The 1,153,433-nt window shown below is 41.0% G+C and overlaps 7 protein-coding genes and 3 long non-coding RNA genes across 23 annotated transcripts; 7 read left to right on the top strand and 3 right to left on the bottom strand.

Moving 5' to 3' along the window:
- The first annotated feature begins 2,547 nt into the window (after positions 1–2,547).
- Positions 2,548–30,043, top strand: LOC125643780 (threonine--tRNA ligase 1, cytoplasmic). 2 transcript variants are annotated; one of them, XM_048866935.2, is made up of 19 exons: positions 2,557–2,925; positions 4,892–4,984; positions 9,922–10,112; positions 10,750–10,873; positions 12,167–12,288; positions 13,739–13,856; positions 14,316–14,380; positions 16,422–16,500; positions 17,953–18,099; positions 19,890–19,988; positions 20,481–20,647; positions 21,294–21,456; positions 22,211–22,348; positions 23,656–23,733; positions 23,841–23,941; positions 25,229–25,333; positions 27,026–27,098; positions 27,627–27,741; positions 28,135–30,043. In XM_048866935.2, the coding sequence occupies exons 1-19, from the start codon at positions 2,671–2,673 to the stop codon at positions 28,281–28,283; spliced, it is 2,382 nt and encodes a 793-aa protein (XP_048722892.1). In that variant the 5' UTR covers positions 2,557–2,670; the 3' UTR covers positions 28,284–30,043. The 2 variants fall into 2 exon arrangements, with proteins under 2 accessions (XP_074989142.1, XP_048722892.1); XM_075133041.1 differs by lacking the exons at positions 25,229–25,333; positions 27,026–27,098; positions 27,627–27,741; positions 28,135–30,043 and adding an exon at positions 24,750–25,083 and having other exon boundaries at positions 2,548–2,925.
- Positions 28,133–35,372, bottom strand: LOC125643785 (uncharacterized). Of its 3 annotated transcripts, XR_007358822.2 has the most exons (3): positions 34,678–34,787; positions 32,088–32,999; positions 28,133–31,330 (listed from the first exon to the last, which is right to left on the bottom strand). It is a non-coding gene; the product is annotated as an uncharacterized LOC125643785 (long non-coding RNA). The 3 variants fall into 3 exon arrangements; XR_012670228.1 differs by lacking the exon at positions 34,678–34,787 and adding an exon at positions 35,175–35,372 and having other exon boundaries at positions 28,133–32,999; XR_007358821.2 differs by having other exon boundaries at positions 28,133–32,999.
- Positions 34,838–48,832, top strand: TM2D3 (TM2 domain containing 3). 2 transcript variants are annotated; one of them, XM_048866953.2, is made up of 6 exons: positions 34,838–34,965; positions 36,287–36,385; positions 44,520–44,677; positions 45,021–45,195; positions 45,856–45,931; positions 48,487–48,832. In XM_048866953.2, the coding sequence occupies exons 1-6, from the start codon at positions 34,872–34,874 to the stop codon at positions 48,650–48,652; spliced, it is 768 nt and encodes a 255-aa protein (XP_048722910.2). In that variant the 5' UTR covers positions 34,838–34,871; the 3' UTR covers positions 48,653–48,832. The 2 variants fall into 2 exon arrangements, with proteins under 2 accessions (XP_048722910.2, XP_048722911.2); XM_048866954.2 differs by having other exon boundaries at positions 34,853–34,965; positions 36,290–36,385.
- Positions 37,870–51,033, bottom strand: LOC125643786 (uncharacterized). 2 transcript variants are annotated; one of them, XR_007358823.2, is made up of 4 exons: positions 50,651–51,033; positions 42,156–42,226; positions 40,575–40,633; positions 37,870–39,679 (listed from the first exon to the last, which is right to left on the bottom strand). It is a non-coding gene; the product is annotated as an uncharacterized LOC125643786 (long non-coding RNA). The 2 variants fall into 2 exon arrangements; XR_007358824.2 differs by lacking the exon at positions 42,156–42,226 and having other exon boundaries at positions 50,651–51,028.
- A 23-nt stretch (positions 51,034–51,056) lies between these two features.
- MAPDA (N6-Methyl-AMP deaminase) lies at positions 51,057–69,027 on the top strand. Of its 2 annotated transcripts, none has more exons than XM_048866951.2 (10): positions 51,057–51,273; positions 55,540–55,670; positions 57,075–57,135; positions 57,971–58,058; positions 59,101–59,182; positions 62,218–62,344; positions 63,677–63,757; positions 65,168–65,303; positions 66,355–66,455; positions 67,857–69,027. In XM_048866951.2, the coding sequence occupies exons 1-10, from the start codon at positions 51,214–51,216 to the stop codon at positions 68,049–68,051; spliced, it is 1,062 nt and encodes a 353-aa protein (XP_048722908.1). In that variant the 5' UTR covers positions 51,057–51,213; the 3' UTR covers positions 68,052–69,027. The 2 variants fall into 2 exon arrangements, with proteins under 2 accessions (XP_048722908.1, XP_048722909.1); XM_048866952.2 differs by lacking the exon at positions 51,057–51,273 and adding an exon at positions 52,283–52,416.
- A 4,244-nt stretch (positions 69,028–73,271) lies between these two features.
- Positions 73,272–94,187, top strand: LOC142073382 (uncharacterized). The gene is made up of 2 exons (XR_012670229.1): positions 73,272–73,526; positions 73,618–94,187. It is a non-coding gene; the product is annotated as an uncharacterized LOC142073382 (long non-coding RNA).
- On the bottom strand, positions 86,118–98,431 carry LARP6 (La ribonucleoprotein 6, translational regulator). Its single transcript, XM_048866950.2, has 2 exons — positions 98,350–98,431; positions 86,118–87,721 (listed from the first exon to the last, which is right to left on the bottom strand). The coding sequence occupies exon 2, from the start codon at positions 87,578–87,580 to the stop codon at positions 86,651–86,653; it is 930 nt and encodes a 309-aa protein (XP_048722907.2). The 5' UTR covers positions 87,581–87,721; positions 98,350–98,431; the 3' UTR covers positions 86,118–86,650.
- Positions 98,392–230,954, top strand: LRRC49 (leucine rich repeat containing 49). Of its 7 annotated transcripts, none has more exons than XM_048866937.2 (18): positions 98,392–98,948; positions 99,834–99,890; positions 109,198–109,260; positions 110,407–110,450; positions 113,491–113,688; positions 116,066–116,168; positions 118,729–118,932; positions 129,399–129,465; positions 138,204–138,347; positions 147,699–147,760; positions 168,058–168,241; positions 182,120–182,203; positions 202,336–202,490; positions 216,610–216,847; positions 218,846–219,031; positions 223,822–223,931; positions 226,783–226,936; positions 230,119–230,954. In XM_048866937.2, the coding sequence occupies exons 1-18, from the start codon at positions 98,452–98,454 to the stop codon at positions 230,320–230,322; spliced, it is 2,754 nt and encodes a 917-aa protein (XP_048722894.2). In that variant the 5' UTR covers positions 98,392–98,451; the 3' UTR covers positions 230,323–230,954. The 7 variants fall into 7 exon arrangements, with proteins under 7 accessions (XP_048722894.2, XP_048722895.2, XP_048722899.2 ...); XM_048866938.2 differs by having other exon boundaries at positions 168,058–168,205; XM_048866942.2 differs by lacking the exon at positions 98,392–98,948 and adding an exon at positions 99,183–99,289.
- Positions 230,955–305,846: 74,892 nt separating this feature from the next.
- Positions 305,847–918,480, top strand: THSD4 (thrombospondin type 1 domain containing 4). 2 transcript variants are annotated; one of them, XM_048867069.2, is made up of 18 exons: positions 305,847–306,116; positions 341,603–341,689; positions 348,494–348,563; positions 372,306–372,736; positions 405,244–405,676; positions 430,659–430,761; positions 541,560–541,696; positions 787,081–787,285; positions 843,178–843,353; positions 847,426–847,522; positions 848,469–848,711; positions 858,932–859,061; positions 860,950–861,154; positions 863,387–863,560; positions 887,648–887,821; positions 900,632–900,811; positions 913,731–913,875; positions 916,569–918,480. In XM_048867069.2, the coding sequence occupies exons 2-18, from the start codon at positions 341,661–341,663 to the stop codon at positions 916,709–916,711; spliced, it is 3,075 nt and encodes a 1,024-aa protein (XP_048723026.2). In that variant the 5' UTR covers positions 305,847–306,116; positions 341,603–341,660; the 3' UTR covers positions 916,712–918,480. The 2 variants fall into 2 exon arrangements, with proteins under 2 accessions (XP_048723026.2, XP_048723027.1); XM_048867070.2 differs by lacking the exons at positions 305,847–306,116; positions 341,603–341,689; positions 348,494–348,563; ... (2 more) ...; positions 430,659–430,761; positions 541,560–541,696 and adding an exon at positions 681,459–681,685.
- On the top strand, positions 482,289–483,951 carry LOC125643851 (myb/SANT-like DNA-binding domain-containing protein 7). The gene is made up of 2 exons (XM_048867071.2): positions 482,289–482,854; positions 483,438–483,951. The coding sequence occupies exons 1-2, from the start codon at positions 482,306–482,308 to the stop codon at positions 483,453–483,455; spliced, it is 567 nt and encodes a 188-aa protein (XP_048723028.2). The 5' UTR covers positions 482,289–482,305; the 3' UTR covers positions 483,456–483,951.
- Positions 918,481–1,153,433: the final 234,953 nt, after the last annotated feature.

Raw genomic sequence — 1,153,433 nt, forward strand, 5'->3', positions numbered from 1 at the left:
CTGCAATTTTTAGCACTGCAGCCCAAGCCCCGCAAGCCCAAGTCAACTGAGACTAGGTGTGGTGGCCTTTTTATAAGAGTGTAGAGCTCGTCAGCTGACTCACCTTGGTGGCAGATTCTAAGACTCTACATAAAAATGCTATTTTGCTGAGTCTCATGGCAATTAATCAGGCAGGTTCCATTAGTGCCTTTGCAGGATACAAAATGGGTTTCAACCACTCTCAGAAAGAATGAGGGGTAAGGATATTGGCAAAGTAGCGATGTTGGTGTTGCACAGGAAACAGCCATTGAAACACCCACACTCAGGCAGAAAGTTTGTGTGTATATACTGTTATTTAACACAGGTGCCAAATAAGGATGCATTCTCTCACCTCTGTTTGGCATTGCCATTGACTTCACTGTCAGAAAAAGTGTAGATGGATACAACACAGACCTCACATGGCTCAACAATAGTACACTAGGAGATCTAGATTTTGCTGACAACATAGCTTGTCTAAGTGACATCTCAACCAACATGCAAGTAATGATTGAAAGACTATCCCAGCACCATAAAAAAGATGTGATCAATAATTAGTTATGAAAGACAAATCTGATGAGGACCCCTGCTAACTCCCAGCTCAAACGTTATTTTAGAGGGCACAAGCATACAAGAAGTGAGACAATTTAGGTACCCAGTAAATTGCAGTAATGTGCAAAGCAATGGGGATGTTCAGAAAGAAATAATGTCACAAACAGGCAAAGTGGCAATTGTATTTACCAGCTTAAACTAGATTTGGTCATCTACAATCAACAAACTATGAATCTTCTACTCAAATGTTGTTTCCATCTTGACACGTGGATGTGAAAGCTGGAAATCCTAAAGGCAGACTGATGCCTAAATGCCTTTGAAGGCAAATGACTTAAAATAGTAAGTGTTATATGGAATGAATTTGTAACTAATACTGAAGTTCATCAGAGAGTTCAACCACTCCTTATCTCTAAGGTTATCCAGAAAAGAAAATGGTAATATTACGGACATATGTTAAGAATGAAGCCAGAGCATCTACCATGGCAGATGCGCTCCTGGGCAGCTGGAGGAAAGCACAGAGGGGCTCATCAGAAGAATTCCTCCATCAACCACCACTTAGAGCGAGAAATCTTATGGGACTTCACAACATAGAGGCCATGTGAAGAGCAGCCCAGGACAGATGAATGATGGAGCCTTGTTTGTGCCCTAAGCGAGGTCTGATGTTGCAGGAAGAATTCAGATTGTTATTTAAGTTACCAGTAAAGGAAATCTCAAGAAAGGGGTTAGTTTGGATAATGTCCTTTGCCTTTTGCTTCCCTCCCCACAAACATAAACTACTCTTGTCAGTTAAGATCATGCCACTATACACAGTGACAGACTTATCATTTTGAGTCAGTGAGATGATTCTTTGGGGAACCTTTGCCCATAACTGAGTCATTTTATACAAAAGTGGGGCATGGGATCTTCATTCCATCACCAGTCCAGCCTCCCATGACAGCCGGGAAAAAGCTTTTCAAGGAACAATTTTCCAGATAAGCTGAAACATGTGGGATGCCAGTCCCTCAGCCACAAGAGTTGCTTGTGTGCATTCTGGCAATTTTAAATATTAGCTAATTAATAATTCCACCATACATTACGTAGGTATTACTGACAATTTTAGAGAGGGAGACCTTGAAGCACATAGGTAATATGTCAGTGATTACCTATGACACGTTTTAGGATAATTTATTCAAGTAACAATAAAAATAATTGGTAAAGTAAATCTAGTACAGATGCTACTGGAATGTAGCTTGGCTGTATTCTCTTTCTCAATCTCTGCAACTATGGTGTTTGTCTGTCACTGTGTATTAACAAGAAACGTGGCACTGCATAATGCCCTCCAGGTGGTATGACAATTTTCAACTTCCTACTGAAGCTTAACCCTTTCTAGCACAAAAAGGACATGGCAATTTGAGCCTCGTTTATGTCTGAATTTTTTACTTACCATTGTTAAAACTAACTCAACGTTCCTGTAACTGAATAATAATAATTTATTCTAATCGTTTGTTTACTTTACACATCTGACAAGAGTCTGTGGTGGCCTTGCTACCATCAGCAACAGCCTTGGTGACACCATCCCCACAGCCACATTTTGTGCTGGGTTCCCTTAACCCCCCAAATGAGTGACTGATGGCTATGATGCAGACTGTGTGGCCTTCAGGGAAAGCCACTCCATGCACTTGCAGGCCCAGTCTTTAGCACTTTCAAGGTTTTTTTCTGCAAGGAAAAGAAAGGGAATTCCCACCCTCCCCCCTCTTGAACTACAAGGGGCTGTCCCATAAAATACATAACACATTTTTTGGTGATTTTTAAGACCTACCCATCCCCTTGTAGCACTGAAACAAACATGCAAAATTAAGAAATTAAGCCCCCCTCTCGCTCTCAATGGTTAAATAATTTATGGTCGGCCCCAACCATGGAAAGCCCGAGACTCAGCCGAGGTCTCTAAAGGCAGGATTGTGCGGGGCACGGTTGCAGTGTTCTCCTGTGCACCTGGCAGAGACGAGCCCCAGGAGCTGCTGCAGACCCACCCCAGCAGGGCCCGGGGAGGAGGAGGGAGCTGATCTAAGGGAGGTCCCGAAGCTCCCAGCGCCGCAGCGCGGATCCGGGGCAGGCCGGGAGAAGATGGCAGCCGCCGCAGAAGCCATCGCCTTGCGCCTGGCTCGGCAGGAGGAGGAGATCCGCTGGTTAACAGCCGAGATCGGCCGCCTGAAGGAGCAGGAGCCGGGGCGCAGCCCAGCAAGCAGCAGCCCGGAGCTGCACTGGCTGAGGGCGGAGAATGAGAAGCTGCGCTACCGGCTCCTGCACCTTCGGCGCAGCCTGACAGCTGAGCTGGGCCGCGGGGAGCAGCGGGAGCCGGGCCCCGCAGGAGGCGGCAAGGTAGCGCGCGAGGAGGGAGAGGAAGACGCCGAGCCTGCCCTGGGTGCCGGGCAGGGGCCTGCCTGGCACGCGGAGCGTGGAACCGATGGGGCTGGGGGGCCGCGGCAGCCCGTGGGGCTGGGCTGGGCTGGCCTGGAGGCCGAGGGGCGGGGCATCCCGTGGGGCGGGCGGCCTTGCGGGCGGCCATCTGTACTGGGCGGCCTGTCAGCTGTGGGGGCTTAGTGACATGAACACCAGCAACTATCACTCAAGCTCCCAAGACGCTCTAAACTTTCTCTTGTTTTAATTTGGGTCACTTTAAGGTCCCCCCCAAGCGATCACCTTTTTCTTCTGACAAGTGCTGAAACGTTGGCGTGGCCATTATGTGGAGGTGGAGAGTAGCTCCCTGAGCCTGCATTGAACATGGGTTGGAGCCAGGAACTTATTCCTTTTTTTGTTTTTGTTTTGTTTTAAATGAACTAGTATTTGCTTAGTGTTTGTGGTTTGGTCTGTGCTTTGAAAACGTGAGGTGCTATACTGGTGCTAATTATTGTTCAGCAAACTAGTGTGGTGCCTTGCTGGATTAGGGCAAACTGTCTGCTAGTCGATCCAGGTAGAATTGGGGTTATTTGGTAGGTTAGAGGAACATACTAGAAGAAGTGGCAGGTGTTGATACAAGCTGTATCCATAAGGAGAGTTTACCTGCCTTTTGTTCAGGTTCACAACTTGTATGTCCTATTGGCTGTCCTACATGATTCTACATCCTCAGGTAGCAGTATTTGCCAATTATTGGTGATGCCGGAGTTAGTGACTCCTTTAGGATAAGAACCTTGCCATAGTGATTCACAATTCTGTGACCAAGTTATTGCAATATGTTCCTCATGCACTTATCCTTTACAATCACTCAAACTTCAGCAGGGACAGACTGTAGCAATCCTTTTGTGGTGTTGCAGAGAGCAGATTACACAGGAGCTCAAATAGCTGTACTAGCTCTCGATGAATTTCTAGATGGAATTGAAATATAGAGCCTTAAATAGGTTACAGCCTAGTTACCTCATTGATGTCCTTCTCTCTTTATGATTAAGTGATCAAATTCGGTGTCCAGAGGCCTCAGCTGACATCAGAACTTTGCTGGCCAAACATGTAGTAATAGACTATGCTCAGTCCCAAAAAATTTACAGGCTAAAAAGAAAAGGAGTACTTGTGGCACCTTAGAGACTAACAAATTTATTTGAGCATAAGCTTTTGCATCCAATGAAGTGAGCTGTAGCTCATGAAAGCTTATGCTCAAATAAATTTGTTAGTCTCTAAGGTGCCACAAGTACTCCTTTCCTTTTTGCAAATACAGACTAACACGGCTGCTACTCTGAAACCAGTCTAAAAAGAGTTTACAGTCTAAACTAGAGAGCGGGATGGAAAAATAGATGCAGGGAGGTGAAATGACTAGCTCAAGGTCACACAGCAAGTCAGTAGCAGAACTGGAAATAAAACCCTTGTCCTGAGTAAAAGTCCATTACCTTATATTCTGGACCACAGTACCTCTCTATAGTCAGTTTGTTTTCAGTGTGGTCTGAGTGTGAGACTGGTTTCTTTTGTTTTCTCACCAAAGCCTGATTTTGTTGCTCTTCAGGCTTTTTTATTTTCCAGTCTTTTTGCAGGGAGGATTTTGTTGATATGTTGTAGCAGTGAGAAAATTCCAGAGGATTTGGAAAGTTTCTATCTCTTGGACACTGGGCCAGTTATTTTCCTGGACCAGTGGACATGCACCCAGAACATTGTATAGATAGGCACTTTTTTAATTTATGTGTTACAAAATGTCTTTCAATTTCTTCTGATAGGATACACCCCATGACTTCTTTAGCCCATCATCAGACTATGTCCCATTTCTGAATATTCTTTCATTGCTGTATATCTATCTAAATTACGTGCCTGCTATGGAATGTCCCAGTAAACATAGTAGTATAACTTTTTTTTTTTTTTTTTAAAGAATACCTCCAATGCAGGCCTGACTGGTGCCCAAAATAAGAAGAAAAAGGAGAAGAAAAAAGAAAATGAAGTTGTGAATGGGCTTAGGAATGAGGTAAGCAGATATTTTATAGTGCACAAAAGAAGAGTCTTTGCTAGGTTCAGAGCTGGTCCTCCCCTTTGTCACACCTTCTGCCTCATAAGTAAGGCTGCGAGTCTGTCACGGATTCTGTGACCTACATGACTTCTGCAGCAGCTGAGCCAGGCAGCCCCTGGGCCAGCAGCAGTTTGAGTGTGTAGGAGGGGGCTCAGGGCTAGGGACAGTGGATTGAGGGGTTCAGGGGGTGCTTACCTCGGGGTGAGGGGCTCCCATCGGCATGGCCTTGCGGCTCCTAGGCGGAGGGTCCAGGGGACTCTGTGCGCCCATACTCTCAGGCCCTACCCCCGCAGCTCCCATTGGCTGCAGTTCCCAGGCAATGGGAGCTGAATAGCTGGCACTTGTGGCCGGAGCAGCGTGTAGAGCCTCCTGGCACCTTCGCAGCCTAGGAGCTGCAGGGACATGCGGAGCCAGGTAGGACGCCTGCCAACCCCACCAACCATCCCCCCCAGCATCAGTGGGGGTCCCGGACCACCTTCCCCAGCACCCGCAGTGCCCCTCGACCGCCCCCCCCCCCCCCCGAGTACCTGTGGTCCTTGCTCAAGTTTTAGTTAGGGGTATATAGTAAAAGTCATGGACAGGTCACGGGCCATGAATTTTTGTTTACTGCCCATGACCTATCCGTCCGCCTTTACTAAAAATACCTGTGACTAAAATGTAGCCTTACTCATAAGGTATTCAGGGTCTCTGACAGATTTTGCTAATTTGTGTAACATAATTAGGGGTGGGAGGGATGTTTATATTAAGGAGATGTGGGAAAATTCTAGCAACTGGCTAAGACTTGCACACATTCTTAATTTTACACACTCACCCTCCCCTGGACTAATGCAATAAGCGCTGAATTGCGTAGTATAGATGTTGTAACAATGTATAGAAAGCCCATATTCGCTTGCAGCATGCGTCCCCACTACTGTGGCACCGCATTATCATTGATCCTCCCCTCCCCCACCGACTACTATTCTAGAAAATTCTTTGACCTATATAAGCGGCTGCGTCAGGTGTGCCCAGCGCAGTGTCTACAGTGTTTGTAATCTTTGTTGTGTGTATTCTACTGAAATAGCATAACAAGCCCGTGGCTTTACGTTTGAATTCAATCTTATGATACCCCCTTTTAATTTTAAAATATGGATCGGTTCGTTATTAAGATAAGAAAAGGAGCAGACAAACTGAATTATAATGAATGTGCTGATAGTAGTGCAAATACCTCGGACTCCTCGGTTAAGAACTTACATGAAGATAATGCCACCACCAGTTCCAGTGCGTGCAATAAACTGAGTAATGACCAACAGAAACAGACTTTGTCTCTTAGTTCAGGTCACTGTAGTTCCTATTTAAAGCCATCAGACATTCCATCTGATGACCTGGTCTGTGATATTCCAAAAAATAGATTAGAACGCCGGTCTCGATTATCTAGAGGTCCTTATCAGCCTAGATTGAGCATGTTTCCTGTAAGTAAAATAGGGAATAAACAAAGAAGTTTTCAGTCCGATTGGTATGAAAAGTATAGGTGATTAAAATATAGCCCATCAAAGGACGCAGCATTTTGCTTTTACTGCCATTTCTTCTCCTCTAAAGATGCAGCAAACAAAGGTCACACTGATCCAGCATTTACTGATAAGGGATTCAGAAACTGGCATAGGGCTAATGAATATTTTTAAAACCACCAACTGTCAAAATCTCATGTGTTGAGCTGTTTTTCATGGTCCAGTTTTAATAAAGGGAAACCTATGGATGTATTGTTGGATGAGGGCAAGCAGGCTTATCTGTCTAAACAAGAAGAAGAACGGTGCCATAACCAAAGTGTAATGGAGCGACTGATTGACATTGTTCTGTGTTTGTTTGGCAAAAGGTAGGAGACCATTCAGGGGTCACAATGAAAAAGCTGACGGTTTTGAGAGAGGTTTATTTCTAAATCTTGTCAATATGTTCCAGAAATATGATCCCGTAATGGCAAAGCATGTGCAACAATCTCCTCGAAATGCTACCTATCTGAGTAATCACATCCAAAATGATTTAATTGTGGCCTTGCACAACGTTGTGCAACAAAAGTTTGTGTCTTCACTCAATGGAAAAATGGTCTCCATAATTGCCGACGACACTACTGACTGTGGACACCATGAACAGATGTCCATTGTGGTGCGGTATTTTGACAATGAAAAACATAGTCCAGTTGAACATTTTGTGTCTGTTCAGAGACTATTAACAGTTGATGCTCAGTTTATTTTTGACCAGTTAAATGACGTCCTTGGCATTCTTAAAATTGACTAGTCATCAGTGATGTCTGTCTGTTTTGATGGTGCATCTACTGTGTCTGGATGTACTGCGGGAGTTCAAATGGAATGTAAAGAAAGCAGTGTACATAGAGTATTTCACTGTTTCTATGTGCATTGTTTGAACCTCGTCCTAGTAGATGCATGCACTTCAAGTAAACAAAACAGAACTATCTTTGATTTTTTTGGTGTTATTCAGACTCTTTATGCCTTCATGGAGGGGAGTCCTGTGCAACATGCAGTAATGGTTTCACAAGAAGTAGGATCCCAGTTGAAGACTTTGAAGTCACTATCAAACACAAGATGAGCATGCAGAGCAGAAGCAGTGGCTGCTGTAAAACAAAACTACTCCATGATTTTACAAGCTTTACAAGAGATTATCGAAACAACTCGCCTTGCTGACTCTAAAATAAAAGCCAGGGGCCTTATCCATGAACTAAATTAATTAAAGTTCATCTTTTCCTCTTCTCATGATGCACCCTATTCTCTAGATGGTGGTAAAAGTGAGTAAGGCTCTTCAAGCTCCAGATCTCAACTTACTTACTGCAATGACAGGGGTGAAAAGCTTGTGTAACTCTTTGGCTGCAATGAGAAGTGGCCCAGAATATTTTCAATCTATTTTCAATGACAGTGTGAAAATGTGGGTAAAGAATGATATATTGATTCTTCTAGTTAAGAAGAGAAAAATGTGCATTCGTATTGATGACGCATTTGAGTCCCAGCATCACTTTGATACAAAAGAGGAGCAGGAGAGAATAACTTCATTTTACCCACTCCTAGACTCAATGATTACCGGCATTGACCAGCAATTTGAACAGGAGACTTGTAAAATTGTGGCTGCAATGGGAAAACTGCTGAGCTCAGACATTGGCAAGGACGATATGAAAATCACTGCCAACAAATTTAAAGTGTCCATGGATGAGTTGGAAGCTGAAGTCGGATTGCTTTAGGGTTGTGATGAATCTGTTCCTAAAGGTAGCACTACAAACACCACCAGAGAGTGGCTTGATTGGCTAAAGGAATTGGATCGGTCTTCCATGTTCCAGACCTTTTACAAATCTATTCAATGCTTTGCAGTCTTACCTGTTACAAGCTGTTCATATGAAAGAGCCTTTTAGAAACTAGCACGTGTAAAAAAACAAACTAAGAAGTACAATGTCCCGACAGCGCCTCAGCTCACTCATGATTTTGTACATTGAACAAGAATTGGCTTCGTCAGTTAATTACAATGATGTGATTGAGGAATTTAAGTCCATAACACCTGGTGAGCAATGTCTCATTCTCTAGGACAGGAAGATGAAGAAACCTTCATCTGGTTTGGTCAATTTCGGTTAGCTCATTATCTGGTTAAAGATAAAGATCATAAAAATTGACTGTATCTTTGTATGTATGCCTGGTTATCACTACAGCAAAAATTTGGTATTTTGTGTCTCATTTTTTAAGTTTGTATTTTTAAAGTAAAGTTTAGTTGTTAATTTAAAAAAAAAAAGGTTAGTTAAATTTTAGTTTCTTTAGTTTGTTTGATGAATAAAAATAATGTCCTTTATGATTGAGTATTCAATAAATGTTCACCTTTTAAAAAAAAAAAAAATCCCTGGGTGCACACCCTAATGAAATGTGCTGCGCACGCCTATGCTGGGAATGGGGAACTGCGGCCAGTGGGAGCTTCAGGGCTGGTACCCACAGGCAAGGGCCGCGCACGGTGGATCCACCTGCCCCACCCCACGCCCTGGAGCCACTGCCGGACATGCTGGTCATTTCCGGGAGAAGCGTGGGGCCAGGACAGGCAAGGAGCTTGCCTTAGCCCCTCTGCGTGCCACTGCCACCCCAGAGCCGCTCAAGGTAAGTGGCCCCGAACCCCTCCTGCACCCCACACCCACCAGCCCCCTGCCCTGAGCCTCCAACCCACTGCCCTAAGACCCCACTGCACCCCGTGCCCCTCCTGCACCCCAACCCCCTGCCCTGAGCCCCTTCCTGCACGCTGCACCCCCTCCCACACCCCATGCTCCCTCCCGCATCCAACCCCCTGCCCCGGCCCTGCATACAATTTCCCCACCTAGATGTGGCCCTTGGGCCAAAAAGTTTGCTCACTCCTGCACTAGTTCCGTTGAATTCAGTAGTACTGCTTACAGTGTATAAAGTTAACAATGTGCAAAGCTGTTATTTTCAAGATAAGGGTTGACATGCATATTCTTGTCAATATTGTCCAAGAGTCAGAAAGGTTTCATCAGCTAAAAATGTGACGAGGATTTCAGCAGCTATGAGTGATACCATGGGGGAGTGGTATATGGTAAGCAAGAATACAGGGAAATGCTTAGTGGGCACCTCCCACCCACCTCCACCGAGTAGCCCTGGTGAGGGTTGGATTTTAGAATATTGCAATATTAATCTTTGTAACAATCTTGAAAATGGCCATGATAGTAGTTATAACCTGACACGTTGGGGGCTGAAAGTGTTTATGAATGTACGTATGTATTTATTTATATTTCAGAAGCACCTGGAGACACTAACAGAGATCAGAGCCTTATTGTGCTAGATGTTGTATAAACACATAGTAAATTAACCTCCCCTGTTTGTGTTCTCTTTTAAAAATAGTTTTGTGACCGCTGTGTGTGATTCTTACAGCTGCAGTGTGAGCCAAGCTTCATAGAAGACAGGCTGAAGCTTTATGAAACACTGAAAAAAGAGCATGATGCCTTGCTTGCTTACAGAGCAGCCAACCAGAGCAAGCCTATCAAAGTGATTCTGACTGATGGTAAAGTAATTGAAGGGGAATCTTGGAAAATGACACCATATCAGTTGGCTGCAGGAATTAGGTAAACTGCAGGTGTAAACATGTTTTAATAGATTGTGGTTTTGTTTATTTTTTCCCTCCCCCCCCCGCCCCCCCCGGTTTGGAGCTAGTTGATGATATAGGGTCACTGAGTGGATGATTGACTTTTTTTTTTAAATATTTGCTTTGCCTTGCTTTCATTGTGGAAGCACTGATACAGGTCTTGGACTTAATGCAGAAATCACTCGGTGTGGTTCTTTGGCCTTTGTTATACAGGTTATTAGACAAGATGATCAAAATGGTTTCTATTTTAAAATCCAATGAAACTGTCAGCAATTAACTCTGATACTTGAAATTTAATCCTAAATAACGATAGAATATGGGATTATTATTCAGTAAGCAGAATTCCCATCCTCTCTTAACCTCCAAATCCTTCCTTCAGGAGAGAGTAAGTCATCACAGGGTTTACAGTCTGTAACTCAAAAGTGAACCGAGTTTGAAAATGTTTTAAAAGTCTGTGGAGGCCAAAGGACCAGATTTTGAAGGTTATTCAGGTGCCTAAAAATGCAGATAAGTGCCTAGTAGGATTTTCGGGAATGCCTGGGCACCTAAATCCTTTAAAAATCTGGCCATATACAATATGCCTTTGATACTCATGTTATATTACTTTTATTCATTAGTCGAGGACTAGCTGATAATGCAGTAATAGCCAAAGTGAATGGTGAATTGTGGGATCTGGATCGTCCATTGGAGGGAGATTGTTCACTGGAGCTGCTTACTTTTGATAACGAAGAAGCTCAGGCAGTAAGTAAACGGTCTCTTGATTTTACTTGATTAAAGAAACTAATATCTTGAAAAGAAATCTCCCTTTTATTATCTTGATTTTCTTTTGTAATAAAAATCCTGAACATCAGTAGTCCTCAGTATAGTTCAATATATTGTATACAACAAAATTATTGTTAAATGATTAGTCAAGTGACAAATAATTTTGACTTGACTAGGTATATTTGATGTATATTATATATCTGCAATTTCAAAAGGGAATTTATGGATAGACACACATTGTTTGGACTCCTTTCTTTCTCCCTCTTTTAGCTAATGTATAGAAGTTGACTGAAAACAAAACAAAAACTACCTAGATTTGTATGTTAAGTTAAAAGCAGTTTGGTGTTTTAAAAATGTCTCTAATATATGTTGTGGATGAAGCATCTAAGGGTTTTGACCCTGGGAAAACAGTGGTAGTTAAGGTTGCTCAACATCTCAAAAGATCAAGTCCTAAATGTGTTAACGTGTGGGGCATCTTAGACTTTATACAGAAATCTCATCCTGATGCAGAATTTGACCTATGAATAACATATGTCTGCCTGCGTCTGCAACACTTCAGTAACTTCAGGCATGTGTGTATCTCACTCAGTGGAACTATGCGTGTGCATAAAGTTATGTGCCTAAGTTACTGTGGGCTAGGGGCTAAATGCCCCAATTCTGCAAAGATTTAAGAATGTGCTTAACCTTATGCACTGTGAATAGTCTCCTTGATTACCATATGGGACTAATCACAGTGCATAAAGGTAAGTCTGTGAATAAGTCTTTGTAGGATTGAAGCCTAAATTCAGAGTAGTTCAAAAGCTAAAAAACTTGTCATTGTGTAAGTGTCTCGATCAAATGTCCTCAGATAATGTGCACAATGGCATTTATAATAGTCAGACTGCTGTGTATGTGATCATTATTTGGGTATAAATTAAAGTTTTAATCAGAAATCAGCCTATTTATAAATGAACAAAACACAAAAAGATAGTTGTGGCTGAATCACACCAGAGGTCTAATCACTAAGCAAACTAGAATAAAACAGGGCCACAATGATACAGCTACCATCACGTTGAACCAGCATTCATCAGATACAATTATTTGAATTTACATTAATCATCCCACACAGTAGAAATAAAGACAGAAACAGCATTTCCTGCTTACGATTTAAATATCGTGGCTTCATCTCTCCACTTCTCTTTGACAGAAATGCCTGGCTTTTTAAAAAATTATGTAACACCACGAAGTCATTGTCCTGTGACCTGCTTTTCTGACTTCATTATTCATTTATAGGTTTACTGGCATTCAAGTGCTCACATCCTTGGAGAGGCCATGGAAAGTTATTATGGAGGCTGTTTGTGCTATGGGCCACCTATTGAGAATGGATTTTATTATGATATGTACATAGAAGACAGGTAAAATGTCACAGATGTCTATAAACATTTTGCTTTTGACTTCAGTACTTAAGGCTTAGTTATACTGAATCAGGTTTTTACCTGCATATTAAAAAGAAAGTAAAGTGGATCAATTTTTTGATTTAAACCTGACAGGTTAGTCTTCTCTTCATGGCAATTTTTGGAAGAAATCATTATTCCTATCAGACTCCTCCTCAAGACTTACAGTTACTGAATGTTTTGTGAAGAAAGTAGAACTTTGGGATAAAACTTTCTAAGGTGTCTAAGTGACTTAGGAGCATAAGTACCATTTTCAGAAGTGATAGACACTTGAGAGCCTAAGTTTTCAATGACTTTCAATTAAACTTTGTCTCTTATGTCATTTTTGAAAATGGGACTTCTGATCCCAAGTTACTTAGGTGTTTACCCTTTGTGTAATCATGTTTACAGTTATATACTTCTGTCTGCTTTCTATCTCTCTGGTGTGTATATATAGCCAGGCAAAACCGAGAACCTGAAATTGCCTAAAAGGATGTCTTTTCAGCTGACTTGGGCCACATGTAGCTTTTCAGTGCTGGCCCATGTGTTGTTAAAAGTCAATAGTAAAGAAGAATTTTTTTTTGTTTTGCTTATGCCTTTTCTACTCCCTTAAATATAAAGTTGGCCTAAATGTTTTTTCTCCTTGTTTTGTTTAACCTTGGAAATGTCATGAATATCAAGTTGTCTTCCTTGTTTTTTCCTGAAGTGTCTCTAAAAGTTGGAAGAACTGAACTGTCTGTTTTCTCAGTCCTCATCTGAAGGGGGGATAGCATTGAATCTTTTGTACAGAAAACTCTTCTTCCATTTGACAGGAGTTTGAGTTGAGTGATTTTTTTTTTAAAGCCTGACTAAGCGTCAGGTGCTTAGGTCTCTTGGTGCTGAGAAATTGTAGTGTAGATATTTGGGCTCTGGGACCCTGTGAGGGGGGAGTTTGGGCTCCAGCTGAGCACGAACATCTACACAGCAATTTTTTGGCACTACAGCCTGAGCCAGCTGACCCACGCCAGCCATGGTGCTTTTTATTCCCATGTAGACATATCCTAATGCACTCAGGTGCTGTGGAGATGGGATCAGTAAAAAAAAGAAAAAGGACAATTATATAACGGTATATATTCTTTTGAGGCCCCAATCCTGCAAACACTTATGCATGTGTTTAACTACTGCAGCGAGTAGCCCCATTGATTTCAATGGGACGTCTAACAATAATAAAGTTTAAGCCTCTACCTAAGTGTTCGCAGGACTGCGGGCTGAATGCATAGTTGTATTAAACTAAAGGAACAGTTGTAGTGATTAAATCAAAGGAGTCCATTCTCCTTACAAAAAAATGAAGTAAATGAATATGGTTCCTTACGGCATTTGAGGGTAATAAATTGTCCTAGTAAACTTTTTTGTTATTAAAAGTATAGTAACTTTTCTCCAATTTTTTGTTTAGAGGTATATCTAGTACAGAATTCCCTACATTGGAGAACACTTGTAAAAATATCATAAAAGAGAAGCAGCCTTTTGAAAGACTAGAAGTCAGTAAGGAGATCCTACTAGATATGTTTAAGGTAATTCTTTGGAGCTACTATAAGACTTGGAGAAATGAGCATGTAAAAATGATTTTTAAAATAGAATTTTAATTCATTTGGACACTATTATGATTTACTACTTTATCCATCTGTACAATGGGTATTAATTACCAGTCTCTTGGTAGTATTATGTTTTTAATATTTTGTAAAAGCACTTTGAGGTACTTGATGGAAAGACGCTACACATAATCAGCATACATCCAGACAGATTAGCTATATCTGATTGTCCTGTCTTCCCTGTATGTTTTATAACACTGTGTTCTTCCAGAAGGAATGTCAGGCTTTCTCTGCTATGTGTGATTATGTCATTATGTCTTTAGTAGTTTTAGTGCCTTCTAATGACATAAATGAGTGCTACCATTATACCAGAATGTCATTGTAGTAGTTTGTTAATCAAATTCTAGTTCCAGATATGTTTTTTTTTTCTCCCCCATATAGTACAATAAGTTCAAATGTCGTATCCTGAATGAGAGAGTTAACACGCCGACTACCACAGTATACAGGTAAAAATATACAAGAATCATACATTATTTCATTGCTTAAATAACTATACACTGTACTTTTATAATTGGACAGCAGGAATTTGGGAAGACTCCATCTAAATTGAAGGAAGAAATTATTTCCCCTAAATGTATTAAACTAGCACCCCAGACTTCGTGAAGCTTCCCTTTTTTTAACTAGGGCTCTGATCCTACAGATACTTGTGCACATACTTAACTTTAAGCACATGAATAGTCCCACTGAAGTCAATGCTTAAAGTTAAGCACATCTGCAGGATTGAGGCCTAGATCTGCAATTTGTATTTGTGCATAATTGCATCTTGTCTTCAGGGGGATGACACATGTCTCAAAATTACCCCCTGTCTTCAATGGTAGACAAGGGGAGCAAATCCACTCTTGTAATAATTGCCTCCCATCTGAGGGAGAAGAATAAAAGAAATGGTCACAAGTGGAATTTGAACCCACTAGCAGTAATGTTAACTGCTAGCATGGTGTTGGATGTGAATCCTGTCTAGCTGGGGTTGTGGAAAGCAAAGCTGGCTGGAAAATGCAAAAACTTCTTTTGTCAATTTTGTTGAGATGAAAACTTCCTTACCTGCTTTGGTGGGAGAGTGTACAGGCCACAGGATGTCCTAGATCAGTGGCTCTCAACCAAGGGTGAAAGTAAGTCGACTGACCTACCGGTACGCTGGGGCCAGCTCTGGCCCCCGGAAGGGGCAGGGCCTAGGGCAGAAGGGGCGGGGTTGAGTGGGTCAGAGCCAGCCCCAGCCCATCCTGTAAGGTAAGTGCACCCCCCACCGGGGTAGCAGCAGCAGACCGGGGCTCCGGGGGCTATTTAAAGGACCCAGGGCTCCCCTCTTCTACCGCCCCGGCCCTTTAAATAGCCGCCGGAGCCCTTGGGAAGTGGCGGGGCTCCAGCGGCTATTTAAAGGACCGGGGCGGCAGAGGCAGCTGGAGCCCCGGCCCTTTAAATAGCCCCCAGAGCCCCCCCACGCTAGGGCTCTGGGAGCTGTTTAAAGGGCCTGGGGCTCCCCTGCTTCTATCGCCCCAGCCCTTTAAATAGCCCCTGGAGTAGCTGCGGCGGGGCTCTGGCAGCTATTTAAAGGGCTGAGGCGGTAGAAGTAGGGGAGCCCTGGGCCCTTTAAATAGCCGCCGGAGCCCTGCAGCCGCTACCCCGAGAGCTCCAGCAGCGGGGCTCTGAAGGCAATTTAAAGGGCCTGGGGCTCCAGCCACTGCTGGGAGCCCCAGGCCCTTTAAATTGCCCCCTGGGGAAGCCGGGCTGCCCCAGTACGGTGCACCTGCTCTTGTCGGTATGCCGTACCGGGGTGTACTGGCTTACTTTCACTTCTTCTCTCAACCTTTCCAGACTATTGTACCCCTTTCAGCAGTCTGATTGGTCTTGCATACCCCCAAGTTTCACCTCACTTAAAAACTACTTGCTTACAAAATCAGACATAAAAATACAAGTCTCACAGCACACTATTACTGAGAAATTGCTTACTTTCTCATTTTTACCATATAATTGTAAAAATATAAATATTATACTATACACTAAAATGTAAGTACATAGAGCAGTATAAACAAGTGATTGTACGAAATTTTAGTTTGTACTGACTTTGCTGGTGCTTTTTAGGTAGCCTGTTGTAAAACTAGGCAAATATCTAGATGAGTTGATGTACCCTCTGGAAGATCACTGCGTACCCCCAGGGGTACGTGTACCCCAGGTTTAAACCACTGTCTTAGATGGCATCATTAGGTAGTTGAGGGTAGGTGCTGAGTATTGCCCAAGAGTCAGCTTCCTATGACTCAAGCGGGAAGCACTTTGCAGTACTGGCTCCTAGTATATTTCTGACACTAGACCTCATGCTGCACAATTGCATGTAAAACACACCTCATAAATTTCTGACCATTTACGTATAATTATTGTATTAGTAGATGTGTGCTAGTCACCATACCTTTTCTTGTACATTATTACTGACTATATTTTAAAGTGTTGTAAAATTTTAGGAATAAAAAGGTTTGTGTCTGAATTATTTTGTTGTAGGTGTGGTCCATTGATTGATCTCTGCAGGGGCCCACATGTGAGACACACTGGAAAAATTAAAGCCTTAAAGATTTTTAAGGTAAAGAGTAGAAATTGATAAGCTTTCAAAGCTAACTAGAGCAGGGGCAAGATTGAATTATACTGATGTGTGTATTAGAGGGTTTTTGTTTTTGTTCCTCCCTCCTCCCCGAAATGCCATAGACTGGGGTCTATTGTCTTGATTGTCGCATCGTTGAAGCCATCCTTAACTTTTGTCCCTATGCGCACCCCAAATAAAATTGCTGATTACCATACTTCTGCCCCCCCAAAATTAACTGACTCTTGTCTATCCTGATTGCACTCAGCTCTGTAGTGATGTAAATGAACAGGATCAACTCATTTTTATAGATTATTAGTGTAGCCATTTGTTTGCAAAGTAAGGGAACATCCATGTTTATTGGCACAAAAAATAATGTTTTGCTGTTTTCTTTATTTTTAGATCCCATTAACTTGGCCAGCTGCTAACACATGTGCATCTCAAGACCACCTCTGGTCTGCTACCACATGTTGTTCCCACACCCTCTGTCAAGCCCCCAGTGGACACACTGAGATTGTCTCCCTTCTACACCAAAAGATCCCTGTAGAGTGGGTGACCACAAGACCTATAATTATATTTTTTCCAAACCTGGAATGCTTACCCTGGGTGGCTTGAAGGGGACTGTAAATCATGTGTAACCTGTAGGAAAAAATCAGTGACAAGCATCTGTTTATATCTTTTTATGTTTTCAAGGCTTTCTTTTCAAGGAAGCAGTCTAGAAACTTATTTTTGTAAATGAAAACTGAGAATCCTTCATTTTTTCCAGGCCCCTGAAAGTCTGGGGCTTACATGACTGCTAATGTTGTCTTAGTTTTCTGTACCTGAAAGTACTGCTTCTTTAAAGTGACATTCTGCACAAAAGAACCAGAATTAACTTGTGCAGATGCTTGTGGTAATAAGGTAATATAAATTACTGGCAACCATTAATTGGTTAATTTGGTTGGGCGGTCAGAGTCCTTGATCTCCTTTGAACATTCAGCATCCTTTTGTTCAGTTAACTTTGTGCTTGAGATCTGTGGTGCTGTTGTATTTAAATATTCAGATTAAGTGTTCAATCCTCAAAACAGTATCAGTATTTGAGTGTGAAAATGAGTTTTTACGTTTTCTCCTGTTTTCTACTGTCTTACTGCATCATGTTTTGAAGTTGCGGCATGTTGCTTTACATTCATTTGTAATGTAATGACATGATGCAAGTTAAAATAACATGGCCAAGTACAACAAATACATGATTAGAACAATTATTTATTTTTATGCATGCTGTGTTACTATCCCAACAAAAAAGCCGTTCATACATTTAACTGCAAGTATCTTTGTCTTTTAAACCAATATTGGATGACTTGACAATTCTTTTCCCAAGAAGCAGTCAGATAATCAGATTGCATTAGCATTTATTCTTCTCCTGCAGCTGTGTTTGTATAATACTGTTTTTAAAAAATGTTCGTTTTTTAACATCAGAATTCTTCTACATATTGGGAGGGAAAGGCTGACATGGAAACATTGCAGAGAATCTATGGAATATCCTTCCCTGATAACAAAATGATGAAGGAATGGGAAAAATTCCAAGAGGAAGCCAGAAATCGGGATCATAGGAAAATTGGAAAGGTAGGTACTGTTGATATGTTTATTACTCTTAAAGGATGTTGTTCTGGTGATGATCCAAAATATATTTTTTTCTCCCAAAAAGACCCTCTGAAAACTGAGTACTATTAGCCATCCCCAAATGACGGCTAGAAGTAGTTGGGTGACCCATTAACAAAACTAAGAGACTGACTTTGCCATTGCAGATATTATGCATGCTTCATTGTAAAAACGTAGGAATCAGAGATGACTACTAGTCAGGCCAGTTAGTCCATCCCTCTATTCCATATGGGTTGTCTAATGGTGATTTTCTTCCACTGCTTCCCTTATAACTATTCCATGGTCTAATGGGTCTTGTTGTTTTTTGTTTCCTGATATTCATCTTAAATCTTCCTTTGCTTAATTTAATCCTGTTACTCCTATTTATTCTCCCTTGGACCACCCTAAATAATTGTTCTTTCTCCTTGGTGTTCAAACCCTCCTCGGTCCCCTCCCCACATGCCCACCTATGGTTGCCTGCTAGGTAGGCTATACATACATAATTATTTTAATCTCCGAAATCATTCCTTCTCTTGCCATATCATCCCTCCAGTTTTCTGTTGCCTGCTTTCTTTCTGAATCAGCATGGGATTAAAACTGACAAGAGTCCTGTTCTCTGAATCTCCCAGATGACAGATTAATTTCCTTATATCTAAAATATAAATCAGAAAATAAAGTGTGAAGCAAGTATTTGATGACTTAGATGCACATATGTGCTACAAATAATTGAACTCATTAAGATATTAAACTGAAACTTGTTTACTGAGAAGTATACACGCACTGAGTCTCCATAAGTCCTATTTATGCCTATATATACCTTGTCCAAGCTGACTCTCTCCTCTCTTGTTTGTACTCTAATCTTGCCTAAATTCTAGCCTGTAAACTCAAGGCGCGGACCTGACTAGCTATGTGAGGAACCTACTACACTAGTCAGAATTGTACAGATAATAAATGTGATCTGTGTTTGATCACATTTCATATTAGGATTCCATTTATAAAGTTTTCAAGGGGTTAATAAAAGATCAGTAGATGTCATATATATGTTCCAGGCATGAGTCCTATGTATGTTACAGATGGTTATAAGCATATCAGTAGAAGTTGTTATAACTATATAAGCCACATATTGACTTGTTGGACTCTATAACAATAAAGTAACCATGCATTACAACATCTTGGCCTTTATAAACTGAACCTTAATATGAAGTATGATCTTTTGTTCAATATGTATTTACATTTGTTTCTTTCCCGGTTAAAAATGGATGAACTGGTGTAACATGATAAATAGGATATTAACAGAGGTTCTCTAAAGAAAAATGTACAGTACTAGATTCCCCACTCCTATGCCCAAATTCTTAGTACAGGATTTTGACAAAGTTTCTACTTGCCCAAAATCCTGAGCTATTAAACCATCTCACCTGTGAGTGTTGTGTGCCTGCCAAATGACTTCTTTCCTGCACTAGTGGGTAGGAGTGTTGTACCCACTGGTGAAACTGTTTTAAGGGCTGAGAATTTTGAGGAAATGTGAGATTAGTCAGTCACATGTTTGGAGATGGATCTCTAGTGTCACATGCCTTCTGAAAATCAGAATTACTGGTAAATTATTTTCTCAACATTTTTAGTCTTGTTCTTTTCTGTAGTTCTTATTGCTGCATTCTAAAAATGTCATTCACTGTCTCTAACAAGGAGTCTTAACACTCTCAATTTAAAAATAGTGATTGAACTGGAAAAACCATTCATACAAGTGGGCTTACTGAATTCTACATTTATTTGTACAGGAGCAAGAACTTTTCTTCTTCCATGATCTGAGTCCAGGAAGCTGTTTTTTCCTCCCCAAAGGTGCCTTTCTTTATAATACACTAATGGATTTCATACGAGTAAGTGGGCATGTCTTTAAAATTTGTAATCAACATAATTAAACATCTTTCCTTTCTCTTGAAGATGTTGCTTTTTTTCAGACTGGCCTTAGCTCAAATGACACATTTTTGAGGTCCCTTCCAGCCCTACATTTCTGTGATTCTTATTGATCCAACTATTGCATTAAGCCTCTCCCACACAAAAAAATGTGTGCCCTGTCTATATATTTGTGTACAGATATACGGAAACTTTAGTGAGGTTGTGTGGGGTAACTGCAGGAAGAATTTGAACTTAATTTTTTTTTCTAATTATTAAATCACAATACATTTATAACTTGATCTTAGTCATCTAATCCTTACACATGTGAGTGATCCCATTAACTTCAATAAAGATCTGTTGTAAGTAAGGCTTGCAGGATCAGGCCTTTACTGTATGTAAAACACACTCTCTGTAACTTTTTTTTTTTTTTTTTTTTTTTGGGCTGCATCACCTTTTTTGGATTTATTTTCTAGGAGGAATATCACAGGCGTAATTTTACTGAAGTAGTATCACCTAACATCTACAACACTAAACTGTGGGAAGCATCAGGTCACTTGCAGCACTACAGTGAAAACATGTTCTCATTTGATGTTGAGAAGGAAACATTTGCCCTTAAGCCCATGAACTGTCCAGGACATTGGTTTGTATTATCTTTCCTATTTTCCTACTTGTGAAGATAGTGTTTTGAGGCTCAGGGAAATTAATATAGTAATACACTGAAGTTAATATATAGTAAAACCTATACTGTAGACAACCCTTATAGGGCAATCAGCTGTCCTCAGTGCCTGTCCCAAGGTAACTTTAGAGAGCTTGCGTACAGTTCTGCTCCTGTTTATTAAATACATGTTTAGGGGAAGAAAAGATATAATTTGCATCTCTCTTTCGTTTTTTGCAGTTTGTTTAAAATTTACATTTGATAGGGATGGGATGATCTCATGGCTAGAAAGTAGGACAGGGTGCTGGAAACCACTGAGTTCTAACTTCAGCTCCAGCAGGGACTTGTTTCTGTGGTCTTTGTCAAGTTACATTTTGCTGTGGCTGATTTTCACCGTCTGTATAATGGTGGCTATACTTGCCTACCCTTCAGGGGTGTGGAGAGAATTAATTGGTGTATTCTTGCAAAGTGTTATGTAACTGATAACATATTTATCTTGTTTTTTCTTTGGGCTAAAATTATTTAGTTCAAAATATCTTGGGCCTTCTGGAAGAATATTAGCATGTTAAAAAAATCCAAAGAATGTTGGGTATAAGTTTTCCTGCCTAAATATACTTTATGTCTCTTCTAGCTTGATGTTCGCTCATCGCCCGCGCTCATGGAGGGAAATGCCTATTAGATTTGCAGACTTTGGGGTTCTTCATAGAAATGAACTCTCAGGGACTTTGAGTGGTTTGACTCGAGTCAGGCGTTTTCAACAGGATGATGCACACATCTTTTGCACAATGGAACAGGTGAAGAACTTTTTAGTCTTTATCTTCTCTTGGCATGTTATTGTGTAGCTTAAGTGCAACATTTGTTGCTTTTATTTCATCCCTATTGTTAGGTTGCTTCCTTCTAATTCACCTGGGATTCAGTATGTCTTAGTTTTCAAAATAATTGCTTAAGTCAGTACCCTATCATGCTTAGTGTCGACATCAGAAATTGCCAACAGCATAATGCCCTGATGTTTTATTAAGTTTTCCTTTTATGGCATAAATGTTGTTTATTTGCAAAGAAGAACAATAAGCATTTGAGATGTTACTGACTGTGGGTTGTTGAGTAGGCCTACCTGGAGCTGTATATCTACAGGAAAAAATCCTATACGGGATCTTACTTTTACATATCTTGACACAAGGATATTGAAGCAAGAATGACAGAGTCCCAAGAGATCAAATAACCAGGCAAAAAGTGATATATCTTGAAAAGTGGTATACCAATGAAAAAAGTGGTATATCATGGCGATGTTCTCCGCTTAACTATGTTGAGTAGTATCTTATTCCATGAGTGATCCCAAAGATTTCAATGGGGAGTAAATTAATACACTGTGTGAGAGAGAGTGGTAGAACCTGTCCTCAAAATCCCAGGCCTATGAAACATGCTTCTGATTCTGAAAAAATAAAGCAAGCCTAATTACAGTGATAAAACAATAGTAATGATCAACCAAGTTCTCCGTGGCAGCATTTTGATGTTCTGTTTGTCAGTTGCTTTGTGTTGCTTAAATTTCAGATTGAGGAAGAAATGAAAGGCTGTCTGAACTTTTTGAAGTCAGTTTACGCAGTGTTTGGTTTTACTTTGCAAATGCACCTTTCTACAAGACCTGAAAACTTCCTAGGAGAAGTAGAGATCTGGGACCATGCAGAAAAGGTAACGCAGGAAGGTACTTAATACTTCCATTCACATAAATTTAATGCATTTTAATAGGGTTAAATGTATCCATCTCAGAACAAAGAATGTAGGATAGGGGACTCTTTCCTGGGAAGCACTGACTCTGAAAAAGATTTGGAGGTCATGGTGAATAATCAGCTGAATATGAACTCCCAAAAGAGCTAATGTCATCGTGGGATGCATAAACAGAGGAATCTCAAGTAGGAGTAGAGAGGTTGTTTTGCCTCTATCTTTAGCACTGGTGTGACTAGTGCTGGGATACTGTGTCCAGTGTGGTTCCCACAATTCAAGAAAGATAATAGAAAAATTGGAGAGTGTTCAGAGAAGAGCCACAAGAACATTTAAAGGATTAGAAAACATGCTTTAGAGCAGTGGTGGGCCACCTGCAACCCGTGGGATCTCAAGAAGCTCAATCTGTTTAGTTTGAAGAGGAGGTTAAGGAGTGACTTGGTTACAGTCTTCAAGTATCTACATGGGGAAAACATTAAAGAACGTGTTCTTCAATCTAGCAGAGAAAGGTATAACATGATCCAATGGCTGAAAGTTGAAGCTAGATAAATTCAGGCTGGAAATAAGGCACAATATTTTTTAAAGTGAGTAATTAACCATTGGAAGAACTTATGAAGGGTCATAGTGGATTTTCCACTGCCAATTTTGAAATCAGGATTTGATGTTTTTCTAAAATATATGCTCTGAGAATTATTTTGGCGGAAGTTCTATGGCCTGTGTTATACAGGAGGTCAGACTAGATGATCACAATGGTCCTGTCTGGCCTTGGAATCTGTGACACATAAAACTGTCTAATGTCCAGTCTTGCAAACCTTCAGTCATGCTGAAGTCAGTGAGATTATTTACACGAATAGGAGGGGTTTTTTTAGGGCTGGGCTCTAAAATCTGTACTTGATAGATATGCTTGCTGAGACATGTGAAGCACTGACCAAACAAATCTCTTGATTCATATAGTTTCTTGTACATTCCCATAGCTTGAACTGACTTTCGACCAGAAATTTCTTTTTGTTGATCTCCACTTACTCTATAGCCACAAAAGCCAGGATTTAAAGTAATTATGTTTTTTTAAGCTGTATTAGTTCAAAACTCTTTATATTGCTAAGATATTTGAGTCAGTCCTACCCATTTTCTTACTTTGTGTGACTTAATCTTTGAAGTACAGTTCTTTCCCTCACCTTCCCCTTCGTGGGAGGCTTTGGCAGGACTGTGTTAAAAGAAATACAATTTTAAAAAAAACTGTAATGTTTAAACTTCATCTTTATGATTTTTATAATTAGCAATTACAAAACAGTTTGAATGACTTTGGAGAGCCATGGAAGTTGAATCCAGGAGATGGAGCGTTTTATGGTCCTAAGGTTAGTAAATCAGTGCAGTTCTGCAATGAAGCTCTAATGCACTTTGTGGGTGCATAATAGAGTAACCAAAAAAACAGCATATAGTAACTGTGGCATTTCCTTTGCAGATTGATATTAAAATCAAAGATGCTATTGGCAGGTACCATCAGTGTGCTACCATCCAACTTGACTTCCAGCTACCAATCAGATTTAACCTTACTTATGTGGGGTAAGTGCTTGAATTCTTAATTTGTCAACTACATGACAGATATTTTTAATGAGAGCTACAAACAGTGAAAGTAAAAAAACTGAGTTAAACAAAGGCAGTTTAATTATTTACTAGCCTCTGGACGAGCTGCTGACCTATCACTAAATGCCTAGGTGCACTAGCGGGGCAAGAGATCCCCAGCAGTGGAAATGAGTACTTGGACTGGGCCCTGAGCTGAGGATTTCCCCCTGATTTAGTAGTGTGTTCAACTGCTCAGTTTTATTGTAAATGTAAATGAGCAGAAAAAATTGATAACTTGTCTGTTTGGTCTGCTCTTCCTGAAGAGAACTGAGTGCATCTGACCTTAGGTAGCCTTTGAGGAAACTTATTTGGGACAGACACACTAATCAATCACTATGGTTTGATGCCTCCATGGAACACATTAAGTTTACACATTAAACTCTCAGCACCTTGCAGGATTGGGTTCTTGACACAGTCACAACTTTAAAGTAAAGATCAGATCAGCTGGGTTATCCTTGATGGAGGTGCATAAATCATACATGAACAATTCTTTTGGAAAAGGGAAATACCATTTTTGGTTTCCAACTTGAGAGAAGAACACTTTCTTGTAGAGTAAACAAATCTGTGACAGTCATGTTGTCCTTGGACAAGTACTTCCATTAGTTTTCTGTTGTGCCACATTTGATTGTGTGGTAATTTCTCTTCTCTGACTTTTTTTAATAAAAAAAAGTAGGATCTTTGTTTTGGATTTGATCTGCTCTTGCTGCTTATTTGTCATCTGAAGTCCCAATTTGTTTATTTTTTACAGCATGATAATCACCACAGAAACCAAAGGATTGAAGCTTCAGGTGGGAAATAAGCAGTAGGAACAGGGGAGATCCTAATGAAGATAATTTTTTAATGTAAATGTCAGTAAAAATGAGTGGAAAGAAGTATATCAGAGATGAAAATATATAGATGTGGACCTGAGTCATAGAGTTGGAATCTGAATCCAAGTTCACAGTGGTTTACAAAAACAGGGTTTTCCTTTGTGTCCATTTCTCATTATATGTAGGCAGGATTATTTCAAACTGCTTTGACCATCAATTATTTCATGAATGTCAGTATGTCACAGTAAATTTGGAGTGAAAGCAGTTGGATTTCATGCAGTTAATAACTTGCTAATATTTAATCTTATACTTATATAAAAATCAAAGTAGAAGATGGAAAAATTACAGTAAGCTTATATGTGTGCTGATTAAGATAAATGTCTTAATCTTCTTTCTGTCTGTCTTTCTTTCTTTGCAGTAAGGATAGTGATGATAAGAAAAGGCCAGTGATCATTCATAGAGCTGTTTTGGGTTCAGTGGAGAGAATGATAGCTATTCTAGCAGAAAATTATGGAGGAAAATGGTATGTGACACATGTACAGTACTAAGAAACAATTAGGAACATAGCTAGAAAATATAGAAACTTCCTAATAGCCAACACATCATAATGCAAAATATTTCACCAAGACTCTTAGCAAAGTAGTACAGGCAAAACAACCAAAAGGTGGAATGTCTCATTGAGGCCTGAGTGCCATAAAATCATTAATATAATGGTTCATATTTAAAATATTAAGACTACCGTATACAGTAGACACACTCAAACATGACATAATTGTAGACTAAGATAAAAGATCAGAAATTCAGTTTTACAAGATTATAATAAAACTAGTACAGTAAGACCATATTATAAATATGGCAGTTGAAACGTTCGCAGAATACATTTTATTCAGCCTTCATTATTTAGCTTGCAGATTCATTTTTTATACTTATGACTGTTGTACATATATAGATCCATAAATTAAAGAGTCTTAACATAGTAAAAGCTGCTCCCTTATTCATGATTAATATCTGAAAGATAATTTCTTCATTAATTAGTGATAAAGTACCACCACTGAATGGAGGGGGGCAGAAAGGGAACAGATCTCACTCACGAACACACAGTCCACCTATTATTTTAAAAGTCTAAAAGAAATGAAAATGGATCATGTGTGAAAAATTAAAATGCAGTCTAGTTATGAAACCAAACGTGTAACTTGGAAAGGAACAGGAGATCAAAGTTGTGCATATATCTTCATGCCCTGGGGGTTTGTATCCGGAGCTCATTCAAGGGATTCTAGACTTTTATCTAAGCTAGTTGGTACTGAAGTCACAAGCAGAAGTGCAAAATCCCAGGGTGGTGGTGTCACTAGAATATTTCCTTCAGAGAACAATACCTACAAGTGATTTCCCTTTACACCGTAATATGAACGGACTCCAAAGCCACCTGAAAATGTTGATTATTGTACGGTAATGTTTTCTCTCTTTTTAACAACATTAACACGAAAGTAAATTTAAACTTAAACTAGTAACCTCTTTCCTTATTTTTTTTTCCTATTGTTCTAAGGAACAGCCGTGCATATAATATTCTGTAGTGTCTAAAGATCAATTAGCTACAACAGAGGTGGATTGAATTCATGACATTATTTTAGTTTTAACAGTAAATTTCATGGCTTCTGTTTATTTAACATAGATCCAAAATTATTCATTAATATATTATGTTCTAGGTCAGGGTTCTCAACCTTTTTCTTTCTGAGGCCCTGCCAACATGCTATTAAAAACGCCATGGCCCAGTTGTGCCACAACAACTGTTTTTTTGCATATGTAAGCCAGGGCTGGCCTTACGGGATAGCAAGCAGGGCAATTGCTCAGGCTTCGGCTTCAACCCCGGGTAGTGGGGCTTGGAGCCCTGGGCTTCAGTCCCATGCAGTGGGGCTTTGGCTTTCTGCACTGGGTCCCGGCGAGTCTAACACCAGCCCTGCTTGCCAGACCCCCTGAAACCTTCTCACAGCCCCCCAGAGGCCTCAGAAACTGTTGTTCTAGGTGAATTGAGCAAGATAAAGATCATGCCTTAGCCTAGATGTCTAATTTTCAAAAATATTTAATTTTAAAATTTATTCAGCTACTCTTAGGGCATATAAACACTGGCATGAATGGAAGGTGTGTGTTTTGTGTATGTGTATATACAATATATATATTTTTTTATATATATAAATTTTATTTTTGTTACATTTGCCAGGCCTTTCTGGCTCTCTCCTCGCCAAGTCATGGTTGTCCCTGTGGGGCCTACTTGTGAAAAATATGCTCAGCAGGTAAGAGTAAACTTCCTTTAAAAAATAGAAATAAATTTTATCAGCTATTGGATAACCTATAATTCCATCCTAGAACAGAAACATGTGTAACTCTTAGGAAATATAGACATGCTTGGCAGAGATGAAAGCATTGTTGTTGTAGTCTTTATTACGTTCTAAAATGGTCATGAATCTAAGAGGGGGACATGTAATTCCTAACAAAAATAACATTATTTTGGTCTTTCTGTCTGCTTAGGCTTCAGTAATTCTCTAATTTAAGAAAAAATAATAGTCCTAGAGTAGCCATCTCGTATATTGTAATCAGTGTTTTATTATAAAGTTGTCTGTTAAGATAATAGAATAAATTTGCCCTAATCCTGCCAATACATAAGTTTGTGTAATTTTCTCAAGTGAATAGTCTCAATGCTTTCAATGGAACTCATTGCAAGAGCATATGTATGCATACTTAAATGCTTTGGAGGATCAGAGTCATGATCTCTGGTGAAGTATATATACTGTAATATTAATGAAACTTTAACTTTCTTTTAGGTTTGCCATGAATTTTTTGAAGCAGGATTTATGGCTGATGTTGATCTAGATCACAGCTGCACATTAAACAAGAAAATAAGAAATGCACAGCTTGCACAGTATAATTTTATTTTAGGTAATTGTGTATTTAGGTTTCTGATCATTTTAAATGTTTTCTTTGTTAAATTTTGGTTATAAACTTCAAATGCTAGTATGGAATTTGATTTTATTTTAAATTTCATAATGTAAACAGGAGATTAAGCAGACTTTAGCAAATTAGTTAAAGCAGGAGTTTCTTTTCACATATTTTTTAAAAAAAAAGATTAAAGGAAAAGGTGCAAGTGTAAAATAGTTTTATGTTTAAATGGTAGGGTATATCTTCTTTAATGTGTGAAAGGACTAAGATACGGGGCTGGAGTGGTGACCAGCATTGGTCCCAGTGAATTTTTCTCTAGTAGTTATTTACTCTTCAAAAGTTACAAGCTTGCTGCATATCCATTAATGTCTTTCTGCAATATTTCTCTTGCAGTGGTTGGAGAAAAGGAAAAAGTGAATAATGCTGTCAATGTGCGAACAAGAGACAATAAGGTTCATGGAGAGATTTTGGTAACGTCTGCCATTGAAAAACTAAAGAAACTGAAGAAATCACATGCTTTATCTGCAGAGGAAGAATTCTGAAATTGCTGCTAACTGGGAGCCATGTTAACCCTAAAGGAAGCCAATTATTTTTCCTCCTCTCTCGAATACTGTTGTGCTTATTTGCAAGGTCTTTGAATTGATGAACAAAAATGTAGCTGATGTGGGTACTTTTGGGATAGTGTGAAGGACAGATGCAAATCTTGGACTCCTCTAGCAATCACATGAATCCATAGCAACTGGAAAATTCCAATTAGGAAAAAACCCTACACCTGTGCTACAAAATGTATTGTTTCTGCTATATAAATAAAGCTGGGGCTCCATTACAGTGATCAAGAGAAAAAACACTGGAAAGTGTACTTGCTGCTACTGCTAAAAAACTTAATCAGTCAGAAGGTAGCTATGTAACTTACTTGTCTTGCATCAGAAACTTGGCAGCTTGTAGATGAAATTAAAATGCTCCTCATATATTTGTTTTGACCTCAGTTTTCTCAAATATTTTTGTTTGGGTCCTGCCTAGTTCCTACTGAACTAATGTCTACAGGCTACACACATGTTGGTAGTATTGTTGTAAGTCTCAGCAGCAAAGACAGGCACTGAATGGGCATTATGATTGAATAACCATTTATTTCAAAGGTGACCACCTAGAGAGAGGTTGAATTATACTGCCTAAGCAATGTAGGGAACATAGGTTGTTGGCTGTAGGGTTCTTGTTCTGTGAATACATGGAAAATCTCCATTTCCAGTGCTGTAAACTTGGCTCCTTTCACAAGTACTAAATTCACTTAGAAAAGACTTAAAAACAAAACAAAACCAAAAAAACCCCAAACCCATAGAATGCATTGTGGTGTTTTCTGCTTTGTTTGGGATATGGGCATTAGAAAAAAATGTTGAAAAATCTGTTTCATGTAAATTTCTTTAATTATTTTATCTTTACAACAGAGTTTATTGGAAACATCAGCCTAGTTGTATGTTGAATCTAAATTTGTACTTTTAATTGCTCCATTTTGTAATTAGATTAAAAAGTTTACTCTTCCTGGCAATTGAATAAATCTTCACTAGAACAATCTGTTTAGAGATGTTTATTCTCTGTACAAGTCTAATGCTCTAATTTCATGTTTTTTTGTACAGTTGTTTCAGTAATGTGGCTTGTCTAATTTTTGTACAACTTGATATTAAATAGCACTAAACCAATTGTCTGAAACAAACTAAATTAGGTACACTGACTTACATAATTAGTTTCCTGACATCTTAAAAAATAAAGCAAAAAGTAGGATTTAATGTATAAGTATTTTACTTAAACAGAAAATTCAAAGTTAATAACCTTCTGTGTGACATTTGTGCACCTTTGAGTCTACTCTTTGGGCCCAGTCCTGGGAGTCCCTGAACATGCAAAATTGCCTATACTAATCTGGCCCTTGAAGAGCAGGACATAATTTCATCTGTATAGAAAGAGTCAGTGTCTTAGAGTAGCACAGGTGTATGACAGTGGTGTTGTGCTACAACTGGAGAAGAAGCAGCCGTAATGGAGTACAATATCACAAAAATACGTAATTAATTTTATAGCATTCAAAAATCTTCTGTTACAGACAGGAAGACATGATTTCTGTCCTGAAAAGCTTACAATCTAATTTCAGTATGATGCAATAAATACTTTTTTTTTGTTAATTTAATCAAAGTATGTAATATTGACATTAGTCTAGCATGAAGCATAGTTTAAAACCTGTGGAATTTGCTGTGTTCAAATGGATGTTATAAAAATATTACTAAGCAAATATATAAAGTGGTATTTTGGAAATATTCATCTGTTACTAATGATGTCTACAGTAATGGTTTTCTTGCTGATCTGTGCAATGCCTTTATCTTCAGATCCTCTTTAAAGATGTATATTTTCTTCCTAATTTTTATTTCACTGCCTGTTCTATTAATGGAAGTTGAGGAGGAAATATTCTATAATCTTTTGCATACTTTGAAGTGACAGTATAATTTTTCTCCCCTTTTCTTACCTCATGGTCACTTTAAAAACTTTGGCAATGATTACCCTTACTCCCCCCCTGCCCCAAAGTTTTTGAGGGCTAACAGGGAAAAGAGCAAGTAAAAATAGCTTTTCTCCTCTACACAAAATGCCAAGGAAGAGGTGTGAAATATATGGCCTGGGGGCCGCATCTGGCCCATCTTATGTACCCTACATGACAAACTTAAGCTATGCAGAATTTAAGTTTTTATTTTGTTTTGTTTTTTTGAAGTGTAAATTTCTAGGACCCCTGACTGCAGATATAACCTTCCAAATGTGAACAGTTGTAAATCCGTTATACGTCCACTTGTGTTTGCAGACAGTCTGAAACAATGACTCCGATTGACAGGGAATAGGTAAATTTACCCATCTCAGTGTAGTGTCATCTCATAGCCCAGTAATGACACTGTAATATCAACATCCCTCTTAACAAATTGAAGGGGAAAAGGGATGGGAGTGAAGACTTGAAAGGGTGTGAACTGGAAGTTGTTGCAAGGAAGAAAATTCAGAGGGAACAGGCAAAGAGAAAATAGGGAAAAGGAGAAAAAGGGAAGTAGCAGCAGTTGTGTAAAGAAGAAGAACGTATGGTCTCAGTAACACTCAACATGGCAGTAAGATACTGTCAAGGTTCCTTCCCCACTCTGAACTCTAGGGTACAGATGTGGGGACCTGCAGGAAAACTCCCTAACCTTATTTTTTACCACCTTAGGTTAAAACTTCCCCAAGGTACAAACTATTTTACCTTTTGCCCTTGGACTTTATCGCTGCTACCACCAAGCGTCTAACAAATATATAACGGGGAAAGAGCCTGCTTGGAAATGTCTTTCCCCCCAAAATCCCAAACCCTACACCCCCTTTCCTGGGGACAGCTTGATAAAAATCCTCACCAATTTGCATAGGTGAACACAGACCCAAATCCTTAGATCTTAAGAACAATGAAAAAAGCAATCAGGTTCTTAAAAGAAGAATTTTAATTGAAGAAAAAAAGTAAAAGAACCACCTCTGTAAAATCAGGATGGTAAATACCTTATAGGGTAATCAGATTCAAAACATAGAGAATCCCTCTTGGCAAAACCTTAAACGACAAAAAGACACAAAAACAGGAATATACATTCCATTCAGCACAGCTTATTTTATCAGCCATTTAAACAAAACAGAATCTAACACATATCTAGCTAGATTACTTACTAAGTTCTAAGACTCCATTCCTTTTCCGTTCCCGGCAAAAGTATCACCCAGACAGAGAGACCCTTTGTTTCCCCCCCACCCCAGCTTTGAAAGTATCTTGTCTCCTCATTGGTCATTTTGGTCAGGTGCCAGAGAGGTTATCTTAGCTTCTTAACCCTTTACAGGTGAAAGGGTTTTTCCTCTGGCCAGGAGGGATTTTAAAGGTGTTTACCCTTCCCTTTATATTTATGACAGATACCAACTAAATTTTTATTTATTTGGTATTACATAATCTTTATGCAACTTATTGAAATCAGTGATAGATCCATAGCAGATTGAGTTATTTAAAAGAAATCCTGAATTTATAGTCATCTCCCTTTTCTATATATAGACATGAAAACACTCCTGCTTTAGTGATTTGCATCACTTGTGATCTTTGATTAGGCTGTCATGGACAGGTGCTTTGAGTCCCATATGACTTGTACTTGTGAATTTCATCTAAGAGTGTAGCATATAAATTAAGGCTCCTGTCATGTTATGGATACGTGGGCACATTGTAAGAGTAAGGGCTAAACGTCACAGAGCAGAGACCCAGGCCATGAACCATACATGTTACTGTATCAGTGGATTTCAGCATATGGCTAAGTATTTTTAAAAAAACCCACCTTATCTGATAATCTGAACATCAAAATACCAGCAGAAATGAAAAGATCAGGTGGTTGGCTGGTTATTTCATTTAGACTATGTTCTTCAGGCTCCAGCTTCAATCATGCAGAATTTGGTGGTTGTGTTCAAGTTCATTCACCATGACTATAAATGCTTGATTTGTTACACCCACACAGGAATATGGAAGAGTCTGTAGCTCATGAGGATGAAAAAGGCAGATGGACAGATTGATGCTTGTGTTACTTATGCATTACTGAAGCTGTACATAGATTACCGCCCAAGAGACATATTAATAATCAACATGCTACCACCACAGCTATCTTCTAAGTATTGGACCCAATTGATAAGCTGATGGTGATGTACCTGTATGGTAATGGCAGGCAAGAGTTGACATAAATTAGATGAGAGCACAGGGGTCACATTGGTGACTGACTGGGAAATCTTGTCATGTCTGGAGTTTGAGTTAGATTAAGATAGGGTGAGTCCACTCTTCTCCCCACACCACTTAAGGAGAGGTGCAGGAGGGAAGATCCCCCAAGCCCAGAGGATGAGGAGAAGCTCTGCTCCCCGTGCCATTCTTTACTTTAACCCCTGTGCCTTTTCTGTGCCTTGGTTTCCCAGGGGTGAAAGAGAAGCAGTCTGTTAGGGATGGGAGAGGCTCAGCTACTGCAGAAGGAGGAAGGGAGCAGGAGCCTGGTATACGTACCACTCCCTCAGTACTTGATGCAGGGAGACATGCTGCGCTGTTAGGGCATTGTAAAAGGGGGTTGAAGACTGCTTCATGGTGCTGGTCCCCGCATAGCACTGTCAGCTGGTGTAACGCTATCATTGCACTTCACAGAGGAGGTTGCAGGACTTTGTGTGAACACAGGGGTCAGCCTGGGAAGCTGTTGAATCAGGACCCTATAAAGCTAAATAAAGAAGGAAAAAAATTTAAAAGTTGTGTATGAACTTTTATCTGTCTCTGCATAGGGCCCCACCAAATTCATGGCCATGAAAAATGCAGCACGGACCGTGAAATCTGGTCTCCTGATGTGAAATCTGGTCTTTTATGTGCTTTTACCCGATACCATACAGATTTCATGGGAGAGACCAGCGTTTCTCAAATTGAGGATCCTCACCTAAAAGGGGGTTGCAGAGAGGAGTCATGGTATTGCCACCCATACTTCTGAGCAGCCTTCAGAGCTAGCTGGAGAACAGCGGCTGTTGTCCAGGTGCCCAACTCTGAAGGCAGCGCCCTGCCAGCAGGAGCGCAGAAGTAAGCGTGGCAATATCATACCATGCCACCCTTACATCTCTGTTACTGCCTTCAGAGCTGGGTGGCCAGAGAGTAGTGGCTGCTGTCTAAGGGGCCCAGCTCTGCCTGCAGCAGCACAGAAGTAAGCGTGGCAATACCATGCCACGCCATCCCTATTTCTCTGCTGCTGCTGGTGGCGGCTCTGCCTTCAGAGCTAGGCTCCTTACCAGCAGCTGCTGCTCTCCAATGGCCCAGCTCTGACGGCAGCACAGAAGTAAGCCAACCCCCGCTACAATAATCTTGCAACCCCCCCTACCTCCTGCAACTCCTTTTTGGGTCAGGAATCCTATAATTACAACACCCTGAAATTTCAGATTTAAATAGCTGAAATCATAAAATGTATGATTTTTAAAATCCTATGACCATGAAATTGACCAAAACGGACAGTGAATTTGGTAGGGCCCAAGCTATCTAGATATGCCAGGTGTCCAGTGTTTGACTGGAACACCTGGTCGAAATGGGACGCTGGCTGCTCCAGTTAGCACCACTAACTGTGCCATTAAAAATTCGGTCTGCGGTGCAGTAGGACTAAGGCAGGCTCCCTACCTGGCTCCCCAGAAGTGGCGACACGTTCCTTGGCTCCTAGGTGGAGGCACGGCCATGGGCACTCCGTGCACTGCTCCCACCCTGAGCTCAGGCTCTGCAGCTCCTATGAGCCGGGAAACACTGCAGGGGTGGTGCCAGCAGTTGGAGGCAGCTCCCAGAGCAGGATATGTTGCTGCTTCCGGGGAGCCGCCCGAGGTGAGCACCATCCAGAGCCCACGCCCCAAACCCCTGCCCAAGATGGGAATCCCCTCCCGCACTCCAAACCCCCCAGCCTAGAGCCCCCTCCTGCATCCCAGCACTCACCCACCCTCCAGTACCCCAACCGCCTACCCCAGTCCAGAGCCCCCTCCTGCATCCTGAACACCTCATTTCTGGCCCCACCCTGGAGCCCACACACTGAGCCAGTATCCCCTGCCACACCACAACCCCCTGCCCCACCTCCCTCATTTGTGGCTCTATCCAGGAGCCCCCGCCCCCCGCATCAGAGTCCCCTAACTCCCTTCCACACAACTGCCCCAACTCCCTGCAAATGAGCACGTGAGGGTGGCGGAGAGCGAGCAACAGAGCCATGGGGGATGGAAGGAGTGGGGGTATGGGGCCTTGGGGAAGAGGCGGGACAAGGGTAATTAGAAAGTTGCCAGCCCTATCGGAGAGGGGCGGGGTGGCATAGCCTATCAGACGGGGGCGCTGAGGGAAGGGCGGCTGATGGGTCATAGGAGGACGCGCTATTCCAGCTCGTGCCTCACCCCAGCCACAGGCCCTTCGTCTGGTTCCCGTGCCGTCTAGGCCAACCCCTCAGCCCGCCCCGCCGCAGGAGAGGGGCCGGCTTCGCCTGCGTTCTTGCGCCGTCCCCGCAGCTCCTGCCCCACCCGCGCGGGCCGTGTCTTCGCGCTCTGCGCCTGCCGGGAAGGGGATCGGCGAGGCCCCGGATGGAGCCAAGATGGTGGCGCTGGCGGTGCCTGGGCTGTCGGCTTTGAAGCGGCTTTGTAGCGTCGCGCTCTTCGTCTCGCAGCTCTACGTGTTCTCGGGCCGCGGTGAGTGCGGTCGGCACCCGTCCTCCTCGGGGCTCGTCTGCCACCCGCCGCCTAAGGGCGAGGGAGGGGCCGCGGCACTGCGCGGCCTGGGAAGGCGGCTCCCCGCTACCCTCTATGCAGACTCCCCCGAGCTTTGCCTTCCCCGGTTGTAGGCCGGTAGGAGAAGCCATGGCCTCCGAGCCGGCGTCCCGTGCCATCATCCCACTGACCTGCCGTCCTCATGTAGCCGTCCCTCCTGTCTGAGCTCGGGCTGATGGTGCCTATAGACTTAGCCCAGGGCCCTGCCTGCTCTGTGCCAGCATGACCCCGGTCTGCGTTTCTTTTTCTCCGTGCTGCTGCGCCGTGTGCTGGTGGTCTGGCTGCCTCTGTTGGGGAGGTGGCTGCTTTGTGGTGGTGTAGTTTAATTAGTTCCGTGAACAACAACTTGTCAAAGTGATATAAGGAAATAATTTTGTACAGGGTATAATTAATCTGTGGAACTCATTGCCACAGGAATCTTGGTGTGGCCAAGAGTTAAAGACTCAAGAAAGAATTAGGCTTTTATGGGACTAATGAGAATCTTCAACAAACGTTAGATAGATTAAAATGACTTTTAGATGGAATCTGTCTAAACAGGACTTTGTCTTGAAAAGTGTTATAGTCTAAAAAATGTTACCATGTTGTTTATAAGGTATTTTGGGTTTCTCAACCACATGTGGTTATATACATGTGGTAAACATGTTTATTTTCCCATCCTGGTGTGCACCACATACCCTGTGTGATGATGTATTATGGGTATAATTTGTGTTTTGTTTTGTTTATTAAATAGTTATGAAGGTGAGTAGTCCCACCAAGTCAATGGAACTACTTACATGAGCAGAGTTGAATATTACTAAGTGTTTGTACAATTGGGGCCATAGTCTCCAGCCAGTTCTGTGGTGCAGTTTTCTTACTAAAATGGCCAGTGAGTTACTTGATGTTTAATTATTTTTGTTCTGTAATAGACAGTATACTGTAACATTTGCATTCCAAACAGTGTAGCTTCCTACTAGGTCACAAAAACTTAAGAGTGAAACTGATGAGAAACAAATTAAAATTAATTTTTATTGTCTTACGTGGAGTAAAATGCAAAACCCTAATGAACAAAGTAGGGGAATCTGTGGAGCTTTTTAAATATTAATTTTATCCCAAAGATGACCCTTCTTAATGTCAAGAAGGCAGCTTGATGTTTTATGTTAGAGTGCTAGGATTAAACAGTGTTTGAAGACCAGTTACATTCTAGGATTATTATATCCTCTTAACAGTAACTGAAATGCATTGAATCTGTTAATTTTTCTTATAGCAGGATCCTTGATGACAACAGAGCACTCAAAACAACAGTTTGTGTCTACAAAAGGTGTAACATCTCCAAGTACAAGTACTCCATATACTAGAGCAACAGGTACAAAAGTTTGTTCTTCTATTATAGCTCCTAAGAAAACAATAGATTTATAGATTCCAAGGCCCGAAGGGACCCTTGTGATAATATAGTCTGACCTCCTGTATCACACAGACCATAGAATTTCCCAAAATAATGTATGCTGCACATCTTTTAGAAAAACATAGTCTTGAATTTTGATTCAAAATTGTTAGTGTTAGAGAATCCACCACAACCCTTAGTAAACTGTTCCAATGATATCCTTATAAGCTTTTTTCGTAATAGTCCTGAGTTTAAGAGTAAAATCGTTGAATGAGGTATTAGAAAACTAACTGCAATGTAGACATACCCACAGGGTGCAGTGTACCTCTTAATGATGAAACACTCTGTACAGTTAGATATCCACAGCTGGCCAGCACCAGCTGACTTGGGCTTGCGTGGCTCGGGTTAAGGGGCTGTTTAATTGTGGTGTAGAAGCTGGGGCTCAGGGTCCAGCCCAGACTCTGGGACCCTCCACCTCATGGGGTCCTAGAACCCTGAGCCCCGTGTCTACATCATAGTTAAACAGCCCCTTAGCCTGAGGCGCCCCCCCCCCCCCCCCCCCCCCCGAGCCTGAGTCAGGCAGCACAGGCCAGCCCTGGGTTTTTAATTGCAGTGTAGACATACCCTGAGGCACCATGAATTATTTTCCAAAAGACCATAACTACTAGTTAGGGTTGTGTAAATAAAGAACCCATCCATGCAAACCCCACATGATCATTTAAGGGGACCTACATTCACAGACTTGACACCTGCATGTCACATTAGCCCAGGGGTGGCCAATCTGAGCCAGAATTTACCAATGTACGTTGCCAAAGAGCCACAGTAATATGTCAAAAAGAAAAGGAGTACTTGTGGCACCTTAGAGACTAACCAATTTATTTGAGCATGAGCTCACATCTGATGAAGTGAGCTGTGGCTCACGAAAGCTCATGCTCAAATAAATTGGTTAGTCTCTAAGGTGCCACAAGTACTCCTTTTCTTTTTGCGAATACAGACTAACACGGCTGTTCCTCTGAAACCAGTAATATGTCAGAAGCTCCCCATCCGCTCCCAGCACCACCCGCCCACCGACAGCCCCACTGATCAGCGCCTCTCCCTCCCTCCCCACACCTCCTGATCAGCTGTTTCTTGGCATGCAAGAGGTGGGAGGGGAGGAACCAGGGCACAGCAGGCTCAGGGGAGGGGGTGGGAAGGGGTGGAGTGGGGGCAGGGTCTGTAGCAGAGCTAAGGGGTGAGCAGCGCTCTTCTTGCCCCCCCCCCCCCCCCGGGGGGCACACTGGAAAGTTGGCACCTGTAGCTCCAACCCTGGAGTCGGTGCCTATACAAGGAGCTGCATATTAACTTCTGAAGAGCTGCACATGGCTCCGGAGCCACAGATTAGCCACCCCGTGATAAACCATTCAGTGACACTCTATGCTTCCACACAGGTTGGATATAAAACAATGATTTTTTTTTTAAACCAAAAACCTAAAATGTTGCATTTTTATTTGACTCTGAGTTTTTGTTTACATTTTTTTCTTTTTTAAAAGTAAACCTATTTAAAATTACATTTCAAATTGTCAATCTACTGTAATCTATTAACTAGTTTAATTAACTAAAAGATTCAAGAAGAACATGTTTGCTGCTTAAGTTCTAAAGAAAAGTTGTAAAGTCCACTGGTCTGGTGGAAGTCACTTTTGAAGTGCTAAGCCAGATTTGACAGCAGTAGCCTCTTGTGCAGGCACAGAGAATATTTTCTTCATTTGAGTTCATACAACTAGTTCAGTTCAATGACTTGCTTATTCAAAGTTGAGAAACTGATTGGGAAATGAAAAAGCAGGAAATCTTGTTTTCCTTAGAAACTAGGAATAAAAGCAAGGTGTTAGAGGATGAGCTCTACTAGTTCTAAAATATTGATGGAAATGGTGACTAAGGACAATCAGTACAATTCACTATTTACAGATAATACTTCCTTCGTGTAATAAACCAGCTTTAAATGCAAAATATTTTTGATAAGTTTTTTCTTATATGTACAGCAAATTAAAAGTAGTCTTATTTAATAGAAAACAATTTTAAAATAATGCTTTTTGTGCATTTTTAATTTAATTCCAATTTCTATCCAAATGCAGATTGACACAAGGCATGAGTAAAAATTAATCTAGTAAATAAAAGATGTCATTCATAATGTTTACAAGTAAAAAAGTAAATTAAATAAATCTGAAAACATTAAGCTATATAATTTCTTAAATGTGTATTGACGTAGTGTATCCCCCTGGTTAGCAAAGAGAAGTTTGAAATATAGCGTAAAGGCTATATTAAGATGCAAATCAACATGTTTTAATGATTACCTACCAATGAGAATCAACCTTCATTTAGGAAAACAGTTAAAGGACACATGCAAAACAAGATTAACATTGATTTAAATCTTGATTAAAATCAGGTATTTTAATTGCTACACTGTGCTTCCATAAGAATCTGCTTCCACCTCACACCCTATTCAAATATAGGTAATTCATTGTTATGCAAAACTTCAACTCCAGTCTCCACAGTATTTACATACTTACTGTTCGCAAATGTGCACTGGGTAAGTGTGTGATAACTTAGGTGTTTTGTGGCGAAAGTATGAGGTTAGAGTTAAGTTTTCTGGATGTGAGTTGGAAATGGGTTCCTTGGGGATGGGCGGAATAGGTCAGTGAGTGGCTAATGTGATGTGTGGATTTTGGCATTTGTGAAATAAATAAATAAAAGATACATCACTCCTTGAATGCTACATACAGTTCTGGTTGCCCCATCTCAAAAAAGGTATTTTACAATTGGAAGAGGTGCAGAGAAGGGCAACAAAAATGATTAAGGGTATGGAACAGCTTCCGTATAAGAAAAGATTTTAAAAGACTGTGACTTCTGAGCTGAACAAAGAGATGACTGAGTGGGAGATGACAAAGGTCTATAAAATCACAAATGGTGTGGAAAAAGTGAATAGGGAAATAACACAAGAACCAGGGATCGCCCAATAAAATTAATAGGCAGCATGTTTAAAACAAATATAAGAAAGTATTTCACACAGTGTCCAGTCAACCTGTGGCATTCATTGCCATGGGATGTTGTGGAGGCCAAAAGTATAGCTGGATTCAAAAAACAATTAGATAAGTTCATGGAGGATAGGTCCATGAATGGCTGTTTCCCATGCTCTGTTTATCTAAACCTCTGACTGCCAGAACCTGGCCCTGGATGACAGGATGGATCATTGGATAATTGCCCTGTTCTGTTCATTCCCTCTGAAGCATTTGGCGCTGGCTGCTGTTGGAAGACAGGAAACTGGGTTAGATAGACCATTGGTCTGACTCAGGATGGCCATTCTTATATTTACACATTCTTAAGATCCCCTTAACACAAATAACTTTTGTTAGCAGCTAAAGACCCCAAATGAAATCAGCCCCATTGCACAAACTTAGTAAGAGAGTTCTGCCTCAGAAGGCTTACAAGAACAAGATAAAGGGTGGGACAAGAACAGATAAAGGATGGGAGACAAGACACATGCAGACATGGTTAGAGTGACTTGGCCAGGGTCACACAGCAGGTCCGTAACAGAGCCAGGTATAGAACCAAGGTCTCTAACGGATTATTTTTCTCCTTTTATGGGGTTGCATAGGTAGTGCCCTTGCGGAGGCTTGGATGAAGAATAAATTTGGTGGAGGGGAGAGCATAGTGGCAGGTCTCAGCCGGTGAACTATAAATTAAGTGTAAAATGTGCTACTGTTAATAACTGGCATTTGTGAGACTAGTATAAGAAGCAGAAGTTGTGCTAAGAAGTGATTTCATTGTGACACTTGTAGCTTGAGTGTTTATGGAAGAGAGTAAAAGTGTCCAATCTGACTAGTAATTTAACAGTAATAAAAACAGTTATTCAGAGTTCAGTTCCCATGATGTCAGATAACCAGGCTTAATTAGTTTATTAATCAAAGTTAGATAAGCACAATACAGAAAGTTTAAAACACTACCAATATTGGGGACAGTCTTGGTGTTTACATCTTTAGTCTGTTCCAGAATATTAGGTCAATTCTGCTTCTGTTTATATTCCTCCTGTTTACAACAGATCGAAGATTCCACAAATTCTAGTGTATTACCAAAGACCGTACACCCTTCCTCTATTTAGTACTGTATATATATTTTACAGAGGACAAAGACCACTTACCAACCATACCTAGCAGACTGTTCATATTTGGTGAGACTCAACAGAATATCCATCTTATTCTGACAGATGATACACATGCAAAGGAAAGAGAGGTTACAGCAGTTTAAGGCCAAGTACATTTCCACAAGAAATCTATTATCAATACAAAGCATTCTGAGAGTACATTTTATAATTATACAACTTAGCATGACTATAAAGTGTTCTGAAAATATGATATTGGCTAATAGAACTCTGTAAATATGTTTGAGATCTTATTAATGTTTAAACACTTTGAGGTCTTTGGTTAGATATATTGGTTTATGATTTTCATCATGGCAAAAAGTTAAGGTAACAGTACAGAACCTTGTGTCACTCCACTAAGGCTAGTGGTTGTTAATGTATTAATCTCAAAAGGGCAGAGATGTCAGAACTTTACAGACAGCACAAAATTATTTAGGTTAGTCAAGATCAGAGAAGACCATGAAGAATGTTAAATGAAGCTAAGTGAATGAAGAACACCTTGGATGATAAAATTGTTTTGTGAACACTGGAGGAAAAATTTTAAACTGCTCAGACGCCTTCTAGTTACTCGTTCTAAATTAACTCTGTCAACTGGAGATGTCATTTTTGGACAGCTCACTGCTCATCAGCAGTCATAAAAGCAAACAGTGTTAGAATGCCTAAGGAGCAGGGTGGGTGGTAATATGGAAAATACTATCCCATTATATAAATCAGTAACGTAACCTGTAATACTGTATTCTGTTCTGGTCACCCCATCTCAAAAAGGATAAGTAAAAACTACAGGGACATGTATTTTGTATTTCTCATGATATAAGCCCTTTGCTATTTAATATTTTTATTAATGTGAAATAAAACATAAAATCACTACTGATAAAGTTTTCAAATGACAGATTGGGTAAGTGGTAAATAATGAAGAGGACAGGTCACTGATATAGAACAATCTGGATCACTTGGTAAGCTGGGCGCAAGCAAACAATACATGTTTTAATATGGTCAAATGTAAAATTGTTCATCTAGGAACCAAGAATGTAGGCCATACTTCTGTGATGGAGGACTTTATCCTGGGAAGCCGTGACTCTGAAAAGGACTTTGGGGTCCTGGTGGATAATCACCTGAGCATAAGCTCCCAGGCCAATGCTGTGGCCAAAATTGTTTTTATGATTTTTGGATGCATAAACAGGAATCTCAAGTAGGAGTAGGGTTATTGCTATCTCTGTATTGAGATTAATATGACTGCTACTGGGAGAGGGTGTCCTGTTCTTTTGTCCACAATTCAAGAAGGTTGTTGATAAATTGGAGAGAATTCAGAGAAGAGCCACGAGAATGATTAAAAAAGTGGAAAACATGCCTTACAGCTCAAAGAGTTCAATCTATTTAGCTTAACAAAGAAGGTTAAGGGGTGACTTGATTACAGTCTGTAAGTACTTATGTGGGGGACAAATATTTGCTAATGGGCTCTTCAGTCTAGCAGGCAAAGGTATAACAAGATCTAATGGCTAGAAGTTGAAACTAGACATTCAGACTTTAAATAAGGTGTATATTTTTTAACAATGAGGGCAATTAATCATTGAAACAACTTACCAAGGGTTGTGGTGGCGTCTCTGTCACTGGCAATTTTTAAATCAAGATTGCATGTTTTTCTAAGAGAGATGCTGTAGTTGAAACAGGAATTAATTCAAGAACGTTCTATAGGCTATGTTATGCAAGATGTCAGACTAGAGCAGGGGTAGGCAAACCTTTTGGCCTGAGGGCCACATCAGGATTCCAAAACTGTGTGGAGGGCTGGGTAGGGAAGGCTGTGCCTCCCCAAATAGCCTGGCCCCCGCCCCATCACACTTCCTGCCCACTGACTGCCCCCCTCAGAATCCCTGACCCATCTGACCCGCCCCCACCCGCTGACAGGCCCCCCTGGACTCCCATGCCTGTCCAACCACCCCCTGCTCTGTGTCCCCTGACTGCCCCCTGGGACCTCCTGCCCCTTATCAAATCTCTCTGCCCCCTTACCATGCCACTCAGAGCACCAGGACTAACAGCCGTGCTGTCTGGCCAGAGCCAGCCGCCCTGAGCACTGGGGGCATGGCGAGCTGAGGCTGCGGGGGCGGAGGGACAGCATGGGAGGGGCCGGGGGGGCTAGCCTCCCTGACCGGGAGCTCAAGGGCTGGGCAGGACGGTCCCATGGGCTGTAGTTTGCCCATCTCTGGACTAGAGGATCACAGTGATCCCTTCTGGTCTTAGACACTATTCATCTAAAACAAAAGGACATTCAATTAAATTGAATGGTGGCAAATTCATAAGTTACAGAAAGTGGAATATTTTAATGTAGTGCATAATTAGACGGGATTTTATTGTACAAGATATTACCGAGGTTTAAAGCATAGCCTGATTTAAAAAAAAGAAAGTAAAGGATTCCATGTTTATATGGATAACAAGCATCCAAAGTTAGAACTGTAAAATATTTAAATGGCTTTGGAAAGAATATAAACCTTCAAGCTTCAGGTTATAAACTGACCTTTGATCTTAGTATCTTTGATAGGAAGAAATTTTCCCTGGGACAGATTATCCCATATTTTTTACTGGAGGGCAGGGGTCAGATTTGGCTCTGTGGTGTGAGCTGGGAGGTATGGGGAAGTAGAGTGTTAGGATGTATCAGTGCTTTGCCCAATGCTGAAAACACCCATCAATTAATTATGGTGCTCCCCACAAAACTGACCACTTCATTCTGCCCTTCCCCCACTTGATTTAGATTCTCATACTTCACACACAACTGATGCAGACCATGGGAGGGGAAAGACCGGCATCAGAATCTTGATCCATTTCCCAGGTTTGGAGGTGACAAACATGAGGGGGAGGGATCTTCACTCCCTGCAGGAGGTCACAGGAGCTGTTGCTCTCCAATCTGTGTTTGTGTGCTCCAGCCCTGTGCTTTCAGGAGGGAGTAGTGGCTGATTGATGGCATGGTGGGACAAGGTAGTAATGGACTCACAAATGCTGATATATGGTGTATGGCCAATGCTGGCTGCTGCTGAGCTCTGCTGTAGGGTTCTTCCTTTTGAAGCAGCTGATACTGGTTGCCGTTAGAGGTGGGATGCCTTAATACATGAGCTACTGGTTTATGTTAGCTGTAAGTGGAGAGTACAGTAACTCCCCACTTAATGTCCTCTCGCTTAATGTTGTTTTGATGTTGCGTCCCTGCTCCATTTCAGAACATGCTCATTTAATGTTGTGCAATGCTCTGCTATAACGTCGTTTGTCTGCCTACTTTGTCCATGGCTGGCAGGCCTCCATCAACTTCCCTACACCACTCCCACCCGCTGGCGGACCCCGCGGATCAGCGCCTTCCTCCTGCTCTTCCTGCCTGCGGCAATCAACTGTCTTGCAGCATTCAGGGGAGGAGTGAGGATGCAGTGCGCAGCCTTCCCCCTCCCTCCTCGTCTCCTGCCCGCGGCAATTAGCTGGTTTGTGGCATTCAGGAGGGAGGCTGTGTGCCGCATTGTCGCTCCTCTCCCAAGCCTTCTGAATGCCGCAAGACAGCTGATTGCCACGGGCAGGAAGCGGGGGAGCAGGGGGAAGGCGCTGATCCACAGGGTCTGCCTGCAGGCTGGGGGCGAAGGGGGTATAAGGGAGCTGATGGGGGGGCTGCCAGCCTGTTTAATACCTGTATTAAATTCCTTATTTAAAATGTATATAATGCCTTTTGTCTGGCAAAAATTTTTTCCCCAGGAACCTAACCCCACCTATTTACATTAATTCTTATGGGGAAATTGGATTCGTTTAACATCGTTTCGCTTAAAGTCGCATTTTTCAGGAACATAACTACAACGTTAAATGAGTTACTATACTTTATTATGAATTTATTTAAAGTAACATACAGTAAAAGTGTGTGCCTATACGGTAGTGTAGGTAATGCTAAACCTCTTATTCTTAACAAATCCTTTCACCCTTCAGAGACTACAGAGATTCCATCTTATGTGAGTAAGTGTCCCAGCAATGGGCTGTGCAGCAAATTGCCTCCAGACTGCATGACTTGTAAAACGAACTTCTCCTGTGTATATGGGAAGCCAGCCACTTTTGATTGCAAGATTAAGCCACAAATTCATTGTGTTGTAAGTAATTAACCAATTTCTTTGAATATGGAATTTGTCACTTGTTAAAGGTACTGTGTAGTGTAAATTATGTCCTAAAACTTATAAAGATGTTACAAAACAAATTTCTAGGCATAAATACTTACCTAGCAAGTATAATTATTTCTTTAACAGTTTTCTAGTATCCAGTACCCAACTATTGAAGTGCTGAATATAATATATAGGTAGCAAATAAAACAGCTTGTCCATCTTGTTCTGTCTTCTCACAGATTTCACTGCTGTGCAAAGTATTTTTTTATATCCTGTGAAACATTCTTGATATACTGTTTAAGATTATTTACATTGATAATACTGTCCTTTATAGGATCAGAGAAACAATGAAGTGGAGAATTTTACAATCAACATGACTTGCCAGTTTTGCTGGCAGCTTGAACCTGCTGATTATGTATGTACCAATTCTACAAGTTGCATGACAGTCTCTTGTCCGAGACAACGATATAACGCCACTTGTACAGTACATGATCATATTCATTGTCTAGGTAAGTTGGTCTACAAATGAATGGTTTAGAGGATTCTTTTGTGAAGAATTCTTGAACATACTTTTATTCAGTGTAGTGGATAAACGTGCATAAACTTATTTCAATGTCTAGTTTGTTTTTTGTTGAGATACTGTGCATTGTTTAGTTTCACTTTATAGTCTGACACTATCTTAAAATTATGATATGGTGCTTTAGAACCGTTGTCTCAACAGTAATCTTACATTAGGGTTATTGGAAGTGTTTTCTCTCCTGTGTTCACTTTCTTCAATGGAATTATTTGATGCAGCATCAACAGAACTTGCATTGAGGTGTGGTTTATCGCATAAATTAAAAACATCCTGTCAATTAACATTTGAAATCACAAGAAGTTTAATATAGGCTCTAAATCAAGAGACTTGGCTCTTGAGTTTCCTTAATTTGGTGGTGGTTTGGTGGAAACCCATCTAGAAAGTTTAGGGAATGGAGATAGTGTTCAGGCTTTCATATTGTTGGTCTCATCAGAAAAGACAGGTTGAGTTACTGATGCTATTTAAATGCAGAACAGACATTTGTTGTGAGGAGTAATTTGGCATATGTGCGCCTCAAATTTCAGTTCCTGAGTCAATCTTTAGCCTTTGTTCATGGCATCAGAATTTGAATGTATTTCATTTCTCTTCTCAGGTAACCGTGTCTTTCCTAAGATGCTTTACTGCAACTGGACTGGAGGCTATAAATGGTCTACAGCCTTGGCATTAAGGTAGACTGAAAGTATTGCAGAACTTCAAGTTCAAATTATATATGAATGCATTTCCTTAAATGGGTTTCTCTTTTCAATGGTGTATTTATATCCTAACCTTAAACTAAACTGAGTACAAAATATTTAATATTTTCTAAGACTTTTGACTAAAAGTATGCTTATGATTTAATATAAAATGGCCAGTGTTAACTGTTTTCCATACTACTGGGGTCAGATTTAGGTATGTGTGTATTGGGTGGAGGGAGGTGGTATTCTTCCAAGCTTTGGCCACAGAATAAGCTCCAATTAAGGGAATAACCAAAATGAGAGACTGTTTGTTTGTAATTTTGAACATCTGTACAATCTGTTGTGACTATGCATGTCATACTGAATTTGGCTATCTTTTTGGGGCTTGATACCCTGGCTAGACATTATTAGATTCCTTGACTGGAGGAAAGAAAACTGGTGGTGTTTCCCAAACAGCATCCACTCATGGTGCCAAAATGAACCCTTGCTCATTGTAGAGCAGGGGTAGTCAATAATTTTTAGTCAAGGCCCAAATTTCTTGGTCAAGCTATAGTCAAGAGACTGCAGAGAAACATTTTTCACGTCACAATAACAATAATAATGACAATAATAAGAAAGATTTTGCGGTCCATTCAAAAGCTTCTGGCGATCTGGATTTGGCCCATGGTTCACTTAGACTCTAAAAACAGGGGTAGCCAATATTTATGAATACCGCGCTTCCTTTTCTCACACACTTTAATGAGCAACAAAACAGCTGCTAATGTTGATGTAAATTATCATTGGGCAGCTGAGATGAATGGGGCAGTTCACTCTTTTAGAGTTGTTCCAGACTTGGGTAGATGTCATTATGCTGGTTATAGCTGGCTCATGATAGGTATCAGCTTTTAAAAAAAAAAAAAGAACTGAGATCTTGGAACACAAGATGACAGCTTGGGAGAGGTGCCAGTATTCTATACTGTTAAACCAGGCTGTAACTTTTGATTCTTCACACAATAAGCGCTAAAGCGTCATACTCACTGTGGTGGTTTGGATGTTGCCACAGGACCTCAATATGTTTGTACAACTTGACTATGAAACAAGAATTATCTCCTTTATTTTTTTTTTTAAATTCATTCAAAATTCCCTTAAAAGGTAAATTATATAAGGGCTGATATGAGAGCCTGTACTACCTAATTTATCATAAGTTATGTGAACAAAAATGGTAATAGACGTTTTGTTAGAAAGCTGGTCTGACATGCTCTCTTTTGGAGCTAGAACCGTTCCCTTCTCTGTCTGCAGCTGGAGAAACTAAGCTTTACCCAAACACCACAAGAGCAGTCTCCTCCCTCTAGCACCTTTCAGCCCCTGCCAGTTCAGGAAACTTGGAGCCCAAAGTCAGAGCAGCTCACTAGCCAACTTTCTTTTTATGGAGAGAAGCTTAAAATAACATAAATCATTTCATACACCTCTACCCTGATATAATGCGACCCGAGAAACGCGGGTTCGCATACAACGCAGTAAAACTCTGACACGCTCTGAGCAGCGTGTTAAGGGTGCCGGGCTGGGGCGGAGGGCTTGGATAAGGGACAGAGGGTCTCGGGGGCGGTCAGGGGCTCCCCGCCCAGGTCTGGGAGGCAGGAGCTCTGGGGGGGGGCACTTTTGGGGGCCCCACAGTCTCAGAGTGGGCTGGGGCAAGGGAAGCATGGGGTAGGGGGCTTCAGGGAAGGGATCCCCCCTGCACTCACTGGCAGTGGTGGAAGCGGAGCAACCCAGCCCCCGCCTGCTCCACTCCGCCGGCTCCCAGCCGCAGCGCTCCACTTCCCACTGCCGGTGAGAGCAGGACCTTTCCCCAACACCCCCCACCACCACCCCCCTGTGACACGGCTGGGGCCAGGGCAAGAAAGCAGAGCAGGCTGGGGCCGCGTCGCTGCCCTTCCCGCCGCCGGTGAGCGCAGAGGGCATCCTTTCCCCAACCTCCATGCACTCACCGGTGGCGAGAAGCGGAGCGACGCGGCTGGGAGCTGGCAGAGTGGAGCGGGCTGGGGCCACGTTGCTCCGCTTCCTGCCGCTGCCGGTGAGTGCCTGTCAGAGGGCGGGGTGCGTGGATAGGGACAGGGAGCAGGGGGGTTGGGTGGGGTCCTGGGGGTGATTAGGGACAGGGGTCTCTGGAGGGGGCAGTCAGGGAACAAGGAACAGGGGGGCCAAAGCAAGTTCAATATAACACGGTCTCACCTATAACGTGGTGAGTTTTTTTTTTTTTTTGTCTCCTGAGGACCGTGTTATATCGGGGTAGAGGTGTATCTTGTATCTACAGAGTTTCACAAAAGACTTGGAGAAATATTTTTAATTAAGAACTAGTGCTTTTTAATACATATTTCTATCAAAACATTTTTATCACTATTACTTTTAGAGTCCTCCAGCCACTTTGCATAAGATATTCATAGTTTTCTGAGCCTATATATGATATGATATAAAATTACTATCAGTGTGGTGTAAATATTTAAAGGTGAGTTGACATCCAAATTCGGGATTCTTCACAACTATGTTAATGAATTATGTTGTATTCCTAGCATCACCCTGGGTGGATTTGGAGCAGATCGTTTCTACTTGGGCCAGTGGAGGGAAGGTCTGGGCAAACTCTTCAGCTTTGGTGGACTGGGAATATGGACACTAATAGATGTGCTACTAATAGGAGTTGGATACGTGGGGCCTGCAGATGGATCTCTCTACATTTAAGTATACACAAAACATGATCCAGAGAAGGATCAAATTTGCGAAGGAGCCTAAAAAAAATATAGAAATTGGTCCTTAAAGGTAGAACTAGGAACACGTTCTCTGTGTGCACATATTTTAATGTACAGTATCTGTACTTAGCCTGCCTTGAACTAAGGTAAAATAAATGAGTGGATCACTAAACAGTGTTTATTTGTAATTAATTTCCTTTGGCTTGCAAGAACTGTATTTTTTTCTATGAAAAATGTTTAAGTTGCACAGCTAAACAAGTTGACTACTGTTCCTGAAGAAAATATAAACTAATTAAAATATTAAATTAAGAATTGCTTACCTCTTATTTGTATGTTGTCTGAATTTAGCTATCTAACAAGCTTCCCTAAATATGCTAGCAAGAGTTTTTTTCACGTTTATGGCAAGATAAAGTGCTTTTGTAAACCTAAACTACTTGGGCAATATGTAGATTGCCATCTATTGTAATCTTAATTACATGTAGTTTCTCTTCTGTTTTTCACTTTGGGATATCACAAACTTAATTTTTCTGCTGTAATTGTAAATTTGTGGCTTTTTAGAATTAGTATGAAATAACACTAAAAATGTAATATCTGAAATAACACTAAAAATGTAATATCTTAAATAACTTGAAAAGTACACTGCAGGACACTTTCCAGCGCACTGGTGTTTCTGCTTTGCCTTGACCTGAGAGAGAATTGTATATGGCATAATTTTTGTGCTCTCAAACTTACAGGGTGTTAATATAAATCTAAAAAGGAGATCTGGTAATTAACTTGTTTATCAGCTGAAGATTTGGTAACAAAGTATTTTTTTATTGAAAAGTTGTCTGATATTTACTTGTTTCCATAATGTCACTGAAGGTTAGTACATTCTAGAAGGCTGTAACATTTGTTTTCTGATTTTTTTTATTAGGCAATTCATATTTTCAACTTTTTTGGGTTTTTAAGTCCTACCTCTGACCTTCGTGTCCTCTTTCCAAGGTCCTCTATAGCAATCCAGTCTTAAATTGTGTGGCAGGACTCCTTGGCTTCTGCAGCACTAAACTGCACTACACTGAAAACTGTCAGTTGGATAAACTAAAATTGAATTAAATATGATGAAAATTAATGGAAGTAGTGTTGTGTTTTTATTTTCTATTCAGTTTTTTCTTGCTGCCACTCTTTCAATCTATACATGCATCTGGAAGGGGGAGAGGAGGAAAATAGTAATGCTCTTGGCAGCTCTGCCTGCAAAATAAACTTCAGCCATGTAAGCGGTTCTTTTACAGTTGATTGTGTAGATACTATGAGCTCCACTAAATTTAGCTTCCCCTTGCTAGGACTTGAATATGCTCCGAGGCTCCGTTGGGCTTCTTTGGCATGGTTTCTTTTAATTAAGGGGAAAGAAGTGGTGATATCTTTCAAATACCACCATTTTTTTTAGCACTGTGAGATGTGACTCACAGTAAACTGCAGATCTGTGTTCCTCTCGGTTCTTACAGGAGCAATGCAATTAGTTTAAATGGCAACTTTAACACAGTTAATATTTTCCTGGGGTGAATGGGCAGGTCACACCTGTCAGAGCCATTGTTCCAGAGTTTCTGTAGAGTTACTGATATTGCTGAGTTGGGTACATACAGTTTACATTTTTGAGGCTTTATGTGACTACACAGTCACTAACTTTTACAAAAAGAAAAGGAGTACTTGTGGCACCTTAGAGACAAACAAATTTATTTGAGCATAAGCTTTTGTGAGCTACAGCTCACTTCATCGGATGTATGTAGCTCATGAAAGCTTATGCTCAAATAAATCTGTTAGTCTCTAAGGTGCCACCAAGTACTCCTTTTCGCGAATACAGACTAACACGGCTGCTACTCTGAAAACTAACTTTTATGGAAGCTGAAATTGTGGTGAATAAGATACCACTTTCAAAGAAGTGCTGTTGTATCCTAATAGTCCAAACCAGCTGAAATGAAGCTAAGCCTCTAAGCAAAGCATTATGGAGCATTACCTGTTGGCTCAGTGCTTTAGTGTTGAGATCTTCTATCCTTACCCAGCTCTTCCCGTGGCTGGTGACTGGTTAAATGCAGCTGCTTTGTTTCATGTCCTGCTACTTGCCACGTTGTACCTTTCAAGCACCATCATATATTCTCAAGAAAATAACCCCAGAATGTATTTGCTTCTCCTTCTTATCCTGAGGTGCTAGCTCTAGGGTGTCTCCTAGTCCTCTTGGAGCAGAAGGGTGTGTTGTGGCACAGAGCTGTCAGGGATGTAAGCAGTCATGCCCACTAGCTGAGGGGAGGAGCTCAGTTCATTTCAGTGCCTGGTGTATTGGCTATAAAGCAAATCGACATCGTGGCAAAGGCCCTGTCAACCCCAGCATAGGTGCAGGAGCCTCGGGGAGAAGCCTGCTGCTGCCGCCCTCTGGGGGAGGAGGGGCCCGGACACGTGGAAAGCAGCTGGGTGCTGGGATGCGCGCGCTGCCCCAGGGGCCAGGTGCGCGAGGGAAGAGCGGCGGTGTCTGCAGCAGTGACGCAGCCGCGTGACGTCTCTTCCCGCCGCCGGGTAGGCACGATGGCGTCCGGCGCGGATGGCGAGCGGCAGCTGCGCTTTTACAGGGAGCTTCCTAAAGTGGTGAGAGCTGCGTCAGGCCCGCAGGGTCGGGCGTTCTTCCCGCGGGGGCCGGGCCACCTGCCCTTTCTCCACGTTCCCCGCGGCTGGGCTGGTTCTTCCCGTGCAGCTGCCGGAGTCACTCCAGCGCTGCCCACTCGCTGCCCTAGCTGGGGAATGCGCTGGGCCGGGTGCAGTGATGATAGACCAGCAGCCCACATTATGCATCCTTTATGTCCCTCCCCGCTTGCACGGCAGGGAATAGGGCAGTGGTTCTCAAACTTTTGTACTGGTGACCCCTTTCACACAGGAAGCCTCTGAGTGTGAGCGACCTCCCCCCCGCCCTTATAAAGTAAAACACTTTTTTATATTTAACACCATTATAAATGCTGGAGATGAAGCGGGGTTTGGGGTGGAGGCTGACAGCTTGTGAATTCCAACCCCCCCCCGGTAATAACCTGCTGACCCCCAGTTTGAGAACCCCTGGAATAGAGTTTGACAGCATTCAATGCTACGCTGGGCTGGGTCTGCAAGTCACCTTTCTTCTAACTGGGGTGGGTGAGCAGTGAGAGTTCATCCACAGAGTGGCTTGGGCAGTAGCCCTGCTCATGTAAAATCTCCTCATTTGTAAAGCACCTACGTTTGAGGAGAGGCAGGCACCCCAGAAAATCAGCCAGCACCTTTTGGTTCTTGTGCTGGGAGCTCTGTAGAGGGATTGCAATCGAGAAGACATACTGATTAAGGGCTGCAGCCTTTTTTGGTTTCCATAGTTGTTTTCCTGAACCCAGCCTGTCACATTGCACTGAACACTTTTCTTTAAAGATGCGATTAGTTGTACTGCCTTTAAGAAAAAAAAATGACTCACATTGACCATTTGATTCTTCCACAATGTGAGTGTTTTCCATCTTTATTTGGACTATATGTAGTCTGCTTCACTCTGGCAACTCTTGTGCCTGTAGGAGTAAATCTGCCCTCTTTGCCTTTGGTCGCTTGCAACAGAATTGGGGTGGGACAAGAGGAGCTCAGCCCCCTGCAATGGTGCTGTATCTTCGGTGCACCAGCATATAGATCCTTGGGGGTCTCTCTCGACCATGCTCACTTCGTGTTTTACACAAATGAACTATTGCAGCTCTGCTGTGGAGTCACTTCTCCTGCCACTTTTACAGGGTGAGCAGTTCCTGTCCTTCACCCTTTTCCCTGTAGGTGAAGTGGTTCGTTGGGGTATGCAGAGGTCTTCCAGGGGCTGGTACATTAAGTCATCTAGATATTTGCCTAGTTTTACAACAGCCTACCTAAAAAAGCACTAGTGAAGTCAGAAACTAAAATGTCAAACAGAAAATGGACCACAAGGTGGATAGAAAGCTGTTTAGATAGTCGGACTCAACGGGTAGTGATCAATGGCTCCATGTCTAGTTGGCAGCCAGTATCAAGTGGAGTGCCCCAAGGGTTGGTCCTGGGGCCGGTTTTGTTCAATATCTTCATTAATGATCTGGAGGATGGCGTGGATTGCACCCTCAGCAAGTTAGCAGATGACACTAAACTGGGAGGAGAGGTAGATACGCTGGAGGGTAGGGATGGGATACAGAGGGACCTAGACAAATTAGAGGATTGGGCAAAAAGAAATCTGATGAGGTTCAACAAGGACAAGTGCAGAGTCCTGCACTTAGGATGGAAGAATCCCATGCACCGCTACAGACTAGGGACCTATTGGCTAGGCGGCAGTTCTGCAGAAAAGGACCTGGGCGTTACACTGGACGAGAAGCTGGATATGAATCAACAGTGTGCCCTTGTTGTGAAGAAGGCCAATGGCATTTTGGGCTGTATAAGTAGGGGCATTACCAGCAGATCGAGGGACTTGATCAGTCCCCTCTATTCGACATTGGTGAGGCCTCATCTGGAGTACTGTGTCCAGTTTTGGGCCCCACGCTACAAGAAGGATGTGAAAAAATTGGAAAACGTCCAGCGGAGGGCAACAAAAATGATTAGGGGACTGGAACACATGAGTTATGAGGAAAGGCTGAGGGAGCTGGGATTGTGTCGTCTGCAGAAGAGAAGAATGACGGGGGATTTGATAGCTGCTTTCAAGTACCTGAAAGGGGGTTCCAAAGAGGATGCGTCTAGACTGTTCTCAGTGGTAGCAGATGACAGAACGAGGAGTAATGGTCTCTAGTTGCAGTGTGGGAGGTTTAGGTTGGATATTAGGAAAAACTTTTTCACTAGAAGGGTGGTGAAGCACTGGAATGGTTACCTAGGGAGGTGGTAGAATCTCCTTCCTTGGAAATTTTTAAGGTCAGGCTTGACAAAGCCCTGGCTGGGATGATTTAGTTGGGGATTGGTCCTGCTTTGAGCAGGGGGTTGGACTAGATGACCTCCTGAGGTCCCTTCCAACCCTCATATTCTATGATTCTATTAAATGACTTGTTTATATTGCTCTATATACTATGCACTGAAATGTAAGTACTATATTTATTTTCCAATTGATTTATAATTATATGATAAAATGAGAAAGTAAGCATTTTTAGTAATAGTGTGCTGTGACACTTTTTACAGCAACCACCTGTAAGAGCAGCCTACAGATCAAAAGCATTGTAGAGCTACTAAAAGCATAATTGCAAGTTGAGGATGAGGACAAAACTGATAAGCTGTAGGTCTTTATTGGCAGTGTATTTGAACAAAAGGAATTTCTGCCCATTTATCAAGGAAAAGTTTCAAGCAAACAGCTCTTGGGTTCCTAACAAGCTGTAATACAATCCATTTTGTCATGTTTATTTGTCCAAAAGTACTAATTGATTTCCACCACCGACAAAATTTTTAAAATTTTTGTATCGCCTGACTCCAGTCAATTATTTTTCAAGGACTGTTGCAAGCAAATCAACATATTTCCTTTTTTTTGCTTTTATTTTTTTCCCCTGAGGCCACCTCTGTAAGTCTGATTCTGATAACAGGTTTTGCTACGTTCTAAAGGGTGTGGTCTGGCACATTCCTGCTATCATAGCTACACGTTCCTGGAACTCTTATCTGCTCAACAATTCTGGAGTCATGTACAACAAATTTCACGTCTACTATTTGAGTGTTTATTCATTAAAATTGGCACAGGTGCATGATCCAAAACAGATATTGACACTTTCTCTACATTTTGATGCTTCCATTGAAAAAAGGTGTTTTGAAGGCATCCTTGCAAAGTGTCTTGTCTTTTTGTGGGTGGCAGATTCTCATAGTGAATTCTGCAAGGAGTTTAATTGGCATGGTATGTGGAACAGGCATGCCTTTTATTAGAATTAGAGTTTCTGGACTTGATTTCCAGAAGTGGTAAGTAACCAGAGCTCCCATGAATTGGACTTGTGGTTGCTCAGCACTTTTGACAGTCACCCCTTCTATGTTTTATTGTACATTTAGTATTATATTATTTTTAAGTATTTTACAGCGATAGTAAAAATTTCATCATATTTATCAGTCAAGCATTTTGTGAAAACATTTTGCCAATTTTTGCCCTAATAAAAACAGGTGCTAAAAGGGGAGGGGCAGGAGAGTGAAGATGTGTGGGACAAGCTAGGTATTTTGCAGACAAATTTTGAAGTAAGATGGAGCGACACAAGAAGACTATTCCAAATGATGGGCAGCAAGATTGTGAGAAGGGACAGAGAAGAGGGTGATGCTTAATGAAGTGTGGAGCTGAGTAAAGGATGATTGGGTTTGAGAGAGAGGCTGGAACAAGTCGTGAGTTCTAAATTCAAGGAGCGCAGTTCAATTGCTAATTCTGTTTTCTGTTTATAGAGGGAAGTGAGAGCTCACTATGCTTTCATGTGCTCTTAAGAGAAAAGGAAGAATATGCCTGGGTCGAATAAATGCTGCTTTTTTAGTCTAATTAAAAAGATGATGAACCAGTTTAGGCCCAGATTTGACCGATTATAGAATTGAGTAAGGAATAGTGCTCATGTTCTAAATTATTTTTAAAATCTTAAAAAGTAAGATCTGTTTTCCCTCCACCCCCCAAGGTGTACCACTACTGAGACTTTAACACTCTTCACAGTGGCACCTACATTCTTGCTGATATCACCGCTAATGCTCCCAATGAGAAGTAAATAAGACAATCTCATTTGGGGCACCGGCATATAGAAACACAAGTCAAAATAGTCATTATTTGCCAAATGCAGAGACAGGATTGGTTGGGAAATCTTTTATTTTCAACCTTCTAATAAAAAAGCAATACAACATAAAAGAAGAAAAAACCCTGAAATCTAATTGAAATTAAATATACCCTCCACTCCTCTTGATTTGTTTACAACATAGGAGCTCCATGCTCACTTGAATGGCTCCATCAGTTCTGTTACTATGAAGAAACTTGTGGACCAGAAACCATATCTTCAAATCCATAATGGAATGACAATGATTGACAAGGGGAAGAAAAGGACTTTGGAAGAGTGAGTATCTATTACAGGGGTGGGCAAACTTTTTGGGCTGAGGGCCACATCTGGGTGGGGAAATTGTATGCAGGGCCAGGGCAGAGGGTTGGGGTACGGGAGGGAGTGCGGGGTGTGGTAGGGGGTGCAGTGTGCAGGAACAGGCTCAGGGCAAGGGATTGGAGCAGAGGAGGGGTACGGGGTGTCTGGGGGGCTTAGGGCAGGGGTGCAGGAGGGGTGTGGACTGTTGGGAGGGAGCTCGGTACAGGGAGCTCAGGGTGCAGCAGGGGGCTCAGGGCAGGGAGTTGGGGTGCAGGAGGGGTGCGAGGTGCAGGCAGGGGGATTAGGGCAGGGAGTTGGAGGATGGGGTGCAGGAGGGGTTCAGGCTCCAGCCTGGTGGTGGCAGCTGTGTTCACCTGGGCCAGGGCAGGCTCCTTGCCTACTTGCCCTGGCCCCACGTGGCACCACTCCGGGAAGCGGCCGGCACCATGTCTCTGCGCAGCCCCTGGGGGACGGGGGGCACAAAGCTCCATGTGCTGCCTTTGCCACGCCTCCAGGTACCTCCCCTAAAGCTCCCATTGGCTGCGGTTCCCCATTCCCAGCCAATCGGAGCTGCGGGGGGCGGTGCCTGGAGGCAAGAGCAATGCATGGAGCCTGCAGCGCGGGGCCTGCGGCACCACGGGGAGCAGTCCTGCGGGCCGGATCCAAAGCCCTGAGGGGCCGGATATGGCCTGCAGGCCGTAGTTTGCCTACCCCGATCTATAAATTACAACGTTAATTCTCCCCCCTCCCCATTTCCCCCCCCACTCCCCCCCCGGTCCTTTATGAATACATTGAAACCAGTAGAATCTGTAAGCTTGCACTGTGTGGCTGTAGAAAACATAATTAAAATTGAAGGTTTTGGGGTTTGTTTTTGTAATTTGTAAATGTAATTTCATCATATTTTAACATCATTAAGAAAATTATTACTTTTTAAAAATATCCTTAGGAGAAGATAGTTTTTTCATTTCTTAAATCTGTGAAGTCACTTCTTTCTTGTGTGCAAACGGAACATGTATCCCTTGTAATCTTTCTTATTAATTTTGTTTTCCTTTTAATCAGATGATTGAAAATATTTACAGAGAGCCTGGGCTCTTTAGAGAAAATCCAATCAAGCAAGATTTCCTAGTTGGGCATGAATATAGCTAGTAACTTAACACATAGGCAAACAAAGATTCTTAGTAAATGCTTTACACTATACATGCACTACATTTAATCGCTACTGAATTAATAATTTTTAAGGCCAGAAAGGACAATTATGATGATTCAGTCTATGCCGCAACAAAGCCAGTGAATACATGTTATTCAGGTATGGGTTTGCAAGTGGGAATGCTCATCACACCAGCACACTTTTATATGCTTATCCTTTTAACTTTTTTGTTGTAGATGTTTTCAGATGTTTAATATCATTCATCAGATTACCAATAGGACTGAAGATATATTACTGGTAAGTTGTACAAGGCTTTGTTTTAAAAAATCAGAGCATTTCTCTTTCAAAAACAACTCCTTGCAAAGGTAGCAAGAAAAGTTATTGCACTTGTATCTGTGCCCAGTGTGTAAATGCCAAATGGAGCTGATTGTAAATTATTGAGCTCAGAGATTCAGTAATACATTAGTCAATGGCATGTAAAAAATATTTCTGTAAAAAGTGAGAATTTAGAAATGTCATATTCTACGTAACTGACATTTTCATTTTTTTTTCTTCAGAGCAGTGAGCTACCAATATTGGAAGTCAGTCTGTGCTCTCAGATGTGATATCCATTCATATTTACCTATGCTTTAATTTAGCAGAGTCTCCTAATACTTCTTTGTCTCAATGTATATGCAGAGTTCCTTACTAGAGCTGTACTATGTTCACTTCTGAGTCCAGCACAGAGAGGGAGATCTGCTGGTGGGAAAGCGTATCTCAGGGTGCAGAGTGGTGCAAAGTGTTGTGAACGTTTTCTCTCCAGAAGGGGTTTCAGGCGGCCAGTACAGCCCTCCAGGTGGTCAGGATTGCTAAGAAAGAGGTCATTGCCATTGGTAGGGCAGTGGAGGGAGGTACTGTGTCAGCACATTGCCACTGAAATCCCCATTGGCCAGAGCAGCTTTGATACCCTGATAAAACTGGACAGAAAGGTAAACACCATGGGATTTAAACAACAACTCCTATTAATATTATGTAACTATATTTCCATGTTTCACACTGAAAGCTTACATGCATGTCTTTATCTTTGAGTCATCCAGTGTAACAAATTATAAATCTTTAATTTCAAAATATTGTATATGCTGTTTTTAACCAGGTAACTAAAGATGTTATTAAAGAATTTGCTGCTGATGGGGTCAAGTATCTGGAGTTAAGGAGCACACCTAGAGAAGAAAATGGCACTGGTACAAAGTGTTCTGACTTTTAATTAGTATTCTAGATTATATTATAGAACCTCTCACATTATAAAGTTAATATTAACAATATGGTTTGGATAGTACCTAGTGAATTTTGACTGACATGTTAATAACTGCTGGAGTCACTTTTGAAATCCAGTTGTTTCAGTAAATGTGACACATTTAGAAACAAATCAGTGAATGTCCCACTGTCAAATCTTTCATATAGTGGCAAATTCCTCTTGTAATTTCATTGAAACCAGTGGAATTGCTCCATGGGTGATTTTTTTCCCAACCCATATATTTATATAAAAATATAAATAAAAAAATACATGCACATACGTATGTTCAGTGTTATAAATATAATTATTTGCAGTGAACTGAATAATGAAAATGATAATGTGGATAAAATTTTCCTTTTAGTAAGATTTTTTTGGGGGTGGGGTGTGGGAGGGAATTACATATTGAGCCAAAATCTTTCCTGTCATAGCTTCACTATCCAGTGCACACAAGTGCTTATGTCAGTATACTTACGTCACTTGGGGGGCTATTTTATTCGTACCCCGGAGTGACACAAATTATGGTGACATAGGCTGTAGTGGAGACATAGCCTTACTGTAGTTTTGTTTCTTGTAATAGCTGCTACATTTTCTTTCTTATTTCTCTTTATCTTTTTATTGTTTTTAAACAAATATTTCAGTGGTGCATCAGGAAACCCTATTGTTAGACTCTTCTGTAAAGTTATTTTTCTTTTCTCCACAAACTCAGAGCAAACAAAATCCAAAGGGAGGCCTCAAAGTAAAATTACATTTGTTGGTAAAACCAGCCCTATACAAAATGTAAAATCACAGAATAAAATCAAGATGGAGAATGAAACTACCATCCCAAAATGCAAATAAAATATAAGATCAAATGGTAAAATGGGGGGGAAGGTAAAATGAAAAATATTTTCATGGTCAGTCTAGGATTTTATCAAACGTAACTTTTTATAATCAGTTCGCTTATATCTACTCAGACCAGATGTGCTTATGCTTGTGTGTGTGTTTTATAGGCATGACCAAAAGGGCATACGTGGAAGCTGTACTTGAAGGAATAAAACAGTGTAAAGAGGAGGATTTGGATATAGATGTCAGGTAAAATAACGTGAAAATCTTCTGATCTGGGATTTTCTTATGAACCTAGTGCTTGGCCGAGGTTTACAGATCATGAATGCTGGGGAGGAATTTATATAGAAACTGGATGATTTTTGACGTTTTAAAGTTTTTTTAAAAATTAAATATTTTTTAAGGGGTGCATCTTAAATAAGAAAGCATCTTGTACACCAAAAAAAAGTATTTACTATTTTATCAGTGTCTCTAAAACATGAGTACTTTACCATTTTTAGCTTCATTTTAACCTTTTCTATAAGTAAAAAACTCCCATCTCCAAAATGTGTTCAAACTATTTAATAGTTAACAGTTCATATTACTTAACAATCTACGTATAACGTAGTTGGCTAAGTGACAAAGTGGCCCATGCTCCTATTTGCTAAAATACCAAAATCCTTTTTTACAACAATTTGTAAAGATGGGTAATTAAAAGCGTTTTCTGATATTTTATGTGAATTTTGCATTTTCCTAAGCATTACCCGTAGATCAAACGATTGATGTATGATGAAACCTAGCCCACATGGTTGCATTTAGTAGTGTTTAGTACCTTTGTTGTTAATACACTGTATCTTTTAAGTAAGCTTATAAAATAATTGTTGTAATTAAAAAAAGGAGATACAGTTTAGCCATTGTAGAACAGATTTATTTACTGCATACACCATGTTAGTTCTAACAAAAATGATTTTCTGACTATTAATAACGGAAATGCTCGAGGCCAAAGCAAGTTCGATATAACGCGGTTTCACCTATAACGCGGTAAGATTTTTTGGCTCCTGAGGACCACGTTGTATTGGGATAGAGGTGTACTACATGGCTATAGGGCACCATTTTACTTGCATAACTGTATCCAGATGAAGGGTTGTACTGGTTTAACTAGTTTGGTTAAAAAAATCAACCCACTACCAAATTAGTTATACTGGTACAATGACACTGTGTAGATCAGGCCTTAGAAAGACACTACAGTTTCTATTAGTAATTTAACAAATAATATAAACTTGAATTTTAAACCAGCTATCAAAAGTGAACCTAATAATCACCAATATAGGTGTAATATGTGTCTTCCCCTCTGTTATGGAATTCTAATGATTTTCTTTGAAATAATACAGTAATCACAGTGAGAGTTTCTGCAGCCATTGACTGTTTGTTTGGCTAATTGCTGAACATTGAACTGTTGTTTCACTAACATGCTTACTTTGATCCTCTGGGAAAGCTGCTTTTACTGTGAAATGGCCTGTCAGACTTTTATCATGTACAAACCTTCGGCAGTTTTGTTCCTCTTTAAAACAAACAAAAAACACCCACAAACAAAAAATCAACAAACAGAAAACTACCGACCATAAACAAATAAAAAGTACAAATATATTGGACAATTTTTAAAAAGTTTGAATTATTTTAAAATGACCAACCCACCCCAGTGAAGTTGATGTAGGAAAAAACACACACTGCGCAGACAGCACCTGTGTAGCTATATGCAGGAGCACTGGTTACCATGTACAATTTTCTTCTGAGTTTCACTTGTTTTTGAGAATTGAAAAATCTTAGAGAAACTCAAAAAACATGAACCAATAACAAAATGAGTTTATTAAAACCTTTCAGAATTGTTTATAAGTCAGAAACTTGATAACTAAATGGTGGGAAACCCGAAGAAGATAAACAGCCACTAGTTAGGGATCCAGCTTTCCTCTGTGGGAACTATAAAATTAATTTTTGCAAGAAACTAATAATACAGGTTAAAAATCTGCTCTGAAAAGTTGTCCTTAGTTCTTGACTTCTTTTGTGGGCCTTCTGTAAACTATCTAAGGTAAACTATCTACCTTCTCAAAGAGGGTTGCAGTGGTGCACCTGCAGAAATCCACATTGTGCAGGCTGAATGAGTAATTGCATCCCCCACAGGGTCACTTATGTGTGAACACAGTTAACTTTTTGCACTCCAAAATTTTTCTGTTTGCTACATATTGCCTTTGAAAATTTGGACCATAAAGTTTTTTTGGTTTTTCTGGCAAAATATATTGCGCCTCTTAATAGTAGAGGTGTAATAATAACAAACTAGATATAAATGTGAATTAAGATACATGTATCATTTGTATACAGTACATCATAACAATATAATACTATGTCACAGTTGTCAGCATTTGTACAGCCAGTTAGGAGGTTCCTTAGTATCTTATGGATTGGCCTTAATATCTTTTGCCTGTGCCTGAGATGTAGGGTGTTGCAGAGGTCAAATTCTAAGCTCTTTGTGGAAGGGAGGGGCTGAATTGTCTGAGCCGGCAGGTCTTGCTGGCTAATCCAGAAAACAGCATTGGTAGTAGCTTCAGAGAAAGAGTTGATATATAAAAGTTAGAACTTTGGTGTGCAGGCTAGTAGCCAGACTAGGACCTGATGCCAGTATAGGCAGTGGCTGGAAGGATGTTGCCTGTCCAGAGGACAGGAGAACTCTTTGCTGTGTCTTATGTGAGATGGTGTATGTTTTTTAAGAAGTATTTAGAGGTCCTTCTCTGGAGATGCAGCTTACCAGATCTTTCCTTTCCCAGGGCTTGGAAAAAGTTGTTTTGGTTTTATGAAAAAGGAAGAACCAAACCATGCCAATAAAATTATTGAAAGAAAATCAGTTTATCCCAAGTGAGGGTTCAGTTCTAGCTCCTTGTGTTCAGCTATATAAGCCCAATCTTTTGTTTCAGTGTTACATTTTTGCCTCTAGAGTGGAGCCAGTATGGCTGGAAGGGAGATGTCATGAATGTAATGCTGGAATTAGAGTGGGTATGCACATGGGCATTAGAGATGTGTCATTCAGCCACTGTGATAACAGCGTGGTGCACTGGTATTGTTGTGTGCTTCTCTGTACATGCATAATTACCCTGTTACTTGCCATCAGAGCTTTACAATAACAGTTGTGACAAAAGAAGCAATTTCTATTTAAGTTGAGTGTAGTGTTGCTTTTGCTGGTAGTAGATTGTTTCTTTGTCCTTCACCTGCTGTCACTGTTCATATTTAATGTAAGGTGTACATCTCTATTCTAGGTTTTTAATAGCAATAGATAGAAGAGGTGGACCTATCGTGGCCAAGCAAACTGTTAAACTTGCTGAAGAGTTCCTCCTTTCCACTGATGGGATTGTGGTAGGGCTTGACCTCAGTGGTGATCCCACCGTAAGTTATTTTCCTTGAAGATGGGTACTTTTATCATTGTAATGATTATAGTATCAAATTTTATTTTTACTCTTAGTGCTTTGGATAATTTTCCTTTGGGGGCATTAACTGTTCACAGCAAGGGTTAGGAACGATTATTTCCCCCCATCTAAAATATTGTATAAATGGGTATAGATGCATTTTGGAGTGCTTTGCCTTCATCTGAAGTACCAGTTATTGGCCAACACTGAAGGCAGAATGTTGTTGCTATATTATTATATAATTTCTTTTAAATAGTACCCACAATGTTGTGTAAGGTGTTTTTCAAACATAAAAGAAGGCACACAATCTAAAGACAGAAGAACAGGTAGTAGTAGTCACAGTAGTACTTGGAATTATGGTTCTTGCCTGGCAAATCCTATTTTTAGTCATTTTACTTGACTTTGGAATGTATGAAGGAGTTGAGGGGGTTGGACAGAAAGTTGTTTTGGTTCTTAACAGCTGCCCTTTATGTAAAGGACACCATCAACTAAAATAAACACACTGATGTGTTGTTACTAGTAACATTTGCTGAATTGAAAATGATTAGGGAAATACATTTCTCTTTATTGTCTCACTGTTTACTTGTACATTTAATAGCAATTTGTCTGTAGTCAGTTTCACTGTTTCCCCTATATAGTTAGTCAGTTTAAACTTGCTGGTTCTTGGTTAAATGTCTTGCTCATATTCATGGTGTGAAGATAATACCTGTCTGTCAAAAAATTGAAAATGTACAAAATGATACACAATTATCAAAAAAGGGAACTTAAAAGCAACTTCTGAGCCCAGGAAAGCATCTACTACCACATTGCTCTGATTGTATCAGATTGATTGGGGTGGAGGCATTTTGAGTAATACTGAGAATAGACACAAAATGAGAACTAAGGCTGGTTTACAAGGCCCCACAGTTTGGTCTGTGGGGGTGTGAATTGCAGTAGGTGTCTTTTAGTTTGCATCCTCAGCATTCACTTGGTGGGTTACAGTGCAACGTGCCAGTGTGCACTACAGTTCACATCCCATAGTCTGAACTGCAGGGTCATGTAGACAGACATAAAATGCAAGCACCTAATATGCTGTTGAAGAAAAGAAGAGAAGAAGAGAGGTTGAAGACTATAGTTCTCAAATTGAGGTGAAAAAAATTGATTCACTATATTTGATTATATGAGATAGCAAAAGAAAAATGATTAAAATTAACTGCTTTTGAATGGATTATATTAATAATATGAAACTTCATCATGATTGTATAATTGGAAAGGTTTCAATAAAAAATACCTCCTGATTAATCATGCATTTTTGTTTGGATTTTTCTTCAAGGCAGGACATGGCAAAGATTTTTTTGAACCCCTTTTCGAAGCAAAAAAGGCAGGACTGAAACTGGCATTGCATCTTTCAGAGGTAAATTCTTAATGTTTGCGCTAACTTTTTTCTGCAACCTCCTTTAAATAAAAACCTATTGTAACTAAAAGTAACGTCTGTGGATTTTCAGTTTTTCAGGCCGAAGTAATGCTAGTTTATGGCATTTTGAAGAGATGGGGTTAGGAAAGAGAAATTTAAAGTAAACACTCATATATTTATATGTATTTTGAAGGGAAAAACCCCCCAAAGAATCAACCCCCCAAAGAATCAAAACCCAACCACCTAACCAACTTAGTCAAGTAACCTTGACTAAATCTCTCCTACCTTTCTAGGGATGTTACAGACCACCAGAGAACCATGCAGGCTCCACTCCTGTGATTTATGATGTCACAAGAAATGTTTCAATGGTGCTATTGTCAGTTTTGAATTCTGTGTTAATTTTGGATAGATCAATCCAGTAAATGATATAATACAGTAAATGTTGAGAACCACAGAAGGAATGCCAGTAACATAACATACTCTGCCTTTAAACCTGCAAGGTCCTTACATGATTTATTAAATTATGGAAACAAATAGGACCTCAGTATCATAGGGAAAACCCTGATTCAAGAGCATGACTAAGCCTTGCTCATTAAGGATTATTGGAGGAACTATTGGCTGTAATTTATTGTATTTGAAATTTACACATATATTGACTGATCCATTGTCACCTACCTGAAGTATATCTGGAATATCATATAGTAGATCTTGTTATGCACCTGTTTTACTCACATGAGTAGTTCTGTTGACATTTTTAGCTGTTTGTGTATGTGAGACAAGGAGAATTTGGAGTATGATCTCTAACATTGAAGATCGACCTAGAGTTTGTTTTAGCAGGCCTGATGAATAATGAAAACCTTCTAATTTCTGAAAGAAGTAGTGCCTTTAGGAAATGAAGGCTGATATTATTAATGAGTTTTTTGCATCGAACTCTTGTGCAGTGCTCTGAAAATGTGCTTCCGAGTGCCTCACCTTCTTCTTTCTGTCTCTGTCTTATTGTGTAACTTCTCTGTTCTGCCATGAGTTTATCCATTTGTACATTGGAGATAACTGTAACCTTCCTTCACAAGGTAGTTGAGGCATATTTCATTAAGGTTTGTAAAGAAAATTGAGGTCCTCCAATCAAAAGTATTTCAGAAGTGCAAATAACTAATGTAATCTGTCCTTTTATCCGTTTTCCAATGAGTGCACTTCCATCTTCCAGTTCCTGCATCTCTTCCTTCTCCAAAGCATAATAACTAATACTAATTAACACACACACTTATTTCTCATTTTCTTTGTTGATAAAATGTACAAATACAAAAACCCAGAACCCAGATCTGATCTGGGGCTGATGTAGGACTTTGATTATTCAGCTACAGTATAGTGCCGTTACAGACTCTGTGCATGGTGGGGTGTATTCTGTTTTAGATCCCAAATAAAGAAGAGGAGACCAAAATTCTTCTTGGCTTGCCTCCAGACAGAATTGGACATGGTACATTTCTCAGCTCTACAACAAGTTCAGAGGACCTTGTGCAGCTTGTTAGACAGAATCACATACCTATAGGTAAGCAAGAAGATAAGAAAATTGCTTGGTAGCCCTCAAGCTTTGATACATTGTATCTTGCAAATGATTCAGTAAATCTCAGTAGATTTATATCTCCCAGAAATAAATATGGAAAGATATTTGTGATGTGGAAATATATGGATACGGTGAGAAAATAACTGATACAGATGGTGTTTTACTAACGCTTCTGCTTTTCATTTAAAATAACATTGGTCACAATATTTTTAAACATTTTTACTGAGTGCCATTAATTAAATGTCTAGGTATTTTATATGCATATATTTCAATATACACACACATTGTCATACACTATTCTCAATAGTGGTGCTTCTTAGCAGTTTAATGCCAGTCCCTGGTGTAGAATCAACAAATAGTGGGGAAAACGGCAACAGGAAACAGAGATCTGGAACATTAAAATAGTACAAAATTGCCATGTGTTTACATTTGTTGCCACATGGTTAATATCAATAAACTACACCTTAGTAATTTGTATAGTGAAATTTATTTTAAGGCGATGTAAAAGGATTTAGTGGCATCTGTGTAGACTGTTGAAAGTTTTATATCTGCGTCAAATACATAGGGACATAAGAATTGTGATACTGGAGCACTGATCTGTCCAGTCTGATATCATGCCGCTGGCAGTAGCCAATAATGGATGCCTCAGATGAAGGTAGAAAATCAAAACATAACCCCGTTGGGCAGTACATGTGGTGTCTGTGCTTGTGCACCAGTTCTTCAAACTGGGCGCACAACCAGTGAACTGTGCACCTAACCATCCATTTGACTGTGTAAATCCAGGTATTTTCATGTGTGCACACATGAACATTTTGGTCCCGTGTTTGAATATGTTTTTAGTTGGGATATACAATATATTGTAAATGTCATGAATCACCACACATTTAAAAAAAAACAAAATAAACCCCAGGTAACACTGAACCATTTAGCTATGGATTGAAATGTGTCCATTAGTCTACCCAAAGATCATATTTTTGGTTCTGTACATATCCTTGTTTTTTTCTTTTAATTCAGAGTTTTTCCTTTTATCACTTAGAACTTTGCATGACGTCAAACTTCAAAAGTCAGACTGTACCTTCCTGTGACAAACACCATTTTGGATACTGGTACAACATGGGCCACCCTACTGTACTTTGTGTAAGCCATTTTGATTGTACAGAATACATTTAGATGCTGACCACACAGAACATGGAAACTGAGTCACTGGAGCCAAGTTAGGGAAACATACCTGTTACTATCTATACAAGAGCCAACGGGACAAGGACTTTCTTTGACCTCACTTATAAGAAATTTGATACCCTGTTTAGGAAGAAATATATTGTAAAAATCTAGGAAAATTCAACTTCTAATTTTTATTGAAGAAGCAAATCCCAGTAGATTAAACGTCTGGTTTACATTAAATTTGGGGTCTATATAAGTTTTGGTATGAACCAGGGAACATTGCATTTGAACGTCTTAGCCCCTATATTTGTATTTTTAAATTGTGATTCCTTGTAATTATTATTTCCTTGTAATTTCAAATATGTGTCTGTTGCATTCAGAGGAAAATATGGGACTCCTCCTGTAGGTAATTAGTCCTGATCCCGTGAGATGCCAAGCACCTCAGCTCCCATTGTCAGCATCTATAAAAACATCCATGGTAGAAAACATCACATTGGCTAAGTTAAGTAAGGTAAATTTAGGGACCTCTCTTCCGCACGTAACCCACACGAGAGCCCTGGATTAGGGAGCCGGGACCAATTCAGTCCGTAAACGATCCTAACTTGAACATTTAACTGGCAACACTTATCTAATTGTTATTATTTATCGTTTGTATTATGGTAGCAGCCAAGGACCATAATCGAAGTCAGGGCCCCATTGTACTAGGTACTGTTGTACAGGATGACACAGACCCTATCCTGATGATAAATACTCTAATATAAGACAAGGTGCAGCTAGTAGGTGGAGGGTAGAGGGGTGGGGGCGGAACAGGGAAGGGGAAAGATTAACAGTTGTATGATCACACATTTACATAAGTTACACGTGTGAATAACTTGATGGTTCTGAATCATCAGAATTGTTTTGAAATATAAGTAAGTGCCAGCAATCCCCACAGACCTTCTGTCTAGCCATTATCACTTCTCTGTAGGCATCATGGTAGAAGTGGGTCTTGAGGAGGAGCGGTAGGAGCAGCTTTATGGATTAGTTTGGAAAGCATGCTCCATTTGTAGTAGGAGACATAGAATAAAGCACAAAGACTCTGGCTGTTTTTATAGACATCATATATTTTTAGAAATGAACTGTTCTTTCACTTAGCCTTCTTTGTTCAGCATATGGTATTTTTGGATGAGATATATTGATATTAATTTTCAAACAGTTTTACCCTACTGTATTTCACAGTTTACTGCAGCTAGTATTTATTCTATCTGTTAGTTCTTACTTAAAAGATAGAATAAGTACTAGCTGCAGTAAACTGTGAAACTGATCATAAATTAATTTCCTATTTTGCAAAGCTGGACATACTGAATGATTGTTTGTTTGTTTTTTACCTCCCTCCAGACTGACGATAAAGGTGTCTTTGCAACAGATCTGTCTCAGGAGTACCAGCTGGTTGCTAAAACATTTAATCTGACGCCATCACAGATATGGGACCTCTCCTATGAATCAATCAACTATATCTTTGCTTCAGACCATGTAAAATTGAAGCTAAGGGAACAGTGGCATAAACTGAAACCAAGTCTACTAAGTAATTGAACTAAAGTTATAAATAGATGAAAACTGAATATACTAGCTCCGTTAATAAGGATGATCTGCCTAAGAGATTCTGTCTTTGGCCTTTTTAATTTTTATACAACCATAGGGCCCAGTCCTGCAGCCTCTGCTTATATGAATTAAGGGCTACAGGAACAGACCGTTATTTAACCAGGATGAGAGAGAAGTTCCTTTCCACACTTTGTCTGGACAAAGTCTGTCAGTGAGTAAAATTCCAGATTTTTCACATACTAAATACCGTATTCACTGTAGAGAAACTAATTTTTTAATTACTTTTTCCTGAAATGTGTTAAAATATCACAAATATTGGAACAATCATAACAAAATAAAGTTGAGTAGGAAAAGAACATAATACACACATAACAACAATGTGCTAAGCAGTATGTATATGTTTTTCTATATCAATCTTAAGTAGGCTGATGGAGCAGAAAGATATGGACAATCTCAGGGAGAAAAAAATACTTGTCAATAAGATCTTCACACTCAGTTAAGAGACACATTAGAACTGTTTCTGCTGATATAGATGTCTGACCAAAGCTTTCTGTGGGTAGTTTAATGAATAGGCTGACACAATCAAACTGAACTACACTATCGACACACTCAGAATTAACAGTGTGTTACGGTGTCTCTGTATTACACTGGCAAGCAGAAAAAAATTCTAAAAACAAATTCAACCCATGTGACATGTTTATGGGGTTTTGTTTTTAAAATGCTTTATTATAATTTAAAGTTTATTTCTTTCCATTTGTTTTTTATTTTTTAAACAAAAAATAGCTTTTTTGATGCTGTGTGTTTCTAAAACCACTGCTTTTGTTTTTGCTCAGGGTTTGTAGATTGGAGGCATGTAAATTCTGCAGCAAATTATGTGAAGTTGTATCATTTATAAGGGATGCTTTCCTTATACTAAGTGATACCATGTCTGTTTTGACACCACAGGGAGCTCTTTAGTTTGGGAAATGAGATGTGGTTTTTGTCAGTGTTATTAATTTATGCATTGCTAGATCTGTCACTCTTCACAGAAGTATCACTGACAACACAATCTTGCCATATGTGGCCCCTATATCACTTAAGAGACTGTGTTTTGTGAGTATTTAAATAATTGTACTAGGAATTGGGATTTCACTTCATAGATTAGGAAAGAGATTCCGCCATGTAGAACTTTGGTCCTATTACTTCAGGCAATCCCTCTGCTGTCTGAGTTTCAGGAGACCAGACTATTAATGGCCTATGACAGACTGCATTTTTTGCAGTGCTAATGAAAGTAGACCATACTGAATGTTCTGAAGATGTAAAGGCAATCTGTTTGATGAGTCACTGGCTATGCTGTTTCAAGTTTTTGTTGGCTCATGAGAACTGTCATTGGTAATGATTTTTTTTTTTTATCTTGTAACAAGGCTACTAATATGGGTTATGTGTTGCCCCTGTCAACAGTCATTGTCACTTCTACTCTGCCTGATGCTGCCAGGTGCTCAGACGATTGGGCCCTTAAAAATCTTTTTAGGAGGGGGAGATCTTGCAACGGTCATGGGGATGGCTAATACTGTGCCTCCAAATATTTGTGATGTGCTCAGATTCCACAAGCCTAGTAATAGGGTCCCAGTCCTTGGTCTCTAGATGTCAGGGCAACTTGTTGTTGTGTCTGAGCCAATTGGAAAAAGGTAAAAACTGGAGATAGAGTTAGAATGCTTATGTGGCAGGATGAACTTTCTCAGCTATATCATTTAGAATGAAGCCTAATGAGTGACCCAGTAGAGGGATCGTTCTTTTCTGCTGAGAATACTTACCTCTCATGTGCTAAGAAATCAGTTCAGACAATGTTATGTGACCTCCTAGCAGCAGCTGGACATAGGAAACAAGCACAGCTTTGTGACGTCTGCTCTGTATAGAACGAGCTGTCCTGGCTGAGCTCTCCAGTTCTTTTCTGTGTCCCAGCAGGAGCAGATCACACTCTGACTTCTGAACTAGGGATTTAGTTGTTTATTGTGATCCACTTTCAGATAGCTGCTGTTATATGTATGTGGGGAAGATCAAGACCTATCTGCATTCTGCTCCCACATCCCCCAATCCTGAGGTCAAGGAAAGAACGCTCTATCTTATAGAACGCCGTGGTTCATGTGTTTTTAGTGAGTAGTCCCCTAGCACCCTATCAGCCATCCATGATTGTGATCAGTTGTGCCCCAGCCATAAAGTACAAGTAATCGGTGTAAATTGCTATGTGGGGGTTGTGTGCCCACTGGCAGGCCAGACAGCATATGACTTTAGAGTAGAACCTCAGAGTTCCGAACACCAGCGTTTCAAACAGACCAATCAGCCACACTCCTCATTTAGAACCAGAAGTACACAATCTGGCAGCAGCAGAGACAAACCACTCCCCACCCCCCCAAAAAAGCAAGTACAGTACTGTGTTAAATGTAAACTACTAAAAGAAAAAAAAGCGGCATTTTTCTTCTGCATAGTAAAGTTTCAAAGATGTATGAAGTAATGTTCAGTTGTAAACTTTTGAAAGAACACCCAGAATGTTTTGATCAGAGTTATGAACAACCTCCATTCCTGAGGTTTCATAACTCTGAGATTCTACTGTATATTAAAACTGCTGATCGGAGATGGGGTACTCTGGAGAATAGAGCAAGGGGTCACAAGCTGCGAAGTCCTGAGGGTAAATCTCATCTCTGCAGCTGATTGGCTGTATGGCCTTAGGCAAGTAACTTCACTTCGCTGCCCCAGCTTTCCAGGCTGTGAAATGGAGATAAATGCTATCTGTCTCATGGAGGTTGTTAGGGTCTGTTGTTTGTTTGTGCAGCATTCTGAACATGTAAAGTGGAATGTAAACGCTAAGTTTTGTGATGATCAGTGCACACTTATGTCCATGCAAAACGCAGTGAGGGTCAGAAGCTAGCCTTCCATTTTCTATGTAGCAAATTCTTTCCAACCCTTTAGAAGTGGGTAGGATTCCATGGGACTCCCCAAGCAGTATTCAATTTATTTTTCTTTCCACCTCCCATTCCTCTTTGTGGAGAGTCGCTTACCAGTCTGAGGCAAACTCTTTGTATAATCTCTCCTTTAGCTGGATCCCTCTAACTGGCTTTTAAAATACAAATTAGCTTTGTTTCCAAGTTAAAAAAAACCAACACCACAACCATTAGTCCAATTGTTTGTTTTGCTTTTTCCACTAAAAATAAATAAAATAGACTTGAATAAAAATCTATATGCCTTTTGTTTTAAAGCAAAGCCGAGGTAATCATGTATGAATTGTCATGTTGGTTTTAGTTAATGTTTAAGGCCCTGATCCTACAACTTGTTCTCCATGGGTTGATGCTTGCATCCCCGTGGATCTCCACTGAAGTCAATGGATCACCATGTAGATGCAAGGGTCTGACTGTGCAGAACAAGTTGCAGGATCAGGGCCTTAGTGTGTTACAGTTAAACACACACTCCCGTAATAATGAATAGTTCCTGCCATGAGGATGTGTGAATATTTGTGATTGTGTACCTCATCCATATCTAGGTCTAAACTATTTATACTACAGTTGGGAACGTGGGATCTACAAGTATGTGAAATTCATATCCAGTGTAGGTTGACATTAAATGCGGATGATGGACTTTCCGCATGCATCTGTTTTGTATTGGAAAAAACCCCACATCATTGAAGGAGATGGATTTCACTACAGTCTGACTGTGTCGATCTTTATTGCTGCTCATTTATGGCTCTGTCCTCTTCCCACTGAAGTCCGTAACAAAATTCTCATTGATTTTAATGGTGAAAAGCACTGTGGTGATATCTTGGGTCGCTGCATGCTCTGAGAGAATCTTCTTGGAAGCACATGCCTTGTTTTGAAAATGGGTTAATAAAATCTCCTTGCTTATCATTAATGCTACTGCAATATTGTGATCTTCTCTAAATGCACTCATTTTTCATACGCGAAATAGTTGAAGTGCATTTGGTTCTTTTTCAGGGAAAGCATCATATTTTTTGCCATATCATCCTCCATCCTCCCTTGTACTTGTCCATTTCCGGTATTACAGATAGTACTGGTATTCATTGTTGTTGTTTATACATAATAAATGTGCAACTTTTAAAATGTAAAAGATGTGCATATTCTTAGTGCTCTAAGGGTAGAGGCTGAATCCTGAGATCCTTGATTTCAACGGGAGTGTTGCTGGAGTGAGGACTGCAGTAAGGAGTATTGCTGGAGTGAGTACATTTTAAGCACGGACCTCAGTATTTGGTGCCCCAGTTTAGAAATACTCAGATTCCCTGGATCTACATTTAAAAAAAAATCCTTTTATCCTAGTCTCAACATACACACAAATCAATCTTTAAAAAAAGTTAAGGATTTAAGCTTGGGTCTAATAAAATTTGAACTCCCAGTTGCTGTATCACTATAACTGCTCTAGTATCTTGCGCCACTTGGCAGTATGGAAGTCTTGTTCCTCCACTAGATATTTATGTGGAATGACAGGAAGTTCCATGAATACATGTATAATGTAAGGAGAGGGCTTGAGCTTCTATACAGACTGTGATACTAGAAGCAGGGCTTTTTTTTATGACCATCCACTGCACATGCAAGATGCTGTGCTAACAGGAGATACAGCTTTTCACCCATTCTATCATGCATATGAACTGTCACGTCTTTAAGAGCATAATGGATAAATAGGTGCAGTTTGACTAGTATCCTGATTGTTCAGTCATCCAAACTGATTACATTGTAACAAGCAGCATTTGGACCTCAGTTTTGAATACAGCTAGGTGAATATAGCTAAGTTGAATAACACAAGGAATCCAGCTGGGCCAGTGAAGAACCCTTACATGGATATGCAGGATATGCAAGTAAGTGATATCATTAAAGTGGAGTATTCTGTATACTGTTTGGGCAGCACTTTAGGATGAAAGGTGCGGTATAAAATGTAAGATACTTTGGCTCACATTAAAAATTATAACAATTCCCCAACAGGCATGGAAGGGAGACTGCAGATGTAGGACAGTTGTGTCACACCAATCTAATTACTCTTTGCTGTATATCTTTCTATATTAAATATTCTTATGGTTAATTTTTAAAAGGTACTGTAAGAAGTAAAAATCAACACTCCTTCTCATTGACTGAATGTTTTTCATGGCAGATGAAGGAAAGAAGTTACAGTAGACAAAACCTAGCAAGGCACCCTGGATTTGTACTGGCAAGTGAGTGAAACAGGAAGGACACAGTAGCTGCGATTATCTGTTTGGGCTTCATTTTCTTCTGTCCTTTCTTCTAACTAGCCCAGAGACTGAATCGGTCGCACACTGCAAAAGACATAAAGCAGATACAGCTCATGTGAAGTAGGAAGATTGTGTCAACTCAGTTTTTACAAATTTACTCAATGGAAAATTTCCCCAAGAACTTAAGTTTAATCACCCTTTTCCAGTCCCCACTGTGATTGCCTATAGCAGTGTCAGTTCTGAGTGCTCACATAATACTGGTATGTTAACCAATGTGTTCTGGTAGTATTTGCTTTGAGTTACATTGGCCTTCTATTATGGCAATAATATTGGCAAACTCTTGAATGGCAGGAGAGGCCCCGGAAGACTGGAGAAGAGCTAATGTAATGTCCATTGTTAAAAAGGAGGAACTGGGAAACTGTAGCTCAGTCAGCCTGACCTGAATACCTGGGAAGCAACTGGAGCAATGTATAAAACATTCTATTTGTGAATACCTGGAGGATGAAGGAGTAATCACTAGCAGCCAGCATGGATTTACTAAGAACAAATTATACGAAACCAGCTTGATTTCCTTCTTCGACAAGGTAACTGGTTTGGTGGATAGGGAGAATGTGGTGGACATAATATACCTGGACTTTAGCAAGGCCCCACGTTACATTCTGATAAGTAAACTGAAGAAATTCAGGCTTGGCAGAACTATCATTAAGTGGATACATAATTAACGTCCACAAACAAAGATTATTAATGGAATAATGTCAGACTGGAAGGAGGTCTCAAATGGGATTCCACAGGGATCTGTTCTGTGTCTGCTGTTGTTTAACATCATTATTAATGACCTGGATGTAGGAATAGAGAGCATACTGATCAAATTTGCACATGAGACAAAGGCAGGGAGGGCGGCAAACACTTTGGAGGATAAAGCTAAAATTTAAAGGGATCTTGATAAATTGGAGAACTGGGCTATCAACAACAAAATGAAATTCAACAAAGACAAATGTAAGGTACTACACTTTGGGGGAAAAAAACAAATGCACTGATAGAAAATGGAGGATAACTGGCTTGGCAGCAGCACTGCTGAGAAGGATCTGGGAGTTGTGGTGGATCACAATCTCAACATGGGTCAACAATGCGATGCTATTGCAAAAAAACCAATTTTGGGTTGAATTATCAGAGGCATAGCATGCAAGTTACGGGAGGAGATAGTATTGCTTAACTTGGCACTGGTTAGGCCTCTGCTAGAGTACTGAATCCAATTTTGGTCACCAATATATAGAAAAGATGTAGAGAAACTAGAAAGGATCCAGCGGTGAGCTACAAAGATGATCAAAGGGATGGAATGCAAAGGCTGAAGGAACTGGGTATGTTTAAAGAAAAGGAGGACTTGTGGCACCTTAGAGACTAACAAATTTATTTGAGCATGAGCTTTTGTGAGCTACAGCTCACTTCATCGGATGCATGCAGTGGAAAATACAGTGGGGAGATTTTATATACACAGAGAACATGAAACAATGGGTGTTACCATACACACTGTAACGAGAGTGATCAGGTAAGGTGAGAGAGGGAGAGAAAAAACACCCCACCTTTTCTAGTGATAATCAAGGTGGGTCATTTCCAGCAGTTGACAAGAACATGTGAGGAACAGTAGGGGGAAAAAATAAACCTGGGGAAATAGTTTTACTTTGTGTAATGACCCATCCACTCCCAGTCTTTATTCAAGCCTATATGGTGTCCAGTTTGCAAATTAATTCCAATTCAGCAGTCTCTCGTTGGAGTCTGTTTTTGAAGTTTTTTTCTTGTAATATTGCCACTTTTAGGTCTGTAATCAAGTGACCAGAGAGATTGAAGTGTTCTCTGACTGGTTTTTGAATGTTATAATTCTTGATGTCTGATTTGTGTCCATTTATTCTTTTACGTAGAGACTGTCCAGTTTGGCCAATGTACATGGCAGAGGGGCATTGCTGGCACATGATGGCATATATCACACTGGTAGATGTGCAGGTGAACGAGTCTCTGATAGTGTGGCTGATGTGATTAGGCCCTATTATGGTGTCTCCTGAATAGATATGTGGACACAGTTGGCAATGGGCTTAGGATAGGTTCCTGGGTTAGTGTTTTTGTTGTGTGGTGTGTGGCTGCTGGTGAGTATTTGCATGTAAGCAAGGACTGGCCTGTCTCCCAAGATCTGTGAGAGTGATGGGTCGTCCTTCAGGATAGGTTGTAGATCCTTGATGATGCGCTGGAGAGGTTTTAGTTGGGGGCTGAAGGTGAACTATTCCTCACACGTTTCAGAGTAACAGCCGTGTTAGTCTGTATTCGCAAAAAGAAAAGGAGTACTTGTGGCACCTTAGAGACTAACCAATTTATTTGAGCATAAGCTTTCGTGAGCTACAGCTCACTTCATTCTTGTCAACTGCTGGAAATGGCCCACCTTGACTATCACTGCAAAAGGTTTTTTTGTTTTGTTTTTTTCTCTCTCTCCTCTGCTGGTAATAGCTCACCTTATCTGATCTCACTCGTTACAGTGTGTATGGTAACACCCATTGTTTCATGTTCTCTGTGTATATAAAATCTCCCCACTGTATTTTCCACTGCATGTATCCGATGAAGTGAGCTGTAGCTCGAGAAAGCTTATGCTCAGATAAATTTGTTAGTCTCTAAGGTGCCACAAGTACTCCTTTTCTTTTTGTGGATACAGACTAACACGGCTGCTACTTTGAAACCTGGGTATGTTTAGTTTGGAAAAAAGATTAAGAGGGGATATGATAGTGGGCTCCAAATACTTGAAAGGCTGCCATAAAAAAAGACAGAGAAAAGTTCCCTCTTGCCACAGAGGACAAGACAAGAGGCAGTGGTCTCAAACTACAGCATAGCAGATTTAGATTAAATCTCAGCAAAAACTTCCTAACTATAAGAACAGTAGGACAATGGAAAAAACTGTCTAGAGAATTCATGGAAGCTCTTTCAGTGGAGGTTTTCAAAAGGAGGCTGGATAGCCATCTGTCTTGGATGGTTTAGATACAACAAATCCTGCATCTTGGCCGGGGATTAGATTAGATGACCCTTGCAATCCCTCCTAACCCTATGGTTCTATGATTCTATGAGTCTTATATGTGCATTGTTTGTATGTAATAGCACCTGTCTTTGTTATTCATGTTACATACTTCACTTGCTACACAGTCCAGCCAATCCTGTACTTGAGTTGCAGAGGTTCTGCTTGTAGGCAGGCTGTTTCTATAACTCTGGAAGTTTGTTGGTTGAGTGAGCATTGACAGTAGGAGTAAGATGTCACGGACAAACTGAGTCCCTTCTTGCTAGCTGGGAGGGACAGCCCCACTGCACTACACACAGGGGTGATACAGGATACAGTGGTAAATACAAAGCCTGTAGTCTTTGTCTGACTGCTAATAGGACATTTCCTTGTTGGCAAACTGCATCAGATCTGGAACCTTGAATGCTAATCTCCACTGCTTCAGGATAACTTTGCACTATGCCACTGCTAACACCTGCTCTGAGCAAATCTAATTGACATGGTGTTAAAAATAGTGCTGGCCATGAGAACTTTGTCAACACTTGAGCCCCCACCATTACTAATATCAGTCTAATTGTTAGCAGTAACAGGAAAATTTCCGTAGTGTAAAGACCTGAGTTGGAGACTTATTCCAGTCCATTGAAAAGCAGAGGCAGATAAAGGAACTCGTAGTAAGGAAAAGCTATATTGAGGATATTTGCTGGCTTGAGTGCTAATGGAAGAATGTACGTGTTTGACATATCAAAATTACTCTGATTCTATAATAATCCGACTTGATTAACTTAATTAGATTTCTTGTACTTGGGTTAGAACACTTTTTTTTTTTTTTAAACTCCAGTCTTAAAAGGTTTGAGTCCCTTTGCCCTGGCCACCCAAGCTCTGTGTTTATATCCTGAGTAACCCCAAGAAGAATCTAAATTGTGTTTAAGTGTGGTTATTAAACTTATTTCTTATATTACCATAGATGGGCTATAGTTAGGGTTGGAAGGATTAGAGTTTTACTGGTAAATGTCAGTAAACATTGATTTTACCATACGCTCACAAACCAACGTAAAATACTTCCATCAATGATGATAAAAATTTAGATAGGCAAAGTAAGAAAAATGCTGCTTGAGAACTTATTAGTGTTTAATTTAAAGATATTTACTTTGTGTATACTTTTGTTTATAATATAAACAAACCCCAAGCTATTAGACAGCATGCTAAGGTTTTCTACATACAAATAAGCAAGCATGTTTATTGATTAATTAAAAGTAAAGTTCAGTAGAACCTCAGAATTATGAACATCAGAGTTACGAACTGATCAGTCAACCACACATCTCATTTGGAACTGGAGGTACACAATCAGGCAGCAGCTGAGACAACCCCGCAACCCCACCCCAAATACAGTATATTACTGTCTTAAACATAAACTACTAAAAAAAAAAAAAAAGGGGGGAAGCAGCATTTTTATTCTGCGTAGTAAAGTTTCAAAGCTATATTATGTCAATGATCATTTGTAAACTTTTGAAAGAACAACCATAACATTTTGTTCAGTTACGAACAACCTCCATTCCTGAGGTGTTCGTAACTCTGAGACTCTACTGTAAGAATTTACTGTTTGACTTTTCAACAAACCAGGCTAGAAGTAATATAAAAGAGGCATATTTTGTTTAAATTCATAGAGGAATGATTAAACAGTATGGATTAGTTTGCACATTTGTAAAATGACCATGTTTTTTGTCTATTTTAAATGATCATGTATTTAATTGGTTCTTAGTAATTATACTTAGACAAAAGTGTGTATGTACGTGCGTGTACCCACCCAAAGTATATATAAATACAATATACTATATATATTTATTTTACTCATACAGGTATTATCACTAAGAACTAATGAAACAGTAAGTTAAATGAGCTTGATGGAAGTAGAGATTTTTTTCAGAAAGTGACTTAAAATTTGTACTTTACTAGCTTACCTCTTTATTCAAAACTGACTTTAATACTAATACTATTATGTGACACATGGCTCATGCTAAAAGTTACTCTTGCTATCACGATATAAGCTTTTTTTCCTTTTCAATTTAAGTATTTTCAGAGCAGGGAGCTTGACTTTAATGTTTGTAAAGCACTGAGCACACTTTCAGTGAACTACAAATAAAATTAAATAGCTTGAAATAAATTAGAGTTGTTATCAACCAAGTTAACAAAACGATTAGTTAGGCACATGTTTTAAAAACTTATTTCCATCACAGTAACGTTCACCTTTCTCCATCTTTGCAGTAAAAGTATTTTTTTTCATAGCTTTAAAGATTCATTTGAAATTCATTTTCATGGTTGGAAAAATCAGACTTGTGACTTATCACTTTTGAAAATTCTACCCCATAGCCTCTTAGAACCATTTCCTGCTTGACTTACTAATACTAATGTCAATTGCAAGCAGGATTTGACCCATATCCGAAGACACAACAAAGCAAAATGTTCCTCACCAAAGGGCTTCCCAGCAGTCCTCCACGGTTTGATGGAATCTATGACTTTGATGTAGCTGAGTAGTTTTCTGTCCATTACAGGACCACAACCTGCAGAAGGGAAATACAATTTCTTAGCACATTTTTTTGTACTAACTACTAAGTACCCAGTCCTGCAAGCTTTACTCATGAGATTAGTACCATTACCAGCGGGACTCCTTCCAACTAAAGGTTGTAGAATTGGATCCAAATATTTTTTTTCCTACTCATTTTATAAAAATGTTGATGTAAGCAATGTGAAAGAGGAGAACGGATTTGTCTGCGCATTGTGTGTTGCAAATGAAGACGTACTCAGTGATGTCACCTCACGTTTGTTGAGATAATGGCAGAAAATGTTCCTACAGAGGGAAATGATGCAAATTGTCTTTCATTTGGCTGTCCAGTGTTGGAAAACAGATGAGATAGCATACATGGTATAATTTGATTTCATATAGAGTTATAGTGAAGCTGTTTGCAGCCAGTTTGTTCTTAGCATGGACATGTTTTAAGTAATTTGGTGATAGTGACATTACTTTCTTGAGTAACTGCAGATAATTTCGTAGGCATGGCAGGTCCAGAACTGAACGTTTCATTTCATCAGGGACCTCATTAGATGTATCTGTAATTCACGTGAGGGGACACTGTCTCATGAAAGTTGGCTCAATATTTGTTCATTATGGTTGTTTGAGTATTGTATTCTTTAACTGTATTCTTTAAAACAACCTTGTTTTGTTTTAAAGGTTTGGCCAGTTTATCGGATAAGATTAAATTTATTAAAGCAACGCAAACTTATTTTTAGTTTGTATTAGTACACTGCTCCTTTGATACAATGGCCTCATCTACACTGGGGAAATTTAATACACACACATCTTTTGGTTTAACTAAATTGGCTATAGGAATGGTGCCAGTTGAGGCTTCTCTACATTGCAGCTCTAACCAGTTTGAAAAATGGTTCAGTTTGAATTTTGAGGAAAATTTCTCTAGTGTAGTCAAAGCCAATTGAGCCTTGATACCCTATTGGTTCTCTTTCTGACAAAGTTTCTGCCACCTGCATACTCTAGCAATTGCTTTTTGTGTCTGTCCACGTGGCACATTTACTAGGGGAAGGCAGCAGAGCATCATCTGTGGAAAGCCCTCAATCTTGGACTTTGTTGCCTCTTGCTGTCTGCCAAAACTAGGGCTTAATAACTTTTAGCAAAATGCACAAATTAGATTTGTTGCTAGCAATTGGGGCTGGATAATGGTTGGTTTTGATTTTTGTATTTCTCTCCATTTGGACAATGGCATAGATGAGTCAGTTTCACTTTTCTCTACAGTGAGTTTTAAGTCAGTTCCCCTTTCAGGTTCTTATGCAGGAGGCCCATGTTGCAATTTCTGAGAGGTAAAGAATGCAAAGGAATTTAAAAAAGAAAAATTCCATTGGACTTTGAAGATGATTAATGAAAATATTTTACAGATTTTTATTGTTTTGTGAAAGTTTATTTTTGTAAAAAACGAAAGTTACCATGCATTAAACAAGGCCCATTTCTCTAACTGAAATAATTTCAGTAATTTAAAAACAAAATGCTCATTTGGTCTTCTGCTGAGATTTTGCACAGTAAGCCAGGGTTTAATCAAAAGTTGATTCATTTTTACCTGAAGTGGAAACGAGGTTAGCTTTCATGACTTGGGCTTGCATGTTCCTTGTATTTGTCACATTTTTGTACATCAGAAAGTTCCTCCTCCCCTAAAGCACACAAATAGTTAAAACCTCATTTTGGAGCCTGATTCAGTTCTAGTGACTACAACAGGATCAGGATTCAACCATGAGCCCCCAAGACAGTAAGAAATATTTGTGCTTTTAGGAGAAAAGCATACTTACTAGATCAGTAAGATCCACTTTTGATTTGTTGTCCATTTTATGGTCTGAAAAGACTGTTGGTGTAGAAATTAAAGATGGTCTCTGAAAGTAAGAAAAATAAAATAAATCAAATAATGATACAGGTTCAATTATTTTATGTAAAATAATTCACACACATGCTATTTCAAATATATTTTAATTTTTGTGCATAACAAAGTACTTATTTATATTCACAGATAAATATTTTAAAAGAACACACAGTATTTTATTTGAATACATAATGACTCTAATATAAATTTGAGTGTAAACCTATTTTATTATAAATTGTACCAAATTTCACCAAAAGAAACAAAGTTACTCACCTGGCACAGAAAGACATGATGTAATCAGTTTAGGTGTTGGCTTGAGACTGGATTTATCTTATTTCTGTACAACTAGTTTCAAGTAATGACTTCACAATGAGTTTAACATGGAGTCTGTGACCTTATGATGTGTGAAGCAGCTGTATCATCATTTGATACCTTAAACTGAGTTGCTGTATTGTGAGATTTATTACTGCTTAAAAGCTGTCTTAAAAAGTGGTTATTAGCACAGAAGTGCACCAATTAATTAAGTGGATCATTGATACAAAAGGGAGGAAGAGTTTAGATTTGAAAATGTGTTCTTATGAACGGGCACAAAAGGGACTACAGCGCTATGGCAAAAAGAGGAAGAATAGTTTTCCTCCTTAATCCAGGAAAACCCACTACACCAATTTATTGGGAAATACCACATGTGTGACTCTTCACTTTTTAAAAAAATCTGTAGTTTTGTGTCCTCAATTTCCTGCTGCCAGGGCCTATCACAAGTGAACATTCCAAATTATTTCAATCGGTCCATTGGATTCTCTCAGCTCCATGCTTACCTTGCATGTTCTACAACACTGGATGCTCAAAGCTTCAACACAGGATCATGTACTTTGATGCTGTTGACACCATCACACTATGTAGACAGTGTAAGAGTAGTTTTTTAAATGTTAAATAGTTCTTGGCAGAATATCATCAGTAAATTGTAACTTATTTGCAATACGCTATGTTAGTACTCAAGACCATACAAGGAAATTGATTTATAAGCAAAACATACTTTACCCTAATTTTGCTTAGCTAAAGTATGGAAACTATCGTGTAGTTAAAATATAAAATTTCAAATGGATCCTTTGAATCAAGGTAATATGTACTCAATGAACCTTCCAGCCATTCAGAAAGGACTAAAGTCTGGGGTTATTTATTGAATAGAACTCCCATTGAATTTACCAATCATTAGTTCTTAGCAATGTAAAAAACACATACTAACTAATCAGACTGATCACTACAGCCTGAGAGCTTTCTCCATAATAACCAAATGTAGAATGTGGTTGTAGATACAAAGAACCAAATGTTACCCTTAATTATACCTATGTTTTGACTCCCAGTGATGCATGATTGGACCTCATCTCTAAATATGATAACAAAACAGTTCATATGCCCATCATATTTAACGGCTGAAGTCAAAGTTATCCAGATGGAAAAAATTAAATAATTTTTAATTCCCATTCTTCAGCTGATATTAAACAAACGTACTTACAGGTTTTAGTTCCGAGGCCTATACATTATTTATTTGTAAGTTTATTGAGCATGTATAAAATATGAACATGGAATGTTGAGGTGTTCGGTGACTTTTGTTTTGGCCTTTTTTGGAACTGGGATGATCAGTAAAATAAGTACATTCACTAAAATAGCCACATTGTGGAATGGTCATGGGAGACTACAGTAATTAATTTTACACTGAAATAGCACTATGTGAATGCAATTATTACTCTTCAAAGGCAGCCATTGAATGGTGAGCAGACCATCTAGCAGGCCAGGGCATTGGCAAAGAGTGAGTCTACAGGGTGGCTTTGTAATCTGCATCATCAGAGTTTCCACAAAATATGTTTCTCAACCAAGAAGTATATGGTCATGGTGAAGTAAGGAAAATGACATGAAATCGGCCTGGATATCTTGTTACCTGGACTTGAAGTAAGTTTAGGACTTTGTTAGCAACCGTGAGACCAGATTCTGATATCTTCACTCACAAAGAATAGTATTTCAAACCATGAGTAGGCTCACTGAAATCTCTGGGACTACTTGTAGAGTGGGGCAATACTTAGTGAGAGTAAACAGCAGAATGTGGCTCTAGCTAATTATGAGACTATATTCCCCTTCTTTCAGTTCTGTAAGGAAAAGTGACTGAACTTCAACTCCCTGATGAAAAGTGGTTGCAGTCTGAGGATTTTATAGTTTAATCATGTTTTAGCATCTGGAATAAATAGGCTTCTAATCAATGGGATAGTATTCCCTGCTTAATTCAGTAGTGTTTTTCTAGGATACATTTTTCCAATGGGGTTGTCTGTGAAATAGTACTTTTTAATGTGTGAATTAAATAAAGGACCAAGTTACTGGCAGATATGTGTTGAGCAATGAGTGGGACACTTCTGATGCTAATTAGTTGTGGTGTTGCATCAAAGAGGTTCAAGCAAAATCAGCTGATTCTGTGTCCAGGAGCAGATTTCATATTCAAAGCATCAGTGATACACAGGAATACATTTTATTTTTGAGGCCTGCATATGGAGTGAAACAAAGGTACAGCTCTAGTAAGCTTTACCATTTTTGTTGTTTTCTCTATAAGCATATATTGCCTCCCCACTCTAATAAAGATGAACTTTTTTGCTAGATAAATATTTGAGAGGAAACTGACTTTTTTTTTAAAAGGTAAGGATACTGATACTTTAATATTAGTTGTGCTACACAAAATGAAGTGTAATTTGTTTTTGTTAGCTATAGATAACCACTTAAAAATGGACCCCAAGCCCAGGGACAGTGAATGCTCTATTTCCTTTCAGATTGTAATAAACACAGCAAGGTAACTGGATAAAAACATTATTTCACAGTACTGATGAAGGGGTTGCTTTTCAGCCTGGTTGAAAAGTGATCATACTGCTGTATTTGACAGAGGTTGGAGGTCACAATTGGAAACTTTAAATTATAGCCTATTGCTAGGCAAAACATTGGTCCATCTAGCCAAGTATCCTGTCTTCTGACAGCAGCCAGTGCTAGAGGCTTTGGAGGGAATAGACAAAACAGGGCAATTATCAAGTGATCCAACTCCTGTTGTCCAGCTGGAGGCTCTCCCAGCTGGAGGTTTAGGGATAGCTTGAGCATTGGCTCATTTCCCTGACCATCTTTGCTAATAGGGACTGAAGACTCTATCCTCCATGAATGTAATACTTTTTTTAAACTCAGTTTTGGCCTTCTCTCCATCCTATCGCAATGAGTTCCACAGGTTGACTGGGCTTTGTGTGAAGTACTTTGTCTTAAACCTGTTACCTATTAATTTCATTGGGTGACCCCTGGTGGTTATGTGAAGGGGTAAGTCACACTTTGCTATTCACTTTCTCACCCTCATTCATGATTTTATAGCTATTAATCATATGCCCCCTTGCTTATACCCCAAATGCTTATTCAAACTATGTGGCACCTCAGAAAAGCTGTGCTAGTCTCTATGATTTCCTACTGAAGAGAATATCAACTCAAATCCAGCCAACTGGGCTATAAGTAGTTTGACAAATTTAGGATTTTAAACAATTCTATCTTACAGGACACCTTCCCCAAGCTTCTCCCCCACCCCATTTCATGTATGAGGTATGTTCTTCTCAGCTATATGAATAATAGGCCTCTATGCTAGTGTATTAATTTATATAATTCTTGAAAAGGGACCAGCAAGACAACTTGTTTGTGTAGGTACAGCTAATTTACTCCCTTTTGTTAGAGATGAGGAGACTGTCTCTCTATGAAGCCATTGCCAATAGCCAACTTGTTTGCCTAATTTGATTACCTGTTCCTCAAACTTAGTTTCCATCCCAATTGCTCAGGTGTTCTTTAGCGAAGCCTGATTTTCTTCAGTTCCCTTTTCCACTGGGTTATCCAACAGTCCCAATTTTTTTAAATCAAGAAAGTAACAATACCTCCTGTCAGGGTTCCTTCCCCACTCTGAACTCTAGGGTACAGATGTGGGGACCTGCATGAAAGACCGCTTAAGCTTATTCTTACTAGCTTAGGTTAAAAACTTCCCCAAGGTACAAATTTTGCCTTGTCCTTGAACAGTATGCTGCCACCACCAAGCGTTTTAAACGAAGAACAGGGAAAGACCACTTGGAGACATCTTCCCTCCAAAATATCTCCCCAAGCCCTACACACCCCCTTTCCTGGGGAGGCTTGAGTGTAATATCCTAACCAATTAGTTACAAAATCATCAAAGATCCAAGATCCCGGGATCTTGGAACAGTGGAAAAATCAGTCAGGTTTTTAAAAGAAGGGTTTTATTTAAAAAAGGTAAAAATCATCTCTAACAGGGTATTCAGATTCAACACAGAGGATCCCCCTCTGGGCAAAACCTTAAAGTTACAGAAAACAGGAATAAACCTCTCTTAACACAGGGAAAATTCACACAAAACAAAAGATAAACTAATCCGCCTTGCCTGGCTTACCTATACTGTTTGCAATATTGGAGACTTGGATTAGGATGGGTTGGAGAAGATGGTTCTCTCTTGGGACAGAGGCCAGACAGAAATCCACCACGTAAAAAAGAGCACAAAACAAAAGCCTCTTAGAAATACATGCATGGCCACAGATGAAGTGATTCATCTAATCTGGACTTCTGCCAGCTGCAATGGCATTAAAAAAAAGTGAACACTCTGTGTGCCCATACCTGTGCAATCCTGAGGAGATATTCTAGGTATTGATATGTACTTAGGGAAAACAAAACATGCACACCACCTTTGTTCAAATATATTGAATGCTTATGGCTTTGCTGTCTGGACTCTTTTTGAAGATAAAAATTTCTGAGAGCCATGTTCTTAATGAGCTAAACTTAGGGCTTGTACACACCAGTGCTTACTTCAGTATAATGTAAGTCACTCCCAGGCATGGAAAAACAATGCAAGTTACACAGATCTAAGTGCTGGTGTGGACAATGTGGATGGCAGGAGACGCTGTCCCGCTGACATAGCTACTGCTGCTTGGGGAGGTGGAGTGATGCTGACAGGAGAGCTCTCTTCTGTCAGCATGGAATACAGTGGTACAACTACATCAGTACAGCTGCACCACTGTAGAGATTCTAGTGTAGACTAGCCCTTAGGTTGCCTATATTCAATATAAGGCCTAGCTTACACGCAGGATTCACTCTAAACTGCATTGGTCACTTGGCATATACACATGATGTCCTCGCACAGTAGGTAGAGCAAGTCCTGTGAAACTTGAGACCTAAACCTGGGCCAGACAGGGTTGAAAGATGTAGGTATTCCATATTCCAAAGAAAGCTGTTTAGCCTGCTTTATGGGAAACATGCGTTTAAACAATTTGGTTTAGACAGTCACAAACTTTAGAACCTTTAGTATTTATCTGATCATTTTGAACATTAGAATCTGATACCTAGAAAAGTCTTCATTACTCAGCATTTTTTTATTCACATCACAGAAAATACACACAGTTTGGTCCTATTATATAGGATTTTTGGAAGTTTAAGCAAACAAGTTTAGCGAAGTGTCTGACAGGACATTACAGCTTAGTGTTCCTTTCAACATACTAAAAATAGGAAGCCTTCAAACCTCTTAATAAACAGACTGGTGATGTATTGCTTTGAAATGCTGTGGTACAACAGCTAAATATTATCAAGTGTTTACACATTGCTGTTCAGAATCATAGCTTTGCACAAATATGCAGTTACATAAATTGTTTTAAATACCTGGCATAAAAAAAGTAACATTTCAATGTTCAGCTCTCAAACAAAAAAATATAAAAATAATGCAGATTAAGTGCAAATACAGATATACAAATGAGTCTCTACATGAATACAAAACCTTTAAAAATTAAATACTGGACTTCATTCAGTCACTTAAGTGCTAGTCTTTTTACCAGGCTTGAACAAAAATAAATTGATTTGTGAAACTTGTTTTAAAAGAAAAATACCGAAGATTTATTCATTGTTCATAAGTTTATTCCTTTCGCATCCATTATGGAATCCCTTAGTACCATCAGGACCTTTGGGTAACCGCAATACTCCTACAGGTAACCCATCTGCATTTTGTATTTTCCGGGCAAGCATTGGGCTACTTACTGGACTTTGTTCTTGGGTTACAGTTTGAGCTTGTCTTCTCCTCTGAACCCATGGGCTACTAGAAGGAGTAATACTGCTATCTGAAGAGTAATCTGCACATTTCCTTGAGATTTCAGGGCTAGTGCTAGGGTTAAGTTTGCCATCTTCAGCAAGCGGAGACTTTTTGGACACTTTGCGCAGAGAAGATGGGCTATTCCAGGGGCTTGACCTAGGTGAAACATTAGGGCTCAGGTGGTTGTTCTGATAGGTGGTAGGGCTCAACTTGCTGGAAGTATTAGTCTTGCGTCCAGATAGTGGAGATGTAGGATTACTCTCTGGATCAGAAGAGCTGTTTGCTGATGATTCATCCCCAACATACTGAAGTTCCTCAACTCTCTTATTCAGGGATTTAATTTTGTTGAGAGACTTGCTGGGATCTTCATCATGGTTCTTGTCTTTCACAACTTTTTTCTTTGGAGGCTTCATACCTATCAGGGTAACTTTCATGCCAATTTCATTATTCTTTTCAATACACATGATTTCATGAGCTTTAATTGCTGCATCTACTTCTTCAAACTCTATTATTGCACATTCCTTTGTTCCAACTTGGGTGTATCGATTACTGAATCTCTTGACATCAGGTGGAAGATCCTTACCAGGTTTGAGAATGCGAACGGATGAGATTACACCAAAAGTAACAAAGGTCTTGAAAAGATGCTCCATCGTCTTTTCTTGCATGCATCCATTTTCTTGATCCTGGCTCAGAACCTGTAGCTCAGAAATCAAGTGGATATCATACACAAGCAGCATCTTGCTAGGCAGGGTCTCACTAGCAAACACTGGAACTGGGGTATTCCTTCTAACTTTTCTGCTATCTTCATTCAGCTCAAGAATGTCTGAATACTTCAAAGCATAGGCTGTGATTCTCCAGTCTCTGGTAAGATGTTTTACCTTTAAGAAAAAGGGTTACACTTTAATGCAGCTCATTAAAGCCACCAGAACTATAGTTCTCTACCCCTATTGAAAACCTGAGACTGATATAGGGTTGGATTTCAAATGAAAGATCAGCCAAAGTCTTCTATAGTATCCCTCCTGAACAGAAAGTAGGTTTAAAAATGTTTCCCTACTGTCACTGTGATCATCAGTACGATGTTGTGAACTTCCTGTTCCTTTTACATGATTGGAGATCAAAGTCATCACCAACTGCAGACTTACCCAGACTAAACAAGTCATTATTTCTATGGCTATTCTATGCCTCTTCAAGAGTTCTTAGAATCTTTCTACTCCCATCTCATCACAGAGGCATGCTTATGCTGCATATTCAACAGTTGCTTTGCCTGCTGCATCAAATTCCAAACAGGTAGCCTCCCCCTGTGTCCCATTACCTTATTTTTGTGCTTAATTTTAGAAAACTATTAAACAGAGTCCCTACCCTTAATAGTTAAAAGGGGCACTTCCATAGTGCCTTTCAGAATATCAAAATATAAGGCCTAGGACCCACAAGTCCTGACTCTCAGGGCACTGTAGCTATTGGACCAAACTGTACAGCCAAGTTCTTAAGTCTGCAAAGGTCAAAAGACATTGATCTCTCATCAGGATGGTGCTGGCTCAAAAAAAAAAAATATCTACCATGTAATTTTAAAAGTCTCCCCCCTAAAGCTAGGAGTTTCTCAGGGGGAAAAAAAAGGTAGGTTAAGATCTTGCTTGGTAGGATCCAAGAAAGGGATGCTTTTTCTAAATTTCACTCTCCCTTAGGCTTGAGGGACTTACACAATTTCTTGGGCAAATCAAGAAGTTTTGTCTGATTATTTATGCAACATTTTAGAAGCAAAGAACAAATGTAACAGTAGGATGTTAACTGCATCAACCCTTCAGACTGGCCAAAACCAATGTGCCCTATCTGTTCAATAGCTCATTAAGTTGGATAGAGTAGATTTAAAAGCCCCTCAGAAATGAGCCTACCTTTTTGAAAGAAGTGAGTAGCTTAACACTGACATAGCCCATCTTATTTCTTCTCACATGCTTTAAGAGGAAGGCATCTTTCTCAAGGTTCTCATCTGAGAAATAATATTCAACCTGTGTTATAAGCTTCTGGATCAGCTCGTTATCTGGGGGTTTCCAGTCCTGGTCAAAGTCCTCACCATCATTCTCCCCGCCACTAGAACAAGACAATGAAGTCATTTTATAAACTGATCTTAGTCTGGTCATTGCAGTCTTGCTTTATACTGATAAAGCTAATGAAAAGCAAGTTGGCAAACTGCAGATACTTGTTTAGAGAATGCTGTGCTAGAAATATAATATATTTGATTCACTAAACTAAGCAGTATTAACCCACCTGTCTGCTCCAGCACTGAGCTTTGTTTGACAATGAATCTTAGCTGATTCCATCATCTCCACTGTACAAATGTAACATCAAACATGAATTTGAGGACAGGAATGGGGAGAACAGGCTGTTAAATGAGAAACTAAGAATACCGATTTGAAGCAGATGCAAGTTCCATCACAGTTTACTCCTCTGAACAGAAAACAACAACTGTGCCTATGGGGACAATCTAATTTTCACTTGTGACCCAAACAACTAAACCACCAACTCAGAGTGAAAGGCAACATGCATTAACTCACAGAACCATGTGGGCACCTGAGCAAAAGCAGACTCTTGTCAAATTATTTGATAAACAATGAGTAGGTTCAGTCAGTTCTCCCTGTGCAGCAGGATGCCTGTTCAGAGATGGAATCTTTCCAGTCAGCCTAAGGAGCCAAAGTCCTCAGCTCACTGCAAGAGCAGATTTCGCAGAACAATGAGTCATGTACTTCAGCAGTTCACAAACACTACACCACAAGTCCAAGTCTTCAGCCAGCTTCTAACAAAATAAGATGTAGGAGCACCAATGTTTGGTGTTATGCAAAGCTTATTTTATCTATCACTGCTTCCCTTTTCCATCTGAAGCTGCTAAAAAAAATTACTTTAGACTTTTTCTTGTGAGGACAGTTGTATAACAAGCAATGAGCCAGAAAACAGTGCCCTAATAACCTGCAGTGCAAAAATATAGTTGATGTTTTAAAGCTAGGATTCCAACAAGCATTTAAACATTGAAGAGGACTAAGACGATTATATTTTTTTACACATTTTAAATGTCATTTCCATACCAAATGAAGACTCATATGCTAACCATACAACAGAGATGGGCTAGAGATGACAGTTTCAGATCCATGGTTTTGAGTCCGGATCTATTCTTGTTCAGTGTCCATCTTATTAACTTTGGATGTGTACAGACAGATCTCTGGGAAATAATTTAAAGTGTCTTTTTTGTTCTTCCCTCAGGAGAGGCCTTCCAAAGAGAGGTTCCAAAGAGACCTCTCTTTGCCTAAAGTTCTCTAGTGAACAAGTCATCACCTCTGTTGGACATCTCATCCAAAACAGTAATTCTTAATCCAGCCACACACACTTCTCATGGACCTCTGTCCCTCTATCATTCCCAATGCTTGTAATTTGAAGTACAAATCTGGGCAAATTAAGTTACCACATGTCATTGGGGCAAACAGCTCAACCCAAGAGTACATTCTGGAAGTACTATCAAGGTTCACAGAAGTTTAATACATAATTATACATGGGCTATCCAGGTACAGGTATGTGTTTTATCTATTAAAAGCTTGATTTCCAGTGGGGCCTCATCCTGGAATTTACTTGAGTACACAGCTTGTTGGATACATCTTAGATTTAAATAAAAATGCCTACCCAAAAAGCTGTTGGTGTCATAAATCACAATGACCATAAAAATAAGTGTATTGATAAATTAACTCAGCTACCCAAGTAATTCAAATCAACAGAAAAGGCCCCTAAAACATCCCTTCTTCCTTCCCCCCAAATTTTATTTGGCTTTTGCAACAAGCTCCAAATATGATCATATTCATGCTATTGTGGAACAATGGAGGGAGCAAGTTCCAGAGCCCCAACAGGGGGGCACTTTGTTGGCTGCTCACTATTAGGGTAAGAGGGAACGCTGCTTGAGCACCTCTGCTCTGGCAGTTTGTCAAGCAGTGATAGTGCACTTGCCTGACTAAGGGCATGGCTACACTAGAAACTTCAAAGTGCTCCCGCAGAGGGGATTAGCTCAGACTCGGAGCCTGTCCACACTAGCGCTTTAAAGTGCTCAGATTTGCTGCGCCTCAGAAGGGTGATTTTTCACATCCCTGAGCCAGCAAGTGAGAGCGCTATAAAATGTAAGTGTAGACAAGCCCTGAGACAGCCTATCACTTGCAGATGCAATCCTGAGGCACCACCGTCTGTACCCACCAAGAGAGATTTAATCACATGAAGATGGCTGTTTTGTATACAAAAGTTCTACTTGGGTCAATGGATTTTGCACACAATACTTACTTATTGCTCACTCAGTTGTGGACACAAAGTCAGGTCCCTGGATAAATATACTGGAATATTTCTAAGAAAGGTCTCCATATTTTAAGACCCTTTTAGCAAGTGAGGTGATGTTGGAAGTACAATTGAAAAGGGCAAGGGGAAGAGAGAGAGCGAATTTTTGTTTGAAAGCTAGTAACTTGTAGTACAGTTACTTTTAGATAGGGGCATCAGAGGGGGATGGAAAGGAAGACTTATTAGCATCCTAGTCTAAATAATTGACTATTTCTCACTTTGCTATGTCACTAAAGAAAGAAAGTTATTTAATCTAATTAGAATATGGATTTTTAACTCTATCCATATCTTCACTTAGCTACCACTATGGAATTATTTTAACGGGAATTTAAGTACAAAACATACAGCCATCAAGGTTTTTTGAAGTGATTTTATTAGCATGGACATCTGCAACTACTGAGTTAAGATTAATGTGGGAAGAAAATCCAGGAAGAGCTTCATGCTTCAGAGAAAACCTTTTAATTTACAAAGGTCAGTACCACCCCCACAATATTAAAACACTGAATTCATCCTAGCTGGTCCTATTTTACTTTTTCCCCTCAAGTATTAGATATATGCCAGAAGCAGGATACCTCATCTCCTGATGCATTGGTCTGAGCTATACTGCATTGCTAGTTCTACCCACCTCAAACACCATTCACCTTTTCAATTCTGTTTGACAAGACTGTTTCACTTGGCACATTAAGTTTTTTAAAAAATTTTAGCTAAAATTTTCTATAAAATACTGAACATTGGCATTTCTATTTACAACCAGCTTTCTGCACTTGCTCTAGCTCTGGTGATCATAACCTGAAGAAATCACCATTTTCATAATACCATAAAAAAGAAATTAATATTAAAAGGTGTTCAGGAATCAATCTTAGAAGGACACGAGGATTTTTTGTGAGAAACAAGCGTCTTAATAGATGTATATTGTCTACAACTTGCATTAAGTGTTTCTCTTTCTTTGGATATCTTTTATAAAGGATTTGACTGTCAAAGCTGCTTGGGCAGACTGAAAAACAACTTATTTAGGTTGTGACTCATCTGGAGATTACTCATACAGGAAACCAAATTCATCTGTGCACTGTGGGCAGAATATGTCCTCTGGATATCAAAGCTGATAAGATTATCAATATATTAAGCTGTTTGGATACATTCTAACCTTTTGACAAACCTCAATGAAATCTCATTTGAAAGTGACTCTGCACTACAGTAATAAGCTTTGTATGATAAAAGCAAAATCAAAAGCACTGAACTGGGGTTCCACTGCCCTACTCACTGAAGACAACAGGAGTTTGGTATAAATTTAAATGGATTCAGGATTGGGCTCCAAGTAGTGGGAGCAGCACTAATTACCACCTCGCAAGTTGCAAAATTTCCTTTCTAAAGCACTATTTCAGACAGTCATATCATCACAAAACATTTCCAGTCTTAGTCTGTGCCCCAACATTTTTAAATTTGGCCAAAACCAAATAAAGCTGTTTTTGTGAAGGGGAGGGGAAACATCAGAAAAATGTGTAACTTTTTTAAACTACCCATAAGCCAAAATAGCTGAGGATTGAATACTGCAATTTGCCTGGAAATAGACTGCAATGAGGTGTTCGCTGCCTTGACCTAGAGGAAATTGGTTTTCAGCTGCTACATTACAGAGTCTCAAATTGCAAACTGAAAGTGTTGTAATGATTTGGAGAATTTGTCTATAGAATTTATGATTATTGTGAAGTTGTTCTTAGGAAAACTGCTATATCATGCAATGCTTCAGTCTATGGGTATGTCTATGCTACAGGACCTATACTGGCATAGCTACGTCCCTGTAGCAAAACTGGCATAACCTCATAGCATAGATGCAGCCTACACTGATGGAAGGGGTTTTTCTATCAGTGCAGGAACACAACTTTCTTGAACAATGGTAGCTACATCAACGGAAGCATGCTTCCATCAGCACAGCTGCAGCTACACCAGGGGCTAGGTTGGCATAAGTTTGTCAGTCAGGGTTTGGAGTTTTCACACCCTCTGACCAGCATAGCTATGTTAACCTAACTTAAGTGTAGAACAGGCTTAAGTGTATCCACCATAGGCCCACAAGGCTTGTTGCATGTCCCTCCCAAACAAGATACAATGGGGGTCATTAGAACTCAGTGGAAACACCTGAATGACAATGGGTTAGCTGAGGCTGGGAGAAACTATTTCTTCATACACATCTGCAGGGTGCTGGCACTTGGAGAGTGTAAAGTTCCCAAACAAGGCAAAAGCCCGCTCTACACTTAATTTAGATTGACATAGCTACATCACTCTGGGGCAATGAAAAATTCACCCTCCCATGTACTGTAGTTAAGCTGACCTAACCCCTGTGTAGATACAGCTAAGTCAATGGAAGAATTTGTCCATCAGCCCAGCTAGTGCAGCTCAGGGAGATGGATTACCTAGATCTACAGTGATAGAAACTCAACTTATGTCCATATAGGAAGCCTTTATGCCATGGTCCTACAGTGGGACCACTACAGTGCTGCAATTGTGCTGCTGTAGCATCCATGGCATAAACGTTTAAAAAGAACTCACAGGAACCTTTGGGAAGGAGAAGAGGAAATGGGCATATTTTCATGGGTGGCAGTGATTTAGTTGCAGGGCCAAGCTCAGAGAAAGCAAGCTGACCTAAGATTGCAGCAAAAGTCAAAGTAGAGGCTGCAGCAACAATGGGACACCAGCCCCAGGAAAGCTCCAGAATGGAGAGAAAACGGACACAGGGAAATTAATGTAGGGTTTCTAATTTTGTACAGATCTGTGCATTTCTTCTGTTGTTAAAGAGCAATTTTTTTTTGGAATCTTGTGCAATCTGTGTTGTTACGTCTATCATGTGCCCCCTTTGAAAAGGTAAACTGCAGACCCAGAACACTTACATGGTTGGAGTTCTCAGAGAGGGTGTACCTCTGTATTGTACTATAATTGAGAGTGTGATATTGCAATTAAAGACTATAGAAATCAGCACAAGGAATGGGCTCAGCCATAGCTTATGGATGTCCTGATTTTTGAGTGCTTAACTATACTGTCTTCAATTTCCTTTAGCATATTAGATGGAACTTCATGTCAAACAGCTTTTACACTTGAGTATTCCTTTGTATTTTAAAGGGGTCTTTCTATTCATCCTAGAAATAGAAATACAATATGAAGTTAAAGTCAACTTGAAAATAATTTTAACTTAAAAGTAACTAGATTTCAGGTACTAAACCTGTCTGTGGTCCTTGGCCAACTTTTGTTATTCTATTTTTTTTTTTAAGTGTTTCACACAAACAGTAAACTGACTTTCTAGTCTATCAAATGAACAAACTAAAAGATAGGGATTTAGAGCAGAGAGCAGTTGCCTTTCAGTTTATAGTAATTTTGGGTGTTGCCATTAACAAAAGTAGATAAAAAATTCAAAGAGAAATATTTTGGTTTGACTGTCTCTTTAAGCCATTCTGTCCCCCATAATCAATTATTAAATCGAAAATTAAATATGTATTTAATAACTATCAAGTTACCATAATTATAAAGCATTGAGGGGAACTAATGTCAATGTACATATTTAAAGTGGTTAATATTTTGCTGTCAGTTAAAAGTGGTCAGAAGCTTTCAACTGTATTACCAAAAAGCACACACAAAATTTTTGTGTGTTGATTGCTGAGTTATTAAATTAGTTCTATTTAAATTATGTTTTGTTTATGAGAGAGGTATCTTTCTCTACACAAGTTAAATAGCTAAGTGGTAATCCTAGATTATAGCATTTTAATGGGTAGAAGCAAATCTCTAACAAGATTTCAAACCAGTGCTCAGAAATAACTAACCAGTAATCTGATTACTGTGTTTCTACTTCTAAAGAAATATCAAGTCTTATAATTCAACATACCATTTCTGATTAGGCATCACTCCTAGTGCAAAAGTTATCCTTCATTCAAATCCAAAGCTTTCTGCTTTTTGCATCTTTCCTGGCATCAAACGAGCCTCAATTCCCCTTTTCACTCCATTCCTTTCTCTTTTGTCATTGCACAGCATACTTCATTGGGGGGGGTCAACAACAAAACAACTTTAACTATACTGGTATAGTTCAGCAGTAAAGTTGCACAATCCCTGAACTTGGATATGATTATACCAGTATAAATGCATTCACACTGAGGGGCTGTAGCAGTATAACTATATTGGTTATAATATCCCCCATTCCCTCCTTAACCAAAAGTTATACTGGTAAAAGAGTGGTTTAAACCAGGTCTTAGTCAGTTATGAATTTTAAGTTGTCAGAGCTCTTATGGTGTCCCTCTGGCCCACAGCATTTCCTTGCCTGTTTTTGGCACTGTATAGGCCTCCCTGTACACACCAACTTTTCACCACTGGCATCTCCCCACAGTGTATTTTTCTTTGGCTTTCCACTCACATAGACCCTAAGGTGAACTGAGCTAAGGACTAGTCTGGGTTTCATTGTAAAGCAGAGCCCAACAGTTCCATTAAGATTAAGAAGTCTCACAACTGAACCTGTAACAGGTGCAAATCATTTTAATACTGCTCACTCTATTTGTATATTTTTATTAAACAAGTCTATGTGTATTTACATCATTAACAGGTTGGCATTTTAGCTAAATAATTGATCCCATACTATATATTATTTTATGTGTGTGTGTGTGTGTGTATGACACACACACACACTATAACGACAAATACCAAACTGGAAATGGCAACCTACTAACTTGGAGTTATAGCTGCAACATGTAGTCATCTCTTACACATCAAGTGTAAGAGTGGTGACATGTAAGGGAATAATGACAACATATTTCTTCCACCCATGATTAATTGGATTAGCCTCTAACTCACACAGGCCTCATCTATACTAGGGGAAATGTTTTTACAATGTGGTAGCTAACACATTGTAAAACCCTAGTGCAGACAAGGCAAGTTTGTAGTCTTACAACCAGCTAAATCAAAGTAAACACTTTTTTTTAAACACACACACAGCATAAGATATACCCACAGACCTTGCCCACAACCACAATGGCATTGTCTATCCTGAAAAAATTAGTGTTATTGTCTACAAACAAAAGTTGTTTGTGTTTAACCAGACCAGCTCAGCCCCATTATGTGCACAGAGTTATACTGGTATGGCTTATTCCTGTAAGGGAACAATAAGCTACATTGGTATGAAGCAGTTTTATACTAGTATAACTGTTTCCACAGTTGGTGTACTAGTGGAACTATCAATAAAAAAACCTCACATCCTTAACGGAAACAGTTCTACTACTTAACCACCATTTAGTCCCAAGTCAGTCATGTTAACTGGTCACAGTTAACTCCATAGACCTCTCTACCATCTATAATAAAATCTGCACAGACGATACTTCCCAAAAGTAGTTTGATGGTCAGTATAGAAAAGTGCATCCTGCACTCTTTACATTATTCCATTCTTTTGAGCAATCCTCAAAAGATCATTATAGCCACAATACAGGAAGATTACTGTGCCTACAAGCAGTTCATCTACCTAAGTCTTCATGATTACAGAAGAAGATTTAATGTCAGGACAAGAAACGAGTAGCAGACAGAAGCCCTTCTAATTTCCAAAGGAGAGAGTTTTATTAAGTGCATCCGGTGCTCCACCTGGCAGCAATGCCCCATTTCATCTGAAGTAAAGCCATTGGACTGAGCTGTTTTGAGGCCTTTGATTCATTTATTTCTAGGGTAACTCCTTGTTGAGAGTGGCCACTGCATCACACTCCAGAAGGAGACTGACACAAACTAATTGTGCTAATGAACAATTCTGGAAATAGCTTCCAATCTCAGCACCACACCATGTAGCTCTAGTGTTTTGAGGCAACATTAAGGACTGGATTGGTTCTAATCCTCCTTTCTCCTCCAACCCTGGGTGAACTCTGCCATGTAAACATCACCCACCCAATCAGATTAACAAAGCCTCCAACTCAGAAGGAAATACCTAATCCATGATTTATATGAGAGGTTTGCTATGTGAGTACTGCAGAAGGGAGAGGATGGAGAGTCATGGCCAGGGGTATTTCACCCTTCTGGTGTCCAATAACCTCCCCAGCAAAGAAATGTATTTGCCCTCTCTATTAACACATTGCTATATATTAGCAAAGGATCATTTGGGTCCACAGTTTCCAAACTTGTGCATGATTTTCCCCCTCCCCCCATTCTTTAAGTCACTGAAGAGCCCCACAGCAGAGATTTTGCCAGCCAGCAGGAGGGCAGGCTGCATTTCTAGGATTCAATAAGGGCAGTTAAACTCCAATGAAAGTTGTGGAATCCCCATCACTAGAAGTTTTTACAACAGGTTGGACAAACACCTGTTAAAGATGGTCTGGGTTTACTAGGTCCTGCCTCTGCAGGAGGCTGGATTAACGGACCTCTCCAGGTCCCTCCCAGCCCTACATTGCTCTGATTGACCCAGAGAGCTGGGAAGTGCAATCTGGCCCCTGGCTGCTCCTTCAGAGACGTTTGGCTTTTCCATAGTGGTTTTGCATGGAAATCTCTCCCCCAGGGTTCAGACAAGGTCATCACAGTGGGAGTTAAAGAGCTGAAAGGAGACCCCAGCACCTCTGCGGGGGGACGGGGGAGGTCACCACCTCCTCCAGCCACTGCCCGCGGCTCCTCCCCTACCTCGGGTTTCCAGCGCTAGTAAACCCGACCCGCCAGTCCAGCCCCCTCCCCGTCGAAGTGCCAGATTAGCAGGGGATCCCTCCCTCGCCTCAGCCCCAAGGCAAGCCTCCCGCAGACGGCGCCCTGCCACACAAGTCTCCAGCAATGCGCGTGTCTCTCGGGGGGCGGGGGCAGCCGCTGCCTGATGCGACGTCCATCCCGAGTTACACCAAGTTCCCGATTGGACCAGCGGCTACTCCCGAGCCCTCATTGCATCAGACGCTGGCCGCCCCCTTGCAGCGCCCCGGCCCATCGCGGGGCGAACACCAGTCTCCTACGGCGCTCGACACCAGGCAACCCCCGCCCGCGTCTAACACCCCGCGGGGCGGGGCAGCTCCCCCAGCCGCAGGGCCCCGCGGGGCGCAGCGCGGCCGGCGGGAGGGAGGGGTCCCCCTAGGTAGGCACTAACTGCCCCCGCTTGTCCGGGGCTCCCCAGCACAGCAGCCGAGCCGGGGGCCGGGCCGGGCGCCGCTCACGTCCCGGGGCCGCGCTGTACCTAGATTTCCCATATCTGCCGGAGTCATCCTCGCTACAGCTGCCCCCGCCCAGCAGGCTCAGACCCGGGGCTCCGCCGTCCTCCTCCTCCTCCTCCGCCGGGATGGCCACTCGGATCCGCACTGGGCCGCTCCCCGGCTCCCCCGCGCCTGCCTCTCTGACCGGGCTCGGAGCGCCACCGGGCCCGTCCTCCAGCGGCTCCGCACTCCGGCTGGCGACCCCGGGCTGCTCCGGATCGGGGCCCTGGGGGCTCCCTGGCGGCAGCTCGGCCATGAGGCTCGGGTGTGAAGGGGGCGTCGGCGGCCGGTGCCAGGGCAGAGCCCGCCAGAGCCGGCGGAGTCTAGCGAGCAGCGATGCAGCTGGGCTGCCTGCAGCCGCCGCCGCCGCCTTCTCCTCCCGCCGCGCCTCTGAGCCAGGCAGCGCCGCGGCGGCGCCCCCAGCTCCAGACCCCTCCTGCTCTTGGGCGGCCGGCCCCCGCCTACCTTCGCGGGGAGCCAGGGGGCCGGGCCAGCGCTCCCCGTCCGCCGCCCTCCCGGGCAGCAGCACACAGAGGAGGCAGCGGAGCCAGGCGCTGAGCAGCGCGTACATGGCCGCCCCGGGGTAAGCCTAGCGCAGGGGAGGGGGCAGGCTGCGCGCCAGGGCTTTTATACCCAGGGGCCGGTCGGTGTGCCGGGCTGAGCCGCACGCCCTGGGCGAGGCAAAGGGGGCGGAGGGGCACAAACGCCCCATCCCGGGCAGCCGGGTGGGGGCGGGGATAGTTTGCGAGTGGGGCGAGGCCCCTCTCACCCCACCCAAGGAAGGGGCCGGGGGGTGGGGGTGTCTCTGGACGTGGGATCCGGGCAGCACCACCACCCTCGGGACAGAATCTCCCTCCTGTAGGCACCCTGTTTCAGGAAGGCGTGGAGTAGACCTCTCCCCATGTCGGCGAAGGACTCCGCTGGGTGAGTTTCCATGAGACAAGGGCTCACTCATTTGTGGGGGCAGGAAAGGGGTTATTGCACTCTTCTAAAGTAGAGTCACAGTTTGCCAGCCTTCTCCTAGTCACAACCTCTGTAATCCTCCTGTATATGCAGGAGGAGGCCTGGGAAAATCCCTTCATCCAAGCTAGTAGGGTGATTCAACCTCTGGATGTCATCAGGACCCTCCAGATACTAGGGGCTTTGTTTTATATACATAACTATAATCCCCTGTGCCCCCCCCCCAAAGTCCTGATTTTTCACATTTAGCTGGCCTGCCCTATAAGTTAGCAACATTCAGTGGCTTCCAGGCCTGGGAATATGTGATATCCCAAGGTCAGTTTGGGGCTGAGAAGGGTAGACAGAGGGATGGCAAGCTACTCAAACTCAGTCACTGGACGTTTCTGTCAAAATTACTATCCGCCAAATAGTTAATGTTATTTTATCTGTTGCCATTAGGTTTCAGAGTTAACAGTTCAATGCGCTGATTGGCATCAGTTCACACCTCTTTCCCCGGTGTTATTTTCAGCTATCTGAAGAAAGTGCTGCATCAGGTCAAAATAGATTATCTTGGCAACCATAAGAGGTAGGAATTAATTTTTTTAAATGTAATTAGAAAGTGATTGGGCCATCAGGGAAGTGCAGCTATAAGGGTTCACTATATTCCAGTTGGACTTCTGATTATCTTCTATCTATTCCTTGATTTGCATTCTTATGTGCTAAATATATTACAACATGCAGTTTATCTTAGTGAACAACTTTGAGACCTTAATGTGATTTTGCATCTAATGACTTCATAAAGAAATCACTGCATGCAATGCACAGCTTCCAAAGTATAATGTGACTGTCATACAAAGAAGTTTATGGTAACTATGAACAGCTTAAAGGAACTCAAGTAGCATTGTCTTTTCCTAGTATTTGAATATATTGAAAATGTCTGTTGTTTTAAATTGTTTACATTCCATCTTGAGTCTCATCTTCCGGAAAATTAAAATGGTTTATTCAATAGCTGCTGAGGTTGTAAATGTTTGAGAAATGGCCTGAAGATAACAAACATGAATAAACAGAAATGATTGCATACATTTTATTGTTTTATACTGTAAGATCATAGATGTGCCTGGTGCTTTACAGAGAGACTATAGACATGGTACCTGCTCTGACCAGCTTAACTTTAACATGGGAGTTGCTCCATTGACTGTGTCTTGCCCATCTGTAAAATGTATTTCCCTGGTGGTATGCGGGAAAATACACTAAAGAATGAGATGCACTCTAATACTGCAGTGATGCAGGGTCATACACATACCATAGATAACACAATGTTCCTGTGAGGCAAAGGGGTGGTATTCCCATTTTATATCACCTGAACTCTCATTTATCAAACCTTTAAAAACGATTATATTGATAATCCAATGTACTACACTCGAGGACTTCACTAAACTCACTCATATCAATGGCACTTTTTCATCATAACTATTTTACTTCAAAGGCAAAAATAACAATACCTCATAGCTTATGTTCAAATAAATCTGTTAGTCTCTAAAGTGCCACAAGTACTCCTTTTCTTCATACTTACATAGTATCTTTCATCCAGAGTGCTTCAGAAATACTAAGTCAGTGTATAGGAGCAATCACTTCCTGCCCACTGAAATACATGGTTATAATCGTGTACCAAATACAACAGCATTTAGGAGAGAAACAAAGTTACCAACATTTTGCCAGTTAGGTGATAGGTGCTTTAGAATTCTCTGAAAGATGGAATTTGAACAGTACAACATCAGTCCGAAGTCTGGCTGTCGGTCAGAAAGTAGGGGGAGAACAAAATGTCTATGATTTCCCCCTGAAACACTGTGTGGATTTTTTTAATTAAAACTTTTGCCATTGTATTTCCATGAATCAGGTGGCCAGCCTTCTCAGTCTAGGAGAAATTGGCTGGAGACTAGCATATGACCATTTTAGTAATCAGCCAGATAACTTCCAGATTTGGGTCTCTTTTATTGCTTTGCATTGTGGGATTAAGTGACTAGGCAAGAGTAAAATTAGGTTAGGTAGACAGTCTCAGAGGTTCTGGGTAGAGCTGAGCACTTTTCCATTTCTAATCCCTATGGCAGTGTTTCTCAACCTATGGCTCATGTGACATCCTCAGGGCCATACAGTATTCCTGAGGGAATTCTGCACCAAAAAAAAATTAAAAATTATGCGCACAATATTTTAAAATTCTGCAAATTGTATTTGTTAATAAATAAATGTGGTTCCAGCATGGCAGTGGGGAGCACAGGCCACTAGCTGCATTGAGGTGGGAGATCATCCTGAAGCCCCTACTTCCCCTAGTACAGGGACTCAGCAGTGAGGCTGCACCTCACCCTGACACAGTGCAAGGGCTGGGCCTGCCCCAGAAACACCCAGGGGCCCTACCCCTCTGTGGGTGGGCAGGCTCAGCCCAGCAGGAGCCAAGTGTGGAGGGGCTTAGTGTGTGGGGGGAGATCCAGGTGTGGGGTGAGAGGTTTCTGTGTGGGGCAATCTGAGTGTGGACGTCTCAGTGGGAGATCTGGATGTACAGGGGTTCATTGGGTGGTTCCAGGTACAGGGGCAATGGGACTCTGCAGGGGATCCAGGTGGGTGTAGAGGCTCAGCAGGGGGGGAGTCTGGGTGCTGGGGGAGTGGGGCTTGATGGGGAGGGGTCCAGGTGCAACTGGTTAGGGCTCAGTGGCATGGGGGTCTGGGTGTGGGAGCTCATCCAGGGGGGTCCAATTGTAAGGGGGTAGGGCTTGTCAGGGTAAGGGTTTGATGGTCCTGCTTAATGGGGGAGCGCAGCTGCTGCTGAGGGGACGCCACATGCCTGACTTCTGCTTCCCCCCGCGATTCCCCTTTTCTTCCCCATCTCATCCCCCTCTCCCACTGCCCCATCCCTCTCCCCTCCCTCCCACATTCCCCTCCCCCTGTCCTATTCCATCCCCTTCCTTCCCACTGCCTCTTCCCCTCACCCCCTAGCCCACTTCCCTCATTTCCCTGCTCTTCCTTATCCAGCCTCACCGTTGGCACTCACTGTCGCACAGAAAACAGGAAGGCTCCCAGCACATAGAAGGGGAGCATAACTGGCACTCGGACCAGGAGGCGGCATTCAGCTGCATAGTCCACACACAGTCTACTTCGGTGGGGCAGCTTTGCACTTGCAGAAATGAGAGGAAGAGGAGTGGTACATAACCCAGTGTGCCCCCCATGTCTCGCCTCTGTTTGCGGGGAGGAATCCTCCCCAAAAAACTGTGCCCGCCATCATGCCCCCCGCCCCCCAAGCCGTGTGGCTTCCCTTTGCTTCCCTGCTGTTTTCTGCAGGGAAGCACAGGATTTCAGGCCCGGGGGGAGGGAGGGGGTGTGGGTCCTGCGGGCATGCAGTCTTGCAGAATTCCCCCAGGAATAAGGTAGTACAGTGTACATATATTGTGTGGATGCGGGCCACATAACGCATAGACAGCTGCATATGCAGCCCACAAGGGTAAAGAGGTTGAGAACCACTGTCCTAGGGGTTCATGTTACCCTTTGAAAAATTCCTTCAATTTCAGATTCAAATGAACCCAGTATTTCCAAGTGAAACTCACTCTGTCTTTGCATCAGCTCATGCAGAAATAAAATTTCATATGGTTTTGCCACAAAAGCATCAGTTGACTCAGATTTTAAAAATATCCATACTTAGCTTTTTGCTGAGTCTCATCTGAGTTCATAATGTAACCCCCTAAAGCCCAGGTAAGTTTATCAGTGTTTCCTGCTTAGCTGCAAACACTTAACATTAGTTGTGAAGGCTGAACAAAAACTCTCTTGTAATTTCAAGAGTGGCTATAGAGTGAACGTGCAGGGTTTTAACTTTGACTATTTTAATCTTCAAGTGGACAACACCAGAAGTAATCTGTGAGTGGATGTTTGCCTTCGGCACAGTGTCCCTTAGCTGTAACAGAACAGATATAAGACATTCCTGATGTTCCTGGTATTAAGAATTGAGGGCTTAGTTCAGGGATGGGCAAACTTTTTGGCCCGAGGGCCACATTGGGGTTGCAAAACGGTATGGAGGGCCGGGTAGGGAAGGCTGTGCCTCTGCAAAAAGCCTGGCCCCCACCCCCATTCGCCCCCTCCCTCTTCCCTCCCCCTGACTGCCCCTTCAGAACTCCTGACTCTTCCAACCCCCCTGCTCCTTGTCCCCTGACCGCTCACTCCTGGGACCCCTACCCCTAACCGCCCCCCCAGGATCCCACCCCCTATCCAACCCCCCCTGTTCCCTGTCCCCTGACTGCCCTGACCCCTATCCACACCCCCACGCCCTGACAGGCTCCCCGGGACCTCCTACCCATCCAACCCCCCCACTCCTTATTCCCTGACCACCCCCTCCTGAGATCCCTGTCCCTAACTGCCCCCCCAGGACCCCACCTCCGTCCAACCCCCCATGTTTCCTGTCCCCACCATCCCAGGACCCCCCGCCAGGGACCCCACCCCCTATCCAACCCCCCCGCTCCCTGTCTCCTGACCACCCCTCCGAACCTCCGCTGCATCCAACCACCCCCTGACTGCCCCCCCGGGACCTCCTGCCCTTTGTCCAACCCTCCCGCCCCGTTACCATGCTGGCAGCAGGACAGGCTTATTGGAAAGCCTGGGAGGTGGGCAGGCACAAGCCGCACTGCTCGCTTGGCGACATGGCTGTTGGGGAAGGGCCGGGGACTAGGCTCCCTGGCCGGAAGCTCAGGGGCCAGGCAGGATGGTCCCGCGGGCCAGATGTGGCCCACGGGCTGTAGTTTGCCCACCTCTGGCTTAGTTGTTTGCACTTGATCTGTGAGCATCAGGGAACCTCAACACACTGTTGGGTCCTGCCCACATAGTAGGAAGATCAGCAGGCTCCAGGATTTGTCCATAGCAAGGGAGTGGGTTGGAATTATTTCCATCCTAACTGCAAACTGTCTGAAAAGATAATGTGGCCTCAGGCTGTTTTAGCTTTCCTATGAGCCTCTCTTTCCTATTGAATCCCTCCTGTAAGGGCAATTTCTAGTGGCAGCCTGAGGCCCTTAAGGGTCATACTGTAATAGGGTCATACTGCTAAAGAGCTGGGGAGAGCAGCAAGAAGCCCCAGAGTATAGAGAGGAACAGAGTCCTCCAGGTGGACAACTTTACTGCCTATACAGCACACTAACCCTCAAAGGAATGAGGTTATCACCTCTGAAATGATATCAGATCCTGCTGGCCTGAGAAACCAATGAAACTTGGGTGAATTAAGGTAGCACAGAAATAACATATTCGTGGAAACTTACATGGAAAGATTTTTACAGAACTTTAACTCTGTCGTCCTGTGGGTCTGATTTTAGTGGAATAATTTATGGTAAACACTGCAATCAAACATTACTATACATTCAGAATATGCCCTTCAAAAGGGTTTGGACTCTTCTAACCCTTCACTTAGATAATACAAAAACTATTTTTATGTTTTTATATAATACAATTTTATTTTCTAGGTTAAATCTTAGTTTGTTTCCTACTGAATTTCACCATCCTCAAAAACCATGAATTAGGAGAAATGTATGAGAACTCCACACATAATTTTGAAAGATGATTCATTTATAGTGGTGACTAATCTAGATAATCTGAATTTAGTGAGTAAAAGGATAATTCCATACAAGCTAAAAATATTAGTTTTGTTTAAGTGTTTAACAAAGTTGAAGTAAAAAGATAACAGGATTTTAGCATGTAATTGATTAAAACTAAACTATTGTACACTGACTACAGGCTTTTGTTACAGGCTAAAGTTTTCAAAAGTCTCTAAGTAACTTAAACACTAAGTCTCATTTTCAAAAGTGACTTAGCAGTTTGGATCCAACAAACAAACCCCTACCTCGACTAGACACTTCGCTACACATGCTTTTCCCCCAGAGAGTATGAGAGAACAACCACCACATGACATATGTTAGTCATGTTGCTTAATGTACTACTGGAAGATGCTCAGATACTAATATGTGCAGGTGGCATTAGAATCTATGTCCAACAGAGCTGAAATCAGTTTTGAAAGCTAGACAGGCATTTTAAAATATTTTAGCATCAGTCTAAAAGTCTGTGCAATAGTCCTTTAACTCCACTGAGACATGAAAAGCTCCAATCCTTATAGAAGTGATGACATTGGTCATGCATACCATTACTATGTGAACTTTTTTACTTTTGGGGAATAAGATGTAAGAAGTGGGGATTGGAGTAGAAATAGTTATTTCTAGCAATACATCTATTGGCTAAACTGTATGGAACCTGTGTCAGAGTAACAGCCATGTTAGTCTGTATTCACAAAAAGAAAAGGAGTACTTGTGGCACCTTAGAGACTAACCAATTCATTTGAGCATGAGCTTTCGTGAGCTACAGCTCACTTCATTTAACGGAAATCAAATTGAACAGTCCCTGCCTAAAGAAACAAAGCTCCTTAAGAAGCGAAGAGGGTGAGCGGCTCCTGGGTGTAGCTATTGGTACCATGAGTACATGCCTCCCCAGGCAGCCCAGGGCTATGGGACACCTTCACAGCCAGCCGTGCCGCTTCACTGGTTAAAAAACCCCGTTTCACAATATTGCTTGGCCCTGGCGGAGCAGCAAGGGCCAGGGGACGACGAATGAAAAGGAAGAGCCTGGGCGACGGAGGGGGCCGCTGAGAGTGACGCGAAATGAACAAGGCCTTGGCACCAGGGGAGGGCAGCACAGACAGCAGAGCCCGCAACTGGGCGCTCAGCACCGCGGCCAGCGCCCCCCTCCCCGCTGACCCTGCCCCTCCAGGGCCCGTTCGCTTCGCTCCGGCTGCGGCTGGGTATCCCCGGGCCGGCCCTGCCCTGGGGGCGCGGGGGTGGGGGGAAGCCAGAGCGCGAAAAAACTGGACCGGAAGTGGTGGTTGCTAAGGCAACTCGGGAGAGGTTTCCGCCGGCCAAAGCAAAAGGAGGCGGTGGCTGCGCGGCGTGGTAGCCGGGTGGCCGCGCGGGGAGACTCGTTTCCATGGTGCCCAGCAAGTTCCGGCCCGGCGGCGGCGGCAGGGCCGGGCCCAGCACTGTAGGTGCCGCGAGGGTGAGGGGAGAGGATTAGTAGCTGCAGCAGCGGCCGCCGCGGGAGGGGAGGGCGTGGGCCCCGCCAGTGGCAGGTGCGGGGCTTGTGAGCTGGATGCCTCGGATCTTGGCTGCCCCAGAGAGCTTTGTGCCCTTTCCGCGCCCGCCGGGCTCCCTGGTCCCCGCCCCACATATCCTGGCCGTCTGCCGCCCAGTGCACGGGCAGTGTCCCGGCATCCTGGGACTATCACCCCTCGTAGAGGCCATGGCTCCATCCCCCCTTCTCTCAGCCTGCGGGTGCGGTCCGCAGGATCCCCCCACCCGTGCCCTGGCTTGCTGCCCCTCCGAGGCCGTGCCCAGCCCCGCCCCACCTGCCAGGAGACGACGATTCTCCCCCGCCCCGTCTCACGCCGAGGCTGCTCTCCTCGCTCTGCTCCTGCACCCGTGGAAACGCAGGCTGGGCAAGCTGCTCCCTTTTGCTAAACGCGAGCCAAAAATTCATCTTTGTCAGGACTTCGAATGTGTAAATTACTGTGTTAATGCTCAGTGTTGTTGTCTGGATTATTTTTTCTTTTGCATCTCATACCCCTAGAGATGGGGAATTGCGCAGGTGGGCAGGTAGTCACAGCAGCTGTTTGGTTGCCCTTGGATGCTGCTTGCTTGTACCATCGTACATGTGTTTCAGGGAACACCTCAACACCATGCCAGCTTAAAATTTGCCAGGCTGTACAGTACACTAGCAGTGATTATGATCAGGAGGATAGAGTATATTTACATGTACACCTCTACCCCTATATAACGCAGTTCTCAGGTGCCAAAAATCTTACCGCATTATAGGTGAAACCGCGTTATATAGAACTTGCTTTGGCCGCGAGCATTTCCATTATTAATAGTCATTTCCTGCCCCCTGACTCACCCCTCAGAACCCCCGACCCATCCAACCCCCACCCCCTGCTCCCTGTCCCCTGACTGCCCTGACCCGTATCCACACCCCCGCCCTCTGACAGACCCCCTGGGACTCCCACGCCCTATGCAATGTCCCCATCCCCTGACCGCCGCCCCCAGAACCTCCGAACCATTCAAACCCCTCTGTCCCCTGACCGCCGCCCAAAATCTTCTGCCCTTTATCCAACCCCTCGGCCCCAACCCGGCAGCGTGTTGGAGCCAGACACGCTGGTCCGCTGGAGCAAGCAACCCCGCCCCCCAGAGCACTGCTTTACCACATTATACCCGAATTCGTATTATATCATGCCGTGTTATATCAGGGTAGAGATGTATGTATGTTTCATACTGTGCCCCCTAGGTGTGTGAACTGCTTTGTACATTTCTACTAAACAGTTGTGATTATTTATTTAGAAGTGTTTTGAAAGATTAGCTTTAAGCTTTGTAATGTAAATAATAAACATTTTAAAAACCTGATATTTGTCCCTTAAAAAAAGTCTAAGAGGGATATTTTTCCATTTAAAAATGTAACTACCTCTGAGGGGGAGAAAAAAAAGAGTGGTTATTTCAAGCTGGTTTTTGTATGTGTGCTTTAATGACTAAGACTATGTCTACATTACACACCACTTTCAGTGGGGTATAGGGTATGTGTAGCTATGTACCTCAGTGAAAAGCCAGCTGCATCCATACTGCAGGTGTATAGCTACATGTCTCAGTGTGAAAAGCTCTAACAGGTGAGTAAGAAGACCTCCCCCTGCCGGAGTCTTTCCCTGCTGTGCAGGGAGGTTCCAGCAGCTCTATTGTCGGAGTCTTTCCCTACACTAGGGAAATGCTCCAGCAGCTGGGAGGCGGGGGGACACTACATGACTAAAAATAGCATTCTAGATGGGAAGACACAGCTTGGGTGAGTAGAGAGCACTGTAGGGTATGTACTCATATACATAGTCACGCCCCTTCCATGTGTCTTTACTTCACTGTTTACACTGCTGTTTAAACTTCTGCTGGGGGGCTATTTGAGTATGTACTCTACATCAGGGATGGGCAAACTTTTTGGCCCGAGGGCCACATCTGTGTATGGAAATTGTATGGCGAGCCATGAATGTTCACGAAATTGGGGTTGGGTTGCGGGAGGGGATGGGGGTGTGGGTTCTGGGGTGGGGCTGGGATGAGGGGTTTGGGGTGCAGGAGAGTGCTCTGGGCTGGGATCGAGGGGTTTGGAGGGTGGGAGGTGGATCAGGGCAGGGGATTCGGGTGCAGGAGGAGGTCGGGGTGCAGTCTCCAGGCGGCGCTTACCTCAAGTAGCTCCCGGAAGCAGCAGCATGTCCCCCGTCCAGCTCCTACACGGAGATGTGGCCAGGTGGCTCTGCGCGAGCTGCCTCCCCCACAGCTCCCATTAGCCACGGTTCCCGGCCAATGGGAGCTGCAGGGGCAGCGCTTAGGGCGGGGAGAGCATGTGGATCCCCCTGGCTGTCCCTATACATAGGAGCCGGAGGGGGAACATGCCGCTGCTTCCAGGAACTGTGCGGAGTGGGGCAAGCCCCAGACCCCACTCCATGGCAGTAGCTCGAGGGCCGGGTTAAAACGTCTGATGGGCTGGACGCGGACTGTAGTTTGCCCACCCCTGCTCTACATACTACCAAAAGATGCATGCAGTGTAGACCAGAGTTCCAGAGGCTGCTTGAGTGTAAAATGGAAAGAAAGTATGATGGGGGTGATCAGTGAGTACAGATTACCATAAATGAATATACTTTTGTCCCTTCTGACGGTATTATCTAAGACAGCCTTCTTTATTGGATGAATTATTATATTTAGAGAATTTCCCTCATTAATAAGGTATATTTAGCCTTTTGTTTTAAGCAGTCAGTTTTTGCAAAATGCCATCTGTTTTTTGTTTTTTTTTTCAATTTACAGGTTAACAACTGTGGACTTCATCTGGTTCTTCAAACCTCTTCAGTGGCAGAGAGAAATAAGCCAGTAAGATCCAAATATGATTTTTTTTTAAATTACTGAAATGTAACTTAATTAGTTATTCCAACTGTATTAGTTAATACAGATGCAAAAATACTCTTGTACTTAGTATGTTGTTTTGTAAAGATTTATTTCCGCCATCGGGGACAGGTGCTATATAAAATAAAAGCACTGGGGTTAATCACTGCTTTGCTATGAACCCAGAATAAGTTTCAGCATCTTGTTGTGCCTCCTTTCTGTTTTTCCTACTGCTCTGGGTGGGGAGTCTATCTGGTGCAGTGCATGTTTTCCAGTTCAGCTGTGCTGGCCAGTGTATTGTGGGGAGTGCAGTCATGTCTCAATTCCCATCTTTTTCTTCTTGCCTATGTGCTTGAGAAAGTGGAAGAGTGGCCAAGTAGAGACTGCTCCCCCTCTAGTACCACTCTCCAGCATGTGTTTGACTCATTATTATTAAGAAAACAGATTTCTTGTTACTGTATTCATGCCTAGTACCCTGAAAATAATTGTATATTGCACGTGCAAGATTTGACATTGGAGGCAATCTTTTTTAATCTACTGAATTCTTGCATTTATATTCTAAAAATAAAGATCTTCAATAGAATTATTCTTTTAATGGATATCTATTTTATAAATAACACATTTTGGCTGAGATTTTCAAAGCCAGCAAAACAATGTAGACACCCAGTAGCTATTAATTTTAATGGGAAGTGGGTGTTCAAATTCTCTAGGCAACTTTGAAAACCTCAGCCTAACTGAAGTACTATTTGTACCTTCTGTCCATTTTCTTGTTGATAATGAAATATTTTAAATGAACATAATTTTATCTAATCTGTTTTAGATATTTATAATATGCCTGTTCAATAAACCTGTCATATGAAGTCTTTCTGGTACTTCACAGTGAAATCTGAATATTACTGCCTTATTGAAGTGAATAATACATTTTAACGTGGGATAAATCAGCTATTAATGATCATTCCCCAGAAAAGAAATATCTACCTTACATAAATTATAATAACCGTGTTCCAAATTCATACAGTTAACTGTAAAACAATATGTGTGTTTAAAAATCTTGTTTCACATATGTCATATTTTAAACATTGTGTTGCAGTTTGAATTCAGGGTAAATAAAGACCAGTCGTCTTTCCACAACAGGCTCTTGCAACATGATCTGGAAAAAAACTATTCAGGAAAACAAGGTAAAGTTTCCTTTTCTAAAAAAGAAAAGGAGTACTTGTGGCACCTTAGAGACTAACCAATTTATTTGAGCATGAGCTTTCGTGAGCTACAGCTCACTTCATCAGATGTATACCGTGGAAACTGCAGCAGACTTTATATACACACAGAGAATATGAAACAATACCTCCTCCCACCCCACTGTCCTGCTGGTAATAGCTTATCTAAAGTGATCAACAGGTGGGCCATTTCCAGCACAAATCCAGGTTTTCTCACCCTCCACCCCCCCACACAAATTCACTCTCCTGCTGGTGCTAGCCCATCCAAAGTGACAACTCTTTACATAATCAAGTCGGGCTATTTCCTGCATAGATCCAGGTTTTCTCACATCCCCCCCACCCCCATACACTTTACCACGTAATGCTATTTGCCAATTCATTATTTAGGTAATGTAGTTTTTCATATAATAATCATGTCTTGCTTTATAAAAATCATAGAAATTGTCCATCATTTCATGGAAACTTTGTAAACATGTAAACATTTGTAGGACAACACAGTGAGTTTTGCACTGAAATAGTCTGTGCTGTGTCAGCTTTGAATGATAGAATTTAAATGTTTACAAGGCTGTTAATCCAGCATCTTGGAAAAAGGTTATTTCTCAGTCTTCTGATGCTTTTTTGAAGTACTTTGAAATCAGGAATTTTGTCACTTGCACTACTGTCTAGTTACCAGAACAGAATATGTAGGGAGTTTCAGTGTAAACCTGGGTGTCTGACATATCACACACTGTTAATTTGCTGCTTAGCTGAGGAACTAGCTCTTTAACACAATTACAGACCTAGTTTTGGGGAACTAATAGTTTTCTTTTGAATAAGGTTGGGGAAATATGTTAAATATGGGGACCATCTACTATGATGATATCCCTTGATATCAAAAGTAAGAAAGTAACCAATATTCATTTTATGTGAATGTATTATGTTGAACTTGTGTGTGTGTGTGATTACTGTCTCCTATTCTATCAGTACCCATAGGCTCCATGAGCTCAAAAAATTCAGACTGTTTCTCCTAAATCTGTTGCTTCAATAATTGGGATAGTTGAATAGTTCTTTCTGGAGCACTTTGTAACTTTTAACTATCTGTGCCAGAAGAAGAATTTTTTGTTTGTTTGATTAAACTAGACAAGACAGTTTTTAGATCAAGGTCCTGTTTAAAGAGGAGAATGATTCCACTGGGAAGAAAATAGGGGTCATTTTCCTAGTGAATTTTTTTAAACAACAAAATATCTTAGCTATATGGCAATGAAAGCCATATAAGATTTCACTGCCAATTGTACTGTGGATGGAAGGAGCCATAAAATTCATCACGTTTTTTGCCATGTTGCTGGTGCCTGCATCCTACAGGAATTGTGATTGGAGTGAACATAAGATTGGTTTGATTACAGTGATATGGAAGTCTCCAAACACCAATCGGTTTTTTATGTATGTGTGACATACCATGGTACAATCCAGACTAATGAGCAACTGTGTCACCCCTGCCCTGCAACCTTGGGTGCCTTACAATGCCTTGCTGAAGTTGCTCTCACCTGGGCTGCTCACAAACAGCCTTCCAGCATAAGTTTCTGTTTATGGCTGCAGCCTGCCAGACACACTTGGGTTACACTCTAGCTCTCACTAGCCTTGGTTTTATTGCAGGATGACCCCAATAGACCCCCAGTCTTAGATTTCCCCTCAGAAATGTATGTCCTGTACTGCCTAGCCCTCTCTTGGACAGTACCAGTTATATTAAGTCCATTATTCCTTTAAGAGATATGCACACAACTTGTCACCCACAATGGAGTTACCCAGAAACTTCAATTTAAACACATTGGATTAGACAAAACAATAAAAAAAGTTTATTAACTACAAAGAGAGAGATTTTAAGTGAGTACAAGTAATAAGTTACAAAAGTCAGAAATGGTTACAAGAAAAATAATGTTTACTAATACCTAACTTAACAAACTATATCAGATTCAAGCAGAGTTTCTCAGGACATGCTTTCAGCAGTCTGACTGACCAAGCCCTATAGGTCAGGACCCCTCCCCCAGAATCTAACAGATGTTTCGTTTGCTGCTTCAAGTTCAGTGAATGCGATAGGCAGGGAGAGAGAAAGAGAAAGGGGAGCCTTGGGATGTTTGTCCCTCCTTTTTCTAGTTTCAGTCCCTCTCTTGAGAAACATTTCCAGCTGAGCACTAGGAGTCAAAGAATCTGTGTGGAAGGATGTTCCCTTCTGGGTTTTTTCACCTGTTAGACCTTTTTTTATTTCCCTTCATGCTTGATGACTCTGTGCTCTGTTTAATTTGCATTTAAGCAGTAAACACATTTCTTTGTTTAGGACAGACCTGTTTGCCAACTTCTGTTTTGGCAGGAGTCGGGGGTTTGGAACATATGTTAATAACATCATACAGGGAAATCTTATAACTTCACATATAATGTTGCCACACACATTTTATCAGGATGATACTGACCAACAAATTATCAGTTTTCAGATGATACCTTAAAGGGCATACTTGTACAAAGGTTATTACAATAGTGTGTAGGGTATGAATACAGGGGTGTATTCTGTCACAGCATGTCCAGTTCTTTTTAAAGAATACAAATAAACAAAATACTCTTTAACATAATGATTTTGTAGACAAATAAACGACTGATTTCTAGATAGCTTGTGTAGTTTATTTCATTGGCGCTGGAGCACCCACATGGAAAAAAGGTGGGTGCTGAGGAGCCCCTATCATCTCCCACCCCCCTGCCTGCCGGCGGGTCCCATGGATCAGCGCCTCCCACTTGCGGTGAACAGCTGTTTCGAAGTGCAGGAGGGTGGGGGGAGGAGTGAGGACATAGCGCGCTTAAGAGAGGGGGTGGAGCGGGGATGGGAAGGGGTGGGCCTTAGGAGAAGAATGGAGTAGGGATGGGGCCTGGGTGAGAGCCGGGGTCAAACACCCCTGGCTCTTCGGAAAGTCAGCTCCTGTGGTTTATTTTATTGTGCAATGAACTGCAGGTTTGTGGTAATTTATATTTTTTCCTCCAGGAGATGGAAGATTATTGACCCCTTTGGTGCGTAATAAGCAAGTGTATGTCCCAGTAGCAGCCAATTTGGCAGCACTTTCTGGTCTGGAATTGAAACAAGGTGCAGGCTGTCTATCAACATTTGGAGATTCTTCTATTCATACTCCTACAAAATCCAGAACCCGACAGGGCTGTCATAGCGCTGGTCCAAATATTTCAGGTAACTATGGAGACTAGTCTGTGTTGATAAGTAGTCCAATTTTTTTCTTTCTAATTATGTGTCTTATGGAAAAGTTATAGGTTACAACTCCTCATGCCTCTCCTTTTGCCAGGATGTGTGGCTAATCAGAAAGCACTGGCTGCTAATCCTTTATGTTTTTGTATTATGAGTATCAGAATGAGCCTTATCAATAAATTGTTAGTTATAGTTTTACATTAAAAGGACCTCTTTTCTTAAATATAGATTTCTTCTTCTTCTTCCCTAAGTTTTGTATTGTCTGTATGAACCATTGTCCAATATTATACCATACTCCACGCAGGCTTCCTGTTACGTTTCAGATTGTTTTTCAAGTCTTTGATCTTGCATGTATTGGTCCAAACAATTAAATTAAACTTATTTAATTTTCTCTTTGGTCCTATCTATTCATTATATCCCCCCCATGTCATTATTGCTTTTTTTGTGTGTGTGGGGGGGCGGAATTATCTTACTCTCCCTCTCTGCTCCCCACAAAAAAATAAAAACGAAGTTTGGGTTGCTCCAGGAATTTAGCATGAAAATTAGGGGAAAGTGCCGAAAGTGTTATGTTTTTAAACAAGAATCCTACCTAATCACAGTATTCATCAGTATGTCTGGTCCAGGGGCAGGCAAACTTTTTGACCTGAGGGCCACATCAGGTTTCCAAAATTTTATGGTGGGCCGGTTAGGGGAGGCTGTGCCTCCCCAAACAGCCAGGCGTGGCCTGGCCCCCGACCCCTATCTGACCAACCCTGCTTCTCGCCCCCCTAACGGCCCCCTCGGGGCTCCTGCCCCATCCACCACCCCCGTCCCCTGATGGCCCCCGCCCCGAAAGCCCCCCACCACCCCATCCAACCCTTCCTCTCCTTCTGACTGCCCTCCCGGGACCCCTGCCCCCATTCAACCCCCCTGTTTCCTGCCCTCTGACCGCCTCGACCCCTATCCACACCCCCAGCCCCGACCACCCCCTCGAACTCTCCTGTCATCCATCAACCCTCTCTGCCCCCTTACCTCGCTGCCTGGAGCGCTGGCGGTGCTACAGCCATGCTGCTGCACAGCACAGAGCACTGGGTCAGGCTGGGGCTCTGCAGCTGCACTGCCCCAGGAGCTCGCAGGCCCCCTCCCCCCCCCCTGCCCAGAGCATCGCGCCAGCAGCGCAGTGAGCTGAGGTTGCGCGTGGGGCGGGGGGCTAGCCTCCTGGGCCAGGAGCTGGGCTGGAGGGTCCCATGGGCCGTAGTTTGCCCACCTCTGGTCTAGTCTGACTTTAGGTTTAAAACAAAAAGGAATGAACTTTTTGATGTGTCAAAGAAACTATTCTTTGTTGCTTCTTTCAAACTTTCTTCCTCACCCTAACCCCAATTTAAACTTATTTTAATTATAAATTCGTGCAATCAGCTATAGGACTTGAGCCCCCATTCTTATGGGGGGGGGAGTATGGGCACAGTGAGCTATTTCAGAAGAATAGTTTTTTGGTGAATAGTTCTCCAAATAAGTCAGAGGTTTTCAGGCTGCTTTGGTTTTGTATGTGTTTTAATGAATTTTAAGCCCCTTCTCCTCCCCGCCAATTATTTAACTATTAAGTACAGTATAGACTCCAGAGTAGCCAATTAAATTATGTCATCAAAATAGCCCTTCCTTTCTTTCACCATAACAGAGGGAGACATAGGGCCCATTCCCATAAGGTGCTGTGAACTCCTGACCGTGTGAATAATTCCATTCAGCACTTACTTGACTGGACCTTATAATGTGAGGCTGCTTCATTTTATTGTATTTTTAAAATTAAAATATCATCATCCACACCCACATGGACATATTTCCCCCTTTAAAAATATGCCTAACTTCAGGCATAGCCAGTTATAGGCTTAGAATTGGGGTGAAGTAAAATAAAATTCTTCTAGTTCACCTCTGTTTCATTTGGAAGATGTCTTCCTCAGAGTTCAGATATTGCAGTTAAATCCATGAATGCAACCTGTAACCCGATGTCTGAATGATTCTGGAGCATTCTAATACAAATAAAGGTAACTTCAAGCAGGTTCCAAATTTACAATATACTATAAACAATCAGTTGGTATCAAGCTGTGTAAAATCAACCAAATGAATAGTTACGTTTCTAAAAGCATATGTATAGTATGGTTGTAGTAACTTATAAATAGCACAAGAGAAAACATGGGTAAATAGTCATTCTAATATAAACACTGGGTAGAGTCAATTAAGTACTATGATGGAGTCCTAACATACATGTGAACAATGCATATCTTTTAATTTTTGGCACATAGGAATATTCTACCTTTATTCTGCAGAATTAGTGAAGCAACTTTTAAAATTTCTAAGTCAAGTTATTTTTTGTACGATTTTCTAATAGATAACATAAATTTTGGGAGCAGTTCATCAATCACAGCATTTCCCATTCTGCATCGTGCTGCTGATGAAAAAATACTGAATTCTGATAGGCTGACCCTTGAAAGGTGAGGAATGTTCCAATAAGATATATTTTGAGAATGGTATGTTGTGTAGATGAGAAAAATGTGCACTGCACTGCACTTAACACTTCAATGTAATATGTCATATATTTGACAAATATTCCATTCGTGCCTGGTCTCAGTTTGAGAGCTAACTTTTTTTTTAGGGTTGACAGATATCTTTTTTGTTATATTTGAATGGGCAAACTTTTGCATTTTAACTCCTTGTAGTTTGGTCTATAATTTGAATTCTGACATGCCAGAATCTTTAAACTAAAGACGGTCTCTATTATTATTAATTAGTATTATTCAACTAATGCCCAGAGGCCCCAATTAAAATTTGGCCCCCATTTTGTTAGATGGTACAGAGATATGAAGACATGGTCCATGCTGGCCTCCATTGCTGTGGTGGCTGAGTACTACTAAAAATTTGTTCTCACAACACTCCTCTGAGGTAGAGAAGTATGGTTATCACCGTTTTAAAGATGAGGAACCGAGGCACTGAGAAGTTAAATGAGTTACAGCTGGTCACATAGGAATTCTGTAGCAAAGCCAAAAAATAAACCCTAATTTCCTGAGTCGTAGTCCAATGCATTGATCATAACATTCTTCCATATAGATAATTATTCCCTCTTGTTAAGATGCTCAAGAGATGTCCCAAAAGAAAAAGTATGCATAAAGATCATGATTAATTCGGAGTCAGGCAATGAAAGGAACGTGATCATGCATCCTGGACCTCATTCTGTCATAATAATCTGCTTTGGAGAAGCTGAACAGCCTTCCTTCCTTCCAAGATGTTCCCTTTCCCCCTTCTCCCAAATTTGGTGGTGACACATCAGAAATGTTCTGGCTTACATTAACACTAAAAATGATTCTGCTGTTTTCTGGCATCAGTAACAAGGAGCAGGCACTGATGCACCAAGGGGTCTGAATGCCAGAGAGATGTGAGGTGAGGACAGAACACCCAGCTTGGGCACCAGTGTACAGAGAAATATTTAGTAAAACACTTAGGAAGCTGCACAAAGAAAGCTGGTTCATGCATTGCTTATGGTTTTACAAGAAAAATACTGTGCTGAAACATGGAGGGCAGGTGCTGTGGAAGATAGTGAAACACTGGAGAGAAAGCATGTCACAGCGTGAGTGAACATGTCAAAATATGCACGGGCACTCCCCAGCTGGTGTCAAAACCCTAGGTAGGAGTGTCCTGTAACTATCTTTTGTCCAACAGTCTGGAAAAAATGGTGACAAGTCACAGCAGAACTTGTGAATTTTGCAAAATCTTAATTTTATATAAATTAGTTTAAAGGAGAATTTTTCTCTTCTCTAGTGCAAATTTGTTTTGATTCTTCCATCCCTAATAGATGCCTTATAAATGGGCATCCCATCTGAAAATTGTAAAAATACTATATTTTGCTCCTTTTCATGTAAATGGTGATAAAGTCCTGCATTAATGATGCATAATTCTTTTACGAGTCAAGTTCCTAACTAATGGTAAGATTAGAAAAATTATCTACACATTCAGGGTAAAACTCTGGCCCCATTGAGGTCAATGGGAGTTTTGTTATGGTTAGCAGGGCCAGGATTTCACCGTCACTTGTTAACTTGTCTGTCGGGTTTTATGAATTTCTGGGCTAACACATTGTGGCTATGAGGTCATTTCTGGCTACATAACTATAGTGGCATAACTTTTAGAATAATAATAAAAAAGCAAAGGTCTTAAAAATGAAATAGTAAAACAGGATAAATCCCTAGCCTGCAAAAGTTTATATCCCAGCATGTAGCTACTCCCACAAGGAGTCCCATGAGTTCAGTGGGATTCCTCCTAGAAGCCACTGTCAGAGGGGCTGTAACCCTTTGCAGCACCACACCCACAACTTGTTTTACTTTTGTGTATAGCCTAGATTGGTTTTGTTTTTACTTGTCATATTTAACGTGTATTGTTGCATTTATTAGTTTTATAAAGTAAAAGTTCAATAAACCAATGAATACCCCCCAAATATTAAAAGGATAGTTTTTGATTGGCATTAGTATAAATATGGACTGCTGATATGGTATCCAGGCTGCCACTGGCTGTTGGAAGATTAAAATGTTGACACAGAGGGGCTGATACTGAGATGATGACTCTGTAGCAACACTGCTGAGTAACAAGTAAATAAATGATGATTAAAAGAAAGGCTTTAGGAAACATTTTGAAGCCTCTGGCCATATTTATTAATACAATTTGGTGCAAAATTTATATATTGAGTTTAGTTAACATCACGTAGTTCTAACAGTTCTTAAAATAAATGAAGTTTAACAATATAGTGCAATGAAATGACTTTATTCTATGTGTTTTATTATCAGAGTAGTTCAGATTATTAAAAGAACACTAAATACAAAACAAAAATGGAATATTGAAATTTGTCATGATCTCTTCAGGATTCTTTGGTATAATTCACATTTGCACAATATTTTTACAAATATATTTAATTCCTACTAGGGAGAGTTTGTTTTATGACCTACTTTACATTTTTAAATTTTCTAATAATGGATTACAAAATTATTACTTATAATCTTTCTTTTTCAGGCAAAAACTGACAGTTTGTCCAGTTATCGATGGGGAAGAACATCTTCGCCTGTTGAACTTCCAGCATAACTTTATAACTCGGATCCAGAATATCTCTAATCTGCAGCATCTTGTTTTCTTAGATTTATATGATAATCAGATAGAGGAAATAAGTGGGCTTTCAACTTTGTGGTCTCTACGTGTCCTCCTGTTGGGGAAGAACAGGTAACAAAAGTTCTTTTGAATAGATCTGTATATTTTATTTATGGTGTAACACCTGTAGCCTGCATCATATCTGTTCTGTTTAAAGTTCCTGATTGTCAGATTAGTTATGAGAGCTGCAAACTGTTTCATTCGTCTCTGTTAGGACCAATGTGGAGCATGGTGCTGGGATTTTTCATTTTTCCAAAATGCCACAAAACTCAGAATTTTTGCTATGGAATTTGCCATTTTGTCTGCAGCCAGATGTTGAACAACTTTTATATCCCTATGTTGCCAGGAACTGCCTGCTGGTGACTCTTGCTCTCTAGTTTTCCCCACAAGAGGGCGTTAATTGAATTACAGTGCATAATCCCTGCACTGTTTGATGTATCCAGGTATCAGGGGGTTGGAGAACCAAGCGCTGGAGTTCAGCTTGCAGCTAGAGAGTGGAGGGAGTGAGAAGTTTGTAAGCCAAGTGGAGAATAGCACAGTAATGAAGTCCTAGGGAGTAGTGGAAAGGAGCTTCAGAAGTTGCCTACAGTCTCCCCTTTTCCTGTCATATATTGGAGGAAGGAGAGTGGAGGCTACAGGAATGGAGCTAAACGGCTCGGGCTCTATGCTCTATAGTTTTAAAAAATTGTCAAAATAATAATGACAAGTGGTAAATGAATAAGTATTTTTAACTGAGATGTGCATGGTTTTGTATGAGTAAGGGAGGATGCGAATGCAAGGTATTTCATGATGGTAGAATAAATGTTTCAGTGAAATTTAGGGTTTGCTGATGTGAAATCGGGTCCCATTGTGCCACTGTGTCTGGGGACTTGAATATAGCTTTCTGGTACAATGGAGTGGCTACACCACATTTAAATATGGAGGAGCAGACTAGTAAGTAGAGCTAAATAATATGGGATCTTGGGATTTTGAGTCTGATAGTGCTTCTAATTATACAGTTCTGTTGACAGGGTAACAAATAAGTTAAAAGTTGAAATATTAACAATTTATATTGTAATACAGGACAATGGATATTGCAAGGAGTGCACAAATTCAGATTACTATGCAAGAATTTTTAGCAATTTCTATTGACATCCTCACTTTCAGTAAAATGGTTATTTTTTTAAAAGTAAACTAGTTTATCTGCATGATTCTGAGAACAAAGGCTGGTTTAAGTTCACAGCTCCCGAAGTTATGTGGTTACATCAGAATCTCGGCTTTCATTTAAATGTAAAAATAATTTTCTAGCCCTCTGTTTTCTGGCACTCATGGTTGTAAAGAAAAACTTGAAAATGTGACCCAAATATAACTTGTGCAGTGACAGCTAGTTGATTTTGCAGTCAGCCTGAAACAAAAGCTTTGAGAGAGGTGAACTGTATCTCAGTAGGGTGTTAACTTCAGGACCCACTGTTCTGAGGTGAGGGGGAGCCTGAGGTGGGGGGAAAATGGGAGTCTTAAGCTGCTACCCTCCTTTCTGCCACAACCATTCCAAAAGGAAGTGGTGGCCATAGCATGGGAGCGGGAGCATGGGGACAGAACCATTGTGGGGTCTCTGTTGTACCTAAGGCATACATTGCTCCAGTACAGCCCTGCTGAAAAGCGCATCTTAAACCTGAAGAAATTAACTAACACAATAGGGCTTGGCATCTTTGATACACCCCTATACAACTCTGCTGATGCCTGATTGTTCCAAAGGGGGTGTGTGGTTGACTGGTCAGTTTATAACTCTGGTGTTCGTAACTCTGAGGTTCTACTGTAAATTGAATTGGTTTACATCAATGTAATTGATAACAGATTCTGGCCCATCAGCATAGGAATGAATCTGTTTCAAAACTAAACCTAGAATGTCAGTTAATTTAAAGTATGCAAATATACAAATATGAAGTTTTCAGTGGAGTAAATGCCTCCACGGTTTTAGGATTGTGAAGTTAAATTTCTTTCACTCTTAAACACTGTACACATGGCTGGATATCAGGTTTCAAGAAAAGATATAAGCTTGCGATCTTAACACTTTACTTTGCTTAGATGAGGCATGATATTTAGTAGGAATTCTCTGGATTAACTGGATTAACTTTGAATTCTCCTAGGTATCAATTTCTGTATGCTATTAGGTTCTCAATGTTAATGGCTTTTCTCTGTGGGAGATGCTAGAAGTCATCTACTTCAGATCAAGTTTTGTCTCAGATCTGGCGTTCAGGTCAGGTCTTTTTTTTATTTTGGTCAAACTTGTTCAGGGAATACTGGGTGTTAGTTTTAAAGAAATTAATCACTTAGGGACTTCTGCGCCAAAGAAGATTTATTAAGGAGTTTCCTCTCTGGTGCCTTGGACACTGAACTACCTTTCAATGAGATAAGGTGAGAGTTACCAGTCTTTCCCAGTAGTTGTTCACTTTCGCTAACTGCCCAGGTTTGCCAGTCTGCTGTTTCTGTTTGTCTCTTTATTAGATGGTACTATGTTGCGGGAATGCCTGGTTCTGATTGTTTTTTTCATCTCCTCTCTGAATCTTAAAGTTCTCTCTCCCCTTTGTCCCCTCAGCTCAAACCAAATCTCAGTTTCTCCTATGACATGGATACTTTTTCACTGTACTGATGAGGGTGGAATCTACATAAACATAAATCAGCTGAGTTTGAATGGAATGAAAATAGAGAAGGGCCTTGGGTTATAAGCCACCAGGCACCATTCCAGGAAGTTTCCATGGAAACACTCATTAAAACAGGTGTTTTATCTGTCTTACCCTCATCTTCCCTTAGTGGTTTAAAAAAATTCAGAAAGACACATAGGAGCAACAAATTTAACCCTTTTCTTTCTGGAACTGGAGTGGTTGTTTCTACAAACAGAAGGCCTTCATTCACGAGTACACCAGTTTAAAGGAGGTTTTTTATTTGTTGATACTTGGTTGAGCTATTTTATGTTTTATTTGTGAGATTATTAAATCTCACTAGGGTAAACTCATCTTTGATATAACTCAGCAATGATGATGGAGCTAGGCTGTAAACAATAAATCTGGCCTATCATGTTTAGGCATCATGTTTTATATTTTTTCTCAAAAACTTCTTTAACTTTGCAACAGTGGTAATAATACACACAATCAGGATATCAAATGTGATGGAAACAATCTGTCCAATGTACAGTGCTTTTCTAAGAATATTACATTAAAACAACAACAACATTTTATTGACATCCAGGGACACACAATACAAAACTAAAACTTAACCGAAACAAAAATTAGAACCCTGTCCCAAATGTTTTTAAATAACCAAAAATTGGGCAAGTTGTCTACAGATTAACTTTTATGTATTTTGGAGAAACATAGTAAGGCTTGTGTATTGGCTAAAAATAATAAGATTTTTGCCATTTTTATTAAAAATAATAGTTGTTTTTTTAAAAAAAGTCCAAAGATTTAGTCTTAGAGAGTGAGTCCTCCATTTGTTCACATTAATTCAAGAATGGGACCCATCTCTTTAATAATCATGTATTAATTGCATGTAATATCAGTTAATCTTTCCATAATAATTATATCCCACGCTTCAGTCACCCAAAATGAGGTTGAGAGCATTTTGTTTTTTTCCCAAAATAAGTCTGTCATGCCAAGGGGAGAGGTTGCCTTTCCTTTGCTGAAATATATTTTCTCACTAGAGTTTTCTCAACTGCAGGGTCCCAGGAAAACTCAACCTTTGTAATTTTTTTTCTTAAATGAGAGGATACTTCTCATCAGAAAGCTTGAGGAAACCATAACAGTCCCACTAAATACATAAGTGTTCCACTTTTCCCACATTTATACCAATGTTTATTAAAGACTGCTCTATTTATTCTTTTCTTTTAATGTTAAAATGGGCCAAAACCTGAACTATGTTTCTGTATCCTTCCTCAGCTAAAACTGGATCATAGCTGAACCATCCCGATATTCATTTCTTTTTGCAAAAGATATAACTGAAGAAGGTTCTGTAAAACCAAACCTATTCTATGTTTGTATAATGAACTTTCCATTCTTGCTGTCTTCTCCAGATGTCCACTCTTAACAGATGTTGAAAAGGAACTTGCAAAAAGCCAGTTTAGGCTCTAACATGCTCTGAGCATTGGCCATTTCCTTTCTAAATACCCATTGGGTGCACATTGCTCCATCAAGTTCTGTTCCATTTTTTCCAGCTGTTGGTGTTCTGAACCACTTTGCATTTGCTTTAGTAGTGTTCAATGTTTTCCTTTGTATTTAGCTTTTGTAGGAATAGTTTAGTCTTAATTTTGTTAGGTTTTTTATTTTAAAGAGTTAAAGGTGATCTTGCCAAAACCAGCGTCGTGCCAAAAACAGTATGTGATGTTGTCATAATAGATTTGTTACTAGCAAGCACACTACACTTTTTCAGTCCTTCCCTTCCACTCTTCCAGAAAAAAGGTCTCATTTGGACCTTTTGTTTCTGAGCCTGAATTCTTTAAACAGGTCAGTATTAATTTTTCACTCAGTGTATAGGCTGGAAGAAAGTTTTTCTCTAGTTATTGCCAGAAGCTAATCTACAGAACGGCTAACGTGTGCCTCAAACTTCACTGCAGCAAGGTGGTAGTCCCAAGTAAACTTAGCCACTTCTAATCTCAAACCATCTATCTCCAGTCATCAAACTTTCCTCTTTTTTTAACTGCATATCAGTTCACCATCTTGGAGTAGTAAATGTTGAAGACGTTACATAAGATATACATGCTCCAATTCTTACAATCATCTTTTCCTGCTGAACTTTTTTACATGAAACTTTTATCAATATTTCCACAAAAGTTTCCTACTTTTAATATACACATGAGCCCATGTAATCTTGTCATTGAAGATTGTCTCTAAAAGTAGTTTTAATATTTTGCACATTTCTCTGCTACGGATGAAGGCGTCTGTCTTTCTGCACACAAAGTAGGCTGTTAAATTGGTCCCTTCCAGCCAGTTTAAATATTTTCTACAAGTAGTTCATCTTTAGATGGGAAGACAGTACATAGACTGGATGGTGGATTTTCCCACTGGTTCATGGTTTCTGCTATGGTGGTAGGAAATACAACTAGCAAATAGCATAACTACAAAAATATAGGCCAAATCCTGAAACCTTTACTCATATGAGTACTCCTATCTAATCGATAGGCGTAGTTGTGTCACTAAGGGCTGTATGATGAGACTCTGTGTTTGTTCAAGTCATTCATATCGACCATCTCCAGCAAAAGGCTGTACTTTATCGCTTGAATTGGAAAAATCATTAAGCAAATTTTAGGTGGTTTATGCACCTGATTACCAAGGAAGTGTTTTCTAATGTTAAAAAAAAAAAATCCTATAAAGTTGTCAGAAAGTATTGTATTATTCCTATTTATTTGGGGGCCTTAGCTTTTTGCACTGCAGCATTAAATATTTTACTTATGACTTTTAAGCATATTGCCTAGTACTACATAAAACAATTATTATTTAAGAGTGCTATGAAAGGTCAAAGTTTCCAAATAGTAATAACATCAGAGTGCTGGTATAGTATGCTGTATATAAAAGTTGTGGTTTGGAAACAGCCACTGAAGAGTTGTATTTTGATAAATGGCTAGAAAGAACCCACCCTTTTTTTTACCTTGTTCTGGTTTTTCTAATTGGTTCTTGAAGAATAGAACATGGGATGTTTAATACAGTCTGCCAGTAGGTGATGCTGTTGTCTACATAATAATTTATGGTGACTTGAGGTTGGAATCTCAGCAAATGGAACAGAACAAAAAAAAAAAAAGCAGTAAAATAGTAGGACTCTTCAGGGCTCTGAGTTAGGCCTTGGTAAGGAGTGGAATGTGCTTGAGAAGAGATGTTGCCAGCCACAGAAATCTCAGCAGCTCTCCAACATCACTTTCTACAAGCTATTACTCTCTGATCGCACTGAGAGTTACCAAAAGAAACTACACCATCTGCTCAAGAAACTGCCTGTAAAAGCACAAGAACAAATCTGCACAGACACACCCCTAGAACCCAGACCAGGGGTATTCTGTCTGCTACCCAAGATCCATAAACCTGGAAATCCTGGACACCCCGTCATCTCAGGCATTGGCACCCTGACAGCAGGATTGTCTGGCTATGTAGACTCCCTCCTCAGGCCCTACGCTACCAGCACTCCCAGCTATCTTCGAGACACCACTGACTTCCTGAGGAAACTACAATCCATTGGTGATCTTCCTAAAAACACCATCCTGGCCACTATGGATATAGAAGCCCTCTACACCAACATTTCACACAAAGATGGACTACAAGCCGGCAGGAACAGTATCCCCGATAATGTCACGGCAAACCTGGTGGCTGAACTTTGTGACTTTGTCCTCACCCATAACTGTTTCACATCTGGGGACAATGTATACCTTCAAATCAGCGGCACTGCTATGGGTACCCGCATAGCCCCACAGTATGCCAACATTTTTATGTACCCGCATAGCCCCACAGTATGCCAACATTTTTATGGCTGACTTAGAACAACGCTTCCTCAGCTCTCGCCTCCTAATGCCCCTACTCTACTTGTGCTACATTGATGACATCTCCATCATCTGGACCCATGGAAAAGAAGCCCTTGAGGAATTCCACCATGATTTCAACAATTTCCATCCCACCATCAACCTCAGCCTGGACCAGTCCACACAAGAGATCCACTTCCTGGACACTACGGTGCTAATAAGGGATGGTCACATAAACACCACCCTATACCGGAAACCTACTGACCGCTATACTTAACCTACATGCCTCCAGCTTTCATCCAGACCACACCACACGATCCATTGTCTACAGCCAAGCTCTACGATACAACCGCATTTGCTCCAACCTCTCAGACATAGACAAACACCTATAAGATCTCTATCAAGCATTCTTACAACTACAGTACCCACCTGCTGAAGTGAAGAAACAGATTGACAGAGCCAGAAGAGTACCCAGAAGTCACCTACTACAGGATTGGCCCAACAAAGAAAATAACAGAATGCCGCTAGCCATCACCTTCAGCCCCCAACTAAAACCTCTCCAACGCATCATCAAGGATCTACAACCTATCCTAAAGGATGACCCATCGCTCTCACAGACCTTGGGAGACAGGCCAGTCCTTGCTTACGGACTGCCCCCCATCCTGAAGCAAATACTCACCAGCAACCACACAACAAAACCACTAATCCAGGAACCTATCCTTGCAACAAAGCCTGTTGCCAACTGTGTCCACATAGCTATTCAGGGGACACCATCATAGGGCCTAATCACATCACCCACACTATCAGAGGTTCATTCACCTGCACATCTACCAATGTGATAGATGCCATCATGTGCCAGCAATGCCCCTCTGCCATGTACATTGGCCAAACGGAACAGTCTCTACGTAAAAGAGTAAATCAGACGTCAGGACACAAATCAGACGTCAGGAATTATAACATTCAAAAACCAGTCGGAGAACACTTCAATCTCTTTGGTCACTCGATTACAGACCTAAAAGTGGCAATTCTTCAACAGAAAATCTTCAAAAACAGACTCCAACAAGAGACTGCTGAATTGGAATTAATTTGCAAACTGGATACAATTAACTTAGGCTTGAATAAAGACTGGGAGTGGATGAGTCATTACACAAAGTAAAACTATTTCCCCTTGTTTATTTCCCCTCCTACTGTTCTTGTCAACTGCTGGAAATGGCCCACCTTGATTATCACTACAAAAGGTTCCCCTCCCCACTCCTGCTGGTCATAGCTCACCTTTCCTGATCACTCTTGTTACAGTCTGTATGGTAACACCCATTGTTTCATGTTTTCTGTGTGTATAAAATCTCCCCACTATATTTTCCACTGTATGCATCCGATGAAGTAAGCTGTAGCTCAGAAAGCTTATGCTCAAATAAATTTTTTAGTCTCTAAGGTGCCACAAGTACTCCTTTTCTTTTTACAGATACAGACTAACACGGCTGCTACTCTGAAACCTGTCATCTCCCTTTTACTTTTCCTTTGACATCTTGTATTACTTACAAGAAGTCCAGTGATCTTCAGTTTAATATTCTTTGTGATTTTCTCACTAGAATCTCCCTTCCTACAAACTCCCAAAAGCCTTCATCACTAATGGTTCCTTTCTAGGTGAGAAGGGACGGGATCAGCTCTTTGCCAGTAGTGTTCTTCTTCAACCAGTGGGGTTTTCTATGGAGAAAGTATTTTGTTTCCAGGTCCCCCCCTCAGAGGCTGAGCACTCTGGATCTGTATTACTATTGACAGCCAGAAAGAGAGTCAAGAGCATAGGTACCTGACTTTTATCCCGTTTCCCCAGAGTGGCAGTGTGCTGCATTCAAGCTAGACCAACAGCCTAGCACTATTTACAGTTTAATAGTATATTTCATATTTTTTATACTGAAGACTATAGATATAATATGTCGTCTATATTTTCTTTTAATTAGCCTGAGCTGTAACATAGACTAAAACTGGTATAAATGCATCTTATATTTAAAATTGTTGTTCTAAAATTAAGGAGTCTGTCTCTGTTATGTGCTGTTTGCTAAAACTGCAGTTTCAGGCTGTTTCTGTAATACAGTAGTTAGTGCACTTATTTAGTATTTTAACACTGAATTAGGATGAGGATTTTGAACTGTTGCTTCAGATGTCATTACATCCTAGAGTAGACTAAGCAACAGGCTCCTTAGTGGCAAGTTCGGGGGTTGGTGAATTGAATATGTTTTTAAAGGTAAAGGAAAGAATATATTTGCTCAAAGCAGGCAAAATACCTGTCAGTTAATGTTTAGATTTTTTAAATAGTTTTGGCTTCGGGAGTAAAGTTCATCTGATGGCTGGAACTAGCATTTTCTATCAAGTACTGTATTGGTAATGGGTGAGTTGAAGCATGAGGATGGAGTTTGTAAGATAGCAGCTACATCAGAGGAGAAGGAAGCACTTAATCTTGCAGAACAAGAGACAATGGAAAATAAAGGGAGGGTGGATTAAAATAAAAACATCTAGTGTGACAGTAGAAGGAAGATGTAAAAATTAGGATGTGTAGATGGTAAACCAAGGGGAGAAAGGAAAAGTATGTAAGTCAGCAAGTTAACCTTTGTTCTTGTACCAGCCACAGTGAAATGGATATGGATGTAAGCTGTTCATTTTCAAAGTGGTGTAAAATAAACTGGATGATAATGTTTGGTGCACCGGATTCTTTTGATATACTGGTAAATGCAGACCTGCTATAATGATGGAAGATCCATTTCCTAGAGCCTTTAATGTATGTGCAAAGGCTATTTCACAACAAAGTGAGTGATTTGGGTAAACTTTCTTTGATGCAACAGATTCAGATATTATTTTAGAATTGAGGAATTAAGGGTAAATGTAACAATCTCACAGAATTTCAACAGATGTAATTGTTTTTTTAATTACTGTAAAAAGGTGTACTGGCCTTTAAGGTTTTATAGGTAGGCTAGCAATACTGTTCCAAGAACAGTACTTCTAGAATAGAGAAATAGTCATTGAAGAAAAGGCAGTGGCTTCGGGAAAGCAGTCTAGGGTTTGGGAGAAAGAACCCATACTCCGAAATGCTTTTAAATCCTCTTGATGTTCCTCATTCCAGTCTTAGACAGTTGGATACCACTCTGTATCACCTAAAGTGAAGGGTCTCTTGAGAGCTCAGAAACATTATAAATTGGTTAAAGGATTGACTAGTTTCATTCTAGGTGACATAAATTGTGATACATTTATTTAAAATTAAAACAAAAAAATAATTTTGTGGGAAAATGTAATTCTGCTTTGTGAGTAGAGCTTATCTATCTTTGTATTATCGCTTTAGGTGGGGTGTGTGTGTGTGTATTTATATAATATAGACACACACACACACTCTACTGAAGAGTCCTAAGTTAAACAAAATCCATTCTTTCAGTATTATTTTAGCTTGTTGGCAAGAAAGCATCCTGTTGAGTGAAAATCAGACCTGTACTGCATGTGTATTCCCATACTGAATGCTTGACAGACACCAAAAGGTTAATACATGATTACATTACAGGCCACACTTGGGGGAGAAAGTATATCAGAAAACTGTAATAGTGGCACTCCGTGACCCTCTTTTGTTATAATTATCTTGATTTACTAATTAAGTAGTATCTTCCAGAATAACTGTTAAATTCATTTTGTAATTCCTATGAAGTAAATTGGTTCTGGTGGTGACCTTTTGGCAGTTTCGTTTCTAACGTCCTAAAACAGTATTCCTCAATTAATCACAACAGACATTGGTACATTACATTTTATAGAGAAAGGTGCTATATTTTTCTCTTTCCCCAGTGGCAGTAGCACCTGGTATTATGACTTTAGCCTTTACTCAACACCTGTATCACTGGGTTCCTAAAGTGTCTTGAATGGGTATGGGCTATATACAGAAATTTACTCATTTCGGTTGGTTGACAGTTACCCTCTTATTTTCTTATACTTGGTACGAATAGATGATAAGCTAAATGTTTTTGTAGAAGAAATGTCAAAATACTTTAATCTGAAATGAAAAACAACTTTTGTCAACATTTAAATGTTTCAGAATAAAGAAAATCTCAAATCTGGAGAACTTAAAAAATCTTGATGTTTTGGATCTTCATGGAAATCAGGTACTGTACAGTAAGTACATCTGTTATTTTAAACCATTTGCAAATAACACTGATTTAGACATGTTGCATCTCCAGTGTGGTTTCCTGTAGTATTACTTTTATGAAGGAGGAGTTAATAGTTTTACAACCGCTTTTATTAGTGCGTTCACAGAGATTTATAAATTAATCAAAGGGAGCATGATGTTATTTTGGATTTTGGTTTCTAATTTCTTATATTTGCAGAAGTTTATGAAAAGTAAAACCATTAACTTACTAAATATTCATACAACTAAAAATAACAGGATCAGTTCACTTAGAGCTACAACACACTCATCTAACGCAAAATAGCTGTGATGTAGCTAAAATAATATGCAGTCATTTTTATGGTAGAAGAGTTAAAATGGTTACAGTAACCAGTGAAATATTGCATCTACAAATGACTCATTGCATAAAGTACAATAATTCAAAATCTGGACAGTGAATAATACAGGGAGGCAGTATTGTCTGTGATTAGTGCAGTGGCTTGAGCTTTGGGAAATCCAGGATATGGTCCTAGGTTTGCCAAGAATATCCAATCTGACATGGGTAGATCACTTAACCAGTGAAGAATGCATCAGTTTCCCTGCCTCTAAAATAGGGGTATGTAATCATCTTTGTATATTGCTTCTATTTTCTCTGATGAAGAGGTTATCAAAGTGAAAAGTGTTATTATAATAGATATGTTTGAGAGAGAGTAAGGGGATTGTAAGGTTCTCAGTACTTTTTCTGATCTATCCAGTGGAAAAGTGTGTAAGGATAAGTAAGTCAGGTACAGTATTCTTTTGGAAAATGTAAAATGTGTGATACAAAATGTTTAAATAGCTGAGCTGTTTAAAATAATTTGTGGTTATCCTGAATATGTAAAATCGATGTATGAATACTCTGGATTCTTGATCTGACAAGGCTCTGTCCTAATGTTGCTCCTTATTGTGTTACTGCTGCACTTTGTAGAGAGTGGGGAATGGAAATACCTACATAAAAGTTTTAATGAACAATTTACATAGGTGAAAACATAATTGTTTCTTTGGATTAGCTTTTTTATTGAACTTTTAGGAGTAGTAGTATGTGCTCAAATACATAGTGATAGGGCAATATAAAAACATAGTGTCTGCTTTTAGAGAGGGCCTAAATTTTTAGGGGATTGTGTGTTTGAGAACGACCATGTCAAGGTTCCTCCCCCACTCTGAACTCTAGGGTACAGATGTGGGGACCTGCATGAAAATCTCCTAAGCTTACTTTTACCAGCTTAGGTTAAAACTTCCCCAAGGTACAAATTAATTTTATCCTTTGTCCTTGGAATATCCACTGCCACCACCAAACTCTAACTGGGTTTACTGGGAAACGTAGTTTGGACACGTGTTTCCCCCCAAAATCCTCCCAACCCTTGCACCCCACTTCCTGGGAAAGGTTTGGTAAAAATCCTCACCAATTTGCATAGGTGACCACAGACCCAATCCCTTGGATCTGAGAACAATGAAAAAGCATTCAGTTTTCTTACAAGAAGACTTTTAATAGAAATAGAAGTAAATAGGAGTAAAGGAATCACCCCTGTAAAATCAGGATGGTACGTACCTTACAGGGTAATTAGATTCAAAACATAGAGAATCCCTCTAGGCAAAACCTTAAGTTACAAAAAAGACACACAGACAGAAATAGTCATTCTATTCAGCACAATTCTTTTCTCAGCCATTTAAAGAAATCATAATCTAACGCATACCTAGCTAGATTACTTACTAAAAGTTCTAAGACTCCATTCCTGTTCTATCCCCGGTAAAAGCAGCATACCAACAGACAGAGACCCTTTGTTTTTCTCCCTTCTCCCAGCTTTTGAAAGTATCTTGTCTCCTCATTGGTCATTTTGGTCAGGTGCCAGCGAGGTTACCTTTAGCTTCTTAACCCTTTACAGGTGAGAGGATTTTTCCTCTGGCCAGGAGGGATTTTAAAGGGGTTTACCCTTCCCTTTATATTTATGACAGACCAGTTATGCATCCATATCATTACTTGTATGTACTGTTATACACTTGCAGTAAATGCACATGCAAGTTAAATATGCAAATGCATGCGCTTTTTTGTGGCTGCAAATACATGTACATTTTCTTGAAACTTTTGGTCTAGATTTGTAACCTAAGCTTTGATACAAAGAATTGTGCAGGCACAGGTTACAATAAGCAAAAATGGAAATTAGGCTGGGGAAAATTATTAATGAAGTATATTTTTTTAAAAAATCAACAAATAATATACAACTCTTTTAAATGTTCATATAATCAGATTCTTTCCTCAGATATATTTGTGAAATTCCCTTTAACTTCACTGGGACTCCAGTAAGAGTTGTGCACATGGTGCCTGATCCAGCTGCTGGTACATGACACCTATGTAGCTGTGGGCAAATCTTACACCAGGAGTTGGAATACTTTTTATTGCTGGCAAAGTGATATATACTGGAGAAATCCAAACTGAAAAGGTTAATGAGTGTTACTTTTCTAGTTGAGAAGGACTAAGAATGTCAATATGGGGCATATACATGGTTGGGACCTTCAAATTTAGCTTGCTGCTGTTTTGCAAGGGCAGGATGTTTCTCACTGAATAGACAGTATGAAAAGGAGTACTTGTGGCACCTTAGAGACTAACAAATTTATTTGAGCATAAGCTTTCGTGAACTACAGCTCACTTCATCGAATGCGTTCAGTGGTACTGAACGCATCCGATGAAGTGAGCTCTAGCTCACGAAAGCTTATGCTCAAATAAATTTGTTAGTCTCTAAGGTGCCACAAGTACTCCTTTTCTTTTTGCGGATACAGACTAACATGGCTGCTCCTCTGAAACCTGTCAGTATGAAAAGTGTAAAACTATATTACATTAACGAATTACATCTCCCTGCCTACATCTCTTGGGGATAGGTAAGGTCTGATATTAAGTCACAGTAACTTTTGTAAATGCATTTGTCAATTTCACAAGGAAGCTATATGTTTAAAAATACTGTTATCCATATTTCTTTAATTTTGTATGAATGCAAAGAGGGAATTTTGTTTAAAGATCAATGGATACTTTTAAAACAAAAATATTTATGATTATATAAACCATTATCTAAGAAAATAGGCAGATCTGCTATAACATGAAAAAGTGTAATTTTTCTATTTCTTATTCTATTGCTCTCTTGTTCTTTGGAGTCTGTGTTTTTTTGTTTTGTTTTTATTAATGAAGGAAGACTATATTTTTTTGTTCCATCTTGAGATTCTTGGGATCTTTCCTTAAGGTAGCCTTTGATTTTTATATTAGTATTGAAAATGTACAATTTCCAAACCAAACATGCCATAATAATCCCCTTTCAACCACAGAATTAAATTTCATAACATTAAAAGAAAGTAATCCAGTACTGCAGAACATAGCAACTAAAATAACAAAACAGAAGGGTCCAAAGTCAAGTATTGATGTATGATCCAAAATTAAATTTGGGTTTTGAATATGTAATCTTTCCAGTAGGACTAAAAGAATAATTGTTTTTGCTGTATTGCAATGACTGATAACTTTGGCAAGTTGTCTCTTTAATGATGCAACATAGGTACAGAATTCCCTTTGTTGGCATAGCCTCTGTAACCACACGTTTAGCAAAGAGCCACTTTATCATTCAATGGAGCTATAGAGAACCCGAACAAATTGGACACATTAACAAGATAAAAACATTTATAGTATAATAACTAATATATTTGTCAAAACAGCTAAATGACTATTATGGTGCTGATCTTGCCACCCTTACTCATGTTGATTAGTACCTTCGTTTGGGAGTAGTCCCATTGATTTTAAGTCAGTGAGGATGGCAGAATTAGACCCTAGGTAAGCAATTTTAATTATAGTCCAATATTAATTCCTTTCTTAATATCATTAACCACAATTACCTTCTACTAGAGTGACTTTGTTGAAGTAAAGTTGGAACACAAAGCAGAACTTTTCACATTGTTGCCTATCTCTTTTTGTCTGTACATGTTTTAAATTGCCAGTAATTCCTGAGGCATATTCACCTCACCAGGACGTTGAGCAATGTACTGTTGTCAGGTGAAAACTTGTCTGGCAGATAAGCACACTGTATAAAAAGCTAGTTGTTGTTCCCTGTTTTCATTAATAAACAGAAACTTGCCAAGTTTGTAAGTGTTGAGGGAGGTTGAAGTCTCTCTAACGCTCACAAAAAAACTTTGATCAAGCCACAAATGGCCCCTTTAAAGATATCCTTCTTTCTCTCACTCCCAAGACTTGGCTCAGTATCCATAACAAAGAATCATGTTCACAGTGAGCCTGATTGCTGATCACTCTTGTCCCGAAAATATTATTTACTAGGAGCTTTTGGGAAGCTTGTTTACCAGAATTCTGCTAACAATAATAGAACTTACCACTTCAAGTTGACAAAAGAAAGTATTTGTATAGTGTAGCTTTCTAAAGATGGGAAACAGAGACAGGAGGAGATTAATGGCTTGATGTTCAGATGTGCTGAGCACCTACAACTTCATTTAAAGTCAGTGGGAGCTGTGGACACTCATCACTTCTGAAAATCAGAATCTTGAAAAGGATGTATATTATCTCCCTAACTGTCATATTTAAGTATTAAAAGCCAAGTAGTACAAGATGTTGATCACCCTCAACTCCCCTTGAATTCAAGGGAAGATGAGGGTATTTATTATCTATGGGGAAAGGGTTGTTAGTTCTCATCCCTTTGTAAATGTTGTAATGATCCAGAAGAAAGGCCAGTCCCATTCCTAGTGTCTGAATGAGAGAGACTGCTGCTGCTCTTCTTACAGAAGTTTCAGTAAAGTTGAGTGTCACACACAGCCCTGCTAGAGCTCCTCCAGCTGGACACTCATCAGTTTGCTGCATTTGGTTCCCAGCATATTAGACCCATGTGGTCTTAAGCATCACTTGGTCTGAATAGGCTCCAGCCGTACCTCTTTCCTTGGCCTCTCCGGTACACTTCCTGGGTACAGGTTCTTTGATACCTTTTCATGGAAATAGGACCATGCGGCCCAGCTTCCCTAGATGCCCAGGGCCAGTGCTGACTCCACCCATCAACTCCCCAGTAGCTTAAGCATACCCTTTGCCAGAGCTCCAACCTTGTGGGTGTTCTGGTTTTACAGTTCAGCTCTTCAGGGACATGTGACAGTGAAAGCTCTTGCTTAAGATCTCCTGCTGTTGCACTACCACTGAAGCAGCTTCATGGAGGATTGTGACATACCAGGGTACAATCCAGCCTAATGAGCAGTTATGTCACCCCAGCCTGCAATCTTGGGTGTCTTACAATGCCTTACTGAAATAGCTCCCACCTGGGCATCTCACAAACAGCCTTCTAGCTTGCAAGCCACACCCTGAGTGTCCGTGTGTAACTGCAGCCTGCCAGCCACATTTGGGTCGCACTCTGGCTCTGGCCAGCTTTGGTTATATTGCAGGGTGACCCCAGGCCCCGCCCCCCTGTCCCAGGAAATGTCCTGTACTGCTCAGCCTTCTCTTGTACAATGCAAAATATTTTAAGTCTGTTATTCCTTAAAGGGAACAATACGCCAGCATATTATCTCAAATAGTTCTTCTGACACTTCAATTTAAAATACACTGGTATAGGTCGAACAGTAAAACCAGTTTAACTACAGAGAGAGTTTTTACGTGAGTACCAGTAGTGAGGCATAAAAGTCAGAAATGATTACAAGAAAAAGATAAGACATCTACTAATGCCTGACTTAACAAACTATATCAGATTCAAGCAGAGTTTCTCACCAGGTGTTTTCAGCAGTCTTACTGACCAAACCCTATAGGTCAGGACCCCTCCCCAGAGTCCAACAAACGCTTTCTTTGTTGCCTCAGGTGCCATGAATGTGATAGGTAGGGAGAGAGAAAGGTGTGCTTTGGGATGTTAGTCCCATCTTTTTATAATTTCAGTCCCTTTCCTGAAAAAACATTTCCAGCTGGGCACTAGGAGACAGAGTCTGTGTGGAAGGATATTCCTTGTTGGCTTTTTTGTTGCCTGTTTGAGCTTTCTTTATTTCCCTTCCTGCTTGATGACTCTGTTTACTGCTTAAATGTGTGTCTCTGTTCATTACTCTGTTAGATACCAAAAATCAAGTATCTAGAACAGAGATACTGGATCTATGGCTTATTACAACAATCTGTAACCCACTAACCCCCTCTTTTTGTCTTATGACTGAAGAGGTTTTAACAGACCACTCTACCCTGAATGATCACCCCCTTACGATATGTGCTAACTACTTATGCTAAACAATCTGTTCCACATAGCATTTTGCTGTGATGCTGGGAGCACTTTTCCCAGACCTGAAGAAAAGCTCTGTGTAAGCTCGAAAGCTTCTCTCTCTCACCATCAGAAGTTGGTCCAATAAAAGATATTATCTAACCCACCTTGTCTCACTGATATCCTGGGACCAATGCGGCTACAACAACACTGCATTCAGGTCAACGTTTCATTTCTAAGCAATGTGCTTCCAAGCCTGAGCAGCCCTGTGAAGAGAGGGACTGAACTCTAGTTTTGATCCCTTATGTGGCAAAGCAACAGCCTTTTATTAAATTGATGGTATGCTCTTCGGTATTTCATTAAATCTCTCCAAAGGTATTTTAGCTATAGACATATTGGGCTAAATTCTTTCCTCCAGTTATACCCAGGCTGCCCCATCAAAATGAATGGAGTTGGCCCAAGTGTAACTAACAGGAAAATTTGGCCTATTGCATGTAGAATAGATTTTATGCCATATCATTTAATTTAAAAAAAATAAAATTATTGTTGGAATTGCTTTGTGTAGTCCTTTATCTAATTCTATGCCATGCTTTCCTAACTGAAAGCTCAACAACATAAATATAAGAAATATATGCAATATTATTTTTAAGCGGAGACCTCTTTTGAGTGTACACAAGAAAAATACGTCATAAACTGATGCCATCTTTTTGGTATTTCATTATTGATGAGATATGTGCTGCGTAAAAATCTTTTTTAAGGCATTTTTATATTGACTCTTTGAGCTTTTCAAATTTTCTCACTAGTCAAATATCCAATAATCCTCAGAAACAAACAACATGAAGATACTGGGTAGTATTGTTTTGTACATTTATTTAAAAGCAACATTTCCTATTCTTATTTAAAACCTAATGCAAAAAAGGAGCTTGAAAAACTGATTATCAATTACTTTTGTTTATGGTCAGTAGAAAATAGTCCACAGGAAGTTAGGTCTGTATTATTTATATCTGTTAAAGGGAATATCACTTGTAATGGCCTAGAATGAAAAGGCAATGACTTATTACCTAAAAATAAAATAATGGCTAAAAGCAGGTTTATCTTTATGTAAAAAAAAAAGTGTATTAGGAAGGAGGGAAGGAATTCCATTACTGTTGACAGAAGCTTATGACTCGGAAAAGTTATAAATAACTTCTCTATAAATTATTGATGAAACCCAGATTTCTGCAGTACCAGTAGAAGCTAGGACCATTTAGAACTTGTGCATTGCAGTTTGCTGTAGTTATAGCTAGACAGCCATTTGCAGAAAGCTGTGCACTTATGCTAACCATCTGCTGTTGGCTTCAGTTTCACAGATCTGTCTGTCTGAATACACAATTTTAAACAATAACCTTCACTGTGCATTTTGCTATTATTTTGGTGCCCCAGTGTATTAAGAGTTGATCTTTACTTGTGCTTCCAAAATATCTTTTTGTTTCTTTAGAGAAGACTAATATTAAACTATTATACATCACTGAGGAGAAGCCTGTTACTATTTTTCTCATGTTACTATAATCAAATTGGTTTAGGGAATGTTTCCTCTGATTAATGATATTTTGGTTCTTATTATCTATTGGCTTTGTATATATTTTCATCTGGAATTTTTTGGCATGAAATAAAACCTGAGACAATTGTTGGAATAGCTGACACACCAGTATTCTGAATTCAGACATATAACAGTAAACAATTTAACATTTAAAGAACCCTTAACTCTGCCTGGCGTAGTTAGTCTTTGGCTGCATTTGTTTGTTCCCGGTGTATGCTGTCCCAGCTCTGTGCAGATAGCTGACACAGCAGACCTCGATCGAACTGCCCAATAAGACCACAAGACTTGGTTTAGTAGCGAAGGTGCCCAGTCAGGTTTATTGTCAATGAAGCACAGTCCTAGCTGCCCAGATTAATGTCTACAGTTACACTAACATATGTATGCCTGGTACAATGTACTCAGCTCAGTGAATGGCGGGACTTTCCATTCTCCCCTCAGCTGGCCAGAGACATTCCCTCTGAGACCAACTGAGGCAGTCAATACAGCTCCCCAGTTAGGTCCAGTGATGTAATAGCGGCAGCTGCTCACTACCATTTTACTGCCTCTTTATATTCCGTTCACCTTTTTAAGGTTCTCTTCACAATCATAAGGGCTATAGACTTATTTTTTCAGTTAAAGCTTATGTTCTGCAGAAATTGATGGCCTGGGTCACACTAACTCAAGGAAGGTCCATGCTTGCCTCAGGCAAGTGAGTGAATTTGCAAGGCTGGCTTGAAGTAAGGCTCTCAGACAGAACATTTAAGAAGCAGCACATATTTGGCCCATATAGTAGAAATACACAGAATGTCAGACGATTAAATATTAAAAACTAAGGTAGAATTATATTAGTATGTATCTCCATTTCTTTAAAATGTATCTCTAACAGGTGTCTAAGCAAACTAGGCACAATATGCATGCTATTAATTATACTTCTCATTACAGATTGCTAAAATAGAAAATATCAATCATTTGGGTGAACTCAGAGTGTTAAACCTTGCCAGAAACCTTTTAAGCTATGTAGAAAACCTTAATGGACTGGATTCACTGACAGAACTTAACCTTCGTCATAATCAAATCACCTCCATGGTAAGTGATAAAGCTCAATTAATATTTGTTGTCCTTCCCCCACAAAAAAGTTAGCAAAATACAATAATATTATCATTTGATTTAAACCATGTTAGTGTTTCACAGTTCTAGAACTATATTGTTTTCATTTGTCCTATGATTTTGGTGCTCTTTTGGTTAGTTTTATGTGAAGTGGATGAAACCAAAAATAACACATGGATATTTTATCTAAATGATTGTTTATAGCTGTGAAGCTGTCTTTATACTAATTAAAGTGCCAAAAGTGAGGAAATCTTGAAGAAACTATACAATTCTGGTGCATAGATTGAGTAGGTATCTAAAAATATAGTAAAGAATATACTGACTATATCCTGAACTTAAAAATCATGGCTATTGATGGTATAAAGTGCTTTTTTTTCGTAGTAGCCTCTCTTTTTTTTTAATATGACAGTTAGAGAAAGTCAGTATGATCTTAAAAGAAAATTAAAAATACTGTTTTTAATTTTGCAGTTTCACTTAACATTAACCAATACTTTCAAAAAGAAAAGGCCATCAGTGTCCAATATTTTGTCAATGAGAAAGTACCTGAGCAATAATTTAAAGATCTGTTTCTGCAAAAGATATTGTTTCAGTTTCTTATTACAAAACCTTAATATAAAGCAGTTGTAGCAGACTCATAATACACTAACAAGAGCACATTGCATAAAAGAATGCTGTTTTGCTAAATACCTAGAACAGTGTATTCCCCCGCTCGGAAAGAAACAAATGGAACATGACAACAAAGGAGAGAGGTTAATATATGTAGAGAGTCTTGTTCCAATTTCTTCTTTATCAGAGCTCTTGCCTTGAGCTGTGTCTTAGATCATGTCAGCTAATCTGACCACTGGTATATGATTTTCTGACACAAGTGAACTGTCAGTTTTGCAGAATAGAAAATGGAGGCTTCAGCTCCTATTTCCAGTTTTGTTTACTTGGGGTTTTTTTGCTTTTCTTCATAATAATAGAAAAAGTCCTGTCTTAGTCTATGTGACTGAGCTGAGATTTGAGATGTGGCTGAGCTGAGCTGAGATTTGGCCCTTTTAAATTCAATCTCCTTTATAACATGTGTAGCCAGCAGAATTCTGTATCCATCTCTCTGGTAAGATATGATATGCAAATGGAACTTCCTCCTTGGGAGTGATGGAGCTTTCCTGTAGGAACGTTGACTGATTTTTTTCCAAGTTGATAGGATCATCTTACACAAGTAGATTGCAACTCTTAATGCACCTGGGGCTTTTTTTTTTTAAAGTAGGTCTGAGTTACCTCAGGTACTGCTGTGTATCTGGGAATTTAGTCATTGACTTCAGCAGTGCCAAGATTTTACTCAGCATTTTTTGTGAGTTTTTGATGATGTATTTGTTTTCCATCATTCAGTAAAGAATATTAAAAACAAACCAACCCCTAAATAAACAGTAACAAAAATGTTGATTGTGTAATCAAAATTTCCCATGTTATACTGCTGCTCAACTTCATGCTTAGTCCCTGCTCTCTTTCCCTCAGGAATATTTTCTTGAATCTCCTGGGTGTCTAACTGTTCATGTAGTATGCCAAATTATCCACAATTGTTCTTGTTCCTTGAAACAATGAGAACATGGAAATAATGATTGACTAGTGTATGGTAGATATTTTTGTTTCTTTAAATTATACCCAGACAGTTAATACTCTGGGTATAATAAATAAATAAATATAATTTAATTTTTAAGAATTAGCATGTTTGAGCTATAGTATCTGTGAAATCCATCTTGGTCTCAGTCTACTTTGGCTTGGTTAAAGAAAAATTATCCTCATGCTCAGTTCAGGCAAGTCTTGGATCATTTTAATTTTAGTAAACGTGCTTTCTCTTTGGCCTGTTTTAATTCAAAGGTATTTGAAATTGAGTTCTAGGCGGTGTTGACTATTTAATGAATGCAGTATATTATTTTTATTGTAACCTCCTGTCACAGGGTGACTGGCTCTTTTAATGGGAGATGGGGCTAGTTTACCTGTGCGATAACTAATTAGCTGCTTCCCAACCTGAGGGGATGAGATTATAGGGGTCAGATGATAGCTTAATGGACACCTGGGCCTCTGCAGGAATTTGGCCTACACTGGACCTGGGTGAACTGTGTTTTTCAAATTGAGTTTGAATGTTAGCATAAGTGATAGGCCTAAAAGCATGTGACCAAAAAAGAATGAGATCACGGGAAAGAAGAGCTTGTTTCTATTAAACTTCTTGTGACCCTTGAAATACCAGCATTATCTTATTTAACGTTTGGGATGAGGTAATAGAAATAAAGAAAACTTGCTTAATTGGGCCCCAGGTGCAGTAAATAATTGGTTATATATGGTTTGTTTAAAAAGAAATGCTTAGTTCAGTTATTGGGAAGAAATATGGTAAAATAAAATAAGAAGAAAATCTTGAGGAGCGGGCCCAGCCATTAGTCTTGTCTTGACTAAAACTCCTTCCTCTAGCTTTGGCTATGGTCTGATAACCAGCAGTGATATCACTTATTTATTATAGTGTATAAAAGATAAGGTTTTGGGGAGTTTCTTTGTCTCCCATCATGCTGTGACTCCAGAGGGGTATGTCCTGGGCCTGATCCTGTTGTAAGTATTTTGGCCAATACTTATAACTGGATTGATACTAGGACAGGGGTTCTCAAACTTCATTGCACCGTGGCCCCCTTCTGACAACAAAGTTACTACATGATCCCAGGGGGAGGGCTGGAGCCCAAGCCCTGCTGCCCTGGGTGGAGGGAGAGGGAGCCAGAGCCCAAGCCTTGCCACCTCAGATTGGAAGAGAAGGGGCTGCAGCCCAAGTCCCACTGCTCTGGGTGGGGTGGAGCTCAGGCTTCAGTTTCAACCCTGGGTTCCAGCAAATCTAATGCTGGCCCTGGCAATCCCATTAAAATGGGGTCCCAACCCACAGTTTGAGAACCACTGTACTAGGATGTTGCATATAAGTTTGTGTATGCGTATATTTGTATTTTGAGTGTAATCAACACCAAGTGGCCTTTGGTCTATTAAAGAAATGCTTTTGTGTAAACTGAGTTGTGGTAAACCTTAGTAAAGTATTAGGGGAATTATTTGCAATAGCCTCATAAGAGGGCTGGGAGATCTATTGGGGAGGTTAGATTGGATATTAGGAAAAACTTTTTCACTAAGAGGGTGGTGAAACACTGGAATGCGTTACCTAGGGAGGTGGTAGAATCTCCTTCCTCAGAGGTTTTTAAGGTCAGGCTTGACAAAGCCCTGGCTGGGATGATTTAACTGGGAATTGGTCCTGCTTCGAGCAGGGGGTTGGACTAGATGACCTTCTGGGGTCCCTTCCAACCCTTATATTCTATGATTCTATGATTCTATTTTGGTGTGGAACCACAGGGAGTGGGTATGTTCTTGTGGAAAGCCCTAAGCCAAGGTCTACAGGAAGTTGGCTATCCCAGGGGAACCAGCCTGAGGCCCAGTGTTCTATACTGGAGCGGGGAAGGATGGAAGGAATGGAGTCCAGCAAGAACTGAGAATGTACTCCAGGGGAACCAGCCTGGGGGTGGAGTGCTCTATCCCAGAGCCAAAAAGACTCTCAAAGGTAGCCCAATGAGGGGATGGGTACAGGACCCAGAGGGCTGGCTGAAGAGGAACCACTGAAGGACAGAACAACTTTTTTGTTTGTTGGGACTTGATTGATTGGAATTTCGCTACCCCAGAATGGGATAAGTTTGTTTATGACTTGGCTGGAGGGCTAACTGAACTGACTGCTTTGTATGTGGAGTTCTTGGGGACTCTGAGGGTATGTCTACACTGCAACATAAGCTCATGCCTGAGCCCAGGCTCATGCCTAACCCCCCTAGTGTCTACACTGCAATTGCACTAATCTAGGGCTTGGACCCAGAGTCCCAAGACCCTACAGGACTGAAAGGTCCAAGCTTGAGTTAAGCTGGGACCCAGGTTGTGAGCCCTATTGTTTTGCAATGTAGATGCAGCCCCTCTTGACTCGGGTCCCAGTAGTGAGCTGGAAGTATCCCACTATTCCATGTGACAGCTATCCCAACATCTGCAATCCACTCTATTATTTTGTGAAAGGAATATTTCTTAAATATTGTTAGTGAGTTCCTTTTGGATTTCTTGTGCAGCTTTATTTTTAAGGACAGTTTTGGATTTTCTTTACCAGTGATAGGACAGAATAATTCTTGTTTTTGTTCCTTGCTGTTGAATCATGATATAGGACTAAAATTGCAGAATTATCACAAAATTTTGGTACTAAAATGGATTAGATTTCTTGTGCATCGGTTGTATTTTGACAGTGCTATTGGTGGCAGTACCTAATATAACTTGACAGAGTAATTATGGAATAAAGATATATCATAACTTTGTTGTAACTTCAAACCTTAGATAACCTTAAACAGCAGCATTGCTAACCCCAAGATTTCAGAAATTGTGTCGGGCACCCAAACGCATGAGCTTGTCTTCAAATGTATTATTTTAAAAATATTATTTTAAAATTTCTTTTCTCTGCTATCTCATTTTTGAGCCTTTAGTGTTCTTCTTCTCAAGCTTTATCTCTGATGCCAGGAGGGCTCAGAAACGTACTGTTCTTGAAAGCTGAGGCCTGGTCTATGCTACGGGGTCAGGTTGAATTTAGCCGCATTAGGTCAATTTTAAAATGAATGCGTCCACACAAACAACCCCGTTCCGTCGACTTAAAGGGCTCTTAAAATTGACTTCTGTAATCCTCCCTGGCGAGGGGAGTAGCGCTAAAATCGACCTTGCTGGATCGAATTTGGGGTAGTGCAGACGCAAATCGACGGTATTTGCCTCCGGGAGCTATCCCACAGTGCTCCATTGTGACCACTCTGGACAGCACTTTGAACTCCGATGCACTAGTCAGGTACACAGGAAAAGCCCCGGGAAATTTTGAATTTCATTTCCTGTTTGGTCAGCATGGTGAACTCAGCAGCACAGGTGACCATACAGTCCCCCTAGAATTGCAAACGAGCTCCAGCATGGACCAAAAGGGATCTGCTTGCTGTATGGGGAGAAGCATCTGTGCAGGCAGAACTCCGATCAAAAAGAAGAAATGCAAATATATTTGCCAAAATCTCACAGGGCAGGTTGGAGAGAGGCTACAACAGGGGGACACAGCAGTGCCGCATGGAAGTTAAGGAGCTGGGGCAAGCCTACCAAAAGACAAAGGAGGCAAACGGTTGCTCTGGGTCAGAGCCCCATACATGCCACTTCTATGATCAGCTGCATGCCATTCTAGGAGGAGACCCTACCACTACCCCACCACTATCCGTGGACACGTGCAAGTGGGGAGTCTCACGCAACAGGGAGGAAGATTTTGTGGATGAGGAGGAGGAGAATGCGCAGCAGGCAAGCAGTGAATCCGTTCTCCCCAGCAGCCAGGACCTTTTCCTCACTGTGCATTCGAAGGCGGGATCCCCGACTCTGAAGCTGGAGAAGGCACCTCTGGTGAGTGCACATTTGTAACTACAGTGCAGGGTTTAAAAGCAATAGTGTTTCATGTTTGATTTGCCCTGAAGAATTGGGATGCATTTGCTGCCCGTACAGTAACTGGAAAAGTCTGTTAACGTGTCTGGGGATGGAGCGGGAGTCCTCCAGGGACATCTCCATGAAACTCTCCTGGAGGTACTCTGAAAGAATTCTGGAATCATTGCAGCACAAAGCATGGTAGCAGATGGTCCTGAGTTTTGGTCACATTCAAGCAACATTTGGTCTATATCTTTCTGTGTCAGCCTCAGGAGAGTAATATCATTCCTGGTCACCTGGTTGAAATAGGGGAATTTTTGTAAGGGAACAGTAAAAGGACCCCATTCATGCTGGGCTGTTTTCGCTTGGCTAAAGGGATCATCCCGGAGAATAGCCACGCGGTGGGGTGGTGGGAGGTATGTGCTGCACATCCACCCGAAAACCGCAGCCCCTCCTTTTAAATGTGAAACCCAATCCATTGCTTGCTATGGGAAAGGATGGCGCTGCAGTTTGAAACCATTCCCACATGTTTTGCATACAAAGCCAACCCCGTGTACCCTTTGCCTTACTATGGCTGCATGGAAACCGAATTCTGTTGCCCAGCCATGTGTGATGTGTCACCATACCGGCAGGCGCTCAATATAAAAGGCAAAATGCGACCTTGTACCTAAAGCACATGTGCTGTCTGCTGTGAATTGCTAGATTCACAACTGTGAAAGAGTCTCCGTTTTGTTCTCAGAAATGTATTATCATAAATTTTACTCTCCCTTTTTATCTCCCCCCAGGTGCAAATGTTTCTAGGCTCCGTTATCTCCGTCCCTGAGGTTATTGCAGATTAGAAGGCGGAAAAAATGCACTTGCAATTACATGTTTTCCGAGCTAATGCAGTGCTCCCGCACTGATAGGGCACAACTGAATGCATGGAGGCATTCAGTGGCAGAGGCCAGGAAAGCATTAAGTGAGCGCAAAGAGCAGAGGCAGGAGTGCGAAGAGCGGAGGCAGGAGGTGATGCTAAGGCTAATGGGGGACCAAATGGACATGATGAAGCGTCTGGTGCAGCTGCAGGAAAGCCAACAAGAGCACAAACACCCCACTGCATCCATTGTACAACCTCCTGACCTTCTCCCCAAGTTCCATATCCTCCTCACCCAGACGCCCAAGAATGCGGGTGTGAGGAGGCTCCGGGCACCCAGCCACTCCACTCCAGAGGATGGCCCAAGCAACAGAAGGCTGTCATTCAAACAGTTTGATTTGTAGTGTGGCTACAATAAGCAATGTGGGGTTGTATTTCTCTCCTCCCCCACTCCACCCTGGCTACCTTGTCAGTTATCTCCCTTTTTCTTTAATTAATAAAGAAAGAATGCATGGTTTCAAAACAATAGTTACTTTATTTTGAAGCCGGGAGGGTGGTTGGCTTACAGGGAATTAAAATCAGCAAAGAGGGTGGGTTTGCATCAAGGAGAAATACACACAACTGTCACACAGAAGGCTGGCCAGTCATGAAACTGGTTTTCAAAGCCTCTCTGATGAGCAGCGTGCCCTGCTGTGCTCTTCTAATCGCCCTGGTGTCTGGCTGCTCAAAATCGGACGCTAGGCGATTTGCCTCAACCTCCCACCCTGCCATAAATGTGTCCCCTTACTCTCACAGATACTATGGAGCACACAGCAAGCAGCAATAACAATGGGAATGTTGGTTGCGCTAAGGTCTGATCTAGTCAGCAAACAGCGTCAGCAAGCTTTTAAATATCCAAAGGCACATTCTACCACCATTCTGCACTTGCTCAGCCTATAGTTGAACTGCTCCTTAGTACTGTCCAGGCTGCCTGTGTATGGCTTCATGAGCCGTGGGAGCAAGGGGTAGGCTGGGTCCCCAAGGATAACTATTGGCATTTCAACATCCCCAATGGTTATTTTCTGGTCTGGAAAGTAAGTCCCTTGCTGCAGCTGTTCATACAGACCAGAGTTCCTGAAGATGCGAGTGTCATGTGCCTTTCCCGGCCATCCCATGTTGATGTTGGTGAAACGTCCCTTGTGATCCACCAGTGCTTGCAGCACCATTGAAAAGTACCCCTTGCTGTTTATATACTGGTTGGCAAGGTGGCCCGGTGCCAGGATAGGGATATGTGTTCCGTCTATTGCCCCACCACAGTTAGGGAACCCCATTGCAGCAAAGCCATCCACTATGACCTGCACATTTTCCAGAGTCACTACCCTTGATAACAGAATGTCAATAATTGCATTGGCTACTTGGATCACAGCAGCCCGCACAGTAGATTTGCCCACTCCAAATTGATTCCCGACTGACCGGTAGCAGTCAGGCATAGCAAGCTTCCACAGGGCTATCGCCACTCGCTTCTCAACTGTCAGGGCAGCTCTCATCTTGGTATTCCTGCGCTTCAGGGTGGGAGAAAGCAACTCACAGAGTTCCAGGAAAGTAGCCTTACGCATGCAAAAGTTTCGCAGCCGCTGTGAATCATCCCATACCCGCAACACTATGCGGTCCCACCAGTCTGTGCTTGTTTGCCGGGCCCAGAATCAGCGTTCCACTGTATCAGCCAGCTAAATTGATGGAAGCAGAACTTCAGTTACTCTGTGACTTCCTTACAGAACTTAGGGTAAACTTACACCCATGTTTGTGATGCTTGCAAGCTACCCCAAGGTAGGGTTGCCAGTTTTGGTTGGACATATTCCTGGAGGTTTCATCACATGACATAATCTTTAATTTCTGGATACTCCAGGACAGTCCTTGGCAACCCTACAGGGAAAAGCAAACAATTGTGGCTGTGGCAGACTGCTACCCAAGGAATATTCCTTCACATCCCACAGTATTGTGATCAGCTAGACACTGAGGATTTGAGGAAGAATCACAATTCACACAACCTCTTAATACCTAGCCTTTAGGTGTATTTCTGTCCTGCTCTTTCCCCATGTCAACTATAACCACAATTAGAAGTCATGGAGACTAAAGCTGATGGGGGGTGGGAATATGGGTCTAGCTACTGGAAAAATACAAGTGGCCTGCCCCTGCACCAGTCTCCAAGCACTTGGACTGGATGTGTTCATATCCGCAAGTTGGAGAATGGGTTTTTACAGGGTAGGGAGATGCACCTAATGGCATAAATGAATATGTGGATGGGTAACGACAAACCGCAATCCCTAGTCAATGTGGATTTGTATTTTGCGCATACAGCTTGCTCTTATTTGCTTTATTAACATGTTGAATTAGATACTATTTCAAGTATTCCAAAAGATGTATAGTAGCATTTAAAACCACCAATAACAATTTTGTACTGTTAAAATACATAGCTTTTGGAAGATTGGACTCCAGAGTCCATCTGTATGTTTTTTTTATTCATATGGTGTAGATTTTTATACAATTTAAAAGATAGTGAGTTGGTTGATAGGAGAGAATCCTTACTTAAGTCTCCCATTGACAGTACAGCCACTGCGATTTGGAAGGTAATTTATGAGTTTGCACTTTGAAGCTTTAGTGCAGAATGGTCACAACATCAAATTTATATTTATGCAGTTTGATTACAGCATGCTTGCCCTGAAGCTTAAACGCTGAGGCAAGCACCTTGGCTCCTTTCCTGAAAGGCTGTTAAAAATGGTTAACAGCAGTCTCATTCTCTTTGATGCTATTTACCTTGCAAGTGGTGCAGCTTGATCTGCAGAGTAGATATCTGCACTGAAGCACTCCCTTGGAGTCTGCACCAGAGAGGAATGGAGCTGCATGTTCAACAGAAATCAATGTTGCAGCAAGGTTACAGAAAATAGAAATGTGTATATTTCATCATCAGGCCAAGTAGAGAGGTTCAAAAGATGTTCTCTTTCAGCTGCTGAATTTATGCTTCTCTTTCTTTCTAGAAAGATGTGGATACTTTGCCCTGCCTCCAGCATCTGTTTCTCAGCTTTAACAATATATCTAGGTAAGGGGACTACCGGTTTGCTTCTTATCGGTAACTTAAGTATAATATTGCAGCTGTATTAAGTTAAAATTGGAATACTTTGCAGGTGGTTACAATTTTCTAATATGGCAGATTGAATAAGAAATATACAATGTCTGGATTATACAAAATGTGTGAAACTGAAGTTCTCTAAACCCTCATCCTTTAAATGTACATTCTATTTATGAAAATTCTACTATTCTGTTTAAAGATGACCATACAGTTTATAGTTATGAAAATAGAAAATAGTATTGTAAATACTGTATAATTTTAGTGTTAATTTAAGTATCTGTTTAACAGTATATAAGTTACATTTATGTTTACATTCATCACAACATAAAATATCGAATTAAAATCTGTTTAATTGATGTGACTAGATTATTCTTCATTTGTATTGCTTTCTGAACATCTTTTGTTACCTAAAGCTGCAATCTGTATTCATTATTGTGTCACTCTTTCAAACTGGGCCATCAGAACGTAGTAACTCAGCTTTCTCAGTAAGACTTCTGTTGTTTTAAGAACTGATGAGCATGTTTCATTATAAATGTATAGAAATGTTTGTCATCTACATCTGTCTTCTCATCGTATTTTCAAATTTTACTGGATTCTGTATTTATAGTCATCCCAAAATAAAAGAAAATGTTATTTTAAAAAGTACTGCATGCACGATTTTCCTTAGAGAGCAACTTATGGTTGCTCATATATCTTAATCATCATAAATATAGAACTAAGGAGAAATCTAACAGCATCAAATTATTTTATTAGAGACCTAGAAAAGGTACTGCATTCCTTTATTGCTGGAAAAATCATGATGTTTTTGCTGTACTTATTCTCTTTGTAGGGATGGAAAATAGGAATGATTTATGTTATAACTAACAGAAATTGTTATTATACTAGTAAGTTAGAGTATTTTATGCAGACCTGCATTTTATTCCTTGCAAAGACCTCCAGTTTACTTGTTTATGAGCCTTATGTTCTTAATGCAGTGATGCAGCATTTACCCTTAAAATTACTGGGTATTAAAAAAAGTTGAAAATCTAATACGAGCTTCTACTAAACTATAGATATTTCACATGAATTAATCTGCTAGTGCCTCTGCTTCATGTTTTAAATTTGGGTAGTAGCAGACATAGATTAGCATTTTATTTCTGTTGAATAATGGTTGGTTCCCAAATTTTAAACATACTTTTTGTTTCTGTTCTGCCAACAAATGTCCTAGCCTGGTTTTAGCAGTTGGAGGACTGCAGTGGCCAGTTCCCCTGTCACCAGAAAGTATTGCTGCAGTCAGTGGTAATTACTTTATGATTTTATGTAACTGACCTAGTAACTCATCCAGCTCTCAGCCTCCTCTCCCACAATGTTTTATACAAAATTATACTATTATTTTTTCAGTATACAAGGAGAGAAAAGGACCTAAAAAGAAGCTTGGCAAATCCAATTGGTTACATAATCTGTAGCTGATTTCAAACTAATATCTTGCTTGCTTTTATAGTTTATTCAGCGGGTTTGCAGGGAAGCTATATGTGCACAACTCAGTCTTAGAATTTGTCCCTACATGGGATGTACATACCTTAAACATTGTCTTGCAAGTATGTAATGTTTAGTTTTGGTTTTGGTTTAGAGTTGAAATCAGTTTAAAAAAAATCTGAAATCAGTTGAAAATCGCACTTTTCCACTGTATGAACCTTATGTTTGGACCAACCTAACACTTTACATGCCAGTCACCATTATAACATCTTGATGGTGGTGGCATTTGGCTTGTTGATGTTTTGAAATGTTGACATGCCATTGAACAACAGCATTTCACCAAGGAGGTGAAACAACACTGAATGTACATTTTGTGTTATATAACTGATGCGTGACATGTTTCGTATCAGGGAAATAATTTAAAAAATGTGTTTTTATAACCAATTATGTACTGATATTTTTCCTGGTGCAGTTTGACTTGACCAAGATGTTTAAACTGAAAATTGGCAAGTGTAATGGGAACTTGAGACACAATTTTAACATGGAGTATTGCTGTAGTAAGATCAAGAATGAATGTTCTCACTACCCTTTGTACGTATTCTCATGACTTTATTTATTTAGATTTACCATATGCCTTGTGGTAAACTTTGAAAATATATTTTCAAGAAACAATTCTACATGCATGTGTATGTAAAAAGACAAAAAAATATTTCAGACAAATGACAATACTTATGCAATGATCTAAAGCATTTACTCACAGGTACACAATGATAACTTGCTAGCAGCAGCAGCAAGATATGTTGCAAAAGTCTGGTTGTATTCACAGCTTGGTTTCCTTAGAGTCAGTTAATCAGATATTGATTTAAAAAATTACTTCATAAGATGTAATAATACGGCCTTTATGTTAAATCAGAATATCTCCAAAGGAGGTGTAGAACATTTTAAAAAGATTAATTTAGAATGAATTGTTTTGACATAGCAAAAGTTCACATTGGAGCATCAGTTTGGTGCTTGTCACATGGCAGCAAGAGTTGTTGCATCATGTATTGATAAACATTGACATGTATCAATTGGAATGTCTTTGTAATATGCCTCGTTACAGATGAGGACATTTCAAGCTGTTATGGTCTTAATATTAATGAGATATTCTCTCCTCTTCATTTTCAGAGGAACCCCAGAATGCTACTGTTCCTCTAAAGAAATCTTTTGTACACAAGTTCCCAAGTGTTCATGTTGTTAAGACCTCATAAGCTAAAACCAAACCAAGAATTGGTATGGGGACTGGAACAAAGAAATAATGTCTTATTTCCGTCCTCAGCTTGGACAGATTTAGTAGTCAGGCAAACTAATAGCATTCGCACCTGTTACATTAATTTAAATGGAATATATGGGCTTAAGGTGTTGACATAACCCCGTAACTGTCCAACATTAAACAGTGTTAAACAAGGTTTGGGCATGTGGTAACATGGCAAACACACCATTAAGAATCCTATTAACCTTTTATTAAAAACATAGAAAAGATGGAAAAACACTTAAAACATTTAAAATGTGAAGTATTTGTCAAATAAGGCTTTCACTTTAACAACATTCCTTGTTCCCCTTCCCTTTAGCTGGAGAGTTTTTAGAAGGAAATCCTCCACCTCCTTGTTTAACAGCCTCTTTATATCATATTAAAGAGGGTATTAACTGTACTTTTGGGGAAAAGAGAAGAAGTTAGTTGAGATGAGCTGGAGCAGTTGTTGCTGTTATTAAAGTACAATCCTGTTTCATCCCAGGTGGTGTTTGGGATTCAGATGGAGCCAAAAGAGGTGGCAATATCATCTGGGTCCCTCTCTCTGGCATGGTCTGGTCAGGACCAAACTCTCAGTATCAGGATGACAAAGGCCCTGGGTTCCAAGAGATGGTGGGGTTGGAAGCCATGGTGGTGAAGCTAACTCCATTAGACAATTTTTCTCCCAAAAGTCTCTCTCTTTAAGAATCCACCCAGGGAATGGTGGGTGAAATAGCCCATCCTCTCATTATTTTGTCCACCAATTAGACCAGTATACCCATTTTGGTTCACTAGTTTCTGGTTCCGCACTTTTCCAGTTTACTAAGCAGGATCTTGACAGGACTTGAGTTATATCACTAGGCCTTTTTGTTTGGACTAATTCCGTTATTTTCATACCATTTCCCATGAACACTTGCTATTAGAAGTTTTTGTGACACCTTACGAACTTTCATGCATTTTTTTACACCAGTTGAAGTTCCGGGGGCGGGCAAGAGCAAGCTTTTTACAGTTAAGTTCACAATTAGGGAAAATATTGTAGGCCCAATTATTGCAACACACCTTGATGGTTCCTTATAATCTATTATTATTTATTTGTATTATCGTAACACCTAGGAGCCCCAGTCAGGGACAAGGATCTCAGTGTGCTAGGTGCTGTACAAACACAGAATAAAAAATCATTTTTTGGACTCTTGCTGAATTATCCAGATTATTCTCATCTAGATTGTTATCCGGCAGAACTTTGAGATTTTTTTGCTTTTAGAACTATTTAACTTGCCCCACTAGAGCTCGGGGGGGGGGGCGGGGGGGTTGTTATTACTGGTATTTCTTAATATGAAAACCAAGAAGTCTATTTTTATTCCATGTCTTGGAGATGTAAATTAATTTGCCAATGATTGTAAACTTTACAAGGCCATGACTGTCTTTTATTCTGCATCTTGTAAATCATATTTATTTAGCAAAAATAGGTTGGGTACAGATATGACCCCTTCAGGTGTGGGTTTTGGAGAAGAGGAGCAATTTCCCCATCTGGTTACTTAGTGAAAGGAATGATTTGAACTATTGTAACACTCATCTATTACAGCTTTCTATTATGCAACTGCAAACAGGTTAGCAACACCTTTATGGTGGACAAAGAGATCAGAAGAGAGTATTGAAATATAGCCTGTATTGGTGTAACGGGTCATCTTTTATGGCTATCTCTGTGCTTTGCCACAGTCTGAATCCTGATTTGCAAATATTCAGGATGCTGGGAAATATCACATTAGAGCTTGTTTGTCACTACTTGCGCATAACTTGCTTTGGGCTTCTCTTCATTGCAGGGTTAGCTTGAGGTATAACTAGAGTGTTGCCTCTAACCCAACTCCGTCCTGTCCATGTACAAAAATCTAGCTCAAGTTAAGTGGTGCTTCCTACTTGAGCCAGCTGGTCTGTCGGGGGTTTGGACTAAAGCCTGAGTGCTCCCCATGCCTGAACTAGTGATGCCGTGGGGTTGCAGCTTCTCTCTGCTGCTAATCCAGTCACTCTGGGTTGCTCCAGTGTGGTTTTGCTATGAGACCACTCTCACTCAGGCTAGGCTAACTTAGGAGGAGTTAGCTCAAGTGTAGATAACTGAAGCTAATACTTCATTGAAGACAAGCCCTTAGAAATCGGTTGTTGGAGACAATGTGATAGTTAGAGAGGGCTTCTTCATTTAGCTTTGGCTTTTTGAGGATTTATTTGTGAATTTATTTTTTAAACAAAAAAATAATTAAAAGCACATTTTATTATAGCACGGAGTTATTTTTTTTTAGGGTTCATGCCCTTAAAAAAAAGGAAAAAGGAGGGACATCTGTTTCAGTTTCACTAATAATCTGAGGTATGTTGAAGTACTCAGAACTTCAAAGCACCACAGTACGCATTTATCATAAGGGGTTGAAAACCCAACCAACCTTTCTAAAAAGTTTTTTGTTGTTTCCTGAAGGAGATTGATTTGTTTTTTTAATTCTGCATGTAGCAGCAGAATTTCTAGAAGTATAAATACTGTACAGGCTAATTCTTGTAGAAGAAGGCTTTAGTGCAGGTATTGAATTCTGATGTATTTGAAACTAGTTTTGAAGGTCAGAAGTATTAGTTGATTTAGAATGAATATTGTCACACTAAAATCTAATCTAGCACAATAGAGGTTCACAAATAACATCACATTTAACTCTGCAGTCACAAAAGTTTCAGGCCAAAGTCTTCTGCAGAACTAAACTTTTAGCTTTACTAAATTTATTTGTGTGACATTTCAGTGGAATGATGGATTTTTTTGATCAGGTGATATTGTTAAATAGTAACTAATAAATCATCACAACATTCATAAGGTAGGTAGGTAATTATTGTCTATTTTACGGTGTGAAAATTAAGCCACAGAGCAATTGAGGCTAAAAATTTCAAACTTGGCTCCTAAATCTACGCACTAAAAAGGCCTAATTTTCAAAGGTGCAGAGCACATGGATTGACTTCAATATTAGCTGCCAGGTGCTCAGCACCTCTGAAAACCAGGCTACTATTTTAGGTCCCTTAATATGGATTTAGTAGCCTACCTTTATGACCCAAGGCCAACATTTTCAGACCTGGGTGCCAAGAGGCATTTAGATACTGTAACTAATTTTTCAGAGGTGCTGAACATCCCTCGCTTCTCTTGATGCCTATGGAATCGGAGGGTGCTCAGCACTTTTCAAAACGAGACCACCTATTTAAGTGTCTTATTTTGGCCAGCCACAATTGACACTTTTTGCCTAAGTGAACATATCCAAGGCCATGAGAACTGTCACCTACCACCTTTTCAGCTTTTTCCATCGGTAAAGGAAAAGGATACAGACTCTGCATCTTTAAATAAAGTTTTACATAGGTCAGTCATCTTTTAGTATAGCCTGATGGAGCATTGCTGCATGATGTCTGCCTCTTGGAACATGCTACTTGTCAGGGATGAAGTCTTTTGTTTTTGCCTAGGTGGAAAGCCCAGGTTTAGGTTAAAAAAATTAACCCTGTATTCCTTTCAATTGTCCCTTGATATCCATGGGATATGTTTCAGATCTCAGTAATCTGTATCCAATTTGAAAAAGAATTCCAATTCAGCAGTCTCCCGCTGTCTGTAATCGTGTGACCAGAGAGATTGAAGTGTTCTCCGATTGGTTTATGAATGATATAATTCTTGACATCTGATTTGTGTCCATTCTTTTACGTAGAGATTGTCCAGTTTGACCAATGTACATGGCAGAGGGGCATTGCTTGCACATGATGGCATATATCACATTTCATAAACCAGTTGGAGAACACTTCAATCTCTCTGGTCACGTGGTTACAGACATGAAAGTTGCGATATTACAACAGAAAAACTTCAAAACCAGACTCCAGCGAGAGACTGCTGATTTGGAATTCATTTGCAAATTGGATACAATTAACTTAGGCTTGAATAGAGACTGGGAGTGGCTAAGTCATTATGCAAGGTAACCTATTTCCCCTTGTTTTTTCCTAAACCCACCCCCCCACTGTTCCTCAGACGTTCTTGTTAAACCCTGGATTTGTGCTGGAAATGGCCCACCTTGATTATCATACGCATTGTAAGGAGAGTGGTCACTTTGGATGGGCTATTACCAGCAGGAGAGTGAGTTTGTGGGGGCGGAGGGTGAGAAAACCTGGATTTGTGCTGGAAATGGCCCAACTGGATGATCACTTTAGATAAGCTATTACCAGCAGGAGAGTGGGGTCGGGGGAGAGAAAACCTTTTGAAGTGATAAACACCCATTTTTCATGGTCTATGTGTATAAAACATCCTCACTGCATTTTTCACTTTATGCATCTGATGAAGTGAGCTGTAGCTCACGAAAGCTTATGCTCAAATAAATTGGTTAGTCTCTAAGGTGCCACAAGTACTCCTTTTCAGTTTGCAAATGATCTTTCTCAGCATGAAATCTTTTCCCAGCTCTAGCAGTGTAGAAGAAATTAGGCATAAAGATGATTTTTTTATATCACAGGACCCTTACATTGTTTGTAGCTTGGAGAAAGTTTGTCTTTAATGATCAGTTCATGTCCGTACTGATAGTTAAGTGCAAAGAATAACTTGGTAGGTTGTTCCCACAATAATGAAAACACTTCAGACTCCAAACAGAATACATATGTGACGGGTTGGATTGCAGAAACCCCTTTGGGACTGCTCCCTGATGTGCCTGGACTACCTCTGAGCCTGCTTTCCCTGCCAGCTTGGGACTTCAGAGCCCTTCCTGGTTGTGCCAGACACTCTAGCCTGCTACGAACACAGACCCAGGTCTGAACCATGTCCCCCAAAAGCTGCAGGCTTAACTGGAAAGAGTTTAAGAAGTGTTCCTGTCTCCAACACTGCGGTACCAAGCTCCCAAAGGGCTCCAAACCCCAAATAAATCTGTTTTACCCTGTATAAAGCTTATACAGGGTAAACTCATAAATTTTTCGCCCTCTGTAACACTGATAGAGAGAGATGCACAGCTGTTTGCCCCCCCTCCAGGCATTAATACGTACGCTGGGTTAATTAATAAGTAAAAAGTGATTTTATTAAATACAAAAAGTAGGATTTAAGTGGTTCCAAGTAATAACAGACAGAACAAAGTAAAATAAAATAAAGCACGCAAAATAAAATAAATTAAATTAAATAAAGCACGCAAGTCTAAGCCTAATGCAGTAAGAAGGTGATTACAGATGAAATCTCACCCTCAGAGATGTTTCAATAAGCTTATTTTACAGACTAGCCTTCTTCTAGTCTGGGTCCAGCAATCACTCCCACCCCGTAGTTACTGTCCTTTGTTCCAGTCTCTTTCAGGTATCTTTCAGGGGTGGAGAGGCTACCTCTTGAGCCAGCTGAAGACAAAATGGAGGAGTTTCCAGGGGCTTAAATAGACTTTCTCTTGTGGGTGGAAACCCCTTCTCCTCTCCTATGCAGAATCCAGCTGCAAGATGGAGTTTTGGAGTCACGTGGGCAAGTCACGTGTCCATGCATGACTCAGAACTTTACCTGCCGATGCCACATTCCCAGGAAAGCTCAGATGTGGATTGGCATCTCTCAGAGTTCATTGTTAGCTTAAGTGTTTCTTGATTGGGCACTTTCTGAGAATAATCTTTTCTCAAGAAGCTGACCAACTGCTTCACTGAGACTACTTAAAATCAAACAAGTACATAGCCAATATTTATAACTTGAATACAAAAATGATACATGCATGTAAATAGGATTAATATATTTAGTAGATTTTACCCTTTGCAGAGATATGTTACATGGCGTATCTAGCATAAAACATATTCCAGTCACGTCATATTTACAATCATAAGCATATTTCTATAAAGCATTATGGGGTGCTTCTCCCCTAAATATTCCAGCCAAGAGCCCCTGTCTTCAGAGCTTAGGACTTCCTCAAACTCCAGTCCTGAGGCCAGTAACTTATTTTTAAACATAATTTAGAGCTATTTTGTGCATTAGAAATAAAATCCCTTTCTCACTTTTTTTTTTAAATGGAGGAGCGGGCATCAGAATGAAGTTGTACATCTGTAGGACAGTTTAAAAACTGGTATCCTCCTGATAATTATCTTAGGGGTCTTTTTAGATTAATGTTTAACAGAATGATTAGAGCAGGATGCACTGATAGAACCTATGAAGTAATAATACAGAATACCCTGCACAACTAACTTATACTGTTTTAGGGGTGGGGGTAAAGTTAAGATTCCAGATCCGTAACAATATCTGAAACCTGTCCAAGAGATCACCCTTATTACATAACCTCCTGCCTTAAGAGACCTCCTAAAAGCATTAAGTACAGTTCTGTTCTATCTTTTATTAGAAGATCAACTGTTTACTGATCCCTTGAGTGATTGCTTAACTTAAAAATGGATAATACACTTTTAAATACAATATTTTAAAATCATATCAAACCACCAGCACATAAAGCAAGTATAGTTTTGCACTCTTCCTCGGTCTTAGTGGCCTAATTCTGCTCCCATTGAAATCAATAACAAAACTTTCATTGACTTGAATGGGGCAAGATTGATTCTTAGGTGGTTATGTTGTTAGCTGTTGCAGGAAATCACAGAATCAGATTTGTTCAGTAAGTGAAGGAGGAATTATTTTTATGCAGTTATAATTTTCAGTCCACAAATATGCATCTTTAGATTTTCATATTGTGTCTAGCACTATTTTGTCTGGTTTCAGAGTAACAGCCGTGTTAGTCTGTATTCGCAAAAAGAAAAGGAATACTTGTGGCACCTTAGAGACTAACCAACTTATTTGAGCATGAGCTTTCGTGAGCTACAGCTCACTTCATTGGATGCATACTGTGGAAACTGCAGAAGACATTATATATACACAGAGACCATGAAACAATACCTCCTTCCACCCCACTCTCCTGCTGGTAATAGCTTATCTAAAGTGATCATCAAGTTGGGCCATTTCCAGCACAAATCCAGGTTTTCTCACCCTCCGCCCCCCCCCTTCCCCCCCCCCCCACACAAACTCACTCTCCTGCTGGTAATAGCCCATCCAAAGTGACCACTCTCTTTAAAATGTGTATGATAATCAAGGTGGGCCATTTCCAGCACAAATCCAGGTTTTCTCACCCCCCCACCCCACACACACAAACTCACTCTCCTGCTGGCAATAGCTCATCCAAACTGACCACTCTCCTTACAATGTGCATGATAATCAAGGTGGGCCATTTCCAGCATAAATCCAAGTTTAACCAGAACGTGTGTGTGTGGGGGGGGGTGTTAGAAAAAAACAAGGGGAAATAGGCTACCTTGCATAATGACTTAGCCACTCCCAGTCTCTATTTAAGCCTAAATTAATAGTATCCAATTTGCAAATGAATTCCAATTCAGCAGTTTCTCGCTGGAGTCTGGATTTGAAGTTTTTTTGTTGTAAGATAGCGACCTTCATGTCTGTGATCAGTAATATCATTGATGTAAGATTGTGAACGGTTTTGTTCTATTTCCAGACATGCGTACTTAAACAAATTTTGTAATAAATAATAACTTTACTGAAAATACACTATTTACCTTTGGATTATGGAATTACCGGCAAGGTGGTCAGAATGTGTTGCAGACTATTGGCGTGATCATAAAGATGTTTTCATGCATGAATAATCTCACTGAAATTGTTGAGGCTGCTCAGATAAATAAAGTTACTCAGGAGGAAATGTTTATGGAGTTGAGCCCCATATTGCACTGTATTTTTTCCAATAGACTGATCAGCTTTAAAGGTCAATTGAGATGCTTTTTTATAATTATCAAAGTTCACTTTTGTTTCTCCTGTATCATTTGATAATATCAGAAACACCCAGCATAATGCTGGGATCTGCACTCTCTTAATTCCTTTTCCTGTTTTAGTTGGTTTTGATATGGCCAAGAGTAGTAGGGAAAGGCTACAGTTCCAAAATATAGTTTTAGCAGGTAACTAAATGAGTAAATACCCTTTAATTTTAAACTGTTTTTATATGTAATTTTATATCTTCATGTATATTCCCTGAGTTTTGAATCTTACAGTTTTTATTAACTTAAAAATAATATTAGTTCAATATTGTGTCCAGCAAAAATCTAAATTGAGCACTTTTAGAATTGCATAGTAGCACGTTTAAGCATTTCTTAGCATAATGAAGCATAACCAAGGTATTTTACCAGACCTTAATTTTAAACAAAATATTTGATGAGTAGTAAGAATAGAAATACATCATTTTTATTGTTATAAAATAAGCAATTTGATTATATAACTAAAATTTGATGCCATAGTTTGACTCATGTCTGTCTTGCTCATGCTCATTCTCACTTTGTAATTAAGTTGAGATGGTACCTTAGAATATCTTTTAAAGTCAGTAAAAGTGATTATGGTGGAATTCATTATGTGAATGAAACTGGCAGAAACATGTACAAAATATTTTTGAAGTCTATGGTAAACTTAAATAGATCTAAAATTGAGTTCTTAATTTAGTTTCAAGAAAATTGTACATTTATCTTCGTTTCCCACTGACACAATTTCAATAAACAAGAGGATGCATATTGATAATTAAGTCCAGTTATTGCCTGTATCTTCCTATGCTTCCCCCCCATAATCTTTTTTCTTCAGAAATAGATTTCCTCCAATTTCTTTTATAACTCTGCTGTGTGATAGCCTATCAAAGCATTTGTCATACTCTTAGCAATGTTATTGAACTAAGAACTGGGCTGAAGAGTCCTGTTCTTCTAAGGCTCTAGCTAAGTAGAGCTGGTCAGGAATTTTTCAATGAAACGTTTTTTGTCAGAAAATGCTGATTAGTTGAAACTGAAACTTTTTGAGGGAAAGAGGGTCTGTTTCACTGAAACTTTCATTAGGATGGTTTCTTAAGTCCAGGATGGAATTTCGTGGGGGGACACCCGCCCAAGAATAGTCAATAGCTTAGTGGTTAAGGCATACCCTGGGATGTGGGAGACTCGTATTCATGTTCCTGCTGTAAATCGGGCATATCTAGGATATGTTGGTTTTTCTGGGGTGTCTCTCTCTCTTCCCTCTCCCCCCATTCCACATAAAACTTTGAAAAGGTCTCAGTTTCATCCAAATATGGAGCAAAAACATTTTGGAGGTCTTGAAAATGTTCTTGAGACAGGAAAACAGTTTTCTGCCCAGCTCTATAGCTAAGTCATTAGAGGGAGAGAAAGGTCCCCTTCATGCTTTGCTATTATACGAAGGGAAATTGTCCCAATGTTTATGGTCCAATGCTCCTTACCATCTGTTGCCTCAAACAGGAAGTTGAGCCATCTTCTGGGAAGTAGGGCATTTTAAACTTACTGAAAAGTGGGTTTATTTTTCTTTAGGGAGAAGATTGTATATATTAGTGTTATTTAAAAAACCTTGTGTAGTTTGTAAAGTAGCGTATTTAAACAAATATTAAAAAATATTTAATGATTAGCCCAGAATTCTTGATACCTTTAAACACTGGACGTTGTCAATGTTATGAATTTAACAGGGAGAATATCAATCCTTCCTCTCATGTTTTTTGCAGGCTAATTAGGAAAACTATATTTCATTATATGTCAAGAATGGCTTAGTATTTATTATCAAAGAAAATCTTTAGTAGTAGTAATGTTGTTCTATCATTTGTAAATATTTTTGGAATATTATGTCACCGAAGTAATTTGGGGAGTTCGTAGCAGAATCTGTTGTTAGAGAAGTGATAACATCAAACATATCTTTTTTTTTTCTCAATAGGTCAGTTTAAACATGCATGTATAGGTCACAATCAAAACCAACAGCTAATTAGAGAACAGTGGTTACAGTACATTACTCAGTTGTGAGAAAGATTTTATTACTCATAGCCTGTATTGTTTGTGCATTTATATTACAGATGGATATTTATAGCTCTTTGTAGATCTCCAGAGTTTAGTTCATGATGACAGGCATAGCTAGGATATAGGCACATTTTTTCCTGCTCTAATCAGAGAAGAAAAAAAATTGAATAATTCATTAGATCCTTCAAGAACATGTTTAATTTGTATGTGATAGTCTGTGTGCTGTTTTTTCAGTAGAAGTCTGAACTGTAGTGCCCTCCTTTTTAGGGAAAAAAGCACACACTTCTTCGAGGAGTGTCCCTGTGGGTGCTCCACTTTAGGTGAATCTGCACCCTTGCTCTTGTAATTGGAGATTTTTAGTAGCAGTGCCTGGTTGGGTTGCACATACGTTGTCCCTGTCTCCCGCCATCTCAGCTGGTTACATAGTGCTGTCCGACCAAACCTCCCTCAGTTCCTTCTCTATGGCTCTTTGCTTGAGGCTGAGCAATTAGCAGAGCCTCTGAGCTTATCATAGTCTAGCTTTAACTTTAGAATACTGGTTAGTTAATCAATAGTTAGTTAATAGTCAATATTTTCCTTCCCTATCTACCATTCATTCTTTCTTAAAAAAAATTCTTATCTTTGGAGTTTAATTTTCAGTTATTAGGATACCCCTTAGTGTAGTATAGTTACCCTCCCTCTTGGGAGAAACCCTATTCTAAGGGGCATGCCCAGCTCCCTGGGTTTTAAACGTTGCCTCACTTACCAGTCCTCACAGTGTGTCTGCTGCCTTGGCTAGACACACATACCACAAAAGTGCTCACACTGCCACAATCTCAAGGCTCACTCTAGGAAGGCAAGGGACCTACACCTAAAACGTCTCATGATAGAGAAGTCTCTGCACCCAGCATCCGATTCGGGATCACAGACCCCTTCTGGGCACTGGTCTGCAACGGCGGCATCTGACAGAGGTTCCCCAACGCCCTCTCAGAGGAAGGAGCACTCTGCCAATAAGGCGACAAAGAAGCAGGTGCTGACCTCCCCTCCTCATGAATCTGCCAAAAAGAGATGTTCCCCAATCTGTCATACCCCACTGGTATCGAAAGCACTGAGACCCTCCGCTTTTGAGGTAGTGGGACCATCCAGTACCATGGGTATTGTGCGAGCTAAAGAGCCTAAGCGGGCTGGCTCGGAAAAAGGCACTAAAGGGAAACCTACCATCCTTGTCTTGGTACCACTGGAGACACTCAGACATGCGACACCAAGCGGCTTGGCAGCACTACAGTCTATGGCGCCGCCTTCTGCCTCCTCAGTGCATAGCACACGTCCCTTGGCACCGACAACTGTGGTAAGGACATCAATACCACCGACAACACCCTCCTTGGTCCTGATGCTCTCGGTACCACAGGAATTTCTCTGCCATAAAGATCTTCTGGTCTCTTTGGCACTGGAATCTCCACTCCTTGGTACTGACCTCACTCCAGAACACATGGTACTGTGCCAACTTACCACCCCATCCAGATCAGTTCCTCCTTTATCCAGTGACGAGGATGATGAAGATGAAGGAGAAATCTTTTCCTTCTATCACTCCTTGCCTATCCACACAGCCACCAGACCAGGTCTGCCAGAGCACATGAATACCAACCCAGACCTGAAACTCAAGGATGGTACAGACATCCATGGATGCTGCCACCTCTGGATTTCCACCACAGTGGCCTACTAGGACACATGGGCAGCATACCACCAACACTATCCTTAGCCTCCCAGTCCAGCCAAGAAGAGGTTGAGGCGTTCTCCATCATGTTCTGTACCTGGACCCTTTGAACCTCTGGAAGAGGCAGTAGAGGAATTGGAGGAGACTTTGGATCAGGAAGTCATGCAAGATGCCAATTTTTCATCCTCTTCTCTGGATGAAGCTATCATGCCCCCACCACCCACAGTGGGGGATGACTTTAAACAAGATTGCAGATTTCCTTGCTATACTTCTGGAAGAAGTGGTGGAGGCCCAACATAAGTTGCTGGACATTCTCCAGACTTCAGCCTCCTCCAAGATTGCTCTCCCAATAAATGAGGCTCTCATGCGTAAAATGACTAGACCATCAAGACCCAGTCAAGACCATCTGGCAGACCCCAGCAACAATTTCGCCCACCTGCAAAAGAGTGCAAAAAAATGCTGTGTCCTTTCCAAGGGGATGGAATTTCTATTTTCACACCCACACCAAACTCTTTGGTGGTAGAGACCATAAACGAGAAGGGCAGACAGTACCGTTCCAGATCTTCCCCATGTGACAGGGACTCTCTGGAAGCTACTGCCTCTTTTCCCTGATCCAGTTTTAGTCAATCTAATCACCACAAGTCAGCCCACGGACATTGGACATTGCCTCCAACTGTTAGGGCACATGTCAGCGATGACGTTTGTCATCAAATATGCCAGACTGCACATGTGATGCTTGCAAGGCTGGCTCAGGAAAGTATATATTCCACACAGACAGCATAAACAAGCATCTTATGATGCCAACCAAAGTAAAAAATTATCTACATTGATGGACTCAACCACACAATGTTTGCACAGGAGTTCCCTTGACACAGACCCTTCCATCAATGATACTCATAATAGACTAGGTTGGGGTGGGGGCACACCTGCACAACCACATGATCCAAGGCCACCTCTCCCCATCGGAATCAACACTACACATAAACCTGCTGGAGCTGTGGGCAGTCCATAATGGATGCTCACACTTTCTACCCATGATCAGGGAAAAGGCCATAAAGGTTCTGATAGACCACATCGCTTTTATGTTTTATATAAACTGATAAGTAGGGATGCTGCTTTTCCCCTTTGCCAAGTAACTCCTTTGTTTAGATCTTATAGTGCTCCATCACATGGGTTCATTACTTGTCGGTGCTATACCCATTAGTTTGTTGTTAAACAGACAGCGGTGTAACCTACTATCTACAAGATGCCAAAACACCACTACAGATGCACTGAGCAGAAAATTTTCCTCGGACCACAAGTGGGAAATGAACACCAGAGTACTACAGAACATTTTCATACACTGCGGATTCCCAACTATAGACCTCTGTGACAACCCAAAATGCCAAGTGCCCCACACTTTTGCTCAAGAGCAGGATTGAGACCCCATTCTCTAGGCAATGCTTTTCTTCTCAGATGGGATGCACCCCGATTGTACACCTTTTCTACCGACCCTTCTCCTAGTCCACGGTCTTATACAAGATCAGGACCGACAGCACCTGAGTCATTTTGATAACCCCTTACCCGCCGCCCCTCCCGTTTCCCAGACAAATGTGATTTCTTTACCTCGTGAAGATTGCTATTTGCCCACCGTGCACTCTTCCCCTTTACCACATCTCCTGGACATGGCCAGGTCTACCACCTGAACCAGGCAAAACTCCACCTGAAAGCATGACTACTCCATGGTTCCAAGACAGTGAAATGACGTGCTCAAAGGAGGTAAGGAACATTCTTTTAAACAGCAAAAGATCTACTACCTGACATACCTACCTGCACAATTGGAAGAGATTCCATACATGGTGCCACAATAGACAAATAATGGTGACTACCTCTCCTTTACCACTGGTACTGGACTACGTACTGGAATGTAAGAAATTGAGTCTCTCAATGAGCTCGATCAGAGTATACCTCACAGCAATCCTGGCGTTCCATCGCAAAGTGGATGAGTTCTCAGTCTTCGCCCACCTGACCACTAAATGCTTTCTCAAGGGTCTTTGTAACCTTTACCCCGAAATACGAGCCCCTACTCCATCATGGGACCTCAATCTGCTGTTGCGATGCCTTACTGGGCCCCCTTTGAACCACTAGCAACATGTTCACTTCTCCATCTCTTGATGAAGGCGGCCTTTCTCATTGATATCACATCCGTCCGATGAAAAACAGGGGGCCCTCATAGCACCCCCTCCCCATACACAATATTTTTCAAAAACAAAGTTACCCTAAGACCACAACCCAAATTCTTACATAAAGGAGTTTCCTCATTCCATTTGAATCAACCCATCCATCTCCCATCTTTCTTCCCAGAACCTCACGGGAATAAACAAGAAGCAATGCTTCACACTCTGGATGTCCAAAGGGTGCTAGCATTTTACATTGAGAGCACAAAAACTTTCAGAAAGCCACCATAGTTGTTTCTTTCCATCACGGAATGATCTAAGGGAGACACCATATCCAAACAGAGGCTGTCTATATGGATCTCTGGCTACATTGACCTTTGCTATTGCCGTCAACAGCTACAACCCCCACTGGGGACCTGCACACACTCCACCAGAGCACTCTCTGCCTCAGTAGCCTTCCTCAACAATGTGCCCATTATGGACATCTGTAAATCAGCAACCTGGGCATCAGCCCATACATTCACCCAGCATTATGTCATAGAGCAGCACTTGTCATCAGACACTTTCTCGGGACATACGGTTTTATCGTCCACCACCACTGCAACTCCAAAGCCCCTCCCTTCCACCAAGAGGCACTGCTCTACAGTCACCGAAAGTGGAGCACCCACAGGGACACTCGTCGAAGAGTGTGAAGATTAATCACCCTGTGCAGTAACTGAGGTTCTTGTCCCTGGGGATGCTCCACTACCCTCCCTCTACTTTGGATTTTTTTTCGCACCATGGACTCTGCAGTAGAGAAGGAACTGAGGGAAGGTTGGTCGCACAGTGCTGTGTAACTGCCTGAGACAGTGTGTGACCCAGTCAGGCACTGCTACTAAAAATCTCCAATTACAAGTGCAGGGGTGCAGATTCACCTAAAGTGGAACACCCGCAGAGACAACCGTCTTGATAACCTCGGTTACTGCACAGGGTGGGTAACCTTCTCTTTTTTTAAAAAAAAAGTATATGTATATTCAGAATCTATTGTCTAGTCATTTTATGCTATAGAATGCAATAATGAAGAATAAGGGTAAAATGCTGGCTCTGTTGAAGTCAGTGGCAAAACTTCCACTGATTTCAATAGGGCCAGGCTTTCACATTAGGTATTTAAAGCTTTTAGCTGATCAGTTTCCCTTCGTTAAAATATAGTTAGATGTGAAAGGATGCTGCTTTTTCCCTTTGCCAAGTAACTCCTTTGTTTAGATCTTATAGTGCTCCATCACATGGGTTCATTACTTGTCGGTGCTATACCCATTAGTTTGTTGTTACGCAGAAATGTGATAGAAAATGTATTAAGGCTTGGTGTCATTTATTTTGTAAAATTCTTTGAGGCCCTCAGAAGGAAGACATTATAGAAGTGCAAAATGTAATTATTAACAAATCCCAAGAGTCTTTTCTCCTCTGTTCTTCATTGCTTATATCATTTCTCAAATAATTTCACCAGCACAAGTTTCATTTTCCAGTTTTAGCACAGTGGGTATTACTAAAACTTTTTGCACATAGTGCCATTCATCCACTCCTTGAGTGCACCTTTTATGTAGCTCTGGGCTGGGATCGAGGGGTTTGAAGGGCAGGAGGGGGATCAGGGCTGGGACAGGGGGTTGGTGCGTGGGGAGAGGCTCAGGGGTGCAGGTTCTGGGCAGCACTTACCTCAAGCGGCTCCCGGAAGCAGCAGCATGTCCCTTCTCCAGCTCCTACACAGAGACGCGGCCAGGTGGCTCTGCATGCTGCCCTGTCTGCAGGCACTGCCCCTGCAGCTCCCATTGGAGTGCCAGAGGGGGCCATTGGAGCGCATAGGAACCGGAGTGGGACCATGTCACTGCTTCCAGGAGCCACATGGCGCAGCCCCTGACCCTGCTCCCCGGCCGGAGCAGGACAAGCCCCAGACTCTGCTCCCCAGTGGGAGCTTGAGGGCTAGCTTAAAATGACTGGCAGGCTGGATGCAGCCCACAGGCCACAGTTTGCCCACCTCTGGTTTAAATAGTTGGCTTTTAAAAAAGGGGATTTATCATTCACAGAAATTCTGTGAGGATTTCCTAATAGACATTCTCCTGCACTGTTCTGTAGAGCCCTGCAAATCTGTGGATATCCATGGACTATTTTTGTGGATTGTGGATCAAATGCAGATACAAATTTTGTATCTGCACAGAGGTCTACTGTTATGGGGTGGTAAGGCACCTAATTTGATGTCTCGCCCAGGATTTGCAGGAGGCTTGGCCATCTGCATGGAGGCCTTGTACCTCTCCTATGGCTCTGGTCTCCAGTGTCTGCAATGAAGCCATACTTGCAAGGTCCCCTTTTGGCTGCAGCTTCTATAGGGTGCACAGTATTTTTTGTTGCCCTCTAGGAGGATGAAGACACCAGAGCCATTTTTCTGCATGGAATGGTCTTCCACACACAGATCGAAGCGGCAGCATGATATTGTACCCTCATATAGAAATGTTTTTGCTGTTATTTACAATGTTTATCTTAGAACATTTGGATTTTTCCACTGTCTGCTTTTCCTTTTTTGAAGGATTAGAAAGGGTGTCTTGAATCTGTCTCTCCACTTCTCAGAGGAGTCTTCTTGTATTTTCATATAGTATTTGTCTTTTATCTAGACCAACACATAGCCATGTTTCAGTGAAATTTCGGCAGTCATAGTTTTACATAGAGGACTTACAATTGTGCTCAATAACCAGATTGCAAATGTCCTTCGGGTGCTGTCGAGCGTAGGCTCTTATCTAACTAATGGCATTTAAGAAAAATAGCCATCAACTTCTGATATACTCAGAAACATGGAATATGAGCAGAACTTCACTAAGCTGCACACTTTATAATACACACAAACATTAGTGGTCTTTGCTCTCTTCCCAGAAAATATATAAATAGATGAGCACTGTACTGAGGTCTCATTACTAAGAATTTATTTTTTACAAAATATTTGAGCAGCGCATGTTCTTGCACATTATTAAATATCAGAAAAAAAGATGTGTGTCAAAATAAAGGAACAATGTATATTTTATTATACAGGGATCCTGAATTAATTTCTTATTTTTCTTTCATTCACACAATTCAGCAGTTTGGAACAGATGCCCCTGTAATTAGGTAAAAAATTGCTGCCATATCTTATATTTTAAGATCTTGAAAAATTCCAAACTACTGTGCGAACTATGTAAAAAGGAATCCCTTCACCCACCAGCTTCCATTAAAGTGAATTATGGCAGATGTTTAGCAGTGCTGAGAAGCTCTATATAATATTTTTGGGACAGTAAAAAATGACATCTTTCTCCAATGCTGGTGGTGTGGAAATTTACTTAGGCAAAAGGAAGTATTCAAAGTGAAATTTAGCCAAGAAAATGACAATCATTCTTATTTTGGGGGTTATAATGCCTGCAACTGGTTATGAACTTCAGTTTTCTGGTTCTTCCAAGAGACAGTATCTTGTGAATACAGGGCTAACGTCATGCTACAAATAGTAAATGCATCTTGTAACTTCTTTTCTATTATCATTTTTATTATTTTAATTGGCATCAACCAATATATAAAGATATAAAATGAAGAGGAATAAAATGTTATCAAATCATGAAATGAATTGAGCAAGGATAGTTTTTATTGCAACTCCTTATTTATTTTTTAAATGTCTTGTTGAAATATTTGCTTGTCATGTTGAGAGAGCCTGTTTCAAAAAACTACCAGTTCCTAAAGAATTAGAGATAGAGAAGAGGGAAGCAAGAACAATTCATATTCATTTGTAACATGCTTCTGATGTAAGCATATTTAGCGTTTAGAGAATGCCTTCCTGTAGCTTGTATGTCTTTGTGAAGAAAATTGATTCTTCAGTTGCATTAAAAGCAATTCCCTTTTTTGTGTGCAGTTTTGACAACGTTCTGTGCCTTGCTGATTCCTCATCCCTATCTGATATCACCCTTGATGGCAATCCGATAGCTCAGGAGACATGGTACAAAAACACTATTCTCCATCATATGATGCAGCTCCGACAGTTAGATATGAAGAGAATCACGGTAAGGAATTTTCTGAAAAAGTATTCGTCAGATGCTGTAAGTATTAAATTGGTGAATAGGATTGCTGGGTTCTATGTATGGAAAAACTTTTACGTTGTATCTACCTCTGAATTCAGATGTAACTTGAACATTACAATATTGTAACTTGTTTTTGTACTGTGCTACACAAGTATGTATTTTTCTTGCTTAACTCTAACACATTTATTTTTATTAAACCATTTTAAAATATTTTTCTTCACCCACACTGTGACAACTGTCCCATGACAATTGTAAAGAATATCAGAGGTGTTTTCTTCTAAACATCGAACAAAGAATGTTATTACAATAAGGAAAATATATTATCACTAAAATTACTGACTCCTTATTTCAGTGTAGTGCTTCTGCCTAGAACCTTCCCCATCCCAGTTGTTCCTGGCTTCCTTCTGCAGATTTAAGTAACAGTACATGTCCTCACGACCACTATACAGGTGAATTATCACCTGTTAGAAGAACAAGCCCTCTGTTAATACCTTTAAGTAGGCCCACATCCTTGTTGAGTTCCTCAGCTCTGTGATGTCTGATCTCTGCCAGCTTTTTGTCCCATAGTTGTCTTAAAATCCACAGTATTGTTAAGTGCTCCAGTCTTCCCCCTCCCCAAAAAAAAAAAAAGAATTGTCCCCTCCAAAACCACAAGATTGGCTTAAAATCATGAGATTTATTTATATCATTCTTGTTATGTGCCTTCTGGTTTTTGAGCCTTAAGGTTTCACATTTTCAAGCTTTTTTCCCACAATAATGAGGACTAAACAATTCACTTTTTTTTTTTAAATGAAAGCTGAGTTTCTCACATATATGACTTCAGGAGCTAGTTCTGTAAGAAAAATACCAAATATCATAAAAAGAAAAGGAGTACTTGTGGCACCTTAGAGACTAACCAATTTATTTGAGCGTAAGCTTTCGTGAGCTACAGCTCACTTCATCGGATGCATACTGTGGAAAATACATAAGATGTTTTTATACACACAGACCATGAAAAATGGGTGTTTATCACTACAAAAGGTTTTCTCTCCCCCCACCCCACTCTCCTGCTGGCAATAGCTTATCTAAAGTGATCACTCTCCTTACAATGTGTATGATAATCAAGGTGGGCCATTTCCAGCACAAATCCAGGTTTTCTCCCCACCCCCCAAATCCACTCTCCTGTTGGTAGGTTTCAGAGTAACAGCCGTGTTAGTCTGTATTCGCAAAAAGAAAAGGAGTACTTGTGGCACCTTAGAGACTAACCAATTTATTTGAGCATGAGCTTTCGTGAGCTGTGAGCTGTAGCTCACGAAAGCACATGCTCAAATAAATTGGTTAGTCTCTAAGGTGCCACAAGTACTCCTTTTCTTCATTTGATGAATAGACCAAAACTCTACTTGGATTGTGATTTTTTTTCTCCTTTATTGTGGTCCACCTGAATATCCTGAATTCCCCAGTCTTGCTTTGCCTTGCAGACAACTAATAGGTAGACCTGGTAATTGCTCTTTTCTGGTTAGAAATTCCTTAATTTCTTCTGCAAGAGAATTGAAGAAGATGTTTGTCTGAAAATTATTTATAGTGGGTGCTATTACTGCTGTAGGGGCAAGGTTGCGGAAGATTGGCAAGGAGCTAAGTGGTGGACTGAGTATGTGACTGGATGTAAGCAGAAGATGCAGGCAGTTTCAATGAACTTTGTTGGACAGACCCTGCCAAAAGATATTGTAGCATAGCTCACCATATTTTTGCCTGTAAACAAGTCAGTTTATGTAATAAGCATAAATCGTACATATAAGAATGTAGCCAGCTGTTGACCCCATGTAACCCCGAAGTAATCGCGGAGAATATAGCGCCGCAGAGGACTCCCTCCCCCTGCAGAGTCCTGCCTGGTCAGCTGTCCCGAACGGCCAGAGTCCCCTGCCGCCCCTTCGCGCGTCCTAGGGGCTCCCTGCACAGTTTGGAGCGTAAGTTCTTCCTTCCTTCAATAAAGCATAGTTTACTATTCTTAGACCTGAGTGTCCTCCTTTCGCTGGTATCTTCCCCCCCGGATGTTGCGGGCACAACTGCATATTCCCCTTCATTTCTGTTTGGCATGTCATCTCCGCTGGCAAAGATTTTCATTGAAGTGAGAGCAGAGGCTAAGGGTAACATTTTTCAAAAGCACCTAAGTCCTCTTAACTTTCTATGAGACTTAGGCTCCCAAGTCATGTATGGATTGTGAAAATATTACCCTTGGGCTGCAAGTGTATATCTCTAGGAGACCAGTTCCAATTAAGAAAAACAAACCTATCCAATTGTTTAACCTAGCTAAATCCCATCCCAAGAGAAAGTCTTTAGCTCTTCCCCCCTCAAACTTCAATTGATAAAATAAACTGAACCTTTTTGGATGACACACTTCGTAAGGTGTTTTTTTTCCCCTCAAAGCAGGAAAATGGCCCTTCTTTGCCATCTACCATTGAGAAAAGTAAATCGAAGATAATCCTTTTTACAGCAGTTTGCAGATGTGTAGAAAACATGTCTAAATTTGAATTGAATACAATGCAGCTTTATAAGTAGGCTTCGCAGAATTCATTTTTTTGTAATTTCGATAATATTGATGTTTTGGTTTTAAGCATTTTTTTTGTTTTTTATCTATATACATTTTTACAGTTGCGGGAAATTATGGGGTTTGTGTGATGGGATATACAAACCTCGCACTGGGCCCGAAGGAGTTAAAGGGCAATACTGGGCCCAGGTAGTCCTGCCCCTCTAGGCCTACAAAGTATGCTCTGGCTGCAGGTACAGGTTAAAAAGAAACTCAGAAATCCAGGCAATGAGAGGGAGAGCAAACAGGTTGGGGGAAAGGCAGGCCCTTCTCCTGAAAGCCACACTGAAGGCTGAGCTTTAGATGGGACCATGGTGCTGGTGAGCCCCACAGGCGGTGCTTTCTCTAACCTACCTCTTGCTCACACCTGCTTTTTTTTTTTTTTTTTTTTTAGAACCAGTAGGTCCTGAGAGGCTCTGCTCATTTGAACTCTGTTAAACTTCAGATTATTTGAACTTTAGGGGACCATGCCCCAAGCTGAAGGAGCAGATAGAAAGGAAGTGGTCCAGGGTGGCAGACTTGGGTTCTCTGTGTGGAAGACTTGTCTGATGCTGTTTCCCACAGGGGCCTGGGCTGGGATCCCATGGAGAGGGTTGACCCTGGTTCCCCTACCACATCCTACTTGAGAACTAGGCCCATAGGTGGGCTGAGACCACAACACCTCTGGGGTAGGGACCAGGTATTTCTATCCTTCCCTCCCCCTCCCGTTTTTTCTGCAATGAGTGACTGGAAACCAGGTACGCTAAGTCCTTACCCACCAGGCCCCCTGAGTACCCTATTACCGGGTAGTCAGACAACAAGGGGGTTAGGCAGTAATTATTTAATGACAGTAGATAGTGAGATTCAAAAAGTTAAAGCTCTATAACTGTTAAAACACAAATTGTAAACATTGTGTCAAAATATAAAAAATAAATATCCTTAAATCAAACTCTAATAAATTCTCACAGCATTTTTCTTTCTTTGCCTGTAAGTAAATTTTGATTATTATCTATGAAAATATTTTTTGTTGATTTGTGTGTGTATGGTGAAATTGACGTTTACTGACACTTACTGAAAAAAATCTACTCCTTCTAAGCCTACTTACTGGGGAGGAGTTAACCAGAAAGAAATACATGGACTGTACACCATGTATGTAATTTGCCCTTCCAACAAAATCTGTGAAGTTAAATACATATATTTTAAAAAGCTTTGCCATGGTTCCCAGCTCCAAATGTAGACTTAACAGTTAAATATTTCCAGTAAAACTTCTTTGCCTCTCTTTATTGATATCCTAAAGACTTCTATGGCTTGAAATGAACACAGCTATTATTGCTTGAAAATTTTTCCAGAATAGGGAATTGGTTCTCCTATTTTATTCAGAATGGAATTCCCTCCTGGCGCTGTTACATTTTTGCATTGAGAGACCTTCCACCCCTGAAGTGTTCTAGCACTGGTAGGGCAATGCTATGGAAAGATCCAAACAAAATTTCCCTTGCAACTTTGAGAAAAACAGACTTCTCAGGAATTTCCTAATAAACTATTAGAAGAAATAATCCTGTCCCTTAATTCACAGACTTAGAAGCTAGTATCAAAAATAATGGGAGATGCACCTTTTTAATCAAATACCATTTTTACAAAGAACAGTTGTAGATCAGGATAACTTATAAAAAAGATTGGCTTCTCTATCTTCTGAGGAGGCATGTCTTTATTCATTCCTGTATTACATCAAATGAAAATGCTATAACTTCCATTAATGAACAGCATGTTATCTTCAAGATACAGATGATATGAACTTATTGGGTATTAGAAATGTACTGTTTTATATTTTATATGCATTCAATATCCCTATGAGTTTATAGTTTATATATATATCCCAGGCCATTCTTCAGATTTTTATGACTTAGGTAGTTGTATTTTATTTAGTTCTAATATATTAAAGTATTTTCTTGAACATAAATGCATATGTATATAAGATATTTGTCACAGATATTTAAACAGAACTCTCTGTTTAGAATATTTTTATATAAGACATGCTATGGAAATACGGGTGGACGGCTGTCCTTAACTAGCTAAGCTAGTTCACAGTCTTGGAGTTATAGTCGGTTTATCCTTGGCACTGGATATTCAGGTAGTGGCATTCACTAGTAGCACCTCCTTGAATAATAATAATAATAAACATACAACAAATAAAATAAAATAACCCTAAAGTGGGAACAGAATGTGCATCCCAGTATGCTCTATTTATCATCCTACTCAGAGCTCATTTGTAATGTTCTCTAGCATGCCCTACCGCATGGCAATGGGTTCAGCTGCAATTCGTATCTGGAGTGCTACTATCCATGTTATGCCATATTAGCATCAGGGGCAGCTGCTAGCATGGTAGAACTACAGATATAGTCACTTTCTTGTTTGCGTGCAACCTTTAATATAAAACATTGGGTGAATGTAACAAAAGCACACAGTAATAAAATGCAAAAATAAGAATCAACAAGGAAATACAAAGAAATCACCATGGCTGTTACAGAGTGAAAAGTACACTTACATCCTCAAGGGTGAGAGTGATTGTCTGGACCTGCAGGGAGGGAAAGGACTGTTGACCCTTTAAGGAAGGTTCCCCCTTCAGCTCTTTAGCCATTTGGGAGTGGGAGGGCAATAGCTCTGAGAAAGCCCAATGGTTCCTGCGCCACAGAAACACCAAAGGGGTCAGGACACCATTGCATGCTGGAAAAAGCAGCCCCCATCCTTCCTCCCCTGTGATTGGCATAGGACTGTTTTTTTGGGGTCTGCTGTGGGCATCGTGCTAGTCGTTTCTTTGCAACTGGAAGTGAATTTTTTCTTCACTGCCAGATTGGCCAAGAGGGATGTTTTTTTTTTATCTTCCCCACACCAACTGAGGGACCCAGTGGGAATGAAGGTAGGGTTCATATTGTCGCATCTTGGCAGATGTCCATTGCAGATACTTGTTCAATAGGGGTCCTGTTCCCTGATAAACTGGAATTGGAAGTGAACTCAGAGGAAGGCATCCCCTAAAGAAGTTGGGAAACACTGTTGGTGTTTCTAACGTCTGATACAAGAAAAAGACACCTCCTTTCTCCAGAGTCTTAGTACTCAGACAAGGAGAGGGTGGTGGGGTCCCACCAATATGCTGGCACGAACCTTGGAGTGGAGAAGGGCTGATGGCAGCTCTCTAACAAGGAGATATGAGCTACACTGTACAAAGCATTGCCAGATATTTCTCAGATGAATTATTAAAGGTGTAGCCTAGTTAAATCCCATCCCTCGAGTCTTCTCTTGTCTTCCTGCATGTTCAACCCAATGAAATATTGGACTATCAAGAAGAAAAGAGAGATCAAATCATTGAAAGAACATAGCAGTGAGAAGAATAAAAGAAAGGCAGTTTTAAGATAAGGAATAAAGTATTAGAAGAATAGAGAGACATCCAGGGAAGTAGGGCTAGAAGAAGAAAAGCAATCTTTAGGAACCACAGTAAAAGAATGGACAATGGCAAAATTATTAGTGGGTGTCACTTGCTAACTTTTTTTGTGGAAATAATTTAAAGTATATTGTACTCTATCTCATTTTCCACCGGATACTGTGGTAATGACTTAGTAGTAGTGAAGTTTTACAGGATAAGTGTGTCATAAAGTTCCTGTTTATTTCATCTGTCCAGTTGCTTTGCATGCTTTCACATTATTTAAAGCTTAAAATGAGTTATTGTATTCGTATAGTCATTTTAATATATCAAGATCTTTTTTTTTTAGACTGCCTATATTCTCTGTCAGTGTCTTAAATTTCTGAAAAATGAAAGTGAAAAGTTAAGTCTGTTATTTCTTACAGGAGCTTTCTATTTTAGAGGGGAACCCCCCTCCCCCCCAAAAAAACGTTTCTCTGACGGTTTTGGAAGATATTTTGATATAAACACTTCAGGGGGTTATGAAGTAAATAAAATTAAGTTGAAAAGTATACTTCTCAAATGTTTGTGTTGGAGAACCTCTTTGCTTTTCATTTCGTAGCTCACATTTCTTTATTACTTGGAAAATATGTGTTCTAAAAATACTGTCTATGAGAATATTTGGATTTCTGTAAACAAGGAACATTTAACCTAATATGGCTCTACTGCATTATTTAATTGTCCTGATGCGAGACTTAAACATTACCAAATGCCTGTATTTAGGGACAAATATGTAGTTTCTTGAGCATTAGTAAGTAGCAATGTTATATGAAAAATATAGTTAATATAAAGAACAAGAATACTTGTGGCACCTTAGAGACTAACAAATTTATTAGAGCACAAGCTTTCGTGGGCTACAGCCCAGTTCATCGGATGCATAGAATGGAACATATAGTAAGAAGATATTTATACATACAGAGAACATGAAAAGGTGGAAGTACCCATACCAACTGTAAGAGACTAATTAATTAAGAGGAGATATTATCAGCAGGGGGAAAAAAACTTGAAGTGATAAGATGGCCCATTTCGGACAGTTGTTCTCTGTATATATAAATATCTTCTTACTATATGTTCCATTCTATGCATCTGATGAAGTGGGCTGTAGCTCACGAAAGCTTATGCTCAAATAAATTTGTTAGTCTCTAAGGTGCCACATGTACTCCTGTTCTTTTTGCTGATACAGACTAACACGTCTGCTACTCTGAAACCTGTCATAGTTAATATAGTTTAGTCAATGGTCTACAGAAAAGACCCTTTGCTTTCTCTCTCTTTAATTCTCTTACTGAGTGAGGTAGTTAAATCAGTGGAACAATAGGGGGCAGGAACAGTTTAACTATTAAAATGAATCTTTTGGACTATGATTCAGAATTGAATATCACAGACTCATTTTATTTGTATTTTACTTACCAAAAAAAATTGTGTAAAATTAGTTGCCTACAAAAAATATTCTCAAATATTTCCAATTACAATGTTGGGATGTAATGAAATAGTATGTTATAAATGCCCTCTGAATAAGAAGAGTACTTAGCATATATACAGAACTTTACATTTTCCAAAGCACTGTACAAATGTTAATCTGTAGAAAACACCAAATTTGGTGCTTTATTATCTTCTATATTTTCATTATAGGAATGTGTACATTTCTGATAATTTTTCTTTTAACTACTAATTCTGTATAGTTTTTATTTTTGTTTTTGTGCTGTTAATAATAGAATACCATTTATTTAAATATTTTTGGATGATTTCTACATATTCAAATATAGTGATTTCAATTACAACACAGAATATGAAGTGGACAGTGCTTACTTTATATTTATTTTATTAGATATATTTGCACTGCAAAAAGCAAAAGAAATAGTTTTCAGTTCACTCAATACAAGTACTGTAGTGCACTCTCTTTATCATTAATGTTGAACTTACAAATGTAGAATTATGTACAAAAACCCCCTGCATTCAAAATAACAGTGTAAACTTTAGAGCCTACTAGTCCAATCAGTCCTACTTTTTGTTCAGCCAATCGCTCAGACAGACAAGTTTGTTTACATTTGAAGAAGATAATGCTGCCTGCTTCTTAATTACAATGTCACCTGAAAGTGAGAACAGGTGTTTGCATGGCATTGTTGTAGACAGTATCGCAAGATATTTACATTCCAGATGTGCTAAAGATTCATATGTCCCTTGATGCTTCAACTACTATTCCAGAGGACATGTGTCCATGCTGATGAATAGTTCTGCTCAATAACGATCCAAAGCAGTGCAGATGTTCATTTTCATCATCTGAGTCAGATGCCACCAGCAGAAGGTTGATTTTCTTTTTTAGTGGTTCGGGTTCTGTAGTTTCTGCATCGGAGTGTTGCTCTTTTAAGACTTCTGAAAGCAAGCTTCACACCTTGTCCCTGTCAGATTTTGGAAATCACTTCAGAGTCTTAAACCTTGGGTTAAGTGCTGTAGCTGTCTTTAGAAATTTCACATTGGTACCTTCTTTGCATTTTGTCAAATTTGCAATGAAAGTGTTCTTAAAACAAACAACGTGCTAGTTCATCATCTGAAGCTGCTATAACATGAAATTTATGGCAGGATGCAGGTAAAAAGAGCAGAAGACATACAATTCTCCCCCAAGGAGTTAAGTCTCAAATTTAATTAACGCGTTATTTTTTTTTAACGAGCATCATCAGTATGGAAGCATGTCCTCTGGAACAATGGCCGAAGCATGTAGAGGCGCATGAATCTTCATCGCATCTAGCATGTAAGTATCTTGCGATGCCAGCTACAACAGTGCCATAAGAACACCTGTTCTCACTTTCAAGTGATGTAATTAAGAAGTGGGTAGCATTATCTCCTCTAAATGCAAACTAACTTGTTTCTCTTAGTGATCGGCTGAACAAGAAGAACTGAGTGAACTTGTAGGCTCTAAAGTTTACATTGTTCTGTTTTTGAGTGTAATTATGTAACAAAAAAACCCTACATTTCTAGGTTCTTTTTCATGATAAAGAGATTGCACTACAGTACTTGCATGAGGTGAATTGAAAAATACCATTTCTTTTGTTTGTCATTTTTAATCAAAAATAATATGAGGTGAGCACTGTACACTTTGTATTTTGTGTTGTAACTGAAATTGATATATTTGAAAATGTAGAAAACATCCAAAAATATTTAATAAATTTCAATTGGTATTCTATTGTTTAACAGTGTGATTAATCGCAGTTAACTCATGCGATTAATCAACAGCCCTAAAAGAAAAAAATATATACAAACACAAATTAAAGCTATATTTTAAGATAATGTGTAAATTTAGAACAGAAAACCACATCTGAAAAGCAGAATTCTTTCAACCTCCAGCAGTGTGTGTGTACATGCAGGAATGTTTCAACTAAAGAACTGGCACCGTGAACTAATACATTTCCCACTGAAGTGAAGAGGAGGTAGATTATGGGTTTTGGAGGAACAGGTTGGGAGAAATCAGCAAAATGAACATGACTGGTCAAACTTCACATTTTAGATATGTGTATTCAGAGTTGCCAGATTTCTACTGCACTAATTGCCCAAAGACACTTAAAATCTAGCCCCATAGTAGCCCAATCTATTTATTGAAACAAAGTTGTTTTTATTAACATTGGTCTATACCTTTAAAAAGAATCACTATCTAGACTATAATTAAATGATGGATGTTAGCAGCGTGGATCTATAATGAACAAATTTTGGCAGCCAAATCTTGCAAATTGTTCAGATTGGCTTGGGTTTATGTGCACAGAAGGTTTTATACAAATAGTTATGATAAATACAAAGGATTAGATTGGAAGGCGGTTTCTAGTGTATGGCTGTAAGGATGGTGAGAGTAAATATCTCAGTGAAATTCACTGATGCTTCTCAAGTTTGTGAGATTGCTATATCGTTAGAAATGTTAAAGAGTAAGTACAACAGGAGATAAGAATACTTACCAGCTGGAACAGAAGGAGAGACAGCTGCAAAATGGTTATTTGAGGGAAGCAGTTGAGAGCCAGCAGCTCCTCAAAAGATATTCTGGGAAAAAGGTCCTAGAAAAGTGCAGCCCCACTCTGGTGAGATTTCATAAGAGCCAGGCATTCACAGAGGAATTGGTGTTTTTGTGTCACAGCCTGTGGACCTGACCCAAAGCCAATTGTAAGCAAAGGAAAGACTCTCTCAGACAAGTGGGACTAAATAGGAAAATGAATGGCCACACTGGGGTACTGCAATTTATTAAAAAATTAGAGAGTTGAAAAAAATGGGAACATTTTAAGTGTAATTTAAACAATATTTATGGTGGTTGTAGCTCATGCTTGCTTCTTCACAGCAGGACTGCTCTTACTGTCTGAAACTACCAAAGCTGGGCTGTCTGTGAGGATAATTATTTCCTGAATGTGCCTGGGGAAACAGCCCCCTCCCCCAGCTGAGCAGCTTTGTGTCTACTGGTGTCACAAGGGACTTGCTTCTGCCTTTTTAACAAGTTGACATTGTGATGGGCTCTCCTGAGGGGTGACACCTGGAACTGAGGTGCAGCTGAGCCCTCTGTCTCATTGGTCTGGGTTCCCTCTTGCACTGTGACGTTGTGACAAACTATGCAGCCCTCCAAGCTTGCACTCACACCAACGTCCACACGCAGGGACCACACCCAGCTGTGTTCATGAATGCTCTGGCCAGTCACTCATGAACCCACAATAGAGACACTACAGCCAAAATACTCCCAGCTCCCCAGCCTAAGACCCCAAAGCTGTACCATCCTGCCCTGGTCAAAACCTGACCAGTATGAATTTATTACCCAGTCCACCACTTCTACAAAGGAAAGTGGATGTGCATCAACTCTTGTTCATGAGCTGAAATTTATGCCCTTTGCACTTCAAACAACACACAGTGTTTTAGATAAAATATAAAATAGATTTATTAACTACAGAAAGATAGCTTTTAAGGGATTATAAGTGATAGCAAACAGATCACAGTAGAAAGAAAAGGAGTACTTGTGGCACCTTAGCGACTAACAAATTCATTTGAGCATAAGCTTTCGTGAGCTGTAGCCACAAGTACTCCTTTTCTTTTTGCGAATACAGACTAACACGGCTGCTACTCTGAAACAGATCACAGTAGTTTACTATAAGAAATTAAACAAAACCACAATCTAGGCCTAATGTACTGGTTAGTATTTGAATCAAGCAGTGTCTCACCTAGGTAGATAGTACAAGCAGGTTAGCTTTTGCATACACAGGCAGTCTTCCTTCTTTCCTGCCTGGGAACAGCACTTCTCTCCCCCACCCCTTCAGTCTTGTTCCTCTGGTACTTTCAGGTGTGGTGTTGTAGGGAGAGTGAGGTCAAGTCATGATGTCATTTCCCCCTTTTATATCTCCTTCCAACTTGCTGGAAAGCTCTTTTGCTGTGACCTGGGTCAAACAGTTCCCATTGTGTAGTGCTGTCTGAGAGGTTTCTATTGTACACAGTTCCTTGCGCTTGTGTGCACTTCCTCAATAAGCCATTAACATTGTTTGGCCTTTTTTTATTGTTGTACCTGAAAGGCTGCATGTGGGTGTCCTCAGTCTCACAACGTGTTTTAGTAGCACATACATAGCATAACTTCACATACAATGATAGCACATACAGTCCAACGAGATATTAATGTGTAGCAGATCAAGACTTTTAGAATGATATTTCACAAGGCATGCTTTGTTCAAAACATATCCTAATTATATGACAGTGATGAACATGGGGGTGCCAGGGTGTCACAGACATGTGAAGGTGAGGGGCAGATCATGACGAAATCTGTAGCAAGCATCTTCTGACCAAAGCACGGAGCTTGAGAGCTTCCTTCCCCTCACCACTCCTTCAGCATGTTTGTTTCAGGAGTGAAAAAGTGCTGCAGAAGCTCCCAGTCGAGCTATTGGCTCTGCCATATACACCACTACATTCTTTTTGCTGAGCAAATAATAGGCCAGTGAGGGGAGGGGGGAGAGGAGCGACTATTCCTGACTGGTGAGGGGAAGGGACAGTAGAGCGAGCAACGTCTCTCTCAGCTGGTGGTACAAAACTCGGGCGGGGGAGGGGGGCGGGCGCTGGAACCTCGCCCTGTCTAAATGGCGCCCCTGTTTGAGTAGCAATTTTTTAAGTATCTGAGTCTGTTAAATTGTCTCTTTTTTTTCTTGGCATTGGCTAATTGGCTCCCTGACCTGTTTTATTCTTACTCACATGTGTAGTACGGCACAGCCTGAAATACTTTGGATAAATTCCTACTTAACCTTGAGAAATTTTTTTTTTTATTTGGCCTGGGTGCCTGGGCAGAGGCCAGAGGAAAACTGGAGCCTTTCTAGATAAATCTTACTGTTTACTGTTACTGCATACATGATGAAGTGTTTATCACAGAAATGTGGTCTAGATTACAAGGATTGATTAACTATTTATTTTTTGTTTCATTTGTAAAATGTTAATAAATGTTCTAAACAATATTCAAATGTGTTATGACTATATAGACGGTTGTTCTGTATATATCAGGGTGATAGCATTAGAATTACTCAATGTGTGAAAATAGATAACCAAGAGGAAACTTGTTTAATAATAATTATATAAACACAAAAACCCTACTCTCTTTTTCCCTTCAGTTTGGCTTATTGTATCATAGTGATAGAAATCTAAGTCATTACTATAACAAGAATCAGCACTCAAAGAAACTTCACACAATTGCTGCAACTTGCTAAGATTAGAGGACGCTATATGTTGTTGAAAATAAATTGCTGGAAAGAACCAGGAAAGAAAATCAAAAGCCCAGAGTAATAAGTAATAAAAGTAGATCTTTCTTTTACTGTTATCATGCTTAAAGCCAAAAGACTTTAAAGATCTGGGCTTTTGCCTCTGTTTTGCTTCATTATGGTGTAGGGGAAAACCCCTGAAATGTTTTATAAAGGGTTTGGTTTATTTGTTGGCATTGTTTTTTGTTTTGTTCTGTTTGGTTGGTTTTTCCATTTATTTTTCAGCTTAGAAAAATCAGGAAGGTCAAGTCTAATCTTCCTTGGATTTTCTTGGGGAGCCACTGGGAGTTCTCACAACATGTTTTGTGAGCTGTAACACCTTAATTAAAGGTGTGGATGTGCTGAATCTTTTACAGAGGTTTGCTTTATTTAAAATGCAAGTCATTGAAATAAGTGTGTGCTAATCAAAATAATAAATAATATTTCAATATATGTAAAAATATTTTTAAACCTTAGTAAGAGAAATATTTGTGTTTCTAATAAAAACACAACAGAGTTTCAAACAGTCCAACTAAACTCTGCTGCTCCTCTCAATTATTTAGGTTCTTTAAGTAAATATAAGTTAACTACTGCTCCAATTTTCCATTATCTGAATTTTGCTTGTAAAAAACCAAGCAGAATTTAAAAAAAGAAAAAAAAAAGAAAAACAACCAATCAACAACAACAAAAATGTTCAGGCTGCCTTTATATATTCTAAAGCAAAAAAGGGAACATGTTCATTTTTTTCCTCCCTTTTCAGCTCACCTTTAAACTACAAAACTCCTATAAATTCTTGATAGAGCTTGGTATAAAAATTGATTGTGTAAACACTAAAAGTGTTGAAGGGAGTATATTTTACTTAGTTATTCAATAAAATGTTTTGATAACACTTTTTATTTAGAACACAGAAAGCTTTACATTTCTCTACCAAAAACATTACAGCACACAGCATTCAGGTTCACATCCTGAATAGAAGTGTTAACTTTGGAAATTGTCAGGTAAAGATAGAAATAGGAGTGTTACCAAGCCATATTTAGTCCTGCCTGCAAGTCACCCTTTGGTGAATAGACCACTGAAGATATATTTGCCTTTCAAACATCAAAATTTACAAGCTTGTCAATTACATTTTCCATAGGTTACTCCTGCTTTTCTAAAGTTGATTTTATTTCTTCATCTAGGAAGAAGAAAGGCGCATGGCATCTGTTGCAGCAAGAAAAGAGGAAGAGAAGAAGCGTGAAAGCCACAAACAGACCTTGTTAAAGGTATTTTCTATTCTTTCTAACGCTAATTGAGATTAGATAAAATGCCATACATTAGTTGTATTGACCATAATAAGGTATCAGAGTACAGCCGTGTTCGTCTGTATTCGCAAAAGAAAAGGAGTACTTGGGGCACCTGAGAGACTAACAAATTTATTTGAGCATAAGCTTTCGTGAGCTGTTTGTCTCTAAGGTGCCCCAGGTACTCCTTTTCTTTTGCATAATAAGGTAGGCTCTGATATCTTGGTGCTGTAGTTTAAAAGGACACTGTCTCCTTTAATTATACCTACTTTTATTTTTAACCTCAAGAAAAATGACACCTATGATAATAAGTCAAAACTGACATGATACCAGTTCTTCTTGGATGTGGAGCTTGCCAAAGCCAATTTGTGGCAGCCTCATGAGCAAAGTGCAGAGCCCTCAGACCACCATCAAATCTGGTCAGAAGGCAGTTGTCAATGATGTGTGATATTGTCTGTCTTTGGCCACAGCATCTCATTGGCCCCAGGTGTGAAGGCTGGCTCATGTTGACCTTGGCCTGTTTGATATCTGTTCAGAAGGGCCCATGAGCAGCATGGCAAATCAGAGCTGGATACATGCATGGTCAGCGTCAGTTATAAGAGACTGGTTTCTGATGTCACGTGTGGACCATTCTTCATGCCACAGTGATGTCACAGAGAAATCTGGGCAAGGCAAGAGGGCCCACAACAGGTGCCTTGATGAAAAGTGTGCTCTTGGGTGGTTGAACAGATCTGTGCATGGTGATAGGCTAAGTTTTGCCATGTTTTTCTCAACCATTCTAGCTGTAATATCCTCAAGACAGATTGTGGAGAAGTGATGTTGCTTAACATGGGGACCCACAGTACTGTGTGGGTCAAATTGTCCCAGTGATAATGCTTGTAGTTGAGTGTAGTTGTGTGTCAGCCAACTTGATATGAGACAAATGGAGCTTCACCAGAGCACAATATTCTGCTGCAGAGTAACAGAGGTCTAAGCTGGATGTTCACAGAGTTTGAGCACTAGCATCCTGTGAAGTGCCAGCCAGTTTGCTTAGAAGGTTGTTACTCGTCCTCAGTTCAGTCACAGTTTTCCTCAGGCGTTTAAGCTATGTGAGAGATCTATCTAGGGTGACTCCAAGGTAGAGTGGTTGGGATTTGTGTTTCAAGATATGTCCATTGAGAAGAATATTGAATTCTTGGTCCGCTCTGTCATTGTAAAAAAGGTTGGACATGCTTGGCTGTAAATGCTACCAACTGCAGTATTCAGCCATCTCAATCAAGTCAGCGTTTAGAGCATCTTCAAGTTCTGGAAATGACCGTGCTTAGCTGTCTAAGCAAATGTCATCTGTGTATGTGAACTTGCAGGACAGAGTGAACAGCATAAGTTTGTGTATAGGTTGAAAAGCATGGGTGCCAACACAGATACTTGGTTTGTCTTTTCTTCTTGCTAACTCTGTTCTATGTGCACTTGGAAACTTCTGTTGTGGAAGAGAATGTCAATGATGTTGACTACCCCTGCTGGGAGAACTTTCAGGGCTGTGAAGCAACTGGTACATAGATGGGACAGAGTCATAGCCTGACTTCCTCCATGCCTTCTTGATTTGTCTTGCACCCCAAGGAAGGCAAGTTAAGGGAATCAGTCTTTGTACTCAATTGAGCACAGAGACTACAGTTATACCTGGCTGTTACAAAGGATATAAGGCTTCTTATCCCCACCCATCCTGCACCCCTGGAGCATCCAGGCATAATCTGGCCCATAACTTGTATCTAGGGCCAAACTTTTGAAAGTAGATGCAGACTTCTGCACACACACAAGTTGGTGTTTCATGTGTATATTGGGCATTATGAGCTTTGGAAAAATTGAGCTTCTATTTTACCAACTCTTATAATCCACAAAGGTTCATCTGGTATACCTTAAATATAGTCAAATAATTCTCTATCTGAACACAACACATACAAAATTTGAAGTAGAAAACCATTTTCGATGGAGTTTAGACCATGGAGAAGCCAAAATATTAAAGATCCCATTAGTCATGTAAGAACTCCACCAACAAACTCTCTTCCAGTAATTACCAGTGGCAAAGTGATCACATCACCAGTAGGCCTCATAGACTAGAATCCTGCAATACTCCATAGATGAGTTCACAGGTCAAACAAGCATAGAAATTTGTACTGGTACTGGTGGTTACCCTTGAGATGATTACCAGCACCAGTGGAATAGTACACACTGCTTGCTCCATTCTGTAGGTACACATGTTGACATATGTTTGTCAGAGAAGAGCAGGTGAAAGAAATGCACCTTTGCAGTTAGAACGGAACGTGCTAAGGTTTGTGATAGTCTTAGTTTCTGTGGGAGTTCATTCCACATTCTTGGGCCAGCCCCCAGGAAATCGGTCTCCTGCACACAAAAGCTTTGCCCTTACTGGCTGTGCAAAGTGAAGTCTAACACTCAGCTCATTAAGATTTCTCTGTCTGTAACATGATGATAACTTCAGAACACCACATCTGATCAATTCTGAAATTTCAGCAGATGTTCTAAGCATCGATGGGCACAAGTCTGTTGATTTTTAGAGCAAATTGGACCAGTGGAAAAGCCTGATTCACAGACTGCCTGGTGCCCCAAACAGAGGAATCTCTCATCTGCTGCTGCTGACATATATCAGAGGCAGTAGCTTAACTCTCGGCACGGGGAGATTTGTCAGTATCTTGAACTCTAACATAAATCAGTTTTCATAGGGAGGGTTTGTAGGGGGAAGTGAGGATCTAGGGTCAGGGAAAGTGGAGTGATTTTGAGAAATGGGGACAGGAAGAAGAGGGGGCAACAGTGAGTGTGGAGAGAAAGCAGCAAGGACTGGAGGGATGAGGCAGGGAAAGCAGAGTCTCACAGGTCAGGGAGGTGGAGGGGAGGAAGCTGGGACTCAGAGAGGACTGTAATAGTGATAAAAGAAGCAGGGACATGGGGTTAGTGGGGGAAGGGGACTTGGTGATTGAATGGAGCAGAGAAGCTGGGACCCAGAGGGAGAGAAATGAGTGCCTGGGAGTGATAAAGCAATGACCCGCAAGGGGATGGGAAGGTTTGGCATAGTGATGATCATGATGATGGAATCAGGGACCCAGAGGGGAGAATTGGGTAGGTGGGTGAGGAAGCAGGGACCTAGGCTGAGGGGAGTGGAGGTGAGGAGGAGAAAGTGGAGCCCTTGGGGGTGGGGAATGAAGGTGGTGAGGGGAAAGCAGGGATTGAGGAAGAGAGGGATATGTGATCGGGGGAGGAATGGAATTGAGGAGGAAGAAACAAGGGTGCACACAGGGTATGTCTAAACAGCAAAGAAAAACCTGTGGCTGGCCCGTGCCAGCTGATGCTTGCAGGGCTTGAGCTAAGGGTCTGTTTCACTGCTGTGAAGATTTCTGGACTTGGGCTTTAGCCCAAGCCCTGGGACCCTGCCACCCTACGGGGTCTAGTCCTGAAGTCTACAAAGTAATGGAAAAGTCTTGCAGCCTGAGAACCTTGAGCCCAAGCCAGCTGGCATAGACCAGCTGCGGGCTTTTCTTTGCTGTGTAGACATAACCACAGAGGCCCTGCCCTGGGGGAGAAGGAGGGAATGGGAGGATGCACTAAGCCAGTGCCATGTTGGGGAGAATTGAGGAATATAAAGTGCCCCTGCTGGGTGCAATGTACTCAGCCTACAGAAGTGACAAAACATGCAACCCTGAGTTGTAGAAAGTTCCATTGCGCCAGTGGAGCAAAATTGTCAACCGTGAGCTTCACCCCAGAGCTTTAGTCAAACTTTTAGATACTCTAGAGCCAGGTCATTGAGTGCCTTGAAATAAGGACCGAGACCTTGAACTTGATTTGATAGTTTATGGGAAGGCATAGTAGGGAGCAGGGGACAGGTTTGATATGTTCACAATAGCCAGTGTGCTGAGGAGATGTACTCTAGTGTTCTATAGCAGCTGGACTTTTCTAAGTGCTACCAGATACATTACATTGCTGTAGTCCTGCTGAGAGTTAATGAGGGCATAAATACCTGAGGCTGGGTCATTGTTTGGATGGAGTCTCTTAGCCAACTGGAGACTGTAGAAAGCTCTGCTGAGTGAGAGCTCATTATCAGTGACGAATTCAGGAGCACTCCTAAATTACAGACTGAATTAACCAATTGTGGGGTGGGGTGTACCTTTAATCAGAGGAGACTCTTCCACCAATATCACCTCTGTCTCATTCAGCTTCAGCTTCAACCAGCTCTTCATCCATGAGCTGATCTCATCCAAGAACTGGCCACCTTCAGCTAGTGGTATAGTCATAAGTGGTGAATGATAGATGGAGCTATGTGTTATCTGCATATTGCTGATGCTTGAGTTCCTGTTGTCTGACCAGTTCATGTAGATGTTGGATAGGACTGGTAAGAGTATTGATCCCTGTGGGACTCTCCATGTGAGAGGTCTAGTTGTGGAAATGCAATTTCCTATTACAGCTTGTTGAGTGAGACTCCCCAGGAAAGACTGAAACCATTTTAGCACATTACCCTGGGCCCCATTACCTTTGTCAGGTGAGACAGCAGTATCTTATGGTTGGCCATGTTGAGAAGCTGGGATTGGGTGAGAGGGCATGGATCACTTGATGATAACCTCTCTGTTCATTCCCTTTGGGGCACCTGCCATTGGCCACTGTCAGAGGACAGGATACTGGGCTTGATGGACCTTTGGTCTGACCCAGTATGGCCATTCTTATGTTCTTGTGTACTGCAAAGATTCTACTGGAGTTTGAGTAGTATTGTCCTGAAGAATCTTGCGAAGGGGTGACTCGCCCATGACTTAGGCTACTGGCTAAGTAAGCTGTGGTTTGTCAAGGTAAGATTTCGTATCACGGGTTTGGAGGCTGTGGGTTCAATGTCCACCATTTAGGAGTTTAGAAGAAAAGGAGTAGTTGGAGGTCAGGGCTGGAGGGAGGGAGAAATATAGCGTGTGTGTAAAACTGGACCTTGTTCAAACCAAGGGGAAACATGCAGAATTTTAACAGTAGGTATTGTAAACTGGAAGCAATAGGTTAAAAAACAGGAAAAAGTAAATAGATAAAGAGGTGGGGTTAATTGTTATATGGTAATCCAACAGTGTGTCTAGTATACTTCTGTTTTTCTGTATCTTACCTATTAAAATAGATTTTTCTGAGTTTGGATTTGTTCAGTTTAAAAACAGGTTCCAGAAAATATTTCTTCCCCCTCATCATTTTAAAAATTAATACTTACATAGTTTATTTTATTTTTACTATAGATGACTGATATGTTTTAAATTTATTTGGTTTTGAAGTTTTGGTGTCCGTTCCTACTGGTATAGAGAAGGGAAGTACACACAGACACATACATCTGGTGGTTTGGTGATGTTAATGTGTTGGCCCACTTACTGAGCAACAGAAATTTTTGAAAGCGTGATTTATTTTTACTTCCATTTCTTAAGCTTTGAAGTATGTTTCCTTACAGTGGGAGATGCTGTTGTTTGTCTTGATGCCCTAGATCTCTCAAACCATTTTGCCAATGAAGATTCCCATTGGAGGAAAGGGGCATGTATTGTTAATGTGTAATTCCATACTCACTCAAGCTTGAACAGGAAATTGAAGTTTTCATTCTTTTTAGTGAAGGCTTCTTTCTTGTCTTCAAGGGGGTAAAGAAGCTTAACAGCCAACTGCTGTTCTCTTTTATTTGCTTCAAAAAGATGATTCTTATCTCTCTTCTGTGTACATTTCCATTCTATCCTTGTGTGTTTAAATTTTGTTTTCTCTGTTTCAGACTCTTGTTTTACTTGAATGGAACTTTCTTTCCCATAGATCTAACAGTGGGATTAAGTGGCTGTGAAATAATTTGCGAAGTCTAAAAATTCAGCCAATGAATGGAAATTTTGTGGAGTCATATTCAGCAATAAAATATATTTTCCTCCACAAGCTTTATTGAGAAAACCATAAAATTTTACCTTGCTTCCTTTTAAATGAAATGTCATGGCATACTGCCCATTTAATAAGGTAACTGTTGCTGTTTTACAAAAGTGTCTGCCATCAAAATTACCATGCTAATAACTGTTGTTGAATTTTCATAAACATTCCCATATTCATTTCAGAGGTTATAACTCACCTTTTTTTTTTCCTGTTCATGCCTGTCTGTCTGCACTGTGGGTTTTTCTTCTTCTCCACCACTTGAGTGTGGAATCTAGTGCTTTCTAGAAAAACCTGTCCCAGAATTCTCTGCCTCCAGAGGCTTGCACAGGGTAAGAGCTCCCGTTTGACAGGGTCTTATCTGAGTATTTTCTGGCATAAAAATGATCATTTGCCACCAAATCTTTTAATTTAATTGGTTTTCAAATGAATAAGCTGTTGGGTGGGATATTTTAGTTTAGATTCGCTGCAAGAGATCAGCAGCTGCACAGCTGAAGGCTCACAAGATGGCCAGCTAGCACAGAAGATGAAATAGAAGAGCAACAGGAACTCTCAAGTTGGAAAGGATTCCTCACTAGGTCTTCTTCTAATTCAGCACTCCTGAATGTTCTTCCCGATTCCAAAAATGCTGGAGCCACAGAAGGGTCACCCTTCACCCAGGCCTCCTTCCTTCCACGTTTCTGACCCATTTTACTCTGCTGACATGAAGTTCACCATGGAGTACTCCTCAACAGTACTGGAAGGGAGAAGTCACCCTTTCCTGCTTACTGTGGATCTCAAAGGGGAAAACTTCAGTGGGACACAGGTGGCAACAGGCCTGCAAGGGAGCAAGTGCCCTTAGCTTTTTTCTGTTTTCTATTTCTCCACAGCCTTTCCCAGTGTTCTTAAATGAGGGTTCCTCTTGTGCAAGCATGCATGTTTGGGTATGTGAAAGCAGCTGTCATCCTACTCACAGCTATGATTTATTTACAGATTTTTCCCTATGATCGGCCTAAATCAAGAGTTTTCAATGGGCATTTCCTTTCCTTCCTTACTCATATTCTCAGAGAAGCAATGGTCCAGAAACTACAACAGCCCCTCACCCTTAAAAAAAAAAACAAAAAAAAACAATACAGAGGCATCTTCAAAGGAGATTATATCATATTTGAAACCAAAACATATTTATATTGGATGTAAACATGACACTAAGAAAGTAGCATTTTGCAGCAGAGGCACCCCTTTGTCATAACCCAGTTAGAAAGATTACAGCAATTTTTTCTTTAAACAAAGGACAGAGTAAGGAAAAAAAACCTATAATAATAGTTCTTAATTTGTGAAGAAATAAGTTCCTGAGTGACATCGTATCTCCCTTTACAAATGTGTGTTGTTATTTTAAAAGACACAAGTCATAACTTTTGAAGTGCTTAATAGGCAAAGATAAAAATAAGGTCATGTCAATATGCAAAACACATTTACAATAAAAGTAAAATTTAAAAATAAAATTTATCCAGCTTGGCATTTTTAATTGATTAAAAAAACAAAGATAAAAATAAGGACTTAATATATTAAATGTTCATTTACAGAGCAGTTTTACAATAAAAATGAAAGTTTAAAAAAGAGAAGCTATTCAAAGATTGGCCCTTTTCACCTTTGTTATCTGAAGAAACATATCCTCTCCTTTTTTGCTAAAACTACTATTGTCATTGAAAGAATAATTTAAGACTTTCTAAATATTTAAAGCACAGAGGAAAATGTCACAATAGATAGCCCATATTTACATATGTGTTTTCCTAAGTGATCACTCTCATTACAGTGTGTATGGTAACACCCATTGTTTCATGTTCTCTATGTATATAAATCTCCCCACTGTATTTTCCACTGAATGCATCCGATGAAGTGAGCTGTAGCTCACAAAAGCTTATGCTCAAATAAATTGGTTAGTCTCTAAGGTGCCACAAGTACTCCTTTTCTTTTTGCGAATACAGACTAACACGGCTGCTACTCTGAAACTTGTCATGAAGGATTGAGTAACTGTGGTAAGGAGAGAGATGAACACGTGGCATATTTGAAGCAGCATGTTTCCTAATAGCCCGCCTGCTTTTTCTGAAAACTTAACTTTTGCAGAGAGAGAATTTTTAATCACAGGATTAAAATTTAAAAAGCCTTAAAACTTTTAAACTGGCTCTAAATGTGAAAATAAAACAACACACAAGCAGTCCTAATACACCCCATAGAAAAGAAAAGAAGGTGAATTCCAAATGTCTGCCTTGCCAAAAGTGTGCACATCTACAAATCAAACTAGAGGGCAGGACATAAATCAAGAAGAGGGTGTGGAAATCTGTCCATATATAGAATGAATAAAGGTATAGAGCCCATTACTACTTAATTTTCCAAAGAGAATAAAATATTGCCATATGCAATGCTGGTTGCCATCATAATTGCATTTGGTACTATCCTGATGCAATTATTTTTGTCAGTATTTATTATCCAGGCTTCCACTAGTGGTTGTATTGTTGTCTTTGGAGGACATTCTGGTACTTTGCATGAATAGTCATGCCACGTTGCGTTCTTGCATGTAATTTCCCTTTGACTCACTTTTTATTCTTTTTCTGTTTTCTATGTATGTTGTTATTGTATATACACATTTTATTTAAAATTGGATCTGATGAACTTGTATCTCTTTTTTTTATTTCCAATTTTAAATGAGAAATAAATTACATAGCCTCTTTGCGGCTTACTTCAATTGTGGTTTTTTGACTCCGTATTAGATAATAAATTGATTAATAACTCTCTTGGTAGATTAGAGTTCCAAGTTTCTTAGTTTAAAAACATTTTGTGAAAAATCGTAAACAAAGTAAACATTTTGGAAACCATGAGGGCTCTGAAAGAGTTTGGTGGAAATGTTCCAATACTTTTCTTGTCAGATAGTGTTATCAAGTATTATGTATGTTTCTTCACGAGGCCTTAGAGTTCCTTAAAAAGGGTCTCTACCAGATTCTGTATTTAACACGTGCTCCACAAGAAGCCTTCTAAATTAGTAAATATTATAATGGCAAAATTACTTCTCTTTGGACTAGTTATGGTAAGGAGATGGTGGAGGCAATTAAATAAAAATTGTCATTTTGAATGTTAGTGCTGGTTATGTACTTAAGTATAAATAACTAGGGAAAAGGAAAAGTACACTAATTCTTTACACACTACAGAGGAATTCTGATAAAGGCTCTTTATTTTCTATATGAATATATATTTTTCCAAATTATAGTAAGGATATTGGGCTAACATCACTAGATCCTGTTGCATGTAGGCATAAATTTCATTTTCCTGTATCAGTGATGCTCCTTAATTTAAAATGTCCAGGCTCTGATTGACATTTGTCAGAATATCAGTGTTATTTAAAGAAAATCTGTAGGGAACTACACAGAGCTCTTTTTAGGGTCTGGGAAAAGTACAGCAAAATGCAAGGTGGAACAGATTGTTTAGCATAAGTAGTTAGCACATATTGTAAGGAACAGATCAAGGTAGATTTCCTCAACTATGGTAAGATTCACGATGGCCCTAGTCAGGACCTTTCCACCAGTGGTCAAACAGGGAGACCTCAGTCTCATCCTGTCAACGCTCACCAGGCCACGTTGGCTACATGATCCATGTCCCACCTGTCCATGAAAGTTGCATTTCTAGTTGCTATCACTTTGGCCAGGAGGGTGAACGATTTGGGAGCACTCATGGCAGACCGTCCTTGTATCTCTTCACCTCCATCCTAAGTTCCTCCCTAAGGTTATTTCTGAATTCCATGACAGCCAAAGTATCCACTTTCCTGTTCTTTTTCTGAAACCCCATTCTTCTGTCGAAGTGAAAAGACTTCATTCTCTCAATGTCATATGTGACCTGACGTTCTACCTGTAGAGGACCAAACCTATTAGAATATCACAAAGACTTTTTCTCACCATACCAGAAAGATTGCAAGGTCAAACGATATTCTCTCAGAATCTATAAGTGGGTTTCTTGGTGCATAGAATCATAGAATATAAGGGTTGGAAGGGACCCCAGAAGGTCATCTAGTCCAACCCCCTGCTCGAAGCAGGACCAATTCCCAGTTAAATCATCCCAGCCAGGGCTTTGTCAAGCCTGACCTTAAAAACCTCTAAGGAAGGAGATTCTACCACCTCCCTAGGTAACGCATTCCAGTGTTTCACCACCCTCTTAGTGAAAAAGTTTTTCCTAATATCCAATCTAAACCTCCCCCACTGCAGCTTGAGACCATTACTCCTCGTTCTGTCATCTGATACCATTGAGAACAGTCTAGAGCCATCCTCTTTGGAACCCCCTTTCAGGTAGTTGAAAGCAGCTATCAAATCCCCCCTCATTCTTCTCTTCTGCAGGCTAAACAATCCCAGCTCCCTCAGCCTCATTCTTCTCTTCTGCAGGCTAAACAATCCCAGCTCCCTCAGCCTCTCCTCATAACTCATGTGTTCCAGACCCCTAATCATTTTTGTTGCCCTTCGCTGGACTCTCTCCAATTTATCCACATCCTTCTTGAAGTGTGGGGCCCAAAACTGGACACAGTACTCCAGATGAGGCCTCACCAATGTCGAATAGAGGGGAATGATCACGTCCCTCGATCTGCTCGCTATGCCCCTACTTATACATCCCAAAATGCCATTGGCCTTCTTGGCAACAAGGGCACACTGCTGACTCATATCCAGCTTCTCGTCCACTGTCACCCCTAGGTCCTTTTCCGCAGAACTGCTGCCTAGCCATTCGGTCCCTAGTCTGTAGCTGTGCATTGGGTTCTTCCGTCCTAAGTGCAGGACCCTGCACTTATCCTTATTGAACCTCATCAGATTTCTTTTGGCCCAATCCTCCAATTTGTCTAGGTCCTTCTGTATCCTATCCCTCCCCTCCAGCGTATCTACCACTCCTCCCAGTTTAGTATCATCTGCAAATTTGCTGAGAGTGAAATCCACACCATCCTCCAGATCATTTATGAAGATATTGAACAAAACCGGCCCCAGGACTGACCCTTGGGGCACTCCACTTGATACCGGCTGCCAACTAGACATAGAGCCATTGATCACTACCCGTTGAGCCCGACAATCTAGCCAGCTTTCTACCCACCTTGTAGTGCATTCATCCAGCCCATACTTCCTTAACTTGCTGACAAGAATACTGTGGGAGACCGTGTCAAAAGCTTTGCTAAAATCAAGAAACAATACATCCACTGCTTTCCCTTCATCTACAGAACCAGTAATCTCATCATAGAAGGCGATTAGATTAGTCAGGCATGACCTTCCCTTGGTGAATCCATGCTGGCTGTTCCTGATCACTTTCCTCTCATGCAAGTGCTTCAGGATTGATTCCTTGAGGACCTGCTCCATGATTTTTCCAGGGACTGAAGTGAGGCTGACTGGCCTGTAGTTCCCAGGATCCTCCTTCTTCCCTTTTTTAAAGATTGGCACTACATTAGCCTTTTTCCAGTCATCCGGGACTTCCCCGGTTCGCCACGAGTTTTCAAAGATAATGGCCAATGGCTCTGCAATCACAGCCGCCAGTTCCTTCAGCACTCTCGGATGCAACTCGTCCGGCCCCATGGACTTGTGCACGTCCAGCTTTTCTAAATAGTCCCTAACCACCTCTATCTCCACAGAGGGCTGTCCATCTCTTCCCCATTTTGTGATGCCCAGCGTAGCAGTCTGGGAGCTGACCTTGTTAGTGAAAACAGAGGCAAAAAAAGCATTGAGTACATTAGCTTTTTCCACATCCTCTGTCACTAGTTTGCCTCCCTCATTCAGTAAGGGGCCCACACATTCCTTGGCTTTCTTCTTGTTGCCAACATACCTGAAGAAACCCTTCTTGTTACTCTTGACATCTCTGGCTAGCTGCAGCTCCAGGTGCAATTTGGCCCTCCTGATAACATTCCTACATGCCCGAGCAATATTTTTATACTCTTCCCTGGTCATATGTCCAACCTTCCACTTCTTGTAAGCTTCTTTTTTATGTTTAAGATCCGCTAAGATTTCACCATTAAGCCAAGCTGGTCGCCTGCCATATTTACTATTCTTTCGACTCATCGGGATGGTTTGTCCCTGTAACCTCAACAGGGATTCCTTGAAATACAGCCAGCTCTCCTGGACTCCTTTCCCCTTCAAGTTAGTCCCCCAGGGGATCCTGGCCATCCGTTCCCTGAGGGAGTCGAAGTCTGCTTTCCTGAAGTCCAGGGTCCGTATCGTGCTGCTTACCTTTCTTCCCTGTGTCAGGATCCTGAACTCAACCAACTCATGGTCACTGCCTCCCAGATTCCCATCCACTTTTGCTTCCCCCACTAATTCTACCCGGTTTGTGAGCAGCAGGTCAAGAAAAGCGCCCCCCCTAGTTGGCTCCTCTAGCACTTGCGCCAGGAAATTGTCCCCTACGCTTTCCAAAAACTTCCTGGATTGTCTATGCACCGCTGTATTGCTCTCCCAGCAGATATCAGGAAAATTAAAGTCACCCATGAGAATCAGGGCATGCGATCCAGTAGCTTCCGTGAGCTGCCGGAAGAAAGCCTCATCTACCTCATCCCCCTGGTCCGGTGGTCTATAGCAGACTCCCACCACTACATCACTCTTGTTGCACACACTTCTAAACTTAATCCAGAGACACTCAGGTTTTTCTGCAGTTTCGTACCGGAGCTCTGAGCAGTCATACTGCTCCCTTACATACAGTGCTACTCCCCCACCTTTTCTGCCCTGCCTGTCCTTCCTGAACAGTTTATAACCATCCATGACAGTACTCCAGTCATGTGAGTTATCCCACCAAGTCTCTGTTATTCCGATCACGTCATAGTTCTTTGACATCACCAGGACCTCCAGTTCTCCCTGCTTGTTTCCAAGGCTTTGTGCATTTGTATATAAGCACTTGAGATAACCTGTTGATCGCCCCTCATTCCCAGTATGAGGCAGGAGCCCTCCCCTCACAGACATTCCTGCCTGTGCTTCCTCCCGGTATCCCGCTTTCCCACTTACCTCAGGGCTTTGGTCTCCTTCCCCCGGTGAACCTAGTTTAAAGCCCTCCTCACTAGGTTAGCCAGCCTGCTCGCGAAGATGCTCTTCCCTCTCTTCGTTAAGTGGAGCCCGTCTCTGCCTAGCACTCCTTCTTGGAACACCATCCCATGGTTGAAGAATCCAAAGCCTTCTCTCCGACACCACCTGCGTAGCCATTCGTTGACTTCCACGATACGACGCTCCCTACCTAGGCCTTTTCCTTCCACGGGGAGGATGGACGAGAACACCACTTGCGCCTCCAACTCCTTTATCCTTCTTCCTAGAGCCACATAGTCCGCAGTGATCCACTCAAGGTCATTCTTGGCAGTATCATTGGTGCCCACATGGAGAAGCAGGAAGGGGTAGCGATCCGAGGGCTTGATGAGTCTCAGCAGTCTCTCCGTCACATCGCGAATCTTAGCCTCATTGAGTGCTACAGGTTAGCTCACATACCTCCTCCTGATGGAGTTAGGGCACACTCCATGAGGGTGCAAACTGCCTCTATAGCATCCCTGCAGGATGTGCCAATATTAGACATATGCAGAGCAGCCAACTGGAGCTTCATCCGCATGTTCGCTAGATGATACATGCTAGTCCAGGCCTGTGCTGCTGTTGCAGCAGTGGGAACTGCAGTGTTGTGAGCATCTTTGCTGCCGGCTTCCTCACAACCTCTAGTCTGAGCGCTGCTTGTCAGTTACACACATCTGGAATACATGTAGGGACTAGTACTCAATGAAGAAATGGAGGTTACTTGCCTGTAACTGGGAGTTTTTTTAGAAGTGTGGTCCCTATCTGCATTCCACTACCTGCCCTCCATCCCCTCTGTCTCAGGTCCTGTTGGACTTATGGTAAGGAAAGGAACTTCAGAGGCATCAGTACACATTGCCTCTTATACTCTCGGTTGGGAGCATGAGGAGGTCTACTGTGCAGGTGTGGGCCAATGGATGCTGCTTGTTAGAATTTCTGGACTCAGACATATAGTGCATGCATACCACATGTGGAATATAGATAAGGGCCACAGGTCTCAAAAGAACTTCCAATTTCAGACAGGTAACCTCCATTTCCATGCCAGCTTCATCTTGCCTGCTTTTGAGTGGCATTGGCATTCAATGATTCCCCACTGTAATGGATGCTGAGGTGGTTTACACCTCTGTGACATTAACCCCTGATAGTCTTTCCACCACCAAGGACTTGTGTGGCAGAGTTTATGCTGGCAGAAACCCAAGGTGAATCTGGCCCAATGTCATTTTTGGTTAATTAAAACACATCTTATATAGTGTATTCTTATGTAGCTCCAGTCTTATGGATCAATATGCTGTATGATAATGTTCATGGTGTGGTTACAAAATAAAATATCTGTCATATTTCTCAATATTCCTTTCACTTTAATGGAAATCTTCAAGTGAAGCTCATTTGTTTCCTTTTCTGAATAGCAGTTATTCAGTTAACTCCTCGGCTTGTCTCTAAGTTTGCTATATAAAATGTTAGTGATTAGCTAAAGCACGGACAAAACAATTAGCCATAGAGAACAGCATTGGTTTCTTTTCACAAGTTGTAATATATACAGAAGGCTGTCAAAATAATGGTTGAGTCTGATGAGCTTGAACTAAATTAGATGTTCACACTGACTGATAAAGGCTTTGTCTCTCATCTGTAGTTCTGTTTTCCAGTAAACAAATAATTCCTACCTTTCAAATCTCTTTAATTTCCAAAGAGATGTAATTCTATTGGTTTTAATCTGAAACCCTTTGGAAGAGTAGTGTAAACCTTTCAATACCTTGCAATTTATATTTTACTGATATGATTTTATATTATTTCTTGGTCTCTCTGTCATATGTAGTGGTTGCATTAAAAAGTTTGTACTGGTTTCAGAGATCTTACTGGCTCAACTAGTGTTCCCCAGTGCATGTATAGTATATATGTCTCAAACTGGCAAAGACTTGAAAACCAGTAGAAACATTTTAAATTCAACCTCTCTGAATAATCTGCTGTAGTTCCCATAGACTTTAAATCTGATTGTGAAGACCTTTCCTGTTAGGCATCTTGAAACTCATATTCTCATAAGGCTTTAAAATGTAGTCGACTAACCCCTTCTTTAGAAAGGGGGAAAATGAACCTTAATGTTTCACAGTTGAGTACAGTAACTAGAGTATGAGGGTGGTGATGTGCTTTTCAAAGATTTGGTTTTTAATCCCTTTATTGTATAACAATGAATGGATAAATTTAAAGAGTTTTTTGTATGGAATTGTTTTTAAGAAAATGTTTAGACTACATAGATAAGCACCCAGGTCAGGAAATGCCAAGTATTGGGTTTTTTTATATACTGCTTTCTCTTTTCGAAGAACTGTACAGTCATTAAGTTCTGCTTCTCACATCTGTAGCTAAATTTGCATTACAGTCATGCCCACATATCTCCCCCTGGGTAGCCATTATGCAAACACATAGTGAGAGGCAGTCCTTGCCCCAAAGATTAATTTTCCAAATGGAAACAGAGCTTAAGGGACTTGGCCAGGGTCACACATCCGCAAGCATTGATACGAGGTCTTTTGGTATACAGGCTAAGGCTTAACCTAGTATTATACATATTGAATCTATTTCCCTAAATTAAGTATCCTCACACCTTCTTGTCAACTGTCTAAATGGGCCATCTTGATTATCACTACAAAAGTTTTTTTTCTCCTGCTGATAATAGCTCATCTTAACTAATTAGCCTCTCACAGTTTGTATGGCAACTTCCACCTTCTCTGTATGTATATATACATCTTCTTACTATATGGTCCATTCTATGCATCCGATGAAGTGGGCTGTAGCCCACGAAAGCTTATGCTCTAATAAATTTGTTAGTCTCTAAGGTGCCACAGGTACTCCTTTTCTTTTTGCGGATAGAGACTAACACGGCTGCTGCTACTCTGAAACCATTCAAACAGTGTCTCTGATTTTTCCTATTTGTAAAATGAGGATAATACTACTTTTCACTTCATACATAAGTGCTGGAACTAAGAGTGCAGGGGATGCTCCAACCCCCCCCCCCCCCGGCTTGAGGTAGTTTCCATTATATACAGGGTTTACAGTTTTTCGTTAATGGCTCTCAGCATCCCCACTGTAAAAATTGTTCCAGCACCAATGACTTCATAGGGCTTTTTCTTCTGTGGATGTCAAAGTGCTTGACATAGATGTCAAAACAATAATAGCTCCATTTTACAGAACAGTCACAGAATCCGTTCCATACCTCAAAGTGTAAGCTTTCGTTTAAAAAATAACTAAGCTTCTAACCTTTTTGGTTGTAAAGATAACTTTCCAAATGTAAATCAATATACTGTTGTTTTCTTGAGTCTGCAAACCAGTAGCCTAAAATATAGTTCTAGAAGAGCTGCAAACTGCTCCCTTTCGCCTAAATCTAAATGAGCTGTTAAATCTGAAGCCAAATGTTGCGAGGGTTAGGATTAAGCATTTATAGTAGAAACATAAAGCGAAAGTGATGGCTCGTGGGTGCTAGATGCACAGGAGGATATAACAGTGGGTAGGTTGTCAAGTGATTCTGTGGTGCAAAATCAGAAGTTCATGCAGGTGCCAGTGCATGATTTTGAGCACCATTATAATGTGGTGTTTGCATAAAGCAGTGACTAAAATGGGCAACCATTTACTACACCGACGTCCGAATCATTTCAAAGTGTAGCCCAACATAGAGCTAGTGAAAAATTTAACAATATTTCAAGATGAAGAATTTCATAAACAAGAGGTGAAAGCATGGAATAGTATATTGCAGTGTAGTAGACATTGAATACGAATAAAACGATGGCAACAGTGTTTTAGATAAATTATTAAACATTTAATGGCTTCATTGAACTCAGTCTTTTTATTGAGAGCTTTTCTTTGTTAGTCATGTTGACCAGCTGCTTTATTTTATAAGGAGAAGGGAGGTTAAAAACAACTCTCTGATTAGAAGAAACATTGTCACTTTTCAAAGTAACAGTCTGGAATTGAAAGACGTGTAAAGTTCAGCAGTTGAATAAAATGTGGACAAAGAATAGCTAGCCAACCATAAAAAAGTTGCAGAGGTGTTAGCAGGTCACTCTACCTTGAACGGTTCCTTACAATGTGTGCTAACTACTCACGCTAAACAATCTGTTCCACCTTGCATTTTGCTGTACTTTTCCCAGACCTTAAAAAGAGCTCTGTGTAGTTCCCTACAGATTTTCTTTAAATAACACTGATATTCTGACAAATACCAACCAGAGCCTGGAAATTTTAAATTAAAGGCTTCTCTACACTGCCCCGTAGCTCAGAATAGAGGGATGTAAATGCGCACCAAAGTGCTGCTTTGTAATTCCTCTGTATGGACACTGCTGGAATGACCTAATTTGCATTGACGTAATCCTTTTCAAACAGGATTACATTAAAACGGTGAACAGGAACCTTTTAATTTCTGACTGCAGCATCCACAGGGGAGTGTTACATTGCAGCACTTTGGTGTGCACTGCTGTTCAAACCTCTGTAGTCCAAACTGCAGGGCAAGAGTATACATGCCTTAGAACCTTTTCTATGCATTTAATTCAAAGGGTCCATTTCTATGGCATTGGGTTGCCGAGTCTCCCAGAATCAGACTCTATCTCCCAGAGGCTACCGAAGCCAAGCCAGGAGATTTTAGGTGCTAAAAGTCTGGCAGCACAGTGGGGCTAAGGCAGGCTCCATACCTGCCCTGGCCCCTCACTGCTCCTGGAAGCAGCGGGCACGTCCCTGTGGCCTCAGAGGGGGGAGCAACAGCTCTCTGCGTGCTGCCCCTGTCCTGAGTGCCGACTCTGCAGCTCCCATTGGCTGGGAACTCTGGCCAATGGGAGCTGGGGGTGGTGGTGCTTGCAGGCAGGGGCAACATGCAGAGACCCCCTGGCCCTCCCAGCCTAGGGAGCCACTGCCAGAGGGATGTGCCAGTCGCTTTCAGGAGCCGCCCAAGTTAAGTGCTGCCCGACCAGAGCCAGCACCCCTCACTCCCTCCCACACCTCAACCCCCGACCCCAGCTCAGAGCCCACATATGCACCCAAACTCCATCCCAGAGCCCACACCCCCTCCCGCACTGAAACTCCTTCCCAGAGCCCACACCCCTCACCTGTCCTACACCCCCAACCCCCTGCCTCAGCCAAGAGCCCGCACCCAAACTCCATCCCAGAGCCAGCACCTCCTCCCACACCCAAACTCTCTCCCAGAGCCCACCATACCCCCTCCTGCACCCCAATCCTTCGGGATTGGGGTGTCGGAGGAAGTGAGGGGTGCTGGCTCTGGGCGGACAGCACTTAACCATACCCCCTCCTGCACCCCAATCCTCTGCCCCAGCCTGGTGAAAGTGAGTGAGGGTTGGGGAGAGCGAGCGATGGAGGGAGGGAGGAGGGAGAGAGTGGGGGCAGGGACTCCAGGAAGGGGCAGGGTCTCAGGGAAGGGGCAGGGCAAGGGTGTTTGGGTTTCTGTGATTAGATAGTTGGCAACCCTACTATGGCAGCATGACTTAGATTGGAATAGTATCAACTAATGTTTGACATTCTTGACTTTTGTCAATGTGTCGTAACCTGGATGTTCTATAGAAAGAGATGGTGTTTTGTACTTTGTTCTTTGCAGTTTTTTCCTTTTATATAGCAGAGATTGATATCTATTCAAATTTCATTAAGAAGCACTGTAATAGTGGGATGGCTAAGCCATACCAGTTAGATCTGGTTCAGCAAAATCAACCGAACTGAAACAAGCAATTAATTTACCTTTTGAAAACATTTATATTGTTTAAAATTTTAATCTCAGAACAGTTCAGAAGCAGGTCCATGAGCTAGTAAAATCAACAGTCACCTTATACCAGGGGTGGGCAAACTTTTTGGCCTGAGGGCAACATCTTGGGGGGAAATTGTATGCAGGCCATGAATGTAGGGCTGGGGCAGGGCGTTGGGGTGCGGGAGGTAGTGCGGGGTGTGTTGGGGGATGCAGTGTGCAGGAGGGGGCTCAGGGTTGGGGTGTGGGGGGGGTGCAGAGTGCAGAAGGGGGCTCAGGGCAGGGGGTTGGGGTGCAGGAGGGGCTCAGGGCAAGGGGTTAGAGGGCTCAGGGCAGGGGGTTGGGGTGCAGGAAGGGTTCAGGGTGCGGGCTCCAGCCCGGCGCTGCTTACCTCGAATGGCTCTGGGGTGGCAGTGGCATGCAGTGGGGCTAAGGCAGGCTTCCTGCCTGCCCTGGACCTGCACTGCTTCCGGAAGTGGCCAGCATGTCTGGCAGTGGTTCCCGGGGGTGGGGTAGGGCAGGCAGCTATGCTGCGTGCTGCCCTCACCTGTAGGCACCACCCCCAAAGCTCCCACTGGCCATGGTTCCCCGTTCCCGGCCAATGGGAACTGCGGGAGGTGGTGCCCGCAGGCGAGAGCAGCGCACGGAGCCCTCTGCCCCCCCACCCTCCCGCCAGGGGCCACAGAGACATGGTGCCAGCGGCTTCTGGGAGTGGTGCAGGACCAGGGCAGGCAGGGAGCCTGCCTTAGCCCTGCTGCACCCCAGGGCTGGCAATCCCGTGGGCTGTATTGAAAACCATGACGGGCTGGATCCTGCCTGCGGACCATAGTTTGCCCTCCCCTGCCTTTCACTTAAATCTCACAGTGAATGAGTTCCACACAGAGCTGGGTGTATTAAAAGGCCGATACACAGACAATTGTCTTTAGTTGCATGAACATGCAACAACATAAAATGTTAAATATTAAGATATCATCTGGATTCTTTTATTGATTAATTGTCTGGAACTCTATGTCATTGAATGCTATTCTTGGTAATCCGTTGGTGACAAAAGAAAAAAAACAGGGACAGCTTTTCAACGTAATCCCTTGTCAAATTTTCTACATCTACAGGAAGAAGTCAATATGTAAATTGCTGTTGCCCATGAGTTAAAGGGAAGGGGGATCTTGCGGGAGACAGCTAACCCTTCTTTGCTCAAGCAGAGCAAGAGTTCTCCCCCCTCTCTCCAGTGTTTGAGGATTAGTTAGTTAGTGGTTGTGTTACTCTTTCAATGATGGGGCTTCAGTTTCTGGAAGGACAATTTTGGGCGAGATCATGGCCCATCCAGCATGCAAGTACCAAGAGTGGAAGAGGAGTAAGGCACCCCCTCCCATCTATCATTTAGTGTTTGGCTATGGAATGTATTCTTCTGGTGCAAACCAACATACTAACAATGCATTCAGATAATTTCATGTGGCTTTTATATCCTGTTTCAGGAAAAGAAACGATTGACAATTGGCAACATTGCTCGCCAATGGGAGATTCAGCAGAATCGAGTTGCCCTTGTGACTTCTTCAGATCAAGATAAAAAAGACAGTGACTCCTGTCAGATTAATGGCAGTGCCGCATATGTATTTCCTGAAGAAACCAGGTATACAAGTATTTTCTTGGAAGTATATTTCCTAGCTAATGTTTTTTATATAATAAAAATGGGAAACACTCATCCTTCCATTCATATAAGTAAGTGTGTGTATATACATATCTCTGTAAGTAGTGTATGTGTATAAAGATGTGTATTTATTTTTGGATTTCTAAAATGTGTCCATTTAGCACTCTACATAATTTAAAAAAACAATTTCAGGACTTACTGAACAATGTCTACCTCAGATGGACTTCACCCCCAGACTAACACATTCTCCCCATGGCTTGCTCAGGGCAGAGTCTGAAAAAAATAGAACAGATGTCAGGCCATGTGCCTTTACCTCCCCTGGGATAGAATTCCATTTTTCTCTAACCTGGCTCTGGGTTACAGAGTGCTGTCTTATCAGCTGTGCAGAATGGTATCTGCATTCATTCCTTTGGGAGTCTGTGACCAGTGGTTGTGTCTAGTGACCAGACAGCCTCCTGAATATCAAAGTATTGTTTATTTTAATGGTAGGAAGGAATAAAGCACAAGATAAAAAGGATTTTCAAACCATAAAGAGCCTTACCTATGTGTCTATCTTATTTGAGGGTCACAGTTGCCTGATGATAACCTAAGCAGGTCTAGCTTCTTCAAGCACTCAGTGAGTGTCTGTGTGTCAGTCCGGTTTCTCAGAACAGCCCCTGTACCCACCCTTCTGCTACCCTCCTAAAAACCAAAGAAACTATGTGCACGCTCTCTGTCTCTGTTTTTCTCTCAACTGCTATAGTCCTTTGATTTTTCTTGGGTTCCTGGGTCTTTTCCTGTCCAGCACTGTCTCTTAACAATCTGTAAGTGTTTACTGAGGGTAGTTCATATTGAGCCATTGTTTTCCTTCTTGCTTGTTTTTCTGGACAATACTCTTACTACGGAACCAACGTATTCATAGTATAAACATCCCCAATAACCCAATTAACATATAGTATTCATGAATTATTACAGAGCAGCTCCAAGTCTGTTATATAGGAAAACTTATGTAGGTAGTCAGGAATTTTTTGGTCAAAGGGAATACCTTGACATGTATCAAGAAGCCTAGGAAGACTTTAGAGAATGGGTGTAATGTGCTCTCTACATCTAGCACCATTGGGTTTAAGCAAGCAGCTGCATTCTCTACTAACGGTACCTTGCAAGTGATCTACAAGGGGAATTGTGGCTCCATAAAGAATATGTTAAAAACATGTACCTCACAGGTGCTTTCATAACAGTGGTTGGGTCCATATTTGAAAGAACTATTCACGAGAATGTAGTCAAATACAGACTGAAAAATATGCCTATGGCCACTGATGACACTTAGGACTGAAGAAGCAATTTGGGATCCAGAAGCAGGCAACCGAAGACTGTTGACTAGAACTATAATTTTCAACAGTGATTAAGAGACTTAGGAGCCTAGGTCCGATTTTCAAAAGTGCCAAAGGCAGATAGGAACCTAAGTTGCATTGATTTCAATGATACTTAGGTTCCTAAATGCCTAAGTCCCTTTGTACATGGGAGTTAGGCAACTAAGTCACTTAAGTGCTTTTGAAAATCTTCACTATTCAAACTTCACTTTTTTTCAAACACATAGGAAGACAATACTTATTTTCTTTATATATGCCTCTGTACCTTCATTCGGTATCACAGAAATTTTACACTAAATTGGAATTAAATACAAAAAACCTGTGTTAAAACAATGTAGATATTTTGAGACAATGAGTATGAAAAAGGAGAAAAGATCACAAACAAAACTGTACCTAATTCATGCCTGGGTTTTTTAACAAAGTCCTGGCCCCACTAAATTAAGTAGGAGTTTTGCTGCTGATTTCAGTGGATCCAGGATGTCATCTGTAGTACGTAATATTGCTCCCTGTTTTGAGGTCTGCAGGTGCTACAATACATGGTTTTCATTCAGGAGGGTCATAGTGTACAAGCCTCTCTCATACATGGCAGCTATGAAATCCACTTTCTTTCTCCCCCTTTCTCCTTCACACACACACCCTTCCCCTTCCCCTCCCCCCCCCCTCTCTCTCATATCTTGGCCCTAAACAGTGGAGATAGTTGTGTAGATATTATGGAGACACTGATAGTTATAGTACCATAGGTGGGATGGAGCCAGGGTTTTGCCATTTGACAAGACCTTAAAAACTTCTCTGGAGCTGCAACAGTAGCTTGCTTTAAACTAAAAATGGAAAGCACTCCTTAAGGGGGCGTCTGTGAATTTTTGTAAGGGTATTATGATCATTGATAAGTGATCCTGGAAAAAGAAATAAATGGTAGAATTCACTTTTCAGAAATTTTGCCTGGGATGTCTCAAAATTTGTACCCCTTTTGCACAAAAATCATAGCATTCAAAATTCACACAAATGTAGACATTCCATTCACTTCCCCCTTTTCAAAATCTTTTAGACCTTCTCTTCAAAAAAACTTCACAATTTCTACTTAACTGGAAAGAAAAATGCTGAACAAAGCTGCTGTTTTTTAGTGTGCATGAGAGAGTGCCCTTTCAAAAATACTTTTTAGCAAAGAAGAGAGTGCACTGTGCGAAGTCAAGGACACCATGAGTTCAGTTCTTGCCTCTTCTTCTGACTGTTTGGAATAACTCTGTGCACTTCACACCCTTACTGAGTAAAGCTTTAGGTATCCTCGCCATGTTTTACAGATGAAATAACTGAGCATCTATGAGGTTGGACAAGATAATTTCTGATAGAGTTGTAAAGAAAATCCATCTCCTCCATTTTGCCATACTGCCTCTCAAGATGATTAGGCCAAAGCTGTGTGTTAGGTTACGTTCTCTGTAAACGGAAGAGGGGTTTCAAGTATAACATTATGCATGATATACATGGCGAAAAGTTGTATATGTTGTTGTATGACTAGAGAAGTACCAATCTGGTTTTGTCCAGGACTTTTAAGTGCATTTCCTGCAAAACAAAAATGCATCATAAGCTTCTCCTGAGCTTAATTAGCAGACGGGATGCTTGAGTAGAACTTCAGAAAATCTTCCATTTTCCATCCTTTCAGCAACTTATGTCCTTACCCACCAGTCACCCAAAGTGTTTCCTCATTTGAGAGCCCATGTATGATTTCTGCTGAATATAGAGTCCTCATTAAATTGAGAGCTTACTTTAGGCTCTTTTTTCTTCTGCATTTTCACTTTGATGCATTCAGTAGCTACTATCAGTAAAAATTAGAGAACATGTTAAACTGAGTATTAGTGTTTTATCAAAATTTAAAAAGATCTGCGTGACTTTTTTGCTTCTGCATGTTATCTAGGTATGCATGAATATGTGCTTGAGTGTTAAATGCTATTCCTGATTGCTACTGATAAATTTATAATTAGGTATTTGTTCACTCTTTATTGTAAATAACTCTCACACTTTTACTTTTGCATCCAGCTCCTTCAATAAAAATCTCAAAAGGACAATTAAACATGTTTACTATTGTTAAATTAAAAACTCGGATCTTAAAAAGTAGTAGTGAGCTGTATTGTGTGCTCAAGCCTAAAGTTGAGCTGCTTTATATTGGTATCTGCATTATATCTTTTTAGTCAGAATATTTCCGAAGATAGTAGACTATTAAGGCAGAATTAGTGTAGTGATGTGTCTAACTCTGGTACTCCTACTATAAATTCTTCCTTTGTACAACAAAACATATATCAAACTGGCCTGATTCCACTGCTGTCATTAGTGTTCTGCCAGAGTGCCCTCTGTTACACCATCTGTTTGTTATATAGGCCTAAAAGTCAGCCTGGATACAAGATGTTTTAAAAGAAAAAAGTGTGAATTGATTGGGCAGCTGTAAATAGGTCAAACATATATATCCATCAGCAGTATTCGATATTAAATCTGTTCAAATGAAGGTACCAATATAATGTTCCAGGTATGCCTTGCAAAAATAGTTGATGTACATATTTTCAAATCATCCAAGTATGTTGTTTTCTACATAAACTTTCAGTTAGTTATGTAGCCATACAGCTACAAAATTACGTGCTTTTTAAATTATTCAAATTTAAAATTGCTTACTTGATTAAAAATTAAACTTTCCTCACAGTTTGCTACTGTGATCCTTCTGCCTTTTCATATTTTGAAAAATCAAAGAGACTTCGGCTGAAACTTAAAACAGTGTGCATGTGCAGATGTTGCATTTTCTAATATTATATATGTATTGGTTTACAGTGGTTCAAAGTCCGTTACAAATATAATATAAACTTAAAATGCAGTCCCTGTTAAAATATGTTGCTATGGAATATTATTGAGAAAACTCAAGTTGTGTTCCCATTTCAATATGATCTGATTCAGAATAACCATGGGACAGTGTTATACCTTATAATGAGATTATCAAGGGAGCCCATTACACTCCCTTTATGATGAGTGTTATGATGATGAAAAGATTTCAGTTCAAGTTGAACAGGCTTCTGTTACACTTTCAAAAATAAATGAAAAACAAAATAAAAGGCCACCAAGCCTCTCTGGGAATGTCTACACTGCAATAAAACACCCAAAGCTGGCCCCCAAGGAAGCAGGGTCCCAGAGCCCAGGCTCCAGCCTTAGCCCTAATGTCTACACTGCAATTTTATAGCCCTGCAAGCCCTGTGAGCCAAAATCAGCTGACAAGGGCCAGCCGTGGGTGTTCTACTCCAGTGTAGACATACCCCAGAATGTACAGAAAGCACAGCTTTGTTGCCATTCATTGGCTTCTCCTACTTTTACATTGGCTACTACTAGGTGTACATGAATAGTTTTAATTGAAGTGAGAGGAGAGGGACCTCAATTCCCAGTTGAGATCAGTTGATGGGTATAAAGGGGAACACAGGAAGCCTGCTTTCTAGATCAATAAGATATTGGGAAGTACTGAGATTGCTTAAAGTCTGGTGTGCCTTGAGGGAGAAAGGGCAGTTTATTATCTTTACAGCACTGATTTCTCTTCCACTGGAAAGCTGACCTGCAAATTCCCAGGTATTAGCTACCAGTAGGCATACTGGTTTCTGAGTATGCTGGAAAAAGGACTAAAGATCAAATTCTGTCTTGAGATTAGGGGTCCTAAAATAGCATTTGCTTTCACAAGAGAAGGTCTTTGGCCTATTCGGTCCCTCTTGTGATGTCTTAGATAGGGCTATTTGAAATTTGTCTATTTTTTTAATTGGAAAAAGGGGGGGAAAGTTTTGAAAATATTGTTCATAAAGGATCTATTCACAATCTCCATCTTTCCCATACTTGTTGAGGTGGGAACAGATTTCCAATAAATTAATGTTTATTTTCAAGTTTGCTTTGCCTTCAAGCCATTAAGCATTGGAACAAACTACTAAGGGAAGGGTAGATTCTCCATCTCTTGATATCTCCATATAAAGACTAAATGCTTTTTGGGAAGATTATGCTTTGGACAAACACAAGTTACTTGGTTCTGTACATAGGTATTTGGGTGGAATTCTATGACCTGTGTTATGCAGGCAGTTGGACTTGAGGATCTAATGGTCTCTTCTGGCCTTAAAAAATCAGAGTCTGTCTTTTCAAAAGGAGGTGCTGTAGTCATTATGAATAGGTCGGAATATGAACAAGAGGCTGCTAGACAACTCTCTGACACCACATTCTACAGGCCATTACCCTCTGAACCCACTGAGGATTACCAAAAGACAAACATGACTACCACTCTGAAACCTGTCTTTTCAAAAGATCATAAAAGGAAGGTGTGCTTTGCATTTGTAAAACCATAGAAATTTAGGGCTGCAAGGGACCTTCAGAGACCAAGTCCAGTCCCCTGCATTGAGGCAGGACCAAGTATACCTAAAGTAGATTTACTTACTGTCAGTATTCATGTGTAGAGATTGGGGAGTGGAGTCATGTCCCAGCCTGCAAATATCTTTTTGCCATCTAGTTTATTCTAATTGATACATGATACTTGTATTATTGGAAGTTATAAAAGTAACTGTGTAAGAAGGTAAAAGTGCATTGAAGAAAGAATATACGCCCCACAATGTTTGGTGCTTGTAAAAAGCAGGATCAGATTTTTAGCTTGTCTAAATTGACATAGCTCCACTGAAATCATTAAAAGACATGAAAGGATAATTACAGCCCATAGGTCTAGCCTTTAATGTCTATGCATCATCCCTGTATCAGCTATGAAAAGAGTCTTTGGGTTTTCACAAACCTTAGGAGGCCTCTAAAAATGGAGAGAATACGGTACTTTGACCATTTATAGCCTTGGCATTCACACAGTGTTGGAAAGGAAGTGAATGATCATAGGAAAAAGAGGGTAATACATTTAGAAAAATTTGAGAGAACAGTGCCATAGTGGGATCTTGTGTGATTTGGGGAGAAGGATATCGTAACAAATGATAAAGTATACTGGAAGGGAACAGAGAAGAGGCGGAAGAGAGGCAGATTCTGAAAAGCAAATAGAATCTTGAAGCAAGAGAAAAAGTTTAAAATGATGTTCTTAAATACTTAAATTTTAGAAAATACTGAATACAGAATTACTAGGTTAAGGGGGGCACATTAAAAGAAACTGAGGGGTAGCTATTTTGAGTGAGCAAAAGAAATAAGAACAAAGGAAGGGAAAAATTAGAAAGAAGGTAAACGTAAGCTCATCTTTTATGAAAGTTTGCTGCAAAAAGGATATATATTTATATACATAATAGTAGTTTATGCACATTTTATGTAGTATGGGTGGGGCTGGTAGCACTGCCTACTATTAAGGTTGCCCAAAACTTCTATATATAAGACCCCATTTTCAGTGACTTTTAACTTTTCGTAACTTCAATGATTTGGGCTGAAATTTTCCATGCCGTGTGTCTGCCTCAGGCTAAATATTTTGGCGAAAATTTCAGCCAGAACGGTTCATCTGTTTCCAAGAACAAGGCTTTCCCCCATGTCAAAAAATTCTTGGGACCTTTTGTTTGAAATGTTCAAGTACCCCATGCTTTGGACCAGGGACTTGAAATTTGGCAGGGGGATGATTTCAGGGATGTGCATTTTGCTGTCCCAGTGAAAATCTGCCCAAATTTGGCCACTGTTTAAGCCTCTGAAAAATAGCAGTTCACACATACTCAGTGGAGATATCTTCAATTTTAACAGCTAAAATCTCCAAAAACGCTGTCCTCACTAAGTATGCACGTTCCCCACAAAGAAATTGAACATGCTGCAGACCAGGGCTCATGGGAGTACTCAGAAAAACTTTCCCTGTGTAATAGCTGCTCCAGTCCAGGGTGGGGCGGGATTCTGGGATGAATCAGGGTAGTGTAGTAAAGGAGGCTATTGTCCATAGGACCCCTGCCTCATTTGTTGCAGAAGTTACAAAGCGTGTAGCGAATGAGATAAGGGATTGCAAGAAGAGAAAGGAGGACCTCATGGTTAAAGCAGTTGAGTACTGCTCTAGAAAATGGGAATCTATCTCCACAGAGGTCCTATGTGATACTAAACAAGTCATTTAAACCATACTTTTTAAACGCTATGACTCATCATGTGTTCCCTCATTTTCTGGGGGTCTAACTTCAGACCCTTGGGATCTCTTTGAAGAAGTGCTGAATGCTCCCAGCTAGAGCTGAACAATATGTTTCCAGCAAATAGCACTTTTTGGAGCACTGCAATGAATTTGGGTCAAATTCAGTTTATAGTTTTGCCTGGAATAAACTGTAGACACAAATTTTGAAAACATTGAAACATTACATTTTGAAAATGTCAAAACTGTTTCAGTGTTTCCATTCAATCCAAATGAAATTTTTCCAGTTATTTCATTGAGGAAAAACTGAAAAAATTCAGTTTCTGTTTGAAACCAACCAAATATTTTTCAGTTCGGCTAATGAACTGAAAAACCAATTATTAATATTAATGGCAATACCTGGCTGTATATAGCACTTTCATCAGAAGATTTCAAATTATTTATTTAGCTCTACTCTCAACTGCCACTGAAGTTAATGGATTCTATGTTTGAATATATAAAGTGCTATATAATGGTAAGTATTCTGAAAAATCAGGTCCTAGACATCTGAAATTGGGCACTCAAAATTAGTGGATGCTTTTGATATTAATCTTTGTATACCTTAGCTTCCCAACAGTAAAATTGGGATAATAGTACCACTCATTTCATGGAGTTTTCAAAGATAAGTTAATGTTTGTGAAGCACTCAGCTACTATAGTGGAAAAGCCCACGAGGAAATTAATAATTGTGTCTTCAGAGCAGGGTTTGAATAATGTGCAGTAAATAAGGCCTATGACCGTACATTGAATAATGAGGAAAAAACAACAGCTATTGAATAGCAGCTCATTAATTGATCACTGCCCATCTTTTGGACTGAATGAGGCAGGGGTCCTGTGTAAAAAGTTATATGATCATGTACATAAAGACTGTATCACAATTGACTGTATCACAATAATCACAGGATGGGCAAATTAATTTTACACAGGCAACTTTAATTCTGACATTTCCTAACTCATGAGTGCTAGACCTAGCAACTTGAATGTTCCTTTTAACATCTTTGTCATATTTTCATTCTAATATACAGTATCCGTTATATGTAACACCCATAGAAGCACTAGTCTGGCATTTTATGGGTTTTTTATATTGTATAACTACTTAGAAGAAAACAATTTATGTATAATATGCCTAGATCGATATTTAAACCATGATTTGTCAGAGAACAATGCTTCTGATAATGCCAGTAAAAAAAAAACAACAAACCTCTTGTAATCTCACATTCACATAAGTAGCAGACAAAGGCTCATATCCTGCATAAGGTGCACTGGTGTGGACCCCTGCTACTTATGTAAATTGATGATTGCATAATTATTTTAGTTTCATTAGTGGTGTCAGAGGTATTATTTCTACCTTGTTATAAAGGAATTGTTGCTACTAATTGAGTAAAACTGAGTGAGTTAAAGTATATCAAACTTCAAAGTTGTGATAAACTTTAAGACAAATTGGGAAGTTCGATCACTATTCTTCATTCATTTTAATCCCTTACCATCCCCTGTTGGCCCTATTGTCCTTTGTGACTATACACTTGCATCGTTAGTCTCCTCCCTTGTGAAATATACACTGCTTTTTTCCCATTAGAGAACAATGGTAAGATTTCAGAATTGAAGGGAGCACAAAGACATGTTAAAATTTTTGAAATAAATATTAAAAGTAAAAGAGGACTGAAATGAAACAACTCTTGCTGATTTCTATGAATCACATAAAATTGTTAAATTTAATTAAGTTGGGAAAAGGCTTCAACTGAATAAAACCCATGTCCAAATCAGGCTTTTAATTAAAAAGAAAAGGAGTACTTGTGGCACCTTAGAGACTAACCAATTTATTTGAGCATGAGCTTTCGTGAGCCACAGCTCACTTCATCAGCTGTGGCTCACGAAAGCTCATGCTCAAATAAATTGGTTAGTCTCTAAGGTGCCACAAGTACTCCTTTTCTTTTTGCGAATACAGACTAACACGGCTGTTCCTCTGAGGCTTTTAATTGTAATTCTTTGTTACTTATTTCCACAGAGAAGGTGATACCTGTAGTAATCCGAGAGGTATTAATGTCCTGCTGCAAAGGTAGATTGTTCAATGTACTTCAGAAAACTGTGCTTTCAAAATTAAACGAAAGAATGACATCATTCCAGCCCACCCTTCTTCCTTTATTCTGCTCTGTCATAGTAGTAATAGGTCAATTATTTCTAGTGCAACTTCTCACACATATAAGAATGCTCATAAGTGGTAGGAATTTGTGATAGACTAGAGGTGATCTATGTCAACCATACAAAGACAGGATTACACACTTCCTAGTAATACTTATGCCACAGTTAGACATTGATCATGCAAATAATGAACAATAGTTTTACACTCTGGATTTGCTGACGGTAACTTGTTATTTGCTATTTGCTAACTTGTTATAATACCACTGTTAGCATTAGAAACCTTGTTCAAATATTATTGTATTCTAATATAGATATTGCCATGTACAGCCAGGGTATTTAATACAGTAATTCCATCGTATATCCAACATAGCTTTAGAATATCCATATATCAGCTATTTTAGGATTAAAGCAGGGAGTGAGTAAAGTGGTGAATCAGCATGTTTAAGTATGTATTACCTCATAACCACGGGAGGTGCTGATTTATTGATCACCAGAAATTACTTTTACACAAATCAAGGACCTTCTCATTTTCAAATTCAGTGGGGAACAAGTTGCAATGAAATCCTCTATCCTAATTCTAAATCACTTGTGCAAATTATATCTTAATTAATACAAGATGCCAAATATTACAGCTGCAGCAGATTAACATTAATATGTTAATCGATTCACTGTTTGGACTGCTTGAGAAGACCCTTCTTTAATAGAACTTTAAAAAAAATTTCCATGCAGTTATAGGAAAGATCTTGGTGTAATATTTTCTTTACTACATTGGATACTGGTTGCGAAGTTGGTTTATTCTTGGTAATTTCTTGACTATGAATGTTGTGACTTTTTTTAGCCAAATCTACTATAACCAAATACAATGTGTAAAATAAACTTTCATGCTCTTTTGAAAGTTGTAATTTAAATTTGTAAAATCAGTCGTGTAGAAATCATACTGCTTATTTTTTAAAAAATAAAATAAAATTACAAAAAAGTCAGATTATAAAATACATTCAAACAAAGCAAACTTTTTCTGTACCTTTTAGAATGTCTTCATGCAATTCTGGGCATCTTAACTTTTTGTATTGGTGATCTAGGCACTAAAGACTGATCTCTCCCTCTGTATACTTAGAACCAGTTTAAGGGACTCCCACCTGAGTGAGTTTTAAGCTGTTCAGCCACCTTTTGCATTTTGAATTTGTTTTATTTCTATAAATCTTAATATTCTCTTTCCTCTACAAAACAAGAAAATTTATTTCTGCCCAATCAGTGAAGGAAACATTTTTATCCTTTATCTGGCCAGTAGGGAATTAAATAATGCAATGAGAGTGGAGATACTTCTGAATCCATGTCACTGTGATGAACTACAGCAGTTGGCTTTGGTGTGGAGGGTGATAGTGTGAGCTATAAACCCTCTTACCTGATCAAACCAGTCAGCTGTTCTGTTTCTCTAAAAGTTCTTTCTCTTATGCTCTTTGCTAAAATTGAATAGTCAGTTGGTCTAGCCAGAAAACAACAATTCTGTTTTGCAAAAAATTACAGTGTTTTGAAATTTGTTTTTGTTCCACGTTGGGATAAACAGGAAATCGTCTGAATTTTCTCTCTCTTTCTCACTCACACATACATCCTGGTGGTTATGGAAGTCACTTGGGAAGTGTGAGACAGAGGCCTATACCGTGCCCTAACAGTTCAGCTGTAGAGTCAGTCTGTCTGTGTTGTCTCTCCCACCCCCCTCCCGATCACCCCCAAAACACACACACACCTCCATTCTCAAAAAAAAATCCGTCTTGGTCCTGAGAAATGTTCCTGATTAAATTTTCAACAAAATGGAATTTTTCACCACAGAAATTCATCAAATTTTGTTGCTAATTTTAGTTACTTCTAATAGTCAAAGGGGAAAGATCACAGTTGCATATCTGGAGTCTGACTGCTGTAAAAGTGGAAGAAAGTCAAAAATGCTTTTGGAGATGGACAAAAAGCAATTGGCTCTACTCGTATAGGTGGATGTTAGAGTGAAAGATATGCTGTCATAAATATAAAGGGAAGGGTAAACCCCTTTAAAACCTCTCCTGGCCAGAGGAAAAATCCTCTCACCTGTAAAGGGTTAAGAAGCTAAAGGTAACCTCGCTGACACCTGACCAAAATGACCAATGAGGAGACAAGATACTTTCAAAAGCTGGGAGGAGGGAGAAAAACAAAGGGTCTGTGTGTCTGTTGGTATGCTACTTTTGCCAGGGATAGAACAGGAATGGAGTCTTAGAACTTTTAGTAAGTAATCTAGCTAGGTATGCGTTAGATTATGATTTCTTTAAATGGCTGAGAAAAGAATTGTGCTGAATAGAATGACTATTTCTGTCTGTGTGTCTTTTTTGTAACTTAAGGTTTTGCCTAGAGGGATTCTCTATGTTTTGAATCTAATTACCCTGTAAGGTATCTACCATCCTGATTTTACAAGGGTGATTCCTTTACTTCTATCTACTTCTATTTCTATTAAAAGTCTTCTTGTAAGAAAACTGAATGCTTTTTCATTGTTCTCAGATCCAAGGGTTTGGGTCTGTGGTCACCTATGCAAAGTGATGAGGATTTTTACCAAACCTTTCCCAGGAAGTGGGGTGCAAGGGTTGGGAGGATTTTGGGGGGAAAGACGTGGTCAAACTGCGTTTCCCAGTAAACCCAGTTAGAGTTTGGTGTTGGCAGTGGATATTCCAAGGACAAAGGATAAAATTAATTTGTACGTTGGGGAAGTTTTAACCTAAGCTGGTAAAAGTAAGCTCAGGAGGTTTTCATGCAGGTCCCCACATCTGTACCCTAGAGTTCAGAGTGGGGGAGGAACCTTGACATATGCCCACTTTAATTCTTCTTCTTTCTCAAGAATGATACACTGTCTCACAAGAGAAATGAAGATTTACAATAAATGAAGATATCTAGCAGAGAAAACGCACAGTTAGAATCTGGTATATTATCTTTAAAGACAATTCAACACAGCTGTACAAGACTTTTTTCTTTTTTTAAAGAATTATTAAGTAGTAGTGAGCCAACTTATAGTTTGTGAAAAATTGAGCCCTACCTCTCCAGAAGTTAGCACATTTGATGCTGATTAGTTGAAGGGAAAAAAGTGTTCGTCCAGATATGGGTCTGGGCTATAATTTATTTTAATACCATCAGGATTAGTCACTTTAAAGTGTTAGATTTCCTTCAGGCCAGAAGAAGCTGGGAATGTTGTGAGGCTATTAGACTTAAGTGTCTGGCTGATCTTCAAAAATTGAGTAGTGCTGGTCAATCAAAAGAGGTTTTGACAGGCTCTTTTTAAGGAGCAATAACCTGCCCTGTCAGGAAGTAGTTGAAATATGTGGCCTGTGTGTCTAGCGGACACAAATTGTCTTACTGCAGGGCTAAGAAAATACCCCGTTGGGTAAAAATGATTCTTGCTTGGCAGAAATAAATCAGGCCTAAGCGATGGTCCCTGAAAGTATCAGAGAAAAAACAATAACGCTATCTGAATCCTATAAATGGCTGTCCACAGCACCTTGACATATTGTTGCGTCAATATGACAGGATGGGTCAAGGGGAGAAAAAAAACAGAAACCAAGCCTAGAGCTGGGTGACCATCACTCTGAGGCCTATTCTAAAACCCAATTTAATGGAATATTTCCTACGATATCAATGGGCTTTGAATCAGGCCTCAAAAGAATAGTTGTGTGTGACATAAGATCGTAGATGACACAATAAGGTGTTCAGATAAAGTCATGGAATTGGATTCACTGTTTTTAATATTAAATTAATCTAGAGCCTTAGGCTGTTGAGAAGTCATCCTTGTCCCACAGGATTAAATCAGGTCAATAAGACCCAAGATGTGTAGGCAATGACTTAGTATTCTCATCTTTAAGTCAAGTAATGTCTTGGCCAGAAAACATGGCCTGGGGTTTTTAAGTGGTGAATGATGCAATTTATAGGAAAAAATGAAACTGCCTATTTATTCAACATTTATGGTTAATAGCATTATTATTCCTGTTCCTTTGGTTTTGTAGTCCTTGTGTTTGATCTTAAAACAGGGTTTGATCCTGCAAACAATTACCAATGTAGTGGGATTAGTTGCATGAGAAATTATGCATGTTGGGTAAATTTTTACAGGATCGAGTCCTTAGTTTTGTTCCCTGAATTTGAATGTAAAGTCATTTGAGCAAATGCACACGTTGAAGTTCTGTTTGTAGCAATCAACACCAGCACAAAATAATCAAACATTTGAGCCACAATTTTAAAATGATTGCTAATTTTGGGTGCCACAGAGTTGGGGTGCCCAGCTCCAATGACACTGTGCATCCACATTATTTGATGGCATTTATAGCATCTCCGAAAATCAAGATCTAGGTGTCCTGAAGTTGGAAACCCAAAATTAGTGGATATTTTTGAGAGGTTAGGCTTTGATAAAGTGTAGGACTTCTGGAATATTAATATTCACTTTAATCAAATGCCCCAAAAGATATCTTCTCTTTTATATTACATCTGTTTGTTTCCCCTCACAGGTCTCTTGACACAATACTGAGCAATGCTGTACAAGGCTTATCTGGCCTCGATTCTTACTTAGTCGAAGTGGAGGGAGATACTCTTTACTTGTATGGTTCTGGAGCTCTGGAATCCCTGGATCGAAATTGGAGCGTTCAGACAGCTGGAACCATCACCACAGTCTCCTTTATGTTCATAGAATTTGATGAAATTGTTCAAGTGTTACCAAAACTGAAGATCAGATTTCCTAATTCTGTGGTAAGACATTTCCTCTGAGACTTCAGAAGTCTGAATAGCTACAAGAATATTTGGATGATCTTTATTAACACCTTGTTTTGGTCAAGTAACCTTTACTTTTCAGCTTATTATCACTTATGTATATGAATTTGGGTTATTTGTATAACTCAGTTTTGTCTAAATTGTACTTTTGACTTGATAAGGCCTTCTTGATTGAGCAAGAGACTTCAGTCAGAATTCTCAAGGCAGATTGAGGGATTCCTCTTAGGTTGGAAATTTATTTCTGTCACAAACATTTCTTTTGGCCCTTCATAAAGTAGAAAAGGGTTTCTATATTTTGAGATGGAAATACAATACTTTTACATTTTTGATCCATTATTTCCATGTATCAAGAAGTATTTGTTTGTGTATCAAGGCCAGCATCTGAGCAGCTGGAGACAGAGAGGTCAGAGGTGGTGCTGGTTAAGCAAAGAACTATCTGGAGTTCTGTGGTTCTTGCTCAACCGAAAAAACATAAATGTGCAAAGTCTCTGGCCACATTCCCTCCAGGCAATATGGGTTGTAAAATCAAAGCAAATAACATAAAACTAACTAGAACAGTATAAACAGGTAGGCTCATATGCCTTCATAGCTCCCTGTCTGGGTTTTTGATCAACAGACCTCTGCCTCTCCTTCTCATAAAGATACCCCATGCTTTTTTTAGAAGTTTCTGAGCTTAATTGAGCCTACTTGCTTCAGCTCAGGCAGGTATTTCCAGGTATGACTTCAAAATCCCAGCAAAGGTTTTAACTCCTCAAAACCTCATTCTGCTATCTGGCTTATCGTGGCCTCCTTTTAGGGATGCTACTGAAGCAGTGTTGGAAGGAGCAGAAGAATTGACTGATTCCATGATCTGTACAGCTGGTACAACCAGGAAGCAGTCAGACTCTACGTGCTCAAAATATGTCTTGCTTATTACCTTGATTACAGTGTAGAACTATCCCACTCTTTTGTTTCTATACAAAGTTTAAACAAATCTTGTTGTTGCAACACTTCTACAAAGGGGCATGGGGTTTTGCCCCTCTTATTGCTAATGACCCAATTTAAACCCAAGGAATCACAATGATGGTATAATAAATATGTGTGATAAACCAGTCATCGAAAAAACTGGGGAATTGGGTCCTATACACCTGTAACTTAATCAAAACAGTTAAGGCAAAGTGTCTGTCTTAATGACAGGTTTCAGAGTAACAGCCGTGTTAGTCTGTATTCGCAAAAAGAAAAGGAGTACTTGTGGCACCTTAGAGACTAACCAATTTATTTGAGCATAAGCTTTCGTGAGCTACAGCTCACTTCATCGGATGCGTATCCGATGAAGTGAGCTGTAGCTCACAAAAGCTTATGCTCAAATAAATTGGTTAGTCTCTAAGGTGCCACAAGTACTCCTTTTCTTGTTGTGGATACAGACTAACATGGCTGTTACTCTGAAACATAGCATTATACATACTTTAAAAAGTTGTGGTCACACCTTTTTGAAAACTTACAAACCAATTAATGCCTATTGTATTTTTACATGCTTTAATACTCGATGACTTTTCATCATTTTTTTTTTCATAAAGAATACAGAATAGCTATGACTGTGCACTTACAATCTTCTTCACTTGAAAAAGTAAGTGCTAAGGTTTTCCCACTCGGAGGCCACCAGTGGTCTGTATCACTGAGATCTCTTATTTTATTTTCCAGTTTTTATTTTAATTTATTGGATACAAAAGGGAGAGGGCTTCTTTTTAAAGAGAGAATGCATCATGTGCCACATTGTTTTGAAGAGGTATTAAAAGCTCTACACATCAAGTGAGTCCAGTTGCTTAGATGGGCCCAAGAGCTGGTTAGTCATGTCTGAGGAGAATTGAAGTAGCATGGAATAGAGCTGATCTAACACTGAGCTTGTTGTCTGTAACACAGTTGTGTTGTCTTACTCTTATGTGTCCTCCACCATAAGTTTAACATACTTTTTTTGTCATGACTGTTTTTTTGTCACAGCACCTGAAGTTTAAGGAGACAAATATTGTCATGTTGCAGCAGTTTAATGCGTTAGCACAGGTGCGTCGCATGGAACAGTTGACGGTTGATCCTCAGGGAAATCCAGTTGTCAACTTTACTCTGTGGAAATACTATGTTCTGTTTAGACTGAACCATTTTAATCTGCAGAAGATAAATGGAACTGAGGTAAGAGGAAGTAATATTTTTTTAGGAATACAAAGAACGTATAACTTCCCTCTCAAAATTATTCCTATAAAATGAATGCTCATTAATTTAAAGAACAGATTCTTATTTCATAAATGTATATTGATTACATATTAATAAAATTAATAGAGCAACTCCATTCATTGTTATGCAAAAGTAAAAAAGATGTAAATATACTTCCTGACATAATTTACCCTGCTCTGCATTCGTCAAACGTAATCTGTGGTTTTTACTTATGTAGCCCCAAAAAATACCTATTGTTGCTATAGCTCTTGGTAATTGGAAAAGACAGTTCAACCCTGTTCCTGAGTACATATGATAAAGAAACACAAATCAATTTGTGTTTATTTGTGTTTTTTTTTTTAATTTTAAAGAATTCATACACTTCACCTCTTCAGTTTCTTGTAACAAGCTTTTCTCTGGTTTATTATAATATGTTTGAAAGGAATTTAAATATTGGCATTGGAGATATATATTTAATTAATTGCTTGACAGCCCTTACATATATAGATATAGCTATATATGTATAAGAGCTGTCAAGCGATTAAAAAAATTAACCATGCAATTAATCGCATTGTTAAACGATAATAGACTACCATTTATTTGAATATTTTTGGATGTTTTCTACATTTTCAAATATATTGATTTCAGTTACAAAACAGAATACAAAGTCTACAGTGCTCACTTTCTATTTATTATTTATTATAAGTATTTGTACTGTAAAAAAAAAAGCAGAAGGCATAGTATTTTTCATTTCACCTAATACAAGTACTGTAGTGCAATCTCTTTATCATGAATGTTGAACTTACAAATGTAGAATTATGTACAAAAAACAAACTGCATTCAAAAATAAAACCATGTAAAATTTTAGAGCCTGCAAATCCACCCAGTCCTGCTTCTTGTTCAGCCAATCGCTCAGACAAACAAGTTTGTTTACAGTTGCAGGAGATAATGCTGCCCACTTCTGGTTTAATGTCACCTGAAAGTGAGAACAGGCCTTCTCATGGTACTGTTGTAGCTGGCATCGCAAGATATTTACGTGTCAGATGCGCTAAAGATTTATATGTCCCTTCATGCTTCACCCATCATTCCAGGGGACATGTGTCCATGCCGATGATGGGTTCTGCTCGATAACAATCCAAAGCAGTGCAGACCAACACATATTCATTTTCATTATCTGATTCTCATGCCACCAGCAGAAGGTTGATTTTCTTTTTTGGCGATTCGGGTTCTGTAGTTTCCACATCGGAAAGTTGCTCTTTTAAGACTTCCAAAAGCATGCTTCACACCTCGTCCCATTCCGATTTTGGATACTGCCATAACATGAAATATATGGCAGAATGCAAGTGAAACAGAGCAGGGGACATACAATTCTCCCCCAAGGAGTTCAGTCACAAATTAATTAACGTATTATTTTTTTTTAACGAGTATTATCAGCATGGAAGCATGTCTTCTGGAGTGGTGGCCGGAGCATGAAGGGGCACATGAATGTTTAGCATATCTGGCACGTAAATACCTTGAAATGCTGGCTACAAAAGTGCCATGCAGATGCCTGTTCTCACTTTCTGGTGACATTGTAAATAAGAAGAGGGCAACATTATCTCCTGCAAATGTAAACAAATTTGTTTTTAGTGATTGGCTGAACAAGACGTAGGACTGAATGACTTGTAGGCTCTGAATTTTACATTGTTTTGTTTTTGAGTGCAGTTACGTAACAAAAAAAATCTACATTTGTAAGTTGCACTTTCATGACAAAGAGATTGCACTACAGTACTGGCAGGAGGTAAACTGAAAAATACTATTTCTTTTGTATCAATTTTACAGTGCAAATATTTGTAATAAAAATAATATACACTTTGATTTTAATTACAACACAGAATACAATATATATGAAAATGTAGAAAAATATTTAATACATTTCAATTGATATTCTATTGTTTAACAGTGCAATTAAAACTGCGATTAATCACAATTTTTAATTGCGATTAATATTTTCAAATTAATCACGTGAGTTAATTGCAATTAGTCAAGAGCCCTAATATATATATAAGCATACTTGACAGCTGGTTTTAGTACAAGACATTATTATTTATATAGTATTTTTTAACTCCAGGTACAGCATATACATAAGATCTCAAATATTTTCTTTATGTCACCACTCCATCAAATGGAAACCTTGATTTTTTACCTCTTACAAAATCCTTAATTGTTTAAAGTGAAAAGAAAGGGAGTACATTAATACAGGTATACATCTGCACTGTGTGTACCCATTTGCGCCAGTGCAAAGTGGGTGTAAAAGCTATCATCTGATCTGGATAAATTATACATCTGTCAGGCACCCAGGGCTCAAGTAAGCAAGGTGCTGAGCACTATAGCCCAGATACAACACTTAAATACATACTTCAGTTTAACCATGAGATTAGTTAGGTGCTTTACAGTTAAGTGTTTTGTGGGATCATGGCCAGGATGCTCAGCACCTTGCAGGACTGAAATCTCACTTTGCGTTTGTGTGAATGATTATACCAAGTTCAGGATTGCAGTGATTTGAGCTGTCTATATGGAGTGTAATTCCAAAAAGTTGTACCTATGGACGTGAATTTTTCAGCAACATCGTGGGCAAGATTAGCATTAAAGGTTGAGGAAGCTAAATTGCAGTAGTTACATTTGTTTTTCTGTAGTTCTCATTAACAAAATATCTACCAGAAACTTAAATAATTACACTGTAAAAATCGTATGAGAAATAGTAAATTAAATGTCTAGTATTTTTAATTGGCCATTATAGTTTGTTTTAATTTGTCTGTATCTGATAACTAATAAAGTATACAGAAATTTGAAGTCTATAATTCACCCTTTTTTTTAGCTGTATCCAGCACAAATTAATCACGCAACATAGGAAGAGAGGGTTAAAGAGCTAAACTGAACTAAAAGCTCCCACGGGGAGGAAAATAGAAAGCAAAAATGCCTCCCTTTAATTGTGCTATATCTTAAAAAGAAAACAAATCATTAAACTTCTAATACTATTTTTGTGTGGACTTTTTCTTAAACATAAATAATCCCAGGAAAACATTTTGAAATAACCTTATACTGTGCTACTTGTTTGTTTTTCTTTTCTTTAAATTTACTGATCACGAACTCCTGTAAAAGGTGCCTGTTAAAAAGTTGGGATTTGTAAGACTGAATATGGCTTTTAAAAGCTTGTTTTTCAATTTATACTATATATGTATTTAAAAGTTGTGTCTCCATGCAGCATTTACTGCACTATTTAAAATACAAACATGTTTTTAAAGAGTTCTTCAGCCTACAACAATAACAAAACAGAAAATAAATGCTCCCTGCTTATCCCACACCTCCTCCAAAAAAAAGTTTAAGTAATTAGGCCTTCCAGCATGCTTTGTCAATATACTCAGGTTTGAAAGAAAAGCCATGAAACTTGTTCACGAGCCAAACCCACACTTGAGAGAAGAGCTGTGTGCTAACCAGAGACAGCCCCCACAACAAAGGGTCTCTACTCCCAGGCCTCACCCTGCTATGTGGGCAGGCTGTGGCGTGCCCAACCCTCTTTTAATGTAGTTTCACAAGTGTAAATTTTCCTAATCTAGACAAACCCCTGGACTACATAACAAACCAGTTCACATTTAATTGTGGAACTTTACAAAATGTTTAGCAGCAAAGATGTACAGTTTGCAAATGACAGGGTAGATTCATTGAGTATTGTATGCATAGTTTCTTGACATACTATATACTATTAAGGAGCATTGATAATGCATCTGTACTTCCCTAAGTGCTGTTACCATTACATCCTGTGGTGGTGAATGGTACCAAGAACACACTAGAGGTTTCGCTAAAGATTAGCATTCTTATTTAATGTTTGCATATAGCACACAGTGACTGCCTTGGGGAATTTTACAGTAGCATAACACGATGCTGGGAAAGAAGACATCAGACAGGGGAATGTTTGTGGTGTTCATTTTTTATTTGAAATTTAATTTATTTGAGATTTTATTTAGATGTCGAGGGGGAGCATCAGTAGAGAGTTTGTAGGGGAAAAGAATTGGGCTTTGAACACAGATGTTTAAAGTACATGGTGTCATTTCTTCAACAGTTTGAAATTATTTTAAAGACATAGCTGTAATTTTATGCTGGAACAACAGTATAGTTCATGTTTAGGAAAGTAAAGTATTACGGGGAAGAATTAATTTACTGGACTGGGAAAGGCCAGCCACTTAACCCTGACAGAAAAAAATCATCTTTTTGTAAAGACTGCCCCGTTGTGCTGCCAAAGTCAGAGAGACCATGGCTTATCTTTCATCATTTAAGTGCTTAGAGACCTTTCACTTCTGCACCAGAGCTTGATCAGAAACGTTTCCAATATATCTCTGTAAATTTATGCAACATGGTAAAGAATTAATCTGTGTGGGCTGGAACACTCAGGGTGGAAGAACTGGTCATTTAATGAGAAGTATCTTGAAACATAGAATATCATATTGTATGCATCAAAGTTTCCAGAGTCGGTAGACAATAATAAGTAAAACAAGCAAAAGTAACTTGCGTGATTGCTCTTTGAATATATTGAAGATGCCAATAAAAGTAAATCTAAGTTTTGAAAAAGTCGTACAGATATATTGTTTCCTTTCTTTAAATATTCCTGGAGTATCTCTGGTATGCAGTTTTATATAGCACATATTTTAACTGATTTGATTTGTGCTGGTCATTTCTGAACATGATCAAGTTTTACGATTTGTGAAAGTTTTCCATTCCTCTTTTTTTCACAGGTTACTGAGAATGATACAGTAATGGCTGAAAGACTCTTTGGCATTCTTGCATATGTAGCATCTTCTGAATTGCCTCAGTATCGCCTACTTTCACTACTTGGAGAATCCAGGTAAAAGTTATTTTAAATGTTTAAGAAGGAAAGCTTTTATAGCCATAGAAATGATATTTTTACCGTAATTTTGTTTGTATAAGTGCGTTAAGAATTAAGTTAACAGTTAAATCAGTCCACCCTTGCTTTTGGTTAAGTTAGACCATTAGATTAATCAGTTTTTTTCAAAAAGAACTTGATTTTCTTTGCTTTTTTTTATAAAATAAAGTAGTTAATAGAGAAAACACACAAATAGCTCAATTACAAATTGATACGTGCAATGAACTTTTAGGATGATACAGAAAATAATCACAGAGGGAGATGCCAGTTTATAGTTCAGTGGCTCACAGTGTCAAAGGTCCTGGACTCTACGTGAGCACTAGAAATACTTACTGGCTCAACCTACGTTTATTCAGACCAACATTAATTCCTTACACATACAATTAGACTGTTTGGGGTATTATGTTAACATAATGAAGAAGAGCAAAAGTAAATTTCATATTGGCTTGTATAAGACCAAGTTTGATCTTATTTCCTGCATTTCACAGGTTATGAAAACTGTTGATAGTTCTTCATTGGGGACCACACAGGAGAGACTGCAAGTTTGGTTGGTTTAGGGCACTCAATGAGTGCTACTTAGCAGGTGTACCTGCAGAGCACCCACTGTGATCTAAACTCTCCTTGCTCAAGTCTCAGAACAGGGAGACTGGGATGAGCCCAGATTAGAATTAGTACTACATAGCCTTCCTGAAACCGGATACCTTCCCAAATTTTGTGGGGGAGGGTGCAGACCAGGTCTGGGGGGAGAATGAGATTCCCTGCCCGCTTTGCTCTTGTTCCACAAAAGCCAATGCTTTTATTTTCTTAACTCTTATTCCCAACAGGCTAATGTGCTTTCTTCTTGTCCACTTTTATGGGATTTTTGTGTTTTTTTTAATGTTCAGAAATATAAACATTTAATTTTAAAATGCTCAAATTGCCTGGGGCAGAAAACTGACGGGGTGCATGGAATACAGACAGGGCATTGTGGAAAAGAGGAGAATGCAGGGGATGAGAATAGGAAGGCAACAGATGTGGGGGATCAGCAGAAGATGCTAGGAGAAGCAGTGTCTGAGTGGAATGGAGTTAGGGAATGCTAGAGGTGATGGCATTTAAAAGGTCCACAATGTAAGTGCCTGCTATGATCTGCCCTACTGAGCTCTTCTCTTGGAATCCATGGAAGTGCAGGGGTGTGAAGCCTGTTACTATTTGAACCTTAACAAGTCCACATCTTCTTAGGACACTTACACTGAAGATTTTCTAATATTTTCTCAGGGACAACCAGTCCAACTAGTTCCATTCCCCAGTGCTGCTGTCCTGCAACCCCCCTACATGTCTATAACATACCGGCACTTCCTGTGCTAAGGTCTCCCTAAATCTTGCTCTCCCATGCATTGCTTGTGCCCCGAAAAGTGCTCGCTCCATCCCTGTCCCCTACAACTTACCCACTACAACGTTCTACTGGGTGACCAGCTGAACTGTCCCTGTCTTGATGAGTGGGGCAACTGCTTCCCTGATGTTCCCAACCCTGCAGAGATTTTTTGGCTTATGTTACTACCAAATATATATTGCTTGCTTAAACTGTGAGAAATGTTTTGTTTTGGAAGAGAGATATTTTTACTTAAATTGTTTTGTTTTGTTCCACTTCTCCATAGCATTTCTGTCACAAGCAGAAATAGGTTTGCCTACATTTATTTTCTGAAGGTCTGTTCCATCATATATTGTTGTTTTCACATTTACAATATACAAATAATTCTTTACACTTTTACTGCTTCCTCCAAGGATCTCAAAGTACTTAGCAAACATTCATTAAGCCTCGCTAGAGAGCCATCAAGGTAATTAAAAGAGATAAGAAATTAAGAAATCTCAAATGTTATATAAAAATATGGATTTCTTCACTCACTGCTGAACTGCAGTCTCCTAAGCATCTATTTAACAATATACAGCAATACTGGTTAGCAGTTTTAGGACAGAAAGCAAAGACAGACATATCCAGTTGAAACTTCATGGGGGTTTTATGTAGGCAAAATATAATTAACTAAGAATTTGGCCAGAACACATAAATTAACATACTCTTATGAAAATCCCTTTATAAGTAAAATGACAAATATTACACAGATCCCACTGTTTAAAATTACTAAAAAAACCCATAAGTTTTTCTGTACATTGCAGAAATATTGATTCACAAATAGAATGTAGTCATACAAGTTGAACAAAGTCCTTGGGTATATAATGTACGATGTATATGCATTTCTGATAATAAGGAGCTGATATAGGACATAGTCAAAGATGTGCACACATATAAGTGTACTGTTTATCTGATTCCAGTGTCATGTGTTGGGCAGCACTTACTGAGTTACATACTAGAGACACGGAAGTAATTTTAATGGGTGTTTTATAGTTGAAATATATGACAATTAACAGTTTTGAGTTTTGACATTGTAGAATAAAAGGTGTTTAAACGTTTTTGGAAAAGAAGTTTCAATGGTATTGTTAGATTTCTGTGGATACTTTTACTTTAAGTACCTGTCTGAAGTTGTGTGATTATTTTCCATTTTGGAGCCCTGTTATGGTATGTGTCAAAACAAGCATTTGTCTTCATAGTTTGCGGTTGTTATGGAACAAAATAATGGATGGATATCTCTGGGACCTTCTGTATATATCAAGGCTGCAGGATGCAATAAACCCAAAACTCCTAAACTCAATGTTCAAAGCAACAACCAAAAAAAAAAAAGTGGGGGGGTGGCGCTACATAAAATCACTGAAAAGCATTGACACTTTAATAAAGTCTCAAATAATTAAATCTGTAAATCTTTTTACTGTCTTTCTACAGGAAGAAGCAATTCTGTTATATGCTAGAGGCAAAGGGGAAGAAATCTGGGATTGTCAGTGAAGAAAGTAATGACAGCAGAAGAGTTGGAGGAGAAAATGCAAGTCAAGCTATACTGAATTACACCACAAGGGAGTTTCATACAGAAAAGCTTGAGGTAAATGTGTTAGTTTGAGGATCCTGTGAAGATCATATACTCTGAAACATTCCAAATATAATTTTTTTTCTTTTGGGTGGCTTGTTTAATTTTTAATCAATTTTCATATATTTTATTTCCCTGAAATAACGTTATTCACTTTCACCGTCTGAAAGTTTACAGGGTACTTCCAGACTTCTCTGGGACACAGTGACTAAGATTCATATTATAGCAATGGTGCCATGAAAAATCTTTAAATTTTAATAATCTGACACAGTAAAATTTTTTAATAATCTGACACATTTAAAAATAAATAATGTTTTTATAAGATAAAGCACATAGACCAATTTGTGCTTTCAGATGTGCCGGCATGGCTCCCACTGACTTCAACCAAGGGCAATCTTTGTCATTCCTCCTGCACTCTAAAGCTCTCAGTCCAGTTCTGCTCTGCTTGTGAGCTCCCTCTCTGAGTTCTGGACTGTGCATTGCAGACTTAAGCATATTTTAAGAAATTGTCATCAGACAGTCCTTTTAACTTATTCTTCTATTAGCCCTGTGTACAAAGATCACCCAGGAAATTTTTTTATATGTCAATTTTACTGGGGGTCTTTAGAGTGTTAGTTTTTACATATCCCTGTTTATCATATTCATTTGTTTTTCAACCACATGATCAAACAATTCAGCTTACAATATAAAAATAGCAACTACATCAGACCACAAGGTGGTCAGCACTGTACCCCTTAAAAAGGGATGTTACCCATACTGTGAAACATGCATGGATCACACATTCAGGATGCAGGACTTGTACATGGAGTATGCAAGTGTAAACTTACTTGGATTTTCTCACCAATTTTTTGGTACCGTTCAAACTGGAATTTTAAACTACCTAGAATAATAGAATACGATAAGGATAAATAAGCACAGCTTTTATAAGGGTATAGTGATTTCTCTCATACGTTAGAATCCTTCAATTTAGACAGAGGTTTTTAATACAGTGCCTCCCAAGAGACTGCTAGAGACCTAGTTATCATGTGGAGAGATACATGTGGTGTGTTAAAACAAGACTGAAATAGAAAATACAGAGTAATAATAAATAATCATTTCTCAGCTTGGGAAAAGGTTAACAGTAGAGTGTCATATAGATCCAATACTGGGGTTAGTATTGTTCAATGTAGAATAGAGCCATGACAAAAATTGTTTAAATCTCGGTAGAGGAAATCTTAGTGCAGCCCAAATTTAAATAATAATAAAATGACAGACTGTCTTGTTTCAAACAAGCCCATCTTAGGTCAGCTTTTCTGGCTGCAAACCCCTTCCCTTAAGCAGGGGGAAAGAACATCTTTTCTCCTTTTTGAGGGGACAACCTTTAATAGCAGCTGTCTCCAGTCTCTACATTCTGGTACCCAGGTTTGTCCCTTGCTTACTCTTCAGGTTTATGGGGTGTATAAAATCCCATCACAATACTGGTAAGTAAATCAATAGTACATACTCAGCTTGATCATGGCATTGAGTTTTGGTCACCTCATCTCAAAAAGGACATAGCATGGAGGTGTAATGGGAGAGATTAAAAATACCAAAGCTGTTTAGTCTTGAAAGTGATGGCTGAATGGTAAAGGTCATTAAAGTAATTAATAGTGTAAGCAAGTGAGGCACTCCTGTTCACACTTTACCAGAATCAGAGGACAGTAATAAAATAATGCTGTGGTGTTCATGTGATTACATTAAAACTATACATGTGTTTTTGTTACCAGTGTAGTAATTCACACCTTATCCTTCATTATAGTATTCCATATGTGGCTGCCGATTTTACTGGTTGTCACAAGGGAAAAGCAAGATAGGCAAGAACTGCAAATTCCTGCTTCACATTAACAGTAAACTAACATACTAAATGTGATCAAGTCAGACCTAATTACTGAAGACAGTAGATTAGGTTTATTGATTATTAAGTTTTCAAACTAGGCAGCTGGAAAGCATTTACTCTCCTTTTTCTCCTGTAAAAAATGATCTGTGTTGTTTTCATGGGCCAAGGCATAACCTAATGTTTTTAACAATACTGTAAATCAGATAGATTAGGTATTTAGCACCAGTATAACTATTCACAGGACAACTTGTTATGACACTTTCTGGAAATCCTCCATAAAAAGAATTAGTATAATTGAAGAATGGCTAAAACGTAGTGCTAGTAGTTACTCAAAATGTATTTTTTTGTCATTAAGTTAGTTTCTAGAAGTTCAGATGACTTTTGTACAGTGCACACTATATGTTGTACGTAGGCTTGGCAGAATTCAATGTTTATTTTTTTTATAAATTTCAGTGGAAATATTGATGTTTATTTTAAGGATTTGTTTCAATTTTTTATTTACATTTTCACAGTTGAGTGAAATTATGGGTTGTGAGCATTTTTTTTATTTCTATTGATTTAAATTTTCACAGTTGTGGGAAATTACAGAGGGCCAGACTAATTATTTACTGACAGTAGATGTTGAGATTCAAAAAGTTAAAGCTTTATAACCATTAAAACATATTGTCAACATCACATTTCAAAATATACAAAGTAAATATCTTTAAATTAAACTATAATAGGTTCTCAAGCAGCATTTTTCTTATTTTGCCTATCTGTAAATTTCTGTTATGGTCAATAGAAAAGGTGAAATTGATGTTTACCGACATTTACTGATAAAAATGTACGATATGCATACATCAAAGAAAATATGGAAAGGTATATGTGTACCGGTTTATTTCTCCCTACTGTAGTTTACTTTGCTGCTGTTTAAAATTTTACATAGGTAAACTGATATTTTTCTATGTCAATACGCTTGCAGTGCCTAGATTTAAAAATAATCTAAAATGTAATAGTTTGCATAATATGCTATCACTCCTATCCCCCACAGCAACAAAAAAATCCAATTCCGTTCGAGAAAGTTAACATTGTTACTTCCAAATGGAATTTCAGAAAAAACAATTTGAGAGTGGTTAGCTAAATGGTTACAAAGCTTGGCTCTATGGCCCTATTCATTTAAAAAAACTGGCTGTACAATTTGCAGTTAAATTCATTTGTTAGAGAAAAGCATGGAGTGTTCTGCTTTTGTGAAGATCACTATTTTCTTTGCTTCATTAAAGTTCTTTTGGCCCTTTTTAATAAAACATTGTTATTTAGCCTTTTTTATCTGTCTTATGTAATCTATAATGGTTCTCCCATCCAGGAAATCAAGGAGAGAAAGCAATTTTGCCAGACATACATACAAGACTTAGTGAAAGAAGCTGCTGACATCAATATGAAAAACGAGTCTTTGCAGAAGCTGTGGCCTCAGATGTTCATTGAGCTTGTCAGGGATGCGGTGATAGAAATACGCAATAAAAATTCCTACATGAAACTCTGCCTACAGCGGATCACTGATCAAAAATAGCAAAGTTGATTCCTGCTGACTTACAATACTGACCAATAGCTTGCATGTTATGTTTCCCAAAGACATAAAACAAAAGAATATAAAATTACCATCACTGTAGGACACATTTTTTAAAGAATGCCTTTAAATTCAATGAGCTCTGTTTTTACAGCTAATGTTTCTCTCTCCAGTTTTCAAAACAAAAGTTTTCTTTTATACAAGTTTTCTTGTATAAAATTCTAACAGTGCATCCTTTGCTAAAGTGATGACATAGAAATAACTTGACAGCTGTGCCATGGTTTACTAAGTCTTTTGCTTTTTGTTGTTACTGATGCTACTGCTATAGTGCTAAAGCATTGGTTTAAAGGAAGAAGTTCACACACTGATGCTTGCCTTATGTTTTTTATTGAACACTTTTGATTTGTTTCCTTTTTGACTATTTGCTGCTGTGATTAAAAAATTCACAGTTCAGAATATTGTTTTTTATGAGCAGAAGCTAATAAATTATTATGTTTACACTCCTTGAGCCTAATCATTTAAGACTTCATATTATTTAATACAATGGATTGTAAAACTGCATGTTGCCAATTCAGTACTGTTATAAAAAGAGTACATTTTACCAAAATAAAACTAATTGAAGGTCCTCAACTAAACATAGTGTGATGTTAGTTTTAATTCCAGATATTTTTCATTATTTTGCTTTTATATGTTTATAAATGTATAGTATAATGTGTAAAATACCTAAGTAAAATAAGGGGGCTTTGATGAATTTTATCATTCTGTTAGAATACATACAAAATATTCATATAATTTATTCTGCCTTCCGGCTAGTAAATGATGAATTTCCAGCTCACCCAACATTCTTTGAAACACGAGACCTGGAACAATATATTAAATTCCATCTTGAAACAGGATGTTTCCTTTTAGGTGCTTAGGGCTGGATTTTTAAAGATATTTATATGCCTAAAGATGCAGATAGGCACTTAATGGGATTGTGCCTACGTGCTTAGTCACTTTTGAAAGCACATTGGGTGTCTATCTGCATCTTTAGGTACCTAAATGCCTTTGAAAATCTGGGCCTTAACAATGTACTGTAGATAGTTGTCATCTTCTCAGCAGATGTACAGTGTAGCACCTCATTTGCTTGTACTGTTTATACAGTACTGGCTCTGGATTTTGCGCACTTAAGAATGGCCAGACTCCTTGTGGGAGAGGAATGGGTAAACTGAGACTGAGGGATGTTCTTTTTTAGAGTTTTTTATTTGCAGTGGGACAAATCCTTTCTCCAGTGCCAAGCCCAGGTAGTTTATGATATGAGGGAAGAAAAGTCTCTGCTCCCCTGCCCCCAGTTCTACACTCCACAACTGAGTAGCCCCTCTGGTTTTACCCTGTTTGGGTGGGGGGGTGATTGTCTGGTGGTCACTGTCCTGGGAGTAGGAGATCCACCTATCCTCATTCCTCCAGGAATACAGAGAGAACCCCTAAGCAAGCTCCCAGCATCCTAGCCATACCCAGCCTCCACAGAGCAAAACTGCACTGCTTCCACTATGCCCAGGGCTCTCCATGGCTGCTGAGGAAGGCCTGTGGAAGTAAGGCTTTGCCCCTTTATACACACAAATCCTGTTACTACTAAGAACAAATAAGTTTTTTTTTAAATGGTTAAAAGCAGTAGAAAAGTTTATACACACACAGAAATGCAGCCTCGCTTTCACAGCTCCAGTAAATCAGACCGGTGTTTTAACCTGCAGCCAGCTACTAGTTTACAAGCAAAGCTGCAGCTTCTCTCTTGTCACTGCTTCAAACTGCTTAACCACTCCCTAAAGAGACAAAAAACGTTTGGTAAGGAAATGTGCCTGGCTGTCAACTAGAGTCACCATTGCCCGCCAACTGCGTTATTTATGTATTTTTCAATTGATTAAAAATACATCCTTCACTGCTTCTCAGGGCACAGAGACTTTAAAAAACATAGTTCACAGAAGAAAAGCCTAATGTCTTCCTCCCCCACCTCCCAAAAAATAAACCATCAGTCAAAAGCCTGCAGAGATGTGCGGTACATGCTGCCCTAGAAGTCAGCTGATGGGAGCTCTTATGGGAGACAAATTCCAGAGTACAGGGACATCCCCTGACAACATCCTGCCAGCTGCTTCCAGACATGTAAAGGTAGGGAATGTCAGTTCGAGTGCTCCAACTGACTTCAACCATTAGGGCTCATCTACATGAGAAAGTTGCACCAGTTGAGCCCAGGTGTAATTTAAAGTACAGTGTGATTAAGCCAATGTAAAAGCCTATATGGACACTCTTATTTTGATTAAACTGGGATTATTTCCTTTTTGTTTGTCTATTACAAATCTGCTAAATTGAGATAAAATATGCTTAAACCAAAATAAGAATGGCCACTTAAGGGTTTGCTAAATCAGCTTGTATTTTTCCCTTGTGTATAGATAAGGCCTCAGCTGTCAGAGCACCTGTAGAGACTCAAAATATAGGATCTTCAATCAATATCAATGCCTTGAAATGTAGCTGGAAGTGACTAGAGGGAGACAATGTAGTCAGTGCTGATGCTAGCCCATTGGGGGCCCTTTGCACAAATATTTTTGTCCCCCTTACAAGATATAATAAAAAGTGAATAGGGGTCCCCCTTGAGCTGCTCAGGGCCCTACGCAATTACTTAGTCTGCTTGTGCCTAGCACCGGCTCTGAATGTAGTCATGGGAGCATTGATGTAGTACACTCTCCTCACCAACCTGGCTTAGCAATTCAGGTGCCACATTCTGCATCAACTGCAGCCTCTGAGTGGTCTCAAATAGCCCCATGTTGAGAGCACATTACAGTAAGGCAATTTGAGGGTGACAAAGACCTGGGTGACTCTGAGCACTTCCTTATCCTGCCAGCATCATCGCTGACTTCCCTGCTTCAGAAAAGTTCTTCCTCTTTTATGTATGTTTTTCTGTTCTAATCCATGCTCTAGTTCACTGCTATTAAGTAAAAAGAAAAGGAGGACTTGTGGCACCTTAGAGACTAACAAATTTATTTGAGCATAAGCTTTCGTGAGCTACAGCTCACTTCATCAGATGCATACAGTGGAAAATACAATGGGGAGATTTTATATACACAGAGAACATGAAACAGTGGGTGTTACCATACACACTGTAACCAGAGTGATCAGGAAAGGTGAGCTATTACCAGCAGGAGAGCGGGGGAGGGGCGACCTTTTGTAGTGATAATCAAGGTGGGCCATTTCCAGCAGTTGACAAGAACAGTTGGGGGGGGGGGGGGGATAAACGAGGGGAAATAGTTTTACTTTGTGTAATGACACATCCACTCCCAGTCTTTATTCAAGCCTAAGTTAATTGTATCCAGTTTGCAAATTAATTCCAATGCAGCAGTCTCTCGTTGGAGTCTGTTTTTGAAGTTTTTTTGTTGAAGAATTGCCACTTTTAGGTCTGTAATCGAGTGACCTCTCCAAGGCATCATCAAGGATCTACAACCTATCCTGAAGGATGACCCATCACTCTCACAGATCTTGGGAGACAGGCCAGTCCTTGCTTACAGACAGCCCCCCAACCTGAAGCAAATACTCACCAGCAAGCACACACCATAAAACAGAACCACTAACCCAGGAATCTATCCTTGCAACAAAGCCTGTTGCCAACTGTGTCCACATATCTATTCAGGGGACACCATCATAAGGCCTAATCACATCAGCCACACTATCAGAGGCTCGTTCACCTGTGCATCTACAATGTGATATATGCCATCATGTGCCAGCAATGCCCCTCTGCCATGTACAGTGGCTAAACGGGACAGTCTCTACGTAAAAGAATAAATGGACACAAATCAGACGACAAGAATTATAACATTCAAAAACCAGTTAGAGAACACTTCAATCTCTTTGGTCACTCGATTACAGACCTAAAAGTGGCAATTCTTCACAAAAAAACTTCAAAAACAGACTAACAAGAGACTGCTGAATTGGAATTAATTTGCAAACCGGATACAATTAACTTAGGCTTGAATAAAGACTGGGAATGGATGGGTCATTACACAAAGTAAAACTATTTCCCCTTGTTTATTTCCCCCCCCCCCCCCCCCCGCTGCTCCTCACAAGTTCTTGTCAACTGCTGGAAATGGCCCACCTTGATTATCACTACAAAAGGTGTCCCGTTTCCCCGCTCTCCTGCTGGTAATAGCTCACCTTACCTGATCACTCTGGTTACAGTGTGTATGGTAACACCCATTGTTTCATGTTCTCTGTGTATATAAAATCTCCCCACTGTATTTTCCACTGAATGCATCCGATGAAGTGAGCTGTAGCTCACGAAAGCTTATGCTCAAATAAATTGGTTAGTCTCTAAGGTGCCACAAGTCCTCTTCTTTTTGCAGATACAGACTAACACAGCTGCCACTCTGAAACCTGCTATTAAGTATAATACCTTCATTCCTCAACTGGAAAACTATGATGCCTGGGAGCTTACCCTTTATATTAAATCCCCGCAGAATTTAATCGAGATTAAATCAGTTGGGTCCTATAGAAATTTTAAGAAGTCTATATAACCAACTCCGGTCAGTAGAATTTAATAGAGAATAATCTTCTTTCTGTGGGCTTTTTGAACCATCCAATTAAATTTATAGCAGGGATATTACATATGAAACCATTAGGATGATCCAAAAATCCCAATAGAAAAGTTATTTTCTATTAAATCCTGTAGTGCTTTTCCCTAAGGGACAAGTGTTTTCCCTACAAAATCATAAGAAAGGTGGAGTTCACACTGAAAAATGTGCATTTACAAAACTTTTTGGGTACATCAGTTCCTGTTGCAGCATATCCATACTGGGGGGGCCCTGTGCGGGAAAACGTCTCAAGCCTACTTCTGCATAGGGGACAGGAACGTCACCAGCTGTGTGGAGGTGCAGAGCTCTTCCCAGGGTGTAGCCAAAGGAGGTAGGTTCTGTTTGCTCCCATTCAGCAGCAATAAAAGGTTGAAACCTCTGTAGAAAAAAAAATATCTGTAGGTCTGGAAGGGGACACCCTGGAAATAGTTGGTTCCAGAGGGAGCCAGGGCTGTGATAATATTAAGCCCTTAAGAAGTATGGTCCTGCTTCAGGACTTCGTGGTTTGAGTTAAGGACCCTGATAAAGCTGAATGAAGTGACCCAGAAGATACAAGTGTGGGCTGCAGAACCACCTCTCTTGAGGGTGCTGTGTTCACTATGAGGTGTGAATGCTTGGGACCACATTGCCCAAATTCTCCTCTTCAATGACAGCTGTGTCATGGTCAGATTATTAGTTAGCTACATGATAGTAGCTGATCAGTTTATAATGAAAAACATTAAAATTGGAACAGTTGTATAACTGTCACGAATTTTTTTTTAGTAGGGCTAATATGTTGTCACCCCTCCCCACCCCTAAATTTCCACATGCTGTTTAGGAAATAACTGGGTTTTGGACATTAGTGTGGTTTTAAAAATAAGAGAGCTTATCATTTTAACAGCAATACAGTCTAAAGAAAATTTTGAATAGACTATATGGTGTTAATGTACATACTGAAATTACTTTAGTCCAGTCCGACAGAAACGTGTGATTGGTTACTGCAGCCACTGTGCCAATCACTAGAGGCCTGAGTTGCTGAGCACCCACAACTCCATTTGAAATTAGCATGAGCAGCAGGAGCTCAACGTTTGCGAAACTCGGGCCTCTGTTTTTTTAGCTCTTTCTAACATTCCATATGTAAACTCAAGTCCAGTTGGAGTAGCTAACTGCATATGCAACACTGAAGGCCATGTGCCACCTTGAGAAAATACATTGATTTTCACTTGAGGAAAAGCAGTTCTTTTTCAGCATGAAAAGTCTAATATATAATAGGCAAATATGAGCCTTGCTTTTTGGAATGATGCATACTTTCATCGATCTCCAGGCCAGAAGGGACCACATTGCATACCACAGGCCGTAGAATGTCAACCAATAATTCCTGCAATGGAAGGAAATTATTCTTCTCAAGTAAGTGAACGTTATTGAGCCTGATAACTAGTGGGTATAAGTTGGGAAAATCTCCCTGCTCAATGTAAAGACTCCAAGTGGTGATGAATCTACCACTTGATTATGTCCAAAGCTGTCTTGTTTGAGGATGGTTTAACTCAGACCTTTGAGTGCATGTTTCAACCACGTTTCTGTTGCCTATCTCAATCTGAAATACTCTTAAAGGTAGAAAGGGTACAGTATGATCTTGACCTCCAAACCTTCTGAAAACCCACTTTGTCTTGGGTTATTTATGAAGCTTTTGCTTTATATGGTTTCTGAGACAAGAGATTTCCTTTGAGGACAAGGACAGATATGGCTATTTCTTGCTTTCATTCCGTGTGTTAATTAGACCATTATCTGAAATCATTTCAAATACTTTATTTTTGCTGGACTGATTCATTGTTTGTTATGCATAGCTCTCCTTGCTGAGGATCAAAGTTTCAGCTGCAGAGCAATATTTCCTTCACTCCTTGTGATATGGGATGTTTAAAAAGAACAGAGCTGTGGATACATCCATATATCCAGTCTCTACAGAACGAAAGGAGTGGTGATTCATCTGATAAGAACCACAAGACAATCATGCCAGTTATGTGGAGAAAAGTACTGAAAAGAGGTTTTATTTATGTGCAGTAAAGTAAGTAAAGCTGCTTTGATTGCCAGGACAAAGGATTAGATTTGTATCTTGAAAAAGCTCAACTCTTTGTTCTCCATCCTCTGTTAGTCTCTGATATAATTCAGAAGTACCTTGGCTCACAGCTATAAGTGATTCCGTTTTCATTACATTAGTTATAACAAAAAGCCCTCAGGACCTTAAAACATTAGATTTGTATAGTAGGAGCTATACTGAAGCTGTTGTACAAAAAACATCCAGACATAAATATTAAATGCATTCTACAAGAGAATTAACTAAAAATTACTTTGATATTCATTGGTTTCAGAGTAGCAGCCGTGTTAGTCTGTATTCGCAAAAAGAAAAGGAGGACTTGTGGCGCCTTAGAGACTAACAAATTTATTGGAGCATAAGCTTTCGTGAGCTACAGCTCACTTCATCGGATGAAGTAAGCTGTAGCTCATGAAAGCTTATGCTCCAATAAATTTGTTAGTCTCTAAGGTGCCACAAGTACTCTTTTTTTTTTTATATTAATTGTTTTCATCAGTCAAACTGGTAGGTTACATTGCTTCTTTCTGCTTATGTGCTTGCATAGTTGAACTACCAGCTCTTAAAGAAAATAAAACTAATTATTTGCTATTTGAAATTGTTCACTAAACTGTTTGTGTGAAGAATTTGGTTTGTAGTTTGTTTGAGAGCAGCTCAGTGGGAGTATTCAACATTGAAGTGGTTGCAGTTAGTTTTGATTGACTGAGCCAGACTGTGTCTTGGAACCCAGTTTCCAGAGTAAATGTTTTCTCTCTAGGTGATATCTTTTGTCAAAAGCCATGTGTTTATCTATTTCTTCTCTTATTTTTTCTCTGAATTTAAATGATTATAGATTTAAAGAAAAATGTTTGCTATTTATATTTGTGTTTTTATAATACAATAACACAGTGGTTATGTCTGATTCAGTGATGTTAGTTCTTCCCCTTTTCTTCTTGGAGGTGTGTATGTTTTGGTGAGTTGTTATATACACAGAACAAGAGAGAATTGGAGGATGAGGGGAAAGAACACAATGGCTGTGACTGTTTACTGTGGTGCAATACAGTGATTTGAACTAAGAAGTGAGTCTAAGTTGGTTATTTTACATACTGAGGAGTGGGGAAGAAGGTATATGTTACAGCTTACTTCTGTGTAACTAGTACCCACTTGCACATCACCTCTGAGTTTGGCTTTCTGAGCACGAGTCTAAGGGAGTTGAAGTGATGTCTCGTCCTGTCCCTTCCCCCCGACCCCCATCATCAGGGAGATGTGTGGGGGTTTGTGTCAAAATGGAAGTATAGCAAAGAGCAGGTAACCAGTTGGTGAAAGAAGGTGCAGGTAAAGAAAACCCCACACAGCTCCTCTTCCAGTTGTCTGGCATGTAACTTACACCAGCTTCAACTTTCTTACTCTCACTTACCAATATGTAACTTATACCACCTCGTACATCACTTCTGTATTTGGCCCAGCATTGTAAATGTGCTACAGCAGCCATGAGAAAACATCAGAGTGTCATGTTTCAGAGTGGTAGCCATGTTAGTCAGTATCAGCAAAAAGAACAGGAGTACTTGTGGCACCTTAGAGACTAACAAATTTATTTGGGCCTAAGCTTCCACAAACGCTTAGGCCCAAATAAATTTATCAGAGCATTATGTTACCACTCATCTTCTGAGTTGCCATATCTGCTGTGTGTGTATAAAGAGAGAGGTGCATGGACACCACACCTGGGAAGTACTGGTTCAGAAAGCCCTAATAAAAAGAGTGAGAGGTTTAAAAGGGGAAGAAAGCATTTTTCTTCTCACCTGGTGGTAACAGATAGACATATTTCTTTGTCTCTTTGTCCGGCTTGTCCTTGTCCGTCCCTCCACGAATGCAAGTCGATGTCACACCGTTCCGTTTTGTTGTGAGCATGTTCTTTCCATTTCTGGCCAAAGAGTTTTGTCATGGGATCGGCCCAGTGCATTTTCGGTCTTCCCAGTGGTTGCTTGTGGTGTTTGGGGATCCAGTCACTGATGTTGGTTGTCCACCTATTGTCTTGTCTGCGGACTACATAACCCACCCATAGACATATTGCAAGCCGGAACATCTTCAGCTAGTGAAGATTCTCTCTCTGCAGAGATGCAGAAAACAGCTCAGGTTTTGGGATACCTTAGTCAACGGTTACATTGGAAGCAATGTACCCAAGCATTGCCATGATACAAGATAGCTCGACTTCTCCACCTATTGACTGCATTGACTCAAAGCCACCCAATGCACAAGTATGCTCTACAAATTGTTTGCAAAAATAAAATTGATGGCTTTGAGTGTGGTTTGGACATTGATTGGCTAAGGTACAGTACAAAAACAGAATATAATCAAGAGAGTGTAACCAAATGAATCTCTGGTGCAACTACATTTTGGTTAATAGAGTTGCACCAGAGCTTAATCCTGCCTAGTTTGCTTATCCTTTGGTTCATATTGACCTCCTTGGACTCCTCCTAATAATAGTGAGGAAAAAGTAGGGAACAAACATGTGACAGATGTTAGTCATGTTGCTTAATCAATTAATAGAAGATGCTCAGATACTACAGTGATGAGAAAGGTAGAAGAATCTATATAGAGTAGAATAGATCTTTACCCTGGTATATAGTGTATACTCAGTCTATCGATATGTAATTACAGGTACATTTTCCTGGAGCTTAGTAAATTGTCACATCTATAAATGTGAGAGCTTTTTAGTTTCAGACAAATTATTCCCTTCAGTTTAGCATCCTCAGTGTGAAATGCTGATACATTAGTCACACTTCATTTTACACCTCTCACATCTCACATTCATATGAACACTGAACAGATCATAAACAAACTCATTCTCTTTCTGGAATGCTAGATGTGGATAACATAAAGAGCACTAACCTTTTGTAAGCTGTGAGAACTATACCTTTACGAGGATCAGGATAACAAAACGCCCCTCTCTGTGTAATACTGTGCCTTTAACACTTAAGCACAAGGGAGGATAGCCCAGATTCACATATGGTTTCCATCTATTTATAATATACCATTAGACAAGTGATTGTAAAGTTAATTCAGAATACAGTGGTGAGGAAATTGTGCCTGTGAATGTCACGTTTGCGTTACTTATATACATTCACATAGTCTAGACTTCTTATTTGGGTATGCAAGTGACTTTACGGTATTAATATAATTTACACTCAGTGAAACAAACCATGGCAGCATATAGAGAAGCTCTGACTTGCCAATAATGAATCATTGTGCTTTGTTAGCTAGCTGCTATATCAAGTTAAAAGATTAAGAAGTGTACTCCATAGCTGTCATTCATGCTCTCCCTGCATTCATATAGCAGGCGTTGAAACCAGAGACAGAATCCGTCATTACTGATGTGGACATTTCTGTGTTTGTCTGTGCCAGTGGTACCTTTATATGTGAGTTGTTTAGATTTTAGCAGTGCAAATGCAGGCACTGCTGAGATCCACCAATTCAGTGTGGCCCTGACCTAGCAAAGCATTTAAGCACTTGCTTAACTTCTAGCACGATTGAGTATTCCTGTTGGCTCCAAATGCTTTCCTGGATTGGGACCTATTACAGTTACTGTATGTTCGCTTTGGGCCTTATCCAAAAGCCTGTAAGTCAATAGGAGTGTTTCCATTAACATTAGTGATCTTTGGATCAGGGCCTTTTTGATTTTAAAGCCTGTTTTATGGAGTTTTTAACCAGTATGAAATGCTGGCTAAGATGGAGCTTGGCAGAATCTCAGTTATATTTATTCAGAAATGGTTTACTTGCAGTGGACATTTATAGTTATCCAAAAAAGGTCTATTATTTATCGTTTATTAGTGTAAATTATGACAATCCCTGCCCTGAGAAACTTAGAGTCTATAAAAAGACTTTTCCCATGAAATGGTGCTATATCTTTGATTACAAAATGCAAAGTAGAGTGCTCTAGAAGGAAACAGTTTATCAAAGCAACAGCACATGTAAATATAACAGAGCACCCATGTAGTTCATCTGGGGAGCAAATTGCATCTTAACCTGCAAATATATGGAACATAAGGATTATTTACATTTCAAAATGAAATGGTAACAAGAAATATCAGTGGTAGCCGCTGAAAACTTCAATGTTGATTTTTATGATTGCAAAGTGAGTAGTATAACTATATCTTGATTCCATTCCATTCCACGTTGGGATGCCCTGAGTATTAAAGGTGCTATACTGTATGGTGTATAAACTCTGATTCTATTCTATTTGTTTGTAGACTGAAATTGTAGTAACTAGAGATTAGCTGAGTGGATGGCAGGTTTGAGCCACTAGCAAAAGTGGCCAAACTGAGGGCTGCTGTGAATCTCTGAGGTAAAACAATTATTGTAACCCAAAGGAAAACTTCCATAACTCAGCTGTTGAAATGGTTTGCTGCCATCTGTTTCATTTGTTAGGTTATTTTATGGTTGTCAATTGATTCTTATGCAAACATTCATAAGGTTTAAATGAAAGTTCACAGGCCGATAAAGATTTTAGAAAACAGTTTGTGTTGATTTGAATCCCTCACTGGGATGCAGCATCACACAGCAACCCCTAAAACAAACAAGACAGCTGCTATGGGGTGAAGTTGTGGTCCTTTTAAAGGCAATGGCAAATTTCCATTCACTTCAATAGAGTTAGAATTTCACCCATGAACTATAATGGATATGCAGTAGCTGTCTTCTGTCTCCTTCTTATGCAAGTCACTTCAGTTTCACCTTTTGTTCTAGTCAGTTCCAACACAGCTAGTCCGACTTAAATTTGAATTTGCGTAAAATTTTCAGAGGAGCCTAAGATTTGTAAGTCCTATTTTCAAACGTGACAGAGGCACTTAGGAGCCTAAATTTCACTGAAAGTCAGTGGGACTTTGGCTTCTAAGTGCCTCAGTTACTCTTGAAAATGGGACATAAGTACTTAGACAATTCTGTCCTTCCTCTCTCATTCCTGAATGTAAATGCTACTGCATGTAGTGAAGATGACATAAGAGAGGCAGTGTTTTGTAATGGTTAGAGTAGGATATGTGATGTTAGATAATTACTTAACCTTTCCTTGGCTCAGTTCACTCATCTGTGAAATGAGTATTGTGACAGGGTGGACTAAATACAGAGGCCCTGTGCTGGAGGCTTTGTGGCCCTGCTTCACTTGGCCCCAGAAAAGAACAGAGGATAAGTTCTCCAGACAGTCTGCCAGTCAGAGGGGCTGCTGGAGCAACCAATCAGGGGCCAAAAGGGCCATATAAAATGAAGCAGCAGAGGCAGAGCAATCAGTTGCTGCCTGGAGCTGAAAGAGGGAGAACCAGGTGGTTGGCTGGCTGGAAGAACAGCAGGACTGCAGACAGCTCACTGCAGGCAGGACTGAGCCCAGGGAAGACTGCCAAAGAACGAGTGCGGTCTGGAAGAACAGCAGGACCATGGACAGGTCAGTGAGCTGAGCCTAAGGGACTGAACCCAGAACCTAGCCAGACCAGCAAGGGTACTGTGATGGGCCCTGCTGTTCTGGCTGAAGACTGAACCCAGGCGATGGCTGCCAGAAGGACACCAACTGAGGGTACCAAGATGGGCCCCTGTTGGGCTGTTAAAGAAGGCAGTGCCTCTGAGGAAGAAGTCTTCATGCTACAGCCCCATATTAGGGCTGTGAGAAAGAACTAGAGATTGCATACCTCGGAATGGGGGACAGTGTGTGTGACTTGGCCGGAGGGCTGAGTTGCTGAAGACCCACCAAGACATCATCTTGGACAGGGGAGGGGCGCTTACGAGAGGTGGGTGCCACCCCATTGTAAGAACAAAGAAAGAAGCAGGCTCACACCTGGCAAGAAAGGGGGCACCCATCAGATGTGGGTGCCGCTCCATTAAAAACTGAGGGATTGCTGGCACGTATCAGTCAGAGAGGGGGCACTTGCGAGAGGCAGATGCCAATGCTGTTACAGGTATAATACATCTCTGATGTAGGCCTTATTGTCTCTTTTAATGAATGGTTGTAAAATGCATTGAAACATTAGAGTGAAATTATATAAATGCAAAGTATTATTGGTCGTATTATTACTATGGCATAAACTCCATCTCCAAAGACCCTCTCTCACTTCAAATAATACTGGTATCTTCTGAGTTGATAACAAGTTCTGCAAAGTGCCATATATGTTTACAGTACTCTCTATACCTCAAGACCTAAATTAAAAGGTCCCTGCCGCCCTCTCATGCACTCTTCTTAAAACCTGCATCCATGTTACTTTGGGCTCTGATCATAACTCATAAACCAAACAAGGCCAGGCCTTGTTCATATTTGGATGGGAGACCTCAAAGGAAATCCCAGATGTTGTAAGAGGTAGAATTGGTGATTCATTCTTCCCACTGAGTCAGCATTGAATCATTGACCCAACATAGTACTAGCAGACACTGTGCTGCCAGAGGCTTCATCTTCTGGATTAGTTGTATTACATGAGGCCCTGAGTAATTGGGGGTCATGGATGTAGAGGTGTTTGTCTCACTGCTCTGGGCAATTTCCAACAATAGTAATCACATTCTATCTTTTTAAAATGAGTCCTGTGGTTTCATTTGTCGAAAATATATTCTGTCGCTCCTAACCAAGAGAAACTGTGTTACAGTGTTGATAGGGAAGACAGGCTGCACATGGGGTCATTTACCCTATGTATTCTGCTTGTAAAGCACTTTTGGATCATCTAGGATGAAAAATGAATTAGAATCACTCTTCTAATACCTGTGTAAATGGCTTTGAGATCTACTGGTGCAAAGAGCTATATAAGAGGTAAGTAGTACTATTAATATTAGAAAAATATCTTTGAGGCAGAAGGAATTTAACAAAGCTCTCCATGCCCACACTACTAACTGATGTACATCTTATAGTCAAATGAAAGAGGAGACACTCTTACAGTATACGAAACTTGTCAGACTTTATCTAGAGCGCTGTTTGCAGTACTATCCACCATGACATAAGGCAGAGGGCATTGCCTAGGAGAGGATGACCCCTGAGGAGCCCTACATGTAATATCAGCAAAATCAAGTGGGCTTGCTTCGTCAAACCATACCATGTGTCAATATACCTGGTGACAAAGCTATTATAGCAGCCAGATTCTGTACATTCCATCCATGGTGTTCACAATATCTGGGAGCTATAGAGAATGTGTCAGCCGGGTGTATTTTTAGAAATGTGAGAATTGCTCAGCGGAACAAGGTCCTTCTGTCCTCCTCCTCCTTTACTCTTGCCTGGAGGTTCTTGCTATTAGCTTCCCACCATGCACTTCTAAGCTTCAATTTATTTATTTTATTTTAGAAAAGAAAACTTTATTGGCACTGCTTGCGGCCTCTGAGATTTGGCCATTGGTGACCACAGGCAAGCGTACTTTTCTTGCATTCCAATGATGCTATTGCTTTCCCTTAATTAGCATCTGTTACCATCATAAATATGGCTCAGCATAGCTGTTCTTTTCAGAGAGACCCAAGAGATTGAATACCAGAGAAGGGGAAGCTCTGTCAGTGTGGAATGAAATGGTTGTAGCAGATACAGTTTCAATAGGATTTTCCCTGGTGTTATCCTGTTGCAGAGGGAGGTGCACCCAGAGTTTCTTTTTTGGATTGCTCCTTATTTCAAGTGAATTAGCAGAAGAGGGAGTCTATTATTTGGCTGCCACTGACAGACTTCATTAACTAAGACTTTTAACTGTAACAGTCACAGATGAAGTTGAGCCTGGCTTTTTTGTGCTAATCTGAATTGGATTCTAGATAGGATTTGTGTTTCTGTCCTTTTATTATTCATCTGAATCTGGAGGGATGTGGGGAACTCCCAGTAAATCAAATGCAATGGAATAAGCCAATTTATTTTTGTGTGCTTTTGCTAGAATGTGCTAAGTACCTGACGTATTGAAACTCTTGTTGATTTAGAGTGGAAATCTCTCACTATCTCTTCTTACAAGTTTTCAGTTTTCTGATTCGGTACTTTTTTTCTTCCAAATATAATTAATCAGATGATCCTTATTCAGAAACATTTGGATACCTGAAATGGGGATGCCAAGTCCTGGTGTTTTAGTCTTATGGTATATTAATTTTATAGCAATTTATCATACTGCTAAAATCTTGTAAATCTTTAAGTAGGTTAGTGGAAAATTGAGTTCAGCAGTGCAATTAAAAATTATTTCAGCAGAACCCTGGTTAAATTTCTTTTCTTTTCTTTTCTTTTCTTTACCTATTTTTTTGGGCAAAGCTCTCGTACAAATTTGTTTCCATAATCTTTCATGGACAGTTCTGTGATATACTCAAGGCCAGGTCTTTCCTGTCATGTGTTTTTCTGAAGGGACTCTATGTAATTTAATCTTCTAGAAATTAACAGCACTGCCACCACCCACTAACCTTTAGTTTTCTTCCTAGGTTAAAGCTGCATAATATGTAAGACAGTATTTGGCTTTACTTCACTCTAGAATTGTTTGATAGTGTTAGTTTAAATCAGAAAAAGGTGGAGTTTGCAAAGTTGTAACATCTGTTTCATCCAACCAAAACAGCAGGTCGTCTGCCTGGCAGGCAATCACTGCACTGTAAACTATATTCATGATCTCAGCCAGGGCAAATGGATTTTGGGACAGGATGATCTTCCTTGGAAAAGAACAAATCCCCTATCATACGGTAACACTGTGATCCAATATCTTCCTTGTATTTAACCCAGTTACTTGGCGCCATGGAGGTCAACTTTTTCTTTCTTTTTTCTTGCTTTAAAGTTTGAACGAAGGAAGGAAGGAAGGAAGGAAGGAAGGAAGGAAGGAAGGAAGGAAGGAAGGAATCTGCCAATTGAAATAAGCTTCATAAAAGTTTAAGCTGTGAATTTTCAGGCAGAAGTTTCACAAGTATTTTTCTGGAAATTGAGAGCTGCCTTCTGGAAAGTTTTTAAGTCATTTCACTCAAGATTTGACAAGCTGTCTACTGGAAACTTTACTTCATCGCATCTAAAATTAGTAGGTCCCCCTCCCAGATTTGAGAAGTATAGAGACTCTTTAATTATGAAGTGGTTTGAAATCAAGAAATAGTGATAATATTTTTGGATCCTAATGTGAAATGTTCCACGGTGCGTTATAGTACAGAAGCTTTGAAAGGTCATGGATTTTGCATCTGAACCTTGAATAGTAATTTAGTTAAAAATACACCTGGATTGTACAAACAAATATTGGTTCGGTTTTCTCAGTGCCTCTCTGCCCCAGAGCTGGCTGGAGTGGAGATCTGAAGTAGACTGGCCCAAGTTGTATTTTTTTTCATTGAGAAATGTGTGGACAACCCCATAGCTCATAGCTTTCCCTAGCAGTCTTCTTTGACTGCACTCTCAACTCACGTTAAAAGAAAGCTCTGCAGACCATGGGTTTAAAACAGGATGCTTCTGCCATGTGTCAGGTTACTAAGTTAGCTCAGTGGTGGGTATTCCATGCTCCATTTACTGTAGAAAACCTTCATTGAGATAGTACAAACTCCCAATAACCAGTTTCTAAAACAGTTCACAATGGATCCCACAAACCAGATTAATAGCCCTTCTCATTCACAGAAAGCAACCCTAAACTCCCAAGCTACCAGAACTTTTAAGACCAGTATCAGTTATCTCCAGGTAATATATAGGCAACATTTCTGGTACCATTACTTCATACGAACACTAAAGTCATTGTGCAGAAACTGTGCGTTAGTGTGTGCCGCCACTTTACCTGCTTATCTCAGTGGAGACTGTTCTACCCTCGCTGAAATTCATGCATTTCAGCATTTGAAAAAATCTTCACAGCTCTATCTTCAGAAGCACCAATTAAATTTCCATATATTCTCTCTTATGTTGAACAACTTATATTTGGAGCAGTCCCATAGATTTCTGTGAGGCACTCACAGAATAAGTGAATATTCACTCATTGTAGATAAGGGTGGCAGAATCTGGGTCCTATAGTGTTTTCAGAGGGAGTTGCATTCATGTAACTGATGGCAGAACTGAGCCAATCATCTTTTAATGCTGTCCAGAAATGATCATCTTGCCAACAGACAACCTCTGGAGTAATATCTCCTCGTATGGGAGGCACTGGACTTCCTGACATCCATCATTCTCATGATGTTCTCAGAGATGACCATATTTCCTTCTAACTAAATAGGACAAGTCTACAGAATCTGCACAAGCCAAAGGCTAGAACCAGAGACAGAGTCCTATAGATTAGATGGGGAGACTTTTTGATTACTGAATTAGATTAGGTGCCGTGGAAAACCAGAAACTCGAACACCCAAAGAGCTTCCAAACTGATCCAAAATGTCTGTTAAATGGGACCATTTGTTTTACAAAATGTGGCACTGCTAATCCATTATCCCTCCCCAAGACCTTTTAAAAAATGTAAATGTATTTTCTCTGGCAGGACCTGAGCTTTAGGCTGTAGATCAAACAGGTTAAAACATTTTTCTGGACTTTTTAAACTTAGCCATTTATTTTGATTGGTTTTTTTTTATATTCCCATCAACAACTACTTATATTATATTTCAATGTGGTCTGGCCAAAAGTCTTGACATATAGTCAAAAGTCTTTAGTACGGGTTAAACAAAACAATAAGATGTATATTTTCATCCTGAAGCATGGGGTAGTCCTTGCAATGTGTTGTAGATATTTTCATTTTCACTCTTTTTTGGAAACTTCCAGTGCTAAATAAGCATTGAACTGGCAATCCATTGGCTTTAGGCTCAATTACCTTTTCCTCTGCTCTGGAATCACAACTTCTAAGTTGGTGTCCAAGTCCATCACCCTGCTCATCTAATGCATCAGTAGGGAGCAAGGAAGGGAAGGGAATGAGGAATGGTGATCACATCCATTTACCTAAAATGTGTTGCTGCTACCTCTAACAGTCTTTATCTATGTTGAGGATATAGCAAAAATTTCTCCCCATTGCTGTAGCCCTGGTCTGGCTCCTCTTGTGTTAGCATCGGCAGAGTGGCCGTGGCATCTTTCCAATGCACATGGTTAAACAACATAATGGTAGAAATGCAGCCAACACTAGTGCTCCCATCGTTACTGGCACTGGAAGTACTAGTGCAACACTGAAACATTTTCACTAGAAACTTGGTGTAGGGGCACTGCCACTGAGAACTCCTGTCCGCCTCTGCCAACAGTTTTCTTTGCTTTTCTTTCTTTTTCTCTCCCATCATCTAGGCTTAGAAAAAGCCAAAAGACTCCTATATAGGGAATCCTCTGAGACTTCTATCTTGTTCTTCAGAATCCCAGCTTTAGTTTTGTCTTGTAAAAAGTCTCTAGCTGTTATGGTGAGGAAGGAAAGTTCAAAAATGCAAAATGAATGTAACTGATACACAAATGGGTCTGCAGAGAGCCTGGAACCAGAGCTCTGAGAGGCATGGACTTCCCCATTCATCTCAATGAGGTGTTAGCTCAAGTATTCAGTGGTGATGATTTTAAAAGTCAGCGTTAAGTATTTCATCCCCCATGGAGGAAAGCAGAGGGAGGGTCACAGATCTGCAGTTGCTGGTGAGTGACATCTCATTTTGATGCCACAAGTCAGTGAGGTTTGGATACTACCTCCACTTATTTCCCCTCCCTGCTAATTAAACAGGAACCAGCAGAGCCCCATATTGTATTCAAGCCCCACAGAGGAGGAGCCAAGCTCAAGGAACGTAGTGGAACCAAGCAGCACCATGGTCAGACATTGAACATCTACACACTTTACTGCAAGTGGCATCTCCTTTTAGCAACTCACCTGGGTGGAGCTTACTCTGTATACCACTGCCAACTTTTTTTCTCCACCCCCCCACAGCGCATCAGACCATCACTTACTAGGGAAGTGCACAAGCAACATGTATTTATTCCAGTAGTATATTTAAGAATTAAATGAGTGACCCATGAAGCCAGATTATATTTCAGTCCCACTTCATCCAGAATATTTTGTGGCATTGTCATAAATATAAAGGGAAGGGTAAACACCTTTAAAATCCCTCCTAGCCAGAGGAAAAACCCTTTCACCTGTAAAGGATTAAGAAACTAGGATAACCTCGCTGGCACCTGACCAAAATGACCAATGAGGAGACAAGATACTTTCAAAGCTGGACGGGGGGAGAAACAAAGGCTCTCTCTGTCTGTGTGATGCTTTTGCCAAGAACAGAAAAGGAATGGAGTCTTAGAACTTAGTAAGTAATCTAGCTAGATATGCGTTAGAGTCTGTTTTGTTTAAATGGCTGGTAAAATAAGCTGTGCTGAATGGAATGTATATTCCTCTCTTTGTGTCTTTTTATAACTTAAGATTTTGCCTAGAGGGATTCTCTATGTTTTGAATCTGATTACCCTGTAAGGTATTTACCATCCTGATTTTACAGAGGTGATTCTTTTACACTTTTTCTTCCATTAAAATTCTTCTTTTAAGAACCTGATTGCTTTTTCATTGTTCTTAAGTTCCAAGGGTTTGGGTCTGTGTTCACTTATGCAAATTGGTGAGGATTTTTATCAAGCCTTCCCCAGGAAAGGGGGTGTAGGGTTTGGGGAGGATTTTGGGGGGAAAGACATTTCCAAGCGGGCTCTTTCCCTGTTATATATTTGTTAGACGCTTGGTGGTGGCAGCAATAAAGTCCAAGGGCAAAAGGTAAAATAGTTTGTACCTTGGGGAAGTTTTAACCTAAGCTGGTAAAAATAAGCTTAGGGGGTTTTCCTGCAGGTCCCCACATCTGTACCCTAGAGTTCAGAGTGGGGAAGGAACCTTGACAGGCACCGACAAAGCTTTTCTTTCCATATGCCTCTGTGTCCTCCCAGACCCCTCCCCCCAATCTCTTCCTGTTGTGAGCCTGAGTGCAGCTGATCACAGAGGTAAGACCTAGCTCCCAAAATGTCATAGCAAATCGAATTTCCCCTTTGATCTTCACCCCTCGCCATGCTGTGACACACAAGTTCTGCTTTCCTCTAGGTCACATTAAAAAAGGCAAAAATGCTTTTGTCTTTTCACAGAACCAAGCAGGGACTCTAATTAGCCCTTGCACTGAAATTTTTACAATCACTCATTCCCAGGCAACTGCTGGACACAAGCTCAGATTAATGCCAGGTTTCCAGGACAGAGACATCACTTCTCATTACTGCAGGAGAGCAACTTGACTAGAAAAGCCAGGAATCGCTGTATGCAAAGCTGGAATTAGAGAAAACAGAGTTGTTGTAACACACACTCTTGACTGTATGATATTAGCTGTGCTTTGGCTGTTTATTTTGTTCCTTTGGAAAATTCCAATGAAAACCTGTATTGATTTCTCCATCAGTGCTTAGCAAGTTATCAGTAAAAAGAATGCAAATCTCCTAGAATCTCCTTTAGTCTAGAACACTGGTTAATTGTGAGGCAAGGGGCTTTACCGGGTGTTCATCTCAGCATACTATTATGCTTTTGCTACCTGACATTTAGCATTGGGGGAATCACTCTAGTGTTTAGCTAGTGATTGACTTTGGATTGTAATGGACTACGAACTATAAGAAATGTATCAGGGATTGTAAAGACAGGAGCACCATCGGTGAGGGCTAGCAGTGTTTAGTAAAGACATGTCCAGGCAGTGGCCCTGTCTGTAGGTGGTCCAGAATTGAAGGTCAGATAAGGAGGTTAGAGAAAGGGTAAAGGCAGCATGTTTTCATCATGTGAAAGATGAAATCAGTGAGGGTGATGGACTGGGAGAAGGCAAACTCTTCAGAATTGGAGGAGACACTCAGGCCCCTCCCAACTGCCAGTTAGTGAAGGAAGAGAGGAAAGAGATGAGACCATGAGACTGGAGTAAGGGGAGATGGAAAGAAATCTTGCCATGCTTCCCTGTGTATTTGGTGAGGGGGGGAAGGTTGTAAATGATAACTCATCTCACAGTGAGGCACAGCATTCTGGAATGGGCACCTTTACTGAGGTGTTAATTCTCAGTTTAATGTATCTTGCATATTTTATTACCTATTCTCAGATTCGCTATAACAGTATGTTGCCCCTGAAAGCGCTTAACATTTCAGCAAAATTAACAAACAATGAAGCTTTCTTCCCTTCTGTTTTTTCAAATGTTGTTAATATTTATAGTTTAATTACCAGTTTTATGAGAAAATAGTTATTCTTAGATGTAAGGCCAGGAGGGGTCATCATAGTCTGCCAGCCTGACCTCTTGCACAACACAAACCATAGGATTTCACACACTGATTCCCAACTCTAGCACAGCATTTTATGATAGTGCTAGAGCATATCTTTTAGACAGACAGACATCCAATTGATTTAAAGATTCCAGCATATCACTTGGGCATATCTTTTAGTACTTTGTGTCATCTCCCTTCTTCAATTAAAAGAATATTAAATAAAAAAGGGAGTTAAAAAGCCTCTTAAGAGTGTACATTTCTTCTTGATCAGAGCTAAGCATTGTTTTAATGTCAACAATTTTCTCTGTAGTTAAAATATGTATTAGTGGTAGGTCAGTCAGCCTGAATGAATCTTTCTTGGGCAGTTGTTTTTTGGCTACAGTTGCTATGGGGACACCAGGAATGGAATAAATGTCTTGGGAGAACAAAATTTAATGATTCTAATCTCCTATCTTGTTTTGAAAAGGAAAATGTAATGTTTGTTTCTAGGATAGGAGTCAAGGCAGCTGGGAAGAACTTTTTTTTTAATCCCTCTAGGGAGCCATTTGTTTACATGGACACATCCTTCTTCATGCTTTAAATGTAACTCTCAAAATTGTAAAACATATTAATACATGTGTAATCACTTTGAATGATGAACATGGCTAGATTTTGAAGTGCCTAATTCTGCATTCCTTGTACACCCAGAACCATCAGTGGAAGTTTTGGGCAAACAAGGGAAGTGGTATCTAGCTCAAAATCTGCTGCCAGGTGTGAATGGATCTTACTTGATCAAGTTGAAGGCCTACATGATTCCAGTGTTTGGAATGATCAGCTCTCAAATGTTCTACAGACTGGGAAAACAGGTAAGCACATTGAATCAAACTTTAAACCCAACTCTGAAAGATCTGAAGAGAGAGCCAGTAATGTTGGCAGTAATGTCAGAATGGCAGAGGAGTCTCCCAGATTTGAATTCACATGTCACAGCCTGAACTAGATTTTTGCGCTCACAAGGGGTGGTTCCAAGTTACTCCTCCAGAAACAAAGGGAATGAGCGTGAGTTGGCCACAGAAGAATATGGGGCGAGATTTTTCAGCTTGTATAAATCAGTATAGCTCCATTGAAGTCAATGGACTTGCTCCCAATTTACACCGGCTGAGAATCTGGCCAATAATCTGTCTCAGTGACAACAAAATTGCGAAGAGAGATTTAAACCTCAACCTAGAAAGCCATCAAAATATCCATGAAATAGTATTTATTAAACCCTTTAAAGGGCACAAGACATGTCTTGAAGGCCAGCATTTTCAAAAGGGGCCTCTGGTTTTCGGTACCCAAGTTGAGATGTTTTGGGCACTAATTTTCAGACGTGCTGAATACAAGGAAGGATATAGCAGAGAATCTGCCCTTTAAGTCTATAGTCCTGGTTCCAATCACTCTTACACTGTTTATGTCAGTGGAACTACTGATTTACACCAGTGCAAATTACATCAGAATCTGACCCTGCCTGTGGACACTTAGAGGTATCCTGTTACCTGCAGGCACAAGCTACTTAGGTGCAGATTTGAGGCTTCATAGACTTTGCAAGCTACAGGGGTGATGCAAACCAGACCTGGTTCTTTTTTTCTTTTATCTTTTTTCTGTTCTTTTCCCAGCATAACTTATAACGGCACAAAAGTTCTTGAACAGAGGCTAGCCAACTACTCACAAACTTTCAATGCAATGTTAAGGATGAACACTTCAATGGAAAGAAAAATCAGGAAGTGCTAAAACTCAGAACTTCTGAAAATAAGTCCCCAGAATATCTCAATTTGGGCACCCACCAGGGATATCAACTCAAGTACATGTGCATATTCTATATTTTCTCAGATACACTTTATGACACAAACCGTAATATATGGAACTCTATGTTTAACAAGAAGAATAGAAAAGAGTACATATTCACAACTTGTCATGGCTGACATACTGCTGCTTAATTCAGGCATTTCTGGGCCTTCGCTGATTTTTAATTATGCATCCCTATTTGTATATTTAATTTACCAGCACTGTTTATATATATCTCATTATCGGTATAGCAACCAGAAGAAGGAAGAGTAGATTACAATGCAAAACAAGTTGTGCACACAGATATGCACTTCAATCTATTGTGCCAACAAAATTGATGCTGGTATCTGAGCATATGACGGTCTGTTCTCCGCTTGTGGGAAAGAGGGTTGGGGGAATGGGAAAAAAGGATCAACATTCAATAAACTAGTAGTGAGGTGAAGGATCTGAGTAACTTTGCCACACAAAAAAATAGAGAATACTTTCAATGAACTGGAGTCACAACATTATTTCTCCAGTAGAAAGTCCCTCTTATAGTTTTCCCACTAGTCCAATACAAGCTGGCCATATGAGAATATAACCCTTTTCCACTTATATCAAAATTGCTGAGGGTGTATACACACAGCTAGAAAAACATGGGCACTATACCATTAATATTTTCATGATTTTCTTGTTGTGTGTGTAAATCCCTGAGCATCTGAGGAATGTTAGTCAGGCTCAGTGTTCATGAGGTCTTCACCTTACAGAATCCCACTGATAGTTACACTAAGATGATGGACACCAGTATAAACGATAGATAGTCATCTATTTGGTTACACATGTTTGAGTAGTCTGCTAGCTGGTATGTCTCAGAAATTACATGTCATAAATTACTCTGAGTTGTACTGAGGAAAGAACAGAAACCAGTATCTTTTGCTCAGTGAATGTTTTCTTGATAGGGTTCACTTTTTTGCATATGTAATTAATGGAAGGGCTCAACTTGAGGCCCTGATCCTGTAAATGGATCCTAGTTGGCCAAAAAAACCCTGTGAAGGTGTGATTATACAAGCACTAATTCCATTGCAGAATTGGGCCTAAACGAGGAAATATATACAATTATTTTTCCTCTTGTTTCTACCATCAGTCTTTTTCTTCTCCTCTTGTAGTTTGCCTATTAGTTCTGTGTGTTGTCTTGATTCACCTTATTTTTGCCCATAATCCTACCACTCCTTGTGCTCTACTGTTTGCCATCAAAGCATCTATCTTAATTCATGAATATCATGTTCAGACTTTGACACTGATTTTAGGCTTAACTGAATGGAGAAGTCCTAGAGACTCCCAGATCCTGCCCACTGTGACTTATAAGAATTGCTCTGCTTTTATGGGTTTTTCAGAGTTTTTTGCACCCACATGAGCACTCTACTTTCCCCTTAGTTATTATTATTATTATTATTTACTTAAAATTTATGTTTAGGTAAATGATGGTGTCTTCTCCAAAGAGCTTACAATCTAAAACAGCACTTGCAGACAGGACCCACAGTTCAGGAAGGTACTTAATCATGTAGGGGAGGAGGGGGAGGTTACTCACATGCTTAGAGCCAGGCTTGTGCTCAAGTATCTTGCTGAATCAGGGCCTTAAAGAGCTGGTTTTTCAACAAACACAAAGGTATCCCTGTGTAATGAGCTTGCAAAGTAAAACAAAATCAAAACACTTATTTGGCAGTTATCCAAAAAGACAGCATTCTGTTAATGCTTGGAACTCTATATTCCTGAGAAGAGCCTGAGAAATTAAAATAGTTGAACATAATTTCAGGTTGCCTTAAAACAGCTTATCTTGCACTCCACCATGGATGCTGGATTTTGCATGACATTTTATTTTATTAATAAGGCTGACCTACTATAGCAACCCTGTCCGGCATGGAGTACACAGTATGGCACGTTTCCACTCAAATGCAGACTAGTTTTCTCCTAACGTTTGTAAGCTGAGACTTTGTCATGTTTTGTCTTTTTAGAAGCAAGTATGTTAAAGTGCACAAACCTATTTCTACAAATCTAATTCTCTGTTTTATTAAGTGTTTCATTTGCAGAAAGAAAATGTTTCCCTTAATTGTCTTTCTTTCTTCCAGTTGTAACATTTAACAGAAAGCCAACAATTTAGACAATGTGATAAAGAAATACGTACTCCTGCTTCCTGTGCTATAGCCCATGCCTCACTCTGGCCTTATAGGTAGGGAGGAAACATCTTTATAGCATGATGCAAAGCCCATTGAAGTCAATGCAAAGATTCCCATTGCCTCCAGTAAGCTTTGGCTCAGACCCTGCAGTACCATGTTCCAACTTTCTTTTGAGCAACAGTAAATTCTCTGTATGGAAAGCCTAAAACAATCTACATGCGAACAATGTTTGAAGAGAAATTAAAGGTCACATTTTTAAACGGTAGAAACTCAGGCTAAATGCAAAAAAATACAGTGCAAACCTGCATTCATGAACACAAGCAGGTATTTGTGCATTTGAGTGCATTTTCTTTTTGTTTGCACACCTCAGCCACTACCTTAAACTAATCTTTAAACTATAAAGATTTGGCAATAACCCAGAAATTCAGAAGGTGTTTAAAAGTCCATCCGTAACTCTTTCATATCAAACTTGTTTTGTGTGGGTGAAGCTAATAGAACAGAATTTGGGGGGGGTGTGTGTGTGTGTGGGGGGGGGGGGGTTATATACATACCTATATGCTTTTATACTGAATGTATTGCCAAAAACATTATCAAGTAATTATCAGCAAATGGAGCTGCAATTACTTGTTCCACAATGACACACAGTCTGGAGCAGTGGCATCTGTCTTAAGAAGAAATACAGGTCACAACACCGGGGAATTCCTTTACTTAACAAACCTCAGGACTAGACTGGTTTACAAACTCTTTGTGGGTCCTGGTTCCTGTTGGGTACAGGAAATCAGGGATGCCATATGTGCACACAGCAGGGAAGCAGGAAATGCCATAGGTCTGTGCTGAGGGACACTTGCACACCCTGTATCAGCTGCTGGAAATGCATGAGTGAACGCTGGCGTATACTTATATGGCTACATAGCTTTATGAGGGTTTTGTTCCACTGTGGGGTGGCTGAAGGTCATTAACCATTCTTTCCTGTGGCACTGCACACATTAAAGACAATTAACACAGTGGAGATGCCATGTTATATCATTATAGGGTTGGGTTTGTGCTGTGTGGGATGGCAGCCGAGTTGTAATGCAGAGATTGTGCAGTGTTTTTGCCTTCAGTATTCACACTTGCTTACAAACCTCTGTTATTGTGAGCACACAATCTCTCTTACCTGCCTTAGGAAGATTTTCTTGGGGGTAATATGCAGCTATTCTTTTTTTTTTTTAACTGTTCATTGTCACCGGAGCTAACTGCACTTTGTGATTGTTAACAGAACACTAATCTTTATAGGGTTGAAACTGGTTAAGGTTTCAGGGGCGCGGGAGGGGGGAGAAAGATGTTTATGCACAAGGTAGTGGCAGATGCTGTCATTGCCTGTATTATTACTAGAATTGTGTCTCAATTTTCTGCATATGAATTAAGGCACATAGACATTCATCTACCCCTTATCTGTGTTTTACACTTCTGCTGTGTTGAAAATGGGTAGTGCTTTCTATAAGCACGTAACACTAGCCGCAATTTCCCCATCCCTCCCGTGTATCCTTGGGACTTCAGGTAGTTCTGAACCGAGATGCAGGGTTGGGTGGGGAATAGACAAAAAAGTGTTTGCCGTATCATGGTACTAGATAGTTATACACCATGTACTTTCATGTGCTATGAATTGTGGGACCCAATCCCAAACCTGAAAACATCTTCAGTTCATCATACAGGGGCCATGCACAAGTCAAGGAGTCTATAACATTGAATAAAAGTAGTAGATGGAACATGTAATTGAAATGTTTTTAAAAAGAAAGGCCAACCATAAATCTTTTAAAAAATTAAGGGAATGCAACCGGGAACACTGGTCAGATGTTTTTGTCTGTGCATTGTCTTCTTGCCCTCCTCCTGCCATAAGGCAGGGGAGAGGGAGAAAAATGACTCATTGGGGGGTGTCTCGTGTGAGGAATCCGGGTGGTGGGGACTTGAGGTTCTGGGACACCTGCCAGCTCATCATTGCCCTCCTGCATGCTCAGGGGAGTCACCCTGCTTGGGGTTTTGGGTGGAGCGTGAGGTGATGGGAGTCCTGCAGGCTTCCTGTTCGCCTCCCAGTCACTTGGGGGAAGGGAGTCCTTGAAAAAAAGGATCCTCTGGTTCAGCAGCACTCTGGGTGGCACCTGGAGGAAGGGGAGGTGATGGTTCATGGACTGGTTCAGTGTCCTTGGTAGCAAGTGGACCCTGAACTCATTTGGCCACCAGCTCAATCAGCCTCTCCATTAAGGAACACTCCCATTCTCTGTGCTGTGCCTCCTGCTCCATGAACCTGTTCAGGGGCAGTGCCAGTCTCTTCCCAGTGGGGGGGGGGGGGCTGAGGTTCCTGTTCCTCAGGTAAGTGTCAGCCCCACCCCACCCCGTCTCCCAGGCCCCGCCTCCTGGCCAGGTTGGAGGCTGGGAGCTGGAGCCAGGCAGTGTGGGGCGGCTGCTGCGCTGGCTGGTGCCATGGTGTGGGTCGTGCTCCCCCTCCTCCTCCTGCACCTGCTGGCTCCCCCAGGGCCTCAGGTCTGTGGCTGCTCCTCAGCTCCACGCAGCCCTTTCACTGTTTGCAGCTGGTAACAGCCTCCCGGGCAGGGGGACCCGGCTCTGGGGTCAGCAGAGCCCTCGGGAATCAGCGACCTTGGGGCCCAGGAGCCTGGGATACAGCAGGTCAGTCTGGGCTGCTGTGGGAGCCCGAGACACAGGCCAGGGCTTCTCTCAGGCCCCCAGGCCCCCCCAGTTGGGCTTACTCCTGTCCTTCAGAGCTGGGCACGCAGCTAGCATCCGTTGCTGTCTCTGCTCTGCCTTCAGAGCTGGGAGGCTGGAGAATGGTGGCTGCTGTGTGTGTGTGTGTGTGTGTGTAGGTATGTGTGTGTAGCCGTGGCCTCCCTCTGAGACTGACCGCGAGGGAGGGCCAGATGCCCCCTGGTGGGCGGAGCCAGGAAGACCTAGGCTGCCATGCCAGAAGCAGAAGGGTGAGACAGGAACAGGAAGTATAAGAGGTGGGCCCTGCAGCTCAGTGGGGCAGGAGTCTCCGAGGGAGACGCACGTTTCCAGCCCACTGCTGGGGCCAGAACCTGCAGAAGACTTGTGCTGTCCTGAGAACACATCCCAGGTACCAGGACTGCCAGACACGGCCGACGCCGAGGAGCTGCTTGGATTGCCCCTGGCGGTGTACCTCAGGGAGACGGTGGGCAACCCTGGGGTTCAGGTACAGCCTGAGGGGAGGAGAGGAAGTGGCTCGGGGCAGCTGACTACTGTCTGACTATGTTGCTGGCTGACGCTAGGTAACGTGAACCTGTGTTTAGCAGTTGCATCTGGATCCCCGCTGTCCCAGTGGCAGTACCACTGTCAGGGCCCTGGGCTGGGACGCAGTGGAGTCAGGTGTTGTGCGTCCCCCCGTCACCTCGCTCCTGGGGTGGCAGGCTCCCCACCTTAGGCCAGGAGACCTGGCCGAGTGTACCATCTGATGAGCTAGGACCCGTTCTAGCTCTTTGTAGAAGGGGCATGGTACACTGAGCCCTCCCAGAGCAACTGCTGGAGTCTTTTGTCCTCCTGTACAGGAGCCTCAAGTGCTTGATGAGTTCCCGGCACTGAGCCGGAGTCCACTAAATGCCCACCTGCACCAGGCTCCGTGAAATTTCCCAGTACAGGTACAGGTGTATGTTTCTGCTGCTTTGGGTGAAGTAGTGGGGGATGGTGTACTCCGACCACACATTGATCAGGACCCAGGAGCGGTCAGCAGGCCAGGCGGCTGCTCTCGGAGCAGGATCCATTTTCATCTGTATTGAGCTGCAAAGAATGTAGCAGAAAGCTATTCTGATATAGTCAGCACAGCTCGTTATTACTGGTCAAAGCGTGGGGATGGGAGATAGGGACCTTTCTAGATTGGGTAATGGTCAGAAAGAAAAGGGTTCAGTGCATTGTGGGAATGGGGATGGAGGCCTATTGAAACCTGTGACCTGGCCCCTTTCCTCTGTCCATGCACACTGGCATGGGTACAGAGTTGTGCCACAGCCCGAGGTATGTACTTACACACACCCCTTAGGCGTATTAGCCCTCTCTTGCCTTCAGACACATGCTTCTGGGGTACAGATGTAGACAATAGGGTATGGCCCGGCCACGTGTACAGTCACTAGTAATTTAAGGGAGATTTAACGCTTTAGCCAGCAACAGAATAATCTCCATACTTAGAGAGAAAGAGAGAGAGAGATAGAGAATATTCATAAAAATTAACCCAGATAATTCCCACTTCTTCACAAGGACACAATCCATATTTGAACGAACTGGATAATTTTACCTTTGCAAGGACTGCAGGATTGAGTATTTGGGGAAAGTAGGAAAATTCACAGGTCTAAATTCTGACATCAGTTCCCTAGATATTAATACCATTGTGTTCAGTTGAGCTACTCTGGATTTACACCAGTGTAGATGAGATCAGAATCTGCTCCACTCTCATTACGTCCTCACACATGACCCAAAAATACAAACCCATTGTCGCTTTCCTACTTCATTCTTTTCACGAGCTGAGTTTCCTTTTTCTGCGTGCTGCTATGCAAGTTCCAGGTAATCCGTGCTGCATCTTTCCCCCTTGAAGGACATGAAATTCACTTCAGGATATATATTTACCAATCCAAATATTTCTCACCTGCTTCCTCTCACTTAGACTGAACAAAGACAAGTTCACTTCAATGAACAGATACATACCTTGAAGGGTTTGAAGAAAAAGTAAGTTTCATGTGCTTTCCTTGTGCCTTAGGGGACCTTGCTGTGGTGCTCTCTCTTTTTTATTAATTTGAAAAAAAGGAGGATGTTGGGGGTGGAGGGAAGGAAAGAAAAAGAAATGCGAATGGGGAAAGGGAGTCTGGTGTTCCTGGGAAATGTGATCTGATTTATTTTGAAAAATCAGAGGTATTTCTGTCTTAACTCTTAAAGTGCACTTACTTTTAGCTTGCCTCTTAAAAACCGCACACTCTGCAGTGTGTGTAATAGTAATGTCTTTTCCATGTCCTTCCGTAAGCTCGGCTATCTTATAAAATTTGAGATTTTTATTATGAAAAAAGGGAGTAAGAAACCAAGCAAAGAACATAAGGTTTTTAGCTTTGACCTTGTTGCTCAATGGCATGGGTGTCTGTGTGATTTCACTGAATGCCGCACAGGCAATGGCAGGTTCTCTGAAAGTGTTGATTAAATTCAGAAGGAAGCAATCCAAAGGTCCTCATGCTGGGAGTGGTGCTAAAGGCAGCATATAGTTCGTGAAGAAAACTATCAAGTCTTTTGGAACAATTCCTTGGAAGGGTTTACAGGCTCCAAGTGCTGGACCTTAGAAATAAATGCAGCTCCATGTTGCTGATTCTATTGATAGAGAAGAGAAATGGGAAGAAAATTAAGTGGGAGATGAATGTGTACATTTACAAGTTCAGTATTATCTATGTTTTTATTTTAATCAGCAGGAAGATTGCCCAGCTGTGGGCTGGATGGTTTAGGTGACTGGTAATGGGATATAAACCATTTCAGCTCTGGTCCAGGTTGGCAGCTATTACATCATTGATAATGTGTGGTATATTGTTCATCTCTGTTCACTTCTTATAGATAGGTGTCCAGAACATCAAAAATAGCGTCACTACTGCCCATCTTGTTGGCAAAGAGGACAAATGGGCATCAAGACAGAATGAGGTGGTAATAAAAGGCAAAGAGCAAAGGTGTTTGAATGCAGCCATTTAACACTGAAAATGATACAGTTAAAATGACCATGTGAAGAATTTGCTTGTGTGTGAAGTGCCTAATTGTTAGATTGAGAGACAATTGCTCCATCTTGACATTGGTGAAGATCCATTAAAACAGGAACCCAAGCATATAGGCTGGTGGTATTTGTATTGTCTATTTTAAATGTTTGTAAGGAAGACAACTAGTTTTAATAGATGTAGGCAAATTCACTGTAATGTGAACTTGTGTTTAGCAGTTTTGTGATTGAGAGATTAAAAAACCCAAAATCTGTTCTTCTTTCGATATATCTGAGTAACTCCCATGAACGCAAATGGCAAACAGCAGAGTATGCTCGTGGGGGTGTACCTGGCAGCTGGTGGGTCCATGTTGCTTAGCAGGCTGCAGGGGTATCCTGTAGAAGTTTTGTCATTGCAGAAGGGATTGGTGCATCTCTCACTGGAGGCGTACCAGAGAGGATTTGAGCAACTAGTGAGTGAGCAGTCAGCATGGAGTAGGTGTTCTTGTAGGGCTTGAGGGTCTCCAAGTTCATCTTTAGAGGTAAGTGGTGGTCATAGCAGGGAAGCAGATGGTGGTGCTTTGGGGGAGCCTTTGGTGCATGTTGTCAGGGAATGCAGTGGAAGATGTGCTCTCAAAAGAGCAGGACCCATACAGGTCAATGGAAAGAGATCAGGCTCTCAGCACATGTCTAAAGCCAACCCTGGACGTTATACACACAGGCATATCAATGGGGAACTGGACTCCATTGTCTCTGATTTGCACCAAAGAATGAGCCAGGAGCACCAGAACAACAATTTTTTTGTGTGTGTTTCCAGTTTTACAATAATTGTCATGTTTGTTCCTTCTGCTTTCAGTAGTAATAGTCAAAGTAACACACTGCACCTCTTTGCAACATTCCACTGAAGGATTTCAAAGCGGTTTAAAACTTCAAGACCTACATTTAAAAAAAAACAACCATCCAATGGTTTTTGGGTTCCTAACTTTCTTGAGTGCTCAGTATGAGATACCCAAGACCTGGCTTTTCAAAAGTGCTGAGAATCTGTAACTCCCATGGCCTTAATCCACAATTCAAATTGCACAGCACCTTTGAAAAATTAGGCCTTGCATAGCTCAGGTTGGACACTCAAACCCCAAATCTGGAGACACTTTTAAATATACCACAGAAATATCAAGCAGGTAGGAATCTCAGGAGGTTATCTAGACCAGCCCTCTGTGCTATGGCAGAACCAAGTATACCTAGACAATCCCTGGCAGGTGTTTGTGCAACCTGTTCTTAAAAACCTCCACTGATGGGGATTCCACAACCTCCCTTGGAAGCTTATTCCAGAGCTTTATTACCCTTATAGTTAGAAAATTTCCTGATACCTAATCTAAATCTCACCCATTGCAGATTAAACCAATTACTTCTTGCCCTATCTTCAGTGGACAAGAGCTGATTACCATCCTCTTTATAGCAGCCTTTAACGTATTTGAAGACAGTTATTAGGTCCCACTCCGTCTTTCTCAAGACTGAACATGCCCAGTTTTTTTAATCTTTCCTCATATATCACTGTCTTTAAACCTTTTATAATTTTTTTTCCTCTCCTGTGGACTTGCTCCAATTTTCCAATATCTTTCTTAAAGTTTGGCGCCCTGAATTGAGCTGAGGTCTCACCAGTGCCAAGTAGACTGGGGACAATTAACTCCTGTGTTTTACATATGACACTCCTTTTAATATATCCCTGAATGATATTAGCTTTTTTTGCAACTGTATCACATTGCTGACTCAAATTCAGTTTCTACAACTCCCGATCTGTTTCAGCAGTACTACCACCTAGCCAGTTATTCCCCATTTTGTATCTGTGCATTTGATTTTTCGCTCCTTAATGTAGTACTTTGCATTTGTCTTGAAGGAATTTCACCTTGTTCATTTCAGATAATTCTCCAATTTGTCAAGGTCATTTTAAATTCTAATCCTGTCCTCCATAGTGCTAGCAACCCTTCCCAGCTTGGTGTCATCCACAAATTTTATAAGCATACTCTCCACTCCATCATCCAAGTCATTAATGACAATATTGAATAGTACCAGACCCTCAGTGTCTTGTTCAAGAGCACATATGAAGTCAGTGGCCAAGATGAGAAGACACCCCAGGTCCCTTGACTGAGAGTCTTATATTTTAACCTCTATACCATGCTGTCATAAACATCCAGCCAAGGGTAGCATAAAATCCCTCCTTTACCTGTAAAGGGTTAAGAAGCTCAGATAACCTGGTTGGCACCTGACTAAAAGGACCAATAAGGGGAGAAGATATTTTCAAATCTGTGGGGGAAGGTTTTTGTTTTGTGCTTCTTTGTGTTCTCTTCAAGACAGCGAGGAACCAGGGCAGGGAAAATACATCTCCTAAAGCCATACCTGAACTAAGCATCTAAGATTACAAATTGTAAGTAAGAGGAAGGAAATGTGTTAGATTATCTTTTGTTTTAGCTTGTGAATTTTCCATAGGCTAAGAGGGAGGTTTTTTCCTGGGGTTTTTTTGTAACGTTAAGATTTTGCCTAGAGGGGAATCCTCTGTGTTTTGAATCTGATTACCCTGTAAAATTACCTTCCATCCTGATTTTACAGTGGTGCTTCTTTTACTTTTTCTTTATAATAAAGTTCTGCTTTTAAGAACCTGATTTTTTTTTAGTGTCCTAAAAACCCAAGGGGCTGGTCTGTGCTCACCTTGTTAACCTATTTGGTTGGTATGTTATTCTCAAGCCTCCCCAGGAAAGGGGGTGAAGGGGCTTGGGGGGATATTATGGGGAACAGGAACTCCAAGCGGTTCTTTTCCTTGAATCTTTGTCTAACTCACTTGGTGGTGGCAGCAATACCGTCCAAGGACAAGGAAGAATTTGTGCCTTGGGGAAGTTTTTAACCTAAACTGGGAGAAATAAGCTTAGGGAGTCTTTCATGCGGGTCCCCACATCTGTACCCTAGAGTTCAGAGTGGGGAGGGAACCTTGACACATGCTTTCTCCATATTAATGGGTAATTCTAATTATAATTACCAAAACCCTATATTTATCAAACCCAGTATTTCATCAGACAGAATTGGGATCTGATTGACATAGGTGGGGGGAAGTTTTTAGAAATACCAATATTTGGTAATTATTGCTACAATTCATTAGAATTTGAAAATAGTTAATGAAACAAATTGAAATTCATTTTTTTGTTAAAATATGAAAAAATATTTATTTTTCACTTTAATTTGGGCCACTTGATCAAGATCCTCATTATTCCATGGGAAAAGGTGATATTAAAACTAGAAAGAACTTATTTGAGTGAAGACTTACTGAACAGAATTTATTTGAATTGATGACCTTTCACGTGTAATTCCTAGATTCTCTTCTAGTGACTTCAGGAAGAGAAGGATTGGGCTCATTAATGTGCTTGTTCCGTTTGTATAGTTTCTCCCGTAAGTCTTTTTTAAATAGATGATTATTTATAAGGCTGAAAGTAAGGATAAAAAGGCAGTTAAGGAATTCTAACCTCTCTTATTACAAATGTTCTTTGTTTGTGTGCTTCTACCAGAAGAAGCATGGTGAAATGATTCTATGTTGTTAGTGATTTAGTAACTCGGCTTTGTAAACTACAGTGAGGTGTTTTTTGTTGCCACTCTATTTGAGAATAACCAAGCAGCTGTGAAGAATTTGGTTGAGACAGCTAACTTGGCAACCAGGCTTTCTCCAGGTGTGTTCTGACTTTAGTGTGTGCTGATTTTATTGCTGTCAGCGGAGGCTTGCTTCATGGAATGCTATGTGCTGAAGAGACAGAACTTCTATCTATCTATCTAAAGCACTTAATGGGACTTTTGGGCCATAGACATATTAAGCTCTTGTCTACCTAAGGGAATTTTCTAAAAATGTCCCTATTGCTAAAACTAGTGCAACTGCAATGTTGGGGAATGTAGATAAGGCATCCATGGTTGCTAGCAATTAAATTATCTCAGAAGCAGTCTGATCAAATGAGGAGCCCCAGCCCCTGCAGGAAGCTCAACTCTATTCCAGTGAGTTGACATGTGCCCAGCGGTTTCAACCACACCGCTGTGTCCCCCCCGACCTCCCGCGAGGGGTCTGCCCCACCTGCCTGGCTCCCAATTCCCCAACCTGTGCCCATGCTGGGCCTCCCTTGGAACCCAGACCCGACCCATCACTCCACAGATGTCTGAAGTTGTCACAGCAACTGCAGATTAGCTTGCAGCAGCTGCTCAACATCATTAGTGTCCCCAGCAAGGGTGCTCCCTCCAGATGGGTCTGATATGGATTCTGGGACTCCAATTCCTGGCCCTGGCCTATTTGTTACCCCGCAAGGCTCACTCCCGTCCCCGTCAGGTACACTCTGAGATGGACAATTTGAGTCCGGATGCTTCACATCCCTGAGACTCGTGCAACCACCACATTGTCATATTAAAGCAGGATATCATCTGTGCCACCTGTCCCCCCAATCTGTCTATTGCAAAACACACTCACCCCTGGAATCAGCCTCACCCCCATCTCCTGGGTTCAGTGTAGAAGAACGTTGTGGTTCTGGGCGGCCCAGTACACTTTGGAAGCCCTGCAGTGCTGTGGAAACAACCTCAGAAACAATCTCACTGACCACTTGCTGCAAATGGCTCTGCCAGAGCTTGCACCTTTAAAACCTTCTCCCCTTACATTCCAAGGGGGTGAGTCTGTGCTGCAAAGCTGACCAACATCACCTTTTTGCAGCAGTTTCTGACCTTGTTTCCCCTCTCCCCACCCCTGCCATAAAGCACTACTGCCTTCCTCCGGATAGCCTGGACAATGGCCCCCCCTGCTTACAGTGCAGGGTGGTCATTATCCACCACACCCGCCAAATCTTTTTCTGCGTCACCACTTCCCAGGATATATTCCCCCAATCTTTGTTTTGAGATGTATATATTTACATTTAGCCACGTTAAACTGTGTATTGGTTGCTTGTACGCCCAGTTTACCAGGTGACCAGGTTTCACTGTATCAGTGACCTGTCCTCTTCATTATTTACCACTCTCCCAATTTTGATGTCATCTGCAAATTTTATCTGTGAAGATTTTGTTTTCTTCCAGGTCATTGATAAAAATGTTAAATACTGTAGGGCCAAGAACTGACCCCCTGTAGAACTCCACTGGAAACACACCCATTTGATCATGATTCCCCATTTACAATTACACATTGAGACCTACCCTATAGCCAGTTTTTAATCCATTTCGTGTGTGCCACTTTAATTTTATATAGTAGTTTTTTAATCAAAATGCCATGCAGTATCAAGTCAAATGCCTTACAGAAGTCTAAGTTTATGAAGTCAAAAAGTATATTACATGCCTGAGCTGGCCATGCCCTACCCCCTCGTCCTCCAGCCAATGGCACACAGTTCTTGGGCTGTGCTGGCTCCACTCAGGATGTGTTAAGTGCACCTCTTTAGTCGACAGCACCAGAGTGAATCTCTGAGTGGGAGGATCGAGGCAGTGGCAGCACACAAGCTACAACATTACTTTTCTCTTTGCCAGCATGGATGGGTCTAGTCCTATATACTTAAAAATTCATGCCCTATGTTTCAAATAGCATCCTAGTTTAACTGAATACAATTATAAAGATCAAATTCAGTGTTTTATGTTGTTACAGCTTATCATTACTCTCAACTTGGGAAATGTAAACAGACTAGTTAGTTTCTAGTCCATTTCTCTTTCAGTTTCTCCTGAACTAGCTGTAGGAACCTGGATGGAACCTGGATGGGGAGTACAGGTTTCTAGAGGGAAGAGTTGGAGAAGGCTCGAGGAAGTCAGTCTGTGTGTCAATAGCTAGGAATGCTGAGCTGGTTTTGGAGCAGTACAATAAATAATTGCTTTAATAGATACAGTTTAGTATGACAAGAATAGTTGTCTCCAGTTATTACCTAGTGCACAGTACATAAAACACTAACTAAATGCAGCAGTGCTTGGGCAGCAAATGTTAACACTGATAATTAGGTTATATCATGGCTGGCCCAGCAGTGGGAAAGAAAAGGGTTCTGTGCATTGTAGGAATGGGGGAGGAGGACTATTGAAACTCGGGACCTGGTACACAGCCCTTTTCCCTGTCAACACTTCAGACTGGCATGGTAATAGAACCGTGCCATAACCCAAGCAGTGCTTAATTTTGCCAGGGTTTGCCAGGGCTGAGCCCGGGCGTCTCTCAGTTTGACAGTTCATAGCCCTGGCACCTCTGGGCTTAGCAGTTCGTAGCCCCAGTACATCTGGGCTTACCGCATCAGTTGTGCAAGTAAAAAAAATTGCTTGAGCTCCGGCACCTCTTTCATTACAAATTAAGCACAGAGCCCAAGGCACATACCTTCTCTCCTTACTTACATCCCAGCTCATGCCACATTCCAAGAGGCCACCCACACGTCCAGTCCTTGAGTTCCATACAGAAGTGTTCTGTCTGCATGTAAATAATTGGTTAATAGACAAAGCACTAAAGTACATGGAGCGGGGTTCCTGTTCATTACTTTTATGTGGAGTTTTTCAAACATTTCGCAGAGGGCTGGGGAGAAGATGGATGAGGACAGGGCTATGACCCAAGGCCAGTGTGAAGTGAGGGATCTGAACACTGCAACATTTTGGAAAATGCTGCGGCCCCTGTTCCAGGTAATGTGACTAAGTCAACCAGGATGCATCTAGGGTGCCTGCTGTTGTATCTCACTCACAATACAGCTCACTTCAGTGTGAGTGGTTTGCACTGGAATTTTAAAAAATGGAAAATTTTCTATTGTTTGGCTTGGAAAAGCTTTATAAGGATGGTTGTGTGGTTCCAGCACTGAACTGGGACTTGTGAGATCAAGATTAAATTCCTATGACCTTGGGCAAGTCACTTAATCTCTCTGTGCCTCAGTTCCACGCCTGTAAAATGGGGATAATAATACCTCTTTTTCTCCCACCTTTGGTCTGTTTGTCGATTTATACTGTAGGACCTCCAGGGCAGGCACTTAGCTGCTGCTTCTTTCCCTTATCCCATCATCTGGGGTTGGGTTGTCAGGTAAGCATCCTCATCTGTCTGAGATGGCACTAGATGCACCTATTTACCACCTTCTTTGATGCAATCAATCCATCACTTCATTTTACCTTGGTGTCTCTTTTCTACCCCCTTCTTCATTAGGGCTTCTTCTTTCATCTTCTGTATGTGTCTAAGCCAGCAAAGTTGAGCTTCCCAGTAATCATTGGCAAATGGTGTTACAATATCTTCCTCCTTCCCTGTGGGTCTCATTTTTGAAGTGCTATAGATCTCTTTGCCAGCCAGCTGTGAGTAGTTTACAAGCTTGGAGTTCAGGTCATATAGGACATTCTCTTTGGCCTTCTTCACTGCTGTGTGGCCGCTCGCTTTGCTTCTTTGTATGCGCTTTTATTTACACTCAGTGGGTTCATTTATTCTCCTTTACACACCAGTTTTTGTCCTGCTTGCACAAACTTCTCTGCTGCAATTGCCCATAACTTCCTGTACTTTAATCTTGTTTCTTTTGAGCTTAGTTCCCCCCTTGTCCAACTCTCTACTGCAATCTTTGCCACAAGAGGTTTGTGCTGCAGCACTACCATCTTGCTAAATATCACTTTGCAGTCCATAACTCAACTTCATTGAGATTTCCTCACCATCATCATATCAATCTAGCTTTTGTATCCACCACAGATGCATGTGGCCACATGACTCATCCTCTTTTTGAACCATGTGTTACCTATCATCCATGGATTAGCAATACATGTCTAGTAACACTTTCCCTTCCTTATTCATTGTGCCTAGGCACTTATCACTTAGGGTATGTCTACACTGTATAGTAAACATGGGTCTGTGGGACTTGTGCTTTAGCATTACACAGCATTATAAACCTGAATTTACAGTTGCTGGACCTGAGTCTCACAACCATGCTAACATGTCCATACTGCATTATGCAGTCCTTCTGACTCAGATCTGTGGCTTGAGATGCATCTACACTGCAAAATGATAGGGCTTAGACCTAAGTCACAGTGGGACTTGAACTTGGACCCAGGTGGGTCCAAGGACCTGAATCTGTATTGCTTGCAGACCCGAGTCAGAAAAAATTGTGTGTGAACAGCTGTGAAGATTGGGCTCAAATCTGGGTCTGATCCAGGGTGACAATGCAGTGTAGACATGCCCTAACTAGGAATTTGTACAGGGCCTACCACAATGGGGCCTCGATCTTTGCTGGGGACAACAGGAGTCACTGTAATACTAGTGCTATTCCTAATTTTTTTTAAAATGGCAAATCTATACTGTCTGAACCAATTGAGCTCCAAAAACTTAAAGTATTACAGAGAAGATGGCTGAGTAGGGTCTTTTTTTTCTTTCTTTTAATATCTGGCACAAGTCAGTAGTATCTGATGGCTTTGCAGCAGCCTGTGAAAATTGTTGGTAGTCAAAGTCCAGTTGCTAGTGAACAGCTGTTCAGCTCAGAAAAACTACAATTACAATTGCCATTAATGGACTCCCTTATTGGTAGTTTTATCACAAAGGCAAGGATTGAATGGACACAGATACTGAAATACCCCCATGCATACTTGAAGAACAATTGCATTTGACCTCTTGCTAACACACTGTTGTTATGGAAAGGCATTGAAACCAGTGTACATTCTAGAGATTAACACAACAGAGAGACCCCTTATTTTGAGGAATACAGTTGTGCATTCTAGCCATGTACTGCCAGAGGATCTTCATTTGCCATAAAATATTGTATGTCCTTGAACCAGCAGCTGACAGAAATTTTCTGCCTGGAACTAAAGCTGGCAAAAGGAAGGACTCTGGTATGAATCTGCAATTCTTCAGAACGATATATGAGAGCCTGAGGTTAGGAGTTTTTTTTAAACGATCCTGTAATACACTGTAACGTCTGGGAAATAAAAATATGAAAAGTTTCTTAATAGATAAATCTATAGAAATATTTGTTGTTGGTATGCTAAATTCTTTGGGTCAAATTCTGAAGAAGGTCTGAATTGGGACTGAGTAAAAACTCTGTAAGGCTTCAGAATTTGATCCTTTGTGTTTATCCCTGTTAGAATAATTGTCTCCATCTTCTGGGAATTAGATTTGTTCTTCAGATCAAGGATTATACATTTCATTCTGATACTCTTAGAGTGACCATCTCAGTTCCCTTTGGATTTAGGTGAAGCTGTATCAGGGGGTATTTGAGTGGAGTCTATTCCTTCTGTCTTTTTTTTCACCACCTCTTTTTTGGTGGTGGGAGGCTGAAGGGGAAACTCAGTCGCATACAGTCTTTTTTTTTTTAAATCCTTAACGCTTCTCCTGGGTGACTGACACAATCACACTGCACCCTAATACTCCATGTGGGAGGGGCCAAGACGTCAACCTGCCACGCTTGCCTCTTTTTTGTTGACGTTGCTTGATTAATATTTTGTGTATGTGTTGACTATCCAAACAACTTTAAACAAAGGCCAGTTCCTTCTTCCTAAACTGGAAACTGTGAGAGGACACTTCAGGGATTTCTCATACTTTTCGGCCCATATACTTCAACCTTGATCCTGTGGGGACCACCCAGGGTGGGGGAATCACTGAAAGTTGGGAATCTCTGATGCAACAGCAGCTGCTTATTCCAAAGTATATGGCTATTCTGTGACATGGGCTAATCTCTCTTGGGATGCTGGAGAGATTCTCCTAACATGGATCAGAGAAAAAAACAGTGAATTTTTCAGTTAGCCAGTCCTTATCCATTTATGTTGCCTTTGAAAGGCTGCAAAAGCCTTTGTTTGAAGCTCTCTATTCAAATCATACTTGCACCCAACTGAATGATAAAGGCAGATGGATTGCAAACTCATTCCCCATGTCAGGGGAAAGAGGGGCCTTTCCTGTCTGATGATTTGTGATCAACACAATGGAAAAAAACAACTCTGAATCAGTAAAGCATGCTAAGAATATTTAAGGAAATGTGTTGAGACTAGTGTTAAGATTTCAGATCATGGGAACTGGACAGATAAGTCTGAATGAGAATTGACATAAATAGCCTTAGAAATGTTTCTTCTTATCCCTTTTAAAGCTAAAAAATTCAGAACTCCTGCCATTCAAAACTAATTGCATTACAGAATGCTAATTCTACGGATCATCCCAGGCAGAGGGTGAAGAATTAGAGAGGACTTCCAAAGGTGAAACCTCACTTATTTTTTAACCTGGCACAAAACTTTGTACGAACGTAGGGTTGGTTTATCTGTTTGTTTATCTTTTAAACAAAGGCTTTGATTTTAATCTTACACCAGCATATGTGAAATCAGAATTAGGCCACAGGCTTCAGTTCGTTAAGTTAGCATCATCAGCAGTACAAATACCCCAATCTGTCTAAACACAGTGAACTCTGGGTAGTGGGCAGGAAAAGGATTCCCAGTCTACAATATTCTGGGAACGTCATCTATATGCTGATTGTTGGCTTAAAGGCTCATCTTTGAGATGTCAGCTAGCTCTTCCCCCTTACGCTGAGGTAGGACCAAGTATACTTAGACTATCCCTGACAGGTGTTTGTCTAACCTGTTCTTAAAAATCTCCAGTGACAGGGATTCCACAGCCTCCCTTAGTAACTTATTCCAGTACTGAACTATTCTTACAGTTAGACATTTTTTCCTAATTTCTAACTTAAGTCTCTTTGCAGCAGATTTATGCTGATTACTTCTTGTCCTACCTGCAGAGGACATGGAGAACATTTGATCACCATCCTCTTCATGACAGCCCTTAACATATTTGAAGACAGTTATCAGGTCCCCCCTTCAGTCTTGTCTCAAGACTAAATATGTCTAGTTTTGTAACCTTTTCTCATAGGTCAGGTTTTCTAAACCATTTATCATTCTGGTTGCTCTCCTCTGGACTCTTGCAAGTTTTTCCACATCTTCCTTAAAGTGTGGTGCTCCAAACTGGACATAATACTCAAGATGAGGCCTCACCAGTGCTGAGTGAAGTGGAACAATCACCTCCCACATCTTCTATGTGACACTCCTCTTAATACACCCCAGAATGACATTTTGCCTTTATTTTCTTTTTTCTTTTTTTATTTTTTTTGCAACTGCGTCATATTGTTGGCTCATATTCAATGTGTGATACCTAATCTATTATAACCCCTGATCTGTTTCAGCAGTACTGCTGCCTAGCCACTTATTCCTCATTTGTGTTTTGAGCATTTGATTTTTCCTTCCTAAGTGCAGTACTTTAAACTTGTCTTTATTGAGCTTCACCTTGTTGCATTCAGACCAATTCTCCGATTTGTCAAGGTCATTTGGAATTCTAATCCTGTCCTCCAAAGTCCTTCACATCAGAATGTGGAGTACAATTATTAAATGATCACTAAACACTTCTGTACCCTCTCCCAGCTGCTCTTCATGACGAAGGCTGTCTCTCACTTTGGACCCAAATGACTTCCTGTCCTACAATGACTCGCTCCTATCTTATTAAAATGATTGTCAATAATTCACACTGGGAAGGCAGAATTGTGAAACACAGGAGGTAAAAAATGTTGTTCATCAGAAAGAGATGAATACCAAATATATTTTAAGATTTCGCCACTCCTCCTCCTCCTCTCCCTGCATACACAAGTCCCATATTTGGGCCTTGCAGGCTAAGATGTACCAGGTGATATGTACCCTTTGCACAGTTCAGTATACCACAGAAAGACTGGTTTGCAAGTGATAAAGCGACTTAGAGCAGAGAAATGTCAGTGACTTCACTGTGAGCAGGCTCTTGTGTGAGAAATTATTTTTTAGCATGGAAGGTAGACTTACATGTGCATATGGCCTCTTGTGCAAATAATCCAAGATATTTTATGTTTTGCATTGCATGGTATGAATAAGATCATGTCAATTAAAAAAAACCTTAAGAAAAGACTATGGTCCAGACCCACAGATGGACTAGATCAGCATAGGTCCATGTGCATTCAACACAGGTGCACCTGTTTACACCAGCTGAGGATCTGGTCCTCTACTTCGTTGTCTCCCTTTCAAGGTCAATAACAACTAGATGCTTGGTGAACTCAAATGTTAATTAGTCACAGTGGTTTATGATCATATGATTCAAGCTGGTATTTATGAATGGTACGAAGCATAGTATCCAATAGACACAAACCTTGTCTACACTAGGAAAATTACCAATTGCTCACATTGAGTGTTGGCAGTATTGCATCTGCACTGGAGATGGATGAGATTTAGCTGCACACGTAGGCAAGGACAAACTGTGTTGAGCACCACTTCAGAAACTGTGATTAAAACCAGGGATGCTGAGCGTGTTTGTTCTGAGCTATCCTGGCAGTGTTCAGAACAGGTACAGTGGAGACAGGGATAAAGAGAATGATCTGGGAGCAGAGTGAGAAAGCAAATCTTCTGAATCAGAAGGGGTAAAGTGGTAAACTGCTGGTGCATTTGGAGAGCAATTTTATAGTCAATAAGCTAGCTAACAGGAAGCCAGTGAAGGGATTACAGAGTGGGAATGATTTGCTGAGATAGATTAGTGGGCGTAAGTACCCTAACAGCAGCTCTCTGAACCATCTGCAGATGCCATTACATCCTACAAAGAAGTTAAGTGAGCAATAGATTACTAATGTTAACATGCTGAAGTGTAAAAACAAAACAGTGAGTTGGGGCTTTGCTGAACTTTTGAAGTTGATGCCAGTATCCCAGGGATATTAATAGGTTGTGACAATTTAAACAAAAAAAACTAGCAGAACTATATTGTACACACACACATTTGTAATGTATCAGTAATTGTTACTAACTGATTCTCCATGTTCTAGCTATCAGTCTGTCTTAAATATCTTATCTAGCTACCTGTCTTTCTACACTGTGCTCCTCACCAGAGAGTCCATCACAGTAGAATCTGTCACTAATTGTGTCAGAACATCTTTAGCCCTAGTATAGTAGTAGAAAGAATGCAACTGCTTCTCAGAGTTAATTCCAATACTGCACCTTAACTTGTGACCTTTGTGCCTGTATCTGGCAGCCTCCAGGACACAGTGTGTACTATAATAACATCTACGGATATGTGATTTCAGAAACGCCTAAGCACTTGAAATGAGTTTATGAACATGTGTTGGCCTGATTGGATTTCTGTGTTTTAGTTTTTTCCCATACTAGCCTGCTGAATCTCAACTATGTCCTGGTGTTTGTCACAGGAGCAGAATTCCGAGTGAACCTATACCTGTTTTGTGAGCAGTAGCTGTTATTGCTAAGTGCCAGCAAAGTGCTCTAGTACTTGCTCTGAAGAGATGACAGCCTACAAGGCATGCACAGAAGTGCACTGGGAAAGCCAGAGGAGGGAGTAACTTGGCTGTTGTTGTTAATCAATACTTGTGGGCATTGTGAATAAATCTTTAGGAGGGACTTGAATGAGGAAAGAATTTGGCAAACTGGGTATGGGTAATTTTAAATTTGTATCTTTGCGAAAATATTTAGGATTGGCAACCCTAAAGAAGAGTGTAAAAATCTTTGGGGGAGGGGCAAGGGCCCATAACAGAGCCACATGATTGGGCAACATGATGATAGATCAGGGGTGGGCAAACTATGGCCCGGGGGCCACATCCGGTCCTCCAGATGTTTTAATTTGGCCCTCTAGCTCCTGCCGGGGAGTGGGGTCCGGGGCTTGCCCCGCTCCAGCTGAGAGTGGGGTTGGGGGCTTGCCCCGCTCCGCATGGCTCCCAGAAGCAGTGGCATGTCCTCCCTCTGGCTCCTATGCGTAGGGGCAGCCAAGGAGCTCTGCACACTGCCCCTGCAGCTCCCATTGGCTGGGAACTGTGGCCCCTGGGAGCTGCAGGGGTGGCACCTGCAGACAGGGCAGCGCACAGAGCCGCCTGGCCACGTCTTCGCGTAGAAGCTGGAAGGGGAACATGCCTCTGCTTCTGGGAACAGCTTGAGGTAAGCACCATCTGGAGCCTACACCCCTGACTCCCTCCTGCACCCCAACCTGCTGACTCAGCCCTGATCCCCCTCCCTCCCTCTGAACCCCTCGGTCCCAGTCCAGACCACCCTCCTGTACCCCAACCCCTCATCCCCAACCCCAGCCGGAGCCCTCACCCCCTCTCCCCCGCACCCCAACCCCTAATTTTGTGAGCATTCATGGCTTGCCATACAATTTCCATACCCAGATGTGACCCTCAGGTCAAAAAGTTTGCCCACCCCTGTGATAGATGAACTTCTGTGTTGAGAGATGCAGAGTAATATACATTGGACAAAATAATTTGAGCTAGTCATGTCCACTCCTGGGTTCTAAATTGACTGTAAGCTCTCAGGAGAAAGACCTAGGGTATGTCTACACAGCCTGCAGAAGCAAGCCTCCTAACCTGGATTGACAGGCTTGGGTTTGTGGGGCTTGTACTAGCACTGAGTAGACAGAGCTTTAAACTTGTCTCAGGCTGCAGCTCAGGCTCTGAAGCCTAGGCAAGGGGCTGTAACCTGAGTTGCAACTTCAAAACACTGTGTACACAGCTATTTTTGCAGTGCTAATGTGAGTCTGTTGACCCAGGTTGGGGGGCTTCTGCCACAGGCTGTGTAGATGTAGCCTTAGTGTCACTGTGAATAACTCCATGAAAGGCTCTGCTCAGCCCACAGTAGTGGTTAAAAAAGGCAAAGAAGCTGTTAGGATGTGTAAAGAATGGATAAAAAATAGTACTGAGAGTATTAGAATGCTGTTATCAACCTCCCCCCCCTTCCAACAAACAGAACAGAAATAGAAGGGGTTTAGAAATGGGCAACAAAAGTCCTTGGGAGACTTCCATATGAGGAGAGATTAGGACTGCTAAATTTAGGGAGGACACAAATAAGAAAAGATGTGCTATATATATATAATAATGAATGCTCTGAGAAAACCCATTTGCTTCTTAGCGACCTTTTTTCATAACACAAGAGCAGGGGACTGGATTAGATGACCTCTCGAGGTCCCTTCCAGTTCTATGAACTAAACTAGGCTAAACTAACAAGAGACCGTCTGATGAAACTGGAAGGCAATATATTATTATGACAAGAAAATACTTTTTTTGCACAACACATCATGACCCAGCGCAACCCATTGTCATACAGTGCCACTGAAGCCAAGAGCTAAGCAGCTTCCTCTGAAGCTAATTGTAGCAGAGAAGATACCAGCTTTGAATGAGCCATCAAACTGATCCAATGTGGCAAGTCCTATGTTCCTAATGCCACCAAAATCACTTGTGTGTACAAATGTCTCAAAATGGTAAACTGACGACTTCTTTGAGTGTATACTATAACACAATCAACCAGAATTCATCCCTATTGTCATGCTACTAGTTTCAGGGAGTTATAGGATGGCTGAATTTGGCTTCATGTGCATTTAAAAATGGATAAATATATATTCAGAGATATTTGATACCCTCATTACATTTTACCAACTCTTACTGAAAAAACTGTAAGGTTCTACCATTGAAGTATAATCAGGTTTTATAAAATTAATAATTAAGCATACCTCTGAAATGCATACCACAATATTCACTCAATTACTCTCGAGTTGTCAGGCCAGTTCATGTTCGACTAACTTTAAATAGACTTCCATAATACATCTGAGTGGGCAGCAAGCTACAATCCTACAGTTTCTAAAAGAATGTAAATATGGGTTGTGGGTTCTGCTATCTCTGATTGGTGACAGTCTCTGAGAGGGGGGTCCTGCTCATACTGAAGTCAGTGACAATATTCAGTATGAACTGAAATGGATTCATTATCATACGACTTGGTGATCTGAATGCAAATCAAGTTTACTCATATGGACCTTTTACTATAATTTTAGTGAGTGTGTATGTGTGTTTATTTTAAAGGAGTTATATGAGCACATTGATACATGCTCAGTCTTGCTGACGTGTAACAGAAGCCGAGTATCTGACTTGGGCATGTCTTAACAGTGGGAGGTGGCTGGACTGATTATATCAGTTACCTTTTTCATGCATGCCCGCTGCACTTGTATACAGGTACAACAAGACTTTAGCATTTTCAGAAAGCTGTCATATGATACATTGGATTACAGACAAACAAGATGAAATTTCTTTGCTATTTAGGAGCTTGAAGGGCTTGACTCCCACTTACATTCCTATTCTGTGCATTCCTAGTTCCCCGATAATCAAGATGAAAGAGAGGAATTAAAATAGAGACGTAAATTCTCCTTAATTTACAAAAATATATTCCTTTCAATCTGCAAACCCACACAGTAGTTATCCTCCTAGATTCTCCCCTACATTAAAGACGATTTGCACCATGCCACTGGAATAAAGTTGTCCTGAAGCCAGTGTAGCCAGGCATGGGAGGAATCACCCCAGCAACGGAGAATCCTCTAGTGGTTCAGAGTTCCCTGCCACCCCACCTGTGGCTAGCATATAAAGGAAAAGGAGGGACTAGCCAAGGGAAAGGGATCTCAGCTGGGGCATCTCTGTGCTTTGGTGATCTCCAGCCATCCCTTGGAGCTGTTGATAGCTGGTGTAACTTACTGCATTCTATAGACTATAGGCTACTCTAAATTATGCCAGAGGACCAACGCAGAGACAGCCTAGGATAGGAGATGCACAAAGCCCCTTGCTGTCACTCTGCACTCCTCAGGTGCAACCAAGAATCAGAGCCAATGAATCTGTTCTTAATTCTGTGACTTGCATTGAATCCTGGCACACAATAAAACAGAACAAGTCAAGTCAAGTCATGTCAGTTCTTTCCCCTCATCAATACCTACAGCAGATAGAGCTGTGTCCAAAATGTTAAGAGTGATAACAGTGTTTTTAGTCCCTAAATAGGTTTAATTCCATGGTGCCCATCTCTTGCTTAGAGGCACAGATACTTTCTGATGCACTTAAACTCCCTGGCTTGTTTGAAGAGAGAAAACACCTTTCTCTGAAGTCAAACATCTTTTGTGCAAAAGTGCTCTGTAACCTACTTAATGTTTGTCTCCTCCTCCTCAGAAACCCGAGACACAATTGGAGACTAAAAAAGGATTTCTCAAGTGTGTGTGTGATTTCTAAGATTAACACTAAGGCTGCCTATTAGCTCTGGTTGCATTTGGTGTGGATTCTGAGGTAACTGAGGGCGCTGGAGCTGCTTATTTCTGTGAGTGGGCAGGTAAGCACAATAAGATTAATGCCACATAGGATTAAAACCTTTGTAACTACTGCCTTACAGGAATGCCTTTGCCCACAAAGAGCAACAGTGTTCCTGGCAGACTTGTAGGTAGGCTGTGGTGCAGAAGGAACCCTCCAAAAACAGCATTAAAATTAGTTTATTTTCCCAATATCTATACAATGTGCCAATCACAATCTCTTCAGGCAAACTGACAAGAAAATTTAAACACCCAAAATAATATGCCCAATAATTACTCCCATTAAATGGGCGGTGTAGAGGCAGAAGCAAATATAGGTAATAAGGAGGAGCTTTACATTTTCATAACAAGATACATACATGGTCTCTTGTTTATAAACTTGCTTACACAGCCTGCATTTGAAATAGAATAATTGCATAATTGACTGTGTCTCCCATGTAATTTAAACAAACAAACAAAAAACGAATCCAACCCACCAGAATAACCAATAGCAACTAGGAGTAATGGGTTGATAAAGAGAAAGGGAAATTTTGATTAAATATCAGGAATAGATAGAGATGGTGCAAGGCTGGCAGACTGTCTGTGAGAATGTGGGCTTTTCTGTTGTTAGTCTGGATTCTGTTGCCAAAACCAGGCATAAAATTCAGGATAAATACTTCTTGCTGACAGTTGGATCCTATTATTATTATGTAACCAGGGTATAAAGCAGATGGGGGATATCATTTGAGCTAGTGGCACCTAGCCAAACACCAGGAGAGGGTTAGTTTGGACATGACAACTGCCTGGGGTGTGATCATCCCAATCTTCTCCCTTCTGTCTATGCTGGGTATGAGGTTTGCAAAGACCCTTACAGAAACAGAAGAGCAAGTGATGGGAGAGAGTGAGCTGGAGCTGGCACTCATCCTTGCTATGTGGGCCAGAGCCGGCCAATTGCCACAGTAGGTGAAACTATTGCAGTAATTTATCATGCACATGACAAAACAGATGAAATTTATTGCATTTCACAGCTCTAATCAACTTTTATGTAATTAATATTTTTTCAGAATTTTTTTTCCCAAAGCCAAAAGGCTGCAGCCCCAGCAGCATTAGGCACATATAGGTTTATCTGTGGAAATTCTTCAACCCACAAGAAATATTTTTTTGTTTTTTTTCCATTTCAAACTGGATCTTGTTGCTCAGGATGGGATGGCACAGATTGCTTAGCAGGATCATCAGTCCCTGGATGACAATCAGCCAGTGGAGGATGTGGTGGGGAAGGAGGCTGACAGGAGGCTGTCAGACAGTTTTTATTGACTCATTGTTTTTAATTTACACTTCAGCAGTGGAGGGTCTGAAGAACTTCTTGTCTATTTTTCAAGGTCTTGACTGCTCCGAAAGGAGTTTTTACAGGTTCTTGTCAAAAAGTGATATTTCTGGATTATGCCTCAGCTTGTTATACCATAGTGCTCCCCTTTCACATGGCTTAGTGCTTTATGGTATGAGCCATGGTGCATAGCTTGGACAGGTGAGTGTGTATGTAGTGGAGCAGATGTACTACACTTGTAGTCTTGCATGCTTATAAAGGAAATTCAAGAATCCCCCAGCCCCTACGATATGTCCTATGGACGCTTCCCCTCCTCACCTCAAACTCGGATACACCTCGTGCCACACCTAATCATTCATAGTCCTAGTACTTCCACTGTGAAGATGGGTCACAAGTGTGGGAGGGCTCTCTGGGACAGTGTGATGTGCACACCCTGCTGACTGACTACGAGGACTCATTAAGTCTTGCTTGTGCTCACAATTACTGACTCTATCATCGTGTCAAAGAGCGTAGGAGAACAGGATGTCTCAGCTAAACAATCTGCTTAGAGGTAGCAGCAGATCTCCTGGCTGCCTTTTAGGCAAGGGTACAATCTGAGAGGACTTTGTTGGTTGGAAAGACTCCTCTTCAGGAATGGCAGCTAGGAAAGATGAAACAGGAAAGGTATTCATACCAGGGAGGCTCTAGAACATTTTGGATCCTGAGGCTGTCATGTTATGAGAAGACATCACAGGGCAGTCAAGAGATTTTATCAATATGTGGTGTGCCTCTCTTCACTGTGGACATTTTGTGATGGTCCAATAGGTGAAATCTGATAGGAGGTTTGGAAGGGCACAGGTATGAAAGTGTGGAGGTGGTGTCTGCCTCTCCCGTTCCCCAGAACCATCATCAGGAAGTTGGCCTAAGTGAGATTTGGGTTCAAAGTAAGATAAGTCCTCCAAAACAGGCACTTCTTCCACCATGGCTAAAAGTCCCTTGATGTAGGCAGAGTTGATGGGAAGGACTGGAGAGGGGTATAGCACTAAGTTGGCTATAAAGAAATTCAGATGTTGGCACAAGATATCCTCTGCCTTTGTGTGACATCTTCTTAAAAGTGCAAGTGAATGTCTATGTGTAGAAAAGTAATGGGGCAATATTCTCGAAGTATGCATTGTTTTTACTTTGCAGGTTTGATTCTGCCATCAGTGCTCTTTTCACTAATTCTTTACCTCCAAAATTATTTCTAACTTGCCAAGTCTCTGAGCAGCTTCAGACAAGAATCGTTATTTTTGTAAAAAGAAACTGTCACAGAAATATTCCCTCCTTTCCATTTTAAAGGTGTATCCTCCTCAAATTAACAACATCCAAGGCTCAGGACTGATAAATAACAGACATGAGCCAGTGACAGGTTCAGGGTCTGAAATCTCATGAACCTGTCCAGGTTACAAACAGATGCTTTATGTTTCAATAGACTGAATTTCTCCATCTGCATCTAATCAGAAGGTTGCACCCTTTTTTCTTGGATGTGCACTTTGCTACGGTAATCCATGCCAATGTCACTCTATGCTGGACTGTGGCAAGGAGGGCTACCTCTTAAATTTATTCAGTAGCTACTGAGGAATGCACTGGACGGGTTGTAAGTGGAGTATCCTGTCATGAACATTACACCACTACTTTATGATCAGCCTCGGCAGTTGTCTTCCTTTTACATGGAATATAAACTATTAGTTTTGACATCTGAAGCCTTAAATGACTTGGGATCTGCTTTCCTGAGAAATGACCTTTCTTCCCCATCTAATACTGCCTCAGTTACAATCAGTGAGGTGCTTGAGCTGGTATATAAGGGAGCTGCTGGTAGAGGGTAGATCCCTCATTTTTAGCTTTAGTTCTCCTCCGTTGGTGTGAGATAACCCAATGCTGCAGGCTCTCAAGCCCATCTTTTTGGAAAGGCATTTGGGGATAGCGCAAGTGTGTGGGATTTTGGAGATGGGTTTTTTGAGACCTGAAGGATGGCCTCTTTGTTTTTTGTGAAAAGACTATGTGTTCTATAGTACCTGATATGGAATTCTCTAATGTGTATTTTAATGTCTGTCCTGGGTTGTATTTTATTGTTTTGCCTAAATACTGCTTATATCTTAAATAAAATATTAATTTGGGTTCATATGAATAACTCACACTGGGTCAAGCCATGAATGAGTTACTCAGGTCATCTACAACAAGTAATGATAAAACCTTTGTGGCGCATGATTATTTATGTACTCTCATCTCCTGCATAGAATATATACACACCATACCCAAGATAAATGTAACACTTTTGAAATGACCAGGATGTTCCCGGTAAGACAACCATTGCTAAGAGAGGGGATATGATTTAACTTGAACCTATTTTGCACAGTGCAAAGGGTAATTAATGTTAGAAATGTAGGAAAGTTGAGAGGCATTGGTAAGGAAGAGGGAGAGAGGGAGAGGAAATCTTTACTTGGGCAATGTAAACCACACTCGCAAGTAATTTCCTTGTTACCATGAGACTCCACTTACTCAGAAACAAAGCAGCTTGTGCAGACAGGTTCCAGCTTTATTAAAGAAGAACATTTTCATTGCATGCCTTACAGAGTACATGTAAAAAGCCCTCTTGCAACATGACACCATTTGTTGCCAAGATCTATCTAATTATAGCAATGTTCTGCCTTCTGATCCCTTTTGTAAGGTAAGGAAGAATGATTCTCCTAAGAAACCTTATTTGCTACCAGAGAAAAATGAGTTGGGTTTAACACATCAGGAAAATGCTTATATGCCCACCTATTGCCTAATCCTGCAAGGTACTGGATGTTTGCTGTGAGGTGCTGAACTCCCTCAGAAACTGAAGTGAGGGGTTAGCGGCAACGCTCAGCACCTTTCAGGATTGGGCTCCTGTGGAGTAATTGTGATGTTCTATGTACTTCCCACTCCACAAAAGAATATGTTAATCTGAATTTACTTAATAAAAAGAACTATAAAGCAATCTCCTCTGTATTCCTCTGCATCTGATTTCCCTTAGCTGCTCAGCTTCCGTCTCTTTTTCAATGTACAGTGGTGCCTGCCTGGTGTCTGAACTGTAGTTATTTTTCAGGTTCTCGTGAGGCAGACTGACTATAGTGTGTTACTTTCTCTGATGTGGGTGTTAAAGAGCAATTGATGTCTTCTGGAAAACTATTCTGCCCTGTCATGTGTTCTGGTGGTTTTTCCTGCTTCACATTTTACTGTTTGGGACACCAGCATGAAAAGCAGGATATTTTCTAGCCTAAGAAATCATGTGCTCTTGCTGTATATTCCTTTCTTGAAATCATAATCCTCTGTGACACTATAATCATTTCTGCAGCAATTAGTTGTGATTATATAAGCAAAATTGTTTCAAAATCAACTTTTTTCCAAAAAATTCCATCTGGTGTCAGCAGATCTTTAAAGGCCTCATTACTCTAAAGGTTATCAAAAGTTTTATGATTGCTCTTTCCCTCCTGCTGCTTAATAAGTGCTTTGGAGCTTGGCTTTACCTTGTACTGACAATAATCCTGGAATTCCAAATGCTGTAATTATTTGCATTTCACAACTTTCACTGATAATACTTTAAATTTAGAATCTTGATACTCTCCTGGGTTACTTCAGCCATAGGCATATTTTACAAATTAGAGGAAGGGAAGCTGGATATATTTTAATTACCACAAATTTATTTATGAAGAGACAGTGGCCTAGCACATTACTACAGATAGGGAGTCTGGTCCCACTATCCCTTGGAAAGATTTCCACAGATTGAAGATACTCAACAAAACTCACGGGCCAAATTCTGTACTCAGAATGTATGCGTTCTAGTATAAACCAGTAGTAACGTCTCTGAAATAGAAAAAATTGCACTGTAATGTGGATTTGACTAAATCATATATTTTTATCCACAGGGAAATTCCCCACTTTTATGTACTTTCCAACTGTTTTCCTATTTTTTCCTAGTGTGAGAAGTGGGCTCCCCCTACCTTTTTCAAAAGAGAAAATAGAGAGGAAAAGAATAGAAATGAGAGGGAAATCTTGAAGGCCAAAAATGAAACTTTTTAATTTCTAAATGTTTTATAAGTGAAAACTTAGTGTTATTTGGAAACTACATAAAATAAAAATTCTCATGGAAAACCCCAAATATTTTGGCTGAAAAGTTTCAAAAAAGGATTGTTTTTTCCTGTGGGAAATATGTTTGGGTTTTCAGACCACCTCTAGTCAGAGATTGTGATGGAGTGGGGTTTGCTTCCTTGCAGAATGGGCACAGGTCTTGACCCCCTCCACACATGACTGTCAGTGTCCCATAACATGTCAGGAAATTCCCTGGATCCCTGCCCCATGTGAACAGCTCCATATTCCTGCCTGCACAAACATGACACCTGCTCCCTGCCTCCGTCTGTGGGCTTGTGCAGGTGCAGATCAGACACCCACTGGAATTAACTGTCAGGAATCAGGGCCTGCAGTACAGCCAGTCTTTGGTGACCTAATGAGTACAGCTGGCCTGTAGTGGGCTGCCTAATTGCCTATGCTGCCTAATTAGTTGGCAGACTGGCTCTTAAGCCCAGCAGCTCCAGTTCACTGGCTGCTCAAAGCATTTTGCCCATGGCTGTGATAGTGTTTGCTTGTTCCTAACCTTGTTCCAAGTCCAGCCCTTGCCTTCCCTCCATGTAACCCAGTTCTTGTTCCAAGCCCTGCCCTTTGACTCTGGCTCTGGTATTGGGCCTCTGATTCCACCTCTGACCATGGGGTCTGGTTCCTGCCTGCTGACTCCTGTTCTAACCAACAGGCCTGACAGCTGTGCCAACCACTAGGTATGACCACCCACATCCTGGTCACCTGTCAGTAACTTTCAGAGTCAACATTAATTCCTCTGGGCATTTCGCTGTGGGTTTGACAGGGAATCATGCTGTGCAGAGCAATTGTTCTCTCTCTGTCCAAGTATACCCCTTGTGAAACCATGGAAGCCCAAATGCCTAGGACTTTCGGGCCACAGGGAGAAATGGATGGTGCCATTTAGCTTGAAGAACACTCGCTGCCTCTGACAGATTTTTGGCCATTCTAGTGGGTTTTCTATTCCTTTTATCCACTCCACGCCTCAAAGTGAAGGTTGTGGTTTGGGAATAGGTATTTGTGCTGATAAGCTGTACTTACATGTTACACAGGCAGTATATAGATTATACATAGAGATCTATTTTTCTCCATGGATTTCTCAAAGTGGAAATTGCATCCATAATTCATAAAGAAAACTCTAAACACCTATTTTGGGATCTTTATTAGGTTCTTGTTTTCAGTTGCCCTCTGTGGAAATGTGTAGATTTTTATAAATGAGCATTTGAGCTTTGGGAAAATGTTACATAAAAAGGGCAGGATCTACCCGTCTCAGTATTGCAGCATGCAAGTATGGGATTCATTCCAGCTGTGCTTTGTACCTTTGAACTTGGGCATGTTGCCGTGCGTGCAGTGAATGCATCTGCTACAGAAAGAGAGGCTGAAATGTACATGATAACATGCAAAGCAAAAGAGAATCACCTGTGGAACTTGTTTGTGTAGCAGCACTACTCCAAAATGTGTCTGTTTTGCTGCACAGCCCTGAACAGTTTTATAAATACCAAGAAATGGTGCATCTGGACAGGCAACTATACTGGTGAATACATACTCTAGTAACAACACAGTGCTACATGACCATCTACCAATAATGGATATATGGTATAACCATTTAGTTAGAGTGCCACTACTTTAAAAAAAAATACTAGACTCCTGACCCAATGGCTTGTGGGAATTGTAACATCCTATTGCAGAACAATTCCAAGATGTCAAAGTTAGCTTTTGCAGAAATCTTAACTTTTTTTAATTTAAAAATAAATAACAAGAGTTGTCTGTGTTGACACTGGGCGAAAGTATTTAAATCTATCTAAATAAAACTTTTGCTGCAAGGGGCTGCCCCTTTTTTGGCATCAAACTCTATTGTTCAGTCCCATGGCAGTGCCTTCTTTTTTAGTCTGATGGCACTGTCTGTGCCGTTGTTTTCAATGGAAATGATACGGTCTGCAATTACCACACAACACATCATTGCTCAGTGACTGCAGCTATAGTAACTCACTACTTGACACTAACCAAGTGTAACAGAGCAGAACTGAATAGAAATGGTTTGTATGAACGGTATCTTTTTTCATTCCTATGTTATTTCATCAAGATTTGTTTGTGTGTGTGTGTTGGGGGGAATGCGGGTCCTTCTTTTCCTTTTGAAGATTAAGGGGCAAATTCTCTGCTGGTGTGAATTTAGCCTAAAATGTTCCTTTCAGCTGCAGTTTATCGCATCTTTCCCCCACTTGCCAAGGCTCAGGGCAAAGCCACTTCTCTTCTGGCTGAAGAGGCACCACGTTTGCAGTCTATCAATGGCAGCAGTCTGTAATCTACTACAGCAAAGCATTGTTACTGAGCAATGCAAGATGTCCTCTTCCCCACAGAAGGACTAGCATTCAGGTACTGGAGTGAATGGCACCCTGGAAACACAAGACAGGGAGAACTTCTTCCTGGGCAGAGACCAGGGTTAGGAGTTAAACTTGCCTTTTCTGCAGAGCTATGAAGAGTATTAACTATTCGGCAGTCATGGCCCCTTTCCTCTGAATGAAATGATGATTCAGAAGTTAAATGTAAGCAACTTTTTGCTCACAGTCTAAGGGTCTGATCCACTGGGAGTCTTTCCATTGATTTCAATGGGCTTTGGATCAGGCCTGAGGTTAGAAGGGTCTAAACAAATGTAGGGAATAAATAATCTTTATTGTGGGTTGTTCTGAATTTACTGTAATTACTCACAAAATTGACACGGCCACATCTGAAATGCACAGCATCAAAAGCCAAACCTGTATGTGATGGGGTATACAAACCACACACTGGGCCCAGGCGGTCCTGCCCCACTGCACTTGCAAGCCTGCACTGGACTGAGGAGGAGCTTTAAAGAGGGAACAGAGCAGCTCAGTAGAGGTGAGCTGATTTACCTCTGAGCTCCTGAGGCCATCCCAGGAGCTCTCATTGCTCAAGGCCTAGCTACAGTGACCTGGCCAAGCCTATGATGAAGGGACCTATGACTCCCTAGAGGCTAGAGATTATATTCTATGATTTACTCTGTGGGAGGAGAGAGGACTGGTAGGAAATGATCTAGGGAAGCAGCTGCATAGCACCCCAGGGTGCAGGGTTTAAGCTGTCTACCATTAGGCCCTGGACAGGAGCCTGGTGGAGAGGGTGGGCCTAGGCTTCTCTATTAATCCCTAATGAGAGATGACTGCAGACTCCCCTGATATGGGGAACCAAGTTGTGGGGGAGAGACCCTGAAGATAAAAGGGTCTGGGTTATGTGATTGCAATCTAAGGGGGGAAACCTGAGGCCTCTTGCTTAATCCCAAAGGCTCTCCTATTGCTGGAATCTCTCTTCATAACCTAGACTTGAATATGTCACCTGGTCCCTGAATTGCTTGAGGACAGACCACTGCAGGGTGAGTGGTAGTGAAAAAGGGGAATGCCTGGGATGAAGACAGTCTGCCTCAGACCCCTGCCGGACCACTAGGTGGTGCTGGTGGTGAGCACCCCCCTTCACACTTTGTTAAAAAATTATCTGCCCAGGAGAGAGGAACGGAAGCTCTCTTAGACATGAGAGTGATGAAATATGGTGGTTTAGAGTAACCATCACTTTTTTTCTCTCATTTGCCATAAATAGGAATGATACAAAACCCCTTTTCCGCACAAAGAGCCAACTAGCATAGCTTGGATTTAATAAGTGATTGCTTTGGCTAAAGTGTCACCTATCCTAAGAGGTGTGTATGTGCATTCTTGGCAAGATTTGCACATGAGGTAAATGCTTTTGACATAAAATGGCATCTCCATACTCCCTTTATGCCTATATGATTTTGTAACTGGGTTGTAATTAACCATACAGACATGCTATGAGCTAAAGGAACTGGAAACCTGGATTCCAGGAACACTGCAGATTGATCTATTGCTGTGTAGCTCAAAAACTATGTTTTTCTTCTGGCTTGTCTTCAAATGTGTCTGATCAATGCCACTGGTCACTTTTTTTAGTGGCTGAACTGGCCCTTGAGAAAGTAGCTCCTCTTCTATGAAGAGTATAGGAATTAAATTTGATTTAAGTAATAGACTGACATCATCTACGAGTTTTCCACAGCTTTCATTCAGGAAGTTGAGCAATATTTCTCACAAATTTTACCTGGGACTCTGATGCAATTAGTACAATTTAATCCTCTGGAGACTGTGGGAGAGTATCTAATCTATGTGAGACTATGTATATGCTAACATATTCATCATTGCCCCTTGGACAAGCAGACAGAAGTCAGGGCCTTGCAGGTCAGCTTCCTGTTGGAGGAGAAATCAAGGACACAGCATTTGGGTATCTTCTCAGTGTGACTTTTTTATTTGCAAATATAGCCCAGTTCTGGAAAAGTGCTAGTCACAAACATCACACAGGGAAACCTCCCTCGTTCCTCTCAGGCATCTCAGCCCAAACACCAATGCACAGGCCCCAGGGAAAACTCTCACCTCAGGAATTGACCATAGTTTAGGGAGTTTAAGGCAGAGAGAAAAGTCTCTTGCTGCTAGCCATGGCTCCCCCAGAAAGACCTCATCAAAAAAACAACAATACAGCATATTTTCCAAGGCTTGCTTGCTTGATAAGGAAAAAGAACTGAGCACCACCTGCTGATCCCTGCTATAAGAATAGGGCCTTTTAAAAAATGACTCATGAATTTGGGTACCTCATCTTTTCACTGTCCAACTTGAGACACTTTAAGGGTGCTCAGTCTGCTGAACACCCACTCCTCTGATGGTCATCCTTCAGGCATTGCGAACTGGCCACCCAAAAATGGAGGCTCCCGAAATCAGTAGTTGCTTTTTAAATGTAGATGGGTATGTACATTATAGGCACACCCAGAAGATTCTCCCAGTTTGAAAGTTCTGCTGCCTCAAAACTTTGCTGCTTTGCCTCTCAAACAGGTGAAATCTTTAATCTGGGAGGAATGCTTTGTTTTCCTGCGGTATATCCCAAGAATGACTTTTGTGTGCGGTCTGGAAGAGGCCAGCACTCTCTGGGTTAAGTGCATGGCGTGTAATGAATAAGGGCTTTAAGAACGTAAATAGATTGAGGAGATCTGAAGGCTGTAACCACCTTATTCATCCAAGTGTACCTTGCACATGCCGAATTCCTGTGTGAAATGCATCTTGGGCATCTAATTAAAAGCAACTGAAATCTACTTACATATTTGTGCAAAGACCAAACACATCGTCTAGTTGTTTAAAAACAAGTTCTCTTCCTCCTATTACCATTCAAATGAAACAAATGCCTCTTCCTCCCTGCAGGGGATACAAGAGACTTTGTGGGGGTTCACAGAGGCTTAACTCTGCCCTTTAGAATAAAAAGCTTCCTTTAAGGGCCAAATCATGCCTTTACTTTGTGGGTGTGGCAAGCCCATTGGCAATGGAAGTGATGCTGTGCTGCTGCACAGGGCAGGATATGGGAGAACGTACTGTGCTCTGCAAGGGCTCTCTGCTTGGCAGGTTGGTGTGGGACCTGACTGGGCCAGGGAAGAGGTAAGGCCAGAAACAGGACTTCCCTTTTCTTTCACTAATGCTCATGTATGGTGGTACATAGAGTTCCATTGCACTTTCATTGTCTACTGTGCGAGATAGAAAGGATGACCCATGAGTGCTAACACCCACCATTAACAACAGTAAAAGATGATGCAGATCAGCTTATCAGTGCATGCTTGTGGGGGAGACGTGCACCAAAATGTTTTGGTTCATGCTAGTCCTCATGCAGTCAAAATATTTGGGGCCTAGATCAATGTTTTGATATTAGGCTTGCCTGCAGATCGGTATGCAGGTTGCTTATGCGCCAACTGTTTTCATGACTCATGCGTAAAACATCTAGGCATCTCCACCTCATGGGGAACCAGGCACATATTTTTTCAGTTACATCAAGCACAAGCTTCTTATTTATATTTTCATAAACAAGCTTCTTATGGTTCAGATTAATATCGTGATTGAATTGCTGGTACAAACATTTAGCAGTGAGTTGCCTGTGTACAGTATGAAATCACACGATGAGCAGAAGTACTGTCGCCAGCAGTTTGTAATCTGGTATCTGTTCAGAGCCATAGCTCAAAGATTAGAATTCTGCATTCTGTTCTCTAGGTAGTTCCCCAGAGTATTGCTCAGGAATAGAGCTGTTTCAGTTGCAGATCCTAAAACTTTTCGTCCTAGCTAAGGAACATGGTTTTAGCTGAGACTGTAGTTTCAGTTTACCCATGAGACCAGCGAGAGTCTCCCTACTGAACTTTATTTACATGTGCCCTTACATATAGATTGGAAGCAGTACATGCACAGACCTTCTGTCTCAAACTTGACTGATGAGTTCAGTTTTAGGGACTTGAGCCTGCATGGCCTGGGTTCAGAGTGTTGCACACATAGGTAAAAATATACTGAGCAGGGCAGGCAGGATTAAATAACCTAAGTTTGCATTTACAAGAGCTCTGCTGAAGGTTACCAAGCTACTCCTGCTCTTATAAAGAGGAGTATGTAGCTATGTGCCTCCTTTCTTGCAGTGAATCGTGCTTAATCTCATGTCTCCTCAACTGCAGCTTGTCTAATCACATCCTCTCCTTTTTAGACCTGTGTTTTTGAGAATAAGGGTATGTCTACAGTATGAAATTAGGTCGATCTTATAGAAGTCGATTTTTAGAAATTGATTTTATACAGTCGATTGCGTATGTCCACACTAAGCACATTAAGTCGGCGGAGTACATCCACAGTACCGTGGCTAGTGTCGACTTTTGGAGCGTTGCACTGTGGATAGCTATCCGACAACTCCCGCAGTCTCCACTGCCCATTGGAATTCTGGTTTGAGCTCCCAATGCCTGATGGGGCAAAAACATTGTCACAGGTGGTTTTGGGTACATGTCGTCAGTCGCCCCTCCCTCCGTGAAAGCAACGGCAGACAATCGTTTCGTGCCTTTTTTCCATGCAGACACCATACTGCTGTCAGCAGACGGTGCAGTAGGACTGCTAACCATTGTCATCATCCACCGCTTCCGCTGCAACTCTGCTCTGCTACTCTTGTCTCAATAGCGAATTTCTCCATGTTGTCTGTCATGTGCTCCCGGGTACTTGTGTTCTTCCTCGGGAAATGTGCGTGGTGCTAACTCTTGTCCTCCACTGCTTCCACCGCAACTCTGCTCTCCTGGTGCCATGAATCCACCTCACAGGTCCTCTCGTCGTTCTGTATAAATATCTATTCTAGTGGTATCCGTTGTCCTCCACCGCTTCTGCTGCAGCTCTGCTCTCCTGCAGACGCCATACCACGGCAAGCACGGAGCCTGCTCAGCTCACCACTGCTATTGTGAGCATTGCAAACACCTCACGCATTATCCTGCAGTATGTGCAGAACCTGCAAAAGCAGGAAAGAAGGCAACAACAGCGCGAACACAATAGTGATGAGGACATGCACACAGATTTCTCTCAAAGCATGGGCCCTGGCAATTTGGACATCATGGTGGTAATGGGACAGGTTCATGCCATGGAACACCGATTCTGGGCCCGGGAAACAAACACAGACTGGTGGGATCACATAGTGTTGCAGGTCTGGAATGATTCCCAGTGGCTGTGAAACTTTCGCATGTGTAAGGGCACTTTCATGGAACTTTGTGACTTGATTTCCCCTACCCTGAAGCACAAGAATACCAAGATGAGAGCAGCCCTCACAGTTCACAAGCAAGTGGCGATAGCCCTCTGGAAGCTTGCAACGCCAGACAGCTACCGGTCAGTCGGGAATCAATTTGGAGTGGGTAAATCTACTGTGGGGGCTGCTGTGATCCAAGTAGCCAACACAATCACTGAGCTGCTGCTATCAAGGGTAGTGACTCTGGGAAATGTGATGTCATAGTGGATGGCTTTGCTGCAGTGGGGTTCCCTAACTGTGGAGGGGCGATAGACGGAACGCATATCCCAGTCTTGGGACCGGACCACCTTGGCAGCCAGTACGTAAACCTCAAGGGGTACTTTTCAATGGTGCTGCAAGTACTGGTGGATCACAGTTTCACCAACATCAACGTGGGCTGGCCGGGAAAGGTGCATGATGCTCACATCTTCAGGAACTCTGGTCTGTTTGAACAGCTGCAGGAAGGAACTTACTTCCCAGACCAGAAAATTACCGTTAGGGATGTTGAAATGCCTATAGTTATCCTTGGGGACCCAGCCTACCCCTTAATGCCATGGCTCACGAAGCCATACACAGGCAGCCTGGACAGTAGTAAGGAGCAGTTCAACTATAGGCTGATCAAGTGCAGAATGGTGGTAGAACGTGCATTTGGAAGTTTAAAAGCTTGCTAGCGCAGTTTACTGACTAGGTTAGACCTCAGTGAAACCAATATTCCCATTGTTAATGCTGCTTGCTGTGTGCTTCACAATATCTGTGAGAGTAACTGGGAGACATTTATGGTGGGGTGGGAGGTTGAGGAAAATCGCCTGGCAGCCGATTTCACACAGCCAGATACCAGGGCAATTAGAAGAGCAAGGCTGGGTGCTCTGCGCATCAGAGAAGCTTTGAAAACCGGTTTCATAACTGGCCAGGCTACGGTATGACAGTTCTGTTTGTTCTGTTTGTTTCTCCTTGATGAAAACCCGCCCCCTTGGTTGACTCTACTTCCCTGTAAGCCAACCAACCTCCCCACTTCAATCACTGCTTTCAGGGGCAATAAAGTCATTATTGTTTCAAAATCATGCATTCTTTATTAATTCATCACACAAATAGGGGGAAAACTCGCAAGGTAGCCCAGGAAGGGTGGGTGAGGAGGGAAGCACCGGGTGGGGTGGTGGATGAGGGGAGGAGGGAAGGACAAGGCCACACTACAGTTCAAAACTTATTGAATGCCAGTCTTCTGTTGCTTGGGCAATCCTCTGGGGTGGAGTGGCTGGGTGCCCGTATCCTCCCGCCCCGCGTTCTTGGGCATCTGGGTAAGGAGAATATGGAACTTGGGGAGGAGGGCAGGTGGTTATACAGGGGCTGCAGCAGCGGTCTGTGTTCCTGCTGCCTTTCCTGCAGTTCCACCAGATGCCTGAGCATGTCAATTTGTTCCCCATTAGACTCAGCATTGCATCCTGCCTCCTCTCATCACGTTCCTCCCTCCTCTCATCGCGTTCATTTAACGCTTTCCTGGTCTCTGCCATTGTTTGCCTCCATGCATTCTGCTGAGCTCTTTCAGTACAGGAGGACTGCATGAGCTCTGAGAACATTTCATCGCGAGTGTGGGTTTTTTGCCTTCTAATCTGCGCTAGCCTCTGGGATGGAGATGATAAGAGGAGCTAGAAACATTTGCAGCTGCGGGAGGAAAAAAAGGGAGAGTAGTATTTAAAAAGATACATTTTAGAGAAAAAAGGGAAGACTATCTGACACTGAATCAAGTGATTCACATTACATAGCACATGTGCTTTTGGTACAAGGTCGCATTTTTCCTCTAATATTGAGTGCCTGCCGGTTTGGTCTGAGACATGACACACGCTTGGCTGGGCAACAGAATTTGGCTTGCATGCAGCCATGGTAAGGCAAAAGGTTTCGGCTTCTTCAACCTTTGTAACATGTGGGAATGGTTTCAAACAGCAGTGCCCTCCTTTCCCAGACCAAGCAAAGCCCGTTGGGTTGGCCATTTAAAAGGAGGGGCTGCAGTTTTAGGGTGAATGTGCAGCACAACCCAACCCCCCCCCCCCAATTCTCTGGGATGATCACTTCACCCCCTACCCCACAGCATGGCTAGTATCAGGGAAGATCCCTGTCAGCCAAATGCCAACAGCTCAGCATGAACGGGCCTCCCACCACTGCGTGGCTAACACCGGGGATGATTTCTTTTCAGCCAAAGGCAAACAGCCCAGCAGGAATGGGCACCTCTGACTGTCCCCTTAAACAAATTTCCCATATTTGAACCAGGTGACCATGAATGATATCACTCTCCTGAGGCTAACACAAAGAGATAAAGAATGGATGTTGCTTGAATGCCACCAAAGCCCGGGCCCATTCGCTGCAATGCTTTGTTCTGCAGTGATTCCAGACTACTTGCTACTGGCTTGGCGTGGTAAAAGTGTCCTACCATGGAGGACGGAATAAGGCTGACGTCCCCAGAAACCTTCTCCAAAGACTTTTAGAATACCTCCAGGAGAGCTTCATGGAGATGTCCCTGGAGGATTTCCACTCCATCTCCAGACACATTAACAGACTTTTCCAGTAGCTATACTAGCCGCAAATGCATCCCAAGTCTTCAAGGCAAATTAATCATTAAACACACTTTCTTTTAAATCCTGTATTATATTTACAAATTTACGCTCACCAGAGGTGCCTTCTCTGGCTTCATGGTCTGGGAGCCCGTCTTGGGAGGGTATTGGCTCCAGGGTAATGAACAGTTCCTGGCTGCCAGGGAGAAGGGATTCTCCGCTTGCCTGCTGCGCGCTACCCTCAACCTCCTCCTCCTCTTCATCCACAAAATCCTCATCCCTGTTGCGTGAGACTCCCCCCTTGCAGATGTCCACGGACAGTGGGGGGGTAGTGATAGGGGCGCTCCCTAGAATTGCATGAAGCTCATCATAGAAGCAGCATGTATGGGGCTGTGACCTGGAGCGACCGTTTGCATCCTTTGTTTTTGGTAGGCTTGCTCCTTAAGGAAAGCTCCTTAACTTTCACATGGCACTGGTGTGTGTCCCTGTTGTAGCCTCCGTCCATCATGCCCTTGGAGATTGGCATTTTGTCTTTTGGAACGGAGTTCTGCTTGCATGGATTCTTCTCCCCACACAGTGATCAGATCCAGTACCTCCCGTTCGGTCCATGCTGGAGCTCTTTTGCGATTCTGGGACTCCATGGTCACATGTGCTGATGAGCTCTGCATGATCACCTGTGCTGATCAGCTCGCCACGTTGGCCAAACAGGAAATGAAATTCAAAAGTTCCAGGGCCTTTTCCTGTCTACCTGGCCAGTGCATCTGAGTTGAGAGTGCGTCCAGAGCGGTCATAATGGAAGCACTCTGGGATAGCTCCCGGAGGCCAATACCATTGAATTGGGTCCACGCTACCCCAAATTCGACCCAGTGAGGTCGATTTTAGCGCTACTCCCCTGGCTGGGGAGGAGTACAGAAATCAATTTTAAGAGCCCTTTGAGTTGACAAAACAGGCTTGGTCGTGTGGACGGGTACAGGGTTAAATTGACCTAACGCTGCTAAATTTGACCTAAACTCGTAGTGTAGACCAGGGCTTAGGGACTGGAGATTTAGGACCAATTTAGCAAAGTACTTAAGTATGTGCATAACTTTAGCATGTGCTTAAGTCTATCCTTCTTCAGCCACTCACTTAAGCATATGCTTAAGGTTAAGCACATGGTTAAGTGCTTTCCTTAAATAGTCTTACTTCTGCTTAACTCTACCTCCACATGTAGCCTCCATTCACATGCACTGGATCAGAGCCACCTAGTGTTTTTTGCTGGTTACCGTGCTTGGACTGGGAGGCTCCAGGCCTGAGTGATTTTTGTTTTGTTTTTTAAAAGGGACACATGTACAATAAACAAGATTAAAAACAATCCATATTCCTGTATACATTGTGCCTCAGTCCATGTATTATAATGTGATTCATGCTAACACTAAGGTATATGTATAGATATGTTTATATTTTCAAAAGCTGTTGAACGAACAAAGCTTGTCCTGATAGTTTGCTTTTTAAAAGGGATGTGCAAATGTACAAAACTTTGATATACATTTGCTTTGTTTTCCCTCCACTAATGAAGCCTAGTGTACAGAAACAGAAATAAACCATCCTCTCATCTGTAAGATTTATCTGCAAATCTGAGTGTTTCCCTACAGAAGAAACTAAATGTGGATCACACTGCTCAGCCAACTGTGTGTCCGTTAATGGGCCAATGATTTGTCTCAGAAGTTGATGTTTGAACTGGATCTGACAAAGACTTCCTACTTGAGCCTGAAGTTGGCAAAAGGCATAGGAACACAGGGATTGCCATACTGGATCAGACTAGGGGGACAGCTAATCTACGACCCTACCTCCCACATTAGACAATACTTCCTCAGAGGAAACAGTAAGAAACCCTGCCATAGGCACTCCTGGTATAAGCTGCCTACAGGGAAATTTTTCTCCTAACCCCTTTCAATTAGAGGTCAGCTTCTGGTCTGAGGTATGGGAGTTCATATCCCTTCCCAAACTCTTATTTTTTGTTTTCCATCTTTGCTATCATAACTCTGGATATGGTTGTTATCTATATAAATGTCCAATCCTTTCTTGAAGCCTACCAAACACTTGAACTCAGTGATCTCTTGTGGCAATGAGTTTGTAACAGCGTGGCCTACCCCTATAAGAGCCAGAGAACCTTGGGCCAGCCTGTTCAATTAATCCCGCCTATGCTATAATTAACAGAAGGAGTGGGTGGGACTAACAGGGTCAGGTGTTACCATGACAAATATATAGGTCTTATAAAAAGAGCTGAGGGAAGTAAGGATCTCAATCAAAGGAAGGTACTTCAGGAAGTAAGGCAGATGTGTGAGGTAATGTCTACAGGAAGGTCCTTGGGAGTCCCTGGGGGAACTGCTAGGAAAAAGGGCTTCCAGGGAGAGAGAGAGAGAGAGAGAGAGAGAGAGAGAGAGATCAAGGAAGCTGTGCTCTTCTAAAAGAGCAAGGAAGTGCTCTGCAGGGCCTGGCTGTAGACTTAAAGAACAGGGAACTCCAATGCATGGAAGACTGTGAGGGGAGGGACTCCAGGGAAAGAGGCCTGGGAGTGGCTTTCTGAACAGAGCAGGAAAGCCCTGACAGCCTAGAAGGAGTGAGAGCTGAGTCTAGAAGATGGGCTGAAAAGTAGCACAAGAGGGTCAGGATATTTAGCTTTGTTTGTTTGTTTCGACTTTGTTACCCTAGAAGGGTTTAAAATTTGTCATATTAGCAACCTTGACCCAGGGCTGGCCGAGGGGACCCACCTCAAGGCAGGGAGTCCCTCCAGCACCACATTGGTTCAGAAGGGGGTGTGATTGGGGAGCCAGGCCCAGTGACAGTTCCACAAGCTAACCGCACACTGTGTGATACAGAATTTGTTTTGATCAGCCTAAAACTTGCTGCCTTTCAGTTTAATTGAACATTTCCTCCAGCCCATGGACAGCAGAGGCTTCCTGCCTAAAAGGCTGATATACAGTGTGTTTACACTAAGTTTCAGAGCTGTGAATAACAGTCAACTTTGTTTATGCGCTTGCTATCTTGTTCTCTTAGCTAGACAGCTTCGGGTGCTGAAATAAAAGTAGCATTCTGAAAAATGTCTTTAAGAAAAGTTATCTACCCTGGAACTCACATTTCAGAGACATAAATAGTCTCTCATAACTGTTAAGCCTTTGTGATTTCATCTGCAGCATGGAAACTAGCCCAGTGGAAAAATCCTAGGGTGGACTCCTGTTTTAAACATATAAAATAGCCTGTAAACTAAGAGGTCATTATGTGCCAACTGGGATGGAAGTTGTTGTAACTGGGAACTTACCCAGCAGAAATTGAAAAGAGACAACCAAACTCATTTAATGTAGACAGAAATAGTCCTTTTCCTAACCATAATGGCCTGACTTTCCTTATTTGCATAAGTATAAATTAGGAATAACTTTACTAAAGTAAATTAAGTTACTTTGACTTAGTGCAAGAGAGTGGAGAATCAGGCCTCCTAGCATATGAAGGGTTGTAACTTACAAAGTAACTGTAAGGCAAAGATTTATGGGTAAAAGTGCATGGCTTCCATGGAAAATAAGATAATTGATCAAGTGTAAAGTTCAGAAAGCTTTTTTTAAAACAGTATTTCAGCCCATAATCAATAGAACTCTGACATGCGTTGGCAAGAATAGCAATGGGCTGACAAAGAATCCGGAGTAAATCAAACAACATGATATCAGGCTATCCATCAAAACTCAGCCTTTTCGTTTCATGACTGAGCAATTGCATCACTATTCAAAGGGCTCATTCTTGTGTCATGTATGTTGCCTTAGGCAAATTAGCTCTGGCAATCCACTTAGAAGGGGGGGAAACAATCAGAATTTTGTCAAGATTTATCCAAAGTCAATATTTGTGAAGCCATAATGCCAAAGGAGGAGTCCTGGCTGTTTCAGGACCCTCGGCCTGTCACAAGATGTGAGGGGTGTTTTCACACCTTTCAACAGGCAAATGACTTACAAAGAGAGCTAATGTATGAACAGCTTTTCCTCTCAATGGCCCAGACCACATCGCTGCATATAGAAGGGTCTCACCCCTCCTGTGCTGAAAAGTGGTTCAGCCCCTTCTGTAGCAGCACCTTCCCCTTCCTTAGAGCACATTGAGGTCTCTCTCTGGGGCCCCACAGAGGGGGGAGCAGCAGTGGGCAAGCTTGGGTCAGGTGAAAGTGGGCTGAGGTGCTGAGCTGGGGGAATGTTTACATTCCCCTCGCATTATTCTCTGAAATTTTCTTGCAGAAAGCAATGCTCTATTTTCTGCAGAGTTCCTCCACAGTGGGGCAACCTCCCAATTAAGATGTTCCCAGCCAGCCTTTTCACAAGCTACGATACAATAATTTCAGGGTATAATGTTAGGGTTTTCTGGGAAGGGAAGCAAGAGGAGGCAACAGCATAGGAGGTGGTCACTGGTCTTTTTTTTTTTTTAAAGTTTCCTAGCTCTATATTGTAAGTGGCAATAACAAAAAACATCCATCTTCTCTTGATGTGCAACTGTAAAGTTCCTTAGTGCTTGTGGGAGCCCCACAGACAAATCAAGGACAGAGAGCGAGATCCCTAATGTGACTTCACAACAAAAACAATAAGAAAAGGAGTACTTGTGGCACCTTAGAGACTAACCAATTTATTTGAGCATAAGCTTTCGTGAGCTACAGCTCACTTCATCGGATGCATACTGTGGAAAGTGTAGAAGATCTTTTTATATACACACAAAGCATGAAACAATACCTCCTCCCACCCCACTCTCCTGCTGGTAATAGCTTATCTAAAGTGCCTAAAGTGCCTAAAACAAATCCAGGTTTTGTGCTGGAAATGGCCCAACTTGATTATCATACACATTATAAGGAGAGTGATCACTTTAGATAAGCTATTACCAGCAGGAGAGTGGGGTGGGAGAAGGTATTTTTTCATGCTTTGTGTGTATATAAAAAGATCTTCTACACTTTCCACTGCATGCATCCAATGAAGTGAGCTGTAGCTCACGAAAGCTTATGCGCTAATAAATTGGTTAGTCTCTAAGGTGCCACAAGTACTCCTTTTCTTTTTGCGAATACAGGCTAACATGGCTGTTACTCTGAAACAAAAACAATGCCACTCTGGAACTAATTAGTCCTCCTCCTTGCTCAGACCATGTAGGGCATGTGCAGTGTAATGTTTTCCTAATATACCCCACTAGCAGTTGGGTTTTCATTTTTCAGCCAGAACTTCATGTGCTCCAGGGAAGTGTGAAAGGGGGTCAACTTTTATGAATTTGTTGTCGCGCCAGTTAGATTTTAAAGCTGAAGTCTAGGGTTGCCAGATAGGTAAGTGTTAGCCAATATAGAATAGAATCAAAATCGGGGTTCTCACCCTTTTTCTTTCTGACCCTTCCCCCCACCAACATGTTATAAAAATTTCATGGCTCACCTGTGCCACAACAACTGTTTTTCTGCATATAAAAGCCATGGGCAGCGCTGGGTGTAGCAAGCAGCACAATTGCCTAGGTCCCATGCTGAAGGGGGCCCCTGTGAAGCTACATTGCTCAGGCTTCAGCTTCAGCTCTGGGTGGCAGAGCTTGGCGCACTGGGCTTCAGCTTTCTCCCTGGGCCCCAGCAAGTCTAATGCCGGCTCTGCGGGATGGCCCCCCTGAAAACTGCGTGTGGCCCCTCAGGGGGTCCTGGACCCCTAGTTGAGAACCACTAATCTAAAGGATAACGCCCCTGTATTGAGTTCATGGGGCATTAGCTGACTAACGTTGGGTTCTTTTCAGGTCAACTTTCAACTCAAACAGTATTTCTCAAATCAGGATTTGCTTATTTTTAACCAACCAACAATTTATTAATTCACCCAGAACCACATTAGTATACAATCAACAGTCTACAATCAAATGTAGACACAACCAATGTTCTAGGTGTGTACTACACCTGCAATAGCCTTGCAAGCAATTATCACAGACTAGAGTTGAGGCTCAGTGGTTATACCTCGGAACAATGCAAATTACCAATATAATTACATTAACTTATAAAAAGAAAAGGAGTACTTGTGGCACCTTAGAGACTAACCAATTTATTTTAACATAAGCGAATACAGACTAACACGGCTGTTACTCTGAAACCAACAAAAGAGAGGATTTTATTCAAGGAAAAAAGGAGCCAAATAAGCCAAATGAATTAAGCAGTTACTTACAAAGGCCTGAAATGAAATTTACATAAACTTTTTACTTGACACAAAAAATATCCTATTGGCTCTGAGAGAGGCCAAGTTCTCTCTCTTTAATCTGAGCTCAAAGTGTCAGGCAAAGGGATCTATAGAGTGAGCGTGATGCCATGCAGATACACATTTATAAGATCAGAGTCCGTAGATAGAATGACCTTATCTCTTGTTTTTACTTTCACTGTCTATAGCGAGACTCTTGACCTACAGCATGTACCAAGTCTGCTGTCTTATATTTGTGTTCCTCTTGTTTTTCTGTTGTATAATTTAAATGATGATTGTATTATAGCACACTCCAGCACATTATAATATTTATAAATGGAGAATGACTTGGCATAGTACGTAGTGCAGCCTATCTGCCATCAGAGAAGCATTCTTCAGATCCTCCTTGTCTCAAAAGCTGGGAAATCTGAGCTACAACTCCTTTGAAAAACGCTGGGCACTGCTTAGCACCAGAATTGCTGAGTGTCCAGGGAACTTCACCTGTTCTAAAGGGAATGAATGTGAATGCTGGTACAGCGAAGAGAGAAATGCATCTCTGCCTTGGTGTCAGTCGGTCTCCTTGATTGTAAACATCACGTGTTGTTGATATGCAAATACAGCAGCACCTTGACAGCCCTACTGCAGTACTGCTGATATAAAGGAATAGCTGTAGAGCTGTATATCACATTAGGGCCAGATTCACCCCTGGTGTAGTGCTATAGGCTTCTGTAGAGTTACATTAAGAATGAATTTAGCCTCTTGGACCAAGTCCTCCTTTGTAAACAGTCCCTTTAGGAACTAGCCTGAGTCCATCAATGCCTCAGCTCTTTTAAAACCTGATTGAAAGGGATTGTGTGACTGAGAGCCAGGTGATACCCAGGAAGGAACCTTGTATAGTGTTGGCAAGGAACTATCAGTGAGCCTTGTTCTAAGGAGTGAAGGGTTGTGTTTGAGATACTATTAAGGTCTAGGACAGGTGGAGTGATGTGAGTCTGGGACCAAGTCTCTGTAACTGCTCATCTTTTATGGGTCCCAGACAATCCAATACCCTACTGCAGTGGTTCCCAAACCAGGGAAAGCCCCTGGCGGGTAGCACCGCTTTGTTTACCTGCCGCGTCCGCAGGTTCGGCTGATTGTGGCTCACAGTGGCCGCTGTTCACTGCTCTAGGCCAATGGGAGCTGCTGGAAGCGGCAGCCAGTAGGTCCCTCGGCCCATGCTGCTTCCTGCAGCTCCCATTGGCCTGGAGCAGCGAACCGCGACCACTGGGAGTCGCGATCAGCCGAACCTGTGGATGCAGCAGGTAAACAAACCGGCACAGCCTGCCAGGGGCTTTCCCCGCACAAGCAGTGCAACAAGTTTAGGAACCACTGCCCTACTGGATCATCTATAGGTAACAGTCTGGTGCGTATACAGAAGGTGGGAAGGAAGTCCTTCACTGTTAGCCCAGGGGAAGGGCTTGACCTGGGAAGAGAGGCTGCTCTTTACTCTGGCAGGACATTCTTTTTGGTGCGGCTGGGTGGCTGCTGTGACACTGTAAATCTATCCTCATACACTTAATTTGTGGAGTTACTCTGGAATTTTCACAATCATAGCTGAGACCAGCATTTGGATTTCATTCCAATAGGACAACTTAAGTCTTGAGTAACTTTCCATCTATTTATCTCAGAAGCTCTTTCTCAAACATGAATATGGGGTGGGAGGATCAATTCCTTAAACTAGAAAAAACAAGAAGAGAATTTTACTCATGGGGGGTCCCCAACCTGATGCTATGCTGATGGTACATTAGTCCCATGGATCCCAGTGTGAGGCTTAATGCTTGATCACATGTCCTCCAACTTTAAGAACTGTGGGCCACCTCCCCAGCTGGTCTACATTTGTATTCCTTGATTGACTCAAAGGAGCTACAGTGACTTACACCTGAGGAAGATATGGTCCTTTGCTTTACACTGTGAGCCTCAGTATTGTAAGTCACAGAAAACATGGATTCTGTTTGAGTCTCTACATTCGGTTCTCACTGGATCTCTCTTGTCTTCTGGTTGTCTCATTCATACTGGTTTCCAGCCACTGATGAGAGGAAGTGCACACCCAGTAGAAATGGTTGTTTTTAGCCTCTTAAGTTCTCAGTTTCCAAATAATCGCCTATTATCTAAGAGGCAATGTGACATATGGTTTCTGGACTGGAAGTCCTGGAATCCACATCTCCTCCCAGTTCTGCCACTGGCTTACTTTGTGGGTTGGGCAAGTCCCTTATTCTGTCTGTACCTAAGTTTGCTCTTCTATAGAATGAGGGCAATGATACTTTTCCTTTGACATGAGCTTTGAGACCTCTGGATGTGAAGTGCTAAGTACTATTATTCAAGTTTTCAAAGCAGCAATTCCATTAAAACCTATGATTGTCAAGTATTAATACCCAGATGTGGACATGTGAATTTTTGCCACTGATAAAGTGATTGATTAGCATAGAGATGAAGAGGAAACCTGTAGAAACTGCATGCTCCATCCAAGCCTGATGGAAAGGCCATCTGAATGCTTCAGTGAATCCTATTTTCCTCCTAGCACCCATGCTCTGCTTTTGTCAAGAATGGTATCTGTTTCGCAGGGTCCTTAGTGTTGTCTATATTTTAGAAACACAAAACCACAATCAGAATGGACTTTTGCCTTTTTCTAAACTCAGTGTATGAGATTATGACATCTCTGATGAAAGCTTTAGGATTTTATTGGACCATGATGACAAAGTCACATATTTTGTAGAAAATAAATTCTGTGTGTCAGCTAATCTGAAGAACAGATACATAGCTATGGAAACATTATTCCTCTTCCATTCACCAGCTCAGCAACAAATTTCCTCTTTGGCTGATGAAAAAGTGATGGCAGCTTTACCTGCCAATACTTAATCAGGCAAATTAGGGGTTCTGTTCACCTCCAGGCTCCTGCTTTAGCACTGGGGGAAGAACTCTCTCTCAAAGGGGAAAGGGAGATGAATGGTGCAGAGGGAAAGATGAGTTGTGACCAGAAATGAGTGCAGAAGAAGGGAAGGGGAGGGAAAGAGATGAGAAGAAAAGTAAAATGGTGAGATGGGTGAATGCTCTGTCCTCTGCTCTTTCTGATATTCAGATAATCAATGTTATGAGTCTCAGTTATTTGTGACTGTAATTGTGAATGTTGGACTTCAAAACACTGAGCCTTCTTCTGAATGCTCTTAACATCTGTTTCAATAGGCATTTTGTTCATCCCACATGCCTCTCTGCATAGAAAGGCTTGTTGGTTGGACTTCTTTGTTTTGGGCAACTCAAGCAGTATTGTCCTTCAGCTTGAGTTTTGACAAGATTAGGTGGCCCAGCTTCACATCAGCATTCAATTATAGACTAAATCATTTGTTCTCAACCTCAGGTGTGAGAGACTGCTGCAATCAGACTGTGCCGGGATGGCAAATGCTCTGCAGTGAAGTACTCCACTCTTTAGGAAAACACTAACAATCCATCCTGACTGCATAAGGACCCAGGAAACAGTCATGGTTCTTGTCAAAGAGCAGAACTTGGGTGCTGAGAAGAGAACAGAGTTCACTGAAGCCCTTTGAATGGCATAAATGAGGTAATTGGCATTCTTTACCCAGGACAGAGCCACAGTGGATAAACTAGGGGTAATGCAGATCAGAAAAGAGGCTCCGTATATTGGCCTATCTATGTGGGGAGGCTTTGAGAATGTTTGCTCGCACTATACCTGGCTCAAGGTACTGTGTTTAGTCACTTGAATGCTGCTGTGGGTCGGGTCAAGAACAGAGCAAGCTAGCATTCTGCTAGGTATCTGGCACAGCTTTACCAATCTACTGTTGGGCTGGCTTCAATCTTCCTTTCTATTCCCCCCCCCCGCCCTTTCCCTGAGCTCACACTTCTAATCACCTTGAACTGTGTGCTGGCTTAGTAATGTGCATACCAAAAGTATTCACTCTAGATACCACCAACCATGCTTTATTTGTCACCTATGAAGATTCAAAGGTCTCCAGGAGGGAAAGGAAGCCATATGACTCCCCTGACTGTACAGCCTAGCTCTGTGCTTCTAAGCACTAAACATTGATCAGATTTCCCCCTAAAGTTGTCTATGGGAAGTAGGAAGCAATGGAACAGGGAGTAAAAAAAAAAACTTTAAAGTTTCTGCATTGTTCTTCAAATTTCTCCTTAAAACTCACCTCTCGCACCATGGTGCCAACAAAACACTCAAAAGTGCTTAGGTAGCCTGGACTGTGCTGTGATAGCTGCTTATTATCCCTATCATAAATCTCTCTCGTTACTTTTGCTCCTTCTCTTTGTATCTGCTTGTGTCATTTTTGCACTGCTTTTGGGGCTGGGACAGTCCTTTCTTCGTGTGGTGTGTGTGTTTACACAGCACAGTGGGCAACTTATCGGCCCTGTTGGGACAGTGCTACTATAATACAAATGCTACATCATCCACTCCAAAATTTTTGTAAAATTTTTGTTTTACTTTGGTCTAAGTGCAAGGAACAAAATGGATCCACCTAGCACCAGAATAATAGTGATTAACTTCCTATGTTGCAATGAGTCTTTCCCTGTGGATATCTTGTTATGAAACTGAGATCTCATTATGGGACATTTCATCATAAAGAAAGATTCTTCGTAGTAGTACCTGGAGGGACTGTAGCTAGATTATAATTTAGGTTCCAGTATATTTAATATGGTGTGGAGAGGCAGGCAAATACTTAAAATCCATTGTACGTGGACTTGAAGCTCTTCCTGCGTTTGTACTCATTTTGTGTTCCACTTTCCACAGACGTCAGAGCATCACACTTTTACTAGCATGAATGTTGACAGCATCAAATTTCAGAGTCCCCTGTGTAAATATTGGCAGAAATAAAAAGTTAACCTTTCTTCGGTGAGTATTCATGGTAGAAGTACTTCCACACTCATCCATCCAGGAAACAAACCATAGGCTGTGGTTTACCAGATCAATCCTAAAACCAGGTAACACAACTCTTATTATAAATATTTATTTGTGCAAACTTGCAGTGACATTTAATGACCAATCTATAAATCAAGAAAAACTTAAAAGGTTCTAATAATGAATAAATCAAAGAAATCTATGACTGTTTATGATCAGAAAAAGGGGCTAAAATAGTTGAATAAGTTATTTGTCGGAAATAATTCACTCAATTCTAATAGGAACTTTTTTCTCAAAGTGTCTCAGGACAGAAAATGGTCTGTAAATAAGATAGCCACACACAAAAAACCCTTTGGCACTTTGTAAGACTGTAGCAGGGAACATAATTGCCATTTATAAACTTAAATGATGACTATATTTCGAGGAGACAAGTATTCCAGCACTCCCTCCCGTGAAAGAGAGCTGCTGAGGGCATTACTGTCTTGGCACACAGCAACTATTCTCCTTGCAATAAATTAATTGTGTAAGAGCATACATGTGAGTTACTCTGCCTCCTCTAGCCTTTTGAAGTGCTAGAGGACTCTAGCCTGATCACTGTTCTCTGTAATCTCTCAGCGTTGGTTGGCAGGTGTTGGGTGTGGTGTTATCAATCCTTTTCACTTTAAAAGTAGGATTGGTGCTAGTTACCTGGGTGTGTCTACACAGTTGACATTAAAGTGCTGGGAGCCCAGCTACCAGAGCTGTAGTACTGTCTACACTGCCACTTTGCTGTGCTGAAACTTGCATTGCTCAGGGGGGTGAATAAAGAATTTTTAACTAGGCCTGTGTGTGTGAATGGAATCTTTTATTGTAATCCTGGCTGAGCATTCCCCTTGAACCAGAGGCTAAGCCAGGGGAGAACAGAGGAATTGCCATACAGGGTTAGATCTCTGGTCCATCTAGCCTAGTATTTCCTCTGTGAGGGGCTGGCCCAGGCATGCGGCTCTCAGGAGTCTCAGCAAGTCCCTTACTACTCAGACTATTGTCGTTTTCGCTCTTTGCTCCCACTTCTGTACATAGCAAAGCTACTAGGAGCCTGGGATTCACCCTTCCACGGCCCCTTGCTAGCAGAGCTAAAAACCTAGCAGTGTTTTAAATCACCCCGGCCCAGGAGGGTGGCACTACCCGTGCAAGGCGAGGGTCAGGTCCACTGCATCAACGCGTGGGGGGGGGGGGGGGGGGGGAGAAGAGGGAGATGACAACGAGGCGCGCCTGGCTCTGACTCGCAGTTTCTTAAATGTCCAGGGTTGTTAGCTAAGCAGTGTCGGCCTGTGTCGAGGTGCGGAGGGAACCGCTGTGAGCCGAGCGGGAGATGCGGTTCTGCAGCAGAGCCGCCAGGTGGCAGCAGGGACAGCAGCTCGTCCGCCGCTGCTGTTGACGGCGTGTTTCTCTGCCCGTTCAGGCAGGAGGGAAAAGGGAGCGCGGAGGGGCGCCCGCGAGTGGGGCGCTTTCCCCGCAGCCTGGGAGCCTGCCTCGGATCCCGCAGGGGTTTGCAGCAGCCGCTGCCGGGCTGTGCGCCGGGCATTCCTGCGGGGCTCCCCGCTGCTCTCCATGGGCTGAGGCTGCCTGGGCATCAGGCTCTGCATCAGCAGCACAGAGGGATCCTCACCGTGGGGGGACTGGACGTGAGCTGCCGCTGATACTGACAAGGTAAACGCTCCGCGTGCTCCAGCAGGTCTCCAGCCCTGCCCCGCTCCCCAGCCGGCCTGCAGGCATCCCCCTACTCCAGCGGGGGGATCGGGAAGGAGAGAGGCAGCTCACTTGGATCGGAGAGTGACCTGGTGCTTTTGGAGTGAGAGGGGCTTTAGCCGGTGCGTACGGGGTGTCATTTCCCTCTGGGGAACATGCGGAACGTGTCTCTCTGGTGGTGGTTTGAAGGGCTGCGGAGAGCCCCATGTGCTGAGGCTGGAGTTTGCCACGGTGGGACACGTTGTAGAGTCACAGTTCCGAGGGGGGATTGGCCAGTTGGGTCCCACAGGGCGTAAGTGACTATTCAGCACCCCTGTCATCCACCCTGCACCTGCACCTCAGGCCCCCTTGAGGCCCCCCCCGTGGATGGTACAGAGTCCTGGGCTGCTAATTGACAGGTTTCAGAGTAGCAGCCGGGTTAGTCTGTATCCGCAAAAAGAACGCGAGTACTTGTGGCACCTTAGAGACTAACCAATTTATTAGAGCATAATAAATGTATTTGCTTTAGTAAATTTGTTAGTCTCTAAGGTGCCACAAGTACTCCTGGGCTGCTAATGTGATCCTGTGCTATAAGTTAGTTAATCTCAGATCATGAGGACTGTAGCTTTGAAGGCATTCTCTCCTGGCACATTTCTGATCTCATCTGGGGGATTTCTAGCCCTTCTTTTATTGTTACTTGATTCTTTTCCCATAAGGAACCATTTCAGAGCTGCTTTTTCCTTCGCACTGACTAACAGGGGGTGGTTGTAATCATAGCGTATGTAAGGAAGAGGGAGCCTCTTCTTGTTTTGGAACTTGTCCCATCCAGATAACCCAAGAGCTCATTCCAGAGGGTTTGTACAAGAGCTTAAGGGAAAAAAGTTAGTTATTTTTATGGAGGATGAAGACCCTAATCTCTTCAGTTTGGTAATAGACATGTTGGGCCATATCCAGGGGTCCAGTTTGATGCAGTGTGCAAATTGGGAAGGGTGGGTGGGTGTCTTGCAGCTCCCTATTGCACTCCCCTGATGCTGCGCTGTGCCAGGCTGGTCCCTGGAAATTGTGCTAGAACACCCTATGGGTTGCTCCAATTTACATGGAGCTGTAGTGGCTCCTTGAGGCTGAAAATTCAGTGCAGGATTGGGGTAGTATAGAAACATCTCAAAATATCACTTTTCCTATAATTGACATGTATAAATTAAAATAATGAATATACTTGTGGGAGACAAGTATTTAGCAGGAAGGAGGAGAGGTGTAAGAGTCCATCTCTAAATCACCAGAGGAACCCCTTTACACTCCCTGGGTGATCTCCCCTAGGCTGGTAAACTCCCCTTAGGACCAGATTATGCCAGCAACATGGAGCAAACTGGCTGCATTGTAGAATCTGGCTCACTGTTACCACTGGGATTAGTGTTTCACAAATGGTATTGCCGTACTCCTTTTCTCCAGGACACTTTTTTTATAAAAAGCCCTTGAATAAATAAATGTCCTTTGCTAAAAATGTAAGTTTTTCCTTTACTCTAAAGAAATTTCAAGTCTGACATGGCAGAATTAAGTAGTCACTGTGGTGATATGAATTCCCAACAGCAATAGTAGAAATCATCATTGTTTTCTATGCATCCCTCTACTGATAAGACTTTGTTCTTTGGATTGAAGAATAGTATCACTAATTTTGCTAGTGTCTCAAGCATAGCACAATTACACAATTCTGTGGATGAGAGAAGCCAGTGCTTATTATCTTCTGACATCTCACCAGTCTTGTATGCACCCTGCTCTTGTCCCTGCCTTGTGTTCTGTGATAAGGGAATGCACTGGAAGAGACCAGTGCTTTGCCGAGTTTACTGCTGACCATGGTACCATCAGTGCACTGTGACTCACCTAACTGGTCCATCAGTCCTACGGTAAATGTTTCTGCCAACCTGGACTTCTCCCTGGCACAAGGTCTGGTGATGGATATGATTACAGGTCATTTAGACATCATCAAGGATTCAAAATTAAAGAAAATGGTGACATTCTCCAGACTTTTGTAATGCTCAACTCTTTTGGGGGGGAGGGGCTTGTGAAAATTTCAGAATATTCTGTTGTAACAATAGAGTTGATATCCTGATTCTCTAACTATGCTCTGAGAGTGAGTGTCTTCAGCGAAAAAACAGATATCCTTCAAATAACAAGTGTCCGAAGGCTAGAAAGACTAGACAAGCTGCTCTGGTTTTTGAGGTATCTTATAGGTGCCTTAAACATAAGTATGGTCAGAATACCCAGCACACTTACCTGAGAACCTAATGCCTTAATCTGGCCCCTGATTCTTGCTAGTTAGCTTTTAGGAATAGATCAAATCCTGCTCTTATTTACACTGACTTAAATCTGGAGTAGTTCCATTGGAATCAAAACGCTAAATAGTGTTTGCACTAGCTATGTATTATACAGTTTTTCTCTCTTTTCCTGCTTCATAAAACAGGTTTGCTCACAACAGTTGATTTAGTTGCAGAAAATTAATTAGGGTTACTGGTGTGCAGTGATGTGTTTTATGATGAGAGTATAAAACATTTGCTTTTGAGAACATGGATAACTGTCTTTTTTAAACCTTCCCTCAATTAAAACCAAAAGCTGCAATAAAAAAAGAGATTCGAACCCTTTGGAAGACTTGGCAGGGGCCCAAGAGAGTAACTCTGGAGATGTTGAAAATAACAGTTTATCTGCTGTCATCATTTTGGGCCCAATCCTCCACTTCTTTACACTGCTTTTTTGCTATTGTAGGCCCTTTGATCCCAGTGGAGCTGTGCGAGTATAAAACTGTGGCAATGGTGTTTGGGTTTAGGCTCTGCATTTAAATGAAAATTCCACCAAATGTCCCCTGCATTAAGGGCCTGATGCAAAGTCCACTGAACTCAAGACTCCCCAGGGTTTTGGATCAGGCCCTAAGAGAACATTAAGTTTGGGTAGGTAAGTGCTTAAAAGTCAAGTGTGCATGCACAACTTTAACAATGGCCTCTGCACTATCATCATAGGCTTTAATTACGTAAACCCATCAATTCTGGCAAATAGAGAAGATGCTGTTCTCACAGGAAGATAATTGCCATGTTGGCTGAGACCAGTGTTCCATCTAATCAGTATCTTGTCTCTGTCAGTATTTTTTCTGTCACATTAGGTGTATATGTAACATTTTGTAACTTTTCATTCTTTTATACTTCACTCCTGTAGTCCTCGTAAAGTTCCATTATATCTTAACAAGCTTGAGCACTTACCTGTGAGAGCGCAAGGCTTTTCATATGTTATGTGTCTGAACAATTTTCTTTTCAAATGGCAGCACAGCCTGCCATAAGTGCAAGTGAGTGGATGAGTCAGTTAACTATGAGGTTAATTTGGCTGTGAATTTAGTGGCCTATATATGCCAGCTGATTACTCTAGGCTATATAGTTAGCCTGTTGGATGTTGTGTACAAGTGGTTTATTGTGTACTTCTCATCTGAATGACTTCTCTGGACTGTTTCTCTGGCAGTCGGGATAGCACATGATGCTAGAAAATGACACTTGCTATCCTGTCACCCTAGTAAGTGTGTTGGGAAGGGGGAGCAGGATATAGATGGCTATATAAGATAAAGCCTCAAGTATCGGGACTCTCCCTATAAAATCAGGGCATCTGCTCATCCTGTATGTATCTGTCATGAGGTTGTAGAACAATTGTATGGTATTATGTTGAGAAATATTATGTAATTAAGGCCCATTGGCTATATCCTCAATTGGTGTAAATCTGGGTGGCTCAGTTTGCTCATTTACACCAATGTGTGGGTGGTGGTGTTTTTTAATACTGCTTAAGGCTCTGGCCCTGTATCCTACTGCATACTGCTTTGTGCAACCTTTGCTTTGGCATTTCCTGGGTTTTTTGTTTTTTTGTTTGCATCCTTACCCAAGTAATCTGATCATTCCCTTAACCTAGTTGTCTAATAGAACTTCCTAGGTTTGTTTTTTCTCAAAAAAGAGAGGAGATTAACACAAAGGTAAACAGGAACTTCAGTCTCTAGGACTCCAAAGCTCATCTGGCTTGCGATACCTGGCTATAGCAAGTATTAATTCCACAAGCTGGAAATACTTGCCTACACAGCACTGGAATAACCTGTCCCACCCTACATTCCAATCCAAGGCCCATTGAAGGGAATAGAAAGAACTACATTAATTTCAATAATCTTTGCACCAGGGCTGATCCTTACTGCAGGGCATGAGTTAGTCTCTTGCTTACCTTACAGTCACACAGCAGCCTTCTTAAACCCCTTCACACCTTGCAAGGGCCATAGAGATTGAGCCTCTAAGGCGGACAGCTTATAAAATGCACCTGCACTCCTATGGAGTCTTGCCTCAGCTTCTGCATGCTCTCACTATGCTCTTCACTGCACAGCTAAATCAGCCACAGGTGCATATGCATTGTAACCTTTCTGGAGCTCCTCGTGACAAGTATGATGTATGTGCACAGTGCGGTTTTGCTGATTCCTCCCTCTGTTCAATCTAAATCAGTTTCCTCTAACCCTAAAAAGTGTTTTTCATCAATAAAGGCTATTTCCATGGCAAAGGGCAACATTCAGGAGAGGAACCTTTAAATGGTGGATGGGGGAGTTTCAAGCACTTCTAAATGGGGAGAATGTACTTTTTCACACTCCTGAGGCTTCAGAGTGGCTGACCTGTTATCCCACTTTGCAAAGATCTTCATTTTGGAGGTGGGAAGGCAAAAGTTGCAGGAAGTTTTGAATCCCAGAGAAAGGGCTGGTCTTGGACTGTAAATGTTGCTGCAACCATAACCATAGCTGCTTGTACGTCTTATATTCAAGAATCTTCCTCTGTGAATTATGATTATTGCCTAAATGAAAGGTACTTGATAAATTTGATGTAACAGGATACAACCCTTACTACTATATTCTGATGTTAATTCACTTTTCCTTTACTGAGATAGTCTCTCTGTCCATGCTTTGGGTGTTTTAATGTTAGGGTTCCCACTTTTGGTGACTGTCAGGATCTTAATGCTGCTGCAAGCCCCTGATTACCCCCTATATTGCTGGGGCAAACTGCAGCCTCTGTGGCAGTGCAAAAGGGATTACTTTTGCATTAGATACGAACCTGCAGCTCTGAGAAAAGAGGTCATGGGAATATCTCTGCAGCTGCCCTAGAAATTGCAGTTTGGAGTAGAAGCAACCTGAGGCAATCTGTAGCACGCCGCACTTGCTTCTGCAAGTCCAGCATGCTTCTCCTGGAGGTAGCATCCGGGCTTTTGTCACTGAGGAGGGGTGTCTCATTAGGCCATGCAAGGAAAGGATTGGTAGGAGGGAATCTCTATCCTGATCTTCTTGCCCAAATTTCTCCTCTCCCCAAGCCAGAGTCCTGGTTCCTGGGAGGCCAGCCAGCTCTCTGACAGACTGAACTTTGGGGATGGAAGGGAAACCTACTTTCTTAGATAGGAAATAATTGTAGGCCCTAGTTTATGTTTTATGATTTTTGTTTTGTAGTGTAACCATCTGTTTCTATTAGTTGCTCTTGTTTCTAGTGGAACCTCTATTCTTAAATAAACTTTCTTATATTTTGTTATGAGTACGCGTTAAGTGCTGTGTGTTCTACAGGGGCACTGATTTAAGGTTAAACTGGAGTACATGTCTCCTTTGTGAGCAGAGGATCTGGGATTTCTGTGCTGAGCTGGAGATCACAGGGGATTGTTATGATTCAAGGGGATTGAGGTGCACCTCTTGTTAACCTGCAAGGCAAAGACAGGACTGGCATAGCCTGGATGACAGTGCTTGAGTAGCTGAAAGGCTGGCTGTGTTAGGGAGCTGACACCCAGCTATCAAAGGCAGTACTCCCTCTAGCTAGAGACAAAGGGCAACAAGGTAACGTGCAGTCCTGGGTCCCCTGAGAACCATCACAGTTCCTCTTCCAATTTTGAATGACATTGGCAATCCAGTGGTTTATGCACTTGCTGTTGCACTCCCTCTGCCCAGCATTGGGCTCCAAAGCTGTCAGGCAGAAAAATAAGAGGATTTTGCTTTGGGGCTGTCAAGGTTCCTCCCCCACTCTGAACTCTAGGGTACAGATGTGGGGACCTGCATGAAAACCTCCTAAGCTTATCTTTACCAGCTTAGGTCAAAACTTCCCCAAGGTACAAAATATTCCATCCGTTGTCCTTGGACTGGCCGCTACCACCACCAAACTAATACTGGTTACTGGGGAAGAGCTGTTTGGACGCGTCCTTCCCCCCAAAATACTTCCCAAAACCTTGCACCCCACTTCCTGGACAAGGTTTGGTAAAAGGCCTCACCAATTTGCCTAGGTGACTACAGACCCAGACCCTTGGATCTTAAGAACAATGAACAATCCTCCCAACACTTGCACCCCCCCTTTCCTGGGAAATGTTGGATAAAAAGCCTCACCAATTTGCATAGGTGACCACAGACCCAAACCCTTGGATCTGAGAACAATGAAAAAGCATTCAGTTTTTTACAAGAAGACTTTTAATAGAAAATAGAAGTAAATAGAAATAAAGAAATCCCCCCTGTAAAATCAGGATGGTAGATATCTTACAGGGTAATTAGATTCACAAACATAGAGAACCCCTCTAGGCAAAACCTTAAGTTACAAAAAAGATACACAGACAGAAATAGTTATTCTATTCAGCACAATTCTTTTCTCAGCCATTTAAAGAAATCATAATCTAACACATACCTAGCTAGATTACTTACTAAAAGTTCTAAGATTCCATTCCTGGTCTATCCCCGGCAAAGACACAGCATACAGACAGACACAGACCCTTTGTTTCTCTCCCTCCTCCCAGCTTTTGAAAGTATCTTGTCTCCTCATTGGTCATTTTGGTCAGGTGCCAGCGAGGTTACCGTTAGCTTCTTAACCCTTTACAGGTGAGAGGAGCTTTCCCCTGGCCAGGAGGGATTTCAAAGGGGTTTACCCTTCCCTTTATATTTATGACAGGGGCCCTGTGAATTTAGAGCTGGAAAGGCGCCCACTTCTACATTGGCTTCTACAGCTGCAGAATTGTGGCATTCTTGGAGCTTTGGTCAGTATTTATAATCTTGGCAGTGATTGCCATTAAACCATCAACACTTGCCAACCTCTACCACATAGTGGCAGCTGGAGATGCCAAGTAGTGGTAACTGCTGACACGTGTTTGACTTCTTAATGGCAAGCATTGTACTTGAAATGGTGCAGTGCAAACTGGGCGTAAATGATCATTGTAAATAAAAAGGCAATATTGGCTCGATGCTCAGATTGGCTGTCAGGAGCTGGGCTTCTACCTTTCAACACTGTCACTGATTTGCTCTGTGACCTTGATCAAGTCATCTAGCCTCTTTCTCTGTTCCCCTATATATATATATATATATATAGGATATTAATATTCCAAATATTCGCAAAAAGAAAAGGAGTACTTGTGGCACCTTAGAGACTAACCAATTTATTTGAGCATGAGCTTTCGTGAGCTACAGCAAGTGAGCTGTAGCTCACGAAAGCTCATGCTCAAATAAATTGGTTAGTCTCTAAGGTGCCACAAGTACTCCTTTTCTTTTTGCGAATACAGACTAACACGGCTGTTCCTCTGATTCCAAATATTAATATTCCAGAGGGATATTAATATTTACCGACTAGTGCTTTAATGTATTCACATGAGAAGTATATTAGGCATCAAAACTATAATACAAATTCTTTTAATGTATAAAGAAATCACGTGATACAGTGTGTGTCCTTTGGATTTATTAATGTCTTTTTTTAAAATTGCAGCTTTAGCACTTCCTTTTTGGCTATTTGACATGTTCCTGGCGGTTCTGTGTTGCTACCTTTTGGCATCCCATTCCCGTATTTATTTTGGATATTCTGTTAACAGGAAGATTCCATACTCATTATGTGGCAAGACAGGTTTAAAAAAATTACTTCTGTAAATTCTTAGTGGCTCCCACAGATACTGAGAAAACAATCTATTTTCTGTAAGGGCCTGATCCAAAGCCCATTGAAGTCAATGGAAAAGCTCCCATTGACTTGAATGGCTTTTGGATCAAGCCCTAAATGCATGATGTAGGAAAGGAAACAGGAACAGTGAAAAGGAACAGTACTTGGTTTGTGGCATTCATTTTTGTTTTTTACAGATTTGTTTTTAACTTAAAAATCCCCAGGTTTTACAAAAGTCATTGTTCGGTCTTTACCAATTTTCACGCAAATTTGAACCACTCATATATGAAAATATTGATTGTATTAAGAAAAGTCAGTACATTAGGTAGATGTATTTATGTTGTTAATAAATTAGTGTAAATATAAATGCAAGGCTGTCTGTTAAAGTAAGGCAACATAGTGGAAGATACACATGTGTGTGCATATGTGTACGTTCTGTTAATGTGCACTCCACAGCATTAAATTGCTTTTACTTTCAATACTTCTGCTTTTCTCTATTTGTTGCTTTTTTCTGTCTTCCTGTCCCCCAATATTAACCCCCTAAAACTGAAGTTATTTTTTTGCTGATTTTCTACATTTAAAAATTTTTTTTTTGTTATAAACACTTATAAATTCATGGGAAACTTCTTAAACAAAATAGAAACTGAAAATGAAGGGTTTTCTACATGGTGTATCAGACCTTCAAACACAGTCCTCTACAGATTGTTAACCTGTGGGAGTCCTTACCCAGGCATGAAAGGCAGTAATTACACTTGTGTCCTCTTTCTGCTAGTGCACGGGGCACTTCTGTTTTGCTGGAAAAGTAACTGTCCGAGCCAAATTAAAAGCACACTTTGTGATCGCATGATACAAACTGGTGGAATGATTTGATAGAACAAAGAGATGCATACAGAAGGTCATCTCCTCCTCCAGCATTAGGGCTGGATTCTCCAGTGGCATAAATCTCTGGAGCTCCCTCTAGTATTTACAACATGAAAACAATTAAAAAAAAAAGTTAATATGATCAGAAAGTAAATGGACAAACTCCCCACCTTGGAGATGAACCCTGTCTAAAGAGACTTGGGTTTGGAGTTTTCCTGACTCAAAGGTATTCAACCCTCTTGTTACCCCAGCACAAGGGACTATCTGTGCAATGGGAGAGGTGTTAATTCCTTGTTTGCCACAACTGTGTAATGCCCCTGCATCTTATGTGCTAGTCTTAAGGAGCAAACTAATGTTTGTTCTATTTACACTTATTTATAGAGAGAAATGTATGTGTGCTAGTGAGACAGAAAGCAAGTCTCTATGTGATTTGTTTGGAGAAACGGCCAAGTCTTAAACCTCTCGAAATAAAGGTTTCTAGTGAGATGACAGATGTCGCCATGTAGGCACTTCTGGGGCCCTGCTCTGCTATTCCGTCACTACCAATTTATTATTGTGCAGTACTGCCAACACGATGCATAAAAAGTCACGTTAGGCCCCTAAAATATTGAGATTGGCTTATAAATCATGAGATTTTAAACAATACATTTTGCTTTATAGTTTCTGTGAGCCCTTAGGGTTCTTGATGATCAAACTTTTCTCTGAAGCTAAGAGGATTAGAAACTTACTATTGTAATGAAAGCTGGGCTGGTCATGTCATGTCATCCAGGGCTCCAGGAGATGGCTCTTCCAGAAAATCTCTAAATATTGTGAGACTTGTGATAAACTCTCGAGAGTTGGCAATGCTGGGAGAAATTCATCCCTGTACAGAGAGCCAGCCCAAAGCTTATTACCATTTTATCCTTCATTTCATGTTCTGAAGGAATATAGCAGTGAGATGCCAGAGGCTTAACTGGGGAACAAGCTTTACGCTTGTCCTCCTCATAGAGGTGAATTTTGCCCTGCAATAAGAGTAGAAAGGAATTGCTGCCTTCTGAGATCCGCCTTCTCCCCCCACTCCCTTTTTAATAAAGATGTTAATCGTGTGTAACTCCATATAATCCATGGGTCTGTAACTGGACAGTATAATACTATTTTGTAAGGTGCTGGGTTTTCTACTGCCTCTTTGTTTAGTTCACTTTCTGATTTTGTTCAGTTCTTCACATGATTCCTGGACTTCTAAAAACACTGCTATTAATAAGACATGGCTGCTCTTAAATTTGATGGTACGTATAATACTGAATGATTAAACTTCTGTGCTTGCTGACCTCTCCCTTACTGGAACCCCCATTTGGGGATCACTTTAACAGCAGAGGACAAAGAACAAAGCTCAGCAGGGAAATCTGAGTGAATGGTACCTTGATGAAGAGAAAAGAGCTTTAGGGAGATACAAGTGGCATGGTAGCTCACTATCCTCCAGTGTGCCACTGACCTAGATGCATGTATTCCTGGCTCCCACTGCCAGAGGTTTGGGAAGTGAAGGGGTCAATGTAGTCATTTTAAAATGCTTTTCTTAGTGATGACTACTGGTTGATGAACACTCATGCACTCCCTTCAGCATGCCAGCTGACATCACCTCTCACTCTGCTGTATCCATTCAGATGCAGGGCTATGGTAGTGTTCTCTCTTACAGGAAAACTTCAGCTAGGTACCCTAATATCTTGGCACCGAATCCTACTATTCTTATTCAGGCAACACTCTCATTGACTGCATTTGGACTAGTGTGAGCTCCAGATCACTCACAAGCATAAGGATTTCAGGATTGGATCTACAATAGCTAAATAGTTAACTAAGACTCTATTAAAAATTTATAGCATAGTGTGAGGTCAGCAATTCTGTGGTGTCATTTAAAAAATTATCTTCTAAAATTGTCTTAAAAATCCTTTAAAATCCATATGAGCACCTGTTACAGTATCTCGCATAGTGACTGTTGTCTCTCCCATCAATGGCTGATGTTCAATTTATGCTAAATTATTACCTGAGCAGTCCCCTGGAGGTTGGATATTCACAGAGTAAGGTGCAATTTAGCATGAATAGGAGTATTGCAATCTAGCCCTTTGTGAATTGAAGCTTGCTAAGGACCAGATTTTACTTGTGCTGAGTAGTAGCTACCTTGTTGAGCAGTCCCATTAATTATCTTAGTGGCAGAATCTGGCTCTAAATATGTAATTAATTTTTTTTTACTAAAACCAGTGAGAATTTACTTGAAGATAACTCTGAAACTTTCTGATTTCCAGTTCTTTCTCATGGCAACGCCTATTGTGTTACTTCTATTTTTTTGAAGTTGCCAAGGTGGTGGTCATATACGTCATTTGTATTTTTATTTAGGCATTGTTTTGTCTATAAGATATACAGTTTGATTTTTTTTCTTAACATCTTTAATCTGCCTAAGAGAAACCAGGTGTCCAGTCCCACTCCAAGTAATTATAGTAAAATGACACTCCATAAGCTGCCCAAAAGTCAGGATATCCTAAGGATGGACTCCATTATTGAATCTGGCAGCAGTGAAAACTGTATCTAATACATCTCTAGTGCCATGGAATAATGCACTGGATAAATGAATGTGGAACAGTGGGTAAACCTGCTTGCTGTGACCCCATTGGGTCTGTACGTGGAATTTAAACATTCAACTAGAGCACTAAGGGGATTATGATTAAAAGAAAAAAGGAAATTAACTATTAACTCATAGGTCGCTAGTACTGTTCAGGTTTGGCAGCCAAAGAAATACTGTGCATTTTTTCTAGACCTGGTAGCTGGGGGCGTTCAGGATGAATGTCAGTATTGATCTTGTAGTGATACCTGACCATTAAAATGCAATTTCCTTTACTCCTTAACTTTACTGTTATTGCTTTTAACTGTTAATCCGTGTTATTCAGCAAAAGTTAGATTTTTATTATACTCTGCTAGCCTACAGGTTAGGGGTCCAATCCAGTGAGGTGCTGAGCACTCTCGTTGGGGTCAGGGGGTTGGGAGCACTCAGCACCATTCAGGGGAGGTTTAGAATGTTGCAGGCTCAGGCCTTGATTTATTACAGTAGTTCTGACAACGCTGCTCTAGCTAATTGTCTCTAACCATCATCATTACAGAGTTTATATGCTGTCTGCTCAGATCTGCTGTTGGCTGATGCTTAGCATAGCAGGCTCTGCATAGGAGCACAGTTTGAGTCTGTTTTTTTTTTAATATAATTTGAAAAAAATCCAGCTGGCAGTTTTGAATGATTGGGGTATGAAAAAATCTTAGAAAGTTGTATGATGCTACTTCTGCACTCAGGGTCTGAGATTGGTTCAACTTCTTTTGAACATTTACCTGTGACTAATAGTTTAAAACGAAAACTTGCTTTCAAAAGACTCTTCTCAGAAACCAGGATTTACAATAAATGTTCAGTAGCTTTTGTTTCTCCTAATGGAAATTTCACGAAGATGGTTTTAGTATGTAAGATTACTGTGCATGTGCAGCACCTGTATTGACGCAGTAGATCAAAGAGCCATTTTGGTTGAGAGGGTCGTTGATCCACAAACTAAGCTTCCTTAAGCACATAGGTTCTGCTGGTTCTGGTAGTGCTTCACATTTCTGCTTTCACATATCCCTTTCCCAAACTGCTCTTGCATGGGTTGAAATGGAAGCTCCTGTGTCACTGGTATTATGACCTGCTTTCCCCTAATTTTTCTTAAATGGATATGCACAGTTATCAACAAACTCTATAAATGAGCTTCAGTAAGTGAGGTGGCAGGAAAAGTACCTCCAAAATTTTCAACTTTGATACTGGGTGCCTCAACATGGTGGGTGTCCAAATTGAGACACCATAGGCCACTGAAAAGAAACAAATTGCGCTATATATATAATGTGTCTGCCATGGATGATAGGCTTTATCTCTCTTTTTTAAAAGAAAGGAGTGGCAAATTTCAGATCTTAAAAAAAAAAAACTTACACTCCTGCAAGTTTGGGTCAAACACAAAAATCAACTTGGACCCCTCACCTCTCCTTTTTAAGATACAATAAATCCTGAAAGTAAACCAACATTTCTAAATCATCCACAGTGCAGTAGCCTACACCGCTACTCATAATGTAGAGCCTTTTGTGTGTCTAAATCTTTCCCCAGACTTTAACAGGATAGCAATAAACAGTGTGAGCCTTCACATCTGATGAGATCACATCTTGGTTGTAAAGGTCAGAAGGCAGATATAAGCCAGGGATGAATGGTACCAGGAGCAGATCTTCTGTTTCAAGCCTGCACCAGAATGAGAACTATGCACTGAAAATGTCCACAGATATCACTCCAGGGTTATGTTGTTGTAACTGAGAACGCAATTTGGCCCTCTCTTTGCACATGTGCAAATTCTGTGCCTTAAATATATCCCAGGCTGCCTTAAATACCATACTATCTCTTCCTTTCTCTTTCTTAGCCAGTAATGAGCATGCTATCTTGTTCTGCCATCCTTGTTATTTAGTGCAGCCAGGGAATTTAACCTTTCTTTTCTCTTTCTGTTTCAACTTGCTCATTTTAACACTGAGGGGCAGAGGTGCAAATATAGGTTTCTTGAGGATTAAATAGCCCCTCTCTGTTTGAGCCCCTCTCTGGGTGATAGAGGGTCAGCAAAGTAGTTCTGACACATGCTGCTGCTATCTTGATTTCCTAAATATTTTCCTGTTGATTCAGAGGAGAAACATTTTTTGTAAGACTAGGTGAGGTCAGGCCTGCCGGACTTGGTATTTCCATGGATAAAGATATTCAGGGTCTACTTTGTCATGTTGGGAGTGTTTTCCTGAGGCTCGTTATGGGGCAGATGCTACCAAAGTAAATAAAACTCTATGGAGCAGTCTTCTAATAGGTATTCTTGATTGTACTCACATTATTTGTTGGCATGTAGTCAACCTGCAGATGTACATGCAATTTGGCATCATAAGCATTCAGTAGACTTTTTGTCACTCATGCAGGGTGGCTCTGAGATCCATTTAGCACTTCAAGTTGCTCTTCTGATACTTCTAACAATTTTGTAATAAACTATTTGGTTTCACAGTGCTCTTCAGCCCTCTAATTAGAGATCCATTATCATTATGTAGGAACATAAAAGAAAGTAATAAATCTTCAAAATGTTTTTGTTGTAATTTTGTTGCAGTATGCGGGGAGTCTGATCAGACAACTTTAAAGAGGAAGAAGTTGGAAACTCATCAAGCATAGTGACTTGTTGTTAAACTACTTCATTAACTAATTAACTTAAGCAATTTAACTAGTCTGTTTTAAAATGCCACTCCCAAGCTCTGAAATTTGCCAGGAAATGTGCATAAACTGCCACTGGCTGCTATGCTCTCCACAATCCAGAGTTTGTTCCTTATCTTTATACTGACTTTTTTTAAAATGAAAAGCAACACACATCACTCATTACTAGGCACAGTAATTTGAATTCCTTTAGGAGCAGACTTGCAGCTGCATTTCAATCAGAATTGACATACTTAAGATTTATCTGACTACCATAGTATTGCAGTATCAGGTTACCTGAAGTTAACATAGATTTCATGTGCTATTTATCATCTCTTTAGTGGTACCTAAAGTCTACCCCGGTTGGGTGCACAAGAAGCTTCTACTTTCACTCCTGCACAGAGGCTTTTTGCTATTCCAGGATGCTCTCTCATGCTGCTCTTCAAAGGGTGTAGCAGGATCTATTCTTGCTGAAGCACCCCTGCTTGTCTGATGGTGCTGTGCCTGCATTGGGCACAGTATCTGTGGGCACTCCTACTGAGGTAGTGGACCTCTGCTTGACCCCTCCCCCCATACAGAACTGTGCTTAAAGCCACAATTTGTCCTTTTAATGGCAGTTGAGTTACAACAGTGTCTGAGCAATGCTAGTTTGGTTTTAGATGGGATGGGTGTGGGGGGAAATTGGTTCTTGCTGCCAAAATAAAGCATTTGAGTTTCTTAACTTCAGGGAGAGGACTGAAGGGGAGATGAACTCCTTTTATTTAATATTTACCACTTGAACCCCGGTCACAGTTTCTGGACACTGATTAGTGCAAAATGTACATCAATAGGTATTAGCTGTTAATTCCACTCCTCCTCCCTTCACCACTTATGGCAGTACTGAAATGTGTGTTAAAACATTTGTCACTGAAAACTTGTGTTGAAAAGGATTTAATGAGTTATTTTGGGATATGTGCCCATATTAACTTCCATTAGAGAAAGTACAGGAAACCAGTGTTCTGTAATGCAGCACTCCATTGAGTCACAATGGGGCGCTCATTGTACTGTGCCGCAGACTACAGAACCTCTGTGCAATGCTCTGGCAATCTCAGCATATTGGAGCAAGATATTTATTTGGCCAGTGCTATCCATCTGTAAACATATTTTCTTTGTCTATACATAGATATGCAAATAATCCAATGCTGAATTGTCTTGATTGTAACTGTACTGAGGAGGAATTTTTATTTTCCTTGTTTAATAAATGACTCTTTTGTCTAAGCCTTAGTAAATTGTATAGGGAATGGCAACCTCTCTTTCAAATGTTAATCCAACTCACAGAATTTTGTAAGAGAATTTCACAAATAATTCTTTCTATAGGCCTGATTCTTATCTCATTTGCACCAGTGTAAACTGGAGAGAATTCTTCTGAAGCTTATGAAGTTCCAACAGTTTAAGTGACTTAGAATTGGGCCCTACAGGTTTTCATAGCAATTTCTATAGAACCCTATGTGATACCTAGAAATCTCTATTGGGTTAATTTCTGTTTAATTTTATAGGACTTTCCTGTAGAAAAGTGGGAATCTTTAGTTACTGTTTCATTGGCACCCCATGGAATTGAGCATCCAACTCCCATTTAATTTCTTCCTTTGAAAATCCCAGCTGAAAAAGGCAGGATTTTAACATCACTGGACATTCTTCTGTTTTTCCATAGAGCAGGAGTAGCTCCTTACACTGCCTTATCAGTTTGCACCAGCCCTGGTTTAGGGATGAGAGGGCTCCTCATTCTTCATGCCAGATTTCTCCTGGGTTTCTCTGAGACAGTCATCAGTGGGGGGCCAGTTTTAGTGGCTACATGACATGGACACCTACTAGGAACTAAAACACTTCACATAGGCCACCAGTCACCAAATAATAGCTAGCGGTCACCGCCAACCTGGCAGCATTCAAAAACTTAACCTACAGACACATGACTCCCTTCCCCAGTCCCCTGAACCTCCTTGGCTTCTGCTTACTACTACTGCTGCTGCCTTTCTCCCAGCATTGTGAGAACTGATGATTGGGCCCTTGGAAGTATAAGCAAGGCAGCTTGGGCAGTCTGAACTAGTACATACAGTTTGGTTAAAAAACAGCTTGCCTCCTGCCAGACAGAAGCCCTCATTAAGGAGGGGTGGCTGAAGAACTAAATCTCCTGATACATTTCCTCTGTAAAAAGAGAAAAAATGTCTATATCTTTTGACTGGCTATATCTGGTGTCGGTGCTCCTGAAAATTAGCTGACGGTAGTGCTGACATATGTTGTACTTGAATTTCCAGGCATACATGCCGCCAGTTAATTAGTTAGGTTTTTCTAATAAGATGGCTCAATTTTTAAGAGAGGCTGGTAGGACCTTGGTTCTCATCCCAAATACGCATTTGGTAGTTTAGCCTAGCTCCTCTGAGAACTAGCATCCACCTCATGAGAGGAACAGACACTATCAATTGTTGTTGGTAAACCCATATTCTAGGGGAGGCCCAGATTAAGCTAGTATGAAGGCTGGAAGATCTTTATAGTTCTAGGAGGCTGTATCTTGCTTTGTTTGCATCTCACAGCACCAAATGAGTGCAGGGAAAGGCATTGGTAAGCTTTAGAAACAGTTTGAAGCTGTGGTTGTAGAATTGCTCCAACTAGAACCAGCACAGCAAAGCAATGCTTTGTGTTAAGAACAGCAATGTTTCTGCCATTGGGATGCATAGGGACTTTCTCCACTTACAAAAATGAGGGAGAAATCAAAGTAAAATCCATCTGCCTTCATCCTAGTCTGTGTCATTCACCCCGATCACTCCACAGCCTGGTGTTTCCATCTTCTGGAGAAGGGGTATGTGTGACATTCCCCTGGTGTTATCTGGACCAGTGATCTACCAGGTCACTCCAATCCTCGACCCTAAGAGCCAGCCTTACCCTGCTCTGCTGTGAGAACCCCCACTCCCGGGTTGTTCCTGCATAGCCTCTAGCACGTAAGCTGCTCCTTGGATTGTGCAACCAGGGCCGGCTCCAGCTTTCCAAGCAGGTGCTTGGGGCAGCATTCAGAATGAGGCGGCTGTCCATGTCCCGTGGCGGCAATTTGGCGGCAGCTCCACCGCTGTTGGGGCAGCATCAATTCGGCGGCAACTATTTGGGTCTGCAAAATTGGTAGAGCTGCCCCTGTGTGCAACCTAATGACACTAGCCAATATCTCTGGTCCCATACACAACCCTTGGAACCTTCTGTCAAGGCTAATGCCTCATCTGGCACTTTGAGCGCAGAAGGTGGGGGCCCACCAGGATTCTAAAAATTAATACTGGCCACTCCAAGCTTGTATTAAACTCCCAAGGTTACAACTTCTCTCTGTCCTTGAATGGGTAGGTGCTGCCACCACCCAAATGCAAAAGCACTTGGACCCAGGAAGATGCACTTGGGAATTCCTTCCTGTGCAGTACCCTCCAGCCTTTTCACACCTTCTCCTCTGGGAAAGAGCTGAGAAAGAAAACAAAATAAATTAGCTGTTGCCTCCAGCTAATTAAACAACATATGGGTACACCTCTGAGAACTCCAAAAATCCAATCCTGTTCTTTAAAAAGGTAAATTTTATTAAAAACGAAAAGAAAGAAAATACATCTGGAACTTAGGCTTTTGCTAGATTTTAAAAATCCCACTTACAGCAATTAAACATCAAGAATAACCTTCTTGAGGTCCAGTCTAAAGGTTACAAGCAAAACAAAAAGCATTTGGGGTTAGCACAGAAGAGTCCACAAGCCAAAAAGAAATAAACAGAAATAAACCTAATCATTTCTTTCTAGACATTTTCTGATTTATGTGTAGGTTTTAGGTATTATTGGATGATTTCCATATGTGACAAAAAGCTTTTTACAGCATAGTCCCAGCCCTGTCTCTGCTCTGTCCGCTCTCTCCGCTCTGTCCCCTCTCTCTGGAGAACAACAACAGAACAGACAAAGGGAAGGTTTTCCCAATTTTAAAAAGTTCTAGCCTTCCCATTGGCTCTTTTGGTCAGGTGCCCACTCCTTTTCTTTTATTTGTGGACTTTTTAACCCTTTACAGGTAAAGCAAGTAGAGAACAGCTACTAAGAGGGATTTTATACCTAACTGGCTGGCTGGGTGTCCATAAAAGGGAGCTCCCCCCGCCCTTCATTTATCACACCTCCGTCTTGCAGTGTCCAGTTGGACACTACAAGCTTATATGAGTTTGTCAATTTTAGAAAGAAATTGATGTGTACCAGGCTTGCTATCCCAGGGGAGTCTCTGGCACACTTCAAAACAAATGTACTGCTTCTGGTAGAATAAACAAACACATTTATTAATGACAAAAGATAGATTTTAAGTGATTATAAGTTAAAGCATAACAAGTCAGATTTGGTCAAATGAAATAAAAGCAAAACGCATTCTAAGCTGATCTTAACACTTTCAGTGCCCTTACAAACTTAAATGCTTCTCACCACAGACAGGCTGGTTGACCTTCAGCCAGGCTCTCCCTTTTGATCAGCACTTCAGTCATGTGGTGGTGTCTGTAGATGTAGGTGGAAGAGAGTGGAAGGCCATGGCAAAAGTCTCTCCCTTTTATCATGTTCTTTCTTCCCTCTTGGCTTTGCCCCCCCCCTTCAGAGTCAGGTGAGCATTACCTCATCATAGTCCCTGACTGACAAAGGGAAGGGGGGGTGACTCACTGGAGAGTCCACCAGATCCTTTGTTGCTGCCTAGGCCAGTGTCCTTTGTTCCTGTGAGGCTGGGCTGGGTTTGTCCCATACCTGCCCTAATGAGGTGTGAACTGCCCCTCTGTTCCGGGAGAGTTTTGCCTGGGCTTGTTTTAAGCCATGAGGACACATTTTCAGCCTCATAACTATACACATGAAATTACAAACTATAACATTATTATAACAACAATGCTCAGTGCATCATGAACCTTCTGAAGACACCCGACATGACAAACTTTGCATTGGATACCACACAGGCATAGTATAAGGATGAACATGGGGGTGCAGGGTGTTTCCCCAAGATACAGAGTGTCACAGTATGTATTTGAGTGCTCCAGACCGTGAGTCTGCACTCCAGTGGGGTCTCCAAACTAGCGGCAGCAGGACTTCAGTGAGGGCATCTTCATTTTACAGCTTGCCAACTGATGCTTTAAATCTTAAAGTCTGCTGTCTTTAAATAATTATCTGACCCCCCCCCCCAATAATTTCCCACTACTCTGAACATTTAAAAAGATAATTTTAAGGATTCTTTTATTTTTAACATTGATATCTGATGAAATTATAAAAACATAAAAAATGAATTCAGCCAGGCCTAATTACACTAATCTGTGGGGTTGTGGAGGAAAGACCCTGGAATGAGAGACCTCTGTTGTAATAATAAAGCAGATCAGTAAGGGGTAAGTTCTGGTTAGGTGTAAGGGATAAGGCCCTCAGCAGGGTGTCAGGCTTAGGTGATCAGGAGTGAAGTTTCCTATGAAGGCCAATATAGGAATTAGAAACTTTCCTTATAATAAATTCTCTCTCAAAGACCACTTCTGGGGCCCAGTTCTACTACTGTGGGATATGGGTAATTCTCACTGAAATCATCCAGGGATGAGCAAATCAGCCCCCCCCGAACTACTGTAGTTGGAAGACAAAGTGGATTCTGGAAACTGGGGAGAAGGGGAGAGACAGAAGGAGGTTAGTAGGAAATATGATGGATAATAGAAACTGAGCAGGAATGGACTCCAACAATACTGTCAGAAATCTAGTTGAAAACTCCCTAGGCTTTGAGAGAGACCAAACTCTCAATTTTCAGTGATTAATTCCAGGTATCAATCAGTGCTTCATTTATGACTTCACCATGAGGAGGTTTTGATCCATGCCATGATTTGGTTGAGGATCAGTGTCTAGGTGGCCCCAAAGAATACTGCTGACAAATATAATGGTCAGATGTTCAGCCCTAGCCACTGACCTTGCACACTCAGTTTTGCATATGAAGTTGCCTATAGTCTCAGATGTGAATGTACACCCATTTTTAGTCCTACAAATAGCTATTGTGCGCACATGTTGGGATGCACTGCTACTCATGCTGTGTATGTGTACATCAGCTGCATGCACAAAAAGGGATTCCCTAAATCACAGGTTTCCTGAAAATCTGTCCCTAAATGTCTTGGGAACTTTTAATTTTGGAAGCATTGTGTGATTTAGATAATTTACATTTAAAAAAAAATTTGGTGGTTTGCAATATGCAGAGTAATGAGTATTCATTTGATTGGACCCAGGGTTCTGTTTTCAAAGGTGGGCACCTTTTTAGAATGGCCAGATTCTACAGTGGCTGATCTTAGGCGATAGGCAATAGAGAATGGATATTTACACCTTGATTAAAAACTTGTAACAAAGCTTGAAAAGGTTGTTTTGAGTAGTGACTGCATGATGGGACACCTAGATCAGTGGCTCCAAAATATATTTGGTTAGTGCCCCCATTTTGTGATGCATTGGTGCTTGGGGGAAGCTTACGCTCTGCTATAGTTGCTGGGTCTAACCGGTCTTTATCCATTCTCTCTCTCTCTCTCTCTGCCTTTGCCACCTGCTTTTCTTTCTTCTGTGCAAATTTTTGAAGCAGAGTTCAAATTTGTGCACCGTGAGGCAAATGCGCCCAAGCGAGTAAAATGCTTATACATTTAAAACGTTTTAATTTGCAATTTGTGATAATAGTTTTACACCATGTTGTTTTATAAATGTATTTTTAAATACTTTAGAAAAAGGAAATTTAACCATTCTTCATGAAGTAGAAGTTAGTTTTAAGCATTATGCTTTATGATCTTTTTATAGACAATCACGAGCATATATCAAGCACATATTAATCATGATCATTATTAATCCATAGGCTTCTGCCCGTTGGTGTCCACTTTCACCTTTCATTCTATACATGTCCGAAAAGATTTTGATAAACATATAATAAAGACAATTTAATAAGTATGATATTATGTCAATTTATATGGATTTTCAGATAGCGACATCATAAATTAAAAAAAAAAAGAAAAGAAAAACAAGAGTTTGTGTTTTAAATTTTAAAATTTTCCTAAAAAAAATGATAAATGATTATCAGCCAAGAATAAGATATGTAATTACAAATGCATTTTAATTTCCTTATTGGTCGAAATGTCAAAGACTGCTAAACTAACCTTACTGTTTTTCCCTGCGATCTTTTTCATTTGCCAGTTCAATATAAACTCTGTCCAGCTGGTAACTTTTAATACACATCAGCATGTCCAAATAATCTACTTGTAAACGATTCCGTAGTTTGTTTTTTAGAGTGTTCATTAAGCTAAAGCCACGCTCACAGTCTGCACTTGATGCTAGGAATGTTCCTCCAATATCCATCAACTTTGCAAGATCCTGAAACTGTTCATTCTGGTGAGCAAATGTCACCGTATCCGGGAAACTTAAAACCAGTTGGCTTTTGATTCTTTTGGCTACGGCAAACTTGCAAGTCATTGTACTGACTGACTATAACAATCTCTTTAGCAAGAAAGTCTTTGTATTTTGAACATAGGGATTTGACCTGATGAATTCCAAAATTGAAGTCACACTTAACTATTGCTGCACATTCAAAAATGGACCACTCCTGGACTTCATCCTCTGGAAACCTGTCTGCCAAATGTGCACACCAGATGTTTATGAGAGTTATTATGGAACTGGTATCAATTCATTATTTTCTTGAGAGCTCATATTTAAGAGAGCCGCCTCCTCCTCCTCTCTCTGCTCCTCGTGCCCCACCTTCTGCCATGCCCTATGAAGGTGCCCTGTAGGATCAGGACCTCTGCCTGCATGCATGCTCTCCCTAGCATTCTGTTCCTCCTTGCAAGGATCAAGGAGCATAAGATAATAGTGCTGATTGCCAAATTAAATTAGAATGAACAATGTGTACAATCTTGGTTAATAGAGTGCATCTGTTAGACTGTTTACTTTTTGTTAAATCTTTGGAGTGAAAACAATTTGACCATGTGTCCTTTAGTTCCCTTGCACCTGTGCAGTGAACGTATCCATGTTAGATGGCATTCAGTTCTGTTCATCCCTGGTCAAGAGAGAGCTGCTTGTACAGGAAATGTCACTCATGATGATGGTCAGAGCAAAACATAATGAGTTCTTGTTTAACTGATTTGGCTCCTTAACAGTGAACTCAATCAAAAATGACTTATGGCATTTTAAACTATATTAAGACTTGTCAAGTAATATCACTCATTTCTCAAGCTTTAGGTAACAGTTGCAAATTGACTGAGTAATTAAGCTCAAGTGGGCAGACTGGACAGCATCTTTCAGTATGCTCAAGCATCAGTAAAGTCACTGATGGTCTCTTCTCCCCTTCTCTCTACCCCCCTTCCCACACAAAACTACCAGATTTACATAAGATGTGGAGAAGGTGGAAAGATTTATGAACCGCAGCCATTCAGGAGTTGTCTGATATGCAGAGAGGGTGAAGTTGGTTGAAGTAGCAGAGAATTGGTCTATAGAGAGTTGTGGCTGCAATACAGGATGGGGAGCCAGAAACTCTTGAGTTCTAATCCCATTTCTGATAGTGACTCTGTCAAATGATACACGTGGATGAACTCTCTGCTTCAGTTTCCACTGCCCCTCCCCAAATATTAACCTACTGTATGGGGGTGGTTTGAGGATTAGTTAAGGAACTAGATTTTCCCTGACACTTCTGTAACCCCACTAAAATTAATAGAGTTGCACAGGTGAAACTGAAGAGGAGAGGGGCTAATATAAGAGTGGGTTAGAAGTTATAGTTTTTTATTGGTAAGCATGCGCAGACGTTGATTTCACCTTATGCACAAACCAATGAAAACATATTTCCATTAATAATCATGGAAATGTACAGATAGGCAAAGAAGAAAAATACTGCTTGAAAATTTTAGTTTGATTTAAGAATATTTACTTAGTATATTTTCACATTCGATGTTGACAATTTGTGTTTTAACAGTTATAAATCTTTAACTTTTTGAATCTCAACATCCACTGTCATTAAATAACTGTCCGAGTTCCCCTTAATTTCTTGCAACTCTGAACATTTAAATACTTAAAACTGAAAAAATGCTTAAACCCCATAATTTTACATAACTGGTAATTTTAAATTGATAAAAACAAAAAATCTTAAAAAATAAACATTGATATAACCAATTGAAATTATTAAAAAAATTGAATTCTGCCAAGCCTGCATAAGAGCTGTCATAGAAGTGAAGAGAAGCTGACTGTCCAGTAGAAAGATAGAAACCTAGGCACTTAAAACTTCTTCTTTTCTCTGAACGACATCTTTGAGGATAAAGCTGTAAGTACAAATTGCCTAGCATTGGAAATATCATCAAGTATTCCATCAGCAACTAAGACACGTATGGCCGAAAGAGTTCCTTGAGGTACATGCGTCATGTAGGCTACGGAGGATGTCAGGAAGTTTGTTTTTCCCTGAGAGGGAGAACAAAGGGGTCAGACTGATTGGTCCATCTAGCTCAGTATCCTGTCTTTCGACTGTGGCCAATGACAGGTGCCCCAGAGGGAATCAACAGAACAGATGATCATCAAGTGATCCATCCCCTGTTGTCCATTCCTAGCTTCTGGTAAACAGAGGCTAGGGACACTTCAGAGCATGGCTTTGCATCCCTTCCCATCCTGGCTAATAGCCACTGGTGGACCGACCCTCCATGAACTTACCCCGTTCTTTTTTTTAAACTCTGTTATAATCTTTGCCAGAGGATGTTGTGAAGGCTAAGAGTTCCACAGGTTGACTGTGCGTTGTGTGAAGAAATACTTCCTTTTGTTTGTTTTAAACCTGCTGCCTATTAACTTCATTGGTGACCCCTAGTTCTAGTGTTATGAGAAGGAGTAAATAACACTTGCTTATTTACTTTCACCACATCAGTCAGTCTGGGGACCAACTGGCTAAGCGGCAGTTCTGCAGAAAAGGACCTGGGGATTACAGTGAACAAGAAGCTGGATATGAGTCAACAGTGTGCCCTTGTTGCCAAGATGACTAACAGCATATTGTGCTGCTGCATTAGGAGCATTACCAGCAGATTGAGGGAAGTGATTTTTTCCCTCTATTCGGCACTGGTGAGGCCACATCTGGAGTATTGCATCCAGTTTTGGGCCCCCCACTACAGAAAGGATGCGGACAAATTGGAGAGCCCAACGGAGGGCAACGAAAATGATTAGGGGGCTGGGGCACATGGCTTATGAGGAGAGGCTGAGGGAACTGGGCTTATATAGTCTGCAGACGAGAAGAGTGAGGAGGGATTTGATAAAAGCCTTCAGCTACCTGAAAAGGAGTTACAAAGAGGATTGAGCTAAGCTGTTCTCAGTGGTGGCAGATGACAGAACAAGACACAGTGGTCTCAAGTTGCAGTGGGGGAAGTCTAGGTTGGATATTAGGAAAACTATTTCATTAGGAGGATGGTGAAGCACTGGAATGGGTTACCTAGGGAGGTGGTGGAATTTCCATCCTTTGAGGTTTTTAAGGACTGACTTGATAAAGCCCTAGCTGGGATGATTTATTTGGGGTTGAACATGGGGTTGGACATGGGGTTGGACTAGATGACCTCCTGAGGTCTCTTCCAACCCTAATTTTCTTCTATGATTTAATAGATCTGTATCATATCCTGGCAGAGATAACATTCTGTTTGTTGGCATGTAACATCATCTGGTAGCTTTCCAAGCTGAAAATAAACAAGAAAAGCCATCCATCAATTTCCATGAGCTACCTGTGGTCCACAGCTGAAAGGAGTGGGGTCAAGCCAGTGATCTTAGTTTCAGCTATAGCAATGGATCTGTATAACCTTGACAGTAATACAATTATAAGTTGGGAAACTCTTGCCAAGTGTCATAGGTTATAGCCATCCCCAAAGTGTTTCCTTTCTGAACATCCGCACTAGTGTGATCGCTTGTGTTAATGGTAGAGGCAAACTGCTGTATGTGGTGATAAACTTTGCAATTGTCTCTGACTTCAAAGAGAAATCTTATCTTGTGAAAACCTCTTCATCTAGCAAGTGGTGAAAGGAGAGAATAAGATAAAGACCATTTTCTGTCAGTTATGTATCTGTACTGAGCAGTAGATGAGATTAGTATGGATCAAAGAAGGTTAAGGGTGTGGGAAATTTCTAATGTAGCCACTCATTTTTTGTATATTATACTGGTTCTAGGACTACAATCAGACTGGTTGTGTCTTTGTCATCTCCTTGCAGTAACATCAGGGTTTATTTTATACAACACTGACTTTTCTTAAATGCTCTGAAATGCAGCCTCTCCTGAATTGTAAAGGGCATTTTTTATGATTTGATTTTCACCCAATAAATCTATTAGGAGATTGCAGGGAAAACACAACCTATTTTAATGCCTTTCCCACTGAGCAATGCACCGATTAGAAGAGACTGCCTTACCTCTATCCTGTCAGGAGCATTTGACATAGAACCTCCTCGTCATGAAGGATCTCAAAATGGTTTATAAACTGAAGACCAGAAACACCATTCACAAACCCCCGCAGGATTTCCCACTCTTTAATTGTTGTGAAATGTTCCACTGCAGCAAAAGAGGTTCCTCCCAAGTAAAACACAAATTAATCTTTTAATATATTCAAGTGTCTTGATTAGAAGAGAGACTGACACATAATGTGTTTACATAGCTGTAGTTGGTAGCCCCCCTCAAAGTCATAAGCAACCCCTCACCATGATGAAGCTGTCAGAATAATTCCCCTTTCCTCCTCAGCTCTCCCCACATCCAAGTGTATGCGAAGTGCCCTGCTCCTAAGTGCCCGAACAGCATAATATTTTCCTCATGCAGTTTGTTACTGAAAATTTAGAGGCCTTCAAGGGAAAGGAGTATGCAGCTTTCTCTACCTGACACTTCTAGAGTACATTATTTGTGGGTGGGGAGAATGCAGTATTCTTGCATGATTTCAGATGGCCATGTGGTCACCAAATTTCTTGGTCCAGATCCTGGTCTGTGCTAAAGCCACTTTGCAATGCTGATGCAAAGCAGCTCTGAAGCTGGTGTGGCTGACCATGAGAGGATCTTTGTAGTGTAGGGGCTGTTCCACTGGTGAAGAGCTAGTGTAATAACTCCTACACTGTCTCCCTTTCTGCAGCAATTGCAGGAGATATAGCTCAGATAAGAGGCATGGCAAAGGCAGGGCCGGCTCTACACTTTTTGCCGCCCCAAGCAGCATGCCGAATTGCCGCCTGAAGAAGAGGGCTGCCGCTAATTTGCTGCCACGGGACTGTGAAGATTCAAGCTGCCGCCGAATTGCTGCGGCGGCAAAAAAACCCATGCCGCCCTAACAACGCGCGGACTGCTGCCCCTTTAAGATTGCCGACCCAGGCACCTGCTTGGAACGCTGGTGCCTGGAGCCGGACCTGGGCAAGGGCATGTTTATACCCACTTGAACCCAGCTGCTGTATTAGCATCTCGGGGCCATTGGCTTATGCCGCGGGACCAGTCCAGTATGCTGCTGGGCCAGAATAGGGGGAGGACAAAGGTGGCTAAAAGCCACCTGTTCATTCTCCCTCCTGAGTTGTGTTGTGTGCTCACCTGCTGCAGATGGGGTATTATTTTTCACCCAGTTCAGATTATGAGCTGGAAAAGACTTTTTTCCTTCATCTCAGAAGGACAGGGGAGGATGGATTACTTCAGATAGATCACTCTATTTATAGGACTCTTCTCAAAAAACCATTGTTCGGATTCCATTGACGCACTTGTTGTTTGGGGACTCCAAAAGCTGTTAGAAAGGAGCAATGCTTGGAATTCGGTGGGCTTCCTTCCACAGATCTGTCTGCATGTTGAAGAGACTTTAATTTCAGACATTAAATTAAGATGATCTTTTTTGCTGCTTTATTTTCCAGAGTGCACTCTTATACCTCCAGACAAGTGCACTTTTCTATACAAAGGACTAGAATCAATAACCAGAAGAAGAAACTTGGGTGTTTTTTGTTTTTTGTTTTTTTTTTTTAAAAAGACTTCCTGAGGAAGCCTGCGTGTTGTGTCTACGTATCGGGAGCTCTCTATCTCTGTTCTATTTTACACTGGTATTAAGTGAACTGACTGCAGAGGAATTACTCTTGTTATACTCTGGGGTGAGGGAGAACTGGACTCCTAGTGTAACTCTTAGCTGCTTTCTTCACTGTAACCAGTTATCCATGGTATCTTCATAAATTGACTCTTGATACAGTTGGTACATTATATTAACTTCTCCTTTTATCTGGGATGCTTTTATTATGAAAAACTCTTGATCCTAAGCATTTCAGAGTGGAATACTTTGTAATGACATGTGCTCTCTTCCTTCGCAGACTATATGGCTATGCATTATCATAGTTCTATTGCTCAGTTTGGTAAAGCATGAGTCTTTCCAATAGCTTTTCATAATGGCTTTGGCTGGGATATTTTCATTATTAGAATCAAAGTTGTTGCTTATGGGTTGTCCCAGTGATGCTTTTGTGGCAAATGATTTCCCCACCTCTTTCATATCAGGAACATTTATACAATACAGTGCAACATTTCACAACAATACAAGTGTTTTAAATATAGGACACAGTCAGCTTGTCTATCCTTTCTTGATCTGGGGTATTATTATTTGTCTGGTTTTATTCTGTCTCCAAGGTCTTTTGAAGTATGAGGGCTGTTTTAATAGGACATAATACTCAGTTTACCTACTTCAGAGAAAATTGTGGAAAATGTTAAACTCTGACTATTGTTTCTTTATGAAAGGAGTACAGTAAAGCCAGGAAACGATCAGCCATGTGACAAAGGCATAGCCAAGCCCTAATTTTGACCTTTACATAAACTTTTTTAAGAAGGTTGCAGTGGAGGACAACACAGGCTGATTCAAACACCTATTAATATTAATCCGAGCTAAGACTGCTAGGCAAAAGTTGTTGAACTGGAGATGAGATTGTAAGTGCATATTAGCATTGTAAGAAAATAACCTTCTCAAGAATTTTAGCTACTAAAAACAAATGTTAGGATATTCTGATTTTCTAACTTTTTTTTTTTTTTTTTTTAAGATTATCAATCTTAAATCTAGTCAATTTCCCCTGCCATTTCTGGGGGCTTCATAGTTGCAATTCTGTGTGATTCATCTCAGACTTTGACAAAAAAATTCTCCTCTTGCTAAATAAGCCACACATGCAAAAATTGAACATGACAAATATACATGACCTAATAAAAGTCATTTAGAGAAGTGGAAGGGGGAGCAAACACAGGCTTAAAATGGAAAGCTTATTACACCTTGACCATGGAGAGAGATTCATTGTCCTGTTACAAGAAGATTCCGTTCACTTTAGTGTTTTCAAAGTAACCCTATTGTCATTTTGGGAAAGGGGTATCAACTTAACCTACCCTCCTCAGGACTTGTGGGTTTATAAATCTAAAACCTTCCTAATCAACTTGATACAGATATCATCCCTGTGGGTTTCGTCCTCACCTGACATCAATTAATTCAGTCTCTGCTCATGATTCATGTCAGAATAGTATATTTATCAACTAATCATCAACCGTATCATTACATCTACAAAATCCACATTTCAACAATTAGCATATTTATGGAGTTGAAAAGCTCTTCAATGGATTTTAGAGGCATATCATCATCTTCAAGTACAAATACATGTTCAGTATAACCTCTCCGATTCCCATAGTGATGACTCACAGGGTAGTATAAGTTTAAATGAAATGATGAATGAACCGAAAACAATTCATAAGAAAGCTGCATCAATACTAAGGGACTTGGTTATTCCCAGTACAGTGAGACTGCCTCCAGTACAAGCCTTGTTTTAAATGATCACTTTAAAATCTGTCTGGAGGTTCCAAAAGCATTTTGTTTGACCTCTGTTAGGCAGAAACCTGCTTTCTAACATGATTTTTATAAGGGAAGTTTTACTTTATAATATTTATTTATGCCAAACAGAATTTTGTCTCCCCCAAATGTGTTGGATGGGGCAACTGGTTTAATACAGATACCAGTAATATTTCTACTTCTCTTGTTCCAGGGCTTAATCCCTATCCTATAGGGATCGCCTACATCATGAAGAAGCCAAGGGAAACTGCCTCCCAACAAACAAGGCCTTTGTGTGCTCATGTGGCGCTGATTCCTCTGTCTTACAGCAAACCATTAGCTTAGGCTAGATCTGTTGAAAATTTTGACTGTAGTCATTCCTTTGCATTTTACTAGGTAAATACCTGAGCTCTGTTAATTTCTGCAGTAAAATGTGTATTTGCTCCACAAAGGCTAATGCAAGAAAATGCTTTAACAATGGCAATCTGCAGCACAACAAAACCTCATTTTCACATGACAGGGTTTATGAATTTTGTGGGAATTAGATCCCTGTCATCCAGATTTCAGAGATGAGTTTGGTTTTTGTAATTAATAAACAGTTTAAGAGTTACTGTATGATTCAAGCCCCCATGCCACCAACAGCAAAAATTCAGTGTCCCTCTGCACATACCGGATATGCAGGGTATATACAAGTTATGCAGCTTGATAAAGTTGCTGTAGTACACACTGCTTTTTGAAAGTGTTGTGAATGTAGTGCACTGGAGGTGATCCAAGGAACACATACTGCACATAGATTAATAGATAGGAGCAACAAATAGGTAGACCATACTTTACTGACATGTCTGTTATTTTATTCAGACTATCTATGCTTTAAGGGATATTTGTTTTTCTTTTTAAAAGACAAATCTTGCTAATGTTATTTGCTATTGAACTTTCCTTAAGTTAAAAAGAGAGATTATAAATCACTAGAAAATACTTTCAAAAAGCCACTCAAGTTTCATAGCTACTTCAAGTAGCCATTGTCAGTAGCTGGCAAGATACCTAATCCTACCAGAAAGATAAATATCAAGGGAAACGTAGCTCGGCTTGCCATATATTTAAGTCAACAAGACAAAATAGGTTACATGGCACATACCTATTCTGAGTTTATGTATAAATCTAGATGATGGAAGCTTCATGCTTCAGGTTAAAGTAGTTTTATGAGCTTTCTTATTGCACGTGTGTACACACCAAGATTAAAGAGGGAGGTTTCTGTGTTTATAGCTAATATACAAATAATGGCAAATGACAGGATGTAGAAAAATGTACAGGTTGAAAGAGTGACTAAGTCTGCATGGGAGTTCATGAAAGTGAAATGCCATCTATTCACAATAAACAAAAGGTGCAACTTGCAGAATTCCATGTGAGAGGTTCCATGAGATTTAAAAGGTTAAGATATCTTATAAATTAGCTTTCTGCATATTTTCAAACCTTCTCTTAGGAGGAACTTTTAAAAACGTTAATTATCCTTATGGCTATTGTGTTTTTTAACACGCTGTTGACTCCCCAGAATAGCTTCCTCTTTTCTTAACTTCCTGAGCCCCATCAGATCTCTCCAAGTGATTATGATGATTTAGTACTCTGGACTACAAGATACTGTATGTAACTTTGATATGTGGTGCCAGGGCTCTATAAGTTTCTGTGGAAAAGTATATTTTGTCCTGGATGGCTGCTGTTCTCAGTCCCTGCATTTTAGGGCAGTGGTTCTCAACCAGGGGTATACATACACCTGGGGGTACCCAGAGGTCTTTTAGGGGGTACATCAACTCATCTAGATATTTACCTAGTTTTACAACAGGCTACATAAAAACCACTAGCAATGTCAGGACAAACGAAAATTTCATACAGACTATGACTTGTTTATATTGCTCTATATACTGTACACTGAAAAGTACAATATTTCAATTGATTTATTGTATAATTATATAGTAAAAATCAGAAAGTAAGAAATTTTTCAGTAATAGTGTGCTGTGACTCTTTTTGTTTTAATGTCTGATTTTGTAAGCAAGTAGTTTTGTGAGGTGAAACTTGGGGTAGGCAAGACAAACTAGACTCCTGTAGTCTGGAGGTGCTTTCCCCACTGCAGTCTCTCAAGCACTTTCTAGAGGCTGAGGGAACTGGGATTATTTAGTCTGCAGAAGAGAAGAATGAGGGGGGATTTGATAGCTGCTTTCAACTACCTGAAAGGGGGTTCCAAAGAGGAAGGATCTAGACTGTTCTCAGTGGTAGCAGATGACAGAACAAGGAGTAATGGTCTCAAGTTGCAGTGTGGGAGGTTTACGCTGGATATTAGGAAAACTTTTTCACTAGGAGGGTGGTGAAGCACTGGAATGGATTACCTAGGGACGTGGTGGAATCTCCTTCCTTATAGATTTTTAAGGTCAGGCTTGACAAAGCCCTGGCTGGGATGATTTAGTTGGGGATTGGTCTTGCTTTGAGCAGGGGGTTGGACTAGATGACCTCCCGAGGTCCCTTCCAACCCTGATATTCGATGATTCTATGAAATTTTACTCAATATCCTATTGACATTATGTGAAGAAGGCACACATGGAAACTTAAGACAGTGAGAGCAGTTTTGAGAAAATCAATTATATAATGGTCAAAACTGGGCTTTTCGTAGAACTTCTCACTGCCTTGCCTATGGAGATATAGCTACATCAAAGGGGATTGTGAACTTGCAGACTTTAAAGGAATCCTTAGAACCCTTCTTAAGCAGAACCTCAAAAACACAGGTGTTTTTTCCAGCTTCTCAGGAACACCATCTCTACTAGAATGTCTTTCTGAAATTCAGAATGAGGTATAACTTGCAGTATACTAGGAAAAAGTAAAGGAGTGCTTGTGGCACCTTAAAGACTAACAAATTTATTTTGAGCATAAGCTTTCGTTCGCTTCAGCTCACTTAATCGGATGCATTCAGTGGAAAATACAGTGGGGAGATTTAGATCTAGATTTATATATAGATATAAATCTCCCCACTGTATTTTCCACTGAATGCATCCGATGAAGTGAGCTGTAGCTCACGAAAGCTTATGCTCAAATACATTTGTTAGTCTCTAAGGTGCCACAAGTCCTCCTTTTCTTTTTGCGAATACAGACTAACACGGCTGATACTCTGAAACCAGTATACTAGGAAGATACTCATTTCTTTTAATGTCTGGGTTTGTATCTCATTGCAATATTCTGTTGGGATCACATTCCCCAAGGAATATGTGGGATGAGACAATTATCCTGCAGCGAAACAGAGGAAGAGAGTACATCTGGAAAAAAACAAAACAAAACTGAGTGCTCTTTTTTGAAACCATGCTGGTCACAATCCATGTTACATACCTACCCTACCTTTTCTGTTAACATCAAGAATCTAAGACAGTTGGCTTCTGAATTTCTGATAGCTAAATACCAGATTGCAGGAAATGAGATATTTGTTTCCCTAACAGTTTTCAAAATTGTCTGTTAGTTTCCTAGGGCATCTGTCAAAATGGTCCGATATTGCCATGTGTGGGGTTGGCTAGACTTTAAATGAGAGCAGGGCTGTTGCAAACTATGTCCTAGATCCTCAGCTGGTGAAAATTCAGTATCCACTCTGACTTACTTCAGCTGAGAATCTTGCCCAAAATATTGCATATTTTCCCCAAAGAAATGTATGTACTTCTAAGCAGTTGAATTTGGGGAAGGGGCATATTTTGAAAAGGTCATTGGTCTCCCACTGGCAGTGGAATAGCTGGATGAAAAGATTGACTTTGCTGAACCAAAATGCTGTGTTGCTGGTGAGGAATTTGCACCTGTCATGCTCAGGTATGTTTGATGATCTGGCACGACAAATCTCCAGTCCATTGTGTTCCAGTTAAATTCGTTTTAACCTGGCCAACCCCTAAACACCTTTGATTAAGAAAAACCACAGAAAGGAGACTTTTTGGTGTACTTTAGATATATTGTGTGATTTTTTTCCTTAATACATGCAGATTTGTCTTTGGCAATCTCTTGGATTATATGGGATGTGCAGTTTGTCCCATTATCTATAAACAATCCATATTTCTGGCATAGGGCACTTAACTGTATCCATTTAAAGAAAGTTATCATAAGTCTTTCTCTAGCTGGCTTTTAATTGTCTAGCTGGTTGACAGAAGTTGCTAGCTCCTTATCTTTGAGCAGCAATGCTCTAATGTTTCTGTTCACCGCATTGCATTTCAACACATAACTACTTGTAAATGGCAAAACATAGGCAGGGCTTGATCCAGCTCTGAGATGCATAGATATAGGTTCATTCCTAACATGAAATTAAATTTAGGACTATACTTTGTTCCTCTGAAACAGATTTTCTAGATTCTCACCCAGGGGCAGCAGGTTTGTATAATTTTTGGTGGTGCCCAGAACGGGTCCAAGTCCTGCCTCCCCACACCTGCCTTGTAAGCCAATATGTATTTTTAAAAATAATATAAAAATGGACTGGAAACAGTAGGCTTTTAATAGGTTTCCCTATATTGCACAATGTGTGTGGGGGGGTGTGGGGGGGGATGAGGGCTCTGGCTTGGGGTGCAGGCTCTGGGGTGGGTCTGGAGATGAGGGGTTTGGGGTGTGGGAGAGGGCTTGGGTAGGGCAGAGTGTTGGGGTGTGGGGGATGAGGGCTCTGGCTGGGGATGAGGGGTTCGGGGTGTGGGCAGAGCTCAGAGCTAGGGCAGAGGGTTGAGGTGTGGGGGTGAGGGGTTCGGAGTGTGGGAGGGGGCTGAGGGTGGGGCAGAGGGTTGGAGTGCGAGTGGTGAGGGCTCTGGCTGGGGGTGCAGGTTCTGGAGGCGGGGGATGAGGATTTGGGGTGTGTGGGAGGGCTCAGGACTGGGGCAGAGGGTTGAGGTGTGGGCTCTGGGGTGGGGCTGGGGATGAGGCGTTTGGGGTGCAGGCAGGCTGCCCAAGGGCTGGGGCCAGAGAGGAGGACTCCACAGTCCCCACAGCCCTCTCCCTGAGGGGAGCTCCGAGGGAGGGGGCCCCTTCTTCCCCTGCCCCACCCCCGGCAGCACACTTACCTAGCACTGTCACTCCACGTACTCCTAGGGGCTGGGCCCCTGTCAGGTCCAGGAAGCCCCCTCACCTCCCCTGTGGTGGATGCCGGGGGGGAGAGGACTGCCATCACATGTGGCCTCCTCTCCCGCTGCAGCCTGCTGCCCATCACCATAGCCTCATGGGGGATGGGGCTGCCCCTTGCCCACTGTGGGGCAGGAGTGGTGGCTGCAGGCGAGGCCGGGGGAGGGGGGAATCACACTGTCGGACACTCACCCAAGCCCCAGCAGCTGCTCAGGTGAGGTCTAGACTCCGTCTCCCAGAAGTCCCTTGGCGTCACCTCCCGGTGGGTGCTGGGGGAGGGGAGGGCTGCCAATCATGTGTGCACCTTTTCCCCTCCTCAGGTGCAGCAGTCGCCTCAGCCTGCCTCCAGCGCTGCTCTTGTGTTGTAGGCAGGGACTCTCCGGGGCAAGGGGGTGGCAGGCGGGGGCTGGGGGCCGCTACAGGGGAGGGCTGGGTGAGAGACCTGGCTCCGAACATTGGTGGAGCTGGGCCCCCGGGCCTTGAATATTCCTGGAGCCTGAGCACCACGGGCCCATACAACTCGCCACCCCTGTCTCATTCATATTTCAAAATCCCACTGCTGCTATTGGACACCCAGTATGTTGACTGCAACTTTACCAGACAAAGAATCCCCAGTGCCCCAACACTTCAGAACTTATGCACATGATATAATGGGCTAACAGAACTCATGTATGTGTTTGCAAAACTAAGAGTCACAAATATAAAATGCTCTATAACTAGGAGAGGAAGGTCCAGTGGTTAAGGCATTGCCTAAGATCTGGGTGACCTGGACTCAATTCCCTGCTCTGCCACAGGTTTCTGGTGTGACTGTGGGCAAGTCACTAAGCCTTTCTGTGCCTTGATTTCCCCCATCTGTAATGTGAGGTTGATATCACTGCCCTACATCACAGGGGTGTTGTGAGGAAAGTACTTTAAAAATTGTGAGGCACTCCGATAACTCTGGTAATGGGGCCATAGAAATACCTAAGATAGCTAGACAGACTATGTGATGAATTCAGCGAGGATGTACTGGCTCTTGCATTTTGGCTGGACCACAAAGGAGTCTTATCTTCTCCAGTGGGCACTTGAATGCTTAGAAAGGGTATTGGTATTAACATTTGGAAACCCTTTTAAAAAAATCTTTGTCATATCCTAAAAAAATTAAACGACCTGAGCCCGTGTGAGGCAGTTGTGAAATAATGGCATGGCGCATGGTGGCGCACCAGAGGGGAACTGAAGCCACCAAAGTGCCGTAACAGAGGCATGAAATAAAAAGACAAGTACCGTTTTTAACATTGGCTCTTTATACTTTGTTATTCAGACCATGATTCGGCAGTCCATTCCTTAAGTCCCATTTACTTCAGCGGGACTTAAATATGTGCTTAAATTTAAGCATGTACTCAAGTGCTTTGCTAAATAGGGGTAGAACTTAAGTTCTGATCTGAATTGCTGTAAAGTCCAAAGGAGTTCAGCTACAGATGTTTGGTTGGGACCCATCTCTAATTTCATAGGCATCCTGGAAAGTATTGCATAAGTATTGACAAATATTTATTTTTTCTCTATTTCTGTAGGATTTGTGTGTAATCTGCATTACGTTCTAACACACTGAAGGCTTCATATTCAAGGATCATGGTAGACAGTTTAATCATATCTTTGAGGTAAGTTGTACAATAACATTATTTTTAATGATTTAATATACTCTTTCCAAAGGCAACAAGTATGGATTGACTGTGTATCTGTAGACTTTAAAAGCATGTGGTATTTTAACTATTTGGACCATTAGTAGCTTAATGCAAAATCCAGTCCAAATGATTGAATGGTTAAGTACATAGATCACTTAGAACGATCAGGCAAGGGCAATCTTTGAGGGGGGTAGGGGAGAATTGGAAAGTTCCCAGTGTCTTGTTCCTGTTCCTGTTCCAGGAGGGCTTCTTTTCACCTTGTGTCAGTGTCTTAGCAGGATTTCTTGTAATTTGCAGATCTTTTACCATTTTTGATGAGATCTAATGACTCCCATTTATAGTAAAGGCCTTTTAAATAATTTTTATTCTTAATGCATACATTGCAATTCAAAGTTGAAAGTGTATGTTCTTGGAATGATTCACTCACATATTCATGACAGCTAGGGCATTGCGTGTTTCCTTTCATTTGTGTGAAAATAGACTGGAAGTGACCCCTCAGGTCCAACCCTCTCTCTTCTGAATTTCAAATGCCAGACTTTGGACTCAAATCACCAGATCCAGACCTGCTTCTGTCTTGAGCTTTCAGCTTGAATTTCACACCCGAATGGATCTTCTCTATATTGCAGCCTATAACAGTACTATCTTTTCTGTGGAGACTTCTCCCAGCCTGCCACACAGACAGACGTAGAAGCCCCCATGCTCAGGGAAGTCACTCACCATGGCTACCAGAGGCAAAGGGTATGATACAAAGTGGCCCTACAGCTTATACCATGAGGAGATAACTGTCCCCCCATCATAATCAATAGTAGGGGAGAAACTCACTGAGGGATTCTTATGGGCATCTTTCTGACTGTTGGGTTTTCTGTGGGGGAGGAAGGCCTTTTGACATTTCTCCCCAGATAAGAGTATTAGTGTCTTCAACAGGAAATCTCTCCCTGGATGTTGATTTAAACAAAAGGTGGCATTGCCACTATGAGGGAGTATGACTGAATACTTTGCTGTGTTCTCCACTGGGTGTGAGATGGATGTTTTGGTTTGACAGTTTGATATATCCCTACATACTCCACTTTGAATGTTGTGCTTAATTTTGATGTGTGCTCGGTATTTTTTTGGCTTTCCCACGTATTTAGAATGTCTGTAACAAATCTTCAGAGCAGGATAAACCTAATTTTGTAGTTTAGAGAACTTAGCACTAGTCAAACATGATAAATAAAATTACCAACTCCAGAGAAGTGGCCAAAGTCAACTAAGTCAAAGTGAAATAACATGAAATTAAAAAAAAAAAAATCAAAACCCCTCAACCTAGAAGCTTTCCTTAGGAAGGCTTAAGTATTCCTGCCAGATTTCCTATGTGCGTGAAACAGTAGGTTAATAACAAATGTTTCTGGCAGACCCAAGCACATACACAGAGACAAACTATAAACTACCCTCATTGTCCCTGTGCATGTGTGCACACACATGCTGAATTGTAATCTCCCTTTTTAGAGACTGGTCAGGAAAAGCTTGGCAGAGAATAATCACACACATGCTAAGGAGTTTAGTTTTGAAGTGGGAACTTTTAATCTGGTAAGTAATTTGCTTTGAAGATTATAGAATTGCCACCGTCATGCAGGATTTTATTAAAATGTATTTATAGAAATGTGCTGCCCATCGACAGAGCCTGGCCTTTTGCTGTTCATGAAAGTTTGTTTCCCTATGCAAATGCTGAACTTCCTATTGCACCTTCTGAGGGCACAGGGAGAGTAGAAGCCAGACAGAGGGTGAAGACCTCTGAAAAAGTAAAGTGGGTATTCAGCTGGAGCAAATCAGATGTTCCAAAACTAGTATGGGGATCATAGAATGTGAGGCTGCCAGAGGGTGTCTGTGATTTGTGTTCTAGCTAGGAGTTTGTCATATTTCCATTAAAACTTCATTGAAATGGGGCACTATGAAGGAGATCACCTTCCCGTGGGGAAAAGCATATGTGGCTACTGGATTACAGGACACACTTGGGAAGGGAGTGTGTTCCGTGGTTAGGGGACTGGACTGGGAATAGGAAGATCTGAGTTCTATTTCCAGTTTTGCCTTTTATCTTCTTTATGACCTTGGGCAAATTACTTCCCCTCTTTATGCCTCTGTTTTCTCCCTCCCTTTGTCCTTGTGTGGAAGTGCCCCCTCTTCAGGATGGGGGCTGTCTCTTACTGTGTATGCAGAGGGTCTGACTTTGGGTAGCTGGAACTTCTGGGTGCTACTTTATAACAAATAACAATAAAAGTTGCAGCATGTTTTTAAAAAGGCTTTAAAATGTTCTGATTTAAAAACAAAGAAAAGAAAACAAGACTGGCACTGCCTAATAATTTAGCTTTAGTTTTTATCCTTTTAATGATTATTGCTTAGAGCAAGAGGACTAGAACATGATAATGAGGTGGTGATAGGCACTATATAATAGTTATTATCCAATGGCCAGTTCCCCCACCCACAGTATGTCAGTGAAGGCAAACGAATATCTTTCTAATGTATCAAACAGTTTTTCTTGAGTTTTCTATGTTTGTGGTAACAAAATGGCAAGTGTAAAAAAGTATCTCTGTTTATTAGGCCCCTGTGATAGTGTATATCAGGCCTCCTCTGCCCTTGATGGAGCCATTGCTGCCCTGATACACCTATTCGAAGGAGACGTATGACCTGGGAAAGAGGGATAGTGAGTATAGACCTCCAAACACTGCCTAGAGAAGCGACTCAAGCTTGGTACTGGGGGAACCAACAAGATTTGCCCCTCTGTGAGTTAGAAGAGCCAGGAGAAGGCAGTAGGCAATCACGATCCACCAGACAAGATAAAAAGGCTTGCCTGCTTCTCCTAAGGAGGAGTGCTGGTTAAGGTTACCACCTTTTGAAATGCAAAAAACCCAACATGCTCCTCACAAGGCAAGCCCACCACAACCACAACCCCAACCACAAGGTAACTCCACACACCCACATCAACAGCCACTTTTTATAATATCTAGAGAGATAAGAGCTATAGATAAGATTGATAACATCATTTTCCTACCTTAGTCGTGTTTCTCCAAGTTGCTTTGTTTGTTTCTGTCTTCACTGAGATCCTTCCCCCGTTCCCCCCAAACTGCCTTGATTCTATATTTTAACTGTGTACTTGAATGTGAATTTTCTGGAACTTTATACATAAAGAAAATCTATTTAGTCTATTTCTTGAATTTATATTTGCTGCTTGAATTTGCCATTTGCAGCAATTTCTTATTTTTAACAGCAACATAGTAGCATTGTTAGCTGGACACAAAAACTTTTAATACTAGATATCCCAGTGTATTGTGATAATAATTAAAATCTTTAGAGCCAGTTCAAAAAACTCTGGCAGATTAAATTCTGTTCCTGGCAATACCTAAAAACAAACAAACAAAAAAAGGCCAGGCTGGTCAAATACCGGTAACCCTAGTGCTGGGTGAAGATGGGTCAGGAGAAGATTTCCCGGGACCTAACCCAAAATACTCAGGCCTGGATCAGGACCTAACAACTCAATAGCACTTTGGTTTAAAGCTTGTGACATACTGTTCATTTTTTTGAAGTGGAGTTTAAATGCCTAGCTGTCATTTTTGAGTAGAATTTCAGTTAACTGTTTCAATGCTACCAAGGAGTCGCTGTACAAGACACCTTGCTCCTGATGAGTTTTGTCAGCCCCCCTCTGAAAGTATCTGAAACAATGTAAAAAGAAAAGGAGTACTTGTGGCACCTTAGAGACTAACCAATTTATTTGAGCAGTGAGCTGTAGCTCACGAAAGCTCATGCTCAAATAAATTGGTTAGTCTCTAAGGTGCCACAAGTACTCCTTTTCTTTTTGCGAATACAGACTAACACGGCTGTTCCTCTGAAACCTGAAACAATGTAGAATATTTAAACGGTTGTGGAGAAGGGAGCTGTGAGTGGGAAGTGCAGCTGGATTCTGTCTGGTCTGTTAGGGCTTGTCTTCATGGTGGGGTAATATGCCCTATCAGGTGACGATTTCTAAAGCGTACTAAGACGTTGCACATTAATTGATCTGTGTGTATCCTGCTGGTGTGCACTAAAGGTTACCTAGTGCATGGTGAGCTTTAGAAATATCACCTCCGTAAAGCACATTACCCAACCATGCATGGATTCACCAAGGCCAAGTCATGCCTGACTAATCTAATTGCCTTCTATGACAAGATAACTGGCTCTGTGGATGAGGGAAAAGCAGTGGACATGTTATTCCTTGACTTTAGCAAAGCTTTTGATATGGTCTCCCACAGTAATCTTGCCAGCAAGTTAAAGAAGTATGAGCTGGATGAATGGACTATAAGGTGGATAGAAAGCTGGCTAGATCATCGGGCTCAATGGGTAGTGATCAATGGCTCCATGTCTAGTTGGCAGCTGGTATCAAGCGGAGTACCCCAAGGGTCGGTTCTGGGGCCGGTTTTGTTCAATATCTTCATTAATGATCTGGAGGATGATGTGGATTGCACCCTCTGCAAGTTTGCAGATGACACTAAAGTGGCAGGAGAGGTAGTTACGCTGGAGGGTAGGGACAGGATACAGAGAGACCTAGACAAATTAAAGGATTGGGGCAAAAGAAATCTGATGAGGTTCAACAAGGACAAGTGCAGAGTCCTACACTTAGGATGGAAGAATCCCATGCACTGCTACAAATTAGGCACCGAGTGGCTAGGCAGCAGTTCTGCAGAAAAGGACCTAGGGGTTACAGTAGACGAGAAGCTGGACATGAGTCAACAGTGTGCCCTTGTTGCCAAGAAGGCTAACAGCATTTTGGGCTGTATAAGTAGGAGCATTGCCAGGAGATCAAGGAACGTGATCATTCCCCTCTATTCGGCATTGGTGAGGCCTCATCTGGAATACTGTGTCCAGTTTTGGGCCCCACACTAAAAGAAGGATGTGGAAAAATTGGAAAGAGTCCAGTGGAAGGCAACAAAAATGATTAGGGGGCTGGAGCACATGACTTACGAGGAGAGGCTGAGGGGACTGGGATTATTCAGTCTGCAGAAGAGAAGAATGAGGGGGGATTTGATAGCTGCTTTCCACTACCTGAAAGGGGGTTCCAAAGAGGAAGGATCTAGACTGTTCTCAGTGGTAGCAGATGACAGAACAAGGAGTAATGGTCTCAATATCCATCCTTTACCTTCCTTGTTGCAATTTAAGCCCCTTGCTTTTTGTCCTATCCTCAGAGGTTAACAAGAACAATTTTTCACCTTCCTCCTTTAGTACCTGAACTCCTTTAAAATCCGGTCATCTTTTGTTAATAAACTTTTTATCATTAATCTAAATTACCAGTGCTGTGTTTGAATTAAAGTGAATGTTAACTCCTGTTAATGTGGCAAGCTGGTAGGTTTTGTGTCTTTTGAGGCCTTATTATTTCTCTGAGCTGTCCAGGAGCGGGCCGGACATTACAGAGCATGCTGTTTTGGGAAAATTTGGGACTGGCAGTATGTTGGGGTCATCTTGCTGGCTGTAACTAAAACTGGTGGAAGCCAGCGTGTGACTGGTGTGTTAAAGAGTCTGCTAAACCAGGGCTACAGCTATACACAGACACTCAGGGTATGACCCTCCTGCTTGTAGGCTGGTTGTGAGTGGCCCAGGTTGAGAGCTACAGCAGCAAAGTATTGTGAGGCACCCAGGGTTACAGGGAAGGTAGTGACACAACCTCTCAGTGGTCTGGATTGCACCCCTGAACCGAAACACATCACAGAAAAGTATTAGGTGCAACTGGTGTGCCTCTGACCAGCAATCCCTTTAGTGCAGCCTTTTGAGCAGCACAAAATAGCTGGCAACAGGGCCAAGAATGAGGCCCTCACTGAGCTAAATTTGGACCCATATAGTTGTGACAAGGAAGCCCCTTATTGAGGGTGGATCCGCACCTGCCTGGTTGGTGGAAGAAGGGCCAGAGAGACTCAAAAGCAGCTTGGACTTTGGGGCCTATAGCTCCACTTGGAGTGGGGAGCAGAGGTTGCCCAGATGCTATCTGCAAATCTTGAGCACTCTTTCTTCTTGTTGACATGCCATGGATGGAGAGACGCAGGGGGACTGGGGCTCATAAACAAACATTGAACCATGTATTGGGCACCTGGGTGTGGTGAAAGTCTCTGGAGAAAGTGCTGGGTGAGTTGTCTTGCTGCCCCCTAGCTCTTGTGCTATAAAGTTTAGAAAGTTTCCACAGCTGACTGGAGAGGAACCTGTTCCCTTGCAGTCATGGAGGTTCTGTGCATGTTCAGTGCTTCCTCAATGCCATTTTACACAACTATACTAAGGAGGGAGGAGTCATGGCTCAGGAAGAAACTAAGAAGTGGGGTTTGGTTTTGTATGTTTATAGCCAAATTTTCCTTTCCACTTTCGAAAATCAGGGGAAATGTATTTGTTTGGGCACCCAAAAATGGAGGTGTACAAAATTAATGGAATGCTTCTGAAAATGTTAGCTTTCATCTTCATTCGAGCATAAAGTGGGATATGGTTTGTAGTAATAAATTGTGTGTGTGGCTTGCCCAGTACTACCCTCTTTATTACCATGCTGGTAAGTTGCTTGGTATATTTTGCCTTTACGAATGGCACATGCACACAAGCATGCTGCAGAAATACAACTTATATGGTCCAAGAAATGTTGTGTTATGTGGATGTTTCAAGGAAGACTACTCATGTCAGTAAATTTATTCGAGTGCCTAAGCTTTTGTAGGCTCAAGCTTTAAGACAGGTAGCTGGGGTATGTGGTGTGGTTCAGTGATTATCCTCAATACATACACGTTCAGTATTATTTATTTTTTGCAGACTTCTCGGCTTCATAGTGGTATTAGGATTTCAGCTGGTCATCCCACAGACGTCAGTTGAACACAGAAAGGTAAGCAACAGAAATTCAGGTTTTGTGTCATTAGAAGTAACACTGTGGTGTGTTAGTGTAAGAAACATAGAGTAACTTGGTGCAAATACCTCTGCTGTTAAGCATTATATGCAGGAATTTATTATTTAAAAAAGATGGGAGGCTGGCTGGCCCTGTGCCCTTGTGTTGGTTGGCACACTATTGCCCGATGCAGGTTGGATTCTCAGTCCCCTGCTGGGAGAGAGACTGACTAGTGCCTTCCATACTGGATGTTTGTGGACTGGTGTTGGATGGGCTCTGTCATTCATTCTCTGCAAACTCAAAGAAGTGGCCTCCAAGGCAGAATCTTAAAGGGTAGAGAGGAGGGGAATGTCACTGCTAAAATGACGTCATAAGGGAGGAAGGTTCCCCAACCAGCTAGCCTTCTTCCCTAGTGGCATTTTCTTCCTTGTGATGTCACTAAGGATAATAATTACTGAGCATTTCACCATTGGGAGCAATTTGTGGTGCGGTTTCTTGCCAGTTTTCTCGGATGCTGCTGGTTTTACATGTTGTCCCTTACATGCAACAGATAGTAGGGTTACCAACCTTCCAGATATAAACTAGAGTATATCGTGGATTATCTTTAACTTGAAGTCTTTAAATCATGATTTGAGGATTTCAGTACCTCAGCCAGAGGTTAGGGGTCAATTTCAGGAGTGGGTGGGTGGGGTTCTGTGGCTTGCAATGTGTGGGAGGTCAGACTAGATGATCATGATGATCCCTTCTGGCCTTAAAGTCTATGAGTTAAACTTCCCAAAACCCCTCTGACCCCACCTATCAACTGCCAGACAACAAGACAGCCTGAGCAGCTAACAGCAAAGAGAGAGATCTGTCTAATTAAGTGTCAACTCTCAGCTTTGTCACTGGAGGAGTTCTTCCCGCTTTTATGTTGAGATTCTGGTGTATGTTTGCTGAGGGAGTAACTTTGTCCCCTGTTAGCAGTTTCTATATGTATTTCCATGTGGAGCTCCTTTTGCTTCTGTGGACGGAAATTGCAGAACAGCAGACATGTTCAGGGAGAGGTTTTCCGCAGTGGAGCAGTAGTTCTTTCTAAAATTCTAGTGAACAATACAACTTAGCATTGTTTGGCATCTTTCTTATGTACTCTTACAAGGCTTTATGGAATTAAAAATTAAAGTACACATTAAATGGGCGGATCTGAGCCAGTATCCGGGATTAAAGAGACTGTTTAAACACTGGTCTTTATGCGTGTGCCTTGGGCATATTTGTAAGTCTTTGGTGCTTTAGTTTGTGGTGCTGGAAATAGTATGATTACCAGGGGTGGAAGTAACTTAAAAGTCTTACCGGTATGGGGGCCCAGCTCAGGGCCCTCGGAAGGGGTGGGGCCTAGGGTAGAAGGGATGGGGCTGGGGGTCAGCCTCCCCCAGCCAGCCCTTCCATGTTGCCAGGGCTCTGGTGGCAATTTAAAGGGCTGGGGCTCTGGCCACTGCTGCAGTAGCAGCGGCCAGGAGCCCTGGGCCCTTTTAAATCGCCAGGCCATGGGGCAGCTGCCCCTTTTGCCCCCACTCCACTCGGCGGCCCTGGGTGGGGCAAAAGGAGCAGTGATGTTAAATGTTTGATGCGTACAGGCCAAGCCGGCAGCCACTTCTTACTGGCACACTGTACCAGCCCACTTTCACCTCCGATGATTGCTCACTTTGCACCTTGCACAGCTGTTTTTGCTCTGAAAGATAAAGACAGGAAATATAATCCGAGTACTGGACTTGAATACTTGGGTGAATGTTCTCCTAAAATATTTGTAAATAGTCCAGTTATTTTCTTACTCTGAAGCTTTCTGGAAAATGAAGATAATCCCCAAAGCAGCTGATTGGAATCCAATTTAACTGCACCTCAGTGCAGTTAACTCACCTACAGTGCAGCTGGGACCTTGTATCTTATGACTTCATAGGCAGAGGCTTTGGGTGGTGGTTTTTCCTCTTTCTCTGTCATTATGGGGACGGTCTTACTAATTTATTTTATTCTTTATTTCTCTTCCTTAACACCCTTTCCCTCCACTCCTCCCCCAAAGATATCAGTGGTAGGAATGTTTTTTTCCTTCAAAGCAGCTTGGAGTAGTTCTCTGCTGGTTTGGAAACTTGTATCCTACTTCAGCTTGTTTGGAAGTCATATTGCTTTTGAACTAAAATTCACCTGTAGTTTTCTCATGTACACTAACATTTGTTTTCATTAACTCGTGTCACTGCTTTGGATATGCTTCTAATAGGATTTGGCTTATTGGCTGTGTTAATATTAGGGGAGAAATGAAAGTCTGGTCCTGCATGCCAACATATAGTAAGAAATATTTTAGAAGAGAAAAACTCTTCTTCAGCAAATCCTGCAGGAGCTGAGCTGAATAGGTTACTTGGCTCTGAAACACACAAAAATAATCCATTTTTGGCACACTAGCCTAAATTTAGCTAGAGAGGAAAATTAGCCAAATTACTTAAATAGTGCAGAAGTGCAAATGGAAACAGGCTGTCGGGACAACAGTACTAGTTGGGAGAGTTTTCTTTTTGTTTTCAGTTTCTTATTCTGAACTTCTGCTGCCTTCAAGAGCAAAACTTCAGTTTATCAAAAAACACATTAGTTGCAATTGAATTTCACTTAGAATTTTTGTGGTCACTAGAAACTGATGAGCATTGTTAAATTTATAGGGACCAGACCACGTGAACTAAAAATGAAGAATGGATTCATGTAACTTTAGGAACAAACATAGTAGAGCTATTTATACTGCTCTGCTATTAACTCTGAATCTGAAATTGAGATTCAAATAAAGGCTGGTTTGCAGCAGATGTTTAAAGTTACATCACTTCTGAGATGTGGATTATTGTGCTTATCAGCAACTTTTGAAAAACAGATTCTTCTGATAGCTTTTAGCCTGCTTTTTTTCCTTGTGTGTGTGCGCACATGTATACATAGACTGTACTTTATCATGAGGTTAGGCTACCCACTGATATTAGTAAACACAGATGAGTTGTAGTCTGGAAACAAAATATTTGAATCTTCGCTATATTTTACGCTTAATTTGTGTTCTCCTACCTGGACTTTAATGGATGGACTAGAAAGAGTTTGGATTTAAAGGAAGAATAAAGAGAACTGTGTCTGAGGCTTGGTCTATACATAGCAATACTGCCAAAATCTTTCGTCATGTTCTTTGAATATTATTTATTCAGGAATGATCCTGAATAAGTAATTTACAAAATAGTATGTTAACATTTTATTATAACTTTGGCTTAATAAAAAGTTAAAAACAGAACAAAATCTCAATATAGATGAATCTGTGTCAACAGAAGAGTGCTTCTGTCAATGTAGCAAGCACTGTTTGGGGGAGATAGTGTTCCTACACTGACAGAACTCCTTCTGTTGGTGTAGACTGCATCTACACTAGAGGGCTCTCTTGGTGTAGGCTGTGTCATGTAGACACACAGCTAGAAAAACAGTAAAAGAATATTAATGCTTCAAGTCAAATGCCATAAAAACAAAGAAGTTTAACAGTAAAAGATCAATCAAGCCCTCAGCATAGGCGCTGACTTCCCCTCTGCCCGGTGGGTGCTCGACTGCCCCCCACCCCTCTGCACTGCTGTCTCCCCACCTCCATTCCACCCCCTTTCCCCAAGTTCCCGCCGCTACCCTACCTCTTCTCCGCCTCCTCCCCCTAGTGCGCCGCATCCCCACTCCTCTCCCTCCCTCCCTCCCGGAAAGTCCTAAGTGCCACCAAACAGCTGTTAGGCGGCAAGGGGGTGGTAAGCACTGGGAGGAAGGGGGAGGAGCAGGGATGCGGCATGCTTGGGGAAGGGGGGAGAAGGAGGAGAGTGGAGCTTGGCTGCCGGTGGGTGCAAAGCACCTGCTAATTTTTCCCTGTGGGTGCTCCGGCCCCAGAGCATCCACGGAGTCGGCACCTGTGGCCCTCAGTATCTACTAAACTGAGATGCCATTCCTGTCTGGCCAACTACTTTCCATTGTCCTTCAATATGAGAGATTTGATTGACCCATTAGGCATGTTCTTGCTACTTGGCATTACTCTTTCCATTATTGGTCTCCCCACCTCCTGTGTAGTTTTGTTAAATAAATATTGTTTGGCCTTTTCTTGTAATGGTCATACTGTTATGAACAGAAGTGTAAAGGTTTGGTACTTTGCAGGATTTATAATTCTCTTCCCAAGCACTACCACCAAAGCACATATTCCTGGGTTTTTAAGAGATTTTTTGGTGGTGTGTTTAGCTATTTTATTGCTGTATGCGTTATGTGGCTATGATAAAAGAGAACTATGACAACAAAATTTGCTGTCTTGCTCCTTTTCAGAGTACCAGTAGCTATTTTTCATGTACTGTACAATTTTAGGGGTGAAACTTCTCTGGACATAAAGAGCCAAATTCTTATCCGTTACATTGGTGTAAATGTTAAATAATGCCACTGAAGTCAATGGAGTTGCTTTGTTTCCTGGCTGTTTTCCTATGTGTAACAAGTTCTGAACTCAAGCTGGAGTAATCCCAAGGATCAACTATTTCCTTCTCTTCTCCCTAAACTCTCCACACCATGGCAAGTTGCCACCAGCCCGAAAGGCATGTCCGACTGCTGTTGGGGGAACTCCCTGAGCAGCTCCTTAAATCTGATTGAAGCAATCACTGTAGATTGAATTTGTATGGAGCCACAATTTTAAAAGCGTGTCTAACCACCAGAGAGAGGTTGAAGGCATAGCCCACTTCTAAGTAAAATAAGGCTTCTATATTTTCTTTCCTATCATTGTTTACTGAATTATTTGCAAACCAAAGCTTTTGCCCTGATTATTATGCTCTTTCTCTCAACGGATTCCTTCAGTGATTCCACAATCCAGTGTTCATTACGGAGCCCTTTATTACAGAATGTTCTGATTCCCAGGAACAGTATATTTTTAATGTCACTGAATAGACTAGGGGGATTGTACAGTGAAAGTGAGAGCTTCTATTTACCCCAACTGTCTTTTAGCTTATTTGCATATTTGTTTATTTCCCTTCCTGTATAAAATGGTTGCATGGTAGTTAACTGTGTACTGTTAAGCAGTTGCCTAATTTCAGTGCACAAGTGATTACACGTCACTGGTGTCAAAGTGGGAAATTTTTATACATGTGTATATTATATGTATGGAATATATGAATATGCAGGAAATAATGTTGTTAACATATAAACTCTTTCAACATGAGTTTGCAAAAGCTTCATTATATTGTTAAGCAGTTCACCTTAAATGAGTACCAATAAAACATTTTATACCACATCTTGGTGTGATCTGTGTACACCATATACTTTACAAGAAATCTGTTTTAGATAATTAAAAAACCACTTTGGTACTATTCCTATCCTGATATCTGAAAAGCGAGCTACCAAGAGTTCAACTTCCCAGGTTTGAGAGAAAGTAAGAAACTAAAACTAGTAGAAAGCTAGTCAAAAGGCAAGCTGATTCAAAATTCTCAGGGATTTTGGATTATGCAACACTCTGCAAATTCTTCTTCAGATTCATCTGAATCAAAAACACAGAGGTAAATATGAAAAACCAAAGTACATATGAAAATAAAATTACAATCAGAACAGTAGCTCCTGTGATATTTTTATATTAAGATAAATTTATTTTACACTGTTCCCTCACTTCCAGAGCTGCAGAAGTTTTGTATTGTCCGATTTAGTTGCACACTATCAAGGTATTGGGATGTGGGGAAAGATGGAGACTTTGGCAGGAGTGTAGGGGACAGTTGTGGCTTTTGGCACTTGAGATGTGGAGAGACACAAAGGCCGCTTGTGATTATGAAATAAACGCATTACCTCAGTGTTTCTCCTCGGAATCATCAGGTGTGAAATGCTGTACAAACACAACTGTTATCTGCCTAGGACAATGAGGTCCTGATCTGTGACTCTTAGGCACTATGATCATATGACTAATAATAAAATATCAATAGCAGTTATTTTTCTTTAAAGTTTCAGAGTTGAGGATCCAAGGCCATTCACATCTCTTTGAGCTATTGTTCCAGGCTGTCTGTCGACTCAGGAGCAGTTTTTAAATTGGAAAATTTTCCTAAACCGAGAGACTTATCCCTTGGGTAAAGGACAAATGTTTGCATATTCATATATTCCATACATATAATATGCACATGTAGAAGAATTTACCACTGGAACAAACGTGAGAAGAATCCACACTAGCCTTTATGAACATAGTGAGTACCTCAAGTTAATTAACAAACTATTAGCTTGATGTTCAAAAGTCTAGTGAAGATGAGTTATGGAGAGTGAGAGAAGGTTTTTGTTTCTTTTTAAGTGAAAGCTTAGATTCTAGAGCATAGCTTGACAGCAAGAGGTAGATTTTTCAGCAAATTTCCCATCCTTTAAGTTGTGGGATAGAACTGATAGAAACAAGACACACTTCTTTTTCACATAATGTTTGTGAAGAATGTTATCCCTCATATATTCATCAACACTTGTGAAAATCAGGGATTATTGAACAGCTTTATTGTGGATCTCTGAAAATAGTTTTCATATACACAGAACTGTAACTACTTTAAGCCTGGCACCTTCCAGGGCCTACAGCAAGTGCTGTGCCTGGAAAGCTGGGAGATTCTCCGTTCCAATTGTATAAATCTCCCACTTCTAGGTGAATTGTGAGATATTAGACCTTGAAATCCCTCACAGGTACAGGTAGGGTTACCAGCCCTCCAGGATTGGCATGTGGTCTCCAGCAATTAAGGATTAATCTTTAATTAAAGATTGTCATGTGATGAAATCTCCAGGAGTACATCCAACCAAGATTGGCATCCCTAGGTATGGGACCTAACTTTGTCTGTCCTAGACTTGGGGCCCAGTGTAAATTTAAGGGAGGGAAGTTAATCAGACTGCCTACATTGGGGGAATCGCCAGTTGCCCCTTTAGGGCTGCTTTAAGTGCCCTTTTTTGCTGCTGGAGTGATGCAAAGGGGACTTAGCTTGAGCCAGGGATCTGGGCCAATGTGTTCATATAAATAAAATGTTTTGGGGGTCCATGTGAATAAACACTGTGCAGTGACAAGAGCATCATTTTGGCATAGCAGGATTGATCCTGCAAGGTACTGAGTTCCAACTCCTGGTGGGAGTTGAGTGCTGATGACTTCCGAGAAGGTGTTCAGCAGCCTAAAGTATTGGGAACATGTGATCATCAGTGAAGGAAAAGTTTAGTTTCGTTAAAATATTTTTGACTATTGGCCTGAATTTGGTAATGACTTAACCTGAAGAAGCCTCTCAGTTCTAGAATCTGAGAGCCTGATGCTGATCTCCTTTACCTCAGTGTAAATCAGGAGGAGTAACTCCACTGAGTCAGTCAAGTTGCATCAGTGTAAAATGACTGCAAGTGAGATAAAAATTGGGCTGAGAGTTTCTTTGTAAGTACATGATCTCAGCTGAATTCCCAGTGGACAACATTCTCTGTCTTGAACACTAAGCTCATAGCCAACAATGGATGTGCTCTTGGTGTGAAAGATTAGGCACAGTTAGAAGGAAGTCTCAAGCTCTAGTCACACAAAGACTGTGCTAAATTGATTCAGAGCAGCTTACTTTCACAAGTGTTTAGAAAATATTTAAGTCCCTTCAGATGTGGATGAAATCAGTTGGTGGGGCAGTTAAGCTTCTCAGGCTTTGTAGCTCTCTGCAGTGACTCATGGATACAAAAATCTTCTATTTCCAGAGTTTTTAGTCCTTTAATCTTCACAGGCACAGATGTTTAGGCTGGGATTTTTTATACAAAGAACGGAAACCCAAACCATTTAATCTGGTAGTATTTACACTTACCATGTACTGTAAAATTCAAACAGTTTACTGCATCTCTGATTAAAGGCTTCCAAAAATGCACGAAAGGATTAAAATAGCAGAGCTCACTAACCAGGCAGACATGTACACATTGTGTGGTGATGTTTTAGTTGGCCTGTGCGCCATTCTTCAGCCACTCTCCAGAGATTTGAGCAACTGCTATCTAGAAGTGCTTGGACTTGTTTGTCAGGCACTCATGAATAAGTCACAAATATTCAGTGTGTTTCTTGTAATTGTCATTAAATATTAATGTGCCTGTTCCAAATGAACTTATAAAATGTAGACTCTGCAGACTTAACTTAAATTGCTGGCTATAAATTATGTCCAATATACGCAATGGCCTGCATTACATGCAGCAGTGAATTTATTAGAAATCAGCTGGGCTAAAAGTGAGATCAGATCATTCCATGGAGAAGATTAGAATGAAGAGAGAAATATACTGTGGGACAACACTGACAGTGGTGAAAAGTGAAGTGAAAAAATCATCTCACTATTACCTTGTGTCTTCTGCTCCTTGTGTCCACCTTTTCTCTATCATTTTATACTTAGACTGTAAGCTCTTTGTGGCAAGTCTTTTTGTTATGCATTTGTACAAGGGCCTAGTGCAATGCGGCCCTGAACCCCAATTGGGTCCCCATTGTGCTACTACAATATAAATAATTGATTATTGCCACTTTATGACCCAAAATTATGTAGGTTATTCAAGGTTAGGTAGGATAGCGAGGCTCTCCAGAAGGACCTAAGAAAATTAGGATACTAGTATGGCAGATGAAGTTAAATGTAGGTAAATGCACGTTAATGCATGCATTAGAATCCACTTAAAGCACCCATACACGCAGATGGATTCTGCATTGGTTGTAAGCTCTTAAGGAGATGACATCGGGGTGCTTGAACAATTTTTATAGTGGGGTGCTAAGAGCCAATGAATCAAACTGTAAACCCTGTATATGATGGAAACCACTTCAAGCCCGGGGGGGCAGTGGCACCCCTAGTTCCGGCACCTATGGACGACATAGTTTTAAACAGTTGATATAATGATTTTTTAGTAAACCTGGAATCTTGCTGTAGAAAAGTATTACTTTGGGCAAACCACTTCATAAGATTTTAAAAATTATCTTTATTCAATTAAGCATAGCATTTGCAAATTTACAATTAGGGATTTGAAATTCCCTAAAATGTAGTTAGTTTGTATACAAATCCATTCAATTTCTAAATATTTGGCTTGATTTGATTCTTGACCTGACCGAGGAAAAATATGTTGACCTCTACTAGTCCTCTAACCACTACTATACTTCCTCTTTTTCCTCATAAACTTGAGATCCCAAAATTGTTTAACTCCCAGCTAGCTTAGAGGCTACTTCTTGTGTGGTACAAAGAAAGAAAATATCCAGTGAGGCTCTTGAGCCATCAGGATCTCAGTTTAGAGAGAAGGGAAATGGTGCAATGTGTTCTTAGTAAGAAGTCTTGTTTCTAAGAAGCCTTAGAAACTGCTACCCCCCCACCCCCGCCCCAGGTCTGACAGAGCTACCAGGTGCTAGACTGGGTTGCAAGAGTTACATGTTCTCCCAAGCTTTTGAGGAGGAGGGGAGAGTGGGTTGATTTGAGGGAAATAAAAGTTAGTCATCTTGGGCTAAATGGATAGTAAGGATGGCTCGGCTCACTGGCATGGGAAGCATGAAGGAGCCAGTTGTGGCTCTCTGAAGAGTTGAGGCCAGTGGGGTCATGCAGAAATCACAAAAGAGAAGAGGTCTCTGTCCTTGAGTGCAGGTGGTGAGAATTTACTAGATTACTATAAAGATAAAGCTAACATGTTCATTGCTCTTTGAGGTATATTTACCCAAGTGTTTATTCCCATACCCATCCAGTTTTAATATGACCAAATATTATAAAATATTAGGAAATTATAATTTATGAAACATTAGTACATCTTCAGTTTCATGCACAACCAGTTAGATGTGAAATATTTCTGGCTTAAAATACTAGTGTTATTTCCTCTTCTGGGACATTCTCACATAGTTTCAACAACTGCTGTCTAAATCCCGAGATGTGGATCTTGTTTCTTCCTTGTCTAATAGAGGCAATGTTAGAAATTGCACTGGATTTTTAATAGCTTATGGACTGGTGGTTGCAGTGAAATTTTTGATTTGGAGCCAAAGTGCTTATACATATTGGAAATATATGAAGGCATGAGAAACTGCTTTTCTGTTCTACAGGCAACCTGTGTCAACCTACCGAGGGCATATTTCATAAAATATAAACAAAGGTTAATTATAACATGGCATAAGGGGTGAAAGTCCTCTGAGAGCTCTGATAAAAATCTCTAAGTCTTATTAGTAAACAAAGTTTTCATAAGGAAATAGTTTTAGGTTGAAACAATGGAATCTGCCGTAAAAGCTAGAAAAGTATTCAAATTTCCATAGAATAACTTAAAATCCCCAAATCCTCAAAAGTCTGGAAATGAACAATGAAGGTATACAGCTGCCTAACTCAAGTCACATATTCTCCCCCTATTATTAACCCATGCAAGTTGTACCATTCCACTCAGTCTCAACTTTGCTCCCTTATAATTTACATAAATATATGTAAAGTTAGAAAGATGTGAGTAGGTATTGTAAAATCCGCTTTTCTTATCAAGAGGTCAATTTCCAATTTGCTACAATTCTAACTTGTAATAGTATTACTACTTTTTGGGAGGCAGGGGAGGAATACAAATATGAATTGATTATCTTAAGAATTAGAGCTAAATAAATAGTAGATTTAAGTATACTTAAATAAATCCCCATATACTCAACATATTTCATAGCTCCAAAGCTGACTGTTTTCACTTTTATTCATGTCCCCCTCCTGTGCCTCAGTTTCTCCATCTGTGAAATGGGGTGATCTTGACCTCCTTTATCAACCGATTTGAGATTTGCTGATAAGAGCTAGCTATTATTATTATTCATAAAAACCTCTTGCTACACAATTAAAATATATTAGTTCAAACCCTTACTCCCCTCATCCTCTAGAGTGCCACAGACATCTATTTTATATCTGAGTGGAGGAATCTGCACTAGTGAGTCAGCAAGACCCACTTGACATCCTCTAGCCACCTGCTGATAGAGTGGGTTTTCAGGAGAACACTGACAGACTTTTACACTAAGGTATCCGTCCAGTTCCCTGTTGTCGTATCATTCTTCATCACTCACTGTTCCCACCTCTGATTTACACCACCCACTTAAACTTAACATTGCATACCAAGAAAATTTTCAAAATATATGCAGTAGTAAATATAATAGATGGGTTTTTGATAATCTGCTACTTATTAGATAGTTTCACCTTTTTGCATTTTTTTACACATTTTCTTTGGGGCAATTTTGGGATTGCATGAGCATTATGTATATGTGTGCGGCGGCGATGGTGATGGATTATATGGCAGTGGAAACTGGCTGGATCCATAGCTGTTCATTTCCAGACTTTTTCTAAGCCTTTTGTAAAGGATTCCCCCCCGCCACCAAACAATGTATACTGTGTTTTAGGGACTGTTGTCTGGATTCTGTGGATATCCACTTTTAACCCTGTCTGTCTTTTTTTAAAAAGTTTGTTTACAAATCTTCCTTTTCTTTTTAAATGGAAAAGCCAAAAGTTTAAGTTGGGTTGGAGTTTAACAGGATGAGAGCCCTTCTTGACAGAGTTTGTGGCCCACCAAAGCGGAGTTCCCCTCCTCTGGCTGTAAGCATAAGAACCTCCATACTGGGTCAGACCAAAGGTCCATCTTCCGATAGTGGCTAATGCCAGGTGCCCTAGAGGGAATGAGCAGAACAGGTAATCATCAAGTGATCCATCCCCAATCACCCGTTCCCAGCTTCTGGCAAACAGAGGCTAGGGACACCATCCCTGTCCATCCTGGCTAATAGCCATTGTTAGACCTATTCTCCATGAACTTAACTAGTTCTTTTTTGAACCCTGCTATAGTCTTGGTCTTTACAAGATCGTCTGGCAAGGAGTTCTCCAGGTAGACTGAGAGTTGTGTGAAGCAAGTCTATAGGAGAGTGTCTATGGGGAATGATACATCCGTGAGATATAGCAGAGTGGATACTGGAAGAGAAGAGAGGGAGGCTTTTATCCACATGGAGAATGTTTAATCTCTTGCATTTCCGTATTCTCCTCTGTGTTCCCCCAGACCCCTTGCAACATGCATCCTATTTGCCTCCCCTGGTTAACCATTATGGTTAAGGAGGGTTTTATTAAAAAACAGATTGCCAAAATCTACCATCAGATACACTTGTACAACTCCTATTGACCTCAGCAGCAGTTGCATGTGCATGTGCAAGAACTCAGTAAATACGTAATTATCTTTCAGTGTACACCATGAATTACACAAGCTGTTCCATGTAGCCAGCCTAAGGTTGTGATAGAAATACTTTTTTTCTGATATTCCAGCATTTGATTTCTCAATATCAGTAATGCATTGCATCTAGATTTGTATTTAATAAATATACATATATTGCAATTGAGCAAATGTGTAAATTCTGGTAGCTGGATTCCAGCACAAAAAAAATACGCTATAGCTGTGGAAGTTAGTCAGACTGTACTTAACTGTATTATTAGCTAGTAAGCCAATACATCTAAATTATTTTGTTTTATATAAGGAGAAGGGACAAGGTCCTATTACCTTGTGCTAATTATTATTTTCTAAATTCTGCTACATAGGAAACTTTGGACTTCATTTCCTACAAAAGGATTTCTACCTATTTTTTAACTAAAGCCCCAATTTAGCACTGTACTTAAGTATGTGTTTCATTTTAATCATCTGAGTAGTCAATGAGATTTAAATGTAGGCATATGCTTACATATTTTGCTCAGTTAAAACCTAGAAGACTAATTATGTGAAATCACAGTACCTCTTATTATCTAATTTAACCACATCACAGTATTGTCAACACCAGGTATTCAGTAATTGTGAACCAGGCCACAAAAAATGATGAGATTGGCATTAAAGTAATGATTTCAAATAAATAAATTCTGGTATTTTTTTCTTTGCCTTCTGCTATTTAAGATTTCTACAAGGCCAATGTGCTAAGGGTTTTCTGTGCAACCATGAGGGCTAAAATGTTGCATTTAAAAAACAAAACAAAAAAACCCTGAGATTCTCATATAATCACATGACTCCAGAAGCTGAAGTTTTAAGAAAAAACGCAAATATCATGAGACTTGCAGTCAAATCATAAGAGTTGGCATCACTGACTACTCCTATTTGAATCCCTCCATAAGCTTCCCATTCACATTTGTAACCCTTCTGCCTGTCAGAGTTGGCAGCAACAAGGGCCGGGTTCAATATCTAGGGGATCCATTCCAATAACACAATGCAAACTGGCTCGAGCCCCCACCCAGTGACCTGGGACAAATATATACCACCCCCGCTGGGCGCCTCCAAGAGGTAATACCTCTCGCAAGCACGTAGCCTGAGTGTAGCAAAAGCCTTTTAATAACAGAGAGAAACAATGTGGCATTATGTTGGGGAAACACCACCAACAGGATTCATAACACAACCCATGAGCAAAAAAAACCCACCCCAAGCAAATTGGGGCATGCCCTTTTCCCTTTGGTTCTTGAGTCCAGCAACCCCAAATCACCCAAAGTCCCAAAAGTCCAATGCCCCAAAAGTCTCTGTCCCTGGTCAGGGCAGCCCCAGAGTTCGAAAGTTTATCTGCGGAGCTTTACCTCCCAACCTGGGTGGAAATGGGACGGGGGTAAGAGGCACCTTACATGATCTGAAGATGACCGCCCCATAGCTCCATAGCAGCGCTCCGCTCCGCCAGCCGCCCCACGAACTCCTTCGCTCAGCTGCGCTCCGCTCCGCCAGCCGCCCCACGAACTCCTTCGCTCAGCTGCGCTCCGCTCCGCCAGCCGCCCCACGAACTCCTTCGCTCAGCTGCGCTCCGCTCCGCCAGCCGCCCCACGAACTCCTTCGCTCAGCTCCACGGCCCACAAGCAGCTCCTGCCATCCACAAACTGCTCTGCGTCGAACTGCTTCACCAGGCGGTCCACAAGGCACTCCAGCCGTCCTGCAAACTGCTCCACAATTTATCTTCAGGCTCCCCCACTACTTAATACAACACTCAGTGATTTCAGCTCATAGTAGGGGAGCCCTAGTGCTGGTGCACTGTCAGCCCAAAATGAGCTCAGCAGCCTATAACTAGACTTCTAATGAAATCAATATTCCACAGTGGAGAGAGGAGGAAGTACAATTAGCATGTAAGGCCCTCACCAAGGGGGCCATGCCACCAAGTATTAATACTTGTCCCCAGCCTCTCTCCCTTCACACAGTTTTGGAACCCATGACCCTTGCCTAGCGAGTGCTACTTAGTTGATGGTGAATCCCTCCATAACAAAAGGCCACGTACAGTTCCAAGCACAGTTCCCATAATCAGGGTAATAACAATTTATTCTTCCTGCCCCAATAACAGAGACACTGAGGATCCCACAGCAGCCAAAGTGACCATTTGGGCAGCTATGGTCTCATTCTAGGCGTGGTGGGTGTGCCTATGCAAATGAGATTGGCCCCTGAAGTTCTTTTCCACAACTTGCCACACCTCACCACCAGATGTCAGGGTGGAGCTCATCCTGACACTGCTTACACATTCAAAACCTTATCCAACTCTGCTCCTCCCTGTTCATCCTCCTTTATTGCCCCCTGCTGCCTCCGCTCTGCCAGCATTCCTTCTCTTGTCCATTTGTATGTCAGTTTTTCCAGCAATAACTTTTGTTTCTTTTTTTCCTCAGAGTCAAGAGCTCCCTCACTTGGTTGGCCTGCTGGTCCCTATATTATTCAGATTTAAGTTCCTCTTAAAAACCTTCTTCTGCTGTGCTGTCTAAGGAGAATCTTATTGAGTTGTTTAAGAAAATAGGAATTTGGTCCCTGTTACAGGGTGAGTTGCCCCTTTAGGAGGGATCAGGCCCAGGGAATAGGACTAATTAGCTGCCTCGCAGTAGGGCCTGGTTGAATTCACATGGCTTCTCAAAAAAGCTGGGCAGTACGTAGGAAGAGGAGGAACAGGAAGTAGCAGGGCACTAGTAGAAGTTGCTTGGGGAGAGTTGCATGAGTCTGGACAGAGGGAAAAAACCATATTTGGGGTGAATGAGAGAGAACTGAGGAGTCAGTGGGACAGTACTGGCCAGAGCTAGGGAAACATGCCAGGTAGAAGGCTTGTGTGGAGATCCCTAGGTAAAAGGGAAGAACTGGCTCAGCCAAGGGCAGGCCAAACCAAAGAGCAAGAGGCTGATTTTGGAATTGTTCAGCAGGGTTAGGACTCTCATCGGAAGGGGTTTGAGGAGTGGAATGCTTCAGGAAGCCGTCTTGTAGAAGCCCTGAGGTGAGGGATGCGACAGAATGGTAATAAGTGTGAAGAATGTCTAGTGGTGTGGAAGCTCTGGAACAGAGGCACAGGAATTACAGAACTGGGTTTGTTCAATCCCAGGTAGATGGAAAATGGGCCCTGGAATAAGGGTAGAGTAAGTCAGAACAGGCTGGTTGTAGACTTTTGGGTGGGTGACCTGGAGATGGCATCCCTGGAGTAGGGATGGAAAACTACTGCCTTTGCATCTGTTGTACTTTGCAGGTTGGTGATTTAGAGGAATTGGAATTGTACTAAAAAATAACCCCCAGACTTAGGGCCTGAGTTGGACTTGAAGAAGAACATCATTCTTCTCTCATGTGTGGTAATTGACCATCTGTGTGATCTGTGGGAGAAAAGATGGGCAACTTGGTTGACCCCACGGACAGCAAGGAGGAAGCTGAAGCAGGATTCACCTGTATTGCCATGGTTGACTGCTCAAGGGTGCCCTGCTGGGAGCGAGCCGTGTGATATTCCTCAACTATTATATTGCCATGATTCCTTAAGGACATTTTTTACAGTAAAATTTAATCCTGGAATGACTGATTTTTGCACTTAGCACCTGACAGGAGGTGTTCGGCACATTGGAGGTTCAGGGGTTGAAATCCTGGCTCCAAAGGGAGTTTTGCCATTGATTTCATAGGGCCTAGGACAGAGATCTCAAACTCAAATCACCACGAGGGCCACATGAGGGCTAGTACATTGGCCCGAGGGCCGCAACACTGAAACCTTTTCATACAACGATACAAAAGCATAGTCAAAAATGAAAAAAATGAAGAGTAATATAGTATGCTATTAAAAGTCAGTGTATTAACTTTTTAAAAACTGTAATGCGAAGAAGAATTTTAATAAAATAGAAACACTTAGTAATGCAGCTCACTCAGACCACTAAACACGCATGTACTTTTAGAATTACTTTGGTTAAAGCCCCCTCCCTCTGCCCCCGGCCCCACCCCCAATCCACCCCTTCCATGAGGCCCCGCCCCTGCCCCACCTATTCCCACCCCTTACCTGTCCCCATTCCAACCCCTTCCCCAAATCCCTGCCCCAGCCCTGCCTCTTTTCCGCCTCCTCCCCTGAGCATGCCACATCCCTGCTCCTCCCCCCTCCCTCCTGGAAAGTCCTAAGTGCTGCCAAACAGTTGTTTGGCTGTAGGAAGCGCTGTGAGGCAGGTGGAGGAGCAGGGATGTGGTGTACTCGAAGGGGTAAGGGGAGCTTGGCTGCCGGTGGAGTCGGCGCCTGTGACGGACCACAGGAAATAAGAAATAACTCTGCAGGCCACGTATTTGAGACCCCTGGTTGAGGATTTCACTGAAGGACTCTTGTCCAGACTGTAAACTCTCTAGGGTGGTGGTTGTTTTTTTTTTTCCTTTTTGTTTTTTTCCCCCTTTTTCCTCCCACCCCCACCATTTGTATAGTGCCCAGCACAATGAGTCCGTGATCCCTTGTTGGGGATTTCAGGTACTATTGTAATGTCAATAATAGTTGCATGTGACCCATTTCTAGATGCTTTGGTTTCATAATGTTTTTGAGAATAATATATAAAGTAATAAAGCACACACAATCTATCATATTACATTTTCTTCCATAACATATGCTAAGATTGTACACATTAATAACAATGCTTTAAAGTTTACATTTTACTAGGAAAATAAGAGAACAAAATATTATATATGTGCAACTTTTGGGAGTTAAAATTATAAGAGAAACTAAATCTTGAACTCTCTTTATCTTTTTTGAGTGCTTTATTTCACATTTTTAACATACTATTAGGATGAGTATATGTTCTTTTCATTCCTCTGGTTTTCTCAAGAGAAAAATCTAGAGATGTGCAGCTTACAAGCTCTGTAGCCTTCATGAATGGAACTTGTCCATAGAGCTGGCCAAGAAACATTTTGCAAAATAATTCCAGGTTTTGAAATTGTTTAACATGAAACAAAAATGAGACCTTTAGAAAACTTGTGTTTTTTAAATACTGCCCCCTCCACCCAAATAGCCAGTAACCTTGTTGGGGTACTGGCTCCAAATTGGGCTGAGCAGGGAGTTGAACCTGGTTTTCCCACATCCCAGACAAGCACTGTAAACACTAGGTTATTGGCTATTCTGTCACTCTGTTTCCCTCCCTCCAGAAATTCAACCCTGGACCTGATGAAACTATTGTCCATAATATTTCTTTAAAAATTTTCTATCAGCTGTATGTGTCAATTCCTTACACTGCAGTTCTTTGGTTTATGTGCTCAGCATGCATTGTCAGAGGAGCTTGTAAACTTCTCTGAAGCTAATGAATTTATGGAGCTACTGTACAAAAGTGCTGTAAATTCCTGTGTCTGGAGCTAGGCAGCTGGCTGCACCTTTACAAGACCCAATACCCCTTGCTCTAAAGTGATTAATCCTCCTAATCTTACCCTCTCTTCCAGCTTCAACAGCTGAGCTTGTAAATTTCCCTAACATACAGGGTTAATTAACTGCCTGTATACTTCATCAGTCTTCATGTGCAGTTAAGAACTTGAATGTATTAAGGTCAAGAAAGTGTGTGTTGGGATTACTGACCCTTTAAGGGGAAATGGAGCTGGCCCCACATGTGACTAATTAGCTGCATCCCAGCTGAGGCTGTGGGGCTAAGGGTCAGCTGATAGCCTGAAGAGGACCTGGTTTTTATAAAAGCAAGAGCTCAGCTGGTCTAGAGAACTGTCAGAAGCCTTCTCCAATAGGGGGGAAAACCTAGCTATTAGGTGACTCCCAGGTAGAGGGCCTGGAACATAAGAATTGAAGGAGAAGATAGGTGCCTGCAGGAAGTTCCTGAGTCAGGGCAGAGATCTGGAGGGACTGAGACAGGGGAGGACCATATCTCTGAGCACTGTAGACAAGGTGGAGCAGAGGAACTACTTTAGCTAGATATGTTCTCCATGTATTTGGTTTAACCAATGAATTAAGGCAAGTGCCCGAAACAGACTTGGCTCTGGTGTTGGTTCTTTCCTTGACTGATAAAAGAGCCCACCAACCTACACAAAACCTCGTGTTAAGCTCTTAAATAAGTAACCTGATTCTTCTGAAGTGCTGAGCATCCAGCAGCTCCTATTTAAATCAACAGAGTTGCACCTGCTTAAGCTGGGATTGAGTTTGGTCCTGAGATCTAGTTCATGATTCTATTTCAACCAGGTTAGATTAATTTAATCTTTTGCTCTCCTAGATAGTTCCCTTCATCAATTTCAGCTTTTGTAGATATCTGCTGCTAGTTATACTTAAGATGAAGACTTCCCACAATATCAGTCCTGTATATTAACAGTTTGCCTGACTGCATATTTCATAATGTTGGGGTATGTTTGTGGCTTTTTTCTCTGTTGCTATAGAGAGAGACTTTCGTTTGTTAATCTTGGGCACATTTTTAGTCTTCTCTGGGGCACAGATCAAGTCTCATGATTATACTTGGGTGGGTTCAAATACAGCTGAAGGCTATATGGGATTTGTCCTCTAGCTTAAGAGCTGTCATACACACACACACACAGAGTTTCAATTAAGAGATACTGGTGACATGGTCCTAATGACTCCTGCCACAAAAAAATATAGCTTTCTACTACAGAGTAGAGGGTGGTGTGGAACAGTGTCAGTCTTACCGGAATGAGGTTGGGAGAGACGTGTGAATTACAAATAAGTAATGCAAATAACCCTAAATGAATGCTGATAAATCCTTTGCTATTCAGCTTCATTATGTATTCTGATTATGGCACATTTCAGAAAAACTGTTTTAGGAGTGGTCTCTAGCTCCAAATAAGGTAGTCATGCCTTTGTAATTAACTACAGTGACTTTTATTGGGTAAGACGAATACAAATGATTAAATAAAACACAAATGAGTTGAGTTAGTACAGTTCCTGTTTACAAACTGTAATCAGCACCTCTTTGTTGTTCAGTTTGGTATCCACCCCAGCTCCAGAGGCAGCTGATGTCCTTGAACTTTGCCATACGCTGTCACAGCTCTTGAAGGTCACAGCATCATTAACGTTCCAGACCCCACAACCATGTTTTATAAAATTTTAAAATATTTTATAGGGACTTTTTTTTATCTCCGAACCTATAAAATCAGGTGCCTTAGTTACCATGAGTCCCACTATACCAGGCATAGAGGGATTTATTAAATCCCTGTACACTTTAGGGATAGAAGACCCTTTTCAGATTATTTTAGAGGTGTTTACACCCACATATTTAAAGTCCAAAATCTGAGTCTTTCTGGGACCAGTGTGTGATGGGCTCTGTTGGGTGCCTGAGCATCTCCCCTTTTCTATGTTGCAAAACCCCTGTTTTACCTCTCACAAGGGCTACAAGAGACCAGACTTTAAACTTGTGAATTTTTAATATGTTGAATCGTTCCCTGATTGTGCACTTGTAATTTTTTTGAGTGGTTACATAAAACATCCGTTCTGTAACTCAGACTGACACCTGTAGTACCACATCCCTGAGCAATTCTCATCCAAGCTGTGGCTCAGATTTCCAAAAGAGTTTAAGGGTATTAATGGACAAATCCTATTAAACTGGGTGTCTAACTCTCAGGCTTTGAAAATCCTACCCTTATTATTATTTAGTAATAATAAACTGTGTTCAGTATGCACTTCCCCTGCACTCTGCCCACTGCTCCATCTTTGCTGAGGCTAATTTGAACAGTCTAAATCTTTGAGCAGCCACTTGCTTTCCCCCAAATATGGAATTGCCAACAACATTTCTCTAAGCTCGATGCCCGGGACAAACAATTGTCAGTTGTTGTTTGCTGTGACAGATCTAAGATCTAATATCTTACAACCCAGCAGTTAGAATTGGGAGACTTATACCACTGGAAGGCTAGATTTTCCTCTGTCTTTCCTTGAACTTGCTTCTGGCCCAGGAAATTCATGACATTTTGGAGTTTAAATTAGGGATATTTTTATATGTAGAAAAGTTATTTTACGAGGGTTGGGGGGGATTTTAGAAAATCTCTGACCTTTGGTTTTAAGAAGCTGCTGTTTGTCTGTATTGCAGCTTTTGTTTCAGAAGAATGATAGATTTTTTTCATGAGTAAAAGAAGAGGACAAGCTCTTTGGTGCATTTACAATTAGACTGGATAATACTAGTTAATATACAGTAGGAAGCAATCCTTCTCTGCAGGAAGATGGACTAAATGGCCTAATTGATGTCTTCCATTTGTCAAATCTGTAGACAGATTGATTTAGGTTAGTGGAAAAAGGTACTATGTTCTCCATGTGTTTCACATTCTCCCCGACACATATGCAGGGGAGGAAATAAATGTTATAAGAACTCTAGATAATTTTAACTGCAAACAAAAGGTCATAGTGATAAAGAAAAGGAGCGCTCCCACTATCTCTTGTCAGGTTCTTCCTTCAGGCAAATACATATTACACAAGGGACAACTGAAGTCTTGAAGGGAGAGTAACAGAGGCATGGTTAGAGCATAGGATTTGGAGCCAGGAACCTCTGATTACATAGGTCGTCTTAGGCTATGTCTACAAAGCCCTGCATTTAGAACTGGGGGCAGGTGTGGGGGGGTGAATACATGCTAGTGTGTTGTATTGTAAGTTCTCCGTGTGGATGCTGTGGGTGTGAACTAAAAGGTACATAGTTTGAATTAACGTAGTTCAGTTTAAAGAGGTTTATGTAGTCCAAACTGCAGTGGTATGTATATGAGCCCTCAGACTTCAACTCCTTTGCAGCCTTGGGCAAATCAAAATCTCTGTTTTCCCAGTCTGCAAACTGGGAATTATGCCCACTCAGTTACCTGATAGGACTGATTTGAGGATTTAGTTAATGTTTGTAAAGTGCTTTGAAGATGAAATGTGCTATGTAAATGCTGTCAGATCTGCTATCTAAACTTCCCCTTTTCCCAGAATTTCCCCAACCTGTGTGCATAAGTCATTAATGAATATACCAGAGTATAAGACATGCTAGACTTTTTTGTTTTATTACCTTCTGATTTAAATACCTAGATTAAAGCCAGCAGTGCTATCTCAGCAGTAAAACTAGACATTAAGATGGGTGAAACTACTTTTCCGCTGCCTTTAGTCAGTCAAAGTTTAATTTTATCTGAAACAATTCTTGCTATATTGAGGTCTGACAGACAGGAGGGTCTTTCTCTGGCAGGTCAACACTTGTCATGTTTATGTCTGTTTCTCTTTCTACGGAACAAAATGCTTCATTTTTAAGTGATTGTTTGAGCTTGTTTGCAAACCGATAGATACTAATCATTGCCTGGATGAATGCCTGTGGCTTTGCAAAAAGTTGCAGTGAATCACCATAAAAATGACAACTAAGCAATCAATTTGATTGCTGATCAATTTGATGTTTCTGGTGAGAATGAACGTTTACTTCCATGACAAGTAAATTTCACAGCAAACTAGGGCTGAGTGCAAGAAAGATGATGGATGATTATCTTAATCTAACATGGGGCAGTTTTATATTTACGATAGTGCTGTGTTAACCCAGTGTTCAAAAATAAATAGTGAGTATTCAGTGAAGAAACTGCAAATTGATGAATAACTCAGAAGTTTAGTCATATTATGAGCCAGTGCTCTTCTGTTATTGGAAATAGATGCAAATATAACTGCCAGAAACCAGTACCTTGTTGCATATTGTTCATAATTTTGACATTATGTAGTTATTCGGTTGTACAGGCAATTGGATTTAACAGACTGATGCCAAATGGGCTACCCATGGAAAAAGAAATATTAAATGGAGAGACATCTGCTCCTATTTTCTAAGTAACATTGCAGAAACTGAGAACACATCACATTAATACAGATGCTTTTTATTATTTGCTAGTTACAATTAAATGCAGGGTTGTTTTTTTTTAATGTGGTTGGTGATGAAAGAGTGAGAGGAACCTCGGAGGGGGGGAAATGTTTCAGATTATGTAGACCACAGCTGACAGTTACATAGTCCACCACAAACCCTGTTCTGGCTTGGGTTATTTTGTAATAGTGTATTCAAGCCATATTTGCAAACCACATTCCACTAAAGCCTTCCCATGTTTATAGCTAGTTGTTCAGTAATGTGCTCTGACTGGCTGAGAGGGTTTGCAGTTCAATCAGACTTTGACTGGAGGCAAATATTTAGTTGTTAATCTCTCCCCTACTACATAATGATGCATGGAACAAAACCATTAATGGCAGTTATGTTATTAAGAGGCCATCCTTTGAAAAGAAAATGTGACCTAGAGAGAGATCTGTGTGTCTATCTTTTAAAAGCTCATCCTTGAGATGGCTGCATATTTGTACATGAAGGAGTAACAAATTATTCACGACTATTCCATCTTTCACATTCCAAGTGAAATGTTCCTTGGAGTGTGTGGTTCTTGTATTCATGTTCAGTGGATAGACTAGTGAACAAATGTATTGACAGGAACATTACCTGAAACAGCAAGTTTCAGCAAACATTACAAGATATTTGTGTAAAAAAGACTTCTGAATATCCATAATCATGAGTATTTGCCTTGGAAACTTGATTAGAAGACCAAAGCCTCATTCATTAAGAGCAAATAAACTTGTCATGAACTATGTCTAATCAAAATGCCTTAACTCTTGAATTTCAAATATGAAATACTCAACCCAGTACTAAAAGGTCTCAGTTGTGACCCTGGGCCATACAGAGGAATTAGGAAACCCATTACTGCCCTGTGCAGGCTATCCTCCTTGCTAGACACTGCACATGAGGAAGAACAGGCATGGATTGGCTGCTGCTCCTCATGTCATGCAGGTGAGTGGGGAATAAGCTGTGCAGCTGAGGGAAGTAAGCTGCTCCTGTTAAAGCTGCATCATCTTATTTCTCTCTCTGAACAATGCGGAAGTAGATTAATAATCCAGTTCCTGACCTGCTTCTGAAGTTGTAAGGTTACAATCCAGCCCATAGCAGAGTGCATTAATAGAAAAAGAAGAGGATGCAGTGCACTTTTTCAATAATGCAGCTTTCTTGTCCTCTTTGGTTTTGCTGCTTCTGTAAAAAGTTCAGTCTGAAATGTCATGTAAAACTCAATCTACCACTTGCAATCACTATTGTTCAGTCACAAGCAGGGGAGAAACAAGCAGAGACATCTTAGTCTCTGTCACAGAGAACAAAAATGTAACTCTGATCTTGTATGTTGTCTTTCAGTCACTGTGTGGTAAGTGACTTGAGGTTTTTTATTTAACTAATTTCCCCTCCCATCTGACTTTGCTGTTGATGTGGAGGGAAAAAAATAGTTTTCCATCTACATGCTTCTGAACTTTGCACTGAGCAGCATTTTCCACCGTGGAGGCCAAAGGGAAATCCAGCCCTGTCCAGAAAGTCCAAAAACAACTTTTAGTCTGAAGGGTTGATGGTTCTAGGAGGGATGCTACCTCCTTTGCTAGCAGAGTGAAGCAAATGTCTGACATAGCGTCTGAATAAATACAAATTAATCAGCTCCCAGTCAGTTTGGTTTTAATTTCCATGAGGATGGAATTAATAGCTTTTAAAAGGAAAGTAGAGCTTTCCTTTATATTGCAGTGCAATTTCTAGTTACCCTAATTCTGTCCATCTGTGTCCTCAGGTTCCCCAGAGGATAGAAGAACAAAGTTCTGAAGACAGCAGTGCAGGAATCCCAGGCATATGGGGCAGTTGGGGCCCCTGGTCTGCTTGCTCTCGAAGTTGCAGTGGTGGGGTGATGGAGCAAACCCGGCCCTGCCTCCCAAGCTATTACCACGACAGGGGCTATTCTAGGCCAGGGCAACAGTACCCAGCCTTGGAAAGAACTCTCGCACCCCAGCATTCCCGCCGTCATGAAGATCCATTGACCCCTTATTCCGGCCATGTCATCTCTGCCATCCGTACGTCCGTGCCACTTCACAGAAACGAGGAGCAGCTTCAGAGCGGTCTTTGGGTTTCAGTTTCCTCTACGGGCCACAATGACAGCCATCTGAACAGAGGAACGTTGAGAGGCAGCCGGCATTCTCAAAGGCACAGAACCAAGCCAGAGAGGAGGTACTGTTCCTGCACGTGTAATTGAGTCCATAGTTTGGTGCAAATGGTGTGTTTGAAGAATGTCTCTTCATGCCAGATTTTAAATTAATTGATGGGAAAATCTCAGAATAGCATGGGTCTGTAATATCCACAATATAGTTTTGGAGGGCTGTCTCAAGAAATAGCTTGTGATACTCTGTGTATTATACTTCAATATCTGCTGTTTATGTTCTAAAACCAAAAATTAGTGTGATAATTTTGCCTACAGGCAAAATAAAACTGCAAGCTATTTTAATATCTCAGCTTAAAATATAATTTTGTGATGTAGTAATTTCTCCCCATGATCCATTACCCTTTGACAACCTCATAGTAAATTTAGTAAAGGATAACTGTGCCATGCCCCTCAGGTACCAATCTCATCAACCCATTCTAATTAGAACTGGTTTGAAATTTTTCTTCAAAACTACTTGTGATGAAAAATGGCTTTTTAACCAAATTTTGCGTTCTGATCAAAATTTCCTGTCTTTCAGTAAAAAAGGACTTTTCGGTTTTCTGGTTTGTTGTTTTTGTTTTGTCGTCCCTCCCCTTTTTCATATCCCTTTTGTTTTTTCTATAGGAAAAACAATTTTTTTTCCAAGTAAATGAAACCTTTAAAAAAAAAAAAAAAGGAAAATGCTTACCTTGACCAGCCCTGATTTTAATATCCACTGAAGTCAGTGTATATCATTTTAACGATTCAATCTCTAACAGCTCCACTCTTCTGATTTAATATTAACTCTATGTTCCTATCACTCCCCAAAGACCGAACTTCATTAGTTCATGCCAGAATCTCAAGGATTAAAATATAGTTGAGAATGCACTTACCATCAAGCAACCTGCGGCCATGCCCACCTTTGAGGCCTCATTTCTTGGGTAGTTCCTGTGACCCTGTGCTTCCTTGTCAAAGTTTATCTTTCTATGCTCTGTTTTTTGCTCCTTCAATTTCAATTGGCTGGCTGGTTGAGAACCCTTGCGCTTACTCTGAGATAATCCCAGCAATACACCCATGATTTTCCATTTCTGAGGAAAAGGGGCTGACTTGACAGCTTGCAGGAAACTCTCTGGTCAAACAGCAACAGCATCAAAGGTGGGAAATTACCTGTTCCCCTTCTGTTTGTCTCAGTGAGGTATGCACGCCAAAGCTTACTTGGAACCAGACTAGGTTCAGATTCTGACATTTTGGGCAATTTCACTTTATTCTTGTTTCTCCAAAAATACAGAAATAAAAGGCATAAAATATATGAATGTCCCTGAATCAGCAGTGCAAAGCCATTCTAAAGCTGTCAGTCTGATTCAGCTTGTGGGGGACCTTTCCTGTCTAGGTGGAATCCTCTGGTGAGCTCCAGATTCTGTAGCATTTCCGCTGTCAGGCTGCTGGCCTTGTCTTGTTTCTCTCCACTCTGGCTGTCCCTAGCTGTGATAGCAGTTCCTTGGGGCCATTGGTGGTTGGCGCAGCTTAGAGCAGCCTCTGCAGCTGGAAAAGGAGATGAACAGAACATTTAGGAGAGGAGAATGGGTAGAACTCAGTACTGAGCATTGTGCAGAAGTCAGGATACACTACAGCTGCCTCATAATATGGAACCTTAAAATGAGGATTTAGCCTAATTCAGCTTTGCTTTCCTGTATGATGGAAGTCCTGTTGGTTTATGTTGGGGATTTTTTTTTTACACTTCTCTAGGTATGTGCAAATCTGTGTACAGATGTATAGCAGTTTTTCCAAGGCTGAAGTCTTGAAAAGAGAGTGATTGATAGTGAGGTGTTATAAATCTTATTTATATAACAAATTATTTCCTCCTTGTGTAAAATGGTCACTTGTGGCTTTAGAGCCTATTATGTTGTGTAATTTTGAGATGTTTTGCTGGTGACTGTAAAGACACTCGGAAATTTTTTTTTAATTTAAAATGAAATAGATTAGTATGGCAGACCTAATATGTTTTCTTAATTTTGTAAAATCCAGAGGTCAAATGTTTGTTGTGAGGGAGGGTGCTGTATATCATGGGTAGCAAATTAATTCCAAATATTAATGAGCTGTTCATATGATTTATATACTGTAAAATGTGTTCTTCAATAGACCATAAAATGGGGAGGTATAAGGAACTGTCCCAAGTCATTCAAAAAAGTCTGTATTTTAATAATGTAGAGAATGAGTTCAAAGTTTTTGGAATATATACAATTACTGTTTTCAGATTTATATATGATCCATAATTTTAGTAGATTTCTTTAAAACAATAAAAATAGGGATTAAGATTTGTGACCAAGAGGAGCTAACATCTGAGAGCATAGTAAGATGAAATAGGACTGTTTCCAAGTCAAATATATTCCATGAGCAATGAGCGTTCTTCAAAGAAGCAAACTACATTTGTACCTTTTGGAAAGAAGTGGAAAAGTTCTCAGGCAGTTGACCAGGAAAGTAGAGGAATCAGCAAATGTGAATGGCATCTTAATGCAATTGAGAAAGTAGAAACACTGAACTGTAAATGGCAAAAATCAGCTAATCAGGTAGAGTTAGAAAATTTAAATGGCGGGGGCAAGGAAGTGGAGAGCTTAGCCCAAATTTTGACCTATTTTAAAATTTTTACTGGATTCCTTTTTGGAAGGGGAGAGTAAAGCAGCTTGGACCTTAGGGCTCTATTGTGGCTCTGTTCGTATTGTGTATATGTGGGGAGAGAAGTGTACTGCTCCAGCAGGAATACCTAGAGAAATTATGCAAGTGAAGACAAATGGCAAGCATAATGCCTATAGGAGGATGCGCAGCAGCAGTGACGACTGCATCTCTTCCACAGCTATAGATGGCTTGCCCCTCTCCGCATTTGTGTCCTGCAGATAACTGCTAGAAAGAGGGGCCAAAGTGAAGTCCTTTCCTCTTTCAAACAATCATTTTAGGGGTTTGCATCAGTGCCAGTAATTTTGGATGGCGCCTCTTCACATTATGGATGCCTTTTTTGTGGGTATGCTGGGGAAAAAGACCTCTGAAAACATCGTTTGTCCTCTCCTGATGATTTTGGGGCAGAAATTCTTATCTTGCTATACTGTTGTTTTAGTTGAGACAGAATTATGTGGCCCATCCCAATTAAGAGAAGAGGTAGTTTAAAAAAAAAAAGATACTTTCTTTAAGTAACATAGTGCATTGAATGAAAATGATATCCACAGCATTTGAACTTTCTTCTTAGGTGAAGTGCTACTTAATGATTTGGTGCTGGCAGAAGCTGTCCCCATTAAGCATAAATTGTTCTATTACTATCCTAATTAAGCAGTAGTCATTTAGGCCCTGATTCTCCTGTCCAGGAAAGCACTTAAGCTCATACTAAATACTTTTCTGAATTAGGATCTGTCCTGGGTTGTCTCCTGAGAGTACTTTCCAGCCTCAGTAACTGACCACAATCACTCCAGCTCTTCTTAAACACCACATATATATTATGCTTGGTTATATATTATGTTTACAATCCATAGCCAGCTTCCCCACTTGCTTCTGAGGTACCGTACAGTAATAGCAGCAACCAGTCCTGCCTACCTCTGCCTTCCTTAATCTCTCCATCTCCTTCCAGAACTTCCTGTTTGCTTATATAGTCCTAACTGCTGGGGAGTCTTCCATGCCGTTAGCCCCTCAGCAGGATCTCCACTCCATTAATTGGCCTCCTCTGCCAACTCCTTGTCTTTCAGTCGGAGCTCAATTAATGTAAACTGGTGGGGAACTGAGTGACAGGGTGCTACGTTAGTTCCTGAGTCAGCACATGCTGTTATAGGATCTCACTGCCATTTATTATTCTAATGTTAGCTCTGTTCCCTAGGAGAGCATAGAGGGGCTTTTCCAGTTAAGCACTGTTTCGATTAGAGCTAGTCAGCAAATGGAATTTCAAATTGGGATGAAAAGTCAAAATTTATTGTGGAATGAAGATTCCAAAAATATTTTCTTTTGGAAAAATTGCAGCAACCTTATCAAAACTTTTTGTTTTAATAATGTCTAAACATTATATAATATAAAATGTTATAATTATAATGCAACGTTAAAATTGATTAACACTGAAATTAAAATGACAAAAGACTAGACAAAACATGAAATGAAATGAGAAAGACTAGACAAAACATGCCAGTGTGAATTGTTTTGAAATTTTCCCATAGAAAATATCATCAAAATGACATGTTCCCTTTGGGTATTTTAATTTTAATTGAATGTCATTTGCAGATAGAAAACTGCTCCAATGAAAATTTGTCAACCAGCTCTAATCCTAATGAATAAGTCTTATTTTTTTATTAACTTTTAAAATTTGATAATTATTTTATTCTTCAGTGGGATCAAGATCTTTTAGAAAATGACAGCTCCATCGTGATGCTCTAAGAAAAGCTTACTAGCTTGTCTCCAGTTCCTCTATTTATCTACATGACCCTTTGCCACAATAAACATGGCTTTTGGAGCTCTGTGGACACTATTGATGGTGTCAGTGCAAAACTAAAGATGTTTTAGGAAAATACAGTGCTAGAAGATCCTAAATAAAAACAGTCATGATCGTTCCAACTCTATTTAGAACTGAGAGGTGAGGATGGAGGGGTATGGGAGACAATAATTTTGCCCAAGTTATAAATTACAACAAATAAAAACATTATATAGTTTGAATACATTGTAGAACGCAGTATTTTATTATCATGCATCAGGAAGGTAAAGGAGTCTTGCACCTTATTTGGATGAAATAACAGCAGTATCGGCCACAGTGTTCAGAACACTGGATGATCAAGAGCGTCTCTATTTGACCTTTTCCCTCCATCAAATATAAATATGGCTGAATTGGAAATAGGAAAGCCACCGTTAAAGATCTGAAGATCATAACACTGAGAGGATATAAACTGTTCATTTCCTTGAGCAAAATGCAGGACATACTTTTGCTATCTCTTTTAATATAAATGCCCCGATAGGCCCTTAAGGTTTTAGTAGTCATTAGCACTGTATTATGCCTGTGCAGACACGTTTCTATCTCTAGCTCTTATTTTATGTATAACCTGCATATGTGTGAGGAAATAAAATAGCTAGAGGCACAATTAGCATATACATATGCAGGTTTCAAGGGGTGCAAGTGGACACTTGCACAAATTTTGCACACCCACAAAGCCGTGGCTCACTGACAAAGTGGTCCTAAATCCCATATTATTTTTAAATGTTTATGAAAGGAGATTTTGACTAAACGTTAGTGGTTCTAATCCATTACTAAAGGGGATATAGAGTTGTAAGCAATCAGGATCACCTCATCCCTCCCTGCTATTCCAGGTGTATTGCGTAATTTTGTAAGTAGTGAAACTGAAGAGGGAATAGTACCATAATAGGTGCTATGTGTATAGTAGGTGCGTGCAGGATTAAACCTTCTGAGGTGGGGAGCAAGCAAATTGCCTAGCACAGACTTAAGTGCTATAAAAATAACAATTCTAGTGAGAGCTCATTGGAAAATAAGGTTTTCTTCCACGGAAAGATTGAACTTTTTGGTAAAAAATAGAAAACGGGAAAACTTTCAACTGACCACTGAACATTTTTATTTGGAAGTGCTGCTGTAGTGCCTCATATGAGTTGTGGTCTGGGGGAGATATGTCTCCACTCTTCGTTATAGGCCAGGCTGTCTGGCAGTAGAACATCTTCCATGATGCACTATGGTCTCCTCTCTTGACTATGGTCTCCTCTCTCTATGACTCCTCTGAGTCATAGGAGATGTGGTCTAGCTGGGTAGCCTGACCCATGGAAAAGGATGAAGGCATGAGGCATCCAGTATTCATCGCCATGGAAAGACAACTCTCAAGCGGAACCAGGGTGGCATTTCTGAATAATTTTTTTTTGTGTTAGGCTTTTTTGATGGAAAAGTGGACATTTTTCTGTGGAAAGCAGACTCCTTTCATGAAAAATTAGTGTTACTCGAAAACCTAATTTTTGACAGATATATTTTTTTTAACGGGCCCTAATAAAAACCTTGAGGCTGCAAATAAGGAGTTTTTAAAAAGCTACTTTTAGCTGATGGTCACAAAAAAGTAATCCTGTCTGAAATGGAAAGACGCAGATTCTCCTTCAGAAATGGCTTTGAAAAATATTGCATGTTTTGACTGTTGGGGAAGATGTTGACAGTAATAATAATAAACAAATTTTCTTTAAAATGTGGGGCAAAGCAGTTAAGCATCTCCAGAATACAGTCCTGCTGACTTGCTTTATCTTCCCAGGTCTTGTGGAGGGGATTTGATATGGGATTTTGTTCTTTTATTTCTTTTTTTCCCCTATCAATAATCCTTAAGGAGAATGCTTTTCTATTAGAGTTTACCACATGATCTTGAGGTCCTCTGGTTCCCCTAATGCGGATCCTATATGGATCTCATACGCATCAATGTATAGTATTGGTATGTTACTGGCATTCCTTGTCTTTTTCTTAATGCTGTTTTGCATACTGTGCATAATGCTGATTGCATACTGTGTAATCCTTACTCACACTGAGTAGTACATACTTTTTCAAGGAATCAGTAGGACTAATTGCATGATTCAGTGATATATCACAACCCCAATCCAGGAAAGGACTGAAAGTGCATAAGCGTTGGCCCTAAAAATAGAAGTTTTCTTGAATTGGGACCCATGTGAATAAGGGCTGCAGAACTGGGCCCTGTATCTTTTAAAAGGAATTATTGTACTGATTATCAGAAAATTGATAATAAAAATTAAATAACATACGTTTAAAAAAACAAACCAAAGTTGCTTACAATCTGTTCCCACTTGAATGCAATTACATTATTTGGCATGAAATAAAAATTCTTGTGAAACTGATTGGAAAAAAATACTTTTCATATGCAGTGGCCAATTTTTAAACCTCAGTCTTGGCCATTCTAATTTGTTTTAATTCCAAAGGGCTCAGATTTTATTGGTGATTAATGGGCAAGCCAAAGTCCATTTTAAAATCAAAGCTATCCCAAATCACCTCTGTTTGTCTTTTTTGCTCGTTTATAGTAATGTCTGAAAAAAAAATTTGGGCAGGGGGCTGCCCTTCTGGTATGTTGGACAGCGCCTACCACATTGTTAGTGTTAACATATTGCAAATAACACATATCATTAACAATTGATGCTCTCTGGGAGCACCGTAACTAGAATTTCTTCATAGTGCATGTATTTATCAGGAAGCCATGAATTCAGTAAGTTGAAAGTGGGAGTTAAAAATGCTGTAGATCCCTTGGTTGCTAACTGTAAAATGGGCAGCACACTCGCTTTGTCTGGAGAGCTAAGTGGCCATTACAATTGTTTAACTGTGTGATAATTTTATATAATGATTTTACTTCTTAAAGCATCATCTCTGCCAGCTGAGGTATTTGGAGCACTTCACAGTTAAGACAATAGGAACAGGAACAAACCAGGATAAAATCAGTAGTGTAAAAATCCAAGTACTAAAGCATCTAAAAAAGAAGCAGCCGCATTAAAAAGGGGGCTAGAATATGCAGAAAGGCAGAGTGTTCAAAACAGAAAACACCTCTACAACAGAAATAGCTTTCACAGACTAGTGTTTAAAGCTCCGAGAGCTCCACATTTCTCACCAGTGAAATTTCAGAAATGGAGAATTGAGGCCCCAGTCGTGCAATTGATAGCACATAGGTGGGCTTCTGTAACACCCCACTGGCTTCAGAGGGACTCAAGGTGCAGGGGCCGCTCACATGTTTTAAATTGGAGGATCGGAGCCTAAAAGAGCAATTCAGATCCTAGCAACTATAAAAGAGATAAACATTAAAGAACATGGGTAGTTCCGTTGATGTGGATAGTGGAAGGTGTCAATTATCTCTGGCACCAGAAAGGACGAGGGATTCATCTTGAGTGGAGAAGGTGGGGTTGACATTGCCTGCTCTCCCTTGGGGGAAATTTTCTGGGAAAGGGCAGTGTTAAACTGAGCCTGCTAAGAAACTGTGCTGAGTCAGCATATCCTTTAGTGGCGCCCACTCGTTGAGCTGCACTGGCTACCTACACACCCACATGTGGTGGAGGGACAATTGCAACTTCTTTCTGTCACTGCTACTTCATCTCCCTCTGCAAGTGGGATTTTTACCGTGGAGCCCTGTGGCTGCATCAACATTGGCAGAAGCTGATGTGGACTCTGGGCTGAACTAAGCATGTATGTGTATTTTTATTGAAAGAAGGAAAAATTGCAAACGTCAGTGAGATTTATGAGACATTAATGAGGTGGGTGGGTAACACAGACGTAGATAAACAGTGCAAGTTGAAAGTAATTACATCCCCCTGTCCCCACACAAATGAAAAATCAGTCTCACTATAGTTTTGGAAACATATTAACGGGGGAAGGGTTTCCTTAAGGCATTTTTGTATGTGGAAAGGGGGTGAGAGGGAGGATTTGTACTGAGGAAAGAATCCAAAAATTACCAACCTTTCACATTGCTACGGCTCCATTTCCTTTCTTCTGGTGCCAGCAGTTGAAGTGAAAGTCTGCTGTGCTTCTTTGTACCACGTAGGTTCTGCCTGGGACTTGCAAGAGGGGTTGGGCAATTCTAGCACTGTACATAAGGGAAGGGAAGAGAATATAGGTTATCAAAAGTGGCTTTGCCTTTCTGAAGCTACCTCTGTTGTTTCATCTGATGGCATATTTGGTGTGGGAAATGTACCTTGTTGAAACGTTTAAACTTAACTTCAATAGGGACAATACAGCTGTTATGCCCTTAACCAATTTACGCCTCACTAACTGTGTCTTTTGATGTGACTTATCTTGACCTACTCTTGTCAGTTCCAGTTTGTGGAAGTGAACACATATCTCGTTGCCTTGTTTGAAACAATCGAAACTACGTTCTCAAGTTGTTTAAATTTCTGGACTAGAAACACAGCTCAAATACTTCTCCAGGGGCTAGCATTATTGTTGTATTCTAACCAAATAAAAATTTGATGTATTGTAACCTACGAAGAGTGTTTGTATGTGAAAACGGAATTTAAAAAAAAAAAAAAGGATTTGCTGCTTTACTGGGTGTAAGTTCTTTAAAAGTATCCAGGTCAACAGCATCAGCATTATTCAAAGAAATCATTTCCACGACACTCAGGAGGCATGACAGCACCAGGGGGAAACGTTTATTTTCCTTCTGAAAAAAATTCTGAACAGGTTCTAATAGCAATAAAGACCTCAGTGCAAGGTATTTCCTGGGAAATTAATAGCTAACTGAGGTTATTTTGGCCTCAGCTTGACTTTGTGTTACCCCATCTCCCATCCGGCTATTAATTCAGGATGAACCCTGGATCTCAAAATTTTATTACGTTTATTACATTACTGTGAGCAGACTTTGTAAAGTGCTGTCAAAATTTTTTAAAAAACTAACATAGTTATAAAGCACCTTGGAATGCTTTTGGGGAAGGACTTATAGGCACCATTGATGGGGTGATATCAGGCAAACATGTCTCCCACTGTAACTGAATACCTTGTGGATGAACCCCATAACGCAGCTGGAGGCCATATGCATTTAAACTCCTGCTCTTGGTCCCTCTCCCCCACCCAACACTTTTTCTATTATGTGGCTGCAGCTTTGATATACACGTTAGACAAGAACCTGAGCTGCAAAATTTGGAGCCAAGATTTTGAAAACAGACTCTTAGGATGTTGGGATTTGGGGTTTTATTCAACCTGTTACAGAAATAGGGACCAGCTGTGAAAATTAGATCTGGATCTGGGTTCAAATTCTGATGCCTCGCCTACCCCTTGTAATCGGGGTTTTGGGTGAGCTCACCTTTACATGTAGTTATTGGAAAAGCAGAATAACTGTAGTGTAGTGCTTTACCTTAAGGTTCTTGATGGGAGGTTAACAAGGACGACAGAGTGTCTCTTAAATTGTATTAGTTTTTCATTTCCTCAGAGTATAGTAAAAAAAAAATGCAAAGGAGAACTCTGTATTAAATCTGAAGCTATCTTATATCTGTACCAATGCCTGCTGTTAATGCTTAGATCAATGGATGCTTATTCTGGGGAGCATGCTATATTTGAGCTATGCTATTCCCATATTAACCTATACTGTACTAATATATCTTGATGTGCTGGATATGCATGCTATAGCAACTCTTCCCAGTGCACTTTCAAAATATTGCAATTTTGTCTGGATTTAACCAGACCATAATATTGCAGAGTATCAATTACCTAATAAAATAATACGAAAGTGACCAAAAGGCTAATGTACTGCCAATCTTTAAAAAAGGGAAGAAGGAGGATCCTGGGAACTGCAGGCCAGTCAGCCTCACTTCAGTCCCCGGAAAAATCATGGAGCAGGTCCTCAAAGAATCAATCCTGAAGCACTTACATGAGAGGAAAGTGATCAGGAACAGTCAGCATGGATTCACCAAGGGAAGGTCATGCCTGACTAATCTAATCGCCTTCTATGATGAGATTACTGGTTCTGTGGATGAAGGGAAAGCAGTGGATGTATTGTATCTTGACTTTAGCAAAGCTTTTGACACGGTCTCCCACAGTATTCTTGTCAGCAAGTTAAAGAAGTATGGGCTGGATGAATGCACTATAAGGTGGGTAGAAAGTTGGCTAGATTGTCGGCTCAACGGGTAGTGATCAATGGCTCCATGTCTAGTTGGCAGCCGGTGTCAAGTGGAGTGCCCCAGGGGTCGGTCCTGGGGCTGGTTTTGTTCAATATCTTCATAAATGATCTGGAGGATGGTGTGGATTGCACTCTCAGCAAATTTGCGGATGATACTAAACTGGGAGGAGTGGTAGATACGCTGGAGGGCAGGGATAGGATACAGAGGGACCTAGACAAATTGGAGGATTGGGCCAAAAGAAATCTGATGAGGTTCAATAAGGATAAGTGCAGGGTCCTGCACTTAGGACGGAAGAACCCAATGCACAGCTACAGACTAGGGACCGAATGGCTAGGCAGCAGTTCTGCGGAAAAGGACCTAGGGGTGACAGTGGACGAGAAGCTGGATATGAGTCAGCAGTGTGCCCTTGTTGCCAAGAAGGCCAATGGCATTTTGGGATGTATAATAGGGGCATAGCGAGCAGATCGAGGGACGTGATTGTCCCCCTCTATTCGACATTGGTGAGGCCTCATCTGGAGTACTGTGTCCAGTTTTGGGCCCCACGCTACAAGAAGGATGTGGATAAATTGGAAAGAGTCCAGCGAAGGGCAACAAAAATGATTAGGGGTCTGGAACACATGACTTATGAGGAGAGGCTGAGGGAACTGGGATTGTTTAGTCTGCGGAAGAGAAGAATGAGGGGGGATTTGATAGCTGCTTTCAACTACCTGAGAGATGGTTCCAGAGAGGATGGTTCTAGACTATTCTCAGTGGTGGAAGAGGACAGGACAAGGAGTAATGGTCTCAAGTTGCAGTGGGGGAGGTTTAGGTTGGATATTAGGAAAAACTTTTTCACTAGGAGGGTGGTGAAACACTGGAATGCGTTGCCTAGGGAGGTGGTGGAATCTCCTTCCTTAGAAGTTTTTAAGGTCAGGCTTGACAAAGCCCTGGGTGGGATGATTTAATTGGGGATGGGTCCTGCTTTTGAGCAGGGGGTTGGACTAGATGACCTCCTGAGGTCCCTTCCAACCCTGATATTCTATGATTCTATGAAAAAATGAAACTTTATAGTACTTAGAGGTAAATTATATTTTGTTTACTTGCAAAATGCACATTACATTGGAAGGATAGTTTATTGCTCTGTGTATTCCAGAATTTGCAAATATTCAAATCAAGGTATACAGAATGTTTAAAGGCAACACTTTAAAACCAGGATGTTTAAAGTCAAGCTCCTAAATCCATTTTTAGGCACTTAAACCAAAGTGACCTGTGTTGTGTTTAAAAAACAAACAAACGTGCTTAACGCTGTAAACCATAACGAAGCCAATGAAAGTTGCCAATGCTCATTAGCTCTGAAAATCAGCCCATTTTTACACGGATTGAGGAGCTTGGCTTTAGGCACTCAAGTTTAAAATGATTAACTAACCTGTTTAGATAGTGGTATAACTTTAATTACATTTCAATAATTAATTATTCAAATGCCTGCATTGGGCTAATAGCAGTGAAATGTGATATCAAAGTGCAAACAATGTTATGGGTGGCCAGAAACGTGTGGTTACTCAGAGGAAGATGGACTAGTGTATTCCCAGGGGCTATAGATTAATGTGACCAAAGATTTGTCAAAGGTGGCTGTTCATCACTTTGAGCTATTGTCTAGGTTAATGTGCAGATCTGCACATATTTTTATAACACAAAACGGAGTCAAAGTTCTCCCCTCTTTCGTTCGTGTTTAAACTATTTCCTCCTGATTGATTTAAAGCTGGTGAAAGGCGAGTGTGTGGAATGCAAAGCTGTGCAGTGCTGTGGTATAGTACTGTGAGGTGATATATGGTGGTCTTTGCCTCAGAACAGTGGTGCAAATCCACCTGGCTCTTAAGAGCTCTCCCTTTCTAAGGGGAGTAAATGGCACTATACTCTCCAGGACTACTAAATCAGTCATTTTCAGTAAAAATATGCGGTGTGTGTCAGAATCTACAGAAATACTACAAAGTATAAGCTTGACAGAAGTAGATGGAGTTTATTTTGTGACTTAAGATTTTAAGAAAACAGGGCAAAAATTTGTGAGGTACAGTTTTTTCAGACTAAACTTTACTTTTTCAATCGTATGCTTTAAGACCTGTTTAGAACACACAACAATGCAGAAGTAGTAAGAGAACTGGAGAGTGTATATGAGTGGGACAATTTTAGAGCAGTTGTGGTTTTGAATCATGGAGTTAACAATGCCAAGAAATAGAGCCTGGTATCGCTCATGTAATGGTACTGGTTCAAGATGAACATTTTTTTATATATATATATATTTATATATAAATCTTATATTTACAGCAGCTTAAACATTTTTTTTAAAAAAGCCCTTCACTGTGTGTACTGCTTCCTGCTGCATCTTCCTTATTGAAAATAGGTATCCATCTTCCTATTTTTTTTAGATAATTGCACTTTAAATTTTCAAGGACTGGCAAAATGTTGCAATAGTTTCATTGCAAACACGGAAGGCTAATGCATGCTTTAGTAGTTTAAAAAGAAAATCATGGCAACCTATCTATAGCCTTATGTTTTTGTTCACAACATGATTTTTGAATCAAATATGAATGCTTTCAGTGTCTTAAGTTTAATTTTAAGCTTTTAAATGAATTTTCACTCTGACCTAATAGGTTAGAGTTGAAGTTAAATCCTGCTGTCTTTACAAAATTAGTCTTACTGAAATTAGAAATGTGCATAAGGGAGAGACAAGGGATAGACCAGACAGAACTGGGACGGGGAGGGGGGAATCAAATCAGTATCTTATATATCGGGGGGGAGGGATAGCTCAGTGGTTTGAGCATTGGCCTGCTAAACCCAGGGTTGTGAGTTCAATCCTTGAGGGGGCCATTTTGGGATCTGGGGCAAAAATTGGGGATTGGTCCTGCTTTGAGCAGGGGGTTGGACTAGATGACCTCCTGAGGTCCCTTCCAACCCTGATATTCTATGATTCTATGTCTGCATACTAATGCGAGAAGTATGGGGAATAAGCAGGAAGAACTTGAAATGCTAGTAAATAAACACAACTATGACATAGTTGGCATCACAGAGACCTGGTGAGATAATACACATGACTAGAATATTGGTATAGAAGGGTACAGCTTGCTCAGGTGGACTGGCAGGGAAAAAGGGAATGAGGTGTTGCCTTATATATTAAAAATGTATACACTTGGACTGAGGTTGAGATGGAAATAGGAGACAGACTTGTTGAAAGTCTCTGGGTAAGGATAAAAGGGGTAAAAATCAAGGGTGATGTCTCGGTAGAGGTCTACTACAGACCACCTAACCAGGAAGAAGAGGTGGATGAGGCTTAGTTGTTTTTTGTTTTGTTTTGTTTTTTTAAATAACCAATTTCAGAGTAACAGCCGTGTTAGTCTGTATTCGCAAAAAGAAAAGGAGGACTTGTGGCACCTTAGAGACTAACCAATTTATTTGAGCATAAGCTTTCGTGAGCTACAGCTCACTTCATCGGATGCATACACTGGAAACTACTGAAGACATTATATACACAGAGACCATGAAACAATACCTCCTCCCACCCCACTCTCCTGCTGGTAATAGCTTATCTAAAGTGATCACTCTCCTTACATTGTGTATGATAATCAAGTTGGGCCATTTCCAGCACAAATGGATCACTTTAGATAAGCTATTACCAGAATAGGATTATAATTCAAAATGATCTGGACAAACTGAAGAAATGGTCTGAAGTAAATAGGATGAAATTCAATAAGGACAAATGCAAAGCACTTGCACACATACAAAATGGGAAATGACTGCCTAGGAAGGAATACTGCAGAAAAGGATCTGGGGGTCATAGTGGACCACAAGCTAAATATAAGTCAACAGTGTAACACTGTTGCAAAAAAAAGCGAACATCATTCTGAGCTGTATTAGCAGGAGTGTTATAAGCAAGACATGAGAAATAATTCTTCCCCTCTACTCTGCGCTGATTAGGCCTCAACTGGTGTATTGTGTCCAGTTCTGGGTGCCACGTTTCAGGAAAGATGTGAACAAACTGGAGAGAGTCCAGAGAGAAGAGCAACAAAAATGATTAAAGGTCTAGAAAACATGACCTATGAGGGAAGATTGAAAAAATTGGGTTTGTTTTTTCTGGAAAAGAGAAGACTGAGAGGGAACATAAGTTTTCAAGTATGTGAAAGGTTGTTACAAGGAGGAGGGAGAAAATTTGTTCATAACCTCTGAGGATAGGACAAGAAGCAATGGGCTTAAATGCAGCAAGGGTGGTTTAGGTTGGACATTAGGAAAAACTTCCTAACTGTCAGGGTGGTTAAGCACTGGAATAAATTGCGTAGGGAGGTTGAGGAATCTCCATCCGTGACGGGTTGAGATCACAGAAACCCCCTTGGGGCTGCCAACTGATGTGCCAAGATTACTACTGCTTTCCCCAGCCAGCTTGGGACTTCAGTGCCCTGCTTGGTTTGAGCCAGACTTGCTAGCCTGCTGCAAACACAGACCCAGGTCTGAACTACGTCCCACAAACTGCAGGCTTAACTGAAAATAGCTTAAGAAGTACTCCTGTCTTCAGCAGTCAGATGCCCAGCTCCTAATGGGGTCCAAACCCCAAATAAATCCGTTTTACCCTGTATGAAACTTATACAGGATAAACTTATAAATTGTTTGCCCTCTACAACACTGATAGAGAGATATACACAGCTGTTTACCCCGCCAGGTATTAATACATACTCTGGGTTAATTAATAAGTAAAAAGTGATTTTATGAAATACAAAACATAGGATTTAAGTGGTTCCATGTAATAACAGACGGAACAAAGTGAATTACCAAGCAAAATAAAATAAAACATGCAAGTCTAAACTCAATACAGTATGAAGCTGAATACAGATAAAATCTCACCCTCAGAGATGTTCCAATAAGCCTCTTTTACAGACCAGCCTCCTTCTAGTCTGGGTCCAGCAATCACTCACACCCCAGTGGTTACTGTCCTTTGTTCCAGTTTCTTTTACGTATTCTTTGGGGGTGGAGAGGCTATCTCTTGAGCCAGCTGAAGACCAAATGAAGGGGTCTCCCAGGGATTTAAATAGACTTTCTCTTGTGGGTGGAAACCCCTCCCTCCACCTGTGTAGAATCCCAGCTATAAGATGGAGTTCTGGAGTCACATAGGCAAGTCACATGACCATACATGACTCAGAACTTACAGGTAGCAGCCATTGTTCACATGCTACCTTGAACGTCCTCAGGTAGACTTCTTATGTGGACTGGAGCCTTTCAAGATCCATTGTCCATTAAGTGTTTCTTGATTGGGGCACTTAACTTGCAAATTCCTTTCTAAAGTAGCTGCCCAAATGCCTTACTAAGGCTACTTAAAATCAAACAAGTACACAGCCAATATTCATAACTTCGAATAAAAAAATGATACATGCATACAAATAGGATGAATATATTCAGTAGATCATAACCTTTGCAGAGATTATGCTACATATGCCATGTAACATAAGCATGTTCTAGTTATGTTATATTTACATTCATCTGACCTTAAAGTCTATGATTCTATGATAAGCATATTTCCATAAAGCATTATGGGGTGCAATGTCACACCATCATTGGAGATTTTTAAAAGCAGGTTAGAAAACACCTGTCAGGGATGGTCTAGATATTACTTAGTCCTGCCGTGAGTGCAGGGGACTGGACTAGATGACTTCTCGAGGTCCCTTCCAGTCCTATGATTCTATGATTCTGTAAGGGAGTAAGGCAAGCAGGATTTGGCCCCCAACAAACTGACTGACTATGCCTCAATTCTATAAAACACTCCAAATTGCCTCTTGTTTTTAAAAATTAGATGTAACAAAGTATGACAATCTTAAATTGTTTTATAAACAACAACAAAAACCCTGTCAAGATATCCCCTGAATATTCCCAAGATATATTCATTTAAATCATAACAGGAAACTGCATTTCACTTTTCCATTTTTGCATGTGTTCTAGTTCATTCATTTTTTACCACGTTAACTCAAAAATATCATGTATATTAACTCAAAAGTATTGTGTATTAATAGCATAGAGTGGTGAAGGAAGTGGTTTTACTTGATTCATAGACCAGGGGGAAACAAAATGTAGCATTTGCAATCTAACTGGCTCAGTAAAGGCTAATCATGATGATCTTGCATTATGTCCCGTATGAGATACATCCTTAAGCATATGTCTGCATTGCATTAAAACACCCCCATCTGACCCGTGTCAGCTGACTTGGGCTTGAGAGGCTGGTACTGTAAGGCTATAAAATTGCAGTGTGGACTATGTGATAGCTATTAATTTTGGGGCACTGTTTAATGATGTACATTGGGAATACTGGAATCTTTTTTTAATTGGTCCTGGAAGATTTGTACAGGGTCTAATTCTGCAATTCTTGTACTCATAGTGACATCAGTGAAATTGCTGAGTCAGTCAATGTGGAGGGGGAAGCACTGAAGCATGTGCTCAGCTTTAAATATTCTGGTCAAGGGGATATAAGCATGTGCTTAAATTTAAACATCTACTTAAGTGCTTTGCTGAAGTGAACAACCACAAGATCAGGTCCGTGCTGTGGAACATTTTAAAAGGTGTTGAAATACACATCAAAGTTCCAAGGGACCAGAAACGGTGGGTACTTCAACATATCACTGAGATGTGTTTAATATTTGCTGCTGTCACATTAGAGCACAGAGTCCTTTTAGTAAGGAAATGTATCTGGTTGGTAGCAATTTTATGATTTCAAGAATAAATGTGTTTAAAAATAATACTCCCTCTTGTCCCCCACCAAAAAGCAACTGAAAACCATTTTTTATTAAATGTACACGTCAGATGGGATGTCTGTTAATAAGAGCGATAAATGTAGTGAATTTCTATTATGCTTTTTAGTTATCTACCCCTTTTCTCTTTCTATAACAGTTACTATTACATTACTGCCTTTTGCTGCAAGTAGGTAGCTGCAATATAATTTATGGGTCCGGGAGACTCCCAGAAGGTGTAGATAGTTAAGTTTCCAGGAAAACCTTTCAAATGAGGCGTCGCCTGCTTTTCTTTGTTCATTTACCTGCTTGCCACAGCACTGCCACTGACTACTTCAAAGACTCTTGCAACAATCAAAGACCCTGCAAGGTCTAAGTCACATGTTCCCCTTGCTCCCTCCTGCAGTATGTGTGCTGCAGTTTCAAATAAAATTGCTTTTATTGCCTGATCTTTGTCTCTTTCCTCTGCCAGCACATTTTCAAGCTTCTAATAATTTTTTTTATTGCTTATCGTACTATTTTATGACCTGTCAACTTCTGTAACTTCAGCTTTTTCTCCCTTAAAATAGTAATCAACATTTCAAATCTGTCTCTCAAACTGAATAAAACTGTACGGTATTACATCTTTCAAAGGACAGTAGGGCATGTTCATACCTGTTGTAACTCCATTGAATTAACACTGGAGATGAATTTGACCCACTTATTCCAAATGGCACTAGAAAAATAATCACTTCTAATTAGCAGGAAATTTGAGGCCCAATCCTGCAAAGCCCTGCATGTGTGTTGGAATAGTCACCTATTGTTTCTGAACCTGATTCTGCAACGGGATTTGTAGGTGCTTGGGCCTATATCCACAAAGGTACTTAGGTCCCTAGGTACCGGTTTTAGATGCTACTACAATCAACAAAACTCCTGCTCAGCTGCTGCTGTTTCCTAGGCATTTAAGTTCCTGCCTTCCAGGTGGGTGCCCTAACCACCTGGCTACATGGTCATTCTCACACACTCTCTGTCCCAATGATTCTTTAAATATATATCCCAAGTGGAACAGCTTCAATAGGACAGACTGACAAAGCCCCATTTCAGAATATCCTATAGCTCTGTGGTTAGAACACTTTCCAGAGAGGTGCGAGAGCCCTGTTCAAATTCTTTCTCCCCATCATTTGGAGTGGGGAACCAGACCTGAGTCTCCCACATCCTAGATGAGTATGCTAATCATTGGGCTGAAAGTTATCAGGTGGGCAGTGGCACCCTCCCTCCCACGACTCTCCACCCCCATTTCATGTAGAGTGAAGCCAGCATCTAACTCATACTCAAAAGAAATGACTTAGGCACCTAAGCCACCTGATTCCAAGACAGGATTTCCCAGTTGTCAGAGCTGGGTGCCTCCCTGCAGCCCACACTTGGGCACGTTGCTCCACTCAAGGGCACACCCCTCTTATCAGCATCTCCCATTGGCTAGCTGAGGTGGCTCCATGTCTAGTTGCTGGCTTTTGTGGATCACTGGCTTAGGCTTCTGTCTCTCCCTATAGCGCGTCCGACCAGAATGCCCAGTCGAATGGCAGCTTTGGTCTGGTTAAAAGTCTGGCTGGCGGTGCAATGGGGCTAAGGCAGGCTCCCTGCGTGCCGTAGCTCCATGTGGCTCCCAGAAGTGACTGCCAGGTCCGTGCAGATCCTAGGCACATGGGCGGCCAGGGAGACTCCATGCGCTGCCCTTGTCCCTGGTGCTGGCTCTGTAGCTATTGGCTGGGAACCGGGACCAATGGGAGCTGCAGTAAACACCACCGGGACCCCACACCCTGAGTCCCCTCCTGCACCTCTGCCCAGCCTGAAGTCCCCTCCTGCACACAAACTCTCTCCCTCTGTACCCACCCAGTACCCTGCCCTAGCCCTGAGGCGCCTCCTGCACCCCAACCCCCTGTCCCAGCCCAGAGCCCCCTCCTTCACCCCCAGCCCCACCCCAGAGCACACACCCCCTCCTACACTCCAAACCCCTTGGCCCCATCCTGGAGCCCCCTCCTGCACCCAAACTCCTTCCTGAAACCCACACCCCACACTTCCAACACTCTGCCCCAGCCCTGAGGCCCCTCCTGCACCCCAAAACCCTCATCCCTGCCCCCCCACACCAACACCCTGCCCCAGCCGGGAGCCCTTTCCTGCATCCTGAACCCCTCATTTCTGGTTCCACCCAGAGCCCACACCCCCAGACCTGAGCCCATACCCCTCCCCTTCACTCTAACTCCCTACCCCAGCCCGGAGCCCTCTCCTGCATCCCAAACCCATCATCCCTCAGCTGGAATCCTCAGCCCCCTCCCGCACCCGTACACCAGCCCAGTGAAAGTGAGTGAGAGTGGGGGAGAGTATGTGATGGGAGGGAGGGGGGATGGAGTGAGCAGAGGCAGGGCCTCAGAGAAGGGGCAGGGCAGTGGCAGAGGTGTTCGGTTTTGTGCGATTAGAAAGTTGGCAATTCTATGCCTCACTCAGGCTTTGTGGATCACAGTGATGTTCCTGTGATTTTCTGGGCACCTAACTTATAGGCATTATGCAGTGCTCATTGTCACAAGGCCAAGTCCCTTTGTCGATTCGGACCTGGGTGACTTGTACAATTGGGCCCTCTGTGATGAGGCTGCGGGTTTTTTTCCCTGTTTCAATAATACTTGGGGGCAAAGCTCTCTTTCTCACTGGCGACATTTCCATTCCACAAAAGCCAAAGCAGGGGACTATTCATGTAATCAGAAAACAGTCAAGGCATCTGTCCATTATAAACAAAATAAAACATTCTCTCTCTTTCTCACACACGTTTTTAAAACAAAAACTTCATTTTTTAAGTATAAGGAGTTACCTTAAGATAAAGAAAAGATAATAAACTTAAATGGAACAGTAATACAATTTTATTTAAAAGTAGGAAACCCTAGATTGCATTTTTCTAGCAAAAATATATTTTACAAGTTATCAGAGTCTAGTGGTGCATTAAAATATCCATGTATTACAGAAGGCTTAGAGATGGAATTACTCTGATATTAAAGAAGGCTCCTGGTGCTGTGTGTATATATTGCGTTATAAGTCCTTGCTGATCATTTTTATTGTCTTTTTATTAAGTAATATAGTACAAGAGTAGAGATTCGTTTACCCTAGTGGAAGTCGAACAACTCAGAATATTTTTTTCCTCAGTTTGTATCAAACACTTTTAATCAAACACTTTGTTTCCTCAGTTTGTATCAAACACTTTTAATGTTTTTCCTGAATTGTGTGTTACACTGTTATCAGATGGGGAAAAAAACATCTGATTTGGGGTTGGAGATTTAATTTCAATCTATGTCTGAATTCAAATACAAATGTTTCATTTAGCTCCTGGGTCTCATTTCCAAGATGTGATAAACTAAAACTAATTCCAGCTTTGGAATGTAATGCTGTTTATAATGTTCAACGAGACTCTAAAAGTATTTTTTTACTTGGACTTTGTGTTTGAACTGTATTTTAGACATAGTTCTGAAAACACGTGTCTTCCTGGGAAATGATTGTAAGTAGCACATCCTGGCTTTTCAGTTGCTGAAGATGTTGCACAATGTTGTCTTAAACTGTGGAAAGTGTCACTATTAATGTACTGAGTGGTCAGGAATACAGGCAGTCCTCGACTTTATGATGTTCGAATTATGACGAACGGCACTTATGCCGCTTCTACATTGACACCCTGATTCGACTTACAACTACAGGTTTCGAGTTTACGACGCTGTGTGCCGCAATGGAGTAGATTGCGGTTCTGAGTTACGACTTACGACGCAATTGTAAGGAACCAATTGTGTCGTAAGTCCGAGGACTGCCTGTACCCTGCATTGATGATGCCAATGGCTTATATGTGCCTCAGGTCAGTGTTTGATCAGATTTAGTATCTTAATGTTCATTTAAGTGTGAAGTTAGAAAACTGAAATAATAGCTTGATCCTGTAAGGTACTGAGCACTCTGGCCCCAATTCAGCAGAGGACTTAAGCATGTACTTAACTTTAAGCACCTTTAATAGTTCCACTGAACAGTCCTGTTGAAGTCAATAGCCAAGCAAGTGCCTAAGTGCTTTGCTGGATTGAGGCCCAAATACTCAGCAGCTTGTAGGATCAAGTTACCATATGGTTGGTGTGCACGTATTGTTCTGAACTGCACTGAAACGGCATGTCTGTGTGAATTAAAAGGCACGTCAGAGCAGCAGTTTGGAAACTTGGTAAATTCTAGGCTATGCACCTGCGCTATTCCAAATCTCTTTCCTACTCTCATTCCCCTTGAGCCTTGCCTACCCAAAGAAATGTAGCTGTTGCTGACAATAGGTGTCAGTAGCAGGCATGGGTAAAACAGGCACGGAAAATTAATTGCAAGTCTAGACAGGACTAAACCATGGACAGCATGTTTCAGGAACCACAGTTTCCTCATGTAGATAGGTCTGTACATACTCTCAGGTGAGGAACATAAACTGGTGGGGGATTGATATGGCTTTGTGGTGGGGAGACTGGGCCAGTCTCAGAAAGTTATTTGCTTTAGCTTCCATTTACGTTGTTCTTCTCTGGTCCCTTTCCATCTTCCCCACCCCACCCCCAACAAAGACAATTAATTTGATCATTAATTTAAATGTAATTACTTAAGACACTTCCTTTGTTCTATCAAACACAAGTCCTACATGTACCTGCCACAATCAGCAAGTTATTCTTGGCAGTGCTATTACTGAGGCTTTGCTGACACCACCCATGATTTATATGGTTGTATCATTATCACTGATTGGGAATCCAGCACAGCTCACCCCATACTCTTTCTCTCCACTCCCTCCCCCCCTGGGAACTTGTGAGTATATCAGAGATTTGTGGTCAGGGAGTCAGAGCTGAGCTCTGAAGAAGCCTGTAGTAAATAGGATGCTACCAACATTGTCAAGCTACAAATTCACTTAACTATCAATCACATCTCTTTGGTTTGGGGTCTCTTTGAATTCTCAGTGGGGCCTGTTCCAAAGGGTTGCCAATCTGAATTGAATTGCCCCATGGCTGTACTGCCAGGCAAGGGAAATGTCCATGGACAAGGAACATCAGCCTCCCCTCAGCTCATGGAATATTATTTTGTGAGTGGAAATGAGAAGATCCAGGAAAGACACTACTGTTTTTCCTCCTCCTTCATGACGGCTTAGCAACTCAGGGGTGTTACACTTATGGTAATGTTTCAGGAACAGAAGCCCCTGAAAAATAGGATGAAAGGTTATGAACTGAAAGTGGGGAAAATTGGAAGTTTCTGTGGAATCTTACCAAGAAAACATTTTGACTGTAGTACAATAAATCTGTCATTGTATCACTAATGGCTGTTTGCCACTGTCCAACTCCTATGTTTTATAATTTACTGTGATAGAAATGGTAACCAATGGAATAAATGGAATGGATGATGAATGGAATAAAAGGCTACAGTGTTAATGAAAAATATGTTCCCTAGCTCATGCATATGAGAGAGTGAGAAATCAGTACACTTCAGGTTTAAGCAAGCCAGGTAGGATATGTCCAGGGAACTGTAAGAGAAATGAAAGGAGAAAGTGAAGGGGCTGAGGAAAATGAAGACAGTACTGAGGTTTGGGGGAGTCTCTGGAGGGAGCAACCAAAGGAACAGATGGGGTGGGGAGGGGGAATCGTTACTGATGCATTTCATTTAAAGTTTTTTTCTGAATAAATGATTCAGTTCAAAGAATACTTGTTTTCAATGTAAACAACAATCCCTCAATTCAATACACAACTTCATTACTTAACAAAACTCAAGAACACTTGAGTTTGACAGCATTGTTCCCAACTTAGATCAAGCTCTGTGAGGAAAGGACCATGCATTTTTGTCTATAAATGGACATGCATGTCTATGGTTCTGGGTAAATAGCTAAAAACAAGGGGAGTTGCCTTGCTACAGCTATAGATCAGTTTAATCCTTTGGAATTTTACCTTTAGAGCCAAATACTTAGGATTGTGATTGTAGCGAGTCAATGGAGCTATCATGATTTACCCCAACATTGGAGGAAGAATGGTCCAGGATTCGGGGGCTATCCTGGGAGACTCTGCTCCATCATGGGCTTACTGTGTGACCATGGGCAAGTCATTTTGTCTTTATACGCCTTAGTTCCCCATCTGTAAAATGGGGATAATAGTCTTTCCCTACCTCACATAGGTGTTGCACATTAAAGATGGTGCGCTGCTCAGATACTACAGTAATGGTGAATCCATCAATCCATCGGTGATCTTCCTGATAACACCATCCTGGCCACTATGGATGTAGAAGCCCTCTACACCAACATTCCACACAAAGATGGACTACAAGCCGTCAAGAACACTATCCCCGATAATGTCACGGCTAACCTGGTGGCTGAACTTTGTGACTTTGTCCTTACCCATAACTATTTTACATATGGGGACAATGTATACCTTCAGATCAGCGGCACTGTTATGGGTACCCGCACGGCCCCACAGTATGCCAACATTTTTATGGCTGATTTAGAACAACGCTTCCTCAGCTCTCGTCCCCTAAAGCCCCTACTCTACTTGCGCTATATTGATGACAACTTCAACATCTGGACCCATGGAAAAGAAGCCCTTGAGGAATTCCACCATGATTTCAACAACTTCCATCCCACCATCAACCTCAGCCTGGTCCAGTCCACACAAGAGATCCACTTCCTGGACACTACAATGCTAATAAACAATGGTCACATAAACACCACCCTATACCGCAAACCTACTGACCGCTATTCCTACCTACATGCCTCCAGCTTTCACCCTGACCACACCACACGATCCATCGTCTACAGCCAAGCTCTGCGATACAACCGCATTTGCTCCAACCCCTCAGACAGAGACAAACACCTACAAGATCTCTGTCAAGCTTTCTTACAACTACAATACCCACCTGCGGAAGTGAAGAAACAGATTGATAGAGCCAGAAGAGTTCCCAGAAGTCACCTACTACAGGACAGGCCTAACAAAGAAAATAACAGAACGCCACTAGCCATCACCTTCAGCCCCCAACTAAAACCCCTCTAACGCATTATTAAGGATCTACAACCTATCCTAAAGGATGACCCAGCACTCTCACAAATCTTGGGAGACAGGCCAGTCCTTGCCTACAGACAGCCCCGCAACCTGAAGCAAATACTCACCAACAACCACATACCACACAACAGAACCACTAACCCAGGAACTTATCCTTGCAACAAAGCCCGTTGCCAACTGTGCCCACATATCTATTCAGGGGACACCATCACAGGGCCTAATAACATTAGCCACACTATCAGAGGCTCGTTCACCTGCACATCCACCAATGTGATATATGCCATCATGTGCCAGCAATGCCCCTCTGCCATTTACATTGGTCAAACTGGACAGTCTCTACGTAAAAGAATAAATGGACACAAATCAGATGTCAAGAATTATAACATTCATAAACCAGTCGGAGAACACTTCAATCTCTCTGGTCACGCAATCACAGACATGAAGGTCGCTATCTTAAAACAAAAAAACTTCAAAACCAGACTCCAGCGAGAAACTGCTGAATTGGAATTCATTTGCAAATTGGATACTATTAATTTAGGCTTAAATAGAGACTGGGAGTGGCTAAGGCATTATGCAAGGTAGCCTATTTCCCCTTGTTTTTTCCTACCTCCCCCGCCCCCAGACGTTCTGGTTAAACTTGGATTTAAACTTGGAGAGTGGTCAGTTTGGATGAGCTATTGCCAGCAGGAGAGTGAGTTTGTGTGTGTGTGTGTGTGTGTGTGTCCGGGAAAAAAGGGGGGGGGGTGAGAAAGCCTGGATTTGTGCTGGACATGGCCCACCTTGATTACCATGCACATTGTAGGGAGAGTGGTCACTTTGGATGAGCTATTACCAGCAGGAGAGTGAGTTTGTGTGTGTGGTTTTTGGAGGGGGGTGAGGGGGTGAGAGAACCTGGATTTGTGCAGGAAATGGCCCACCTTGATTATCATGCACATTGTGAAGAGAGTGGTCACTTTGGATGGGCTATTACCAGCAGGAGAGTGAGTTTGGAGGGGGGGGGGGGGCGGAGGGTGAGAAAACCTGGATTTGTGCTGGAAATGGCCCAACTTGATGATCACTTTAGATAAGCTATTACCAGCAGGACAGTGGGGTGGGAGGAGGTATTGTTTCATGATCTCTGTGTGTATATAATGTCTGCTGCAGTTTCCACGGTATGCATCCGATGAGGTGAGCTGTAGCTCACGAAAGCTCATGCTCAAATAAATTGGTTAGTCTCTAAGGTGCCACAAGTACTCCTTTTGGTTGTCATTCTTTTCTTTTTGCAAAGACAGACTAACACGGCTGTTACTGTGAAACCTATTTTTCTGGGGTTTGTTGTATGTTTCTGACTCTTAAACTGGTGTTTGGTGTCTGTGTCTATCCAAAACACTGCAGAAAATTGTTTAATTGAATAATATTAAGTGCTTATTAGAAACCGTTAAATAAGTGGGGCCTATTCTACACTAGAAAGTTTTACTGGCATAGTTATGTTAGCGAGGAGTGTTTAAAAAATAAAACAAAACCAAAAAAATCCTTCATAGCTATGCTAATAAAAGCCGTAGTGTAGATGCAGTTATATCAGCAAAAAAATCCTTTTGCTGGTGTAGTTTATTCTATTCAGGGATCTCTTTTGCTGCTATAATCTGCATCTCCACTAGTAGAGCTATACTGACACTCAATCTGAAAATTCTTTTAAGTATAGAAAAGGGATAACTTTCTCACTTGATAGCTTAGTGGCCTGGGATGAGACACCCCCAGGTTCAAAACCCTGCTTGCCTGAATGATGTGGGGTGAAAAATTCTGCTAAATCAAGTAGAGCAGGGACTTGAACCTGGGTTTCCTATATCCCTGGCTGCTGGCTTGACCATCAGACTAAAGAATATGAATGTCAGTCTTTCTTGCTCTTTCCTCCTTCCAACCAATGCCGAAGAAAAACAAATTCTGAAACCTCAAAATTTGCCCCCAAAAGGAAGGATCATCCTCTGGACAACTCTGACAGTTATTCGAGACCAGCACTGGACTGCACACTTTTACAATAAAAGATTGACAAAATTCACTTATGACTAGTACAATAAAATTGTAGCTGTTCTCCAAGTGTAAATCCACTTGGACCCAGATGAGGATGGGAGTGCCTTTGAGGAAATTCATGTAGGAGGTAAACTGATAACCAAGCGTGCTCTGAGATCCAAAAAAGTAAGTGCAAAAGAGCCCTGAATTTACACAACAGAGAAATACCATTGTAAGGAGGCTGTAATTGTAAGGGAAGGAGCTGGAATAAAATCAGAGGATGCTGAAGTGACCTTCCCATGCCTCTCTCCTTATTACCTAAGTTGTTTCACCTTTTCAAAAGCAGTTTGAGCTTTCAGATGCATGTTAAATGGGGTTTTCGCTCCTGTTGTATTTTAACTGTCTGTTATATAGTTAAGTTTCAGAGTAGCAGCTGTGTTGGTCTGTATTCGCAAAAAGAAAAGGAGTACTTGTGGCACCTTAGAGACTAACCAATTTATTTGAGCATAAGCTTTCGTGAGCTTAGCTGTAGCTCACGAAAGCTTATGCTCAAATAAATTGGTTAGTCTCTAAGGTGCCACAAGTACTCCTTTTCTTATATAGTTAAATTAGTTACAAGATTTTTTATTTTTTTTTTAAAACAAAGCAACCCTGATCATGGAAAAGATCATCCTTGACTTAATGCCAGTGGTACACTCCTCGAATCTACTGCAATCAATCTCATGCTTAACATTCCAGCTTTTAGTTTTAATACCTAAATGAATCCCCCTATACACAAAAGCTGTTCTGTACTGAATGTAGCAAGCCATTTTACCAGGAGAGGCTTACAATATGTACTTTAAAAGGTGTAAATATGACTGTGAATGCCTGTTTTAGTGGGAGTTATGAGGAATTTCTATAGAAACATTAATCCCTCTTTGATATGTGTCAGTACATTTAACACAACTGGGTTGCAAGCCTCTGAGATGGATAATTATCTTATGTCAGTACAGCTTGGCATGGTAAATTATTCTCACTTCAGAAATGCTGGGCCAAATCCTGCCCTCAGATATATGCAAACATCTCCCCACATCTGTCCAAGTGGCTGAAAGTTCAGTGGACCTGGGCTGGTGCACTTCACACAGCAATAACCGCTACTGCCAGTCATCTCCTCTTCCCAAGCTCCAAGGATCCCTCTTCTTACCATTTCTATCTTCAGAGGGAGTGGTGGTCTTTTATACATGTGCTGTTTCTGCAAGCTATTGCCTCCACCCTGGATTTTCTGCGTGTGCTGGGTGGCTATGCTCCCTGTGACAACTTGGGGAATATGTCTTCTGTATTTATGAATTCTAGTTCATGTTATGAAGAAATTATTGTACCAGGGAATGCCACTATATGGAAGTGGAATCTACCATTTGCTGACAAGGGACGTAGCACATCCCTACCCGACAGAGGTGACCATGTGACTCCCCTCCCCAGATTTCCGCAAGGGTTTATATGCCCTGCGCTGAACCCTGCTGCATACCACAGAATCTTTAAATTGTGCCCTCCCCGCACTATGAACCAATATCGTCATCTCTGCTAACAGAACAGGGACAATGGAGAATAGTTAACCTTAATGAACTATGCTCTAATTCAGTAGTTCTCAACCTGTTTATCATTGTGGGCCGCATCCAGTACTACTTGTATGGTCCTGAGGATGTCACATGGGCTGCAGCTGTGTGCTGATTGGGCTGCAGGTTGAGAACCACCACTCTGACTGAACGTGGGCATGCTAAGGAGGTTGGCTGAGTCTGGGAGAAGCTAGTTCCTCTAACTTGTCAATAGGAGCGAGAAGTGGAAAGTGGAAAATTCCCAGCAGCAAAACAAAGGAACCAGGTGGTGTTGATGGAACATATTCACTTGAGAGACTCACTAAGACAGGAACAGGAATCTGTGGGCAGGAGAGGTCCTGTTCAACTGCAGTTAGAGAAGGCTAAGTGAGCTCAAATGGCTTTATGATTCTGAAGGGAAACCAATGAGCTGCAGGGAAAGGAACCTGGAAACTCAGAGAGCTCTCTCTAAGCCCAAAGAACTTTCTAGAGTGGTGAGGAACTTGAGGCAGGGAAATGTATGTAGGTGTTTATAACTTTATATAGGTCTGTATATTTCTTATGCTTACTATGTGAAGAGGCGTGGTGTTTTAGAATCCTGTGTAAAGTCTGTGTGTGCTGGCTTTCAAACTATCTCATGCCCTTGTAGAGTTAAACTAGAAACCAGAAGGCTCACACATTTGGTAGCATTCTGGGGAATGTGCAAGAGCAGCAGGGGAGGCATGGGAAAAACAGTACTAGTTTCAAGGCCTGTGCAATTTGACCACAGAGTCTCCAGGGCAAAGAGGGGTATCATACATATGGTCTGCACCTGGAGTGTGTACCTACTGGCCCAAAGCGAGGGACAGTGCCAAAACAGTGCCCAGCCTCAGCAAGCTAAGGGCAGGTGGGATTCAGCATTTAGATCCCATCACAGCAGTCTGACGAGTATGCAGCTGTGGGAGCTTGACCAGATCTGACACACACCCATCTTCTTTGTTTGGGGAGATCTATTGGTAAGAGCCAGTGCTCTGGAATCTAACTCCCAGTGGTTCTCTGCTAACTGCACTGAGCCTTAGGCAGTGCCCCTCCCTGCTGAGTTGTTTTTTCTGTTGCTTGCTGCCTAGGGTGAGGGCATATCCTAACTCCCATCTTTGTCATGACGGAAGGGAGCGGCACCCTTAATTACAGGCTGCCCAATAAAGGATAATGGGGAAGTGGCCGTCTGGTTTCTTCAGAATAGCTGTGAAAGGAGAGCACTCAAAAGCAGGCTGTGGTGAGAAATAGAGGCATGCAGGTTATTGGGCCCTGAGAATTCGTGGGAAGGAGGGGTGTCCTCGGTGCTTGGGCCATCCCGTTGATGGGTCAAATCAAAAAGCAAGCCATCTAGGCTTACCCTACTTCCATCCCCTTCCAGCAGATACTTCGGGGTGGGGTCACAATGTACACAGCTCTTATCATTCGATAAGTCATGGTTTTTTTTTCATGGTTCTTGCATCTGCATGAATCCAGATATTATTCTCTCCCTCAGTCTTGCATGACTTCATAAATTATACCTGACACTCCCCAAGAAATGTAGAAGTTAATTGTGTCCAAGTTATTTTTTAGCTAGCGTCTTTATATTCTAGCATCTTAATTGCATCTCTTAATGCAACATGCATTCCTAACTTGTAAGGATGTTGCCAAGAGTGAATGAAAAATGCTTTAAGGCAAAACAAACAGTGCTGTGTGGTTTCATTCCAAACAGTATCAGTTAAAATGAGGGCATGAACACTAATAAAGATGTTAATCATTAGAAGTTGCATGTTAAACTTTGTATGGTGAAAGAAATGTGTTGTGTCCTGCCATAAGAGAGACACTGACTCTCGTATTAAGGGCAAAATAATCCACTGGTCTGATATTATGTGTAGAATGTCCAGCCCAAGACCTGGATCCTAACAACCTCGATTCAGACCTAGATCCAGCTCTAAACTGCTCAGGTCAGTCTCTGGAGTTACTAACACTTTGATTTTAATAACAAAGTCCACAGTTCAGTTCAAGGACATTCCTTTGTCTCCTCTTTTTCCTTTTAATACGCAAGAGTGGACTGTGTTTTGGTGGTATGGTGAGAACCAGTGGCTCTACCAGAGCATTAGAAAGCAAGCAATTCGCACTCTGATAAAGTTTTTTTTTTTTTGAGTGTAGGAGTAATGAGGAGAGCTGGTAGAAGCAGGCCCCTTTAGGAAGTGATGGACCTCTCTAAAAACTCTCCCCAGGTAGTTGGACATAGTGATGTTTTGGAAAAAGTATAGGGCCATGTAGGAAAGAAGACACTTATTTTTCATTAAAGTCCCTGGGATTTTTAGTTTAGTTTTGTTAAAGCTGGGTGAGACTTAAAATGAGAGAACGAAGACAACGAATTAGTTAAAATGGGTATGGTGTGGGAATAAGGGATTACCTTTTTAAAAATCAGTAGCTATGAGAAATAGAGATAAAATATGAAGTGTTTAAGGAGAAGCTGGATCAAAGCCTTGCACCTTCCTTGCAACTGAACATTGCTTTGGAGGAAAGCTGTCTTGGTAACCTACAGTTCTGTTATTGGGTTATGTAGGTAGGCTCTCCCAATTGACAGGACAGTTCTCACATGCTATATGCATAAAACTGATAGGGAAAAAGTTTTGGAGGTTCAGCTTGAATAAGATCCACAATTTCAGATGCTTTGACCACTAAAGTACCTGACTCTCTTCAGTCTGCAAAATATGTTTGGAAATATGTAACCACATTTCCTGGTTCTTCCTGTTTTTTGGTTTTGCTCAGAATTGGGAAGTGAGGAGGGGTGTGAAAATGAGATGTAAGGGGAAAAATCTGATGTAAACTTCTTTAATCATCAAAAAATAAGTTTTTTAGTTCAGTTCAATTCAAGTTCTGGATGAAGGTCTTCTTATACCTGGGCTTGCTTTATCTGAACTTCTGAATTGGTTTGTCCCTTTCTGATACACACTCCTGTGTCCCCCGATTTTCCATCTTAATAATTACCTTTCTTCCCCCCCCCATTAACTTTACAAACCCATTATATTTCAGTATGTTAAGGTAGAGAAAGAAACCTTGCCTCAATGACCACCAGTCTCAGAGAGCAGATTAACTCATATAAACAACTTGAGTGCTAGCCATTTATCTGGCTGGGTAAATCAACACTTTAGTTCACACATCCTTGAGGCATGAAGATTGATTGATTAAAACCCCACGAGGCCACTAAAGCTAAAATGTAAAGTAAATTACTTCCAAGGTTTTTATGTAATAAGAGTCTTAGGAGACAATAAAAAAGAGATAGGAAGAAATAAATACAAGGCAAAATGAATCCAGATAGAGTCTTTGATTTGGGGACTAATGCCTGACATCCGTAACTTCCAGTTTCCTAGAAAAAATATGTTAAAAATATAACCCCATTTTCATTGTAATCCAGATTTATATATAATAGGTAATAAAACAGGTGAATAAATTTTACAGACAGGAGAGACATTTCCTTCTTTGAAAAATGTATTCCTCACTGACCTGTGAAGAGACTGTTTGTGAACAACTGCATCAGGAGATAAACATTTGCTGCACAGTTAGAACAAAACTATTGTATCGGCTCTAGGTCTCCAGGACTGCAGCATTAAAAAAAACAAAACAAAAAAAAACAAATAAACCAGGCCTGAAGTGATTTTGAGTTACAGTGGGTGACAAGGAAAACAAACAAACAAAAATAGCTGCTGTCAACAGTGGTATACAATACTGGGATTAACATATATACTGCAGTAAAGTCATATAATGTGACATTATAAGCGTGGGGTGTGGGGGTGGATGATGTGACTTCTGCTTAACTTGTTGTTACATACTTAAAATATATGTTCAGTCCCAGTGGATCCTACAACACACCAAAGATGAAGATCAAGTTAGCCAGGAACTGGGCCATGTTAAAGGAGAAAGTTAGAGTCTACATAAACCTGTTAACCTCTGAGCCAGAGATTGCATGGGTTTGCAATGGTAAAATATAGTTAAAACTGAACTACACTGCAGCCAATCGGGACACTCAATTTAGGTGTGCAGTCTGATTGACTGACTCCAGATCTCAGTCTTCACCTCTGTTGGTATATACTCAGTGACTTACCACAAGACCACTTATAGCCAAAGAGGAAGCAGGAGTTGTTGCACTCTCTGAGGGTCTGTCTTCGCAACCTGCAGAAGTGTGCCTCCCAGCCCAGGTCAATAGACTCAGGCTAGCAGGGCTCACTCTGAAAATTGCTGTGTAGATAGTACTTTGAAGTTGAGGCTTGCATGGGAACTCAGGCTCTGAAGCCCAAACACCACCCTAGATTTCAGATCCTGAGATCCAGCCCAAGCCACAACTCCAAAGTGCTGTCTACACAGCAGTTTTTAACATGATCCCCGCTAGCACGAGTCAGTTGACCTAGGTTGGGAGGCTCACTTCTGCAGGCTGTGTAGATGCCCAATATACAGAATTAGACCAGCGCTTTGTACACATATTGTTAAAAATAAATGAAAGCTTTTGGTTCATTTGTTCTTGTCTAGTTTGTTGGCTGTAGATAAAGTTCATATGCGTATTTAAATGTTCATACATTTATCAGTTCAGTAACTGTTTTATTTTACCTTCCTTTAGAAACAGAAACCAAAGTCCCATAGGCCCAGGGAAATATGGATATGGAAAAGTACCATATATATTACCACTGCAAACTGACACTGGGCAACTGCCTCAAAAAACACGGAGGCAACGACAGTCAACAAGGAACCAAGCATATGAGCAGAATCAGGGACTTGGGAACACACCCAATCATCCACCTAACCCTTCAGTTCAACATGGGAATCTTTACCAAGAAGAACGTGGACCTCAGGTGTTGGGGCCCTCAATTTATCAGCAGGCTCCAACCCATTCACAGGCCTTTCCTGCATCTCAAAGTTTGTTTCATGGGACTGACTCAACCCACCATGGCTCTGCATCCCGCCAGCCCTTCCAAGGTCAACCTCACTCTCCAAGGGCTGGAACTATTGTGTGCATTGGAGCCTACAAGCAGTACAAACTCTGCAACACAAATGTAAGTCCATTCTTTTCTCTCTCAATTTTAAAGACAGCTCCCTTAGCATGCTGGATTTCTATTCTTCCTGTGGCTTAAAATCAAACGATATATATTGATCTTATTAACTATGGGGAAAAAATCCCTTCATTCTGTTAGTCATGGGATAAAAGAACCCACTGTATGTTGATTTAAAAGAAGAGTGGCTTGCGGGGATGTCCATAGTTGCTGTATAATATACTATTTGCCTAGCAGCATCCATCCCAGGGGGTCTCAAATGGTGGTTAAACCTCACACACCTGTGGAATATGTATGATTCCTGTTAGATAGATGGGGAAACTGAGGCACTGACTTTGCTTCACAGACAGTAGAAGGCAGAGCACAGGATGGGGATTGGTAGTCAGGTTTCCCAGCTCCCAGTCCCATGCTCTAATCACATGGCCTTTTTGTGACAGACCGACCTTTTTGCAACATTTTGGAATTCATATACCCCAAACTAAGGTTTCTGATTTTAGGTGCCTATTTTTAGGGTAAATTATGGCTTCTTTAGGAGTAAAAATCTATTGTATTAGAATTTTTTTTAAAAATAACATTTTTCTTAAAGCTGTTTTAAAATATTTGGCTTTGGTGCTACTCTGTGTTCTGGGATGACCTCCCCATGGGTTTTATGAGATCTTTCAGGGTCTGCTCTTCTACTCGACAAACAAATTTGTAAGAGCTGTAATTTTTGGCTGTTTTTCTTGAAAATTTCTTAAAACGTCTTTCACCAATGTTTGCCTTGGCTGGGTTTTATCAGTGTTTAACCAAAAACAAGAGGCCTTCTTCTTTCCAGTCTCTAGTGAATTAATATTGTTGAGTTCAAGAGCCATGCTATTTGGATATTAATAATTGTTTTTTTTCTAAAGTATTAGTGCAGTTGTACGTTGATGTAACAGAGAATTGGGCCTTAGGGTGCATGTGTGAGTCCTAATCTGCCTTTACAGCCTTTGGGCCTTTTAAAACTGGGAGATGTAATCATAGGGCACATGCCTGGGGACAAGCATGTGACCTTCAGGAAGCCAGATGGACACTTCCTGTCTCTTAGGTGGGGGTAGGGTGACCAGATAGCAAGTGTAAAAAATCTGGACAGGGAGTGGGGAGTAATAGGTGCCTATATAAGAAAAAGCCCCCAAAATCGGGGCTGTCCCTATAAAATTGGGACATCTGGTCACCCTAGGTGGGGGCAGCAGACAGGAGAGACCCAGTGCCAAGTTACCAGAGGAGAAACATGTGTTTCCCCCTTCCCAGTTGTGGCAGCCAGAGACAGCCGGAAGAGTCTCTGTTACCAACTGTGTTGTATTATTTTGAACGTTTTTTGAATTTTCTGTTAATTAATAAACTTGCATTGGGGAAAAGGGCGTGGAATGGAATTTGAGTATTTGGGCTTTCATTTGGACTGCCGTGGCAGGTGAATCTGCACACTGGTGCACGGGTAGGGTAGTAATACAGGAGCTTTTTCAAGAATGGTCTTTACAGACTTCTCTGTGGAAACTTCTGTTTAGTCACCACTATAACCAGCACCCTCCCAAGTCTGTTGCCAGTCTGTCCCTTGTGTAGGAAGTGTTATGCAGGATAGACGCACCATTGGTTTGTTGTTTATCAAGTTATTGGATAGTTAAGGATTATTCTGTATGTACACACTATTCTGTATGGACACACAAGACATGGTCCCAGCACAGAGGAGCTTAGAATCTAAACCAGGCTGACAAATGTGATACAGTGGATAACAGTTCAGACCTAAGAAGATGGGTTGATGATGGAGATCAGAATTGGAAGGTTCCATTAAAAAAGCAAGATGTAATGAGGGATCTGGAAGAGGAGTTTACAAGATGGATGTGAGACAGGCTATTCCAAATATGGAAGAAGGGCAAAGTTAGAAGAGAGGACTGTGAGGAGACTTCTATCCTTATTATTATTGGTAATGCCCACAATATGCAAGGTGCTTCCAAACTCAAAAGAAAAGCAGTTTTCTACTCAAAGGGGTTACTAGAGTAGCGGAGAGTAAGGGAATATCAGAGCAGAGGTTAGGTGGGGTGAAAATGTTTACAGTAAAGCTGTGAAAACAAGTGCAAAGATCTTGATTTTACTGTCTTGAATTATATTAAGATCATGACTCGAAGGAACAAGGTGGGTGATGTGGACTGAGTGGCACGAGGGGAAGATGGTTACAGCCGAAATATTTCAGATAGAGTTGCAGGTGAGTGGAGATGGAGTTAGAAAGGAGGAAGTGACAGTAGCTAAGAGGAGTGATCAAGGCATGGACCAAATGATCTAATAGTGGGGATGATGAAGAAAGGACATTGCAGAGGAAACTTGGCAGGAGGTGGCATCCAGAGAATGGGGTGAAGAGCAAGTTGTAAATGTGGGCTTGGGAGATGGGGAGGACAATGAAGATGTCAGCACTGATGGAGAAGGAGGGGAGAAGTTAGCTCCAGCGAAGTTTGGGATGGTGGCAGGACATACAGTTCACTGTAAGTTAAATATGTTTTAGTGTTCATGGGGAACTTGAGTGAAAATGCATTCACAGTAAATAACTGTAAATTTTTAAGCTACATTTAAGGGTAGGACATCAACAGAATACCAAAAAAAGGGTGAGCATATCCTCATCATTTCCCTGCACCTCTGAATGTAACCAGATTCTCAAGAAATGGGTGTGACTATTCAATGGTCTTTTTAAGAAGAGAGAAATTGCAGGTGATGCAGCTAGAATTTTAAATCCTCGCAGGCACATAGCGCTGGTATTCAGATGATGAAGTTCCCACGGACCAAGTGCAAGCTGTAATTGCCATCAGGGATCAGTTTCTCCCTAGGATGTGGTATTTAATAGTTATAAACAATAATTAAGTAGGAACAGTCAGAGGAGTCAAGGCCCAGGCCAGAGCAAAGCAAGGCTGATAGTGTTTGTCCTTATTTACTTTTTCTTCCTGTGTCTCCACTTTTATACATGGACTTTGATTTATCATCAGTGACGTGTTCCAGAGCTGCTGCTGGCATCTAGGGAACGCTAGCTTCTTTTTTCTTTTCTTTTCCTTTTTCCTTGTATGTTCCAAGAGGTAAATATAATTTATCAAGGGGGAAAGATTCTATTAACTGGTACCCCAGTGTTTGGTTTCTCCTAAGGGTAGTTAATTAATTACAAATTAACTCAGTCTGCCTTGGCCTGTTAGGTCATTTCCTCATCGTTGTGCATTTAATGTGCTCTCATTGATAGCTGAACTCATTCTGCATGACTGACAGCTTGGTTCATAAAAAGTTAAGCTTATAGATTTTGGTTAGTGAGAGGCTGGGAAGAGCTTTTATTTGTTCAAGTGTTTTTGCAGGTCACTAAACCCATTTTCTCATTGTACAAATGGCTTCATCTCTTCAGCACTTGCATGTGTGTTTCCTGCCAGTCAGCCAGCTGATGGCTGAGCAGTCTCCCTGATCTGCCTGCTGGGCTTCCAGACTTCCCATGTTGCCCACCTCCGTGGGACACTAGGCTGCCTCGCTCCCCAGATGGTTAGCCAGACTGAGAACTGGCTGGCTCCTTGCTCAGAATTTTTTGAAAAATTTTCCATTCTACAGAAATTTGCTTTTGTGTCTTTTTCTGATTCCGAAAAAACATTTTTTTGGAAATGTACAATTTTCCGTGGACAGGAAATTCTGTTTCCTGTATTGCTTTGTTCACTACCAACACAGGGGTGATGTGAGGAAGTATTCATTAATATTTCTGGGATACAAAAGTGAATGGGGAGGTATGGAATTTTATTCAGTGAGAACTTTATTATTAAAAACTCTTTTCGTTTGGGACATCTGGGTGCATTGTTTTTACTCATTTTGAGAATTGTGTGGCTATGTATTTGATATAATAGCAAAATGAGGTTAAGACGATGTTCCTTTTCCAAGGAATTTAGCTTTGACTCTAGTTTGGGAGTTTCCTTTTGAACAGTGTAGGATTGTATGTGCATTTAACAGTTTGACATTTCTAGGTGTATAGGAAAGTTTACTAAAAGCTTATATGAGTTTACATTACTTTAGGCTGTACTGTGGTTTCTTTGATTCTTTGAGGTTTGGGGTGGGATTTCTTAAAGTTTTAGCTCAAAGGCCATTAGTGCTAGTGGCAGAAGTAACATGCCAGCCATTGCTATGGGAATAACGGTTAAACGTTCTCCTGTTTGTCCATCAGTTGATCATTTGTCCCTTCCATTGAGATGTTACCCTAAAGAGTAACATATAGGGTATCTTCACTGAAGATACTGGGCCAGGATTAATTTCTGTTGTAACTCTATAGCTGTGGCTATAATGAGATTACTCCAGGGATAAACTGGGCCCACTGTTTTGAATCTCTTTACCATATTCTATAGAACACAATGTCTTATGCAGGTCTCATTAGAGTCTGACTAAATAACAGGGACTTGGCTGGCTTAAAACACTGGGGAAAATGTTTGCCGACTTGCAGTTCAGAAGCCTTCACTTTAATGTGTTTAGTCTAACCTAAACTTGTTTTATAGCAAGCAGTGATCTATCCTGTAAAACCAGTTCATTGTCAGTCAGTCATCACAATATATTGTAGCATCGAATGTAATTATAGATGAAGAAAGGCCCAAAACTGTGGATTAACAGAGGATCTAGTTAGCCGTTTGACAGTTTTGTGTTGACCTACCTCTCCACCCCGAATAGGGCCATAAACTCTAAATGTAGGCATGTCCATTACACACAAAAAAATCACTAACATAGGTAGAGGGATGGGGACTACCAGTGTGTTAAGAAAATAAATTAAAAATACTTCTCCACCAGGGAATGTACGTTATTTTATTTTTATTGCCATAGTGCCTAGAAGCTCCAGGCACTGTCTAGGATCCAATTGTGGTAGGTGCTGCACAAATAGAGGACAAAATAATGGCTCCAGTACCAAAGAACTTACAATCACATAGTGTATGCATGCCTATTACAATCCTCGGCAATTTACGTTCTCCAGGCCAGAGAAAAGTAATTAGTAGAGGAACCTCTAATGAGTTAGCCAGGGCTTTCTGCACCCCGCATGACAGGATTTCAGTCTTCTCCAAAGATATTTTAGGTATTGTGTAGTATATTTCAAGGTGTGTGCGTGCACGCAAAACCAAAAAACTATAGACCATCAACACCCTCTATTTTAATGTAAAGGTTCAGAGTTCATATCAATAACTGAAGGATACATAAAGATGTTATAGGTGTCCCAAAACCAGTATATGCATTTATATGCCCAGAAAATTCAGAGTTAAGATTACACTTAAATTTTACCTCTTTTGGTAAGAAATGACTAATTAAGAGAACCAAGCAACCTTAACTCAGTCCTGTAGTGATATTATGCAATAACACCACAATTATCATTAAGGCATTTTATGGCATGTTGTCCCAGCTTAGATTTACAGAGGGACATTTTTGATATTTTTCTCCTCAAGGTGTCCTGAGTGGGATGCATGCTCTACATTTTGTACTGATGTAGCAAGTGCCTCTGAGTGTGCTTACCACAAGTCCCCATGGGCTTTGTACCTTAGGTGGGCATTATTATTACTCCTCCTCTTACGTGCTGCAGCTGCTAAAATCAGGATCATGCTGTCAAACCTGCAAAATCGTCCAGTTTTCCACTTTAAATAGTTGTCATAGTCTCTTTTAATTTCAACATTATGTAGTTCAAACAAATCTGCCCTTTAAAACTCAGTAAAATGTAACAAGATCAGATTCCTTTTCTCCTGAAACCCCTCCTTCCTGTTACAAGTCCAGACATTCTTTTTGGTATTCACCCTAAATTTTCCTTTTTTCTCTTTCATCCTATTGCTCCTTGGTATAGCCTCCTTGAACCAGCCAAAGGTTCCCTTGTCTCTTCTTGGAGTTTATACCTGGTGGACAGTTACCATAGCCTCACATAAGATTGGCCAATTCACACAAATGTTTAGCTCCTTTAGTCTTTCCTCAAGTCACTCGATCCACACTCACCTTCTGTGAATTCTCTTTAAATTGTTTAAATCTTTCTGGGACTTGTTGTGAAAGTTAGACATTTGGTTCATATTCTATGTCTGAAAATATTTCATTGGCATCCACACAATATTGGAAGCAGTTTGAATTCAATGTACAGAATCCATTCTGTTTTTGATGGAAGGATTTCAGGTACTTCATCAAATTCACATATTGGCATTTCAGTCTTCCTGCTCTCCAGCCATTTTGTAAATCCAGGAGTTTTCAATTACAGATCACTGAACGTACATGGCTATAATCCACATTGCATTTATTCTGCTATATACACAATGTAATTGGGACCTTTAGAGAGTCATAGTCGTTATGATGCTGGAGAGTGCTGTGTGTGGCTGAGGAAGTGTTTTCATCCAGACCAATACAAGAAAAGCCAATTGCTTTCTTGTGAAGTGGTGAAAATTAACACTTTTTTTGGGGTTTCTGGTTACCTTGAGTTAGCATGTACATTCTCTTCCCTGCTGATTCAATACAATAAATGTACAACACTCCTGTACATCATCCATGCTTTGTCAAGATAAGTTTGTCCCAAGAATATATTTTGCACATAATACTCAGAATCTCCAAAATCCTAATGAGAGGATAGTTTATTATGCTAATATTCTGTAACTCTTTAGAAACTTTTTTTCTTCACTATGCAGTGCAAAGCCTGCATGCAGCTATGATTTCCTGGAGTAACATCTTGGGGCTTATCTACATTAGAGCATTTTGGTGTTGCAACACCTTTGCAGCACCTCAATGTGCCTGTAAAACACCCCATCTTCACTAAAAACTGCTTGCATTGGTGCACAGTTGTTCTTGCTACCATTGCAGTTGAAGTTGCTCTGAAAAAAATCTCCGCATTGCAATCTACCCAGGGTCAGTCACTCTGCTCTGTTGCAATGCCAGAGTGGACAGAAAGGGTTTATGTGCTCTGTGCTTAATTTTGTGCAACTGTTAAAATTTAAATGGATAAAAATTGAAGAAAATTCTTAAAAATAAACATTGATAATAGCTGTTGAAACTATTTTTTAAAAAATCGAATTCTTTCAAACCTACATATATCTCTTCATGAGGGTTCATTATGGTCTACGTTCTGTCACTGGATCTGTCTCTGTTAGTGTGTAGCCCTCTTCTGAAGTTTGAGGGATGTCAGTACACTGTTTGAGGTTGGATGGAGGCAGGGGATCTGTTTCTCTGAAGACTCAGACCCTGATTTGTGTCCAGAAATAGTGTGATAGATGAATGACTAACATTTTTATAACTGGCGCCAAATCCATATCAAATGGTTAAAGAGATTGTTTCCTGAGCTTTTGGCCAACTAAGTATAGTCGGTTTGATTTAGTAATTGGAAATGTCTGGGAAGTTACCTTAAAGTCAATGGAATTCATATGTCACATTAGAGGGAAGGGGAGGGGGAAAACGGCTTGCAACATCTGATCACCTCATCAGTTCCAAGTAACAGTTTTAGCACTAAAAATTGAATTGTGGTGGTGATTCAAAGGTCATCATTCTGCCGCTTGTCAAGTTGAATTGAATTTATTTTTTTCACAATAAAATGACTGAATGATTTAGATGCACAGCTTTGTTATTGTTTGAAAGTAACTGCTAGTACCATGTTTTAAAGATGAAAACTAAGCGATTAAAATAAAATTTCAAGTTCAAAACCTCAACTACCTAAAGTCAGGTTGTTACATTGACAAATATGTCAGGAATGCATGTTTAATATTAGTGTGTAAATTAGAATATCTGTCATTTATCTGCACACACAATGTCCTAGAACGTATTTTAATGCGTCTTAAATTCTCTTTTGTCTTTTCAGACAAGATGCTTTGTCTGAATTTTGCTGCCTTAATATTAAACACAGCCATAATTTGAACAAGAAATTCACTTTTTACTTATATGTTGGTTTAATTGCATCCAGGCTTTGGAAGCAGTGGAAGTCTCAGTCTTCTGGAAACCTCATTCAAGGGAGATCTTGTGAATTCATTTACAAATGCCATTAAAATTGTTTTCCAAAAAATGATGCTTTTTGAACATTTGGTAACTATTCATCGTCGCTCAAAAAGAATACAATAACATACACATTCTGTCATACAGCACCTTCTACTGGAATGTCTGTTTTGGGTGAGAGCTGACTATGGTATCAGCAAGTCTACTCAAAGGAAGAATCTATTTTTCTCTGACATTTTAAGACGGTTTGCCCAATACCACAAGCTTATGGTGATTTGCTTTTCTAAGGCCGTGTGGACAGGTTCAGAAGTAATTAGAACAGGGCTGATCCTATGTTTTGAAGGTACTTCACTGAAGTAAGGTATGCAGTGTGCCATCCAGCTTCCTCACTTGTGACTACATTCCTTCAACATGTGCATATTCGTTACCCACCCTCCACCCCTGCAGCCACTGACTGCCAAGCAAGCATTGGGTAGTGCATAAACCAGACAGCAGGCAAAGAGCACAAAAAGAGTGCAGATGAGATCTGGCAGGGAAAGAAAGCTGCCTTGCTACCCTGTTGTGCTGGGCCACAGATCAGTGGGGAAGGAACAGAAGCACTGAACCGGAGGGTGGGGTGAGAGAGAGTTTGGCTGGAGGGTGCTGAGAGGCCAGGCAGTATATGAAGTTGTCAGCTGTTTGTTAGCAAGGGGTCAGAGCAATGCAAATACTTAGGGAGCATGGACCTAAGGTCATAGCTAGGTATGGGTATTTCTCTGGGCATAGCTGAAGGATAATTTGGTTCAAGGGTGTCCTAGAAAGACTGGTCATTCAGAAGAGCTGAAAACTGAAGACTGGCCCTAGATGTACTGTGATGAGAAAAGCAGTTGAATAGGCCTTTTCTATGTGGAATATCAGGGCCAAGTTCATAGATAACACTGCAAAGGACAAATAATTAGCACACACTCTCAGTACCCGACAAAGCCGAGACAGAGCACTGCAGGTTTGCTCTATGTACTGATGCAGTAATAATGTCCAGGAGAGAAAGCCACACCGTATGTGTAGAGACACACTCATGTGTACTGAACTATCTTTTGAGCAACACGTACAGTAATGCTGTTATTCCATAAACATTTACCTTACAATTATGGAAAGCTAATGCCAAATTCCTTGTATTATTTAAGGCGAGGAAAGGAGCTGGGCACACTAGATGAACAGTAGTTCTGTCGTTACTATGCTTGCAGGGAAGTGATTGATTTGTAGGGAGAAGCAGCCAGGGAAATATCCCCAACTCTCTCCTGCCAACTGTCTGTGTCTCTGACTTTAAACTTGCAAAAACTTCCCAGCCAAGGAATGCATTTTTCTCCTCCTTTTATTTGTCTGTGGTTTGCATTATCATTTGCTGAAGATAGTAAAGCATGCTAATTACCTTGGACTGCAGCTGTGAGACCTATGCTTGGTGGCTTTCTGATGGCAACATTTTTGTGGTGTTGTATAAATTACACACACACATACATTAAAAGGATGTTATTAATCTTTAATTACATGATCACATACTACTCTTTTCTACAAGCCCACTGCCTATCTAGTGCATGGAATGGATGGTGCTCACTTAATGAACCGCTGTTCAATATTTTGTTTTCGCAGCATTATTCAATGTATAGCCCCATGCCTTATTTACCACACGCTGTTCAAACCCTGCTCTGAAAACAGAATTAACTTCCTCCTGGGCTTTTCTATAGTGCTCATCACTCTAACATTGGATGGAGTGCTTCCCAAACGTTAATTTATTTTCACAACCCCCCTTTGGAGATGAGGGATCGTTATTGTTATTTTATTATTATATTTTATTAATAAAAATAATAAGGCAAACTGAGGCAAAGATGGTAAGGTCAAAAGTATCCACTGATTTTGTGTGCCCAATATGGGACACCCAGGATATGATTTTTTCAGAGTGCTTAGCATTATATAGCTTCATTCAAAGCACAACTCCTATTGACTTTCTGTGGCAGAGACAGGGATAGAATCCAGTGTTCCAAGGCAGCATTCAGCTGCCTTACCCATGAGACTTTCTCTTCCTACAGTTCCCTGCCGCCTGCACGACACACCTTCCAAGCAGTACCCAGTGGCTCCTTAGACACCTTTGAGGTGTGGTGGGTGCCATCTGGGGTTCTCTGCTCAATGTCCCCATCTGGCACCCTGATTGTAAACATATGACCCTCACTTCCATTCCATTCCATTTGTTGTCCCCCAGAATTAGTTGATCCCTGATTCCCTGAGGTTATTTTCCCCCCTGGTATTTCCCCTCTGAACAAATAAGGCCTTTCTGGTTTACTAGCGGGATCTCTTTCGGGGATCCATCATGTACATGGGGACCAAATAGGCCTGTGCACTCAATAAGGCAAGAGCCCTGTGGAGGAAAAAATAGTATGTTTTCTAGAGCTGGTCAAATAACTGATTTTTTTCAGTTTGCTGGCAGAGGGAGGAGGGTTTAACCTGAACCAAAATTGCAAACAAAATTGACAAACCGAAAAAGCCTTACACATAGTCACCCCTTGCCAAATTTTGAGTCCCCACTCCAAAACCAGGTGCTTCAAGCTTCGCTAAGAATTTTTTTTTAACAATGACAAAAAACCCTTATTTTTTATCTGCCTCATTCCTGGAAATGGCGGAACCATTTAGGCTGAAATTTTCCAAAAAGTTTCAGCCTAAGGCAGACATTTGGCATGGAATATTTCAGCCTGACCAATGAATCTGGCAAGGTGACAAGCAACTAAAACAGGGTCTTATAATGGAAAGTGTTGGGTGACCATAAAAATAATAGGTCATGCTGCTGGTCCCGCCTATAATAATAACAAAGCACTTGTAACACAATGATGAACAGAAATAGTAGATTGGAACATCTTTTTATTTTTAAGTATGAAGCAGGGGGTGAATACAACATGTTGGAAAAGCAGTAATAGTAAGAGCTTATTGCATTAGCAGATATTCAGGGTCTTGACTTTTGATGAAAGCAAAAACCCCCAACATGAGAAATGGCATAGTATCCATAAAAGCAACTGAAAGGTGTGGCACAGGTAACTCTTTGACATGCTGATTGAGGAGCGTTGTGCTGAGCAGAAGCCTAGAGGAAGCTGCATTTACTGTGTATTACAATGTGTTCTAAAGAAAGTTGCTTTTTGTCTGGTTTTTGTATAGTTCCTTATTTGTATTAAGGAATAACGGGTTAGAACAAAGTTCATACTCAAAGCAGATTTGCACACAATGCCTACTAGAAATACTAAATTTCTGTTCATTCCTTGCAGAAAACTGTAAGCATTTTGCTTTGAAATGATTCTGCTGATATACCTGTGAATTTTTAGCTGGTGGTTTTCCTTTATTTGCATTGCTGGGGACTTGGAAATGGGATTGTTGTGGTTAGTTCATCTGCTGCTTGGTCCTCACTTGAAGTTGTGATCCTCCATTAGTATCCTCAGGACTGTTTGCTGTGATTAGGATTATTACTTCAAATGTGAAATAAGCAGCAGGAGTAAATGAGCAAACACAAAGCTCCTATCCTGCTATTGGATTTATGTAGACAGATTCCTGTGTCTGTGCAGAGCCCAATTGACTTAAGCAGAACTCCAGACACATAGATATATATTTAATCAATAGAACTCCACATAGGTGCACAGACCCAGTGATAGGATCATGGCCATAGGCTTTAGACTTATGCTAGTGCCCATAAATAGAAAATGAGAAAAGAAAGGCAGAACCAGAAAGTGAAAATGTACATCTAAACCTGCTTTTAGGTATCCCCTAATGACCCAGCAAAAATCAGTTGCCTTGTAGAGATGGTCTTTTAAAACCAAATCAAATATCACTGGCAGTCTTAGTACAGATTTAATTGTCAGCATAATTTTCTACAAACTGAATGTGCCAAACACATCATCTCTGCTTTAAGTTTATTGACTTCAGTGGAGTTTCACCAAGTATTAATTTGGCTTAGTGTCTTTCAAAATTGGCATAGATACCTTTTTAAAAACAATGCTGGAGTTGACAATACTTTTTCTTGTATAAAGAAAACACTTTTTAGTTTATAAAAACTCTGCTTGTGAAAGCATTTTGATTTGTTTCTATCTCTTGTATTAGGGCAAATATGCTGTGGCACATTTTTTGGTGGTGACTATAAATATATGCCATCATTTTTATTGTGTTTTTGAATAATAAAGCCAGATGAGACACTGAAGAACCAGCTAATCTGAAGGGTTTCATGTTTAGACATTCTTAAGACTTTTTGCCAGGTTTTCTCTAATAGAAATAATTTTCATTGGTTTCCCATTAAATGAGACAACAGTGGTGCTGTTTAAATGCCTCAAGCATGACACACGGTTTCTGTAAATGTGTTTTAGTGAAAGGATTTTTGAATTTGGATGGACTCCTGCAGCATATTTGAATGGGAGCAGCCAGGGTACAAAGGTAGCTAAGGATTTGCAGTAAATTGGCAAAGATCAGCCAGAGAAGATCCCTTTGGACAGCCCAATCTGAATGCTTAATGGCCTATCCATCGCACAGTGAAATGGGCACTGACAAAAACTTGAGAAAATAAAATTCGAAGACTTTTTTAAAAAAATTCATTTCTTCTGGAGTGAGGTGATAGACATCTGGCTGTCTGATGGATCAAGGGTCTGGAAAGACAATCAAAAGTGTAAATCAATGTAGTTCTGTATTCTGTGGAGCTATTCCTATTTACACCAACTGAGGAGATGTCTCCACATGTTTAGATTTTGTTTCCATTTTCTTATTGTTAAAAATAGGTAACGTAGAAGCTGTTTTTTTTCCAAGTGGTTTTTATTTTCCTGGAATAAATATCTGTGTCTGTGAAATTTTAGTAATAGACAGCGGTGGAAGCAGGAGTCCCCCTTAAAACTGTGGACTAGGTGCAGTGGAGGCAGTTGTATTGTTAGTTTTCCCACACCAGTTCTCTTGTGGACCTATTCAATATTGAAATGCCAAGTATGCTAAACCATATCACAGTGGAGTGATATGGTCTGTTTATCTGTGACTGAACGGAGTCACTAAATTTTATGTAAGACTTGAGACTGAACTTGAATCCTCCCACTGGCAGTGGAAAATGTGAGAAGAGATGTTTTCCCCCAATCATTTAAACAGCTCTCTGTGTAGCAGATTTGCACAGTCAGAATAAAATACAATAATGATTAAAGCTAGGCAAGAATTTTTCAGGTGCTTTGTTAACTGAGATTCCTTGACATTGGAAGGTCTGTGATTTAAGCTGGAAAGCGTTATTGTGGGAAAACAACTGGCTAGTTATTGGTTAGTCTCTAAGGTGCCACAAGTACTCCTTTTCTTTTTGCAAATACAGACTAACACGGCTGTTACTCTGAAACCTAGCTAGAGCAGTAACAGATATACTTGCTGCATTGTCCCTGTTTCTGTTGCATTGCAAAGCTAATAAAGATTAGGTTCAAATAACACTTCAGAGGCTTTGGAAGTGAATTCAGAGAACTCTTCAGTGCTGCAAAGCTGAAATCAATAGCGGAACAAAAGATTTAAGGTTCGAGCTGCACTCCTAAAAAGCTGGTGACAGGCGTTGCCTGTATTTTGTTCATACATCCAAAAGGCATGTTCTGTTAATTGTATTTTAGCTGCAAGGAATGCAGAAAACTTAATACAATTAACAGATGGAGAAAGGAAGAAAGGTTAACAATACAGGATTGGTGAAGGAGTTACCTGGTAAAACGGAACATATACAATCAGCAGGGCTAGATGAGATGCACACCAGGGTTTTAGATAGTCTCTGAGGTGCCACAAGTACTCCTTTTCTTTTTGTATTAGCAAAGGAAATTGCTGAACTTCTAGAAATATGTTTCAATAAAGTATAAGAATTTGGAGAGGTACCAGATGGCTTGAAAGGTAAAAGTTTTATGTACCAGTATCTTTAAAAAGGAAAGCCCAGGAAATTGCTGATCAATTAGTTTGACTTCCATACCAGATAAAATATTCCAACATAAATTAAGAGAGCAGAATTGTGAATACTTGGGAGCAGTGATGAGCTGCCAAAATCTTAACAACAGGTTCCCTCCTCACCCCACGAGGGGGTCGTTGTCCACCCCCGCCCCCCAGGACTCCTGCCCCATCCAACCCGCCCGCGTTCCTTGACACCCCCCCAAGACCCCTGCCCCATCCACCCCCCTCCCCTGTCCCCTGACTGCCCCCAGAACCGGGCAGGAGGGTCTTGTGGGCCACTGTAGTGGGTGCCCACCCCACTCCTAAGAGCCAGAGGCACAGTCCTGGAGGTGCTTACCTGGGGCAGCTCCCAGGAAGCATCCGGCAGGTCCCTCTGGCTCCTAGGTGTGGGGGAGCGTAGCTGGGGGAGGAGCAGGGGGAGCGGCCACTCCCCCACTGATCACATCAAAAGTGGCACCTTAGGCACCGACTCCCTGGGGAAAAAACCTCCCACAGGGAAAAAACCTCCTGGGCTGGAGCACCCGTGGCAACTCCCCACCCCGCGCCTGGCCCCAGATCACCTCACCTCCGCTCCGCCTCCTCCACTGAAGGTGCTGCCCAACTCTGCTTCTCCGCCCCACCCTGCTTCCCACAAATCAGCTGTTCGGCAGGAAGCCTAGGGGGGCCAAGAAGCAGGCTGTGGCTTCACACTCAGGCCGAGGGTGGCAGAGGTGAGCTGAGGGGGGGGCACGAGGAGGCGCGGGCGGCCCTCCTCACCCCCCAGCTCACCTCCGCCTCCCTGGGCCTGAGCGGGAAACCGCTGCCTGCTTCTCAGCCTGCCCCAGCTTCCCTCGAGAACAGCTGATTTGCAGGAAGCCTAGGGGGGCTGAGAAGCAGGCAGTGGCTTCACACTCAGGTGGAGGGTGGCGGAGGTGAGCTGGGGCAGGAAGTGGTTTCCCTGTGTGCCCCTCCGCTAGGGTTACCTGCTGCAGCGTGGGCAACCCTCCTCACGCCCTCCCGCCCCAGCTCACCTCCGCCTCCCTGGGCCTGAGCGAGAAGCCTCGGCCTGCTTCTCAGCCCGTCCCGGCTTCCCGCAAGAACAGCTGATTCGCGGGAAGCCTGGGGGGGAGGGGCGGGGAAGCAGAGCGGGGTGGCGCGTTCAGGGGAGGAGGCGGAACGGAGGTGAGCTGGGGCTGGGGGTGGGGCAGGGAGCTGCCGGTGGGTGCTCTGCACTCACCAAATTTTCCTCTTTGGTGCTCCAGGGCTGGAGCACCCATCGAGTCGGCACCTCACAACCAGTTCTAAAAGGGCTTCTAAATTTAACAACTGGTTCTATCAAACCAGTGCAAACCGGCTCCAGCTCACCACTGCTTGGGAGAAAAGACAAATAGCAGGGGGTTCATATAAATTAGTTGTGCCAGCCTCCAGGCAGACTGTTACAAACCAGGGCACAAGCCCCAACTGGTTGTGTGTTTTATACTTAGATTTCACCAACCAAGTATCAAGTGTGAACTCCTCAAGTATTATAACAGCCTTAACATGGAGTCACAGACAGTCCCCTTGGGTACTCTGGTCTGGCTTGCCACCCAGCAATCCTGTATTTGTGATTGATGATCCCTTACACCAAAAGTTACAACAATATTCAGTTTACTCCAAGTCCCAAAGGACCAGTCACTTACTCCAGGTCAATTGTACCTCAGATCTTCCATCAAAGATAACACTTGTAGTCAATCCTGTAATAAACTAAAGCTTTATTAACTAGGAAAAAGAAATGAGAGGTATTTACAAGGTTAAAGCAGGTAAACATACACTCACAAATGAATTTTATTCTTAAGTATCAAAAAGAAACAGAAGCTGCTGTAACATGCAAGCTCTGTATGTCTATAAGCTCAAATGTAGTTGCACACTCAGAAAATATGGCTCATGAGATATTGTATGTGAATCAGAGTCCTGGCATTATATAAGAGCAAAACTGAAAAACCACTACTGTTGAATACTTATGATTTACTGGGGTACTGCCTAGCAATTAAACCAGGCCAGTGCTTGATTGTGCTAGGCATTGCATAAATGTATAATGCATGGCAGTTTCTGTCCCAAAGAGCATAAACATTTGAAGAAATTCAAAGGACCTATCTCCAGAATGGTATAACTATTAGGAATTCAACATACAAAGACAGACTGAAGGAGTTTCATTTTTTTGCATTCTGGGAAAAATGGAGATTGAGAGCTATTACATTATACTGTACGAACCCCTTCAAAAAAACACTGTCGAGAAAAGATTATTCAAGTTATCTGAAAGTGGTTTAAAAAAGGGAGAAAAAATGGCCTACAGCTAAAATTGGAAAGAATTAGACTAGATAACTTGATAAGGTAACTCTTCTTTTCCATCTACCGTGAAGCTCAGATTGTACCTTAGGAAAATGGCTTGAACAGGGAGAGGTTGGGCACGGCAGTAGACTGCTGAAAGACATAGTGGAAACACTGTCAGTGGTGCTCAAATGGGAATTATATATGGAAATGCCTGTCATGATATTGAGTTGATTGAAGTGAAAGGTTCTAATTATTTATGTTTGCCCTATCAGTGACTTTGCTTTGCAGAAAGACAAGCCTGAATAAGAAAGAGGCTGATGATGTGTGAGCACGTTAAAAGTTTGATATGTATTTGGGAAGCATGCTAAGCATGCCAGAGTTTCAACCTGTGTAGAAGGCATGTAGGTAAAATGTTAATTCCTATCTTTCACTTTTCAATTATTTTCTTGGCTGTCAGTGACTAAAATGGAACTAGTAGATCATAAGTATTTTATGTATGGATAAAATGTGTTTAAATACATTAAATAAATTGAGTAGATTTTATTTGGAAATTGTTCTTTAAGTGAATAGAAAGGAAATTAAAAGCTTTCATGTGAAGTCAGGACCAGGTTGAGGAGTTTAGTGTATGAAATATACTTTTGAAAAGCAATAAATATACTATGAAAAGTATGTTCTCTATTTAAAAAAAAAAACATAAGGGCAAACATCTGCTTATTCAAGGACCCAGTTATTGTCATTTGTGTGATTTACTGGTGAAATATAGAAACCCTTTTTAAACTGTTAGGACATACCTAGTGAGTGTAAATTGTCAAAGCTCATCTTTTTAAATGTTTGTGGAAGAACGGAAGTATTCATGAAAGCGAAGAATGAATACAAGAATTTAGGCCCTCACGTAAAGCCTAATCCAAAGCCTATTGAGTTAAATGAAAAGACTCCCATGGGCTTTTATAAGACCCATAGTGAGGAGGGATTGTCCAATGGTTAGAGCACTCGTCTGTGAGACTGGGGTTCAAGCTTGCTGTCCTGCTGATAATAGCTCATCTTAATTAATTAGCCTCTTAAAGTTGGTCTGGCAACTTCCACCTTTTCATATTCTCTGTATGTATATATATCCTTTTACTATATGTTCCATTCTATGCATCTGATGAAGTGGGCTGTAGCCCACAAAAGCTTATGCTCAAATAAATTTGTTAGTCTCTAAGGTGCCACAAGTATTCCTGTGCTTTGTGCTCTATCACAAACATCCTGTGAGACCCTGAGCAAGTCACTTCGTCTCTCTGTACCTTAGTTCCCCATCTGTAAAAAGGGGATAATAGCACTTCCTTTCCTCACGGGGTGTTTTATCAGAGTGTGAGGTGCTCAGGTACTACAGTGATGATGTACATATAAGTATCTAAGATAGCTTATCAGTGCCTGCCTGCATGCACTATCCTCCCCTAGCTCTGCATCAGTGCAGCTCAGTATAGGTCTGAAGTATAACCTCTTAATGAACCTTCCCTGATTAGGTACTTCCAGATGTTCTGAATTTTGGCAGAAGTATGATGATTTTGTGATATGGACACAAGCCTATCCAGGAAACATGAATTAGACCACCAAGGTCACTTTCATCTGTGACACAGCGCAGGCTTGAAACCAGCTACTTATCTATCAAGAAGTGAGTCTCTTTGCATTATCTGCTGCCTCAAACTCTGCTCAAACTCTTGTTTCAAATAACATCATTCCTTAATTATTTTGTGTGGATAACCATAACCAGGCATAGAAACGTACTGCAGCAGACATGTAGATGCAACCTCAGTGCTTCAGGCAGGGCTGTGATTTAGTCAATTCAGGTGCTTATTCCTTCTAAACATGCCAAGATACAGCACTACCCACAGCTGGTAATTTTAACTTCTTGCCAACCCATATGTTCATGGTTTACTATCTATGGTCATGGTCTGTAACTAGAGTTGATCAAGAATTTTCAAAGTCTTTCCATTTATTAATGGCCCTTTTATAACTGTTTTTGCAAGAACTTGGAACATTGTTTTGCTTTACAATTGTTTTGCTTTACATTACATTTTTTAATCAAAATGTTTTCTGAAAATATAGAATAACATTTACAACAAAAATGTCAGTTACCGTAAACCTGTTTTTGTAAACAAAAAAAGAAAAATGTTTTAAATTTAAAAAAATAAATTATGCAAAATTAAAAAGGGTTTGTTTCAAACCTTCTAAACAAAAACAACTTAATGAAATGAGTTTATTTTTCAACCATCTGTCTCTATCACTGAATTCTGATGCATGCTAGGCAGCAGAAATGCTGTTACATAAAATTTACTTTATAGTATGTAATTACATTGCTGTGCATGTGCTTTGGACGTACAAGAAGAAAAAGCTTGTGGCCTCAAGAACTTACAAAGTAAGGGCCAAATTCTGCTCTCAGATACTGGGATGTGATTTCCATTGACTTCAGTGAGACTCATGCACATGCATTTTGGGGCAGAGTTTGGCTGCACATCCCACTGGATTACAATGGGTGATGATGTAAAGAGTTGGCGAATGACTCAGATAAACATAGGAAGGGAATTTTTCATTTGATAGCACATTGCCTTTTTTTTTAAAGAAAGAAGATGCTGAATCATTCTTTCAGAAATGTCTTGTTTCCTTTTGTTTTGGTGGTATGTTTCCTTTTAAGAATGGTCAAGTATCAGTAAAAATAGATAAGACTGTAGAAGAAATTAAATGGGCCATGAGACAAAGGAAGTCTAGACAGATGCCTGCATGATTTCACTTTATTATGACGCATTGACTTTCTGGAAATACATGGAAAGCTTTTTTGGCTATCAGTTTTAGAAAATCCCTTCTAAACAATTTTCATGAAAGGCTAGGTCGGAGCTCACTGTAACAAAGGTTGTGACCAAAACTGATGTGAATTTTTTCCCATTTATTTATTTATATACACTGAAAGTATTCATCAGTGAACCATACTCAAGTCTGGGAAATCCAGGAGGACTGTAAGGACTAGGAAAAAAGATTTTGCCAGCGACTATAGGTCAGACAAATGAAACAGTGCCAAAATCTTAGTCAATGGTTTAACTGCTCTTAGAAGTAGTTTCAGTATTAGAACAACCCATTTATGCATTTCCAAAAGTGAATTATCCTAGTGCCGCTTTGGAACAGTTTTGCTAATTGCAGGCATGTGTCCAGTTTGGGAAAGTGATAGTAATTTTCTAGTATTTAGCCAAAAGCTATTTAAACTGATTAAGATTTCAAGAAAAGTTTAAAAACCCCTCTGTTTCAAATATTTTTGAAGTTGAGGAATAAATAAGATTTAGTTTTTAAATGTTACCTGTGGTATTGTACCTGCTCCCCATTTAGGCTGATTTTGAGGCAACACTAACGATATGTGACATATATAATAAAGCGCTTCACAATCCTAGATCTCAAAGTGCTTTCCTGAACTAGGTAACCTTTAATATTCACATCGTGCAGATGAGGAAATTGAGGCAGAAATGGGGTAAAACATTCAGAAGTGTCTGTTGATTTTGGTTTCAGAGTGGTAGCCGTGTTAGTCTGTATCAGCAAAAACAACGAGGAGTTCTTGTGGCACCTTAGAGACTAACAAATGTATTTGGGCATTAGCTTTCGTGGGCTAAAACCCATTTCATCAGATGCATGGAGTGAAAAATACAGTAAGCAGTATAAATATTACAGCACATGAAAAGGTGGGAGTTGTCTTACCAAGAGGGGAGTGTGTGGCTGGGGTCAGTGCTAACCAAGCCAATTCAATTAAGGTGGAAGTGGCTTATTCTCAATTGTTGACAAGAAGGGGTGAATATAAAGAGAGGGAAAATTACTTTTGTAGTGCTAACGAGGCCAATGCAATCAAGGTAGATGTCGGCCATTTCCGAAAGTTGACAAGAAGGTGTGAGTATCAGCAGAGGGAAAATTACTTTTTGTAGTGACCCATCCACTCCCAGTCTTTATTCAGGCCTAATTTGATGGTGTCCAGTTTGCAAATTAATTCCAGTTCTGCAGTTTCTCGTTGAAGTCTGTTTTTGAAGTTTTTTTGTTGAAGAATTTGTTAGTCTCTAAGGTGCCACAAGGACTCCTTGTTGTTTTTGTTGATTTTGGTTGCTCTATTTGAGACAGCTGCAGGGGTTCCGTGCTTCTGGAAATCAGCCCTTAGTTACTCAAATTTGAGCAACAAAAATTGGTGACTTGTTTTGAAATTTTTGCCCTTACACTCTCTGGGCCTCAGTTTCTGTAGTGCTGCTGTCCTTTTCATCACTTGCTGGCTGGACAAAAATATTGAGGGTTATAGTGTCATGTTAATGGGGTTGGGGTTTTTAACTGGAGCTTAATGGAACTCTAGCTAAGTAGTTAAAATCCTGAATATTGAGTTGAAAATTTTACCATTGCTCTAAGATTCAGGACTAAAAATGGCAGGTTATCATCCTGTTTCCTCTCTGTTTCTCACTGATGGGCGAGCACTGTTTGCTGAGAAGGTATCTGTTACGAATCTATCAGGTTGAGGCAGTAAAATTTTTGAAAATCTACCTTTATTGAAAATTTTTAACACTTTAAGCTAGCTAGCCTAGTAGCTGAGTAAAATAATTTGTCATTAGATTGATGCTTTCTTTCTGTGCTAGTGTACTGTGAAAAGGAGGTGACGTAAAAAACTTACACAATTATGGGTTCTAGTTTTTGTTTTCCTTCAGCATATTAGAAAGTTAAACATTCTACCAATATGAGATTGATTTATCTAGTTCATTTCTATGGGCCCTATCACAGTTGAATCTGAAAGCTTAAATTAGTAGGTGTAAATAAGTATTGCTTCACCTGAGCTCTGGTCCTAAATGTTTGTCTTCACAATTGGAGCTGGTTAAGAGTGTGTGTGGGTTCCACAAAAACTTTTCAAAACTGTCACCCTATTTTTATACATATTTCTCACCAGCTCTGTTACTGACCAAAACACAAGATGTAAGTTTTGCAAAAAATGCTTGAAATTTTGGATCTGTTTTTTAAATCAAAAGTTGTGATTTTGATAAAAAATTGCATTTTGAAAATTGTCCCCAATCCCTACTCATAGCATCCCTATTTGGTAAGGAGCTACTATTATCCCAATAATAATGATAAATGGGGAACTTCAGTGCAAAGACACAAGGAGATGAAGTACCTTTCCCAAAGTCCCATGAGAAGTCTGTGGTAGAGGTGGGACATGAACCCAGGTCTCCTCAGTCTCACTCCAAGACCATCCTTCCTCCTTGAACATGCTTTTAAAATATATTCAAAGCAACAGATTTTCAATGAACCTATGTGTAGCATTATTGGAAGGATCAGCAAGCACAGGGCATCTATCATCAGCAGACACTCTGATATCATGGTGGGAAGTGTGATTAAAAACTACTAGATACATGAGAGTTGCTGGGGAATTTTGTAAGAAGCTAAAATCTGGGGCAATGGTGAATGTGACCTTTTTCCTGGAGTCTCTCCTTTTGAAACTCAGATGCTCATGCTGTTCTTAAAGCTTTTCTTGACCAGGCAATAATATGGGTGTGTGATAAATGGCAGTAGGGAATGGGAAACTTAAAAACTGATTGTAGCCTCTGATGAAAGAAAAGGAATAAACCCAAGGGAATGGATGGGTTTTGTGGCGCTTTCAAAGTCTCACACTTAGTTTTGTAGCATCATGATTAATTTTTGTGTTTGTGTATATTTTTTGTAGTGACACATTGTAGCATGCCGCAGAGGTTACAACTGGGCTTAAGAGGACACAGGGAGCCTACACAACTTTCAGTCCCCCCATCAGAGCACTCAAAATATCTGTTTTTCAGGCAGGCTGCACAAAAATATTGTCTGGGTCACGTTTTATATTATGTTTTTAATATATTCATATATAAATGGTTTATAAAGGTTAAATGTATCATAAGTGTTATCAGACTATTATAGACCTAAGCAGTATGTATTATAGATTATTATTAGCACATCAGCAGAATGTGTTGTAAATGCTTGTGACCTTAATCTATATAAAGAAATAAATCTTCAAAAAAAAGCAAAGAATCAGTGTTGACCTGTTGTCTCCTACCAACTCTTATGTACATATGATAGTTCCCAATGATTCAAAAGAGACAGACTAGCAAATGGGCTTTTTCCTTCCATCACACTGTAACTTTTAGAAGTAGCCAAGACCTCATTAAGGCAGTGCATTTCTCAGCTAGTGCAAGATTGTTTTGAATAGTGTATTTTCCTAGCTTTGTCCTGTCCAACTTTTAATAACTCAAGAGCTGAGGTTTTCACTGTTTCCTCCGGGTGACTCTTCCATAACTTTAAAGTAGAAAATACAGTGATATAAAAATAAGAAAAAAAAAGACTACTTTTTGGCAACCCATCAGTGAATATTTTGATCTTTTTACTCATGTATTGTCCGCAGTTAGTAGGGACAGGGTGTACAGGAAATGATTTATGTGCCAGAAATACAGATAGGCAAGAGCATGATCTCAAGACTGCACAAGGAAGAACAAGCAAGTACAAAACCTCAGACTGTCAGAAGACGTGTGCCAAAATAAAAATTAATTTAAAAAAATCAGTGACATTTAAAAAAAAAATCAAGTCAGAGTCTGAGCTGGTGTAAATTGATATTGCTCCTCTGACATTCAATGGAATGATGTTGATTTATGTCAGCTGAGGAGCTGCCCTTGTTATTTAGGAGGTATAGGTGATAGATTTAATTTTTAAAGTTGCAATCCCCTCGCCTTGATTGTTCTGACATTATTATGATGTAGTTAACTCTTGTTGCACTGAAGCCATTACTGAATTTTCAGAGCTAATGCGTTCTGTATTTCAAACCTAACATTATAACTTTGATTAGTGTTTGGCAATGGGGTAGCATTCTGTCCCGTCCTTACAATTATGTCTCAGTAACTCTCAGTGGTATTTCTAGGGTGCATAAGTGTGTGTGTGTCGTGTTTGTTTTAAAACAATATTTGAATTCCCTTGGAGATCTCAGGGGGGTGGGTGAACAAAAAAACAGATGGCTGTTTGGCTGGAAGCATTGTTTTAGCAAGCTCATTATAATGATTTAATAAAGATAAAGCAATTTGTGACACGTGGATGTGGCTTTGGCACAGTGGCCAACTGGGAGAGACTTAGGCTTCAATGCCTCCATCAGCCAAACAGATACATCTCTGTAGACAGAGGGTGGATAATGACCAGGCAGCTCCTATGTCTGACCTTTAGTACGCTGTCTTCTGTTATAAAGAAAACTGCTCCTTCACCTGACATAAATATATGAAAACCAACACACAATTTCAGCAATAGCTCTCTTTTCACTGCTTTTTTCCAAAATAAAGTAGATACAGATGAATTAGTTAATCAATGGTACTTGTTGCTTTTGTAGAATTCTGAGCCCATTCTTTGAAATCTATCGCTTCTCAGTAGAGAAACTTGATATGCTGGTCTAGTTCTTTGTGTGACATCCCATAGTCTTTCTAAGTACACACACATGCATTTTTGGTGTCTTGGACATTGTTGTTGTTAGTTTCAAGAACATTGCAGCTGGGACTAAGACACAAGTTAAAATACCCAGTAATGGAAATAATAGAATTGTATGTAGATAGGAAGAAAAAATAAACAAACCATAGATGGAATGAGTTTTAAATATAAGCTAAGAAATAACTGTGGCCAGCTTTTAACATTTCATGCAAGTGTTTGAGTTTCAACTGTGTTGAATCTGAGCCCAGTAAATAGAATAATACAAAGCTATTGTGAAAGGGAAATGACTAAATTTGGTTTATTGTATTTCTCTTGAAATATCATTTGACATTTGTTACACGACAGTTCAGTAACAAAGTTGCTTATTTTGGACAACTATTACCCCATTAACTTCACAAAGTTCATGAATGTATTCTTTCCTTGGATACTTCAGATTTTAATGTTGTTGTAAATAATAATTACAATTTTAGTTATGACCATGGCATAAATGTACTCATTTGTTTCTTGATCTTACATTTCTATGGTGCTCATCACTGTAATACCAACATTAGGGCCAGAGCTGGGTGAATTTTTTCTGACAAATAGGGTATTTGCCAAAAAATCCATTTTTTGGTCAACCCACAATTATTCACAGATTTGACATGAATTTGTGAAATAGTTTTGGCCCCAAATTTTTGGGGGACTTGGATTGTGTGTGGCGTACTAAACAGGGTGGTTGTTTTTTTATTTGATAATTTTGTTTTTCAATTTTTGGATTCAGTTGGACCTGACCTTTTTTTTAAAAAAAAAATTCAGAACAGCAAAGTAATCAAAAAGCCCCAGCAATATTCACTCAGCTCTACGTGGGACTTGATCCTACCAAGCCATTACTCATGATCCCCTGTAGCAGGATCCCTTGCATGACTTTTAGTGAGCAAGTAGATAAGTCACTGCAGTAGTGCTATTCCACATGCTGCACAAAGTAGCTGAGGCAATTGGCACGCTTAGCTCCAATTGTTCACTGTCTGCTTCTGTCTGTAATATAGGAAGGGCCAGGCAATCCACATGGTGATTGCTCAGAGGCATATTCCCTTGTGACTTTTGCTGGTGAGGTCCCTCTCATGGCAAGATTTCTTCTGAAGAACAGGTGTTTTGACTGCACAGGACAGCCACAATTCCTCTACTGTGCTTCTAATTCCTAACCTACGTAGCAGAAGAGATGCCTCCTGTAACATAGCTTTTTGGATCTGAGCGTGGGACATCTTTATTAGACTTGTAAAAGCAATTAATAAAGAAGAAAGTGATAATGATCTCGCTGGAAATCGTAATATAACACCCCTGTTCTTTATTGTAATAGATGTGTCCTGAAAGCAGCAGAAATATCAGAGAGGTACAGTGTGCATCATACAACAACAAACCATTTATGGGTCGATTTTATGAGTGGGAACCTTTTGCAGAAGGTAAGAAGTCAAATCCATTTTATGGTTATTACATGTAGTGCATTTTGGAAAGGGAAACATCTTTAACTCAGGAAATATCAACAGGCTTTAACTGTCCTTAAACCCTGTTGACCTTCCTCTCTTCATCCACTGTAGTATATGTGACTGATAAAAGCCTAACACCAATATTTCCTAGTTACCTCCTTAGTTAGTACAACCAGAGGTGACTGTTTTCAACTTCTGTATCTTCTCTTTTGCTTTCTTACATTTGGAGGCTATGTCCACAACTGGTGTAAACAGAGTGTCGCTCCATTTAAGTAAATGGAGCTAAACAATTTTACATCAGATTAGCATCTTGCCCATGGTTCTTACACATCCTACTCAAGATTCTCTGGATAATGCATTCGCTTTCTATGGACATCTTCAGCAGTTGGGGTAGGGAACAGCAGAGGATAAGAATTTGCTAGGAATTTGCCCAGCTGGGACTAGAACTGAACACCCTGGGATATAAAAGCAACAGCAGCTTACTAGTAGCTTGCCATCTCTAGTCGGAAGTTGGCCCGGAGGTGAGGGGGGTTAGAACCCCTCTCTTCTAGATACATATATTTTGAACTTTGAGGTTGCAATTATTTATTTATTCATCTTCGTGTAAGCAATGGTTGGGCCCCCCTCAGGCGAGATCTGTGATTATCACTGTATAAATATTTATGGTGTATATAGAAACGTATTCTTCAAATATTTCTTTGTGGCTGAGAGAAGGCTAGTTCATGTTATGCTTTATTAACTTTGTCAAGAAGACGGTGAAGACATCAGTGGAACAAAGAGAACTCAAGCACAGAGAAGTATGTGCACTATCAGGGCAAGATCCTCTCTGCTGACTGCTGGGTAAAAGGGCTGGAGATGCCTAAAAAGCCTTGTATCTGGCTGCAGGAGGATTTCTCAGGTTGCAGAGATTGTGGAAGACAACTGGTGGGCTGCTTCTGAGGTACTGCTCATACGGTCTGGTGTAGGTGGTGTCTCAGGGTTTGGACTGCATCACTATGGAGTTTCTAGACAGTGCTGTGGGCCTATTATGTTCTAGCTTCTGGAGCAGCTCCGGATTACAAGGGAGCAAAGGAGACTTAAAGTCATCACTGTCCCCCTTCCCACTGGGGTATGATTTCTGTGCTGCACCTCTGAGTGTAGCAGAGACTGTCACCCTGAAATTTGAAAGTGGAGCATGTTAAGAAGAGTTTTTTGATCCATCCATTTTCCTCTTTTAGTATTTATTTTAAATCTTTACCTCAGGCCACTCACTCTGGCTGTTCTCAGCTCTGGAGAGCCCCGTATTATTCCTGTCACTTGGATTGCGGTAGCACTGCAAAATATGCAGCAAAGAGATGGACCCTGCCCTGAGAAACTCACAATCTAGAGAAGAGAATGTATTTGGATGTTTTAATTAGATCTTTTTTCTTACTAGCTGTGCTCCCTGCTTCTTCAACTGCCCCTTCTTCAACATAATGCAACACTCAGTAGTTGAAGTAACACATTATGCCACAGCCAGATTAACTTGAATAGATGGCTTCTTAGTAGCTAAATCTACTTTACTGGATACTGTGACCCTCTCTTTTGGTTAATGTCTGTAGGTATTTCTCTCTCTGTATCAGGCTTTTCAGTCACATCGGCAGGTTCCAATGGAGCTATCCATAACAGTCATTAATTCAAAGAGGTATTTTTACTTTCACACTCTGCCCCTTTAAAATGTGAAGTCAGCGTAGACACAATGTTGCCTGTTGTGTGCATGTCTTCCATTTAGAGATCTTTTGTGCTCTCTAGTTAAATAGTCTAGACTGAACCTACTAATTAGCTACTTGGGTTTGTTTTACTTAATCCCAGGTTTAGCACTATGCTGTTGATGGAGTAGCATTGCTTTCCCTAATCCAAACAGGAAAAAGATTCCTAAGATTTTTCTTAGAATGTCATAAGGATTCTCTTTGCCACTTTGGGAGTCTAGTGTCTTCGAGCCAAAGATTTATTTAATTTTTTCTCCCTCCTCATCCAAAAATGTCTAGCAAATGGAGAGAGAGAAATTGTTTCATATTGATGTTTAATAATGTTTTAACTAATGATTTGTGTCTGTGTAGCACTGTAAATTGACACTCACAAACATTCCTTATTTAGTATAGGAACATTCGTCTACTAGGTAGCTACTAGATTGGATTATAAAAAAATTCTGAATAACAATAATAATTAATAAATAAAGTGATGCATTTTCAAATGCACCAATTTCTTCTTGGGTTGTGATTCTGCACCCCGCATGTTGAGTAGAACTTAGATACATGAGAAGACCTACTGAAATACTACATAGTCTGAATTGGAAGACTGGGGCCTTAATTTATAAAAGGCCTGCTTTTAAATGGAAGTGGAGTAGGACAGAATATGCTGAAATACACGTTCAGGGAATGGAATTCTTAAAGTGAGTGAAACACATTTGGAGTGCTAATTGTTTGTTTCTTTCCTCGTCCTTGAACTCAGTTATATTATTATTCCCCACTACAACCTGCATTTGAAAAAAATGATGGTGCTATTAGGGAATGAGTCTTTACAACTTCTTGGCTGACCATTCCTAAGAACAAGTATTTTTAAAGGATATGTTGTTGCTGCTGTTAGCTATGAAGAGGAGGTGGAATATTATTGATTTTTGTAAAAGCCCAGAGATGGTAAATTGTGACTCCTTTGAAGGTGAAGATGTGGGCCTGCTGACATGGAATACAAATCAACCTGCTGTATAGTGGAGGCAGGAAGTAAGATTTCATTTCAGTGAGGGAGGGTCCCATCAAGCTGGCTCAGTGCAGGGCTCCTCTATTTCTATACCACTTCTTGAAGGGCACAACCTGGAAGAGGTACTCATTGCTGGAAAAAATCTGTGGTTCACATATTTTTAATCACATTAGTCTTGCTTTTTATATATATATAAAATAAGGGAGCTGTCCTACTGCTAAAGGTTGCTTATCTACAATATCACCTGGTGAGATGGAAAAAGTAAGTTTCAGCAAAAATATGTATATCCGTGCAAGTCTCTTGTAATTAAAATCACACTTGTTTCAATCTCCTCCTTTTTATTTGCTGAGTGTGAAATTGTAATTTTGTTAGAAGTATTGCATAAAGTGATTTAGGAATCGAAGAATTTACAAGTATTGACAGGCTCTAGTTATTATTGGTACTTGAATATAAGAGGAACTGCCCTCATTTAGCTGAAGCTTAACTCACAATCTTTTCATTTCTAAACTTTCATGGCTTAGCCCTTTAAAATACTGTAAGGAATGATTGTTTGGTTATTTAAATAGGCGTGACATTTTCCCAAAGAACGTTCAGAGGTACTATGCGTCCAGAAAGAGAATGCAATATATCGGCTACAGATCAGTATACTATATTGGTCATAGATGCAGTATGCTGGCCATAGGATAGCGTGGCTTATTTTTCTTATCTATAACTTCTTGCTTGTTATCTGTTTGCCCAAGTAATGAATTACAAACACACTCACTACGTACATCACAGATAGTCACTCTCTACATCAAAACTGTTCTCCAGAACAGGGGAATCTGTCACAAGGACTGATTTGGGCAATTCCCCTCTCTCACATTTTAATTCTTTTATATGGATAATCACTACATGCAGAGCCATAAAACTCCTCCAGTTGAATTCACAGTGGCAAAACCTCCATCTTGAAAGAGCAAAAGATTGAATTCTTCAGTCCTTCCTTGACTTTTTCTTGGGGGAAACTCCCATTATGGTCCAGGAGTGTTGCAAGAGCGTGAGGGTTCCTTTTATAGACACATACCTCTTCATGCCTTCTCTGTGCTAGGAAATAGCATCATTTCATCAACTGCTTTAGCTGAAAAGGTGTAAGCAGAGGCATTGTTGACCTTGCCTACCTGTACGGCTAAACTTGGGTCAACACCAGATCAGCTAAACCAGTTGCTGACACCTGAGTGGTGAAATGGTGTTAACCATTGGATTAGCCAAGGCTTCAGTCCTGGCTTTAATTCCAGCGGCATGCTGCAATTAGTTTTACTTCTGTATTTAAAAGCATCAACAGGGAAGTTTCTACAGTCGATGTTGTGTTGTGTCTTAATTTAAATTTACCCTGTGGTATGTGGTGGCAGTGAGGGAAAGCCCAGAGAGCTGAACCCCTTTCACCCACCACATTGTGCAATCATGAAGAAGCAGGGCAAGGTACACTCCTAGCACATGAGTGCTAAGAAGGAGGCCTCTTGACACAAGATGGCCCCAAAGGATCATAATACATAGGGGTTGCCAGGTGTCTGGTTTTCAACCGGGACGCCCAGTTGAAAAGGAACCCTGGCAGCTCTGGTCAGCACAACTGACGAGGCCACTAAATGTCCAGTTGGCAGTGCAGTGGGGCTAAGGCAGGTTCCCTTCCTGCCCTGGCTCTGGCAGCTCCTCAAAGCAGCTGGCATATTCTGGCTCCTAGGCACAGGGGTGGCCACGGGGGCTCTGCACATTGCCCCTGACCCGAACAGTGGCTCCGCAGCTCCCATAGGCCAGGAACCGTGGCCAATGGGAGCTGCGGGGATGGTCCCTGCGGGCGTGGGCAGCAAGCAGAGACCCCTGGTCCCTCTGCCTAGGAGCCGGACATGCCAGCCACTTCTGGGAGCTGCTTGAGGTAAGTGCCACCCGGCTGGAGCCCAATCCCCACCTCCAATTCCCTGCCCCATCCCTGAGCCCCCTCCCGTACCCCAACCCCCTGCCTCAGGTCTGAGCCCCCTCTCGCACTCTGAACCCCTCAGCCCACCCCCCAGCCTGGAGCCCCCTACTGCACCCCAAACACCTCATCCCCAGCCCCACACCCCCAGCCACGCCCTGAGCCCCTTCCTGCACCCCGAACTCCTCATCCCTGGCCCCATCGTGGAGCCCTCACACACTTCTGCACCCAACCCCCCTGCCCCAGTCCAGAGCCCCCTCCTACACCTAGAACCCCTCATTTCTGTCTCCACCCTGGAGCCTGCACTCCCAGCTGGAGCCCTCACCCTGTCCTGGACCCCAACCCCCTGCCCCAGCCTGGTGAAAGTGAGTAAGGGTGGGGGAGAGTGAATGACAGAGGGAGGAGGGATGGAGTGAGTGGCCAGTGGGGCCTTGGGGAAGGGTTGGGGTAGGGGGTGGGGCAAGGGTGTTCGGTTTTGTGCAATTAGAAAGTTGGCAACCCTAATGATACACAAGCTTAGGGGTCTGGCCCCATCTCCTGGTATGCATGCTACAATTGACAGCATACAGTAGGCAGTGTGTGTGCTGCTGCTCTGAGGAGGTGATACTTAGACCACCTCCTCTGCACCCCCAGCCCCTTCCCCACAGCAGCCCTATCTCATTCTGCTCTGAGCTAGCAGAGACAACTCAAGGGACTTAACACACAACCACCACCATTTCTCTTTCCTTCCCCCACATTGCACAATCCCAGTGAAGAAGGATTTGGGGAGAGCTTTTTGCCCCTAATGTTTATGTTGGAGCAGTGAGAGCGCTTAAACCATGATTTTCAGCCCAGCCTTGATGGTGGAGTTATGTATAATTAGTATTATTTTTTTAAAAATTCATTTTTTTATTTCTCCCTTCTTTAGATTGGTACAGTTGCAGTTCTGAACTGTATTTTATATACTTCTGCTCCAACACAAACTTCTGTCTTTATTAAAAAAAAACATTAAAGGGACTATAAACCCTATCAATTTACACTCTCTAGTTGATGTTGGAGGAACAATGGCACAGGACAGGTTTTGGGAGAAAAGTCCTATTGTGAAAAGGAAAAGTCTGAATAAAAGGAGGAGTAGAATAAAAACAGCAAGCAATTTTAAAATTACCGTAACAACAAATTTTCTAATTATTTAAATCATATGTAATTGTAATCATGTTTGTTTTGGGTTAGGGGGAAAAGGTTCTTTAACCTATAAAGAACCCCTAATATATTTTGATGGCTTATGAACAGGTAACTGAAGGTTGAAGAAGAAGCAGAATTGCTAATTCCTTTAAAAATGTATGGGTTTATCTGACCACAATAGAGACTGTCAAGGCACTTGAGCTAATGCTATTTTTTGGTGGGGAAGAGGGGAGGAATAGTTGAAGATCCCAGTTCATTTCAGAAAAGCTGTGCAGGTTTAAAGGTGAAATGAAGTACTTTTTAAATCAAGCAAAATCCTACCTCTATAGCAGAACACGCAGGTAATCGCACATATTCCAAATACATGTTGAAACACAAAGTTTGAAAATCAGTTCTTCCCTGATACACCTGCCACCTATGGCCGTTGGTTCACTTTCAGTTCCATTTGCTAGTGATGTATTAGTTGGTAAACCCCTGATATAGCATTGCCAGCACTGGATTAGATGTGACTGATAATGCAGAGGAAACACAAAACCCTGAACTCAGGACTTGGCAGATAAGTAACGGGGGAAAGGACTTTCAACTAGTAGGCTTTTAAAGTACTATGTGTTTTGAATTTGAAAGGCTAAACATACAGGGCTTATTTATGGCTTGTAAGAGCGTCATCTGTGCTAGGGAGGGGAGGGATTGAATGCACGTGAGGGGACATGAGACGTGCCTTTGAAAGGGCAAAGGTGCTGTGGGTATTGTGTGGGTGGCATTACAATCTCTGCTAGTTCAAGAAGTGTAGCTGTGGTGGGAGTTATTCCAGCATTCTAATTAGGAGAGGTGGGAGAGATTGCTCTTGTGCCCCTCCTGCATTCCACCCTGGCCTTGCTAAACCAGCTTGGGGAGCCAGGGAAGAGCTTCCTCTCCCTTTGGTAGGGAACCTGCAAAGGGGGAGGCATAACTGAGCCCTTTCTGTGTTGAATGTGAAATCTTTAAGAATTTAGCTCTTTGTTTTTTTTATACAAGCGTTGCAGTTTACAGGCAGACTTCCTGAAGAGATCACACCTTACCAGCAAGACAGGTTGGGAACTTGTGAGATGTGATATTCCCGGCATGTTTGCTTCTGGTGGGTAGTTGTACTCAACCTACAGTGTCCCGATTTTTAAAATAAGTGTTTCCAATTTTGCAGACCAAGCTTCAAAACTGGGACATTGTAGGTTAAGGAGAACAGCCCACAAGGAAAAGCTTCAGAGGCCAGCTTTCAGCGAATTTTTTTTTTTTTGATAAAAACAGAGAATTTGCTTCTTTTTGAAATGTTTCTATTTTGGGGAGAAAAAAATCATAACCTGAAAAGGTTTCCTGATCCCTGGAGCACAGTTTCAGCATGGCTGGGAGCGAGCAACCTGAATGGAAGTTACTGCGACCTTGAAGCTGCAGTAGGGGCTATAGAGTCGTGCTGCTCCTGCTGCTTCCTGTTCTGTGGAATATTTCTTCTACCTTGCTTCCCTGGACATCTGTTGCCAAACCCAGCTACTCAAGGAAGGGGGGGATTTACCTCCTGTGCTTTTAAATGCATGAGCATGCAGGCTTCTCCCAGCTAACCATTTATGGGATCCTGTAATGATATTTAGGGTTTAACAGATTTTTCAGCATATTTGGACTTTGCTGTTTTTTGGACTGTTTCTTCTATCATCACTTCCACCTCTGCACTCCCTCCTGCAGCCGTTATGTGCATTGAACTCATGCTGGAGCTGGCCGAAGTTCTGTGAGTGCAGTGACATCCTTTTTTAACACTTCCTAGTACCTTAACTTCTAGTTGAAGACGTTCTCCTGCTGACGTTCTATAGCATATGGGCTCTAAACAAAATGAAATCTATTACTTGCTGAGGTGTGCAGCAGATACTGTACTTGGTGCAACTTCGGCATGTCGTAAATGCTTCTTATTCCTCACTATCCAGAGTGGTTTTAATAGCAAAAAATAGTCTTGGGATTTTATCATTCTGCTCTTCCAGACGGCTGCGTTTATTTATTCGTATTTATTTTGCTGGATTTCTAACAAGAAATTTCACTGTTTGTGATTCAACAAAGACAGCTTAGTATAGCCCGTCATAAAATTAGTAAGTAGCACTCTGTAATAATGGCCTAGTTGAGGTAATTAATGGTGAATTTTATGGAAATCCTGCAGTGCACAAGTAAAGGAGCTCATCTTGATAAATACAATTATGACAAATCTAAAAGGGAATTAAATTGATCTTTTAAAAGTCTCTTTATTGGTGAGTGAGAGGTGTAAATAACATAGCAACAAGGTTTATCAAATGATACTAGACAAAGTCGGTGGGAAATGGCAGGCTAAGAAACCATGCAGCAGGTTCATTGTGGAGGAAGTGTAGAGACAGGCCAAAGAAGCACTGGTGGCATTATCTGTGGATCCAAAATTAAATAGAACAAGGGAATGGAGGGTGTTTAGAGGCAATATTGCCAGTGGGCTGGAACTGCAGAGCCACTCTACTGGTGTTTTCTGACCTGTGGAGGATTCTGTCCCTGGACACTTGAGGAGTGTTCGTATGCAAGCTCATTTACTCAGATTTGTGCAGAGGAGAGGGTTTGGGCCTGAGAGGAAACCATGCGACCTCTACCACACTAAGGGATATAGCCCTTGGAGTCCCATTGAGTAGATTTTATGGAGTTTCCTTAGATCCAACCAATTAGCAAATTGAATCTGCCCAAGACTAGTGATCTCAGGACACTCCTTCCTGGAAATGCTGCAAGTTTGCTAAATTCTTTCTGTCTTGAACTCCAGTCAATCTGCACTCAAAAGCTTCGCTGCACAAGCCATTCTTAGCTGTATTAGCAACTCCAGCTCGTTAAATGACCAGCATCCCCAATCGTTGACACCTGCCTTGCTACCACTTTCTGTTACCACTTACCCTTCAGGATCACTGAGTCACTTGCTTGCACCTCTTTAATCAGGGAAGGGTCTGTGTAGTCATGCACAGGATGCTTGCCCTCATACTTAGGTGTTTTTGAAAATTTTACTTATGTACTATTTTCGAAAGTGCCATAGCCACTAAAGAACCTCTCCTTCAGAGCAATGGGGCTTCGGCTTTGAAGTGCCAAAGTCATTTTTGACAATTTGGACTGCATTTGGTGCCTGATTGAAAGCCCATTAAAATCAAAGGCAAAGCATCCATTGACTTCAGTGGTGAAGAATCAGGGCTTTACACTGTAGGCTTAGCCTTATTTAAAGTATATTATAGTATTATCTACTTTAAAGTAGTGGGAGCTCCCAGGATAATTTACACAAGTTTCCAAGTCCCATGAATTTTCTCACTGTAAGTGAAGTAGGGATATGTTGTATATTGCAAACTGGCTGCATTTCCCATAGCTCCCCCTGACTTTTTTAAAATCAGAGGGTCTAATGCTTCCTTTGGGTTGTCAAATGGCTGTATTGTCTATTGCATTTGCCGTGAAAATAATGCCTTTTAAAAATTTAAATATATATTTGCATGCTGAACACAGAACCTTTTATCCAAACCTCCCTGAAGTGTGGAGACTGAGATAAAATGGAATAAACTTCCCCTTGTTACAGAATGAAAACCTTCCATACGCAGTCCATCTGTACTATCAAGACTGAAAAATTGCCACTCTGATGTAAATGTACACGTTTTGTGCTACTTACAGAGTTCTGTAATAGATCAGTGCAGCCAGGTTACCATATAATTTCTGACAAGGTTTCATGGCAACTTTTGCATTGTCTTACTCCTGTCAAAACGAAACAAACAAAAAACCACCTCCGAATATAATTAACTTGCTTCCTAATTTATCAGGAATATGGAGTAAGCTATCCTAGTAGTGCTGCCCCAAGTACCTGGCCTGTCTCTGCAGTGCCAATATTCATTCAGGCACTTCAGAGAACATCATTGCAGACTTTTAGGCGACAGAAGCATCTGCACAGTGCAATGGCAAAATAAACCAAAATCAAACTCTGCATTCAAATAACATGAAGAGTGAATTAAAAAAGCAAAAGCGAAGATACACATTTAATGAAGAATATCAACTTTATCCTATTGTGTCATGATACCTTAGAGGTCCACTAAGAGTGGATGCTGAAGATCTATGCACCCAAAATATTGCAATATCAAAGACAACGATGGACGAGTATTATCAATTCAGATTCGATTTTACTTAGTAATTAAAGAGACCTCAGGTATCCAAGCTTGATTGGTATTTATTAATTAATAGTACGGCACATTATAGAAAGGCATATACATTATAAGTCTGGAAGTGAAGCTTGCAGCCAATGACAAATGACAGACTAATTACAGTGCTTTCTGATTGCCTGTTTACAGTTTTTGAGGATGTCTGCAATTTTGGTTCCTAGTAGTTCCCTTGCTCCGATTCAAATACTGTATATCTTGTTTTTCAGTACATTTCCAGACTTTGTATTTCATAAACTTCCTAACTGCATAGTTAACATCTGCTGCTTACTCATTATTTTGCTGCTGTTACATTATATTTATATATATTTCAATCTATTGACATTAAAACATTGCTTGCTCAGTTAAAAGTCACTGTATCTTTCTTCACAAGTTTAGCAAGCTTGTATTTTTCCCTTTTTAGCATCATCATAGAAGATTATTGGAGTCTGGTTCATGAGCAAGCTATAGACCTTGTATAAGTCTGGTTCATGAGCAAGCTATAGACCTTGTATAAGTCTGGTTCATAGGTCAACAGAAGGAGGACGTAGTTTTAGCTTGATCTTTGAATTCCCAAGGTTTTGTAGATGGGTTCATTGGTTTTTAAATATATGGGGCCAAGATCTTCAGCTGGTGTAAATCATTGCTCCAATTTCCACAAGTTGAGGATCTGGCCCTCTGTGCTTTTGATTTGATCTCTCTACAGAAGATTTCTCTCTGGGGATTTCCTTTAATTTTGTTTGTTTTCAGTTCACGTAGGTTTGCATGCATTGACCTTCACTTTGAATTTTATGTAAAATTGAACAAACTAACTCAAAATCTCAAAGTGAAATGCAGCTGGAATGGTTTAATTTTAACAAATCAGATGAAACAGCAAATTTTTTTTGATCTTGAGCAGATTAGTGAAGTCTGCTCAAAACTGGACCCTGTCTCAATTCAAAGCTTTGTGAATTTTAGTGAGCTTTTACATGCATCCATTTTCAGTTTTGATAAAAAACAACAAGGAGTGCTGTGGCACCTTAGAGACTAACAGATTTATTTGGGCATAAGCTTTCGTGAGTTTTTTACCCACAAAAGCTTATGCCCAAATAAATCTGTTAGTCTTTAAGGTGCCACCAGACTCTTTGTTGTTTTTGTGGGTACAGATTAACACGGCTACCCCTCTGATACTTAATATTGTCTCATTTTACTCCCCTGTCTGTCTGCATCCATCTATTGTTTCTTACCTTATATGTAGATTATAAGATCTTTAGGGCAAGGATTGTTTTTTGTTATTTTTGTTTTGTTCTGTGTTTGCACAGTGCCTGGCACAATGTGGGTCCTGGTCCATGTCTAGGGCTCCTAGTTGCTATGGTAATACAAATAATAAATAATTGGAAATGAGAGATTTGCACCCAGAAGAGGAGTAGTATATGATTCATATATCACTAAATATGTCTCTAGAGGGTAAGCTACAAATGTGGCTTCAGTTAGGTATGGGACAAGACTATCATAAGAAACATACAATCCTACCTCAGTGCATGAGGTGGAACTAGAAGACCTCTTGATGTCCCTTTCACCCCTACATTTCCTTGATTCTATGATATCTATGTCAAATTTTCAGCTGTGACTTCCCAGTTTTCCACTTACTCAAGTGTGTGGTCATCTGTTTTCCCTTCACAATCAGGTATTTGCATGTAGAGACCCAGCTACGCTCTTTGCATGAACAATTTTCCAGTACTTAACACTTGCTAGTGTATTTTTTGAACCTGGTTTAAAGCCAGCTAAATCTTTGGCCCACAGAATTCTGTGTGGAGTAGTAAATCAGTAAATGCTCTGTGCTAACCCTGAATATTTTATTACTTGTTTAAATCAGCTTAGCATGTTGATTTTTTTCTCATTGCATGTTTGAAGTGTGCATAAGTGATGTGATTGTATATATAATATACACTATATATATATATATATATACTCACACATTATTACAAGCATTCCTTTGGCACCCATTTTCACGTGTGTGGGGTATCTGTATATATAATATCTCCATAAATAAAATGATCTGTAGGATTTATCTTGAGTATTTGGAGATAAATGGTGTCAATTTTATCATCTTACATCTTTTGGATTGGAGAGTAGAACGTTAGCTTCTGATGGCTAAGAATTGGCTGTAGAGTATTTTCAAGTCCTCATTTTGTCCATGAGCAAAATACAGTAAAGTAGGCCATGATGATGTATGTTTCCTGCACACCTGTGATTTCTTGGCTGGGAGAGTGCAAGCCCTCTGAGGCAAAGGTAGTTTAGTCCTAGCTTACAAATTCTTGGCTTTTCCTGAACAGTGCCTGCCAGTTGTATTTGTGACTCAAGATTTGATATGTGAATTAGCATTCGCTTAGTTCTTGGTACAAAACTTTGACATTTTCATAGCAACTTTTTTCAAACAATAAAATAAGTCTTCCTCTCCATTTTCCTTAGCAAATTTGTTTTTAGTTAGTGGACATGCAGATGTTTTGAATATATACACAGTATCTCAAGACACAATCCAGCTGTGCTGCAATTCCTTCAGCTGTAAGGTATTATATCCAATGGGCCAGATGTTTTAAATCTCCATTTCTCAAGGCAACAGACCTTCTCCCTACCACACTCTTTATCTCCACCTGTTAGAAGGCTTTTTGATTGTTTTTTTTTTTCCATTTTTGGATTAGTTGTTGTTCTTAAAGCTTATGCTTTAATTGCATACACTATTTTAAAAGCCATTTTTTTTGTTATCCCACATTACAATGAACTACTGTAATCAGCCAGATTCATCAGAGATAACAAACAGAGAGGTTTGGGGAGATTGTAATGAACAGATGGTATTTCTATTAGTTAGTTACATGGTGGATACCACCCTTCTGCAGTTATACAAATGAGCACATAGGTGACAACACTATTTAAGATTTATGACATGTCCTCTTAAGAAAGCAAATGGATGATTTTTTACCCCAAATTTTTGTTGCATTTAGGGTCTGCGTAGAAAGCAGCGCTCTGGGTTCTCAGATCTCTTACTTTCTCCCCGAACTAGCTGACCACACAGAAGCATGCAAACCAAACATCAAAATCTGGCTATATATACATATACATAATTTTTTTTTAAAAACAATCTTCTAAACAACCATCCAGATGTCACTCCATTCACATCCTTTGTCATCACATCCTATACTGTTGCTACAGCTACAGACACACTTTTGGTAGGCATCATAGTATATTGTAATAACTTGAGACTTAGAAAATAGTCCAGTGTGTATGGAGAGAAAATGTTGCAAAAATATCATTCTTAATCTTTATTACGGAATCATACAGCTTCAGATCTTCAGTTATTGCTGAAGTTATATACTAACCATAATGGAATATTCTTTCATTTTCCTGTTGAACTAGGATATTTTAAAGTTTGGATGTTAACCCCAGGTAGTTCAATACCAAAGTAGCTCTAAAAACAAGTGCGGTTTAAACTGGTTGTAGTATATTAACAGAAAATTGAAAACGAGAAATGGTCTGTATCAAAAGATTTTCTAAAAGATATTCCTGAGTTTTTTAAAGGGGGCTGTGAATGGGTTTAGGTGCTCAAGACCCATTGAATTTCAATGGAATATTGGCTCCTAACTCCTTTGAAAATCCCAGTCTACTAGAAAACTAGGTAACTGAGGCAGTGAGATGTCAGTGGTTTTTAAACTGCTGTACATGTTTATCGTAGTTACATTTTTCAAATGGAACCTATTTTAAAACTGTTGAACTGTAAGAACAGAAACCATTTAAATACAAACACAAAGTATGCTTATTAGTATCATGCCTGTTCTTTTTGCTTCATGGAATCTTGATTTGTGAATGGAACAAAGAGAAAGCAGATGGGAGTTGGCAGTTTTAAAACTGTGGCTATGTTAAAATATCTGAGGAATTTCTCAAATTTGATCCTTAATCAATATTCCTGTTTCCTGGCCATCAGTTATGTGGAATTTAGACAGTTGCAAATATTCTGTGTACTACTGAAATATATAGTCCCTTCTGTAGGAGGCTTTAATAATAAATACGCATGGAGACTTATATACTTTGCAACTGATTGCTTCAACATGGCAGCTTATCTTTCATTGTATTTGTCAAGCTGTCTGGAGTGTCTCACGACTGTGAGTACCAACCTCAGGGCAGGCTGTCAAGAAACAGGGCATGAATCCCTGTTGTGTGCTCTGTAATTACATTTCTCCAACCAAGCATCAAGTGTGAACTCCTCAAGCACTGGAACAGCCTTAACATGGAGTCAGACAGTCCTCTTGGGCACTCCAGTCTATCTTGCCACCCAGGCAAGCCTGCCTTTGTGATAGTCCTTTCCACCAAAAATCAAAAAAATACTCAATATCCCAAAGGACCAGTCACTTTCCCCAGATCAATTGTACTTCAGGTTTCAAATCACAGATGCTTTAAGTTTGTAATAAACTAACTAAAGTTTTATTAATGATGAAAAGGAAATAAGAGTTATTTACAAGTTTAAAGCAGGTAAACATACACACACACACAGATGAGATACAGTCTTCGGTTCCAATAGATGATAGTAGCTGCTATAATATACGAACTTTATATGTCCTTTAGGGCTAACCCACACTAAACAGCTGGGGGCCCCTTGCTTATGCTTCGAAATCTTCACCTTTCAGAGTTCAAGCAGCACAGGGATAACAATCCCACATAAAAAGAGATTGTTATTCCCTTCCCCCAGCGTTCAAGTTGGGATGGGATGAGCACTTGTGCACGTACCCTCTTCAAGCATGTGGGGGAAGCAATCAACAAAGTCTTTTGTCCACTGATGTTTCACAATGACTTGTCGGTGTCTATTTTGTTGGGGAGGAGATAACACCTCTTGTGGTGAACTAGTATTTCACCCTGAGTAATGCTTCTCCCCTGACTGGAGTGGGGGGTTTATAGTGTTAGCAAACATTTTTATAGTTATGGAGAAAACACTTAAATAAATCTTATAACATGGGATACATATATTATAAGTAAGATTAATACATGAAGCATTCTACAAGCATTTGATAAAGTCTAAACCCTAAATGTTCTTATGACTCTAATTTATATTAACAATACTAATACACAGGCGAGCCAGACTGGTTTCCTGCTATCCATTTGTCAGTGTTCATTGGGGCCCAGGGGACTTGATACAAGCTAGCACCTGTTCTGCCAGCATCACAGTTTTCTTCCTTATTTTTTTTTTTGAAACAACACTTTTACATCCTTTTGTGTTGATATAGTGCCAGCATCTAGCACAATGGGGTCATGATCCATGATTGGGTCTCCTAGATTGCAATTCAAATAATGCATTCAGATTTATTCAATGTTGCCGATTCAAACAAGCCATAATCCACAGTATAAAATCATATCTCTTCCTACTGTAGCAGGTCACTTACAGAAGATAATCTAGAAAAATGAGCAGACAATGAGTTATAGTATGGAATGGAAAGTTTCTCCCCCCATCCACATAACTCATTGCACCTCCCTTACAGATGCTACAAACTGTAGCCAAATACTTTGTATGGTAATGAAAGTTATTAGAACAGAACAGAATGTGGATGAAGGGTGTGATTTTTTTCAAAAGTACCTAAGTGGGTTAGCAGCACAAATCCCAATAACTTTCACTTAAAGTCAAGATAGACTAAGGGAGTGTTAGAATAGGTCATTCCTACTAAAAGTGATATCCAGTGACAGAGTGTTAGAAACATTACCTGAAATGTAAAAACTATGGATTTGTTTTGAAATTGTATTATTTCCAGTGATTAGTTAATGGTTTATCTTCAGACTAGAGACATATGACTGCATCTCCGTGGAAGAGGAGGCTAGGACTGAACTGTATATGTGCTTGCAAGTCAGAGTTGAGATAAATTGCCAAACCTGTGCCCAGTGATCTACACCAGGTGATCTGTACCAGGCTTGATGCAGTACTTTTAATCTCAAACTTTCATGAGTACAGGAAGTAGAGCATAAGATTAATATTTAGTATCCAATTGTGGTATTCAGCACCCATTTGACAAGAATTTAGGACAATATAGAATTCTTTGCTAGGGCAAAATTATCCCTTTCATCTGTGGAACATTTACATATGTGAGGAGAGCCAAAACTGAAGACAAGTCCTGTGCAGATCTGAAAATGATCCCTTTATTCAGCAAAACCTGTCATTTTACCTTAAGGTAAAGATTTCAGATCTAGTCTCAGTATTTTTAAACATGAGGCTATGATGGATTGTTTACCCCGCACAGGTTGTGAAAGGGTTAATGTAACCAGACAATTAACCCGCCTGGGTACACCTGGAGGGTGGCCCATGGCTAATTAGAAATGAAGCCCAGCTGTGCAAGAGCAGGGTTTTGTCTCCATAAAGAAAAGGGAGAGCTTAGCTGTGGGGGAGGAGAACCCCGGGAGAGGAGGTGGGAAGTGCCTTGTCTCTGGAGAGCAGTCTGAAAAGAAGGTGGGGTGGGAAAAAGAGAAGAGTTGATAGGCTTCTCCAGGGACAAGCTGGAAGCCTGACTGAGACGGGCCCTGTGCTAGCCCTTGGATTGGGGGGATTGACAGAACTAGGGAGAAGGAGCAGCACCAGCAGAGGCATGTCTTCACCAAGGTGACTATCTGCTGAGCCCAGCCATGCTGAAAATTTATTTTGTCTCTGTATTTTTTCTTGTCCTTTGATAAAGGACTATGTGGCCTCAGAAGGGCTGGATTCTGTAAAGTGGTCTGGTCAGAGGGCCAGAACACTCCTATGGCCAGGGTAGTCCATAAGAAGGTGAGGGGAACTGAGGCAATGCTCCAGCCAGGAGGAGGCATGTTGGGGCAGCAATTTTGTCACAGAAGCAAAATCAGTTTGATATGGAATGTTTAGGGTCAAATCCTACATTAGTTTAAACAAATAATACAGTTGGGTCGAATTAGATATTCTGCAGATGTAACTTTCAGAGCTACATTTCGAGTTCTTCTGACTGACTGATATGGGAAATGTCTGTTTCTTCTTCTGCATGCAGAACTCCCACTGTCAATAAATGCACAATTTCCATGTAGTTAGGGACACCTTTATAAGAGCAGTGTCCTGTTTACTGTACTTTAAGTTTAGCAACTAAAGAAATTGTGAAATTGCAACTATTAATATGAATATTAAGTATATTTTTAAAAAGCCAATGTGTGTTTGACGTAGCACTGATTTAGCTTTGTTTCCATTTAGTCCATGAAGCTCCAATAGACCAAGTTCCAGGCAAAGTCAGATTATGTTTTATATTTCCTCCAGAAGAAGAAATTGCCTAATCAATCAATACCATGAAAGTGAAAATGCTGTTGAAAATCATTTAGGATTGTTTTATATGCCCTTTCTGAAGACCCCAAACCACTTCAAAGTCCATTCTAGTATTTCTGGCAAGTGCTATAGTTCTAGTGAACTCTACATATAGAATTTACAAGGGAAATAATAAAACAAATGGATTGCTCTGGCAAAAGAAAGAGAGAAGTTCTTATTGCAAATGGATTTAAATTCTCTGAAATATTAACGGGGCCTTTATTGTGGTTAGAGCGTAAAACTGTTTGTGGCTCATGGTTATTGTTTGTTTGTATTACAGTAGTGGTAGCAGGTCCACCACAGAGATCAGGACTCCACTGGGCTAGTTACTACAGATACAAATAATGAGACTGGTAAAACATTGTTGTTCCCATTTTACAGATATGGAACTGAGGCCAGAGATTAAGAACTTGACCCTGCATCCATTGAAGTCAGTAGCAAAACTCCCATTGATGTAGCAGTGGGTGAGGCCTTAAATGACTTGCCAAAGTCACTTGTTGAAGGAGCCTGTGGCAGAGTTGGGAACTGAACCCACATCTCCTGAGCTCCAGTTCAATACTGTCACCACGAGAGCACGTCTTTTCTTCTGCTCAGCTTCTAAACTATCCCCTGGTTATTTGTAATTGGAACAAGTCCTTATATATGTAGATAAAGCCAATCTGAAAGAAGAGAAGGCAGAAAAAAACCTGATCTTCAGCTACCCTAGTTCTACTGCTGGAGATGGTACTTCATAAATATAAAGGGAAGGGTAACCCTTTGATTATCATTAATCCCAAAGTGCTATAAAATCCCTCCTCGCCTGTTACCTGTAAAGGGTTAAGAAGCTCAGCTAACCTGGCTGGAACCTGACCCAAAGGACCAATAAGGGGACAAGATACTTTCAAATCTGGGTGGGGGTTGCGGGGAGGCTTTGGTTTTGTGCTCTTTGTTACATGGTGGTTCTCTCTTGGAACTGAGAGAGGCCAGACAGAAATCCATCTTCTCCAACCCATCCTAATCCAAGTCTCCACTATTGCAACCAGTAGAGGTAAGCCAGGCAAGGCGGATTAGTTTATCTTTTGTTTTATGTGAATTTTCCCTGTGTTAAGAGGGAGGTTTATTCCTGTTTTCTGTAACTTTAAGGTTTTGCCCAGAGGGGGATCCTCTCTGTTTTGAATCTGAATACCCTGTAAAGTATTTTCCATCCTGATTTTACACAGATGATTTTTACCTTTTCTTTTTTTAATAAAACCCTTCTTTTAAGAACCTGACTGACTTTCCCATTGTTCCCAGATCCAGGGGTTTGGGTCTTTGATGATTTTGTAACAAATTGGTTAGGATATTATTCTCAAGCCTCGCCAGGAAAGGGGATGTGTAGGGCTTGGGGGGATATTTTGGGGGAAGACATTTCCAAGTGGTCTCTTTCCCCTGTTCTTTGTTTAAAATGCTTGGTGGTGGCAGCATACTGTTCAAGGACAAAGCAAAGTTTGTACCTTGGGGAACTTTTTAACCTAAGCTGGTAAGAATAAACTTAGGGGGTCTTTCATGCGGGTCCCCACATCTGTACCCTAGAGTTCAGAGTGGGGAAGGAACCCTAACAGTTACATCTAATGGTCCTGATATCATTGCACTTGGTTTTTACTACAGAACTTTCACCATCACTCTTGGCTGCTGCTCAGTAAAGAGCAATGGCATATCATTTTGCAAGTGAAAAATTCTGTACCACTGAATTACCTAGCTAGAATGGGTCGGTGAGAAATCTGAAGGTGACGTTCTGGCCCCATTAAAGTCAATGGATAATGTTGCTACTGACTTCAGTGGGGCCAGGATTTCATCCTGAGGGTTTCTGCTGACATCAGTACACTTACTGGGTTTCAATCTGGCTCTTCTTTCTGTTAATTTTATATTTACCAGTGTTGTTTCTAAATGTACATTATGGGAAACATCATCTCTGTGGCCTGCTTTGATAATGTCTGTCTCTCTCTTCCTCTGTTCTTACCTACAGTGCCACTTTCATGCAGCATTCATGACTATTTCATGAACAAAAGTTCAGATGATGGTGGTCCTGAGAAACCTTATGGTCAAAAGGTTCAGTTGCACATCATCATAGTCTATGCTTTTTCCTATGAAATAGTCTCTGATTTCATTTAACCGTTTGAAAATATGCACCCATATAACTTCTACGAGTTCTGAGTGTCTACCTCGGCCATGGTGTAGCACTGCTATGATAGCTAATTATCATTAATCCTAAAGTGACTTGTAAACTTATGCAAGAGTGGAAAACATAAGGATTCCGTAATCGTGTGTGTTGCTGGTGGTGTGATCTCCTGTAATGAAATAAATAAATAAAGTGAATGAATCCAGATGCTACCAATTATATTTTATGTGTTGAGAATATTACTTGTTGAAACCCCCTGAAACAAACAAGTTATAGGCACCTAATTTTCAGAAGCCAGATATAATAAGGAAATTGTCAGGATAAAATAATATATATATTTAAAAGAGGTCTTTATGTGGCGAATAACACTAACGATTACTCAGACTTGGAAGTATTTTAAAAATCCAATCGATTTTTAATTATTCTGTGTGTTCAAGCTGAAAAGTCAGTCTCATTTTAGTTTAGAGTCCTTTATTAATGATTTTCACTTCCAGGTTCCCCAGCTCTAGCCTAGTGCTGCAAAGTTTAGAGTTCAAACACAGATGGGGAGACGATTCTTTGTGTGTGTGTCTGGGGGGAGGGGTGTTAAACTACTTCCACTGGAATTTTAAAAAAATTATTCAATATCGGTCTTACACTGTGTAAACATTTATTTTTACAAAACTTAAACTCTGCGGCAAATTCGACCTGATAGTGTTCCTCTAATAATGACAAATGGAAGTGCATGTTCAAATCCAGGCATAAAACAAGCCCTGCACAAAAACCTTTCTTGGCAGCCAAAGATACTGTCTGTCTTGCATAGTAAGGTAAAGTGGTGACAGGTTATGCACAGAACTACTGTGAAATATTGTGTGGTGTTTTGCTCTGGTTACATGCTGCATATATGTAATAATTTCATTGGATGTAGTGATAACTCACTGCAGTGTTAACACGTTACAACATAGTGGAGTAAATGATGTATGTTACCAATATAATAAAGGTAATGCCCTAGACGTGGATTGTTAATCTTGGGGAAAACTTCATAAGTAAAAATGTCCTTTTTGTAAGGGTTATTTATGCATGTGCTGTGTTTGTTTCACAATACGTTGCCAAATGGATGACTCTTCTACAGTTTTATAACTTCTGGAGAAGAATCTATTAGTAGTCAAATTAATATATATAATTTTTTTTAAGGGATGGAAGAGGAACCATGTCCTTTTAAAAAAAAATGGGTATGCAAAGTGCTTCCCATTGTGTCACGCTTGTGAAATATTCTGTGCTAATTTCATTGTGTAAGAGCTGTAAATGGTATCTACGACAACCTGATTTTTTGGGGGGAGAGAAGTAAACACTGGAATTAGCTGCTGACTAACACTGAATTATTGAAACCATACATGAAAGACATGTCTGGTTTCAATGATTGGATCAAGATAAAATTGAAAAACATAGTGTTCTTCTGAAACACATTAATGTTTGAGCAAAGATTATGTTTACAGGGTATTGTGAAGGGATGTGTCAGGACAGAGAGAAGTGAGGAAAGGAGACATACCATACCTGTTTCTCAGGGGTAATTTGATTCTCTTGCTCTAATCAGTTGCCACCATTTGCTAGAAAAATACTTTCTTACACTACTAAGCCAAAAATAGATTATTTGATCCTTAAAACCTTACGTCACTGAGTAAAACAGTGAACAGCTTTCTCAATGTCTGACTTCGTCATGAGGCAAAGCATTTGACAAGAAGTTCCACAGTATGTGACCCAACATGAGGTACAAAGGTTTATGGGCCAGATCTTATAGCCCTGAGGTAGCCTCATTGTGCCTTGTTGGTGGCGTCCTAAGAGTTGTCTTAACTGGGCAGCTGAGGATTCCCACATTGTGGGAAACTGCCCATGTGGCATAGAGGTTAGCATGGGAATGTGGCATAGGTGCAATTCCTTGCTGGTGCAATGGGTATGTTTATCGCTAGCCTCAAGCATCTCCAGAGGCTGGTCTACCTTTGCCATGCTCCTCTCTCTTGGGTCTTCTGCCAAGCAATTTTTCTAAAATGCTTTAGGCCCTTTGTGAAATTTTAAATTTAATAACCTTCCTCTCTCCCCCCCCCCCAAAAAAAAAACAACCAACAATCCTGGGACTGATTTCAATGAGAGTTGCATGGGTATGTATTCTAGAACAGATGACAGAAGTCTTCTCTCTATTTTGTAGTGTTAGATGCCTGTTGTATAATCTGTTTGTGGGACTGATAGCTTTGGGACTTGTCTACACAGCAAGTTAGTACGTGGCAAGCCAGTATTCGCTACTTGGTTTGCCGTGTATTAATTTGCTGTGTGAAAGGCTTCCAATATTTGGACTAGAACAACATGGTCAGAGCAGTCCCTCAACCCTCAGTGGTAAACAAAGCATAAACTGGGAGTACCATAAAGTGTACTCCTTTTTTTTTTTTTTAATGAGACCTTAAAAATTGTGCTCTTGTGCCCAGTATATAGATTTTGAGTACATTTTCAGAGGAGGAGAGATCTTGCCTCCTTTGGGTGTAAATTGAACCCTCCAAATTCCATACACTTTTTTTTTTTTTTTGCCTGCAGGTGAAAATCTGGCTATTTGTATTTGCTCCCACAATTCTATTGAAGGAAAAATGTTGTAGGCGCAAATTGTAACAGGAAAAGTGAGGCTGCCATTTTACAAAAATTGTCTCTCCAAATCCCATGGCACACAGTTTAGATTAGAGGTTTGTATCTGTGTATTTAGCTAAAAATGACATTCCCCACCCCCGCCCAGTGTTATGCAGTAACAGTATTCCCCGCCCCCGCCCAGTATGCAGTAACAGTAACCCCCGCCCAGTATTATGCAGTATTTCTTCCAGAAGGGTTTGCCTTTCATAGGTACGGTATGGATGGTGTATATGTATGAAGTGCTTTGGGATCCTTTGTGATTAAAGTCCTGTTTGAGATTATGTTGCTATGATTATTAACCTAACTTCAGTGGAGGGTCCCACATACAAAGAGAAAGCAAAATATTAGAGTCAGGATTCACAGTGTGGCTCCAAAAGACTTTTGCCTCCTACACCATGTACAATGTTTCAGGCCACTGGATCCACATAGTTCTAGCTTCTGTGGCTCCTCATCCATAGCTTGTAGGGAGTACTCTATCACCATGCATGGGCTTTTATTGGATATCCACCCAAGGAAGAATTTACCCTTATAGCTGTTCTTTTAATTAGAATTAGATCTATTTTTGAATTAGACCAAGATACTTTTAAAATAATTAATTTTAGAGGGTAACTTCATCCCCCATTGACTTCGGCTGGAGTTGTGGATGCTCAGCACTTCTGAAAATCAGGCCTTAATGTGATTAAAAATTAAAATAGTTATATGCTATATTTTCAAAGGGGTATAAATATGTACAATCATTTCTTGTGCTAAGGATCTCAATATTTTGCAGGTGTGTAGTTTTTGCACAAACCCTACTGATCCTGTCATGACTGCTAGCTCTATGAAAGAGTCTGGAGAATTAGAGAGCTGTAGTGTTGCAATACTGTAGTAATTTTAACGTGTGAAATGTTGACATTGGGGGAATATTGAATAAACAGTACAACAGTAAAGCAAAGAATCATCACCATGTGTTCTATCCTTGTTAAATTCATGGAATATTTTCTCAATAAATTTCTTGTCGTTTTCAATTTGTGGCAGTATATGTACTTGACGTCAAACATATACCTCTGTGATATGTGGGCTGGTCAACATATTAAGGATTCAAGACTGAAAAATGCATGGTAAATATCTCTCCATGTTTAAGCAGACACGAAAAAACTGAAAGGTAGGAAAAGCATAAAGTCAGTTCTATATTCAAGTAAAAGGGAAGATAGCCTTTGTATCTACAAAATCTATTAAGCAGTATTGTGTTTTTAATAGCTGTCTATCTCCATTTGTTATATTTTGAAGGAGTGTTAGTCTATTAACTGTTGCACAAATAACCTTGATATCACAAGATCAAGGATTTTTTGGTTCTAGTTTTAGTTTACAATTGTCTATTCCAGTCCACTCTGTTTGGCCTAATCTGGTGCTGTGTATATTCCAGGCTGTGGATCTCCAAGTCAGGTTTCTGCTGAAGTTAAAGGTGACATTAATTGTGCGAATGGAATAAAATATTTTCTGTTGTTGAGATGTGCACTGTAAACATGGTTTTATGGGGCCTGATGATCCAAAGCCTGTTGAAATTACTGGGAGCTTTTCCATTGACTTCAGCTTTGGACAAGGCCCATGATACAGAAGCATTTAAAAGAAATTGTGACCAAGTAACTGAAAAAGCAATGAACTTCAGTGGCACTACTCAGCTTCCATAAAGTTAAGCATAAAACCATATGTCTTTGCAGCACTGAGGCCTGATGGCCACCATGTGCCTTATATCTACGGCAATGCTGTCTGATATGCAGTGTCTGGGGATTTTGTGTGTTAGTTGAGAGCTCTAGTGTATGTGGTCCTGGGTAGGGACAGTTGTAGAAACTGAGATTTTAAAGTATTAACAATTCGCCTAAAATACCATAAAATTAGGAAATTTACTTTTGGTTTAAAAAAACAAACCCACCCAAACCACTAGTTTTTAGACAAACTACAGGTGATTGCCATTAAATAGAGACTATTTCCCATCTACTTGAGGGTGATTAGTTCTGAATATTTCCCATGATATTGAAAGAGTTACATATTACAATAGTTTTAATAAATGATTTGTTCACTTTGGGCCTGATCCAATATCCATTGATGTCAAAGGAAAGACTGCCACTGACTTCAGTGGGAGTTGGATCAGACCCTTAACATTTTTCAGTCCTTGGCTTCCGTTTGTGCACTCATTTTGTCCACTTGTGCACAATTTTACAGGTGTCCACACTCCTGAACCCTAACTTTTTCAGTATTAATGGTCACCGGCACATTCATGTACTAAACCTATTTATCCAAATACAATTTGTAGTTGCATAGCACAGATGTTGGAAACGGAAGAGCTGGAAAAAATGAACATACACAAGTGAAGGTTAGGTTCAGGCCATACTGAAAATCGGAGCTTTCATTTGATCAGTTTAAAGAAGTGGTATAGCTCTAGAGGGAGGTCTAGTCTAGTGGCTTGTGCTGGTCTGGGGGCCAGGAACTCCTGATTGATCCAGCTGTGACACTGACTCTGCATTTTACAGTAGCATCTTTGGATGGGTCATTGGCAGTGGTGACTGAACTTCAGACCTTTGGGTCTTAAAGCATGAACCTCTACTGCCTGAGTAGAAAGACCAAGCTCTACTAGGCAAGGCTGTAGCAGACTCATCAACCAGTGTGCCCCAGCCACCACTAGAGGGGGCAGAGCCCCACAAAGAGTGGGTGTGGGTTACAGTTGCACTGGGCAAGTCACTACATGGTCTTGTGGGGGAGGGGGTGATTTTAAAACCTCAAATATTTCAGAGGTTTTGTAGTGATTAAATTCTAACTTGTTTGGAAGATAGAAATCCCAAAAGAGTGCTCAGAACAACATTTTTCAAGTGAGAGTGCCTAATATTAGGCACTTAAATATTTGTCCTGATTTTCATATGTGTCAAGTACTGTCAGCTTCTATTTACTTCATTGGAAGTTAGCGATGGTGAACCCTTTGGAAAACCAAACTACTTATTTAGGTGCCCAAACAGGGATTTGGACAGCCGCGTTTGAGCATCAAGACTTAAATTGTGACTTAAGTATTTTGTGATTTTTTTAAAATTTTTTTTGGTACTGTTTAGGTAACTTTTGAATTCAGCTGTGCTGAGACTATTATAAACAGAGTAAGAAAGATTATGCCAACTTGACCAGCACATGTAGCTGGACTGGCATTTTATAAATGCTTGATATTGCCAGTGGCTTTGGTGAATTACTATTTCCAAGGAAAGGAAAATTTTACCCACTGTGAAAGAAAAGGTTATAATATGGTCAAATGTCAGAAGAAAGAGACTGCCAATGGTAATATATAATGAAAAGCAGAACCAAATTCTGTTGTGTACTCTTTCCATTAGACCTCTTGGAAATTTTCTAAGCAGTGGTACATAATAAATATCTAAGCCATAGTTGGAATCATTTAACAAATGATAGACAGCTCCCACTAACAGCTTTTTGGGGAGCAAACTGTACTTTTGTACCCAAATAGATACAAATCTATCAAGCATTTGCCCACAGGATCAATACATGAATCAAATTTGCTTTCCATATTGTTCTTAGTAACTGTAAATTTAAATCCAGACACCACTAGTTTAAATTAGGTTTGAAAGGTCCAGAGCAAGCAGTACATTAAACTTGTTAATACATCTAGACAGAGAGCAGATCTGTTTCTGAACAATTTTGGTCAAAGGGCTAGGTTGGACATTAGGAAAAACTTTCCTACTCTCAGGGTAATTAAGCACTGGACTAAATTGCCTAGGGAGGTTGTGGAATCTCCATCATTGGAGATTTTTAAGAGCAGATTAGACAAACACCTGTAAGAGAGAGTTTGGGATAGAGTGCAGGGGACTGGACCGGAAGATCTCTCAAGGTCCTTTCAAGTCCTTTGATTCTATGAAACGTCAGGGGCATCTCGCTGTATGATTAGTGCCAGTGAAATAATACTGTAACAGTGCTGGATGATAACAAGGAACTAACTACTTGGATACATTACGCCTCTGAGTTAGATATCAAGTATAAAAACAGACCTCAAAGAGTCAAGCCTGATTTCCCCTCCCTCCCCTTGCCCCAAAGAGAACAATACGAGTTTGACATCAATCTGTTGTCAAATTTATAGACTTATATGATTTTTTTCATTACCCCTGATATAAAGGTAACTCCATGTATGTAAAATGTAATACAGCAAATCCTTTACAAATTCCTTTCATTGTAACAAATATCTCATTACAGCAGAACAAGCCCCCAGTTATGTCACAGGACATCTGCTTAATAATTGCAAGTTCCTCCAACAATGCTGCCAAAACATCCTTCAACATCCAGCCCACCACTTTGATCAAATAAAGTAATAAAATTTTAGATAATGAGCCAAATTCAGATCTGGCAAAACTGGGAGTAGATCTATCAGTTTTTGAGATGAGTTGCAACTGCTTATTTATAGTTTTGTTGCTAAGGCACAGGGCTGGTGGTTTGGATTTCTTTTGTAAGCCAGGTTCCTGGCTCCAATAGACTTCCTGTGTGGCACTGGGGAAAATAATTTAATCTCTCTGTACCTCGGTTCCCCATCTGTAAAATATGGATAAAAATACTTTCTTTCCTCATTTGGGCTTTGTTATTCATTACTGTATATGAGGCTCTGAAATATTCTGGGTACCAGAGGAAAGCCTATAAACAAACAGCAAAGCAAACCTTAGGTGAAAATTTGGCACAAGATTTTTAATGGTAGTTATTAACTGATTATTTTGCAAGTAAGGTCAGCTTCAGTCAGGGGTGAAAGTGCGCCGGTAGGTCCCTGCCCCTTTTGCCTCCCCTGTTGGGGGAAGGGAGGGGGGCAAAGGGGCAGCTGCTCCGGGGCTGGTGATTTAAAATGGCCCGAAGCACCTGGCTGCCGCCGCTACCGCAGCAGTTTTAAATCGCCGCCGGAGCCCTGGGTGACGGGGCCAGGCAGGGCGGATGGGCTGGCTGGGTGAGGCTGACTCCCCAGACCCACATCTTCTGCCTGAAGCCCTGCCCCTTCTGGGGGACAGAGCCAGCCGCTGTACCGGTAAGAATTTATTACTACTTTCACCCCTGGCTTCAGTGAAGTGAGTGACCTATCTAAATGGTCACACCTGTAACTAGAGTTGGTTGGAAAATGGAATTTCTGACCCATGGGAAATTTCAGTGTTTTGAAATTTGTTTTTCTTCTGACTCAGAATGAACTATATCTAATCATCCTGAGTAGAAATTCAAAGAATATTTTGTTTGGCAGCATCAAATCATTTTGTTTCAATAATGTAAAACTTTATAATATAGAAAGTGTGTGTATGTATATATATTGTGTGTGTATTTTTATATATATATATATATATATATATATATATATATAAAAATAAAAGTTAGAATTAAATGAAATAAGAAAGTGGAAACAGGTCCTTTTAGCATATTTCCATAAAAGTTTTGTCAAGATTGACATATTCTTGGGAAACACCTTGATTTAGATGAAACTGCATTTCTGATGGTAAAGTGTTCCATTGTAATCATTGTTGGAAAGTGCCCTAAAAACATAATATATGGTGTATAAAATTAATCTGTGTGTAAGTATTGAAATGATTAGCAGTGTGTATAATTTCCAATCTCGTATGAAATTATCACAACTCAGTCAATAGACGTTATGGTGTAATAAATCCCACCTTTCATCTATTGTCTGTCAGTTAATGAAGATTAGAACAAATATGATCCAACGATGATGAATAAATGCAGTCTCTTCTATTTGTTTCACTTCATATTGCATTAAAACTGCCTGAATCCTGAATGTGCATATTATGTTAAGGAGATTAATCCCAGTTTGAGCTCAGACTCAAAACAAATCAAAACATTAAAAGCGAAGACAAATATTGAATATGTTCTCTCACTCATTCGAATGTCTTTTAAAAATAACTTTTAAATGAATACAATTCACCTATACAAGCAGTAGAGCTGGATTAATGTATATGGGAGAGACCAATTCACAGAACTGCATTCACAAAACCCCTCCAGCCAGGATACGAAGTTGCAAGCAGTATATCAAAGCCAACTTGCATTGATTGTTTATAGTTGCTGTCACTTACCTGGGTAACTCATCTTGTTATCACCTGCACCATATATGTGTGACATTGTAAAAGTTTTGTGTACATGATCTGTTGTCCTCTCATCTGTTGACTTTCTGCTAATGGGAATGATGCATGTGTACTGGGGGGAAAAAGATACAGAAATAATACGGTGTGGACTGTTTAAGCAGAATCCTTGAAGTAAGAGAAATTTACTGTTTTGATTACTAACCTTTCACTCTCACTTCAGAAATTAATGCTTTATTAATTCCTTTGAAACCCTCTATTAATTGCATTCAATCTGAGGTGCATTCGGTGCATTTTGACATTAGAGGCCTGAAGTTAAGTTTTAAACAGGCTGAGATACGTGCAACAGTAACATGCAAAAGCTTTTACTTCTGTAAAAGCCAGCCCAGAGCATTCTACATAGCTCATTAAGTGCAGGCTTTCCCTGAGGATCTGTATGGTGTAGTGCTGTGACATTAAAAAAACCTTTTTTTGGAATGCTGATTTTTTTATTATTATTTTAACTCTGTGCCAGAGAGTCTGAGAAATGTCAAGTGTTCATTTTGAAATGTTGTCATGGAAATATTGAACTGCCTCTGGGTGTGATTCTTTGGGTTAATATATAGATAAAGTTAAATTTAGATAAAAATTGGTGTGGAGCCAAACATATGCCAAATTTTCAAACATGTATGCATATTAATTGGAAAGAAATGGGTCACTAGCTACTTGAAAATCAAAACCCCCCACTTACTTCATTTTCATAGCAGATTATCTATCGCCAGGTGAAGCAATCTGACAGGATATTGGAATATTGCTCCTGGGAGGCCAGGCTGTATTAATAGAGGAGTTGTATGGTGCTTTGGTAAAAGTTGTTAAAAAGTGTGGAAGTTTTTAATGTCCTACAAGGGTGTCTAATTTTAGTCAGTCCACAAATAATATGGCTCTGTGTAAATCAGCCAGATTTGGAGAAAGACCCTTCTAAATTGGTCTTACTGGGTATGATTACCCAGCATTTCGGAGCAAACCTCCTACTCTGGGTCACAGACTTGGGCTAACAGGGCTCGTGCTAGCACTCTAAAAATAGCTCTGTAGCCTGTGCTTTGAACTTGTTGCCTGAGCTCCAGTCCAAGCGGCAACTTCAAAGCACTGTCTATCCAGCTCTGTTTAGAGCACAAGTCTCTTGACCTGGGAAGTACACTTCAAACTGCTGTGTAGACATACCCCACCCTGGTCCCTTTGAACTAGCTCTCATTTAGGCTTCTAACACTTCATGGCTCTCTGCACAGCAATAAAACTGTGTGAATGACTGATTTTTGTGGGGAGGAGGGCTTGCTGGCTGAACTGAAACTGTGGGGAAAAGTAGTTTTTGAGTCAACCCAAAACAAAAACTTTTTGACTTTTTTTGGAGAACTGAAAAAGTTTTTAAAAATGTTACATTTGATTCAAAACAAAACACTTAATTTCAAAAATTTTAGCTTAGTATCTTTTTTAAAGGTTTAGCTTCCAACAAAGTCATTTTGAATTGACAATCAAAAGATTTAATTTGGAAAATGTTGAAATTAAATGTGTTTTTTTTTTAAATTTTTTTGGGGGATTTTTAGATGAAAACAATTTGTAGTATTCGATACAAATTTGTGAAATGTTTGGTCAATCCAAATCTGCATTTTTTGGGGGGGGGGGGGGGAAATCAAAAAATAAAACATCAGTCCAAAACTTTTGCCCAGCTCTACACATGAGGGATGTAAAGAAATCTCTCGGAGGTGTGTTTGGGAGTTCAGTACAACTGTGGAGAATTTATTTGTTCATTATGTTCCTGTCATAGTGACATGACCCATCAGGTCATAGTAACAAACAGGCATGACAGAGCCTTCAAATTCCCTGACTGAAGCCAGACTATATGTCATCTGAATTAGGAATCAGAGGGGTTTCTACTCTACTTTTTCCCATTCTACCAGGCATCTTAATCTCATTCAGTGACTGCCAAAGCTTGGAAGCCTCTCTACAGAGTACACTTTATATAAGATACAGGGGAAGGGAAATCATATTTTCAACTGCCTGCTGCTGGCAGGGAGTAGGGATCTGTAGCAGGAGAGGCAAATTCAGAGTTGGCAATTTAGGCTATTGCCTTTTACTAGGCTTTTAAAACTAAATAGCCAAATAATTTTTATTGCTCTAATGCTGTTTTATTCAACAATAGAAAATAGAGTCCAAACATATAATATAGGATTACAAGGCACAATTCAACTCCTATTAAAGCCAATGGAATACTCCAGTTGACTTGAATAGAAGTTGGATTTGGCCCACACCAACCAACCAGCATCGGATAAATTTTAAGATCCGATGTAATACTGATGCTGGTGAATGCATGAAGAGTACAGAAAGGTTAGTGAGTACAGCGAGAGAATATACCTTCCCTGGATTTACTCCTGTTAGATTTAACACCATCCTTGTCACCTCACTGACATAATGCCACATAGAAAAGAAAAGGAAAACGCTTACCTATTTTCCTTTCCTCTTTCCCCAGCTCCTAATCTCTAGGAACTATAACATAATCCAAGGAACAAACATGTACTAAATCTTCTGGACTGTAATGTATTCAGTGGCAATTCCCAAATGATACTGGCCATTCTGGATTCAGAATTTTCCTTAATCTTAGATTAATAAATTCATAGGGGTTTTTTAAGGCCAGAAAGGACCATTATGATGATCTGGCCTAATTCCCTGTGTAGCACAGACCATAGAATTTTACCCAGTAATTTCTGCATCAAGTCTATAAGCTACAGCATATCTTTTAGTAAGATATCCAGTCTTGATTTAAAGACTTCATGTGGCGGAGAATCCACTATGTCACTAGTTAAATTATTCTAATTGCTAATTACCCAATTACGTTCTTTGGTAGTGATTCTAGGGATGGTCTCCAGACCACCTAGAAATGAGTTATTATAAAAACAGAATTATTTCAGATTAAATCCTATCTGCACTCTTTCCCCATGAACAGTTTTCTCTATAAGGTGGATCTTAAGGTGATAAGCATTTGTGTACTAGAAACCCAGCACAAAGTGTTTTTGCAAGTAGCTAATAAATGCAGACCAAGGCAGTTAACAATAGCTCAGGAAAGGCTCTTAACTGTTGAGACCTCTCCCAACATCATGAGTAAGGGAAGCAGCCATACTTCAGTGTGTGGGTGGCTTGAGATAATGTGTTTCAAAAGGATGGAACTAAGTGGGAGATCATGAGCAATGAATTCAAATGGCATGGTGTTTTTCCATGTTGGGAATAAGGAGTTAGCCCCAGGAATAAACAGACTCCTCAATGCTGGGGTGATGGACAATATCTAATTAATCCTACAAGGGGTTTATGGGACTTCAGTTGCTTCCAACAGCTCTTTATATTCCCTGCCAAATCATTTAAAAAGGAAGAGAAGCCTGATTCCAGACTGATTAAATGTACATCAGAATAAGAGACTAAACCATTGGTTCATGTTCTGTTGCATACAGCTCAGTTGAGATTACTTTTTAACTACCATCGCCCTCCAAAGCACTTGTAAAATAATATAGTGAGAGTAATTCATTGTATTGTTTGGCACAGTTTCTCCTTTTTACTCTAAAGTGACTTACATTGGCATCTTGGAATCAGCTTCTCTTATTCCCCCTACGCTCTTCCTTGGTTCAGTCCCAGACTTTTCTTTGTATGGGTACTGGCCTGTTGCACATGCAGTTCAAGACCAGGGAAAAGGTGCTTTGAACAGTTGGATCACCTAACCAACACTTGTTGCAATTAAATTTCTAAAAACTTTCTCCCTGAGTTGAGTTGTGGGTGGCCATAACTTGATATAAATATCCAGTTTAACTTTGCCTTCTACTCAGAATAACTTTCACTATTTATTCTGCAGTGTTTTAATTATATTTAATGGTGTTATTGTTACCTAAAATATCCATGCAGATTCTTAATGTAGTTTAAGGCAGAAAACCAAACTCTGCTGATGGAGAGAGATTCTGAGGGCAGATGCTTATCAGGTATAAATTGTCATAACTCTGTTCACTTCAAAGGAGCAATGACAATTTACAGCAGCTGAGGACCTGCATCATATTCTTTAAATTCACTATGAGGAGATGCAACAATTATTGAAATATAGGTTGTGGAAAATATCTCTGGTTTTGAGAGTTTAATAGGCAAAAGTAGCCTAGTCCAGAGCACCAGAGGTGGAGCTGTGATGACAAAAAAAGAAATCCGCTTCAGGGGAATTATTTACAAATATCTCTTTCCTCAGCTGACTTTTTGTGTGGTGTAACTGGATTATTCTGTGTTAGCTATTCACAAACCAGCCCTGCAGGCCAGACATACATCTGAAGTAAACTACGGTAATTCCATTCGAATCAACAAACTTGCATCAACTGACACTCAGTTTGTATTTGGTTTAATGTGTGTGATACACACCGCCTAGATATACATAGCGCTTGCTGTGAGATGGGTACCTTCTTGCTGTGACAATTAAAGTATGGGGAGAAAAGGGAAGTGATGGGTCAGAGAAGGAGCCCATATTTTTCTACATGTTGTTACTTTTTTCCTCCAGTACAAGCACTAGAAGTTTGAGAAATTTGTGCCTAATGTAGAAGTAATGGCTTCTTCAGGGAACTCAATGAGGATATCTGAGAGAAATGTTGTGTAGTGGTCATCTTTTCACAAAACATACTTTTCAGCAGCAAGCTCACAGAACAAGCACTAATTTTATGACCACAGAGTACTAGAAAGTAGAGATGTAAAAGATGTACATCCATCTTCCAGTGCTCGACTCTACATTATAGTACATTTTTAATGCTTTGTAGTCTGTTTTAAATATCCTGAAGGTTTTACCACTTCCCTTTTGAAGAATGTTCCATTATGTAAAAGATCTGACTGTCAGCTTTTGTTTCTGATTAATTAAATTTTTTATTTCTGAATCCTACTTCTTTTCTTCTAATCAACCACCCCTAATATAACCCTTACTAATCACTCTTCATTCCTGGGTTTATGCACTTCTAGTACCATAGAATAGAATCATAGGACTGGAAGGGACCTCGAGAGGTCCCCTGGACTAGATGTGCAGATGACTATGGAATACCCCTTTATTTGTCACTTAGCCATACTATACATATTTAGCTTAAAAAAAAAAAACGGAAGGAAAAGGTTGACAGTAATTCTTAGGATTTGTAATGGGGCAGAGGAGGCAGGCGCTAGGATCCTTCTGAAGAATGAAAATCTCTTTTTTTGAGTCACCCTAATCAGATGCTAGAACCCTGCATCAAATACACAGGCAAGATTGTGTCATCGTCCTAACCCAGCTGCCATGGGAATAAATCCCTCCCTTCCATTACTGTTCAGTCCTGCTTAGGTAGTGATTTCAGCTGCACAGTGGAAGAGCTGGAGCTATTCTCTGGACATTTTCCACCTCACCTCCGTGGGCAGTTGAATTGGGAGATGGTGGTCAGGGTGGGGAATGACAGGAACCCAAGGGCCATGTCTTTACTCCAAAGTTGGTCACGCAGGTTGGAAGAAGCTGCTTCACCATAGAGCTGAAGCAATTTGCAAGAGGAGAGCAAGAGATGCACTGTGAGTGAGTCACAGTTCAATCTCTGGGTATAGCTAGGAACCAACTTTTTAATTGGGACAGACTGTAGATTACAGTCCAGCCCTTAGTAATTTCTGCTGACAAATTCTGGCTGGTGGATCTTGTTATTTCTGGCCAGGGTGTACGTGTAAGTGTGTCTCTAAATCAGAGAGAACTATGGCTGGGACAGAGAGAGTCCTGCGGGGAAGCCTTAACTAGCCAGGCTTGGGAAGAGAGCTCAGGCTAAGATTTGTTCTGTTCAAGTGAGCAGCAAAGTCAAATCCCAGAGTGGGGGTAAGTCTGGAGTATATGTGGTGTGTGTATACTTTTTTTCAGAGTGAGATTTATGCTTTTTTTTTTTTAAAGCATTTGCTTTGGAGGCAGACTCCCCTGTGTGGAGGTGTGGCCTGTACTTCCCTAGTGTGCGTGGTAGTATTATCTACTTTGCAGAACTTTAGTTTTGAAATTTTTTTTGTCAAAACAGAACTGAGACCTATTAAAATATAGATGTATCGTAAAATCACTAATTCATACGTTGCCTCCAGAAGAGCCAAACATACAAACACACAACTCCACCAGATGAACTTTCATGATGTGAATTCACGGGTGGATATTTGCATTGTAATTCAAGGTTCTTTAATGTGAATTTAAGATTTTTCTTTTAGCTGATTGTTCAAAAGTTCTTGATGTTTCTTTTGTATCACTAGGGTTTTAGCCACAGTTGAATTGTGTTGTGTTGAAAATATCTTTCTCCATATTGGATTTCCTCTCTCTCCTCACCCTCTCTCTTACTCTGACAATCCCTTAGTCTTTCCCACTTGCATCATGAGCACAAAGAAGATCTGGAAGTCATATGCCATAGTGCCTGCATCCAACCATACCGAGGTGGCAGGTTTGTAGAAATTTTGGTGGTGCCCAGAACCCGCCCCCCCAAACTCTGCCCCCCAAACTCTGCCCCCCACCTGCCCAAGGCTCTAGGGGAGAGTTTGAGTGGGGGACGAGGTCTGGGGTGCAGGTCCTAGGCTGGTGCCGGGGATTGGGGTGCAGGTTCTGGGAGGGAGTTTGGGGATGGGAGGGCATGCAGGGGTTAGGGCTGAGGGGTTTGGGAGGGGCTCAGGGCAAAAGTAGAGGTGTAGGGGGCAAGGGCTCTGTCTGGGGCTGGGAGGTTTGGGGGGTCAGAGAGGCTCCGGGCTGGGGCAGAGGGTTGGAGTGCAGGGGGATAAGGGCTCTGGCTGGGACTGGGGATAAGGTGTTTGTGGTGTTGGAGGGGCTCAGGGCTAGGGTTGAGAGTGCGGTGGGGGTGTGGGAGGGCTGGGGATGAGTTTGGGGTGCAGGCAGGCTGCTCTGGGACAGGGGCCAGAGAGGAGGAGGACTCTCCTGAGCCCTTTCATAGAATATGGGGGTTGGAAGGGACCTCAGGAGGTCATCTAGTCCAACCCCCTGCTCAAAGCAGGACCAATCCCCAATTTTTGCCCTGATCTCTAAATGGCTCCCTCAAGGATTGAACTCACAACCCTGGGTTTAGCAGGCCAATGCTCAAACCACTGAGCTATTCACACCCCCCCCCCCCCAGCAGCACACTCACCCCCACCACTGTCAATGTGCTCCTAGGGCCTCTCTCAGGTCCAGGAATCTCCTTTGCCTCCCCCATGGTGGGTGCTGGGGGGTGCTGCATGTGCCTCCTCCCCTTCTATTGCCCCTGACTGTAGCCTCACTGGGGGGTGAGGGATGGGGCTGCCTCCTTGCCCACATGGGGCAGGAGCAGTGACTGTGGGTGGAGGGGCCCACTGTGCTGGTGGAGGGTCCTGCCAGAAAAGGGAAGGGTCTGAGGTGGAAGGGCAAGCTCAGTCAGTGTGTCCTGGCAGTGGAGATGGGGGGCACTAGGACCCTGCAGCAGCAGTTGCTGCAGGGAGGCAGCATGGAGCTACAGGGAAGAGGTAGAGGCAGGGACGCTCTGCTCCAGGGCCCAGGGAGGCACGTGGGGCAGGTGGGCAGGGGCAGCAAGAGGAAGCTGGGGGACAGAAGGGGAAGTGCACGGGGAGGGTGGTAGGTGGGGTCGGTGGGGGGGACACACACCCAGCCCCAAATATTGGTGGAGCTGGGCCCCATGGCTCTGAATATTGTTTGCACTAAGGCACCACTTGGAGATATAACAGATCACTTCATCTTTCTAAATTGTGTGATGATTGGGGCCAGGACTGCATCTTCCTATATGTTCATACAGCACCTAGCCAGATGGGCCCTAGTGCTAATGTAACATAAAATTAAAATTCTACGGCAGAAGATACGTTTCATTACTAAATTCTATAGATGGGGGGGGGGGAAACTTTAGAAAGATTATCAATTCGGTTGATAATACTTTGCATGCCTTGTAATGTGTAGCATATGGAAATGTACATCAGTGAACATGTCTCTGTCTTGTAAACTACTGTCTGTCCGTTGTTGTTGAGACACAGGAAGAAAGATCCAGTGGATTGTTGGAAGTATATTGTACTCTTATTGCACAGACTATGGCATGCATTATATTAGAACGATATGAAGTTTTATCCTTTTGGGAGCGTTTTGGGCTCAGAATAATAGGATTGTTTTTGTCATATAGGATTGTTTTTGGCGCTTGTTCTAAACACATACTTTACTATGATGTCAGCTCTGGCTCAGACAGTAGTAACATTAATTTTGTGTTTTTACCACTGTTACCCCCACTGCCAGATATTACATTAAGTTCTAGGTGATGAAATACCTTAGTATGTTATAAAATGAAATAGCTGGAATGATGTGGTAACACTGAGCCCTGGTCTACACTATGAGTTTAGGTTGAATTTAGCAGCATTAGATCGATTTAGCCCTGCACCCGTCCACACGATGAAGCCATTTTTGTCAACTTAAAGGGCTCTTAAAATCAATTTTGTACTCCTCCCCGACAAGGGGATTAGCACTGAAATCGATATTACCGGGTCGAATTTGGGGTAGCGTGTACACAATTTGATGGTATGGCCTCTGGGAGCTATCCCAGAGTGCTCCTTTGTGACCGCTCTGGACAGCACTTTGAACTCCGATGTACTAGCCAGGTACACAGGAAAATCCCCGGGAACGTTTGAATTTCATTTCCTGTTTGGTCAGCATGACGAACTCAGCAGCACAGCTCCCCCCAGAATTGTAGAGCGTAGAACGTTTCTACGCTCCCCCTATCATCTCCGTCCCTGAGGTTATTGCAGGTTAGAAGGTGAAAAAAACGCACTCGCAATGACATGTTTTCCGAGCTCATGCAGTCCTCCCGCACTGATAGGGCACAGCTTAATGCATGGAGGCATTCAGCGGCAGAGGCCAGGAAAGAATTGCTGTGTTTGCTTAACAGCAAAAGTGTCATGCCTCGCTAGTGATCCTGCCCGAGCCAGGTCGTTGTGTCACATGCACTCCGCTCCGTGTCAGCCTTTGGCGGGGGCATGACCGCTTTGTGAGCAGGAAGGCCATAGATATAGACATTACATTAGGTAGCTTCTGTAGCTAGAGAAAACATTCCTGTGCATTTGACAAAAAAAGAGAAGCCCTGTCAAACACCAAACTATTCATAATACACAACCACATGTTACATAAAGTATAATAGGGACCACGTGAGGGATACAGTCAAGTTAGGTTTCTGTAGCATAGTGGTTATCACATTCACCTAACATGCAAAAGGTCACTGGTTTGGAAACAGGTCACTGTTCCTTTTTCTGACTCCCCTCCTGCATTTTTAATTTTAGAACAGACCGCGCTGTGAAATTTTACTTTGAACTATATCAATTATGAGTTTAAATAATATGGAAGCTTTCTCTAAGTTATAGTCCCGGGTTCCTTACCCTTTCAGCTGCTCTGATAAATTAACATTTTTGTTAGGGGTGGGGGAGAATTTTCATGAAGCCTTTTTTAGGGACTAAATGCTATCTAGGACTCTGAAATAATATTAATGTGGCCCATAGAGTGCAATCCTTCATTCTGGATTTGTCATTCCACAAGTTGAACTGCTCCTTACTACTGTCCAGACTTCATGAGCCATGGGAGCAAGGGCAGGCTGGGGTAGGTGCGACCATGTGGTGCTGCTGGCTGGGAGACCATCCTGAGGCAGAAGCCTCCAGCTTGCATGATATTCCAGGCAGGACTGAATCTCCATGAGACGAAACTTAAAGAAGAGAATGACCTGAAGTCACTCCTCGCATTCGGTGCTCTAAGAGGAGGATAGCCTTGTCTGTCCAGGTGCCCCAATCGACCTCACCGAGGTCTACCAGGAGACGTACGACAGCTATCAGTCCTACTGCACTGTCTGCCACGAAGGCAAGGAGCTGCTGCTGTGTAGCAATGCAGCATCTTGTCTGCTGGCAGCACCCAGGAGACGTACGGTGACTGTGAGCTGGGTGGGCTCCATGCTTGTCATACTATGGCAAGCATGGCTGTGGGCTGAGATGGGCCGGTGGCTGGGACCCCAGCTGGCGAAGCCAGCGGACGGAGCCCCAGACTGGCAGCGGACTGAGCGGCTCAGCCCCGCTGCTGGTATGGGGCTCCGTCCGCCGGCCCCATGCAGCCCGCTGCCTGCCTGGTGTTCCGATCATCCAAGCAGGCAGCGGGCTGAGCGGGCCGGCGGATGGGACTCAGGAAAAAAGGTGCGAAACAATTGTCTGCCGTTCCTTTCAGAGAGGGAGGGAGGGGGGTCTGATGACATGTACCCAAAACCACCCGCGACAAAGTTTTTGCCCCATCAGGCATTGGGAGCTTAACCCAGAATTCCAATGGGCAACGGAGACTGTGGGAACTGTGGGATAGCTACCCCCAGTGCACCGCTCTGTAAGTCGATGCTAGCCACGGTAGGGAGGATGCACTCTGCCGACTTAATGCGCTTAGTGTGGACATACACAATCGACTGTATAAAATCGACTTAGATAAAATCAACCTAATTTCGTTGATTCGTAGTGTAGACCTACCCTAAGGAACACCACAATCACATCCACTCTTCAGGTTAGTGTAAGTTAAATTTAAAAAATAACTTGCTCATCAATTGGAGTTGTACTTGATTACTAACTAAATTAAATTTAGTTGCTTCATCATTTACTGTCATTTACTCTGTGTCTACACATCAAAGTAAGCCAAATCTTGAGCCTGGGTTCAAGCATTAACTCCCCTTCGTGTCCACACCCCATTTGTTTTAACCTAGGGCTTGAAAGGGTTCCAGGCCTGCAGGATTTTCAGTGGAGATCAGTTGGCTCTTTTGCAAAGAGAGCTGCTTCCTGGTCACAAGAGCACAGCCAGATATTGGTGGACACTGCCTGGGCATCCCTGCACACATAGCCCCAGGGAGGGCCCACAGGGCCCAGGAGCAAGGGACAGAGAACGGAGTGGTTGCCAGGAAGGGGGAGGAGCAGTATGGCCAGGGGAGGGAAGATCCCCAGCATCATGGCAACCAAGAGCTGCCTCCTGCCTGTCAGCTTTTCTCCTTGCTCTGGTACTTCCGTACAGCTGCACCACTGTAAGCTCTCTACAGTAGCCTTTCTAAGCTGACAGGAAAGAGCTCTCCTATCAACTTAATGCGCACCCATTAAGTGGCAGTAGTTATGTCAGCCAGAGAAGCTCTCCTGCTGACATAGCACTGTCTGCACCGACACTTAAGTCGGTGTAATTTAAATTGCTCAGGGGTGGCTTATTCACACCCCTGAGAGACCTGAGCTATTCTGACGTAAGTGGTAGTGTAGACGTAGCCTCAGATTAAATGGTAGTTCAGTATAAAGCTTTCACAAACTGCAGTTATTCTACTGAGACAGCCATCAAGGAGCTAAATATGCAGTTTATGTATTCATGGACTTCTTATGAATAGCTTATCAATAGCACTACTCAGTTAAGAAACTGGGTGGGCAGAAGAGTTTTTCCACAGTGCACCACATTCATAGGGCTAGAGTGTCACATGGTGGGGGGCACCAGGCACTCTGGGATAGGATTACTTTGACTTGGGTCCGTGCATTGCAATCTGGATGGCAAAGACCTAGGTTTGTGCATGGTTCAGAAAATCCTTAATCTAGGGTTAAAATGCAATGTAGACGCTCGAGCCCAGGGTCCCCTGACATGGGTCAGCTCACTTGAATCCCACTAACCCGAGGCGTACATTGCTGTGTAGACATAGACTCTGTCAAAAAGCAGTGCAAAGCAGCACAATAACAAGGTAACTGAATTAAAAACCAGCTTTCAAATCAGACTGTTCATACCCCTTTACAGTTCCCATGGTACTTGTTGCAGGAGTGAAGTCTCTCCCTTGTTTGCGGGGTCAGACTTTTAGATAAATGGATCTCTTCCATGGGACAATAATTTAATGTTTGCAGCACATGGACATAACTTCCATGGCAGGCTGCAGGATGAATGTTTACAAATAGTCATTAATAAAGGGATATGATTGGTCTGAATTGAAACTTGGTTTTTAATTGAGTGAACTGCTCAGAAACAGATTATAAAAATATTTGACCAGCTCTCATATCTTATACCCCTGTTGTGGCATTTATACTATTCTTCTCCTACCTCTGTTTAATAATATCCCTGTGTGTGCTTGTTGCATATACATAACATATGAAAGGTTGCATTAGATATTGAATCATTGAGGTAATTTAGAGATTGTGGCCTAATTAGAAGCAGCGTTCTGAAACAAGGTTTAAAGTTTTTCAAATGTGAATAGTTTGTTAAATAGAAAAAAAAAATCAGATTTGCAAAAGGATTTTCCTCCAGTTCAGGAACTAGGAAGATGACAGTACTACTGTATCAGCAACTTTGCTGAGAACTTTCCACACCAAGGTAGTAAGATCAGGATGAGAAATCTGTGTTCTTAGAACGTTGTTTTTGTAGGCTAGAACTTGCCCATCAGGTCACATTCTACTGAAGGAGGAATAATAGAAATGTTCTGTTTAGTTGCAAAGAGCTAGGCCATATTATAAATGCTTGTTTTGCTGTTTTTTGTCTTTTGTACAATACATAGTTGCGAGGAAGAGGAAATCTTTGAATTCAGTTGTCCTCCCCTCCCGCTCCCTGTAATAGTCCTTTATACAAGTTATAACAAAGTTAATAAGACAAAAAAAACCCAAAATGCTCAGACTTGTTGCTTCAGATCTCTGAACATTACCTCTTGCCAGTGTTTTTCAGCTACAGAGATCTTGTAAGGACAAATAAATACATCACTACTCCCCAGTTGGGCATCCTCACAAAAATTATTCACAATAATTGTTTTATGGAATGCTGGCACCATGTAAATTACACTTACACTTATATGTGAAATAGTGAAATTTCAACCACAGCTACAGTATTGTATTACTGTATTACCACATGGCTTTGAGTCCCAGTTCAGACAGTATGCCTTTCATTTTTAATCATCTTTTCATGTATGAAGCTATGTTGCAATAAATGTATCTCCGTTAAAAGATCAAGCAACTACTTTTTGGCGGAACCTTTCCACTAACCAATGCAATTATGTAGATACAGTATTTGGGCTGTAGAATAACAAAGAGAAAGGGACAGATCTAGCAGAATATATTGGTATGCAAATAGCAATCTGAAATCAAAGCATTAGGATTGTTTTAATGTTCTGATATTTCTGGGGTGGCAGAAAAAATTTATCACTAGGGTATTAATGTGTTCAGCCTTTGACATCATCCTAATCAATGACCCCCCCCCACACACACACATATAGAGCAAAATTCTCCAGACAGATCTGCACAATGGATTTTGATTGGTGTTCTGCTCTTCCTGCACCTACAGAACTCCCAATGAGAAACCTAAGTATTGGAACAGAAATCTGGCCTGCAGCTATGACAGAAAAATTCTAGCCTTAAACAAAGCATATGTTAGGAGAATTCTGTTCCTTTTAAAATAACTGATTGGCTGTAGTAAGTGAACCTTCTTATCTTCATTTTCTAGGTTCAAATATATTCTAGGAATGCACTTTTTTATTGCAATCATTTAATAAAATCTGAGAATCAAAGAAAATGTGGTTCTCCAAAGTTGACTAGTGGAACAGAAAAGTTTGATTTCCACTCTAATCATGCATGGCACGTTACCAAGACAGCACTGTATATAGCATATTGGTGTTAGAAGATGTGATCTTTATTCTGATATCTCCCAAATTCACAGATTCAAGAGATGCAATAAAACTTTTCTTAAACTTCTGTTTTATCTTTGCTGAAGAAGCTCCAGTGAAGAGTTTGCTTTTGTTTGAACTGTAGTTTTAGATTTGGCAAGGTCACTCAGTTCGTGTCCTAGTAAATGTCCATCTAAATGTCACAAGTCTGTATATTGCGCTTCCTGGGGACATGTGCTATTAAAATGAACAGTAATGGATAACAACTGAAAATCTAGCAAATAGTTTGAGGAAATCAAACAAAATGACCTTCTGATTTAGCCATAATTTTAAAATTAAATAAATTTTCAACTGCCACAAAGTGAGTCTACCTTATAACCATTCATGAACCAGGATTATAATCCAGATCAATAGAGTTATAGCCCAGAAATAAGGACAAAATGTGAGCTGAAGTAAACTAATATTACAGAGCTAGACATTGTCCCAGTTTCTCCTTTATTGTGTCTCCTGAGTGGGAAAGAGAAATTAGAATGCAGTTAGATGAGGATAATCCAAACTATACACTCTATTGAACCATTGCCAAGGAATTTGGGTTTAACTCTTGCTTAGGCCTGTTGTGTTTTGTTTTTTATTGTGTGACTAGATTTTGGGGGTGATAGAGAAGCACAGTAATGAGGACTTCCAGAAGAAGAGAATTGTGTGGATTAAGAGCTGTAGTTTTGGAAAAAATAAAATGACTTGAGGAGACAGTGTTAGGGAATTGCACCTAGAAATGGAGAAATCAATTGTTGTTTTTTACTTTACAAAACTTTATTTGTCTTTTCAGATTTTGCAGTCTGGTTTATCTGTTGCCTGACCTACTCCTGTAGTGGGATGGATTTGGAGCCCAGTTCCCAACAGACCAATTTAGAGGAAAGTTAAAATATATATCGGTGAAGCCTAATTCCCTAAAAAAAATAGATTTCCTACAAACACACAGTTAGTTAGACACGTATATCCCACCAAAAATAATGTAAAATAAGTATAAACCCAGGGCAAACTGACCATAATAGCAAGGAAGATGCAGTTAATAGGGAAATATACATCTTTCAACACATGGGTGTAAAGAAATGACACTTAAAGTTTGGTGGCACTGATCATGTCTAGCTGTTGTGATTTTTTTTATATAGACCTCTTGATTGTGAATTATATATTAGTTTTTGTTCAACTGTAGAAAACATTTAATGACAGATGTGAAAGTCTGACCCCTTGTGGTTGTAAGTAATGTTTCCAATCAATACTATCTGAATAGGAAAAATCCAGAGAATATTTACTGAATTTGGGTGAACAGAAAGGGAGAATGGATTACACGATAGCAAAGAGTGATGAGCCAATGATAGTAGGCCAGATTCTGATTTTACTTACACAGGTGTAACTCAGGAGCAACTCCACTGAAATCAATGGACTTACATTAGTGTAAAAACAGTGTGGGACCCAAATCAGATCCACTATTTTTTTTTTCCAATTCCAGTGAGGATGCCGTATTCTGTACTTGGCTGATAAAGTAAAATATTTCTACCTCTGCAAATGAATGACTAATGCTATCCAGTAAATGCACAATGTGGTTAGACACCTATAAGAAAATCTTCCTCCATCAGGATATTAGGGAGAAGATTAGATCTTGAAGGCAGTGCCTAGACCTTGGTTCTGGACAAAGGGGAAGAACTCCTGCTCAAAAAGGAAAAAAAGATGAGCTTCAATTCACATCTGCTTTTAGAAACTAACCATAAAACTGGACTTATAAAGAGTATTTACCCATGTAAATATATGCCAATCTCTGTGTATAAGAACTGAATAGAATTAGTAATAACAAGTGGTAATCTAGGGGAGCTGCTGAAATCCATTAGAGAGCAACCATGTATTTTATAGCAAAGAGAAGCGAGAGTGTTTAGATGCAGAGTAGAGAAGTGTCTATAGGAGCTCTTCTGGCACACAAGTTATATATAGGTTTCAGAGTAGCAGCCGTGTTAGTCTGTATCCACAAAAAGAAAAGGTGTACTTGTGGCACCTTAGATATATATAATTTGCAGATGCATGAAAGGAACTATAACATCACATGCTGTAAAGATTCTGCACATTATCTAAAGTGCATTAAAATGCTAGAACTGTTTGGTTTGTATGAGGTTATGAGTTGGAAGGCTGCCTTTGTGAATGTTAGGGTGGAGAAAGCATGCAAAATATTTAGAGTATGTGTTGATGCACGTCCTATAGATATGTGTACTATAGCAAGGCAAAGTCAAGGATGGACTTTTCAGGGAAAAAATTCATTTATTTTTCCTTTCAGGGTCAATAATTCAATATTTTTTCTCCAAGTTCTCTCCACCTGCTCCCCACATTTTTCTTATAAATGGGATTGATTGTATCTTCTGTAAAGCCCTGAATGTGAAAACAATGCATGTGCTTAACTTTATTCCTGTGAGTAGCCCTATTCATTTACTTAGTTTGGCTTAAGAGTTTTGACATCTTGGGACAGTTTATAGAGGAGTTTCCAATAGAAAAGCTCCTTTTTCCTCCCCCCTTGAACCTGAACAAATTGTAAGAATGTCATAAATATTTGTATGAACATCTGTAAACTTCTGACTTTCTACTAGTAAAATATTGAGGCTATTTTCTCACAAAGTAGGGAAATTTATAAAGAGAGGTCATCTCTATTGTCCCATCACTACCTTGATAATCAGTCCTTGTAAATATCTGAAGGGTATGATAGCCACTCTCCAGGAAAGAATGAGGAGTTCTTGTGGCACCTTAGAGACTAACAAATTTATTTGGGCATAAGCTTTTGTGGGCTATAACCCACTTCATCAGATGCATGGAGTGGAAAATACAGTACAATACCTGCTTACTGTATTTTCCACTCCATGCATCTGATGAGGTGGGTTATAGCCTACAAAAGCTTATCCCCAAATACATTTTAGTCTCTAAGGTGCCACAAGGATTCCTCGTTGTTTTTACTGATACAGACTAACAGAGGGGTAGCTGTGAAACCTGTCTCCAGGAAATGAGACTTTCCATTTGGCCAGCCTATAGCTTTTTATTTTGGTAGCCAAGTCATTTTCATTACAGTTCACTTTAAGCATTATTTATTTTTATTTTAGAGTATTTCATATACAATAATGTTTATTATACCAGACTCTTAGAAAAATTTAGGCATCTAGTGGGATTTTCAAAAGCACCTAGGTTCCTAAAACTCATTGAGTTGAGAGGACATTAAAGCACCTAGATGCATTTAAAAATTATACTAGGCACCTAAATATGCTTTAAAATGTGGGTCTTAGTTAATCATAGCACCCATTTCTTGACAACAATCTCTATTTTCTTGGGCTTATGGTAGGAAATGTTTATGCTAAATTTTGGCATACAAGATCTTGGCTGCAAAGAAAATTTTTGGTGGTCCCAATATTGCCAAACCAAATCATTTAAAAAATCCTGAATCAGGCCGCCAAAAATCATGAGACAAAGATTTCTCTGTTTTCCCTCTGGTATTTGGAACCTACAAAATGGTGTGTGTCAATTTTTTCAAGCTTTTCTTTACAACCCTGAGGAGTAGAAACATGGCTTTTTAAAAATGGAAGTAGTTTACCATATATGAACTTAAGAAAAACACCAGATATCCTGAGATTCATGGTAAAATCCCCAAAGTTGGCAACACTGTAATGGTCCCTTTTTTCATTACTGAAAGTCAGATGGGTGACAAGCTCCATAGAAATTAGACTTAAAACACACACATCAGTATTGTGTGTATCTCTCTGAAGTCAGTGGAACCTGTGAATGCTTGTCACTGCTGAAAATCAAGCCCATTTATGTCTAAAGGCCTAAAAAGCGATCTAGGTGTCTAACTACGGGCACCTAAGTAAACAAATATTAGACTTTATCTCTGTTTAACATTTAATGTTGCAGTAGCACTTAGAGGCAACAATGCTGTAATGGGGCTGGGACAAACGAGTGGGCTGGGTTGGGTTTGGGGTGACGGGATAACAAATAATATAATGGCATGCTGGCTGTTCTTAGTTGGTCAGCAGTAGTGATCACAGCTCTTCACCGGCCTAGCCATTATCAGCTTGCCGTTTGCTGTATGTTATGGCAGAAGGGAGTTTTAAGGAGGGTCTTGAAAGAGGACAAGGTGGTGGCTTTATGGATATTGACTGAGAGCTTTCCCCACTGATAAAAGGGCAGCATGGAGAAAGCACAGAGCGCATTGGAAATGTGGAGAATCGTACAATTGAGGCAGGTGTTATTGGTGGAGTGAAGACAGGAGTCTGATGCAGGGCGGGGGGTGGGAAGGTGCATGAACGATATAACATCCAACATCCGATTGTGTATGCTAGAACTAAAACACAGCTGACTTTAAATAATGAGAAGAAACTATCATCTTAATATGGTCTAATTAGTACTTTGCAAATAAAGTTGAAGCATTGATATTAGTCCTTGAAATTTAGCTCCTGCCCTTGAGTAGTAATTACTTGTTAAAAACATTTCATAAGGAATATTATTACTGGCACATGCCTGAATAGCAAATATGCATTTCTGCAAAACCCCTTAATGACTCCATTGGGCAAATACACATTTTTACAATCATTACCAAATCTCTTAAAAGGCCCATGGTGTTCCAAACTGCACACTCAAATAACCTTAAAAACTGAATGTCTTTAAAACAGGAAATTCCTGTATTTGAGTTAGTGGTAAAGCCCACAGCATCCAAAGGGCAGAGCTATATGAAACTCAGTGGTTCTAGTTCACAAGGTTCATTGAAAGCTTTCCTTCTGTTTTGAGTTGGGTGGATCTGCAGCTTTGAGGTTTTGCTTGGAAGTTTGGATTTGAATGAACCTGGAAGCTTAAAGTGAGATTCAAATGAAATGGCTGAACTGGACAATCCTGTGCGGGGTTTAGATACAAACATCTGTATCAACCCAGGTTGTGAACCTTTCAGTGAATGTGGGCTGAGATCTGTGTTTGTAACAAAACCTGAAACTGGGCAAGTTTCACGTGGCTTTGGGTTTAGTAACAGAAGTTTCATACCGTTCGGGTAAGAGCCTCTTCTAAGCATTGCCAGTTCCGTTTTGTAAAGCTTCATATTATTAATGTAATGCAATACAACAAACAGACATGTTGGCTGAGGTAAATTAAGCAATAATAAAAACATAGCTGGTTTATTTTAATCCAGAATCTAACTGGACTTAATTTTAGTGAGTCCGAGTGATCACCAATTGCTTTAATTATGGACTTGATATTGTGGAAGGGGACTGCTTAGTTCAGTACAGACCTGTTCATCTTCCTTTCATGCTGGAGGTGGAGCTGTGTGCTCTTTTTGCAACAGTTTTATACTGTTGACCCATATTTAGCTTGTGATCCTCTATGACCCCCCAGAGCCCTTTCTGCAGTACTCCTTCCTAGGCAGTCATTTCCCATTTTGTATGTGTGCAACTAATTGAGCTTTCCTAAGTGGAGTACTTTGCATTTGTCCTTATTGAATGTCTTCCTATTTACTTCAGACCATTTCTTCAGTTTGTCCAGATCATTTTGAATTTTAATGCTATCATCCAAAGCACTTGCAACTCCTCCCAGCTTGGTATCGTCTGAAAACTTTAAGTGTACTCTCTGTGCCATTATCTAAATCGTTGATGAAGATATTGAAGAGACCCAGACCCAGGACTGATTGCTGCGGGACCCCACTCGTTATGCTCTTCCAGCTTGACTGTGAACCGCTGATAACTACTTTCTGGGAATGGTTTTCCAACCAGTTATATACCCACTTTCTAGTAGCTCCATCTAGATTCTATTTCCCTAGTTTGTTTATGAGAAGGTTATGCGAGACAGTTTCAAAAACCTTACTAAAGTCAAGAAATATCACGCCTACTCCTTCCTCCCCCCCCCCAAGCTGTTAAGTTGGTTTGACATGATTTGTTCTTGCAAATTCATGCTGACTGTTACTTGTCACCTGATTATCTTCTAGGTCTTTGCAAATTGATTGCTTAATTATTTGCTCCATTATCTTTCCAGGTACTAAAGTTAAGCTGACTGGTCTGTAACTCCTCTTTTTATAGATTGGCACTATATTTGGCCTTTTCCAGTCCTCTGGAATCTCTCCCGTTGTCCATAAGTTTTCGAAGATAATCGCTAATGGCTCAGATATATCCTCAGTCAGTCACAGTAATTTTTAACGTGATCTTTCCCTATTTTAGCCTCAGAGCTTACCACATTTTCACTGGCGTCCCCTATGATTGCTACTAATCTTTTGGTGAAAACTGAAACAAATTCGTTTAGCACCTCTGTCATTTCCACATTTTCTGTTATTGTCCCCCTCCCCCCACTGAGTAATGTCTTCCCTGTCCTTGGTCTTCCTCTTGCTTCTAATGTGTTTGTAGAATGTTTTCTTCTTACTGTTTATGTCTCTAGCTTTTTTAATCTCATTTTGTGCTTTGGCCTTTAAGAAAATAAGAAGAAAATAAATTTTCTTCCTACACTCTTGTGCTGTTTGTTTATAGTCATCCTTTGTAATTTGACTTAGTTCTACACTTTTTGTAGGACCCTTTTTTGAGTTTCAGATAATTGAATATCTCCTAGTAAGGCCCAGGTGATCTCTTGCCGTACTTCCTATCTTTCCTATGCAGTGGGATAGTCTGCTTTTGTGGCCTTAATCATGTCTCTGAAAAACTGCCAACTGTATCTCACTGTTTTTCCCCTTAGACTTTCTTCACATGGGATTTTACCTACCAACTCCGAGTTTGCTAAAGTCTGCCTTCTTGAAATCCATTATCATTATCCATGTTTTCCCTATTTATAATCCTTTAGATTAATGAACTGTCATTTCATGATCACCTTCTTCCAAGCTGTCTTCCACTTTCAGATTCTCAAACAGGTCTTCCCTATTTGTCAAAATCAAATCTAGAACTGCCTCTCTCCTTGTAGCTTTATCCACCTTCTGAAATAAAATTTTGTCTCCAATGCATTCCAAAAACTTGTTGGATAATCTGTGCCCTGCTGAGTTATTTTCTGGACGAATGTCTGGGTAGTTGAAGTCCCCCATCACCACCAAATCCTGTGTTTTGAATGATTTCATTAGTTTAAAAAAGCCTCATCCACCTCTTTTTTTGGTTAGGTTGTCTGTCATATCCCCCTTCCATGACATCATGGTGATTTGGGGCCCAACGGTTGCCATGAGCTCAATAGTCAAACTCACATTGACTTAAATGACAGCAGGATCAGACTCTTACAAAAAAAACCCTCAAAAAACTTAAAACTGTAATAAACAAAATCTCCACTATTTAGATTGGAGTCATGCTTTTATCACATCTCATCAAGAGGTGGCATTGAAAAAGGCTAATGTTGTTTCTGCAATAGATTCAGCCCAGATAGGAACTTTCACTGTTCCTTCTCTGGAGACATTTCAGCTCATCTGACTTCAAAGTATTTTGGCTGGGAGAGATGTTTCATAGTTGGTCAAACCATGTTTCACTTTCACAGTGGCTGCAATGGCTCTTGGAAATTATCTTTACAATGTATGAATTAACCATGGCCCCAATTCCGGAAATCATTTAAGCATACACTTAAGTGCTTTTAGAACTGGGGCCCAAGTCACTGGATGAAGTTCAGGTTGAAGGCAAATATTAGAGGTTTGAGTGCATCTTACCTTTCAAGAACAGAGTTAAAAAAAAATGAAAAATCCCTCTAACGTTAGAGACCTAGGAAATACAGAGGTAAAGTTACATTTCTCAAACAAGGCACCCAAACTACTGTAATTTTACTTTGCAGATATGCCTCCCTTCATCTTCCTTTCTTTGCATGCAGAGTATTGAAACTGTTCTGTAGCACACCGTGTGTTTCACATATACATTGTATACAGAATGCCCACAGGCCGGCAGAGCCATGAAACTGGTACAGAATATTCTTCCTGCTCTGAATTCTGTTCACATAGGAAGAAAAAAAAAATCAATATTGAGATTTAGGCCCATATTCTGTAATTTGCTTTGTGTGGGTACAAGGTCTACAAGGGTACATTCTAGTACAGAATCAAAGCCTTAAAGAGAAAAGAAATGAGCAGTAGTGTTGAGTGCTGTCTAGCTGAGGATTTAAGCTGTGATGTTAGCATGCCTTTAACGTGTTAAGGTGGTCAAGTTAAAGTCATGTGGGGAGCCCAGGTTTTGATTTGACCAGTTAACTTGTTGAAAGCAATGTGTATCATCTACACTAGTCATTAGGTTAAAATATGTTCATTTGTATGTGTTAGCTACAACTTGCTTACATCATACCTTTCGATTTTAGTCTAGACAAGATGGTGGGAAGTTGAGGAGGGACCCATACAAAATAAGCTGCAGTAGTGTTTCAAATGTCTGCACACTTAATAAGAAATTACTTTACGTCTTTTTCTAGGGTCAGGGCAACATAGTCAAGTATTTTACCAAACATAATTTTGCGTAAGAAGGAAAGCAGTAACTAATGCGAGTGAAATATGTTCTAGGTAGTTAATGTACTGTTGGAGCCATTTCTTGGCAGGTTTCAAATTTTGGCTGCTTCCAAACTGTCTGTTTTAAATACTGTAGATTTCAGTAAATCAGGTTCCTTTAAGGGTCTTGTTGTTGTTGCAATTATCAAGGTGAGATTAGCATACCATACTTCCCCTTCCCCACTCCCGAGTCCAGAAGGAAAACTACTTAGCTTTAAGATGAACAGAATGTAAACATAGTTACCAGAAAAACACAAACAAAAACCAACAGGAACTTTCAAGTGTGATATGTTTCTACGTGTTTAAAATCTTCATTTCCACATTATGATGTAAGTTTATCCTCAAAAAATGTTGGTTTCAACTAACATCCAACACAAACCAGGGAGATGAGGTTACCACTGGGAGATGGGAAAGAACGTGATCTCCAGAAAAGACACTTAAACTAAAAGATTAAATCCATTATTAACAACGGGACAAATCTTTGTCCCATTGAAATAAGTCAGACTTCTGCAATTGACCAGAATTTTTGGCCCTAAGAGAATTCATGTAGTCTAGTTTCCTCTTCAGTGGATGGAAACAATTTGATACTGCAAAAAAAAGAGGAAAAAGTGTGGGTACTATAAGAAGAGGAGCCAGAAATAGGGGTTGTTTCTACAGTTGTCGTAAATACTATGAGAAGAATTAATTAAAAAAAAATCCTTCAGGTTGATGCTGTAATTCTCTCTTCCTCTTCACTTTTTCCATTACCCTCAGCTACTTAATTTTTCCACAGAGCTAATAACTCTTATCTCTTCCTCCCCAGCTCCCACCCTATTAGAAGCCTCTTGCCCCGGTCTACACTAGGACTTTAGGTCAAATTTAGCACCGTTAAATCGATGTGAACCTGCACCCGTCCACACGATGAAGCCCTTTATTTCGACTTAAAGGGCTCTTAAAATCGATTTCCTTACTCCACCCTTGACAAGTGGATTAGATCTTAAATCGGCCTTGCCGGGTCGAATTTGGGGTACTGTGGACACAATTCGACGGTACTGGCCTCCGGGAGCTATCCCAGAGTGCTCCATTGTGACCGCTCTGGACAGCACTCTCAACTCAGATGCACTGGCTAGGTAGACAGGAAAAGAACTGCGAACTTTTGAATCTCATTTCCTGTTTGGCCAGCGTGGCAAGCTGCAGGTGACCATGCAGAGCTCATCAGCAGAGGTGACCATGATGGAGTCCCAGAATCGCAAAAGAGCTCCAGCATGGACTGAACGGGAGGTACGGGATCTGATCGTTGTATGGGGAGAGGAATCCGTGCTATCAGAACTCCGTTCCAGTTTTCAGAATGCCAAAACCTTTGTCAAAATCTCCCAGGGCGTGAAGGACAGAGGCCATAACAGGGACCCGAAGCAGTGCCGCGTGAAACTGAAGGAGCTGAGGCAAGCCTACCAGAAAACCAGAGAGGCGAACGGCCGCTCCGGGTCAGAGCCCCAAACATGCCGCTTCTATGATGAGCTGCATGCCATTTTAGGGGGTTCAGCCACCACTACCCCAGCCGTTTTGTTTGACTCCTTCAATGGAGATGGAGGCAACACGGAAGCAGGTTTTGGGGACGAAGAAGAAGATGATGAGGTTGTAGATAGCTCACAGCAAGCAAGCGGAGAAACCGCTTTTCCCGACAGCCAGGAAATGTTTCTCACCCTGGACCTGGAGCCAGTACCCCCGAACCCACCCAAGGCTGCCTCCCGGACCCGGCAGGCGGAGAAGGGACCTCCGGTGAGTGTACCTTTTAAAATACTATAATGATTTAAAAGCAAGCATGTGAAAGGATTAATTTGCCCTGGCATTCGCGGCTCTCCTGGATGTACTCCCAAAACCTTTGCAAAAGGTTTCTGGGGAGGGCAGCCTTATTGCGTCCTTCATGGTAGGACACTTTACCACTCCAGGCCAGTAACACGTACTCGGGAATCATTGCACAACAAAGCATTGCAGTGTATGTTTGCTGGCGTTCAAACAACGTCCGTTCTTTATTTCTCTGTTATCCTCAGGAGAGTGAGATATCATTCATGGTCACCTGGTTGAAATAGGGTGCTTTTCTTCAGGGGACATTGAGAGGTGCCCGTTCCTGCTGGGCTGTTTGCCTGTGGCTGAACAGAAATGTTCCCTGCTGTTAGCCACGGGGAGGGGGGAGGGTTGAGGGGGTAGCCACGCGGTGGGGGGAGGCAAAATGTGACCTTGTAACGAAAGCACATGTGCTATGTATGTAATGTTAACAGTAAGGTTTACCCTGAAAGAGTGTAGCCACTGTTTTATAAAATGTCTTTTTAAATACCGCTGTCCTTTTTTTTTTCTCCACCAGCTGCATGTGTTTCAATGATCACAGGATCTTCTCCTTCCCAGAGGCTAGTGAAGATTAGAAAGAAAAAAAAAACGCACTCGTGATGAAATGTTCTCCAAGCTCATGCTGTCGTCCCACACTGACAGAGCACAGACAAATGCATGGAGGCAAATAATGTCAGAGTGCAGGAAAGCAGAAAATGACCAGGAGGAGAGGTGGCGGGCTGAAGACAGGGCTGAAGCTCAAATGTGGCGGCAGCGTGATGAGAGGAGGCAGGATTCAATGCTGAGGCTGCTGGAGGACCAAACCAGTATGCTCCAGTGTATGGCGGAGCTGCAGCAAAGGCAGCTGGAGCACAGACTGCCACTACAGCCCCTGTGTAACCAACTGCCGTCCTCCCCAAGTTCCATAGCCTCCACACCCAGACGCCCAAGAACGTGGTGGGGGGGCCACCGGCCAACCAGCCACTCCGCCACAGAGGATTGCCCAAAACAAAGAAGGCTGGCATTCAATAAATAAATTTTAAAGTTGTAAACTTTTAAAGTTTTCCTTCCCACCTCCACCACCCCTCCTGGGCTACGTTGGTAGTCATCCCCCTATTTGTGTGATGAATGAATAAAGAATGCATGAATGTAAAGCAACAATGACTTTATTACCTCTGCAAGCAATGATCGAAGGGAGGAGGGGAGGGTGGTTAGCTTACAGGGAAGTAGAGTGAACCAAGGGGTGGGGGGTTTCATCAAGGAGAAACAAAGAGAACTTTCACACCGTAGCCTGGCCAGTCATGAAACTTGTTTTCAAAGCTTCTCTGATGCGTACCGCACCCTCCTGTGCTCTTTTAACCGTCCTGGTGTCTGGCTGCGCGTAACCAGCAGCCAGGCGATTTGCCTCAACCTCCCACCCCGCCATAAACGTCTCCCCCTTACTCTCACAGATATTGTGGAGCACACAGCAAGCAGTAATAACAGTGGGAATATTGGTTTCGCTGAGGTCTAAGCGAGTCAGTAAACTGCGCTAGCGTGCCTTTAAACGTCCAAATGCACATTCTACCACCATTCTGCACTTGCTCAGCCTGTAGTTGAACAGCTCCTGACTACTGTCCAGGCTGCCAGTGTACGGCTTTATGAGCCATGGCATTAAGGGGTAGGCTGGGTCCCCACGGATACATATAGGCATTTCAATGTCCCCAACAGTTATTTTCTGGTTTGGGAATAAAGTCCCTTTCTGCAGCTTTTGAAACAGACCAGAGTTCCTGAAGATGCGAGGGTCATGTACCTTTCCCAGCCATCCCACGTTGATGTTGGTGAAACGTCCCTTGTGATCCACCAGAGCTTGCAGCACTATTGAAAAGTACCCCTTGCGGTTTATGTACTCGCTGGCTTGGTGCTCCGGTGCCAAGATAAGGATATGGGTACCGTGTATGGCCCCACCACAGTTAGGGAATCCCATTGCAGCAAAGCCATCCACTATGACCTGCACATTTCCAGGGTCACTACCCTTGATATCAGCAGATCTTTGATTGCGTGGGCTACTTGTATCACAGCAGCCCCCACAGTAGATTTGCCCACTCCAAATTGATTCCCAACTGACAGGTAGCTGTCTGGCGTTGCAAGCTTCCACAGGGCTATCGCCACTCGCTTCTCAACAGTGAGGGCTGCTCTCATCTTGGTATTCATGCGCTTCAGGGCAGGGGAAAGCAAGTCACAAAGTTCCATGAAAGTGCCCTTACGCATGCGAAAGTTTCTCAGCCACTGGGAATCATCCCAGACCCGCAACGCTATGCGGTCCCACCAGTCTGTGCTTGTTTCCTGACCCCAGAATCAGCGTTCCACAGCACGAACCTGCCCCATTAGCACCATGATGCATGCATTGGAGGCCCATGATGTCAGAGAAATCTGTGTCCATGTCCTGATCACTCACGTGACCGCGCTGACGTCACCTCCTCACCTGGTATCGCTCTGCCAGGTTCTGGTGCTGCGTATACTGCTGGATAATGCGTGTGGTGTTTAATGTGCTCCTAATTGCCAAAGTGAGTTGAGCGGCATCCATGCTTGCCTTGGTATGGAGTCCGCACAGAAAAAAGACGCGGAACGATTGTCTGCCATTGCTCTGACGGAGGGAGGGGCGACTGACGACATGGCTTACAGGGTTGGCTTCAGGGAGCTAAAATCAACAAAGGAGGTGGCTTCACATCAAGGAGTATTTCAGGCAGGACTTCACGGAGGGTTCCAATAAGAAATGGTGCACCTAAGTTATTGTTTTCATTGGAAAAAGGAGGTTAGTCTGGCCTCTGATTGATACATGGCTAGATTTACCTTGCTGCACCTTCTCTGTGAGTGACTGCAGTGTGACCTAGAGGAATGAGTCCCCTAGACGGGAGAGGGGGAGAAGCAAATGAGTACAAAACAAATCTGGTCTATTTCTTGTTTTGATCCACTCCATGTATCTTTTACATCTTTGGCTGGCAGCAGACGGTGCAGAAGGACTGTATGCCAACCACATCTCTTGCCTGCCCAGCAGAAGATGGTACAATACGACTGCTAGCCATCCTCATCTCTTGCTTGCCCGGCAGAAGATGGTACAGTACGACTGCTAGCAATCCGTATCGCCTGCCTGCTCACCATAAGACAGTTCAATAGGACTGACTGCAGGACTAAAGAGAATGACCTGGTCAGCTCACACCATATTTAGTCCCTGCGCCCATGTCTGCCCAGGCGCTCCTGGCTGACATGGCCAGGAGCACCTCGGACATGACGATGACGGCTACCAGTCGTATTGCACCGTCTGCTGCCACAAGGCAATGGGTTGCTGCTACTGTGTAGCAATGCAGTACCGCATCTGCCAGCACCCAGGAGACATACGGTGACGGTTACCTGAGCGGGCTCCATGCTTGCCGTGATACGGCGTCTGCACAGGTAACTCAGGAAAAAAGGCGCAAAACGATTGTCTGCCCTTGCTTTCACGGAGGGAGGGAGGGAACGGGGGCCTGACGATATGTACCCAGAACCACCCGCGACAATGTTTTAGCCCCATCAGGCATTGGGATCTCAACCCAGAATTCCAATGGGCAGCGGAGACTGAGGGAACTGTGGGATAGCCACCCACAGTGCAACACTCTGGAAGTCGACTCTAGCCTCGGTACTGTGGAAGCACTCCGCCGAGTTAATGCACTTAATGCACTTAGAGCATTTTCTGTGGGGACACACACACTCGAATATATAAAACCGATTTCTAAAAAAACGACTTCTATAAATTCGACCTAATTCCATAGTGTAGACATACCCTAAGAGATGTATTTTAAATAAACCTGGGATGGAGGTTTTTTCTGGACTTGGAGTTCCTGAATTTTGATTTCATTTATTTGAAATTAAATTAGATTCATTTTGCCCTTAACTGTCTAATTTAGAAAAAAAGAGGTTAATTTTGTCAAAGGAATCTAAGTTTAAAGCATGAAGTAGTCGGTTAACAAACTCAAATTTCTAAACCTCTCTGAAAGAATCGAAGATCACCTAAGCTTGAAACTATGGAAAACAACATCAGGTCCTGTAATATTAGAGTTCTAGGTCTGTCTAAAAATGGGCAGATTTATGTTGTAACTTGCCTTCATTCTTATTTTTGGCAGCTGTGTGCTGGAAATAAAATTTGACCCACCCAAATAGTTACAGTGGTAAAGATGCAATTAAATCAACGTCTTTTGTTGTTTTAGCTGATTCTTCTCCATTTTGATTGATGTTTCTTTTGTATTGCATTGTGTGAAATAAAGGTAGTGTTGCATCCAAAGTTTGAAGAAATCTGATATATCAGGGCAAATAATCCATGTATTTCATAGTTCTATTTATTAATTAAAAAGGTAAATGTGGAAGGTAAATAGACCGCCCCAGTGTGACCATTCTGCTTTTACATATCTTTTCTAGAGGTTGGTATTTTAAGGAGTTGCTGCATACTTATAGCATCCAAACACTCCAGAACCTACCTCTTGCATGTCAAAATTTGATGAGTAGAATAGATTACCAACATTGGGAGAGCAATGCAGGCCTGCAGTAAAACATTTTTAAAAATCTGAATTATTGTCAGTAAGTCTTGCTTACATCCATGTTATTTCCAGATGCAATTCATATTATTACAGTAGCAGTTTATATTTTATAAAATGATGGTGTTAAAACAAAGAACAATTATGGAGTCCTGACTAAATCTACATAACCCCTGAGAGCTAAAATTCAGTGAGAAGGTCAGTGATAGTTTAGTTCTGTTTAGTGTCTGATCTGCATCTTGTTATGAATTTAAAATATTTATTCAGCTGATGAAGAAACTTTGCAAACTAACAAGTTTCTTTTTTGGAGCTTGTTTAGGAAACTGACAACCATCCATTCTTAGGGACACGGTGGGTGAGCTAATATCTTTTCTTGGACCACCTTCTGTTGGTGAAAGAGACAAGCTTTCAAGCTGCACAGAGCTCTTCTTCAGATCTGGGAAAGGTACTCAGTGTCACAGCTAAATACAAGGTTGAACAGATAGTTTAGGATAAGTAGTTAGAACAATGTGCTATCTGTTGGATCTTGTGCCTCTGGGGCTGAACAGCCCAGTCAGTCTTCTCCACCAGCTGAACTGGAAGAGAATATTGGGTGCTGATATTTGGTTGGGGGTGTGTGTTTAATTTGAGTAAAACAAATAGTAATAAGAAATAAACAATACATTTAATAGCATCTTTGTATTTTTTAAAATGTTCTTTTACTAAGTTGTCCAATATGACTTGCGGATTTTCTTATATCATGCTGACCTATTGCACTTTTTCGACTCCTCCTACTTTATACTGTTCTGTTGAAAAAGAACAGGAAACTATTCAGATAAAGTATCAAGAACACATGAATTCACTCGAGTTATAGAAAGTACGTGGTCTCCGCTGTATTGCTCACTGTGGTCTTGTTTTGGCTGAAGTGGAGATTTGGATAGGGAATCTTTTTTAGATGACCTACGGGTCACAATTTGAAATGCTTGGATTTTTTCATAGTTTACATTATAAAAAAGATGTAAAGCATGAAAATCGCTAGTTGCTCCTTCCTCCAGCAGCTGCCTGACTTTACTATTCATTTTAAAAACACTTCTGTGGAGCTAGAAATGCTGATTGCATGGCTAGATTACCTGTTACCATTTCAGCTATAATGAGAGATCAGCTTTCATTTACTTCAAAGACTGCATTATCCCCAGTTAATTCTTTGTGCTATGAGGTGTATTCACTTCTGCCCTCATCTTGACTCACACAGTAAAAGAGAATCTGGGAAAGGGATGAATCCAATTAAGCAAAAAGAAAAGGAGTACTTGTGGCACCTTAGAGACTAACCAATTTATTTGAGCATGAGCTTTCGTGAGCCACAGCTCACTTGTGGCTCACGAAAGCTCATGCTCAAATAAATTGGTTAGTCTCTAAGGTGCCACAAGTACTCCTTTTCTTTTTGCGAATACAGACTAACACGGCTGTTCCTCTGAAATCCAATTAAGGTAACTACTGTGGTGTTTCCTGCTCTCCTGGTTTTGAAGGGACATGTGGTGTCAACAATAAGGGCCTACTCCTGTCCTGCTCCATCCTTGGGAGCAGGGATATGGCACAAGGGTGCTCAGCTCTGGAAATATTGCTAGTCAGGACAGAATTTCACTCAGCATGTGTGGAGCATGGGATGTGCTCATCAGTGAAGGAGAAATGCTTATCTCCCCTGCTAGCGTGTGCTGCTGACATATACATTAGTAGATGAAGGGAGAGCCATATGTGTCTGCTTGCTGGCAGACTTCATCTCTGTGGGGTTGTGGAGTACAGGTCGGCATATTATTCTAGCTCTCTCCTGCTGTACCAGAAGTTACGATATAATTTGTTTGAAAGACTTGTTTTGTTCTCTCTTTATTTAAAATAAGCGCAACAAAAGAAATGTCCCCCAGAAAGAGCACAGTGTGTGTGCTCCATCCAGGCTCCATCAGCTGTGCCTCATTCATAACAGATAGTCGCCCCGCAGATAGGCGGCGACTCAGAAACATAAGGGCTGGTACAAAGAAAACAAAGGTGTAACTGTCATTGGGTATGCACATCACAAAACCCTTCAGTAACTGGATGCAGAAGATGGACTTGACTTCAGGAAGATGACTCACATGAGTAAAGACACATCCATGCATAAATGTGACAGGATCAGGGTCTCAGAGTGTAAGCTCTCTGGGACAGACTTTCCATGTTTATGTGAAGTGCCTATCTTACAAATAAATTTTAAGTAATCTTTTGAAAGAGATAAGGTAGGTAAGGTAATACCTTTTATTGGACAAACTTCTGTTGGTGGCAGGTACAAGTTTTCCAACTACACTGAGCTCTTCCAGTCTGGGGAAAGAAATCAGAGTGTCTGAGCTAAATACAAGTTGGGACAGACAGAAGTTGGTCCCATAACTTTACCTAGCTTGGTGTTCTCAGATCCTGGGAGCAACAACACTGCAAACAAATATTCTTTTGGTAAGAAAGATAAGGAAATCTTTTAAAATGTGGGTAACTTGGTAACCAAGATGTGGGTATCTTGGTAACTTTTTTTAAGGTCTTTATGAAAGTGTTAATTTTATACATGAGTTCTCCCACTCCTCCCTGCAGCAAGAGCTAACTACCATTTCCAGACCTATTCTAACATCATGAAGCTACTTCAGCAACAAGAAAACAAACCAGTTAAGGTTATGGGAGGACAGAGAATGGGTTTTTGTTTTTTGGTTTTTTTGTTTCAAATGGAAATGACTGGTAGAGAAAAGCAGTTTAATTTTCAGGCTTCCAAAAGGCTGTTGAAAACAGTATTTTTAAAGAAAGGAAATGAAATAAATAGTTGAGTGTTTTTTTAAGTATGCAATAATTCTTCTCATTCAATTTGCTTGAGAAATACAGTACAGGAAACAAAGTATATCGTTACGTGCGTTACAGCTCTAGCAAGGCAGTGAAGAGATGGAAACAGGGAGGGACTGGGAAGGAACAGATCAAGCTTTCAGAAGGGAAAATTTAAGGAGGCTGCTGTGTAATTTAGAACAAAGAACTGAAGAGACTAGTTAAGGGGCTGATTTGGGGCAACTTGCTCCCTTGTCTGACCTTGAGCAATCACTTGACCTCATTGTTTCTCAATAAAGCCAACAAGAACTGGGCAGAATGCAAGACCAAGCAGGATCTCTGAGATTTTCCAGATAAATTACTAAAAGAAAGAAAAGAAAAAAGAAATAGAAACTTTCAAGGGTTCTGACCATGGGGGGAGGGGGGGAGTGGGGTGGGGAGTGTCAATAGTAAAAGCAAATGTGATGGGGTAAGGAGATGCTGAGGCAATATTATGTATAATTCTATTACATGCCCCCTCTTCCTGTACCTCAGCTTGACTCTGAAGCACAGGCCAGAATTCTGTCTTTTCAAAAAGCATAACACAGTCTTAAACCTCAGAGGTATTATATGTAAAATCCTGAAAGTAACTGTTATTAGTTCCCAGTCAACATCAAAGAGAGAGTACCATACAGTTCCTTAGTAAAATAAACATTTAAAACACCCAGAAACATTGCAAATAGTATAAAACATTCCAAATAGCATTTGGAATACCCTGAATAACTTAAACAAAATCTATTAGAAAAGCTACGAGTTTTCCTTGTATAGATTTTTCCCAATTTGTTACTCTTATATATTTAAATGCACAGTTGCAACATCCCACTACATTATATGTGCTAAAGTACAGAAACCACATTCCCCTCTGCTATTCTCTCAGAGATGATTTCTCAGGGTTCAGTGTGTGACCATAGTATGTAGTTTGTGTCATCTGGACTCTTCAGCAGTTAGTGGAACAGCAGCATCTCATTTTCCCCACAACGCTTTAGAACCCGCTCGGCAAACAAAACAGTCTCGGGTCTCCACAGCTAGCAGCATTCCAGCCCTTGGGTTAATAGCTGGCTGGGCCTCAGTTGCTGGTGAAACAGGAATCTGTGGACTATCCAAAGTAGTAAAGGTATTGGGATCAGTAAATAAAACACCCATTTCCAGGATTTCTATAACACTGTCATCCTACAGAGCAGGTGGTGGCTCCACAGTACCCCAGGGAGACCCCTGGGAGTATTCAGGGAACTGCCCTTAGGAAGGCCATTTACCAGCCACCCACCCTCCCCTCCATGCCTACAAGGAGACAAAGACCGTGATATGCTGGCCAGGATATGTTCAGCAAGCCATTCAGTGGTTGGTACAGCTACCTTCTACCCCTTTTGGGGTTAGGGAATCTGAGACCGTACTTAGAGGGATGAGGGGAGTGGGAGCCAGGAGCCCCATCCCCTTCAAACATAAACAGACTGTTACTCAGTTTGTATCACAGAGACCCCTGCTTAGGCAGATGAGGATAAGGGTTTTTCAGTGTCTGTACAGTAGGAAGTGCCTGTCAGCACCCTGAGAATTGAGACAAAGTTCAGCAACAGTTAACATTTGACATATCCCAGCTAGTAACCTCTAACCAGCCAGTAAATCCATTAATGTTAAACATCAGAACCAATAATACCACTGGCTGATCTTTTCAATCATGTGCCAGCTTCCTGGAGGTGAATGAAACCACAGGAGTCATGGCAACTGTCAAGGTTTCTTCCCCACTCTGAACTCTAGGGTACAGATGAGGGGATCTGCATGAAAACCCCCTAAGCTTATTTTTACAAGCTTTAGGTTAAAACTTCCCCAAGGTACAAACTATTTTACCTTTTTGTCCCTGGACTTTATTGCTGCCACCACAAAACATCGAACAAAATATAACCGGGAAGAGCCGACTTGGAAATGTCTTACCCCCCAAAATCCCCCCAAGCCCTACACCCCCTTTCCTGGGGAAGGCTTAAAAAATCCTCACCAATTTGCATAGGTGAACACAGACCCAGACCCTTGGATCTTAAGAACAGTTAAAAAGCAATCAGGTTCTTAAAAGAAGAATTTTAACTGAAGAAAAAGTAAAAGAATCAGCTCTGTAAAATCAGGATGGTAAATACCTTACAGGGTAATCAGATTCAAAACATAGAGAATCCCTCAAGGCAAAACCTTAAATTACAAAAAGACACAAAAACCGGAATATACATTCCATTCAGCACAGCTTATTTTATCAGCCATTTAAACAAAACAGAATCTAACACATATCTAACTAGATTGCTTATTAACCCTTTACAGGAGTTCTGACCTGCATTCCTGCTCTGGCCCCGGCAAAAGCAACACACAGACAGAGAGAACCCTTTGTTCTCCCCCCCGCCGCCGCCTCCAGCTTTGAAAGTATCTTGTCTCCTCATTGGTCATTTTGGTCAGGTGCCAGCGAGGTTATCTTTAGCTTCTTAACCCTTTACAGGTGAAAGGGTGTTTTCCTCTGGCCAGGAGGGATTTAAAGGTGGTTAGCCTTCCCTTTATATTTATGACATGCCCCGCAAATCACAGCTAGGGTGAAATGCTGGTTGTGATTTCTTCCTGGAGCTCTAGGAGAAAACAGAGTGAATAAGACACATGCACCTCTAAATATACTACTCAAGTATATAAAGACTAACATTTTCCACATCTCAAGGATGATTTTAACCAGTTGATTCTGGGAAACTTTCACGGGAGAGTGCATCAGCCACTTTGTTAGAAGCTCCTGAGATGTGTTGGATGTCGAAATCAAAATCTTGGAGAGCTAAACTCCACCAAATAAGTTTTTTGCTATTTCCCGCGGCGATATGAAGCCACTGTAGCACAGCATGGTCGGTTTGCAGGTGGAAACGTGGTCCCCAAACGTATGGGCGTAGCTTTTCCAGAGCATAGACAATAGCGTAACATTCTTTTTCACTGACTGACCAGTTGCTTTCCCTCTCAGACAGCTTCTTGCTGAGAAACACTACAGGGTGGAATTCTGTTTCTTTTTGGTTAGGTCTGTCAGTGGGGTGACGATTTGGCTGAATTGCGGTACAGATGTTCGCCTGTAATATCCGGCCAAGCCTAAGAAGGATTGGTCCTGTTTCTTTGACTTTGGGACAGGCCACTCTTGGATAGCATCCACTTTGGCCTATAGGGGGTTGATAGTTCCTTGACCCACCTGGTGTCCAAGGTAAGTCACTCTGTTTAGGCCTATTTGACACTTCTTAGCCTTAACAGTTAGTCCTGCCTCCCTTATGCACTCAAAGACTTTTTGTAGATGTTCCAGGTGTTCTACCCAGGAATCCGAAAATATGGCCACATCGTCAAGGTAGGCGACTGCATATTCTCCCAATCCCGCTAGGAGACCATCTACAAGTCTTTGGAAGGTGGCGGGTGCATTCCGAAGCCCAAAAGGGAGTACATTAAATTCATACAGCTCAATGTGTGGTGAAGGCTGACCTTTCCTTGGCGGTACCTGCTCGATTTCTATCTAGCCATACCTGCTAGTACCCCTTGGTTAAGTCCAAGGTAGAGATGAACTGGGCCCGTCCCAGTTTCTCTAATAGTTCATCTGTGTATGGCATTGGATAGTTGTCTGGGCGAGTTACAGCATTTAGCTTACGGTAGTCCACGCAAAAACGTATCTCCCCATCTGGTTTGGGAACTAGAACCACTGGAGATGCCCATGCACCACCAGAGGGGCGGATTACCCCCATCTGTTGCATATCCTGGATCTTCCGTTCTGTAGCAGTTTTAGCTTGAGGAGACACCTGGTAAGGTTGGACTTTAATTGGGTGAGCATTACCTGTGTCAATGGAGTGGTATGCCCATTCAGTTAGTCCTGGGGTGGCTGAGAACATCGGTGCGTAGCTAGTGCACAGCTCCTTGATCTGCTGTCGCTGCATACGCCCAAGGGTCAGAGAGAGGTTCACCTCTTCCACGCCACCAGCATTTTTCCCTTCATAGTAGACGCCTTCAGGCCACTCAGCATCATCTCCTCCCTGGGCTGTAAACTGACAAACCTTTAATTCTCTGGAATAAAAGGGCTTTAGAGAATTAATATGGTACACCTTAGGCTTTCGGTTTGATGTGGGGAACGCTATGAGATAATTAACAGCTCCCAGGCGCTCCTGGACCGTGAATGGCCCTTCCCACGATGCTTCCATTTTATGGGCCTGGAGTGCCTTTAAGACCATGACCTGGTCCCCTACTTTGAAGGAACGCTCTCTGGCATGTTTATCATACCAGGCTTTTTTCTCTTTTTGAGCATCCTTTAGGTTTTCTTCAGCAAGGGCTAAAGAGGTTCGGAGGGTATTTTGTAGGTTGGTTACAAAGTCCAGAATGTTAGTTCCTGGAGAAGGTGTAAACCCCTCCCATTGCTGCTTCACCAACTGTAATGGCCCCTTAACCTCGTGGCCATATACAAGTTCAAATGGGGAAAATCCTAAACTGGGGTGTGGTACAGCTCTGTAGGCAAAGAGCAACTGCTGCAACACTAGGTCCCAATCATTGGAGTGCTCATTTACGAATTTACGTATCATGGCCGCCAAAGTTCCATTACATTTCTCCACCAGGCCATTTGTTTGATGATGGTAAGTGGTGGCAACCAAGTTATTCACCCCATGAGCTTCCTAAAGGCTTTCCATAATTCCTGCCAGGAAATTAGTCCCTGCATCTGTGAGGATGTCGGAGGGCCAACCTATCCTGGCAAAAATGTCTGCTAGTGCCTGGCACACACTTTTAGCCCTGGTGTTGCTTAGAGCTACTGCTTCCAGCCATCAGGTGGCAAAATCCATGAAAGTCAGTATGTACTGCTTTCCTCTGGGTGTCTTTTTTGGAAAAGGACCCAGAATATCCACGGCTACTCACTGAAATGGAACTTCAGGGATGGGGAGTGGCTGGAGAGGGGCTTTGACCTGGTCTTGGGGTTTTCCCACTTTTTGGCATACCTCACAAGACCGGACATAGGTAGAAACATCCTTGCCCATTCCCTCCCAGTGGAATGACCCCCCCCCCCAAAACGGTCTTTGGTCCTGTTCACCCCAGCATGGCCACTAGGGTGATCGTGGGCCAAGCTCAAGAGCTTGACCCGGTACTTAGTTGGAACTACCAACTGTCTCTGAGGATGCCAGTCTTCCTGGTGTCCACCAGAAAGAGTTTCCTTGTATAAAAGTCCTCTTTCTACAACAAACCAGGATCGATTAGAAGAGCTGAGAGGCGGTGGGTTGCTCCGTGCCGCCGTCCAAGCTCTCTGGAGGTGTTCATCTGCTTCCTATTCAGTCTGGAACTGTTCCCTTGATGCTGGAGACATCAGTTCCTCATTGGATTGTGGACCTAGGCTTGGTCTCTCTGGAAGCGATGTAGGGGATGGGGCTGTTTCTGTTGACTGTGAACCACTCTCTGCTGGTGCTCTATGTTGGGTTTCGGGCTCCGGCTGAGCCTCTTGTGTAGGGTTATCGGCTTCTGCTGGTTCAGGTTCGGTGGGGCCCTCTGGTGTTAGGGTTGCAAGTACTGTATGCAGTGCTAGCAATGGGTCTGGTGTTGTTTGTTTCGCCGGTTCTGGGACTGGCTGTGTCTGAGTCTCTGGGACTGGATCCACTACTGCTGTTGCAGATGCTGGCATGGGGTCCGGTTCCATCACCTCTGACTGGGTCCTGGTAGAAGTTTCCGGAACAGAGCTAGGCGTGACGGCTTGCTTAGTCTGGCTGCGGGTGACCATTCCCACTCTCTTGGCTAGCTTCACATGATTTGCCAAGTCTTCCCCCAACAGCATGGGGATGGGATAATCATCACAGACCGCAAAAGTCCACATTCCTGACCAGCCCTTGTACTGGACAGGCAACTTGGCTGTAGGCAAATTGAAAGAGTTGGACTTGAAGGGTTGAATTGTCACTTGGATTTCTGGGTTGATTAAAGTGGGGTCCACTAAGGAAGCATGGATAGCCGACACTTGCGCTCCGGTGTCCCTCAACACAGTGACCTTCTTCCCGCCCACACTCACAGTTTCCCTCCGCTCTGAGGGTATCTGGGCCTGAGGACCTCTGGTGTGATTCCGGTGCAATGAACTGTCATCTTTACGGGTTCTTGGGGCAGTTGGCCTTTACATGCCCCAGCTCGTTACATTTAAAACATCGTCCAGCTGATGGGTCGCTGGGGCGAGGTGGGTTGCTGGAGAACGGTGTGGTAGGATGATAAGGGGTCCGGAGTATTCCTTGGTGTGTAGTTGGGGCCTTGGGCTGCCCCCCCCCCGGTAGTAGGGTCTGAGGGTGTCCCTTCTGGTATCCACTCCAACTGCAACCAGCGTTGTTCCTCTCTCCTCCCTCCACCCATTTTGTTCCGGCTTGCCCCGCCTCTCTGGCAGTCTGGGACTGCTCGAATCGATCAGCATAAGAAGTAAGACTTTCTGCTGAGTCCATTTCCTTATCCCATAAACACTGTTTTATTTCCTCCTTGGACATATTCAGGAATTGCTCCTGAGCTATAAAATCACAGATTCCGTTAAAGCTAGTTACACTCCTTTCCTGGACCCATTTATCTAACAGATCCTTCATCTGGTTTAGATAAGCCACATTACTTAGTCCAGGCCCTCTCTTAAGGGTTCAAAATTTTACTCTGTACATTTCAGATGTAATTTGAAATTGCTTTAAAACCAAATCCTTGAACTTATTATAGTCAGAAGCCTCATCAGTAGGCATCTTATTGAATATGTCCAGAGCTCTTACAGTCAATTTTGCGACCAATGTGGTCATCTTGTGAGCTTCAGGAATTTTATGGAGAGTGCACAGTCTCTCAAAGGTGAGAAAATATTCAGCAATATCACTAGATTCATCATACTGTGGACATAAGTCGTTCCCATTTGTGGATTGTTGGGGGAAGGATTGTTAGGGTTATCCAGTCGATTCCACTCGGCGCTTACCTTCTCCATCTCCAGTGCATGCTTCTTCTCTTTTTCCTTCTCCTCCAGTTCTTTTTCCCTTGCCTCCATAGCTCTCCTGTGGGCAGCCTCTAGGGCTTTTTCTGCCTCTTTCACTGCCTTCACTGTCTGGTTAACTCCAGTTTGTGTTGTGCCTTGGTTTCTGTCATGTTAGCCTCTCTGTTTTTAACTAACTTTACACCCGAGAGTTAGAAATAAACAAACAAAAAACCTGGCTTTTCAAAAAAAATATAGATAGATAGGTAGACTCTGCTGTAACCGGATTCCTATGTTCTCTGATAGTGATTGTCAGCCTACAGAAAAATCCTTAAAAAAAACCTAACACCTTTGTCTCCAGGCAAATAGACATAAAACCCCTCTAGTTGCTCTTAGGTAAAAAAAACAACAAAAAACAAAACTTCAGGTCTGTGAAGACTTGTGAATTTGCCTGCAGGAGGTTAACTACCCTGCCTTTAGGTAGAGAAAACTCCAGCTTACGAAAGACAATTCCCTTTTGTCTCTGCTCTGGCCCCCAACCAGAGACCCAAAAAAACCTCTAACTGTTTTCAGCTTAAAACCTGCTTTCCAGCAGCCCAAAGGGGAAAAAAAAAGTCCTTTTTTAAAATCTGTGCTTCTGGTTCAAAAAATCTCAAATTGATTTCAAGTTAATCCCACCGCTCTGCCACCATGTCAAGGTTCCTTCCCCACTCTGAACTCTAGGGTACAGATGAGGGGACCTGCATGAAAACCCCCCTAAGCTTATTTTTACCAGCTTAGGTTAAAACTTCCCCAAGGTACAAACTATTTTACTTTTTTGTCCCTGGACTTTATTGCTGCCACCACCAAGCGTCTAACAAAATATAACGGGGAAAGAGCCCTCTTGGAAACGTCTTTCCTCCTAAAATCCCCCAAGCCCTGCACCCCCTTTCCTGGGGAAGGCTTGATAAACATCCTCACCAATTTGCATAGGTGAACACAGACCCAAACCCTTGGATCTTAAGAATAAGGAAAAAGCAATCAGGTTCTTAAAAGAAGAATTTTGGTTAAAGAAAAGTAAAAGAATCACCTCTGTAAAATCAGGATGGTAAATACCTTACAGGGTAATCAGATTCAAAACATAGAGAATCCCTCAAGGCAAAACCTTAAATTACAAAAAGACACAAAAACTGGAATATAAATTCCATTCAGCACAACTTATTTTATCAGCCATTTAAACAAAACAGAATCTAACACATATCTAACTAGATTGCTTATTAACCCTTTACAGGAGTTCTGACCTGCATTCCTGCTCTGGTCCCGGCAAAAGCAACACACAGACAGAGAGAACCCTTTGTTCTCCCCCCTGCCGCCGCCTCCAGCTTTGAAAGTATCTTGTCTCCTCGTTGGTCATTTTGGTCAGGTGCCAGCGAGGTTATCTTTAGCTTCTTAACCCTTTACAGGTGAAAGGGTGTTTTCCTCTGGCCAGGAGGGATTTAAAGGTGGTTAGCCTTCCCTTTATATTTATGACAGCAACCATCCTGCATAACTACGAACCTTTTTGATTTTATTTTCCACTTTTTAATAGAGGGATGCTTCTACCTCAGCAGTTTTGCACTTGTTTTTAAGGCCAGCAGGTGGCTGGTGTTTTTGTGTGTGTAAGAGAGTGAGTGTGCAAGAGTGTGTGTGGCTGGAACCCACAAAACTTGAGAACAGCACTTAAACAGTAATTTCTCAAATACCTAAAATGGCCCTCATAAAACAACCTTGCTTTATAGAAGATCATGCACACTTATTTTCGTGGGCTAGGAGTTGTATGTTTAATCTGGAGAAATATTATTTTCATCTAAATTTGTCATTTGAATATTAACTGTAACAAGATGTGGCATCTTTAATTCTATTGAAATGTTTTATTGTAACTGCGTGTTATCCAATCTCTTCTTTTCCCTCTCCACTATCACCTAATTATCAATAATTTGGGCAGGCCCATGCTGTTTATCTGGCATCAACATTAGCCTCTGCCTGGGAGTCATTTGACACTCCCTGGAACCTAAATGGATCAATTGGCATTGAGACTAACAATGTCCTGTTATTTTTGTGCCTTCCAGTTAAACAAGACAGCTGTCTCCCAAATTTTTGTTGGATTTTATATGGAATTGTTGGGTTATTTGTGGTTTAATCAACCTGATGATTGGATTCATTTGATTTTTATATGCATTCTATTTTTGCTTTTGCTGACTTTTTGAGTTCAATATAAAATGGAAAACCTGTGTGGTTTGGATGTTCCCTCCCCAGACATCAGGGTTCCAAACCTGAGAAGTCCTTGGAGTGAAGAAGAGGCACCTCTGTGACTTACCTTGTGGTGGTCCCATAAAACTGACTCTGGTGCCTGAACTGGAACTTAATGACTTATGTATTGATCATTTCTTTCTATAAGCAAAATTAGTTTTAGAACCTTGGAGGGCCTTGCGTGGTGGATATGAGCTATTCCCCATACTAAGTCTATACTCCTTACAGAAGCTAGTTGGGGAATTCAACATATAAACAGCTAAAAGTAAAGTGCATTTTACATTTCTTGAAGTTGAATATTGCTGACTCCTATTTTGCTTTTTCTGCCCAGTTACAACCATCCTGGTCCATACTGCATCAGAAAATTCCTTTAAAAATTTAATTCAAGGTTTGGCAAGTGTTTAATCTGTTAAATAAAAATCAGTTGTATATCCATGAATAACTATGACAATAACACTGTGTTAAAGTACTATAAAAGCTGACTTGTGTAACAAGAAAAATCTTCAAGCGTCTTAAAATATAAAAAGAAAAGGAAACTGCTTGGTTTGCATTATGAATGAAGAACCTACCAAGAAAAGTTAGTTTTCCCAAAATGTTGAATATCTGAAACAGATTTAACAAGACTTTTTGGGTGAAATCCTGGCTCCATTGAGATTAATGGGAGCTTTGCCATTGGCTTCAATGGAACCAGGTTTCATTCTGTATAGGTTGATGGTGGGAGACTGTTTTGTGTATAGTTCAAGTGTTTTCTACAGCAGTTGGGAAGGCAGAACTTTTACATGGAGCTTGAGGAACTGTGAGGAACAAAGAAGGGCGGGGGGACTGGCCCTTCGTATAGGGGGGTGTGAGAGGGTATCTTTTTATGAGGTGTGTCAACCAGGAACAAAATGTGACAGCTCATTAACATAAATCTCTGAAAACAGGTTTATGAAAGTACTGACACAACCTTAGCTAAGTGGCTGCACAAAGAAATCTGTCTCTTTTATTATGCCATAACTAACCTTACAGTATAGACATGTTGTATGATTGATAAATAAGGTATATTCCTAATATTATAATTTTATAACTGAGGAGGAGGAGGGTTGCACTTACCTTTCCAGCTTCTCTAAGAAAAGATGACTTTAAAATGACATTGATTGTACAGATCTCTAATGAGCCACACAGAGCAAGTTTTGACCGTAATATAGGAAAACAATAAACTAACAATTAAAATAAATACTTATAATTTTACAGAAGAATATCCCAGTGCTTACTTTCCTACTCTGTTTTTGTAGTTTCATGAATAAAGTGTCTGGATGGTCATGAGTTACACTGTAATCAAAACTTGTATGCAGTCCTCTGCATTGAAGTTATGGTGTCAGATTCTGATCCTTGTTAAGCTAGTGTAAATTTGGTATCTTTGATGGAGTCCGTCCAGATTTATAACAGTGTAACTGAGCACAGAATCGGACCTGTTCATGTCCTCCTTCATGTCCTGATATTTCATAGTACATGAGAACCCCTTCATTTCTGGAGACATTTAATTTTAAATATTAATATGTTGGCAGGTATTGCTATATGATATGAGGTTTACTTTTAATCAAGAAATTTAATATTTACATTAGTAAACATTGACATTTTGCATGTACAAAAATACCTTTAAATTATTTTTTTAAAACTTACAAACCCTGCTCACAGTGAAAACAAACAAACAAAAAAACCCCTTTCCTTCATATTAGAAACAAAAGACCACTGACTATAAACATGCCAATTACAATGTATCTTATGGGACTGATAGGCAATATAGAAACATTCTTACTTTTAGCTTGTCACCAAATAAATTAGCCTTAATCCCCCAAATGCTGACCCATTAAATACAACGTCATACCTAGCTGAACTGCAGTACTGTTTAGTGCAGTTGGGAAATTGAACATCATGGTGTCTAATGACACTGCTGAGTTGTTTTAAAATTTCCCATTAAAAGCACAAAAACAATTCATGTCTCAATGAAATTTGTTACAGCAGTAAAAATACAGCATCCAGAATAGAGTTTCCTCTGCCAACTATGAGAGTTAACATGGTTGGCAAGAAATCCTGAAAACTAGGCAACCACAGTGTTGATAATTGTGGCCAGAGTACATAAATCCTGGTAGAAAGCTAGATGTCTTTGGTTGGTTTCATTAAAGGCAGACTGGTCTGAATTTCAAATTGTAAAATATAAATTGCTAACCTAAAACAGACTGTATTGTAAATGTTGTGCAATTTCTCTAGTTCACGTGTTTTGATAAATTACCATTGAAAATGCATTTCCAGCATGGTGCTTGGGGATTTGAGTGCACAACACTTCTGATATTTCTGTTTTATGCTAGTTTGAGGGTCTTAATGTACACAAGCTTTGCTTCAGCTTTATCCCACAAAGTCTTAGAACAGTAGGCGTTCTGGAGTGGGCAGAATTAGGTAGTGGGCGAGTACATCCCTTTCATCCTTGGAGACCTTGAGGTTTAAGTCTGCCTTAGTTCACATGTGAAAGTGGAATTTTGTTGTCTCCTCCAAGCTACCAATTGTACACATGTCAAAGCTACTTCACAATTTAGCACAATTGGCGAAAACCCAAGACTACAGTAATAAGATGTTGGAGGTCACAAGGTCAGGATTGAGAGGCACTGACAGTTTGCACAACACATACCCTTACTATGAGCCAAATCCTGTAGTCTTTCCTTAGTCCTTACTCAGGTACGATGTCTACTAACTTCTATTTAAGTTCTTTCCTTTGACTTCGGTGGGAGTGTTTTTGCCTGAGAAGGGACTGCATGATTTGGCTCTTCAACGCTGTTAATTCGTCACTTTACTAAGCACGACATTCACCCACCAGTATTTGAGAGACATGGGGGAAGGAAATGCTCTCGTCTTTTCATTGTTGTTGAGTACAATCACATGAAGATCCTAAATGTAAACAGATGTCTATTTTCTAAACAGCATATTCCTGAAATGTAATATTTTCATTAACGTCATAGACAGAAATTTTATTGCATAACATTGAATCTCTGGTTGTTTTTAAGCAATATTAAAAGATCATTGCTGTACTGAAATTTGGTGGGATTCCAGTAGGATTGCTCTGTTTTCTCCTGTCTGTGAAAGAAATGTGAAGTACTGAATTCCTTTGGCTATTGATACTCACCTTGGGGAGGACTGATGACATGCAGGATTTTTTTTTTAAATTTTCTACTGTTATGCATAATTGTGGCATATTTTACACAACTACCTTCCCTTGGTTAAAACCAGCACAGGAAGCAGGAGTCTATGGTAGCTTAGACTCGTTACACAGTTTTAAAATCAAGTCCCTCAGGCATCACTGAGGCTTTTTTTATTTAGGGTGGTGTCTAAATGAAGTGTCTTGGCAAAGTATAGCCACAGGAGTCCTTTTTGGCAGCATAAGGGAAGTATATATAGAGACTGCATTCCAATTCTAGGGAGAAAGTGGGGGAAATGAAGGGAAATTGTGAGCAGAAAATTAAACATAAGGAAATAGAGTTTCTTCAGGCACTGTGCAAATACCCTAGTTATTTTGTTCAGTAAAGCAGACTGTTTAAATACCTTGAGTGATGTCTGAATCTGAGCATTTCACAAATGACATGGTAGTTGTTTTCCTGTATGTTACCAAGTTACTGGTTCTGTTCTCCTACCAAAGGATTCAAGTACCTCCTGATAAAATCAAAATAAATTCTGAGCTACTTTTTCATGGTCACTTTTCCAATGTGTTTACAATGCCCTCCGTATACCTCATTTTAAAGAAAAGTTGGAAACATTTTCCAAGTGATGATGGTTAAGTTGGAACATTTGACTTCAAAATGTCAAAGGACCTATTGTTTGGGATTTAGTTGATTGTTTGATTGAAAAATGACAATGAATAAACAAGCTCAGCAGTCATTGCCTCATAAACAATTCTGGTTGTGGCAAGTTTGAAAGGACCTTATAATCATGTTGACAAGTCTGTCTTTCTGTGGTTCAAGTCCTCAGTTTTCTTTTGGGGCAGAAGTAGAGGATGGGGAGGAAAGATCAGAATAAGTATGGTATGTTCAGGAAAAAGCTGAATTCAACAAATGTACAGTTTTGGGGTTTTTTACTGGAATAAGTATTTTTCAAAATGAAAACAGTGTATATCAGACATAAGAATGTGCTGGATTAGACCTATGGTCCATCTAACCCAGTATCCTGTCTTCCAACAGTGGCTGGTGCCAGATACGTTAGAGGGAGTGAATAGAATAGGGCAATTTATTGAGTGATCCTTCCCCTGTCATCCAATCACAGCTTCTAGCAGTCAGAAGTTTAGGGACACCTGGAATATGAGGTTGAATCCCTGACCATCTTGGCAAACAGCTCCATGAACTACTTTAACTGGGTTCAAAAAAGAATGATACTTTTGGCTTTTACAACATCCTCTGGCAACAAGTTCCATAGATTGACTACGTTATGTGAAGAAGTACTTCCTTGTGTTTGTTTTAAACCCACTGCCTATTAATTTCATAGGTGACCCCTGTTTTGTGTGTTATGGGTAGGGGTACATACCACTTCCCTATTCACTTTTTCCACAGCATTCATGATTTTATAGACCTCTATCATATCCCTCCTCAATTATTTCTTTTCCAAGCTGAACAGTATGTCTTTTTAATCTCGCCTCATATGGAAGATGTTTCATAACTCTGATCATTTTTGTTACACTTCTCTGCACCATTTCCAATTCTAATATATCTTTTTCGAAATGGGGTGACCAGAACTGCACATGGTATTCCAGGTGTGGGCAGACCATGGATTTATATAGGGATATTATATTTTCAGTCTAATTATCTATCACTTTCCTAATGGTTTCTAACATTGTTAACTTTTTTTTTTCACTGTCACTGCACATTGAGCAAATGTTTTCAGATAATGACTCCAAGATCCTCCTTGAATGGTAACAGCTAATTTTAGACCTCATTGTTTTGTATGTGTAGTTGGGATTATGTTTTTCAATGTGCATTATTTTGCATTTGTCAACATTGAATTTCATCTGCCATTTTGTTGCCCAGTCACCCAGTTTTGTGAGATCCCTTTGTAACTCTTAGTTAAGTCCAAAGCTGATTACAATCTTGAACAGTGGTTCTCAAACTTTTTTTTACTGGTGACTCCTTTCACATAACAAGCCTCTGAGTACGACCCCCCTTATAAAATAAAAACATTTTTTTATATCTTTAACACCATTATAAATGCTGAAGGCAAAGCAGGGTTTGGGGTGGAGGTTGACAGCTCGTGACCCCCCCCCCCCATGTAATAACCTCACAACCCCCTGAGGGGTCCCAACCCCCAGTTTGATCTTGAATAATTTTGTATCATCTGCAAACTTTGCCAGCTCATTGTTTATTCCTTTTTCAGATCATTTATAAATATGTTGAACAGCACTGGTCCCAGTACAGATGTTTGTGGAACTCTGTTATCTACCTCTCTGCTCTGAAAACTGACCACTTATTCCTATCCTTTGTTTCCTATCCTTTAACCAGTTATAGATCCATGAGAGGACCTTCCCTCTTATCCTATAACTGCTTACTTTGCATAAGTATCTTTGGTGAAGGATCTTGTGAAAGGCTTTCTGAAAGTCCAAGTACACTGTAGCCACTGGATCACCCAGTGTTACCAGATATACCCTCATATTCCTTATTTGTATATAATTATGATCTTTCATATAAAACAGGCAATGTGAGGTATCAGGGAAAGGTTATGATCTGCTGAAAGTAATTTCTCTATCCATATATATAGCTGGCTGATTCCCCAACTTAAAGCATGTTTTAGTGACAACCATACAACACAATTCTCAATAATGCATATGAAGTTATGAGAATTGTGTTGTATGGTTGTCACTAAAACGTGCTGTAAGTTGGGGAATCAGCCAGCTATTAACTCCCCAGAGACAACAGCAAGGAAACCAACACCCCACCAGGGTGTCAAACAACCCATCAATAGCCATTGTCCAGCAAGGGAGCTACAATGCAATGACTCACCTGCATGAGGCCACACCAGGGGAATTGCTCAACCTTGCCTGGGGACTCAGCACTGCCTGGACTTGTGGTCTCCAAGCACATGGGACTGAGGGTATATAACAGAACACACAGGCCCCATGCTTAGCCTTTCTCCTGCCCCTATCTATGCTGCAAGCAACCAAGACACTCACAGAAGACTGAAGACTCCAGCAGAGGAGCCTGGCTCAGGTTTCAGGGCCAAACTTGTATATTAAGGACTGCAATATCCAGTGTGGTGAGAAAAACTGCTTAATCTAGATGTTGCCCAGTCTAATAGGGTTGAGAGTTTAGACTGCGTGCTTATATTTTATTTTATTTTGGTAACTAGCTCTGACTTTTTGCCTGTCACTTATAATCACTTAAAATCTATCTTTTGTAATCAATACATTTGTTTAACTGTTTATCTTTACCAGTCAGTTTGCCTGAAGTGTGTGGCAAGTCTGCTCAGGTTTGCAAAGGCTGGTGTTTGTCCACTTTCCATTGATGAAGTGGTGAGCCAATTAATAAATTTGCACTGCTTGTCTTGAGCAGTGCAAGATGGTATATTCCTGAGGTACAGTGATGGGATCTGGGGGCATTTGGCTGGTACCTTTCCCTGTGTGATTCATGAGTGGCTCTGGGAGCATTCATGCAATATAGCTTGGTGTGGGGCTCCACATGCTGTTGTGCTGAGTGATCACAGTGCCTGGAGGGGTTTGCTGCTTGTCACTAGCAAAGCATTGTGAGAGTCAGCCCAGGCTGAAGAGTTAGGGGGGTACAGCAGTCCCACAGTCCCAGGCTGCACCCCAGGGATCCTGTCACACATCCTTGTCCACATGGTTCTTGACACCCTCAAAGAATTCTAATAGATAAGGGTGGCATTATTTCCCTTTACAAAAGCTGTGTTAGCTCTTCTCCAACATATTGTGTTCATCTGTGTGTCTGACAAATCTGTTCTTTACTGTAGTTTCAACCAATTTGCCTGGTACTGAGGTCAGGCTTACCAGCCTGTAATTGCCAGGATTGTCTATGGAGCCCTTTTAAAAAATTTGCATTACATTAGTTAATCTTCAGTGTTCCAGTACAGAGGCTGATTTAAGTGATAGGTTACATACCACAATTAATAGTTCTGGAATTTCAAATATGAAATTCCTTCATAACTCTTGATTGAATACCATCTGGTCCTAGTAACTTACTTTTTAATTTATCATGTTTTTTTTTTTAAAAAAACTTCTATTGATACCTCAGGCTAGGACAGTTCCTCAGATTTGTCTAAAAAGAATGGTTTAGGTGTGGGGATATGAGGGAGATTCTCTGCAGTGAAGACCAATGCAAAGAATTCATTTAGCTTCTCCACAATGGCCTTATCTTCCTTGAGTGCACCTTTAGCACCTTGATTGTCCTGTGGCCCCACTGATTTGTTTCCAGGCTTTCTGCTTCTGATGTATTTTTTTTTTAACTGCTGTTAGATTTTGTGTCTTTTGGTAGTTGCTCTTCCAATTCTAATTATACAATCTGGTTCCATTTTGGTTTAGGTGAAACCCATCCTTCCTGTATAGTTTCCTCCTTTCCCAAAAAGCTCCCCAGTTCCTAATAAAGCTAAATCCCTCCTCCAAACACCATCATCTCATCCACACATTGATATCCTGCAGTTCTGCCTGCCTAACTGGCTGTGTGTGTGGAACTGGCAGCATTTCAGAGAATGCTATCATGGAGGTCCTGGACTTTAATCTCTGACCTAACAGCCTAAATTTGGCCTCTATAGATTCATAGATACTAAGGTCAGAAGGGACCTTTATGATCATCTAGTCTGACCTCCTGCACAATGCAGGCCATCCACCCACTCCTGCGAAAAACCTCACCTATGTCTGAGCTATTGAAGTCCTCAAATCGTGGTTTAAAGACTTCAAGGAGCAGAGAATCCTCCAGCAAGTGACCTATGCCCCATGCTACAGAGGAAGGCGAAAAACCTCCAGGGCCTCTTCCAATCTGCCCTGGAGGAAAATTCCTTCCCGACCCCAAATATGGTGATCAGCTAAACCCTGAGCATATGGGCAAGATTCACCAGCCAGATACTACAGAAAATTCTTTCATGGGTAACTCAGATCCCTTTCCTACCTTTCCCTATGTCACTGGTACCTACATGCACCATGACCACCGGTGGCTCCCCAGCACTGCACACAAGTCTGTCTCAATGTCCTGAAAGGTCTTCAACCTTCACATGCAGACAATTCACCATGCAGTTCTCCCAGTGATCACAAATCAACTATCTCTATTTATAATAATCTAATCCTCCATTACTATTACCTGTCTCTTCATAATAACTTGGATTCCTTCCCCGAGAGAGGTATCCTCAGTATGAGAGGATATGATGACATCATATGGAAGGAGGCTCCCAACTATGGGATTGTTTCTCTTTGCTCCAGCTTTTGTTCTTTTCCCCCCTCAATAACAAATAGTCTGTCAGTCGGAGAATGGGACCACTGTACTCTGTCCTGGAAAGTCGTGTCTGTGTACCTCTTGGTCTCTCTTATCTCCTCCAGTTCAGCCAGTCTGGTAACCAGCACTCGGTATCTGAGGGCCATGAATTGCTTGCACCAAATTCATACACATGCTACCTATCCACAAGGCAGGTAATCCATACATGCTGCATTCAGTGCAATTAACTGGATTCTCCTCCCCCCCAAACACACACTCATCATGCAGGCAGAAGTCAAGCAGCAGAGTTTTTACTCTTGAGGCTTTTTGTTTTTTGTTTTTTTTTGAGGAGGGGGCATTTAGTGGTCTAAGTTTAGAGAATGTCTGTATGACATATCTGCCTGTCATACTCCCTTGCAAAACTCCCTCTGGTCATTTAGGAGCAAACTTTTTAAACCTCTGTTCTTCCTGAGTTAGCTTCCCACCCTCATCAAGGTATCCTAAAGGGATTAGGGATCTAAGAATGGCAGGCTAGAGCCCCGCTAGGAAGCTCTTAGCCTTGCTTAGCAGGCCATTAGGCTCAGCACACAGATCCCCAAACAGACCATACTATAAAGTTTAATCAAGTAACCACACAGCAAACTTGCCCCAAGGGTTCATGTAGTCACTCCTCCTTCACCTGAAAACTCCCTCTCAGACCTCCCCGTTTGCTGCTGCTGTTCGCTAGCCACTGGAAAAGTAAAGAATACGTTGGATCTGGTGTATGACAATCAGCTTGAGTTATCAAGGGGTCATCTGTCCTTGGGACATTGCAGGAACACCAGATAAAATCCAGTTTAAGATGAGGTGAGACTGTTCACTGTGATAATATTCAAATTCTTGGCTTGCTTTTCCCTGCCTAAAACAGCTGTGGATAGTGCTGATGCTGCTTCCCTTTGATGAAGACAATTTGTGGCTGTGCTCCTTGTCACTAATTTTCGCTTTTGGAGGCTACTTCTATTCTGAAGAAACAGTGGGCCAGATTCTGTCAATTTTACTCACCTGAGTACTACCTTACTTTGCACATAGCTCCATTTAGATCAATATGACTGCTTTTAAGAGTAAGGTGCTACTCAATGTTAGAAAGGGTGGTGACTCTATCTATTTATATTGCCCTCATCATCGTAGTAGAGGTCACACAGGAAGTGTCTGGCTGAGCCAGGATCAGACCATAGATCTCCTGAGTTCCAGTCCTGTGCCCTATCCACTAGTACATTGTTCCTGCTCCTAAATCTGACCCTTAACATTCTGAGAAACTGAATAAAACAGGAAGATGAACTACCTTTGAGTGTGGTGAAATGATGGTTCTGTTTATAATGAATCACTGTGTGAGATTGTGAATCCTAGACTTGATTGGCTGTCGGATCACATTTAATGTTTTGTTTAATCCTTTAAATCATCATGGCTTGAGCGGATAGTGGAATCTCTGGCAGTGAAGAATTCTGCCTGTCCAACTGAACACATGAACTTTCTTGGTAATTATTTGGAATCCATGTCAAAAACCTCTGATTGTTCAGAGGGTAGGTCCAACACAAAGTGTTGCTGATCTCTGCTGTTAGTTAATTGAGTCTAAAAGGGAGTGAATGAAAGCCTATGCAAGGCCACACAAATTCTTCATGCTACTGTTGCTGTTAATCTGCTACATCAAACCATCATCAACAAAAAGGGTAATAGAGACTGCATCCCACAGCCTTTCAGTTGAAATATTAGTATTTTACCTTCTGACTCTGATTATTTGCCATTATTTGCTCTGATGAACTTCATATTTTAGCCAAATCCCATTCCCATTCCCATTCCACCGGCCCTTGGGCAGTTCTCACGTCCTTCTGAAGGAATTTGCAGCCAATGTAAAGCAGAATAGTGTGGGAATTTTCCACGGGGAATAAGTCAAAATGTAGTTAGTTTTTCAAAATGGGACCACTTCTTGGGACTTACTGGGAAAGAGGTCTACGAGGGCAGATGGGATTCAAACAGCAGTGAAAACAGAAGTGTCTGACTTATGCATCACCAGTGTGTGTTTTTGTGTTTGAGAAGTGGAAAATATTTAGAAGATAAAGGAGACTTTAGGTGTTTACATGGCTGGTAAACTGCCTTTGTGTGTGTGTATGTATATATATATACACATACACACTTTATATATAGTGACAGACCCAGACCAGTGGGGTACAGGAGTCTGGTAGAAGGCCACTGGATGAATAGTTTTCTGTTCCCTGAGTGACCAGAGCAGGAACTACCCTAGAGCAATCAGGAACCTGCTAAAACCAATTAAGACAGGCAAGCTAATTAAGACACCTGAAGCCAATTAAAAACTTACTAGAATTAATTATCACAGGCAGGCTAATCAGGACACCTGGTTTAAAAAGGACGTCCCATCAGTTAGTGGAGGGCATGCAAGGAGCAGGTAGTGAGAAGGCGTGCTGCTGGAGGACTGAGGAGTACACACATGATCAGGCTTCAGGAGGAAGATCCTGTGATGAGGATAAAGAAGGTGCTGGGGGGAAGGCAATGGGGAAGTAGCCCAGGGATTTGTAGCTGTCACACAGCTGATACAGGAGGCATTGTAGACACCCACCATACACAGGACCCTGGGCTGGAACCCGGTGTAGAGGGCGGGCCTGGGTTCCCCCTATCCTCCCAACTCCTGATTGGACACAGGAGGAGTTGACCTGGTCTGTGAGAAACACCAGAATGGAAGGTCTAATTTTTTAAAGGGATCTGGCCTGTCCCCGACCCACTAGGTGGGACAACAGAGACTGCAGAGATTGTTCTGCATTTCCCCCGTGCTGGCCAGTGATGAGGTTAGCTGAGTGAATGGCAGGTTTGAGCCTCTAGTAGAAGAGGCCAAATCGAGGCAAGCAAATCCGCCAAAAAACCTCAGGACCCATCAAGGCAGAGGAGGAACTTTGTCACTATATATATATGTGTGTGTGTGTGTGTGTGTGTGTCTGTATTTCTTTCTTGCACATATACAAATAGGCACTTCCGTGGCACTTTTCATATGAGGAGCTTCATTTTCTTTTTTCAAACACTAATAAACTTAGTCTTAAAGCATCCTTGCGAATGAGCTAGATAGTATCAACCGAATTTTACGATTGAAATGCAGGTCTAGTCCAGTTATGGCCCCACTGTGCCATCTGTGGCATAAAGGGGCTGTAATCCAGCCACAAATCACCAGCAGAGAATTCTATTGGTGTAGGGAAATCCCTGCTGGAGTGTCTGGCCCTCTGCTGCTTCTGCCCCATCCATTCATTATGCCAATCATCCACTGGCACTGAGTCCATTAAGGGCCCTATGTCAGTGGCATAACTTAGAGCTGCCTGGCAACAGTTCTAAGTTGAATCATGGCTGGGACTGGTGCTCGGAATCAGGAAATTGGAATCCACTCCTCCACACATACACACATCCTTGCACAGTGCAGAGTTCTGGCTCAGAAGAGAATCTGCCAAAGGTCATTCTCTAGGCCCATGGCAGAGCCAGGGGTACAGTGAGTGCCAGTTGTTGGCTTCGACTAACAGTTGTGCTGTATTGTATGATTCTTCAGTACTGTCCATCATCAAGGAAAATATCTGTGTATTGGATTCCTTGTGGAGTATGCTGGGGGATACTATTAATTTTTCACTTCTGTATTAAGTGTGTTCCTGCCACTGAAAGCTAATCAGTATAGAGGCAGCAGATTTTAGAGCATCTGTAGTGTTAGTATGAGGGTCCTCTAGCATGAGCACTCCGAACAGTCAGTCGTCTTTGGTATATTGTATCAACCCCCTGACAGAGGCTGGCTGTCTTATTGGTATTCTGGAAAGCCACAGTATGTGAAAAGTGTGTTTTTTGTCAGTAATCTCTTACCTTTTCGGAATCTAGCTGATCACCTTAAATTAGTGTGCCGTGTTTTCTTGTCTAGTGAATCAGTTATAGAGTGGTACGTTGTATGGTAGCCACTCTGACTGTGAAACTGCTATATTTTTTCCTGTGCTTTTAGTTACGTGTTTTCAACACTTGACACTGGCTCCTAGTGCCGACTTTCAGCTTTCCCTGGGGGTGCTCCACCCCTTCTCCCAAGACACCACCCCACCTCTTCCTGCCCCTGCTCTGCCCCCTCCCCTGAGCGTACACTGCCCCCAACCCTCCCCCCTCAAGCCCGCTGACAGCAATTCCGGGCCCCGGGGCAGAACAGTCAATGGGCGTCTCACACGCACAAGCGCGCCCACATGGATGCGGTCCGCCTGCCATTTGGGCAATGCTGCACCTGCGCTGCTGGGCGCGCTCTTCCGGCATGGCCAGGGCTTCCATGTGCCCGCCGGTAAGGTTGCCAACTGTCTAATCATACAAACCCAAAGACCCTTGCCCCTTCCCTTCTGAGGCCACGGCTCTTTCCGGCCCCTTCTCTGAGGCCCTTCCCCCTGCTCATTGCATCCCCCCTCCTTCTGTTGCTCACTTTCCCCCACCCTCACTCACTTTCACCAGGCTGGGGTAGGGGTGTGGAAGGGGATACAGGGTGCAGGCTCTGGGAGGGAGTTTGTGTGCAGGGTCGGGCTCTGGGAGGGAGTTTGGGTGCAGGAGGGAGTGCGGGCTCTGGGAGGGAGTTTGGGTGCGGGAGGGGGTGTGGGCTCTTTGAGGGAGTTTGGGTGCAGGCTCTAGGCTAGGGTAGGGAGGTGGGGTACAGGAGGGGGTCAGGGGGTCAGTGCTTAACTCAGGCAGCTCCCAAAAGCAAGTGGCACTCCTCTCTGGCAGCGGCTCCTTTGCAGGGGGCCCAGGGGATCTTCATGCGCTGCTACTCACAGGCACCACCCCGACAGCTCCCATTGGCCGCAATTCCCGGCCAATGGGAGCTACAGAGTTAGTGCTTAGGGCAGGGGCAGTATTCGGAGACCCCCTCCCCAGAGGCCACAGGGACATGCTGGCCGCGGCATGGAGCAAGGGCGGGCAGGAAGCATGCCTTAGTCCTGCTGCGCGGCCAGCGGCCAGGGGTCCCCGGGCCCCTTAACAATTGCCCTCTTTTCCCCCCATATTGGTGGGCCTGCTCCCCCTCCCCCCAGTGCCTCCTGCTCATCAGTAGCGGGCAGAAGATGCTGGGTGGGAGCGGGAGGAGCTGATTGGCGGGGGGCTGCTGGTGGGTACTGAGCACCCGCTGTTTTTTTTTTCTGTGGGTGCTTCAGCCCCAGAGCACCCATGGAGTCAGTGCCTATACACTGGCTACAGTTTTTGGAATTCCCCTGCAGTGAGGTAGAATAGTGCCAGACATGCGTGTGTTTCTGGTTCACTGCAGAGTGTTTTAGGATTAAGGAGAATGTCAGATAATAGAAGAATACTGGGTGCATTGGGATGTTTAATGCTTTTAATTATGCTGGCGGGGCATGGAATAACAGCCTAGAACACTCTTGTGTTTCTTTATAAAGAAAATAAAGCAATTTCTGATATTTATTTCACTTCCTTAATTATTCAGTGTGGATTGGGCATCACATTCACCAAGCTGTTTAAAGGACTTCTACTAGCAGACTTTCCTCAGAACAGGCAATCATTTGAAGGGCGGGGGGAAACTGTTGAAAGGCAATGTGTGTGTGTGTGTATACACACGTAGTTTTAACTATCTGAGGGAATACATGGCCATGGAACATGGATAATACCAACTTTTGTAGAAACTGCTTTTTGACTTAAAAGATGGACAATTTATAGTTTGCAGCCGGGGTATGCAATTCATTATTTTTCACAACAGACTTTTCCTGAAGCTTCCCCTCTTTTCCCCCTTTGACTCTTTACAGTTAGTAAAGCCACCCCTGGGCCATTTAGACATGAAAACTCTTCATCAATGAGGCTTGTGTATTTAACCCTAACACTGCTCCCACCTTTTGATTTGTGGTGCTTTACCTCCTGCTCAGAAAATATTTTTGGAATAGTTTATGTATTTGGCTGCATCTTTAGTGCCAGACTTGAGGGGAATGCACTCTATATACTATAGCGCTCTTGTGACAGCTTGAGGAGGGAATGTGGTGACAGGCATTAAGACTGTTTGTTTTTAATATAATCTGAGAGTGTTGTGATGATACTTGTCCCCACTCATGTGTTATATTTTTGAAGTGCTGCACATACTTTAATTAGTTTAACGATTCTAAAATGACTTGTCCAGTTAGATGTTTGCCTTTTGCTAGAACTGTGTTTGTGGTAGAAAAAAGGGATGAAAAGGCTGTTGAGAGACCCTGACTTTTATAACTTTCACTCCTTTTTTTCAGGTGACCCCCAATCAGCCTCTCCAGGATCAGATGTTCAAAGTCCCCCACCAGGAGATCTGGTGCTTAGATACCAGGCCACCTGGGCAGAACTAATTTTCATGGTTTGGCCACTTTCTTTAAGTGTATCGATTGTATTGCCCAGGCAGGCCTATTGAAATGGGAATGAGTCTTGATAGTCCACTCCCGCAAACTAGACATGCATGCACCACTCCCCGGCTTCTTAAGAAAAGTAGTATGATGCAAGAACACAGTACAAATAGTCATAAGGATTTGAATTTAACAGAGAGTTCATAATCTCAAACAGGATTCCTAAACTGTACATGGACAGATTCCACAAATCGTCACAATTGTACACTTATCACTGATGGATCTTTCTACCACTTTTGTGTATAGAAGAACACTTTTATATTGTTCCTCAAACTTAAAAATGAATGTTTGAATTAAAAGTAGCCCTTGATAAAACTTCTGTTACTCATAGGTGCCGGCTTTTTCTGTTGCCTGGGGGTGCTCAACCTCTGCTTAGCCCTAGGTCCCACCCCCACTTCACCTCATCCCCCAAAGATCCCACCCCACCTCTCTTCTCACCCAGTTCCACCACTCCCCTGAGTGTGTCCCATCCCCACTCCTCCCCCTCCCCCTAGCACCTCCTGCATGCTGCAGAACAGCTGATTGCAGCAGGTGGGAGATACTGGGAGGGAGCTGTTCGGTGGGGCTGCTGTGCACAGGAGGCACTGGAGAGGTGGGGGGCAGAGAGGAGCTGGCTGCCAGTGAGTGCTAAGCACCTGCTAGTTTTTTTCGGTGGGTGCTCCGGGACTGGAGCACCCACAGAATCAGCGCCTATGCTGTCAGTAATCTTAGGCTATTTATGCTTCGTCTACAACTCTCTTTATCCTACGTTCGCTTGAGATCTACGCCATCTATTGCTATGTCCCACTCTACTATTTGACACATTTAGTGTTTGAATTCTGTAATTCAAAATTAGGTTTGGAGCTTGCAAGACCGTTAAGTAGCAGAACGATTTTTAAAAAACTAATGCAATTGGTGCATTCCAGGGGCACAAATTGAAACTTTGGGGTCACCTTTATGAGGCAGTCTAAAAGTCATCTCTAGTACAATACTGGCTTGGCAGTGTCTAGAGAAAGGGGGAAGAGCCCCACCAGAGGCAGGAAAGCCCCCTCCCTTTCACTTGGACACTGGGCACATCTGTTTCTCTGATTGCTTTGCAATATTGAAACTTCCTTAGGAGAAGCTATAGGGGGTGGCTCATGCATGCAGAGCCTGCCGTGATTAACAACAATCAGGAAGAACAGTAAAGGACAACATCTTGGAACTTGCAGTGTGTGTGTGTTGTGGCAAATTGCCGGTACGATTATGATGGGTCCCGCACTTCCTCTTCTTGGGAGGTGCGGGGGTGTTCAGGGTGCAGTTTCCTGCCCCTGAACTAGGGTATTTACTGTCCCACTAGTAACCCAGAGAAGGGTAGTGGAGAGGGAGGGACCCGGGCCTGCCCTCTACTCTGGGTCCCAGCCCAGGGGCCCTAGGGATAGTGGTAAGCCACTTGAACTAGTGCTTCTTTCCCCTGGGCTACTTCCCTCTCCTGCTCTTCAGCTTGTGGGGCTTCCTGCCCTCTATCTCTGCACAAGCCAGGTGTCTCTTTACCTAGGGTCTTGGTCTTCTAGCCAGCCATGGCACTTCTCCAAACTCTCCTCTGTTCCAACTCCAAACCACTCTGCTCCAACTCCTTCTTCTGGCTGATTGAAGCAGGGGGCTTTTATCAGGTGACTAGCTTCAGGTGCTCTAATTGGCTTCAGGTGCTTTTAATCTATAGAAACCTTTCTTCCCTCTACGGGGAATAAGGCTTCTCCTCATCCTGGGACTTACATATCTCTCGTATATCACTTTCCTGCTGCCTTCTGGCCATGCTTTATCACAGTGTGTGTGTGTGTATATATATATATAGAAACATCTCATTCTTCTTCCTGTATATAATCTCTGTAGGAGGGAATACGTGGGAGCACAGCAGAATTATTCAAGATTCTTGATTTTCAGATGTGTATGTTCTCCTCTTGTAAGTTGGTTGTTGGATAGTTATCTCTAATCAGTCTGTGGCAATCTGGCTCCTTTGCAGCACTCAGAAAGTAGAAAGGGCAAATTCTGGCTGTGAATGGCCAGGAAAGAGTTCCCTTGGTGGAGCAAAGCTCTTCAATGGGCTAAAATTGGTGGAGCCAACTCCTGCACCAGCCATCACTCTCCCATGCTAGAGTGGGCAACTTGTCGGGGGTGGGGAGAGAGCTCGGTACATTAAAGCACAGAATCCTTCAGCTAATCCCTAAGATTTTGTTTGGCTCTTCGAGACTGTGGAAGGAGGCCAAGGAAATACACTTTGACATTTTAGGCTCAATAAAGTCCTTAATAGTATTTAAATAAACAGAAGCATATTCCAATATTTAAGAAAAACTCAGCACCTCCATAATAGTTTTCATTTAATTCAATATCTTAATAATATAATTATCCCTCCAGGTATATAGACACTTATTTCCTAATGGATTGTAGCAGTGACAGAACCAACTTTCCTTTCAATATGGGGCTCCCTTTTAGTCACTGTTCCTATTCTAAATTCTGTACTTGTCCCCAGATAAATTCCAAAGAGATAGCTGTTTGGTATTTTGCCACAGAAGATTCAAGGACCGATGGATCTGGTCACTGTAAAAAGGGATTTGATCTTCTTGCTTGCGCACCTTACCTGTGAGCTATTGAGAAACAGGGGAAACAAAGTGAATGCTGCCAATAAGTACATGGTCTCCTTATGGTTGAAGGGATTCATGATTGTCCAAGCATGGTCAGAAAAATGTCTAGTGGAAACTTTTCACTTAGATAATTAGCTTTGTGTCTGGCAAGTTTGCTGCCTCTTGCATTTTTAATAAACCAGTGGTTCCCAAACTTGTTCCGCCGCGTGTGCAGGGAAAGCCCCTGGCAGGCCGGGCTGGTTTGTTTACCTGCCGCGTCCACAGGTTCGACCGATTGCGGCTCCCAGTGGCTGCGGTTTGCTGTTCCAGGCCAATGCTTCTCCTCCTCTCTTCTCTTGCACTTGCTTTTCTCTGATGTGACATGATGTCTTTGTTGAATGGAATTGTATTTTACAAAAATGTGCAAGCAACACAATAGGCTGGTAGGCACTCTTTAAGGAAAGATTGTGTCCGGCATTTGAAGGTACATTTACAAGAGTTGGTAAAGTGTGTCATTTAACATGGTAGCTTGCATGATTCCCCTTTGCATATTGCTTTTGGCTACTCTCTTGCCAACAGAGATGGACTCAAACCTCAGAATTCAGATCTAGAGACAAGTTTGGATTTCAAATGCCACTAAGATTCCGGAAGGATTGGATTTAAACATTCTAATCTTTAAATTTTTGAAGAATAACAGAACATGGTGGCAGGGAGCTGCCTTTGGAGTCAATCCTGCAAGGGGCTGAACACCTAACTCCTACTCAAGGCAACTCATAGCCGGTGGCCCTCAGTACCTCTCAGGAAGTGGTCAACATCTCACAGGATTGAGCCATTTATGGTTGTATTTCTCACATCAGAAAGTGCAATTCATACAATATTTTTCTATGGAGAGAGCCAGAATAAAAGTAATAAAGTCTGGATAGAGGTCATGTTAAAATACTTGTCAGCTGTTCTATGTCTCACCTCAGTAGGGTTTTCATAACATGTATTCCAAGCATGTTTCAAAAATGTTCTCATTTTATGAATCTTTCTCTGATATTCCTGTGAAGGAGATGATCTGATGACTCCTAATCTGTCCCATAATCTACAAATGACTACATTATCAGGTGGTGGGTCTCTTAAATTTTACATTAATTGGTTGCTCACTTCAATTAAAGAGTAAAAGGATGGGAAATAAATCTATTTCATTTTTTAGAACAAGCCACTTTCTAGATTTAGGTCAGGTCCATGTATTCCTGCTGTGGAGCTTTACTGTTACAATTTTTGCTATCAATCAGGGCATAAACGATTTGTGTTGAGAAAAATGCAATGTGTTTTTCTTCTAAAGATCTAGCGACATTTGGGTAATTTTAATTGGATTGTATGTGCTGTAGACTGGGCTATTAATCAGAGCTACCATTAAAGATGCATTCCACATTGAATTGTTGTCCCTTGGGATGTGAGGATGTGGATCTCTTTGACTACTGCGCAGAAACCAGCCATATCCATAAACATAAGCTGTAGGGGTATACCAATGTATTGCCTTTTTAGAGTAATATTTTTCACTGCCAGAGGAGTACTTTAATCTGTATTTGTGTGGAGCAGTGGAGACATCCAGTGGTTAGTTACCTTAATAGCTCAAAAATTGCTTGTATTGGTAGATGGCTGAATCCTGACCACATAACACATGGGAAGTTTTATGAGAGTGGACATTAAAAACAACAACCCCAAAACACTCATTAGATTTGGGTATTTTGGGAATGGATTATTTTTAATTTTGAGAAGCATTCCAGTTGCAACATAGTAAAAACTAAGGTTCTTAAGGGCCACTTCAGTGCTTGTCCACTTACAGTTTAAAGGGATACTGACTGTGATCTAGCAAAGCAATTAAGCATATGGGTAACTTTAAGCGTGTGATAGACCTATTGAAGTCAATGGAACTACACACAAGCTTACAGTTAATTACATGCTTAAGTGCTTTTGCTAAATTGGAGCCAGTATCTGGTCAATTTTAGACTAAAATACAGGTTCTTGTTTAAAAAAGAATGAAAACCAATTTCTTCGACAAAAATGTATTTATGAGGACTTAAAATTTGAAGGTAAAAAACCTATTCCTGTGTGTCCATTGAAGCAACTGGTGCAAATGAGGGCCAGCAAAGAAAATTTACCTCTTATCATGTTACCAAATTCTTGCAGCTGTGACTTTTCCTAAACCTTTAACTAAATCACAGTGATTTAAAGATATAGAAATGCCATCCACTCTGAAAGAGTGGTGAGATGCCTTAAAATCTATTCATAACTTTACAATACGCAATGATCTGAAGCAGGCACAAATGTTTATTGTTCATAGAAATTTTATTTCACTTCACCTCTATAATGATATTCATAATTTCTCCTAATGTCTGTACAAAGAGTAGCCAGACTTAGTCCTGCATTTTACCCATTCCTTTTGGTATTGTTCCAGAATTTAAAATGTTTGGAAAGCAGTTTATGGAGAGCTCAATAATATATTCCCAGTTCTCCTTTCTTTGGGTCCTAAGATTTATCTTCTGGATATTGGTTTGGACAATCAGACTGCAACTTCTGTTTTTTTGTTTTGTTTTGTTTTGTTTTGTTTTTTTAAAAAAACAGTATTACTCCTAACACACAACTAATATTTTTAAAAACCAGACAACAGCACACTGTCCAGCCCTTCATTAATGAATTCTGGTAAAGGCACTTTACCAGTGGAAAAGATCCTTGGATATTATACTGAATGTAAAGATGTTTTTGAAGACAATTGGCTTCCAGTTTTGTTATATTTTAGGTGAACTAGAATGGAATAGTAATTACTGTGTTGTACAGAGAGCTGTTTGGCCTTATATTCCAACTCCCCAATATTGAATACTTGAAGACTACAAAAGGTTATCAGATACTTATGGTTTACGTTAAGGGCTAAATTTACCAAGGTGAACTCTCTTTTTTGTGTGTGAAAGTTTCTGAAAATTCTATTGTCAAATTTTTCCTTTCTTTGAGCTTTTCCTTTAATAAATATGACTCTGTTTAGGTAATAGCATTTACAGAAGTTGAGTTTTTATTCCGGTAACAGCCTGCACCATTCACTGTGTAAATGCCAGATGTTTATTTCTTGAAGTAGTTATGCTGCTATTACTATGAAAAAACCCACATTTTGTATGAATTATTATTTCTACATGCTAGAAAAGGAAGCCTTTGAAAGCTGCTAAAGTAACTCTTTGGATTTCTTCCTCTGACAAAAGTAGTTAAAGGTGGCAGATATGATTGAGTCAATTCCAGCCATTTCAGGAGTTTTATTAAAAAGTCAAGCTTCCAAAACAGCCAGCTCATTTCTCTTCTCTCAAAAAGGAAACCATATGTAATATTGATGATATGGTCAGTCATATTTGAAGCCAACTAGAACAAAGAGCAATTTCACAAATTTGTACAGTTTGTGCCATTTTACTGGTTGCCAGATAACTCATTGGCCAAACGAGTTTATATTTATGTTCGTGTACACTTTTGTGAATAAATTTCTTTGTAATAGGTTTCTTTCTAATTTCACCAAGGAATAATGGTAAACTTTCTAGCTATTTCTATTGACTGACAGCAAATCTGGTAGCAAATGGTATCAATAGTAGTCATTAGTAGACAGATGGATTTTGGACAGAAAGCATTTGGGGGAGCTTGCAATAAATGATAGTCTTTCCAAATTGCTTCTAAATTGCATAACTCTCGGTAGGCACTAAAATGAATCAGGGATATTTGATGATGGGGATCAGAACCTTTTAAAAATGAATCAGTCTTCCTTCATTGGATGTTCTTGGCATCCTAATTTTGTGCCATCTTTTTTAATTCCCAATAAAAATGGAGCTGAATCTATTAATTTTGTAGCTCTAATATTGTCTACTATGTATAACATCGGATAGGGTGACCAGACATTTCGATTTTATGGGGACAGTCCCTATATTTAGGGCTTTGTTTTATATAGGTCCCTATTACCTCCCACCCCGATTTTTCACACTTGCTATCTGGTCACCCTAACATCAGATGATTCAAGGAAGGAAGAAAAGCAGTAAATAAAGGAGGGATTTGTAGGTACAGAATGGGAAGAGTCACTAGGGAAACACCAACAGTAGCTGCTGTCATATCACTGAAGGAACTCAGAGATTGGGATTGGGATTCAATAATACATACAAACATAGGCATGAAAATATTAACAAAGAGTGTAGTATTTAAGTTGCTTAAATGAATATGTATCATGCATTGGTCTGCCAGCACAAAACAGAGACTGTACAAATAGCATTGTACATACCCAGCCAACAATCTGTGGTGTAAAAGTACATATTTTGGCAAGTGCAGAGTACTCAGAAAGAACTCTGCTTCAAAATATATGACACACATTTTATTTATCAATATAAGATCCCCCCCCAAATGATCAATCATTACTAAAACCTTTTGGGGTCCATTATATGTGACATTGTGCACCTTATGCAAGGTTGTAATTAAAACTTGTTCTTCTGTTTCAGTAGTGAGTGAATAAAGGGGAAACTGAAATTATTGGCTCTTTAAGGTCTTATCCATTAATTGTAAACTAGAGATGCTGGAGATTTTGCTTCCAGGGTAAGATTAACTTTATTAAAGGAAACAATCATGAACCCATGCTTTCCTTAGTCTCCAAGATAAGTCATTTTGGCTCCAATCCAATTCTCAATGAATACAATGGAAAGATTCCCATTTACTTCAGCGAGAGTTGAATAGGAATCATTTTGAGAACTCTTTCATTCTGATGTTTAATGTACTAAATCAGACGTCAAGAATTATAACATTCAAAAACCAGTCGGAGAACACATCAATCTCCCTGATCACTCGATTACAGACCTAAAAGTGGCAATACTACAACAAAAAACTTCAGAAACAGACTCCAACGAGAAACTGCTGAATTGGAATCAATTTGCAAACTAGACACCATTAAATTAGGCTTGAATAAAGACTGGGAGTGGATGGTTCATTACACAAAGTAAAACTATTTCCCTGTGCTTATTTTCTCCCCTACTGTTACTCACACCTTCTTCTTGTCAGCTGTTGGAAATGGGCCATCCTGATTATCACTACGGAAGTTTTTGTTTTTCTCCTGCTGATAATAGCCCACCTTAACTGATCACTCTTGTTATAGCGGGTATGGCAACACCCATTTTTTCATGTTCTCTGTGTGTGTATATATATATCTTCTGACTGTATTTTCCACTGCATGCATACGATGAAGTGGGTTTTAGCTCAGGAAAGCTTATGCTCAGATAGATTTGTTAGTCTCTAAGGTGCCACAAGTACTCCTCGTTCTTTTTGCTGATACAGACTTACAAGGCTACCGCTCTGAAATCTTGTAAGAAGCTAATTCTGCATCCATCCCATTATCTCACATGATTGTAGAAGTCCTGTAACAGCAGAACTGGCCCAGTTCTATTGTGTGGGAGGGCAGTTTGTGAGAAGCCTGCATACTCACTGAATTCCCTTGACCACAGAGCACAGGGAGTTTTGGAGGGGCATGACTACTGGATCTACAAGTAGTCATCCCACCCTTCTTCTGTGTAGAGGAACTGCAACAGTTGCAGCTGCAATAGTGCCCCTGGAGGCACTTCCCTGCTTCTCTAGCTCTTGGAGGAGAGAGAGATAGGAGGACTCCTTCTGTCCTCTGAAATGTCTTTAGAGCTCTCCATTTACTCAGGCTGTGTGTGGGTTCTAGGATGTCATCTTGGTTAAGGAAGCGAGCAAAGCCTCATAGATTCTCATGTGTCATTTACATAGGGCTTATATAAGAGCAAATACAAAATATGCTCCTTGTCAATTCAGTTTTAAGTAAGGAGTCTGTGTGATTTTTGGATAGTTTCCCTCATATTTTTTTATTTTACACAACTTGTTTATGGTTTGAAATATATAAAAATACATACATATTAATTGGGATGAAAAATCAGGAAGGAAAGAAACACTTTGCACTCTAAGCTTAATTATTTGGTATATAAGCTAGCCATATTTGTAACTACTATACCTGCTTGAAGATGCTTGTTAACAAATATACCTTCACAGTTAGATTCTCTCACCCTTACATTGAGCAGCCTCTTATCTGGCAAATAGTCTGATTGGAGCTATTATTGGAGTAAGATACTACTTGAATGTGAATAAGGGGGGAAGAATCTAAGGGCTTGTCTAAACAGTATAGCAGGGTGCACCAGAAGGATGTGAATTCTAATGTGCTCCAACAAACTATGCACTAATTAGTTGGTGTAGACCCTGATGGTGCACAAAAATAGTCCCTTAGTGGGTGTTAACCTAGTACTGTGTCCATAGTGTGTACTATTTTAGTGTGTGTGAGAAAACTTTTGATGTGCACTAGCAGGGTCTGCAAGGACCAGTTAGTGCACAATATGGTGAAGCATGTGAGAATTCACACCCTTCGGGTATGCATTGCTGCACCATTCATTTTCTATTTAAAGGGGGAAAATGAGTTTGGAGTATTGGGAGGAAAGTCTGCAATGGAGCCAAGTCACCAAGATGAGGTAATAGGTAGTTGAAATTGCAATCTGATGAGTGGAGTTTAAGTAGAAATACATTTAAATTTAAAGATTTTTATCCTTCTGAAAAAATATAATGAATCTATTATACCACACCACCACATCTGTTACCTTCAGGGAGATCATTAACTCAGGGCATTGCAGTCTTAGAGAAAATCTAGGTGAAATCACTTTTCCAAAGAATATTGGTAGGATTCTCAACAGCTAACAGTTTAGGGGCCCAGTTGTACAAAATAGTGGAGTGCCTTCAGCTCCAGGTGAAATTGATGGGACTTAGGAGTGTTCAGCACATGGCAGGATTGGGTCTGAAGATGGGCTCATGTCTGACTGCTCATTCAGAATCATTAAATTATGTACACTAATATACAGTGCATGCATTTGTGAAATAATTTAGGATCAATCATTAAACAAACAAGTAGTCCCATTGAAACAAATAGGACTGCTCATGTGATCAGTTTTTGCATAATCAGGCCCTATATTTTTGTCTATATATAAAATTGTTTTTTTATTGTTTCCTTTTAATAAAATAAAAAAAAATCTACTTGTTTTAAAAAAAAACAATCATGGCCTTTCCAATACTTTAAAGGAAATCCCAATGTTAACACTGTATATGTCCTAATATTTGTAATCCAAACAGAAGTGTGTTTCACTTTTATCTTTTCTAATACCATCTGTGGCAATGAAATAAAAGAAGAGCTAGACCTTCTTACTGTATTTCAGTTTCCAGATGATGAAAATAATAAAAGATCAGACCTCTTTTCATTTTTGTCCCCATAAATATGTCCCCAATGCATTAAAAACACAATATTTGGATTTACCCAAACACTACCTTTTTAGGTGGGAGCAGGAGTGGAAGTTGAAGCTCAGTTGTATTTGGTTTTCTATAAAAGATCAAATATTTAGCTTGTGTTAGCACAACATAGAATATATGAAATAAAAAGTTGCTAATGCAATGAGAAGCAATCAGCATTTTTAAAAGGGGAGAAAGCAAACCTTGACTGTAAGAAATGGAAATTCTGTGTACAACTGTGGAAAGAAGATGGTGAATTAATTTTAAAAATAAGAGAGAGAGGAATAAAATTGCCCAAAAGCAAACAAAAATGAAAGAGACGTGGCAAAAAATAAGCAGAACTGATGGTTATTGTCAAAAGATCTTCCCAAAACAGATGTTAGCCCTAATAAGGACAAAGCATCAAAAGAAGCTGAAAACTCCCCACAGCACTAGTCCTTCTGTTGGGACGTACAAATGTAGTTACATCATATGGCTGGTCTAAGCTGCTATTTCTTAAATAACGTTTTCATATTATTAATTGAATCTCTTGAAACAGAATAATTTATTGTTGAAAATAAATGACATCCCATCTGGGCCATTCCTATAAACTTTTAACTGGAAACCAGTGGAGAAGCAGATTGACTCTGAATGAGTTTTATGTTACAGGCCCAATGGGCTTCTGGAATCCAACCTCCAAAAATTGACAACTTCACTAATTCTTCACTAATTCTTCACTAATCCAACTTCACTAATTAAACCAGCATAGGAACTTTATCATCTTAAATAATTAAGGCTTCAGATTAATTAGTTGAACATTTCTTAGAGATGCTGAAGATCGATAAGATTTTTGTCTCCCTCTTCTGGCACAAAGCAGTATGACTAAAATGACTAGGTAGTGGGGATTTAGCAGACCAATATTTGCTATCACATCTGTGCTCTGTTATGAATGGGAATCACTAATTTTTTTTTTATGCTGAAGTACAAATTATTCCAATTGAACTGGAGTCCAGCCATGGTGTGTTGCTTTAATGCTACCATATAGCTGTGAGCTTAGAACTCCAATACTGCAGGTAGAGAGACAAGATGCGTAAGGTAATATCTTTTATTGGACCAACTTCTTCTGGTGAAAGAGACAAGGTTTCGAGTTTACACAGAGCTCTTCTTCAGGTCTGGGGTTCTAATGCACAAACTGTTACAGTGCATAAAAGCAAATTGCTAAAAGATAGACTAATAGAAAAGTGTTTGACTTGTTCTTGTTCCCATGTGGTGTTTGCATGCCTGGAGTTATTTTCCACATGACAGTAAAATCACGTCTTCTAGACAGAATGGTCTAGAGAGATGGTGTGCTTGTTCTGGACCTTTGCAATAGGGGAACCACTAGGTGAAGGTATGTTGTTTGGTTAATTAGTAAATGTATAATGGATTTTCAGGGTTTTCTGGTTCCCGCATACAGAGGGTCCATCACTTGGCAGACTCATTTCCTTTCCTTATACTCCCTCCATCCAAGCCACTGCAGGATGCCCAGCAGTGCCTTTTGTTGCTCAAACCTGAACTGTGCAATGTCACTTACTTAGATGATAGACTGAGTGAGGCATGGATAAACTTAACTAAAAGCAGGCATAGTGTGGTCAGATACCGTGAAAGCTTTACCACACAGTACTGCCAAAATCTGCTACTCCCACATCAGGCTTCCTGTCTTAGACCTCTCTTCAGCTGACTCAACATTTTATTGTGGGCAAATACCGACTGTAGACTAAGCCAATTCTGCCCTAAAATCAACAGGATTTCTTAGGGTGCAAGTCAGGGAAGAATTTGGCCCTAGGACTTGGCTTCTAGGCATGTTTCATTAACTATTTGTGGAGGAGTGCTGTAGCTGATTTTGCCAGGCAATGTGCACACAGGCCATGGGTATGTCTACATTGCAGTTAATAACCCATGGCTGGCCCATGCCAGCTGATTTGGGCTTGTGAGGCTCGGGCTAAGGGGCTGTTTAATTGGAGTGTAGATTCCTGAGGTGGGAGGGACCCAGATCTCAGGCTGCAGCCCAAGCCAAGTCTACACTGCAATTAAACAGCCCCTTAGCCCAAGCCCTGCAAGCCTGAGTCAGCTGGCAAGGGCCAGCCATGGGTTTTTAATTGCAATGTGGACATATCCTGAGTGTCCACGTGGACCCTGCTGCCATGCATTAACAGTTTTAGTTCACTTTGATCTAGTCTTTTTTCAAATGGGAGTAGATCAAAGTGAACTAACGCACAGAAGCAGGATCCACATGGACCATTAGTCCTTGGCAAGTTAACAGAAAATAGATTCACACTGCAGCTTGCCGAAAACTACCTATTGTGTAGACAAGGCGTAGGATTTGGGTGGGGAGTCAGCCAGGTGAGGGTACACATTTCCCCATCCCACTTTGTGGCACTCAGAATGAGAACTTTCTCTTTGTATTATTATTTATTATGGTAGTGGTAAATGCCTAGAGAGATCCTAACTAAAATCAAGGGCTCTATTGTGGTAGGTGCACTGTAGTCCTTTTCTCAAGGAGCTTACAATCCAAATAGTTAAGAGGAGAGAGGACAGAAGTTATTATCCACATATAGTGGGGGACCCTTTTGCACTATGGTTAAACTTTCTTTAATAATTTAGTTATCAGTTTTGTTATTGGTTGCATTTTGCTTTGATTTGGATGTTGTTTGGTCCTTGGCTATTTTTAACTCCTGTTGAAAGATTGAATAAATTGTGTAGCAAATGACCTGCACTTGGAACTCCCTATCTTGTGCAAGTTTTTCTGTTTTTTAAGGATGTCATTGGATTGAAATGCCTTGCACTGGCACTCTGCCTGATTCACTTTCTCAGTTCTATCCCCTTAGGTTCTTTCTGCATTATAGAGCAGCAGCACTGCTTAGCATTGGTCTCCTTACCCATTTTGCTGTATCTCTTACCACTGACAATTCTTGGCTATTTTCTTAGGCTAGGAGCTAGCAAATAGGGGCATTATGCATTGGAATAGGAGGCTGAGAGAAGAGAGCTGTTGGCATGAAGTTCAGAAAGGCGCTGTGTAGTTAACTCTTAGTATAGAATTTCTGGATTGAGGGTCTCACCTGGAGCTATAAAGTAGTGCTAGGGAGATGAGAGAGGCCTACTTCGAGAGAAGGAGAGGTCAGAAAGAAAGATGGGGATCCTGCAGAAGAGGAGTAGGAATATAAAAGGACTCGGGAGGACACAGTACGAACAGATGTAGGTAATCATTTTGGTTATCTCTTGTCTCCATTCTCTGGGGCTGCGTTGACTTTGACCAAGTGCGATCAATGCAATTCTGCTGCAGAGAGCGTGAGGCTGGAGTGAGGCCCCCACATGGGGGTCCACACAGTCTGCGTACTCTGAGGTTGGCGTAAGGGGACAATGAAATATAACTAGAGCTGTCTGGAGAACGACAGTTCTGTTTCATGAAGACTTTAGAGGTTTTGGAAGTTGTTTTCACACCAGAACAAGAATAAATCTTTTGAAAGTTTTCACGAGATGGAATTATGTTGAAGTAGCTGTTTTTGGCTCAAAAACAGCTGATTTTTAGATTCTGTTTTCTTTCTCTGGAATTGACCAGAGAGTCCACCCTGAACTTCAAAACTTTTCTGTCAGAAATCTCATCAAAATAAATGTTTCCACAAAACATTTGTTTCCACGAACCGGCACTTTCTGATAACACATTGAGTCCAAAATGTTCCTACCAACTGTATGTTTGACTGTGGATCACTGGCCATTCGTTGGTGATTAAATGCACTGGCCATTTCCCTTAATGAAGCCCAACTGACATTAAAATTTGGCCCTTAATACTAACATTTTAGTTAGGTTAGACATTGACATTAACGCACTGAAAAATAAACCAGAAAACAGTAGCAGAGTAAAATGGGAACACATACTATAGGAGTGGATACTTTTGGAGGACTTTATGATGAAAGAAAACCTATTATAGTAATATTGGTCACGGTGGATGATGGACATTAGCCAGGATGAAACTTGGATCATATGGGTTTCTCTTACAAAGAGGTATGTTAGTGCCTGTCCCAAGCAGTGAGTTGGGAAATAAGACAATGTCTGAGATGACCAAACAGTATTTCCAGGGACTGTTTCCACCACTGAAATGAGAGGGGCTGGTGTGGTGCTGAATGCTTCTGGAAAGTGCAGTTTGCTCTCACGCTTAGTGGAAGTTGAGGGCACTTTCCCATTTCAGGAAGCAGTCAGCGTCTTTTGGCATCGGGCATAAGTTAGTGTCTCATAGCAGCAATACAGAAAAGGAACAAGTACACATTGTATTGCTATTGGATATCAGCAGTAATGAGCAGGAGCCTGAAATGCCCTAATGACATTCTGCTACTGAATGTGTAGGAGCCAGGAAACTGAGATAAGGCCAAACAAGTAAGAGTTTAAACAAACAATGAACTGATTTTTCTTGTTGCTATTCTTCCATTAGGTTTTATTTTTTTGGTCTTCACTCAACTTTGGAATAATGCGTACACAGTTGTGGCTGAAATAAAAAGTGGTCAGATACATGCATTGCGATGCCCCGGCTTTAAAAGTAGACAGGTGGCAGCAAGAACAGTTTTCTGTTCTTCTTTAAATTTTTTATTTTTAAAGGACCAGACCTGGCCATTCCTGAAGCCCGATTAAAGAGAACAGTCTTAGTCATGAGCAAGTATATGCAGTTGGAGGGTGGTACTACTTCAATCATTGGAGAAGCTGATTCAAAGACAGTCCTTAAGTAAGTCTCTTGGCCTGTGGGCTGTAGAATATGGTAGTGGAGGAAGGGCTGATTTTGCCATGCCTTTTTATGCTCCCAAAGAAACTCTGCTTTTGTTCCCATCCTGCTTTTCACCCAGTGCAACAAAGAAGGCTTTAGACTGAAATTTCAATTAAGTCCTGGTTTGATGAGCTCATACAGTTCTTTAGTGTGCTGTAAAGTTGAAATCCCTCCCCTTCTTTTTAGGAAGAGGTGTATTGGGGTTGTGCAGTGAGGTTTTCTTTTCAAGCCTATGTAAATCTCCATTTGAACTAACTTCGTTTTTCATTAAGGAAATGAAATGTGTTTATATTTCTTTTTGACTTGGGGTTGATTGATTTGTTTAAAGCACCTTCCAAGAATAAAAGCAAAGTGACAATTCATGTTGGGGTTTTTTTCTGTCTTGCATTCATTTTAAAGTGAGTGTGGCTGACTGTGTCAATTTGATAAATAGTGTTCTAGAAAATCATCCTTTTGCCTCTTTTTCTCACACTTGCATACATTAGCCTATGTCAGCACACAAAATGCAAAAACGATCTAAAGAAAGCATGTCAAAAAGCTAACGTTAACCGTAAGACACTGATGAATAGGGGAAAATTAATTGGGTAGCATGGTGGATTTGCTTACTTCTTGACCTTACTACTGGTAATGACTGATTTCCAACTATAGCCCTGTTGAGAGATTATGACTTCTAAATGAGGTAAAAGTGCTCCATTGCCAGGTCTTGATAAAATGTGTAAAAAAGCCCCTGTGGCGGTAAATCTGAACAGAAAGAAGTACCTTGACTGGCTCAGTGACCCTTATGAACTCAGAGCTGACATTGACCAGGGGGTGGAAAGAGAAACATTGTCTTATTTTTGGTTATGTTACAATTGTGATGGAAACTTGAACTACTTTTCTGTCTGTGAAATGGAAATCAAGAGCCAGAAAAGAAATACTTCGCTTTATCAGAATTGTTCATTAAAGATGCCTCCATCAATTCATTAAATAGTTATTAGTACTGACTGACCATGTAAGATAGTGTTAAATTCCATCTATATTCTTTAGTTATAAGGTAGTTAAAACAGGGCAACTTGAGCATTACTGCAAAGACTGAATTGGGGGTAAAGCAGGCATGACAATGAAAAAGCAGAGATCCATTATGTGGCATGTGAAATACTGCCTGTATAGTGAGCCTTCTCTGTAAATGTGTCATGGTTTTAAAGAGAGCCTGCTTTTGAGTGGAAATGCATCATCTTGCCAGCTGGTCTGGAAAATCTTCACCTTGAAGTCTTACTCTATTCCCCAAGGTCAGATAGCCCCTTTGTGAAGCCCTGGATCAGATGACATAGTACTTAATATGCTGCCTGTTGTGGAATCAATCGCTTCACAGCTCATTGCTTAATTGACATTTTATGTACAGTTGCCAAGCAAATGGTGTAGTTTGAATGAAGCCTAAAGGATTTAGAGGAACCCAAGAGCTGTGACAAATAATTTGAAAAAAGTTAAGATACATGCGAGGCAAATTAGTAATGGAGCATTCTTTTTTGAATGGCACCTAGCTTGGCACCTAGTTTTACAATGGAGTTCTAAGATACATTTGCTAATGATCACAGTAAGTTCTAACTATGCACCATGATAATGATCGTATAACACCTACAGATGAGTTCTCACCACTAATGGTGCTCTAGTCACACAACGTGTTCTGCAACCCCTAGGCTTGCAGGGGGCAGTGCGGCAGAGGATATAAAAGAGGCCTCATTTGAGTGTAGGAAAGGTCCAAATCCTTCCAAAAGTATTTTAGGCTGTAAGAGGCTTGTTTTACAGTTGTATTAAAACAGCAGTTATCTGTATATGGTCTAAGTCACCAGGTGACCACACAACCTTTCTCAGTTGAGGAACAATCTGAATATCAAAGAGTGGCTGGAGGCTGAGACAGTCATAAGAACTCATACTGTGACATTTAACTTAGTTAAGGTGATTTTGTTAATGCCCTATTTCTGTAATATTGAAGTCAGTTTTACCATTGACTTTAATGGGAACAGTATCAGGGCCTAAATGAGGAAATTAACTAGAAGTAAAGGCCAAAGTTAAGAAATAAAGGCCTGATTCTGCAAAGCAGATGGCTACTTTAAACATGCTACATTACTGCTATAGAAAGTTTACATATCTCAAAACAAGAAAATAAAACCAGAGATGCGAGGAAAGAATACTCTGGTTAAATTGCAAACTTATTCAACTTCCTGGGAAATCTGCCCAAGTGAAGCCAATACAAAGGGGGACAGACTATGGCAGATGGAAATTTGGAGGACTAAGGCTGAATTTTCAAGAACAAATAACTTAATGGATCAAAAGCAAATAAGAAATTAATTTAAATATATTTGAGGAGAAAGAACAGGAAAATCACTTCTAGGTTACTAGTGAGTGAAGGGAGCAAACTTGGAGGATAAGGACATTAGAGAAAAGCTAAATGACTATTTTGCACCAGCTTTTACTATGCAGGGAGATAAGGAAATGTATACTCAAGAGTTGCTGTTCTATAATTGTTGTTTGCAGGTAATAAAAATGGGGCACTATCAGATGGAGGTGACAAAAGAAGCAATGATGGAACAAATGGAGGATTTAAATTATGATAAATTATGATGGCTCATACGCACTTGAGAATTCTGGACTTTTTAAGAGTAAAGTGTCTGAGCTGCTAACAAAAATATGCCAGTTATCATTAAAATGCATTATAGGATTGGAGGGTAGGGAATGTAAGTATTTTGTTTTAAGTGCTAAAGGTGATGTTGTAGGTAGCAAACTAGTGAGTCTATCTTCAATACCAAGCCAATTAATTGAAGGTATTGTTTGAAAATAATCTAGCTGAGCAAATTAATATAAGGACAAGCCAGTATAGCTTCCACAAAGGAAAATTGTCTCTCTCCAACTTATTACAATTATTTGAAGGGTTTAACCAAATAAAACCAGTTTCAATTGATAAGGTGTACACAAGTGGCGATTAAAATGAGGTAGTGATAGGCTGAGAGGTAAAGACTATCATGGATTAGAAACTGGTTAAAAGAGTGAAACACCAGTTGAAATGAGTGGTCAGTTTTTGACTTGAAAGCCTGTTCGCTTCTTGGGTCACGCCATTATTCTCTTAAGACTGATATGATTTAATAGATTAGAAGATCCTCTTTTGAAGACTTAAAATATCTAGCATTTTCAGGTAAACATCCGAGCTTTTGCAGATCTGGTTTCAATCTACCAGCCAAGATTCTATCTGAATAGTCTGAAGCTGTTGTGTCTGTGAAAATGGGCTGGAAATCCCACAAGTACAGGCTCCATCATGACATTTTCAGTACTTTCTGGATCAGGACTGAAATACCACAAAAGCAGCCTTTTCATGACATTGGCATTTTATCATACATTAGACATTTGGATCTCTTCTTATTTTATCTGAACTGGTCCCTATCGCCATGTCTGACTAAAATTTTGCCATGGCTTAGTCTTTTAAAAAAGAATATTATTATTACATTATTTTCTACATGTTATGGAGTAGTTGGAATTCTGTTAAATATTTTGTTTATACTGTCTGACTTCAGTCTGGAGAGTAAATGAGACTGAATTAGCATAGAAGCTTCTCTCATCTCTGGGCAGGTTGATACACTCTGGGTCAAGCAGAAAGTCATGGAAGCAGCATATTAGTTGCAGCTGATTAAAGTTTACGGTATCTCTTTTTCACAAAGACTAAACAGTGACATTCCCCAGATTCCAGATATGCCATTAGGGCCTCATCCAAAGCCCATTGAAGTGAGGTGAAAAGATTCCTGCTGAAATCAATGGGCTTTGAATCTGGTCCTTTATCCCTGAATATGCAAAAGAAGAAACCTTCAATGCCAAAATAAAAGGAATTTCCTTTTAATTCATCAGTCACTATGAAACAATAAGAAAAGGAGTACTTGTGACACCTTAGAGACTAACAAATTTATTTGAGCATAAGCTTTCGTGAGCTACAGCTCCTGTAGCTCAAGTACGCTTATGCTCAAATAAATTTGTTAGTCTCTAAGGTGCCACAAGTACTCCTTTTCTTTTTGCGAATACAGACTACTCTGAAACCTGTCATTATGCAAGTTATGGAACAATATCACTCTCAGTCGGAAGGAAAGTTAAGCTAGTGGCATTTCCCTTGGCAAATAAGGGGTGATTAACCTGCTACAACTTAAAGACTACAGAACATTGGAAAGAGTGTGACTGGTTAAGTGTATTAACCGACTTGATAGCATGTGATATGTAGTTAGAATATTTCTGTTTAAATGATAAATTGGTACCATAGCACACAGGATTTTTGTTTCTGTTTTGAGGAGAATTTAAATCTATGCTGCTGTCACCTAGGAGTTCGGGGGTCAGTGTTTCTTATGATTTTTAACAGTTTTAATGTTAACAGTGAACACTGGCACCAGATAGTTCTGTAGATTTTACTCATGATGAGATTTCACCGGTTTTCGAACAATGATGTGGCAGAGTTTTTTAAAGCTTTTCTTTGCCCTCTCAGTTTTCCCTCAAATTAAGGAATGACAATGGAAACTCTCCTTTTAAAGTTGCATATTGAAAAACTTAGAAGAGTCCTTTTTTATTTCATCTAAATTTTTTAGAGACTGTGTATTCATATATCTCATAAGACATGGAGGTAGTAAGGATATAATCCATTTATGGACCACTTAAACTGGCTGCTTCTGGTTCAGCCATATTGTTTAGACACTGTTTCTAGTTGGCAATGCCATAGCAGTAGCATGCATTTGTCTTTGATGACAAAGAAGGGAAAATGCTTCTGTACCAAATTAATTTTTCAATCATCAGAAATATAGTACAGACCTCTGTGATGGGGTTTACCAGGCCCTTTGAGGCCCTTCTGAATCATCATGGTCCTACCATACCTCACCCTAAAAAAGGAGCAGTAACGGTGAGCCCTCTAGGTCTGCCTAGAAAGGTTGTGAGGAAGCAACTAATCAGAGCCCAACAGGCTCTTTTAAAAGGAGCTGCAGTGCCTAAGCAGAGCAGTTGCTGGATGGACAAGAAGGATGAGGAAGATTGGAATTCTCCAGGTCAGCAGGCTTGGGAGAGACCCTGCTCAAGCAGGGAACAGACAGAACTTCAGCCCTGAGGTAAGAGTGAAGAGGAAGGGGCTAGATGGGAAGAGACCCAGGGAATAGCAGTAGCAATTATTAAAGGAAGCAGCACTTGGCTGCTATTTGTAGGGTTCCTGGGTCGGGACCCAGAATAGCGGGCAGGCCCCGAGAAGGGGGCAAGTGTTGTTTAGAAGCCCAAGAAAGGGGCTAGAATTTAAAGGGCTCAAGGATGGGACTAAGACCCTAGAGAGGGCCAACCATTTGTTGAACTTTGTTACCCTGCCCCCTTCCCCCCCACCCTCCCAGAAGGGAACTGAATGTGAGAGGCGACCTGCCTGGAGAGCTGAGTATTTAGGGAGGAAGCCCTCCAGGCACTGCTTTATAACAGGGCAGGGATGGACTTAAAGCTAGCCCAGAAGGGGATGAGAATTGAGGCCAGAGACAGGGCTGCAGCCTCCAACAAGGGTAGAGTGATTGCCCTTGGTGAACCTTTTTTACCCCAGAAGGGCAGGGCTGGATTAATTCAGGGGCTTTAGGGGCTGCAGTCCAGGGCTTTGGGCTAAGGGGGCCCCCATAGGCCTGTGGGCTGGATGCGGCCCGCTGTGTCTTTTCATCCAGCCCGCAGTTTCCGATGTGGCCCCTAGGCGAGGGGCATTCAGGGAATATCTGTGCACTGCCCTCGCCCCCAGCGCTGGCTCCGCAGCTCTCATTGGCCGGCCATCTCAGGGAGCAGCGCAGCGCAGAGTCAGAGCAGGCAGGTATCCTGCCTTAGCCCTGCTGTGCCGCCAACCAGGAGCCACCCGAGGTAAGCACTTCCCAGCCGGAGCTACACCCCACACCCCCTCGTGTACCCCTACCCTAGCCTAGAGCCCCCTCCTGCACCCAAACGCCCAACCAGAGCCCAAACCTCCTGCTGCACCTCAACCCCCCCGTCCTATCCCTGGCCCCACCCCAGAGCCCATCTTCCCCCCACCTGGAGCTATAACCTCTCCCACACCCCAATCCCCTGCCTGAGCCCACACCCCAACTCCAAACTCGCAGGAACCCCACAAAATCTAATAGCCCCAGACCCACAGGAGAGTTAATCCAGCCCTGCAGAAGGGTTTCATCCATTTTAGATTTTGTGTGATTTAACTGGAAGGCTGAGCCACTGAAGACTTGCCTGACGAGGTTAACAGCTGACATGGAGCGTTGGGATCAGAGAGTGCAAGTTCACACCTGTCTGACAGAAGGCTCTCACAAGAAGTGAATGCACACTGTCACAACCTTTTAATAGTTTCCCCACATGGGAAACAGAAATATGCTAATTAATGGCTTCAGACCTGTTTGAATATTCTGAACTGCCAGGGCACTAACCCTTGACAAATCATCTAGGCGGCTGCTAGCTAGGATATTTTCTCCTGCTTACTGCCAATGTTCCAGTTACACCCACAGTTTGGAAGAGGTGTGAGTGAGAGAGAGCAAGAGGCATGGTTAAGCCTCTCAGAAATTTCAAATGTACCTCAATTCTGAGGGCATGAAACATAGGCTGCTCCTAGGCTAGAATAGCTGCAAAACCACTATATGCCTGTGCAGTGTCTGGGGAAAGAACATTCCTTCCCACCTCTATGCTGCCCAAAAGAAAAATGTCAGCATTCAGCTAGGCTGCTTGGGCCTTGTGCTGGCTTCAGGCTACAAGTAACTGGACGTTTACACCACTCTTTTTTTTTTCCTCCCCCCCTTCAGATCTGTGTTGGACTCAGACTCTCAACTTCACATTTAGAGAGACAGGGTGGGTGAGGTAATATCTTTTATTGGACCAAATTCTATTGGTGAGAGAGACAGAAGTTGGTCCAATAAAAGATATTACCTCACCCACCTTGTTTCTTGGGACCGACACAGCTAAAACTACACTGCATACCACATTGCATTTGGAAGATTATAATCTCTACCATAAGGACTATTCAACCAGCTTTCCTGAAAATACTAGTTATTTGGGTTCCCTGAGGCTGCATATGCTGCCCAACAGGCCCTATCAGGCTGTTTGTGCACTCACAGTTGCAGTAAAGTGGTGCCAAGCATAACATAGTTTACATGCAACTACTCCAGTGGTGAAGTGCAGTAATAATAAAACTGGGCAACAAATCATTTGAGGGGAAAATGGTATAGAATCTGGCAGTGAAGAACTATTGTAAATTAATAAGCAAACTTTGAGTTACAGCAGGGTCAAGCTGAGGCCTAAACAGCTGGACCATTTCCTTTTAATTGGAGTAGGCACAGTCTGTGATATAATTTTCCCATGTCTGGTTTAATTAAACTGGTAATTCTAGAATGCATGGGGTTTATTCAGGTTATTTTGTAAACCTTTCAAAAAGGGGAAAAGAACAAATAGTATTTCCATAGAAGAATTAAAATATACCAAAACAGGTGGCCCTTTAATTTCTTAGTGTGTCAAATATTATTACTCCTATCCCCATCCTGATTTGCACTTTTAATGAATGTTTTTATCTTGGGGGACTGGATGATGATGCCAGTAGTTAATGAGCTAATGGTGCCTTTCACTTTGGGGATGCTAGTTCAAAGCCAGTCTCGATTGATGGTGACCAAAGCTGTTGTCCTTTGAAGAATGGTTAGCAATCTGTGTGTTATGACCTATCTTAACCCACTTCTTCATGGGTAGGCACCCACAACATGAGGGTAGGAAAGGGGTAGGTTCCCTAAAAGTTTTCTCTCTATTTGCTGGAATCCTAGTTGGCATTAATTGAATCCCTTGTTGCCAGTAAGAGCAGAGAAGTCAAGGATTGAATGGGTAGGGAGAATGAAAAATCTCAGCCTTTCAAGTGGATCCTACAGCTTAGAGATATTGGTAGGGCAGTGTGAAATAAGCTTGCTTGGCACCAAACCTGCTCTGGATACATTAATATCTTCATGGGCTAGAGCTGTCAATCTGACATCTTTCATGAGTACCAAATTGACTTTTTTAAACAATATACATAAATATGTTTCCTCCAAAAAAAATTACTCTTTACAGTACAGTCTCATCTTAGCACAGGTCTCCTGGGAGCTGTACTTCTGCAGGTTGGGGTTAACTCCAACGAAGTGCTTAGCTGAGTCGCTGATTGCCCTCAATTTCCATTGAAACGAGGAGGCTATCAGCACCTGTGCGTGATCAGTCCTTCACACAGAAATAGTCTGCTAAGTGTTTAGTTTAATGCCATATACCATTTAGCTTTTTAAAGAAAGCTAAATGTTATCGGATTTGAAAAAAAAAATTCTGACTTTAGCAGTCTCCACCGCCCCCAATTTATAGGCTTAGTGAACTCAAGTGCTTTGAGAGCCCTTGCAGATTTTTTCCATCATTAATTTAATGCTGTGAAGTGAAAGCTATAAATCAGGGTTTCTCAAACTATATATGGTAGTCACACAAATGGGACTTCATCTCACCTCATAAATTGGGAGTAACTCAAAGGATCTAATAACAAAAAAAGTACATGAATTAAAACTACCTTTTAAAAATTCATCAGAATGTGAACCAGCCCCAGAGGGCTCCTGTCCCAGAGGGAAAGGAACTCTGTTATCTTGTATATGGTCACCTTGTCTTTTCTTCTTAAATTCCAAAACTCTCCATGTCATTGCAGCTTCCTACCCTGTGTTGTAGCCCAAGAGAAATGCAGCAGGGCAGCTAAATGTTGATCCAATAAAAGTTTGTAGTGTTGGATTTACAACTGGCTTGTTCTCAAAAGGGCAGTTACAAATATGTAACAAGAACAGCATGTGTCACAAACTCTTCTATAAGAGGCCAAGAACTTTACCAACATGAGATGTGCTCCCCTTCTCCTTCTGCCCCACACTCCTGCTCTGCCTGGAGAGCGGAAAATTGAGCACTTTAAAACAGAATAGGAAGTTCAAGTATTTTCCAGACCAAGTGTGATTTGTTGTTTGAATCAGACTTCGGGGAATGTTTTTTGCATTGGATGAAGCCCATAGGCCGCAATCTAGCCAAGCACACACAGATCAGGATCATAATACCGAGACATCCTAGTGGTGGTTGCAATATGCATTATTTAAAAGTAATGTACTCCTTATAGAAGGTGCTGAAGTCCTCTGTTTAGCCACAGACTAATAAGGAATTAACATGGAAAACTTCCTTCATCTGGCCCTCTAGCATATCTCAGCCACATTTTTGAGAAACTATTAGTAGGCATAACAGGGTCATCCAGAGGTATCAGTAATGCAAGTGCTAGTTGCAATATGGGCAATTGGACTGAACTAAGATCATTAAGTCAATACATTCAGGCCACTGAACAGCCATGAAATAGTAATGACTTTGTCACTTTCACCCAAGGGTTGATTTTAACTGGTGACTTAAAGATGAAAGGCTTTTTAGCTTATTTCTAAATCCTTGAGCCATCCATTTCCTAGAGGAGTTGTGTATTTAATCCGCTGTGTGAGCATTATGAGCAATCTACCCCTTTATAATACTATACCTTTTTAAAGTGTGGTGGATAGAATCTCTTTCATTTCAACAGCATCAACTTTGGTCCATATGTTTTTCATTCATATATAGTGGGATGAATACTCTCTTCTTCCCATTTCTTTGCCATTGAATTTGGGGATTAATGAATATACGTTATGACCATGGAGACTTTGCTCTCTTGTTGAGAATACCCTCTGAGTATTTCCCATGCTTTGAAACCAATTCTTATTTAAGGATTACTGTATTTTGGTATCTGGAGAGCCTGATCCCTGACATTAAGGTGGTACAGTAGCTTTAGTGAAATTAGTTGACGTATTACTATAGTTGCGGTAATAAAACACTTTGTGTTGGTTGCATTTGCAAGAAAGGAAACATTGATATCTGGAGGCTTGTTTTAAAGAAGTGTCCAAAGGCATTTCTTTCTGCCAAAAAGAAGTTTTCAAGAGACAGAGGTTTGTGCTGATAGGAGTTTATATGACTGTTTTAGAAAGAATTTAGAAATGAGGCTAAGCTGAACACTTATAATAAGCAAGGAAAAATTTAGGGCATATAGTACAGAACGTAATAGGATAGTCTGCTGCACTGCTCAGATATTCTTCAGTACTTGAACTGCTGGTGTTTCATCATGAAGGGAAAAACATACTATATGGAAATGTTTCTGTTGCTAGTATGGCACCAACAGTGTGCCAGGTGCCTTTACAGACTGGTAGAACACATGGTCTTGCCCTGAAGGGTTTACAATCTAGAAAGACCACTTACAGATGAAGGCTGGGTGATGGGCTGGGATGCAACAAAAGTCAGGGGTCTAGGTTTTAAATGTGGGGAGTGGGTGGATGACCAGCTTTGTGCCCCTCAAACAGGAAGCACGCAAAAGATAAGAGTTAGGGAACTGATTCCAGGGGTGGCTGCTAATGCCGAATCTATACTGTCACAGGGGTCGTGGTGGGCTGCCCTGGATCAATGTGAAGACACAAAGCTTCTTCCTGGAAGTCCTTGTGTCTCTACTGAGATCCACTCTCTTTGGGAGCTAGAGCCCCTGTTTTGTGTTGACAACCCATTCACACCTACCTCAAAAGAAGAATTTGGAGAAAACTCCCTCAGGTCCCAATGGGTTTTGCCACATTGGAGGGCCAGCTTGGCCCTGGGTAATTCAACTATAATGTTTAGAAAATGTCTTGTTAGTTGCACAGTTTTTTGCATGGATTTTTTTTAAACAAATATTTTTGCTCATGCATTGTATTAAGAGCTCTTTGAGGAGGGAATAGAAGAATATCAAATTTCTCTCTCTCTCAGCCTGTATCCCTTTTACTCTGCCTCTAGCACATCCACAGATGTTGCCTGCTGATATATTATTGTAACCCTTACATAGTCATGTACTCTCATTTGTATGTACAGATTGCCATCAGCCTTAATATAATCTGTTGTGCCTTCCCACGAACGTCCCTTGTTAATATACTTTATAACCTTCTTACCAGTCCACATCAAATGAACCTCCATAATGGTGACAATTCTGCCCGCTTTCATTCCCTAAATAACATATTTGCAGAGCAAACTGGCTATTAGTACAACTTTTATTTATTAAAGTATTTGACTAGTTACGCACTTTCCAACAGAATCAAAAACATACAAAATATTGGTCACTAAAACTGACTCAAACAATTGGCAGTGTCCTAACTCTCAGCGGGGACTCACCTGCTGTAATAATAAATAAACTGACTACATGTTATATTTTGATTGAGGAGAGAAGACTTCAGTGTGACCTGAAGCTCATCAATGTCAGGGTTTCTCTGACCATCATAGGGAATGAATTTCAAACTCAAAGAAAGCTACTAAGAATGCTCTAAAAAAGAAAAGGAGTACTTGTGGCACCTTAGAGACTAACAAATTTATTTGAGCATAAGCTTTTGTGAGCTACAGCTCATGATGAAGTGAACTGTAGCTCACAAAAGCTTATGCTCAAATAAATTTGTTAGTCGCTAAGGTGCCACAAGTACTCCTTTTCTTTTTGTGAATACAGACTAACACGGCTGCTACTCTGAAACCTAAGAATGCTCTGTTGCTGATCCTGAGCAATTGCCTTCCAGGCATTTTCTTCTTTAGATGTGATTTAAGGTGGAATCTGCGCTTTCTCCTCTTTGTCCCCCCCCCTTTTCTTTTTCTTTTTCGTCATCCACCTCTGGGACTTTAGAATCACAGATGATCCTGTGAAGGGTGCCTATAAGCTGTGGCCCAACTGTACTGGAGTATATTTTGATGGGCTCAGATTTGAGGATGTATTTCCTCAGTTTTGATTTTAGGTCTGGTTTAGGCTCCAATCTAGCAAAGCACTTTATGCACATGAATTGAACATGGAACTACGCAAGTGCTTAAAGTTAAGCATGTACATAAGTGTGTTGCTGTGTCATGGTCTTAGTGGTGTCAGGATCTTAGAGGAGAGTTTTGTTCAACCAAAGTATCCAATTTTTAGTTTTTCATTCTACTCTGACATTTCTTCCTTAGGGCCCATTGTTGTTTGTTATTTAATTTTATATCCCCCAAGTGTGCTTGACTGACAAAAGGGAAGAGACAGTCTCTGCTCTGAAGGACTTCTAATCCAAAGAGAAATCATGTAGACAAAGGAATAGGAACAGGAAAAGGAAGCAACAATCACTACCAGGTGACAGAGCCATGAAGTTAGGCATTTATCATGTTAGTTGTGTAATATGTGTGTATTCCTCTCTTTCTGGGTCTCTCTCTCAGCTACAGTCTTACGTTCAAACTACTTGGAGTGGAGGTCGGGGTTAATAAGGCTGGTGTTTGGAGGAGCTATTCTGTTATTTAAAAGTCTTCTGTGGAATTCTCCAAAATCAGCAATAATCTTGAGGTTAAAAAAAAGATATTTTCCTATCCAATTTTTTTTTAATATTATAGACTACTTGCCTACTTGTTTTTTCCCTCTCCAAATCAGGGGTAAGGTCTCAGCCTAACATTTAATTTCTTTTTTTTTAAACCACATCTGTAGACTTGGTAGCAGGAACTTACGTGTTTTTCTTTCTTTAGTGAAGGGAAGTCAGAAGTGTGAACTGAATTGCCGAGCAATAGGCTACCGGTTCTATGTGAGACAAGCTGAAAAAGTAATAGACGGCACGCCATGTGATCAAAATGGAACTTCAGTCTGTGTTTCTGGGCAATGCAAGGTAAGGCCAGCATCTTAATGCGTGAATTTTAGCAATTCATCTTGGAGTGTCTCTTATGTGTTATGCAAGTTCCAATAATGATTGATGCAATCTGATTTGTGAAAGTTCGATGTCTTGGTAACTTGACATGTACCTTATATTTTTCATAGATATGAAAAATATGTGCCCTCATCATACTTTAATTATATGTAAAACTGTAAAAATAGTGACTGAGAGAATTTTGAAAGGTTGTGTGGAAGTTTCTGACCAGAATTAAGATGGCTTTCAGTGAACTTCTTCATATATTTAGCTTCTTGCGAAAGAGGTGTTTATCCCTATGTCAAATTAAACTCCCCAGTAATTTATTAAGCAAAACAATGGAAGTAAAAATAAAAGTAAGAAAGCAACTTGGCTTTAGCTTTGGAATGTAGATCTCTCTCTTCTTTCTCAGCTGAAACAGATGGTAAGACTTAGTGGTTCACTTTTATTCAATTAAATGTTAAAGTACTTGTCATTTAACCAGCAACACTGTAATTTTTCCCATCAACCCTTATGTGCAGTTAAGAGATGCAAGTTATTCTCCTTATTGGTGATCTAGTGTTCTGTTGGTAGAACACAAATAATTGTCGATTGGATATACAGTCATTTCTTTAGGGTCCAAATGAGGTACTGTGTTGACTTTACACAATCTGATATCTGGATTCTCATCATAAAGGGTAAATGCCCTGCAGCTTCTGTGAGATAATAGCATTCTTATGCAAAATGTGATGTTTATGTTTATTTAAAACCTCTGATGCAATAAGATAAGAAAAATGTGTAAAAAGCTCTTATCTGTTGAATTTGCAAACGAGAGCTTATTTTTCAAGTCTCTGGTATATGGGAAGGGGTTTAGAAATGAAATCTAATAATTGCAAGTAAGTGGCATTCAGTGTTTGACTGTTTCCAGTGTCAGTAGGCAGAAGAAACACTGGGAAGTTTTAACAAGTGGGTGAAATGTGACTTATGAATCCAAATATGAAAAAGGAAAAATTTAGTTGTTGCTTTGCCAGAAGAAATCTCAGAAATTAGAAATCTTTTCTATTAGATTCCTTCTACTTGTACACATCTGGACAATGCAATGCATATGTCTGTATTTGTATTTTTAGCAGTACAAGCAGTCTTAGATTTGAGTTTTCTTTGTAGATGATAGATATGTGTGAAGTTGCTTATCAGTAAAGATCCCTTGATTTAAAACTGATTCATAAGGGCCAGAATTTTTTTTAATTACTATTCTGATTGGTGGCCAATAGTGGAATTGAGATACAGACTTTTTATTGAACCAGCAGCCCTGTTTTCCTGATGCTTTCTGCAAATACAAAATATAGGATGTTGCGTTTATATTTGTAAGTCTAGGGTAAAAAGGAATGATGGCTTCTCAGGGGCCTAATGAGAAATATTGTTCAGAATTTTGCCATCGTGAAGTTTATATGCAGTCTGTTAATTTCCAAACCTTCAGATGAGATGTCAAAAATCTAATACGTGTTCCAAACCCATAGTATAAATATGAAATGGATGCTACCTGGGAGTCTTATGCTTTGTTACTTTATTGTTATTCTGGTCACCTCTGTATTTATTTTTAAAGCTCCTTATTTCAGTAATGTTCAATGAATTGGTATAGCATATCATTCCCAAAAGAACTTAAATGAAACCAATTCTGCCCACTTGTGTAGGTGCTAAAGGCCCTAAAAGCACTCTACACCTGTATACTCTGTGTTGGCTCTCTCCACATCAGAGTAGAGTGAGAGGGTAAGATGAGCTGAGGACATGCATTGTGTCTCCAAATAGGCAGGAGAAGGGACTCAATTGTTTGCAGATACAATGTAGGTTATTTAAACATTAATGTACTCGATTCATAGGGACAGTCTGGCACATGAACATTGAAATTATCGATATTGTGTATGCACAAATGTATAGCTTCAGGAAAGGTTTCCTATTATGGGCTAATAAATCTAATCCATTCAGTAGTGTAATTGTAATCACCGCAATGTGTAACATTTCTACTTGGACAAAAAACCCATCGTCTTTCCTAGATTTAATGTGTGGTGTTAGTGTATCAAAGGGGCAGAATATGTTCTGCTTGCTAGCTTAAATCAAATAAGGTTATGTTTTTACTTAACGTTGAATCCTTCCTTTGTGGTTTTAAATCAGAACTGTAACCTTATAGGATAAAAAAAAAAAAGGGGGGGGGTGGGGGAGATCTGTCATGCAGGTATTTAGAAGTTGACACAATAGATTTGTTTATCATGTATGTGCATTAAGGTGACTTAAAAACACTTATGCTTGATAAACTCTAACAGCTCCTGTCAAGTTAGTGTGCACACAGTAATTAAGTTGATACAGCAATTTGCATTTCCATAGTCCTTTCCATTGAAGGAACTCAGTTTTTGATTAATACTCACAATGTGTGATGTTGTGTATATGCATCCTTGCCTCAGTTTGTATGTGCATTTAGGGGATTTGGCTTAAATTGGGCATGCTTTTCTGCAGTCTGCATGTGCATTTGGAGATATGGCTACAACTTGTTTGATTTGAAGAAAGATTAAATTTAAAACCTATTTAATTAATGGACAAATGTGACTTCTCCTCCTTTGAAATTGTGCAAAATGCTGTTCTTGTATGGAAAAGCTTTCACATCAAGTACTAAATAAGAGAAGCACCAGAAAGAGGATAAGTATTTAGAAATTTGGTCACTCTTTTTAGGGTATTCAGAGGAGCTGGGCTCCTCAGCAAGCAAGCCAGAAACTTTAACCAGGTTCTTTGAATACTAAACTGATCCTGAAAATGTAAGTTTCAGAAAAGAGAACCTATTTTAAATTATCCCTAGTTTAACTATACTCACTAATGAAATCCCTCTTTTTTTTTTTTCCTGTGACTTTCTTCAGACTTCTGGGATTATTCTGTCTGCTCCTGGAGTTTTGTCCGTACTTTAATTTCTTGACCACCTGTTCTGACATGATTCTGATTGCCTTCAGAATTTCTTCTTCCTGCTTTGGTAAATGCATCTCTTAGCCTCATCTGTTCGTACCTTCTTTTGCAAACACTGTGAGGTCAGTAATTCAATACTGGCTCTTAGCCTTCTTTAGCCAGCACGGTAACATGAGGAGTTTGCATAACTATTATGTGACGGGGTAGTTTATAGTTACTATTATTTTCAATGAAACTACTGTATACTGCACAGTACTTTCCACAGAATTTTGTGCAATTTTGCTGTAACTATGGGATGTTCGTAACTCATGTCATAATTGATCACATGTATCAGTTAGCTTAATTTGATGTGCAATTATCTCATTATTCTCCATTTCAATAATTAAAAGATTAGATTGGATAACTTTCATTTCTTCTCTGCTTGAAGTTTTCTACTTTGATTCATTTTTTTTGTTCTTGTTTTTATCCCAATGATTTTGTTGCTAGTTGCAGTAGTGATAAGCGAACCTCAAAAAATCAGGGTTTTCACCTGCTCTCTCCTAATCACTTGGGCCTGCAAAACTGAGCAAGACTTCTCATGAGAACAGGCTTTTGATGCAACCTTTCTGGCACTCCTTGTTAAGACAGAAATGCTGCAAGCACAGTTTTTCATGTAGTATTTTTGCACTTCTTGTCTGTGGTTCTGGATGGGGAAAATGAAGATGTATAACGTTAAAGTTTTTGGTTCAGGTTTTACACAAAGAGTTTAAGACAATTCTATTAAAGTTATCTGAATTCCTTCACCTGTCTATAGCACATGGAATATTTATGTAGTCACTTTCCATTTGTTTGTGGGGGATTCTTCTCTGAAATCATACAAATGTCTTGGGTCAATGCATTAAAAATAGCATTTGTAGGATCTTGCTCTTTCCTCATCAAGTAAGCAAACAAGTCAAGCTTGTCTAGTATTAGTATAATATCCCTAGGCATAAAGAACAGGAGTACTTGTGGGACCTTAGAGACTAACAAATTTATTAGAGCATAAGCTTTCGTGGGCTACAGCCAACTTCATCGGATGCATAGAATGGAACATATAGTAAGAAGATATATATATATATACACACACACACATACAGAGAAGGTGGAAGTTGCCATACAAACTGTAAGAGGCTAATTAATTAAGATGAGATATTATCAGCAGGAGAAAAAAACTTTTGTAGTGATAATCAAGGTGGCCTATTTAGACAGTTGACAAGAAGGTGTGAGGATACTTAACTTAGGGAAATAGGTTCAATATGTGTAATGACCCAGTCACTCCCAGCCTCCATTCAAACCCAAGTTAATGGTATCTAGTTTGCATATTAATTCAAGCTCAGCAGTTTCTCGTTGATGTCTGTTTTTGAAGCTTTTCTGTTGCAAAATTGCAACCCTAAAATCTTTTACTGGGTGGCCAGAGAGGTTGAAGTGTTCTCCTGCCAGTTTTTGAATGTTATGATTCCTGATGTCAGGTTTGTGTCTATTTATTCTTTTGCGCTTTACAAAGCGGTGTGGTCAATGTACATGGCAGAGGGGCATTGCTGGTGCATGATGGCGTGTATCACATTGGTAGATGTGCAGGTGAACGAGCCCCTGATAGCATGGCTGATGTGATTAGGTCCTATGATGGTGTCTCTTGAATAAATATATGGACAGAGTTGGCATTGGGCTTTGTTGCAAAGATAGGTTCCTGGGTTAGTGTTTTTGTTGTGTGGTTGCTGGAGAGTATTTGCTTCATGTTGGGGGGCGGTCTGTAAGCGAGGACTGGCCTGTCTCCCAAGATCTCTGAGAGTGAGGGATCATTTTTCAGGATAGGTTGTAAATCTTTGATGATATGCTGGAGAGGTGTTAGTTGGGGGCTGATGGTGACAGCTAGTGGCGTTCTGTTATTTTCTTTGTTGGGCCTGTCCTGTAGTAGGTGACTTCTGGGTACTCTTCTGGCTCTGTCAATCTGTTTTTTCACTTCAGCAGGTGGGTATTGTAGTTGTAAGAATGCTTGATAGAGATCTTGGAGGTGTTTGTCTTGTCTGAGGGATTGGAGCAAATTCGGTTGTATCATAGAGCTTGCCTGTAGACAGTGGATCGTGTGGTGTGTCCTGGATGGAAGCTGGAGGCATGTAGGTAAGCATAGCAGTCAGTAGGTTTCCAGTATAGGGTGGTGTTTGTGACTATTGCTTGTTAGCACAGTAGTGTCCAGGAAATGGACCGCTTGTGTGGACTGGTCCAGGCTGAGGTTGATGGTGGGATGGAAATTGTTGAAATCATGGTGGAATTCCTCAAGGGCTTCTTTTCCATGGGTCCAGATGATGAAGATGTCATCAGTGTAGCGCAAATACATTAGGGGACGAGAGCTGAGGAAGCATTGTTCTAAGTCAGCCATAAAAATGTTGGCATACTGTGGGGCCATGCGGGTACCCATAGCAGTGCCGCTGGTTTGAAGGTGTACATTGTCCCCAAATGTGAAATAGTTGTGGGTGAGGACAAAGTCACAAAGGTCAGCCACCAGGTTTGCCGTGACATTATTGGGGATACTGTTCCTGATAGCTCGTAGTCCATCTTTGTGTGGAATGTTGGTGTTGAGGGCTTCTACAGCCATAGTGGCCAGGATGGTGTTTTCTGGAAGATCACTGATGGATTGTAGTTTCCTTGGGAAGTCAGCGGTGTCTCGAAGATAGCTGGGAATGTTGCTAGCATAGGGTCTGAGGAGAGAGTCCACATAGCCAGACAATCCTGCTGTCAGTGTGCTAATGCCTGAGATGATGGGGTGTCCAGGATTTCCAGGTTTATGGATCTTGGGAAGCAAATAGAATACTTCTGGTCAGAGTTCTAGTGGTGTGTCTGCACAGATCGGTTCCTGTGCTTTTTCAGGGAGTTTCTTGAGCAGATGGTGTAGTTTCTTTTGGTAATCCTCAGTGGGATCAAAGGATAATGGCCTGTAGAATGTGGAGTTAGAAAGCTGCCTAGCAGCCTCTTGTTCATATTCTAAGTTATTCATGATGACGACAGCACCTCCTTTGTCAGCCTTTTTGATTATGTTGTCAGAGTTGTTCCTGTTGATGGCATTGTGTTCAGCACGGCTGAGGTTATGGGGCAAGTGATGCTGCTTTTCCACAATTTCAGCCCGTGCACGTCGACGGAAGTAATCTATGTAGAAGTCCAGTCTGTTGTTTCGACCTTCAGGAGGAATAGCATAACATAGCAGTGAAGGAATAGGTGGGAACAAACCCTTGCTATCACATTACCTGTCATGGGTACTCCAGATGTGACCAAACAAGCATTGGTGCCCGGAGGAGCTGGAAATTTTCGGTTAAAGATTAAAGCTTCTGTCTTCAAACAAAAGCTGGTTGCATTGCAGGAAACTGCTTCTGAATGGAGCTGAAAGAAAGAAATCTTGCCAATAAAACTGCACAGCTGAATGGAGCCCAAAAATGTTTTCCTTAGGGATCATGACTGTATTTGACTGTACATACCACCCTTTGGGTGGGATGGTATATGTCAGGGTTTTGATAATGGATGCAGGTTGTCAAGTTCAGAACTACACTGAGCCAGTTAGCTAGAAAGGCGTTCAGAGAGTGAGTAATTAGCTTCTTTATGGAACTGTGGCAAAAAACATTTTTCATTTGTAGTTCTGGCACACAGTGGGCCAAATTCTGCCTTTGAGTAGGTGAACGGGGCTCCCACTGGAATCAAGTGGAAACATTTGCAACCTAATATTCACTAATATTGGGGCATAATTCACGCCAAAGTCTTGGTGCAACATAGTTACTAATTTAGGACTAGATTCTTCCACCTCATTAACCATGAAATAACGGGCTAAGATACTACTCAACAAGAATGGTGGCAGAATCTGGCCCTTAGCCTCTTTGCAATTGTACTTTAGTGGGCAAAAACCCGAACACAAGATACAAGCGGACTTGTGTGTCAGATGAACAGCAATATGGAGGTAAGTTTCACTGCATTCTATCTTGAGATGAGCCATTGCAACTTGACTTCTTATAGTAAGATGGGAGAGTAACTAGAGCAGTTTTTTTCCCTTATGTTGACAGCAGGAGGAATGTATTGAATTATATTTTTTTATTAGGTCAGTCACTTTAACCACAGGTTACTGAAAGGCAGTTATTCAAAAACTTGCCCTTAGTTGTAAGAAAGATATTATGGGGGTAGAGAGGAAAGAACTTAAAAACAAATAAAACCTAGGAAGTTGGAAACCGATCTTTAATTTTGACAGCTTTCTTTTTTACTTTACTCTTTCCCATTAGAAATGTTTCCCCTTCAAAGTCAAACAAAAAGGTTCACAGGTTTCTAAAGTTTAACTAAGCCAGCTGAAAAGATTTGAGGATAACTTCTGCTCCTACTTACAACATTATAAATCTGGAATAACTCCCCTGACCTCAGTGTGTTCCTCCAAAATGTTTATGCATTGTTATCAGCTGCTGACAAGCAAGAGATTACACTGATTAAGCCAAATGTTTGCAAATCCAAGTTTTCAGGGGATAAACAGTTCATGCTGTATCTCATGGCCTTTCCCTTTGCTAGCAAGGGAAATCATCACACCCTACCTCGTGTTCTTGTTCTGTTTTCTCCAGCCATCCAAAACATATTTACAAGCAAAGTTCCAACTGGAAGCATTCATGTTTCAATCCTGTGCCGTGCATTAGATACGGATAGTTGATTCATGGCTTCATTTAGAAGAGAAGATTTGCTTTCAAGTGTTTTCCCCAGGAATTGAAATTGGGGGGGGTGTTCAAATTTAAAGGGTGGGGGGTCAGGGCCGAGGAGGGGTGAGACTGTGAGGGTGAAGGTGTCTCTATGGCACCATAGTAAAAACTGAAAAATGTTTCATGACCATTTAATTAGATTTAACTCATATTTTAAAATCATCACAAAAATTAAAGTTGGCTACTCAAGCCTTCTATGAAGCACTACCTCTTCATCCTTCTTGGTTTCTTGTTATAATTTTGCACAACTCTGTTAAGAACTTCTCGAATACAATGTGTTCATCTTTGGTGGCTTCTCGTGTGTCCAGGACTTCCATTCCTTCAATTGATATGCTCATTAGATCATTCACATGATCAGGCAGAAGGCGACTTCTTTCAGAATACAAAATTCTGTTCAATGAGGCAAAAGAACACTCAACTGTAGCTGTTGTGACTGGGAGTAACAAGAGATGAATTCCTACTTCTTTCATCCCAGGAAACATAGCACAAAGATTGGGTCAAGTCACTAATGATGATAAAAAAAGCAGTTGAAGTCAAATCTTGATTCATTCGTCATATGATATTCCACTCTATGTTCAAATTCTCTATTCTGTCCTGAGCACATGGCAGTCCCATTGCTGGTAGTGCCTCACTCCACTCAACTATCGGTGTTTTATAGGACAGGGATCTGTAAAAGCTACGTAGAGGTTGAGTAGAATCTATAAGTCGCTCTTGTAGATTTTTAAGAATCAAGTCTCTGTACTTTTTCAGTTGTCTTAACAAACACTTCTTGTCCTCTTCACTTAAGGATTCAATATAAATGCCTTCATTACTCAACTTCTGGACTGAAGTCTTTGCTTCTTCCAGTACTTTTTCAATGGATAGCTCTCTGATTGATCCAAATGTAGCTTCTATTGCTGGACAAAGGTCTACTACTGTTGTAGCAGATGCCTGAATGGTATTGTTTAATGACCCGTGTGGTTTCAACAGTAGACTTACAAGGGAGAGAATGGCAACAGTCTTCTCTGAACATAGTAGCAAAAGTAATCCACAGCCTCACTACTTAGATCCATCCCATCTTGGTAGATACTTTCCAAAGCCAGTAATAATGGCTGGAGTAATTTTAAGACAACAGCCGAGGATTGCTCATGAGAAAGCCAGAGGGTTTTCCCAGGTTGGACTAATTTGAACTTCAGTCCCAGTGTATCTTCTATATTTTCCAAGCTATTCAGTTTTTGGACTCTTGCAGAAAGAAGAATATAATGAAGACATTAATTGTATAGCTTTTTAAATGTCTTTTGAAGAGTCTGCAGCTCGTACTAGCGCTAGTTGGAGTAGATAACCTCTGCAGTGTGTATAGAAGAGATTAGGATTACACTTTTCTCTGAGCAAAGCTTGTACTCCACCATGTCTTCTAGAGAAGTTTGCAGCTCCATCAAATGCACAAGCAGCCATCTGTTTGCGGTCCAATTGACAAGCATTTAACTCTTCTAAGATGTGTCTTCTATAACTTGAACATCTAGAAATGCGTATACTGGCCTACCACTGACATCTAGATAACATACACAATGACTTAATACTTGATGCCCCTTTGCATCAGTGCATTCATCAGCCCTGTAAGCAAATTTTTTTTGTGGAGAGTTCTTCACTTTTTCAACTGTTGAGTCTTTCACTGTTGCACCACGTGCTTCTAGACAGTCAGTTGAGTTTCTTGAAGAAATATAGTGAGCATTTGCTGGTCTTGTTCAGAACCAGTGTTCAACTTCAGGATGAACAAGTGACAATGCACTTAACATTGGTCTCCAGTTTGTAGGGTGTGGTGTCTCTTGCTTAAATAGAGTATGATGCCACAGCCCTGTTTGTTCGCATGAACTCTGTTGTGTCTCCAGCATTCTTAACAGCCTCATTAACACTCACCAGTGTTGTTCTTGGTCAGTGGAGACTCAGAGTTCAGAGGTGCTTTCACATGAGTTCACCTACCAGGTGGGGGGCAAGAAGGCACCTTGCTTGTTCCTCCAGCTGCTTACTGTACGCTCTGGCCACTGTGTTTGTTGTGCCACCGTTGATTCCATCGCTCTGTTGCCCATGGCCCTACACCGTCACCTTCTGCTGCCACCTGCCACTGTGACCTCTGCTGGTTGGTCTCTTGAGATTCCATGCAGCTCTCAGTGATTTCAGCTGAGCTCTCAGTGCGGGAACCTCGCTGCTAGTGCAGACAAGGCCGTCTCTTCCACAGAAACACTGTCCCACAGCAGGTCTAAGCACTTAGACTCGATTTCAGCTGTAGTGGTCACTTAACAAAACAAAAGACTATCTATGGAGCCTAATCAGCTCTGTCTTTAAACAGTGGAGACGGGCAGGTCTAATAGTACTTATGACTCAGGCAGACCATCAAGCAAAACACCTGTCCCTACCCTCTCTCTTGATGCCCTCAATGAGCACAGGCTAAGTACAGTTCTACTGCCCTTTACTCCTACAATAAGAACAACAATATTTCATTACCTCCCCCGCATTCAAGTGATTTGTAACCCAACCCCAGCCAAAATCTATCACTTGGGCAGCGCAGCTCTGTTTGCTGGATACCTAGGTAGATTAGGTGTGAATGTAAATACAATCTGGTCCTGAAGCCTTTTTTCCCCAGCCCTTAGCTCATTACTAGCTGTCAGGGAGAGCTCATTTAGACTTTGCTTACAAATTATAATTTGAAATTATTAGGTTGGCCAACATCACCAAAATGAATGCACTGACATTGTCATAAAAAAGAACAGCTGTATACGGAAGCTAGTCTATGTTTATACTTTTCAAATCTGTTATACTTTTCCAGATACATGTATTTTATCATACACTGTATATGCTTTTAAAGTGTGTATTAATGTTTCAATTTCAGCTCAAATTTCCAAACAGTCATTAAACAGACAACACTGCAACTAGTAACTAGTTCACAAAACTGGGGGGGGGGGGGGGGAATTCCTGTTTGCTTTAATTTTATAAAAATCATCCGTATGATCTTATTTGGTAACCTACACTCTACCTCCTTACAGAGAGTTTTTGTTTTATTTTAAGACACGGAATGTGGGGCTTTGAGAGTGGCTCTTAGATTTTTTTTTATTGGTAAGTTGTTTTATTTCATTATGTCTGATTTTACAGAGAGTTTTTGTTTTATTTTAAGACACGGAATTTCAAGCATTGACTTTTATTGTCCTCTTTTTCCACTGAGGACCCGCTTCTCATGCTGAGTAGCATTTACTCATGACATTGAAGCTTCTGGGACTACTGGCATGAGTAAGAATTGCAAAATCATGCCCTCAATTTTGAACATATTATAGAGAGAAACCTCACAACCTTTATTGACTTTTCATCCAAAGAGCCGATAGCCCTTAAAAACAGACTAATATTACAGATGGCAAACTGAGACACAACAAAGTAAACATACTTACAGAAAATTACGTATGAGATAGAGCCAAGAATAACAACACCCGTATGATCTTATTTGGTAACCTACACTCTACCTCCTTAATTTTCTTTCCCCCATCTGCTCTGTATCAGTTTGCATGGCTGTGCAGAAGGCTTTCTATTTAACTGGGAAGTGATTCCTACATGTGTATTATCAAGAATCTAGAAAAGGGGTAGCTGTAATATAATTTATGCCTATTATACAATGCTCTGTTTGCTTGCTTTATAGTTATCTGTTTGCTTGCTAAACAAGAACTAGAAGATAATTTTCTGCAGATATGTGACTTCAGTTTTAGGTGGTTTTGCACATTGGGAGGAACCAAAGCCAATGGCTTCAGATAATCCAAGCGCTGGTAATGAACAAATAATACAGTGTCGATTCTTCGACGTTTTACCCCTGCCATGTTCTGATCAACAGGCTGGCTGGTAACTCCAAAGTGGGACCAGGGAAAATCCAATCAGGGAAGATGAAACAATGAACTTTGGAGGGTTTAAAAACCTCAGCCCTAAAGCTGAAGAGACAGAAGCAGGCATTGATTGCTGGTCTTGAAGATTGACCCTTCAATGCCAGAAACAGGGGTGTCTGTGATAAGTTAGATCTACCTAAGATTTAGGTAAGGTGTATATGGCTTTCTTTTTGTCTGAATGCTTTGTTTCTATGGATAAATAAATAGAATCATAGAATATCAGGGTTGGAAGGGACCCCAGAAGGTCATCTAGTCCAACCCCCGAATAATACTTTGTTTTGGAGAAGCTACTCTAAATTGTTGCATTTACCTACTGGTCACAGCTCCCACAGGGATATCTCTTGCAAATGCCAAACCAAACCCAGTTGAGCCATCTGAGGATTCATGGTTGGTGAACAGGGGTGTTGTAGCCAGTGGACCTGTGCTGTGAGTGGGAGAATCTCAGGATTCCACCCTAAGAGGAATAGTGGGCAGGGCCTATCACTTAAAAGGTTGTATTCATTATAATGATAATTCAGTTATGTTTTTTGTGCACAAAGAGCAACCTTATAATTTCAGTGTGGATGACTTTACTTTTCTTCTTTCTTTGGTTTGGTTTGGTTTTAGTTTCCCTTCATTTAAAATTAAAGTATCCTTGAGACAGCATGGTATGTGTATCTCCTATCTTGGATTGAACTAAACACACAATAGTAGCTGCTATTAGTATCCAATAGTCTCCTAGAAATTTAAAGGCATGGCACATAGGAGACAAAAGCATTAGTTACACAGCTACATGCAGCACAATAAATGCTAGAATATTAATATAATCTGTGTGAGAGGTGCTGGGGTAAAGGCAAATAATTTATCCTCTCATATTGCTGAACAATGAATCTTCCATGCGATTAAAGAATGGTGCTAATAGAAACTACAGAGAATCTCATTTAGTTTTCCTCAGCTGGATATGGCACATATCACCTCCGTCATTATGCAAGTAACTGAAGGAGCTATTCATGAAATATTCATCCTGGCTACATTCTTGTGCCCCTTCTGAGGGTAGCTAGTACTGGTGAGTAGTGACACTGGTAGTGGAGATTATATGGGTTTTTTGTTGTCGTTGGTTTTTTAACTTTTATATTCTAGACCATCTCTTGACAATCAGATTTAGTATCAGTAATGAGCAAGTCTATGTGAACATAATTAAACAACTTCCCAGGTTTATGGGAAATTGGGCAGTGTGGGTTTAGCTTTATTTGTAATACCCCATGGAAATTTTGGAGAAAAGAGTAAATTTGAATTCTGCATTTACTGGGCTGGGTGAAAGCCAACTCAACCTCCTTGTATACTTAAGATATTTGAATAAACTATATTTTTAGGGTCGACATTTTTTATAGTTTTTGCATTGAGAGTTTTGTTTAATGTATTTTATTTATTTAAATAAGGTATAAAGGCTTTCATCACTCAGAAGGCATCTGGGTAACGTCTATAAAATACCAAAGTTTAAAAACCATAAATTTGACCCAGTGGTCCAGATATATAGACCTCCAGCACCAGTGTGCTTTCATGCACACAGAGGGGTTGGTGGAAATACAGAAAATAAAATGGGGAGGAATGAAATAATCCAAACGCATTACCCAGTGCTGAAATTTCTGCAGTTTGCCTTCAGTGTTCATAGCATCTTTCTGTGGCCCATGACTGTAATGCTACACCTGTGCTGCTCAGAAAAAGTTTTGAGTAAATTTTAAGAGGGGGAAGCATTTAACTACTGTTTGATAGCTTGTTTGTTTGTTTGTTTGGTCCCAACACCCATTCTCAAAAGGAAATTAAATACAGTTAATCAAGAGGTTGCTATTTTTCATAAATCTGGCATTTTGGAAAACTATGACAGGAATTGCATATGCTCAGCATCTCTCAGAATCGGGCTGTATGGCATTAGCACTGGGTAAAGAGGGTTTGGGGTGGTTTTTGCCACTTTTGAATCTTTCAGGCATTTCCTGCATGGCGATATTTGTACTGCCTGATGAAACGAGGGGGGTTACACACAGAACTCCTATTACACTGTTAGAATTCACAAGCATAAATCACTTGTACAGCCAATGGAGTCTGTTCTACATGGGTCAGATCCTCAGCTGGTGCAAATCAGTGTAATTTCACTGACATCAATGAAGCAATGCCATACTTACACCAATTTAGGATATGGCCCCTAATCTTAATATTAACTCTTTTTTTTTTTCAATGAAGATAACTACCACAAAGAATAGGTGTCATTAAAGTAATACTGGGACTGGAAATAACTTTAGAGATTTTCTGTAAATACTCTTTACACAATTTAAGTTTAAAAAAACAAAAAACAAAAAAAACCCTTCCTCTTCAGTGGATGACTTGTATCGGATGTGTCACAGTTTACCAGGTGCCTTTTAATGCAGTAGGATGTGGTACTGTAGTAAAAGCAAACTTCTTAGATACATCTAGCATTCTCAATTTGCTATCTGAATCTAAACTGAACTGCTAGTGTGGGATAGATTCTTCCGAGCCTGTCTATTTTTAACTGTTTCAAAGCCCCGATTGGGTATTTGAAGGGGATCTTTCAAGGATATTATATTCTATTTCCCTAATCTTAGTATGCAGTGTCACCTAGTGTTTATTACAGGTACTGTAGCTACCATATCCCACCTGTCCCGTTTACAGCTCAGTTCTGCTCCCCCTGAAGTCAGTTACAAAACTCCCATGGATTTCTTTGATTGCAGGATGAGGCTTATGGTAGAGTGAAACTATCTGGGTGAAATCCTGGCTTCATTGACGTCAATGACAGTAGGATTTCACCTTCTGTATTGAAACAAAGTTGGCATATGATATTGTAACTTACATAGCAGATGAGCTGTCTCTCATTTCGTGCCTTCCCTCTTGAGAATAATTTACCTCTTCTTGCGATGAGAAATTTTAAACAATGCAGTCTCAGTCAGGAGCCATTTCCCATTGTATTTGAAATTATTGAGGGAGCCAAGTTTTACCTAACTTAATTGTCTTGCACATTAGGGATTTCTTATCAAAGTGACTTGTGTACATGCGAATCTTTAAAGCAGGAAATATTGCCTGTCTGCTTGGTTTGGGGGTTTTGTTTTTTACATATTTGAAAAGCACTTTGTGCTTTTAAAAACTCTGTAAATATCAATAACATGAGTCTCCATGGATTGTAGAATGAACACAATCATACATCACAGGAATGAAGTAAATTAAGGAACCAATAGATTTGTGTCTTTTTTGCTAAAGAGTGGCTATTTTTCTGAAAGAAGTATTTCCCCCCCTCTTTCTCTCTGACTCTGCGGACACACATGCACAGAGTTCTGTTGGGAAAATGTCTCTTAAAAATGTAAATTATTTTTGGAGTGGATGCTACTTGCATAGTTTGATTAATATGAAGCACCATATTCAATAACACATATATTTACTTTATTAAGCGAGTCTTATCCACTATGATTTGCTTTGCAGTTTTCCTCTTAGCAACATATGAAATGATTCTCTTAATTTTGTCTGTAGATGCCAATGTTGTTCTTACAAGTAGGGATGGGCAAACTGGTTTGGATGAAATCAGAACTGACCTGGAGCCCTACCCCTTGTTGTGGCTAAATAGGTTGGGTTAAACTTTAAAAATACATTTTTGTTACAAAAATATACTTCACAACAGCTGTTAGCTCACTCTGCTCACTCACAGAAAATGTATCTCAAAATGATCAAGCTTATTGAGAATGTGGTTATACACTGCAGTTATTCCTAATTTGCACATTATTTTGTGCTGCTATGGATTTTATGGAAAAATAATTTAGAAGAATGGCTGAATACACTGTCTAAAGAGCCAGTTTACATGGTCTGTATCACCATCTTCTGGACACTTTTTGTTTCTTTAGTATAACAAGAATAAATTCCTATTTCAGATAACACGATTTGTTCTGATAACATTTGTGGTCTGTATTTTGTGTTTGATTGCTTCCTTTTTGCTCTTTGTAATAGTTGAAGCTAAATAGGGGAAAATGCATTCATAAACTTGAGTAAGAAAAAGGAATGGGTTGTAAAGGCAGCAAATTACAAATAGAGAGATGATGGTTCAATGTCAATGAAAATCATATTCCTATAGAGTAACACATTTCTTGCCAATTCAGGATTAAAAGTGTGCTACAGCTCTGGTCAATGTTGATTTACTGAAATTCATTTAAATGGAGTTTTTTCTCCCAATATCTACTCTATTGAAAATCCACTCAATTAGATAAAACAGCAATTAGCTGCTCTTATTTAGAGGGCCCCATGTGATCAGATAATCATTGTAGAAGGGAGAAAAGTAATACTTACGCCACCAATTGTTTTAAATTCTGCTGTAGACTCTTCACATCTCATTGCAATTAAGACAAAAATGATAATTTCAGAAGAGTGAAGTGCTGGGTACGTGATCTTGTACGTACGGGGGCAAACTTGATCTAAGGCTTTTCTAATATTGTGTATCTTTGAGCAGACTCCATATTTTCTATGGCTGGGGTGTGTGAAGAAGTTATATTTATTCAGCTAGACTTTCTTGTTCTGAGATCACTGTTGCCATTTTATGAGTGTCACGGTTACAGGGCTAGCTGCACTTCTGTCCCCTCCCTCTGAGTGCAGGTGTCAGGCCTCATACTTTTACATCCCTGGGGTGAAATCCATATGGTTTTTCTCACTCTTAGGCTGGGCGCTGGGCTACAGTACCCTGTACATCAATCATACTACCCCAGCAATGGTCTGGAATCTGAAACCAGTGGTGAATTCAGTGACTTCTTAAACCAAAGTATTATTTAACCTTAACAGTAGAAATGTAGCATAACGTGAAGCGGGAGGAAGGATTTTAGAACAGGGTCTATATAAATGTCTGTGTTTTACCTAAAGCCCTACTATCTAGGCTGACCTAGGTGACCCAGGCTGGCCTAGGCTTTTCAGACATCCCCAGCAATGTCTGTGTGTGTCACTCTCAGAACAGCATTTCAGCAGCAACTTCCTGACCTCTGGACAAAGTATGTCATTTTAACTGCTTATACTCTCTTTGATCTGCTGGCCCCCAGCACTGGCAAAATAAGCTTTGGAATATGGCTGGTGCTTTGAGAAAGGCTCATCACAATTAATAGTTCAAGTATTGTCTGAAGTGTTTATGGGGAGGTAGTTTGTATCAATATATTTTGTTTCCTGGATGTTTTTTCCGACAGCCTAATGCTAAACTACACCATTGTATTCATACAGTAAGCATCCCAGTAGCCACACCACATACAATATTAACAAATTATTACAGAGCTGCCCCACATCCATCACAATTATCATGTGCTTCCTGGGCTGGACTCTGAATTCCAAATGAAACCAGCCTCTTTCACAAGCACTTTAGTCATTTTAAAAAGGACCCTGGAAAAAATAGGAAAGATTGTTTGTTTGCTTTTTTTCAGCCTACCCAAAAGCAGGAAGTACCAGAAATCTCCCAAAAAAGTTATATTGTTTATTTTCTGACCTTGTGGGTTTTGTGTGTGTGGTCGTGCCTATTTGAATAGGGTACTTCCTGGTGAGTTTTGGGGAAGATCTCACCTTTTGGGTGGTCATTTCATTAAACTTCGCCTCACTACTGTTGATAGTTGTTATGGCAAATGCTGAATAGCTGTGCATTGCTAATACATGTACACCAAAATACAGGTCTAGAAATAGTTTGTCAATATAATCTTTTATATTTATGTCTTTTTTGCTATACCTTGCCCTCAGGTGTCCTAAACCTCCATAAAAGTAAGTTTCAATGACTGAAATATCCCTGGATTAAGGACAAATCTGTCTTTCTCCAGCATCTCCTCTAGCCATAAGGGTCATTTGATTCTAATGCCAGGAGATCCCTTTAGCTTCACATCAATATCAGCCTTTCTTGTGTTGTTTTTTTTCAGTCAGGAAAGTGAGCTTCAAAGACTTTTAAAAGTATGAAAGAAGAGTGTAAATGGAATTCTGAAGGGGTTTTTAATCACTAAGAGAAGAAAATCTGAGGAAAGATTTTATTATAAAGAATTTATAGTACAGGCCATCACTTTGATCTTATTTTTGTACCGTTAGAGGAAGTTTTGTATGTTAAATTCTAGACCATTTACAGTACTGTAGATATTTCCCACTCATGACAAATAAGTGGGAGAGGGCATGTGAACAGTGGAGCAATGTAGTTTTGAAAAGAGCAAAATGGTTATTCCAAAGCTGTAAAGCAAATGACAAAGCAGTTGATTTTGCAGACAAACTAGTAGCCACAAAGTGGCGCACTTTACAAGAGGACATCCCAGCACTGCACATGAAGACTGGACTGAGATAGAAATTATCTCGCTCCCCTGATGTTGCGCTAGACAGCAGTTAAAAAGCTCTTTCCTTTCTCTTCTCATCTATGGTGTCTAATTTTCTCATTTGAGTGCTAGTTGATATTTCACCCTCCAGGTAACTTCTTGTAATATCTGAATCGGGGAATATCAAAGCAGTTCCATGATGCAGTCAGTAAGTAGCTTTAGTTTTGTAAAGAAAGGACCCTCAGTCAAGCTGTAGACATTTTATTTTACAACCTTTCAAAGATATAATTTATACTGAGGAAAGCACGTATCAAATACTGAAATCCAAGCAGACTTTACAGGGTAGAGATTCAGTCAGCCTTATGAAATGTGGTCCATTCTTCTGCAGCTCTAGCATACAAAAGTGTGGTTAGGTAAGGAGCTCCCATGGCGACCTAGACGCCAGTGTCAAGTTAGCAAAACTATGGACCACACCATAAATATATATTAGGAAATTCTAAAGATTATGTATATAAATCAGAGCCTGAAAACATAACAGTGGGAATTGTGCAGTTTCCAGGTGTTAGGGCTTTTCTCATAACTCACAAGTGGTGGAAGGTAGAGATTGGAAAGGTTAAGAAAGGTCATTCCCTGGTGGGAAAACCTATTTCTCATAGGGATGTCCCCTTAATTATATACTGCTTATTCTACTTCCAGTATTGACGATTATTACATTTCTAATATTAAGGGCCATACTTTATGTCCCTTCCCCCTACCCTGTGTCTGTCTTGTCTGTATAGATTGAAAGTGCTTTGGGGCAGAGACTCTGTGCATATACAGTACCAGGAACAATGGAGCTCCATTTTAAACATAATAAACATGATTAATAGCACTACCATAATAAAAATGACTAATAGTAATAATAACAGTGTGTGGTTGTCCCTTGCATTAGTGTGTAAGGGGGAAGGGCATGTGGATCAATGGGCTTATTTTGTCAAGGTTCCTTCCCCACTCTGAACTCTAGGGTACAGATGTGGGGACCTGCATGAAAAACCCCCCTAAGCTTATTTTTACCAGCTTAGGTTAAAACTTCCCCAAGGTACAAACTATTTTACCTTTTGCCCTTGGACTTTATTGCTGCCACCACCAAGAGTCTAACACATATATAACAGGGAAAGAGCCCGCTTGGAAACGTCTTTCTACCCCCCCCCCCAAATCCTCCCAAATCCTACACCCCCCTTCCTGGGGAAGGCTTGATAAAAATCCTCACCAATTTGCGTAGGTGAACACAGACCCAAACCCTTGGATCTTAAGAACAATGACAAAGCAATCAGGTTCTTAAAAGAAGAATTTTAATTGAAGAAAAAGTGTAAAAGAATCACCTCTGTAAAATCAGGATGGTAAATACCTTACAGGGTAATCAGATTCAAAACATAGAGAATCCCTCTAGGCAAAACCTTAAGTTACAAAAAGACACAAAAACAGGAATATACATTCCATTCAGCACAGCTTATTTTGTCAGCCATTTAAACAAAACAGAATCTAATGCATATCTAGCTAGATTACTTACTAAGTTCTAAGACTCATGCATGCTCAAATCTCAGTGAGATACCAAGTAAGGAATTGACTGTATTGACTGACGGCAGGATGAGACAGAAATTTGTGGTGGTCTTCAGCATACTCAAAGCACAGCAGAGCATGCCGCCTTACTAACTCTCCCAGTAGGCTCGTGTACTGCACCTCAAAACATTCCTTTTCTGTTCCTGGCAAAAGCATCACACAGACGGAAAGAACCTTTGTTTCTCCCCCCTACTCCAGCTTTGAAAGTATCTTGTCTCCTCATTGGTCATTTTGGTCAGGTGCCAGCGAGGTTATCCTAGCTTCTTAACCCTTTACAGGTGAAAGGGTTTTTCCTCTGGCCAGGAGGGATTTTAAAGGTGTTTACCCTTCCCTTTATATTTATGACAAGTGTGTAAGGGGGAAGGGCATGTGGACCAATGGGCTTATTCCCTGTTTGAACCCAGTCAAATGGCCACCTGACCATGGCCATCTGCTTCTCTTATTCCATGTTCATTCTCATTCTATCTGAGTGCATCTGAAGAGTTGGCACAGTGGGGGCACTTTTGCCAACACGCAGGGAGCTTTTGTAAAGGTTTGTGTCTGAGGTACAATAGCTCTTGGATCGCCCTGTGGGGTCACAGTAGTTCTGCACCACCCTAAACACAGGCTTGTGCCTTAATTTGCAGTGGTTCCAATTAAACACAATTAAACACAATTTGCAGTGTTTAATTGGAACCACACAGACAGTGTGGGTCTGAGGTTTGGAACTTTGTTTGCTTTTGAGGAGGGGCAGATCTAATGGAGTGTGTGTACAGGTATTTGACCCCATTCTAAAAGCTAGTCTTGGAATATGCTATTATTAAAATTATCTTAAAAACTAGAATGGCATAGAGCTATATGTTACTGGTAGCTTTTGTCAGGATAGGACCACGCACACAGAGATGTGCATCCTGGACGTGAAGAAATAGGTTACTGTTGATATATTGAATAGCTTTTAAGAATTAAACAAAAGTGGCTTGATTGAAACATTCAGAAATTGTCTGTTTTGGGGTTTAAGTGTCCACCATGACCAAGCATAACATGCTGTAAACCTGAAAGCTTAACACTGAATTTTTGTGGTGTACATTGTTTTCTTCATATAAAAAAGTAGGATTCCTTCACTATAAAATAAGCAGAACAACTTCAGCTCACTTGCTGTTTTCATACCTCATTTTGACTGAGATTTTGCTGTTCTTGGAGACTATTAGGAATGGTTATATTTACCGGCAAAAAGTTAGAGCTCCTAAATATGCAACAAAAATAATCCAGTGTGTACAAAACTAAAGAGAATTAAAATATATTTAACTATGGTAGAATGTGTTCTCTCACTGTGCTTTCTGCATACACTGCTTTGTTTCCTTGGCTCCTGGAAATATGACTCTCCATTGTTTCTCCCCATAACGACTTGCTAATGCCAGGCATTGCATTGGGAAACACCTGCCTGGCATTAATAAGGTGTTAATGGAAGAAACAGGTTCCTGGGAACTAAGAACCGCCCGCCCCCTTGACTCTTGGTATAGTTTCATGTTAACAGTGTTTTCCAAAGACAGTGAGCCTCTGTTATATTGTAGATAGGTTCCTTCTGTTGGGATTTCCCTGTCCAAGAAGACTTCGCTCACAATCAGTGTCTTTCAGCTTGTCTTTTGCCTTCTCGTAAGTGTAGAACAATATCATCTTATTGTTGGGATATTATCTTCAGCCATGCCCTAATTTAAGTTTCTTCTGGAATATGATACACAGCATGTAAAACTACTGCATGTAAAAGATACTGCAAGGCCTCCCTCTGTTCAGTATCAGTTTAGCAGCTTTGAACTGAACTGAAACTGATGCAAAGCCTGATGATAGGAAATACCTGAACATCTAAAGTATGCCAACAGATCAGGTAACCCAAGGAAGATGAGTATGCCCTAGACTCAAACTCCTGTGCCCTTTGTCCTGCACCCTGTTGACCTGGGGGCGGAGGTGTGGTTCAGAGGACAGGATGAGGTTCTCTGAGTCAGGATACTTGAATTTTTTCTTCACTTCTTTTTGTCTCCATTTCCCCCAAAATGGGGACAATAATGCTTAACTGTCATTTGGGAGGCAATTTGAGACCTAGAGATCAAAAGTTCTATGCAAGAGCTGGGTGCGTTTTTACTATAAATTGGTGAAGGCAGATTTCACGTAACATAGAAATAAACTCAAATTAACCGTACTTTTGAAGATTTATACTTGGAACCTAAATATGTCTAGAAAAATAACCAATCAAACAGAAGAGAAACCCTAGTCTGCAATACCCTAAGCAGATTAAGATACATAAACGATAGTGGTTTTAACAAAAAAAGCTTATTCAGCACTGGACTAATGCATGCCTTTTTGGTCTAGCATAAGTAGCCCTTGAGCTAAATATTCACTGATTATCTGACAGTAATAGTAGTGTCATAAATATAAAGGGAAGGGTAAACCCCTTTGAAATCCCTCCTGGCCAGGGGAAAGCTCCTCTCACCTGTAAAGGGTTAAGAAGCTAAAGGTACCTCGCTGGCACCTGACCAAAATGACCAATGAGGAGACAAGATACTTTCAAAAGCTGGGAGGAGGGAGAGAAACAAAGGGTCTGTGTCTGTCTATATGCTGGTCTTTACTGGGGATAGACCAGGAATGGAGTCTTAGAACTTTTAGTAAGTAATCTAGCTAGGTATGTGTTAGATTATGATTTCTTTAAATGGCTGAGAAAAGAATTGTGCTGAATAGAATAACTATTTCTGTCTGTGTATCTTTTTTGTAACTTAAGGTTTTGCCTAGAGGGGTTCTCTATGTTTTTGAATCTAATTACCCTGTAAGATATCTACCATCCTGATTTTACAGGGGGGATTTCTTTATTTCTATTTACTTCTATTTTTATTAAAAGTCTTCTTGTAAGAAAACTGAATGCTTTTTCATTGTTCTCAGATCCAAGGGTTTGGGTCTGTGGTCACCTATGCAAATTGGTGAGGCTTTTTATCCAACATTTCCCAGGAAAGGGGGAGTGCAAGTGTTGGGAGGATTGTTCATTGTTCTTAAGATCCAAGGGTCTGGGTCTGTAGTCACCTAGGCAAATTGGTGAGGCTTTTTACCAAACCTTGTCCAGGAAGTGGGGTGCAAGGTTTTGGGAAGTATTTTGGGGGGAAGGACGCGTCCAAACAGCTCTTTCCCAGTAACCAATATTAGTTTGGTGGTGGTAGCGGCCAGTCCAAGGACAACGGGTGGAATATTTTGTACCTTGGGGAAGTTTTGACCTAAGCTGGTAAAGATAAGCTTAGGAGGTTTTTCATGCAGGTCCCCACATCTGTACCCTAGAGTTCAGAGTGGGGGAGGAACCTTGACAAGTAGCAACACGGATGTAATGTTAAAGGTCTTTCACTTCAGTCATCACAAAGTGTGAGTCAGATCATGTGATAATTAATCAGGGATAGAAGGCCAAAGAAAAGTGTTGTCAGAAAACCCTGGGACCTTAAAGGAATGTAAAATGAAACGATTTTGCCAAACATTGTAGGGCCTAGATTTTTTTCCCCTGAGTAAACAAATCCAATTTAAATTTGCTTGTGTGTAAAAATATCCCCTATTTATTACACCCTTTCCCTGGAAATATTTCCAAGCGGGAGTATGAGTGTTCCTCTTTGGGTTCTGCTTTCTGATTCTAGACTTTGTTTCTGTCTTTGTTTCCAGGACTCCTTTATGATTCCACTGTCTGAAGAACCATCTTTTTCTCTGTCATTCTTTGCCAATCTCTTCTATCATTTGCCACCTCTGGCTCACTCTTTCCTGCTCCTTTCACTCAGCCCAAAGGCCCATGTTCTCTGCTCATGTCAGACTCTGGTCTTCACAGTTTGTTTGCCTCTCTCTTTGCTCCATGCGCCAGTGCAAAAACTTTCAAGTGTGTTCAATATTTATGGTGCTTTCATTTTTTGAGACCTCTAACGCCCTTGGTTTTTTTAGAGGCACTGAACACCCAGAACTCCCATTGAAGTACCATGAATAAACAGCATTCTCCTGGTCACTGCTGCTGTGTGATCATCTAAAAGCAGCTGATCATCCATCATTACCCACAGATAGCAAACTCATGTAATAAATGACAGACACACATCCTCAATCAGAGGGATGGATGTGGGTTTTTTTTCACCATATCTTCCTACTGCTTCTCCCCAACCTATTAGCACTGCTTCCCTCTTATTGGAATCGTGCTTTGACCAGGAAGCCTTCATGCATGCTCAAATCTCAGTGAGATACCAAGTAAGGCAATTGACTGTATTGGCTGACGGCAGGATGAGACAGAAATTTATGAGGTGGTCTTCAGCATACTAAAAGCACAGTAGAGCATGCCACCTTACTAACTCTCTCAGTAGGCTCGTGTACTACACCTCAAAACAATGAGAGAAGAGGGAGCCCTGTGAAGTGTGTCCTTGGGGATGATGAACAATTACCTAAAATTCATCTTTTGGAAACACTCAGCAAGAAAGTAATGGAGCCACCCAAGAGCAGACCCATCGACTCCCACTCTGAGCCACAGGCAGGTCAACAACTTATGATCAGTGGTGTCACTTTTAAATTAAATGTCTGTCCTGTGCCATGGTGACAAATCTAGTTCAAACTGACATAAGAAAGTGGAAAAAATAATCCAGAATGCTGAATTCAAAGCCATTCTGTCTCTCCCAGTCCCGTTCCTAAGTGCTAAAAGGACACATTCTAGCGAAACAAACCTGTGTCTGTACATTAGTGTAATAGGATAGCCTTCAGAATGAGGGAGAGCATCGGGGTACTGCATTTACAAGGGTGGGGGAATAATGAAGAGTGAAACAGGCCCCCTTTCACATCTGCACTGCTGCTGAGGGGGCAGCAGCACACATGATGCCTCACATTCAAGAATTACTAATTTATAGTTAACGCCTTTTAAGTAAACAAGAGAACCAAATCTGTTTCATATTAAACTAACTCAAAATGAAGGAAGCATAGCAGTTCAAAGAAAAAATGCACAAGAAAACACAGCCTGTTGAAATTCATTCTGAAGAGGCAGGAAGGCAATTGTAAAAGAGGATCTTGCAGCTAGTGAGAGACCTTTGTTCTGAGGTTAAACAGCAAAGAAAAACAACATAATTGAGCTTTTATTGTAAAGAATCAATAAGCCTACAAAAGAAATAGGTTTCAGCTCAGGTTTTTAAGGGGTCTATTTAACACCTGGACAAGCAGTGGGAGGAAATATTTTAAAGGGAAGATTGGTTACTACTAAGAGATGCATGTACTGGCTGGCTCTCCTCGTTACAACGGAATATGGACTGAAACTTAGAAATAGGCCAATAATTTCATACAGAAGATCTGTCCTGGGCCTCCAATTTCAGGATCCTTCTTTTCTGTTTAGCTTTATTAGATTTAGTGCAGCAGATGTTAAGATTGTGTTTAAAGAAGAGAGTGACCACCTAAGGGTACATCTACATAGCAAGCGGCAGCCCACTGCAGCAAGTCTCACAGCCTGTCCTTGTCGTGAAAAGAAGCTGTGTAAAAGTTGTGGCTCTGGTTGTTGCCTGAGCTCTGAAGCCCACCTTGTGCTCTAGGCTTCAGAGCCTGTGCTCCAGCCAGAACCTGAACATCCACACAGCTATTTTTAGTGCTGTAGTGTAAGCCCCGCAAACTGTAGACCCAACCTCTGAGACTCACTGCTGTGGGCTGCGTCTTGCTGGGTAGATGTACTCTTAGTGGTTCCTCAGTCTAGTCAACCATGAGCCATTTCATGTAGCTTGGTGCGGGGTGTCTCAGAAACGTCTGTGTCAATTCTTAACATAATGCAGAGAATGTTTGCAGTGAATAGCAGAACTAGTAAAATCCGCCCATGTGCAGAGAGCCAACATGAGACCTATGTGCTGCTTAAGTCCTATTTTGAAAAAAAAATTGCTGTGAAAAGGTGCACATCATTTGTACAGTCCATGTATTAAACCACTACATTGTATGACATGGGAGAAAGTGTCCTAATTAAATTCCACCATACTAAATATGAAACTGGAGGTGAATGAAAAGGATGCTATCTCTACAGCTAACCCCATTAGGAAAGTAAGGAATTCCTGGTGGGGATGAAGGTTGATAATAAATGACTGAGAGTTTATGCCTGCCATACTATACAGAAGCTTACTAAACCTGGATTATAATTATTAGATTTATGGGGGCAGGGTCAGAATTTGTTGTGACTCTATCTAACCTAGAAGTCAATGATTTTATTTTGTACTGAAAAAATTGGTTCGCATTGTAAGAATTCAGTTGTTTGGGGCTTTTTTAAATCATGGCCAGAAATTAAAAAGCAGAATAAAAAGTAGAAGAATATAGAATCACTGAACATGTAAAGTTCCAATGGTAATGTTCTTATTCATACTCTGCTATAAAGTGTCTAAAGCCTACTAAGAAAAATGAATAGAGTTGGCAGCTGCCAATGGGTCTTCGAAAACTTTATTTTTAACTTTCTAAAAATCCTTTTGTCAGTTATTTGCTATTTTTTTGGTTAGTCTTGGGGGGGCTGTTTGCCTCATTCCTAAGTAGATATTAGTGGTTGCAAGTGCAAATCTAAAACCAAAAATGTCTTCCAAGTTTTCAGCTAAAATTAAAACAAGCAACAACAGCAACCACTCAGTGATGTATCTTAAAGAAGTGGTGTGGCTATTCTAACACAGTTGTCTAAATTGACTAAAAAGCAAGCTTTTAAAAGGGTCTAAAAATGTCTAGCGAGTGGCCTCTGCCTATTTTGCATTCCTGATGAAGGCAAAATTTCCATTGACTTGCACATAAGCCTTATTTTGAGGCCTTAAGTGTCATGTAAGTAGTGCAGAGGTGTACTGGTCCTTTGCACAGAGGGAAATTTCACAAATAGTAAATTCAGTTTGAATCCATTTAGTTGTGTAGGCCCAATCCTGCATAAGTCCTTGCATCAGTCCTGTTCTATCCAAGCTGTACCTTTAATTAACTTTTTACAGAAACATAATAGTTTCCCTCCTCTTAACTCCTTTATTTGTATATTTAGTTACAGTAAAGCAATGTTTCTCAACAAGTGGATTGCACCCCGGAGTGGGTGGTGGTAGGAGTAGTTGTTGTATTACATAGGCATATCATTGTTACATTATCACTGATACATTTTTTTTTATTCTTTCTTTTATAGCAAATGTAAGGGGAATGTGAAAATGTTTGACTTCCAATAATGGGTCACCACCTTGAAAAGGTTGAGAAGCACTGCGGTAGAGACTATATACATTTATATAAAACTAGTCTACCTTTAGCCTAATAAGTTGAACTTGATGAGCCAAATGCTACACTGACTTACAGCCTGTGTGTTCCACTGATGTCAATGGGGGGTTGTGAGCTGTAAATTAGTACAGAATTGGGCCTCATGAGTTCCTGTTGTTAATGTTAATACCTTGTGTCAACATGTTGGAAAGCTATGTGCTAGAATTTCTTTTTCACCAAGGGGCATATAGTATACCATACTCAGAAGTGGAAAAATTAAGCTTGTAATACCCATGAGTTAACTGAGAATTTTGTTAATACAATGGTGAGTCTTGTTACTATCACAGCTTGACAAAGACAAATGTAGATTGTGTTGATTATTCAAGCGGGATGAATACCATGTATTGTATTTTGTGAATATTCCCCCTGATTTTGGTTTGGGTCATACTTGTGCACCTTTTCTGTTTGCTTTTTGAAAACACCAAATGCTGGAGTTCTAATGCACAATGGGTCCCTGATGCATGACCAACGCTCGTAGGCAGTATTGCAATTCAAATAGTAACACTGTCATGAATAGAAGACCAATCACAAAGTAGCCAGTGTAAGTATTTGCAGAAACTGAATTTCAGATTTACATTTATGAGTATTCATGTTGGAAGTGTTAAAACACTTCTTGATGCACCAAATATGAATAATACCTAATTATTATCTCATTGTTTCCTTGTGTTCCCCCATCTGTTGTTTTTTGTCTAAGATGTAGATTGTAAACTTCTTAGGGCAGGACCGTCTCTTTGTTCTGTGGTTGTACAGCACCTAGCACAGGGTGGTCCTGGCCCACAACTGGGGTTACTAAGTGCTACCACAATATAAATACATAATAACACCATGTAACTTATCTGACCAATCACAACAAATCAAAACAGCTCAAATAAGAATACTGAATAGTCCTAGAGAATAGTTCACCATCTAGGTATGAATTATTTTAAAAAATAATAAATTGTATTGAATACTCCCTGTGACAGATTGCTGAGATCTAACAGGTGGTCAGCATTCTGATGGCTTTAGCCTCCATTAGTTTCCCCAGTAACAGCTGATTGGCTAATTATTCAATCAGAAGGAGTGGCTGGGGAGGTAAGGAACTAATTAGCTGTCAGCTGACCTTCCTGATAAAAAGCCAGGAAGGAAGTGTTACAGGTTGAGGAGAACAGGGCTTGCTGAGCCTAGAATGAAGGAGCTCTAGAGTGAGGGAGACTTCATAGAACATCAGGATTGGAAGGGACCTCAGGAGGTCATCTAGTCCAACCCCCTACTCAAAGCAGGACCAATCCCTAATTTTTGCCCCAGATCCCTAAATGGTCCCCCTCAGGGATTGAACTCACAACCCGGGGTTTAGCAGGCCAACGCTCAAACCACTTAGCTATCCCTCCTTTCCTCCTAGGGTCCTGCAAAGAAGACCTGTAAGAAGCAGAGGTTAAAACTGAGGTGTTGCATTGTCCTGGTGTTGGTGAATTGGTTTAGAATAAAATACAGCCTGCACACAAGATGAAAGTGACTCTCAGCAGTTTCTAGGGCATCAGAGGACAGGGACAGAGCATGGCCCCATCACACTCCCAAATAAAGGCCATTTTAATCTGCTCACCGGTATTTTGCAAGCTAAATTAGACTAAATGAATCAATTAAATTGTGTTACTAATTATTTGCTTAGCTCTGACCACTACTATACAATTGTACATTTGAACCATTGGATGGATGTAATATTTATGGTATTTTAATTACTGTTTAATGCTAGTAAAATACATTACTCATTTTGATAGTGAGAAGTTAATAGTATAAATTCAACCCTTTTTTAAAAGTTCTTCTGTTTTTTGTTTTTAAACTGCAGCATGGCTGAATTTCAAAAAGCTGTAAATACTTTCTATGAAATAAGGACTTCACTCCAATCTAGAGAGAGAGAGAGAGGCTAATCAAAAAGAATTTCAGCCTGAGTTTTACTTTAAAAGGAATTGTAACCAGCTATAAGAATCCAACACCACAAAAGTCTCAAGTAAAAAGAAAAAGTAAAACAAGTAATGACAGCTCACTGGAATGCTGTCTGAGAGCCAAACTGCATTCTATTAAGGAACTAAATAGCAAGAAATCTCTTTATTTCATTTTGGTGACTTTTTTTTTTAAAATTAGCAAAACTTTTTTTTAGCAAATTTTGGTATTAAATTACAGTAAAATTGTGATACAAACCGCCACCAGAGGCAACAACATGAATTAAATTAGTATAACATTAGTATTAGATCTTTAATCTTTATTTGAAAATACAAATAAAAACTATTATGGAAGTTTCTAAAACCTCTGTTTAATCAAGAAACATGAATGGCTCTTTGAAATCTTTCTGGTCTCACAGGAAATGATGTATTTACACTGTTTTTCATTTAAGTATATTACAGTACCTATTTGAGAGACTGGAATGTGTCTGATATGTAATTAGGCATTTCTCTTAGGGTATTAATTATGTATTTGATAGACTGAGTTGGACTAATTTGTTTTATGAAAAAGCAAGTCATTGGACTCCTCTGTGTGTGTGTGAGTGTGAGAGAGAGAGAGAGAGAGAGAACAGCTTTGTCAACCAACTTTATTACAATATATACCCAACAACAGTCCAGTAAAACTCTGAACATCACCTGGTTTCACCCATAAATTGTGAAATTGAATAGGATTTGGATACAAGACTATAAATTTGGTGGGAAACTGAGCCTGATCAACCTTGGTTGATATTGGATTTCATAACGAAACCAGACAAACATTTTCATGGCTTTCTAATGAAACTGTGGATTCCCAGTGTTGCGAACTCTAACGATTTTGTTGCATGTCTCGTGTCACTTGATTTTCTTAAAGCCTTAGCTACTAGAGTCATGTGAATATGTAAGAATCTCAGCTTTCAGTTTTTAAAAAAAATAAGTTTCTAGCCCAAGAGGTTGTGGAGGAAAGCTTAAAAATATGAACAAATCTGCCCCAAAAGTTCAAAACCCAAAAGGCAAATAAAAAGAACCCAGATGTTGTAGTTATAAAATCTCTTGACTTTTAAGCCAATTTCATGATTTTTTTTGGAGGGAAGAGGGGCTGATACATAGGTTTTGAATGATTGGTGTCGGTAATACAAAATTTCATATGAAACAAAGAAAGATGCTCACTGCCCTAGTTAAGGCACCCTTCATAAAGAGTAGTTTGCAAGAGAAATGTTGTCACATTTTGAACCAGACCAACAAAAATGTGGTGCTGTTATATGTGACTGACATTTTTAACCACCATTTTGTATGAGCAAAGGCTCCTTCACAGTCACAAGTCTGTGCTTCTTGAATAATGTGGCTATTATAACCCATGAATGGTTAGCAAATTCATGTTTCTTGGCAGTTCTTTTTAAACACTTTAGCAGGAAAAGAAGGCCAAGATATATCAGCCACAGCTGGCAACTCTGAATATTTTCTGTACTTTGCTCAGCAGAGAAGTGGTTAAATTGTCTGTGGATAAATTCCTGTTCCTTCATGTTGCAGACAGTGACACTTGATCTGCTGAAAGTCCATGGTAAAATTCTAATTGCATACACAATATTAAATTTGATAGATTTTCTTTTTTTAAATGATAGTGCATTTAATTGTATCAATAATGTGTCTGCCACATTTCATTAAGACAGATTTGTAGTTTGCTGCAGTGTAGCATGGCATTCAAATGCTTTTCATAACGTGAAAACTTTGCCAGTGGGTGAAAGGCTTATACCCACAGGCAGGCAGACCAAATGGTTCTTTGGCAGTATTTTAGTGTAGTTTGGCTTGTCTGTAGTTTTAACAAATCCCATGTAGTGGAAATTAGAAACATAAGTATGTGTGTATTTCGTAGCAGGGGAAGATGGGTTTGAAATAGAAATCTGCTTTCTTTTATAATCTGAACATAAAATGTTTGTCCAGATGCAGCCTTTCCCCTTTCTTCACCAGATCTGTGCTTGTAATTGTAATAACTTCAGGTTACCAGGCTGTTAGAATCATAGAAATTAGAGATGGCAAAGACCTATTAGGTCTTTTAGTCTGTGCCCTTGCCAATGCAGGTGTTTTCTACAGTATAATTTTCTATGCATTTGAGTTTAGTTTATACACTATTAAAAGCAGGTGATACTCCTGAAGCAAAAGTACGTATGTTAATTTTATAGGCTGGCTTCCTCGTGCGAAAAACAAAACAAAAAAAATACTAGCAAGCTACAGGTAAAATCAGAGGTATGGGAACATTCAGGGGCAGAAGGGCTAACTTAATCTATGATACAGGCTCTTATTGTTCAGGCTTTAGCTGCTTATAAAGTTTTGAAAATCAAACTACTGTGTTTTTCAATGTAGAGAGGTTTGAACATTCAGACAACAGCATAATAAATGTGTGCAGATGGCTGAAAGTTGCACCCATGCCTCTCTACAAAGTGCTAGGTGAATTATCTGTATAGTATATTCATTTTTGCAAAGTTATATTAAACTCTTACCACAAGACTTAATAAATTTCCACAGACTAGATGTCTTCTCAGCCTTCTCCCCGCAAATATTACCGTCAGGTCAAGACACTTTAAAAAGCTTTATCTAAAACCGTTGGTCGAGTCATAGAATAATGGCTCCAAATTGAATTTAATCAAGCTAGAATATTTTTTGGAATCAAACTCTTCCTTTGATGGTTGATTCCCTCAGTACATACAGTTTGGGTTTTTCAGACTTACAGAGAGTTGCTATCTTTTTATAGATTGCTTCTGTAACGAGGGCAGCTACTGTCTATTTCGCTAGATTCATAGATACTAAGGTCAGAAGGGACCATTATGATCATCTAGTCTGACCTCCTGCACAACGCAGGCCACAGAATCTCACCCACGCACTCCTGCGAAAAACCTCACCTCTGTCTGAGCTATTGAAGTCCTCAAATCGTGGTTTAAAGACTTCAAGGAGCAGAGAATCCTCCAGCAAGTGTCCCACGCCCCATGCTACAGAGGAAGGTGAAAAACCTCCAGGGCCTCTTCCAATCTGCCCTGGAGGAAAATTCTTTCCCGATCCCAAATATGGCGATCAGCTAAACCCTGAGCATATGGGCAAGCATATGGCCAGATAGTACAGCAATATCAGAACTTAGGGATTGTTTCTTCTGTTAAACCACCATAGCTGTACATGGACTACAGACGTTTGTCAGCTGCCCCAAAGTATCATCATGTCCCTGAGCTACATGTTACCACAGAATCAGAGAAGCCTCTAGGGAGTCCTCTTGCAATTATACAGTCAAAGGAATTTGCCATGTTTGGTAATACAGGTTCTGGGTCAGATTGTCCTCTGGACAGAATTTCTTTGCTTGGCTTAATTTTGAAAATTTCAGTGAAAACAGCCTTTTTTTTTTCTGAAGGAGTTAAACATTCTCTCCCCCTCCTCCCCTCCTCCTCCTCCTCATACTAATCCATTAATTTCTATTTACAAAGTGCCCATCCAGTGCTCTGGGCATTGTACAAAAATTAAAAACAGTACCTCAGCACAGGCAACACATACAACAGGATAGTCCCATAACATGCTGTGATCTCATAAAAATTGGTTGTACGTGGCCTCCTCCAGGACTATTTCCTATCCCAACTCCTCAAACAATCCCTCCACCTGCCTTGTAAAAAAAGTATTTTACTAATGCATGAAAACCAGAAAGGGAAGCTGATTTTTCTAGTTCACACATCACCTGTAATCAGGATGCTGCAGGGCCATTCTGCCCTCAGTTACACATGTGGAATCTTACCCTCTTCAGTGGGCTTGGAAAGATATAACTGAAGGCCTAATTGGGATTTCCCCAGTTGCAATTTAATTGGCAACTCTGACAATACACAAGTCAGAGTCAAATCTGGCTCATTCTGCCGTAGTTTTGTTGGCTCAGCAGAGACAACAGGAGTAAGCAGCAGTACACATAAGTTAGCAGTTTGACCCTGATACACACAGGGAGCAGATCCGTTGTGCAAAAGGGTTCCATTTTTATATCTGTTGCTTTTCAGAATAGTAGCCCCCTTTTTTTTAACATCCAGCTCTATCCCAATATTCAATATTTCCTAGATTAGTGTCCAGATGGAATTTTGAAGGTCATTGAACACTGAAATTTTTCAATAAACCTTGCTGGTGCCTCACATCTGTACACAGCCACTGTAAACATTCAGTGTGGTCAATAACTGAAAATTGTTTACCTATTCTATAATGACCTAATGTTTTATATTAGAAAGCAGTACAAAGCAGACTGTGTAGAGATACCAGTTCAACAGATTTGCCTCCAACTGTAGGCGATGATATACATTTCGGAAAATCAGATGGCAGATGGGAAATATCTGCAAAACTTCTTTTAAATCAATTGAAGAGTTTTGTTTCCAGCTCAGGTTTTCACTCCTAATGGTATGTGTGAGAGAGAGACAGAATGGAATATGTCTGTATCAAATTATGAACTCCATTTTGCAGTAGTTGTTGAATACAAAGTTAAACTTGGCTGAGGGCAGCCTATCGTATCATCCAGAAAAAGTATTCGGCCACTCATTGAAGGGCTATCAATGACAGAGAATCATCTGGGACGATTGACTTTGAATAATTATCAACTACTGGTGCACTCCCATTGAACAGTGAATTTTCTACATGTGCTTGCAAGGCAGGTGGGGCAAGCATAATTGTTTGGGCTTGGAGCTTCTCAAGTTGAGCACATTACACAGAGACAGAGACTTAAGAATGGGAGTCTACTCTATGTAGCAGGAGGGTGGCCAACACCAGGACTGGCCGACAGACACCATTCATAAGAACTTACAGGAGAGAGAGAATGGAACAAACTCTATCCAGTGTGAGAAGCTGATGAACCATGGACTCACAAAAGCAGGTGAGATCGAACTACGATGTGGTACATCTCAGGACTTGTCTTATTTTCAAAGTTCTGTAACTCTTGGGTGTTTTAGTAAAGTCACTGTGGTTAAGAAATTTCTTTGCTAAGCTTGTGTTCTTTGCTTTCCTGCCACATATCCCCAAAGGGATTAAATTTGCAGACCAGAGTTCCCACAATCTAGATCAAATGCTGAGGGAGTGGGTGGGCTTGGGAGGTTTTAGAGTCTAGGGCATCTGGTCAGCAGTGCCCTATGTCCCAAAGGATGAGGTCTGAGCCTGGAAGTGTGTCTTGTAATCCCTGAGTTAGAATAGTGATTAGGCTCTGGCCGTACCTAGTTGGTTTATAAGCACATAGTACCAAGCGATTGGGTCCATTAGCAATTGACTGTTGGTACAATGGGGAACAGGGTCAGGTTGTAATGGGGTTTAATTACAACTTTGTAGCAATGAGTATTATGCTTGGGAGGAAAGGGGGACTCAGCTCCCATTCATTTACACTCCCTAAAAATGCTAGAATGTACAATTGGCAAATGACTGGAAGTATATTAAAGTTCAAGATCCAAAATAACTGTAAAAGAAAGGCAACAAGACAAAAGGTAAGGAACTCACTGAGTTCTTATAAACACTCCTGAAGCAGCACTAGAGCTGAGCAAAATTTTAAGCAGACTTACTGCATCACTCATGGGTTCTTATTTACTTGTTTCCTTACAAGTGGTGGTGATGGTATTGGAGTGAAACTGTGCTTAGTACTGTAGAGTAGAACAAAATGTAAATAAAATAAAATGAAAATAAAGGTAGTCCCAACCCTAGAATCTTACCATCTAGGTTTTGGGCAGTGACTCTGGTTTCTTTTTTTCATTAAATATTTAATAATCTTACATTCCCATTAGGAACATGAAAGTTTTCTCCAATTTCCTCAAAGAAATTAATCTTTTGAAACTGTTGGTTCTGTTAGAATGGTTCCTTTAACTCCTGTCAGCAGTATTTGTGGTCTAAAATAATGTGATTAAGACCTAGGCCCCTTTCTTGGAACTGAGAGGCCAAGAGCAACTCAGTAGGTTCTCATTACAATGTTGTTGCAATGGAGTGATAAGTATTCTGGATCAATCCTACTCCTGCATAAATCTCCCTGTCTGTTTTTCCTAGTTTTCTGTGATGTGATGACTTTGAAGAGTTGCCTTCTTGGCAGCTTCTGCAAAAGCAAAGAAACTCTTATCAGTGTGAGCCCCAGTTTTCTCTGTTGGATGTTAATCACTTTTCTATAAAAAGTAGCATGCAGCCTTAGAGAACTGTTGGAACCCATTGTAAGGAAACAAGTAAATAAGAACCCACGAGTGATGCAGTAAGTCTGCTTAAAATTTTGCTCAGCTCTAGTGCTGCTTCAGGAGTGTTTATAGGAACTCAGTGAGTTCCTTACCTTTTGTCTTGTTGCCTTTCTTTTACAGTTATTTTGGATCTTGAACTTTAATATACTTCCAGTCATTTGCCAATTGTACATTCCAGCATTTTTGCGGAGTGTATTAGGCTGTTTTGATTAGTACTTGTGCTATCTTGGTGTAAACCCAATAATGTGGGATTTTTTTGTTCACCTGTTTTCAAACACGTTTTCAAGTTCTTCACTGTTCATTCTAACTTCCACGGTGTTTTTTGCTTCTTTTAGTTCATCACTGATATCTTCAGGCTACTCCAGTATGAATTTCACACACCAATTTCAGCTAGAAGACTATATGGCTCCTGCTATTTTGAAAGTAAAGAAAAAGCTAAAATTAAATTAGAAGTTCTGCCAATTTGTTTTAATGTTAGGTCATGATACAGGTTTTTTTTTTTTTTTGAGCCAGTGAAAGGGACTGTTTTTTTTTTCATAAAAGTTGCCTTAGTAATTAGGTAGAATTTTTGGGCGATTTTGTTTTCACCATCTTGGCTACTTAGAGGCAAAGGCTATTTCATCTGAACTTACTTCAGCCATGTCAAAAATTTTCTGTCTGGTATTTGATAATGACAAGCCAAATTTGATTCTGGTACATAAATGCAACCCCCACTGATGTCCGTGGGACTGTACACACAGAGTCATAGAACTGTAGAGATGGACAGGACCTCAAGAGATCATTTAGTCTGTCTCCCTGTGCAGAGGCAGGATTAAATATACCTAGACCATCCCTGGTCGATATTTGCCTAATCTTAAACAAGAGCAGAATAGGCCCATTTTGTCCCACTCCATGAAATTCAATTCAAACTCATTTATACAATAGTTAAGAGTTTTCTTTATCAACAATAGATTTAGGCAAGATTCTCAAAAATGACTCAGGGTTTTGGGTCCCTCCATTTTTGACTGCCCAGTTTAAGTTATCTTACTGGTGCCTGACTTTGAGAAGACAGGTGCTCAGCACTTCCTAAAAATCAGGCTCCTTTAAGGTAATGATCAAGTTGGACAGTCAAATTGTGATGCTGCCCATGTGAGTTATTTCTGAAAATCTTAGCCTTAGTGTTGGCTGGGGAGGGGGGACTATCTTTCTGCATAAACACAGGGGACTGGAATAAGTCACATTTGAATTTTGTAGTAGGCATACGTGATCTTTCCATTGACTCATGATAAAACTGAAAGAAAACAATTTTATATGTAAATAGAAGCCATATTAGTGCATGACAATTCAGAACTATATGAATTGTTGGTGTATTAGACTGGCAAACAGCATAATCATTGTAGTGTCCTTGAATCTACTACCTAAGCTCTTATGTGTAAGGGATTGTTGTAATTTATCCTAGCATTTCAAGAAATGGGGCATGACTAAAAGTCCTTGACCTATGGAAATCCTATCTGTGTAAGGATATTGTTTTACAGCCTATAGAATTTTATGAAAACAAATAAAAATTTTATTACCACAAGAATTGTTTGTTTAGAATTCACTGTATGTGGCAGATATAGTTTATCTTGCATGCTCCATGCTTTTTAAGCTCCTTTAGCAACACAAAATCATACCATGTCAGACATGACTTCTGAACTCTACAGTGTTTAGTGTGGAGGTCACTCACTTCTCTTATGACTTCTAATGAATTTGCACAGATATAGTTGGGCTGGAACTCGGAACTTGCTGTTGAAGTTTTCATATGCCTTAAATAAAAATAATTTATAGGACTTAAATCTTCATTCTCAGAAAGAAATATACCAAAAAAAGGTATTTGGTATTTGTACATTTATTTTCACTTCAATAGCAGCATTAAAATACAGTGTCAGGAACTGAAATATTAGGGTTTTTAAAATACTTTCCATGCTGCTCTGAGACCCTTCATGCTCCCCACTGACAAAATTGGTTGGGGTAGTGTTTGGGTTTTATATCATTGGGATGTCGCCCTTCTATTTACATGCTAACTGCTCATTATTTCCTGTCTTAATTTAATTTCTTGGCACATTTTTTTGTCTATTTCATGCGTCTCTCTTTCTTATGAAGGCTTCTTTTGTTTCTTTTGGTTACTTTACTTTACTTTCTATCTATGCATAGTGTGTGTAGCAGTCTCTCCATACAGTGAGGACAGCTTAGTCATCATTTCCAGCCTACTTGAGTTTACTCCCTGATATTTAGGATTTATATTTAATATACTGAGTTGGCTTTTTTTAAACCCTGGAAAATGATTTAAATATTCTTGCCCTTAAAATTGCTGAGATGTTTGTTGGCTTCATAATTACATAGTGTTCTCAATCATTCTTGTTTGTCTGATTGTGGATACTTTGTGTACTAAACAAAAAGTGGGTATTCACACATGAAAGCTTATGCTCCAATACATCTGTTAGTCTATAAGGTGCCACAGGACTCTTTGACGCTTAAACAAAAGTATTATTTTTAAAAGCACTGTATATATTCACCTATGATGTATGTGCATGTTTACTGTAAATAATAGAGGGCCACAGCATCCCATAATATCAACGGTCCTATTTAAAATTTTAATCAAAGAGATGTGTTGCTGACTGATTTAAAAGCTTTCTGATTTCTAGGATGCTGATGTAGTTAGTGCTAATTTTCTCAATGATTTTGGTCTGATTTCATCAGCTTTTATAAACTGAGTTTGGGCCAGATAAGTACTTTGAGAGGCATTATTAAAAGTCATCAGCAACAAACTAGGTATTGTAAGAAGTGGTGTTAAAGATCCAGTACGGGGTTCGCTTTCCTCTGAGGTGGCACTGAACAAATTCTCAGCATGGTGTAGGGATACTATCTTAAAGATGAGACTTAAAACTGAGACTCGGACCACTTATGGTAATTACAGGCCAATCCGGTCTCTAACTTTGGACAGAAACCTATTAGCATAAACATAAATGCCTTTTAAGTGCCTAAGTACAGCACCCTATTCACCTGTAAAATATGAGTTTTGCACATGAATTTTTGTGGTGCAAATTTAGATGCCATGACTCAAAATTTGTCTCTAAAAACTCTGTCTCCTATTCAAGTTGTTGAGATGTATGTCCCTATATCCTGTATACAATCCAATATTGAATGACAGTCTGTCTGCATAAAATTACCTGGAATTTCAGATGTGTAAGATATTCTTTCCCTTTTGTCCTGAACAGTTGTGTAGTGATGGTGTTTGCCATTAAAGACTTCCTTTCTCTGGCTGCATTTCCCTGATGAGTGAAGTACTAACAGTATGTATCCACTAGATGGTTAAGCTGTGTGTATTGTTTTTCAATTATTTTTTACGTAATTGTCAGTGCAACATCTAGTCCATCAGTAATGAAATGTGAAGAGAATGTGACTATAATACAGACCCTTAATCTTCTTTGTAGCTTTTAAAAGCAGCAGAAATTGAATGGACAAATATACATAATGAATTCCTTAATGTCATTTTCAGTGCTTTCACTGGAAAATAGTTCAGAAGGCATCGGATCATGCTGACTAGAACCAAGATTAAAATACCTGGAGTGAACCCAAAGTAAATTAAGAAGAGTAAAGGCAGTGAACTGGATCTACCTAGGGTAACCATGCCAATTCATCCCCTTCTGTAAAAAGGCTTGCCAACTTCTGCTAAATGTTTGTATTGAGTGTTTCATGTTGATTCTTAACCTAGATGATGTGTTGTGTTGAGACCTTGTTTGTTGAACATAAGGACTTTGAAGACGTGGAGAGACCAGGATGATTTTCTGACTGGTGTGTCATTGCAATAAAATGGGAGAGCAGCAGGTTGAGCTCTCACCTTTCTTGTAGCTATCAGAACTTCCTCCCTGCCTTGGGTGAACACTTCCTTCAAGTGTATTGTTCTCTCAGCCACTTTAAAACACAGTACAAATCTATAGTGTCATTTGAGAGTGCTGCACAGTTGTGTAGACGCTCTGTGAATGAACAGTCTGTGTTCTGAGACTGTGGCATAAAGAGGAAAAATTTAAAAAAGAAAAAAAAGACCCAGTTGACAAAACTGGTGTTCTATGTCTACAAACTATTTATTGCTGTGGTCCTGATTGTCAGTACTTTTAACAAACCTTTTCCTTTTATTTTTAAGCTGAATCCTAAAAGTTCCAAGTTATTAGAATTGTGGGCTGCATTCATCAATTCATCACACAGTTTTTTAATAAAGAATGTTAATACTCTGATTTGTGACATATACTTAGAACTATGTAAAGTTCTTTGAGAATCATTCAGGAGCCAGTACAAACTCAGCAATGCACTTATTTCAGTTAATCTAATAAATTAGAAGTTTAAAGCTTACAGATTGGTGTTTAATTCTTCAAGTCATTGTGCTTAGTTTTAAATCTGCACTGGTACATCAGCCACGATAGTCACTGAAAACAGTACTTTGGCTTTTTATTGCACCGAGAGTCATTGTTCAAAAATGAATTCATCTTATTTACTTTCTCCTGGAGTACAGCATAGTTTAGCAAAATCAGGCCAGAATTGGAATTTCAGGAGCTCTTCCTTCCATAAACACTTTCTGTGAAACTATTGTCTTCATGTTAAGCTTCTGGTGACTGATTTTCACAAAGGTGTAAAAATCCCATAAATCAGGCATTAGGTCATCTTAATTTCTTGTCAAATATTTAAATTCTCTTGAGCATATGAAACACAGTTTGAGATCGTTCCTGCGAAATAATTACCATGATTAAACAGAACTGCTGTGGAATAGCTTTTTATCAAAACCTCGTTTATCTACATGTATTCTGATTGAGAGAAAGCATGGTCAGTGTTGATGTCTACCTTATATTACATGTCAGTTGCAGGAAATCCTAACTTCTAATATGCTATATTCTCTAATATTCCATAATCTAATGGATATAGAAGTATTGCCTTGAGTTTTGCCACTTAAAATATGTTCCATTTCCCCAGGCTGCACTGTTGATTCTTTGTAAAAAATGTTTTTGCTTTTGAAAGTTGAGGAGGGCAATGTCCTTTCCTATGCAGTTTTGATAACCACTCCTGAATTTATAGACACGAATTAGGTACAAAGTTTTCTCATTTTGGTTCAGTCTTTCTGGAGCTCTCCTAAGTCATTTAATGAATTACTTGCTAAAATTACAGATACATCATAATTTATTCTACTTTAGTTTGGTTTACCACATACAGTCAATGAAATCTATCGACATATACAGTTCAGAAATCTCTTAAATGCAGTGCTGTGGGTGGGAGTTTAATTGCACACAAGTCAGGAAAATCAAGGATTCTAAGTCTAATCTTTGACTTTTTACCCTTGATTTTTCACCATTTTTTATAAATGACTCTCAAGACCTTACACTGTACTGTGCTGGAGGTGTGTGCAGAATTTCTACTGATGTCAGGTTCATGCATTAACTGGGAACTGATAGCAAGGAAAGAAAATGTATTTGGGAATGAGAAGCACTGTTGTGATTTTTATGGCACTCTGTGTTACGGGCAATATTATGCACTTTTGGAGCAGTGTGTGTTTTTATCAGGCTAACATGTAAGCAAGGTGAGATGAACAATAACTTTAAAGCTGGTTGAAATTTTCCCAATTTTAAATTTTTGATGGATTTTTTTGTTAAAATTTCAATTAAAAATGGGATAAATTTTTCAGAAAAATATTCATCAAAAATTCATCATGTTTTTTGAGTAGCCTTAGAACTCATAAAAAATTTCCAAATTTTGAATTTCAGTAAAAAAATTTATTGACATTTTTATGAAAAAGGAGCTCTTTTGTTTTGTAAAACTTTCCCCCCTTTTTCAACGATCTCTACTTAAAACCATTTGTGCTTCCACCATTGATTTGTAAAGCCAATTGCTGACAGAAAGGGAGGTTGGGCAGAAGGGGCAAGGAATATTTATTTTAATGATGGCATTTTGTGTACATTTGAATACACAGTCTGTGTGGCAGGGTATCTAGAAAGTTAAGGAAACAATAAACAAGATGATGAGAGCCTGGACAAGCTGTACAGATAAAAAGAAAAGTTTTGGGGGAAGAAAGAGCAGGATTTGGATATGGTTTGAAAGTGTGCGGCAAGCAAGAAGGAGAAGTCAGATTATGCCCTCCCCTAAATTATGGCTTTGAGACACAAGGTGGTGTCAATGGTAGTGAGGAGTTGGGAGGGCAAATAAGGAGTTTAGGTTAGGCCATGTTAATCTTAAATTGACAGGGAGACATTCAGGAAGAGGTATGGGTTGCAGGAATGGATGGATGGAGTGGAAGGTAGATTTGTGAATCAGCAGTGTAGAGAATGATGCCTCAAGCTCTGCCATACCAGCGGAAGTGAGGGTGAAGAACAAGGACAAACCCTGCAGTATACCACAGTTCCAACATTGCAAAAGGCTCTTTTCCGTTACATTAAAATTTATACAGCCATTTTTATTCCTATTTAGGTTTTGTAAAGCTCTCCTTTGAATAAAACCCTAACAAAAAATTTCACGTCTGTTTTGATCTTCACCTACACGATAAAGGTTATTTATACATATGAAATTAGATCACCAAATTTAGATGAAGGTAGCAAAAGGTAATGTTCCAAATAAGTCACTGTACATAATAGGGAGTGAAATGCCTGCCCTCAGAGTGCTGTACATCCGGCATATACATTTGACCGTAAGTGGGTGATCCACGTGAAAAAAGCATAAACTCTGGCAGGGAAATGCCTAACACTTGCATTTGGTATTCTTCTTGCCTACTCTTCTGTTTGGAAAAAGAAAAGGAGGACTTGTGGCACCTTAGAGACTAACCAATTTATTTGAGCATAAGCTTTCGTGAGCTACAGCTCACTTCATCGGCTGCAATGTTTGGATGATTTTCAGCTTCACCTGCAGCTTCTCCACTAAATAAACACACTTGGAAATGCCCATTTGAGGCATGGGAAGTAGCATTGAGGACCCAGCAAGTGAACTCCCAGTGGACACTAGTTGTCGTTATGATTTTCGGCAACAATAGTTAAAAGGTTGTTGTTAACAGTGTGCTGTTTCTCTAAAAAGCTGGTGTGCATTCTTGAAATTTAACTGATTATTTGTTCTCCATTGTGCAGGTTTGTTTTTCCTAAAGCCCTGGTTCTGTGCCAGATAGCACAAATATGCTCACATAGGTACTTAAACACGTCTCTAACAAAGCAAGTGAGGACTGCTCAGGTACTTCAAGTTAGGCATGTCCTTAGGTACCTCAGTGAATCACAGACTTAGGGAATTTGTACACAGCAATTGAATACCTGTGGTTTGCCCAGGTTAGCTGAGTCCTGCTCTAGCCTGAATGTCTACACTGCAGTTTTACAGCCCTGCAGCCTGAGCCTGTGTTAGCTGACTCCAGCCAGCTATGGTTGTTTAATTGCTGTATAAACATGCCCTTAGTGGCTGGATGAGGATTGTAGTACTGAAAAGTTCCTCTAGGCAGAGTCATGATAATAGAAAACTCAAATGGCCATATTTCCGGGTGAAGCTGAAGTGTGTGGTGAAGAAAAGAAAAACAAGTTACAGAAGATACAAAAAGGAGTTTCAAATAAACCAAGCCATTTATTGAGACACAAAGCCCTTAAGGGTTGTGCTGCAGACCATTGCATCAAAATAGAAAGACCAGAATATATGTTATTTACTACATCTGTCTCACAGCAGGGCATAATTATGCTCCACCAATACCAAGAGTTATGGAGGTAGTAGCTTAGTTTATCTTTTCTTAAGTCGAAACCTTCTGTCAGGAGCTGACAGTGATACACATGAGACTTTTGTCTCTGTGATTTACACTGGACCACTAAAAATCAACAAACAAGTTCCTTGGGTGACCCTATATTCTGAGTGTTGACCTCTCTTTGGCTTTATAATGGTAGGCCAGCCAAAGTCTGCTTTTTATAAAAACAGAAAGGAGGGGTTCTTTCCCAGCAGTGACACGGCTGTTCCTAGTTAGAGAGTGAATTTGGTTAAGTTAGTTAACAGGCCCTGTCACATAAGTCCTTTCCCTAGTTGCTATTTAGTTTTTTAGTTTCATACTGTTAAAATGGAAAATCTCCAGGCAGTTGCAGCAGTATCCGCCTAAAGATCTTTAAAAGATAAGGTGGGAGGCAATTTTGTAGACTTAATGCCCATCACAATTGTAACTCCTTTGAAGAGAGAGAGAGATTTTTATTGATCTGCCTATAATTCTTTGGTATGTGTTTGAGTTCATTGTTAATGTGCTGGCCCTGTGGAATCACAATGTGCAAATTTAATTCCTTTTGAGCTATGCGTTTTAGCTTCCTACTGTACTTTGGCTCTGATCTTGTAACCTGGCACCCACCCTATAGTTAATTAGGAGAACTGAGATGTTGGCATGCAGAGAAAAGGAAGAGATTTAAGAGATGTGCTGACCAATATTTCTTGTGTAAAGCCATTTCCAGGTTAAGTTTTAATGACAGATTTACATTTACCATATTTTTCCTCCCTGGCCATTTTCTGTGATCAAATGCTAGGTGGCAATTGTGTTTTATTTTGGAAACCAGCAATGCAACTCCCTCTTCTTATTTTATGACATGGACATGCTGGGACTTATTGCGTTTTTGGTGGGAGTTGCTTGTACACAATTTAAGATTTTAGTTAGTAAGGCTCTTGAAACAGTCCCACCTAAAATTCTCACGAGCGAACTAGGGCCTATATGGAATTACTGTAAAAATGGGTACAGAACTGGTTGAATAACTATACTCAGAGTAATTATCAGTGGTTTGCTGAGAAACTGGGAGGACGTATCTAGTGGGATCCAGTCCTATTCAATATTTTCATTAATGATGTGGATAATAGAGTGGAGTATGCTTTTAAAATTTGCAGATGATACCAAGGTGGGCATGGGGGAGCGCTACAAGTTCTTTGGAGGACAGGATTAGAACTAAAAATTGGAGAATTGGTCTGAAATCAACAAGATGAAATGCAATAAAGATAAGTGAAAAGCATTACACTTAGGGAGGAAAAATCAAATGTGTGAATAGTTTGGGAATAACTGGCTAGCTGGTAGTACTACTGAGAAGGATCTGGGGGGTCACAGTGGATCACAAATTGAATATGAACTAACAATGTGATGTCGTTGCAAAAAAAGGCTAATATTCTGTTGTATTAACACGGGTGTCAGATATAAGACATGGGAGGTAATTGTCCTGCTCTTCTTGGCACTGGGAGGACTCAGCTGGAGTATTGTGTCCAGTTTTGGGTGCCACACTTTAAAAAAAGGTGTGAACAAATTGGAGTCTACAGAACAGCAACAAAAATTATAAAAGATTTAGAAAACCTGACCTTTGATGAAAGGTTAAAAAGACAGAGCATGTTTAATCTTGAGAAAAGAAAACTTCAGCAGTGAAGTTGTGGCAGCATTGGTTGTACGAGCCTCCTTGGTACCCTGTCTATGTACTCAGGGGGGACCTGCTAAGGACTGTTACAAAGAAGACTGCAATCAATTGTTCTCCAGGACCACTGAAAGTAGACAAGAAATAATCTGCTTAATCTGCAACTAGGGATTACATGTTAGGAAAAACTTTCTAATTAGGGCTATGTCAACACTAGAAGCTAGGGGTGTGATTCCCCTGCTCGTGTACACATACTCGCACTAGCTCTCATTGAGCTAACTCAGGTATAAATAGCAGTGTAGCTGCAGTAGCTTGGGTAGCAGCAGCAGAGATAGGGCTGTGCTGTGCACATACTTGTTGGTTTTGCTGGGGGGGAAGAGGGGAAAGATCATCTTTCGAAAAACAAAGTTGTATGTAAAAGTCTTTTTTTTTTTTTTTTGTAGACCCTAACTTCTGTCCAAATGCTGTGGATTGGTGCTTTTAAAATATACAACATAGAGGTTTTAAATTTGGAATATCATTCTGTGGGGGTCATGTTATCCCTGATATAACAATGCTAACTCCAATGGTGTTGTGCCATGGATAAAATTGGCACTATGTATGTTTTGCAAATTTCGTTACAAAAGTTCTTTGTAAGGAATGTTGCATGCAGATTCCAATGCTCTGTGTTCTATTCTGTGTTGCGTAGCTCTGACAGAGCTGAGAGGAGCACAGCGTTTTCCTCAGAGGTTTCCTTTTTTTTATGCCCTATACATAAAAGGTGCTGTTAAACCTATATAATGAAAATAAATCCCAGAAACATGGACATGTCCATGCACGGTTGTTTTGGGAGCAGCCTGCATGTAACAACTTTGGCGATTTCTGAGCCCTTTGTTATTGGATGCTTTTCTTAGGCCTTCCTTTCAACAGATACTGTATAAAATGCTCATTAGAAAAATCAAAGTACATCTTCAGCATAAATTTGTCCTATCCAAATGAAAGCTTAAATTATGCGTCAGTCTGAAATATGCACCAGACTTTTCATGTTATGATCACCATCTCTGATGGTAGGGTAGATCTCTTTTTACTTCCCAACAAGGCTGAGGAGGTTTTCCACATTAAAATGCATATTGAGCCCCACCATTCCCAAACGTTCACATCTTTATCCTGACCCATTTCAGTCTCCAGTGCAAGTTGAGTGCAGACTTTTCATCAGACTGCATTGACACTGCTGCAGAGTCTATCTCTTGGAGGACAATCCCCTCTTATTGCTGCATCTGTCCGGGAAGGTTTTGGTTTTATACAGTGGTGATTCCTTATTGACCCACAATGCTGTTCTCTTTACATATGTCTACACGGCGCTCAAAGGTGTGACTGCAGCACATGTAGACATACTGGAGCTAGCAGTGAAGTTGTGGCAGCATGGGCTGTACAAGCCCACCTTGGCACCCTGGCTATGTACTCAAGTGGCTAGCCTGTGCTGCCGTGGTTTCACTGCTCTTGTTGTTCAAGCTAGATCAAAACTCCATGTATTGCAGTCACAACTCTCATTGCATTGTAGACGTACCCTTTGTCTGAATAGCAGCAGACTTTCTTTTTTCTAGACATGATGTACCATGATGCTGAAGTGTGAAAACGCTGCAGAATACATTTGACAAGATGCCTTCATTTTCACTGCAGAATTCTCACAAGTACTAAGTTGTATTCTGTGTCTTGCAGTTTGCCTGCCTTACATTTTGTTTTTTCTGTGTCAGTATGATTCACTGTGCTTCACCCCAAAGGAGAGTTTATTGGTTTTCCTATTCAACTCTGGCACTGCTGCCCTTAAAAGGACAGAATGAAAAAGCAAGAGGACAATATTTACATTCGGTATAATGCATAAGCAGAGTGAAAGTTCTGTTCTCAGTTACACTTTGGAAACCTGAGTAATTTCATTGACTTCAATGCAGTTACACTGTACTTACACTGGTATAAATGAGAACAAAGCATGGCCCTATGTAATTTATACAGAAGTGGCAGCATTTGGATGGTCACGTGTTCAGGCAAATTAGTGGTTGAAAATGTCTTTACCAAACCAGATTCTCCAATGAATGAAGAGCTGCAATCTCTAGTCTTGTGGTTATTCTTTGAGGTAAAACTTCTTGCAACATTAAACATGAGCATCAACCTTCATATCCATATACAGTTGTCATCGCAATTTTATTTCAACATAGCCTGCACAAGCCACAGATATAGCATTCCTTTGAACCAATGGTTTCTCTATGAAGCTAACAATGATTGTGACCCTGATGGGAGAGAACTTTCATCCTCAATTTACTAAATATCTTTGCCATTTGCACTACTGTTTGAATTTAACTGTTTGAATTTATTGTTACTATTTATGATGCTTCCAATAAGTCAAGTTCTATAACTGATTAACTTGTTAAATATATATATATATATATAAAAATATGTTTAATTCTGAAAGTGGAGCCTTTGGGAGCCTGTCTTGGCAAACATTCCCACAGAGCAAATTGTCTCCTGCCCTGGTTGAGGCCCCTGTCAGCAGCAGAATCAGTGAGGTGTTGGCATTGAATGAGGTGGTGGTGGGCAGGAGCCCCCAACCCCTTGTGCCATGCAGTCCAGATCCACAGGGTCCCTTTTTCTGCAACAATGCAGGTAGGGAGAGATACAAGGACAAAGCCAGTAGATTAATGACTAAACAGACGCACAATCCATTTTGTTACAATGGGGTCATAGGAAATGCAGGATCTTCTACAGTCTTAGGACGTATTTATACAAGTCTTGGGTGTCTATGGCCTAGCTCCACAGAGGTGAGGTCTTGGTGCTGTAGATGTCAGTTACAAAAGATGACTTATATATTAGTATAGTTCAATTTGTCTCTTGTAAAGTAAAACATTGGGCTAAATTCTCCTCAGAGTTAAACTGTACAATTCCTACCGATGGGAATTTGGCCCATTTTGTTTTCTAATATACTGCTGTAGATTAAATAAGAGAAAAATATGCTTGCTTATGTTTTTCCCCTTATACCATAAAATCCATTTCAACCATGAGAATTGCAGTCACAAGGTAATATATATATCCAGTATCCTATTAAAATTCTAACTTGAGTACAATACAATGTCTAATGAAACCAATTCATTGTCTGCATGTCCAAAAACTGTTTGAATGAACAGGTAAGTCAGACTTTCATTGGATCAGGGGGCACTGTCAATACCATTACTGCCATACACCCCAAAAAAGTAGTCTGGGGCTTTAACGAGTCACCCTATACTGAATGGCAGCTTCTATGACATCATTCCATCAACTAATTAGCCCGCACCCTTTAAGAACTAATCATGCTTTATGTATTCCTGGTGGAATTCTGCAGCTGTTTCATTTGGAATTATAGCAGCTATGCAGTTTTCCAACAGGAGCCTATATAATGTGTTTCAGTTCATAACATTTCTGCCTAGCTTGCCTCTGGCTTCATAACAATAAAAACTCAGGGAGACAATATAATTTGGAAAGAGAATTTTAGACAAAATACAGTACACCAGGATGTCTTTGTTGCACTGGACATGTACTAGGATTTCAGTGTTTGAAAGACTCCAACATATTTTTGGTTAAAAAGCATTGTGCGCATTCTTTTGAAATATGGAAGAAATTATCCAAATATAAACGATCATACAAATATTAACAATGTCACATTCACACTGTGGAAACAGCTTTAGACAAAGATTGTTCAGTAATCTTTCAACACTCGATTAAAATGTTTTTAAAATGCTAAATAATGCTTTATATTTAGCTGATTTGTTTGGAACCAGTTGGATCTAAATTCATTACTATTTCCCACATGAGCAAACTTGTAATAAGATTACCTCAGAGGAAACACCTTCCAGTTCCCTGACAATGAACTGCCTAATTAAAGAAGAGACAAGCTGGGTGAGGTAATATATTTTATGGGACTGACTTCTGCTGGTGAAAGAGATAAGCTTTCGAGCTGACCTGAAGAAGAGCTCCGTGTACCTCAAAAGCTTGTCTCTCTTTCACCAGCAGAAGTTGTTCCAATAAAAGACATTACATCACATACCTTGTCTCTCTCATATCCTGGGACCAACCTGGCTTCAACACTGTAAGCAAAAATGATTAAAGAAAAAGTTTCAGAACTTATCTTCTTGTGGACTCTTTTTCTGACATTATTGCTAAGGACCTAGACAGCAGAATAATCAACTCAGAAAACCTTTTTATCAGCAGAATACTTAATAAAGCTGGTATTGCACATGGTATTCTAAATGCAACACTCCCTCTTCCAAGATAAATCACCTGTTGACAGTGAATAGATTTTTGGTAACGTTGTGTAATAGCGTGGCAGGGATCGTCTCCTAGGCCATCCTGTTAGCAGGTGTATGAAACCTGCTGGGAGACTGACTGACTCCTGGTGACTCCTTTTGGTTGCTATGGCTCATTAACTCCAACCTGCATTTCAAGGAAGTGGAAGTGGCTGTCTGAGTAGATATCTAGGACTGAGAGCAGAAAGGTCCTATGGGGTGAACCGTGGGAACAGCCACACCTGAGGAGAAGGCTTGAGCTAGATTACATTACTTGTATTATTTACCTTGTTAATTAAACTGCAAGAAAGGGATGAGTTTGACTTTATTACAAGGCATGCAGGCTTTGTATAGAGCAGGCTGGTAACACCAAACGATTACAATCAGTAATAGCAGACATCTTTTCTTCATGTTTCATGGACACATAAGGAAAAATCCCCCGCACAGGAAGAATGTGTTGTCAGAAGGGAAAGTTACAGGCTTTCAGTGAAAATTTGAAGCAGCTCCCTCAGAAGCTGGAGAGCTAATCTAAACTGACACAACAAAGCATGGCACTTTGCCAGCCTGGAATAGCCTGAGCCCTGGGTGCCCATCTCTGAAACTTCCTCCAATTGTCTCCTGCCACAACTGCTCTAGGAAGGGTGCTGTCCTCACAGAATCAGCTCTTCCAGGCCAGTGTTGTCATGTGACCATACTGTGTCATCGTGCAAACGTCATCCCCTCAGGATGTCTTTACCAAACCAGGACATAAGCAGTTCTTGGATTTGCCAGACTTCATGACTATAACCTAAACTGATCTAGAGTCACCCAACATGATTTGTCAAATCTACAGCAGTGATGGCAAACTTGGACACACAGTAATAGTATATCGTTTCCGGTACAACTCTGCATCATTTGTGATCAGTCAGACCACTTAATCATGTGCCTGTTTCATTTTTAGCACATGATTTTCCTACAAGCAAACTTGGTCTGTTGTTATTATTTTCTTGGTTTTGATCAAAAGGTAACAAAACCCTGGATAGTCCAGGAGGAACAGATGTCAGTCAGGAGGATCCACACCCAAGTGAAATGAGAATGTACTGCCTCCAAATTATGCTTCCGGAGGGTCGTCATCTGGCCCTAGTCAGAACATAAAAATGAACAGTATTAAAATAATATGAAAGCCCTGGATCTTTGTACAAAGAACATTTTTCGTATTGCAAGGGATATAGAAATACTATGCCAAGAGATGCTATTTCCCCCTACATCCATCTTGTACTAAATACTGCACTTTTCTCTTCCCCCTACAATGACCCTGGTCTCAGATTACCTACAGGTTTGCCTGAGTGTCCTTGCATGTGATTAGCAGGAAAGACCACCTAGTAGGGCTTTCACATCCAGCAGGAAGTGGCAGGGGGAGAGAAAAAACCCAACTTGGCAGGAGATGTGGGCATTAAAGGAACAAACCATGTAGCCAGAGAGGAAGAAAAACAATGCTGCCCAGCTGCACAGAAGAAGCTCCAGATACCACCTTGGTGGGTGGTGGAGAATGAGAACTAAATTAAAAACCTACCACTACAGTGATTTATGCCGGGGCTAAACAGCCTCACCATACACCACTTCCACAAGATATCAAATTACAGACCTAGCCAACTGCTCCCTGGCACAGAAGAGAAGTGGCACAGCAGGGAGCCAGAGCCATGGAATGAGCTGCCTCCTCCTTCCACCAAAACTGGTGTCAGAGGTGAGGAAGCGCCAAGGAGGGCAGGATCCCATTTGCTGCAGCAGCTGATGAAGGAGACAGTGCAGAGCATTGCTGTGCTGCTGAGAACACTGGCCACAATCCACAGCAGAGCCAGTAACATGGAAGTAACTTGCAGGAGTCCATCTGTTGCATCCAGAAAGGGATACGAGGCTGCTAGGGCCTGCGGAGAGTTAAGCTCCATTGCCTATGAGTTAGCTAGCGATTTGTCTGTGCCTGAAGAAGGGAAGCCAGGCAGTCCACACATATCCTGGGAGAGGGGCCAGTGAGGTAAGCACAAGTTTATGGATGAGCCAAAAGAGGCCTGCCTATAAACCAAACCTAAGTATGCCTTGAGTGTTCAAAAGATAGGTCGAGGCCCTGTGCTGGCTGGTGTTGCCACTGAGACTGAGGTGGTGCTCCACACAATTCACGCTCCCACAGAATAGGCACATCACCTCGAAGAACTGTACCTGAAGCTGGGATCAAGCCTGAAGAGTCTCAAGGATTTTGGAAGACCCTAAAGTAAAAAAACGGTGTGATGGACAATGATAACAACAAAAAAACCTAATTTTTCGGCAGTTGTTTCTTCTCTCTAGGCCAACCTCAGCAATATCTTGGGGCCCGGATGCCACTCATTATTAAGGATTATGGCTGTAAGCAGCTGCTTCAGTTATGGAACACAACTGTGCCTGAATTTTGAGGAAATATTAAGAAAAATAGGTCTTCATTTGCAAACAGTTGACAGAACTATTTGTCAGTATTATCCCATTAATCACAATTCAGCTACTTTCTCTAATGGCTGTTTTGGAGCAGAACCACCCAGCAGAAATCTCAGTTACACAGATGAATCAATTGGAAATGACTGTGGCTTAGTCTACACTGCCAATTTATGTTGGTATAACTAAGTTGCTCAGAGGTGTGGAAAATTCACGCTCCTGAGTGATGTAGTTATACTGACCTAGCCCCCAGTGTAGACAGTGCTCTATGTTGACAGTAGAGCTGCGCCTGTCGATATAGCTACGGCCTCTTGGAAAGGTGAAGTACCTATGCTGATGGAAGAAGCTCTCCTGTCAATGTAGGTAGCATCTTCACTAAGTGCTTGCAGCACTGTAAGTGTAGACAAGGCCTCAGAATGGCTCACTTCCTAATGATTAACAATGGTGCTGTAATTTGGCTAGAAAGTATGAACACCCAGCATTAAGAAAAACCATCACTTTTTAGAACTAGAAAACTTTGGGTCAGTCTCCTGTTAAACAAAAACAACCTCTACAAAAGCAAATAAGCTGTCCTCAATTAGGCAAGCTCTACCCTTAAGTCAGATCACATCATTCTCAAAGTGCAAAACTCAGGAGTTGATTCAGTCCAAAACACTGAGTTTTCTTCTGGTTCACTTGTGAAAAATTAGGTGAGAAATACCAGAATCACATCTTGAAATTTCCCTTAAAAGGAGACATTCATAATACAGCCACTCTGAGCTATCTACAGGACCCCTATCTTGTCCACACCTAAGCCCTTCTTAAAGGCCCACTTCTGCTGCACTGCCTCTAGTGAATCATGTTGACTTGTAAATACGTTTAATATCAAATGCCTATTATTCTCATTCTCCTGATCTCTGTCTATGTCAGGATGGGTGGACTAGAACCCAAGTCTGCAGAGCCTGGGATGGCTGATGTTCCCACAATGCCACGAGAAGGCCATGTAGAGCCATACCCAGGGAGCATTGTGGAGATTAGGTACCACAGGAAAAACCGCTCAAGAGTCAGAGTGACAGAACCCTTTGGCACTCTGATTGGCCAGCCACTGTATTTAATCCTGCAGGGTGCCCCAGGAACTTGTCTGAGCAATAACATGGACTTTGGGCCTGCTGTGGCTCCAGAACTCACCTCATCTCCTGACCTTTGGCCTCCATTCCCAGCCTGACTCTGATCCTGATTCCTGACTCCAGTCTGGTATTACGTCTGATCTCTGCCCCTGGCCTGACTGTGACCCCAACTCTTGCTTATTGAACCAGATTCTAGTGATTCCCCTGACTACCGTCCCTGACATGTGGACTCCAGCCCAGCTGTGACCAGTAGGCCTGATCACCTATGTCCTGGTCCCTTACAGTTTACTTGTTTTCCTTAGATTGCGAGCTCCTTGGAGCTAGGATCAAGCTTTTTAATCATTTGGAAAGTACTGAGCACATAATAAACACTACTGGGGAAAAAAACTACGACTACTGCTTTGTTAACAACAGGTTTCTGCTTCTTTATACTGAAGAAATAATTCTTGTGATGCCACTCATATCATAGTAGTACAGGGTTAGGTGGCTAAAACTCTGCAACACCTAATTCCCAGGTTTTATGACTCAGCCAGACAAATTCATTATGGCCCAATCCTGGAAAATGCTGACCACACTCCACTCCAAATGACTTCAGTAGGCACGAGATAGGTCCCAGAGTTCCAACGTGAGGTGAGTGCCCCTCTGAGCACTTTGCATTGCCCTGGATCTGGCAGTACTGACTGTGAAGGACAAGCCCAGACATGAGATCAAGAAGCACTCTCACAGGCACAAGAGCAGATCCCTGCAGCAGACTATTCCCACGTGCGGGTCAGGTGAAATGTCCCATGTGGATCCAGATGGACCAGCACCCAATCTTCCCCAGGTAGAGGGTAAAGCTCGGTGCAAACAAGACCTGGTGGTACCGATGGTCACCTTGGTACCTGTGTGTCCAGAGCTCTCATCCGCACATGCACTGCCCATCCTGCCAGACATCACCGTGGCCCTTTGGCATGTCCACGGACTCCCGGCTGCTCAGAGCCCCTCATTTTGGCAGAGGAGCTGATACTTCCATACCCACCTTCTCCAGTCCTCTCTGGACCTCCACTCACCTGAGAATTCTCCACTCTGACAGACAAAACACTTCTGCTGCAAGGGTTTGGTACTAATACTCATGTGGGCCACTGCACCCTCAGAACCCTTCCCCCTGGCTGTACTGGGCATCCTGGGACCCCTATTTACCATAATACCCACCCTCCCAAGAGTCCTATCACCTCCTCCATGCTGATCACTGCTTGATAATCACCCACATATGGAATACATATAGGGCTATCACTCGAAGAAGAAGAGGAGATTACTCACCTGTAACTGGAGGTTCTTTGAGATGTGTGATCCTTATTTGTATTCCAATAACTGCTCTCCATCCCCTCTGCTGCGGACTGGACTGCACAGCAGTGAGAGACGCGTCGACCCACATGACCTATTATACCCTCAGCTGTGAGCATGAGGGGACATGCTACACACATTCGGGTCAACGGACGCTACTAAGAAATGCTTCTGGACTCAGGCACATCCATGTATGTAATACAAATAGGGACTACACATCTTGGAGAAACTCCAGTTACAGATAAGTAACCTCCTCTTCCTACCAAGTGTCTATAGCTAACATCTATGGTACAGTCTAATGAATGTTCTGCTTTAGAATAAGTTTGGCATGCATTTGCACACATGCACATTGAGCCAACATATCCACGCACATGCATAAACAACCCGATAGGTAATCAAACTGTTTTTCCTACAGGCTGGGAAGGAAGAACAAGAGAGAAATTTGTATTTGTTTCTATATTTAAATACTTAGGAGACATTCAGATATTATGGTGATATAGGTAGTGGTGAGCTGGAGCCGGTTTGCACCGGTTTGCGCGAACTGGTTGTTAAATTTAGAAGCCGGTTTAGAACCGGTTGTTAAAGGGTTGGGCAAATTCCGGCCTGCGGGCCACATCTGGCCCACAGGACCATCCTGTCCACCCCTTAGAGGCTCCCCTTGAGAATCCTTTTTTACTCACCAGGTAGTGCTCCAGGTCTTCAGCGGCACTTCGGCAGGGGGTCCCTCAGTGCCGCCAAAGACCCGGAGCGAGTGAAGGAACCAGTTCTTCAGATTTTGGCAGCTCATCACTAGATATATATATATATACTGGATAGGTAGATGAACTCTTGAAATTTCCTAAGCATTTGAAATAGGAAACTCTGAACTCTAGCAACTACAATTTTTGCAGTAGTTTGACATAAAATAAGAGAAACAAGGAAAAGTAACATTAAAGACGGAGCACTTACACATGTAGACCAGCTGTGGAACAGAATAGTAATAATGGAATGAGATTTCCAGAATGGCTGCATAATAAGGATTTTTTCTGTAATTCATGTGCCCTATCTAATTCTATACAAATATTGCATTTTTTAAATATAAAGGTTTCTTTCTCAAGGTTTGGTGTCAGTAATCCACACTATTTTTGATTTGGGAAAGAAACTTTTTGTTTAGCAAAAGTGAGGTGTGACGTTGCACTCAATATGTTTTATGGAAATATGTTTATAAGTGTGAATATGATGTAACTGGAGTATGCTTCTTGCAAAAGGTCTCTTGCAAGGTATCATTACAAAGCTTATAATGTACTGAGTGTGTTCGTCATATTTGTATGAATGTATCATTCTTGTATCTGAAGCTAGAAATAGCAAGTATTACTCTGAAGTCCTATTGTAATTATGCGAAGATTGGGCCATTAATGGTTTAGAATCTTGATGGCTCCCATTGACCAGGACAATTGGTTGTAAATGGCTCTGTTTATTTGTAAGCCTTGCTGTGTTCCTGAGAGTCAGGCTGGAAAGAATGGAGGCTTGCGGTCTCACAGACATGTGGCCATGTCACCTGGTACTGGAGTCCATCTTAAACTGGTGCTTTTCCATTTAGAAGGTGGGGTGGGGACCCAGAGAGACAAAAGATTCCTGCTTTGTGCCAAAGCCATAAAAGGGGGGTGGAACAGAACAAAGGGGGCTGCCAGTCATAAGAAATTCCCTAGTTCTCACCTGAGCTGGAAATAACAAGAACTGTACCAGGGGAAAGGATTGGGCCCAGACTAAGCAGAAGTCTAGTCTGTGAAAGAAGCTTATTGGGACATCTCTGAGGGTGAGATGTACCTGTATTCAATTTCTTAATATATTAGGCTTAGACTTGCGTGTTTTTGCTTTATTTTACTTGGTGACTTAGTTTGTTCTGTCTGTTATTACTTGAACCCACTTAAATCCTACTTTTTTATTCTTAATAAAATCACTTTTGTTTATTATTGAACCCAGAGTAAGTGATTAATACCTGGGGAGCAAACCAGCTGTGCATATCTCTCTGTCAGTGTTACAGAGGGTGGACAATTTATGAGTTTGTACAGAGTAAAACACATTTATTTGGGGTTTGGATCCCATTGGGAGTTGGGTGTCTGGGTGCTGGAGTGGTTTTCAGTTAAAGCCTGCAGCTTTGGGGATGTGGTTCAGACCCTGGGTCTGTGTTGCAGCGGGCTTGTGTGTCTGGCTCAGCAAGGCAGGGTTCTGGAGTCCCAAGCTGACAGGGAAAACAGGCTCAGAGGTAGTTTCAGCATGTCAGCTAACAGTTCCAAGAGGGTCTCTGTGACTGAACCCGTCACATGAGGATAATTTTATTCTGGAAAATTAGTAACTATTAACTCAAACATTAACTTTTGCCTGTAAGCAGTTTGTCTACAGCAAATTGTTAAAATGTTTCTAGTATGTGTTTATTGTTTTCAAAATGGAAATGCAGAATGTTTTTATTTAAGATACATGGAATTCTTTTCTAAGACTTTATAGACTAGAAATAAAATACATTGATAATACTGATTAAATGAAAATACGGAAAATCTTTGTCTCTAGAATTTATACTGCTACTTAATTTTCTCCTGATTCTTTGTTCACCATGTTATCAGCTACAATATGCTGAATGACTAACAGATAAGTGTCCCTTCAACTGGTAAAGTTTTACATACATTTCTCATCCACTCAGTAGGATTTTACAAACTTGGTGCCTCAGGTTTTGGTGATGCAGTAGATGGTACTCTTTCTAAAATGATGTGAGGGTTCAGTGATGCTAGAGTGGGCGTGGTGTTTGGATGAGCTGTAAAACTGAGATCCTGATCATTTAAAGGTTGCACTTTTTGCAACAGTTACAGGGGTTTGTTAAATTCCAGCTCTGGTGTTTATTTCTTACCTATGTAGTTTCCTTCCGTGGTTGGATGCAATATTTTTATTTTCTGTCCAAAAACTGATGTGTACTGTTGATGTGCATTGTTAAACACTTGCTAAGTTACATCCTTAAAGGTAGGCACATTTCTCTGGTGGTTTAAGTGCTCCCTGTGTATCATTGAAAAGTGCTTTAGGACTTTTCACAATGAAAGGCTCTAGATAAATTCAACATATTCATATTATTTTGCACAGCTATATATATTTTAATCCAAAATTTTGCTGTAAAAGCACAAAATACCTACCTGAATACATCTGATCTACAGTTGACATTTTTTCTTTTAGTTGTTGCTTTTCTGTACATCAAACTTCACTGACCCAGAACATAATGCACCACAATAAGTGTAAATGTACTGTATATTAAAGGATACAGAGGTCATTACACAACACTGAAAGAAATAAGGTAAGTATATTATGACAATGTCCTTTCTCTGATATCTGATCCAAATATATTGTATCTTCCAGAAATGGAAGAACTATACCAGCATAGCACCTGACCATTGACCTATTGCCTTCTGCAAGTCAGTGCATTATTTTTGGTCATTTGCTGTATATACAGTTAAAATACAAGGCACAGTCTACCATGCATGGTATTTGTAACATTAGAGCTTTAGTCTGGATGAATTTAAATGAGAAAGATGCATTAAATCGTTTCACAGGGCTGTGGCCAAGTTGGAATTGATGATCTTTTCGAATATCATCATGGCTTCCCATTTCCAGCTGGGCAGAAGGGGGCTGGATTTTACTGCACTGGTGGTACTGGCTGCTTCCTAATAGGATTTGGCATGTCTCGCCTGTGAAAAAATTTGAAAATCTAGTCCTGGATGTCCAGTTGTCTTTGTGGGCCTGCATGCAGAAAGAAAACCATATTGAGGGTTTCTACTCTTGGGGGAAATTTCATTTGGTTCCTGTTGCTATGCAAACAACTTCCTCAGTTTGTACATATTTAGAATAGATACCTTATGTGAAGTCTGGCTTTCAGGCAATCCTGGATCTGGTGCCAAAATAGAAATAAATCAGAAAATATATTCAATCTTTAAAACAGTTTTCTAATACTCTGAGGGGTAGCTGTGTTAGTCTGTATCCACAAAAACAATGAGGAGTCTGGTGGCACCTTAAAGACTAAGGTGCCACTGAACGACTTGTTGTTTTTCTAATACTGTTATATTCACAATATGTACATATAGCATGTGTATTTGTGAGGGTCTAGACAACAGGTTCTTTGTATATATGTTACAAGGGAAGTGAAGAGTCGAGAAGGATGATAAAGTTCTGGTTAAAAGAAAGAGGAAGATTGGTTGAAGGTAAAATATGAAATGTCTATATATATGGAAACAACAGTATCTATATCAGAATCAATTTCTGCTAATTCTGGGGTCTATATCACCTTTCGGACTCCTATGTCACCCTTGGACTTATTTCCTTAGGGCCAGGTTTGTGAACTCCTTGCTCCAGTTGATGAGCAGTCATTAACTCACCCATGTGAATAAGGAGTTCACTGTCTGGCCCTTGATGTTTTTCAATTTCACATTCTTCATGCAGTTTGCGATTAGGAGTTTTGAAGTATTTTTAAGATGAGTAAATGTTCTGGTGCAGGTCTAGGACTAGAGGAGACTAATACCATAAATGCTATATTTTAGTTTGAGATTTCAGAAAGTTGAGTTGGGGTTAGAAGCATTAAAGAAAGGCATCTAAATGTACAAATCCTGCCTCTTTCATGTGCTTTATGTCATCAGACATGTAACAAAGATGTGCAAGATTGATTAGTTGGTTAAGGGCCAAACTCTGCCTTTAGATGTATGCAAATCACTCCCACTGACTTCATGTGGGACAGAGTAGGCCCGTTACTCAATGAGGGGGGAAAGACCATAACAGAAAATGTGGAAATGGCAGAGGTGCTTAATGACTTCATTGTTTTGGTTTCCATCAAGGAGGTTGGTGGGATTGGACATCTAAAATAGCGAATGCCAGTGAAAATGAGGTAGGATCAGAGTCTAAAATTACTTAGACAAGTTAGATGTCTTCAGATCACCAGGGCCTGATGAAATGCATCCTAGAATACTCAGGGAGCTGACTGACCAGATATCTAAATCATTAGCAATATCTTTGAAAAGTAATTGAAGACGGGAGACATTCCAGAAGACTGGAAAAGGACAAATATAGTGCCCATCTATAAAAAGGAAAATAAGGACAACCCGGGAAATTACAGTCAACTTCTGTACCCAGAAACATAATGGAGCAAATAATTAAACAATCAATTTGCAAACACTTAGAAAATAATAAGGTGATAAATAACGATCAGCATGGATTTATCAAGAATAAATCATGTCAAACCAATCTGATAGCTTTCTTTGGTGGGGTAACAAGCCTTGTGGATAGGGGGAAGCAGTAGATGTAGTATATTTTGACTTTAGTAAGGCTTTTGATACTGTCTCGCATGACCTTCTCATAAACAAACTAGGAAAATACAACCTAGATGGAGCTAGTATAAGGTGGGAACATAACTGGTTGGAAAATCGTTCCCAGAGAGTAGTTATCAGTGGTTCACAGTCATGCTGGAAAGGCATAATGAGTGGGGTCCCACAGGGATCGGTCCTGGGTCTGGTTCTGTTCAATATCTTCATCAATGATTTATATAATGGCATAAAGAGTACGCTTATAAAGTTTGTGGACGATACCAAGCTGGGAGGGGTTTCAAGTGCTTTGGAGGATAGGATTAAAATTCAAAATGATCTGGACAAACTGGAGAAATGGTCTGAAGTAAATGGGATGAAATTCAATAAGGACAAATGCAAAGTACTCCATTTAGGAAGGAACAATCAGTTGCACACATACAAAATAGGAAATGACTGTGTAGGAAGGAGTACTGGGGAAGGGAATCTGGGGGTCTTAGTGGACCACAAGCTAAATATAAGTCAACAGTGTAATGCGGTTTCAAAACAAGTCAACATCATTCTGGGATATATTAGCAGGAGTGTTGTAGGCAAGACATGAGAAGTAGTAATTCTGCTCTACTCCACACTGATTAGGTCTCAACTAGAGTATTGTGTCCAGTTCCAGGTGCCACATTTTAGGAAAGATGTGGACAAATTGGAGAGAGTCCAGAGAACAACAACAAAAATGATTAAAGGTCTAGAAAACATGACCAATGAGGGAACATTGAAAAAACTGGCTTTATTTAATCTGGAGAAGAGAAGACTGAGTGGGGACATGATAACAGTTTTCAAGTACATAAAAGGTTGTTACAAGGAGGAGGGAGAAAAATTGTTTTTCTTAACCTCTGACTATAGGACAAGAAGCAATGGGCATAAATTGCAGCAAGGGTGGTTTAGGTTGGACATTAGAAAAAGCTTTCAAACTGTCAGAGTGGTTAAGCACTGGAATAAATTGCCTAGGAAGGTTGTGGGATCCCCCATCATTGGGGATTTTTCAGAGCAGGTTGGATAACACCTGTCAGGGATGGTCTAGATCAGGGTGGCCAACCTGAGCCTTAGAAGGAGCCAGAATTTACGAATGTACATTGCCAAAGAACCACAGTAATACATCAGCAGCCCCTGCCCCGCTCCAGTGCCTCCTGTCTGCCGGCAGCCCTGCCAATCAGCACCTTCCACTCCCGCCCCATGCCTCCTGCCCGCCGCAATCAGCTGTTTCACAGTGTACAGGAGGCTCTGGGGTGGAGGGGGGGAGGAGCAAGGATGCAGCAGTCTTAGGGGAAGGGGCGGGAGCCTTGGGGTAAGGGGTGGGGTGGGAGCAGGGCCTGGGGTTCAGCAGTGGAAAGTTGGCACCTGTAGCTCCAGCCCCGGAGTCAGCACCTATGCAAGGAGCCGCATATTAACTTCTGAAGAGCCTCATGCGGCTCCTGAGCCACAGGTTGGCCACCTCTGGTCTAGATAATAATTAGTCCTGCCTTGAGTGGAGGGGACCTGACTAGGTGACCTCTCGAGGTCTCTTCAAGTTCTATGATTCTGTGATTTTATGTGCATATTAGAGTGCAGGATTTGTCCCTAATGTACTGCAGGAAGATTTGCCTTAAGAGCTTATGATTAGCTATCAGACTTAACAAGGGCCACTGGCCTTCAGAGAGGCCAAGAAAAATTTGTTGCCCTTGGGGGACGTCTCTACTGCATTTCCTTTTTTGCTCTTTCTGATAGCTGTCAGTGTGGCAGCGAGACTAATAATGCATTTTTTTTATTTTTATTGCTGTATTAATTATAATCAACATTATGACCACTAAAGCAAACAAGCTTAGATGAACAGTAGCAGCTGTTGGCAACAACGTACTTCTATGAATTTTACATTGTGCAATGAAGACTTTAATGGGTCTTGTGTTTTCCAGTGGAACTTTTGTTCTGATGTGAAGCTGTCAAATTTTGTAGCAAACAAGATGTTTCTCCACCCAGTGAGGATGTTTGGATGGAGCAATTGGCTTTGTTTAACTTTATTTACAATGTTGAGTTGAACACTTACATTTCTAAGACTTGTTGTATTAGATGCTTCCAGCAAGAGATATAGAACATACTGATTTGTGTTTTTAGGGCATATTTTATTTTCTGAAAATGGAATGGTGAGTAGATGTGAATGTTAAAATGTAAAGCTTCAGCTCAGACTACTGACTATAAACACATTTTTACTCTGCATTTTATGAGTTCTGTGGATTTTATTTTTAAGGGTTATCCTTTCACTTTATGGCAGTTTAGATGACTGAAGTTGTAAAGTGAAGTAGCAATGAAAGACTCAGCCAGCAGGATTTAAGTAGATTATTGCTGGGAAATTAGCAAATAAACAGGATATGAATGACCCTTTAAAAATCACAACTTCCCATCCAGATCAGGAAGTTTGGCAATGCGTGTGTGTCTGAGGGTAGAGTATAAGTAATGCACTGGTGTCTGTGAACCTGATTCCACCCTCCCTTAAACCAGAATAAATCAGGGATAACAAGGTTACCATGGTGTGGAACCAGTGACTTAGAAGCCTAGTTTTGCTAACTTTCAGTGAGACTCAATTGCCTAATTGCTTAAGTCACTTTTGAAAATGGGTCTCAGGATCCCAAGTGTTGTATCAACCAGGCAAGGTACTAACAAGCTTCAACAGGACTTTATTTTCAAAGTGGAAACCTCTTTACCAAGCTGCTGCTGCTCCCTCTATAGCTTTCTCCCAGCCTCTCAACTCCTTCCCCCTCCTTCCTGTTTCCTGTCCTTTCAGACTCCCAACAGCCATGCTCCCAATTTTAATAATTACAAGCAACATTTAAACACCACACCAAGACAGTAAGGCACTTTTAAAAAAATCGATTCAGTGTGACTAGCTTGCTTTCAAAGGGATGAAAAACCTACTGCATTAAAGACCATCTAAAATATGAAACACTTTTTTGACACTTCGTGTGCGCACTTGTGGAAGTTACCACGGAGATGTTATGGAAGAGGACTGGTCCATACAGTTAGGAGTGGGAGGGAAAGTCGTCTAGAAGGAAGGTTCTCTGTTAAGTAGTGGTTCTGTGAAGAAGCTTTATAAACCTTGCCTCAGGGAGTTAAAGCCACCATGCTGTATATTGGAAATGCAATAAAAGCTATGTAACATCTGTCATCCCTGTGTGCTTTTTTTGTTGCTATTTTTCCTCTTGAGTTATTTTTAAGTGACAGTTTAGATATGCAATAAGCATATTTGTCAGGATGTCACAGGAGGTCAGCTTGTTTGCAGTCCTGTGCATTAAGCAACCCCGCTCACAACCCACCCAACCGTCTCAACCCCACTGCTGTTGCAAATATAGATATAATCTAATTATTGAGGCAGGTCGGTCTCAATGAAACAAGTTTCTATACTAATTTTGGCTTTAGGGTGGTCGCCTGTGGGCTTAAGATACCACCTGCTATAGAAAACACATACTCCAGTTGCACAGGCAGGTCCAATGCTTAAAAAACACTTTTGTGATGGCATGTTGTAGAGGGCATACCTGTGCTGCTGAGCTAGAGTGATGCTGCAGGTGCTCCCTGCCCTAGTTTCCCTTCTCTCAGGGCCCTTTAAGAACTCCATGCAGTCCAAATGGGATTAAGACAACATTCCCCTGCTGGGGTTCTACTTTATTAAATCCCATAAACTTGAACTCAAGTCTCTCCCCTTAGGCTCACGGTGTGCCCAGCCCTCCTCCCTGGGGCCTGTGGTTTTCAATCCTGGGAGCTCCTCTTCCTTAGTTGAACTGTGCTCTCTGTGAGCACCTCCCTGTAACTGAGCCCTAATGGTCTTTTATCATTTCAGGTACTTATTATCTAGTTAACTGCCTAACTGGGCTCCTTAAATTAGCTTGCCACAGGTAGCTTGGGCCTCGGCCTTCCTGGTCTTTGGCAGTCTGCCTGGTGGGCTGACAGGGAGCTGGGAACCTTGCCTTGTCTCTTAAACTCCACTATGAGAGTCCTGGATCAGCTCAAGCTCGCAGGGCTTCCAGCTCCCGCTCAGCTTCCTCCTGGAAGCCCAGGCTGCTGAGGAGCAACCCACTGATCAGATTCAAGGGTGCCAATTTTCTAATGTGCTTGGGGGTGCTTGAACCCTGCCCCGCCTCTCCCCGCCCCGTTCTGCCCCCTCCCTCTCTCCCCCCTAGCGCCTCCTGCATGCTGCTGAACAGCTGATCACCGGCATGCGGGAGGCGCTGGGGGGAAGGGGAGGAACTGTTGGGCGGTGCTGCTGGTGAGTGCTCCAGCCCGGTGCACCCCTGGACTCAGTGCCTATGATCAGATTGCCTCTGTGTCAGGAACCCCAGGGCTTCCAGGATCCATGGCCCTGGAGAAGCCCACTAGCTGGATTGCCTCTGAGGTGGCAACTCCAGGGTCTGCCACTCTGGGGCACCAAGGAAGCCAGGCTCCATTCCCTTTTACTAAGAATTTAAAAAAAAAAATTGTTTCAAATTGGAATGAAACCAAATTTCAAAATTTCTAAACCCTCTGTCAAACAGAATCACCTTTCTCTGAACAGCAGTGCATACAGCAGAATTGGTCTCTTATTTGCATATTGATTACTTCAGTATTTGCAGGGTTGTTTTGAAGGCAGATATGCCAAAACACTCGCTTGCACAATCAAGGCCCAAGGGGCCTCTTCATTAAAGTCCTGTGCTGGACTATTTTTTTAATTCCACTCCCATCCCACCCCGCAATATCCACTCCCACCTGCTCCTGCATTGTTTCTTGAATTTTTGTCCCACTCTCACCTGCAAAAACCTCTGATCCAGCAAATCCTGCAAGAGAGACAGATTCCCCCGTGCTACTGCAAAAAGGCAAAAAACCCACCACAGCTGGTTAATATATTATACATATAAATAGAATTCAGACACAATTTTTACCATTAAACAAATAAACATATCTTGCTTAAACCATGTAAAAATACTTAAATTCTTGTTATAATAGACATCAAATCTCTTTCTATCACTTGCTTAAATTTAAGTATATAAATCTTTTAAAAAAAAAATAAAGGTTTTGTGTTTTCCCACAAATTACCGTGGTCTGTGTTTTTGTTTTTGTTTTTTTACCCACCCAATCCTGCCCGCACTACTGTTCATTTTACCCACTCCCACTATTATGGCAGCGGGCCCTTCAGGACCCGTGGGATCACAGTCCTGCTGCAGGGCTCTACTCTTCACAGAAGGAAGTTAGGGACAAAGGTGATTTTTCTCTCTCTTTAGTTCATTTTGTTTATTTCACAACACTCTGAGTGTAGTCGGTTTCATTGCTTTCCCTGGTGTAGAAAGTCAGTCAGTTTTCCCTGTTTGTGTGGATTTTCTTCACAGCAGTGGGGCAGGAAGGAACATTTTTACGGTAAACTGTAACTGAAAATCCACAAAAATTAGTAGGGAGACTCAGGGACAGGTATAGAGTCAGAAATTACATTAAGCTCCTTTTTTAAATGGACTAGTTTCAAAATTGACACTGTCCTATATATTGTGAGAATTTCAATTGCAAGTAATGCTAGAAAATAATGAATATTTAAAACTTAGTTTTATTAAAGTATTTTGTTGGCTGAGACTTTTCCTGTTCCCTCTCCTGTTACAGATAGTATTTATTTCCTCCATACCCACACTTTATATTGCCATATAGAATATTTAGTATCAGCTAAAGCAAACTAGACATGATCTAATATTCTGCTCCTAGAACAATTAAGATAGATATGCTGTTCCAGGACACTGAGTAAAATCATTCAGGATTAATTACAATCAAATGATCGAGCACATTTATTTCCCATAAATGAATATTTAAATCAATGTTCTCAATTAAGACACACATGTTATCATTCTTACTATAACCACATTTCCTGTTCTGCCAAATGACAAACTTGGCTGTCTTTTTTTTTTTTTTTTTTTTTTTGGTTGTGTCTTTTATGCTTACACCATAAACATGCATGTTAGAATGTGAGTAAGCTGTTCTTTATTGTTAACACTAGTGGTCCACTGCAACCAATTATGTTTTAAATGGCTGGTTCTACTAATTATTATTTATTATTCATATTAGTGTAGCACCTAGGAGCCCCAGTCCTAGACCAGGGCCCCAGTGTGCTAGGGTCTGTACTCTCACAAAAAAGAAGGTGCTCCCTCCCTTCAAAATCTGTGTTATGTTGCTGACACTACTATTGGTACCAAAGAGAGATTATGCAATGCACAGTGTCCAAACGTTGGAAACATAAACTAACTGCCACAGGGATTATTGAAGGAATTTCCAACCTTTGTTTTACATTGTACAGTTCTCTTTCGCTGGTTTGGGTTCTTCCACCCCCTTCTGAGACATCAGGTACCAGGGATATATGAAGCAGTTAATGGTTTGATCCAGTATAGCAAACCCAGCTCTTCCAACTCTGAGGTCCCGCGCTTAGACTCATCTTTCCAGCTGGGTGGGATTCTCTTTAGAGGCCATTAGTGCTTCCCCTTCACTTTACAGTGGGATCACTGTGCAATGTAATAATCCCCAGAACCTAAGTATGTTGCCATATCAATACTCCCAGCCAGAGGGGATAATATTTCCTTATTTTGTGGGTTTGGAACTCTGCTAAAGAAAAATTTCTATTCATTTGAAACACCAGCACAACTGTAAAACAGAAATGTGGTTAATGTAAGGATTGCTTTAATTCATTGATGAAGGAACAATCACAAGGCAGCACTAGCAGCTCTTTAGATTGTAGTTTTTGTTTTATTTATTTTCAAGTGTTTTCTCAGTAAGGTATTTTTTTCATACAACTCTGTGAATGGAAACATAGGGGTCGATCCTGCAATGTGCTAAGCACCCTCAAATACTGATCAATGTTAATGGGTGCTAAGAATGCTCAGCACTTACGAAGAGCTTGTACACACTACCACTTATGTCGTTCTAACTTATGTCACTCAGGGGTATGAATAAGCCATCACCCCCCCCTCCCGGGGGGGACACGTAAGTTACTCCGACCTAAGTGCTGGTGTGGACAGCAGTTCTCCCACCAACATAGCTACCACCTCCAGTGGAAGTGGAGTTATTTTGTGGATGGGAGTGCTCTCTCCCATCAGCATAGAGCGTCTTCACCAGACATGCTACAGTGGCACAGCTGCATCGGTGCAGCTGTACTGATGTAGCTCTTCCAGTGTAAACTAGCCCTTGAGAGGAGCTTTTTGAAAATACAGAGTAATCTGTTTTTCACTCTGAAAACAAAGCACATAATTAAGAGTGGTTGGGAAGTTTCAGGCTCACAGAACTCTCAGCAACACCTTTCAGGAAAGCAGTTTAAACTGCTTGTGATGCAGCTTTCTAGAAGTGTAGGTATAAACCAATCATTTTTTTCCAAAAGTCCTGAGTCAGTTACTTTAAAATTGCAATGAATTTTAGCAGTCTTTTAAAGGTGGCACTGACTATGTCTAAGTCAATGTGTAAAGGAAGTGAACTGTATGCAATAACATTCTGAAGGATTGTGTCTTGAATGTAGTTTTTAAAAAAATTACTATATTTCATAACTTAGGTAAACAAACTCACATTGCTCTCATATTGGCATTGACTAAAACTGCAAAAAAAGTAACTGAAGGAACATTCTGACAGGCTATTTGGCTTGCTAAAGTTCAGCTTGATCTTGTTAAGAATTACAGTTGAAACACTTTCAAACGTGATGTTAGACATAATTTTGTGTGTCTGAATTAAGGCAAAGAGAATGTTGCAATAACAATAAGGGCGTTGTAGGGGATATGACTATACTGAGAATAACTAAGCCCGGAGAAAGTGTGCATTATTGTAGTAAGTCATCATGATATCCCATGAAATATGGTTCCAGTTTTATGTGGTGTAAAGCTTACTCTCCAAAAACTGCACCCAGAATTCAGTTTGGTAAGTGAGTTATGTAAGAAAAGTAATTTGGAATGTGAAACAATTTACCTGTATTGAGAAATACTTTGCATTAATGATCTCAAATATGCATGTAATTTATAATTAAGACATTATTTTACTAACAGTCTGTTAGGTGCATACCTCTTAAAGAATTATATATATAAATAGTGATTAAATAACCTTATCTAATTCAAACCAGTTTCACACTGGTGTAATTCCACTGGCTTCAGTGGAGCTACTCTTGATTTACATCAAGATAACTGAGATTAGCATTAGGCCTGATCTCTGTCATTAAATAATCATGTGGTATTTAATATTCAATAACTGACATATGGATGTGTGATCAACATCCACAGAGGTCAATGAGAGTCTTCCCATCGACTTGAATAGTGTTAGATTAGGGCCATAATGACTTCAATAATGCAAGATATCCAACCTTGCACAGGGGCTGCAAAACCTAGGACAAGCTCTTAATTCTTTATTGACACAGGATGAGCAGTTGCTAATTCTCTAAGCTTTATTCTGTCTGCATTGAAGTCAGTCAGAGTTTGGCATTGACCTGACTGGGGATTTCTTTTGATCCTGTCTTTTATTATATAATTGATATTGTTTTCAAATCCAGGATTCACAAAGTGTAGCAGATACTTATGGGTCTCATTTCACCAAAGCACAGTATTTGTCGAAAAAATATTTAAACAGAAAATGCAGAAAGAATAAATTTTTATCTAAACCTCATCACTTTGAGCTGGGAAAACCTAGCTAGTTGTTTTATTATTGTACCTTGAAAGCCAGGACACTCTGTTGAAATTCTTAATGCATGCAGATTCAATCTTAATGACAACACAATTACTTAAAATAGTTTTATGTATCACTTTATAATAAAATCTTATAGAAAAAAGAAGGAAGAACTTTTTGTAAAGATGGGCGTATAGAGAAAATACACATTGATGAATTCAGTGTTGTCACATCCAGAAACTTGGAGTCCCATTGTCTTTCTACTGTTCTGTTGTTTGAGCAGAGCTCAAAATTCTTAATGTAGTGCTAACGGAAACTGAGTTTGCATAACTTTTGATTTTTTTAAAAATCATGGCACGTTCTTTCTGCATATCATGTATTGTTTCTCATGCAGATACTGAAACATAAGCAAAGTTTTGCAAGCACAAGGTAAATATGTAATTAAGGGGGAAGGGTTCACAGCTGCTTATTATTTTGTATGTTGGCAAGGAGGCATTGTTTTCCTTGGATGCCATGAAATTTTTGTTTTAAAGAAAGGAAAAAGCTAGAACTGTCTGTAAAGATTAAGCTAGTTCATTGTGTTAGTATATATAGAAGTAGAAATTTGGTAATGAACAGTTCCCCATATTTCCCAACTTAAAAGCATATCCATTGTATTTGTACATGGTCTAGGAAGGCAATCTCCAGTAAAGCAGGACATTAAAAATAATGACTATAGGGCAAGATAACTCTTAGTCCATTTTGTTTTGCCAGTTCCTCATAGTTTTTGGTAGGTTAATTCTTATTCTTTGGTTAGTTTCTGGTCAGGTAAAGTATGCTGGTTTATCTAAGACTGTTCTGGGCTATATTTTTTTTAAAGTTACATCGGCATATAGCAGTGATGAAAAATGTACAAGGATTTTAAAGTTAATTTTATTAGAAATTTTCTTAATGTGCAGAAAAGACTTGGCAATACATATTCTTTTATTACATGGAATTAAATAAAATACCATGCAAGAGGAACAGTAGCCACCCCTATAGTGAGATTGATACATTATATTACACTGGTAGCTGAAATCTTGTGCTGTTGCCTGGGTGCCATTCGTCAAGTCATGTATGTAAAAAAGCCAAAAATGGCTGAGAACTTAAAAATTGAATGGTAACAGAGCACAAATATCAGGGATGTTTGAACCTGCTGATATTCTGTACAAAAAGAGCCATCAGCCATGCATGTATCTGTTTCCATCAATTCACAATGACTCAGTTTCTAAGTTTTAGAGTGATGTCTGAGGTAATTATCTGTGCTGGTTGTGTTATTGTGTGGGTGGTTGTGCTGATTTTTGTCTTGAGGTATTGTGTTTGTTTGATGGCAAATGAGGGATATGTGCTGCTGTGAGGGGCTGTGTGTGTTTGAGTTCATGTGTAAGCTAGTTGTGTTGTGTTTTGAAGAACTGTGGCAGTTGGGCCAAGTAATCCACCATCTATGCAGTCTCCCTCATTCAGCCAATAAAATGGTTGCATGCCAATTAGCTGTAGAATAGGAGTGTTGATTGGTTGAGTCACCTCTATCATGATGGTTTAGGACTCTTGGCATGGCATAGATACATGCATTGCTGGGGGATGGGTGTAATTCGTAAAGGCAAAATTGCTGAGAACTTAAAAATTCAATGGTAACACACTGCGAATCCCAGTGATGATTGTACCTGGTGGTATCCTCCGCAAAATGAGCTCTTAACCATGCTTGTAACTGTTTCCCTCACTTCACACTGATTACAGACACTTCAGGCTTCAGAGTGACACACAGTGTGACATTCCTGGAATCTTATTATGTGGATAACTAAAGTGGGGTGAAAGGCAGTTTGAGAAAACCTGTGTAGCATTTATTGCTATTGCTTCATGAATAGGAGTACTGAAAACAATGTGCTGTGGAAATGTTACGCTTTGAGGCTGATTCCAGAGTTATCTGCGGATTTTAAAATATGGATATTGATAGAAAAGTGCCTGTGCAAAGGGCAATTTCAAGATCAACAGATCTGATCCCTGTTTAAGTCTTTATTTAAAGTCACCTGTGCTTTTGAACAGAGGAGTCGTACAGCTTAACCTTGCCCTCTGTTGCACCCTTTGGGACTTACTGACTTTTGTAGGTGTTACTGAAGAGAGTATTTGGCCTTTTGTATCTTAACAGACAATTCTGCTGTCTTAAAGTCCAAGATCTGTGTAATCTATAGGTGTCAGACTTGAGACGATTATATGTCTGGTTGTTAAGAGCAAGCTATAGCATGCAAGATGCTGTTCAGGAACTTGTCTGGTGCTGCAGGAACTGCTTTTATGTCATTTTCAAATAAAGAAGATCATGGTCCCTTTTCCCCTGTTTACAAACAGAATGTGTTACATTGGTTCAAAAATTGTTTATCCTCTGTAATGAATACAAGAATTGGTGTACAGCGACAACAACAGACAGTTCCTTCCACATCTCTTTTTCATCCAAAAGGGATAGGGCGTGTGAGCTGAAACTGCTGCTGGCTCATACATCATCAAAAGAGTTTTTAGTGAAGAGCTAATTGATTCTTGCCACATTATACTGCATTACTCCACTGAAGGGTTGAAAGCAATAGATTTGAACAGGTGTGATTGGGGGCCTTACTTGAATAAGTTGCACTGAAGGCAGAATTTGGCCTGTGAGGTTTTTATTACTGATGATGAATGTAAAGGAATGAATACAACCAAAGATTGGAAGTCAAACTCTGTTTGTAGGGCTGCTTATTAGACAGCAACCACAATAAAGCCTTTTAATTTGTAAACTGAGCAGATCAGAGTGTGTGTCACTAAGGCTTTGTCTACACTGGAACATGAACAAAAAAGCTTTTGTCGTTCCGAGGTGTGAAAAACACTTCCCCCTCAGCTGCAAGCGATAAAAGTTTTGCCGATGAAAAGGTCCTCCCCCTCATTGGGGGTGGACGCTTTTTGTCAGCGGGAGAGCGCTCTCCTGCCAACAAACAGCGGCTACCCTGCGCGCGTTTTAGCGGCACGGCTGTAGCAGCACACCTGTGTTGCTGAAAGGTGCATAGTGTAGACATAGCCTGAGAAACAATAACCCTCCCTTTGCCCTTTTTACAGTCACTTTTCAGAGCAGAATTTAAAAATACTGCTTTAACACATGGGAAGTGCTTCCAATCAGATCAACAAAACCTCTGGTATTTCTAGTTTGCACCATGAAGCTTGAGAGTTAAGATGAATAAAATGAGATGCCAAATTGATGCAGTATAATGTAGATGGGCATATGCATTTAATTATATTTATTATGTGTAATGTAAGTCAGAGTGAGGCTGTAACATGCTAGGGACTTTACAAAGACATAGTGAGAAGCAGTCTCTGCATCTATGAGTTTACAATCCACATAGACAAGGCAGACCAAGGATGGGTGATGAGACAGCAACACAGAGAGGTGAAATGAGGGAGGCAACCTAGTGACAGAGGATGTGGAAAAAGCTAATGTACTCAATGCTTTTTTTGCCTCTGTCTTCACGAACAAGGTCAACTCCCAGACTACTGCACTGGGCAGCACAGCACGGGGAGGAGGTGACCAGCCCTCTGTGGAGAAAGAAGTGGTTCGGGACTATTTAGAAAAGCTGGACAAGCACAAGTCCATGGGGCTGGATACGCTGCTACCGAGAGTGCTAAAGGAGTTGGCGGATGTGATTGCAGAGCCATTGGCCATTATTTTTGAAAACTCATGGCGATTGGGGGAGGCCCCGGACGACTGTAAAAAGGCTAATGTAGTGCCCATCTTTAAAAAAGGGAAGGAGGAGGATCCGGGAAAATACAGGCCAGTCAACCTCACCTCAGTCCCTGGAAAAATCATGGAGCAGGTCCTCAAGGAATCAGTTCTGAAGCACTTAGAGGAGAGGAAAGTGATCAGGAACTGTCAGCATGGATTCACCAAGGGCAAGTCATGCCTGACTAATCTAATTGCCTTCTATGATGATAACTGGCTCTGTGGATGGGGGAAAGCAGTGGACGTGTTATTCCTTGACTTAAGCAAAGCTTTTGATACGGTCTCCCACAGTATTCTTGCCAGCAAGTTAAAGAAGTATGGGCTGGATGAATGGACTATAAGGTGGATAGAAAGCTGGCTAGGTTGTCGGGCTCAACAGGTAGGGATCAATGGCTCCATGTCTAGTTGGCAGCCGGTATCAAGTGGAGTGCCCCAAGGGTCGGTCCTGAGGCCGGTTTTGTTCAGTATCTTCATTAATGATCTGGAGGATGGCTTGGATTGCACCCTCAGCAAGTTTGCAGATGACACTAAAGTGGGAGGAGAGGTAGTTACGCTGGAGGGTAGGGACAGGATACAGAGAGACCTAGATAAATTAGATGATTGGGCCAAAAGAAATCTGACGAGGTTCAACAAGGACAAGTGCAGGGTCCTGCACTTAGGATGGAAGAATCCCTTGCACCGCTACAGACGAGGGACCGAATGGCTAGACAGCAGTTCTGCAGAAAAGGACCTAGGGGTTACAGTGGATGAGAAGCTGGATATGAGTCAACAGTGTGTCCTTGTTGTGAAGAAGGCCAATGGCATTTTGGGATGTATAAGTAGGGGCATTGCCAGCAGATCGAGGGACGTGATCGTTCCCCTCTATTCGACATTGGTGAGGCCTCATCTGGAGTAGTGTGTCCAGTTTTGGGCCCCACACTACAAGAAGGATGTGAAAAAATTGGAAAACATTCAGCGGAGGTCAACAAAAATGTTTAGGGGACTGGAACACATGACTTATGAGGAGAGGCTGAGGGAACTGGGATTGTTTAGTCTGTGGAAGAGAAGAATGACGGGCGATTTGATAGCTGCTTTCAGCTACCTGAAAGGGGGTTCCAAAGAGGATGTATCTAGACTGTTCTCAGTGGTAACAGATAACGGAATGAGGAGTAGTGGTCTCAAGTTGCAGCGGGGGAGGTTTAGGTTGGATATTAGGAAAAACTTTTCTGCTAGGAGGGTGGTGAAGCACTGGAATGCGTTATCTAGGGAGGTGGTGGAATCTCCTTCCTTTGAAGTTTTTAAGGTCAGGCTTGACAAAGCCCTGGCTGGGATGATTTAGTTGGGGATTGGTCCTGCTTTGAGCAGGGGGTTGGACTAGCTGACCTCCTGAGGTCCCTTCCAACCCTGATATTCGATGATTCTATGAACTTACCTAAGGTAACATAGCAGGCCAGTGGCAGAGCCAAGAATAGAACCTAGGTTTCCTACCTTCCAGTCTGTCCACTAGAGCACACTGCCTCCCAAATGTATAGTATGTTTTTATGTATTGGGCTCTGTGTATATATTAATCTCTAACATGGGCATACTTTCCCACTTAACAGAAGTTATATGAGGTTTAACCCATTACCTTGTACAAGAAATCCTTAGATTAAGGGCACTGTGAGTGCAAAATTATTATTATTATTATTATTTATTTATTATTTGTTTTATTACTGCTGCCAGTGTCCTGATCTACTACATGCAACAAAATGTGAGCTCACGCTTTACTCTTTCCATGGATGCTAAGCAATTATTTTTGATATTGCTATACAATATATACTTCTGTATGCATTCTCTCAATACAAATAGCAGTAAATGGACAAAGATAATATATCCTGTGTGAACATTGCTGGTGTATGACCTGCCAGTCTCTAAAGTAAGGCCTGCAGACTTGTCTATAATGGATCAGACTCTTGAGCGCAGAGAGCCTGGGGACTCTAAGCCCCATTTCCAGTTCTAGGATCTGGGGCCACTTGGGACAAAACGGGTTCTAGTGGAGCAGTGGAATTTTGTCCCATGCCTTTCTAGCTCTGTTGTACTCTGTCCTAGCATTGACATGCTCCCTAAGCCAGGGGCTCTGCTAGCTTTGTCAGGTTTGGATTTCCCTCACACTGTCCTTAGCGGTAGTCTATGATCTATGCTTATATTACTAATCTACATATAATGCTATCTACCATGGACAATTGTTCTCCAGGGTATGGCTAAAAATATTTTGGTCCAAATTCTGCTTTGTTATATCGCTGTAGAAATCCACTGGGCTTGATTATCAATGGTTCACTGTCAAACTGGGAGGACATATCTAGTGGGGTCTTTCCGGGGTCTCGCCTTGGTCCAGTACTGTTCAATATTTTCATTAATAACTTAGATAAAGAAATGAAGAGCACTTATAAAATTTGCAGATGACACCTGATTGGGAGGGATCTCAAGCACTTTGGAAGAATTAGATTTTAAAAATGATGCTGAATTGGAGAATTGGTCTGAAATCAACCAGGTGAAATTCAATTCAGGCAAATACGAAGTACTACGCTTAAGAAGGAAACATTAAATGCGGAAATACAAAGTGGTGAATAACTGGCTAGGAATCTGTACTGATGAAAAAGATCTGTGGGTAACAGTGGGTCACATGTAAAACACAAGTGGTAACTGTCCCTCTCTACTTGGCACTGGTGAGGCCTCAGCTGGAGTATTCTGAGCACCATATTTTAGGAAAGATGCGGACAAACTGGAGAGACTCCAGAGGAGAACAATAAAAATGATAAAAGATTTAGAAAGCCTGACCTATGAGGAAAGTTTAATACATCTGGGCAAGGTTAGTCTTGAGAAAAAGAAGACAGGATGTCCGGGGAGAACCAGAAAAGTCTCCAAATATCTTAAGGGCTCTTATAAAGACATTAGTGATCACTTGTTCTCCATGTTCACTGTAGGTAAGACAAGAAGTAATGGGCTTAAACTGCAGCAAGCAAGATTTAGGTTAGATATTAGGGAAAATCTTTCCAACTATAAGAATACTTAAGTTCTGGAATAGTTCACCAAGGGGGTTGTGAAACCCCTGTCATTGTAGGTTTTTAAGAACAGATTAGTCAAGCACCTGTCAGGGATGTTCTAGGTATACTTGGTCCTTCCCCAAGCACTGGATGACTCTTCTGAGGTCCCTTCAAGCCCTGTATTTCTATGATTGAATGAATTAATTCCAGATTTATATTAGTGTAATTTAGAGAAGAATCTGTCTTTTTGTCTGCACTGTATTCCAGTGACAGGCATTTTGTGTTATGGAAATAACGAGATACCAATAAACAGTATTTTTATTTTGAAAGGACTCTAACCAGCCTGAGTACAAGCTTTTAACCAGCCATTGAAGTTAAAAATATGTTTTCAGAACATTGATTCTGTGGGAGCAATTGAATTATGGCAATCTTTCATCTACATTGTACTACACTAATTGTGTGAGACAGAAATCTAAACAATTTGAGTGTTAGTGATATTTCATAGTTTGTCGTGTTTTTGACAGGCATCACAATTTGTCTTTTTACATGATTATACATTTCACAGAGTAGTATCTAAATATTTCTGTGTATTTGTGACTAGCTTGGAGTATCAGGGGGTAGCTGTGTTAGTCAGTATCCACAAAAACAACAACGAGTCTAGTGGCACCTTAAAGACTAACAGATTTATTTGGGCATAAGCTTTCGTGGGTAAAAAAAACACTTCTTCAGATGCATGGAGTGAAAATTACAGATGCAGGCATTATATACTGACACCTGAAGAGAAGGGAGTTACCTCACAAGTGGAGAACCAGTGTTGACAGGGCCACCGGACTCCTTGTTGTTTTAGCTTGGAGTAGTTTACATTAAGCCACCTTTGCTAACTCCATCAGAGGGAGGATGGGAGCAGATTTGAGATGGTACAAAGCAAATCTTTTGCATTTGCTCTGCTCCAAGTTGTATGCACTGTAGCTTGTTTAGTATAGTGACCAAGACCGTAACATTCTGAGGAACACAGACAAATAATTTGTGCTGGGGATCTATTGGATTTGTAGATTCGCTTGTTGAAGTGATAATAATTGTAAACATTTTAAAAATGAAATATTTTATAAAGTTCTTATCTAAAAATAGTTTTTTGCATTCCTTCTGGGATTCTGAAGGGTTGTTTGGCTGCTTTGAAACAGGAACTTAATTTTATTCAATTTACAACAAGGCCAAATGAGTCTCTTGGTTTCATGGTGCACATAATTAAAATAAATAAATAAATAAACTGTATGTGGTGGCATGCCAGCATTTAGTAAAGGTTTAGGGAGAGAGGGAATAATTGTTTGAGTGTATATAAATTAAATGATTGTTTTAATAGGGATTATACATTTAGCATCTAATCATCAGCAAAGAAGCAACAGATTCTCAGTCTGCCAGTCGAGGATCAGGTTGGCTTCAAAGCATACAGCCAAATCTTATTGCCACTGAAGTTAGTCACAAAACTCCCATTCATCTCTTCAGTGATAAGCTGCATCTAGTCTATTATTGAGAAGAATTGCATCAAACAAGCCACTAGTTATGGTGTTTTTGACTGTTCGCTAGCAAAGCATTTAAGTGCATGCTTTACTGTAAGCACAGTTGTCTTCATTAGGATAATTTCTGTGCTTAAAGCTACTGGATTGAGGCTATAGTGAGTTGTGATGCTCAAAAATGGTGGCTTTCAGGCAGACCAACCCCTGAACTGTCTGAACTGTCTGTCTTGAGATACCTTTGGGATTATCTCATCCCATCAAAGGGACCTAAAACCTATTTCCAGTCACTAAGGGCTTGTCTGCACATACAGTGCTGCAACACAGCTGTGGTGCTGCAGCTCATCTGGGGAAGATGCTCTATGTTGATGGGAGACAGCTCTCCCATCAGCATAATAAAACCACCTCTGCGAGCAGCAGTAGCATTGCCGGTGGAAGATAGTGCTGTCCACACTGGCACTTATGTTGGTGTAACTTATGTCGCTCAGGAGGTTGGTTTATTCGCACCCCGAGCGACATAAATTATGCCGACATAAGCTGTAATGTAGACATAGCCTAGAATGTTTCTTAACTGTTTCTCCTCTTTGGTTTGTAATGACGTGAGTATGACATGCAGCAACTCAGACTAATAGAAGCTTGGTGGTGATAAAGAATGGAGCTAATTAATATTCTTGATAATATATGTATAGCTCTTCCACTTGCTAAGTGTAGAGCAACATTGGGGTTTATACAGTGGCTTACGATACTCAAAGGATGTCAAGGCCCTTTCTAAAGCAATGAGTTAGGGGATCTTTAAATATCGGCCCGTTTTGTCTTTAGCCCTATATAGTTTCATTCTTTCAGGAGGAAAACTGGAGTTATACCCTCCTGTTTGTTTGTAGCCCGTTTAATGTAAAAATTGTGAAAATAATATAAAAATAAATTTTGAAAAGCAACGCGTTGATGAAGTAACTCTAAGCAAACACAGCAACCTTTATGCCAGTCTTCTTCCCAGCTGAAGGTATTTTTACTTTCTTGCTCTCTCACAAATGCTTTCTACCATATTTATCTTTCCCTTAATCTTCCCCTCCATTTGTGGCCACTCCAACATTTTCTCAACCCCTCTTCTCTTTTCCTTCTCAGGTGCTAAACAATTTTCCATGGCTTTTTCCTTCCCTCCCTCCCACCCCCGTGTTTGTTCTCCATCATTTACCACCCTTCCTCCAAGATTTCACTGACTCTCAACTTTCCAGCATCATCAGCCATGAAGGGACATATGAGTATTTTGCCTTTCCATAGTCTCTTTCAGTAACTTTCTCCAAAAAAGAACAACACTTGCTGCCTCTTTAATTAAGGACCTGATGTGCCGTAGAAAGTGATTTTCTATGAATGGGGTGGCAGAATGTATAGGGATCTTGCAAGGATAGTGTTTAATCCTTAAGAGGCTGAAGAAGCAAAAGAGGAACTCCCATGATGGGAGAAGGCTTCCAAGTGCAGGAGGCTTTTAGCCCTATAAAAGGATGAGAATGAAAAATACCATTTGGAACCACCTCACCTCACCCTTAGATGCATGCATCTATCTGGAAGTGGGAAAAGGTCTCCAATGTTCTTAAATCAGTTGGTAATTGATTCCACATTTAGGAGCTTAGCAACAAAATTGTTTTTGTCTATGGTTTTTATTCATTTTGGCACATGCCAATTTCAAGTCCTTGGTCATGTATAAATTATCCTACTTGAACATGTTATGTTAGTTGATTACCATGGGTTAATTGCCATAATCTTTAAACCAAATTTCTAGCAACAGAACTTGGGGATGAGTCAAATACTCCAAGATAAACAGAACAGTAGCATGCATCTTATTTTGCTAACAATAATAATGAGAAAATATGTTATGCTGTACAATATTTTACATTTTGTAAACATGGCCATTTTCAGCTTCAGAAATGACCGTAAGAAAACATTAAAGACCACGCTTAAGTCTGAATCCATCAAAGTTAGGAAATTAAGAATTATGAATCAGATGTTCACTATCTAGATACAGTGCAATACATTTAAGCCATACTAATGTGACTTCCTGTTGTGACTGGATAGCGAAAGTGTGGTCCCTAAACGTGAATGCCTTGTAGGTTTAAGCCATAGCCTTAATGTTCTTTCAATGTAGCTTTTGTCTGTGAATTTACTTGATGTTTTGCTTTTCTTAAAGGGTATTGTTTACACTGGGATTGGATCTCAGCCAATCCAAACCTAATGTAAATGTATGAAAAATCCAGATTTTTTGATAAATATGCTACACTGGTAACTTGAATTACTGCTTCCATGATAGTCCTGATAGCTATGTAAATATCTTGTCACCACAAAGCCATGTGTGCTACAATAATGATACTTATCACTTACAACATAGTGCTTTTCATCTTGGAAACTCTCTCTATACACAATCCTCACAATATCCTAGTGCGGTAAGTATTGCTATCCTGGACATAATACAGATGGAAAAAAGAGAAGCAGAGAGTTTGAGGGACTTACTCAAGGACGCAGAGGGAGTCATTCTGGCTACAGTCCAGCAAAGCACTTAAGCATGTGCTTGTCTTTAAGCACGTGAGTATTCTCATTTATTGAATGTGGAAAAGTGCTTTCCAGGGCTGGGGCATGTTATAGGTGGCATTAGAACTCCAATTTGCTGACCACCCAGCTCTGTGCTCAAATCACAGCTGATTTCATTACCCCTTATCAAACTTTTTCCCAATCCTTCACCAGATGTGAGTTAGACACACACATTTTTGTACAGACAATTTGAAACATGAATTATTAAACTGTAGTACTCCTCTGATTTACTTGACCAGGTCCATCAATCAAATGTCTGAAGTAGAATGCTTTGAAGATATGCCATTATAATTTGTTGATGTTCAAGTGTGTGGAGACGACATAAGCAAACCATGATTGTTCACTCTATTTCTGTTCCCTTTCTATGACCATTTTAGTGAACAATTTTTACTTTCACAAATGTCCGTGGAAAGTGAATTTTGAACTCGCACATTTAAGTATTTGTACTAGAAGTGCTGTAATTTATATGGGATGGGGCACTGCTTGAAACAACAGGGTTCCCAAAAGTTTCCTCCTGTTGTTGCAAGCTGACAGACCCTGTCAATTAGATGTGCATGTGACCTCACCCAGGCCAGTGCATCTACACACAATAATATATTGGAATGGGACAATAGGAAAATTAGAACAGTTTGCACAAGTATAAAAGCACTATGCACAGGGCTGGCCTAAGTGTTAACAAGGTGATCTTTTGGGTGCACCACAAATTTACCAGACTCATTTTCTATAAAAAGTGGGGGAGGGAGGAGGGCAGTCTTTAGGTCCTCCACAGCCTTTTGATCAAGAATTAAAGTCCAGCTACATATTCCTTTGAAACTTAGCAAGCAGTTTGTGTTTTCAAGGCTTTCTTTACAAGGAGGTTAGAGTTTAGGGCTTCATTTAAACACAAATGTTGTTCCACTTTAATGATAGTGGTATAATGAAAGCAGTACAACCTTCCTAGTGTGGATGCAATTATATTGATATAAAGGTACTTGTACTGGTAAAGCTTATTCCATATATGGGAATAAGGTCTACTGCTATAAGACACCATTATAACTGCATCCACATTAGGAGTTGCACTAGTATAACTTATTGGGTTAAAAAAAATCACATGCTAACTGAAATAGTTATATTGGTACAAATTGCATGTAGCTCATGCTTTACTCCTAAAGCTGAGAATCAACTTGACAGGGCAAAGCCTGGCTCGGTTAACAAGGGGCTCTCATGAAAACCTTCCTCCAATCATGTTTGGAAATTAATTAGCCTACATCACACAATGGTAGCAGACACAATTTTGCCTTTCTTAGGTGTAAACCCAAATGGCAAGCAGGTGCCAAGGGTATGGTAACATTTTGAGAAGTTAATCATTGAATAATTCAGACACACAGTAACACTTGTACCTTCCAAATATCAGAAGATTCTCTCTTACTTCCTCCCCATCCCCCATTTTATTCCTCTTGACACAAACAGAAACGAGGCTTGAATCAGAGGCCAGTAAGAGAGTTTGATGTTTTCTGGCAAGCTGTGATTCACTTTGTGTGTTCATACAACTTTGCTAGAATCAAAACTTCAGCAGGTTTAGTCATAAGACTCACACATTTGGTTGAATTATTTTTAGACCCTTAGCATTAAGCCAGTGGTATAGAAACTTCACATCTGTTTTTTGAAAAGCGCGGGGGCAGAGACAAGAAGCATGACTAGGAGCAAAATATACCTTTGACTTTTTTCACATATCTTCTAACCTATACATACGTTACCTTCTGTTTCTTTTGTTTTTAATTCTAAAACAGATCTCTTTATGTCCTGATGAAATATTGTTATGAACAGCGATTACTTTGTTGCATATTTGATGTCTTTAATGTTTTCCAAATTATTGATCTATCAGAACTACTTAAAACACCCTCTCAGAAATAAAACTGGTAATAAATTCAGGTCTACTATTGCTTATAGAAAAACTAGGCAAAAAGATCACAATAATGATTAAAAACATTTTTTGTCAAAGGCTGCAAGAGAAGTACACTGAAAATGAAAATAGGTTTCCCCTACCAAACAACTGTTCCCCCTTTTCAATGTATGTAAGTTCATGATTCCTTCTCAGTTCAGATCAACACTTTAACTGTCATATGTTACTGGACCAAAGTCATCCCTGTGTAACCCAATAAGTTATAGATACAATGAATTTGGCTTTAGTGAACTGGCTCATTTTGTTTAATGCCCCCAGCACCAAATCCTAGTTAATAATCATGTATGCATCCCTACCCCACCCCCAAAAAAGTTAAAAAAAATTCTATGTTTTCACTCAAAAGTTGACAGAATCCAGAGGCTAGTTCTTATTCAAAATCCTATGTTGCCACTACAGTTTTAGGATACTATGTAAATACAAACCAACTTACAAATTAAATATTACCATGATCTGCAAACAGAAACCTTTGCGAATTCCCAAGACAAAATACTTCCAACCACCCCGGTCTCTTAACAAAAGCATGTCTGCAGGCAGCCAGGTCTCTGACTATCCAAGGGTCAATTTTCATCCACATCCGACTTTCCCAAGCAGACACTTTCTGTGTCATCAGCATTTGTCAGGTAGAAGTTAAAGGACTGGGTTGGGACTTGCAATCCTAGGAGTCTAAATTCCTTTAAAGTAGTGGTTTGTAATGTTGCTGTAGCCATGTTGATCCTAGGATATGAGAGAGACAAGATAGGTGAGGCAATGTCAGGGCTTCCTTCCCCAGACCCAAAGAAGACCTCTGTGTAGTTGAAAAGCTTTACCTTCCACCAACAGAAGTTTTGCCAATAATAGATATTATCTTACCCACCTGGTCTCTTTAAAAGTAGTTGGCAGAAAGAGGGTATGGGTTTATGCTTGGAGTATACTTTTCTGGATTTTGAGGCAATCCGTTTATATTGGCCACTTGGTTAAAGCAGCAGGACTCCCAGGCATCCATATACATTTTATTTTTCCAGAAAGGAGGCCATACTTAATGGCAAAGTGCTGGGATTTATTTATTTTTCCTTACTGACACTGCATGCTAAAAGCAAACAGTGTATAGCTACAGCAAAGTAGAAGGACAGGATTCCATACATGATGCTCTCAGTCTAGTGTGAAATTTTTAAAAAAATATATTACCATATAAAGATACATAATCGCCCAGCCAGTGTGTAGATAAGTACAGAAGCTCTCACCTTCTAGAATATTTTTGTTTAATTCATTTTACAATTCATAAAATGAGTGCCCACCAAAAAGTCTATGGGAGAATGTATAAATATAGAAATTAAGAAACCATTATATTAACTCAGTCTCCCCTGCATAGACCCTTCTCATCAACACCATCTAGCAAAAGCTAGGGTCATTAGTATGATTCAAGACGGACAAAACCAGCTGCCTGCATCTCCTTTTCAGTCTGGACATAGCTTTGTTTAGGAATCTTGCTGCAAATACAACTGGCTGCTCTTTCTGTCTAAGGCATGCACAAATCTTTTGGAAGTATTAACTCAGTATTCAGGTTATTCTCCCTTTTCAATAACTCCTATTTTTCCAGATCATCAAATGCAATTTTATGTAATCTGTTCAGGAACTTGATTTTTATCTTGCTTCATAGGACAATGGAAAATTTATTAACTCATTTTAGGGGTATTATCATTCCAGATATTATAGATCTTGAAAATTCCTCTTATCTGTTTTTGTTTGTTTGTTTGTGAATCTGTGGCATTTTACATCAAACATCTTTAACTTCATGGCTAGGCATATTTTTACACATCACATAGATGATGCATAGCATTTAGGCCCCTTACAGATAAGAATGTGCTGAAGTGATTTTCTGAATACACTTGGACTTAAGCACATGCTTGAGCATTTTCCTGAGTCAGGATCATATTCTTTGAAAGCTGAACAATGCTGTTTTTTAAAAGTAGTTGTAAAGTTCCTTGCTTTTGCATGTAAATTATATATTAGAAAGTTCTACAAAAAGTGCTGATCCTGTTTGAAATGTTGTCAACTTCCCAGTGCATATCCTGAATATGAAGCTCTGTTTTAGATTTCTGCACTACTTTCTTGACTTCAGTTCTATATACTTTCCTTGGATTAAGCTTGCATCATGATCTAAAATACAGTTTAAAGGATACAATTGCCTTTCAGAAAACCTTTTATTTTTATTTGGATTGCTGGTTTGGTTTCTAACTGGAGAACAGAATCAGTTGAATCGGTAAATCAATTTGTTCTTACACAATAGGCTATCAAATTTTCATTGTTACAGCCCACAGAGAAAAAAATTGCTTAGTTAGGCACATTACAAAAATCCCCAGGGTTCTTCCAAGGTCATAGGTTTCCCAACAAGACTAAAAAGGCCCTCTTAAATTAGTTGATGTATTTGAGATGCATATTTCCAGTGTGAGGTGCCCAGGTGCCAGGCCAAATCTGCTGAGCATCAGTACATTCTGTTGAATTTTGGACAACCTTTATCGTAGGATTCCAAGCTGGATTTTAGAAAAATCCATGAAGCTATTTGGCATAGGTTGGTGGGAAATGTTTGAGGGAGCTGCGATTCCAGAATCATCTCTCTCCATTGGTTGATGCTGGGAAAATGTGCCTGGCTCTGATAATTGTTGATGGATTGGACGATTCCCCATTATAGGCTGGGACCAACCTGACAAGCCTTCTGATACACTGTTAATTCCAAATGACCAGGTACCACTATGTCCAACAGGAACCCTAAAGTTAGTTCCTAAAGGGGTAGGAGTGACAGAACCTCCCTGTCGAATTCTAGCAAGCCTTTCCCTCCCACTAGGAGGTGGTACCTTTCGTTCTTGATTTGTGCTACCTGCTTTTGGCTGGTCCAAGTTAGAAGGTGCAGAAGCAGCGGAAAGGGAAACCAAACCAGCTGCTCTTTCTACATCAAGGTCACTTAGAACCTATATCTATGGTTTGAGTTTAAGTTCAGTCTGCTTGCTGCATTAGTTTCTGCTTGAATTGTAAGTTTGTATACTAGAAACAAGCCCATATTTTATTAATAAGTCTTATGGCTCTTTAAGTTCACATGTTTGAGCTTTAAGTGATTCATATAGCCTTTGATAATGACATGTAACAAACCAATGTCTTTCTCCTCTTGCTCTTATATATCTGCAGTGGTACAAGGTTCACCAAGGAGAGGAACCTTACAACCATTTCAAGTACTTTCTCCACAACTGCCCCTAGTGGTGGGAAAAAGAGGAGTCCGTTTGTTTATTTTTTGTTTTTAATGTCGGTTACTTTTTTCCATACATTTCCAAATTCAAAATGTAAGATTTTTTTTAAAAATAAATTTATTATACCCACTCCCTTTCCTGGTTTTCAACCAGCTTAAACGAATGCCATTTTTTCTGCAAAGTTTCCTTGCAAATCCAGTTGTGTTGATAGAAGTAATTGTTCCATTGACATAACTTTTGGCACTGTAGATGGTTTAGTAGAAACCCTTGAGTCAGGTTTTGCAGGAGAGGAAGAACATCTCTTTCTATTACCTGGATGCAAACCTAGCTCAACCTGAATCTGCTCTGGCTACTGGGACATATGAAGCTCACACAAGACACAGTGTCCATTTCACAGCATAGTCACTCCCATAGTAATAGGAAAAGGAGTACTTGTGGCACCTTAGAGACTAATCAATTTATTTGAGCATAAGCTTAGCTCATGAAAGGTTATGCTCAAATTGGTTAGTCTCTAAGGTGCCACAAGTACTCCTTTTCTTTTTGCAAATACAGACTAACACTGCTGTTACTCTGAAACCTCCCATAGTAATGTTACATCATTTCATTGCATGGTAGTCCCCTACTAATAACATTATACCCAGCTTTACAATCAGCAATACCAACAACAGCTGATAGTACACATACATTACTTAGCTCTAGGGAGGCTTCTTTACCCATTATATGATGTTAATCCTTAGAACACTTGCTGTTTATTTCAGATGTCCCAATGCAGGTGCAAGGGGAACTTGAAATTAAAATCAAGTAACTTTATAACTAAAATGCATACAATCAACATGTGGAGTTTGTTGCAATGAGAAGTCAAAGTTAAATATAATGTAGGTGTATGTATGGATAATTTATTGGCCGAAAAATATTTGCCTAGTGACCACTATTAAAAAGTCCATATTTACCAAAAGTTGCTGTACCCATGTGTAGCGGGGTGGTGACCCCGCTTGTGCCTTAAAAGGCTTAAAACAGCCCGGGGAGAGGACTGTTGCAGGGAAGGAAAAGCAGGGCTGATAGGGAGAAGCAGCCTCAGCAAGGGGCCATGCCCCAATCAGGCTGTGGCTGGCTTAATCAGGGCCCAGCTGGCCCTTATAAGAGGGCAGTGGGCCAGGAGCACACAGAGTCTCCTCTAGCTGTGGAGGGCGATGGGCCTGGCTGCTGGGGAGCATACCAGGGTACCTCAGGTGAAGCAGGGCTGGGGAAGGCCAGAGGAGCTGGGAGGCTCCAGACTGGGAAAGCTGCAGGCCTGGCAGATGTCTGAAGACAGGATACTGGGGTTGTAACAGGGCAGCCTAAGGGTAGGCGGAGGCAGCAGGTCCAAACCCCCCTTGCCTATGATGATTGGCTTAGACAGACTGCAGTCGGCCCCAGTGAAAGGGGACTAGATGGTGACTGGCAGTAGCCCATAGGCTGAGGCAAGGTGGGGATAGAGGGCGGGAGGTTCCCTGGGGAGGGGAGACTCAGATCTGTAGGGTATTGCCTGGAGGGGCAGCACCCCAGGTAAAAGGGCACCGGGTCCGGGAGGGACACAGGGGCCAGCAACAGTGAGACATGAGGATAGGGCACTCTGGAGCTGGTAAAAAGAGCTAATTCCCAGACAACCAGCAGGAGGTGCTGCTGGGTGAGTCTGCGCCCCGTTAACATTATGTAATCTGAGAATTCAGTTATTTCCTTTCTAAGTAATTGCAACCACTTTACAAGAGCATCTGTCAGATCTTACAGTTTGGAACATAAATTCATTAACCCCCAGGTGAGGATGAATTCTTCCTCTGTCATCGTCCTTAATGTCATTGTACAACTAGCTAAGTGTTTTATGGTGTGGTGTTGGGGTTTGTTTTTGTTTTTGTCTTGCAGAACCTCCCTCTGAAGCATCAAGTACTAATCACTACTAGAACTAGGAGGATACCAGACATGGTGAGCCAGCTCTATGGATAACAGATGTCTGCTGTGCTGATTAAGCAAAAAGAGGCAGAGAACAAAGCCTGCTAATCTGTGACTGGTATACTTTGCTATTAGATGGATTTATTAACAAATGGTCATATACTATATTGTATACAGTGCTTATCTTTTTGAAGACGGATTATTTTATAATACGTTTAGACCTGGCAAATCTGAGACTGCATTAGCCATGTGTGCTTGAAAATGTCCATCTGCAAATCACTACTTAAAACCCCCAGAACTCTTCTGCCAAATATTGTAGCATAAACAGAATTTTAGAAATCTTCTCTAGAAGAGAAATTGCAACATGTTTTAGTAAAACAAAGTAAAGTATAAAATATGCAGCCCTATCACCCCCCACACACATTTATTGAAGTAATATGTTTCTTTCATGTTTAGAAAGATGATACAGTAAAATACGTTATTCTGAACTGTACAAAGGTCCTGATTCTCACATATACTAAGGACTTTGTAAACCATTTGGATGTGCTATAACCCTACGGAGTCATGAAAATTGTGACAGATTATTGGATCAAATCCATCACTGGTCTAACTCCATTAACTTCAGTAGTTACATTGGAGATGAATTTGACTCTGTGTATTTAAAAGTGTTATACTCACCATAGAAAAGGACATGTGTAGAGAGAAATCTCTATAATCAAGGAAGCAGAAAGACTTCATCTCAGAATTTAGACTAATTCATAAAAGCAGACTTGGCAGCTATTGGTATTCTGGCACACAGTGCCAGAATATCAGGAAGTTTAGTTATGCCACTTGTTAAATATAATCTAGAAGCCTGATGAAATTGTTCCACTGAAATACAAGATATGTAACCAGTAACTGTAGGATTTCCAGATCTGGGAATAAATGGTGAGAGAATTTTTCCTTGAGACAGTCTTTTTTTAAGTGAGATAAGATGGGAGCAGATAAAGAGTGTTTTCAGTGAGTTGATGGGCTGGGGCTTTCCGTAAACTTATGAACTACAAAGAGGTGGACCCTTTGGTTTCCACTAACATTATGCTCCAGAGGCCAGTCCTATCCATTTCAAACTGAGAGCAAAAGGATGGTCTGTTTTGTTCTGGCATTGAAAGGAATAATTTCCTTTCATTGATGTGAATGGGAAGGGAATCCTTTCCTTTCGTTGGCTGGGGAAAATCCTTGCCTAGCCAACGTATTTGAAGATATGATTTGCTACCCAGTGAATGAAAAGGCTGCTGTACCTGGAATAACAATACTCTGATGGATGGTGTGATTCAGAGTGCTAGCAAGAGCAGAGTCTTGCTTATTCCTGGAGGTCTTAAGAAAATCTTCTGCCTTTATCTGTGTGTGGGAAAACAAACATGATTTAATTATTCTAAGATTAGCTTGTTGTGCTGATGAGTTTGACAGCAGCTGCTAAACCTCATTTTAGCTGCTTCCCCACTGCAGGACTGTAGAGTTACTGCCTTTCCTTTTATGTAAGTATGGAAGGAGGAATACACTGTGCCAATCAACTTCAATTTGGCCTGTGCTGAAACTAGTTAGTCAAGGGGCTTGTGGTTTCCCCAGAACGAAATGCTGTCATGGAAAATCAGGCACTAAATGATTTAGTCAGAGCTCTTCAGACACATAGGGATCTAAAAGCCTTTAAAGACTGACTGTTTTCTTTTCTGGGAAAAAGAAAAGGAGTACTTGTGGCACCTTAGAGACTAACCAATTTATTTGAGCATGAGCTTTCGTGAGCTACAGCTCACTTCATCAGATGCATACTGTGGAAACTGCAGAAGACATTATACACACAGAGATCATGAAACAATACCTCCTCCCACCCCACACTCCTGCTGGTAATAGCTTATCTAAAGTGATCATCAAGTTGGGCCATTTCCAGCACAAATCCAGGTTTTCTCACCCTCCGCCCCCCCACCACAAACTCACTCTCCTGCTGGTAATAGCCCATCCAAAGCGACCACTCTCCCTACAATGTGCATGATAATCAAGGTGGGCCATTTCCAGCATAAATCCAAGTTTAACCAGGTTTGACCTACAATTGTTTAGGTTTGGGAGTAACTAATTATTGTGCATGTGATGGTAGTGGGTGCAATCAGTAATGACAAGATACCTTGAGGTTTTAATTAGGTGATACAAGCTATGGGCCTACCCTGAAGGGCTTGCCATCCTAATGGAAGGGAGTAGGGGAGGGGTGTAGGTAGTTCCAGCATGTACAGTATGTCCGAAGAATAGATGGTTGAAAGGTTTCTGGCAGTTTGCAGGAAAAATAGTGCCCATAGTGCTTGTGATTTCATATTTCTGAAAACAATTTCCTCCTTTGCAAGCAAACTGAAACTACAAATTTTGTATTTCTACAAGGCTGACAGTTTCTTGGGCTCCTGTGAAGCTGTGCTGCACTGATGAGGCCCAGGAGAGGCCCAACATGTGTCTGTGGTTGCTGCTTCTGCCTTTGCATGCCAATCATGAATGCTAATTGCTGGCACCCTCCACCTTTGCTGAGGAGTCAGCATTACTGAGCTAATATTATGGCAATGTGCATATGGATAGTGTTACACATGGGAGAGCTTTACAATTTTATTCTTAAGAGGCAAGGCAATAACCTTTTGGCAGCTTTAGCATCCACCTGGATGGAGGTAATCTCTGATATGTATCGTCTGTGGTACCAGGTTGACAGATGGGTGGGCTGTTGTGTGAACTTGAAGATCTTTGCTGAAGTGCAGAAAAGAAACGTGCAGCATAGGAAATAATCATTCACCTATTTTGTAATAGGAAATGGTTGGTAGGAAGCCTAAATGCCTAACAATAGGTGGTGGATCTGCTTGAAGGAACACAGTTTTTATTCATTAAGATAATAATCACTAATGGAAATTCATTTGGCTTTTAATGGGCTGTAAATTAAATGATTCTGGGGAATGACAAGGCCATCAGAACTCATTACTCAAAATGTCTTTCAAGAGAAAATAAGCAGCCCAGGGAGTGTGTTCCAGGCCATCTGCCTGGTAGAGGACAGGCTTCAGCAGGCGGCCGTAACAACTGCCTCGAAAGAAGGAAAAAATATTAATAAATACACTTCTTGACAGTTTGTTACACACACACACACTACTTTTTAATCATCAGGAAAAGGCTGCTCACAAAGCCGTTAAAAAAAAAATCTGTGTGCCATCAGGAGCCAAATTCAACCACAGACTGCATATGTCATGCCCTTTAAAGGTGAAGGGCTCAGCTTTGAACCTTCCCGCTAATTGGGGATGCTGTGCTCACTCTTCTGATGTCAGCTTTTTTCATTTTCTTTTGCAGCCATCACCTGCTGCTTCATCACTGGTTTAAAAGCATAAAACAAGATGCTAAGTAAAATGTTCCCTATAAAGGGAGTGATCTTTTGCAGCTGTGTTTCCATGTGGGATGATGCTGAAACCTGTCCTTATGGCCATCGTCTTTCTAATGGGGTAGTTTCCCATTCCGTTTTGTCCATAGGTCTTTTCCCATACCCTTATTTATGTGCACATCACCCACTCTGAAGTGAAACTGAAGTTTTCCAGTGCCTTGGGTGGTCGCTTAAGGAAAAGAAAGTGTAACAAACAAGTACAACTGTGTTTTGCACAGTTTTCATGGGTTTTTAAAAAAACATTTAAGGGTTTAGTTATAACAAGGGAAAGACGATATTCCCCCTTTGACTAACACACTACATCATTTTGGATTTGAAGCCCATGTAAAGCTGCTGAACTCTTTTTTTCTGGTTTGCTCAGCTCTTGCTTTGTACTGGGAGGAATTTTAAATCTCCACAATAAATCACATGAAAAACATTCTGCCGGGTTCATGGAAAAATAAGTGGATAACGGCTAAAGTACTTACAATGAATAGTTTTCCCTCCGAAGCTCTGTTTGCTTGTGTAGCAGGATAGTGCAGTAGTAACTCTTAATTCCTGCATTGCTTAAGCATTAGATACTTATATTAGCTTACACTTTTGTGCATGAAAGTAAACCAGTAATTCACCTTTCGTTATTTATATATCTTAGGACCTTAATGATGCATCAGTACTTGAATATTGTAATGCGGCCACCTAGAATTCATGATTCAGACCTAGGCTTCCTGGAAATTCATAGTGACAGTAGAGATAGAATAGGACCCCTCTGTTCCAAAAGCAGAAGCCCCTCTTTTACTTAAGCTAAAAGAAAATCTCTGTTTGTTGGAACGATAGTCTGACACCCATTTGAATGATTTTGAGGGTTGCAAATGGATGAGAAGAGTGGTCCACAATACAATCTCTCTTTGGTATTGGTCACACTATGGAAAATGTTTGAGAGCCCCTGAGTTAGACGACAAGACTGGGGGTGAGGATTCCATCTGGAGCCTTATCACTGAATAACAATAGTATGTGATACTGGACAAGTCACAGGAATCTTTTCCAAAGCGGCTATTGTGATTGGTTCGTTGTGCTTAGTTTTGTGTGTTTCCCAGGGCACTCATACAGATTTCAGTATGCACCTTCAAAAGGTGTTTCAGGTTGTTAGTACAAATTTTAATATGACTTTCTTCTGTTCCCTAGGGAGACTTGTATAAGAACTGGGCAGCAAATGCCATTTTTAAAAGAAGTTATGTGCTCCTTAAAGATATGAGCGTTTCAAGTATTATCTTAATACCAATTAAAAGAATAGACTAATTCACACTTAATTGGACCACTTATCTGGGGATCTCAAAGCACGTCACAAAAATTAATGAAGCCTCACATAGCATTAGCTCTGTTTTTCCAATTGTTAAATAGAGGATCCCCAGAGAGGGTCCAATATTTTCAAAAATGATCATTAATTCAGTCTGTCTCCATTTTTCAGGGGCTCAAGTTGAGCCCCCTACTGCTTATCTAGACGGTACCAGCAATAGAGCTAGTTTTGGAATGAATGGAGGACCTGCCATTGATAGAGAGTCAGTAGTTCCAGAAGAACTCTCAGCATTTCTGATGGCAGGAGGTCAAACTAAAATAATGTGGACCCCCTAGTTGTGGCAACTGAGTTGCAACACTGAATTTAACAGGCAGATGAGATGTGATTTCAGCGTGAACACAGAGAAAATGGGACAAATTACACTGATGAGATTGTGCTAGTAACTTGTCAGGTGTTCACATGAAATCCCTGATCAGACAATAGGTGTGCTGTTTGCTACCCTGCGGAGCAGAGAGAGTGTGAGAGAACTTTCATCACTACATCACCTTTCTATATCTATCTTTAAGCTGTTATCTCAGTCTTTTCACAAAAATAATAAAAAAATAGAATTAATGGAAGCATACCATAAGACAGGAACCTGTGCTTTTAGTGTCATTCTACCTTGTAATTGCTGAGAGCAATGAAATAAAAAAAAAACTCTCTTTGAGAATAGATTGTATTATAAGGCTAAGTCAGAAAAGTCCACTAAACTTGGAATACAAGCTTTAACCCATGTATTCCCTCATGCACCTCTTTGAAATGTAGAATCAGTTTATTTTGCCTTCCTATCCAACCCCTGAGAGACAGGTGATGTAGCTACTGGGAGCTTTTATTGAAAAACTTCTCACACAACTACGGGTCACCAAATGAAATTAATAGGCAGCAGGCTTAAAACAAACAAAGGGAAGTATTTTTTCACACAATGCACAATCCACTATGGAACTCCTTGCCAGAGGATGATGTGAAGGCCAAGATTATAACAGGGCTCAAAAAAGAGCTAGATAAGTTCATGGAGGATAGGTCCATCAATGGCTATTAGCCAGGATGGGCAATGATGGTGTCCTTAGCCTCTGTTTGCCAGAAGCTGCGAATGGGTGACAGGGGATGGATCACTTGATGATTACCTCTTCTCTTCATTCCCTCTGGGGCACCTGGCATTGGTCACTGCCAGAAGACAGGATACTGGGCTAGATGGACCTTTGGTCTGACCCAGTATGGACGTTCTTATGTAGAAAACTACAGCAGCATAAACAAACCATTGATAAATGTGCTTAAATGTTCCAATTTAGATTGCATTATTGTCACCTAGTTCCTAAAATTTTGGCCCCTGGTAAGAGACAAGTTACAGCAAAATGGCAAGATATAAAACCAAAGATTTTCTGTAGAAAGGCTCCTGTGTCTAAAGCTCCAGTTTGAAGAAATACTTCACAATGATGTAAATTACCCACCGCAACTCAGACACTGTAGCAAAATTGCCTGTATGAAAATTGGTAAAATTAGTAAATTAAAAATATACTGCCTTCTTATATGAGCCAGCTTCCTTTGCAGGGATCTAAACACTCAGTGAAGGGAAGCTGTAGGCAATACCTTTGGATACTGCTCTGTGGTGATTGTTTGGACTGGATTTACATAAATACGTTTCCCTGAAGTTATTACTATTAGGTCTCAGATTTCAATAAATGGCACATTATCTCAGTAACTGTCTGTGGCTTTGAGCTAAAGAGTGTAACCATTCTGGAAATCATTATGTGATGCCAATTTCCACTCTGCAGAAATTAATTTCTGTGATAAGGCTTTAAAAAGCCCAATTAGTAGTTTTACAATGACAATTTACTCTGTTTTAAGTTGTCTTTCTCTGGAGTCACATAAAAAACCCCATGACTTAAACAGACCCTCAGGTTAGTTCTTTAGCACTGTTGCCAACAAACCTTGTGTGGGGAAACTCAACTCCTGGCACAAAAGGATTAAGTGTCACAGAGCTGGTACAGCTTCGGCATGCACAGCTCAGCCAGTTCCAACACTACATTGTGTGTGACCTACAGCCCTGTTTCCAGGGCCAGTGTTACAGCTTACAAGCTGCCTGAGAATGGTGGAAGACCATGAGTTTCTGTTAGATCCAGACTCACTGTTGGAAAAGCCAGCCCATGAGTTGCAAGTATACTTGGGAAGTCAAAAAAACTGACATTTTTCTGACTTCTGTGCTTCTCTGCCTTCATTTTTTTTGTTCATTTGTTTTTGAAAGTGTTAAACATGGAAAATATCCTAGCACCTGTTTTAAGTGAAGCAGGGTATGGCTCAATCATTTGCAGTTTTTCTGGACACACACTTTCCCCTTTAATCCTGTTCAGCATCACTGTACAGTTTCATCACCTTATGCTGCCAAAACTCTGGGTGCAGGACAGCTTAAAAGCCCTGAGATTTTGGGGACAGTCTTGTTGGCTTGAGAAGTCTCCCAGAAGACCAAATCTGATGCCAAAAGCCTGAACTTAGCCAGAAATGGCTGCAAGTTTATATAGGGCTCCAAAATCATGTATTCCTATACAGTTCTCATGGTTAAGGTCAACTCTAGCTGCTTAGATTAATTAAATGATATGAAATGTATTGGGGACATGTTTAAATTGCAATATTTGTTTGGGACTGACACATACACTCAGTGTGTACCTACTGTAATCTATCAAGCCTAATTTCTGCCACTTGAATCATCTTGATAGCCTATATTGTAAATTTTTAATATAGACTTTAAGAAAACAATAATGGTTCTTATGTGTCAGAAGAATATGAGAATTCTTTCCTGTGACAAATAGGCTGAAGTTTCAAAAGCAACACCAACTCTGTGATTTGATTGCTTATATATCTATTTTACTGATCTGAAATTGTTACACAATACACAGCAAAATTCTGGAACTAAGTCATTCAGTCCAGGCTAGTAAAGCTGCTTTAAATAAGTGATGGATGTCACTGGAAAAAAGTGCACTATCCTTGTTTCTTCAATGTTTTATAGATCAGCTTAGTTCTCAGAAACATTCAGTTGTCACTATGGTCCTACAGAGGTGCAGAGCAAGTTCAGAGTTCAGATAACGAAATGGTTGAGTACTGCTAAAAACATATAGTATTCACCAACAGTCACTAGACTCCCAAACAGCTATTCTGTTCAACCATGTGCGCGCCCCTTATTTATTTCCATCTTTTTCATGAAGAGGTTTTCATCCATGTAAGTGTTTACCTGCAAAAACTGCATTTCTGAGCCAACAGGACTATTCATTAACCAATATTTGTTAGTCACTCTCAATAGTCATTCAGTCAGGAAGCAGAAGCAATACAAAGGTGACCAATCATACACCTCAAAAAAAAATCAAGTATATTTACAGAAATCAGATTGGCGAACAGGAGAAAGGAGCAAATTAATTTGGATAAATTGTTCATCGTGAATAACTGTATCAGCTCTAATTGTCACTTTGAAATGAGATTCTTTATGCTTTGCACATTGTAAGGATAAAGTATGAGAACTAATTATAGATAGCATAGCAGCATTCTGATCATGATCATCATCTGGCCTAGAAGAGGAAGAAATTGGAAGGACAGTGATAAGTGGTTTGTTTGTTTTTGTTTTGTTTTTTTGGTTTGAGAAATGCATTGCTGATGCTATACTCAAGTCTTGGAAGAGCATTTAATATATGAAAAATCTTCCAAAAAAGGTTGAAACAGTAGTTATGACACTGTTAGAAAGAAGTCACTTGGCTTAGGGACTTCTTGATTAATGGAGATGAGAAACAGACCAACGTTCATTTGTGTTTAGTAAGCTTGTGGTCTTTGTAATATTTCATCTACTATGTTAAACTTTAGTTAATTTTTTACATTTTGCTTCGCTCCTTGTCCCCACCCATATTCCCACACACTTTTGAGCAATTTGCAGGGAATGTATACCTAACAAGTGATGTATAGTATTCAGATGTACAAGTATTTATAATATAGATACAGGAACCCAACTGAAAGTAGTAAAGCTGCAGCTTGTTTTAAATCTTGAGTAAAAAGGGATTTATTTCTACAAGAAGGAATAATTTCATACACTCATTCAGTGAGTTCTGAAGAATCTTCAAATACTTACCAGACTCTATGCCATCACTTAACCATAGAAATGTAGTCACTTCTGGAGTGGAAGTCATCAACTATCCAGACAATGTGCAGGCAGTACACTGAACAACAATTGGAGGGGGAAAGGGGACAGAAATTATTCCATTATAGCACTGTCAGTTTGCCAGATGCCTTTTTTGTAGCCTAAGACCCTGGGATAAACCCTGATCTTACTAAAATAGTTGTGGGATCTATTATGTCCATGCAAAGCAGATAGGAGCTGAGTTTCTCATCTGAATGAGCAATACATTGTAAACATTGTGGAATGAAAATAATGAAAGATTGGTTGGGATTTCATTCTAGGAATTCTGATATTTCCAATATGATGCATAGAAATGGAAGCTTGAGGTTTATCAAAATTTGTTTGTCTGTCTTCATGGAAGTCAGAATGTTCTAAATTAATGTATATACTTCCTTTCCCCATGCAGTGCAAACTTCAAAGCAGCATTGATTGCTATGGAACAAAAAATGCCTGTAGAACAACTTAGGTGAGAGGTTTTTCGCAGGAGTGGTGGGTGAAATTCTGTGGCCTGCGTTGTGCAGGAGGTCAGACCAGAGGATCATAATGGTCCCTTCCGACCTAAATATCTATGAATCTGTGAATTTTTTTTTAAGAGCATCAAGCCTTGTGGTTGAAATTGTCAAGCAAGGCAGATTAATAAACTGTAATGGTGAACTTCATAACTTCCTTCTAGGGTATGTGTTTTTATGTGAAATATTCAGTGAAAAAAGTAGCAGTGTACCCTAGAGTAATTCGCAAGTAGAAAAGAGTGATAGCTTGGAAGTGTGGAGGGAGGTTATTTTTTGGTGGAAGTAATGTCTTATTCAATGAAGGATTACCCATCTCTTTGCAGTATTGGTTTTCAGTTTTCATCATCTGGAAAAAATGGTAATTTGACTTCTATAAAATTGATTTAAAATTGATATAAAATTGGGAAAAGAAATTTTTTGTCATGTTTTTTGTTCTGTGACATGCCTTGTTGATATGCTTTAGATTCATCTATAATTGATTGCAGAGCTGACAAGAGGACTGCTTGTTAAATTTATTCTCCTATCTCAAACATCATACTTGATTTCTTGTTACTTCTTTTAGAGTGGTAGCCATGTTCGTTTGTATCAGCAAAAATAACAAGGAATCCTTGTGGCGCCTTAGAGACTAACAAATTTATTTGGGCATAAGCTTTCGTGGGTTAGAACACACTTCATCAGATCCATGGAGTGAAAATACAGGAGCAGGTATAAATACATGAAAGGATGGGGGTTGCTTTACCAAGTGTGAGGTCAGTCTAATGAGATAAATCAATTAACAGCAGGATACCAAGGGAGGAAAAATAACTTTTGAAGTGGTAAGCAAGTGGCCCATTACAGACAGTTGACAAGAAGGTGTGACTAACAGTAGGGAGAAATTAGTATTGGGGAAATTAAGTTTGGGTTTTGTAATGACCCAGCCATTACAAAACCTAAACTTAATTTCCCCAATACTAATACTGCTCCTGTATTTTCACTCCATGCATCTGATGAAGTGGGTAAATATGGATATTACTTTAGATTTATTTTTTTTAAAAAATATTTGGGATTAGAGGCAGAGGGGAAGGAAGTAGGAAAATAAAAGAAGAGAAATAGTCACAGCTTGCCACCTATCTAGCTATGACTGTAGTCAGAGGTTTGTAGGCATCATAGCTGAGGGAACTCATAAGGAGGAATTTGGAAGAGAATTTTACTTAAGTGTCCAAGACACTTTTGAAAATGGGACTTAGTTTCCTAAGTCACTGGAGCACATTTGAAAATGTTTCCCTGAAGGTTTGTTTATTCATGAGCATACCATTTAATTAGGCTTTGTGAAAGGTTTTTCTATTTTTTTTTAAATCTGAATTTGTGTACTAAATTGCTTTCTAAAAACTCCTTTCAAAACATTGGTAATTTAAAACACTGACTTTTATCTTGAAATAAACATAAACCTGCAGATTCCATTCTCTCAGCAGACGTTTGCGGCTGAATACGGAAAACATGTAATTTCAGAAAGAAATGATATTCAGTTCATTTTATGGCTGTTGCAGTTGTTTTAATGCAAGATTTTCAAAAGCGCCTAAATAATTTAGGAGTATAGGTTCCACTGACTTTCAGTAGGACTGTACTACTATCAAACCCTTTAGACGTTTGTGAAAATTTCCTCTGTGAAACATGGCTGTGATGGGATATACAAACCTGCATACTGGCAAGGAAAGGGTTAACAAGCTGCTGTAGACTCAAGTCGGCCCCGCCTTGCTATACCTGCAGTAGGTGTGTGGCTTGGAGGGAGTGTTCAAAGGGGAGAGCACAGCTCATCTGGAGACTGCCTGGGAAGGAGAGCCGATTTCTAGCTCTAACTCTGTGACAGAAGCCTGGTTGGGGTTAAGAACTGCTTGAGCGGTGGCTCCCTGTCAGAGCCTCCCTGGAGGAAGGTAGGCGGCCTGACACGAGACTATAGTTACGGTGTCCTAATTTCCCCACCCCCCACTGTTCCTCAGACATTCTTGTCAACTGCTGGAAGTGGCCCACCTTGATTATCGCTACAAAGGGTGTCGCCCCCCACCCCCACCCCCCGCTGTCCTGCTGGTAATAGCTCACCATAACTGATCACTCTGGTTACAGTGTGTATGGTAACACCCAATGTTTCATGTTCTCTGTGTATATAAATCTCCCCTCTGTATTTTCCACTGCATGCATCTGATGAAGTGAGCTGTAGCTCACGAAAGCTTATGTTCAAATAAATTTGTTAGTCTCTAATGTGCCACAAGTCCTCCTTTTCTTTTTTTGGTGTCCTCTGAGAGACTTGCTTGAGACTTGCTTGAGACTTGCTTGCTGTCTGAGTCTCCCTGAGGGAAATAGGCCTGATGCTAGGCTATTGTTTCCTACCAGTGCCTTGGTTGTTGCTATGGAGTAAGACTGCAGCAGGTGCCTCCAGGGCGGTGACAGCCCAATAAATTCCTTTTGTTTCATTACACCTGACTAAAGTCTTGGTAGGGGTCTGTCTGAACCCAGGAGGGACCCTTGTCACAGTGGATTTTTGGCTTAATGAATTTCATCAGCTACTCTTCACATCTGTTAAGCATAAAGGGTTAATCACAAGAGGAGTGAGATGTATTCCATTGCACAACTTCTTCATCAATTTTACATCCAACCAGAACTAGTGAAGAGACTCAAATTCATTGTATTTGATTCCCTAGTCTCTTTACCTTTAATGTTAATGCTATGCCTTTTTGTAGAAGAATCTCAAGAAAGCTGGGGAAGTGTTTTAACATAACTCAGTCCTACCATCTGATGATATCCTAAGAGACAGCATATATAGTAATATTTAAAAAGCACTCCTCAGTGTTATGCATAGTACTTACTGTTAGGGAAATTTACAGTATGTCTTTAATCTGATTGTTGGTAATCTCCTAGGACCTCTAAACAGGAAGGATAGTTTGTATGAAAGCTGATTTATGTTTATAAATTTTTGTGAATCGTGGCTGCTGGTCTCCCTCTGACATTAAATGGGAAAAATATGGCTGCCTCCTAGAAAAAGATTTAGACATTTAGGGAAACAATGGAAACACATGTCATTTTTATCACTGGGCAGGATAACGGTCAAAGTAATATGACTATAATGTTAATACAATGTCACTCTTGAGTAGTTTTATCCATTACACTGAGAAGGACTTTCTAGTGCCTGGTAACCAGAGGACGTCAAGAATGAGATATTTCTAGTTTGCAAAGGAATTTGAATGCTGGGCAGATTTATTTTATTTAACATTCTTATAAATGCAGTTATTCTCTAAAATATTTTGATTGAACTGTATAAGCATTCATTTCTTCATTGATTGCCAAAAATAGATTTAAGCAATTTTTTTTACATTTTCCATTGTGATATTTATTAACTTGTGTCCCTTGGGGAAAACAGTCCATGACTTACAATGTTTGGAAAATTTTCAAATGCTAGTTAACTAAAATTTAAATGCTTTAATAGTTTGATGAATTATGTATACCTTATTTTCAGATGTTCATGATAGTAAGTAACCCTATCAGGCATTAGAAAAAATCCTCTCCACCCCAATATGGTTGTGTGGTTTCTGGTTCCAGTATGGACTGATCCTGCCCTGTGCCAGAGGAGGAACATGGTTTGTTTTTTGAAGCTAATAATATTGTCTCTGAGCAAGAATTATTGGTAATATTTTTACAGTGGGTGGCTAATCATCACTTGGATCCTGCCAACAAATTTTTTTTTATGAAAAGCATGTTTTACTTGCTGTTCATAATCCATCCTGTGAAACTTGAAAATAAGATTGCTTTGCCTTCCCATTTTGTTCTTGTTGTATTTGGCAAACATTGTGGCTTGAATAAATTTTTATATCCTCCATTTTAATATTTCCTGAGATAGTCACTGTAAAAACATTATTCCTAATACACTCACAGAGTGCTAATAATATATGACTAAGTAGGGATTACATTTCACTTTGACAGCCTCCTTCTATTGTGTATTAAAAACTTAGCTGTGGGAATTTACTATTAATATCCCCCTTAACTACCAAATATACAGAGGTTTCCAAATTTATGGACAACGTATGGAGATCTCTCTCTCTATCCTTAAGTTTCTCTTGTGGAATGTGGCTGGAAGGGAGCAGCAGCTTGACTTGTGCTTTTCAGCTGTGGGGATCTTGGGCACTTAGATGTAAGACGTGGGCATGCTTAAAGGGCAAAGGCTGTTCTAACCTGCCTCTAAGGAGAATGCTGTAATCTGGAGAGACCAGATGTAAATTTATACTCAAATTTATATCTGTACATTTAAACACACACTTTCTGCTCCCACAACCAATTGTGGTTCAACAGCCATCTCTGCTCTTGACACCCCAATCCACCCACTATGGTGATGGAAAACCGATACGTTGCCCTGGCAATAGGCAATGAGGAATCACTCCCAAAGGTGGAGGAGGAGAAGCCATGTATCCACAAGGCTGGGAGGATGCAGCCACCACTCTCAGGAGGAAACGTAGGGTAGTAATGGTTGGTGACTCTCTTCTGAGGGGGATGGAGGCACCCATCTGTCACCCTGACATGGCAACCTGGGAGGTATTGCTGCCTGCGAGGGGCCCGTATCTGAGATGTTACGGAGGGATTGTCAAGGATCATCCAGCCCTCTAACTACTGCTCATCCATGTGGTCACTAATGATACTGCGAGGTATGACCCTCAGCAGATCAGAAGTGACTACAGGGCTCTGGAAATACGAGTGAAGGAGTTTGGAATGCAGGTGGTATTCCCTTCAGTCCTTCCAGTCAAGGGTAGGAGCCCAGGCAGAGACAGATACATCCTGGAGGTGAATGCCTGACTGTAAAAATGGTGTCGCCAGGAGGGCTTTGTCATCTTTGACCACGGGATGCTGTTCCAGGAAGAAGGACTGCTAAGCAGAGATGGGGTCCACCTATCAAGGAAGGGGAAGAGCATAATTGGATACAGACTGGCTAACCTAGTGAGGAGGGCTTTAAACTAGGTTCCAAGGGGGCAGGTGACCAAAACCCACAGGTAAGTCAAAAGCATGGAGACCTTGGAGAAGGGTTGGAATTTGCTGGGAGCATGAGCTGTTATAGTAGGGATAAAGGAGAGAATCAAATCAGTATCTTAGATGTCTGTGTACTAATGCGAGAAGTATGGGGAATAAGCAGGAAGAAGTTGAAATGCTAGTAAATAAACACAACTACGACATAGTTGGCATCACAGAGACCTGGTGGGATAATACGCATGACTGGAATATTGGTATAGAAGGGTACAGCTTGCTCAGGAAGGACAGACAGGGGAAAAAAAGGGATGAGGTGTTGCATTATATATTAAAAACGTATACACTTGGACTGAGGTTGAGATGGAAATAGGAGACAGACTTGCTGAAAGTCTCTGGGTAAGGATAAATGGGGTTAAAAAACAAGGGTGATGTCATGGTAGGGGTCTACTACAGACCACCTAACCAGGAAGAAGAGGTGGATGGGGCTTTTTTTAAACAACTAACAAAATCATCCAAAGCACAGGACTTGGTGATGATACTGATACTTGAACTACTCTGATATCCATTGGGAAAATAACAGCAAGGCACAGATTATCCAACAAGTTCTTGGAATGTATTGGAGACCATTTTTTATTTCAGAAGGTGGAGAAAGCTGCTAGGGGAGAGGCTGTTCTAGATTTGATTTTGACAAATAGGGAGGAACTGGTTGAGAATTTGAAAGTAGAAGGCAGCTTTGGTGAAAGTGATCGTGAAATGGTAGAGTGCATAATTCTAAGGAATGGTAGGAGGGAGAACAGCAAAATGAAGACGATGGATTTCAAGAAGGTTGGTGGTGATTGGACATCTAACATAGCGAATGTCAGTGAAAATGAGGTGGGAGTAGAGGCTAAAATAGGGAAAGAACAAATTACTTAGACAAGTTAGATGTCTTCAAGTCACCAGGGACTGATGAAATGCATCCTAGAATACTCAGGGAGCTGACTGAGGAGGTATCTGAGCCATTAGTGATTATCTTTGAAAAGTCAAGGAAGTTGGGAAAGATTTCAGAAGACTGGAAAAGGGCAAATATAGTGCCAATCTATAAAAAGGGAAATAAGGACAATCCGGGGAATTACAGACGAGTCATCTTAACTACTGTACCTGGAAAGATAATGGAACAAATAATTAAGCAATCAGTTTTCAAACATCTAGAAGAGGTGATAAGTAACAGTCAGCATGGATTTGTCAAGAACAGATCTTGTGAAACCAATCTGTTAACTTTCTTTGACAGGGTAACAAGCCTTGTGGATGAGGAGAAGTGGTAGACATGGTATATCTTAACTTTAGTAAAGCTTTTGATACTGTCTCACATGACCTTCCCATAAACAAACTAGGGAAATGTAATCTAGATGGAGCTACTATAAGGTGGGCGAAAAACTGATTGGAAAACTGTTCCCAGAGAGTAGTTATCAGTTCAGTCATGCTGGAAGGGCATATCAAGTGGGGTTCTGCCTGGATCAGTTCTGGGTCCGGTTCTGTTCAATATCTTCATCAATGATTTCGATAATGGCGTAGAGAGTACACTTATAAAGTTTGCGGGCCGATATCAAGCTGGGAGGGGTTGCAAGTGCTTTGGAGGATAGGATTAAAATTCAAAATGATCTGGACAAACTGGAGAAATGGTCTGAAGTAAATAAGATGAAATTCAGTAAGGACAAATGCAAAGTACTCCACTTAGGAAGGAACAATCAGTTGCACACATACAAAATAGGAAATGACTGTGTAGGAAGGAGTACTGGGAAAGGAATCTGGGGGTCTTAGTGGACCACAAGCTAAATATAAGTCAACAGTGTAATGCAGTTTCAAAACAAGTTAACATCATTTTGGGATGCATTAGCAGGAGTGTTGTAGGCAAGACATGAGAAGTAATTCTTCTGCTCTACTCTGCACTGATTAGGTCTCAACTAGAGTATTGTGTCCAGTTCCAGGTGCCACATTTTAGGAAAGATGTGGACAAATTGGAGAGAGTCCAGAGAAGAGCAACTAAATGATTAAAGGTCTAGAAAACATGACCGATGAGGGAAGATTGAAAAAATTAGGTTTTAGTTTGGAAAAGAGAAGACTGAGAGGGGACGTAACAGTTTTCAAGTACGTGAAAGGTTGTTACAAGGAGGAGGGAGAAAAATTGTTTTTCTTAACCTCTGAGGATAGGACAAGAAGCAATGGGCTTAAATTGCAGCAAGGGAGGTTTAGGTTGGACATTAGGAAAATATCAGAGTGGTTCAGCACTGGAATAAATTGCGTAGGGAGGTTGTAGAATCTCCAACATTGGAGATTTTTAAGAGCAGGTTAGACAAACACCTGTCAGGGATGATCTAGGTAATACTTAGATCTGCCATGAGTGCAGGGGACTGGACTAGATGACTTCTCGAGGTCCCTTCCAGTCCTATGATTCTATGATCATCATTAGACTTCTCTTCTGCACCTTAGTCCCTTTTTTGTCTCCAACAGTTGATCTGATTGCCCTCCCAGCATCAGCATCTTCTCCATAACCATTTTCCACTGCTGTCACTTATTGAGCATCACCCTGTCTCACTCCCAAACTCTTTCTCTGCTTTAGCACCCTTCCTTTGCTTTCTTCGGTGTTGCCAGCAGGCATGGACAGAGTCATATAGCAATGCTGTTCATTTTCACACACAAGACAAAATAAGTGGAAGTTGTGCAAGGAGCAAGAAAATTGTTTGTCAAATTTTAGAGCCTCCTTTATGTAGTTTAGACTCTGTTGCCGTTTTTTGTCCATGGCCCCACCCAGATGAGAATTTATCTTTACATTTGCAAACTTGCTATCAGAAGCTTTTCAAAAATAACATCAGCCTGAAGTCTTTCCAGTATACCCAACACCTCCCTCTACTCAAAATTTGCTGTTTGGGGTTATGTTGTGGCTGAGGGACAATGGATGGCTGCATGTATACAAATCCTGGTTAAATAGTCATTAACATATACACAGATATGTAAAATACTGTTTGGTTACATTGTTTTAGAATATATACAGCCATGTTAGCTTATGAATCATTTACAGTTTTGTTTCTAAATAATACTCTATCTTGAACTACCCTGAGAGAGAATATTTGCCTTGCTCTTGAAGCACTGCAAGCTGATTAGATCACATCTAATTAAAAGGCTAAATGTTGATTAGCTCATGGCTAGTTCAAAACTCACAATAACTTTCCTGCTGTTTAAGACTGCCATTAAAATATTTTTAAATATTTTACATTTTTGCACCTCAGCTGTGCTTCACTTCCCCCTGCCACAACATCTCTCAACCATGGCTACCTCTGACTCTGACGCTGGAGATTTAGTCAAACCACTGTATAAAACTGCATAGACAGGAGCTGAAATCTGATTGGTAAAAGACTACCTTTTTCGAGACAAAAAGAAAAGGAGTATTTGTGGCACCTTCAAGACTAACCAATTTATTTGAGCATAAGCTTTCATGAGCTACAGCTCACTTCATCGGATGCATTCAGTGGAAAATACAGTGGGGAGATTTATATGCACAGAGACTAGCTACAGCTCACTTCATCGGATGCATTCAGTGGAAAATACAGTGGGGAGATTTATATACACAGAGACTCTGTGTATATATAAATCTCCCCACTGTATTTTCCACTGAATGCATCCGATGAAGTGAGCTGTAGCTCACGAAAGCTTATGCTCAAATAAATTGGTTAGTCTCGAAGGTGCCACAAGTACTCCTTTTCTTTTTGTGAATACAGACTAACATGGCTGCTACTCTGAAACCTGTCATTTTTCTAGACCACACTTCAGGAACTGAATGCTTGAAAACATAGAGTAAATAAGAAATTTGAGAGAGATGATTGTTGCATAATTAGGTCAAGTTTGACTAATATTAAGTTTGCCTGAGTATTCCAAGTCCAAAAATGGATGAACCTTTTCCTGCATAGCAAAACTAAAGAGACTTTACCGCATGTGAGGAGAACAAGGGTCCTTTGTTATGTTCACAGGATATATTCAGAGAAATTAGATAAAAACATAAATATTCTTGCTGGAAAGTCATGATGAAATGCTACTTTATTTTTTAAAATTGAGAACAATAACACAGAATAACCGAAAAACAGGAAGAGAGAAAACAGGCTGAAACCTCAAGCAGTGATGCACAGTTCTCCCCAGCTTGCTATAGGCTGTCTTTCTTTTGGCTGACTGCTGCTCTGCTCAGAATGCGCACACAGCCTCCTAGCCTGCAAGCAGGACCAAGAAAAACCCCTGAACATTTAAAGTGACAGCTTACAATTCCAATACAATTTTGAATACACCAAACCTTCTAGGATCTTGCGCCTGCAAGGCTCTGAGAGCAAGGCTTCTTGCCTCAAGTCAACAAAGTCTTTCCACTCCAAGTTAACATTGAGAAATTCCATTGACTTCAATAGGAGTATTTACATGTTTTTGTGCGCTCCTTGCTGAAGCCTCTGGACCTGATCACCTTGAGAACTGAGCCCCAGCTGAGGTTAAACTATTTGTTCTTTTGAGTACCTACCTGTTGAATACAAAGATGTCTAATGCAGAAGACATGACACAGTGAACTTCCATGTAGTTGTCAAGAAGAAAATGTTCAGTAACTGAATCCAACACATTAATGCCTCCTCTTTCTTCTATTGAAGTCAATGGCAAACTTCTATTGACTTCAGTGGAAGCAGGAACCAGGCATGCTACTAATATGCCAGTCTTAACTTGACACTTCTTGGGGGACTTTTGGGTTATGTGTCCCAACCTTAAAAATGATCTAAAGGCTCTTCACCTGAGTTCAGATTTTGGTTTGTCCTGCAAAACTTGATGGCAGTGATCCCAAACCAACTCTTTCTCCTTCACTTAGAGTATCCCTTGCATTGCCCATTACATTGTCAGGATATCATCAACTGTTGTGGACAGAATCATACTGGGTTCTTGGAAAGTAATTTAAGCAGAAAATGATTGTCAACTCTGTTTTCATTTTTAATTTATGCATTAATTCTGTTGCTGATTTAGCATTTAAGAGTTTTGCAGTGTAAACATCTGTTTTTAGGAATGTATGTATTAATGTGTCTGGGCTAAAAACCAGAATATATGTTGGAGCTGGAGAGGATTTAAAGTAAACATGTAAGTTAAAAATAACAGATTTATGAGAGCCACAAAAAGTTTACTAGTTTTGGATGCTTTTTACTCAACAATTACTATGAAATATTTTTAAAATATTGGCAACTCAGTAATTCATAAAATATAATTTTTTATTGTCTTGAGGATGGGGGAATTAGAACAACTAGCCTTTAAATTCCTAAAACAACAAAGGGTTACTGTATATATACATATGAATCCTATATTGGGTTTATATGATCACTCACAACTGATCCTTCTTAACTTGATTCACAAAAAATATAATTGTTTTTAAACACTGTATTATAAATATCAAAGGTTATGGACAGATCAAAATAGGTTCAAAGTAAATGAGAAATACTTTGATGGAATTCTGTTTTAATACAAAATTCATTTTTAACAATATTTAAGTGTTTTCACACACAAACAATAATTTATTTTTGTGGTTGTACTTAGAAGCCTTAATCAGAATTGGGACCTCATTGGACCAGACACCGTATGCATTTATAATAAAAAGACAGTCCTTACTCCAAAATGCTTAGAGACTAACACAATAAATGTAAAATCCAGTGGCTCCTCCTAAATGTAGCAATTTATAGTATTTGTTTACCCTGCTTTGCCTCTGTGGGTACATCTATAGAGCAATTAAACATCTGTGGCTGGACCAGGTGAACTGACTCAGCTTGCAGGGCTCAGGCTATGGGGCTGTAAAATAGCTGTGTAGATGGTTGAACTTGGGCTGGAGCCAAGACATCTACACAGCCCCACAGCCCGAGTCCTGTGAGTCAAAGTCAGTTGACCTGGCCATGCTGGTGGTCTTTTATTCCAGTGTAGACATTTCCTGTACTAAAATGTGAACCTACCCCTCTACTAGGCCAGATTTTATTCCCCCTTTTCATTGTATGGGCACAGTAAGTTTTCATGATACTATGCTAACCAATCTTGAGCCCTGACTATAGTAGTGTTTACACTTTTGTTAGCACCATTTCTGCACCATTGCTGGAAAATGGTAAAAATTTTTTGCGTGTGGATTGTGGCTGGTATGGCTTGTTTAGTCTACCTGAACGGCATAAGAGTATGTAATGGAGCTAGTACTGAGGAGATTCTGGAGGAAACCCTAAAGATAGCTAAACTGAAAGAAGAAATTTAGATTAAGTTTATGTTGTTGTGTTGGGTTACCAGTAAATCCAAACCCCTGTTTGGGCACTAGTCTGTGTATTTTGTTGTGGAAAGGATAGGATAGGGCCTCTGCCCATTTGCAATCACTAAACTACCATTAAACATTCCATACGGTTTTATAACTTCATGTAATCCGTACTCCAACAAGCATATGGCTAGACAGTAAAACTACACTAATTGCACACAGACATAAAATATTACATCTCCCACATGGACTGCATGAGCTCTGGGTGCAATTTGTGTTTGGAACCTTTCGTGGTTTTCCTGTGGGACTCAAGGTGTATGGGGAGATGCAGGTATGTGTCTCAAATTTTGAAACATTTGTACACAGCTGCAACTCAAACCATTCCAACTGGTTTCTAGTGATATCTAGACCATTTCATGCTTTCTACAAAGTCTTCAGATTTATCATTGTTTGTGATTGAGACATCTGGCACAGAAAGAAGCAGCAAGGAGGCTAGAAGCATACCCTGGAGAAACAAATTGACCAACATATCCCACTGGCCTAATGAAAAGTGTGCAGAGAAGTCACAAGTACATTTTCACAACTCTTTTTTTAATGAGGTGACAGACACACACACACACACAAACACAAATAGAGAACTTGTTTTGATAATTGCCAGCAGACCCTTCAAACTGATTAGAAGAGAGAAAGTTGTCATTGTTCATTGGGGAAGCTACATGTGGGGTCCCCAGGAGATTCTAATCAGTTATTTTCCTCACCTTTGCATTCAGTTAAGATTGGAGATTGGCCAAAAGGCAACCAAAGATCTGAAACTATTTTAATTTTGGAAGGTGGGGTTGGATCCAAAGTCCACCCACTTACCCCGATCTAAATCCAACCCCATAGTTTTGCTTTTGGGTCAGAATTTCCCATTTTGGATGTGGCCAAAATTGCACCTAGCAGCTCATTCTCCATTGGGTCTGAACCTGAACTCTAGCCTCAAATCCTAATCTTGCATTTAAACCTAATTCAGATCCAGGTCTCAATCTGAACACAGCTAGCTCAGGCCATTTCGAGTTAGGAAATTTGCTGTGGAGCTAGGTACAGAACCCAGATTTCCTGAATCCCATTTGTTACTATATAAGACCCACCCTTCTCCTTATCTCTGATTAACTCTCTCGTGTACAGTTTAACTGCAAGAGGGTGGGGGGAGAAATGGACTTAGAGTTGAAACTATAAATGACCAAACACTTGCACAAATTTGTCTTATTAGAATCTTAGCAGTGCTGTAGGTATTTCTACTTCTCTTAAATGGCAATTTTAATATACTCTTGGATCAGGGAAGCCAACTGCACAGCCTGTAAGACAAAGGGTGATGGGGCACTTTCATAGGGCATTGTTTTGCTCTGGTATGCAGATTGCTGGAGATTGTAACAAGCTCTGATTCAGTTAATGTATTAAATATTTGTTTTATGAGTGAGCAAATTTAGGGTTTTAATATATGTCATATATCTATTCTGCACATGGAGTGTGTTTAAGATTCTGCATCTGTGACCATATGCAAAATTAATACATTTATCATGGGATTTAAAATATGTGCAATCAATAATAATTCAGTAGTTTATGTGCTCTGCTGTACATTTATAAATGCAATGACGTTTTGGCATGGCTTAAAATACTTTAAGTATAGTCACATATATTTTACCTATGTGGTCTGTGGTTTTTAAATATGATTTGGAAAGACACCTGGCTGTATTCAGCATAAAATACCATGCTTCTTTTCAAGTGCATGTCTGAAGATTTTTTTTATTCTAGGTTCCCTAACAATGGAGTAGATGGTGGACCTCTTACTTTCATTGAATTGTCTTGTTTCATGACTGTCCCTTATGGATTTCAATGGGATATTTTTAGAGCATGACCCTATGCAGGGTGAGCAAAGGGATGTCAGTTAAGCCCAGCATTTGTGGTCACAGGCTCTGATTCTGTGGGTGCTCTGGGGCTCATGCACCCACTGAAAAAAAATAGGGGGTGCTCAGCACCCATGAGCCACCGGTATGTGGCAGGAGCATATACAGCGAAACAGGAAGGTGGAAAGCACTCACTGGCAAAAACAAGTCAGCGCCTATGTTTGTGGTGATGCATGCTAAAATAGGGATGATCAAAGGTCAGACTTCAGGACTGAATAAAATTATCATTGCATGAGCCAGAAAGGAAATTTTCCTCCCATGAAAATCATAGTACATTTAATTGAGTACATATTACTTTTATTTTTGGCCTTCCTTTAATCTGAATTGCATAAGGTATTGGCCACTAACAGGGAGTATATTAGGCTGCTACTGATGGACCAATGGTTTGAGCCAATCTTGTATTTCTAGGCTATGAACTATGAGTCTTAAGCCATGGCAAATTAGGGTCAAATTACATGTTTACATATGTGCTTTTATTTCCCCTTCTATATTATCCTTTCCTTTCTTACATAGAATCAGTTCTGATGTTCCTATATCTGTACAGGAGGGGTGTAATAAGTACCTTTCAGAGCTCAGTTAATGGTATTCGTGAATAGCCATAAGGTATCCCTTTGGGCAACATTTGACAGAGTCTGGGATTTAATTTTGGCTTTCCCACTTAGCAGTGAACATGCTATTTATTCTAATTCCATGATCTAAACATCCTGATGTATTTTATTTTCTTAGTTTCCTTCAGTATTCACGCAGAAGAAAAGGAGGAAATTATGGTGAAAGATGCTATGTGTATTTAAAAATGTAAACAGAATTAGAGCTTTTATCCCAATGTCTGTATTGTAACAGAGATGTTTTTAAGAGTAAATATTTGCTCTGAATTTGAATAGTCTTTTTTGTGACAAAAGACTCAGAACACTTACAGTTTGATAATCTCTCTTGTATATACAGTATAAGGTAGATGCACAACATGGTATGCAGCCTAACGATGTTCACTTCTAAATCAGATGGTGGCCAGACACAGGAGCTGAAACCCATATTTAAAAAGTAAAACGTTTTACTATAGTGTTAGGTGAATATGCTGACAGACATGCATCAAAGTGGTGTGTTGTTGTTGTTTTTTTGTTTGTTTGTTTTTGAGCAGGAGGCTTCAGACTTCTCATGCTAATCAAAACTCCCCAGGCCAATAAATCCCCTGTCCATAGCTTTCTTATCAAGGAGGGACATCATGCTTGCTACTGACTAGAAAATTAGCAAAAGGAATTCTCCTGAATGTCTTCCATTAGGCCTCCAGTGTTTTTTTTATCTGTGATGTCTTGTTGTTGAATGTGAGATACCTATCTGGGTATGTCAGATTTATTTATGAAAAGGAACTATATAAACTGGCCATGTCATTCTCTTGCGTGTCTCTTTGTTAAATTATGCGGCACTGGTATCCTGCTATGCTTGTGCTAAAGAAGAGTTAGGGTCCAATGGATGTCTCATTCTAGTGGTGATGTGGGGCAGTGGGGGTTCCCCATCCCTTTCAGAAGACACCAAGTCTCCTCTTCTGGTTCACATGGTGGATTTCTTTTTCTGGAGATTATTGGGTAATCCATATTCACTTCGATTTGTATCAGAGCCCAGGTCTTTTCAGTCTTGAAAGTGCATAATAAAAGGATCTCTTGTGTACTTCAGCCTTGTCTAAAAGAGAGATATGGGGATTGTTTTGCCAAGTGCCATTGGAACAAACAAACATGTAACCTAGCTGCTCTCAGAAAGGGGATTTTTGCCTACCACGCATATTGTCTTCTTCCAATATGGTGGTTCACAGAGGCTGACTGCATCTCTTCTTGTTCTCTGGAAATCTGTATAGCAGTAGCTGCAACAGAACCCCTTCTAGTTCACTTTCTCTCTATCCTGAAGTCTTGGGTTATCCCTTTCTTTGCCTTTATGGGGGAAGTGGGCAAAATACCTCAACCCAGTCCCAGAATATCATCAGCTTATTTGTGGCCTCTGAAGCAGAATGTTTCTTTTCCTACAATTTAATTTTATTTAGCTTGAAAACATATCTAAAGTGTTTTGAATAACAAAATAATTTAATAATAAAACACAATTTAAGACTAAAATATGTATCACTAAGTAGAAACATCCCAATTTGTCATTGCACAAGATCTAGACTCTGAGCCACGATGAGTATCTGCAATTCCCATTGAATTATTAAAGCGGAGGTGCAGGCATGGGCACAGCATTAGCAAAATGGTAGATAGGGCCAGTGCACAATCCCTCTGAGTCCCCTGGGGAAATTGAAGCTCTCTGCCATATGTAATGTGGATTGCTACCGAAATGGAATGGTTTGGTCCATAGTGTTGAAATGATATCAAAACAGTTTCTCTGACTGTGGGAAAATATTGTATACAAAATGGAAAGCCCATGACGACTAATTCTTTCCTTGTATGCGGAAAAGAAATCTCAGACCATATCTGAATTTTCCAGATTTTGCCCTTTCTGTCAAGCTTTCCCATGACTCTGATGTCGACATGCACCACTTATTTTAGCCAACCTCAGGACAGAGTCCTGTCCTATTAGACATTGTAAAAGTTCTGCCAGGGAATGGTTGAGCTGGTGTGTAAGGGAAGTTAAAACATGACCCTTGACATTGGTGATTAGAATAAAGTGGAATTAATCCCAGTAGGAGATTTAGTACAGATGTATTTTCTCATAAAATTCCTAAATATTTGTTAAAACCCTTCCTTAATTAGACTTGCAAATGTAAAGGGAAAGATTGTACCATGGTCCACATCTGATCCACTAAAGAGAGGGAATGTAAAATCGCTTTCAAGAATTCAGGTTTGTCTTAGCTTTCGCCAAATAAGGACAATAGGAATTAGCTGCACTGTTAAGACTTGAAAAGCCAAATGCACAGTGATGGGAAACTACTATAAAAAGCATAAGATGCTGTTGGCAAAACATATGACTTAAAAAGTCAACAGCCTTTTTACTAGAGAAAAATAGTAGCAGTAGTAGGTGGTATTTTATTTTGCTTTTATTGTATTTGTTTTCACTGTTGTAAAGCATTCCAAGTGCTTTAGTGAGAATATCTACTCGGTTTATTTATTTTTTTATTATTAAAGGGGAGAGGGATTTCATTCTTACAAAATGAATATTAACCACATGGAGTGTTCAGCTCAGTGTTCTACAGCGTTCTGATTAAGCACAAGTGGGATGGATGTTTATCACAATGGAAAGATTGGAACAAGTGTCTACTTAATTCCTCCTTTAAAGCTTGATCCTGCTCTCATTGAAATCAGTGGAAAAGTGCAGGATCGGCACTTAGACCGTGCCTATGCTACAAACTTTGGTCAATGCAATATATGTTGTCATGAAGCTACCAAAATTATTGTACTGCTCATGCACTTGCATACTTGGCTGCTTGTGCTGGCACTGCATATACTCATTAGGAGTACTTGTGTCGATGCAAAGTGCAGTGCACCACAGGTAGGTATCCCAGTGTGCCATGCTCTGCTGTCCAGTGCAATGCTTCGTGGAAAGTTTTTGCAGTGTGTTGTGGGGTAGAAATTACTTTCTCGGGGATCTCTGGGAGGTGGGGTTCAAGTTCCTTTCATGCTGCTTTCTCCATCCCATAATGCCATACATACCCATAATTCCCTCCCCCCTTTTTTAAATACAATAAACCCATGTGGCAGTTCTTGTTCTCTGCCATCTCTGACAGTAGCATGGAGCCCACACAATTCTGCACTATTCTCGTGAATGTTGCAAGTACAGGTAGAATGGTCCTCTGGTATTTCCAGATCTGCAAGAAAAAACACAACAGGGGACACGATGATTTCTTTGAGGACAAATTATGAAGGGACAAGCACTGACGGGTGGGATCACATCATAATGCAGGTTTGGGATGATGACAGTGGCAGCAGAACTTTCAGATGCAAAGGGCCATGTTCCTGGATCTGTGTTCCAAGCTTCCTCCGGGGCACAGATGCCAGAATGAGAGCTACACTCATAGTTGGGTATCAGGGGGTAGCCATGTTAGTCTGTATCCACAAAAACAACAAGGAGTCTGGTGGCACCTTAAAGACTAACAGATTTATTGGGCATAAGCTTTCATGGGTAAAACACCACTTCTTCAGATGCATGGAGTGAAAATTACAGATGCAAGCATTATATAATGACACATGAAGGGAAGGGAGTTACCTCACAAGTGGAGAACCAGTGTTGACAGGGCCAATTCACATCACACGATCCATTGTCTACAGCCAAGCCCTAAGATACAGCCAAATTTGCTCCAGTCACTTAGACAGAGACAAACACCGACAAGATCTTTATCAAGCATTCTTAAAACTACAATACCCACATGGGGAAATGAGGAAACAGATTGACAGAGTGAGACAGGTACCCAGAAATCACCTACTACAGGACAGGCCCAACAAGGAAAACAACAGAACACCACTGGCCATTATGTACAGTCCCCAGCTAAAACCTCTGTAGAAGACAGATGTGCATTTGTTGCAACTCTGTCTACAGCAATTTCCTGATGTTCCTGAAGCAGTTACCTGTGCTTGCTTGAAGGCTTTCTTAAGCATCAATGATGACAGCCTTCAAGGAACAAATGTGAATTTAGATTCAGTAATCAGTTACATCGATATTACGCCCAATGATCAAGTAGAAAAAAAAAGTGAAACTGTACAGAATGGCTTCAGTTCTGAACTGATGGAGGACAGCTGTGATGTTCAATTAACACAGAAATCCCATGTGATGAACACTGAAGAATTATGCCCTGTTGGACCACAAAAGGCAGCACTGTTAAATGCCATTCTCCATTCAGCATACAGTGAAACATTTCTCTTGCCTCATCTGAAAGACCTTTCAGCTCAGCAAGTCGTTCTGTTTCTCCAGTATTTGCAGTACCTGTATATAAAGTGCAGTGAAAAAGTTAGTATGAATTTTCCTGGCATGCGCTCTCCAACCATAAACCAGATTATGGACTGGATGTGCCTGTTACTAGATGCTCATTTTACAGTTGTGTTGATGCTACCACAAGCAAAAAGGTTTACTTTTTAGCTTTATCACATTATCAACAATCTACAACCTATCCTGGAAAACGATCCCTCACTCTCACAGACCTTGGGAGTCAGGCCACTCCTTGCTTACAGACAGCCCCCCAACCTGAAGCAAATACTCACCAACTACATATCACACCACAGAAACACTAACCCAGGAACCAATCCCTGTAGCAAACCTCGTTGCCTACTCTGTCCCCATGTCTACTCTAGCGACAACATCAGAGGACCCAACCACATCAGCCACACCATCAGAGGCTCATTCACCTGCACATTTACTAATGTTATATAGGCCATCATGTGCTAGCAGTGCCCCTCTGCCACGTACATTGGCCAAACTGGACAGTCCCTACATAAAAGAATAAATGGACACAAATCAAATATCCGGAATGATAACGTACAAAAGCCAGTAGGAGCACACTTCAATCTTCCTGGACATTCTATAACAGATTTAAAAGTAGCTATACTTGAACAAAAAAACTTCAGAAACAGACTTCAAAGAGAAACAGCGGAACTAAAATTCATTTGCAAATTTAACACCATTAATTTGGGCTTGAATAGGGACTGGGAGTGGCTGGCTCATTACAAAAGCCACTTTGCCTCTCCTGGAATTGACACCTCCACACTGGGAGTGGACTACATCCACCCTGATCGAATTGGCCTGTCGACACTGGTTCTCCACTTGTGAGGCAACTCCCTTCCCTTCATGTGTCATTATATAATGCCTGCATCTGTAATTTTCACTCCATGCATCTGAATAAGTGGTGTTTTACTCAAAAAAGCTTATGCCCAAATAAATCTGTTTAGTCTTTAAGGTGCCACCAGACTCCTTGTTGTACTTTATAGTTGAGAAGTGAGTGGCAATCACATTCTCGAAGCTTGCAACATTGGATTGCTACTGGTCAGTGGGAAATCATCATTACAATGGGGGTTGTTTTCATGCAAGTGTGCAGGGTCATGAATCGTATTCTACGCGGGACTGTGACTCTGGGCAATGTGTAGGTCATAGTAGATAGATTGGCAGCAATGGGATTCCTGAACTGCAGTGATGCAATAGACAGCATGCATAGCCCTATTTTGGCACCAGCCCACCATGCCACAGAGTACATCAGGAGAGCACTTAGTGTGTGGAGCTGACATGGTTGCTTAGGTAACTGAAGAGTTGCTAGGTGTGCTCCCAAGTTTGGCAATCCAGAAAGGCATTTTAATAATACATGGTGATTTTTAAAGGGGGAGGTGACTTCTGATCTCCATGACCCCTGGGCAGTGGAGTTCACAGTTGTGACCAGAACGGTGGACTCCTCAGGTTGATATTGGCCACACAGTCTCTACGTTCACACTGCATTGACCTCTGTAGGTTGACCATGGCTCAGTGGAGTTGTGATGTTACTGCATCACCTTAACAAGGCACTTACATCAGCCAGAAACAAATTTGAATATAGATATATGCACAAGTAGTTTGACGCAAGGTGACCTAACGTAGTGTAAACCAGGCTTTAATGTCCTCCTATCCTGCACTTAATGTCCCCTCTTTACTTAATAATGGGCTTAATCTTAGGGACAGGCTGAACGGTTTTGTGTTCCTTCAAAGTAATACAGCTCCGAGTACATATTTTTGAAACATTGACTAAAGGAATCCTGAAGATACACACAACCAATATTTGGCAGCTCAAAAGTTCATTTTGAGTCTCTCATGCTCACACCCTCGCATATTGTGGTCAAGATGGGCAACACTGTATCCCTGACGCACACACAGGCTATGACAAACATGTTGTATAACCATAATTATATGTTTGTTTCTAACATTGTTCCACAGCAGACCAAAAATATTCATTGTAGCCATAACAGAATCAGAGCTCAATCAATTAAAAAAAAACTATCCAAAAGTCAAGGCACACCTGATCAATTATCCCTAGTTTTCACTGCACAGCACCTATGTCTGTAATCTAATCTTTCCCATCTCATGCATGTACTTCAAGGATCAGCTTGAGCAATCCGGGTTCAGTTTGTCAGTTGTTGTTTCTTGTGTATTTAAACGCAGAGAAACTAATGAGGTTTTGCTTTGGGCACATTTTTTAAAAATTATAGTTGGGAGGTGATATTTTTTGTCTTTTTAACATCAGATACATAATACTTCAACCAATCAAGCTCCCCTTCTATTGCTCCTTGGTTTGTAAGAGGAATGTTAACCCAAATTAAGCATGATGTGATGACTCTCTTTTTTGGATTTAAAAAAACAGAGTACCCTTCCAATGAAAACAACGTACTAGACTATCCATAAAGTAAACACATAGTTGGAGAAGTTTCAGAGTAGCAGCCGTGTTAGTCTGTATTCGCAAAAAGAAGAGGAGTACTTGGGGCACTTTAGAGACTAACACATTTATTTGAGCATAAGCTTTTGTGGGCTAGAGGTTATGCTCAAATAAATGTGTTAGTCTCTAAGGTGCCACAAGTACTCCTCTTCTAGTTGGAGAAGACATCCATTGGAGAAGCGGTTTTCGAATGTTAGTTTTTAAATCCCAGATTGGACAGTCCCTACTTCCCCTCCTTTGCTCTTGTTTATTTAAATAAATAAACTTCTTGATCAAGAGTCATTTTTTTCTAAGCTGCTCATGTAGAATGTGGGAACATTATCAGAGTTTGTGAATTTTGCCAGTTTTACCACCAAATGGATTCCTCTTTTTGCTGGTAGAGTTTTGCTGCAAGAGAAAAGCAAGTTTCAATGCTGAAACTGCTTAGGAATCAGCAACACGAAACATATGGATCATGCTATTCTTACCATTTTAAAAGCCCTTTAGTGACTTACTAGGATGGAAGTGTTGATGAAACTTGGCTAATGATATTTCCCTTATCTTATGGATGATCATAGAGCCTTGCAACTTGATGGGACCTGACTACAAGTGTTGGGTTTGGGTTGGGTCAGAAACAACCCGACCCTCTCAGGGTCAAGTTGGGTAGTCTCTGATCACCATCTCCTGCCGATAGGGTCCGTGCAGCAGCAGCTGTATGGCCCACTCCTACCTGCCATGATCACCTCACTGTGCGGTGGAGTGTGCACAGTACTCTGAGGTGGCTGCGGCCCCTGGAAGGAATGCAGCATGCAGCTGCCACCCTACCAGCCCCACAGGCAGGAGGTAGTTGAAGATGTGGCTTGCTGGCAGGGAGCATGGGGAGCAGGAAGATCCCACCAGGCCAAGGCCCAAAGACGAGGTAGCAGAATTGATACAGGTTGGGAGGAAGTGTTGGGTCTGAAAACGACTAGATACTTTCCTGTTAGGTTTGGGTCTGGGTCCAGCTTAAAAATTGGGCCCAAGCAGATTTCTAGTTGAATGGGGTGTCCCTCATAGTGCATGTATTAGTGTTTGATACAGATCTGTAGGCAAATTTGAATTTCCTTTAGAAATTTTGCTTATTTATTATAGATGTACTTCATGATATTTATTTTGGTAAGTGAGAATACTGTACATCTGACTTTAAATTATCTTCAGTAAAAGTTTTTTAAGAGCACAGCTGGACCCCAGTTGATATAAATCTTGTTTTGCTGTGACTGTTTTTCTACTATCTGTAAGGTCAGAATAACCATTTAAAGTGACACTATGGCATGTTTGTTGGAGTCAGCTTGCTGTTTCTAACATGACAATACAACAAGACACATGAATATGAGAGAAAAATAAGCAATGTGTGGCCTTTATGTTGTACTGTAAGTAAGGCTTTTGGTTTTGTTTTTAGGCCAATATTTACCTGCAAAAGCCTGCCCCCAAAATTTAGACTGCTTGCAAAAATTTAGGCAATAAAAGATCATCTTCTGCTGTGTCAGCTCTTGGCATGGTAGCCATTGTTTTTAATCAACTACAGTAATCAAGCTGAGAGTTAATGACAGAGCAGGGACTAATGTTTTGGGGTCAGAGAGAATCCCTTTTCCCCCTCTAAATTTCTATGACATTTCCATAAACTGTCTTAAGCATCTGTCAATTTCTATGACAAATATATTTTTTTCAAAAGCCCCAAGTAAAATAAAGCTTAGTCAAATCTTGGATTCAGATTAGGCATCTTACAGATGAGGTAAACCAATGTTTCTTTTAATCATTTGTGTTTTTTTTAGGTAGAATTCAAAAGAGCCCTAGGAAGTTGAAAATAAAATCCATGAATAGTATGGAATAATCTTTATCCTCATGGGGAGCCAGCCAATATTCCCTTTTGTAGTGAAGCATGATTGTAATAAGCACCTGTCCTAGAGAGGATACAGGATTGTTTTTCACCTTTTGGTAGTGTTTAGTCTGAAGAGATGACTACTCACTCTTGGGTTCATCCAAAAATACAAGCCAAGCTCCTGTTCCCCGCTTCTCTGGTCCGTCTCTAGTAAAACACTGAGGTACATGTGAGTAGACCCACTGAAGTCCATGAAGTCACTCTGGAAGACTAAGGGGCAGATCCTCAAAAGGTGTAAATGGCCATAGCACTATTTACATCAATTGAGGGTTTGTAATTTAGGAGCACAATTAAGTGCTTTTGAAAATCCCACCCCAACATTTTTATGTGTATATCACTGATGTTGTCATCTATTAAGTCAAACATTATTAATACTACCTTCTTCTTGAATGACCTACAGAAGATATAGCTAAGGTCAAGCCTGAACATTTTCAAAATATGTTGCAAAATATGTCTCCATCCGTAGAGGTTTTTAAGGCCTGGCTTGATAAAGCTCTGGCTGGGATAATTTAGTTGGCGTTGGTCCTGCTTTGAGCAGGGGATTGGACTAGATGACCTTCTGAGGTCTCTTCCAACCCTAATATTCTATGATTCTAAGATTTACCCGTTTCCAAAAGCTTCCCTGCAATAACTGAACAAGGAACTACAACCAAATAACAAGCAATAGGAACAATAACAAAAATAGGAAGTTAAACCTAGGAGAGGTGAGGAGTTCTGTGGACGCTATGTGATACTTTTCACTGTTTTGGGACTCAGAAATACAGAGATTGGCACACTAGAAATATCCCCAAATAGCCATTTAAATAAAGAGAAAAGCAAGTATATCCAATATTGGATATACAACCAGTTGAACAACAAGGGGCATAATGCAAAACAGCACTGCTGCTGCTCATTTCAGTGAGCATAAGTTTACATGTCAAGCTCACTACATATTAAAATGAGACTGTTCAGTTAATGACAAATATATTTCCTAGAGTTCATGGCAGGGAAATTTTCCTGAAACATTTGCTGAAAATGATTTAAGACATAATCTATACAAATGTCAAGTTATTGTACTGAAAAAATTTGGAACTGGGCAGGAAGTCTTTCGAGTGTTCCTGATGCATCAATATTCAAAGAATTTTGTGTGGTTTTGTTCACTTGTTTTTCCTGAAAATGCTGATTGTTTTCCAGCACATATGATGCTGTTAGCTATACAGATGTGCCTTTATGGCCCCATTTCTCTAAACAGTCAAGTTTTACAACTCTCTGGGGGGTCTTTCAGATTAGAATTGGTGTTGCTCCTAGCTTTGGCCCATGTAGATCATATGAGCATGGGGATCAAGTAATCAGCACCACTTGTTCCCATCACTGGTGATACAAAATTCATTTCCCCGATTGCTTTGTTCTACATGGACATTTAAGAATTCTTTTTTTATTCTTCTTTAGTAGCATCCATATCATATCTCATAAAATCCTGTATCATTAGCAGTATATAATATATAACTGTTTAATTACATGTAAACATTTCCCAGGTCTGATGATAGATCTTGATACTTCCCAATTCTTTATCATGATGTACTTTTATACTACATGCTAGATGTTTCATTATTTGCCTAATTACTGAGCACACTATGTTTTAAAAAAATATGCAAACAACTTTTATACTGTTTCATATTTTCAGCGAGCATCTTTCTTTGACTATTTTGCTGCAGTCATTTCGGGCTCAGTTCTGCTACCCCAACTCTACAAGTGGCCTTTTTGAATTCAGTTGAGCTATTCACAGGAGTAAGGTGCAACTCAACATGAGGCAATGTGGCAGAATCAAGCACTTTATGATTATCTGAGTTTCATTTTTTACAGACTAAATTATGTTTGATTTGCACTGAGTTCACAGTTGAACAGTAGCTGCTGTGAACAAGTGGCCTGAGATTTTAAGGATGTTAGTGTTTTTTGAGGGCTTTTTTCCCCCTAAAATTCCCTATCAGTCTGCTGACATATTGGTACCTGAAAAAATGAAACATCAATGAGGGACTTGAATACAGAATTAATGTAGGGACATTTTCCTTTTGTTAAGGCTTCATGTTTTCAAAATGAACAAAACAAACATACAAGCTATATTTAATATAATCAATGGGTTATATTTGTGACATATATCGCTACTGTACACAAAATCTTTGGGGACTATATTGTATTAAGTGTATGAAAGATTTATGCATCCATGCATGCAACTCTGGAGAGGGGTTTCCACAGCTCCACCAGCAACTAAGAACAATGGGAGGTGATTAAGGTGATCAGTTACACTATACACCTAAGCAGTTGCTCTGTCTTCCTCAATGGACTTTATACCTACAGGCACCTAGAGGAATCAGGCAGTGCCCCAAAATGATTGCTCTTCTATGTTTGCCCGCCAACCCTTTCAGCACATGTGATCACTTTCTACAATCTGGATAGCTGGCAGACTACAACATGCTGATACTATACTTGGTTCCGAGGGACAACATGTGTTTAATGTGATTAGTTCAAAAACAGGCAGACTTGTAAGATAAACTGTTCAGAAGTCTGTTCTGTAAACAAGCACATTTTCCACAGATTTTAATTTTCTTCAGTACGGCTAGACAGTTTCTCTTTAATTAAAAAGGGATCATTGTTAACACTGTACACTTCTGGGGAAAATTAAAGCCTCATTCTTGCATCAAAATCATGCTTCTAATTTTCATCAGTGATGTGTAACTGATCTGTTGGTGCTTTGTGTTTCCTTGACCTGGCATGGACCCCAACCAGTAACAAATGAGCCCTTAGCCCACTAACAAGGTAGGGTTGTGACCTTGGCCTGTTAATTCTTTTAATTTGCAGTGTAATTAGAAATGGGAAGTACTCTACAGTATGTTGAGATCAGCCTTTGACAGCTTTATTGGAAAGATGGAAGTGGACAGTATGTGGGAGAGTTCTGACATGTGTAGCTACTTCTGTGACTCCGAGGTCTTGTGTAAATGGATGGGAAAGGCAACATGTGGTTGCTGCCCAAAGTATCAATAACATCGCTACAGGATTAGTTCTCTCTGACCGCTCATTTCATTTCTCTGCTGTGTGGTGAATGGCTTTGGAATTTTTTTTTTTGTTTTGAAAAATACAGAATGAAATAATGTAGGTTTTCATTTATAACTGCTGAACAAAGTTTAATCCAGTGTGTTTTGGTCAGTATTGTAATTAAGTCCCAAGTCTTTGGCCAAATGTATTCATTGCCTTTAGCAACATACCCACAATGCTTATTTCCCTTAGTAGTGTTTTATAATAGAATAGAAAACTGGTGTGCTGTAAGTGGGATTTGATCATGAACACCAATCCTTTGTGTTACTGTGCTATTGTTTTTATACCCGAAGTCAGCTCTGTTTCACTGCCTTGGTGTTATCAGAGAGGTGGCCTATGTGTTCTAGAGAAATAAGTCTCTCAGATGGCATCACAACTGTGACATTTACTTGCTGGCTTCTCTTGGGATTCTGGAGAGAGAGAGAGAGATCTATATCTAATCTATATCTATCTTTCCCCAAGCTCATCTCTTGTTTGAGGCCATTTCCCCACTTTATAATACGTGTCTTTATCCTCTTCTCTTTGTTGCTATTCCTATATACAGATAGTTATAGATGTGACTTTATGGATACCATTATTGCGTCTTTAGAAATTGTCCAGGAGTGTTGCTGTAGCTAACAACTAAGAATGAAAGTCATAGGTCAGGTTTTTATAGTGCTCTCTTTTCATCTTTAGTTGTGCAAGAGGTTGTGTCCCCCCTTCAAATATAGACTTGACCATAATTTTCCACCTATTTGCCAGACTACTGTAATGTGCTGTACATAGTGCTACAATGATGACCTCTACAAGGCTTCTAGAAGTACAATGTACAGCAGCAAAGAGAGGGTGTGCCAATGAGAACTTATTATGCAAGTGCTTCATACTCTGTGCAAGTGTCCAGGATGTTTCCAAGTGCAGTTAAGGATATTAATTAGTTTCTGAAATCTTAAATTATTTGTTCCTTCATGGAGAAAGACTGTCTAATTTTGTCCCTTAGTATTGGCAAATATACCACCAGCTTTCATTCGCCAGGTGGAACTTGTCCAGGCAAGTGGTAGAATGTTATTTGTGTATCTTTGTGTATTCATCTTCTTGGTCCATCAGTCTTGCCACTATATGGGCATGATGAAAGACTCCTCTTTGTTGCAATTAGTATTTTGTACTACTGTAGTGCCAGAGAATCTGATCATGACCAAGGCCCTACTGCACAAAAGGATCCCCACAAAGAATTTACAATATAAGAGTCAGAGAACCTTCAATCTTTGGTCAGCTTTTCCTCTGTCTGTGGATGTTGGTGTTCCTCCAGTTATTAGTCACCCTAGTTCGTTTTCACTGTCTCTACAGTTACAAGGGATGACAATATAGTTCTTATACTCCCTAGAGGACAATATGGTTTGTATAACCCAAGAAATACAAATCAACTTTTGTCATCATCTGCCCCCCAAAATTCACTACATTCCTCCAGTTCCTTTTTCTGACACAGCCTGTGGAATGTTCTCTTAATCAGATGCAAACTACTAACATCTTGTTGTTTGCTGGAACTCGCATTTCTTTGTATTTGATTAAAGAGGGAAGATATTATATAGTAATATGATCCATAGACCCATTTTCCCCATCTGTGTTTAGAGAACTTTTGTTAGTACATGATGTTGGACACAACAGCTTTGATCTATCATGAAGAAGTTAAGTGTATTTTAATTCTTTCTGTGCAGCCCAGATTTATCTTAAAATGTTTAATTAGTACAAGCCATCATTTGAATAGGAAATAATCCTGCATTCTCTGTGCAATTTATATTTCATTTGTTTTGTTTTAAAGGGAGTTTATTGTTTGTACTTGGGTTTTGCAAGGTAGGAATTTTTATGTGGATTCGTGTTTACTACAGATTAAGATGAAACATTGGATTAAAGTGTTTTGTGTAAAAGTAACATGATCAGATACTGCCCTTTCCCTTTTTCTCTTGAGGGGTGGGTGAGTGAGTGGGTGAGAGAGAGAGAGAGACACTGAAAGAAACTAAATGTGAAGCATCACAGTTTACACAGAGATTTCTCAAAGACATTTACTTCCTGGTGAGCAGAGTCTGCCAGGTTGATAGTGTAACATTGTAAATTTTAAACAAGAAATGTATTAAATGTAAGGCTTTATTACTCCTGAGAGGAGGTGGGAGGGGGCACGAGTACTTTAGGGATTGTGGTGTTATGAAAATAGAAAGGGAACTCTTAAAATAATAATTTTAAAGAAGGCCCGGCTATGGTACAAAAGATCTTAATGTTTTATTTCGAGAGCAGAAAAGTTTAACAGATACAGATATAAAATGACAACATCTAAGTCTTTGGTTCCATATGATGGGCTTTTAATAACATTCAAAGTTCAAAGCAAGGTTGCCACTTCTTTTTAATCAAAATGTAGTGTTGGGCAGAGGAGTGAATGTTTTATAAACATCTCTTTATTCTGCTTGCACCACACTGCTGCTTTCTGGGAAGGTGGAGAGTTGCTGGGAGGACTTGGGATGGAAACCAGGATTCTGTCATCAAAATACAGAAGACTGGAGCATGGCCATGAAAAATAAGCAATGAAGTCCAAGACAGGGTAGGTGACAACCAAGGACCTTTTCTCCCTCCCCATGTGTCATTCCGGAAAAGAGAGACATTTTACCGCTGTAGAGAAGATTCAAAATGATAAATCAACACAATATTCAGTCAGCTCCATTAAGATGGACTTTTCAGTCAGGCCTGGCTTCAAAATCTCTCCATGACCCTCGGGCATATGCAGCAACAGCAGATCAAGGAGCTATGCACTAGCTATGCGCCGACGTTCTCAGCCACCCCAGGACTGACTGAACGGGCATACCACTCCATTGACACAGGTAATGCTCATCCAATTAAAGTCCACCCTTACTGGGTGTCTCCTATAGCTAAAACTGCTATAGAACGGGAGATCCAGGATATGCTACAGATGGGGGTAAACTGCCCCTCTGGTGGTGCATGGGCATCTCCAGTGGTTCTAGTTCCCAAACCAGATGGGGAGATATGTTTTTGCATGGACTACCGTAAGCTAAATGCTGTAACTCGCCCAGACAACTATCCAATGCCACGCACAGATGAATTATTAGAGAAACTGGGACGGGCCCAGTTCATCTCTACTTTGGACTTAACCAAGGGGTACTGGCAGGTACCGCTAGATGAATCCGCCAAGGAAAAGTCAGCCTTCACCACACAGGTCAGGCTAACTCTAGGGTACAGATGTGGGGACCTGCAGGAAAACCCCCTAAGCTTATTTTTACCAGCTTAGGTTAAAACTTCCTCAAGGTACAAACTATTTTACCTTTTGCCCTTGGACTTTATTGCTGCCAACACCAAGCGTCTAATAAATATATAACAGGGAAAGAGCCCGCTTGGAAACGTCTTTCTCCCCAAAATCCTCCCCAAACGCTACACCCCCCTTCCTGGGAAGGCTTGATAAAAATCCTCACCAATTTGCGTAGGTGAACACAGACCCAAACCCTTGGATCTTAAGAACAATGAAAAAACAATCAGGTTCTTAAAAGAAGAATTTTAATTGAAGAAAAAGTGTAAAAGAATTACCTCTGTAAAATCAGGATGGTAAATACCTTACAGGGTAATCAGATTCAAAACATAGAGAATCCCTCTAGGCAAAACCTTAGGTTACAAAAAGACACAAAAACAGGAATATACATTCCATTCAGCACAGCTTATTTTATCAGCCATTTAAACAAAACAGAATCTAACGCATATCTAGCTAGATTACTTACTAAGTTCTAAGACTCCATTCCTTTTCTGTTCCTGGCAAAACAACACACAGACAGAGAGAAACTTTGTTTCTCTCCTGCTCCAGCTTTGAAAGCATCTTGTCTCCTCATTGGTCATTTTGGTCAGGTGCCAGTGAGGTTATCCTATCTTCTTAACCCTTTACAGGTGAAAGGGTTTTTCCTCTGGCCAGGAGGGATTTTAAAGGTGTTTACCCTTCCCTTTATATTTATGACGCAAGGTATACCAAAACCATGTTGCTCTGCTTTCCTTCTTTTGTGTCAAAATTAAATTTGAATTTTAGTCCCACAAGGAGCTAGAGGGCAGGCTGAGGGTAAGACAGACAGCAGAGTAATAATTAAAAAGGGATGGAGCCAATTAACAAGAGCAGTGTGGGAGCACTTTTCCTTTTCCCTCATTGTGGGGAGAGGGGTATGCTTCTCTGTAGTATTTAATATCCCTCCTGGAAGGGAAGGAATATCCCTCAAGAAAGGGAAAAGAAGAATATTCAAATTGCTTTTAAGATGGTTAGTTCCATATCTAAATGCATGGAAGGGCTTCTAGAATCAGTCCACCCTTAGAAATGTTTCTATTTAAATTATATCACAATGTGGGAAATCTTGAAAGAGAATGAAATAAATGCATGTTAATACCTATAATGAGTTCCTTCAAAATGAGTGCAATAGATTATTCTTTTCAATCTGATTTGTTTCAGCCCTGAGTTAAGACTACATCAGAGGGACAATGTTTTAAAAATACAGTTATATGGTAACTCACCCTATCATTTGAGAAAACTCTTCTACATGAAAATGATTTTTAAAAACGCATCATGAAGTTATCATTACAGAAGTATTTGAGATAAATAATGTTTTTAAGTTCTATTGTGAGGATGCACGTATAATTTTCAGTGGTTCTCATTTTCCTTTTTGACAGGTTGCAGGTCTTGTACATGCTGGCCTGTGATAAGACATTTTGTAATAGGTTTGCTCAAAACTTGCAAAGGCTTCTTTTGGGTTAACCTGTCTGTGCTGCATCTGAGCTTCTTCAGGTTTGTATTGTTGTATCTGAATTTATTCAGAGCGACCTATATTTAAAGGAATGAAATAGGTGAAGTTTTAGGGTAGGCATTATCTTGAAAATTGTTGACAATGTTGTACTACATGTGTAACCCAATAGAAAGAGGAAGCAAAGTGTGATTATTATTAATGCGAGAGCAAAAGACTAAAGAAGTTCAATCTATTTAGCTTATCCAAGTGAAAGGTAAGATATGACTTGATCACAGTCTGTAAGTACATTCATGGGGAGAAGATTTCTGATGGCCGAGGGCTCTTTAATCTAGCAGACAAAGATATAACAAGATCCAATGGCTGGAAGTTGAAGCTAGATAAATATACTTGAAATAAAACATAAATTTTGGGTAGTAAAAGTAATTAACCATTGGTACAACCTCCCTTGGGATGTGGTAGATTCTTTATCACTTGAAGTATTTAATTCAAGATATAGCTCAACCAATGTTATGGGATTGGTGAAGGAATTATTGGGTGAAATTCTGTGTTGTTCAGATCTGCATTATACATCAGGTCAGACCACATGACTGTAATGGTCTCTTATGGCCTTAAAATCACGGGCACAGTTTGGGGAGATAGGGCATGTTGCCCTCTCCCCCCTAACTGCAAGCCTTAGGCAGGCAGCCTGAGTGTACAATGTATACTCTTAGGGGAATTCTGCACTACTGCACATGCGCATAATTAATGAGCCAAACATAGTTTTAATTTTTTGCGCAAAAAAATCTTCTGCCAAAATGTTGCAGCAGTTCCACCTTTTGCCCACCAGAGGGGACTGTGGTGATAGAACACAGCAGTAGCTCTCAGCCAGCAAGGGAAAAGAAAGAGCGCCTTCCTTCTTCGCAGCACTTGTCAGGCCAGCTCAGGAGACAGGCTGTGGGGAAACAGACAGTGTGTGGTGCTGGAGGGTCAGATGGGGGCTCATAAGGGCTAGTGGGGGAGGACACATGGGAGCAGGGGCTGAATGGGAGTGGAGGCACAGGGCCACTGCGGGGAGGGAGGTGCCGGGCCATGTGGTGATAGGGACAGGGGAGTGGCTGGGTTGGGGCAAAGAGACACATGGGGATGGTGGAGGGAATACAGAATCACATTTAAGTAGTCTAAATGATAGAAAGTAATTGTAGATTTTTCTACAGTTGTTTCAATTGTTGTATTCAAGAGGTGGTAACAAAGTTACTAATATCTTTCTTTGATATGATAATTGTGTTTTTAGACAAAAGAAATGCAGTAGATCTAATCTACCTGGATATCAGTAAGGCACTTGATACAGTTCCACATGAGAAATTATTAGTTAAATTGGAGAAAGTGGGGATTAATATGAGAACTGAAAGGTGGATAAAGAATTTATTAAATGGGAGACGACAACAGGTCATAATGAAAGGTGAAGTATCAGGCTAGAGGGAGGTTACTCGTGGAGTTCTTCTGGGATTGGTCTTGGGATCAAACTTATTTAACATTTTTTTATTACTGACCTTGGCACAAAAAAATGGGGGTGTGCTAATAAAATTTGCAGGTGACACAAAGTTGGGAGGTATTGCCAATACAGAGGAGGACCAGAATATCATACAAGAAGATCTGGATGACTTTGTTAACTGGAGTAATAGAAATGGGATGATATTCAATAGTGCAAAATATAAGTTCATGCATTTAGGGACTAACAATAAGGATTTTTGCTAAAAGCAGGGGATTTATCAGTTGGAAGTGACAGGGGAGGAAAAAGACCTGCGAGTATTGGTTGATCACAGGATGACTATGAGCTGTCAATGTGATGTGGCCACGAAAAAGTCTAATGTGGTCCTGAGGTGCATCAGGCAAGGTATTTCCAGTAGAGACAGGGAAGTGTTTGTACCATTACACAAGGCATTGGTGTGACCCATAGGCACCAACTCCATGGGTGCACTGGGGTTGGAGCACCCATGGGGAAAAATTGGTGGGTGCTCTGTAACCACTGGCAGTGCCCTCCCCACCCCAGCTCACCTCTGCTCCGCCTCCACCTCCTCCCCTGAGCACGCCACATCCCTGCTTCTCCCCCTAGCTCCCAGTGCTTCCCGCCATGAAACAGCTGTTTTGTGGCAGCAAGTGCTGGGAGGGAGGGGGGAGGAGAGGGAACACGGCGCGCTCTTGGAAGAGGCGGTGCTGGGATGGGAGTTTGGGGAGGAAGTCCAGTAGGGGCCGGGAGGGGGCAGGGACTTTGGGGAAGGGATTGGAATGGGGGTGGGGCCGGGGGCGAGCACCCATTGGCGCTGGGAAAAGTTGGCACCTATGGTGTGACCTCATCTGGAGTAATGTGTGCAATTCTGGTCTCCCATGTTTAAGAAAGATGAATTCAAACTGGAACATGTGCAGAGAAGGGTTACTAGGATGGTTTGAGTAATGGAAAACCTACCTTATTAAAGGAGACTCAGAGAGCTTGGCTTGTTTAGCCTAACCAGTAGGAGGCTGAGGGGAAATATGATTGCTCTCTATAAATACCTCAGAGGGATAAATATCAGGGAAGGAGAGGACTTATTTAAGTTAAGCACCAGTATGGACACAAGATGTACAAATGGATGTAACTGGCATTGGCAAGTTTAGGCTTGAAATTAGGTGAAGGTTTCTAACGATCAGAGGAGTGATGTTCTGGAGCATCCGCCCAAGGGGAGCAGTCGGGGCAAAAAAACTTAACTGGCTGCAAGACTGAGCTTGATAAATTTATGGAGAGGATGGTATGACAGGACTGCCTACAATGGCGAGTGGCCTATCAGCAACTGGCTGCAGCAAACATCCCCAATGGCTGGACCCAGGACACTAGATGGGGAGAGCTCTGATTTACTACAGAGAATTCTGTCCCAGGTACCTGCTTGGTGGGCCTTGCCCACATACTCAGGGTCTCACTGATCACCATATTTGGCGTTAGGAAGGAATTTTCTCCCATGTCAGATTGGCTGAGACCCTGGGTTTTTTTTTTTTAACCTTCCTCTGCAGCATGGGTCACTTGCAGGTTTATATTAGTGTAAATGGTGAATTCTCTGTAACTTGAAGTCTTTAAACCATGATTTGAGGACTTCAGTAACTCAGATCTCGAATCTCTCGCTATTACAGGAGTGAGAGGGTGAAGTTCTGTGGTCTACACTGTGTAGGAGGTCAGACTAGATGGTTCCTTCTGACTTTAGTAAGAGTCTCTGAGTAAAAATATACAGTAATTCCTTGCTTGATGGTGTAGTTATGTTCCTGAAAAATGCTACTTTAAGTGAATCCAATTTCCCCATAAGAATTAGTGTAAATGGGAGAGGGGGTTAGGTTCCAGGGAAAATTTGTTCACAAGACAAAAGACATTATATACATATACAGTATAAGTTTTAAACAATTTTAGGCAAACAATTTAATACTGTACACATCAATGATGACTGTGAAGCTTGGTTGATGTGATGGAGTCAGAGGGTGGAAGATGGTGGGATATTTCTCAGGGAATAACAAGGAGTCTGTTGGCACCTTAAAGACTAACAGATTTATTTGGGCATAAGCTTTCGTGGGTAAAATTCTTCAGATGCATGGAGTGAAAATTACAGATGCAGGCATAAGGAGTTACCTTACAAGTGGAGAACCATTGTTGACAGGGCCAATTCAATCAGGGTGGATGTGGTCCACTCCCAATAATTGATGAGGAGGTGTCAATACCAAGAGAGGGAAAATTGCTTTAGTAGTGAGCCAGCCACTCCCAGGCCCTATTCAAGCCCAAATTAATGGTGTTAAATTTGCAAATGAATTGTAGCTCTGCAGTTTCTCTTTGAAGTCTGTTTCTGAAGTTTTTTTTGTTGAAGGATGGCTTCTTTTAAATCTGTTATAGAATGTTCAGGAAGATTGAAGTGTTCTCCTACTGGCTTTTGTATGTTACCATTCCTAATGTCTGATGTGTCCATTTATTCTTTTACATAGAGACTGTCCAGTTTGGCCAGTGTACATGGCAGAGGGGCATTGCTGGCACATGACGGCATATATCACATTAGTAGATGGTGTGGCTCATGTGGTTGGGTCCTCTGATGGTGTCGCTAGAGTAGATATGGGGACAGAGTAGGCAACGGGGTTTGTTACAGGGATTGGTCCTGGGTTAGTGTTTCTGTGGTATGGCGTGTAGTTGCTGGTAAGTATTTGCTTCAGGTTAGGGGGCTGTCTGTAAGCAAGGATTGGCTTGCTTCCCAAGGTCTGTGAGAGTGAGGGATCGTTTTCCAGGATAGGTTGTAGATCGTTGATGATGTGCTGGAGAGGTTTTAGCTGGGGTCTGTATGCGATGGCCAGTTGTTTTCCTTGTTGGGCCTGTCCTGTAGTAGGTGATTTCTGGGTACCCATCTCACTCTGTCAGTCTGTTTCCTCACTTCCCCAGGTGGGTATTGTAGTTTTAAGAATGTTTGATAAAGATCCTGTAGGTATTTGTCTCTGTCTGAGGGTTTGGAGCAAATTTGGTTGTATCTTAGGGCTTGGCTGTAGACAATGGACGGTGTGATGTGTCCTGGATGGAAGGGAATGCCTTGCTGCTAAATGATGAACTAGCACTTGGCTGAGCCCTCAAGGGTTAACAAGTTGTTGTTAATGTAGCCTCACTCTACAAGGCAGAGTGGACTGAGTCAGGAAGGAGGAAACACAGTGGACGGAGGGCAGTGGTTGCAAACACTTCCCTATGGAAACTGAACATTATGATGAACCCACACTATCCCGCTGGAGCGCACGGTGCTTGCGCGGCTGCACACATGCTGACTTTCCATGCTGCGGGGGTCGGGGTGGATGTGTCTGACAGACACACACCGTGTGTGTGTGAGAGAGAGAGGTGCACATTGCCCCTTTAAGTACACTGCCATTTTAAGTAGATCAGCAAGTTACTTCAGACAAAGCAGCAGCTTACAGCAAGCTCCCTCTGTCCTGAGACCTGCGTGTTGTTCCCCCTCCCCCCCGGCTGCTCTGTGGCGATGGGGTACTGGAGTGGGGGAAGGGAGACACCCTGACATCAGCACCCTTCTTCCCCTCCACCCCCCTTGCACAGGAAGCTGGAGGCTCCCAGGAGCATCTCCAAGGCAGAGGGGCAGGAGCAGCACAGGGCAGTGGGGGGAGGGACACCTGAACTTCCCAGCAATTGATAGCCCGTTGGGCGGCTGCCGCACTGGGAACTTAGGGTAGCCAAAAGGGGGCCTACTGCCCACCCTGGTTCCAAGCTCCCACGAGGACGGGCTGCTCTTCCAGAGAATCCTGCATGCAGTGGATAAAGCAGATGGCGAAACGACTTATAAGGGAGCATTGCACAATTTTAAATGAGCATGTTCTCTAATACATCAGAAATGAAACAACCTTAACCGGGACAATACTAAGTGAGGAGTTACTGTACATTACAATTTTAAACCTATCCAGTGTCCCTTAAGTGACTTGCCACAAGATGTCAGAACATGTTAGTATTAGAGCTGAGTGGGTCTAATATTTATTTATTTTTCTTTCTTGATATAGGAATTAGATACAGTACTCCTGTCAGATAATTTCTAAGTTATTTGCAAAAAAAAACCTTAGTTTTCAGTTGCCTATGTAGTCCATGGAATCACGGTTAAAGTTGCCCATCCTCCCCCTTCCCCCCTCCCCCCCCCGAAAAATCTGAAATGGCACCCCTGTGGGCAGGCACAGAATTTGTCCCCCTCCCCTCCCATGCATGGCCCTGTTGGCATGACTGGAGCCAACCTCCCTCCCCACAATATAGAAGTCAAACTATGCCTATGTTTAAAATTTATGAATAATAAAACCCACAATCTAATCATTTCCAGAACCAATGAAATCAGAATTCTCCAAAATTCACGTCCCAACAAGTGACTGAACACAGCAGTAATCTAGCTACATAAAACTAACAATGAAACATGAGAATCTTCATTCTCTGAAACTTTTGTACCTATTGTTGTTACAAGTAACACACACATAGCCTTGTAAGAGGGATGATTAGCAATAGAAAATCTTCCTAATATTTTCCATTTGTTTACTTTGTACATTCAACAGCATCTTGTGTCATTTTCACTGCTTCTCTGGTAAGTCTGTAAGTTCCCCCTTTTTTTTTTTTTTGTTTTACACAGCAACAAGGGAGAGAACCTTATTTTTTAATTTGCATGGTAGGAAAATATGATCGTAATACCAGAAAAAAATTTGAGGGCAGAGTGGGGGGTGGAGGTTCCGGGGTGGATGTACTGTCTGAAAATACTTTAAACTCAGTTTTTGAGGGGTTTTTTTTTTTCAAAGACTAGACTTCAAGTGGACAATGAATCAGTTCATGGTAATGATATGTTAATAAGAGTAATTATTTTTCTACTCTTGTGTGTTTTTTGAATACACTGAAATATTACAGGGATATTCATTGTCCACTTATAAGTCATTCCTTTAATAACAGAAACTATTATTTGGTTGTCTTGGTTTCTCCTCAACACAAGAGTCACTTTATTTTATACTGAAAAATTAAAGAGGGAGGGAAGTACAAATATATACTTAAAATATCATGTCAACACCAATAAAATAACTTTCAATAGCAGAAAAACTTGTTAGCATTTTTTAATGCTAGACTGTTGTGTATGGGATTAATTAAGCTTCTGGGGTTTACTGCTACTCTCATGTTAGAAAGGTGGTCTTCATTCTAAGCAAATATGCCACAATAGAAAGAAGCAATGAAGTATGATTTCACCTGAGCATATTGTTTATGATTTCAGCTGAAATTATGGAAAAGCTTAGGGATCTGGAGCTTAAGGAAACTGAGAGCTTGTCATAAGTTTGGAGAACTTGTCCCAGTGGTTTATTTCTCTCAGGGGGCAGCCAGGAAGTGAACTCCATAAACTAATTGAGATTTAGGAATTCCCTGGGGCTGGCAGTCAATTTGTTCAAAGATGAAGCTTAGTATTTTTAAGGGGAAAGTAATTATGCAGATAGATCCTGTGTGATTTACTTTGTTGTTCGTTAATTTCAGAGAGCAAAAGTTAGAAATTACTCTGAAAGGAAGTATAATCTGATGCCTTTCTCATTAAAGTGGGAAGAAGGTGTGAGAATCTTACTGAAGTGAGCTGTAGCTCACGAAAGCTTATGCTCAAATAAATTTGTTAGTCTCTAAGGTGCCACAAGTACTCCTTTTCTTTTTGCGAATATAGACTAACATGGCTGCTACTCTGAAACCTTACTCTAGATAATATCTCTGAAAAAAATAATTAAAATAATTGTGGTCCTAAATTTCTGTGGTTCTAAGCAAATTAGAAGAGGAGTTTGTGCTGGTCTGGAGACATTTTTTTTATTTACCTCCAGTAGAAAAGTACTTTGGCTTCTCCATCCACTGCTGCAAAACTTGAAATGTGAGGTGGCTTAGTAGTTCTAAACTACAACTTTCTCTACTAGACAAGATTATTTTATGTAGTTTCTGATCCAGTGGTTACTGAGTTTTGTGGACAAATTCTCACCTCAGCTACAGGAGTATAGGTTTAGGGTTACTTTGGATTTACACGTGACTAACTAAGGCCCATATCCCACAAACACTTTATGCGTTTGAGTTCTCCCTATTTAAATCAGTAGAATTAGTCACATATGTAAAGTTAAGCATGTACATACATTTTTGCAAAACTGTGGCCTTCGACATTAATTTGACCTTTAGTTGTGTTTTTTTTTAAATAATTTTCTCATGATCTTAGTACTGTACACTAATAAAGTACAGTGATGCCATTTAACAATAGAGATTTGGTCAAACGGTAACACCTTTAATATTTATAACAGTGTTAAAATAAGCCACAGTTTTCTAGAACAACTGTTTCAAATGTTTTAGCTTTCAGTATCATTCGTGTAGTTCGGTGCATGTGTGTGGGATCATTATACCACGAGATTCTTTTTGATAAGGTAAGATATTTCAGGAAAGTTTTCAGTGATCCTGTCTAGCTCTCTGAGGTGAGACTGTAAAATGCATAGCAGCGTAGTCAGCTGAGGTGGATAAAATATAAAAAAATATGGTGAAGAAAAAATATGGTGTTAGTTTATGAAACTAAGGAATGCACTTATAAAAGGTAATGGAGGTAAGTGAAGGGGCTCTACAAAGGCTATCGCTGCAGAATTTGATCTTTTCTACAACAATCTTTACACTCCATTTCAAAAGTACTGATTTTTAAAAAGCATTTTACTCTAATAAGATTGAGCTTCCTAAAATGGAATGTAAAAGCAAAACTAACCTTGAAAAGGTAGTGACTACTCAGAGCCACAAAGCAAACAAGATGCCCTAACATAATGGCTTCTCTGCTGATTTTTTTCAAGAATTTAAGCACTTGCTTTTATCTTCTTTAGCCGACACTCTTAATGAAGTCTGTTTCTTGAGTTTTCTCCCAGTCACCATGTTATGTGTCTATCTAAATCATTATTTTTTTTAAAGTGGGGTTGGAGGAGAGAAATGTAGTTTCTGTAGGTGAATATCCTTGCTTAAATGGATAATAAAATTATGCACAAAATGTCAGCATCTGGATTGGAGGAAATTCTGTCTATCAACTTCATTTAAGATAAGATGGCTTTACTAAAAATTTAATTAGATGGATATGGAATACAATTCACTCTGCCCATTCATAAAAACTCCATCCCTGATAAGTATATTGTAAGACACTGGAAAAAAAAATGATGGGGTGAAGTGGCTATATCGCTTTGTGACTGTTATTAATTTTTGTGCTCATCACCATTTTACTCACCAGACATCAAGAAAAGGAAATATGCTTCTGTGCAAACAGTATTAGTTTACCATAATAATGGAAGTTATTCTGTGCCAACAGACACACTCTGCCCACCCAGAACACTGTTAACTTCAATGGGCTCTATGCAGGAACAAAGGTAAATCCGCATACAGCAGCTGCAGAATTGAGGCCTTAGTTTGTAACCTATGGACCAACTGGCACATTGTAACATTTAAACACCAATATTTGTTCCATATAAAGTTTTTATTTCACGTAACCAGTCCCCTGCAGTTGTAAAGCTCAGAAGAAGAGCTCTCCTGTATAAAAATTCTGTTAGATATAATTGTGTGAAAATTTGCTCAGTATTTCCCCCCATGGTATGTTTAGGTCTTTATGAAAACAGTGAAGGACAAGTTGGGCTCTCTGACAGCATTTTGGTGGAAACGTATTCTAAGTCTCCTCTGATATGACATTTGTAGTTCAGACACATTGCCATGGGCAATTAACACACACAAGTACTTGTGAAGACAGATCTTTACAGAGATGTCAGTTTGGTGGTGCATTTTGTAATCCTGTGATTATTGAGCTTAGAGACCATAAAATGGTGACTTAAACCATCCCTTCCTCCATGTATGTTCTAATTAAAAGTGCTGTGTTCATGAGATTAAGAGATTTAGACAGTGCTGAAATGATTTTTACCATAAGCATAATTATTCCTTCCAAAGAATTGCGTGGTCCAGTTTTCAGAAGTGATGGGCTAGGCTGCCACCTCTTGTTGCAGCAACTCTGCTATTGTCTGGTCCCCTTTTGCAGCTCACTACCAGCTACGGAGGGGACCCAGAGGGAGGTAATAGAAGGCCAAGATGTATTACCTCCAACGTAAATTTCCAGGGACTTTGTAAATCATAGTTCTGCAGAGAGCTTCACCCACCGCTGACCTCGCATCCAGAATTTGCAGAGACTTGTGCCCAGAATACTTATTGAGGGGCATTTCTGCAAGGTCATCATCTTCTCTCCTCTCCTCTATTGCTAGAGAAGTAACTCTGCACATGAATTTCCAGGGGATGATCTGGACCAACGTATTTGAACTGCTGAAGAACTTCATTTCCACTTTATTTGAGTAGACAATTTTTTTCTCCTATACTCTACTTTTACTCAGTAGAGGCTTTTAGCTGAGGATTAATGTTCTTTATTGTAGGAATCCTCTAGGCTCCCTATATGTGCTCCGAGACTCTAACAGGTCTGCTTCCAGCTGAAGAGACTGGATGCAGATTTCTCTGAAATTGGTTAATGCTACTCTCTGGAAGGGAATCATATGAGAGACTCAAGTAAATCCTTCATCCCCTGGAGCTGAGTATGTTGCCTCCCTGTTACTCCCAGTTCTGCTTGTCATAGATGATTAGGTACCCAAACCTGGATCCCCTGCTTGGCAGTCCATTTGGATACCATTTACACTACGAGGTGGTTTGTGGATGAACAATTTTTAATAATCTGACCCTGATTTATTTAAGAAAAGCATTTGCAAGTTATACAAGCCCCATAAAAATCAGTAGACTCTCCTGTTGACTGTAAGGGGCAAAGTATTTTTTAAACCGTATAAATACTATTAAATAAAATAACAAATGTATTTTTAAATTCAGGGTTTTGAAAAATTATTTTAGCATTTATCTGTGGGTTAGGATAGAATTACCTAGTACTCCAGGCTGCCTACAGATGCCGCCCAAACACCTGATTTACCCACAGATAGGGCTGTGTGAAATTGTGGACATTTTTCACTATTTTTTAAATATTTCTTTAAATGGAATATTTGTAGGAGATTCATGAAAATGTGAATTTGTAACATTTTTTTCCTGCAAAATCACTTAAGCTTGAAAATTTACTCATTTTCAAGTGAACTTCCACAACTGAGTGGATAATTAGAAAATTTTTCACAAAAATTATGCAATTTTAGATTTGTTTTTCTTTCCAAAACGAGAACTCACACTTTGAGTATTTCCAATTTCATCCTTAAAATTTTGTTCCAGCTGTTAAAATCAACTGCTGGGCTACATTCTCTGCATCAGAGGAAATGAAAGTTCTATTAATAGGAAGACAGGATATGCTAGGAGTTGCTTTGAAGAACGCAAGAACTTTGGTTTTTAGAACTGGGTGTAGTATTTTTTATAAGATATATTTTTGTTGAGATATGCTGCTTCATCAACGCTGAAATGTTTTACCGTTGGGAAGATTTCTGAGGTAAAAGGCTCTTTGGTAACTTTGGACAAGAGGAAGGGAGAAAAACACAAATTGAAAAACTGACCTTTTTGATCTGAAAATAGACATTTCAACACATTTCTCAAGATCATTTGAAAAGTTGTATATCCATTCTATATTGGAATGGGGGGAAAAAGTCAAAATCTCAAAAGTTGTCCCAAAACAGAATTGTCGTTCTCTGGCCAGCTCTACTCCTAGTACTTGCCTTACACTGCACAGAAACCCTTCTTACTCCCAGAGCATGACATCCCCTCAAGGCCTTAGGTTCAGATTTTGTCATCAACTGCACATTTGAGAACTGAACTGACCCTTAGAAATTTGCCAATTAATTCCCTGTTGTTAATAATGGCTTGGGAACTAGGTCAGTGAACTGACTATATGTAAATAACTTTTGGCCAAATATGAAATTACACAACGAACAACTGTGGTATGTAACCTATCATTTAAATCACCTTCTGAACCAGCTGACTGGAGGATAGCTAATGTGATGCCAGTTTTTAAAAAAGGCTCCAGAGAAAATCCTGGCAATTACAGGCCGATAAGCCTAACTTCAGTACCAGGCAAATTGGTTGAAACTGTAGAAAAGAACTGAACTATCAGACACATAGATGAACATGATTTGTAGTGGCAGAGTCAACATAGCTTTCGTAAAGGGAAATCATGCCTCACCAATCTATTAGAATTCTTTGAGTGGGTCAACAAACGGGCACAAGTGGATATAGTGTACTTAGACTTTCAGAACGCCTTTGACACCAAAGGCTGTTAAGGAATATATGCAGTCATGGGATAAGAGTGGACGGTCCTTTCATAGATCAGTAACTGGTTAAAAAAATAGGAAACAAAGGATAGGAATAAATGGTCAGTTTTCAGAATGGAGAGAGGTAAATAGAGGTGTCCCCCCAGGGATCTGTACTAGGACCAGTGCTATTCAACATGTTCATAAATGATCTGGAAAAAAGGGGGTAAACAGTGAGGTGGAAAAATTTGCAGATGATAAAGAATGACTAAAGATAGTTAAGTTCAAAGCAGATTGCAAGGAGTTACGAAGGGATCTCACAAAACTGGGTGATGGGGCAACAAAATGGCAAATTAAATTCAATTGTTGATGAAAGCAAAATAATGCACATGAGAAAACATAATTCCAACTATACATAAAAATGATGGGGTCTAAATTAGCTGTTACCACTCAAGAAAGAGATCTTGGAATCATTGTGGATAGTTCTCTGAAAACATTTGCTCAATGTGCAAAGGCAGTCAAAAAAGCTATCGGAACATTAGGAAAGGGATAGTTAATAAGACAGAAAATATCATCATGCTTCTATACAAATCTTTGGTATGCCCGCATCTTAAATATTGTGTGCAGATCTGGGCACCCCATCTCAAAAAAGATAGATATATTCGAATTGGAAAAGGAACAGAGCATCGCAACAAAAATTGACTTAGGCGTATGGAACAGCTTCCATTTGAGGAGAGATTAAATAAACGGGGACTTTGCAGCTTGGAAAAATGTTGACTAAGAGGGGACATGGTAGAGGTCTATAAAATCTTGACTGGAGAAAGTGAATAAGGAAATGTTATGTACTCCTTCACATAACACAATAACTAGAGGTCACTCAATGAAGTAAATAGGCAGCAGGTTTGAAACAAACCAAAGGAAGTACCTTTTCACACAACACACAGTCAACCTGTGGAACTCTTTGCCAGGGGATGTTGTGAAGGCCAAAACTATAACTGGGTTCAAAAAAGAACTCAGAACTCAGAAAAGAGTTAATAGAGGATAGGTCCATCAATGGCTATTAGCCAGGATGGTCAGGGATACAACCCCATGCTCTGAGTGTCCCTAGCCTCTGATTGCCAGAAGCTGGGAGTGGACGACAGGGGATGGATCACGAGATGATTTCCTGTTCTACTCATTCCCTCTGAAGCACCTGGCATTGGCCACTATCAGAAGACAGGATACTGGGGTAGATGGACCATTGATATCACCCAGTATGGCCGTTATATTCTTATGAAAATTCTGCTGCCTTTATTTGATCAAAATTCCCATTGACTTCAGTTGCAGTTTTGTTCAGTACAGTTAAGCAGAATCATTTTACATAAATATACTTGATTGTTACTTGGGCACTAGTCTGAAAACTAAAGCAAGGAAGCCAGATATGCCTACCTTTCCTTTTTAGGGTAGAGAGAGGAAAGGATTGTTGTGGACTTAAATGTCAAACAAAATATTGTAAATAAATTAATTTAAAAAAAAGGGCGGGGAGCGAGAGACTGGATGAAGCAAACCAAGGTACAAAACAGATATAGGATCAAATGAAAAGTTACAGTATTGCAAACCCCAAGAATTCAAAAATCATGAGTCAAGCCCCCCCAAAATCATAAAATCAGCATAAAAGCCATGAGATTTTTAAAAAGAATAAATTAGGGTTGTTTTTTCTTTGCCTTCTGGATTTTGAGACCTTAGGTTACACTCAAGACATGTTTTTGAGTTTTTTCTGCTACCATGAGGGGTAGAAATGCATTTTTAAATGAAAGCTCAGATTCTCATGTAATCACTTGACTTCAGGAGCTTTAAGGAAAACAGATCTCACATGACTTGTGTTGCCAACTCTCAAGATTTTATCACTAGTTAGAAGAAAGTAAAATGAGAAAGGGAAGGAGAGGAATTTTAGGGCTGATGTAGAGGTCCCATAAATTCTTAAATGTTACATAATTGTTCTGTTCTGTTGTTGAGTGTGATGCATTTAGTCGGTATGACTTCAGAACTGTATTTTCATGTCTTGTAAATATTTTGTATTAGTTTCTTGATGATAGCAAAAAAGAGCACCCTACAAAGAACTGCAGGCATGTTTAAACAAAAGGAACCACTTCATTCTTTAGGGCTCGTATTGTGCATCTTTACTAGTTTCTGAGACATATAGCAGTCTATTTGGCAGATCGAATACTAAAGCTATGTTCCATATTTGTTTGTTTTACTATTTGCTTGAAAATGTCATGATCACCAGCTAAAAACAAAGCAAACAAAAAGCTTCTCTGTTTCCCTTATTTTTGAAACTCTGTAATTCTGGTCAAAGCAGTTTATCATTGATGGGGTTTTATCACTTTAAATCAAAATTTCTTTGGTCTGCTGTCTACATGAAAACAAGAGAGAGATTGCATATTGGTGGTGGTGCTCAAGATTTACCATAAATGATCCCGTTAATCTTTCTATAGAGTCCATTCCTGCAAGCAAGGAAGCACCTTCTGAGAGGTAATGAGCACCCTCAACTCCTAGGAAGTAGGCATGAGAGTTGAGGGTGCTGACTGCGTCCCCTTGCAGGATTGGAGCATTTGTGCTCTAATGCTGTGCTGATGTAAGGCTCCTTGTAAACTGAGAGATTATATGTAGTTTTCTGAATAGTGTTTTAGTTGATTTTTTGCTAGCTTTTGCTAGCTTTTGCTTTGATATTTATTTTTTAATAAAGGGACATGCTGCAGCTTTAAAGTAGCTCTTGCTGTCTAAGCATCAACAGGCATCTTTGCACTGCTTTAGCCTCTGTTCTCCAATCATGCCTACCTAAGTCAATAAGTATTGACAGGCTTCCTTGTGTATTAAAGGTTACCTTTTAGCTTGTTTTATGAATCAGAGCAGATGCATAACTTGGCATTGACCATTTTTGTCCCTCCCCTTCTTTGCTTTATACAAACTGCAGCCCCCAGCTCATTGCTGTCTCGAGCCCCCTCCCCCAGCAGGGAGAAGTCATTACATGAAGAGATCAGCTTACCAGTTGTCTTCAGTGCAGTGGCTGAGAGCAAAGCTCCTGGTAGTACAGTGAGTCAGAAGGAGAGAGAGTGGTGCCCAGCAGAACTACAGGGCTGTGATACTGAGACACAAGTGCATCTGCTAGCTGTTAGTACTTGGCAGAGGGATTTCTCCTTTAGGGTAGTTCTAACTTTGGGTAATAATGTTTGTCAGCTACCTGATATTAACATTGCTCTACTTTCAAACAGCAGTGTTAGCAAGACCTGAGGGAGAGGTAAGCCTAGTATAAAGTCTTGTCAAAAATTATCGTCTTGTCAGAATTTAATTTCCTCTTCTATCTATCAACAGGGATTGTGAGTGATTTTATGTTGTGTAAGACTAATGTGAAGTGTTACATTTTAGACTTGCGTTGTCTGCTGCTGTATGAAAATAGCTGTTTGCAGAATTCTATAGTTGCTAAAATGAAACTACCTATTGAAAGCCAGCTTGATTTTAATTGTTGCACAGAGGATACACCATGTTTTGTGGATTTTTCTCTGCTAATATGTAGAAAAATATAATACTGTTTAGAACAATCTGTAGTGTTGATGATATACAATGTTAAGTTCAAGTTTTCTGCAGGAAAGATGTATGATTGAAAAAAGTTTTTACTTGGTGTTTTTCTTATGTAAAACACTGCAAGTCTCCTTGTATGGAGTATATTTATAATATGGGTGTGAATTCAATGTGTGTGAATTATTAGAATAATACATAAGAGATAGGAAAAACTATCCCTGTTTTAGAATATATGTGGTATCCCTGAAGGAATTTTGTGATATTCCTATTAATATGAGAATTCTAAGTGATGGAATGAAACAGTCATTCCTGTACATTTGAAATTGCTGCTTCATTTGCTAAATGCGCTTTTCCAGGTTTTTGCTCAGATCAGCCTAGTTCTACATCAAGCCCTTATTGCACATTGAAGCAGAAAATTTAAAATAGTCATTTTCCATTTAGGAAAGAATTCAGCAAACATCATTATATAGATATGAAATATCCTTATTATTGAAATCACTGGCAAAAACAAAACCGCTCCTTGATACATTTGATACTCTTCTCTCCCCACTCCCTAACTAAAATGTGATGCATATTTATCCATTTGTTCTTTTAAAATGCATATGTTATTCTTTAATAAGCCTCTTTTCTTTAAGCTCTTTTGCATATTATGTCAACAATATGCAAAAGAGCTAAGTGAAAACTAAATCTTCTGAAGGATGGTGATTTCTGCTTTAAAGATCTGACTTCCGTTGTTCGTGTCAGAAGGTTCTAATAGCCTTATTACTTTCCCTGGTAAAAGAAAGTGGAGGTGAACTGAAAACACATCTAAGTTGCTGCTGGATTGGCACTGGTTATTAGCTTATAGTTCTAGATAGAGAGTGCATTTTGCTTTCAGAGTGGTTTAAAAAAGGAATGGTAATATTTGTGATTCCAGAAACAAGGTCTATTTTAATGAAATCTTGTGTTGGGAAATGCAGTCTTTGATCTAATTAAAAAGGTGGGGGAAGTTTTCATCAGAGGCTCAGGGCATTTAAAAGGGTGGACATTCAGAGTGACTAGAAGCTAATCATTGCCCTCTAGTTGTCACTGAGGTTTTAACTTTCCTGTTGATTGTCACTGAGTAAAGAAAATGATAGATGGACTCACCTTACCCGGGCGCAGGGACTTTGAAATGTGTGGTGGCTCCTATGGAAAATATTTCAGTTAGATTGCATGCACATGTGGTCTTCAGAGATCCATATAAACAGTAAATCTACTGCAGCAGCAGTGTTGCCTGCCAGCTGTCCTTGTTAGTGAGTAAAATAAAAGCAATGCTGTGTTCTTACCTGGAAATGAATTGCTGCAGTAGAAGTGCAATGTGGAATGTTTTAGAACTGTAATCCTTATGCCATATACTTAACACTGCTGTACTGTTAACTTGAGTTTTTCAGCTAATATTGCAGACTACATGTGAAAAGGGGATTGGAGTTGTATCATTGATCATATGCTTTACTACAGTAATGAGACATCTGCTTTTTTAATAAAATTATATGTCTAATTATGAAAGCCATATAATAATTATAATACACAATGTCTGATAGCAATGGAGTAGTTCCTTTGTCTGTGAGTTGCCAGAGACCAGTAGATAATCATGTGCATTTTTCTGCTGCAGCTGCAGATCTTGGCTACATAAATATTATCTCTCTAGGAAACTTATTCAATTAGGATTTTTTCCTTTCTGGATAGACAAGGAAATAAAAAGACGGAAAATAAGTGAGCAGCCATTTTAAAAAGTAGCCCGTATTATAGTGTGCTGATTTAAAGTGTTGCATTTACTTCTACAAATGTTTCTATTGCTTTATAGTTAGGACCCTACCAAATTCAAGGTCCATTTTGGTCAATTTCACAGCCACAGGATTTTAAAAATCTGAAATTTCATGATTTCAGCTATTTAAATCTGAAATTTCTCTGTGTTGTAATTGTAGGGGTCCTGACCTAAAAGGAGTTGCGGGGTGGTGGTGGGGTGTCACAAGGTTATTGGGGGGGAGGGGATGTTGCGGTACTGCTACTCTTACTTCTGCACTGCAGCTGGCGGCAGCGCTGCCTTCAGAGCTGGGCAGCTGGAGAGCAGCGCCTGCTGGCCGGGAGCCCAGCTCTGCAGGCAGAGCCACTGCCAGCACCAGCGCAGAAGTAAGGATGGCATGGTATGGTGTTGCCATCCTTACTTCTGCACTGCTGACTACAGAGCTGGGCCCTCAGTCAGCAACCACCACTCTCTGGCTGCCCAGCTCTGAAGGCAGTAGCACAGAAGCAAGGATGGCATGGCATGGCATGGTATTGCCACCCTTACTTCTCTGCTGCTGCTGGTGGGGCACTGCTTTCTGAGCTGGGCACCCAGCCAACAGCTGCTTCTCTCCATCCACCCAGCTCTGAAGACAGTGCAGAAGTAAGGATGGCAGTACCCTGACCCCCCCTAAAATAACCTTGTGACCCCCTGCAACTCCCTTTTGGGTCAGGACCTCAAATTTGAGAAACATTGATCTCCCCCATGAAATCTATGTAGTATAGGGTAAAAGCACACAAAAGACCAAATTTCATGGGGGGAGGCCAGATTTCATGGTCTGTGGTGAGTTTTTGATGGCTGAGAATTTGTTAGGGTCCATTTGTGGGGGGGGGGTGTATTTGTATTTGTTAAAGGTCTGCTCATAAAAACATCAGCATGTGATGGTCTTTTTCTTGCCAACTTGTTCTTTCCTGCATTCTAATACATGCTCCTTTGGTTATTCAAGAAACATTCGAGAAAATCATGAAAATCCAACTGTTACAATTTCCTCCTTTGTGAAACGTAAAGAATTCCTGATTGTATTTGTCTGGTTATTTCATGATTGTTTTTAGTCGTTGGGATAGTGAATGAATCGACATGATGTCACTTAAACTGCATTGCTCCACTTTTCCTGTCTTTTAGGTGATATTTTAGGATCAAGATTTTTTTTTTTTTAATCCAGAAGGGAAATGTGGCAGGGTAATCTTGCAACTTGCTCATTACTCACACTAGCCCAGTATCAGAACCCTTTTTGATACTGTTTGCGAGGAAATTGCAACTCTCTTCACCCATAGCTGGATGCTCAAAATGTTACCTTCTTCCTGACTCTTACTCTCTCTGGAGATCAGAGTACAGATTATTCCTTCTCTACCAGGTGTCCAGGAGCAGTTGTCCCCACCAACAGACTGTACAACTGGTTCCTGTGACTAAGAAAGAAGTAAAGTTTATTTGGCATTGGTTAGAAAATAATGAGAAAACCACAAAAAACTGAAGCAGACTAAATCTATCTGAATTTATGCAGAAAGTGCAGCGCTTGGCTCTTATTTTTAAAATTATGGTTAAGCATTTTTTTTTTTTTTGGAAATCCTGTATTTTTGCAAGTCCTGTGTCTTAGCTCCCAGTGTGACAATTCACTGAGTTCCACCCTTTCGCTGAAACTTTCCTCCAGGGCCAGTGTGTCAGGGCTCAGCAAGGTAGGTTGTCCTGGGAATTCTCCATGTGCAACTGGAGAGTCTCTCCTTTAGTAGTTCTGAGGGACTTTGTATGCCCATATGTTAAGCCTTCATTAGCATGCTCTACATTACCTCATTCCTTGGTTCAGACATCAGCACACAACTGCATCATATTTTATTAAAATCATCCTTCTTTCTATTTCAAAATACTCAGACTTTTAAATATCCCCTTTGCAGTTTGCAAGTTACACATTTGTACATTTCAGGGGACTCTTTTGAACTTTTGTAAGGGTTAAATCTCTTCAGCTGAATACTCAAACCATGCCTCCTCTTCCATTGTGGCAGTTGCTTTTAGCCTGGGAAGGCCAAATTGTGCCACCTTACATTGAGGCATACCCTAGTCCTTGAATAGTCCTATTGATTTCTGTAGGTGTCAGTGGAGCTATGCTGACTTGCACCAGCTGAGGATCTGACCCCAAGGAAGTTAAGCTTTAAGTAGTGAAATATAAGAGAAGATTTCATAAAGCATATTGAATATCTCACAGGATGACAGACATTAGGTTGTTCATGGCATTTTAATCATGACTTGTACTGAGTCTTATTTTTCAGATTTATTAGAAGTTTGATAGAATTTCTCTCCCATTAAAGATCTCTGTGGTCTTCAACCTGATTGGCTTTAATACATTGTAATTTAATCCCTACACCCTTGTCCCACAATAAGTTCCATGTTAAAGATTCCTGCACTTGCATGGAGCACCTGTGTGGTTAGTGGAGCTTGATCTGGCATAGGGGTCCACCCAAATGTGTTCCCTAACAGGATGGAGCCCTAAGGGTATGTCTGCACAGCAGCTAGACACCTGCAGCTGGTCCGTGCCAGCCCACTTGGGCTCTCTGGGCTCGGGCTGCGGGGCTGCTTCATTTCTGTGTAGACTTCTGGGCTTGTGTGAGAGCCCAGGCTGTAGGACCCTGCGGGATGGGAGTATCCCAGAGCTCAGGCTCCATCTTGAGCCCAGGTGAAACAGCCCCATGAACCTGAGCCCCATGAGCATGAGTCAGTCGGCATGGGCCAGTTGCGGCTTTTTGTTTGCTTGTAGACATACCCTGTGTTGCTCATGACCACTGACTTCAGAAAATAAAATGTATGTGGAAATGCATAAATCTTTACAAAGAAATTCACCCAGCTTGGGCTCCTTAGGAAATTCTCATCCAAACCCATGTGATACTAAACCAAGGTCAAATAGTAAAATATCTGGATTTTTTTTTTAGTATTGTTTGCAGTTAACATTTTTAAAATTCTGTCTGCCCGACAATAAATAAGTGTACATTATAGACATGGCAAAAAAAATCAGCCTCAAATGTAAAATAAATATCTCCTTCATCTGTGTTTTCATCTGTATGTGAACTACTCATAAACGTATATTTCTAGCTGATTTTTTTGGTGCATTTAAATGGATGGGAACTAGCTTGTAAACGGTTTCCGAATCCTTTTCAGCTCTAGGATGATATTGTGTCCAGGCAAAAGGATTTTTTCTCCAATCACTGTAGTAATTGGATTTGTTAAAGAAGCAGAACTTCTGTTCAGACAGATGGGATGTCATTCGCTTTGTACTTCCTACAGCACTCAGTATGAAGCACAGAAAATCTAACCACATTCTTAAAGGCTAGTTTCATCAGCTGTCTGTCGGAAATACAACATGTTTTATTAGTTTAATGGTTGTTAAAGCATCCCCTATGAGTTTAGGCATGGGGAGGGGATCAAGACAGCAAAGTGAACATACAAAAATAGGAAACAGAATGTATAGGTCTTTATATCCCTGCCCACTGAAACCACAGAAGATCCAATGTGTGAACTATGGATGTTTCAGACACTTCGATTTGGTTGAGTGGAGTAAAGGTTGTTGCTAGGAGAGAGTGCTTTGTACAGCATCATGGATTGCAAAAATAGGAGGAGATATGCAGGAATGCAGCTGATCCCGCCTGCATCAATTCCTTGCCCACATCATGGAATTGCAAACCCCAGTTCCTGACTTAATATTTCCCTGGAAATGTCACAAGTCTTGGAGATAAAGGTCCTCGCTTTGTGGGTGGCCAACATCTTTAGCAGAAAGGTTGGCTTGCTGTGGCAAACCATCCTGGGTGGCCCTTAAAAATTTCTGTTCAGTTGCTTATCTGAACCATGCAAACTTTGCACTGAAAATCTTGCGAGAACAGCCTTTCTCTTAGTACTTTGCATGTCTGTTCCCTTTTCTAACCGGAAGCAGGAAGTACAAACATGGATAAAAATAAATAGAATATATTTCTCTTTAAAATTAGACTAATTTGTTCACACCTAAAAACCCTGTTTGGTTCAAATTTAGGCCAAAGATTCTAGTCAGTTCCTATTATATTGGAATAAGTTTCCTTATTCTCTCTTCCATCCTGAGACAGAGCTAGGGTCCATGGTGCCAGCTTCTAGCTGGGGTTTTGTTTCTAAAAATACATATACGTCTTTAATTCTTTCCTGGGTTGGGTGGTAGGAGCCAAGTCACTTAACAGCCTTCTTTTAAAAGTATCTTCAGGTTTTGTGTTGCTCGTATAGTAGTCTTCCTTGGCTGACAGGTCTATTTCTGAGGTCAGCCAAAGAGTATAGTTTATGCCAGCATTGTGACTCTCTTTCCATACAGTAGGGTATAAATCATGCTCTCCCTCGCTGTTATGAGAAATGGACTGCTTGAGCAAGCGAAGAACCCAGTAAACATCAGGCCATGGTCCTTTTACATATTTTCCCTGGTTGACTGACATTTAGTCTGTCATGGAAGAATTCACCCCCACCCCCCAATCTAGCATGTATGACCAATTTTCTTAGCATGCTCATTGGAATCTTCTGGTGTCATTCTAAAAAGCTCCATACATTGTGTCAGATGTTCTATCCTTGAGATGAGACCATGTGGAATATTTAATATGGCAGTAAAAATAGGCCAAATGCCTTTTTAAGCTGTAAACGTGGAAGCAGCATGTCATAGAGCAGACGGTGCCGGCCCCCCCGCCCGCTGAGATTGCGCCTGGTTTACTGCCTTCACCTTTCTATCTATGGTACTTGTGTGGCTCTATTACTGTAGCATTTGAATGCTTCACAAGCTTAATGTATTTATCCTCAACACTGCTGTATTTATGGGATGTATGAATGTGCTTATCTACAGCACCCCTGTTAGGTACGAAAGTTCTCTTATCCAAATGTTGCAGGCAGTGTCTCTGCCTCAATTTCCCAAGTGACTTGTCCAAAGTTACACAGGAAGTTTGTGGTGGAGCAGGGAATTGAACCCAAGTCCCTACCTCACCACAGTCTGTTGCCTTAACCATTTGGCCACCTCAACATTCACTGTTAGGCTTTGGACACCTTGTTACCAGAAAGAACAGAGCTTGGGCAAGATTAACAAAAATGATTAAGGAGCTGGGGAGATTGAAAGATTTAAATTGAAATAGTTTAATCTAAATAATGTCTGTGAGGACAGAAAGGATAATAAAACTATATTGTCCACAAACAAATCATCAGTCGAACTCTTGGAATGGAACACTCCCAAGGAAATGTGTGGGAGGCCTATTGCTCAAGAGATTTACAGCTAGACTGAACAGATACCATGAAAATATATTATCGGGGGAAACACTTTGTTGGGTGGGGGATGGAATAGATAACCTAATCCTGGGTTGGCAGGGGAATGTGGCTGGCAATCTAACCTAACAATATATTGACAGGGAGGTGAACTATTTAACTTACTACTGTAGGTTTTTTTCCATTCCTAATTTCCATGGGACTAATATTCACCTCAGTACACAATCAAGGAACCTTGTTTCTATTCCCATCTCTCCCACGCTCTTGCTGTGTGACCTTGAAAAACTCACTTCACTTTTCTGCATATCTGTAAAATGGGGATACAAAAGCTGTACTGATTCTTCTGAGACATGAGCCCTCCTAACATGCAGAGGAAATTTCCCATAAAGTACCATGGATACTCCCTATGTCTGTGGACCATGGGGATCTTGTGGAGCCTTTGGATGGGCAATTGAAGAGGCTGGATTGACCTTTAAATTTTATAGCATATATAACAGAAAGTTCCTTTGGATGCACTGTAAATTTACACTATTAAGATTATAGTAGATGGTAAAGCAGATGGTAATTTATATATGACAGTAATTGATGTCATCACAATTAGTTATAATACCCGAAAGAGAGACCTACAGGAGCTGAAAAACAAGCCTGTAAAGTGCACAGCACAAAGTGCAGCCAATCTGTGAATATCCCCTCTGTTGTTGTGCATAAACACTACAGAGATATGGCATACTTAACTCATACTCTCTAGTCGTGTGCTGCTACTGCTATCTCTCGACTTTAACTTCAGTACTAATAGTTATCCTTTGCTATAGAAATGTGTGTGTATGCTAGGCTGATTTACCATCAATAAAGTTGTCATTTATATTGTTGTAGAAATAACTCCTAAAATGATTCTTTCACGTTTCATGAATTTTTCCTCAAATATCCTCAAGAATTTCTCATTCCTTCCCATGCATTAACTGCTCCTGGATCTTCTCCTCCTATGCGAAGTCCAGGTCTGTAATACCAGGAATATTGCAGATCTTAGTGAAGTGCACTGGCAGTGAGTTGTGAATATACCGTGGTAATAGCTTTTGGCCCATAAAACCTAATCCAAAGCCTATTGACTTTAATAGGCTCTGGGTTAGGCCTATATTGTGTGTCTTGGTTATGCTGCAAGCATCTGAGGAACACAAAGATTAGGTTATAATAGTGCATGCATCTTCTAACTATAGCCTCATATTTGAAATCCACTATAGGTTAAATTCATTTCATCATTGGCAAATAAATGGTTAAGCTTGATTGGTTAGCTCATTGATTCTTAAATTTCATAGACCATTTTTCCAGAAAGCCTTTCTCTGAAAAACCTGTTGGATCACTTACTAGATAAAGACACATGTTTAAAAAAATGTACCATGAATTTTACACATGGAAATATCATTTTATTCAGAAACTAATAGTGCAGTAAATGCTTTTTTATTCTACCGTACTATTGGTTTACTTGCTTTATTTAGATTTTATCTTTTGCTTTAAAAATAATAATCCCCTTAAAAATACGTTCATCAGCATTTAGACTTAGCAATGTAATATTAATGGTTTTATTTACTCTGGCATAGCAAGTTAATCTTGAGTAGCAGAAAGTTTGTAAGAATGTTAAGATTGATCCAAACATGCTGAATATATAAATGGAACAATGAATGTACAAGGCAGGGTAGTTTACATTGCGATGTACTGAAAGATACTCACTTAAAAAAATGTATGCCACAAAGGCAAAATAATTCACCATAATTACTTTTAAATCATACAGTTGTTATACAAATAGTTCGTTCTTTTAAAGATCATTTCTCCGATTTTCCGATCTCTTTATGGAAATGTTATAAGGATCTGATTTTCAAATGCTCTGATGTATAATGAGGTATAGGAATGTTTAAAGTTCTTGTAAACTCCTGGCTGCTGCCTTTGTGAGGTAATATCTCCTTTTATCAGCTCCCTACTTTAATATTTGGGTTTATCTCTATTATTTACAGCAGCATTTTGTACGTTCTCTCTCTTTGCACCTAGAGTGTACACATTTTGAAGGAGACATAAGGAGGTTGGTGTGTTAACGGAATTACCCAGCCTCTTCCCACTAAAACCCTTCCAAAAATAAGAGCTGGCACATAAAAAAGGCTGCTGTAAGTAAACACACACCTTGCTGTGAATGTCAAGACTGTAATTTTACTACAAGCTTTCCTGCAGGCACAGTGATATGGATGTATTAGTAGCAATGCTCACTGGGCTGTGGATCAGAGTCCATAGTTCAGGTGTTAAAGGTAATTAAGTAGTGATCAGGAACTTAAAGCACATTGTCTTTGTGTGGTTGAAATACAGTAGACAGGAGATGGACTGAAATACATAAGCTGTATTTTCAACACTGCTGATACCTGTAGCTGTCTCGATTATGCCTTCCATATGCTTTCCTTTCATTGCTCCTAAAAGGACAGCACTAGCAATCAAATGTCATCCTCCAGTGTGTTTTAAGACCCTTATTTACCAACATAGCAATTATATCGACAGCAGCTACCTTGCTTCTCTTTAAAGACTCTTTTTAAATGAGACACATGAAAGTGGAGCGAGCGAGCGAGAGAGCATTCAATTAAAAGGTCTATCTGTTTGTGTCTGCCTGAAGCTATTGATCTGTTTCTTCATGGGTGCCAAACAATTGTTTTTCCCTGGGAGAAATAAGAAGTGTGGATAAGGAGGAAGGATATGTCAGGGTGGGGGGCAAGGGTTCTTGAAGAGTTCTCTCTCCTCTTCCCCCTCCTTCCAGGGGAAGGGAAAGCCTCCATTTTGGGAGATACAATAGGCTAAGGACAGTTTTGAGTGAATTTTCTCCTGCCCTGCAATTTTGTTTTGTGGGGGTTTTTTTATTTATTTTTTTACAATAAATGGTTTTTTGCTTAATTTTTCATTAGATTCCTCCCAAAAGTTAGGTTTTCATCAAAAAACTGGAAAACTCCAAAGTTTTTAATTTATATTTTAAATCAAAATGGTTTTCATTCTTTTTAGACAAACTCAAATATTTTCATTAAAAATTTTGGTTAAAAATATTTTCAACAAAAATCCATTTTTTATTTTTAAAAACATGTCTACCCAGCTCTGTTTAACGGGTCACAAATAAGAGAAATATGGCAGTAAAAATCTTGGATATTTGATGTTTCAGTGTATGATTATTTCCTTGCTCTTTGGAAATTAAAATTATGAAAGCAATGGTAAAAACATGTGGGAATGCTACATTTTAATATCAAACAGTCAACAGCTTTACCAGAACAATTTACGTGCACTAAAGGAAGATTTCTTGTTTCTCTCTCTTAGTTTAGTATTTTGTGATGTTCCTTAGCTTTACATAAGCTGTTCTTGTTAGTTTTATTGCTGATGAAATCAAGTAGTCTCTTAAAGGTTAGGACAAGGCAGCATTGACACCTCTGTTGTATTGGATTATATTGATGATGCTGTTTATATTAAACAACGTACTGTACTTGAATCAGGTCTGGAAACCAGTAATCAAATGTAATTGTTAGAGAGAAAATAGTGTGAGATTCCTGTAAGATAAGCATTTAGTGGGTGGGAAACATAACATCTGTACATGAGTAAAACACTTCAAACAGATGTGCTGAGCTCTTGCTTGTAGGTGCTTGAAAACTGAGATTTATTTTAGTGCTCCAATGAGCAGGTGATAGTGAAGTATTCTAGCCAGGGGCGCCAAGTGCTCTGAACCAATATCCTCCAGAAAAACATGAGGACACAGAATGGCTATGTTAACTGCATTTATTGTTTCCTTGTTAATCAGGAAACTATCTGAGGTGATCTAGTAGAGTTACATGTTCTTTCCAATCTGTTGAACTAAAAGTGTCTGCTTAGGTGTCTAGATACTGAATAGCTGGTTTCCTCTGGGGCATCTTCAGCCAGGCACCCAGGCCATTCTCGAAAATTTTCAGGGTGGGTGTTCAGTGCTGCCTAATGTAACAGGTAACCAAGGTCAAATGCATCACAAGTGCTTCTCTGTGTATAATACCAGGTATAGCTTAATTAATGTGCCTGGTTTCCAGTGGAATGGTGGCACTCAAAAGCATGATGCAGCAACAAACGAACCAATAACTAAAAATAACTGAAAGTCGTAGCACTATATTTTGGCTCTTCAGCAGTTGCCTCCACTATTGTAGAATGCTGCAGGAAGAAATGGCAACTTAATGGAGAACAGTGAGCAGAAAAATGATGCAAAAGAGCTGAATTCTAGTGGCACTCAGAAAATGTCTAATAGGTCCAACTTCTCATTGTGCTGCCTAGCCCAGGATGTGACCAAAATCGTTTTCTTCTTCTTCTTCTTTTTTTTTTCAATTCAGCAGCAGTTTGTGGTATCAGATCGGAGCCAGAATTACTGAATGCATCACTAATATTATGCTGACTTATTTTCACTATAAATAACAGAAATGATTAAGGTATGCAGTTATATACCCAGACAGTGGCATGGTAATGCTTAATACCTAACTAACAATGAGGAGTCTGCTAGGTTCTTAGGTAATGAGTTCTCTCTTTCAGCAAAAATAGAAAGGAGATGGAGGGCCTGATTCTCATTTACACTAAGTCCCCTTTATATTACTCTGGTAATATAAAGGGGCCTTAATGTGAATGAAAGGCCTGAATCTATTGAATTCTGTTCTGTTTCTTTGTGTGTGCAGTCTTCCCCCCTCCTAGTGTGTCCTAGACAGGGCCTCTGTCCTTCTTAATTTGTTTAAGGACCATCATTTACCCTCACCAGTGAAGTGCCATGAAAATAAATGTTAGTGTCTTTGCCCAAATGCCCCAAAATACCTCACTGTAGTTGCTTTGCAGCTTTCCATGAATACACACATTTTTCTCTTGCTTCCATGATTTGGAGAAATTTCTCCAAATCAGGTGTTAAAGAGAAGTGAAAAAGAAACCTCTTGTCTGTCGGCATTTGATACAGGCATACAATAATAATGTTAGAAATATTTGATAGGTATTTGGTGGGAAATGGATCTCTTTCCTATAGAGCCAGCACCTGGCTGCCATATGCTAAGAGTGTAGGTATTATTGAAAAGTCATGTAATACAGAAGGCTTCAGCACTCATAACTTCTATACAGAGACAAACTACTAGAGTCAGACAGAGAGCAACCTTGCATTAGTCTGGGTTTCAGTTACAATGAAGACTTGGAAAAACAATTAGATTCAGCAAGTGCAAAATGTATGGAGAGGAGAGGGATCTTCCTGGACAAGCCAGTAGATCTGGCTGCCCATGGAGGGGAGAGTATTCTAAAGATTTCCAAGGAGTGTTTGTGCTCCATGGGATGGTTATTGTTCCTGTGTCAGGTGTAGTACCTCGTGGGAGTGGTGCACCACTCACAGCTCAAGGAAGGGGAAAACTAGGTGGGAAATCTGTGGGACCTGTTCAAAGAATCAAAAATGCATCCCTCACAGCTGTAACTTTGCAGGATTATATTGTAAGGAGTTTGAGTTTTAGGGTGGAGGCTTGACAAACAGATCCAGCATAGGAATCCCTCATAGATTTCATGGTTTGAGGAATATCTTTGGATCCAGGAATGCTTACACGCATCAGCTTTGCGGCGTTTGATATATTTGTAACCTATTTAGAACTTTCCAAACTGCATGGGGCTTTAATTTCATTATTCTCAGGTGAATCTATGGCACATATCATAGGCCACTTACCTTCTGATAAACATATGAAGTGCTTCATCTTGAGTTTCAAACATCAATCTTTATGATCATTGGAGTAGACATTGCTAAATAGAAGACTAACAAATTTATTTGAGCATAAGCTTTTGTGAGCTAGTGAGCTGTAGCTCACGGAAGCTCATGCTCAAATAAATTTGTTAGTCGCTGAGGTGCCACAAGTACTCCTTTTCTTTTTGTGGATACAGACTAACACGGCTGCTACTCTGAAACCTAAATAGAAGAGTTTTGTTAGAATGAGATACATGATAAAAGTTAGGGAATGAAAAGACTTAGTGGGCCATTCTGTACACCTTCCTGTGAATGCACAATTATTCCTTTTCTAGTGTTTTGATCAGTAACATTTTTATAGTCCCAAATCTTCTGTTAGGTTCTTCTTCCTCCTCAGTAGATCTAACTAAAAGGCCAGTGACCACCAAATGCTTGTTTCTAATTTTTGGCATTTTTTTTCTTGATTCCAGTAGAGACCTTTTGAATTTTGGAGTAATATACGGTAAAGTGGCCATAGGTAAGGTTGACCAGTGACCCCAATAGTTTAGCTAAACCTTCTAAGAGACAGAAACACAAGACATTGCTTCCTTGTGCCTTGTTGTTATGGATTTGTTATTGGATCAGAGGATGATTAGGGTCAGGGCACTCGCCTTTACCAGGAAATTTAAAAAGCTGAGCTGGGCACAGAGATTAATATGACATACTTATATTAGCAATCTAGAGCCCTGAACAGGTGGGTATTGGCAAAGATAAACTGTAGCTCTTCTGGCTGTGCTAATTAGGTTGTGCTGGTTGTGTAGTCCGGCTTCAAGATGTAGGAGGAAAGTGAGGGATGAAGGGCTTCTCAGGAGCAGGATACTGCATCCTCTCAATCTCTATAATACTTGATCATCACAGCTCTGGATTCAGAAATGTTCCCTCTCTTCTGTACCCTTTTTTCTTTATCTCCAGTATAATTTAAGAGACTAGGGAACCCCTGTGGCTTGTCTAGAATCTCTAGCCACCTCTGCAATCTGTAATATCTTACCTGGCCTCCTTTGGCAGCCACAGTGTATCAATGAGTCCTGCTATCAGAACTGACATTGTGACGCTAATAGGAAAGGAGAGAAATGTCCTGTACAGCTAGGTTTCAGAAAAAGACTCCAGCAGAGATTACTGTTATAGCTCTAGACGTTCACAGTATTGTGCATTCTTCTCCCCCTTTATCTACCAGCTTTGAATTTATTTCTGACCATTAGGCATAATTTTCAGTGTATTAAATATTGGGTAAATGCGGTAAATGCATTTCCATTAATTAAATGAAAGGCTGTCCAGACAGTCTATGCTTGGGGTCACTGTGACCCTACAGAACTTCTTTTCATAGCGCTCAGTTATGGGACTCTGGAAAATGATAGGCAGAAGCTTGAAAGCTACATTCACAGCCTCTTCCATGTGAATCTTGACACCTAGCAATTGCATTGGAACCGGGGAGAGAGCTGTTCAGTTGCATAAGTAAAGTAATTGACTGGTCTCAGTCCAGTTCCTGATTTAGAGGTGTCTACATGACGACATCATCATCACAACTGACACTAATTGGTACCTTATTGATAGTTTCAGCAGATAGTCCAAGTACCGAATGAGCTATGGAGACTAAATTACTCCTTTGCTTTTAGAGGTGATACCAATAGGTTGAGTTCAAGTCACACTGGGGAACTGTAAGGAAACTTATGCCATCGGTGCCTATCCTGTGCCTGTCCATTGGGTAAGCAGAGGATTTTGCTGCCTAAGGATGTTGGTCTGGCCCTTTTCAGCAATAAATGTAATTTAAAACAAATTATCATTTGTAAAATGTTTGTTCCCCCACAACAGAGCTGCTGAGTGCAGCATAGACATGCAGTAATTTCTCCCAGTCCATACTCTAGTATCTGTTTGTTTGTCCTCTGACCTCCGTCCTGTGCTAATGCTTTCTTTTGCTTAACTTCAAAACCAAGGACGATAATGTATTGTCATGTATAGCTGCCTAGCTAGGATGTAAAACTGCAATTTTTGAGTTTACAGAGAAATGTCACTGTAATTCCCAATTTATTTTCCATTCAATCTTTTGGACTCACTAGTTGTGACATCATTCATTAGGTTAATCCTAATTGTGTCACTTCAATTATCATAGATTTTAATTGTGAAACGAAGACCTTTCTAATCCTTTTACAATTTTCCCAAAGGCAATTAGGAGAAAAATGTAAATCAGTGTTTGCAAGACAAGGTACAATGTGCAGAACAGGTAGGAGTTAATGTGCAGGATGTAATATACATTTTCATGTTGTCAGAAGTCAGTATGGCAATGCTGAAAAGTCCATTAGTCCTTGGCAGTGAGGAATGGCACTTGGTATAGCTCCAGCCATCTATGCAACTGTTAAGATTTGATTGAGAGCAGATGAGATCAAAAGTTAACATCTGCAGCTGTTTTCAGCTGCTAAATAAGCACAGGAGAGCTGGTGAAGCGGTATTTAAGTGAAAGAGAAACACTTCAGGGCTGGAAAGAGCAAATTTCAACACTTACAACAGTACAACACTCTTTCCACATGAGTTTCAGGACTGTGTTTCTTTGCTGTGTTCAGGGGGAAGCTCTGAATATCTAGCAAGCAAATAAAATCCTGCAGAACTTTCAAAACTTCCATTAAAATATATTAAATTCTTTCTTGGACGGGGAAGTAATGTTGCCAGAAGGTGCTAATGTTTCTGCTTAAGGTCAACAAAAAAACTTCATGTTATTGCAAATGGCTTGGCAAAAATAATGAAAGAAAAAGTATTGAATACATTAGCTGTTTTCTTAACAAAATTGCCCTACATTCTCAACAGGATAGTAAGGAAATGAGTTGAAAATATCAGTCCTGTGGAAATTATTGGGGGCTTCATTAGGGGTGCATGAAAGGAAAGCAAAAGGAGTGAAGACTCCAACAGAGGAGTTTAAGGGACAAACCTGTATATTAAGGACTGCAATATCCAGTGGGGTGAGAAAAACTGCTTAGTCTAGATGTTGCCGAGTCTAATAGGGTTGTGAGTTTAAACTGTGTGCTTATATTTTATTTTATTTTATTTTGGGAACTAACTCTGACTTTTTGCCAATCGCTTACTCTCACTTAAAATCTATCTTTTGTGGTCAATGAACTTCTTTTACTGTTTATCTTTACCAGTGAGTTTGCCTAAAGTGTGTGGTAAATCTGCTCAGGTTTGCAAAGGCTGGTGTATATCCACTTTCCATTGATGAAGTGGTGAACCAATTAATACATGTGAACTGCTCATCTTGAGCAGTGCAAGACTGTATATTCCTGAGGTACAGTGCTGGGAGCTGGGAGGATTTGGCTGGTGCCTTTCTCTATAGTATTCATGAGTGGCTCTGGGAGCATTCATCTAATCTAGCTGGATGCAGGGCTCCACATGTGGTTGTGCCGAGTGATAACAGGGCCTGGAGGGTTTGCTGCTGGTCACTAGCAAAGCATTGTGAGAGAGAGTCCAGGCTGGGGAGTGAGGGGGCACATCGGTCCCGCAGTCCCAGGCGGCACCCCGGGGATCCCGTCACACCTCTCAACACAGGGAAAGAAGAGAGCTGTTTTCCAATGCTTTGAGGGCATGGGGTGACTTTTGCTACCAATATTTCTAAAGGCAGTGGGAGCTGGGTGGCTAAATCTTATGTAGCTCATTGTACATTTATGTCTGGCAACAGCTTTTTATGGTAAGAAAGAGCCATCATAAACCTGTGCTTCTGGGGAAGGCTAACAGCATAGTATTGTAGCTATTCGATACTAAGTTCTTCATTCAGTTAACAAAAAAACCTCTCCAGGATGAAGCCTCATTCATGCCCTTTGGGAGTCCAATGGAGATGGTCAGTGCATGTGAAAGAGACAATGATTTTGAACATGGATAGCTCTGCCAAAATGATAACATGTCCTTCCCTTCCACTTTATTTGCAAAATTCCCACTCTGACCATCGAAGATGGACATTTTCAGATTCATAGCAGTGGTGAGATGAGACTTTGAGACTGTAGCTTTACATACCTCTTAGTTATAAAGAATGTGTTATGTCAGCAAGGGGAAAGGTTATATTTGGATAAATCTTAGTAAATGTCTGTAGCAGCTGGTTATGGACCTGCCCAGACAGGTGTGGGATAATAGGGATCATCCCAGTTTTGGGTTCTCGTTGGCTTTGAGGTTATCATTAGCCTTGGAAAGGAGAAGGGTGACTCTGCATTCCACTAGTGCATGTTAACAGGAAACCACAACATTTTCTGCATACGTGAGATACCCTCGCATGAAGTGAGGTATGAGGAGAAGTCACTGGAATGGATGTTAGTTGTACACATACACTTTGAAAAGGTAAATCTGCTTTTATCAGGAGGATTTTATTCACATTTCTTACATTTCACCAGAAGGTGTACATAATATAAACCATTGTGTATGTTTGGTTTATTTTGTTATAAATGAGGCTACAGCATCAAACCAGTCGGAGAACACTTCAATCTCTCTGGTCACGCAATCACAGACATGAAGGTCGCTATCTTACAACAAAAAAACTTCAAATCCAGACTCCAGCGAGAAACTGCTGAATTGGAATTCATTTGCAAATTGGATACTATTAATTTAGGCTTAAATAGAGACTGGGAGTGGCTAAGTCATTATGCAAGGTAGCCTATTTCCCCTTGTTTTTTCCTACCCCCCCCCCCCGAGATGTTCTGGTTAAACTTGGATTTAAACTTGGAGAGTGGTCATTTGGATGAGCTATTGCCAGCAGGAGAGTGAGTTTGTCTGTGTGTGTGTGTGTGTGTGTGAGAGAGAGCCTGGATTTGTGCTGGAAATGGCCCACCTTGATTACCATGCACATTGTAGGGACAGTGGTCGCTTTGGATGAGCTATTACCAGCAGGAGAGTGAGTTTGTGTGTGGCAGGGGGGGCGGAGGGTGAGAAAACCTGGATTTGTGCTGGAAATGGCCCAACTTGATGATCACTTTAGATAAGCTATTACTAGCAGGACAGTGGGGTGGGAGGAGGTATTGTTTCATGGTCTCTGTGTGTATATAACGTCTGCTGCAGTTTCCACGGTATGCATCCGATGAAGTGAGCTGTAGCTCACGAAAGCTCATGCTCAGATAAATTGGTTAGTCTCTAAGGTGCCACAAGTACCTTTTCTTTTTGCGAAGACAAACTAACACGGCTGTTACTCTAAAAAAAGCATCAATAGGTGTTTTCCCGTGCATGAATGTTTAAGGGATAGGATTAGACACAGTTAGGACATTCCAGTCTGAGAAGATAATGTCCAATAGCATCATATGATATAATCAGGGTCTCTTTATTATGGTTCTGCACAGTACTTGTTAAATGCCTCTAGCTGATTGTACAGTATTCACACAGAGCTGCAATTCACTGACAGTCTGCCAGGGGAACCTATACTGCAGTACCCCACCAGCCAAAAGACGTCTCACAGTGGGGCAAAGCAGTATAAGCTGCCTGCATCCCCTTTTCTCCAGGAGGCTCCTGCTCCAAATGTTTCTGTCCTGTGATGTGTGTGTAGATGAGATGTTCCCTTCAAATGAATGGATGTTTTGTTTAAAATCATTGCTGAAATGCATGGATGCTGTGAGAGTACTGAAGGAGTTAAAAGGAGAACTCCACATAAAAAAATTAATACAGTAGATGAAAAGGAGTGGAAAGCCATCCTCTGTGGAGCTGTAGAACTGACAAGTTTGATGAAAGGTAATGTGCATAACCTATTGTTTTGTCAAAACTTAATTGCTTCATACTTTTCTGCACTATTGACCACATCTTAAAAAATGACTCCCTGTGGCTGGCCTACAGGGATCACCCTCAGAGATTCCAGTAGTTATATCCTCTGTGTCTGAGCTCCAGTATTATCTCCTTCGGGCTTTTCTTAATCGGTTTGACAAGGGCAGTTCAGATTGATCAATCTCAGTCCAGCAATTTCATTTGCAATAGTATTTCCATGTTTTTTAGTGGGCTGTCTTCTCCAGCGATGTATTAAAAGACTGCTACTTTTTTTTTTTTTGGCGTTCCTCTGTGGTAAATATTCAGACAGTTTTAACTACTGCCGAGTTTTCCTTTTTGAAGAACATATACTGTGAACTGTTGGTGTTCCACTGAGCTGGTCAACCATTAAATTTTTAGGCCCCAATTCAGCAAAACACTTACGCACGTGTTTTTGTCCAATACTTAGTAGTAAGGCGTTGTACAAAGTCTTTAAGTTATCAGTGGTAGAGGTTCAATTAAATGAGCTACTCTACTTTACTCCCAGAGCAAGCCAAGGGCTTCTCCTAATGTGGAAAGTCTATCACTGGTTGACACGGACTCTGTGTTAACACAATGCAAATAATACATAAATATCTGGGGCAATTCCATTTACTAATTACCTCTTCCAGAATAACTTGACACACTTCAGATATAAGAAGTAAGAGGAGGGAATGAAACCATTTTGGAGAATGTTTACACTGGGCAATTTGGGTTTAGAACATTTCCAGATGCCAGCATATTGCTGCATGAGAACAGTTACTTTTAATAAGACCTACTTTATTCGTGGGTGCGTGTGTGTGTGTGTGTGTATACAAGCTCCAGAAGAAGAGCTGAAAAATACAGATGTGGTCATAAAAGCTGTGTTTTTTTTATCTGGTTTAGGATTTTATACTGCTGCCCATCTCTGTAGTATCCTAGCACCTTCCATGTAAGATTGATAACAATAGCAAAGTTCTTAGTGGATTTCATGGAGTCTGTCATAAATATAAAGGGAAGGATAACAACCTTCCTGTATACAGCACTATAAAATCCCTTCTGGCCAGAGGCACAGAATCCTTTTACCTGTGAAGGGTTAAGAAGCTCAGGTAAACTGGCTGGCACCTGACCAAAAGGACCAATAAGGGGACGAGATACTTTCAAATCTGGGGGGAGGGAAAGGCTTTTGTTTTTCTGTTCTGGGTCTGTCTGTTCTGTGTGCTTGCCGGAGACAGATCAAAAGAAGCAGGCAGTCCAACCCCATTAGAATTAATAAGTACTAGCAAGGGAATGCCTTAACTTATCTTTGTTTTGTCCTGTGTTTTTCTCTGTGCTGAGAGGGAAGGTGTATTCTTGGTTTGCTTTTCTGTAACTTAAAGTTGCCCAGAGGGAAATCCTCTGAGTTTTTGAATCTGAGTACCCTGTAAAGTATTTTCCATCCTGATTTTACAGAGATGATTTTTACCTTTCCTTCTTTTTAATAAAATACATCTTCTAAGAACCTGAATGATTTTTCCAAGACCCAGGGGTTTGGGTCTTTGATCATTTTGTAACCAATTGTTTAGGATATTATTCTCAAGCCTCCCCAGGAAAGGGGGTGGAAGGGCTTGGGGGGATTTTTGGGGGAAGAGGAACTCCAAGTGGTCCTTTCCCCTGTTTCTTTGTCTAAATCACTTGGTGGTGGCAGCGTACTGTTCAAGGACAAGGTGAAATTTGTGCCTTGGGAAAGTTTTTAACCTAAGCTGGTAAAAATAAGCTTGGGGGGTCTTGCATGCGGGTCCCCACATCTGTACCCCAGAATTCAGAGTGGGGAGGGAACCCTGACAGAATCTCTGGCTGTTCTCCCTTTTTGAGATCAAAACTCTGCTTGGAGTAATATTTTGAGGGAGGGGAGAATTGGTTGGGGTTTAATTGTAGAAGGGGCTTTCAGTGTTGTGAGTGTCCTCCCTGAGGTGGAAATTCATCTTATCCCTGTTCACTAATTGGGACCATTGGAATATTAATAAGTCTGGAATATTGTTGCCTTTCCCTGAAGTAGCCACTCTTCCACATCAACAGCTTTTGGGAATATAAACAATGCAGCATCTCTTGAATTGAATACAGGTGCCTCAGTTCAGCAATGTACTTATACATGGGTAGCTTTAAGCACGTGAGTAGTCCCACGGAAGTCATGTGCTTGAGTATTTGGCTCAGTTGGGGCCATACTTAAATAGTGCTTTTGTTTCCACTTCCTGAGGGTGATGGGACTTCCTGCTGTAAGCAATGGAGCCATGTTTATTACAAATTTCAGGCCACACATAATGTAGTTGAGGGATAGTTAAGAAAAAAAAGTCATAATTATCTCATATGAGTTTTGCTTTCTGGATCTATTTTATGTGTTGTCTTGGATTCCCTGATGTTCTGTGGTGTATGTGGGATTGTGACCGGGTGCTGCTTGGAAAGCCCTTATTCAGCTCCTGCCACCCCAGCCCCCAGTCAGGGGGAATGGATTGGGGCTGGGTAAATAGCCAGCGCTTGCCTGTGTACCTGCCAGCCTCATTAGCAGGAGCTAGAAGGCTGGGAGAAATTGGAAGAAGAGGGGGTGGAGACCAGGAGGGGAAGGTCAGGCTCGGCTCAGAGGGAGGAAGGAGCCTACTAGTCTGTTGCTGGTCAGGCCTTTGTGAGGCCAAGCTGTGTAAATAACCTGTAAATACTGGGAAATTGGTGGTGGGAGACAGACACAAAGTAAAGAGCTTGGAGCATCCTGGAGTCTTTAAGGAGCGGGGCCAAGGGGCCGAATCCAACGGGGCAGGGCTTGCAATCCATTACAAGGATTTATGAAAAATTAATTAGGTCAAGAGTGCCTGCTGGTGCCAATGTCATGAAGGAAGTGTCTTGAACAATCAAATAACAGTGCTGTGAATAATAAGCACTTTGCTAAGGATTGGCTTTTTGGTGATGTTTAAAAAATAACCTAATCACATCTGCTCTTTCTGTAAGAAACCTATAGTTGATTAGTCTGGATTCATCTTGGAGAGAGAGAGAGGGAGGAGATATATATGGAAGAGTCTGGTCTCAAAATTGCTTATTACAATTTTTTTTTCCTGACAAACTTCCTCTCTCCCCTATGGTCTAGCTCAGGGGTGGGCAAACTTTTTGGGCCGAGGGCCATATATGGGTATGGAAATTGTATGGCGGGCCATAAATGCTCACAAAATTGGGATTGGGATGCAGAAGGGGGTAAGGGCTCTGACTGGGGGATGCAGGCTCTGGGGTGGGGCCAGAAATGAGGAGTTCAGAGTGCGTGAGGGGTTCCAGGCTGGGGCAGAGGGTTGAGGAGCAGGGGTGGTTGAGGGGTGAGGCCTCTGGCTGGGAGTGTGGGCTCCGGGATGGGGCTGGGTATGACGGGTTTGGGGTGCAGGAGGGTGCTATGGGCTGGGATTGAGGGGTTCGGAGGGCAGGAGGGGGATCAGGGCTGGGGCAGGGGGCTGGGGCGCAGGAAGGTCTCAGGGTGCAAGCTCTGGGCAGCACTTACCTCAAGCAGCTCCTGGAAGCAGTGGCATGTCCCCCCTACGGCTTCTCCATGGAGGCACGGCCAGGCAGCTCTGTGTGCTGCCCCGTCCGCAGGCGCTGCCCCTGCAGCTCCCATTGGCCACAGTTCCTGGCCAATGGGAGCTGCCGGGGCGCCACTTGAGGCGGGGGCAGCACACAGAGCCCCCGGCTATGCCTAAACATACGAGCTGGAGGGGGGATATGCTGCTGCTTCTGGGAGCCATGTGGAGCTGCGGTGCACAGAGTGGCCCCTGACCCCACTCCCCGGCTGGAGCGTGGCAAGCCCCACACCCCGCTCCCCAGCAGGAGCTCGAGAGCTGGATTAAATCGGGTGGCAGGCTGCAGTTTGCCCACCCCGGTCTATCTGAAGCCCCATGTGAGACAAGGCAACATTTTGGGAAGGCCCATTCTTTTCAAGGTAGGAAAACGTGAGGCTGGCTATGAATCAAGATACAGAAGTTCAGATAGTCTTTGGCATTCTGGGGAGTACTGGCAATCCAGTCAATAAAACTCATACAATAAAAATACAGTGATCATTAGAGATGGGGTGATGAGGCTGAGCACAGATCTGAATAAGGCTGGATCAGATTTAGATTGGACTATTTTGAAATCCCGCTATCTGTTTTCATGAAATATTGACTTAGTGATGGTTGGCCCTTATGTCAAATGGGGCTACAAAACAATCATTTATTCTGAATGATAGAGGGATGTTATATATATCCCTCTATCATTTTACACACACACACCCCTGAGAGGCAGTGATTTTTTTATTTTCATTGGGCTGAGGTTTCCTTTTCTTTTAAGCCAATATACCTGTGTGAAGCCCAGCTGTACTCCTCGTGTGCATTGCATACCAGACAATGACGGAGAGCAGTATTTTAAAATCATGAGTCTGGTCTGATGGTCAGGAGAGGTAGGCAGGGAGGAATGAAAACTGGTCATTTAAATCCCAACCACTTTTACTGGAATATGGGGACAAGTGTTTTTTTTGTTTTTGTTTGTTTTTAAACAGGACCAGCTCTTTGGTGCTTTGAAAGCATTGAAATGTAAGCATAATACAAAACATTTGAAAACTACTGGTGTCCTAGAGCCTGATCTAAAGCCTATTGAAGTCAACAACAGTTTTTCCATTAATTTCAGTGGGATTTGAATCAAGCCCGTAGTCTTCACTATAATTAAACAATGAATGATATGTATAATTCCAAGAGACCATAGAAGAGTATCTGAAGTGTGTCAAGTTATTCTGGAAGAGGTAATTAGTAAATGGAATTGCCCCAGATATTTATGTATTATTTGCATTGTGTTAACACAGAGTCCGTGTCAACCAGTGATAGACTTTCCACATTAGGAGAAGCCCTTGACTTGTTCTGGGGGTAAGGAAGAGTAGCTCATTTAATTGAACCTCTACCATTGATAGCTTTGTCTTTGTACAAATCATTTAAACTTAGCTCAAAAATGGAAATAAATTCCAGAAAGATGCATGTTTCTTCTTAATATGTTTCACTGGACTACCTATTTGTGTTACAAATTCTTAGTATTTAGTAGACATCAACTAATGATATAATGAAATACTGTTTTTTGCTATTTTGATAAATATGTTCTTAGGAAAATGATTTTTATAATTTATTGTCTACAATATAAATATGCATAAAAGAAAAACACATTCATTAAAGTCCCTGAATACAGATATATTTCATTTAAAATGAACTTCATCTGGATCAAACTGGGAGAGTATCTAAGCTCACATTCCAAGAACACTGAGAATTCATTTATTTGTCCTGTAGTTCCCCAGTAATACTGTGGCAGTACAAAAATGGTACATAAAGTAAAATCCTGATGATGTATTGAATGGCATACTTTGAGTATACAGTTACACTATCTTTATTTTAAATATTTCATGTTCATGAATATAAAATCCGTTATAAATATAAGCACTGTCATATAAATGTTGTTATAGCTGACATTGTACAATGAAATATTTCATAAGTACAGTAACATACTATAAATATACAGTGCTACATAAAATATAGTGATGGTTACATGGTAATAGTCCCTCCTTATACTTTCAGTTTTTCCTGTTTAACTTCAAATGAACAGTTCTGCTTTTTCGCTTGGCCTGATCACTTACAGAGGAACTCGATGAAGGCTTGTGGAGAGTGTTTATGTAAGCTCAGAGGGAGACCGGAGCTGTTCTTGAGCAATTAATGTTCCAAAAAAGGCTTTAAAGGAATTGCCTGAAATCATCTAGAGTACCAAGTCTGGGTGCCTAGGAACCAAGTATACTCAAAATAAGCTAGTGGTGTGGTGTTGACTCACCAAGTTGTCAAATTTTGCTAAAATGAAGTGGTAGTGAATTCAAAAACTTTATTGGAAGCTATCAGCAAGGGGTAAATAGCTGACTGAATCTGAATTGCTCATTATGGTAATAGGTTTGGTTTGTTGCACTGGAAGAAATGGCCTCTTTTGACAGACAACTCTTACCTGGCTGCTTTAGAGCACAACACTGACGTATGTGTTAAATAGTCTTCTATTGCCCTTTTTATGGCCATGGTCTCCCAGAACTTCCAAGTCACAAAATGGAGAAATGTTGTACTAATCCGATTTTCTGTTCAGTAAGGGATGCCTTCCTCTAGTCTATGATTTCAGTTTTCCATTGTTAATGGTTTTACAGGCAAGCAGGCTGCCAGCAGACACCTTTTGTTCAAGCCAATTAAATTTCTCTTTGTTTTCTTTTCACTTTAAAGGAGGGTTAAAAGCTAGATTGTCAAATACTACACCTGAATATTACGTATAGCTTTCAGACTTGATGTTCATTAGGAATCTACAGATTTAGAAACTGAAAACTAAGGGTAGTCTGTATATTTTATAAACTTGTTCTGAAATGTTTGTCAAAGATGGATAACTATTTATAGTTACAATTACATTTAAATTATAGTTAAATTAAACAATTAACTAGTTACCCTTATTTCACAAATGTTTGTTCTAAAATGTGTTGCCGGGTTAATAACAGATCAGCATGAATATAAACCTATAAAAATTAGTTGGCTAATAACAGTAGCCATTAAGTTTGTCCATTAAAGTGTATCAGTTATATTCAGATTATTCAGACTCTCTTTGCATTATACAGTTTTGATCAAATATAAGCAGTTAATCATTTTAGGTTAGATAGGTTAATATTTCTTGGATTATTATTAATATTAAGCATTAGAAAATCTTCTTCACTAATTCAAATAGGAAATTGCAGTTTTATTTGTTCCTAACATTATAGTGTCATCATATTTTTGCTGTAAATGTAATTACTTGTAAATTCACTTCCATTGTATACATTTCCCATTTGTCTGCAAATAATTGTACTACAATCTTGAACAAAGTGTTTACATTATTAAAAAGCATCTGTTAGAATTAAGATGATCTTAATTGAAAAATGCAATCATGCCATAAAAGGAGCAACATTTTCTTTTTGTGGTTTAAAAAACCAAACACACCGGAATTGTGTCTCTTTCCTGGAAACTAGTTTGTTTTTTTTTTCTCCCCGCAGGACACCCAGGATTCAGTGGCCTTTGATTGTAGGAATAAAACCAAATCCATTCAGGAAAGCCCTCATTTCCCTCTCAATCTTTTACTGCTCGGTTGTTCCTGGACATCTTTGGTGTGATTTGGCTTCTATTTTCCTCTCTGTCAACCACAAAGATAATGTGTTACTCAGTTTGCATGCATCCGATGAAGTGAGCTGTAGCTTATGAAAGCTTATGCTCAAATAAATTTTAGTCTCTAAGGTGCCACAAGTACTCCTTTTCTTTTTTCAGTTTTCATGGCATCTTATAACTTGGAGCTGTACTGTAATAAGTTATTAAAACCAAATATATTGAGCTTAAAATGCATTCAAATGAAATAGTTTGCTGCGAGGGAGGGATGTAACCATAATGGGTAGAATAAGAACCTTTGGACTCTGAGACTTTTCCCAAAAGTAAAATAAAACAAAACTGCGTTTCTTTGAACTTCAGAAAAGTGTACTTAGCTTTTCTCATTAATTTGGCATTTTTACATGTTTTTATTCGTCTGCCTTCCAGCAAGAAACAGAAGCACCAAAATCCCTTTAAAATTTGGTTTTAATGGTATTTCTGACCTTTCCAGGAAATATAGAGGATCCTGTTCAAGTTAGATTTCCGTTAGTGGTTTTCAGACCCAAGAAATGTGGCTAAGATTCCAATGAAGCAAGCAAATGTTGTGGTTCTTATCCTGGGTTCATATCCCAGGTGAGCTCTCAACTTTTTACACACACTGACTTCTCTGCAGGAAATCCTGTTCCCTCCTCTGTAGCCAAGCAGGCCCCCTTGAGGTATTGCCATTTTCCTATGCAGGGGATGGATGGGGGGAGCTGTGCAGAATGTTAACACCCCTGAGCCATTAGAGGTTGGTGCATAGCAGACAGAAGATCAGTTGCTATGAAAGCTTCCCTGTATGGCAAGGAAAGCTTATAATTGTCCCATTCAGGTTACTCTAGTTATTGGGCAGAAGAAGCGTCCGCAGAGTGGTTCTGTAGCTAAGGTTGCCAACTTTCTAATTGCACTAAACCGAACACACTTGCCCCGCCCCATCCTGCCCCTTCTCTGAGGCCCCACCCCCCACTCACTATGCCCTCCCCCTCTGTTGTTCACTCTCCCCCACCCTCACTCACTTTCACTGGGCTGGGGCAGGGAGTTGGGGTGAGGGCTGTGAGGTGGGGCCAGAAATGAGGGGTTCAAGATGCAGGAGGGGGCTCTGGGCTGGGGCAGAGGGTTGGAGGAGTTTGATGCAGGAGGGGGTGGGGGATCCAGCTGGGGGGTGTAGACTCTGGGGTGGGGCTGGGGATGAGGAGTTTGGGGTACAGGAGGGGGCTCTGGACTGGGGCCAAAGGGTTTGGAGTGCGGGAGCAGGCTCAGGGCTGGGGTAGGGGGTTGAGGTGTGGGAAGGAGTGCATGCTCTGGCTTGTGATGTGGGCTCTGGGGTGGGGCCGGGGATGAGAGGTTTGGGGTGCAGGAGGCGGCTGGGGTCAAGGGGTTTGGAGTGCAGGTGGAGGTTTGGGGTCTGGGAGGGAGTCTTGGTGCGGGAGGGGGTTAGGACCTGGGGCAGGAAGTTCAGGGTGCGGGCTCTGGCGAAGCAGCGCTTACCTCAGGTGACTCCCGGTCGGTGGTACAGTGGGGCTAAGGCAGGCTCCCTGCCTGCCCTGGTTCAGTGCTGTTCCTGGAAGTGGCCACCATGTCCGGCCACACGTGCTGCCTGTGCTCCACCCCTAGTGCTCCCATTGGCTGCAGTTCTGGCCAATGGGAGCTGCGGAGCCAGCACTGGGGGCGGGGCAGCACCTGGAGCTTCCCTGATTGACCCTGTGCCTAGAGGCCGGACATGCCATCCACTTCCAGGAAACCATGGGGAGTCATAGCAGGCAGCGAGCCTGCCTTAGCCCTGCTGTGCTGCTGATGGGAGTTTAAACAGCCCAGTCAACGGTGCTGACCGGAGCCGCCAGGGTTCCTTTTTGACCAGGCGTTCCAGTCAATAACTGGATGCCTGGCAACCCTATCTGCAGCTGATCTGGGGCCTGGCAGACAGGAGTCTTTTTTTCCCCTTACCTACCATGCATCTTCCCAGCACCTGGGCCCATTAACTAGGCTGGGTATTGGGCTTGGTTGGTGGGTATAATAGGCCAGGGGAGGCTAAGCCTCCTCTGGAGCAGCCGCTGTCGACCCCATCACTGGATGCTTGGGCTGTAGTGGCCCACCTTTTCCCATCCCTGCTCCGCTGCTTCCCTGAGGCCTCCGCCATCTGCTGTTGCCTGGCTCCAGCTCCAGCTCTCTTCCACTCCACCCCCATCTCCCGATGTCCCCACCACCGCTCGCTGCATCCCTCCTTTTCCCCCCGCTCTGATCAGTACCCCCTGCTACCGCTCATCGCGTGCATCCCTCCTCTCTTCCTCCCCCTCTGCCACTCACTGCATCCCTCCATCTGGCCCATAGCCCTTTGGAGTGTTCCCAAGTAAGCAGCGGGCTGGCGGTAATTAGGGTACCTGGGGGCAGCGAATACTCCCCCCAATTTTTTTTACTTGTTCAAGTTCCGCAATGGGTGAGGGGAGCACTCAGCTTGAGGGAGTGGTGGAGAGAACGAGTGGTGGAGAGAACGAGTGGCAGGAGCCTCAGAGGAAGGGGGGTGACGGGTGTGGAGGATAGGAGGGATGCGGTGAGCAGCAGCAGCCAGGCCCAGCAGGGGCAGGAGTAGCAGAGTGGGACACGCAGCGAGTGGTGGCAGGGGACCTAGTTGTGGGGAAGAGAGGAGGGATGCATGCGGCAAGCAGTGGCGAGGAGGCCAAGTGGGGGAGAAGGCAGGGCCTGGGGCGGAGCGGGGTGGAGTGTGGGCAGGGCCGAAGGCAGAAGAGGCAGGAAGGGGGCTGGCTTTCCCCTGTGGAACCTTCACCCACCGCCCTTGGTATTGGGATCTAGATTTCAGCCAAAGTGCAGGCAGAAGAGAGCAATGGGGTTACTTAGCATATTTAAAACAAAACTAGTCTCACTTTATTCTGAAGAAGAGTACTGCTTGATGCTCTATTGCTGGTTTTCTCATTCGGCACAGAAAGCAAATCCTTAGCTGACCAGTGGACACACCTGGCTATGGAGTCCTGCTGCATCTCTCATAGTTGTTTGGTAGCTTCACTGTACCTTACACTTAAAGACACTGTCTGTTAAATGGGGATAATGCTACTTACTTTCTTTTGTAAAATGCGTTGAGATCTAGGGATGAAAAGTCATACAGGAGAGCTGATTACTATTATCACCTCCTTTGAAATCGGTTTCACTTTCCAAGTAAAATACACCTTTCTCCTCTATAACACTAAGAAGTGCTGCTCTACCATGTTTCAAACATAGGTGGAGGATACCTGAGGTAAAATGGTGGATGACTCAAGCCAAAGAGGAGCATCAAAGTGTCCACAAATGGTCTTAAAAATTTCTGGTGTCACTAATCCCTTATTAGGTATAATGAGGCCCCACTTAATTTTTGAGCTGCCTTCATTAGCCCGTGCTGCATGTAACTTGGAGAGGCAGATGTTAAGTGTCTTTGTTAACATAGCAGGAGAGGTTGTTAAAGGTTAATCCCTGCAGCATGACATTTTTTATGTAGCTATAAATTTATTTGTGTACCTTAAAAATACAAATGGTTTAAAGTTCAGCACTTGCAGTCTGGAGCTAATCTCAATGCACAATTGTGGCAGATTTCCAGGTAGTGACTGTGCAGGCTAAAGACTTGGTTTCTTTGTCACGTAGGAACTGAACCCACCCTACTCCACATACTTAGAGCCAGATTACTACTGATTTGGTAGCAGTTATAGTCAAGTACCAGTTGCAAGAAAATGCCTAGCTACTTCCAAGTATGCCTTTCAGGGATGGGAACTTGTAAGGAAATAAAGCCATCTCTGTCCTTGAGACCCATGAAGGCTACCTGATGGGAAAGAGTGTGGGGTATATATTCCCTCAGAAATATACATGGCTAGAAGGCTGAAGTGGTATAGCTTGTTGGACTTGTAATGTTTTGTTTTCTATGAACTTCAACTCTGCTTCTTCCAAGATTTGCTGGACTGGGCTGCTCCAGCAACACTAGACGTTAAGCTTTTCTGCTGCTCTCTCATGAGTGGAAAGATATTTGATAAAATACATGGAGCAACTAGATTTTGCCCTAGAGGAAGCAGGGAGGTGGAAAAACAACTTTTTGCGGCAAAGGTTTAAACCCAGAATCCAAGTGAGATGAAAAAATACGGTGAAATCTCACAAGGGATCTGTTTTGCCTTTTACCCACCCTCTCACACCCCACTCCCGTCCTCTGTAAAATAGGAGTAAAATAATTTTCATGTCTGAATTACTTGCTCCTCCGTCTCTTGATCATCTGAATTTGAGAAGTCTACCTTCCAGTGGCCCTCCAAGATCAAACATTTCTAGGTAGAGTGTTTTGCAATGCCATCCTATTTAGTTATAGTTTGAACTGGATTTAGTTTTCTTGTGTCAACCATACAGTGGAAACTGGTCACGTTGCAGAGAAAACTGTGATTTACATACAGGCCTAGTTAACACAGAGCTTTTTCTTGATAGATGCATGAATCTTGATGGTTCTCACAACCTCCCTTCCCATGCTTTCAAATATTTCTGGGGAAAGAATCACTCCTGTTTCCCTGACTTGCGGATATCACATTGGGAGCTCTCCCCTTCTCCAGGAGAGGAGCTGGAGCTTACTGAAGAAGATGAGAGTCTGAAGCTGTGTGTGTGTGTGACAGGGGGGAGAGGATCAGTCTACCATGTATGAGGGAGAGTAAGCCTTAATACCCCTCATCTTCTGGTATGTAATTGGGGTTGAAATGCAAGAGGTACCAACCTGCAAGAGTCCAGATCCACTTTGTGGTAAGGAGAGTCATGTGACATGCCAGACTCCTCGCCAAGTGGCTCTATTAACCAAATAGTAATGGGGTGGGTAAACGAGGCAGGGGGACCAAGGATCCTTTCCCTTTTGGATTGGAGTGTGCGGTGAAAGGGTCTGTGGAAGAATTACTAATCAGCAAAGACTTTGCAGCTTGTTGAATCCCAAGTGCTAAAGAGAAATCACTTGTTATTGTGGAGGTGTTGAGGAGATTCCAGTGTGTTGCTCTGACTCTGTGTCCTTCTGTCCTTTTTTTTTGGCAGCATGATACTCTGCAGGCAGGAGCAGTTGTGGCAAAGCTCCCATTCTATGCTTCCTGAGAGGAATTCTTCACAGATGGAGCACTGCTTGGTCTTTGGTTTGTTCTGCTTGGCCTGCTTCTGCACAATGGGAGAAGGAAATATAATTAGCAAGTAGCTGGTCCCATTCACAGAATGGAGCCCCAGAAAATGTTTGCTTCCTGAGGGAGAATGAGGAAATGGGAGGCTTTGTTTTTCTGCCCCAAACTGAGCTATGAAAGCTAGGAAGTGATTGAGAAAGGAGGAAGCACTGAACTGCTGCTCTGTTTTTTGCCTCCGGAAGCAGAGGATCTGGTTCCAGGGCAGAAGGGGCTTGGCGAAGCCCCAGAGCCCTACTGATAAGTCTGAGCTGAACTCTAGTATTTGCAAGAAGAGGTGTAGTCCAACTGTCTGAGCTTGGGGGAGAGGTCAGGATCCAGAGAGCAGCTGAGAGGGGCTCTGAGGTTGGCCATACTGGAGGAAGGGGCAAAGAGAAAAGCAAGCAAGGCAAAAAAATAAAACCAACTTCTTTAAAAAGAAGGTATACAGAGAATATGGACTGCAGTCCACAAACAGAAGAGCTTAAGCAAGATTGTGCAGAAAGGAAGGTGGGCTATATCCACAGGAGCTGTGGGTGTGTGAGAAATAGAGAGGGCACACTAGACTACTTTTAAGGCATAGAAACAGGATCATTTGTTATATCAAGAAGAACCGTAATACCCTACCTATGGCCTTCATAGACATATATATCAGAATCATCCATTCCTCAGATACCATGAAGAAGGTCTCCACAGCTTCCTGGTGGGGCAATGAGCTATTAGGGAGGATATCTGTACTGTGTCAGAATGAGCCATAGAGAGCAGGCTGAATATGAGGCAGAATCCTCTCAGGAGCCACGGGGGGTTAAGTAGTCACTGCCTTGCAGTTTATTGTTAGGCCTCCTTGGCTGTTTTAATATAGCTAATATTAATGAAGTGAAGAAGGGAGTTGTTCTGGACGGCACTGAAAGTACACAGAAATAGGGCTGAACGTCTTGGTCACTGAAAAGGTACTTTCCTCCGCTGCAACCACACATGCCTTTTTTGTGCTCCCTGCTTCTGCCAGCACCACACAAATGGACAGCTGCCTGCCACCCCAGAAGTGGGTGCAAAGAATCTCCTTTGTATGGGCTGGGAACGTGCTATATACATGCAGTGTTGAATCTTGGTCACATTATCATTGATTTCTAGAGCATATGTGTATACTCTGAGCCAAACCTGTAGTCCTTCCGCAGGCAAAACTCCCAATGACTTCAGTGGGAGTTTTGCCTAAATAAAGACTGAAGGATTTGGATCACCAAACTTAGAACACAGAGTTTTCTATAACCTTGGACTGGACTGCACTGAAGACGGTGGGTGTTGGAAACAAAGAGGAAATACACTTTTGTACAATAATTTCAGCTTTGTTAGTACTGAAGTTAAAAGCATTCCTTCTGAGAAAACCCTGGCTTCTGAACTGTGCCAGCATCTGGGAGTGGGGATGTTGAGAATTACGTTTAGATTTCCTTGTTCTTTACTGCCAAGTACAAGGAGATACTCTTTAATGAATTATAAGAAGTATTAGCTTGGTCAGTGTTTTGTCATGTGGTTACAGAATAGATGTTCTGTGAAAAATAACAGGGTACTTTCAAAGAGCTTGTTTTTTCTTGTTTTAAGTTTAAAACAGAGACTTATTTGTGCAAATAATCTTCATATGCAAAAACCTTGAACAAGGTCCAGGAAATCATGATTTATTTACCCAATATAATAAATAAACCAAAGGTCCATCTTACAACCATTTGCTGCTTACCATTTGTTTAAGGCTTGTCGTCTTCCAGAATACACACTGAGGGACCAGTTCTCTTTTACCACCTGGTATTTATACAATGGTGTAAAATGCTACCTAGTCACAATTATAGTGTTTCACACCCACTTTCCACTTGTGTAAATGAATATAAAATATGCAAGGTAATGGAGAATCAGGCTCCTTCAGTAGTTATAGCAGGTATGGTAACTTTCTAAGCAACTAAAGTAATGTTGGGGGTAACTAGTCCAAAGATGGACGAGAAATAGGGCACAGATTTTATCATGTGGGATCAGTTCCTCTTGCGGCATATTGGTTGAGGCTGGGTGTCATAAATGTGTCTTGCTGAATTGTGGGAGTAGGCCAAGTCAGTGGCTGGTAAGAATTGGGGATAAGTGTTGGTTTTACTTTATCAGGAGCAATTTATCTGCTTTCTTATTAGGTGGTTAGATTAGGTACCACAGCTGCTGTAATCTATGGGATTCTGCCTAGTCTTGGAGAGCATAAAAGAATGTGAGAATGGAATGGGGAAAAGTTGGTGAGACCTCATGCTGAACCCTGGCATCCTGAATCACTGCCTCAGGATAGAAATTCTGTGGTATGTCCTGTGGCCAAAGATAGGGAGAAGGGAAATCAGCCTGGGAGGTCTGGAGCCACACAGGACTTTGGGGAGGGAGTAGAAAAGCTGGATCTAAATCAGAATATTTTATTCAGGCCTTCACATTTCGTAGTCCCTTTCTAACTGTATAGGTCAGCCCAAACTCTGTTACTGTTGCAAACAGACTTTGAAGATTTTGTGTCAGAACTTCAAAGTGCTGCTAATTTTGCTATAGGGTAGAAAATGGAATATTTAGATTCTTTCTCAATTCTAGCATCAGGTTTCAGCAATTCTCTCAGTATGCCTGCCATAATTTGACTTTTTTTGGTTACCCTGAGTATGCTTTGTATTCAGAATAATACAAATCAGCCTGTTGGAAGCAATGCTTTTTAATCCTTAGTAACCTGCTAATGTCCTGGTTTACTTGAATTGTATCTTTTGCACAGTGATGCACAACAGACTGTAGTACACTCATTTTTATTTTTTTACATCTTTGTGTTGGATGTTGGTTGCAGTTTGTGGGTAATTGTGGAAAAACTGTATATTTAACAGATAACATACAATTGTAAAAGGCCAAATTCTGAATCTTTAGTCAGAGTTTTCTGGCCCTGTGAACAAGAAATCTGTGCTAATGTCAGGAAACTTCTTGGGTTTCCTACTCATCCCTGTCCAGTGAAATGAAGGAGAGGGGAATTCCCCTTTATTGCAGAGTAGATTGTGTGTAGGACCTGACCATCACAAGTACAGCGGGAGTGCAGAGTGAGGGAACCATGCCTCAGCTGGGCTCCATGACAGGATGGCTCTTCCAGCAGAGGTGGTGGTCTGCAAACCCTGCCTGCACTTGACTCAGCAGCTCTCTTCCATGCTACTTTCAGAAGATTGAGTCTGGTTTGATAGTGTGGGTTCCTGGCAGCACAATGCTGACAGCATAGTGTGCTGTACCTGCACCCATTTCGGACCCCCATTATAATTGCTCCAACACAAGGGGGCAATAGACAGAATCTTACAGAGCTCTCTGGTCCCTTCTGTGACACTGCCAGGTAGATTTTTTTCATGGGAGGGAGAGGAGGATTGTAACTGTTATTACAGCTAAAAGAAAAACCACAACTAATGAAGGGATATGGAGAGATTTTTCTTTTTGAAGGGAAAGTTTCTTTTAATTGACATTTTCCCCTTAAAGCTATGTCTTAAACATCTTTAGGCTCCATCTCACTGGGTATTGGACTGCCACACAATAGCAACCAAACTGAAAAACATTAACTTTAATCAAAAACAACCAACCAGCCCAAATATACATCCAGGGAGAACGCTGGAAGCTGGCCTAGGAAGAAACCCAATCAGCCTATTGTCAAAGCAAGCCATTCCACCAAGAAAAGGGAATCAATTCCATCCTATAAAGAGGATATGAGGAGATAGCAGATGTGAGAAACTATGGATGGAGCCCACCAAATGGTAACGTATAGGTTAAGCAAAATAAATGGGGGCTTGCAGTGTGTGCCCCTAAAACTAGGCAGCAAATGAACTTTTGGCAGACTTTCTCCATCGGTGGATCCTTGGCCATGACAATCATGTCTCCTGCCCAATCCTAACTGAATGGAGGCACTTGAAAGCAGTAGTAGTGGTTAAATCCCAACTTTAGAAATAAACAGAAGGAAAATAAGTGGTACATTGTTTGTATCAACATAAGATTCTAGTAATTAATAAAATTGTGTTTGTTCTAGTGTCAAAGTGATAATATAGTTATGGTCAGGATGGGCACTTTAATTCTAAAGCCCTATTTTATTATTTTGATTTTTAATTTATTTCACTCTAGTCTGAAGGCACAATACCTTACATGGATCCAAAATGGAAAAATATAAATGGTTGAAAAAGCGAAACCATCAGGCAAAAGCTAAATAAAGACACTTCTTTTAAAGCTGCTTTATTTTTGGGCAGATTTCTTATGCCAAATGGATTGAGATTTCTTATTTAAAGCATAACACTATAATTTCAGCTAACAGTGTGTAAGTACAATCTGTTTCTGATTAACAATTCCAACCTGATTGATATTGTTTAGCAATGACAGAAGGACCTTGTACTGTCAGTGACTTGTTTTTGTTTGTTTTATATCCACTAGATAACCCGTTAATAATTAGTTATTTGTAACTTTACTGAAGCTAGGAAAAGCCATGGGGTCATTGAAAGAAGAATTTCTGGCTTGAGCTGTACTGAACTTCTCTGAGGTTTCTTTTAGGAAAAAGGTGTGAAGAAATCTTGTCTAGCCATATAGGTATTTCTGACAATGCCAAGGCGTTCTTTTATGAATGGACTGGCTTGCTAAACATAGCCAACAGCTAGTGTTGTGATACAGAGCTGATAATATAAATAAGGTCCAGTTATAATTCTCTCACACAAATAGGCTTCAGTGTGTCTCATTTTTCAGCCGGTGACACTTTGGTGATGATGACTGATGAGACTGCATGAGGACATTTAGCCCCAGCCCTGCCCTCCCCTTGCCCCCACTGGAATGTTTTGACAGTGTTAGAGTATTTAAATCAACTGGACATTTACAGCAGGCATTCACTCTCCTCTGGAGTAGAGTTCCCATCTGTATCATTTCAGAGGTCAAGCTTAAGCCCTGTACAAATTCAATACCCTATGGAAACCAACATAAAATTTCCAACAAGCTGGAGAAGCTTTCCATGCTGCCTCATGAATAGCTGTGGACGGATGTCCTTCATGTGAACTATTTGCCCTGTTTGTTCGTTTTATTCCTTTCTTTCACTGGGGGTCAGATTGAAAGACTTGCAGATGACAAAGGCAATTTCTTCTACAAACACTTGAACACTAATGCAGACACCCTTTCCTTTGTCACATTTAAGCTACTGAGGCCCCTTGTCTCATTTCCTTTTTCTCTTAGAGTTTCAGCAAATGTTAAGCTTGAGACCACAATAAATACAATCTGAACTAGAAGGTTAAGCACTTTAATTGCTGTAAAGGATTTAACTGCCAGACCGGGCTATTAAGCGCTAAGCCAATATCAGCCATTTAGTTGTTAGAGATACGGAAAGTTGAACGTTGGCATATTAAGTCCGTTTTAACAGGGCCTCTGCAGCCAGCCCACCCAACAACTTTATAGTGACACAATCTAACTTTTTACTTGAAAAAAAAGTAATGAAAGGATAATGTAAAAGATGAGTGAATTATACCACAATTTATAAAAACTGCACGTGGAGTCCATGCATTTTTAATTGTATTTAAAGATGGATGGCCAGACTCTCAGCTGATGTAAATGGGGCTGTGCCAATTTAGATCAGTTGAGGATATGGCCTGGAGTTTTTTTAATTTTATAGCCACATTTCTGAGCCTTCTGTGTGTCATATTGCTGAAAAGCCACTCATTGATAGTAGAGGGGGAACATAATGTCAAGGGCATGTAAACCATTAGCATTTAGTTTTAATAATGGTTAAATAATAGTAGAGATTTCAACAAATCAACAGGTTTTATTTTTTAAAGAATAGGCAGTCAGGTTCTGCTTCTTAAAGCAAAACCAAGAAGTGCTTTAGTTATGCGCAGTACTACGATTGTGTTAGCATCCCAAAATGGCATTGTATTTTCAGCAGGACAGCTGCCAACCACAGTTGACTTGGAATTAAAAACGTTTTAGTCTGAAAAGTGTATTTTCCTCTTTTTGTTTGTATTTCTTATTGTTGGAAATTCCAGAAAAATAAGCTAAATGAAGCTGGGGTGGATTTCTTGTGTTCCTTTCCTTGTTTGTCAGTTGCCACAATTCCTTATAAACTTGCAAAAATTGTGTGTTTGGAAAGAGAATTTGCTAACAACTGCAGTAGTGTTGTTAATTTGGCATATAGATGAGCACTTCCACCTGAGCTGTTCAATAGTCTTTAGGGATGGGTGGGCCTCAGTCAGCTCCACATTTTCTAACTAGTGGAGGACAATTTCCAGACAGGTGGGGGACAGTCTGACACTTTTCCCAAATAGAAATATATGATTGAGAATATAAGGTTCTACTGCTTAACAGGCAGCTCAGACTTTCAGAATATGTCACTGGAAGAGTCTTACTTCTGAGTGGTGCCCATCTCTTGAGCTACTCCAGTTTGCCACTTCCTTCATGTCATTCTTTAACTGTGTTTTTGATTTACATGAAAGTCAATGAGAGACAAGGTGGATGGGGTAAAATCTTTTATTGGATCAACTTCTATTCGTGAAAGAAACAAGCTTTCAAGCTTAAACAGAGCTTTTCTTCAGGTCTGGGTTCTGTGAAAGAAGAGCTGTATGTAAGCTCGAAAGCTTGTCTTTTTCACTAACAGATGTTGGTCCAATAAAAGATATTACCTCACCCAAATTATCTCCCTAATATCCTGTGACTGACACAGCAACAACTGCACTGCATGAAACTCCATGTTCTTTCTCATTCTCCAACTCCCTCTTCTGGACACTGGCAATTCCATCCATTTGACAATTCAGTTATTTTACCTTTCTTTTCTATTATTACTGTTTTATAAGATTTGTGAAAAATGATGTCATTATTTAACACATCGTTCATTGTAAAAATTCAACCTTCCACCAAGAATATTAGCTCCTTGTGTTGTTTTTGGCTTCTCTTGCCATGAATGGGTCTCTGTTTCATTTCCAGAAACAGAATAATTTTACACTGGAAGATGGCTAAAACACTTGAAGAAAGGAAAATTGAAACCATGAAATATTGTATACAAGTGTAATAAAGAATAAACATACCTGCAGCAATTAGACTTTTCCACTGAGGGAACAACATCAAATCAGAAAGGAGACAGTTCATAGAACAGTGGAAAAAAAAAATCCAAGTGATAGTAATTCAGTGCTTAATACTTTGTTGATGTGGACACAGCAGCAAAATGAGGACAGACACAAGCATGGATTTAAGTGGCCTGCTGCAACTATTATTTAACTTACCCCCACTATGCTGTGCTAATCTGCCTATCACACATACACTCCTATACTAGGCATTTAATTGGCTCCAGTGTGGAGGCTACAAGGCTTCTTATCACATAACCAATAACTAGAGCCAGAGTTACAGGGCTCCTTACCAGATATGCCCCCAGCATCCTTCTCCCTGTGAGGGGGACAGAGACTGTAGCAAGGTGGGGACCTCAGCCTCTGAGGGCCACAAGATCTGACCTTGGCTCGCAAAGGCCACATGGTCTCACCCTATCCCATGAGTGTCTAAGGCCCCACACCAACATACCAAGTCTTTTACCTCTGGGAACTGTTCATTTTATTCTCTTAACTGTACTGAAAACTGGCCTCAAGTTGCAACAAACAACTCCCCAAAGTATCTCAGCTAGGCACAAAGCATGTTCCTACTGAATCCACTGTGGCTTGAAGGTGCTGTGAGGAAGGAAAAAACTCCATGGTCCTCTGCCAATTGGCCCATGGGGGAAAAAATTCCTTTCTGACCTTCTAAAAAGGCAGTCGGCTAGACCCGCAGCATCCATCAGGCCAGGTTCCCGTTCCTGGTTCTGGTGGGTAGGGTGGGCTTCTGGTATGGAGCCAAAAGAGGCTCCAAGTGGCCCCTGTGCTGAGTTAAATCCTGGGAGCTGGGGAATGCTGATCAGTCAGTACCCCTTTGTCCCACCTGGCCAATGGGTGCCAGAAACTCCCAGGGGTAGGAGCTATCTGTTGTCCCTGGTGAGTGTCTCCCTCCCTTGCTACCAGGACTTTCCCCCTTTCACCACTGGTTCCATCAATTCCCCCACCCATTGATGCTGGTGGGTGGCATTTCTGCAAATTTGTAGTTAAAAGCAATAGTAATACATAAATGTACTTTGTAGGAGCAGATCCCCAGCTGTTGTAAAGAGCTGAATGATGGTCCTGTGGCTAAGGGAATGAACTGGAACTTGGAAGAACTGGATTCAATTCCCAACTCTGTCACAGACTCCCTGTGTGATTTTGGACATATCCCTCTGTGCCATATTCCCCCATCTGTAAAATGGGGATAACATATCCTTTCTTAGTCTGTCTTTCTTTTCTATTTAAACTATAAGATCTGCAGTTAAGAGACTTTTTCTTGCTAAGTATTTGTACAGCACCCATCCCACTGGGGCCTCCAGGCACTATATAATACAAATAGTAAATCAGTGACACTCTGTTGACTTCAGGGGAACAACATCAGTTTACAGTAGGTGGGGATCTGGCCTGTAGTGATTGTGTGCTTGGTAATTTCTTCAGCGTAGACCATGCTGATCTAATTTGGACTTATTTTCCTACTGATTAATGTTTTAATAGTTTTACCTTAGAACTATCTTACCTCTGCCAACACTGAAATTTTTGCATTTGCTGCTGATTTTACAACTGGGTCCATTGCCACTAAAACCACAATGAAGTATTATTATGCAACATGATGTAATTCTCCTTCTATCTTTCTGTATTTTCTTGGCTACAGTAAACCACAGCAGGGACAGTGTACCATCTGGTTTTTAGTGCCTCTCTGGAGTTTCATTTAAACTGAACTGTCAGGAAGATTTTTCTTCTACTTTGTTAATAAGAGATGGAAATATTAATAATAGGATGGAAATTATACAGACAGTACTGAATGTGTTTCACATGTTCAGAAGGAACAAATTCTATATGGTACAAGGATAGCACAATGTAACAGGATGGCTTGCCTGAGGGGCTGAAGATCACCAGGCTAAGTCAACCCTGATTACAGAATAACCCCCACCTGAGAGGAATCAGATGATTCCAGTATAAAAAGCAGGAAATTGCAATAAAGGGGGAAGCTCAGGAGACAGTAGTTATGTCTGTGTAGACTCTGCAGGGCGTATGTAGTAAGAAGGCTTTTACAGGGCCCTGATTCAGCAGGGGGCACTAACTGAGAAGACCTGGGGAGAAGGGCAGACTCCAGGCAGGAGGTACTGAGAAGTAGAAAGTCAGTCCTTCCAGGAGAAGGCACTGCATCCTTCAGAATCTGGGATGAAGTGTGAGTAAGTTTGCATTCTATTTGGAAGACTTTATTATTTTGGACGATCAGGAGAGAGATATGTGAATGAGGGGTGACGCCTGGAGTACCAGTACCGGGGGGGATTGTTTGAACTACTTTTCAACTGAATGAGTTCTTAGGAGGTCTACAAGAGGGGTCTAATGGGCAGAGTGCCTGCAAAGCAACCTCTGGCCACAAGGGGGTGCTTGGTAAACGGGCACTCTACTACACACAGGCGCATATAGATTCTTGTGTATTAAATTATCTGTTGTACATGATGCCTCAAATGAGGTAGATAACCAAAATTATTATTCAAATAATATGTGCCACAGCACAGCTTGTGACCATTTAAATAGCTTGCAATGGTTTTCCTATTGTGTATGTTAACATAGGGATTTTCTACACAGTGAGAAGGAGCTTCCTAGCTCTTTTATTGACTAGTCAGTTGTTGGTCTCCTTATTTTTCACTTTCAGAACGTTTGTCCACAAAGTGGTCATTAACAAGAAATGCATCCAGGCACCAATCCTGCAAGTCATTCTCCACAGGTGGATCCTGGTTGTGCAGGCACAGGTATCTGCCATATGGGGCAGCTTCCAGGATTGGAGCTCTACACTCCATGGAATCATCTTACTGTGTAAGTCAAGGATTTCAGCTCAGGTGCATGCATGGGCGTTCATTGACTAAAGCAGACCTGTGCACTGAACAATCACCTTTTGCTTTGCAAGTATTTATTTAGTTATGAGTGAGTGAAAACTGATACATGAATGAATTTGCAAATTTGATCCTGGCTATTAATTCGATATGCTAGCAAATACAGCTGCCAAACTTCCACACTCTGGATAATATTATGAATTTGCACGAGGTGGAAATTCACGTTTTTATACTCCCTCCCCTTTCTTACATAAAGAAGCTAATGGTATATTCGTTGAATGATTAGTTCCATACTTGCTATGGATATATTTTTGGCTGTTTTCTTATATCTTTTGGCTATTTCTCTAAATGGAAAAAACTAACCATGCCAGAAAAAATTATTGCCACACTGCTACCTGCTGTTGCGGTTACTTGTTTTCTACTACTCCGTGCTAGGGAAAATAGCAGTTTAAGCCTTCCTCCTCTACTTCCCCCGAGTGATATTGGATTCACTAGAGGACTGAAATGAGGAAATGATTCAGGATTTTTTCCAGTCAATTTATATGCACTAGCATGAGTGAATGCTGCAATTACAATCCTATTTTACAAGAATTATTTAAGAAGTGTTTATGAAGAGTCAGTATGAGATACCCAACCAGAAGCCACATGGTAAGACATTAGTTGTACAGGAAGAATGATGTAATCATGTGACTAGGATGACATCAGCAGAAGGATTAATTAATATATGTTTGCATGTTGGATTCTGATTTGTACAGGTGACTAGAACTCTTGTTTCATCTATTCAATCTTAGTATTGATTGATTGATTCATTCATTGATTTGTATTACGGTAGTGCCTAGGAGCCTCATTCATAGACAAGGGCTCCATTGTGCTAAGCTAAAACAGAACAAAAAGACCCTGCCTAGAGAGCATACGATCTGTTGAAGTCAATGAGGCTCCGCGAGTGTGACTGAGAGCAGAATTTGGTCCATAAAATATGTGCACCAAAGTTTTTGTTAGAGCTTTTTGAGTTGTTTGTTAAGAGTAATATTCATTATTTATTTAGCTCTTTATTGAAACCTGTGCCGGTAATGTATGCCCAGTATCTCTGTTTGATCCCAGATATGAATTTCGCAGTGGCATTGGGGTTGAGGGGGAATGCTTAGTACTCCTGGAGGGTATTTTGTTAAAAAGTGCTTAGAAATTGCTACTTTGTAAATTTTTGTGGCGTTTTTTTTAACCTTCCCTATATTCTGTTGTTTATCCAAGACAGCTTTTGTGATTAGTCTGAGAACAAAATCCTGGAAAAGTCATTAATGCCTGGGTTAAGCCTGACAAACTCAGCAGTGTATGTTAGTAGGTTATCTCAGACCAGCAAACTTGCTGTGCAATGAAGAACATTCTGTTCTCCATCACTGTTCCTCACCTAGAGGGGCTCTTAAACACTATGTAAAATCTGGTGCAAATGGAGTGACAGGGCTGATGGAATTGGACAGGCTCCCTTGTGAATCTTTCTAGTCTTTGATAAGAATGAATTTGCCAATGTTATACAAAGACTTCCAGTTATAGAAGAATCTGCTTTTTTGCCTCTGTTTTCACATCAAGAGGAAGGGTCAAATTGTACTGTTTAGCCTCTGGCCTGAGCAGGGGAACTTCATGGGGAACTTTTTGGGGAGAGTGATAATATGATGTCAGTCCCTTTCTTAGGCACAGGGATAATGTGCAAGCTGATTCCCCATGCTGCTGAAACTGTTTGCCAGTGTGGGTAGCTTTTACCCTCGTCCGTTCTCCATTGGTTGCTGTGCAACCCTGATGGAAATGTTGCAGGCTCCTGGTGTGTTGTTTAATCAGACACCCAGTTGTGTAAGGGCCTGTGACTGATTTGGGGCCAGATTGTGAGGATGTTCCATAGCTGCTAAAACAAATGTTATTGTGTGCAGCCGTGTAGGAATGGCCAGTGTGGAAAATGCATATGAGGGACAGCAAAGGAGGAGAATGCTGCAACCCACAGGTGGTGACATGGGAACACAAATCTTGTGTGTGAATGGGTTTCTTAACTTTAAATTGTTTCAAGGTTCTGTTTTCTTCTCTCAGATATGATTAGACATATTTTCAGTGCTAGAGTGTCTTACCCATTCCTACTTATGTTGTGCTTCAGTGGTTGCCACATAAGAGTCACCATGCGTCAACAGATACCATGCAGCAATATTTGAGATATCACAGTTTTCCCCGATAGCCCCAACAGGAACTAGCTACAATATATGAGATACCATAAGGTAACTGGACAAATGCTGACTGTCTAATGACAATCACAGTATATCTTGTGAATAGGATATGCACTGTGGTGTGAATAATGCTAACTTTAACCATAACGCTTTAATTCATTTTGTCTCCTTCCGCTGAAGCATCAGAGATGGCCACAGCTGGAGATGGGACACTGGATGGAGTAGGCCAATACTCTGAGCATTCTTTCTCTCTCAGGTGCTTGTCTGGCTGGTTCTTGCTCACCTGCTCGGGATCTAACTGATTGCCATATGTGGGGTCAGGAAGGAATTTTCCCCCTTCCTCTGCAGGGTGGGGTGTGGGTTGCTTATGAGGATCATTTATTCAGTTCTGCCTTTACAGGGGCCTCAGAATCTGTCCCATAACCCTGAGCCTAAGATATTTATTTCCTTCAAGGCCTCCTCTATCCCAGTCCCTACTTTCCTCTGACTCTGAGACATATTCCAACTTGGAGTTAACAATACTGCTAAGTTGACGCAGCAAAAATATCTCTGCATTTTTATGCAGGTTTCAAACACCTGACATGAGGAGGATTCAGCTGGACAATCCCATATCTCAACACCAGGCCCTAGACTTTGCATTTTGTTATACTAGCATATTGTGGTATTTGTACAGCAGGCATTGTAGATTGTCATAACATTACAGTATTTTTCAGGAGAGGAAGTGAAACATTTTTCCTACTAAAACTAGATGGAGTATTTTAGACAAGTTGGAATTTGGTCATAGTACCAGGGTTAAAACCTCCTCTCATAGAAAATGTACCACGGGGCCTTTAAAGAATACAAGTACTCAGAATCTTGGCTCTACCTCTGACTGAAGATGGAAAGCGCCAAAGGGTTAGAGCTGTGGCTTTCTTAAGACAAAGCAAGGAGCATATTGTTGGCTGGTAGGACAGTTGTCTGGGCTGTCTGGCTGTATTCCAGAGAATTTGAATAATTTATTTTGTGACAGGCATTTGTATTTTTACTAGACAGTCGTAAACACTACAGCAACCTAAATATCAAACAAAGCCAGCACAGGTCACACAAGTCCAGGTCAATAAATCACAAACGAGAGCACTGGGAGTTTTTCCTGGACAATGCACGTATCCCATCTCCTGTTGCTGAGTACCACTGTTGAAAAAGTAATAGCTATTTATTCATAAATTCTCTCTTATGTTTTCAGTAAATGGAAGGCAAATGCAGAAAGCCCTTCTTCCCACTGAAGACAGTGCCAGAATTCCCACTGAATTCATTACAAGTTGGACTGATACTTAAACTTGCATTTCAATAGCAAAGTATAACACCCAGCACCAAAAAAAAATTATCTATCTATCTGGTGTGTGTGTGTACGTATGTGTATATATATAATATATATAGTGAAGTGCTAAATACAGTGGACAGTAAAGATTTGTGGGTAGTGTGGAGAGAAGAAAAAAATGGGGACTTGAATCCTGTGTAGTGCCCCATAAAGTAGTATAAGCATTTGCTTTCAGGGTATAGTAAATATAGGAGAACAATGTGAAAGAAGCAGTTTTTTATTTGCAAATCATTGATTGAAAAAAGTGGGGGGGGGGGAGAATTGCACAATTAAAAGAGAGATTCAATTTTGGGATCAGATCAAAATTCACATATATTTCCAGTGGGGTCCTAACTGAGGATTTACCTTGAATAAAAATAGAGTAAGTACGTTGGCCCCCTTCAGCATATTTGCTTGACAATTTAACCATAGTACACAGATAGGCTCTTAAGAATAAGGACCCTAATAAAGCTATTACTGTGCTTTAGCTGGGGTTCAAGCACTGACAAGCTGTGGGGAAGGGGAAACCCATGGCTAATTCCAGCCTTCATGTCCCAGCAAGAGCAATGTGCTGTAATTACATTGGTGAGTTCATGGATTGTTAGGGGCAAATGATTTTGAAAGGGTCTAAACGATTACTTGAACTTGATATTATTGTGTTTAATTATAGCTATGTAACGAGTGATTGAGGGAGTACTAGCTAATCTCTGCAGCCAGGGTAATTTAGTAGCAGATGAATTATAAATTCTGACAGTGGAAATACTACAAGGGAAAGAGCTGTTTGTAGAGAGGTACGTATTGCCGTTAGGGTGTAAATACTGCAGATAGTTTCCCAGTGCTGATATTAGGTTAGAAAAACAAAACACTGTTGAATGTGTTTGCCGAAAGATGCCTGAAGAATGGGTGCTATATTATGTGTTATTGCATCATGGTAGAGGTAAATTATGGGATATTTTCTTCCTCCTGCTACCTTGCAGTGCAGTGGCCAGGCATAATGGCCCTCCCAGCAAACAGGGACTACCACTGCCAGCTCCAGGGATATTTCTGGGCAGGGAGAGTGCTGATTATTGTTCTTGCATATCCGGAATCAGTATAGCTCTGCTGGGAAGGAGGAGGGTACAGGCTGTGACTTGTTCAGATGTAGCAGGAGATGCCCTTTCTAGGGTGACCAGACAGCAAATGTGAAAAATCGGGACAGGGAGTGGAGGGTAATAGGAGCCTATATAATAAAAAGACCCAAAAATCCAGACTGTCACTATAAAATCAGGACATCTGGTCACCCTAGCCCTTTCCCACATTCCCACCACTGCTTCTGGAGTTTTCTAGAAATATGTTTAAATGGATGGATCAACAGATCCCCTTAAAGATGTGATGGAACAGATTCTGTCTCCCATTGTGGCCCCATTATGCTGTTTCACTGCTGTCAAGGGGATGAAATGGCTCCCTCGGGAAGGGGTGGTGTAGGGCTGAAATAGGCTGCTCCTTTCTGCACTGCACCTGTTCTAAGGACATGCTAAGTTGTGGCCAGAGGCAGGAGAGGAAGGAATAGCCCAGAAGTAGGGAGAGAGAGAGCAGTTGGCTTAAACCTACCTTCTGGATTCCTGCTCAGTAGAGAATCTTACTTCTGCGCACTGCTGGCTGGGCACATTGCCTCCTCTCCACCCCAGCCCAGCTAGGCTCATAAGAGTCCTAAATGAGGCCTTTTTACTTATAGCATGTAAGTGGTGAGCCAAACTTTCCAATAAAATATATAGTATTCTTTTATAAAGTATGAGAAAATGTTACCTAGCAACTTCTCGTGTCATAAACATGTCAATCCACTATGCCTGTTTTCCATTGGCACAGGATGTATTAAGGTCCCTGCATCTGGGGTGCAACTTAAAGCTGCTCTGAACCTCAGATCAAGGCCTCAGCTGGCCCTGAAAATCATGGTAATACCTGTGGAAAAAATACTATGTGATCATATAATTAGTATCTATATCATACAATCCAAGGGGCCAAATTAAGGTTGCACAGACAACTGAAAAGTGGCATTTCTTAGGTCTTGAGTGATTGACTTTGCAACCTTAATGTTGTCTTAATGGAGTTCATTGTATGGTCTCTCTCATATTTTTAAAAACAGCAAACTGAAGGGAAAAAACACCAGAAATTCCATCATGTGGAATTATATTGACCCATAGATAGGCCAGCAGCTGGTTGAAAATCTGTAGTTCCACACCACAGACCACTGCCGCTTAAGTTAACAGAGTAACTGGCAACTGTTAAAAGCTGTTGTCTGTGTGAACCAGCCATTAGGAGGGAATAAAACATGAGCTTCAGATCTTTACTAGATAGCAAGAAATGCTGAAATTCAGAAATCCTGGGTTCAATTTCAGGTTCTGGAAGGAAGCATGATCTGCTGGTCACAGACCCTTCTGCCCTGTCTCACCCAGCCTGTCCCCTCTGCCCCAGTCTTCTAGAATGCCTCCCTTTAGCCTGTTACCCTGGTTGCTGTTTCCCCATCTCCTATTGCTGTCACTTTCAGCTCCAGCCCCTCTTGTTATAGTTCTGTCCCTCACTGGATGCACAACAGTTCAGCTTTTTCTTATGTCTCCTTCACACTGCCTGGGTATAGAGAGCTCAGGAGAATCAGGGACTCTGGTTCCTGGCACCAAAGCAGCACTGCCCTGGGAGGGGCAGCAATTGCTGGAACAATCCTCATCAGCCCCTGGAGTGTGTTCAATACAGATGGAATCTGGAGAGAATTTTACTGTCAAATGCTAACAAACCTCTGTTGAGCATCTAGAAATGGTGATTTTTTCAGAGTTTAACATGTCACTAAATTTCGGTGGATTTCACAGGGACAGAAAACGGCACATCTCTGATACCAGAATGAACTTCCTGAAAAATTTCAAGTCCCAGCTGCAAAGCATTGAAGTGCTAGAGCTTCTCAATGAAACAGTTGTATATTTTTTTAATATTGGTGAACAACATATCTTTCCCTAGTCTTGTTCACAGAAATGGCTGAACTCTTTCTACTGAAACTTAAAAATAAAAGACAATAACAATCAATAACAATCAGCAGAGGCAGGCACCCTACATGTAAAATTTCAGCCCCAAGTGTTAAAATTCACCAAAAACATAGGTAACTGAAAACAGGATTTTCTACTAGAACTTGTCAGACAGCCTTAGCTATAAACCATAGTTACCAGCTCTGCCTAGAATTTGCTCTGTAAGCCGTAGTTTGGATGACTGCCCTTGTGAAGTCCAGATAGAACTCCAGTGGCTAGCACAGAGATGAAGCCATCTGCAGTGGACAGCATTTGGAGGAGAAGATTGGCTGTGGGCAATGGCCCAGCAAGTCCTATTGCACCCTCAATTCCCTTCATCTCAGTTTCACTGCAGGTGCTGCTGCTTGGGCGGCACACCTTTTACCTCTCTTCAGCACAGCAATGGCTTGTAATAGGCATAATTGAGCCCAGAGTGCAAATATAACTGCAACATTGTTTCCAAGAGAGTGCCTTTTCACTCTAAGAAAAAGTTAAACTAATTAAAGCAATGTTGAGAGACCATGTAGAAAAGGAAATACAGCGTTCTAAGCTACCATTTTGTGAGCAACTGAGTGGCTGGAAAGAAACACTTGCAATTGTAGAAGAGTATTGATGAGTAAGTGTTTATTGCATAGATATATTCCTGTAACATTAGCTGCTGTTTCAAGATCAGACATCTGTCCTTAAAATATTTTGCTGCTTGAAGTTTCTTCTTTACCTTGAAAGGACGCCAAGTGTTTTCTTCACAAAGGAGAACACTTGAATAAACAGAACCCTAATGTAAAGCCAGTTGGGACTAGTCTGTTGGCAATGGCCTGAACCCCTTTTACATTGGGAATTATTAGAGGGACACTGAATCTGCCATTTCTTTCCACAAAGTGGCTCATGAAATCTTTGCATTAAAAAGAAAGAAGTAGCAAAAACATAGTCGGAAGATGCCAAGAGTTTTACACGAGTAATTAGATCACCTTTATATAGCATATAGTGTTTTATGTTTCAAAATAATGTAAAGATTTAACATTAGCCCTGTAAATCTATCCTTTAACTTTGCTGTGGCAAAATGTGCAAGCATCCATTTGTCTGCAAAATCCACACTTGAAAATGCAAACTGGGAAATAACTCACCTAAGCGCTTGTTTTGCACGTGTAACTGACAAAATAAGGATATTTAGAGGTAAACTTTATTCGAATAGTGAATCACTGTTATGCCTTAATATTCCAGGAATCCACTATGTGTTTCACGTTACGTCTGATGGACTTGAAGATGCAGGCAGCATTACACTTTGTTGTCACAAGTAGTTCCATTTAGAGCTGGTCAAAACTTGGAATTGCCATTTGGTGGGAATTTTTGAAATTTTAAAATTAATTTTTGTTTTCTGAATTGGGGCAAAACAGTGTAAAAATAACAAGAGTTATATACAAATGAAAAAAATCCATAAAATAAAATTTTTGAAAGGAAAAATTCATTTTGAAGCAAAATTTTGAGGTTTCTTTTCCACAAATGACATTTTCTAAATGAAAAAAAAATCCCATTTCAGTTTTTTACCACATGAAATTTCATTGCATGTGAAAATTTTGGGTTTAGTTGAAACAGCATTTTCCAAGAGAAATCTGTTTTTGTTGTTTTGACGACAATGTTCCAGCCATCTCTAGTCCCCATCACACAAGATTCAGTTGCCTGTGTACATAAATGACAGACTTCCTTGTGTTTTGGAGTGAGGTAATGACAAGTGACTGTAGTGAAGGAATTGGGAATCAGAACCCCTGGGTTCTGTTCCTAGTTTTGCCTGTGACTGGCAGTTTTCAAATTATTACACTCCTCTGTGTTTTAGTTTACATAACTGTGAAATTGGTGTAATATAATATCTGCCTCACAGGGTTTTTTCAAGACATAATAAATGTTTGTAAAATAATTTGAAATACTTGGATGAAATGTGAAAATACGAGTGCAAAGTATTATAATTTTTTTGTTAAAACTGTAATGTTATTTTAATATATTCTGTTTTCTTTTTTTCTTAGTCCTTCTTCACAAGGGCTAAAATATGCCAACAATGATTGTATGTTTAAGTTTGCCTCCAGGCATTTTAATTTTAATCCAAGCTCTCGTGCTTTGAGGCACACATGGCTTCAAGACCTCCCAGTGCATCTCTGCAGCACCAGACCACATTGGAGCCTGAAGAATCAATCCTGTGGCATAATACAAACTGCAGACAGTATTTTAATAAAAATCAAATATGGGCCTGAGGCACAGAAGTCATACACAGAAACAGATATTTCCCCTAAATTTCAGAGTGCTGGATTTTGGTTTGGGCTGCTCTTTAGTAACACTTCCCTGCCTATTTAATCTAGGTGTCATAAAGGTTGATTAATGTCTGTACAGACGTTTGAAGCTGTAACGTGCTTTATACTGTAACTATTAAGCATTATTGTCCATTTTGATTTGACTGCCCTAGAGTCTTTTAGCTGTAGGAGCTTCTTAATGAATGCACACTGTTTACATTTTCTGATTTGATAGCATTTCTAGAAAGTTGAGGAATATTATGCAGTAAACTTGCTCCACACATTTAATTAGAATTATCTCCTAGTTTAAATGGTAGTATAATACTTACCTACAGTGAATACATAAAATGGGAGCCCAAGTGCATTACAAATTACAAGATTATAGACATACTGTAATTATGAGATTATGGGCACTTCAGGTGGGTTTGTCTTGTTTACCAAATCCAGTATAATTTTCAGTGCACTAATTTAACTTTAATGTTAACCTCACATTTCACCTGAAAAACAAGCTACCAACTTTTTTTAAAAACTAAACTTCTGCAAACTTTCTATTCTCAGTTGCAACTCTTTGAATGTTTAGGGCCAGATTTTTAAAGGTATTTAGGTGCCTAATGATGTGCATAGTGGGATTTTGAAAAGTGCTAAACTCCTATGGGAGATAGGTGCCTACGTGCTTTTGAAAATCCCAATTAAATACCTTTGAAAAATCTGTTTTTGAGTTCTTATTAGAACCTGAATAAGGAAATTCTCTGCCCCTCCCCCCCAGACAGGTGTGAAAACAGCAAGGCAAAATGGGGAGTTAGGGTAAAATTTTAAAAAGCAACTTAAGTGAATGACCATGATCATATTCGAGACTGGAACTTAGACTTCTAAGTCACTTAGGCACTTCGAAAATGTGAAATCTAAATCTAAAAAGTGCATGTCACAGTTTAGCAGAGTGCAGTAAGAAGACTATTATTGATGTACATGCACAATACTCAGGAAAGTCATGAGCCTTAATGTGCATTTTCTCAGCCTGCATTTCTAAAGCCTTGATCCTGCAATCAAATCTACTCAGTAAGACGATGGGTGAATCTAACTGCAGGGCCACGCAGTTTCATGCACAGTTTTGAATATACTGTTCCTTGGGCATGAACTCATTCTGCTTGCACAGTCATAAGTGTAAATTGAGTTGCTATACGGTTTGTGGTTACAAATGTATATTTTTTTAATGTTGAAAATGGGTGCATCCAATTTGGTGGGGTGCAATCAGTTGTGTGTGTAAAACTGGGTACATGCATATGAAGGCTGACTTTCTGTTAGTTAGAATTTTGGATATGAATTTTTTGATGCGAGTTACAGCTATGTGACACCTTTAATGTCGCACCTTCCCACTTAATGTTTTGAAATTGAAGCCCCAAGGAGCCCAATCTTTTGCCATTCAGTAGATTTTTATGTGTAACTTGTAGATTGGGATGACAGTAAACCAAGTTAGTAAACTTGACTTCCCAATTGACAGGCTAAACTTGATAAGTTTAGAAAATGGAACTAAAAACAAATCTTTAGTTTAATTTAATTTAGACAAATATATTTAAAATGTCCAGTACTGTCTTGTGAAATAATCCATTAAGGACACAGAAATGTCTTGCATTTGGGGAAAAAATTTTATTAATACATCAGTTTTTCCTTAAATAACATTCTGGACAAGAATGCATAGGACAAGATGGCGAGCTAATATGTTTTATTAGATCAACTTCTGTTGGTGGAAGAGACAAGTTTTCGAGCTTCACAGTGCAAGCTTATTTTCACTGAGCTTTTTGCTTAATTCTTGTTAATGCTTGTGCTTCTGGGTATTAAAAAAAATCTTTACTTGTTTCTTAGTCTGTGCATATGCACTTGTAAATGTAAAACACCTTGTTAACATTAGCTACCTTACTCACAGCATGGTGGCAAGCAGGCAACATATCTCTGTATTGATACAGTCTCAACAAGAAAGCAGAATTAATTAAGTAATCCTTTACAATGACTGTCAGCGGAAGACAGATTATCAGGTTTCTAGTGTTAGAGCAATCTTCTATTGCATTGTGATTAGAAATTGAACAACTATTTATATAGTTTGAGGTGGAAGAAAACACAAGATGTTACTAGAAATAGTCTAGGTGAAAGTGACCAATGGAAGTGAAACGTAAAGGGTCAGATTCTGTAGGCCTTACTCACGCTAAGTAGTATCTTTTTTCCCACAAGTCACCCCTTTAAGCTCAGACGCTATTCACTGTGAGTAAGGGAGGCAATAATGGGTCCAAAGAATGTCATTAGCAACGCAATATATTAGCAGTTACATGGTTTGAGCTTTAAAAGTTTTCCTTAATTTTTCTGTCTTTGAAAAGAAGTTTTTGACACGTCTGATATTTCCGCATTCAAAGCTGCAGTTCAGAACAGTTGAGGTGCTTTTCTAACAGTCCTTACTTTTAAATATCTGTGAATTATAGTTTTCAGTGAAGGTCCTTGAGTTTGAGATTTGGTGCCCATATGTCCATCAGAATACAAGTCTGACTGAATTATTTTACTGAATTCCAGATAGTCCAACCCCATTGTAGACTACATGTCAGATATAACTGAAGGAATAATATGGGGCCTGATCCGAAGCCAAATTAAGTCAAGGGGACTCTTTCCATTGATTTCAATAGGCTTTGAATCGGCCATAAAGGTCCACAGAATCCCTTACTAGTCATGTTGTGTGAGAAGGAAAGAACCCAGTTCTCTGTGCAATGTGTGCACTGAATGAAACTGGGATTCTGGAGAATAATATGGAAACGTGTAATTAGATTATCGTAATGCAGGAATACAAGGGAGCAGAGTTAAGGTTGCACAGGCAACCCTAATGTTGTCATTTGCTGACTTTGAAGTACTCCACTTTGCTGTTCTTTTAATATCTTTTTGTTTGTGTGAATATTTGTTACGTGATATTTTTATAAGACACTATGGGCCAAAGTGACAACATTCTGTGTGTGGGTACAGTTACTGTTCTGTTTATTAGAATGTGTATTGAAACATTCCTTTTTAAATATATTCCCTACAAATTAGATTTGTTTTACTTTATATTTGATTGATATCCCTCTCAGTATATTTGTTTTCTTTGGATTTACTTCTTTCTCTGTATGTTTCTGACCTGCTACTTAGAAACATGTAACCTCCCATATTCCTTCAATTTGTAAAACCCCCAACTGTCTCCAAAAGCATTGCAGTGACATAAGGAGAGATACTTGAGCTTGTAGTTTCGTATGGAGAGTGAACACTGACTTGGCAAATACACACCGTAGTCACACACAAGTTATTGGAAACAGAAGAAAGTCATCACCTTATCTCTAGCGATAAACGTAAGTGGGTTTATAAATTAAACTAAAGCAGGGATTACCTGGTATAGAAGTTATCTATTATTTGTGTTTGGTTATTGGATATTTGGAAAGTCAGAGGCACATTTTTATGGCTTTAATACTTCAGAGGCCCCAAATTACTCTGTTTATTTATGGGCTGCCGTCACTGACTATACTGCTGAACCAGTTGGAAGATGACTGGTAGAAGCTTCATTCACTGCCTGTGACAACCTTATTTAAAGCTGTTTGATTTACTGTTTCCTTGACTTAATCTGAGGAAGGAATGGCATTTTAGTCTGAGTTTATCATTAGTCACATTAAGTGCACTGTAAACTTGGATGGTTTGCCCACACATCATCATCCATTTAGTCTATAAGGTATTTCTGGAAACATAATATGGCTATCTTATGCTGTGGATTTAAAAAATGGTTTGCCATTATTCTACTACTCCTAATATTTGCCTTGCAAGGGTGATGTGAAACTTAATTGAAGTGTGTACATTGATTTGAGATCCGTGGATGAAAAGTTTTATGTATGTGTGACCTTGATTTAGCAATGCATTTCGGCACATGCTTAGTTTAAAGCATATGAGCAAACACATCATGTGACAAAGTTCCTGCTCTACCTTGGTGGGTCTTGCGCTTATTGCTCGCCTTGGAGCTTCACGACAGCCCTCAGCTTGGCCGTTTTTCTGAACCCACAGTCCAGGTCGACTCCTCCTGTGTCTGACCAGGAGTTGGGAGGATTTCGGGGGAACCCGGGCCCGCCCTCTACTCCAGCTTCCAGCCCAGGGCCCTGTGGAATGCAGCTGTCTACAGCGCCTCCTGGAACAGCTGTGCAACAGCTACAACTCCCTGGGCTACTTCCCCATGGCCTCCTCCCAACACCTTCTTTACTCTCACCATAGGACCTTCCTCCTGGTGTCTGATAATGCTTGTACACTTCAGTCCTCCAACAGTCCGCATTCTCACTCTCAGCTCCTAGTGCCTCTTGCTCCCAGCTCCTCACATGCACACCACAAACTGAAGTGAGCTCCTTTTTAAACCCAGGTGCCCTGATTAGCCTTCCTTAATTGATTCTAGCAGCTTCTTGATTGGCTGCAGGTGTTCTAATCAGCCTGTCTTAATTGTCTCCAGAAGGTTCCTGATTGTTCTACAACCTTTCTTGTTACCTTACCCAGGGAAGAGGGACCTACTTAGCCTGGGGCTAATATATCTGCCTTCTGTTACTCTCCTGTAGCCATCTGGCCCGACCCTGTCACAATCATTAATAATATAACTCTGCAAATCCACAAATATCTGCTTTATATCTGCAGACATCCGCGGATTGGATCCAGATACAAATTTTGTATCTGTGCAGGGCTCTAACTGTTAAGCTAAACATCTAAGCTTGTGACATCAATGGGATTTAAGCACATGCTTAAAGTTAAGCACATCTATACATACTTTGCTAAATATGGCTAGGAATGTTTATTTGCTTAAAGTTAAGCACATACTTAAATATTCACAAAATTGCATCCGATGAAGTGAGCTGTAGCTCACGAAAGCTTATGCTCAAATAAATTGGTTAGTCTCTAAGGTGCCACAAGTACTCCTTTTCTATTAGCAAAATAGAGGCTTTTATATGTATGACACTGAGCCATTCAAATAAATCTGAAACCATTGCTTTCTTGAAGGGCTATTTTGATTTTCCCAGCAAACAAATGAGAATAATAAGAGAAATGTGTGTTCCTGTCTGTTCATAAATATGCCCTAAGACATTTACTTCATGGTTTACAGCATGTACAGATTGCACCTGCTATGCAACCTGTTAAATTTGCAGGCCAGTTTCCATTAATACCTCACTTTTTATCATGGCCATAATATTCTGAAACATACATCCTTTGGACTAAAATTTCCCATGCATGTTCTCTTCCTGAAGATGAAGTGTTTTGCAAAACTAGGTCAAATTGCCACCAGCTATTTATTTTTTTATATACCAGGAGGGTGAAAAAAACACCAACACCTTTCCCATTAGGGAAAAAATATTAATAGCTATACTTTCATTAGAGCAACAACAATAGTGGAGAAAATTTGGAAATTGAAAATAAGTATAGATATAATCTTCCCTCAGGGCTGTGGTTTTGGCTTGGATTAGGGAAAAGTAAATACATGTATAAATGATAAACAATAGAAAAATCCCTTCTGAGGATCCTCAGTACAGCACAGCTTCAACCTGCACCTATCATTGTGACATCACTGAATGCTCTCCCTGTCTAATTTAGGTAGGGCATTTTGGTAGTTACAGAGACTGCTTCCCCTAGTCCCCTGTTGCGGACAATATACAGAATGCAAATATATCTTAGAAATACCTCTCCCCGCCACCCTCAAAGCAAAACAAATACACACACCCGGAGAAATTCTTGAATGAGGGGGGAGAAAAAAATATGAATCCTGAACTTTTAAAGTTTTTGCAATTTTAGCAGGTTTTTGCCAATATTCTGCCTATTTCAAGCCATTTTAAAAAAACCAACAAAAAAACCCCACCCTCTTTTTTTCATTGTCAGAATACATCCATCCCAATGCACAATGGGTACACTTAAAAAGTTCATTTCAGTTTGAGAGAGATAACCAGTTCCAACAATATTGCCCATATTTATAATTGCCTTTAAAATACTGCTAGAACCAGTAATATCTCTAGAAGGAGAATGAGTATTTTTAAATTCTCCCACTGTAAGCTGCTGCCTGGTTAACTCAGCTTAGTAGACAACTGTCACCAGCCAACAACCACAGTAGCAACAGGCCTTGTTTCTACTCAGACATCTTAATGAAATGTGAACTTTAAAGCTTAACTGGGACTAGTTAAATATTAAAGGTGCCATTTCTGAAAGCACCTCAGTGACTTAGGGACATAACTCCCACTGATTTTGAATGGGGCTCATGCTCTTAAATCATTTAGGCCCTTTTTTAAAATCTACCCCTAATATAGTATTACAGAAAATTTCCTTCCCCCCTTCTTTGCTTAAAAAATAAAGAAATTATAATACAGCATTTAGGCTGTACATTTAAATATCATAAACAGAAAACTCAGAAATGCAAAGTTAAGATTCTAAGACCAATCATAACTCTTCCCTGTTCCCTGTCCATAGTATTTTCTCTCATTGCTCTTCTGGTTAGATGTGCAGCTTAATATATAATTGTTTTTTAAAGTATTCCATAAAACATAAAGAATAGGCAAAGAGACAACTTTAAGATCACTTTTGGAAACTTGATATTTGCATTTCCCAATTTTTTATGACTGAAATATAGTTTTGTCACAATTATGTACCTGGTAACACTGGAACAAATTCCTTTATTTATCATAAACTCATAGACTTTAAGGTCAGAAGGGACCATTGTGATAATCTAATCTGATTTCCTGCACATTGCAGGCCACAGAACCTCACCCACTCCTGAAATAGACCCCTAACCTCTGGCTGAGTTACTGGAGCCCTCAATTCAGGGTTTAAAGACTTCAAGTTACAGAGAATTCACCATTTACACTATTTTAAACCTGCAAGTGACCTGTGCCCAGTGCTGCAGAGGAAGGTGAAAACCCCCCAGGATCTCAGCCAATCTGTTAGACCCTGAACATGTGGGCAAGACCCTCAAGGCAGATACCTGGGGAAAAATTCTCTGTAGTAACTCAGAGCCTTCCCCATCTAGTGTCCTGTCTCCAGCAGTTGGGGATGGCCAGTTTATAGACATTTGTTCTTGTGTTCACATTGGCGCTTAATTTGTATAACTCTTCTCCCTCCCTGGTATTTATCCCTCTGATGTATTTATAGAGATAAATCATATCTCCCCCTCAGCCTTCTTTTGTTTAGGCTAAACAAGCCAATATTTTTGAGTCTCCTTTCATAAGGCAGGTTTTTCATTCCTTGGATTATCCTAGTAGCCCTTTTCTGTACCTGTTCAGTTTGAATTCTTAACAATGGGAGACCAGAACTGCACACAGTATTCCAGATGAGGTCTCACCAGTGCCTTGTATAACTAACAGTTCCCTGTCTCTACTGGAAATACCTGGTCTGTTGCATCCATTACTGCTACCAGGGAATAATCTGAATATATTTGTTCCTTGAACTGCTCCCCTACATTCTGCCCACTAATCTCTGCTGGAAAATTCCCAATCTCTAACAGCTTTCAGAAGGCTACCATTAAAAAAAAACTTACCACAATTTTTTTTCCATTTATCTTCCCAAAAATGTGGATCCGTGGACAAGCAGAATTTGAAAAATACAGGAGAGACAGCACTCATCTCTTTAGCCAATGATCGGTTTGAGTTCTGATAGCTGTCAATGACTGTGTGTAGAGGTGTGCTTTATCACATTAAACATCAGGAAATCCTGGTTTTCCATTGATATTTAATATTTGTATCTATCTCCATCTCATATCCAAAACTGCAAGATGTAGGACTTTCAAGTTATGGCACATTTACTTGTAGAAAAGCTATTTTCAACCATTTTTAGCGATAATAGTACTTATTTCCCTGTTCTGTCAAGGCTGCAACATGGGGGTCTGGACCTGAAGAGTGTTGAGCTTCTTGTGCCAGTGCTGAGTGCTCACAATTGGACTTCTGTAGACAGGTGCATCATACTGAATTTATGAGTTTTAAAGTATGGGCCTCATTCCATGCCCATTTAAGTCCATGTCAAATCCCCTTTTATATAAGATCATATGAATGGTCATACTGGGTCAAACCTTTGGTCCATCTAGCCTAATACCATGTGTTCCAATAGTGGCCAGTGCCGTTTGCTTTAGAGGGAATGAACAGAACAGGACAATTATTGTGTGTTGTCCAGTCAGTTTCTGGCAGTCAAAGGTTTAGGGACAACCAGAGAATGGAGTTGAGTTCCTGACCATCTTGGCTAATATCCATTATGGACATACCCTCCATGTACTTATCTAATTGTTTTTTGAACCCAGTTATACTTTTGACCTTCACAGTCTTCCCTAGCAGTAAGTTCCGTGGATTGACTGTGCATTGGGTGAAGTACTTCCCTCTGCTTGTTTTAAAACTGCTGCCTATTAATTTCATTGGGTGACCCCTGATTCTTGTGTTACGGGCAGTGCTAAATAACAATTCCCTATTCACTTTCTCCAGGCCATTCATGACTTTATAGACCCCTATCATATCCCCCTTAGTTGTCTCTTTTCTAAGCTGAATGGTCCCAGTCTTTTTATTCTCTCCTCAGATGGAAGCTGTTCCATATCCCTAATAATTTTTGCTACCCTTTTCTGTACCTTTTCCAATTCTAATATCTTTTTGAGAGGGAGTGACCAGAACTACATGCAGTATTCAAGGTATGGGTGTTACCATGGATTTATATATTGACATTATGATATTTTCTGTCTTTTTATCTTTCCTTTCCTAATACTAAGTTAGCTTTTTTGACTGCCACTCTGCCAGAGAACTATCCACAATGACTCCAAGATCTTTCTTGAGTGGCAACAGATAATTAAACCCCATCATTTTGTATGCATAGTTGAGATTATGTTGTCCAGTGCATTACTTTGCATTTATCAACATTTGAATTTCATCTGCCTTTTTCTTGCCCAGTCTCCTAGTTTAGTGAGATTCATTTATAACTCTTTGCAGTCAGCTTTGGACTTAACTATTTTAAGTAATTTTGTATTCTCTGCAAATTTTGTCACCTCACTGTTTACCCATTTCCAGATCATTTATGAATATGTTGAACAGCACTGGTCCCAGTATATATTCTGCTATTTGTCTGTCTTTGCTGTGAAAACTGATCATTTATTCCTACCCTTTCTTTCCTCTTCTAACCAGTTATGGATCCATGAGAGGACCTTCCCTCTTATCCCATGACCTTTTCAAAGGCTTTCTGAAAGTTCACGTACAGCTGTATCAACTGGATCACCCTAGTCCACATGCTTGTTGATACCCTCAAAGAATTCTAATACATAGGTGAGGTATGATTTCCCTTTACAAAGGCAGTGTTGACTCTTCCCCAGCATATCCTGATCGTTTATGTGTCTGATAATTCTGTTGACATTAATGCTCCTGGTACAGGCTCCTCTAGCTAGTAATCTAGCAAGTGGAAATACAAATCTGTGCAAATGTAAACAAACAGTCTGGCAGCCCACGGACTGCAGGTTGCCCACTACTGCTCTAAGGGTATATCTATACTGCAATTAAAAACTCGCAGCACTGCTAGGGGGTTGGGCTGCAGCCTGAGCTCTGGAACCCTCTCACGTAGCAGGCTCCTGGAACCTGGGCTCCAGCCCAAACCAGAGGTTTTCACTGCAATTAAACAGCCCAGTAGCCTGAGCCCTGCAAGCCCGAATCAGCAGGCATGGGCCAGCAAGTTTTTAATTCATTTGTGTAGATATATCCTAACTGGCATTATCCATGAAGGTAAGAGAGCATGACTTAACCACATAAGTGTATGGATAAGATATCAGAGTAATGCGGATTGGCCAAAAGTTTACGTGTCTAGTGAAAGGAGCCTGGTTTACAGAGGGTGGATACTCAGCACTTTCTAAAAATTATTGCTCTTTTAAGGTATCTCAAGTTAGACATCCAAAACCACTTGTCCCCTTTTTAAAATGTTGGCCATTATCCTATACAAGTTACTTGGAAATGTGCAACCTTTACACCGTGCCAGATCTAGACATGGTGAAATTGTGGGCAAATCTGCTAAGAGAGAGGAGTTGCACCAACTTGACCAGGTCTGAAATTAACTCTTAAGACCAGATGTCATCTGTACCAAGGTCTTTTTGTACTACTCTGGCAGTGTAAAGGGGTCTTAGCATTAATAAGAATTTACTCATTGTCTTTGAGATCGTAATACCACATCTATCTGGAAAAAAACAAACCTCTGTTAGAAATAATAAAGAGTAGAAGTAATCCAGAGTAAAGAAGTGTGTGCGTACATAAAAGGCAGAAAGTTTCAGTCATTTCAACCAAGTTAAAATCCATCAGGCTTCCCTTGTTGTTCCCAGAGGATTCTGGCATGGGAAAATAAGCTGACTCAGCCTTTGATGTTGCTTTCTGATTTTATATATTGTTAATCTAAATATTTGCAGACAAGAAGTGCAGCCCTGACTCTGAAACTTTTCTCTGTGGGATTGTACTTGAATGACAAGTGTTTCTACAATGTTAGAGTTTCTAGCATTTTATTGTTACCTGACATCTGTTATCCAAATGTGATCTTGTCTTTTTCTTTTCTCCGCCCTCCTTCCCCCCCTTTTTGGTTTGCTAAATATCAGTCAGCCTTGGAGCAGAAAGGACACAGAATATTCACCACCCTTTCCATACATTTACAATAAACAATATGTATTAAACAAAATGTAAATCATTTGCTCTGCTGAAAAGGCTTCCTTTAAATATCACTCTGTAGTGTTCTTGCAATAAAGGTTGGTTTAGGAAGAGCTCTTAGGCCTAAATGTGCACATGCATATACACACGGTTAACTATTAAGCGTATGAGTAGTTGCATTGAAATTCATTGTAGAAGTACAGTACAGGAAAAGAAGACATTTTTATATGGTTACTACTCTTAGAGGAAAAGATACATAATAATATCAGTGTGCCTTTGCATGTGTTATATAAGGATTGCATGATTCCAAGTAAATTGTGTGCAATAGTGTGTTATTTATATCTTTTCCCTTAGCCACTGTAACCATGTAAAGGCACTTTTTCTCTGCCTCATTCTGTTAAGAGGTTTGCAGTTTACATGAGGGATCATGTAGATAGAGCCAAATATTGAAATCTGAAATACTTATTATCTTCTCTGCTTAGTGTGCCAACAAGGTTGCTAATTAATACTAACTGCAGTAGTAATCTGAGCTATGCTCACAGAATCTGCAAGAAACCAGACTGAACTCTCCAACTTATTTGACAAAGGGTACTGAACATTCCAGAGGTTATATCGACTTTTATTCCTTACCGTCCTGGCCTGAGATTAGGGTTGACAACTTTCTATCTGCAGAAAACTGAAGACCCTTGCCCCACCCCCTGCCCAGCCCCTTTTCTGGGGCCCGCTCACTCCATTCTCCTCCCTCCGTCGCTCACTCTTCCCCACCCTCACTCACTGACTCATTTTCACTGGGCTGGGGTAGGGGGTTGGGGTGCAGGGGGGAGTGGTGGTGAGGGCTCCGGCTGCAGATATGGGCTCTGGGGTGGGGCCAGAGATGAGGGATTTGGCGTGCAGGAGAGGGCTTCAGGCTGGGCCAGAGGTGCAGGAGGGAGCAAGGGCTCCAGCTGGGGATGCAGGCTTTGGGGTGGGGCTGGAGATGAGAGGTTTGGGGTGTAGGAGAGGGCTTCAGACTGGGGCAGGGGTTTCAGCGTGGGAGGGGGTACGTGCTCTGGGCTGGGGATGCAGGCACCAGAGTGGGGCCAGAAATAAGGAGTTCAGGGTGCGGGGCCGGGACAGGGGGTTGGGGTGCAGGAGGGGGTGTGGGCTGCAGGCGGTGCTTACCGCAGGCGGTGCTTACCGCAGGCAGTGCTTACCTCAGGCGGCTCCTAGGAAGCTGCTGGCATCTCCCTCCAGCTCCTAAGCAGAAGCACAGCCATGTGGCTCTTTGCACTGCCTGCACCTGCAGGCACTGCCTTCTCAGCTCCCATTGGTCATGGTTCCTGGCCAATGGGAGCAGCTGACCTGGGGGATGGGGGCAGCAGGCAGAGTCCCCATGGCTATCCCTCCACCTAGGAGCCAGAGGGAGATGCTGGCAGCTTCCCAGGAGTCGCACTGAGCTGGGTAGGGAGCCTGCCTTCGCTGCCGACTGGACTTTTAACAGTCCATTCATTGGTTCTGACTGAAGCCGCCAGGGTCCCTTTTCGACTAAGTGTTCCGGTCTGCTTATCCACAGGGCCTGTTAGGAATTTGTGATTATTTGGAGAGATATTGGTCTATTGTAGTGAGATCCTCTGAGTTTTTGGAGTTTCCTTAATTTACTTGCAATACATTATGACTTTTCCACCAACATATTATGTGAGAAGTGTGCCCTAGCTGAAATATAAAATTAATTGACAATGTATGCCTTGATACCTATCCACTCTTTCATTCTATAATTTCTGCTGCACCATTTTATAATCAACACATAACTGCATATTATTTAAATACTAAGAGCAGTAGGAATTGTTTGGCTATTTCATATATGTGTCTTTTGATATTTTTTAAGATGTAGTGATGGGAAAATATTTGAATTGTCCTAACACTATAGAGGAATTATTTATTATATGTCATTGTATTTATGGACATTTCTGTGGTGCCTATCACCATAGTATCACGTTGTGATTGAAATCTAGAAATGGAGCCCTATTTCTCATCTCTGAGATTCGGAATAAATACCACCCTCCAGAGTTACCTAACATAGAAGAGTACAGACGAATCTGCTCCTAGAGCTCTATTCTTCTTAATATATATGTGTAAATTCCATTATAATGTAAATGTAAGTAGCATGCCCATATTGGGAAGTTGAATAGAATCCCCATAGCTCAGTCAAAGCTCACCATTGTTGTTCATGCTTTCTGCAGCAAGGAGAGTGGCTGGGAGACTGTATTAGTCTAAACATTCCAGCTGTTTGAACTACGTGCTGGGGAAAATGCCATCCATTACCCAGTGAAGGAAAATTGGATATTTATTAATTTAATTTATATATACAGTGTGTAATGACAAATACTGTAGTTATTCTTCTGTTTGCATTGATTATTCCAACTTAAAATATTTTGGGAATAAATGACATAATGTAAAATTGTCTATAGTTTCCAAATGCTTTTTGTCCGTCAAAATAATCACTCTAGAAAAGACTGTAATAAATACTGTAGTCACTCTAGAAAAGACCATAATAAATAGTTCAAATGAAAGATTAAATATTGAAAAGAAGAAGACATATCATGACTGAGAGCTAATTCTCTCATAAATGACTTCCAGCAAGGTAGTAGCCAGAAGGGTTGCCTGCTGTGAGAATGCTGGGTATTTTACTGACGTCTTTAAAGTAAAACAAGTGTTTTATAAGGAGAGACTTGGCCAAAACAAGATGTTGCCTTACAAGTGCTATGATTACGATGGCTTCAGATGTAATTTCTGCTGCACAGACACTAATAAGAATCTTTTAGTTTGTGCTACAATTTCTTCCAAGTCACAAGACTTCCTCTCTAAATATGGATATAAAAAAATCCCCAAAACAGATTTTTATTTTCTGTTTCTAAAAATTTCAGGTAGAGTGAAAGGGTGAAATCTTTGTCTCATTGACATCAATAGGAGTTTCACCATTGATTTCAGTGGGGCTAGGATTTCACCCAAAGAACCTTAAATGTCATGTCTTTAAAAGTTGTTTGCAGCATTGTTGTAGCCATATTTGTCCCAGGATATTAGAGAGACAAGGTGGGTGAGGTAATATTTTTTATTGGACCAACTTCTGTTGGTGAAAGAGACAAGCTATCAAGCTACACAGAGCCTAGACCTGAAGAACTACACCACGTATCTCTTTTTCAGGTTTGGGATAGACTTCAAAGAAGAGTTCTGTGAACTTTAAAGCTTCTTTCACCAACAGAAGTTGGTCCAATAAAAGATTTTACCTCACCCATCTTGTCTCTCTCAATTTGAATGGGGAAAGTTGTTTGGATTTTGATTTCAGCATCTAGTTTTGTTTTCACCAAAATTTAAAAATGGTGCGAGCCGGGCCGGAGCCGCTGTAGGTAAATGCTGTGGGGGCTGCGGGTAGCTGGCGAGCCTTAGAAAATAACCCTGCAGGCCGTGTGTTTGAGACCCCTGTTCTCGACTGAGCCCCATTGGGTAGATAGGAAGATTAAGCTAAATAATCTATACAGAAGACTGTGGAACCCCATAAGATTGGGTTCCTAATCCATGAACTATTGGAACTCATTTACAAAACTTTTCTTAAACATTACATGAATATATTGTCTCATAGAATTAGAATTTATAATCCCTATTCCATGATGAGATATCTTTGAGCTATAATGTATCTTAATTAAAACTATCTTTAGATAGGTTTTTTTCCTCAAAAAGCATTTTATCAAAAAAATCCGATTTAAATTAAAAAAAAATCTGTTTTTTAAAATGTTTTTAAAAAACATCATTGATTTTTATCCACCCTGTTAAAAATAAATAAAATATGTGACAATGCACTTTTTAAACCACACATCCCCCAGCTGTGTAGCTCCTGAGTATTTCAGTGCTGAATTGTACTGTAGCTATTCATTTTCAGCACTTTGGTGCTAAACCTAGGCACCTCTGTTAGAAGAGCAGACATCATCAAGTTGCATTGAAATTGGGCCCTTTTAGAACTTTTCAATAGAAGGTAGTTTGTTGTATCGCAGCAAAATAAGAACTCCTCCCCAGTAACCCCCTTTTTTCACTAGCTAGTCCCCTCCTTTTTGTGCTAGAAGGGGTTAATTTGATAGCATATTTAATTGTGAGCCTGACCATTATTGCACATACTTGCACTGCAAAGTGCTGGTTGAAGGATGGCCCCTTTTATAGGCTGCGGGTATTTGGGAGGCAAAAAAGAAGAAAAGTGGAGTGCCATTTAAGTATGAAGGGTTCTCACCAGAAATATTGGAAAACCTAGCAATGCAGCCAATGGAAAGCCACTTGTTATGTCCACATGGACACTTGAAACACAAGCAGACCTCTGTTTGCATCAGTAACTCTGAAAGGTCCTTCTGTGGCACTATTGTGTGCTTCTGATGAGGAAAGAATTTTAAGCCAATGAGGATTTAGCGGCCATTGTGTGGCTGTGATGCATGCTAACTCATTTAAAGTACAAATATCCTTGGCGGCCACCTGCTTTTCAGGGTGACGCTGAGGAAGAGGATAGAACTAAAAGGTTCAGGGAAGAATAGCCTCCTGCTCTTAAAGGCCAGTAATATCGTCAGACCTTTGGAAAGGGGTCACTAATGACAAATATCTTTGTGCTGTTGTCGTCGTAAATACTCAAAAGGGATCAAGAACCTCTGAAAAGGAGGTAATGAATGTACTCAGAAGTGATAGGTTTTCAAAGGCTAAATGCGTTCAAGACTGCCAACTTCAGCTAATCATCCCTGATGGCAAACTGGAACTCCTTCACTCTTTGGAGCTGAAAAGATGCCAAAATCAAAGGGTTTTCAAGTTGTTATTCGAATAGAAAAATATAAATAATCCTTTGGAGATTGAGGCGGTGAAAAACTCAACCCAGCTGTATGCAGTTGAATAGTATTTCTGCAGCAGGCTCTCGGTTACACCATGCTAGTTAATTTTTGAGAAGTTTCCTGTTGCCTTTCTCTGTGCACATACACACACGTATGTTTTATAGATGACTGACATTCACAGAAAGGTAGATACAGGCTCTGCTGCAGCTGGTGACTGGGGCGGGGGGGAAATCAAACACTGTTATCATTTCCTAAACTTTTGACATATTGCTGTGAGAACAAAATGAAAACCAAGTAACCCTTCTGTAGGATTTTAGTATTCTTCTAAAATTTTATGACTGAAAATACCATACTGAGAAAAGTGCACAGGCTGTGAAATAATCCCCTAATGAATACTTACAGCATGGTATATAAAGTGCATGCCTGTTGTTCTCTTTGTGTTAAGACTGTTTTTCCTAACTATTAACACAATACATTTAGTGGTAATTCCATGCCTGGGAATCAGTGTACGATAGCTAATTGTAAATTGCTATAGTCAGATCTATTGTCCAGTAGATATATGGGGAATGTCAGTATCCCACATAAAGGGAAACAGGCGGTAAAGCAGAAAACTGAGTAGAGGAAGAAATTCAGTCGTAACCCATTCTGGAGATCACCATGTTGTTTAAACACACGCTCTTTTCAGGTTGAGCAGAGATGCATAGTATCTGGGAGTCATTGTTACTGGGAAGCTTGGTTATGCAATGAAATATCTTTGGCATTTAAGAATTATACACATTTCCTTTCTGGTATAATATGTGGTCTACCAACCTTCCAACCCTGATATTCTATGATTCTGTGACGCATAATAAGAACCAATGACTGGAAGTTAAACTCAGGCATATTCAAATTAGGAATAGGGCACACCTTTTTAAAAGTGAGGGTAATTAACCATTGGAACAAATGACCAGGTGAAGAGGTAGATGATTCTCTATTTCTTGAAGTCTTCAAATCAAGATTGGATGCCTTTCTAAAAATATATATGCTTTAGCGAAATCCTAGGTATTGGGCTCAATATAGGAGTAACTAGATGAAATTCTATGACCCATTAAAGAGAAGGTCAGACTAGATGATGAAATGGTCCTTTCTGGCCTTAAAGTCTATGAAATATGAAAGTATAATGTATGCTTAATATGCAGAATGACATGTATAAATTTTACACTAAAATCTTCTAGCTAGAAGTATCTGACTTGGTTGCCATCTTATTATGATTAATATTCATTCAAATATAAAATAGTTTTATAATTAAAGTGAGTTTTTTTATTATCAAATTCTGATATTATTATCACTTGATCATTACCTGTTCATTACCTCTAAAGCACCTAGCATTGGCCACTGTTGGAAAACAGGATGCTGGGCTAGATGGACCTTTGGTCTGAACCAGTATGGCCATTCTTATGAAATCTTAGGAACCGTGTCATCAATTTTGGAGGTTGTATCTCTTCTCCATTCAGTTTACAACAATAGTTTTTCTTGTCAATAAAGGATCCTTCCTTTAATTAGGCTTTGTCTCATTATTAAGTCTAACATTTAAGCAAAGAACAAGTCTGGAGATTATGGGGAAGGGAAATATACTAACGTATCTGTACTATGTAATTGACAGTATAAAAACTGTTCTACCACAGGACACTCAGCTTGCATATTTTTACTTCAGTTCAGGAAATCATCCTTTCATATATGATTTTATTAAAGAAAGAGAGAACCTAAAAACTAGTTTTAAATAAATATGGCAAACCTTCAAAGGTTTGGAAATGTATGTCTTGATTTAGACAAAAAGAAAAGGAGTACTTGTGGCACCTTAGAGACTAACCAATTTATTTGAGCATGAGCTTTCGTGAGCTACAGCTCACTTCATCAGATGTATACCGTGGAAACTGCAGCAGACTTTATATACACACATAAACACCACCCTATCCCGGAAACCTACTGACCGCTATTCCTACCTGCATGCCTCCAGCTTTCACCCTGACCACACCACACGATCCATCGTCTACAGCCAAGCTCTGCGATACAACCGCATTTGCTCCAACCCCTCAGACAGAGACAAACACCTACAAGATCTCTGTCAAGCTTTCTTACAACTACAATACCCACCTGCAGAAGTAAAGAAACAGATTGATAGAGCCAGAAGAGTTCCCAGAAGTTACCAACTACAGGACAGGCCTAACAAAGAAAATAACAGAACGCCACTAGCGGTCACCTTCAGCCCCCAACTAAAACCCCTCCAACGCATTATTAAGGATCTACAACCTATCCTAAAGGATGACCCAACACTCTCACAAGTCTTGGGAGACAGGCCAGTCCTTGCCTACAGACAGCCCCGCAACCTGAAGCAAATACTCACCAACAACCACATACCACACAACAGAACCACTAACCCAGGAACTTATCCTTGCAACAAAGCCCGTTGCCAATTGTGCCCACATATCTATTCAGGGGACACCATCACAGGGCCTAATAACATCAGCCACACTATCAGAGGCTCGTTCACCTGCACATCCACCAATGTGATATATGCCATCATGCGCCAGCAATGCCCCTCTGCCATGTACATTGGTCAAACTGGACAGTCTCTACGTAAAAGAATAAATGGACACAAATCAGATGTCAAGAATTCTAACATTCATAAACCAGTCGGAGAACACTTCAGTCTCTCTGGTCACGCAATCACAGACATGAAGGTCGCTATCTTAAAACAAAAAAACTTCAAATCCAGACTCCAGCGAGAAACTGCTGAATTGGAATTCATTTGCAAATTGGATACTATTAATTTAGGCTTAAATAGAGACTGGGAGTGGCTAAGTCATTATGCAAGGTAGCCTGTTTCCTCTTGTTTTTTCCTACCCCCCCCCCCCAGATGTTCTGGTTTAACTTGGATTTAAACTTGGAGAGTGGTCAGTTTAGATGAGCTATTACCAGCAGGAGAGTGAGTTTGTGTGTGTATGGGGGTGGGGGGGATGTGAGAAAACCTGGATCTATGCAGGAAATAGCCCGACTTGATTATGTAAAGAGTTGTCACTTTGGATGGGCTAGCACCAGCAGGAGAGTGAATTTGTGTGGGGGGGTGGAGGGTGAGAAAACCTGGATTTGTGCTGGAAATGGCCCACCTGTTGATCACTTTAGGTAAGCTATTACCAGCAGGACAGTGGGGTGGGAGGAGGTATTGTTTCATATTCTCTGTGTGTATATAAAGTCTGCTGCAGTTTCCACGGTATACATCTGATGAAGTGAGCTGTAGCTCACGAAAGCTCATGCTCAAATAAATTGGTTAGTCTCTAAGGTGCCACAAGTACTCCTTTTCTTTTTGCGAATACAGACTAACACGGCTGTTCCTCTGAAACTTGATTTAGACAAGAATCCCAAAGTTTAGGTACATATTCTTAAGCTATGGAGATCTCCTGCCTCCCATTTCAGGCCCAGACTCTGATTATTTTTAGATCACACTCATGTAAGGATATACTGTAGGATCTAGTTGCTGGCTCCCTCAGAGGTCTGGAATGGAAGGAGGAAGTCTGAGGTCAAGGAGAAGCCCAGATTGGTCTAGGTGCAAGTTGAAAATGGAACATGTTGAGTTTTGAGAATTTGCTTTCCTTAACTAGATCAATCCCAAATATTAAAAACAAGGAAAGGGGTGGGGAACCTTGTTCCTAGCAAGGGATAAAGATGGACTCAATTCCTAAAAATAGCCTCATGTAAGGGTAAAATCAGCTGGCTGCTTCTCTGTTCTTCCAAATTACTTTATCCTATCCTGTTTCCATCTGAAATAACATTAGCTTGAATGTTAAGATGTTGATAAATAGGTATTAACAAGGTGTGAACACCATGATTGATGATATTCACTCCAAAAATGCTTGATGTGGAGCTCTCTATGGGAGAGGGCAGTCACCAGACAAAGGATGTACTGGGGAAGTATTATCATTAGCCCATGAAAATACTGATCACATTAATGCTAGATTGACATAGGATGTTTTCCTAGTAAAATAATAGAGACAGTTTCAGCATTTATCATGTTCATTACAGGAACAAACCACAGCACAGGACAAAAGTACCTTAGGTATATTCTCACCAAATGTCTTATAGATAACGTGGGTGGGATTTTCAAAGCTGTCTAGATGATTTGGGTGCCCAGTCTCCATTAAAATTAACGCACCTTAATATGAAAAATTATCAGTAAAGAGAAGCCTTGTAGCTAAAGCAGAAAAAAAAGAATAGAGATTAGTTAATTTTGTGTAGCACCATTTTTTTCTATGACATGTTGTAAAATGCTTTTACAATTGGGTGTATTTGCCTCTGCAAAAGTATATAAATCAGGGCACATTTTGTATAGATTATCACAATGAATTGACACACAAAATGCTTATATTATTGATGCAAAAATAACTGCTCCAAGGGTGAATAGATTTAAATCACCTTTTTCTAATCGTGATTTAAATCAGCAAAGGGTAAACCTGGATTTCAATAATCAATTTAAATTATGTTTTTCAGTTGTACTTTTTAGTTATTTTCTTAAGGAAAGGTTGATTCTCATTGGTTGGTAACCATTTAAAAATGTTGATTTGCAACTATACGATATCTGTACTTGATCCAAAAAAGAGATTACCTCACCCAGCTTGTCTCTTTAATGTCCTGGTACCAACACAACTACAACAACACTGCAAACACACATTTATGTAAGCAATCATGTAGTTTTACTTGCATTTATTCAGATTATTAATTTTTACATATTTTATTATGATAGAAAATGGAAAATGATAGATTTCTTATTTACAAGATCAATTATTCTTTTACTTGTGATTTGTGTCAAACTCTGTCTGGCTGGAAATTCAAATTCAACTGAAATGCACAAAAACAGCATTTTAGGCATTTAAGTTTCCCTAGGAAAAAGCACAGTCATTTAAAAAAAAACAACAGTGTGTCTTTCTATTGCTATTCAGTGAAAGCTTAATGAAGCTGACGTATTGTTGTTTTTATCTGACGTCCGGGACAGGTGAAGTTATGTAGAATACAATTGAATTATAAAATTAATTTCCTGTTTAGCTAAGGTAACGGTTTGGTGTCCTATTTCTTTTTCTTTCCTTTCCCCAAAGAGCCATTTTGCCATTCCTGTCAGTGCCTATGGTGGCATGGATGAGTGCATACACAGCTCAAATAATCTTTTCCAATGTGCTGGAAAAAAGAGCCCTCATTTTTCACTGATGATACTCACATAAGGGATAGTTAAACATAGTCAATCTTCAGTGAAGCCTCTAAAATACAGAGAGGTAGCCAAAGGAATGTGGAGAAGACAGATATGAAGGGATATTTTAGCTAAACTTTCCCAGTATGATTTTCTCCTGACTTTGCCCAGTTTATGATGAATTTTTATGACATAATTCAGCCTGGGTTTGATATTAAATGTGGTTCATGTATGGATTTTGATATTAATAAAGCCAGCCAACAAATAACATCAGGCACTTTGGGCCTGATCCAAAGCCCATTGAAATCAATGGCAGTCTTTCCACTAACTTCAATGGGGTTTGGATCAGGTCTTTTTCTGGAAAAGAAGTTTGGGAAGAATTTTTGCAACACTGATTACAAAGACAAGTTACAAAGACCAAACAAGCCAAGAGTGGCCTATAGACTGTCAGGACCTATGGGTGATGAATGATTTATCATGTCTAATCCACTTAAAAGTCTAAGCTAATACAGAAGGAAATTATCCTTTTTTTACAAACATAAAGCTCTGTCCCTCTTCCTTTTTATCATTCCAAGATATGTGCAACATTGATGGTTCTGAACATTTAGGGATCTGCCTTCCCACTACCACCCCGTTTCTTTTGTTACTGTGTTTTGAATTGTTAAGGCCCTGAGAACTTGCAAATTGCAGACATACATGCACATGCTTAACTTTCCACATGTGAGTAGTCCCATTGAAATCAGTAACTCTGGCAGTGTAAGGTGCCTTAAAGTGGGTTCAAAATAGAAAGTGGGTATAAATTACCTTTCCACTCACTTTAAGCACTTCACCACACTCCATTTGCTTCCACAGTGGTGTAAAAGAATCTTAGTGTAAATGAAAATCAGACGTCAGTACCCTGATATACTAAAGGTTTTTCAAAGAGATTTTGCAGAGGGCAAAAGAAGACATTTCCTCTAGTGATCAGCTATTCACTGGATACAGCTGTGTACTTGTACACTGGAGGAAATAGTAGTAACTTTTTGTGGACGTATCTAAGTAATTTTTCATACCCCAAATCCTTACATACTACAAAGGGTTCTCTTCAAAACAGAATTTTAGCATTAGAGGTGTGCACATATGAAAAACTCCAAATATTTTATAAGAACATATTTTGCTATTTAATGAATCAGTCTCTTCTATGCCAAAAACTACCCACTGGGATATTTTCCATAAAGATGCTTGAAAAGGTTAATCATAAGGCATATATGGGAGTGTAATATCTGAAAAAGTACTTATGGCTCATAAGTAGAGTAAACATCTTCAGTAATGCTTATCCCATGCAGATGATTCTTCTAAATTAGGTACTGACAAGTAGTGAAACCTTATCAAGAGCCATGTGTAGAAATACAACACAGAGACATCTTATCCTGTGGGAGACCTCAAAGAACTTCTTATGGAAAGTATGTTGCTGCTGCTGGGTGTGGGCTAATTGTGCAGCTGGATGAATAATGAAATGTTTGCCAATATTAAGGAATAATTTATTTGGTTGTAAATGGAATATTATTATTTAATCAGTACATTGTATCTGCCTTGGTAGATAGAATACTATTTGAGCAGGTCTGCCGAGCCCATGGATTGCAAATAAGCCAACTTTACAAAAGGAATGTAAACCAAACTCATGGGTGAGTTCCACAGAGTAAGAAATGTTTTGGGAATATTGCTCATCTTTATACTGCATTTTGCTCTTTTGCTGAGATAGCTTTAGGGATAAGTCAACTGTAAATTGTTTCTTAATCTCATAGCAAACACCCTTGTCCTGAGATGTGGATTGTCTGGTCCCAAAATGTATAAAAAGCACATTAGCGCATAGATGTTATCATTTTGAGCAGAAGACATTCATAGCCTTTCTGCAATAATAAGGCTTTTTTAAAGAATAAAAAAACCCAACGAAATAAGTGTATATCAACAGAATGTTTGTCACTGAAGGGTACTATTGCATTTGGTAATAATTATATTTGAAGATTTAATCTCAGAATGATAGATCTGTACCATTCTGCCAAACCTATTTGCATCCGTGAACACGTCTTCCTTCAACTGTAAAATCAGCAATAGCCCTTTTTTGGCTCTTGGTCTACTCATCCATTATGTCTTAGGAATACTTTCTAACCATGTAAACAGTTACTTGATTTGGGCCAGATCGATTGCACATAAAAGATAGAGTTAGAGATTTCTGTGAGTGCTGGATTAGGTCTTTGATGTTGACCACCCTGCACCTTTAAGTGGGGGAGGGCGACGGGGGTGATTTGGCTGGCTAGCTGAATGAAGGGAACAGTGTTTTATGGCTGGGGGGGAGATAAAATTGTTGCAAAAGGGGACAGCAGGGTTGCTGACTCATCCCCTAGGAATGAACGGTTTAAAAGGGGGCAACCCTGCACCTGATCCTCCCTTTTTACACAGAGCAGTCTGAAGCAGCCAAGCTAATTACTGGCCCCTCCTTGTGGCGGATGTCCACTGCAGGTACTCCATAGGAAAGGTATACAGTGGCTGGATAAATGGCTTGGAAAAGGACTTAAAAAGAGGTGTTTGTTAAAGGAACGAATGGGGGCGGTTGGGGACTCCTATGATTGGTACGACAGGGAGCCAACTCCCCATTGTTATAGTCCACCTTAAACCCTCTTACGAGGGGGGTGTATAGTACATCTTCTCTAGTACGGTCGTGGCAATGGATTTGCTGGAGGGATTTGGATGGAAAAAGAGGGGAGCTGGTAAAAGCCCCCTGGGAATTACAGAATAAACATGGGGTTATCCACACTGTACATTTTTGTTTGCCAGGTAGTCCCAGACATCTAATAATAATGTTGCAGCCTAATTAAATCCATCTCAAATGTCTCCTGTCCTTCTTTTGATATTGCCAGATGATGTGATACGTGGGTGGATCAAGTCCTTTCCCTTCATTCAGAAGGGAAGTGTGTTGAGAAGACTACAAATCTCTCTCTCAATACTGTTTCTTTGAGTCTGATTTTTCTCGCTCTTTTAGGGGGATTTTGCAATGTGTGGCATACAGAATTAATGGTACAATACCCAATAGCACACAGATGTTGTAACTATGGTAATTCATCCCTTGGCATACTGTAAATGTATCATAGTAAGCAACAACAACAAGAAAAAGGATAATTTTAATGAAGTGCAACCAACAAATTTTACACATGGAAGCAAAGAGCCTCATGATCATAGGAAAGCTGTTGATAGTCTCCTCAGTTGCTCAGCACATTTGTTTGGCTATTGTAAAACTCAGGCAGACTACACCACCATATTATTTCATCCTGTCACATTTGATCTTGCAATGCTTTTATTGTGTACACTGTATATAAAACATAAGCAAAAAGATTGGTGGGGAGAGAATAGAGGTATTGAGTAGGTTTGTTTTACAAACCAACCACCTAGCAGCATCTGCCTGGCCCTGTGACCTATATTTCCTCATACAGTCAATTGTTAAGATCGTTCCACAATGCTGGAAGAAAGACAGGAGGCAATGGATGTGGCTTAATAAGGCCTCAACTCTATTCACCTAAAATATCTGAAAGTACTTGCAGTAAATTGTACAGTACAAGTCGTAATTATTTCCCCTAATTATTTCCACTTGTCTAGGGGACTGCTGTCAGCCCTCCCCTTATCCAACCTAGTCCCTGCCAGCCCATTGCTGGGACACCACCTCATATAAAGATTAAGGGGGGAGAAAAGGAAAGGGGGTTGCCTCCCTGCTGTATCAGACGTAGGAGTCCCAATCTCCCCTTTCCCAGCTTCCTTAAGGGTTGCTTTCACATGATCTTGAGGGAAGGAATTAACACAAAGAATTTAGCACTTAATTTAGCACTGAGTTATTCTCCCTAACAGGGAGCTCCAACCTTGAATTTATTTGGATTCCACTGTTGTTAGTTTTGATTTGTTGAGCTCCCATTCCAAGCTGTGCTATGGATGTAACCAGTGCAATTCTGAATGAATTCATCTGGGTAACCTCATCCGTGTGCATTTTTTGACATTGCCATAAACTGATATGTCCTCTGCCGAGGTAACTCCTTTCTCTGTGAGGAAGGAGTGGCACCTACACAAAGTCTGCACTGCTTTGACAGACTCCCCGTGCTCTTGTAGTATTATGACTCTCTTTGTTATCCGTTAATTGGTTTGTTGATACTTTGTGAGTCAGGGTGTCAGGTCCCTCCCCCAAAATTGCAGATCACCAAATTCCAAAGCTCTGTAAATCTTTCCTTGCTGGACCCCTGATTACCCCACACTGCCAATGTACACCTAAAAGTTCAAGGTGCTAGGAGCTAGTTGCTCTGAATTAAGACAAAATAGGTCAATAAAGAACCAGGATTTCTGGAGGACTCACTGCACCAGAATGGGCTTATCGTGGTTCCCTGCACTAGCTCTCCAATTCCATCCACCTCATACTGTGAATGATTTGAAGAACTGTCTGTTACCAATGTGTTACCCCTGCCTGAATTGCATCCCTTGCCCCTGATTTCATTCTGATAGGTAGTCACTGCCACTAGGACAGGAAAGAATGGCCAAAGTCTTGTGCTCCCATCCTTTCCCAGCTCCAGTTATCACTGCTCAGCTGCCAGGTCTGTCTCTGACATCCCATCCTCCCTTCAAAGAAATTCTATTGCACTGACTAAGGGATTGTCCAATGCTCAGTAAAACCTCTATCTCTTAATTTTCCCTCAGTACATTGGGTCTGGTCATGAGGGAGGAGGCAGCCAATTGCCAAATGTAAAACACCCATTCCAAGTGCACCACCTGGGGTGTGAAATTGAAGATAGCCAAGCTTGCAAAGTAATCAATCGTGTGTGCTTTTTGTTCTCCCAGGCAACTCCCGGAAACGTGCCAGTTTAGAAACAGTGTCTGGCTCTAACTTATCTCCAGACAAGGGAACCTAGTGGGTGGGTGGGAGCAGGAGGCGGGCATTCTGTATTTCATTTGCTGGCAGTACTTGTCATTTACCAACCGATATGCCCTTATAGGGTTAACAACCCCTTTTCTTCTGGACAAAGGACCCACTGCATACAGTTGGAGTGATGACATTTTCCAAAATGGGTGCCTGAAGTTAGGCTTCTAGTCCTGTAATTAAACATCTAGTTACTCAGAAATTATTATTCAGTAGTTTCCAGTCATGCAATTATCATGGAAATTTATCAAATCAGGCATAAAATCTCATGCTTCAGGGGGAAAAATATATTATTCATTGCCCAAAAATAAAAATGGATCACTCTGGACCAGTGGGAGGATAACTTTTGCAAGGCTGCTTTAGAAATATTAACTTTAGATAGTATTGGTGTTGATCTCCTGTCTTTAAAATGAGTAGTCAGAATCATTTAGAGCATCGTGGGATTAAGAATTCAAGTGGGTGTCTCATCTCTAAAGGCTTTAGGACAGGGGTCTCAAACTTAATTTACCTTAGGGCCAGTGCCAGTCCTCAAATCCTCCAGCGGGCCAATAATGTCACTCATGCCACCCAGAACCTGCCCCCCAAACTCCATCCCCGACCTGCCTAAGGCTCTGGGATAGGGTGACCAGATATCCTGTTTTTATAGAGACAGTCCCGTTTTTTGCGGACTTTTTCTTATATAAGCACCTATTACCCCCTGTCCCTTTTTTTCACAGTTACTATCTGGTCACCCTACTCTGGGAGGGAGTTTGGGTGGGGGAGGAGGTCTGGGGTAGGGGATTGGGGTGCAGGCTGTGGGAGGGAGTTTGGGTGCAGAAGGGGTGAGAGGTTGGACCCTGGGAGGGAGTTTGGGTGCCGGGTGCAGGCTCTGGGCTGGGGCATGGGGTGGGGTGCAGGAGGGGGTGTGTGGGAAGGGGGGCAGGCTCTGGGAGGGAGTTTGGGGGCTGTGGGGTGTATGGGGAGTTTGGAGATGGGAGAGGGTGTGGGGGAAGGGGGTGCAGGCTCTAGGAGGGAGTTTTAGGACAGGAGGGGGTGGTGGTACAGGCTCTGGGAGGGGGTTAGGGGGTGCAGCGCTTACCTGGAGCTCCAAGGTGGGGCGGGCCAGGGAGGGGGCCTCCACGTGCTACTGCCTCCAGGCACCACCCCTGTAGCTTCCTATTGACTGCAGGGGTGGGGGCAGCATGCACAGGCACAGCCCCGCCCTGCCCTGTTCCGGGGTGACAGCCACATGGAGCGCACACACAGGAAACTGCTCAGCTCTGCGGTGCTGCCGGCGGTGGGTGGGGCCCAGAGCCATTTAAAATCGCCCAGGGGGACACGTGGTGGGCAGCGCCTCGGGGCAGCAGGTGGGGCCAAGGGAGAGACCCAGCCCCAAAATTGCTAGAGCCCCGCAGGCCACATCGGGGAGGTTCTCGGGCTGCAGATGGCCTGCAGGCTGGGAGTTTGAGACCCCTGCTTTAGGATGAACTCTTTATATATTGCCTACAGTACCATATTGTGTAGCAACTTTTTAAATCCCATTCAGAGTTTTCTGTTTCACTACATGCAGTTACATCTGAGGGGCTAATTTTGTTTCGTGAAGTGCTTGATCTTTCTGTACCTACGTACTGTCTCATTCAAAACTCACCATATGCAACTTTTTAGACAGGAAGAAGGAATTTGGTTTATATATTGGGTGTATTAGAGCCCTGGTGAAAGCACTGTACAAGAAGGAATGTTTCTACATCTACCTTTCAAATTTGTTCTCCCCAATATAATCTTTTCCTTCTTTTTGTTGTCATAAAAGTCTTTCAAGCATACATTTCATGGAACTCTGGTAAAGACTTTAGTGACTGGATTTAATTAGATAGAACAAATACAATACAATTTCTATTTGCAGTTTGGCATCAGCTTTGGTTCAGTTTCTTCTTTTCCCAGCTTGTTCACCTGTCCCTGTGAGATTTTCAGCTCTTTTGGCAAGCCCAAGAATCCACTACTTAAGCCTGTTCTTGTCAGTGAAGCACTGAAAATGCCAAGAGCATTGAGGACAATAAAGTTTCCACTTTGCTGGAGATCCTGTCAACATCCAGGTGGTTCCTCAAAAGAATCAGTGTTGAGGGGATGATATAAAAAAATTTCAGTAAAAAGTGATTCCCCCTGTAAAGACAAAAATCCATTTTAGTAGGAAGGCTTCTTGCCTCTGTTACTGGATAAACTCTGGGGTGGTGGTGTTTGTGCAGTTTGTGTGTAAGACAGTGTTTTAGAGAAAACTGTTGGCTAATACATTTAGTAGTAGTTATGTTTACTGACATAGGTTAATGTGTTTTAGGCCTGTTCTGGTTCCTGTGGTCCGCAGATGGAGAGACATGACATCATGCTGCAAGTTCAAATATTGCACTAGGGCAGGTCAACACTGAAACTGGTTCACATGTTTTTCTTAACATGGGCTTCTGGCTGTTTCCTGTCTCTGTGAAAGCATAGTGTATAATGTATATAATGACTGAAACAGCAGGTGTAATTAAGGCAATTCCTGTCATTTGCTCAAATGTGAAAAATATTTAGGTTTTGTGATCCAGACAGGTGTCACCACAGGATAGCTGTGAAGAAACTCACCAAATACATTTTTACAGCCCTCCTTGGCTCACAGAACCTAATGTCTCTCACATGTACATGGTGTTTTACAGAAGTGAGCTTTATTTGCCATCATTTATAGATTTTAAAGATGTACCATCTTGATCTTGATTTATGAGGAGTCTAGTAAAGATTCATACTTATCAACCCCTGTTATGTGTTACCTCTCAAATGGTCCATATCTGAATGAAGAGGTCTTTGCCTAAGTCCAGCTGCAAATTTAATTGAAGATAATGTTTTCATATTTCTGAGTGACACAGTGATCTTTTTGTCCACTTAGTGCATTATATCTTTCTGAAATAGGCTAACTAAAATTTATCACTTTACTTTGTTTGGCAGTGTGGCACCATATTCCAGCTTTGCCTGAAAAACAAACAAACAAATCCAAGTCCCTGTTTGATCCTGTAAGGGGCCTCATCTGGACAGAACCATACAGACTTCAGTGAGCCTCCACTCATGATCAGGGATCTACCTGCATGGAGCTCATTACAATATTGAACGCTGAAGTTGCACTTAAAAAAATTGGACATTCAAATGCAATAAATGCTTGACTTAGAGTCCTCTGTTTTGCTGAGGCACTGGGTTAATTTGCATTGTGCAGTTTTGTAGAATAAAGACTGGAATGGGATTGGGAGGATTTATTCTGTTGAAGTTAGTAGAACTCATAAGAAAAAAAGGTCTATTGATCATACTGAAAAATTAGTTTTAACATTTCCAACCCTCCATAATCACTTAGTGCCGTTTTAAAACTGTCAAGCCTGTGTTTACATTTTGATCCCGTGTGATGGGAATAAAATGTGTTTTCACATATTAAAAACTCTCATATCATAAATAATACAATGCATTTTTGTAGCACCTACTCAAGATCCTCAGAAGACTTTATATATTCAATGAATCTGGCCTCAGGAGTCCTTTATCATGTCATATGTTTGTCTGAGAAGTCAGAATATCAGTCAAAAATTTCAAGTGCAAATTAAGGATTCAGTTCCCATTGTCAGCATGACAAAGCTGAGCACGTTCATCTAAAAGTTAGAAATTGGCCCCAGGACTTTTTCCTTGTTTGTTTGCTGTTTAAATTAAAGAAGTGCACAGAGGCGTCTCCTGGATGAGGACATCATATGACAGTGCAACAGGTTTTCTTTCACATTAACTACAGTAGCGGTTCTCAAACCGTGGGTTGGGACCCCAAAGGGGGTGCGACCCCATTTTAATGAGGTTGCCAGGGGTGGTGTTAGAGTTGCTGGGGCCTAAGCCCTCGCCCCACCACCTGGGGCTGAAGCTAAAGCCTGAGGGCTTCAGCCCTGGGCATCGGGGCTCAGGTTACAGGCCTCCTGACTGGGACTGAAGCCCTTGGGCTTTGGCCCACCTCGCCTTGGGGGGGAGGGGGCTTGGGCTTTGGTCCCCCCACCCAGAAGGTTGGGGTTCAGGCATGTTTGGGCGTCGGTCCTGCCCTCCTGGGGTCATGTAGTAATTTTTGTTGTCAGAAGGGAGTCGCAGTGCAGTCAAGTTTGAGAACCCCTGAACTATAGTATCAAAATCTTAAATACAAAACCTTCTCTCTCCTTCCAAGCCTGAACACAAAGTTCTATTTAAAAATAAGCAAAAAACAGGACAACATTCCCTCTGCTGGTGTAAAAAATTAAAGGGCACTTCTATAAAAATGCATTGCAATTTACAGTTTTCCACAGAGTTCAAGGACTCTTTCCTGCTGATGTAAACAGCTCCAGTTGTACAGCACGTGATCAGTGGAAACCACCACACAATATCTTCTAAAAATAGCAATAAATGTATATAACTGCAGGCAGGGGCTACTTAATTTGTTCCATAACATGACAGATTACATTTTGAGAATGAGTGTTGTGACAAAGCTCTGTCCTTGTCTCAGTGGGTCCCATGCTTCCTGGCAGATTTCGCTAGCCTCAGAGGCTCACTGTGACCCTCCATGTAGCCCTTCTCTCTCTAGAGGCAAGGGTCACAGCCTACAGAGCCATTTTGACTATAAGCCAGTGAGGGAGGTGAGGAGAAGCAACCCTCCCTTGCACATCTGATCTCCCAGTCTCAATGATTAATCAGGGAGTGGAAGCCCGGGCCCGCCCTCTACTCCGGGCTCCAGCCCAGGGACCCTAATAGTAGCAGCTATGGTAGCTGACTTTTTGGAAATAGGATGTGTACAATTCCCTGGGCCACTTCCCCACAGCAGCTGCCACTTCCTCAGTATCTAGTTCACTGTTACCTCAGGGCCTCCTTCCTTGCACCTGATATGGTTTGTACTGCTTAGTTCCTCCAAGAGCATAGCTTCCTCCTACAGCTCCTGACACGCACACCCATGTGACTAACTGGGAGGCTTTTAACTATTTTCAGCCAGCCCCTGATAGGCTTCAGGTGTCCCAATCAACCAAGCTGTCTTCCTGCCTTCTGGAAAGATCTTAATTGGCCCCAGGTGTCTTAATTGACCTGGAGCAGCTGCCACTTGCTTATCCTGGTAATAGGGATTTGTTTAGCCTGTGGCTAATATATCTGTCTCCCACTACTTTACTGCAAGCTAGAGTTTCAGGGGTGCAGCTCTTACAGGTGTCACTGGCATCAAGTTCTTCTGGGACTCTGTAAGAGTGGCAAAATATTATAGTGGGATTCTGCTCTGTCCCTTATACAGAATATCCCAGAAACATTCAGTCCTCATTCTGGGGTTGGAAGTAGCTGTCACAAGGGGCAGCAGGTTTCCAATGACAGAGTCCCACTGGGATGAATCCCTCTCCATCTCCAAACATTTTAAGTCTGCTTTGCAACATTTAACTAACCAGAGGATCTGGCCCTAAAGACTCTTGCTAATAAGTAGTTTGAAAATAAGGTGACATTTCATTCTTCAGCTTTCCAGGAGGAGGATAACTATTTGAAATACAATAAATAAGAATAATTTGAGTCAATGTCTTTGTTGTACCTGTAAAAACCCTTTGAAGGCAATTTAGTTCAATCAATTTAATTTTCCTTACAAATACTATAATCAAACTTTTACATTTTCTGTGGGAGCCTAGTGAGCTACTTGTTAAATATGTGTAGGAGAATCTTAAGAAGTGTTGGTGTACAAATAGTTTTTGGGAAAAGCAACTTCCTAAAACTGGAAAGAAATACTGAATCAAATGGGTCGAGAAGTAAGTTCCTGCAGAGTTAAACACCAGATACCTCAGCTTATAGCCCATGCAATCCCATTCAAGTCAATTCCTCTTTGAGTTGCACAGGATGCAAGTCTGAGCAAAATTTGGACAATAACCCAAAGTAATAGCCCCCCAAGTCCCATAATATATAAATAATCCTTTAAAAGAAAATGTTTAATATAAATCAAAGAGGTCTATTTTTGGCTACTTTGTAGATCTTCTATGTTGTATTAAAATTTGATGATGTAGGTTGATTGTGAATCATTGGTACATTTTGCAGAGATTTAAGTGTTTGCGATTTAGATACTATTAAATATTTGGGGCAAAATTCCCTCTGCTGGTGTAAATGGCCAAAACTGCATTGAAGTAAAGAGAGCTGCACACATTCACACCAAAAGAAAACATGGCCTCTGAATTAGTCTCTTTTTCCCTTTGAAGTAACTGTAATATTACCAATAAAATGTAAATCAAATAAGGTTTTGTAATTGGCACTACTTGTTATGTATAACCCAGAGAGTTTTCATACCTGACATTAAACATAGCTTCCTTCAGTTCTGTGCACTGGAGTTCCCATTGCAGAATAGCAACAGGATAATAAACTACATTGTCTGGCAAGATAAAAACAGACCTTGGTGCATTAAAAACCACTAGATATCTGTTTGTGATGGAGCTCTGAGTGATGAGACAAAATTAAAAGAACTAGGGACAGTAAAATTAGAAATGAGCTAATTTTTTCCAGAAATATGCTCCATGGGTCTCTAAGGAGGGACTCTACCGGCAGAGCTGGTGTTCATCTACTCTTTCGCTGATTACTTGTCAGTACGAAATCATGCAGAGATGAGAGTTTTGAACTCTAGATATCATCTTACACAACTGGATCTCTGCTCAATATGAATTTCACTCTATTAGAGGAAACCTCAATGGTAGGAATAGTTACAAAACAAATAGATTCTTTAAAACAATTATTTAATATAGATGAGAAACAGAAAGGTATTTGGGCTGTATATGTTGGCAGAGTTCACTTACACTGAAAGGACAATAGAATACAGAATAACCTAGGTGAGTATGAGCAAAAGAAGCACCACAGCATGATAACCTGATATAGGCCATGAGATAACAGGTGCTTTAACTGCAAGGTGACTAACACAAAGATTATCCGAATATGTGATAGACTGGTGTTAGGCAGAATATACCTTCTCTCATGGACATGGTGATACTTTTTATTTTTTTGTACTGCATATGGAAAGTGCTTTTTATGTATCCTGCTACCTGAAAGTTATTAGAATGACCATGAATCACAGTGTGCTTCTTTGACCTAGCCCTTGATGATAAGCCCACATTAACAACCAGACAAATACGGTACAAGCTAAACAAAGTCCAATTTTTGATAGTTGAAAGAGAGAGAGGAATATACTGTTACAGGTAGACTCGATAAGTAAATGGGTGCTCAGGATCACATAAGTTACCTCCAGAGAGAGACTGCCACAAAGAAACCATCTCTTTCAGGAATTGCTTAGATTCATAGGAATATGGGTGTTCCTGGTTCTGCTACTTGTGATACTCTGAAAGCAGCTGTCTTATACCATCACATCCTCCACTTCTATGGCCTCCTCCCTTTTGGACTCCCTCACCTCCTTTCTGTATAGCACTAATGTACAGCCAAGAATCCAGGTGGCTGAGCATTAAATGTAGTTAACTAGTATGACAGAGCCATAATCCACCACTTCTTTCTAAAAATGTGGGTGAAAATGAGACCACAGCAGAGCAAAAAGCCCTCAAGCCTTCAATTTCAACTTGTTCTGAGGGGATTTTGAATAATAGATCTTTTTTCCTATTTTTTTAAAGGCTGTCATTTCCTGTAGGACAGGTGGAATTTTAAGATTCCTGCACTATGGGCTCAAATAAAGCCTTGTGAGAATATATAATCTGTTATACAAAAAAGTAGTAAAACTCATCAAATGTGTGTAGGTTCAGCAGATTTCTTGTTCATGAAGTTTCTCAGTTATAGCTCTCTTGAGTGAACTATTTCCATTACTCTTAATGTGGCAAAGAGGCAAAGCAAGAAACAGTATTTACAGCTGCGCGAAAACACCAATTTTTTCCTTGCTGCTGAACTGGTATTAATTTAGAGAATATTCTACAGCATTTAAGCACTAAGGATTGATGATGGGGAACTCTAAGGGGGTGAGGGAGAAATCTCCACTGCCTATGCCACAGGGCAGCAGTGCAGCTGCTCCATAGCCAATCTTGGGGTTAATCTACTGTAACAGGGTTGGGCCAGATGGCTACAGGAGAGTGATAGAAGGCAGATATATTAGCCCCAAATTAAGCAGGTCCCTTTTCCCTGGGTAAGGTAAGAGGGGTGGTTCCAGAACAATCAGGAACTTGCTGGAACTAATTAAGGCAGGCAGGCTAATTAGGATATCTGGAGCCAATTAAGCTGCTAGAATCAAGACAGGCAGGCTAATCAGGGCACCTGGTTTAAAAAGGATCTCACTTCAGTCAGTGAGGGGCATGCAAGGAGCTGAGAGTGTGAGGGTGTGCTACTGGAGGACTGAGGAGTTCAAATGCTATCTCGCATCAGGAAGAAGGTCCTGTGGTCAGGATAAAGAAGGTGCGGGGAGGAGGCCCTGGGGAGATAGCCCAGGGAGTTGTAGCTATCACACAGCTGTTACAAGAAACACTGTAGACAGCTGTGATCCACAGGGCCCTGGGCTGGAACCTAGAGTATACGGTGGGCCTGGGTTCTCCCCATCCCCCCCAACTCCCTATTGGATACAGGAGGAGTTGTCCTGGACTGTGGGTCCCACCAGAGGGGAAGGTCCATGGCCTTTCCCCTGACCCATTAGGTGGATCAGCAGAGACTGCGGGGATTGTTCTCCTTCTGTTTCCCCATGCTGGCCAGTGATGAGGTTAGCTGAATGAATGGCAGGTTTGAGCCACTAGCAAAAGTGGCCAAACTGAGAGCTGCCGTGAATCTCTGAGGTGAGCAAATCCGCCAATAAGTGCAGGACCCAACAAGGCAGAGGAGGAACTTTGTCACACCACCTTTAGTGCACCCACATGCATGTTGGGAGAAGCTGTTTACCTAAGCTTTGCAGGAGGAGACCATAGTTTGAGCCTTGGTAAACAATGGAAGGGACCTTGTGCAGCTGTTTTAACACTTAATTAGAGTTGTAGGAATCATGCAAAAATGTTACAAAAATCATGAAATAAATTATTCATCCAGCTCAATGTCTGTAGTTTACTCTGGATGGCAATTAGACTCCTTCCCTTTAGAGCCACATCCTCATCTAGCGTAAAATGGCACGGTGGAGCTGCCCCAGTTAATATCAGCGAAGGTTGTGGTCCATCATAGTGTAATTAAAATCCTGTTATGATTAGGTCTTAACTGGATAAAATGTAACAGAAATTGTACTATGTATAACTACAGCCCTGACTGTTTTGTTAGAAATCCCACCTTTCATGTTCCTTTACTTTTATTTATATATATAAAAGTATATAAATGCCATATGTGAAATGTTATGAATCGCAATAAGGAATTTAGAAGATTCAAAATTGCCCTAACAAGCCTTAACCTTGGTGACAAATATATTTTCTAAAGTTTTTGTTGGCTTTTATTTTAACCCAACTATTTTGCCCATCCTTAGCTTCGGACCATTAGGCTCCTGAATTTGTTTTTCTTTTAGAGGAATATTCACTTCTTGATGTGAATTTCAAACATTAGTATACTCCATTCTTAATGGAAGTTACACATGTGCATCCATGGGAGAATACAAATTTTCTACAAGTAACAACCTGATGTGAAATAAGGCAGCTGACTCTGAGTTATATAATATAACCTTGGAAATTGGCGCTTAGAATGAACAGAGTGGAACCAGTGGGTTCTGCTATAATAATGGTGTATAAAGCTACATTTTTTAAAAGTACAGCTTATCTTCTTCTTCATTAGTCCCTATTTTAGTTATTTGTGAAAATCCCTTTATTTTATAGATTTATGATAAGGAAAAGGCAAAGTTTGTAGTTGCATGAAACGAGCTAAATGTTCCTCAGGAGAAAATTATTTGTGCAATGACTGTTCTTGCCAGCAAACCTTGGCCTTCCTTATCATTTTAAACATTTAGAATTAGAGTAATTCCACCATTTCTCTATAGTGATCATGAATTGAGCTTTGGTATCAAAAGAAGACACGAGTAAAGGTTGTTTTAGAATGGTATGCCTAGCAGCAAGCAAGTAAATTCATAGCAAAGGATCATCACCATTAATACATTTTTCTTTTTTTTTTTTTTAGTGTAAGTGGTGTACAGCTTTTAACACTAGTAGATAAATGAAGTTAATCCAAATCCCTTTGCTTTAGGAGACATAAAACATATGTACCTTTAGTCAGTTTTAATCGAGTTTACTGCCTGCTGTAGAATGATTGCATCTCATAAACCTGACAGAGAGGGGATAAAAATGGAAATGATGAGAGAGCAGGAAGAGCCATTGTTGGCAAATAGATCTAACTGAATAGAAAATATTGAAAAGGAAGAGCTGCAGATCCTCTTCCAAGGTTTATGGTGGAAGCACTCGATAACCAGCATCATTTTATTACGAATTTTTCCCATCCTTCTGTGGTTTGCTTACTTTTATATGTTTATACTTCTGTGTATGTAACGAAATAGTATGGAGACAGGACACCACCTTTTTCTACTAAGGAAAATGACCCAGCCATCTTTTATAATCTTTTAAAAAAAACCCACACCCCAAAGACTTTATGGTTCCAATTTCTGAAGAGATTTTGAAATGAAATTATATATAAAAATTGGCAAATTCTACAATGAAAATAGTGGCCAACAGGACAGAAAATAATTAACCCTGGTATGATTTCCACACCCTTCCCCAACCACACAATACCATATAGTGGTTGACAAGGATACCTGCAGCTTTATCTGTGATATCAAGTTCTCGAGTAAACAAGCATTAATTCTGCAGAATGCACCAAGCGTGTGCTATGCTGTGGACTTCACAAGCAGAGAAACCTCTCATGCCATTAGCAATGTTCTTTTCTACAGCATCCTTCCTATATGGATGCCTTAAGTGCTGACCTCTCCGCAAAGCATTACATTGCAAGCAAAGGGTTTGTACATATTCAGCCACGTCTGCTACAACTGAAAGACTGACTACTCTAACAGGGAATAACATCTCATTGAATTAAGGTACCCACATGAAGCTCCTTCCCATATGAGCAGGAAGCCCTGATTTCTTGTAAATCAGATGAAGGGTAAGCTACACTTCCTATGCTCATTTCGCTTGTGACCTTTCTCAGATCATTCTTCTTATATGTACAGTATTACCATCACATCTGGGAGGAATCACGTCGCATGAAATGGTGCATGGGTTAGTTGCTCCAACATCGTACCAGTGCTATTTACCTGTTACATCTATGAATGATAAATTCAAACCACAGACAAGTATCTTATTGCTTGGCAACTCCTGTAAATGTCAGTGAATTCCTTTTCATTCCATTGTGCTATATTAGAGGGACTATTGGAGGGAGCATGTGCCTAGTGGTTACAACTGCTGCATGGAAGCCAGGAGTCCTGGATTTTGTTAAGCCAGGCTTGTGGGGTTCAATTAATGTTTGTAAAACCTCTTTGAGACTCAGATAATGTAAATGCAAGGACTTATTACTAAGAGGAACTAGTTACTACAGATATATGAACCAAGAAATCTTGTCTGTCCTGTCTGTCTGTCTGCAGTACTAGTCGGATCCCCATAGCCATAATATTTGAACATCTTTATAAAGTAATCTTATTTACTATAAAATGGTTCAATTTTTCAGCACAAAAATAAATAACATAACTCTCTTCCTGCCATCTTGATTTCTCATTCAAGATGTCAGTCTTCCTGATTTCCATGTTAAAACTTCTCTGCTGCATGTACATTAGTAGGCTGGAAAGTAGGTAAATGTTGCCTGACATTGACAATCATGCAGCATGGTAAATCTTTCTGAGTTCGTATGTTACCATTTCTAATGGGCAGCTTTAAGTGAAATATATGAGGGCATATTTATACTTTTCAAATTCAGAGCTCAAGTTACCTTGAGAGAGAAAGAGGATGGGGTTGTGTTTAATGTACTGAACTGGGATTTAGAAGATCTGGGTTCAATCCCAAATTCTAGCAAAGACTTTCTGTGTGATCTTGGTCTCTCTGTACCTCAGTTCCCCATCTATAAAAAGGAGATGCTTCCTTTTTCCTACCTGTTATCTGTCTTGACTATTTTGATTGTTTCACGTAGAAACTGTGTCTTCTTATGTGTTTATATGGTGTCTTGCACAATGGGGTCTTGATCTTAGTTGAAGCCTTTAGGTGCTACCATAGTACAAATAAAAAAGAAACAAGTGTGTTTCATTTCCCCCCCCCCCCCCAGAAATATCTTCAAGGAGAAGATGCATGTGTCTCTGTCTCTCATAATATATTCCTTCCTTCCTTCCTTCTGCTCTCTCACTCTTCTCTTACCTTTGACACATGATTATTAAGCCTTATCCAATTTTATTTGGTTTTCAGATTTCCAATCTTTCTTGCTGTCAGACACATCAGAAGTACTACAAGACTTTCTGTGTTATTTTGGTGCTTTGTTTTCTGTTTCTTGTTGGCATCAGCAATGCTAATACAGGTGAACATCTATTTTTAAAATATGCCAACCAAACTTCTGAAAACTGCAAATTGATTTGGTTAGGGTTAGGTCAGATGTCGGGCAAAGGTTCAGATTTGTTCTTATTTTATCTGAACAATAGAATCATAGAATATAAGGGTTGGAAGGGACCTCAGGAGGTCATCTAGTCCAACCCCCTGCTCAAAGCAGGACCAATCCCCAACTAAACCAATTCACCCATTAGCAATTTTGTTATTCATTCTCCAGTTTTTTACTCAACATTAATGCAGTAATTAGTGAGCTTCACTCATTTCAATCTACGTGTGAAGTTATAAGAATAAAAAAACTAGAAAGCAAGATATTTATTTGAGAGCTGCCTGAATTTTTGTGCAGTGTCTCATTTAAGTCTGTCAGACAAGTATATTCTATTATCTGTGATCCATTAGAAACAGTTATGAAGACAATGGCATTGAAATAGTTATCCCTACGTAAAAGGATAAATGGATACAAATCAGATATTAGGAATGGCAATATACAAAAACCTGTAGGGAACACTTCAATATCCCTGGACACACAATAGCAGATTTAAAGGTAGCCATCCTGCAGCAAAAAAACTTCGGGACCAGACTTCAAAGATAAATTGCTGAGTTTCAGTTCATTTGCAAATTTGACACCATCAGCTCAGGATTAAACAAAGACTGTGACTGGCTAGCCAACTACAAAAGCAGTTTCTCCTCCCTTGGTGTTCAGACCTCAGCTGCTAGAAGAGAGCCTCATCCTCCCTGATTGAACTAACCTTGTTATCCCTAGCCTGATTCTTGCTTGCATATTTATACCTGCCTCTGGAAATTTCCACTACATGCATCCGACGAAGTGGGTATTCACCCACGAAAGCTTATGCTCCAATACGTCTGTTAGTCTATAAGGTGCCACAGGACTCTTTGCCACTTTCATTGAAATAGTTATGTCTTATCAAACCATAATGGGGCCAACTTCTATTGACTTTACTCAGGCAGAATTCCAAATGATGTCAACTGTTGAAGTCAATAGGATTTTGTCTTGAGGAAGGACTGTAGGATTTTGCCCAAAATCTTTATTTATGACTGATAAATGGAGTCCACCTGGTCTCCAGATGAACAAAAAGCAGCTGATGGGGGGAAGGGGGAAATCAGTTCAAGAGTTTCTCTTTTATTCCTGCTCTGTGCAATATTCTTCTAGTTCACATTAAGTGTCTCCAGAGGTTATAGGATTCTATGAATTGCTGAGCGATGGCTGTCAGAAATATATTACTCAAATAGTGTTTAACCACTCCGAAGGAGAGCACAAAAATTGCTCTGAGTTAATATGAGCATGAACTGTTTCATAGAAATACAGAACAGAAGCATACAATATTTTAATATTATGTAATATTGTGTTTTCTAATAAATAATTAAACATTTAAAATGTTTCTAAACAGTGGCCTAATTTGCAGAAATGTAATTAATTTTTGAATATGAGTTAAAATGATCTTCATCCAGTGCTATTTATTTTTCCTGCATAAGACTTTCTAAATTCAGGTTAGGTTATTACATTATAAAGCTTATAAGTGCCACCTTGTGGGCAAAAATATTAAATATGGTTTATCAGATAAAATTCAGTGGAGGTAAGGTAGTATAATTCATTTTAAAATGTGTGTGGAAAGGAAATGTTTTGATACAGTTTGCTGTTTGCTACAAGACCTCAATTTATTTTATATTTGAGTAGGATTAACTGATACATGCAAAACATGTAGCAGCTTGATCCAAACTTTCTACTGGCTTTCCATTGGCTTTGGGTGAAACCCTAAATGAATACTACCATCTCATCCATGGAATCTGTCCAGGGTGCTTCAACATCACAGTTAACAGCTGAGAGACATTGTAGAATGAACACAGCACATATTACTGTCATGTTTTTCAGCCAAAAGGAATTTTTGCCATCAGCAAAGTAAATATTAATTTTTTGTACATAAACACTATTATGTGGTATAGCATCAGAACTTTTTTAGCCCTTTGCTTAGTCTTGCTGTAGATTCTTGCACCTCTGGCAGTTTTAGCACTTTCCTCTAGAGTATGTGATGCTGGCTGCTGTCAGAGACAGGATGCTGGCTAGACGGACCAAAGTTTGGCAATTCTTATGTTCCTGTATAGCACACGGGACCTGGGCACAGGTTTTTTTTCATTAAGAAGTTCACATTTTAAAACAGAGTTTACCTGCCCTTTTATCTTTTCTGCTATGTCCCATAGGGTATGTCTACACAGCAGCTGGAAGGTGTAATGTCCAGATCAGGTAGACATACGTGCAGTAGCTCTGCTCGAGCTAAAAATGGGGCTGTGGTCACACAGTTGGCAGCTCAGGCTAGCAGCCTGAACATGGGGCTAGGACCTTGGGCAGGATTATACTCAGGTTGCTAGCAGATCTGTGGCCATATTCTGTCATGTCCAGTCTCCAGCATCCAATTCCCAAAGACTTGATCTAGGATTTGCCTACCTTTACCTTTAACTAGCTGCTTATGTGCTTTGTAGAAGCAAGGTTCAACTTTAGCCAGTTCTTGATAGTAAATGGAAGGCATAAACCCCCCAGGAATAACTTTAGTTGCCATCTTTACTAGTCTTGTAGAATTGAGCTGTGCTGAGAGGCAATGACTCATCACATTGCCCCATTATCCTTTTCGTTTTCTGTTGGCTTCCAAGATTGTGTTTTTGAATCTTAATTGAGTGACCTTGAAGTTTGGTGCTTGGTATTACAGTCTTACATGCTCATTGAATCTTCATGAGATCATTACAGGAGGAATTGTTCCACAGCCAGTTTTCAGGCAGGAGGAACTCTGGAGAAATGACCATCTCATGAGTTTATATGAGAAAAGGTTAAACAAATGCACAAGTATTTTTCAGTATTTCCTCTGGACAGTGCATTGGACCTTATATCAATAATAACAAGCAAGTTACCAAGACTAACATGCAGATCTTCCTCCTTGTCAGTGGCAAATAAAGTAGCAGATGAGTGAATGCCAACTTTTGTCAGTTTATTAGAAATCCCCCAAACAATCCAGATTGGTTGATATTTATAGGTCCATAGCAGTAGGAGAAAATTTCATGGAGATGGAGGAAAAACAGAAAGAATAGGGTCATGAAGGGATTTATTGGCCTCAGAAATGTGTGTGCAGACTCCTGCATCAGAGACTGCAAACACATTTCAGAATGACTAACAAGAAGGAGAACAAAGAGTAAACAGCCCAAATATCACCATTAGAAATGTTACCACAAAGCTTGTCAATTTTATTGAAGAAAAACATTGGTAACTCAACAGGCAAAAACGCTGGCACGCCGCACCTAAAACCTTGGAAGATGGAGTCTTAAAAAGTGAGCTCAAAATGTTTTATTTAAAAAATTTATTTAAAAATGTTTTATTTTTTCAATTCTAACTTGAAGTTTCAATCAAGGACAGAAAAAAATGTGGCTCGGTGTAGGCCAGACTACCCTTTGATATGCTAAAAAGTGGTTAAAAAATCATCAGCCATGAGAAATGAATGACGGAGTGAGGTAAAGACAAGAGGCACATTGTGACTGGGTCCTAGAGGCTCTGGCGATGAAGGGTGAATATTAGTTTCAATGGCAATATTATATACAAGATGACTAACTAGTCAGTATCTTCCAAAGCAGGCATCAAATAGAAAAGATTATCAATGTTCACGTTAAAATGTTTCAAATTTAGGTTGCTTTTATTTCAGTGAGTGGTTGTCGTGGTAGTGGAAACTTGGTTAGTTTAAGTTGAAATTTGCTTAAAAGAATAATATAAGGAACCATACAAGATAATGAATGAGGGTAAATCCCTTCAAAGCCCAAATCCAAGTGAAAACAAGATCCAGAGGGTGTGTTGCCATCTGAGATCCTTGGTAAGCTGGTGTCTGAGTTTAAAGGACTCTGAAAGGGCATTAATGATGATACATAGTGACATAATTAATCCTAAAACTACATGTTGAAAATCTTTCACAATTAATAAGGGGCATGAATAGTTTTAACATCAGCAAGCTGCTTTTAGCGAACCAAGGAACTAGTGAATTAGCTTGACACGTTGTATAAATGGCACTCCACTAAAGAATAGGACTAAGCTGGCCTGGTCCAACTCTCATTGAGTTCAATGAGGATCTTTCCATTGGCTTCAGTGGCAATTGAATTGAAGGCCATAACAAACTGGCAGTACCAAGAATGTGTTTTTCTACAAAGTGATTATTGTTGGGCAGACATTGGAAGACCTGGCCTGCTACCCAAAAGTCAGGGCTGGATTTCAGCTGAATGAATATTATGCCTGTAAAACACAGAAGGGTAGGACAAGGAGAAGTATAGGTGGGAAAAGTCCTTACGAACTTTTGAAAGCACATGCTCAATTTAATTGCTGTAGTGCTCACCACATTAACTGACAATGATCATGCTTAGACCAAAGGCTCTTAAATGATACATTTGAAATGAAGCAGTGCACCATTATTTAACACAGGTGCACTATTAGAGTGCTGAGAAATCCAGAGTTCAGTAGCCCTCAAATCTATGCTTGCACCAGGGTGGTGGTTCATTATAAGCATCTTGAAGTGAAGTGGAAATCATGATGATATCTGGGGCAATTGGTGTCAGGGGACCTGGATGCAGAAAATGAGTCAGTAAGAAAATCAGGGCTGAATTGTGACCTGAGTAGTGAAGTTCCTTCTTACATCAAGGCTGTCTAACAATTTTTGTTTCTATAAAAGTTTGCTGGGAACTTATATTTATCATACTGTAGACTTAAGTGACTGGCCACACAACTCAAATAGGCCCTGATCAAAAGATTCTCATTGTTTTAATGGGCTTTGGGTCAAACTGATAGTGAATTCTGAATACACACTGTTTGTGTGGGAGACATCATCTCAAAGACATTTATAAAAACTATTTGTTGGCCAGTTACAAATAGTGCACAAATTCAGTATCTGTTTGCAGACAATTCACAAATAGGAAAAAGGGTCAAAACCAGATTGCAGGAACTGATTCAACCAGCTCTCTCAGTAACCCTGACTCACTTAAGGAGATTTACAAGGTATCATTAAGTAGCTATTAAAGTGTTACACCTCAAGGTTCTACAAATGAAATTTAGTTAATAATTCTGTTGATGATACATAAACCAGAAAAGAATTTGTCTCTCTTTCCCATACCTCTGTTGGCGCTGCAGTGCTAGGGCACAACTCTGAATTGATACAGGGAAGAGAGGAAGAATAATCTGGTAATTAAGACATTGGACTAGGACTCAGGAGGTCTGGATAGTGTATTGGGCTCTGCTACCACTTTCCTGTGCCTTTGAGGAAATCATGAAATTTCATTGTTCCCTATTTGTAGAGTAGGTATAATTGTACTTCCTTTCAGGTTTTCTCACCCTCCACCCCCCCACACAAATAGAGTGAATTTGTGTGGGGGGGTGGAGGGTGAGAAAACCTGGATTTGTGCTGGAAATGGCCCACCTGATGATCACTTTAGATAAGCTATTACCAGCAGGACAGTGGGGTGGGAGGAGGTATTGTTTCATATTCTCTGTGTATATATAAAGTCTGCTGCAGTTTCCACGGTATGCATCTGATGAAGTGAGCTGTAGCTCACGAAAGCTCATGCTCAAATAAATTGGTTAGTCTCTAAGGTGCCACAAGTACTCCTTTTCTTTTTGTGAATACAGACTAACACGGCTGTTACTCTGAAACCTGTTAATAATTGTGTGTCACTGCTGTTCTGTTTTCAGTCAATGCTATGTGGCAGTTGCTTTGTTTAGGATGGGTAGACAAGGGAAACCATACTTCTGAAAGACAAATTATAGGGAAAGATGGTCTCTAAATATAATGTCAAATGTTACTGTCCTAATAATACTTGCTTATGCTTTAGGTAGACAGATTAAAGGTCATTTCAGCACAAATCTAAGGTTTCTGTTTTAGTTTGTTGTTTTCCCCAATTCATTAAGTGCATCTTGACTCTTGCTAGCATATATTCTGCTTGTCTTGTTCCACACACTCAACATCTCTGGGATATGATCTTCCCTGTATGATACAAGTAATTAAATTTTAATAATAGCATAATAACAAAAATACCGTGAGACCTGGAAAAATCAGGATTCCCCTTATTCTTTTAGACAAGGTCTAGCCTTCAGTGATGTTCTGTGTCAATGGTAAATATGTCACAGGATAGCAAGGCTGAGTCACCATAGTGAGTGGGAGCGGGTGCTCCATGGAGCAGAGAGATCTGTCCTTTACATACCTGAGAAACAGCAATGACAACAAATGTAGTAGACATTGGCAGTGTGCTGAAAAGACCATGTTGAATAATCTACTGCACAACCTTAACTTTGTTACATACTTGCAGGTCAGCTTTAAAATACTTTTCTCCTCTCATTTGTTTTTTCAGCATCATTTAATGGAAGGCATTAAAAATGATGATTTCACCTCCAGTGCATCTTTTTTCTTCTTCTTTTTCTTCCCCCAAAACAGCTTGATTAGCAGTATGTTTTTGCTGAAAGCAACTTGTGTAAAATTTACAAAGTGGATGCAACAAATGCCAGACCCCTGTAAGGACAGTCAGTTATATGTAATATGAAAATTATCTAGCTAGAACCTGTTCTTCCACACTGTTTTTATTAATTTCAATGTGATATTAAATATGAATTTTGAAAATTGTCGTTATAAATTACCATGGCTCATGCTACATTAATCACATAATTGAGATAAAAACTAGTCAGAGACATTTCCTATAGTATTTAGATAACAATATTATTGCTATTAGATTTTCTTAATAAGTCACTTCATATAAATTCACAGATTTCAAATCTAGAAGGGACCATTACGGAAATCTGGTCTGAACTCCTACATAGCACGAACCATAGAATTTCAGCCAGTAATTCCTGCATCAAACCTACAACTTCTGATTGAGCTATAGCATATTATTAGAGACATCCAGTACTGATTTAAAGACTTCAAGTGAGAGAATCCACCACATCCCTAGGTTAGTTATTCCAAGGATTAATTCAGGGGTGGCCAACCTGAGCCTGTGAAGGAGCCAGAATTTATCAGTGTACATTGCCAAAGAGCTACAGTAATAAATCAGCAGCCCCCCATCAGCTCCCACTCCCAGCGCCTCCCACCCAGCAGCCCCACCGATCAGCGCCTCCCTCTCCCTCCTCGACCTCCAGATCAGCTGTTTTGTGGCATGCAGGAGGCTCTGGTGGGGAGGGGGGAGGAGCTAGGGCATGACAGTCTCAGGGGAGGGGGCGGTAAGGGTGGAGTAGGGGCAGGGCCTGTGGCAGAGCCAGGGGTTGAGCAGTGAGCACCCCCCGGTAAGTTGGAAAGTTGGTGCCTGTAGCTCCAGCCCCAGAGTCGGTGCCTATACTCATTTCACTCTTTAATTAATGTATTTTTTTCAGGCAAGTTTGCTTTAATGTATAACCATTAGTAATACCAACCAAACTTTAGCAATAGCATGTGTGGGGAGAAGGGAATTGCCATATATGTTAATTTAGAAATGTAGAGACACTTTTCCTATTTTTAAAATCAGACTTGCCTTAAAGTTATTTTCACCAAATTGGAGAACGTCTTGAACACCGACCTGGCCAAGATGGCAGCCTACTGTAGCAGTTGACACCTCCAACTAAGTGTAACTAAGACCATTTCAGATACCTTCCACACCACAGTGCAAGTGCTAAACATGAGTTAGACGTCTCCCGCAATGGAAAATGACTGAAACTCAAGGCAAAACCAGTCTACCTTGGAGTTACACTGGACGGTTCTTTGACTTCCCATGACCATACAAAAAAGACTGCTACCAAACTCAGGACCAGGAATAATCTAATCAGCAAATTTGCCAGTTCGACCTGGGGCTCAGGCACACAGACACTTCACATGTCAGCTCTTTCTCTGTCCTATTCCTCAGTGGAATACTATGCATCTGTGTGGTATCATTCACCCCACACTAAATTCATTGATGTCACCTTGAACTCAACCATGCTTATCATAGGCATCCTGTGCCCCACTCCTATCCCATGACTACCAGTTCTGAGCAACATAGCCCCTCCAGACATTCGTCACAGCCAGACTGGTGGAAAAGCTATATGCCAATCCAGATCTCCCACTGTACATAGACATTTTCACACACTCCAGAGCATGACTTACATTGAGACATCCATTGTGGTTTCAACTGTCAGATCAGAATCTGTCAGCAGCAATCCTATGGCGTGATGAGTAGTTGGCTAAAGATGTTTGGAATGGCTTCCTTGTCACTGATACAACCATTTGACCATCTGGATTTGACCTGCCTTGTTACCTCTGGACTCTGATGAACAGGTTCTGAACCGGCCAAGGAATATTTGCAGCCAGCCTCTACACATGGGGTCTGTGTGATGACCCACTTATCACTGTGGCCTCTGTCAATCAATGGCGCATGTTGTTGATGAGTATCAGCTGACTAGATTTTCCGGTGGCCTTAGGGCCCTTCACTGTGCTGATGAAACTGCTGTTGGTTGGCTCAGCAAGCATTGCAAATGCTAGTAGAAGTACCTGATCGAAAAGTGAACCTTTTTGCAAGACATTACTCTGTGGCAGGACACTCCATATTCTTCATAGAAATATGCTTAAGATATGAATATGGCATAAATAAGATATACTTCATGCAAGATGGCTCATGTAAGCTATCATTGAAAAGGTTATAATTTACTGAATGTGATTATCCAATTTGTATGCATGTATCATTTCTGTATCTGAAGTTAGGAATATTGACTTTGTAACCATTACAACTGTGTGTGTACTTGGGGAAACGCCCACCAGACAGTAGGCAATCATCCTGAATGAGCCATTTAAGAAGGACAATAGAGCTCTGAAGATACTAATCTCCCACCTTCCTGAGGAGTTTCCTGGGATGCTGCATTGACACTACAAGGTCAGGTGATAAGGTCACCTGATGCAAAATACCACTTTGGACACTGCTGGTACTTTTCCACAGGAAACAAAGGCTTCCTGCCTTATATAAATCTTATTTAAATCTTACTGGGGAGTAAGGCAAACGGGACTCTCCTCCATTGCCTACCTATGAAGAAAGACTGCTGAAAATACCTGAAGAGACAAAGGAACTAATTTGAGGGGAAACTCAGGGGTGAGCCCAGACTGAGATAGGGATCCAGTCTGTAAGAAGAGATAACTGGAACTCTAAGCTACAGAAACTCTGCATCCTGCATAATTCAACATTTTGGATGAGAAATTGCATTTTGTAACCTGTTTCTTTAGAGAATCAGGCTTAGCTTGCGTGTTTTGTTTTATTTGCTTTGTAATCTGCTTTGTTCTGTTTCCTATCCCTTATAATCACTTAAAATCTGTCTTTTATAGTTAAACTTATTTATTGTTTATAACATAATCCAGTTTGTTCAATCCATATCTGGGGAGGAGCAAGAAGCTGTGCATATCTGTCTTCTCATTGAGAGAGAGGGTGAATTTTTCTGAGCTTGCACTGTTCAGATCTTTCTATACAGCGCAAGACAATATTATCTGGGGTTTCTCTCTCCACAGTGGGTGTGCATGTGAGTGCTGGGTGAATCCTCTTACAGAGATCTGACTGCAGTGTGTGGTCTTGTCTGGGTGTATGCTGAAAAGGTGTTTGAGAAACTGGCACAGCAACCCAGTGCAAGGGAAACCCAGGCTGGCAGGGCCAGGGGGCTAAGTGGGACCCCAGCACATCAGGTGGCATCCCAGAAGTGGGGTCTTACCAGTCACATACTCCACACAATAAGACTGGATAATGTACACAGCCCTATTTATTTCTAGTCACTAAGTATTCTAAAGGTTGCCTGAATCAGAATATGTTTGGTTCAAAATTATCATTTTTGGTTTATTCACTGCTAACTTCTAATAGGTTGAAAAAAGTAAATCTCTCTTCTATGGCTGCAAATTATAATTTTAAAGAGTCAACTGTCAGCCACCAGAAACACTTTTTATTGTGTCCAGTGTTCAATTATTTTAATTGATTTCACCTACAAAGGGGCTGGCAAGGCCATTCTTTAGATAAATGACTAGAAATCTGAAAAAATATGTCTGACTGATTGGGGGATAATGTTGCAAAGCATCATCTTATTAGGTTCACACTGAACATTTATCAGAACAGAGAGAGATGTGGCCTTAAAATTACACAGAAGAATAAAGGCAATATCTGGTGATGTAGCTGTGTTAACATAAATACCACCAACAATGCTAGTAGCCCAGCTGAGTTTTGTACCGTTATTACAAGAGGAAGAGTTCGAGACCTTGGCTGGCCCTGTTGATGCTACCTGTCTGAAGTCGGATGTTATGTTGTGCATGCAGAACAACAGAGAATGCAGATCCCGAAAGAGGCTCTGCACAGCTGAGATTAGTAGCCTGCAGGTCTTTTGATCCGTTTGTGGTAAATGAGATTTCTAGATAATTTACAATGTACAATCAGGTCATCGGTCATATTTGAATCTTGTTGCTTGTGGCACCACACTTCATTTCTTTAGTGGCTGAGCCACTTGTGGCACACGTGTAGTTGTCATTTTGCCTTTTTGGCATAGGCACGGGAGTTTTTCAACTATATTTAAGTATAACTTGAAGCTACCTGCTTTGCTCCACAGTCTGCTAGGCACTGGAGCACACAGTATCCAAATCAGTTGTCTGACAGTTTTCTTCTAAATCATTTCACTGCAAATACTGGCAGTTTTAGAAGTGGACATTAGCAACATATTGGAACTCATCATTCTTTTTATCATTCATAAACTAATATAGCTAGAGCACAGAAGGCAAATCATTGGCACTTTGTATTTTGTATGCCACTGTACCAACATAGGTTTTAGTTTAGTACATTCATTTAGCACTGAAATTGTAACATCTGCTTTCCATTTCAAGAATCAGCACTTCATCTCTTTAAATGCCTGGCACTAACCCCATTCTATTGTATATACAGCCCTAAATCCCTGTGAAGTCCACCACTGAATATTTCATCCAGATTGTCCTTTGTTTTTCCCAGAGATTTCATTTAACTTAATGTTGGCAATTGTGTGTAATTCTTGAACAACTTCTTTAGTACTAACCTGTAACTTATAAAGTTTTCTTAAAACATATTGCAAAAATTATTTGAAAATAGTAAAGATATTTGGCTTTTAGTACAGTTCAAAAAAGTAGAAGTCTTTTGAACTAAAACATTATTTTAGGGGACACATGTTCACTACCCCCCTTCCGTTTGGAACCCAAAGAACAGCTGCAAATGCAGTGTCATAAGAAAAGATAAGTTATGGCAAGAGAAAAAATTATTCTTCCACAGGCAAGACATGTCTTTCTTTATATGTGCCCATGAATCTGCTGTTAACAATCCAGACTGGTGTATGTGGTTATATGGAATGCAAACAATTTAATAAGAAAGTTTAAAGAGGGTTTTGATTTTTTAAAACATTTGTTTAATTCCTAATGAAATAACAAACCAGTACTCAAATGTATGTAATCATAATTCCAAAAATTCTCAGGAAAAATATTGACTTTTTTATAGCACAGGAAGAGTGCATTAGCTGATCACTAATCAGCAAAGTGCATTCACTGTATGCTACCAAAAAGTTATATTAGCTGATTCATTGCTGTCCTAGCCAACCCGACCTACTTTCTGGGCTGCAGAATTTGGCTTCAGGCCACACTGCAGAAAGGCCAGTGTGAGCAGCTTCTATGGATTATGCTGCTGTGACTTCTCCAGTCAACTTTCTGCCATTGAAATCCAGGGCCATTAAGTCATTAATTCTGGACGCTGGATACACTGAGATTTGTTTTGGGCTTGTTACGTTTTTTTTATTTCCTAATTTTATTTTCTCTCATTCGTTTGTTCATGTGTGTGTGTGTTTATACAGAGATAATTACATCCTGATTCAGAAAAGTGTTTAGGGGCCATACTATGTCACACATGTGGTAGAGAGCTCCATTCAATATCATGCATCTTTCCCTGCTTCCACAGCACTCTACTAATTAATCTAACTCCACCAGGACTATTTCTAACATTCCAAACCTCTGAGCAGCTTCAAACAGCTGCCTTTAAAAAAGAAACTCAAAATCAACTTGCCAGAAAAATGTTTCCTCCTTCAGTCCAAAATTACTCTGGCCCAAGGCCCAGGACAGGCAGTGTCCTGGACCAGTGATAGGGTCAGATCTAATATCTCATGACCCTTCAATAATAAAAATATGTGTTTTACACAGTTAGAAAGTCCCACTGATCCAGTGGGACACAAAACTTACTATACTGCCATATCTGGAAATATGGGCTATGCACACATTTTTTTATACATGACTAAAATATTTTAGGTAATTTTAGAGGGTTTCTAAAATGAAGAAGTTATCATTTGCCTGTCTCTCAGACCTTTGTGCAGTACTCATGTACAAAGGCACCTTCATTCACAGGCAGAAGGGTATGAATAATAGTCCCAATTAAAAATTTAAAATCCCTTGAAGTATTTCTAAAATACTTATTCTGTAAAATATCTCTTTTGCTTGTTTGAATGAAGGAAACTTTATTAATCCGTAGAAGACAGAATATTAGTCTGGAAGACCACTGTGCATTTATACAAGCAATACATATCATACAACATTTCATACATGAAGGGGTTTCCTCCATATATTGACATACTGGCAGTGGAACAGTTCCTACATATCACTGGATAACCTAAGAGGGTGATAAGCACCATCACATTTCTTTTCAGATAAATTTACAATGGAAAAAGTGTAAATCCTTTCAACAAAAGATCCTTAATAGGGAAAAGGCTAGAGCTTAATCAATCATCTGTAGTTATGGTGCAGAAGTCTTAAATTCAGAGCACTTCATTTTTCAGATTGCTCGAGGCTTGTCTGAAATCTTGATGGAGCAACATGCAGTGGTAATTTCTGTATTTGTCCAAAGGCATGAAGTTATTAGCAAGTAAAATAAATTTTAAGTAAAAGGCAAAAATGAAATATGTACATGATTTCCTTCTAATGCTATGTATATGCTATGTAGTGTAAATGAAAGATGTTAAAGCAAATACTTCCAACAAGAAACAAACTCTCTTCTGAATGACAGGGCAATTCAATCTTGCTAAAAATGGTAGGTTATAACAGTTTTTCAGTTGTCAGTTATCCCTCACCACCCACCCACCCTCCTACACACACAGAGTTTGGGACCTTGATTCAGCCTCTTGCTTCATGACCACAAACAGGCATCATTTTCAAGCCCCACATGATACTGGCAGGGTTGAGTGAGATGGCTTAATTTGTGTTCTTTGGATAATCATAAAGAAAGATGTAGGGGCTTCAATATTTTCACTGGAACTAAGCAGAATTTGGCTTGTGGTTTAGAACATTTTTCACAGCAAGGGACAAGAATTAGGATTGGAATCTGGAAAGAAACATAACAATGCCAGTGCTCCTGACTCTGCCCTTTCTTATGGGTTATTGGAAAAGCCTTCTGTATCCTTTTCATTTGGCTCTTTACTTGCAGGAGAGAATATGGAACAGGCATTAACCAGCTTTTTGCACTAAGTATTGTGCAATCTACTTAAAATAATGGAAGAGTGCTTTTGACTTTAAAAGAATATTTAAATCAAACTGATAAAACTCATAAGTCTGAGAGGCTGTTTTACTGTAATATTTAATCAGGTTGGTTTGTCTTTCTCCATAAGGTCACACATTTTTTGAGTCATAATATGAACTGTAAGTTTCTTCCTTGTATGTGTGTCTCTGAAGCACCGTTTTGAAAGCAGGCCTATTATATAGGTGAAATGAGAACTGTCTATCAGCATTCATGAGGAGTAATGTTCTACAGAGAGAGACTATACATTCAGTCTACTTTTTATGGACAGAAATAAAAATGCTTGAAAATAAGGAGGAAATGTATGTAGTGCATGCATGTAAAATACAAGTCTTGCTCAATTTTTCTCTGGTTTGAAGAAAGTACTGAACGCATTTTCTTGCTTTAAATTTACATTACTTTTAGGAATACAAATGGATTGTCTTTGAGATTGTGTGCCCAAACCTAGGACCTGGCTGAATTGTACAGGACCAGGTGAATATTGGAGAGGGAGCCAAAGTTGGCATTAGGCCACTTTTCTGCCCCTCACGTGGATCACTGGGAGCAGCCAGGAAGTTGATTTGTCTCTTAGCACAATTTAGAGACTTTTTAGAGACTTGTTTGTTTGAGAGATGCCTCATTGGTCCTTCTTTTTGGGCTTAAAAGTATCAAATTTGTAAGAAAAGAAACAAAAGATTTCTATATAAACCAAAAAATCCCAGTTTGGGCTGCAAGAAGTTCTTCTTCAGTGATTGGTCCCTATCGTATTCCATTGAGGGTTTACATATATGCACCACATGTCCAGAACCGGAGAATTTGAAAGTAGTAGTGTCCAGTGATCCTCACATGCACTCTTGCTTTGCCTCATGGTTTCATCCTAGGTGATAAAGGGCAGGGCGGACTGACCACGTCTCCAGTTCCTTCTCACCGCTGCTGAGTCGAAGTTGGAGCTACTAGTGTCCTCTCATGTGTGACACACCTTAAAAAGAGTAGAGTTGTATATAGTTAGTTTTTGTTGTAGTATTTGCTGTTTTTACTGTTTTAACTTAGTTTTAGCTTTTTTAAGTAGTATTTGGAATAGGACTGAGACTTTGGGGGAATCTGTTTACCGGTTACACCCTCCCTCCGTACCCATGCGTGGGTACTGGACTATGCCAAAGATGCCAGGATTTAAAATCGGCGCCTCCTGTCCCCGTTCCTTCTCGATCAGTAACTAACATCAACACTGCCTCAACTGCTTGGGAAAAGCCCACATTTCATTCAGGTGCAGTATCTGCCAGTCCTTCCCAAGCCATACCCGAGAAGGCTCTCTGCCTTAAGAAGCACCTCATGGAAGTCACCATATGGCCCCAATCGTATCCAAGCCGGGGAACTGCCCCCTGTATATTGGCCTGAGACAGCCAGGTATGCGCCTCTGGCTCTGGCGAGCGAGTCCACCTCCAGCGATACCACCACTACAGACCCCATGCTGGGGCCTAGGTGGGAGATGAGGAAGCATGCGCATAAGCATGGCAGTAAATTTTCTTCCAAACCGAAGAAGGGCAATGCGCCTTCATGAGTTCCACACCCTCCAGAATTTGAGCCATACTTCAATCAATGTGTATCTACACACCTGCACCCCAGCAGAAATTCTACCATCAGCTCATCTGCACAATGGTTCAGGACTTCCCAGTTCTTCCACCAAAAACCATATGAACCATCATGCAAGCACCAGAAGACCCAACGATTCTGTCCTCCAGGCCTGCCTTCATCTTTGCACATACAACTGTCTCAGAAAAGATATTTCTGAGACCACTAGAGAGCCGATAACCTTCTCTGCATGTCAGTCCATCCCCCACTTCCCATTCCCACTTTCTCGGAGCTGCTAATGCACCACAACAGCAGGATCAGACATTCCGATACAAAGATGCTTCACCTCAGAGCATGGTACTTGGATTGGCATCTTCTCTAGAAGAAGAGTGTTCATTGGAAGTGAAAGGCATGCTATTGAACAGTAGGAAAGAGTCCATTAGGTGTTCCTACTGGATCATGTGGAAATGCGTTGCCTCCTACGCCCAGCAAAAAAGGCTTTCCCCAGAGGACATGAAGATTCCACTTCATTTGGATAACTTCCTGTTCTTAAAGGGCTTGCCCCTCTCAAGATCCACTCTCCCATGGAAGAACACTCTGTATTTACACATCCGTTGACAACTAGTTTTGGAAAGGCCTTCTGAGAACATATCACCTATACAACCTATTGCTCCCCAGTGGGACCTCAACCTCATTCTATCGGCACTGATGAAACAACCCTTTGAGCTGCTGGCTTCATGCTCTGTGTTCCTTCTGTTCATGAAAGTCACCTTCCTTGTGGCTACCACTTCAGTGAGAAGGGTAGGAGAACTTGGTGCCATGATGGCAGATCCCCTCCTTTCACCACTTTCCATAAAGACAAAGTCTCCCTGCACCTACATCTTAAGTTTCTACCAAAGTTTGTCTTTCAGTTTCATCTCAGTCAACCCATCCACTTATCTGCTTTCTTCCCCAAGCCTAATGGCTTGGAAGAGAAGTGATGACTTCATTCCCTCGGGTGCACTGGGCCTTGGCCATCTACCTCAGAGGACAAAATTGATTAGAAAGTCTCCTAGAATTATTTATCTCAATAGCGGAGAGTTAAGGGGCAAGCAATTTCCACATAGAGAATCTCCAAATGGATTTCTGGATGCATTACACTGGTCTATCAGTTGTTGGACTGAGGGCCCATTCCGTGAGAGCCCAGTTGTCCATCATGGTCACCCTCCATGATATGCTGCTTAGGGACATATGTAGGGCAGCCATGTGGAGTTCAGTACATACCTTCACTACATATTATGCCTTGGTGCAGAACTTTGTGACAGATGCCTCATTCGGCATGACTGTCCTCCGCTCAACTGTTCCATCTTCAGCTTCGCACCCTCTGAATTAGGTACTGCTTGTTAATCACCCTCAGTGGAATGCAGTAGGGACCATCACTCGAAGAAGAAGAGGAGATTACTTATCTGTAACTGGAGGTTTTTCGAGATGTGTGGTCCCTATCTGTATTCCACCTCCCGCTCTGCTGCGGATCTGTTGGATTTGCAGTGGGGAAGGAACTGGAGATATGGTCGGTCCTCCCCGCACTTTATCACCTTGGACTAAACCATGAGGTGAAGCAAAGGTGCCTGCATAGACCAACGGACACTCCTACTTTGAAATTCTCCAGCTTCAGACACTTGGTGCATGCGTAAACCCTCAGTAGAATACAGATAAGGGCCACACATCTCGAAGAACCTCCAGTTACAGGTAAGTAACCTCTTTGTCTTTAAACTACTGCTTAGTCCCACCTTTGACAACCAGCCATTGTAGCTGCTTCTATAGGGCTCCTTGGCTTTCCACTGAGTATCTGTTGGAGACTAAAGTCCCTAGTCTTCCTACATTATGCCACCCTGTTCACCTGCCACTCTGTTCACCTAAGCTTCACCTAACTCATTGTTTGCTGATGTTCAGTAGGTCAAGTGCTCTGTGTCACAGCAGTGCCCATATTTTAGTAAATTTGATTTTACATTGATGAGAATGAGAGTCCCTCTGATCAAAGCATGGCAAGATTAAGTGCTGCAACACCCTTAAGCTCACTTGAAAATTCCAGCCACAGAGTATCTCAATGTCTATTCTGCGACTTGGGTATTTTATTACATTTAGTGTGTGGAAAAGCAAAGAAATGAAACAATCCAAAATGCCAATTCACTGAATCTCTGAAGTCTTTATATTCTGCAAAAGTCACATATCCTATGTTGATTAATATTCTGAAGGATTCATGAGACAGTATTTGTAAGCTCTGAAAAAAAATGTTGGTTTGATTTTTGCAGAGCATTGGCTGTGATGACTACCTGGGATCAGACAAGGTGGCTGACAAATGCGGAATATGTGGAGGGGACAACACTGGTTGCAAAGTGGTCTCTGGTGTTTTCAAACACACGCTAACAAATCTTGGCTACCACAAAATAGTAGAAATTCCTGAAGGGGCTATTAAAATCAACATTACTGAGATGTCCAAGAGCAACAACTACTTGGGTAAGTTGTATTACATTCGAGATAAAACATGATTGGTGTGATGGTGCAGTTTGCCTGGAGGTTTGTCCCAGTTAGTGCACTCTCAGCAAGTGAGAGAATTGACGAGAATACTAACTCATTGTTTCTAATTCTCGGTTATACGGGAGAATAGTGCAAGTAGGGTGGTACTCTCCAGTACGCAGTACCTGCAAGAGATTTTTAGGGGGTATGAGTACCGGAAAGACTTAGAGCTGCGCTCTGCTCATTCTTTATATGGCTTTAACAGCAAAATGCATATGCTAACAAACTTAAACAAAGGCTTTGTTTATGTTTGTTAGCATATGTATTGTGCTGTTAAATTGGTCATGAGTCCTCAAGACGGGAGAGGGGGGGAAGGAAGATGTTTAAACAGTGTTTTTTATTCTTTTTCTCCCCATTGGTCTGAATTATCCATGACATTCATCATGCATCATATCAAGTCCAAATCATTAGTGGAATGCCTCTGCTTGCACTGACCAGAGGATGTTTGGATTCTGATGTCAGCCCACGTCTGCAGCCTGACAGGTATCAGGTGTTGTCCCCAGTGTACACAGAAGTCGTCTTTGCAGCCAAACTAGGCTAACATGCATTTTGCTAACTGGAACTGGAGCAGCAAAACAAGGAAAACAAATGCCTAACTTTCCAGCTTTGTGGGTGGGAGAACTATAAGTGAAGATTGGTATCTGAAGTTATGAATATTAGCTTTGTTTGCTACACATTTGCACCTGTGGTAATGCCCACAAGGGATTTAGCCAGCACATGAAGGGACAAGTCAAGCTGAATGGCCCATTAAGGAACACTTAGCTCACAATGGCCCCGGAAAGTGCCTGTCTACACTTAATGGACTTTTTGTGAATGTTCTAACTAGAATATGGGTGGGGGTGATGGACATGTAACTTGCCCATGTGACTCCAAACTCCATCTTTCACAGTAAGAACAGATTTCCCTTTACTTGGCACTTGGCAGAAGCTAAAAGGCCCGGCCTGGAAATATATCCGTTTTGCCTCTTTCCTGCTGTGGCCTCTTTACTGCTCCAGTCTCTGGACTATGAACATATACTAATGGAAGCATTCTAACCAAGGGACTGAGGACTTTAAGGTAATCTGGAGCCTTCGTATTTCCTTGATCCTTTGCAGATGGACTTATGAGTTGGATATGGTACAGAGACTGTTTTAGCCTCATTGATTGCTGATTTCTCCCTTGCAGTGCACAAAGATGTATGTCTGCTGACTTTCTCACATGAGTCAGCCACCTTTGATACCTGTGGTATAAGCAACATAGCCCTTTTGTGAGTGGTTTTGTTCTTTCCTCTCCAAATGTCAAAGCCTGTTCCCATTGAACTCAATAGCAAAACTCCTTCTGATCTCAATGAGAACAGGATTTGGCTCCAAGAGATCAGAGAATGTGACTTTGATCAATTGCTTATCTGTCCAGAGACAGTTCTCATGCATGTTCTGCCAGGTTGATTTTGGTTGCCCCTCGTGTATGCCATGCTGAGGAAAATAATAAAACAATTTGGGCTGTAGTTCTAACAAGATGCACATGGCGCACAGAATTCTACGCCTCTTTTCCATCAAACCGAGATGGTGCAGCATCTTTGCTTTCCTAGTGACTGGTGGAGAGCAATACTTAGATAAAGACAAGCTGGCAGAAGCTTAGTTTGGACATAAGGGAGGCACTGATACTGTATTAAGGGAAAGTGGGGTGATTGTCCTTCCTATCCTTTCATTTAAGAAGTTTTCAAATTGGGGTACTGCTGGATCCTCAATGACACCTGGAAGTACAGGTAGCACGAGGGGCCCAAAGCATCATTTTACAACTTTATCTGTTTAACAGATGCAGTTGTAAAATTTTAGACAGGTAAGAGTGTGTGTGTCTGTGTGTCTCTGTGTGTGTGTTGGAGGGGCCGGGGAGAGGGTGGAGGACCCAGGCTGGGGGCAGGGTGGGGAGGAGTCACAGGGAGGGTCACGTGCAGAGGTCATGTGCCCTCCCTTGTGTCCCTCCCATGAATGCAGTACCAGCAAGAAATCATTTCTACTTAAACCACTGGTTATACTGGCAGGACAAACCCCATGATTTGTGTCTATTGCCCTGTTCATGTGATCTTGCTTTGACTTTCCCTGTTCATTGGTTCCAATGTGGAAAATATACTTAGCACTTTCTAAATCTTCTCTAAAATGTTAGTGAGACCATTGTCTCCAGCAAGGCAGGCAGCTAGTCAGTTGAAAGCCGTAGAAAACAGGATTCTCCTATTTCCTTAAAAAACACCATGTAGACCTTTTAATGCAAAAGGTACCCTGATCACAGTCACAGCACCAAGTATTTCAGTGGGTGGGTGGGTATGAGTGTGTGTGTTTGTTTTGGGAAGGCATCCACAGAATGTAGTGTCATTCAGATGTGAAGAAATACCATGAGAATTAAATAGGAAGTGAGAATCTGGGAATATCAGGTAACACCAGACATCTGAAGGTACGTTTTCAGAGCTGAATCATGCCTGGCATTGGGGCTGTTGTGGAACTTCCTGTTTTACAAACATAGACCTGCCATGTCCACCATTTGTGAGTTTTCCCCTATTTTCCCTATATATCAATCTTCCTATGAGTGGCATGGACTCACACAGCTCATCTGCAAGGCCCCTAGCCTGTCCTCATTTAAGTCCCTCTTAAAGACCCACTTATGCCAGACTGCCTAAAGCAAATCCAGTTATCTTGGTGCACCCATTATGAGTGCCATCAGCAAACACTAATGAGAATGGAGTTCTGCCTGAGGGCTTTGAAAGATTCCAGATCAGAAGGGATCATTGTGGTCTTCTAGTCTGGCCTCCTGTATAACACAGGCCATGGAACTTCCCAAAAATAACTCCTCGAGCAGATCTTTTAGAAAACATCTAATCTTGATTTAAAAATTGTCAGTGATGAAGAATCCACCATGACCCTTAGTAAGTTGTTCCAATGGTTAACCACCATCGCTGTTAAACATTTACAGCTTATTTCCAGTCTGAATTAGTCTAGCTTCAACTTCCAGCCATTGGATCACAATATACCTTTGTCTGCTAGATTGACGAGTCCATTGTCAAATATTTGTTCCACATATAGATACTGAGACTGTAATCAGATCACCCTTTAACATTCTCTTTGTTAAGCTAAATAGTTGGAGCTGGAGTCTACCACAATAATTGGTTTTCAAATCCTGTAATCATTCCTGTGGATGTTCTCTGGAACCTTTTCAACATCCTTTTAGGATTGTGGACCCCAGAACTGGCCACAGATTTCCAGCAGCGGTCACACTAGTGCCAAATACAGAAGTAAAATAACCTCTCTATTCCTACTTGAGATTTCCCTCTTTATGCATCAAAGGATTGCATTTGACCTTTTGGCCACAGCATGATCTCATGTTCAGCTGATTATCCACCCTCCCCTCCCCATTTTTTTTCAAAATCTTCACCACTGTCCTCCTTAGCCCTCACTCCTAGAATTGTCCAAGTGCATTAGAAGCTTCAGGCCCTAGTATTCCATTTAACAACTCTCCTAACATCATCTGTTTCTAATGTCTCTCCGACTACTAACCAACAGAAAGAAGGGAAACATTATTATCCCCATTGTCACTTGCCATTTTCTTATCCTTTCTGCTCTTTCCTTTGCGCTTCCTACTTCTTTTTCTTGCTAGTTGCTAGCAAGAGGTGGAAAGGAATTTGACTAGTTTTACAGAAATCTTTCTGTGTAGACAGGAGTCCTTTTGTGGGGGTGGGGTAGAGGACTATATATTGTAATGTGTCCTTGTGCATTTCTTCCTTTGGCCAAAAGTGTGATTTTTCAGACTAATACAAGAAAGACCAGACTTGTGGTTCTGCTGACGTACTAAAACCTAGACATTCTGGAGCTCTTGTAAGAGAGCCTATTGACATAGTATTTCTGACCTTGGGTACTTCCCAATCAAAGAATTTTCTGATAAGCTGTATATAAGCATGAGTTTTTGGTTTCCTCGCTGAACATTTTGAGCTGTGTCCATCTCTTTGAACTAATTTGGTGATGAAGGGAATTAATTATTCTGTATGAGCAACGTCCATAGATACAGTATGTTTGGAAGAAAATGTGGAATTCGTATATCAAATGGGTGAAAATGCAGTTTGCTGGGCAAACTGCTGGAAGTCATTACATAATGAAAGCTGTCAAACCATGAAATTGCAGATAATTTTTCTTTCAGATGTACATGCCAGCATCTGAAAACAGCAGAAAAACCCCCTTAACCCTAGTGAAATATGCTGAGCCACATGAACATTCTTTGAATGCGCAGAGCAGAAAAATAGTAACATTTTTGCTTAAAAATAATCAGGACTCTTGGCATGTATGGGAAAATATCAAGCTGTGTGTTTCCCATGCTTCTCCTCATTCCCAGAGGTCTCTCTGGTTTGTTTGTGCCACCACCAATTATTATATTTTTTCTATACTGTCACATATGGTTCATTTTACGTATGGTATGGATTTTAGATGGCTAAATTAACCAAATTAGCCTCCCTGACAGTGAAGATTCTTGGGGTAGTGGTTCCATCCATGAGACTACCAGCCTCTCTGCTTATTCAATAAGGGCGCAGCTAACTTCTCTGTTTTCACAAATTGCAGCCAACTAATGATCAAGCAAATCAGCTTTTAAACAAGGCCCTGCTTTAGCATACAGGCAAAGAAGGTGAACTAGAGGACCAGGATATGACAGCTAGCAAAATGTTCATTGATAGTTGATTGTGAAGTGAAATGGGGGACTAAAGGCAGACATTTCCCCGTAGGTGGAAGGCAACAGAATTCCTGCAACCAGCTTTGTGTTCAAAATCTGGGCAGTCTAGCAGTTTTTGATAGAGAAGGACTTGAACCATAACATTGGATCTCAACTGAGCTGTTCAAAACCCAGACTCAGATCTGGTATTTGCAAACTTCCCTACATTTAGTGGGATGAATAGAAACCTTGAATCTAAACATGCCAGAGTTCAGGGTTCCCACCAGGGTCCCAATTCAACAAAGCATTTAAGCATGTACTTAATTGCTTTGCTGAACTGTGGCTTAAGGATCTAATTCTGCCACCTTTGCTCACACCAAACAGGAATTTACTACATAAATGATCCCACAAAGTCAACATGACTGCTTTTGGAGTAAAGTACTACTTGATGTAAAGAAGGTAGAATTGGGTCCTTAGTTTTTTGTCACACAATATGCAAGTTGTGTGTGTTTTCTTTCAGTGCAGAATCATGAATCAGCACCGGATCATTAAAAAAGTTCACATGCTTCAGCAAAAACCCTGGGAACCTGTGCTGAGTTTTCAGTTTGTAACAAAACATGGAGACCATCTATGATCCATGTGGTTTGATTACACAGTTTTTGCACAGCACCAAATTTATCACACTTCTACACTTCACAATTTTGTCTATGACAGAAACCCCAAATGCAGTGAGGAAAAACATGTTCTCACAATGCAGTATTTCCTGCTCGGCTGAAACCAGGAAGTACTAGACATGGTAGAAGAGATCATCTGTGGGGTTTCAAGTTGGATTTCTTGACCAAAGAGATTCAAATTCAGCTAAAATTCATACAAACGTCTAAACATTTGTATGCTTCTCCAAACTAGATTTGCAAACCTTTTGAAGTTGACCCATCACTAGCAACTATAATAGGCTTTAGTGTAATTGGGAGCCCAGAGTGTGTTAAGCAGAATGGCTTTGACAGCAATATTTAAAGAGGGTAACTTGTTCATTCTTGCTAGTTCTAGGTGTAGTTTCCTCAGCAATTTGTTCAGGTTAACATCTACATGAAAGAGACAGTGATTAGGGGATAATGATATTTAAGTTGCTTATACTGTAAAACAATAATAAATGTTATCTTTAGAACAAAACCCTAGTGTTCTAAACAGGGTTTGTAGTGTTTCCAGAACATGTGATATTATCCAGGTATTCAGAAAATTCAAATTAAAAGAAGACATGCAGTAAATATCATAAGATCAGGACAGACTGGTTCAAAAGTTAAGTATTTAAACACAGGTTACCTCGTGTCTTTAAATTTGACATATCAGAAGAGATCTCCATAATATCCTTGGACAGTGTTCATAGTTTTTTCAGCTTTGTTTATGTTACTTAAATGGTCTCAAGTATAACTCTATTATCTACATATCCTTCAAAACACCTCAAAACTTTCCTAGTGATTTACATTCTAAATTTCCAGATCGTCTTGCTTCTGATTTCATTTCATGTGACATCACTTTCAAACATCTTGGGTGCTACTTATTCTAAACATTAAGTAGTAATAAGCATATTTACCAACTCACTTATTTTTGTCTCAGCAGTTTAATTTGGAAATGAGTTACAATTCAAATTACTTACCTACCTACTACCTTAGGTTTAGGCTCATCTCAATGCAGTCTGAACTCCACATGTAATAATTTGCAAATAATTTGCACTTTCTTTTGAAGGTGGTTCTCAATAATGTATAATGTCTGACAGGCTTGTCAGGTAGACATCTGATGCAACAGAGCAGTTGCTCACACTAAAATTCTTCATCTGGAGCAGCAGTTCTGCGACATGCCCAGCTGTGCATAGAAAAGGGATGAAGGTCTATTTTTTTTATCCCAATGGTAAAATTATGATCCATTGAAACTAATGGAAATTTTGCAATGGACTTAGCTGGGACCAGGATTTGTACTATTGACCTCTGTTGGTCTTACAGTTCTACTTGAGCAGCAAAATGTTGTGTTTGAATGTAAATATTTTAACATCCTGGGGATTAAGATTTAGAGTAGATAAATAATTTAAAAGCTGCATAATATCAATCTGACACTGTTATTGTGAAAGTGGCTATTTTACCGGATGTCTTTAAGACCTAATTTGAAGGAGCTGATTGATTTTGTTATTCATTGCCTCTCAACAAATAGAAATCTTGGGGAAAGAATGTTCAGCATTAAGTATCAAAAGTTGGCTTATTATAGTCTGTGAAGGATGTAATGGCCAAAAAGCCATTAGTGATAAAAGTATATTAAACCTATCTAATGGTCTGATAATCTGGACAATCATATGTCTCCAGAAAAAACTCCCATTCTGGACTCAGAAAACCTTAGCATCCAGACCTACAAGCACTCAGTACCAAACAGAGTGATTACCAGTATTAGCAACAGTGTGACATTTTATGGACAGAAACTAGTGCAGAAAAGATTTTGGACAAGCCACTTAACCTCTCTGTTCTTCCTGGAATGATTTAACCTCTCTGTTCTTCCTGGAATGATTCATCTTTACAGCCATTAAGAGATATGTGGAACATAAGCATTAACGTCAATTTTGCTTAGCATACAACACAACCACATTTAGACTTTTTAGTGAGGAAATGGAAGGTTTATTTCCTCTAATAAATACAAAATAGACAGTATGTGTGTTTAAACAAGAATCTGGAGGTTCAAATCAAGATTTTTTTAAAACAAAGTCTGGGGGAAATAGCTAGTGTCCTTTTGAACTGGACATATTGCTTAGTATGTCTGAATGTTTAAGTGGATTTAAGAAATTTGTGTTGTGAAAATGAGATTGGATGAAGCCAAAGAAACTGAGAGAAGATTCCGTGAAAAATATTTTGATTCAATATTCCCAGCAGCAGAGAGAACATTTCCAACATAATGTCTCATGAGAAACATTGTCAGCAGCCCTGGAGCTTGAAATAACATTTTTAAACCAATGTACATCTACAGCAAATAAATGAATTAGGTATTTTAAACCATTGACAGAGGAGTTTGAAGATAAACATTGTTAAAGGCACTCCTTTATCACATTTAATCATCTAGATTCTAAAATGTCAAGGTAATTTGTGGCTAGCTGACTGACTGATTGTGTTATGTTAACTAGGTTCATTTTTATTCAGTTAATATATTTAAAATCAGAATCTAGAGAGCAGATATATTTGGTTGCTGTTGAGGATTATAATTGTATTACAGAGGCCAAGGTTAATGGTTTGTTGTGTGCTATACGGAACAGGTGCAACACAGCTAATCTGGCGATGGTGGGCTTGGAATTAGGATGTATGAATAGTTTGAGCCAGAAAATAAAGAAGGAAGTCAGTACCGTGATCTAAGTTCTCAACGTCACAACTAAGGGCACAACTAAGCACCTGGAGCTTGATCCAGTGTTAACTAGAAGGAAGGGGATCTAGAGGAAGATTTCATTATGGTCATGGATCCATTGTTAAGGGTGAAACACACATTGATTCTAAATCCTATTTTTGACACTATCATGCCTTCTATCCACATCTGAAACAACTTTCTTTAGGTCTGATACTGCTTGTGCTTAGTCTCATGCCAGAGGACGAGAATTTATTTATTATATGATCATAGAAAGTCACGTCTATTGTATGATCATAGAATATCAGGGTTGGAAGGGACCTCAGGAGGTCATCAGTCCAACCCCCTGCTCAAAGCAGGACCAATCCCCAATTTTTGCCCCAGATCCCTAAATGGCCCCCTCAAGGATTGAACTCATAACCCTGGGTTTAGTAGGCCAATGCTCAAACCACTGAGCTATCCCTCCCCCGCGCCCCCAAACATTTAACCAAGTTTGATGTGCACAAAGGGATCTGCTTATAGTGAACTCATATGTAATAGTATTCTGCTCATAGTTGACCTCAATGAGAGTCCCAGATTGCTAGTGAGAGCCATAGGTGAATCACTAATGATTCTTCCAATTTCATTGTGGGGAAAATCCCCAACAATTTTTATTTTGTTTTCACAATGCATAGCACAATTCAAAGCTCTGTGAATACAGCTATGGTTTGTGAAATTCCCTGGGAAACTTTGACTGCTGTGATTTCTACCATATATAAGATTCATAGAGTCTATTTGGTTATAGATCAATGTATGTGTGAGAGAGGTGTATGTGTATGGGGCATTCATCATAATGCATATATTGCATATAACAGATGCAGCGATGATATCCAGGTTGTCCTAAACCATCATCTCCCCATTCTGCCCGCTAATCCAGCTCCACTGGACTGACCTTTTCTCATCCTCAGAATGAGGAGCTCTTGGTGAAACTATATAGAAAATAAAGATGTAAAGAAATGTATTCACATATAGGCTGAAACTAAGCATAGGAACTCAGATCAAAAGGAGAATTTCTGAGAAAATTATAAGCATCTGAACACAGGCAGTTACAATTAAAGCCTCTATGCAAAATTAATTCTAGGATTTGCTTTAATATCACTAAAATGTGATAAAAGAGCACAGTGATAGGCATTTGTATGCTAATATTACATTGTGACCACCTGTATAATATTGTTTTTAAGGAAGAGAACTCTTTGTTGGCAACAGATGTAGTTTAAAAGCAAAACATTTGTAAGAGAATCATAGGACTGGAAGGGACCTTGCGAGGTCATCTAGTCCAGTCCCCTGCAATCATGGCAGGACTAAGTATTATCTAGACCATGTATTAATGTTACTTGATAACTTTTGGTTATTTACTTTTTTTTGGCCATTGAACTCGTTTTTGCAACTGATTCTTTTCCCATAGTGTTTGTCATGTTTTCCTTTCACTTTGAAATTTTTCAGATCTCTTCAACTCATTTACAAAGATTTTTTCCATCCCAGCAAGCTTTTAGGTTTATACTACAGCTAAATAAAATGCATTCTATTTCATTTTAATTTTGAAAACTTCTGAAGCATTTATTTATTGTCTTGTTCCCTTTAAGGTAACCATCTAATAGATACCTCATATGCCTGCTCTACACTATAGGCATTTGTTTCTCACAGAAAAATTAAAATAAAATAATCTATTTTAAAAAATGTTTCATGTACTTATGAAAATGCCAAAGCATTCACACCTGTTTGTATAAAGGATGGAATTTCTAATGTGCTCTAGTAGAGAGCTACAGCCAAAACCTGAAAACAGCTGTTGGATGGGTGTTCGCAGTATTTTGTAGCAGTTGCTTGACTTGCATCCGCTTGCTGTAAAGTGAAAACTTCATTTGTGTCAGTGTAACACAGTGAATGTGAAATCACAAATCTCTTCCTCTTCCAGTGGAGGTATTCAATCAAATTCTTCCTTCACTTTCTCCTTCTAAGAGATGCATTGGGTTATGGAAATGATCTTCTAGTTTTAATTGAGAATCCAGACATTGAGTAAACCAGGTTTTGAAAGCTGCAGTGCTGGATTCCTGAAAATGATGCCCTCCAGTGCAGTTTTTCAAAAGCTCAAAAAGGTTGGAGTTTGGGTTCAGTTTCCAGAAGTATCCAGAAGTTCTGGGGTCAAATTATGTTTTCAGTTACATGAGTAGGAATCTAGGGTAATTCATCTGAGTTTGATAAATGCTGAAAACTGTTGAAAAGTTATTTAAGTTTTTATCAGTTTAAATGAGAGCAGAATTTGGCATTGGGTTCCTAAGCACAGCTTAGCTGAACTATCCTTACCACCTGAGTCTGCACAGCTGGGTTGCTAGGCCAATAAGAACAGACTTTCTGCAACACTTCTGGCACAGGTCCCAACTGAAATGCTGTGGGAAACAGTGTTTCTTGTTGCATTTTGTTTCTAGTTCCGGCTAGAACGTGGATTTGAAAATACAACATAAAATTGAGTAAAAAAGTTAAATCAACATTTGACCACCTTAGAAGGGTTGAATCTAGATCTGCGCTAAAAATGAATGAAGGCTCAGAGAAAATCCTTGGTTTTTTTCCATTCCTACTCTGCTGGCATTGGTTGATTATTAGAGCCATAATTAAATATCTCAGGGTAGAAAAAGGTGCAAACATTTTACCAAGGCTAGAATATGACCAGAAAAATTGCTGTACAAGATAGGTATTTGATTAAAAGAATTAATAAAGACAAAAACTGTGCAATGTCTTTAAATTTTCTGAGGTATTAACTAGAGCAGAGAGTTAGGGTTGGCATAGGGTTAGTTTTATGTGAAGATTTATCAGTGAATACATACAGGCTTCAAAGAGTTTAGGAAATAGGATGGTACAAAGTTAATCAATGAATGGATTCTTGCTCAAGGAAAATTTAGACAAGCTTTCCCGTACAGGGCTACTAATACAGGACTCAAATAAGGCTAGAACTGGATTTTTTGAGAGGTGCTTAAAGAGCTGTATAAAGAAAAGCTAGGTCAGATATTTCACCTGATTTTCAAATTGCCATTTTTAAGTAAGAAAATAGATCCATGCTTACCTAGGTTAATAAATTTGTTATGGCCAATTGGAATCTGTCTTTCAGTTGGGTCATCCATAGTATGGAGATAGCATACGTTTATGTGATGAATGAAGACACATCCCTCCAGGAAATGGAATTTAAGACCATAGTTAGCCTTGTGCTGAACTGAGAGATACCAGATTGTGCAGGAAAGGTCCCTTCCTTAATTGTGGTTTTGCCAGAGAAGCTGAGTCTGATCTTTGCTGTGTTAACAAATAATCTTAAGGAGTTTTCCTCTCCATGATATGAGAGTTGGTGTAATACTGATTGTTGTTAGCTTTTGTTGGGATTGACATTTAAATTATGTTCATTGCCTTGAGACTTGGAATGGGTTTCATTTTATAAATCAAGAAGTAAATAAAATGATGTACTAATTAATTCTGGCAAAATCTTTGTTTAGACTGATGGTGTTAGTTTAGTTGTCTTTCTCTGCTGGACCTCAGCCTAAATATCTGATCCTGTTTTGGACCTCTTAGTTCTATAACTCTTTAATAGCTGAATTTTACAAGCTGAAAATGTCCTTCTGCTGTTTTGGGGAGGGTACTTTTATGTGTGAAATCACACCTGGCAAACAGTCCCCTTACCATCTTCTGAGAGTCAGTCTTGCATGGTTTATAATCATTTCGGCTTTAACACAGGCAATCAGGCTGCCAAGTTGCATTTGATGAATACAAGAGAGTGATGAAGAGGAGTTTGATTCCCTGACATACACTTTGACAGGATAGAAATTTTGGCAGCATAATTTGTCAGGAATCTTAGGGTCAGTCTGGACTTGGATTTTTCCTTATGTAATCATGTTGCTGTCAGTACAAGTTTGGGTTCTCTCCATCTAAAGAAACATAGTGAGGATAAGGTGTTGGCTGTCTGTGTTGTTGTGGAAAAATCCTCATCCATATTTTTCTTGCGATTAAAGTTTGTTATTGGTAGTGCTGTTTACACAGCCCTTCCTTCTGCTGTTATAATGTCCTTTTCAACAGGTCCAGCATGGAGTGGCTAGACATCCTATATGTGTGGTAATCTGATTAGTCCTATAATCTAGAATTACAGTTTCTTGTACTGCTGTCCACCTGTCTGGAAACAGCTATGTAGTGTAGTCAGTACCTTCCATGTCAGGTTAGTCTAGGCTGGCACTTGGAGAGACCTTGTGTAGTGACATTAAGCAGCACACCCTGTGTCAATCTGGGAGCTAAAGATCTTAAGGCCTTTCTGCGTCCAGCAGCCTTAGTGAAGATGCCCCTTTGTATTTACTGTAACCACATTCAGTCTCTTCTCTACCCCAAGGGACATGACAAGCTGGTTATAAGATATTATTTTGTACATAGGCGTGGGAAGTAGGAGTGCGGGGGTGCTACAGCACCCCCAGGTTTTATGCAGGGCTGCTGGCCCCGCTCCCCAGCCGCTGATTCAGAGCAAAACCTGGGGGTGCTTCCTGTGCCTATGCCCTGGCCCAGCCCTCTGCTCTCCAACCCCTCACCTCACATGGGGCTCAGGTCCCCACCGCCGGCCCCGCTCCCCATCTGCTGGCCCCATTCCCGGGACCCGGTGCCTGGCCCCAACTCCTGCTCGCAGGCTTCCACTGATGGGGCCCACCCCACTCCTGGCCCCACACTTGGGGCTCTGCTCCTAGATTAAAAGAATTAAAAGAACTATCCTTTGGGTGGTATCTATAGCAAATTCCTCTCATCAATTCACAAGTGAAAAGCTCTGCCCAGAGTTACGTAGAGAATGTTCTGTTTCTGATGGTACTGGGCAAAGGGGCTAATTAGAGGTGGGCCTACATGTTTCAGAAAAGTTTGGGTATCTAGGAACCTCACAATCCCAGTCTGCCTGTAAGAAGCATGGGTATTTGTCATCAAGGTCCAGACACCCAAAAGGGAAAACAGAAGGGTTAAATCCCCAAAATAAAGTTAAACCAACAAATTGCATACTGTTTTGTTGTACTGTAAAATCTATCAGTAAGCTCTTTTATGAAAGCTTGTAATGTCTGGAACTTGATGGTTCTGATGAAATATGTATATACAGTAGAATGTCATTATGAATTTATATATGTGTATATATGAAAAATTGTAACTATGGTGCAACTTCAGCATCACCATGACTTTAAATGCCTTGATCTTACTTGTGTTATGTATCTGTCTCCGCCTCTGAGATACTGTAGTAAAATCTTCTTCAGGTATGTGTAGATAAACAAGAAACTGTGGTTTGTTTGGCTATTTTATCTATTTATAGAATAATAATTTGTTTCTCAATACAGTAAAAGCACTTTACCAACCATAAAGCTCTATAAACCAGCATTTCTGATATCACCATTAAAAGTCCAGTTGGTGTGGGGCCAGCAGGTGGCATGTCTCTGTTGCACTGAGGCAGCAGAATGGCCACGGGGGCCCCGTGCACTCGCCCCACCCCACCCGAGCGCTGGCTCCACCTGGCTCTACCTCCATCTAGGGACAGGTATCTGAGCATGAGCAGCAGGGTCATGTCGCCGCTTGCAGGGAGCCGCCTGAGGTGAGCACCGCCTAGATCTGGCACACCGAAACCCCTCCTGCACCCCAACCCTCTGCCCCAAGCCCCCTCCCGCACCTATACTTCCTCTAAGAGCCTGCACCCCATAGCCCCTCCCATGTCCCAACCCCCAGCCCTGACCCCCTCCCGCACCCAAACTCCCACCCTCCATTGGTAAGTTTAACTCTTATTTAACCCGTATTTTTGACTAACTGGCACCCCCCATTCGTCCAACATGCCGGGTAACAAAGCTTTTCCTGTATATGGATTCCAACCAAATTGAAATTCTTGGTTTATTAAACATTTGAAAAATTGGGATTTTTTTCTCTGTCTTTTGCCAGCAGAATTAAAAAGAAAGCTAGTAATCATATCAGGTAAACACATCTGTTGTGCTGATGAGTATGTAGGACTCTACCCAAAACATGAGAGCATTTATATGCAAAGCAACATAAGAGCTTGGGAAAATTCTTGGAAGTGATATATGTTTATTGGCAAAATAAGCAGCCCATCATTTGTCTTATAAATTGCTTGACAGGAACTGAGGCAACAATGTTTAAATCTGTAATCTGCCTGCAGATGTTCAGCCGTAACTTTTATATAAGAGCCCTTCAATAAATGGCAGATCTTTCAGGTTAACTATTGAATTTCTGTCACAACATCATTCACTCATAGGTTCATAGTCCAAAGCTTTTGGGCGGTTGTTTTTTCCTTCAAGTGAATCGGTCACAGGTCACCTGGCTTCCAAATTAATAGTCTGCTCCGATTTTTTTGTTGATCTTACCTAACACTTTTTCTTGCCATATCCAATCTTGATTAATGCAACTCAAGACCAAGAAAGGGGTTCCCTTTCTGCACACATCATCCCCTTCTGGTGCAGGATGGGAGTCAGTCTCCTCCATAACATCTCTTACCTGCCAGTCTGCAGGACCAGGCGTCCACATGTGGTTGAGGCAGGACACATGTTATCTTCCCATACAGGACATCAGTCAAGCTGCATTAATTTTTCTATTATGCCTTCTCCAAGCGGAATCTAGGAACAGCAATTAATCAGAGTGTCCATTTAGTTCGGCTCCAGGGGAGCCAGACAAGGAGTCAGGGTGATTCAGAGCAAGTGCAGAGGCATTCCAACCTTCCCCTAATATATGCAGTGTTTGTGGGGGTATTCCACTGCCTACTCCAGAGCCTTCCCCCAAAGGAATGGTTTTGGAGAAAACTCTGCAAGGGGGACCCGTCCCTACAGAATTTTTCTCCTCAAGGCTCTCTTCCATGTACTGGTTTGTGGAAAGGGGTGATTCTCACCTTTAACATGTTTATAATTTAATATGACCCAAGTGAGTAGCCTCTGCACCTTAACTAAAATGGAAATGGAAAAACTGCCCCAGCTTATGGTGATGAACTCCTGGATTGCCTCTAGTGCTGGTGTTCTTTCAAGTGCTGCATGTACAAATAACATACTCAATAGCTTCTTTCTGACTGAATCCTTCTGTGCCAAGCATTAGGAAAGCAACAAAACCGTGGACTATGCTGTCTAGACCATACAGCAGTGGTGGGCAACCTGCGGCACACAGGCCACATGTGGCCCATCAGGGTAATCCGCTGGCGGGCCCCCAGACAGTTTGTTTACATTTGCACAGCTGCCTGCAGCTCCCAGTGGTCGCAGTTCACCATTCCTGGCTAATGGGACCTGCGGGAAGCGGCGGCCAGCACGTCCCTGCAGCCCATGCCGCTTCCTGCTGTTCCCATTGGCTGGAGATGGTGAACCACAGCCACTGGGAGCTGCGGGTGGCCATGCTAATATAAAAAACTGTCTGGCAGCCCGCTAGCAGATTACCCTCCTGGGTCGTGTGGGGCCTGCAGCCTGCAGGCTGCCCACTACAGCCATACAGCACACATGAATAGTGTTTTCACAAGCCACTCAGGGTATGTCTACACTACGAAATTAGGTCGAATTTATAGAAGTCGGTTTTTTAGAAATCGGTTTTATATATTCGAGTGTGTGTGTCCCCACAGAAAATGCTCTAAGTGCATTAAGTGCATTAACTCGGCAGAGTGCTTCCGCAGTACTGAGGGAAGCATCGACTTCTGGAGCGTTGCACTGTGGGTAGCTATCCCACAGTTCCCGCAGTCTCCGCTGCCCATTGGAATTCTGGGTTGAGATCCCAATGTCTGATGGGGCTAAAACATTGTCGCGGGTGGTTCTGGGTACATATCGTCAGGCCCCCGTTCCCTCCCTCCCTCCGTGAAAGCAAGGGCAGATAATCATTTCGCGCCTTTTTTCCTGAGTTACCTGTGCAGACGCCATACCATGGCAAGCATAGAGCCCGCTCAGGTAACCGTCACCGTATGTCTCCTGGGTGCTGGCAGACATGGTACTGCATTGCTACACAGCAGCATCAACCCATTGCCTTGTGGCAGCAGATGGTACAGTACGACTGGTAGCCGTCATCGTCATGTCCGAGGTGCTCCTGGTAGCCTGTGTGAGGTCAATCAGGAGCGCCTGGGCAGACATGGGCGCAGGGACTAAATTTGGAGTGACTTGATCAAGTCATTCTCTTTAGTCCTGCAGTCAGTCCTATTGAATCATCTTATGGTGAGCAGGCAGGTGATATGGATTGCTAGCAGTCCTATTGCATCATCTTCTGCCTGGCAGGCAAGAGATGAGGATGGCTAGCAGTCCTATTGTACCATCTTCTGCCGAGCAGCCATGAGATGTGGATGGCATGCAGTCCTTCTGCACCGTCTGCTGCCAGCCAAAGATGTAAAAGATAGATGGAGAGTATTAAAACAAGAAATAGACCAGATTTGTTTTGTACTCATTTGCAACGCCCCCCCACCCCGTCTAGGGGACTCATTCCTCTAGGTCACACTGCAGTCACTCACAGAGAAGGTGCAGCGAGGTAAATCTAGCCATGTATCAATCAGAGGCCAGACCAACCTGCTTGTTCCAATAAGAACAATAACTTAGGTGCACCATTTCTTATTGGAACCCTCCGTGAAGTCCTGCCTGAAATATTCCTTGATGTAAAGCCACCCCCTTTGTTGATTTTAGCTCCCTGAAGCCAACCCTGTAAGCCGTGTCCTCAGTCGCCCCTCCCTGCGTCAGAGCAACGGCAAACAATCGTGCATCTGAGTTGAGAGTGCTGTCCAGAGCAGTCACAATGGAGCACTCTGGGATAGTTCCCGGAGGCCAATACTGTCGAATTGTGTCCACAGTACCCCAAATTCGAGCCAGCAAGGCCGATTTAAGCGCTAATCCACTTGGCAGGGGTGGAGTAAGGAAATCGATTTTAAGAGCCCTTTAAGTCGAAATAAAGGGCTTCATCGTGTGGACGGGTGCAGGTTTACATCGATTTAACGCTGCTAAATTTGACCTAAAGTCCTAGTGTAGACCAGGGCTCAGGAGGGTGGTGTTTGTGTCTCTGTCATTTTTCTTTACGTAACAGATGGTTAAATGACCATAACAGCAAGCACAAGGCAGTGTTATTGTAACAATAAAAACAGAAAATTATTTCAATGGTTCAAACCCTTAAGTAAACAGTGTGACTGCTTGGAAACTTCTTAAAAGAGAGCATCAATTTGGGTGTTGTGCATTGGTTGAGAATCTGGTGAGGCTGATGCCTTAAGGTATCTGACACTGTAACCTGAGAGAATCACATTTCTCAAAGGTAGATTTTCTTGGATAAAGTTAACAGGCATAGATTTAAACAAAAAGTTGGAACCTAGCAAAGAGGGAGTCTTAATATTTACTAAAAAGAAAAGGAGTACTTGTGGCACCTTAGAGACTAACCAATTACAGCTCACTTCATCAGATGCATACCGTGGAATATCATACACATCTGATGAAGTGAGCTGTAGCTCACGAAAGCTCATGCTCAAATAAATTGGTTAGTCTCTAAGGTGCCACAAGTACTCCTTTTCTTTTTGCGAATACAGACTAACACGGCTGTTCCTCTGAAACCTTAATATTTACTGCTCACTAGGTTGTTTTACAACTTGGAATGTGTGATCTGTTTTGAGCCTCACCCTGTTCACTGTAAACACTTTTGAAGCAGATATGGGATCAAGCCACAGAGTCTAGCCCCATACTTGAACTTCCCCAAAGTTCAGGGGACTATAGATCTTGGGTTTTGGTTCAGGCCCATCTCTGATATAAACCATGTGTTTCTAATAGTTCAAACTGAAATAATGTCTGGAAGTGAATTGATTTTTTTTTCACTTTGTTAGTAGCATAGCTTTTGTTCAACAGACAAAAGGGCAATGAATTCAGGATCTCTCTAAATTTCACCCAAAATCAAGCATCCTGGAGTTTACTAGCATATTGAACTATTGTTAAAAGCATTTACATCAGGGCTAATACTCAGGGCTTGATCCTGGAAGGTGCTGAGCATCCCTGCAAAATGCTGCAGGTCCTTAACTCCCCTTGACTTTAGTGGGATTTAGGGAGCTCAACCTCTTGCAAGATCAAGCCCTAAAACCCTAAAGTGTTTGTTGGTTGTTATAGCAAAATCTTAGGTACAAAAAGTGACTGAGCAAAGCTGCACCAACCTAACGATTTTTGCTTGACACCCAATATTTTCATGAATATTCGAAAAAACATGCCAGTCTGATATAAGGAAAAATGTCATTTCAAATGATAATTTGATTTTTTAAAAGTTTCATCACTAGTGCATTTCCCCAGGGCCTGATCCTGCTTCCATTAAAATCAGTGGTTAATTCTGCTGTCCATCAGAATCATTATTTAAAATGTGTATAATTTGTTAGGACAATAGATGTTAAAGAATATGCATGAAATTTTGTAACGAATCAGACTTTTCCTATGCACATCAGCATCACATGAAAAATCTGGTAAATTGGTCTGCTTTGAAAAAACGTTTTCTTTAATATTCTGCTTACACAATATGTTGTCAACTCACAGATTTATTTTTTTTGAGTAATTAGAAAGGGTTTGTTTGTTTGTTTGTTTTGTTTTGTTTTATGAGGATGCTATTCAGTTTGGAAAACAAACAATTGCCAATGGTCCGGTCTATGAAATCAGATTCCAGGACAATAAGTACACATACATGGTCTTTGAAAGCACTGAGATGCAGATTCATTAAATAAAGATCACATATGTATCCTGTTAACACTATGAATAATATTTCAGCCTGTCATTTCTAATGGGAAATTGTTGTGGATTCAGGATACGGAGATGTTATTTTATCTTTATTAGAATTGTGATGGTCAGAACATATCTGTATTAGCTGTGTCCTTCAAGCTTCCTTTTTCTTTACTTTTTTTAACTCTTTCTTTTATATGCTGAAAGAAACCTAAAGTACTGAGGTTGCCAGTTATGCACATTCTTTTTGCAAATACAGACTAGCACGGCTGTTACTCTGAAACCTGGCACATAAATATGACACAAATATTAAGGGTTTTCTCATGGCCAGTGACAGAGGATATCTTTTAGCCTATCATTCACTCTATTTTTACATTGACCAACAGTAATCTGAAACCAGTGTGAGATAGAGAATTTAAATCAACTGTTCCTTTGTCCATGAAGACATATCACAGCGCAGGGAGTTCCAGCGTAGTAAGACTGAAATTGCAACCAGCAATTGCACTGATTTGCAGTTCCTCTGCCTTCTTATCCTGGAGGTGGCAATTCTTCTTATTTATTTTGGAAAAGGGGGAATAAAGAGATTGGGGACAGGCATTACAACCAAAGTCTATAGCTTTCGGGTATGAATGGATTACAGACTATCGTGTGTGTGTGTGTGTGTGTGTGTAATTAAATAAATATTTTTTTTTAAAAAGTTGAGCATGCAGGAGCACATGATGTTGTTTCAACACCTCTGCCCCTGTTGGCGGCCAGGGTAACAGTGGGAATTTTTGAAGAGTTCTCAGAAGGCAGCAGTGTGTTTTGCCATTGAGATGTTAATGCCTATCATCCCTACACAGACACACACACACAACCCAAGGGACCACACAAAGATACTTGGCCTGGGTGATGTTAGACCTGTGGAAGGAGGTCTAATACAGAAATGAGTTCCTCTGTTTTTCTGTGCACAACGTGGTGAAGTCCTATTGTCACCCCCCAACCCCCCAACTAAGGTAGGAACCCATTCTAAATTATTAATCTGAACATTGAACTTCTTCCCTAACTTAGAAGGTTATTTGCTAGACAGGGTATTGAGTTTCTCCCTGTGCTCCATGTCAAGTAATGATGGTATTAGTCAACATGATGGAGTGATTAACACTGGGGTGAGCCAAGGTAGATGAGTTGTCTCAACTCCTCCTGTCCTGACATGTTACTAAGTAGAGAACGGTGTTTGAAATCTTAAGCCTTTCTGTTCACTTTACACAATTGGAAGAGGAATGAGAGCAAGCATGTGCCTGATGTATTTGAACAAAGTCCTGTATTTTTCCCTTGAAAGAAAAAAACCTCCATTTAATGATTCACTGGAAAACAATTGTGAGTTTTAGAGATCTGCTGCTGCTTTTTTGGCTACATCTGATATGCCACTCAAAGCCATTATGTATTTTGTTCAGCCAGCACGTTATTTATATGACAGCCTCTGTGAAATACCAGTCCATGACTCTTATTTTTATTTTTTTTTTAAGCAGAGGAGGCGTTTAGTGCAGATGTGTGCTATGATTTTGTTGGCTTGAGTGAGAAAATTACTGTTGTTAGATCAGCTGGTTTTGGTTTCTTTGGATGAGTTTGGCAGGGATTGTGTTGTAGTTTAGATTTTTTATTTATTTATTTATTTTTGGCACTTAACAACAGAAACCAGCATAAAGTGAATAAAGGAAGAAAAAAGTTTTAAAAAAGAAAATGGGGATTGGAAAGCAAGAGTGAATGGTGGGAGAAAGAAACACCACATGCAAATTCACTTACTCTTCCAATTTACTCCTCAGATTGCTAAGGATACATTGTAACATGTATTGGTGTTTTTAAATGTCACTAGGTTGAGCTACCAAATATTACACACCTGTAGAATGGGTTTTTATTAGTGTTTGTACAGCAAGTGGTCAGTTCTGCCAAAGACCTTTATCTTCTTGGCTAGTCTGCCTATATTAATCAATCCCTCCATCAATCTGAATCTGTAGAGGTGATTGTGTATCGCAGCTACATGCATATGTCTCTGATTCAATTACTTTTTAAACTACATGTAGCTAACAACCCTCTGCTAACTTTGGCAACTACCAGCTCTCACACTATACCAGCATGTAAACTATTTAAATATCACATGCTCTAGGACCCTGGAGGATCCTAATATTTGTTTTAGGGTTATATGCTTGACTTTCTGGGGCGTCCTTCTCCTCAGTACTTGTTTTCCTTGGGTCTTTGCCAGCAGCTGGGCCATTTCTGTTTTTCACAATTCAGTAAAAATGTGTAAATTGGAAATATGCTTCCAATTTAACAGTTGAAATTAAACAACTAAAAGCCAGAAATAACCTGGTAGTTGGCAGGTTGGCCACAAAATGCCAAGTTTGAAAAATATTGTTTCAATTTACTTTCTCTTCTGCTCCCTGCTTTTTGACAAGTTTAGCTCTAATATTCATATTGAAATAGCAGAGTGGCCTTCTCATTGGTGCTCACCAAGTTTAATCATTCAACATCAATGCCAGAGCATTCTGAGGCACAAAATGACCATGGATTGGATTTGGTGGGTGAAATCCTGTTATACTGTTCAGGAGGTGGTGGAGTCAGGTTCTGCACTGGCAGAGACTCCCCTATATGGAAGGGAAATTCTCCAGGAGCAATTTCCAGCGGCTTTAAGTTCACTTTGCACCACATAGGATTAAAGAATCTGGTCCTGTATGTTAGACTGGTATTCCATCCCCGGATGTCATTTAATGTCATAACAAAATTGTGTCATCAAGCTCAGGCTTTTAGGGCTCATGCATAGTGCCATATGGAAATCCTCTGTTTATGCACAGAACTGGTGTAGCACGGGCGTTGAACACTGCAGGCTTTCCCACACGGCCCTGCTCATCTGCCTCAGTATGAGAGATGATCTCCAGATGAGGAGGTTCTTGCTGTGGAAGGATTTGGGAAGGCTTTTGTCTCTGACTCTCAGTCCTTTATCTTTGAACTGAAATTGCTATCGTTGATGCCAGTCATGGTGATGTTAATACTTGCACACAAAGAACTGAACTAAAACCACCATTTCTGTAATTTTGCACCGGCCACATTAAATTGCTACCATTTCTGCCTTGGGTCAGATTCAGACTGGTGATTTAGAGGTTAAAGGTTCTGTACCCAGCTAATAACTTGTGCCATCTAGAGACACTATTAGTAAAAGGATCATCTCTTTATTTAGTCTTAAGTGTGGACAGTGTTCACCCATTTGAGCATGCACTTTTATACACTGTGTAAGGCAAAAGGGAAGATGATAAAAATTGAATGCTCTTCTTAATCAAAGTCAAATGAGTCATATTGGCTCATCTGCTGACAAGAGGCTGAGGATTACTCCACATTTGTTTTGATTTAAAGAGGCCCTAAGCCTACAGCTAATCCTTCTTGATAATTATGAAGAAATATTGGTATGGGAGAAATCCCATTAAAGTGGAGGAAGATTAAACTCATCAGATTTTTATATAAATTATTTTCAAGGCACAGAGACAAGAATTTCTTATTTTACTAGCTGTAACTGTAAAGGACAAATAACAAAATTACATTTGAAGTGATAGTAGAGATTTGTACATTTCAAAAAAAGAAAAGGAGTACTTGTGGCAACTTAGAGACTAACCAATTTATTTGAGCATAAGCTTATGCTCAAATAAATTGGTTAGTCTCTAAGGTGCCACAAGTACTCCTTTTCTTTTTGCGAATACAGACTAACACGGCTGTTACTCTGAAACTTGTACATTTCAGTTATTGAAAGTCAAAATAGTGCCAATTACTTTTTAAACTACAAATTTATCTGTATATTTCTATAGATCCTTGAAACTCATTTATAGTTTAGGTTTTTTTTCTCTTATGCCTACTTTTTCTCTACCTGTTGTTTCTGTTTTTCTCACTAACACAATCTCTGTTGGCAACTTAGAATAAATCACACTGGATGAAAAAACCCATAGTAAACATTTAAATAAGCAGTAATTTGTTGATTCTTTGTTTAAGAAAGTGGACAGAGTTTCAGATGTGGTTCAATAGAATGACAACCTGCTGTAGTTTTAGCTATATTTGAAAAAGTGCTTTTTGCCAGATCTGCTTATCATTGCTATGATATCCAGTGGCAGAATTTCTCAAAGGTGCATGAAGGCTGAAGGCATAGATTTGTGGTTTTGCACTCTTTGAAAGAGACTACATGAAATATACTGTCATTGGCTGGAACATCGTGGGGCTCCAGTCCATGGACCCTGTGAACTGCAACAATTGCCTTGGTATACTATGGCTGAATACTGTGCGCCAGTGTGGTCTCACAGCAGACACACTAAACAACTTGATACCAATCAAGTGGCTCTCAGTCCTATAGTATATCTAGCCTCCACAGATTAAAAGAGCTGCCCAAACATCTCGCTTTCTCACCCATGTCAATGCAAACACAATGCAAACATTGCACAATGACCTGCAGAACCCACCAAGATACAATTAAAATGCCACAATCTTCTATGGAACCACATCAAGACCCTTACACTCAACTTTGACGCGGAGGCTCTATGGAGAGCCACATGGAGTGTTTCAACAATTCAGAACAAACAGTTTGTTGTTGACCCTGCTGAGGAACCCCTGGGTTTTGACTTATGTAGGAAAGACTGGTAAGAGAAAAGCAATTGCAGACATCTCACTGCAGTCCCATAAAACTCTGTCACATCTCTGGTCACACCTGTGGAATCCCACAAGCTCCATCTCTTCATCCATCTAATTCAACATCTATATGAAGTACTAAAATGCCAGAAATACATTCCCTGCCTCCCACCTGCTGCCTCTACTCAAGATGACTAGAAAGGAACTTAATATTATTCATTTTACTGAGGTTTTTTGTAACATTTGTAGTTTTCTATGAACAATTCTGTATTTTGGGAAAATACCAATTTATAGTCCAGATCCTTAGCCAATGTATATCTCCATTTCCTGTAATGGAGAAACATCCCCTTTCCATGAGTTGAGGATCTATCTCTGTATTTTAGAAGTTCCCGTTCACTGCAGCAGTTTCTCTGCCACTGGTTGTGTGGCAATAATTTGATGGACTGCAGTCTGGTAGGGACAGAACAGAATTTACATAACAATTTGTATAGAAATGAAGATTAATCATTAATCTTCATTAATCTTAATGATGTACATAATTATCTCATTATATTTGTCCTCTTTCATTTGGAAGCCAAAAATGTTTTCCAGCTTTTTTTTGCCTTATTTAAATTTAAATTTTATTTACGCTACCGTATGTAACCATTTATATATGTTACCTGTAATTCCTTTATATTAATTCTTATCCTTTCAAAGCTTGACTGTCTCTAGCTGTAAATTTACAGGCATTTATTGAGGGGAACAGTCCTTTCCTTATTAAAACCTACTGTATCAGTCTTTTTTTTAGTTTAAATAAACATGAAGCTAATCAGTTTGGAACAGTATTGCCCTGAAGATATTTTCTCCCTCAGTATTGACTTTAATGAAGACCTAAATCCATCATTTCCCTGTGTTCAAAAGTGACTGTCCAAGCCAAAAGATACATTCACCAAGAAAATTTAAAGAAATAATTGTGAAGGAATTACATATATATAAAAAACCAACTAAAAATGTATCAGCGGGTAGCCATCTTAGTCTGTTTACACAAAAACAACAAGGAGTCCGGTGGCACCTAAAAGACTAACAGATTTATTTGGGCATAAGCTTTCATGGGTAAAAAACCACTTCTTCAGATGCATGGAGTGAAAATGTGCTCTCAACAGCTTTCTGGAGACATTAGTATGAACAGAAATATAACACATGACTGATGACAGACATTATTTCCCTTGTTAGCATGCTGTTGTCTGTTGTGAAAAAAGAAGACACACTGTGCTAGATGAGCTATGTTGTCATGGTTTTGGTATGCAGGAATTTGACAGCGACTGCATTTATAACTACAGTCTATCAGGTGATGTAGGGAATTGAAACATCAACATGTAAGAAATGTGGCAATCTCTGTTCAAATGAAAAGCAAGAAGGGCACAGGCCTGAAAAAGAGAGAGTTTCTGAAGATCAAGACTGGGATGTATTTAGAACTATTTGCATAATATGTACTTTGTTTCGAAAAAAACACTCCTTAGGAAATCATATTAGCTTTGTTGGTATTGAGCCATATCTTTTGTATCATCCTTGCCACAAATCAGTTTTATAAAACTTTAAATCCTGAATGCAAAGCAGCTGGGAGCTAATTTGTCCCAGTTATGCTCAAATGTAAATAATACTTTTGTTAGCTATTTAGAGTCTGATCCCTGATGCCTTGTCTATGCTGCAAACAGTGGTTGCCATTAATAAGGTAGCTTTTATGTCATAATGATATTGGGCCAGACTCATGTCTGTTGACTTCCATGGAACTCTAATGGAGTTTGACCAGGGAAGAATTTGGTCCATTAGTTTAATTTACTTTGGTGAAACTAGTAATGAGGCACAGTGATAGAATGTAATTTTGCAGTGTGGTAAACTCAATTCAGTGATGCCTTTGCATTTGCATAGTTTTCTTTCATGTAATACTGCTGATGTACAAACTCTCGCCCTTGGACTGGACCCACACAAGACATTAACATTAGAATTATAGAAACGTAGGACATCATCAAGTCCAGCTCCCTTGAGCTATTGCAGGACCAAGTAAACCTAGACCATCTCTGACAGGTATTTTTCCAACTTGTTTTGAAAAGCTTCCAATGATGAGGACTCTACAACCTCCCTTGGAAGTCTATTCCAGAGCTTAACCATCTTTATGGTTAGAATGTTTTTCCTAATATCTAAACTAAATGTCCCTTGCTGAAGATTAAGCCATTACTTCTTGTTCTGCCTTCAGTGGACATGGAGAACAATTGATCACCGTCCTCTTTATAACATCCCTTAACATATTGGTTGCCCCTTAGTTGCGTTTTCTCAGGACTAAGCATTCCCAATTTTTTCAACCTTTTTCATAGGTCAGGTTTTCTAAACCTTATATCCTTTTTGTTGCTTTCCTGTGGACTCTTTCCAATTTGTTCAAATCCTTCCTAAATTGTGGTGCCCAGAATTGGACACAGTACTCCACCTGGGGCCTCACCAGTGCCAAACAGAACAGGACAATCACCTCCCATGTCTTACGTACAACACTTCTGTTAATACACCCCAGAATCATATTAGTCTTTTTGCAGCTGCATCACAGTGATGACTCACATTAGGTTTGTGGTCCACTATAACCCCCCAGATCCTTTTCAGCAGTACTACCACCTGGATAGTTATTTTGTAGTTGTGTATTTGATTTTTCCTTCCTAAGTGAGGTACTTTGTACTTGTCTTTATTGAATTTCATCTTGTTGAATTCAGATCAGTTCTTCAATTTGTCAAGATCATTTTGAATTTTAAACCTGTTCTCCAAAGTGCTTGCAACCCCTCCCTGCTTGGTGTCATCTGCAGATAAGTACTCTTTGAGTGCAGACTTTCAACCAGTTGTGCACTCACCTTATAATAATTTAATTTAGACCACATTTCCCTAGTTTGCTTATGAGAATGTCATGCAGAACTGTGTCAAAAGCCTTAGTAAAATCGAGATATATCATATCTACTGCTTCCTCCCTAACCACTAGGTCAGTAATCCTATCAAAGAAGGAAATTAAGTTGATTTGCCATGATTTGTTTTTGACAAATCCATGCTGACTATTCCTTATAACCCTATTATCCTCCTAGTGCTTACAAATTGATTTTTTAATAATTTGCTCCAGTATTTTTCCAGGTATTGAAGTTAGGCTGACTGCTCTATAATTCCCTGTGTCCTCCTTGTTCCTTTTTTTAAAGATAGGTACTATGTTTGCCCTTTTCCAGTCTTCTGGGATTTCTTCCATCCTAGAAGTGTTTTCAAAGATATTTACTAATGGCTCAGTGATTGCTTTGGCTAGTTCCTTAAGTGCCATAGGATGAGTTTCATCAGATCCTGCTGATTTGAATACATCTAATTTATCTAAATCATCTGTAATCTGTTCTTTCCCTATTTTGGCTTGCATTCCTTCTCCCTGGTTGTCAATATTGTGCTAAATATCTTTTTAGTGAAGACTGAAGAAAATTTTCATTAAGCACCTCAGCTTTCTTGATTTCATCAGTTACTAGCTCTCCTTCCCTACTAAGTAGAGGGCCTGCACTTTCCTTCATCTTTCTCTTGCTCCTAATGTATTTAAAGAATCTCTTCTTATTGCCTTTTATGTCCCTTGCTGAGTGTAACTCATTTTGTGCCTTAGCCTTTCTGATTTTATCCCTATGTATTTGTGCTGTTCTTTTTGTACTCCTCCTTATCAATTTGACCATGTTTCCACTTTTTGTAGGATTCCATTTTAATTTTCAGGTCATTAAGAGCTCCCGATGGAGCCATATTGGCCTTTTACTATTCTTCCTCTTTTTCCTTTGGATCAGAATAGTTTGCAGTTGTGCCTTTTATATTGTCTCTTTGAGGAACTGTCAGCTCTCCTGAACTCCTTTTTCCCTAAAATTTTCTTTCCATGGGACCTTACCTGCCAGTTCTTTGAGTCTGTCTGCTTTTTTCAATTACATTATCCTTATTCTACTGCTCTCACTCCTTCCTTTCCCTAGAATCATGAAATCTGTCATTTCACGATCACTGTCACCCTAATTGCCTTTCACCTTCAGATTCACTACAAATTCTTCTCTCTTGGTCAGAATCAAGTATAAAGTGCCCACCCCCCTGGTTACTTCCTCCATTTTCTGGAACAAAAAGTTAGTGAAAATATTAGCAAGATATTTCCACATTTTCCAGTTAATGAGTCTCAGGCTATACTTTGATTATAGTTACAGGAGTTCTCCAGTTCAAATAATTTGATAACTTCATTCAAATGAAAAAACAAATCATTTTCATTCACAGTGGATCTTCTTAACTTTCAGTGTGCAGGGTGTACAGCAATGACAAATGATAACATTTGCAGGATATGTTCCCTTGAGACTGCTAAGGGAAAAATAATGTATCAGAAAACAGATATCAGAAATGAGTCTACGTGATAAGTTTCCAACTATTTTTGACCACCCAGCTTACACTGCTAGGAATTCTCCTTGCAAAGTGTTCTTATATAAATGGAGACAGCCTTTCACTAGAGTATATATTATTTTTCTTTGCTGGCAGCCAAATGCTAGGGAGGATCCTTAGTAAATTAATGTTGTTTTAAGCGAAAACCCAAAATTTATTTCTGAGTTGTCAGCTTTTATTGGAATGGAGAACAAGTGAAGAATGAAACATTTCTGTAATGAAAAAAATACTGTAGTAGTTGGATTTATCCTTTTACATGCAGTATTCAAAATTATATAGCTCTAAGCTATCCACCTCGCTTGGGCTGTTGTGTAATGAATAATACGTGTATAAAAACCCTAACTAGTCTCAGCATGTGGTCTGTCAATATATAGCTAGTCATTTTTCATTGGAGACCATACAAGCCAAGAAATACAGTACAAATGCTTTAAATTTCCCATCCCTTAAGTATACAGAAAAGGTTAAAACTAAGTCATCCTCCTTCACAGACAAATTAGAGAAGCAATTGAACATCTCTTGGATAGTTCTGGTCAACTCACTCAAGACGAATCTTTCTCAGATGGAATTATTTGTTCCAGGTCCTCCCAGGAAATGAACCAGATGCATTTGTGAGAACATCCACAAGACTATTTTACACTAGACTTAGGAAACGTGATGGGGGTTTAGTACTCCATACAATACTGTGAATGTAATTGTCCTTTCACCCACACTGAAATCAGTGGAGCTACGCTGCTGTAAAACTGATGTGAGAGGAGAGAGAGTCCCTGTTTCCTTACTTCCTGGCAGCCAGATGAAGTGCACATTTTGGGTGGGAATATGAAAACCACTAATGGGGTATAACAAAGCCAAGCTGCATGAAGGGATTTTGGGAGACAGAATTTTGAAACATGCAACATTCTGTGCGCAATTACTTGTGCACACAGTTTTGATGATTATCACTGCATAGAATTTACATGGCTAAACCCTATCTTTTGTGCACTAGAAGCACAAATCAAGAACACATTTGTCTTCAATGTATAAATGTATAATTTGTACACCCAAATATTAGTGCTCAAAAACTGTATATGCAACTAATTTGAGGCATTTATAAATGGTGATGAGATTGAAGCTACTTTAAAAGAATGGCTCTAAGCCTTTTTTTCCCCTGTAAGTTTCTATACTAAGACAAAGTTTATAGTAGGAACATAGGTTTGTCATGATGGAGCAAATAATTGATCCATCTACTCCAGCATCCTGTCTTTAACCACTTCAGAAGAATGTACAAGAAACTTTGAGGTAGCAATTATGAAATAACCTGACCAAAGGAGAAACTTTTTCCCATTACCTATCAGTTAGTGGTTGGCATAAGTCCTAAATTTTATCTTATCTAAAGTAACTGTGAAAATTCTCACTATCCATATAAATGTTATATCTTTTTTTATTAAGCTCTCGGCCTCAGTTGTATCATGTGTCATAGTTGTATTCCACTGTCATATCCTCTTTTATTCATTTCACATCTAAACTAAGCCAATAAATCTCTCTTCATATGGAAATCTCTCCAAACCCTATTAATGTAAGAAAATGAAGCTTGTTTGCACAGAGTTCTCCAACAACCCAAGGAAGACGGAAGATCCTTGTTGGAGATTCAATACTGAGAAGAATCGAAGGAAGATTTTGCAAGGGACAGGCAAACAACAGGATATAGTTGCCTTCGTGGAGGCAAGACATGAGACATTACTCTAAGATTGGACAGTCGTCTGAAGTCGATGGGCAAGGATCCACTGGTGATGATTCATATCAGTGTCAATGACACTGTATCACAGGATATCTCATAGACAGTAGAACTCAGAAGCATGCTGAAGGAGAAGAAGAATTTTCAAGTGATCTTCTCTGATATCTTTCCTGTCCCACAAGCAAAGGAAAACAGAAGGCAGAAGATTCTGTATGTGACTTGCTGGCTAGGTAGGTGGAGTAGAGTGAAGGGTTTTGGTTTTGTGGAACATTGGTCTACCTTCTGTGTGGAGAGGGGCTGTATAGTTTGGATGGCCTCCACCACAGTAGAATGGTGACAAATCTCCTCTGGGACAGATTGACTAGAGTAGGGGAAAACAAACCAACAAACAAACAAAACAAAACAAATCTGGGCATCACTGCAGACAGCTCAGTGATAATCTCTGCTCTACATGCACTGGCAATCAAAAAATCAAAGTGTAAGTGTGTATAAAGAATGTGATGGAAAATAATAAGGAAAATATTATGCTGCTATTATAAAAATCAATGACATGCCCTCACCTGGAATGCTGTGGTTAGTTCTGGTTATCCCATTGGATAAAGATATTGCAAAAACAGGAGTCTAGCGATGAGTGATAAAAATTGATAGATTCCAAGGCCAGAAGGGATGATTGTGATCATCTCGTCTGACCTCCTGTATAACACAGACCATAGAACTCTCCCAAAATAATTTCCAGAGCTGATTTTTTGGAAAAACACCCAATCAATTTAAAAATTGCCAGTCATGGAGGATCCACCACAACCCTTGGTAAGTTGTTCCAATAGGTAATTACAGTAGTTAAAGATGTATGCTTTCTTTCCAGTCTGAATTTGTCTACCTTCAACTTCCAGACATCAACTCATGTTATACCTTTCTCTGGTATACTGAAGAATCCATCATTAAATATTTGTTCCCTAGATACTCTCACACTATAATCAAGACAGACTTTAACCTTTGCCTTCTTAAGCTAAATTGATCGAGTTCCTTGAATCTATTGCTATAAAGCACGTTTTCTAATCCTTTAATCATTCTGCAATTTAATAACATCCTTCTTGAATTGTGGGTACCAGAAAGTAATCCAACAGTAGTCCTAGTGGTGCCAAATTCAGAGGTAAAATATCCTCTCTGCTTCTGCTTGAGATTCCCCTGTTTATGCATCACAGGATTGCATTGGTTCTTTTGGCCACAGTGTTGCACTGGGTGCTCATGTTCAGCTGATTATCCACCATGACCCCCAAGTCTTTTTTCAGAGTCAGTGCTCCCCAGGACAGAGTCCCCCATTCTATAAGCATGGCCAACGTTCTTTGTTCCTAGATGTATACATTTACATTTAGCCATTTAAAAATGCATATTGTTTGCTTGCACCCAGTTTACCAACAGATCCAATCACTCTGAACCAGTAACCTTTCCTTTTAGTTTTTTATCACTCCCCCAATGTGTGTGTTATCTGAAAACTTTATCAGTGATGATTTTAGGTTTTCTTCCTGGTCACTGATAAAAATGTTAAATAGTGTAGGGCCAAGAAACACACCTACTCGATGAAGACTCCCTATTTATGGTTACATTTTGAGTTCTTTGTGATTTGTTAGAACAAGGTCTAATAAAGAATTCCTCTATATTGGCTGCAATAATTTTTGACTTAGCAGTTTGTCATTTATAATGCTTAGAAATTCCAAAGATGATTTAGTACTGGCAGCATGGGACTTCCAGCATGTGTCATCAAATTGAAGTCCCCCATGATCACGCAGCTTCCTCCCTGCTCCACACATTGCAAATAGGTGCATAAGGAGGCAGTCATCCTGTTACCCAGTGTGATTTGGTGGTCTGAAGTAGACACTAGGTAGGAGTTATGCTCATAAATGAGCAATTTAATTCCTGTTGTTTGTTATCCAGGCTCCTAACATTTTATGTATAGCAATTCAAGAACTTCTTCCCCTCACATTCTTTGGTTCCTTGATTAATTTTGTTCTTAATATCTCAATTTTGTGCTAAGTGCTCATATCTTCCTTCTTTTTACCTTCTCTTTTTGCTGTTAGTTTAACCCCCTCCTGACTACTCTAATCAATCTGTCTCAGAGGAGATTCGTCACCATTCTACTGCGGTGGAGGTCATCCAAACTATACAGCCCCTCTCCACGCAGAAGGTAGACCAATGTTCCACAAAACCAAAACCCTTCACTCTACCCCACCTACCTAGCCAGCAAGTCACATACAGAATCTTCTGCCTTCTGTTTTCCTTTGCTTGTGGGAAAGGAAAGATTTCAGAGAAGATCACTTGGACATTCTTCTTCTTCTTCAGCATGCATCTGAGTTCTACTGTCTGTGAGATATCCTGTGATGCAGTGTCATTGACACTGTTATGAATCATCACCAATGGATCCTTGCCCATCGACTTCAGACTTAGAGTAATGTCTCATGTCTTGGCTCCATGAAGGCAACTATGTCCTGTTGTTTGCCTGTCCCTTGCAAAATCTTCCTTCAATTCTTCTCAGTGTTGAATCTCCAACAAGGATCTTCCGTCTTCCTTGGGTTGTTGGAGAACTCTGTGCAAACAAGCTTCATTTTCTTACATTGATAAGGTATGGAGAGATTTCCATATGAAGAGAGATGTATTGGCTTAGTTGAGATGTGAGATGAATAAAAGAGGATATGACAGTGGAATACAACTATGACACATGATACAACTGAGGCCAAGACCTTAATAAAAAAAGATATAACATTTATATGGATAGTGAGAATTTTCACAGTTACTTTAGATAAGATAAAATTTAGGACTTATGCCAACCACTAACTGATAGGTAACCACTGGTGCGTGGTTACAATTCATGTAGAAACTAGCAATGTATTTGAGCAGTTCAAATTATTCTTTCTCATATGCATTACCTTGCATTTGTCAATGGTGAATTTCCGCTGCTCTCACTGTGTCCATTTGCATAGCAATGTTAGGTCCCTCTGAAGTTCTTCAGTCTTCTCGAGTCTCCACTTATCTAAATAAAATAAATACATTTAAACCCCATCTTTCATGAACAAATAAACTATACTATATCCATCAGTCCTTTGGGAACCTTTGGCCATCCCACTGTTAACCTTTGGCCACACTAAAAATGGACTTTTTTATATTTTATATTTTTTTTATTTTCCAGAAATTAGTTAATTCCCTATATGGGGTCAGGATAGATTTAGCAAATCACTTTATAATTCAACATTTAGATAAAATTAGCAAAGCAATTCAGGTATTGCCTCCAGACGGTCTGAGACTATAAATTGTGGAATGGAAAGACTGAGGAGTTAAATAATATGGACAAATAATCTATGTCAAAAGGGACTCATTGTCAGGAGGCCATATAAGAGCTGCCTACAATGTGCACACATAAAAATTCTCTTTTTGTTTTCACCCTAGTACTTCCTGCTGCTAGACTTTCTGCTAACATGGAAAGATACCATGAAACTTTCTGAATTGGAAGTGTTCAATGACAAAACAAACCAAATACTGACTTTGGGCTTTTGTGTGGAAAGCTGCATATAAAAGCTATGTTGCCATTTCAAATCTAAATGATCTATGTAAGATCCTGTATAGTTTACACTGAATCAATTATATGACTAGGTTAGAGAGTTACATTTGCACTGTGGACACTAATATGTGGTCGAGCATTTCAAAAATGTGGTGACATTCCACCATTGGCAAGGCTTTGGCAACTTAGGGGCTGATCCAAAGTCCACTTAAGTCAATTGGAGTTTTTCCATCAAATTCATTGGGCTTAGGATCAGGCCCCAAGTTAGCAAACAGCATACAAAGATTTTAAGAATAGAGGTACAATTTGGAAAATTACACAGTTAAGTTCTTTCATTGGTTCTGTGAGTGACTTCCATACTCTCCATATGTAAAACTCAAATACATTGAGTACAACTCCCATTGTAAAATTCGGCCCAATTTTATCTGAAGGTTTATCCAAATTGTATAAAGAATATGAAGAAGAGCTCTGTGTAGCTCGAAAGCTTCTCTCTTTCACCAACAGAAGTTGATCCAATGAAAGATATTACCTCACCCAACTTGAGTCTCTGTCACGGTGCCCAGTCATTCTCCTTAATTATCCAAATCTCACTCTACCCAAATGTGTTTGCTGTTCTTAATATACTTCAGATAAACAGAGTTATATGATACACTGAAGAAAAGCAAATGATATCAGTTTTGACCATTGTATTATTTTTATTGAATTGTGCCAATCTGCAATTTCACCACTTTTTTGGTATCCAAAATTAGATACATTATTGATAAATACCTTCTGAAATTCAAAACAGTTTGTAATTATTAATTAATCCCATTTTTACATGGCTAGAAATGCTTTTTTTTAAAAAAAATCTTCCTGTTTCATCTTTCTGTTATGAATCTGGGGTTTTATAAATAAGATGACCGTTGAATATCTTACAGGTTTAATGGGAGTTGCGTAGATAAAACATTGCATGCTACACTGAAAAGTAATCCCCATCAGAGACTGCTAGTGTCCAGATCTGAATACTGGTCACTTCTTCTAAGTGCTGGATTTGCAGGTGTTCACGATGAAGGAATATTTCCCTATTTTACAGTAGGAAAATAACCTCAATTCAAGGTCATTTCTTCAATGGGTATAAATTGGTGCAACTCCATTGAAGTAGTTGGGACTATGTTGTTTTACATCAGCTGTGAATCTGGCTCTCCATTGCTTAAAATGTTAACCTTCATTATGTCCTGCATTCCCTACAGCAGAAAATTAAAGATGCTCGTCTAGGCATGTGAAAAGACTCCTACAAATTGGCTATAGAATAACAGGCAACTCTGAGTTTTGGGGCGGTGGTTCTGTTGATTGATTGTTGTGACATCCTAAACCACAAGAGCAACTTGTGCCTAAAACAGAATTGCAGGCTCATAATTCTAAATATATCTATTGTATTTTCTGTATGATATGCATGGTCTTCCCCTTCTTTCCTGCTCTCTCTAATGCTACCTTTTCCCTTCCTCTCCCCCTTGCTATTTTCTCTCTCCCAGCTTCTGTTTCACCCGTTGTGTTCCCTTTTCCCCAGTGTTTTCAGGATGATAGGTAAAATTCTGGCTCCATTTAAGTCAATGGGAGTATTGATTGTCAGTGAAACCATGATTTCACTTGGTGCTTCCTAATCTCCTACCTTTATGGAAATTCCTATACAGTTGAATAGAAAATGTTCTCCTTTCTATATATTTTTGGACCATCACATAGTATTTAACAGAAAAATTATCTCTATATAGAATTCTGTAGGATGGTATAGTAAACCTCAATTGAGGATTATAATTATACTTCCCCATGAGGGGACATTTTCTCATTTGCACTTATTATTGAAGTCAGTTTTACCTCCCGTTTCTTGCTGTAGTGGCTTCTTTATCTCCCTTCTCCCACCTTCTCACTGCAGCAACTATTGAGAGGGCTTGGGATGCAGGAAGTGGTAAATAAGTGGCTGTTTCCCATTATTCAGGTGTACAACATAATCTTTGCAATTCACAGGTATTGTGTTTGGGCTTTTTTGGTGTATCTGTTGCATATTTTGTACTTACATGGATTGCCGTATTATGCAACAAGAATACAAATTAAAATCAAAGCATGTTTTATGGAGAATAAGATTATAATGTCTGTGATCACCCTAAGCTTTGATCAGGAATGCAGGCGAGTTCAGGACAGCAGACTAGCAAGTGGCTAAAAGCACTGAAGTCAATGGAACTTAACCACATGCTTATAGTTAAGCCTGTACTTAAGAGATTTCCCATGTATGGGTCCTAGTAATGTTTTTAGGAAAATAAAAAATAAGATTAGGTCCATAAAGAGGTCATATTCTTGGTTTTAGAAGAATTCCTGAAAGTCAAAAATACTGCCTTAATTTTCCTTTTTGTTTGCAACATACAGTAAGTTTTATGGACCCTCTATTTTAAAAATCAGAGCCCAAATATGGATTTAGGACTAGCTATATTTCTGGTTTTGTTTTATAGCTGGCTGACCATTATATTTTAAAAAGAGTTCAAAATGAATAACAATGGTATTTACAGTTTTTAAAATGGATCTTATGCAACCCTGCCTGTTCTCTGAATCCCTCCACAGTGCCCGTGTCTGGGTAGATTACATGGCCACATGATACATCAATTTTTGTTCCTCAGTGCTCTTGTGGTTTCTTGGTCTGCATCTGTAGTTAATATTCTCCTCTGCTTTGCTACTGTGGTTGCATTGACGTGGCTTCTGGTGTCAAGAAAGTAGGAAATAATGGAATGTGTAGTTGACTAAAGAGGAAGTTAGATCATTGGAATGGTGGATTGCAGGGCAGCACTACAATAAATATTCCAAGGTGAATGGTGATTCTTTCTGAAAGATACAAAAAACCATGCAGGCTGGGACCTTGACCCAGCCACACACACTTTACTTTATAATCATTAATTGATTGTTATGATACCACAATTAAGTAGGTAAAAATATCTCTTTTGTAGATAGGGAAACTAAGGCAGAGATATTAAAGTAACTTTACCAAAGCCACACTGGGAATTACTGTCAGAGCTGGTCTTAGAACACAAGGCTTGTCATGCTTAGACCTTAGACCGTGCTTCTCTCTCTTTGGAAAATCAGAAAATTGTGATAATAAATAATAAAGGTAGCTGAAAGAAAGCAATAATAAACTATGTAAATGCTTCTTTTAACTCTTAATAGTGCCTTATGTGGAGACTTTACATACATTAATCTGTTTATCCTAGAACTAAATCTTTGGAGGCAGGACTTCATCCTCTTATGTCTGTGAACAGAACCTAATATAGCCTAGTGAGGCCTAAGGAACTTTGGTTAGCACCATAATAGACATAAATAATAACAACAGTGAAAGTGTAGCCTAATTTAGAATTGGCACTCAGCAATACATACTTCTAAAATTAAAAAAAACCAGCCCCAACCCATGATATAATTTAAATGTAAATCAGGTATGTAATGTTCCTCTACATTCTTGATTCTCCTAGCCAGGCAAAACAAAATGAGTCCCGAGTATGTGTGTAAGAAATCATGACACTGAAATTTTATGAAATGTAGATGCAGATTCACCCCCAAAATACTCCTGGCAATATTGTAATATCTTCTCAGAGTTGGATTCTAGATTCTTGATGCCATCAAGTATTTGAGATACCAGAGAACAAGCTGTACCTGCCAACATTATGACCTCCAATAATAGAGGATCTAAAAAAGATACCCAATGTGAAACACTAAATTCTGGAATGGGAATTTCAGTTGTTCTGAGATTAGCAACTAGGGAACAGCTATGGGACAACAAAATGGCAGATGAAATTTAATGTTGATAAGTGCAAAGTAATGTAAAAATCCTAATTATACATATAAAATGATGGGGTCTAAATTAGTTGTTAACACTCAAGAAAATTATCTTAGAGTATCATTGATAGTTATCTGAAAACATCTGCTTAATGTGCAGTGGCAATCAAAAAGCTAACAATGTTAAGAACCATTAGGAAAGAGATAGACAGCAAGACAGAAAATATCATAATGCCACTATATACATCCAAGGTATGTCCATAACTTGAACACTGCATACACTTCTGGTCACCCCATCTCAGGAAAGATATATCAGAATTGGAAAAGGTACAGAGAAGAGAAGCAAAAATGATTAGGGATATGGAGCTGCTTCCATAAGAGGAGAGATTGAAAAGGCTAGGTCAGTTTAGTTTAGAAAAGGAATGGCTAAGGAGGAATATGACAGAGGGCTATAAAATCATGAATGGTGTAGAGAAAGTGAATAGGGAAGTGTTGTTTATCTCTTCTCTTAACACAAGAACTGGGAATCCCACAATGAAATTAACAAGCAATGAGTTGCAAACAAACAAGGAAGTACTTCTTCACACAACCAGCCTATTAGGAATTATGTTTTAGCCTTTTTGTTATACAGTCACACAAAAAAGATGTTTAAGATGCACAGAAAACTTCCATGTTCTTAGAGGATCTCAGAAATTTAAACAGTCATTGCAAAGCAGTTTAGGGCCAAAATTCAGGTTAAATGGAGGGGGTGGAAGTGAAGGAGGAGGTATTACAAAACTAGTATTAATAGATATGTTTTTATGACAGTTTATGCTTTATAAATATTTGCTCTGAAGGGACTGCATCCAAAGCATTTAGCATTTGCTGAATGCATAAGATTCAGAAAATGAAACTGTTTAGAAACCAAAATAAAATTGACTAATCTGTTTTCATCACCTCTGCAGAGTGAATTGCAAAAAGTAAGCAAACAGGGTAAACAGTGAAAAGTAAATTAACTTTTCAAGGCTCTTGCACTTTTAGCACTCTAACCTGGTATTACTGATACAGGTATGGAAAATGTGGCCTGGTGTATTCCCTCTGTGCAGGCGAGGTGTCCTCCATGTGCATGCACCATTTGGGGACTGTCCCCACTTTCTGGGGCCCCAGAAAATCCCCTCCACTGGGGAGTTGAGGCTCTGCAGTGTTTGGGGAACAGAACTGTGATACAGGAAGGTCGAGAAAGGACATATTGTGTAACACCATCTCCTATGGAATCCCCAGGCTTCCCCATGAAAATCTGGCTGGAGATAACACAGCCCTGAGCTACTTGTACTCACTCAGCATCCCCCTGTTATTGAGCAGCTGCAGGAGAGCTGGGCAATGGCAGCCAGAAGGGGAAGGAGGACAGAAGCAGCACAGAAGGAGGAATCAAGATTCCACTTCCGCACTCCCAAACCCTTGGCCAGCCTCATGCTGCAAGTATTTCCGTGGAAGGGGGTAATCCCGACCTATATTTTTTAAATATTATTTTTAATGTCACCATTTCTGACTGTTACACACAAACAATATTTTTTCTTAAAGTAAATGCAGCCATGGTAAATACATCATTCTGGGATGTATTAGCAGGAATGTTGTAAGCAAGACACGAGAAGGAATTCTTCTGCTCCACTCTGCACTGATTAGACCTCAACTGGAGTACTGTGTCCAGTTCTGGGCGCCACATTTCAGGAAAGATGTGGACAAATTGTAGAAAGGTCAGAGAAGAGCAACAAAAATTATTAAAGGTCTATAAAACATGACCTATGAGAGAAGATTAAAAAAATTGGGTTTGTTTAGTCTGGAGAAGAGAAGACTGAGAGGGGACATAACAGTTTTCAAGTACATAAAAGGTTCTTACAAGGAGGGGGAGAATAATTGTTCTTCTTAACCTCTGAGGGTAGGACAAGAAGCAATGGGCTTAAATTGCAGGAAAGGAGGTTTAGGTTGGACATTAGGAAAAACTTCCTAACTGTCAGGGTGGTTAAGCACTGAAATAAACTGCCCAGGGAGGTTGTGGAATCGCCATCATTGGAGATTTTTAAGAGCAGGTTAGACAAATACCTGTCAGGAATGGTTTACATAATACTTAGTCCTGCCATGAGTGCAGGGGACTAGACTAGATGACCTCTTGAGGTCCCTTCCGGTCCTATGATTCTCTGTACTCTATGTAGATGCCTGGTGCACCAGAGCCAGAGAACTTTGCCTCAATTCACTGAAGGCTCAAGGCCTGTGGTTGGAACAGGAAACTTCTCTACATGTTCATGTCCTGGAGTTTTGTGTTATCTACAAGGCTTGTCACACCTTTTAAGATCACAGTGGTTCTCATACCCACCAGCAATACCCACCATGATGTATTATCTGTATAGGCAGGGGGAATCACACTCCAACATGCTTTGTCAGAAGGCAGTCAAATTCAGACAGTTTTGCATTAGGGAAAACATTTCCCCCAGGGCCATTCACTTGCCTGTGGTCCACAATCACCAGGTGGATCACCTCAGCAGGACTTTCTTTTTCAATTACGATTGGTCTCTGAAGCCAGCGTCCTGTGGTCCATCTTTGTAGTTTTGGGCATCCCAAAAATTGACTTGTTTGCCACGAGAGAAAGCCAGAAATGCTGTCTGTTCTGCTCTCGAGGGGATCTCAGTCCAGGCTCCTTGACCAACACTTTTCACCTCAGCTGGGAATCAGCACTCCTGTGTGCCTTTCCTCCAATTCTGATAATCCTGCAGTTCATTCTTAAACTGCAGTTGGACCATACCAAGCTCATTCTCATTGCTCCAGTGTAGTTGCGACAATGTTGATTTTCCAACCTCTTCACAGTATCAGTCAGACCTCCCATATCCCTTCCTCTTCACCCCAGTCTCCTGACTCAGCATCAGGGTCACATTTAGACCCAGCACTCTGCTCCCTGCATATCACAGCATGGATGCTGCATGGTTAGATGAGGAAGAGAAATGGTTACTACCTATAACTTGCTCTTTGAGATGTGATGCAGATGTGTAGTCCATGACCTACCCTCTGTCCCCACTGCATTGGAGTCTGCACCTCTGACAATGTGAAGGAACTGAGGGGGCCAGGATGGTGCTGCCCTTATACAGCATGGGGAGGGGCTACAGCCACTAGGCATGAGCACTGCCCTTATGGGTACTGCTAGATGAAGTTCTCCGGCTCTGGTGTGTGGAGCATGCACACCCATATAGAATACAAGTCTGCATCACATTTCAAAGAACAACATTTACAGGTAGGTAATTGTTTTTTCAAGTCTACAATACAAAGTATTGAACTAAAGACGTTGACTGAATAATACTGTATGAAAAATTATAATAAGTGATGGGAACAGTCTGTGTTAAGCAGTGGTCTTCTTTACCATTAATATCCTATAAGGAAAATCAGTAAAATTCATCATCCGTTTTTAACAGCAACAAAGTCATGAGTCTAACATTATCAAAAATGAATCTGTAAAAAGGTAGCCAACAAGTAGTACAAAATCCAGAACATAAACAAGACAGGATTTAAAGAAAAAAGAAAAAATGCCTTCATTTTAATTTGATAAAATGGAACATTTCATGTTGGATTATTCAAGACAGTAGAGGAGACATTTGTAAAATTAGCAGTCTATTGATTTAAACCATCAATTTTACTTGTAGAGAAGTCTGGCAAGTTCAGAATGATTCATAGAAATTGTTGCCTCTTACTTGACTACTCTATAATATGGATTCTGGATTTAAGATTAATTTTCTTTAGCATAATTGTCTAGCTACCAATGCAATTAATTTTTTGAGTAGTGGTGAAGTCCCATTCAAAGTGACTCTGAATATTAAAGTTTCTGTCTTTCAAATTGGTGCAAACATTGTTGGTCACATATTGTTAAAAAAACCCTGTACCTTATTCATTGGGAACTGTATCAGTCCATGATATATATGTGCCCTTGCTCTGAAACACCCGTAAAATATACCCCAAATGGCAGGACATAAATCCCATGTATAGTCCCTTCCGGATTGCTTTACCAGGGAAGGGTTGAACCTGCTAAAGCAGATTCTCTGGGCAAACTGGAGGGAAAGCATTTCATGCCACTCACTCTCTGTCTTATTCTTCCTAATGAGAAGCAGAGGTCTCTTTGATTTATCACTTTGCGTTCCTGTACTGACCTGGTGCCTACTTTCCTGCCTTTTTGGTGACAGCTTTATTGATGAACATTTTGAATAAAAACACGTACTTCAAAAAGGACACATGGTGTCCTGTAAAGATAGAGACAAAATGATATACTGTAGTGGGAAAAGACAGGCCTGATGATAACGAAAGAAAGAGGGAAATCGGCTTCTATAAACGTCTGTCACCATCAGTTAAGAACACAGCAATTTCCATTCACTTTTAACTTTTTGCAGAGTTTAGTAGATTCACTGCACAAGAAAATGCAAAATTATTGCTCTTGATCATCTAATTAGAAAACATTCCTGCTTGAAGAAGTGCCCAATAAATTGCCCATGTATTGCATTTTAATTCCTTATCTAATAAAAAGCTTAATTGAAATGAATTCAGAAGTTATTAGAACCCTGTAAGTTGAAGCATGCAATTTAAAAATGTACCAAATGTTTTACTTAGCTCTTCTTAATGGTTAAATAATATTGTATACAGCATAATGAGCAACTGTTAGGATATTTTTTTTCTAATTGCCTGCATCATTACTCATTGGCGAAAGAAGATAAAGCAATATCCTTTATGAGAAAGCGATTTCATCAAAACATAGCCCCTTTCATTTAAGGGGGTGTCTAGCTTAGGAGTTTCATAGAGTCATCCTGGAATGTAGTGACTTTCAATTCTGTGTCACTGGTTCTAATATCCACCTCAAATTGGTCGTTACCCAAAATCAGTAGTAGAATCTGCTGCCGTAAAATTGCATAAATGAAATGAGGTGGTCATGCCAGTCCAGTTCTTAGTGGGTAGCTGTCCAGACATTATAAAGAGCATTTGAAATGACATTAACTGGCTTTTTAGTTATCACTCTCAGTGGAAAGGCTAAGGAAGAAACAAACATAGGGATCAAATTGTCCTCCCGCCTTGAGAGGTAGTCCCTCTGCAGCAGGGGTGAGGCATGTTATTGGAGTAATGTATGAAGTGCTGGCTTCTGCTTTTGCTGCATTTGTTCTCTCGGAGAACAGAGGAATTCAGATTCCAGGGAAAGTCACCCTGGGCTTTGCCAGTCTCTGTTCAAAGTAAGAATGATGGGGCACCATCCAGCTCCCCTGGACTGCTTTGTCTGACCAGCATTCCTATTAATTATACAGTAGTTGGTGGTGAGATGATTGTGTTTTCGTGACCCCATGCACTACATAGATCATATATGCTTTGCTGCTACTATCTCAACAACTGTTAATCCAATATCTTTCATCAACACTAAATTCACTTACCAACAAAAGATGTATTCATTTTATTACTTTCTGACAAAGAGATAGCAGAACCATCAAGAGCTGACATTCGGATAATGAAGGGAGCCTGATTTAGCAATGCATTCATTTTATGTCCACATTTTGTTGTTTCACCTCTCCTGCATTTTTCACAAAATGAAAGAACCTACTGAATACTTGTCATGGTAGTTTTCTTGTGGTACATGTTGATGTCTTTCTTTTTTCTTTAATTTGTGTAAGAGATTTTAAAAAAAAACACTTTCAAACTATTAATCTGGTGTATACAATTAACTGAAGTACCTCACTGGTGAAAGTGAAATAAGGAACATTTGAAACTCTTTTTAATGAGATAACATAAGCCAGAGACAGGTGTTTGCAGGGCACCTTCAGGGGAAAATGCAGTTCTCCAGCGAGCCAGGAACACACACAAATTTATTCTTTCCACTTGGGAAACCCCCAAACCCGCCACTCAAAATAGAGTGTTGATCAACTTGTTTCTTGAAATAGCAACATTTGAAAACAAACAAACATAAGGCCTGATCCAAAGCCCATTGAAGATAATGAAAAGACTCCCACTGACTTCTGGCCCAACTTGATTATCATACACATTGTAAGGAGAGTGATCACTTTAGATAAGCTATTACCAGCAGGAGAGTGGGGTGGGAGGAGATATTTTTTCATACTTTGTGTGTATATAAAAAGATCTTCTACATTTTCCACAGTATGCATCTGATGAAGTGAGCTGTAGCTCACAAAAGCTTATGCTCAAATAAATTGGTTAGTCTCTAAGGTGCCACAAGTACTCCTTAACATTTTTGGTTAATTCTCACATTGTAATTTTATTGTTATGATTCAAGGTTCGTAGTTCACTTTCCACCGTAGAATCACCAGTATACAGAATAGTAAACTAGAAATAATGTATTTTTCTGATACTTAATTATTTTATGGTTTACAAAATTATTCCCAATCTGCACATATCTGTGGTACTATGCTTCACTATGTAGTATTTTAATTAAAAAAGAAAAACAAATAAATGGTTAATCTTTCCATGAAAAGAAATAGTCCCACTGATGTTCATACGATTGTTGTTTTATAAACCATAAATATTTATTTCTATTTGTGCTATGTTTATAGAACCTTTATTGCCTACTGCATCTTTCAGAAATATTAATTTATGATCACCCATGTTAATAATGAAACTATAAACCTAGAAATGGAATTTACAAGTTAATGTCATGATTGTTATAAACAATCTGTTCCTGGAAAACAAGAAGCAATGTGGCTAGGAAACATGCAGGAGGCCAAGTCATGGGAGAATCTTGATGTCTAGGAGAGAGATTCTTTGTAAGATTTTTAAAGGGCATATTGTTAAGTTCTCAATAGACAGGAAGATCATGAAGATCTCTCAGGAGGTGAACTGTAGGATGCTGTTTGGGGAAATATGTGGGAGGACTGAGCTGAAATTTGAGAAGGTTCAGTGATTCAAGTCTGAAAAGGTTTCTGAAGTTTTGGATGCATATAGAAGGGATCTGGTCTCTAGGCTTTGGAACATTGGCTGGAAATCTCACAAGATCAGGTTCACTCTCTGTTTTAGCCTAGCTGTAAACACCACATTTAAAGGTGTTTGGGGTTTGTTTGGTGTGTCAGCTTCTGCTCCTGCTCCTGGCTGAAACCAGGAAGTGCAGAAGTGTACATGTGTTTTGTTTTTTTTAAAGTTTATACATATATTAGAGGGCAAGTTCTTTGGGGCAAGGGGTTTGTAGTACCTAGCAAAACAGAGCTCTGATCCTAATCTGAGTGCTTTGGACCCTACTATAATATAAATAATAATAGCTTTGAAAATGCTAAAAAGTTTTGAAAATTCAGCAACAGGTTGTCTCAGGCTAGGATTTTCAAAGCCTAATAGTTGGGGACTTAATTCCCATTTTTGCCTTTGAAAATACACCCCCCTTTTTGTTCTTATTTTCTTTATTTATATTACCCTATGGTCTTTGTCTTTGGAAAACTGTGTTAAGGAGGCTCCGCCATCAAAGCCTGCAGACTAGGAGCCCTAGTCATGGACTGGGAACTCATAGTGCTAATGCACAGGAGGAGATGAAGCCTAGGACCTGAAGGGATGTTGTGTTCAAATTCAACATATGTAGCAGAATCCTGATTTAGGGCCCAATCCTGTGAGCGGCTAAACATCTCATGAGAGTTGCTAGTACTCCACTACCATTGGAACCAGTGCTGTATAGGATCAGGTTCTTAAGGATAAGTTGATCCTTGCTGATTAGAAGACTCTCCATTTTTTGATTAACTCTTGTGTTAGTGTAGGAAGGTATTCCCATCTAATTCAGTGGGAGGTTTGCCATTGACCTCAATAGGAGCAGGTTTTATCCCTGAATATTTTATTTTCCAGGGCTAATAATAATGAATTCAAGTCATAAGAGGAATTGTGTATTTTATAAGAAATCACCCATTTCTCTAACTATACCATTGAACAATTGGTTCTAGTAACAACCACATTTCTAACACAAAAGAGTTATTTCATGACAATCCATTTGTGATACCTCCACTTATACACTCACTTTATTAAATTGAAAAGGCTTTTTAGATACTTGAGGCACTTAACATTTGGCTGCTTGCCACTTTATCCACCTGAAATGTTGGTTTTTCCCCCTCTCTTAGCTGCTACGTACTGTGTCACATGTTGTTTTTAGACGGTACCCACCTTGCCATGTTATTTAATGTAGCAATGGTGAATTTTTGTGATAGCACTAAATGAGCACACAGCACATTTTCAGAATATTTACCATTAATCACACAGACCTGATCCTATTAGGTCTGCCATTGGCACACAGACTCACATTGTACTACACTGTTCTATGCTGACACACACACAATCAGAATATCATTCGGCAACAAATTGCAGTTTAAACTCCAGTTTACACAGTGGAGCTTCACAGTATAGCACCTCTGGTGTAAATTTAGATTTCTCCTGACTTCCGTTGATTACTTGTAATAGATTATTGTAATAGATTATTCATCCCACACTGTTAGTGAGTATTTAACCCTGCAGACTGGAAGGCACGCTACATTTTGTAACGTTTGAATACTAAAAAGTTTGTTGTCCTGAAAGGTTTTAATGGGGAGAGTGATAGGGAGAGTTTCTATAGTCCACAGACATTAAGAAGTTACCACTGGCTTAAAAAGTTATACTGCATAACTCTGGTCAACGTGTGAGCTGTTAACCTTCACTATTCAAATTAGCAGATGGTCTGATACACACTAAACTGCGCTGTTAGAACTTACAAGCCAAATAAGTTTCATTTAATTTTTCCAATGCCAAATTATGCATATGTAAGCGGGGGAATAGTCCTGCTATTGCGGGGAACTTTCCTGGCTTCTGCACTACGCCGGTGAAGTGCGCTAGCGAAAGGATCTGAGTCCTCGCTCCCACCTCCTTTATCCAGTGGCCTCCCTGCCCTTTCTGGGGCGCTCGACCCCCAACCCTGCTCTGGTCACCTAGGATGGGGCTAGGGTGTCCCCACTCCGGGGTACTCTCTCTGCACTGGACACTTCTCTGACCCACTGACCATTACATACAAGTTAAAGCAAATGCAAGTTATTTAATCAACAATTAATTTTAAAAAGAATAAGGAAAAATGGGAAAGGTTAAAGGAAACACATCAACCCGCTCTGTGGCAGGGAACATCACAAACAGTGTCTCTGGAACGTCAGGGCAGTTCACAGTCTGTTCCTTGTAAGTCCCAGCCCTTCTTCTCAGGCCCTGGCTTTGCTGCAGGGATGCTGTGGGTTGGACACTTGCTCTGGTGGTGGCCACACGCTCTCAGGCTCTAAGTGGTAGGACCCTTCTTCCCAATGTTGCCCCCACCCTGTCGGGGTTATGATCCAAGCCTGTCCTGCAGAGCCTCTTGGCTGAGGCGTCTCCCTGTGCTGGGCCTGCTGCCCAGGGTCCCCCTCGGTCTTCCCAGCTGCTCACCGCACTCAGCTCCAGACTGCTCCAGCCCCAGCTGCACCACTCTGTCTCTGCACTACTGCTGCTGCTCTGCCTCCAGCTTCCTGGGCTGCTTCTTTGTCCCCTCCGGCTCTGGTTGCTGCAGCTCTGCTCCCAGGACAGGTCTGCTCTGCAGGCTGCTTCTGTGACTCTGCTCCCAGCACTGACCTGCTTCCTGGGCTGCTTTTCTGGCCCCTCTGGCTCTGGTTGCTGCAGCTCTGCTCCCAGGGCAAGTCTGCTCTCTCTGGACTTTGCCTCTGGCTTTGAGGCTGCAGCTTTGCTCCCAGGACAGGGTCTGCTCTCTCTGGATCTGGCACAGCTCTGCTCCCCAGCTCAGCTTGGACCCCTGCTTTCTCCTTAGCTCGTCCACACTCTGTCTGTCCCAGGCAAATCCAGCTCACACGGAGGACGGGACCTCCCTGGCCTCCTGACTCCCTGATTAGCCTGCCTGCCCTGTCATTCAGGATGACCTGGAGCCTTGCCCTCTCTCCATTGTTCCTGGGGGCTGTCAGTCTCAGGGTCCTGATTCCCCATCGACCCTTTCCCCTTTTCAGTACTGGGAGCTAGCAACTAAAACACCCCCACTGAATGTTAATAAGGGGCAATAGTCCTCTTACACATAGCATTTATCATCAGACTAATTTTGTTCCCTTACATGGGATGCCATCATATCAGATCCTTATTTTATCAGTTATACCATTATAAGATATTTAATCATCAAATTTATAAATTTTAGCAGATTTACCTCTAACAACCCTACTACAAACAAGTTTTCATATACTGTATGAAAATGACTGGTAAAGAGGAAACTGTGTCTTTCTCACCTCTTTCATCACAGAGCTTATTCAGCAGTAGTTGCATTATCTGCTGCAACTGTTCTCTGGACAGCTGTCTCTGAAGAAGTGCTATGTGATATCAAACAAAACAGTTTTTGCCAAAACGATATTTTAAATGGCAGAAGAAAATGCATTTTAAATTTTACTTTTATTTAATATAAATACCAAAAATAAATTATCAATGTGATGTCATAGTGCAAAATTGTTTCACTTATGGTATGAATATGAGTAATTAACAAATTATGCCACTTAAGCAGTGCAAGTAATCAACGGAAGTCAGGAGAAATCTAAATTTACACCAGAGGTGCTATACTGTGAAGCTCCACTGTGTAAACTGGAGTTTAAACTGCAATTTGTTGCCGAATGATATTCTGATTGTGTGTGTGTCAGCATAGAACAGTGTAGTACAATGTGAGTCTGTGTGCCAATGGCAGACCTAATAGGATCAGGTCTGTGTGATTAATGGTAAATATTCTGAAAATGTGCTGTGTGCTCATTTAGTTCTATCACAAAAATTCACCACTGCTATGTTCTATATTGATAACACATTTTTAATTTAATACATGGTGCTATATCAATCAGCAGCACTTGCTGCCCATTAAAAATACCTGCTCTTTTTTTTTAGTGATGTGGTAACTGACTGGGTCATGCCAAGTTTGCTTGCTGTCTGCCACCACGAAAGAGTGCTATGCAGCTCTTGGTTCTCCCTGGCAGACTTGACTTTAAATTTGCTTCCCTTCATCTTAATAAGCTCTGACACCAGCTCTAACTGTTCCCCAGATGGTCTTGCTCTAACTAGGTTCTCTTTTCTTGAAGCCATGACCTTTTCAGTCTAACAAGTCCCTTATGCATGCATGTACTGGCTCCTCCTTTTGCTGTTGCACCATGTGCTATCCACCCATAAATTTAGCCTATGGTGCATCTTTCCTGTGATAAATGTTGCATTTCTTGAGTGAAATCATGACCACATTAAAGTCAGTGGGATGTTTGCCATTCACTTCAATGTGGCTGGGGTTTCACCCTGTATTTCCAACTCCTGTCAAATATAAGTCCCCCAGTCTACTCCCCAAAGAAAGGAAGTATTCCTTCATTTTATGATTTTATACGGTTAGTCAGCAAGCAACAGGGTGTCAGTGAAGGTCCTAGTCAAGCTGGAGTATCCCTCTTAAGAAATCACAGTGAAGATGGCACTGTTGTTTGTTTGTTTTCCTGTGTCGTCCTGTGTTCTTTCCCTACAGCTCTCTCTTTGGGGCAGGACCAAACAAAATGTTTGAGTTATTCTCATACTTTATATCCATTTTAATATAAGGGTAATCAAATTGTGTGCATCTGGTGAAGATTTTTTGTGGTTTTGAAGCAATTAAGTAGGACTTAGGACATTGTTCTCTCAGTCCATAAGGCCCTTGTAATATGAAATAGATAAGCTACATTACTCTATCACTGTTACTGCCAGATTTTGAGAGGTTTATGAGAAGAATATTTTTGTATGACTCTTTTTAGTAATACAGAGCCTACATACTATAGGGATGGATGAATGGTTTAAGGAAGATAACCAGCCAGTGTACAATTTTTTTCACCTGTTCAAGTTTTCGAATGTAAACTAGTTAGGAAAAAAAAGGTTTTATAAGGTCGTATTGGAAAAGAATCCCAAATCACTCTATGGATCTGGAAATCATCAGGGTTCTCTGAACTCCAAAGCACACTCTGGTTATGCTGTTCCCTTCCTCATAAGGTCAGAGGGGACCATTGTGATCTTCTAGACCGACCTCTGGCACATTGCAGGCCACAGATCCTCACCCAGTCCTCAAATAGACCTCTGACCTCTGGCTGAGTTACTGAAGTCATCAATTCAGGGTTTAAAGACTTCAAGATACAAAGAATTCACCATTTACACTAGTTTAAACCTGCAAATGACCCATGACCCATGCTGCAGAGGAAGGCAAAAAAACCCTCAGGGTCTCAGCCAATCTGACCTGGGGGAGAAATTGTCCACAATTAAAGCTGTAGCTGCTCAGCACTCTTGCAAATCAAACCCTTTAGATCAGTGGTTCTCAACCTATTTAGCATTGTGAGTCGCAATACTACCATTATGGCCCTGAGGATGTGACATGGGCCTCAGCTGAATGCTGATTGGACCGAGGGTTGAAAGCCACTGCTATAGATGTATTACATTTGTACAACTATACAGGGATGCCCAGATGCCATGGCTGCATCATGAAGCCAAGAAGTGCAAGGTTATAACTGCATTTTTAAATTGCTTTTATTGTTTTGATTGTCACAAATTTTTTGTAAGAGTTGGCAAATGAGTCCTACCTCCATGCTTACCCTGAGCACCTGCACAATCAAAACCTTTGCCATGCCAATCTGATACTGTTCCTCTTTACATAAATATATAGAGAGAGGTCTCAGTCAAAACTCCCAGTGATTTCAGTGGGAGTTAGAATTATATGAAGACTGCAGGAGCTAATGTGTGGATAGTTAATTTTTTTCATAGGTATGAATTTTAGAGCCCTTTCTGTCCTTAGATATGGCAAACTGCCCGGAACATCTGCAATGTCTTGCAGCACATGGATTTTTTTAACGTAATAAGTTAACAAGTAATTAACCTTACCTCTTTTTCCCTACAGAATAAAACATATCAAGAATTTTAATTAAAAAAAAGAAAGAATTAGCCAGAGTTACATTACCAGGCAGGATTTATAAGACTCACCATTAAATGTTTCACAAACTTAATTGGTTACAATTGGCACCGAACAGGAAAGGAACCTGGCATTGCTTTATGCTTAGGCTAAGCAGAATTGGATTTTTAATTCTTTATAATTTTGATGGATATTGGTTTATTTTTAAGCATCTTTTCAATTTTAATTGATTTAAATTTTTCACACTTGTATGGAATTATGGGAAGGAAATAATTATTTAATGACAGTAGATGGTGAGATTCAAAAAGTTAAAGCTTTATAACTGTTGACTGTTAACATCATATGTCAAAATCAAACTCTTAAATTCTTAAGCAGCATTTTTCCTACTTTGCTATCTGTATGTTTTGATTACTATCAATGGAAATATTTTTTCATCAGGCTGTGTGTGTACAGTGGAATAGATTTTATTGACATTTACCAGTAAAAATCTAATCCTGCCAAGCCTACACATGCTATACGAGTCCTCTGCTATCCACCCACTCCATCTCTAACTACACAAGTATGTTTTGTCCCTAAACTTCACAATAAGTGTCCATCTGTGGATAATCCAATGCATGGAATTATGTCTCCCTTGAAAACCATTTGGCATCTTTACTATTGACATTTCAATAGGATTTACAAGATTTCATATGCTTATTCTAAAGATTTATTCCTCTTCAAAATGCACAGCAAAGCATTTTTTCTCTTCTGATTTGATGTGTGTCTGTTTGATAGCATGTGATGCTATCCCACGATATTGTTCTTGTGATCCATTGTTTAATATATTCCCTCTATACTGGCAAGTGCATTAATATCTTCTGTTTCAATGTGCTTTTCCTGTTCAATGATTGTTATACCATAATGTTTTGTATCACCTGTATGTTACACAGTTTGCTGACATTATGTAATAACTCGGCATGTGTATTCTTTATGATACTCTAGACATAGACAACGTGGTGTTAGGGTTTAGTTTTGATTATTGATTAACATTAGATTACTCAGCTTAAACAGTTTAATAAACATAGGTAAACACCAGCACAGAGAAGTTGATACTTCACCAGCTCTGGGGAACAGGCTTGCAGCAATTACAGCTTATATCTTTTGTCTGTGTCTGTTTCAAAGTATGTCATGTGACTGAGACCAGGGAAATAAAAGGGCATTCTCTTGCCAATACTCTTTTTATAGTTCTATTTTACTGTATTTTCAGTCTTGTCAACTTTTGCAATTTTTGTTTGTGAAGTTGGTGGTTTAAAGCACCAGCTCCTGGAGGCCATTGACTATTTGGGATTCTTAGTTGTGATTTTTTTTAAGTAAGTTTCTACCCCTTATGGTTGTGGAGAAAAGCCTGAAAATGTGAACTGGGTAAGCCCTAAAGGCACAGAAGCCAGAAGACAACCCGTGTCTTTAAAAAAAATCATGGAAATCAATGGGCATGAGCATGTTGTTTACAGAACTTTACTCTTTAGTGCTACATTATTTATTTTAAATTGTTTCCTATTCTTCTCTGCATCAGAGGCAGGAGAAGCAGAATAGAATCTGCAAGCATCAGGACAAAAGCTCTGAAACGTTGTCATTAAAAGAAGTTTTCAAAGCTGAACTTGGAAAAATGAATGTTTTTTAAGATACCTGAAGTTCAGTTTCTATTTTATATCACATCGAGCTTTTCCCCATTGATTCCTAGCCCAAACAAAAGTGTTGATGAGAATTTGAAGTCTGAGACGGTACAATCGATGCAAAGTGTTATTGAAGTGTATTATAAACTATGCAGTGGTATTTAAGAAGCTGACAAATAGGTCACATGAAATCATCAGTGGACTGTGCCTTACTGAGGAATCTGCTAATGCTCTTTATACTCTTTCATACTTTGGCTAAAAATATTAGCACCATAACATTTCTAGATGGAGGGCAGTAGAGGTGATAGATGCAAGGTGATCAAAACACAGTAGGAGGCACATTTGGTTGGTTTCCAGACAGCCATCTTTCTACAGCTTTATTATTAACAATAATTTAATCTTTGCCAGCACTTTTTTCATTTCCGAGCTCTTGATGTGCAGATTATTTTTTTTAAAGTAACTGTATAGGAAAAATATTCAGATCATAAAGTTAATCCTTTATTAGAAGTGTTGCATATTAAAAATGATGCAACCCCAGGATCAATACAGTTTGCAAAGCAGCCGTGTACTTCAGGTGTTTGAATTAAAATGTAACAGCTGTAAATAGCATGTTGCTTATAGTCATTTTCTTTTTGTCAGTATTTTGTAATAATCCATATTTAATAGTTTGTGAACCTGAACTTTGCCTCCCAGAAATATGTGAGGAAAGAGAATATACTTGTATGGCTAAACTAAAAAAAAAATTATGTGAAATATATTATTTGGTTCAGCCAACATCCGTAGGTACAGAAATTCTTTATTTAATAACAGGTGTGTCAGAAAATAAGGAAACAAATGGACTTAAAATACTTCTCAAGAGGAAATATGTAGCTTACATTACAATAAAATGATAAAATTACAATAAAAAATAATATACTATTGTGGGGCCTGATCCTGCACCATCATTGTTACTAGTTGGGCTGAGGACCTCAATGTGAGTGGGATCTGGGCCATAAACAGTGAGGGATGTTTTTGTTGGATAACACGTATTCTAAGTTATTGCTTGTGCCCTTGAGCATAGTGCTGTGTTGGGAGCAGTAAAGAGCTACGCCACCCCAGGGGGAGAACCAGGACAAAGAATGCCTCCAGGAGTTCTCAGATGCAGGGGGGTGCATGCCTAATACCACATCCTTTTCTGGGGTGCAGCTTATTAGTCTTTGTAAACTTAAAGTAAACATTGGGTTCTGTGCATGACAGCGGAGTACTTGCCAATCCCAGCCCCTTGTGGAGGATAAGTTGTCTAAAAGAATAGTAACAGAGCAGTCTTTATCTTCCGTTGAGAGCAGGGATTACAATGATGGTTGACCGTTACATGGCCTGCAAAAGTGGAGGTTTCTTTACGCCTTCTCTCACATGTAGGTATAATCTGGCCTTAGCTAGACACTTCTATCAATGTTTTTATATTTGCTATATCACATTGTCATAAAGTTATATTTTATTAAACAAATATATAAAATTCACTGTTTACAGTGGAAGAAACCTAGTAGACTGATATCTAACACCCACATTGCAGTTTATATAGTTTGAAACCTGTATTGTGTAGTGTGACGGGGCAAGGCCAGATGGCTATAGAAAAGCAGTGGGAGATAGATATATTAGGTCCAGGCTAAACAAATCTCTGGTATAAGTGAAATGGCAGCTGCTCCAGGTCAATTAAGACACCTGGGGCCAATTAAGAACTTTCCAGAAGGCAGGGAGAATGCTAGGTTGATTGGGATACCAGAAGCCAATCAGGGGCTGGCTGAAACTAGTTAAAAGCCTCCCAGTTAGTCAGGTGGGTGTGCATGTCAGGAGCTGTGGGAGGAAGTTGCGCTGTTGGAGAAACTGAGTAGTACACACCATATCAGGCACAAGGAAGGAGGCCCTGAGGTAAGGGTGAAGTGGAGCTGCTGTGGGGGGGAAATAGCCCAGGGAATTGTACATGTTATGTTTCTAAAAGGTCAGCTACCATAGCTGATACTATTAGGGTCCCTGGGCTGGAGTCCGGAGTAGAGGGTGGGCTTCTCCCCCCCCCCCGCCCTTTTCCCCCTGATTAATCACTGAGACTGGGAGACAACAGAGACTGTGCAAGGAAGGATAACTTCTCCTCACCTCCCTCGCTGGCTTATGATGAAAATGGCTCAGTAGACGGTGACCCTTTTCTCCAGAGAGAGAAGGGTTACGTGGAGGGTCACAGTGGGCCTCTGAGGCTAGCGAAATCCACCAGGAAACGCGGGACCCACGGAGGCAAGGACAGAGCTTTGTCACAGTAGCTATTAATTTCTTTTTAAAGGTAAACAGATTTGTTTCCATTAAAATGTTTTCTTACATGATCTTAAATAAAGCACAATAAATGGTGTGTACTCTGCTTGAAGAATATCCTTGTGCCGATCGCTCATGAATTCCTCACACATCAATTGTTTAAATGTATTTGGTGAATGTGTTTGCCAATTTCCTGAGCCAATAGCATCTCTGGTATGGGCACTGTGTCTGTTACTGAAAAGGTACTAAGTCCTGTCCAACTGGACTACCCACTTGTTTGTGGTGTTCAGAATACTTATACTCTCCCATTTGATAACACTGAATACTGAGAACCAACAATATGGATTTATTCATTTTATTCTGCCCATAATTCCAACCCCATCTAGGAAAGAAACCTCTTTTTGATATGAGAAGCAATACAGATAAAAGTTAGTTTTGCCTCTCATCTTCTATAGGTGTCAATGTATGATGCAGACCATGTGAAACTGACCTGATGTCACTAACATACCGCAACTTCCATTTGATTTAGATTTGAAAACTGGTAGGTCAAGGTTACCATTGTTTCTTAATAATAAATATGTGACTATTATTATTAATTCACTATATATAACCATAGTATATGAGTACTCTTTACATAATTCAGTTAAAACAATAATTTCTTATATGTTCCCAGCATGGAGACTTCTCCTAGAAGTAGGTTTCACCAACAAGTTTATACTTGTTCTATTTCCCCAAAGCCAAACGAGTCAGCAGCAATCACTGTCATGGGAAAAGAGAGAGATCCAGAATTTGGGCCTTGCTGTTTAACCTTGTGAGAACCAGCTGCGGAAAGTGCCCTACCCGCTCTGGCTCCTTGGTGTTCTGCTCAGGGCTTCTCTAGTCTGGGAGTAAATGTATTGCTCCAGTGTGGCCATTGATCTAATGCTATACTAGATCAGACCAGGGTCCATCAAGTCCAGTACCCTGTCTGCAACAGTGGCCAAAACCAAATGCTTCAGAGGAAGGTCTATGAATTCTTGCAGCTTTGCATTGAGCAGAGGTTGTCATTGAGCTGTGTACTGTGATGCCCAGGTCCCTGTCTTGGGTTTATACAGTTACTTTAGAACCCAGTAAGGTATAAAGGTAGTTCAATTTTTTCACTCAAGGATGCAATAGGATCTTATTGTTCTGTTTTATATATCTCCCTAAATGGTAGATAACCTCATTCTACACTTAAACTATAGTAGACTCAGGGTGGACTCTTTGGGGTAGAGATTGTCTCTTTTCTATGTATATGTACCATGCCTAGCACAATGAGACTCCAGTTTTGTTTGGGCCTTTAGGCACAAGTCATAGCAATAAAATGATTGTACTAGGTGTTGGGCATACATAAGAGGTAGGTCCTTCCCCAAAGAGCTTACAATCTAAATAGACTAGGCAGAAAAAATGAATTAGTAGTATTATCCTCCCTTATGGATAGGGAACAATGGTGTTTGCAGATACTTGTCACCCCAAGCACTTCTATAGAACAGAATTTTGCAGATGTTTGGCAAAATGTGTATTCTGTAAAGGAAAATTAAAGATTTGCCAAAGGCTGCATTAAGAATAATTGGAATATTTGGCGAACCAAGGTATTTTCTGGTTCATAAATTGTAGGGGTGGTGGTAGTTCTACATAGTGTAGTTGTTGTGATAATCTGTATCCACTTCAGTGCTTTACTGTGTCCAAACCACTAAATAAAGATTCACGTGGATGTGGAGGAAGTTCAGGAAACCACTTCCCCGTTATCCATGTGTATTCAATGTACCCGTCTGACTGGCTGAAACAAAATCACAACATGATATTCCATGAAAAATGAGTTTTCTATTGTAGCTTTGTATTTTTCTCTTCCTGCAGAATAAAATTCACATGTTCAAATACGAGTCAGGTTTTTTAGGCTGGTTTTTTTTTTTGCACAAGTATTGATATAATCTGTAATATTTTTTGTTCCAGCAATATTGCCTGATTCCATGAAGTCAGGGAACATACAACAGCATAATCCAGTTACATGAATTTGTTTGTGTACACTTTTAACAGTCTGAGAGCTAGTATGTAAAGGTGATTTCTTGTGATCAGCATTTGTGTGTATGTGTTTTTTTCTCCCCCCTGACAGCATTGCGGAGTCGATCAGGACGGTCCATCATCAATGGAAACTGGGCAATTGATCGACCCGGGAGATATGAAGGAGGAGGGACTACATTCACATATAAACGCCCAAATGAAATCTCAAGCACTGCAGGGGAGTCCTTTTTAGCAGACGGTCCGACAGATGAGATCTTGGACGTCTATGTAAGTTTGTCAAATTCAGATTAACCTTCCTAGTGGAAAACAGGAGTTCTGGTTTTTGTTCACACACGGCATTAAAAACACAAGCAATAACAATAGATAAATGCCAGCATTCCATTTAATCCTTAAAGGTAACAGTGTTTTAGATATTACAATATCCTTTGCTGTTACTTCTGTATTGCCCCAGATCACAGGAAAACTAAACAGTAACAGATATCTGTTACCACCTGAGTTTACTGACCCAGTAAAACCAATTTTACTTGTTGAGTAAAATCGGAGGCAAAGCATACAGTATTCTTTATTTTATGAGAGCTGGATTTCCTCCAGACACTTTTCTACTGAAGTTAATTTGGCTTGGTTTAGTTTTATAGTTACCCGAATCAAATGTCTGAAGCAGGTCAAGACCTCTCATGGATTCAAGCCTTCTTGGTTCTGTATTTTTTAAATAAATATAAATAAAAGCAACAGTATGTACAAAATGAAGCATTCCTGGGCAGTTTTAATGGCAAACTTCATTAGGAAATCCTGAACAGTAGACACTCCACAAAGCAATCGCAGAACCAAGTTGCAGTGAAATCCTGGCTCCATTGAAGTCAATGGCAAAAGTATTCAAAGATTCAGTGTATTTCTGGTATTGTTCAACACTGAAATAAAAATGCAATTGTGGATTATTATAGCATACTATGAAATAAATTGTGCATATAGGCATGCTCATACACACACACACAAATATAAAATAAAATATATTGTCTGAAAGACCACATGTAGTGTAGGTACACAGTCTGATTTGATGATATTGGTTGTTTTAATTGGCCAGGGTTTGGTCGTCATTAAACTCAACGAGTGATGACCCATGATAGAAAAATTAGTGCAATATATTTTTATAGAAAGTGCACTGGCTCCTACAAATGGAAAAGTTACAAATGGCAAAATGATTAAAAAGTAACAATAATTATTTATTGTATTGCTTTAACAGGGCACAGCATGGGAGATCGGGATGATTTTTCATTTGTTGTGATGTAAAATTTGGATGTAAAGATAAATGGATTCTGATTGCCCAGAATGCATATTACTAAAAAAAATATTATGAGCACTTATGTAAAGAATATTGGATGGTGTGAGCTGAGATGCTGTGATGTTTTTATTGCCAAGAAATTGATGCCTAATGTATGATGATTGCATTACCCAGAGAAAAGGCAAAGGAGCCATGCATGACTTATGCGGGTGTTCCCAAATAAGTATCATCAAAAACTTTAGAGTACCTTAAATTAATCATAATAAAATGTATTTTGATTTTTATAGCTCTTATATCTCACGGTTTGTTTGTGTCACTACTATGTATTGATTTAATCTTTGCCTGTTTATCTCCCTTCGTTTTTCTCTTCAAGACATCTTATTTGCCAGAAAGAAAACAGTAAGATTGCCGTGGGTTTGGGCACAGCTTAGTGACTTGAACTGTGGGTTATTGCTGTGGACTGGCCCCCTGGTTTGGCATTCTCTCTCCTTCATCATGCTCTCTGTAGGATGTCAGGACCACAGGAGGCTCATCTGGGCTGGCTGATAGATCAGCATTTTCCCTTTCACTGCACTGTGGGTTTGTTGAAAAGCCATCTGGTTTGTCTTAAAATGGAGATTGGAGAGTTAGATAAAAGAAAATCATAGGAGCTTTGTTAATAGCATAATCACCCTGGCACAGGTCCTGACTTTCTAGTTACAGAGAGATAGCTAATATTAACATAAACTAGTTTCCAATTCCTCAACTCCTTGAAATGTACAGTCCTTGTCTTACCATTTCTGAATCTTCCACTTTTCCTTAGCGCTGAACCCTGGGAGCTTTAAGAATCAGGAGCCATAGGAGAGCTTTCCTCGGAACTACCCAAACCATAAGGTCCTGATCTGAAGAGCACCCTCAGCTCCCACTGAAGTCAATAGGACTTGAGAGTGCTCAGCACCTTGCAGAACTGGGCACTAAGAGAGTGCATTTTAAAATTGTAGCGAGAGGTCGGAAGGTCAGCCCTTGTAGAAATCATTACAGGCAGTGCATTTTCATATGATTCCAGAAAGTGGGTGCTCTCATTGGGGTGGAGCTCAGAGAAAAAGCTGTTGTCTGCCAGAGGAAACACTTTTCAAAGTCAAAGGGATGGACCCTAACTCGGAATAACTCTGTAGACTTCTGTGGATTCCAGAATGGCTTTCGGACTGCAAAACAAACCTAGTGCCACAAGTTTGTTGCTGGTGGGTCATGGGGGTGTAGAATGGATTTTCTCTTGGTTGTAACCCTTGCTTTTGCAGAACCAAGGAACTTTTCATGTTCAAGAGGCAGTGTCTGGCTGATAAGCAACTCAGGTATAAGGCACTAACAGCAATCTGTAGTGATGATTTTTTTAAAGACTTTTTTTGAATTAAACTCGCTGAGGCTTCTGCCAGAGCAATCCAACACCCCTGCAGCCGTGTGATCAGCTGCATTATTAAAGTAACCAAGGCCAGATTAATAGAATCAACAGTACATGGTGTCTATAACTGATAATGCAAGCACCTCTATTCCCACTCCACCAGCATAATGTAGGGCTGCTAGGGGATTCAAATGGTTTTCCAGGAGACGTAAGTACCTTGCAAGGGCTTTATCATGAAACTCCTAGGTTGGTAAGCACTTATTCACACACCCTCCCATTGATTTCAATGGGATACTCATGTGAGTGCTTGCTAATGTGCCTAAGGATTGTACAGTTGGGCTCTAAAACCTCTACCCTTTGTTGCTGTCTTTCTTAAAGCAGGTACGCTCAAGGTTCCCAGTGCTAGATAAAAATATTAAAACAAACAAACAAACAAACAAAAAACATACCAACCCTTTTGTCCAACAGTAGAAGAAACGAGGGATCTTTTCTGCATGTTTGGCTATGTGTGGAATGTTCAGTCCAACTGTCTGAAAATGTATTTGGCAGTTGTCGGGAACACAATTCTATATCAGTGATACAGTCACCACAATAAGAAAAGGAGAACTTGTGGCACCTTAGAGACTAACCAGTTTATTTGAGCATAAGCTTTCGTGAGCTACAGCTCACTTCCTCACGAAAACTTATGCTCAAATAAATTGGTTACTCTCTAAGGTGCCACAAGTACTCCTTTTCTTTTTGCGAATACAGACTAACACGGCTGCTACTCTGAAACCAGTCACCACAATGTGTATGTGGACCTCTGTTATCTATTTACTTGAGCAGTGTTAAACGACTACTATATAAATTGAATAGACATACAATTGTTGTTAGCTATTTTTGCTTGCTGCTTTATAAATACTGTGGTGAGTGATATGTGCAGAGCTGCAAGGCTATAAAAGGAAGCAACTTGGTATATGAGGTAACACAGATGGGTTAATAACATAAGAATGGCCATAGTGGGACAGAGCAAAATTTTGTCTAGCCCAGTGTCCTGTCTTCCAACAGTGCTCAGTGTCACATGTCCAGAATGAACAGAACAGGGCAATTATCGAATGATAATACATAAGTGCTGTTTATGTGTTCTCAACTCAAGTAGAACTGTCAATCATTTGAGGAGAGAGCTAGCGGGGTTTGGAACATTTGGATTTGGACCCTTCCCTTTCTTTCTTCTCTTTCTTGTTTACCTTTTCTCAATTATCTGTCAGGTCAGTTATTTCAGACCCAACCCATTTGTCGTATGAACCTCTCTCGCCACCTAGTGTTCAGTGAAAGACTCTTAACGACACTTCTGTATTTTCACATTGTGCACCTGTACCAAGAAGACACATATGATGTAGTTCTTCACAGTGAGGATTTTGAGTAACAGCTGTTCCTTCCTATTACAATTTAGTGCAATTTGCAAGCGTAGAAACTCATCTTTTCCTTTCTTGTCTTAGCCTTTCAGGAACAAATTGTTTATTTTCATATTTCACTGACATGTACCAAACAAATCTTTGTCTTTTCTAATAGTAGCAATCATCATGCTATTGATTGGTTTAAATGCATATTTCTGTTAAACAGTAGTAACCTAATAGGTGGTTTAAGTGAAAGGGTGATTATTTTGAATCAGATAACATTTATTTGGCTGTTTTTCCTCATAGATGATACATCAGCAACCTAACCCAGGTATACATTATGAGTATATAATTCCAGAAGCCAACGTCATTAGCCCTCAGTTGCCTCCTCACAGAAGACCAGGTAAATCATCATTGCATTAAGCATATTCTGTAACATTATGGGCCAGTAGTAATATTCTGGCCTCACTGAAGTCAATGGAAGTTTTGTCATTGACTTCATGGGGCCAGTATTTCACCCCCAATGTTCAGCTGGTGTAAAGCAGTGTAACTCCATGGACTTCAATGGAGTTACTCTGATTTGCTCCAGCCTAGGATCTGGTTCTTTATTTTTATTTTGAAGGTAATTTTTGTCTTTAACGTGTCACATGGGATAAGAACACACTGTGACTTTTCCTTGATCAGTTACTGTTATGAGCTGAATTGCTGTGCCTGTATTTCAGAAATTAAAATACTTTTTCTTTCTTTTTGGAGTTTGATGTTTTGAAACAACCTTTCTCAGCTTCTCTCTCTCAATCCTGTGGAAATTTCTAAGCCCCCAAAGCTAAAATTTCTCTAGACAGAATGTATTTTAAATTCTATAGCATGGAGGTGTGTTAAATGTAACAGTAATTCTGAAAAAAAGAAAAAAAAGAAAATTGGCAGGCAAGTTTGGTACTATTTCTCATGTTTTTGATTCTCCTTGTCAGATTTGTATTGGCTCTATAGTCTGTTTCTTAATGAGGAGCAGCTGGAATTTGACATTAAGAGGCACAGAATATGGAGCATGATGAAAAAACAAATCCTTGGGAAACTGGATTGACATTAGGTGCAATAATTATGCTAGAAAATGCCTGGTGAATTTCCACTTTTGTGTGTGTGTTTGCTGGCTGAGAATTGGGTGCCTCATTGAAAAGCAGCAAAGTCTTTGTCTGCAGAACAACCCAGCAAGTCTGTATATGGAGATAAAAGCTACTTCCAAGCTTGACAACTTTGTAGACCATTGTTTCAACTACTAATTAGTGAATGCATTAGCTAATATTTGAAAGAGATGATCACTCTTTTAATTTGCTCTTGTTGCCTGTCCCCAGGGGAGCTATTCAATGGTCAGTTAGAACTGACAGATGGTACAGATCACGAAGATGAGAATTTGCGTAGGGAGACAGACACTCACACTGGACAGTCAACAGGGACCTTTCCTGTTATTCAGCCAGGAAGGTTTCCTTCTCATCAGCCAGACAACCAGGTCCCTGCTGTGCAGCCACCACGACGAAACCGAGAGCACAACTGGAAACAGGTTGGAACAACTGAGTGTACCACTTCGTGTGGGAAAGGTAAATGCTTTACAGTGTATGCACAGTATTTATATTACACACCAGAGGATTCCAGGCCAGGAGAAGAAAAACATGGGGGAAAGAGCATGTTAGAAAACCCAGCAAATCCCTGTAGACATTAGACATATGTTTGAGCCACTGCTTTCTGTTGTTTCTCACTAAGTGAAAGACAGACAAATCTGTAGCACAAAGTGGGTACCAAATATATGTCAATAAAAATAATTCTAAAATAAAATAAACAGGCCATGGTACACATAGTTTATAAACAGGCTTGGCAGAGTCCAATTTTTTTTCATTTCAACAGATAATATTAATGTTTATTTTAAGCATTTTTTATCAATTACAATTTTCATAGTTTTGCAAAATTATGGGCTTTAAGAATTTTTTATATTTTTATCCATTTACATTTTCACAGCTGTGGGAATTTTTTGAGGGGGTCAATCCATAGAGGGGGTCAGTCCATAATTATTTAATGACAGCAATATTCAAAAAGGTAAAGCTTTATAACCATTAAAACAAAAATTGTCAACACACATCAAAATATACAAAATATCCTTAAACTCTAATAAGTTCTCAAGCAGAATTTTTCTTACTGTCCCTATCTGTAAATTTAAATGATTATTGATGGAAATATTTTTCATTGGTTTGTGTGTTTGGTGCAATCGACGTTTACTGACATTTACTGGTAAAGATGTAATTCTTCCAAGCCTAGTTAAAAAGCAGAATATGGCATCCATTTCTGAAATGAGAAATATTGCAGTCTTTTATGGCTGAGGACAGTTGCCTCAAGTTGCTTTTCTCATGTTTCCCTGATACACTATCATTATCCTCAGCATTCTTTGGTTTCCTTTCCCCATTTGTTTAAATCCTCCATTTTCATTGGTACTTTTTGCACCTCTGTCAATATCTTCCTCCTATTTGCCTGGATTGCACCTTTACTGGCAGTGATTCCTCCAGTGCTGTTCAGCTCAGAGCTCCATTTGCCAGTTAGATGCCCTTACAATATGTGGTGTGAATTACAAGCTTTTTTAGGGGTTCGACCCCTTTAATTAACCTTTTGCGTGATGGTACATAGCTGTTTACGGCACAAAAGCTGGTTGAACTAGCCAATTGTAGGAACAAAGGTACTGATGCTTTTGACAAACATCAGTGGTATATTCTCCAAAACCAGTGTGCAGGACCTGAATACTCGAGCAGAAGATGGTAGTAGAGTGTGTAGTTTCTAGAGATTTATGATGTCCAAACACAATTTTTTTTAATGGTTACAGCCTCTCTTGCTGAAGCAGCTGAGTACCCTTTTCCTATTTGAAAATCAACAAATTATATTAAAATATAACCCAAATTGGGGTACTCTAATAAATACTGTCCTTTTTGGAATAAAACCCAAGAGGACATAATAAAAACAATCAAAATAGGATATAATCTAAACCAAGTGAAAGTGTCTTCCACCATGCTCTGACGCCTGCTCTAGCAGACCTCTGACGGGAGTAAATTCTACTGGTGGGGAAGCTCACCTGAGAAGTCGTGGCACCAGGCACACTTAACTCCAGGTATTGTCAACACATACCTCCTGGCTGATCTTACTTTAAAATGGAGGGGCTCTCTCAGAGAGCTGGGCCAGTGAGGTGTATGACAGGACTACTGGTATAGCTAACAAAACACAGCTCTACGCGTTCCATATAACTTGTTAAGCTGCTGGGAAAATTGTGGTTCTGTTGAGCTAGAATAAAGGAAAATTTAACTCTGGACATAGAGGAAAGGTAATATCTTTGTGGCAGTCAGCATATTCCTGAGGTGAGGGAAAGCAATTAAAGGTGGTGATGTAAAGGGAGTTGATAGCGTATTCTGTTACTGGGAATACTGAACTGTTAGAGAGATGTGACTGCTCTGCAAACCTATTTCCTCTGGGGAAAAATTGTAGTTAATTTTCTTTAGGGCTCTCTCCTTGCTTCAAGATATGAAACTGAGCTAGTGCATGAAATCTTAATGCTGTGCTGATCCTTATGCACATCATCATCATAATGAATTCAAATTATATCTCTGACAGGAGAGCTGGTAGTTAAGCACACTACATGGATGTTCTCTTTTTTTATTGTTATTCCCTGCTAGTACAAGACAATGAACTGGGAAATCTGCCCTACTTGCGGAAATTATGTCAGAAATGTTACAGTACTAAAATCAGGACTCTTGTGAGTCTGACACATTGTGGGGGAGGGCAGTGAACGTAAACCAGAATTATTTTGCTTGGCCCTAGGAAATGGCTTCTAGATTAGGGTATGTGGACAGGATCCTCAGCTACTGTAAATAGACATAAACTCTCTTTCAATCAGTGAGGATCACAGCTGAGGATTGGGACCATCATATTTTCAGAAGGTGGAAGCTGAAGTTTCTGTGCAAAGGAATTGTGCATTTGAGTACTCAGATCAAGAAATTCTGCATCAAATGCAGGTGCACACATCTGTAAGGGTTTTGAGGGGTTTCAGTCATTTTATAGGAAGAATGTTGGAAACTTTCCTTTGTAATCCCTATGATCAGAATTTTGCTGTTTTTAAATATCTGGCAGTCAGTGGGAAGCAGCTATAAAATCTGAATGCCGATTTAACAGCAGAACACTAGAACAATATAATATCACAGGAAAGCTTTCAGCATGTTATGGAACTGAGACTTACACCCTGAAATTAGAGAGGAGGAATGTCTGAAATAAATATTCCTCCCCTAGGTTCTGAGTGGGACCTGGGGTCAACCTTGTATCCCAGACTCTACCAAATTTAATTTGGAGCAGTATACTGTACTGGGAGTACTATGATTTGCTGATAGTATGAACAATTTTTTACAAATCTAGTCCTGAGTTACTTGGTTGACTACCTCTGCCCATGTAATCCTCCAAGGCAATTGAGGTCCAACAGGTTCTTTGTTCTCTCCCAAAGAGAAATGGTAAAGTGAGGCAAAACAATTCGTTGAAACAAAGTTGAAATTTTGAATTTGTTTCCATTTTGCAGAATTTGTAAAGGAATGGGTTTTTTTTCTTTCTTAAAAACATTCTGAAATTTTTTTTGATAATTTTTGAAATTTTAGTTTTTTCCACTTTTGCCTTTTTTGAAACTGCAAAAAAAATTGATGTCCATTGTTTCCTTCACTTTTTCATTTTTTCGTTTCTTCTTTTGCTACTCTGTAATTTTTCATAACTTCTTCAACTTTGGGAAGTTATTAACTATCAAAAGGAGGAAAGAAAAGAAGAAACGCCCCTAGACATCATTTATTCTCTTTCATTCCATGGCAGAATGAGATCAAGGAAAAAGGAGAAGAAAATGATTGATTTTTCATTAAAAACTGGAAATATTGGATGTATTTTTCACTGAAGTTTTTGATTTTGAAAAAAGGCCATTTATCTTTCTTTTAAATTATTTTTCAGATGAAAAATATCAACCAGCTCTTGTCCTAAAGTTCCACCTGATCAGGCTGAGGGTGTAGTTTTCTAGTACCAGGGCCATGCCTGTGGAAACTACTAACTTCCCCAAACAGAGTAGGGAGGGTATTTCTATGGCACCAACCCTGTGCATCAGCCAGAAATAGATGAGATCATATGCCACTGAAGTTTAAACACTCCAGGAACCACAGAAACTCCTCCTGAGAGCAAACCCTCTTTCCTGTTCCCCTGTCCTCCAACACAGACTGTGGCTTAGCTGTAAATGGAAACACATTACAGAGAGACCGGTCTGAATACGAAATTTATTAACAGTGATACTGTAGTGTGCAGCATGTTCTTAATTTAAAAAGCAAATTTGTAAAGAAAGCTAATGAGTAAAGCACCCTGCTGATTGCTAAATTACCTACTTTCTACTAGAACTGGAAGAATGAAGATGGCTCTGTATACAATTTTATTGTAAATTAGCATTTCAGATGCAAAACTTCTCATTTAAATATATTGCTGAATGAATTTAAATTTGGCAGATGTGTAAGCTTTTAATTTCCTTTATTACAAATGCCATATTTTGCTGTATGTCAGACAACAGTTATCATTAATCAGAACCACACTTATTGTATTTAAACCATGGGTGTGAGTTAAAGCTATTACAAAACTTTAGTGCAAGATCAATTAAAACAAATTGCCATCTGAATGTACTGTGCATGCTCTCGCTCTCTCTCTCGCAGCTAACCTCCCAGTTAGATGAAGAAAAATGTAAGTTTTGTAAATACGGGATGAGATGCAGGAGTCTGCAGAAAATCTGTTACACAGTTAAAAACTTTTAAGTAATCACCAAAAGTTACCATTAAAATTGAGATTTAGAACACTAGGAGGTAGGAATGTGGGGCTAGTTAACAACAGATGCTAGACTTAGACTGCAGATTCAAGTGTATAATTAGATATAGAAGGAGCTGGAGCAGACTAAGCATTCAGTCCAATGGCATAAGATCTGCATTGTCAGCTATCATGTAAGCCAGTTGCAGTATCGATGGACTCTTAGCATCTAACTTATACCACATTAGCCAAGATATTCAGGCTGTTGCTATTACAGTATTACCCTTTTGTTCACTCCTCCCTGCCACATACACCAAAAGAAAAGAGACAGCTGCATGTTGTCAGCAAATTATCCAGTTTCAGAGTTGTGCAGGCTTTTAGCCATGTGACTCGTTTGGACTTTTACAGTGAGTCATACAGCTTTGAACTCTGCACATATGTGTGTTTCATATGTTACATGCTGGGTAACAACAGGAGAGGACTCTATGTTTCTACAATAAACAGCTCTTTGTTAAGAGAACTATTTACAGAGGTGCAGCTAGCATTCTAGCCATTTGCACACAGGCTGGCTTTCTGGTGCCACCTGCAACCTGGGCTCCTCCCTCTAAATTCCATGCAGGTTGCTGCACTGTGGGCCCATAGTTTGGTTCGAAAGTAGAGGCAAGCATATTTAGTGATGGAAGGAAGGAATTAAGCTGCAACTCTAACATCTTGTGCCCTACTTTCTCACATCTCTCTTGTAAGGATTTGCTTCTCTTTACTCTGAGGATGTAAATCCTCTTGGTGTTTGGTCTAGACCAGTGGTTCTCAAACTTTTTTTTTTCCGCAGACCGCTTGAAAATTGCTGAGGGTCTCGGCGGACCACTTAATGATCTTTCCAACTGTTGTTTGTACCCATTAGCTAACTATTGTAAAGTGCTTTGGATAAAAGCACTATATATAAAAAAACCTTCATAATAATTAACGATTTTTTTGTTCTACAAATAATAGCGCACAACTCATATTTTCCTATCAGTAGTCTTACCTTTCTAATGCGATGGATGTGCCCTCTCTCCCCCGCTGCGGCAGCCCCTGAGCTGGGGCTGAGAAGAAGGGGGTCTCTCCCTCTCTCCCTCACCACAGCAGCCACAGAGCTGAGGCTGGGAAGGAGGGCCATCTCTCCCTGGCAGCTGCAGCCCTGGAGCTGGGGAAAATCGCCTCTTTCTCTGGCCACCACAGCCCCACATATCCTAAATTCCCTCCACCCCCTCTTCTCACCCCACTGCCCCCTCCCAGCTACCCCCTATTCCCCTCAAGGCCACCACCTCGCCTTACATGTCTCCAAGGTCCAGGCACCTAATTAATGGAGCCATGCTTGCGCAGCTCGACTAATTAGGTGGCTGGCCCTTCATTCTCTCCTGTGCGGCCGCCCAGGCACCCACCTTAGAGGAACTATCTGCGGACCACCTGAATGGAACTCGCGGACCACAGTTTGAGAACCTCTGGTCTAGACTGACCTTGTAGAGGACTGTGCCTTCAAGAAACCTGATACATCATGAAGAATGACTGGTGTTGGGTAAGGGTGGGAGATGTGCAATGTGACCTCTGAAAAGCTGCAACAAGAGTCTGCTTGCTGAAGCATAAACATTATCTGATAGTTGTCTGTGTGTCTGATAACAAACTGGGGACTCTACAGACATTTGTATTCTCTTCTCTTCAGGTTGTATACTATTCTTCCCTAAATTCTCAAACACAGCAACTGTTAACATAAATGTGAGTCAGTATAATTTTACCCCAGAAACAAAGGTCTACCCCAGCTGTCACATAGGCTCATGGCAAAACTTCCATTTTTTCAATCGAAACAGGATCAGACCCTAAATTTGGGGAAGAGAGTTACTAAGATAGGGACAGCATATCAGGATATGTGTGTGGAAAGAAGGGCAAACGATTTATCTGCATTGCTGTTTGAATTATGTGTTTTGTTTGTGGTCAGTTCATTTTGGGGTATAAACACACTTACCTCTAATGTAAGCAGGATCTTTCCCTTTCAGATCAGAGTTTATTTTCACACTCCATTATTTCTTTTTTTGCCCACCCCTCAGTCTCCACACTAACTGGGCCTCAGTATTCAAAAGTTGCTAATGATTTGGGGTGCTTCACCGTGTGATGCCCAACTTGAGATAACTGAAAATGGCCTGATTTTCACAGGGCTCATACTCAGCCAATTTAGTGTAGCTCCCGAGAAGAATTAGAATAAATTGGGTACAGGCAGGGATGGAGAAGTTTGGCATGGATCTTCTTTGGAATAGAGTAGCAGGAATGAGAAAAAACTGTGTGGGCTTTGAGGGAGTTTGTACAAACTCTTCTTTGACCTGAGAACTAGAGCTGCATGACTCACTGAGCTGCTGGAATTGGTGAAAATTCTCTCTGTACCAGAATAATGGAAGTGACACACTTAGCATCTTGGTCTGAATTTGTCACCATCATGAGAGACAGGTTACACAAGCAAAGGAAATCACTGTCTTTCTGTCTAAGTGCAAAACTTAGCTAAAGAGACTGAGCAGTTAAAAAAGGAGAGAAATAATAATACTTAACATCTATCCAGCATTTGTCATCCCTAAAGCATTAATTCATGAAGCCTCAAAACACTCCAATGAGGTAGGTATTATTTTTATATCCTTATTGACCTGATGATAATCCTAAAGTAGGGAGGGTAAGTCACTTGCCCAAAAGCAAAAAGAAAAGGAATCTGACTCAGAGGCTGGATTAGTGCACACAAGTTCCTGCTCCCAGTCCTGTGTTCAGGCTGCTAGATTGCATTTTTTAAATCAACTGCAGGCTGAAGTTAGGCACAGTTCTCCCCATAGGTTTCAGAGTAACAGCCGTGTTAGTCTGTATTCGCAAAAAGAAAAGGAGTACTTGTGGCACCTTAGAGACTAACCAATTTATTTGAGCATGAGCTTTCGTGAGCTACAGCTCACTTCATCAGATGTGTACCGTGGAAACTGCAGCAGACTTTATATATACACAGAGAATATGAAACAATACCTCCTCCCACCCCACTGTCCTGCTGGTAATAGCTTATCTAAAGTGATCATCAGGTGGGCCATTTCCAGCACAAATCCAGGTTTTCTCACCCTCCACCCCCCCACACAAATTCACTCTCCTGCTGGTGCTAGCCCATCCAAAGTGACAACTCTTTACATAATCAAGTCGGGCTATTTCCTGCATAAATCCAGGTTTTCTCACATCCCCCCCCACCCCCATACACACACAAACTCACTCTCCTGCTGGTAACAGCTCATCTAAACTGACCACTCTCCAAGTTTAAATCCAAGTTAAACCAGAACATCTGGGGGGGGGGGGGGTAGGAAAAAACAAGAGGAAACAGGCTACCTTGCATAATGACTTAGCCACTCTCAGTCTCTATTTAAGCCTAAATTAATAGTATCCAATTTGCAAATGAATTCCAATTCAGCAGTTTCTCCAAATGTCTCCAAATGTGAGGTGCTGTTGTCATCATGAATAGGTCGGAATATGAACAAGAGGCTGCTCGGCAGCTCTCCAACACGAGTTTCTACAAGCCATTACCCTATGATCCCACTGAGAGTTACCAAAAGCAACTACAGCATTTGCTCAAGAAACTTCCTGAAAAAGCACAAGATCAAATCCGCACAGACACACCCCTGGAACCCCGACCTGGGATATTCTATCTACTACCCAAGATCCATAAACCTGGAAATCCTGGGCGCCCCATCATCTCAGGCATTGGCACCCTGACAGCAGGATTGTCTGGCTATGTAGACTCCCTCCTCAGGCCCTACGCTACCAGCACTCCCAGCTACCTTCGAGACACCACTGACTTCCTGAGGAAACTTCAATCCATCGGTGATCTTCCTGATAACACCATCCTGGCCACTATGGATGTAGAAGCCCTCTACACCAACATTCCACACAAAGATGGACTACAAGCCGTCAAGAACACTATCCCCGATAATGTCACGGCTAACCTGGTGGCTGAACTTTGTGACTTTGTCCTTACCCATAACTATTTCACATTTGGAGACAATGTATACCTTCAGATCACCGGCACTGCTATGGGTACCCGCATGGCCCCACAGTATGCCAACATTTTTATGGCTGATTTAGAACAACGCTTCCTCAGCTCTCGTCCCCTAAAGCCCCTACTCTACTTGCGCTATATTGATGACATCTTCATCATCTGGACCCATGGAAAAGAAGCCCTTGAGGAATTCCACCATGATTTAAACAATTTCCATCCCACCACCAACCTCAGCCTGGTCCAGTCCACACAAGAGATCCACTTCCTGGACACTACAGTGCTAATAAACAATGGTCACATAAACACCACCCTATACCGGAAACCTACTGACCGCTATTCCTACCTGCATGCCTCCAGCTTTCACCCTGACCACACCACACGATCCATCGTCTACAGCCAAGCTCTGTGATACAACCGCATTTGCTCCAACCCCTCAGACAGAGACAAACACCTACAAGATCTCTGTCAAGCTTTCTTACAACTACAATACCCACCTGCAGAAGTAAAGAAACAGATTGATAGAGCCAGAAGAGTTCCCAGAAGTTACCTACTACAGGACAGGCCTAACAAAGAAAATAACAGAACGCCACTAGCGGTCACCTTCAGCCCCCAACTAAAACCCCTCCAACGCATTATTAAGGATCTACAACCTATCCTAAAGGATGACCCAACACTCTCACAAGTCTTGGGAGACAGGCCAGTCCTTGCCTACAGACAGCCCCGCAACCTGAAGCAAATACTCACCAACAACCACATACCACACAACAGAACCACTAACCCAGGAACTTATCCTTGCAACAAAGCCCGTTGCCAACTGTGCCCACATATCTATTCAGGGGACACCATCACAGGGCCTAATAACATCAGCCACACTATCAGAGGCTCGTTCACCTGCACATCCACCAATGTGATATATGCCATCATGCGCCAGCAATGCCCCTCTGCCATGTACATTGGTCAAACTGGACAGTCTCTACGTAAAAGAATAAATGGACACAAATCAGATGTCAAGAATTATAACATTCATAAACCAGTCGGAGAACACTTCAATCTCTCTGGTCACGCAATCACAGACATGAAGGTCGCTATCTTAAAACAAAAAAACTTCAAATCCAGACTCCAGCGAGAAACTGCTGAATTGGAATTCATTTGCAAATTGGATACTATTAATTTAGGCTTAAATAGAGACTGAGAGTGGCTAAGTCATTATGCAAGGTAGCCTGTTTCCTCTTGTTTTTTCCTACCCCCCCCCCCCCCCAGATGTTCTGGTTTAACTTGGATTTAAACTTGGAGAGTGGTCAGTTTAGATGAGCTGTTACCAGCAGGAGAGTGAGTTTGTGTGTGTATGGGGGTGGGGGGGATGTGAGAAAACCTGGATTTATGCAGGAAATAGCCCGACTTGATTATGTAAAGAGTTATCACTTTGGATGGGCTAGCACCAGCAGGAGAGTGAATTTGTGTGGGGGGGTGGAGGGTGAGAAAACCTGGATTTGTGCTGGAAATGGCCCACCTGATGATCACTTTAGATAAGCTATTACCAGCAGGACAGTGGGGTGGGAGGAGGTATTGTTTCATATTCTCTGTGTATATATAAAGTCTGCTGCAGTTTCCACGGTACACATCTGATGAAGTGAGCTGTAGCTCACGAAAGCTCATGCTCAAATAAATTGGTTAGTCTCTAAGGTGCCACAAGTACTCCTTTTCTTTTTAGTTCTCCCCATAAACATTTAATGGAGCAAAACCACAACATTTTCTCAGCATCTCTTGCAATGCTTGCGTTAAGGACCATTTTCCTTATCCTGTTGCTCTCTTGTGTTTAGGTTTTCTGCACCAGATCCTGTTGCTGTAGCTAAGTCATGTGTATGTTGAATGTTTTCTTTTTATCTGCACTACTTATTATTGGTTTGTTTTTGTTTTTGGTTTTTTTTGCCATTTCAGGGTTGCGATACCCAATCTTCCGCTGTGTAAATAGAATCTCTCATGAGGAGGTGTCTGAGAGCTATTGTGACACCAGCACCAAGCCTACGCCAGAAGAAGAAGCCTGCAACATCTTCCCGTGCCCAGCCTTGTAAGATAGTTCCAGAAAATACACTGGGAAATGAAAGCAGCAGTGTCACTGAAGCTTTGCACAAAGGAGGGTAGCTGTTTAAATAGGACTCTAGGGTGAACATCTCAAGTATTTTCCACTTGTGACATGGAGTGCAGTTGATGGGTTCCCCTGTCAGAGGTGGTTTTTATTTCTTTATAGGAAGTGGCAGCCATAGCAGCTTATCCTCCATTACAGCACTGTTATCCCATGTGAGATAAGGGAGTTAGGAGAGATTGGCAGTCATTTACTCTGGGTTAAATGCAGCCATTCCTCAACAGGTATGATGGTTGAGGGTGCACTGCCCCGCAGTCTCTCCCCTAGTCTCTCCCTTGGTGCTCTTTCCAAGAGAGAAGCCTCTACCTGCACTTCTCCTAGAGCAGAACTCCACGGTTCACACCACTTTAGACTGAATCACCAGGTTAGGTTCCCATTTGTACCGGGCGAGTGGTGCTTTCTACATTATACTCCTTTGCAGTCCCTCACGAGTGCACCCTGGTGACAGGTTCTGCTGCCTTCACCTCTCTGGGTGCAACACCACCCCATTCTACCACTCAGCCACCCAGCTTCTAACCATGTTGATACAACAGGCCCAAATGTACAGGTACCTGCAAGACATTTCCTTCTGGGAGCCTGTGATCAGCCGCTGATTAAGGTAACTCAGAACAGCTCCTTCCAAACAGCACACTGTGTATTCACCCAAGGATATATAGCAAGCAGATAAAAGGGTTAACACTACAGAGGGTCTTGTCTAGGCTTGGAGACAAGGGATAAGCTTTAGGTGAGCCTATACTGCCTCAGTGTACGCTGCGGGGCCTCTGTCTTGACTGATTACTCCTGCTGCAATCTCTGCCTCTCTCTGTCAGTTTCTCTACACACACACTTCCTCCCCGGGCAGGGAGTTTTAAGGTTTGCTATCATTTTTGATCTTAGGGCCTCTGGTCTGGGAAAAATAGGCCTGTGACCTGGCTGGAGCCAGGTGGTCACTTCCCAGTAATAGCCCATCCAGTATTCTCTAGTCTAAAGGACTACTGAAATACTTTCTCCAGAGATATCTGATCTCTAGTCACAGCTTTGTTTCCTGCTTGTCCTTCCTAATCACCTTTAATTCAAGCTTTAAGTTTTAATTCAACTCTGTCTAATCAGACGGAATACGGTCAATCAGGTAAACTGGGATGCCTGCCGTGCTGATGATAAATGATACAGCTATCTTCCTCATTCTCCACAACAAGTCTAAAGTTAACAGTGTGAAGGGCTTTTGTACTAGCAATGCACTAACCTCCCTGAGCATGACACTAAAAATGACACGGAATGAAAATATGTATATTAACAAAACAAATACATATATGCAATCTTAATGGAAAGGAATCTTATTGTCACTTAAATGAAATGCATCTATTCATTGTTTTTATATGTAAGTTAATGCCCATTTAGATGATCCATCTATCATTCCTCCTCTGAACAACTGTCTTGTTATGGCTCTCCCTGTGTCATGTCCAGAAAGTCTGTTAGCTCCTCAGGGCAGACATCTTGCTTTTACATGTTTTGGAAAGTACTAATAAAGTAATCAGAAATAATATATATTGCTAGACATTTCTAAAAATACACTCTGATCACTATGTACCCAGTTCTACAACTCTTACATATTTAGACCCTTTGTAAGTATGCAGTGGTCCCCTACATAAAGGATACATATTATTTATTTCAATATTCAACAAAAGACAAAACAGAGGTTTAAATGATAGTATAAGACATATTTTAGTCCAAATGCATATAATCAGAATTGAAATGAGATGAATGTCTACAATATGGCAATATCTTTATTAACAGTGGATCATTATTATGTTCTCCTTTTTCTTTTCTCTGTTAGCTGGGATATAGGGGAGTGGTCTGAGTGCAGTAAAACATGTGGCCTTGGTATGCAGCACCGACAAGTCCTGTGCCGACAAGTGTATGCCAATCGTACGCTGATGGTTCAGCAATACCGATGCCATCACTTGGAGAAGCCAGAAACAACCAGCACATGCCAGCTGAAGATTTGCAGTGAATGGCAAATTCAGACAGAGTGGACTTCGGTAAATGGGAAAGAGTGGTTCATTTGAAGTATGAAACCTCAGGGGAGCCACGGTGGAGTGGAACATTCCTCCAGAGATCTTTACTCAGATGTGATTTGGATTACATTTGGCTTTGACTAAACACCACAGAGGGGAAAGTGGGAAAGCTTTCAAAATAGGTAGTAGGTTAGCTTAGACAATTTAAACAAGCCATGTGGTTATGACCAATTAAAACTTGTTGTTTAGGACCAGAGAGAATAGAAAAAAGGGACAGGGTAGACATATACTTAGTTAATTAAAATATCATTCAGAGTGCTTTGCAAGGTCAATGTATTTATCTGCGTTTTTAGCGAGGGAAGACCTGATAAAGGCTTGTTTTATAGTTCAGGGGCATATGTTATTATCCAGCGTTTGATTCTATGTAGGGTTCATTATTGTCTGTTTTGGTGGTAAGAAGCAGTAGCTGGTTAAGGTTTTTTTGTTTTTATTTTTATTCAGGTGTATTTTGAATAATATTTAAATGCAAGGGCACCTAGAGGCTTGGATGGGTGGTTTTGTTTTGTTTTTTTAAATACGTATGAAGCAAAGTAAAGAAATATTATAAATCAAATACTGCTTTAGTAATTTTAGCTGATGATATGAAATGGCAATCAAATAAAATTTGGTGATTGATTTATTCTCCTTCCCCCCCCCACCAAAAAAGAATCCTTTGGCATCAGGAGGAAAGGATCTACTGTAATGAGAGAGGCATTTAAGTTTGGAAGCTCTGTGGTTTAAATAGAGCATTTATTGTGTTTTCACTTTGGAGACAGCTCCCTGATTTTAAAAATGCATCTTAAGCAATTTAGTGCAGTGCCATTTTTCCCAACACAGAAACATAAATGACAGATGCTTTGATCTGATTCTGGTTAGAAAAGATGGCACTTCTGATTTAAGGAAGCGTCCAGACAGTGTGACCTAGTGCAAAGAGTACTGGACTGGAACTCAGAAGACCCTGGTTCCATTTCTGGGTCTGTTCCCAGACTGCTGGGTGACCTTGGGCAAGCCACTTCATCTCTCTGTGCCTCCGGAAGATGGGGATCATGATACTGATCTTTGTAAAGTGCTTTGATTTCTGTGGATGAAAAGAGCTATGTAAAAGCTGGGTGTTCTCATTATCATCATTATTGGTGTTACTCTAGTACATTACTGACTTGTTTCACGAACCTAACCTGAATTTCTGCAAGTATCTTGGAGTCAGGGATTGGAGAAATAGACGCAATCCATATATAAACGATGCTCTTACTGCTAGACACTTTTGTGGCTTTCGCATTTGCTTAGATAGGAAAGTGAGGAGCATGTCCCTATGGGGAAAATGAATGTTCCAATTGCTGGCACTAATCATTTGCAGCCATGTGTATAATCATTAAATTTAAAAACAACAACATCATATGTTAAGAGAATGTTAAGGCTGCAAACTCAAGCACTCAGAAGTTAGGAAATGCCAAATATAAGGCTGCCTGTGCAACCTTAATTTGTACTCCTTGTGTGTATGTGTTATCATGCAGCCTTTAATTACATGGTCACATAGTATTTGATGATAGAGCAATAGGAGCACTGGCAGGGCAGGGTCCTATCCAGGTGTTCAGTTTGGGGGCACAACAGGCCGTGGAGTTCCTTAGGCAGGACTCCTTATCTGCCTCTCTTTGCCATGATGATCTGAGCTGCATACATCGCCAGGCAAAGATGCTGCTGGCTGCTGTATGGAGCAGCACTCCATACAGAGAGGACAGAGAAGAGCAGGGAAGGGGTGTCTTTCAGTTGAGGATCAGGAGCAGCTGTGCTCCTTTGAGTTACTCTTTGCTTTATCTCCTGCCCAGGAGTGCAGCTCAAAAGCATGCAGAGTATGTGGAAACCTTGAGACAACCTTTCTGGACCTCAGAGGGCTAGTTTCTGTGCATTGTAACAAGGCTTCCCAGTGCAGCAGAACCACACCAGTCCCAATGTGGTTAGGTTCTTTATGGTCATGGCAGTGTTTGGCCCTATATTTTTAATTTTTATCTTTCCAAATTCACCTACATGATGCATTGGAATGAGACCCACATCTGTAAAACTATTGAAATATCTCCCCTGAACAACCAGTATTTCTTCAGCTCATGTAGATTTTTGCACATATGGGATTGCAGGTAAATGGATAGATGATCTCCAGCTAGACCTGGACTGTAGTTGCTAGGTCTTGAATGTAGTGCTGACGCAAAGTCTGTTTCATTACAGTGTTCGGTGCCATGTGGAGTGGGGCAGAGGACCCGAGATGTAAAGTGTGTAAGCAATCTTGGAGACATTGTTGATGACGAGGAATGTAATATGAAGCTACGGCCAAATGACATAGAAAACTGTGACATGGGGCCCTGTGCTAAGAGCTGGTTCCTCACGGAGTGGAGTGACAGGGTAAGACTTTCCACGGTTTTCTTGTAAACTGTCCCATTCACCCTTTTGAATAATTTAACCTAAGTGCAACAGAATATAAAATATTAATCATAAAAGATACTTGTACTTTTACTGAATTGCTTTAATCTATAACATACGCAGGTGCAGATAAAGAAAAGATAAACTGGTTCCTGAGCTTGTTTTAGGTTCAAGAAGTGATAAAAAGGACAAGAGTGTGGGCTGAAGTCGCAAAGTCTGGATTTGGAATCTGATCTGAATCTAGACTTCCCTAAAGATTGCGTGTGTTCAGATTTATTTGTTTTGCTTTGGTTAGGCCTGAGTCCCTAAGTTTGGATCCAGATACTGCCCAAATGTTCTTCTGGGTAGGGAGGTTTCAGATTTGGTGTTCTGGTTTGAGCCCATTCAATAAAACATTAGCTGGCCCCTACAAAGCCATAGAAATGACTCCTTGGAGCTCCAGAAAGGTTCTCTCAAAGTTTCCACATCTTAGGGAAGTTGGATGTATGTTTTGTTCCAATGCTGCATACGCAGGATCAGACTGCTGTCAACAGAGAGATGCTGATTTACACCATCTGATGATCTAGCCTAGGGAATTTGTTTAATAGTTGTAACATATTATTTCATTAAGACTTACAGGATAGGCATAGCTAACACCTACAAAATATTTTAGTCCCTCTTATGGGTTGCATAGCAGATCTTATCCATACACAAGTCAAACTCCAGTGTTTATTGTGTAGGCCTCATCCTTGCATAGCTTACTCCGTTGGCCAGTCCTTACACACAGGCAGATAGTCACGTTCAGGCAGAGCACGTTCAATCCACTGTGACACTTTGCCAACAGTTCTTGTTCAGAGGTCATGTCGAGTGCTGACCAGCCTGATTTGCCTGAGGCAACATGGGAGTGTACTGAATGAACTTAGCGGAGCCACCAGGATCTTCTCATTTCTCTCTGTGATGATGTGTTCTGGCAGTGTAGTAACATGAATGCAAACATTGCAGAGTCTAGTGTGTCATGCTACAAATTTTAATCCCATGATGGGATCATTTTATGATTCTCTGTGACTCAGTTTGATGACATAGAGGCTTTCCAGCTCTTCAGAGTTCAGTACTCCTTAAATTTTAGACATTTTCTAGCAGAGAGTAGGAAGAGGTGCTCAATTAAAAGTAACTCCTGAGTCACGTCTTCAAAGCATCATTGGAAAAAAGTATCAGAATCTTACTAGGATCTGAATGACAAAACTCCAGGCTGAGCGTTTCTTTTCAAATAGATTTGTTGAGAGAGAATCTTAGTGCTTCAATGGAATATTATAGAAGTCATCGTTTGACAGCAATATTATTTACCAGTCTCTCCACAGACTAATTAACTGCCTCGTCAATGCAATTAACTTTTGAGGCATATTTTTGTGGGGGAGAATGTCTCATTGCATCTTAGAACATTTAAACTTTTAGAGGAAGTTGCTAGTCACTCAGGATAATGTTAATGTACATTCTTACGTGGACTAACCCAGAAGTTAACAGCTAAGGTATATCCTATTGCTGAATTGTAAACCACAAAGTGCCTTTCTATGTTTGTTTTTCTAGTGTGTAGAGCTGGATTCCTTGTAAAATGTTATTCAAGTGATATTTTATGTGTGGAAAAGAAAAAAAGCAGTTTATCCTCAAAGATAGAAAAGCTTAACTAGCCCTTTGAGAACATGCTGGGCCAGATCCTCAGCTGGTTTAACTTGCTGTAGCTGCATTGACTTCAGTGAAGCGCATCTTTACCAGCTGGGGGTCTAACTCTCTATTTTTTCTTCTCCAAGCCTGACACTTTCATTTCTGCAAAATTAAAAATGTGACTTTTTAAATAGCTGAAAATGTTTATTTTCAAAAATTAAAATAAATAAAAACAGTTTGCATGCTGGGAGAAAGCTTTTGAATCTAGAATCATGTTTTTAAATTTTAATGTATATATTTATGTATGGAAAGTGAGAGCCTAGAGATGAAATATCTTATGTTGAAAACTTTTTTTTTCTACTGTGGCTGTTTTAAAGTTGGATAATAAATAATGGGCTTGTTACCTTTTCAGCATATGGAAGTAAGTGAACTAATTAATGATTTCCAAATGTTTGCTACTGTGGTTGGCATAATTTAGCAGCAACTCTGCCAGCAGTGCATTTAGTTAGATTTGTGAAAAGAATAAAAGGAAAAGGATTCTTCTCTACATGAATCAGAAAAAAATACAGGCCAAAATTTTCAAATTAGATCGTTGCCTTAGACACCTGCATAAGATATTCAAAGGTGCTGAACAGTAGCAATTCCTGTTGAAATCAATGGGAGCTCTGTGTGCTCTGCAAATCTGTCCCTTTGGCCAAAAATTTTATTTTTGCATGTCAAATACTACTTTAGTGATTCAGTAGCCTCTTTCCCCTTTGATCGGGTGTGTTTCTGTTTAAGGGCATTTAGGTGGACAGTTTGAAATGATATGGAAATGAGCACTCCCAGATTTGCAGGCTTTGTATCTTTAACTCTAATTTCCTAAAGCAACTTTTAAAAAAAAAATTTTAAGCCAAGCCACAATTCAGCAATAAGTGTAGATCAGCAGTGGGTGACCCACAAATAGTTCAGATAAGCAGCCAAAAGTTCAGAGGCTGAAATAAAGCTTATTTAAATCTCCTGAGTCTGCAAAAGAGTGGTAGAAATCTCACAAGAACAGACCTTCTTTATGAGATTTATTACATGTCTACCTCCACTCCCAGCTGGAAATACCACAGAACAGTCTTTCTCATTGTATTGTGGCCCTTGTGGCTGGAAACCATAAGTGAAAGAACTTATAAGCTTTCACAACTTTGGAACCTTAAAATGCTTCAGTTCAAATGTGTTTACAGCAGGAGGTGAAGATTTGGTCCTTATTTTTCTGAACAAGTTTTGCAGTTACTTAGTGTATATGGATGTATATTCACCATATGAATAGATAAGATGGCCAAGGTAATCTTTTATTGGAGCAACTTCTCTGAGTATTGACATCTCTGCTTTCAATTCCTGTATGCATTGGTGCTCAATACAGCTCAGTCATTATTATCTGCTACAGTGGGAGGGGTCCAATACCTAAGCAAAAATTACATTTACGAGGAGCTAGATGCCTGGGAGAGAGAGAAACTGAAGTCTTTGGGGACTGGGGCTTGACTGTCCAGCCAGGGCTAGAGCAGGAGGCAGATTGCAAAGAGGGAATGAGCCTGGATAACTAAGGAAATATAGCCTAGACAAACCTACTATAATGCAGGTACATAACTGGTTGGAAAATCATACTTGGAGAATTGTTATCAATGGTTCACAATCAAGCTGCAAGGGCATATTGAATGGGGTCCCGCAGGGATCTGTCCTGGTTCTATTTGATAGCTTCATAAATGATTTGGACAATGGCATAGAGTTGCAAGCTCTTTGGAGGACAGGGTTAGAATTCAAAATGATTTGACAAACTGGAGAAATGGTCTGAAGTAAACAGGATGGAATTCAATAAGGACAAATTCAAAGAACTATACTTAGGAAGGAATAATCAACTGCACAAAAACAAAATGGGAAATGACTGCCTAGGAAGGAGAACTTCAAAAAAAGATCTGGGGATTATCATGGTTCATAAAATAAATAGGAGTCAACAATGTAACACTGTTGCAAAAAAAATAAAACACACAAAAAACCCCATCATTCTGGATGGATTAGCAGGAGTGTTGTATGCAAGATATGAGAAGTGACTCTACTCAGCACTGATAAGGCCTCAAATGGAGTACTGTGTCCAGTTCTGGGCACCACATCTGGAGAAAGATGTGGACAAATTGGAGTAAGTCCAGAGGAAAGCAACAAAAATGATTAAAGGTCTAGAAAACATGGCCTATGAGGAAAGACGGGGGGAAATGGAGAGTCTGAAGAAGAGAAGACTGTGGGGGAACATGAATCTTCAAGTACATAAAAGGTTGTTATAAAAAGGAGAATGATACATATTTCTCCATAACCACTAAGGACAGGTTAAGAAATAATGGGCTTAAATTGCAGCAAGGGAGATTTATGTTCAGAAAAACTTCCTCAGTGTAAGGGTAGCTAAGCACTGGATTGAGGAATCTCTGTCATTCGAGGTTTTTAGGAAAAGGCATTTTCCAAACTTTTTTGGCCACGGAACACTTTGTAGCCTATTCCGGGACACTTATAATATTATTTTGTAGTTGTTTGGTTTTCAAATAAAAAATTGCGTTATTTATGCTCAAATATATTTTATTTTATAAAACAAAGCAAAAATACAAATTTAAAATAACTTGAACTAACAATTTCTAACTGGAAAGTGCGTATAAAGTAGTAAAAAAATCAGGTGCAAGAGTCAAAATTAAATTCTAGATTCTTTCACGGAACACCTGTTCACATCGTGCGGAACACAGTTTGGGAAACGCTTTAGACAAACACCATCATGGATGGTCCAGATAACACTTAGTCCTGCTTCAATGCAGGGGACTGAACTAAACGACTTATCGTGGTCCCTTCCAGTCCTACATTTCTATGTTTCTATGATTTGTTGAAGTAACAGGAAATTTTGTGGTAGGAAAATTTTTAAATAACTCATCATTACGCTTTTTAAAAAAGATTTTTGTGTCCTTAATACCAATACATATTTATAATTTGAGTCACTCTGACTGGAAGTTTCTGTAGATGGTGTAGATTTCTTATGGTGTGCTTAACACGCTCAAGAAGAACCATCATGAACAGTTTGCTTGGAAAGGAAGGCAGAGTGATGCTGTGGTGATTAGAGCACACCAGAGCATTGCCTTACCCTTTCCAAAATAGGAGAATAATCCCATGGCACCAGTCGTCAGGTAGTTTCTCATGAATCCATATTTTGTTGATACTGTGGGTCAGCCCTCCCAAAATGGAATCCCCACCATGCTCAATTAGCTCTGCAGCTATACTGCAAATACCGGCAGCATGGCCATTCTTCAGTTTACAGACTGTGCTTCAAACCTCCTTGAGCATATCAGCCCTCCAGCTGCATACATTTGATCCAACAATAGCTGGATGGAGAAGTCCTCCTGAACAGCCTCACACATGCTGAAGGGATGTCATGGCTTCCAACCTCACCCACCTCAGCCATAGTATAGGGCAGGCCACAACATTGACAGAGAACTGGGCTCTGGTGATCTGAAGGGTGCACTCTGTGATCCATGAACAGGAGAATTAATGAAAAATTGTATTAAATTATATACCTAATTGAGATGCGGGTTCGGTAATGGTCTCAGCCCTAATGACATGCTGTAGTGTATATTTCTAAAAATTTACTCGGCGTCTATAGTATGAACTATTCAAGAACACACTAATAGAAATCAATTACCATTAGAAATTCTGCCTTAATAATAGAATTATACAGCAGACCATAAAATGAGCTACCCAGCTAAGAGTATTAGTTATTATAGTATTGAGCATATTGGCAGCTGCTGTTACCTTCAGTCACTGCACTAACACTGCTTGGTAAAATGCTTTTGTATACCCAGGGTCTGAAAGGCGCTATATAAAACCGAGTTCTGAATCCCTCCTAGAACAAGCCATCTTGCTCCAAGCAATCTCCCTGAAGCAAATCTTTGAAGAGTAAAGCATGGTTCTCTGTAGTGCTCCTTCTGTCATAATTTAACACTATATGTAAACTAAGCTTGAATTGATGTAGTGACATGCTGTCTAATAACCACCATTAAGCAACCTCTGTTAAGTAAAGAAACTAGAGAGAGGCTGCATATCAGATCAAGGAGACTCATAACAGACAATTTCCAAACCACAAAAAAATCAGAGCATTACCTTAATAGTTATTTCAAGGAACATTGACAGAATCCTGTGTATGCGCTTATGTAGAGTCTTATGGACTTTGGGGTTTATATACATTGCATGTGCAAAGCTTACAGTTTGCATGACCACAGTGTGGATCACGTGGTGTATCTTCTTCTGTATATGGTGGTCAGACCTTCCACACTCATCCTCTTAAAAAATAAACCAATCAACCACAAGTTTAGAGAGTGACATGATCCAGTAAATACTTAAAGAATTTAAAGTTAGGTGTCAGATACCTGACTCTGATATCTACTAAGCTCCAACTGAAATACACTGAGATATTTATTTCAGTATGAAAAGTGAGAGCAGTAGTAGGTTAAACACCAAATATTGTTCCCATCAAAGTCAACAGGAGGAGGATTGGGCCCAAAACATTTAACAAGAACTTCATCTGTTTCTATTTGTCATACTACATTCATTGTTTCTTTTTCTATGAAAAAAAAATTGACCGGCTAATTAACTCTCCAAATTCCAAAGGCTGCCTTTACATTATCTGAGTTTTTTTCACTTACAGAAAAGCTCAGTAAAACTTGGGGAATTTACTATCATGAGTTTGCAGAAACAAATTTGCGTAGATCTTCACAAGTCTCTCTTGCAATGAATCTGACAGCTCAAAATCAGGGGCACCATTTCAGATTTTGGTTGGGGGGGACTGTAAACATGATTCATGAGACTACTTAGGCACTTGAGAACTCTAGTTTTTTGGCAGATAACTTATCAATTAGCTGACAGGAGCCCTGTATCTAATTCCTTTATAAAAGAAAGAAAATTAAATAAATATTAGACCCACTCAGCTCTAATAACAACATGTTTTGACATCTTGTGGCAAGTTGCTTAAGGGACACTTGTTAGGTTTTAAATTTTAATGTATATTCTTACATTATTACTAACTCTGTGGGGCTAGTAACCCCTAATCATTTCTGTTGCCCTTCTCTGTACCTTTTCCAAATCCAGTATATTTTTTTGAGACGGGGTGACCAAATGTGTACACGCTATTCAATATGTTGGTGTACTGTGGATTTGTATAGAGGCAATATGATATTTTTCTCTTATTATCTATCCCTTTCCTAATGATTTCCAATATTCTGTTAGTTTTTTAATTGCCACTGCACATTGAGCAGCTGTTTTCAGAGAACTATCCACAATGACTCCAAGATGTCTTTCTTGAGTGATTTCAGAGTAGCAGCCGTGTTAGTCTGTATTCGCAAAAGCTCATGAAAGCTTATGCTCAAATAAATTTGTTAGTCTCTAAGGTGCCACAAGTACTCCTGTTCTTTTCTTGAGTGGTAACAGCTAATTTAGACCCCATCATTTTGTATGTATAGTTGGGCTTATATTTTGCCAAGTGCATTACTTTGCATTTATCAACACTGATTTCTTCTGCCATTGTGTTGCCCAGTCACGCAGTTTTGTGAGATCCCTTTGTAACTCTTTGCAGTCTGCTTTGGACTTAACTATCTTGAGTAATTTTGTATTATCTGCAAAATTTACCACATCACTATGTACCCCTTTTTCCAGATCATTTATGAATATGTTGAATAGGACTGGTCCCAGTACAGACCCCTGAGGGACACCACAATGTACCTCTCTCCATTCTCACCTTTTATGCCTACCCTTTGTTTCCAGTCTTTTAACTGAAGTGCCTGGCAGTGCATTCAGGATCATCTAAGGATCCTTAATCTACTTAATCTACTTTAATGCTCAAATAAATTTGTTAGTCTCTAAGGTGCCACAAGTACTCCTTTTCTTTTTGCGAATACAGACTAACACGGCTGCCACTCTGAAACCTACTTTAATGGTAAGCCTTTTTTTATCTCAATCACCCTACCTCTGTTTATAAACAAACTCCTTGCCTCAAAGGCTATGCTGCTCCCAGCTTTGGAACTCATCCCATATCACTCTCAAGCTGTTGCAGTTAAGAGCTCTATCTGGGGCTAGGGTGAGTAGACCTCCCCTATGAAACTTGGGGGGAGGGGAGGGCTAGAGCTCTCCCCTGCCCTCCCCCCCCCCAATGGTGCCCCTGCTCAAAATAATACTGTGTTAAAACTGCAAAGTTTCACCACATTTGGATTTGAATTCATAAATCAATTTAGGCCAGGGTGTAAGGCTGGTGACCCTTACCAAACATATCAACAAAACTAGGTTGACAGAAATTAGATGAGATCCATGTGGCCTGGAAATGTTGTTGCTAATGGTCCATATGGTTCTGATCTATAGTTCAGTTTACTGGAGAATGAGAAGCAGGGAACGCACACTCTCCTATTTTACTATGGTGCGAAAATCACCCGTGTTCTGTCAACTGACTGGTGTGCTCAATATTTTTGTTTGTTCATTTGCTTCTCATTTTATATTTAGTACATATTTACAAGGAAGAGCTTTTAAAATGTTAATGATATTTGGAAGCCAAAATAAAAGCTGGAAAGAAGACAGCATTGTGCATTAGGGAACAGCAAAGCAAGACTAGCTTTGAATCTCAACTGTGCTACAATAAAATGAAATAATAATACTTACCTTACGTCTCCCATTGGAGGGATTCTAGGGTGCTTCACATACACTCATTTAACAGATGAGGAAGTGTAGGCACACAAGAACAGGAATATTGGTTCAGACCAGTGGTCTATCTAGCCCAGTATGCTGTCTCTGACAATGGCCAATTCCAGATGCTTCAGAGAGAATGAACAGAACAGGTCAGTTATTGAGTGATTCATCCCCTATTGTCTAGTTCCAGCTTCTGGCAGTCAGCGGTTTAGGGACACCTGGAGCATAGATTGCATCCCTGACCATCTTGGCTAATAGCAATTGGTGGACCTATCTTTCATCAATGTATCTAATTTTTTTAAACCCAGTTATACTTTTGGCTTTCACAACATCTTCTGGCAATCAGTTCCACAGGTTAACTGTGGATTTTGTGTAGGGAAGTACTTCCATAGACAACCTTAAGGTTTCAGAAGCGCTGAGCATCTGACTTCCAGGGGTTTGCAGGTGCTCAGAACAACTGAAGTTCAGAAGATAAGTTTTATGTACAGGGTGACAATGTGAGTCTATAGCAAAGCTGGAAAAAGAACTCAGGACACTTGAATCCCAGTTCTGTGCTTTATAATCAAAAGACCATACATTTAGTTATGAAAGTTAAATGTCATAAATAAACAGTATGTCACAACAATTGAAAAATTAGGTTGAGAAAGTGCAATGACATATCCTCAAGCCTCAGTGGCAGAACTGAGGCAGGTCTACACTACGGGCTTAAGTCGATCTAAGTTACGCATCTCCAGCTACGTGAATAACGTAGCTGGAGTCAACATAGTTCAGGTCGACTTACTGCTGTGTCTACACCGCCCTGGGTCAACAGGAGAAACTCTGCCATTGACTTAACTTATGTTTCTCATTCTGGTGGAGTACCGGAGTCAATGGGAGACCCGCTAAATTGACCCCCAGTGGATCGATCACCACAGCGTCTATCCATGGTAAGTGTAGACATGCCCTGAGATAAGGAGAAGATGTATGAAGTGTTGTTGTAGCTATGTTGATCCCAGGATATTAGAGAGAGAAGGGGGGTGAGGCAATATCTTTTATTGGACCAATCTCTGTCAGTAAGAGAGACAAGCTTTCAAGATTACACAGAGCTCTTCTTCATATCTGGGAAATGTATTCAGAGTGTCACTGCTAATTACAAGATGGAACAGATTGCTTATCATAACTAGTTAACGCATATTTCAAGGCACCGCTCAAGGTGAAGTGTTTGGTTAACAGCTGTGCAGTCATGGGGTGGGAAAGGAAAAAAATCCCTCCCAATGACAGCATTGCTGCCTGCCTCAAATTTCTACAAGACAATGGACAACATGCAGATGACCCCAAATACATTGCCAAACATGACCCCAAATACATTGCCAAACTCATCCATTTCATCCCCACCCATAACAATTTTATATTCAACAACAAACACTTTTTCCAAACCCTGGGAAAAGCCATGGGTATTAGGATGGTTCCCCAGTATGCCAACCTCGTCATGGGCCACCTTGAGGAAGAATTTCTGGGTAAATGCACCAAGAAACAAATGATATACCTGAGTTACATTAATGATATTTTCATCCTCTGGATGGACAACCAAAACTCCATCATAGATTTCCACCACAACTTCAACAACCACCACCCATCAATTAAACTCTCTCTAGAATGCTCCCACACTAGCATCAACTTCCTTGACACCACATTCAGCTTCAGCAGTGACGCCCGACAGACAACTATATACAAGAAACCCACAGATTGCCACACCTACCTTCACAGATCCAGTAACCACTCCAAAATACACCAAGATATCTGTTATCTACAGCCAGGAACTCAGGCACCAGAGACTATGGTCCGAGGACAAAGTCCGGGATATACACCTTAACACACTTAAAACCACCTTCAAAAAACAAGGACACTCCACCAGAGAATTAAATTGCATCATGAAATGGGCCACACAAAATATCCCAAGAGAATCTGCTTCAATATAGAAATAAAACACACTTCGACAGCGCACTCCTACTTGTCACCTACCACCCCACACTGGAACCCATACAGGGTATCATTAAACAATTTCAACCCATACTCAGTGGGGACCACATCCTGAAATACATCTTTCCTGAATCTTCTTTTCGGGCCTACAAACAACACCCAAACCTCTCCAAGCTCATCAGCAGAAGCCAGCTTCCCACAGACTAGGACACGCCAACTCAAAGCAGTGTCAGTCCCTGCCAGAACAACAGATGCAATATCTGTAGACATGTCTTCATTGCTACGATGATCAACACCCCCCACAACACACCTTTCAAGATCCATGGGCTCCTACTCCTGTGTATCACAACAGGATCTCATCCAGTGCACTAAATGTCCGAGTAACAACTGTGTGGGTGAAATGAGACAATCATTACACTCTCGAATGAACTCACATAGAAAAATGATAAAAGACAAAAACACCATATCACTGTGGGTGAACACTTTTCAAAAAGCGATCACTCTATATCTGACCTCTCAGTGCTCATCCTCAAACACCTTCAAAAGATTAACCTGGGAGCTTAAATTCATTACTTTGCCAGACACTAAAAATAATGGACTAAATAGTGACACTGGATTTATGTATAAAGAAAAGGAGTACTTGTGGTACCTTAGAGACTAACCAATTTATTTGAGCATAAGCTTTCGTGAGCTACAGCTCACGTCATCGGATGCATACTGTGGAAACCTGGATTTATGTATGCAGTTGTTGTAGCCATGTCAGTCCCAGGATATTACAGAGACAAGATGGGTGAGGTAATATCTTTTATTGGACCAACTTCTGTCGGTGAGAGAGACAAGCTTCTTCAGCGTAAACTCAAACATTTGTCTCTCTCACCAACCAAAGTTGGTTCAATAAAAGATATTACCTCATCTACCTTGTCACATTGGGTTTATGGCTTATTACAACAATCAATAACCCACTTACACACGCACACCCATTTTCCTCACACAGCTGTTACTGGAGAGGGTTTAACTGGCTATTTCATCCACCCTGTCTTTCTAATAAGGAAAAGATAATGGTGAAAAATTTCTAAAGTACTTAAGTCTCATTTTCAAAATCAATTAACTCACCTATGAGCCTAAATTCCAACTGGACTTAGATGCTTTTGAAAATGTTACCCCTTGAACTTTCTGTTTATATATTGTTTTAGACGCAGTTTTAGTGCTATCTGCTGCTTTTAAAATTCTGTGTCAATTTCAGATGATTTATACCCTTACCAGGATTATTCCTGTTAATACTGACTTCTTACTGGTCTTGAACATTCAGCCTTGAGATGGCTGGCTGGAGTTCCACCATAAAATTAGGCCTATCCACTACAGTTTACTGCTCTGTAACCTGGCACAAATCTCATCTTCAACAGGCTAGCTGACTTATATTTCAGTGAAACTGTTTCCTGTTGTTTAGTGTCATATATTTTGACAGTGCATTCTTCATCACTTGAGAAATTCACCCTAGGATTCCAGGTGGCTTTTGGAAATCAATATACAATATAACCTTCCAAATTGTTAAATTATTCTGAAATGCCTACAGTTCTGATATTGAAGGCTACCAAATTGTCCTCCCAAAGCTGACTCTAAAAAGGAGGTGGAACAGGTGGTTGCTTAGAGCAGCAGAATGTTCAGGGACTGTTTGTATGGGTGACTGATTTGGTATACTAGATTAGCTAGCTTGCCAGAAGCAATAGAAACCCTAGTTAACCGTATCCAGGAGCGGATTTACGATGAAACAAACCACAGTAGCATGGGGCTCTCAATGACAGGGGGCCCCCCAAAATGCAGGACAAATATCTGACAACCTGCCTCTGAGTCCCAGACGGCGGTGCAGCAGGGCTTAGGCAGGCAGGCTGCCTGCATGCCGTGGCCGGTGGCCCCACGCCACTCCCAGAAGTGGCCGGCTGCTGGCATGTCTCTGCGCGCCCCTGGTGCAGGGGGGAGGCGGCTCTGCATGCTGCCCCTGCCCTGGGCAGCGCATGGAGACCTGCCGTCCCCCTCCCACCAAGGGGTGCATAGAGACATGCCAGCAGCAGCTCAGCAGGGCTAAGGCAGCTTCCCTCCTGCTCTGCCTCCCTCCCTCTGTGCCACTTTGCTCCCAGAAGCAGCCAGCATGTCCCTGTGGCCTCTGGGGGTGGGGTGTCTCTGCGCACTGCCCCCGCCCCAAGCACCAACTCCGCAGTTCCCATTGGCCGGGAGCTGCAGCCAATGTGAGCTGCAGGGGTGGTGCCTGCGGGCAGTGGTGCGTGGAGACCGCCCTGCTCCCCCCTCCTAAGAGCTGCTGCTGGAGGGGTGTGTGTGCCGGTCACTTTGGGAGCCACGCTGCCTGAGATAAGTGCCTCCCTCTTGCCCCCATCCTGCACCCCAACCCCTTGCCCCAGCCTACAGCCTGCACCCCACACCCAAACTTCCTCCCAGAGCCCACATGCCTCCCACACCCCAACCCCCAGCCCAGAGCCCACAGCCAGCACCCAAATTTCCTCCCAGAGCCCACCCTCCACACCCACTGCCCCAATTAAGGTACCTAACTTTATTTTCATTTACTTCCCATTATTTATAATATAGGAGGAGGATGAAGAAAAGAAGAATGCAAAATGGAGAGGAGATAAGAGAGAATGTTCTTTTTCTTGGCTGGGTCCTGTGGGGGAGGCCCCAAAAATGAAGCTCCACACAGGGCCCTGTGACGTTCCCCTGGTGTTATCTGGACCAGTGATCTTTCAGGTCACTACAATCCTTTACTCTGGAAGCCAGCGTTACCCTGCTCTGCTGTGAGAACCCCCACTCCTGGGTTGTTCACGCACAGCCTCTGGCATGTGAGCTGCTCCTTGGATTGTGCAACCAAATGACACTAGCCAATATCTCCAGTCCCAGACACAACCCTAGGAAGCTCTGTCTTGCAGTGTCCAGTTATGCCTGCTGGATGCTGCAAGCTTATATGAGTTCGTCAATTTAACAAAGAAATTGATATGCACCAGGCTTGTTATCCCAAGGGGAGTTTCTGACACACTTCAAACCAAATGCACTGCTTCGGGTAGAATAAACAAACAAATGTATTAACTACAAAGATAGATTTTAAGTGATTATAAGTCAAAGCACAACAAGTCGGATTTGGTCAAATGAAATAAAAGCAAAACACATTATAAGCTGATCTTAACATTTTCAGTGCCCTTACAAACTTAGATGCTTCCCACCACAGGCTGGCTGGTTGCCCTTCAGCCAGGCTCTCCCCTTTGATCAGCGCTTCAGTCGCTTGGTGCTGATGTATGGAGATGGAAGAGAGAGGAAGAGCATGGCAACGTCTCTCCTTTTATCATGTCCTTTTTTCCCTCTTGGCTTTGCCCCCTTCCCCCTTCAGAGTCAGGTGAGCAGTCCCAAACTGACCAAAGGAAGGGGGGTGACTGACTTTGTCCAACAGATCCTTTGTTGCTGCCTAGGCCAGTGTCCTTTGTTCCTGTGAGGATGGGCTGGGTTTGTCCTATACATGCCCTGATGACGTGTGAACTGCCCCTCTGCTCTTGGAGAGTTTTTGCCTGGGCTTGTTGTAAGCCATGAGGATACATTTTCAGCCTCATAACTATATGAATTAAATTAAAACCTATAACATTACCATAACAACAATGCTCAGTACATCATGAGCCTTCCGAAGACACCCGACATGACAAACTTTGCATTGAATACCATACAATCATAGTATAAGGATGAATGTGGGGGTGCAGGGTATTCACCTGAGGTACAGAACATCACAGGCCCTACTAACTCTAAATCCACCACTGCCTGTATCCCATGGTGTATTATGATTAACAATGATTGTTTCTAACAGTGGACATATAAAATAGAATCCTCCTGGTCCTGGTGGAGTGATGGGTAAGGAAGGCCTGGGGAAAGCCATGGAAAGTGCAGCAGTTCCACCTCACAGGAGATCATGCAAATGTGATTTTTTTCTTCCAAGTTTTAAGTAAAACTCCGTCAAAGTGTCAAGTTTCCCCTCATTTTGTGTTGAAACCCTATAAGGGCACCAATTTTGCAATGTTTCAGTGCAAAGCCATAACTCAGTATTTAGCTTGCAATGAAACACAAAACCAGTCTAATTTTGAAGGACATGTTGATAGAAGTGTGGCCAATGCCTAAAGAAGCGTTTATTCCTCCTCCAGTTTGTTTTCCTTTCACATGATGCAGCTGCTTCAGATTTCCTAAAAAACATGTGACTGCCAAAAACAAATTGGTTTGTTTATAAGCAATCAGGCACTCATTGGTCAATACAGCATGCTATTATATTTGCAGACATGAATATAAACCCAGACATTTTATGACTGGAAACTATACATAGAGATTAGAATTACAATAAAACAAGCTCATATTTTATCACAGAACACTGAAGTTAAGTATAATAGTGCACCAGATTTCACAAGCAATTACTAAAAATGTTTCCCCCCTCAAGGATTTACATACATCTTTAGGAGTCCAACTCTCACCAAGGTTAGGACTCTGAGGAGGGGTCTAATTGTTCACATCACTAACTGTGGTAGTGCAATTCACTGTGTTGTGACTTGGTACTGTCCCTGGTCACACATAATTCCTATTGCTAGCCTATTATTGCTCTTCCACCACTAGTGTATTTCTAGCCATCACCCTACTTCTAAACACATCACACACTTTTCCCTTGGTTTAAAAAACTTAGCCCTGCTCTACACTGTGGGTGCGGGGGTCGACCTAAGATACGCAACTTCAGCTATGCGAATAGCATAGCTGAAGCTGGCGTATCTTAGGTCGACTTACCTGGCCATGAGGATGGCGGTGAGTCAACCGCTGCCACTCCCCCATCGACTCCGCTTCTGCCTCTCGCGAGCTGGAGTTGCGGAGTCGACAGGGAGCACGTTCGGGGATCGATCACTACCCGCCGATCCGGGTAGTGAAGACCTGCCCTTAATGTGTAGTAGCCTGTGCCTTCCAGTACAGTAACCAGTCTGAAGGAAAATCTTCATTGGCATCTCTCTGGAGAGGTCCTGTGTCAGCTACTCCCCTTGTTCTGGTGTATCAAGGCAAGAAAAGGTTAAGCAATTACTTGACATAATAAAACTCCCTGTTGTTGGGAGCAGGGGCATAGCTCTTGGATCTGAAAGATAATGAGCATCTATTAGGACAATAGAGGTTAGAGCAGTCACTTTAAATAAAAATAAAGACACCAATCAGGTAATACAAAAATAAAGTGGGAAATAAGCTGAATTTATAGAATAGTTACTGCATTTTTACTATTCATCTGGGAAAGGTTTGGCTGGTTCACTCTTTTAATGTAACTACCAATTAACCACTAATTCTACAAAGTTTCGAGTGGTTCTGCTGCATTAGCTCATTTAACTCCACACTGACTAATTTTCCTATTTGTTTAGTCCAAGTGGTTTAAACATGCTTAGTATCTCAGACAAATAGGAACTGACCATTTCTATTTGGGACACTTATGACCAGATTTTCAAAAGAAATCAGCATTGCTCCCAGTACGCTGATCTCCTTTGAAAATCTGGCCTTTATTTGGGTGCCTAAATGGGAATTGGGCTCTCTTGAAAATTTGGCCCTTCACCTATTGCCAGTAGATCACTGCTTGCTTCACCTTGGAGTATATTCCAAAAGCACTAGTGTCCAATTTTCACATAGTTTAGATGAAATGCAGGTGAATGATTTTTGTAACTTTGTTTTCTAACTTTTCATAAATAGATATTCATTTTATTTTTGTGGCCCTCCTGTAGTACATAAATTGGAGAGGATTTGCACAATCTTCTAAATACTGCAGGAAATAATGTGTGGGATAGGGATGGGGTCTGGAGAAGGGGTATCAGCAGAAATTGGCAAGTTTTACCAATGCTTTACTAGAAAACATGTTACTTGTTTCTTTGGGTTTTTTTTTAAACTTCAGTTAAAGCTAAAAATTGTGGCCTAAAACCACATGAAATGAGTGGGGAGAGGGGGCTTAGTTTAGCTCCTCGTAGACAAATGTCTACACTGCTGTTGTCACTTACCTGGAAGCCATGTTGACTGTCTCAGTTTAGAATATGAATTGGAGACTGAATTATCAATGTAACTCCAGGTCGCACATCAATGTGTGGAAGCTTGCACAATCAGTCTACCTGTTCTACCTATCCTGTGAATAAACACAGAAATTCAGGCCTGCTGCTCCCAGAGCAAGTGGTGCCAGATCAGACATCAGTTTTACCCAGAGGTCATTCTGGCTTTCACAAACACTGGTATCAATTTTTTTTAAGAAGGTAGGGAATAAAAGGGTCTTCAAGCTGAACTGTTGAGGGAGGGAATTTGGGAAGAAAAGAAATAGCACGCCTCTGAATATCAGGGTGGGTGTCACCCAAACTTGTATTTTTGTGGGACTACAAAGCAACATAACATATGTGTGTAATCTGTAAGAACTGGAAGGGAAAGAATGGCTTTATCCAAATACTCCCTCTCTGTACCTTTGGGTAGAGCACTCCGTGGGACTATTTTTTCATTCCGCTCCCATCCGCTCCTACTATTATGGCAGCAGGTCCTGTGGAACTGTGGGATCCCAGTCCCGCTGCAGGGCTCTACTGTAGTCCTGTGCTGGGCTGTACCTTTGAGCTCTTGGGAGCCTGGCTTTTACATAGGAGGTTTTTACTTATGAAAAAAACAACATGGAAAACCAAAAACTAAAATAAGAAACATTTGGGTTTTACATTTGCTGCTCAGATCCTTTGTGGGTAGCTAATCTGTAGTAAAATCTCACAGCACAGAGTGGGATAGCTTGATACCTTCCCATTTGGTATTTCCTTTGTTATTTGAGACATTAATCCAGCTCAGACATAATCATTTAAAACAGAAGACTATGGAGAATTTCTGGAAGACTTCACAGACTAAGCTTGTTCCCAATTCTGTTTTGTTTGGGAAGCAGAAAAGTAAATTAGATTGTCAAATGAAAATTACTTAGAACTAAGGAAATTGTTTGCAGGATAACCCTGCTCCTGCTTCCCCGCCCCTCCCCTCACCGTATATTTAACTATACCTTCCTAGGGTGCAATATGCTGAGTGGATACAAGACATATTCCCACTCAGAGAGACAAGGTGAGTGAGGTAATATATTTTATTGGACTAACTTCAGTTTGTGAGAGAGACAAGCTTTTGAGCTTGCACTGAAGAAGCTTGCCTCTCTCACTAACAGAAGTTGGTCCAATAAAAAATATTACATCACCCACCTTATTTCTCTAATATCCATTAAGACATGGCTACAGCAACAATGCACATTCCTGCTTAGTTGGTTTGAAATACAATTATTTATGGGAAAGGAGTACTTGTGGCACCTTAGAGACTAACCAATTTATTTGAGCATGAGCTTTCGTGAGCTACAGCTCACTTCATCGGATGCATACCGTGGAAACTGCAGCAGACTTTATATACACACAGAGATCATGAAATAATACCTCCTCCCACCCCACTGTCCTGCTGGTAATAGCTTATCTAAAGTGATCATCAAGTTGGGCCATTTCCAGCACAAATCCAGGTTTTCTCACCCTCCACCCCCCCACACACAAACTCACTCTCCTGCTGGTAATAGCCCATCCAAAGTGACACTCTCTACACAATGTGCATGATAATCAAGGTGGGCCATTTCCTGCACAAATCCAGGTTCTCTCACCCCCTCACCTCCCTCCAAAAACCACACACACAAACTCACTATCCTGCTGGTAATAGCTCATCCAAAGTGACCACTCTCCCTACAATGTGCATGATAATCAAGGTGGGCCATTTCCAGCTCAAATCCAGGCTTTCTCACCCCCCCCTTTTTTTCCGGGGGACACACACACACAAACTCACTCTCCTGCTGGCAGTAGCTCATCCAAACTGACCACTCTCCAAGTTTAAATCCAAGTTTAACCAGAACGTCTGGGGGGAGGGGGAGGAAAAAACAAGGGGAAATAGGCTACCTTGCATAATGACTTAGCCACTCCCAGTCTCTATTTAAGCCTAAATTAATAGTATCCAATTTCAAATGAATTCCAATTCAGCAGTTTCTCGCTGGAGTGATCCATCGGTGATCTTCCTGATAACACCATCCTGGCCACTATGGATGTAGAAGCCCTCTACGCCAACATTCCACACAAAGATGGACTACAAGCCGTCAAGAACACTATCCCCGATAATGTCACGGCTAACCTGGTGGCTGAACTTTGTGACTTTGTCCTTACCCATAACTATTTTACATTTGGGGACAATGTTTACCTTCAGATCAGCGGCACTGCTATGGGTACCCGCATGGCCCCACAGTATGCCAACATTTTTATGGCTGATTTAGAACAACGCTTCCTCAGCTCTTGTCCCCTAAAGCCCCTACTCTACTTGCGCTATATTGATGACATCTTCATCATCTGGACCCATGGAAAAGAAGCCCTTGAGGAATTCCACCATGATTTCAACAACTTCCATCCCACCATGAACCTCAGCCTGGTCCAGTCCACACAAGAGATCCACTTCCTGGACACTACAGTGCTAATAAACAATGGTCACATAAACACCACCCTATACCGGAAACCTACTGACCGCTATTCCTACCTACATGCCTCCAGCTTTCACCCTGACCACACCACACGATCCATTGTCTACAGCCAAGCTCTGCGATACAACCGCATTTGCTCCAACCCCTCAGACAGAGACAAACACCTACAAGATCTCTGTCAAGCTTTCTTACAACTACAATACCCACCTGCGGAAGTGAAGAAACAGATTGACAGAGCCAGAAGAGTTCCCAGAAGTTACCTACTACAGGACAGGCCTAACAAAGAAAATAACAGAACGCCACTAGCCATCACCTTCAGCCCCCAACTAAAACCCCTCCAACGCATTATTAAGGATCTACAGCCTATCCTAAAGGATGACCCAACACTCTCACAAATCTTGGGAGACAGGCCAGTCCTTGCCTACAGACAGCCCCGCAACCTGAAGCAAATACTCACCAACAACCACATACCACACAACAGAACCACTCACCCAGGAACTTATCCTTGCAACAAAGCCCGTTGCCAACTGTGCCCACATATCTATTCAGGGGACACCATCACAGGGCCTAATAACATCAGCCACAGTATCAGAGGCTTGTTCACCTGCACATCTACCAATGTGATATATGCCATCATGTGCCAGCAATGCCCCTCTGCCATGTACATTGGTCAAACTGGACAGTCTCTACGTAAAAGAATAAATGGACACAAATCAGATGTCAAGAATTATAACATTCATAAACCAGTCGGAGAACACTTCAATCTCTCTGGTCACGCAATCACAGACATGAAGGTCGCTATCTTAAAACAAAAAAACTTCAAATCCAGACTCCAGCGAGAAACTGCTGAATTGAAATTATTTTGCAAATTGGATACTATTAATTTAGGCTTAAATAGAGACTGGGAGTGGCTAAGTCATTATGCAAGGTAGCCTATTTCCCCTTGTTTTTTCCTCCCCCTCCCCCCAGACGTTCTGGTTAAACTTGGATTTAAACTTGGAGAGTGGTCAGTTTGGATGAGCTATTGCCAGCAGGAGAGTGAGTTTGTGTGTGTGTGTCCCCCGGAAAAAAAGGGGGGGGGGTGAGAAAGCCTGGATTTGTGCTGGACATGGCCCACCTTGATTACCATGCACATTGTAGGGAGAGTGGTCACTTTGGATGAGCTATTACCAGCAGGATAGTGAGTTTGTGTGTGTCGTTTTTGGGGGGGGTGAGGCGGTGAGAGAACCTGGATTTGTGCAGGAAATGGCCCACCTTGATTATCATGCACATTGTGCAGAGAGAAAAGGAGTACTTGTGGCACCTTAGAGACTAACCAATTTATTTGAGCATGAGCTTTCGTGAGCTACAGCTCACTTCATCGGATGCATACCGTGGAAACTGCAGCAGACTTTATATACACACAGAGAATATGAAACAATACCTCCTCCCACCCCACTGTCCTGCTGGTAATAGCTTATCTAAAGTGATCATCAAGTTGGGCCATTTCCAGCACAAATCCAGGTTTTCTCACCCTCCACCCCCGCACACAAATTCACTCTCCTGCTGGTGAGAGTTGTCACTTTGGATGGGCTATTACCAGCAGGAGAGTGAGTTTGTGTGTGGGGGGGTGGAGGGTGAGAAAGCCTGGATTTGTGCTGGAAATGGCCCAACTTGATGATCACTTTAGATAAGCTATTACCAGCAGGACAGTGGGATGGGAGGAGGTATTGTTTCATGATCTCTGTGTGTATATAAAGTCTGCTGCAGTTTCCACGGTATGCATCTGATGAAGTGAGCTGTAGCTCACGAAAGCTTATGCTCAAATAAATTGGTTAGTCTCTAAGGTGCCACAAGTACTCCTTTTCTTTTTGCGAATACAGACTAACACGGAAACCTGTAATTATTTATGGGGCTCAGTTAAACACTTACGTATTGAGAACTATATAGGTCACGGTGTTAAATAGGGGACCAGCATATATTTTAACACTTAAAGGCAGTACTTAACTTGTGCCAGGGCTGAGCCCCAGCACCTCTAAGCTTGGCAGTTCATAGCTCCAACATCGCTGGCCTTGCCACTTCAATTATGAAAGTAAAAAAATTGCTTGAGCCCTGGCACCTCTTTCGTTACAAAGTAAGCAGTGTTTAAAGAACCCATGTAATTTACATACAAAATTAGCTATCAGATTTGTTTGCAAATTATGATTCTTGTACATATCAATACACTGCCAATTCATAATATTAGAGCAGAGAGGCATACTGGGGAGACCAATACGAGAGCTGTGTACAGCAACATGACCATTTTAATCAATCAGTTTAGTAGCTGGGGTCTGGTTTTAGGTTGTCTCACAAAGAGACTAAGATTTATATCTGTTATTTGCAGGCATCATTTAGAAGAGACTGAATTATTTTTATTTTTCAGATTCAGGAGGAAATTTGGGACACAAGTCTTAATTCAGAAAAATACTTAAGCATGTGTTTAAATCCTGAATTTTCAACCACTCCAAAATTATATTTTGATTAGTAATTAGTATTAACAATAGTAGTATTATTCAATCAGTATCATTTGTAACAGTTAACTCACTTTACCTTCTTCAAGGTCCCAATTCAGCAAAGCACTTGTATGCTTAAATCAGGTATTTGCTTAAGTGCTTTCTGAAAGGTGCTGGCTGGATGACAGCGGAAAGTAAATTACTGGTGTTAATCCATGGAACAGTTACAAAAGCAATATGTTTCCCACATTGCCCTACCAATATGCATCAGGATGGTGAGGGGGTAATTTGGTTTCCATTGCCCATTCAATCCTTGGCCTCTCTTGAGAAGACCAACAGGAAAGGCAGCTAGTGCCAGTTGTGATTGTTTTTTTATAATGTGGACAGCTGGAACTAGGCAGAAATCACCAGCTCAATAAATCACTAGCCCCACAGATCACCAGCACTGTAATTCAGATAGGGTAGACTTTCTGTCACCACTGACTGGAGCGAGATTCAAACTAGGAGAGACCAGGTCTGTGTCCCATCACAAGTACCTTGAGTCATCCCTTTAAAAATGCAGTAAGGGTCCACTAACCAATACAGAGCCATCCATTCATTCACAAGGAATATTCTATACAGTCTAGCAGCAATGCATAACTTCTCCTAGCTAATGAAATTATATATTAAAAATAAAATTGCAAATGCCAATCAAGCATATGTTTTCACCATGTAACAAATTGTTATTTGTGGTTTTCTTTCCATGTGTAATATAATATAACAGCTTGTAGCTGTTTAAATTTAGTTATGCACACATCTTTCAGAAAGCTGCACGCACATCTTTCAGCAAGCTGCACACTTTTTCTTGCTTTTTAATAATCCAGACACAAAATATCGAGTGCAGCTAAGAAGAAAAATGTGAGTAATAAGAAAAAATAGACAAAGAAATCTAGAGTCTGCTATATGCAAAATACCAAACTGAACACTGGCATGTTAGGCTTGTTTGTTTTTAATGGCAGCAGTAGAAGCTGCCCAGGGTGTTGAACTGGTAGAATTATTCCTCGTGGAGAAAGATTCCAGGGCAGAGTGCAAGGGGAATAGCTAAAGTTGTGTGCTAAGTGGAATCTAATCCAAGATGAGCAATGAATAACTGCATAGCATCTTTACGTTTGTGACAAATGTGTCCACCCATCTATGTATAGTAATAAACAATTTAGTTAATGCAATGTTAAGGTTTCAGTGTTAGCAAAGTTTAGTAATTAAGTCATGAAACGTGAAAATTAATGCTTGGTGTATGCATTATAATACAATACAATGCAATGTAATATAGTTGCAGATTTTTCCTGCAATTTTGGTGGTACCTTTTCATTTTCAATAACTAGAGGCCAAAGGAAAACCTCAAATCTGAAAACTTCCCTGACCTTTTGTGAAATCTGGATCTGAACTTTCATAGATTCATGGATTTTTAAAACCAGAAGGGACCATTATGGTCATCTACTTTTTCCTTGATGTGCTTTGACTACTTTGTGGTAATTTCTAAAGTCATCCGTGATCATGTAATTAATGACTGTATCTTAGGTTTCATATTCAGTAGATAATTGTCAAATGCCTGTAACTTTGGTAGATTCAATCAAAAACTTTTTAATCCTAGCAAAAGTCCTCAATGAGACCTACATCCATGGTAGGTTTCAGGCTTTCTATATCAATTGGTTTTGCAGTAGGCTTGTGTTCTGGGAAAAAAATAATAGCATGGTTAGACATTTTTTTAAATGGGAAAGGGAGTCAGATCAAATTTAGAAATAAAATTTAAAAAATCAAATCTCCTCCTAGCCGTGATCCAGGAGGAATATGGAGCCCAAAGGGAATTTTAAAAAAGAAAGTGTGTGTGTGTGTAGGTTTAGAAAACATGCTTTGGGTTATATGGAGGAAGTGTACAGTTAAGAAGTAACACTGAAAAAATGTGAACGTCAACGTACCACAGAATCAAGTTCTCTGGAAATATTACAGTCAATAGTTTTGCACTGAAATTATTTGTTTAATAATTAGTGATGGGTTAATAACGATTGGGTTAGGGTTTGCCTGACCCTTTCATGTACCTTTTTATCACCCTGTGGTGGCTCTAGCTGTTGTACCCTGCAACATGACCAACAGACTTCAAGACTTGCTCTGCAGCCCACCTCAGTACCAGTGCCAGGGGTCTAGGAAAGGCGTCCCAGCCCCCATCCTCTTTGTCAGCCGTAGGCTGTCACTATTGGTATATAAATGCAAAATGGTGCACCCAGATGTGAAACAGGGTGTCCTGCCTCAAGCATCAAAGTTTGAAAATGGAGCCATACACGTCTCATATTGTTTGTCAAATTCATCCATTTTCCCTTCCCTCTGCTCACATATATAAGGAAATAAAACAAATCTGGGGTAGAGGAGAAGAGCTTTGAAGAACTACCATGACTTCATTCTGCTCATTGTCCTTATAAGTTACATCCTTCCCTCCCCACCTCATCCCTTTCATCTCTCTTGTCCATTTAGATTGTAAGCTCTTTAAAGCAGGGACTGTGTTTTATTATGTTTGTACAGCACCAAGCGCAATAGAGCCCTGACATGATATGGGGCCTTTTGGCACAACAGTAATACAAATAATAATGAGCATTGAATAGTATCATTAGCACTTCCAGGATTGTTCCCGGTCTTCATTTAATTGTGTAACCATCGGTCAAAGAAAGGGACTTACGAGTGTCTATTTCGTCTCCCATTGTACAGTGTTCTGCGGAATGTGGTGCAGGAGTCCGAACACGGTCAGTAGTTTGTATGACTAACCATGTCAGCAGTTTGCCACTGGAGGGCTGTGGGAATAACAGACCCTCTGAAACCATCCCCTGTGACAATGGACCCTGTGTGGGTAAAGTGGAGTGGTTTGCTGGAAGCTGGAGTCAGGTGAGTTTTACATCAAAATGATATATTTATATTTCTATCACCAATTTTTTATCGATACAAAAATGATTTAAAGTGGGAAAGTATTTTGGTTGTGCACCTTTTGGACTAATTGTCTTCTCATAGAGTATTACAAACTGTGTTTATTCTTTGTTCCTTTGATATGATGTATATTTGCTGTCATTTTCTCCCCCTGTTTTTATTACTTGGATGAAATTATTATGACACTTGGATGAAAATAAGATTTTTGTTTCTTTGCTCCTTTACTACGACACTTGTATCTCTCAGCTGGAGACGTAAATCCAGATCTTTGTGTCACTGCCACAGAGCAGCTGGGGATTCCCTTGCAGAGGAATCCTCATGTGACATAAACCCAGCAACCAGCTCTGTGTAACACTTCCCTCCTCCATGGTATAGGTGATATTTCCTGGGTAGACCAGAGGCACAGAGGGGTATGGCTGGAGCACGCTGCTCTGGCCAGCAAAGCTGCCCGTAGCAGGGCCGGCTCCAGGCACCAGCTTTCCAAGCAGGTGCTTGGGCGGCATTCAGAATGGGGTGGCAGTCCGTGTCCCTCGGCGGCAGCTCCGCCTCCCTTCCTGCCATGGCGGCTTTGGGAGGCAGCTCTGCTACTCCTCCAGGCGTGGCGGCAATTCGGCGGCGACTGCTGGGGGCAGCAAAATTGGTAGAGGTGCCCCCTGCCCCATAGAGGACTGTTCTAGCCAGCATAATTTAGATCATCCCTTAGGCTGAGTTAACTTACACCAGGGGCCTGTTTGGTCCCAGGATCAGAAGCATGGACAGCGAAGTTAGAGCTACTCATTACCCCAAATCCAGGTATGCAGTTCTCATTTGATGACAACACTGTCACCAGTAACTAATACGATATTACAAATCTCTAACTGTAAGTGAATTATAAGCAACAAAAGTTAATGAAACAGATGTTTTTTCATGAAACGTTCGTTCATTTTAAAATAAAAAATGATAAACATAGGCTATATTCCCGCAACTTTCTCTGAATGGAGTGTTTTTCACCAGGTATCAGGGTGTCCTTAATGATAAGTTTTTCACCAAATAGCAAAAAATTCTGCCATTACACTTGAGGTTTGCAAGTTTAATGACTGGTTTCAGTGACCAGTGAAAAGAATTTGTTTATTTTTTAAAAAAGAGTGGATAAGGTTTTGTACTTCTTTGCCACAGTTAAATATATTCAGTAATACACCATTAAACAGATATAATAAAACTCAACCTTTACTGTAGAACTAGCTGATGATGCTCAAGAACATTAATGCTTGAAAGAATTACAAAGGACTCTTCTCTACTGTCAGCCCCAGTTCAAGAGATAATCTCCCTGTTTAGGGCCAGTCGACACTTTAAATGTTTTCCTGGCATAATTATGTTAGTTAGGTTTCATTTTTGCCAACCTAATTATTCTGGTAAAACCCCAGTGTAGGTGCAGTTATACTGGTAGAATGTGCTTTGCCAAATCAAAATAGGCTATGCTGATATAAGCACTTTCACACTGGTATAACTATAGCTACACTAGTGGGATTTTGCTGCTCTAACTGTGCTGTCATAGCTAAAATGGCAAAACTTCTAAGTGTAGACAAAACCTTAGTCTCCTTTTTGGAAATTGAATGACTTTGATTTAATCCCATTAGAGTACTGTACCTTATGAAGTATATATTGACCCAGCTTCCTCAGAAAATGTGGACATTGCTTCTGGCATTTAAGGCAGCTCAAAAATTCAAAACCAGCATTCTTCTCTTCGTACCCTTCATCATAGAGCCATTGAACACCAGAAGGGAGGCATGTAGCACTAAGCATGCCAAAGCACTAAGCATGAATAGACAAACGCAAGTGCTAAAAACAAGTTATTTTTGGTTTGGCTCCCCTGAGTTCTGAAGTGGCAGGTGAAGAGAACAAAATTTGGCCAGTGGCCAGCTCCCTGGTGCTCTTGTACTAAGATAAATTCTTCCCTTGTCCCACATCTCAATGTTTCTTTTCATTCTAATGGAAAAATATTGTTCCCGGCGGTAGAGGAATTTCAAAAGCTGTCAACTGGAGCCCAAAGAGTTACATCCCCTTTGTGTGGAGTTTTATATAACCTCTAGAGGTTTTCAGACTGCTGGTACCTACATTCCATCAAATTATTAGGGAAGTGCTGGGCCTGTAGTTTCAATGTATCAGAGATTTCAAGATCCCCCCGGAAAATAAAGGATGCTTAGATGGTGATTAAAGGGCTCCTATTCTGAAAATGCTTTGAAGTTGTGAAACACAATATAAGTGCTAATTGTTGGTATTTTTAAATAGTCACAATAGACTTAGTTTTAAAAGATGTTTAAATGTAATTGTAATCATATTTGAAATCTGCGTTGTATTACACAGAGTACTTCATACACACGAATAGGTGCTTTGCGTCTGGTCCTGTCCCCATAGAAGAGAAGGGAGCTGATGTTGCATACAAGCCTTACATGGCAGTTTTCTTGCACGTCAGGCTGCATGGAAATACCAGCTTCCTTCCATTGTAACTCTCAGGAGCTTCTGAAGTCAAGTGACATAATCTGAAGGGTTCAAAATGTACCCAGCACAGTAAATCTAATCATTCTGGGTCCTGCACGTTGTTCCAGCAAGAAGAATTTGGCTGTCAGCAATCAGATAACAAATCACGAGGCCTTTTCAACATAAAAATGCCATTTTTACGACATATAGGGCTTTCTGCAGAAAAGGTGTGGTCAAAAACGATACTAAGGTTGTTAATGTCCATGCAAGTGCCAACAAAAACTGAGGCCATGAAGAAATGACTTGTACAGAGGTTGAAATGAAAGCAACTCCAATGTAGCCCAGCTGTCAGTATTGTCCGCACATTCCTTCAGAGCAAAGACTGAACTCAGAGGGTCAATGGGGCAAGAAATAGTTGTAAGCCATAAGCATGCTTCTGGTGCACCATCCCATGTTCAGATATGATTCTGCCCAGAGGCCTTTTCTAGACATTGAGCCACAATGGAGATAGACTAGAAGCTTGAACACTGCACACATGAAATATATTATTTGTATTTTTAATCTGTATTCTTTACAGCATAGGAATTTCTGAACATTTGAACATCAATACAATTAATAACACATTTAACAACGTAAAAAGGGAAAGAGTAGAGTAAGGGGAGAACTGCATTGATTTAATAGATCTGAAGTATCTGTGTTCCAAAGAACAGAACATCTCAGAGAGTAACCAGAACACCTCCTTTACGAACAATGTGCCTGTTTTGTTGCTGCGCCATTTAGGTTACATATAGTACAGAAGATGGAAGACACACTTTCCAGCAACTTCTAGTGAACCCTTCCTGAGGAAGGAGAATCCCCTCTATCTGAAAACATTACTGCATCTGTAATGGCACCTGCAGCTCCTTTTCTGATGGGCAATGGCTGTTTCCTGTAGCAAATTCTCTCAGGCATTAACAACATTTGAGGATATTGTCTGTTGTTGTGTCTCAGCTTTTCCCCTGAATTCCACATGCTGATGTTTGAAAATGTTTGAAAACATGAAAAAGATGTTTTCCAAATCTCCCTGCTCTTTGATCATAGGCAGCCTTTCCTTTTAAATGTACTCCGGCAACTGAAGGGTACCTCAGTGAATTGCTGTCAACCTAAAGACATTCAAAAAATTGAACTCTGGACATCAGCAGTTGTGCGGAAAGTACACAGGCCTTTTACGTTTTTCCCTAGGCCTGTTCAGTCCATTTGTGAGAGTTTGGTGACACACAGTGCTGCAGTTAGGAGCTAGATCCTAGTAAGAGGATACATGCTGCTTCACAAAACTAATTGCAACCAAATCATCAGTGAGGATCCTGTAAATAGTGGGTATTTTGTGGCTGGGAGTGGAACTTGATGAGGGCATTAACATCTGCATATATCATAGTTACAATGAAATAGTCTTCAGTCTCCTCGAGGTCGTTGAAGTGTTTCTTGACATCAGAGCCCATGTATGTGCAAGTGGTTTTCTTGCAGAAGTGGCTAGAACGCATTCTCTACAAAGAATTGCAGTCGGAAATATATTCAGAATCACATATGTTGCTGTGCACACAGTTTAATTACTAGTTAATGATAAATCCTTTTACATTTATTGACAGTTGTTGCTCAAGTCCTGGATGTTCAGACCTGTTGTGAAGAACAGAAATTATTATGAAATAAAATTATACTTTTAGCTTTCACAACCATTCTCAAGAAAATCAGTAATAAAATACCATCAGGACTCCAAGTGCTTTTCAGCAAACTTGTCCTTTATTCAACAGATTGTCAGAAACCACCTCTAAATTACATTATCTAAGAGCTATACCAATAACAATATTTTAAAAAATAAGAGAATAGAATTTCACTGATACGAGACAATGCAGTGGTTATCGCCGCCAAACCTAAATCTGGGAAGCAGAATTCCAAAGTTTTAAATCATAAAAGCATTCTTTTCCATTGAAAACACATATCACAGGGCATAAGTTGAAGCAATGCTCAAGTATGTGTTTTGAAATGGAAAAAAGAGGCATTTTAAGTTTTTAAACCAGCTATTGAGTCTAACATGGCTGCCATTTTTGGTTCATTTATAAGAAAAGTTCTACCTATGCCCATTTTAAAATGCTTAGACAGTTCTTTTTCTCAGACTTGGCCACTGCGTTCAAAGCAGATGAATCTGTCATCAGTATTAAACAATTAAATCATCTAAATGAATCTCTTGCAAAAATCAAGAATGTCATTCATTCGTTCAATTTTTTCCTGATTCCAAACTCATTTACTGTATGGTAACTCATCAAAGATCTTAGCAAATGTAATTTATTATTTTGTACCTATTCTGAGTCCTGTGGCAAACCTTATTCATAATCTGTGCATGTGTTTCCTTTGTAACTATTCAGGAACAGAAGAAAATCTCTCTCATATTTCACCCAGGACACATGCCAAAAATCTATTAGTGCTACGTATCCTTGCAGTTAATATAAAATACACAAAACAAGGATCATTTTATATAGTCTGCTCAAATAGACATATGTTGACAATTGTGATTATTGATTACAAATTGGTAACACAGAGGACCTGTTTCATAGCTTTAACTACACATCTGATCTAGAACTAAGCCAGAGTTTTAGTCTCTCTGAAACATGAGACCCCCATATTTCACTTACATTTCTTTGTCACCCCTGAAGGTTCAAACTGCACCCAAAACTAAAAATCTCTTCATTCTTATCACACAAAGTCTCCACCCTAACAATGACTAGTTTGAAAAGACAACACTGTGGGGAATTTGTATTACTTAAGAGGACACTAGTGGGAGTGGAATGGAGTGGCTGGACAAGTGAGGTAGCATACCGCTGAGATACTAAAAAAGCAGAAGATAGTGTGCAGCGCTTGTCCATTAGTATAGCTTGTGTTTTAATTTGCCATTTCCTCTTGTTTTTCTTATTTCACTGACCTATCACAACTTGGTACCCGTTGTCCTTGACAAAGTCACCACCCTGACTTCTCCATTGAGTTAAACAAGTTTAAAATAGAGAAAATGAATCAGAGCTATTGAAACATTGGATCACATTCTACTTGTATAAACATACTGGCTGCGCTGAAGTTAATGGCAAAACTCCTATTGACTTCAACAGAACCAGGATTACTACCAGAAATTCCACATATAACTGCATCTCTCTGAAATAGTATTATCCTAAGAGGATATGAGCTCTATTCCACCCAGGGAAAGGAGCGCAGTCAGGGCAGCTTCTGGAGCTTTGGCTGACTATTAAAGCTTTCTGGGTAGAATCGCTGAAGGAGGGGAATGGCAGTGATGTTCTATGTAACAGTTAAAGAAAATGCAGCTACATTGTTTCTCCTGTTGTTTATTCTGTTCAGTAGCTGATTTACTCACGTTCTTCCTGATAAGAGTATGACACAGTGCCCATCTCTGTGCTGTTACGGGTAATTTGCAGCCTTTCTGCTGCAGGAATTACATGATTCTGAGCTTTTGCTATATGTGCATGTTAGAATATCCTAGGTAAACTGTATGCTGATTTTCTCAACACACCCTGTACTTTTTCATTGGTGCCAAGGTTTTTGTGGGTATCTGGTCGAGGGATCACAAAATTCCACCCAAAACATAAACAAAATCCCCATTATTAATAACACTCAATTGTTTTAGGCCAGAATAAGCCTTTGAAAATCATACCCCTTTATTCAACACAGAAACCAATATGCTGCTGGAATAATCTTCTAAAAGCCTTTCAAACAATGCCAGGAACAGTATTGTGTGTATTTAACCTTTAAACAAGCAATAAGAGCCCATGTCAGCCAAATTTCCATTTCAGCCTGGAACCAACACCACCTCACATAGATATGTGCAAACACTGAAGGAAAACCCTGGCAGATTCAGGCATTTTCTAAAAACCACACACAATATGAGAATTTGTAAGGCTGAAGAAATGAACTCTAACCTTCAAAGGATTCATGATTATAATCCTGCTTGAATCAGGAGCAGTATCAGTGAACACATCCCTCCCTTTTAAAACAACAAACAAACAAAGAAGTGTGCTGGTAGCAACAGAGTGTTGGATTTTTCTAGGAGTACTAAAAAGAAAAGGAGTACTTGTGGCACCTTAGAGACTAACCAATTTTACTGATTGTAACCATACCAAATAGGGTATTGCCAGACTGGATCAGATCCAAGGTGCATTCCCTGTATCCTGCCAGTAGTCAACACCAAATACTTCAGAGGAAGGTGACCTCGCCCCCCAAAAGCAGACGTGGGATATAGTCTCTCTCTCTCTCACACACACACACACAGAGGGGTTACATCCTGATCACTGCCTCTGTATTGTTGCCCCCTTTAAGGACTTACTCTGCAATTAGTAGCAGAGGAGCAAGAAGGGAAAAGTTTCCTGGATGGAGTGGGGAGCAGGAAATGGCTGGATGAGGTCAGAGGTGCAGGGGGGCTGCTGTTCCAGCTAACTGGGAGAGTATTTATATCCTGCGCAGAGCCGGAGGAGCCCTCTTTCACCTGGACATGGTTGGCAGCACCCTCCCAGCCATGTAATCATAGAAGAATTGGGTTTCCTCTTGGCCTGCTCTGGGCATTACACTAGTTGCCCTTTTCCTTTGGGGGCTGGGTCACCACTAGTCTGAGTGAGGTGGGGTAGGTTTTTTTTTGCCTTCCCCACAGCAGGTTTGGGACCCAGAGATAGTGGAGCAGGGAGGGTTATGTTTCAATGTCACGCCTTAGTAAATAAGACTCACGGCAGATGTCCAGTGCAGGTACAGTATACTCAGGATCATCCGAAACGCTATTATCCAAACCTCGATATTATCCAAATACCTTCCTTGTCCCCGCATGTACTTAATGCTGGGGGACAAGGAAGGGATTCAGATGATACAGAGGTTTGGATACTACAGTAGAGACACCCTGACCAGGACTGTGAGGACGAGGACATGCCCCAGGCCAGGTGGGAGGCCACCCTGCTTCTGAATGGCTCCTGCAGTAGCACTGGGAGCTCTTTACAGCCCCGCTGTCATGGGAATGAGCAAGAGGACCTAGACAGCAGAGCTGCAGAGGGATCCCTGTGCTGCCACAGGGCCAGTGACACCCGATCCCTACAGGCACAAGGTGCAGGGAAGGCTGGTAGGACAGAGCAGAGTCCTGGATATGTGCAGTTATTTCACACATTGTGTGGTCGTTTGGTGAATATAATCAGTTAGGGTTTTTTTCTTTTGCTCAGTGTTTGCAAAAACAAACAAGTCAGTGTCAAACAAAATGTCATAAAGATTTGTAACACTTTTGGTAACATAAAGGGTCTAGGGAGGTTTTGTATAGAAAGGAAAAAATCCATCTATTATAATATTAATAATAATAAATACTCATTGTAGGCACTTGTAGAAAACAGTGAGATCTGTGTGTAATGATAAGCCAATTGGCTATCCTCCTCTTTGGTTAGGTTTTCATCATCTGTCTTTGAGGATGCTGTTGGGTTTGTCTTCTCATCTGCTCTGACTCTTTGAGGAATGCTTTGGTGAAGACACAAGTCTTGCAAGGACTAGACTTTTCCTGGTCTCATTTGGAGGAGTGTTCCAGAGCCTACTGGCTGCTGTAGATATTGGGTACAATGAAGTGAACATTGGTAGGTGATGTGGCAGGTCCTAGGACAGCTAGTCCTTGAGATAATATGGTTTAATCACATAAAGGCTAAATAGAGCAATTGGAGGTTTCTGATGTAGATCCAGAAGTTCTTGAAAGATGCAGAGCACCAGTGCAATTTGTTCTCATCAACTCAACCCACTCACTTTGTACCAGCTGCAGCTTCCTCTTTAAACGTCTTATCTTGATCCAAGAGTTACAATAAGTAAGAAAAGAAGTGATGAATGCAAGAGCCATCATGACCAGGCCATATGCATAGAAAAATGGATGGAGTGTTTTTGTTAGCCAGAGACAGAAGAAGAAACTTTTGATGACTCACCTTTTGTGTTAGTAATGACCCTACACTATGACCATCAGGCTCCGCACTAAGTTTTTGTACAGTGTGTAGCACAAGGGGGTCCCAATCCATGGCTGGAACTCCTAGGTGTCACTGCAGTATAAAAAACAAATACTAACTGCAGGTGGGCAGATAAAGGTGCTCACCAGGTCCTTGAAGCAATTCCCTTTTCATTTACCATTACGTTGTTCTTTCTAAAAAAAGAATGAGGAGTACTTGTGGCACCTTATAGACTAGCAAATTTGTTTGGGCATAAGCTTTTGTGGGGTAGAACCCACTTCCTCAGATGCATGCAGTTCTTTCTGGGGTTCTGCTTGAGTCAGCTGTTTTCCATCCAGGCTCCAATTTGCACATGCACTGAAAGAGGTAGGAGAACACATTGTCCATAGCCATAGCTTATGAAAAGAATTAATATAGCTGCATGTCACCAGGGTAATGCTGGCATTACAGCTTGTGTCATCACAATATCTCTTAATGGTAGTTAATAGATGTTAAATAAGAGCAATTATTAAACCCTGTAGGACCTACATGAACTTTGGAGAGGAAAAGCAGCTGCACAGGTGGCATACAACAACACTACACTTAGACAGCAGAGGTCCGTAGAGCCGAGTGTCCATGACTCAGTATGCTTTATTCCTGGCATCTAAGAGCGCCACAGGGTTTTTACTAATTTGGTGCAGCCAGGGTTAATTGTGGGCAACTGTACGACCACCGCCAGTCCACAACTGGGCCGGGTCCCCTCCCGGCATCAAGTCCAATCTTCAGAGCTTGATGTGCAGGGACTTTGTTTAACCAGAAGGGCAGGCAATGTGACCAGAAAGTGCCAGCAGACAGATTGATGATTGATGGCCACTGATTATTTCAGTCCTCTCAAGGCCAGTTCTCAATGATACAATCCCTATTAATGATAGTCAAACCATCTTATCGTCACCATTGGCAATGCATATTAAAAGCCTCCAGACGTCTTGTTTAAGCAACATTCATGAGATGGAACTGGACACATCACCTCCCACCCAGCAGTCCCGCAGCATATTTAGCAGCATGTGTCTTGGAGCCTGACGGTACCTCTGGGCATCACTGTCTTTTATCCTAGTTTTATGCATTCTGTTGGAAGGCCAATGGAGGCAACCCAGTGTTTTCTTTTTGGCTGCATCTGTGATGGAGGCTTAGGGAGAATATTTTAATATTAAGACCCATCTTAAACCATCGTCCATTTAAGATTGTAAGCATGAAAATATTGTTATATTCTTGTAATATGAAATTACATATTCACTCCAATATTCACAAGACCTTTTGTCTGTTAACACTATTTCAGACAAGAGCTTGTGCATATGACCATTCATGGACAGCAAAGGAGAGGTTATATGCACCACGAAAGCAAATTCATGATAATACATGGTAAAAAACCACCTCCCCCGTGCCTTCACCAGCATGCCTACCATTGCTGCCACCAGTGGAGAATTAAAAGGATCTGAGTTTTGCTAGTGCTAGCTAGGCCAGTAGTGTAGAAGAGTTGGATGATCAAGCAATATTCCCGCAACTTCCCAGCCCTGTATCAACAGTTCACAACTACAGAAAGCCTGTAAGAGAGTTCACCAGAAAATGTTTGTGGTGGTGATAGCCTTTTCCTATGAAAAGAAGTAAAGCTCTTTCATTGATGTCATCTGATCTGTATTATATGCTCATACATATGTTCCCTTCCACTAATGAAAACCAAGGCAAAACAGAAAGTGTTTTTTAGGCTATTGTCATGCATTTGACAAAGTGGAGGCTAGTTTGCTGGCTGTAAGTAAATATTATTAATTGGTTCACAGGCTAGGACATAAGGTAAATTTTGTTGTGAGTCTCTCTTTAGGCCTTAAAAAGAGACTCTAATGTACAAGGTTGTGATTAACATCCCTTAGTATTCTTAGGATATATCCTAACAGATTAGCTTCCTGATTTGTGCCTTGTTCAGCCTGTGCCTGTGAGCCTTATTTTCAGACGGTCACTGTAAGCTAAATTGGCTCCTGAAACCTAGTGAATAAATATAGGGTTCTCAGTGTTTATCCTCAATGTTCCTTTTCACAGAGCCTCACAGAAATTTGTATCCCATACTGGCCTGGTTCAAGTTATATGTTATCACATTACGAACTTTAAAACCAGTCATGCTCAAATATAACAAAATGTTTCTTTAGAGTGGAAAGCCTCCAACTTATTTCAGTTTAATATCATAGACTGATATTTTAGCTTCGTGAAAGTGTATTGTCTCAATGTTTAACCTAAGTTTGCTATAAAGTTTACTTCATGAGCAAAATAAATCCTTGTGATAAAAAAGTGTGCAATAGTTCTCAAGACAGCGATGGACCTTCCTCTTCCTATAAGTAAGAAAAAGAAACTGCCATGTAAATATAATATGCTGAGACCAAGTACAGAAATCAAACAACAGCTGTGAAATGTAAAGATAAAGAATCCTGTGTTTACACCTTTTGCTTCTTTACTTTTAACGTAGTTTGGGAAACTAAGCTAATGGTGTTGTCATGGCTTTAGTCAGAGTATGCTTTTTGGTTTGGTTTTGGTAATGTTCACATTTGTTGGAATTTCATGCTCTGAATTCAAATCAACAGTTACAGCTGTCATATCCTCAACAGGAAACACAAAAGTTTCCTGGCATAATCCATTCAGAATGTGATTTTGTTTAGAAATTTACTGGGGGAAAATGTTTTGTTGGCTTTCACTAAATCCTCCAAGTGTGTTTCTGATAACCCTTCTTTATCACGTGCTGACTAAATAGTATGTATCTTTCATTGCTTCTGAGTGATCTACAAGATAGGTATTGCAGTTTAGGGGGCAAACTTTTCAAAACTAAATGACAGGAATCTAAGTCCCATTTTCCATGTTATGTAGGCATTCAGGAGCTTAAGGGGCTTGCTACGCAGTTTTTGTACTGCTTTATCTATGCCAGTTTAGAAACCAAAACAATTAAGGTGGTACAACTACCTAATGTGGATGCAGTTATACAAGTATAAAACTTCTAAACTGAGATAATTAAAGCATTGTAAAAACTGTGTGTAGACTAGCCCTAATTCTCATTTGAAAGTCAATGAGACTTAGGCACCTCTGAAAATTTGACCCTAATTTTGGGTAACAAGACCGGGTAGTACCTTAGCTGCTTCAGTACGACAAATGTAAGGATTTCTTTTTTTAAACCAAGTAATCCTGTTTCCTTATGAAAAAAGAAAAGGAGGACTTGTGGCACCTTAGCGACTAACAAATTTATTTGAGCATCAGCTTTCGTGAGCTATAGCTCACTTCATCGGATGCATCATGCTCAAATAAATTTGCTAGTCTGTAAGGTGCCACAAGTACTCCTTTTCTTTTTGCGGATACAGACTAACATGGCTGCTACTCTGAAACCTGTTTCCTTATGGACAGTTTTGAAAAATGAACTTTGGTGCCCAAATAAATAAATAAACAATAGAAATCTTGTGTGTCATTTGTTTACTGGTTAGCCATATGGAACAGTACAAAGGATAGAACCTGTAAACCTAGAACTTGCAAGTTCATAAAATCACAGAATACCAGGGTTGGAAGAGACCTCAGGAGGTCATCTAGTCCTACTCAAAGCAGGACCAATCCCCAATTTTTGCCCCAGATCCCAAATGGTCCCCTCAAGGATTGAACTCACAACCCTGGGTTTTTAGCAGGCTAATGCTCAAACCACTGAGCTATCTCTCTCCCCTAAACAAAAATGTGACAAAAAGCTGTATAGCCTTGAGCCAGTGAAGCACTTAAACAGGCTAACCTTGAAGCATATGAGTAATCCCACTGACTTCTATGGGACTACTCGGAAGCTTAATTATAAGCATTTGCTGAAGTGCATTGCTGAATCAGGGCCTCGGGGCACTATTAAGGTTAAGTGTTATGTATAATATTTCCCAGGGCAGCAGTATTTCAAGTCCACTTTTCACCTGCAGTTTCCTAGCATAAAATAAAGTTGGGCTGTGGGCAGGGCATAGGAAAGAGTGAATAATCAGGACTGCAGTGCTGGGGATGAGAAGAAAGATCTGCCTCCGTTCAGTGGAGGCAGGCAACAAGGATGTACAAAAAGACTTTAGAATGTTGCAGTCCAGATTTGTATACAGGGACTTGGAGCATAGGCAAACCAAGCTTTAAAGCTTCCTCCTTCAGAACATTAATTCTTATAAAGTGTGACTATCCCTCTGGTGGCACAGAACGCTAGTCTAAAATGCATATTTAATTTATGAGAGTAGCAAGAGTATGTGACTAGAATATCAGAGGTATGCTGTTATGTGACTTCCACCGCTCTTTCTGTTCCCTGATGCAGTGTTCAATTGAATGTGGCAGCGGAACCCAACAGAGAGAAGTCATTTGTATTAGAAAAACGGAAGGCAGTTTTGATGTGTTGAACCCTTATGAATGTTCATTTTTGGAAAGACCGCCCAGCCAGCAGTCCTGCTACCTCAAACCCTGTGGGGCTAAGTGGTTTAATACAGAGTGGAGCACAGTAAGTCCTTTTTTTCTTTTCTATATTCAAGCCAGAATGGTGCATCTCTGACCATCTCCTTTGTATTTATGTGAAAAACATCACATGGGGAATAATACTGACCTTGAAGTGAGACTTCATATTCTCTGCACGTGAATTATATTGTAAATAAAACCTGCTTTCTGCTGCCTCTGGGGCAAAGCAGCTGGAAATCTTCCCTACAGGGACAGCCAAGGAGTCCCACAACAGAAAAAGAAAGGGAGTACTTGTGACACCTTAGAGACCAATTTATTTGAGCATAAGCTGTAGCTCACGAAAGCTTATGCTCAAATAAACTGGTTAGTCTCTAAGGTGCCACAAGTACTCCTTTTCTTTTTGCGAATACAGACTAACACGGCTGCTACTCTGAAACCCCAACAGAAAGCAATCCCCAGGTAGTGCGGCTGCCTCTGCATCAGCCATGTCTCCCTCCATATAGGGGGCATGCTGAGGAAGAATGGAGCTTATACTACTTCACCTGATCCTTGTCCCTATGCCCTGGTCTACACTAGGGGGTGGGATCGATCTAAGTTACGCAACTTCAGCTACGTGAATAACGAAAAGGAGTACTTGTGGCACCTTAGAGACTAATCAATTTATTTGAGCATGAGCTTTCGTGAGCTACAGCAAGTGAGCTCACGAAAGCTCATGCTCAAATAAATTGGTTAGTCTCTAAGGTGCCACAAGTACTCCTTTTCTTTTTGCGAATACAGACTAACACGGCTGTTACTCTGATACGTGAATAACGTAGCTGAAGTCTACGTACTTAGATTGACTTACTGTGGTGTCTTGACTGCTGCCACTCCCCCGTCGACTCCGCCTGCGCCTGTCGCCGCGGTGGAGTACAGGAGTCGACGGGAGAGCGCTCGGGGATCGATTTTAAATTTTAAATCGATCCCCGCCCACCAATCTGGTGGGTAGTGAAGACATACCCTATGGGACCACTGCAGACAACATAATTTAGAGCAGTCTTTATGCCGCTTATGGCCCCCAGCTTGTCCATGATGAAGGGAGCAGAAAAATGGTATAGAGAGTCCTCCACACTCCCAAATCTCCTCAGCTGCAGTGAGGGTAAACTAATGTGGGATTTAGTTAATCAGATAAAAGAGAATGTAGACATCTGAAATGCTATGGTGTCAAGCCAGATTCCTTTCTGTTGGGGGACTCTTCGGCTGCCCTCTATGGAAGATTTCCAGCTACTTTGCAACACTGACACAAAGCACGTTTTATTTACAATATAATTCATGTACAAAGAATATTAAGTTTCACTTCAAGGTCAGTAGAATTATCCTTGATACTGTAGGCTCAGTGCTTAGGGCGATGCTCGTGGACTCATGTGAATACTTCAGAATTTCAACTTTATATTTTAAAAATTTGTCATGATTGTGAAAACTCAAGTGTAAGCAATACAGTGATTCTGCCTGAGTCTGGAGACTCAGCTTGGACTGTCTCATTCACCTTAATTGTTAGCTCTGAAATCCACTGCTTTGAGGGGTCCCACCAATACCATCCCAGAAGAGGACTCTGTGCTTGGGGGGTCCTTGTTGCTGTCACCTGGATCTTGACTCTACTGGCGTACCTCTAGGCAGAGGTAACACTCCAGACATAGTCCTGTGTTTGGCAAAGTGGAGGCTGAGTCTTTCCTCCTCTGGGATAGATCCCAGCCTTCCGGAATAGAGGGAACAGTGGTCTGGGAAGTACATAGGCTCAGCCTGTCCGAAGAAGAATTGGTGAGTCCTCACCAGGTATGAGGGTACTTATGAGTGAGAATCCAAGTTGGGATAGGGCTAGAGTGTGTGGGCCGTAGAGGACGGGGCACTTGGGCACAAAGACCCCAGATTGCCTGTTTAACTGGGAGACGGCAATCTGGCTTTATGTTGCCTTCCAAACGAACAATGAGCCCATATTCTCAGCATTGTGTCATTAAACTGGAAAAATGGAAAAGGCTCTGCTGAGCATAGCCAGCTTTGTGTGACTGGTAAATCTGTGAATTAAAATGCCTGAGGAATTTTATGAAATGGTTAGTCCATTCCACAGTGGAACTGGCATTTGATCCCTAAGAAATAGCTAGAAAAATACTTCTGGCCAAATTCAGAAATCAGAAATAACTTTATACTCTTATTGATCTTAAAGTGAGGTAGAAAGGAACTTATTTAACGGATATTAAATTAATGTCAGTAATTTTTCTGTGACACTAGGCTAGAGATCTCACCACAGCTTTTGCAGCAGCACAGCCGTCAGTCACAATGTGGTGGTTTTGTGGTGTGTGATTGTGGTTTTAGCTGCCCATTTTAATCAATAATGCAACAATGCTCTCTTCTGCAGCTGCTTATAATAAAACTACCATTCTTCTAGCTGCTCCTTGATGGCATTTTTTTCTGATGTTTCTACAACAGAAAACAATTGCAGTAAAATTGATTAAATAAATTTTCAGCTGTAGTTTAGTACAATCAAGGGTCTTTGAGGCTGACTTGTGTTAGTTTTTTCCCCCTAAAGAATATCCCTTTGTGACTGTGAATTTAAAATGATCCTGGGGCAATATTTATTCATGATATATGGTGTAACCCTGCAAGAAGCTGAACACCAGCAAATCCTATTTTAAATTAAAAGGGAGTAGAGATTTCTATTCAGGGCTTGGCTACCCAGGGAGTTACTCTGCAATAGCTATTCCTGATTAATTTCCTGTCTGGATGCTTTTATTCTGGAATAAAAGTACTTTAAACTGAATTATTTTTATCCAAGTGGACCAAACTAATTTGGATTAAGGCATTCTTATATAGCTACTCCATTTTAAATCACACCGTATCTTAATCCAGATTAATTTATCTGTGTAGACAAGCTTTCAGACCCTTTTTCATGTCTATCATTTTGGAATCTCCATCTTTTAAGATCAGGTACATATCATTTAATGTTCTTCATTTGTTTAGGTTGTATACTATAAACTTATAAATCGGCTTGATAAATAAACATTACTAATTATGGCTATTAAACTTTTCCGATATTGCTGGGTTTCTTACGGCATGATCTTGCAAATCTTTCTATTTACCTCAGCAGGTACTAGTTGGACTCTTAGTATGGGCAATTTCCCTTATTTTCATCATGTAATGAATTTGCATCGTCACTTGTACAATGACTAGAAATTTCAGAGAGCCAGCTCAAGGATTGCCTAATACGATTTCTTGATTCCCAGGAAAAATTGCAGAGCAATGTGTGTGCCGCTTTCCCATATTGTCTGCATAATGTGCAATGCAATGGTCTCTAAATGTTCTGGAATATTCAGGATATATCAGGGAAATTCCCCACTGAGAGACGAACATGTCATTACTGTTGAGTTGAGTGAGACTTGTAAGCAGTATTGTAGTTTTACATTTGCTGCTGGGTCTGAATGATACAGGAAAGAAGGGCACCACCAGGGCAAGAATGATTTGGAAAGGATTTAAAAGCTTTTGGAGATTAGGATCTAAACCACTCAGCTACTAGTGGAATTGATAACAAACACATGCTGCAGCCCACTGGAGTTAATTTACCAGTTTTTATAAATGGAGATTATTTATGGAATTATTTTATCATAAAAAGAACTTGAATGGAGCCTTCAAGATGTGCACATACCATAGCTAAGAAAACGTGTGATCTTCACATTGTAATTTTGTCTTGCCTCATCTCTGCAGTTGTTTTTCTCAGCCATCCATTTATGTAATAATTCCAGTAGTAGGGTCCAGTACTGCAAAAAAAAAATACCTACAAGTGTAGTGCTCACAACTGTGAACGTTTCCATTCCCCCACTAGTAGTAACTGTATTCATTAGTCAGTGTTGGCATGATCTGGTTCTTGTTTTGAACTTCTTCCATACTATGTCTTTATTTTTTTTTTCTGCAAACTGCCTGTCACAATTTGGGGAACTGTACAAATAATAAATAATGTCACCAGCATCATCTCTCTCTCAAAAAGCATTTGGGAAATATTGCAACTTATTTTCTAGTTTTGTATATAATTTGAATACAATCCCAGTTTTCAATGCAACTAACACAAAAGAAGGCTGCCTCCTAAACTGATATAACTTGGCATAGACACATTGACCTCAGAGAAGCTATATTGATTTACCCAGGTTGAAGATTTGGCCCACAAAATATAACGAGAACTAACATTCATGAAACCAATGTTTCAGAAAAACTACACCATGTTAGGAAAAATAATACTATCTGCAGGAATAATATCAGTGAAGAATATGCTGCTTATCAGAATAAATAGAAATTAACTGTTTATAAGGTTGTTGGGAGGTCTCAAATTCTATATAGTTCCAAGTGTCTGGAGGGTTTTTTTTTGTCCACTTGTTTGTTTTATTAGATTCCTAACTGACCACATCAAATAAAAGAGAGAGAGGGGGCATTTTCAGTCTAAACATTTTTTACACACAGACCAGTAATCCCTGACTATCATTGTATATGTGTGGGTTTGAATATACCTTATGGGACAAAGAAAAGGGAGAAACCTTCACTATGGCAATGTTTCGGGATGTTACCTAGAGTGACTTTCCACTAGTTATTTCACTATGGTTCAAGAGGGAGTACTTTTTTTTATTGCCTTTCTTAGTATGCAGTACTTGTGGCACCTTAGAGACTAACCAATTTATTTGAGCATAAGCTTTCATGAGCTACAGCTCACTTCATCGGATGCATACTGTGGAAAGTACAGAAGATCTTTTTATACACACAAACCATGAAAAAATGGGTGTTTACCACTACAAAAGGTTTTCTTTGCCTCCACATCCCACTCTCCTGCTGGTAATAGCTTATCTAAAGTGATCGATCACTCTCCTTACAATGTGTATGATAATCAAGTTGGGCCATTTCCAGCACAAATCCAGGTTTTCTCCCCACCCCACCCTACCACAAACCCACTCTCCTGTTGGTAATAGCTTATCTAAAGTAATCACTCTCCTTACAATGTGTATGATAATCAAGGTGGGCCATTTCCAGCACAAATCCAGGGTTTAACAAGAACATCTGAGGGGGGGGGGTAGGAAAAAACAAGAGGAAATATGTTACCTTGCATAATGACTTAGCCACTCCCAGTCTCTATTCAAGCCTAAGTTAATTGTATCCAATTTGCAAATGAATTCCAATTCAACAGTCTCTCGCTGGAGTCTGGTTTTGAAGTTTTTCTGTTGTAATATCGCAACTTTCATGTCTGTAATCGCGTGACCAGAGAGATTGAAGTGTTCTCCGACTGGTTTATGAATGTTATAATTCTTGACATCTGATTTGTGTCCATTTATTCTACATCCATAGTGGCCAGGATGGTGTTATCAGGAAGATCACTGATGGATTGCTGGTAGCGTAGGCCCTGAGGAGGGAGTACCAACACTCCCAGCTACCTTCGAGACACCACTGACTTCCTGAGGAAACTACAATCCATCAGTGATCTTCCTGATAACACCATCCTGGCCACTATGGATGTAGAAGCCCTCTACACCAACATTCCACACAAAGATGGACTACAAGCCGGCAGGAACAGTATCCCCGATAATGTCACGGCAAACCTGGTGGCTGAACTTTGTGACTTTGTCCTCACCCATAACTGTTTCACATCTGGGGACAACGTATACCTTCAAATCAGCGGCACTGCTATGGGTACCCACATAGCCCCACAGTATGCCAACATTTTTATGGCTGACTTAGAACAACGCTTCCTCAGCTCTCGTCCCCTAACGCCCCTACTCTACTTGCGCTATATTGATGACATCTTCATCATCTGGACCCATGGAAAAGAAGCCCTTGAGGAATTCCACCATGATTTCAACAATTTCCATCCCACCATCAACCTCAGCCTGGTCCAGTCCACACAAAAGATCCACTTCCTGAACACTACAGTGCTAATAAGCGATGGTCACATAAACACCACCCGATACCGGAAACCTACTGACCGCTATTCCTACCTACATGCCTCCAGCTTTCACTCTGACCACACCACACGATCCATTGTCTACAGCCAAGCTCTGCGATACAACCGCATTTGCTCCAACCCCTCAGACAGAGACAAACACCGACAAGATCTCTATCAAGCATTCTTACAACTACAATACCCACCTGCAGAAGTGAAGAAACAGATTGACAGAGCCAGAAGAGTTCCCAGAAGTCACCTACTACAGGACAGGCCTAACAAAGAAAATAACAGAAAGCCACTAGCCATCACCTTCAGCCCCCAACTAAAACCCCTCCAACGCATTATTAAGGATCTACAACCTATCCTGAAGGATGACCCAACACTCTCAGAAATCTTGGGAGACAGGCCAGTCCTTGCTTACAGACAGCCCCCCAACCTGAAGCAAATACTCACCAGCAACCACATACCACACAACAGAACCACTAACCCAGGAACCTATCCTTGCAACAAAGCCCGTTGCCAACTGTGCCCACATATCTGTTCAGGGGACACCATCACAGGGCCTAATCACATCAGGCACACTATCAGAGGCTCGTTCACCTGCACATCTACCAATGTGAAATATGCCATCGTGTGCCAGCAATGCCCCTCTGCCATGTACATTGGGCAGACTGGACAGTCTCTACGTAAAAGAATAAATGGACACAAATCAGATGTCAAGAATTATAACATTCATAAACCAGTCAGAGAACACTTCAATCTCTCTGGTCACGCGATTACAGAAATGAAAGTTGCGATTTTACAACAGAAAAACTTCAAAACCAGACTCCAGTGAGAGACTGTTGAATTGGAATTCATTTGCAAATTGGATACAATTAACTTAGGCTTGAATAGAGACTGGGAGTAGCTAAGTCATTATGCAAAGTAACCTATTTCCCCTTGTTTTTTCCTACCCCCCCCCCCCCCAGACGTTCTTGTTAAACCCTGGATTTGTGCTGGAAATGGCCCACCTTGATTATCATACACATTGTAAGGAGAGTGATTACTTTAGATAAGCTATTACCAACAGGAGAGTGGGTTTGTGGGGGGGTGGGGTGAAAACCTGGATTTGTGCTGGAAATGGCCCAACTTGATTATCATACACATTGTAAGGAGAGTGATCAGTTTAGATAAGCTATTACCAGCAGGAGAGTGGGATGTGGAGGCAAAGAAAACCTTTTGTAGTGGTAAACACCCATTTTTTCATGGTTTGTGTGTATAAAAAGATCTTCTGTACTTTCCACAGTATGCATCTGATGAAGTGAGCTGTAGCTCATGAAAGCTTATGCTCAAATAAATTGGTTAGTCTCTAAGGTGCCACAAGTACTCCTTTTCTTTTTGCGAATACAGACTAACACGGCTGTTACTCTGAAACCTGTTAGTATGCAGTATGTTTCTGAATAATCCATGAAATCAGCATGAATGTAATACTAAAATTTGACACAGATGTTTTTCTTGCAACTAAGTCTGCATTGAAAAATGGCTATTAAGTATTTAGCATTGGAGAAGATTAAACAACTGATACATGTTGTACTTGGAAAATTAGTTCTGCAAAAATAGAAATGTTCTTACAACTGGACCTAATAATATTCTATTAATTAATCATGCATCTTGAATTATCCCCCAGTTCTTTGTATGAATCATGTTTCATTTGACTGCTGGGTGAAGAGCAATACCAATAAACTGTCCTTAGCATCTGTTTCAGAGTAGCAGCTGTGTTAGTCTGTATCCGCAAAAAGAAAAGGTGTACTTGTGGCACCTTAGAGACTAACAAATTGATTTGAACATAAGTGTTCATGAGCTACAGCTCACTTCATCAGATGCATCCGATGAAGTGAGCTGTAGCTCACAAAAACTTATGCTCAAATAAATTTGTTAGTCTCTAAGTGCCACAAGTACTCCTTTTCTTTTAGCATCTGTGTTAAGACTAGGAAGCCTGAGTGGGCTTTTATTGGAGATCCATTCCAGGGAAATGGGTGTAAATGATCAAAATCAAACTTGATAAATCCAGTTATCCTTTCAGTCCTTCAGCAAATAGATGAGACAGAATATAAAGATACAGGGCCTGCTTACACGAGGTATGAATTTGGCCCTCTATAGCTGAGTATAATTATTGCAAATTATGTATTTTTTCTGTTACTAAGTGGTTTCACCCCTTAATGATATTACCCAGAGCATTAAGAAGTGCCTCTTTCCAGCATTATGACTTCATTTAAAATTAAGGGACACTAAAGAATGATGGATGTGCTCCAGTTCCCAAAGCAATCTGATATTTACCATAAAACAGTCTACAGTACTTGGAACATCACTGAGAGTAGAGCTTACTGTGTAGAGAGTGCCATGTATCAACAATTTCCAAGGAAGTGGGCCTGCTGCTGTGCACCAGTGCCACAAGTGACTTTGGTTTCATATATCTTCCCAACGTTGCTCATCTTTGACAAAGTAGCTTATTAGAATTATGATGAAAAATGAACATTTGTCACAAAAATGAAAACCCAAACTCCAGTATTTCCTCAGAAGGACATGTGATATGTTTGATGAGCACTTAGATGCCATCTTATCAAATGCTGTAGTTCACTCCTCTCCATGGCCTTAAATCAAATCCAAAATGACAGTCGTTTGTGTGGAGAGCCCACAGATCCCTCATTTTGATTTTCCTTCTGCAAACCTTTAGGCAAGTGCCTTTGAAAGTAATATGATTCTAAATCCCTCCTGACATTTTTTTCCCACATGACATTAAGCATAGAAATTGCTTTTTGTTTGTCCTCTTGCTTGCATTACTCATTTATCTGGCCACGCTTAGGGCATTAAAGGAAAGCAGAAAAGAAGGGGGAACACTTTAGCCACTCTTTTTCAGAGGGGAAAACAAAATAAAACAAAGTAGCTGACCAGAATCCAGATTTCTCCCTGTAACTGTTTCTTGGGTGCTTCTCTAAAAACCAAAATTCATGTTTGGCTCTCAATAAAATCAACATAAATCCAGAGTAACTCAACAGAAGTCAGTCTAAAGTGAGACCCAGGTTCAAGTCTGTGCTCTGCCACAAAATTCCTGTGTGACTTTGGTCAAGCTTCTTAACCTCTCTGTGCCTCAGTTTCCCATGTGTAAAATGGTGCTAATGATATTTCTCTACCTCATAGGGCTGAGGTTAAACAAATTAGCAATTGTGAGGTGTTTTGAGATGTTCTGATGAAAAGCACTATCTGAGAGTCAGGTATTATTCCTGTTGTTGTTTTATGTCAGTGGAATTTCTTCAGATTTCTGTTGGTGTTGCTGACAGCCAATTTTGGCCAAAGTGAATCTCTACTATCAAAGACTGGAGTTTTTAAAGACCTTTGTGAAGATACTGGCTGTTTTGTTTAAAACACTTAATCCTCTTTGGGGGTTTTCAAGAATACTTGAAGGTGCTGTTTCTGTGTCTGATTTTAGTAGACGTGCCAGGAACCAGAGCAGAACTCTCAGCAATTGCCAATGGTATGTGCAAGTATAGGAGTAAGTGCTGAGACAGTAATAAGCCACCCTGCAAATCTGTGATCCAGATGTTATAGCTTCTCTTAGGGCCAAATTCAGCTCAAGTCTGCCCTGGTGCAGCTCCGCTGCAGTCAATGGAATGGCACTCTCTTTAGACTCAGGCTGAACTTGGCCCTTTCGGTGAAGTCCTCCTGGCTCCCAAAATGAAGCAGCATTTCAGTGATTACGCTGAGTAGGATGGTCCAAGAAGTGGAGAGGACACAGAGGAGAACTCTTTGCCTCCTGTAGTCCTCCAGCGTTGTATGTGGGGGTGTGTAGGGTATGTAAGGTCAGCCCAAGGGAGTGATAGAGACATGGCAAATAGGTCTGCGACTTTCACTGATACTCCAACTTGCTACATTTGACACTGAGTTGTAGCAGTAGTCAAGACTCAGCTGCCCTTGTCCGTCCCGTCTTCCCTCCCTTCAGTTTTCATTTCCACAATCACCCATGTTTGTTCTGTGCAAAAGCTGTTTAGTTCAGTTGAGCAGAATGCACATGAATTTCACATTGCAGCATGTTTATGGTATCCATAAATATTTTTCTCCTCTAGAGAAAATGAGATTTTGTTTTTTCAGAACATTTTCTGTAGCTAGAGGGTGAATTAAAGACTCCTGGGCTATCAATTCCATATATATTTCACGCAGGCTGCATTTACTTTAAAACAATCCTGTGTGTTTTGATCAAAGGGCATTGGAGTTGGTTACAGGTGCCACGAGAAAGTATAGTGCGTTTGGGGATTAAGGAATCACAGTTCTCCCCCCACCTTCCCTCTTTTCCCTACTGTGATGCTGGCAGACCAGGTGCCAGCTCATGCTGAAGGCCCAGGCCAATTCACTTGTGTATTAGCATAGGTCAAAGTGATTGTTAAATGTATAAGAGTATATTGGTGTTTAAACTTCATGAAAACTAATGGGATGTTGCTTGCATTGTTTTCACTTATCTGTATCCTGTTATAGTGTAATAACAAACATTACATTGTGTAAACACCTGTAACTAAATAACCCATCAAAGGGAGAAAGAAACCTTGTGGAATGCATATGAAGAACTTTAACAGAAAAGTGCTCATTTTGAAGCAAGTGGTCATTGTGATGATCGGAGGTCAAAGACCCAAAATGTGTACCTCTCTCTCTGTCATCAAAGGAAAAGCCCACATGGGTAGTGACCCTGTCAGCTTATTTTCTATGAGAAGAAGCTATAAGTATGGATTCAGGGAAAGATCCTTCATCTCTGGACTATTTGGACTCCTACAGGGAAGTGTACCAGATGCAAAGCGGAGATTCCCCAGGGACAATCTGGGACAGGGCCATCCTTAGGCATACGCAGCATATGCAGCTGCACAGGGTACCTTGAAAATTGGGGCACCAAATTGCCCCAAATTTCATGGTGCCCTAGGCAACTGCATGCTGTATAGGCAGCAGCACCAGCCCTGCGACCAGCCCTATCCCCTGGCCAGCCCCCGCACGGGCTGCGCCCACTGCAAGGGGCAGGGCCATCACTAGGGGGGTGTGGAGCCCCGGACAACTCCCTCCACCCCACTTCTTACCCTCCCCCCCTGCTCCGCCCCCGGCCCGCCCCCCATTCCACCTCTTTCCCAGCGACCCCGCACTCACCAGCAGAGGCGGGAAGTGGAGCAACCCGGCCCCAGTCCGCTCCACTCCGCCAGCTCCCAGCCGCGGCACACCGCTTCCCGCTGCTGGTGAGTGTGGGGAGGTTAGGGAAAGGATGTCCCCTACATTCACCGGCGGCATGTCGCTGGTCAGGGGGGTTAGGGATAGGTTCTCTCACCCCCCGGACTCACCGGCGGCAGGAAGCAGAGCCCCGCAGCTGGGAGTTGGTGGAGTAGAGCTGGCTGGCGCTGGGCTGCTCTGCTTCCTGCCACCGGTGAGTCTGGGGGGGGAACTTTTCCCTAACCCCACCCCCCTGAGCAACATGTCTGGGCCTGGGGCAAGGGAAGCGGAGTGGGCTGGGCCACATCACTCAGCTTCCAGCCGCCAGCGAGTGCGGGGGCGTCCTTTCCCCAACCTTCCTGCACTCACCGGCGGCGGGAAGCGGAGCGTCGTGGCTGGGAGCTGGTGGAGTAGAGCTGGCTGGAGCCAGGCTGCTCCACTTCTCTCCACTGCCAGTGAGTGTGGAGGTGGGATCTCTTCCCCCAAGCCCCCTTCCCCAAGTGACACGGCTGGGGCCAGGGCGAGGGAAGCGGAGCGGGCTGCTCCCAGCACCCCGCTAATCCCCTGGGCCACTCTGGGCCTGTGGGGCCCCCAAAAGTGCCCCCCCACAGCTCCTGCCTCCCAGACCCTAGGCGGGGAGGCCTAGGGCCCCACACGCCCTCCCCCCCCACCACGGGGGGTTGTATAGGGCACCTAAATGGCTAGGGATGGCCCTGATCTGGGAACCCTGAAAAGTTTATTGCATCACTGCCACCATTTGGAATTACAAACTGTGACTCACCTGTACATATATTTTACCTACTTTACCTCTCAGTAATTCTTGCTTCCTTTTCTTAGCTAATAAACCTTTAGCTAGTTGACTATAGAATTGGCTACCAGTGTTGTCTTTAGTGTAGGATCTAGAGTACCATTTGATCTGGGGTAAGTGACTGGTGTCTTGGGACTGGGAGCAACTTGGGACTGATGTGGTGTGATTTTTGGTTTAAGTGACCTTTTATCAGAAAGTCCAGTTGTCTGGGTGGCAAGATAGACTAGAGAGTCTAAGGGGTCTGTCTGTGACTCCATGGTAAGACTGGTATAGTGATCCAGGAGTTCACATTTGTCCCTGGCGTGGTGAAATCTAAATATAAAACACCATCAGTTTGGGGTGTCTTCCCTGTTGTCTGACAATCTGCCCTGAGGTAGGCACTCACAGTCGTGAACCACTCCAGACAGCGTGACACCCACTGTCTGTTCAATAGTCTCTTTGAGGTTGATTTGGTGTGGTGTACAGGCCAATCCCTGAGCAGAAGCAATGACCCTTGCTCATCAGACAGGAAAATAGCATTCCCATTGTTATCACACTGACTGTTAAAGAGTTGCAGCTGGGGTTGTTGTTTTTCACTCCATCGTGTTGGAACCTTCCCCCCCCCCCCCCACCACACACACACTACAAATTGTTCCTCGAATTCCTCTCACATCTATAACAATCTTTCTGGCTTCCTGTCATCCAGCTAACAGGATGGTTGATAAAATGTACCCCAGAAGGGGGTACTATGAGAGTATTTCAATTGAAGTGATTTCTCTTAGAGAGAGCCTTGTCTTGCTCATTTGTCCTGGGGATCATGAGGACAGGGGATTTTTCTTGAGCCCTAACAGGAAATGACTCCCATAACTTTCTAGTCAGCATTTTAAGGCTCCCAATCCTATTGAAGTCAATGGAAAGAAGGAGGCTTTGGATAAGGGTATACGCCCCCTTTCTCTGTGAGGGTTTCCTAGTACAAATTATCACCTTCCTGAATTTTAACTCATTTGATTTCAGTGTTCCAAATCCTGTGAAGGAGGATTCCGGGTTCGAGAAGTGCGATGTCTGTCAGATGATCTGACACCCAGTAACCAATGTGATCCACAGCTTAAACCAGAAGAAAAAGAATCTTGTAACACTCAGGATTGTATACCAGAAATAGGTAAGGAGACAAGAAAACTCGACTGTTTTGATTGTGGAACTCCATCTAGTAGAGAAAATATTTAACAATCCTGTATAGGCTCTTTGGGTTCAGCTTTTATTTTCTGTTCTGATTTTAGGAGTTCATTTTTAAACAAAACAAGGCTCTCTTTTTAAAAAGGTACAGTAGGTTCTCATAGACATTAAGGCCAGAAAGGACCATCATGATCATCTAGTCTGACCTAGTCACATTGCAAACCATAGAACCTCACCCACTCCTGTAATAGATCCATAACCTCTGGCTGAGTTACTGAAGCCCTCAAATCATGATTTAAAGACTTCAAGTTACAGAGAATCTGACATTTACTCCAGTTCAAACGAGCAAGTGACCCATGCCCCATGGTGTAGAGAAAGGTGAAAAACCCCTCGGGTCTTTGCCAATCTGACCCTGGGGAAAATTCTGTGATCAATTAGACCCTGAGCATGTGGCAAGACCCACCAGACAGACAGCTGGGAAAGAATTCTCTGTAGTAACTCAGAGCCCTCTCCATCCAGTGTCCCATCACCAGCCATTGGAGATATTTGCTGCTAGCAGTCACAGATCAGCTACATGCCATTGTAGGCAGTCTCATCATAACATCCCCTTCCTAAACTTATCAAGCTCAGTCTGGAAGCCAGTTAGTTTTTTTGCCCCCACTGCTCCACTTGGAAGGCTGTTCCAGAACGTCACTCCTCTGAAACTTTTGTCTAATTTCAAGCCTAAACCTTTTTGATGGCCAGTTTATATCCATTTGTTCTTGTGTCAACATCGGTGCTTAACTTAAATAACTCCGCTCCCTCCCAATATTTATCCCTCTGATGTATTTAGAGAGAGCAATCATACCTCCCCTCAGCTGTCTTTTGCTTAGGCTAAACAAGCCAAGCTCTTTGAGTCTCCTGATTAAAATGTTTTCCTTGAACTCTGTCAGAAATTGACTTCCCTTTGAAGTCCCAGAGAGCATGAGAGATTTTTTGATCTGCTAAAATGGCACATTTGGGTTAATTTTGGTGTGTATTTTATGGCACCTCGTATTTTGAATGTTTGATTTGGTGGGTTCTTACTGATTTAGCCCTAAAACCAGAAAATCTAATCATGTACAATATTCTATGTCTTCCAATACCTTGTATGAGAAACTATCCATACAAAAAAAAATTTCTTCAGTATGAACTTCCTGGTGCTGTTGCATACATTCATAGATTCCAAGGCCAGAAGAGACCATTATGAGCATCTAGTCTGACCTTCTTTATAATACGGGCGATAGAACTTCCCCAAAATAATTCCTAGATTTCACTTTTCTTCTTGATTTTAAAATGTCAATCTAAGATGTCAATGCAGAGTCAAATTTCTTTCATAAAATTTATTAACCAAAATGTAACATTTTTGCATTACTTTGATATTGTCAGGGATTTTTTCATAATTTTATGTAATAATTTTATTACTAATTATAATTACTAGAGAAGGGGAGAAAGATGTATTAAGAAGCAGACTGAACCTCATTTTGTTCTGCATCAACTTTCAGGTCAAATTTGTTCACAAATATAGATTTTGTAAAAATTAGCTGTTTATGTAGCGTAAGACTGATAGAAATGTTGTTGTTCTTCCTCCACATGGAAACAGTTTTGTTTAAAACAAATTAATACTGACAAGTCTCATGATTTTATTGTGTGCCTTGTGTTATTTGGTCTTTTTCTTAAAATCCCTGCTCCTTGAGTTATGTGATTATGTGAGAATCTCAGTTTTCATCAAAAAAGCAAGTTTCTAGCCCTCATGGTTTTTAAATGTGAATGGAGTGCATCCTAGTGGCTCAGAACCCAGAAGGCAAATATAAAGAACCCAACATTTATTATTTTTCAAAATCTCAATATTTATAAGCCAATCTTGTGATTGTGGGGGGCCTGATTCATGACTTTTCAGTGCTTGGCGATTGGCAGTACTGTTAATATTCCCCTGAAGCATTAGCCACCCAAACACTGCAGCATGGTATTTATTACCTGAGAATCTGAAAGTGAAAATGACACAAACCTGACTATACAAACAAGTGCTACTGCCTAGTCTATTTTCATTATTCAAGCCAAATTAAGTGTAAAAAGCAAACACAAACTGTTTATAGATTCATAGATACTAAGGTCAGAAGGGTAATAATTAATTACCAAAACCATGTTATCCCATCATACCATCTCCTCCATAAACTTATCGAGTTTAATCTTAAAGCCAGATAGGTCTTTTGCCCCCACTGCTTCCCTTGGAAGGCTATTCCAAAACCTCATTCCTCTGACGGTTAGAAACCTTCATCTAATTTCAAGTCTAAACTTCCTGGTGGCCAGTTTATATCCATTAGTTCTTGTGTCCACATTGGTACTGAGCTTAAATAATTCCTCTCCCTCTCCAGTATTTATCCTTCTGATATATTTATAGACAGCAATCATATCTCCCCTCAACCTGTTAAAAGTAAAGGAGATTTTTTTAAAATGTGCACTTTTTTCTAATTTTATTCAAGTAAAAAAAGTTATTGTAGTTTTAATAATTTAACTTACTTACATCGGTAGGCTATTTTAAAATATATGCTTTTTTACCTGATAGTGAATCTTTAAAAATAAATTTGTGCTCTACCATAATCTGCTCTGATAACATAATCTTTCTGAATCATAAAGGTCTGTGCTTTTTTTTCTCCCCAGATGAAAATTGCAAAGACAAATACTACAACTGCAATGTGGTGGTGCAGGCCCGGCTCTGTGTCTATACCTATTACAAGACAGCTTGTTGTGCGTCCTGCACAAGGGTGGCCAGTAGACAATCACGGTTTCTAGGACGCAGATAACAACTACTCCATCACCCGTAACATCCATGTTTAACTTCGATATGGGAACATAAACAGTGTTACTGTTTGGACTACAACAGGTTCTACCTTCTTAAAGAGATGGTTGCCATATTGCTGAGCACATCAAGGTTATGGTTATGTCTCACACATAACATGCAGCATATAATAGGAGCTTTTTGGCTTTTTAAAATGTTCATTGTAAAACCATGATTTTTAAAGCATTATTTTTTCCTGATACTATTGTATACATCTGTTCATCAAATAATTGTTATTTAAGGAAAATACCAGCCTTCTTGTTATGAACTGAATGAAAGGAAAATCAGTCAGATGCATTTACTGGAGATGTTTGACCAGTACAGATTCAGCAGCATCATTCTTTGCTGAGAACCAACCCTTCTTTGGTGCTTTGGTCTTAAATTAGTAGATGGTATCAGTAGAACACATACATGAGAAGTGTTATGTCATAAAAAAAAACCCAGCACCCTTAGGACCCATTTAAGCTCAATTTCCCAGCACCCTAATACATGTGTTTAATTACCTCAACCCTTCATACTAAATTAGTGTCATGATTAATCTCTCTCTACTGTACTTTCACTAACTTCCTGCCTTCAACAAAGCAGCAAATGTACACACACTTTGACTGCCTATAAGTGCCTTGTATCTAATTCATAAACCAGTGCACCAAAGTTATAGCCGGTAAGTCTGTATGGATGTTGAAAGCAATCTATTACCCACCACAGTGCCCACAGTGACCTTAAGTCTTCTCTTTAACATGTGAAGCTAACAGCTGAAGCTCAAATTCATGAGTGACGTTCCTCCACTGATCTAAATTGTCAGTTTACACCAACAGAAAATCTTCCACCATGATGTAGCAATCTCGCTGCATAATAATTTTTCATTGTAGAACTGTTCAACAAGTAACAGGATCAATCCGAATGTGTATAAGATTCAGTTAGGATTGCCATCAGTTTCTGAAGCTGCCACCAAAGGATCTGGCCCTCTGTCTCTAACATGTTTTCATAACCCTTTGGCATCAGCAGTCTGTGGTGCGTTTTTTTTTTTATATATATATATATACTAACTGCTTGTGCAGTAGTTTGGAAGTCTGTATTAAGGAAATCCTGACTCCTAGCTGTTGAAGGATTATTACAGTGTAATTTGTCTTGTTTTCATCCTGTGTTCTTCCTCAGTAAACTTACTCTAAAAGAATAGTATCTATTTACACCATGTCTTCCTGTTCCAGTCAAGAATGGTTACAGATTTGCACCTGGGTTAGATGATCTTCATTTTCTACACTTACTGTATTCAGTCCTGGGATTTGCTAGAGCTAAACAGAATGAGGCATTCAGTGCAGATAAAGGCATTCAGTGCAGATTAAAAGTATTAAACTACCTGAACATTTCACAGTTCATCCACTTTTATTGAGTCTTTTTAGATATTTCTGTGTAAGTAAAATAACTTGCTTATTGAATTACTCATTGCAATGTGCTCTAAACCCTAGTGATGTCTTTAATCTTGAGTCCATTTTTAAGGTGTCCACTGTCTGAATTCAAAAACGGTGCCAAAATAATCCTATTTATACCTAATACATATTTCCTGTTGAGCTTTATGCTAGTCCTATGTTGATTGTCTTTGAGCCTGTTGTACCATCAATGTTCGATCGGGAGTCCCTATTGTAATCAGTGGGAGTTCTCCTTTGTCTCTAAAATTTGATGTCACAATAATGATTCTTTGTGATTAGAAACCATTAAATGTCGTTAGGACTTTGATTACCCTCTAATTAATTTAATTAAACAATGGGAGACCTATGTGAAATTGAAAGACTAATTATATAACTTTTTTTTGAGTTAATGATCCCTTCTCAGTTCTATGCCTTTATCTCATGAAAAGTCATCCATCAAGGAATTTAGATAGCTCTTGAAGATCTGAGATTATACTGTATACAGTAGATTCTTGACCAAAGAATTATGGGGAGAAAATGCAACATAAAACAAATGTCAAATTTCCAATGGTAGTAAATATAAATTTTCATATGAATGTCACATTGTAGCAAATCCTGACACACTGTATCTAATGTTGTTTCACTTTTGCCTTAAGAGAAGTGTATTTCATCTGCTTTAGGGAAGTATCTGTAGCATAAAAAGATTATTTACATCCCAGATGAAGAAAGAAATTATAGTTCAAACAACAAAAATATATGACCCATAAACAGTTTGCATCTACCTTTGGATAAGCTGAACAGTGAGTTGGTAAATAGGTATGTGAACGTGGTGCCTTACACGATTTATAAGCAAGTTATAAAATGTGTTGCTCTCGAACACGTGGGAGTTGGGATGGCTTAGAAGGATTTATCTTTTTGTGGGCTCCATTAATTTACCATTGAAGATGACAAAGTTCATAGGAGCCGAGTATAAAAGGGTATGTATCTATGTATATATACTCTGTATTACTCCTCAGATTCATTGCTTTTTTAGTTGAATGTGGTGACTTATATTGATAGTTATATAAACTGAGCTATCTGGTGTAAGGCCAGTTTTCATATATACCATTAAAAAGTATTAGTCTCACCTAATTAAACACCATGCAGTAAGGAGTCAGCCTGATTGTGGCCAGATTTAATCTCTTATTGTCACTGGCAAGTTTCACTATAATTATGATAGATGTTTCTAGAATATAAACTAATCAACTCTCCTTTCCTACACACACCGATGCAGAAGGACTAATATTATCTATGGTAATATTTTGTTGTCACATGAAGTGCACTTTTAAAACTATTCATTTAAAACAATTACTGCATTTTTATTGTTACAAGTGTTTGTTTTTATATAGCAGTGCACCAGTTTAGCCTGACACCATGTATAGTTCCTGATTCTTTCACTTACATTGATGTACATCAGAAATGGCACTAATGAACTCAGTGGAGTTACACAGGTATAAAACCAGTGTAAGCAAGTACAGAATCAGGCTCATTAATTTGAACAACACCTTTTCTTTATTGTGTGTTTATATATGGTAGAAAAAACATTACTTCTCACATTTCAAATCTTCAGGTTACATGATCTGGGATAAAATAGAAGATCAGAGTAACTATTGGGAGAATATGTGGATCGTCAATATAAGGCAAAGTGCTGACAGTGATTACCTCAAGCCAGCACACAACAAAGGGAGCCCCACATCTGGGTTCTCAAACATCTGTAGAGAACCCATTTTGCTGATCTTACATGACAGAGTCAGATTTTGAGGGGTGATGCAAAAGCAAGAGGGCAAGGTTTGCATGGGTTTGCATGAACATCACAGAACCCAGCCGTGGTTTCAACACACTCATACAATTACACCTAATGTAATAATCTGTCTTTGGGGCATAATATATCAGGCTGTATAGAGGCAGGGTCTAATATTAATGTTGTTTTTACAATGTTTATATGATCCCATTTCCATAGCCAGATGGTACAGATCCAAAATTGGGTCCTTTTAAGTAGGAAAACACTTGCTGTATTTTAGAGATGTGTTAACTCAGAAGTTCATTGACAAGGCATATATGGATGAGATAGCCACAACTTAACTGATTTCAGTGGGACTACTGACATTGAGGAGTGTTTGCAGGTTTGGAGTGCTAATGGCTACTGCCATGCCTGCTTACTCCACAAGCATGTTTGATGTTTAGAGCAGTGCTAGGTGATCAGACCATTTTATTACCTGGAACAGAGGACTAGCTGGCACAGCTGTGGGAATTAATACAAGTTTTGTAGCGTGAGAGAACAAGATAGCTTTTATCAGTTTGTGTCAGAGCTAAGACTAGTTATTAGTAGAACTGTTCTCCTGCTAGTTCAACCAGCTCCTGAACCGTTGGTGGTTCATTTTATTAAAATAACTACTGACTGAATTCCTGTGCAATGAACCCAGAGTACCTGTAACTGCACAATTCTGAAAGTATGTATTGTGCCTGTATTCTCACATACAGCATCTATTGTTTTCAAAGAACCATTAGAGCAATCATGTATAGATTCAAAAGCAGAAAAAAATCATTGCAGGACTTGGTTTTTATGGCACAGCTGTGTTTAATGCCTTTTGGCTCCTCTCTATAAAAGCATTTGTGATCGGTCTATTGGGCAGTTAATTGGGAAATTCAAACAGTGAATGCTGAAAGTCAACTTGCTTTGTTCCTATCACGGCTTACAGAATACGTTAGTGGGGGTTATGTTTGTTTCTATTTAGGGAGCTGAATCAAAGCAATTTACTAACACTTAACATTTTCATCTTTAGTGTTTTTAAATAGGCAAACTAATTTGCATTATAAGAAACCATTATTGGCTCAAATTCTGACCTGGTGAAAGCAGGTGCAACTTCATCAGAAATGCATCCACTAACACTAGTCTGAATTTGGCCCTTTGTCAATTTTCAATGAAACACAAGGGAGTATATTACTGCTAGTTACATTTTTTTAAATGGAGGCTCCTTGGAATTTTAATGGATTGGGAAATGCAAACTCCCATTATCTTTTGGGCTTGATTATTTCCTTTGAAAATTCAACACTTTCCCAGTGACTTTCTACCAACACTGCTTTCATTAGCCTGCTTTGTCATGGGGCACTGTGTGGGTCTCTTCAGAACTGACCTTGCAATGAGCTCATCATGGTGGACCTACGTGTCCTTGCTGACCCTCCCTGAAGTCATCAGGGGCATCATGAAGCAGGGGTGCTGGAACAATTTGTATAGTGGAGGTGCTGAGAGCCATTGAACCACACTGTTAACCCTGTATATGATGGCAACCACTTCAAGCCAGGGAGTGCAGAAGCACCCCCAGCACCTCTAGATCCAGCACCTATGTCTTTAAGGATGGGGGCCTTAACTGTGCAGATCATGAAGCCTTGATTTGAATGACACAAAAAAACTACTTTATATATGTAAAATTACTTACATTTCACCTTAACCCCATCATCCATCTTGGCAGAAGGATATACTTTATTATAACTTATTTTTTGTTATTTGTAAATACAAGATGTTTATAGGAAATATGTATTCTGAGCTATGTCTATGGAACAAGCCACTGCACCAAAATAGTTCAATTATTTAGAATATGCAGATTTTTATTAAACGGACCTAATGTGTATTTATTTACATATGCCATCTATATTTTTGTCCAGGTCTTTCATCATACTAATCCAAGTTTTCATGGAATTTTATAGCATATATAGCATATATATATATATATATATATATATATAGCATATATATATATATATGTCATATATATAGCATATATATATATATATATATATAGCATATATATATATATATATATATATATGTCATACTGTAAATCGATAGTTACCATTTTGTAATTTTCTGATTAGCCAGTTCCTTGAGTGGATTTAAAGGGGGAGTGTAAGTTAAAGTACTTTGTGACTAGTTCAGGAATATGTATCCCTGGGAATGCACCTGAACCTGAACTGTACAGCATCCTTTTCATATTGTATACATTTTCTCTTTGATGGAAAAAGTTAACTATTTTTGTTTATGACTAATTTATTTTTTATTATTGTGAAAAATAAAGTAATTAAAGATCAGCTTTTGTGACATGGTTTATTTCCTGTTTGGTGAACCCTATGTAACTCCTGTACACAGGAGTTAAAACACATGTATCAACAGCTGAATAGATCCCTGGAGGGATCGAATTAACATGCCTTATCTAGTATTGTGCAGAACATAGAAATGTTGCCAAAAGAGACATAACACTGTGCTCTATAACCTTATAGAGTAGTGACAGTGACATCCTGGTTTCCTGATAACCAATTATACCTACTAGAGATGGAAAAGAAAGCCTTTTACTGATAGGTCATCATCTCCTCCCTGCTTCCAATCCAGGTTGTTTCCTACAGTATGTTCTCAATTACAATGCCCAATTTTAAATTATTTTCTCCCGCCACTTCCCTTGAGAAGCTCTTGCTCTTTTATGCCAGGTAAAATGGCCAGAGTGGTGTAAAGCGGTCCTAAAAGCTGCCGTTCCAGCAGGGAGAGGATTCCCTTGATGCAGGCACTGTAGAAGACTGCTGTAAGGCTGTGCAGGAGGGACTTGCCCTCTCCTCTGGGGGCACTAGGATACAGGGGTGCATCCCCTCCACCTCCAGCCACGTGAGCTTATGGAAAAACCACAGAGAGGAGCCATCCACAGACTCTAACCCAGTGATACTCAGATCTCAGTTGTTCAGGAGCCAAATTAGTGATCAACATTACCCAAAGAACCACAGTAGTGTGAATTTATTGTTTCATTTACTATTTATATTTCTGACAAAGTAAATATACAGGCTCTGCTGTCCCTCTGCAGGTGAGCAATTGGCATACTCCCTCCTGCCCTCCCCTCCACCCTGCCAGTCCTCCAAGCATCTCCCTAGAGTGCCTAACCACTGGACAGCCACAGATCCTCTGGTCCCAAAGGAACAATATACCCCGGTTTAGCAATTACCCAGTAGAACATAGCTGCACTTAACACAACACATAGATTTGTTCAGAGAGAAAGCAGGTATGAGTTAATTTAACAAAGAACAGAGTCAAATAACATCACATAGAAATATTGGACACAGGAGGGTTACATATACAATAAAATTATAACACACATTCTAGAGCCTAAATTTCCCTAACGAGCTGCTGCTTGTCTAATAAGGTTCTGCTTATCCTAAGTCCTTCTCCCAGTGTTTTTCAACCAGGATGGCTGAGCCCTTCTTGTCATAAAACCAAGCCTGCTGGCAACTTACCCCCCTCAGATGGCGGCTGCCAGGGGGTCTTTCTGCACCCCTAACTATATTAGACCAGTCCTTTGTTCTTCACCCCTAAACTGGGTTCCCTCCAACCTACTAGTCATCGCTTCCTGTTAAATTAATCTCCTGAAGTGCCCGTAATCTCCTCACTAGCATTTGACTCAGTATGTAAATAGATTCCCATTGTAAAGCATACAGTGGGCAGCCAGGAAGATAAGTCTCTCACCTCCTGGAAACTGACTTAGGGCATATTACCTCTGGGTCATCTGCCTGTAATGGCAATGCTTTAAACACATACCTGCCAGTCGATACATATCTGCAATATACATATGCAATTACATATTATCTGCACATACTTTTTGCAACGATGATGCTGATCAGTGTGGCACAGGATTTCAGTACACACCTTACAAGACACTGTATGGTGAACTAGTATGAAGATACCAGCCCCCGGGGGATCCCTGTAACCCTTATGCACCTCTGTGCCCTCTGCCAGTTGGCATCACAGGGTCCTGGGGTGGCCATTTCAATCAACACTAGAGAATGTTCTCTGACTTGCATTGCATTGCGATTAATTTTTATTTGTATTATCCTAGTGCCTAGGCGCCCCAGCCATGGACCATGAGCCCACTGTGCTAGGCGCTGTACAAACACAGCCTGTAAGTTCTTTGGAGCAGGGACTGTCTTTTGTTCTAGATATAAGATAGGCAGCAAGAGATGGCTCTACAAAGATGGGGTGCACACGGAAATAAGGAGCCAATGGTGTCCAAATGGACATAGCCTGTGGGAAGGGGTAGAGCACACAAGCCGCGTGAACAGTGGGGTGGTGGCAAATAGCATGTTAGTGCCACGATTTGGTCAGCTGGGGGTTTTGGGTGGGGTTTCCTTAGGAGGGGCTCAGCCCAATGGAACACAAAGGGGAGCGTGCAGGGCAGGGACGGGTACGCGGTGAGCTGAGGTGAAGAGACAACTTGTGGCGTGGGAGGCTGGAGCCGACAGCCAAGCAGCACAGGGCAATGCAAGGTACCAACGCGTTAGCTGCAGGCGGTGGGGACAATGCGCCGTGCCTGCGGACAGCCAGCAAGTTCCCACTAGCTAAGTCACGCCTGCCTAGCCCCTCTGCTTCTGCTAGCTGAGCGAACATGTTACTGTGGTAAAGCAGCTGCTCCAGCATTATGAGTTAATGAAATGCCAGCCCCAGTGCAAGGTTTACAATGGTGCCAGTGGCTCCATGTCCATGCTCAGAAGGGGCCCTGGCCTATTCCACTTGCACTGTGCCCTGAGACCCCACTGGCTCCCCCCGCCCATCGCTTGCTCCTCTCGGCCTGCCCACTGACTGGCCGAGGGCTCCTCTCCTCCCCCTGGTCCCACCCCCTGCTCCTCTCAGCCCCCTGGCAGGACCCCAGTGCACCTCTGGCTCCAGGCCTATGGGGCCCCGCCTGCCTCCCTGGAGCTGAGCCGCCTGGGACTGGTGCAGAAGCCTTGTCAGTCTCAGCCTGGGGGAGAAGGGAGGCAGTAGTGGGGGCTTGGCTGGGCCCCTCCAGGCAAGTATGTCTTGAGAGAGCCCGGCCGGGACAGGCCTTGGCCTGGCTGATCGCACCACTCCTGAAGAGACAGACCAATTCCCGGCCCCGGGACCCTCCCTGGCTGTGCTGCTGACTCAGCCCAGCAGACGCAGTCACCTCCCAGCAGGGCTGGTGAGTGGGGCCAGGAGGCAGGGCGTGGGGGAGTGGGTCTCTGGGGAGTCTGCGGGGAGCAGGTGCTGGGTTATGAGGGGGTGGGGAAGATGTGTGTTTTGGGGCAATAAGGAGTGGGGGGTTCTGGGGGGGGGGGGGGCTGTGGGCAGCTGTGGTGTTGCGTAGGGCGCTGTGCATTTCTGGGGGAGGCCTTGGGGGGCACTGGGCATAGTGGGTCCGGGGGGCTCTGGTCATAGGGAGTTGGGGGGGGTGGAGTTGGGCAGGGGGCTCTGTGGCATGGCATGGGCCTGCCCCTGAGGGGAAGGGGCATGCTGGCAGCACAGGGCCACTGTGCATCTGGCAACTGCCAGTTTGTAAATAGTGCCCTGCACTGGGCTGGGCAGAGCAAGGCCGCCCCGCTATGCCATGCTCCGGGGACTGACCTCCCCACACCATGCCCCATTGCCCCCATGGGGCCCACAAATATGTTTGGCACCAGGCCCACAAAAGGTTAATCCAGCCCTGTCCAGCTCAGAGCAATGACAGACCCCGCAGCCCTCCTTGAAGAACAGTTTAAGCCCTTCATGGCCACAGCTTGTTCAACACTCCCCTGGTGAGCACGAAGTGTGGTCACTTTTTCGACATGCCCATAAGAGGGGAGATTGTCAGTGTTTGGCATCCAAAACCAGGGGCCATTTTGTTTCACTACATCTGGGTCCAGAACCCCAGGACTTGGAATGTGTCTGGACTAAGCACCTGAGTAACGAGCCTGGTTTGTAACCCTTGGGGGGTGTTTAAAAGCACTATGTTGCAATCCGTGTTCGGAAGGGTACTAGTCCCTTTGAACTTGCTAATTACTCTTGAAGAAGAAAGACGTCTGAATGGTTTGGATCTTGATGAACGAGTTAAACTAGGGGAAATGGGACAAACCTGGCTTTATGGGCTATAAATACACCCTTAAAGTCTGCTGGCTAAAGTACTGTCGCACTAGAAAGCACAGCAAGGGGTGACATCGCAGGACTCTTTAAAATGTTAGTTAGCTGTTTCTTCATGTGCTGTTGCCTTGAAAATGTTAGTTAAGAACGTACAGACTGAAGTTTAGGAGGATTTCTCAGACAGTATCAAAGAGTTGCCTTGGGTTCTACTAAACGTTTTACATTGTACTAAACATTGTGTGCCCAGAGACACACAAATCCCTTTACTACCGGAAAAGGGTCTCATACAGCCATGAAAGGGAGGCACCAAATACTATCCTGCCACTACAGTGATGCTATTTCTGGGGCTGTGATGTTTCTTCTAAGATCCATTGTTCTTTTTGCTTAAAACTGTGCCCAAAATCTATTCAAGTAGCGTGCTGGAATAACATGCATATTTGAAATGATCCTCCTCTTTGATTAATTTCTGGGGTGCATGAATTATATGAGACAAGGATGTATCTTACTGAGGACTATCGTAGTTAAATAATCAGTGTCCCAAAAGGGCACAAGTTAATCTTGGTTCTTGAAGTAATCAGTTCTTTTTAATAAATCCCTCAATTAGCTGGCATGCATTAGCATGGCTCTTGTCAAGTCATCCACAGTTGCTGCACAGATGAGGGCAGGATAGGAATTTTAACCAGAGATCGTTGTTGGTTGGCCCATGTGTTGGTTGGCCACGCAAACAACAAACAAAGACTAATTATCACCGACTGTAGTGGACTCTGGGCCAGACCATTCTCTCACAGCTGTGTCACAGAGTGGGGGAGGAGATTGGACATCCCACTCAAGTACTCAGTTACCTCCCACCAGGCAGAGTTAAGTACTAAGTAGCCCCACCCAATCTTACCTGTGGCTGTATGCCTGGTGTATACCAGTGGTGAGGCGACCAGGGCTTAGGGTGCTAGAAATGGGGTGAGGCTGGGCAAGTCCCTGGGGTTGTGGTGGGAGCTTTGGTACAGGAGCCAGCCTCATGGCAACAGCAAGGAGAAGGGGCCATGGTCCCAAACCTAACTGGTGCTGTGACCCCCTGGGCACCAAATTGCAAAGCCATTCACTCAGTTTTGGACCTACCTCTTCTCCCATGGTGGAGGAGGCCATGGGACAAACCTAAGTGGCACTGTGACTAGATTAATCCACCAAAAGAGATTATGTAGCAGAAACTCCATAGCTTCAAGACCAGTGGAGTTTTCAGTACAACTGGTGAGAAAATGGAGTGGTTGTTTTTTTATTGGAAAATTTAGACTTTTCATCAAAAAACTGAAAAACCCATACATTTTTGGTTTTCCAACAAAAATTTTCAGTTAGTAAAATACCCATCAAGTTTCATCAACAAGAAGTTTTAGTGGAAAATTTCCAACAAGCCCTAGTTTTCAGTTTAATGTTGATCCGCCACAGACTTTTACACAGGAAGACACTTCAGCTCTGGACGATCTAGCTCAGGGGTGGGAAATCTTTTTGGCCCGAGGGCCACATTGGGGTGCAAAACTATATGGAGGGTCAGGTAGGGAAGGCCGTGCCTCCCCAAACGGCCTGGCCCCCATCCCCTATCCACCCGCTCCCACTTCCCACCCCCGACTGTCCCCCTCAGAACCCTCCCACCCATCCAACCCCACTCCTGACTGCCCCCTCCTGGAACTCCACCCACCTATCTAACCCCCCCGCTCCCCGTCCCCTGACTGCTTTCCCACGAACCTCTGCCCTATCCAACTGCCCCCTGTTCCCCATCCCCTGACTGCCCCCTCCCGGGACCCCCCGCCCCTAACTGCCCCCCCCGGGATCCCACCCGCTATCCAACCACCCCCTGCTTCCTGACTGCCCCCCAGGACCTTCTGCCCCTTATCCAACCGCCTAGCCCCAGCCCCCTTACCATGCCACTCAGAGCAACATGTTTGGGAACCGCGCCGCCCGGCTGGAGCCTGCCGCGCTGCCCTGCATGAGCACGCAGCTCCGCTGCCCAGAGTGCCACCCATGCGGCAGCGTGGCTGCGGGGAAGGGTGGACTGCAGGGAAGGGGCCGGGGGCTAGCCTCCCAAGCCAGGAGCTCAGGGGCAGGACGGTCCCGCAAGCTGGATGTGGCCCGCAGGCCCTAGTTTGCCCATCTCTTGTCTAGCTCCACTCTATTGTTTCCTGGGAAAAGCCTTCTAATTAAAAAGTGTGTTTGAGGAAAGGATGTGTGACAATGGAAGTACTTCTTTTTTTTTTTTGCCACAGCAAGGCAGGAGGTGTGACTGCAGGAGGAACAGATGTCCTTTTCCTTGTGGATTGGCTTTGGCTGGCATCCTCCCTGCTCAGAGACTATGGGCTAGATGCTCTGAGAGATACAATGTGTGCCTTTGAACGTCTGGTGAAAAGCACTACTGAATATTTAGTACTGTTGCCCAAAATTACACTCTCAGGAATTAAGCTCAGACTCTAGCCCTGAATTTATCTGTCTGGGTCACCTAGATCATACATTTATTTAGCCAAGGCAGAGAACAGCACCCAGCTCTGGCTTACAAATTAGATGCTCTTGACTGACAGCACGACATCAAATTTCTATCCAATAACACTGCAAATTGTTTCCTATTTTTGAATCCAGAAATCATACAACATTGATTCTTACCTACCAGTGTGATCTGTAAGCTTGACAGGTGTTTTTGCTAGCATCTGCTAGAGCGGCAATTAAATGATCTAGGAAGGTTGTTAACGGAGCTAAGCCAAGTGGTGTTTGCATTTCTGTAGGGTTGATAGAACATCTTTTTAATTTTGTTTGTAATTTGCATATTTAACAAGGCGTGGCTGTAACAGTGTGCTATGTAGACATTAAGAGCCAGTCAAGCTTGCTGAAGTGCCAGGCTTATTATTGGACTGTGTAGCTCTATCAGGTGTTTTCATAGAACTGTTAGATAGAGATATTTTTCCCCCTCTGCAATGGCTGAAATCATGTTGGCTTTCCAGCTGGCTTAAAGTGTTCCACAGTCCCATTACAGATACAGCATTGTGTATGGTTTTGTGACTAGTGGAAATCTATGCCAAACTTTCATACTTAAATGTTTCATACTTAAAAAGTTTTTGAAATTTACCATTTTGCAGGAATTTTCATAGAATCATAGAACTGGAGGGGACCGCAAGAGGTCATCTAGTCCAGTCCCCTGCACTCCTGGCAAGACTAATTGTCTAGACCATTCCTGACAGGTGTTTGTGTAACCTGCTCTTAAAAGTCTCTAATGATGGAGATTCCACAACCTCCCTAGGCAATTTATTCCTTAACCACCCTGACAGTTAGGAAGTTTTTCCTAATGTCCAACCTAAACCTCCCTTGCTGCAATTTAAGCCCATTGCTCCTTGTCCTATCCTCAGAGGTTAAGAAAAACAATTTTTCTTCCTCCTCCTTGTAACAATCTTTTACATACTTGAAAACTGTTATCATGTCCTCTCTGTCTTCTCTTTTCCAGACAAAACAAACCCAACTTTTTGAATCTTCCCTCATAGGTCATGTTTTCTAGACGTTTACTCATTTTAATCATTTTCTGTGGACTCTCTCCAATTTGTCCACATCCTGCCTGAAATGTGGTACCCAGAACTGGACACAATACTCCAGTTGAGGCCTAATCAGAGAAGAGTAGAGCAGAAGAATTTCTTCTCATGTCTGGCTTACAACACTCCTGCTAATACATCTCAGAAAGATGTTTGCTTTTTTTGCAACAGCATTACACTGTTGCCACATTAGCTTGTGGTCCACTGTGACCCCCAGATCCTTTTCCGCAGTTCTCCTTCCTAGGCAGTCATTTCCCATTTTGTCTGTGTGCAACTGATTGTTCCTTCCTAAGTGGAGTACTTTGCATTTGTCCTTATTGAATTTCATCCCATTTACTTTAGACCATTTCTTCAGTTTGTCCAGATTATTTTGAATTTTATTCCTATTTTCCAAAGCACTTGCAACCCCTCCCATCTTGGTATCATCCACAGACTTTATAAGTGTACTGTGTATGCCATTATCTAAATCACTGATGAAGATATTGAACAGAACTGGGCCCTGAACTGATCCCTGCAGGACCCCACTCATTATGCCCTTCCAGCATGACTGTGAACCACTGATAACTACTCTCTGGGAATGGTTTTTCAACCAGTTTTGCACCCACCTTATAGTAGCTCCATCTAGGTTTCATTTGCTCAAATGTAAAGTTTCCTGCAAAATTTCGTGGAGCAAAAATCAGTCAAAATTGTCCATACATCTTTTTTGTGTGTGAATGTCACAACAAAGGTTTTTGTTTGCTTTTTTTGCCAGGGGATTTGAGGGAAATAGGTGTATTTCCAAGTTTCAGTGAGCCTTGTAACATAGTTTAAGTCACATGGTATTTGGTATTCTTCAGGATCCCATGTGTTGAAGATCACCTGCAGAAGCTATTTTAACTCTCCACCCTCCCAGTAAATATGGGAAGGAAAGGAAGAGAGTGTCTCTGTTTCTCCCTCATGTCCAATTCCTAAAGGATGTTTTGTACAGAAGACATCAGGCTGGGGACTGATAGGAGAAGACAAACACAAGGTAAGAGTGAAGGGGTAACTGTAAGAAGGTTTTTCACATGACCTGCTGAGGGAAAAATAATTGTGTGTAGTCAGAGGACTATATAGTCTTGGGCAATTGTGTTCTTAGACTTAAATAGTTTGGATAAGAGCAATGAGCTGGACAGGTAGGAAATCCCTAATTTTTGTGCACCTATTCTTCATTCTTAAATCAGCAAGTGTAGGTTCTGCCATTCTGCAGATTTCATTTTAAAAAATGGGTGTTTTTTGCCATCATCCATGTGCATATAACCTTGAAAGCTTGACCTGAGTCAAGACAAATACATCCATGTCTTCCCAACTTTGCAGAAAGTCTGAAACAATAGCATTGAGAGGAGAGGACTGCTTCATGCATCCTAAAGTGGTGTTTACTTTGAATCCTAAATAGGACAGCGTGTTCAATTTATCTGGCTAGGTTGCAGAATTTCCATCAGTGTCACAGAGCTTGGATATAGTTTGCCTCAGAGTTCTCTGCCCTCTGGCCTTGATGTTTCACTAGTACTATTTTTTTGTATTTAATTTCCCTTTTGACTTTTAAAGGGATCCAAAGGGAGTTCAGGCGACTCTCCTGGTGACTAATGTATGGGGATCATGTCCTTAGCTAGTGTAAACTGGCATAACTGCAGTTAACACTGAAATCAATGGAGCCATGCCAGCTGACATCAACTGAGACTCTGAACCATAGTGTTAAAACAGATTTCATACTTTACTGAGCTTTCCAAGCCTATCAAAGCCAGTCAACACCCCTGCCACCACCCCCCACCCATACCCACACACCTTCTTGCTATTTCAAGAGCAGGGAGCCAGAAATGGGTCTGGTGGCTTTTTTTCTAAATGACATTGAGTCTGAAGTGTCACAGACCAAACAGGTTTTCTTGAGAATGCCCTTTCGTACCTGTCTGTAGGAGGTCAGAACCACCACTGTGGCGACATCTACTCTGCAACTCAGAGAATAATTTGCAGCTTGTGTACACCCAATGCTTAATTTGAAACGAAAGAGGTGCCAGGGCTCAAGCAATTTTTTTTACTTTCATAACTGATGTGGCAAGGCCAGAGATGCCAGGGCTATGAACTGCCAAGCCTAGAGGTGCCTGGGCTCAGCCCTGGCAAGCCCTGCACAAATTAAGCCCTGTGTACACCTGTGCTAGTCTAGCTTACTAAAAATAGCCTTGAAGGTGCCAGGTGTGCAAACCTGCCTGGCCTCCCTGGGTATATACTTCTGTTCTGAACCAAGCCCGCCCCACTGCATCCTCGCTGCTCATTTTTAGCAAGCTAGCTAGTGTGGGTATGTCAACATAAGCTGCAAATCATACTGGAGGTTGCAGTGTAAATGTAACCTGTGTGAAAGGAACTTTTAATAAAATATCTACTTTCCAGTGGTGGTTGAATTTAAATATTTGCTGGCTGGTATGTCACAGGAGTAAAGTTAGTGTTGTATCATTCTGATTGGTAACACTTTACCAGGCATACTTGTCTGTGTTCAAAATAAAATAAGCCCTTTGGCTGAGAGAAGTGGGCAGTCCGCCTGGAGGAAGGGCAGGGCGCTGGAGGAACTAAGCCCTAAGATTTCAAGGGCATGCTCCAACACCCATTAGAGTCAATGGAAAGATTTTCCATGGGATGGATCCAGGGTGCATCTAGGATTATGGAAGTTTTGATGTCTCTGGGCTTCCTTCTAGCACATTCAAGTCATCCCCACTTGAAAGGAGAACAGATTTTCCTCACTTTGGCTAGGTTTTATTCGTATCCAGCTGGCAAAAGGAGTAAGGCAAGCTCATGATAGAAATGCCACTTTTTAAAAACCTGTATAAAGATACCAAACACGTAGTTAGCTGTAAATATAGTTTACAGGAACACAGTTTGAAAGTAAGTGTGTGTAACTGCATAGTAAAACAAACAGAAACAGACATTACTATGTACTCTTCAATAGCATTGTGCCTGAATGCTATATTGTGCTAGTCCAGTTTAGTGAGCAAGACCCCTACTCTACAGCAGTGGATTTTTACAATGCATTTGTATTGTCTTCCTGATATAGAATGTAAACCTGCTCAAAAGCAGATTTGGCAATAAAGCTGGGTTGATTGATTCATACCACGGTGTATTGACCAAATAAAATCTGAAACCAACAGCCTGGATAAATAGGCATAGTCTATTTCCAAATGGATTTGGAACCTGATCTATGACGAATCAGTGTCTCACAAAATATGTCTTGGAATGCATTCCTACTCAACTCAGGGCTGACATTATTTATTTCCATGTCAAAAATCAGGGTGTCACAATTCAAAGTATCCTGATATGAACAGCTTATATTTCGACATATAGAGCAAGATGCTCTATTGATGCACAGCTATGGATGGGTGGGATTAAATAAGAACTGAGTGGAACCATTACTGAGGTTTTTAAATTGTATTTGTTGGTTTGGTTTTGTTTTTTAAAAAAACAAGTGTTGTCTTATTTTGGCTCTGCTTTCAACTTTCTTGGTTCGAATGGCACTGGAAACTGAAGAACCAAAATTCTCTTGGTGGAAGGGAAATTCTCATGGTATTTCTGACTTGGCCTGAATGCTGAAGTACTGAAAACCTTGATCAAAAGCCTTTGTCAAAATCAGATTATCAAATCCAGATACATGGATGACTATTATCAGAGCATGCTGTATGTTTGTGGTTATTGACAGACCCATCAATGCTAAGGTTCATGATCTACTCCTGTGACACAGAATTTATGTCCCCCGTAGATTTCTTTGTTTTCCCGCAGAAAAATGACTTTCTGATGAGGAAGCAAAGGGAAGCCACAAGAGCAGTCATGCGACCCTCCCCACTGTATGTTTCAGGTGCCCAGGGCAGTGGGTAGAGAGGTAAATCACTGTGGAGCAGGGGGCAGGACTAGGGAAGATTTGGCTGGTGGCTCCTACCCTGCGGTGGGCTCAGCTGCTAGTCCCAGCTGATCTGGGGGAGGACGGGACTTCCTCTTTCCCTACACTGCATTTGGGACCGCGTTTGACCCACCCCCAGATTTCTCCTCCGGCTGCAGCAAGCTCTGCAAACTCCCCCTGCCATTTCCTGCACCCATTGCTCCTCAGCTACAGGGGCAGGGATCCCTGTACAGGGACCTGCTCACCCATCTCCCTTGCCTCCAGATCCCCTCATACCCAGACCCTCCAGATGAGCCTCACCCTCCACCTGACAACACTTCCCCCCTGATGAGCTCCACTCCCTTGGACCACCCTGACAAGCCACCTGCACCCAGATCCCCACTCCATCGAGCTCCAACCAGCTGCAGCTGGATCCCCACCCCACTGAGCCCCACTCCCCTAGAATCTGGATCCCCTGCTGAGCTCTATCCCCCCCCCCCGCACACCTAGACCCCACCTGCAGAGTCGCATTACCACTGCACCCAGAACCCCCCAACAAGCCCCTGTGCATCCAGATCCCTGACTGAGCTGACCGCACACAGATTGCCACAGACAAAACCCTCTCAACCCACTTGGGGATCTCCCCACACTAAGCCTCTCTACACTTGGATCCTGCCTTGCTGAGCCTGCCTGTCTGCACCTGGCACGGAGTGGCAGGGCCCTGGGGTATTTCTGGGGCAGGCCTGGTCTTTGTGTTGTGTCAGCATTGTGTGCAGCCTTACCGCTGAGTCTGTGTCCCGGGGAGAGGGAGCTGAACACCTCTGCACCCCTGTGCAGCCAGTGGCCTGTGCTCCTCAATGCCATGCTGGAGCCTCCACATTTATTTGACAAATAAACTTTGCAGAATTTTAAAATATTGTGTGCAGAATTTTTCTTTTTTTTGGCTCAGAATTTTAAATTTTTTGGAGCAGAATGTAATCAATGATGATCTTAAATTTACCCATTTCCAGGTACACCAGGCCATTGCACATAAGATAATCAATCTCTCCTATAGCAGGTGTAGTTAGATCCAACACATGTAGTGTTTGCAGTTTGTTAACGAAATACCTCTGTCCTCCTTTTACTCCAATGCAGGAGTAAATGACTAAAGAAATATCTCCAGCATATAATTCAGCGTACCTAGAAAGGATTATCAGGACTGGTTGGTTGGTAAAAAGCTGGTAATCCTCCTCTCTGAACGATTTGTTAAAAGTCCATTGTCTGGGAATATTTACTTCATACTGTAGTTATAAGCTTAATAGTAAAAGTCCGTTCTTCTCTATAGTGCCTAGTATCCTTTCTAATCCTTAAATGACGGTTGTACTGTTGACAAGATGTCTGAAATCCAGAGAGAAAATTTTAAAATGCATGAAGACAATTAGTTTCTCTCCCTTAATCAGAATGGAAAATAACCAGGATAGGTTCATTTTCACATGTCCTCCTTTGACATATTACTTCTACACAAATTTTACAGAATTCATTCTTATTCTCTTTAAATTGCAATATGACTTTTGTGAATGATCTAGATAAATATCTGCTGCATTTTTTTCCTCACTAGCAAAACGATACAGTTTTCCCCCCCAGTCTCATATGTTGTACTTGAAAGTGCATTTAAGAAGAGGCAAAACCTTGAAAATGTTATTACTATGCAAAATACGTTTTCAAAAGGATCATTTTTACTGTAATATTATGATCAAAGACTTCTACTCACTTTCATAGAAAGAAGTTTCTGTGGGAAAAGAATTATTTATCTTTTTGGGGTTTTTCCTTTTTATCCTTCACTTCCTTTTAAAAAGCTTCCAGTGTACATCAGTCCCACTGAAAATCCAAAACGAATTACACACTCCCACAGGGAAGCTTTAAGGCTTCAGCAGACATGCAACATTTTTCTATTTGTGGACATTTGTTTAAAGAGTTAGAACCATCAACCATCCCTCAGCAAAATACTTAGCAATTAAAATGAGGGAGTCAAGCAGGCTGAAGGCTAGAATTTGTGCTCATCAAAACAGTGAGTGTGTTTCCATAACAGGGAGTTCATTGAAATTGCCCCATGTGCTCTAATAATGATGTTTCATTGCAGCTGGAGGAAACCCCATCATTACCAAGGTGTTGGTATTGTATACTGTCCTGCTGAGTCATCCCAGGAGAGGCATCTGTCAGGCAGATGTCATTTCTTTTTAGTGAAAGAGAATGCATTGTGATAATGCTTCACAGTGAACTCTCCAAGGGAAGGGGCACCCTCATTGTTAATGCATTCCTCAAGCCTCCATCAAGGGGTTGTGCTGTACAGTCCATTCATGCATCTCCCAATCCCTTCATTGTAAATGGTACCACAAATGTAGAATACGGTTCTCATTCTGTGAGTAATTATAATTATATTTTACAGCCTGTAAGCCAATTTTTTTTGTGCTGCATATTTTTAATGGGATGTGCAAATATTTCTCCAGGAAAACAGGTCAAAACATTTTTTTGTTTTGAAAGAGGAAAGGGGTAGGCTTTTGTGGGTTGATGTAAGACGGATGTTTTGTGGGCTACTCTCATGGTTCAAGAAGCAGTAAAAGCTTTATTTAAGAAATTAAGGGCCTGATTCAGTTTCCATTGAAGTAAATGACAAGACTCCCGTTGACTTCAGTAGGCTCAGGATTAGGTCCAAAGCACAGTTTTCTTCAGTCAATTATCTTAAAAAAAAAAAAAAAAAAAAACCCTGAGAAGAAAGGGCAAAATAATATGCTACCAGATTCCATGTGGAGGAGTATAATACCCCACGCTAGTAATGAAAGAGTTAATTGGAGACAGACAGCAATTAATGCACCTTGTTGCACCTGGAGGGTGAGCCATGCCCAGCTGAGAAAGAAGCTCCGTGGTAAGCCCAGAAGAGAGGGAAAGAACTCTTCAGTCCTTCTGTGGTTGCTAGAGAGTTCAAGGCAGGTTTAGAGCTAGGGCAGATGTGCAGTAAGCTTAGGGAGGGCTGTAAGAAAGGGCCTGAAGAAAGACCAAGGTAGGGAGAAATCCAAGGAGGGCTTTAGTAGCTCACTGCAGAGTTGCTGAAGTGAAACCCGGGGATGGAGGGCCTGGGTTCCTCTACGGATGGTGCAGAAAATCCTGACACAAAGTGAGAAGGACTTTTGAGTCTGGGGCTAGGCATCCAAGGAGGAAACCCAGCAAGGCATTGCTCTGCACAAGCATTGGAGACAACCCCAGCAGAGCCTCGGAAAAGTGAAGAGTCTGTAGAGGAGTAAATCCAGGTAGGACCAAGGAGTTATGGGTATTTTTAGTTTAGTTTATCAGACTTTCTGTTTCCCCTGAATGTGGGGGACTAAAGGTGACCTACCGGAGCGCCAAGTTGCAAGGTGAGCCCGATCATTGCAGTGCCAGAGCAGCTGTTGGTGGGGTGCTAGAGAACTAGAACCTGTTGCACCATGCCCAATCACAAAGGAGCATGCTAGCAGTGACTCTGCTTGTTGACAGGTCACTTTTAAAATGGCTCTTATTAGAAGGCATGCACAGAACAAGGGCCAGATTTTGTACAGGTGCCCAACAGAGGAAGTTAATAAGGACCATTCCCCTGTCCTCCTGTAGCCCATGAAAAAGCCAGCCAGAACTGTAGTGTCTGTGTTCTGGGGTATGTAAAGCAATTGGGGTGAGAGACAGGCTATGGGTTTCCCACTATGCACGGGGGGAGTAAGCCGCAGCCCACAAAGCCATGCAGTAGTCAGTACACAGAGGCTGTGTGCCCAGGAGATGGTGGTGGCAATGTCTTCTGGGGCAGTACAGCTCAGTTCCTGGGTGGTGGGGAATATTCCCCTTTACCTTTGTGACTCTCCCTGTATTTGGGGTGGCCAGGCCTGGGTTGTCTTGTGAATTTATAAGAAGGAGAAAGAGTCCAGACATTATGAAGTAAGGTATTATTAGAACTAAAACAGTTACACAAGACTAACGGGAGCCATGAGCTCCTAGCTGTGTGTCTGGTGATACTGCCACTAAACTGCTTCCAAGTGATTCTCCCTAGTCCCAAATCCAGTTCCCTCTTAGCCTGTGCTCTGCCCTTAAAGGCACAGTACATACTCTTAACATCTCCCCTTTCCAGTAAAAGCAACCGCAAACCATTTAACATATATACCAGTGGTTTCTGCCAGGTACCATAACATACTCAACTTTGTTAGCAGGGCTCAATGAGTCTTTCAGGTGCTCTATACAGTCTATTAGATCTATGGTACAGTCCTTGCATTAGCTGAATCAGCGGACTGCTCTGTGTGGTGATCTGAAGGATCCCTTGTAGTTTTCTCAGTGCTTTGTCCTTTAGCTGTCAGTGAAGTATCTGTTTCCTTATCTCCTCCTCTTTCAGGAAGATGTTGCAGATCCCCGAACTCCAGCCTCAGTGGAGTCCACATAGCTATTTTCAGTGCTGTAGCATAAGTGCAATTCCACCTGTCAACTTGGGCTCTGAGACTCAGAGGGTATGTCTGCACAGTGAGTGGTAGTGAGTCTGCCCATCAGTGCTAAGTATGGTGGTGAGTTTATGATTTGGGAGCTAGAACTAAAACACACCAAACTCATCTCGTACTGGAACCAGCATGAGTCAAGAACAACTTTCAGTGCTTTCTGATCTGGGCTGGACTCAAAGTGGTGAACAACAGGTGAGAGGCTCTGAGTCCATACAATGTCCTGAGAGAGATCCGGTTCCCCCACAAGTGCTAACAGGTGGTCTCATATATATTACACACGGTAAAAAGCCCTGAAGAATGTTAAGGTTGCAAACTTAAATGCTCAAAGTTAAGAAGTGCCAGAGTTAAAGTTGTCCATGTAACCCTTAATGCTGCCCCCCCCCCATATGCTTTAGGATACAATCTTTAATTTTCACATCCATGTTATTTTTTCCTAGATGGGTAAGTAATCAGCAAAACTCAAACCAGGAATCTTCAGTTTCACGGCACAGACCTCTACCCCTTAGCTCAAGGAATAACTATCAGGAAGGAAAAAGAGAGCACAAACACTGTGTCCTGAGAGGGTTTTGTGGGTGGGTAGTGGGAGCCCGAGTAGTTTCTGCCATTCTTCCTGCATCAGCCTACTCCATACTTTCCTGTTGTCTCATGCCCTTCAATTTCATCTCCAAACTCAGCCCCCCCTCTTCTTATTTTTCTGTCTCTCCCAGCAGTCCTTAAGGGTTAATGCTGAAAGTATTGGTGCGACAAGGTGGGTGAGGTAATATATTTTATTGGACCGACTTCTGTTGGTGAGAGAGACAAACTTTTGAGCTACACAGAGCTGAAAAGCTCTTCTTAAGGTCAGCTCTATGTAATCTCAAAAGCTTGTCTCTCTCAGCAAGAGAGGTTGGTCCAATAAAAGATATTACCTCACCCACCTTCTCCCTCTAATATCCTGGGATCGACACAGCGACAACGACACTGCATGCAACAAAAGTATTGGTGGCATTTTAATAGCCTTCTCTCAGTGCAGTTCTCTGACAATCCCTTAAAATATATCAAAAGTTCAGGCTAGCCAACAGCTACTAAGATTAAAATATTTTCTTATACAACATTCATATTCTCATTATTCTTGTAGTTCCTATAAAGACGTGTCTGTGGTAGGCTTTACAAACCCTATATGGACCCAGAAGGGTTAATGTGCTGCTGTGAGCCCAATCAATTGAGCATGTGGAGTGTAAGGCCAGAAGGGAGGGACTAAAACAGGAAAAGCCCACTCAGCTCCGAGGAACACAGATCAACAGCCCTCACTGGGGAGAGACATCAGCAGGAATCTGGAGATGAACTAGGACTGATGCCTGACTGAGCCTCTTTGAAGGAAATTGCCTCTGACAGGGAAATATTTAGAGGTACTTGGGGACCTGAGGAAGGTTTCTTAAGCCATGCACTAGCAGTGGGGTGTCTCACCTGCAGGAGCAGGGGAGTGACAGAGCTAAGCCTTGGTTGTGGATGGATGGCTAATCTTAAAGAGGCTGAGAACTAAACCAAGCTAGAACAAAGACTTCTCTGTTTTGTTTGTCTGGACTGTAACTTTGGACTCTGCTACCCTGAAGGGATTGAACTTCCTTAGTGATGCACCTGGCAGACCAAGCCATATAGAACAATGGCTCTCAACCTTTCCAGACTACTGTACACCTTTCAGGAGTCTGATTTGTCTTGTGTACCCCCAAGATTCACCTCATGTAAAAACTACTTGCTTATAAAATCAGACATAAAAATACAAAAGTGTCACAGCACACTATTACTGGAAAATTGCATACTTTCTCATTTTGACCATATAATTATAAAATAAATCAATTGGAATATAAATATTGTACTTACGTTTAAGTGTATAGTATATAGTATTCAGTGTATAGTGTATAGAGCAGACACGTCATTGTCTGTATGAACTTTTAGTTTGTACTGACTTTGCTAGTGCTTTTTATGTAGCCTGTTGTAAAACTAGGCAAATATCTAGATGAATTGAAGTTCCCCCTGGAAGATCTCTGTGTACCCCTAGTTGAGACCCACTGATATAGAACACCAGAGTAAGTGGGAAATGCTGGTTAGGAAAACTGAGGTAGAGGGCCTGCAGCACTGTCTTATCACTCGAAGGTGCATATGGGTAACCCACTTACAACATATAAATGACTATATATTGCCTCAAACCATATTTTGGTTCCACCTGGCAGGATAATGAATGCTGAATCTGAGGCCTTGTCAAACAACAGTAAGTCAAAGTGCTCTGTGGAACTTTTTAGTGCGTGACAGCAAGATCTGCACGGTGCCTTAGTGTGTGTGGTAGGCTAATCTATTGTACAGCTGTACCCTGGCTTGTCCTGTACTACATCTCTGTGTGGCCAAGCCCTAATAGAAAATGAATATGATGTATTACCTATATCCAAAATGAAATTACTTTAGGAAAGACCACAGCACTGATGTGCAAGTGGACCTGGTTCAAAGGGATATTTTCAGCAATTTTTGAGGAAATCAAATGATCTGCTTGTAATTTAGCAGAGTTCAGCAAACTTGAAATCATGAATCATTTCACATTTAGGCTGGCCACTGTATGGAATGATAGGAGTTTTACTCCAGCCATGATATCAGGTTAGCATTTGAAGGTCATAATACTGAACTGTGCCTTTTATAATTGTGCTAATCATGAAATGCAAATAAGCTTTAGTGTTCTGTACTGGTGCTTATCTTTTAATCACAGGAAGTCAGTGTGTGATATTGTGCAATTGGGTGTGTGGTCATAGAACCTTGCATTCCACCCTGAGTAAGGTGGCATTGTACCTGTTGCACTGGACCAGCAGCCAAACAGAACCAGATTGCAACTATCCAGTTCCTGCTTTCTTTCTGAGCCAAATCACAATTTCCCTCTTCTACTCAGACTCAGGTGTATAAGCCCATGAAGTCAAGAGTTTACTCTTGCCTGCCCACCTGTGTGTGGGAGAGGAGTAGCAGTCCTGGCCAGGCTCCTATGATGCAGCCACCCACATGAGACCTCCCTACTCCCCTGCACAGGCATGCCGCAGGGCTCACAAGGGAGCCCAGAGTGAAAATCCCTGTTGTTTGGCATGCATGCAGAGGACAAAGATTAGGTTTCAGAAGAACCACAGCACTGAGTGTTCTGACTTGTGTGAGGAAAACCTCAACCTTCATATTGCATTAAAGCATTGCCCATAATGGTCTTGTTTACTTCAAAAACAAATAACTTTTAACAGAGGCACTTGTAACGGGTTGCCCCCTTTTAAGGTGTCACCTGATGTACTAGGATACCACTGTACCTGCCTGTTCTGCTAGCATGTGCCCCCTTTTACCCTGTCTTGCTGATCCAGGCTCTTAAACCTCCACTAGCTCAAACAAAGGCAGGGCCACACCCAACTGCAGAAAGACACAGACACTGAGATCAGCTCTATGATCCAGCTCTGTGATCTCCGCTTAAGGTGCCCCAGCACTCAGGTGCCAACTCCCTTGGAGTGCAGACCCAAAGGTATATTGTGAAATCCTCCCCCTCTCTCAATGTGGAAGAATGTATGCACAGCCTCTTCCCCTCCCCCCCCCCTTATGAATTGCACAAACTGGGTTTCAGAATAAACAAAAACAATTTTATTAACTAGAAAGGGTAGACTTTTTTTAAGTGATTATAAGAGATAACAAACAGAACCAAGCAAATTTCTGAGCAAATGAAACAAAACACGCAGACTAAACTTAATACACTGAAGAAATTGGCTACTAATAGTAATTTCTCACCCTAAATGTTGTCTCAGGCAGATTACAGAGATTCTTGAAAGCCAACTGCACTGGCCTGCAGCTTGAAACTTCAGGTATTTTCATTCACAGGCTGGACACCCTTATAGCCTGTGCTCATTCTCCCCCCAGTTCTTGTTTTCAGGTGTTTCCCTGTGTGTCTTTTGGTGGGGAAGCAGAGGAGAACCAGGATGATGTCACTCCCCTGCCTTCCATAGCTTTTGTGTATGGTGGAAAAACATTGGCATTCCAAGGTGGGATCCAGCACCAGGTGACTCAGTCACAAGTCTCTGCAGGGTTGTAGCAGCCATTACTCGCAGGCTGTCTGGAGCATCCACAGGAAGACTAGGCTCTTTCACATTTCCTTGTCTCTGCTGATGGACCAATGTCTGAGGTAAAGGGCCTGCTGCACTGTATCACATCTTTAATGTCTGTCTGACTTTTTCATTGTTGTACCTGAGGACTAGTTGCAGGTGTCACCCAAAGCAGCACATTTGAAATAAAGATTCACGGTCAATATTCCTAGCTTCAGTACAAAAATGATACATGCATACAAATCGGATAAACACATTTGGTAGATCATAATGTTTTCAATGATATCTTATGTGAGCCATCTTCCATAAAGTATATGTTAGTTATGCCATATTCATATCATAACCATATTTCTATGAAGACTATGGGATGTAACATCACAGCAGTGTTTATAGACTTGCTATACTTAACTCTACAAGTGGAGTTGGGGGTAAAATTCATCCCTCTGTGCAAGTCCAGCACAAGCTGTGTCAGTGGCTGCTGTAGGAAAGTACCTGATGCAGCCCACCCTGTCCCACTAGATATTCTGAAGTCAGGATGGGCAGGGCCAGTAGCTGTGGCAAAGTGGGAGTGATAAAGAAAAACTGAACAGTAGGGGATGTCACAGTGTTTAAATTGGGTGCATAACAATTCCAGGATTCTGCTCTTTAGTTGCTAGTCTGAGCCCTCCTCCACACTACAAACTTATGTCCCTAGAATTACATCACTCGGGGAGAAGCTTTCCCATCAGCATAGGTAGCGTCTTCAGTAAACTACAGTGGTGGAGGTGCAGTGCTGTGAGTGTAGACAAGTACTGATTATCCTGGCTTTAGGTCAGTCAGAATATGTCAAGGATGGAACAAAAGATTCAGTCAGCCTAGCCTAATTATTAGTTAGCCTAATTATTCTTTAATAAAAGGAGAAAAGTAACAATGAAAGACATTAGCTTTTTAGCCTCCTACACTGCAGTTCTTATTTTTAAACTTTAGCCAATGATCCATCTTTTTAAAATAAAAAAATCCACAAATCAATAATCCCTCTTTCTTTTATCTACAAAGTTGGTATTTAGGTAGAAAATCAACTCTCAAATACGAGGTTTCAGAGTAGCAGCCATGTTAGTCTGTATTCGCAAAAAGAAAAGGAGTACTTGTGGCACCTTAGAGACTAACCAATTTATTAGAGCATAAGCTTTCGTGAGCTACAGCTTTATTATGCTTTAATAAATTTGTTAGTCTCTAAGGTGCCACAAGTACTCCTTTTCTCAAATACAAGTTTGAGTCATAGAGTTAATTTCATCCTACCTTTATTTTCCTTCCATGTGGTGTCACTGTTGCATATCAAGAAAGAAATGTAAATCTTCCTTGTGTTCAATAGACTTTGCTGCTCATAATTTACACATAAAAAGTGAGATTGAAGGAATTGTCACAACAAGAAAGCAAACTCCAAATGGCTTCATTGCTTTACAGAGGTTATACGCATCTGAACCACTGGGGATGGTCTTTCCATATGGGAGTTTGGGCTATTCAGTGATTTTCTTTAACCTGTTGCTTGCAGTATATTGTATGAATCATATTATCCAGGATTTATGCAACAGTTCTGTTCTGTGAACTTTGCATTAAAAAGAATGTAGGGAGAAAGAATGGTCTTGTGCTTAAGGGACTCTCTAAGGCCTTTGGAGATCTGGGTTCAGATCTTGGCTTTGCCCCAGATTCCCTGTGTGATCTCAGGCACATCTCTTAATAATCTCTGTTTTAGTTCTCCATCTGTAAAACAGAGATGGTAATGCTTGCTTTCTCCCACCCTTTTTCTGCCCGAGCAGCAGCTGATGCGACTGGCCTGGGGGCGCCCAAGCAGTTGGCCCTGGGATCAGCTGCACTGGCCATTGCAGCTGCGGAAGTAGTGGAACATCATGGAATCTGCGACTTCTGTAACAGAATCGCAGCCTTAATTGTAAACAATTTAGGAAAGGGTCTGTCTCTGTGTCTGTACAGTATCCTGAATGAAATTGGTGGTAATAAGACTACTTTAAATGTGTGTGCAATATTATGGATGGGGTTTGTCATTCTGGTGCCACATTTAGAGTCTTTACTAATTACCTTCTATTTGCTCTATAGATAGAAGTACAACAAAGGGGGGAAACAGCTAAATCTTTTTGTTTCCTAACTTATCCCTAATTGAAAAAGTTCTTCTCACTTCTAGTCTATTTCAAAGAATTGTGAAGTAAACCGTCAACAATATAGTCTTCAATCCTGCAAAACGTTGAAGTGTGTGTGTAACTTTCGGCATGGGAGTAGTCCTATTAGCTTCAGTGCTGAAAAGGCAGCACTCTTGGAGGATACTTAGTTGCCATAGTGCTATTAACATGCTTAAGTTATGTCCATTCATAAGTGCTTTGTTGGCTTGGGGCCATAGTGAAGATGATAATTATGCCCTGGCAGAAGGATGAACAAGATCCTCTTCTATGCCTTTTCCATGCTTAATTTCTAATATTCAATGCAGGAGGACATTTTGTGTGGGAGACATGGTTTAGGTGTAGACTCTCTCTGCTAATGAGGAGTTGAATTGCTAATACACTGGGAACAGTGTAACGTTTGCACTGCTGTTTGAATGACCACTGTGGGGAAACCAATGAGAGAACGTTCTGTTTCTCTATCTGGGAAGGCAAAAAATACTCCTTCCCTGGTGCTGTCCCTTAGCAGTATGCATTGCTTGTAAATCAATGTAACTGCTCCCAAAACATCACAAGTTAAGAAAGTGGTGCAAAGTATGTTCTTTCTGCTGAGGGATAAGCCAAGTAAAGGAAAAAAAGTACAGTACCTGATATTCATCCCCTAGTGTACTTGCCAGCTAATCAGAAGTAGTAAAATTTGGAGGATATAAAAAAATCCCTACCAAGACCATGATAGAACCAGAGATAAGTTATTTTTAATGAAAATCTTTCATTTAGCCAGTCAGAAATACCTTTAAACCAGAAGTTCTCAAACTTTAATAACCCAAGGACCCCATTTTTGTTTTAAAATTTTTGCAGACCCCCCCCAACCACAAGTACCCTGCTCAACCTCAGCAGCTCAACCTGCCCCCACTCCACCCTTTCCCCCAAAGCCCTACGTCCCACCCCCAATCCACCTCTTCCCCTCCTCTTCCCTGCCTTTTTCCTCCTCTTCCCCTGAGAGCACCCCATCCCCGCTCCTCCCCCTCCCTCCCAGCACCTTCTGCACACATGATTCCAGACATGATTCCACCCCCTCCCCCAAGTGTGCCCCGACTCCACTCCTCCCCCTCCCTCCCAGTGTCTCCTGCACGCCGTGGAACAGTTCTCTTTTGAACTCTTATAGTTTTGGCATTCACAACATCCCCTGGCAGAGTTCCACAGGTTGACTGTGAAGAAATACTTCCTTTTTGTTTGTTTTTAAATCTGCTGCCTATTAATTTCATTGGGTGATGCCTAGTTCTTGTGTTATGTGAAGGAGTAAATAACATTTCCTTATTCAATTTTTCCACACCATTCATGATTTTATAGACCTCTATCATAACCCTTCTTAGTCACCTCTTTTCCAAGCTGAAAAGTCCCAGTCTTTTTAATCTCTCCTCATATGGAAGCTGTTCCATACCCCTAAATCATTTTTCTTGCCCTTTTCTGAACCTTTTCCAATTCTAATATATCTTTTTTTGAGATGGGATGACCAGATCTGCACACACAATATTCGAGATGTGGGAGTACCAAGGATTTGTATAGAAGCATTATGATATTTTCTGTCTTATTATAAGTACCTTTCTTAATGATTCCCAGTATTCTGTTAGCTCTTTTGATTTTCACTCTACATTGAGTAGATGTTTTCAGAGAACTATCTACAATGACTTCAAGATCTTTCTTGATGGGTAACAGCTAATTTAGACCCCATCATTTTGTATGTATAGTTGGGATTATATTTTGCCACGTGCATTATTTTGCATCTACCAACATTGAATTTCATCTGTAATTTTGTTGCCCGGTCACCCAGTTTTGTTGAGATCCCTTTGTAACACTTAGTTAAGTCCAAAACTGACTGCAATCTTGAGTAATTTTCTATCACCTGCAAAATTTACCACATCACTGTCTACCCCTTTTTCCAGATCATTTATGAATATGTTGAACAGCACTGGTCCCAGTACAGACTCCTGAGGGACACCACTATTTACCTCTCTCCATTCTGAAAACTGACCATTTATTCCTACCCTTTGTTTCTTATCTTTTAGCAAAGCTTTCAGGATCATCTAATAATCCTTAATTTAATATAATGACAAGCTTTTTGTTGTCTTAATCACCCTGTCTCTGTTTATAAATAAACTCCTCTCTTCAAGGGCAGGATCTGGGAGCAGCATAGAACTCCTCACATATTACACTCAAGCTGTGCTTCAGATAAGAGCTCTCCGGCTGGGGCTAGGGCATGCACTGTGAGCAGACCTCCAGGTACAAAACTCTGGGAAAAGGGGGGCCTCTTCCGAATGGCATCCTGGTCTGTTAAAGCACAGCAAGGTTTGAGGAAATGCGCAGGTAGGGGGATAATTTTACTAGAGGGAAAGACACTAGTTTTTTTTTAAGACACTTACCAAGGTGATTCCTGATGCTTTTCCCTGGATACTCTTCAAAGCTTTTGAGTTGTGCAGGTTTTAAGATCTACTTTTTCCCCTCCAGTGGGTGGGGTTCTTTCCCTGAATACCTGCCAGACACTTCAAATTTGTTGTTGCAGGTCTTCAAGATCACTGGAAATAGCTGCTGCCAATCCTAAATCACAGAGAGCTTAATTCATAACCCAGCAGTGACAGTTTGCAAGGGCTGCTTCAGAGTGATGGATCGAACAGTGTGACTAGTGAAGAGCAGGCAGGTGCTGTGCAGAAATTAGCACCTTATTGTCTGTGTTTGAAAGGAGAGTTTGCTATATTTTCTTCTGACTTATTACATAAAAAAAGCAATAACCCTAGAGATAAAAAAAAGCCATCATCTGTAGTTTCTTTCACAGCTACATCTTTTCTGAACCTGAATTTTTGCTGTATGTGAAGAAATCTCTGATACAAAGCTTACAGGGTAAAGATTCCAAGAATGAAAACATGAGGGGGGAAACAAAATGTGTTTAAAGGCCTGAATCCTGCAAATGGTTACGTGTGTCTTAAGGAGAAAGAAGTGGGCAGGTGTAGGGGAGTGTTGGGGTTTGAGTATAAAGATGGCTCTCCTGAACTTGAGCTTGTTGTGCACTGAGCCAAAACCCCTATATAAATCAGAGCACCCCGTAGAGTTGGGGGGTATAGGAAAGTCATGGTTCTCTAAACAGCTGCAAAGCGTGGGGTAACATACACATCACTGTGGCAGCTCTTTATCTTCTGAGAATCTCACATTCTCATTATCGGTTGAGTTGGCTTTGCGGGTCACTTCGTGGTGGCAGCACAACACAAAGTGGTCTGGCTCTGGGGAGAATCTAGGCCACTGAATCTAATCTCCTTTTGGGACCGGGATGACATATATGATTGTGTGTGATTGCCTTTTGCTGGAATGATACTGCACATGGAACATGTAGTATTTACTGCTTTTTGGTGAACAGCCATTTAAGTGCTCCAAATTTTTTTGCATATCAATGGGCACTGAATGGGTTACTGCCCTTACATTAGTGCCTTGTATGTTTCTCAGTGTCTTTTGTTTATGTATTTGAACAGCTTTGAAGAATTAAGACAAGGTTTTTTTTTCTTCTTCGTTTCTGCCATTGCATGATGCAACCTGAATGTTAACCAGGATTGAGGCGTGACCCACCCGTCTGGGAAAAGTGAAATACAATAGTAATATCAAACCCACCTGGGGATGTACATTCCCTCATACGTCCACTCTGTCATTTGTCTAATTAATATACTGAGGCCATGTCTACACTCAGGGCCAATCAGAGGGAGGGCCAGGAGGGCCATTTGGCCGGGGCCTCAAATTTTAACACTTGTTAATTTTTTGGCATTTGAGAAGTTTCGCAATTTGTTTTATGCGCATCACTATCTGACCAAAATGTGACACGCTCTCTCAGCTTAGAGCTGCAAATTTAAGCAAATCAGAGATGTGATTTAATAAAAGACATAAGTGTTTCGTTAACTGATATGGATTTTGTCATATTAAAGAGTTTAAAATGTTCCTAAAGATTAATAAAAATATATCGCTTCTGATGGCCCAAGATTAGATCATGTGTCATCATTTTTTATTTTTATTATGGCTAGGGTCCTCTAAAGCTGGAAGTGGCCTGGGCCTCTCTGGACCTCTGAGCGGACCTGTCTACACTACTGATCTTATAGCACCACAGCTGTACTGAGGCAGCTGTGCCACTGTAAGATCACTCCAGTAGCTGCTCTATGCCAATGGGAGAGAGCTGTCCTGTTGACATAATAAAACCACCTAAATGAGCAGCGGTAGCTATGCACGCAAGCATTTATGCTGGCAAAACTGTCGATCGGGGGGGGGGGGTGTTTTTTCACGTCCCCGAGCGACACAAATTTTTCCAACCTAAGTGGAAATGTAGACATGTCTTGAATTATATGTTGGTTAAAATAAGAAATTTCTTCTCCCATTATATATTCATATAAGATCTAGGTAAGTTAAAACTTAGGACTTTTTAAAGTTATTACATTGGAATTTTAATGCAAAGTCTCCACTCTTGTGTGTGTTTTTATTCATCTGCAAGCTATTTAACAAATTGACTTTCAGAGGATCTAGATGTTAAGCCATGGAAAAACCCTCTAACAGCACCATATGGATCTTTGGCTATGTCCATTAGCAGCTGTTATGCTGCCTCTAGGCTAGCACATAACTAAATGAAGTTTGCCAAATAGTATGGAAAATATTAGAATAACTCTGTTTCTATCTACATTTGGTTTATTGGGTAATGTTAGAGACAGTTCAGACCAAACACTCCCCCTAGAAAGCCCCTACATGCCCTGAGCTTAGTGTGCTCAACAACCAAGTTATGTGACACTGTCCCTTTTTCCCTTCCAATATTTCAGTGCAAAATCTAGTGTTTATGAAACTTGAAAAATTTGATATGAACTGTTATAATGTCCAACTTTTGTTGGGCATGAGATTAAATTTAACACTGAGCCAATTTTGCTGCTAGGAGGCTAAGATTGTTGCCATATTTGTGGCACAAACACTTTTGCTCTTTCCCAGATACAAGTGGGCTTGAGCCAGGAAGACTCCATTAGCATTTACCCTTACACTTGCATGAAGTCTGACTGAATGACACTCCACACAGGCACAGGGGCCCACCCTAGTGGATCCAGTTGCAGGATTAGGGCCAGGTTAGAGCCTGGGTCTGAACTTGACCTGAACACACCAGATCTTGAGTTTCCATCTTCTGATTTTGGCCCATTTCTGTAGAATAGGGTTTTGGTCCTTCTTTACCAAAGCATTTAAGCATGTGAATACTTCTACTTCTACTTCTCTCACACCTGAAGTTAATCATGTTGCTTGATTTGGGCTTTTTGTTCTGGGGATCTTTTAGTTGCAATTCATGTACAATTAAGTGCAGCAAGAACAGATGGAAATTCCATTTACTTTATGTCATAAAATAACAAGTGATAGCTTTAGCTCTAAATCTTCCTTGGAAGTGCATCTGCACACTGATAAATACATCTGAAGCATCCCTGCCTGTTTCAGATTATACTTTTGATAGAAAATCTAATGCTGATGTTACTTTGACAGCCATAGGCAAATATGGCTCATCCGTGTTTGAGTTATCCGATCTAATCTTGCCTCCTTGTAATGATCTAATATTGTTTGTCAGATTGATATCTTTAGAAGATTTGTTCCACTGGATGTATACAAATGAGTGTCTTGGTTTATCTGCTCTAATAGGAGTGTATCTCTCTAAATGAAATTAGTTGAAAGACTGTCCACAATAATGTAGGGAATGTGTAGGGAAATCATTAGCTGACTCAGCTAAATAAAAACTTTACTCAGGGAAACACAGCCTAATGACAGTGCTGGGCTAAATTCCTTAAAAGACTAATGTGCCTAACTGCCAGTTTCAGAACCCCAAACTTGGACCGCAGTGGGATTAATAAAAGTCCCAACTCAGCTACTGCCAAACCCTGCAGGTACCTAAAATCACTCAGTGCAAAAATGTAGGTGCTAAGTTATCTTAGCACCTATGTTTCTGCTTCTGAGTGTGCGAACTGCAGCCCCATGCCAGGCATTTGGACGCTGAAGCCTCCCAGCGATGCTTGAGCCAGGGGAACATAGGTGTTCTTGTGCCTAACTTACCTGTGAGGCCAGATCTGGTAAGCATGTAGCATGCCCAGTGATTAGGGTACTCACCTGGGATGTGGAAGACCCTGGTTCAAGTCCCTCTTCCCTCTGAGCTGGAGAAGAGGTTTGCCACATCTTAGGTGAATGCCCTATCCACAGGGCTACAATATATATTCTGATGTGGGCTTCCCTCAGTGTCTCCTGTTGAAGTTGTCCCACTCTGGATAAATAATGAAAGAATCATTGGGCCAGAGATAATCAGAGCAAGCATGAGAGAGAGCCTGGTGGTTGGAGCACTCACCTGGGAGGTGGGAGATACAAGATCCTGTCCCCCTACACCAGTGACTTTTTAAATACTTATTTATCCACAGTGAAGCAGGACAAATTGACAGAGCCCCACATCAAAATATCCTATAACCCACTTACCTGGGAGGTAGCAGATCCTTATTCAAATCCCCTCTCCCACTCAGGTGGAGGGGGACTTGAACCGGGAGTCTCCCACATCCCCTGTGAATATCGTATCCATTGGGCTAGAAAGATATGAGGGAGTTCCTCTTCCAGTGCCACCTAACTCCAAGAGAGAGTTTGCACCTGAGAATCCCAAGCAGAGGGGGTGCATCTTCCTGCAGCCCAGACTTAGGTACTGAACTCCCTGTGAGGGACAGGGCCTAAGAGAGACCCCTCACCTTGGCATCTCCAATTGGTTAGCTTAGGGGGATAGCCACCTAGAGTGGTGGTTTTTGTAAATCCCATTCTGAGGCAGCTCTCTCCCTATTCATTGTATAGAGAGAGAGAGAGAGACACCTGCCCTGGAATAGCCAATATCCCAATGTCTTCTAGGGCAATCTTCTGGAAATGGGGGAGACCAAGGCAGTGCCTACACTATGGGCACTACAGTGGCATAAATATGGCACTGCATTTATGCCACTGTAGCATTGTAATGTAGAGGCTTACTATGGCAATAGAAGAGGCTTTTCAGTCACTGTAGGAGCTACACCTCCCTGAATGATGGGAGCTAGGTCTATGGAATCATTCTTCCAAGAAACCAGCTGCATCTACATCAGGGCCTAGGTTGGCATAGCTATGGTGCTCCAGGTTGCTGGCTATTTTGTGGTGTGTGTGTGTGGCGGGGGGTATGAAACTTTTTAGAAGATCTTGGTTTCATCCTGATGCAGAATGAGAGATTTTGGAAATTTCATGTTTTCACTAGGTGGAAAAACTGTTTTCCACCCACCTCAAATACTTACCTGCTTATGCCTTTAACTCTCACAATATGAGCAAGTTCACACTCTCGATGGTTTGGGATAAACAGTGTAGGATGGAGCTAAGAAGCTGGTTATCAGAGAGGAATTTCAAAGCTTCCTTTCACTGATGGTCTCTCATTTTGTTAATGTGTAATAGTGGGATACAACAGAAGCATAACAGGTTTTGGGTATGGCCAGACTCCTGTTCCTACCCCCGCCCTGCAATCTAAGCAGATCTTCTCTTTTAAGACCTTACTCCAGTTCCTTGTCTGCTTTCCCAACCATTCCCTCCTGTCAAGGTTCCTCCTCCACTCTGAACTCTAGGGTACAGATGTGGGGACCTGCATGAAAAACCTCCTAAGCTTATCTTTACCAGCTTAGGTCAAAACTTCTCCAAGGTACAAAATATTCCACCCGTTGTCCTTGGACTGGCCGCTACCACCACCAAACTAATACTGGTTACTGGGGAAGAGCTGTTTGGACGCGTCCTTCCCCCCAAAATACTTCCCAAAACCTTGCACCTCACTTCCTGGACAAGGTTTGGTAAAAATCCTCACCAATTTGCCTAGGTGACTACAGACCCAGACCCTTGGATCTGAGAACAATGAAAAAGCATTCAGTTTCTTACAAGAAGACTTTTAATAAAAATAGAAATAAAGAAATCCCCCCTGTAAAATCAGGATGGTAGATATCTTACAGGGTAATTAGATTCAAAAACATAGAGAACCCCTCTAGGCAAAACCTTAAGTTACAAAAAAGATACACAGACAGAAATAGTTATTCTATTCAGCACAATTCTTTTCTCAGCCATTTAAAGAAATCATATTCTAACACATACCTAGCTAGATTACTTACTAAAAGTTCTAAGACTCCATTCCTGGTCTATCCCCGGCAGAAAACCAGCATATAGACAGACACACAGACCCTTTGTTTCTCTCCCTCGTCCCAGCTTTTGAAAGTATCTTGTCTCCTCATTGGTCATTTTGGTCAGGTGCCAGCGAGGTTACCTTTAGCTTCTTAACCCTTTACAGGTGAGAGGAGCTTTCCCCTGGCCAGGAGGGATTTCAAAGGGGTTTACCCTTCCCTTTATATTTATGACACCCCCCCAGCTCCCTACCTGCTCTTTCCTGTGCTTCAACAACAAGGTCATCCTTCCTCTGACTACATGCACTGTAGCTTTCATATTTCCAGCTACCAGAAGTGAGTGTAGAAAGTATGGAAACGAACGGTCACTGGGGCGCACCCAATCTCTCTGAAGCACAGGATGAGGTGTCAAGAGCACCCTGTTCTATCTCTTCCTCTGGCATAGCCTTTCTATGTGAAAACAAGCTACTTATGCCAGAAATGTCAAGTGTCCACTAATTTTGGATGCCTCAGTTCTCCTGTGCCCAATTCTGCAACATATAAACCTGACTTTTAGATGACTTTCAACAGCTCCAGTTGAAATCAATGGTATTTGAGATACCAAATTATAATTTCTATTATTATTACTGCCCTTAAAGCTGAGTGATAAATCCTCCATGATGAATGAAGTAGACTGGCAAATGCTGCATGAATATTTGTTAACAAAAAGGCAGAGGGGCAGCCTGTACTGTGTGCTGTTGATAGCCAATTTGACCTGACAAAGAACTGAGTAAATCTTTTCTATTGGTACCTTTGCCACTCCTACTGCTGAAGCCAGTTCTTTTTGTTCATTAAAGGATGCTTCTTCTGGAAGTGACTTGTTTTTCAGCTCTAATGCTTTATATTGGGGATAATGTCAGCAAATCAAACCAATAACAGCATCAAACTGATTGCAGTCCTTGGCTGAGGGGCTGGTGTATGCTTCAGCTTGAGGCTGGTATACAATTCTGCTTTGAGTATTCTTGGGTTCATCAATATATATGCCTGTAATTGCAGCAGTTACATCTTTTTCTCTTTTGCTGGTCAGAGAACAAAAGATCAGTAAACACTGGCCAGAAATTGTCACCTTGCCTGTCAGTTTCTATTCGCAAAAAGAAAAGGAGTACTTGTGGCACCTTAGAGACTAACCAATTTATTTGAGCATAAGCTTTCGTGAGCTACAGCTCACTTTATCGGATGCATACTGTGGAAAGTGTAGATCTTTTTATACACACAAAGCATGAAAAAATACCTCCACCACCCCCATGCCACTCTCCTGCTGGTAAAAGCTTATCTAAAGTGATCACTCTCCTTACAATGTGTATGATAATCAAGGTGGGCCATTTCCAGCACAAATCCAGGGTTTAACAAGAACGTGTGAGGAGGGGGAGACGGTAGGAAAAAACAAGGGGAAATAGGTTACCTTGCATAATGACTTAGCCACTCCCAGTCTCTATTCAAGCCTAAGTTAATTGTATCCAATTTGCAAATGAATTCCAATTCAGCAGTCTCTCACTGGAGTCTGGTTTTGAAGTTTTTCTGTTGTAATATCGCAACTTTCATGTCTGTGATCGCGTGACCAGAGAGACTGAAGTGTTCTCTGACTGGTTTATGAATGTTATAATTCTTGACCTCTGATTTGTGTCCATTTATTCTTTTACGTAAAGACTGTCCAGTTTGACCAATGTACATGGCAGAGGGGCATTGCTGGCACATGATGGCATATATCACATTGGTGGATGTGCAGGTGAACGAGCCTCTGATAGTGTGGCTGATGTTATTAGGCCCTGTGATGGTGTCCCCTGAATAGATATGTGGGCACAGTTGGCAACGGGCTTTGTTGCAAGGATAGGTTCCTGGGTTAGTGGTTCTGTTGTGTGGTATGCGGTTGCTGGTGAGTATTTGCTTCAGGTTGGGGGGCTGTCCGTAGGCAAGGACTGGCCTGTCTCCTAGGATTTGTGAGAGTGTTGGGTCATCCTTCAGGATAGGTTGTAGATCCTTAATAATGCGTTGGAGGGGTTTTAGTTGGGAGCTGAAGGTGACGGCTAGTGGCGTTCTGTTATTTTCTTTGTTAGGCCTGTCCTGTAGTAGGTGACTTCTGGGAACTCTTCTGGCTCTATCAATCTGTTTCTTCACTTCCACGGGTGGGTATTGTAGTTGTAAGAATTCTTGATAGAGATCTTGTCGGTGTTTGTCTCTGTCCGAGGGGTTGGAGCAAATGCTGTTGTATCACAGAGCTTGGCTGTAGACAATGGATCGTGTGGTGTGGTCAGGATGAAAGCTGGAGGCATGTAGGTAGGCATAGCGGTCAGTAGGTTTCCGGTATCGGGTGGTGTTTATGTGACTATCGCTTATTAGCACTGTAGAGTCCAGGAAGTGGATCTCTTGTGTGGACCTGTCCAGGCTGAGGTTGATGGTGGGATGGAAATTGTTGAAATCATGGTGGAATTCCTCAAGGGCTTCTTTTCCATGGGTCCAGATGATGAAGATATCATCAATGTAGCGCAAGTAGAGTAAGGGCATTAGGGGACGAGAGCTGAGGAAGCGTTGTTCTAACTCAGCCATAAAAATGTTGGCATACTGTGGGGCCATGCGGGTACCCATATAGTGCCGCTGATTTGAAGGTATACATTATCCCCAAATGTAAAATAGTTATGGGTAAGGACGAAGTCACAAAGTTCAGCCACCAGGGTAATACAACCCCTGATATTCTGCATAAAATGCCTGGGCTAAAAGGAGAAATGTTTTTACTTGGCTTAATTAATAATTATTACAAACTTGCACAGTGTGTACACAAATAAATTAAAAACACTTACCCATATATTATTTTCCTCCATGTGTATGCAAAAAAAGTACTTGGGCACCTCATTTAAGTATACAGATCCCATATTTGGCTGCTCAAATGGGCTCTTCTGTGCTTAACTACTAGACTCTCCCCAACATCCCAGTTGATATCCAAACCCTGTATGAAATACGTATATCTGAACACCACCAAACATGGGGAGAGTTTCAGTGTGGATCTAAAGTTTCTACTCTTGGGCTCAGTGCCTATTCAATCTATGGTGCTAGGCACCTAGGTGTGCCTATTTGATTGTCCAAATGTGTAGGTCACATTATCATCAGGTCAAGTTAATTTACCTTCCATGTTACTTTACCATGTGAATGTACTTTGAAGCCATATGTAACCCACATCTTCTCAATATGTTCCTCTCTAGTGGTGACTGGGCCTCAGGTAGAGATGGTTGAGTAGAATTATGTGGGAATCAGAGTTCATTTCATGGGAAATTCTGTGATTTTTTTTTTAACTACTTTCATTCTGAATCTAAACAAAACCAAAGGCTTTCTAAATAGCCCATGAAACAAAATTACTGGAAGAAAAATCATTTTGGGTCAATCACAACATCTCCATATATAAGAATTTTTGTTTTGATTTTGTAAAATAAAAGAAAATTTTAATTGAAAAGGCATTTCCTACTTCAGCCTTATCTTAATGCTTTTCCCCCTAAAATGAAATTCTTTAAAATCAACACATTGCCACAGGAATTTTTGGTTTCAACAAAATGGCATTTTCCAACAAGGAAGGCTTTCCACTGTAAAAATGTTGACTTCTGACAAGCCTGCTACAGCCTTGGCTAACATGCCTGGGATTTTCTTACTTCAGGTAGTAGGACCTCTGGGTCTTAAAGCATAAGGCTCCTGATTTGATCCCTGGTGTGGATGTCCCATGCCAGCGGCGTGATGTTACAAGTGATGGCCCATACAAGAATCGAACCCACAACCTTGACATAACCATGAACCAATTTTGCTGGAACTAAAAGACCTAGCTCTGTTAGTCAAGGCTTCAGCAGCTTCGCTAACATCTATCACCACTACGGAGGAACAGATTGCCACACTGTCTGTAGTGTAGCACATAAAAGCAGATATAAAACTCTTTTCTAATCCACACTACGTCTCTCTGTTGCATATGCTCTTTCAGTGTATGGAATTTCAGTTACTATGAGTGGAGTTTCAAATATAGCATGCTGTGAGTGAGGAATATGGAATTGTTCTTATACCTGCAATGCACCACAGTTGAGACTGGAGGAAATATTTTAAGATCCTCTTCTATGCAACCTTATTCGTCCACTGTGAAAATTAACTAAAAGGAGCAAAACTTTATGAAAGTCACTATGATAAAGGGGAAAGAAAAGTATTTAAATCTTTTATGAAGTATTTTCTTATTGTTAATTTGATTAAGTTAAAATTAGCTTATGGTATCAGACACTGAAGGTAATGAAATACATTATCTTCTATTTACCTGTAACAAGTGTTTTACCATCATCTAACCTTAATGCACTCTAGAATTACTGTCAAGAACATGAGAGTTGTTTTCTAAGTAGGATACTTTGTAACAGACTCTTGTACAAATTAGTCTGTTAATGAGTTCATTAGTAAATTAACTCAGCACAATTTGTTCCAAGTTTAAACTGAGGTTCAGGTGGAATAAAAATGTCATTAAGCATTGCACTGTGCAAGGCTTCAAATGGGGTTTTGTTAGCAACACTGCAGTAATTATGGTCTGAAAATCATAGTCCCACTCTGGTACCATTTTCTAACAGAGAATCCTTTTAAATAATCCAATAATAAAAATAAACTAGGGCTATCAAGTGATTAAAAAAATGAATTGCAATTAATTGTGCTGTTAAACAATAATAATACTATTTATATAAATATTTTTGGATGATTTCCACATTTTCAAATATATTCAATTACAACACAGAATACAAAATGTACAGTGATCACTTTGTTTTTTTATAAATATTTGCACTGTAAAAATAAAATAAATAGTATTTTTCAATTCACTTAATGCAAGTACTGTAGTGCAATCTCTTTATCATGAAAGTTGAACTTACAAATGTAGAATTATGTACAAAAAATAACTGCATTCAAAAACAAAACAATGTAAAACTTTAGCGCCTGCAAGTCCACTCAGTCCTACTTCTTGTTCAGCTAATTGCTCAGACAAACAAGTTTTGTTTATCTTTGCAGGAGACAATGGTGCCTGCTTCTTGTTTACAATGTCACCTGAAAGTGAGAACAGATGTTCACATGGCATTGTTGTAGCTGACGTTGCAAGATATTTACGTGCCAGATGCGCTAAAGATTCATATGTCCCTTCATGTTTCAACCACCAATCCAGAGGACACATCCATGTTGATGATGGGTTCTGCTCGATAACTGTCCAAAGCAGTGCAGACCAACGCATGTTCGTCTTCATCATCTGAGTCGGATGCCACAGGCAGAAGCTTGATTTTCTTTTTTGGTGGTTTGGGTACTGTAGTTTCCGAATCGGAGTGTTGCTCTTTTCTGAAAGCATGCTCCATACCCCCATCCTTCTCAGATTTTGGAAGGCACTTCAGATTCTTAAATCTTGGGTCAAGTGATGTAGCTATCTTTAGAAATCTCACATTGGTACCTTCTTTGAGTTTTGTCAGATCTGCAGTGAAAGTGTTCTTAAAACAAACAACATGCAGAGTCATCTGACACTGCTATAAAATGAAATATATGGCAGAATGCAGGTAAAACAGAGCAGGAGACATACAATTCTTCCCCAAGGAGTTCAGTCACAATTTTAATTAATACTTTTTTTTTTTTAGTGAGCATCAGCATGGAACCATGTCCTCTGGAATGGTGGCGAAAGCATGAAGGGCATATGAATGTTTAGCATATCTGGCACATAAATACCTAGCAATGCTGGCTACAAAAGTGCCATGTGAACGTCTGTTCTCACTTTCAGCTGACATTGTAACTAAGAAGCGGGCAGCATTATCTCCCGTAAATGTAAACAAACTTTTTTCTCTTAGCGATTGGCTGAACAAGAAGTAGGACTCAGTGGCCTTGTAGGCTCTGAAGTTTTACATTGTTTTGTTTTTGAGCGCAGTTATGTAACAAAAAATTTGACATTTGTAAGTTGCGCTTTCATGACAAAGATTGCACTATGGTACTTGTATGACGGGAATTGAAAAATACAATTTCTTCTTTCATTTTTTACAGTGCAAATATTTGCAATAAAAATAATATAAAGTGAGTACTGTACACTTTGTATTCTGTGTTGTAACTGAAATCAATATATTTGAAAATATAGAAAAACATTCAAAATATTTAATAAATTTCAATTGGTATTCTATTGTTTAACATTGTGATTAGAACTATGATAAATCGTGTAAGCAGAGTCAGGATGAGCTCCACCCTGACATCTGGTGGTGAGTTGTGGCAAGTTGTGGAAAAGAACTTAAGGGGCTGATCTTATTTGCATAGGCACACCCACCCCACCTAGCATGAGCCCATAGCTGCCCAAATGGTCACTTTGGCTGCTGTGGGATCCCCAGTTTCTCTGTTATTGGGGCAGGAAGAATAAATTGTAATTATCCTGATTATGTGAATCAAGGACAGTGGAACTGTACTTGGCCTTTTGTTATGATGGAGGGACTCGCCATCAACTAAGTAGCACTCGCTAGGCAAGGGACATGGGTTCCAAAACTCAGTGAATTGAGAGAGGCTGGGGACAGGTATTAATACCTGGTGGTATGGGGCCCTTGGTGAGGGCCTTACATGCTAATTGCACTTCCTCCTCTTTCCACTGTGGAATATCAGAGCTGATTTTGATTCCATGAGGAGTCTAGTTACAGGCTGCTGAGCTGAATTCACTTTGGGCCGATGGGGTGCACTAGCACCGAGGCTCCCCTACTACAGGCTGAAATCACAAAAGAGCTCAACTTACGAAGAGCTGAAATCAGTGAGTGTTGTGTTAAGTAGTGGAGGAGCCTGAAGATATATTGTGGAACAGTTTGTGGGACAGCTAGCAGAGCGGCTTGTGGGATGGCTGGAGTGGATCGTGGGATGGCTGGCAGAACAGAGCAGCGGGCTGAGCGGAGCAGTTTGTGGGATGGCTGGAGTGGATCGTGGGATGGCTGGCAGAGCAGAGCAGCGGGCGGAGCGGAGCAGTTTGTGGGATGGCTGGAGCAGCTCGTGGGGCGCGGCTGGCAGAGAGGAGCGATTTGTGGGACGGCTGGTGGAGCAGAGCCCCATGGAGAGCTGGGGCAATCGGCTTTGGACCATGTAAGGTGCCCCTTAAACCCCTTCCCCCCCCATCTCCACCCAGGTTGGGAGGTAAAACTCTGCAGATAATCTTTCGAGCTCTGGTGCTGCACTGATCAGGGACGGAGACTTTTGGGTTGTTGGGCTTTGGTGACTTTGGGTTGCTGGACTCAAGAACCAAAGGGAAAGGACACGCCCCAAATTGCTTGGGGTGGGTTTTTTTTGCTCATGGGTTGTGTTATGAATCCTGTTGGTGGTGTTTCCCCAACATAATGCCACATTGTTTCTCTCTGTTATTAAAAGGCTTTACTCAGACTCTGTGCTTGCGAGAGGGGAAGTATCGCCTCAAAGAGGCACTTAGTGGGGGTGGTATATATTTGTTCCAGGTCACTGGGTGGGGGCTCGAGCCGGTTTTGCATTGTGTATTGGAATGGAACCCCTAGATACTGAACCTGGCCCTTGTTGCTGCCAACTCTTGACAGGCAGAAGGGTTACAATCGCAATTACTTTTTTTCAGTTAATCATGTGAGTTAACTGCGATTAATTGACAGCCCTAAAATAAACATACTAAAATTAAACCCCAAAACCAAGTAAAGAGTGTTAAAGGTTTTTCTGATCTCTTGTTGTTTGTGTCTTTTCAGCAGTTGAGAAAATGACTAAGGGTCAGATTTTTTTTTTTTTTAAAGATCCCTAAAGGAATTTGAATTAGAATGGAAACTGGTTGCCAAAATCTCAGCCTAAATGATGAAATAGGGGAAACAGTTACACTGATTTGACAAAAAGAAAAGGAGTACTTGTGGCACCTTAGAGACTAACCAATTTATTTGAGCATGAGCTTTCGTGAGCTACAGCTCACTTCATCGGATGACACACAATATTGTTCTATGCACAAGATAAAAAATCAGATTTTTTCCCACGAAATATTTTCACCTTGGGTGTTACTTCTAACTACAATAGACACAGAAGTTTCAGACAAATCTTCAAGTTGACTCTGTCCCTTTAAATATTAATGTGTTGAATAGCTAAATCTCCCTGTAATGCTTAAACATTATCTCTCACAGGGTTAACTTGGCATGATCTGCAGATTCTGAATTACACCACCTCAATATTTTGTCATGTCTGTCACAGCTTGTGTGCTTCTGATAAGACTCAAACACAAGCTCTCCTGAAAAGTATTCTGGGATATCCAAGGGTCCATTGCTCTTCCACTAAATGAGCTGCAAAAGGACCAATAGCTGTTGTAGCGAGAATGAGAAATAAAATACTTGCAATTGTGCCTGCCAAGTGGCAACCCAAATATTGTTCATGCTCTCCAGGGACTACTGTAATGAAGGAGACAGAAATGAGGTTTTTTTTTATTATTATTGTGGAGGAAGCGGCATGACAATTTGTGGCTGTAGGTAGGGACACTTTTTGTCTCTGCAGCAGTTGACAGTGGTGGCCAGTTAACAAACCCAGCAGGTATGTGTGTGCATGTGCATATACCATATCCAGTCCGAATCTGAGCCAACTTTCCCAGCACTGGTTTCTTTCTCTTCCCCTACACTGCTGGGGTTTTTTTTGTTTTGTTTTTTATTTTTTATTGTCTCAGTAGAAGACACAATGGTCGTAACTAACTCTGAAGTGGCTCCTGAAATATACTGGGCTAGATGGCAATGTCTGATAATGACCAAATTCTAGCTAAAGTAAATACGTGTGCTCCAGCTCAGCTTTGTTTCACTGAAAAGTTCTCTTTGCTGTCTGGGTTTTATTTAGTTGGCTGTAATTTAAGGTACACCAGCATCTAATCTCTCTGAAGGAACAGAATGAATCTGATTTTCTTCTGTGCCTTTCATACTGCAGACATGCCAAAGTGCTATACAGAATTGTTACGGAGGAGCTGAGGCCCACATCCTCAGATTCCCACTTGGACCTTTCATGGCACGTAGACTCCAGTGTAATTTGATTGTCTGAGTGGAAGGGACAAGCAGTGGTTATTCTGTATTGCCTGGGGCTCTTTCTTTCTCTCTCTTTTTTTTTTTTTTTACAGCTGATGGAGGGCTCTCTTGGGACAGGGTTAGGGTTACTGTCAATCTACCTGTCAACTTCTCCTCGCTCATCATATAATCGTAATGAAGGGAAGGCATAGTATCCACAGCACTCTTGCGCCCCCCCCCCCCCCCCCAAATTCTGCATGTAGCCTGTGACACTGTATGGAATATGGGAGGCAGTTTATTGTATTGTTTATACCAATATTATAAAAGTGCAATGAATTTTACCAGATACACCATGTGAGGTATCATAACTACAATACCCACCTGCTGAAGTGAAGAAACAGATTGACAGAGCCAGAAGAGTACCCAGAAGTCACCTACTACAGGACAGGCCTAACAAAGAAAATAACAGAACACCACTAGCCATCACCTTCAGCCCCCAACTAAAACCTCTCCAACACATCATCAAGGATCTACAACCTATCCTGAACGATGACCCATCACTCTCGCAGATCTTGGGAGACAGGCCAGTCCTTGCTTACAGACAGCCCCCCAACCTGAAGCAAATACTCACCAGCAACCACACAACAGAACCACTAACCCACAAACCTATCCTTGCAGCAAAGCCCATTGCCGACTGTGTCCACATATCTATTCAGGGGACACCATCATAGTGTGGCTGATGTAATTAGGCCCTATCAGAGGCTCGTTCACCTGCACATCTACCAATGTGATATATGCCATCATGTGCCAGCAATGCCCCTCTGCCATGTACATTGGTCAAACCAGACAGTCTCTACGTAAAAGAATAAATGGACACAAATCAGACGTCAAGAATTATAACATTCAATAACCAGTCAGAGAACACTTCGATCTCTTGGGTCACTCGATTACAGACCTAAAAGTGGCAATTCTTCAACAAAAAAAACTTCAAAAACAGACTCCAACGAGAGACTGCTGAATTGGAATTAAATTGGAAACTGGATACAATTAACTTAGGCTTGAATAAAGACTGGGAGTGGATGGGTCATTACACAAAGTAAAACTATTTCCCCATGTTTATCTTCCCCCCGCTGTTCCTCACACGTTCTTGTCAACTGCTGGAAATGGCCCACCTTAATTATCACTACAAAAGGTGTCTCGCCCCCCCCCCCGGCTCTCCTGCTGGTAATAGGTCACCTTACCTGATCACTCTTGTTACAGTGTGTATGGTAACACCCATTGTTTCATGTTCTCTGTGTATATAAATCTCCCCACTGTATTTTCCACTGCATACATCCGATGAAGTGAGCTATAGCTCACGAAAGCTTATGCTCAAATAAATTTGCTAAGACAGTGTGCCTACAGTTGGTTCAAAGGAATAATGATTTATAAATGGGAGTTTTCAGGTATCCCAAATCTCATTCTTGCCCCATCTAGCTTATGGTGTTAGCATCTATGATCTTACATAATAAACACCTTCTGGGGGGAAAGAAACCATTTGTTTGTTTGCAGCCTTACTTTGAAAGAAAAACAGAGTATTCCTCAAGCATCTACTTTCTATATACGTAGAAGGCTTTACATAATGAGCTGGTATCAATGCACAGCAAAGCCATTTGAGTTCAGATTCTAGACTGTCACTTTCTGTTTGTTTGTCATAAAAAGTTAATTTCACAATTGGTGACATCTTTGTAAATTTGCTCAGCCACTGATTGCGGTAATGCAGGGAGACTTCCATTTTCTGAGCAAGACCCTCAAGGTGAATGTTTCAGCTCTGGTGAGTTCACATCATTAGTATACCTTGCCACTTGACAGGGTTCATTTTTAATTAAAACTGCTGCTGTTAAAGAATTTAATTAAAAATGGACAAGTGTTAGACTTGCCTTCTTTCCTAGTTTTGTGCTGTTTTTCTTTACAGCTTAAGATGTAGACATCAGATCCTCTCAAACAGGAAAACATTTCTCCCTTGACCCTGCAAAACTGGCATCTGTCCCCTACTTGGATAGGCCTCCAGGAAGCAGGTCATCCTTTCGAAGCTCTGTACCTCTGCTCTGGCTCTCTTTCCTCCAGCCTTCTGGTAATGTGCTGCCTACAGGACCCCTCTAGGGGGCTCTGTAGTAAAGCGAATAGAGTGTTGGTGTCCGTCTTTCTCTGTGAATATACACAGGCAAAACTATCTCCTTCCCGGCTGCCACTCTTTCCCTGTGTACATCCCATCAGGTGGGGTTTTGGAGCCAAAGAGAGGGCCCAGAGGAGGAGGGGGGCAATGCTACGGAGACAGCTGAAGTCACCTTCTGGGGAGGAGATCTATATAGAAAAGGTGCTGCACCATTCATATATAAAAGGGGGACATAATCTTGGATAGGATGGGGACGTCAAGCATTTTCCCCTAAATCAGGCTTTCAAGTATAGGAGCCATGATCCTGAAAGCCCTAAATTTTCTTGATCTAGGTTATAAATGAGCACTCACCTGAGATTCTGCTAACCTGTATCTTATGCGATAAACTTTTTGGATTTATTGGCTGCTGCTGGAACCCTGGGTAATGGATCTCATCATTCCTTGGCATTTGGCTGTGGCATTCATTTAGTCTGGTATTAATCTTGCCTTCTTGCTTCATTGCAGCTTTTACATTCACTGCTGTATTTATGATGTAGTTAATGTCAGTCGTGTTGTTTTTCAGCTCATACACTGACATACCGTTTCATGTTTTCTTTGTGACCTTTTTCAGCAAAAAGGTTAAACTGCTCAAAATAATCTGTGACATAGTTTTAACAGAAAAACTCAACAGATGTTTCTGAAAAGCTGTGTCACATAACAAAGAGACTTTGTGGGAAAGGGCATTTTCCACTGATATGAACTAGGAGATATCTTTGCCAATCTTTGTAAATAGTCTTCTGCTACTGAGTTCAATAATATGAAATAGGGTTTTTTACTACATTTGCTGCAGTGTACAATGACATCTATTGCTACTTCCATGCTCTTGTCAGGCATCTTATTTCATATAGAAGCGGGAGGCTGATGCCAAAAGAATAGTTATGAAAGATGTAGATTAGAAGGATTGACAGGAAGACACATGGAAGTTGAGGAGAAGATGCCTCATTTTGATTAAATGGCAATCAACCCCACACTGAGTCCTTGTCAAGGTTTACAGTGTCTTGAGGACTTCAGGTGAATTCCCAGTACTGATGTGAGCTTATTAAAACACATGGTTGGAATTATCTTGAAACGTGCTCTGTATGTGTGAGACAGAGACAGACACTGACTACTGATCCACAATATTCTATTAACGTTCCAGGTCTGATTTTGGCTCAGACGCTTGGCTGTGCTGTGGTATCTTTGCCAGCCACTTGAAGAATTCCCAGCAGTTCAGAATCTGGGCCTTCGTCACTAAGAGCACTTTGTGTGTCATATAAATTATTCATCACAAGCTCTAGAGTTTTTAAAACAGCTGATCGTGGTGTGAGAACAAAGGATCATGCAAATAGTTAAAGATATGTTATGCTGTGGAAAGACATGTTCACTGTGGGAAAAGTGCTGAGCCTTGGAAATTGCTTATCAATAGACAGAGTGTCTATCTCGTTTTATTTCCAATGAGCTTTTTGAAACTATTAGAATGGGGGAAATACTGTATTGTCAAAACTGTGCAATCCACCTCCTCTGTGGTAGACTGCAAAATAAAGCAGACAGGTGCATATCCGCTCTTCAGAGGTATGCAAACAGGTTCTTTTCTGTAAGATTTTTGGGAATTCATAGCCCAATTGGACCTCTGCAAAAGAATTTTCCAAGTAAAAAGCAGTGAAAGTGATCTTGAATAACAGTTCTTTATTATAAATTTCATTAAAGACACAAATGTAGTCATGTACTTCTGTTATCTTGTGTTCAATAGTCCTAAAATATTGTATCTATAGATTAATTCCAACATGCTGTACTAGTCACAGGACTTCACTGGCACTATTTGTCCACAGCAAATACAAATGTAAATGCCCACATAGTCTCTCATCAGGTACCTGGCCTATACACTGCAAATGTTCTTTCTCTGTATGAAGTTCAAAAAGTGTAGATGTTGCCAGCCTGCTGGTACCTTGCATGGCTAACAAAAAAAAATAAAATCCAAGTTTACTACTTTCATTATAAAAAATGAAAGACAAAATGGCACACTGTGGTGGTAAAATATCACAATATTATATATTACCCAGAGTATAACCTGCAGTGAAAAACCCTTTCATAAAAGATAAACAAATAAAATGTTATTGATAGCTATTTATGCAGGAGTTCTATGTGTTCTGTGGATGATTTTTAAAGACACTGAAATCCCTTAGCAGCCACAGCAAACTATAGCATGTGCGTGGGATCTATTCTCAACTCCATCCTCCCCAACAGACCCACATACAAATAGTTATTCTATGCTTGAAAATTAAGATGAAGTTTTTGTTTACTTGAAGGGAACTGCCTCTTGCTCATCTGACCTTCTCTTTTCTCGTGTTGTATCAAAAAAGAAAAGGTGTATGGTATCCAACAGCCCTTCTTTGCAGAGGTCAATCTATGGGGGGTCCTTAACAGCAGGTGCTCAGATATATCAAGTTCATCAGTGTAGTAAAATCCTATATAGAATATGCTGTAATAATTCTCCTCTGGAGGCCCCGATTACTTCTAATTTCTTGGTGGGGGGGACAAGGCAATAGAAAATAAGGGCACCTCTCTCAGTTCCCAAAGTTAGTTTTGTTCCTTTTAATTACTGCATCCTGGAAGTGTGCCAGTGGGTCATGCATTATGTCAGTGTAGCTTTTTCATTACAACATCACTACACTGAGCCTGAAGTCCTGATCTCATTGAAGTCAATGGGAGGTTAGCTTCAGTGGACCCAGGATTTCACCCTGAGTATTTAGTGCAGGACAGCAGATAACTGTGATTTTAAAAAACAAAAAAAAAACCCTCCCCCTTTCCAAAACCTTAATATCACTGAGCAAAGGTATTTCTGTATGCATGTACAAAATGTGCAAAGTAAATTACAATGAAGTAATTGAAAATGAAATCAAAACTAGTCAGGGAGTCTAGGTATTGCAAGCAACTTTGACTTTATTCACACCCCATTTTATATTCACTTTCCATGAATATTTTAACAAATGAGTATGCTGGCAGGAAAGTAATCTTAAATAGGAAGTATTAAGATAATGCAGAATATTTACAGAAAGTTGAATATTTGCAATGGAAACCTGATCCTAAGAGTAACGTTCATCCAATTAGGTAATAGGAATGTCCCATGTGATTTGAGAGTCCAACATTTTTATAAAAAGAAAAGGAGTACTTGTGGCACCTTAGAGACTAACCAATTTATTTGAGCATGAGCTTTCGTGAGCTACAGCTCACTTCATCAGATGCATACCGTGGAAACTGCAGCAGACTTTATATACACACAGAGAATATGAAACAATACCTCCTCCCACCCCACTGTCCTGCTGGTAATAGCTTATCTAAAGTGATCAACAGGTGGGCCATTTCCAGCACAAATCCAGGTTTTCTCACCCTCCACCCCCCCACACAAATTCGTGGGGGGGGTGGAGGGTGAGAAAACCTGGATTTGTGCTGGAAATGGCCCACCTGTTGATCACTTTAGATAAGCTATTACCAGCAGGACAGTGGGGTGGGAGGAGGTATTGTTTCATATTCTCTGTGTGTATATAAAGTCTGCTGCAGTTTCCACGGTATGCATCTGATGAAGTGAGCTGTAGCTCACGAAAGCTCATGCTCAAATAAATTGGTTAGTCTCTAAGGTGCCACAAGTACTCCTTTTCTTTTTGCGAATACAGACTAACACGGCTGTTCCTCTGAAACCAACATTTTTATGTATAATTCAAAACACATTCCAAAGGTCAGAAGTCAATTGACCCTCCAAATTATTTTCTCATTTAATTTTTAAATGGTGATACTCTGTTTTATGGTACAAAACTCCAAGGAACAATGGCTACTCTTCAACTGAGCTGACTCTGGAGGCTCGATACAAAGGGCTTTAGAATAACAATTCACCAGAAAAAGACAGTATCACTTATTGTACCACATAGGAGAAGAGAAGGAACATCTCCCTTCCCCCCCCATCCCCCAACTGATTTCTTGTGTTTGTCCAGTACTGATTTTGCTAAGCCACAGAATAAATTAGTGATGATCGGAATTCAAAAGGTTCAGTTTGGCAAAGCTTCCACAATGTCAGGGGCTTATCCAATGCTCATTCGTATTGAGAGAAACAGAGGAGGAAAAGTTTATCTGCACCTCAAAAGATGTGTGTGTGATGCATTTGGAGGTGAAGATTTAAATTATCCATGCCAGGTCTCTGACAAATTGATTTTAACAATTGTCAAATAGTAAAATTATGATTGGTCAAATTTAAAAAAAGGCACATGGGCAATTGATTAATGGAAAGTCATGTTTTCAAGAGTAAGATTGAGATCTCAATTTTTTTTTCCAGACAGTAGAGTTAAGCCCTCTGCTACAAGGTGTCCTTATGAGACCTTGTTCTTTCACAGTTCATCCAATTTTGCTACAATGTATTGTGAACCACAGCTGGAGGTTTCTTATGCTAAATGAAATGACCTGTCATCTTTGAAATGGATTCTGTGACTGAAATTTTTCTGCAAAAAGAAAAGGAGTGCTTGTGGCACCTTAGAGACTAACAAATTTATTGGAGCATAAACTTTCGTGAGCTACCTCTCACTTCATCGGATGCATGCAGTGGAAAATACAGTGGGGAGATTTATATACACAGAGAACATGAAACAATGGGTGTTACAGTCTGCATGGTAACAAGAGTGATCAGGTAAGGTGAGCTATCACCAGCAGGAGAGCGGTGGGGGCATGGAGGAGGACGGGACGATGGAACCTTTTGTAGTGATAATCAAGGTGGGCCATTTCCAGCAGTTGACAAGAACATGTGAGGAACAGTGGGGGGCGGGGCGGGAATAAACATGGGGAAATAGTTTTACTTTGTGTAATGACCCATCCCCTCCCAGTCTTTATTCAAGCCTGAGTTAATTGTATCCAGTTTGCAATTTAATTCCAATTCAGCAGTCTCTCGTTGGAGTCTGTTTTTGAAGGTTTTTTGGTTGAAGAATTGCCACTTTTAGGTCTGTAATCGAGTGACCCAAGAGATTGAAGTGTTTGACTGGTTTTTGAATGTTACAATTCTTGACATTTGATTTGTGTCCATTTATTCTTTTACGCAGAGACTGTCCAGTTTGGCCAATATCCATGGCAGAGGGGCATTGCTGGCACATAATGGCATATATCGCATTGGTAGATGTGCAGGTGAATGAGCCTGTGATAGTGTGGCTGATGTGATTAGGCCCTATGATGATATCCCCTGAATAGATATGTGGACACAGTTGGCAACAGGCTTTGTTGCAAGGATAGGTTCGTGGGCTAATGGTTCTGTTGTGTGGTGTCTGGTTGCTGGTGAGTATTTGCTTCAGGTTGGGGGGCTGTCTGTAAGCAAGGACTGGTCTGTCTCCCAAGATTGTGAGAGTGATGGGTCGTCATTCAGGATAGGTTGTAGATCCTTGATGATGCGCTGGAGAGGTTTTAGTTGGGGGCTGAAGGTGATGGCTAGTGGCGTTCTGTTGTTTTTTTTGTTGGGCCTGTCCTGTAGTAGGTGACTTCTGGGTACTCTTCTGGCTCTGTCAATCTGTTTCTTTACTTCAGCAGGTGAGTATTGTAGTTGTAAGAACACTTGATAGAGATCTTGTAGGTGTTTGTCTCTGTCTGAGGGATTGGAGCAAATGCGGTTGTATCGTAGAGCTTGGCTGTAGACAATGGATCATGTGGTGTGGTCAGGATGAAAGCTGGAGGCATGTAGGTAGGCATAGCAGTCAGTAGGTTTCCGGTATCGGGTGGTGTTTATGTGACTATCGCTTATTAGCACTGTAGTGTCCAGGAAGTGGATCTCTTGTGTGGACTGGTCCAGGCTGAGGTTGATGGTGGGATGGAAATTGTTGAAATCATGGTGGAATTCCTCAAGGGCTTCTTTTCCATGGGTCCAGATGATGAAGATATCATCAATGTAGCGCAAGTAGAGTAGGGGCATTAGGAGACGAGCTGAGGAAGCGTTGTTCTAACTCAGCCATAAAAATGTTGGCATACTGTGGGGCCATGCGGGTACCCATAGCAGTGCTGCTGATTTGAAGGCACACATTGTCCCCAAATGTGAAATAGTTATGGGTGAGGACAAAGTCACAAAGTTCAGCCACCAGGTTTGCCGTGACGTTATCGGGGATACTGTTCCTGATGGCTTGTAGTCCGTCTTTGTGTAGCATGTTGGTGTAGAGGGCTTCTACATCCATAGTGGCTAGGATGGTGTTTTCAGGAAGATCACCGATGGATTGTACACTTCAGTCTCTTTGGTCACTCAATTACAGACCTAAAAGTGGCAATTCTTCAACAAAAAAACTTCAAAAACAGACTCCAATGAGAGACTGCTAAATTGGAATTAATTTGCAAACTGGATACAATTAACTTAGGCTTGAATAAAGACTGGGAGTGGATGGGTCATTATACAAAGAAAATTATTTCTCCATTTTATTCTCCCTCCACCCCCACTGTTCCTCACACTTTCTGCTGGAAATGGCCCACCTGGATTATCACTACAAAAGGTTTCCCCCCTCCCCCGGCTCTCCTGCTGGTAATAGCTCACCTTACCTGATCGCTCTTGTTATAGTGTGTATGGTAACACCCATTGTTTCATGTTCTCTGTGTATATAAATCTCCCCACTGTATTTTCCACTGCATCCATCCGATGAAGTGAGCTGTAGCTCACGAAAGCCTATGATCAAATAAATTTGTTAGTCTCTAAGGTGCCACAAGGACTACTTTTCTTTTTGTGGATACAGACTAACACGGCTGCTACTCTGAAACGTGAATTTTTTCTCTGGTTCAATTTATATCCAAAGAAAATGCTTATAGATAAATTACAGCAGATAGTAATCTATCTTTCCAGAAGTTTAGAAACTTTGTAAGCACCAAAATGTAAATGTGCATAGTCTGTCATTTCCAGCTTGCTTGTATTGCCGACTATGGATATTCAGAACTTGAAAGTGAATATCTTGCTGAACTTTTTCTTTTCCAGGTAGGGTCTAATCACTAATTTAATTTGCAAAACTTTCCCTATGAGCTTAATTCCCTACTTTTGCTTTGCTGAAATCTTATATTTATGTACCTCTCTCTTCCAAGTAGTTGACAATCACTGGTTTCAATATTTCCTGTTATTTTCAGATAATTTCTTGTCTGTAAACTGATGATCCAGGATTGTTTGTCTCCTGGTTGTAGTCAGTATCTCTAGATCATGAACTGATTCATAGGTGACAGTATCTGTGCTTCAGAATGCCTTGAGAGTTATCCCAAAATGTTTCATCTTCACTTCCGTCTAGGCTTGGTGGTCTAGAGGAGATGCCTATGGTGACCTCTCCCATGTTTCTCGTGTCTTGCCATGTTCTACCTTTTCCTATGAATCCAAATTAAGTTCTGTCTTTGATTATCTGTACTACAACCCCACTGAAGCCTGGCCTAACACAGGAAAGTGAAGATGCATGTAGGGAATCATTTAACTGGATTTAAGTTTTGCCTATGAAATTATTTTTTTCACCTACTAGTAATATTTATAGCTCTCCTTGTTTATTTCTGATACCCCTTATTTGATTTTACTTTCTTGTAGGACCCAGTCCAGTGCCCTTAGAAATCAATGGACATCTTTCCATCTTTCCAATGGGCTTTGGATCAGTCCTGTGTACTAATTAAACAAACCAGAGGATCTGGCCCCATGTTTCCTGTCACTCCAAGATCTCTCTGCAATGCCTTTGGGATAGAACATAGTTTCAAACTCAGACAAATGCAAGTGGATGGGGAATAAACATTTCTATTTGAGAAAGAGAAGATCAGGATACTTTTGAGAAAAGATATTATCTGCTAATATTTGGCGGAGAGGAGGAACAAATAATGAAGGACTAAATGATAGAGGAAGACAAATCAATTGAAAAGGATGTCTGAATTTTGTATGACTAGGATAAAGAAGCACAAATGAAACCACTAGTAATCTTTCACCCATGAAGGGTTGGATGGTGAACATGCTAAAATGGACTAAAATTGAATAAATGAACACACATGTGACATGAGGAATTATAACATTCAAAAACCAGTAGGAGAACACTTCAATAGCAGACCTAAAAGTGGCAATTCTTCAACAAAAAAAACTTCAAAAACAGACTCCAACGTGAAACTGCAGAACTGGAATTAATTTGCAAACTGGACACCATCAAATTAGGCCTGAATAAAGACTGGGAGTGGTTGGGTCATTATAAAACCTAATTTTCCCCATACTAATTTCCCTCTACTGTTACTCGCACCTTCTTGTCAACTGTTTGAAATGGGCCACTCTCATTACCACTATGAAAGTGATTTTTCCTCCTTTTGGTATCCTACTGTTAATTGAATTATCTCATTAGACTCACCTCCCACTTGGTAAGGCAACTCCTATCTTTCTTGTGCTGTGTATTTATACTTGTTACTGTATTTTCCACTCCATGCATCTGATGAAGTGGGTTCTAGCCCATGAAAGCTTATGCCCAAATAAATTTGTTAGTCTCTAAGGTGCCACAAGGACTCCTCATTGTTCATGCTAAAACTGACATCTAACTGCACCTTATCTACAGCAAGAGAAGAATATGCTTCTCCTTTGCAAATCTCTTTAGTATAATTTATAAATGACAGAAAAGGCACTTAAAATAATGAAGTCTTCAAGGGATTTGATCACTGAGCTCCTGAAACTCTCTCATTCACCAAATCCCTAAAATGGCAAACATTCTGTTCCCACTTTTTGCTTAGCACCTTCAGCTAGTAGTAGCCCATGAAACATTCATGCTCTATGGTTGTATTAAGGTTAATATCTCCATAGGATGCAGTCAGTAAACTGTTTGTATGATCACACGTGCTATACTTGAGCTGCTCTGATATTCTCTATAATAAAGAACCATTGTACAGATGCATGCAGTATGCAGCATGGAAGGAAAGACACAAATGTAGTGCATCTCTAAATATAGGGTTTTTTTTTTCCTAGCTGGATTATACTTGGGGTAATGAGACAAATACCGAATATAAGCAGAATATACTAGCCAGGTATTTTCTCAAAACTATAAGGTGTAATTGCATTTCTTTTCAGATGGGAGAAAAATATTCAGTTAAGTATTGCTTAAACAAGTGAGAGAAGAGCAATGTACTCCCGCAGTACTTTACAAACCTAATCCAAGGCAATCGCACAAAAACAACGGATAGGAGAGGGAAGATGTAGTTTGCTGCAATTCCAATAAAATTGTATAAAAGCTAAACAAATTTTGCAATCACTGTTTACAAATGTCACTGCACATAATAGAGAATGAAGGGCTGGGGGAACACTTAGTGTTTAATATTCGGCATCCATGTTCTTAAACAGATTTTTTTTTTAATTCCACTGCACATAGTGCATAGCTGCACTTTGAAAATCTGGGGATATTAGTGTGTAAATATACCATAATGCTTTTTTATGCCAAAATTTGACCAGCCCAAGTAAGACTCATGAGAAGATAAAGATGGGAAGGATCCATCTCCTTATCTGTGGCTCTCCAAAGAAGATGGAGTAGGAGGGAGTTTATCTCCTATGGAAATCAGAAGCTTTGCAGGATGTTGCGAGGGAGCCACCCACACCTCTTGTTTCCTCGTCCCTCCCCCCCCCCCCCCCCCATGAGCCATTATGCTTCCAGCACTGGCAGAGAGTAGAATAAATCTTCTGGCTCTTGCTCTGTTGAATGAGTTGTTGAGGGTTGTGCAAAACTATTTTATTATTCTAATGCCAGTCTCTTCTAACAGTACCTGGTAACACCATCATCATAGGCATAATGAACCATAGGCTCGAGAGCATTCTTCATCATCCTCATATTTCCATTATGCCTCTGGCGTTTAGAGCAGTGCAAAGCTCCTCCACTCCTGTCTGTTTCTGGCAAGTCTTTTAATGGTTCCCCAGCTGTGCCCCAGGTGTTTCAGCTCGGCTTCAACAGCTCTTTGCCTATTAATATTTAGGATTGTTTCTCACACTGAAATTATATTTCTCTTTCTTTCCAGGCAAGTCTTGCTAAACTCCATTACTTCCCACACCTCTGCACTAGTGTTCTTATATGTATTTTCTATTGGCGTTGCCACAAGTCAGCCAGTAACTTCACTAAACTAGTACTGCTTATTCTATACAGGTACACTTAAGCTTGTATGCATTTTGAGCTGGACTCTTTTATCCCCTGTGCAATGAGTTTTTGCATCTTGTGTCCCTGCCCAGTTGGCTTGGTTCTATTGTCATTGCTGTCATTTGATTCCCCAAAGGGGATCACACCCCCACACTGAGGCACAAACGCTACACCCTTATCTAGGGTGGTGCAGCAAACTCCTCAAGGCATAGTGTCTGCCTGAGGCCTCAAATAGTTCCCACCAGGGTTGTGTGCCTCTATGCTGCTCTGTTCCTCAGGCAATGGTTTACTGTCAAAAATTATTCCCTTAACTTGTCTCTCCTGAAACTGTGTAGTGCAGTCTCCCATTTTCTCTGTTCTTTATGGAAATATTTACTGCATGTCGTTGTGTCAGTAAATGACTAAAACCAAAATTTTAATCAAGGCTGCTATGAAAAGAAAAAGACATCATCTTATCCTCAGGGAGGAGAGCCAAGGATAAAAAGGAACAGCTGTAGAATGAAGGATTCTGAATGCTGGAAATGAGGGAGATGAAGGGGCTTGATATCCCTCAATGTAAAGAAGAAGGTTGTGAAGTGTCATAGAAGCCTAAACCAATTTATGTTGAATCCTACAGAAAGTGTAGTAGTGTAACTATAAAAGAAGCCGTACAACATCTCCGAATGTTTGAAATTCTGTATGACTTTGTATCAGAATGCCCTGTAGAACTGAATACGCAAACCGAAGTAGCTAAACTACACTGCCTATGTCAAGAACATTTTTACAACCATGCAGATGTAGGCAGATTGTTTTGATCTATCAGAGAAAAGGGAGAGCATGTCAGTCTTCACCTGAAAAATCTCTTTCATACATTCTGAAGAAGACCCTTGAAATCACTTAACTGAAGCATAATTTATCAACATCCCAGGTACAGAAGAGTTGTCAAGACCTATATACCCAGCTGGAGAAAGGGAAATCCAAAAGGAGATAAAGTGGTGCAAGAAGGATTGAACACTGATCTTTTTGTCGATTACAGTGTCGAATGGGATGTCGGAAACATGGCAGTAGGTGGCTTTGAGAAGGAAATTTGCTGTAAATGTGTTATTTTGTGGTAGTAATAGCTAATGGGCTTAATCCTTGGGTGTGGGCATGGAGCACACAGCACAGCTTGGGAAGGTACAAAGATGCTCTGAGGTTCCCCCAACCCTGGGCCACTCTGCACTGGGCTGGTCCCCTTGCACAGATTAAGCAGCCTGAAAGATGCTCTAACCTATTTCAAGGGCTCTCATCCCCTGGACAGCTTCCTACTACATGCCACAGAGGGTTGGGTGACGTAATATAGAGGCCACTTTAGAGGTTCTTATCTGAATATTTTTCCCTAAACAGGGGGATTCTCCAAGAGCTGGATCCCCTGAATTTAGGGCTGCTTTGCACCAGGGTATATCTGTACATATTTGCATTAGCCCTTTGGTTAAGACAACTTATTTATTTCCACAGATAGGGATGATTCTTTATGGAATCTGAACTGATCATTGTACATAGAGCTAATCACACAGATAGGAGTCTTTTGGATATTTGCTTTATTTTTTCTAAGGTCTTGGTCATGCAAAACACTGTGCACTGTCTCTGAAGTGCTGAGGCCCATCAGTGTCCACTAAAAATTAATGACAGTTGGCTGTAGAGCACTCAGCAGAGGAGGAACCTGGCAGGAGCTGGCCCCAAATGCTGAGCATGTCTGAAAGAAGTCACAAATAGATAATAGTAACTTTGAGCCAGCCAAAAGCAAAGATGTCAAGTGTTTGAAGGAGACAGTTTGCAGTGTATGAAATAAATATAGGCGTGGAGCAACAAAGACACAAAAGAACATCTGGAACAAAAATAGGTGAACAGCAAGGAAAAAACCAAAACATTATCAAAACCTGTGTGTGTGATTCTGTTGCATTTCAAATGATGAGACTATTGTAACATTCAGCTTTACCAGCTGAGCTAAATAGAACTGTAAACATCTGGGGAGCTTTAATTATGTGGCGGATTGGCGTGGAACCCTCTTCCGAGCAGTCATTTTCCTTACTCTGTCTTTGCAGATCCTCAGGTGGCCCCACTTTTCAATTTTACATTCTCAGGATGCGATTGCATGACAGTAGAAATCTTTGGAGCGCTGTACCAGCTGAGTATTAAAGCTAATGATGTATGGTATCCCAGAATCATTAGCTCTAATAGCTCTATATGGTATGTGCTAAAGTTGTAGCAGTCCATTAGTACATGATGCTCATATGAGTAACTGGAAATAGAATAGAGTTATCCGGAATGTTCACAGCTGGTTTTATGTCAGCTTTTGTCCTTCAGGGCAGTAAATAATATATTTTAATGCAGGTTTTCATGGAAGGAATTTGCAGACTCGCTGACTACCTGAGTTAAAGAGAATTTCAGTTGTTTACCAATGTACGTATAAGTTCTGGCAGGCATTTCTTTGGTGCCATCTCTCAATTAGTTATGTGGGAAGGCAACTCTGAAGAAGAGGGGAAACAAATAAGATATGGGGGCATGCACAAAGATAAGCGGGTAAATTTGTTAAAGTTCATAGGGTGTCACAATTTTAAACATACAGTAACTATTTGAGTTGAATATGCCTTCCTCCAGATCAATTGCTTTCCCTTGACTACACATAAAACATCAGTAGGATCACTCAACTGACTTGAATTGAGTGACTTCAGGGATGAGTTTGACCCAGCAATGCTAACAGAGCAGCAGCGGCTGAAAAGTACAGACGTACACTTTTGACTCCACTGCAGTTCCTGTTCTATGGGGAAACATTAAGAGCCCTGGCTGAGTGACAGCAAGAGTCAAGAGATTTAGTGCTTAAATATTTTATTTTAATTTGTGTAGCGGTCTTGCCATTTATGGATTACGTTCACTGAGGCATGCAAATGAAATCTGTTCTGAGGCCAAGGGATGCTTTTTTAATTAGGTGGCGAGACTGTGGAGACCTCTCTGAAAGCATAGTCTTGATGTTAAATAAATGTTTCTTTAACTTGTATACCACTGTAGCAGGTATTCATTTTAGTGCACTTTATAGGGATTGATTGGTGCAGAGCAGATTTATCTCTGACAAGTTCATACATTTCAAAGTGCCTTATAGGGCCATTCTTAATGTAAAAATCAGTAATTTTCATTAAGAATTTTTATTCCTCCATATGGTACCCATTTGAAATTTCTGAGGTATACAGAATGCCAGACTGCTCAGGCTTATTATACCTTGTTTAGAGATTTTATTTTTCTCTGCTTTAATTTATTTAATTTCTTTTATGAGGATACTTACTAGTAAATTTAGAGGTGTATACAGACACAGGTTTGCAGGTGTGTGTGATGGAGGCATGATGGTAGCTTGTCCAATATCATTGTAGATAAGAATATAGAGTTGAATATTCAAAGCAGCCTAAGGGGCTTAGACACTCAATTCACTTACATTCCTTTTGAAAATGAATGGTTTGGGTAGGGCAGTGTTATTTCTGTAAAGGCCTGATATTCAGAATAGCTCCTTTCTTAGCTGGTACTGAGCTCTTATGAAAAGCTGGCCACAAGGTCACCATGGGAGCTGCTGGGTGTGTGAACTCTTATTTAGCTCCGGTTGTGGGTTCTGAACTCTTGAAAATCTAATCTTAATATCTAAATCTTTCAAATTAAACTATAGTGCAGTTTAGGTTCAAGGTTCAGGGATTCTCTTTCTTGGTCATTCCAATTGGCTAAAGCTCAATGTTCCTCAGAATCACAGCTCACATTAGATATCCTAGGTTTTTAGCCACATTTTAATTATGGCTGTAGTGGGGTGACTAGCCTGCTCCTGCCCTGAAGGGGTTAAAGCAGCCTGGGAGAGGGCTGTGAATGGGAAAAGCAGGCTGATTGGGAAAGCAGTCACAGCTGTGGCCAATGCAATCAGGGCCCAGCTGGCCCTTATAAGAGGGCTGAGGGCCAAAGACAAAGACCGTTTCCTGGAGAGAGAAGGACCTGGCTGCCTGGGAAGCTAAGAAGGGTATCTAGGGTGGAGCAGTGCTGTGGAAGGGCAGAGGGAGCTGGGGAGCTCTAGCCGAGCAAACCCCCCAGGCTGCAGGCCTAGTTAAGGACACACAAAAGGTACTAGCAAGGTATCTGAAGTGGAGCTGTGCTGGGGAAGGGCAGGGGGAGCTCCAGCCTAGCAAAGCCCCAGGCTGCGGGCCTAGTGAAAGGCCTATGAAAGGGTACTGGGGCTGGAGAGGGGCAGCCCAGAGAGAGGCAGCTGGGCCAACCCCCCTTGCCGATGATGAGTGGCCATGACAGACTGCAGTCTGCCCCAGGGTGCGGGGGCTAGATGGTGACTGGCAGTGGCCACTGAGGCAAGGTGGGGGTAGAGGGTTGAGGGATCCCCTGGGTGGGGAGACTCGGATTGTGGGTTACTGCTGGGGCAGAACCCTGACAAGGAGGGCACCGGGGTCCGGGAGGGACACGGCGGGCCAGCGGCAGGCAAGACACTGGCCTGCAGAAGGTGCTCCTGGCCGGAAGAGCTAAATCCCAGGATGACCAAGAGGAGCGCTGCACCGGTGAGTCATTGCCCCATGAGAATGGCTTATGGGAAAAAAATATTAAGTACACTTTATTCATTATTCAGAGTTGTGTACACTACATTATGTGATATAGCAGCAGAAATATAATCTCACTGGTCCAAATTCATCTCAGTGCAGTCATACGGAGAATGATCTTGGCACCCTGTGCTGATGCTGACTTCTATCCAACTCCTATGAGTTCAGTGGGGACGTGTATCTGAGGACTGAACTGAATTCTGTCTGTCCCTTCTGAGCCCCGTTGGCGAAAAGCTATGTAATCGTAAGGAAGCTAATAACACTGAGAGGTTTTTCCTCATGTTGCAATGACCCCCAGTTCAAAACTCACCACTTAAAGAAGGATGATTCTTTGTGAATGTAACTGTTAGGCTCACAATGAAGAGTAAGACTGCAGACTAGTGGAGTTATGGAAACGTTTGAAGACAATTGTCTTAGAACTGAGAGGCCATAGACAGGCAAGTGCATACATAGAAAACAAAAGGTAGCTTTTTTCTTTTCATCAAAATCACTTAGGCTTCTAAGTCTCATTAAAAGTCAATGGAAGTTCAGCATTCTGAAAATTGTATCCCACGTACGGTTCTGGCTGCTTCTGAGCCAGAAAAAACATTTTGAAAACTGAGTTTGTTTAGAAAAGAACAACAAACATGCCAAGGGCACCAAAGGAATTGATTTTATAGAGAAATATTAAAGAGTCAAATACATTTAATCTGACAAAAAAAGAGGGAAGAGTTTGAAGGATGTAAAGACCAAGAAGGAAGAAAAGTTCTCTTGGGCCAGATTTGTTGCCTAGGGCAAAGGGGATAAAATAAAGAGTAATGGAATGAAAAGTAGCAAAAATTCATATAAAAGGAAATACCAAGGCGTATTCCTTAACAATGATGTTTTCTGGACTAGAAAAATGTGCCCTTAAGAGTAGTAGTGACAGAACAAAATGCTCATCAACATACTGTACTACAAAACAATCGTTCAGTTTCAGGGGGATGGATGGACAGGATGATTTAATACTGTAGGTCTTGACCATCTCTAATTTCTAGGATTCTATGAAAAGAGAAGCTGCTGAAGCTAGTGCCAAATATTAATGTTCGGAATAAGACCACAGTAGAATCATGAAGTCATTCTAGACAGGTATTCATTTAGCTGGTATAATATGTGTAACGAGAGCTCTCAAACTCTGATTCACTTGTGCCCTAACCCAGAGCTTGAACCTGTGTACTCCGGTGTGACTAATTTAATTTACTGTACCTCCACTCCCTGATTGTGCACAGTCTGTTTTACCTCTGGAAGTTAGCATAAGATTTTCTACGTTACTCATACAATTACAGCAAGTGTTACAATGTCGATTTCCATTACAAGAATTGTAATGTATATTATGTTAGTTAGTATCCACAAATGGTTACCTTGAGGAGTATATGAAGCATGCTTTTCAATGACTTGTGATCCTCCTCAGGGCTTACCTTGACCTTTTGAATGAAGTATATAAGGTAGTCGACATTGTCAGCATGCTGACATCTCCTGTTGGAGAACAAAGGACAAGGCAGAACATATATTTCATCTACTGAAAAATGACAGATGGTATCTAAATGTGACATTTAGCAAGATACACTCAGCATATTACAATGTGGACACGGCAATGACAGAGCTATCCACTCTAAATGCATCACTGGACTGAGAAGTAACAAGGCTAATTTCTTGCAGTAGCACCCTCAGACAGAGATTGAAAGGTATTTTGGTGGCAAGACAGGTGACCTGGTGCTGCTAGTTTTAACACACACACTGGCTAACCTTCTACGCTGAAAACAGCAATTGTGAGTGATTGGGAAAGCAGAAGCGTGAATTATGGCTGTGTCTTGGAGAAAGTGCTTTCTTCAGCTCTGAGGCCCTGGCTCAATTGAAGTTTACAAAGCTTGGGTTTTGTTTGAATAATTTATCAGGCAGCTTGAAGCATGGCAATTGAAATAGACTGGTAAACAACAAGCAGGTCAAGGTAGATTTTATACCAATGTACAAATAGTCATCAGCTTCTTAAATAAAGCCAAGTCGGAACATACTTGCTGAAAAGAAGAGGTCATTGTAATAAGAGGGGAAATGTATTGAATAAATTGTCTGAATATTTTCTTCTGTATATACTTTGCAAGCAACTTAAATTCTCAGCCTTTAGCTCAGCAGCTCCCTGCAGAGCAGTCCTATGGTTAACTTTTTTACTATATAGCTTGAGACAGTAAAATATTTTTTTCAAGGCAAGCTTAAGTCTTTCTTGGTGTTCTTCATCGGGCTGTTACCTATATGTATCTAATTATATTGACATTAGTCACTTTAATCAGAGCTAAATCAAGCCAGAGTTCTGGCAGCAAATAGGCTAGCATCCATTAAGCTACTGGTTGTATTCTTTTCAAATTATATTGGGTTTTTTTTTCCCCTTGGGAATTTACAATGATTGTCCAGGCTGGAAGTTATAGCAGACAAGAAATGTGATGTGCTGACTTTCTTTGCTAGTTAGTTTGGGAGTGAAATCTCAGCACTGAAATCTCAGTGAAAATTCTGCTCTGAGCTGTCAACTGTAAAGCCAGGAGATGGGGCATTGGTTGGATCCCAGAAGGTTATTGTCCAGATTGCCAAGCTAGTGTAAACTATATAGGTTGCAAAGTTGACTTATGATTAGATATCTATGGCTGGCACAGGGCCCAAGTGTTAGTGCTGTTTAAGACTCTGTGCTTAATCCATGGAAAAGTGAGATTTATTTGTTTTTATTTTAATACCTAAAGGTACTATATGGCTCTCCCGTCATCACGCTATCCAACCGCCTCTCAGATGTTAATGAATTTACTTTTGCAACACCCCTGTGAGTTAGGGAACTACTATAATCCCTGTTTTACACACAGAAAACTGAGGTCCAGAAATGCCAAGAGCTTGATCAGGCTCTAAATGACTTACCCAGGATTATGCAGCTGTAGTTTCAGGGCAGGACTTTAATCAGAAGACTCTCCTTATTCTCTGTAAGACTATATCGGGCCTGATCCTCAAAAGTCTGTGTACTGCCTGTGAAGTACTGAGGAGCCCTTAATTCTCTCTGTAGTGAAGGAAGAATTGCTTTGTTCCTTGCAGCATCAGATCCATGATGACCCAGGCCAGCTCTTCTGCTTGAAGCAGAATGAGGCAGAGTATATGTGGATGTGAGAGCCAGTCTGTTTGTGTGAGAGAGAGAGTATGAGTGTGTGTTAGCGAACTGTGAGAGACAGTGAGCACACTGTTACTTTAAGTCCCCCCCCCTTTCTCCCTCCCACCCCTGCTGACTCACATGGAAGTTTTGCTCCTCCTGGCCTGGCCCCCAATGGAGGAGCGGCGCAGGCAGGCAGAGTCCAGGGAGGAACTCCACTCTGGGCGGCAGTGGGCCGGGTCTGTGCCGCTTTGCGCTCCCTGAGGCTGGGGCAGCAGGGCTGGAGGGAGGGAGAAGGGGAGCGGGTGGGGAAAAGCCCGCCGGCCCAGCACAGAGGAGGGGCCGGAGAAGCGAGGATTCTAGCCATGGCTAGCGAGGAGAATGGTTTTGAACTTCAGGCATTTCATTTAGTTGGAAAGGCCATCTAGGTCAACAAATTAAAAAAAAAAAGAAAAATAAGTTTTTCTTATTAATGCTATTAATTCAGCATGTTGTGGTCACTGAGAGTAATAGATGAAAGGTGAATATTCAGCAATAATTTGTTTTGCTGCATTATTGGGTGTTACATATTCTCTTCTTTTGTTAAGGTACAGCAGGTTACATATTGTGGGCCCTCACTATCCTTGAAGAAAGTAATGATAGACTGATGATCTGGTAGAATCCAATAATGCACCTAGCTCATGCAAAATTATCATGTGAGAGGAAAGATATTCTTGATCCAATGTGCCTTGAAGCATGACAATTATAGGACCGATCCACCCTCACACATCCAGACCTTATTTACTGTACTGATCCTACTGATGCTATGCTCTGTACAATACACAGAGACAGCTAGTGGATGAATAATACATATTGCAAGTAAACATATAATCAAATGTGGAAGTAATGGTTGCAGGATTAGGCTTCCCAATCCATATCCTCAAAGGTATTTAGGCACTTAACTCCTATTTATTTCAGTGGGAGTTAGGCACCTAAATACCTCTGAGAACTTGGGCTTCTATCCCCCCTTCTGTGTCTTGGCTAGTATAACTTAAAAATAAATGTCTGTACTTCATATAAATGCTGTGATGGCCTCAGCTGCTGCATATTTGTGGGAGAGGGATTAGGTAAAGAGGATAAACAAATTTTGAAAGAGAAAGTAGTTTAAGGACATAGATGTAAGTGGTAATTGGGATAAAATACAACATGGTTTTACAAAAGGTAGATTGTGCCAGGCCAACCTGATCTCCTCGTTTGAAAACATAACTGTTTTAGACCAAGGAAATGTAGTAGATTTAATATATCTGCATTTCAGTAAGGCATTTGATACAGTCCCACATGGAAAATTAATAGTTAAATTAGAGAAGATGGGAATTAATATGAGAATTGAAAGCTGGATAAGGAGCTGGTTAAAGGGGAGACTACAGCGGGTCATACTGAAAACTGAACTGTCAGGCTGGAAGGAGGTTACTATTGAATTGGTCTTGGGACCAATTTTATGTAAAACATTTTTATTAATGACCTTCACACAAAAAGTGGGACTGTTCTAATAAATTTTGTGGATGACACAAAGTTGGGAATATTGCCAATACAGACAAGGACTGGAATATCATACAAGAAGATCTGGATGACCTTGAAAATTGGAGTAATAGAAATGGGATGAAATTTAATAGTGCAAAGTGCAAGGTCATGCACTTAGGGACTAACCACAAGAATTATTTTTATAAAAAGCTGGGGCTTTATCAGTCGGAAGTGACAGAGGAGGAGAAAGACCTGGGTGTATTGGCTGATCACAGGATGACTCTAAGCCACCAGTGTGATGTGGCCATGAAAAAGGCTAGTGCAGTCCTAGAATGCGTCAGGCAAGGTATTTCCAGTAGAGATAGGGAAGTGTTAGTACCATTACACAAGGCACTGGTGAGAGCTCATCTGGAATATTGTGTGCAGTTCTGGTCTCCATGTTTAAGAAAGATTAATTCAAACTGGAACAGGTGCAGAGAAGGGCTGCTAGGATGATCCAAGGCATGGAAAACCTACCTAATGAAAGCTTGTTGAGCCTAACCAAAAGAAGGCTGAGGGGAAATATGATTGCTCTCTCTAAATATATCATGTGGATAAATACCAGGGAAGGAGAGGAGCTCTTCAAGTTAAGCACCAAGAACAAATGGATATAAACTAGCCACCAAAAAGTTTAGGTTTGAAATTAGGCGAAGGTTTCTAACCATCAAAGGAGTAAAGTTCTGGAACAGCATTCCAAGATTCTATTTCTAATTTCTAATGCCATTTCTAATGCTAGTGGGGGCAAAAAATCTAACTGGCTTCAAGACTGAACTTCATAAGTTTATGAAGGAGATGGTATGATGAGACTGCCTAGAATGGCATGTAGCCCATCTGTGTCTGCTAGCAGCAAATATCTCCAATGGCCGGTGAGGGGACACTAGATGGAGAGGGCTTTGATGGTAACTACAGAGAATTCTTTCCCAGTGTCTGCCTGGTGGGTCTTGCCACATGCTCAAGGTCTAACTGATCACCATATTTAGGGCAGGAAGGATTTTTTTCCCTGGGTCAGATTGGCACAGACAGACCCTGGGGTTTTTCGCCTTCTTCTGCAGCATGGAGTATGGGTCACTTGCAGATTTAAGCTAGTGTAAATGGTGGATGCTCTGTAACTTGAAGTATTTAAATCACAATTTGAGGATTTCAGTAACTCAGCCAGAGGTTATGGGTCTATTACAGGAGTGCATGGATGAGTTTCTGTGGCCTGCAATGTGCAGGAGGTCAGACTAGATGGTCATGATGGTGCCTTCTGGCCTTAAAGTCTGAGATTGTCTAAATCAGTAATTTCCTTGCTAAAAGCTTTGCTCAGACTATGATGCTGGGGGAGGGAGGACAGGATCAGGGACTTCATATACAAAATGTTTTAAAGTGAAAAATTATCCAACTTTTTTTCCCTTGCACAAAGAAATTTAACGTTCTGTCAGCAGCGGCCTGTTTAGTTTCTGTAAAGGATGACATAGCAAACCGTCTGCTTTTTCCTTCTAGAGGTGAGGATTTATGATGCCACAACCTGAATATTTCAGTCAGAGATGAATTTATAGTATATCAAGTTGTATGTGGGTATGTATTAGCTGTCTCAGATAAGGATGTAAAGGTACAAGATTCATCCTTCTCCCTGTGAGCTCATAAAGGAAATTTCTAATGCTAGTGGAGGTGGGAGCCTGGAAAACTGGCAGGCAAAGGGTTAATTATTTAGTAGTGTGGTTGCTTCCCTAGGACCTGCTGGGAGAATGGGGGTAATTTGGAGGAAGCTAATTGCACAATCTAGGAACTCCAGACATTTGCAAGTGAAACAGGGGAAAATGTAATGGGTGTTAATTGGAAGCTAATTATTCTCATTTAACAATCAGCCACCAGGTGTTCTGAGCCATACCAAAAAAATCCCACCACCCACCCACCCCGCTTTTCCTCCAGAAAGTAGGTATGTGCCAGAAATTTCTTTTTATATCACATACGAAGTGAGTAGTCTGCTATTTTGTTCACTTAATGGAGGCCTTTAGCTGTCGTGTAGGCTAAGAAATAGTACTCATGGTTTGTTTAAAAACCTTTTGTTTTGTGTGTGGTTTTTCCTCAACCTGGGCTGAATAACACTATCTGAAATGTTTCAGAGTAGCAGCCGTGTTAGTCTGTATTCGCAAAAAGAAAAGGAGTACTTGTGGCACCTTAGAGACTAACCAATTTATTTGAACATAAGCTTTCGTGAGCTACAGCTCACTTCATCGGATGCATTCAGTGGAAAATACAGTGAGGAGATTTATATACACACAGAACATGAAAAAATGGGTGTTTATCATGCACACTGTAAGGAGAGTGATCACTTAAGATGAGCTATTACCAGCAGGAGAGTGGGGGAGGGGGAGAAAATCAAGGTGGGCTATTTCCAGCAGTTAACAAGAACGTCTGAGGAACAGTGGGGGAGGGGGAAATAAACAAGGGGAAATAGTTTTACTTTGTGTAATGACTCAACCACTCCCAGTCTCTATTCAAGCCTAAGTTAATTGTATCCAATTTGCAAATTAATTCCAATTCAGCAGTCTCTCATTGGAGTCTGTTTCTGAAGTCTTTTTGTTGAAGAATAGCCACTTTTAGGTCAGAAATCGAGTGACCAGAGAGATTGAAGTGTTCTCCGACTGGTTTATGAATGTTATAATTCTTGACATCTGATTTGTCCATTTATTCTTTTACGCAGAGACTGTCCAGTTTGACCAATGTACATGGCAGAGGGGCATTGCTGGCACATGATGGCATATATCACATTGGTGGATGTGCAGGTGAACAAGCCTCTGATAGTGTGGCTGATGTGATTAGGCCCTATGATGGTGTCCCCTCAATAGATAAGTGGACACAGTTGGCAACGGGCTTTGTTGCAAGGATAGGTTTGTGGGTTAGTGGTTCTGTTGTGTGGTTGCTGGTGAGTATTTGCTTCAGGTTGGGGGGCTGTCTGTAAGCAAGGACTGGCCTGTCTCCCAAGATTTGTGAGAGCGATGGGCTGTCCTTCAGAATAGGTTGTAGATCCTTGATGATGCGTTGGAGAGGTTTTAGTTGGGGGCTGAAGGTGACGGCTAGTGACGTTCTGTTATTTTCTTTGTTGGGCCTGTCCTGTAGTAGGTGACTTCTGGGTACTCTTCTGGCTCTGTCAATCTGTTTCTTCACTTCAGCAGGTGAGTATTGTAGTTGTAAGAATGCTTGATATAGATTTTGTAGGTGTTTGTCTCTGTCTGAGGGGTTGGAGCAAATGTGGTTGTATCGTAGAGCTTGGCTGTAGACAATGGATCATGTGGTGTGGTCTGGGTGAAAGCTGGAGGCATGTAGGTAGGCACAGCGGTCAGTAGGTTTCTGGTATAGGGTGGCGTTTATGTAACTATCGTTTATTAGCACTGTAGTGTCCAGGAAGTGGATCTCTTGTGTGGACTGGTCCAGGCTGAGGTTGATGGTGGGATGGAAATTGTTGAAATCATGGTGGAATTCCTCAAGGGCTTCTTTTCCATGGGTCCAGATGATGAAGATGCCATCAATATAGCGCAAGTAGAGTAGGGGCATTAGGGGACGAGAGCTGAGGAAGCATTGTTCTAAGTCAGCCATAAATATATTGGCGTACTGTGGGGCCATGCGGATACCCATAGCAGTGCTGCTGATTTGAAGGTATACATTGTCCCCAAATGTGAAACAGTTATGGGTGAGGACAAAGTCACAAAGTTCAGCCACCAGGTTTGCCGTGACATTATCGGGGATAGTGTTCCTGACGGCTTGTAGTCCATCTTTGTGTGGAATGTTGGTGTAGAGGGCTTCTACATCCATAGTGGCCAGGATGGTGTTTTCAGGAAGATCACCGATGGATTGTAGTTTCCTCAGGAAGTCAGTGGTGTCTCAAAGATAGCTAGAAGATAGTGGTGTAGCATAGGGCCTGAGGCAGTCTACATAGCCAGACAATCCTGCTGTCAGTGTGCCAATGCCTGAGATGATGATGGGGCGCCTAGGATTTCCAGGTTTATGGATCTTGGGTAGCAGATAGAATATCCCAGGTCAGGGTTCCAGGGGTGTGTCTGTGCGGATTTGTTCTTGTGCTTTTTCAGGGAGTTTCTTGAGCAAATGCTGTAGTTTCTTTTGGTAACCCTCAATGGGATCAGAGGGTAATGGTTTGTAGAAAGTGGTGTTGGAGAGCTGCAGAGCAGCCTCTTGTTCATATTCCGACCTATTCATGATGACAACAGCACCTCCTTTGTCAGCCTTTTTGATTATGATGTCAGAGTTGTTTCTGAGGCTGTGGATGGCACTGTGTTCTGCATGGCTGAGGTTATGGGGCAAGTGATGCTGCTTTTCCACAATTTCAGCCTGTGTACGTCAGCGGAAGCACTCTATGTAGAAGTCCAGTCTGTTGTTTCGACCTTCAGGAGGAGTCCACCTAGAATCCTTCTTTTTGTAGTGTTGGTAGGAAGGTCTCTGTGGATTAGTACGTTGTTCAGAGGTGTGTTGGAAATATTCCTTGAATCGGAGACGTCGAAAATAGGATTCCAGGTCACCACAGAACTGTATCATGTTCGTGGGGGTGGAGGGGCAGAAGGAGAGGGCCCGAGATAGGACAGATTCTTCTGCTGGGCTAAGAGTATAGTTGGATAGATTAACAGTATTGCTGGGTGGGTTAAGGGAACCATTGCTGTGGCCTCTTGTGGCATGCAGTAGTTTAGATAGTTTAGTGTCCTTTTTCTTTTGTAGAGAAGCAAAGTGTGTGTTGTAAATGGCTTGTCTAGTTTTAGTAAAGTCCAGCCACAAGGAAGTTTGTGTGGAAGGTTGGTTTTTTATGAGAGTATCCAGTTTTGAGAGCTCATTCTTAATCTTTCCCTGTTTGCTATAGAGGATGTTGATCAGGTGGTTCCGCAGTTTCTTTGAGAGCATGTGCCACAAGCTGTCAGCATAGTCTGTGTGGTATGTAGATTGTAATGGATATTTTACCTTCAGTCCTTTTGGTATGATGTCCATCTGTTTGCATTTGGAAAGGAAGATGATGCCTATCTGTATCTGTAAGAGTTTTTTCATGAAGTTGATAGATTTTCACTCCATACGGCTAAACGCAGTGCCTTGCATAATGACAGGTTTCAGAGTAGCAGCCGTCTTAGTCTGTATCCGCAAAAAGAAAAGGGGTACTTGTGGCACCTTAAAGACTAACCAATTTATTTGAGCATAAGCTTTTGTGAGCTACAGCTCACTTCATCGGATGCATTCAGTGGAAAATACAGTGAGGAGATTTATATACACACAGAAAAGACATCAGAAACAGACTCCAACAAGAGACTGCTGAATTGGAATTAATTTTGCAAATTAGATACAATTAACTTTGGCTTGAATAGAGACTGGGGGCGGTTGAGTCATTACACAAAGTAAAACTATTTCCCCCCCCCCACTGTTCCTCAGACGTTTTTGTTAACCGCTGGAGATGGTCCACCTTGATTATCACTACAAAGGGTTTTCTTCCCCCCCACCCCCACTCTCCTGCTGGTAATAGCTCATCTTAAGTGATCGCTCTCCTTACAGTGTGCATGATAAACACCCATTTTTTCATGTTCTGTGTGTATATAAATCTCTCCACTGAATGCATCCGATGAAGTGAGCTGTAGCTCACGAAAGCTTATGCTCAAATAAATTGGTTAGTCTCTAAGGTGCCACAAGTACTCCTTTTCTTTTTACTGTCTGAAATCTTTTTGTTTCACTGTCTTGTTCATATAAGCTTACTTCAGCTGTTCCATTTACGTGTCAGCACTTTTAACAGAGTAAAGAGTGCTTCAAATCTCCTATAAAAATTAACCCCTCTCAGTGTAAGTGGCACTTAGAAAGAGTTCATAACCATTTACTAGCTTTCTGTTAAAGCAGTGTAGTGTACCTAGAGCAGTCACTGTATGTAGGACATCTCCAAACCACCATTCAGCATTAACTAACTGGACCTAAGCAGTACTGTGCAGGGGTGGCAAGTTATATGGGCCCGTGGTGCCTGTGCTCCAGCAAATTCAGGCCTTAGGTGGTCTGGCTCCACCCATGTCTCGAGCCTGCCCAAGAGCATCCCTGCCTACACCCTTCACAGCGGGCGGCTGCCCTGCCACTCTGCGCTGCGCTCCCTCGCTGGCCACTGCCGGCTACAAAAGGGAGTGTTGCCGGTGGCAGCTGTGGAGGGGAGGAGGCACACACACGTGATGACAGCCCTCCCACCCTTGGCACCCACCGCAGGGGTGGCGAGTAAGACCTGGTCTACGCTAGGAGTTGAGGTCAAATTTAGCAGCATTAAATCAATTTAACCCTGCACCCGTCCACACGACGAAGCCCTTTTTTTGACTTAAAGGGCTCTTAAAATCTATTTCCTTGCTCCACCCCCGACAAGGGGATTTGCGCTGAAATCGGCCTTGCCGGGTTGAATTTGGGGTACTGTGGACGCAATTAGACAGTTTTGGCCTCTGGGAGCTATCCCAGAATGCTCCATTGTGACCGCTCTGGACAGCACTCTCAACTCAGATGCACAGGCCAGGTAGACAGGAAAAGGCCCGTGAACTTTTTGAATCTCATTTCCTGTTTGGCCAGCGTGGCAAGCTGCAGGTAAGTGCAGAGCTCATCAGCAGAGGTGACCATGATGGAGTCCCAGAATTGCAAAAGAGCTCCAGCATGGACCGAATGGGAGGTACGGGATCTGATCACTGTATGGGGAGAGGAATCTGTGCTATCAGAACTCTGTTCCAGTTTTCAAATGCCAAAACATTTGTCAAAATCTCCCAGGGCATGAAGGACAGAGGTGAAACTTAAGGAGCTGAGGCAAGCCTACCAGAAAACCAGAGAGGCAAACGGCTGCTCCAGGTCAGAGCCCCAAACATGCCGCTTTTATGATGAGATGCATGCCATTTTAGGGGGTTCAGCCACCACTACCCCAGCTGTGTTCTTTGACTCCTTCAATGGAGATGGAGGCAACACGGAATCAGGTTTCGGGGATGAGGAAGATAGCTCACTGCAAGCAAGCGGAGAAACAGGTTTTCCCGACAGCCAGGAACAGTTTCTCACCCTGGACCTGGAGCCAGTATCCCCGAACCCACCCAAGGCTGCCTCCCGGACCCACCAGGTGGAGAAGGGACCTCTGGTGAGTAACTTCTAAAATACTATACATGGTTTAAAAGCAAGCATGTTTAATGATTGATTTTGCCCTGGCATTTGCGGCTCTCCTGGATGTACTCCCAAAGCCTTTGCAAAAGTTTTCTGGGGAGGGCAGCCTTATTCCGTCCACCATGGTAGGACACTTTACCACACCAGGCCAGTAGCATGTACTCGGGAATCATTGTAGAACAAAGCATTGCAGTGTATGTTTGCTGGCGTTCAAACAACATCCGTTCTTTATCTCTCTGTGCTCTCCTCAGGAGAGTGATATCATTCATGGTCACCTGGTTGAAATAGGGTGCTTTTCTTCAGGGGACGCTCAGAGGTGCCCGTTCCTGCTGGGCTGTTTGCCTGTGGCTGAACAGAAATGTTCCCCACTGTTAGCCGTGGGAGGGGTTGGGGGCTAGCCATGCGGTGGGGGAGGCAAAATGCGACCTTGGAACGAAACCACATGTGTTTATGTATGTAATGTTAACAGCAAGGTTTACTGTGAAAGAGTGTACCCATTGTTCTATAAAATGTCTTTTTAAATACCACTGTCCCTTTTTTTCCTCCACCAGCTGCATGTGTTTCAAGGATCACAGGATCTTCTCCTTCCTAGAGGCTAGTGAAGATTAGAAGGCGAAAAAAATACACTCGCGATGAAATGTTCTTTGAGCTCATGCTGTCCTCCCACACTGACAGAGCACAGACTGTCTGCCTCCATGCATTCATGTCAGAGTGCAGGAAAGCACAAAATGACTGGGAGGAGAGGTGGCAGGCTGAAGAGAGGCTGAAGCTGAAAGGTGGCGGCAGTGTGATGAGAGGAGGCAGGATTCAATGCTGAGGCTGCTGGAGGATCAAACTAATACACTCCAGCGTATGGTTGAGCTGCAGAAAAGGCAACTGGAGCACAGACTGCCACTACAGCCCCGGTGTAACCAACCACCCTCCTCCCCAAGTTCCATAGCCTCCTCACCCAGATGCCCAAGAACGCGGTGGAGGGGCCTCCAGCCACTCCACCTCAGAGGATTGCCCAAGCAACAGAAGGCTGGCATTCAATAAGTTTTAAAGTGCTGTGTGGCCTTGTCCTTCCCTCCTCCACCACCCCTCCTGGTGCTTCTCTCCTCCACCACCCCTCCCGGGCTACCTTGGCAGTTATCCCGTTATTTGTGTGATGAATTAATAAAGAATGCATGAACGTGAAGCAACAATGACTTTATTGTCTCTGCAAGTCGTGATTGAAGGGAGGAGGGGAGGGTGGTTAGCTTACAGGGAAGTAGAGTGCACCAAGGGGCGAGGGGTTTCATCAAGGAGAAACAAAGAGAACTTTCACACCGTAGCCTGGCCAGTCATGAAACTGGTTTTCAAAGGTTCTCTGCTGCGCACCGTGCCCTTCTAACTGCCCTGGTGTCTGGCTGCGCGTAACCAGCAGCCAGGCGATTTGCCTCAACCTCCCACCCCGCCATAAACATCTCCCCCTTACTCTCATAGATATTGTGGAGCGCACAGCAAGCAGTAATAGAATGGGAATATTGGTTTCGCTGAGGTCTAACCGAGTCAGTAAATTGCGCCAGCATGCTTTTAAACGTCCAAATGCACATTCTACCACCTTTCTGCACTTGCTCAGCCTGTAGTTGAACAGCTCCTGACTACTGTCCAGGCTGCCTGTGTACGGTTTCATTAGCCATGGCATTAAGGGATAGGCTGGGTCCCCAAGGATAACTATAGGCATTTCAACATCCCCAACGGTTATTTTCTGGTCTGGGAAGAAAGTCCCTTCCTGCAGCTTTTGAAACAGACGAGAGTTCCTGAAGATGTGAGCGTCATGTACCTTTCCCGGCCATCCCACACTGATGTTGGTGAAATGTCCCTTGTGATCCATCAGAGCTTGCAGCACTATTGAAAAGTACCCCTTGTGGTTTATGTACTCGCTGACTTGGTGCTCCGGTGCCAAGATAGGGATATGGGTTCCGTCTATGGTCCCACCGCAGTTAGGGAATCCCATTGCAGCAAAGCCATTCACTGTGACCTGCACATTTCCCAGGGTCACTACCCTTGATATCAGCAGATCTTTGATTGCGTGGGCTACTTGCATCACAGCAGCCCCCACAGTAGATTTACCCACTCCAAATTGATTTCCAACTGACTGGTAGCTGCCTGGCGTTGCAAGCTTCCACAGGGCTGTTGCTACTCGCTTCTCAACTGTGAGGGCTGCTCTCATCTTGGTATTCATGTGCTTCAGGGCAGGGGAAAGCAAGTCACAAAGTTCCATGAAAGTGCCCTTATGCATGCGAAAGTTTTGCAGCCACTGGGAATCATCCCAGACCTGCAACACTATGCAGTCCCACCAGTCTGTGCTTGTTTCCCGGGCCCAGAGTCGGCATTCCATGGCATGAACCTGCCCCATTAGCACCATGATGCCCACGTTGCCAGGGCCCCTGGTTTGAGAGAAGTCTGTGTCCATGTCCTCATCACTCTCATCCCCGCGCTGCCATCGCCTACTCACCCGGTTTCGCTTTGCCAGGTTCTGGTGCTGCATATACTGCTGGATAATGTGCGTGGTGTTTAATGTGCTCCTAATTGCCAAAGTGATCTGAGCGGGCTCCAATCTTGTTGTGGTATGGCGTCTGCACGGAAAAAAGGCGCGGAACTATTGTCTGCTGTTGCTCTGACGGAGGGAGGGGCGACTGACAACATGGCTTACAGGGTTGGCTTTCAGGGGAATTAAAATCAACAAAGGGGGTGGCTTTACATCAAGGAGAAACAAAAACAACTGTCACACAGAATGGCCCCCTCAAGGGTTGACCTCAAAACCCTCGGTTTAGCAGGCCAGTGCTCAACCCACTGAGCTATCCCTCCCTCTGGTATTTCAGGCAGGACTTCATGGAGGGAGGGAGGGGTGGGAAATCCAGATATTAAAGAAGTTATAGAGACAGAACTATAAACCCATCACGAAAAAAGGGCATGGTACCTTTCCTTGACCAGGAAATACAGGAGGATTAGAAAATGTACTGTACAAATGGAAATTCTAAAAAATGCTGTTCTGAAAAATGTGAACTAAACTCTAGATGCCATGCAATCTGATCAGCTTTAGCTCGCTCTGCTAATGACCATTTTGTACACATCAGTACTTTGGGTAAATATATGTACGGTATATAAACTTTCAACTTTGGAAAACAGGGGCCAAATTCTCTGGTGCAATGCAGATTCTGCTGAAGAACCAGGGATACCCAGCCTTGGGAATATATATTTAGTGCAAAAAGGATCGTCCAAAACCATGGAGACAATGGAATGTCTTACGCTGACAACACTGAGGGAAGCAGCGTAAGAGATGTGGCTGGCAGAAAAGGGCTGTGGCTTGAATGTTCCTATGCTGTGCAAATAACTGAGTGTGGTTTGGGGCACCTGGTAATAGATAGGGCCGCTAGCAGCTGGTATGAGTTAGAACATCCTGTGGCACCTATAATTTATGCTAGAGGACCATCCTTGCACTGAACTTGACAGCACCCTTGTACCACTCCAACCTCAACCTATACTATGTGCAGTTTGATCGGATTGTAGAATCTGGCCCATATTTATTTTAATAGAAGCTATGGCAGGGATTTTTAACAGGCTTATTTCTTTAAAACATGGAATTTCAGAGAGGGCAATTTTGATTGCGTAGAAATCTATTGAATGAATCCCTTAACCCAAAATTCAGTGAAAGGCAGAGTTGTTTCAGCAGACAAATGGTGAAAACTATTGAGTGCTGGGAGCTGAGAGTTAAAAGCATGAAGAAATGATACATTTCTCATGTTGCTGTAACTAACCATAAGCATTTAAGGAACAGCAGTAATGTGCCTATCTATGGCCGAGGCTTAACCTGCTCAAAGGGAATGGGCATAGGACCCTCAAATGACAAAAGGAACAATTTAACATGACAAAACTCCCTTTTAAACTACAAAATAAAAACGGGGATCAAAAGGGAATATATCTTCACAGGAGATAAGGTAATAAAAAATGTCACCCTACTAAGGGAACTATGTAAAATACAAATGTTTTACAGACAGAATAAATGTGTTGATCTAACAACTACAAATGTATACATTCAAAAATTTTATTATCTTTTTTTTCTAATATGCTGTGCAGTAAAATTAGGCCTACAAAAACTGGTAGTAAATTCCACTGAGATTATTTCCCTCCCTACCCCCAAGATCTAGAGCATGTAGCCAGGAACAATCTTGAATATGCAAAGAATAAGATTAAAATGTTATCTACTGAGTCTGCAAGGGCAGAATGGAGGCCATGTTACTTTACCCAGTGCCCTTTGTTTTTGTTTTTTATTTTGTTAGAAACTTCGCAGGAATTTATCATTGTTAATTATAAAGATATAATTAATTTCATAGTTTTCTGGGTAAATAATGTAAGGTAAGACTGGGCAATGAAATAGAACCTGTTAGGACTGAGGTTGAAGAAGGAGGGGGAGCATGGATAACAGATCTTCCTATTCACATGGCCTTCTGTGGCAGAAATATCAAGTCTAGGGAAAGGGCACATGTGAAGATACATTTATGCTAATTTTCTTCAGTGTTAAGATGATTAATGGGAAACACTCCTCTTACACGTCTAAAGCTACCTGTGACCTAGTTATCCAAATAAAATAAACATATACAACTCGCATATGGAATTTTTTTGATCAAATAGTTGCAATATATTTTATGAGCAGTCTTCAGACAAAGTAATATTTTCAGAAATTATAACAACTTCAAGTAATTCATCATAATGGACAGTGTACGAACAGAAAGAGGTGATATTCCTTGATTAAATTATTCATTTTGAAATACTTCTCTGTTCCCAGACATGAATCATCTGTTTTTCAAAGGACATTCTGACAACTTCCTTCCAGTTGACAGCAATAGATCTTCAGCTCTTGACAGTGAAATTGTTAAACTGTTCTTTTGTTGCTTGTTGGTCAGTTCAATTGCAGATAAAAAAATTTTTAAACCTTCTTTGTGTAGTTAATACCATTTACTGGTAAATGCCCACCATTGACCTTGAAAGTTTAAAACCTCGTGCAAAGAGGAAAGGGTTATGGCGCATTTGTTTGCGGCTGCTATTGTGTATTGGATTTGCTATTCTATTAGTTTGGTTTTCAGAGCAACAGTAGGTTTATTTCTGTAAGGGAAATAATCACAAATCCACCCTTCGTCTTCTTCATAGCTAGTTAAGACACTGGACTGGGACTCAGGAGATGTGGGTTCAATTCTCAGCCTTGCCACAGACTTTTGGTGTGATCCTGGGCAAGACCCTTACCTTCTCCGTGCTGTTTCCATCTCTTCTGTTTAAATGGCAAAGGGCAGAGAATTTGTCTAACAGTGGGGGCCTGATGTCAGTTGGGGCCCCAGTTGCATGTCTAACTTTTTAAAAAATCTTGTTTGTGAAATGAAAGCTGCTATTCTGCAGAAAACAGCATAAAAATAACCAACAATAAATAGGATCCAGGGATGCTTCACACCTTCAAGTTTTTATGGGCTTTACTAGTTGAGTAACGAAAGTGATGGATAAAATGAGGAAAAACCCTCCCAATATTTTCCCCTGTGTTGTGCCTTGCTTCTCAACTCTTCTGAAGGTTTCTTTGTTTGTTTGTTGCGTATAAAGGGCATATTTAATTCCCTGAATGGAGAAAAGCACTCCATGGGGTGTGCCAGCAAAATATGTCTAGTGAATGACAGGTGGTAATGTCTCTGAAGTCTTACCACAGTTTTCTAGCTTTGACTAAGGAAAGAATTCTTTCTGAGATGGAAATTGGATTTTGACTTCAGTGTTCTGCTCTTCCTCTTTTATGTATGGAATCCCCAGTGAAGTCAATGAAAGGTATGTGCCTGCAGAGACAACAAAATTTAAATCTTAATCCAGTATAAGAATTTGAAAGGTGACTTTTCCCCTAATGGGTCACATCATTTTATGTAGGATAAAACTTATCCCCTGCGCCAAGCCCAAATAGCCAGAGTCTGGCACAATGCATGGACACATCAAATCATCCTCCCATAGCAGAGTACCAGTTCCGTTCTAGTAGGCTCACTACAGTCGTGGAGGAAGGGTCAGGATTTTCCCTTATGTAGTCTAGCATTCTGTCATAGTATGCAGATCCTTTTTCTGCTCCATCTACATTTGTATGCCTTCTCTTATTTCAGGGTTACATCCAAGACCAAATTATTTGCTGGTATAACTCCAATAACTTCAGAGGGGGTTACTCTTAGGCTGAACTGAGTCAGAGCACTTGGGTTTTCCTGATTTCAAGTCAACTCAGCTCCTACAAAATATACCTTTTTTAATTAGTAGTATTTTACTGTCCTTCAATGGGAGTTGCACATATGGAAACCAAAGGGGGGCCTTCCATTCAAGGAGGTTACAGGATTACACTACATTTGTATAACTAGAGCTGCTGGTCTTTGCTTTCAGCTTACTTTTTCTGTCAAAAGCCTGCTAACTCCCCTCCATCCAACTAAACTTGGTAAAGTTTTAACCAGTTTATTTTTTGCTGCGCTTGGAACTGAAGTTAATTGAAGTCCTTTCATTAACATCAGTGGGTGTTGAATAAGCAATTTGATTATTTCCTCTCATACAGATACTGAATCCTAGACCATTTGCATGGACTCCTTGCATCCTGGGACTGGCATTAGGGAATGATGGAAATGCTTGGAAAATTAGGCTATTTATTTGTGGAAAAATATTTCACATGTACTTTAGGTCATAAATGCTAAAAGTCACAGGCTAGAAAATCACTCCAGTTTAGAAAATCAATTCTATTATGCCTGTAGTTTAATTGAAATCATTTTTGCAAATTGGAGAGGCCTACATAGTCTGTGACTAGCTATGAGCTAAGCACATCAAAAATCAGAGTTCCCTTTTTTTATGTTCAGCCTATCCAGATTCATTGTAACAAAGTGGGAACACGGTACTAGTCAGATGAATTCATGTTTATATAGAGAGAGCAACATGAATATTGAATATGAAATATTGCATCTTTTACAGAAGGTACAGGTTTGTACTTCCTTTCACATCATTCAATTTTTGCTAAAGTCAGTAAGAACAAATCAGCATTTAGTAGATGAAAAGTAACACATTTCAGTTAAAGACCATAAAATCATGACAAGGTAGATGAAAAAGAGAACGATGCTGCTGATGTTGCATAACAAAAATCAGATGTCAGAATCACGTTTTTGAAAAACTTTTCACTTAACATTAAAGGATACCGCTGCATTTTTTTAGTACAGTACATTTGCAGAGAGATTTTAGTGATTCCTTTATTACTGGATCAAAGTTTGTTTTTAATGCTGACTAAAAGGCTTGAACTAATTTTAAAACGAATCCAGAATACGGGGACCACTTTTCATTAAAAAATAGGTACATGATCTGCTTTATTACAGTATTTTTATGGCAACTACAAGGGAAGAGTAGAGACTATTAGTTGATTACATCCAATGTAGTCTTTGCTATCAGATAGCTACAGATGTGCACAATCACTTATCAAGCATCTGAATCAAGCACCTGATAGAAAAATAAAGCAAGTTCCACTCATAAGTACAGCAGCATTTCTGTCTGATAGATTAGACCATACATTTGCCAAGGAAAGACAGGATGCATCTTGAAAACAGTATACTCCATTAGTCTGAAGTCTAAAGATGGATAAGATAAATATGTGTTCTGGAGTAATTAAGTTTCTTAGGGGATAGGAGCTGATGCAGGGGTTATTTGATTTGAAAAGATGGCATATCCTTACTTTCTCTGTTTTCATAGGACTTGTGGGGTGGTAAGGAAGAATCGGGACAAGAGAACATAGCCTCTCACTTTTTAAATCTGGACACCTAAAATTAGGCACACAGTAAGTGGTGGTCCACCCTCCCGCCCCGTCTTCGTAGAATTGCTTAGCACGCACAATTACCATTAATTATAAATGCAAGCTCATTAAGGCAGGGAAGCATAGGGGTAGTTTGACTTCTATATTTGGGGGGCAGCTCCAGCCAGGCTTGCAGTTTGAGGGGGGCAACGCCCCCCATGCCCTCCCCAAACTACACCCGTGCAGGGAAGGGTTTGCATTTCAGCCGAAAACCAAGCCACATGTTTAGGTGGCTAAATATGGATGTTACCTACAACTGAGCTTTAGAGCTACAGGCAAGAATTTTATCTGCTGAAGCTTTGTATTTGAATTTCAGCTTCTAGTTGAGCATTGATGTTAAGCAAAATTCATTTTTTTTAAATATTAAACACTGATGTAAGCACTAGCTCCTCAAATTGAAGTATTGTGCTTAATGGCCCCATGTCATCGTGCAGTGATTTAGCCCTGGTCTACACCAGGACTTTAGGTCGAATTTAGCAGCGTTAAATAGATGTAAACCTGCACCCGTCCACACGATGAAGCCCTCTATTTCGACTTAAAGGGCTCTTAAAATCGATTTCCTTATTCCACCCCTGACAAGTGGATTAGCGCTTAAATCGGCCTTGCCGGTTCGAATTTGGGGTACTGTGGATACAATTCGATGGTATTGGCCGGAGTGCTCCATTGTGACCGCTCTGGACAGCACTCTCAACTCAGATGCACTGGCCAGGTAGACAGGAAAAGAACCGCGAACTTTTGAATCTCATTTCCTGTTTGGCCAGCGTGGCAAGCTGCAGGTGACCATGCAGAGCTCATCAGCAGAGGTGACCATGATGGAGTCCCAGAATCGCAAAAGAGCTCCAGCATGGACTGAACAGGAGGTACGGGATCTGATCTCTGTATGGAGAGAGGAATCTGTGCCTTCAGAACTCCGTTCCAATTTTCAAAATGCCAAAACCTTTGTCAAAATCTCCCAGAGCATGAAGGACAGAGGCCATAACAGAGACCCGAAGCAGTGCCGCGTGAAACTTAAGGAGCTGAGGCAAGCCTACCAGAAAACCAGAGAAGCGAACGGCCACTCCGGCTCAGAGCCCCAAACATGCCGCTTCTATGATGAGCTGCATGTCATTTTAGGGGGTCAGCCACCACTACCCCAACTGTGTTGTTTGACTCCTTCAATGGAGATGGAGGCAACACAGAAGCAGGTTTTGGGGACGAAGAAGATGATGATGATGTTGTAGATAGCTCACAGCAAGCAAGCGGAGAAACCGCTTTTCCCGACAGCCAGGAAATGTTTCTCACCCTGGACCTGGAGCCAGTACCCCCGAACCCACCCAAGGCTGCCTCCGGCAGGCGGAGAAGGGACCTCCAGTGAGTGTACCTTTTAAAAATACTGTACATGATTTAAAAGCAAGCATGTGAAAGGATTAATTTGCCCTGGCTTTCGCGGCTCTCCTGGAGGTACTCCTAAAGCCTTTGCAAAAGGTTTCTGGGGAGGGCAGCCTTATTGCGTCCTCCATGGTAGGACATTTTACCACTCCAGGCCAGTAACATGTACTCGGGAATCATTGTAGAACAAAGCATTGCAGTGTATGTTTGCTGGCGTTCAAACAACATCCGTTCTTTATCTCTCTGTGTTATCCTCAGGAGAGTGAGATATCATTTATGGTCACCTGGTTGAAATAGGGTGCTTTTCTTCAGGGGACGCTCAGAGGTGCCCGTTCCTGCTGGGCTGTTTGCCTGTGGCTGAACAGAAATGTTCCCTGCTGTTAGCCACGGGGAGGAGGGAGGGTTGAGGGGGTAGCCACGCGGTGGGGGGAGGCAAAATGCGACCTTGTAACGAAAGCACATGTGCTATGTATGTAATGTTAACAGCAAGGTTTACCCTGAGAGAGTGTAGCCACTGTTTTATAAAATGTGTCTTTTTAAATACCGCTGTCCTTTTTTTTTTTCCTCCACCAGCTGCATGTGTTTCAATGATCCCAGGATCTTCTCCTTCCCAGAGGCTAGTGAAGATTAGAAAGAAAAAAAAACGCACTCGTGATGAAATGTTCTCTGAGCTCATGCTGTCGTCCCACACTGACAGAGCACAGACGAATGCTTGGAGGCAAATAATGTCAGAGTGTAGGAAAGCACAAAATGACCGGGAGGAGAGGTGGCGGGCTGAAGAGAGTAAGTGGCGGGCTGAAGACAGGGCTGAAGCTCAAATGTGGCGCCAGCATGATGAGAGGAGGCAGGATTCAATGCTGAGGCTGCTGGAGGATCAAACCAGTATGCTCCGGTGTATGGTTGAGCTGCAGCAAAGGCAGCTGGAGCACAGACCGCCCTCCTCCCCAAGTTCCATAGCCTCCATACCCAGACGCCCAAGAACGCGGTGGGGGGGCCTTCGGCCAACCAGCCACTCCACCACAGAAGATTGCCCAAAAAAAAGAAGGCTGGCATTCTATAAATTTTAAAGTTGTAAACTTCTAAACTGCTGTGTGTCATTTTTCTTCCCGCCTCCACCACCCCTCCTGGGCTACCTTGGTAGTCATCCCCCTATTTGTGTGATGAATGAATAAAGAATGCATGAACGTGAAGCAACAATGACTTTATTGTCTCTGCAAGTCGTGATCGAAGGGAGGAGGGGAGAGTGGTTAGCTTACAGGGAAATAGAGTGAACCAAGGGGTGGGGGGTTTCATCAAGGAGAAATAAAGAGAACTTTCACACCGTAGCCTGGCCAGTCATGAAACTGGTTTTCAAAGGTTCTCTGATGCGCACCGCACCCTCCTGTGCTCTTTTAACCGCCCTGGTGTCTGGCTGCGCGTAACCAGCAGCCAGGAGATTTGCCTCAACCTCCCACCCCGCCATAAACGTCTCCCCCTTACTCTCACAGATATTGTGGAGCACAAAGAAAGCAGTAATAACAGTGGGAATATTGGTTTCACTGAGGTCTAAGGGAGTCAGTAAACTGCGCCAGCGCACCTTTAAGCGTCCAAATGCACATTCTACCACCATTCTGCACTTGCTCAGCCTGTAGTTGAACAGCTCCTGACTACTGTCCAGGCTGCCTGTGTACGGCTTTATGAGCCATGGCATTAAGGGGTAGGCTGGGTCCCCAAGGAAAACTATAGGCATTTTAACATCCCCAACAGTTATTTTCTGGTCTGGGAATAAAGTCCCTTCCTGCAGCTTTTGAAACAGACGAGAGTTCCTGAAGATGTGAGCGTCATGTACCTTTCCCGGCCATCCCACATTGATGTTGGTGAAACGTCCCTTGTGATCCACCAGAGCTTGTGCCACTATTGAAAAGTACCCCTTGCGGTTTATGTACTTGCCGGCTTCGTGCTCCGGTGCCAAGATAGGGATATGGGTTCCGTCTATGGCCCCACCACAGTTAGGGAATCCCATTGCAGCAAAGCCATCCACTATGACCTGCACATTTCCCAGGGTCACTACCCTTGATATCAGCAGATCTTTGATTGCGTGGGCTACTTGCATCACAGCAGCCCCCACAGTAGATTTACCCACTCCAAATTGATTTCCAACTGACCGGTAGCTGCCTAGCGTTGCAAGCTTCCACAGGGCTGTTGCTACTCGCTTCTCAACTGTGAGGGCTGCTCTCATCTTGGTATTCATGTGCTTCAGGGCAGGGGAAAGCAAGTCACAAAGTTCCATGAAAGTGCCCTTATGCATGCGAAAGTTTCGCAGCCACTGGGAATCGTCCCAGACCCGCAACACTGTGCGGTTCCACCAGTCTATGCTTGTTTCCCGAGCCCAGAATTGGCGTTCCACAGCATGAACCTGCCCCATTAGCACCATGATGCAAGCATTGGCAGGGCCCATGCTTTCAGAGAAATCTGTGTCCATGTCCTGATCACTCACGTGACCGCGTTGACGTCGCCTCCTCGCCCAGTATCGCTCTGCCAGGTTCTGGTGCTGCATATACTGCTGGATAATGCGTGTGGTGTTTAATGTGCTCCTAATTGCCAAAGTGAGCTGAGCGGCCTCCATGCTTGGTATGGCGTCCGCAAAGAAAAAAGGCACGGAACTATTGTCTGCCGTTGCTCTGACGGAGGGAGGGGCGACTGACGACATGGCTTACAGGGTTGGCTTACAGGGAATTAAAATCAACAAAGGGGGTGGCTTTACATCAAGGAGTATTTCAGGCAGGACTTCACGGAGGGTTCCAATAAGAAATGGTGCACCTAAGTAATTGTTCTTATTGGAACAAGCAGGTTGGTCTGGCCTCTAATTGATACATGGCTAGATTTACCTTGCTGCACCTTCTCTGTGAGTGACTGCAGTGTGACCTAGAGGAATGAGTCCCCTAGACGGGGGAGAGGGAGAAGCAAATGAGTACAAAACAAATCTGGTCTATTTCTTGTTTTGATCCACTCCATCTATCTTTTACATCTTTGGCTGGCAGCAGATGGTGCAGAAGGACTGCAAGCCATCCACATCTCGTGGCTGCTCAGCAGAAGACGGTGCAGTAGGACTGCTAGCCATCCTCATCTCTTGCCTGCCTGGCAGAAGATGGTACAGTAGGACTGCTAGCAATCTGTATCGCCTGCCTGCTCACCATAAGATGGTTCAATAGGACTGACTGCACGACTAAAGAGAATGACCTGGTCAAGTCACTCCAAATTTAGTCCCTGCGCCCATGTCTGACCAGGCACTCCTGGCCGACGTGGCCAGGAGCACCTCGGACATGACAATGACGGCTACCAGTCGTACTGTACTGTCTGCTGCCACAAGGCAATGGGTTGATGCTGCTGTGTAGCAATGCAGTACCACGTCTGCCAGCACCCAGGAGACATACGGTGACGGTTACCTGAACGGGCTCCATGCTTGCTGTGGTATGGCGTCTGCACAGGTAACTCAGGAAAAAAGGCATGAAACGATTGTCTGCCCTTGCTTTCACGGAGGGAGGGAGGGAACGGGGCTTGACGATATGTACCCAGAACCACCCGCAACAATGTTTTAGCCCCAATGTTTTAGCATTGGGATCTCAACCCAGAATTCCAATGGGCAGCGGAGACTGCAGGAACTGTGGGATAGCCACCCACAGTGCAACACTCCGGAAGTCGACGCTTGCCTCGGTACTGTTTAAGCACTCCGCTGAGTTAATGCACTTAAAGCATTTTCTGTGGGGACACACACACTCGAATATATAGAAATGATTTCTAAAAAACCCGACTTCTATAAATTTGACCTAATTTCGTAGTGTAGATATACCCTTAGTGTATCTGACAGTCAGATATTACTGTCTGATTCTGTGTGCTTTTGAAATGTGATATACAGCAGATAATGAGTGGTGTGTTACATGAATGATGCTTACAAAAAGAGAAATACCAAGCACTATTTCAAATTATATGCTAAATATTCAGTGTGGGGTTATATACATTTATTTTATATGTACTGAAGTAACTGAAACTGCTTCAGGACTTTCCAGAAAACAGTGCACCAGGATGGTTCATAATTTTTTTTATTTTATCTTATTTTTTTAAAAGCCAGAAGGTACCCTTATGATTCTGATCTCTTGCATAATGCAGTCCATAGATCCTCACCCAGTAATTTCTGCATCAAGCCCAGGATAACACCAGCTATTCTCAAAAGCAGAGTGAACTGTGTACGGTTACCATCCAACAAATTAACCAATCCTCTATCTCATTTTCTTTATTCATATTGAGTCTACTATATGATGTTATGATAGTTCCCCAATTGGAAGAAGTGACAAGGAGAGAAATATTCTGAGATTTTTGAAAAACCAAGTATGTAGGATTGTAGATAAGCACTGAACTTGAAAGAAGGCCCCCCCCCCTCACTTTTTTTTTTAAATCTGGTGACCGTGACTGATGCACATACTATATGATAAAGGAAAATCTAGCTATGATCAGGTAAACTCAGTTCATAGATATGGGTGTATAATGTGTCAACATCAAATATCATTAGATTGTCAATGGTAGTTTACTAGAGATACCTGGTCGTTGATTAGCATATTTTCTGTCTGTCACGTAGTTTTCTCAGCACCCTCTCCATTTCTGTAGCTTATCTGAAAAGTTTTTAATGATTACTCACCTGGTCAGGGTGAATCAGGTATAATGGGCATTTTCCCAGACGGGTTACTAAGCCCCAGGAAATAATTTTATTATTCTGCACTCTTGAGGTATGAGCAAGCTGGACATATAACCTTGGCAATCAAAACATAGGCTTTCATTTCCTATACAGATCTAAAATATATGTGCCTGCCAGCAACTGAATTGTCAGATAAAGTGTTTGCTTAATATACATAACAGCAGTTCAGGAATCTGACAATGAAGCATTTTAAAAAAAACTTCTGTGGGGAAGTCCTCCACCCCAGGGACTTTACCTACATAAAGGATAGCTATAGCACTGCTAATCTCCTGGAGGGTGATGGGATTATTTAAATCCTCTTTGTCAGTCTGCTCAGTGTCAGGCAGTGGTGATCCTATGAAAGAGCTTTTGATTTCCTGTAGACCTGAAGAGACAGATGATGTAAAAATGTCTTTCTAAAGAGTGTGGAAGACCTAAGCAATACCCCAGGAGCTAGCTAGAAAACTGCTATTATTGTACTTGATGGCTGGGATACAGGAAGATGCTTCTGGTTTTGCTTCTTTTTCAAGACAGTAGTACAGGGACTACCTGCTCCTTTCACTTCCCAATGTACTGCTCTGAAGCTGCACAAAGCAAATTCTGCTTTTAACAATTATCCAGTTTAAATTTGTTTCTTCAGTAGAAAATCAGAATGTGGATGAATTCTTTTTCTTTTTTGTGTCTCATGACAGTTTTCACCAATCATTCCATCCCCCCTTTTAGGAGGTTGATATGGTTCCAGGGTGAGCTGTACCATTGGGCTTTGTCTCCCCATTGGCACTCCTTCCAAGGTTCTGTGTGGAACCCTGCAATTCACTCCCACTCTGAGAATGGGGTCCCCAAGTTACAGAACCCCTGTTTATCAACTGGGTTTTGGTCCTACTATAAACTGGGTTTTGGTCCTACTATCAACTCTCCTTTGGGAGCCAGTGATCAGTGTGACTATACAGTGACAGAGAAAAGCTTGTTCAAAACAAAGTCTTATTTATCAATAAGAACATAACCAACAGAAAGGAAAAAGGTTAAAACAATAAAAGGCCTTGTCACGGCCCCAGAGTAGACTGACCCCTCTGATACCCTTTTCTAGCCACCTGAGTGCACCCTTATCAAGTGTCGGACCCATACCTTCCCTTCTCTTTGAGATAGGATGTGAGATCTAGCCACTCTGATTAGGTCTCTAGATTACAGCCTGCTTCTGTTTAGTGTCATAAATAGTCCCAGTTCTGTCAAATTCCCTCTGCTGACAAGGTCCTGCTTTGAGCAGGGGGTTGTACTAGATGAACTCCTGAGGTCCCTTCCAACCCTGATATTCTATGACAAGGAGAAGAGGATCTAGCTTTCAGACAGACCTGAGTTTGGGAGAATAGTTTGTACAACCCCTAGCAGAATGGGGTCTTGGTCCCTGACTGGGGATCCAAGATTCTGTGGTAATTCACATAATTAATAATAAAACAAATATCGTCTTCCAAATACATTCATAGGTAAGTTCTGCTCAGGTTGCAAGGATGGGTCAGAAAAGAAGTGTGCTTTGCATAAATGTGGATATCTTAGTGATAAAAAATTATATATTGCTTTCATCTGGAGCTGTATTAATGAAGACCAAAATCTGTTCACCTTCCAGAAAAATAAATAATGGAAACAGGCCTGTTTCCTTATAGAAATGGAGAAAATTTGGGCCTGAAAGACAAGCATGTGCTCATCTGCAATGATGGGTCTGGACTCATTTCAGAATACACTAAGGAAATTATGTGATCCTTTACATACTGCCTGACACTAATGGTTTGTAGTAGATACATCATCTGAACTGTCACTTTGCTTTACTGTGAATCATTTCAACACAATTGTATGGTTCAAAAAGTGAACAAATTTGGGTCTCCCCCACCCCTTTGGATAGAATATTATTACTTGTCAAAGTGGAAACGCTCTACTTCTACTTCCCCTCAAGGTGATACAATATAGTCCAATATGAAATGGGACTTCCCCTGAAGTTTGAAACTAGATCCCATTTTTAAAAAAGGGAGGGGCAGTCCTGAAATCATTTAATTTCTCATACCTATGCTCTTAGGCAAATTATCCTCTCATATTACACTAGTGTCAGTCAAAGGGGCTACTCCATTTTCTCACCAGTATCACCGATCCTCTGTAATGTGTATTTTTGTCTTTTTCTTTTTGTTTGTTTCTTTAGGGACTTCTTAAAACTCCTTAGGGAAAGTAATTGCTAAGAAGATTGTGGCCCCATAGTTTGTATCTCCCTCTGGACCCTGGAAGTGCTACTTGGCTAATTATTTAATGCTTGCTGCACTTCCAAGTTATCATAATGCCTTTTCTCCCTAATGTTAACCATATGTATTCTGATTGTTTTAGACCTTTTGAATTATTGAAATACAGCGTTTTGTAATCTGTTAATATAGCTCTTCTTTTGCCTTCAGATCAGAAGTATTCTTTCCTTATGGCTATGAAAATAATTGAACCACAATAATAATCCCTGATGGCTCCTCCTTATATGAGAGGACTCCATAAATTTAAGACTTGAAAATATTACTGGCCTTGATTGAGTAATCCAGCACCACCAATTCAGGAGCTATCGCATAATACAATTTGCATCCAGTGAAAAGAAACTCCAATGCTTAAAATTTATATGAATCAACCTTGATACAGAAAATGTGAAATTATACAGCTTTAATTAAAGATTTGAAGAAACTGAAATTCATAATAGCATGAATTATAAAGGAGCCGTTCTAGTTGAAAAATCAAGGCCAATTGTGGTAGCTAATGAATTCCCAGAAGATTAAAACCAGTGCTGAGAAACAAACTGGCAGAAGTAGTAAACTGATTATGTAGCAGTGCATCTTAAAGTACTGCCTAAAAGAAAATAATTCCCCCAAAGCCTACCCATGGTTTTAAGTGCTAAACTGCAAAATTCCATAGAAATAGAGAATTTGCAGCCTGCAGATATCTCAACTTTTAAAATGATTCTTTTTCTTTAATGGCTCAGAAAGGATAAATCTGAGATATTCAAAATGGGAAGTACAAAAATTAACAAAAAGAAAAGGAGTACTTGTGGCACCTTAGAGACTAACCAATTTATTTGAGCATGAGCTTTCATGAGCTACAGCTCACTTCATCAGTGAAGTGAGCTGTAGCTCACGAAAGCTCATGCTCAAATAAATTGGTTAGTCTCTAAGGTGCCACAAGTACTCCTTTTCTTTTTGCGAATACAGACTAACACGGCTGTTCCTCTGAAACAAAAATTAACATGTCTGTTATGCTGCCTTAGAGTAAGCACACTGGTCAGTGCAGTCAGCAGAAAGCTGTTGGGATCCCTTTGATGCAGCTTGTGGGATACTGCAGTGGTTGTGGGATTGTGTTCAGTTTCTGTGTAACTGAAAAAGCTTGGCAGGTCATTTAGCAGAACCTGTGGTGCAAGTCCCTATCCCACTGTTCTAGTCTTCCATTGCTGTATTGTTTCAGTTCTTTTGACATTTTCATGTATTAATACTCCATAAACTGGCAGGCTAACATTAATACTTCCGCTACTGCAGCATTACCATAAGAAGGTCATGAAATATACTGCACTGGAAAAGAATTTTCAGTCTAAAGAATTATGGAGGTGTGGGAACCTCCTGTATGGTATGTCAGTTCTTGGTTATGAAGAGTAGATTCTTGTTTTCAAAGAACTTGCAGACTATCTGCCTCAGATATTATGATTTTTGGGGCGGGTAGAAAGTTCAGATTGAAATTCATGGAGCATGAGTCTTTGGATTTGAAGATTCCTGACCAGGTAATCAATGTTTAATCCATTGTCTCAAGGTGGAGAGAGTATCAAGGTGACTTAATATAAGAACTGACCCTTTAAGAAGGGAGTTGGGAACTTGTAACTTAAGTCCTTAGCTAGAAAAGAAAGGAGAGAAGCAGGCACCAAAGCCAACAGACATCAAACTAGGAAAAAAGACTCTGCCCCCTATTCTGGATGATATGGATGAAATCAATTTTGATTTCAATGGGGCCAGAATTTTCCCCTCAAGACACCAAGCAAGGAACGACCAAATAATCCCAGCATAAAAGAACCGAACTAGCCCCGTTTGATTTGTTTGCTGTGCAGTGATGGATAAAGGCAACATGCTAGCAGACCAGGACCAAATTTCTGTCTCCTAGCAGGAAGTGTAAGAAATTGTCCCATCCAAATACTGAGAAATTCTTGAATGGGACTTGCCTCTTACCTTGACTCATTTGTCTCCATCTCATGCAGTTTGACTGTCAGATAGCATGGAAAAAATGCATGGTGACAAAGGTCCAGAGTTGGTAGAGAATGGTTCTTGCACTGTCAACATAACCTCCAGAATCGTATATTTGGGGTATGAGGCATGAGAGAGAACATGGTAGAAAGATATCTCCATGCGTTAATTGATGGTTGTATTACTTTGTCTCTGCAGCCTGGAAATGGCATTGTATCTTTCTAGTGTGTGTGTCGAAAAAGAAATAGGGGGCGAAACTACTGTAAATCCAAAAGAGAATGAAAGGCAAAGAATATAAAATGAGTGTATCTTAACAGGTGTTTGAATCCATACAAATAATTGTCTTGATTTTTTTTAAACTTGTTTTTCATCTGACCTGGGTAATTTAAGAGCTCAGATCTCTGTAAACTTAAAACCTTGCTTTTTGGAGGCAGAAATGTTACTCTGTAAATTATAGTTTAAAGAGTCCTGGTTAAAAAAATTTCTTAACCCTAAATATTGCTACTATTGTTTCCTTGCTGCCTTTCCTTCAGAGCTATCCATTTGTATCTGAATAATTCCTGGCCTCTTTCTTGCTTGTGTTTTGGAAATACTACATGAGATCTTCCCCCATAGCTTTTCTGTTAGACATGGAGGAAGGTGACATGATGAATTGGTTTGGATATGGGAAGGCATTCCAGGCACAGGGCTGCCTGGGAGGGAGAGTGAAGACAAAGATGAGAGAAAGAAATGGAAGGAGATGGGGTGTACCAATATAGGAGGAAACACTGAAAGAGCAAGTGAGATGGAGGAAGAAAACTGTTGAAACATGCAATCTTTGAAGCCAGAGGAAGAGAGGGAGTTTTTGGAAAGAGCAAGATAGAGAAAGTCCTTAAAACTTTGACGAAAGGGTCATTAGTGACTTTGTAAAGGGCACATTTATTGGAGTGCAAGGCTCAGGAGTGCTGTGGTCAAAAGACATTGCAGGGTATCAAGGAAGGAGTTAAGTGAGGCGCTCAAGGCAGTAGAACTAGACAACGTGTTTGAAAGTTTGCGTCTAATGTCAAAAGGAAGGAGGGAGATGAGGTGCTAGCTGGAGAGGGTTGTACCATTAAAGGGAACACTTTAGGATAGGAAAGAGACCATCATGCTTGAAAGCAGAAGTGGGAGGAAGCCAGATATTAGGAAGTGATTGTAAATGATGGAGCAAGGGAGCTCAGCAGCGGGGATAAGGGAGCAGGTAAAAAACTTGGATACCATGCTGATATGCGGAATATTCATGCCTAAATAGACTGGAAAAGGAGAATAGCTCAACATAGATGCTTTTGAGTCCAGACAGAACAAAAAGAAGGGCAAATACAGGGTGGGAAGAGAAGAGGAAGGATGAAGCTCAAGATGGGATTGCTTTAGTTTTCTCTTTTAAAGAAATGGGCAAGATCCTGGGCAGGCTTGAGGAAGGCAGAAGTGGTAGCAGGGGTTATAGGAACAGGAATTGACTAGGAAGAAGAAAAGTTGTTCACCCAGGAATAACCAGGGTAATAGGATTACTAAAGGAGATAAGTACAAGCTATGTAGTTGAGGAAATCCATAGTCTCTGGGTTCCTTTGGGGCCCTCTACATCTCTTTTAAGCCTTTAATTTCTCTGGCAGAAAATGCAATGAGAAAAGTTTCACTTAAAGTATTTTATCAATTTTTCTATCTGAGGTGCAGGATGTGTGTGCTGAGTTATGTGAAAATGACAGAGAACAGGCAATCAAACCTCAATCTAAAACATTTTTGACTTTTACTCATAAATTTGGGTCAGTTCTTTTGTTACTGGCATATAGACATCATAATTTGCCTAGACTGTCAACTTGGATTTGCTATATGAAAAGAGATGTTTTGCTTAACAGAGTTCTTGGAGTCCTTCCAAGTTATTACTGTCATGTTATTACTATTGCAAGCTAAATTCAATGGATATTATGCATCTCAGATTATCAAAATGCATTTGGTAAGATTTCATATTCACAAGCTGGCTACAGTACAGAAGGAACAGTGATAGAAAGCTTGTCGTATACAACTGACTCATTAGAAAGTGAGCAGCTATTTAAGATATCCACTAGAGATGCATTAAACTTATGCAGTTTGAGGTTGTGAACTTTGCAAACTATTTTGGCATTTGTGGAGTTGGCAGAACTAGGTAAAATGTGAGCATTTATTTCTGTGATACGGATCAATGTTTTTTAAATTTTATTTTAGATGGTTTTCTGCATTAAAAAAGATTGTCTGTGTACTGGGGATGGAGAAAGAAGAACCCACAAAAGTGAGGTTGCACAAGTTAAGTGGTTTCTATATTGTGTATTATGTGTTATGTATACACATGCTGTGTGCGCATAAATAAAAAAAAGAGGGTAAATTTTCAAAGGCTTGGCTATCTAATGGACTACTTGGTTCCAATCACCATAGTATCTGAGTAGCTTTTAATGTATGTATTTTCTGTAACAATCACATTTTACAGATAACTTCTCTGTGCCTCAATTCCCTACATGACTTACCCACAAATTGTGCCTTCAAAAAAGTTTGTCCTTCTAAAAATTAAACCCTTTTAAAAAAATTAGTATCTTTTTCCCTCTGCCTTTCTTTGCTCCTTTTCTTTAACAGTCTTACTGGTAGAGTAGTTGGGTATTTTAGGTGACTAGCCTAATAAATGTAGATACCAAATAATACATCTTGCAACAATACCCTCAAACCTAAATCAGATGCTAATGGAAAATATGTAGATCAGAGAAGGGATTAATGTCATGTTGTGGAATTCCGAAAACCTACAGTTTGGCTAGTAAAATAGGTAAAGAGGATGCTAGGATAAAATGAAAAAAGTAATATTGATGTATACAGCACTGGTGGTTGAATATGGTCTTGAATATACTTAAGTAAACCTTTCAACAGATGGTGACCTATTATCGCTGTGGTGGGTATAAAGTAACAATACAGAATGCTTCAAAAATATTTTGAGAAAAGGCTCCAGAGATTGCATCTTCTCTAATGAGAATAAACTCAGTAAGTGCTCAAATGGCTAATATTGGCAACTTTATATCTTTGACTGAAATATGAGTTGAACTCTTTCTTTCAGAGTCACAAATATATGAAAGAAATTGCTAACCAAGTCCATCAAAGTAAACAGTATAAATGAGTAATGATGTAGAGAAAAGAACAGAGATAAGGCTAGGGTGACCAGATAGCAAGTGTGAAAAATCAGGGTGGGGGTAACAGGAGACTATATAAAAAAAAGCCCCTATAAAATCGGGACATCTGGTCACCGTAGATAAGGCTGAAAGCAGTGTGATATTAAATTAAAGAAAACAGCCTTGTTGTGCCAAGCTATCCATTTTGAATTCTAGTTCTAGCCCCCTTGTAAAATAAGTTAGTCTCATTAAGGAATCTACAGGTATCCTTCGTATTATATGTTTCAGAGTAACAGCCGTGTTAGTCTGTATTCGCAAAAAGAAAAGGAGTACTTGTGGCACCTTAGAGACTAACCAATTTATTTGAGCATGAGCTTTCGTGAGCTACAGCTCACTTCATCGGATGCATACTGTGGAAACTGCAGAAGACATTATATACACAGAGACCATGAAACAATACCTCCTCTCACCCCACTCTCCTGCTGGTAATAGCTTATCTAAAGTGATCATCAAGTTGGGCCATTTCCAGCACAAATCCAGGTTTTCTCACCCCCCCACCCCCCTCCAAAAACCACACACACAAACTCACTCTCCTGCTGGTAATAGCTTATCCAAAGTGACCACTCTCCTCACAATGTGTATGAAAATCAAGGTGGGCCATTTCCAGCACAAATACAGGTTTTCTCAACCCCCCACCCCCTTTTTTCAAAAAAACACAAACACAAAAACTCACTCTCCTGCTGGTAATAGCTTATCCAAAGTGATCACTCTCCCTACAATGTGCATGATAATCAAGGTGGGCCATTTCCAGCACAAATCCAGGTTTTCTCAACCCCCCCCCCCCCCACACACACACACACACAAACTCACTCTCCTGCTGGCAATAGCTCATCCAAACTGACCACTCTCCTTACAATGTGCATGATAATCAAGGTGGGCCATTTCCAGCATAAATCCAAGTTTAACCAGAACGTTCGTGGTTCATACACATTTTACAGAGAGTGGTCACTTTAGATAAGCTATTACCAGCAGGAGAGTGGGGTGAGAGGAGGTATTGTTTCATGGTCTCTGTGTATATAATGTCTTCTGCAGTTTCCACAGTATGCATCCGATGAAGTGAGCTGTAGCTCACGAAAGCTCATGCTCAAATAAATTGGTTAGTCTCTAAGGTGCCACAAGTACTCCTTTTCTTCGTATTATATGCTTCTCTTGATATACATATTGCTGGATAGCACTTTCAGGGTTTTAGGAACCACCAGGGAATAAAATATTGATTCTGTACATTCTGGGTCTGGGCATGGTGGGCATGACCTTTAATTTCGGCTGTAGGGTTTCATTTATTTTCATTTCTTACTACCTTTTCCTGATGTTTCATAAATATGAATGTTTCCTAGATTCTCTCATCTTTAAAACATAAAAATGCATAGGTTAGGAACCAATAAATACAAAGCACAGAATTTAGTTTCTGTGTTGCATGTCACCAAGCAACAGTGTCACCCAGAGAATTCATACATTTAGATATAGCATCTTCAATATTTCAAGTGTTTCACTGTTCTGATGATTTAAGTTCTAGTCGAGTCGCTCCATTGCATAAAAAGTATAATTCCCTGGATTTTGTCTTTTTTGTGGGGAGATTTTCTGATAGAATTTAGAATATTACAGTTTATTCATTTAAGAAACAATGCAGCAATTGAATTAAAGACAAAATGTAGGCCCTCAGTCTCCTCACTAATATAGTTCCTCTTGTTTTATACCAGTGTAACTGAAAGGAGAATTAGGCCCTGGATCTCTTCATTCCGTGAAGTCCAAAAGCAGTCTGTTTTCAGGAGACAAAGTTTGCAAAAATTGCCAATATTTTTATGGGTTTCTTATCAAAATTTTCATTAAACTTGAAATGAACCTCTCTGGATTGCACTCTGAGTCTGATTATGGTTCACTGCTGGGCAGAGAGTCTGACTTGCTGCAAATATGAAGATACTGAAGAGGGAACATCAGAAGATCAACATAGCTTTCCATCTGATGAAGTACCATCAACATCCTGAAGTTGCCATGAGATAATCAATATAAATCCATACTGCATTTCCCTTAATAGTCTAGCAGATGGCTAACAAATGACAATTGTTTGAGTTAAAATATAATGGGCCAAATTCTCAAAGCAGCTTCAACTAAAGCCCCTCTTGTGTTCATGTGCAAAATCGCTAGTTAGGCATGATTATGAGCAGTGACATCAAGGCTGCAGACTGTCTTTACAAACAGGTGCCTTCAGTGGAGCATAATGTTGTAAATGTGAGTTCCTCAAGGTTTCTCCCCACCATGTTCTTTAGTTTCAATGTGGTGATCTCTGCCAAATCCTTGGGTAGCTGGGAGATGGCCAAGGCATGAAGTTGATGTAGAAATTGGCTTCATCTCTGAATTATCGGTATACTACTTCATGATGTTTCACAATACTCCCTAGTGCATCAATGAAATTTGCTGTGATTTGGATTTAATATCCACATTTTGCCAAATTTGCAAGCAGAGGCTGCTCAGCCATAGTTCAGCTTTCTATTCCTGAGAGTACTATTAGGTTCAATTTTTAAAGATGGTCTTTGAAATAAGGATTTTGCAATTGGAGTGGAAAAATGAAAAATTGCTTTTGTTCATGTTCTATTTTAATTTAGGAGTTTACTGGCGACCACTGATTAGTGAGTCAGATTTAGCACTTAGTTTCAGCTATGTAAACATGTAGGATGGTGAATCTTATACGACTGTCAATCAGTCATGTGTACACATGGTTTCAAGACAACACACAAGATTGTGTGTCTGCATGGATCAGGATCAACCTCTTAGAAACCATTCTTAATTTCAGATAATATCCTCCCTTTATGTTACAGACATCTGTGATAAAGCTGGTTATAAATACTTTAACTTTGTTCTTGTGTACCTATTGCCCTGGTGGATGAGCTGTAAATCCTTCTACTTCTGGCCTGCTGTCTAGGGAGCTAGTGTGATCCAGTGGAAAGGGTACTAGAAGGGGCTCAACAGACCTGACCTTTATTCTGAGCCTTCCCTCTGACCTTCAACAAGCAACGTCATCTCCCTGTGCCTCAGTTTTGCCATCTGTAAAATGGGGATAATCTTACTTCTCTTTTGTAAAGAGCCATGAGATCTATGGATGAAAAGTTACATGAAAGCTAATTACAATTGTTACAATGATCAGTTGTGTCTACAATGGAATTGAGCAATTCTTCCTCAAACTACAGCCATCCACTAACGTATAAGCCTACACAGTAAAGGAATATTATTTTAATAAGACTTGTCAAAAACACTCACATGAAACAAAATCCTGGCAGCACCTATTTGCCTTGGTTTAGAAGGAAAATTGGTTTATGAACAAAATATAAAACCTGACATTTTCACCAAGACTAAACATAAAGTTTTAAAATGCAGAAAACACCTTTCATTTGCTTTAGGAATTCAGACTCATCAATTTTTCAAACCCTTCCAACTCTGACAAACTTCGTTTCTCCTCCCCCACTCCATCTAAGAGTCCCAAAATATTGGTTTCTCAATAGTTAATAACACCAGCTGTTCCACATCATTTAGAGAAGATCTGATTCTGTATTTCCTCACAGGCTAAAGTAATCTCTGAATAACTTTAAATACTGATTAGAAATAAGAGCTCATAACTTATCACTGGTCTATTTTACATTCATTGGAATATGAGAAAGGAACATTGAAGTGCCAAGGGACAGATCCCCAGGTAGTATAAATTGCCCTACCTCCATAGACGTCAACAAACTCTACTGACTTCAATGGCACTATGACAATTTACAGTAGAACTGGTCAGGAATATTCAAACTAAACATTTTTAATGGAAAATGCCAATTTGTTGGAACCAAAACATTTGCCGTAATGTATTGGTTTTGGTGAAACTGCAGAAAGTTTTCCCCATGTCCAGTATTTGGGAGAGAGCCCATCCCAGACTAGGCAATAACCCAGTGACTCAGGCACTCGCTCAGAGCAGGGACCTGAAGCTGGGTTTCCCATATCCCAGGTGAGTACCTGAACCTCTATGATATTGGCTATGCTGGAGGAAGGCAGGGGTCGGGGGGGCTTTTCCGGCCAGCCCTACTGAGCATCTGCTCTGCATACAACTACTTTTTCTTTTTCACTAATAAGAGATAAGCCCTAAATTTAATCCTGAATGGCTTTTATGTTATATCCTTACCAGGGGATTAAGTCCATATCTTTTGGCATTTCGTTGTATTTTGCTGTGATATTGTCGGGGCAAATTCCTCCTTGCACAGGTACGTGTTAGAAAAGGTCCTGAACCATTTTAGAATGCATGTATGTTTTAGTGCCTTCAGATAAAGCTGTGTGAGGCCAATCAGCACAGATGTAAGGGAATTTATGAAAATGGAGGACTATGACTGCCATGGAGAACAGGGCAGTGATATTATAATACTTAAATGCAGGTTTAATTAAAGTATTTTAATTCCCAACAATATCTGTCTGAGTTCAGATCCTAGCCTTGCATGGATATCTGCTCTTGTTAACTGTGTTCACCCATCTGCCCCTTGACATCATGACTCCTGCTGGCTCCCTGCCTGCTGTTTCCTCCTGGGCCATCCTCCAGGCATGAGGTTTAAAGACCCTACAAATATAGGTGAGGAGAATCTGGTGAAGAGCTGTCAGCCAAGTCCTACCCTCATCTAAACCGTGCACATCTATGAATCTGGGACCTCCATGGAAGTGCTTCTGTGGGGTACAGGAGAAGAGGAGCATACCAGGGCTGGCTCTTTCCAACTCCTTTTGTGCTTTTCCCCAGCAAGGTCAGTGGGGAGCTAAAGATTCCCTCAACTCATAAAACAATGGTCACAGAGGACCCTCGATCTGAATACCAAATACCAGAACTACAGTAGCAAGAAAGGTAGTAAATCATATTTGTGTTATGAAGAGCTGGTTAGATGCTTCATTGTGTAACATACTGGCCCACTATGTCTCTGTTCTTCTTCTCATGATTGGGCCATTTATAGAGTTTTAGAGCTAATGCAGTAAAAGTTCATTGTTTTAGATCCAAAGGTCCCTGGTTCGTTCTCCCTGGATAACCCAAATAGGGGCAAATATTTAGGGGTGGGGGTAGAGCATAGAATGGATAGAATTCCTCCTCTGTGTCATACAGAAAAATCTCTAAGTATTTAAGGTAGTAGGACTGACCCTCGGAGAAGGAGTAAATTGTTTGGTAGCCATACACAGAAGTGAATTACAGATATAGGTCCCCAAAACCCTTTAACTGAAGAATAATTATCAAAAGGATGTCATGAGTACGTGCAGGGAAATCATGCATTGCACTAAAAGTTACTATTAAAATATCTTTTGAAAGAAGCAGTGATATAGTCACTGATTTAAAAATACTCTTCTGAAATTACTGTCGATTACAATGATCTGCAGTAGTCCAGAGCCTAGATTTAATAGTTGGTTTATTGTGGTATACACTGACTACAAGATCACAAACATAAAATGATAGGGCATCTCTGCTAGAATCATACTTATTTATTTGTTAATTGCCCCTCTCTGGACTGGGATAGTGACATCTTGAGTGCTGGGGTAGCTTTAGGATGGTGCAATCCGGCATTTATCCTGAACCAAGTTATCACCTAAGTCATTAACCATGATCATCTTGGCTTGGGAAACCTCTTTGGTCTGCTTAACAGCTTGAAGAGCAAGCCTCATAAACCCATGAATAATTTCACCAGTAGAATTACCTTGCTGGGACTTTGCATTGTTTTCCAAAGTAATTTTCTGTAGTTGTGGTAGGTCTGCAAAAGAGCCCCCTGCAAGATAAATTTATCTGCCAATTATACCATTGCTACCTGCTAGCAATGATGGCAGTTGATGCAGAAGGAAATACTCATAAATCAAATACACAGTCAGAACAAACTGCAAAAAATAGTGTTAAAACCAACAGTGGTAAGACGGCAATAAATATTAAAAACTGTACTAAATACTAAAAACTTTTGAAATGCCATTATGCATTAAAGAAATATTGTGATGACTTCAAAGAAGCAAATATACCATTATATACATTACAAAGAGTAATTACAGGAAATTGCACTTTCACACCATTGAGTCAGAGCTCACGGGGAAGTACTTTAGCCAAATAGCAGGCTGAGCAGTTTTCCAGAGGAGACTTTTCTTAGAAGTTGCAGACTAGATCTTTAGCTGATATAATTGGCATAGCTCTTTTTAGTTCATGGGAATTTACACCACTTGCAGCTCTGATTTCAATGTAACGATGCTGATTTACACCAGTTGAGGAACTGGCCAAGGCTCTTTGAGCCAGTTAATGTTTACTCATCTGAATCTGAGTTAGATTCCTAGCCTGGTTTTGTTCAAATATTGAAAGGAGTCTGGTAATCCCTCCTTAAATCTTGCCTTTGTTGTGATGCCTACAAAGGCAGCTGGTGTGCTGAGACCTGTACTTATCATGCTGACCACCTCTGTCTCAGTGTATCCTTGTGGTCCCGTCTGTTTCCATGAGGGAACTGACAATTTAAGTATAAGAAAAAGGCTGTCTTTTTGCTCTGTTTGTAAGGTGCATGCCTTGCGTATTGGGATCTTTGCCTGTGTCCAGCTCCTAGGTGCTTCTGCTATACAAACGATAAGAATAATAAATTAATTAACCAAGCCCCAAACCATGTGGCACAATATATAGGTTCTGTGCAAGTGGAGCTAGGTTGGTAGGGATAGCGTGGGCTGTGTTTTGGAGCAGGTAGGGAAGGATGTCTGGTTACAGGTTAGCAACAGGATGAGCCTGCTAAAATGTGCCATTTTTTTTTTAATTCACAGTATTGTGGGTATGAGTAAATTGTAAATGGAAAATACTTAGGAAAAAAATCCTGTATAAGGGATGGAAGAGAGCAAGAGTCTACAAAGTAGGGAGGGAAAGAGAGCAGCAGACATTTGTCCATCTTCCATGATTAAAAGGACATAGGTTTGTTTGTTTTTTTTTAAAGCTCCTGGCAAATGTTCAGTTCATAGAAAGATTTAGTATTTGTTAATGGCAGTGGCTGGCACCGTGTCTTCTCCCTTCTATAGAATGACAGTACCTCTTTTTGGGAAAAATAAAAGCACACATGGGTTTATCTTTAAAGAGTTTTATCATTGACCTTAATTAGAGTAAAGTTAGGCCAACACTGAGAGCTTCTGGTGAATAACAACGATTTAGATTAGGGAAAGCCCAGCAAGCTAAAGCCTTGTGAATAATAGTCTGGTCATATTGTACTAGATGTCTAATTTGCGGGCACTATTCCATTGGAGCTATATAGCAATTTAGAACAATATAATCTCTACTCTATCAACAAGGTAGAATGTTATAGTTTTAACTATAAAAAGGGGGTGGTGGAAATTTTGCCCTGTCATATTTCATTTTACCCATCTGATAATTCACAATAGCTGTCTCAGAGCTAGTCATGAGAATCAGTGACATTCAGTCATGCCATGTTCCTTTTTTTTTTTTTATAGGTAAAAGGGCAATTGTAAATTACAGCTAAAGCTCAAAAGCTATCAAAGATTTTTCTAGGGCTGGTTTAAATCAGTTTAGCTGTTCCTCTTTCTTGTGAATCATGCTTCAGTGAGCAAATAATGATGGATGCCTTTAATGATTTTATAGAATGCTGACTGAAATAGAAAGATCTTTCATTTCTTGAGGTACAAAATGGTGCAAGACCAATATTTCTGAAACAGATGAAATACAAATATGATGTGTCCCCTTCTTGTTAACAAGTTTAAATCTGCAATGGAAAAGGTAGACTTCTTCAGTGAACATTTATTTTATCCACCTCTTTGACACATCATTACAAGCTGGTTTGATGTAGCTTATTCAATATTGCTAAGGTCAGAATGCGGACATATTTTTGCTGTGTTCCACGGTGACAGCTAAGAAAACAGTCCTCCTCCTTACTGAGTGTAAGTAATCATAATCAAAGTATATTGAATTGTAATTTTCTATTTTATGAATCACTAACTTCCCTTTAGTAATATAATTGCTATTTGTATATTGGAAACCCCTACATATATCAGATATTAAATGTTAAAAATAACCTATTTTAAAAAAAAATCTCCTGGTTAAATTAAATTAGAAATGAATGTAGAAAGGCAAATCATTTGAAATCAGTTACAATATAGAATTACCTTCTAATGATTAAGAACCTGGGTGGTGAGATGTAGCTAGAAATGAGTTATTTTTTTTAAAGCATCCATTAACTCCTCTGAATATACTTTTCTATTAAATACTTAGGGAACATGATCCAGTTGAACACAAAATCAGTATGATCAGTGATATCTGAATCACTGATATTACTGAAGACAGGATGACAGTTCATTAAAACAATGTTTAACTACTTAACATTTGTAAAGTTCCTTGCTGAAAGAGAATGATTTAGTGCTGTGGTTAAAACCCCACATACCCTATCTAAAATTCAGAAGTACTTGGATACCACCTTTATAATTTTAATTGATATGTTTTCATGGATTCTTATTCTGAAATTACCTAAGACTCTCTTTGGCTAAAATTGGTCCTGTGATCACAGCCTGTGTACCTCAGTTGAGAACCCATCTAGCGTAGCAGCACAATGCTGTAAATCAGTTCCAGTAATGGTGCTATTGCTGATTGGCTCGCTGTGTTCAGCCTTAGAGAAATATCTTAACTTGTCTCTGCCTTAATTTCCCCATAATATAAAATAGGGATAATCTCATCTCAGAGGGATTGTGGGGATATTACCCAATGTTTGCAGAATGGTGTGAAAATGTTCACTGATTTTATAAGTATTAAGAGACCATGATACATTGAATATTCCTCATGTTTCTGCAGCACATTGTAGCTTACATTTCTGTTGTATTTCAATATCAGAGAATGAGGAGGAAGGAAATAGTTTGAGGAACACACAACTGTTAATCTAATGTGAGATGAGACATGCAACCGTTGTGGCTACAAATATTACAATGGAAAAGCAAAAGCTTCCCAGTCAGAGAAAGTGTCTTGGCAAAAGCGGTAGGCAGTGGAACTCACTAATGTGGCAGTATCCTACAATAATCAGAAGAATTCCAGAAGTCTCTTTCTGACAGTAGGCAGAGCATTGACCAATACATGACTGAGGGGGAACCTCAGCTAATGTGAACATTCTGTCCTGGGGGCAACCAGGGGGACTTCAGGTCCTCTGCCTACTGACCTCAAGTTTGGTGAGCCCAAACCTGAATTCCTCTTCCTGCCTGTGAACTGGAAAAGGGATTCTTTAGTACAGGACACTTCAGGAAAGCAGGCAGTTCTCGTATAACCTGGGCCCTAGGAAGAACACCAGTTGACTTCAGTGGAGCTGGGATTTCATCCCTGTGCTCTTAAAAGTAGCATTACACCACAGTGATAGCATGCCAGTGCCATACAAATGTGTTGTCAAAGATAGCAATCCTGTGTCTTCCAGATCATTCACAGTGTTTCAGTTCAGTTCATAGAATCATAGAATATCAGGGTTGGAAGGGACCTCAGGAGGTCATCTAGTCCAACCCCCTGCTCAAAGCAGGACCAATCCCCAATTTTTGCCCCAGATCCCTAAATGGCCCCCTCAAGGATTGAACTCACAACCCTGGGTTTAGCAGGCCAATGCTCAAACCACTGAGCTATCCCTCCCCCCAAAAAATTGATAAAAAAAAAATATGACTGAAGGACAGACACCCAGCTGTCAATACTAGAAGGCAAGAGCCTATTTCAAATCCTGCTTCTTACACACAAATAGCCCCTTTGAATAAAATAGGACTGTTTTGCTGAACACCACATGTAACATTATGTCCCAGGGGCAAACAGAGCTGTATTCAGTAATGAACCTTTTTCTAGGTACACTATTCAAACCACTTCAAGACATATTCATTTGGTTGTTTTCCCTTGGCATAAAGCAGGCTTTCACAAAATATTATCTGCAGTTTCTACTCTTTTATGAACAGTAAGAGTGCCTTTTCTTCCTTATAGAATTATATAGTACAGTTTAGCGTACTGGTTCAGGCATGCTCAGATAAACCAGCATACTGGTTCAAGGATCCTCGGATTTCCATGTAGCCCTAGATAACATGCCTTAACTACTGATTTGAGTGAAGAAACAGCCTGAATAACTGAGGCAGCAGATATTATTTTAAACTGAATGTTCCTGACTCTGCCACCTACAAACTGTCAGTCAGATCTTTAAAGGGATCTCAAGAATGTGAATAATTTCTAAGTTTGGTTAGAAGGTTGGCATGGAAACAGTGCTTATTTGCCAGCTCTGGAATATGAGTCAATCATGAACATCAGAGGAGAACATGTTACTTTCCTGACCCACCCATTTGCTGCCTCCCTCATGACAGCTCAAGGCTAGAGTAGTTGAGATCAGCACAGGATATACTACTACAGTACTGTGTGTTTGTCATTTCCATCAGGAACCTAAATCGCATGAGCATAGTCAGTTTCTTAGTTCCATGAACCATATTGGAATTAACTGAGAATAACAAGCCTGCAAATTCACTCTTGATTGGGGGCAGGGGCAGGAATTCATGGTATTAAATCCTGTTTAAAGGAATTTGTCCAAGTTACATTATATTTTTTCTCTCCTGCTGGTAATAGCTCACCTTTCCTGATCACTCTCATTACAGTCTGTATGGTAACACCCATTGTTTCATGTTCTCTGTGTATATAAAATCTCCACGCTGTATTTTCCACTGCATGCATCCAATGAAGTGAGCTGTAGCTCATGAAAGCTTATGCTCAAATAAATTTGGTTAGTCTTTAAGGTGCCACAAGGACTCCTGTTCTGTTTGCAGATACAGACTAACACGGCTGCTACTCTGAAACCTGTCATTATATCATACTGTAAATGGATAACAAAGCATGCTAGCTGCCTCAGTGCATTTCTTATAAACAGCACATGAAACAGGGGAGCTACCTTAAGGGATTACTGTAACTGCGTTGAGAAATAGGACTGGAAATGAATATAGGAAAAAATATTTTTCAGCCATTATGCCAAAAATTGTGGTTGTAAAAGGATAAAAGTAGGAAATAAATGGATAAATAAATAAATTTATTTTGAATAAATGGATTTCTTCTGAATAAATGGATTTCACAGAGCACGATAACCACTGATCTTGGAGAATGAAAGAAACACTGTCTGATGGCTGTACTTGTTATGTGCATATTTAACAGGCATCAGTTCCAAATGAGTTGAACTATATCTCTGTCATGGTGCAGCATATTGTAAAAGAGAATTGGGGATGGATAGGCTGTGGGATTCAGTATCTTGTACTTGACCAGTGTCCAATAACTGTCACAAACAAAAGTAATCTATTTTGCATAACTGTTAACTTCCATTCTACTTGGCTAAAGCTGGATAGGCTTTTTTGTTTTTTTAATATCCAGTCCTAAACTCTTTCCTTCAGTAACATTTTCATTGGGATATATGTTCCTACCAAGTTATATTAAGAATCTAAGGTGAAGAAAAACTTTTTAAAGAGGACATTCTGTATTGTATCATTTCTGCCTACAGTATATTAAACTGTAAGTTCAACATGATAAAAGACATTTAGTCCAGTGCAATGTAATTATTGGACAAGTTGTTGTTAAGTAGATTGGGTAGTGAATATATGGCTTTCTTTCTCCCTGAGTAGTTAGTAGGTTTGAGAGAATAAGATTTTTCACAAATCTAATCAACTATGAATCACAGTGAAATATCATTTCTGTCAGTGTCTCAGGCACATAGATTTTTTACATGGAAAAATGGTAACAGCAATGGTCTTTGGGCAAAATCTTACATTTTCATGCAAACTCACTTCTCTATGAAAATAGCAGGTACTTTACATATTGACAATGCATGTACCAGCTGCACAGGGAAGTTCTGTGTGCTCTTGGACAACTGGGATGTAACTGGCACTGTCTCTGGGGCTGCAGAACTAGCCTGGGGGGGGCAGGGTGGCAAAAAGTGAGCTGATTTGACTACAGTTGATATTCCAAGTCTCTGGATTAGTCACTTGCTTCCCTCTGCCATTATAACTGACCATTGACTAGGAGGAGACTCTTGGTAGAACTGGTTGAAATTTTTGGAAATTCAAATTTTGATTTTTTTTAAAGGGAAAAACACATGAAAAATTCATAGAAAATTCTGCCTCCCCCCTTGTTTTTTTTAACCAGGTCTGGTCTCACTCATTTTCCCCTTTCTTCTGTTTCCTTTTTTTTTTTTTAATGCAATAGGGCAACCTATTATTCTACTTTTGCTTAAGTGACTTTGAGTTCAGGTTACTGATCATTACATACTGCATAGTCTGTTCTGTAAGTGGTCTTGCATCCTCTTAAGGCAGCAGCTGACTGCAAGTTTGGGGGGCTGAAAAGGAATTTCCCCTTCACAGAAGACTGAACAGATACAGCAGGCTGAGTTTCTGCTTTCACTGAGCATCCTGTTGGTTGTACAGCATTGTATACTTTTCCTTAAGTCTTCTCTCATACTATTTATGTGGATGCAGTGAGAATTTCCCTTGTGTTGGGTTTATTCTTTTATCACAGCTTTGCATTGTGGCTTTGTGTGTTGTCTGGTCTCCTGGCTCAAACCTAACCCAAGCCCTGTGACAAAGTCTGAGGCTGAACCTGGTTAGGTACTTTAAATATTATGCACACATTTAGGGCAAAGTACCTTGTAGGAAATGGTCAGATTAGTGAATCTGGGTACAATTCCATGTGATTAAACACAGTATTTCCTGGTTTCTAAGTGACCTGACAAGCCAGGCCATGGTTTGCAAGGAACCAAATGGAATGTATTTTTCCTGCCTGGCAACTGTTTTAATGATACTGTAAGTTATTGATAAATAAGTAGAAGTCTAATGCGTTACTCCAGCACCTATCTTCATTCTCTGTCTCCAATCTACCTTTCAAAAGCAGCAAATAACATTTTTTTTCAGCCAAATGATTGTTTTCTGATGTGATAACATTTGTTTTCAAAGAAATATTTGAGGCAAATTTAGATTCTCTTCCTTTTTTTTGCCAATAGTTAGAAGGTCTCCATACAGAGTTCTTTGAATGGACCAGGATTCATGCTGTAGATGAATGTTAAGGCCTAGAGACAATGAGATGATTGTCGCCCCTAGCCAAGATAAGCAAAAGTTATATTATTGTGTTGTAATAGAGGTTATTTTCACATATGGGTGGCTATTATGCATGAAATGGGAAAGAGAAGGTGCATCTATTGCAGACCACAGCTCAAGGAATGGAATTGGATACAATCCCATCTTTGGCTATTTGCTGTGAGATATTCCTGATTTTGCATTGAAAGTGCCCAGTATCAGTCTCTTTTTAAAGGGACACTGTAGAAACTGTGTCCTTCAAAAGAACTGAATGTGTAAGTAATTAACTCTCAAATGGGTGGTCACATCCACACTAGAAAAATGTTGCCAAATTAGAAGGCATTCAGTGAAAAGCAGCAGAAGAGATCGTCACCCTTTAAGAAAACTGATTTTCTAGACAAAGGAAATACAGTAGATCTCTACAGTTCCACTTGGGAAATTATTAGTGACATTGGAGAGAATGGGGATTAATGAGAGAATAGAAAGCTGGATAAGGAACTGGTTAAAGGGCAGACTACCACAGTCATACTGAAAGGTGAACTGTTAGGCTGGAAGGAGATTAATAGTGGAGTTCCTCAATAATCGGTCATGAGACCGATATAATTTAATAATTTTAATGACCTTGGCACAAAAAGTGGGAGTCTAATAGAATTTATGGATGACATAAAGTTTGGAGGTATTGCCAATATAGAGGAGGACCAGAATTATACAAGAAGATCTGGACATTCTTGAAAACTGGAGTAATAGAAATGGGATGAAATGTAATGCACTTAGGGACTAACCACAAGAATTTTTGCTAAAAAATGGGGACTTATCAGTTGGAAGTGACAGAGGAAGAGAGAGACTTGGGTGTAGTGGTTGATCACAGGATGACCTATGAGCTGCAAATGTGATGTGGCCATGAAAAAGTAGTCTTTGCAATCCTATGATGCATCAGGCAAGGTATTTCTAGTAGTGTCAGGGCAGCGATAATACCTTTATTCAAGGCACTGTTGAGACCTTATCTGGAGTGCTGTGTGCAGTTCTGGTCTCCCATCTTTAAGAGAGATGAATTCTTTCAGATGCAGGGAAGGGCTACTAGGATGATCAGAGGAATTGAAAACCTTCATTATGAGAGGCATCTCAAAGAGCTTGTGTCAAGGTTCCTCCCCCACTCTGAACTCTAGGGTACAGATGTGGGGACCTGCATGAAAAACCTCCTAAGCTTATCTTTACCAGCTTAGGTCAAAACTTCCCCAAGGTACAAAATATTACACCCGTTATCCTTGGACTGGCCGCTACCACCACCAAACTAATACTGGTTACTGGGGAAGAGATGTTTGGACGCGTCCTTCCCCCCAAAATACTTCCCAAAACCTTGCACCCCACTTCCTGGACAAGGTTTGGTAAAAAGCCTCACCAATTTGCCTAGGTGACTACAGACCCAGACCCTTGGATCTTAAGAACAATGAACAATCCTCCCAACACTTGCACCCCCCCTTTCCTGGGAAATGTTGGATAAAAAGCCTCACCAATTTGCATAGGTGACCACAGACCCAAACCCTTGGATCTGAGAACAATGAAAAAGCATTCAGTTTTTTACAAGAAGACTTTTAATAAAAAATAGGAGTAAATAGAAATAAAGAAATCCCCCCTGTAAAATCAGGATGGTAGATATCTTACAGGGTAATTAGATTCAAAAACATAGAGAACCCCTCTAGGCAAAACCTTAAGTTACAAAAAAGATACACAGACAGAAATAGTTATTCTATTCAGCACAATTCTTTTCTCAGCCATTTAAAGAAATCATAATCTAACACATACCTAGCTAGATTACTTACTAAAAGTTCTAAGACTCCATTCCTGTTCTGTCCCTGGCAAGAGCAGTATACAGACAGACCCAGACCCTTTGTTTCTCTCCCTCCTCCCAGCTTTTGAAAGTATCTTGTCTCCTCATTGGTCATTTTGGTCAGGTGCCAGCGAGGTTACCTTTAGCTTCTTAACCCTTTACAGGTGAGAGGAGCTTTCCCCTGGCCAGGAGGGATTTCAAAGGGGTTTACCCTTCCCTTTATTTATGACAGCTTGGCTTATTGAGCCTAACCAAATGAAGGCTGAAGGAGATATGTTTGCTCTCTCTAAATATATCAGAGGGATAAATACCAGGGAGGGAGAGGAGTTATTTAATTTAAGTGTCAATCTGGACACAAGAACAAATGGATGTTATCTGGAGATCAACAAGTTTAGGCTTGAAATTAGATGATAGTCTCTAATCACCAGAGGAGTGAAGTTCTAGAAGAGCCTTCCCAGGAGAGCAGTGGGGGCAAAAAAACAAAAAACAACCTAACTGGCTTCAAGACTGAGGTTGATACTTTTATGGAAGGGATGGTATTATGAGACTGCCTACAATGGCATGTAGCCAATCTGCGACTGCTAGCAGCAAATATCTCCAACAGCCAGTGAGGGGACACTAGATGAGGAGGGCTACGAGTTACTACAGATAATTCTTTGTCAGGTGTCTGGCTGGTGAGCCTTGCCCAATTGCTTAGGGTCTAACTGATTGCCATAATTGGGGTCGGGAAGGAATTTTCCCCCAAGTCAGATTGGCAGATTTTCACCTTCTTCTGCAGCATGGGGCACGGGTCACTTGCTGGTTTAAACTAGAGCAAATGGTAGACTCTGTAACTTGAAGTCTTAAATCATGATTTGAGGACATCAGTAACTCAGTTGCAGGTTATGGATCTATTACAGGAGTGGGTGCTTGAGGTTCTGTGGCCTGCAATGTGCAGAAGGTCAGACTAGATTATCATGATGATCCTTTCTGGCCTTAAAATCTATGGGTCTATAAGAGGCTAGAGGGAGAGAGACTTTAAAGATAAAACCGATGGAGAGCTGAATAGCAACTGAAATATCTGAATGTTATAAACAGAACAACATTCAGGCTAAATGGATGGAAAAATTCCTAACAGTGAAGTTGAGTCATACTTGGTAAACAGAAGGCACCCCATTGCTTGAGTCATTTAAACCTTGCCTGACCAATGCAACGAATGAGCATGCAGGGAACAATTTGCACCAGCAGGGGGATGAATAAGCTTGCTGAATCAGTCTTTCTTTTATTTCTCTAATTGATGTGATGACTGTGAAACAGTGAAGGAGGAAATGTTAATTCCCCAACCTTTCATTTTCTGCCTAGGCTATGTCTGACGAAGACTAGATTAGAGAGAGGCAAATAGGAAGCAATGTTATTTTTAGTAATAGTGCACCTTTGTCATGGTTCCATGTGTGAATTGCTTAGTATATGCCATGCCAAGTCAATGAGTCCCTTCCTTGTTTTGGCAGCAGTTCATTGGTTCTGAGGGTCTCAAAGGGATTCTTCTACCAGCTCAATGCGACAACATTCTCCCGTTGCAATGGTACAGATAGACCCCTACTTAGCCTCTGTGACTCATCACTGTGTGGTGGCTTAATATGTGTATTGTGTAAAAGAAAGTCTCGTCTAGTCTCTCTTCTCTCTCTAAAATGGAGCTTTATAAATGGACTGTATTAAGTATTATGGCATATATGAAATCTTAGTAAACCTAGTAATCTGAATAATAAGAGGCTAATGGAAGCAAACACTTGACTTTTGAGTGTGGAACAACATTAATGAGGCAGTCACTTCACCTTTTTCTGTACTGAGCGTAAGCTCTGCATACAAAGAAATAGCTTCAATTCAGAGAGAAACGAATAGCTGGAACCCTGTGCAGCGGTAACAAGGCTACTTGTTCTGTAGCCATAACTTGCCTGCTTTGGATGGCTTCGTAAATTGAGAACCAAATTTAATTTCATGTGAGAATAAGAAAGCATCTATCCTTCTGAAAATAATTCATGGGAAAACCCTCATTAACACAGGGCTTTGCGCTCACCTCTCTGAAAGAGGTGAAGTTGCGTGTGGAGATTTAGTGCGTGTGCAACCATTTCAAGGATTACATGTAGAATGTAGGTGCCTGAGCTGTAAATTAACTGCGTCACTGCAGTGATGTTGTGTTTGTGTGTCGATTAATGTTCATCACTTTAAGAATCAGTGTCATGGCACAGCGGGGGAGACTTTTTTTTAAAACTCAAGCTCTTGCATATTGATCTTTTTTCTCTGCCTGTTACTACTGCAGACAACATTTCTACAAATAGTGACTGAGCCAGTGTTGCTCCTGAGGGAATCTCTTATTTTTCCATTGGCAAAAGATTATAGTTTATACCTGTTTGTTGATCACCTTTCTTGTCATGATTTTAATGGCAAGGCAGCAGACTGGGAGGAAGAGGGCACTAGAGAGGTTTAGTGATGGACAGTTGCTCAGAAACAGCATCAGTCAGAATGAAGCCCCATGTTCCAGGCCTATTTACAGAAGCAGAATAAATACCCACTTATGAGTTTTTGGAGCCATTCTTCTTTTAAGTAAATAATTCATATTTTAAAGCCTTCAGTTTGTTTGCTTTTCCTCTCTCCAAATCTAAACAAGAATAAAATTTACAAAATGACAGAATTATGGAGTTAATGTGGATTTGAGATGCAAACCATATGCTTTCTGGGCCAAATCCAGTTCTCCCTTACATCTCCATCTCAGCCCTTTTTTTTATTTGAAATTCAAACCTTAGCCATAATTAACTTCTCTAATTGTCCCTCATAGGCTGACAGGTTTCTAAAAGATTGGATTATTTATAATTGTCAATATTTCCATGACAAATGCATGGCAGGGACTCAGATTGCTTTGGCAGATGCCCTGTGTACTGACATTCAGAAGGCAACAGCCTGAGGGGGTATGAGGTAGGGTGACCAGATGAAACGGACAAAATATCGGGACACCTGGGGGAAGTGCCAAAAAAAAAAAAGCGGCCGGAGCAGAGTTGCCGAAGCGCACGCAAAAAATAAAAAATAAAATGCGGCCAAAGCCGCAAAATCAGGACAAATGGCGTCCCAACCGTGCATCGGTCGGGACCCGGGACAAAGAACTAAAAATCGGGACAGTCCCGATTTTATCGGGACGTCTGGTCACCCTAGTATGAGGAAAGGGACTCATTCAAAAATTCCTGTTTGAGCTTTGATTGACAGAGATGCCAGGAATATATAGCCAGGTGCAATCCAAGGAGAGCTGGGATGCACTTGTAGCCAGAGCTATAGAGTGTGCTCTTTTGAGGGGTGTCATAACTATAAAGGGAAGGGAAAACCCCTTTGAAATCCCTCCTGGCCAGAGGAAAAATCCTCTCACCTGTAAAGGGTTAAGAAGCTAGGATAACCTCTCTGGCACCTGACCACAATGACCAATGAGGAGACAAGATACTTTCAAAAGCTGGGGGGAGGGAAAAACAGAGGGTCTGTCTGTGTGATGCTTTTGCCGGGGACAGAACAGGAATGGAGTCTTAGAATTTAGTAAGTAAGCTAGCTAGATATGCATTAGATTATGATTTCTTCAAATGGCTGAGAAATTAAGTTGTGCTGAATAAAATGAATATTCCTGTCTGTGTGTCTTTTTGTAACTTAAGGTTTTGCCTAGAGGGATTCTCTATGTTTTGAATCTAATTACCCTGCAAGGTATTTACCATCCTGATTTTACAGAGGTGATTCTTTTTACTGTTTCTTCTATTAAAATGTTTCTTTTCAAGAACTGAATGCTTTTTCATTGTTCTAAGATGCAAGGGTTTGGGTCTGTGGTCACCTATGCAAATTGGTGAGGATTTTTACCAAACCTTCCCCAGGAAGTGGGGTGCAAGGGTTGGGAGGATTTTGGGGGGAAAGACGTTTCCAAACAACGTTTTCCCAATAAACCCAGATAAACGTTTGGTGGTGGCAGTGGAAGTCCAAGGGGAAAGGGTAAAATAGTTTGTACCGTGGGGAAGTTTTAACCTAAGCTGGTAAAAGTAAGCTTAGGAGGTTTTCATGCAGGTCCCCACATCTGTACCCTAGAGTTCAGAGTGGAAAAGGAACCTTGATAAGGGGTACACTCGAAAAAGAATTAAGCTTGAGTTCTCACCTAGGAGAAAAAATTACTGAGTGTTGAAAGCCAAACTGCTTGCTTTCAACACTGCAAAAATAAACAACAATGTGTAAACAAAAGTATCTGTTGGTACCACATAATTTTGCAAAGAACTTATTTTTATTTTCTATTTAGACCACCTGGTTTTGCTTGCCAGGGGTACCTAGGCTTTGAGGCACCTCCCCACCATCTACCCTTAGTGTGAGGAAGCCTTGTCTGTGGGTCAGCTCCCTGACTCTGTGGGCAATACAAGTACTCCCCTCTGGGCTATGCAGGCTCCACTGTCCCTCTGCAGGTTGGAGAGAGGCTGCTCCAAACCCCAAGTCCTCCAAGCATCTTCCTATAGCATCCAGCCTTTGGCCCACTGGCCACTCTCACAATGTTCACAGACTCGCTGCTCCCAAAGGAACAGTACACCCTGGCTTACCAGTTACGCCTCCAATCACCACTCCACTTAACACATAATACTTAGATAAGTTTATAGTGAAGACAAGTAAATGTTTATTAACAAAGCAGAAAGATTTGAGTGATAGCAAGTAGAAATATTGGAAACATGGTTTCAAATAAATTATAATATGCATTCTAAAGCAGGGGTCTCAAACTCAAGTTACCTTAGGGCCAGTGCCAGTCCTCAAATCTCCCAGCAGGCCAATAATGTCACTGAAGAGGGTGTTCAGAAAAGAAAACATTTAATTGTATTTTTTTATTTTGAATTTCTTAAAAATAATAAAACTGTCATACAACTTTATACAATTCTTCGCCTGCCAGAGAGTTTTTAGTGTTTGCCAGACACCTGGCAACGCTTCAGTTCTGTCAGTTTGTTGATCTTTGGCCGCAGTGACTGAGCAGTTGAAATCTTCAGGATTGCAGCAAGGTGGGCATCAGATAGTTGTGTTCGGTATTCTGACTTGTTTATCGTCATTGTGGGGGAAAAAGTGATGCTGCCTCCATGGCTGTCTCTGCCCGGCAACTAATGATGCTGCCTCCATGGCTGTCTCTGCCCGGCAACTAATGATGCTGCCTCCATGGCTGTCTCTGCCCGGCAACCAGTAATGGTATCTCTGTCCCTCTCCCCCGGCCAATGGGAGCTGCGGGGGCGGCACCTGCAGCAGACATTGCTGGCAGCATGTCTGCATGCGTCTCTCCTCCGCAGGCCGCCGGGGGGAGGTTCTCGGGTCGCAGGTGGCCCGCAGGCCAGGACTTTGAGACCCCTGTTCTGAAGTCTAGACTCAAGTATCTGGACTCCTGCATGTCTTAGAACAAATCTCACCACAAAGTCCTCCCACCATTTTTCAGCCAGGCCTGGCTGCTATCTTTTTTCATGATCTAAAACACATTGCCAGCTTGTCCCTAGATGAGGGATGCAGGGGATCTCTTGGAATCCTTAGATATCTCAGGATGGTCCTTTGCTCTTTTTCATAAAGAGGACACACCCTCACCCTGCTGATCGTTTTTTCCTTGTTGATTTTGCAATCTTTTAATTGTCCTCTGGCTCCCTATACAAATAGGCTTACGCTGTGAGACACACAATGACCAGACAGGGAGGTAAGCCTGTCTTCTGGAAACGCACCGAGTATTGATTTGAAGTCAAGAGATGGTGTGCCCACCATTTCCCTTGAAATAGCAGAAGGTTGACTTTAAGTGGGTTTGTCACTTGAATAGAATGATTTTGTGGTTCTGCCTATAAGTTTATATATTGTTCTGCCACATTAAGGAATTGGTAGCGACCCCAGTGTATAAGGGTAACTCTCTTGGTCAACAAATTGATCACCATTTTGGGGGGGGATTCTATTTCCTATATCTTTGGCACTTTGTATCTCTCTACTCAGCATCTCTCTCTTTATAGGTTTCAGAGTAGCAGTCGTGTTAGTCTGTATCTGCAAAAAGAAAAAGAGGACTTGTGGCACCTTAGAGACTAACAAATTTATTTGAGCATAAACTTTCATGAGCATCCGATGAAGTGAGCTGTAGCTCACGAAAGCTTATGCTCAAATAAATTTGTTAGTCTTTAAGGTGCCACAAGTCCTCCTTCTCTTTTTATAGCGATAGCTCCTTGCTCTGAAAACCACTTCATATGCTAAACTAACATTTGTGTGATCTATATAACATCAAGTTGGGCTGCATGAATGTGAAAAGACTCTTAACTTTGTCTGCTCTCCAAATACACACATACTGAAGGGAGGGAAATAGGAGAGAAGTATTCTTGGAGGAGCAAGAGAGGGATTTTACCCCAGACACAGCCCAGATGTCCTCTTCCCAGACATCCCTTTTTTGTCTCATTTGTTTTAAAATTCCTTTATTCAGAAATAATCAGCAGAAAAGGTTATACTTACCAGATCATTCTGCTCCCTTCCTGACACCCTCTGCCCCCACTACCCAGTTCATAAACATTTCCATTGTGCTTGCTGTGCTGTCTAGAAGGTTGTCAGCTTACTTCAGCACACCTCGGAAAAGGATGCTGAGATGCATCATCAGTTAGCTTTAAGGGAATGTTGTAGTGAATAAAGAGTCTGCAGGGATAGTGGGAGGAGAAGGGTCAACAGAGAGGTGAACAGCCAATAAGCCCTTATTCTTATGGGGAAGGTAGTTACCAGCTGCTACTTTCTGCACTTTTGATTCCTGGGAGGTGGATGGACTGGGCTGCTGCTCTCTGCTTACCACAATCACAGCACTTAAGTAGCATCTGAATTTGGATTCTGTATCATTGTCAGAATAAACATCCAGTATTTAGTAAAAGCATATATTGTAGGCAATTCTAGTATCATTGGATATTCTCTCCCCCCACATACCACCTGACAAATCTTTAATGGATTTTTCAAAGGCATACACAGTCATCAATTTCTTTGATGGGGTGAATGAAGGTTGAAATTACAAGGACATGACAGAAACTCAATCTCCTCCTCCCACACTGTAAGTCATTGTAATATATTGTTGATCTCCATCGGATTAGTATTTTAAAATGTCTGACATTTGATTGAATGCATTGTTAGGCTATTTATTAAGAATGAGAATATGCTGATTTTCTGCAAACTTTCCCACCTGAAGGTAGGGTTGCCAATTTTGTTTGGACATATTCCTGGAGGTTTCATTATCTGATATAATCTTTAATTAAAGATTAATCTTTAATTCCTGGAGACTCCAGGCCAATCCTGGAGCACTGGCAACCTTACCTGAAAGTCTTTGTAAATGCTGATCTCATTCAGGTTAGGACAGAGCAAGGCTGGGAACACAGCACTGACCCTTTGGGACAATGTGTGTCACCAGGGGAACCAAACAAGAGCAATCTCTGATCTCTGGAACACAAGGACTCCAATTATTACAAGTGCTTTCATGGAGCATGTAAGAGCGGCTCCTTGCGTACTGCTCCCTCTACCATTACATGTGTAAGGCCCTGTCAGAATCAGGCCCATAAGCACTGTGTCACCCATAGTTGGTGTGGGCTTCCCTAGTCATTATGAAGTGCTCTTGGCACACTTTGCGCGGTAAACTGGCACACTCTAATTATAGCAAGAGTAGAAATGGTGCCAGCCTTATTCTTATATAATACAAGCAGCCACATCAGTTCTGGTACAGGGTTCAGACTCCCTATTATAAAAAGGGATGAAAAATTGGTGGTTAATTCTTTACAGACCATGGTTCAAAATATGAGTATCAGAATACTTATTAGCAGTATAGTTAACATTTATAACAGTGCATGCATCATGTATATTACTTCATACCTGTTTGTAAAGATGCTACCTAGAATTTAGGATGATACTTAATGCACTAGACATAAGTTCATACATACTAATTTACTCCCTGACAACTTATTATTTAACCATACATATTTCACCCCGTGCATACTCCATAGAAACAAAGGACTTGATTCTCCTCTGCCTTGTGTGGTCATTCCCATCCATATAAAGTGAGCTTAAAATCAACCCACCCTGTTTTACATCAAGATGACTTAAATAGCAATTTCAATCACCAAGTAGAAAGCCACAATTTTAAATCAATTTTAATCAACTTTTCCACTTGTACTTCCTTTATTTTGCAGAGAAAGATGCATTCACTTTGGTTGATAACCATTAAAATGTTGATTTACAAATAAATAGAGCTTTTGTGGTAAATTTGGCACATCTTTTTACTTCCCAGGAGGGTATATATTATGTATGTTTATTTAAGCAATTATATAGCTTAATGTTTTTGGACCTTATTAATTGTACACTTTTTAATATTTTAGCAAATTGTGAATGATGTATTGCTAACATACAAGACAATTAACTTTTTTGCTCATGATTTGTGTCAAGCTGCATTAGGATGGTCACTGGAATTTACTTAAACACACAGCATATTTGTTTTTAATTTATATGTTTTAAGAGATTATAATAAATTTAGGCCTTAAGATATTTTGTGTTTAAATGCAGCTTTCATTTTAAACAGGTTTATTTTTAAAAAGAAAAACATACCTATAATTTAATTTTTAAAAACTTATTTAAATCAGATGTTTTAAACTGATTTTTTTTTATCCACCATGATGTGAAATGCCACCAAATCAGAATATTCTATTAATGATAGGTCTGAACCTACCTTGCATAACTTCATGTGACTAGACAGCCAGGAATCAAGCCCAAAGTCTATATTTCTGTGGGAATTGGTATGGAAAGTTGCAAACTTTAAACATATGCAGGGATTATGCTTAACCCTGCCACTTTTAGAAATAAGTAGGGATTCACACTTAAAACATTGCATTGGAGTTGTCCGCTGCTGTAGTAGGTTGGTAATAGACTATATAGAGCCTTTCATCTTTAGGTGACCAAAAATCCAGCCTAGAGTTGTTGCCATTTGATAGATATTCAGTGACCTGTTACATGGATTATTGACATCAGGTCAGTCTTTAGCAGACATTTGTCCACTCTCACTAAAAGTACCATTGGCAGCACCCTGGCTGATAGTCTCATCAGAGAAGTCAGTGATCCATGGTGAATGGAGTTGGTCTCTCTCTCCTAAAGATACTTCCTCTAGGACATGGCTGAAGAGCAGTGTGGGAGAAGCTTGTACTTTCACTGCTTGTGCTGTGCGTGCCCTGTGGAAAGGAGCCTTTGGTTTCCAGTGTTAACTCATAAGCAAGTTTCATGATCACTCAAATGAATTTTTAAAAAATGCGGTGAGCTCATTTGGCCTGTTTATAGGTTGGCTCTTTGGGACAGGGTAAAAAAGACAGTGTTTAACGATAGCTTTCCCGGAGCTTGGAAAGTCTCTTCAGATTGTTTCTCCTGAATCCATCTGTTTAGGTCATAGACCTATTTGGGTCAGAGGTCAAACTAAGAAGTGTTTAACCTTAATTTTGGTCTTTAAATTTACTAAAATAAAGAGCTTTTGCATACAATTGACAGTTTGGGTTTTGGTCATTTGTTCTCCCCAGTATAGAAAAATGGATTTTACCCAGAAGTGGGGGATGTTGGCCTCCTTTATTTCTGAGTATGAAGGGAATAATTCCTAAGGATCTTGCACAGGAGTCGTTGGGTCACACTTAGCTTGCTAGGGCACTCCACCTACCCAGAATTACCTTGGAATCACTATTTTTCTTTCATTGGACCAACGAGTGCATATACATTACATTGTTCATTCTAACACAGCCGCAAGCTTTAGGTGTGTTGTTGGTTGGGTTTTTTTTCTACAAACACCATGAAATAAAGTTTTAAGAAAAGAGAGTTAGGGCCTGGTTTGCTAAAAAAGATTCTTGCCAAAGGAAAACAGTCTCTTGTATTTTGGCAGGAGACTGTGAACCCAGCTGTCTACCCACAGTTGCTTTTGGCTGGATTATTTGCCAGCTTTTAAAAAATTAATTAGTTTTGTTATGGAGAATGAATTTTTCACTTTTGTGAATCAGGTTTGAACTATCCCTTGTGGAAAGGCATATGAAAAGTATAATAGCATGAGTTCTTCATTCCCAACCTGCTCCCATTGGTCACTTACAACTATTCCATGCTGGGGGTTTGCCTTATTAGCAGGAACTCAAGGGAATCCCATAGCAGAGCACAAACATTCAGGTGTCCTCAACTGTAAAGGGCCAATTCCAACACAGAATAACTAAAGGATTGTGAAAAGAACAGGAGTATTTGTGGCACCTTAGAGACTAACAAATTTATTTGAGCATAAGCTTTCATGGGCTACAGCCCACTTCATCAGATGCATGCAGTGGAAAATACAGTAGGATGATTTTATATACACAGAGAACATGAAACAATGGGTGTTACCATACACACTATAACGAGAGTGATCAGTTAAGGTGAGCTATTACCAGCAAAAAAGAAAAAAACACCTTTTGTAGTGATAATCAAGGTGGGCCGTTTCCAGCAGTTGAGAAGAACCTGTGAGGAACACACCTGCATCCGATGAAGTGGGCTGTAGCTCATGAAAGCTTATACTCAAATTTGTGAGTCTCTAAGGTGCCAGAAGTACTTTTGTTCTTTTTGCGGATACAGACTAACACGGCTGCTACTCTGAAACAACCTGTGGTGTAAGGTGCCCACTCCCTCTGCTCCTAGAATTTCAAATATCTGGTGAGACTCAGAAACATGGAGAATATTGAATACTGAGCAAAATAATATATGAGGAAAAGACTTACAAGGACCTTTCAGGGTTTTTCATTATTTGTATTTCAGTAATTCTGTGAGGCCTAAAGCAAATTCCAGGCCCCATTGTGCAAGGTACTGTACAAACATAATAAGAGGGGATCTTTCCCTGAAGAGCTTGCAGTGCAAATAGACAAGACAGATAAAGGGTGGGAGAAATTATCCCCATTCTAGAAATGGAGAACTTTGAGACAAAGAAATGGAATGACTTGCCTAGGGTCACACAGTCTGTGGCAGGGCTGGGAACTAAAGCTGGCTCTCCATAGTCCCAGTCAAATGCCTTAACATAAAACAATCTTTCCCTCCTCCTCTTTGTGTTCTACACATTCAGCTTTTTTGGCATCAATTCTCTTTTTGCGCTGTGTTTAGCACAACTGGGTCCTGGTCCATGAGTAGGGCTCCTACATTATTGAAATACAAATAACTGTGGATGGAAGATCCTTGTAAGTCTTTTACCCATATATTATTCTGCTCAGTTCAGTATTCTCCATGTTTCTGAGCCTGGCCAGAAGTTTGAAACTGTAGGAGCAGGGGGAAGGGAATGCCTAATACTAATATAGATACCCCATAGTGTTCCCATAATCATTTGGTTATTCTGTATTGACATTTATTTTGATTACTGTTTATATGTGGTAATGCCTACAAAGCCCAGACCAGGGCTCTGTTATACTAGGTGCTGTACAAACACCAAACAGCCTGAATTGCCCTTATAAAGTTGTGGTCACCGAAATGCATTCCTGTCTTCCTCGGGTTCCCTTGAGCTCCTGCTAAAAAAAGGCAGACTCCAACCATTGAACATTACAATACTGTAAGTGAGCAAGGAGAATGGATTGCAAGTGAAGACCTCCTGCTCTGATTATTTTCATATATATCTATAAGAAGCAACAAATTTAGCCTCACTTTTCACTATAGTGCAGGTTAATAAATGTCAGTTTTGTGGACATGACTGGTTGGAAGTTCTCTAGGGTAAGTATATAATTCATTTTAACATAGCTTAACAGTGAAGAAATTCTGGTTGTGTTGAGTACCACTGATGATAGCCTGTTAGCAAATGCAAGAATGATCACATCCAGAAAGTACTCCCCATCGTCGTTCTGCCTGTTTCATCCTATGCAGCAGAGCAGCAAAAACAACTCTTGAAAGGTTTTAAAAGCTGAGAGCTGTCAGTGACAAAAATTAATAGCTGCTCCTATACATTTAGAAAAAGCAGAAGCATCTTAAAGTATGGCCAATTTAGGGACCACCTGTTGCTTGACCGAGTAAGTAACTCCTGCAATGGCTCAGGCTCTTCTTCATTTGCATAATACAGAGAGGCCCGAGAGTATAAGACTGGACAGAAGACTCTTGTGATGGGCAATACTATGGTGGGCAATACTTGCTGAATAGGAAATGAAAGACTTTTTGTGAACAAACCGAAACAAATGGTTAGGTTGCAAAAGAATGAAGCTGATCATTTTACTTTCAGTTTAGGGCTGCTACATAAAAGACAAAGAAACCCATTAGACTGACCTCGTTTCCTCTCAGTTTAGAAAAGATGACCCTCATTCAGCTAATTAGAGGTTTTCCTATTTAGTATTTATATAGTCAAGTTTACAATAAATATTTTCTTCCTATTCTGCCTAATTGAGATAAAGGAAATTATTGTGCACCTAAAGTAACTGTGGCTGCATTTTGGTTAATCTACCATATAAATACTTCTCTATTTACTACATGATTATTTATGTATTCTCCCTGTTTAATCTATACCGGTGCTTTTAACAATCTTTTCTGAACATGGCAGTAGATAGTTACATAGCCCTTATTACCACTGCTTTTGATGTTTAAGCTCTTTTTAGCTCATATATTTCTCCTGATGAAAGACCCTAAGAAACATAGGCGCTGACTTTTGTTTTTGCCAGGGGGTGTTTTTGAAGAGGTGTGTGTTGGCAGGGGAGGGAAGACAGGAGGTACTCTGCCAGTTTTGGAGAGGGAGGCTATTTTCAGCATATTTATACACTTCTGTCAAGGTTTCTTCCCCACTCTGAACTCTAGGGTACAGATGTGGGGACCTGCATGAAAGACCCCCTAAGCTTATTCTTACCAGTTTAGGTTAAAAACTACTTCTCCAAGGTACAAGCTTTGCCTTGTCCTTGAACAGTATGCTGCCACCACCAAGCGTTTTAAATAAAGAACAGGGAAAGAGACCACGTGGAGACGTCTTCCCCCAAAATATCCCCCCCCAAGACCTACACCCCCTTTCCTGGGGAGGGCTTGATGATCTCACCAATTTGTACAGGTGAACACAGACGCAAACCCTTGGATCTTAAGAACAATGAAAAATCAATCAGGTTCTTAAAAGAAGAATTTTAATTAAAGAAAAGGAAAAAGAATCACCTCTGTAAAATCAGGATGGTAAATACCTTACAGGGTAATCCGATTCAAAACATAAAGAATCCCTCTCGGAAAAACCTTAAGTTACAAAAAGACACAAAAACAGGAATATACATTCCATCCAGCACAGCTTATTTTACCAGCCATTAAACAAAAGGAAATCTAACGCATTTTCTAGCTAGATTACTTCCTAACTTAACAGAAGTTGGAAGGCTGCATTCCTCATCTGTTCCCAGCAAAAGCAACACGCAGACAGACAGAACCCTTTGTTTCCGCCCCCCACTCCAGATTTGAAAGTATCTTGTCCCCTCATTGGTCATTTTGGGTCAGGTGCCAGCGAGATTACCTTAGCTTTTTAACCCTTTTTTAACCCTAGTGAAAGGGTTTTGTCTCTGGCCAGGAGGGATTTTATAGCATTGTATACAGAAAGGTGGTTACCCTTCCCTTTATATTTATGACAACTTCTTTCATATTCTAGTTATTGAATGACTATCATTGGTATCTTTACTATTTTAATAATGATTCAATTGTTGTTAAAATCATTGCAAACACCTACAAGCAGTCTCCACTAATGTCCTAGTTTAAAGACATAGCCTCACTGTAGCTTTCTGGATGAAACTGTCAGCAATCTTAGTCCCTGATATTGTCTTGATGCAGGTTAAGGACAGCTACATTATTCCGTTGTGTTTGTCCCACTGATGACTGGAGACAATTTTTAAGTCTTTTTGAAGCTGGCAAATGAGTTCAGGATAATACAGGCACAGTGAGAAGGATTCTTATAAATTTTCAGTACTCTAGAAACAGTGCTTCCACCGTACTGTAAATGACTCCAAGATCTCTTTCTTGATGGGTAACCCTTCCCACCTACACCCAAGTATATCTTAGCCCACTGAGTACAGCTGAGAAAAAAACTATGTGCTCCTATGTAGTATGTCCAGCAAATAACTGCTCGAGAAATAGGGGTCTAAGTGCTGCAATTCTCGATGCAGGAGTAAAGAAATATTAATACCTGATACACTTTAATCAGCAATGAATGCAGGAGGTGCTCCCATTAGCCCATGTTTGTAGTTTCTAAGGATTGATCATGGAAATTTGTCAAGCAATTGAGCAAAATCTATGAATCCTTGCAAACTGGCAGAGCCTGAGCCCCCTGAACCAGATGTTGCCAATTCAGCAGAGGCTGTGTGGACACATGACATTTGCAGCTCAATGTCATCTCAACTTGGAAGAGCCTACATTTGGAAAGACAAGCTGTCTGCATAGGCAAGTGGCTGGCTAAGAGTCTGGCCCTGAACCGGGTAGTTCTCCATTCAACTGGCGCACTCCTTTCCACCACAATTCATGCCTACAGCGCAAGCTCTGTTGGTCTGGTGTTGCAATGTAATGGTCTTTATCATAAAGCATTTCAGCATGCTGCAGGCTGGGATTTTCAGGTTCCTACAAGAGTTTGGTACCTAATGCATTTTTTAGTCAATTGGAGGTGGGTACCCAACTTCTTTTGGTGCATTTGAAATATGAGCTATAAATATAATGTTGTGAGTTCACTAAACGTGGCTAGAATCTGAACCAAATCTTCTGCCCATTTGTGTTTTCACCCCAGTCAATATTTTATAGAGCGAGGGAAATAATCTCAAGAGATACAGCAACCAAATTGTGTAACCTGCAAAAAATGTTAAGCTACAGCTTCAAGGAGTAGGAAACATGAAAAGAGTTTGATATTGTGGTTATCAATTATTTGTTTGGTTTGGGATACATGAATGTGTCAAAACCTTGGCTGACAGTAGTTGTTTCAGATTCTAATGTTTTTGCCTCTAAGGCACTAAGTGACCTAGTTCTTCCTGTATACTCTTTAGTTAGATTCATTAGAAAAGCTGTAATAAGTTGTGTTTATTGAAGTAAGTTTGCCTAATACCTTCATTCAACTTTTTTATGTATTTGTCAGGCCTTTTGCCTCATTGTGAAACTGAATTACCCCCAGAATAACTGACCTGCTATTTTCCCCTCTAATCAAGTTGGGCTTCTCATACCACATCAAGAAATGGAAAGTTGCCTGTACCAATTGACTGTGGAGACAAAACACCATATAGAAATACTAAAAAAGAATGTTGGTGAGACTTGATAAATTGCAAGACTACTAATTAAATGAAAAAATAAGTCTGTCTTGGTCACTTTTGTGCTGCATTTATTATTACAGAGACTATAATATCAAATGTGCATTATGCATGTGGAGTACATAAAAAGTACAGATGACTCAAACATTTAAGCTTTCCTCTCTTTGGTCATTATGCGCCCATTGAATTCAAGGTGGCCTCTATTTGGTCTCTAATTTTGCAAGCACAATCAATAATAGGCACTAAAAGGAGATGTCAAAATCTCGTCACTTGCACTTATTTGTAGGTAGCTATTTTTATACATTTGGCTCATCTCTAGGTGCTGTGTGTGGTGCATGGGGAAAGTTGAACTCCTTGCCTACAGTGTGTTAGGATAGATATTCAGGCCTGTCTGCAAAGGCCTGTACTTTAAGAATTTAGGTGTATTCTTATCACTTGGCTAGTTCTAGAGGTATAAAAGAAAGAATCAAAATCACTGTCTGCTGGTGTAAGGGCCTTCTCTTACTGTGACAGTCTGAGGCCCTGTTCTTAGGCTAAGGCCTTTGGCTAAGCAGCAGAGGCAGCCATAAGCTGGGAAGCAAACAGTCACATCCTCACATTCCAAACTAGTCACATTGAAATAAGGTGCTATTGGGCTGTTAGGCACTATCAGGACAGGATTGTATTCCTATCACCTCCACAGAAAGGGAAGTGCCTAGAAAATGTAAAAGGAAACTTAGTTTGATAGCATCCTGTCTGGCAAGAACTCACTTATCAATAGCTGGGATGTGAAATCCTCACTTCTGTATTGTCTTGTCATTATAGTTCCCACTTTGCTATTGTTTGTCTGTATAATCTCTGTCTGGTTCTGTGATTGGTCCTGTCTGCTGTATAATTAATTTTGCTGGGTGTAAACTAATTAAGGTGGTGGGATATAATTGGGTACATAATCATGTTACAATATGTTAGGATTGGTTAGTTAAATTTCAGGAAAATGATTGGTTAAGGTATAGCTAAGCAGAACTCAAGTTTTACTATATAATCTGTAGTCAATGAGGAAGTGAGTGGGTGTGGGTGTGTGTGTGTGTGTGTGTGGGGAAAATGGGAACAGGGAATGTGGGTAAGGAAATTAGAATCATGTTTGGCTAAGGGCAGGAATGGGAACAAGGACACAGGTGTAAGGCTCTGTGGTGTCAGAGCTGGGAAGGAGGATACTAAGGAAGGAAACTGGAATCATGCTTGCTGGAAGTTCACCCCAATAAACATCGAATTGTTTGCACCTTTGGACTTCGGGTATTGTTGCTCTTTGTTCATGTGAGAAGAACCCAAAAAGCTCTCTCCAAACAAGCTCACCAAGCCATCTCTTTCACCTCATTCAGATCTCTCCTAATAACTCCCCTCAGCCATGCAGCCTGCTAGAAGTATGTAGTGGATGAGGGGATGGAAGAGCTTAAAAAAGCCCGGAACCTTCAGGACATGTACATGCTTTTATTGTCATCTTATTACTGTCACCCTTGTGCATCCTCTGCCCCCATCTTCTCTCCCACTATACACACCCTTGTTTGTTTAGGACCCTAGCTTGTAATCTCATTAAATCTAGGGATGGTCTTTTTATTTTGTGAGTTACCTAGCATGTTGGAGGTAATGAAATGTAGTAACAAATTTTACAGTTTTTTGTGTTAAACTCGCTTAAGGTCAGAGAGGGATAAGGATAAATCAAGATATTTTTTTAAGCCTCTTTCTAGCCTTGCATAGGATGACCTTTATGCACTTGTTATACCAATACAATAAAAACCAGCAGGATCTTATTAAAGTGGAAAAGGCAAAATACCACATTTATTGTGAATACAGAAAAAATCATAGTAAGCAGTTAGTTATAGCTATAACATTCCATTCAATCTCATATTTATTCACACATTCATTCATACAAACACACACACACACAGGTTCTGCAAGGTTGTTATCATAGTTACCAGCCTTAGAGTTGCTGATGCCAAGCCACTGGCCCGGTGGCCTGGACATGAGGAGGAAGCAGAGCCTCATCAGATGCACATCTGATGCTCCTGGACGTTGGTTTGCAGAATCAGACCCCAAAGTTCTCACTTTCTAGAGTCCATTTTTATAGGAATTTCTTCCTATGCCAGTCTATGGGAATTGCTTCATCATGCTGTTGCTGAATCAATCAGCAGATGGCACATTCCTGACAGCTCCGTGCTGCCCGATGTTATCTTGTTCTTTGGTTCTCCCATCCTTGAGGCTGTTGGGTGGATTCCAGTCTGCCCTCCGGGGGTCCTCTGGTTATTTCCACTTGACACCTTCTTCGGCCGATGGACACTGGATTCTTCGGCTGGCACCTCCATGATCATTCAGTTATTATCCACACCAAGCCTCCATCCACATACATCCTCTATCTCTATTTTAATCACAATTGTTAACAAAGCGAGATGAATACAACAAAAGGGCGGGGAGTCTCTGGGTGCTGTTTCTGTTGTTACAGAGTATTGCTTTGAGTCTCTCTGTGTGAGTAGTTGTTGTGTTACAAAGAATTGCTTTGAGAACAGACTCTGTCTTAGAATGTACTAACACAATTAGCAGCTTGCAAGTTTCACACATAGAGGGAGAGGAACAGTACCAAAAACCAAGAGACCTCTTAATTAGTAATACCCTGGAATTTAAATTATGGAGAATCAAACTTATTTGTGATTTTAATACAGAACTACTGTAATATGATCCAACACACTGACCATCTGGGGACGTTTAAGAGGCATGAAAAAGCTCTTTTGAGGGCACAAGCATTGACATCCAGAGCTACTGTGGTCTCGCTCAAGGTTCATTCATCCTTATTATACAACATTACTTTCCTATTTTGGGGTAGCAATCTAACAGTGGCAGTGCTTATTGGTGTGTTGTGTATACCTAGTAAATATGGTTATTTGGACCCCAATGTGCCTCTCCCACCCCTTCATGGTATGTTATATAAAGAGGAAAAGTCACAACAATCAGGGAAGAGGGATGGGATCCTAATGCAAGAATGTGATAAATACTGAGTGACTGCAGAGGGAGCTGGGAGGAAACCAATTTATGCTCAATGCCTGATTAAGTGCTCTGCATTTCTCCAATGAATCTTCCTATCAAGTGATTATACCCATCTCACAGCATGGAATTCAGGGTAGGGGGTGTGAGGGAACTATTCCCAAACTGTTCCATTGGACCAGCCAGGAGTTTCCCTCTCAAGGGGGAGCTCTCTGCTGGCCATTTGCAGCCCCTCTGTACCTCCTGAGTGGCACAGAGGGGCCAGATCTCAATAGACAATCTTGCCTTTCATGTTCACGTCTGCCTTAGTAAATCAGCTCTCACCAGCATAGGCTTGTTCCGCAGCACAGAGTAAAGGAATTGCGTCTGCAGAGCCTGTTCATGCTGATGCTCATTGTGCTGCCATTTGATACATTAAAATCTACACCGTCACAATCACAGCTGCTGATATTATTTCACAGCACCTCTCAGACATCCGGCCAAGGGGCATGCTTTAAATCTATGCATGCTAAAATGATAAAAGCTTTATAGCACACATTCGAAGACAGACCTATTGGTGCAGAAGAACACTTTAATGTTATCAGCTGATCTATGGCTCTGGAATGATAATGGATAATAAAAACTAGATATGGCTTTGAAAGGAAATCCTGCTGTGCCTCGTTGCCCAGAGACAGTGTTTGAGTGAGGCAGGGGAATGGCAGCATAAAAAGTGGGATTTTCCCTTGCATAGTGATTATATTTGTTCAGGGGAAAGCAGCAGAAAAGTTCTGATGTGTAAATGCCTGATGGTTTCTGTAATGATTGCCCAGTCCCCCACAGGTCCTTTTGACCTGGGCTGATCTTCCATGCTCTGTGTGAGTCAGTAGTACAAGAGAGAGCTGCCAAGGGGGCAACATTAGCTGGTGCTTTGGAGTTTGGAATGTTAAGTATGAGAAAAGTCTGTGAACTCCTGCCACCACTTCCTCTGAACCAGCATCTCCCTCCCCATTCCCCCCACCCCAGTGTTCTACATCCCTTGTAATGCTTCCCAGGCTTTCATCTTTTTCACAAACCCAAATGCTCAGACAAAATGAGAGGTGCCAAAGTATCAATTTTGCCTACTTGAATGAGTTCTGTTCCCCCACCTTTTCATTTAAATTATACCTGCTTTCATAGCTCAGGCAGAATAGAACCCTGAGATATCTTGTCAGTTATGAAAACTGATTTGCAAATTTTTTTTTCTGATAGTTAAAAATATTTAAAAGATGTTTGACCCATTCAAGATGACCATCTCAAATCGCTTTGTGTGCACCAGTGAATTAAGTTTTCACAATATGTATGATATAAATATTATTTTTCCTGCATTCTGATATGAAACTGACAAGTGACTTGTCCAAAGAAACAGCTTTGATAGAGCTAGAAAAAGAACGTAAAACTCCAGACTCTCAGTCCAGTGCTCTAACCACAAAGAAACTTTCCTCATTGTAAAACATTTGCTGGTAGGTACAACAAGTGAATGATAATATGCAAGTTTCCATCTAATAAACTCTTAGTAAACTTAGTACAATGGGATGGGTATAATGGATTTTCCATCTTCAGCACTGGTTTGGATAAAATAAGAAATAACCTGAATCTCCTTTAGCTAACACAAACTGATTTGAACCAAACCCTTTACATATTTGAAATAGTTTATTTACTTTGGATATGTCTATTTCAAGGGAATGTATGGCTTGTGCAGTTGATAATATAATTGTACAATAATTAGGTACACACTTTCCACCTTGCTCTGAATGGAACGTACACACTCCTCATGGTCCAGACATTATCTTTCCTGGGGTTCCGCCTCAGTGGTGACAACTGAGATAACAACTAAACACAGGCCTTAAGTTTTTTCGCTGGCATGTGAAAAAGGCCTGTGAATTGGGTCCAGAGTCTAAATAGAACGAGGGGTGGAACTGAGTGCTCTTGAAAATCTGGTCCTTATTTAGGTGCCCAAATGGAAGCTGAGCGTTTTGTTTTGTTTTGTTTTTTTTAAATCTGGCCCTTAATGACCAAATGGATTATCGGTATTGCTCATGACTTGGGATCCATGTGAATTTTTCACACCTAGTAGCCCCGATGATTTTCAGTTTGCAGTGGTGGTATAGCCATGATGTCCCCTGGATATTAGAGAGACAAAGTGGGTGACGTGATATCTTTTATTGGACCAACTTCTGTTGATGGAAGGGACAAGCTTTGCAGAGTTCTTCAGGTCTGCTGACTTTTAATCAGGATCTGAAAAGCTCTCTCAGCTTGGGTTATTACTTCAGAGACCAGTCCCCAAATCCTTCTCTCAGTAGTTGTCTTTTTAAAAAAGAAATATCAGACCCTTCAGTTCTACCCAGCAGACAATGTGTCTTGACTTATTTTCAGGGGCTTCACAATTAGAACTCCAAGTCACATGAACCTTTTACTGTGTTCAATACAGTTTGCAGAGAATCCGCTTTTACAGCAAATGACAGTTCTTCCTAGTTTTGAATTGTAACATTCACATCCCCAAAGTGCTTGTCCACAGAAATATTTTTCAAGCAAGCTTTCTCTCCTCCTCTAGTTGTTAGAAATGAAGCATTTTTTTTAACTACACAGATTGGCAGAAAAAAGTTTCCTTCCCTTGCCACACTTCCAATAGGGAGAAGTGTCTGCAGACACCTCACGTTTTTACGGCTCTCCAACACCGGGTAGATTCTGTTTACACCAATGCAGATGCTGAGTTTCAAAACTGAATAAAATCTGGCTTAGTGGATTCTTGTTTTCTAATACAGAACAAATAGCATGTTAGTGTTCACTAGGACAAGACGTACCAAGATTATTGTAAATCTAGCTGCTATTTGCAGGTGTACATAAGCATACACTCAAGCACTTTAAGCATAAAAGAAATGTTCAAACTTAACTAGAGAAAAAAATTAAAGGGTTTACCTGTCTGGTAAGAGGTAGCTGAACTTGTTCTGTTTAGCCACAGGCATCTTGTGAGACCTGGTAAAAGTCACTTAGCCTCCGTCCCTCAGTTCCCCATCTGTAAAACATTGATAACACTGGTGATAGCAGTAGTAGGAGAAGTTTGGGAGGAGGAAGCAAGTTCAGGAGCAGCAACTGCCAGAAGATGGGCAGATCCTTATAGCCCCCCAAGTGACATTTAAAAAGAGAGCACAGATGGCAGAGAGAGAGGTCCTGGAGCAGCAGCAGATGTTTCCCATGGATCAAAGGAGGCAGACAGGCTGTGGTATAGTGCACTGACACAGCGCTATTTTCATAAGTACCCATATTTGAAGTACCAGTAGTGTGAGATCAGCCTATTTCCAGCTGTATAGAAACCAGTAAGCAACGAGTGAAGAAGTTCAGATAGGTTTGGATAAGGCTTCTGTAGCCTACTCCTGAACACTTGCTTATTGCTAATGATGACAAGCCTTTGACTTAGTCTTGGATCATTTGAACCAAATTCTGCAACTCTACCACTTCCAGGCAGGGACATCGTTTCAGAAAAATTCTGGGTGGCGTGGTGGAGGTACAACGTTGTGTTGTCATATAGAACATTATATCCTGCAAAATCCGGGGAAGAGGGGTGACAAAAAGTGAAAGACATAGTGGAGCATATATATCACACGCCTATAGGCCTCAGAGCCGTGCTTCACAATGACTCTATCCACAGAACTGTAGAGGGTTGTGTCAGAGGTTGGGATGGGGCAAAATATTGGCCAAGATTTTCAGAAGTGATGAGTGATTTTTGGGTGCCTCAATTTTGGATGCCCAACCTGAAACTCCTTAGGGGGAAATGGGATGCTCAGAAATTTCTCACAGCTAGGCCCTTTAGGAAGGCTCAAGATGAATACCCAAAACCTGAGGCACCCCAAAATCACTGCTTACCTTTTGAAAACCTTGACTAGATTATCTGAGTGTGCGGAGCTACTGGCCTAAGCCCCAAAATGGTGATGGAGGCACAGCAAAAATGGATTCTATCAGAAGGTAGCAGTGGCTGCTTTGGTAATCTGCACTGCAGAATGATTCTGTCCCTGGCCCCTAATGGTATTCACTGTGCAAGGCTCACTTATTCTGGATCTGCACGGGGGGCCCGAATTTGGGCCAGTCTGAAGTCATTGGCCTGAATAGGTTCTGCAGGATTGGACCCCATCTGTTTTGGTAAATTGGGGGTTTCTGTCTATATTCATGGAAGCTTTATTTTCTTTTTTCAAGTCTTCCTGAGTTTAATATCAATGCACGTTCATGGATGACTTGAGGATGCTGATGAAACAAGGTTTGACGCTATGCACTTCAGTATGTTTATTGTTTGTTTAACAAGCTCAGCTTGGCACTGTGTAATTTTTCCCATAAATTTCCCTTCATTAGCTCTTACCACTGTAGGCTGATGTAATCTGACTTGCTAACATCTTTTTAACAAGAGCATGTGTGTTTTTATTTTCCTCTAGCAAATTGAGATTAAGTCACAACAGCAGCAGAGAATCTGCAGCAATCGCATTTACTTAGCTTATTATGTATTTGAGTAGGAACACCCCTCTGAGAGAACCACGTGCAATTGTATGCTTCAGTCAATAAACTCTTATTACCTCAGTGAGAAACGTGTCAATAATACCTGTGGAGGTTATTAAAAAATACAGAACCTCAGTGTATTAATGTGCTAGAATTTATACAATTTGTTGTATCATTTAGAGTAACTCTGGAGATGTAAACATGATTATGCATCTTCCATCCATTGTGTACTGTTATTGATCCACGTTATTTGTCAGCATTAATAATTCGCTAATAGCATTTGAATACTGAAGAAAAAAGTTGGTTTACATTCATAACACTAACATTAGATGGGGCAGATTTCCTCTTTCATATGAATGTTTTATAATGGTGTCAATTTTTCATTTACTTTTTAAGCTGAGTAAAAGCCTTGTTTCAGTGTTATAAATGCTGTGTAGGTTTATCCTATCTCAGAGATTTTGTTTTTGCACTGGAAATATATTTTTCTGTCATCAAAATGTTTTGACACTTGTAAAGTGATTTATTTCAATGAGCAATAACAGGAGGTGATGGCTTAGGGGCCTGAACATCAACTTTGAAATATCAAGGTGCCTTGGAATTTCAGCTTTAAATCTCAGAAGGGCTGCCTGAACTCTGTGTCTCTTGGATGCTAAATGAAGTTCTCTGAAGTTTACTGTGTGTGGATCTTTAGGATGAGACCTTCCTACCCAAAATGTCTTCCACCCTGTGTAGCCATGAAAGATCCTATGTCACAATTTGGAAGTTTGTTTGCCTGAGTATTTATAATTGATGACAGTTGTTTGTTAAAAGGCAAATTTTTCAAAGTGTGTTTTTTTGAGTTTTCATTGATTTTTAAAATCCTGTGGTAGTGAATGGTGAAACAAGCTAATGGTGTGAAGTGACAGCTCAGCTGTTCTGGATTCAAAATGGCTATGCAGCTGTTCTGATATTTCAATAATGCTTGTGATAATGAATTTAATACTTAAGTCTTTCATTGATACAGTATAAATGTTACATTAAATGTTTAAATTTAGAGGATAATGCTGGCTTAAAAATATTTTATGTTTTGGCTTATAGTTACAATGTAACAGGCTGGACTCAGACATGATGTAAAATGAGTAACTCTGTCGCATGCACATGAGTACAGTAACCTTTTAAATAGCTTTTCTCCCAATCCTTGAACAAGTCAGCTAAATGTATAAATTATAACTGGCTCCATTTTCTGTATTGATTCCTCAGACATACATATTTGTATTTACTGGGTCAAATTCTGCTCTCCTTTAAAGGGTGTCACCCCCAAAGAAGTGAAAGAGAAGTTCTAGCCATGTAACTGAGAACAAAACTTTCCCCTGTATCGTTTAAAATACAATTATTTTAATTTAAAAGTATTTTCATTTATATGTTTAATGGAAAAAAATAGATCAAATTATGGACTTCGTTTCTTAGGGCTACATTGTCCCTCCTGCAGAAAAACCCATGGAAATGGCCAGGAAGAGGAAACTGTAAATTTCATCTAGCTGAGTCTCCCCCAGATCATGTCCAGGGAGGTGAGAAGGGCCAGGTCTTTCCCTCCATTTGGGCTGAGCATGTTCCCTAAGATGCAATGTGCCCCTCTGATTTCCTGGCTGCATGACTCCAATGGACTTCTCCACTTGCTGCAGCGCTGCTTCTTCTGGAACCTGCACCCACTTCATAGGGGTTTCACAGCATGCAGGGCTCCATACACAGACTAACACAGACTGAGATGTCTGTTTTTTTCCCCTGAGAGAGTCTCTGCTTGTGTTTGTATCCTGATTCCCTTGCCCTGCTCCCTCCCTGCAAACCAGATCCCTTTACTGTGGGGGCAGCTCAATATAAATTGGGAAGGAAGGAAGATAGCGCAGCAGGGATACAAGATCACTCCTTCCATGGGGAAAGAGATGGAAGGGCCCTGAGGAGGGTGAGATGACTTCATTGTCCCATAAGCCCTATTCACCTCACCTGTATAAAGCTCAATAACATACGCCTCATGTGGATTAAGTGAATTTTGTCCAATGTGCAGGTCTGGCAGTGGAAAGGATTTTTCCAAACCCATACTCGGTGGTCACTAATTAGCTAGACTCATTGCTGGGGCTAGATTTAAGAATGTAGAGCTGGTTTTAAAGTGGCTTGTTCATTGTTCCCGCTTCAAAACACCCTCTCCACTTATTATCCCAAATGAGGTTAAAATTTATGTTTATGCTGGGAAACCAGAAGATGAGCCATAAGATTGTTTCATGATGGATTATCCTAGACAATGTATTTTTCAAAATGTTTTATGTTGTACACAGGCTAAAGAGCCATCAAGTGCTGGGCCCTCCAAGTCATGTTTACTGTCACCAAAAGGTTAGAATCCCAAATAACACAGTAGGGAATTCAGCCTTCAAGGCCTGTGTCACACTTGCTTTTCTGCTCCAATATGATACCTAGGTTCAAGCCATTTGTTCTCTTGGGGGCTGTGACATTACACTCCACATGTTTTATGGAAATATGCTAATGAGTGTGAATATGATGTAACTGGAATATGCTTCAGGCAAAAGGTCTCTTGTAAGGTACCATTGCAAAGCTTATAATCCACTGAGTATGTTCATCCTATTTGTATGAATGTATCATTCTTGTATCTGAAGCTAGAAATATGAAGTATTACTCTGAAGTCCTATTGTAACTATGCAAAGTAGTGGCCATTAGTGGTGGCTTGGAATCTTGATGGTTCCCATTAACTAGGACAATCGGCAGTAAATGGCTCTGTTTACTTGTAAGCCTTCCTGTACAGTGGGTGCCAGCCAGTGAGTAATGAAGTCTCACGGGACATGTCACATGATACTGGAATCCATCTTAAACTTGGTGCTTTTCCATTTAGAAGGAAGGGTGGGAGAGAGAGAGAAATAAAGGATCTCCACCTTGTGCCAAAGATATAAAAGGGGGTGGAATAGAACAAAGGGGGCTGCAGTCATGAGAAAACCCCTAGTTAACGCCTGAGCTGGAACTAACGAGAACTGTACCGGGAGAAAGGATTGGGCCCAGACTAAAAAGGGGTCTAATCTGTGAAAGCAGCTTATTGGAACATCTCTGAGGGTAAAGATTTACCTGTAATCAGTTCCTTAAATGTATTAGGCTTAGACTTGCATGTTTTGTTTTTTATTTTGCTCGGTAACGTACTTTGTTCTGTCTGTTATTACTTAAAACCACTTAAATCCTACTTTTAGACTCAGTAAAATTACTTTTGTTTATTAACAAACCCAGAGTAAGTGATTAATACCTGGGGGAGAAAACAGAGGGAGATCAGTTCAGCTATCAGTGTTATAGAGGGTGGAAAATTTATGAGTTTACCCGTATAAGCTTTATACAGAGTAAAATGGATTTATTTGGGGTTTGGATCCCATTGGGAGCTGGGTGTCTGGGTGCTGGAGAGAGGTGACCAGCTGAGCAGTTTTTGGTTAAAGCCTGCAGCTCTGGGGGCGTTGACCAGACCCGGGTCTGTGTTGCAGCAAGGCTGGGTTCTAGCTGAACAAGGCTGGGTTCTGGAGTTCCAAGCTGACAGGGAAAATGGGCTCAGAGGCAATTCCAGCATGTCAGGTGACAGTCCCAAGGGGATCTCTGTGACTGAACCCGTCACAGGGGCCTTAATGGATTTTTCACTATTATAATTTTAATATTTATTTTTCTTGGTACTGCAGTACTCTTGCTCTTTGTGTTGCAGAATATTATTATAAGGCTTTGTTTTGAGGCCAGTAATGATGGTCTGAAATAAACCAAAGGTCTTAAATCATTCAAGGCAGTAGAATAATCATTTTTCCACAGAAACAGCCTTGTTTTTCCTGAGGGTTTTTTTTTTGTGTGTGTGTGCTTTACTAATGTTTTATGGGTTAAAATGTTGTTCCGTCTTCCAGTGATTTCAGTTTATGATGTTTGTGATATCTAAGAATTTATAACAGTAAAATACAGTGTCTGGTATCTTGATGTATCCCCAGCTATGTGATAAAATACTGTCCCAGTGGGATCTTTGGCTTATTAACTATGCACAGACACTTGAAACTAGACCCATACTATTTCAGTCTGTCACAATGCTTTTGGGAGAGACTTAGCAGGAAACTCTCAGTAAACAAAGGGAAGAAAATCAGCTTAAAAATCCATTATGAACATGACTTCTGTATGGGACCACCTTTCAACTGAAGCTCTCAAAGCTCTTTCAGATTTAGTGGATCATTTTGTAGTGCTGCCAGCTAATGGTATTCTTTGTACAGATGCTGAATGCTCTATAAATGTACAATAAACACCCAACATTTATTTACAGGTAAAATTGCACATCTTATTACTGTGATTTACAGTTATTAATCTTTTTATCAGCCTTAGGTCATGATCCATCTCCCACTGGAATATATCCCCAGTACAATGGAAGGTGGATGGGGCCATTATATCCCCAGTACATCAGGGCATTCAAGCACACGCTTCAATTCCATTGAGGTCTTAAGCACACATGTAAGTCTTTGTTTTGTTTTTGTTTGCTGATTGGGCCCTTAATCTGCTTTCTAAATCTGAAAGGTGTTTTGGGGAAATAGCTTTAATATTTTAGATGATATTTATGTACTTTTCCTAGGACTAATTTCTGTGGAAGGGAAGGGTCAAGGAAATAGGAAGGGGGTCCCTCTTTTATTCTGTACAGTAACTTCTTTTGAGGTGACAGTGGAATTATTCTCTGAACATATGCATAACTCTCTTTGAGTTACCCAGGGTAATGAATCTGTCCCTTATAAATGACAACAGAGTTAAGAAAATATACAACTGCTGAAGAATCTGGGAAAAATACTCTTTCCCCTTGAAAAATAAAGCAGTATTTTCCCCAGCTTAATATAAAGTTATGGCAGAGGAATAAAGATGAGGACATTTTGTTGAATAGGGTTGTTTTTTTGTACATATCAGTGTATTATTCTTCTCCTAGAAGTTAATACAGTTGAGACTAGTTGCCTTAGAGATGAGTTATCTGTTCATAAAAGTTAATGCACCCCAGGGAATTTAATAATAAAAATAATACATCATGCACATATAGCTTGGGGCCATCTAAGCACTCACCCACCTGACCGCTCGCCCGCCCACTCACTCAGTATAAATCTAGCAGTGAACTTACATCTTCCTGCATTTTTGACATTAGCAGTTCTGATTATTAGCAAAGGATGGTTCTGCGCTAACAAAGAGGGTTATTTATTCATTGCCAGTCTTTAGTAACTATCAATGTAGTATCATAAATAGCTATATCTAGGAAAGCTGATTTTCAAAAAACAACAAATATTCCCCATTTGCCAATACAGCGGTTAAACCCTTGCGTGGTGGGCATGTCTTCCCACAACAGCCCATGATGGATTGCAGTACCACAAGCTGTTGTTTTTCACTGGCAACAATCACAACTGCAGTCTGATTACACCCATGGTGAGATATCAAGATGGGAAGGAAATTAACTCATGTCATTACTATAGCAATCTAGGCCTTTTTTCTGTAATTATATCTCCTGCTATGCTAAAGATTTCTGCTGAAGCTTATTGGCAGGTAATACTTAATTTTCAAAGTCTGAGAAGGAAGATCACACCAGTCTGATTGGTGGTTTTTCCCCTCCTGTTCGTATGAATAGCTTGCTTGGGCTGTGCAACCTTGAATCAACAAGGTTGTTTTGTTACAGGAATGCCAGTTTTAACCCTCTTTTCACACTGCCACATCCTGGTGGCCAAGAGGGAGAATACCTACAACTAGAGTTGGCTGAAAATTTTCCAACGGAACAATTTTTGATCAGGAAAAAGCTGATTCTTCAGGATCTAAATGTTCTGTGAGAATATCAATTCTGTCAAAAGTTTTGATGAACCCAGGCAGGCTGGGTCAACTTGCCTGCTTGCCTGGTTTCCTACTAGCCTGCCAGCCAGCTGTTGGGTGGCAGGCTGGCTAGCAGGTAACCAGGTAGGCTGCCTGGCTTGCCAGCTCACCAGCTGCTCTGCTAGTGAGGAGTTATGCTCACTAGGTACTTTGCTGGTGAGTGGGTAGGTGGGCAGGCCAGCAAAAGGGACTGTTTCATTTTTGAACTATGTAGAACAAAATGCTGGCAACCCAGAATTTCCCATAAAACAGCAATTTCCTCTTCCATAGAACTCTACCCATGACATATCTCATGATTTGGTTCAAACTCTTTGAACCACCTTGTTGCCAGTGTGTGTACGTGTATATACACACACAGACACACCTACCTGTGTACAAGTACACATGTACATACATGCAGCACATAAAAGAGCTTATACAATACAGTGGAGACATCTGTCCCCTCTGTTGCATCTTCTTCACCCCAATAATCCATTTAACAACCTTAGGGTATGCCCACATTTGAGCAAGGAGATGTGATTCTCAGCTTGCATAGATGTACTTGGCTAGCTCAAGCACAGCTTTGCACAATAAAAAACAGCAATGTAGTGGGGGGTAGCATGGGCGACCTCTTAGGCTAGCTGCCCAAATGCATACCAAAGGAGTCCAGGTGGGTACACTTTTGAGCAGCTAGCCTTAGCCACCACCTGTGCTACCCCAGTTACATTGCTACTGGTAATGCTCTAGCTCAAGCAGAGGTAGCATAGGTATGTATGTGTGAGCTGGGAATTGCACCTCCTGGCTCAAATGTAGGCATACCCATAGTGGTAGACAGGGATGTTGTCCCTCCTTTGGTAAGTTTTTTCTGTTGCATATCTTTCTTTAAAATCCTATCTGTATTTAATGACACACTCAGGTATTCAATACATTTTTCCACGTAGCTCTACTAATGTGCCTACGGTTGATATTTTGTTGCTTTGCTTCACCTGATCAGAAATTGCTAATCGTGACAAACAATGTCATGTGTTTTCAGAGACATACATTCTGTATGTCCATCACAAATGACTGAAACCTTCAGATTCATTTTTGTGTGACTTAAGCCAAATTTAAACTGAAGTATCCAGAGAACTAGTAATCCTTCCCTAAGCCCCTAGTCACTTCAACTATACTTTTCTAACCATGGATACCCTTTCTGACCTGCAACCTGCATAAAAATGACTCCCCCTTTCGTAAGCCAGTGGCTTAGTTTCTTTCTAGACAGGTTTGTTTTACATTTAAATCTTAACCATGGTATTCAAAGGCTTGGATGAATGACTAATATGAATGTCTTGGGAGAATAACTGACTAATTTTTTCTGCTGCTTGTGGGTATATAACTGTGAGGATAAATCACCCTTGTCAGGAATGATTTTCCCTCACAGTTGGTCTGCCACATGGCATATTACTATGGGCACTTTCTAATCTTATCCAGATCAAAGCCCTCTATAAAACTTAGTACAGGGTCTTACGCTGATGTTTGCTACATTTTTGCCTTTTTAGGACTTACTTCATTTATAGTAAATATTTTGTACTCAAGATGTTCTTGCTGTCTCTCTTTCCCCTATGAGATGATATTGAGCTATTCCGTTCTCTGTAAGGAACGTTCTAACCTGCTTATGGTCCAACGGTATGGACTTGATTAAACAACTTGGTTCATAGCTTGACTGCATTGCCATTTCCAAATGGTAGTCATTTTCCTTTCAGCTTTCCATGGCCTTATTTTTTTGGTAGCCTTAAATTTAAACATTCCCTTTGGTATTTACAAAGCCACATTATTTAAAAAGTCTTGGATTCCATGTTCCTATAGCTTTTATAACACACAGCAAAGTACAGGACAATACTGTTTTTCTCAGTTCTGAGCCTTACTGGTGTAAGGTTTCCCTCTCTGTCTTCCCAGACACTCTTTTCTCTCTTTTCTCTCATCCATAATGTAACAATCCTCTTCTCTGTTATCACTCTGAGCAGCACACCCTCCCCTATCTCCCAGTAGGCTGCCTCTACTCTATTGCATCCTGTTCAAACTTCCTAGCCTTGTCTTGTTTTTCTCCACCCTGCCCCCTGCACATCCACCTTGTCTCTATTTCTCTCTCTCTCTAGGCCTTTCTACATTAGAGAAAAGTTCTAGCCATTTTAAAACTGGCTGGAAAATTTCCCCAGTCGAGACGAGCCTTTTGAGTCACTCTGTTCCACAGGTTATGCCAATGTTAAGACACCATTTATCTGCTACTCTCATGGTAATTTGCATGCTTTATTTCATGGCACTCCTTATATACAGAACACCCTTCCTGACTAGACTGTAAGCCCACCGCTGTCCCTGCATTCAAATCTTTTGTCAAAAATCCACTGTCACACTACAAACGGAGTTGGCTGTCAAATATAGAAAACTTTTGTTGTGGGAAGTGTCACAGGCTAGCTGGCCATTTAATGGAAGCCAGGCTTTATGACCTAGCAGTTAATCCTCAGCTCATCCTGATCTGGACTGACTTACCCTGCTGTGGGTGGGTCAGAGAGAACTGCATAGAAAGTGAAAAGAACTAAGTGAGTTGGGAGCCTGGGAGAGGAGCAAGGGGAGTTCCCTCCATCTGGGAAGGGCCTGGACAAGGCATGCTGGAGACCACTGTGGGGAGCACGTTAGGCTCCCGTTGGAGGCCCTGAGAAAGAGCCTGTAAGAAGAAGGGAGTCTCGGGAAGAAGCTACCAGAATCCCTGGGGAGGAGAGGTAGTGGGGAAACCTGCTAGGAAGGAGGGCCTGGGAAAAAGCCCGGGGAAGCCATGTTCAGCCTAAGGAGCAAAGAAGAGCTCTGCAATGCTGAGCAATAGGGGTAAAGAGCAGGGAACTTTAATGTAGCCCAAGAGGGGCAGAAGGATCTTCTGTTGGATGTTGGTGTGGATTCTTTAGGTGGACAGAACTAGAAAGAGCTGGCCTGACCAGCAGACCAGACCATAAAAAATGTAGACAGAGACAGTCCATCACAAGGCCAAAGAAGTGGTCAACAGAGATGAAGACCACTGCAACATCTCTGGTATCAGAGTGTGGGTTGCTACAACTGTGAGTGGAACCACTTCCAAGAAGCTTCTGCTATTTTTCACTAGAAAAAATGTGAAAATTTCAAGTGTTCAAAGAATTCTGATCACAGCTGGACAAAAAAGCAAATGATTTTTGCAAAATATTTTCAAAAAATTCCACAAACTTTTTCATTTCACTTCAACAATTTTCAACCAGTTACTTACAAGTTAAGCTGACTAATTTTGCAGTTACCCACAGGGTCTTCTGGCTATTCTTTTGCTTGTCTTCTCTTCTAATTTTCTCAATAGTTGGTCAATTTATGATGTTTCTCTGACAGGCCTCCACTGTGATCAGTCAGAGATGTGGATTATCAGCATCTCTGAAAATCAAGCCTCAAGGTCTTTCCCATTTTGAAGTTTCCTATTTTTGCCATCACTTCTTAAAATAAAATCTTACTACAAAGAAACCATTTGTTTCATGTAATGCAGTGATTATCAGAATAGCAGCATTTAATAAATTGAAATCATTTATTTACCAGTCTATTTCTTTCATAGTAACAAACAAATGGTCTAAATTCTAGCGTCATATTGAAATATCACTTGCATAACTGAAGGCTTCACAGCTTCCCAGTTTTTAAAATGAAATTGTTTCAAATGCCAGGCAAAAATTTGTGTTTCATAACTAGCTTTCCATATAGAGGTCACTGCTTTTCTTTCAGCTGTTTAGGAAATCAGTAGAAGATGTACCAACAAGAATAGTAATATATAATCCTAAAATAGTTTAAATAAAACAGCTGATCAAGCTTAGAAGTTCAGTGATTCAGTACTGGGAAGGTTTTTCCTAAATATATACACATTCCTGATGGACTATGTGACTACAAGGTAAAAGTAAATATTATTCTCTCAGTATGTTGCCTAATAAATTCTAGTGAAATGTCTAGTGAATTCATTTTCTTTTTATCAAGTGTGTTGATAAGAATTTGTTTAAAAATTTCATCTAATCAGCTCTCTTCTGTACCTGGGGAACACTTTTTTGCAGCAATAAAGCAAAAAGAGCAAAGATTTCTTTTTTCTTTTTAAAATCAAAGATATTTCAACGGTGAATGTTCACATTCAAAATCTGTTGGCCAGGCTAAGTGTTATGAGCATGATGGGCCCTTTTCATTCATTCACCATAGTGTAAGCTTTCGGGGGAAAAGAACAAGTATCTAGTAATGAGGGGCCTGATTCTGTGAGACTCTGTGCACCTGTCACTTCCATTGGCTTCCATGGGAATTGAAGGTACTCTGCACCTTTTGGGCCCCAGAAGAGTAGCAATGCTAACTAAACTGGAATGCTGAGGTACACAAAATGCTTATAAAGCTTTCCTTTTGTGTTGTACCAACCATTATATGGAACAATCAGTGTCCTGACTCTTCTCCAAGCCCGATGAGCTAGTGCCCTTAACTCCTTGTGCCTTTACATCTGACAGAGTATTCTCTAATCCTTCTAGGCTGGAAAGTGGCCCATCTAGCTCCAAACCCTACCTATCAATGTGTTCCCATCACGGTATGTTTCTCTCTCTCTCTCTCTCTCTCTCTCCATATTGCTGTGTCATAGTGTTGCTATCTGCAGCGTAAAGATGTGAACTAAAGGAGTGATTTTCAAAGGTGAAAGGCAGGCACCCAACTCCCTTTGACTTTGAATGGGAGTTGGGTACCTACCTGTCTTTTGCATCTTACTAAGTTGCCAAAAAGTTTCTATTTAGTCATTGTGTTTTTTATCCTTTACGTAAAAGCAACTTTTGTAGGTTCTTTAATTACCTTGTTTTGGCAGATTAAAACAAAATGCTTCTGCAGATAGAGTTCTGTTTTCAGAATTTCCTCCTTGTGCGCTCACTCTTGTATGTGCACAAACAGCTATTTGCTATTGCAGCAAAAGCAGTTAAGAGAGCATCCCCCCCAGTTTGCACACTTCTGCATGTACAAAACAGGACTCCATTCCTTTAACTGGATCCACCTTGTAGATTTTGTCCCTTGTTAGAGTGCCACTGAAGACACTGGGGCTCCATGTGGGTGCAAAAGTCATGTGTCAATCTGACTGCAGATAGCCCCAACTGATGCCAATTTGTGCCCAGCCAGACAGCTCCAACAGCAAAGGATTGGTATTTTGGCATGTCTCAAGGGTTAGCTGAGGAACTATTCAATAATTCTTTGTTTTAACAACCACTTGCTAGAAGCTTTTTCAATATATTGTCCATTTCCCTCTATAAACATGAACTGAGGTTCTGTCGTTAACCACAGTATCTCCTGGAAAATTATGCATGAGTGCACTAAATGCCTCATCTATCTGGGGTCTTAAATGTTTATAATATAATGGATTATTAAGGTTATTTTACAGTTATGCTGGTTATGGTTCCTCAGGCTGAACTGCAACTTGTCTACCTGAGGCAATAGTAGCAGAGGGTGATAAAGCAGCTACAGAGCACGAAAGGAGCCAGACTGAAAGTGATGTGTAGGTGGAGGAAAAAACAATTACAAGGTACACCACTCTATATGGAGACAACATCCTGAAATAAATCTTTCCCAACCTCTCCCACCCCCTTCTGCCCTTCAAACAACCCCCCAGCCTCACCAAGCTCAGCATCGCAAGCTAGCTCCCCACACCAGGATACACCAACTGAATGCAGCACCAGACCCTGACAGAACAATAGATGCAAAACCTACAGACATATCTCCATTATTATCATCCACAACACACCTTTTTAATGATCCATTGGTCCTACACACACCTGTCACAACATGTGGTGCACCTCATCCAGGGCATCAAATTCCCCCAACAACTTTGTGGGTGAAACCAGACAATCACTACACTCTCAGATTAACTCACACCAAAAAATGATAAAAGATTAAAAAACAAACACACCCTGTCACCATGGGTGAACACTTTTCACAGAGCAATCACTCAATATCCAATCTCTCAGTCTTCATTCTGAAAGGAAACCTGCAGAACACCTACAAAAAAATAGCCTGGGAACTTAAATTCATAACTCTGCTTATAGCTCATTATAACATTTTAAGTGGTGTACTGCAGCATGTGTGAAACCCTTGTGCTTAACAATCTGTTACACCTTGTATTTGAGCTAAATACTCTGATTACTTTCCCGAGACATGAAGAAATGCTCTGTGACTCTCAAAAGCATGTCCTAGAAAAAAAATCAGTGGATGAGCACACATTTGTCTGTAGAGAGAAAATGAACGTGTTCATCAAAATGGATATCTTATCACTCACTCTGTGATGTCTGACCACCAAACCCGCTGGAGATCCTGTGGGCTGCAAGCTCTTAAACTACCCCAAATAGTAACAGGACTGGTTCACTGTGGACCTGACCTGTGTCCTTCCCTTCCCATGTCCCTGATAGTGAGCAAAGATGGGATGCATGTTAAGAATAATTCTATCCCAGCTGACTGGAAGGTACTGGGAAGTAGCTGATGTGTGGAGCCTATGTGGCCCACTGGGATGCTCAGGAGGGCTGGCTCTGTGCCCTGGCCTCCTACTTCAGAAGTGCCCGCCTCTCCATCAGGACCATACATGGATGGAAGGGACCTGTGGGTTGTTCCTACCCTGCACTATCTGGTGTGCTGTTAGCAAGGTTGGGGCCACAGATGCAACCATATTTCTACCCTACATTAGCAGAAGGGAGCATTTGGTGCATGTAAGTTGGAAAAAATTGTCGGAAACTTTAAGCATTCCTGCATATATATGTATTCTGCTATTTTATAGTAACAGCATTGTTAATTCTAGCCATTGTGCTCTATGAGACTGTGTTTTTTTTAATATATATAGCAATAATGAAAACAGGGTTTTGGGGGGCTTTTTTCCAAAACAATAATATAGGGCAAACATAATGGCTGATTAAAACCCCGGTCTCATAGAGCACAATGGCTGGAATTAACAATGCTGTTACTACAAAACAGCAGAACGTGTTGCCATCTGAACCTGTATTACAACTGTGTAGTACAGTAAGTTTAAATCTGAAATAAATTAGTTTGTTACACCCATAAATGGTGTAAGACCACCTTGTGGTTTTGCAGCCAACAGCAAACATAGCAAGGTATGCAATGAAGGCATCAGATTGTCAATCATTAAGTAATCAAGACTAGCCCATGAGATGTAGCAAAAGATGTCTGCCTATAAAACACAGCTTGACTTTAACCATCATTCCAAGAAGTAGAGTTTCAGGGTCATGCATATATGACAGTACTCCCATAAGTTCTCTCTGTCTATAGCTTGTTTATAAACAAATTGCAATAAACTTCCTTATTCTACCTGATTATTGAGGGTTTATCTAGCTCCAATAACTGCGTGCCTCACTCCAGTCTCCATTTTCTCACACTGCCCTATTTCCTGTCTTCATGTGGGCTCCTCAAATGTAGACCCCGTCTTCAGAGGCACACATGTTTCTAGCACCTTTTACACAGTGGGTCTTTCTGTGCAATTCTTTCTGTCCACTTATATATGTTCATCCTGCTCTACCTAAAGAAAATACCCTTTCCTTCAAAACTCATGGATTCGATTTGATATCATCTTCTGCTTCAGACTCCTTCTGGGTGGGATAACTTGCTGCTTTTTAATTTATTGGCTTATTCCAGAACCTCTTCTTTTGACACCTCAGTCTCTGATAATGTCTCATCATTGTCACCAGGAAAGAGTAGATACCAATAATATTGGGCGTGAAGGTGGAGGCAAAAATCATTTATCTTCCCATGCTTCCCCCCTTTCTGAAGATTAATTATCTCCCAGCGATAATACCTAACACTAAACTGCCAGATGGCGAACTACTTCAACCAAAGGAGAATTCTCAAAACTGCACTTCTTTGGACTGAATGATGGTGGCCCTGGCTTAGCTGCTGCTCCTGTCACACAGTCTTTCCCATTCCTGACTGGGAAAATTCTTTGAAAGAGGTAGTGACTATGGCACAGTGTCTGCGTAAGTAACTGCACCTCTAACAAAAACATCAGAGAGCCTGGAAACTGTGTGGCAATATCAGTACAAAATATGGAGATCAGAACTGGAGAGCTTGTGATAACCACTCTAAGCATGAGGACGCAGTACAGGCAATTGGAAAGAAAATTGTTATTCTTAAATAAATTATGAAGCAGCGTGATAACCTTTCTAAAAGAAAATGGCTTTTTGAAAGATTTGCTCCAAGTGACGGTGGTAGCATGAGCTTTTCAAGATTCCTGTTGTTAACATTGAAATCAAGCTTTGGATTATGTTTTATATTGGGCTGTCTTTTCAGTTAGGGTGATGTTGAAGGTTTTATTTTTCTTTTACATTTCATTTGACATTTTAATCACTGAGAACAGAATGAGCTGATTGGATCTGGGGAATTGGTCTGTTTAAAAAACAGGCAGTGGACAGGAATGGGTAAAAGTGTACTTCTGAACAATGTTAAGATATGTAAAAGTTCTTTCCTATGTTATTTATGCCCTTAGAAGGCAATGTATACGCAACAAAATACTACTCCAGTTCCAACCAGTTCTCCAGCACGGCACAAGACATTGTGGGAATAGTTTGGGGTAAAATCTTGCTCTGTTCCACTTTTTGTGTTCTGTTCTGTTGTGTTTTCAGTGAATCAATATGGAACGGTCAGGAAGACTCATCCACTGGCCAATAGTGCGTATCAAGCAAATCCACTTTCAGCAATCCCTGTTTCATAGTGAATATATTTTATACCTGTGGGCTATACAAACACATAGCTATTAGAAAAGGTCACAGACAGAGCCTGCTATTGGGTACATAATTAGAAATCATTGTGCAATTGTACTGGTAAATGTCAAATAAGATAGAATGTTGCACACGTTGGGTAGGTTGTAGGTCAATGTACTGTAGAAGAATTGAGCTTTTTTGGCCTTCTCAAAGATATACAGTAACAAAATTGCTATGCAATGTGCATTTAAACCAACCCTTCTCAAACCAACTAGGAATTACATTTTTAACCATATAGCCATGCTTTTAAAAAGGCCTTTAACATGAAAAAAGTCATTGACATGGAGATAATCCGTGGTATTGGAATGAGACAATGAAATGTCAAAGAAAACAAAAGTCTAATAAAAATAATTCTTCTTTGGGGAATTTTTTTTGCTATTCATCTTTTTCTGGTATGAATATAAAAAGATAACCTTTAAGAGCACAGATCAACACCTATAGCCACTGCTCAGCATGATGTATCATGTTTGAAAACACATTTTGATATGTGGTGCAATTAATTTTTGTGATAAGATATCGTTTCACTGATCTCAGTCTGAATGATCTGCCCCTGCAGAATTCTGGTAATAGCTTAGTAATATAAAGAAATAGGGCTCATCACAATGCTGGGTAGAGCTGGTGAACATTTTCAAAATTTTGCAGGTGGGGCAGGGGGTGAGTGAGTGAGAGAGAGAGAGAGAGCTTTGCTGTTTTTCAGCAAGCTTGTAGAGTGGAAATTACAACACAAAGGTCTCTGCATTTTTTCAACCAGTGCTAATGCTGAGCTAGTAGCACTATGTATTGTAAGTCACAGGAGCTGCTCAAATCTTGTCATAACTCAGGCTGCATCATATATTGCCTTCTGTATGGAGGCACCATGGTCTTGTGGTTAGAGTAAGAAATTGGAGTTAAGAGACTTGGATTGTGTTCCTTACTCTGACATTTGAAGCTGTTTATGGGACTTCAGGGCAAATCATTTAATTTCTCTGTGCTTCAGTTTCCTCTTCTGTAAAATCAAGATAATAGTTTTTTGGGATCCTCAGACAAAAGGTGCTATACAAGTGCTATGCAATATTCTGTAGGAAAAAAAAAAAGTTAAAACAATTTAACTGTTGCACAACTAGGTAGTAAAGTCCTTAAATGGCCCAGTTAAGGTTGCACATGCCATTTGACTTCGGATCCTTTTGTTCTGTCTGTATAACTGTACAATCTCCAGTTCTGTTTCTCATTCCATTGTTTTCTCTAAGTGGCAGAGATAAGAGGAGGCTTATGCATGGAGGCTGACCTAACCATGAAAAGAGAAAAGGTGGATTTGAGATAGGATTTCCAAAGCTGAGGAAAGTTAGGCACCCAAATCCCATTGGAAGGCTCTGAATTGAGAAGTCCTAGTAACAGAACAAGCCCCTCTGACCATCCTGGCTGGTGGTGCAGAACAACAGTCCTGGCCTTAAGCTGCTGGATCTATCAAAACTGTTCGTGGGTCAGCTTTGATGGGCATCTCCAGTAGCAGGTCAACCAGCATATCTGACATTGGTTCCTGAGCACATACAGCACAGAATCAGGATAAATCCCATTGTTCTTTGGCTCAGCTGAGTAGGGGCTCAACATGCATGAGCATATGGGTGTGATTATAAAATATCTACCTACTCTGTGGCCGTTTCCCTGTGTCCCATGTGTCTGGAGCCACAGAAGCAAGGTATAATCTGCATTTGGGATTGAGGCAGAATTGCACACACTTTTACAAAACACATGAAATAGTTTCACTAAAGGTCAGCATTTGTCCCTAAAAATTCCTATCCCTCATGATACCAATATGTGAGTAGTTTTATGCATACAGATTAATACTAGCAGCAAGATTAATGTGCATGGTTTATTTAAAGTTTAATTACAATTCTATCAATATCACTTGCATTATTCCTGCAGTATAAAAACCAACTGCTCACTGCATATGGTAATGTGGAGCTTGCAGCTTTTCCATTCTAGGAAAGGCAGCAGAAAGATAGAGGGTTATAATTAAGCTAGCCATATATCTATGAAACATGTATAGCTATAAAATATATCATAAATTTAATTTTCAAGCTGCTTTTTGAAGCTGGAAGTATAAATGTTCAAGAGTTAAGTTCTCATTTGGAATGCTATTATGGTAATTACTGTATATATTTTGGAATTAAGCAATTGTCACTAATATACAAGGGGATAGGCGTTAGTGTGTGCATATTTTGCATGCGTGCTGTAAATTGGCACTTGGGAGAAAGGTTTACAAGAAGACCAGACTGGAAAACTGAAGTACTGGACAAAAAGGTGGTTATTGTATCCAGAAAAAAAACCCAATATGTTTGTTTTAATAAATACATTTGGCAACAGTTATCCCTCTCCTTGTTGTCATCTTAGGTTATGTATTCTACAAGATGCACTTGTGGGGCCTATTAGCATTTCCATTCTAAAGGTCCTTTTCCAGTTTCTGACAACTTTCCTAAGCTTCCTCCTTTTGGGCTGCATTTTACACGCGTGCACACCCACATGCACCCGCAACGTTCACCCATGCACACATACTCACACACCCCTGAAAGTGATCAGTACTAGATTAATCCCCCACCTGTAACTACTCAATAATTTTGGTTATGAAGACTGGACCTGAACTGCATCCTCGAACTATGCTGAAAAGGTGGCTAACCTTGGATAGTCCACACAAGAATGTATAAATCTAGAGTTGGCAGGTATAGGTACCAAGGAAGTATAATGTCACATGGCCAAATTGTGCTCTTGGTTGTGCTTGTGCATCCACTCTGAAACCAAAATTAGGTCCATGTATACCTTTTACCGCACTGTGTAGTGAAGTGGAAGGATTTGTCCCTAGTGGATATAGTAATTATTGTCACTTACTGTAAGCCCTAATTTTTCCCTTAGTTTTGAAGGTGCAATTTACGGAAGCCAGCGAAAGCTACTGCACCTGAAGGCAACATTGTTCTTTGGGGGTTTTGTTACTTATGATATTCCCATCTCACTACAACTGTAAAAGAAACTTTTATTATCATGGATAGTTTTACCATAGGCATGTTTATGTGTTGGGTAAGATGTAAGCAGGATGACACAGTTAAACGATTACTTAATCATTCCATTTTTTTCTAATCTTTAGATATGCTACATGCCAGACTCAGCATTTGAAAACCTTCAGATGCACTATATCTTTGTCAGTTGTCAATCTGAAAGAGATACAGATGTGTAACTCTCAAAATCAGAAAGAATGTAATTGGATTACTCTCTTTTCTATTCTGTTTCCCTTGCCACTATGCTGATTAATCACTATGCTGATTAATTGTTAAACTTTGGAGACTGATTAAATTTCAGACATTTTATAACTATATCTATGATTGAATTGGGGAGGAGTCAATCAATAACTGATATATAGTAACTTGTGCAGGAGTCAGGACAAAAAATAGGACATTGATTTTCTCTGCCCCTCTAGCACAAAGAGGTGTTCCCAGGAACGTTATTACTCAGTCACCAGCCAAAAAAGATTCTCTAAAACAGTGGTTCTTAACCAGGGGTATATGTACTCCTGGGGGTATGCAGAGGTCTTCCAGGGGGTACATCAACACATCTAGATATTTGCCTAGTTTTACAACAGACTACATAAAAATCACTAACCAAGTCAGTACAAACTAAAATTTCATACAGACAAAATGAGAAAGTAAGCAATTTTTCAGTAGTAGTGTGTTATGACACTTTTGTATTTTTAGGTCTGATTTTAAAACTACTTGCTTACAAAGTGCAATGAAAGTTGGGGGTATACAAGACAAATCAGACTGCTGAAAGGGGTACAGTAGTCTGGAAAGGTTGAGAACCACTGCTCTAAAGCAACACAAATTAGTCATTTGTAAGAATGTATTTCAGGGGAAATGAACACACTGCAAAAATGGAATTGCAATATAGTTTGAACACCTGTATGCTGCATATTAAGCATTTTGGTGACTTTTTAAAAAATTGATATTGTTGTTTTCTTCCCTCTTTCTGTTTCAATTCAATGGGTATATCTTGGTGAATCTCAATAGGAGTTAAGGGCCTTTCCCTTCTCAGTTTGCAGGAAGATGGAAATGTTGTCATAGACTTGAGTAGCAGCAGCATCAGGCTGTAAGACTATGATAAGGCCATATTCCACAGAAGAAGGGTTTAAAAGTGTACAGTGTGTGGCATAAGGTATGTGGGGAAATGTTAGTGTTCCAGGATTGGCTCTGAACACAAATATATCATGCATTTTTATAGTGCAGTACTTAATATAGTGGGAGATGGACTTCATCCTGAGCCCTAGGTCAGGAGGCTTTGTAGCATTCACACGGGATTAGAAAGCTGTATTAAAGGCACGGTCAGGGTCTGCCCCTGATGGAAGGCAATTCTCCTATACCATAAATCTGGCATAATTGGCTGTATGTTACCAACTTCCCCACCCCTCTGCACAGAGCATGTTGGAGGTAGAGGGAATAGGGCTGGTCAGGGGGCTGGAGCACATCTGGCACAGCAGTCCCTAATGGATTACTGCTATCTGTTTAAAGCAGTTCTAGTTTATGCTGCATGGCACTTTGTTTTCTGAAAACCCCAAGCATGGAGAGGCCAGAAAGGTGATTTAGAGAACAGATTCACTACACTATGTTGAATTTCTAAATAATTGAAAATAACTTCCTTTACCCATTATTCTGTCCCAAGCAAGGACTGAGATTTAGTGTGTGTGGTAGAGTAAGTCAGGAATTTTTCCTATTGGCTATTCTTTGCTGGGTGTCTCTCAATTTCTCCTGTTTAAAGCTATTCCATTTAGCATAAACAAATATTCATTGGGCCAGAAAGAGAGAGAGAGACTGACACTCTGGCCTGGTGATTAGGACCGAGGAACAAGTCACTGCTCCCAGTCAGGCAGAGCAGGGAGTTGAACCTGGGCTTCCTACATCCACAGTGAGTGCCCTACCCACCAGGCTATTGGCTATTCTGGGGTCTCTGGCTGGGTTTCCATGAAAATTTTTGAAAGGTCTCTTTCATCCCGATGAAGTATGAAACCCAATGCAGAAACCTTGAAAAGTTTCATGAAATGAAATTCTTGTTTTCTGGCCAGCCTGAGTGTCTAGTGCTATGTGGACATCGGAGATGGCAGCTGCAGTCCACTTTAAACTAAATGGTACTACTCATGTTGGAATTCACCATGTTAGAGTATCCTGGCAGGATCAGGGCCTAAATTTACATGCCCATTTTTTTCTGCTCCACTGTATGCATTGCAATTAAATGTTTAACCATTTGGAAAACACAGATGCCATTTGCATGTCAAATAATTTAAATTTGTGCCGGCAAATCCCTGCATGAGTTGAAATTTTGACCCTAAAATTCAAGGGGAAACATTTATTGCTGGATTAATTCATATTACAGTTTCCTTTAAAACTCTTCAAACATTTTTTTAAACCAAGATTGGGGACTGTATTTTCATAAGTGACTGATTTTTGGATGCCTCAATTTTGCCCAGACTGAGAATCCTTTAAAAGGCCTATTTTCAGAAGGTGGGTGTTCAGTGCTTTCTAAAAACAAAAATGTAGGCTTAGGAGTCTGCCCAATCACTTTAATGTTGAATCAGCCTCTGAAAGGTTCTCTCTTTCTACTAGCTTATCCATTTCACCACAATGCAGGGATTCTGTAATCTCTCCCTTATTAACAGATAGCTTTGATGTACTATCAGAAATTCTCATAAAGAAATACAATTCAGTTCAATTACTTAGGGCCCTCTACCACCCTTGTTCTGTGAATGCAGTTCTTATGGACCTCAGTGGGAGTTTTCAATATATCAAGGGGAAAACATGGCATTACACTAAAGGATCATTCAGCATATCATTTGCATGTCATCTGGCTGTATCTCTAAACCTCCTTCAGGTTCTTTCACTTGAGACTTCCTTGCCTTGTGTCAAACTCATATACAGTAGCTCAGCATTACTGGGTATTATTTCTCTTACTGTAGCAGAGAGATGAGCACACTGGCCTAAGGATTTTCAAGTTGTCTAGTGCAATACGGTGTCAGTTGGTCGACTGATTATTTTTTAACAATTAAACCAAAGCTTTTACTTTTTAGAAATTGTCAATATTTCTGTCCCTGAATTGTAGCAGAAGAATCTATTTCACTTCTAAAAAGGTGATCTGTCCCCCAGTCATTTTGCCCCACTATGTATTGCTTTTCATTAAGCAATACATTAAGCTGTGGCTTAATACTCACCAGATGGGGAGTCAGTTGTCATAAGTGTAGGAAGGCCATACAGGAGTGTTGCTAAGAGAATTTCTTAGCCCTCAGTTAGGGTTACAAAAGGTTAATGACAGGTTTCAGAGTAACAGCCGTGTTAGTCTGTATTCGCAAAAAGAAAAGGAGTACTTGTGGCACCTTAGAGACTAACCAATTTATTTGAGCATGAGCTTTCGTGAGCTACAGCTCACTTCATCAGATGTGATGGTTAATGCTAAGTCATGCTGCAGGGTCATTATCCACTCGCAGAGCTATTGCCACATGCTATAGCTTTCACACTATCTTCATGTCTTGTCCCATGTACAGCACACTGCAGGTCCTCTAATCTAGGGGTGGCAAAAAGCATGAATCTCTGTGGGAAGGTCTGGTTGGGTAAGAGACGCTGGCAAACAATTAACTTAATGAAGATGAAAAAGATGCTGGTTACCAATGCCTTCAGAGACTCCAGGAGCACATGAGTGCAAGGTGGAGCAAGAGGCCAAAAGCACCACCACATATTTAAACTGTTGGGCAAAGGGTAGACAAAGCCCTCCCCCAATGGTGCTTAAACCGCTCCTCCATAGCATACCCACAACACTCTTCCCTGAAACCAGTAGCATGACAGTAGTATTCTTATCTTTTTCAAGGGAAGCATTAACAACCCCAATAATCCGAAAATCTCCATCTTGATTTCACTACCCAACAGGATTAAGAATCTTGCAGGTGGATGGATAAGGGTCCTCTAAAATCTTCAGCACCTCAGAGCAAAAATGGCCTCAGCTCAACAAAACTTTGTTCCCTCCAAACATGGGTCTGCCCCATCACTGGCCAATCTGTTTGAATCCAGTTCACTTGACTCACAAAGTAAAAGCAATTCCCACACAGAATGAGAGAGCTGACAGTTTTTTTGAGCAGAGGTAAACAGTTATCAGCTTAAACCCAGAAGAGAGCTCCTATTTTGCCCTCCCTCCCAACCATCTATTTGGGCTTTGCGTGGCATGGTCTCAATAACTCTGGATGATAAGGGTGATATAGGTAGAGATTTACAGTCTACAAATGTGTTGTCCATGTTGCTACATTTAGAACAGTGGTTCCCAAACTTGTTCCGCCGCTTGTGCAGGGAAAGCCCCTGGCAGGCTGTGCCAGTTTGTTTACCAGCCGCGTCTGCAGGTTTGGCTGATCGCAGCTCCCAGTGGCCGCGGTTCACTGTTCCAGGCCAATGGGAGCTGCTGGAAGCGGCGTGGGCGGAGGGACGTACTGGTTGCCACTTCCCGCAGCCCCCATTGGCCTGGAGCAGCGAACCGCTGCCCATGGGAGCCGCGATCGGCCAAACCTGCAGACGCGGCAGGTAAACAAACCGGCCTGGCCCGCCAGGGGCTTTCCCTGCACAAGTAGTGGAACAAGTTTCATATTTTAATATATACATGAAAACTTACAAGCAGGAAAGAATCCTTGTGACTTGGGGCAGCCTGCTTTGAGAAAAGCTTTCAAACTATTTACTGGTAGCCTGTGTAAGAAAGCTGGACCTTTCAAATGATATTAGTTCCATGGAAATAATCCATTGTAAAACAGTATATTTCAGGAACTCAGGCCTCTAGATGGTGCTACTGTTCAATAACTAACTTGATAAGGGAGGCTTTTCTCTCTCACATTTCCTTCTTTCATGAGCAGTTGCACAGGAAACAAGAAGTCACTAGAAGCAATGGAGTCAATGGAAGTTGTGCCTGGCTAAACAGGGGCAGATGCCAGTGTATTTCATATTTGAGGACAATATGAAGTTTAGATCTTGTTTGGGTTTGAGTTTTCTTCTAGTGTAACAATGCAGAAAGTTCAAATGTTTCTAAAAAGAGATTATTGATTTAGTTGAAATACCACACATCCATATTGCAGTAATATGCATTTGTTAGCTGTTTGCCAACATGCTTGTAAATTAAATGTTCATCAAAGGTAGTATTAGTTGAATTAGTAGAATACACTATGCTCTGTGTATTTGCTGACATGATGGATAGATTTTAAATGGCACTGGAGTTGGCGCAAAAAGCAATTTTTCCATCTTTCCTCCTAGCAGGGTGTGACAGGTATGGCAATTCCCAAAAATATCTTTGGAAGATCTTACAGTTCCTGGCCCACAAACTTAATATAGTATGTAATTGCATGGGGGAGAGTGACCACAGCTCCTCCAGGAACTAAGAACCAAAGAAGAACCAAGTCTTTTTGAGAGGAAGGAGGAAAAGCCATTTGTCAGAGCTGGCTAGAGACAGGCTGGGGAGGAGCCTGAAGGAACTGGGCCTTCCCAGATCCAAGGAACAGTAAGCCTTAGGGAAGAATTAGATATGCATACAGTGTGCGTTATTGGTTTTAAGGTGTGTTTTCTCTGAAATATTTTTGTTCTAAATAAATACTTTGTTTTAAGGAGGCTGTTTGGTCCTTAATTATCACTGTTATTGTCCTGCAACTGAATTACAGGGTATAGACATAAATCAGATCTGCAGAAGTGATCACGGTTAATTCACAGGGGACTGCAGCCCAGCACCAGGTCGTAGTGGGAAGATTGAATATTTTGCCCCAAGAAAGACATGATGTTAATAGATCTAAAGAGGTGCAGCTGGAGGGATCAGAGGTGCATTTGGGCTGGTAACTGTGACAGGACATTTTACCTATTTCACTAATATTAATTGCTATCAATGAACTACACTGGCATCTTCTGAAATAACGAGAGTTTACTAATTGTTTGAATTCCATGTGTCAGTGACACATTGTCCTTTTTTCTCCCAAAACAAGTTTAGTAGTGAACAAAATCATTGTAAGAGAGATCCCAGATAAAATATATCTGATTCTGATCATTTAGAAGAGTGTAAAACAAGATCAAGTCCAGTGATATCAGTGGAGTTAAATGAGATCAGAATCCGTGTCAGAGTCTACAGTATGGTGATGGCACTGTCAATGTTTGAACTATTTTTTGGAACGTAGAAACACTCTATTTTCTCAAATTTTTCATCTGGTAAAATCTCTATGATCCCTCCTGTGAAAACTTCCTCCAGTATGAAAATGATCTTTTCTTCACAAGAGTACTGCTTCCATTTAGCTCTGCAAAGCAGTTGCACAGCATCTGCCGAGAAAGACACCAGTTAAACACCTTTGTATGTGGTGCTGGGATCAATAAGTTTGGCTTCAGCAGTTAGTTTCTTGGGACTGAACAAAACCTCTTACCAGCTTCTACCACATACAGTAGTTCTGATTATGAGCAAAATTTAATTTCCAAGTAGAGAAGCAATTTGTTCATCTTTGTGTAAATGAAGGGTAATTGGGAATAAAATAGACACCCATCTGGAAATAAGAACATAAGAATGTCCCTACTGGGTCAGACCAAGGGTCCATCTAGCACAGTATCCTGTCTTCCAACAGTGGCCGGTGCCAGGTGCCCCAGAGGGAATGAACAGAAAAGGTAACCATCAAGTGATCCATCCCCTGTCGCTCACTCCCAGCTTCTGGCAAACAGAGACTGGGGACGCCATTGATGGACCTATTCTCCATGAATTTATCTAGTTCTTTTTTGAACCCTATTATGCTCTTGGCCTTCACAACATCCTTTGGCAAGGAGTTCCACAGGTTGACTGTCCATTGTGTGAAGAAATACTTCCTTTTATTTGTTTTAAACCTGCTGCCTATTAATTTCATTTGGTAACCCCTAGTTCTTGTGTTATGAGAAGTAGTAAATAGCACTTCCTTATCTACTTTTTCTACACCAGTCATGATTTTATAGGCCGCAATCATATCTCCCCTTAGCCATCTCTTTTCCAAGCTGAAAATCCCAGTCTTTTTAATGTCTCCTCAGATGGAAGCCGTTCCATACCCCTAATCGTTGTTGCCCTTTGCTGAACCTTTTCCAATTCCAATATATCTTTTTTGGAGATGGGGCGACCACATCCGCACACAGTATTCAAGATGTGGGCGCACCATGGATTTATGTATAGGCAACATGATATTTTCTGTCCTATCATCTATCTTTCTTAATTATTCACAGCATTCTGTTTGCTTTTTTGACTGCCACTGCACATTAAGTGGATGGTTTTCAGAGAACTATCCACAATGACTCCAAGATCTTTCTTGAGTGGTTGGTAACAGCTAATTTAGACCATCATTTTATATGTATAGTTGGGATTATGCTTTCCAATGTGCATTACTTTGCATTTATCAACATTAAATTTCATCTGCCATTTTGTTGCCCAGTCACCCAGTTTTGAGAGCTCCTTTTGTAGCTCTTCACAGTCTGCCTGGGTCTTAACTCTCTTTAGTATTTTTGTATCATCTGCAAATTTTGCCACCTCACTGGTTATCCCTTTTTCCAAATCATTTATGAATATGTTGAATAGGACTGGTCCCAGAACAGACCCCTGGGGAACACCACTCTCCATTCTGAAAGCTGACCATTTATACTTACCCTTTGTTTCCTATCTTTTAACCAGTTACCAATCCATGAGAGCACCTTCCTTCTTATCCAGTGTCAACATACTTTGCATAAGAGCCTTTGGTGAGGGACCTTGTCAAAGGCTTTCTGAAAATCTAAGTACACTATATCCACTGGATCCCCTTGGTCCACATACTTGTTGACCCCCTCAAAGAATTCTAGTAGATTGGTAAGGCATGATTTCTCTTTCTAAAACCACGTTGACTCTTCCTCAACAAATTATGTTCATCTATATGTCTGACAATATTGTTCTTTATTATAGTTTCAACCAGTTTGCCCAATACTGAAGTCAGGCTTACAGGCCTGTAAAGGCCGGGATCATCTCTGGAGCCCTTTTTAAAAATTGGTATCACATTGGCTATCCTCCAGTCATCTGGTACAGAAGCTGATTTAAATGATAGGTTACAGACTACAGTTAGTAGTTCTGCAATTTCACATTTGAGTTCCTTCAGAAATCTTGGGTGAATATCATTTGGTCCTGGTAACTTATTGCTGTTTAATTTATCAATTTATTCCAAAACCTCCTCGAATTATACCTTAATCTGGGACAGTTCCTTAGATCTTTCACCTAAAAAGAATGGCTCAGGTTTGGGAATCACCCTCACATCCTCAGCCATGAAGACTGATGCAAAGAATTCGTTTAGTTTGAAGGTTTCAGAGTAGCAGCCGTGTTAGTCTGTATTCGCAAAAAGAAAAGGAGTACTTGTGGCACCTTAGAGACTGTTGCAAATCCTCCCCAAAGGCCCTCCCCCCGCCCCCAATCAGTGCAATTATTTCCACATAAAGGATCAATTCCTATCTTTTATCATAATGTTTGCATGTTGCCCTATTCAGAATTGTTCATTAGAGACAGAGGTCCAAAATCTAGACATAGACCCATTCCACACTCCAGAGCACATAAATAACTCCTGTTGATCTCAAAAGGAGTTATGTACAGTGGCTGAAATTCAACCATATACAAAGGGCCAGCACAAGACTATCTTAAGCCCAGTGTTGGGGTCTTAAGTGGGGACTTCCATAATGCGTAAGTCTTGTCCTGGCCCTCTGCATGCAGGTGAATTTCACCCATAGTGTATCAACAGAAGAACATTACTTTTAGATTGTTCTGCTCATGTCACCACTCTATCAGGAACTGTAATTTCATTCTCTGTTTGTACAGCACCTAGCACACTGGGGTCCGTGATTTGGATTCCTGCAATATTGGGACTACTGCAGTATTAATACTATCTATCATGCATTCAGAGCCTTATCCAACTTATTACCACTCTGTGCTCACCCATTGTCACATTCCCCTTATGCCCAAACTGCAGAACTAACAGCTCTTTTGTGTTCTCTTCCCACTCTTTTCTTCCATTTCTAATGCTACATGATACACTCTTTGAACCCCGTCCCTGAATTTGGTCTGCCATGCCTTCACTCTCCTTTCTCAAAGTACAATTATATTCTTTAAAATAGTCTAATGTCACTCAATAGGGCTGCTGCCAGTGTGTATTCAGCACTTTAAAGATCAGAAAAATATATTTTCCTCCTTCTTTACTTATTTTAGCCTTGCAGAGCCAAAACAGCTGAGAGAGAGTGAACTGCAGTTTCTATTCTATCTCATACATCAGCAACAGAATTGTTTACCAAATTCCACTCAGTTACACCTGTGCAAACCCATTAAAGGTAATGAGGCTGCACAAGTATCACTGAGGGCATAATTTGGCATGCAGGGTTTTTATTTCTTGTGGTGATGCATGAGCCAGAATGAACTCAGTTTGACTTTAAGAGCACTGGCTGAGATTGCAGGGTTGGTACCTGGGGAAAAAAATATTGCCTTATTTATAAATTGAGCACATTTGATCTGGATATCATTGAGATGCAGTAATTGTATTTTTACAAGGATGCTTTTCAGAGTATAATCACACTTTAAAATTCACTCCTTTAAACACTACTAAAATCTCTCCTTCTGGGAGTGAAGACTCTACTCAAGAGAGGAAAAAAGTAACTGAAAACCAACCAAACAAATAAAAAACATTGGCCCACAAGATGTGTGCTAAGCATCTCTGCTCACTCAACCCCAATTCAGCACGATACTTATGTACATGTGGACCTTTAAGCACATGTATTGACTGAGTCAAACCAATGGGACTCACGATCTCTTCCAACAGAAATCTCTGGATAAATCACTTGTCACCACTTCTGGTCCTGTGAAGAATGGCTGCCAGAGTGGGAAGCCACCTAGAGGAGCCTTAAGCTTAAGCCACCTTAGGAGGCTTAAGCTTGGGTGCTCAAGAGCATTAGGCTGGAGGAGAGATGTAGGCTTGATGGACATAGGAGGAAAAGAATAAGGAATTTATAGATTGTAGACAGTTTGGGGAGAGTGTGGAACTGATTTTTTATGAGAGGAGATGGCAAGAGTCTTTTACGCAGGTACCATCTTGGGTATCACCTGAGGTGGCATGTTTGTATTTGAATTTTGTATCTTTTTGTATCTGAATTTTGGCAATACTTCAGTGGTATCAGGAGATCTGAGCATGCCCCTTTGAAGTCAGTGGCACCAAGCCTGGGCCCAGCAGAGTATCTAGCCAGGCTTGTCCCTTAACTTTATTTTATTCTTGAAGATGTTTGTGAACATGAAGTCTTTGCCCAAAGAGGGAGAGGGCTCGCAGAAAGCCAAAACTGATTCTGTTCTTTTTCTATTAATAAATTATTTCTTCTCAGTATATTATGGCAAAGTAATATGGCTTGTTACTTTCCAATATGTCAGCAGGATATCTGTTTTTAGGGGCCACATTAAAAGGCAGGTTGTTGGGGACTTTGGGGACTTTTTTTTCCAAATAGTGTTCATTTGATCTTTTTTTCCTTCATATTTAACTAATTCGTTCTTCGTCACTGGACTTTAAGAGTAAGTGTGAGATCTAAGTCACCTAGATGCTCTTGAAAAGCCACCCTAAATAATCAGTAAGTAATTCTGGAGACTAATTACTACACTTCATTATTTGCATAATATGTTAATTATGAACTACTGTTTTTGATAAGCAAATTAAAATCCAGTAATTACTAGAACTATGTGTCTACTCTTGAATGTAAATGAATAGGGAGGACATTTTGTTTGTCATGGTGTCCGGAACGGGTCGCAGCTGAGAGTGCCAACCACAACTCAGATTGTAAGAAAACAGGGCAGACACCCAAATTGGTGGTATACTCTATAATTAGATTTAACTAAACCAGCAAGAAATATGTGCTCCTGGATCACTATACTAGCTTACCATGGAGCCACAGCCAGTCCCCTTACACTCCAGCCTATATTACCAACCAGACAAACTGAACTTAATGGTGAAAGGTTATTAAAACCAAAAATCATCACACATTCAGTTACTCCCACCCCCAAAGGGCCAGTCACTTACCTCAGGTCAGGGTATATTTGAGATCTCACCAAAGACAATGCTGAAGCCAGTTTCCTTAGTAAACTAAACTAAAGATTTATTAGTGAAGAAAAAAATAAGAGTTATTGAGAGAGGTCAAAGCAGGTAAAATACATTACAGGTGAATCAAAGTTTGTAAGTCCAATGTGATAGCAGAGGTGTGGTAATTTGCTGGTGTCCAATAGTCTGTCAGGGTCACCTAGAATGGCTCTACGGATCTCAGTCCAATATCTCAGAATTCCACCCTGTCAGAATTCATCAGTCCAGAGATAAAGGATCATTCCCAGGTCATAGCTTTTATAGCTGTCTTCCCCAAAAAGCAGTCAAGCAAATGCTTGCTTATTCGAGTGGTGTCCCTGTGGGTGCTCCACTCTAGATGTCGGTGCCTCCCTGCGCCGGAGATCGGAGATTTCTCGCAGCAGTACTCGGTCGGGGGAAGGGCGTGTACAGGAGTTGTCTCGTGCAGCCGTTGGCACCTCCTGTATCACGCGCTCCCCCGACCATCATCCTTGGCTGCAGATGGAGCTCCGCAGCAGTGCTCTCTTTGATTCTTTCTGGGGGGGAAAAAGTTACAAGTTACATAGGAAGTCTATACTTAGTTACGTTGTTTAGTTAGTCTTAGTCTATACATAGTTACTTAGTTTCTTCTTCCAGTGCGGTCCCTGTGGGTGCTCCACTCTAGGTGATGGTGCATCCCGGCGCCGTTGATCGGAGATCTTCGGTAGTACTGCCTGGTCGGGACGCACACATTCAGCTGGTATCTCCCGTCTCGCTGGAATCTTCCTGAGCGCGTGCGTCCCGCACCCTCCTCAGTTCCTTCTCAACCGTCCTCGGCTGAAGACTGGATTCGGGGCAGTGCTGATCCTCTTCTCTGGTTTCTGAAGGAAACAATTACAGAGAACATAGAAATAGTTAGTTAGTAACATCCCAGTTGTTTCCCTTCCTTTAGAATAGTTACTTAGTTAAAAAAAAACAAACAAAAAAACCCAAAAAACAACTTCAAGTTTCTCTCCCACTGAGACACTCTCCCCTGGCATTACTAGCGTAATAATGCCAGGGGCTTCAGGATTCAAGAAATGTGCTTCCTGTCAGGACTTTATGCCAATATCCAGTGGACACTCATGTTGTGTGAAGTGCCTTGATGAGACACACGTCCCTGCCAAGTGTGTCCGCTGCACGAGCCTCAAAACCAGGGCTCGTTGTGAAGGGGACCTATGACTGAAAATGGTCCTCATGCAGAAATTCCTGCAGCCACCTCTGGAGGTAGGCAATGGCAAACCCTCTCTCTCACGCTTCCCAGCCAGGCCCGAACTGACCAGGAGCCCGGCTTCACCCTTTCTGGAGCAGAGGCAAGAAGCTCTGCAGCCACCTATCAAGAAGGGCAGTAAACCCTCTCCCTCAGGCTGCCCTGCCAGGTCAGAACCGACCGGGAGCCCGGCTTCACCCTCTCATGCGAAGAGGCAAGAAGCCCTGATGTCTCCTCTCAGAGACACTCAAGAGGGTAAAAGATCTCTGGCAGGGTCTTTACCCTTGGTGCTGTCAGTGCCGAGAGCAGGCAACTCTGACCGCCCTTGCACTTCACAAGCAACTCACATGGGGCTCAAAAGCAGGGACCCAACTTCCCGCAGCGGGAAGCTCTCCTCGGCACCAGTTCCCCCAGCACTGACAATTGACCCAGTGCCGACAATGCATTTCACCCTGGTGCTGACCAGAATGTCAGCACCGAGCCTGCCTGCCACCCCCCGAGCAGATTCAGACTCTCTGCGGGGCTCTCATAAATGGCTCTCGGCACCTGCAAAAGTGAAACTAAAATCACTCTGGGCTGGCGTTCACACTTCACTCTCTGCAGCACACCAGCCTAGGGAACAGCAACAATTCCTGCATCAGCAAGATATCTCTGTGGCCCCCAAGCCTGACTCCCTGCTCCTAGACACGGAGCATTCACTGATTGAACAGTAGCTCTCACCACCTGACCTGGATACTTTCACTGATAGTGAGAACGGCACACAGCAGCAGGCAGAGTTCTCTCTGCCTGGGTCTTCCCCTCCACTGGAGCCATACATACCCCAAGACATGGGGCATCATAAGAATCATCCTCAGTTTCCCTACTTTGTCCCCCAGTGGCTGGGACCCAACTTTTTCCTACCTGCTGCCCTGGCTCCAGTGGTACCCGTGGTCAGCTCCTGCCACTGCTCCTCCTTGCGCCCCTTCTACCGGACCGCAAGCTCATACTATGTCTATATCCTCAGCTCTATCAACCTCTGGAGCTACTGAACCCCCTCCTGAAGATGTGGGATATGAACTCTTCCTGGTTTTACTGGCTCCTGCCTTGCCATCAGCCGCAGAAGTTGCCCTCATGCCTCCACCTCCACAAAACGTGGACAACTTTTAAGCAATTCCAGGAACTTTTTAAGAGAATGGCACTCAGCCAGGACATCCCTTTGGAGGAAGTCCAGGAGACACAACACAGACTTCTCAAAATCCTCCAATCTTCTGCACCTTCGAAGACCGCACTACCCATAAATGAAGCTCTCCTAGAACCAGCTGGTACTCTCTGGCAGACTCCTGCCTCCATTCCACCAACATGCAAGAAAGCTGAACATAAATACTACGTGCCCACGAGGGACATCGATTTCTTATTTTCACACCCACAACCCAGTTCTGTTGTGGTGGATGCAGTGACCTAAAGAACAAAGCAGCCATGCTACCCGCCCACTCCGGAGGACAAGGACCTCAAATGCCTTGACCTCCTGGACCACAAAGTTTATACCTCTTCTACTCTACAATTTAGAATTACAAATTATTCCACCCTCTTTGCAAGCTATGACCATGACAACTACAACAAGCTCTTTGATTTGCCTCCCATATACTGGAGGACAGGAGAGCGGACTTCAAGTTAGTCCTCGTTGAAGGTCAATTGGTGTCTAGGACAGCACTACAAGTGTCCATGGACATGGCTGATCCAACAGCCCACACCACTGCAGTGGTGATGCGCTGCTCTTCCTGGCTCTTGGCATCTGGTATCCTCAAAGATTTTCAGTCCAAAGTGGAGGATCTCCCCTTTGACAAAGATAAACTCTTTTAAAACAAACAAATGCAAAAAACAACAAAAAAAAAACCCCACCGATGAAGTCTTTCACACTATGAAAGACTCTAGAGCCACTTTGCGCACATTGGGCCTATACCCATCCATCCCCAGAAGACCATGGTATCAGCCTTATCAGAGGCCCAGCACACAACAATATTACTGACCCCAGCCCAGACTGTATGACACTGGGAAAAACTGCAACAGACCTCCTAGGTGCAGGCAAAACCAGGCACAACCAACTACTTCTCACCATCGGGTAACAAACTGTTCTGAAGTGCTGGTCGGGGGTCTGTGTGACCACCCCTTGACTCCTCTGCCTATTTGCCCATTTGGCTACCGCCTCCAAGCTTTCCACCATGTCTGGCAACAGATCACGCAGGACTGCTGGGTCCTGGAAATAGCTCAGTCAGGTCACTCCATCCCTTTCCTATCTTCCCCGCTTCCCCATCCCTCTTTGGGACCCCTCTCACAAGCACCTTCTCTGCGTGGAGGTGGCTCATCTTCTCCACCTAGGTGCAGTCAAACATGTACCGACGCAACATCTGAGAAAAGGATTCTACTCCCACTACTTTCTAACCCAAAAGAAAGGCGGTGGGTGGAGACCTATATGGGACCTACGCCAACTGAACAAGTTTGTACATGTACAAAAATTCAAGATGGTCACATTGGACACAATAATACCCACACTGAAACAAGGGCACTGGTTCACAGCCCTCGCCCTACAAGACGCCTGTTTCCATATATCCATTCTTCCAACCCAGCAGACGTAATTTCTGCATAACACTGACTCCACCACCAAACATTTTGGCCTCCCTACATTGGTGGACAAAACCAGAGAACCTATGCAGGCGTGTTCCCCTCCATCCACACTCCCCAGTATTCATGCTGACCACGGACGCTTCCCAGATGGATTGCTGAGCGCACTTAGGTGACCACAAAGCTGGTCCCTATCAGGGACGTGTCTGCACATCAAACTCCTAGAACTCAGAGCCGTCAGGCAGGGAGGAGCACAATCTCACTCCCTGTGCACAGCAGCCATTAAACTATGGAATTGGTGCATACAACACCACATAAAAGTCACCGCATCCTACCTGCCCACGTGTCACAACACTTCCGCCGACACACTCAGCAGACACTTCTCCGAGGAACACGAATGGGAATTACATCCCACGATACTCCGACAGCTCTCCTCCCACTGGCACAGTCCGTCGATAGACCTGTTTGCCACTCCTCAAAACTGCAAATGCCATCTATTTTGCTCCAGAGCGGGACTCAGAAACGCATCTCTAGGGGATGCATTCCTCATTCCTTGGAACAATTCCCTCAAGTACGCTTTTCCACCAATTCCACTCATACACAGGGTTCTGTGCAACATCACAGAGGACAAGATTCATACTTATTGCTCCAGCTTTGCCCATGAGGACATGGTATCCTTACCTGCTACGCATGTCCATCCGTCCTCCCCAGACTTTCCCCGACAGACCAGATCTCCTCTCCCAGAACTGCAGTCGGCTTCTTCATCCACAGCTCTGGAAACTCCATCTGACAGCGTGGTTCCTTCATGGTTTCAATCCCATGAATTAGCCTGTTCGGAACAGGTCTGACCCGTCCTCCTGCACAGTAGAAGGTACTCCTCTCCTAAGACTTACCTGAAAAAGTGGAAATGCTTTTCCATCTGGTGCTTCCACAGATGCCTAATACCCCAGATTGCAACCCTCCCTGACATTTTAGACTATCTTTTCTAACTAAAACAGGACGGGCTTTCATTCAGTTCTATCAGAGTACACCTCATGGCCCTTACCACCTTCCATGACACTCTGGACAGCTATTCACTTTCGCCCACCCCACCATGAAACGCTTCCTCACAGGTCAGCAAAATTTCTACCATGAGATTCATTCACCAGTAGCCTCCTGGAGTCTCAACCTGGTTCTCCACGCTCTTATGAAACCCCTTTTAGAGCCCCTGGCCACCTCATCTCTGCTTCACATGTCCATGGAAGTGGCTTTCTTGGTTGCCATAACGTCAACAAGAAGGGTTGGTGAAATAAGCGCCCTGATGGCCTACCCTCCCTACACCATTTTCTCTAAACACAAGCTTACTATACAAACCTGCTCCAAATTCCTCCCCAAGGTGGTATCTACCTTCCACCTTAACCCGTCAATACACTTACCTGTATTCCATCCCAAGCCTCACACGACTCCACAGGAAGCTGCATACCCTCCATGTCCAAAGATACATTCTATCTTGATGAAACTAAACCATTTCATGAATCCCCTAGCTCATTTGTTTCTACTACCAAGAGATCAAAGGGTGACGCTATCTCTAAGCAAAGACTCTTCAAGTGGATCTCGGTCTGCATCAGATCCTGCTATCAGATCCAGAATGTTCAACCACCAGAGGGTATTAGGACTCATTTTACTAGAGCAGCATACATTGTCAACATACATTGCCTTCCTCCACAACGTGCCTGTTACAGACATATGCAAGGCGGCCATGTGGACATCTGACCACACATTTGCCAAACATTATGCTATCACACAGGATATCATGGCAGACACCATCGTCAGCCATACGGTACTGTCTACCATTGTCCCTCACACAACTCCAAAATCCCACCAACCATAGTGGGTACTGCTTCACATTCACCTAGAGTGGAGCACCCACAAGGACAGCACTCGAAGAAGAAGAGAAAGTTACTCATCTTGCAGTAACTGAGGTTCTTTGAGATGTGTGTCCCTGTGGGTGCTCCATCCGCCCATCCTCCCCTCTACTTTGGAGTACTAGTATGATTTCTCCATGGTAGAGAAGGAACTGAAGAGGGTGTGGGACACACGCGCTCAGGAAGATACCAACTGAGCACGTGCGTCCCAACAAGGCACTGCTACCGAAGATCTCTGATCAATGGCACCAGGATGCACCGTCACCTAGAGTGGAGCACCCACAGGGACGCACATCTCGAAGAACCTCAGTTACTGCAAGGTGAGTAACTTTCTCTTCCTTAGTTCCTCTTAGAGGTTTTCCTTCCAAAAAAAAAAAAAGAAGAAGAAAGAAGACTTTTTTTTTCTCTCCTTAACTCCACATTTGGGAACAGTTTCTACAGTTTACCATTACAATTAACTCCCACCCTTATCTCTTGAGAGGTGGGAGAGGCTTAACTGCAGTCATGTCGGGGTCAACAGGATTTAAAAAGTGTGACTCCTGCCGGGAACGATGCCAGTCTCTGACGGTCACACATCCTGCATTTGCTGTCTGGGAGAAACTCATATCTCCCAGAAATGCATACATTGCACCAACTTAACAACAAGGGCAAGACATGACAGGGGTCTCCGCTTGAAAATGCTTCTGCTGGAGAAACCCCTTCAACCTCTGCAAGAGACGTCCTCCGCAGAGTCTCATAAATTGAGGTCCCTGAGCTCTGATAAGGCTCCGGCTTCCAAAACTGTCAGGAAGCGATCCTTGACCTCCCCAGCAAGGGCCTCTCAGAAAAACAGAGCTTCCCCAGCGAGGTCTTTACCCTCAGTGCTCCACTCATTCAGAGTGAGCACTTACAAGGCACTGGGCTCCTCCGGTACCATCCCTCAGCGGACCCCTGCTGAGCGCCAACGCGCGGCCCCGGAGTTGAGACGTCAAGTCTCCTCCATGGCACCGACCACCCCGGTGCAGAGTGCGGCACAGGCAGCGGCACCGCGATCAATGCTGCCAGCACCGGCACCGACCCAAGACTTGCTGCCGCCTAACAAGCCGAATCCAGCACTGGTCAGTGCTCCAGTGGTCGACCGAAACCCCAAGGCAGGACAAGCGCAGCTCCTGTGTCCTGCTGACATAGCAGTTTCTTCAGCACCGCAGTCACCACTGCTTGGCACCGAACACTCCCCGAGCTACGTAGCACGGTACCAACCTTCATCTCCTGCGCTACTCTCCATGCATAGTGGTGAGGAAGGAGACGTGCAGGACAACTGCTTCTCCTCTCAACGTTCATCCCCATCACAGAGGAGATCTACATGGAACACAGTGAAGCCTAAGCCTCTTCTCTCCAAGCATTCACAGCTCTGGTATGCACAGCACTGGCCTTATCCATTACCACCTTACCCCAAGCAATGGCCACAGTGAGGTCCTTGGCCCACATACCAGAACCGTATTCTGGTCCCCCTTCCCCAGCAACAAGAGGTTCCAGAGTACACCCATCTTTACCACATAGAGAAACCTCTGACCCCCCCCTGAGACAGAGATAGAAGAGGAAGAGATACTATCACAGGCAGACCTGGATGATTCACCACGTGCCCCACACTCATCTTCTGCACCAGATGAAGCAGTGACGCCGTCTACCTTTACGACACCAGATGACCTAAAACAGTTCCAAGAACTCTTCAAAAGAGTAGCAAACAGCCAAGAAACTGCCTTACATGTGGTGCAGGAGAAACAACATAAGTTTTTAATCTTACAATCGGCCTCATCGACCAAGATTGCCCTCCCCATGGATGAGGCTATAATGGAGCCTGCGGAGGTAATATGGCAAATACCGGCATCGGCACCACCTACCAACAAAACAGCTGACAAGAAAATGCTTTGTTCCAGCCAAAGATGTGGAATTTTTGTTTTCACACCTTCAAGCCTGTTCTCTGGTAGTAGAGGCTGCTAATCAGCACAGTAAACAGCCCCATTTCCACTCCTTACTGCAAGATAAAGAGCACAAGAGACTGGACCTCTTTGGGTGGAAAGTTTACTTGTCAGCCCCCCTTCTGCTTAGAGTTGCCAACTATTCTGCTCTACTAGCAAATTATGACTACTCTAACTATAGAAAAATACAAGAGCTCATGGAGGACCTCCCCGAGCACAAACGTCCTCAATTCAACGCCATTATCCCAGCACTAGATGGGGGGGACTGGTTTGCAACCCTCAACCTCCAGGATGCATGCTTCCATATTACAATACCTCCTGAGGTTCACAGTAGGACCCAACCACTACCAATACAGGGTCCTTCCCTTCGGACTGTCCACTGCTCCCCGCGTTTTCTCAAAAACGCTCGCGGTAGTAGCAGCACATTTACGAAGCAAAGGAGTCATCATCTTCCCCTATTTGGACGATTGCCTTCTCAGGGGTCCCAATGGACAAGAAACGGCAGGCATGTTAAAGACCACAATAGACTTGTTTCACCAGCTAGGTCTACAGATAAACGAAAAGAAATCCACCCTGGAACCAACCCAGCAATTGGAGTTTATCGAAGCTGACCTAGACTCCATATAAGCCAAGGCAATATTGCCAAACCACAGATTCACTACATTGACCAATCTTATTTCCACAGTGACCATCAGCCCACAAACTTCAGTGAGGACATGCCTTCCGATTCTGGGACATATGGCAGCTACAGCTTTCATAGTAAAGTATGCCAGACTCAATATGCGCTGTCTGCAGCACTGGTTGAGCACGGTCTATGCACCCAGCAAACACTCTCTCAACGGACGTGTGACACTACCACCAAGGGTTATCCTCTCCCTACAATGGTGGACACAGCCAGGGAATGTGTGCTCTGGGGTTCCCTTTCAACAAGACCCCCGCATCAGTGACTATTACAACAGATGCCTCCCTGATAGGTTGGGGCACCCACTTGGGTCGCCACAATGTATAAGGCAAGTGGTCTGCAACGGAAACCTGACTACATATCAATCTCCTGGAACTCTGTGCAGTACACAATGCATGCCGACACTTCCTCCCACTCATACTAGAAACCTCAATCTCTATTCTCACCGACAATGTGGAGTGCATGTTTTACATCAATTGCCAAGGTGGAGCCAGGTTTCACTCACTATGCGTAGAAGCCATGAATTTATGGAACTTCTGCATCCGCAACAATATAAACATGACAGCATCATACCTACCAGGGTGCCAAAATGCTACAGATGACAACCTCAGCAGGCACTTCTCACAGGAACATGAGTGGAAAATCCACGACAGTGTTCTCGACACAATATTCCAAAAATGGGGTCACCCAGTAATTGACCTTTTCGCCTCAGCAACAAATCACAAATGTCCACTATTTTGCTCCAGGGCAGGCCTGGCACCAAGATCGTTAGGGGGATGCCTTCACTCATGTACGGCTTCCTGCTGATACCACTGATTCCATGGGTCATCCGCAAGATACGACTTGACAGAACATACATCATTCTCATTGTCCCTACATGGCCCAGACAGACTTGATTTCTGTACCTCTCACATCTAACAGTATGTGCCCCACAACCGCTGCCTTTCCAGGCGGACCTCCTTTCCCAAAACAAGGGCCTGATGCTCCATCCAGACCCAGTGAAACTCCATCTCAAAGCATGGCTCCTCTCTGGTTCCAACATGGGGAATGGATCTGTTCAGAGAAAGTAAAACAGGTATTACTAAATAGCCATCGCCTCACCACTAGAAATACTTACCGCCACCAGTGGAGAAGATTCTCCCTTTGGTGTCAGCAAAAACAGCTGGATGTGACCAAGGAGCCTCTCTCTATGATCCTAGACTACCTACTAGAACTAAAGGAAACAGGGTTAGCCATAAGTTCTATTAAATTATACCTCGCTGCCATTACGGCCCTCCATGAACAGATAGAACTGGCTTCAATATTCGCTCACCCGGTTACACGGCACTTTCTAGCAGGTATACAGAACATGTGCCCAGAAGTACACCAACCTGCACCACCCTGGGATCTCAATCTTGTGCTCAAATGTCTCACAAGACCAGCCTTCGAGCCCCTAGCAACCTGCTCGCTGCTTCTTATGTCACTGAAGGTCGCATTCCTAGTGGCAATCACGTCTGCCAGACGTGTCAGCAACATAGGAGCATTGATGGCTGAACCACTGTACACTGTATTTACCAAAGATAAAATCACGTTACGTGCGCACCCAAAATTCTTGCCCAAAGTGGCTACACATTTTCATATTAACCAAACCATACACTTACCTGCCTTCTATCCGAAGCCACATAACGACTCTCGAGAAGCAATGTTGCACATGCTAGATGTCAGACGGGCTGTACCCTTTTACTTGGACAGAACTAAACCATTTTGCAAGTCACCAAGACTATTCGTCTCTACAGCAGAGTGCTCCAAGGGCTCTACAATATCAACCCAGAGACTCTAAATGGGTCTCTACCTGTATTCAAACTTGCTACCACCTACACCCCAAAGCATCCCCCATGGGCATCAGATCCCACTCAACACAAGCCATGGCAACATCAATTGCATTCTTGAAAATGTCCCCTTAATACAGATATTTGTTGAGCTGCAACCTGGACATCGGAGCACACTTTTGCAAAGCATTACCCTATCACCCAAAGCCTTGTCTCAGACTCTATTGTTGGCCTTACATTGCTCTCATCACACACTTATACATAACTCCGAACTCCTACCACCCCTGGTGGGGTACTGCTCTACAAGCACCTAGAGTGGAGCACCCACAGGGACATCACTCGAAGAAGAAGAAGTTACTCACCTTGTGCTGTAATGATGGTTCTTCGAGATGTGTGTCCCTGTGGGTGCTCCACTACCCACCCTCCTCCCCTCTACTTCAGAGTTCACACAGCCGAGCTCTGTGGTAGAGAAGGAATGGAGGGGACGGTTGTGGGAGCGCGTGATACAGGAGGTGCCAACGGCTGCATGAGACAACTCCTGTGTGCGCGCCCTTCCCCCGACCGAGTACTGCTGCGAGAAATCTCCGATCTCCGGCACAGGGAGGCACCGACACCTACAGTGGAGCACCCACAGGGACACACATCTCAAAGAACCATCGTTACTGCACAAGGTGAGTAACTTCTTCACTCACAGCATGGGCTCTTCCTTTGATGAAGAAAGCATTTGGAGTCTTTGACCTTGGGCCACCACATCAAGGACCGCTTGCTTTGAAATACACAAGTCGTTCAGTTACAGTGACATACATATGCAATTGCCTGCCATTACATTCTAACGGGGATAGAGAATTGGAAAAAAGACAGATAACATTCATTAGTTCTCAGGAAGTCTACACATTAAGCAAATTCTCATTGTAATGCTAGCACAAACCTCTGATCTAGGATTAATTCAGCAAAGGGTATACATATATAATGCAAATCAACAAGCTACAGATACATGAAGGCAATAGCACTTACATTTCTTGAACTATTCTAAGAGACAAGTGAATTGGCTTGACCCCATTACAGTGCTTCTTGGCATTCTTTTGATTCCTATCAGCATAAGTGAATGGACCTATGTCTACTTGCCCACTTAATATCTCTTTGATACCCTCATGCAAGTGATTGGTACACCCAATCCTTATTTGATGCTTTGACCTGAGCTGGCTTGCTGTCAGCACCACAGTCTGCTAAAATTGAAAACAAAAGCTAGCTACCTGTTGTTGACCCTTTGTTGAATGTAACCAAGCTTGTATTATGTAGCATAAGCACCAGAATGCTTGTAAGCTTGCAGCATGTAGCAAAGTCCAACCACATCAATGTATTTTGTATGTATTTTGGTAATGAGGTATACTCTGGATTTACACCTAAACAATTCAGATCAGAATTTGTCCATTAGTCTTTGCATGGGATTCTCAAAGGTACCTAATTCCCTGGAACTTGTGCTTCTACACCACTTAGGCACTTTGGAAAATCTCACCCTCCCCCCCCCCCCCTTCTCCCAATGGGCTCAACCCTGCAGTTCGTGCAGAGACAAACTCCACCAGAAATCAATGAATATGGATCGTAGGATCAGGTCTGGTGGTATTTTTTGTTAGCCCACTTCTTTCTTCTGAATTGATGCTTTAATTTGCTATCATTTAAAATGCTGGCACGCTGAGTGGGTTGAGATTTGGCAATTTTTAAATAGCAAGTTTAAGTGCACTTTTAATTGTCACATGCTGGAGCAATGCAAAACTGACATTTTAGCATACTGCGGTATGGAACATGTGAGCTGAGCACACAACTTGGAGCACAGCAAACTCTAAGTTTGCTACCATTGAAATGTTTGAAGCCTATAGGCCCTGAAGGCAGCTCTTACACTCTACTATAGGATGACTGGCTCTTCACTGTTCCCTTTGGATAGAAGTAACCGATCAAAGTATCTTTTCATCAGCAGAGGAATAAATTTTGTTTTGATTTGATAGCAGATTAGCAAGCATTTAATTCCCTGATCCTCTATGGGAGGAGGATTGATCCCAAAGTCAATGACAAAAACTCCCATTGACTTCAACTGGGGCAGGGTTTTGGCTCATTCTACCCCACATCTCCTAGTACCTGATGCAAAAGCCATTGAAATCAATGGGAGCATTTTCATTGCTTTCACTGGGCTTTGGATTGTGCCCCTAAACACTGCCATAGGAGTTTGGGTGAGGAAAGGGCCTGATCCTGCATTCTATCTCTCTCCCTCATCTTCTGTACTCTAGCTGTACTACCTGCATGTTTTACTCAGTGAGGAGTCACAGCATATAGTCCTTGGTCAGTTACAGAGTTGCCCGTAAGAGGGTAAGCGTTTTTAACAGGATGGGTAAATAAATAAATTAATTAAAAGAAACTGCTTTAAAGTGTGGTTATATTCTGAAAGGTGTCAATGTAAAAATGTGCACTTTATTCAACAGCTCTGCACCTGTGTGTGTTCAGACTCCAGAGTTGTTCCTTCAGGGACAACAATAAAGCTTTGCTGTTTCTCATCCCTGTTAGTCCTGTGGTCCTAACCCAGCTGTTGGAGAGCGACTTGCATTCTCTTGATCCTCATACACAACTGTTCAAGTTCCAATGGCAAGGCCAGATTTTGCCCTCTTTGTTTGAAGAAGCTGGGTTTGCACAGGTGCATGGTAATTGAGACAGCATATGCCCTGCAGAATCTTTATTACTGAAGATGAGGAGGATGCATGAGCAGGAAATAACCCAGATTGACTTCCAGACCCAGGATTAGTTTGCTAGCCTGGCAGTTGGATAGCCTGACTTGTCTTGTCATTTGAGGGGCAAAAAAAATGGGATTTTAGAAGATATAATAAACCTGGACCACCACAATGCCATTTTTACAGTCACCTTTCAGAGTGCAACACACTTCAAGAGCTAATACTGCCGTTTCCATAGTTTCATTAGGCTGAAATAAAACTGCTGGAAATATAGTGTATCTGCATGTCTGACTTTTAAAAACTACTTAGGATTGGGCATATTGATGCAAGTGAGTTAAACTGGTTTTAGTTACGTAAAGTCACATTAATCTAATAACCTTCTGTTCTGGATGAGTCAACAGAATTACAAATGGTGTAATCTCATTTTCTCTGCCACTCAGTTCTAGAAGTAGTACACAAATAGCGAAAATAAATGGCTGTCAGCGCTGAGAAATCAGGAATAAGCATGACTCTTTCCCACAAAACTTGTTTCATGTCATGTTCTATGAGACTATTGGACAAATGTGTAGCTTTTCAGAGGTCCCTTACATTTTGCAGGGAAGTATTTAAAAAAGGCAGAAAAATTACTTTTCTTCAACTGACAAGTGGCAGAGTACATGTACGGGAAGATCTTTAAAGGCACAAATGGCAATCTGGTGCCTAACCCCCTTTGACATTAAATGGGAGGTTGGTGCCTGCTTAGTGGGAGGCAGGTGCTGAACTGCCTTTGGAAAATCTCCCCTGTAAAAGATACCTCAGTGAAATGGTAACTTAGGGGCTAATTGCCTCTCAAAGAATTAACTTGGGGAAAGGATCATCCTCTGAATTTTCTTTTGACTTGCTGAATTGACATGACGTGTTTCTTTCAGCCCACAATTCCCAGACCCTCTTCAGAAACTGGAACTCCACACTTTTATGCCAGACCAAGCACTCTTGTTACTGTTTTTACCTAAGAGCATCTTTAAAGGGCTATCCCCTCCTCCCCAAGCAGAATGGATCGGGGTGGATTCAGTGGCTATGTCCTTGATGTGTCCTCAACTTTCTCTTGTGCACTGACCTATTTGGAGGCAGTATGGAGCCCTCCTCCCTGTGCAGAAAGTGCACGGGGCCAAATTCTCTGCTCTGCTATGTCCCCAGTAACCCTGACTGCAATGGGATTGCAGTGTAACCGCCACAGTATCTGATAACTTGGGAAAGTGGCTGTTGAGCTCTGGCTACACTTCTATAAGACGTTTCCAATTTCTCTCTCAAATACTTTGAAAGCTGTAGAGATGGCTTAAGAAATAATAGACATGTAAAACACTTTCTAAACACATTTTTGCAGTATAAACTGTAACTGCTATGAAAGATCAGTTACACTCCTAATTATAATATATCCATTTCCTGTGCACTTCAAAGAGTTTTCTTCTTGTCTTTTTCTTTTTAAAAAAAAAAGAATAAACTCTAAGAACAAAGAAAATGAAGATGACGGAATAGCTCAGGGTTATAAGACTTCCTAGATAACCAGCTGTAGTATAGCTGCTGAGTTTTGTGCAGCTCCTTGTGTAATGGTTTATGCAGATGATTTGTAGGTATGCAAATAGACTAATTACAGTTTGCATACTTAGTAAGAGTTTACATTTAACTATAAATGTAGGATTCTATCAGAGGAATAACTGGGTTTACAGGGGTGTCCAGGAATGTGGGAGCAACTCAGTGGCTGGGAGTGGAAATCTTCAGGAAGAAGCTGTGGTGTATGTGGATTCTGGGGAAAAGCTGAGGGTGCTTTCAGGTGTGCTGGATAGGATCTAGGGAGTGTGTCTGGGCAAAGATGACGGCTGTCACTGTGCTGCGCAGCAACTAAGTTTGTGGGGATGTCCCAAGTGGTAGGGTGGAGGAGAAGCAGGGAACACCTGGGTTTCAGGGCAGTGTCTGCAGACAATATGAGGGCTTTAAGGGATGCCTGCCTATTGGGTGGAAGCTGGGGGTGACTAAGGGGATGAGAGTGACTGGTGGGCAAACTTGCTGGTTGCTGGGTGGGGAGCTCTGGAGGCTGGAGCAAGTATTGAGCTACCTTCATCTTCAGCTGACAGTCACACTGCTGCCTATTTGCTCCTTCTGGCTGCCTTTTCTCTGTCTAAGTTCAACGTGGGGGAACACAAAGACAGAGGCTGCTCGACTGCCTGGTCAGTAGGCACTACAATTGCAGCCATTCCTGTAGCCCAGATGAATGTGTGATATCTTAGGGACGCTAAATGCATGAGTGTCACACAAGATGCATGGCACTCCTGCATGAATCCCTGACTTAGCAAGATACTTGAGCACATGCTTAACTTCAAGCTTGTGAGTAATCCCATTGTATTAAAATATTGTAAAAATTACTTGAACAATGAAGGCTACTTGTGCTTTAAATTACACATATGTTTAAGTCCCATATTATATTGGGCCTCATTCTACATTAGATTCATAGTGACAAAAATTGTTGCCATTGAATACATGTTACACAGGCTTATTAAAATCTGGTGGTGGTCTAGATATGGTTCCTAATATACAGATGCTTATGTGCCTACATTCTCAGCAAAGAAAAGGTGGGTGAGGTAATATCTTTTCTTGGACCAACTTCTGTTGGTGAAAGAAACAAGCTTTCAAGCTGTGCAGAGCTCTTTTTCAGGTCTTTCTCAGAAGAAAAGCATGATGTACCCAGAGTCATGGCCCTCCTCAGTGCACCACACAGCTTGATCAGCTGTGGGAGATGTATTTCTCCATGGAGTATGGCCCATAGTTGCTGTATTTGCATGGCTCGAGTAGGCAGGGACTGATTTTAAAACATTCAAAACAACTGTAGTTCTCACCCATTTTTCTGTTGGAGATAATATTGTACTGTTCTGACCTTTTTTCTTTGTCTCACTAAGAATGGTTTGAAACGACAAGTACTATATTATGACAGGTTTCAGAGGAACAGCCGTGTTAGTCTGTATTCGCAAAAAGAAAAGGAGTACTTGTGGCACCTTAGAGACTAACCAATTTATTTGAGCATGAGCTTTCGTGAGCTACAGCTCACTTCATCAGATGTTTACCGTGGAAACTGCAGCAGACTTTATATACACACAGAGAATATGAAACAATACCTCCTCCCACCCCACTGTCCAGCTGGACAGTGGGGTGGGAGGAGGTATTGTTTCATATTCTCTGTGTGTATATAAAGTCTGCTGCAGTTTCCACGGTAAACATCTGATGAAGTGAGCTGTAGCTCACGAAAGCTCATGCTCAAATAAATTGGTTAGTCTCTAAGGTGCCACAAGTACTCCTTTTCTTTTTACTATATTATGGTAACCCTTCACCAAATATTCTGTTCTGAAACAACCCCCTTGGTACACTATATGCACTTTGCATTTTAAAAACCTAATTCACATGGTGTTTGATATAAATGTCTGAAAATCAATCATTTTAACAATGTTGATTATATTATAAAAGTCATTGGCCAAGGCTAAACTTCTCTTGCAAATCTGCATAGCTTCAGATCTCTTTTTTTCCCCATTTTCTGCCAGTAGTGTGATACAGCATGGTCAGAGGGCAGCAGGAGAGTGTTTTTTTAAAGCAGAAAAGAATTTTATTTGTATAACACTTACAAAAAATCACCAAAAAGGATAAAGCAAAACTATGCAACACAACAAAAGCAAACACAAGGTATAACACAGCAGCCTTCAGGAGGGAGAAGTGTTCAGGCTAGCCTGGGCCCAGAGTGGGGGGGCTTCCTCGACACTCGTGGTCTTCCACCCTCCTGAGTGTACCTGGTGGCCTAGAGCAGGGGGGCTTCCTCGACACTCACTGTCTTCCACCCCCTCAAGTTACCTAGTGCCACGCTCAGTGTCACCGATTATTCCTCTACTGAGAGTCCCCGACAAGATGGGCACGGCTGCGGGGTGGGCGGTTTGGGGGTGGGGGGGAAGTACACCACGTGTGATAGGACCCCTCCTAGGTGACAATAATGATGGTATCCACAGCGGCAACGGCTGGGGCTGGGGTCTCTCTCTCTTCCCCTCAATCAAAGGGTCAGACAGAGGGAACCGGACGGGGTCACCGAGCAGAGAACCTCGGACAGTGCCCACCACTCCTCGAAGGTGTCAAGAGAGTCGGTGGACGCCACCCAGAGGAACTCCACCCGGATACGTGAATGTACTGAGGATCGGAAAACAGCCCTACAATCGCAGGACGCTTCATTAGCCAACCTCCTCTCTCTGGTTTTATAAATGGCTATTTTAGCTAGGGCTAGGAGGAGGTTAACCAGGAGATCTTGCGATTTTGTGGGGCCATGGATGGGGAGTGTGTAGATAAAAAGGTGAGGGGAAAAGTGTAGCCAAAAGCGTAATAAAATATTCGTGAGGAGCCGGAAAAGGGGCTGCAGCCTGGCACACTCTAAACATATGTGCGCCAGGGTTTCCCTCATATTCCAAAAAGGGCAAGTATCCGGGATGGGGGTGAACCGTGTCAAAAACACGCCCCATGCTCACAGCTCCGTGAAGAAGCCGCCAACTAATGTCCCCGACGGGCCTCGGGACCAAGGTGGAATACAGGCTGGCCCACCGGGGTTGCTCACCCTCCAAAGGTGGCAGGAGGTCCCGCCACTTTGTATCGGGGCGGGACACCAGGGTGTGGGCTTGAAGGGTGTGAAGCGTGAGTGTGTATAGATATTTCCATGGCGCAATTTGGAAGCTGACCGGCTGCAGTTCATGCAGCCGGCTCGCAATGAAAGGGCGAGAGGTTTGTTGGGATCTACGGGGTAGGGACCCAATTGAAAGGTCCGGCAGGCCTGGGGTAGAGGGTGAGCGGGGTGCACCCTCTCGCAGGGCTCGGTTGAGATAAGTCCGAGCAGCAGGCATCAAGGCGGCCTTCACCTCCTGAAGAACGCGCCGGGGGGTACGAGGTCTGGAGAGCCCCATGCGCCCAGTGAACGTCAGGGGATCCAGCCAGTCTCCCCAGTCGTAGTCCAGGAGGTCTCCGACTCTCGTGACTTCCGCCAGGACCAAACTCTGGCGCACCGAGGCGAGGCTCTGGGCTTCAGGAGGCAAGCAGCTGAGAGGTGCTTCAGGTGCCTCCTGAACAGATTCAAGGGTTAAGGGGGTGGGGAGTGGGCTCCCAGTGATGATAGGCGCAGGCTCTGTGCTGGATTTGGCAGCCATGGCCTCAGGCGGTGGACTACCTTCTGCAGTGTGCTCACCCAGGAAGGCGGTTAGGGGGAGGGAGCATGGAGAAAGGGGGACTGGGGTAAGGTTGCCCAGATTGAGGCCAGCCGGCAGTCTGTCATTCTCTCTCTGGGTGACCGGGGTCAAACCTAGGGCCTCAATCTCCTCATACATGGAGGAAAGGTCGTCTTCTGCCACCCCGGGGGCTCCCCTCTGGCTCCCGCTACGATGGTCGCTTCGGGGTTCGCGGGGGGTTCGGGTGATATTCGGGCAGAAGGGGCTTCCTCAGGGGTCTCGGAGGGTCTCCCGTGGAGGGGAGATTCTACCTTCCAGTGCGATTTTGTCTTTCCCTCCCGACACCGGCAGATGGATCTCGCTCATGGGCATAGCAGAAGGCTCAGTGTCAGTGCCTGCCTTCCTGGTCTTCTGGGGGGCCTCCGCATCGGATGGGTGCAGTGGAGCTCGAGCCTTCCGCTTGCCTCGCTTTCTCTGGACTAGGGTCCAGCCCTCCATAGCATCGTCTGGGGGCTGGTCAGCAGGGGTCGTGTTGGGGGACAGAGGTGATGATTCAGAGGCTCGGGGGGGTAACGGTGAGGCAACATGGGGGGCGGTTCTCCTTGGGGCGGGCCCTCTCCTATGCCCGGTAATATCTTTGCTACACCCTTCTCCATAGGCTCTGTTGGATTGTTAACAGCAAGGGCGGGGCTCCCTCGCTTGTCTGGGCGTTGTAGGGGAGATGTCTCTTGGGCCTGGGCAGGAGCAGCGGTGGATCAAGTAGGAGGAGAGGTGGTTTCAGATCTTGGGTGGCCAGGGGCGTCGGCAACGATGGAGCCGATGTTCTGCCGGGTCTCGGGTGCCCCTCCCCGCCGGGCCAAGGGGCAGTCTCTTCGGACATGCCCCACTGAGCGGCAGAGGTAGCACCGGGCCTCTCCTGTGGAATAGGAGACCCAATAGCGGGCTCCCTGGTAGGGGACTAGGAAGGACCCCTCAAGCGCCTCTCCGTCATGCACCGCAGGCGGCGGTAAAAGCTGCACGTGCCGGCGGAATAAAAGGACGTGATGGAGGGTGGGGTCCTTGCAGCCCAACGGGAGAGGGCTGATGACGGAAACAGGTTTCCCCAGGGTGGAGAGAGCGGGTAACAGGGCGGCATTGGGTAGAAAAGGAGGGACGGAGGTCAGGACTAGGCAGATGCCCAGGTCTTCTAGCGGCTCCAGGGGGACAAATACCCCCCCACCGCCAGGCCCTTCTCCACTGCCTCCTGGGCGGCAGCCTCCGATGCTAAGAAAAAGACGACCTTCCTGTACGTTTTGGAGGCCGCCACAATAGCCGTGGGTCCTACCACCCTCGCCAACGCCTGCACGTATGTCTCCACGTGGGCCAAGGGGGGCACCAAGAGGCAACGGACGCCGTGCTTCTTGGTCATGGTGGGAAAGGGGCCTTGGCCGCTATTGATGGTAGCGGAGGCGGTGGGTGGGTGAGATGACGAGGCGGCAGGCCGGGGGGGGGCTGCCACTGCCTGGGCATACGCCCTGGGGGCCGGGGGAGGGTCGCTCGCAGAGCTGGTGGAGGGAACAGCGGGGAGGGATGCCATGGTCGATGACGAGGCCACAGCGGTGGGGGCAGCCTCTGCCATGGAGGGTTTGGTGGTTGTGGCGGGGCCCTTCCCCTTCTTCGCACCCTGGCCTTTCCGGCTAACCAGGGGGGCTTTCCTAGAATCTGGGGGGGCGATGGGCATAGCAGCGGCAATAGTCGCCCCGGTGCCTCCGGCTGCCGATGCCCCAGTGGGGGCGGTGGCAGGTGTTTTGGCAGCAGTGGGGGGGGAGGCTTGGGGGTTGGGCAGGGGGTAGGTGGGGGAGGGGCAACTGAGGTTGTTAGAGGGGTCTCACCCCTCTCATTCCCTGCCATCGTGAGCAGGGAGAGACAGGGAGACACCAGAAGGAGGAGGGGGAGGGGGAAGCAGATTAACCACTTCTCCCTGTTGGGCTGCAGGCAGGGGGTGGCCAAATGGGATGGACTGGATAGGGGAAGGAAACAGGAGTTGGGGTCAGGTAGTAGGGGCAAACTGTGGGGTGGGCAGTCCGGGGGTGGGGTGGGGAACACGGACCCACGCGCGTTTATCCAAAGAGTCTCGTTTGGTCGGCTGTTGTGTCTGGTCCGGATGATGGAATTCAAAGCAAGCAGTTGAGGCTAGAGGCAGACGACAGGTTGCCAGCAGGGATGGATGGCGGGGGGGCCGTGACGATTGTAGTAGTGTTGGGGGGGCACCAATGGATCGGGAGGCAGCTTCGTGCCAGACCCCCTGTGCCCCTACAAACGCAGGTAAGACACAGTCAAACTCCCCCAACACGAGAGTACAGTTCAAAAGTTACTCAGTCTTACGGCCCCCTCCACGATGATTTGTAGCTTCCCCGGGCGATGTCTCTGTCAGCTGTCTTCTCTTCCCGTCTTTGTGGAGCATTCTAAAAATGCCAAGCAAAGATAAGTAGACGGGTCCACAAATTGCGGGTCCACAAACAAACAGCAAAACGGTTGGGTCTGGAGGCGTCCACTCCCCTCCTCCGGGGAGCGGGTCGGCAGTCCTCCCCCCTCCTCCGGGGGTTGCAGCTGAAGCAATAGCAGCGTCCGAGGGCAGGCGTGGGGGGGCTGGCAGGCAAGCTGGCAGCCGACCAGCACTTGAACGGCAGCAAAAAAAAAAAAAAAAGCAAAAAAAAAACAAAATGAAGAAAAAGCGTCTGGCCCGGTCGCGGGGGGGGGGGGAACTGAAGCAGGGGCAAAAAGCAAGGAAAGCCCAGGCCAGAGGGCAGCAGGAGAGTGTAGAAGGGAGTCTTATTGCCTGTAGAGGGAAGAAAGTTTGCTATAGATTAATTAGAGCACCTGAAGCCAGTCACCTGATAAAACCCCCCTGCTTCAATCAGAGAGGGGAAGGAGTTGAAGCAGAGTGGATTGGTGTTGGAGCAGAGAGCAGTTTGGAGGGAAGCAGAGGAGAGTTTGGAGAAGTGCTGCGGTGGGCTAAGAAGATCAAGACCCTAGGTAAAGGGACACCTGGTTTTTGCAGAGGGAGGGCAGGAGAAGGAAGTAGCCTAGGGGAAGGAACCCACTAGTTCAAGCGGTTTACTGCTATCCCTAGGGCCCCTGGGCTGGGACCCAGAGTAGAGGGTGGGCCCGGGTCCCTCCCTCTCCACTCCCCTCCTCTAGGACACTAGTGGGGCAGTTAATACCCCAGTTCAGGGGTGATAAACGGTGCCCTGAACCCTCCCCAAGAAGAGAAAGCGTGAGACCTGTCAAAGTAGTGCCGGCAATTTGCCACAGTAGCCATATAACAGTTTACATCAACAAAGCAAGATTGCTGTTGTCTTTGCTAACACAGATTCTAAAACATATGTCAAATTCATAGCTAAATATGCTTATGGATACAAGAAGTTAATTAGCTGGTATTCAGACTAATGTTACTGTGAAACCCACTGTACGCTAATGATTATAATGATATGGTCTCATTAAAAGAAATGCTGTAGGTAAAGAAAGAGAACAATGATAATTTATTAGCCCAATCAAGTCAAATTAGACTTGCACCAATATCATGCATCTGATTCATAATGATCCTTTGGAAATGTGCCTTTGGCTCATAGTGTTGAAAGTTACAAAGTGTATCAGAGAACCTAGCTAAATCTCCCAAATTCAGCAATCTCCAAATAAAATGTACTAATGGACAGTGGTGATGAGACATTTTTTGATAGCTCTTTCACAGGTGCAAGATTTAGAACTCCCACGTTGGCTGAAACTGTTTTTGGTTACATTTGACGAGTTGAACTTTCCATCATTCATCCACACTGCATCTCATCAGCAATGCTGTGTAGCATAGCATCTCGTCAGACATCTTTCTTAGGGACATATTTCCCCATTATTATTTGTGTTGATAAGGAAATACATGTTGAATTTGTGTTAAACTCTAAGTCCCATGTGTAATGATGGGGATGAAAGGTCATGTCATGGGACATCTACAGCAAGGTACCACAATTAGACCTCACCAATATTAATTTCATGGGGTGGAATCAACAAAATGGTCCAGTTCTTGTTGAGGTGCTTTGACAAGTCTAGAGCTCAGTGAATGCCACAAAAATATTTATTAAGTTGTAGTTTTAAAATTAGTTTTGCTACATTCCTGCTTTTGGATTTTACTTTCAGTGGTGCTTTGGGAAGCCTGAAGGGAGTCAGGAAGTTTGCAGGGAACGCGTAGTGTTCGTGTGTCTGTCACATTACCACCATTAATAAAATTGTGCTTCTGGCCTTTCCACTTATTGTATTGTCTCTGTCATTAATTTGTTTTGTGTTATTTGCTAATAACCCAGTATGAAGCTGAATAAAAGCAATCTTAAATATTCAAGTTGCAGTGGGGGAGGTTTAGGTTGGATATTAGGAAAAACTTCTTCACTAGGAGGGTGGTGAAACACTGGAATGCATTACCTAGGGAGGTGGTAGAATCTCCTTCCTTAGAAGTTTTTAAGGTCAGGCTTGACAAAGCCCTAGCTGGGATGATTTAATTGGGGATTGGTCCTGCTTTGAGCAGGGGGTTGGACTAGATGACCTCCTGAGGTCCCTTCCAACCCTGATATTCTATGATAAATAGCTAGTGTAGTCATAGTTACGGATTTGAGTGAAAAGTTTGTTTTTAAATCAGATTTTTTTTCCAGATTCCATGACAGCTACTGAAATATACATTTAACATTACAAAAAGAAAAGGATTACTTGTGGCACCTTAGAGACTAGCAAATTTATTTGAGCATAAGCTTTCGTGAGCTACAGCTCACTTCATCGGATGCATTCAGTGGAAAATACAGTGGGGAGATTTATATACATAGAGAACATGAAACAATGGGTGTTACCATACACACTGTAACCAGAGTGATCACTTAAGGTGAGCTATTACCAGCAGGAGAGTGGGGGGAGGGGGAACCTTTTGTAGTGATAATCAAGGTGGGCCATTTTTCCAGCAGTTGACAAGAACGTCTGAGGAACGGGGGGCGGGGAATAAACATGGGGAAATATTTTTACTTTGTATAATGACCCATCCACTCCCAGTCTTTATTCAAGCTTAAGTTAATTGTATCCAGTTTGCAAATTAATTCCAATTCAGCACTCTCTCCTTGGAGTCTGTTTTTGAAGTTTTTTTTGTTGAAGTATTGCCACTTTTAGGTCTGTAATCGAGTGACCAGAGAGATTACAGACCTAAAAGTGGCAATACTTCAACAAAAAAACTTCAAAAACAGACTCCAAGGAGAGAGTGCTGAATTGGAATTAATTTGCAAACTGGATACAATTAACTTAAGCTTGAATAAAGACTGGGAGTGGATGGGTCATTATACAAAGTAAAAATATTTCCCAATGTTTATTCCCCGCCCCCCGCCCCCTGTTCCTCAGACGTTCTTGTCAACTGCTGGAAAAATGGCCCACCTTGATTATCACTACAAAAGGTTCCTCCTCCCCCTGCTCTCCTGCTGGTAATAGCTCACCTTAAGTGATCACTCTGGTTACAGTGTGTATGGTAACACCCATTGTTTCATGTTCTCTATGTATATAAATCTCCCCACTGTATTTTCCACTGAATGCATCCGATGAAGTGAGCTGTAGCTCACCAAAGCTTATGCTCAAATAAATTTGTTAGTTTCTAAGGTGCCACAAGTACTCCTTTTCTTTTTGCGAATACAGACTAACATGGCTGCTACTCTGAAATTTAACATTACAGTTAAGTACTCCTCAACAATTCTGATTTTGGGGGGGGTTGTTTGTTTCCTTTCCATGCTGAGTTGAACTTCTGGCCACAGCCTATGTCAGCTGAGCGAAATTTTGAATTTCTATCCTGAGAGAAATTTGAAGTTTTGACATTTTGTTTTAATTCCAAAACAGAATAAAAAGTTTGATTTTCTCCCAAAATGGAAATTCTGAAATGTCAATTAAAAATATCTAAGCATTTCATTTTGACATTTGATACAAATGAAATTTTTCAACAATCCTGAAGTCCAAATGTTTTGTTTCATTTAACCAGATCAGCATTAAATTGCGTTTTGCCTTGCCTTATTGGAGTTGTAATTAGGACCCCTATTGTCTCCTATGGGCCATGCTCCCTGAGGGACAACATCTCCCACAGCTAACCAAGCTGTATGGTGTATTGAGGAGTGCCATGACTCTGGGTGCATCATGGGAGATGTAGTCTAGTGAGGGAGACTGATGCCCCGATTCTCCTCTTATAGGCCAGACTTCCCTGCTGGACTATATCTCCCATGATACACCCAGAGTTATGTGACTGCCCTGATGCATTATACAGTTGGATCTGCATTATGGGAGATGTAGTCCTCCATTGAGCCTAGTCTGAAGGACAGAATTGGGGAAGGTAGGTGGTGGCGGGAGCGGGGTCCTAAACTACAGCTCCCACAAAGAAATGTTTAACCCTTTGTTTCTTTAACAGTTCTTTTGAACTGATTCAAAACAAAATACTTCAAATCACTTAAATAAAATCAAACATTTGGGTTGAACCAATTGGAAACAAAATATTTCATTTCAATTTTCCCAACAGAAAATCAATTGTTGGCAAAATTGAAATTTTCAGGTGAAAACTTTATTTTGAAGAAACTGCATTTTCATCAGAAAAGTATTCCAGTGGAAAATTCCCGAGCAGCTTTACTGTAAAGAAAAAAATCAATCGATAAGAACAAAGATGGTGTTTTTCTCAATATAGTACATCAGCCTTGTAACATTTTCAATGATGATACCTATTATGTATATTGGGTGTTTGCAGAACATAGAGACCATTTTTTTGTCATTGGTATGTTCTCCAGTCACATTTACAGGGGCCCCATTGCTAAATCTGATTAGTTGCTGTTATGAATCTCTAGTCAAAAGTCTTTTTCTGTTTTGTTCCTTGTATTATCCCATTAATTGTTCTCCAGACTATTGGTAGACTAATAGAAGTATCATTAGGCAGATGGGAAGTATTTTAATAAACACACATAAGTACCAAGCATGGACTGGGCACAAGCAGTCCCAGAAATGAGGGTCAAGTAGATTCCAGTTTAAAATCACTTGCTTCGTTTGGTACCATATAATATTGTCTTGGAAATCATGTTATACAGTAGAACCTCAGAGTTATGAATGCCTGGAGAATGGAGAATTTTCGTAACTCTGAATAAAATGATATGGTTGTTCTTTCAAAAGTTTACAACTGATCATTGACTTAATACAACTTTAAAACTTTACTATGCGGAAGAAAAATGCAGCTTTTAACCATCTTAATTTAAATGAAATAAGCACAGAAACATTTCCTTACCTTGTCAAATCTTTTTTAAACTTTCCCATTGTATTTTTAGTAGTTTACATTCAACAAAGCACAGTACTGTATTTTGTTTGTCTCTGCCTGATTGCATACTTCTGGTTTCAAATTAGGTGTGTGATTGACTGGTCAATTCATAACTCTGGTGTTCGTAACTCTGAGGTTCTATTGTATGGTCTTTGAAACTGGAGTGCTGAGAAATATTAGCGATGAGTGAAGGATACAGTGTCCAGTTTATAATTGCATTCGATTTATGCTCGAGTTTGGATTTGATGACACACATCTCTCAAACTCTGCATGTAAGATTTTGATCCTAGTTGATGGAAACATTGAAAACAGCTAATTTTGCAAGATTTCAGACACAACCAATCAAAATCAGAAAATAGATCTCTTTGGGTTTGGATTTGACCTGGCTGGATTCAAAACAATGGGAATGCATTCAGATTCAGGGTATTTGAAGCTGAATGCTCCTGAAATTCAAACGGATTTGGATTTGAGGTTCTAATTTTGACCCTTCTTTAGAAATGTAATACATCTGGCCATGAGATGTGTGGTGTACTAGCTTCTCATCTAGATTCTTACACGATTGGCTTCATTATAAGACTTTGTACAGGACGTAGCAAGGAACATGTAGTTTTTGTGCTGCGATGCAATGCAGAGAGTGTGTGAGAACATAGGTTTCAGAGGAACAGCCGTGTTAGTCTGTATTCGCAAAAAGAAAAGGAGTACTTGTGGCACCTTAGAGACTAACCAATTTATTTGAGCATGAGCTTTCGTGAGCCACAGCTGTGGCTCACGAAAGCTCATGCTCAAATAAATTGGTTAGTCTCTAAGGTGCCACAAGTACTCCTTTTCTTTTTGTGAGAACATAGTAATTAAGCACTAGACATACCTTTTTTATGCAGAAGGAAAATAAATCTATAGCTCTTGTGAATGCAGTGCTTATTCTTAGGAATTTGGGCATGTCTGAGGAATGATCTTTTCCTGTGGATGAATCGTGCAGGTATAAGGGCAGGGTAAAAAACGTGGGGAGCAGGACCAGGAGCACAGGGATATCTGATCTCATAATATAGGCACTGTGTGCGGGCAACTTATTCAGGCCAAGTCTCAAGAATGATTTGAACACTAGCTAACTTAAAATGTTGCAATGTTGTATTGATATTACTGAAGGAAGCTGAATGAGAAAGCAAACCAGGAGAGCTGTAACATGTAAATCAGTTCATACTGGACAAAAGCGTATATGGGAGGCTGAAGCTGAGACTAGTAGTCCAAATACACCCTTTTGGAATCATATATCTGGATTCTGCCGCCTACAGATAAAATAGCTGGAAAAGGTACATAGAACAGAACTGTGGGACAACTTAGCCAGATTTAAGGCTTGTTTGCAGACCAGAAAACCAAGTCTTGCAAATAAACTGCATGGAGAGCCCTAGAAGTACTTACAGATAACACACAGCTCTGAGGTGCTTCTGTGACTGCAAACTGAACTGTAGAGCTAGCTGTTTTGGTTACAAAAGAGTTGCTTTCCCCCTCTTCTTCCTCCCTCCCCAGTGGTGTGGGTTTTTGTTTTTATCTGGTGATCCCATTAGGCTAATACAATCCAATTTTTTTAGCGTTTTATGTTTAATTTCTTAAGCATTGCATTCTCATGAATTTTATGTATTTTTGTTCACCCTGGTTTGATGCTTTGTAAAGTCTTCTGTTGTCCCATATATACCCTATTCTCAGATCTGTCTTTTTTAAAGGCCAAGATTAATGTTAATTAGAAAGAACAGCCCTGGAAGAGGGAACTTATGAGACAGCAGAGCAGTTTTTAAAAAAGCATAAAAATCAGGGTAAAGATACATACAGTGCATGGGGAAACTGTGGTTTTGCCACCTAAAGTAATTCACTAAACTAATGCAGTGCAATCAGGGGTGTGTGTGTGTGTGTGTGTCTATGGGTATGTCTACACTACGAAATTAGGTTGAATTTATAGAAGTCGGTTTTTTAGAAATCGGTTTTATATATTCGAGTGTGTGTGTCCCCACAAAACATGCTCAAAGTGCATTAAGTGAATTAACTCGGTGGAGTGCTTCCACAGCACCTAGAGTCGACTTCCGGAGCGTTGCACTGTGGGTGGCTATCCCACAGTTCCCGCAGTCTCCGCTGCCCATTGGAATTCTGGGTTGAGATCCCAATGCCTGATGGGACTAAAACATTGTCGCGGGTGGTTCTGGGTACATATCGTCAAGCCCCGTTCCCTCCCTCCCTCCGTGAAAGCAAGGGCAGACAATCGCTTCGCTCCTTTTTTCCTGAGTTACCTGTGCAGACGCCATACCACGGCAAGCATGGAGCCTGCTCAGGTAACCGTAACCGTATGTCTCCTGGGTGCTGGCAGACGCAGTACTGCATTGCTACACAGTAGCAGCAACCCACTTCCTTGTGGCAGCAGACGGTACAATACGATTGGTAGCCGTCATCGTCATGTCCGAGGTGCTCCTGGCCATGTAGGCCAGGAGCGCCTGGGCAGACATGTGCGCAGGGACTAAATTCGGAGTGACTTGACCAGGTCATTCTCTTTAGTCCTGCAGTCAGTCCTATTGAACCATCTTATGGTGAGCAGGCAGGCGATACGGATTGCTAGCAGTCCTATTGCATCATCTTCTGCCGGGCAGCCATGAGATGGGGATGGCATGCAGTCCTTCTGCACCGGCTGCTACCAGCCAAAGATGTAAAAGATAGATGGAGTGGATCAAAACAAGAAATAGACCAGATTTGTTTTGTACTCATTTGCTTCCCCCGCTCCCCCGTCTAGGGGACTCATTCCTCTAGGTCACACTGCAGTCACTCACAGAGAAGGTACAGCGGGGTAAATCTAGCCATGTATCAATCAGAGGCCAGACTAACGTCCTTGTTCCAATAAGAACAATAACTTAGGTGCACCATTTCTTATTGGAACCCTCCGTGAAGTCCTGCCTGAAATACTCCTTGAAGTAAAGCCACCCCCTTTGTTGATTTTAGCTCCCTGAAGCCAACCCTGTAAGCTGCGTCGTCAGTCGCCCCTCCCTCTGTTAGAGCAACAGCAGACAATCGTTCTGCGCCTTTTTTCTGTGCGGACACCATACCAAGGCAAGCATGGAGGCCGCTCAGCTCACTTTGGCAATTAGGAGCACATTAAACACCACACGCATTATCCAGCAGTATATGCAGCACCAGAACCTGGCAGAGCGATACCGGGCGAGTAGGCGATGTCAGTGCAGTCACGTGAGCGACCAGGACATGGACACAGATTTCTCTGAAAGTATGGGCCCTGCCAATGCATGCATCATGGTGCTAATGGGGCAGGTTCATGCAGTGGAACGCCGATTCTGGGCTCAGGAAACAAGCACAGACTGGTGGGACCGCAAAGTGTTGCAGGTCTGGGACGATTCCCAGTGGCTGCGAAACTTTCGCATGCGTAAGGGCACTTTCATGGAACTTTGACTTGCTTTCCCCTGCCCTGAAGCATCCAGGAGAGCCGTGAATGCCAGGGCAAATTAATCCTTTCACATGCTCGCTTTTAAACCATGTATAATATTTTAAAAGGTACACTCACTGGAGGTCCCTTCTCCGCCTGCCGGGTCCAGGAGGCAGCCTTGGGTGGGTTCGGGGGGTACTGGCTCCAGGTCCAGGGTGAGAAACAGTTCCTGGCTGTTGGGAAAAGCGGTTTCTCCGCTTGCTTGCTGTGAGCTATCTACAACCTCCTCCTCATCATCATCATCTTCTTCATCCCCAGAACCTGCTTCCGTGTTGCCTCTATCTCCATTGAAGGAGTTAAACAACACGGCTGGGGTAGTGGTGGCTGAACCCCCTAAAATGGCATGCAGCTCATCATAGAAGTGGCATGTTTGGGGCTCTGAGCCAGAGCGGCCGTTCGCCTCTCTGGTTTTCTGGTAGGCTTGCCTCAGCTCCTTCAGTTTCACACGGCACTGCTTCGGGTCCCTGTTATGGCCTCTGTCCTTCACGCCCTGGGAGATTTTGACAAAGGTTTTGGCATTTCGAAAACTGGAACGGAGTTCTGATAGCACGGATTCCTCTCCCCATACAGCGATCAGATCCCGTACCTCCCGTTCAGTCCATGCTGGAGGTCTTTTGCGATTCTGGGACTCCATCATGGTCACCTCTGCTGATGAGCTCTGCATGGTCACCTGCAGCTTGCCACGCTGGCCAAACAGGAAATGAGATTCAAAAGTTTGCGGTTCTTTTCCTGTCTACCTGGCCAGTGCATCTGAGTTGAGAGTGCTGTCCAGAGCGGTCACAATGGAGCACTCTGGGATAGCTCCCGGAGGCCAATACCATCGAATTGCGTCCACAGTACCCCAAATTCGACCCGGCAAGGCCGATTTAAGCGCTAATCCACTTGTCAGGGGTGGAGTAAGGAAATCGATTTTAAGAGCCCTTTAAGTCGGAATAAAGGGCTTCATCGTGTGGATGGGTGCAGGTTTACATCGATTTAACAGTGCTAAATTCGAGCTAAAGTCCTAGTGTAGACCAGGGCAATATCTAAATCTAGATATCCTGCATTGAGAGAGGTATGGAAATCTGCACCATAAACTCCATGTGCTGAAATAACCAGATATGTTCAGGATCCAATCCAGACTGTAACCAATAGATTTCTTTACCTTTGCAAATTTTGCGTTACTTTAATGTGCCTTTTTATCATTTTAATTATATTTCATCAGCTTTTCCCATTCTCCAGGAATCCACTGGATTTAATTTAGGCCTCAAATTCTCAGAGACAATTTCCTGCAGCGCCCCATACCCACCCCCATTCCGGGCTCCGGGCTTGTCATAAATATAAAGGGAAGGGTAAACCCCTTTAAAATCCCTCCTGGCCAGAGGAAAACTCCTCTCACCTGTAAAGGGTTAAGAAGCTAAAGGTAACCTCGCTGGCACCTGACCAAAATGACCAATGAGGAGACAAGATACTTAAAAAAGCTGGGAGGAGGGAGAGAAACAAAGGGTCTGTGTCTGTTGGTATGCTGCTTTTGCCGGGGATAGACCAGGAATGGAGTCTTAGAACTTTAGTAAGTAATCTATCTTGGATTTGTTAGATTATGATTTCTTTAAATGGCTGAGAAAAGAATTGTGCTGAATAGAATGACTATTTCTGTCTGTGTGTCTTTTTTGTAACTTAAGGTTTTGCCTAGAGGGATTCTCTATGTTTTGAATCTAATTACCCTGTAAGGTATCTACCATCCTGATTGTACAGAGGTGATTCCTTTACTTCTATTTCTATTAAAAGTCTTCTTGTAAGAAAACTGAATGCTTTTTCGTTGTTCTCAGATCCAAGGGATTGGGTCTGTGGTCACCTATGCAAATTGGTGAGGATTTTTACCAAATCTTTCCCAGGAAGTGGGGTGCCAGGGTTGGGAGGATTTTGGGGGGAAAGACGTTTCCAAACAACGTTTTCCCAATAAACCCAGATAAACGTTTGGTGGTGGCAGTGGAAGTCCAAGGGGAAAGGGTAAAATAGTTTGTACCGTGGGGAAGTTTTAACCTAAGCTGGTAAAAGTAAGCTTAGGAGGTTTTCATGCAGGTCCCCACATCTGTACCCTAGAGTTCAGAGTGGGGGAGGAACCTTGACAGGGTTTCAGCTGCAGGTGAGGTGGCTCAGGGCTTTAGGTGTGCAGGGGTAGCAGGACTCAGGGCTTTAGCCCTGCAGGGGCACTGGGGCTCCTGCAGGTTTGAAAATATTTATCAGAGCTCTGCTCCAGGTGGCTCCGCTGAACTTAATTTCTGATTTAATTAGAATAACCTGGGTTCAAGTTCTAAAACTAAATAAGGATGTTGTCATGGTCTCATGGTCTCACTGTAATTCTGTATTTTTTGGCTGTTATGTTGGTGCACAGACACATGTGGTTTTCATGGCCATTACTACTTATTTTGTGTAAGGGCTTTGGTATTTTTTTAAAAAAAACCTGAATTAATTTGTTTGTAGTCTAGCTGGTTTTATGTTAGAAAACTGGATCTATTATCTAGGCAGAAATCCACCTCTTACTGTGAGCAGTGATCCAAAAAGAAAAGGAGAAATAATTTATCCAAAGTGCTTTTTCCAAGAAATGGATTTTGAATGATGTGCTTATCATATGCCATAGCGATTTATTTAATTATTTCTTTGGTTGTTTGAAAATATATATAATGAAACAAGGAAGAATCAATTCATTATACAGTGCAGTCATAAAATATGAAGAAAAATAACTTCCTTTATGATTTCTGAATTGATCTAATATGAATTGCTGAATTGTCAATAATTCAAGTGCAAATGGGACTTAAACTCTTCAGGTTCTATTCTGCCATGTGTGGCAAGGATTTTTTGACACGCCTCTTCCTTGTTAATGCCAATGGTGACTGCAATACTTGGGCGGAGCTTCACAAACTGTGCCCCATGGAGAGGTGCTGGTTACATGGTGCTATCCTCTCCTCATTTCCCGTTCATAAAATTGCACTAGTAGATAGCAGATATAGAAGCACTTTTCTGATACATGCTTTGATTACAAATGGAAAGGCAGGTGGCCTAAGCCTGGGATAGCAAAAGTCAATGCAGGAGGTCCAGAGACAATGTCTCTAAGATGTGGCCCAGTGTATGAAATGTTTGAGAAACCTCATTAGGAAGCTCCAGGCTCCCCTTTCTTCTTTCAGGCTAGGGGAGAAAACAGAATTATCCCCTACTGCTCTTTTGACTGACTGATTTGGCTTGGCGCTAAGTGAAATAAAAGGCCTAGTGAATCACTGACCACTCATTAACCACAGTGATTGACATTGGCAATGAAGCATCCACTTCTTCCTCATTGCCCCTGCTGACCTCCATTATCTTTTTCCTACCTGTGACAAAGGGATGGTGAAGGAAAAATGGGTAGAGAAACTCTGGTGCAGGGAACTCCTGTTAGCATAAGCTCTGGTTGCAGAAGAAGGATCCAAAAGAAATCCCACCCTTCTCCTCAACACAATTTTCTAGATCACACCCCTCTGAACTCCTACAGATCTTGAATCTTTTTGTTAGCTGGAATGTCCCCATTGAACCCCAAAAACCAGAACCTTTGGTGGTGGGGGAAACAAACTATTTTTGTGTACACCTTACGCTTTTGGGAGTGCTTATGGGTGGTGTATAGTAAACGTATAGAGATGGGTAGATTGAGAAGGGAGAGTGAGAAGATGAGAGACTAAGGGCTGAATGTTCGAAAGGAGTTAGGCTCCTAATTAACTTCCATTGATTTCATTGGAAGCTAGAAGCCTAATAGAAATTAGGCTCCAAACTTCTTTTGAGCAGCCAGCCCTAAGTCGTTAATTTGTGCAATGAGGATCCAGATTTTTACAGTGGTGATACATTTTTCTGTGTAAAAATTATATCTTGCTGTAATAATGCCTTCTTCCCTTTGTCCTGTCTGTTCATTCTAGAATGCAAATTTTAGTTTGGGTAGAATATCAGATACTAATCTATAATTTGTATGCAACCATATTCATTAAAGTGCCATACATTACAGCCTGGTTCTGTAAACCTTTACCCCCACAAGTAGTTCTGACTATTGGCCCATTAAATTGTATGGGACATTCATGACTGTATTGGAGTTCTATGGTTGATGGACACTGGCCCTATTTAGTCTTAATCCAGTTTTGCATTCAGCTGTTCCATATGTTTCCTCCATTCAAGTGGATTCATACTGAATATTTAAAAATGTCTGGGGGTGGATATCATGCTGCTAATGCATTCTTCCTGCTGTGCAGAAAATCCACAGCCAAAAAAATCCATAAACATTGTTTAAATATAGTAACTCCAGAACAGAGCTCTCCTTTTTGCTCTCCTCCTCACTCTAGGTGTTTAAACCATCAGCAGGAATAAAAAATATTTTGCTCAGATACTTGTAAAATCCTTAGTATCAGCTCAGGAGAACTTAGTTCTGTTTTAGCTGAGAAGCTAAAACAAATGCCCTTGAACTGGTGTTTCTGTTCCTAGATGGACTCAAAACTCTAGCTAGGTGTCTGAAGAGAGAGGATTTTTTTTATTTGAGGTTGTAAACAGTGCTTTCTTTGGTTTCTCTCCCACTGAATCCTAAATATGAAGTCTTATTATTAGTTCCATTAATCAATGTGACGTTAAAAATTAGGGAAGGGTGAGTTTGTTTTGGATAATATGAAAACTGAGCTGTACTTTCTCTAATGTAAAATAGCAGCAAACATTTTTGAGGTTCAAAAACATTGTCTTGCTACACTCCCTAGTTTTGCCTTGGACCAGAGAAAGGTGCGCCAAAGCACTGCCAGAAAAGCCATCCGTGTGGTAATTCTGGTGAAGCCAAAGCCAGAAATATAGGATATCAACTGAGAACTTTTATCTAGTGAACATTTCAAGAAGTTCAAATTAAGTGGGTGGGATATATGTGCATGTTTGGATGCATATCTGCATTGAACCTCAGAATCTTTTAAAGTTTAGCCATTGCTAATTATAAAGCTATGATGATTGCAATGCTGGCTATTGTTTTCTATTTGGAGTATTAAAAATAATTATCTGAGAATGCACTATCATGACTGTTTATTAGGCAGCTCATAGGTTTCATCTCTAAAGGTAAGATTCACAATGTTTGAACACCACCAAATACTATAGTGCCTATACTGAGCGGAGAAATGGGAGAAGAGTGTCTCATTTGGATATATGACAACATGGGACATACTACTTTTGATCATGTAGATTAGTAACAGGCAGATGGCAGCCAGGATGAAGTTGAGGATAAAAGATGACTCCCAGATTAGTGAAGAGGACTAGGATTTTTTTGTTTTGTTTTTTTGTTTTTGGAGGGTGGGCACTTTGGTGGGGAAACACCTTTGTTACAAGAGCTCTTAAAAGATGTACAAAACCAAAGTTCCACAAATATCTAACAGAAAATGGATTTAAAACCACTTGGAATATACTAGAAGTGGCAGTTGTAAAGGCAGGAAGCTATTTGATTGGATTATATGGAGTAGTAGAGGAATGAGAACAATAAGAAAAAAGGGCAACATTAAGGTTAGTGGGGAGTATTCTTTTGCTGGCTTATGGCCAGGTCCTCAGCCTAGAAAAAACTGTTACTTTTGCCAATATGCTAAAAATCTTATTCAGAAAATGTTTAGTAACACCAGCATTTGTGCATTATCCTGTCACTCCAGCCCATAATAGCAGCAGAATGAATGTCTCTTTAGAAAAGCAAACTACCATTATTAAACATTAGTTATAACTTAGTCATATTATGAAAATCATTAGCATCATCTATTGTGCTCTCGGAATGTACCACCTACAAGTCAATCAGATCTTTTCTGCCCGGAAGCAAGCAATACACTTCAAGATTTTGTATTTGGGCTAATGTGGATTGCATGGTAGGAACCAGTTGCATTGACAACAGCTTGTGAAGACTCCTAGCCGGAAGAAGTTTAACACCACGAGCCTGTGTACCAACCAACAGCCAATTTCACATGCGTACATTTTTAAATATAGTTTAGAAAGCTAGAGCAAAGAGATCCAATCTTGCCTCTTACACCCTTTAATTTTCATGTCATATTGGGGGGAGGGTGGTCTTCTATACACATATTCACATGTGTATTCACAGAGCCTTGTGATAAATTGAATCTGTTTAGCATCTCTTGCTACCTCGCCTGTACTCTGTCCACTAACCCATTTCTCCTAGCACTTTCTCTGAATTTCTGCACAGCTTCAAACAGTTGCCATGTTTTGTGTTTTTTAATTTGCCTGAAAAACATTTACCTCTTTCACCCCCAATCTAGAATTTCCTGGGACGCAGGATGGGCAATATGTGGTCCTGGACCAGTGGCTTGTTTAAGATCCATCATCCTGAGGACTTTCAGAGCTAGGACAGGAGCTCTGTGCCATTAGAAAGGGAAGATAAAAATTTTCCTGGTGGGATCTACAGCACTTGCCTCCAGCTCTGGAAGGTCCTCCTGCGATATAGGTTATTACTTTTGTGACATTTTTGTTATAGAAAATCTGTTTTTAAGTCACTTTTTAGAGGCATGTATAAGCTAAATTATAACTTTCCTCTTTCTCGGGTCCCTATATTAGTTGGACTCCTGGTATCTAAGGTACTTGGATTTACAGATAGAGTGGGCCTATTTCTAGGATCAATCGCATTTGAGGGGGGGGAACCACACAGACACTCAAAAAGGATCTAAGAGTTCTTCAGAAAGTATGTGTCCTGAACACGTAATACATGAAGGCATGGTGTGGTACAAAGGTTTTGTGTCATTTTTGTTATAGATCAGACGAATACTCAATCTAGTCAGATATCCTATCACCAGAAGTGGCCAATAGCAAGTACTTCAAAGGAAGGAGCAAGACACCTTGCAGAAGGCAGTTATTCCATAACCAGCCCCCATGAATTAGATGTTGGATTATGTTCTGAAAAATGAGGGTTTACATCCCTTGCAAAACTCTTGGTTTTTTTTTATTCTTACTGTTATAGCTCTGAATATTCTTTTTATCCATATAAATACCCAATCCTTTTTTTAATCCTGTTTAGCTTTTCGCCTCGATATCTTTTAGCAATGAGTTTGACAGGATAATATGTACATATTATGAAATCTCTCCTTATGTTTACTTCTGTGGTATTTTGGGTGCTAGCCCTCTTCTGTTTCTTATTAACTGTGTATAGTTGGTGTGATTGCAAGTGGCTATTTTATATTCTGAGTATTAGGATTACTAATTAATTTGAAGTTTTTGACTTCCTTTAAAAGTTAATCTAGTGCTGGTGAAATGAAGATAACTAATGTATATATTTTTCTTAGCCACAGACAAGGTAAAGCTTGGGTAGTGACAGAACAATGTTAACACACATCAACCTTAACCTAAACATAAGGATTACAAATTAAACAACAGTAGTTCATGTGTCCTTTCAGTCCTTGGCTTTTCTGCTGGTAATACTGTCAAAAATTTAGATGATCTCTATTGTGAAAGGTGATTATTTATTTATTTATTTATTTATTTATTTTGTGATGTGACCAGCTGTACTTTAGGAACTGGATTAATATCACCAACCCATTTCTCACATGCCACTAAACACCCATCATATAATTTATTTGTCATACACTCATGTCAAAAATCAATGTTAACTTGAACTGTTCCTGTAAACTGAAAGACTCTGTCCCCTATTACCAGTGTTCTGAGCCATCTAATCCCCCTGACAAAGCTGTTTCCACTCTGATACCCACAAAAATTAAATTGCAGGAGAATTGCCTGATTGATACTAAACTACTTCTGTGAAACCTCTGTTCTTGAATGAAACATTGATTGCCTGTCCTATTAATCCCAGCCACAGCGAAGACAACATTCTGGCTTGTAAAAACCCTACAGCTGTTGCATACCTACAACAATTATAGTATGGCTTTTCTTATATCCTGTATATTCTAAAGTTTACCATAAGTAAACTAATGCTATAAAGCCAAACCATATGGGGTAGTTTGAAAAAGTGCATTAGAGTAATGCAAAATATGGAAGGTACTGCCAGTTAATTCATTTTTATACTAGCTAATATTTTAAAGAATGTAATTCTGCTGGTGATCAATAAATTACAATTCAAAGTTGGCATAAATTCATAAAATTACTGACCTGAGAGTTACATTGTGCTATAGTGCTGTCATGTATAACTTGGCAACTCTACTTCTATTCATGATTTTCTTGTTCCTACTTAATGTTCTTCCTTATAGGGCGGTTGCCTTCTAGGAAACTTTTTCAGCATGCTTTTTTGAGGCTAGCCTTTCAAATGTAATAGAAACACAGCTGCAGCTCTAAAGTGGCTATTTTGGAACTGGTTTTGAATTCTGCTTCTCCCTCTCTTCTAGCTAATAAACACTGCTATCATCTGTTCTGTTTTTCCCTGGCTTTCCCCTACTTTCCAAGTACATTAAGCAGTACAAAACAATTCTCCTCCTCTGCCTTCATATAAAAGTTTGAACTACTATAATACCCTTTATCCAGAATCTGAGTGCTGGGACCCAGTGGCCTAAAACCTCCTAAAGGAGGAAGATATGGGCTGAACCCACTACCATCTCTGAGGCTGAGTAACAGCTGTGCAGCCTTCTATTGGCACTGTGCAGCAAAAGCCAGGAAGGTTAATTCCCCCCACAAACCCTACAGACTCCTTTAGTTAATCTTTGTAAGGGGTTGGGGTTTTTGCCCTAAATAGCTTATGCAAGATCACCGAGAATGTCTTTGACAGAACAAGGAATAGAATCCAGGATGCCTGAGTGCAGGGAAAAGGATTTTCCGGGATAAAATATTTATTCTGTAAAGGCATATTGTATGAATTTTCATCTTAAAATGCAAGTAAGTTCTCACCATCTGACTCTTTTTCAACAGTAAATCACTATTTATTTCACGTGAATGCATTTGGTATGAAGAAAGATGAGAAATGATTTGGCTAATGTATGTGAACTGTACTGGCATTTTGCCATAGTTTCCACAGCACTTAGTGTTGCAAGTTCATCCAAAAAAACCAACAACATGGCAAATCCCAAGAGGAAAAAACTTATGGCCCTCCAGTAAGACTGAAGCTTTCTTTTTCAAAAATACTCCTACAAAATGGAGAGCTACCAGTACTTCTGCTTCTGTGCAATCCAAATAGAAAATAGTTATAAAGGAGTTTAAACAAATAATTACTTCCAGTAAGTTACATAAATGTCTTTTCTGGTACTTTTTGATGGGAAAGCAATTTCCTCTCAAGTACAATAATTTTAAAGAGTGTGGACTAGTATATATCTGAAAAGGTTCTTAACATGAGGAAAAGAGGCTAGCTATGGGCAATAGAGCGCTCTTCATGAGCTCTATTTATACTGACTGACAGAGTCAATCTTACCACCATTTCATAGATGATGATGTTACCAGCTATTTGTGTGGTAAAGAAAAAAGACTAGAGAAAATTAGAGAAATGACGTCATTGAAACTAATCTCAAATCAATAGGGGAGAGGAGTAGTGATGAAATTCAATAGTTATATTATTTTTAAGTTTGGGGTCCTCATGTTGATGATCTTGGTGAGTTGAATTATATGTAAACACCACACAATATCCAGAAATGTTTTCCAGGTTTACAAGCCCAAGAGACCTCTTAATATTCAATAATCAGATCTTTTCATCCTTCTCTCAGTCAAAACTACTTTGTGCAAGATTAAGAAAGGTGATGGGGTTATGGCTTCTCATGTAAACACTTTATTCAACTCTGTCAGTCCTTTCTCCTAAACCTTCTTTATCCAGCTGATGTAAAATTTTCAGGCTTCCAATACTCTCATCTCAATAAAACACAGATTTTATATAGCAACTGGAGGATTATTGCTCAACAGCTGCTTTTAAAACTGAGTATGGAACAGAACATTTTAATCTGACCTTAATATCTCTTTAGACATTTTTATGACTTCTATAGAACCCCTGTGGATTGCATTATTGTATTTTCTGTGCCCCCAAGCATATGCTTAAAGCATTTTCTTTACTGAAATTTTTAACTTACCTTGTTCAAACAGTCCATGAAGGGTTCCAGATTGCTTTAGAAGTAGATTACAAATAATTTGCATACATTTTGACTCCCTTTAGTTACAGAATAGGATGCTTTCTCCAAAAAACTGAAAATACCACCCTATCATGTATCCCTTCACATGTACACATGACTCTTCACCAGCCTTCTCCGTGTACCACCATGTAATTTACAAGATAAACAGAATAGATGGATTAAATCCAAGTGTATGTTACCAGATAGCTAAATCTGGACCTTTCACTAAAAACTTCACTAATATGTAATCTACAAGAATAAGTAGTTACTTTAGTAGCAGACATAGCCTATAAGTAAGAATTATTTCCAAGATATTTGCATAATATCAGAGGAGTAGTATGGAAATGAATAGAACTGGTAAAAGAGGGTTTTGAGGAAGGGCAATATTGGTGTTAAGGAAAGAGGAAAGGCAATATTGCTTGACAGTACAGAAAATTATCTGTATTTAGGTGACAGAAGATGTGCTTAGACAAACAAGAAGAAAGGTCCCAATTTGCAGAGATAAACAAGGCACCTAGCACTTGTATAGAATGTACCACTTCCTCAAGAACTGCAGAGCATAGTTCACAGCTGAGAGCTGCAGCTTGATAAGTGTTAGCAAGTAGAACTATGAGAATAATTACCTTTTTTTTTTTTTGGTTTGAAGTCTGAAAAACTGAAAAAAATTGTTTTGGGTCAACCCAAAAATGAAATTTTTCAAAACTTTCAGTGACTCAAAAAGTTAAAAAATAAATTCTGATGAAACATTTTGTTTGGCCTTAAATAAAACATTTTATTTAGATTTCAAACTTTGATGTTTTCTGAATGAAATGTTTTAAATTTTTGTTTGAAATGACTGTTTTGAAATTTCCCTCAATTTAATTAAAATCATTAAAGTAACATTCTTAGATTTTTTTTTCTGATTTTTTTTTATATTTTTTTTTAGGGGCGGGAGCAGGTGTCCCTAACCAAAACCATTCAGTAAATTCTGCACAAATTTATAAAATGTTTAGGTAGAGCCAAGCTTCATTTTTCACTTGAAAATTTTTGGTTGAAATTTTTCTCCCTGGATCTAGTAGCAACTGAGGGAGCACTAATGTAGTGGGACAGAAACAATCAGCATTTTAATTATCATGACATCTAACCCTGCAATCAGCAGGTCTAGAGGATATCGTTCTTGAAACACTGGCATCTGCTGGAGGTCTGTGTTCAAAAGCACTCCCAGTACTGTCACTGGGGCTGCACAAGTAGTAGGAAACTGTAAAGGGGATAAAGATTAGCTAGAGACCCTAGGAGTGTGTACAAAGGCATTTACAAATTAATTCAATGCCAACAAAGGCTTTTCCCATCCACCATCTCCAAATCCCCACGCATCAGCTCCTATGTAGTTTTGAGGCCTGCTGCAGGCTTCGAGTATGGGGAGTGAATCGTTGTGAAGTTCCTGACACAAAACCCACTTACTTTGTCTTTATGAGGGAGGGAGGGAGGGAGGGATTTCACTCTCTGTGTACTTAGATGATTATCAGAAGTCTTCAGATGTCAAAGCTGTTGTGTGACTTTCAAAGTCTCCTTTGCATCTGTCAAGATTTCAAGCCATCATGAAGATTTATTGTCTCAACTCTCAGGGCTGCAGGTTTCACCAAAGAACCTGCTTTGTGTTTGCTGCACAAACTGCATGAAACTCTAGTAGTTGTAATTTGTGTGAGGCTCCTTCACATTTCAGGCTTATTTGGTTGCCAGTCTCCTCAGTTTGCTTAGAGTTTTGGATTCAAATGAATTTAAGAGCTCTGAGAAGTGAGACTTAATGGTTTGAGCACAGGAACTCTTGAATCCGAATCCTGGCTCTGATTCTGATACTGATTTCTAGTTTGGGCTTCAGTTTCTTCATATGTAAAATGAGGGTTACAAAAAGGCTCTGAGGTAAGGAAGTGTGAGGATTAGAGCTCAGATTCACTGACTCATAGACTAATAGATATTAAGATCAGAAGGGACCATTATGATCATCTAGTCTGACCTCCTGCACAATGCAGGCCACAGAATCTCACCCACCCACTCCTTCAATAAACCTCTCACCTGTCTGAGCTCTTGAAGTCCTCAAATCATGGTTTAAAGACTTCAAGGTGCAGAGAATCCTCCAGCAAGTGACCCGTGCCCCATGCTACAGAGGAAGGCGAAAAACCCCCAGGGCCTCTTCCAATCTGCCCTGGAGGAAAATTCCTTCCCGACCCCAAATATGGCGATCAGCTGAACCCTGAGCATGTGGGCAAGATTCACCAGCCAGATACCCAGGAAAAAATTCTCTGTAGTAACTCAGATCCCACCCTATCTAACATCCCATCACAGGCCGTTGGACCAATTTACCATGAATATTTAAAGATCAATTAATTACCAAAATCATGTTATCCCATTATATCATCTCCTCCATAAACTTATCGAGTTTAATCTTGAAGCCAGATAGGTCTTTTGCCCCCACTGCTTCCCTTGGAAGGCTTTTCCAGAACTTCAGTCCTCTGATGGTTAGAAACCTTTGTCTAATTTCAAGTCTAAACTTCCCGATGGCCAGTTTATATCCATTAGTTCTTGTGTCCACATTGGTATTGAGCTTAAATAATTCCTCTCCCTCTCCGGTATTTATCCCTCTGATATATTTATAGAGAGCAAACCTATCTCCCCTCAACATTCTTTTGGTTAGGCTAAACAAGCCAAGCTCCTTGAGTCTCCTTTCATAAGACAGGTTTTCCATTCCTCCGATCATCCTAATAGCCCTTCTCTGTACCTGTTTCAGTTTGAATTCATCCTTCTTAAACATGGGAGACCAGAAGTGCACACAGTATTCCAGATGAGGTCTCACCAGTGCCTTGTATAAAGGTACTAACACCTCCTTATCTCTTACTGGAAATACCTCGCCTAATGCATCCCAAGACCACGTTAGCTTTTTTCATGGCCATATCACATTGGCGGCTCATAGTCATCCTGTGGTCAACCAATACTCCCAGGTCCTTCTCCTCTTCCATTACTTCTAATTGATGCATCCCCAGCTTATAACTAAATTCTTGTTATTAATCCCTAAATGCATGACCTTACACTTCTCACTATTAAATTTCATCCTATTACTATTACTCCAGTTTACAAGGTCATCCAGATCCTCCTGTATGATATCCCAGTCCTTCTCTAAATTGGCAATACCTCCCAGCTTTGTATCGTCCGCAAACTTTATTAATACACTCCCACTTTTTGTGCCGAGGTCAGTAATAAAAAGATTAAATAAGATTGGTCCCAAAACCGATCCCTGAGGAACTCCACTGGTAACCTCCCTCCAGCCTGACAGTTCACCTTTCAGTATGACCCACTGTAGTCTCCCTTTTAACCAATTCGTTCTCCACCTTTCAATTTTCATATTGATCCCCAGGATGTAACTATTTCGGTCAGTAAAATTACACCAGTGATGGTGATTTTGTCCAATTATGTGTGAATACTAATGTTTGAACATCCTATTACATAATATTAAGTGAAGCTTAGTCTTGAAACCTCCCCAACAGAATTTCACCGAGTTTCCTCCTGAATTATGAATCCTGTCCCAGGTTTACTCAACATCTAGGTCAGGTTTGCAAAAGATTAGCAAGGCTCCTCAAATCTGACTTGAATTTCAGGTTGCTAATGAAACCTGACATGCAGGGGAGTGTTTCCTGGCTTCAGGTTTTGTTTTGAAAGTCCTCACTCAGTTTTATTGACAGCACCTGACTGCAAAAGAAAGTGTAGCAAAGAATTTGAGTAAATGATGATAGTCTCATTATTATCTTTATTTTTCTTTAAGAATTGACATAACACCTGAAGCAATGTTTATAATTGCTACATTAAGTAGTCTGGAAAATGGAAATACTGTTATGGAATTGACCTGCTGTGAACATAAAAGCAGCAAAGAAACCATTACTAGAATGCTCCTGTTAGGGTTCTTTAATGCTCACTGAGCATTTAAAGAGCAGATTGTTTTTTTTTTAACTCCCTATTGTTTAATAAGAGCAGTGGCCTATGCCAGAATTTCATGGGAATCGGGTAAAGCTATTGTTGCAGTAACCTCCACTAAGAGGAGGCGGGGAGGTTGGTTGTGGTTTTTTTTTTTTTTTTTGAGGCTGTAATAATAATGAAACATAACCAAGCAGATAGACATTGAAGAGTTAATGTCATAGCACCATCAGACAAACCACTGGAACATCACAGCTTCTCTGGGGAATATCACCATGCCATTTGAGGAAGCCTCAGCCACACTGACTCACCTACACCAGTCCTCCCTGAAGTTGCTAAGAATGGCATTATTGGCTAGTTGTCAGGTCCAATCCCTCTGGAGGAACAGAAATGGACACCGTGTAGAGTCAAACACAAGGGTTTATTACACACAGCGCTGGTGGAGTGTCACTTTGCTTGTGAGGCTCAGTGAGACACTGCGAAGCAATGATTACAATAGATTGCATGGGATGCCAGTGGGCGGACAGAAGCGATGGGGTGGGAGTTCCTGAGCCCCTAGATAGGTTCTAGCAGCAAGACAAGATTAGTACAATAAACCAATAGTCTAAAAGATTACAAAATGGCTCCGCCCATAGCTCAGGTTAACATGTTGCTAATACACAGGTGTTTTCCCTCAAACTTTTCCTACTGCAATATGTAGGTTAAATCCTGATTTTTTGCATCCATAGTAATGAGGCAGATATTCTGGTTGGCCAACAGGTACATTCCTAGGGGTTTAAAGCAAAAAGACAGTGAAAAGTACACAGCAATAGCAATTGTTTTAGGGTTCACCATTATGTTTTTGAGAACTAGAAGTGGCATCTGTGAGGGAGGATACATCTGGAAGGGAGAATGTCATATCTCATACTGACATGTTAGGCTCTCCCTGAACTCTAGTTGGCATTTGGGGAGTGTGTTCATATCTCCTCCCTGCACCGGGGAGTAGACTTTGAGGCTCCTCTCAGTGCCTTGTGTGCCTGTAACTCATGATAAGGACACCCAATTACTTCTCCCCATCTGGAATTATGCTGACTCCGCTTATCTAGTTGAAACAAAACAAGGTTGTCTCCTGTTCACCAGCTTTCCTTTAGCCATATATTGTCCATTGTTAGCTAGGCCTCATGCCTCAGACCAAGCTGTAGAATTTGGGCCTATGTGAAAAATTAACAGAGACTGTGGTTAAGATCTTACATACATATTAAATGGATTTTGGCCCTTCACCCTCAGTGTTTCTTGCCTACATGTGAATATGGATAACTTATCTTTAAAAAGAAAATGCTACTGATACAATACATGAGCTGCATCAAAACTTATGTTCCCTAATGTGTTTCAAGCTATTGAAATGACCTCTTAAGCTGACAGTTACAAAGGTTACTGTCATAAGAGTAAGTTTAAATGTAGTAAGCATTCCAGTTGACTGATTTCATCCAAACCCATGGTCTTGTTGTAGATTCAGGAGCATAACTCACTGCTGAAATGACTCCTCCTTCTAAATGGCATATACAGTACACTATTTTTTCTTAACGATTTTCTTTGGTTAATCTGACACTATGAAAACTTCATGCTGCAGAAAAACTTTAGAAGAAAATGTATGCCTCTCTTCAGAGGTAATATCGCTAACATAAAATGTATTATTCCTTCTAAACTGACATTGGACATTTCTACACTGCCTTGTAAACATTTAGTTCTTCTCTAAGTAGGGTACCTCTGAGTGCACCACTTCCAGCGTGCATGCTTCTCTTGAGTCCTTGATTGGAGATCTTCTGTTAGCTGCATCTGTTTGGCCCATGCATGCGCTCTAGACAACCGTGTGCTGCACTCCAAGGATATAGAGGGCTGCACGGGTGAATGACCCTCACTTCCTTCTCTGCTGCTGTGGCCTGAGATGAGGTATGCACAAAGTGCTAGAACTCCAGCATATTTTGTAGTTGCTGTTTAGTTAGTTTAGTGTTAGTGTTAGCCCCTGTTAGTATAGGATTAGATAGTTGTGGGAGGACTGAGTTTTTCCTTTCCCTTTTTTCTCCACCCCCATATTTTTGGGGGCATTTATTTGGCCTCCCTGGGTACGCCCGGCTCTTCAGGTTTCAAATGCTGTCTCTCTTGTCAGGACGCTCTCCTGATCAGTGATGGTCAAACTAAGTGTATCTGTTGCTTGGGAGAGATCCATAGCCCAAGTGTAACTTTTGCCTGGCTCTAAACTCTAGAGCTCAGAAGAATTGGGAGACCAAACTGAAGCTGCTGCTGCTGATGGAGTGTTCTCTTCAACCTGCTTCCAAGTCAGATGTACAGAGTAGAGGGGTCTCTTGACCTGTTTCCAGACAGATCCAGCATCCCACTGACTTTGGCTAAGGACTCGCCTAAGAAGGGGAAGATCTCGGAGGACTCGGAGAAGGTTCTGAAGAAGAGGAGCTCAGTCTCTCACCACAAGAACTCCGCTGCCAAGAAGTTCCAACCTTCTGCTAGGTCTACGGTGTCGGAGGCCTCGACCTCTCAAGTTGGTACTGTGGAAGCAAAAGACCCTTCTCCTGTACCTATGGAGCAGGAAGATCCCAGAGCACTTCAGAGAAACATGGCATTGGCAGGGCCACGGTTATCATCGCCTTCAGCTTGGTGCCATCCGTTTCAGATTTTCTAATGATGCTTTGCCACTCAGCTCTGTTGGTGGTAACAAAATCGAAGTACAGACCTTCATCCTTCATGCCTATGTATGCCAAACCAACAGTACTGCCCAAGTCAACTGCTGCATCAGTACCGGTGCACTCGATATCACAGGAATTTCATTACTCCAGGGACATGTCAGTGTTGGACGTGCTAGAGTCTCCACTGCTTATGGGTACCAAACGATGCTCAGTACTAAGTCCTTGGTCTCCGGATTACCTATGCTTCCTGGTCCCACAGTGTTCTCCACCCTTTTCTACTGCCCCACCATTGGATAACATTGAGCCAGAAGAAGGAGATTATCAATGAGTCTCCTTGTTAGTGCAGGGTCCCCTCTGCATCATTAAGTAACTCTTATTTTGACAAAGATCCTCACCAATGTCAGGGATGGTGGGATCAGTCCTGGGTCCCACCCCATGTCCCATCAGGGCATCCCCAGTGGCCACACTGGGATCTGTGACCAGCAATTTCCCAGAATTCTAGTTCCACTGCGCCAGCAAACTAGGCTCACACAGTCTCCTCCACCAAACCCCCAAGTCAAGGAGACCTTTGAGGAAGAGGGCAGACAAACAGACTACTCCTGAAACCCCTGCCTGTGTTCATCTGCATTAGACAGTCATGCCTCCACCACCATCAATGGCCAATGATTTTCATCAATTCCAGGTCCTTGTGAAGAGGGTGGCAGACACTCTCCAAATATCTCTTAAGGAGGTTAAAGACTTACATCACAAGCTCCTGGACATTTTGCAGTCAATGACAGCCACCCAGGTTGTACTACCCATTAATGAAACACTCTTGGACCCAGCAAAGACTGCCGGCCACTGTACCACCAACTTGTAAATGGGTGAATAAGAAATATTATGTCCCACCCAGGGGCTCAGAATTTTTGTTTTCCCACCTCCCACCTAACCACCTGGTAGTGGGTGCTATAAATGAGCAGGGTGGACAGCATTATTCCAGGTATCCTCCTTTGGACAAAGACAAGAAAAAGGTAGATCTTTTTGGACAGAAGGACTATTCATCCATGACCCTCCAATTTCGGATCACAGACTTATCAGGCAATCATGGCCAAGTATGACAACATTAATTACAACAAGTTTGCATCCTTTATTGAACATCTTCCACAGCAGCATAGAGAACACTTCCAGGCCATCATTAAGTGGGTCAGTCATTAGCTAGAACTTCTCTCCAAGCATCCTTACATGCCACAGACATTGCAGCTAGGTCTATCGCCACAGCAGTTGTCATGCTCAGGGCTTTGTGGCTCCAGTTGTTGGGTTTCCCGAGAGAGGTTCAGAATACAGTTGTGGACCTCCTGTTTGATGGTCAGAAGCTCTTCTTGGGAACTACAGATGAGTCCCTTCGCACGCTGAAGGACTCCAGAGCCATGTGATGTCTTTGGGTAAATACATCCCTCCAAACAAGAGGAGATTTAGTAGGTCTCAAACTGCCCAGAGATCACACCCAGCTTGATTCTATGGTTTTCACAGAACCACCAAAACTGTTAGAAAAAGACAGAGATTTCAGAGGAAAAAAGCTTCCTATCCTCCTTCAGCTAGTACCCAGTCATCATTGAAACAGCAATTTTGATGGGTTGGTCGAGGGCTCAACTCCTCCCTCTTCTCTAGTTTGCAAGCTTCCCATTTTTGCCCACCTCCCTTCTTTTTTGGAGATCACCTTTGCTTTTTCCAACAGGCCTGGTAGAGTATTAAAATAGACAAGTGGAGATTATAACATTGGGCTACACAATCCACTACACTTTCCTGTCCTGCTTCAGGGAGCCTTCTCATGAGACTATAATAAGTCAAGAAGTATGCTCCCTCCTTTGTTTAGGAGCAATAGAACATGTCCCGGGGGAAAGGGTTTTAATCAGATTGGTCTCCACTCACCAAAAACAGATGGCAGCTGGAGATCTGTCTTATATCTAAGACAACTGACCAAATTTGTAAAGTCTCAGAAGTTCTGGAGAGTGACTCTGGCAGCTATAATCGCTTCTCTAGAGGCATGAGATTGGTTTGGGGCCTTCAACCTACAAGACACCTATTTCCACATAGTGATGCATTGTGATGGGGTGGTACTCACCACTGTGGTGCCTCCTGCTGACTGTCCTGGGGGTTAGCTCCATATGCCAGTGCTCCCTCCTCTGGTGGCATCTTGCCGCCATCACTTCTGCTCCAAGGACCCACGTCGCTCCCAGGACCATGGCATCCTCTTCGTGACACAGCCCTCCGGCTGTGCCACACTCTCTGTTCCCCCCTTCTAGGGGAATGTCTCAGTCCCTTAATCCAACTACTTCCTGAGTGGGCGGGTGGGGGGGAAACCCAGGCTCACCCACTACTCCGGGTCCCAGCCTAGGGACCTGTAGATGGCCACGGCTTCAGTCGGTTTCCCTGGACCGCTTCCCCACAGCCCTCAGCACCCTCTTCACCCTTGCCTCAGGGCCTCAGCCTGCAAATCCCTACAGCCTGCCAGGAGCTGCCTTTAGTTCCCCGGGTGTCTGCCTGCAGCACTGCTCTGTCCAGGGTGCTTGCTGCCTTCAGCCTGCAAAGCAACCAGTCCACCTCTCTCTCCAAGCTCCAGGGAGTGACTGAACCTGCTCTGCTCTGCAGCCCTCCTTATATGGGCCAGCCTGGCCCTGACTGTGTGCTCCACACAGCCTCTCTAATTGGCTGCCTCCTGCACAGCCTCCCTAGGGTTCTATTAACCTCCTATGGGCCAGTGTGGGGCAGATACCCCATCACATACATTCTTCAAACAGGAGATACCTGCGCTTCACCCTCAGCCAGGATCATTTTCAATACTGAGTACTTCCCTTCAGCTTCTCTTCAGCCTCAAGGGTTTTCTCAAAGGTCTTAGTGGTAGTGGCTGCTTGCCTTTGGTGAGAAGAAATTTTAGTCTTCCCGTGTCACAACGACTGTCTACTCAAGGGCCAATCTTATGAAGCAATACTAGCTTCCAGCCAAACAGCTCTCTCCATCTTCTGGGAGTTGGGTCTCCAGCTAACTGTAAGGCAGTCCAAGTTAGCCCCTGTACAGAGAATACAATTCATACAGGCATTTTTTTGATTCCTTGGCAACCAAGGCCTTCCTTCACACAGGCAGATTCATAACTGTTGAATCTGGTCAGGACAATTCAAGGAAACCCTCATACTACCTCAAGGAACTGCTTGCAGCTTCTGGGTCATATGGTAGCTTGCAGCTTCTGGGTCATATGGTAGCTTGCAGCTTCTGGGTCATATGGTAACTTCATAACTGAGTATGCAATATTAAGCTTTCACTGCTTTCAGGGCTGCTTCAGGAGGACCTATTCCTCAACTAGAGACAGCTTGAAGAAACAGGTTATGGTTCACCTTCAGGTGAACTCCCTGGATTACTATTCTAAGAAGAAGAAAAGGTTACTCACCCTGTAGTAACTGGTTCATTGAGATGTCTGTCCCCATGGGTGCTCCATTAACTGCCTGCCTTCCCCTCTGCTTCAGACTGTTCTTGTTGAATGTTCAGATAGAGAAGGAACTGTGGATGGTTCACCCACCAGTTTTATATACTCTGAGCATGGCATGAGGTTGTATAGAGAACACTCACAGGCCAAACAGAGTTGGCCAATGGACAATCTCTGATCAAGAGCTCCAGATGGTCATGCACCCATAGAGAGAGACATCTTGAAGAACCACCGTTAGTACACAAGGTGTGTAACATTTTCTTCTTTGAAAGCCTATTAGCATCTAACTTAAAAAAAAAACCCTATTTATTTAGGAAGTTGTAACAAGTTTACAAATCCTTGCCATGTAAATACCAGAAACAAAAAAAATCATTACAACAATTAGCTTTTGTTTAACAAGATGTTATACAGGAATATAGTAATCAGATCTGTCTATTTAAAGGTAGAGTGACCATCTACCTTTTTTTTTTTAATGGAATTTTAATTTTTTTATTGAAACCTGCTCTTAAAGACTTTCAGATAACCTTTGCTGTTTGCCTTAACTTCAAGAAAGCTATTAAGTGGTCTGAATTTTCAATTACTTTTTTGGCTAGTCGAGTTGTTTGTTTTTTTTCCCCAAAGCATGTCAGGTTTTTTTTTTGGGGTCATACTACAGTGCGTGCACCATTCCTGCTGACTAGCATCTGTTAGCCAGATAATGACAGCTGAGGAATGGGAGAGGTGTATTGTGGAAGGAAATATTAGGAATTAATTTCATCTTAGATATTTATTATAATTTTTGCTTTATACCATACTGGGCTAAATTTAGCCCTACTGTAAGATTTTAGAGGGAGTTCTCTTAAAGCAGGGATACTGAATATAATTTGCTTATTTAAAGCTATGGCAGAGTGTTTGGGGGCTTTCTATATTTGCACATGGTGTCTTTTGGGTCTATCAAACCTTGAAAAGTCTCTCGGAATGGGATAAAGTGGAAATTCATTCCCATATATTAGTATTTTGAAGTTTGGCTTCTCAAAAAAAGACATTACTTTATAATTGAAAGTAGACTACTCTGATTTAGAGGTTTTCAAGGTATTGGGATTAATCACTTTTTTTTAACTTGAACTAGCTATACTTTCGCTGAATTGGTTGCTAAAAACGGTCAATACTCTTTATACCTTTCTTCATCCCAAATATCTATCTTGTACTGGGAGCATGATGTAATGAAGTCATCTATGCAACTTCAGCAGGAATTTTCCCTGCCTCTTAGGACAGGTATGCACACTTCATTGTTTGTGGTATTTTTGGTCCAGTGTCATGAATGTTATTCCTGCTATACAGTAAAACCAAATGAATCAATAAATAATACTAGGAGGGGTTGAGAGCGAGTGGTTTTGCTGCCTTCTCCATTTTCATTGCTTTTACTTTCATGTGGGGTAAAGATTAAGTAGAATAATTGCTAAACTGAGAGACTAAAGAGTGAATCATTATTTGAGGGAAAATGGAAAATAAGTTGTCTTATTTCTGATATACAGCATTAATGTGGATTTCAGTGTCATTGTTAACATTATACATTTTCTCAGCTGTGTTTGGTTGAAATTCTTCACGTGTATAATAAAACTAATTGCACTGCCCTGAGGAGCACTATTTTAAATCTCAAATGACAAGTCCAAATCCCCCTCAGATCTACTTGGCACATGAGTTGATGCCAAAAGATTTTTGTCTTCCGTTTCTATCCACACTTGGGAAATGTTCATGGCTTTCGGAAATACCAGGTCTCCAGTTGGCATGTGGGTAACTGGATGAAATTCTATGGCCTGTGTTATACAGGTCATCAGACTAAATGATCAAATGGTCCCTTCTGGCCTTTAAAAATCTGTGACTCTCTATTCAGCGCTCCTCTTTCAACCTACACTCCCACTGAAGTCAAAGAGGGCTGGAGTAGTGCTGAACTCCCTGTGACTTCAGTGGGAGTTTTGCCTGTGCTAAGAGTGAGCAACAGGCTATGCTGCCATTTATACCAATCCTTAAAATTTGATGAATAACCCATCCTTCCAAAGCATGTCATATGCCCTTTTTAATGTCAACAGATACTGCAATGAAATATTCATTAGTTCTAAATGCTTTTTTAATATCAGTTTCTCATTTAATTATTTGGTCCAATGAGTTTCTATTATTCCTGAAGCCACTCAGTACTGGTATCAATCTATTATATTGTGTTAAATTAAAGAAAAGCTCTCCATGCACCATGTTCCCATTATCTTTCAAAACACTCTCTGGTATTACTGGGTTGTATAAGGTATGCAGTGGATCACAACGGTTGTTTCCAAGTCTGTAAATAGAGATTTGAGAATTTCCCCAGTTTTCCAGTTAGACCAAATAATTTAAGAACCATAGTAGTCATTGGCTCATTTGTTGCACCTGGCCTTTGAAGAGATGTGGATGGGTAGGTTGATGTGTTGGAATTTAATTGTCTGCTGTATTTTGTTTTTGTAATTTTAGATAATTGGCAGGACACTCAGAGCCTGTGCATTCGCACACTTCATTTATTCTAAATCAAAAGGAAATGCATAATTTTATAACCCATATCGTAATGACTAGGAGACCTTGAATCAGTCAGAAAGCCTCATTGTAAAATTATCCCTGACAAATTCCACAGCTTCATGTTTCTATATTTCTGTTCCTAGCTAATTTCTCTCTCTCTCTTTTTCTAAATAAACATTTTAAATTATGATGGTCATCGCTGCAGACTTCTGCACATGGTGTCCTCTCTACCATCTCCTGCCAGCAGTAGAGGCCTTTTCATCCCCACAAATACTACCAAGTATTTAAATTTTGTTCCATAACTTTAGATTAGCATCTTTATTTTCTGGATTAAATATTTTAGTAATTTCCATGCTTTTCCCTTATGTCTCTTACTAATGATGTCTACATGTTCTATATATTACAATATGTGTAACTCATTTTTAAAGCCCCTGGAGTCCAATCATGTTAAGCATTACTTCATGTTAAATAAATCATTAAGTGGATGCTTAAAACTAATGATATGATATTGCCTGTTGTTTTTGGTACAAGTTGCACATATACCTGTATTGTAAAATGCCATGGTTCTCTCTTCAAGTATCAATACCCACTTTGAGGGTTCACTTAATCTCAGTGCAAAAAGAAGAATACAGCACAGAGTAAATATTTTAAAATGTCAAAACCAAAATGCCAAAAATGGGATTAATTCTCCACTGGTTGCAATGGGTGGATTGGGGTGGGAGGCTGTCAGAGAGCTGGTCACAGCTTCCTGATTCTCAGCCACCCACCCCTAGTGCAAATTAAATTTGAAGGTGGCAGCTTTAACTCTTGCCAATGATACAAGGTCTCTCAGAAACCTTACTCCAGTGGAGAATTGAGCATGGCTGAGTCTGACTCAGCCATGATTCCTCCTTGTCTTCATTCCATGGAAAGGATTCTAATGCAGGGGACAGCAGAGATTTTTCTGCTAGGTGCCAAATATCCCCCTACATGATACAGGGGGGAGTTCCCCAGCGAGAATATGTAGTCTTTCCTGGTTTCCATGTTGTTTAATTCTCCCTTTTTCTCCTTTCATTGGCAATAATCAACGTATCAGATCCTGTATTTGTACCCTGATGTCATCCTTTCTGTTTTAAATCTTGTATGACATAAAGTGCAGTAAGTCTGTCGGTATTAGATGTACACAGCTAGAATGAACAAGCATGAGCCACGGATGGGTTAGCTTTAGTGGGTTTTACTTATTTATTTTTTCAACTAAGGCTCAAGAGCTTGTCAGGACCCAACTTTGCTATTAACTGAGAATTAACTAAATTATTCAGACTAATGACTACTATCTGTTCAACTTTGAATCTAGCTGTGACAACCTGAGTACCTTTCCCAGACCTGAGGAAGAGCTCTGTGTAGCTCAAAAGCTTGTCTCTCTCACCAACAGAAGTTGGTTCAATACAAGATTTTACCTCCCTCTTGTCTCTCTAATGACTAGAAAGTTGTTTAAAACATGTTTCATTTACTGCTTAATTACCCTCAAGGATGAGGGAGAATGTCAAAAGGAGACAACTTCAACATCTGATCAGGTACCTCCAAAGCCAGAGCAGTATCTCTCAATGCAGTTATATAGTGTTCATCTTAACTACGGAACAGGCCATAACATAATCCGTAGTTTTGCATATGAAATTATTTAACATTTTTGAATGAGTAAATGATTCTCTGAAAGACCTGGAAAGTTTAGCTTGATGGGGCACTGTCAAATGACTAAATGTCTAACTTTTTGCACTTTGACAAAAGTAGATACTGTACCAGTCTCCACATCCCCAAGCCAATGTCTGTGGTTTTACAGTTATGCATTTCATAGATCAGCAAGTTGCCCTGGATTCACAGATTGGATGGATGAGACTACCTCTCCTGTTTTTGAAAGTTGAAGGGAAAGTAGGACTACTCCACTTCAGGTTCACTTGTCTTGGGAGTATGATCTGAGATCAGATGCTGGATGGGAACAGATTTTACTAATATTGTATTGAATAACGTGTGTTTGAAATCTTGGGTTTATCTCTAGCTTCTATGGCCCTCAGCAGGGTTACTTGTAGCCACACATTCATTTTATGTTTGAGAAGTCTGGATCTAGAAGAATAAGATAAGCAGAGGTCTATAATTAAGCTTACCACACCTATCTTTAAAGAACTGGAAGGCTGCAGTGGGAGCAATTTAAGATCCTTTTTGTTTGGTTTTGTGAGGGGTTTTTTGGGGAAGAGGGGGGAGTTCCTGCTAGATTATTGGTTGTTAATTCTTAATGATTGACGGGGGTTACTGAAGTGATACCTTTCATGGCTGTGTACTTAAGAATTGTCTAGAAGAGTCTAGAGCAAGTAATGGGTGCTGCTCCTTAATGTATGTGTGTATAACTCTAAATAAATAAGTCAGAGAAAAAAGGCTGAAGGCTTCAAAATACTGCCTGCTATAAATAAATAAATCCTGTGAAATGGTTTTTCAAATGTCATTCTTAAAGGCGAGAAGCATGTCTTCAGTCAGCCAAGGAACTGATTTTCTCATGATGCTGTGAAGGGAAATAATTTTGCTTCAGATATTAGCTGGAAGAAGGACAGTTTCTTACTTTTTGGAAAGGGTATTTTTTGCTATTTTTCTGTAGACAGCAAAGATTGGTACATCAAAGGGATTGTTGATCACGCTTCTACTAGCGGGGCTGTGCCAGAATAACAATACAGTTAAAAGTATCAAAAGGCCTCCATTGTATTGCTGGTAGTGATAATCATTCAATGCATTTCTAATGTTAGCAGCAGCATCTTGTTTTCAGTTTCTTATCACTGATATCTGACTCTCTTATCATTGCTATTTTATCGAATCTAGGAAAGACCTCTTAGTTCATATAATCAATCTTCCTGTCAATACAGGAGTGTTCCCTACAGAATGCTGTCTAGCTTTAAATGTCCCACACAAGGGAACCTTGGCAGTTTTCTTTGGAGACTCTTCAACACCCTAACAGATCTCACACTTTGTTTTTCTCTAAATGCAGCCTAAACTTCCCTTAATTTAATCGCATCTTCCCTATGCAACCCTAAAATATTCCTCTTACCCTTGGGGCCTTCTTGTGGCTGACCTTGCAGAAGCGTGCAAGACAGAGAAAGCATGAAAAGCATCCTTTCCTTCTGCATCCTCCATACCACCAATAGTGAGTGCAAGAACTTCTAGTCTGTCTCAAAATGAGGCCTAGATAAGCAAAGGGCATTGTCCCACTCTGTGTCATAACTACCAGGAGAGCAGAGTGGATGTGGAATCCGAATTTTTCACACTGTGAAAGGCTGCTTTCCCCTAGTGCCACTGAAATAATTCTGAATGAGTCAGCCAAAAAGTCTCTGGGAACTCCTTTCCTGACACGTGTATGTGCATGCGTGCGTGAGTACACACACACACACACACACACCCTGCATTGTGACTTAAAGGCCCAGATACTGCCTTTAGCATTTACACCTTCTAAATATTTATTTTTGTCTTAGTTGTCATTTTACCAAATGTGTGTGTGTGTAGGAATTGGTTGCAGGAATTGGTCAACAGGGGTTACAGGGGAAGGGCATGGGAGGAACTGAGAGAAACTTATCAGGTACTCTTCAAAGCCCTACCCATAAACCAAGCTCTTCGCATTGATGTTTTGTTCTACATAAGAACAGGAAAAAACCATTGAAAGGAAGTGAAGATGTTAAAGGCAGCATTAACATTTCCTGCTTTTCCACTACTTATTTCCATTTCCAGCCTGATACACCCTCCCGCACCAAATCCACTCAGTCCCCTCAGACACAGACTTCCATATGTTGGCAGAAAAATGCTGCTCAGCCACAGTCCCCAGTCCTTTCCCTCTTCAACCATTTTATAATATTTCCTGCTAGAGCAGGAGCCTTTGTCCCTGATTTATTAGACAAATGTACAAACAATTAAAAATAAAATGTTTGTAGAGTACCATGGTTTTCTCTTGATAGTTAAAATTAAACCACAGTTAACTTAGAGCTCATCTTCCATCTGTTAGTGTTTAAACAAGGGAATGGTACCTGTATCATGTCAACATTGTATCTAAAGTATTTCAAATTAATCGCTAATCTTCCAAGAGCCAGAAATCCGGTGGGGGGTAGTCAGTGGGATTTTAATTGCAGATGGCTTACCACACTGGGCCATCAGGTAAAACAAAAATTAAAGGAAAGCCTCCAAACTTCCTCCAGTCTGGTAAAATAATAATATCCTTTGATTATTAATATTTTTAATTCACTGTTCTTACTGTCAACACACTCTCAGAATCATAAAAGTTAAAGGGGGTGAAAAACTAGTAGGCTTTTTTTTCCATTTTGATTTAAATAACCATTTTTTAAATGTCCGTACAAAAGGTCCAGGCACTTTATCAATTAATTAGACTTACATTCACAAATGATGTCCACCCAGCAGCACAATGAAATCACATAGAAATAATGTATGAACTCAGCCAGCTAATAAATCAAAGCAATAAAACAGCCCTTGTAGCGCCCCCATCCCTTCTTTCTCTCTTCTCCTCCCCCTGACTTTGTGAAGTGTGCCCAGAAAGTCATTAAATTCAGGCTATTTCAGACCAAGATAAGAAGCAAGCTTCAGAGTCCAGGGTCCTTAGAAAGAATACTCTGCAGACAGTTCCCATATTTGTGTACTCAGCCTCCTTACTCAGTGCCAGATAATACAGTACCTTTTCTACTGCTTTGTCCTGTCTATTTTCATACTTCTCATGAACCATATTGTGCTTAATTAATACAAAATAATATTATGAGATCAGTTGGTAGGAATGAAATTTATACACATCATGACTTTACACCAAAATAAAAGTAAGCATGTGTTCCAGTTGAAGTTCCAGCCACTGTATTTTCTTATATAATCTATTCTATAACTCATCCAATACACATGCATGAGTGAATTTTATTCTAAGATCAATACGTAGACAAGGGAAAAAGTTCTTTGAAATTGCTAATTCACTCTTTCAGTCATGGAGTTGATTGGCTGAAGCAAATTCTTTTCTCAAATGGAGTACCACTGTAGTTAGTTCTGTAATTAATGTAGGGAAACTATTACATTTAATTCCCATTATCATTTTTATGCACATTTCCTGGTAGTTTAACATAAATGGGGTTATTCCAAGAAGAACATAATCATATTTTACTGGAAATAAAGATAATTTACAGGGATCACACCTAAAGCACTTAAAAAGTATAAAATAATTCACTCAAAAATAAAAAGAATTAAAGCACTGAAAAGAAACACAATATTTATTTTAAATGATAAAATGATATTGAAGCTGAGACATAGAACTACAAGACCAAGAAAAAATTAAATTGCTTGCCAAGCATTCTTAGCTCAATCCCATTTTGCTTAACACATTAAGAGAATTACACTATTGTTGATTCTTCAGAAATAGGTTGGAATTCAAAGTGGATAGTCTGAAAACTCTTCAGACCTCTGAGCACAGTTTATAAAAACAGGATGGAAAACAGGAGAGAGTAAGAAATAGAAAAGTAAAATGTGCCAAATGAAGGCAAAAATATTGCACCAAACTGTGAGATTGTGAAATTACCTTCTATGGCATTGTAAGCATAGGTGCTTGAACCCCGGGTGCTGCCACACCCCCTGGCTTGAAGTGATTCCATCATATACAGGGTTTACAGTTTGATTCAATGGCTCTCAGCCCCCCTACTAAACAAACTGTTCCAGCATGTGTGAATAGGGCTATTATTTTTGTGATGTTAGGACTTCCTTGTTTTAACCAGGCCAGAAATAAAATAAGAACATCCTTGCTCATTATATTTTGAGACTTCTGCTTCTGTTCCCATACCAAGGGATTCAGAGGAACAAAAAAAATGTTTCTTAGAGCTTGTTACTCAAAAAAAAAAAAAAAAGGGGGGGGGGGGCTTTGGGGTTTGACCCAGTTTGCCTGACCTCTAGTTTCCATTGCTCCACTCCACTGGTGAGGGGCAAAAACCAGTCCAAATAAGCTAATTGTCCCTGAAAGTGCAAAGGGCGAGGAGCAAAGCCAGTGCACCATGCAACCCTTTGCTGGGAATCTATGAAAGTCTCTGCTTGGTAACAGCACCAAGTCAGTGCTCTGTCAGCATCTGGTGGGAAAGTGAGCCAGGAAGCAGCTATTCTAAGCAACATACAGAACACGCAACATTTCCATCTAAAACTCCCTGTAATATTAATGATCAGCAGCCTCTATTCCTATGCATTGGGAATAAAGTGCAGGTGCTGTGTGGCCAGCTCCAATCACATGACCAGGAGGGAGGAGAAGCCTAGAGAAGAGTGTGGTGGGCTAGTTCTTTCATAGTGTAATCCAGGGATAGTTAATTATTTTTTGTCAAGGTCCAAATTTCTTGGTCAAGGTATAGTCAAGGTCCAGACTCCAGAGAAAATAGTTTTAATAAAAAAAAAAAGATTTTGAGGTCTGTTCAAAAGCATCTGGAGGTCCAGATTTGGCCTGCGGTCCACCTATTGGCTACCCCTGGTGTAACCTCTCTACCAGGTGGTTAATGGCTGTAATAAAGGCTGTGTTCAATAGATCTAGGGGGTCTCTTGACACACAATTAAATCAGCCTCACCCAGAAACCTGGAAAAAATAAATGCACCCTTTCTGGGTGTCCTTTACAGGCAGAGTTTCCCAGTGCACAAGTGTTCTGTGACTGTGTACAAAGAAGATCATCTTTATTAGGGTAAAGGGAGCACCACTGTAAATTTTGCAAAAAACACAGCAGAGAATTTTTATGCAAATAAAAAGTGAAAGACCTGCCCCCACCTCCAGTAGGCAGTCTAACTTCCTTCTGCTCTGCCGGTGAGTGTCCCACAAGTAATAGTGCCTTGCCCACAGCACCTTGCCCATCCACCAAACCCCACTCAGAGTTTGTATCAGTGAGCAGCAGTGTCTCTTCGCAGGTCTGACTCCAATCTCAGGGGCGCTGCTTTCCCGGTTCCTCCTGGAGGCACAACCACCACCATTAAATTGCTGGGTAGGCAGTGCACTGGAGTCCACTTAGCTATGCTGCTGTCCTCTGCAACAGCTCTCACTGCAAAGACCCTACAGGAGGGAATTCCACCCTTGAAAATGAGCTCTTAGCCACAAGGTATGAGAATCTGTTCTCTGGCAGATGCTCCAATAACGCACAATACCATCATATCTATGCCTATTTCTGTCACAACTGAAGCCAGATGGTAAGCTTCTCTCTATTTCTCTCTTAATTTGGCAACATAGCAATAATGACAGGTTTCAGAGTAACAGCCGTGTTAGTCTGTATTATGAGTTTCCTGTCTGACTCCACGGTCTGACATGCCAAGTGTAAGTTATGGGTCATTGGAGCTCTCTACCAAACATCAGAAAATATGGGAGAACTAGACAGCATCATTCTTTGTGGCAGTGTAGGCATGCACAAAAAAGCCACATGCTGGCCCCAATTTGACTCCTGCTGTAAAGCCTCCAACATAGTGTCTAATTATTCCCTTCTGGCCAAGGATCACCAGTTAGGAGTTGACCTAGATTTTTTAATTCCCACTATACTGAGTACCTCTTCCAAAAGGAACCTCAGTGCCCCTTCCTTGGTCCAAGTGTATCCAAGCTGGAAATTCATACACTGAAAAGGTGTGTTGTTTTTTTTCCCTCCCTTCCACAGCACTCAAGCAGTAGTGGTCTTCCTGCCTCTGCTCAGGTAGGCCTGGATGAAATGGTAGGTCACTACTGAAATGTTTCTCACATTTTTCTGGTATACCATTTTTTGGGTAATAGGAAATTCTTACTGGCCCCACAGTCTTGCTACTACTGATGTTTCCAGATATGCAGCTCTGGTGGGTAAAGTTTTTGTTTTTCCCCTTTCAACACAACGAGCACATCTCACGTTTCCTGAAAATGTCCTTAGCTATCCGGGGCCAATAGAACCTGTTCTGAATGAGTTCCAGGATTGTTTCCATCCCAAGTGTCTGAAATCACCATGTAAGTTTCTTACGGCAAGGGCTTATAAGTGGCACTAATTGATTTTGCTGATTTTTTTTGTAGAGGGTCGTCTGCTGTTCAGTGCAATGGTGCGTTAATCAGCTTCAGTCTGTTCCAGTCTCTTAGCAGCAGTTTAACCTCTGGAGAGAACTTCACTGGTCCCTTCTTTTTAGCAAGCAGCATGTCATGGCTACTACTATCCTGGAATTGAGCCTCTTACCAGCCAGCAGCATTGAGCCTGAGCAATGGGGATTGATCCAATTTAATGTAGTTTACCAAAGCTAATAGAATACTTTCAGCAGTATGCCTAAAGTTTTTGCCATGCACCCCCAAGGGCCTTGACCCTAGGCAACTCATTCACCAAATAGCTTTCACTTCATCTGCAGGAATTACAGCCAGATCTGGAGCTCATGTATGATGGGATCGTGCATCAGCATCTATATTTCTCAACTGATACTGAATGCTGAATTCCTAGCTTAGCCAGTGCATCCACATACTTCTGCCCCGTTGCATCTACCTTGGCACTTAGCAATGCATAAATTGATGATTTGTTATCTGTCCATACTGGGAACTGAGCACTATTTTAAAAAATTCAAAAATTTCTCATTGACAACACATTTTTAAGGACTGGAATTCCAATTGTTGTCTGGTGTATCAAGCCTCACTTTCAGAAAATCCTTGTTGTCAAAGGCCACAGATATACATTTTCCTTCAACTTCTTGGTCTAACACTGATCCCAAACCTTCCACACAGGCTTCCATATGTAGGACGAAAGCCTTGCTTGGGTCAGCAAAGTCTAAAACTGGGGCATGAGTTAATCAATTAATGATTTCCCAAAAGGGTTTGTCACACTTCTTAGCCTATTGAACCCTCTGAGAATCTAAGGGATTAGAATGTAGGAGACTCTACTAGATGATCTCTCAAGGTCCCTTCCAGTCTTACAATTCTATATTTCTATCCAGAAGGCTGTGCAGACTCTTTTTATTGTTTGTCTTGCATTTCCTTTACTGCTTGCTGGATTGGTATCCCCTGGTGAGGTCATTCAGTGGCTTTTCAATAAGAGTGTAATATTCCATGAATCTCTGGTGGCATCTACTAAATCCTAGAAACATCTTGACTGCTATAATTTTGTGGGCCTATATTTTATGATGGTATGTACTTTATATCTTCTTGTGACCCTTTGTGTCCCACATACCTTGACCTATGTTCTGCAGAAGTGGCATTTATCAATTGATAGCTTTTGAAAGCGTTAGACCAGCTAGGTGCCTTTCTTCATACTCCTCCAGAGTTCTCCCAAATACAATCAAGCAATCCAGATCAACTAATGCCTGAAGCAAATTTGTCTCCTATAACTTTCTCTATGAGACACTCAAATGTTTCTGCACTCCAAATATATCTTGGGGCATGCGTTCAACCTGATAGCTTTTATCTGTCACTTAGGCTCCCATCTTCTCTTTATCATTTTGTCTCTGCGGAATCTGGTAATATGAGTTTTGAAGGTCCAGCACTGAAAACCACTGGCCCTTAGCAAGCAGCCTAAATAGGGCTAGCTTTAGGGGCAAGCAGGATGATCGCCCTGGGTGCCAACTTCCAGGGAGGCACCACACTGCTGTGCCTCTTGGACCTCTTTTTTTAAATTGTTCTGGATGCTCCCGGGGGAATCAAAAACATTTTCCACCCTGGCTGGAAAAATATCTAGGGCTAGCCCTGAGTCTAGGCATCTTATACAGAAGGTATGGGGTACTGACCAACTACAGTCCATCTGTTTAAATTCTGGTAATCTATACAGATTCTGATATTGCCATTTTTCTTCCTAACCACCACAATGAGGAGGTGTGTATATATTCCATTTGACAGCAGTTCCTGGAGATTACATTGTACATCCTGTATTTCGGTTTACAGTATTTTCAGAGGATTCCTTTTCGTGTATATGTTTTGGGTTCTGAAGGCTTTTTACCTCTTGCCTCTTCTGTAATCATGTAAAACTCCTCCTCCAAATACATCAATAGGCATAGACTCTCCAAGGTAACTGTGGGGGTAGTTTGCTGAGTCTTCTCTACCCTCCCAGGGGGAAGCTCTTCTATGGGAGGGTCCGATTTGGTCCCTTTGCTGATGTTTGGTAGCAAGAAGTCTCTGAAAACTCGTGAGCTATGCAATAAATTGAGGCCAGAGTTTTTCTATTTCAATCTTGTGCCCAAGTCTATTGAAATTATGAAGATGAATAGTGTATCAAAGAGAATTACCATAAGAAGGAGCTGACTGAATTTTAATCAGGGTCAAGTCATTGAACACAGCTGTGACAGATGAATTTAAAATTTCAAAAAGTATCTATTGCAAGACTTTAAATTAGATATCTCAAATAACTGACATATTACTTCATACTGTAATAATTCTAGATTAAATAGTTATGCATAAATTATTTTTACAAACTGTTCATTGAGATACATCTGTCATCTGACAAATTTAGTTTTAAATTACCTAAAAGATAAATGTTCACTCACTGCTATTCATAATATATTTTGAAAAGATTAGAAAACGTTGATTCCTAGCAATGATTAAATTTAGGAGAATAGCCAAAGCAAGTTGGTTGATAATTTAGTAACATGCAGTAAGTGCCCAAATTTAACATGCAAATTAAATTCATGAGCTATTTCCTTTCAAGAGCTGCCAATGATATATATCTGAAGTAGAATTACCTAGACGTAATTCGATTTCCTATTTACTAGAACTACAGAAACATCAATGAGTTAATTTTGCCTTGGCAAAATCTCTAGGTATATTTCTAACCAGTGGAATAAACAACAAATACCTTATTTCTTGTGATTTTAATACAAGAGGAACAACAACAAAGGGAAAAAATGTAGATGTATTAGTTATGACAAGCTCAAAAAAATCTCCTTGCACATTGTGGCAATAGCCTGCTCCTGGTTTCTTACTACTGGAAATGTATGAAATTTGGATGTTTAAAGGAAATATAGATACCTTGGGATAAACTTTCAGACCCTGGCCATTGCATGTTCTATATCATACTTGCACATAAATAGAGGCTTCATTGTCCAGTAGTAGAAGCATGAAACGAAGTCAGGAGACCTGGATTCTAATCCCAACACTGCCTGGGATTTACAGTGTGACCTTGAACATCAATTAATTGCCATTCTTCCACTTCTGTATCTATTAAATATGGATGATAATTACCCACTTTTGCAAAATATTTAGCAAACTTAAGGTGAAAAGTGTTATATCAATGTACATTCAAATACAAATTTGTAAAAACAAAGCACTTTCAAAAGCCAAAACCTGCATATGTGCACACTAGAATTCACAGCAGAATGTATGTACAACTGTCAGCTAGGAAAGTGAACACCGAATGTTAGAATTATGGAATCATTTAAGTAGGGTTTTCCCGCTCCAAAATTGTAGACACATATATGTGCATGTGCAATTTTGCACTCTCAAAAGTGGAGACCCAGTAAAAAGGCCTTTTGAGAATTTATGCCACAAGTACAAATTAGAATCAATAAACTAGCTAATTTCAAAGAGAAGGAAGAATATCACTGATATTGAGGAATATGGCCTATAGGTCCTTTGTTATTCTGAAGGTCAGACTACATAATCACAATGGTCCCTTCTGGCCTTGGAATCCGTGATACTTTGAGTATGTGCTTAAACCGCAATGTAAATAGCAATCTCAACAGACAAAGGCAGTTTAAAAAAGAAAAAGGAAAGAATAAAAATGTAAGAAATTGAAGAGTTACAAGGCCAATGAAAATCAGGCCACAAAAGACATCCAAAAGTGAAAAAAGAAAAGGAGTCCTTGTGGCACCTTAGAGACTAACACGAAAGCTTATGCTCAAAAAAATTTGTTAGTCTCTAAGGTGCCACAATTATTCCTTTTCTTTTTGCGGATAAAGACTAACACGGCTGCTACTCTGAAACCCATTTAAAAGTGAAGTTCCCTGAAATTAGTGAATACTTTTTAAAATGTTGGCTTTATTCTCCCTCTGTGTTCAGGGAATATCCAGAAGTAGATCTCTTTAGAACTCTTTAAAACTCTGGATTATTAATCTGAATCCTTCCTGCACTTAGGGCACAAACAAGGTTCCACCTTGTCTAACCTGTGCCATGCCCAGTATCTCCTCGGTGGTGTTAAGTTCCTTAAGTTTTCACTCTGAGTACTGCTCGATAGAGTGATTTTTTTCGGTTGGCCTCTTTTGCGTGTTCCTCCAGCTGCCCAATGATACGTTTGCCATAGCATATACTCTGACTTCTTTCTTAACACATGTCCCAGGTATTTCCATCTTCTTTTCTGGATAACTTTTGATATAAGGGGTTGATGAGCTCTCTGATAAATCTTGGCATTTGTTATATATTCATTCCATTTAATATCTAGTATTTTTCTAAGGCATTTGCTGCAGATTGATTGTGTGTGTTAGTCACCAGTAAGGAGCAGGAAAAGAACTCTTGGCCTGCAATACAGCCTTAGCATAGGATTGAAGAATGTATTTGATTTTCTCAATACCTGACAGAGTATACAGACAATACCTTTCAGAGTAGCAGCCGTGTTAGTCTGTATCTGCAAAAAGAAAAGGAGTACTCGTGGCACCTTAGAGACTAAGAAATTTATCTGAGTATAAGCTTTAGTGAGCTACAGTAAGCTGTAGCTCACAAAAGCTTATGCTCAAATAAATTTCTTAGTCTCTAAGGCGCCACAAGTACTCCTTTTCTCAATGCCTGATGTCATTTCATCTTTTTTGCTGCTTGGCTAGTACCTTTTGTCCCTTGTACTTTTGTGGCATGAGCTTTCAATAAGTCATTGGTGAGATCATATTAGTATGGTATTTATTTTCTGGATCTCTTTCCACCATTCTCAAATTGGATGAGTTAGCCAGCTGTTCTAAACCTTCTGCTCTGAGCACTTTGGCAAATGAACATGTCTCCTCCTCTTAGATTAATACTATAGACTTCCTATATTTAGGGAATCTGTTTGCTTTTGTGGAAAATGGGTATGATGTTAAGTGTTACTGTAGTCCACAGCTACAGAGTTACTCTGCCTTTGGAAGCTATTCTGCTGTTTTTAAATTTCTATCAAAACCATGTGTTTCATGGCAGCAGATTTCAATCAAAAACTGATTCCATAATTTGGGAGTACAGTTAGAAAAGGCCCCTGTGTTTATTGTCTCCAAAATTATATTTGGGAAGGCATCTTAATAAGAGGTCACCGTATTCAAACCTCGATAGACAACATGGGACATATCGTAAGGCAAATAAGAAAGAAGAGCCAAACTATTAGCCCTCGCTACTACATTTGAAAGTGTTCATAATTAAAATGTTATTGATAAAAATGTAAAAAATATTGTATAACACTATTGTCTTTAATACAGTGTATTGGAGGAAATCCAAAAGAGGACTCAAACATAGGGAAACATATAGCAGAGCATAGGAGCCAACCAGTTATAGTAAGAGTTAGCAGCTGAATCAAATTCTGACAAAGCAAAAGCAAGCCAACACAGAAATCCCACGCAAGGACCACAGTTTCCAGATTTCTATGTCTAAGAACCAGGTCCCCCAGAGTCAGAATTAGAGAGAAACTATGAATAGCTCTGCTTGAATGTCTATTTAATTTTTTGTCATGTGTACAAATACAACAGTCGAGCAGTAAGATGGAAGTGGGCCAGAAGTGTACAGTATAATACATAACTTCAGAGTATATCAGTGTGTGGTCAAGAAAATAAAATCTGAATGAACTTAAGCTTTGGAGGTTTTGTTTGCGTCAATGAGTTACATGGAAGGTGACTGGCATGCAGACTCATGACAGCTACATTCACTTTATTTATGATTAGATGCAATAAAGTAGCCAGACAAGTATTTAGTATTTATATTGAAGTAGTCCCTAGATGTCTCCCATTCTGCTATCTACAAACAAGTATTACAAGCCACAAGGCAACATTAGAAATGCAGATATTGTGACTTTGCACTCTATATGACTTTATGAAAATATGCTAATGAGTGTGAATATAATGTAACTGGAATATGCTTCACGCCAAAGGTCGCTTGTAAGGTATCATTACAAAGCTTATAATCTACTGAGTGTGGTCATCCTATTTGTAAAAAGAAAAGGAGTACTTGTGGCACCTTAGAGACTAACCAATTTATTTGAGCATAAGCTTTCGTGAGCTACAGCTCACTTCATCAGATGCATACTGTGGAAAGTGTAGAAGATCTTTTTATACACACAAAGCATGAAAAAATACCTCCCCCCCCCCCCCACCCCACTCTCCTGCTGGTAATAGCTTATCTAAAGTGACCACTCTCCTTACAATGTGTATGATAATCAAGGTGGGCCGTTTCCAGCACAAATCCAGGGTTTAACAAGAACATCTGGGGGGGGGGGGGTAGGAAAAAACAAGGGGAAATAGGTTACCTTGCATAATGACTTAGCCACTCCCAGTCTCTATTCAAGCCTAAGTTAATTGTATCCAATTTGCAAATGAATTCCAATTCAACAGTTTCTCGCTGGAGTCTGGATTTGAAGTTTTTTTGTTGTAATATCGCAACTTTCATGTCTGTAATCGCGTGACCAGAGAGATTGAAGTGTTCTCCGACTGGTTTATGAATGTTATAATTCTTGACATCTGATTTGTGTCCATTTATTCTTTTACGTAGAGACTGTCTAGTTTGACCAATGTACATGGCAGAGGGGCATTGCTGGCACATGATGGCATATATCACATTGGTGGATGTGCAGGTGAACAAGCCTCTGATAGTGTGGCTGATGTTATTAGGCCCTGTGATGGTGTCCCCTGAATAGATATGTGGGCACAATAAATGTTGGTCACATAAACACCACCCTATACCGGAAACCTACTGACCGCTATTCCTACCTACATGCCTACAGCTTTCACCCTGACCACACCACACGATCCATCGTCTACAGCCAAGCTCTGCGATACAACCGCATTTGCTCCAACCCCTCAGACAGACAAACACCTACAAGATCTCTATCAAGCATTCTTACAACTACAGTACCCACCTGCGGAAGTGAAGAAACAGATTGATAGAGCCAGAAGAGTTCCCAGAAGTCACCTACTACAAGACAGGCGTAACAAAGAAAATAACAGAACGCCACTAGCCGTCACCTTCAGCCCCCAACTAAAACCCCTCCAATGCATTAAGGATCTACAACCTATCCTGAAGGATGACCCAACACTCTCACAAATCTTGGGAGACAGGCCAGTCCTTGCCCACAGACAGCCCCCCCAACCTGAAGCAAATACTCACCAGCAACCACATACCACACAACAGAACCACTAACCCAGGAACCTATCCTTGCAACAAAGCCCGTTGCCAACTGTGCCCACATATCTATTCAGGGGACACCATCACAGGGCCTAATAACATCAGCCACACTATCAGAGGCTCGTTCACCTGCACATCCACCAATGTGATATATGCCATCATGTGCCAGCAATGCCCCTCTGCCATGTACATTGGTCAAACTGGACAGTCTCTACGTAAAAGAATAAATGGACACAAATCAGATGTCAAGAATTATAACATTCATAAACCAGTCGGAGAACACTGCAATCTCTCTGGTCACGCGATTACAGACATGAAAGTTGCGATATTACAACAAAAAAACTTCAAATCCAGACTCCAGCAAGAAACTGTTGAATTGGAATTCATTTGCAAATTGGATACAATTAACTTAGGCTTGAATAGAGACTGGGAGTGGCTAAGTCATTATGCAAGGTAACCTATTTCCCCTTGTTTTTTCCTACCGTCTCCCCCTCCTCACACGTTCTTGTTAAACCCTGGATTTGTGCTGGAAATGGCCCACCTGATGATCACTTTAGATAAGCTATTACCAGCAGGACAGTGGGGTGGGAGGAGGTATTGTTTCATATTCTCTGTGTATATATAAAGTCTGCTGCAGTTTCCACGGTATGCATCCGATGAAGTGAGCTGTAGCTCACGAAAGCTCATGCTCAAATAAATTGGTTAGTCTCTAAGGTGCCACAAGTACTCCTTTTCTTTTTGCGAATACAGACTAACACGGCTGTTACTCTGAAACCTGTCATCCAATTTGTATAAATGTATCACTCTCTTGTATCTGAAACTAGAAATATAAAATAACTCTGAGGTCCTATCGTAATTATGAAAAGTGTGGGCCATTAATGGTGGTTTGGAATCTTGATGGCTCCCATCAACTAGGACAATTGACTGTAGATGGCTCTGTTTACTTGTAAGTCTTCCTGTATACGTGTGTGCTGGCAAGTGGGTAATGAAGTCTTACAGTGACATGTGATCATATCACCTGAAATGGAATCCATCTTTAACCTGGTGCTTTTCCATTTAGAAGGAGGGGTGGGAACCCACAGAGGGACAAAGGATTCCTGCCTTGTGCAAAAGATATATAAGGGAGTGGAACAGAACAAAAGGGGTTGCAGTCATGAGAAATCCCCTAGCTACCACCTGAGCTGGAACAAGGACTGTACCGGGGAAAGGATTGGGCCCAGACTAAGAAGGCGTCCAGTCTGTGATAGAAGCTTATTGAAACATCTCTGAGGGTGAGGTTTTATCTGTATTCAGGATTCTTACTGTATTAGGCTTAGACTTTCGTGTTTTGTTTTATTTTGCTTGGTAATTCACTTTGTTCTGTCTGTTATTACTTAGAACCACTTAAATCCTACTTTTTGTATTTAATAAAATCACTTTTTACTTATTAATTAACCCAGAGTATGTACTAATACCTGAGGGGGGGGGGAGCAAACAGCTGTGTATATCTCTCTAGCAGTGTTCAGAGGGTGAACAATTTATGAGTTTACCATGTACAAGCTTTATACAGAGTAAAACGGATTTATTTGGGGTTTGGACCCCATTGGGAGTTGGGTATCTGAGTGCTGGAGACAGGAGCACTTCTTAAGCTGTTTTCAGTTAAGACTGCAGCTTGTGAGGGATGTGGTTCAGACTTGGATCTGTTTGCAGCAGGCAAGCGTGTCAGGCTCAAACCAGGCCAGGGACTGAAGTCCCAAACTGGCAGGGAAAGCAGGCTCAGAAGTAGTCTAGGCACATCAGGTGGCAGTCCCAAAGAGGGTTTCTGTGACCCAGCCCATCACAGATCTATTTCTTTAATCTGTTTTTAGCTCATTTGGATATCTGGACACACAAATTATATGCTGGCAATAACAAGTGACCTGTTAATCTGATTTACAAAAATCAAATTATAATATTTATAAATGGATTTGGTGAAACCTGTTCTGTCACATGGGAAGTGGGAACACTTTAATGGAAAAAAAATGAAATACAGTTGATGTACCTGAAAACTAGAAACCACTCTCCCACACAGTACATTTTAGGCAAGATAGTGCCAATATGGTACCTTTCCTCCGAGGATTGCTAAGAGTTTTAAAAACCTTAATTATGCTTCTTGGTTACCCCTTTGAGTTGGGTACTCAGAATTTAACCGAGGCATGGAAGAGTTGTGATTTGCCCCCAAATCACACAGCAAGTCCTGGTAGAACTGGGATTAGAACCCATGAAAAGGGGGGGTTTAAAATGGGAAATTTCAGGCAACCTTAAATATCGGTGGTGATACCACTTCCAATTATAATATATAAAACCACTAACAAATCTATTAAATAATAAGTGTCATATACTCAACATCCAGAACTTCCATTGATATTAATGGGAGAGGGAGTGAGGGTGTGTGGGTGCATTTGTGCAGGTCATTAACACTATATGCACCTAAATCTTCAGTTCTATGACAGCTGTTTACACGTAACCCCTACACTGCTAAATAAGAGAATTCATGGGTAGAATTCATGATCAGCATTATCTCCTGAAAAATTTGTTTCCTGAAGAAATCAGCCCTTATGACTTTACCCATAGATGACCTATAAAACTTCTTTAAATCTGATGTTAAAATCTTTTAATCAACAGCAGTTAAAGCCTGTCTTGTAAAGATTCTGTCTTGAATGTATGACACTCTCCGTTCTTGCTGAGCATTGTTCTACATTTCAAAGTGAATATCCCCCATTAAAGAGTTTTAATGGGGGGAAAACATATTTTACCCTTGGGGTCTTAGTGAGGAGAGGAGAAATGTATTTCTTTCACACGCAAGTAATTATCTCACGATTATGTGGCAAATGCACTCCAGAGTTTGAGGGATTATAGCAATGTTTACCTAGAATGATGCTAACAATTCACTTAAAATTCTCCGTAACTGTAAACATGTGGATGGGTGGCTGCCTCCCTTCTTTTTTTGTGCATCTCAGTTAATACTACTATGCATGTATATGAAAACTATTGGAGTAACACATGAAATCATATATAAATTCCTCTTTCCTGGTAAGTATAAGATCAGTAAAGGATTGCTTACTGTAGAGCACTGGGCTCTGTTGGGAAAACATTAAATGGGTTTCATAGTGAATTACAGTAGCCAAACATGGAAATGCAAATGGTTTTTCTTTTCTTTTTGCAGTAATAATAATGAGGATTTTATTTTCTTTATTATTTAATACAAGTTTTTACATGGGAGTGGGGGTGGGGAGAGAACAATTTTTCTGGAGCATACAACTAGATCTCAATAGAAAATGGAAATTTCTTCCTGGGAAAAAATTCTCATTTTAGAAGAAAAATTGTTCTGAACTGGGACAAAACATCAAATATGCAATTATTTTCAAGCAAAGCTCCCTTTTAGGAGAAACACTATAGAATTTTTTGGCCCAGTTGCCACTTGGAAGGCTATTTTCAGTTTCATTTTCAATGTCCCCAGAGCAGGGGAGGCAGAGCACCAAGGCTCTCTGGCAGTCCTCCAGGAAAACTTGTGCCAGTTTCACTGGCAGAAAGTGAAATGGACAAGAACCTTGCAGCTGGGCAGCCATCATTTAAATTTTTCTGACAGAAAATCAATTTTTTTTCAGGAAGACTGAAATTCTTTCATTGGTCAGAAAATCATTCTAATTTTTTTAATCCAACTATGATTTCAAAGGCATATGTAAAGTAAGCAAACTTTTCAGAAACGTGCACACACTTGCATTTGCCCAACTTGAGTATACAAATACCCCAAAGCATGCACATTTCTGAGATGTGTGGGCATATGTGTTTCTTTACTTAGGCTGGAATTAGAATCATAGAACTAGAAGGGACCTCAAGAGATCATCCAGTCCAGTCCCCTGCACCAAGGCAGGACTAATTATTATCTACACCATCCCTGATAGGTGTTTGTCCAACCTGCTCTTAAAAATCCCCAATGATGGAGATTCCACAACCTTCCGAGGCAATTTATTCCAGTGCTTAACCACTCTGACAGTTAGGAAGTTTTTGCTAATGTCCAACCTAAACCACCCTTGCTGCACTTTAAGCCCATTGCTTCTTGTCCTATCCTCAGAGGTTAAGAAAAACAAATTTTCTTCCTCCTCCTTGTAACAACCTTTTATGTACTTGAAAACTGTTACGTCCCCCCTCAGTCTTCTCTTCTCCAGACTAAACAAACCCTATTTTTTCAATCTTCCCTCATAGGTCATGTTTTCTAGACCTTTAATCATTTTTGTTGCTCTTCTCTGGACTCCCTCCAATTTGTCCACATCTTTCCTGAAATGTGGTGCCCAGAACTGGACACAATACTCCAACTGAGGCCTAATCAGCGCAGAGTAGAATGGAAGAATTACTTCTCGTGTCTTGCTTACAGCACTCCTGCTAATACATCCCAGAATGATGTTTGCTTTTTTTGCAACAGCATTACACTGTTGACTCATATTTAGCTTGTGATCCACTATCACCCCCAGATCCCTTTTCACAGTACTCCTTCCTAGGCAGTTATTTCCCATTTTGTATGTGTGGAACTGATTGTTCCTTCCCAAATGGAGTACTTTGCATTTGTCCTCATTGAATTTCATCCTATTTACTTCAGACCCTTTCTCCAGTTTGTCCAGATCATTTTGAATTTTAATCCTATCCTCCAAAGTACTTGAAACCCCGTCCAGCTTGGTATCGTCCACAAACTCTCTTTGCCATTATCTAAATCATTGATGAAGATATTGAACAGAACCAGGCCCAGAACCAATCCCTGTGGGACCCCACTTATTATGCCCTTCCAGCGTGACTGTGAACTACTGAAAACTACTCTCTAGGAAAGATTTTCCAAACAGTTATGCACCCACCTTATAGTAGCTCCATCTAGGTAGTATTTCCCTAATTTTTTTATGAGAAGGTCAAGAGAGACAAAAGCCTTACTAAAGTCAAGATATACCACATCTACCACTTTTCCCCCTCCCCCACCCACAAAGCTTGTTATCCTGTCAAAGAAAGCTATCAATTTGGTTTGACACAATTTGTTCTTGACAAATTCATGCTGACTGTTACTTATCACCTTATTATCTTTTAGGTGTTTGCAAATTGGTTGCTTAATTATTTGCTCCATTATTTTTCTGGGTACAGATGTACAAATGTGCAGTGTCACTTTTGTTTACACAGTTCTCAACAGCTGATTCAGCATTTCTATGTGCTGCCAGCCATTACTAACACATGTACAGCACAGTCCTAGGTGTGTATGCATATTTGCAGTCTGAAGGTTTGTGTATTCAGCATTGTCACAAGATGACTGCTCCCTCTAACAGGAGATGGGCCTAGATCTCATGAGTAATCAGCTGCCTTCTAACTGAGGCTGTGTGCTTGGGGTCAGGTGAGAGCCTGAAGAGCACCTAGTCTTTAAAAGGTCAGCCAAGAGCTCATGTGAACTGTAGGGAGTGGGCAAGCTCCTACAGGAGTTGCTGGGTCAGGGGAAGAAACCCACTTGTAAATGACTCCCTGACAGATGGCATGGGGAGCGAGAATTGCAGGAAGTAGGCTTCTGTGGGAGCCCTTGGGTGAGGCCACTGGCTGAGTGGTTAGGGGAAAGCTTCTGGGAACTGTAACCCATGTTGGACAGAGGAACTATTTTGTTTTGGTATTTGGCCTAGGTTCTGCTTAACTGATACATAATGCCCTGGAACAGATTCTGGTGTGTCATCATTCTTTCCTGGGTCAGGGAGCTAGCCTCCCAACTTACATGCATCCTTCATTTTCTAACAGTTGATTTACTCCCCTGGGTGAAGCTATACCAACATAGATATTCATGAGAAAAGAGCAGACAGAGGTATCATGCCATCAGGTTCAAGCTAGGATTCCATAGGACTTCCACTAGAGGAGGTTGCCTGGGAAATACCTTCCCAAGCTGACTTTGCCCAGTTTCTGGGAGCTGGTTGGCTCTGGACCCTCAGCCAAGAGGCTGTTGCTGGTAGTTTGAGCCTGCTGTGGCTCACAGCATTTGTGCAACTATTGGATGAGAATCTAGCTGCCCTCAAGAAAGCAGAACTTTTCTTGGCTTTCACCACTCTGGGAAATTATAAACATTGATTTCCCTGAGGGGAAATTGGAGACCAAGACAAATAATTAGGTACCTGCTACTACTCAGTGATATTTTAAGCTCAGAGTGCTTGGTGGAGAGAATTGTTATCTTTCTATTCTTTAGCTTTTCTTATGTTAGTCAGTAGGTCAAACAAATCAAATACTTGGACCATGTTTTCTTAGGTTTTGGTTTGTTGCCTAGGTGGGAAGGAAGAGATTGTTTGTATATAAGGTCAGTACTCTGTTGTTTTCCCACACAGTAACTAATTGGTGCTTTTTTTGACCTGGAATAAAGCATATCAGAATGTTTTGCATACCATTATTTCAAGATACGATTCTATTCAAAATAGTTAATTTATCTTTGCTTAATTTTACCACCCACATGTCTCTCTCTAACAGGTGACTTTATTTTTTGACATTTGTCTATGCTCTCTAATCTCATGACCTTGCATATGAGTCACAAATCTTCTTGTCCTGAAATTGTTGTTAAAATGCATGAAGATAAAAGTGGCAGCAATTGTTCTGCATCGAAAAGTGCTTGTTGATCTTTAGTGGAATATTCACAGTATGCTACCTCCAGTAGAGTGGCACACAGTAGAAAACACTTTGTCAAAACCAATATCAGACATTGGTATCCTTTTCAATTAATATTTCTTAAAATACTTCCCTAAATAGGCTTGAACTGTAAACAGTCAATACTCCAGGCTGCTGTGCAACTAAGTACTGATTGATTAATTATTAGCATATTGAAACACAAAGTATTCACCATAATATCAACCTTTAAACTAATGTGTCTGTTTACTCTAGGGACACACACTGCTCTCATTCTGTAGGTACAAGTCTTTGCAAAGATATCAATAAGGGATCTATTATGGATTGACTATAGTATAAGGCCATTACTATGTTGATGAAGATTTTCTGTAAAATTTGTACTATTTCTTATTAAGAAAAAGTATTCTTCAACATTCATTGTTTCAGCTATGTAGAAAAATTCCGATCAGGTCAGGTGGGTTTTAAAATCATGTTCAAGCTGCATTCAGAGTCGGGCAAGGAGGAAAATCAGACCAAGGATAATTTTATTGTAAGGTTAAATCAAGGCACATTTTTTGGAAAGTGCCTTAGTTTCCTTAAATTCCAGATGGACAATTACGAGGGACTTCAGTTGTTTGGGTGCAGTGCCTAGTAACTTAAATAGGACCAAACGTTTCACATGACAGAATAATTTGGATGCCTTGAATAAAGCATGGAACTTCTAATAATGTAGCACTTCTTAGTATTGCACTGATATAGGTATTGGGTTAGGCACAAATCCACAGCCTTGTGGTCTAGAGGTCAGAATATTACCAAATGAATTTAGACCAAATAATATCACACTAGGATTAGTATTATAGTAAGGGAATAGCCACACCCTTGCATGTATCCATATGGGTCTATCTTGGAAGTCTTGTCATAGAACTCCTCCACAGAAACCTATCTTGGAAATCTTGTACCAGTGCTCCATGACAACTTACCTCAGAGGATGACTTATCATGTATTATTATGCTTTTTGGCAACGTTTATTCCAGTACCTCTAAGAGATCAAGCCTTATTATTATAGCTGTTGACTGCTTTATTCAACCTGCTGTAGACAGTTATAGTCTGCTTTTGCTTCTCTTCATGCAAGGAAGTAACAGCTGTACTTTGTAAGAAGGATTTAAGGGATTTATTTTTGTCTGATGGCAAGTTCCTCTTTGTATTGCTATGCATATCATGTCACCTGAGTCAATTTCCTCCTGTAGTCCATACCACCCACATGTAGCCCGGGGCAAATGCAGCATAATAATCTTACGTTGGTCTTCAGTGGAAGCTGCTTCTGTTACTATCATTTAATTTTTTTGCAGGGCTAAATCAAGTCACTAAAATCAAGATATGGGTCTTTGTGGAAGTGCAGCATGCTTAAACAGGAAAAAAAGTTCTGTATAGATATTTTTCTTTTCAAGTGTCAAAATTATTGGATAATATGAGATTAAATATTTATTGCACTACATTTGCTCCAACAACATCTTTCACCATACAGAGATTCAAATCCTGTCCAGATTTTTATGGCTCACTTATGTTTATTTTTTTTAAAATAATTCCTGATGAATTCAAGGTTGTGGATGAGGTAGTATTTTCTCCATGGTGCATTCTGTATATGATCCATTAATATGGTATTTTATTTTATTAAGTCTATTGCCTTGGCTGGACACATAATCACTGATAAATGAAGTATCCTGGAATATATTTCAGAAATCAATGTTCACTGTTCTATTTACCGATAATAACTGTGACATCTTCCCATAGTTAAAAGGAGATGCTACTTTGCAATTGTTGTGGTAGCTATTGTGTTTTTAATTCTTCCCATTATATAAGGTACTGTATTTAAAAGAATTATTTGTTTCTCTTAAACTACAAGAAGAATATGTTTGAAAGATTTTAGAATTGTAGGCTGGATAGGTAACAACCAAAAAAACCACTAAACTTTTTCAGATTGCCCATAGCTGAAAGTAACGGTACATTCTAGAAAAAAGAGTGGAAAACTTCCTGAGAAAAGAATCCTAATATGCATGCTTCTGACCCAGGAATCCAGATTACCTTGTTCTTTCTATGTAACTACTGCC

The sequence above is a fragment of the Caretta caretta genome, chromosome 10 (assembly GCF_965140235.1).
Source record: "Caretta caretta isolate rCarCar2 chromosome 10, rCarCar1.hap1, whole genome shotgun sequence".
NCBI lineage: Eukaryota > Metazoa > Chordata > Testudines > Cheloniidae > Caretta > Caretta caretta.

Excerpts from the sequence above, each read along its gene's own strand:
- LARP6 (XM_048866950.2), bottom strand. The coding sequence starts at position 87,580 with ATGCTGCTTGTGTATGATATCCACTTGATTTCTGAGCTACAGGTTCTG.
- TM2D3 (XM_048866953.2), top strand. The coding sequence starts at position 34,872 with ATGGTGGCGCTGGCGGTGCCTGGGCTGTCGGCTTTGAAGCGGCTTTGT. Across the intron at positions 36,386-44,519 it reads TCCATATACTAGAGCAACAG|AGACTACAGAGATTCCATCT; the intron begins GTACAAAAGTTT and ends TTCACCCTTCAG. Across the intron at positions 45,932-48,486 it reads TCTACAGCCTTGGCATTAAG|CATCACCCTGGGTGGATTTG; the intron begins GTAGACTGAAAG and ends TTGTATTCCTAG.
- LOC125643851 (XM_048867071.2), top strand. The coding sequence starts at position 482,306 with ATGATGGAGTCCCAGAATCGCAAAAGAGCTCCAGCATGGACTGAACGG.
- THSD4 (XM_048867069.2), top strand. The coding sequence starts at position 341,661 with ATGGTAGACAGTTTAATCATATCTTTGAG. Across the intron at positions 787,286-843,177 it reads CAAGAGCAACAACTACTTGG|CATTGCGGAGTCGATCAGGA; the intron begins GTAAGTTGTATT and ends CCCCCCTGACAG. Across the intron at positions 859,062-860,949 it reads ATCTTCCCGTGCCCAGCCTT|CTGGGATATAGGGGAGTGGT; the intron begins GTAAGATAGTTC and ends TTTCTCTGTTAG.
- MAPDA (XM_048866951.2), top strand. The coding sequence starts at position 51,214 with ATGGCGTCCGGCGCGGATGGCGAGCGGCAGCTGCGCTTTTACAGGGAG. Across the intron at positions 58,059-59,100 it reads TAGAGAAGAAAATGGCACTG|GCATGACCAAAAGGGCATAC; the intron begins GTACAAAGTGTT and ends TGTGTTTTATAG. Across the intron at positions 63,758-65,167 it reads TGGCATTGCATCTTTCAGAG|ATCCCAAATAAAGAAGAGGA; the intron begins GTAAATTCTTAA and ends ATTCTGTTTTAG.
- LOC125643780 (XM_048866935.2), top strand. The coding sequence starts at position 2,671 with ATGGCAGCCGCCGCAGAAGCCATCGCCTTGCGCCTGGCTCGGCAGGAG. Across the intron at positions 10,874-12,166 it reads ATAACGAAGAAGCTCAGGCA|GTTTACTGGCATTCAAGTGC; the intron begins GTAAGTAAACGG and ends ATTCATTTATAG. Across the intron at positions 20,648-21,293 it reads ATGAACTGTCCAGGACATTG|CTTGATGTTCGCTCATCGCC; the intron begins GTTTGTATTATC and ends TGTCTCTTCTAG.
- LRRC49 (XM_048866937.2), top strand. The coding sequence starts at position 98,452 with ATGGCCACTCGGATCCGCACTGGGCCGCTCCCCGGCTCCCCCGCGCCT. Across the intron at positions 116,169-118,728 it reads GATAGGCTGACCCTTGAAAG|GCAAAAACTGACAGTTTGTC; the intron begins GTGAGGAATGTT and ends TTTCTTTTTCAG. Across the intron at positions 168,242-182,119 it reads AAAAGTATTCGTCAGATGCT|GAAGAAGAAAGGCGCATGGC; the intron begins GTAAGTATTAAA and ends TTCTTCATCTAG.